Source organism: Lissotriton vulgaris, chromosome 9, assembly GCF_964263255.1.
Source record: "Lissotriton vulgaris chromosome 9, aLisVul1.2, whole genome shotgun sequence".
In the NCBI taxonomy this organism is placed as follows: domain Eukaryota; kingdom Metazoa; phylum Chordata; class Amphibia; order Caudata; family Salamandridae; genus Lissotriton; species Lissotriton vulgaris.
Genome location: NC_141697.1, coordinates 844,779,208 through 845,932,640, shown reverse-complemented (window position 1 = coordinate 845,932,640; position 1,153,433 = coordinate 844,779,208). Strand labels below are relative to the sequence as shown.

The 1,153,433-nt window shown below is 44.4% G+C and overlaps 1 protein-coding gene across 1 annotated transcript; it reads left to right on the top strand.

The window, feature by feature from the left end:
* The first annotated feature begins 281,398 nt into the window (after nt 1-281,398).
* LOC147692351 (solute carrier family 22 member 6-B-like) lies at nt 281,399-820,527 on the top strand. Its single transcript, XM_086939523.1, has 5 exons — nt 281,399-281,845; nt 383,645-383,748; nt 399,044-399,198; nt 505,549-505,717; nt 820,386-820,527. Exons 1-5 carry the CDS (start codon nt 281,447-281,449, stop codon nt 820,525-820,527), a joined length of 969 nt encoding a protein of 322 aa, XP_086795649.1. The 5' UTR covers nt 281,399-281,446.
* The last annotated feature ends 332,906 nt before the right edge of the window (nt 820,528-1,153,433 follow it).

Below are 1,153,433 nucleotides of genomic sequence, written 5' to 3'. Positions count from 1 at the left end.
GAACCAACTGCCCAACGGCAGTATCCCATAAAGCAAGAAGCTAAAAAACAGGTCAGGGAGATCTTAGATCAACTTGAATACCAGGGGGTGATTGAAACATGCACCTCTCAAATGAACAATCCTTTGTTTCCTGTCTCCAAGCCAGACAATTCATATCGTCTAGTTTTGGACTACAGACATCTTAATACATGTTGCAAAACTTTTGCAGTACAAAACTCGCATAGTGCAGCCCTAATGAATAACATAGTTAGGAAAAAATATAAAACGACATTAGACATTTCTAATGGTTTCTTTTGTCAAAACATTGCACCAGAAAGCAGATATTTGACCGCTTTCTCCGCATTTGGATCGCAGAAAAAATTCTGTCGACTCCCACAGGGGTTCAAGAACAGCCCAGGACTATTCTCAGCTAGGGTAACAGAGTTACTACAAATCTATGATGATGAAGCATTGTCTTACGTAGATGATATTTATCTCACAGACGACGACTTGGATACTCACTTGAAAAGAGTGAACACCATTATACTTGGGTTCGCAGCAGAGGGTTACAAATTCAACTTTAAAAAGTCCCGAATTGCCCATCTGACAGTACTGTTTTTAGGGTACGAATTATCAAGTGAAGGGAAAAGCCTAGCGGACAACTTCTTAGAGAAGTGCGCTGTACTCCAAGCTCCAAAAACGCTGAAGAATTTACAATCCATTCTAGGTTTTCTGAATTTCGGAAGAACTTACATACTAAATTACGCAGAGAGGGTTAAACCTCTCTACGAACTAATAAAACCTGATTTTAAACAAATCAATTGGACTCAAAAACACACAGAAATTTTGAGATCACTGCAAACAGACATGTTAGCAAAAACAAAATTAGATACACGTGACAACACACGTGATCTTGTAATCCGAGTCATCCCAGGAAGATGCGGATTCACGTACCTAACCTCTAATGAGGGAGAAAAGGTACCAATAGCTTACAAATCACATTTGTACACAAAGGCTGAAATAAAATTCAGGTCAACGGAGAAAATTCTAACTGCGGTTCAGACTGCTGTAGCGAAAGAAAGGCCCCTAGCACAAGGTAAACGAATAATAATCGTAACTCCTATACCGGCTTTAGAAGCGGTAACTAAAGCAAGCATTCCTAATGCTAAAGCTTTGCATCCGAGATGGATTCAGTGGGTTAATTCTCTTGCTGCAACAGACGTAGTTTACGAATTTGATCCTAACTTAAAAACACAGGAATTTTTACAATATGAATATGAATGTCCTCTGCCAATTGAAATCCTGCCTCTCGAAGAATACGGAAGTATTATATATACTGACGGATCAGCACAACCCGCAGTTGGGGGTAAGCAAGCTTACAGTGCTGCGTGCGCGATTGTTAAAGGTCGCTGGCACAAAGGAAAATTTAGACCATTGGTCACTAAAACACAATCTCTAGGAGATTGCTCGGCTCAACGAGCTGAATTAGTAGCATTTAAGATGGCGCTAGAAAATACCGATCGCGAATTCCCCACACTAATAGTGTGCGATTCTTTTTATTGCGTAAAATCTTATAATGAATACTTGCAGAATTGGGTGGAAAATGGTTTCAAAGATGCAAAAGGTGGCACAATAAAGCATAAAATGCTTTGGGAACAGGTAGTGCTTTTACAGAAAGAACTACAAAAGACTCACGTGATACATACACTGAGTCATCAACGTGATGGCGTTCACGTTGCAGGGAATTCATTGGCTGATGAAGCCGCGAAGGCAGCTGTACAAACGGCTTCCGTAGCTGCGATAACTCGGTCACAAACAAAAATAGACAGCGATATTCTACAAGCTGTCAGTACGTCAGTAAAAAATGATAAGAAAACACTCCCAAAAGGCTTTCCTAAAAAGTACTTATACTTAACGGATACAAATAATGTTCCTTTTGCTCGAATCCCTGGAGTGGGGGATAGAGTAATTCCAAACATGGAACACAGGTTAGGACTAATCAAAGCGGCACACGAAGGGCTTGCTTCTGCACACGCTGGCGTTTCCGCAACAGTATCACTATTAAACAGAGATATTGGTGGCCTCGCTTGAGAATACAAACTAAAAAGTATGTATTAGAATGCGACATATGCCAAAGGATAAAAGTATCAACAGTGAAACGACCAGCGCAGACACCCCTTCTCATCTCGGATAAACCATTTGCATGCGTTTACCTGGACCACTGTGGTCCCCTACAAAGGGACGGTAACTATAGATATATCATGGTAGCAGTGGATTCCTGTACGAGGTTCATATGGATGTGGCCCCAGCGCTCGGCTGACGCTAGAACGGTTATAAAAGATTTGCGAGTCTTTATCGGCACATACGCAATTACCACGTTCCATTCTGACCAGGGTCCTGCTTTCAGCTCTCGAGCCTATAAGGAGGCCATGGCCAGCATGGGAATTGGGTTGCGGTATTCTTGTCCGTCGCACCCCGAAGGGAATAGTGTGGTAGAAAGAAAAAACCGTGACATAAAGCAATCTATAACAGCAAAGGTATTAGGTTCAGGCGCTGGGTGGGTCAAACATTTAATAAGTGTCCAGACTAGTCTTAATAACATGCCAAGAAATTCTCTAAAAGGTTTCAGCCCATACGAACTATTGTTCGGAATTAGAATGCGAGTTCAGGACCTCGATAGTCAGATGTCAGTGGTACAAGAAGAAACAACGCACTTTGATGTAAAAGACCGTTTGGCTGTTTTACAGGAACTGAATGAAACAAGAAAATCCTTAAGCAACATAAAGTTAAAGCCACAGCCAAGTACCACTGACGAGGCACCACCCGCAACAGCTCCAGCAAGGCCTGTCTGGATTCCAAAGATTGGGGATCTAGTCAGAGAAAAGATCGCGGTTAAGAAGGAATTTGGGCCTTCTTACAGAAAAGCAGTACCTGTCTTGGCAGTCACCGGAACAAGATCAGTTGTGCTACCGCCCCTTGCTGGTAAAAAGGAGAACAGAGTCGTGTCTATCGATCTGGTAAAACCACAAGCATGTGGCCTATAATCAACAGTAGGCCCAGTGGACTCCCAAGAAACAACAGAATACCCAAACTTGCAACAATCCAAGAGGTTCAAACTGAAAGACTAATCACATTCGATCAGCCTGCAGTGCACAATGAAGGACTATGCAATAATGCCATGGAACTCGTGCCTCTTGAAACACAGATTGAAACAGTTTGTCAAGAAACAACACCAGTCTACAATGATGTGGCATCAGAAAGTGCTACCGAGAGACAGATTGAAAGAACAATCCCATCAATTGACAGAACTGCCTCTGGTTATTTCATCAACTTCGACAACTTCTCTGAAGACCAAAACGACCACGAAGTGATGCCAGAAACAAAAAAGTATTCTAAAGAAAATACAACAGGACTCTTTCAACAAATCAAAGAACTATATCTGGATTCACCGTTGATTGAGCATTGGATTATCTCAGGGGTTTTCATACTCCTACTATGCCTAATTTTAGTTTTAATTTTAGGGAAGTTCATTACAATTGAATGGACACAGCAAGTCAGAACATCAACTTAGTCCTGAAACCACACAGATCATCCCACGTGATGAAAAGAGAACTGTCAACAGTAAATGTCACAGCAATTCCAATACCTGGTGGGGTAGTATGGGAGAAAACAGACTATGAGATCTATGGTCCGGTCGAAATCCTGAAGTATCCTCATCAACTAAAGGTTTCCTTAAGTGACTTTGTGACACCAAGTACATTCTCTGATGATTGGGACTTTAACAGTATTAATGACATGATGTCTGATTTAGTAATGTCAGCTAGATTCACAGATCATGATTATTTACAAGGTTCATCTAGTTATGAGCAGTTATTCTGTTACACCCACTATGGGGATCATTACTTGCATAAATCTGCACAGCCTAGAAATGTTTTTATGTATAATCAATGGGAACATTGTTCTACACCACCTAAAAGCAGTTCTAAAGCATTTTTTGAGAAATTCAAATAATTCTCAGGGTTTAACACCAGTGATGCAGAAACGTTTTATTATAAACTGTTAGATAAAACAGGCATGAAAACAATGCTGACAAATTCTAAATTGATATATTCAGAAGCATTTTATGACAAAATGATGACATTTGGTTTTGATTATTGGAAGAATAATATTGAAACGAAAACAATTTGGGGTACAAAAGATTGGCAGGTGCAAGGCATTGAAGCACTATTTAGAACCTGCATGATACCTGAACAAATGTTATTTTTAAATGACACAATACACCAAACATCTTGTCTTGGCCTAGCTAAGATCAAAGACCTTAAAACACCGTCTATTCCGAAGCCAATACCTGAGAATACAACCACAGATATTGAGTTAGACGTGTCACACATTTTACATTTCAACAGAACACATCCTGATTGGAAAAAGTGGTTAATCTGGCCTACAGACACAAATAGCTGTCAAGATAGGTTCCTGAACAAAACACAGGGTTTAAAAATGACCAGTTTCGACTCTAGATACTCCCAGAGACAACATCCAGGGATTATAACAACATACAGTGTAGGGAAACTCTGCCTAGAATGGCTAACTTCATCCACACTGGCTGAAATTAAGCAACACTTGTCTTTACTAAAAGAGGGTGCTGATTTGCGCGATTTCATTCTTGGACCACGCAAACAGCGTCAAAAGCGTTTCATAGCGACCAGCATCTATGCCGCATACAACGAGGCTTGGAAAGTAAAGCAAATTGAAACTGCTGAAAAAAATACGAGAAATTGATCGTATTAATTTGGAGAAATCACTTTCTGTGGTAGACAATGGGTTAACGACTCTGTCTTCCAGAATATATTCTTTGGACAATATTGTATCCTCTGCCTTTGATGTGATAGACAGAGATTTGCTAATGTTACAACATGGCCAGTCTCAATTACGTTCTATTATAGAATTAGGCTGGACGCTGCAAAATCTTCGTTCAGGCTATGTGCCTTGGCGTTTAATCAACACAACGTCATTATTTTCCAGTTTTAACCTTACTGATAAACAGATCAGTTTGGCACAGAAAGGAGCAGACTATACAATCCTGAGCATCGAAAAACTCGAGAGATTACCATTGACAATGTCAGAGAGTCCTGTCATTGAATGGATAATACACGGAATTATCACAATTCCGATAACAACTTTCCGATTTAAAAAGTGCCTTGAGTACATACCTGCTGGCCAGTATGAACAATTGGGTAAAGGATATGTAAAATCCGAATGGAAATTACCATACACTCATTCTTGCTATAGTGACAGTGACAAAAATGTATTTCTTAGTGGTGACAACTGTAAACACTCACTAAGCGGTATACTTTTGTGTCAGGGTATTAATTTACACGGAGCATGTGATGGAAATTCAAACAACCTTTCATGCCACCAGCTAGTCACACCTGCAACTCAGATAGAGCCCTTCTTTATGCAACTCGCGAACGGGAGTTACATTCTTAGAACGGATCACAGATGTTGTGGCCTAACGCCAGGGAAAAGTTATCTAGTACAAGTTACGTCCATGGTCAAATGTTGTATGCAAGCATTGTTCCCGAGCGGGCCTCCAGACATAGTGACTCCCCTCTGGCCTCGTCTGAATCTCTATTCTATACGAATTGATACATTAAGAAAAATGAAATCTGTACTTTTACAGACAACAGTGCCTATAACGTCATCTAAAGAGACGTATGATCTTCTAGTCGCAAGGACGGCTACTGAGGTTCATGACCTTTTATCAACAAATTGCCCCGTGCATTTCGTAGAAATGTTCAGCCAACTCCTTAACATGTCTAGTGCTACAAGCATCCCAGGCATATTTAAGACAGTCTTTACGGGACTGCTAACACCCTTCCAGGCAATTTTGGGAATCTTTCCTAATTTTGTGCACTCCATTTTTGGCGGCATACCATTATTTTTGGGACTCGTTGCAGGGATTCTATTTTTGACCCTCCTGCTACGTTATGGCAAGCCTCGGCTCAGACATAGCTCCCATGGGAATGGAAGAGACAATCCTAGCAATGCGCTACCGGGACAGGATAACTAACGTCCTCGGATTGGCCAGGCTGAGAGATCTAAACATGACCTGGTTCCTTTCATTCAGACCGATATGGCAAAATTGCATTTTACCTGTGCTACGGTGTATGCTTTGCGGCGATGAATGCGTGTTGGACATCTGTCTTTCACTTCCATCAGCAGTACCAATGGACGTCGATACTTTGCTCAGTCCAATAACGGCTCACGCATTGTGTTGTCCCCAGCGGCTACCAATCCTGATGACGGCATTCGTGGAGACTCCTGTACTACAGCCAAGTGGTAACAGTGGAGCGAGTGACAAAAGCAACATCATCCAGGTACAACGTTCTGTGAGCATTGCTGGTCCTGCCTTCGATGACAGCAATCATTCTCACACCTGCCAAGTTACAGCGCTATCTAATTTGGTTGAACTATCACCTGAATTTGTAGACCAATTCTTTGAGAGCCTGTCTGATACGATGTTCTCACCCATAGAGAAACAATAACTTTTTGAGAAGCTTTCCGACACACAGCGTTCCCATGAACTCTGAATTCGGCCTTCAGTTTTGATCAACAAAAACTGCCAAGAGCTTTGGAAATCTATTTTTCCCCGTTCAAGCAATAACTTTTTGATTTGGACAATGTTTCTAATATTGACCTTTTTTTGGCACGAACAAATTCTTTGCTTAACGTAAAAACTATTCTTAGAGAACAGAAGCTTCACACTTCTATTTCTAAACACATCTAGAGACATAACAACATAACACCAGCCTCTAGCACACATGTTATTACAATGCATTTTTATGTGATGATTTATCTCGCATTTCTTCTGTCAGAGATACTTCATGTGTAATTCCTTTTGCATAATCGTTCATTGATTTCAAATGCAATAATTTTTGAATGATTACTATGCTTTAAAAAACGTACAGTACCTAAATTCCATGTATTACAAGTACGCCTATTTCGAATGCATTTATGTATTTTGGGGTGGGCAATGTTACACATGCATCTAATTGCTTAGTTTTAGTAATTTTGATGGACATTAACCCGTGGAGTGGGTGTTGCGTGTTTATCTAGGTTCCTGATCGATACTGTGACCTTATGCCCCTATTCGGCTATAAATCCATTTATTCCCTATATTGGCATAACCGTTCAAGTGCGATTTTCTGAAAAGTCATCTCTGGCCTCACACGAACAGAGCCACATTCCAGCATGACTCTCTGCCACTTCCTTTGTGACCAATTAGTGCAATGACAGAGCAGCAGTCACTATCTGATATTCCTAGATAACACTCCGAGTTCTTCAACAAGATAAAAACTCAGCAAACCTGGAAATCCCCGCTTGCTATGTTTTGATTAGTAATAGAACTCTAATGAGCAACTGATAACTATCACTTCCTAGTGACATCTTTAATTGACGTCTTATGTCCAGCAAACTTGCGTCAAACCCGGCACCTGTCAGGTATAAATATTACCAACGTTGCCTTAAGCAATGCGAGCCTGTTGCCCGGTTAGGAGCTGTTGTGAGCTGCGAGCTACTGATGCTGGCTGCCTGCATGACCCTGTGTTGGTAAATCTAGCACTCTGTCGCTGCAGCCTGCTATCCTGTGGTGGTGAAGCTGCTGATTACCATTATCGCCGCTACAGCGCGAACTATGGTGCAGTACGCTTAAGGAGCTGAACAGACGTCCCTCTGCGAAGACATCCAGCAGATTCCAGCTGCCCGCGGACGCTGTCACCCCTCCTTCCTCGACGCGCTGAAGAAAGCCGCTGCCTTTCTCGTGCAGAGAAATCCAGTCCCGGCGCTTCCGGTTTACCCTCGCGGGTGACTGGGATATCGAGAGAGACCCCTGAAGGAGATACCAATCCTCCATCATTCTATTCAGAGGTATGGTGTTGACTAAACCCTTAGACGAGAATTCTTGAAACAAACCTTGGCAAAACCAACTTAACTTAAAGCTACTTACTTGCTCCCCTTCTCACGTGTTAGGCTTAGGTCAGGCACACTGGGGTAGGCTTAGTTAGAAGCACCAGTTGAGTATGTTAGCCTAATGTATATATGACTGTATATATGTTTTATTACTTTTAAACCATTGTATGGCTAAGAAACCATATCAATGCTTTTACAGTTCTATTTCGCAATACTTATCTTACTGTACGTACTTTTTATAATAACAATTATTGCAATTGTGGCAATAAATTTCTCTTGTACGAGAAGAAAGACTGTTCAATAAATGTTAACCTTTTATTGACAAACGCCCGTCTCTCTATTCTCTACATCTCGTGAAAGTAAACTGCACTAGACTGACTGAGTGAAATACATGTCTATTGTTTCACACGACCCTAGAGATTGACTCTTGATCTGAGGAGCAAAGTTGTCATGTTGCACGGTTGTTGGAAAACTGAATCCCTTCTTGTCTGTGCCAAGGAAGCTGATCACTTCCTATGCAGAGAAGAAAGTTTCCAGTGACCTCTGAGCTAGTTGGTAACACAATCCAATTAAGTTTAGCATAGTCAGTGGAGGCCTGGAATATCCGCAGTTCCACATCGATACTACTGTTTATGTTATTCCAATGCGCAGGGCCTAGTGGGAAACTAGGAACTACACTACAACGCCATTCTTCAAACACTGCTTTTATTGCCAATAACTCCTTATCAGCAATCGCATAATTTTGTTCTGCTTCAGACAACTTTCTTGAATAGTAAGCTATAGGATGCATTTGGCCGGTATCAGAATTTCGTTGTGAAAGAATTCCGCCCAAGGCAAATTGAGATGCATCTGCTTCTACAGTAAAGGGTTGACTGGGGTCTGGATGGCATAAAATTGGAGCCATAGTAAACCTCTTCTTTAATTTCTGGAAAGCTTCATCAGCAGCTGGAGACCATAAAAATGTTACTCCTTTTCTCAATAACTTAGTAATGGGTGTTACAATTTGAGAAAAGTCCTGAATAAATCTGCGGTAGAAATTTGCAAATCCAAGGAAACTTTGAATTTGTTTCACAGAAGTGGGGCTTGGCCAAGTTGTTACAGCTTCAACTTTTTTTGGGTCCATTTCTATTCCATCTGGACTGATCATATAGCCCAGAAAGTCCACCTTAGAGACATGAAACAGACTTTTTTCCAATTTCACAAAGAGTGAGTTCGAAAGAAGTTTTTGAAGAATGGCGCGAACCTGTTGCACATGTTCTTCTTCTGAATCTGAATAGATGAGAATATCATCTATGTAGACTACACAACAGATGTCAATGAACTCATGTAAAACCTTATTTATAAAAAACTGGAAGGCGGCAGGAGCGTTACAAAGACCAAATGGCATAACTTGGTATTCGAAGAGACCAAATTTTGTGCGGAATGCTGTCTTCCATTCGTCTCCTTTTCTTACCCTGACTAAATGATAAGCTCCTCGTAAGTCCAGTTTAGTATAAATCTTAGCCTTCTTTATTTGGTCCAAAAGTGTTGGAATCAAAGGTAGGGGGTACCTATTCTTAATGGTAACATTGTTTAAAGCTCTATAATCTATGCACATAGGCAATTCCCCTCCCTTCTTTGGAATAAAAAAAAGAGCTGATGAAACAGGGGATTTAGAGTGTCTAATTAATCCGTTAGCAAGGTACTCATCTAAGTATTCTCTCAGATGGACATTTTCAGTCTCTGTAAGGGCATATATCCTGCTGCAGGGTAAGGTTGCTCCAGGCATGAAATCAATCCTACAGTCAAAATCTCTATGTGGTGGAAGGGTGTTAGCTTTCTTTTTGTCAAATACGTCAGTTAAATCATTGTACACAGATGGAACCCCATCCAAAATCAGAATATTGGGTGATTCTATTCCAAAGTCAAAACCTTGAATCACATCCTTAGATCTTTTAATAAGGAAGCAATGATCTGTACAAGTAGAAGATTTAAAAGTAATTGACTTGGTTACCCAATCTATGAGTGGGTTATGTTTTACCAACCAAGGGATTCCTAGTATCATTTTAAATTGAGGAGCATCTATAATGTCAAATTGTATCTTTTCTCTATGTATAGGAGAACAATCCATCTCCAATAATTCAGTCTGTCTATTTACAAGACCTGAAGTCAATTCCTTGCCATCAACAGCTCTAACGGTTTCTGGGTGGTCCTTAAATAGAGACTTAAAACCTAACTGGAGGAAGAAATGAGAGTCAATAAAATTTCCAGTAGCTCCTGAATCTATAATGGTTTCTACTTTTCTAGTGCGAGATTCAGGAAGCAGACCTCGAAGTTCTACTAGAATGGAAAAGTGTCTACAACCTATGGGAGGAAGAGTTGAGGCCAAACTAGAGAATAAACCCGATAAACTGACCTCTCCCTTTACCGAGTTTTCTAGTTTTCCGAATTTTCATGAGTGATGGCTAAATCAGATGATTTAGTCTTGAATTTATTTGGTCGTGTGGGGCATTCCTTTACAAAGTGTCCTGTCTTTCCACAATAAAGGCACTGATTTAATCGTCGTCTCTTTTCTTTTTCCTCCTTTGATAAAGGACCACAGATAGAACCTATTTGCATAGGTTCTACAGTATCAGATTTAGAGCTCATTTCTCGGTTAGGTACTGATCTTTCTTTGAGGAAAACTAACTTATGCTCAGACTTCCCTTTTTCTCCCTTTCTCTCAGAAATACGATGATTCAACTTAACCACTAAGTCGATGAATTCACTTATGTCTTCAGGAGGCTCTAAAATTTGAGTTATCATATCTTTTAATTCGTCCCTTAATCCTCTGTAGAAGATTGAGACTCTTTTGTCGTAAGGCCATCCAGCTTCTAAAACCAAACGGTTAAAGGTTGAAATATAATGTAATAAATCTGATGATCCTTGCTTTAATCCTAAAAGCTCATTGTCTGCTGACTGAACAAACAGATGTTTTGCAAACATCTTTTTTAAAGCCCTCTTAAAGTTTTTAAAGTTGTACAAAATCTGATCATTGTTTTCCACTAAGGGGACTGACCAAAGAGCTGCGTCTCCACCCATGTAGGATAACATAAACGCTACTCTGGAGGAATCATCAGGAAAGGCTGAAGTTTTAGCTATAAAATGTAAATTACATTGTTGTAGGAATACTGAGAATTTGTTACAATCCCCATAAAATCTCTCAGGTGGGGCTAAAGGGGTTGGAACCGGAGTTACAACTTGGATTTGTGTTTGAGAACCTGAACTGGAGGATGAACCCTGAAAAGTGGCTGGTTTCAAAACTGACTTCTGTTGAACAGAGTCTTGAAGAGAGGACAGGTCTCTGCGTAAAGCAGCATTATCTTGTCTAATTGCATCTAAAACTGTGGCTAACTCCTGTAGGGTGATTTGATCCATTGCGTCTGGGCGAAATTATCAACGTGGGCTTTGCCTTCTGTCAAACCAATCCACGTCGTCCCTTACCTTGTCCTTGGTTGAAGCCCTCTTGGATGACGCAGATGATTTCGCAGAGACGCAAGGGACCAACTTCCCAAATCACTAACTAAAACTTACTGGTCCTAATTGTTAACAGCAAGGTTTGAACTAGGAATTAGGGAGGAGGGCCGGTACTGGACGTTGAAGTGTAGAATTTTGTTCTTGCTGTCGACCTGCAAAGCAACAAGCACAAAAGACTTTAATAATCAAATCAAAGAGGAATTTTCCTAACTATTCTGTGGCCATTTTAGCTATTCTAACTAACTTTATTTGAAACCAAAGTCAGTCTGGGTGTTCAGATATTCCCCTACCTGCGATCAGTGTAGTGTTGGCATTCGTCCAGTATTTCTTTTGGAAGTTGTGATGATGAAGTCGTCAGACGTCCTCTAGGATAGTTGGTCAGCTTGTATAGTCAGGTTGTTGTAAGCTAAAAAATAAAGGAAGGATTACTTTTAAATCTTTTAATGTCTCTTTGCAAACTATCCTAACTAATTCCTATCACTTACTTGAAAATAACTTCTTGCTTCTTTGTCTTGGGGTTCTTGTATTTTCTTATGATCAATAAAAGATAAGCACAGACCAAAAAACACGATATCCTAAATGTCTTTCTTCACATCACCTTTCTTTAGGCTCAAAAACTAAGATTCACTCTTACCCTAGAAATCTAGATTATTTCACAGCATATTACATACCTTTATCTTGTAAACATATGTTCCTCAAATCCGAAATGCAATAACCAACATAAATCAGAAATGTCCAAAGTCTCTTCTTTGCATCTTTTTCTACTAGTTTAGAGTTCCAAAAATTATTGTTGACCTTTCTTGCAAAGGGTGCCTTTAAATATTTAAAGTACTCTTCAGGATTCTTGTTCCCGTGTAAAAGAAGAACCGCCTCGAAGATGAGCAGATTTGGAGTCCAGCCGGAACCGAAATGCCATCAGGTAAGTTCCAAACTGAGCTGCCACAAGACGCGACCTTCACTGGAGGAAATCCGAAGGCAAAGCGCCTTCTAGAAGGCTGGGTGCGGTTTAAATACTGGACCGCACCCAGCCGCTCCCTGCTACGCACAAGAACGTGCGTGAAGACGGAGTCTTCAATCTTCCTTGGATGTGCACCAAAACGTGCGTGCGAGGGATGCAGGGAGAGAATGACAAGACCTTCAAAGCACAAGGTCTCAGATTTAGCTTGCGCAAAGTCCAAACCTCTGAAATATAAGGCACACAATGAGATCAGGCCACGAAACCAGCGTAAGGCTCAAATCTTAAGAAAAGTTAAAGGTATGGTTGATCATAAATACAAATGTTAAACGGCACGAAGCACAAATGTATAAAACACCTAACCACACTGACAATGAAGCGTGCGGGGCGCACGGGACAGGGGCGGGTTTTAATAAGGAGAATACTACATGTGTCTAGAGGGCATGTGTATTACATGTGTCTGAAGGTCATGTGTAGCGTGATTCTCCATGAGGTAGGCAGATTCATGACAGGTAAGCATGGTATCAAACGTAATGCTTGCCTTTGTGCATTTAAGAATGCATTAAATTCTTAAAACAGAGTGTGACGTATTATTTGGAGGAAAACACGTCATTGTTTTTGGAGATCTACTACAACTTACTCCTGTAAAAGGACAACCAGTGTTTAAAACACTGGCGCATGAAGATACCAGAAAGTCTTTGGAGAGCATTGGAAATGTTAACATTTCGTCATATTTTGAGTATAAGGAACTTATTACAAATATGCGACAGGCAAATGATGCTGATTATGGAACTATTCTTCAAGATATAAGAATTGGAAAAGTCACTAAACATGGCAAAGAAGCTTTACAGAGACGATTACTTTCCAATTTGTTTCCAAATGAAAATATTGTTCCTGAGAAAATATATATGAGAATTGCAGAAAACATCTGTAATCTGCTTAATGGCAACACTGCATGAATGTTCTATATTTAATGAAGACATTTTAAAGTTGGAAAATGAGAAAATTATAAAATTGGAAGCTACTGATAAAATAAAACATGAAGGAATCAATATTATTTTGACCAAAAAGTTGAAGAGGAAATTGGATTCTTTAGAGAAATCGATAAGTAAAACTGCTGCTTTTGAAAATAATTTATATGCATGTGTAAACTGTAGGGTAATTTTACGACGTAATTTGAATGTGGAAAAAGGTTTAGTAAATGGAGCAATGGGTAAAATTGTTGATTTCGTTAATTATGTAAATAGAGATGGTATTGAATTTTTTAAAATCAAATTTGATGAAATTGCAGAAGTACAACAATTTAGTCGTTGTTCAGCTCGGTTTTTGCTAGTAAAAGATTTGTATGTACGCAGAAAACAGTTTCCTATTTCTTTGGCGTATGCGGTTACCATTCATAAATCTCAAGGTTTAAGTTTAGATAGTGCTTTAGTGAATATTGGAAGTACCGTGTTTAAAGAGGGTATGGCATATGTTGCTTTGTCTCAAGTGAGAACTTTATCTGGATTGTACTAGATTGATTTTGATGAGACAAAGGTTAGTGCAGATGCAAATTATGTGAAAGAGTATAATAGGTTAAGAAGAGAATATGCACCCAATTTAGGTCACTATCCAGTATTTGAAAAGCGTGTGGTGGTAGAAAAAGAAGATTTGAGAATATCTGTAGTGAAGCTGTAGAGAAAGAAAAAAAACAAGATGAAGTTGTGATTGCAAGCAGAAAGAAAAAGGACAGTGTTGAAGAAAATGTTGGTTATCAGTTTGAAAATAGTTCTGGTGTCAACTGCTATGCTAATGTATTTGTTAATGTTGGTTTTTTTCTTGAAAGTTTGCAACAGCAAATTGTTGAAAATCGGGAAGAAAGATTCTGTTCTTTGTTGTATTCTGTTTATGAGAAATGTAGCAGTGATAAAAGTAAAATACAAAGTGTTTCTGATATTCGAAATATTTTGGACATGTGTTCTGGTTCTACTCAATTTACGCAGAATATTCAGCAAGATTGTCAGGAATTTTTAATGTTTACTCTTGTTGTATTGGAAAATGAAGGTATAGATATTGAAAACCTTTTTGGCCTTTCTTATAAATGGCAACATGACTGTGAAAATTGTTTGTTTACATGTACCACTAACATAGACACTGAAAGATTCATATATTTGACTTTACCTGACTGTGAATCAGTGTCTTTTAACAATCTAGTTAGAGAGCAAGTCAAAACATGAAGTGTAGCCAATGTAAATCAGAAATGTTATCAACATTATTTATACAAAGATATGGACAGTATGTAATTTTAATGCTGCAACGTTGTAGAGCTGATGGAAGAAAATTGAAAGCTTTAAATAAAAATGTTGTAGCTACTCAAGTATCAATATCAGGAAAAACTTTTGTAGCAATTATTTTTCATGATAGACCTTCTACAACATCTGGACATTACACTGTTTATTTTAAATGTCTGAAAGGTTGGATACATTGCAATGATAGTCAATTGGTTTTTAAACTACGTTTGCCTAAAGAGTTACCAAATTCTTACCTAATATTTTTACAGCCAAAATTCTAGGAACAAAATTTGGCCTTTCAGGATTACTGCTGTTAAGGTAGGTTGGTCTGGTGTTGTAGCATATTTTGTAAGTGAGAGTGAGGAGCTTGAAGGTGATTCTCTTGTTGCCGTGAAGCCAGTCTAGATCTCTCAGGTGGTGGGTGATGTGAGTGCGACAGGGGACATTGATGATCAGTCGGGCGGAAGTGTTTTGGACTCGTTGTAGTCGTTGTAGGTGTTGGTCCAAGTTGAGATTCAGAGAGATCATCCTTATGCAGTTGGTTACGTCTTTCAGTGGTGTGTGGCTCCTTGGTGAGGGAGAAGATGAGTTGAGTGTCGTTGCCTTAGCAGATAATGTTGAAGTTGTGATGGTGGGCCACTTGTGTGAGGGTGCCATGTAGATGTTGAATAGCGTCAAGTTGAGGGATGATCCCTGGGGACGTTGCAAATGATGTCGGTGGTTTTGGATCAGAAAGGTGGGAGACCAATGCTGAGGATTACTATTGATGAACTTCTTTACTAAGAATTTGAGATATACTATTTGGCCATGAGGAAAAGTATATAAAACTATTAAGGACTATTTGTTGTATATTTTGTCAGCATATATTTAAAAGTAACTTTGTTTACAGTGTATGAAAATGAATGATAGTGTTTTGGTATTTTAAGATTCTTTGAGATATCTCATAGTTACATAAGAACTTGCTGTTTGCAAAAAAACTTTTTATATATGTTTTATTTATATTTTTTAGATTGTTATTGAAAATGTTGAATGTTTTTCTTTAAGATAATCTTTTTGATTGTCTTTTTTTTGCCCGCTGTTATGTGATGAGTATTATTGAACTCACTGTTTCTAGTGAAATTCAATATATTCTGAGAACAGCAAAAAAGGCAAATGAAATGCTTTACAAATTATTTGGTGTTGTAAAGGGTGTATTGTAACTGGATTTTTTTTGTCTTCCACAGATGCTAATTTTATAATATATCATTTTTTAAATTATTTATTATGTTTAAGATAAGTATAAGTAACTGTTAAAAATGGCCAATGGAGTGTGCTTCTACAGAGCTGAAATGACAAAACATGGATGGAGTACATAAGTGTGCAAAGATGGTTTGTATCTTTTATATACATTTGACAGATTTAAAAATATATTTACTGAGTGTACCCGTTTTCTTTGCCTTTTACTACAACAGATCTACTAGTTTGGAACAGGTAAGGTGAATAGACATATTGTACTTTTTTTAGTACTGCATTTTATTATAACAGCCTGAGTTTTTTCCGATAGTGATAAGGAATGACTGGTTTGATAATTTAAGAAATTTTAAAAACTGAACATTCATATGAATAATTATATTTATATAATGTTATAAAGTAGTTGAGAATGGTATTTGTATAATATTTTTTAAAGGGCAAGTTAGTTGATAAAGCTAGTTTTGTGTTCTGTATTAGGAAAAATGATAAAATGAAGTGTTTATGTTTTTGTACAAGGACCTACCACATAAGAAATTCACTATGGAAAATCAACAAAACAATATGGAAGACGGTTTCGAAATTAGTAACAGTGTCATAGAAGAGCTGAACATACCTTTTAAGAACAGCGAGAATGAAGAGGAAGAAATGAATGCTGCAGGTATCAGCTGTGATTTTCTAGACAAAATCGTGGATGCTGATTTTGTGGAAGCATTAGATGAAATTGAGTTTGATCATATGACTTTTGAAATTGATAACCAGGAAAATGAAATACTTGATGAAATTATTTTAGAAGCTCTATTAAATTATGAGATGTTGCAAGAATAAATGTATTATTATATAATTATAATGGTTTGAGACACTGTCCTTGCAGAATTATAATCATTCAGCTGGTACCCAAGTACTCATGGTGCAAAGTGGGCCTTAGAGCATGGACTGCTTCAAACCCTGATAGACTACGCAGGTATTTTTCTATGCACCGGCAAACTTGTCTTTTACAGCCTCTATTCCCTAGTCTGTATTATTAGACTTTCACCAAACACTCTCACACTACTGTTTCAGTGTTGAAGTGAGCCATTCAGCAGTATGTATTTATCTATACACTGTTATAAAAGTGAAGCTGGTATACATTCAGATAGACACTCTCCTTGCAGAATTGTAATAATTCAGCCAGTACCCAAGTAGTCATTTGAGCAAATCAAATACTCACCCCCAGTCAACTGATTTGGGTTTAATCCATCACCATTCTTTAGCTCACTCAGCCACCCCAGTTCAGACATGGCCCTATGCAAATCAGTCTGACCCTGTGCCTCATGGGAACAGTCCAGCCCGAGCTGCCAAGCCATGTTTTCCCTGGACCGGAAACAAGCATCCTGGGACCGGTTTCGGATTCGTAATCCTCATCAGTCAGGCTATCTTGAATCCAGTGGCCAAGTGATCAAGGGACTCACGTCTGAGCATACCCTGCCAACTTAAGGCGAACAAAGCGATACAAAAGGGGATGATGGACAGAGCGTTTGAGCGAATCCAACACTCACTCCCAGTCAACTGATCTGGGTTTAATCCATCACCATTCTTTAGCTCACTCAGCCACTCCAGTTCAGACATGGCCATATGCAAATCAGTCTGACCCTATGCCTCATGGGAACAGTCCAGCCCGAAATGCCAAGCCATGTCTTCCCTGGACCGGACACAAGCATCCTGGGACCGGTTTCGGATTCATAATCCTCATCAGCCAGGCTATCTTGAATCCAGTGGCCAAGTGAGCAAGGAACTCACGTCTCAGCATACCCTGCCAATTTAAGGCGAGCAAAGCGATACAAAAGGCGATGATGGATGGAGCGTTTGAGCAAATCAAACACTCACCCCCAGTCAACTGATCTGGGTTTAATCCATCACCATTCTTTAGCTCACTCAGCCACCCCAGTTCAGACATGGCCATATGCAAATCAGTCTGACCCTGTAACCCATGGCAAAAGTCCAGCCCAAACTGCCAAGCCATGTCTTCCCTGGACCGGAAACAAGCATCCTGGGACCGGTTTCGGATTCATAATCCTCATCAGCCAGGCTATCTTGAATCCAGTGGCCAAGTGAGCAAGGGACTCACGTCTGAGCATACCCTGCCAATTTAGGGCGAACAAAGCAATACAAAAGGGGATGATGGAAGGAGCGTTTGAGCAAATAAAACACTCATCCCCAGTCAGCTGATCTGGGTTTAATCCATCACCATTCTTTAGCTCACTCAGCCACCCCAGTTCAGACATGGCCATATGCAAATCAGTCTGACCCTGTGCCTCATGGGAACAGTCCAGCCCGAACAGCAAAGCCATGTCTTCCCTGAACCAGAAACAAGCATCCTGGGACCGGTTTCGGATTCATAATCCTCATCAACGAGCCTATCTTCAATCCAGTGGCCAAGTGAGCAAGGGACTCACGTCTGAGTCTGAGCATACCCTGCCAACTTAGGGCGAACAAAGCGATACAAAAGGGGATGATGGACGGAGCGTTTAAGCAAATCAAACACTCACCCCCAGTCAACTGATCTGGTTTTAATCCATCACCATTCTTTAGCTCACTCAGCCACCCCAGTTCAGACATGGCCATATGCAAATCAGTCTCACCCTGTGCCTCATGGGAACAGTCCAGCCCGAACTGCCAAGCCATGCCTTCCCTGGACCAGAAACAAGCTTCCTTTCAGCCGTCTTCAGCCCGGCTGGCTTGAATCCAATGGCAAAGTGAGCAAGAAAACGGCACAGATATGAGATGTATTTGTGCTGTGAAGGTGGTGCATTGCTTGACTTGCATTCCAAGCACAATGCAGTTCCAGCAATGCTCTTGGGGCCCTATGCTTACAATGCTGTGTCAATCCTTACACCTGTTTCAAGCAGATACAGGGTTTTGACGCAGCATAAGCCCAAAAGTGACTGAATGAAATTTTATAGATTTCACTCAGTCACTTTTAGGAGGCGTTCCTGCGCCAGAACACCCCCCCCCCCCGCGCAGGAAAGCCTTCTTCTGGTGCAGGGCTTTACAATGTGATGCACCTTCCATCTGCGTCACATTGTAAATACCACACATCATGGCACATCTTTTGCACCACCGTTGCATCACAAAAGTGATGCAACAGATGTGTAAAAGAGGCACAAGGGGGTTGTAAATCCGCTCCTAACATACAAATTCACCCAGGCATTTTCACCAGCAGTGCAAATGGAAGCATAGACTTGTAACATATTTATATGCATATGTCACATTCAAGTGCTTTGGAGGTTTACAGTATACTATAGGTAAACACCTTATAGGTTTATGCTGTAGCACTTCCTTATAGTTCTGCACTTTCACATTCACCATACACTAGTAATGTATTCATTCATTCACTTATGCACTACACATTCATTAAGACAAAGTTTTACACACTATCATAGAAATATAGCTCTTTCTTTGACCAGTGGAGGTAGTTCTGAGAAGAACTGTTTTTTTGTCTTTGTAGTTTTCTATTTTTTGTGTTTTTTTGTTTTTGCTTTTTTCAATAAAAAAATGAAACTAGAACCAAAAAAAGTGTGGAACATGAACAAAACAGTAAAAAAAAAATTATTGACAAGAACAACGGCGGTCCCGTTTCTTGCGGAGAATGAGTTCAATGGATTGTTCTCCATAGCTCAGTAGTTTGTTGCAAAACTTACAATGAATAATCAGGTCTCCAAATTCAGGTTGTATCTTTGCGACCATACCGCTCGGTGGTGGTGGTGGTGCTGCACTGGATGTACTGGGAAGAGCAGATCCCTGGTCCTCCTGCAACCTTCGAGTTTGAACTCTGGCATAATTGTTTGGATGTAGATTCTTGACATGGCGCACCATGCTCGCAGTGCAGAAAGAGTACTTCTTGGTCGGGTCACCCCTTGAAAGAGTAACCTGACAAATTTTGCAGGTCACCTTGGGAGCATTGACCTTTTTTTGCTCTTGGGGAAATGTAAAACTTTTCTAGATGATTGCTTCCTTGTGCTTTTTTTGAGGCTCCTCAGGTATAAAATGTTCTTCAGAGGAATATTCTGAAGAAGAGTCATCCCGTGCAGTCATGGTGGTCACTTCTTCCAAATGGCTTGAGATCTACAGAAGAGATGCTTCTCCTGTGAAATTCAAAGTAGAATGATTAAAACGGGAGGGGTCTTTCAACAGTAGGAATAGGAAGTGTTATGAAGCAATCAAATCTCTTCTTTTAGAGTTACATGGCTTTGTGTAAGCTTACGGTGCGCTTACGGTGCTCTTACACTGCGAGTACGTACGATGTACCGCCGCGATTTGCGTAATTGCTTTAGAAAGTAATATACGCTTATTAAAAGTTAAAAAAAAATATTTTCATGATTATCCCAGATAATGTCTTCCCTTAGTATGTACATTAAATACATAAATATATGTTTTTAAAAAATTAGAAACTTTCGCGCCGTACACGTACAGAGCGCCGTACATGACGTCACACAGAAGCATTGATGCGATGCGTAACGTCAAAGCGCATTCGTAACGTTTGCGCGGCTACGCGCAGAGTACAATTAGTCATACAAAGTATGGTGCGATCACCGTACGCGTACGGTACGATTACCAAAAAAAAAAAAAACGAAAAAGGAATTATACAGAATTTAATTTTAATATATTGAAAAAAAATTAATTAATAAAAACAAATTTCAATTTACTTTCGTTATTATTTTACATTAAGAATATGAAATATAACTTCAAAAATAAAATAAATATAAATATTTATAATAATAATAAAAATGTAGGAAATTAGTATAAAAATAAAGAAATACAATAATTAATACATTTAAAAATTAACTATCACAAAACCTTTGAAATTCGCTGAAAAAAACATAGATTTTACACATGTTATAGTTAGGAATTAGCATTTAAAAAACCTTGCAAATTCACTGAAAAAACCATAGGTTTTACACACGTTATAGTTAGGAATTAGCATTTAAAAAACTTTAGAAATTCACTGAAAAAAACATAGGTTTCACACATGTTATAGTTAGCTGAACATTTCACTCATACAAAACCATTGAAATTTCCCCATTACAGTTAGTTCAGCTAACTATAACTCGTGCGCCCGCAATGCACTGCTGATGACGTCACATATTACATCACTCATGACATGGTCAGTGACATCACTCATGACATCACTGATGACATCTCAAATGACATCACTGATGACATCACTGATAACATCATCCAGTGAATGTGTGTCTTTCTGAAAAATAAATATTTTTTATATATGTATATTTAAAGGTCGAAGGAAGAATAAATGGGTAAATAAGTGTCTAAATGGATGCTTTTTTTGTAAAATTGATTGTATAACTGACTTATTTATTGTATCTTAGCGAATACATGTATTAGCGAGTAATGTTTAAATATTTAAATATCTCTATCAGTGTCTCACTTTGTGTATAAGTGGCTGCATGGGTTGGTGAGTAGGTACATGAGTGTCAATATGGTTTATTAGTTTTTTTTTGAGTATCAGAATGAGTGTTTTTATGGTTTGGTGAGGGGTATTACTTAGCGCACAGATGCATGAATGAGTGACTCACTGTTTGTATGTGTTTTGAACACAGTATGTGTGCAGGACTGTATGGGTGGATGAGTGTGTGTATGGGTGTGTTAGTGAGTGAATGACTGTCTCAATAGTAACTTTATGAGTAACTGTTAGACCTGGCACCTTGGCGTGAGTCTCCCTTCCAATTTTTGCTGATGTGCCTCCGATGTTTTGCTGGTTTTCCGATACTCAGGGCACTGCGCCACGGCTGATCCGTGCCGCAGTGCAAGTGCTCCCTACTGTAAATTGTACATGCGATTGGTATCCATGATTGGTTCTTTGGATTTACTGTTAGTCCCTAGTAAAGTGCACAAGAGAGTGCCGGGGCTTGTAGATGCCAATACTGCTGGTGGGCCTGCAGCACCGGTTGTGCCACCCACCGAAGCAGCCGTAAAGATGTGCCTGGGAACTGCGACCGCAGAACCCGCGTGCGGTCTCGTACTGTCATGCTAGCTGGGCAAGTGTCCCCACTTGCCAGCACCGACCCTTCCCTTGACTACATGTTAGTCACCCCTATGGTAGGCCTGCGGGCAGGGTGCGTTGTAGGTGTAAGGTAGGACAAGCCCTGATGTGCGTGGCATGTCCTAGTAGTGACTTACAACCAAGACCGTATTTCACTATTGAAGGCTACCTGCTCCATTAGGCCAGACTGAGCTGCGAGGATTATTACACCCTATAATCCCCGCAGGCTCAAGGAGCATGGTAGCGAGTCATGTTTAGTATGCCTGAACTCAGGATGATAAAATATTTCTTGTAGTCAAGTTTATTTTAGTATCCTGGGTTTGCAAATGCTACTTTTAGAAAGTTAGCATTTGCTTGCTTAACCATTTCAGCCCGCCTCTGCTGGTATGTGTATCTGACTGTCTGGGATGTGTGAGTGACAGGGCTGGAGGGATGACAGGTGGTGAATGCGCAGATTACACCTTAGTGGGAGGTAGGAGTGCCTCTTGACTCGAACTGTAGCTGTGCTCGACCACCACAATGCTGGCTCCACCCTCCTGGGGAGCGGCGGATGACTCTGCCGACGCCTGGCCCAGGAAGGGCGAAGCCCCCATCAACAAGGTACTCTGGCCACCCCTGTCCGGACAATGCTGGCTCCACCTCCTGTGGGGCGTCTGATGCGCCTGCCCCTCACACTGAAAGCACAAGCCGGAGTACACCCACCGGGGTACTCAAAGACTGAGAGTGGCTATGCAAAGGCCCCCCTGGCCTGCGAGAACAAAAGAATTGGCCTATAAAAGAAGGAGCCCTGCTCCTTGAAAATTAGATCCTGTTTGGGCCACAGAAGGACTCTGCCCTACGAGAAGGACCGTGAGAGACAAGGAAGGGTGCTGACTCTTGCCTGTGTCTGGTGCCTTGCTGCTGAAGGAGAGGAAGGAGAAAAGACTACGAAAAGACTTTTGCTTCACTTTGTGCCAAACTCTGCTAAAGAGATCTCCAAGGGCTTGCAACTGAACTTGCCCCCTGACCAGCGTCCCAGGACCAGTGGACGCTACCCCCTTGGAAGAAAGCGACTGCGGGTGCTGACCAACGCCGCAGCACCGACGGAGGAGTCTCCTCCAAGGCAACGACATCCACCTGACCACCGTGACCGGGGCCCAAAGCAACAGCGAGAACAAAGTAAGGACCAGCCGCCGCTGGCCCGAACACCGTGACCGCAACTGCACCGGGAGCCCGAGAGCAAAGTGAAGGAGGACCCGTCCGGTCTGAGCTCTCGAGGTGACTGCATAACGAGCAGCCACTCACCTGCAAAGACGGACAGTTGCCCTGTGAGAATCCGCAAGGTCGGTAGCCTGCCCGACAGCCCAGCTGTGAGCCCACAGCTGCACCGGCACTTGGCTGGGTACGTCGGGCACTCGGGGACCGTACTGCCACTTGCCACCGCCGCACAGCCGCCGCCTCCAGGGGCGGAGCGGACGACGAGGAGAGGACCCTGCCGCCACAGAACACCGCTGCCCCGGACGACCAGTGACCTGCTCGGCTGAAGAGCCGCAACGATCAGCGACCCCGGGAAGGCAACGCGACGTGGGACAGATCCCCTGGAAGCCGCCGGCTCCACAAGAACTTTGGTTAACACCGGCCTACGGGCCTCAAGAGAACTGCATAAGAACTGTGGTAACCTGAACTAAGTAAACTTGCGACCGTTATCATAAAGTACGTTGACTGTATTCACAAGCCTGCTTAAAATCTATATAAAGATATATATTTTTACAGAATACAGTCTGGTCTCGTTGTGTGGTGGGTTGGTTGTAAAGGTGTACTATTGCAAGTGTTTAACCCTATGTGCCCCAAAGATTAGCCTACGACTGCTTAAGCCACACTACCTAGAGGGTAAGCAGAGGTTGTCTGGAAGGTAACCCTCAGCCCTGACGAGGAAGAGAGAGTCCCTGCTTGTCGCTAGTGTTGCACTGCGCCGACTAGAGCCTCCCCCTTCCTACAGTAACTACATATGTTTTAATCTAGTATATGTGAGTATTGATGTATCTAAGTGAGTACACTGTAAAATAAGTACTTTGCTGTAAAATAAGTACTTGTAATAATGCAAACCGGAACATTCAAATGCTTGAATTGAAGAGAAGTAAACATATTTTGACTCTGATTAATTTTTATAACGCCATCAATGGCAATGGTGAATGTAACATCTTGACCCTAAACGAGATGATGAGAAAGGGGGCAGGTATACTGCCACAGATGGTGTTGATCGCAGGTGATTTTAATGTACATCCATGTGGTAACCCAGGTGTCACCCCCATGGGATCTCTGGGGTGTCATAGTGTGGAAGGATTCCATTTTGCTCACTCCAGAGGTGGAGTTAATCTAAATGACCTGGTGAATGCTAATAATTTAACTGTAGCCATGTCCATGGTTCCTGAGACCAAGGTCTTTGATATACCAACATTTAAAGGTTCAGGGCAGGGGTCCTTTATAGACCACATATTACTATCCGCAGACCTGGTAAATTGGGTTTCGAGATTTACCATTCTCACGAGTATTTACAGTGATCACAACCCCATAATCATTAGCCTGGGTGGGGTTTTATTCGAGAAACGAGCGACCCGAAAAGATCGGGGCACGCTGAGCTGCATAAATGGCAAACGTCGATTGAAGTGGTCAATGGTAAACCAAGTAAAATTGTACGCTGAAATAAATAAGATATGTGGAGAGGAACTAGCTGCTTGTACGTCACTATATACACCCCCTGAGAAAACCCTGGCCGGCTTTGACGCCTTGGTGTCAATAGTAGGCTCTATGCTAACAGTACTGATGAGGGGCCAAACCAAAAATAACTCTAAATGGTTTGACCATAACTGTTCTAAGGCAAGCAGAGACTTGAAAAAGGCGTCAAAAATTAAACCCAGAGATCATGGTCAAATTAAAAACCTGCGCCTGATCTATAAGAAATCACTAGCTGCTCGGAAAAAAGAAGTCAAGGCTAGCACCATGGAGCCTCTTATTGACCCATTAGTGTTGGGGAACAGTAATAAATGTTGGCAAATTATTAACAAACCTTTGTTTGATAATCCTAGTGACACAGCTCTAGGCACTAACATCTCAGAGGAGGATTGGGTTACCCACTTTAGTGCAATTTTCAAGAGTAACGAGCAACGGACAGAAAATGTCCTTTTAACTCCAACTGAGAATTCCCTGTGCTTTTCAGTTAATGAGGTAGAAAGGGGTATCCAAGGACTAACTAGTAATAAGGCCCCAGGCCCAGATGGCTTGCCACCGGACCTTTTTAAATCCAGTATCTCCTTCTGGGCCCCCGTCCTTACCGCTGTAGTAAATGCAGCAGTGACCACGGGGTGCCCAAGGTCGTGGGGGTTATCGACCATAGTCCCTGTATTTAAAAAGGGCGACCGCAGCAGCCCGTTATGCTACAGGCCAATATCTTTAATTAACTCTGTAGCTAAAGTGGTAGGCGGTATAATCCTGAATAGGTTAAACATATGGGCAACTGAAAACAATATTATATCCCCCATACAATACGGTTTCAGACCTGGTCATTCGACAATTACACAATGTCTGAACCTATATTTGATTTTAAGTAAATATACCCTGGCCAAGCAAGGAACAGTATACATGGCCTTCATGGACTTATCGTCCGCTTTCGATTGCGTGGACAGAGGCAAACTATGGGTTACCCTGTTAAAGATGGGCGTAGAGAAGAATTTAATACATTTTCTGGCTGACCTGCACTCTGACACAAGAGCCAATGTCCGTTACACCCAAGATCTGAAAGTAACGGGGGAATTCAGAATAAACCGGGGAGTCTGACAGGGGTGTATCATGGCTCCTTTCCTCTTCAACTTGTATATTAACGAGTTGGAGGAGTACTTGCTAAAAACAGGAGCTGATTACCCCTTTGTAGGCCGCAAGGGGGTCCCTGTGCTGCTTTACGCAGAGGATGCTGTCCTTATTGCTAGGACAGCAAATGGTCTCCAGAAACCTTTAAATTCTTTCTTTGACTTCATGGAGTCCCGTGGCCTAAGTGTTAATAATTCTAAGTCCTATGTTCTGAAAACAGGCCAGGGTTCTCGAAAACCCAATTTCTTTTGTATAAACGGGGAAAAAATTCCTACCACTAATACTTTTTCATACCTTGGGGTCCTTCTTGATCATAAACTATCCTGGGGCCCCGCCATTTGTAAAAGAAGGGTGAGGTAACACGTGTTAATGCAGCCATACTTGGCTTTGCGAAAAAAATTGGCAATAGCCCGGTGGCCGCTTTACTTAAACTATATCATGCAAAAAGTGTTGCCGTCGCCTGCTATGGAAGCGAGCTATGGGGTTATAGCAAGATGAGGGACCTGGAGGTCACAGAAAATAACTTCTTGAAGAAAATATTGAGGCTGCCAAGGGGAACTGGAAATTTTTCGGTACATGAGGAGTTGGGTGTACCCTACTTAAGTGACAGAATAGCAGTGAACCCCGTATTAAGTTAGCTGAACTGCTGGCTTAACAATGATATACCCCTCACTCATGAAATATTAAAAGAAGCTTTAACATTGGATGGAAGGTTTAAGGTCCCGTGGCTAAAGTATGTTAACGACTGCCTGATTGCAATTGGTCGGCCTGATTTGTTTTTAACCCCAAATCTTATCACCAAAACCGATGTCATTTTTGTAAAAAACGCCATGATGACAACTAGGTACATCGCCAGGGAGGAGGTTGAGTTGCAGAAGGGCAGCATCAGGAAACATGTCCTACTCAAAACCTGTCTACAAATGGAACCATATTTATCATGGCCCATGACGGGCTATGAACGTTATTTGCTAACAAGGTTCCGTTTTGACCTGTTCCATCTCCTCCTGGCGGTACCAAGTGGGGCCCATCGGGGTGAGGTGTTGCCAGCTTGCGGCTGCGACGGGAAGTCTCCGCAAGACTTGGCACACTTTTTATTCATTTGTCCTTATTATCTAATACCTCGGAGGCTATACTTAAAGCCCTGCCTTAAAAAACTGAATTTTGCACAGATAAAACCTGCACTTTATTACCTTCAACTATTGAAAAGCGATTGCACCTTATTTGTTTGTAACTTCCTGAAATTAGCAATTACCTTCAGGAAAAGTATGGAGGGATAACTTTGCTGCTAATGCCTATAGGCATTTTTAATCTTTTATTGCACTGAAATTATTTATATTTTTTATATATATATCTTTTTTTTTTTAAATGTCTATGCTGCCCGTTGCTCCTGTCTTTTATATTGCCTAAAGAAATTTTGTACTAGTGAAATATCCGAACTGTTTTCTATTGTTTGTTGATGAATTGTGCTTTTATGATTGTAATGTTTACAATCGAAAAAAGATATTTGAATTTGAAAGTGAGTATATGTGAGAGTGAGATATTGGAAGAGTTCCTGTATAAATAAGTATGCGTTTCTATGAGTAAGTATGTGTATGTTTCTATAAAAGTAAGTGTAGTGGTGTGTGTATAGCTGTATATGCAAGTAAATGGATGGTTGATAGTTTATTTGCATGTGTGAATATGTTTGTGAGTAACTCTATGGATAAGTATTGTTGTGTAACAGGATGTATAGGTGTATGAATACATATGATGAGTGAGTTCATGTATGAGTGACTATATAGAACTGTTGGTGAATGAGTGGATGTGTATGTAGATGTTGGAATTACCTAATAGGTTGTTGCATTGGTATTGGTATCTCCATTTTTTTGAAAATGTTAGTTTCTATTTTTGAATGTGTGTATCAACGGTTATATTAGGGTGAGAGGAGGTCTGCCACTCTTTCACAGGATGATGTCATCAGTGATGTCATCAGTGGTATCATTTGAGATGTCATCAGTGATGTCATCAGTGATGTCACTGACCATGTCATAAGTGATGTAATATGTGATGTCGTCAGCAGTGCATTGCAGGCGCACAAGTAATAGTTAGCTGAACTAACTATAACGGGGGAATTTCAATGGTTTTGTATGAGTGAAACGTCCAGCTAACTATAATGTGTGAAACCTATGGTTTTTTCAGTGAATTTCTAAGGTTTTTAAAATGCCAATTCCTAACTATAACCTGGTTGAAACCTATAGTTTTTTCAGTGAATTTCAAAGGTTTTGTAAATGATAATTTTTAAATGTATTAATTGTTATTTTTTTATACTAATTTACTACATTGTTTTAAAGTATTTATTTTTAGATATTTTATTTTTTAAATTACATTACATATTTTTAATATAAATTGAAAAAAAGTTTTTACAAATATTGAAATTAAAACATATTTTGTTTATTTATTATTTTTTTAATTTATATATATATTTTATATAGCAAGCAATGATATCCTATGGAGGGGAATTCGAATTACTGGTAAGTACAGTTACATTTACTTTTTAGGAATAGTAGTGAGCTGAAAGATGCAGCACTGGGGTCTCTCCTGATAACAGGTGAGTAAATCGGAATTCGTAGTTCGGCTGATTTTTGAGGATTTTTTTTTAAGTTCCAAAACTTTCCACTTAGAAAAATTTCCAAGTGAAACCAGTCAATGTTAGCCTATGGAAGGAAATTCAAGTTACTGTAAGTATGGTTAGAATTACTTTTCAGGATCAGTAGTGGGCTGAAAGATGCAGCACTGAGATCTCTCCTGATAACAGGTGAGTAAATTGGAATTCGTAGTTTGGCGGATTTTAGGGGAATTTTTTTTAATTCCAAAACTCCACACTTCGAAAAATCTCCAAGTGAAACCAGTCAATGTTAGCCTATCGAAGGAAATTCAAGTTACTGTAATTACAATTAGAATTACCTTTCAGGATCAGTAGTGGGCTGAAAGATGCAGCACTGAGGTCTCTCCTGATAACAGGTGAGTAAATTGGAATTCGTAATTCGGCTGATTTTAGAGGAATTGTTTAAACTTTCAAAACTCCACACTTAAAAAAATTTCCAAGCGAAGCATGTCAATGTTAGCCTATGGAAGGAAATTCAAGTTACTGTAACTACAATTAGAATTACCATTCAGGATCAGTAGTGGGCTGAAAGATGCAGCACTGAGATCGCTCCTGATAACAGGTGAGTACATCGGAATTCGTAGTTCGGCTGATTTTTGAGGAATTTTTTAAAATTCCAAAACTCCACACTTAGAAAAATTTCCAAATGAAACCAGTCAATGTTAGCCTATGGAAGGAAATTCAAATTACTGTAAGTATGGTTAGAATTACCTTTCATGATCAGTAGTGGGCTGAAAGATGCAGCACTGAGGTCTCTCCTGATAACAGGTGAGTAAATCGGAATTCGTAGTTCGGCTGATTTTAGAGGAATTGTTTAAACTTCCAATACTCCACTTCCAAATGAAACCATTCAATGTTAACCTATGGAAGGAAATTCAAGTTACTCTAAGTATGGTTAGAATTACTTTTCAGGATCAGTAGTGGGCTGAAGGATGCAGCACTGAGGTCTCTCCTGATAACAGGTGAGTAAATCGGAATTCGTAGTTCGGCTGATTTTAAAGGAATTTTTCAAAATTCCAAAACTCCCCACTTTGAAAAATTTCCAAGTGAAACCAGTCAATGTTACCCTAATGAAGGAAATTCAAGTTACTGTAAGTATGGTTAAAATTACTTTTCAGGATCAGTAGTGGGCTGAAAGATGCAGCACTGAGGTCTCTCCTGATAACAGGTGAGTAAATTAGAATTCATAGTTCGGCTCATTTTAAAGGAATTTTTAAAATTCCAAAACTCCACACATAGAAAAATTTCCAAGTGAAACCAGTCAATGTTAGCCTATGGAAGGAAATTCAAGTTACTGTAAGTATGGTTACATTTACTTTTTAAGGTCAGCAGTGGGCTGAAAGATGCAGCACTGAGGTCTCTCCTGATACCAGGTGAGTAAATCGAATTCGTAGTTTGGCTGATTTTAGAGCAATTTTTTAAAGTTCCAAAACTCCACATTTAGAAAAACTTCCAAATGACACCAGTCAATGTTAGCCTATGGAAGGAAATTCAAGTTACTGTAAGTATGGTTAGAATTTCTTTTCAGGATCTGTAGTGCGCTCAAAGATGCAGCACTAACGTCTCTTGTGATAACAGGTGAGTAAATCGGAATTCGTAGTTCCGCTGATCTTAGAGGAATATTGTGCTCAATGGTGAAGGAAGGGGGCGGGGCCTGAGGTGGCATGTGTTCAAACACGCCCTGTGGTGCATTTTAGGTTGGGGAATTAATTCCTCTTCAATCCTGAGCCAACTAGCCCACCAGATACCTTCAGTATGCGCCAGGGAGCTGGGTTGCGGAGAGGTGTTCAGAAGGCATGCCCCCTTTTTACAACACTCTGCAACGCAGCTCCGTGGTGCTTAATCGAAGTACCTGTTGGACTAGTTGGCCCCTAGGGGACCTCTGGATTGAAGAGGAATTAGTTCCCCAACTCAAAATGCGCCACAGCGCATGTTTGCACACATATCACCTCAAGCCCTGCCCCCTACCTTCACCACTGTGCAAACGTGCCCAGTAGCGTGTTCTAAGTTGGGGGATTAAGTCCCCTTGCATACTGGGGGTCCCTGGGGGCCAATTAGCCCACCAGGAACCTCAAGTATGCGACAGGGGTCTGTGTTACAGAGAGGTGTAAAAAGGGGCGTGGTTTCATTACACCTCTCTGCAACGCAGCCCCCTGGCGCTTTTGCAGAGGGGGGACTAATTCTCCTTGCATACTAGGGGTCCCTGGGGGGCAACTAGCCCACCAGGAACCTCCAGTATGCACCAGTGTGCTGCGTTGCAGAGTGGTGTAATGAGAACACGCCCCTTTTTACACCTCTCTGCAACGCAGCCCCCTGGCACATATGCAGAGGGGAAACTAATTCCACTTGCATACTGAGGGTCCCTGGGGGCCAACTAACCCACCAGGAACCTCCAGTATGCGCCAGGGCGCTGTGTCGCTTTCTAATCTAGGACCCTGATCGATACTGTGACCTTATGCCCCTATACGGCTATAATCCATTTGTTCCCCTATATTGGCATAACCGATCAAATGCAATATTCAGAAACTCGTCTCTGGCCTCAAACGATCAGAGCCACATTTCAGAATCACTTCCTCTGCAGCTTCCTTTTCAGCTCATTAGTGCCAATGATACAGCAGAAGCCACTATCTAAGATTCCTAGATTACACTCCGAGTTCTTCAACAAGATAAAAACTCAGCAACCTGGGAAATCCCCGCTTGCTATGTTTTGATTAGTAATAGAACTCTAATGAGCACTGAGAGACGATCACTTCCTACTGACATCTTTATTGACGTCTTATGTCCTAAAACCTACGTCAAACCAGGCACCTTTCAGGTATAAATATTACCAACGTTGCCTTAAGCAAACGCTGCCTCGATACTATCTCTGCCTCGCTGATACTGAAGCTATCACTGCCTCAACAGCATCAGCAAACGATGGTGTGGTGAACATAGGAGCAGAACAGCTGTCCCCTTCAGAGCCCAGCAGATGCAAGCTGCTCACGGACGCTGCCCCTCCTCTTCCTCAACGCGCTGAGAGAGACGCTGTCTTTTCTCCTGCCGAGAAATCCAGCTCTGGCGTTTCCAGCCTATTCTTGCGAGTGACTGGGATATCGAGTCCCTGAAAGGAGATACCAGGCCTCCAACATTCTATTTCCGAGATATGGTTTGACTAAACCCTTAGAGAGAATTCTTGAAGCAAACCTTGGCAAAACCAACTTAACTAAAACTGCTACTTACTTACTCCCCTCCCAAGTATTAGGCTTAGGTCAGGTACACTGGGGTAGGCGGAATTAAAAGCACCAGTTGAGTATGTTAGCTAAATGTATATATGAATGTATATATGTTTTATTCATTTTAAACCATTGTATGGCTAAGAAACCATATCAATGCTTTTACAGTATTATTTTGCAATACTCATTTTACTGTAAGCACTTTTTATAATAACTAGTCTTGCAATTGTGGCAATTCATTTCTCTTGTACGAGAAGAAAGACTGTTCAATAAATAATACCTTTTATTGAAAACGCCCGTCTCTCTATTCTCTGCATATTGGTGAAAGTAATCTGCACAAAACTGACTGAGTAAAATAACTGTCTATTGTTTCACACGACTCTAGAGATTGACTCTTATTCTAAGGAGCAAAGTTGTCATGTTTATGCGGTTGTTGGAAAACTGAATCCCTTCTTGTCTGTACCAGGGAAGTTGATCACTTCCTATTCAGTCAAGAAAGTTTCCAGTGACCTCTGAGCTAGTTGGTAACACACCCAATTAAGTCTAGCATAGTCAGTGGAGACCTGGAAGATCCACACTTCTACGTCCATACTACTGTTTATGTTATTCCAATGTGCAGGGCTATTGAGAAAATAGGAACTACACTACATGGCGCCCAACGTTCGGTAAGGCGATAAACTAACGCAAGACGTTAGAGTAACTCAGGTGTGCATTTTTCACACAGACCCCTTTCTCCAGTAAATACTCTAATAGACGTATGGAGTGGGTGAAAGGGTAAAATCAGCCCGACCTTAGTAGGAAGAGATTCCTATGTGAAGCTCTGGTTTATTCAACGTTGAAGGATACAGTGTTCCAAAAAATTGTGCACCTAATCTTTGTCTCCTTGGAGACCTGCTCTGCAAACCTTGCATTTATACAATGCCAGGAGAACAAGGAACAACTGGGGGAGCAGTAGATGCGACTCAGCAGGGTCCCGACGGTACTACTGAACCGGGTGCAATAATCATCCCGGCACATTTAAGAAAATCTATAACGTCAAAACTTATAGAAAATGGACTGACCACACAAGGTGGCACAGTCGTCTTCGTGATAGAGGCACACGAATATCGGCAGACAGAGGTATTCTATTCATGGATAAAATTTCCAGCGGCAAACGCCGCAACACACGAGTTCCACTACTATATAGTAGGGGATCCACCGGAGGAGTACGCTCCTTTCGAGGACACTGAAATCCCATTAAAATTCCAAGAGCATTTGCTCTGGTTTAAAGGTGCCCTAAAACACAATGATCATATTTCCAGGCTCGGTCCACTAGGTAGACCAGGAGCAACATGGCCGGTTCTAGCCAGCTACACACCACATCCGGACATTGATAAAATGTCAAGTGAAGAACTCTTAATTAACATAAGAGAATTAACAAAATCATATAGAGAGTTAGTAAAATTATTTATTAAAATAATTTAAACACTCCTAAAAAGAGCTGGGATGGAAATAAACAATCCACTCCCAAAGAAAAAGTTTTCCAGTCCAGAGGAAGGTCTCCTCGACGGAGGGAAAGAACTCCGACTCGAGAACACCAGTCTCCCCAGAGGGAGCCCTCTAAGAAAAGATATAACCTTAGAAATAGGAATAATTTGAAGAAGCCTGATAGATATCAAAGTATTGATACAAGTCCCTCTCGATCTTTTTCGCAGAAATCGGAAAGAAGAGGACGGTCAGACCCAGGAGAGCACACCAAGTCCAAAGACAAGGGACCTGCTCAGAGTAAAAAATCTCAATTTCCAAAAAAGAAGGTAGCCAGTATTAGAGTAATCGAACATGCCGATAATACTGAGGACACAGTTGAAAAACGGGGAGTGGGCACAGACAATGCTAGACAGTGCAGCAGAAATCAGTATAGCCCGCAAGATCCTGATGAGTCATCTTGAGACAGTGGACACGAATGAATACATTCAGGTTGAAACTGCCGACACCAGAGTTAGCGAGCCCCATAAGATATACGAAATAACATTGCGTATAGAGGGTGATAAGGACTAGGAAAATAAGGGGTCTATTTTTGGATAAACTCTCAAAAGGCTATGATATTCTGTTAGCTGAAAAAGATTGCCCCCCAGAGTTTGTCAGGGAGTGCCCTCGTGTCGAAGAAATGATTATGCCTGCCTTCTCGAATCACATTCCGATTCACAAAAAATATACTTATGCAAGGAAATGGGCAGTGGCCCAGGCACCGGCATTATATAAAAATCATGTAGGATGGGATGAGGACTCCCCTCCTCACAAAATCCAGTTAAAAAGTGAACCAACTGCACAAAGGCAGTATCCTATTAAGCAAGAAGCTAAAAAACAAGTCAGGGACATTTTAGATCAACTTGAATATCAGGGGGTGATTGAAACATGCACCTCTCAAATGAACAATCCTTTGTTTCCTGTCTCCAAACCAGACAATTCATATCGTCTAGTTTTAGACTACAGACACCTTAATGCATGTTGCAAAACATTTGCAGTACAAAATTTGCATAGTGCTGCACTAATGAATAACATAGTTAGGAAAAAATATAAAACGACATTAGACATATCAAATGGTTTCTTTTGTCAAAACATTGCACCAGAAAGCAGATATTTAACCGCTTTCTCAGTAATGGGGTCACAGAAAAATTTCTGTAGGCTCCCACAGGGATTCAAGAACAGCCCAGGACTATTTTCAGCCAGAGTAACAGAGTTACTACAAATATATGATGATGAGGCATTATCTTACGTAGATGATATCTATCTCACAGACGACGACTTGGAGACTCACTTGAAAAGAGTGCACACCATTATACTTGGGTTCGCAGCAGAAGGTTACAAATTCAACTTTAAAAAGTCTCGAATTGCCCATCTGACAGTATTATTTTTAGGATACGAATTATCAAGTGAAGGGAAAATCCTAGCGGACAACTTCTTAGAGAAGTGCGCTGTACTCCAAGCTCCAAAAACGCTGAAGAATTTACAATCGATTCTAGACTTCCTGAATTTCTGAAGAACTTACATTCTAAATTACGCGGAGAGGGTTAAACCTCTCTATGAACTAATTAAACCTGATTTTAAACAAATCAACTGGACTCAAAAACACACAGAAATTTTGAGATCACTGCGAACAGACATGTTAGCAAAAACAAAATTAGATACACGTGACAACAAACGCAATCTTGTAATCCGAGTCATCCCAGGAAGAAGCGGATTCACGTACCTGACCTCTAATGAGGGAGAAAAGGTACCAATTTCAATTAAATCTCATTAAATCACAAGCGGAAAAAACATTCAGTCCCACAGAAAAAACTGTGAAAGCAGTAGAAACTGCATTGGCAAATGAACGAGAACTAGCACATGGTAAAAGGATCAATATCCTCACAGCGGAATCCGCCTTCGAGGCGCTATTCAGCCCAGTAAACCTGCCTACAGTGTCACTGGATCCGAAATGGATACAGTGCGTAGATTCTCTTGGAGCGGAAGATGTGAAATACTATTTCGCCCCGCAATTCAAAAAACTAAATGATTTAGAATATTAAGAAGAATATCCTCTGCCAATCGAACTTCTGCCTCTCCCACAGTACGCCTGTATAATCTATACAGATAGATTTGTACAGCATTTCAACGTAGAGAATAAATCCTACGATGCAGCCTATGCGATTGTTAAAGGTCGCTGGCTGAGCGGTAAATTCAGACCGAAAATAACAAAAACTGAATCAGTGAAGTACTGTTCGGCTCAGAGAGCTGAAATCAGATCTTTAAAGATGGCGCTTGAAAATGCAGAACGTGAATTCCCGACCCTAATCGTGTGCGATTCTCATTTATGCGTCAACTCTTACAATAATAAGTTGCAGAGCTGGATTGAAAATGATTACAACGATGACACAGGTGCCACAATAAAGCATAAATTGCTCTGGAAACAGGCAGCTCTTTTACAGAAAGAACTACAAAACACTCACGTGATACACACTCTGAGTCATCAACGTGATGGCGCTCACGTTGCAGGGAATTCATTGGCTAATACAGCAACAGCGGAAGCAACTAAACCGGCTTCCGTAGCCACAAAAAAGCGTTCAGAAAAATACATAGACGGGGAAACCATGCTGGCAGTCAAAAGGTCCATAAAAGGCGACTGTGCAGCACTACCCGTGAACTATCCACTCAATTATGCATACGTAATTGATGCAAACTCCGTTCCTTTAGCTCGAATCCCTGGAGTGGGGGATAGGGTAATTCCAAACATGAAACGGAGAGGTTTCCTATTACAGGAAGCACATATGGGGTTGGGTCTGAGACACCAAACAATCAGGGACTCTCTGAGAGAATTGGAATCAGAGTACTGGTGGCCGGAAATGAGTGAAGGTATTCATGAATTTGCAAAAAACTGTGAAGACTGCAACAGAGATCGCAGTGGAGAACCGGCCAGTGTAGTGTCAGAAACCCTAATAGAAAGCATAAGGCGATCTATCCGCGCAATCAAACAAGAGAAACGCGTCCCATTGTACATCATTAGGCTAAACCTACTTAAAAAATGTGGCCCCAGCGCTCGGCTGACTCCAGAACGGTTATAAAAGATCTGCGAGTCTTTATCGGCACATACGCAATTTCCATGTTCCATTCTGACCAGGGTCCTGCTTTCAGCTCTCGAGCTTATAAGGAGGCCATGGCCAGCATGGGCGTTGGCTTGCGGTATTCTTGTCCGTAACACCCCGAAGGGAACAGTGTGGTAGAAAGAAAAAACCGGGACATAAAGCAATCTATAACAGCGAAGGTATTAGGTTCAGGTGCTGGGTGGGTCAAACATTTAATAAGTGTCCAGTTAAGCCTAAACAACTTGCCAAGAAATTCTCTAAAAGGTTTCAGCCCATACGAACTATTGTTCGGAACTAGAATGCGAATTCAGGACTTAGATAGTCAGATATCAGTGGTAGAACATAAGAAAACAGACTTTGACATCAAAGATCGTTTGGCTGTTTTACAGGACTTGAACAAAACAAGAAAATCCTTAAGCAACATAAAGTTAAAGCAACAGCCAGCTACCACTGACGAGGCACCACCAGCCCCAGCAAGGCCCGTCTGGATTCCAAAGATTGGGGATCTAGTCAGAGAAAAAATAGTGGTGAAGAAGGAATTTGGGCCTTCTTACAGAAAAGCAGTACCTGTCTTAGCAATCAACGGAACAAGATCAGTAGTACTACCGCCCCTTGCTGGTAAAAAGGAGAAAAGAGTTGTATCAATCAACCTGGTAAAACCACAAGCATGTGGCCTATAATCAACAGTAGGCCCAGTGGACTCCCGAGAACCAACAGAATACCCAAACTTGCAACAATCCAAGAGGTCCAAACTGAAAGACTAACCACATTCGATCAGCCTGCAGTGCACAGAGAGGGACTATGCAATAATGCCATGGAACTCGTGCCTCTTGAGACACCGGTTGAAACAGTTCGTCAAGAAACACCAGTCTACAATGATGTGGCATCAGAATGTGCTACCGAAAGACAAATTGAAAGAACAATTCCAACAATTGACAGAACTGCCTCTGGCTATTTCATCAACTTCGATAACTTTTCTGAGGATCAAAGCAACCCCGAAGTGATGCCAGAAACAAAAAAGACTTTTAAAGAAAAAGCAACAGAACTCTTTCATCAACTCAAGGACATTTACCTTATTTCTCCATGGTTAGAGTTCTGGTTTGGTCTAGGTGTATTTTTCCTCCTGCTTTGGCTCATTATGGTACTTTGGGTAAAATCATTGAGGGAAAATATAGTTCAATGGACACAGCAAGTCAGAACATCAACTTAGTCCCGAAACCACACAGATCATCCCATGTGAAGAAAAGAGAACTGTCAACAGTAAATGTCACAGCCATTCCAATACCCGGCGGGGTAGTATGGGAAAAAACTATGAAATATATGGTCCGGTCGAAATCCTGAAGTATCCTCATCAATTCAAGGTTTACTTAAGGGACTTTGTAAAACCTAGTACATTCTCTGATGATTGGGACTTTGAAAGTATTAATATTTTTGATGTCTGATTTAGTAATGTCAGCTAGAATCACAGATCATGATTATTTACAAGGTTCGTCTAGTTATGAACAGATGTTCTGCTACACACACTATGGTGATCATTACTTGCATAAATCTGCACAGCCTAGAAATGTTTTTAAGTATAACCAATGGGAACATTGTGCTACACCACCTAAAAGCAGTTCTAAAACATTTTATGAGAAATTTCATTACTTCTCAGGGTTTAACACCAGTGATGCAGAAACGTTTTATTATAAACTGTTAGATAAAACAGGATTGAAAACAATGCTGACAAATACTAAATTGATATATTCAGAAGCATTTTATGAAAAAATGATGACATTTGGTTTTGATTATTGGAAAAATAACATTGAAACAAAAACAATCTGGGGTACAAAAGATTGGCAGGTACAAGGCCTAGAAGCACTATTTCGAGCCTGCATGATTCCAGAACAAATAATGTTTTTAAATGAGACAATTCAACAAACAACCTGTCTTGGCATAGCTAAGATCAAAGACCTTAACAAACCGTCTATTCCAAAGCCAATACCTGAAAATGCAACAACAGATATTGAGATAGACGTACCTAAAATTTTACATTTAAACAGAACACATCCTGATTGGAAAAAGTGGTTAATCTGGCCTACTGACACAAACAACTGTCAAGATAGATTCCTGAACAAAACACAGGGGTTAACAATGTCCAGACAAGACCCTAGATACTCCCAGAGACAACATCCAGGGATAGTAACAACATACAGTGTAGGGAAGCTGTGCTTTGAATGGCTAGAATCATCCACACTGGCTGAAATTAAGCAACACTTATCTTTACTAAAAGATGGTGCTGATTTGCGCGATTTTATAATGGGACCACGCAACCAGCGTCAAAAACGCTTCATAGCGGCCAGCTTCTATGCCGCATACAACGAGGCTTGGAAAGTCACGCAAATTGAAACAGCTGAAAAAATACGAGAAATTGATCGTATTCATTTGGAAAAATCACTTTCTGTAGTGGACAATGGGTTAATGAGTCTGTCCTCCAGAATATATTCGTTGGACAATATTGTATCATCTGCCATAGATATAATAGACAAAGACTTGCTAATGTTACAGCATGGCCAGTCACAATTGCGTTCTATTGTACAGTTAGGCTGGACGCTGCAAAATCTTCGTTCAGGCTATGTGCCTTGGCGTTTAATCAACACAACGTCATTATTTTCCATCTTTAACCTTACTGATAAACAAATCAGCTTGGCACAGAAAGGAGCAGACTATACAATCCTGAGCATAGAAAAACTTGAGAGATTACCTTTGACAATGTCAGAAAGTCCTGTCATTGAATGGATAATACACGGGATTATCACAATTCCGATAACAACTTTCCAATTTAAAAAATGCCTTGAATACATACCTACTGGCCAGTATGAACGATTGGGTAAAGGATACATTAAGTCAACATGGAAATTACCATACACACACACGTGCTATAGTGACAGCAACAAAAATGTATTTCTTAGTGGTGAAAACTGTAAACATTCACTAAGCAGTATACTTTTGTGCCAGGGTATTAATTTACACGGAGCCTGTGAAGGTAATTCTAACAACCTTTCATGCCACCAGCATGTCACACCTGCAACGCAGATAGAGCCTTTCTTTATGCAACTCGCAAATGGGAGTTACATTCTAAGAACGGATCACAGATGTTGTGGCCTTTTGCCAGGAAAAGCCTATCTCGTAAGCGTAACATCCATGGTCATATGCTGTATGCAAGCATTGTTTCCAAACGGCCCTGGAGACACCGAGACTCCCATTTGGCCTCGTTTGAATTTCTCTTCTATACGAATTGATACTTTAAGCAGAATGAAGTCTGTGCTTTTGCAGACAACAGTGCCCATCAAGTCATCAAAAGAGACGTATGATCTCCTAGTTGCAAGGACGGCTACAGAGATTCATGACCTTTTATCAACAAATTGCCCCATGCATTTCACAGAAATGCTTAGCCAACTCCTTAACATGTCTAGTGCCACAGGCATCCCAGGCATATTTAAGACGATTGTTTCGTGACTGCTAACACCATTCAAACCAATTCTAGGAATCATTCCTAATTTTGTCCATTCAGTCTTTGGCAGCATACCCCTATTTTTGGGACTTGTAGCAAGCATTTTATTTTTGACCCTCCTGCTCCGATATGGCAAGCCAAAACTCAGACATGACTCCTAAAAGGATGGAAGAAACGATCCTAGCAATCCGCTACCGGGACAGAATAACTAAAGTCCTTGGATTGGCCAGGCTGAGAGATCTAAACATGACCTGGTTTCTTTCATTCAGACCGATATGGCAATCCTGCATCTTACCTGTGCTTCGATGTATGCTATGCGGAGATGAGTGTGTGTTGGACATCTGTCTTGCACTTCCATCAGCAGTACCAATGGATATCGATACTTTGCTAAGTCCGATAACGGCTCACGCATTGTGTTGTCCCCAGCGGCTACCAATCCTGATGACGGCATTCGTTGAGACTCCTGTGCTACGACTAGGTGGTGACAGTGGAGCGAGAAATAAAAGCAACATCACCCAAGTACGACCTTCTGTGAGCATTGCTGATCCAGACTTTGATGACTGCAATCATTCTCACACCTGCCAGGTTACAGCACTATCGAACTTGGTCGAACTGTCACCTGATTTTGTAGACCAATTCTTTGAGAGCCTGTCTGACAAGATGCTCTCACCCGAACAGAAACATTACCTTTAGAAAAGCATTCCGACACACAGCGTTCCCATAAACTCTGAATTCGGCCTTCAGTTTTGAACAACAAAAACTGCTAAAAAGCGTTGGAACTCTATTTCCCCCGTTCAACAAGAATTTTTTTGAATTGAACACTTTTTCATAATTACTTTTTTCTGGCACGAAATTCTTTGCTTAAAGTAGACCTATTCATAAAGAACAGAAGCTTCTACTTCTATTTTTAGGTAATTCTAGAGACATAATAACTTTACACCAGCCTCTAGCACATTTTATAACAAATGCATTTATATGTGATGAAATTATCTCGCCCTTCTTTTCTGTATTAAGAGATATTTCATGTGTAATTTTTTCGCAAAATCGTTCATTGATTACATATGTATAATTTTGAATGATTTCTATGCTTAAAGACGTACAGTACATTCCATGTATTTCAAATACGCCATTTCAAATGCAAAAATGTATTTTGGGGTGGGTAATGTTACACATGCATCTTTTGCTATAGTTTTAGTAAATTGATGGACATAAATTCGTGGAGTGGGTGTCGCATTCTAATCTAGGACCCTGATCGATACTGTGACCTTATGCCCCTATACGGCTATAATCCATTTGTTCCCCTATATTGGCATAACCGATCAAATGCAATATTCAGAAACTCATCTCTGGCCTCACACGATCAGAGCCACATTTCAGAATCACTTCCTCTGCAGCTTCCTTTGCAGCTCATTAGTGCCAATTACACAGCAGAAGCCACAATCTAAGATTCCTAGATTACACTCCGAGTTCCTCAACAAGATAAAAACTCAGCAACCTGGGAAATCCCCGCTTGCTATGTTTTGATTAGTAATAGAACTCTAATGAGCACTGAGAGACGATCACTTCCTAGTGACATCTTTATTGACGTCTTATGTCCAAAAACTTACGTCAAACCAGGCACCTTTCAGGTATAAATATTACCAACGTTGCCTTAAGCAAACGCTGCCTCGATACTATCGCTGCCTCGCTGATACTGAAGCTATCACTGCCTCAACGGCATCAGCGAACGATGGTGTGGTGAACATAGGAGCAGAACAGCTGTCCCCTTCAGAGCCCAGCAGATGCAAGCTGCCCACGGACGCTGCCCCTCCTCTTCCTCGACGCGCTGACAGAGACGCTGTCTTTTCTCCTGCTGAGAAATCCAGCTCCGGCGTTTCCAGCCTACTCTTGCGAGTGACTGGGATATCGAGTCCCTGGAAGGAGATACCAGACCTCCAACATTCTATTTCAGAGGTATGGTGTTGACTAAACCCCCTAGAGAGAATTCTTGAAGCAAACCTTGGCAAAACCAACTTAACTAAAACTGCTACTTACTTACTCCCCTCCCAAGTATTAGGCTTAGGTCAGGTACACTGGGGTAGGCGTAATTAGAAGCACCAGTTGAGTACGTTAGCTAAATGTATATATGAATGTATATATGTTTCATTCATTTTAAACCATTGTATGGCTAAGAAACCATATCAATGCTTTTACAGTATTATTTCGCAATACTCATTTTACTGTACGCACTTTTTATAATAACTAGTCTTGCAATTGTGGCAATTCATTTCTCTTGTACGAGAAGAAAGACTGTTCAATAAATAATACCTTTTATTGAAAACGCCTGTCTCTCTATTCTCTGCATATTGGTGAAAGTAATCTGCACAAAACTGACTGAGTAAAATAACTGTCTATTGTTTCACACGACTCTAGAGATTGACTCTTATTCTAAGGAGCAAAGTTGTCATGTTTATGCGGTTGTTGGAAAACTGAATCCCTTCTTGTCTGTACCAGGGAAGCAGATCACTTCCTATTCAATCAAGAAAGTTTCCAGTGACCTCTGAGCTAGTTGGTAACACACCCAATTAAGTCTAGCATAGTCAGTGGAGACCTGGAAGATCCGCACTTCTACGTCCATACTACTGTTTATGTTATTCCAATGCGCAGGGCCTATTGGGAAAATAGGAACTACACTACAGACGTTGCAGAGAGGTGTAATGAGGCCATGCCCCATTTTACACCTCTCTGCATCGCAGCCCCCTGGCGTGTTTGCAAAGTGGGGACTAATTCCCTTTGCATACTGGGGGTCCCTGGGGGTCAACTAGCCCACCAGGAACCTCCAGTATGTGCCAGGGGGCTGCGTTGCAGAGAGGTGTAAAAAGGGGAGTGTCCTCATTACACCTCTCTGCAAACGCAGCCCCCTCGCGAGTTTGCAGAGGGGGAACTATTTCCCCTTGCATCCTGGGGGTCCCTGGGGGCCAACTAGCCCACCAGGAACCTCCAGTATGCGCCAGGGGGCTGTATTGCAGAGAGGTGTAATGAGGCCTCTCCCCTTTTTACACCTCTCTGCAACGCAGCCCCCTGGCACGTTTACAGAGGGGGAACTAATTCCCCTTGTATACTGGGGTCCCTGTGGGCCAACTAGCCCACCAGGAACCTCCAGTATGCACCGGGCCCTGCGTTTCAGAGAGGTGTAAAAAGGGGCGTGGCCTCTTTACACGTCTCTGCAAGGCATCCCCCTGGCACATACGGGAGGTTCCTGGTGGGCTACTTGGTCTCCAGGGACCCCCAGTATTCAAGGGGATTTATTTCCTCGTCTTCAAATGCGCCAGGGGGTGCGTTTGCAAAGTGGTGCCTTAATTTTTCGGGGGGGGGATTGGCAGGGTGCGCGTACCCTACGCGTATCCCAAGATTCCCCCCCAATTTTTGGGGGGCCATGGGGGTCCTTGTGGGACCCCCTGAGCAGGCCTAGGGGGTCAGGAACCTCCAGTATGCGCTAGGTGGCTGCCTTGCAGAGAGGTGTAAAAAGGAGCGTGGCCTCTTTACACATCTCTGCAAGGCAGCACCCTGGCGCGTGTGCAGCGGGGGAACTAATTACCCTTGAATACAGGGGGTCCCTGGGGGCCAACTAGTCCACCAGGAACCTTCAGTATGCGCCAGGGGTCTGCGTTGCAGAAAGGTGTAAAAAGGGGCGTGGCCTCTTTACACGTCTCTGCAAGGCAGCACTCTGGCACAAACGCACCAGGGGGCGCGTTTGCAGAGTTGTGCCTTATGTTCTTTTAGAGGGGATCGGCGATTTTTTCAACAACAAAAAAATCGGGGGGGGGCCTTGGGGGTACTTGTGGGACCCCCTAAGCAGGCCTAGGGGGTCAGGGTGTTTCTACCCTGCCCCCTTTTTGCGTTTTTCGTGGTTTTTTTTCTGTTTTCTTGTGCCTCGGTTCGACCGAGGCACAAAATGGCTGCCAACACTTCCTGGTTTGGAGTGTTGACAGACAGTTCACAGCCAAGCAACGTGCAGCTCGTGCTCATAACTGTACGGTTTTCGGTACACTTAATGTACGCATACCGTACTTCGTCTCTAGATATCACTATGAATTTACTTTTGATTTTCTCAGGAACTGCTGAACGGATTTTCACCATTTAACAAAAAGCACAATCTGCGAACCGAACTCTACCTTTTTGCCAAATTTTGGTGTGATTCGGTTCAGCCGTTCGGGCTGTAGCCCTGGCTAAAGGTCCTATGGAAAATTGCATGGGGAAAACATGTTTTGGGACACCCCTTTTTCTAAGTCCCCGTTTCACGAATCACCCCCAAACTTTCGGGGAAGGAGCGGAGCAGAGCAGGCCATTTTCTTGGAGAATTTCGCGAAGATTCGTCCACCGACGCCAAAGTTATTCCAAATAGAATGTTGTGGATTTCCTATGGAAACTAGGTCCTAACTATAACTAGGTATATAATAGGTAAAATTATATATATATAAGAAGCCTTAAATAGAGTTAATAACTTAAAACGTGAAGAGCTATTAAAAACTAAACCTAAAATAATTTCAGAGAACAAGAGTTTTAGACTCATAACTACTTTCTCTGATCATGCAGGCGATTTGAAAAGGATCTTGAAAAAACATTGGAGCATCCTATTAACTGACAACAGTATCAAAGAGGATTTGCCAACTAATCCGCAAATCACTTTTCGTAAAGCTAGAGCTTTAAATTGGTACACAGTTACCATGCCACAGAAATTACCAAACCCAAGACATTACAACCATTAAAGGGTTTTTATCCCTGAGGCAGGTGCAAAGCTTGCAAAATGAGCAAACGAACTTTGAGTTGTAAAATTCCAGGCATTCGGAAACCCAGAAAAATTAACAAATTCATAACCTGCTCGACACCATACGTAATCTACTGTTTAATATGCCCTTGTGGGCTGCAATATATTGGCAGTACGATAAATCCAGTTAAACTCTGCATATTGGAACATATGCGTGCGGTCAATAATGTTGATGAAGCGTATCCTGTTGCCAGACATTTTAACAACGTTCATGGGCACAATAGGGACCTATTGGCCTATTGGCCTATTACTGTCTGGACCACATACCCATACATCCCAGGGGGGGAGATCGCTTACAAAAGTTGAGACGTTTAGAATCTCATTACATTATTGATCTTCAAACCAAGAGTCCACTGGTTTTAAATAATCACGAAGAATTAGCTTCACACTTGGGCTAAAGCTATTCGTTCTGTTGTTCTTTTGTCTTCTGAAATTTGTAAAATTAATTTGTAAAATGAAAATGTTGAAATGAAGTGATAGGTTGTTTCTGATTTAATATACTTACAAAATTATTACTTTTTAAAGACCTTACAAGCTGTCATGTACTGTCATTGGATGTGTGACACACAAGCCCATCCATGGGCAAGATTCTGATGCATTTTTTGCGGCTGCAAAATATATTAGCATCGAGCCCATTCAGGGCTACACAATCTAATAATTAATAGGCATTGGTTCCATCGTTAAATATAATGATGTAATGAAATGAATATAATGGTAAACTTCGACTTGATTTTGGTTTGAATGTTTATTGTAAATTGCATGTTCCAAGATGGCGGGACTTTGTTGAACATCAAGTGCATTGTCTATGTCAATGTAACACTGGTGACGCTGTCAGCTTGTATCATATTTAAAAATGGCCGCGATGCGTTATGTGGTGCAATGGAAAAAGGCTAAGTGCCGAAACGCGTCTTGCTGGTGCTTGAAGGTTTCAAATAAAACACTGGAAACCTCCCCCTCGTGAGTGCTTTCTTCTTTTTTGGCGGCTGACTTTACCGCATTTCGGAAAGGACTTTGGGAGCTTATATATATATATGTATATATATATTCAATGAAAAGACCATAGATTTCAGGGATGTTATAGTTGGAAATTAGCCTTTAAAAAATCCTTAGAAATTCACCTCCTGTAAGCCATAGGCAGCCGAATTCTTGAGCGCTAGTCGGAGGCCTAGCATCCTTTCTCTAACACTCTGCAAACTGGACTACAAGTTAAAGTAGCATGTTTCTGCAACTCTGACTTAGAGGTAGTTGTAATCCCCTGTCCTATTATATACTATGGTATGTAGGAACTGGTATTGGTGGGTCTATGGTTTAAAAAATTGTATATTAGGGTGTGAGGAGGTGCATCAGATTATAACGTGGATGATGCCATCAGTGATGTCATTTGAGATGTCATCAGGGATGTTATCAGTGATGTGACCATGTCATGAATGATGTAATATGTGATATCATCAGTAGTGCATTGTGGGGGCACAAGTTATAGTTAGCTCAACTAACTATAACGGCTGAATTTCTCTGGTTTTGTACGACTGAAATGTCCAACTAACTATAAAGTCCCTGAAACCTCTGTTTTTTAAGTGAATTTCAAAGGTTTATTAAATGATAATTTCAAACTATAATGTCCCTGAAACCTATGTTTCTAGTGAATTTCTAAGGTTTTTTAAATGCGTATTTCTAACTGTGCCTATATAGGTAGGCCATATGCAGAAAGAGGAAGAACGGTGCAGAAAGAAGCAAGAGAAATGTAGAAAGAGGCAACAGAAGTCCAGAAATACGAAGAAAGAAGCAAGGGATATGCAGAAAGAACCAACAGAGGTGCAGAAAGAGACCTTGTTGCAAAGTCATCCTGTGCCCCCAACTTTTTGCTGGCTGGTACTGGTGGTAGCTGACTCTGACTAACCAGGCCCAGAGCCAGTGCTATGCTGAAAGACACTTATAATACAGAGAAAACACATACATACACTAGGATAAACTATGGGTTGGGGTACCCCTGTGATTGACATGACTTCCCCTGTAAGGCCCTAGTGTATAATAGGGCAGGGGATTACAATGACTTCTAAGTTAGAGGTGCAGAAACATGCTACTTTAACAAGTAGTTGTGTTTGCAGAGTGGTAGAGAAAGGGTGATGGGCCTCCCACCAGCACTCAAGAATTCCGCTGCGTAGGACTTCACAGGAAGTACAAGGAGGGCTTCTTGGTCCCCAAAGCCCCTCGGGAAAAAGTGGACTTCATCCCCCATCCCGTAGTCTGCCACGAGGCGTGGTTGCAGAGTGGTGGAGAGAGTGGGCATGGCCTTTGAAGACGTCTTAGCAATCCTACTACATGGGACTTACTGGAGGTAACAAGAGGGGTACTTGGCCCCCAAGGATATCCTTGGGGGCCAACTACCCCTCCTATTAGTTCCAGGAAATACCAAACAGCAGGATTGCTAAGTTCTCATAACAGGCAACGCCCCCTTTGCCCACTACTATGCAAATGCACTCCCTGGCACACTCTTTTATGGGGGTGAAGTCCCCTTCACTGCTGGGGGACCTTAGGGGCCAACTAGCCTACCTCTTACCCCAGTAAACCCCACACAGTGGGATGCTGAGAGGTTGACACAGGCCATGCCCCTTTTCTCCACCACTCTGCAAACACGCCTCCTGGTGCACACTTGGTTGGGGGATGAAGTCCCCTTTCCTCATGAGGGTCCCTGAGGGCCAACTGGCCCACCAGGTACCTTTAGTAAGTCCCAAACAGCTGGATTGCTGAGAGTGGCCCGAGGCCACGCCCCCTTTTTTACACCACTCTGCAAACACGGCTCCTGACACATTGCTGCTTGGGGGATGAGGTCCTTTAGTGTCCTGAGGTCCTCAGGACACAAGAGGACCTCATCGTCCTACCAGCAGTGCGCCAAGAGGAGGTTCCTTTGTTGAATGTATTTGGGGATCTAATTCCTGATGAAGAGCAGCACTGTTCTATGTACAGCTTTGTGGGTGAAGTAAAGCAGCTTGAATGTGGATCTTCTGGCAACCGGTAACCAATGTATAGCCTTCACGGAATGGGAAGTTTGGGCTTGTGGCTTTATATGTAAGAGTAGTCTGGCAGCAGAGTTCTGAATCCATTGTAATCGTGTTATAGTTGCTACAGATGATCCATGGTAGAGACTATTGGCATAATCAAAATTTGACATAACAAGAGAGAAGAGAGGCAGTAGCCTGGACCTTGTGTGGAAATCCCAGGTGGGGTAAAATGTGTTGCAGAGTTTTTATACTGATGAATCTGGATCTTGCTAGTTTGACCACTAAGGCATTCATTGATAGCCTGGAGTCCATGGTAAATTTGAGGTTTCTTATTTCCGTAAATACTTTAGATACCAGATCGTCATGTCAGACGGTGAGTGGATCATAATTTTTCCATTTACCACATATGAGTATTTTTGTTTTATAAGCATTCAATTTGAGATGGCTCCATGTAATCGACTGATAAACGGCTCTGAGGCAACTGGACATTTGTGAGTTTTCAATGTGGTTGGCGATTTCCAGTTTAAGAAGTATTTGTGCATCATCTGACTTCCTGTAGATGTTGAAAAGCAAAGATGAGATGATAGAGTCTTAAGAGACCCCTGCTTTTTTGAAGTATGGTTTGGATGAGAAAAGGGGTGTATGGATGGAATTAGTTCAATTTAGTAGGATGTGATCCAGTTGAGAGTATATCCTCTATGCTAGCTTCATAAAGTCTTTGTATTAGAGTGTCATGTTCAACTGTATCAAAGGCAGCTCAGAGGTCCAAGAGAAGTTGTAAGGCAAACCCTGTTCCGGTCAACTGCATTTTTATGGACTACCAAAATGGCAATGAGGGCAGATTTTTTCCCTCTTCCTGGATGGAATCCTGTGTGGCAGTCTGAAAGTTTGGAATAATCTTCAAAGCATTATGACGTTTAGGCGAATGCTGCTCTTTCTATCAGTGTACCTAGGAAAGGTCCATTTGTAATTGGTCTGTTGTTGTCGGTGTTAAGGGGGGTCTAGGTTTGTTTTCGTTAGTAAAGGGCGTATGTATGACATTTTCAGGCCTTCTAGAAATATTCCAGTAGTTAAGGAATTGTTTTCTTGAAGGTTTGTTATGGAAACGAGTCAGAAGGGCTGCCGGCAGGGCTGCTTTTTTTTTTTTATAACATTTTTTATTTTGATTTTGGTTTACAGAGAGAAAACAAACAGGGCGAGGGCCCCCAAGGTGCTATCAGTTCCCCGCCCAAGGGGCGCATTAAGAAGCAACAGGGCATACATTATATACTGACACTCGTATATCAAGTTCAAAGCAATAGTAGCTGAGTCTGTGGGTACGTCTCAAAAGCTGTCAAAGTCCAACATGAGAGCACAGCGTAAAATATCCACAAGGTCAGGTGTCTAATCAGCTAGATGGCTACCGGCCCATCAGCGCTCTCCTCAGGGGCTCCCGTACCCGAAACAGAAGGAACCAAACCCCCCCCCCCCTCCCCACAACCCACTCCCTCCCCCATGGTGGTGATCCCGCAAACACTCCGGCTGGTCCACCATCATTCACACTAGACTTGAAATAGATGAAGTGACCTAATAGAGGCCGGGCAAACTGCCGAAGGCAACCCTTTAGAAAGGAACTCCACTAGAGGACCCCATTGATAACGAAAATTCTTGAAATTGCCCAAATAGATGTCCGCCATTCTCTCCAGACTCAAGTATCTCCACAGTCTAGCGTGCCACAAAGAAATAGCAGGGGCTCCTCTCTGCTTCCAAGCGGCAGCCAGAGTAAGTTTGGCGGCTCCCAAGCATAGCCACAAGATCCTTTTATCCGCCCGTGTCTGGTAGTTCAGGTGGGGATCCCGCAGGCCTAACAAGACCGATGCGATGGAGTCCTCAATGGGATAGCTCAGAATGTCCTTAATATGCGAGAGGATTTCCTCCCAATAGGGCCGAATCACTGGGCAGTCCCACCAGATGTGGCGAAAGTCACCCAGGAGTCCACAACCCCTCCAGCACCTATCAGATGTAGCCGGGTATATGCGATGAAGTCTAGCTGGGCAGAGATACCAGAGTGTAAGGGTCTTAAGGTGTGCCTCCCGTAACTGCAGGGAGTGGTTGAATGCAGTGACATCCCTCCATAATGCCGTCCATTCGGCATCGGAGACTTCTCTCCCCACCATGTCTTCCCACTGAGCCATATACCGCGGCCTTGGGGCCACAGCAGAATGAAGCAGGTGGCGGTATAAAAAGGAGATAGTCCCCTTCATGGTGGACGTCCGAAGTAAAAAGGCCTCAAACGGCGTGGGTGGTCTCGTAGCCGCGTCACGCACCCCAGGCGATGTGGCCCAGTGGAGCATCTGTAGGTGGCGAAATCGCTCAGTCTGGGAAACCCCATAGTTCCTCATGCAGTTGGGAAAGGAGAGGGGATCCAGTCCATGAAACAGATGCGTCAGTGCCCTACAACCCCCCTCCCTCCAGGCGTCAAAGGCTCCATCATGGAGCGCCGGAGCAAAGGCAGGATTAAAATGGATGGGCGTAAAGGGAGAGGGGAAGGTCGTCCAACGCTCATCCGAGGCGAGCGTGTCCCACACCTTCAGCGTTGTACTCGTCGGAGTACTGATATACGCGTTGAGAGGCCTGTCCCTCTTAGGCTTCCACGCGAGGTCCCATATCGACCTGCCAGCCACACTCCGGTCCATATGGAGCCAGTGCTTTTCAGATGTTTGCTGCGACCACTCCACCATCACCCTCAATTGAGCCGCTTTATAATAGAGTTGCAGGTCTGGGAGGCCCACTCCCCCTTCCGTCCTTGGACGACGCAAGACCGCAAAAGAGAGACGAGCCCGTCCCCCTTGCCATATAAATCGCAGTATTTGCGTCTTGAGGCGCCGAAAGAAATCATTGTCCAGCGGTATAGGCAGTGCCTGAAACAAATAAAGAAACTTAGGAAGGAGAACCATCTTCACTGAGTGGATTCTACCTAACCAAGACAGAAATTTAGGTTTCCACCTATCCAGTTCCGACCGTGTCCTGGCCAAGAGAGGGGGGAAGTTGGCTGAAAACAGTTTGCCCACCGTTGGGGTCAGATGGACCCCCAAGTAGACTATCGAGTTGACGGCCCAAGCTAGGGGTGTCAGCGGACGAACCCTGTCCACTTCTGCCTGCGACAGGGTGAGATTCAGAACATAGGACTTACCGTAGTTGACTTTAAAGCCGGCCACAGTCTCAAACTGCAACAATGCTTCCCTGACGCAGGGTAACGACCGTTCCGGGTCTGCCACCGAAAACAGAATGTCATCCGCGAAGAGCGTTATTTTATGCTGCTCTCCTGCGAACAGGATGCCCCGTATCCCCTCACATGTCCGGACCGCCAGCGCCAAAGGTTCGATGCTGAGCGCAAACAGCAAGGGTGAGAGAGGACAACCCTGCCTGGTGCCCCTAGAGTGAGGAAAGTACACCGATTTGTGTCCGTTCACCGTCACTCGCGACCTGGGGTTGCTATAATTGGCCTTCACCATAGTGATAAACCTGTCCGAAAAGCCAAACGTCGACATAGTGGCAAATAGAAAGCCCCAATCCACCCGGTCGAAGGCCTTTTCGGCGTCCAGCCCCACAAGGACCGCTGGGATACGAAACCTGTCGGCCTTTTCAATGAGATGCACCACCCTCCGCGTGTTATCATGGGTTTGGCGCCCCTTAATAAAGCCGGACTGGTCTGGGTGAATAAGCGCAGGCATCAGGTCTTGCAACCTACGGGCCAGGATCGCTGAATACAATTTAGAGTCTAAGTTTAGAAGCGCTATGGGGCGATAGGAAGCACATTGGGCAGGGTCCTTCCCTGGTTTGGGCAGAACCGTGACCACTGCTTCCGCCAGAGTACCAGCTGACGAGCCAGAAGTGGCCATGTCATTAAACAGGGCCACCAGAAAATCGCAGAGGTCGGAAGCATACGACTTGAAGAAGATGGCCGTGTAGCCATCCGGACCGGGCGCCTTGTGCAATTTCAGGTCCTTGATGACTTGAAGGACCTCTTCCCTGGTGATCGGGGCCTCCAGCAGCTCATTCCACTGCTGTGATACCTGAGGAAGTGGCAGCTGCTGCAAGTATTCCCGCTGTGCTTCCGCGTCTAGTCCGTCCCCTGCGTAAAGGTCCGCATAAAAGCGGCCAAAGATATTCGCCTTCTCCTCGTCCCTATGTTGTAGTACGCCTGCTTCGTCCATCACTCCTCCGATGTATTCCCTCTCCCTCTTCTCCCGCAGCTGACGTGCCAGGTGTCTCCCCACTTTATTCCCAGAGGAGTAGGAGTGTCGTCCCAGTCGCAGCATTGTGAGTTCTGCCCTGTTATTATAGTGGGCCCTCAACTTCCCCCGAATCGCCGTCAGCGGACGCAAGGTCGCCCTGGATGGATTAAGCTTGTGCTCCCGCTCCAGCCTAGACAGTTCGGCTTCCAATTCCTCCCGATCTTTCCTCCGCAGCTTATTAAGCTTGGCATTAAGTGCTAGGCAGGTACCCCTGACTGACGCCTTAAGTGCGTCCCAGGTATTGGCTACCGACGTATCCGATATGGGATTGAGGGCAATAAACTCCCGAATGGCCTCCCGGAGTGCCCGGCTGGAAGCTTCATCCCTGACCACGAGGCAGGGAAATACCACTTCCGCAGCCCATCGCCAGATGGCGACCAACGGAGGGTGAGCACTAACAAGCTATGGTCGGAGACCGAGAGTGGGAGAATGGCAGCATCTTGGATATCCCCCTTAAGTGCCTGACTGATGAAAACATAGTCTAGTCTGGAGTAGGACTGATGCACATGTGAAAAGAACGTGTAATCCCGAGAAGTTGGATGAAAGAACCTCCAGCTATCAGCAAGGCCCAGTTCCCCCAGCAGCCCTTGTGTCGCTGCCGAGAACACCCCCGCAGCAGCCCTGTGAGTCCTAGAGCTATCCACAACCTTGTCCCATACCAAATTAAAATCACCCAGAAGAAACAGGCATCCCTCAGCGAATTCCCCCACCCTCTGCAACAGCGCCTGTAGGAACTTATTCTGGCCTGCATTAGGAAGATACAACACAACAAAGGTACACAAGCGACCCTGAACCAACCCCTTCACCATCAACCACCGGCCGTCCCTGTCAGCCCGTACCTCCACTGGCTGGAAGTGTAGCGCCGCACGGAAGAGGAGAGCCACCCCTCGGTGTTTTGTGGATGCAGAGGCCTTGTAAATGATCGGGTAAGCCCTATGCCTAAGGCGCATTTCATCCTTCCGTGCTAGATGGGTCTCCTGGAGGCCCACCACATCCAGCTGATGGTCCACCAGATACTTCCACACTTTTTGACGCTTCTGCGGTGAGTTAAGCCCTTTTACGTTCCATGTCCCTACGCTAACTGGCATCGCAAATCCCCTCCCCCCTCCCCCGCCTTACCAAATCACCCCTTGACCAAGCACCCCACTCAACACTCACATCACCACCACCATGGAACCCCCCCAGCCCCTTCCCCCCCCCGACCAACACCCCTCAATTCCTCCCTTGGCGGAGGCAGCCACATACAACTCCCCACAGCCCCCCACCCAATCCCCAAACCCCATGTCAAACAAAAACAATAATACGTTACAGTCTCAACGAAGACTCCCAGAACAGTGCAGCGCACCAGACAGTCTCTGGGAGGGGGGTGAAAGACCTCGGGTGGGTCCTCCAAGGCCGCGGTCCCGGGGGTCTTCTCTCAAAGTTCCTGCTGCCCCATGGACCGATGAATGAACGTGTGCCCCTCCGGAACCTCCAGGCCCTTATTCGGCCGCTATGCCGCCCCAGAGCTCTGCTGAGAGGATGTCAACGTTGCAGAGGCGACGGAGGCCACTGCGTCTCCCATCGCTTGTAGGCTGGTAGCCCGATCAGGCCGCCCGCGATGCGCCGCCTGCCCCACTCGATGCCAAGAGGAAGATCGATGTCGCCGTCTAAGGGACGGGCTGCCGGCCCTCGATGTTGGTGTCTCTTCCTCAATGCCTAGCAAGTCCTTGGCCACCTGCAGCGAGCGAATTTGTTCAAGCTTATTGTTCAAGCGAAACACTATGCGGAAAGGGTGGCCCCACGAGTAAGGAATGCTACGCTGCTGAAGGAACGCCGTGACAGGCCTGAATTCCCGCCGCTTCTGAAGGGTCGTTGCCGCCAAGTCCTGGAAGAGCTGTGGCCGGTGCCCACGGAACTGGAAGTCAGTGGTGTCCCTCGCCTTCCTGAGGATCCTCTCCTTGAGCTGAAAGTCGTGGACACACACCAGGATGTCTGGGGGTGGTCCACCTCCCCTCCTTGGCAAGCCCACCCGGTGAGCCCGGTCCATTCTAATCTCACGTACATCCTCGTCCCCCAGAAGCTGGATGAAGAGGTCCTGCACGTACTCACGGAGGTCTCCCGCCTCTCCGCCCTGCGGCACCGCCCGAATGCGAATGTTGTTCCTTCGTGAGCGATTCTCTAAATCCTCCGCATGGGATTGCAGGTCTAGGTTCTGTTCGGTGAGCCTCAAAACGTCCTGCTGCAGCTGGTGAACATCATTCGCCATGCTGAGGTCATGGTCCTCCAAAGTGGCCACCCTTTCCCCCACCGCGTCCACATCTCTCCTTACTTCCCGAAGATCAGATGTGAGTTGTGCTCGGAGATCTGAGATATCCTCCTTTATGGACTTAAAAAGGTCCGCCATGAAGGCTTTAGTGGCCGGTGCTTCATCATCTGAGGGCCTAGGAGATGCGCTTGGGCCGGGTGACGCCGGCTGCTGGGTGTTCTTCGGTTGGTCCTTCACTGTCTTTCCCTTGCGTACCACCGTAGCCATCGCGGCCCCACGTGTCTTCCTGGGAGGCACCCTAAAGTCCGCTCTGCTGCCCCCAGACCAGGGCTCCACGAGGGCCCGAGTCGGCGCCTTCGCGCTAGGCCCAAAAGCAATCACCTCCACAGAAGCATTGAGGCCCACAGACACTCCGCGCCAGTCAGAGCGGGGGGCCGCCCCACAGGCACCGAGAGGCTCCCCCTCCGTCCAAGCTCCTCTGCCAGGCTACTAGATCCCCAAGTAGGATGTGCCAGGGGTCAGATCGCTCCGCTCCGAGCAGTGCACCCGCAGTGACTCACCCTCCCAGCTGCCGCCGACCCAGAGTGCTCGTCCGGGGTCGCGCCGTGTGCCTCCTTCTGCACTGCTGATTGTCCGGTGCCCTCTGCTGCCTGCGCCGGTGCAGGGGGCTCGGAGATCCGCTCCGACGGTCTCTCCCCCTTCCTCCAAGCTCCTCCACCTGGCTGCCGAGCCCCCAAGTAGGACGTGCCAGGGTTCGAGTGCTCCGCTCCGAGCAGTGCCCCGGCAACAATGCACCTTCCCAGCTGCCGCCGACCCAAAGACCTCGTCCAGGTCGCGCCGTGTGCCTCCTTCCGCACTACCAACTGTCCGGCGCTCCCCGGTGCCTTGCGCCGCCGCAGGGGGCTCGGAAATCCGCTCCGGCGGTCTTCCCACTAGGCCTCAGACCCCGGCCTAAATTAGTTGGATGGCCGCTCCACTGCTCCAGGCTCTCCGGGCATGAGGCTCTGCCCCCGCCGTGGTCCCGAAGTCCGGCACCGACTGGCTCTCCTTCCTCGCCAGGTACGGTCCGCAGTGCCTCCCCTCAGGGTCCGGCGGGGAGCACTGGTGCTCGCTGCTCCTCTCCCCACGTCTCCGGTGCGCCGCGGCCACTGCCTCACACCACTCTCCTCGGGTCCGGTACAGCCGCCTGATCGGGTGTTCCGCAGGCGGATCTCCTCGATGTCGGGCGATCGGCTCTGCCGGCCACTGCCACGGAGGGTCACTCCGACCACCAAATGCCCCACAAGAGCTCCGGGGGTCTCACCAAACTGCGCTATGTAGGGCCTGGGGCCGGAGGGGACACGAAACACGTCCTACCGCGCCGCCATCCTGGCCACGCCCCCCAGGGCTGCTTTTTTTGACCATGTTCATAAATTTATTGTGTGTTATTTGTTGGAAGGAATTAAGCGGCCGTGTTATCCTACAATTGGAAGGTTGTTTTTGAAAAGGCTCGGTGCTGGTGGTTTTTCGTTGTTTAAAATAAGAGTCCAAGGTATCTGCTCTGCTTGTTTAATGATTTGCCAGTTTGCGAAATATTGAGTATTGGGATGAGCTACTTCTAGGCAATTTGTTTCCAAAATTCTGTAAGAATTTTATTGAATTATTTATTAGCACATTTGCCATTTGGAATTCTGTGTGAATAGTATCTTTTCCTAGCTATTTTGATTGCTGACTTGTATTATCTGTTAAGTTTCTGTAGGTAAAGTTTGTCCTGATGGGTGTTTGTTTTGAGCCAGGCATGTTCCACCTTTCTAACTAGCTGTTTAATCACTTTCAGCTCTGTATTTATCTAGGGCACTTGTTTTTTTTGCGTTGTTCTAAGTGGTATTAGGATATCAAAAGCTTTCTTTAGCCACTCAAATAGTCCTTGAACTGAAGTTATTATGTCTAGATCTGTATTGGATTTTTGTTGTGTTTCAAATTGTTCAAAATTGCGTTTTTGCCACAGTTGATAGGTGGATGCATGTACATGAACATGAACATGAACATGAGCATGTACATGAACTAAGCTCTGTAGAACGGGTGGACGTTCCTTCAAAGTCTTAGGGGCAAGACTTTGGAACTCCCTGCCTCTACACATCCGCACCCAAACCAATCTGACTGCCTTTCGAAAGGAACTCAAAACCCATCTCTTTTCTGTCATCTAGTCTTCTGTTGGCTATCCCACCCACTCCTCAGGTACTGGTTAGGTCAGCGCCGGGACGCTCCGTTGCTGGGGCAGCTGTTTGCGCTTCAACAAAAGGTTAACATAACATAACATAACATAACATTTGTTTTAGATGTTTTGCTTTGCGTTGTTTTATGTTGGAAAGCAAGGAAATGGTGGTCTGACCATGTGACTGGAGTAATTGTTGAAAACATCAAAAATCTGATAAGAGCAGAGAAAAGACTCAGCTGCTTTCCAGTTGGACAGGAGCTAAAGAGAAAATGTATTGTGCGACTGCCAGTTTTGCCTAAGCTGGGTATTAAAATGACCTCAGCATGATTTAGGCTGTGCTAAAGTAATAGGTTCATCTCATTTATAGCACTCTGCAAGGTAAAGGAAGATTCACCTGAGCATTACATTCAATGAAGATAACTAAAATGTACCATAACAAAACAAATCTTATTCTAATACAAAGGGGAATATAGATGTATATGAAGTTGCTGCACTCCAACCTACCCTCTCTTCTTCTCATGCCGCTATTTCCAAGAGGTACAATTGTCCCATGGCCCCAGATATCTCAATTGCATATTTTATAGACAAGCTCACTTCCTCGCAGTAACATTTGCTCCTGTTTTTGCTCCTGGTATAGACCCTGAGCCCTCTCCCTGTATTTCCGAAACTCATCCATCATATTTTTTCCTCTAATAGCGGGTAGGGTTCATTCCACATGCACAAAAGGGTCAGCTGCCAACTTTGATATAACATTTCTGCCCAGTTATTAAGTCCCTTGAAATAAAGGTAAGTCGATGTAAAGGTCTTGCAATAATGCAGATTACGAAACCATCACAGAAATGGCTATGATGATGCGAACTCGAGTAAGTTGATAGAAACAGATAAAAATATGCTACTGAGTAATATGTACGGACTAGGTGGAAACCAGTCCTTTGGTATTACTTTGAATGCAGTTTCTTGAGACCTCTCTGTTGTCGCCTAGCCCTGCCTAGCCTTGCCCTGCCAGACCTAATCAGTTGATCGCGGATCGCGGATCACGGACCACGGACCAAGCGGACTGTAGAGCGCAGGAGGAAAGTGCCGGCTCGCCTGGAAGAGGACGCCAAACAAGGACACTGATAGTGCTAACAAGCCATCACCGGTGAGCTTAGATACTCCTTTCCGCCGCTCCAGCCCCCCTAGCCACGCGGCACGTGTCTAACGCGTAGTACAGGGAGGGGGGCGGAGTAGGACTGCGGACCGACGGTGCGCCGTAGTAAACGACGAGAAGCAAACTGTAAGCAAATTGGAAGCCATTAGCGGGTGTGAAAAACAGTACCCTGCACCCAGGACGAGCAGAGCGGGGTGTGGGGCAGTGCAGGGTGCAGTTTGGGAGAGCACCCCAGGACGCCGTAGTAAGCCGGTAACCGGGTACCAGTTACCCCTGGCTGTGCAGTAAACACAGAACTCAGCACTCGTGTGTGCCGACCGACCGTTTAGCGGCCCCCAACCCCCACGGAAGCACAAGTAGACAGGGTGCCCAGTCTGGAGAATAGGAAGACCTAAGAAATCAACAGAGGCACCGCTGTAAGGGGGGGGGGAGTCCAGTGAAAACTGTTAAACTCTGGAACCAAAACGAGAGAGGAAACAGTACAAGGAGAACAAGGCGAGGAAAAAGCCAGAAGATATCGCAAGAGAGGACAACAGGGGCGGCAGGTAGGCAAGCCGGTGGGTATAAGGCACAACAGAGGTAAGTGTAAAGTTACAGTTATTCCTTTTTAAACTTTTAAAATTAAGAAACGACCACACGAAACTACAAATAGCTGCACTACACATTAGGCAACCAAACCAAGAAATGGGACCGAAAAAAGGGCAAATCCAGCGTAAAGAAGATAGCCCAGAGAAGAGTAAAATATTAGAGGGCTCAATATCATTGGAAGAGAGCCAAGAAAGTCATGCCTCAATTACGGAGAATAATAAAGGGCGACGCAAGAAAAGAAAAGTTAAAAGGGCAATTAAAAATGCCAAACAGGCTAAAAGGGACTGTGTTCAAACAAACCCCAAACAGAAAGACAATACGCTAACTTACAAAGCTATAAAGGATTTTGTAGGGAAACACTACAAATCTATAGAGCCAGTAATAAGTCTGGACCCCGAGGAAGATATGGAAGAACATGGCGCGGAGGGAGAAGGAAAGATAGGAGCAGCAGTGGTGAATCCCGATAAAGAAGCAGGAAAGGAGGATTCTGTATTAATAAACCTGACGCTCCAGAGCCAAAATATCCACATCTCAGCTCCCCGTCTCTCATCATCCCCAAAACTATTCTCATTATAGTCACTGGGAAATGAGGAACCAAGGGGAAATGAAATACAGAGCCAGAGCCTTATTTGGGGCGGTGAGCCAGCCCATTCCTCCCCACAACAACAAGGCACCCAAAATTCTCTTCCACAGCAAGAACCCACAAGAACAGTTCATCATACAAACCCAGAAAGACAACACACACAGGATCCGGAGTGTTCCGTAACACCCACTTCCTCAATGGTGGAACTGATACTGATGTTACAAAAGACACTACAAGGAATCCTTGAAGTAACTCTCTCAAATAATGGAGTGCTGAAAGCTCAGAAATCGTACCTAAAAAAGATCGAAGAGGAACTAGCGGGGATAAAGAACCAAATGCCAAGGATGCTAAGCCCAACAGTCACTGAACAACCGACTGATGAAAGTGTAGAGATTGAACTGGTTGAGGCATCCGCGGGAAGCCCAGCAGGATCCCCACAATCAATAACCCAAAAGCTAACAAAGGACTCTGTGGAAGCATCAGAAAATGTATATATCTCCAGACGCCAAATGCTGATAAAAAGGCGCGGGGTGTATACAGTGGCCCCCCTTAAGAGTAGGGTTAGAAAGAAGCGAGAGCAAACCTCAAAAGTAAAGAGAAAAGCGAGGAAAGCAGGGAGGGAGGCACAGGCAGACCTAAACGCATCAGCCCCGATATACGTACCAAATAGACCAAGGCAAGGGGAGTATAACCTAAGAACGACCCCGATAAACCCAAGAAAAAACTGGAGAACAAAGGTCACAAAAGAGAAACCATTAACACCCTGTATTACGAAACAGAAAGTAAGAATAGCCTCAGGACAACCAAATAGGGGTCATAGAATCGAAAGCCCACAAGACCAGGTAATTCCAAGAACGGGAAACAATGGGCTGCGGACAGAGAGAACAAAGGCTAGACAGCACCAATATGAAACTCCCAAAAAAGCACAAGAGAGAGAGAAAAATATATGGGTGTATTTGGACCACATGCAGTCGGGGAAAAGGGGAAGTACGAATAGGAGTACGAATAGGAAAAGCAATCTCCTGAATAGAGCACAGATTTTGAAAGTCTTCGCAGAATGTAGTAGCCTATGTGGGATCAGTACAAGCGATCTTCTGAAAATTGGTTTCGTTGAGACCAGAAATGGTAAAGAAATAACAAAAGTGTCATTACACTCAGTCATGGTAAAAATGGCAATCCTAAAAGCCACCAGCGAGATAAACCACCTGGGAATAAGGATAATTCCGGAGAGGGAAGTAAAAGCCCCCACTGACAATACCTTCTTAAAGTATCATGCAGGTTTAGGGAGAAGACAGGTGAAATTATATAAAGATGAGGAAGGAAACCAAAGCTGTCTGAACATAGAAATAGACAATACAGGAAATGAAGACCCATGGGGTAATTGGTCACAATGTAGTAGCCCAAGGTTCGATCTAAACGAGATTCATACGGAGGCTGAGGGAGAAGAAGGTGGCATGAGTGAGGTAGAATAGGATGAGGGGGTGTCGCAAAGTCTAGGTCTCCTAACATGGAATGTGAATGGGCTAGGCAATGAGAAAAAGAGAGAAACTATAAAGGACATAGTAAATAAAGTGGACATTGCCTGCCTTCAAGAGACCTGGACATGCGACGAAACCCCGATCAATGAAGGATACCTACAACTAAACCGCCCGGCTAAGAAAAAGAACTTTGGTCGCCCGTCGGGGGGGATTAATGACATTGGTTTCAACAAAAGTGCTCAGAGAAGTAACACCGATAAAAATGAAATGTAAATGGGTTCTGACTAGCAGAATAGAATTATTGACAGTGGAAAAGAAGTATAAAATGTTGACTGTAATGAATGTATACATGCAGTGGGATAATGGTGTAGAGTACGAGAATGAGATGAAGCTGTTTAAAGAAGATGTAGATTTTGTAGTAGAAAAATACGTATTGGATACTGTGATAATATTGGGGGATTTTAATCATAAACTAAACCCAAAAAAGGCAGATACTTGGAACAGAGAAATGTTAGAGGTGTTTGGAATAAACCCAGCAAGCTTCCCAGTAGGGGAGATATCGAAACAGGAATCAGATCTGGTACATTTCCTAGGAGGCAGGGGCTTTCAATGCTTGAATGGAAGAATGAAGTATGACTGCCCAGCAGGGAAAACCTTTAAAATAGGCTCTCAGAACTGCCCAATTGATTACATGTTTTTACAAACTTCCCCCAAGTACGGGAATTTAAGTTGGAACAAAATAGAGATTAGTGACCATAACCTTCTACACCTAACAATACAGGGGGGAAGAAGCTTACCCAGAGATAAAGTGATCCCCCAGGAGGTTGAGTACCCCAGACGTGTGACGACACGACTCACGGAGGAACATCAGGCAAAACTGGCAGCTATGCAAATTAAAATTGAGCCGGAAAATCTAGAGAATAAAACCTTGAACTGGTTCATAGGAAAATTAGAGGAAGTAGTCCGGTGTTTAAGAATAGAACTGAAAAGGGTCAAAAATTTTAGTGGGTAACCACCCAGTAGAGTAAAATGGTTTTCAGCGGAGTGCCAATCCAAAAAACGGGAGATTCGGGCAGCACAAAGAAGACAAAAAAAGAACTTCATCCAGGAGAGACAGGACCACATAATCCGATTAAAAAGAGATTATAAAAAAATGGCAAATGACGCTAAAAGGTCATTTAAAGAGAAATGTTGGTCAAATCTGTTGGAAGCGATTGAGGAAAAAAACCTCAGACAATTTTGGAAATTGGTAAAGGCAGCCTTTAGCCCTTCTGATGGGGAACTAAAATGTGCAGTTAGTGAGGCCGCATGGGAGAAGTATATTAGGGAATTGTATGGGGCAAGAGCCCCTATAACCCAGGTAGCGACACATAAATGGCAGGAAATATCAGCAGACCTTAAAGCTAAATTTAACGTAAAACAAGTTGAAGATACAATAAGAGAGCTGAAACTAACCCGTGCAGCAGGTCCCGACAATATTCCAGCAATAATATTAAAGTTAGACGTAAATTGGTGGGCAAGATTTTTTGCACAGATGTTTAGTATAATATTAACAGAAGGCAAAATGCCACCTAACTGGAAGGGTGCAATAATTAGGCCCATCCATAAGAAAGGAAGCAAGGAGGCACCACAAAACTATCGCCTGATTAACCTCCTAGATATAGGAGAGAAAGTTTTTTCTAAAATTGTACTGAATCAAATTAACAAATGGGTAAAAGAGCTCCAGATCGTCCCTATAGAACAGGGAGGATTCAGGGAAGGACACTCCACAATAGACCATGGTTTTGCACTGTGGGCGATGGCGAAGAAGTCAACGGAACAAAATGGCAAGTTATGCTGTTGTTTCGTTGACTTCCGAGCAGCATTTGAATCAGTTGATCGTGCATGCCTATGGGAAACACTATTGAAAGTAAATATTCCCAGTGACCTTCTGTCAATAATAAAGGAATTACACAATGAGAACTGGGCGCAAGTCATCAAGGATACGGTGGGCTCTTTAACGCAAAAAATACCCATAGACAACGGTTTAAGACAGGGTTGCGTGTTAGCGCCTCAGTTATTTTCTATATTCCTGTCAGACCTCCCGGCCCATCTAGAGGTCGAGGGTAGCGCAAGCCCTAGAGTGGACGGAAACAAGGTGTCCTGCCTATTATATCCTGACGATTTGGTTATAGTAGACCAGACAGAGATAGGCCTCCAAAGAAAGCTTAATGCCTTTAACGCATACTGTGTTAGTAAATCTTTAACTGTCAACCTAGATAAAACTAAAGTCCTTTGCTTTGGGAAAAAAATAAGCAGATTTAACTGGTACCTAGGTGAGCTTAAACTGGAGACGGTTAATGAGTATCGCTACCTAGGTATATGGTTTGACAAGAGACTAAAATGGGATACGCATTTGGATACACAAAAAGCCAAAGCACACACATCGATATGCGGCTTAAAAATGTTTAATAGGGATTATGGAGAGATGTCACACCGACCAATGCTAAGGGCCTTTGAGGCAATGATACCCCCCCAAGTTCTGTACGGGGCAGAAATCCTTTATTGGAGCGGTAAGGGAGCCTGGGACTTGGTGGAGGGGAAATGCCTCAAAGGACTCCTCTCTCTCCCACAATCTGCTATGGTGCAAGCCATAAGAAGGGAAATAGGCACAAAGTCCTGGGAGATACTAACTCAAATGGCAATACTCAGACTTTGGAAAGGACTGGAAGACCCAGAGGGACAAAAAGTAGCACAATGGTGCAAGAAGGAAATCCTATCGAGTAATCTAAAATGGGCAAAAATGTGTAGTGAAAGAGTTACCCAAATCTGTAAAAGATTAAAGGTAGAGGTGAACCAGGAAACACATCAACTCCTCTGTACTAGGAGTGAGTTGGAATTAAAGGGGAAGGAAATATCGAGAAGGACCGATATGGAATATTTAGCGAAAAAGAAATCAATAACACATATGATGGGCGCTTGGATAAATGAAAATTGGTTCCCTTACTTAGACATCCTACCCAACCGCGGCCTCAGGCAGGAGATCCTAAGGCTGCGGGTTTGTATAAACCCATTGTTAACAAATAAAGATCTGAAAATGAAATTGCTAGATCAAAATGGGTGCTGTAAGTGTAATTTGGGGTGCAAAGGAGACCTGGTACACATCCTTCTTGATTGCCTGTCATTACTGGAACAGCGGAAACGGTGGTTACGACCCGTGTTCCTAAAATATGCTACAAGCTCTAGAGCGCAGGCAGCTAACTTATTAACTGAAATCCCCACCATCGATATTGCGATTGCTCTTGGGAAATGCATAAAAGCAGTACTGAGTGATCTAAGAAACCGGGAATAATATGTAGATTCTAAAGTATTTTAATTTAATGAAATTAGTCTTGCAGAAGGGAGTTGAATGGGTTTTATTCATAAATGCAGAATGCTAATTTAAATGCAATTTTATGGTTGTCGGCAAAGGAAAAAGTGCGTGTAAGAGTTTTAACTTATATTGGACTAATTTTAATGTTATAATATTTTAAATGTCTTGATGTGAATATTTTATTTTTTTGTTACTGCCTCTTGCACCTGTTTAAATGACTAAGGTCATAATAAACATACCTCTTGACTTTACTTGACAGTCCTTTGGTATTACTTTGAGCTAGAAACTATTTCTTGTTAAATTCTGCAGATTATGCATCAGATGATGTATTATGTGACAAATTAAGCAAATTCTTACTTATGCGAAAACTGGCGCAGCTGTAAAACACATCATTCCAAGTGACCCCGACTACACTACAGTTAGAAAGTGAAAACCTAGAACAAAGCTGAGACATCGGACAACTTGGTCTCTCTGCTTGGCACTGAGGCACCGAGCAGAAGGTTAACTGAGGACAGAAGCCTAGTCAAAATTCTAAAACTCAGGGTCACACTTCTCTATGTATTGCGCAGCACAGCAATCACCTTGTTGTAATGGGCAACACTGCTCTTTCTGAAACATAAAGGGCAGGCATGTGCCATACTTAACATTTTACGGCACATTCCTGTCTTTTCCCAGCACTGGCGCACAATGTGCTGCCTAGCACCAATACAGGCACCCTTGCACCAGTTATTAATGTATTTTCTAATAATGACATAGGAAATCAAAAAATGAGTTCCACATACAATTATAGAAAGAAAGTATGAAACTCTTTCAGGTTCACTTACAAAAAATGAACATGACAATTAAGAAATACAACTTTTTTTAAACTTAGAAATTGAAAAAAAACAAAGGATACAGGAACGTTATAGTTAACAATTAGCATTCAAAGATCCTTAGAAATTCACTGAAAAATAAAAGGTTACAGGGACATTATAGTTAGGAAATAGAATAAACAAATACCTTAGAAATTCACTGAAAAAACAAAGGTTACAGGGACTTTAGACTTAGGCTGACATTTCACTCCTACAAATCCAGATAAATTCAGCAGCTATAGTTAGCTGAGCTAACTGTAACTCGCGCCCCCACATTGCACTGCTTATGACCTCACATATACATCACTCATGACATGGTCAGTGACATCACTGATGAAATCTCAAATGACACTACTGATTACATCACTCATGACATCATCCACAGAATTTCTGATGCTGCCACTCACACCCCATGTAACCATTTATGCACCCACTCCATTTGTAACACTCATTCTCGAACCCATTGACATACCCATACCAGTACATACATACCCACTCACTGATTCATAGGTCTATACACACATCCACTCATTCACCCATACAGCCACTCATACACCCGCTCACTCACTAATACAGCCGCTAACATATCCACTCATATACCCATACAGCCACTCACACACTGTCAGACACTCACCCACAGAACCAATTACACAGCTACTTACTCACCTATACAGTTATACACACATCAACTAACTTATTCTTACAGATACTAACACAAACGTACTCCCCTATACAGTCACTGACACAAGCACACGCTCACCTATACAGCCACTCTCACAATCACTCACTCACACATAGAGTCACTTATATACTCCAACACTCATGTATACTGCCTTCAACATATTCAGTTACTCACAGTCACCCGATGGTGTCTTCAGTGATGTAATTTGAGATGTAATCAGTGATGTTATCAGTAATGTCATTGACCATGTCCTGAGTGTTGTAATATGTGAGGTCATAAGCAGTGCATTGCAAGGGTGCAAGTTATAGTTAGCTTAGCAAACTATAACTGCTAAATTTCTCTGGTTTTGTATGAGTGAAATGTCAGCCTAACTATAACGTCCCTGTAACCTTTTTTTCAGTGAATATATATATATATATATATGTACATACATATACATGAAGAACTTCACATATACATATCCTCACTAAGAAAAATTGAAGAAACTTTATAGTTAGATATGGTAACATGATCTTCCATTTCATTAAAAGATTAAATTCAACCCAGTAAATCCCTGAAAAAAAACAAAGGTTAAAGTAATGTTATAAGAAGGTGTTGAATTTATAAACCCAAAAAACACTGATATTCATCAGTTATACTTAATTGAACTAACTATAACTTGTGTCTGTGCCATGCACTTTTATGACCTGGTATATTAAATCACTTATACCATGTTAAATGGCATCGCTGATGACAACTCAAATGACATTGATGACATCACTGATGACATCATCCAATGCTTGCTATACGATTCTCATATTGAAAGTTATTCATTGAGGTACACATAGTCCCATTTACCAGAACTTCTGAAGTGCTAAAGTGTCATTTCAAAATTTAAATATAGCTTCACTTTATCCTATTTTTTCTGGTAATTTCTGTTATTTTCCTAATGAAAGGGAAGATCACATTACTATACCTACCTATAAAATATTTTCAACATTTGTTCTTTTTATCATGTTTAGCCAATGCCCCTACTGACCATGGCCTCCAGCAATTCATAGTTGGAGATCGGCCAGGCTCACTCCCTGTGGGTTGCCTACCAACAGCATCCTTCTCTCTGTGGTCAGCTTGCTGTCCATGCCTCTCTCATTTCATCCATCCCTCTGTTCTTCATCTATGTGCCCCTGCCAGCCCCTCTTGCTGCCCCTTGTGGTCTGTTGGCTGCCCCTGCTGGCCTTCCCTGAAAAATCAGCAGGCTGTCCTTCCCTTGGCACCCTTCCTGTCTGCCCTCCATTCTCTGTCTGCATGCCCCTGCCCTCTCTCGCATTCTCTTCATGGTCAGCTTGTTGCCCCTGCCATCTGTGATCAGCTTACTGCCCCTGCCCCACCTCAGCATTCCCTACATTCTGTGTGTGCATCCCCACCACTCCCTCCTGCATCTGTGGTCCATTGTGTGCCCTTGCCAACCTGCCCTCTTTGGTCAGCTTGCTGCCCCTGAGCCCTTATCTCTATGTTCCTTGTGTGTGCAGCTTCCCCCTGCCTCCTGCCCTCTGTGGTCCATTGCTCCTCCCCTGCCTATGCTGGTCTGCCCTACATATTCAGCCTGTTGCTACTGCCTCCCTCCTCACAGCCCACTGGTGTCCAACTATGTGCTCCTTCCCCCTCCCGTCTCCACTCCATATTCAGCTTACTGCAACTACTCCCTCCCCTTCTTCTCCAAGAGAGTGATTCTGCCTCCCTCCCCCTCCATCTGTGAGCCAAGGTGTTGCCAATGCCTGAATGCCGGGAATAGACAGTTTGCAGTCTATGCCCATGCCGCCCTGCTCTTTTCTGTCAGTTAGTAGACCTCCTTCCACCCCTCCCACTAGCCCTCCATTCTCCATCTGCGTAACTTGCCCAATCTCAATTGCCTTTTAGTGGTCTGCTGTGCTGCCACTGCCCATGCCAGCCTGCCCTTTGTGGTTAGCTCACTACACCAGCCCTTCATTCTCCATGTGTATGCCCCTGCAATCACAATCGAGCCCTCTGTGGTCCATTGTGCTGTCACTGCCAATGCAGACCTACCCACCGTGGTGAGCTTACTCACCCTGACCCCTGCCTTTTCCATCTGTTGTCTGTGTGTATGATCCCTGAACTCTTCTTCCTGCCTTCCATGGTAACTTGTGCCTACGCTGCCACCTGACTGTCCTCATTTTAGCTTCCTTTTTTTTCTTTAAGTTTTCCAACAGAGAACAAGGAGCAACAGAATAGGGGACAGAAGTAAAAATTAACATCAGAATTCACAACATTTAATAACCCAAAGGTCCATCCTCCACCCACCCACATCGGATAATAATTAAACTATGTCCAGTAAATTCCATCATTACCCAACAAATAAACCACTAATTCGAAATGCAGGAGAACTCCTAGGGGGGAGGCAAAGTCCAATCGAGACCCCCATTGAGCTTATTGTTCTCGATGAAACTTAGTACAGCCAATAAGAATATTGCTAGACTGTTCCCTTGTCACGAACAAGTCGGAGAGCTGTGTTCCGGGCATAGTAGTTGAGGAGCTTGGTGATTATCATTCGCAGAGGTGTGACAAGTGCCGGTCTGTGCTCAATTGATCTGTGTGCTCACTCCAATGTGAGTGTCAAAGAAAACACCTCCCTACAAATCAGAGCCGCAAGGAGCCGCTTAACATATGTATTCATGGAGCCAGTATTAGTGGATTCTGCCACACGGATCACTGAAATAATATCTACTACCAAAATATCCAGTTCCCATAATATCGATGACAAAATATCGAGGGACATAATATCGACTTTCTATCTTCACTAAGGTAAGTACAAAAATATCGAGTTTAAAATATCGAGTGTTAAAAATATAGACTGTCAAAATATCGATTTTTTTATGTCTTTAAAATAAGTTAAAACTATTAAAATATTACATATATTTAATATAAACATTGTTAAAATTATTAAATAAATGTAACATTATTACATAATTAATGTAACTTTAAAAATTAATAATAATAATACATATATATATATATATACATGTTATTAATAAAACATATAGAATATATTTACCGTAGAATAGCAAAAGGTTTAAATTTAATGTAACCACTCCAGTGGGTGCTACATTAAAGAGATCGTTGGATAGCGTAGGGGTAAAAATTACTATTCCCACTTCAGTGGGTACAAGAGTAGGGAAAGCGTTGGATAGCGTAGGGGTAAAATTTACTATTCCCACTCCAGTGGGTGCAACAGTAGGGAAAGTGTTGGATAGCGTAGGGGTAGGTGTGAGCGGGAAATCCGTTACGCTCGAGGATTTCGCGGATTTTTGGGAAATCCGCAATCTGCGAATTTTGCGGATTTCCCGCAAAATCCGCAAAAAAAAATCCGCGAACGTAACGGGTTCAAAAGTTGAACCCCCACTCATGCAACTATTTTACAATGGCGCCAGCAAGCTGCTAGCGCCGTTGTAAAATAGTTACAAAGTTAGCTTGCACAGGAACCACTTGATAAAACGAAGCAGGTGCTGCTTTATTTTATCTAAGTGCTTCCTGTGCAAGCTAACTTTGTAACTATTTTACAACGGCGCTGGCAGCTTGCTGGCGCCATTGTAAAATAGTTGCATGGCTTTGCACAGGTCTGCAGCTCATTCAAGGGACCCCTGCGCCCTTCGCGGCGATTGCATAGTAACACACACATGGTCGCTCGAACTAGTTGATGCTCGAATTCATTGACTCATTCATTAGCCCAAAAACAATCAGGAGCGTCGACGAGGCTGGACAGGTGTGCCTTCTTCCCAAATCTACCATGGAAAATCAGCTGTGATGCTGGATTCAGTGACTCATTCATTAGCCCAAAAACAATCGTGAGCGTCGTCGAGGCTGGACAGGTGTGCCTTCTTCCCAAATCTACTGTGGAAAATCAGCTGTGATGCTGGATAGAGGCCTTTGCATCCTTGACTTTCACGAGCGCAATACCCGTGCTGTTCCTGTGACCAGGAGCTTCTTTCTCTTCATCTGCTGACCTGATCTTTCTCTGACCTTTTATTCACACAAGGGGCACATTGTGTTCGCACGGGTTTCTGCAAGTTCGCACGCGTTTTGTACAATTTCGCAATTTGCGAAATTGTACAAAACCCTCGCGAACTTGCAGAAACCCGTGCGAACATAAAAAAAAAATCCGCAAATTTGCGGGAATTCGCGGATTTTGCGGATTGCGAGTTCGCAAATCCGCAAAATTCGCGAACGCGAGATTCGCAAAATTCGCCCATACCTACGTAGGGGTAAAAATTTCTATTCCCACTCCAGTGGGTGCAACAGTCGGGAAAGCGTTGGATAGCGTAGGGGTAAAAATTACTATTCCCACTCCAAAGAGTGCAACAGTAGGGAAAGCGCTGGATAGCGTAGGGGTAAAAATTACTATTCCCACTCCAGTGGGTGCTACAATAGGGAAAGAGTTGGATAGCGTAGGGGTAAAAATTACTATTTCCACTCCAGTGGGTGCTACAGTATGGAAAGCATTGGATAGCGTAGGGGTAAAAATTACTATTCCCACTCCAGTGGGTGCTACAGTAGGGAAAGCGTTGGATAGCGTAGGGGTAAAAATTACTATTCCCACTCCAGTGGGTGCTACAGTAGGGAAAGCGTTGGATAGCGTAGGGGTAAAAATTACTATTCCCACTCCAGTGGGTGCAACAGTAGGGAAAGCGTTGGATAGCGTAGGGGTAAAAATTACTATTCCAACTCCAGTGGGTGCAACAGTAGGGAAAGCATTGGATAGCGTAGGGGTGAAAATTACTATTCCCAATTAATTATTTTAAATTAATTACCAATTATATTTTAATTATTTACCAATTAATAATTAATTACAAAATATAATTAATTTGCATAATTATTTAATGAAAATTAAATTACTTCCCACCCTATTCCCCTATAAACACACAACCCGCTACAGAAAATAAATTACTAAAAATTAATTATTCATCAATTATTTATTTTTAATTAATTACCAATTATATTTTAATTAATTACCAATTATTATGTAATTACCAATTATATTTTAATTAATTACCAATTATTATTTAATTAACAATTAGATTAAATTTACATAATTAATTATTTATAATTAAATTACTTCCCACCCTATTCCCCTATAAACCCACAACCGGCTACAGATAATTATTTACTTAAAATTATTTATTTATCAATTAATCTTTTTTAATTAATTACCAATTAATAGTTATTTAACAATTAGAAATAAATTACATGATTAATTATTTATAATTAAATTACTTCCCACCCTATTCCCCTATAAACCCACAACCCGCTACAGATTTATATTACACAAATATTATTAAATATTAATAACTTACCTTATTTTCGATATTTTTGTTGTCTATATTTTATCTAGTCTATATTATGTCTAGTCTATATTTTTGATTCGATATTTTGGCTATTCTAGTCGATAATACTCGATATTTTTGTTGTCTATATTTTGTCTAGTCTATATTTTGTCCAGTCTATATTTTTTACTCGATATTTTGTCCAATCGATATTTTGGAATCGATATTATGTCTGTTTACCTGCCACACTTGCTCTACAAATATTATTCCAGCGCATTGTGCCTCCAAATCCTCCACCGTGGATGCAACCGCATTAAGGAGACGTTCAACTCATTCAAGTCTCTTAATGGTAGCAGGCTGGGTGTCCTCTAGGTCTGACAATCGCTGCTCAGTGGCATCTATGCGGCTTCCATGTTGTTCGATGCAGCGATGCATTTTCCCCAGGCTGGTCATCAATGTTTCGAACCGTGCATCAATTGATTTAAACCCAGCTCAAAATTCCGTCATTATAGCCGCAGCTAAAGCGGTGGGCCTGCTCCAGGCACGTTGTCATTCTCCTCACATCGAGGGGTTTTGGCTGCATCAAAAGAGAGCTGGAGCTGTTTTATATCACTGTGACCCATTGTGTGGTAAAGCAGTGTTGCAATGTAGGAAATGGGGGTAGCACGTGGCAATGCGTCACCACCAACGGCTTCAAGTCCCCAGATCTCAAGCCCTCTGAAAAGAATCTATAGGTCCACCTAGACTCACTGGCAGCGTGGCAACAGGAGTAGCTAAGTAGGAGAGTATGGCAAGACTGTGAAAATGTGTGCTATGCCTCAGAAGCAGCGAACAGCCCAGGTTATCACCAGCATGCAGTCGTCTAATTAGCCCTCATTATGTGAGTTTTCAATAATTCTCGCAGATTACACCAGCAGGAAGTGGGGCTCTCCACAGCAGATGGAGTGAAAGACATTCATTGCCAGTCGTGCAGTGCAATATCCCTCTACAGCGCCCCTCGGCCCAGGCAGAGCACTAGTCCCAGTCCGATCAAAGAGGAGGCTCTGCTACTTCTCATTATGGGCACTCCCCACCATGGCCCATTATCAAGATGTTTAAGAAAGACACAGTGGTCCCATGCACAAGAGAAATAATAGCACAGAATAAATATAGACACAATGGAAGCTATATTGAATAATGACTTGTCCAGCCGGACAGAGGTCCAATTTTTACTTTCAACAACGAATGTTCTGAAGAGATACCTTCAACATTTCCATAGAGGGGGGCACAAGCCTGTACCCAAACATATACAATTTGGCATAGAGAGGAAAGTAGTAAGAGGAGACAACAGCATTTTTAGGCAGAAGCTGTTATTTCCTGTGAATATTACAATAACAGAAATTCCATTTTACACCATTACTCGCCTAACATGGCAATATGTACATTTCGCAGTATATGGTGTTTTAAAAGTCGACGGCTGCTCGGGAGCTTCAAGGTCAAGTGGCTATCTTGGTGCTCGGCCAAGTCACGCCCTTCCTCGTTTTAGCTCTTAGGGAACTAACCATAATGGCAATGACAAAATGGACTCCCTCATTTTGTTAATTTCTAAAGGAAATGCTTTAAGTTCTATAGACTTGAATCCATCAGGATGGCTTCAGGTATGTCACAATGTCAAAAATATATAATATTAGTGTTCTAGTTGTTCATAAGAACCCTGTAGCAGCCTCCAGTAGGACACTGACAGGAATCAACTGACAGGCTTATGCTTGTGTTGGACGTACATTTTACTCAGAATGTCAGACTTTATTCTCACATGGCTGAAGAAGATTGTGTGAATGTATGGCAAATGTTCTCTCCTTTTATCTTATACAGAATCTTCCATAACCTCTATGAGAAATGTTTTCTCTCAAACATGGTTCATCAAATCCCTCATCAAATTTTTCACTACAATGCATTTTCAATGGGTACCATGATCTTGAGTCCTGTAATGTTTGCCACAACATGTTGTTCATGCTGTGGCCAGCCAATCAAAGGGGGATTTTTTTTGGAATACCCACATCACATACCCCACACATTCATATTGAGGTTAGGGTGTACTTATGCTGCCCCTTTATGTATTTTCTTGCTTTATTTTCAGGACACAGGGACAACGCCCCAGAGGTATGTGATGGCTGTCATAACATATTGTTCAGGTTGTGGCAACCAATCAGGACTGACTTGTCCCATTTCGTAATCTTCATCAATAATCTTTATTCAATTATTCCGAATACGATCATGACAGGCATGTAACAAAATACAAAATTTAAAAAAGAAACTATATATATAAACATTTAAACTACATGCCAAGATGTAAAAACCTTGTTTAAAACTTCAAGGAAGAGATACAAAATACAATATTACAACAAATGAGTTACTCAAAGGATTATGAGGGCTGGAACATAAAGTGCAGTTTGGGTTGGGCAGCCATGAATTATAATAACATTGCCTTCCTCAATCACATGATTCTTCTTAAAAAGCAACCAACTGAATAACAAGTATCATAATCATTGAGTTGCTGTAAAAAAAAAGCAGAGCTGCTTTACAAATGTATACCTTCTCAACAAGGGCAATACATATCTCCTAGCATAAGGAAGGTAATAATTACAAATAAAGACAAAGTGCAGTAAGGTCTGAATTGTATTGTTTGTCACACAGGCAACTACAAATATCATCTAAGGAATATTGCCATGGTGGGAAGCATAACAAACAATGTTTCTTCCCTAGTGTGAAAAGAGTTAATAACGTACATTCATACATATTCTGCACACAAAGTGAATATGGGGCAATCCCAGCTGTGTTCTGAGCCAAACAATAATCTCTTACACATGGTTTCACCACTTCTACTGACGCCCTTCTAGCCTGCCTGTGCTTAAAGAAGCAGTCCTGTACCCAGGAGTTATCTTTTTAGGTCAAAGACTGCGATGGCTGCACATGCGCAGCCTCGCTGGCAAGATCTAGTGAGATTGAGTGAGATTTACTAGCAGGCTTTAAACCCCGCCCCTCTTTCCCATTGGCCAGCGTCACCATTTAGGCTAAATGGTGGCCGACCATTGGGAAAGAGGAGTTTGTGATGCTCCAGCGCTGCTCTAAACAAAACCTGCAAATCATCACCACACTTCCTAGGAGCTCTTCACACATTACTCGTCAGTGGGGCCCATAACACCGCAAGTCATTTACACACACACATTTACCCTGCTCCCAGGATAAGTGAAGACTAGAGGAGAGCTGCTGGATTCTAGCGGAGTGTCTTATTTCATACTAAAACTTTTGTACACTATAAACATCTGCAGTTTGTCAAAATTGCCATAGTTTTATTCTTAAGAAACATAAAACACCCCACCATTTGGTCTATGAATGGGGAATCACCACTGACCACGACTGCTACGTGCCTGCTGTATCCAGTATCATTGAGCCTTGTACTCTGTGCTCCCTTCGGAAAAACATCAGCGGACCCGCCCGCCTGTCTCCCGCCGCCCGACTGCTCACCTGTCACCTGGAGCAGGGGCCGCCGAGAGGAGATGGGCGAGGGGGGGACTTCAAGGTCCAGTGGCCCTTGCGGTGTTCCGCCTCACGGAGGAGCGCCAGGCGGCGCTTAAATCTGCCATACGCCCCATCGAGTGGGGGAATCACCACTGACCACGACTGCTACGTGCCTGCTGTATCCAGTATCATTGAGCCTTGTACTCTGTGCTCCCTTCGGAAAAACATCAGCCGACCCGCCCGCCTGTCTCCCGCCGCCCGACTGCTCACCTGTCACCTGGAGCAGGGGCCGCCGAGAGGAGACGGGGGCGAGGAGCGGACTTCATGGTCCAGTGGCCCTTGCGGTGTTCCGCCTCACTGAGAAGCGCCAGGCGGCGCTTAAATCTGCCATCAGCCCCATCGAGTGGGGGAATCACCACTGACCACGACTGCTACGTGCCTGCTGTATCCAGTATCATTGAGCCTTGTACTCTGTGCTCCCTTCGGAAAAACATCAGCGGACCCGCCCGCCTGTCTCCCGCCGCCTGACTGCTCACCTGTCACCTGGAGCAGGGGCCGCCGAGAGGAGACGGGCGAGGGGCGGACTTCAAGGTCCAGTGGCCCTTGCGGTGTTCCGCCTCACGGAGAAGCGCCAGGCGGCGCTTAAATCTGTCATCAGCCCCATCGAGTGGGGGAATCACCACTGACCACGACTGCTACGTGCCTGCTGTATCCAGTATCATTGAGCCTTGTACTCTGTGCTCCCTTCGGAAAAACATCAGCGGACCCGCCCGCCTGTCTCCTGCCGCCCGACTGCTCACCTGTCACCTGGAGCAGGGGCCGCCGAGAGGAGACGGGCAAGGGGCGGACTTCAAGGTCCAGTGGCCCTTGCGGTGTTCCGCCTTACGGAGAAGCGCCAGGCGGCGCTTAAATCTGCCATCAGCCCCATCGAGTGGGGGAATCACAACTGACCACGACTGCTACGTGCCTGCTGTATCCAGTATCATTGAGCCTTGTGCTCTGTGCTCCCTTCAGAAAAACATCAGCGGACCCGCCCGCCTGTCTCCCGCCGCCCGACTGCTCACCTGTCACCTGCAGCAGGGGCCGCCGAGAGGAGACGGGCGAGGGGCGGACTTCAAGGTCCAGTGGCCCTTGCGGTGTTCCGCCTCACGGAGAAGCGCCAGGCGGCGCTTAAATCTGCCATCAGACCCGTCTCGCGGGACGCCGGGCGAAGCCCGGGCCAAGGGCGGGCCCGTTGTTGCCCGTTAGTGACCGGTAGAGACCGGACCGGGCCACCCCCCTTGTTCCTTACTGTTAAACCCGACACGTTTCCATACATAGGATTTCGCACCTATCCATCATGCCTGGAAGAACCAGAAGTAAAACCAAACCCGCACTGGCTGTAGCCCAGATTACTGGACCCATAGATCAATTTATCTCACGGACCAACGAGGCAATCGAACATAGTTTTTCCCTTTTGGAACGCAGAGTTTCTCTGGACCTTATCAAAGCAAAACGCTCTTCTATGGGCCTTTTAGCAACTGCGGCATCTCCTATCCAACAAGCCCCTATTACGTCTATCCTCCCCTCATCTGTGACTGTTGCAGACATCCATACAGTACCATGCTCAGTTGATCTATCAGTAACCCAATCAGAGTCTGACTCTCTTCTATCAGACGATTTAGAGGTCACTCCGGACCTAGAAGCCTGTCAAACACACGACAGATTGGAATCAACTATAGATAAGCAGCTTCGGGGAGCGAGGGAAGGAGCCATCCCCAAACGAGGAAACACCAACCCATGCGATAACGCAGCAATCCCTGTTACCCCCATGGAACTCGGGAGGGAATCTGGGAGGGATCGACCCCTACAGCCCACACAGTCAAGTATAATTATTCCTACTGAAAATAACTCTATACCACCTGCTATTCTCATCGAGGATATAGACAACCCATGCAAAACTTGTAAAACCACATCGCAAATACTAACTACAATCAAAGAGCTTTTTTCCCAGCACCTAAAACCTATACAAATCAGTATAAGGAATCTGGAAGCTCAAATAGCAATTCTATCACAAACTCATCCTAGTGCGAAGAGTTTACACTTAGTTAGTCAAGGGAAGGGAAACTCTACCCACCCCTCAAAAGTTTCCCAACAACCACAACCTGCCGTAGTAACCAAGCAGTCTCTTTCGACTATTCCACCCCCTCTAAAATCAAAGCATACTGTTCCATTACCAAAGCAGCAATATCCAGTGCCAAGTGTACAAAAGGCTAAAACACCTACTGATTTGCCTCAGCTTATACCCGGAACAGGTTCTGTAAAAACAGTAAAACCTGTAAACAGAACAGTGGATACAACCATAAATCAAGCTACAAACAATAAACCGCCTATCACACCTTCTAAACCGATGGTCACACAACCCCTAATGGTACCCAAAAAGGCACCAAGATCTAGGCGCCCAGTGCACCTCCCACCGGAGGCAACCCCATATACGGTTATCCTCACAGGCGTTCCCGAATTAACCGAAGGTATGGTTGAAACCGCTTGGTCACTCAAGAATAAGGTCCTGCAGTGGTTAAGTATAAACAGACCACTAGAAACATACCATTCAGGCGGGATCTCCACAGTCCGCAGAGCAATATGGATAGGCGATGAACACAAGTCGATCCACGGTGACTGCATTATAGTAACTTGCAGGGACCCAAGTACCGTGGACCACATCTGCTCATGGCCATCCCTGGGGAAAAAAGGCGGAATAGACGCCCAACATCTTTCCTTCTTCTATCCGCCACTGAACACACACCAATATATACCTATTTCGAACTGGCAGCACCCCCAGGAAGATCAATGGAACCAGGTGGGATATAGCTATAGCTATGGGAACAGAAACAGAAATAGAGATTGGCATAACCAGCCCTGGCAAGGCAGACCCCACTATCCACTGGAGGGCTGGCAGGGTCTTCCAACTAGAAATCGGTATGACTTCCTAGAGATGGTGGATTGACCGTTAAGGCCCATAAGAACTAAGACCGAGGCCGTACATATTACGGCCGCTCCACTAAACTCAGGATTACAGTCATACCCAGTCAAACCCCAGGGACAAGTAAATCAAATCTCGTCCATTAATATAAATTCCCAGTCTGGGATTACTGTAGAATCCCGCAACGTCACTTTAAATGAAACAATGACCAAAGTTCTGGTAACCCCCATGGATATCATCGACACAAGTTTCCACTAGTCTAACGATTCGAATAATATCATTAAATCTACCACGTTCCTAACAGAGCGTTTTCCACCTAAACCCTCTGTTACCCATCTACCTTCTGACCCTAACAACTTGAATTTCTCTATAATATATTGGAATGTCGCAGGACTGCGTTCCAAGCTGACACTAGAGTCATGGCTTGAAACAGTGAGTGAACACCAGATACTCTGCCTTCAGGAAACATGGTCTATTACTCCAAACCATCTAGCCGGCTATCAAACCTTTCATACCCCAGCAATTCAGGGAGCTTTGGGTAGACCAGAAGGGGGTCTTGTGGTTTATGTTGCCAACACTCTCCCTCCTCTATCCATTAGGATGTTAAAAGAATTCCCGACCTATCAAATCCTGCAAATACATTTTACAAAAGATTGTATCTATATTCTAATTAACTAATATAACAATTCAACTACAATGGATTGTCTGACACCCTTAGCCGAAATTGCCACTTTTTTAGCATCCCTGCAAAACGATTTTAATCCTAACTTAGTATACCTAATTTGGGGCGGCGATTTCAATCTCCCATTATGTTCCAACTACAAAAGCGGAAACTGCGGTTTACAAGACGAACATGGCAGTCCTCTGCCCCATTTTGTCCACTCAACCTGTGGAAATAAATTAAACGAGATCATATTCTCCCTAGATCTGGACTTTGCAAACGATCTAGTGGAGCCACAGAAAGATTTCTCTCCAACTTTCCATGGAAGAGGCTTCCTAACCATTATAGACTTTATTCCGTCCTCCCAAACACTTAATGGACAAGTAACCAATTTCTCTACCGGGACAGATGCTAGTAGTGATCATTTTCCGATCAGTGTAAGAATTAATCCAAAAATGGTTAAGCCACATCCTTTTATTTCGAGCCACTTAAAGCAAAATGCATTAACCATGAACAAACTGAACGGCTATACAGTCAAATGGGCCAAGGTTGACCCGGTGGAAGTAACAGAGAGGGTCCTTGAAAAATCTAAACCTTGGGTACTTGACTGTCCATCTCCAGATACTACTCCTCAGTCAATCGTCAATAGTTTCCAGAATATTCTGAAGATAATTGGTAAAGAACTTTCTGGCAAACCAAGGTTCAATAAGCCCTCCATTATGAGGTGGTTTGACACAGCCTGCCGAAAGGCCCTCTCAAGTTTAAAAGAAGCCCTGCATAGACTCACAAGGAACCCAGAGGAAATCTCCAATCTAAGGAAACTCTATAATTTAGCCAGACGGGACCGTAAAAAAAAAATCAAGAGAGATCTTTGGGCACAACTCCACGACAGCTGCCAAAGTAAGGACAGTGCTCTATTCTGGCAAGTTATCAGGTCCCCCTTTTTGGCCGACAGTGCAAAGGGGCAGCATCTAGATGTCGTAGTTACGGCAGAAGATTGGGTCATGCACTTTTCAAAAATCTTCGGTCACTCTCCACAACCCCCACAGGAACAGACCACCGTGAACCCTATATATCGAAGAATAACATCTATCCGATAAACATCCATTTTCACCATATGGAAGTCACCAAAGCACTTAAGGCGTCGAAACCAGGCAAAGCTCCTGGTCCTGACGGAGTTCCAATGGACATTTTTCTCCACAATACAGAACTATGGTCACCAATAATCACTCAGGTTTTGGCAGCAGTAACGTCTGCTGGGCTACTACAGTCATGGTCAACATCAATCCTGCTCCCTATTTTTAAAAAGGGCGATCGTAACGACCCGGCCTGTTACAGGCCAATTTCCCTTCTGGACTCCATGGGTAAAATTGCAGGTCGAGCGCTCCTGGACCGTTTACAATCTTGGGCCCAGGAAAATAACATCATGACCGACCTGCAATATGGCTTCCACAAGGGTCTTGGGACCATGGAACAGGCCCTGAACCTCGCCCTTCTGACTGGAAAATATGTTGGCGCAAAAGGAGGTAACATCTTCCTCGTATATGTCGACCTTAGTGTGGCATTTGATTGCGTCCAACATGGAAAACTTTGGACAATACTTAGCGACCTCGGTGTGGATCCACCTCTAATAGCCTTCCTCCGGGAACTCTACTCCGATGCCACAGGGTGCGTCAGATTTGGCATCAATGGTGAGCTGTCTCGCTCCTTCTCAATAACAAAAGCAGTAAGACAAGGCTGTGTACTGGCTCCCTTCCTGTTCAACCTTTACACCAATGGACTAGAGCAGGCCATGCTGGAAGGCAGCCAGGATCTACCCCAGATAATCCATTGTCCAATACCGACACTGCTATACGCAGATGATTCAGTCATCCTGGCCCGAACACTAAACCAACTTCAAAAACAAGTCAATAAATACAGTAGCTTTATGGGTTCACTTGGCCTGGAAATTAACATAAAAAAGACTTTTACCATGCATATTGGCCCCAGGGTCAAAAACCCCAAACCAATATTGGTGGACAATACAAGACTGGAAAAAACCTCTGTCTATCCATATTTGGGCATCCTCGTGGATGATTCTTTGAACTGGCGACAAGCTACGGCCAGTAGAAACCTCCTTTTCCAGCGTGCAACATCGGCTCTGGTCTCTTTCTCAAGAAAGTTGGGGAAACCAGCTCCACCCGAACTCCTGAAAATTTACTATGCTAAATGCCATAGTGTGGCTACTTATGGAGCAGGCATGTGGGGGTATGGCCATATAGATCCCTTACAGGTAACAGAGAATGGTTTCATCAAATACCTGCTGGCCCTACCGCAAAGCGCCCCGAACTATGCTTCTCACAACGAGCTTGGCATGGAATACATTATAGACACGATTCGCTCCCAACCAATTTTACTGTGGCAACGTATATGGTCCAAACCTGAGTGCCATCTGACACGATCTTTGATTACGGACTGTATAGCTTTAACTAATTGGCACAAGATCCCTTGGCTGGTCTATATACGGAACTTTTTTAACGACCTTGGCTGTAATTCTTATTTTGACGACCCTCCTAGCATCGAAGACATCTCTAGAAAACAGTTAAAGAAGATGTGCTTGGTCCACTTGAGAGAGTTGCGCAATCAGGCGGAGATCACAAAAACTTCGAATAGTCAAATTTGTGCAACACAAACTGTCAAAGGTATGCAACCTTATCTGACCTACTATCTGTCCAATCACGAGAAATATCTTCTGACAAGATTTCGTTTCAATACCTTTTTCCGTTTAGTTTCCTTTCCCGAAGTTCAAAACTGGTCTCGCACTCTCATGACCTGTCCATGTGATGGATTCTCTTTACAAACAACAATCCATATTATCTTCTTTTGTAAATATTACAAATCACCACGAAAATCCTGGATCCTCCCACTTCTTCAAGCCTCAGGTCACAGACTATGTCACCCTGCATTTCTTTTTTTGCAGTGTTTGGACTCGCCATATGTTGCGAAGTCCATAGTCACCTTTCTAAAAGCTACTATTAAAATACGCCAGAACTTATAACTGGATATGAATCTTTCGCTGTAAATATGACATTCATGTATTTTTTTTTAATTTTTAAATTTATGTTTATTGTTTATTTGTTTGTTTTTAAATTGTGTACTTTTTATGATTATAAACAAGTGGTAATCGAATAAAAGCTTATGAATATGAATATGAATGTGCTAATAAAAGTTAAGACCAGCTTAATTCTCCACTTATTTAATTTTTATTTAGAGATTTAATCTCTTAGCATGACCTTACTTCATTTGCTTTATTTTAATAATCATCTAAACATTCAATAACCTAGAGAGAAAGAGAAATTTAATTCAAACATTTATATTTATTAGCATGACAATTCAGAGAAATAAGTCAAAGTAATATTACCAAGATTTCAGGACACGGACATCAAAGCAAGGACAGCATCATTCCCAAAAAACACCTCTCTATTCTTTCTTGATGTTCACCTCCCATCTAGACTCCGTACTCATCAAAAGTTAAAATCAAGAAAAATTCAAAGTCTTTGCACCATAGGAAAAGTTTGTCAGTCCGACAGCATCTTGTGGTGTGAAAATAAAATCAAAAGCAAGCTTTGTTCTTACTTCCAAACGTCCTCTTTTATACCCTGTCACCCTAACTTATCTATCTAATATTCATAACTTTTAGGGTCCTCGCTTATTCTCATTGGTCGAATTAAGGGGGTGGATGAGCATAACCTCATCTCCTCATTGTCCATATTTCCGCCAAGTCATCGTTTTAATAAAGTCTCAATTGTCCTTAACAGCTTTTTTTAATTTTTGTCCATTAACTTGTTAGTTCAGACTAGTTTCCCATGCTCACGATGCGGACATGCAGGATTGTGGCATCCTACTCAAACTCAGGTCCGTCCACCTTGACTCACGCTGTACAGGCACAAGCTGCTTGCACTTCCCTCGAGCGTAGTCACGCATGCGTAGACCATGTGTGATGTGATGTGATTGGGTTCTTATATAGCGCGCTACCACTCCAAGGAGTATCTTGGCGCTGCGATTCCATGATGGTTGATAGAGATGAGAGGTAATGAAAGTTTAGTGAGCGTGCAGGGAGAGGATCATAGCAATGCTTTAAAGTCTGATTCTGAGAGGGAGTAGATCCAGGTTTTTAGGTTTTTCCTGAAACTAAGTTCTGTTGTGTTACGGCGTAGAGACAAGGGGAGGTTGTTCCAGGCCTTTGCTCCGATGACTGCAAGAGATTTTCCTCCTTTGGTCGTTAACCTGAATCTAGGGACTTGAAGTTGGTTAGTGGTGGATGACCTGAGGGTTCGTTTCGGCTGATATGCTTGAAAGTACTTCCTCAAGTACAGCGGGCCTAAGTTGTGATAGGCTCTGTAGGTGATGGTGAGTACTTTAAAGAGGATGCGTTTATGCACCGGGAGCCAGTGCAGTGCATCTAGTGCTGCCGATGCTGAAGACCTTCTGGGTAGTTTCAGTACAAGCCTGGCTGCTGCATGCTGGACCATTTGCAGTCTGTGCAGGGCCGATTTATTCAGCCCTGCGTACAGACTGTTGCAATAGTCCAGTCTGGACGTTATAAGCGCTACAGCCACTGTCCGCCTGGCACTTAGGGGAAGGAAATCAAAGAATTTCCTAAGGCTTTTGATGGTTCTGAAACAAGTCCCAGCTACTTCTTTGGCTTGTAGACTGAAAGAGAGGGTATTGTCGAACTTAATGCCCAGGTTTCGAACGGAATTAGTTGTCTTGGGGGGGGCTTCCACCATTTCCGGCCACCAGTCCTTTGGGGAGAAACAGTTATTTAGGCCAAAAGGAACAATCTCAGTTTTGGCTGAGTTACATTTTAGATGATTTTGGGTCATCCACTCAAAGGTTGCTGTTAAGCACTCTTTCAGAGTTTGTTCAGTGTCAGTTTGATTTTTGTCAAGGGTCAACACGAGTTGGGTGTCATCAGCGTAGGCAATAGTACTGATGTTAAAGGTGGAGATAAGTTCCAGTAAGGGTACCATATAAAGGTTAAAAAGGGTAGGGCTCAGGCTTGAGCCCTGCGGCACCCCAGATGTCAGGAGCTTCTCCTCAGAAATGAAGTTGCCTAGCATGACAACCTGTCGTCTCTGCTCCAAATAGTTCTTGAGCCATTTGAACACGGTTCCTGCTATGCCAGCTTTGGTCAGGCGGTGTAACAGGATAGCATGTGACACCGTGTCGAAAGCCGCAGAGAGGTCTAATAGGATCAGGACAGCCATTTTTCCCTGATCCAAGGCAGCTCGAATGGTTTCTGCTGATGATAGTAGCGCTGACTCAGTGGAGTGGTGAGCCCTGAAACCGGCTTGGCACGGGTGCAATAAGTTGTTGTTTTCTATATGGGCCATCAGTTGTTTGTTGACAAGGGATTCGGTGATTTTGCATATTGCGGGGAGGAGGGAGATGGGGCGCAGGTTAGACAGTGTCGTGGGGTCAGGTATTACTTTTTTCTGTAGTGGTCTGACTGCGGCCAGTTTCCATTGAGAAGGAATATCCCCTGTTTGCAGGGACGCATTAATAATAGAATTAATGCCAGGGTTGACCTCGTGTATTATCGTTCTCAGAAGTGTTGGAGGACAGGGGTCAAACGGGGAACCCGATTTGGTGGCCAATATCCTTTGGTGGGATTCTTCCAGCGTAATATAGCTGAACTTTGTCCCCCAATGATGAGCTGGATTAGTGCCAGGCTCTGCCTCAAAGTTTTTTAGGACTGGTTGTCCGAAGTCTTTCGTCAGGGTATCGATTTTTTGGGCAAAGTAGTTTGCGATGTCGTTGCACATTGCACAGGGTCTGGGACGGTGGAATTTCTCGTGATAGAGCTTTGGGTTTGTTGAAGCTATTGACTATTTTAAAGATGTCCTTATGTTTGTTTTTGGATGCTTCAATGCAGGAGGTAAAGTAGGTTTTCTTTGCGTTTTTATTCATAGAATGATAGAGTCTCCTGGCATTTTTATAGTCCTCTTTTGCTTCGTTCGCATACGTCCGGCGCCATTTTCGTTCCAGGTGTCTAACTCCGACTAGATGCTCTTTAAGTTTATCGGAAAACCATGGGGCAGACTGTCTTTTTTTGTTCAGGGTGCCTTTAGACCCTGCGTTCCTAATCTTATTGCCAATGTTGGCCATCCATTCCTCAAATTTTTGATTATCTTCAAGCGTATCCCCTGATAAAAAGGGTTTGCTGTCTTTGGTCCATTTGTCAAAGTCAGGGTGTTCCAAAATCTTTCCCCAACAGGGGAGGTTAGCTACTTTTTTTACCGCCACCTTAGTATTTAATTTGGTTCCCTTTAAAGGGATGGAAAAGTCAATGAAGTAGTGATCTGTCCAGATTTGGGGCTTAGGGGGGTTTACCAGTATGTTGGTTAGATTCGAACATATGCAGTCAAGGGTATGCCCTGCGTTGTGTGTGGCCTCAAGCGTTTGGAGTTTAAGTCCTATAACCTGTAAGATTTCTTTAAAGCTTGACGCTTGGCCGTCAGTAGAGTCGTCAAGATGGAGATTGAGATCTCCCAACAGGGTAAAATTAGCGTATCTGAGAGTCAGATCGCCAAGCACTTCCCCCACGTTTTCAAGAAACTGGGAGGGATGTCCAGGAGGGTGATATATCAGTATCCCTGCGAAAGCAAAGTTGTCTAGGACTTGTATGCAGAAGCTTAGGCTCTCAGCACCTCGTATATTTGGTGGTTCTTTCATAGTGCACTTTAGGGTGTCTCTGTGAATGATAGCCAGTCCGCCTCCGCGCTGTTCAATGCGATCTTGTCTGCATATAGAAAAGCCCAAGGGGAGGGTGTGGACTATGTCAGGGTTAGACCATTCACGGAGCCAGGTTTCCGTAATGAAAAGGCAATCCAAATCGTTTTCCGTGATGAGAACAAATAAGTGTGCGGAGTTCTTGACCATTGATCGTGCATTAATTAGACCACATCTAAGGTTATTTGGGCTTACTTCCTTGATGGCAGTGCGATATGGCACTAGTGTCTTTTTACATGTATGGCAACAGATAGGACCCACCCAATTATCTACAGTCAGGGAATGAGTGCATCTATTATATGGGTGATTGTTTAGGGCAACAATGTCCCGTTTGGATAGGTTGGTCACCTGAGTATCCTGTAAGGCCCCTGGACCGTTCTCCAGCCCGTCCTCAGCGCGGACGGGCGCAGACGGGCTGGACTCAGGCGTGACTCCGGCGCTGATCCGCGCGCGTCCGCTGCGCGGAGGCATGCCGTGCTTCCTTATGTAGGGTAGACTGGAGCGCTACCAATTTCAGCCGTCCCCCCACCCAAGATGTCTGCCCTCGACAGTATCCAATCAGGACTCAGCCCTAAGATCGGCTGTGCCCGTCCGAGCTGCCAACGAGGGGAAAGGAGCAGCCAAAAATAATGGTGAGTGCTCAGGGAGGTGTGGGGAGGAGAAGTCAAGTATTTACAAATTTTAAAAAGTTGGCGCAAAATACACGAGTAAAACTCTGCAAACAGCGCTTTTTGTCAGCTAGGTAAAACAGGAGAATTAACAGTCAGCTAGGTACACGCTAACTACCTCCCGGCTTCCGCCTCAGGAGGGGTCCACAATTAACACTCTCTCCGGTGTAGGAATCTTACATGTGCTTTCAATGTGGCTCCTTATGTAGGGTAGACTGGAGCGCTACCAATTTCAGCCGTCCCCCCACCCAAGATCCCCATCACAATCTCGGAGTCTCAAAAACCTCTATTTTTATGTAGGCCTCATGGGCCTTTATGGGAATTATTACAGAAACAAACACAAATAAACATCTGATTTTGAAGTATAGTCCTTCTATTTACCTCTCCCCATTCTAAGGTAACCCTGTTCATTATTACCTAGAATTTTAGCTACAAAGAAGCATGGTTTACTTACCATTCTCCATAATTTCTGCCACAATAAGACATATAAAAGCTTATATGCATGGGTTTTACTTTAGATTATGACATTTTCATACTGCGTAAGTAAAACTAATTCAAATAATTAGTATATTATAATCTGCAACACAAGCAAATTAGTATCCCACGTGTATTCGTGTGTGTGCATTTTATTCTAGGTTGGTTAATTTCAAAACCACACAATTAGTATATATTACTGTTATGGGGAAGAAATGTAATGAGGGGTATACAAAAAGTTTTGTTTTCACTCTCGCTCCATTAACTCCCCCCTTAACACCCAAAATGATGTTAATTTTATCTCAACATGTTTCAAATTCTTTAAATTAGTATGAGTTATACTCTAGTTTCTTCTAGTTTTTTTCTATCTTGATAAAGCTTCTCTTTGAACTCTTCCATTTCAATGTCACCCTTTTCACGTTCTCTTTCTTGTCTTTCTTGAAATGCTTTCTTTATAGGCCTTTTAAGATTTGTCCTTTTTCTAAGTTTACAACCTAATCTTAAAATCAATAATACTACTATTATTAATGTTACAGGAATTAGTACTTTTCCTATTATGGATCTACCTATTTCATAAAACCAATTTCTAACTGCTGAAAAACTTCTACCAAGTTTCTCAAGAACACTGTCAACCTTCAGTGGTTCCATTTCTTTATGCAACTCTGTAAGATTTGTAATATATCTTTTAATGTTTTTACTTTTATCTGGAATGTATGTACAACAATGTTGTACCTTCAAAATTCCACAGACTCCTCCTTCTTTTGCCAAAATTATGTCAAGAGCAAGTCGATGATTTTGCATCACCATAGCTCTCATAGCAACCATTTCTGTATTTACAATTAGAAATCCTCCTGCGGTATCTGTTGACAAACGATCTACTATCGTTGACAATTGTCGAATTCTGTTTTCGTTAAAGGATATACCCACTGCTGGTATCAATGCTCCAAAAACATCACCTATCATTTATATCACACTTTCTCTGCTTCTACGACTTAAAGGTTTACCTATCTCATGAATTCCATTAGTTCTCTATCTACATGGAAAATTTTAGGAAAGACAAGACCTAAATAACAAGATCCATACCAGTGATCAGGCAATCTATAATATGCCTTGTTCCCACACAGAAAATATGTTATGTATTTTATTGTAATTGCATTTATGTAGCACCTACTACCCCTGACGAAGTGCTTTTTTGGTGGGTAGCACGCTACTCCAGGACCCATAAAGTATTAGTGGTGAAATAGTATAATAAAATATGAAAGTAATTTGAGTGATGGCTATGTTAATCAGTTGTTGTGGTCTAGGGACGCGGACAGTTGCTACCGTTTTGTGCTTCGGGCACGGTCTGGATGTGCGATTTCGATCGCCTGCCTGTTTAGGGCGAGGGGGCTGTTTGACGTGTGTGCGCGTGGATGTCTAACTGGGCTTGTGGCTGGGTGGTTTGTGTGCGTACATTTGCTTGGCCGGTGTGGAGTGGGTGCCAGAGGTCTGTAGTGTAGGCGTCTGTCTGTGGAGGTGTGTATTTGTGAGGGGGATCTATACATATAGGCGCATGAAGGTATCGCTGCGCTGGCTGATTGTGTATCTATATTCTCTCTGTGTGCGCCGATGTAATTGGCCGGAGTTAAGAGTGGGTGCGAGAGGTCTGTAAGTGTAGGTGTCTGTGTGTGGAGGTGTATATTGGCTTGGGGATGTATGCATGTAGGCGTGATTGTATGCAGGCTATCTGTGTGTGTGTTGTTGGATTGTGTGGCAGGAGTTGGCAGGGGTCTCCTGTTTTGGTATTTACTTGTTTCTGTGTAACGTGTCCAATTCGTCAGCATCACACTAAAGCACGCCTGATGTGCGTGCCTCTCAGGCTTGTACTTGTTATCTATTTGCCAGGTCTGTGCCCGCACAGCTCAGTTGAACTTATGTGCACTGTAGAGGCTCACATGTATCATGTGACGGTGTGTCTATGAATTGTGTCTTTCCCTTGCGGAGGGCAGTCCAAGTGGTGGGTCTAGGTATGTGTCTCTGTGGCACTATCTGCAGTGACCCCTGCGTGTGAAGGTGCGCTCGATGTGTGTGGAGTGTGTGCTCGAGTGGGATACGGGTTGCTGTTCAGGTCTCCCCATGTGGTTGTCTTAACCCTGCGTGTTTGTGTGTGGTACACGCCTGTACATGTGAGTGCGTACGTGTATCTGGATGTCTGACGTCGGTGGAGTTCAAGTGACAGAGTAAACAGTTAGGAGAAAGGAAATGGAAAGATTATTAGAGAAAGGAAAAGGAAGACCAGAAGGACAACGCATTGAAAATACAGTAGGTCTCGCCTTTTATTAAGTTAAAGTCATTTGCTCTGCAAAGCAAATACCTTTAACTTAACAAAAGGCGAGACCTGTTGCATTTTCAATGCTTGTTTTAGTGATGGTATCTGGTTTCTCAAACAAATACGAACATCCCAAAGCCAAAGTGATATCTCTTATTTATTGTAGCCGTGGGATGTTCAATCCATTATCACATAAAAGGCAATCTCGAACTACAGCCCCATTAAGCTCTGCTTCCTTGTTTGTCCAAATTGAATACCAAAGAGCCAAAGGGGTGGCATGATGAGGTCCTGGACATACTCAAGGGCTAATTCTTGATGCAAGGAAAAAATGAGGAGTCAAGGGGGTGGACCTACAACAAGTGTCTGCAAAATCTATTTTCCTCTACTTTTGCTAAACCCTATATCTCTATTAACCCCAATCCCCCATACCATATGTCACAGTTGGAAGACCCTTCCATTTATACATTTCTAAAACAGGGGCCACTGGTTTTCTTCAAATACAAGCAGCAATATTATTCCCTCTTAAAGTTGCCAATTAGAGCATATCAGAACACCAACACTCCAGATAGACCTATTTTTTAACACCTTCACGACTACCCCATGGTCATCTTTAAATGCAAATTTCTCAAAAACAGCTTAACAGATTGACAGCAAATGACAAAATGCATGTGTCCTGGGTAAACGTCTTTCTGCCAAATTTGGTGTAATTCCATTCAGCCATTTTATTTGCATTGCTTTCCAAAATTTCCTATGGGAATTAACAAGGAAAATCAATGTTTGCCTCATCCCCCTTTACTGAGCCCCAATTGATGGATCACCACAAAGTTTTGAAGGAAGGAACTTTTTTGGAAAGTTTTGGCAAATGACACCAATGTTATTAGTTAAAAAAATGCTCTTCCAATGTAGACTATGACCTAATAATACACAGTGGTGACCGGTGCCTGTGTAATATATATTTTATTGTAATCTATATAAATAAAAATGTCAATGTTCGTTTGTTCAAAATCTCAAATCTCCGAAAATTCTTCACCGATTGCTTTGAAATTTTGACAGAACGTTGCATTTGAATACACGCGTGTTTTTATATTCACAACATTGGATTAGAATACGCGCATGTCGAATACGCGCATGTTTTTAATCAAAAGCCCGAACATACACATAAAAATGTCAATGTTCGTTTGTTCAAAATCTTAAATCTCCGAAAGTTCTTCACTGATTGCTTTGAAATTTTGACAAAACGTTGGATGTGATTGAGCGCAGGTTTATATATTGGATTCGAAGACGCGTGTGTGCAATACGCGTGTGTTTTAAATCAAAAGCCCGAACATACACAAAAAAATGTCAATGTTTGTTCAAAATCTTAAATCTCCGAAAGTTCTTCACTGATTGCTTTGAAATTTTGACACAACGTTGGATTTGAATAAGCGCGGGTTTATATATACACAACGTTGGATTCGAAGACGCGTGTGTGCAATGCGCATGTTTTTAATCGAAAGGGCGAACAGACCCTATTGATTGGGTTGCTGTGCAACAACTACAATGGACACATAGAGACAATAGTTTACATATATTAGGATGAACAGCTGGTGTCAGTATGGCAGACCGGGAAGTGGGTGGAGGGAGGGGGGAGGAGTTGGTTCACTTTGCAACATTAAGAAAGGACGCATAGAGACAATAGTCTACACAGATTAGGATGGACAGTTTGTGTCAGGCTGGCAGACCGGGAAATGGGTGAGGGAGAGGGAGGAGTTAGTTCACTTTGCAACATTAGCGCGTGTTTATATATACACAACATTGGATTCGAATACGCGCGTGTACAGTATGTGCGTGTTTTTCATCGAAAGGCCGAACAGACCCTATCGATTTTCTTGCTGCGCAACAACTACAAGGGACACATACAGACAATAGTCACAAAAACATATTGTGTACCCACAAGCATTGTGAAATCAAACATAATAGAAATGTGCACTTACTCTTTACTTTCTCTTCCATTTAACCAGACTGAGCCACAGCAACGCGTGGCAGGGTACAGCTAGTATATATAAATATATAGATTTTTTGGGGTGGGGGTGGCCCTTCAACCCCATTTTGTGAAAAGCAATTCCCTTTTTCTGGTTTGGAAGGTTATTCACAAAATCCCATAAAGAAAATACCTCCCTTTACCCCTTCTCAGCCCTAAACCCAAAACCTTCCTTTAGCTCAACCACTACCTGAACCCTAAAAACGAATTATCTCTTTTTACCTCTCTCTTCCTGTAAACCTTAACTACCCCTGCCCCTGCAGCCATAAAAAAACCTTATCCCCTTTAACTTTACTCTCCCCTGAACTAGTATTGTCTTAAGTATTTATGGGACTCATTTCAAGACATATTTTGGGGCCCTCTGTTTATGACAACTTTTATCATCCACTGTTGTGGTAATTGAAGCAAATAAACAGTTGAAATATGACTTTTCCAGGACCCTGCAAATCCTTACGGTGACGCTGGGCAAAGAGGGACAGGGTAGAGGTAGTCAGAGAGAAGAAGAGAGGTTCAGCTACAGAATAGACAGAGGTGAGCCAGAGAGAGAAAAGTTCACTTTCCCAGGGGGCCCCTTGGAAGGCGGGGGCCATGGACAATTGCCCACTTTGCCGATGACTTAATTAACCCCTTCGCTGCTGCGGCTATTCCGCCGCAGCGCTAAGGGGGTGGGGCGGCCGCGCGGCGGTTCCGTGCTTGTGAAGGAACCGCTCCGTCACGGCTCGCGGGTGAGCTGTGCTTGTGACGGAACGGTTCCGTCACGGCCCCGCCCGCTCTTCAGAACGCTTAGCGCAGGTGCGGAATTCGCGCCGCGCAGGCGCTGCGAGTGGGCTGTGACGGAACCGTTCCGTCACCAGCACAGCCCACCCGTGGCTCGTGACGGAACGGTTCTGTCACCAGCGTGGAAGAGGTTAATCTCTCCCACGAACCCTAAACACCCCTAGCCTCCCTTTACCTTTATCTGTCCCTGAACCCTAAAACCTAAAACCCCTTACTTCTCTTTACCTCTAGCATTCCATGTACTCTAAAAACCTATTACCTCCTTTCACCTCTACCACCACTAAATCCTAAAAAACTGAAAACCTCTTTCTCCCTTTCCGCCCAAAATAATTTACTTCCCTTTACCAGCGACTGTGAGATAAAGACTACATACCATTACAAGCCTACAGGTGTTTTTTTGTTTGTATATTATCTTGGAATAGAGGTAAGACCTGTTGAGGCTTTAATATTTCATCTCTTCCCCCATTAGTTTAGAAGGACATGTTCCCGGGCATTCGGAAGGAGACACTTGCTAACAAATAACTTCTTGCCTAATGTTGTGTTCCCCAACTGAAGATAGTTAGCAGCACACATTATTATTCACAGAGGGATTCTTTAAAAGATGCACCACGGTTAGCAGCCGGAGGAGATGAACATGGTAATTCATGTGTAGATCTAAAGGTCAAAAAGCAGCAATGAACGGGATTTAATAGTCCCTGACAATGTAGATCATTGATTTAGGGGAGAGATATTTCTGACAGCATAACGGCGACTCTGTTGTTTAAACTGTCACTTATTAAAGGCTGATGATTTTTAAAGAATATTAATATTTAACACAGCAAGGCTTGTTAGATAAAGCGGCAAAATTCTCTGAAGGTTCGTCGTCAGTGACTCTTACCTATGTGGAGTACTCGCCGCATTTTCCTCTTCCCAAATGGGAGTTCTTGATCAACTCGAGGAGGGCAGCATGGGACGCTTCCATATTCTTCACGCCACTTTGTTAACCGTTCCATTCGTACTGATACACTGTCACAACCTCGTGCAGACCTTCTCAGCTGCCATCCCTGAGCACCACTGCCGCCCATCGACCAATAACACTGCGGTCATTAACGGCAGCTCCGCCATTAATCTGACAGGGGAACTGCTCATGGTTTTCATTCCTATGACAAAAACACAGACGTTTGAGCGGTGTCTACAATATACTTCCCCTCAGTGGCAGCTGTTGCGGACTAATGCCACTTGGTCCACGGACGACTTAATGATGGACACGGAAGCTTGCCAGAATGGATGGGAGTATGACGAGAGCACGTTTACCTCCACCATCGTCACGCAGGTAAGAAAGGCACCGCATGAATTACTGAGATCCAAACAAATACTCTTCTTTCATGGCACCTGCGCACAAGAGACCAACAGCTACAGAGCGGCGCTAACTGTGCTTCATGTTCTAGCACTACTATATAATATAACATACTCTTGCCGTGACTAAATATTGCTCCGCAACATGCTCTGTTAAGGTCAGAAGCTGCAACGTTGATCGAGATCTGTCTTTACCTTTTCACCAAACAGAGTTTGCTCCTTAAGAATCTGAGTCTAGTATAAATAACTATAATGACACCTTCGAAGAAAACAACAGGCAAAATCCACATTGCGCGTCCACATCAAACGATTTAATAAAATGAAACTAGAAAAGTCGAATTTGTGATTGTTGAAATGTGTCATAGAAAGAAGTGAAACCTATAATAGAGCATGCAAGTTTCATATAAGGTCCAAGGTCGAGAACTGTCATCAGCTCATCTGGCCTTGTTGTAGGTTAATAACAGTTACCAGTCCGATTGGCAATTATAAGGCCAGTGGACACACCACATAAATGTCAGATTTTTACCCAGATATTTTGGCTGCTGAAAGCATTTGAAATCTCTAAAGAAAACTCATGTGGACAATAAGGAATTGCTGGTGCACCAGAAATTATAATTTCGCAAGGTACAATCTGGAACTCCTTGAAATTCTGCACCTTTAGGGACGATTAAGGGCCCTAATACAAGTCTGTTGGTCTGAGGACCACCAGACTCTGGTAGAAGGCGGTGGCTGATCCAGCCACTGCTGCACCTGCAGGCCGACCACTCCATTAGGAGTTGGGTGGTTGGACCGCACTGGGACCACCAGCTCCGCCAGGGAACCACCGTTCCATGGCATTGGAGCGGCGGTCGGGAAGCCACAATATACCACCACGGTCCCGCCAAGCATATTACGAACTTCCTCTCCTCCAAGGTTTACATGAAAGTTCTTCCTCCAAGTAAACCTTGGAGCAGAAGACAGGGGGACCTACAGGACCCCCCTGTGCCTCACCCAAATGTGGAACCACCAAGAGGGGCATAACATGTGCCCCACTGTGTGCATGCACATAGCTTCCTGCATGGCATGAGTCCATGCCATGCAGGAAACTTGTAGTGTGGTCCCATTGTCGCATTTGAAAGAAGCACCGCCTTGGGACCACCATGCTGCATGCCTGCCAGACTACTGAAAAGTGGAAATTTGGCATGCGGAAACCTACAGTGGGGCGGTGGCGTTTTTCACCAACGTACAAACGCTCCGCCTTACCGCCTAATTACTGCAGCGGTCCTGCTAAGCATATTGCGGCCTCTGACCATCGCACCAACACCAGAGAACAGTGGTTCCCTGGTGAAGTCAGTGGTCCCAGGGTAGTCCGACCGCCCAACTCCTATTGGGATGGTTGGACCACTAGTGCGGCGGTGGTTGGATCTGCCACCCCCGCGCCACCATGAGTCTGGCAGCCCTCAGACCTCCAGACTCGTAAAAGGGCCCTTAGAGTTCATCTGAACCTGGGCATCCTTAACTTCGGATATGCAGAATTAACAGCCTCTACAATAGGGCACTTGTAATGATGCCCTCTGTGTTATTCACCCCAATTCTGTCGGAGAGCAATTTATATTCCTTCACATGTCTATACATTGATACGGTCATTTCAATGAGGCAACTACTAATAATCTCAATCAGTCTCTGTCTGATGGCGACCGGACTAGGAATAGTTACAACAGCATGTTCATACCGGATATTGTAATGTAATTAAGTAAAGAACAACTTACTTACGTAATTTTAAAATAGTGATGATAATAATCTGCATTCTCACTGCTATGTGGTATTAAAAGTGCAGGATCCGCATTCAGGTAGGTCTTAGATACATAGCCTCATCATTAACAACCGACTTCTACTTAACAGAGAAACGTGGTTCAACTTAACCTCAGTCACCTCATCTTAACACATAAATCCCCATGAAAACACACTCTCCTAAGCCGATAGATATTCTTGGTGCTTAGGAGAGGTAGATCCAATATATATAATTTATAAACTATATGCAAAATATATAGAAAGCCCTAACAATCCATCATAGCAATAGTGCAACATCAGGATTACTCATTGACACGCTCCTATATCCGGCCCTGCCAAATCTTTTTTGTGATTTCTTTCAACACTGTTAGGCACGTCTCTTTACTTCCAAGCTTGTTAAAGTTCTCAGAGACTTCAGCTTTTGGCTAGTGGATATATTTTTCCCTGTAGACTGTTGCTGAACATGTGTGAAGGAATCAACACTCGAGTCTTGCCCAAGAGCCCCGTTTCGTTTCAAAATGCTTTATTCGGTTTGTACAAGTACAACCATATAGCAACATACAACAATACTGTATGAAAACATATTTGTGTAGGTTGAAATAATGAAACTTATTTAAAATTGTATCAATAACCATGCCAATCTTGTTAAGCCCATAAGATATATCTCATTGATATACAGAGTTCAATTTGGTCACAGTATATTATTTAGCAGCAGTTAAGGTTTAGTGCGAAACACGCCAGGTATAATAGTGCAAATCAGAAAAGACCTTTGATAGGCATAAAGTGCAGTTGGTATGTGCAAATATGCAAAATTATAAGTAAAGTGCAACATCTGTATGGTCTTATAGATATTAGAAATCATAGGTATTTTAGCAGCGGTTTGTTTTAAAAGAATTTGAAAAAAGACATTAGTGCAAGAAAAAGTGCAAAGCCGGAAGGTAATCATTATCAAGGATACAATCAACAAGTAAAAATACAGAGTGGATAAAATTCATATAAGAGAAATGCAAAAGTTTAACAGTAACTCACAGTTGTTCATTAGATGTGTTTACCAACGGGGGATAAAGGAAAGAAGGGGGCTCATAAAATAATTGATTTCCTGTGCCCAATACATTTAAGAATATAGATGGCTACACGGTAACACACATTCGGGGAGGACAAGTCAAACAACAGTTGCATTGCAGCTCTTATATTGCACGTACTGTATTCCAAAAATAGTTGCTTCAGATAAAACTTTCTAAAACCAGTATAAAAATTACAAAATAGTAAAAAGTGGCAGATACTCTGTTTAGATTTCCCGTCGCATGGGCACGGGCATAACCCAGGTTTTTTTACAATAGGGAAAGCCACCAGATGGTGGACTATACCCAACCTCAGGCGTGCTAAAACAAAGCGGTGGGAGTTAATATTAACAAATGTGAGATAGGATGAAAATCCTATACTTAAATTATACTCCAAATGCAGTTTAAACGTACTTTGCATAGCATACTTCTTCATTCTGGCCCCTTTTGCGTGATCCATAAAGGTGGTTTTAAGGTCACGCTTCGTTAAAACTGATTCTGTTAAAATATCTTTAAAAATGTCCTGATCAAAAAGGATCTTGTACCAAGAGAAAATGTGTTTTAACCAGGGGATTTTCGAATGCTGATCCAGTTTAATACAGTCTACGATTACTTCCTGGGTGAACTTAGTTTCTTCTTTAGCCCATATGGATCGCCAAATGGAAAGAGGACGCAATGCAATCAGATCTGTGGCATGATTTAAACCTAGCTCTCTATGAGTGATCTCATTTGACGCTGAAGCAGGGAGACATAGTAAGCGTTTCAAGTACCTGTTTTCCTCTTGCTGGATGGATTGGGCAATCTGGGGATTATATCCCCATATCCCTGCTCCATATAGGGCAGACGACATGCACCTTGAGTTGTAGATGGAAATCATCTCTCTTATTCTACGGCCCCCCAATTTAGAAGCGAATCTGAAGATACAATTTGTGTTTCTAGTCATCTTCATGCCTACACAGGATTGCTCGTTTACCCATCTCCCATCTCCTGAAAAGGTAATACCTAAATAGCAAAAATGTTGAACAGATTCAAGTTCATCCCCATCTAAAAAGAATGACTTGCTTTTCTTTAGTTTCTTTCCACAGGTCATGGTCATAGTCTTGCCCTTGTTAATTTTAAGCTTTCTGCCCTTAATAAAAATGTGAAATTTATCAATTAGCTTTTGGAGCCCATTCGCGGTCCTGGAAATCAGGACCGCGTCGTCCGCATATAAGAGGACGGGTATTTGTTTACCATTAATAATAGGGGCATCAGCTAAAGATTCTTGTAAGGATTGGTCAACCTGATTTATAAAAAGGGAGAATAACAAGGGGGCTAGCACACACCCTTGTCGGATCCCTCTACCAATTTTAAAAAAGGGGGTGCATTCTCCGTTTGATCCGAATCTGACTTTGCTTGAAAGGCTGCTGTACATTCTGGCCAGTAGGTGAATGATCTCTGGGAGTGCGCCCATAGCGAGTAGTGTTGGCCAGAGCAGTGCGTGTTCCACTAGATCGAATGCAGAACTTAGATCGGCAAAGCACATGAACAAATTCCCCTCCTTGGCTCTTGTGTACTTGCCAATGATAAGTTCAAGGTTCACGCACTGCTCCATGGTTCCTATACCTCTTCGGAACCCATACTGAATAGGTGAAAGGACATTTTTTTCTTCAACCCAGGATTCTAGTCTTACCAGAAGCACGCGACTCAGTATCTTTAGCGACGAGTCTAAGAGAGAAATTGGGCGGTAGTTCCGTGCTTCAGCCCTTGAACCCTTTTTGAAGAGTGGCACCAAGATGGATTGACCCCATGAGGTTGGCAACTCATCCTCAATAGCAGCATTAAAGTAGTGTGTTAGAATAGGGGCCCATAAATCGATCTCGGATTTGAAGAAGTCCACGGGGATCCCGTCTGGGCCCGGGGCTTTCCCCCCCTTACTCTTCTCAATTGCCTCAATCACCTCATTTAAAGACACCGAAAACAATAATTTCTCCCATTTAAAACAGGTTGGCATATCATTTAAGACATTAAGATTTGGAACAGGAATAAAATCATGAGTAAAATCAGAGTTAAAAATCTCAGTAAAGTGTACAATCCAGGCCTGGCAACTAACATGTGAGGTTAGTTCAGGAATATTGTCGTTCTTCAAGAACGGACTATTTACAGTGTCCCAAAATAGTTTATGATCTTTGGTTTCTGCAGCCTGATCTAATTTTGCCCAGGCCTCGTCCTGTAGTTCTTTCTTCCGGGTGGATAGTGCAATTTTATAGTTATGACGCTCTTCCCTAATCTTGCAAGAGTCTCTTGGTGTGGCATCAAGCGAAATTTTTTACCTTTTTAATGACTGAGCACAATTGTCATCAAACCACGCCGTCTTGACTTTTCTTGGTTTCCGGATATTGCGTGTCAGTGATTTCTCAATAGTTTTTGTTATAGTTAAAAATTTGGATAGCAGGGTTTGTGGGCATGGTGTCGGGGATAGGCAGTACTCCACCTCTCCGCAGCAGTTTGTAATTACATTGGGAACAAATTTAGCGGGGTCAACTTTTGTCCACTTCACCCTCGTCCCGTTCGGTCTTCCTACAGCGATGTCCTGGATTGGTCGACCATAGGAATTCTTTTTGGTCCCCCAACCCAGCAATTCGACAGTTACGCTGTTGTGATCACTGACCATTTGTTCAATCACCCAGACATTAATATAGGTTACAGAGCAAGATACCATGATATGATCAATAAAAGATTGGCTGTTCCTTCCATGGAATGTCGGACATCTGGCGTTGTTTGCATTCTTATTGCATTCGAGAAGTTCCAGATCGTATTTAGCCAATAAGTTATTCAGAGCGCTGCCAAGGTTATTATGAGGGAAGTGATTGTGTACACATGTTGTTTCCCTTCCCGAGTACTCCTCCCTATGGCCGCATGCCCCCTTGAGTGCATAAGTACATGATTTGATATTAAAATCTCCTGTCCATAGTATGGCAGCTGGTTTAGGTGTACTAAGTAACATTGCATCAATGGCCTGCTCAATACCAGAAATAAACATTCCCTGTTTGTGCCCTGCAATATTGTTATAAAAATTCACTATTATTAAGTCTCTGTATCCGCTGTGGGCCAAACGCAAAACGAGCCCTTTTGGCAATAAAGGCCATTACACAGTCCTACATCAAGGTCTGCAAGTAAGCAAAATCACCTCCCTTCCAGTCATCTTGTCTGCCCAAAACATACTCCTCTTCTCAATCATGCACCTCGTCAAACACATTTAGGGTCAGGCTTAATGGTAACGTTAAAGATAAGACAGCATTTGGAGTTAAGATAAGTGTGAGAACTAAGATGTTGTGGTGGACTTCAGCACCCATGTTTTTAAAACCTGGATTTAGGTTCATCGTCAGAGTTTGGCGGAAAACAATGGGAAAAGTTTGCATGAAAAACAAACAGCAAGAGTGAGATAAAGGGAAAGAAAGAATAGGGTGATGGAGCATGAGATAGAATCAGCACTCAGCAATCTTCAAATTAGGCAACCTCGGCATTTAGTAGCATTGGCACCAGCTCCCAAGAACAAGCATTTCCAATGCAATAGGTCTCGCAGTTGTGAGAGTTTGAGCTATTGGCATTGTAAATGGCAATGCCTTTTATTTACATGTTGGTTTACAATGCCAATAGCTTAAACTCTCGCAAATGCAAGACCTATTGCATTGCAAATGCTTGTTAAGAATAGGTCACATTTTTACATTGTTGATTTTGACTGGTTTCCCTCAAGTCAGGATCGTCGCTGGTATAAGTGGGGTTTCAACAGCAGAAACTTCTCTCGAAAAATGGGGTCACATTTGAAGACCGGAGTGAGGGCATTTAACACGTTGCATTTTTGCAGAAAATTATTGTTAATATAAGGTGAGGGCTCTGTTTTTCAACTGTCATTTTAGGCCGCTGATGTGAAATTTATAGGAAAGGCAGAAGAGGGGCATGTAGTATGTTGCATTTTTGCAGAAAGCCATTTTTAGGTCTCGCTGAGTCAGCGCATGCGTTGCCCTGCGGGACATTTAGTTAGGGGCATTTCAAAGTGCTTGCACAAGCTTTGCTGGCCACCAGCTTGCGGTCCACGCATTCGTGCACGTGGGCAGCCGCCATATGGCTTTCTGCATTCCACACATGGCTGGATCAAGGCTTTCCTTTTGAATGCTCCTACCCCTCTCCCACCACAGAGCGCACCCAGCTCTTCCCGCTGGCTGCTGCTCCGGGAGCCATCTGGCCACTTTCACTTTAATGGCTGTGGGGCCGTGTCTTAACACTGACTGCCTGCACTGCACTTGTCCTCTCTGTGAGGGAAGCTTCCAGGACCCGCAGCTGGGGAGGCGTGCTGTCAGTTTCCACCCATGCACGAGGTGCCTTCTCACTGCAGCGGCCCGCCAGCTCTGCAGTTTCTAAGAGCCAAGCATTCCGCGCTTTTAGGGTCATTAATGCAGAGTGCAGCAGTACAGCTCATTCACCATTAAGGCGTACCCAGAGCCGCACTTCACACTCACACTATCTCCAGGGCTCACCAGGCGCCATCTGCGCCGAGCTGGAGACTGCAGTGTGCGCTAAGAGTTAGCATCCATCAGCCGCAGCACCAAGGACGCAGCCAGCCCTTCCCTGAGTCAGGCATTAGAGCATCACGAGGGAATCTCTGGGGCGGATTAACAACTGGATGTAAACAAAAAGTATCTCGATTTCAGCAACTGCTCAGGTGCAACAATCGAGTCTCGAGCTCTATTCACGAACTGGTGGGGAAGCAGGGCCTTTTCACCTTCCGGGGTCGATAGCACGATTGTAATTCGGTTAGACTTTTCTGCGTGGAGACCAACATACTTTTACCTCTGGGAGGAGGCCGCCGCACGGTCCACTCACTGCCTGGACAAACTCTACCTTGTACCATGGAATGTGCGAGAGAGATAGCACCTTCACCCCTGCACACATTAGTGAATGCTGTCTGCAGTCTCCAGGGAGTAGCCCTGTACCCTAGCCACACAGTATGTATTTGATATATATGCGCGCGATCTTCCAAAATGCACGAAACATTAGAACTTTCAAAGGGCCTGGTGCTGCTGACTTGTTCATGAGCGAACCCACTCCTTCAGAACAGGAAGTACAAGATCACGTCACCGGAAGTAAGTGGGGTGCACTGGACAGACTAAAGACAATGCAGCCAAAACTGACAGAGTCATCAGATGGGCTCTAACGGGAGACTTATTTCTAAGAAAAGGGAAGTGGGAAGGGACTGATTTGTTTAGGATGAAAAATGGACATTTCACCATGTATTTTTCCAATTTTACTCCCACTCAGCTTGCACTACCCCCTCCCTTTCCCCCCTACTGGTCAGCTTCATTTGTGTCTTCTAGCTGTGAATAATGCTCCTCTGCTCGCACTCCCCCTCCCTTCTCCCCCTCCTCTTCGTCAGTTTCATTTGTGTCTTCTATCGCTGTGAATGCTCCTGCTTCCACTAGGCATACACACCATCAGTCTCCAGTGCACGCTGCCACCAGGCAAACACACCGCCAGCCGTCAGTGCACGCTTCAACCAGGCACACACATCACCTGCCGTCAGTGCACGTTTCCTTCAGGCACACACACCACCAGCCATCAGTGCATGCTTCCACCAGGCACACACACCACCAGCGGTCAGTGCACGCTTCCACTAGGCACACACACCACCAGTTGTCAGTGCACGCTTCCACCAGACACACACACCGCCAGCCGTCAGTGCACGCTTCAACCAGGCACACACACCACCAGCCATCAGTGCATGCTTCCACCAGGCACACACACCACCAGCCATCAGTGCACACTTCCACAAGGCACACACACCACCAGTTGTCAGTGCACATTTTCACCAGGCACACACACCACCAGTTGTCAGTGCACATTTCCACCAGGCACACACACCACCAGTTGTCAGTGCACGCTTCCACCAGGCACACACACGGCCAGCCGTCAGTGCACGCTTCAACCAGGCACACACACCACCAGCCGTCAGTGCATGCTTCCACCAGGCACACACACCACCAGCCATCAGTGCACGCTTCCACCAGGCACACACACCACCAGTTGTCAGTGCACACTTCCACCAGGTACACACACCACCAGTTGTCAGTGCACATTTCCATCAGGCACACACACCACCAGTTGTCAGTGCACATTTCCACCAGGCACACACACCACCAGTTGTCAGTGCACACTTCCACAAGGCACACACACCGCCAGCCATCAGTGCACGCTTCAACCAGGCACACACACCACCAGCCGTCAGTGCATGCTTCCACCAGGCACACACACCACCAGCCATCAGTGCACGCTTCCACCAGGCACACACACCACCAGTTGTCAGTGCACACTTCCACCAGGTACACACACCACCAGCAGTCAGTGCACGCTTCCACCAGGCACACACACCACCAGCCGTTAGTGCACGCTTCCACCAGGCACACGCACCACCAGCCGTCAGTGCACGCTTCCACCAGGCACACACACCACAGCCATCATTGCATGCTTCCACCAGGCACACACACCATCATCCATCAGTGCACGCTTCCACCAGGCATACACACCACCAGCTGTCGGTGCACGCTTCAACCAGGCACACACACCACTAGCCATCAGTGCACGCTTCCACCAAGCACACACACCACCAGTCATCAGTGTACACTTTCACAAGGCACACACACTTCCAACTGTCACACACTACCAGATGTCGGTGCACGCTTCCACCAAGCACACACCACCAGCCGTCAGTACACGCTTCCACCAGGCACACGCACGCCACCAGCCGTTGGTGTGCGCTTTCACTGGGCACATGCACCACCAGCCGTCAGTGCAGGCTTTCACCAGGCACACACACCACCAGCTGTCAGTGCACACTTCCACCAGGCAAACACATCACCAGCCGTCAGTGCACGCTTCCACTAGGCACACACACCACCAGTTGTCAGTGCACGCTTCCACCAGACACACACACCACCAGCCGTCAGTGCATGCTTCAGGCAAACACACCACCAGCCGTCAGTGCATGCTTTCACCAGGCACACACACCACCAGCCGTCTGTGCAGCAGGCAGGCTCTTCTCAGAGTTTCTTGGTAAATATGTGTTCGATGCCTGGGAGGGAGTGGTCGAGTTTCCTTAAACCATGCTGAGTATGCAGGTGCAGTGCATGAACTCCTGTGTGAGTGAGTCATGCTGGCTGGGGCTCATTCACTCCACACTTGTAAATTGCGACTGCACCAGGCTTTTTCTCATTTGCAAACTTTGCCACATGCGCAGAGCTAGGCCGCCCCCACACCCCGGGAATGACTGCTTCCTACAACCAGAATGGAAACAACATTCAGAGCAATGAAAACATGTTCATTTGATGCAAAGAACTGTTAACAAAAACCATGTCCAGCTATTGTAGATCTGGCAATTTAAACAAAACAGCAACAAAAAACAAACAATCACTGGCATAGCTAATAGGTCTCGCTTTTTGGACCCTATAAGTATTTTGTTATGCAGCAGAATATCCTTGGTACAACAACAACAACAACTGTTGCATGGCTAAACACTTATAAGGTCCCAAATGCGAGACCTATTGGCTATGCCAATGCTTGTTTACAAGAGGTGTGAGGTCCGGTTTTTAATTATTGTTCTATATCAGGTTTCATTTATTACACAAAGTCAGTGTTTACGAAAGTGGAGAGGACCTTTTTTAACTGTTATTTTATGTCAATGATGCACAATTTGCAATGATTGTAAGTAATTATACAATAATAAAAATACTTGTTATTCATTTATTCACAGCTGTTCTCTGTTAGTTTCACTTCATGAATCAAAGCCTAGCTCACTTATTTCGAGAGCCACTCAATTACCACACTCTTACTAATTGAATGTAATTGTAACACCGTGGCGAGCAGTCACATATTTGATGTGAACAATGTCACTTATTAGGAGTTTTAAGTCTTGGAGCACAGTCTCACTCAGGCTCATGCCTTAGTCTCTCTCATTTGAGGTAACCCCACATCTTCTTGCAAACTTTCATTCAGTGATATTAATTCTACACCTGGGTGTTCATTCTCACTCACTAGGTTTGGCCAATACTCAATGCCTGCTGGTGGCTTCTGGTGATGGGCATGAACACTCATTTTTGGGATTGGGAATTGCATTTAAGGAATCTCTAATTGAGATTCCTTAAATGCAATTCATGAAACATTTAAAAATTGCAAATTCGCAATTTCGGCCTGCTATTTACCGCAAAGTCAAACCTCATGGTAAATAGTGGAAACTTAGAAAAATGCACTTAAGTGCATTTTTCTAAGTTGTATGTTACACACACACATGTCCTTGGGACATGTGTGTGCGTAACACCAGCGTCTAATATCATTTCAGGGGTGCAACAGGGTGACCTTTGGACACCCCTGCACCCTTGAAATCGCAAACTCAGAATGCGAATCGCTAATAGCGATTCGCACATGGATATGTCTTCCCATTCTTTCCTATGGGCCTTTAGGCCCATAGGAATGAATGGGGAGTTATTCCTTATTTGCGATTAGCAATTAGCTAATCGCAAATAAGGAAGCTGTAGGAATCGCAAACAAAATTGCGATTTGTACATGATTCCTGTTTTGCGAGTCTGTAATAGCGATTCCTTAATAATCGCTATTACAGACTCGCAAAACGGGCCGATGATGAATCTACCTGATAGTCTTGAGAGCCACAGTCATCTGCTTCTCAGATTAACATCCGTTCAGCTGACCTCCACCAGCGACCTTGCACTTGCATTGCCTCACACTGGAACTGGAAATTCGGATACCCGATGAGTAGCCAGCCCCACCATTGAATTAGTGCAATAAAGTACAGGAACATTTATAAAAGTGTATTAAGGTTAAAAGGAATTGTGTACATGTTTATGTTAAAAGTTAATGTAAATTAATTTAAAATGTTTTACTTAAAAGTAGGACAAATTAAACAAAGTACAACACTATTAACTTACTGTGCAGTGCAAGCGGACACCATTTTAGGTATAAAGTAACTGGATGGTGTGGAGATGAGGATGGTAATGAACAATGCATCTCAGGAGGTAGTGTGACCAGCAGAAGTGTGGACAGTGTACCCTGTCATGCTGCGTGAACAGAAGCAGCAGAGAAAAGTTACATCGCGTGGTGAAAAAAGATTTTGATATGCTTGAGCTCTGAAATGTATGTGTCTGCCTTGTGTGAAGTCAGCGCCGCAGTGAAAGTGAAAGCTAAATCAAGCGCATGAAAGTGAGAGCGAGGTGGGAGCGTGTGAAAGCTAACATCGCCATAGAGGAGATGCTGTGCACGTGCACATTGGCTGTCCAGGCAAGTGCACATATCCAGTGCCCCTTCGCCCACCAAACCGACAACAATAGGTCTCTCCAAGGCAAACAGCGCACGCGCTGCGTCGCTAGGCGAAACCTAAGAAGCTGACACTATTGGCAGACATGCCTAGTCCACTTATTGTGTGTTTACTGTGGGTGGGTCACCTGTTGTGAGACTCGAAAGAATGAACAGATATCCTGAGCTAGAAATTCATCAATATCAGAGTCCAAGTATTAAATCCAAAAAGTCAGAGTATCTTCGTTTTATCTTCATTTATTTTCAATTCCTAGGTAAATCCAATCTTCACCAAGAAAGCATACAATAGCCGCTGCCAACACGTGTTTCGTCTTGGTCTGGTGACCAAATGACTTCGTCAGGGCATATGGCTAAAATAGTTCGTAATGAAGTTCTAAGAGGTGTGCCTTAATCCATTCACAGCATCCACTCATATGTTATTTCCAAGATGTTCCACGATATCCAAAGTATTCTCCAAAGGTATCAATAAATAACAAAATCCATAAGTTCAATCCTTTGGGGTTATGAGAAGAGTATAAACCCAACCCGTATCATATAGGTCAGTTCATAGATTGTTGCGTGTTTATCTAGGTTCCTGATCGATACTGTGACCTTATGCCCCTATTCGGCAATAAATCCATTTATTCCCTATATTGGCATAACCGTTCAAGTGCGATATTCAGAAAGTCATCTCTGGCCTCACACGAACAGAGCCACATTCCAGGATAGCTCTCTCTGCCACTTCCTTTGCAACCAATTAGTGCAATGACAGAGCAGAAGTCACTATCTGATATTCCTAGATTAACACTCCGAGTTCTTCAACAAGGTAAAAACTCAGCAAACCTGGAAATCCCCGCTTGCTGTGTTTTGATTAGTAATGGAACTCTAATGAGCAACTGATAGCTATCACTTCCTAGTGACATCTTTAATTGACGTCTTATGTCCAGCAAACTTGCGTCAAACCAGGCACCTTTCAGGTATAAATACTACCAACGTTGCCTTAAGCAATTGCTGGTGTCCCATTGCTGTTGTATGCTGTATGCAGTACGCTGATGCTGCTGCTGTCCCGTTGCTGGTGGTGAAGCTACTGATACCATTATCGCTGCCAAAGCGCGAACGATGGTGTGGTAAGCTTAGGAGCTGAACAGCCGTCCCTCTGCGAAGAGCCCAGCAGATTCCAGCTGCCCGAGGACGCTGTCCCCCCGCCTCCTCCTCGACGCGCTGAAGAGAGACGCTGCCTTTCTCCTGCAGAGAAATCCAGCTCCAGCGTTTCTGGTCTACCCTTGCGGGTGACTGGGATACCGAGTTCCCCCTGAAGGAGATACCAGACCTCCATCATTCTATTCAGAGGTATGGTGTTGACTAAACCCTTAGAAGAGAATTATTGAAGCAAACCTTGGCAAAACCAACTTAACTTAAAGCTACTTACTTACTCCCCTTCCACGTGTTAGGCTTAGGTCAGGCACACTGGGGTAGGCTTAGTTAGAAGCACCAGTTGAGTATTTTAGCCTAATGTATATATGACTGTATATATGTTTTATTCATTTTAAACCATTGTATGGCTAAGAACCCATATCAATGCTTTTACAGTATTATTTCGCAATACTTATCTTACTGTACGTACTTTTTATAATAACAAGTCTTGCAATTGTGGCAATTCATTTCTCTTGTACGAGAAGAAAGACTGTTCAATAAATGTTAACCCTTTATTGACAAACGCCCGTCCCTCTATTCTCTACATATCGTGAAAGTAAACTGCACTAGAACTGACTGAGTGAAATACCTGTCTATTGTTTCACACGACCCTAGAGATCGACTCTTGATCTGAGGAGCAAAGTTGCCATGTTGCACGGTTGTTGGAAAACTGAATCCCTTCTTGTCTGTGCCAGGGAAGCTGATCACTTCCTATACAGAGAAGAAAGTTTCCAGTGACCTCTGAGCTAGTTGGTAACAAACCCAATTAAGTTTATCATAGTCAGTAGAGGCCTGGAAGATCCGCACTTCTACGTCGATACTACTGTTTATGTTATTCCAATGCGCAGGGCCTAGTGGGAAACTAGGAACTACACTACATGGCGCCCAAACGTTTGGTAAGGCGATAAACTAACGCAAGACATTAGAGTAACTCAGTCGTGCATATTTCAAACAGACCCCTTTCTCCCGTAAATACTCCAATAGATGTCTGGAGTGGGTGAAAGGTTAAAATCCGCCCGACCTTAGTAGGAAGAGATTCCTATGTAAAGCTCTGGTTTATTCAACGTTGAAGGATACAGTGTTCCAAAATATTGTGCACCTAATCTTTGTCTCCTTGGAGACCTACTCTGCAAAACCTGCATTTATAGAATGTCAGTAGAAAACAACGGAACGACTGGGGGTGCAGTAAATGCGACTCAGCAGGATTCTGACGATACTGTACCGGGTGCAATAATCATCCCGGCACACTTAAGAAAATCTATAACGTTAAAACTTATAGAAAACGGACTGACACCACAAGGTGGTACAGTAATTTTCGTGATAGAGGCTCACGAATATCGGCAGACAGAGGTATTCTATTCATGGATAAACTTTCCAGCGGCAAACGCTAGAACAAAAGAGTTTCACTATTACAAAATAGAGGAACCTCCGGAAGAGTACGCTCCTTTCGAGGAGATTGAAATTCCACTAAAATTCCAAGAAGCACCTGCTCTGGTTTAATGGCGCCCTAAAACACAATGATCACATAACTAGGCTCGGTCCACTAGGTAGACCAGGAGCAACGTGGCCGGTTCTAGCCGGCTACACACCACATCCGGACATTGTAAAAATGTCTAGAGAAGAGCTGTTAGTACAGCTAAAAACACTAATTAAAATACATAGGCAATTAGTCCAATATGTAATGCGGACTGCAACAGTCCAACCAGCTGTTAATGTACCACAGCTGACCCCTCATCAGGGGAATACAAATAAAATTACACCACAGAACATACAATCATGTCTTGGTAAAACACTCGTAAAACGGGAACAAATTCCTTTCTGGTTAGCGCAGAAAATCACTCAAATAGAGGCAGTATTTCCTAATACTACCCCTATAGAGAAACACAGAATCTTGACCATCTGCCTTCCTATGGGGGTCGCACCGTACGTGGAGGACTGTGACACTTGGGGTACAGTCTTTGCTTCCATTTACACAAAAACACACGGTGTTCCGTCAATGGCGGTAATACCAGAAGTGCTAGAACAGATTCAGAATGAATACGGTCCAGAACCCGCTTTAACTCTTGGTATGAAATTACTGAAAGACTTCAAGCAGGTCTCGGCTATATTATTAGCCAACATAAAAGGAGAAGCAGCATCTGTGGCGATCTGCCAGAAGTTGAGGGAAACAGATATAACAAATCAACCAATAGAGCTTGCCAGAATCATAGAAAAATGCTATGAAGAATTAGGTAGAGACAGCTTGGGTGGAAAACCAGTTAAGCCCCAATTGCTCGAAAATCCTGAAAAATTATTTATTAAAAATAATTCAAACACTCCTAAAAAGAGCTGGGATGGAAATAAACAGTCCAGTCCCAAAGAAAAAGTTTTCCAATCCAGAGGAAGGTCTCCTCGACGGAGGGAAAGAACTCCGACTCGAGAACACCAGTCTCCCCAGCGGGAACCCTCTGAGAAAAGATATAACCTTAGAAATAGGGATCATTTAAAGAAGCCTGATAGATATCAAAGTATTGATACACGTCCCTCTCGATCTTTTTCGCAGAAATCGGAAAGAAGAGGACGGTCAGACCCAGGAGAGCACACCAAGTCCAAAGACAAGGAACCTGCTCAAAATAAGAAATCACAATTTCCAAAAAAGAAGGTAGCTAGTATTAGAGTAATCGAACATGCCGAGAATACTGAGGACACAGTTGAAAAACGGGGAGTGGGCATTGACAATGTTAGACAGTGCAGCAGAAATCAGTATAGCCCGCAAGATCCTGATGAGTCATCTGGAGACAGTGGACACGAATTAATACATTCAGGTTGAAACTGCCGACACCAGACTTAGCGAGCCCCATTAAATATACGAAATAACATTGCGTATAGAGGGTGATAAGACTAGGAAAATTAGGGGTCTATTTTGGGATAAACTCTCAAAAGGCTACGATATTCTGTTAGCTGAAAAAGATTGGCCCCCGGAGTTTGTCAGGGAGTGCCCTCGTGGCGAAGAAATGATTATGCCTGCCTTCTCGAATCACATTCCGATTCACAAAAAATATACTTTTGCAAGGAAATGGGCAGTAGCCCAGGCACCTGCATTATATAAACATCATGTAGGATGGGATGAGGACTCACCTCCTCACAAAATCCAGTTAAAAAGTGAACCAACTGCCCAACTGCAGTATCCCATAAAGCAAGAAGCTAAAAAACAAGTCAGGGAGATCTTAGATCAACTTGAATACCAGGGGGTGATTGAAACATGCACCACTCAAATGAACAATCCTTTGTTTCCTGTCTCCAAGCCAGACAATTCATATCGTCTAGTTTTGGACTACAGACATCTAAACTCATGTTGCAAAACATTTGCAGTACAAAATTCGCATAGTGCAGCCCTAATGAATAATATAGTTAGGAAAAAATATAAAACGACATTAGACATTTCTAATGGTTTCTTTTGTCAAAACATTGCTCCAGAAAGCAGATATTTGACCGCTTTCTCAGCATTTGGGTCACAGAAAAAATTCTGTCGACTCCCACAGGGGTTCAAGAACAGCCCAGGACTATTCTCAGCTAGAGTAACAGAGTTACTACAAATATATGATGATGAGGCATTATCTTACGTAGATGATATCTATCTCACAGATGACGACTTGGATACTCACTTGAAAAGAGTGAACACCATTATACTTGGGTTCGCAGCAGAGGGTTACAAATTCAACTTTAAAAAGTCTCGAATTGCCCATCTGACAGTATTATTTTTAGGATATGAATTATCAAGTGAAGGAAAAAGCCTAGCGGACAACTTCTTAGAGAAGTGCGCTGTACTCCAAGCTCCAAAAACGCTGAAGAATTTACAATCCATACTAGGTTTTCTGAATTTCGGAAGAACTTACATTCTAAATTACGCAGAGAGGGTTAAACCTCTCTACGAACTAATTAAACCTGATTTTAAACAAATCAATTGGACTCAAAAACACACAGAAATTTTGAGATCACTGCAAACAGACATGTTAGCAAAAACAAAATTAGATACACGTGACAACACACGCGATCTTGTAATCCGAGTCATCCCAGGAAGATGCGGATTCTCGTACCTAACCTCTAATGAGGGAGAAAAGGTACCAATTTCAACTAAAACTCACTTGTACACACAAGCGGAGAAAACATTCAGTCCCACAGAAAGAACTGTGAAAGCAGTGCAAATTGCATTAGCAAATGAACGAGAACTAGCACAAGGCAAAAGGATTAATATCCTCACAGCGGAATCCGCCTTCGAGGCGCTATTCAGCCCAGTAAACCTGCCTACAGTGTCACTGGATCCAAAATGGATACAGTGCATAGATTCTCTAGGAGCGGAAGATGTGAAATACTATTTCGCCCGCAATTCGAAGAACTGAATGATTTAGAATATGAAGAAGAATATCCTCTGACAATCGAACTTCTGCCTCTCCCACAGTACGCCTGTATAATCTATACAGATAGTTTTGTACAGCATTTCAATGTAGAGAGCAAATCCTACAATGCAGCATGTGCGATTATTAAAGGTCGTTGGCTGTGCGGTAAATTCAGACCGAAAGTAACAAAAACTGAATCTGTAAGAAACTGTTCGGTTCAGAGAACTGAAATCAGATCCTTAAAGATGGCGCTTGAAAATGCAGAACGTGAATTCCCGACACTTATCGTGTGCGATTCTCATTTTTGCGTCAACTCTTACAATAATAAATTGCAGAGCTGGATTGAAAACGATTACAAAGATGACACAGGTGCCACAATAAAGCATAAATTGCTCTGGAACCAGGTAGCTCTTTTACAGAAAGAACTACAAAAGACTCACGTGGTACACGCATAGGGTCTTCAACGTGATGGCGTTCACGTTGCAGGGAATTCATTGGCTAATACAGCCTCCGCGGAAGCAACTAAACAGGCTTCCGTAGCCACAAAAAAGCGTACAAAAAAATACATTGACGGGGAAACCATGCTGGCAGTAAAAACGTCCTTAAAAGGCGACTGTGCAGCACTACCCGTGAATTATCCACTCAATTATGCATACGTAATCGATGCAAACTCCGTTCCTTTTGCTCGAATCCCTGGAGTGGGGGATAGAGTGATTCCAAACAGGAGCAGGAGGGGCTTCCTCTTACTGGAAGCACACATGGGGTTGGGTCTGAGACACCAAAGAATCAAAGACTCTCTGAAAGAATTACAATCAGAGTACTGGTGGCCAGGAATGAGCATAGATATTCAATGCTTTGCTCAAAATTGTGAAGACTGCAACAGAGATCGCAGTAATGAACCGGCCAGTGTAGTTTCAGGATCCCTGATAGACAGCATAAGGCGGTCTATCTGCGCAATCAAAGAAGAGAAGCGCGTCCCAGTGTACACCATTAAGACAAAAAGCACTTAAAAAATGAGGCCTGCAGCACTCGGCTGACGCTAGAACGGTTATAAAAGATCTGCGAGTCTTTATCGGCACATACACAATTACCACGTTCCATTCTGACCAGGGTCCTGCTTTTAGCTCTCGAGCTTATAAGGAGGCCATGGCCAGCATTGGAATTGGGTTGCGGTATTCTTGTCCGTCGCACCCCGAAGGGAATAGTGTGGTAGAAAGAAAAAACCGGGACATAAAGCGATCTATAACAGCGAAGGTATTAGGTTCAGGCGCTGGGTGGGTCAAACATTTAATAAGTGTCCAGACTAGTCCTAATAACTTGCCAAGAAATTCTCTAAAAGGTTTCAGCCCATACGAACTATTGTTCGGAATTAGAATGCGTATTCAGGACCTCGACAGTCAGATGTCAGTGGTACAAGAAGAAACAACGCACTTTGATGTAAAGGATCGTTTGGCTGTTTTACAGGAACTGAATGAAACAAGAAAATCCTTAAGCTACATAAAGTTAAAGCAACAGCCAGATACCACTGACGAGGCACCACCAGCAACAGCCACAGCAAGGCCTGTCTGGATTCCAAAGATTGGGGATCTAGTCAGAGAGAAGATCGCGGTGAAGAAGGAATTTGGGCCTTCTTACAGAAAAGCAGTACCTGTCTTGGCAGTCACCGGAACAAGTTCAGTAGTACTACCGCCCCTTGCTGGTAAAAAGGAGAACAGAGTCGTGTCTATCGATCTGGTAAAACCACAAGCATGTGGCCTATAATCAACAGTAGGCCCAGTGGACTCCCAAGAAACAACAGAATACCCAAACTTGCAACAATCCAAGAGGTTCAAACTGAAAGACTAATCACATTTGATCAGCCTGCAGTGCACAGAGAAGGACTATGCAATAATGCCATGGATCTCGTGCCTCTTGAAACACAGATTGAAACAGTTCGTCAAGAAACACCAGTCTACATTAATGTAGCATCAGAATCTGCTACCGAAAGTCAAATTGAGAATCCAATTCCAACAATTGACAGAACTGCCTCTGGTTATTTCATCAACTTCGACAACTTCTCTGAAGATCAAAACGACCCCGAAGTGATGCCAGAAACAAAAAAGTATTCTAATGAAACTACAAGGGAACTCTTTCAACAAATCAAAGAATTATATCTGGATTCACTGTTGATTGAGCATTGGATTATTTCAGGGGTATTCATACTCCTACTATGCCTAATTTTAGTTTTAATTTTAGGAAAGTTTATTACAATTGAATGGACACAGCAAGTCAGAACATCAACTTAGTCCTCAAACCACACAGATCATCCCACGTGAAGAAAAGAGAACTGTCAACAGTAAATGTCACAGCAATTCCAATACCTGGTGGGGTAGTATGGGAGAAAACAGACTATGAGATCTATGGTCCGGTCGAAATCCTGAAGTATCCTCATCAACTGAAGGTATCCTTAAGTGACTTTGTAAAACCTAGTACATTCTCTGATGATTGGGACTTTGAAAGTATTAATAATATGATGTCAGATTTAGTAATGTCAGCTAGATTTACAGATCATGATTATTTACAAGGTTCGTCTAGTTATGAACAAATGTTTTGTTTTACCCATTATGGCGACCATTACTTGCATAAATCTGCACAGCCTAGAAATGTTTTTAAGTATAATCAATGGGAACATTGTGCTACACCACCAAAAAGTAGTTCTAAAACATTCTATGAGAAATTCAAGTACTTCTCAGGGTTTAACACCAGTGATGCAGAAACGTTTTATTACAAACTGTTAGATAAAAAAGGAATGAAAACAATGCTGACAAATTCTAAATTGATATATTCTGAGGCATTTTATGAAAAAATTATGACATTTGGTTTTGATTATTGGAAAAATAACATTGAAACAAAAACAATCTGGGTACAAAAGATTGGCAGGTACAAGGCTTAGAAGCACTATTCAGAACCTCCATGATACCAGAACAAATGATGTTTTTAAATGGCACAATTCACCAAACATCCTGTCTTGGCTTAGCTAAGATCAAAGACTTAAACAAACCGTCTATTCCAAAGCCAATACCTGAAAATGCAACTGCAGATATTGAGTAAGACGTATCACAAATTTTACATTTTAACAGAACACATCCTGATTGGAAAAAGTGGTTAATCTGGCCTATTGACACAAACAACTGTCAAGATAGATTCCTGAACAAAACACAGGGGTTAAAATTGACCAGACTAGACCAAAGATACTCCCAGAGACAACATCCAGGGATAGTAACAACATACAGTGTAGGGAAACTCTGCCTTGAATGGCTAACATCATCCACACTGGCTGAAATTAGGCAACACTTGTCTTTACTAAAAGATGGTGCTGATTTGCGCGATTTCATTCTTGGACCACACAAACAGCGTCAAAAGCGTTTCATAGCGACCAGTATCTATGCTGCGTACAACGAGGCTTGGAAAGTCACACAAATTGAAACAGCAGAAAAAATACGAGTAATTGATCGTATTAATTTGGAAAAATCACTTTCTGTAGTGGACAATGGGTTAATGACGATGTCCTCCAGAATATATTCATTGGACAATATTGTATCTTCTGCCTTTGACATAATAGAAAGGGATTTGCTAATGTTACAACATGGCCAATCTCAATTACGTTCTATTGTACAATTAGGCTGGACGCTGCAAAATCTTCGTTCAGGCTATGTGCCTTGGCGTTTAATCAACACAACGTCATTGTTTTCCAGTTTTAACCTTACTGATAAACAGATCAGTTTGGCACAGAAAGGAGCAGACTATACAATCCTGAGCATCGAAAAACTTAAAAGATTACCATTGACAATGTCAGAGAGTCCTGTCATTGAATGGATAATACACGGAATTATCACTATTCCGATAACTACTTTCCAATTTAAAAAATGCCTTGAATATATACCTACTGGCCAGTATGAACGATTGGGTAAAGGTTATGTGAAATCAGAATGGAAATTACCATATACACATTCATGCTACAGTGACAGTGACAAAAATGTATTTCTTAGTGGTGAAAACTGTAAACGTTCACTAAGCGGTATACCTTTGTGCCAGGGTATTAATTTACACGGAGCTTGTGATGGAAATTCTAACAACCTTTCATGCCACCAGCTTGTCACACCTGCAACTCAGATAGAGCCCTTCTTTATGCAACTTGCAAACGGGAGTTACATTCTTAGAACGGATCACAGATGTTGTGGCCTTGTTCCAGGGAAAAGTTATCTAGTAAGCGTAACATCCATGGTCAAATGCTGTATGCAAGCATTGTTTCCGATTGAGCCTTGAGACATGGCGACTCCCATCTGGCCTCGTCTGAATCTCTATTCTATACGAATTTATACTTTAAGCAAAATGAAGTCTGTGCTTTTGCAGACAACAGTGCCCATAACGTCATCAAAAGAGACGTATGATCTTCTAGTTGCAAGGACAGCTACTGAAGTTCATGAACTTTTATCAAAAAATTGCCCTGTGCATTTCGTAGAAATGCTTAGCCAACTCCTTAACATGTCTAGTGCTACAGGCATCCCAGGCATATTTAAGACGATTTTTACGGGACTGCTAACACCTTTTCAAGCAATTCTGGGAATCGTTCCTAATTTTGTCCACTCTGTTTTTGGCAGCATACCACTATTTTTGGGACTCGTTGCAGGGATTTTATTTTTGACCCTCCTGCTTCGTTATGGCAAGCCGAAACTCAGACATAGCTCCCATGGGAATGGAAGAGACAATCCTAGCAATGCGCTACCGGGACAGAATAACTAAAGTCCTTGGATTGGCCAGGCTGAGGGATCTTAACATGACCTGGTTCCTTTCATTCAGACCTATATGGCAACATTGCATCTTACCTGTGCTACGATGTATGCTTTGCGGAGATGAATGCGTGTTGGACATCTGTCTTGCACTTCCTTCAGCAGTACCAATGGACGTCGATATTTTGCTCAGTCCGATAAAGGCTCACGCATTGTGTTGTTCCCAGCGGCTACCAATCCTGATGACGGCATTCGTGGAGACTCCTGTACTACGACCAAGTGGTAACAGTGGAGCGAGTGACAACAGCAACATCATCCAGGTACAACGATCCGTGAGCATTGCTGATCCTGCCCTTGATGACAGCAATCATTCTCACACCTGCAAAGTTACAGCACTGTCAGACTTGGTCGAACTGTCACCTGATTTTGTAGTCCAATTTTTTGAGAGCTTGTCTGATATGATGTTCTCACCCGAACAGAAACAATAACTTTAGAGAAGCATTCCGACACACAGCGTTCCCATGAACTCTGAATTCGGCCTTCAGTTTTTAACAACAAAAACAGCTAAAAGCGTTGGAACTCTAATTCCCCGTTCAAGCAATAATTCTTTTGAATTGAACATTTTTTAATATTGACACCTTTTTTTGGCACGAAAAATTCTTTGCTTAAAGTAAAAACTATTCTTAGAGAACAGAAGTTCAAACTTCTATTCCTACACACATCTAGTGACATAATAACTTACATCAGCCTCTAGCACATGTTATTGCAATGCATTTATATGTGATGATTTATCTCGCCCTTCTTCTGTTTCAGAGATATTTCATGTGTAATTCTTTTTGCATAATCGTTCATTCATTGCATATGCTATAATTTTTGAATGATTTCTATGCTTCAAAAACGTACAGTACCTACAAGTTTCACATATTACAGATACGCCTATTTCAAATGCATATATGTATTTTGGGGTGGGCAATGTTACACATGCATCTTATTGCTCTAGTTTTAGTAATTTGATGGACATGAAGCCGTGGAGTGGGTGTTGCGTGTTTATCTAGGTTCCTGATCGATACTGTGACCTTATGCCCCTATTCGGCAATAAATCCATTTATTCCCTATATTGGCATAACCGTTCAACCGTTCAAGTGCGATATTCAGAAAGTCATCTCTGGCCTCACACGTACAGAGCCACATTCCAGGATAGCTCTCTCTGCCACTTCCTTTGCAACCAATTAGTGCAATGACAGAGCAGAAGTCACTATCTGATATTCCTAGATTAACACTCCGAGTTCTTCAACAAGATAAAAACTCAGCAAACCTGGAAATCCCCGCTTGCTGTGTTTTGATTAGTAATGGAACTCTAATGAGCAACTGACAGCTATCACTTCCTACTGACATCTTTAATTGACGTCTTATGTCCAGCAAACTTGCGTCAAACCAGGCACCTTTCAGGTATAAATACTACCAACGTTGCCTTAAGCAATTGCTGGTGTCCCATTGCTGTTGTATGCTGTATGCAGCTGATGCTGCTGCTGTCCCATTGCTGGTGGTGAAGCTACTGATACCATTATCGCTGCCAAAGCGCGAACGATGGTGTGGTGAGCTTAGGAGCTGAACAGCTGTCCCTCTGCGAAGAGCCCAGCAGATTCCAGCTGCCCGCGGACGCTGTCCCCCCGCCTCCTCCTCGACGCGCTGAAGAGAGACGCTGCCTTTCTCCTGCAGAGAAATCCAGCTCCAGCGTTTATGGTCTACCCTTGCGGGTGACTGGGATACCGAGTTCCCTCTGAAGGAGATACCAGACCTCTATTCAGAGGTATGGTGTTGACTAAACCCTTAGAAGAGAATTCTTGAAGCAAACCTTGGCAAAACCAACTTAACTTAAAGCTACTTACTTACTCCCCTTCCCCGTGTTAGGCTTAGGTCAGGCACACTGGGGTAGGCTTAGTTAGAAGCACCAGTTGAGTATTTTAGCCACTTTAGACTGTATATATGTTTTATTCATTTTAAACCATTGTATGGCTAAGAAACCATATCAATGCTTTTACAGTATTATTTTGCAATACTTATCTTACTGTACGTACTTTTTATAATAACAAGTCTTGCAATTGTGGCAATTCATTTCTCTTGTACGAGAAGAAAGACTGTTCAATAAATGTTAACCCTTTATTGACAAACGCCCGTCTCTATTCTCTACATATCGTGAAAGTAAACTGCACTAGAACTGACTGAGTGAAATACCTGTCTATTGTTTCACACGACCCTAGAGATCGACTCTTGATCTGAGGAGCAAAGTTGTCATGTTGCACGGTTGTTGGAAAACTTAATCCCTTCTTGTCTGTGCCAGGGAAGCTGATCACTTCCTATACAGAGAAGAAAGTTTCCAGTGACCTCTGAGCTAGTTGGTAACAAACACAATTAAGTTTAGCATAGTCAGTAGAGGCCTGGAAGATCCGCACTTCTACGTCGATACTACTGTTTATGTTATTCCAATGCGCAGGGCCTAGTGGGAAACTAGGAACTACACTACAAGATAATCCCGAAGAGTATTTGTGGTTCACTCGTGTCCTCCGAGTACAGAGCAGTGTCCACAAAGTTTCTCGATGCAGGCGGCGTACAACAACGGTTGTTGTACGCTGGATTAAGGCACACCTCTTAGAACTTCATTACGAACTATTCTAGCCATATGCCCTGACGAAGTCATTTGGTCACCACCAGACCAAGACGAAACACGTGTTGGCAGAGGCTATTGTATGCTTCTTGGTGAAGATTGGATTTACCTAGGAATGGAAAATAAATGAAGATAAAACGAAGATACTCTGACTTTTTGGATTTAATACTTGGACTCTGATATTGATTAATTTCTAGCTCAGGATATCTGTTCATTCTTTCAAGTTTACATTTGTGACCTGTCTCTTGGTCACATTGTTTGGTTCTGGGTGGGTGACCAGGACCTTATCCTTAGAGCTAACCAGATTTTGTGTTACATTACTAATATTTCTTCCCAGCACAACTAACTCTCATTCACCTGTTTGTTCTGTTCTACTGTTGTGAGACTCGCCCAGAGTAAAAAGGTCAAAAAAATCAGGTGAACACAAAGCGAAAAATTCAAGTGGATCAGATGGGCAGAACCCATCCCCACACATCCAGCATGCAAGAAAACCGGCATGTCCTGCAGCCACCATGTTCACAATGTCAAACAGGACAGCAACCATCCTTCAGTGTCTCCAGGGTGACGGCACTGAAGCACGTGCACACAGATGTTCCACAGAGGACTAGTTGGACATTTACAGGAGAGGCAGCGAGCAGCATCACCACCAAGGAGTAGAGATACTAAGGCCTGTATAAACACTTATCACTACTTCTCCTCTACTCATGGGTAGCTAGAAGTAGGCACCAGACAATCACAATATGGTTGGGGGAGGCACTGTTGAGCAAAGCCTCTCTCAGCAGCGGAAGACTCTCCATTGCAGTATCTTTTGTTAAATGGTGGATCACCTTCAGTGAATTCACAGATCGTCAAACCCACTTTAGAGTGCACAGCTACACAAAGCCTGCCATGAAATTTCTGCCTCAATATTCAGCATATGCAACTTTTTTGGGACAAAATGAAAATTCCATTAGCTATTTAGACTCCTAAAACAGAGGCAGTTTCTTAGAACGGTGGACTTTCTGCAATCTACATTGATAGAAGACTTTTAAGGTGGAAATATGTTGTTCATATCAGAACCATTTAACAGCACAGGAAACAAGTAAAGTATTTCAACAAAAGGCTTCAAGTCAGGTCAGTGCTGAAGCACTTCCTTTTTGCACAGCTGATAACCCAATACCCTGTTCAGGGACAAAGAGGTCGCAAAGTATATTAGATAAGAGATTGACTGCTCTTCATAGCGACAGCCTCTATTTACCTTTCCTAATAACATGAATTCTGTCTGTGGACTGAGCAAAGAACTAGGACAGGATGGCGCTTGTTGATTTACACTTTCTGATAAATGACAGAGAAGTATAAACTCATTTCTAAACGTTAAAAAAACGGGTTGTTCAACACTTGCAATAGTCCCTGATCCTTGGGAGGGGTTAATTAATGGAGCAAAGTTACCCAGAGAGTGTGTCCTTGGGCCATACAGTCTTGGGCACTTTCGTAAGAAGGCTGAGTCACGCTAATTTAAAGAGTTGTAAAGGAATGTTTGGCAGCTGTTTGAAGAGAGGCATGTTAATTTCCATCTCCCTGAAGAAAGGGCCTGTCGGGGAACTTTTGACGGCACGCCCTGTTTGCAGACAAGGACATTCAGGCAGTGGAAAATTAAGGAAAGGGGTGACGGGTGAGGGCCAGTCCGTCCACTGTGCAAAGGGTAGGGTGCCCTTCAGCTGCCCCTGGTCACTACCAGGCTCTTCTGTAATTACTCAGAGCCCTCAAAAGGGGGCGCTATCCAGGGACGTAGCTTTTGGACTTGTCCTTTATTTTAGGGCCTCGGATCATTTTCGTTCACCAACTAAATCAGTTGATAGTTTCTTAAACAGACGCACCCCTGAACCTGCTTTAACTTTAGCACATCAGAACCTCGGCTTCACTTTTAAAGTTCTGCAAGAAGCTGAAAGCCTGGATCTTAATATAAGCACACACCTTGCTCAAGTGCCTGAATACCCTTTCCGTGATTAGTGGGCTATACAAACCAACATAACTTGCACATCACAACAGCGCTTGGACGCCTCAGGGCAGCTATTCGCGCTTTATAAAATTCATTTTCATTTCATTTCACATGTATATGGCACGATCTTTTCATTTGCATAACAACTTCCATCTACCTCATATTGGTTAGCAGCACAGTGCACTTAAAACTTTTACTGCCACGGAATTAATACATTTCAAGTTAGTGCAGTCACTACATGCAGCTTTTAAGATTTATTTGTATTTTACTGCATACTACATAAAGGCAGGCAAAATAATGCACAATATGTAACACCCGTGATATGCGTATTTACACAGCGTCAAGTAATTACTTGCATTAAGTATTTTATGGGGACTGTGTTTGGTTTTATATGAAATAATCAATAAAGGTGGGTACGTTCTACAGGAAACAACTTAGGGAATCAAGTATATCTTACTCCAGGAAAATTCCTTTTCCCATATAACATTCACTTGTAACCTCTCACCGAGGAAATAAGCATTACGTTGCGCTTCACTTCACTGCAGTTACAGACAGAGCAAACCACTCCCCAACCCGAAGGACGCCCTCCATACTCCGCATGCTGGCAGTGTCCCCGCCCGACCCCGCAGAGCTGGCACTGTGCCCAGGCTCCAGTGTGGAGACGGGCCCGCCTTTCATTCTCATCCGGAAAGCCTCCAGGGCGGCCGCACTGCCTTCACACGTAAACCTGTTCAAATTAACTGAATATCCTTCCATGTGGAAAACTAAGCCTGAGAGGAAGAGTAAACACGAGCTGCCACGTGGTGAGCGGGCAAGGGGTTGTGCAATCTGTTGGGCTGGGCTTTAACTGGGTGGGTACTGAGATCCAGTACTTCTTTCATAGTGAAGTGGGAGTGCAGGTACTGCTTAGCATGTGCCAAATACAATAATAATAAGAGTACATCCCTTCCAGGCCCGCAGTACTCTGTGACACGGAGTACCTACTCTTCTTATATTTACACTTCAAGCACGGCACAAGAGGGATGCTAAACTAATACAAGTACTCTCTTTCCCAAATCTGACCTTTGTTCCTATGCGCCTCTGAAATATTTAAAACTTTGGCTTTAAGATCCGTAGGCGCCCCAGGGATTTTACGTGGGCGCTTCTGGACAGCAATCAGCGTCCATGGATTCTCCAGAACTCGAGAGTAGCCACTTAGAACGCCCTGAAGGTGGAATAAAATTGTCAGTAAATACTCTCGCCATGATATAGTTCACCTTCAATGTCTTGGATATAGAGGGGCCCGGCCCCCTGCAACTCCACAAAAAGAAGACGCCCACGAGTGGTGCGCAAGCGCACGCCACAGCGAGACCTGTGGTTTCAATTATTGCGCCCATGTCTGGGCACGATAATTGAAACCACATGGCGGCTGGTGCGCATAATAGACACCAATAGGCCATGGGCGGAGCTATCAGCCCGCCTTTGGCCTATTGCATGCTCTCTTTGTAAAAAACACGCACGCAAAGCCCAATAGCGTGCCCCAAAAGGAAAAGCATACACTGCTGCGTGTGCGATTCCTAGGTCAGTTTCTGAAACCCCCTACAAAATGTCTTGCGCTGCGCTGCAGTGTTGTACACTGCAACGCTAGCACGAGACCTAAAAAATGGTGGGACCCTGCACGTTTTTCAGTTTTGGAAATGAAGACCCTGATAGCACTATGTTTATGGGTAGAATCAGGGTTAGGGTACAATCCGATAAATAGTCATTATGATAATAAATGAAGAGTTTGTCATTATTATCAACTTCATTTAAATTACGTCATTATCATTTCTTCATATTGTATTTATTATTAGTGTTTTGTTCCAGTTCAACTTTCTTCTTTTTCACTCCTGCCTTGACAACACTAACACCAACCCCTCACCTAGCTTCGAAATCAGAATCCAGCAACCACTTCTTAGCTCAGAACACCCTGTCTCAGCCACCATCAACTCCTCTATTTTAGTACATATTGAATCCTAACAAATCCTATTTGATATTTGATATTTATGGTCATTTGTAAAGCGCAAGCGTTCGCTCCCAAGGGAGCATCATGGCGCTGGGCAAGCTGCAGAGAAATAGCTGGGAAAGTGGAATGAATAGAAGATAGAACTAAATGGCAGCCAGGACAGAGGAGTCTGGTAATTTGTAGACCCATGTCTTGAGGAGTTTTTTGAAATTGTTCTCATTGTCTATGGCTCTAAGGTCGGCGGGTAGAGTGTTCCAGGCTTTAGCTGCCAGAACATTGAAGGATTTTCCTCCTCTGGTCTTATATTTAAATCTGGGAATTTGAACCAGGTTAGTCCCAGAGGATCTCAAGCAACGCGAAGGGTTATAGCGCTTGAAACGGTTTACAAAGTAACGGGGTCCTGTGTTTTGCATGGTTTTATGGACTGTAAGAAGCAGTTTAAAAAAGATTCTTTTGTGCAGTGGCATCCAGTGAAGTGAATTCAGGGCTTCAGACGCAGATGACCTTCTGGGGAGTTGTAGAACCAGTCGAGCTGCAGCATGTTGTAAGCTCTGCAACTTTCTGAGGGTGGATTTTTTCACTCCGGCCATGAGGCCGTTTCAGTAGTCAAGTCGGGAAAGTAAAAGGGCTACCGCGACTGACTTTCTGGCTGCTATTGGGAGGAAGTCAAAAAATTTCCTCAGAGATTTTATTAATCCAAAGCATCGACCGGCAGTGATCTTAACGTGGTCATCAAAAGTGAGGGAAGAATCGAATTGCACGCCCAGGTTTCTAGCTGATGTAACTGCACTAGGAGGGGCCTCGGATCCTGTGGGCCACCAATCTTTCGGGCAAAAAGAAGGATTCTTACCTATTGGAATGATCTCTGTCTTTGCGCTATTGCATCTAAGATGATTAGTATTTAACCACTCAAAGACGTCAAAGAGGCAGTTTTTGAACCGGAGCTCTGCGTCGGTACGCTGTTTGTCAATGGTAACGACCAATTGAGTGTCGTCAGCGTAGGACGTGACCAGGATCCCATGTGATTCTATCACGGCTAAGAGAGGTGCCAATCCTGACATCTGCCAACCCAGCTTTCAACCCTTCATTGGAAGCGAAGGAGCCATAGTCAGTTTTGGACAACCTTCAGGAGAAATAGAGGTAATGGCAGCCAGAGATAGTGTGAATGGTTGCTGGCTGCCCCCTGTGGGAAGGATGGAGTGCTATGGGCGAGGACCTTATAGGGCTCTTTTCTTGCTGTGTTTTCCTGTTTAACTTTTCAGATTTTTGAAAACTTTTATTGATTGATTTACCATACCATACATAGAGCACAAAAAGACTCCCGATTTCCGGGCGGGATAAATGAGCAAACATGAAACAAATATTCCAGTATCGTCAATGAAGACAAACAATATAATAACCACGAGGGATCAGGGAGGAGACGGGTGTCCATGCTGCAAAATCACAGGGTGTATGGGGAGGCGGAAACAGGGGAGGCTTGAATGTACATATACATTGTTTAGAATACCTCTAAGTGCATTTTTCTCTCCCTCTAGTAGTCACTATTCCTCTGCTGAATGATAAATTGTCAGCTGGCAGGTTCTCTGGGGCAGCCGGGTGTCTTTAGTTCTGGACATAGGCGTTTGTAGAGTAGCACACAATCAACTAGGGGTGTCCCAAAATGTAAGGCTCCGGAGCCAAGCCTCCATTGTGAGTGGGGTTCTGCTGCCCCAGTTAATGGCAAGTTCACAATTGGGTAAGATTAGGGCCATGGCGGTGTATCGTCTGACCGATTTGGGAGCATTACCCAAGTATCGTAATAGGGCAAAGAGAGGGCTTGGTTCTAGAGTTACATCTATCATCAAAGCTAGGCGACCAAAGAAGTCCCTCCAAAATTCGACAATGATGGGGCATGTCCACGTCATGTGGGCAAAATTCGCCATAGTCGCATTAAACTAAGGTCAAGTCGGGGATCACTTATGGTCTATTTTAACCAATAATTCCGGGGTAGTGTATGCATGTTGTATGAATTTGAAGTGAAGGAGCTTGTGACTGTTTTACATGGAGACCAATCATGTTTGTCTGCAGCAGGCATTCCAGGTCTCGTCAGGGAGGGGGATATCCAGTTCAGACTCCCATGTAGTTCGCAGGTTGGTGTCATGGGTTGGCTGAAGGTTAAAGCAAGCATGATATAGCTGTGAGATCAGCTTACCACCATGAGTGTCTGAAATAATTTGTGTAAGCGACCTGATTTCCTCAGCTGCTAGAGGGTATGAGGGGAGCAGGGAATGTAAGGTGTTCTGAAGATGACACAGCACGAAATTGTCCATGTATGCAGCAGAGGTCAGTCTGATATCTTGTGTTTGGGATAAATGTGGCCCTCTGGGAACTGGTACTCGACCGTGTGTAGGGACTTGTTGTGGAGGGTGCTTTGGAACAACTTTTCTTTAATAATGGGAACCATGGGTTGTGTGCCCATAGTAGTGCGGGAGAGTAAAGTGTGCCTCAGTTGAAGAGTCGGGAGAGCCTGTGCCAGGTCCAGCTGGTGGTAGAAAGCTGTAGAATATCAGTTGGATCCAATGGGTGTCCCACGGGGAGCAGTGCCCATAATGCAGTGGAAAGGATAAGGTCCTTCTTAGGTATAGTGTATGGCAGCCGTGCATCTGTATGATACCAGTGGTGCGCAAAGTGGCACTGTGCTGTCAATTATTACAGATGAAAAGGGGAACCTCCAAACCCTACTTGCTCATAAGGGAGTACCAGGATATGCCAGCGGATTCAGCATCTTTTATCAGCCCATACAAGTCCTACTAATATGCTCCTGAGAGATGTAAAGAAGGAGTTGGTGAGCGGGATAGGGATATTTACGAATAAATAAAAAAAAACAGGGAAGGACCACCATATTAATAATGGCAAAGCAGCCCGGCATTGGCAGTGTGAGGCTATTCCACAGTTCGACTTGTGTAGCTAGTTTGCAATATCTGCGCCGTAATTTAAACGCATGACCTGTTCCTTGTTCCGGTGTATGAACACACCCTAAATATTTAGAACAGTCAATACACCATTTTAATGGAAACTCAGATCAGAAAGGGGACGTAGAGTCTGTATTTGGAAACAGTTCGGATTAAGTCCAATTTATATGTAGCACTGAAAGATTTCTGAATCAAATTTTGTGTAGAAAGGGATCTAGGTTGTCTACAGGATGGCGTATATATAACAAGATGTCATCCACATATAATGCAATGAGCAGTGGGCCTGGTTTGTACTGCAGTCCCCCATGTTTGTGTTTCTCTTGTAGGTGACACACCAGTGGGTCCATGGCTATAATAAAAAGTAAAGGAGGCAGGGGGCATCCCTGTCACATACCTCTAGTGACTGGGAAGGGAGAGGAAATAATGCCATTAATCCAAACCCAGGCAGTTGGATGTGAGTACAGTAAGGTAATCAATGAATGAATTGAAGCCTCAGGCAATTCCAGTTTTTGAAGGGTAGCCAGAAAGAACGACCATACCTTCAAATCAAACTCCTTTTCAGAGTTGTGTGGGGTCACAGCAGCAGGGGTGGTTGGGAGATCCTATTGAGGACTGCAAAAAATATGTAGAGATTGCTAGTTATGGATCTGTGTGAAACAAAGCCTGATTGAGCTGGAGATATGATCTGGTCCATCATCAGGGAGAGGCAAGAGCCCAGCACTTTAGCCAGAATCTTATTTCCAAAGTTTAACAGTGACAGGGGGCAGTAAAAGGCGCACAATCGATGGTCTTTGTCGGGTTTGGGTAGCAATGTGATCACAGCCTCACGTAGTGTAGGTGGCAGGATGCCAGCTTCAAGGGCCTCAGTTTACACTGCAAAAAGGTGCAGTACCAGAATGTGTTCATAGGTTTTGTAAAATAGTTCAAGTTCAAGTTGCACTACTCACCCAGAGGGTCTCAAGGCGCTTGAGGAAGGGGGGTTCAATTTTTGTCAAATAGCCAGGTTTTAAGTTCTTTTCTGAAGGTGATGTGGTTTTGAGTAAGGCGGAGGTAAGTGGGGAGTGAGTTCCAGGTCTTGGCCGCCAGGAAGGAGAAGGATCTGCCACCCATGGTGGATTTTCGGATGCGCGGGACTGCGGCGAGGGCTTGATTGGCCGATCTAAGTTGGCGGGTGGGTGTGTAGGACAGTCTAGTGTTGAGGCATTCGGGTCCTAGTTTGTAGAGGACCTTGTGTGCGTGGGTGAGAAGACGGAATGTAATTCTCTTGTTGACGGGAAGCCAGTGGAGGTCTTTTAGGTGTCCGGTGATGTGATCTTGGCGAGGGATGTCCAATATGAGTCTCGCTGATGCGTTTTGGATGCGTTGGAGTTTTTTCTGTAATTTTGCTGTGATTCCGGCGTATAGTGTGTTACCATAATCCAGTCGACTCATGACCAATGCGTGGGTGACAGTCTTTCTTGTTTCAAGGGGGATCCAGCGGAAGATCTTTTTGAGAATACGAAGTACGTTGAAGCAGGAGGATGAGACTGCGTTGACTTGTCTGGACATCGAGAGAGAGAGGAGTCTAGGATGAAGCCCAGGTTGCGTGCGTGGTCTGTGGGTGTGGGTGCTGTGCCCAGAGCGGAAGGCCACCAAGAGTCGTCCCAGGCAGAGGGGGAGGATCCTAAGATGAGCACCTCCGTTTTGTCTGAGCTGAGTTTTAGGCGGCTATGTTTCATCCATTCGGCTACTTCTTTCATGCCTTCGTGAAGATTGGTTTTGGCGGTGTTAGGATCTTTGGTGAGGGAAAGGATTAACTGGGTGTCGTCGGCGTAAGAGATGATGTTACGGTTGTGTTGATGCGCGATGGAGGCGAGTGGACTCATGTAAACGTTGAAGAGGGTGGGACTGAGTGATGATCCTTTTGGTACTCCACAGATGACTTCAGTGGCCTCTGAGTTGAATGGGGGAAGTCGGACTCTTTGAGTTCTCCCGGCGAGGAATGAGATGATCCAGTCCAAGGCTTTTCCTTGTATGCCGATGTTGCTGAGGCGTTGTATAAGGGTGCTGTGGCAGACTGTGTCGAAAGCGGCCGAGAGGTCGAGTAGAATGAGGGCCGCTGTTTCTCCGTTATCCAGTAGTGTTCGGATGTCGTCTGTTGCTGCAATGAGGGCGGTTTCGGTGCTGTGTTTGGCTCTAAATCCGGACTGAGAGGGATCGAGGGAGTTGTTGGATTCAAGGAAGGCGGCGAGCTGGCTGTTGACGGCTTTCTCAATGACTTTGGCGGGGAAGGGGAGGAGGGATATGGGTCGGTAGTTTTTAAGTTCGGAGGGGTCTGCCGTGGGTTTCTTCAAGAGGGCGCTGAGTTCGGCGTGTTTCCAGCTTTCTGGGAAGGTGGCAGAGTTGAACGAGCAGTTGATGACATCACGGAGATGAGGTGCGATGATGGAATCAGCTTTGTTGAAGATGTGGTGAGGGCAGGGGTCGGTTGGCGAGCCAGAGTGGATTGAGTTCATTAGGCGGATGGTGTCTTCGGTGGTGATTGGGTTCCAGGCGCTGAGGTTGTTAGTTGGCGGTGTAGGATCTGAGGGGGGTGGGGAGGGTTGTTCGCCGGGAGTGTTCTCAAAGCTGTTGTGAATGTCGGCAATTTTGTTGTAGAAGAAGGAGGATAACGCATCGCAGAGGTCTTGGGAGGGAGTGATGTCGTTAGATGCTGCGGCGGGGTTGGTGAATTCTTTGACGATGTTGAAAAATTCCTTGCTGTTGTGGTTGTTGTTGTCGAGACGATCCTTGAAAGCTGATTTCTTGGTGGATCGAATCAGTTGGTGGTGTTTGCGGGTGGCCGCCTTGAGGGTGGCCATGTTGTCGGTGGTTGGGTTTTTTCTCCATGTTTTCTCTAGGGTGCGGCATAGCTTCTTGGATTTTTTAAGGTCATCATTGAACCAGGGAGCCTTTTTGCTGCCTGAATTGATCTGGTGCTTTTTCAGTGGTGCTAATTCGTCAGCGCTGTGGGTGATCCATTGCTTGAGTTTGGTGGCCGCTTCGTTTGGGTCCAATGAGAGGTTCGGAGGGTTTTGGTTGAGTGATGTGAGGAGTTGGTCGGAGGTGATTTTGTTCCAGTTTCTCCGAGGAATAGGTTGTGGGCGGTTGTGGGTCAAGGTGATTTTGTAGCTGAAGTGAACACAGCTGTGGTCTGTCCAATGGAGAGCTGTGGTGTGGTCGAAGGAAATGTGCTTGCTGGAGGTGAAGATAGGGTCGAGCGTGTGCCCGGCTACATGGGTGGGGGTGTCCACAAGTTGTTTGAGTCCGAGATTGGCCAGGTTGTCCAGAAGGGAGTTGGTGTTGCTGTCGTGTTTGTTTTCAAGGTGGAAGTTGAGGTCTCCTAATAGAATGTAGTTCTCGGAGGCGAGGGCATGTGGGCTGACGAAGTCAGTGATGTCATCGCTGAATTGAGTGCGGCTTCCTGGAGGCCTGTAGATGAGGGTGCCTCTAAGTGTGGTCCTAGGGTCGGTGTGGATCTGGAAGTGGAGATGTTCGGCGGCTGCAAGATTATCGTCGAAGCTGGTCGTGATTTTGATGGTGTTCCTGTGGATGATGGCGATGCCTCCTCCTGTTTGGTTGGTGCGGTCTTTTCGGATGATCTTGTAGGCGTCCGGTATGGCTATAGCGATGTCGGGTGCTGATGATGTGTTCATCCATGCTTCTGTAAGGAAGGCGATGTCCGGTGACGCAGTGTCGAGTAGGTCCCAGAGTTCAGTTGCGTGTCTGTGGACCGAGCGGGTGTTCAGCAGGATGCACTTCAGTTGGTTAGAGTCGGAGCTATGTTTGGAGGAAGTGGATTTGGTGAGGGTCCTGAAGCAGGTGAACTTGCAGGTGTGACAGGCGAATGGGCCGTGGGTACGTCCTGGGGTGGCTTCACAGCATTGTGGTGTGCGTCCGGGGTTGAGGGTGAGGAGAGTTGCGGCATCATATGTGAATCTAGTGGGCTGGGTACGGCGGGGGCCAGGGGGTCTGACGCTGGGCACGGGCCAGGCGCGGACGGGCGTAGACGGGCTTACCTTTGGCACACCTTCGGCGCGCAAGGGGCGCGACCACTGCGCGTGAACGCTGCACGCGGGAGCATCTGTCATAAATGGATGGTGGAGTGGGCGGGGGCGAGGGATGGTCAGCTGGGAGGCGGGGCAGGCTATGGGGGACGGGCTCTGAGGCACCACAACAATCAGTAAGATGGCGGCAGAGAAACAAAAACGAAACCGGAGGCAGGCACAGACAAACAACAATGGCTCTACTCCACTCCAAAGCAGGCAATGCACAGTCAACCCAGCGGCACAGATCGCGCAACAGCTGCGAAAGCGGGACTCAAAGCGCTGTATCAAATCACCCCAAAAACGCTACAAAAATTCTAGATTTTTTGTAAAGGCACTCGCACGACAGCGCTATGCTGTGTACGAGGCGGCAGTGATGCGGATACAAATTGTGCAAGATCGCAGATCGCAGTGTACAATACCAATCAGGAGCTGGGGGCGAAGGGAGCGACCGCCTTCAGCAAGCGTCGGGCCGGTCACAGCGCTTACGGGTGTGGGAGCGGGCTATGCAGTCCGTGGGAGGGAGGGTCAGCTGGGAGGCGGGGCGGGCTGTGGGGGACGGGCTCTGAGGCACCACAACAATCAGTAAGATGGCGGCAGAGAAACAAAAACGAAACCGGAGGCAGGCACAGACAAACAACAATGGCTCTACTCCACTCCAAAGCAGGCAATACACAGTCAACCCAGCGGCACAGATCGTGCAACAGCTGCGAAAGCGCGACTCAAAGCGCCGTATCAAATCACCCCAAAAACGCTACAAAAGTTCTAGATGTTTTGTAAAGGCACTCGCACTACAGCGCTATGCTGTGTACGAGGCGGCAGTGATGCGGATACAAATTGTGCAAGATCGCAGATCGCAAAATGCACCAGTGAATCCATACAGGCCAGGGGCCTTGGACCCATCTATAGCATCTATGGCCAGAACAATCTACTCAGAAGTTAACGGCTCACTGAGGAATTGCTGTTGAGCAGAGTAAGCCAAACCATGGCTACCTCGCCCAGATAGCGCGTTAACGCCAAGGTATCCTCAACTTGCCTAGGTGGTGTACAGTTGTGCGTACTAAGATAGGAATTCGGGCTGAATTCTCTAAGTGTCCGTGAGGAGTTTGCCATTTCCAGCATGTAGCTCTGGTATATATGAGGCTGATCTGGATGGTTGGCGTAGGAGTACCAGAGTGCATCCTGGATGGTCACCCTCTCCACAATGGCAGGCCTTAACTTATTTCCCTAGGTAATGTGTTTTGTGTTCTTGAAATTCCTTCATCTTGTTGTAGCCCGTGCAACATTCTTATTCTTGTTGAAAACAAATCGTAGGGGCTTAGATGACAGCGCTGACATCTAGATAAGCCCTACCTGATTTCAACATGGCGCCCAAGACGAAACATGCTTGACCCAGACTTGGCACCCACAGTACAGTAGATGAGCAACATGCAGGAGTAAAGCTCCTGTAAGATGGCAACCAAGCTACATACCCTTTCGTACCATACCATCCTCATCATCTCCACCCCCTGTTTCTGGACTCAAGACATTTCGGTCACTTCAAGATCTTCAATCTAAATCTGGTGGAAGCCGAACCACATGGCCGATTACCGATGGAGCTGCTGAACACCTGGCTGAACGATGGCAAGAATTTCCTGCTCTGTAAATATGTAATATATAATTCTCTGAGCCTAATCGCTGTTAAATTGTAACCCTGAGTCAATTTGCTATTTGTATACTTATATAACTCTAACCACCAGTATATGTAGTAGACCTTTGTACTTACTACCATTCCTATGTGATCTTAGAGTTTATCTGTCCGTAGCTCTTCCTTGAGTGACTTTACAATTTGTACATTTGCTATTTTTCCCTCCTTTCACTCCACTTGTATATTTACACATTTTTTTCTGTTTGTATCTCTTAAGTAACTCATGTAAACCATCCCTTATGTAGTGCAACTGGTTCTTTTGTAACGCGCTCTGGAACCTTCTGGTAATGTTTGCGCTTTATACAATCACATTAAATAAATAAATAAATCGAAGGGCACACATGTCTCTCAAGACTCCTGCATGTTTTGCTATGCAGATGGCCCTGGCATGTGCCTGGAAAGCCTCCCACAGAGTGGTCTGTGATGTGACAGAGCCCTCATTAAGTTAGAAATATTCTGCCATCACAGGTTGGAGTTCTGTGTGGAAAAGCATATTGTGCTGTGCCATTGTGGGGAAGTGCCTAAGGCGTTCATGCTCGCCCGGGTGAGGGATGGTGCAGGACATTTTGACCATGGAGTGATCTGAGAGGGTATGCAGCAGAGAGGGCCTAACCATGATAAAACTGTGACTGACACCAACTGGTAATCCATGCATGTTCATGTGTTGTGGGGGCTGAGTAGAAGGTTCTCGCTGGGGTAGTCGTGGAGGGCAGGCATCAGGGATAGCGTAATAAGTAAGCATTACATATATTGTGTAAAAAGCATAGGGAATGAGGTTTCCTGGCAGAGTTCATGGCTGTGGTGTCCAGTGAGGAATCTAAAAGCATATTATCGTCGATATGATCAAGTTGGGTAAAAAGTGCCTGGAAGAAATCTGGGTCGTCGGTGTTTGGTTCATACACAGTGGCCAGGAGGACCTTCTGACCTTCCAGTGTTCCATGAACAAGACGGTGATAGGAGAGTCCAAGGGGATATTTACCGACCTGGGACAGCTACATCCCCCAAACAAGACAATTTAGCAAGACACAGAGTAGCTGTGGGTCACGAAGAGACAAACTGTCGATTAACTATGTGCCTGGCATCAAGAGAATGTTGGATATAAACACATATTTAGAAAATATACGTGAAAAAAATTTGACAAAGGTCAAAAGGGAACTTTCTATGTGAAAAAATACCCATCAGTTCTCGACCAGAACCACCCTTGTCATCATCTGGGATCCTTCACACCAAGAAGGGTAGATGTTACAACCATTTCAAAAAAGAATTTTCTTTGATTTGAACAATGTGTGTGTTCCAGTGAATTGGAAAGTATATGGGCGTGTGGTGACAACTGTTAAGCAGTGCGTGAATTTAAGTGAAAAAAATAAGGAATCAAGTGCCAGAAAAGACTAAAATTGGAGAGAAAAGAGGAAAAATAGATCCCAGATAATGACAAGGGTGGTTCCGGTCGAGAACTGATGAGTATTTTTTCACACATAGAAAGTACCCTTTTGACCTTTGTCACATTTTTTTCACGTATATTTTCTAAATATGTGTTTATATCCAACATTCTCTTCATGCCAGGCACATAGTTAATAGACAGTGTGTCTCTTCGTGACCCACAGCTACTCTATGTATTGCTAAATCTTCCAGTGTTCCAGCCACCAGTGCATATCTGCTCTGTTCATCAGCGGAGATGGAGCATGGATATAAAAGAAGGCTTTTATGGATAAGATTGCAGACCCCATTAGAGTAAGAGCTATAACTTGAGAAGCAGCAATGGGGCCCCATGGAGTTGTGAATGTAGACATGGGTTTTGATTGGACATGGGTCTCCTGTAGGAAGGCGATGTGAGCCCCATGTCTTTATCAAAAACTGCAACACCTGCTTGCCTTTACAAGGGTCATTAAGCCTCCTAATATTCCAAGAGATGAAGGTGATATAAAGGATGGACCTTGAAATTGAGTAGTCGAGCTATGACAGGGCACTGCTCCCAGGACTGGTCGTGGGCCCAAAAACCTATCGGTGCACTCCACTACAAATGTAGCTGTGCAGATCTCGCAGCCAAGTAGCTCAGTGTGCAGTTTTTCCATGAAGTGGTCCAGGTGCCCTGTGTCTGTGGAATCTGCGAAGGTTATTGCACTGTACCAGTGCTTCTAAATCTTCGTTCTTGATGGCTACAGTGTGTATTCTAGATTCTAGTTTCTTTGGGCTTTTCTCAGTCTTCTCAGCCACCTCCCCTTGCGTGGATATGAGTAAGCCTGGGCGGAGTTCGCTGAGTTTTACTTTGCGTAACGCTGGTAAGTGCCAGATAAACTCACCACGCTCCACAGACTTCCGTCAGCAGTAAAGTCTGTTAAGTCGCACTGCTCATACTGATTTTTAGTGCCGGGAGTATGTCCTGCGCTTTAAAATCAGTGTGAACAGCACTATGTGTTGGCCAGAGGACGCTGCTGCTTTTTATCACTGGAGAAGACATTCTACTTGTGTGGCACCTTCCTCAAAGCCGAATAGCAGTTTCCTCAACAAAAGCAGTTGCGACATACCATGACCGCCCGTGACAAGAAATCTCACCGGGAGGAGGTCTAGCGCGTGATTCTTTCTTGCGAGTGCTCGGCAACTTACTGAAGGCGAGCTTCTCGAGAGAAAAAACTCTCCTCCGCGTCACTTCTCAGAATTTCTTGGAACTCTGCATTCCACGCGGAACACAAAGTGGGCAAAACTCCTTTAACTCCCTCAGCGGAGTGGAATTCTTCACCCACCCTTGGATATGAGTACCTCAGCCCCCTCTAGCTGTGTGTCCAGTCGGTCCAAGCACTCCCCCATTAGGCCAGTCAGCTGACAATAGTATAAAAGCAGGAGTTGATCACCTTGAACCGAGATATGAGTTTGGCCATGATATCTCTCATACCCATCCATTGTTCCGTTCTTGGCCGCCCTCAGTGCCATTCCCCCATTGCCGTAGTTGTGTCTGTTGGGTTGGGTGGCATAGTTTTCTCGAAGGGGAGCTTCCATTGTTTGGGGTCCCCGGGGATCATCTCGGGTATGAGGAGGGGGCTGATGTCACTATGTTTGGTGGGCTGGGGCAAGGCGGGCCAGAGCGTGGCTCCGTGTGAAGGCCTTGACCTGAGACTGCATCCATAAGCAAGCACCACCTGCTGCTCACACCTAGGATGTATCTGCGCCTCTTCTAACCCACGATAGGCAACAGCGCCAATCCAAAGCCGGGGGATGTAGTGTTCACCTGTTTGCCTGGGGACATAGGTGGCCCACAGATGTTGATATGTGGCAGCACCCTTGGTACAAAAGAGCCGCCATTCTAGGCCAGGCTGTGCAGATGGCGCTATGGGCGGCAGTGGTGTAGGAGAAAGAGTCCCCACAGACAAGGGGGTGCTTCAATGCATGAGACGCAGCCACCGAGGCAATGTAGAGCAGAAGCAGGCAAGAAGGAGCGTTTAGGATGCGAGCAGGAGTCACTCTGCCCTACAAGCCAAGTATTCAAGCAACAGTGGGGGTTCATGATATTGCATTGTAATTGAGGCTGCCATTTCGTGGTCAACAAGCAGAGCCTTTCTGTAACTGCAGGGAGGAGTCTCTCACTCCTTTCTTTGAGATGGTGCTCCACCAGGACCCAAGCTGCTTAAAGGAATCTCCCGGGAGGTGATGGGACTGCATCACGCGGGTCGCTGGCTTGGTGCCCTCAAGCTCTCCTGTGGCTCTTGTCACCATGGGGCCTCTGAGGCGCAGGTCGGTCTTGCCAGCATCTGCAGAATGGGCTACTATTGAGCACTCATGCCCCTTAATTCTCCGATCTGGCAGTCTACATCGACTGGGCAGGCCACAGCATGCACTCAGGATTGGGTTCAAGCATTTCAGGGCTCATCCAGTAATTGTGAAGAACCAGTCTGCCGGGACTTCAGTGCTTTGCAGTCATGTTTGTAGTCGGTGTGGTTCCACTCCCTGTTTACCTGTTCTTAGATGTCTGAGGAGTACAAGATTGATAAAGTTCTACCTTGTTAAAACATACCTCTGCCAGCTCACTTATTTGGTTTAGACTGGAGACAACCCTCCAAAATCACTGTATTTGCCTTACATGTTGCTTATTCTTTTACTCCGTGGTATTTTTCATATGGATTAGTCTCTGGTGTCTAAATAAGCAATCTAAGAAGCCTATGGAGGAGGATAGACTGTCCTGTCTTCATGGCTTTTTGGAATTGAGCAAATGAGAAGTGAGCATTCTTACGTGGGTCATGAGGGAGTTCAGAGATTGGCGGCTTATAATGCAAACATTTTAAAAGTTATAAAACTCTTTTGCTGCCTAGGAATGATAATTGGAGGTGCCAGCTTACGTCCCAGCTCATTCTAAGAAGGCAGGGTTTCCTTCAATGCAATGGTACTCTGTGGTTGGGCATGAAGAGCCAGTGCAAAGTGGTCCGATGGTTGCAGGTGAAGGAGTCTGGAGACAGAGTTTTGGATCCATTTTGGCCCCCCAGATATCAACCAGTAGAATAGCAAAGTCAGTAAGGTGCTAAATATACTTGAGTCTCAGTTAAGCCTTTTGATGGCATCTATATCAAAGGTTTCATTGTACTCCCATTCTCAATATTTTGTGTTCAAATGAGTAAGAGAGATTTTGTATTTTGCTTTTAATGATGGGTTTTACATATGACTTGCTTTCGGATGTCCTATTACTATTAATTCACTTAAATAAAAGAGGGAAAGAGGAGACTTTACTGGGGAGCTTTACAGTCTCCCAATCAAGATTACTCACCCAACAAGGTAAGGTGCCCCTAGGTGGAATGAGTTCAAAGACAATAATTCCAAGACCCTGCACGCATAACAGGTTAAGATTATAAAATGGTCCTCATCCAGGGAAGTTTGTGATATGCTTCATCATTACTGCATCAAGGTGGGCTCAGCCAGAATTCTGAGAGCTCTTTGATTTTAAAGAGATGAAGGAACTAAAATCATCTAGGATGTAACCAAATACATTCTATTTATTACTGCTATTTATTAATGGTTATCCTGATCAAATGAAAACAACTAGTACTGGGATAGTACTGCAAACCACAATAAAGGACATAGAGGCCATTAGTTTCAGACTTCTGTCTGAACCCATCTTGATGCACAATCATTCTAGGTTGAGGGTCAAATGAGGAACCATGGCACATAATTCATTGGGTGCCTCATTCCCCCTCGGAGCACCCTTCCTTGCTTGATTGAGGACTATTATTATTATTTTGGACCAACATTATTATTCAGTTTTTTTAACAAACTATATAATGTTGCTCATTTAAAACAAAAATGTTGGTCTTTCTCAAGCATCCTTTTTAAATTTTTACATTTTTTTATTTTTAATATTTTTGGTGTATTGCTTTAGGGGGCTTTACTCCTTAAATGAACATTATCTATAGGTAGTCTAATAGGTAGGGTAAAAAGACAATTGTAGCCTGGTTCGTTGAGGAAATGCCCGGAAAGGGAGGTTCCGCGTCACAGTTCTGATACTGTGGAAGTATGACTTCATTACCTAGTTCACCTTGGTGGAGTCGTCAGCCAATAATGGCTCAATAGAGGAATCGCGTATCAAGAGAGAGAGAGAGGACCAGAAAGCTAGTCCATATCCCCGGATTTATATAAGGTTAATCAAAAAGAGACCAGCTTACGTGTAGGGGGTTTAACGAAAGTTTAAGGACTCAAGTATGTTTCGTCAGGGGGTAGGAGCACCTGGTGAGTGTGCTCATGAAGCCCTCACCCACCAACCTAGTTGGTGGCATGCTTCATCATCAGGCCCACCCAGTGACACCTAGCGTGTCCCGGGTGTGCTTCGACGCCTGATTACAGCAGAGCAGGTATGTCGCTGAGTGTGCGGTGAAGAGTGTTGTGAAAGTGAATTTAAAACGGCTTGGCGGGGGTCCCAGTACCCGTAGGTGAATTAAACTTTAATACCTGGGCCACCGTCAGCGGTTAAAAATAAGGCTGTTGGATGTTAGAGGCGAGTTACGACCTCCTGCATCCTTTGGTGGGTCAACATGTTTCAGCCAGTGCCTTATGAATATGCTGGCTTTCTTCAGGACGAAATTAAAATAAGTGTGTGTGATTAAACTAGTTGGTGTGTAATGCAGACTATGTGTATACACGCCCTAAAGTGTTTATCTAGGTGTGAGAGGGGGATTCCCTTCTCAAAACACGCTAGTTTAAGCAGTATTCTGCTCCAAGGTTGTGAAGTGGCAAGGGGTTGACCAGCTTTTCTGGGCAGAGCCTGCTCTGGACCTGTAGTGCCTCCTTGAGGTTCCGTGACGATTTGAACCCGTGTTTTCAATATTGTCGGAAATACATAATATTGGTATCAGCGAACCGCAAATGATCCATTTAGCATATCCTGGTGTTACGAGCAAGAGCACTCCTTTTATAAACACATTTCTGATCTACCCACGGCATCCATCTTAGATCATGGCCGCCATTTTGTGTTTCTTGCCCTCACATACGCAATAACCTCTGATCACTTCACTTCGATTAAGGACACGTAGCCTTAGCCGGAGATTCACCTCTTACATGACACGTGCACCTCAAACCAGATCACGCTGTAGCTACATGACTCGACAAAGGCTGCCTCCTCTGCCGGAGGCCAGTCCTGCCACACTGGTCTTCGTGTCCATTGTCCTGATCACGATTAGGCGGCCGAAGCCGGTAGCCTTGCCCATTTACAACCCACAAACATCCCTTATCCCGCTTTTCTATCTTCTGCACCTGGCTCTGCTCCTTTCCTTCTGGGCCTTTATTAGGGGGAGGTAACGAAATTTACGATGAGGCGGTCCGGGTCCTGAATGAAAAGTTGACATGAGATTATGATGGAAAAGTGGGAACCCCTCGTTCGTAATGTTTTGACATCAGATATTGTCGACGATTCCTGTGTACGCCAAATATTTATTGTTTAGGACACAAAGGTTTGGGAATGTACTAACATGTGAAGAATTCGCCTGAAGGCCAAAATTTAGTATATAAGGAGCAACCCTCTTTGTACAATTTGAACAGGCTCCTAGTTACTGCCCATGCGTAGTTTCTGTGACTTCTGTGTCCCTGCAGTAATAAACCTTTGGTCTTTGACGCCACCATCGAGAAGCCCGTGTTTCTGTTCATTTGTGCACCAAGGCAGGTGGAACTCCGGGGTCTTTGGGTGTTGTTCCCTGACAACTCTGGACGGAACCAAAAAGTCCAGAACTCCAATTGGCGCCCAACGTGGGGCGACGTCATTCGGTACCGGTCCAAAAGCCTGAAGAGTTCGAGAAGCTTCGTGTGAAGATTCCTGAGGGAGGCGCCCCACTTCATCGATCCCGGCATATCGCAAAAGTGGCCCGACGTTCTCTTCCACGAGGGTTCCCGTTCAAGACGGCTGCAGTGGGCCGTTGCCTTGACCGTCGCCCTGTCTTGGACCCGAGGTGCAGTCCTTAGTACAGCGAAACGTGACGGGTTTCTCCTTGGTGACGTCTTCAGTGCCTCAGTTAAGTATTTAGTGGTTGCTAGCTAGTTACTTTGTGAGGGTTGTTAAAATCCTTTTTGGTTCTTGGTTTGGTTTGGTCTCGTAAGATTATCACTGGTTGTTCTGGTTACGATAATCTATTTGGTTTAGTTTGGGTATCGATACATCAGTTCGTTTTGGTAGGCCTAAGTTCTTGGTTCGAGTGCACATATCTGTTTCGTGTTTTGTTTGTTTTGTGTTCCGGACTGAAAAATGGTAAGTCGGAGAAACTGTATGTTGTCATGTTTCGGTTGCAACAGTGACTCACGATTGGAGGACTCATGTCTGGTTCCTCCGATTGGGACTCCCCTATATGACTTATATTGTAAACATGGTGTGGGTCCTATATCTTATAATGAGGTGTGGGTCCGATACACTGAGAAAGATGGTGTCCTTAGTTGGCCACTGCATGGTAGTTTTGAACCCGAAATTCTTGACAATTTAGAAGCGAAATTGTTTAGGAAGAAAGCCCGGCCGGCAATGTTTGATTCTTTCCGTTACTGGCGAAAAGAATCCAAACAGAGAGAAATGAAAAGGTTAAAGAAAGAACAAAAAGAGCAAGAAGAGTTGACCCTGGAGCAAGCGGCTAAGCAGCTGCAAGTGAACGAGTGTGAGAAAGCCATAGAGGTGGCCATTAGAGAGCACAATTTAGCAATTGACAAGTGCTATCCTGCCTTGCCATCGAAAACAGCTAAGATACTGGAGGATTCTGAAAACGATCCTCTGCTATCTTATTTGTTACGGTCACCTCCACCGTATGCACAAGGTGCTACGGCCCAATTTGTGCCAAATGTTCAATTGCCGGTTGCTGGACAACCTGGTGTTCCTGCTCCTGTCCCTCAGAATCAGGTTCCCGTACCTCCTGTGGTCAATGTAAATGTCCCTACGGCTCCTCCTTTTCCTGGGTTGCCGACTTCTATACCTGTATCTGTCTCGCTCGCACCTACTGTTCCACAAACTATCTTTCTCGATACTCCTACTGTTCCATTATCTGTTCCTACCTCTACTGTGTTTTCTGCGTCTGCGAGTGTGTTGACTCCACTTTCTGTTCGTCGGAGAATCACTGATTCTGTGTCTAATATGCTGTCTCCTTTCTATAAAACCTTAATCAAGACTCCTACTTCTGACTCTGTTCAGAGACGTAGTCAGCTTCCGAGTATTGAGGAACGGGGAATTTTAGATTCCACGGCTCTCAGATGGATTTCGAAGAGTAGGAGATATAGTACGAGAGATGTGCTAGAAACATTTATGCAGTGGAAAGAACCAACGCAACGGTATGTCTTTGACGAGATGTGCTCGTTGTTACGTGAGGAGATAGAAGAAGACGATGTTGAATCAAATTTAGAAGACTTAATTAAGGTTCAGAAAGAGTTTGCTGCTGGAATGATAGTGGGTGATAATATAGAAGAAGCGATGGAACTGATTTTAAGTTATAGGAGTGATCCATCACTTCGTTCACCAAGAGATTTAGAGAAAAGCAAGACGAAGCTAAGTCGCCAATATCCAATGAGGGAGGTTCCTCCAATTTGGTGCGAAGCTGTGCAAGCTGACGCACCGAATAATATTGCAGCCGCTCCGGCCCAATTCCAAAGAGTGTGGATACACATTCCGTGGAAACGAGCTGAAGTATTAGCAGTGAAGCAGGCCTTACCAGATCCGCGTAAGAATCCTGCTGGATACTATAAGGAATTAACACAGACAGTTGAGGCATGTATAATGAACTTAGCAGACATCGATATGTTATTTGGCAATGTAGTTCCGCAACCAGTGTGGGCTAAAATTCGTAGAGAGGATCATCAAGTTGCCTTAGGTGGTGATTGGGCAGCTATCACTGCAGCGGATGGTCAGCAAGTAGGTGGTGCAAAACCCGAACCCCTAATTGCTAATCTTCCAGGTAGAATAATTGATCTAATGAAGACTCTGATGCCCGCATTGCGTGTTAATTGGGACAAGTTATCAGCATGCAGGCAGAAGAAAGACGAAAGTGTCTCCGACTTCTTCACGAGGTTCGAAGAGACTTTTGTAGATCACAGTGGTCAGGATATGAGCACAGAAGGAGGACAAAGACTGTTTGTCGATAAATTTGTGCATAATTTGTTACCAGAATTATGCAATAAATTAAAGGATTCAGAGAGTGCGTGGGCTGTTTCCACAACCGCGCAAATACTTGCAACTGCACAGTATTACGAAAATAGGGATAAAGAGGAAAAGGAGAAATCAGATAAGAAAACGAAGGATTTAAAGACTAAAGTTCTTTTGCAGCAGGCGTATCCGCCTCGCACGAATCAGACTAATATGCAACAGGGTTCATATCAAAGGACAGATTATAGTACATCGAGGCCTCAATATCAGTGGAACCAATGTGCATACTGTAAGAAAGAGGGTCACTACAAGAATGAATGTCCAATCTTAGCGCAAAATAATGCAGCAGCAGCTCAGAGAGGTCGTGGTGGTTTTGTGCAGAATTCTAGAGGTCGAGGACGAGGTACTATGCCTCCACAAACGAATGATCGTCCTTCCAATCACTTTGATCAACGAAATGGACAGTCTACTCAGCAAAATAGATCTCAACAATATCTTGTTGAAGATTATTGTGAAGTGGACGAGGGATTTCAGCAAAATGGGTACTAGGACAGCCATGGACAGAGAGAGGGAGTAGTATCAGTTCCAGTGGATCAGAGTGGGCCTTATGTCGCAGTAGCAACATCAGGTGTAGTCGAACCGTTTCTGTTGGATACTGGTGCCGCAAAAAGTTCTATCATTCATGCGAAACTCCCTGGCGCACCTTTGTCCGGCTCAACAAATGTTTCTGTAGGTTTTTCAGGCGCCCCTGTTTTCAACCCGATATCTGGTCCTTTGTCTATTTCTGTTGGACCGTGTCACTTGAAAGCACCTCTGATTTTGACGAAGGGTTGTAATGAAAATCTGCTTGGTTTAGACTTGTTAAAACGACTATATGCGACATTGTACTGTTCTCCGGAAGGAGTACAGCTTACATTGGGTAAAAACATCACTTCTCCGATGTACTTGTCAATGGATGCACTCCCGCCAGAGCTGCGTTCACTCCCTGATTCTCTTTGGGCGACTGGTCCTAATGATGTAGGCCTTTTAGAAATACCACCATATGTAGTAACTTTGAAAGCAAATGTAAAATTTCCAAGAATTCCTCAATACAAAATATCTAGTGAAGGTGAGCGTGCACTTTTATTGATTGTGCAAGATTTGATTAAAAAAGGTGTGGTTGAGGAAACGAGAGGAAATGTCTGTAACAGTCCTGTACTACCGATTCTGAAACGAACTGATCCTACAAAGCCTCCAGTTTATAGGTTTGTTATCGACCTTAGAGAAGTTAATAAGATTGTAGTTCCGCAGTTTCCTGTAGTCCCAGACATTACTGCCTTGTTAACACTGATTCCTGCTACAGCCACTTGGTTCTCAGTCATCGACTTGAAAAATGCCTTTTTCAGCATTCCGATAGCCGAGGAAAGCAGAGATATTTTCGGCTTCTGTCTAGGAGGTCGAAGTTTCAGATTTAAACGCGCTCCACAAGGCTATTGTGAGAGCCCATCTATTTACAGTCAAGCATTAAAAAGCCAGTTAGACTCCTTTGTCCTTCCTCCAGGTTCTGCTCTAGTACAGTATGTAGATGATCTTCTAGTGGCTGCCGATGACAAGGAAACTTGCAAAGCAGCTACGATTTCGTTATTGCATCATTTGTCTAATTTGAATCACAAGGTGTCACCTTCGAAAATGCAATACTGCTGCCAAGAAGTGACCTACCTAGGTCATCTCTTGTCAAAGGAGGGAAGGAAGTTGACCCCAGAGAGAATAAAAGCAATTACGCAGATGAGTGTTCCACGCACACAGAGAGAAGTACGTGCTTTCTAGGTATTACCTCTTACTGTAGGCAGTGGATCCCAAATTTTTCTCTTTTAGCAAAGCCTTTGGTAGCATTGACTGGGAAAAATGTTCCGAGTCCGGTGCCATGGTCTGATGAATGTCAAGAAAGTTTTACTGAATTACGAAAAGCATTGTGTTCAGCTCCTGTATTGGGTACACCTGATTACAGTAAGCCATTCACGCTCTATGTTCATGAGAGAGAAGGTTGCGCGTTGAGTGTTCTGACACAGAAGTTTGGTGATAAACAACGCCCTTGTGCGTATTTTTCATCAACATTAGATCCGGTAGCTAGAGCGTTACCGAGTTGTTTGAGAGCTACAGCGGCAGCTGCGGCTTCCATTCGACAATCTGCTGGTTTGGTGATGAACAACATGCTAGTGGTCATGGTTCCTCATGCGGTGGATACACTCATGAATCGAACGAATACACAACACCTTACCAGTGCAAGACTATCTGGTTACGAGCTGACATTACTAGCGAGTCATATTCAGATCAAAAGATGTAATGTATTGAATCCAGCAACGTTGTTGCCGACTGATCAAGAGTCGAGTGATTCCGAGCCACATGATTGTTGTTTTAAAACGGAGGAAGAGACAAAAGGACGCATTGACTTAAAGGATACTCCGTTATCCGATCCAGATGGCACGCTGTATGTGGACGGGTCATGTTTTAAATTGGAGAATGGTGATGTGACTGCTGCTTACGCAGTAACGACTTTGAAGACGATTGTGGAGACTGCAAGAGTGAGTCAGAATTCTGCCCAAGCTGCAGAATTAATAGCTCTAACAAGAGCGTGTGTTCTAGCTAAGGGAAAGAGAGTGAATGTCTTTACAGATAGTCAGTACGCATTTGGCGTGGCCCATAGTTTTGGCCGTTTGTGGAGAGAAAGAGGTTTCATTACGTCCCATGGGACTAAGATCCAACATGGTCAGCTAGTTAACGACTTGTTGGAATCTCTAACCTTGCCGACTGAAGTTGCGATTGTAAAGTGCAGTGCTCATAAAGCAATCACGGATGATGTTGGTCGCGGGAATGCTTTTGCTGATGAAATTGCTAAACAGACAGCTAGAGACACGATGAGCAGAATGTATGTTGCTACGTCTGCAAGATGGATCGCTGAGTCTGGAATGTGTGAGGATACTATGGAAAGTGTGAAAGAGATTCAGAAAGAAGCAACTGAGGAGGAAAAACGTGCATGGAGAGAAAGTATGGGCAAGTTGGATTCGAATGGGTGTTGGATTGATTTGACAGAACAGCAGCGATGGATGTTGCCTGATGCGTATGTGCTTGCAGTGGTGACAATGGCGCATGGAGTAGCGCATATAAGTTCTAAAGGAATCTGTAAGATGTTGGCTCCGGTCTGGAAGAATGATGGGATCAGTAAGTGTGCAGAGAGAGTGGTGAAAAATTGTATGGTATGCCTGATGCATAATCCTGGCAAGGGAACTCCAACTCCAGCTGGTCACTTCGCTCCTCCTTCTTGCCCCTTTGAAGTGATTCAGTTAGACTTCATTCACATGGATCGCTGTAATAATTTGAAATATGTTCTGGTGGTAGTCTGTGCTTTTTCCAGGTGGATTGAAGCATACCCACTAAAGGACAATACTGCCCTATCAACTGCCAAGATTCTTCTCAAAGAATATTTCCCTAGATTCGGAATGCCACGGATTGTATGGTCAGATAACGGAAGTGAGTTTATAGGGAAAGTTATGCAGAGTGTGTGTGCCGGCCTAGGTCTGAAACAAAAGTTCCACAGTGCGAACCATCCCCAGTCTGCTGGTTTAGTGGAGGGTTACAATGGCACCCTTAAGCTGAAACTAGCTAAAATACAAGCATCCACAGGTTTAGCCTGGCCAGACGCACTACCTTTGGCGTTGTTATCAACGAGAGCAACTGTACATTCTAGAGTGGGGCTTAGCCCTTATGAAATAGTTTTTGGCCGTCCGGCAAATATTTGGGGTGTGCCGAGGCCTAAAGAGTTTTGTTCTCTAGAATATCCTATGTTGATAGACTACCTTTACGACTTGACTGCTAAATTGAGTCTTATTCACCAACAGGTTTTCGATGCTTTACCAAAGCCTCCGGAGAGTCCAGGGCATCAGCTGAAACCAGGAGATCTTGTGGTTATCAGGAATTTCGCGAGGACGAAGAACCTTCAGCCGAGATTTGTCGGCCCCTTCCAAGTCCTGCTCGTAACAAGAACAGCAGTTCGTGTGGCTGGCCGCAAGCATTGGGTGCATGCATCCCATGTAAAGCGTGTACCTTTGCCACTTCCTTACGACGACTGGGTGAAGAAGGGAATTGGTTCCTCCGAATTTGAAAGCACGCCAAAATTCATCCCTTTCAGCGATGCCGAATTGATCACTGACACTCCAAGCTCTGACTCTCCTTCAGAAAAGACTCCTTTGAACTCTGAACATTTGTCCCCTGCATCAGAAAGAACTCTGTCATCTGCGAACTTGAACACTGCAACAGCTACCAGTGAAACGCTATTTGCCGATCAGACAGTACCTGCGAAGCAAAGATATAATTTACGAAATCGTAAAATGGACAAATAAAGCAGGCAACTGCCCATTGTGATATTTTGAAATTTTGAACTTTCGCCTTCAGCCAGGAAGTTTGCTATTGTTTTATTGTTTTTAAAATTGCCTTGCCGTCTGGGTAGCCGTAGGGTCGTGGCTGTGTGCCTAGTTGAATTTGCAGGGGTCTGACACAAGGTCGATCTTTCTGTTGGTTCTGGGAACTCCCAGGGCTGATAGAGGCATTTTCATCTACGTACACATCATCAGTGGTCGCGAGCGGATTGTAGAAGATGGAGCTTCCTGCGCTGCAACGAGAAAATGTGATTTATGTTCGCAGAAACAGACTTTACAGAATCCTTCACAGCAAATGCTTTTTGATGCAATGTGCCATTACATTCTTGATTGTTTTGATAACGTTGGTGGGTGGAATCGTTTTCAGTATAAATTTGATTTTTGTGCCAGTTACTACAGTACCTCCCCTTGATCCTACTACTTCTACTGTTTTTTCTATACACTTTTTTCATTCGTTTCCCGAACATGAGCAAGCCCGACGCTCAGAGTTCATTAACAACACTTTTGTACAGCTCTTGCACCAACACCAACTGGTAGTTAACACTACAGACTGCTGGGTGTGTGGCTTGATACCCCACACTATGGATAAAGGTATTCCTTATCTGGTTTTGCCTTTCAGCTACAATGGATCATTTCAGGCCCTTCAAACCATCTTTGCTTATGCCCTTGAGACCTATCCTCCACGTCCACCACGTTCCACTAAATATAACTCTGCCAACAAAGCTTTAGTCCAGGGAATTATTGACATGGTCAAGGACGTCAATAATACTCGATCATACCCTAGAGACGAATTGCGAGTATATTTAAGTTGGAATACTTCAGAGTATCGCCTTAGTTTAAGTGAAAGCAAGCGTAAAAGCTCAACTCCAATCTGGGTCGTACCTCACCGAGGTCAGGTCTGTTTGCAAGGGAATGGGAGAAATCCGAGAGCTCAGCTAGGGAGGAGTGAGTGCGTAGAGACTTATGTGTTTCCGGCTAACTCTTCCCCTGCCTTTCTTACTGCTAGGGGTACCTACTTCATCTGCCGAGATAGAGCTTATACATGGTTGCCTGCCGACCTTTCAGGATCATGCTATATTGCTCGATTGTTGCCTCCGACATACACTGCTTCATCTGATTATCACAGAACCAGAGTAGCAAGAGGTGTCTTCAGCAAGGAAGATACTGCTGGTCAGGAAGCTGGAGACTTCTTCAAAGGCTTCCTTCCGTTCTGGGGGCCTATGGCCAATAGTAGAAACATACGTCAGCTAACACGGGTAGTTGAATCTACTATCACCGAAACTGCTGGTGCCCTTAGCAATTTGACAGCTGAGCTTCAGGCGGATAGACTCATGACGTTGCAGAACCGTATGGTTCTAGACGTTATCCTTGCAGATCGAGGTGGGGTATGCAGAATGATCCAATCGAGCTGCTGTGTCTTTATTCCTAATAATGCTCCAACAGTCTATGAGGCAATCTCTAAGCTACACAAGATTTCCGACTCTATTCACGTAGACAAGGGAAACTGGTCCTTCATGGAGTGGTTTTGGACTCTGATCTCAGCGTGGGGATGGAAGGTTCTAATGGTCATTGGTGTCATCTTAGTATTCCTGTTCTCATGTTGCCTGATTATCCAGTGTGGTCCTGCTCTGTGTAGTCTTTGTGCTGCAACTTGTCTTAGAAAACCACCTGCGTTTGGAGAAAAGGCACGAGAAAGGATGATGATACAACAGCATGTCACTGACCTGATGAGCATAGAATTAGATTCTGACATAGACTGAGTAATTGCCTATGTAAGGGCAAAAGGAGGGTCTGAGGTTCCGTGACGATTTGAACCCGTGTTTTCAATATTGTCGGAAATACATAATATTGGTATCAGCGAACCGCAAATGATCCATTTAGCATATCCTGGTGTTTTCGCTACGCTACGAGCAAGAGCACTCCTTTTATAAACACATTTCTGATCTACCCACGGCATCCATCTTAGATCATGGCCGCCATTTTGTGTTTCTTGCCCTCACATACGCAATAACCTCTGATCACTTCATTTCGATTAAGGACACGTAGCCTTAGCCGGAGATTCACCTCTTACATGACACGTGCACCTCAAACCAGATCACGCTGTAGCTACATGACTCGACAAAGGCTGCCTCCTCTGCCCGAGGCCAGTCCTGCCAAACTGGTCTTCGTGTCCATTGTCCTGATCACGATTAGGCGGCCGAAGCCGGTAGCCTTGCCCATTTACAACCCACAAACATCCCTTATCCCGCTTTTCTGTCTTCTGCACCTGGCTCTGCTCCTTTCCTTCTGGGCCTTTATTAGGGGGAGGTAACGAAATTTACGATGAGGCGGTCCGGGTCCTGAATGAAAAGTTGACATGAGATTATGATGGAAAAGTGGGAACCCCTCGTTCGTAATGTTTTGACATCAGATATTGTCGACGATTCCTGTGTACGCCAAATATTTATTGTTTAGGACACAAAGGTTTGGGAATGTACTAACATGTGAAGAATTCGCCTGAAGGCCAAAATTTAGTATATAAGGAGCAACCCTCTTTGTACAATTTGAACAGGCTCCTAGTTACTGCCCATGCGTAGTTTCTGTGACTTCTGTGTCCCTGCAGTAATAAACCTTTGGTCTTTGACGCCACCATCGAGAAGCCCGTGTTTCTGTTCATTTGTGCACCAAGGCAGGTGGAACTCCGGGGTCTTTGGGTGTTGTTCCCTGACACCTCTGGACGGAACCAAAAAGTCCAGAACTCCATCCTTCGCAGAATCTCTTCAAGACTGATGTTGTATGGAATGAAGGCCCTTTTCTCTTCAAGGTCTGATAGATCTTTTAGAACCAGTTTCTCAAATGTGGGAATCTCAGCTGGGATCATACTTGCTGTAGGTATGGACCATGTTTTTCCTCTGCCCCTGGGTTGGCCCCGGCCTTCCTCTAAAAAATCTCTATTGGAGGGACCTGGGCTTTCACTTTGATCTGAGTTGCCGGAGGAGTCGGCAGAGCTGTCAGTAAAGCCTACGTACTGTTGTCTCCTATTAAACCGACCCCAAGGTCTCTGTTGTTGTGGACCATTGTAAGGGCGATTGGTGTAATAGTCCTTATTAAGGTAGGGGTATGTTCGTTCTTGATTATAATTCTTAATGTCTTTTTTTACCTTAATTTGTTTTTTGTTTAATTCAAACTTACGAAACTCCTCTACTGTTTTGTTTATTTTTTCAACGAGTTTGCTGGTTTCTGTACTGGTATTGTTGTCGGTGATCTGTTTTTCTAGTTCTGTTATTTCAGTACTTAGTTTTTTCAGCTCTTCTGTTGCAATTTCAATCCCGAGCACCATCCAGTGCCGGGAACACGTTGTACTTATGTAGCTCGCTTGACATTTTTTACAATCTAAAAACTATTTTTCGATCTAAAAAATAAATTCCTGTCCGGACGGACAGAAGACATACAACCTAATAAGTGTATGATCATTACTCACAGTATACTCGTTATAGGGACCACTGTTCTGTATAGTATGATTGTTGGGTGGCTTCTGAGCATCCGGATGTACAGATCGGATCTGAAAACGAAGCTCACAATCTATTAGAAAAGTCCGCCGTTGATGATCCCTGATGCAACTCACTTTCTTCACTTGAACTACTCATGCTCTTTCTGGTCTGTATGGCACCAAGAATATGTGCTGGGTGCTGACATTTCAACGTGGAGCTGGGCATGGCAAGGTAGCGAGGGGAGGTGAGGGTCCGCTAACCCAGCTGATTTTCACCTCCAGACTCCGCCTTGTGAGCCCCGCTTGCCCCCTAGCTCTGCTGTCAGCACTTCCTCTCCAGCCATAAGCAGCCCTTAACAAGGGGCTCTTAATTAGGGTGACACACAGTGAGAAACAAGCATTTACAATGCAACGGTTTCGCTTTTGAAAAAGTTAGAGCTATTGGCATTGTAAATGACAACATTTTTATGTATGTGTTGGTTTTGAAAACAGATAAATAAATGGTACTGTCATTTACAATGCCAATAGCTTAATCTCTTAATCTCTCGCAAATGCCACACACAAACACACAGACCCACACACATAGATACCTACAGAGCCACACGCAGAGCCACACATACTGAGCCACACACACACATACACAGAGCCAGATACACAGACACACAAACAGTTACAGACACACACACAGCTACAGACAGACACAAACACACACACACACAGCCACACACACTTCATCCACCCGCATTAATATTATTATTTAACGTGACAGAACTCTGCTGACATTAAACCATATTTATCTGTTGCTGGTAAGTCCATCATTCTTGTGTGTGTGAGTACCTGTGTCATTATATTCAGAGCATTGAATCCACAGAACACACCCTTCACTTTATACTCTGAGTAGATACACTGCATTCAGGTGAATATGTGTATGTGTGTGTGTGTATATATATATATATATATATATATATATATATATATATATATATATATATATATATATATATATTTATTTATTTATTTGAAAGTTTTATATAGCGCGAACAAGATCTTTGCAGATATCAGAGCGCTTTACAGTAATAGCATGTAGCAGTTGAGGTAGTTAGGTACAATATGGATAATTACATAGGTAGGTCAAAGAACAACTGGAGGTAGATCATAGGTGAGGTAGTGTCAGTACACGGTACATAGTCAAACCGTTGCGCCAATAATATAAAAGTACAAAAGTATGCATATACTTATTTAAACGTGCTGCAACTGTTTTTGGAGATAACATAAAGGTGGGCATAGTTGAGGTAGGTGCGTGAAGGATGTACAGTCACACAGGTGCATCAGTAGTACAAAAGTAGGGATGGTTGAGGTGGTGTAGGTACAGTGTGCAAGTCAGACAGGTGCGTCAATAGTACATCAAAATACAAAGAGGGAACAAATACAATCAAATAAGTCATAATACCAGTGGTACAAGTAGTACAGAGAGGGAACATATACACTCAAGTAAGTCATAATACAAATAGTACTAGTAGACCAAGGGGTCAGGCCGGTATTATGGAGCGGATTCATGAGAGATACAGGTTAATAGATCATGTGTATTTAGCCATGAGGATCGCTTTTACTTCTTTCTTAAACAGTTTGTTGGAGGAGATGAGCCTGGTTTCAGGAGGAAGTGAGTTCCAGATCCTGGGCGCCATACCTGAAAAGGAGCGTTTATAGGTTTTTTCCTTTCTGAATCTTCGAGGTTTCAGCAGAAGATTGTTTGTGCTTCTAGTAGTTCTAGAGCCACCCGAGATTGTCAGCTTTTGAGTGAGGTAGCTGGGCGAGTTATGGTGTACAGCCCTGTGAGTCATGCAGGCGATTTTCAGATGTATTCTGGCTTCAAAAGGCAGCCAGTTCAGGGATTTAAAGTCAGGGGAAATATGCGAGTGTTTTTTTGAGCCAGTGATGAGTCTCGCTGCAGCGTTAAGGGACGCTCTTAGGGGTGCCGTAGTTGTTAGTGGGAGCCCGCAGAGGGCGGTGCTTCCGTATTCTATGTGCGGGATGACTATAGATTGTACTGCAGTTTGGAAGTCTTTGGCTGGAAGGAAGGGTTTAAGTTTCCTCAAGGTATTGATTTGGAAGTTCGCTCCTTTGGTTGCATTGCTGATGTGCTGCTGCATGTTGAGATTGGCGTCAAGTGTTATGCCTAAGGATTTTGCTGAGTCTACGACGGTAGGTTGTACATTTAAAGCTGTTAACTGCTTAAGCCATGATTGAGCCGTGGAGATTTTTGCGGGAGGAGAGATCAGGAGGAATTCAGTCTTCAGGGCATTGAGTTTGAGGTGATTCTCTGCAAGCCAGGACTGGGTGTTTCTGATCGTGGTGTTCAGGAGCATGATGTCCTTGGGGGATTGTATTTTGAGATAGAGTTGGGTGTCATCGGCATACATGTGGAAGTGAACATTGGATGTCTGTAGCAAAGTAGTGAGAGGTTCCATAACTAGGTTGAACAGAGTAGGGGAGAGGGAGGATCCTTGTGGGACGCCTAGTGATACAGGTACTGGAGAGGACATCAGGTTGTTGCTTTTGAATCTTTGTGAGCGGTTGTGTAGAAAGGAGGTGAACCACTTGAGAACAGTCCCTGAGATGCCCATTCTTGTGTTTAACAGTTCGAGTAAATTCTCATGTTTAACTGTGTCGAATGCTGAGGAGAGGTCCAGAAGGCTGAGGAGGCAGGTATCGTTTTGGTCTAGGATTTGGAGGGCGTCGTCCACTATGTGCGTCATGGCTGTTTCGGTACTGTGCCCTGCACGGAAGCCTGACTGATGAGCGTTGAGGAGATCAAACTTGTCTATGTGTTTAGTCAGTTGTAGCTGTACGCATTTTTCCAACAGTTTGGCGAGGGTGGGAATATTTGTAATAGGGCGGTAGTTGTTTAGATCAGTGGGGTCTGCTGTTGGTTTTTTTAATAGAGGTGTGACTTGTCCGACTTTAATGGCATCAGGGATGGATCCTTGTTGAAGAGAGCTATTGATGATTTTAGTCCAGAGTGGGAGGAGCAAAGGGGTAAAGTCTTTTACAGCGTTGGCAGGAAGAGGGTCAGTAAGGTGATTGGATGGTTTCAGCGTGCTGAGCAGTCTGCCAATTTCTTCTTCGGAGTAGGTGCTAAAGGATGACCATGTAGCGTTGTTCTTTGGTGCAGGCGCTGCTGTGAGTTGGGGGTTGGAGTAAAGGATTGCGTCATTGAGGAGATCGCTTCTTATGTTGTCGCTTTTTTGGTTAAAGAAAGCAGAGAATTCTTCGCAGGAAGGTGTAATGCCCCTGGTGCTGATTGTCTGGGGTTGTTCTTTGGATTGTGTTCTGATTAACTCAAACAATTTCCTTGGGCGGTTTTTCGCTTGGGCGAGCTGGAGGCTGAAGAAGTCTCTTTTTGAGCGTTTTATTTTCCTGAAGTAGGCATTTCTCTGCTTCTTCAGGCTTTCTAGGTGCAGTGTAGAGGGGTCTGACCTCCAAGTGCGCTCTGCCATTCGCATGGCCCGTCTATCCTCATTGAGGCTCCCGTCATACCAAGGGTTGGAGATCTTGGACGAGACTCTTTTCAGTTGCATGGGTGCAGCATCATTGATTATTGTGGACATAGCATTTAGATAGTGGTCAGTCAGGAGTTGGACGTCCGTAGCGCCGGACGGGGGTAGTAGTAGATTGCAGCTGTTAGGCGGTAATGAGTTTGGGTTGAGTTTTTTCATGTCCCTTTTCCAGACTTTGGGCTTAGAGGGTTGCAGTGGGTTAAATTTAATTTTTTCATTGATAAGGAAGGAGACAATATGATGATCTGACCAGTCACAAGGTTGAATTGACTCCAGTTGAATAGCGTTCTCTTTGGCGATGATAAGGTCGAGGATAGCACCTTTCACATGAGTCGGGCTATTGCAAATTTGGGTGAAATCAAGGGCGTTGAGGAATCTTTTGAGGCTATTAACCACTGTGTCACTGCTGTCGTTCCAATGTAGATTGTAGTCGCCAAGGAAAACTTGGGTATTTTTGTCGTCCTGAATTGGTTGTTATTGTGTCCATGAGTTGTTGGCAGAAGGAGAGCTTGTCTCCAGGTGGGCGGTATATGATGTGAAGTGAGCAGACCGGTTTGCTTTCGCTTATGACATCAAGGCAGAGGTATTCACAGGAAGTAAGAGATGGGGCGGACGCTTTAGTAACAGAGAGATTGCTTCTGTATATACAGGCAATTCCACCGCCTGTCTTTATGGGCCTGTCAAGTCTAATTATACAGTAGTTGGGGGGGACTAGTATATCCAAGATAGGTGTAGAGGTATCTGACAACCATGTTTCAGTCAGAATAGCCAGATCTGGTTCCTGAGACATGATGAGCTCGGCGACCCCCGCTGAGTGTTTTTGGGCCGATCTGCAGTTGAGAAGTATGCATTTGAGGCTAGGGGCGCAGAGGGTGGAGGCAGGTTCTGTAGTGATGGGCACATTAGTGAGGTTGTTAGGGACGGCGCCTCTGTTATCCTTTTGGTGCCTGAGGGGGTTGGAGATGATCGTTGGGATGGGCAGGTGGTTGGTGGCTAAGCGAATTTGGGGAGCCGGGACGTAAGATTGGAGAAGGACGTGTGTCTCATGGTCTGTTAACGTATTGGCAGTGCGTCTAGGGCGGTTGGTGGTATTGCGAGAGGGGATAGAGGTCCAGTGTGGGGGGAGTTGTGTGATAGGGCGAGTAGGCGGTGAGGAGGAAGTGTTGTTAGGTGTAAAGGGAGTATTGCGATTGGTGGTAATGCGATTGTGATTGGTATTGTGATTGTTGGAGTTGCGAGAGGGGATAGAAGTCCGGTGTGGGGCGTGTTGTGTGGTAAGGCGTGTAGGAGGCGCGGGGAGAGTGTTATTAGGTGTAGAGGTGGTGGTGGTAGAAGGGTGTCTGAAGTGTGTGATGAGCAACTCTTTGATGGAGTGTAGTTCTTCTTTCAATTGGAGGAGGGAGGACATGATCATGTCGAGCGTGGTGTTCGGCGCGGAGTCGGGGAAGGGTACAGGCGATGAACCGGCGAATAGGTTGTTGGAGACGGGTGAGGATCGGGATGGGGAAGTGGAGCTGGTGAAGAGGTTGGGAGTGTTAGAGAGAGGATAGATGTTAGGGATGGGGTTGGCGTTGTCGGGAGGGGCAACAGTGCTAGGAGGGGAAGGGTGAATGAGGGCGGTGTGGAGGCTGGAAGTAATGGGGGAGGAGGAGGGATAGTGGGGAGTGAGAGTGGGGGGAGAAAGGTTGAAGGAGGGGTGAAGGCTAGGCGGGACGGGAGTGCTAAGAATATGGGGCGAGATAGCCGGAGAGAGAGCCAAGTTATGTGGGGAACAATTGGGGGAGGAGGGGTGTTCTGAGAAGATTGGTGTGGAGGACGGGACAGGCGTGCAAAGTGTAGGGGGGGTATGGGAGGATGAGCGGAGGGGTGAGGGTAGGCAGGGGGGATGGTGGACCGGGTGGAGTAGGGAGGAGCGAGGTCTCTGTCTGAGATTGAGGGGTGGTGAGGGTTAGCTATATATACACTACTATAATAAAGTAGTAACTTTCAGGCTTTGAGGCGGGTAAACTCGAGAACCAGAGCACCAATCTAAACACCCGATACACCGTTGAAATTGGCAGGGTGTGTAGATGGTTATAGGCTATAAAAATTAACAAAATAAATGTTATTTAAAAAGTTAAATAAAAAATAAGTAGTCCCCCCTAAGTAGCGCCGGCCGCGGCGTGTGTCGTCACGTCAGGAGCAGGGGAAGAGCGGCGTCCCAGGAGCGGCGGACATGGCGCGGGGGAGGAGCAGCGAGGAGTGCAGGAGCGGCGGCAAAGGTAAGGCAGCTGGGGTCGGGGCAGGCGGGGGAATACTGGCCGCTGCGTGAAGGTGACTCGAACTAATTTTTATCATCACTGCCCCCGCCGTGATTCATCGGAGCAGAATGCCTGCCACTGCCAAATTGTGTTTGGGGCATCACTGGATGTTAGAGAACGCAGTTCACTGTAACTGCAGCCTCAGTGGGAGACATCAAAACTCCGTCCTGGATCAGTGTGGGAGAGACGGAGGTGGAAGCCGAGGAGGTTGGGCCAATCAGACAAGTTCTTTTGGACTTTTAAATCCCGAACCCCTACGGCGTCTTGTCATTCATAGTGAAGCGGGCACTGAAGAAAGCCGCAAGGCTGAAACGCGTCTGCCCTAGCGTTTCGCTAATTCAGCAACAGAGCCTCCTTTTATTAAAAATGAACTCAGAATCACCGAGCATGTGTCGGACCTGTTCCTTTTGGGAAGGGTTTGGTGTGGAGATGTAAACGGTCTGCAAGTACTGTGTATCCGGCACGCCTTTCGTTCAGGAGCTCCGCGTCTACTTGCAAAAGAGTGGTGTGGTTTCTCGAAGAGACAAAGCGGCGCCCCCCGGATGGTCAAGGAAAACTCACCTGAGTCTGAGACTGCGTGGGGAGAAAGCATGCGGCGGTCTGTAACGGGCCGCTGCGTGAAGGTGACTCGAACTAATTTTTATCATCACTGCCCCCGCCGTGATTCATCGGAGCAGAATGCCTGCCACTGCCAAATTGTGTTTGGGGCATCACTGGTTGTTAGAGAACGCAGTTCACTGTAACTGTAGCCTCAGTGGGAGACATCAAAACTCTTTCGTTCAGGAGCTCCGCGTCTACTTGCAAAAGAGTGGTGTGGTTTCTCGAAGAGACAACGCGGCGCCCCCCCGGATGGTCAAGGAAAACTCACCTGAGTCTGAGACTGCGTGGGGTGAAAGCATGCGGCGGTCTGTAACGGGCCGCAGCGTGAAGGTGACTCGAACTAATTTTTATCATCACTGCCCCCGCCGGATGTTAGAGAACGCAGTTCACTGTAACTGCAGCCTCAGTGGGAGACATCAAAACTCCGTCCTGGATCAGTGTGGGAGAGACGGAGGTGGAAGCCGAGGAGGTTGGGCCAATCAGACAAGTTCTTTTGGACTTTTAAATCACGAACCCCTACGGCGTCTTGTCATTCATAGTGAAGCGGGCACTGAAGAAAGCCGCAAGGCTGAAACGCGTCTGCCCTAGCGTTTCGCTAATTCAGCAACAGAGCCTCCTTTTAATAAAAATGAACTCAGAATCACCGAGCATGTGTCGGACCTGTTCCTTTTGGGAAGGGTTTGGTGTGGAGATGTAAACGGTCTGCAAGTACCGTGTATCCGGCACGCCTTTCGTTCAGGAGCTCCGCGAGCTCCGCGTCTACTTGCAAAAGAGTGGTGTGGTTTCTCGAAGAGACAACGCGGCGCCCCCCCGGATGGTCAAGGAAAACTCACCTGAGTCTGAGACTGCGTGGGGAGAAAGCATGCGGCGGTCTGTAACGGGCCGCTGCGTGAAGGTGACTCGAACTAATTTTTATCATCACTGCCCCCGCCGTGATTCATCGGAGCAGAATGCCTGCCACTGCCAAATTGTGTTTGGGGCATCACTGGATGTTAGAGAACGCAGTTCACTGTAACTGCAGCCTCAGTGGGAGACATCAAAACTCCGTCCTGGATCAGTGTGGGAGAGACGGAGGTGGAAGCCGAGGAGGTTGGGCCAATCAGACAAGTTCTTTAGGACTTTTAAATCACGAACCCCTACGGCGTCTTGTCATTCATAGTGAAGCGGGCACTGAAGAAAGCCGCAAGGCTGAAACGCGTCTGCCCTAGCGTTTCGCTAATTCAGCAACAGAGCCTCCTTTTAATAAAAATGAACTCAGAATCACCGAGCATGTGTCGGACCTGTTCCTTTTGGGAAGGGTTTGGTGTGGATATATATATTATTATAGTAGTGTATATATATATATATATATATATATATATATATACACTACTATATATATATACACTATATATATATATATATATATATATACACTACTATAATAAAGTAGTAACTTTCAGGCTTTGAGGCGGGTAAACTCGAGAACCAGAGCACCAATCTACACACCCGATACACCGTTGAAATTGGCAGGGTGTGTAGATGGTTATAGGCTATAAAAATTAACAAAATAAATGTTATTTAAAAAGTTAAATAAAAAATAAGTAGTCCCCCCAAAGTAGCGCCGGCCGCGGCGTGTGTCGTCACGTCAGGAGCAGGGGAAGAGCGGCGTCCCAGGAGCGTCGGACATGGCGCGGGGGAGGAGCAGCGAGGAGTGCAGGAGCGGCGGCAAAGGTAAGGCAGCTGGGGTCGGGGCAGGCGGGGGAATACTCCAAGCGGGTAAGCTTCGCACACGATGGGAAGCCGATTCATACAGGCACGAATCATAATAGAAAACATCCTGATATATCCACATAAAGTATCGTGCAACGCACAAAATATACACGTATTCAGTTTATATTATTAAATAGAGGGTGTTTTGTGCCTCAGAAAATAACCGGATGTATCATGGAGCCTCCCCTAACTGCCCTCCATGTAATGCTACGGAGTCTGATACCACTCCCATGATGTGGCCTGTGGTTCGCGTTTGTTTTGGAAATGGAGCACAACTACACTCACTACCATCACTGGTTGCGAAGCTCATAATTCACTGGAGCACTGTGTACTTGGCCTTTCCACACAGCCGAAACAGGGCAAAAAGCCTCTGAGATGCTAATTGCTTTAGCGCTCTTTATTGGCTCACCGAAAGAAACCCATAAATTGTAAAACGCAGCAACCCTCCTTCCACCACAAGATGGCAGTCAATCGCTGTGCAATGTTTGGAAGCCGAAAGGAAGCCCTTACATAGGGAAGAACGTGGAGGATTGAAGCATTTGCATTGCCCTAAGTTGGGAGAGTATGTTGATAGCTTTGAAATTATGTACCAAAAAGCCTTTTTGCTACGTCCATGAACTTCCCTGACTGTAATTTTCCTTCCTTAGGTAAATATGTAAAAACACATATGTTAAAGCAATGACACGTTTCCTGTGTAGATACTTATGCTTTTAGATACAGGGAGCCCCAAAGCTATAACCCCGTGTACGTGGGCGGGGCGGGGGGCCCAGCCTGATGGACAATGTCAGGGCGGGCGGGGGTCAGGGAAGCTGCCTGTTGCTCCCGGACAAGGTCGGGACGGGCTGCTAGTATATATATAAATTTATGAATACAATGCAGCAAAAATGACCTTAGAAAGAGCTGTCTTCTTCACCACAGATTGAATGTTATAATGATTTTGCACATGTGATATCTTCAAATTGATTTTACCACACTGCAAGAATTTAACTCCTTGCATCCTGGTTTTGGTTAAATATATTTTAATAAAACACCAAACATATAAAAAACATATTCCATTAAAGCGTATTTGCAAATTGGCAGATAATAATGTTATGTCATATGCTGTTTTGTAACGCGCACAATTACTACTGGAGTATCCTGGCGCGGTATACTGCTGGGGAACCCGTCCTGGCTTGCCCTGTGGGATGGTCCCTACTGGGAGTCCCCAAGGTGGAGCCAGGCCTCCCTGGCATTGATGGGGCTGTTGTGGAGATTAGGCAAGCTAATGCCCAGAGTTGCCGAGTGGGACACCTGGTTAGAGTCGGCACAGAGGTGAGAATTATCGAGTCCGCTGACTCTGGTCCACGACCCTGCCACATCAGGACTTGAACCCTGGTCCCGGGCCGACTCCTGCTTCCAGGTCTGCCGCCTCTAACCAGTGAGCCACACCACTCCACATAATAATAGGCTATTATCGTTGTATAATATGGGAGTGAGTCTTTTTTACTCACTTGAGCCTTTGCCTCTCTAAGAGGCCTGGTCCCATGCCGCACTCAACAATAGTAATAACAAGTATGTGTATATATATGTATATCCAAAATGTTGCCTCCGTGAAGAAACAACGAGGGACTCCGCGGGCAGTGCTTCAGGTAAGTATGTGGATATATATATATATATATATGTATGTGCCTTGAGCTCTCGAAATGCCTTGACAGTTTTTTACTCCTGTCAATAAGTATTTAAAACTCACTAAGGAGTGCCCTCGTATCTCTGTTATGTGAGGGAATGCATATATATATATATTCAATGAAAAAACCATAGGTTATAGACCATATATAGTTAGGGATTTGCATTTAGAAAACCTTATTTTACTCGCATAAAACCATTGAAATTCCATATATAGTTATAAGCGCTAACTATATATCGCGCACCTGCAATCCACTGCTGATGATGTCACATATTACATCATTCATGACATGGTTAGTGACATCACTGATGACATCACTGATGACATCTCAAATGACATCACTGATGACATCACTGATAACATCTCATTTGACATGACTGATCACATCACTGATGATATCATTCATGTGATAATACCATGAACCTCTTCAGACTCTAATATAACCTTAGATACAATCAGTGTAAACAGACAGTCACTCATCCATGGAGTTACTCACACACCTAGTCAGTTATGCCAAATATCAATCACACCTCCATTTTCTCAACTATACAGTTATACACACCTTACTTATTCAAACCTATACTAACACATATTTACTTTACTCTCTTATACAATCTCTGATACATGTTCACAATGATCCATACAGCCACTCACACATTCACTAGCTCTTATGCACAGTTATTTATAGATGTCAACTCTCACATGTACTGTGTTTTACATATGTACTTAATTTGACATGTAGCACTGAGATATCCATTCACTCACTAATACACTCATGCACAGTCAACCGCCCATACAGCTGTTTCCACATGCAGTTTTGAATCTATACATATAGTGAATCAACTACTCACACATCTATGTACAGAGTCACACACCTTCCAGCCACCCATACACACACACTCAGTTTCCCATACAAATACTTGGACAACCAATCAACCCATACAGTTACTCATATAGCTACTGATCAACATATGCAGCAGTTTGTAGAACAACAGATATAATGATGCACAAATTAAAACAGTTTAGTCACTAACCCATGCACTCAGTGAGACACATTTAATCACTCACTCAATCAGTCAGTCATGCACCTAGTAAATCCTTCATCCAGACACTTATATATCCACACATTCATCAATATGTAAAACATATTTTAACTTTACAGAAACATACAGTCACTGGATGTTGTAATCAGTGATGTCATCAGTGATGTCATTTGAGATGTCATCAGTGATGTCATCAGTGATGTCACTAACCATGTCATGAATGATGTAATATGTGACATCATCAGCAGTGGATTGCGGGTGCGCGATATATAGTTAGCGCTTATAACTATATATGGAATTTCAATGGTTTTATGCGAGTAAAATAAGGTTTTCTAAATGCAAATCCCTAACTATATATGGTCTATAACCTATGGTTTTTTCATTGAATTTCAATGGTTTTTTAAATGCAAATTTCTAACTATATATGGTCTATAACCTATGGTTTTTTCTGTGAATTTCATTGTTTTTTTAAAAGCTAACATCTGTAGCTGTAAAATGTATTCTTCTTTAAATCCCAAAATATATTTAGATGTTTATTGATAATTTTTTTTAAAATATTTTTTTTCTTCGCTTCTAGTTCGCGAACCGGGAAGCTTTCCGTTAGCTCATCTTGATGCCGCGATCTAGTCCGCGAACCGGTCAACGTTACGTTAGCGGAACTGTGACGCGTCGCGGAAGCGCGACGTATCACGTTATCGCGTAATGCGTCTAATGACGCGCCGCGTTAGCGCTCCCGGAAGTGCTCCGGACCGCGAACCGGAAGCGATCTGGGACGCGGCGCGCGCCGCGTAACGTAAGCGGAACAGGTCATGTGACTTGTTTATCAAACTTTTCATTGGTTCATTTCACTTTTGGTTTCCAAATGATGTATGACTAGGTCATGTGACCTAAAAATAACACTTTTCATTGGTTCAGAACTTTTGCTTTCCCCAAATCATGTAAACCCCTCCTTATTTCCTCACTCTGACTTTCATCTTGGTGAGAGAAAGACCATTTAGCTAGAATTGAACAATGGCTTCTGTACTTGCTGCAGCTGGTGGACCCCCACCACCACCTCCACCTCCTCATAAGAAGACAGGACCACCTAGTCAATTTATCACTAACAGAGAGGAGGAAGAGGAGGAAGAAGAAGAAGAGGACAGAGAGGAACCACAATTTGTCCAAGAGTTGCCCCGGGTTTCAAAGCGAAAAACAAGTTTCATCTGGCAGTTTTTCTCCATCCCTCCTGGATCAAAGAAGGTGAATGCTAAATATGCCACCTGCCTCATCTGTGATTACAGATTGTCGAGAGGCACAGAGAAGAAATACAGTATGGGCAACTATACGATGCATCGACACATGAGCAGGTGGCATCCCTTAAACTACAGCCGGGCTGAGTTAAGGGATCTACAAGACAATCCCACGACAACTCCTGTGGCCAGATCTACCTCCACAATGTCTTTGACGGGAAGAGAGACACAAGAAACTGTGCCAAACATTCAACCCAACTTCCAACATATGAAGTTAACTTGTATTTACTGTGGTGCTATGCTGTCGTATGGCAACATGAGCGTCAACCTGATTAACATGGCGTTCGAAAATCATAAATGCCCTAATGCACCCAAGAAGTAATTTTTTTTTTGCTCCAGTTGAGCCGTTTTCAATGCCTGTTTTTTGTTGTCTCCCCTCCATAAAAAACACAAAAAAAACATAAAACAGTTCTAAAAATACAAAAAAATCAAAAAATGTTCAAAAAAAAAAAAAATAAATAAAACAACAAAAACAAAAAAAAACAGTTCTTTTCAGAACTACCTCCCCTTTCAAACAAAATTGCTAGAATGTTTATCACTCTGGCAAGCACTATTTCTTTTGGTTTGCTTCAAGTTCGCTGACCGGTTCGCGAACTGGAAGCGAACCAAAAAAAATATTTTTTAAAAAAAAAGAAGAGTTAGTATAAGGGAAGTAAACAGAGAATAATGTAAAAAGAAAGACAGCTATAGAGAGTAAATGAGAGATACTGTCAGTGACATCATCAGCAGTGCATTGCGGGTAAAAAGAGTAGAAAACATTTACCTTATAATTCTTGTTACCTTTTTTAAATATTTTTTCATACTTTCAATCTGTAAAACAAAGAACAAACATTTCCAAAAATATTAAAACATGTATTTAAAAATTAGAAAAGACAAGGGAAAAGGTTCAAAAACAAACAGTTTTTCAACAACTTTGACATTTACAGAAGTCTCTGCTTCTCTACGTCCCCTACACAATCCTAAAGATATATATTTTAAAGAAACTGTATCTTGATGTTGATGAACTGAGGCCTATTTTGGAACATGATGTTTTTCTTGCACTGCTAATGTCTCACAATAGTGATGCAATAGCAGCGCAAAAAAGATGTAAAGCCATCATAAAATTGTGTCTAACATTTTAAATGCTTGATTTAGGATGCAAATAAGATGTGTGCTTTCAAGAGCTTTCTTTGAGGTGAGGCCTCTTTTCTTTTTTTTAAAAAAACACTACCCAGAAGTACAGCACTGAAAGCATTAAAATTGATATTTACAGAACTCAGCTTACCCATATGTACCTCACATTTCTAAATGTATATCATAAGGACAAAAAGCATAACATTAATTATACATGTTAAATGGTTTCTTTTTGCTGTTCTCAGAATGTATCAAATTTCACTTAAATCAGTGACTTGAAGGTATTCATCATGTAACAGCGGGGAAAAAAAACACAATCAAAATGACTGTGTTTAAAAAACCCATACAACCTAAGAAATCTGATTTCAAAACTCCTTAAAATTAACTTACTTTCAATGACGTCGAACGATCTCCTATAAACAGCATCCACTCTGTTGTGCTACAAATATTTTCAGCCCGCCACTTTCTGAAAGAAAACCTCCATCGATACGTAAAATATGTTACATAGAAAAAAAGACTTCTCTCATTATATCACATGTTTCCACTAGGCCAAATCATGTTGCCGCGATTCGCAAGTCTTGTTATTCTTCCAATCAAATCCCGACATTTTCTATTTTCGCAACTTTCAAAAATAAAATATTTGAGATTATTTTCACAATCCTGGACTACTAATAACTTACTCTTCTTTGTCACTCATGTTCTCCTTTTCCTATGACACTGATACTGCTTACTATGAAGCAGACTTACTTGCATCAGGTTTATATAGTTGGATTTTTAATCTAGACAGCATTGCAGACTTACATTCCCTCTACTTAAAATTTTGGTTTTAAAAACACCAGGTAAGAATTTTTAAGGTCAAACGGCAATTTTTTTTTGAAAGTTACAACGGAATCATTACAGAATGACCAGCCGTTTCCAGACTTTAAGTAAGCTGTATAATGTCCTGATGTTGTTGATGGACCATCGTGATAGATAATTGCTACATTAACAAAAGTCCTCCCTGATATTGACAGCTGAGAAGCCACACATTTTTTTATTAAAGTTGACAATTTTGATCCATCAGGCCTACAACGTTGGATCATTAAAATGACATACTGGCCATATCTACGTATAAATAATGTTGACATCATATCACATTTACATTGGCTACACTCCATGTTGTGATCCGCTGCATTTACTAGCTTATTAAAGGACACTGATTTACTGTCTGGCAAAGTTAAATATATAAATCTTTCTGAGTCTACACTAGTAGTACTTGATACCATACAGTTCTCGCAGTCATGCTGCCATTGATAAGAAAGCCCAAACAGGTGATCTACATCTACACCCTCATCTTGCAATACATCAAGCATATACATTAAAAACTCCTGACAATCTTGCTGATTATTTTCAGAGAAGTCTGTTTGACCTGAACATTCATCTAACAGATAACGAACTTCAGACACACTTTCTACTTTTGTTCGATCAGTGCTACATTTCTCTAACACAGAATTCAACAAGCAGCATAAACTTTGTTCTGAATTGAACACAATCTGTTCTTTTAAACTCTCTAGTGAAAAGAGAACATTAACAACTACATTTGCATAGCAGTTGACACCAGAACTGTTTTCAAATTGAAAACCAACAATATCTTCAACAGAATCCACTTTCTTTCTGCTAACAACTTTCGGTTCATTGACTTTTAGTCTTTTTGCAACAACCTCCCTACTGTTACTGATATTTCTATGTTTCTGGCCTACCACACGTTTCTCAAACAAAGGATATTGAGGCAAATGTGGCGCATACTCTCTTCTTAACCTATTGTATTCCTTAACACAATCTAGATCCGCACAAATGTTTGTGACATCACAGTCAATCAAGTACAATCCCGATAAAGTTCTAACTCGTGACAATGCCACATATGCCATACCCTCCTTGAACACAGAACTGCCAATATTCACCAATGCACAGTCTACACTTAAACCTTGCGATTTATGGATTGTCACCGCATATGCCAAGCAAACAGGAAACTGTTTACGGCGAACATATAAGTCTTTAACAAGCAAAAACCTAGCAGAAAAACGACCAATTTGCTGTACTTCCTCAATGCCATCAAATTTAATTCTTAAAAATTCTATTCCATCTCTATTTTTGTATTTCTCAAAATCAACAACATTACCCATTGATCCATTTACCAGACCTCTTTCTACATGTAAATTCCTTCTCAAAATGATTCGGCAATTTAAACACACATTCAAAGTCTTTTCAAAACCCGCTGTCTTAGATATAGTCTTCTCTAATGAATCCAATTTTGATTTCAAATTGTCTGACAAAATAATTGTTGATCCCATATGCTCTAATTTGTCGATAGCTTCAAGTTTCACAATCTCTTGCTTTTCTAAATTCAACATTTTGTTGTTGAAGATGGCACATTCTGCAAGAGTTGGCATGAGACATATCCCAGATTTCTTCTCAGTAATTTTCTGAAAAATATTCTCAGGCTCAATCTCTTGTTTGGGATATAAATTTGACAGTAATCGTGCATTTAAAGCTTCTTTCCCATACTCGGTCACTTTTCCAATTCTAATATCTTGTAGAATATTCTTGTAATCTTCATCCTTTGCCTGACGCATATTTTGATGCAGTTCAGCATAATTGAAGTTTAACCATATATTGACGTTGCCAATGCTCCCTAGGCACTTCCTGGTATCTTCATGCGTGAGTATTTTGAACACAGGTTGACCTTTTACTGGTGTCAGCTGCAGAAGATCTCCGAAAACAATGATGTGTTTCCCACCAAATAACACATCATATTCAGTTTTAAGTACTTCTTGCATTCTCAAATGCACAAAGGCAAGCATGACATTGGAAACCATGCTTACTTCGTCAATGATAAGTAGTTTCATTTTCCTCAAGACTCTTGAAACTTCACAGCATGCATCTCCAGATAACTTGTTGTATTGTAATTTGTTGTCATGCTCCACCGGCAGCATCAGTAGACGATGCAAAGTAATACCTTTAATGTTATGTGCTGCCAGTCCAGTAGGAGCGGTGACAACACAAGACAGCGATGACTCAGTCCTTTCCTGCAAATAACAAGAGATTGCTTTAATGAGGAAACTTTTTCCAGTTCCCGCTTCTCCACTCACGTACAGTCGGACAGGCTTCAACGATGTACATGAGCACTTGTTCTTCTCATGACTTAATCCGTGCTCAATTTCCTTGGTAACTTCATCATATATTTTCCTCTGCTCAACGTTGAGTTGTTTTTCCAAGTCTTCTAAGTTAACTGAATCCTCCTGAGCATGTGCCATGGCTCTTTCTACTTCATTCATAGCAGTGGCAGCTTCATTTTCGATAATAGGTCCTCCAAGTGGATCTTGACTCAATGAAACAGAACTCTGACTGTCCTGAGAACTGTCTCTGGCAATCTCGGCTGCAATCGTTGCTTCCTGCTCAATTTCCAAAGTTAGCATTTCTTGATATTTAGAAAAAGCAGGACATTCTATGGACTCCTTGGCTGCATTGAAAGAGTCTTCGTAACGGAGGAAATCTCCAAGCAGTTCCTCTTCTGCACGCCAAGGCTTGAAAAGTTGCAAAAGTGCTAAATAGAAAAACTCCTTTTTTTCTGGAGATTCACCACTCAATTTTCGATGGTTTACTAATTAGCATTTTCTTTGCTTGACCAGGCATCCCTCACTTCCAATTACAGCATACACTCCTTTCTCAATATCTTCTTTGATGTTCCTCTTGAATATATAATTTTGGAGAACCTCATATAAACAAACATTCTCAAGGTGACTGCTTCGATTTGGATAATATGTATCCAACATGTTGGTCTTCAAAATGTCGGTACTGTTTGGTTCCTTTTCTGCCAAATACTCAATTTCCCGGACAGGTTTTAGAACTCGATTTCGCGTTGCAGCAAGACCAAGACTCGCCCAAACGAGACTCCTGGATTTGGCAAAGAGACTTGCTGAAGACAATCGATCAGAACATTCGTAAGCTCCGATTTCTCGATGCGACAACATCTTCAGACTGAAACTGTACAACTTCTTGCTGAGGCTCTTTTCATGGGAAATGTCCTCCCACATATCCTTCAGTTCGGTCTTTTCTTTTTTGGTGATGTAAGATGTCACATACCGAGCCACAGCCATACAGTTGTCAGCCACAAACTGTATATCCATGTTGGCATTCCACATGGACAAAATCACTGGGTTGTAGTCATTGATGTACTTGGACTCTTCATTCCTTTTCAAATTGTATGTATTCTTGGGTGATTTCCTCGTCACATTATGTCGCAGCGAAGACATCAAACTGTTCACTCTTCCTTTAGAAATCACCGGTCGTGGAAAGTTGAAACGACATTTGGTGTAGAACTTGTCCTTGTTTCTGAATTTACGACGACAGTACTTTCCACAACGATGGCTTTGGAAACGTAGAACTTGTTCTCTTAGACTTTTCTTCTCCGTTGCGTTTGGAACAGCACACGTAGAATACTGTTCTATGAAATTCATCACTAAGTCATCCGGATCTGTTCCAAATTTAGGTGCATCCTTGATCCACAACAACATATGTATATGAGGGGCACCTCTTGCTTGGTACTCCTTTCTCCAGAAGAAATCCAACACCTCTCCAAGAGGTGGATTCTTTTTATTTGTGATGAAAGACATCATAGCTTCAAATCTATGATTGAAGTACCTGCATACATTCACTGGATCCAAAGAACACAGTTCTCCAGGTGTCTTGAATTCAATGTTTTCAATATTTCCATTTGCCTCTCGTAGAAATTCAAGTAAGTCTTCCCAGCCATACTCGGCACAGCTCAGAGTGAGGAACCATGTTGGAGTTCCTAAGTTCCTCAGCATACATTTTAAATCACCATGACGACGGTACCAGTACTCATTAGTACCACGCTGACACGCCATGAGATTAATTAAGTGAGAATCCAAAATACTGTCTTGGACATTGACTTTATGCATAAAGTCACTTGCCGAGATGTTTCGCATCTGTATACCACTTTTTAAGATGTGGTTCACTGCATATGACAGTCCAGACAGATCGCTTTCAAACAGGAGATGAAACAAATAGGGAATGCATTGCCGAAACCTAGGATCTTCTGCATACAATCGTAAAGTCCGGTATTCAGACGCAGGAATTTGATGAGGTCGCTCATCATATCTTCCTCCTTGACCTGTGGGAAATAGCTGTGGGAAACACCGAGCTTCCAAACTTTCCTCCCAAACACTAATGGGACTCCCTTTGGCTTGTTTCATTTGAAACAACTCAATAGCATTCCCCATGACTTCCTTGGAATGCAAAGGATGAACACTATAATGTTCATATATTTCTTCACTTTTAGAGGCCTCTACTTTCTCAATTTGGCCAGCACACAAATCGCTATCCTCTTCATCACTTACTTCCTCTTCTGCAACATATACATTCTTATAGTACTTATTATTTTTCTTCAAATACACTGTTGCCTTTTTGACTTTCCTAACATCCACTAAATCTTGCCATATTTTCTTATTCTTTGTTGGAACCCCATTAACCAAGATAACCAGAGGTTCCTCTTCCACTTTTTCTATTCCAATTGTGTTAATGTTTTTCTTCAAATCTAGAGGCAAATAAACAACTCTTCCCTTTAATCCTCTCTGTAAATCTGCTGGAGGCAACTTCCCTGTCTTTGGCTCCATTCTTACAATAGCCTGAAAGGGATGGATACTTTGAATCAAAATAGATTCATAAGTATTTAAATCCTTCAATTCAGAAGGAATCTCAACCAATTCCAGATTATTTTGAACTGCCCTAGCAGGCATCTGGTTTTGGTTTAATTTATTACAACAATAAGTACACACACGTTGATCCGATCCCAAATCAAAATAATTTTCTACCATCAAGTATGTGGCAAAATCCTTCCATTCACTATTATTTTCCCTTTCACTTTTTGCATATAAATCCACTACCTTAGTCTGATTCTTATAATAAGTGCGTCGACAACATACACAAGTGAAATTAGGCCTCTCACTTGATTTCATCTGAAACGTGGCAATTTCCTTCTGAAAATTATCTGTACTGGAAACCTGTACATTATCTTCCACATTACCCTCTACTTCAGGGTCAATTTGAACATTCTCATCTTTACTACCAAAGTAACAAAACTCAATTTCTTCACAAATATTTTTCACATCTATTTCAGAACCATGCAAAAGAGCAGCACATAATTGTTTAAGCATAATTGCTGGACTCTTAGCATAATACAACATTCTCACTAATTTTCTCACTTTATTATGATGCACTGCTAGCATCCTGAAATGATGAAAAACACTCTGGCATACTCTCCTGGAAAGACAAGCCAGTGAATGACCACGCAAACCTGTCATTTGTCTCACTCTGCAAGGATCTAAATCTTGCAACAACTTCATTTTCTGCTTCAAACTTTTCTTATTAAATGTCCGTATAAAATCACAAAGCAAATTGATGGAAACCTGTCGCACACTGCAAATAGAATTACACTTCCAAATGTACACAGGACCCTTAGGACGTCTTCCTAAAACCTCATCACTTAGCGCCTCTTCTGTCTCTGTTGTCACAAGTTGTTCTTTTTCAACTGGACAACCATCCTTCACTTCAAAGCTCGACCACTGATGTCAACTGCATGCACCAAATCATTATCCTGAAAATAAGTCTCCTCATTAAAAAATGCCTCAGAACTTGAACTATGCATCCATTCTCCGGAAAAAACTTCACAAAAGTTAGTACGATTTACTACTCTCTTCCATCTACTTTTTGTTTTGAAATCAGAAATTACCTTGCTTAGTTTCCTAATTCTATTGATTACCAAAATAAACAACTTTCGCTTAATTTCAAAAGCATGATCAATAATTTTCTCTACATTTTTCTTCTTCTTATAAAATGCCGCTTTCTGTTGGCCTTTCTTTTTAATACTTTTCAATAAATTAACTAATATCCTATTACGGAACATTCGATTTCGAATGTCCCTAAACTGTTGTTTCCTTCTACTATCATGCACAGAGTTATCTCTTCCTCTACCAGTAACATTTGTGATGGGTCTCTCCTTTCCATTTAAATTACTTTTCTTTTTGTGAACTGAAACATTTTTTTGAGCAAAACTTTTTTTACTACAAATATTTCTTTTTTTTTTTTTTATTTATCTTTATTCAGAATTTCCCCCCCCCCCCCACATTTTTCTTATACATCCAATAAGTTTAAAACAATACACAGTCGTTTACACCAAGTACAGATTTGTATCAATAAGCAAGTAAACAGAATAATAATAACCGAAACATCAATAAGGATGCCCACCGTGTTTCAGGCAACCGTGAACAGTAGCAACAAAAACAAACCACTGGACTACAAAATATTGCATCTAAATTCTTCTACATGACAGCTATTAAAGTTACTGATTTTCTCAGCTGCCATCAAGGACAGCTTTCCTACATTTCCAATTCTCAATAGGTAGCCAAATCTTACTCCCTAGAGCTTTTGCCTTCCTTCCTTTTCTGTCATATATGGCCCTTTCCAGGTTGTAAGTAGATAGTAATCTTGCTACCCACGTCTGGAATGACGGTGCTGTTTTCTCCTTCCATGCTTTAGCTACAATTATCCTAAATACCGCCGTCACCATGAATAGAAATTCTGGATAGATTGTATTTACATCTAGGCTTACGCCCAGGATTATAAGCCCCTCAGTTAGATTCGTTCGTATTCCCAAAGATTTATCCAGAAACTCTTCTATCGCCAATTTTAAAGTATACAATTGTGGGCAATTTGCAAACATATGTGTTATATTAGCCTCTGTGGAATTACATCTTGGGCACGTTATTCCAGAGGAGCCGCCCCAGCTGGCTATTCTGGCTGGTGTGTAATATAGTGAGTATATTGTTTTATAGTGCTGAGTTTGAAGTGTCGCTGAACATAAAATAGTTCGACCATAATCTAAAGAGGTTTGTAAGTCTTCTGGTCTTGCCTTTATCTGTTCTCTCCATTTAATACTGTATTTTTCTCTATCATCTACCTTGTAAACTTGGAGCTCTGCATACAACTGTCTTATTGAACAAGCCAGGCTGCTTCCCAAGTATTCCATTATCCTGCAACACTTCATCCCTCCTGCACCCCCTGTTTTAGTGTGAAAATAGCTCCTCACTTGAAGGTATTTGAAGAAATTATTACCAGTTATGCTATACCTTTGCTGTATATTTTGATATGATAGCATTACCCCCTCTGCGTCCAGTAGGTCCCCCAGTTTCTTAATCCCTTTCACCTCCCATTCACTCATAACTGTGTCATGAAAGATTTCCCTTGGGAGATCATTGTTCATATAAAGCCTTACATACCTGTTGTATCTTCCCAATCCCAGTTTTTTCCTTACTGCTTTCCAGACTTTATAGATCGCACTCAGGGTCTTAAATTTTGTGTGCTTAAAGTATGTAAAGTCCACTGTTGTCACTAAGGCATTTTCTGCCGCTTTACCTAGGAGAGCTTCATATACATTAGCCGGGCCCTTTCTTCCCACCTCCTCCTCCTGAGCACTTCCACCTAATAATCCTTTGGAATATTGTAGAGCCGTTGCCCAATAATAAAATCTAAAATCGGGTGCTCCCCAGCCTCCCCTTTCTCGTGATAGAGTTAAAAAGCGGTATGCCCTACGTGTCTTCCCCTGGGCCCAGATTAATTTATTAATCGCTGATTCTATTTTATTAAACCATATACCTTCAAAAAAGAGTGGGATTGCCCTAAATAAATATAAGAATTTTGGAAAAGTGACCATTTTAACAAAATTGATTCTACCCATGAGAGTCAAGTGTAGATTGTTGACCCTCTCCAAATTGGTTTTAACTTTGTCTAGTATAGGTTCCATATTCAGCTCTACTAGTTTTTCCAGATCTGCCGTCACCTTAACACCCAAGTATTTTGTATCTGCGACAACTCTTGCGTCTGCAAATGCAGTATGTCTATTCAAAACTATTTGTGTTTTCCCCCTATTTATCGAATAGCCTGACACCTCTCCGAATTTTCTTGCCTCCTGTTCTATTTCAGCTAGTGACTCCTCTGGTATAGGTGTTATAACAGCCACGTCGTCCGCGTAAGCAAATATCTTGTATTCTTTTTCAAACAAAGAAACTGGCTTAATCCGCCTATTTTTTGTCAGCTTTCTCAGATAGGGATCTAGATAAATAGCAAATAGTAGAGGTGAGGCTGGACATCCCTGCCTGGTTCCCCGTCTGATCTGTACTGCGTTGGAGTATGACCTATTAATGCGTATCCTAGCGCTGGGATGTTTATATAGTGCCTGGATTGCAGTTATATATCTTCGACCAATACCAGCCCACTCCATAGCCTTCCATAGATAGACCCAGGAGACCCTGTCAAAAGCCTTCTCAGCATCCAAAAATATAGCCGCGACAGGGTCCCCTGAGGCTGCTTCAGCATCCAGAATTGTAATCAGCTGTCTGATATGTTCGGTAGTTCCTTTGCCGGGTATAAACCCATGCTGTGTAGGGGACACCACCTTCTCTATCACCTTACTTAATCTATTCGCCAATGCCTTAGAGAATATTTTTGCATCGGCATTGAGCAGTGTGATAGGTCTGTAAGAGCCCGGCTCAGTGGGTGGTTTATCTTTTTTTAATATGACAATTATATCAGCGCCCGCCCAAGATTTAGGAACTATTCTGCCTCCCTGTGCCAAGCTGCAAATTGACCAAATGTCTTTAGCTAATACCTCCCAAAAAGTTTTATAAAATTCTACCGGGATCTGATCCTGACCAGTTGCTTTACCAGAGGGTAAGCTAAATATTGCATCCCTTATCTCCTGTACCGTTAGCTGCATATCCAATTTTTCCCTTTCTTCTACGCTCAATCCGTCTTGTAAACCTTCCCTTAAATACTCCAGGCTTTTCATCTCTATCTCTCCGTCAATTTTGTCCTGCTCATAAAGCCTCTCGTAAAATCTTCTGAACACCTCCTGTATCTCTTCAACTTTATTAACAATTACTCCATTATCATCCTTAATTTCTTTAATCTCTCCTGCAGCTAACGTTTGCCTAGTTCTTATCGCAAGCAAGTGCCCCACCCTCTCGTTGTATTCATAGCATTTTTCTTTATTCGCTAAGTATTTTCTTGCTGTTTTATGTGCCAAGGTGGCCCCTGTTTCCGCCTTTCGCTCCTCTATAGCCACTAATATCTGGTCAATGGGCTCTTGTCTCTCTATTGTATCTACTAGCATTTTCTCCAGCTCGATCAATGTTCTAATTTCCTCTTCCACCATCTCCTTTTCTTCTTTATTTCTACGTAATGTATAACTCAGCGTCTCCCCCCTTATTCCCGCTTTAAAACTATCCCAGACCATATCTGCCGAAGCGGAGTATCTATTTATATCCCAAAATTGGGTCATCCATACTTTCATCCTTGCAATATAGTCCTCATCTTTCAGCAGACCTCTCTCAAAAGTCCAGGTTGAGTTAGCTTTTCCTACTTGTTTTGACGTTGCTAGGCTCAATACCAGAGGGTTATGATCCGACATTATTCTCGGGAGACATTCTATTTCCGCCCTGCTAACTAGAGAGCTAGAAATAAAGAAGTAGTCTAGTCGAGCTACTGTTTGATGTGGTGCTGAATAAAACGTGCTACCAGCACCTATTGGGTTAAGTTCCAGCCATAAATCCACCATCGCATTGTGCCTGGCGAGGTTCTGTACTGCTTTATACACCTTCTTTTTCCTTCCCTGATATATACCTCCACTTGCTTCCAATATTCCATTCAGCCCATTAATGTTGAAATCCCCGCAACAGATCACTGGCTCTGGCCACAGGGCTAGTTCCCTATCAATAAAATCTAGTAATGTTGGATCATCTTCATTTGGACCATATAGCGAGACCAAAGTGTATCTTACCCTAGCTACTTCTATGTCTAATATCACCCATCTTCCATCAGAATCCTCTTTTTTCTTTCTCACTAGAGCCACCCCTCTTCTGGCCAGAATTGCCACCCCCCTGTTTCTTCCCTCTTGACTTGTACTAGCAAGAATCTCAAATCCCATTTGACCAAGTAAAAACCTTTCTTCAGCTGCTATATGTGTTTCTTGTATACAAGTTATATCTATTTTCCAGTAGCGCAACAATGAAGATAACTTCTGTCTTTTTTCCATATTGTTAAGTCCGCAAATGTTAATCGACATTATCCTAACTGCCATACTACAGCTTTAGGACTTGCCAGCTCCACATCTACTTTTTTTACTTTTTTGTCTTTTTCTGTGCATTCTCTAAGTGCTACACACCAAATTATACAGGCTTTACAAATCTGTATCTTTTTAAACCACCACCTTACACCCATGACTTCTTCACTTCCCTCTCCCCCCCCCCTAAGCGCCCCCCACCCCGAAAGCCCCCCCTTTGTGACAGGCAAATAGGTCATCCCTGACCTATGCGTGTCCGCTTAGCACTGTAGAGTCGCCCCCCCTCCCCTGCCCTCTTATAGCCTACTTCATTTTCTTATCATGTAAACTCAGGAATCCTACATTATTTCCTCCTATCCCCACTCTGTTCTTTTAGTTCTGTCAAAAATTCTCCCGCTTTTATTTCAGAAAAGAACATCCTAGTACGCCCTGCTACTATGACCTTCAGTTTCGCTGGGAACATTAAGTATGCCTCTGCTCCATAGGACTTGAACTCGTTAATCAGTTGCCTTAGCCTCCATCGCCTCTCCACTGTTATGTGACAAAAGTCGGGTCTTGCAAAGAAAGTTACTCCTTCCACTGATTTTTTAGCATCGGGCCTGGCTCTCTCCATAAGCTCTTGTCTTGCCAGGTAGTTACCAAAAAATACTAGCATAGCCCTGGGTAGTACTCCTGAGCCTTCCTTATGGTTTTTCCTTGCGAAGAGTGGGTACCTGTGGGCCCTCTGCACCTCTTGTTCCCAGTTCCATGGTACCTCCGGGAATGCTCCCTTTAACAGCTTGACCACAAAGCCTCTGGGATCTTGGCCTTCAATCCCTTCCTCAATTCCCAGGAGTCTAGCATTATTGCGTCTCTGACGATTTTCCAAATCCTCCACCTTCCACTGTAAATCTTCCATGGCCTTATTCTGACCCTCTTTCCTCGTTTGCCACTCATTTACTTCATCCTCTAGGCGGCCAGTTCTTTCTTCCACCTCGATAACTCTTTCCTCCACCTCTTCAAATTTTTTATTTATTTTCCTGATGGAGGCTTGGATTTTTTTTGTATCATGTCTGGCTCTTCTGCTTTCCGCCCTTGCCTCCATTTGTATTTGTTTCAATGTGGAAAACATCAAGTCCAGCTTCCCCCCATCGTTTTGTAGCTCTTTTTCATCTTCCTTATATAAACTAGAGGTAGCTGAATAGTCCCACACAAGCCTTTTAGTTGTCCCCTTATGCAAGTTCTGTGGGGAGCCTGCTCTTCTTGCTGCAGATTTACGCTTCTTTTGCGTGCCTCTCCCTCTCGAAATGTCGCTATCCTCAGAGCTTGAAAGTGAGCCTGACATGTCATTTTCCTCCTCACTGCTTGCTAATGTTGGCTCTGAATCTGACTCTGTTTCCTCTGGGACAGAAAAGAACCCATCACCATCGGCCCCTTCAGCCCCTATAGTGCAGGCCACCCCTTCCATATTTCCATCAAGTGTCTCCTGTAACATAGCCTCTTTACTTTTGGCTTTCAGCTGCTCTTCCCTCATTTCGTCCTCTACCTCTTTAAGAGCCTCCAGCATTTGTCCTGTATTTGTTATCAAACCCCCACCGCTTGCCTCTCTCACCTCTCTCACCTCTTGGTCCGGCTCATAGTCCTGCAATACCGGCGTCTGCTCTTGCTCCCAAGCGCCGTCTGTCTGTGCCTGTGCCTGTGCTGTCGGCTGGTGCTCCGCTGGAAGCTCCGCGGGAAGCGTGAGCTCCGTAGACCCTGGTTGCTTGGCAACGCTTTGGCTTGCGTCCTCGAGGACGTTCTGGGCTGAGCCTGCGAGTGGTTTGACAGGCACGTCTTGCTGAGAATCTGGAGCTCCAAGGCTTCCCGATGCATCCGTCCTCACCCTGGCACCGAAAGCCTCGGACACCGAAGGTTGCCGATACACGGTATCGCTTCTCTTTCTTTCTGCCGCGTCTCGTATCCCTGGCGCGTTGCTGGCGCTTCTCATGTTTTGGTTTGCCATTTTCTCTTTTTCTCCGACTTTCTCCAATCTCCTTAATTGTGTCTTTGTTAAGGTGGAGACCGTGGGGGTTACCTTTTTGTTATTAGGTGGCGCTTTTATTTTGGGAATAGCGCCTGATCTGCTCGAATCCTTTTGGGGTATTTCTTTGTTTGTAGCACTTATAGCGCTTGTAGCGCTCGAGGTGGTTAGCTGTTGCTGGGCTTTTTCTTTTCCTCGTGTAGCCATCCCTGCAGTCAGTAGATGGAGGATTCTGTAGTACCACGCTTTTGTTTTCTTGACTAGACTTGTAAAGTTGATAGAATCAGTAAATCCTCCGCGATAGATAAAGGCTGTAGGTCGCATCCTACTTGTAGCTCTCCATTAGCGCCTGAGTTTTTTTTTTTACTCGACAGCAGGAGAGGGGCCTGAGTGCGACTTACTCCCACAGCGCCTCGGCGGCCATCTTGCCCCTCCCCTAGGGAGACCCTTTCTAGAGGACGAACTCCCTACTACAAATATTTCTTAAGAATGTTTTCGTGCTCTTACCCGGACCTTTCTTGGTGTTTTGACAAGTATTTGGGGAAGAGGACTGCTGCAATAAAACATCATCCTGCTGTCTTTGACGTTTTCTAGCCTTTCGTATTCGACTTTTGGAAGGCATTTTCCAAACTATGAAAGAATCTGCAGTTGAATCTGTGGAAAAATATAATATAAAATGTTATTAACCACTATTACCAAACAGTAAATAAATAACAGTCATCTAAAACTTAATGCCGTACTAATTATTTAACATAGCAAATGTTTTCCACCAGCACTGCATCACAAAAATGACACTCAATGGTACAAAAAAGGCATACAACACTCATAAATCACTCCCTAATATTTTAAATCATTAATTCAGGATGACGATAAGATGTAGCCTATCTAAAGATTTGTTTAGGCCCAGATCTTTAGACTGGGGTAAATGTGTGTCATTGATCCACATTCAGTCCATCACCTGTTTTGTTTATTTGAGGTGAGGCCAACACATGGTTGCAGATAAGATTTTCACTGAAAAATACCAAAATAAAAAAACATGTGAAGGCCTACCAATGAAGTAAATCATTAAATGAAAACCAATACATTTCTGGAAATATGCACTACTAGTGCTTCATAAGATGTTTTGGGTCATATTTATAAGGCATTTGAGTATCTAGTATGCTATTTTACGTTCTTCCTGGTGCAAATTTATTGTAAATATGCTCCCACCTGCGGTTGGCAAATTTAGATTTTGATTATGGGAGTTAGATAGGCATGTTACTAATTTCCCAAAAATGGTGTATAACCCCAAACAACCTTTGAAGCAAATGCTCTTAGCCATGTTATCCACCTCCCATTGGATAACATGGCTAAGAAGTGCTTGCAAATGTGAAAAAAAACGGCCGCAATGCATGAATATCGCAGAAAAATCAGCGATATTCATACATTTTCCAGCAAATGCTCTTAGCCATGTTATCCACTTCCTATTCAATAACATGGCTAAGAACTGCTCTGGGCCTCATGAGGAACGCTTTCCATTTAAAAAGGGAAAAATAACATCAAAAACACTAAAATGCCTTCTAAATATGACCCCAAACAACCTATGAAGCTCTAACAGTACATATCCTGAAATTTAATTGATTTCAAAATTCGTTTTTAAACACAGCATATAAATCAATTGTATACCTGCATTCATGAAGAAATGACTAAAAATGTCCTTGAGACACATGATTGTGTTTTCTGGAATGCCCTAGCACCATTTTTGAGACACTATTAACATGGCTAGGTAACTCCCATAATCAAAATTTAAATTTGCCAAGCGCAAGTGGGAGCGTATTTACAAGACACTTGCCCCAAGAGGAACGCTTTCCATTTAGAAAGGTAAACATAACATCAAAGACACTAAAATGCCTTCTAAATATAGCCCCAAACAACCTATGAAGCTCTAAAAGTACATATCAAGAAATGTAATTGTTTATCACAAATGCGATTAAAAACAGCCGCAATGCATGAATATCGCTGAAAAGTCAACGATATTCATGCATTATCCAGCAAATGCTCTTAGCCATGTTATCCACCTCCCATTGGATAACATGGCTAAGAACTGCTCGCAAATGTGAAAAAAAACGGCCGCAATGCATGAATATCGCAGAAAAGTCAGCGATATTCATGCATTTTCCAGCACATGCTCTTAGCCATGTTATCCACTTCCTATTAAATAACATGGCTAAGAACTGCTCAGGGCCCCATGAGGAACGCTTTCCATTTAAAAAGGGAAAAATAACATCAAAGACACTAAAATGCCTTCTAAATATGACCCCAAACAACCTATGAAGCTCTAACAGTACATATCCTGAAATGTAATTGATTTCAAAATTCGTTTTTAAACACAGCATATAAATCAATTGTATACCTGCATTCATGAAGAAATGACTAAAAATGTCCTTGAGACACATGAAAGTGTTTTCTGCAATTCCCTAGCACCATTTTTGGGACACTATTAACATGGCTAGGTAACTCCCATAATCAAAATCTAAATTTGCCAAGCACAAGTGGGAGCGTATTTACAAGACACTTGCCCCATGAGGAACACTTTACATTTTAAAAGGAAAACATAACATCTTAGACACTCAAATACCTTATAAATATGGCTCAAAACAATCTATGAAGCTCTAGCAGTACATATCCAGAAATGAAATTGATTTCTTAAATCGTTTTTAAAAGCAACATATCTGTTTCAGCTTACATAACAGACCATAAAATGGGCTCCATGTACCACAATAACTTGTGTTACTGCATGCCAGAATGTTACACCAAATATGCAATTACAATTTCTCTATGAAACTAATTCTATTACTATATCACTAGAGACAAAACCACATTTTAAAAACACAGCTTTCTTCATCATTTTCTCCTTAAATCATACTATTCTCTATCTAAATTAAATAAATCTTTTCTCACCTTAGCAAATATTTTTTGAGTTTTGAAAACAGTCTAAGAAATACACCAAATTGTCTTCAGCAGAAGAAAAAGGATGCACTCCAAAGGCTGCAGCTATTGAAAGCACAGAAATACAGATATTCCCTCACTTTTTTCAAATCAAAACCCTTCCCCCCTCTTCCCTGTCTGCCTTGTTTCCATAGCAACCACCTCCTGGAAGACCTCTCATGTTTGCAAATTCACACAACAATGTTTCAATTGAACTCTGAACTCTCAGTGCACCTGCGTATCCAGTGCAATCTTTCATTAAATGTTTCTTCCTTGACCATTCAAATTAAATCTTTCAAAGAACACATCCATGCACCCTAACTTTCTGTTTTCAGAAATGGAAATGCACCAATCACTGCTAATGAATCATTAGCATTGTAAATCCACAGTTTTTTTTCTTTAGAAACTCCTACTGTTTCAACTGCCCTTTCATTACCACACTTCATCTGACTGCAGAACAACCTTCTCCCACCATGTTTAAGGTCTGGATTGTTGGACATAGTTACATCCACTGGGCTCAAAGGTATGCTGAGAGCAGAAATTTACCTAACCTCAATTTACAAGATGTGGAAATTAAGTGGTTGGGCCAAAGAGGATTAAAATGTCACCAATTGATACCATTGGTGAAAACCTTTATGCATTTGCCAAAACCTGACCTGTTAATAGTGCACTGTGGAGGTAATGATTTGGGCACTTTGACAGGGGTAGGTCTGGAAATGCTTTTAAAGGACACCTTTGAGCAATTAATGGCACTTTTTCCTCAAACTGCCTTGGTATATTCCAATATATGCCAAAGACAGAAATGGAGGTGGTCCAACCAATTTTGTCCACAAATTGAGAAAGCGAGGAAGCATGTAAACAAATCTGTTTCAGCTTACATGAGAGACCATGGAATGGGCTCTCTGTACAACAATAACTTGCGTTACTACATGCAAGATATCTACAGAGGAGATGGAGTTCACTTCTCAGATGAGGGCAACAGAATTTTCATTCTGAATTTAAGACTGTGCATTGGTACCTACTTATAAGTACCTAAATGTACCATAAACCCAAAAGCTCTTCTCAGAGCTACCCTACATCTGATCACTCACAATTATTATTTTTCTCTAACTTTTTTCACTAATTTTCCACAAAATTCGCTCCCCGGAGCGCTACCCGGTTCGCTAACCGAAAGCTAACCTCGCGGAATTTTTTTAAAAAAAGTTTTTTTTTCCGCACATATAAGCCTCCTCAGCCACGCTCAGAAAACCTAGGGGGTCAAGATAAGTCTACCATGACCCCTTCTACCCATTCTAAACATTATTTGCCCTCCATCTTGTATCTTAATGCGACCGAAACACAAAATGGTGGACTCCCGTGACGCTTAAGGTTCGCTAACCGGGCCGCTTCCCGGAAAGCGGTCCTAAAAAAAGGCGGGAAAGTAATTTACAGAAAAACGACTAGAGACACTCTCACCAAATATAGATTAGCTCATACTACATAACAATCCCTTCCATTCTCACAAATTTCATTGAAATTCCATTTACCCATTTAGCCTGTAGACCTCTCCAAATACCGTGAGGTAAATTACTTCACAAAACACATCTGAATTGTTGGAATTGACAACCAATGAAAATGTTACTTTCATTTTCTACTTTTATTACCTGACATTTGATTGGTTATATACCTGTATATATATAAAGGGAGAGAAGGAAACACAGCCATTTTGACTACTACTTGTTGTTGTATATATCATTTAGAATATCACTAATAACATCAACTTGTTTCTAAAGGTAAGTTGTTATTTTTAAAACTGAAGTATATTGTGCACTATAAGTAAATATGGTAAACTTTTTCAGATAGTTATATACGATCCCTCTGTAAGAGTTAGACATTGAGAAAGGCTTCTTTATTATAATTATGGACTGATTTAGGTTTCTGTGGTATAATTATGAATTTACTTAGGCTTCTTCACAGGCACTTTTTAATAGTACTACTTCACGCCTGAAACCATACAGTGCCCATAGATTACTTCTCTGTTATAAACTCACAAGTGCCTGTCTGAACTTAAACCCAACAGTGCCCTATCTCTACTGATATATTTATTTTTTATGCAAATTTCAGCAATAAAATGGAAGGTGAGCAGAATGTTTCCTTCGAAATTGTTCTGGAGACCAACACAGAAAAAGTTATTGAGGACAATGATGACTCAGATTTCATGGATGAATCACGGGACCATGAATTAGTTCAATGTGTAGAATCAGTGGATCATTTACTTCATTATGATGACGGTCAAATGTTTGAACTTATGTTCACTGAACAAGAACACATATCAGACAGTGAAATGCTAGACGTTGTATTAAATTTCGAAAAACAATCCGAAAAATAAAATTGTATGTAATATTAAAAAATTGTTTGAGTCTTTAATCATTTTTATATGTAATTCATAAACTAGTTAAATGTTAGAAATGTTATTAAATTTTGAAACACAATCACAACAATAAAAAATTGCTTAAAAAATAAAAAAATTAAAAAATAATCAACAAAACCAACAAATAATTAACATACAGTATTAGAAAAGTCTTTCATTCTTTTATCCATAAAGTTCGCTGCCCAGAACGCTTTCCGGTTCGCGAACTTGGCGCTTACCACGCAAAAAAAAATTTTTTTCTTTTTTTTTTTTGGACCCTCCTAGGCCCTTTTAAAACCTCCACATAAAACCTAGGGGGTCAACGAGGATCTACTATGCCCCCTTATGGTAATTTCCCCCTTTGTTTTGGCCTCCTCTTGTCTCTCGATCCTACCGAGAGACAAGATGGCGGCCGCTCCGGACTGTTTAGAATGTTGACAGACACCGGAGGGCCAATCAGCTTCGCATCGCAAAGTTCCGATACGCGAAAGGTTCGCTAACCGGATCGCTGCCCGGAGCGCTGTTACAGATATATATCTTGATTTAAACGTTAATTTCTCAAAATCCACTGAAGCACATATATTGAGACCTAGCAAAGGCACATCGGGCTAACAGTCCCTACAATTTTGCCAAGTTTCGTGAAAATCCATTCAGCCGTTCGGGCTAAAAGTGAGTCCAACCGCCCTATGGAAAACTCAATGCAAAAAACGCGTTTTGGGACCCCCCTTTTTTCTCAGCCCCCCCTTGACGAAACCCCACCAAATTTGCAGGGGCTGCTCAGAAACAAAATGTGCAATTTTCCTGAAAATTTCAGCCAATTCCGTCCACAAACGCAAAAGTTATTAGGCATAGAATTTTCAGAAATCCCATAGGGAAAAAATCCTAACTATATATACCTACTGGCGACCGCCAGTAGGTAATATATATATCTATTACCTACTGGCGGTCGCCGGTAGGTATATATAGTTAGGATTTTTTCTCTATGGGACTTTTGAAAATTCTATGTCTAATAACTTTGGCGTTTGTGGACGGAATTGGCTGAAATTTTCAGGAAAATTGCACATTTTGTTTCTGAGCAGCCCCTGAAAATTTTAGCTCGAACGGCTGAATGGATTTGCACGAAACTTGGCAAAATTGTAGGGACTGTTAGCCCGATGTGCATTTGCTGGGTCTCAATATATGTGCTCCAGTGGATTTTGAGAAATTAACGTTTTAAAAAACAGATATATCTGTGACAGCGTCTCGGGTAGCGCTCCGGTTCGCGTACTTTTCGCGTAACGGAACTTTGCGAAGCGAAGCTGATTGGCTCTCCGCTGTCTGTCAACATTCTAAACAGTCCGGAGCGGCCGCCATCTTGTCTCTCGGTAGGATCGAGAGACAAGAGGAGGAGAAAAACGAAGGGGGAATTTAATGAAAGGGGGCAAGGTAGACCCCTCTTAACCCCCTAGGAATGATGTTGGGGTTATTTAAGGGTCCCGTGGGGAAAATAAAAAAAATTTGATTTTTCACTGTCGAAGCGCTTCCCGGTTCGCGAACTGGTAGCGAAACGGGAATTCGCCATTTTGTGTTTCGTTTTAATTAAATTACAAGATGGAGGAAAAACAATGTGTGAAATGGGTATAAGGGGGTACGGGAGATGTATCCTGACCCCCTATGTTTTCTGAGGGTGGCTGAGGAGGCTCATATATGTTGAGACATGTCTTCCAGCGGCTGCGCGTGAGCGGATTTTTTTTTTGTTGCTGCGTGACGTCTGTTAACGTTCGATTCGAAGGAAATCAGGAAGTGTTGATCGCCATTTTGTCACTGCGAGTAAATATATTGTTAAAAATAATTGTTATAAATTAACTCTCAAAATGGCGGCCGGCTCTTTGGATTTGGGCCTGGTTCACTTAAATGGCCCTGGGACACCTTGGAACTCGGACGCTTTCCTGCTAGGGCATGGGCCCCATTCCCGAAAGCGTCCCCTCTTTTGACCGATGGTTCTTGTTGCCTATCTCTTCTGTTGTCATTTAACGGAACCTTTTTTGACTGCAGAAAGGGGTTCTGGTCCGACCGCTGGTTGGTGGAGACATTTTTACTATATCCTGGACCTGCCCGGCCTCGCCCAAAATGGTGCCGGTATAAATGGGACTCGTAACTACTTGTTGTGTACTGGTTGCCCAGCCTTGATATCACGAGATACGTATGCAGTTTTGAAGCACATGGCGGGCGGGGACGAGTACTGATTGAACATTTGGACATTCCTATTGATATTAAGTTCTGATGTGTTATAGATTACTGTACTATTGAAATTTTGAATTAATGTCATCCATGGTACTTGCCCGCAAATGTATATCTAGATAATTTTATTGTTATAAATTAATTCGTATTGATAAACATTGTCTGCGCCATCTTGCCTTTTTTCCAATGCCACAGTTTTGTCGTGCATGGCAGCCATTTTAGATGCCTTGACCAGACCCACTCTCTGCACGCCGCCGATTCTCAGCATGGCTCCCCACCCTCGCAAGCATCTCACCCACGCACTGGTCACCCACGCTCTCTCTCTCATGCATGGGCCATAAACCTCTTCCCTGAGAATCACACCCTGTGCCCGCTCAACACCTCCCTTTCACCCTATTCACTACCGCACCCTCTGACACTCCTCTTCCTCTGTGTCCGATTGTCCAGGCCGGTCCCAGGCTATCACCTAGCCCTGCGGATGTAGTTTATGGCCCCAACTGTAAAGAATCACCCCTCTTCAAAGGAGTTACAGTAGATCAAGGCCCCCACCCCATGAGATCCGTCACACCACACGCGTTCCTACTATCTGATAACGATCCTGTATTGTGATTGGGGAGGGGATTCTCACTGTGAGGGTGTGTGGGACCGAGCCTGAAGCGGAAGATTCCAGGGATGCCTTTTTGTACATCAAAGTCTTCACAATTATGTGTCACATTAAAAATATATAGCACTCCAACAAAGTAGTAGGATTATAACACTTTAATAACTTATAAATATATACAACGCTCCAACAAAGTAAACACGTAAAAAAAAAAAATTAAAACAAAGCAACAATGGTCTGCAGTGAGGTGGCGTCAGTAGCGGTCTGTTGTGCGAATAGTCCGAAGGCAGCACAACGCGCTGAGATCTGGACGGCACCCAGGTGATGTCCTTTACTTGCCGCACTGGTCTTGGCATCCTACAATGCTGCGCCGAAAAACGGTGTGGGGCGCCCGGGGGGGGGGGGGGGGGGGGGGGAGGCGGCGCGAACGGGTCTCCCCCGCCTCCCCAGGTGGAGGCTCCTCATTGGCAGTGGGGCGCCCATCACATATACCTGCGCCAGGAGACGGCGTGGGGTGCAGTAGAAGGGAGAGGCGGCGCAAACGAGCCTCCCCCACCTCCCCAGGTGGAGGTTTCTTAGCTACACCCCACCGCTTCACTCGACCAGCTGACTTGCGCCCACTCTTGCGACACAGTGCTTCGCTCGGCCAGCTGAATTGCGCCTGCTCTTGCTATTACAGCGCCTCACCCGCCATCCAGCTGAGTTGTGCCCACTCTTGCGGTGCAGCGATAGGCGGTTGACACAGGACTCTCAAAATGGCGGCCGGTTCTTCGGATTTGGGCCTGGTCCACTAAAATGGCCCTGGGACACATTTGAACTCGGACGTTTGCCTGCTAGGGCATGGGCCCCATTCTCGAAAGCGTCCCCTCAGCCTTGAAGATTCTATAAAAGTCATCGGGGCCCCCGACTCCCGCAGGCTTCCGGTGGGGAGCGGCTGCCATGATTGCTTGCGGAATGGCCACGACGGAGCCACGAGATGGTAGTGCTCTCATGCTGACGCCAGCTTCAGTCTGAAACATCCAGAAACATTGTAGACTACCAATTCTATGACTTCCGGTGGAGAAGAACTTGCCCTCCCCTCTTTTGACTGATAGTTCTTGTTGCCTGTCCCCTCTGTTGTCATCTAACGGAATCTTTTTGAACTGACAAGTGAGAAAAAAAAAGGTGGGGCTTTCATCGTTTGGGAAAAAAAAGTTCTAAACCAATGAAAAGTTTTATTTTTAGGTCATATGACCAAGCCTTTCATCATTAGGAAACCAAAAGTAAAATGAACCAATGAAAAGTTTTATAAACAAGTCACATGACCTGTTATGCGGCTTTGGGCTATAAGAAGCCTACAAAATCCGTTGGGTGTGAGGTGGCGTCAGTAGCGGACCGATGTGCGAATAGGCAGAAGGCAGCAGAACGCGCCGAGATCCGGATGGCACCGAGGTTGTGTCCAGCAAGTTGCCGCACTGGTGTGGCCATCCTACAATGCTTCGCCGAAAGACGGCGTGGGGTGCCCGGGGGGGGGGAGAGGCGGCGCGAACGGGCCTCTCTCGCCTCCCCAGGTGGAGGCTCCTCAGCTGCAGTGGGGCGCCCCTTGGTGTTTCATTCGCTATCCAGCTGAGTTGCGTCCGCACTTGTGGCTACAGTAGGCCGAAGGCAGCACAACGCGCCGAGATCCGGAATACCGAGGTGGTGTCCAGCAAGTTGCCGCGCTGGTGTGGCCATCCTACAATGCTGCGCCGAAAGACGGCGTGGGGTGCCCCGGGGGGGGGGGGGAGAGGCGACGCAAACGGGCCTCTCCCGCCTCCCCAGGTGAAGGCTCCTCAGGTGCAGTGGGGCGCCCCTTGGTGTTTCACTCGCTATTCAGCTGAATTGCGCCCGCACTTGCGGCACAGTGCCTCACCCGCCATCCAGCTGAGTTCCGCCCGCTCCTGCGGCACAGTGCCTCACCCGCCATCCAGCTGAGTTCCGCCCGCTCTTGCGGCACAGTGCCTCACCCATCATCCAGCTTAATTGCGTCCGCTCTTGCGGCACAATACCTCACCCGCCATCGAGCAGAGTTTTGCCCGCTCTTGCGGCTACAGCGTCTCGCCCACCATCCAGCTAAGTTGCGGCCACTCTTGCGGTGCAGCGGTAGGCGGCTGCAAAAGGACTCTCAAAATGGTGGCCGGCTCTTTGGATTTGGGCCTGGTCCACTAAAATGGCCCTGGGACACCTTGGAACTCGGACGCTTGCCTGCTAGGGCATGGGCCCCATTCCCGAAAGCGCCCCCTCTTTTGACTGATAGTTCTTGTTGCCTATCTCTTCTGTTGTCATTTAACGGAACCTTTTTTGACTGCAGAAAGGGGTTCCGGTCCGACCGCTGGTTGGTGGAGACATTTTGACTATATCCTGGACCTGCCCGGCCTCGCCCAAAATGGCGACGGTATAAATGGGACTCGTAACTCCATGTTGTGTACTGGTTGCCCAGCCTTGATATCACGAGATACGTATGCAGTTTTGAAGCACATGGCGGGCGGGGACGAGTACTGATTGAATATTTGGACATTCCTATTGATATTAAGTTCTGATGTGTTATTGATTACTGTATTATTGAAATTTTGAATTAACGTCATCCATGGTACTTGCCCGCAAATTTATATCTAGATAATTTTATTGTAACTGGCCCTGTCATACTTTAATTATAAAATGTACGTCCACCGATTCCGCAACTGTTAGACACCTTAGTTCTTGCAACCTAATGGCCCGCCCGTTACGTTCTTCTACAGTGTAAATGTCCCCTCATCATATACGATTACAGTTTGCTCCGTGGCCGGCACACGTAGTTATAGGCTCGTATTTGTATACTGACCTTTTCACAATAAAGGTTTTTAAAACAAAACATGGTAGTAGTACCTAGATTTGTATATTTTTGAATAATAGCCACTGTTTTCGAATCAGTAAAAGGCAAGTGAAATAAAGCAGCTCGATTACATGACAGTTAAAAGGTATAATACGCAGGAAAGCAGTAAAGATAAATGGTCAAGGGCTGTTGTGTTTTCCACTCCTGCAACATAAAGTGATCAAAAAGAATCCGAGATTCATGCCTATCAGCGACTAAGACAGCAGGTCGAGCCTCTTTTGTTCAACTGCTCCCTCATGGGACGAAGAAACGCCCTTTTTCTCGAAATAGGAATATTTTACTTGTAGGACAGTTGTAAATTTCCCGGGAAAATACATTAGCCTGGAACATTGTTAGTGATAAACTGTAAATGCATCTGGGTCCTTTGCTTTACAAGTCAGAGTGAGAAAAAAAAGGTGGGGCTTTCATCATTTGGAAAAAAAAAAAGTTCTAAACCAATGAAAAGTGTTATTTTTAGGTCATATGACCAAGTCTTCCATCATTAGAAAAACAAAAGTAAAATGAACCGAAGAAAAGTTTTATTAACAAGTCACATGACCTGTTATTCTTACGTTACGTGCTGCGCGCCGCGCCCCTGATCGCTTCCGGGAAGCTGCGCCTCGCGCACCGGAGCACTTCCGGGTGCGCTAACGCGGTGCGTCATATGACGCATTAGGCGACAACGCAGGTTCTTCTCTACCGGGTCACGTTGGGGCTCCACCGGAACTGATCGAATTGGTAGTCTACAGTGTTTCTGGATGTTTCAGATTGAAGCTGGCGTCAGCATGAGAGTACCCCGTGGCTACGTCGTGGCCATTCCGCAAGCAATCATGGAGGCCGCTCCCCACCGGAAGCTTGCGGGAGTCGGGGGCCCCGGTGACTGTTGTAGAATCTTCAAGGCTGAGGGGACGCTTTCGGGAATGGGGCCCATGCCGTAGCAGTCAAGCGTCCGAGTTCCACGGTTGCCCAGAGCCATACTTGCAGGCCAGGCCCAAGTCTGTGGAGCCGACCGCCATTTTGTGTGTTCCGTGGTAGCCACCTGTCCCTGTACCTCAAGATTGGGTGCAATTCCGTTGGATGGCGGGTGAGACGCTGTAATAGCAAGAGCAGGTGCAATTCAGCTGGCCGAGCGAGGCACTGTGTCGCAAGAGCGGGCGCAAGTCAGCTGGTCGAGTGAAGCGCTGGGGTGTAGCTGAGAAACCTCCACCTGGGGAGGTGGGGGAGGCTCGTTCGCGCCACCTCTCCCTTCTACTGCACCCCACGCCGTCTCCTGGCGCAGGTATATGTGATGGTCGGACCAGGGCACTGCAGGACGTGTCTTCAGGTCAAACGGATTGTTGGACAAGGTGTGGAGCAGGCGCAATTATCTCGGGGGCCTCCGTCAAGCGGTTCAGGGAGGCACCGCATCACATTGTTTTCAAATGCAGTCAGGTCCACAAACAGCCCCCACTTACTTTGAGAATAGTGAAGCTGCAGCAGGTGCAAATAAGCTTCAGACAGTGTTACAAGCGCTGCTCGGAACTCTTAACTATGGCACCCAACATCCAGGACTTATGCCATTTGTGCAAGGCAGTGACATCGAAGCATCTCAGGGTCCAAGTAACATACTATATCCAGAGTCCTTACCACAACCTCTGCCTTCCTTCTTACCTAGTTATTGTTCTTTCACTCCCACTCAAGGCTGTCTGTGGATGGAAAACCATGAACATACACTCACCTATGAAAATCTTACTATTGATGCTTGACTGAGGCCAAGGAGATCAGAGTGCATGAGTCTCATGCTCGATCGATTGAGCTAGCCGGATCAGGCAATAAGAAGGTGGTGGTGGGGGTGGCGGCATCAGCAAGGCATCCGGTTCCCCAGCCGATTGTGCGCCAGCCCGCTGTCTGAAAGTATTCTTCACCCATTGCCCCGACCCTCCTCTCTCTCTTCTTAATTCTTCCATTTCCTCCGGTTCTGTTCCTAAGTATTTCAAATCCGCCATAGTTCGCCCTATTTTAAAAAAACCTGGCCTAGACCCTTCCCTCCCTTCTAACTTTAGGCCTATTTCCCTTCTCCCCTACCTCGGAAAGATCTTGGAGAGCTACATCACTTCTTGTCTCTCTTCCCACATCGAGGACAACCACCTCTTGGCCTCCCACCAAGCAGGTTTCCGACCGGCTCATTCCACAGAGTCTGTTGTCCTGTCCGTCTTGGACGAGCTAAAGAGTAAGGCAGATTCGAACTTGCCCCAAGCCTTGGTGCTTCTCGATCTGTCCGCTGCGTTTGACACGGTCGACCATGCTATCCTTCTCGACCGTGTCAGCGCAGTGGGCGTCCGGGGTACAGCCCTCTCTTGGCTCGCCTCTTTTCTTAAAGATCGAACTCAGGCGGTTCATCTTTCCTGTTACTCCGCCCCTTCCCGCTTGGTCCCCTGTGGTGTTCCCCAAGGCTCCTCTTTGTCCCCTCTTCTTTTTAACCTTTATATCCGTCCTCTTATTCTTTCCCTTCTTGAAATGGGGGTCTCCGTGTATAACTACGCGGATGACCTCCAGCTCGTATTTGATCTTTCTTCTCCCTTGCACTCCCCACCTAAATTTCACTCTACCTTGGCCTTTATTTCAGATTGGATGAATCGGAATCAACTGAAGCTTAATCTGGACAAGACGGAGTTGGTCCTGACTGGCTCCTCCTCTTCCCCTTGGTCGACTGCCTTTTGGCCCTCCATCTCTGGCCCTCCACCTCTACCAGCAGCCTCGGCAAAGACCTTGGGCATTAGAGTCAGTCGGGACCTCTCTATGCATGCCCAGATCAGCTCGGTTGTATCCTCCTGTTTCCTTTCCCTCCGAATCATCCGAAAGGTGTCCCGTTTCTTTTCTTCTGACGCCCTTAAGCTTATTATTTTGGCCATGATTCTTTCCCGTCTCGATTACGGGAACAGCCTGTACGTGGGCATTCCAGCGTACGAACTTCGCCGCCTACAGGCTGTCCAGAATCAGGCCGCCCGCCTTATTTTCCACCTCCCAAAGTCCTCCCACATCACCCCTGTCCTGAAAACACTTCATTGGCTCCCCATCTCCCAGAGATCCCTCTTTAAGATAGGCTGTCTGGTCTTCATGGCTCGAGCCCGCATCGGCCCAGTCTTTATCAACTCTCTCATCACTCCCTATGTCCCCAACCGTTCCCTCCGCTCCTCTAATCAGTTCCTCTCCAATGTACCTCGATTCCGTAAATCCAAAACCGGAGGCACCAGATTCTCTGTTTTGGGTCCCTCCTTCTGGAATAGTCTCCCTCTAACAATCAGATCCATTACCATTTATTCCCAATTCCGTAAGGCCTTAAAAACCCACCTGTTCTCCACTGCTTATCCCTGCTAAACAGTTTTGGCTTCCCCTGTCTCCCTCAGCTCCCCACCTCTAGCGCCAGGAAGCCGCTTGGTCACAGTGCGCTCTATTAAGAACCTTTTTCATTTCATTTTCATTTCATTTCATTTCATTTCATTTCATCCTCCCACACAACTTGTCGGACATCACCTCTGGATGTACTGGGGACGAGCCTAGGCGCATGGTGTCGTCCCCGAGCAATTTGCACAACGGTCCTCCACCCCTTGGCCGCCAGCTATGTTACCTCAACAGGAACAGTGATGGATGTTGCAGCAGGCTGCCATGTAAATAGTTATGTAATAAAACGTTTTACCCTGTTACTTTGCTGGTGTGTTGTATATATTTATAATATTTGCATAGGGTTTGTCGTTGTTTTGGGCGGGGTGGGCGGCGGAGCCGAGCTGTCTTGCAGCCATCATGGCGTCGAGCTCAGTTCCTCTCACTAGTTTCGTATTTCTCATGAGGGGTTGTTCCTAATGTTTCTATTTTAGCGAGGTCAAAAAGAGATCCCATTAGTGGCCTACTGATTTTGCTTGATTCATTTTGTTTTTTAACAATTTTTCACTATCTGCAAAGACTAAACAGAGTATTGCGACTCTGTGCTTGTTTGTAAATAGAGAATGAACCAAAGAGAACAAATTCCAAAACAATAAATGCTAGGATAACAATCAATCAAATGGAGAGGGAAGCAGGCACGACGGATTACAACGGGGGCAAAGGCCTGCGTTACCTACCCTTCACTATCTGCAAAGAGAGAATACTCCTAAAAGAAAAGAGGAGGGGGGGGGGCTGCATTCAAAGCACATCAGCGTGAATAAACACGAAAATGTTTTTACCTACCAAATACTTCCCATTTTACAGCTTTTGATATTTGCTATTAAAAAACCATTGAAATTCACTGAAAAAACCATAGGTTATAGACCATATATAGTTAGGAATTAGCATTTACAAAACCTTGAAAATTCACTGAAAAAAACATGGGTTATAGACCATATATAGTTAGGGATTAGCATTTACAAAACCTTATTTTACTCGCACAAAACCATTGAAATTCGCATATATAGTTAGTTGCACTAACTATATATCGCGCACCCGCAATCCACTGCTGATGATGTCACATATTACATCATTCATGACATGGTCAGTGACATCACTGATGACATCACTGATGACATCTCAAATGACATCATTGATTGTCATCATGACATCTCATTTGACATCACTGATCACATCACTGATGATATCATTCATATAATAATACGATGCTCCTCCTCACACTCTAATATAACCTTTGATACACCCAGTGTTAAATACAGACTACCATTCTTGAAACCATTGACACACCAATACCAGTTACTACATACGCACTCACTGATTCCTAGGTCTACACACACATTCACTCATTCACCCATAGAATCACTCATACATACAGTCACTCATCAATACAACACTATCATATGCACTCAAACACCTATACAGGCACTCACACACTGCCACACATCCATGCAGTTACTCACACACCTAGTCAGTCATGCAAAGAATCAATCACACTTCCATTTCCTCAACTATACAGTTATACACCCAACACATTACTTACTCAAACATATACTAACACATACTTACTCTTATACAATCACTGATACAAGTCCACATTGATCCATACAGCCACTCGCACATTCACTGGCTCTCATGTATAGTCATTTATATATGCCAACTCTCACATGTACTGTGTTTTACATATGTACTTACTTGGACATGTAGCACTGAGATATCCATTCACTCACCAACACACCCTTGCACACAGTCAACCGCCCATATAGCTGTTTACACATGCACTCTTGACCTCATACACCTAGTGAATTAACTGCTCACACATCTATGCACAGAGTCACACACCTCCCAGCCACCCACACACACACTCAGTCTCCCATTCAAATACTTGGGCAACCAATCAAAACCCATATAGCCACTCATATAGCTCCTGATCAACACATGCAGCAGCTTACACAACAACAGACATACTGATGCACACATTCAGACAGTTTAGTCACTAACCCATGCATTTAGTAAGACACATTTAATCACTGATACAGTCAGTCACGCACCAACTAAATCCTTCATCCAGACACTTATACATCCACCCATTCTTCAAAATGTAAAACATATTTAAACTTTACAGAAACACACAGTCACTGGATGATGTCATCAGTGATGTCACTTACCATGTCATGAATAATGTAATATGTGACATCATCAGCAGTGGATTGCGGGTGCGCGATATATAGTTAGTGCAACTAACTATATATGCGAATTTCAATGGTTTTGTGCGAGTAAAATAAGGTTTTGTAAATGCTAATCCCTAACTATATATGGTCTATAAATAGGAACTCATTTGAATATGTATATATATATATTACCTACTGGCGGTCGCCAGTAGGTATATATAGTTAGGATTTTTTCTCTATGTAACTTTTGAAAATTCTATGTCTGATAACTTTGGCGTTTGTGGACGGAATCGGCTGACATTTTCAGGAAAATGGCACATTTTGTTTCTGATCAGCCCCTTAAAATTTGGGGGGGTTTCGTCAAGGGGGGGCCGAGAAAAAAGGGGGTCCCAAAACGCGTTTTTAACATTGAGTTTTCCATAGGGCGTTTGGCCTCACTTTTAGCTCGAACGGCTGAATGGATTTGCACGAAACTTGGCAAAATTGTAGGGACTGTTAGCCCGATGTGCCTTTGCTGGGTCTCAATATATGTGCTCCAGTGGATTTTGAGAAATTAACGTTTTAAAAAACAGATATATCTGTGACAGCGTCCCGGGTAGCGCTCCGGATCGCGTACTTTTCGCGTAACGGAGCTTTGCGAAGCGAAGCTGATTGGCTCTCCGGTGTTTGTCAACATTCTAAACAGTCCGGAGCGGCCGCCATCTTGTCTCTCGGTAGGATCGAGAGACAAGAGGAGGCCAAAGCGAAGGGGCAAATGACCATAAGGGGGCATAGTAGATCCTCCCTGACCCCCTAGGTTTGATGTGGAGGCTTTAAAAGGGCCCCGCGGGGCCAAACAAAAAAAAAAAAATCTTTTTTTTTCGTGGGGTGCATCCGGTACGCGTACCGGATAGCGGTCTGGGGAGCGTACTATAAGGAAACAAGAATGATTGACTTTCAACTTATTGTATGTTTATTGATTGTTCGTTTTGTTGTTTTTTTAGTTTATTTTTATTTACGTAGCAACATGTAGGTACCAATGCAGAGTCTAAAAATCAATAAACGCCGTCTCCTTTGTAGATATCTTGCATGTTGTTACAGAAGTTATTGTGGTATATGGAATTCATACCATAGTCTGTCAGGAAAGCCGAAACAACATGGAGGCAGGAGATGATAAAGAGATGTTAAATACACATTGGAGATTATATAGTGGAAGAAAGGAAGTAACTATGAGCAAACTTAGTATGTAACACAAAAAAGTTGTTCAGTATATTTAAAGTTGGATTTCACGTTATAATCAATTTGCTACTAGTTTACAATATACATATAAAAATGAATAATGTGTCAAAACATTTTGAATTATGAAATAACAATGTATTATTCTGATTCTTTCTCAAAATTTAAAAGAAATTCTGAAAAATCATTATCATTTTTTTTTCATTTTCCAGTTGAAAATCTACTGCTTCCACACATTGCAGAAGTTCATTGTTCAGTGAATCGTTATAGAATTCATGGTCAATTTCCGACTCGTTTTTTCTTCCTGCTTCAATTTTCAAGTTATTTTCCTGTTGTCCTTCCATTTTGTATGCTGAAAAATGAATTTTTTAAAAATATATCAGTACAGATAGGGCACTATTGGGTTTCAGTACAGACAGGCAGGTTGGTTATTTAAACAGTGATTTTTTTTCGTTGGGCAGTGTATGGTATCAAACTGGAAGTAGAAATATGAATAAAAATTATCAAATAAACTCTTAGTCAATTCTGAATTATACAAGACAAGTCTAACTCCATCCATAACTAAAACAGAGAAGTCTATTTTATTCTATAAGTATTACAGAGTGATAGAATATAACTATCTGAAAATGTTTTCCTAATTAGCTTATAGTACAGAACATACTTCAGTTTTTAAAATAATATCTTACCTTTTAAATACAACTTGAAGTTATCAGTTGAAATTTAGTGGATATGCACTTCAAGAAGTAGTAGTCAAAATGGCTGTTTCTCTCTCTTTGTTTATATATATTCAGGTACATAACCAATCAAATGTCATGATATAATAGTGGAAATTGAAAGTAATATTTTAATTGGTGGTCAATTCCAACACTTCCGATATGTTTTGTGAAGTAATTTACCTCAGGGATTTTAGAGAGTTCAACATGCTAAATGGCTAAATGGTATTCCAACAAAATTTGTGAAAATGGTAGGGATTGGTATGTAGTATGAGCTAATGTTTAATTGGTGAAAGTGTCTCCAGTGGGTTTTCTGTAAATTACTTTCCCACCTTTTTTGAGCGAGTGCTCGTCAGTGCGTGTCCCGGTACGCAAACCTGCAGCGTTACGGGAGTCCTCCATTTTGTGTTTCGGTAGAATTGAGATATAAGATGGAGGGTAAATAATATTCAGAATGGGTAGAAGGGGGTACTTTAGACGTATCCTGACCCCCTAAGTTTTCTGAGGGTGGCTGAGGAGGCTCATATATGTCGGAAAAAAAAATTGAATTTTTCGTGTGGTTAGCTGCCGGTACGCGAACTGGGTAGCGAACGGGGAAGCGAACATAAGTGAAAATTAGTGAAAAAAGGTACATTCGAAATTTCAAAAGAGTAAATAAAGTTAAGGTAGCTCTGAAAAGAGCTTTTGGGTTCTGTGTAAGTTCTAGATACTTATAAGTAGGAACCAATACACATTCTCAAATTTAGTATGAAAACTCTGTTCCCCTCATCTGAGAAATGCACGCCATCTCCTCTGTAGATATCTTGCATGTAGTAACGCAAGTTATTGTTGTAGATAGCACCCATTCCATGGTCTCTCATGTAAGCTGAAACAGACTTATTTACATGCTTCCTCGCTTTCTCAATTTGTGGACAAAATTGATTGGACCACCTCCATTTTTGTCTTTGGTATATATTGGAATATACCAAGGCAGTTTGAGGAAAAAGTGTCATCAATTGCTCAAAGGTGTCTTTTAGGAGCATTTCCAGACCTACCCCAGTCAAAGTGCCCAAATCGTTTCCTCCACAGTGCACTATTATGAGGTCAGGGTTTGGCAAATGTAAAAAGGTTTTCACCAATGGTATCAATTGGTGACATTTCAATCCTCTTCGGCCAATCCATTTGATTTCCACATTTTGTAAATTGAGGTTGTGTAAATTTCTGTTATCAGCATACCTGTGAGCCCAGTGGATGTAGCTATGTCCAAGAATCCAGACTGAAAACATGGATAGGGGAGTTTTTGCTGCAGTCAGATGAAGTGTGGGAATGAAATGGCAGTTGAAATAGTGAAGTTTGTAATGAAAAAAAACTGTGGAGTTTAAGTGCAAATGATTCATTAGCAGTGATTGGTGTATTTCCATTGCTGAAAACAGAAAGTTAGGGTGCATGGATGTGTTCTTTGAAAGATGTAATTTGAATGGTTATTTAAAAATGTTGTTATGAAACATTGCAGTGGATTAGCAGGTGTACTGAGAGTTCAGAGTTCATTTGAAACATTGTTGTGCGAACTTGTAAACTTGAGAGGTCTGGCAGGCGGTAGTTGCTATGGAAAAAAAGGTAGAAAGGGCAGAGGGGGGAAGGGTGTTGATTTGAAAATAGTGAGGGAAGAGTTTTGATTGGCTGACATGAGAGATATGTGTGATGAATATCAGCATTTCAGTGCCTTTGTTGGTTGCAGCCTCCGGAGTGCATACCTTTAATACTGCTAAAGAAAAATTGAATTAGAATAAGAATACATTTTAAAGCTTTTGATATTTGCTATTAAAAAACCATTGAAATTCACTGAAAAAAACATAGGTTATAGACCATATATAGTTAGGGATTAGCATTTACAAAACCTTGAAAATTCACTGAAAAAACCATTGGTTATAGACCATATATAGTTAGGGATTAGCATTTACAAAACCTTAATTTACTCGCACAAAACCAAAGAAATTTGCATATATAGTTAGTTGCAATAACTATATATCGCACACCCGCAATCCACTGCTGATGATGTCACATATTACATCATTCATGACATGGTCAGTGACATCACTGATGACATCACTGATGACATCTCAAATGACATCACTGATGACATCACTGTTGACAACTCAAATGACATCACTGATCACATCACTGATGACATCACTCATGTGAAAATACGATGAACCTCTTCAGACTCTAATCTAACCTTAGATACACTCAGTGTTAGCAGACACTCACAGACTGTCACTCATCCATGGAGTTACTCACACACTTAGTCAGTCATGCAAAGAATCAATCACACCTCCATTTCCTCAACTATACAGTTATACACACCTTACTTATTCAAACATATACTAACACATATTTACTCTCTTATACAATCCCTGATACAAGCTCACAATGATCCATAGAGCCACTCACACATTCACTGGCTCTTATGCACAGTTATTTATATATGTCAACTCTCACATGTACTGTGTTTTACATATGTACTTACTTTGACATGTAGCACTGACATATCCATTCACTCACCAATACACTCATGCACAGTCAACTGTCCATACAGCTGTTTCCACCTGCACTTTTGAACTCATACATCTAGTGAATCAACTGTTCACACATCTATGCACAGAGTCATACACCTCCCACCCACCCACACACATACTCAGTCTCCCATACAAATACTTGGGCAACCAATCAATAACCCATATAGTTACTCATATAGCTACTGATTTAAACATGCAGCAGTTTACAGAACAACAGACATAATGATGCACAAATTAAGACAGTTTAGTCACAAACCCATGCACTCAGTGAGACACATTTAATCACTCACTCATACAGTCAGTCATGCACCTACTAAATCCTTCGTCCAGATAATGTTATCAGTGATGTCATTTGAGATCTCATCAGTGATGTCATCAGTGATGTCACTGACCATGTCATGAATGATGTAATATGTGACATCATCAGCAGTGGATTGCGGGTGCGCGATATATAGCTATTGCAACTAACTGTATGCGAATTTCTTTGGTTTTGTGCGAGTAAATTAAGGTTTTGTAAATGCTAATCCCTAACTATATATGGTCTATAACCAATGGTTTTTTCAGTGAATATATATATATTACCTACTGGCGATAGCCAGTAGGTATATATAGTTAGGATTTTTTCTCTATGGGACTTTAGAAAATTCTATGTCTAATACCTTTGGCGTTTGTGGACGGAATCGGCTGAAATTTTCAGGAAAATGGCACATTTTGTTTCTGAGCAGCCCCTGAAAATTGGGGGGGGTTTCGTTAAGGGGGGGCCGAGAAAAAAGGGGGGTCCCAAAACGCGTTTTTCCCATGTTAATTTCCATAGGGCGGTTTGCCTCACTTTTAGCTCGAACGGCTGAATGGATTTACACGAAACTTGGCAAAATTGTAGGGACTGGTAGCCTGATGTGCCTTTGCTGGGTCTCAATATATGTGCTCCAGTGGATTTTGAGAAATTAACGTTTTAAAAAATGTATATATCTGTGACAGCGTCCTGGTTAGCGCTCCAGATCGCGTACTTTTCGCGTAACGGAGCTTTGCGAAGCGAAGCTGATTGGCTCTCCAGTGTCTGTCAACATTCTAAACAGTCCGGTGCGGCCGCCATCTTGTCTCTCGGTAGGATCGAGAGAGAAGAAGAGGTGAAAAACGAAGGGCGAATTTAATGAAAGGGGGCAAGGTAGACCCTTCTTGACCCCTTAGGAATGATGTTGGGGTTATTAAAGGGTCCCGTGGGGCAAATAAAAAAATATTGATTTTTTTGCGGAAGTAGCGCTTTCCGGTTCGCGAACTGGGTAGCGAATCGGGACGCGAAACGGGAATTCGCCATTTTGTGTTTCGTTTTAATTAAATTACAAGATGGAGGAAAAACAATTCGAGAAATGGGTATAAGGGGGTACGGGAGACGTATCCTGACCCCCTATGTTTTCTGAGGGTGGCTGAGGATGCTCATATATGTTGATACTTGTCTTCCAGCGGCTGCGCAGGAGCGGTTTTTTTTTTTTTTTGCTGCGTGACGTCTGTTAACGTTCGATTCGAAGGAAATCAGGAAGTGTATAGGCACCATATTCAAACCTTTTTTCCCATCCCATCGGCCGTTAAGTCACCATTTTTCCGTACTTTAATGGACGTTCCGAAGTGGCCTGCAGAAAAGAGGGAAAAAGAAGGGGCGGGGGCAGCGTTTAAAACACATCAGCGCGCATAAACCCGAAAAGGCTTTTCCTTACTACATACTCGGCCTATCTCCACGGGATGCAGTCCCTACCATCTCGGCGTTTAAGGCCAGGGGGACCGGTAATGTGGGAGAGATAATTATCGGAGGCCTGTGGATAGCATAGGTCGCCCAAGTGTGGCATTACGGATCGTGTGCAGGGGAGGGTCAAAACAAAGGGCAGCCGGTGTAAAGTGGGGGCTAGCTCTTGCTCTCCTTTGAGGAAGAGAGATAATCTACAGTGGTACGGGGTCGTTTTCATTCGTACTAGGGGGGCCAGGTGACATTCCTTCGGGGTGGCTTAGGGGCATTTAAAACAACTTCCCTGATACAGGTAGCATATAAAGTAGAGGCTAAATACCATGATCTTTATCGATTGCTTTATGCTGTACAAAAATGAAAAACACATACAAGAAACATGGACCATTCATATTTGCAATGCTTCTGCGTACTATACTTTTTAACCCTTAACTAATCGAGCTGCTTCATTTCACCTGCTTTTTTTTTTTTTTTATATCGGAAACAGTGGCCATTTATTCGAAACTTACCAATCTACGCGTTACAACTACTTTTGCTTTTTCAAAAACCTTTAATAAAAATGTTGGCGCACAAATACGGGCCTACAACCCCGTGGGCCGGCCACGGAGCATGCTGGAACTGTAAATGGGGGGGGTATTTATTTGTGGAAAACATAACAGAGTCAGTGGTCGTTGATTTCATAGTAAAAAGTGCGAGAAGTGCAACAAAATCATATCGATAATTCATTGTGAGCATGTACCAAAAGTGTCGACATTTCGAACCTTCAATAAATACAGTAATCAATGATGCATTAGAACTTAATATCAATTCATTGTCTGAACGTGTAATCAGTACAAGTCCCATGTCAATTCATTGTTCGAACGTATAATCAATACCCATCCCGGATCAATTCATTGTCCGAACATATAATCAGTCTTATCCAATATCAATTCATGTGCTAAAAACTGCATACATATCTCATGATATCAAGGCTGAGCAATCGGGGCACAACAAGGAGTTGAGAGTTTCATTTGTACCGGCGCCATTTTGGGTGAGGTCAGGAAGGTCCAAGTGTAGTCAAAATGTCTCCACCAACTCGTGGTTGGACCGGGACCTCTTTCGGCAGTCCAAATGTTTTCGTTAAAGGGTAGCAGAGGGGACTGGCGACATGAACCATCAGTCAAAGAGGGGTGGGAGGCAACAATCTCTCCTACCGGGTCATACTGGTGTCCCACCGGAACTGAGCAAGTTGGTAGTCTTGCAGGATTTTGGTCATTTCAAGACTGAGGCCGGCGCCGGCATGAGTGCGCCAACGTCCCGCGGCTACGTCGTGGTCGTTCCGTGGGTGATCATGGCAGTCATTCCCCATCGGGGGTGTCTGCGGGGGTCGGGGGCCCCGTGGCTCTTATAGAATCTTCAAAGTTGAGGAGAACATTTCTGGATGCAGAAGCGTCGTCGCACCGCAACAGTGGACCAGACCCCCGTTGAGTGAGCGGAGCATCATTGCCTCGCAACAGTGGACGAGACCTTTTGTTGGGTGAGTGGAGCGTTGGGGGTGCAGCTGAGGAGCCCCCACCTGGGGGGGTGGGAGAGGCTCGTTCGCGCCGCCTCTCCCTCCCAGCGCACCCCACGCCGACACCTGGCGTTGATATCCGTGATGTCCGGACCAGGCGATAAGAGGGGGGGGTCGGAGGCAGAGGCAAGACATCCCCCCTGTGGCCTGCAGGGCGCCGCTTCAGGACCGAACGGGGAGCTCATACCAAGCCGGGGCCAGACCAGGAGATACGAGGGGAGGGGGGGGTCGGTGGCATGTGCAAGACATCCCCCCCAATGTTGTCGTAGCCATTATTGAAGAATCCTGTCGGCCTCGGCTCCTCTCCTGGTCCACCTTATGTGACGACCTCCCCGGCCGACGGCTGCCAGCAGGACCCGCCCTACACATGCCGAAGGCCTCGTCTTCCGGATGGGCGTAGCCGCGAACCTGTTGCACTTCGGGAGTTTCCGGAATGGGGGTAGGTATCTGCTGATTTGTATCTATTTCATGTTACCGTTATTGGGCGTGGCGGGCGGTGGGACAGACATACTTGGAGCAGTGGGGGGGTGGCGGAGCCTAGCTACCTCGTGGCTGCCGTAACGTCAAGCTTGGCTTCTCTCACCACTTTCATGTTTCTTATTTCTAGCAAAGTCAAAAACTCATCAGTGGCCTACTGATTTTGTTCGATTTCTTTCCCTTCCTTTTCAAGTGTGTTTCATGCTAAAGTTTCTGTTTAACAGGATTCAGTGATTACTTCGTATTTTACATATGTCTTTTTTATTAGGGGTACCCTCCGGTTGAGCCAGATGATGTACCTCTAATAAATGGTCCGGGTGGAACTAGTTTATCAATCAGTGGGGAGTAGATGGGCATGACAGATTACAACGGGGGACAAAGGTCCGCATTACCCACCCGCTCGGTCCACAGACACGCCATTGACCTTTGGAACCTACTAGACACCATCTCTCCTGACGTCGCCTTCCTAACGGAAACATGGATGAACGCCTCCTCCGCCCCAGACATCGCCATCGCTATCCCTGACGACTATAAGATCACACGCAAGGACCGCACGGACCATACAGGAGGCGGAATCGCTATCGTCCATAAGAAAACAATCCGCATCTCAACCAGCTCTGACGCCAACCTCGCTAACTCCGAACACCTTCACTTCCAGATCCACATCGACCCCAAGACCACTCTCAGAGGCACCCTCCTCTACAGACCACCAGGACCCCGCGCAAAATTCAGTGAAGACATCACGGACTTCATCACCCCACACGCGCTCCCCTCTAAAGACTACATCCTTCTGGGAGACCTCAACTTCCACCTTGAAAATAGCAAAGACCGCAACACCACCACCCTCTTGGACAACCTAGCCAACCTCGGACTTAAACAACTGGTCACTTCCCCCACCCACATCGCAGGCCACACACTCGACCCCATCTTCACCTCCAGCAACCATGTCTCCTTCAGCCACACTACGAATCTCCTCTGGACTGACCACACCTGCGTTCACTTCACCTACAACAAACCGAAACCCATCGCCCACCTCCAACCAACTCTACAAAGAAACTGGAACAAAATCACCACGGAGCAGATCTCCACATCGCTCCTTCAAACCTCCCCAGCCCTCTCTTCTAACGCCAACGAAGCCGCATCTAACCTCACCCTCTGGCTTTCCAACACCGCCAACACCCTAGCACCAATGAAAAAACGTCAACACAAACTTGGTATCAAGAAGGCCTCATGGTTCAACGATGACCTCAAGAAGTCCAAGAAACTGTGCCGCTCCCTTGAATAGGCCTGGAAAAAAGACCCATCCACCAGCAACAAGGACGCCTTCAAAAGCGCCATCCGCACTCACCACCAACTGATCCGAAAAGCCAAGAAAACAGCATTCAAAGATCGACTTGACAACAACGCCCACAATAGCAAGGAACTTTTCAACATCGTCAAGGAATTTTCCAACCCCTCGGCCAACTCCAACGACATCTCCCCCTCTCAAACCCTCTGCGATTCCCTAGCCTCTTTCTTCCACAACAAGATTGCTGACATCCACAACAGCTTTGACAACCAACCCGGAAACCAACCCACCCTACCATCAGCCGACCATCTTCCCCCCGTTAACACCCTTAACGCCTGGAACCCCATCTCCACGGAGGACACCATCCGCCTGATGAATTCCATCCACTCTGGATCCCCCACAGACCCATGCCCTCACCACATCTTCAACAAAGCAGACTTCGTCATAGCTCCGCACCTCCGAGACGTCATCAACTGCTCCTTCAATTCCACTACCTTCCCAGAAGATTGGAAACACGCTGAACTCACCGCCCTTCTGAAAAAACCAACAGCAGACCCCACCGAACTCAAAAACTACCGCCCCATCTCGCTTCTTCCATTCCCGGCCAAAGTCATCGAGAAAGCTGTCAACAACCAACTCGCCGCCTTCCTCGAAGCCAACAATTCACTCGACCCCTCACAATCTGGATTCCGAGCCAAACACAGCACTGAGACCGCCCTCATCGCAGCAACAGACGACATCCGTACTCTACTGGACAATGGAGACACAGTCGCCCTCATCCTCCTCGATCTTTCTGCAGCCTTCGACACAGTCTGCCACAGCACCCTTTTACATCGCCTCAGAAACATCGGAATCCAAGGAAAGGCACTGGAATGGATCACCTCGTTCCTCACCGGAAGAACCCAGAGAGTCCGCCTCCCACCATTCAATTCAGAGGCCTCTGAAATCATCTGCGGCGTACCACAAGGATCCTCACTCAGTCCCACCCTCTTCAACGTATACATGAGCCCCCTCGCGGCCATCGCCCGCCAACACAACCTCAACATCATCTCCTACGCGGACGACACTCAACTGATCCTATCTCTCACCAAAGACCCCAGCACCGCCAAAACTAACCTTCACGAAGGAATGAAAGAAGTCGCCGAATGGATGAAACAAAGCCGACTGAAACTGAACTCAGACAAAACAGAAGTCCTCATCTTAGGTAAATCCCCCTCTGCTTGGGACGACTCCTGGTGGCCGGAAGCCCTCGGAAATGCACCCATCCCGACAGACCACGCACGAAACCTTGGCGTCATCCTGGATTCCTCACTATCAATGAACAGACAAGTCAGCGCCGTATCCTCCTCCTGCTTCAACATTCTTCGCATGCTCAGAAAAACATTTCGCTGGATCCCCACTGAAACAAGGAAAACAGTCACCCACGCTCTGGTCACGAGCCGACTGGACTACGGAAACACCCTCTACGCAGGCACCACCGCCAAACTCCAGAAGAAACTACAACGAATCCAAAACGCCTCAGCCAGGCTCATATTAGACATCCCACGCAATGAACACATCTCTGGTCACCTTAAAGATCTCCACTGGCTACCCGTCAATAAGAGGATTACTTTCCGACTGCTCACCCACGCACACAAATCACTCTACGACATCGGACCAGACTGCCTCAACTCCCGACTGTCCTTCTACTCCCCCCCCCGCCTACTTCGCTCCTCCAACCAAGCCTTCGCCACTGTACCCCACATCAACAAGACCACCATGGGAGGCAGATCCTTCTCTTACCTGGCTGCCAAAACATGGAACTCACTCCCCGCTTACCTTCGCCTCACCCAGAATCTCCTAGCGTTCAGAAAGCAGCTTAAAACGTGGATATTTGACATATAATCCTCCTCCCCTTCCTAAGCGCCTTGAAACCCTCTGGGTATGTAGTGCGCTATATAAATTGTATGACTTGACTTGACTTGACCTTCACTACTTGCAAAGACTAGACAGAATATTTCTATTCCACGTTATTCGCAAATAGAGAATACCTCGAAAGAACTATTCCTTGAACAATAAATGTCCAGCCAATCAATCAATCAGTGGGGAGAAAAACAGGCATGACGGATTACAACGGGGGACAAAAGTCCGCATTACCTATCCTTCACTATCTGCAAAGGGAGACAGAATATTCCTATTCTTCTCTGTTTGTAGACAGGGAATATCTCAAAGAGCAATAAACGATAAAAAATTAACAACTTTAAGGTAAATATTCACAATTTGACTACTCAACGAAGTTAAAAAGTAACGGATATAGGTACTAGAATTTGAAAGGAGAAAGTAGGAGATGAATAACAGATGTAGGACGTTATATCTCAAACTGCAAAAATTGATAAAAAGGGTGGACCAAAGTCTGCATGTACAATGCCAGTGGAAGCGTTTCAGGCACACTGCGAAGATTTTTAAAAATATAAATATTGTCAAGTTTTACTTTGACTTGTGATGTTTGATCTCATTTAGTCACTTCAATCTAATTTTAAACACTAATTTTCTTTTTGTTTTGCAGATTAACTACAATACTTATTTTGGACTCCATATTATATGCTGTTTATTATATTGTTTTGTTAGTTATAGTTCTAGTTATTTATTGTAGTGTTATCTTTTAGTTATAGTTCCAGTTATTGTTTTAATAAAAGTTAATTAAAAAAGTACATACGTCTGTTTTTTTATGGGGGTAGCAGTCATCAATAGAAATGATATTTATAATTTGAAGTATAATGCTGAAGCTCACTCATTAGCAACATATTGTGGTGAACTTTTAACCTATGTGTTCACGTAAGTGTTCCATAAACTACTACTATGGTAACAGGCAAAAAACTGTTTGGGGGTAGGGTATAATATGCAGGAATGTTGTAAAAATAAATGGGCAAGGGCTGTTTTGTTTTCCACTCCTGCAACATAAAGTGATCGATAAGAATCCGATAATCAGGCCTATCAGTGACTAAGACAGCAGGCCGAGTCTCTTTTGCTCAACGGCTCCCTCATGGGACGAAGAAACGCCCTTTTTCTCGAAATAGGAATATTTTACTTGCAGGACAGTTGTTAATTTCCCGTGAAAATACATTAGCCTGGAACATTGTTAGTGATAAACTGTAAATGCATCTGGGTCCTTTGCTTAAAAAATAAAATATAAAATATATTTTTGAATTAGAATAGGAATACATTTTACAGCTTTTGATATTAAAAAACCATTGAAATTCACTGAAAAAACCATAGGTTATAGACGATATATAGTTAGGGATTAGCATTTACAAAACCTTAATTTACTCGCACAAAACCATAGAAATTCGCATATATAGTTAGTTGCAATAACTATATATCGCGCACCCGCAATCCACTGCTGATGATGTCACATATTACATCATTCATGACATGGTCAGTGACATCACTGATGACATCACTGATGACATCATCCAGTGACTGTATGTTTCTGTAAAGTTAAAATATGTCTTACATATTGAAGAATGAGTGGATGTATAAGTGTCTGGATGAAGGATTTAGTAGGTGCATGACTGATTGTATGAGAGAGTGATTAAATATGTCTCACTGAGTGCATGGGTTAGTGACTAAACTGTCTTAATTTGTGCATCATTATATCTGTTGTTCTGTAAACTGCTGCATGTGTTGATCAGTAGCTATATGAGTAACTATATGGGTTATTGATTGGTTGCCCAAGTATTTGTATGGGAGAGTGAGTGTGTGTGTGTGGGTGGCTGGGAGGTGTGTGACTCTGTGCATAGATGTGTGAACAGTTGATTCACTAGATGTATTGGTTCAAAACTGTATGTGGAAACAGCTGTATGGGTGGTTGACTGTGTGCATGAGCGTGTTGGTGAGTGAATGGATATGTCAGTGCTACATGTCAAAGTAAGTACATTTGTAAAACACAGTACATGTGAGAGTTGACATATATAAATTACTGTGTATAAGAGCTAGTGAATGTGTGAGTGGTTGCATGGATCATTGAAAACTTGTATCAGTGATTGTATAAGAGAGTAAATATGTGATAGAATTTTTTTGAATAAGTAAGGTGTGTATAACTGTATAGTTGAGGAAATGGAGGTGCGATTGATTCTTTGCGTGACTGACTATGTGAATGAGTAACTCCATGGATGAGTGACAATCTGTGAGTGTCTGTTTACACTGAGTGTATCTAAGGTTATATTAGAGTCTGAAGAGGTTAATCGTATTATCACATGAATGATGTCATCAGTGATGTGATCAGTAATGTCAAATGAGATGTTATCAGTGATGTGATCAGTAATGTCAAATGAGATGTCATCAGTGATGTCACTGACCATGTCATGAATGATGTAATATGTGACATCATCAGCAGTGGATTGCGGGTGCGCGATATATAGTTATTGCAACTAACTATATATGCGAATTTCTATGGTTTTGTGCGAGTAAATTAAGGTTTTGTAAATGCTAATCCCTAACTATATATGGTCTATAACCTATGGTTTTTTCAGTGAATATATATATATATATATATTTCAGTGTATATATATATATATATATATATATTCACAGAAAAAACCATAGGTTATAGACCGTATATAGTTAGGAATTTGCATTTACAAAACCTTGAAAATTCACTGAAAAAACCATAGGTTATAGACCATATATAGTTAGGGATTTGCATTTACAAAACCTTATTTTACTCGCATAAAACCATTGAAATTCCATATATAGTTAGTTGCGCTAACTATATATCGCGCACCCGCAATCCACTGCTGATGATGTCACATATTACATCATTCATGACATGGTCAGTGACATCACTGATGACATCACTGATGACATCTCAAATGACATCACTGATGACATCTCAAATGACATCACAGATGACATCACTGATGACATCTCATTTGACATTACTGATCACATCACTGATGATATCATTCATGTGATAATACGATGAACCTCTTCAGACTCTAATATAACCTTAGATACAATCAGTGTAAACAGACACTCACAGACTGTCACTCATCCATGGAGTTACCCACACACCTAGTCAGTCATGCAAAGAATCAATTGCACCTCCATTTCCTCAACTATACAGTTATACAAACTTTACTTATTCAAACATATACTAACACATATTTACTCTCTTATACAATCCCTGATACAAGTTCACAATGATCCATACAGCCACTCACACATTCACTGGCTCTTATGCACAGTTATTTATATATGTCAACTCTCACTTGTACTGTGTTTTACATATGTACTTACTTTGACATGTAGCACTGAGATATCCATTCACTCACCAATACACTCATGCACACAGTCAACCGCCCATACAGCTGTTTCCACATGCACTTTTGAAACCATACATCTAGTGAATCAACTGCTCACACATCTATGCACAGAGTCATACACCTCCCAGCCACCCACACACACACTCAGTCTCCCATATAAATACCTGGGCTACCAATCAATAACCCATATAGCTACTTATCAACACATGCAGCAGTTTACAGAACAACAGACATAATAATGCACAAATTAAGACAGTTTAGTCACTAACCCATGCACTCAGTGAGACATATTTAATCACTCACTCATACAGTCAGTCATGCACCTACTAAATCCTTCATCCAGACACTTATACATCCACTCATTCTTCAATATGTAAGACATATTTACACTTTACAGAAACATACAGTCACTGGATGTTGTCATCAGTGATGTTATCAGTAATGTCAAATGAGATGTCATCAGGGATGTCATCAGTGATGTCATTTGAGATGTCATCAGTGATGTCATCAGTGATGTCATTTGAGATGTCATCAGTGATGTCATCAGTGATGTCACTGACCATGTCATGAATGATGTAATATGTGACATCATCAGCAGTGGATTGCGGGTGCGCGATATATAGTTAGCGCAACTAACTATATATGGAATTTCAATGGTTTTATGCGAGTAAAATAAGGTTTTGTAAATGCAAATCCCTAACTATATATGGTCTATAACCTATGGTTTTTTCAGTGAATTTTCAAGGTTTTGTAAATGCAAATTCCTAACTATATATGGTCTATAACCTATGGTTTTTTCTGTGAATTTCATTGGTTTTTTAAAAGCTAACATCTGTAACTGTAAAATGTATTCTTCTTTAAATCTTAAAATATATTTTAGATGTTTATTAATAATTTTTTTTTAAATATTTTTTTTCTTCGCTTCCAGTTCGCGAACCGGGAAGCCTTCCGTTAGCTCATCTTGATGCCGCGACCTAGTCCGCGAACCGGTAAACGTTACGTTAGCGGAACTGTGACGCGTCGCGGAAGCGCGACGTATCACGTTGTCGCGTAATGCGTCTAATGACGCGCCGCGTTAGCGCTCCCGGAAGTGCTCCGGACCGCGAACCGGAAGCGATCCGAGACGCGGCGCGCACCGCGTAACGTAAGCGGAACAGGTCATGTGACTTGTTTATCAAAGTTTTCATTGGTTCATTTCACTTTTGGTTTCCAAATGATGTATGACTAGGTCATGTGACCTAAAAATAACACTTTTCATTGGTTCAGAACTTTTGCTTTTCCCAAATCATGTAAACCCCTCCTTCTTTCCTCACTCTGACTTTCATCTTGGTGAGAGAAAGACCATTTTCCTGGAGTTCAGCAATGGCTTCTATACTTGCTGCAGCTGGTGCACCCCCACCACCACCTCCACCTCCTCATAAGAAGAGAGGACCACCAAGTCAATTTATCTCTAACAGAGAGGAGGAAGAGGAGGAAGAAGAAGAAGAGGATAGAGATCAACCAGAATTTATCCCGGAGTTGCCCCGTGTTTCTAAAAGGAAAACAAGTTTCATATGGCAGTTTTTTTCCATCCCTCCAGGGGACAAGAAGGTCAATGCTAAATATGCCACCTGCCTCATCTGTAAATACAGATTGTCTAGAGGCACAGAGAAAAAATATAGTATGGGCAACTATACTATGCATCGGCATATGGCCAGGTGGCATCCCTTAAACTACAGCCGGGCAGAGTTAAGGGACCTACAAGATAATCCCCCGACAACTCCTGTGGCCAGATCTACGTCAACAATATCTTTGACAGGAAGAGAGGCACAGGAAACTGTGCCAAACATTCAGCCAAACTTTAAACATATGAAGTTTACCTGTATATATTGTGGTGCTATGCTCTCGTATGGGAACATGAGCGTGAACTTGATCAATATGGTGTTTTTGCTCCTGTTGAGCCCTTTTCAATGCCTGTTTTTTTGTTGTTTCCCCTCCATAAAAAACACAAAAAAAACATAAAACTGTTCTAAAAATACAAAAAAATCAAAAAATGTTCAAAAAAAAAAAAAAAAAAAACAACAAAAACAAAAAAAAAAGTTCTTTTCAGAACTACCTCCCCTTTCAAATAAAATTGCTAGAATGTTTATCACTCTGGCAAGCTCTATTTCTTTTGGTTCGCTTTCCCGTTCGCTGCCCGGTTCGCGAACTTGAAGCGAACCAAAAAAATATTTTTAAAAAAAAAAGAAGAGTTAGTATAAGGGAAGTAAACAGAGAGTAATGTTAAAAGAAAGACAGCTATAGGGAGTAAACCAGAGATACTGTTTAATAGATCTATTTATTAATTCAGGATGACGATAACATATCTGTTTCAGCTTACATAACAGACCATGGAATGGGCTCCATGTACCACAATAACTTGTGTTACTGCATGCCAGAATGCTACACCGAATATGCAATTACAATTTCTCAAAGAAACTAATTCTATTAGTATATCACTAGAGACAAAACCACATTTTAAAAACACAGCTTTCTTCATCATTTTCTCCTTAAATCATACTATTCTCTATCTAAATTAAATAAATCTTTTCTCACCTTAGCAAATATTTTTTGAGTTTTGAAAACAGTCTCAGAAATACACCAAATTGTCTTCAGCAGAAGAAAAAGGATGCACTCCAAAGGCTGCAGCTATTGAAAGCACAGAAATACAGATATTCATTTCACATATCTCTCATATTAGCCAATCATACCTCTTCCCTCACTTTTTTCAAATCAAAACCCTTCCCCCCTCTGCCCTCTCTGCCTTGTTTCCATAGCAACCACCTCCTGGAAGACCTCTCATGTTTGCAAATTCACACAACAATGTTTCAATTGAACTCTGAACTCTCAGTGCACCTGCGTATCCAATGCAATCTTTCATTAAATGTTTCTTCCTTGACCATTCAAATTACATGTTTCAAAGAACACATCCATGCACCCTAACTTTCTGTTTTCAGAAATGGAAATGCACCAATCACTGCTAATGAATCATTAGCATTGGAAATCCACAGTTTTTTTTCTTTAGAAACTCCTACTGTTTCAACTGCCCTTTCATTACCACACTTCATCTGACTGCAGAACAACCTTCTCCCACCATGTTTAAGGTCTGGATTGTTGGACATAGTTACATCCACTGGGCTCAAAGGTATGCTGAGAACAGAAATTTACCTAACCTCAATTTACAAGATGTGGAAATTAAGTGGTTGGGCCAAAGAGGATTAAAATGTCACCAATTGATACCATTGGTGAAAACCTTTATGCATTTGCCAAAACCTGACCTGTTAATAGTGCACTGTGGAGGTAATGATTTGGGCACTTTGACAGGGGTAGGTCTGGAAATGCTTTTAAAGGACACCTTTGAGAAATTAATGGCACTTTTTCCTCAAACTGCCTTGGTATATTCCAATATATGCCAAAGACAGAAATGGAGGTGGTCCAACCAATTTTGTCCACAAATTGAGAAAGCGAGGAAGCATGTAAACAAATCTGTTTTAGCTTACATGAGAGACCATGGAATGGGCTCTCTGTACAACAATAACTTGCGTTACTACATGCAAGATATCTACAGAGGAGATGGAGTTCACTTCTCAGATGAGGGCAACAGAATTTTCATTCTGAATTTAAGACTGTGCATTGGTACCTACTTATAAGTACCTAAATGTACCATAAACCCAAAAGCTCTTCTCAGAGCTACCCTACATCTGATCACTCACAATTATTATTTTTCTCTAACTTTTTTCACTAATTTTCCACAAAATACGCTCCCCGGAGCGCTACCCGGTTCGCTAACCGAAAGCTAACCTCACGGATTTTTTAAAAAAATGTTTTTTTTCCGCACATATAAGCCTCCTCAGCCACCCTCAGAAAACCTAGGGGGTCAAGATAAGTCTACCATGACCCCTTCTACCCATTCTAAACATTATTTGCCCTCCATCTTGTATCTTAATGCGACCGAAACACAAAATGGTGGACTCCCGTGACGCTTAAGGTTCGCTAACCGGGCCGCTTTCCGGAAAGCGGTCCTAAAAAAAGGTGGGAAAGTAATTTACAGAAAAACGACTAGAGACACTCTCACCAAATATAGATTAGCTCATACTACATAACAATCCCTTTCATTTTCACAAATTTGATTGAAATTCCATTTAGCCATTAAGCCTGTAGACCTCTCTAAGTACCGTGAGGTAAATTACTTCACAAAACACATCTGAAGTGTTGGAATTGACAACCAATGAAAATGTTACTTTCATTTTCAATTTTTTTTTCCTGACATTTGATTGGTTATGTACCTGAATATATATAAAGGAAGAGAAGGAAACACAGCCATTTTGACTACTACTTCCTGAACTACATTTCAAGAGCCTTTTCACCTCCCTGAAAATTAAATTGATAATTTGTAAGTGGCACTTTAAATTAATTTGTAAAAACGTTTTTGATAATTATTTACTGTCCCCCTGCTATAGTTATAGATACAGATAGACTCCTCTGTTATATTTATTGATTGACTTACACTTCTCTGCTATAATTATGAATTTACTTACTTTAAGTTCACTGTTAAAAAAACAGAACTACCTGTCTGAACTTAAACCCAACAGTGCCCTAACTCTTCTAATTTAATTATTTTTTTATGCAATTTACAGCAAAAAAATGGAAGGGGAGCAAGAAAAAACTAATGTTTCCTTCGAGATTACATCCGAAGACATTGTAACTGAAGAAAATGTGGATGAAGATTTTATGGATCAATCTTTTGACGAACAATTTATTCAAACCTTACAAGAGACAGAAACATCCATGTTTGACGAGATACCAGATGATATAATGCTGGAAGTTTTAATGAACTATGAAAATAATAAATAATTTTTTTTAAAATCAAAATAAATAAATAAATAAAAAAACGAACAAAAACAACAAATAATTAACATACAGTATTAGAAAAGTCTATCATTCTTTTATCCTTAAAGTTCGCTGCCCAGAACGCTTTCCGGTTCGCGAACTTGGCGCTTACCACGCAAAAAAAAAATTTTTTTTTTTGGACCCTCCTAGGCCCTTTTAAAACCTCCACATAAAACCTAGGGGGTCAACGAGGATCTACTATGCCCCCTTATGGTAATTTCCCCCTTTGTTTTGGCCTCCTCTTGTCTCTCGATCCTACCGAGAGACAAGATGGCGGCCGCTCCGGACTGTTTAGAATGTTGACAGACACCGGAGGGCCAATCAGCTTCGCATCGCAAAGTTCCGATACGCGAAAGGTTCGCTAACCGGATCGCTGCCCGGAGCGCTGTTACAGATATATATCTTGATTTAAACGTTAATTTCTCAAAATCCACTGAAGCACATATATTGAGACCTAGCAAAGGCACATCGGGCTAACAGTCCCTACAATTTTGCCAAGTTTCGTGCAAATCCATTCAGCCGTTCGGGCTAAAAGTGAGTCCAACCGCCCTATGGAAATTAACATGGAAAAAACGCGTTTTGGGACCCCCCTTTTTTCTCGGCCCCCCCTCCACAAAACCCCCCCAAATTTTCAAGGGCTGCTCAGAAACAAAATGTGCCATTTTCCTGAAAATTTCAGCCAATTCCGTCCACAAACGCCAAAGTTATTAGGCATAGAATTTTCAGAAATCCCATAGGGAAAAAATCCTAACTATATATACCTACTGGCGACCGCCAGTAGGTAATATATATATATATATATATATATATATATATATATATATACACATACATATACATATATATATACATATATATATATATATATATATATATTCACTGAAAAAACCATAGGTTATAGACCATATATAGTTAGGAATTAGCATTTACAAAACCTTGAAAATTCACTGAAAAAACCATAGGTTATAGACCATATATAGTTAGGGATTAGCATTTACAAAACCTTATTTTACTCGCACAAAACCATTGAAATTCGCATATATAGTTAGTTGCAATAACTATATATCGCGCACCCGCAATCCACTGCTGATGATGTCACATATTACATCATTCATGACATGGTCAGTGACATCACTGATGACATCACTGATGACATCTCAAATGACATCACCTTCTGTATATGATTTACCAAAATGCACATAAATGTGATGTATGTAAATATATGTTCTAACTTACAGTCATATGATAGCAACACGTTAATTTTAAATATGTTTTTTATAGGGGTCATCCAAATTGCATTATTCTGTTGTCCTGATGATGGTCTCTGGATTACTCCACTGAGACCGAAACGTCGACTCTTCAATCCAAGTCTTCCTTTATAGTTTAAATCTGGCTCTCTATTTACCATCCTGGAAAGAAGTCAATTTAATTTAATTTATTCCTGACTGGATTGTTTTCTTCTGTATTTATGGATTGTTTTTTTCAGTTCCATTTACTTTAGAAACACATGCAATTGTTTATCACTGTACACCCTTGATTTTCATTGATTTATTCCAATATAAAAATAATAATTTTTTCAAAAAAATAACCTTTTCGTGTTGCTTCCCTTTTTCTTTTATGCTTAATTTTCATTCATTGTCAGAAAGCATAAACTTGTTGTTGAATCAGGATCTGTCCAAACCATTGCATCTCTATGGGGCTAGTGTGGTAGTTACTATAGTTTTGGGTTGACAGATTCATTAGATTATTCACAGTCACTGCTTCACTCAGCTGCCAAGTCTAAGTAATACTGACTGCGCTAGACTGTCTAAACACAGATCCACAAGTAAACCCCTTGCTGGCAACTTTCCTTTAAACAATTTCATTGCCCAAGCCCGCAAGGGTATATTGGGTCACCCACCTCTTCTTCTAACTATTTAGCGCAGACTTGTTCTGCTCTGGGCCACATCCAAGTGGTTAAACAGGTCATTACCTGTACACCTTGTTCTTAATGTCGGAAACAGAAACTCTTTCGTACACGGAGGAGTATGTCCAAAAGATAGCAGCAGGTCCATCTCTGCTAGGCAATAAAAACACAGCTACCCAGCTGCCATACGAAAGTGACCTTGCACAACTTGAAAGATTAAAGAAGAAACTGGTGAGAACAGAGCTACACGCCAAATTTCTCACAGATTGTCTCAATAATAACATCATTCCAACTGGACTACAGATTAGGAATATTCCCATTATCTTTATTGACGATAACGAATTCAAAGTCAATTTCAGTTTTGCTGCTAACAAATGCTCAAGGACCTGGATGGTCTTGAGTATTGAGACCGCGTCCAAACAGATTATTCTCTTATTGAAAAAAATTGAAACTATCGAGAACAAGATCAACTCGGATAGTAATATTCCAAATGCTAAATCACTTTTAGACAAAGTCTCACAAACCATTAAAGAATTTGAAACATTCAACGCACAAAAAAAGACTGACAAACTACAGAAGGACATACGTAGTTACAACAAAGATAAGACTTATCCTTATCTTCAGAAAGATTTCTATGAACCCCAAAACAACCAAAGGGGCTCTCATCATTTTCAACAGAAAAGAGTGACCTTTTCTGACACAGGATCTGAGACAGATTCCGAACAAGGTGGACAATCCAGATCAAACTTTGACCAACAACCCTCTACTTCCCGACAATCTGTTTTTTTAGGACAGGACAGGAGGAGATCAGGACGACCCCGGAGCAACAGGGGCGGGAGGAGGGGATGGTTTCGGAACCAGTACACCCCCGGCCAACGTCGAACTCGGAACCAGTACTACGAATGGTAGAAAATAACAACTCCATTCCCATTTTTAACATCTCGAAACATGTACTGACAGAACCGGAGGTAAAAGTCCTGTCCTCTGGTCTATCTTTCGTCCCCACTAACAGGAATAATCTGTTTCAAACAAAATTAGAGTTATACAGATTCTTTAGAACTGTTAGATTAAAAAAACTTCTTTTTTGACAAAACATCCACAATGGAAAGAAATGTCACTGGTTTACATCCACCCTCAACCTTCTTTCCCCCCAATAACACGGTGGCTAAAGAAATTCTAACTTTCGAACAAGCAGTTCTGATCGAAACTGAGAATCTGTTTAAACAAATGCCCTTCGCTAAAAACAACCTTAGCAAAAATGAACTGACAGCTCTCAGAGCCCTTGAATCGATGCCAAATACTTTGATCAAGCCTGCAGACAAAGGGGGAGGCATTGTCCTCTGGGACAAAGATGCCTATAGAACTGAAGTTCTGAAACAACTCTCTGTCAGTGAAAATTACAAACGACTACCATGTAACCCGACAACCAGACTTCAAAAAGAAATTTCATCTTTAAGCCAGCAAGGCCTAACAGGAGGCTGGCTGTGTGAAAAAGAAGCAAGATACCTGGTAAACAAAGCACCCACCGTACCAGCACTATATATTCTCCCAAAGGTACATAAGAGCACCACTGAACCACCAGGGAGACCCATAGTATCGGGTTGCACTTCGATCTTAAAACCCCTTGCTGAATACTCAGACCATTTTATAAGACCATTTGCCATAGAGTCAGACACATACATCAAGGATACAACATCTGTTATTAACAAACTGGAAAACCATCATTTCAATCCTAATGAAGAACTGTTGGTAACGATGGACATAGAAAGCCTCTACACCAACATCCCCCAACATGAGGTATTGGCTATCCTTAAAGATCTTCTAAATAGCCGTGTTAGTCCCCACGAAGTACCAACGGACTTTATCCTTGATTGCATTAGAATACCCCTATGTGAAAACTTTTTCCTCTTTGAGAAAACCTATTATCAGCAACTCAAGGGGGTGGCGATGGGGGCAATTTTTGCCCCTGATATAGCCAACATCTACGTCGCTCACTTTGAGAAACAATTTATTTACCACTCATTGAACCCTTACCTGGCCAACATTTCCTGCTGGCTCAGGTACATAGACGACGTCTTTTTAATCTGGAAAGGCAGTAAAGACCTTCTATCAAGTTTTCACACTTGGCTCAATGAGAGAAATTCCAACCTCTCATTCACTCTTGAAAGCAACAACTTGCAGATGAACTTCCTGGACATTACTGTCAAAGTAGGTGACAACAACATGCTATATACCACTTTATACACGAAACCCACGTCCAGGAATACCCTGCTTAAATACAACAGTCACCATCCAAAGGCCTTGAGGGATGGCCTCCCATTTGGGCAATTCCTTCGTCTAAGACGAAATTGCACCAAAAAAACAGACTACTTTCAGGAAGCAAAGATTCTGAAAAATAAATTGCTGGCTAGGGGATACCCCAACAAACTTCTCAAGCAATCATTGAAAAGAGCATGGTACAACAATCGCGACATGCTCCTCACCAACCGTACACAAAATGACAATAACCCTTTAGTTTGTGTTACAACTTTCGGCACCCTCAGTAACCAACTGAAAAAGGTTATATTGAAGCACTGGCCATTACTATCTGAGCTACCAGAGCTCACGGACAAACCTTTGTTCTCATTTAAACGTGGTCGCAACCTGCGTGACAGATTAGTACACGCATATGAGAATGATAACCGAGATCTGGTTGACAACATGAGACAACTGTCCCCTTTGATTGGTCACTATAAATGCAATAAGTGCACAGCTTGTGGTACGACCAATAACATCAAAACATTCAATTTGAATGGTAAGACTTTTCAAATAAAAAACTTTTCCAACTGTCGCACAAAGAATGTGGTCTACTGTATAGAGTGCCCTTGTGGCATGACATACATTGGTAAAACCACGCAAATGATCAAACAGAGGATCTCACAACATCAATCAAGAGTCAGGTGCAAAACAGAGAATGCCCCTCTAGTGGAACATTTTGTTCAACTTAAACATAGTGAGAACGACATCAAATGGTGGGTTGTAGAAGTAGTCAAAACTTCCATTAGGCAAACCAATGTCGACAGATTGCTGACTCTTAGAGAAAACCAATGGATAGAGCTTGCAAATAGCGTTAAAAATGGGTTAAATTCATCTACTGAATGGCACACTTTAGCTTGTCTCATCTGATTTATTATCACACTACGAAGACTGTGAGCACTCTATGTGACAGAATGGCCATCCATATACTCCTGTGTATCCTATAGCTCTATGTATTTGTCACTGTGAATCACCATGTGGTATAATTCTATATGTGCTCATAATAAGAATTTTGAAATCTGTTATTCACGTGCTTATAAATGATCATTAAAAGAATGTGCGCGCATATTATGCGACAGGGCTCAATGGACTTCATGTCCAATGTCTAATTGTAAGATCCCCAATCACCCTCTCATTAATAGCCCAGACGATCCCTTTACTTCACCAAACCTCAATGGTGGTATAGATAGAGGCTTTAGCCACTACAAGATGGCGACCATTCTAGACAGTTATTCTAACCTCCCGGCCGTCCGATTTAAAATGCTCCAATCACCCCAACGATAACACAGACGATATTCAAATTGGGTGTTAGATAAACACTTTTCTTTAATTAAACCGAACTACTATGCTAGATTCGTGATACATAACAGTAGGCTCGAACCACTATAATAATGGCGACCATTTTAGTTTACTTTTTCAGACCCTCGGCCGCCCTTCATCACGTGACCGGGTTAGCCAATTAATTCGCGCTATATATTAGCCAGTACTGGCTTCATTTCCTATCTACCTTCTGATTGGATACAGAAGAGACGCCCTACGCGAGTCACTCGTTCGAGAAGTAAGTTCGGAAATGCCGCCTTGTAAAATTTCATGTTTAAACTGCAGAGCATATTACAGCCTTTTTTTAGATGCGAGCACTGTGATTTCCAATCTCCTAATGCCGCCTCTATGTGTACACCCCTTACTGCCACTGCCTTCCAAGCACAGCATTGGGTGTCAGTTTCCTTAGTTTCCATCGCTAGTCTTAAGAACCTGCCTAATAAATATTTAAAGCGCTAGAACCTATGTTATATACTTTGAAAGCTAAATGCTCGAAGGCACCGCGACAATGGCACTATCTTTTGCCATCCGCGGCTTTATCCAACACTTTGAGTGCATTCCTACTCCGTGTGCTGCGTATCCCAGCCACTTCTCATAGAGGCAATATGCAATATATTATTCCTGGTCAGCCATCCTGTCACTTCAACGGGGCAGAGTTAGGTGTAATTCTCAATAGTTACACTACCAACAGCCAGCACCTGAACTATCTTCAGATATTGCGATAACGACGCTCTATCTGATCTTTAGCGCGTCATGCAATCATCGTCTATTTCAGACTTATATATGCCTCGCATACTGCTTCCAACTCAGCGCTCATGCCCAGTCACTGCATATAGGCACGTATGGCAATTCATAATTTCCTTGTAGCCATAGTGTCATACAAGCGTGCTAGATACATGTCTCCGCTTGCAACTTCTCTACGCTATGAAGTTAAGAAGTGCGTAGACACTGTCTAAAACATGAACAGCTCTATGTCCCATGCTCTTTATCTAATTCTCGATATTGCGATAACGACGCCCTATCATCGTCTATTTCAGGCACATATATGCCTCGCATGCTGCTTCCAATTCAGCGCTCATGCCCAGTCACTGCATATAGACACGTATGGCAATTTATAATTTTCTTGTAGCCATAGTGTCATACAAGCGTGCTAGATATATGTCTTCGCTTGCAACTTCTCTATGCTATGAAGTTAAGAAGTGCGTAGACACTGTCTAAAACATGAACAGCTCTATGTCTCATGCTCCTTATCTAATTCTTGATACTATATACCTTTTTGTACAGATATCACGGACCCTGAGATTGAAGCTACAGGTTCCCCAAAGAGTGTAAACGTTTTTTGGCTTTGATCAGTTTGATATCACTACAGGGAAGACTAAAAGCTTCCCCAAGGTAAACAGTGTTCCCACTTTTATTTAAACTCAATGCAATCAATTGGTTAAATGAGAATTGCCTTTGTCAATTCGTGACATTTTTTCCCCACAGGCAATAAATTGTCCACACTAAATATGAGTTTATTCTCAGTCTTCGCTCCAATCAAGAAATAAGTAAGTTTATCCGCCTACTCTTTCTCCAAATAAGAATTACCAGTCACCCTCCTGATTACCACACTGATTTCAGCCTTGTAAATATTTATCTCATTTTTTAAAATGTTTCAATGCAATTATACATACGTGATAGTCATCCCTTTGGTCACCACACTGACCTATCTGCCAGAATGCGCCATCTACCTGACTGCACCTTCTGTATATGATTGACCAAAATGCACATAAATGTGATGTATGTAAATATATGTTCTAACTTACAGTCATATGATAGCAACACGTTAATTTTAAATATGTTTTTTATAGGGGTCATCCAAATTGCATTATTCTGTTGTCCTGATGATGGTCTCTGGATTACTCCACTGAGACCGAAACGTCGACTCTTCAATCCAAGTCTTCCTTTATAGTTTAAATCTGGCTCTCTATTTACCATCCTGGAAAGAAGTCAATTTAATTTAATTTATTCCTGACTGGATTGTTTTCTTCTGTATTTATGGATTGTTTTTTTCAGTTCCATTTACTTTAGAAACACATGCAATTGTTTATCACTGTACACCCTTGATTTTCATTGATTTATTCCAATATAAAAATAATAATTTTTTCAAAAAAATAACCTTTTCGTGTTGCTTCCCTTTTTCTTTTATGCTTAATTTTCATTCATTGTCAGAAAGCATAAACTTGTTGTTGAATCAGGATCTGTCCAAACCATTGCATCTCTATGGGGCTAGTGTGGTAGTTACTATAGTTTTGGGTTGACAGATTCATTAGATTATTCACAGTCACTGCTTCACTCAGCTGCCAAGTCTAAGTAATACTGACTGCGCTAGACTGTCTAAACACAGATCCACAAGTAAACCCCTTGCTGGCAACTTTCCTTTAAACGATTTCATTGCCCAAGCCCGCAAGGGTATATTGGGTCACCCACCTCTTCTTCTAACTGATTTATCTAGAGGCACTAAAAAGAAGTATAGTTATGTGAACTATACTATGCACCGTCATATGCAGAGGTGGCATCCTTTGAATTATAGCCGGGCAGAGATGCGTGACCTGCAAGATAACCCTCCAACTTCTGTGGCCAGGACATCAGGAGAAATATCTCTGTCGGTTGCAGAAGAACGAGATATAGTGCCAAACATCCCAAAATATTTTGTACATATGAAAATTGTTTGCTTATATTGTGGCGCCTTATTTTCATGTGCGAACATGAGTGTTAAATTAGTTAATTTAGCATTTGAAAAACACCAATGCCCTAAACGCCACAAGAAATAATTTTTTTTTTTTGCTCTTCTTGAGACCTTTTCAATACCTATTTTTTGTTCTTTCCGTTTAAAAAAAAACAAAAAAAACAAAATTGTTCAAAAAATACAAAAAAAACAAATAATGTTCAAAAAAGAAAAAAAAATATAAAACAACAAAAACATTAAAAAAAAAGTTCTTTTCAGAACTACCTCCCCTTTATACAAAAATTGCTAGAAAGTGTAACACTCTGGCAAGCTGTTTTTTTTTTAGTTCGCTTTCCGGTTCGCTCGCCGGTACGCGAACCGGGAACTAACCCCAAATTTTTTTTAAAAAAAATAAAAGAGTAAGTACAAGGGAAGTAAACAGAGAGTAATGTTAAAAGAAAGACAACTATAGGGACTAAACCAGAGATGCTGTTTAATAGATTTATTTACCGAAGAAAAGATGGAAGAGGATATAATTGTGAAAAACAAAATAGATAAGGAAGTGAAAGAATCAAGCATTGAAAATGCAATAGGTCAAACAATAGAAGAGTTTTTCCTTTTGGTTTTGCAAATGGATGAGTGGCGTTGCGTGGATGAGTGGCATTGCATGGATGATTGGCATTGCGTGGATGATTGGCGTTGCATGGATGAGTGGCATTGCATAGATTAGTGGCGTTGCGTGGATGAGTTGCCTGTGTGAGTGGCGTTGCGTGTGTGAGTGGCGTTGCGTGTGTGAGTGGCGTTGCGTGTGTGAGTGGCGTTGTGTGTGTGAGTGGCGTTGCGTGTGTGAGTGGCGTTAGTGTGGGGAGGGGGGGACGAGAAATGCACACGGCGGACAGGGGAGGGGACGGAGCGGGGAGAGCAGAAAGAGGGTGTAAAGCAGCTGGGGCCTTTGAAGTGAAGCTAATCTTCACTTCAAAGGTGTGGGAGGAGTGCGGCTGAGGGAGCAGACGGCGATTTGGTAATGTGCACGCGCATTTTAGGTCAATGCACTTGCGCATTGACCTAAAAGCCACGGGCACAGCTCCAAATTTCCACATTTAGTTAAACTTTGTTTAAAGCTCTATAGTCTGAAGCCCTATAGTAGGTGAATGTGATAGAAATGGAATAAAAAGAGTAGAAAACATTTACCTTATAATTGTTGTTAACTTATTCACTTTTTTTCATACTTTCAATCTGTGAAAAAGAGAACAAACATTTGAAAAATATTAAAACATGAATTTAAAAATTAGAAAAGACAAGGGAAAAGGTTGAAGGACAAACAGTTTTTCAACAACTTTGACATTTACAGAAGCCTCTGCTTCTCTAGGCCCCCTACACAGTCCTAAAGATATATATTTTAAACTAACAGTATCTTGATGCTGATGAAGTGAGGCCTATTTTGGAACATGGTGCATCTTTGGCACTGCTGATGTTTTACAACAGTGATGCAATGGCAGCGCAAAAGAGATGTAAAGCCATCATAAAATTGTCCCTAACATTTTAAATGATTGTTTCTGGATGCAAATAAGATGTGTCCTTTCCAGAGGTTTGTTTGAGGTGAGGCCTACTCAGGTTTCAAATAAAACAGTACCCAGAAGTGCAGCACTGTATGCATTAACTTTGACACTTACAGAAGCCTCAGTTTCTCCATGTCTACCTCACATTTCTAAATGTATATCATAAGTACAAAAAGTAGAGAATTTATTATACATGTTAAATGGTTTATTTTTGCTGTTCTCAGAATGTATCAAATTTCACTAAAATCAGTGACTTGAAGGTATTCATCATGTAACAGCGGGAAAAAAAAACACAATCAAAATGATTGTGTTTTAAAAAAACCAAACAACATAAGAAATCAGAATTCAAAACTCCTTAAAATTAACTTACTTTCCATGACGTCGAAGGATGTCCTATGAACAGCTTACACTCTGTTCTGCTGTTAATATTTTCAGCCCGCCACTTTCTGAAAGAAAACCTCCATCGTTTTGAAAAATATGTTACATACGATAAAAGACTTCTCACATTCTACCACATGTTTCCACATGGCCAAATCATGTTAGAGCGATTTACAACTTTTGGAATTCTTGTAAGCAAATCCCGTCATTTTCTATTTTCGCAACTTTCAGAAAGAAAACGTTTAAGATTACTTTCACAATCCTGGACTATTAATATCTTACCCTTGTTGCTCACTCATGTTCAACATTTCCTATGACACTGATACTGCTTACTATGAAGCACAGTTACTTGCATCAGGTTTATATTTTTCAGTTTTTAAAATGACATTATGATCCAAAGTTTGGATAAATAATCTAGACAGCATTGCAGACTTACATTCCCTCTACTCCATTAACCTCTAGAAATTGCTCAGAACAAATCCAGAGATTCTGTCCCTAAAATTTTGGTTTTAAAAACACCAGGTAAGAATTTTTAAGGTCAAAAGGCAATTTCTTTTTGAAAGTTAAAGCAGAATCGTTGCAGAATGACCAGCCATATCTGGACTTTAAATAAGTTGTGTAATGTCCTGATGTTGTTGTAGGACCGTCATGAAATATAATTGCTGCAGTTACAAAAGTCCTTCCTGATATTGACAACTGCGAAGCAACAACATTTTTTATTAAAGTTGTCAATTTTGATCCATCAGTCCTACATCGTTGGAACATTAAAATGACATACAGGCCATATCTTCGTAAAAATAATGTTGACATCATTTCAGATTTACATTGGCTACACTCCATGTTGTGATCAGCTGCTTTTACTAGCTTATGAAAGGACACTGATTTACTGTCTGGCAAAGTTAAATATATAAATCTTTCAGAATCTACACTAGTAGTACTTGATAGCCTACAATTCTCGCAGTCATGCTGCCATTGATAAGAAAGGCCAAATAGATAATCTACATCTACACCCTCATCTTGCAATACATCAAGCATATACATTAAAAACTCCTGACAATCCTGCTGAATATTTTCAGAGAATTCTGTTTGACCTGAACATTCGTCTAACAGAAAACGAATTTCAGACACACTTTCTACTCTCGTTTTATCAGCACTACATTTCTCTAACACAGAATTCAACAAACAGCATAAACTTTGTTCCGAATTGATCACAATCTGTTCTTTGAAAGTCTCTAGTGAAAAGAGAACATTAACCACTACATTAGCATAGCAGTTGACACCAGAACTATTTTCAAATTTAAAACCAACAACATCTTCAACAGAATCCATTTTCTTTCTGCTTATAATTTCAGGTTCATCAACTTTTCGTCTTTTTGCTATAACCTCCCTACTATTAGTCACATTTCTTCGTTTCCGGCCTACCACACGTTTCTCAAACAAAGGATATTGAGGCAAATGTGGCACATACTCTCTTCTTAACCTATTGTATTCCTTAACACAATCTAGATCTGCACAAATGTTTGTGACATCACAGTCAATCAAGTACAATCCCGATAAAGTTCTAACTCGTGACAAAGCCACATAAGCCATACCCTCCTTGAACACAGAACTGCCAATATTCACTAAAGCACTATCTACACTTAAACCTTGCGATTTATGGATTGCCACCGCATATGCCAAGCAAACAGGAAACTGCTTACGGCGCACATATAAGTCTTTTACAAGCAAAAATCTAGCAGAAGAACGACCAATTAGCTGTACTTCCTCAATGCCATCAAATTTAATTTTTAAAAATTCAATACCATCTCTATTTCTGTATTTTTCAAAATCAACAACATTACCCATTGATCCATTTACCAGACCTCTTTCAACATGTAAATTCCTTCTCAAAATGAAAAAGAAAAGACAGAATTGAAGGATATGTGGGAGGATATTTCCCAGGAAAAGAGCCTCAGCAAGAAGTTGTACAGTTTCAGTTTGAAGATGTTGTCGCATCGAGAAATCGGAGCTTACGAATGTTCTGACCGCTTGTCTTCAGCAAGTCTCTATGCCAAATCCAGGAGTATCATTTGGGTGAGTCTTGGTCTTGCTGCAACGCGAAATCGAGTTCTAAAACCTGTCCGGGAAATTGAGTATTTGGCGGAAAAGGAGCCGATACTAAAACATCCTGTAAATGCATTTCTCAAACTTGAAATTGTACATCCTAACATTACGGGCCAACGGCAAGGTCGTAACCGGTGTCAGATCCCTAATACCAGAACTCCCCCCTCACTTGTGAGGGGCGGGCGCACAGAGGACTGTACCTCTGTGCCAACTTCCAATTTCCCTTGTCTTAACGGGGGCCCCTGTTTACTTGACGCCATCTTAGGGTCGTTCGAGGACTCGTGTGAGGTGTCTAGAAGGTAGCGTAGACCCCCCTCCCACCCCACACTGCTTACCACATCTGCCGTCGCAGATGTCCTGGCCCCGGGAAATTCCCAGGAGGGGCCCGTAGCCCCTCCTCCCCAGGGAGGGGCCTATGACCGCCTTCCCTTTCGGCGTCCCCATCCTTAGAGGGGACCGCCTCCCCGTTTGAGGGGCCAATGGCCGCCTCCCCCCGGGCGCTCCCATCCATAATGGGTGACGCCCCACCTCTAGGGATCTTCCAATTACTGCTCACCGATCATGACCTTACCGCCACAGGCCGGATAGTTGACCGGCTATCCGGACCCCCCACAAAAACTCCTACTTAAAGGTCATGGCTGCACAAACTTTTTAACCAAGCTACGAAGTCTCCTATGAGTAAAGCATTCCCCTCCCGGGACAAATGGACCTCATCCTCCAGATACATATGGTCCCCCCTGATACATCCATGAGGAATAGAATGCAATGTACTTGTACGGAACAACCTACCAAGTTTGTTATTCACTTTCTTCACTGACTGATTTAAGGCTGACACAGAAATAGCCCCCCGCCACACCTTACGTGGAATCATGTGGGACCATGCAATCGTGCACCCCGGAACCCTTCTCGCTAACCAACTTACTGTGGATAGAATTAGCTCGAGAAGTACTCGTCGACCAATGGTCACCAAATCATTGCCCCCAAGATGCACTATGATTACAGACGGCGGTGACCTTGTCCGCCCTAACAATCCCTCCATAAAAGTTTGAAACTGGTCAATACAGAGCCCACCCCTTCCGTAGAAGGTCACCCTGTACCCGTATTCCCCAGCCATGTGAATCATGTCACCTGCTTTGAATACGTCTGCGGCGCGCCTCACGTATGAGTGGCCAACGACCCACACCACTCTTGCCTCAGCCGGTGATCTTTGACCGCTGGTCCCCAGGTGTCGGGTCAACTGCACAGTCCGCAAAGCCTGCTCGCAAAACTGAAAACCAAACAGAAAACAAGAAGCGTGAGTTCATGACATTAGCTTCACAACATGTGCAACCGCACATACCTCTTATAACAATTCGAGGACCAACGCCCCAATTCGTTCACTTTTTCCACACTCAAACCCCTGGCTGTAGCCTCCGTAGCAGCACCTATCCGGAATGAGTGGGTCCCAAAATCGCTCGGGTTCAAGCCCGCTGCCGCGATTGCCATTGTTAACACCCGCTGAAACTGAAACCTGGTCAGTGGGGTGGCGTCTGTATGTCTCAGCAAGCTCCCTCCCCATGCTGCCGCCCTTTGCGCCAAGTACTCCTCTACGCATTTCACTGGGCACATGTGGGACTCTAGCATGCGCTGAACAACCACACTGTCTCCGATCGCTCCTTGGTCGGTTTTGGACTTGGCTATCATGACTACCATCGTGTCACCCTTAATCTGGATATGCTCTCGGCACAGCCCTCCCCCGTATCCTGCTTGTTCTTCGCTACCAGTTCGCTTATCCGCATAGCCCCATGGAATGCTAATGTAAAAGCGGCCCGGAACAGCACTGTCTCTGACTGAGATGAACAAGTCGCAGGGAGTACGGACATTAACTGGGACAACCTTGCTAGCCCTATCGGGCGCCTCTCGTCCTCTCTCCGACCCTCAAGGCGTTGTCACCCGCGCAGCGCCTTTTTTACCAGAAAGGACGCTGTGGGATCCTGCATGCCATGAGCCTGTGCCATGAACGCAATGGCGGCTCGATGTCTATTGGCTGTTGCCACTGATCGGCCTGCCTGATGTAATGATACTAGAAACTTCAGGACGTACTCCTCCTGGCCCCACTGTTCCCTCCTAGCTGGACCCAAAAATACCCAATAAGAACGGAACACCCCTTCATAAGCCTTCCTTGTCCTGGGGGCTAAACTCTCTCCCACAAGGTTTTGTAATCCGGGGCACCGAGAGACCAGAGAACTTCGGGAAATGGTGCCGCCACCAAGTCCGCAGAGGGCCGATGGCCCCGGAAGGCCTGCATGTGGGAACGAGAGAGTGCATCAGCCGCCTGGTTCAATACCCCGGGCACATGTTTTGCTCTAAAGTGAACGTTCAATTGCATACATAGCAGGACAATTTCATTAATCTTAAGATCAATTTGCAGCGTGCTGCCTGATTAGTGACACATTCTACCACAGTCATGTTGTCCGACCAGAACACCACAGTGCGATCACGAAACCCCTCTGGCCATGTCTTCAGAGCCACTAGAATAGGGAACAGTTCAAGAAACCCAATGTTACCCGTGAGCCCACTCTTATGCCACCATGCCGGCCATTTTTGTGCTGACCAATGATTACAAAAAATGGCGCCAAAGCCCACACTCCCTGCCGAGTCGGTCCACAATCCCAGCTCCTCAGAGGAAACCGCTGGTTTGTTCCACAGGACGCGACCATTGAAATCCGTCAGGAATGCCAACCATATGCGCATGTCCTGACGAACCTCTGCAGAGAGTCTTGTGTGGTGATGTCCTTCCTTAAGGCCCTCCATGGCTTGAGCAATAGAGCGAGAAAAGGGGCAAGCCATTGGTATCACTCTAAGGGCAAAATTAAGCTGACCCACAGCCTGCTGCAACTGATGCAATGTTACTTTCGTCTCGCTAATGCATGTCTCGAGCGAGGCCTTAAATTTTAACACCTTCTCCTCAGGCAACCGGAAGCATCCTTCTTCAGAATCGAGGTCAATACCCAGAAACTCGAGTGAAGTAGACGGCCCCACTGTCTTGCCTGGTGCCAATGGCACACCAAATCTTCTCATGAGATCACAAAATTTACTCAAAGCCTTCGCACATTCCGTGTCCCCGGCTGCCCCCAGAAACAGAAAATCATCAAGGTAATGCATAACCTGCGTAAAGCCTGTGGCTCTGGTGAACGCCCATTGTAAAAAACTACTGAATTTTTCAAAATACGCACAAGAGATGGAGCAACCCATTGGCATACATTTATCCATAAAATAGCGTCCCTGAAACACAAAACCTAACAGACGCTGATCCTGCGGGTGTACCGGGAGCAACTGGAACGCTGACTCGATATCAGATTTTGCCATCAGCGCTCCGGGCCCCAGGCGATTCAACATGGCGACAGCCTCATCAAAGGAAGCATACCGCACCGAAAAAACTCCCGGATCAATCGCATCATTCACGGAAAGACCCTTGGGAGCGGACAAATTGTGTATTAACCGAAACTCACCTGGGTCCTTCTTGGGGACTACACCCAACGGTGAACAAACAAAATTATGAACAGGCGGGTTCGCATAAGGACCCGCAACCCGACCTCGGGCCACCTCCTTTGCAATCTTTGCCTGCACTACAACCGTATTCTGTTGCACCGACAGTTGGTTTTTACACAGTGCTTCCCCCCGAAAATCCCCCGCCGGGCTGCGGAAACCACATGAGAAACCGTCTCTCAACACCCCAGCGGAGACATGATCAGGATATTCGTTCAGCCAGGGGATCATTGCCATGATGTCGATGGGAGTAGGTAGCAGCGCCCCTCGGCCGTCATTAAACCTGTTTAGCGCCGCCTCTGCCCCCTGTATCGCCATTCTTGGCTCGGCATGAACTCTCAGGGTGTGAAGACTGTCCGCACCCTGCACACTCATGCCTGAACTTGCACATCCCCTGTGGTCTAGTGCACTTCCCCCTGTTGAAGCTCCAACAGACCCCTTTCTTGCCAGAGTTCCCATTACTTTTTGTGTGCTGATCACTACCGGTGCCCGCTCGAAAGGGCGCCGACGGAAAATGGCGGGAAGGCTCTGCCCCATTCCCGCTAAACGAGTTCGGCTTTGCCGGGTTAGACCTAACCTGTTTCTGCCAGGAAATGGAGTCGAAACAATCCCACGTCAGGGATGAGTCGTGCTCTTTGGCCTTACGGAATTTGTTATCATAACCCAACCATTGATCACCATCGTACGGTTCATAAAAATCCATTATTCGTGTCTGGTAACAAGCCAATTCAGCCAACACCTCGGGCCTACGCTCCCCCATGATTGCAGTAAACATCCCAAAAGCCCTGGCCCAATTAGCGATTGTCTCATCAACTCTGAAACCCGCCATCTTTGCTCGCCATACACTTGGATGCAACAATTCCTTCTGATTTTTAACGTGTTCTATTTCGTAATGATCAGTCAATAGCGAAAATATGTTCACATATTTATCCGCCCATATCATTTCCTTTGTGGCCAACCGGATATGTTGCACCACCTTTTCCCTCCTTGAGGGTAACGACCCCTCCCCCGCCATTGGCAACGGCTTCTTACCCGAATCAGCTGAATTCGCTGCAGCCGCTGTTCCAACGCTCGAAGACGGTTGTTCCACGGGAACCTGAGGGGGAACAAAAGGACAAGGTGCCTTCGCAGCATCTCGCGATTGCCGCAACTGCTTCATTATTAGTTTGGCCTCTTCGGCCGTATCCCCTGGAGCTATGGCACCCTCATTATTCTTGCCCAACCATGCCGCCAACTGGGCGGCCAACTCGGGTGGCATATCCCCCTCGTTCACAGGTGTCACTACGACAGGGATCGGCTGTCCTGCGTCCGGAATCGGAACTGGGGCCTCTAATGGCCTGACCGGGCTTGCCGGAGGAGACTCGGGAACCGGTGCCTCATCCCCCGCCGCCCTGTTCCTGGCCCTTTTACCTCTCCCGGCAGGGACTACCCCCGGCAATGCTGGTCTGATGACCTTCTTAGGCCGGCCCGTACCGTTCATGGCCGCCATCTGTTTCTTCATGTTCGCCATGTCCTTTACCAGCATACGTAGCATCTGGTCGGTGCTAACCTTCTTTCCGACCCTTTTGCCCGGCATTTTCTCACGATAGTCGACCGAAAGGTCCTGGAATCAAAGTTCGAAGCGCTAAAAGAGAAAACACAAAATTACTAATTTTCAAAATTGGCTCTTCGTTCCGTCTCAAGCTCACGTGCAATGTGGAGGTGCAGCTTCAGAGCACAGGAACAAGAGGATGCTTCCTTGGCTTGTTGCTCCTTTTATCCTTCTTCGGGCGGGCGTGGACCCTCCCCAATCCGCTTCCGGGGCGTGGCCATCGGCGTCGGTGTCTAGGACAGCCCCTTCTTGGGCGGGAAAAAGGCACGCCCCGGCTACGCCGCTTCGGGCATACCAGCCGAGACTCGCCTCCCGCCCAAAATGGCTTCCCGGGGGGATCGGGGTACTCCACCATACGTTCGGGGGGACCGAGCGGTCGCCCCTTTCCATAAGTTGAAAGTCAATCATTCTTTTTTCCTCATAGTACGCTCCCCGGACCGCTTTCCGGTGCGCGAACCGGGAGCTTCCCACGTAAAAAACATAAAAAAATTAAAAAAAAAATTTTGCCCCGCGGGGCCCTTTTAAAACCTCCTCTTCAAACCTAGGGGGTCAGGGAGGATCTACTATGCCCCCTTATGATCATTTCCCTCTTCGTTTTGGCCTCCTCTTGTCTCTCGATCCTACCGAGAGACAAGATGGCGGCCGCTCCGGACTGTTTAGAATGTTGACAGACACCGGAGAGCCAATCAGCTTCGCTTCGCAAAGTTCCGTTACGCGAAAAGTACGCGAACCGGAGCGCTACCCGGAGCGCTGTCACAGATATATATATTTTTTTGAACGTTAATTTCCCAAAATCCACAGGAGCACATATATTGAGATCCACTACTATATAGTAGGGGATCCACCGGAGGAGTACGCTCCTTTCGAGGACACTGAAATCCCATTAAAATTCCAAGAGCATTTGCTCTGGTTTAAAGGTGCCCTAAAACACAATGATCATATTTCCAGGCTCGGTCCACTAGGTAGACCAGGAGCAACATGGCCGGTTCTAGCCAGCTACACACCACATCCGGACATTGATAAAATGTCAAGTGAAGAACTCTTAATTAACATAGGAGAATTAACAAAATCATATAGAGAGTTAGTAAAATTATTTATTAAAATAATTCAAACACTCCTAAAAAGAGCTGGGATGGAAATAAACAATCCACTCCCAAAGAAAAAGTTTTCCAGTCCAGAGGAAGGTCTCCTCGACGGAGGGAAAGAACTCCGACTCGAGAACACCAGTCTCCCCAGAGGGAGCCCTCTAAGAAAAGATATAACCTTAGAAATAGGAATAATTTGAAGAAGCCTGATAGATATCAAAGTATTGATACAAGTCCCTCTCGATCTTTTTCGCAGAAATCGGAAAGAAGAGGACGGTCAGACCCAGGAGAGCACACCAAGTCAAGACAAGGAACCTGCTCAGAGTAAAAAATCTCAATTTCCAAAAAAGAAGGTAGCCAGTATTAGAGTAATCGAACATGCCGATAATACTGAGGACACCGTTGAAAAACGGGGAGTGGGCACAGACAATGCTAGACAGTGCAGCAGAAATCAGTATAGCCCGCAAGATCCTGATGAGTCATCTTGAGACAGTGGACACGAATGAATACATTCAGGTTGAAACTGCCGACACCAGAGTTAGCGAGCCCCATAAGATATACAAAATAACATTGCGTATAGAGGGTGATAAGACTAGGAAAATAAGGGGTCTATTTTTGGATAAACTCTCAAAAGGCTATGATATTCTGTTAGCTGAAAAAGATTGGCCCCCAGAGTTTGTCAGGGAGTGCCCTCGTGTCGAAGAAATGATTATGCCTGCCTTCTCGAATCACATTCCGATTCACAAAAAATATACTTATGCAAGGAAATGGGCAGTGGCCCAGGCACCGGCATTATATAAAAATCATGTAGGATGGGATGAGGACTTCCCTCCTCACGAAATCCAGTTAAAAAGTGAACCAACTGCACAAAGGCAGTATCCTATTAAGCAAGAAGCTAAAAAACAAGTCAGGGACATTTTAGATCAACTTGAATATCAGGGGGTGATTGAAACATGCACCTCTCAAATGAACAATCCTTTGTTTCCTGTCTCCAAACCAGACAATTCATATCGTCTAGTTTTAGACTACAGACACCTTAATGCATGTTGCAAAACATTTGCAGTACAAAATTTGCATAGTGCTGCACTAATGAATAACATAGTTAGGAAAAAATATAAAACGACATTAGACATATCAAATGGTTTCTTTTGTCAAAACATTGCACCAGAAAGCAGATATTTAACCGCTTTCTCAGTAATGGGGTCACAGAAAAATTTCTGTAGGCTCCCACAGGGATTCAAGAACAGCCCAGGACTATTTTCAGCCAGAGTAACAGAGTTACTACAAATATATGATGATGAGGCATTATCTTACGTAGATGATATCTATCTCACAGACGACGACTTGGAGACTCACTTGAAAAGAGTGCACACCATTATACTTGGGTTCGCAGCAGAGGGTTACAAATTCAACTTTAAAAAGTCTCGAATTGCCCATCTGACAGTATTATTTTTAGGATACGAATTATCAAGTGAAGGGAAAATCCTAGCGGACAACTTCTTAGAGAAGTGCGCTGTACTCCAAGCTCCAAAAACGCTGAAGAATTTACAATCGATTCTAGGCTTCCTGAATTTCTGAAGAACTTACATTCTAAATTACGCGGAGAGGGTTAAACCTCTCTATGAACTAATTAAACCTGATTTTAAACAAATCAACTGGACTCAAAAACACACAGAAATTTTGAGATCACTGCAAACAGACATGTTAGCAAAAACAAAATTAGATACACGTGACAACAAACGCAATCTTGTAATCCGAGTCATCCCAGGAAGAAGCGGATTCACGTACCTGACCTCTAATGAGGGAGAAAAGGTACCAATTTAAATTAAATCTCATTAAATCACAAGCGGAAAAAACATTCAGTCCCACAGAAAAAACTGTGAAAGCAGTAGAAACTGCATTGGCAAATGAACGAGAACTAGCACATGGTAAAAGGATCAATATCCTCACAGCGGAATCCGCCTTCGAGGCGCTATTCAGCCCAGTAAACCTGCCTACAGTGTCACTGGATCCGAAATGGATACAGTGCGTAGATTCTCTTGGAGCGGAAGATGTGAAATACTATTTCGCCCCGCAATTCAAAAAACTAAATGATTTAGAATATTAAGAAGAATATCCTCTGCCAATCGAACTTCTGCCTCTCCCACAGTACGCCTGTATAATCTATACAGATAGATTTGTACAGCATTTCAACGTAGAGAATAAATCCTACGATGCAGCCTATGCGATTGTTAAAGGTCGCTGGCTGAGCGGTAAATTCAGACCGAAAATAACAAAAACTGAATCAGTGAAGTACTGTTCGGCTCAGAGAGCTGAAATCAGATCTTTAAAGATGGCGCTTGAAAATGCAGAACGTGAATTCCCGACCCTAATCGTGTGCGATTCTCATTTATGCGTCAACTCTTACAATAATAAGTTGCAGAGCTGGATTGAAAATGATTACAAAGATGACACAGGTGCCACAATAAAGCATAAATTGCTCTGGAAACAGGCAGCTCTTTTACAGAAAGAACTACAAAACACTCACGTGATACACACTCTGAGTCATCAACGTGATGGCGCTCACGTTGCAGGGAATTCATTGGCTAATACAGCAACAGCGGAAGCAACTAAACCGGCTTCCGTAGCCACTAAAAAGCGTTCAGAAAAATACATAGACGGGGAAACCATGCTGGCAGTCAAAAGGTCCATAAAAGGCGACTGTGCAGCACTACCCGTGAACTATCCACTCAATTATGCATACGTAATTGATGCAAACTCCGTTCCTTTAGCTCGAATCCCTGGAGTGGGGGATAGGGTAATTCCAAACATGAAACGGAGAGGTTTCCTATTACAGGAAGCACATATGGGGTTGGGTCTGAGACACCAAACAATCAGGGACTCTCTGAGAGAATTGGAATCAGAGTACTGGTGGACGGAAATGAGTGAAGGTATTCATGAATTTGCAAAAAACTGTGAAGACTGCAACAGAGATCGCAGTGGAGAACCGGCCAGTGTAGTGTCAGAAACCCTAATAGAAAGCATAAGGCGATCTATCCGCGCAATCAAACAAGAGAAACGCGTCCCATTGTACATCATTAGGCTAAACCTACTTAAAAAATGTGGCCCCAGCGCTCGGCTGACGCCAGAACGGTTATAAAAGATCTGCGAGTCTTTATCGGCACATACGCAATTTCCATGTTCCATTCTGACCAGGGTCCTGCTTTCAGCTCTCGAGCTTATAAGGAGGCCATGGCCAGCATGGGCGTTGGCTTGCGGTATTCTTGTCCGTAACACCCCGAAGGGAACAGTGTGGTAGAAAGAAAAAAACGGCACATAAAGCAATCTATAACAGCGAAGGTATTAGGTTCAGGTGCTGGGTGGGTCAAACATTTAATAAGTGTCCAGTTAAGCCTAAACAACTTGCCAAGAAATTCTCTAAAAGGTTTCAGCCCATACGAACTATTGTTCGGAACTAGAATGCGAATTCAGGACTTAGATAGTCAGATATCAGTGGTAGAACATAAGAAAACAGACTTTGACATCAAAGATCGTTTGGCTGTTTTACAGGACTTGAACGAAACAAGAAAATCCTTAAGCAACATAAAGTTAAAGCAACAGCCAGCTACCACTGACGAGGCACCACCAGCCCCAGCAAGGCCCGTCTGGATTCCAAAGATTGGGGATCTAGTCAGAGAAAAAATAGCGGTGAAGAAGGAATTTGGGCCTTCTTACAGAAAAGCAGTACCTGTCTTAGCAATCAACGGAACAAGATCAGTAGTACTACCGCCCCTTGCTGGTAAAAAGGAGAAAAGAGTTGTATCAATCAACCTGGTAAAACCACAAGCATGTGGCCTATAATCAACAGTAGGCCCAGTGGACTCCCGAGAACCAACAGAATACCCAAACTTGCAACAATCCAAGAGGTCCAAACTGAAAGACTAACCACATTCGATCAGCCTGCAGTGCACAGAGAGGGACTATGCAATAATGCCATGGAACTCGTGCCTCTTGAGACACCGATTGAAACAGTTTGTCAAGAAACACCAGTCTAAAATGATGTGGCATCAGAATGTGCTACCGAAAGACAAATTGAAAGAACAATTCCAACAATTGACAGAACTGCCTCTGGCTATTTCATCAACTTCAATAACTTTTCTGAGGATCAAAGCAACCCTGAAGTGATGCCAGAAACAAAAAAGACTTTTAAAGAAAAAGCAACAGAACTCTTTCATCAACTCAAGGACATTTACCTTATTTCTCCATGGTTAGAGTTCTGGTTTGGTCTAGGTGTATTTTTCCCATACTACAACGGCGGGGTAGTATGGGAAAAAACTATGAAATATATGGTCCGGTCGAAATCCTGAAGTATCCTCATCAATTCAAGGTTTACTTAAGGGACTTTGTAAAACCTAGTACATTCTCTGATGATTGGGACTTTGAAAGTATTAATATTTTTGATGTCTGATTTAGTAATGTCAGCTAGATTCACAGATCATGATTATTTACAAGGTTCGTCTAGTTATGAACAGATGTTCTGCTACACACACTATGGTGATCATTACTTGCATAAATCTGCACAGCCTAGAAATGTTTTTAAGTATAACCAATGGGAACATTGTGCTACACCACCTAAAAGCAGTTCTAAAACATTTTATGAGAAATTTCATTACTTCTCAGGGTTTAACACCAGTGATGCAGAAACGTTTTATTATAAACTGTTAGATAAAACAGGATTGAAAACAATGCTGACAAATACTAAATTGATATATTCAGAAGCATTTTATGAAAAAATGATGACATTTGGTTTTGATTATTGGAAAAATAACATTGAAACAAAAACAATCTGGGGTACAAAAGATTGGCAGGTACAAGGCCTAGAAGCACTATTTCGAGCCTGCATGATTCCAGAACAAATAATGTTTTTAAATGAGACAATTCAACAAACAACCTGTCTTGGCATAGCTAAGATCAAAGACCTTAACAAACCGTCTATTCCAAAGCCAATACCTGAAAATGCAACAACAGATATTGAGATAGACGTATCTAAAATTTTACATTTAAACAGAACACATCCTGATTGGAAAAAGTGGTTAATCTGGCCTACTGACACAAACAACTGTCAAGATAGATTCCTGAACAAAACACAGGGGTTAACAATGTCCAGACAAGACCCTAGATACTCCCAGAGACAACATCCAGGGATAGTAACAACATACAGTGTAGGGAAGCTGTGCTTTGAATGGCTAGAATCATCCACACTGGCTGAAATTAAGCAACACTTATCTTTACTAAAAGATGGTGCTGATTTGCGCGATTTTATAATGGGACCACGCAACCAGCGTCAAAAACGCTTCATAGCGGCCAGCTTCTATGCCGCATACAACGAGGCTTGGAAAGTCACGCAAATTGAAACAGCTGAAAAAATACGAGAAATTGATCGTATTCATTTGGAAAAATCACTTTCTGTAGTGGACAATGGGTTAATGACTCTGTCCTCCAGAATATATTCGTTGGACAATATTGTATCATCTGCCATAGATATAATAGACAAAGACTTGCTAATGTTACAGCATGGCCAGTCACAATTGCGTTCTATTGTACAGTTAGGCTGGACGCTGCAAAATCTTCGTTCAGGCTATGTGCCTTGGCGTTTAATCAACACAACGTCATTATTTTCCATCTTTAACCTTACTGATAAACAAATCAGCTTGGCACAGAAAGGAGCAGACTATACAATCCGGAGCATCGAAAAACTTGAGAGATTACCTTTGACAATGTCAGAAAGTCCTGTCATTGAATGGATAATACACGGGATTATCACAATTCCGATAACAACTTTCCAATTTAAAAAATGCCTTGAATACATACCTACTGGCCAGTATGACGATTGGGTAAAGGATACATTAAGTCAACATGGAAATTACCATACACACACATGTGCTATAGTGACAGCAACAAAAATGTATTTCTTAGTGGTGAAAACTGTAAACATTCACTAAGCAGTATACTTTTGTGCCAGGGTATTAATTTACACGGAGCCTGTGAAGGTAATTCTAACAACCTTTCATGCCACCAGCATGTCACACCTGCAACGCAGATAGAGCCTTTCTTTATGCAACTCGCAAATGGGAGTTACATTCTAAGAACGGATCACAGATGTTGTGGCCTTTTGCCAGGAAAAGCCTATCTCGTAAGCGTAACATCCATGGTCATATGCTGTATGCAAGCATTGTTTCCAAACGGCCCTGGAGACACCGAGACTCCCATTTGGCCTCGTTTGAATTTCTCTTCTATACGAATTGATACTTTAAGCAGAATGAAGTCTGTGCTTTTGCAGACAACAGTGCCCATCAAGTCATCAAAAGAGACGTATGATCTCCTAGTTGCAAGGACGGCTACAGAGATTCATGACCTTTTATCAACAAATTGCCCCATGCATTTCACAGAAATGCTTAGCCAACTCCTTAACATGTCTAGTGCCACAGGCATCCCAGGCATATTTAAGACGATTGTTTCGTGACTGCTAACACCATTCAAACCAATTCTAGGAATCATTCCTAATTTTGTCCATTCAGTCTTTGGCAGCATACCCCTATTTTTGGGACTTGTAGCAGGCATTTTATTTTTGACCCTCCTGCTCCGATATGGCAAGCCAAAACTCAGACATGACTCCTAAAAGGATGGAAGAAACGATCCTAGCAATCCGCTACCGGGACAGAATAACTAGAGTCCTTGGATTGGCCAGGCTGAGAGATCTAAACATGACCTGGTTTCTTTCATTCAGACCGATATGGCAATCCTGCATCTTACCTGTGCTTCGATGTATGCTATGCGGAGATGAGTGTGTGTTGGACATCTGTCTTGCACTTCCATCAGCAGTACCAATGGATATCGATACTTTGCTAAGTCCGATAACGGCTCACGCATTGTGTTGTCCCCAGCGGCTACCAATCCTGATGACGGCATTCGTTGAGACTCCTGTGCTACGACTAGGTGGTGACAGTGGAGCGAGAAATAAAAGCAACATCACCCAAGTACGACCTTCTGTGAGCATTGCTGATCCAGACTTTGATGACAGCAATCATTCTCACACCTGCCAGGTTACAGCACTATCGAACTTGGTCGAACTGTCACCTGATTTTGTAGACCAATTCTTTGAGAGCCTGTCTGACAAGATGCTCTCACCCGAACAGAAACATTACCTTTAGAAAAGCATTCCGACACACAGCGTTCCCATAAACTCTGAATTCGGCCTTCAGTTTTGAACAACAAAAACTGCTAAAAAGCGTTGGAACTCTATTTCCCCCGTTCAACAAGAATTTTTTTGAATTGAACAATTTTTCATAATTACTTTTTTCTGGCACGAAATTCTTTGCTTAAAGTAGACCTATTCATAAAGAACAGAAGCTTCTACTTCTATTTTTAGGTAATTCTAGAGACATAATAACTTTACACCAGCCTCTAGCACATTTTATAACAAATGCATTTATATGTGATGAAATTATCTCGCCCTTCTTTTCTGTATTAAGAGATATTTCATGTGTAATTTTTTTCGCAAAATCGTTCATTGATTACATATGTATAATTTTGAATGATTTCTATGCTTAAAGACGTACAGTACATTCCATGTATTTCAAATACGCCATTTCAAATGCAAATATGTATTTTGGGGTGGGTAATGTTACACATGCATCTTTTGCTATAGTTTTAGTAAATTGATGGACATAAATTCGTGGAGTGGGTGTCGCATTCTAATCTAGGACCCTGATCGATACTGTGACCTTATGCCCCTATACGGCTATAATCCATTTGTTCCCCTATATTGGCATAACCGATCAAATGCAATATTCAGAAACTCATCTCTGGCCTCACACGATCAGAGCCACATTTCAGAATCACTTCCTCTGCAGCTTCCTTTGCAGCTCATTAGTGCGAATTACACAGCAGAAGCCACAATCTAAGATTCCTAGATTACACTCCGAGTTCCTCAACAAGATAAAAACTCAGCAACCTGGGAAATCCCCGCTTGCTATGTTTTGAATAGTAATAGAACTCTAATGAGCACTGAGAGACGATCACTTCCTAGTGACATCTTTATTGACGTCTTATGTCCAAAAACTTACGTCAAACCAGGCACCTTTCAGGTATAAATATTACCAACGTTGCCTTAAGCAAACGCTGCCTCGATACTATCGCTGCCTCGCTGATACTGAAGCTATCACTGCCTCAACGGCATCAGCGAACGATGGTGTGGTGAACATAGGAGCAGAACAGCTGTCCCCTTCAGAGCCCAGCAGATGCAAGCTGCCCACGGACGCTGCCCCTCCTCTTCCTCGACGCGCTGACAGAGACGCTGTCTTTTCTCCTGCTGAGAAATCCAGCTCCGGCGTTTCCAGCCTACTCTTGCGAGTGACTGGGATATCGAGTCCCTGGAAGGAGATACCAGACCTCCAACATTCTATTTCAGAGGTATGGTGTTGACTAAACCCCCTAGAGAGAATTCTTGAAGCAAACCTTGGCAAAACCAACTTAACTAAAACTGCTACTTACTTACTCCCCTCCCAAGTATTAGGCTTAGGTCAGGTACACTGGGGTAGGCGTAATTAGAAGCACCAGTTGAGTACGTTAGCTAAATGTATATATGAATGTATATATGTTTCATTCATTTTAAACCATTGTATGGCTAAGAAACCATATCAATGCTTTTACAGTATTATTTCGCAATACTCATTTTACTGTACGCACTTTTTATAATAACTAGTCTTGCAATTGTGGCAATTCATTTCTCTTGTACGAGAAGAAAGACTGTTCAATAAATAATACCTTTTATTGAAAACGCCCGTCTCTCTATTCTCTGCATATTGGTGAAAGTAATCTGCACAAAACTGACTGAGTAAAATAACTGTCTATTGTTTCACACGACTCTAGAGATTGACTCTTATTCTAAGGAGCAAAGTTGTCATGTTTATGCGGTTGTTGGAAAACTGAATCCCTTCTTGTCTGTACCAGGGAAGCAGATCACTTCCTATTCAATCAAGAAAGTTTACAGTGACCTCTGAGCTAGTTGGTAACACACCCAATTAAGTCTAGCATAGTCAGTGGAGACCTGGAAGATCCACACTTCTACGTCCATACTACTGTTTATGTTATTCCAATGCGCAGGGCCTATTGGGAAAATAGGAACACTATTGGGAAAATAGGAACACTACAGACGTTGCAGAGAGGTGTAATGAGGCCATGCCCCATTTTACACCTCTCTGCATCGCAGCCCCCTGGCGTGTTTGCAAAAGGGGGACTAATTCCCTTTGCATACTGGGGGTCCCTGGGGGTCAACTAGCCCACCAGGAACCTCCAGTATGTGCAAGGGGGCTGCGTTGCAGAGAGGTGTAAAAAGGGGCGTGTCCTCATTACACCTCTCTGCAAACGCAGCCCCCTCGCGAGTTTGCAGAGGGGGAACTATTTCCCCTTGCATCCTGGGGGTCCCTGGGGGCCAACTAGCCCACCAGGAACCTCCAGTATGCGCCAGGGGGCTGTATTGCAGAGAGGTGTAATGAGGCCTCTCCCCTTTTTACACCTCTCTGCAACGCAGCCCCCTGGCACGTTTACAGAGGGGGAACTAATTCCCCTTGTATACTGGGGTCCCTGTGGGCCAACTAGCCCACCAGGAACCTCCAGTATGCACCGGGCCCTGCGTTTCAGAGAGGTGTAAAAAGGGGCGTGGCCTCTTTACACGTCTCTGCAAGGCATCCCCCTGGCACATACGGGAGGTTCCTGGTGGGCTACTTGGTCTCCAGGGACCCCCAGTATTCAAGGGGATTTATTTCCTCGTCTTCAAATGCGCCAGGGGGTGCGTTTGCAAAGTGGTGCCTTAATTTTTCGGGGGGGGGATTGGCAGGGTGCGCGTACCCTACGCGTATCCCAAGATTCCCCCCCAATTTTTGGGGGGCCATGGGGGTCCTTGTGGGACCCCCTGAGCAGGCCTAGGGGGTCAGGAACCTCCAGTATGCGCTAGGTGGCTGCCTTGCAGAGAGGTGTAAAAAGGAGCGTGGCCTCTTTACACATCTCTGCAAGGCAGCACCCTGGCGCGTGTGCAGCGGGGGAACTAATTACCCTTGAATACAGGGGGTCCCTGGGGGCCAACTAGTCCACCAGGAACCTTCAGTATGCGCCAGGGGTCTGCGTTGCAGAAAGGTGTAAAAAGGGGCGTGGCCTCTTTACACGTCTCTGCAAGGCAGCACTCTGGCACAAACGCACCAGGGGGCGCGTTTGCAGAGTTGTGCCTTATGTTCTTTTAGAGGGGATCGGCGATTTTTTCAACAACAAAAAAATCGGGGGGGGGGCCTTGGGGGTACTTGTGGGACCCCCTAAGCAGGCCTAGGGGGTCAGGGTGTTTCTACCCTGCCCCCTTTTTGCGTTTTTCGCGTTTTTTTTTCTGTTTTCTTGTGCCTCGGTTCGACCGAGGCACAAAATGGCTGCCAACACTTCCTGGTTTGGAGTGTTGACAGACAGTTCACAGCCAAGCAACGTGCAGCTCGTGCTCATAACTGTACGGTTTTCGGTACACTTAATGTACGCGTACCGTACTTTGTCTCTAGATATCACTATGAATTTACTTTTGATTTTCTCATGAACTGCTGAACGGATTTTCACCATTTAACAAAAAGCACAATCTGCGAACCGAACTCTACCTTTTTGCCAAATTTTGGTGTGATTCGGTTCAGCCGTTCGGGCTGTAGCCCTGGCTAAAGGTCCTATGGAAAATTGCATGGGGAAAACATGTTTTGGGACACCCCTTTTTCTAAGTCCCCGTTTCACGAATCACCCCCAAACTTTCGGGGAAGGAGCGGAGCGGAGCAGGCCATTTTCTTGGAGAATTTCGCGAAGATTCGTCCACCGACGCCAAAGTTATTCCAAATAGAATGGTGTGGATTTCCTATGGAAACTAGGTCCTAACTAAAACTACCTACTGGCGACCGCCAGTAGGTAAAATTATATATATATAAGAAGCCTTAAATAGAGTTAATAACTTAAAACGTGAAGAGCTATTAAAAACTAAACCTAAAATAATTTCAGAGAACAAGAGTTTTAGACTCATAACTACTTTCTCTGATCATGCAGGCGATTTGAAAAGGATCTTGAAAAAACATTGGAGCATCCTATTAACTGACAACAGTATCAAAGAGGATTTGCCAACTAATCCGCAAATCACTTTTCGTAAAGCTAGAGCTTAAAATTGGTACACAGTTACCATGCCACAGAAATTACCAAACCCAAGACATTACAACCATTAAAGGGTTTTATTCCTGAGGCAGGTGCAAAGCTTGCAAAATGAGCAATCGAACTTTGAGTTGTAAAATTCCAGGCATTCGGAAACCCAGAAAAATTAACAAATTCATAACCTGCTCGACACCATACGTAATCTACTGTTTAATATGCCCTTGTGGGCTGCAATATATTGGCAGTACGATAAATCCAGTTAAACTCTGCATATTGGAACATATGCGTGCGGTCAATAATGTTGATGAAGCGTATCCTGTTGCCAGACATTTTAACAACGTTCATGGGCACAATAGGGACCTATTGGCCTATTGGCCTATTACTGTCTGGACCACATACCCATACATCCCAGGGGGGGAGATCGCTTACAAAAGTTGAGACGTTTAGAATCTCATTACATTATTGATCTTCAAACCAAGAGTCCACTGGTTTTAAATAATCACGAAGAATTAGCTTCACACTTGGGCTAAAGCTATTCGTTCTGTTGTTCTTTTGTCTTCTGAAATTTGTAAAATTAATTTGTAAAATGAAAATGTTGAAATGAAGTGATAGGTTGTTTCTGATTTAATATACTTACAAAATTATTACTTTTTAAAGACCTTAAAAGCTGTCATGTACTGTCATTGGATGTGTGACACACAAGCCCATCCATGGGCAAGATTCTGATGCATTTTTTGCGGCTGCAAAATATATTAGCATCGAGCCCATTCAGGGCTACACAATCTAATAATTAATAGGCATTGGTTCCATCGTTAAATATAATGATGTAATGAAATGAATATAATGGTAAACTTCGACTTGATTTTGGTTTGAATGTTTATTGTAAATTGCATGTTCCAAGATGGCGGGACTTTGTTGAACATCAAGTGCATTGTCTATGTCAATGTAACACTGGTGACGCTGTCAGCTTGTATCATATTTAAAAATGGCCGCGATGCGTTATGTGGTGCAATGGAAAAAGGCTAAGTGCCGAAACGCGTCTTGCTGGTGCTTGAAGGTTTCAAATAAAACACTGGAAACCTCCCCCTCGTGAGTGCTTTCTTCTTTTTTGGCGGCTGACTTTACCGCATTTCGGAAAGGACTTTGGGAGCTTATATATATATGTATATATATATATTCAATGAAAAGACCATAGATTTCAGGGATGTTATAGTTGGAAATTAGCCTTTAAAAAATCCTTAGAAATTCACCTCCTGTAAGCCATAGGCAGCCGAATTCTTGAGCGCTAGTCGGAGGCCTAGCATCCTTTCTCTAACACTCTGCAAACTGGACTACAAGTTAAAGTAGCATGTTTCTGCAACTCTGACTTAAAGGTAGTTGTAATCCCCTGTCCTATTATATACTATGGTATGTAGGAACTGGTATTGGTGGGTCTATGGTTTAAAAAATTGTATATTAGGGTGTGAGGAGGTGCATCAGATTATAACGTGGATGATGCCATCAGTGATGTCATTTGAGATGTCATCAGGGATGTTATCAGTGATGTGACCATGTCATGAATGATGTAATATGTGATATCATCAGTAGTGCATTGTGGGGGCACAAGTTATAGTTAGCTCAACTAACTATAATGGCTGAATTTCTCTGGTTTTGTACGACTGAAATGTCCAACTAACTATAAAGTCCCTGAAACCTCTGTTTTTTAAGTGAATTTCAAAGGTTTATTAAATGATAATTTCAAACTATAATGTCCCTGAAACCTATGTTTCTAGTGAATTTCTAAGGTTTTTTAAATGCGTATTTCTAACTGTGCCTATATAGGTAGGCCATATGCAGAAAGAGGAAGAACGGTGCAGAAAGAAGCAAGAGAAATGTAGAAAGAGGCAACAGAAGTCCAGAAATACGAAGAAAGAAGCAAGGGATATGCAGAAAGAACCAACAGAGGTGCAAAAAAGAGACCTTGTTGCAAAGTCATCCTGTACCCCCAACTTTTTGCTGGCTGGTACTGGTGGTAGCTGACTCTGACTAACCAGGCCCAGAGCCAGTGCTATGCTGAAAGACACTTATAATACAGAGAAAACACATACATACACTAGGATAAACTATGGGTTGGGGTACCCCTGTGATTGACATGACTTCCCCTGTAAGGCCCTAGTGTATAATAGGGCAGGGGATTACAATGACTTCTAAGTTAGAGGTGCAGAAACATGCTACTTTAACAAGTAGTTGTGTTTGCAGAGTGGTAGAGAAAGGGTGATGGGCCTCCCACCAGCACTCAAGAATTCCGCTGCGTAGGACTTCACAGGAAGTACAAGGAGGGCTTCTTGGTCCCCAAAGCCCCTCGGGAAAAAGTGGACTTCATCCCCCATCCCGTAGTCTGCCACGAGGCGTGGTTGCAGAGTGGTGGAGAGAGTGGGCATGGCCTTTGAAGACGTCTTAGCAATCCTACTGCATGGGACTTACTGGAGGTAACAAGAGGGGTACTTGGCCCCCAAGGATATCCTTGGGGGCCAACTACCCCTCCTATTAGTTCCAGGAAATACCAAACAGCAGGATTGCTAAGTTCTCATAACAGGCAACGCCCCCTTTGCCCACTACTATGCAAATGCACTCCCTGGTACACTCTTTTATGGGGGTGAAGTCCCCTTCACTGCTGGGGGACCTTAGGGGCCAACTAGCCTACCTCTTACCCCCAGTAAACCCCACACAGTGGGATGCTGAGAGGTTGACACAGGCCATGCCCCTTTTCTCCACCACTCTGCAAACACGCCTCCTGGTGCACACTTGGTTGGGGGATGAAGTCCCCTTTCCTCATGAGGGTCCCTGAGGGCCAACTGGCCCACCAGGTACCTTTAGTAAGTCCCAAACAGCTGGATTGCTGAGAGTGGCCCGAGGCCACGCCCCCTTTTTTACACCACTCTGCAAACACGGCTCCTGACACATTGCTGCTTGGGGGATGAGGTCCTTTAGTGTCCTGAGGTCCTCAGGACACAAGAGGACCTCATCGTCCTACCAGCAGTGCGCCAAGAGGAGGTTCCTTTGTTGAATGTATTTGGGGATCTAATTCCTGATGAAGAGCAGCACTGTTCTATGTACAGCTTTGTGGGTGAAGTAAAGCAGCTTGAATGTGGATCTTCTGGCAACCGGTAACCAATGTATGGCCTTCACGGAATGGGAAGTTTGGGCTTGTGGCTTTATATGTAAGAGTAGTCTGGCAGCAGGGTTCTGAATCCATTGTAATCGTGTTATAGTTGCTACAGATGATCCATGGTAGAGACTATTGGCATAATCAAAATTTGACATAACAAGAGAGAAGAGAGGCAGTAGCCTGGACCTTGTGTGGAAATCCCAGGTGGGGTAAAATGTGTTGCAGAGTTTTTATACTGATGAATCTGGATCTTGCTAGTTTGACCACTAAGGCATTCATTGATAGCCTGGAGTCCATGGTAAATTTGAGGTTTCTTATTTCCGTAAATACTTTAGATACCAGATCGTCATGTCAGGCGGTGAGTGGATCATCATTTTTCCATTTACCACATATGAGTATTTTTGTTTTATAAGCATTCAATTTGAGATGGCTCCATGTAATCGACTGATAAACGGCTCTGAGGCAACTGGACATTTGTGAGTTTTCAATGTGGTTGGCGATTTCCAGTTTAAGAAGTATTTGTGCATCATCTGACTTCCTGTAGATGTTGAAAAGCAAAGATGAGATGATAGAGTCTTAAGAGACCCTTGCTTTTTTGAAGTATGGTTTGGATGAGAAAAGGGGTGTATGGATGGAATTAGTTCAATTTAGTAGGATGTGATCCAGTTGAGAGTATATCCTCTATGCTAGCTTCATAAAGTCTTTGTATTAGAGTGTCATGTTCAACTGTATCAAAGGCAGCTCAGAGGTCCAAGAGAAGTTGTAAGGCAAACCCTGTTCCGGTCAACTGCATTTTTATGGACTACCAAAATGGCAATGAGGGCAGATTTTTTCCCTCTTCCTGGATGGAATCCTGTGTGGCAGTCTGAAAGTTTGGAATAATCTTCAAAGCATTATGACGTTTAGGCGAATGCTGCTCTTTCTATCAGTGTACCTAGGAAAGGTCCATTTGTAATTGGTCTGTTGTTGTCGGTGTTAAGGGGGGTCTAGGTTTGTTTTCGTTAGTAAAGGGTGTATGTATGACATTTTCAGGCCTTCTAGAAATATTCCAGTAGTTAAGGAATTGTTTTCTTGAAGGTTTGTTATGGAAACGAGTCAGAAGGGCTGCCGGCAGGGCTGCTTTTTTTGACCATGTTCATAAATTTATTGTGTGTTATTTGTTGGAAGGAATTAAGCGGCCGTGTTATCCTACAATTGGAAGGTTGTTTTTGAAAAGGCTCGGTGCTGGTGGTTTTTCGTTGTTTAAAATAAGAGTCCAAGGTATCTGCTCTGCTTGTTTAATGATTTGCCAGTTTGTGAAATATTGAGTATTGGGATGAGCTACTTCTAGGCAATTTGTTTCCAAAATTCTGTAAGAATTTTATTGAATTATTTATTAGCACATTTGCCATTTGGAATTCTGTGTGAATAGTATCTTTTCCTAGCTATTTTGATTGCTGACTTGTATTATCTGTTAAGTTTCTGTAGGTAAAGTTTGTCCTGATCGGTGTTTGTTTTGAGCCAGGCATGTTCCACCTTTCTAACTAGCTGTTTAATCACTTTCAGCTCTGTATTTATCTAGGGCACTTGTTTTTTTTGCGTTGTTCTAAGTGGTATTAGGATATCAAAAGCTTTCTTTAGCCACTCAAATAGTCCTTGAACTGAAGTTATTATGTCTAGATCTGTATTGGATTTTTGTTGTGTTTCAAATTGTTCAAAATTGCGTTTTTGCCACAGTTGATAGATGGATGCATGTACATGAACATGAACATGAACATGAGCATGTACATGAACTAAGCTCTGTAGAACGGGTGGACGTTCCTTCAAAGTCTTAGGGGCAAGACTTTGGAACTCCCTGCCTCTACACATCCGCACCCAAACCAATCTGACTGCCTTTCGAAAGGAACTCAAAACCCATCTCTTTTCTGTCATCTAGTCTTCTGTTGGCTATCCCACCCACTCCTCAGGTACTGGTTAGGTCAGCGCCGGGACGCTCCGTTGCTGGGGCAGCTGTTTGCGCTTCAACAAAAGGTTAACATAACATAACATAACATTTGTTTTAGATGTTTTGCTTTGCGTTGTTTTATGTTGGAAAGCAAGGAAATGGTGGTCTGACCATGTGACTGGAGTAATTGTTGAAAACATCAAAAATCTGATAAGAGCAGAGAAAAGACTCAGCTGCTTTCCAGTTGGACAGGAGCTAAAGAGAAAATGTATTGTGCGACTGCCAGTTTTGCCTAAGCTGGGTATTAAAATGACCTCAGCATGATTTAGGCTGTGCTAAAGTAATAGGTTCAGCTCATTTATAGCACTCTGCAAGGTAAAGGAAGATTCACCTGAGCATTACATTCAATGAAGATAACTAAAATGTACCATAACAAAACAAATCTTATTCTAATACAAAGGGGAATATAGATGTATATGAAGTTGCTGCACTCCAACCTACCCTCCCTTCTTCTCATGCCGCTATTTCCAAGAGGTACAATTGTCCCATGGCCCCAGATATCTCAATTGCATATTTTATAGACAAGCTCACTTCCTCGCAGTAACATTTGCTCCTGTTTTTGCTCCTGGTATAGACCCTGAGCCCTCTCCCTGTATTTCCGAAACTCATCCATCATATTTTTTCCTCTAATAGCGGGTAGGGTTCATTCCACATGCACAAAAGGGTCAGCTGCCAACTTTGATATAACATTTCTGCCCAGTTATTAAGTCCCTTGAAATAAAGGTAAGTCGATGTAAAGGTCTTGCAATAATGCAGATTACGAAACTATCACAGAAATGGCTATGATGATGCGAACTCGAGTAAGTTGATAGAAACAGATAAAAATATGCTACTGAGTAATATGTACGGACTAGGTGGAAACCAGTCCTTTGGTATTACTTTGAATGCAGTTTCTTGAGACCTCTCTGTTGTCGCCTAGCCCTGCCTAGCCTTGCCCTGCCAGACCTAATCAGTTGATCGCGGATTGCGGATCACGGACCACGGACCACGGACCAAGCGGACTGTAGAGCGCAGGAGGAAAGTGCCGGCTCGCCTGGAAGAGGACGCCAAACAAGGACACTGATAGTGCTAACAAGCCATCACCGGTGAGCTTAGATACTCCTTTCCGCCGCTCCAGCCCCCCTAGCCATGCGGCACGTGTCTAACCCGTAGTACAGGGAGGGGGGCGGAGTAGGACTGCGGACCGACGGTGCGCCGTAGTAAACGACGAGAAGCAAACTGTAAGCAAATTGGAAGCCATTAGCGGGTGTGAAAAACAGTACCCTGCACCCAGGACGAGCAGAGCGGGGTGTGGGGCAGTGCAGGGTGCAGTTTGGGAGAGCACCCCAGGACGCCGTAGTAAGCCGGTAACCGGGTACCAGTTACCCCTGGCTGTGCAGTAAACACAGAACTCAGCACTCGTGTGTGCCGACCGACTGTTTAGCGGCCCCCAACCCCCACGGAAGCACAAGTAGACAGGGTGCCCAGTCTGGAGAATAGGAAGACCTAAGAAATCAACAGAGGCGCCGCTGTAAGGGGGGGGGAGTCCAGTGAAAACTGTTAAACTCTGAAACCAAAACGAGAGAGGAAACAGTACAAGGAGAACAAGGCAAAGAAAAAGCCAGAAGATATCGCAAGAGAGGACAACAGGGGCCGCAGGTAGGCAAGCCGGTGGGTATAAGGCACAACAGAGGTAAGTGTAAAGTTACAGTTATTCCTTTTTAAACTTTTAAAATTAAGAAACGACCACACGAAACTACAAATAGCTGCACTACACATTAGGCAACCAAACCAAGAAATGGGACCGAAAAAAGGGCAAATCCAGCGTAAAGAAGATAGCCCAGAGAAGAGTAAAATATCAGAGGGCTCAATATCATTGGAAGAGAGCCAAGAAAGTCATGCCTCAATTACGGAGAATAATAAAGGGCGACGCAAGAAAAGAAAAGTTAAAAGGGCAATTAAAAATGCCAAACAGGCTAAAAGGGACTGTGTTCAAACAAACCCCAAACAGAAAGACAATACGCTAACTTACAAAGCTATAAAGGATTTTGTAGGGAAACACTACAAATCTATCGAGCCAGTAATAAGTCTGGACCCCGAGGAAGATATGGAAGAACATGGCGCGGAGGGAGAAGGAAAGATAGGAGCAGCAGTGGTGAATCCCGATAAAGAAGCAGGAATGGAGGATTCTGTATTAATAAACCTGACGCTCCAGAGCCAAAATATCCACATCTCAGCTCCCCGTCTCTCATCATCCCCAAAACTATTCTCATTATAGTCACTGGGAAATGAGGAACCAAGGGGAAATGAAATACAGAGCCAGAGCCTTATTTGGGGCGGTGAGCCAGCCCATTCCTCCCCACAACAACAAGGCACCCAAAATTCTCTTCCACAGCAAGAACCCACAAGAACAGGTCATCATACAAACCCAGAAAGACAACACACACAGGATCCGGAGTGTTCCGTAACACCCACTTCCTCAATGGTGGAACTGATACTGATGTTACAAAAGACACTACAAGGAATCCTTGAAGTAACTCTCTCAAATAATGGAGTGCTGAAAGCTCAGAAATCGTACCTAAAAAAGATCGAAGAGGAACTAGCGGGGATAAAGAACCAAATGCCAAGGATGCTAAGCCCAACAGTCACTGAACAACCGACTGATGAAAGTGTAGAGATTGAACTGGTTGAGGCATCCGCGGGAAGCCCAGCAGGATCCCCACAATCAATAACCCAAAAGCTAACAAAGGACTCTGTGGAAGCATCAGAAAATGTATATATCTCCAGACGCCAAATGCTGATAAAAAGGCGCGGGGTGTATACAGTGGCCCCCCTTAAGAGTAGGGTTAGAAAGAAGCGAGAGCAAACCTCAAAAGTAAAGAGAAAAGGGAGGAAAGCAGGGAGGGAGGCACAGGCAGACCTAAACGCATCAGCCCCGATATACGTACCAAATAGACCAAGGCAAGGGGAGTATAACCTAAGAACGACCCCGATAAACCCAAGAAAAAACTGGAGAACAAAGGTCACAAAAGAGAAACCATTAACACCCTGTATTACGAAACAGAAAGTAAGAATAGCCTCAGGACAACCAAATAGGGGTCATAGAGTCGAAAGCCCACAAGACCAGGTAATTCCAAGAACGGGAAACAATGGGCTGCGGACAGAGAGAACAAAGGCTAGACAGCACCAATATGAAACTCCCAAAAAAGCACAAGAGAGAGAGAAAAATATATGGGTGTATTTGGACCACATGCAGTCGGGGAAAAGGGGAAGTACGAATAGGAGTACGAATAGGAAAAGCAATCCCCTGAATAGAGCACAGATTTTGAAAGTCTTCGCAGAATGTAGTAGCCTATGTGGGATCAGTACAAGCGATCTTCTGCAAATTGGTTTCGTTGAGACCAGAAATGGTAAAGAAATAACAAAAGTGTCATTACACTCAGTCATGGTAAAAATGGCAATCCTAAAAGCCACCAGCGAGATAAACCACCTGGGAATAAGGATAATTCCGGAGAGGGAAGTAAAAGCCCCCACTGACAATACCTTCTTAAAGTATCATGCAGGTTTAGGGAGAAGACAGGTGAAATTATATAAAGATGAGGAAGGAAACCAAAGCTGTCTGAACATAGAAATAGACAATACAGGAAATGAAGACCCATGGGGTAATTGGTCACAATGTAGTAGCCCAAGGTTCGATCTAAACGAGAGTCATACGGAGGCTGAGGGAGAAGAGGGTGGCATGAGTGAGGTAGAATAGGATGAGGGGGTGTCGCAAAGTCTAGGTCTCCTAACATGGAATGTGAATGGGCTAGGCAATGAGAAAAAGAGAGAAACTATAAAGGACATAGTAAATAAAGTGGACATTGCCTGCCTTCAAGAGACCTGGACATGCGACGAAACCCCGATCAATGAAGGATACCTACAACTAAACCACCCGGCTAAGAAAAAGAACTTTGGTCGCCCGTCGGGGGGGATTAATGACATTGGTTTCAACAAAAGTGCTCAGAGAAGTAACACCGATAAAAATGAAATGTAAATGGGTTCTGACTAGCAGAATAGAATTATTGACAGTGGAAAAGAAGTATAAAATGTTGACTGTAATGAATGTATACATGCAGTGGGATAATGGTGTAGAGTACGAGAATGAGATGAAGCTGTTTAAAGAAGATGTAGATTTTGTAGTAGAAAAATACGTATTGGATACTGTGATAATATTGGGGGATTTTAATCATAAACTAAACCCAAAAAAGGCAGATACTTGGAACAGAGAAATGTTAGAGGTGTTTGGAATAAACCCAGCAAGCTTCCCAGTAGGGGAGATATCGAAACAGGAATCAGATCTGGTACATTTCCTAGGAGGCAGGGGCTTTCAATGCTTGAATGGAAGAATGAAGTATGACTGCCCAGCAGGGAAAACCTTTAAAATAGGCTCTCAGAACTGCCCAATTGATTACATGTTTTTACAAACTTCCCCCAAGTACGGGAATTTAAGTTGGAACAAAATAGAGATTAGTGACCATAACCTTCTACACCTAACAATACAGGGGGGAAGAAGCTTACCCAGAGATAAAGTGATCCCCCAGGAGGTTGAGTACCCCAGACGTGTGACGACACGACTCACGGAGGAACATCAGGCAAAACTGGCAGCTATGCAAATTAAAATTGAGCCGGAAAATCTAGAGAATAAAACCTTGAACTGGTTCATAGGAAAATTAGAGGAAGTAGTCCGGTGTTTAAGAATAGAACTGAAAAGGGTCAAAAATTTTAGTGGGTAGCCACCCAGTAGAGTAAAATGGTTTTCAGCGGAGTGCCAATCCAAAAAACGGGAGATTCGGGCAGCACAAAGAAGACAAAAAAAGAACTTCATCCAGGAGAGACAGGACCACATAATCCGATTAAAAAGAGATTATAAAAAAATGGCAAATGACGCTAAAAGGTCATTTAAAGAGAAATGTTGGTCAAATCTGTTGGAAGCGATTGAGGAAAAAAACCTCAGACAATTTTGGAAATTGGTAAAGGCAGCCTTTAGCCCTTCTGATGGGGAACTAAAATGTGCAGTTAGTGAGGCCGCATGGGAGAAGTATATTAGGGAATTGTATGGGGCAAGAGCCCCTATAACCCAGGTAGCGACACATAAATGGCAGGAAATATCAGCAGACCTTAAAGCTAAATTTAACGTAAAACAAGTTGAAGATACAATAAGAGAGCTGAAACTAACCCGTGCAGCAGGTCCCGACAATATTCCAGCAATAATATTAAAGTTAGACGTAAATTGGTGGGCAAGATTTTTTGCACAGATGTTTAGTATAATATTAACAGAAGGCAAAATGCCACCTAACTGGAAGGGTGCAATAATTAGGCCCATCCATAAGAAAGGAAGCATGGAGGCACCACAAAACTATCGCCTGATTAACCTCCTAGATATAGGAGAGAAAGTTTTTTCTAAAATTGTACTGAATCAAATTAACAAATGGGTAAAAGAGCTCCAGATCGTCCCTATAGAACAGGGAGGATTCAGGGAAGGACACTCCACAATAGACCATGGTTTTGCACTGTGGGCGATGGCGAAGAAGTCAACGGAACAAAATGGCAAGTTATGCTGTTGTTTCGTTGACTTCCGAGCAGCATTTGAATCAGTTGATCGTGCATGCCTATGGGAAACACTATTGAAAGTAAATATTCCCAGTGACCTTCTGTCAATAATAAAGGAATTACACAATGAGAACTGGGCGCAAGTCATCAAGGATACGGTGGGCTCTTTAACGCAAAAAATACCCATAGACAACGGTTTAAGACAGGGTTGCGTGTTAGCGCCTCAGTTATTTTCTATATTCCTGTCAGACCTCCCGGCCCATCTAGAGGTCGAGGGTAGCGCAAGCCCTAGAGTGGACGGAAACAAGGTGTCCTGCCTATTACATCCTGACGATTTGGTTATAGTAGACCAGACAGAGATAGGCCTCCAAAGAAAGCTTAATGCCTTTAACGCATACTGTGTTAGTAAATCTCTAACTGTCAACCTAGATAAAACTAAAGTCCTTTGCTTTGGGAAAAAAATAAGCAGATTTAACTGGTACCTAGGTGAGCTTAAACTGGAGACGGTTAATGAGTATCGCTACCTAGGTATATGGTTTGACAAGAGACTAAAATGGGATACGCGTTTGGATACACAAAAAGCCAAAGCACACACATCGATATGCGGCTTAAAAATGTTTAATAGGGATTATGGAGAGATGTCACACCGACCAATGCTAAGGGCCTTTGAGGCAATGATACCCCCCCCAAGTTCTGTACGGGGCAGAAATCCTTTATTGGAGCGGTAAGGGAGCCTGGGACTTGGTGGAGGGGAAATGCCTCAAAGGACTCCTCTCTCTCCCACAATCTGCTATGGTGCAAGCCATAAGAAGGGAAATAGGCACAAAGTCCTGGGAGATACTAACTCAAATGGCAATACTCAGACTTTGGAAAGGACTGGAAGACCCAGAGGGACAAAAAGTAGCACAATGGTGCAAGAAGGAAATCCTATCGAGTAATCTAAAATGGGCAAAAATGTGTAGTGAAAGAGTTACCCAAATCTGTAAAAGATTAAAGGTAGAGGTGAACCAGGAAACACATCAACTCCTCTGTACTAGGAGTGAGTTGAAATTAAAGGGGAAGGAAATATCGAGAATGACCGATATGGAATATTTAGCGAAAAAGAAATCAATAACACATATGATGGGCGCTTGGATAATTGAAAATTGGTTCCCTTACTTAGACATCCTACCCAACCGCGGCCTCAGGCAGGAGATCCTAAGGCTGCGGGTTTGTATAAACCCATTGTTAACAAATAAAGATCTGAAAATGAAATTGCTAGATCAAAATGGGTGCTGTAAGTGTAATTTGGGGTGCAAAGGAGACCTGGTACACATCCTTCTTGATTGCCTGTCATTACTGGAACAGCGGAAACGGTGGTTACGACCCGTGTTCCTAAAATATGCTACAAGCTCTAGAGCGCAGGCAGCTAACTTATTAACTGAAATCCCCACCATCGATATTGCGATTGCTCTTGGGAAATGCATAAAAGCAGTACTGAGTGATCTAAGAAACCGGGAATAATATGTAGATTCTAAAGTATTTTAATTTAATGAAATTAGTCTTGCAGAAGGGAGTTGAATGGGTTTTATTCATAAATGCAGAATGCTAATTTAAATGCAATTTTATGGTTGTCGGCAAAGGAAGAAGTGCGTGTAAGAGTTTTAACTTATATTGGATTAATTTTAATGTTATAATGTTTTAAATGTCTTGATGTGAATATTTTATTTTTTTGTTACTGCCTCTTGCACCTGTTTAAATGACTAAGGTCATAATAAACATACCTCTTGACTTTACTTGACAGTCCTTTGGTATTACTTTGAGCTAGAAACTATTTTTTGTTAAATTCTGCAGATTATGCATCAGATGATGTATTATGTGACAAATTAAGCAAATTCTTACTTATGCGAAAACTGGCGCAGCTGTAAAACACATCATTCCAAGTGACCCCGACTACACTACAGTTAGAAAGTGAAAACCTAGAACAAAGCTGAGACATCGGACAACTTGGTCTCTCTGCTTGGCACTGAGGCACCGAGCAGAAGGTTAACTGAGGACAGAAGCCTAGTCAAAATTCTAAAACTCAGGGTCACACTTCTCTATGTATTGCGCAGCACAGCAATCACCTTGTTGTAATGGGCAACACTGCTCTTTCTGAAACATAAAGGGCAGGCATGTGCCATACTTAACATTTTACGGCACATTCCTGTCTTTTCCCAGCACTGGCGCACAATGTGCTGCCTAGCACCAATACAGGCACCCTTGCACCAGTTATTAATGTATTTTCTAATAATGACATAGGAAATCAAAAAATGAGTTCCACATACAATTATAGAAAGAAAGTATGAAACTCTTTCAGGTTCACTTACAAAAAATGAACATGACAATTAAGAAATACAACTTTTTTTAAACTTAGAAATTGAAAAAAAACAAAGGATACAGGAACGTTATAGTTAACAATTAGCATTCAAAGATCCTTAGAAATTCACTGAAAAATAAAAGGTTACAGGGACATTATAGTTAGGAAATAGAATAAACAAATACCTTAGAAATTCACTGCAAAAACAAAGGTTACAGGGACTTTAGACTTAGGCTGACATTTCACTCCTACAAATCCATATAAATTCAGCAGCTATAGTTAGCTGAGCTAACTGTAACTCGCGCCCCCACATTGCACTGCTTATGACCTCACATATACATCACTCATGACATGGTCAGTGACATCACTGATGAAATCTCAAATGACACTACTGATTACATCACTCATGACATCATCCACAGAATTTCTGATGCTGCCACTCACACCCCATGTAACCATTTATGCACCCACTCCAATTGTAACACTCATTCTCGAACCCATTGACATACCCATACCAGTACATACATACCCACTCACTGATTCATAGGTCTATACACACATCCACTCATTCACCCATACAGCCACTCATACACCCGCTCACTCACTAATACAGCCGCTAACATATCCACTCATATACCCATACAGCCACTCACACACTGTCAGACACTCACCCACAGAACCAATTACACAGCTACTTACTCACCTATACAGTTATACACACATCAACTAACTTATTCTTACAGATACTAACACAAACGTACTCCCCTATACAGTCACTGGCACAAGCACACGCTCACACATAGAGTCACTTATATACTCCAACACTCATGTATACTGCCTTCAACATATTCAGTTACTCACAGTCACCCGATGGTGTCTTCAGTGATGTAATTTGAGATGTAATCAGTGATGTTATCAGTAATGTCATTGACCATGTCCTGAGTGTTGTAATATGTGAGGTCATAAGCAGTGCATTGCAAGGGTGCAAGTTATAGTTAGCTTAGCAAACTATAACTGCTAAATTTCTCTGGTTTTGTATGAGTGAAATGTCAGCCTAACTATAACGTCCCTGTAACCTTTTTTTTCAGTGAATATATATATATATATATATATATGTACATACATATACATGAAGAACTTCACATATACATATCCTCACTAAGAAAAATTGAAGAAACTTTATAGTTAGATATGGTAACATGATCTTCCATTTCATTAAAAGATTAAATTCAACCCAGTAAATCCCTGAAAAAAAACAAAGGTTAAAGTAATGTTATAAGAAGGTGTTGAATTTATAAACCCAAAAAACACTGATATTCATCAGTTATACTTAATTGAACTAACTATAACTTGTGTCTGTGCCATGCACTTTTATGACCTGGTATATTAAATCACTTATACCATGTTAAATGGCATCGCTGATGACAACTCAAATGACATTGATAACATCACTGATGACATCATCCAATGCTTGCTATACGATTCTCATATTGAAAGTTATTCATTGAGGTACACATAGTCCCATTTACCAGAACTTCTGAAGTGCTAAAGTGTCATTTCAAAATTTAAATATAGCTTCACTTTATCCTATTTTTTCTGGTAATTTCTGTTATTTTCCTAATGAAAGGGAAGATCACATTACTATACCTACCTATAAAATATTTTCAACATTTGTTCTTTTTATCATGTTTAGCCAATGCCCCTACTGACCATGGCCTTCAGCAATTCATAGTTGGAGATCGGCCAGGCTCACTCCCTGTGGGTTGCCTACCAACAGCATCCTTCTCTCTGTGGTCAGCTTGCTGTCCATGCCTCTCTCATTTCATCCATCCCTCTGTTCTTCATCTATGTGCCCCTGCCAGCCCCTCTTGCTGCCCCTTGTGGTCTGTTGGCTGCCCCTGCTGGCCTTCCCTGAATAATCAGCAGGCTGTCCTTCCCTTGGCACCCTTCCTGTCTGCCCTCCATTCTCTGTCTGCATGCCCCTGCCCTCTCTCGCATTCTCTTCATGGTCAGCTTGTTGCCCCTGCCATCTGTGATCAGCTTACAGCCCCTGCCCCACCTCAGCATTCCCTACATTCTGTGTGTGCATCCCCACCACTCCCTCCTGCATTTGTGGTCCATTGTGTGCCCTTGCCAACCTGCCCTCTTTGGTCAGCTTGCTGCCCCTGAGCCCTTCTCTCTATGTTCCTTGTGTGTGCAGCTTCCCCCTGCCTCCTGCCCTCTGTGGTCCATTGCTCCTCCCCTGCCTATGCTGGTCTGCCCTCCATATTCAGCCTGTTGCTACTGCCTCCCTCCTCACAGCCCACTGGTGTCCAACTATGTGCTCCTTCCCCCTCCCGTCTCCACTCCATATTCAGCTTACTGCAACTACTCCCTCCCCTTCTTCTCCAAGAGAGTGATTCTGCCTCCCTCCCCCTCCATCTGTGAGCCAAGGTGTTGCCAATGCCTGAATGCTGGGAATAGACAGTTTGCAGTCTATGCCCATGCCGCCCTGCTCTTTTCTGTCAGTTAGTAGACCTCCTTCCACCCCTCCCACTAGCCCTCCATTCTCCATCTGCGTAACTTGCCCAATCTCAATTGCCTTTTAGTGGTCTGCTGTGCTGCCACTGCCCATGCCAGCCTGCCCTTTGTGGTTAGCTCACTACACCAGCCCTTCATTCTCCATGTGTATGCCCCTGCAATCACAATCGAGCCCTCTGTGGTCCATTGTGCTGTCACTGCCAATGCAGACCTACCCACCGTGGTGAGCTTACTCACCCTGACCCCTGCCTTTTCCATCTGTTGTCTGTGTGTATGATCCCTGAACTCTTCTTCCTGCCTTCCATGGTAACTTGTGCCTACGCTGCCACCTGACTGTCCTCATTTTAGCTTCCTTTTTTTTCTTTAAGTTTTCCAACAGAGAACAAGGAGCAACAGAATAGGGGACAGAAGTAAAAATTAACATCAGAATTCACAACATTTAATAACCCAAAGGTCCATCCTCCACCCACCCACATCGGATAATAATTAAACTATGTCCAGTAAATTCCATCATTACCCAACAAATAAACCACTAATTCGAAATGCAGGAGAACTCCTAGGGGGGAGGCAAAGTCCAATCGAGACCCCCATTGAGCTTATTGTTCTCGATGAAACTTAGTACAGCCAATAAGAATATTGCTAGACTGTTCCCTTGTCACGAACAAGTCGGAGAGCTGTGTTCCGGGCATAGTAGTTGAGGAGCTTGGTGATTATCATTCGCAGAGGTGTGACAAGTGCCGGTCTGTGCTCAATTGATCTGTGTGCTCACTCCAATGTGAGTGTCAAAGAAAACACCTCCCTACAAATCAGAGCCGCAAGGAGCCGCTTAACATATGTATTCATGGAGCCAGTATTAGTGGATTCTGCCACACGGATCACTGAAATAATATCTACTACCAAAATATCCAGTTCCCATAATATCGATGACAAAATATCGAGGGACATAATATCGACTTTCTATCTTCACTAAGGTAAGTACAAAAATATCGAGTTTAAAATATCGAGTGTTAAAAATATAGACTGTCAAAATATCAATTTTTTTATGTCTTTAAAATAAGTTAAAACTATTATAATATTACATATATTTAATATAAACATTGTTAAAATTATTAAATAAATGTAACATTATTACATAATTAATGTAACTTTAAAAATTAATAATAATAATACATATATATATATATATATATACATGTTATTAATAAAACATATAGAATATATTTACCGTAGAATAGCAAAAGGTTTAAATTTAATGTAACCACTCCAGTGGGTGCTACATTAAAGAGATCGTTGGATAGCGTAGGGGTAAAAATTACTATTCCCACTTCAGTGGGTACAAGAGTAGGGAAAGCGTTGGATAGCGTAGGGGTAAAATTTACTATTCCCACTCCAGTGGGTGCAACAGTAGGGAAAGTGTTGGATAGCGTAGGGGTAGGTGTGAGCGGGAAATCTGTTACGCTCGCGGATTTTGCGGATTTTTGGGAAATCCGCAATCTGCGAATTTTGCGGATTTCCCGCAAAATCCGCAAAAAAAAATCCGCGAACGTAACGGGTTCAAAAGTTGAACCCCCACTCATGCAACTATTTTACAATGGCGCCCGCAAGCTGCTAGCGCCGTTGTAAAATAGTTACAAAGTTAGCTTGCACAGGAACCACTTGATAAAACGAAGCAGGTGCTGCTTTATTTTATCTAAGTGCTTCCTGTGCAAGCTAACTTTGTAACTATTTTACAACGGCGCTGGCAGCTTGCTGGCGCCATTGTAAAATAGTTGCATGGCTTTGCACAGGTCTGCAGCTCATTCAAGGGACCCCTGCGCCCTTCGCGGCGATTGCATAGTAACACACACATGGTCGCTCGAACTGTTGATGCTCAAATTCATTGACTCATTCAATAGCCCAAAAACAATCAGGAGCGTCGTCGAGGCTGGACAGGTGTGCCTTCTTCCCAAATCTACCATGGAAAATCAGCTGTGATGCTGGATTCAGTGACTCATTCATTAGCCCAAAAACAATCGTGAGCGTCGTCGAGGCTGGACAGGTGTGCCTTCTTCCCAAATCGACTGTGGAAAATCAGCTGTGATGCTGGATAGAGGCCTTTGCATCCTTGACTTTCACGAGTGCAATACCCATGCTGTTCCTGTGACCAGGAGCTTCTTTCTCTTCATCTGCTGACCTGATCTTTCTCTGACCTTTTATTCACACAAGGGGCACATTGTGTTCGCACGGGTTTCTGCAAGTTCGCACGCGTTTTGTACAATTTCGCAATTTGCGAAATTGTACAAAACCCTCGCGAACTTGCAGAAACCCGTGCGAACATAAAAAAAAAAAATTCGCGGGAATTCGCGGATTTTGCAGGTTGCGAGTTCGCAAAATTCGCGAACGCGAGATTCGCAAAATTCGCCCATACCTACGTAGGGGTAAAAATTACTATTCCCACTCCAGTGGGTGCAACAGTAGGGAAAGCGTTGGATAGCGTAGGGGTAAAAATTACTATTCCCACTCCAAAGAGTGCAACAGTAGGGAAAGCGCTGGATAGCGTAGGGGTAAAAATTACTATTCCCACTCCAGTGGGTGCTACAGTAGGGAAAGAGTTGGATAGCGTAGGGGTAAAAATTACTATTTCCACTCCAGTGGGTGCTACAGTATGGAAAGCATTGGATAGCGTAGGGGTAAAAATTACTATTCCCACTCCAGTGGGTGCTATAGTAGGGAAAGCGTTGGATAGCGTAGGGGTAAAAATTACTATTCCCACTCCAGTGGGTGCTACAGTAGGGAAAGAGTTGGATAGCGTAGGGGTAAAAATTACTATTTCCACTCCAGTGGGTGCTACAGTATGGAAAGCATTGGATAGCGTAGGGGTAAAAATTACTATTCCCACTCCAGTGGGTGCTACAGTAGGGAAAGCGTTGGATAGCGTAGGGGTAAAAATTACTATTCCCACTCCAGTGGGTGCTACAGTAGGGAAAGCGTTGGATAGCGTAGGGGTAAAAATTACTATTCCCACTCCAGTGGGTGCAACAGTAGGGAAAGCGTTGGATAGCGTAGGGGTAAAAATTACTATTCCAACTCCAGTGGGTGCAACAGTAGGGAAAGCATTGGATAGCGTAGGGGTGAAAATTACTATTCCCAATTAATTATTTTAAATTAATTACCAATTATATTTTAATTATTTACCAATTAATAATTAATTAAAAAATATAATTAATTTGCATAATTATTTAATGAAAATTAAATTACTTCCCACCCTATTCCCCTATAAACACACAACCCGCTACAGAAAATAAATTACTAAAAATTAATTATTCATCAATTATTTATTTTTAATTAATTACCAATTATATTTTAATTAATTACCAATTATTATGTAATTACCAATTATATTTTAATTAATTACCAATTATTATTTAATTAACAATTAGATTAAATTTACATAATTAATTATTTATAATTAAATTACTTCCCACCCTATTCCCCAATAAACCCACAACCCGCTACAGATAATTATTTACTTAAAATTATTTATTTATCAATTAATCTTTTTTAATTAATTACCAATTAATAATTATTTAACAATTAGAAATAAATTACATGATTAATTATTTATAATTAAATTACTTCCCACCCTATTCCCCTATAAACCCACAACCCGCTACAGATTTACATTACACAAATATTATTAAATATTAATAACTTACCTTATTGTCGATATTTTTGTTGTCTATATTTTATCTAGTCTATATTATGTCTAGTCTATATTTTTGATTCGATATTTTGGCTATTCTAGTCGATAATACTCGATATTTTTGTTGTCTATATTTTGTCTAGTCTATATTTTGTCCAGTCTATATTTTTTACTCGATATTTTGTCCAATCGATATTTTGGAATCGATATTATGTCTGTTTACCTGCCACACTTGCTCTACAAATATTATTCCAGCGCATTGTGCCTCCAAATCCTCCACCGTGGATGCAACCGCATTAAGGAGACGTTCAACTCATTCAAGTCTCTTAATGGTAGCAGGCTGGGTGTCGTCTAGGTCTGACAATCGCTGCTCAGTGGCATCTATGCGGCTTCCATGTTGTTCGATGCAGCGATGCATTTTCCCCAGGCTGGTCATCAATGTTTCAAACCGTGCATCAATTGATTTAAACCCAGCTCAAAATCCCGTCATTATAGCCGCAGCTAAAGCGGTGGGCCTGCTCCAGGCACGTTGTCATTCTCCTCACATCGAGGGGTTTTGGCTGCATCAAAAGAGAGCTGGAGCTGTTTTATATCACTGTGACCCATTGTTTGGTAAAGCAGTGTTGCAATGTAGGAAATGGGGGTAGCACGTGGCAATGCGTCACCACCAGTGGCTTCAAGTCCCCAGATCTCAAGCCCTCTGAAAAGAATCTATAGGTCCACCTAGACTCACTGGCAGCGTGGCAACAGGAGTAGCTAAGTAGGAGAGTATGGCAAGACTGTGAAAATGTGTGCTATGCCTCAGAAGCAGCGAACAGCCCAGGTTATCACCAGCATGCAGTCGTCTAATTAGCCCTCATTATGTGAGTTTTCAATAATTCTCGCAGATTACACCAGCAGGAAGTGGGGCTCTCCACAGCAGATGGAGTGAAAGACATTCATTGCCAGTCGTGCAGTGCAATATCCCTCTACAGCGCCCCTCGGCCCAGGCAGAGCACTAGTCCCAGTCCGATCAAAGAGGAGGCTCTGCTACTTCTCATTATGGGCACTCCCCACCATGGCCCATTATCAAGATGTTTAAGAAAGACACAGTGGTCCCATGCACAAGAGAAATAATAGCACAGAATAAATATAGACACAATGGAAGCTATATTGAATAATGACTTGTCCAGCCGGACAGAGGTCCAATTTTTACTTTCAACAACGAATGTTCTGAAGAGATACCTTCAACATTTCCATAGAGGGGGGCACAAGCCTGTACCCAAACATATACAATTTGGCATAGAGAGGAAAGTAGTAAGAGGAGACAACAGCATTTTTAGGCAGAAGCTGTTATTTCCTGTGAATATTACAATAACAGAAATTCCATTTTACACCATTACTCGCCTAACATGGCAATATGTACATTTCGCAGTATATGGTGTTTTAAAAGTCGACGGCTGCTCGGGAGCTTCAAGGTCAAGTGGCTATCTTGGTGCTCGGCCAAGTCACGCCCTTCCTCGTTTTAGCTCTTAGGGAACTAACCATAATGGCAATGACAAAATGGACTCCCTCATTTTGTTAATTTCTAAAGGAAATGCTTTAAGTTCTATAGACTTGAATCCATCAGGATGGCTTCAGGTATGTCACAATGTCAAAAATATATAATATTAGTGTTCTAGTTGTTCATAAGAACCCTGTAGTAGCCTCCAGTAGGACACTGACAGGAATCAACTGACAGGCTTATGCTTGTGTTGGACGTACATTTTACTCAGAATGTCAGACTTTATTCTCACATGGCTGAAGAAGATTGTGTGAATGTATGGCAAATGTTCTCTCCTTTTATCTTATACAGAATCTTCCATAACCTCTATGAGAAATGTTTTCTCTCAAACATGGTTCATCAATTCCCTCATCAAATTTGTCACTACAATGCATTTTCAATGGGTACCATGATCTTGAGTCCTGTAATGTTTGCCACAACATGTTGTTCATGCTGTGGCCAGCCAATCAAAGGGGGATTTTTTTTGGAATACCCACATCACATACCCCACACATTCATATTGAGGTTAGGGTGTACTTATGCTGCCCCTTTATGTATTTTCTTGCTTTATTTTCAGGACACAGGGACAACGCCCCAGAGGTATGTGATGGCTGTCATAACATATTGTTCAGGTTGTGGCAACCAATCAGGACTGACTTGTCCCATTTCGTAATCTTCATCAATAATCTTTATTCAATTATTCCGAATACGATCATGACAGGCATGTAACAAAATACAAAATTTAAAAAAGAAACTATATATATAAACATTTAAACTACATGCCAAGATGTAAAAACCTTGTTTAAAACTTCAAGGAAGAGATACAAAATACAATATTACAACAAATGAGTTACTCAAAGGATTATGAGGGCTGGAACATAAAGTGCAGTTTGGGTTGGGCAGCCATGAATTATAATAACATTGCCTTCCTCAATCACATGATTCTTCTTAAAAAGCAACCAACTGAATAACAAGTATCATAATCATTGAGTTGCTGTAAAAAAAAAGCAGAGCTGCTTTACAAATGTATACCTGCTCAACAAGGGCAATACATATCTCCTAGCATAAGGAAGGTAATAATTACAAATAAAGACAAAGTGCAGTAAGGTCTGAATTGTATTGTTTGTCGCACAGGCAACTACAAATATCATCTAAGGAATATTGCCATGGTGGGAAGCATAACAAACAATGTTTCTTCCCTAGTGTGAAAAGAGTTAATAACGTACATTCATACATATTCTGCACACAAAGTGAATATGGGGCAATCCCAGCTGTGTTCTGAGCCAAACAATAATCTCTTACACATGGTTTCACCACTTCTACTGACGCCCTTCTAGCCTGCCTGTGCTTAAAGAAGCAGTCCTGTACCCAGGAGTTATCTTTTTAGGTCAAAGCCTGCGATGGCTGCACATGCGCAGCCTCGCTGGCGAGATCTAGTGAGATTGAGTGAGATTTACTAGCAGGCTTTAAACCCCGCCCCTCTTTCCCATTGGCCAGCGTCACCATTTAGGCTAAATGGTGGCCGACCATTGGGAAAGAGGAGTTTGTGATGCTCCAGCGCTGCTCTAAACAAAACCTGCAAATCATCACCACACTTCCTAGGAGCTCTTCACACATTACTCGTCAGTGGGGCCCATAACACCGCAAGTCATTTACACACACACATTTACCCTGCTCCCAGGATAAGTGAAGACTAGAGGAGAGCTGCTGGATTCTAGCGGAGTGTCTTATTTCATACTAAAACTTTTGTACACTATAAACATCTGCAGTTTGTCAAAATTGCCATAGTTTTATTCTTAAGAAACATAAAACACCCCACCATTTGGTCTATGAATGGGGAATCACCACTGACCACGACTGCTACGTGCCTGCTGTATCCAGTATCATTGAGCCTTGTACTCTGTGCTCCCTTCGGAAAAACATCAGCGGACCCGCCCGCCTGTCTCCCGCCGCCCGACTGCTCACCTGTCACCTGGAGCAGGGGCCGCCGAGAGGAGATGGGCGAGGGGGGGACTTCAAGGTCCAGTGGCCCTTGCGGTGTTCCGCCTCACGGAGGAGCGCCAGGCGGCGCTTAAATCTGCCATACGCCCCATCGAGTGGGGGAATCACCACTGACCACGACTGCTACGTGCCTGCTGTATCCAGTATCATTGAGCCTTGTACTCTGTGCTCCCTTCGGAAAAACATCAGCCGACCCGCCCGCCTGTCTCCCGCCGCCCGACTGCTCACCTGTCACCTGGAGCAGGGGCCGCCGAGAGGAGACGGGGGCGAGGAGCGGACTTCATGGTCCAGTGGCCCTTGCGGTGTTCCGCCTCACGGAGAAGCGCCAGGCGGCGCTTAAATCTGCCATCAGCCCCATCGAGTGGGGGAATCACCACTGACCACGACTGCTACGTGCCTGCTGTATCCAGTATCATTGAGCCTTGTACTCTGTGCTCCCTTCGGAAAAACATCAGCGGACCCGCCCGCCTGTCTCCCGCCGCCTGACTGCTCACCTGTCACCTGGAGCAGGGGCCGCCGAGAGGAGACGGGCGAGGGGCGGACTTCAAGGTCCAGTGGCCCTTGCGGTGTTCCGCCTCACGGAGAAGCGCCAGGCGGCGCTTAAATCTGCCATCAGCCCCATCGAGTGGGGGAATCACCACTGACCACGACTGCTATGTGCCTGCTGTATCCAGTATCATTGAGCCTTGTACTCTGTGCTCCCTTCGGAAAAACATCAGCGGACCCGCCCGCCTGTCTCCTGCCGCCCGACTGCTCACCTGTCACCTGGAGCAGGAGCCGCCGAGAGGAGACGGGCGAGGGGCGGACTTCAAGGTCCAGTGGCCCTTGCGGTGTTCCGCCTCACGGAGAAGCGCCAGGCGGCGCTTAAATCTGCCATCAGCCCCATCGAGTGGGGGAATCACCACTGACCACGACTGCTACGTGCCTGCTGTATCCAGTATCATTGAGCCTTGTGCTCTGTGCTCCCTTCGGAAAAACATCAGCGGACCCGCCCGCCTGTCTCCCGCCGCCCGACTGCTCACCTGTCACCTGCAGCAGGGGCCGCCGAGAGGAGACGGGCGAGGGGCGGACTTCAAGGTCCAGTGGCCCTTGCGGTGTTCCGCCTCACGGAGAAGCGCCAGGCGGCGCTTAAATCTGCCATCAGACCCGTCTCGCGGGACGCCGGGCGAAGCCCGGGCCAAGGGCGGGCCCGTTGTTGCCCGTTCGTGACCGGTAGAGACCGGACCGGGCCACCCCCCTTGTTCCTTACTGTTAAACCCGACACGTTTCCATACATAGGATTTCGCACCTATCCATCATGCCTGGAAGAACCAGAAGTAAAACCAAACCCGCACTGGCTGTAGCCCAGATTACTGGACCCATAGATCAATTTATCTCACGGACCAACGAGGCAATCGAACATAGTTTTTCCCTTTTGGAACGCAGAGTTTCTCTGGACCTTATCAAAGCAAAACGCTCTTCTATGGGCCTTTTAGCAACTGCGGCATCTCCTATCCAACCAGCCCCTATTACGTCTATCCTCCCCTCATCTGTGACTGTTGCAGACATCCATACAGTACCATGCTCAGTTGATCTATCAGTAACCCAATCAGAGTCTGACTCTCTTCTATCAGACGATTTAGAGGTCACTCCGGACCTAGAAGCCTGTCAAACACACGACAGATTGGAATCAACTATAGATAAGCAGCTTCGGGGAGCGAGGGAAGGAGCCATCCCCAAACGAGGAAACACCAACCCATGCGATAACGCAGCAATCCCTGTTACCCCCATGGAACTCGGGAGGGAATCTGGGAGGGATCGACCCCTACAGCCCACACAGTCAAGTATAATTATTCCTACTGAAAATAACTCTATACCACCTGCTATTCTCATCGAGGATATAGACAACCCATGCAAAACTTGTAAAACCACATCGCAAATACTAACTACAATCAAAGAGCTTTTTTCCCAGCACCTAAAACCTATACAAATCAGTATAAGGAATCTGGAAGCTCAAATAGCAATTCTATCACAAACTCATCCTAGTGCGAAGAGTTTACACTTAGTTAGTCAAGGGAAGGGAAACTCTACCCACCCCTCAAAAGTTTCCCAACAACCACAACCTGCCGTAGTAACCAAGCAGTCTCTTTCGACTATTCCACCCCCTCTAAAATCAAAGCATACTGTTCCATTACCAAAGCAGCAATATCCAGTGCCAAGTGTACAAAAGGCTAAAACACCTACTGATTTGCCTCAGCTTATACCCGGAACAGGTTCTGTAAAAACAGTAAAACCTGTAAACAGAACAGTGGATACAACCATAAATCAAGCTACAAACAATAAACCGCCTATCACACCTTCTAAACCGATGGTCACACAACCCCTAATGGTACCCAAAAAGGCACCAAGATCTAGGCGCCCAGTGCACCTCCCACCGGAGGCAACCCCATATACGGTTATCCTCACAGGCGTTCCCGAATTAACCGAAGGTATGGTTGAAACCGCTTGGTCACTCAAGAATAAGGTCCTGCAGTGGTTAAGTATAAACAGACCACTAGAAACATACCATTCAGGCGGGATCTCCACAGTCCGCAGAGCAATATGGATAGGCGATGAACACAAGTCGATCCACGGTGACTGCATTATAGTAACTTGCAGGGACCCAAGTACCGTGGACCACATCTGCTCATGGCCATCCCTGGGGAAAAAAGGCGGAATAGACGCCCAACATCTTTCCTTCTTCTATCCGCCACTGAACACACACCAATATATACCTATTTCGAACTGGCAGCACCCCCAGGAAGATCAATGGAACCAGGTGGGATATAGCTATAGCTATGGGAACAGAAACAGAAATAGAGATTGGCATAACGAGCCCTGGCAAGGCAGACCCCACTATCCACTGGAGGGCTGGCAGGGTCTTCCAACTAGAAATCGGTATGACTGCCTAGAGATGGTGGATTGACCGTTAAGGCCCATAAGAACTAAGACCGAGGCCGTACATATTACGGCCGCTCCACTAAACTCAGGATTACAGTCATACCCAGTCAAACCCCAGGGACAAGTAAATCAAATCTCATCCATTAATATAAATTCCCAGTCTGGGATTACTGTAGAATCCCGCAACGTCACTTTAAATGAAACAATGACCAAAGTTCTGGTAACCCCCATGGATATCATCGACACAAGTTTCCACTAGTCTAACGATTCGAATAATATCATTAAATCTACCACGTTCCTAACAGAGCGTTTTCCACCTAAACCCTCTGTTACCCATCTACCTTCTGACCCTAACAACTTGAATTTCTCTATAATATATTGGAATGTCGCAGGACTGCGTTCCAAGCTGACACTAGAGTCATGGCTTGAAACAGTGAGGGAACACCAGATACTCTGCCTTCAGGAAACATGGTCTATTACTCCAAACCATCTAGCCGGCTATAAAACCTTTCATACCCCAGCAATTCAGGGAGCTTTGGGTAGACCAGAAGGGGGTCTTGTGGTTTATGTTGCCAACACTCTCCCTCCTCTATCCATTAGGATGTTAAAAGAATTCCCGACCTATCAAATCCTGCAAATAAATTTTACAAAAGATTGTATCTATATTCTAATTAACTAATATAACAATTCAACTACAATGGATTGTCTGACAACCTTAGCCGAAATTGCCACATTTTTAGCATCCCTGCAAAACGATTTTAATCCTAACTTAGTACACCTAATTTGGGGCGGCGATTTCAATCTCCCATTATGTTCCAACTACAAAAGCGGAAACTGCGGTTTACAAGACGAACATGGCAGTCCTCTGCCCCATTTTGTCCACTCAACCTGTGGAAATAAATTAAACGAGATCATATTCTCCCTAGATCTGGACTTTGCAAACGATCTAGTGGAGCCACAGAAAGATTTCTCTCCAACTTTCCATGGAAGAGGCTTCCTAACCATTATAGACTTTATTCCGTCCTCCCAAACACTTAATGGACAAGTAACCAATTTCTCTACCGGGACAGATGCTAGTAGTGATCATTTTCCGATCAGTGTAAGAATTAATCCAAAAATGGTTAAGCCACATCCTTTTATTTCGAGCCACTTAAAGCAAAATGCATTAACCATGAACAAACTGAACGGCTATACAGTCAAATGGGCCAAGGTTGACCCGGTGGAAGTAACAGAGAGGGTCCTTGAAAAATCTAAACCTTGGGTACTTGACTGTCCATCTCCAGATACTACTCCTCAGTCAATCGTCGATAGTTTCCAGAATATTCTGAAGATAATTGGTAAAGAACTTTCTGGCAAACCAAGGATCAATAAGCCCTCCATTATGAGGTGGTTTGACACAGCCTGCCGAAAGGCCCTCTCAAGTTTAAAAGAAGCCCTGCATAGACCCACAAGGAACCCAGAGGAAATCTCCAATCTAAGGAAACTCTATAATTTAGCCAGACGGGACCGTAAAAAAAAAATCAAGAGAGATCTTTGGGCACATTTCCACGACAGCTGCCAAAGTAAGGACAGTGCTCTATTCTGGCAAGTTATCAGGTCCCCCTTTTTGGCCGACAGTGCAAAGGGGCAGCATCTAGATGTCGTAGTTACGGCAGAAGATTGGGTCATGCACTTTTCAAAAATCTTCGGTCACTCTCCACAACCCCCACAGGAACAGACCACCGTGAACCCTATATATCGAAGAATAACATCTATCCGATAAACATCCATTTTCACCATATGGAAGTCACCAAAGCACTTAAGGCGTCGAAACCAGGCAAAGCTCCTGGTCCTGACGGAGTTCCAATGGACATTTTTCTCCACAATACAGAACTATGGTCACCAATAATCACTCAGGTTTTGGCAGCAGTAACGTCTGCTGGGCTACTACAGTCATGGTCAACATCAATCCTGCTCCCTATTTTTAAAAAGGGCGATCGTAACGACCCGGCCTGTTACAGGCCAATTTCCCTTCTGGACTCCATGGGTAAAATTGCAGGTCGAGCGCTCCTGGACCGTTTACAATCTTGGGCCCAGGAAAATAACATCATGACCGACCTGCAATATGGCTTCCACAAGGGTCTTGGGACCATGGAACAGGCCCTGAACCTCGCCCTTCTGACTGGAAAATATGTTGGCGCAAAAGGAGGTAACATCTTCCTCGTATATGTCGACCTTAGTGTGGCATTTGATTGCGTCCAACATGGAAAACTTTGGACAATACTTAGCGACCTCGGTGTGGATCCACCTCTAATAGCCTTCCTCCGGGAACTCTACTCCGATGCCACAGGGTGCGTCAGATTTGGCATCAATGGTGAGCTGTCTCGCTCCTTCTCAATAACAAAAGGAGTAAGACAAGGCTGTGTACTGGCTCCCTTCCTGTTCAACCTTTACACCAATGGACTAGAGCAGGCCATGCTGGAAGGCAGCCAGGATCTACCCCAGATAATCCATTGTCCAATACCGACACTGCTATACGCAGATGATTCAGTCATCCTGGCCCGAACACTAAACCAACTTCAAAAACAAGTCAATAAATACAGTATCTTTATGGGTTCACTTGGCCTGGAAATTAACATAAAAAAGACTTTTACCATGCATATTGGCCCCAGGGTCAAAAACCCCAAACCAATATTGGTGGACAATACAAGACTGGAAAAAACCTCTGTCTATCCATATTTGGGCATCCTCGTGGATGATTCTTTGAACTGGCGACAAGCTACGGCCAGTAGAAACCTCCTTTTCCAGCGTGCAACATCGGCTCTGGTCTCTTTCTCAAGAAAGTTGGGGAAACCAGCTCCACCCGAACTCCTGAAAATTTACTATGCTAAATGCCATAGTGTGGCTACTTATGGAGCAGGCGTGTGGGGGTATGGCCATATAGATCCCTTACAGGTAACAGAGAATGGTTTCATCAAATACCTGCTGGCCCTACCGCAAAGCGCCCCGAACAATGCTTCTCACAACGAGCTTGGCATGGAATACATTATAGACACGATTCGCTCCCAACCAATTTTACTGTGGCAACGTATATGGTCCAAACCTGAGTGCCATCTGACACGATCTTTGATTACGGACTGTATAGCTTTAACTAATTGGCACAAGATCCCTTGGCTGGTCTATATACGGAACTTTTTTAACGACCTTGGCTGTAATTCTTATTTTGACGACCCTCCTAGCATCGAAGACATCTCTAGAAAACAGTTAAAGAAGATGTGCTTGGTCCACTTGAGAGAGTTGCGCAATCAGCCGGAGATCACAAAAACTTCGAATAGTCAAATTTGTGCAACACAAACTGTCAAAGGTATGCAACCTTATCTGACCTACTATCTGTCCAATCACGAGAAATATCTTCTGACAAGATTTCGTTTCAATACCTTTTTCCGTTTAGTTTCCTTTCCCGAAGTTCAAAACTGGTCTCGCACTCTCATGACCTGTCCATGTGATGGATTCTCTTTACAAACAACAATCCATATTATCTTCTTTTGTAAATATTACAAATCACCACGAAAATCCTGGATCCTCCCACTTCTTCAAGCCTCAGGTCACAGACTATGTCACCCTGCATTTCTTTTTTTGCAGTGTTTGGACTCGCCATATGTTGCGAAGTCCATAGTCACCTTTCTAAAAGCTACTATTAAAATACGCCAGAACTTATAACTGGATATGAATCTTTCGCTGTAAATATGACATTCATGTATTTCTTTTTAATTTTTAAATTTATGTTTATTGTTTATTTGTTTGTTTTTAAATTGTGTACTTTTTATGATTATAAACAAGTGGTGATCGAATAAAAGCTTATGAATATGAATATGAATGTGCTAATAAAAGTTAAGACCAGCTTAATTCTCCACTTATTTAATTTTTATTTAGAGATTTAATCTCTTAGCATGACCTTACTTTATTTGCTTTATTTTAATAATCATCTAAACATTCAATAACCTAGAGAGAAAGAGAAATTGAATTCAAACATTTATATTTATTAGCATGACAATTCAGAGAAATAAGTCAAAGTAATATTACCAAGATTTCAGGACACGGACATCAAAGCAAGGACAGCATAATTCCCAAAAAACACCTCTCTATTCTTTCTTGATGTTCACCTCCCATCTAGACTCCGTACTCATCAAAAGTTAAAATCAAGAAAAATTCAAAGTCTTTGCACCATAGGAAAAGTTTGTCAGTCCGACAGCATCTTGTGGTGTGAAAATAAAATCAAAAGCAAGCTTTGTTCTTACTTCCAAACGTCCTCTTTTATACCCTGTCACCCTAACTTATCTATCTAATATTCATAACTTTTAGGGTCCTCGCTTATTCTCATTGGTCGAATTAAGGGGGTGGATGAGCATAACCTCATCTCCTCATTGTCCATATTTCCGCCAAGTCATCGTTTTAATAAAGTCTCAATTGTCCTTAACAGCTTTTTTTAATTTTTGTCCATTAACTTGTTAGTTCAGACTAGTTTCCCATGCTCACGATGCGGACATGCAGGATTGTGGCATCCTACTCAAACTCAGGTCCGTCGACCTTGACTCACGCTGTACAGGCACAAGCTGCTTGCACTTCCCTCGAGCGTAGTCACGCATGCGTAGACCATGTGTGATGTGATGTGATTGGGTTCTTATATAGCGCGCTACCACTCCAAGGAGTATCTTGGCGCTGCGATTCCATGATGGTTGATAGAGATGAGAGGTAATGAAAGTTTAGTGAGCGTGCAGGGAGAGGATCATAGCAATGCTTTAAAGTCTGATTCTGAGAGGGAGTAGATCCAGGTTTTTAGGTTTTTCCTGAAACTAAGTTCTGTTGTGTTACGGCGTAGAGACAAGGGGAGGTTGTTCCAGGCCTTTGCTCCGATGACTGCAAGAGATTTTCCTCCTTTGGTCGTTAACCTGAATCTAGGGACTTGAAGTTGGTTAGTGGGGGATGACCTGAGGGTTCGTTTCGGCTGATATGCTTGAAAGTACTTCCTCAAGTACAGCGGGCCTAGGTTGTGATAGGCTCTGTAGATGATGGTGAGTACTTTAAAGAGGATGCGTTTATGCACCGGGAGCCAGTGCAGTGCATCTAGTGCTGCCGATGCTGAAGACCTTCTGGGTAGTTACAGTACAAGCCTGGCTGCTGCGTGCTGGACCATTTGCAGTCTGTGCAGGGCCGATTTATTCAGCCCTGCGTACAGACTGTTGCAATAGTCCAGTCTGGACGTTATAAGCGCTACAGCCACTGTCCGCCTGGCACTTAGGGGAAGGAAATCAAAGAATTTCCTAAGGCTTTTGATGGTTCTGAAACAAGTCCCAGCTACTTCTTTGGCTTGTAGACTGAAAGAGAGGGTATTGTCGAACTTAATGCCCAGGTTTCGAACGGAATTAGTTGTCTTGGGGGGGGCTTCCACCATTTCCGGCCACCAGTCCTTTGGGGAGAAACAGTTATTTAGGCCAAAAGGAACAATCTCAGTTTTGGCTGAGTTACATTTTAGATGATTTTGGGTCATCCACTCAAAGGTTGCTGTTAAGCACTCTTTCAGAGTTTGTTCAGCGTCAGTTTGATTTTTGTCAAGGGTCAACACGAGTTGGGTGTCATCAGCGTAGGCAATAGTACTGATGTTAAAGGTGGAGATAAGTTCCAGTAAGGGTACCATATAAAGGTTAAAAAGGGTAGGGCTCAGGCTTGAGCCCTGCGGCACCCCAGATGTCAGGAGCTTCTCCTCAGAAAGGAAGTTGCCTAGCATGACAACCTGTCGTCTCTGCTCCAAATAGTTCTTGAGCCATTTGAACACGGTTCCTGCTATGCCAGCTTTGGTCAGGCGGTGTAACAGGATAGCATGTGACACCGTGTCGAAAGCCGCAGAGAGGTCTAATAGGATCAGGACAGCCATTTTTCCCTGATCCAAGGCAGCTCGAATGGTTTCTGCTGATGATAGTAGCGCTGACTCAGTGGAGTGGTGAGCCCTGAAACCGGCTTGGCACGGGTGCAATAAGTTGTTGTTTTCTATATGGGCCATCAGTTGTTTGTTGACAAGGGATTCGGTGATTTTGCATATTGCGGGGAGGAGGGAGATGGGGCGCAGGTTAGACAGTGTCGTGGGGTCAGGTATTACTTTTTTCTGTAGTGGTCTGACTGCGGCCAGTTTCCATTGAGAAGGAATATCCCCTGTTTGCAGGGACGCATTAATAATAGAATTAATGCCAGGGTTGACCTCGTGTATTATCGTTCTCAGAAGTGTTGGAGGACAGGGGTCAAACGGGGAACCCGATTTGGTGGCCAATATCCTTTGGTGGGATTCTTCCAGCGTAATATAGCTGAACTTTGTCCCCCAATGATGAGCTGGATTAGTGCCAGGCTCTGCCTCAAAGTTTTTTAGGACTGGTTGTCGGAAGTCTTTCGTCAGGGTATCGATTTTTTGGGCAAAGTAGTTTGCGATGTCGTTGCACAGGGTCTGGGACGGTGGAATTTCTCGTGATAGAGCTTTGGGTTTGTTGAAGCTATTGACTATTTTAAAGATGTCCTTATGTTTGTTTTTGGATGCTTCAATGCAGGAGGTAAAGTAGGTTTTCTTTGCGTTTTTATTCATAGAATGATAGAGTCTCCTGGCATTTTTATAGTCCTCTTTTGCTTCGTTCGCATACGTCCGGCGCCATTTTCGTTCCAGGTGTCTAACTCCGACTAGATGCTCTTTAAGTTTATCGGAAAACCATGGGGCAGACTGTCTTTTTTTGTTCAGGGTGCCATTAGACCCTGCGTTCCTAATCCTATTGCCAATGTTGGCCATCCATTCCTCAAATTTTTGATTATCTTCAAGCGTATCCCCTGATAAAAAGGGTTTGCTGTCTTTGGTCCATTTGTCAAAGTCAGGGTGTTCCAAAATTTTTCCCCAACAGGGGAGGTTAGCTACTTTTTTTACCGCCACCTTAGTATTTAATTTGGTTCCCTTTAAAGGGATGGAAAAGTCAATGAAGTAGTGATCTGTCCAGATTTGGGGCTTAGGGGGGTTTACCAGTATGTTGGTTAGATTCGAACATATGCAGTCAAGGGTATGCCCTGCGTTGTGTGTGGCCTCAAGCGTTTGGAGTTTAAGTCCTATAACCTGTAAGATTTCTTTAAAGCTTGACGCTTGGCCGTCAGTAGAGTCGTCAAGATGGAGATTGAGATCTCCCAACAGGGTAAAATTAGCGTATCTGAGAGTCAGATCGCCAAGCACTTCCCCCACGTTTTCAAGAAACTGGGAGGGATGTCCAGGAGGGCGATATATCAGTATCCCTGCTAAAGCAAAGTTTCTAGGACTTGTATGCAGAAGCTTAGGCTCTCAGCACCTCGTATATTTGGTGGTTCTTTCATAGTGCACTTTAGGGTGTCTCTGTGAATGATAGCCAGTCCGCCTCCGCGCTGTTCAATGCGATCTTGTCTGCATATAGAAAAGCCCAAGGGGAGGGTGTGGACTATGTCAGGGTTAGACCATTCACGGAGCCAGGTTTCCGTAATGAAAAGGCAATCCAAATCGTTTTCCGTGATGAGATCAAATAAGTGTGCGGAGTTCTTGACCATTGATCGTGCATTAATTAGACCACATCTAAGGTTATTTGGGCTTACTTCCTTGATGGCAGTGCGATATGGCACTAGTGTCTTTTTACATGTATGGCAACAGATAGGACCCACCCAATTATCTACAGTCAGGGAATGAGTGCATCTATTATATGGGTGATTGTTTAGGGCAACAATGTCCCGTTTGGATAGGTTGGTCACCTGAGTATCCTGTAAGGCCCCTGGACCGTTCTCCAGCCCGTCCTCAGCGCGGACTGGCGCAGACGGGCTGGACTCAGGCGTGACTCCGGCGCTGATCCGCGCGCGTCCGCTGCGCGGAGGCATGCCGTGCTTCCTTATGTAGGGTAGACTGGAGCGCTACCAATTTCAGCCGTCCCCCCACCCAAGATGTCTGCCCTCGACAGTATCCAATCAGGACTCAGCCCTAAGATCGGCTGTGCCCGTCCGAGCTGCCAACGAGGGGAAAGGAGCAGCCAAAAATAATGGTGAGTGCTCAGGGAGGTGTGGGGAGGAGAAGTCAAGTATTTACAAATTTTAAAAAGTCGGCGCAAAATACACGAGTAAAACTCTGCAAACAGCGCTTTTTGTCAGCTAGGTAAAACAGGAGAATTAACAGTCAGCTAGGTACACGCTAACTACCTCCCGGCTTCCGCCTCAGGAGGAGTCCACAATTAACACTCTCTCCGGTGTAGGAATCTTACATGTGCTTTCAATGTGGCTCCTTATGTAGGGTAGACTGGAGCGCTACCAATTTCAGCCGTCCCCCCACCCAAGATCCCCATCACAATCTCGGAGTCTCAAAAACCTCTATTTTTATGTAGGCCTCATGGGCCTTTATGGGAATTATTACAGAAACAAACACAATTAAACGTCTGATTTTGAAGTATAGTCCTTCTATTTACCTCTCCCCATTCTAAGGTAACCCTGTTCATTATTACCTAGAATTTTAGCTACAAAGAAGCATGGTTTACTTACCATTCTCCATAATTTCTGCCACAATAAGACATATAAAAGCTTATATGCATGGGTTTTACTTTAGATTATGACATTTTCATACTGCGTAAGTAAAACTAATTCAAATAATTAGTATATTATAATCTGCAACACAAGCAAATTAGTATCCCACGTGTATTCGTGTGTGTGCATTTTATTCTAGGTTGGTTAATTTCAAAACCACACAATTAGTACATATTACTGTTATGGGGAAGAAATTTAATGAGGGGTATACAAAAAGTTTTGTTTTCACTCTCGCTCCATTAACTCCCCCCTTAACACCCAAAATGATGTTAATTTTATCTCAACATGTTTCAAATTCTTTAAATTAGTATGAGTTATACTCTAGTTTCTTCTAGTTTTTTTCTATCTTGATAAAGCTTCTCTTTGAACTCTTCCATTTCAATGTCACCCTTTTCACGTTCTCTTTCTTGTCTTTCTTGAAATGCTTTCTTTATAGGCCTTTTAAGATTTTTCCTTTTTCTAAGTTTACAACCTAATCTTAAAATCAATAATACTACTATTATTAATGTTACAGGAATTAGTACTTTTCCTATTATGGATCTACCTATTTCATAAAACCAATTTCTAACTGCTGAAAAACTTCTACCAAGTTTCTCAAGAACACTGTCAACCTTCAGTGGTTCCATTTCTTTATGCAACTCTGTAAGATTTGTAATATATCTTTTAATGTTTTACTTTTATCTGGAATGTATGTACAACAATGTTGTACCTTCAAAATTCCACAGACTCCTCCTTCTTTTGCCAAAATTATGTCAAGAGCAAGTCGATGATTTTGCATCACCATAGCTCTCATAGCAACCATTTCTGTATTTACAATTAGAAATCCTCCTGCGGTATCTGTTGACAAACGATCTACTATCGTTGACAATTGTCGAATTCTGTTTTCGTTAAAGGATATACCCACTGCTGGTATCAATGCTCCAAAAACATCACCTATCATTTATATCACACTTTCTCTGCTTCTACGACTTAAAGGTTTACCTATCTCATGAATTCCATTAGTTCTCTATCTACATGGAAAATTTTAGGAAAGACAAGACCTAAATAACAAGATCCATACCAGTGATCAGGCAATCTATAATATGCCTTGTTCCCACACAGAAAATATGTTATGTATTTTATTGTAATTGCATTTATGTAGCACCTACTACCCCTGACGAAGTGCTTTTTTGGTGGGTAGCACGCTACTCCAGGACCCATAAAGTATTAGTGGTGAAATAGTATAATAAAATATGAAAGTAATTTGAGTGATGGCTATGTTAATCAGTTGTTGTGGTCTAGGGACGCGGACAGTTGCTACCGTTTTGTGCTTCGGGCACGGTCTGGATGTGCGATTTCGATCGCCTGCCTGTTTAGGGCGAGGGGGCTGTTTGACGTGTGTGCGCGTGGATGTCTAACTGGGCTTGTGGCTGGGTGGTTTGTGTGCGTACATTTGCTTGGCCGGTGTGGAGTGGGTGCCAGAGGTCTGTAGTGTAGGCGTCTGTCTGTGGAGGTGTGTATTTGTGAGGGGGATCTATACATATAGGCGCATGAAGGTATCGCTGCGCTGGCTGATTGTGTATCTATATTCTCTCTGTGTGCGCCGATGTAATTGGCCGGAGTTAAGAGTGGGTGCGAGAGGTCTGTAAGTGTAGGTGTCTGTGTGTGGAGGTGTATATTGGCTTGGGGATGTATGCATGTAGGCGTGATTGTATGCAGGCTATCTGTGTGTGTGTTGTTGGATTGTGTGGCAGGAGTTGGCAGGGGTCTCCTGTTTTGGTATTTACTTGTTTCTGTGTAACGTGTCCAATTCGTCAGCATCACATTAAAGCACGCCTGATGTGCGTGCCTCTCAGGCTTGTACTTGTTATCTATTTGCCAGGTCTGTGCCCGCACAGCTCAGTTGAACTTATGTGCACTGTAGAGGCTCACATGTATCATGTGACGGTGTGTCTATGAATTGTGTCTTTCCCTTGCGGAGGGCAGTCCAAGTGGTGGGTCTAGGTATGTGTCTCTGTGGCACTATCTGCAGTGACCCCTGCGTGTGAAGGTGCGCTCGATGTGTGTGGAGTGTGTGCGCGAGTGGGATACGGGTTGCTGTTCAGGTCTCCCCATGTGGTTGTCTTAACCCTGCGTGTTTGTGTGTGGTACACGCCTGTACATGTGAGTGCGTACGTGTATCTGGATGTCTGACGTCGGTGGAGTTCAAGTGACAGAGTAAACAGTTAGGAGAAAGGAAATGGAAAGATTATTAGAGAAAGGAAAAGGAAGACCAGAAGGACAACGCATTGAAAATGCAATAGGTCTCGCCTTTTATTAAGTTAAAGTCATTTGCTCTGCAAAGCAAATACCTTTAACTTAACAAAAGGCGAGACCTGTTGCATTTTCAATGCTTGTTTTAGTGATGGTATCTGGTTTCTCAAACAAATACGAACATCCCAAAGCCAAAGTGATATCTCTTATTTACTGTAGCCGTGGGATGTTCAATCCATTATCACATAAAAGGCAATCTCGAACTACAGCCCCATTAAGCTCTGCTTCCTTGTTTGTCCAAATTGAATACCAAAGAGCCAAAGGGGTGGCATGATGAGGTCCTGGACATACTCAAGGGCTAATTCTTGATGCAAGGAAAAAATGAGGAGTCAAGGGGGTGGACCTACAACAAGTGTCTGCAAAATCTATTTTCCTCTACTTTTGCTAAACCCTATATCTCTATAAACCCCAATCCCCCATACCATATGTCACAGTTGGAAGACCCTTCCATTCATACATTTCTAAAACAGGGGCCACTGGTTTTCTTCAAATACAAGCAGCAATATTATTCCCTCTTAAAGTTGCCAATTAGAGCATATCAGAACACCAACACTCCAGATAGACCTATTTTTTAACACCTTCACGACTACCCCATGGTCATCTTTAAATGCAAATTTCTCAAAAACAGCTTAACAGATTGACACCAAATGACAAAATGCATGTGTCCTGGGTAAACGTCTTTCTGCCAAATTTGGTGTAATTCCATTCAGCCATTTTATTTGCATTGCTTTCCAAAATTTCCTATGGGAATTAACAAGGAAAATCAATGTTTGCCTCATCCCCCTTTACTGAGCCCCAATTGATGGATCACCACAAAGTTTTGAAGGAAGGAACTTTTTTGGAAAGTTTTGGCAAATGACACCAATGTTATTAGTTAAAAAAATGCTCTTCCAATGTAGACTATGACCTAATAATACACAGTGGTGACCGGTGCCTGTGTAATATATATTTTATTGTAATCTATATAAATAAAAATGTCAATGTTCGTTTGTTCAAAATCTCAAATCTCCGAAAATTCTTCACCGATTGCTTTGAAATTTTGACAGAACGTTGCATTTGAATACACGCGTGTTTTTATATTCACAACATTGGATTAGAATACGCGCATGTCGAATACGCGCATGTTTTTAATCAAAAGCCCGAACATACACATAAAAATGTCAATGTTCGTTTGTTCAAAATCTTAAATCTCCGAAAGTTCTTCACTGATTGCTTTGAAATTTTGACAAAACGTTGGATGTGATTGAGCGCAGGTTTATATATTGGATTCGAAGACGCGTGTGTGCAATACGCGTGTGTTTTAAATCAAAAGCCCGAACATACACAAAAAAATGTCAATGTTTGTTTGTTCAAAATCTTAAATCTCCGAAAGTTCTTCACTGATTGCTTTGAAATTTTGACACAACGTTGGATTTGAATAAGCGCGGGTTTATATATACACAACGTTGGATTCGAAGACGCGTGTGTGCAATGCGCATGTTTTTAATCGAAAGGGCGAACAGACCCTATTGATTGGGTTGCTGTGCAACAACTACAATGGACACATAGAGACAATAGTTTACATATATTAGGATGAACAGCTGGTGTCAGTATGGCAGACCGGGAAGTGGGTGGAGGGAGGGGGGAGGAGTTGGTTCACTTTGCAACATTAAGAAAGGACGCATAGAGACAATAGTCTACACAGATTAGGATGGACAGTTTGTGTCAGGCTGGCAGACCGGGAAATGGGTGAGGGAGAGGGAGGAGTTAGTTCACTTTGCAACATTAGCGCATGTTTATATATACACAACATTGGATTCGAATACGCGTGTGTACAGTATGTGCGTGTTTTTCATCGAAAGGCCGAACAGACCCTATCGATTTTCTTGCTGCGCAACAACTACAAGGGACGCATACAGACAATAGTCACAAAAACATATTGTGTACCCACAAGCATTGTGAAATCAAACATAATAGAAATGTGCACTTACTCTTTTCTTTCTCTTCCATTTAACCAGACTGAGCCACAGCAACGCGTGGCAGGGTACAGCTAGTATATATAAATATATAGATTTTTTGGGGTGGGGGTGGCCCTTCAACCCCATTTTGTGAAAAGCAATTCCCTTTTTCTGGTTTGGAAGGTTATTCACAAAATCCCATAAAGAAAATACCTCCCTTTACCCCTTCGCAGCCCTAAACCCAAAACCTTCCTTTAGCTCAACCACTACCTGAACCCTAAAAACGAATTATCTCTTTTTACCTCTCTCTTCCTGTAAACCTTAACTACCCCTGCCCCTGCAGCCATAAAAAAACCTTATCCCCTTTAACTTTACTCTCCCCTGAACTAGTATTGTCTTAAGTATTTATGGGACTCATTTCAAGACATATTTTGGGGCCCTCTGTTTATGACAACTTTTATCATCCACTGTTGTGGTAATTGAAGCAAATAAACAGTTGAAATATGACTTTTCCAGGACCCTGCAAATCCTTACGGTGACGCTGGGCAAAGAGGGACAGGGTAGAGGTAGTCAGAGAGAAGAAGAGAGGTTCAGCTACAGAATAGACAGAGGTGAGCCAGAGAGAGAAAAGTTCACTTTCCCAGGGGGCCCCTTTGGAAGGCGGGGGCCATGGACAATTGCCCACTTTGCCGATGACTTAATTAACCCCTTCGCTGCGGCGGCTATTCCGCCGCAGCGCTAAGGGGGTGGGGCGGCCGCGCGGCGGTTCCGTGCTTGTGAAGGAACCGCTCCGTCACGGCTCGCGGGTGAGCTGTGCTTGTGACGGAACGGTTCCGTCACGGCCCCGCCCGCTCTTCAGAACGCTTAGCGCAGGTGCGGAATTCGCGCCGCGCAGGCGCTGCGAGTGGGCTGTGACGGAACCGTTCCGTCACCAGCACAGCCCACCCGTGGCTCGTGACGGAACGGTTCTGTCACCAGCGTGGAAGAGGTTAATCTCTCCCACGAACCCTAAACACCCCTAGCCTCCCTTTACCTTTATCTGTCCCTGAACCCTAAAACCTAAAACCCCTTACTTCTCTTTACCTCTAGCATTCCATGTACTCTAAAAACCTATTACCTCCTTTCACCTCTACCACCACTAAATCCTAAAAAACTGAAAACCTCTTTCTCCCTTTCCGCCCAAAATAATTTACTTCCCTTTACCAGCGACTGTGAGATAAAGACTACATACCATTACAAGCCTACAGGTGTTTTTTTGTTTGTATATTATCTTGGAATAGAGGTAAGACCTGTTGAGGCTTTAATATTTCATCTCTTCCCCCATTAGTTTAGAAGGACATGTTCCCGGGCATTCGGAAGGAGACACTTGCTAACAAATAACTTCTTGCCTAATGTTGTGTTCCCCAACTGAAGATAGTTAGCAGCACTCATTATTATTCACAGAGGGATTCTTTAAAAGATGCACCACGGTTAGCAGCCGGAGGAGATGAACATGGTAATTCATGTGTAGATCTAAAGGTCAAAAAGCAGCAATGAACGGGATTTAATAGTCCCTGACAATGTAGATCAGTGTTTCCCAAACTGGGGTACGCGGACCCCCAGGGGTCCGTCACACATTCCCTGGGGGTCCGTAGGCAACAGTTTTAAAAGCACAGAAAAGTTTCTTGTATAATTAGCAGCTTTCCAGCAACAATAAAAGTGTCAAGATAATGCCAGTGATTTATGTACCTGCTGGAGAGTGAGGAGAGTTTTGTTTAGTGGCAGCTTTGAGTTAACTAATGTAGCACAGAGGGTTAATGTGCCTACTGCAAAGAACGTGTAACATGCATTTTAAAACGCAGTATTTTATGTGCATAGGTTCATGGTTACTGCTTTTGTCACAGAGATTCTTTCGTTACTGTGCACTTCATAAGTGACCATCGTAATCTAGCAGAGAGACCTATAAACTGTCATCAAAGAGCTGCTAGCAAACTGCATGGTACCAGCTAGTAACATGTTTTTCCCCAGTTATTCATTATCCTGATGCTGCTAAAAAGGTTTATTTGGGTGGAAATACATTTTTAATGTTAAAGTCAGTGCTAGCCACTGTGTTATGTTCTGAATTCTGAGTTTGTGCTTTTCCAGACCAAGCACTTTAAACATTTTATATACACACTAATTTACATGTATGATTCAATGTCTCTATATGTGTGTGATGTAAAGTGCTCTGGCATCCTACAATGGTATGAGAGATGCTATAAAACAAATGAAATGCACGTGACAGAGGAGCTATTACTTCAATATAAAATACTAAGGGCCAGATGTATGATCCGTTTTTATATGTGCGAGCGGGTTCGCAAACCTGTTTGCGCATGCAAAAACCTATTGGGGCATGTACATTGCATATTTCGCGAGTCGCAATTCGTTTGCGACTCGCTAAATACGTTTTGCAACTTGCTATTTGGAATGGGCATTTCCTTCCAAATAGCGAATCTCAAAACCATGTACAAATGTTTTGCGGTCGCAAAACATTCGCAATTACCAACTACTTCAAGTAGATGGTAATGCATTTGCAAATGGGAAGGGGTCCTCAGGGGACCCCTTCCCCTTTGCAAATGCATGCAAAATTATTTTTAAGGGCAGGCAGCGGTCCCAGGGACCTCTGCCTGCCCGTAGAAAATTAAACAAAAATGTTTCATTTCCTTTTTCTTTAAAGGCATGGTAAACAGGCTGTATTTTTTTTTAACTGCTTTATTTAAAAGCAGTCCGAGACATGGTGGCCTGCAGAGCCCAGCAGGCCACCATCGCTGGGAGGGCTGGCATTCCCAATGGGCTCGCAAATTGTGAGAGGCTAATTAATATTAATGAACCTCGCAATTTGCGACCCCATTGGGAATCCCAAACAGTGTTAAACACACTGCTGTACATTTCATTTAGCGATTCGCAATTTGCCACATGCCATGTGTCACCAATTGCGAGGCGCTAAATGAAATGGCCGTACATCTTGCCCCTAAATCCTTAGTACTTTGAGTATTTGTTTTGTACGCACATGTGTGTATTTTTTTTCGAATTACTGTTTTAATATTTGAAATTCAACTCATACAAATTGCTTGGGGGTCCCCGGCTTCCAGTGGTGACTCAATGGGGGTCCTCAGGAGTCAAAAGTTTGGGAACCACTGATGTAGATCATTGATTTAGGGGAGAGATATTTCTGACAGCATAACGGCGACTCTGTTGTTTAAACTGTCACTTATTAAAGGCTGATGATTTTTAAAGAATATTAATATTTAACACAGCAAGGCTTGTTAGATAAAGCGGCAAAATTCTCTGAAGGTTCGTCGTCAGTGACTCTTACCTATGTGGAGTACTCGCCGCATTTTCCTCTTCCCAAATGGGAGTTCTTGATCAACTCGAGGAGGGCAGCATGGGACGCTTCCATATTATTCACGCCACTTTGTTAACCGTTCCATTCGTACTGATACACTGTCACAACCTCGTGCAGACCTTCTCAGCTGCCATCCCTGAGCACCACTGCCGCCCATCGACCAATAACACTGCGGTCATTAACGGCAGCTCCGCCATTAATCTGACAGGGGAACTGCTCATGGTTTTCATTCCTATGACAAAAACACAGACGTTTGAGCGGTGTCTACAATATACTTCCCCTCAGTGGCAGCTGTTGCGGACTAATGCCACTTGGTCCACGGACGACTTAATGATGGACACGGAAGCTTGCCAGAATGGATGGGAGTATGACGAGAGCACGTTTACCTCCACCATCGTCACGCAGGTAAGAAAGGCACCGCATGAATTACTGAGATCCAAACAAATACTCTTCTTTCATGGCACCTGCGCACAAGAGACCAACAGCTACAGAGCGGCGCTAACTGTGCTTCATGTTCTAGCACTACTATATAATATAACATACTCTTGCCGTGACTAAATATTGCTCCGCAACATGCTCTGTTAAGGTCAGAAGCTGCAACGTTGATCGAGATCTGTCTTTACCTTTTCACCAAACAGAGTTTGCTCCTTAAGAATCTGAGTCTAGTATAAATAACTATAATGACACCTTCGAAGAAAACAACAGGCAAAATCCATATTGCGCGTCCACATCAAACGATTTAATAAAATGAAACTAGAAAAGTCGAATTTGTGATTGTTGAAATGTGTCATAGAAAGAAGTGAAACCTATAATAGAGCATGCAAGTTTCATATAAGGTCCAAGGTCGAGAACTGTCATCAGCTCATCTGGCCTTGTTGTAGGTTAATAACAGTTACCAGTCCGATTGGCAATTATAAGGCCAGTGGACACACCACATAAATGTCAGATTTTTTCCCAGATATTTTGGCTGCTGAAAGCATTTGAAATCTCTAAAGAAAACTCATGTGGACAATAAGGAATTGCTGGTGCACCAGAAATTATAATTTCGCAGGGTACAATCTGGAACTCCTTGAAATTCTGCACCTTTAGGGACGAATAAGGGCCCTAATACAAGTCTGATGGTCTGAGGACCACCAGACTCTGGTAGAAGGCGGTGGCTGATCCAGCCACTGCCGCACCTGCAGGCCGACCACTCCATTAGGAGTTGGGTGGTTGGACCGCACTGGGACCACCAGCTCCGCCAGGGAACCACCGTTCCATGGCATTGGAGCGGCGGTCGGGAAGCCACAATATACCACCACGGTCCCGCCAAGCATATTACGAACTTCCTCTCCTCCAAGGTTTACATGAAAGTTCTTCCTCCAAGTAAACCTTGGAGCAGAAGACAGGGGGACCTACAGGACCCCCCTGTGCCTCACCCAAATGTGGAACCACCAAGAGGGGCATAACATGTGCCCCACTGTGTGCATGCACATAGCTTCCTGCATGGCATGAGTCCATGCCATGCAGGAAACTTGTAGTGTGGTCCCATTGTCGCATTTGAAAGAAGCACCGCCTTTGGACCGCCATGCTGCATGCCTGCCAGACTACTGAAAAGTGGAAATTTGGCATGCGGAAACCTACAGTGGGGCGGTGGCGTTTTTCACCACCGTACAAACGCTCCGCCTTACCGCCTAATTACTGCAGCGGTCCTGCTAAGCATATTGCGGCCTCTGACCATCGCACCAACACCAGAGAACAGTGGTTCCCTGGTGGAGTCAGTGGTCCCAGGGTAGTCCGACCGCCCAACTCCTATTGGGATGGTTGGACCACTAGTGCGGCGGTGGTTGGATCTGCCACCCCCGCGCCACCATGAGTCTGGCAGCCCTCGGACCTCCAGACTCGTAAAAGGGCCCTTAGAGTTCATCTGAACCTGGGCATCCTTAACTTCGGATATGCAGAATTAACAGCCTCTACAATAGGGCACTTGTAATGATGCCCTCTGTGTTATTCACCCCAATTCTGTTGGAGAGCAATTTATATTCCTTCACATGTCTATACATTGATACGGTCATTTCAATGAGGCAACTACTAATAATCTCAATCAGTCTCTGTCTGATGGCGACCGGACTAGGAATAGTTACAACAGCATGTTCATACCGGATATTGAAATGTAATTAAGTAAAGAACAACTTACTTACATAATTTTAAAATAGTGATGATAATAATCTGCATTCTCAGTGCTATGTGGTATTAAAAGTGCAGGATCCGCATTCAGGTAGGTCTTAGATACATAGCCTCATCATTAACAACCGACTTCTACTTAACAGAGAAACGTGGTTCAACTTAACCTCAGTCACCTCATCTTAACACATAAATCCCCATGAAAACACACTCTCCTAAGCCGATAGATATTCTTGGTGCTTAGGAGAGGTAGATCCAATATATATAATTTATAAACTATATGCAAAATATATAGAAAGCCCTAACAATCCATCATAGCAATAGTGCAACATCAGGATTACTCATTGACACGCTCCTATATCCGGCCCTGCCAAATCTTTTTTGTGATTTCTTTCAACACTGTTAGGCACGTCTCTTTACTTCCAAGCTTGTTAAAGTTCTCAGAGACTTCAGCTTTTGGCTAGTGGATATATTTTTCCCTGTAGACTGTTGCTGAACATGTGTGAAGGAATCAACACTCGAGTCTTGCCCAAGAGCCCCGTTTCGTTTCAAAATGCTTTATTCGGTTTGTACAAGTACAACCATATAGCAACATACAACAATACTGTATGAAAACATATTTGTGTAGGTTGAACTAATGAAACTTATTTAAAATTGTATCAATAACCATGCCAATCTTGTTAAGCCCATAAGATATATCTCATTGATATACAGAGTTCAATTTGGTCACAGTATATTATTTAGCAGCAGTTAAGGTTTAGTGCGAAACACGCCAGGTATAATAGTGCAAATCAGAAAAGACCTTTGATAGGCATAAAGTGCAGTTGGTATGTGCAAATATGCAAAATTATAAGTAAAGTGCAACATCTGTATGGTCTTATAGATATTAGAAATCATAGGTATTTTAGCAGCGGTTTGTTTTAAAAGAATTTGAAAAAAGACATTAGTGCAAGAAAAAGTGCAAAGCCGGAAGGTAATCATTATCAAGGATACAATCAACAAGTAAAAATACAGAGTGGATAAAATTCATATAAGAGAAATGCAAAAGTTTAACAGTAACTCACAGTTGTTCATTAGATGTGTTTACCAACGGGGGATAAAGGAAAGAAGGGGGCTCATATAATAATTGATTTCCTGTGCCCAATACATTTAAGAATATAGATGGCTACACGGTAACACACATTCGGGGAGGACAAGTCAAACAACAGTTGCATTGCAGCTCTTATATTGCACGTACTGTATTCCAAAAATAGTTGCTTCAGATAAAACTTTCTAAAACCAGTATAAAAATTACAAAATAGTAAAAAGTGGCAGATACTCTGTTTAGATTTCCCGTCGCATGGGCACGGGCATAACCCAGGTTTTTTTACAATAGGGAAAGCCACCAGATGGTGGACTATACCCAACCTCAGGCGTGCTAAAACAAAGCGGTGGGAGTTAATATTAACAAATGTGAGATAGGATGAAAATCCTATACTTAAATTATACTCCAAATGCAGTTTAAACGTACTTTGCATAGCATACTTCTTCATTCTGGCCCCTTTTGCGTGATCTATAAAGGTGGTTTTAAGGTCACACTTCGTTAAAACTGATTCTGTTAAAATATCTTTAAAAATGTCCTGATCAAAAAGGATCTTGTACCAAGAGAAAATGTGTTTTAACCAGGGGATTTTCGAATGCTGATCCAGTATAATACAGTCTACGATTACTTCCTGGGTGAACTTAGTTTCTTCTTTAGCCCATATGGATCGCCAAAGGGAAAGAGGACGCAATGCAATCAGATCTGTGGCATGATTTAAACCTAGCTCTCTATGAGTGATCTCATTTGACGCTGAAGCAGGGAGACATAGTAAGCGTTTCAAGTACCTGTTTTCCTCTTGCTGGATGGATTGGGCAATCTGGGGATTATATCCCCATATCCCTGCTCCATATAGGGCAGACGACATGCACCTTGAGTTGTAGATGGAAATCATCTCTCTTATTCTACGGCCCCCCAATTTAGAAACAAATCTGAAGATACAATTTGTGTTTCTAGTCATCTTCATGCCTACACAGGATTGCTCGTTTACCCATCTCCCATCTCCTGAAAAGGTAATACCTAAATAGCAAAAATGTTGAACAGATTCAAGTTTATCCCCATCTAAAAAGAATGACTTGCTTTTCTTTAGTTTCTTTCCACAGATCATGGCCATAGTCTTGCCCTTGTTAATTTTAAGCTTTCTGCCCTTAATAAAAATGTGAAATTTATCAATTAGCTTTTGGAGCCCATTCGCGGTCCTGGAAATCAGGACCGCGTCGTCCGCATATAAGAGGACGGGTATTTGTTTACCATTAATAATAGGGGCATCAGCTAAAGATTCTTGTAAGGATTGGTCAACCTGATTTATAAAAAGGGAGAATAACAAGGGGGCTAGCACACACCCTTGTCGGATCCCTCTACCAATTTTAAAAAAGGGGGTGCATTCTCCGTTTGATCCGAATCTGACTTTGCTTGAAAGGCTGTTGTACATTCTGGCCAGTAGGTGAATGATCTCTGGGAGTGCGCCCATAGCGAGTAGTGTTGGCCAGAGCAGTGCGTGTTCCACTAGATCGAATGCAGAACTTAGATCGGCAAAGCACATGAACAAATTCCCCTCCTTGGCTCTTGTGTACTTGCCAATGATAAGTTCAAGGTTCACGCACTGCTCCATGGTTCCTATACCTCTTCGGAACCCATACTGAATAGGTGAAAGGACATTTTTATCTTCAACCCAGGATTCTAGTCTTACCAGAAGCACGCGACTCAGTATCTTTAGCGACGAGTCTAAGAGAGAAATTGGGCGGTATTTCCGTGCTTCAGCCCTTGAACCCTTTTTGAAGAGTGGCACCAAGATGGATTGACCCCATGAGGTTGGCAACTCATCCTCAATAGCAGCATTAAAGTAGTGTGTTAGAATAGGGGCCCATAAATCGATCTCGGATTTGAAGAAGTCCACGGGGACCCCGTCTGGGCCCGGGGCTTTCCCCCCCTTACTCTTCTCAATTGCCTCAATCACCTCATTTAAAGACACCGAAAACAATAATTTCTCCCATTTAAAACAGGTTGGCATATCATTTAAGACAGTAAGATTTGGAACAGGAATAAAATCATGAGTAAAATCAGAGTTAAAAATCTCAGTAAAGTGTACAATCCAGGCCTGGCAACTAACATGTGAGGTTAGTTCAGGAATATTGTCGTTCTTCAAGAACGGACTATTTACAGTGTCCCAAAATAGTTTATGATCTTTGGTTTCTGCAGCCTGATCTAATTTTGCCCAGGCCTCGTCCTGTAGTTCTTTCTTCCGGGTGGATAGTGCAATTTTATAGTTATGACGCTCTTCCCTAATCTTGCAAGAGTCTCTTGGTGTGGCATCAAGCGAAATTTTTAACCTTTTTAATGACTGAGCACAATTGTCATCAAACCACGCCGTCTTGACTTTTCTTGGTTTCCGGATATTGCGTGTCAGTGATTTCTCAATAGTTTTTGTTATAGTTAAAAATTTGGATAGCAGGGTTTGTGGGCGTGGTGTCGGGGATAGGCAGTACTCCACCTCTCCGCAGCAGTTTGTAATTACATTGGGAACAAATTTAGCGGGGTCAACTTTTGTCCACTTCACCCTCGTCCCGTTCGGTCTTCCTACAGCGATGTCCTGGATTGGTCGACCATAGGAATTCTTTTTGGTCCCCCAACCCAGCAATTCGACAGTTACGCTGTTGTGATCACTGACCATTTGTTCAATCACCCAGACATTAATATAGGTTACAGAGCAAGATACCATGATATGATCAATAAAAGATTGGCTGTTCCTTCCATGGAATGTCGGACATCTGGCGTTGTTTGCATTGTTATTGCATTCGAGAAGTTCCAGATCGTATTTAGCCAATAAGTTATTCAGAGCGCTGCCAAGGTTATTATGAGGGAAGTGATTGTATACACATGTTGTTTCCCTTCCCGAGTACTCCTCCCTATGGCCGCATGCCCCCTTGAGTGCATAAGTACATGATTTGATATTAAAATCTCCTGTCCATAGTATGGCAGCTGGTTTAGGTGTACTAAGTAACATTGCATCAATGGCCTGCTCAATACCAGAAATAAACATTCCCTGTTTGTGCCCTGCAATATTGTTATAAAAATTCACTATTATTAAGTCTCTATATCCGCTGTGGGCCAAACGCAAAACGAGCCCTTTTGGCAATAAAGGCCATTACACAGTCCTACATCAAGGTCTGCAAGTAAGCAAAATCACCTCCCTTCCAGTCATCTTGTCTGCCCACAACATACTCCTCTTCTCAATCATGCACCTCGTAAAACACATTTAGGGTCAGGCTTAATGGTAACGTTAAAGATAAGACAGCATTTGGAGTTAAGATAAGTGTGAGAACTAAGATGTTGTGGTGGACTTCAGCACCCATGTTTTTAAAACCTGGATTTAGGTTCATCGTCAGAGTTTGGCGGAAAACAATGAGAAAAGTTTGCATGAAAAACAAACAGCAAGAGTGAGATAAAGGGAAAGAAAGAATAGGGTGATGGAGCATGAGATAGAATCAGCACTCAGCAATCTTCAAATTAGGCAACCTCGGCATTTAGTAGCATTGGCACCAGCTCCCAAGAACAAGCATTTCCAATGCAATAGGTCTCGCAGTTGTGAGAGTTTGAGCTATTGGCATTGTAAATGGCAATGCCTTTTATTTACATGTTGGTTTACAATGCCAATAGCTTAAACTCTCGCAAATGCAAGACCTATTGCATTGCAAATGCTTGTTAAGAATAGGTCACATTTTTACATTGTTGATTTTGACTGGTTTCCCTCAAGTCAGGATCGTCGCTGGTATAAGTGGGGTTTCAACAGCAGAAACTTCTCTCGAAAAATGGGGTCACATTTGAAGACCGGAGTGAGGGCATTTAACACGTTGCATTTTTGCAGAAAGTTATTGTTAATATAAGGTGAGGGCTCTGTTTTTCAACTGTCATTTTAGGCCGCTGATGTGAAATTTATAGGAAAGGCAGAAGAGGGGCATGTAGTATGTTGCATTTTTGCAGAAAGCCATTTTTAGGTCTCGCTGAGTCAGCGCATGCGTTGCCCTGCGGGACATTTAGTTAGGGGCATTTCAAAGTGCTTGCACAAGCTTTGCTGGCCACCAGCTTGCGGTCCACGCATTCGTGCACGTGGGCAGCCGCCATATGGCTTTCTGCATTCCACACATGGCTGGATCAAGGCTTTCCTTTTGAATGCTCCTACCCCTCTCCCACCACAGAGCGCACCCAGCTCTTCCCGCTGGCTGCTGCTCCGGGAGCCATCTGGCCACTTTCACTTTAATGGCTGTGGGGCCGTGTCTTAACACTGACTGCCTGCACTGCACTTGTCCTCTCTGTGAGGGAAGCTTCCAGGACCCGCAGCTGGGGAGGCGTGCTGTCAGTTTCCAGCCATGCACGAGGTGCCTTCTCACTGCAGCGGCCGGCCAGCTCTGCAGTTTCTAAGAGCCAAGCATTCCGCGCTTTTAGGGTCATTAATGCAGAGTGCAGCAGTACAGCTCATTCACCATTAAGGCGTACCCAGAGCCGCACTTCACACTCACACTACCTCCAGGGCTCACCAGGCGCCATCTGCGCTGAGCTGGAGACTGCAGTGTGCGCTAAGAGTTAGCATCCATCAGCCGCAGCACCAAGGACGCAGCCAGCCCTTCCCTGAGTCAGGCATTAGAGCATCACGAGGGAATCTCTGGGGCGGATTAACAACTGGATGTAAACAAAAAGTATCTCGATTTCAGCAACTGCTCAGGTGCAACAATCGAGTCTCGAGCTCTATTCACGAACTGGTGGGGAAGCAGGGCCTTTTCACCTTCCGGGGTCGATAGCATGATTGTAATTCGGTTAGACTTTTCTGCGTGGAGACCAACATACTTTTACCTCTGGGAGGAGGCCGCCGCACGGTCCACTCACTGCCTGGACAAACTCTACCTTGTACCATGGAATGTGCGAGAGAGATAGCACCTTCACCCCTGTACACATTAGTGAATGCTGTCTGCAGTCTCCAGGGAGTAGCCCTGTACCCTAGCCACACAGTATGTATTTGATATATATGCGCGCGATCTTCCAAAATGCACGAAACATTAGAACTTTCAAAGGGCCTGGTGCTGCTGACTTGTTCATGAGCGAACCCACTCCTTCAGAACAGGAAGTACAAGATCACGTCACCGGAAGTAAGTGGGGTGCACTGGACAGACTAAAGACAATGCAGCCAAAACTGACAGAGTCATCAGATGGGCTCTAACGGGAGACTTATTTCTAAGAAAAGGGAAGTGGGAAGGGACTTCTGATTTGTTTAGGATGAAAAATGGACATTTCACCATGTATTTTTCCAATTTTACTCCCACTCAGCTTGCACTACCCCCTCCCTTTCCCCCCCTACTGGTCAGCTTCATTTGTGTCTTCTAGCTGTGAATAATGCTCCTCTGCTCGCACTCCCCCTCCCTTCTCCCCCTCCTCTTCGTCAGTTTCATTTGTGTCTTCTATCGCTGTGAATGCTCCTGCTTCCACTAGGCATACACACCATCAGTCTCCAGTGCACGCTGCCACCAGGCAAACACACCGCCAGCCGTCAGTGCACGCTTCAACCAGGCACACACATCACCTGCCGTCAGTGCACGCTTCCTTCAGGCACACACACCAACAGCCATCAGTGCATGCTTCCACCAGGCACACACACCACCAGCGGTCAGTGCACGCTTCCACTAGGCACACACACCACCAGTTGTCAGTGCACGCTTCCACCAGACACACACACCGCCAGCCGTCAGTGCACGCTTCAACCAGGCACACACACCACCAGCCATCAGTGCATGCTTCCACCAGGCACACACACCACCAGCCATCAGTGCACACTTCCACAAGGCACACACACCACCAGTTGTCAGTGCACATTTTCACCAGGCACACACACCACCAGTTGTCAGTGCACATTTCCACCAGGCACACACACCACCAGTTGTCAGTGCACGCTTCCACCAGGCACACACACGGCCAGCCGTCAGTGCACGCTTCAACCAGGCACACACACCACCAGCCGTCAGTGCATGCTTCCACCAGGCACACACGCCACCAGCCATCAGTGCACGCTTCCACCAGGCACACACACCACCAGTTGTCAGTGCACACTTCCACCAGGTACACACACCACCAGTTGTCAGTGCACATTTCCATCAGGCACACACACCACCAGTTGTCAGTGCACATTTCCACCAGGCACACACACCACCAGTTGTCAGTGCACACTTCCACAAGGCACACACACCGCCAGCCATCAGTGCACGCTTCAACCAGGCACACACACCACCAGCCGTCAGTGCATGCTTCCACCAGGCACACACACCACCAGCCATCAGTGCACGCTTCCACCAGGCACACACACCACCAGTTGTCAGTGCACACTTCCACCAGGTACACACACCACCAGCAGTCAGTGCACGCTTCCACCAGGCACACACACCACCAGCCGTTAGTGCACGCTTCCACCAGGCACACGCACCACCAGCCGTCAGTGCACGCTTCCACCAGGCACACACACCACAGCCATCATTGCATGCTTCCACCAGGCACACACACCATCATCCATCAGTGCACGCTTCCACCAGGCATACACACCACCAGCTGTCGGTGCACGCTTCAACCAGGCACACACACCACTAGCCATCAGTGCACGCTTCCACCAAGCACACACACCACCAGTCATCAGTGTACACTTTCACAAGGCACACACACTTCCAACTGTCACACACTACCAGATGTCGGTGCACGCTTCCACCAAGCACACACCACCAGCCGTCAGTACACGCTTCCACCAGGCACACGCACGCCACCAGCCGTTGGTGTGCGCTTTCACTGGGCACATGCACCACCAGCCGTCAGTGCAGGCTTTCACCAGGCACACACACCACCAGCTGTCAGTGCACACTTCCACCAGGCAAACACATCACCAGCCGTCAGTGCACGCTTCCACTAGGCACACACACCACCAGTTGTCAGTGCACGCTTCCACCAGACACACACACCACCAGCCGTCAGTGCATGCTTCAGGCAAACACACCACCAGCCGTCAGTGCATGCTTTCACCAGGCACACACACCACCAGCCGTCTGTGCAGCAGGCAGGCTCTTCTCAGAGTTTCTTGGTAAATATGTGTTCGATGCCTGGGAGGGAGTGGTCGAGTTTCCTTAAACCATGCTGAGTATGCAGGTGCAGTGAATGAACTCCTGTGTGAGTGAGTCATGCTGGCTGGGGCTCATTCACTCCACACTTGTAAATTGCGACTGCACCAGGCTTTTTCTCACTTGCAAACTTTGCCACATGCGCAGAGCTAGGCCACCCCCACACCCCGGGAATGACTGCTTCCTACAACCAGAATGGAAACAACATTCAGAGCAATGAAAACATGTTCATTTGATGCAAAGAACTGTTAACAAAAACCATGTCCAGCTATTGTAGATCTGGCAATTTAAACAAAACAGCAACAAAAAACAAACAATCACTGGCATAGCTAATAGGTCTCGCTTTTTGGACCCTATAAGTATTTTGTTATGCAGCAGAATATCCTTGGTACAACAACAACAACAACTGTTGCATGGCTAAACACTTATAAGGTCCCAAATGCGAGACCTATTGGCTATGCCAATGCTTGTTTACAAGAGGTGTGAGGTCCGGTTTTTAATTATTGTTCTATATCAGGTTTCATTTATTACACAAAGTCAGTATTTACGAAAGTGGAGAGGACCTTTTTTAACTGTTATTTTATGTCAATGATGCACAATTTGCAATGATTGTAAGTAATTATACAATAATAAAAATACTTGTTATTCATTTATTCACTGCTGTTCTCTGTTAGTTTCACTTCATGAATCAAAGCCTAGCTCACTTATTTCGAGAGCCACTCAATTACCACACTCTTACTAATTGAATGTAATTGTAACACCGTGGCGAGCAGTCACATATTTGATGTGAACAATGTCACTTATTATGAGTTTTAAGTCTTGGAGCACAGTCTCACTCAGGCTCATGCCTTAGTCTCACTCATTTGAGGTAACCCCACACCTTCTTGCAAACTTTCATTCAGTGATATTAATTCTACACCTGGGTGTTCATTCTCACTCACTAGGTTTGGCCAATACTCAATGCCTGCTGGTGGCTTCTGGTGATGGGCATGAACACTCATTTTTGGGATTGGGAATTGCATTTAATGAATCTCTAATTGAGATTCCTTAAATGCAATTCATGAAACATTTAAAAATTGCAAATTCGCAATTTCGGCCTGCTATTTACCGCAAAGTCAAACCTCATGGTAAATAGTGGAAACTTAGAAAAATGCACTTAAGTGCATTTTTCTAAGTTGTATGTTACACACACACATGTCCTTGGGACATGTGTGTGCGTAACACCAGCGTCTAATATCATTTCAGGGGTGCAACAGGGTGACCTTTGGACACCCCTGCACCCTTGAAATCGCAAACTCAGAATGCGAATCGCTAATAGCGATTCGCACATGGATATGTCTTCCCATTCTTTCCTATGGGCCTTTAGGCCCATAGGAATGAATGGGGAGTTATTCCTTATTTGCGATTAGCAATTAGCTAATCGCAAATAAGGAAGCTGTAGGAATCGCAAACAAAATTGCGATTTGTACATGATTCCCGTTTTGCGAGTCTGTAATAGCGATTCCTTAATAATCGCTATTACAGACTCGCAAAACGGGCCGATGATGAATCTACCTGATAGTCTTGAGAGCCACGGTCATCTGCTTCTCAGATTAACATCCGTTCAGCTGACCTCCACCAGCGACCTTGCACTTGCATTGCCTCACACTGGAACTGGAAATTCGGATACCCGATGAGTAGCCAGCCCCACCATTGAATTAGTGCAATAAAGTACAGGAACATTTATAAAAGTGTATTAAGGTTAAAAGGAATTGTGTACATTTTTATGTTAAAAGTTAATGTAAATTAATTTAAAATGTTTTACTTAAAAGTAGGACAAATTAAACAAAGTACAACACTATTAACTTACTGTGCAGTGCAAGCGGACACCATTTTAGGTATAAAGTAACTGGATGGTGTGGAGATGAGGATGGTAATGAACAATGCATCTCAGGAGGTAGTGTGACCAGCAGAAGTGTGGACAGTGTACCCTGTCATGCTGCGTGAACAGAAGCAGCAGAGAAAAGTTACATCGCGTGGTGAAAAAAGATTTTGATATGCTTCAGCTCTGAAATGTATGTGTCTGCCTTGTGTGAAGTCAGCGCCGCAGTGAAAGTGAAAGCTAAATCAAGCGCATGAAAGTGAGAGCGAGGTGGGAGCGTGTGAAAGCTAACATCGCCATAGAGGAGATGCTGTGCACGTGCACATTGGCTGTCCAGGCAAGTGCACATATCCAGTGCCCCTTCGCCCACCAAACCGACAACAATAGGTCTCTCCAAGGCAAACAGCGCACGCGCTGCATCGCTAGGCGAAACCTAAAAAGCTGACACTATTGGCAGACATGCCTAGTCCACTTATTGTGTGTTTACTGTGGGTGGGTCACCTGTTGTGAGACTCGAAAGAATGAACAGATATCCTGAGCTAGAAATTCATCAATATCAGAGTCCAAGTATTAAATCCAAAAAGTCAGAGTATCTTCGTTTTATCTTCATTTATTTTCCATTCCTAGGTAAATCCAATCTTCACCAAGAAAGCATACAATAGCCGCTGCCAACACGTGTTTCGTCTTGGTCTGGTGACCAAATGACTTCGTCAGGGCATATGGCTAGAATAGTTCGTAATGAAGTTCTAAGAGGTGTGCCTTAATCCATTCACAGCATCCACTCATATGTTATTTCCAAGATGTTCCACGATATCCAAAGTATTCTCCAAAGGTATCAATAAATAACAAAATCCATAAGTTCAATCCTTTGGGGTTATGAGAAGAGTATAAACCCAACCCGTATCATATAGGTCAGTTCATAGATTGTTGCGTGTTTATCTAGGTTCCTGATCGATACTGTGACCTTATGCCCCTATTCGGCAATAAATCCATTTATTCCCTATATTGGCATTACCGTTCAAGTGCGATATTCAGAAAGTCATCTCTGGCCTCACACGAACAGAGCCACATTCCAGGATAGCTCTCTCTGCCACTTCCTTTGCAACCAATTAGTGCAATGACAGAGCAGAAGTCACTATCTGATATTCCTAGATTAACACTCCGAGTTCTTCAACAAGGTAAAAACTCAGCAAACCTGGAAATCCCCGCTTGCTGTGTTTTGATTAGTAATGGAACTCTAATGAGCAACTGATAGCTATCACTTCCTAGTGACATCTTTAATTGACGTCTTATGTCCAGCAAACTTGCGTCAAACCAGGCACCTTTCAGATATAAATACTACCAACGTTGCCTTAAGCAATTGCTGGTGTCCCATTGCTGTTGTATGCTGTATGCAGTACGCTGATGCTGCTGCTGTCCCGTTGCTGGTGGTGAAGCTACTGATACCATTATCGCTGCCAAAGCGCGAACGATGGTGTGGTGAGCTTAGGAGCTGAACAGCCGTCCCTCTGCGAAGAGCCCAGCAGATTCCAGCTGCCCGCGGACGCTGTCCCCCCGCCTCCTCCTCGACGCGCTGAAGAGAGACGCTGCCTTTCTCCTGCAGAGAAATCCAGCTCCAGCGTTTCTGGTCTACCCTTGCGGGTGACTGGGATACCGAGTTCCCCCTGAAGGAGATACCAGACCTCCATCATTCTATTCAGAGGTATGGTGTTGACTAAACCCTTAGAAGAGAATTATTGAAGCAAACCTTGGCAAAACCAACTTAACTTAAAGCTACTTACTTACTCCCCTTCCACGTGTTAGGCTTAGGTCAGGCACACTGGGGTAGGCTTAGTTAGAAGCACCAGTTGAGTATTTTAGCCTAATGTATATATGACTGTATATATGTTTTATTCATTTTAAACCATTGTATGGCTAAGAACCCATATCAATGCTTTTACAGTATTATTTCGCAATACTTATCTTACTGTACGTACTTTTTATAATAACAAGTCTTGCAATTGTGGCAATTCATTTCTCTTGTACAAGAAGAAAGACTGTTCAATAAATGTTAACCCTTTATTGACAAACGCCCGTCCCTCTATTCTCTACATATCGTGAAAGTAAACTGCACTAGAACTGACTGAGTGAAATACCTGTCTATTGTTTCACACGACCCTAGAGATCGACTCTTGATCTGAGGAGCAAAGTTGCCATGTTGCACGGTTGTTGGAAAACTGAATCCCTTCTTGTCTGTGCCAGGGAAGCTGATCACTTCCTATACAGAGAAGAAAGTTTCCAGTGACCTCTGAGCTAGTTGGTAACAAACCCAATTAAGTTTATCATAGTCAGTAGAGGCCTGGAAGATCCGCACTTCTACGTCGATACTACTGTTTATGTTATTCCAATGCGCAGGGCCTAGTGGGAAACTAGGAACTACACTACATGGCGCCCAAACGTTTGGTAAGGCGATAAACTAACGCAAGACGTTTGAGTAACTCAGTCGTGCATATTTCAAACAGACCCCTTTCTCCCGTAAATACTCCAATAGACGTCTGGAGTGGGTGAAAGGTTAAAATCCGCCCGACCTTAGTAGGAAGAGATTCCTATGTAAAGCTCTGGTTTATTCAACGTTGAAGGATACAGTGTTCCAAAATATTGTGCACCTAATCTTTGTCTCCTTGGAGACCTACTCTGCAAAACCTGCATTTATAGAATGTCAGTAGAAAACAACGGAACGACTGGGGGTGCAGTAAATGCGACTCAGCAGGATTCTGACGATACTGTACCGGGTGCAATAATCATCCCGGCACACTTAAGAAAATCTATAACGTTAAAACTTATAGAAAACGGACTGACACCACAAGGTGGTACAGTAATTTTCGTGATAGAGGCTAGCGAATATCGGCAGACAGAGGTATTCTATTCATGGATAAACTTTCCAGCGGCAAACGCTAGAACAAAAGAGTTTCACTATTACAAAATAGAGGAACCTCCGGAAGAGTACGCTCCTTTCGAGGAGATTGAAATTCCACTAAAATTCCAAGAAGCACCTGCTCTGGTTTCATGGCGCCCTAAAACACAATGATCACATAACTAGGCTCGGTCCACTAGGTAGACCAGGAGCAACGTGGCCGGTTCTAGCCGGCTACACACCACATCCGGACATTGTAAAAATGTCTAGAGAAGAGCTGTTAGTACAGCTAAAAACACTAATTAAAATACATAGGCAATTAGTCCAATATGTAATGCGGACTGCAACAGTCCAACCAGCTGTTAATGTACCACAGCTGACCCCTCATCAGGGGAATACAAATAAAATTACACCACAGAACATACAATCATGTCTTGGTAAAACACTCGTAAAACGGGAACAAATTCCTTTCTGGTTAGCGCAGAAAATCACTCAAATAGAGGCAGTATTTCCTAATACTACCCCTATAGAGAAACACAGAATCTTGACCATCTGCCTTCCTATGGGGGTCGCACCGTACGTGGAGGACTGTGACACTTGGGGTACAGTCTTTGCTTCCATTTACACAAAAACACACGGTGTTCCGTCAATGGCGGTAATACCAGAAGTGCTAGAACAGATTCAGAATGAATACGGTCCAGAACCCGCTTTAACTCTTGGTATGAAATTACTGAAAGACTTCAAGCAGGTCTCGGCTATATTATTAGCCAACATAAAAGGAGAAGCAGCATCTGTGGCGATCCGCCAGAAGTTGAGGGAAACAGATATAACAAATCAACCAATAGAGCTTGCAAAAATCATAGAAAAATGCTATGAAGAATTAGGTAGAGACAGCTTGGGTGGAAAACCAGTTAAGCCCCAACTGCTCGAAAATCCTGAAAAATTATTTATTAAAAATAATTCAAACACTCCTAAAAAGAGCTGGGATGGAAATAAACAGTCCAGTCCCAAAGAAAAAGTTTTCCAATCCAGAGGAAGGTCTCCTCGACAAGGGAAAGAACTCCGACTCGAGAACACCAGTCTCCCCAGCGGGAACCCTCTGAGAAAAGATATAACCTTAGAAATAGGGATAATTTAAAGAAGCCTGATAGATATCAAAGTATTGATACACGTCCCTCTCGATCTTTTTCGCAGAAATCGGAAAGAAGAGGACGGTCAGACCCAGGAGAGCACACCAAGTCCAAAGACAAGGAACCTGCTCAAAATAAGAAATCACAATTTCCAAAAAAGAAGGTAGCTAGTATTAGAGTAATCGAACATGCCGAGAATACTGAGGACACAGTTGAAAAACGGGGAGTGGGCATTGACAATGTTAGACAGTGCAGCAGAAATCAGTATAGCCCGCAAGATCCTGATGAGTCATCTGGAGACAGTGAACACGAATGAATACATTCAGGTTGAAACTGCCGACACCAGACTTAGCGAGCCCCATTAAATATACGAAATAACATTGCGTATAGAGGGTGATAAGACTAGGAAAATTAGGGGTCTATTTTGGGATAAACTCTCAAAAGGCTACGATATTCTGTTAGCTGAAAAAGATTGGCCCCCGGAGTTTGTCAGGGAGTGCCCTCGTGGCGAAGAAATGATTATGCCTGCCTTCTCGAATCACATTCCGATTCACAAAAAATATACTTTTGCAAGGAAATGGGCAGTAGCCCAGGCACCTGCATTATATAAACATCATGTAGGATGGGATGAGGACTCACCTCCTCACAAAATCCAGTTAAAAAGTGAACCAACTGCCCAACGGCAGTATCCCATAAAGCAAGAAGCTAAAAAACAAGTCAGGGAGATCTTAGATCAACTTGAATACCAGGGGGTGATTGAAACATGCACCACTCAAATGAACAATCCTTTGTTTCCTGTCTCCAAGCCAGACAATTCATATCGTCTAGTTTTGGACTACAGACATCTAAACTCATGTTGCAAAACATTTGCAGTACAAAATTCGCATAGTGCAGCCCTAATGAATAATATAGTTAGGAAAAAATATAAAACAACATTAGACATTTCTAATGGTTTCTTTTGTCAAAACATTGCTCCAGAAAGCAGATATTTGACCGCTTTCTCAGCATTTGGGTCACAGAAAAAATTCTGTCGACTCCCACAGGGGTTCAAGAACAGCCCAGGACTATTCTCAGCTAGAGTAACAGAGTTACTACAAATATATGATGATGAGGCATTATCTTACGTAGATGATATCTATCTCACAGATGACGACTTGGATACTCACTTGAAAAGAGTGAACACCATTATACTTGGGTTCGCAGCAGAGGGTTACAAATTCAACTTTAAAAAGTCTCGAATTGCCCATCTGACAGTATTATTTTTAGGATATGAATTATCAAGTGAAGGAAAAAGCCTAGCGGACAACTTCTTAGAGAAGTGCGCTGTACTCCAAGCTCCAAAAACGCTGAAGAATTTACAATCCATACTAGGTTTTCTGAATTTCGGAAGAACTTACATTCTAAATTACGCAGAGAGGGTTAAACCTCTCTACGAACTAATTAAACCTGATTTTAAACAAATCAATTGGACTCAAAAACACACAGAAATTTTGAGATCACTGCAAACAGACATGTTAGCAAAAACAAAATTAGATACACGTGACAACACACGCGATCTTGTAATCCGAGTCATCCCAGGAAGATGCGGATTCTCGTACCTAACCTCTAATGAGGGAGAAAAGGTACCAATTTCAATTAAAACTCACTTGTACACACAAGCGGAGAAAACATTCAGTCCCACAGAAAGAACTGTGAAAGCAGTGCAAATTGCATTAGCAAATGAACGAGAACTAGCACAAGGCAAAAGGATTAATATCCTCACAGCGGAATCCGCCTTCGAGGCGCTATTCAGCCCAGTAAACCTGCCTACAGTGTCACTGGATCCAAAATGGATACAGTGCATAGATTCTCTAGGAGCGGAAGATGGGAAATACTATTTCGCCCGCAATTCGAAGAACTGAATGATTTAGAATATGAAGAAGAATATCCTCTGCCAATCGAACTTCTGCCTCTCCCACAGTACGCCTGTATAATCTATACAGATAGTTTTGTACAGCATTTCAATGTAGAGAGCAAATCCTACAATGCAGCATGTGCGATTATTAAAGGTCGTTGGCTGTGCGGTAAATTCAGACCGAAAGTAACAAAAACTGAATCTGTAAGAAACTGTTCGGTTCAGAGAACTGAAATCAGATCCTTAAAGATGGCGCTTGAAAATGCAGAACGTGAATTCCCGACACTTATCGTGTGCGATTCTCATTTTTGCGTCAACTCTTACAATAATAAATTGCAGAGCTGGATTGAAAACGATTACAAAGATGACACAGGTGCCACAATAAAGCATAAATTGCTCTGGAACCAGGTAGCTCTTTTACAGAAAGAACTACAAAAGACTCACGTGGTACACGCACAGGGTCTTCAACGTGATGGCGTTCACGTTGCAGGGAATTCATTGGCTAATACAGCCTCCGCGGAAGCAACTAAACAGGCTTCCGTAGCCACAAAAAAGCGTACAGAAAAATACATTGACGGGGAAACCATGCTGGCAGTAAAAACGTCCTTAAAAGGCGACTGTGCAGCACTACCCGTGAATTATCCACTCAATTATGCATACGTAATCGATGCAAACTCCGTTCCGTTGCTCGAATCCCTGGAGTGGGGGATAGAGTGATTCCAAACAGGAGCAGGAGGGGCTTCCTCTTACTGGAAGCACACATGGGGTTGGGTCTGAGACACCAAAGAATCAAAGACTCTCTGAAAGAATTACAATCAGAGTACTGGTGGCCAGGAATGAGCATAGATATTCAATGCTTTGCTCAAAATTGTGAAGACTGCAACAGAGATCGCAGTAATGAACCGGCCAGTGTAGTTTCAGGATCCCTGATAGACAGCATAAGGCGGTCTATCTGCGCAATCAAAGAAGAGAAGCGCATCCCAGTGTACACCATTAAGACAAAAAGCACTTAAAAAATGAGGCCCCCAGCACTCGGCTGACGCTAGAACGGTTATAAAAGATCTGCGAGTCTTTATCGGCACATACGCAATTACCACGTTCCATTCTGACCAGGGTCCTGCTTTTAGCTCTCGAGCTTATAAGGAGGCCATGGCCAGCATGGGAATTGGGTTGCGGTATTCTTGTCCGTCGCACCCCGAAGGGAATAGTGTGGTAGAAAGAAAAAACCGGGACATAAAGCGATCTATAACAGCGAAGGTATTAGGTTCAGGCGCTGGGTGGGTCAAACATTTAATAAGTGTCCAGACTAGTCCTAATAACTTGCCAAGAAATTCTCTAAAAGGTTTCAGCCCATACGAACTATTGTTCGGAATTAGAATGCGTATTCAGGACCTCGACAGTCAGATGTCAGTGGTACAAGAAGAAACAACGCACTTTGATGTAAAGGATCGTTTGGCTGTTTTACAGGAACTGAATGAAACAAGAAAATCCTTAAGCTACATAAAGTTAAAGCAACAGCCAGATACCACTGACGAGGCACCACCAGCAACAGCCACAGCAAGGCCTGTCTGGATTCCAAAGATTGGGGATCTAGTCAGAGAGAAGATCGCGGTGAAGAAGGAATTTGGGCCTTCTTACAGAAAAGCAGTACGTGTCTTGGCAGTCACCGGAACAATATCAGTAGTACTACCGCCCCTTGCTGGTAAAAAGGAGAACAGAGTCGTGTCTATCGATCTGGTAAAACCACAAGCATGTGGCCTATAATCAACAGTAGGCCCAGTGGACTCCCAAGAAACAACAGAATACCCAAACTTGCAACAATCCAAGAGGTTCAAACTGAAAGACTAATCACATTCGATCAGCCTGCAGTGCACAGAGAAGGACTATGCAATAATGCCATGGATCTCGTGCCTCTTGAAACACAGATTGAAACAGTTCGTCAAGAAACACCAGTCTACATTAATGTAGCATCAGAATCTGCTACCGAAAGTCAAATTGAGAATCCAATTCCAACAATTGACAGAACTGCCTCTGGTTATTTCATCAACTTCGACAACTTCTCTGAAGATCAAAACGACCCCGAAGTGATGCCAGAAACAAAAAAGTATTCTAATGAAACTACAAGGGAACTCTTTCAACAAATCAAAGAATTATATCTGGATTCACCGTTGATTGAGCATTGGATTATTTCAGGGGTATTCATACTCCTACTATGCCTAATTTTAGTTTTAATTTTAGGAAAGTTTATTACAATTGAATGGACACAGCAAGTCAGAACATCAACTTAGTCCTCAAACCACACAGATCATCGCACGTGAAGAAAAGAGAACTGTCAACAGTAAATGTCACAGCAATTCCAATACCTGGTGGGGTAGTATGGGAGAAAACAGACTATGAGATCTATGGTCCGGTCGAAATCCTGAAGTATCCTCATCAACTGAAGGTATCCTTAAGTGACTTTGTAAAACCTAGTACATTCTCTGATGATTGGGACTTTGAAAGTAATAATAATATGATGTCAGATTTAGTAATGTCAGCTAGATTTACAGATCATGATTATTTACAAGGTTTGTCTAGTTATGAACAAATGTTTTGTTTTACCCATTATGGCGACCATTACTTGCATAAATCTGCACAGCCTAGAAATGTTTTTAAGTATAATCAATGGGAACATTGTGCTACACCACCAAAAAGTAGTTCTAAAACATTCTATGAGAAATTCAAGTACTTCTCAGGGTTTAACACCAGTGATTCTAAATTGATATATTCTGAGGCATTTTATGAAAAAATGATGACATTTGGTTTTGATTATTGGAAAAATAACATTGAAACAAAAACAATCTGGGTACAACAGATTGTCAGGTACAAGGCTTAGAAGCACTATTCAGAACCTGCATGATACCAGAACAAATGATGTTTTTAAATGGCACAATTCACCAAACATCCTGTCTTGGCTTAGCTAAGATCAAAGACTTAAAAAAACCGTCTATTCCAAAGCCAATACCTGAAAATGCAACTGCAGATATTGAGTAAGACGTATCACAAATTTTACATTTTAACAGAACACATCCTGATTGGAAAAAGTGGTTAATCTGGCCTATTGACACAAACAACTGTCAAGATAGATTCCTGAACAAAACACAGGGGTTAAAATTGACCAGACTAGACCAAAGATACTCCCAACATCCAGGGATAGTAACAACATACAGTGTAGGGAAACTCTGCCTTGAATGGCTAACATCATCCACACTGGCTGAAATTAAGCAACACTTGTCTTTACTAAAAGATGGTGCTGATTTGCGCGATTTCATTCTTGGACCACGCAAACAGCGTCAAAAGCGTTTCATAGCGACCAGTATCTATGCTGCTTACAACGAGGCTTGGAAAGTCACACAAATTGAAACAGCAGAAAAAATACGAGTAATTGATCGTATTAATTTGGAAAAATCACTTTCTGTAGTGGACAATGGGTTAATGACGCTGTCCTCCAGAATATATTCATTGGACAATATTGTATCTTCTGCCTTTGACATAATAGAAAGGGATTTGCTAATGTTACAACATGGCCAATCTCAATTACGTTCTATTGTACAATTAGGCTGGACGCTGCAAAATCTTCGTTCAGGCTATGTGCCTTGGCGTTTAATCAACACAACGTCATTGTTTTCCAGTTTTAACCTTACTGATAAACAGATCAGTTTGGCACAGAAAGGAGCAGACTATACAATCCTGAGCATCGAAAAACTTAAAAGATTACCATTGACAATGTCAGAGAGTCCTGTCATTGAATGGATAATACACGGAATTATCACTATTCCGATAACTACTTTCCAATTTAAAAAATGCCTTGAATACATACCTACTGGCCAGTATGAATGATTGGGTAAAGGTTATGTGAAATCAGAATGGAAATTACCATATACACATTCATGCTACAGTGACAGCGACAAAAATGTATTTCTTAGTGGTGAAAACTGTAAATGTTCACTAAGCGGTATACCTTTGTGCCAGGGTATTAATTTACACGGAGCTTGTGATGGAAATTCTAACAACCTTTCATGCCACCAGCTTGCCACACCTGCAACTCAGATAGAGCCCTTCTTTATGCAACTTGCAAACGGGAGTTACATTCTTAGAACGGATCACAGATGTTGTGGCCTTGTTCCAGGGAAAAGTTATCTAGTAAGCGTAACATCCATGGTCAAATGCTGTATGCAAGCATTGTTTCCGATTGAGCCTGGAGACATGGCGACTCCCATCTGGCCTCGTCTGAATCTCTATTCTATACGAATTTATACTTTAAGCAAAATGAAGTCTGTGCTTTTGCAGACAACAGTGCCCATAACGTCATCAAAAGAGACGTATGATCTTCTAGTTGCAAGGACAGCTACTGAAGTTCATGAACTTTTATCAAAAAATTGCCCTGTGCATTTCGTAGAAATGCTTAGCCAACTCCTTAACATGTCTAGTGCTACAGGCATCCCAGGCATATTTAAGACGATTTTTACGGGACTGCTAACACCTTTTCAAGCAATTCTGGGAATCGTTCCTAATTTTGTCCACTCTGTTTTTGGCAGCATACCACTATTTTTGGGACTCGTTGCAGGGATTTTATTTTTGACCCTCCTGCTTCGTTATGGCAAGCCGAAACTCAGACATAGCTCCCATGGGAATGGAAGAGACAATCCTAGCAATGCGCTACCGGGACAGAATAACTAAAGTCCTTGGATTGGCCAGGCTGAGGGATCTTAACATGACCTGGTTCCTTTCATTCAGACCTATATGGCAACATTGCATCTTACCTGTGCTACGATGTATGCTTTGCGGAGATGAATGCGTGTTGGACATCTGTCTTGCACTTCCTTCAGCAGTACCAATGGACGTCGATATTTTGCTCAGTCCGATAAAGGCTCACGCATTGTGTTGTTCCCAGCGGCTACCAATCCTGATGACGGCATTCGTGGAGACTCCTGTACTACGACCAAGTGGTAACAGTGGAGCGAGTGACAACAGCAACATCATCCAGGTACAACGATCCGTGAGCATTGCTGATCCTGCCCTTGATGACAGCAATCATTCTCACACCTGCAAAGTTACAGCACTATCAGACTTGGTCGAACTGTCACCTGATTTTGTAGTCCAATTTTTTGAGAGCTTGTCTGATATGATGTTCTCACCCGAACAGAAACAATAACTTTAGAGAAGCATTCCGACACACTGCGTTCCCATGAACTCTGAATTCGGCCTTCAGTTTTTAACAACAAAAACAGCTAAAAGCGTTGGAACTCTAATTCCCCGTTCAAGCAATAATTCTTTTGAATTGAACATTTTTTAATATTGACACCTTTTTTTGGCACGAAAAATTCTTTGCTTAAAGTAAAAACTATTCTTAGAGAACAGAAGTTCAAACTTCTATTCCTACACACATCTAGTGACATAATAACTTACATCAGCCTCTAGCACATGTTATTGCAATGCATTTATATGTGATGATTTATCTCGCCCTTCTTCTGTTTCAGAGATATTTCATGTGTAATTCTTTTTGCATAATCGTTCATTCATTGCATATGCTATAATTTTTGAATGATTTCTATGCTTCAAAAACATACAGTACCTACAAGTTTCACATATTACAGATACGCCTATTTCAAATGCATATATGTATTTTGGGGTGGGCAATGTTACACATGCATCTTATTGCTCTAGTTTTAGTAATTTGATGGACATGAAGCCGTGGAGTGGGTGTTGCGTGTTTATCTAGGTTCCTGATCGATACTGTGACCTTATGCCCCTATTCGGCAATAAATCCATTTATTCCCTATATTGGCATAACCGTTCAACCGTTCAAGTGCGATATTCAGAAAGTCATCTCTGGCCTCACACGAACAGAGCCACATTCCAGGATAGCTCTCTCTGCCACTTCCTTTGCAACCAATTAGTGCAATGACAGAGCAGAAGTCACTATCTGATATTCCTAGATTAACACTCCGAGTTCTTCAACAAGATAAAAACTCAGCAAACCTGGAAATCCCCGCTTGCTGTGTTTTGATTAGTAATGGAACTCTAATGAGCAACTGACAGCTATCACTTCCTAGTGACATCTTTAATTGACGTCTTATGTCCAGCAAACTTGCGTCAAACCAGGCACCTTTCAGGTATAAATACTACCAACGTTGCCTTAAGCAATTGCTGGTGTCCCATTGCTGTTGTATGCTGTATGCAGCTGATGCTGCTGCTGTCCCATTGCTGGTGGTGAAGCTACTGATACCATTATCGCTGCCAAAGCGCGAACGATGGTGTGGTGAGCTTAGGAGCTGAACAGCTGTCCCTCTGCGAAGAGCCCAGCAGATTCCAGCTGCCCGCGGACGCTGTCCCCCCGCCTCCTCCTCGACGCGCTGAAGAGAGACGCTGCCTTTCTCCTGCAGAGAAATCCAGCTCCAGCGTTTCTGGTCTACCCTTGCGGGTGACTGGGATACCGAGTTCCCCCTGAAGGAGATACCAGACCTCTATTCAGAGGTATGGTGTTGACTAAACCCTTAGAAGAGAATTCTTGAAGCAAACCTTGGCAAAACCAACTTAACTTAAAGCTACTTACTTACTCCCCTTCCACGTGTTAGGCTTAGGTCAGGCACACTGGGGTAGGCTTAGTTAGAAGCACCAGTTGAGTATTTTAGCCACTTTAGACTGTATATATGTTTTATTCATTTTAAACCATTGTATGGCTAAGAAACCATATCAATGCTTTTACAGTATTATTTTGCAATACTTATCTTACTGTACGTACTTTTTATAATAACAAGTCTTGCAATTGTGGCAATTCATTTCTCTTGTACGAGAAGAAAGACTGTTCAATAAATGTTAACCCTTTATTGACAAACGCCCGTCTCTATTCTATACATATCGTGAAAGTAAACTGCACTAGAACTGACTGAGTGAAATACCTGTCTATTGTTTCACACGACCCTAGAGATCGACTCTTGATCTGAGGAGCAAAGTTGTCATGTTGCACGGTTGTTGGAAAACTGAATCCCTTCTTGTCTGTGCCAGGGAAGCTGATCACTTCCTATACAGAGAAGAAAGTTTCCAGTGACCTCTGAGCTAGTTGGTAACAAACACAATTAAGTTTAGCATAGTCAGTAGAGGCCTGGAAGATCCGCACTTCTACGTCGATACTACTGTTTATGTTATTCCAATGCGCAGGGCCTAGTGGGAAACTAGGAACTACACTACAAGATAATCCCGAAGAGTATTTGTGGTTCACTCGTGTCCTCCGAGTACAGAGCAGTGTCCACAAAGTTTCCCGATGCAGGCGGCGTACAACAACGGTTGTTGTACGCCGGATTAAGGCACACCTCTTAGAACTTCATTACGAACTATTCTAGCCATATGCCCTGACGAAGTCATTTGGTCACCACCAGACCAAGACGAAACACGTGTTGGCAGAGGCTATTGTATGCTTCTTGGTGAAGATTGGATTTACCTAGGAATGGAAAATAAATGAAGATAAAACGAAGATACTCTGACTTTTTGGATTTAATACTTGGACTCTGATATTGATTAATTTCTAGCTCAGGATATCTGTTCATTCTTTCAAGTTTACATTTGTGACCTGTCTCTTGGTCACATTTTTTGGTTCTGGGTGGGTGACCAGGACCTTATCCTTAGAGCTAACCAGATTTTGTGTTACATTACTAATATTTCTTCCCAGCACAACTAACTCTCATTCACCTGTTTGTTCTGTTCTACTGTTGTGAGACTCGCCCAGAGTAAAAAGGTCAAAAAAATCAGGTGAACACAAAGCGAAAAATTCAAGTGGATCAGATGGGCAGAACCCATCCCCACACATCCAGCATGCAAGGAAACCGGCATGTCCTGCAGCCACCATGTTCACAATGTCAAACAGGACAGCAACCATCCTTCAGTGTCTCCAGGGTGACGGCACTGAAGCACGTGCACACAGATGTTCCACAGAGGACTAGTTGGACATTTACAGGAGAGGCAGCGAGCAGCATCACCACCAAGGAGTAGAGATACTAAGGCCTGTATAAACACTTATCACTACTTCTCCTCTACTCATGGGTAGCTAGAAGTAGGCACCAGACAATCACAATATGGTTGGGGGAGGCACTGTTGAGCAAAGCCTCTCTCAGCAGCGGAAGACTCTCCATTGCAGTATCTTTTGTTAAATGGTGGATCACCTTCAGTGAATTCACAGATCGTCAAACCCACTTTAGAGTGCACAGCTACACAAAGCCTGCCATGAAATTTCTGCCTCAATATTCAGCATATGCAACTTTTTTGGGACAAAATGAAAATTCCATTAGCTATTTAGACTCCTAAAACAGAGGCAGTTTCTTAGAACGGTGGACTTTCTGCAATCTACATTGATAGAAGACTTTTAAGGTGGAAATATGTTGTTCATATCAGAACCATTTAACAGCACAGGAAACAAGTAAAGTATTTCAACAAAAGGCTTCAAGTCAGGTCAGTGCTGAAGCACTTCCTTTTTGCACAGCTGATAACCCAATACCCTGTTCAGGGACAAAGAGGTCGCAAAGTATATTAGATAAGAGATTGACTGCTCTTCATAGCGACAGCCTCTATTTACCTTTCCTAATAACATGAATTCTGTCTGTGGACTGAGCAAAGAACTAGGACAGGATGGCGCTTGTTGATTTACACTTTCTGATAAATGACAGAGAAGTATAAACTCATTTCTAAACGTTAAAAAAACGGGTTGTTCAACACTTGCAATAGTCCCTGATCCTTGGGAGGGGTTAATTAATGGAGCAAAGTTACCCAGAGAGTGTGTCCTTGGGCCATACAGCCTTGGGCACTTTCGTAAGAAGGCTGAGTCACGCTAATTTAAAGAGTTGTAAAGGAATGTTTGGCAGCTGTTTGAAGAGAGGCATGTTAATTTCCATCTCCCTGAAGAAAGGGCCTGTCGGGGAACTTTGGATGGCACGCCCTGTTTGCAGACAAGGACATTCAGGCAGTGGAAAATTAAGGAAAGGGGTGACGGGTGAGGGCCAGTCCGTCCACTGTGCAAAGGGTAGGGTACCCTTCAGCTGCCCCTGGTCACTACCAGGCTCTTCTGTAATTACTCAGAGCCCTCGAAAGGGGGCGCTATCCAGGGACGTAGCTCTTGGACTTGTCCTTTATTTTAGGGCCTCGGATCATTTTCGTTCACCAACTAAATCAGTTGATAGTTTCTTAAACAGACGCACCCCTGAACCTGCTTTAACTTTAGCACATCAGAACCTCGGCTTCACTTTTAAAGTTCTGCAAGAAGCTGAAAGCCTGGATCTTAATATAAGCACACACCTTGCTCAAGTGCCTGAATACCCTTTCCGTGATTAGTGGGCTATACAAACCAACATAACTTGCACATCACAACAGCGCTTGGACGCCTCAGGGCAGCTATTCGCGCTTTATAAAATTCATTTTCATTTCATTTCACATGTATACGGCACGATCTTTACATTTGCATAACAACTTCCATCTACCTCATATTGGTTAGCAGCACAGTGCACTTAAAACTTTTACTGCCACGGAATTAATACATTTCAAGTTAGTGCAGTCACTACATGCAGCTTTTAAGATTTATTTGTATTTTACTGCATACTACATAAAGGCAGGCAAAATAATGCACAATATGTAACACCCGTGATATGCGTATTTACACAGCGTCAAGTAATTACTTGCATTAAGTATTTTATAGGGACTGTGTTTGGTTTTATATGAAATAATCAATAAAGGTGGGTACGTTCTACAGGAAACAACTTAGGGAATCAAGTATATCTTACTCCAGGAAAATTCCTTTTCCCATATAACGTTCACTTGTAACCTCTCACCGAGGAAATAAGCATTACGTTGCGCTTCACTTCACTGCAGTTACAGACAGAGCAAACCACTCCCCAACCCGAAGGACGCCCTCCATACTCCGCATGCTGGCAGTGTCCCCGCCCGACCCCGCAGAGCTGGCACTGTGCCCAGGCTCCAGTGTGGAGACGGGCCCGCCTTTCATTCTCATCCGGAAAGCCTCCAGGGTGGCCGCACTGCCTTCACACGTAAACCTGTTCAAATTAACTGAATATCAAACTAAGTCTGAGAGGAAGAGTAAACACGAGCTGCCACGTGGTGAGCGGGCAAGGGGTTGTGCAATCTGTTGGGCTGGGCTTTAACTGGGTGGGTACTGAGAGCCAGTACTTCTTTCATAGTGAAGTGGGAGTGCAGGTACTGCTTAGCATGTGCCAAATACAATAATAATAAGAGTACATCCCTTCCAGGCCCGCAGTACTCTGTGACACGGAGTACCTACTCTTCTTATATTTACACTTCAAGCACGGCACAAGAGGGATGCTAAACTAATACAAGTACTCTCTTTCCCAAATCTGACCTTTGTTCCTATGCGCCTCTGAAATATTTAAAACTTTGGCTTTAAGATCCGTAGGCGCCCCAGGGATTTTACGTGGGCGCTTCTGGACAGCAATCAGCGTCCATGGATTCTCCAGAACTCGAGAGTAGCCACTTAGAACGCCCTGAAGGTGGAATAAAATTGTCAGTTAATACTCTCGCCATGATATAGTTCACCTTCAATGTCTTGGATATAGAGGGGCCCGGCCCCCTGCAACTCCACAAAAAGAAGACGCCCACGAGTGGTGCGCAAGCGCACGCCACAGCGAGACCTGTGGTTTCAATTATTGCGCCCATGTCAGGGCACGATAATTGAAACCACATGGCGGCTGGTGCGCATAATAGACACCAATAGGCCATGGGCGGAGCTATCAGCCCGCCTTTGGCCTATTGCATGCTCTCTTTGTAAAAAACACGCACGCAAAGCCCAATAGCGTGCCCCAAAAGGAAAAGCATACACTGCTGCGTGTGCGATTCCTAGGTCAGTTTCTGAAACCCCCTACAAAATGTCTTGCGCTGCGCGGCAGTGTTGTACACTGCAACGCTAGCACGAGACCTAAAAAATGGTGGGACCCTGCACGTTTTTCAGTTTTGGAAATGAAGACCCTGATAGCACTATGTTTATGGGTAGAATCAGGGTTAGGGTACAATCCGATAAATAGTCATTATGATAATAAATGAAGAGTTTGTCATTATTATCAACTTCATTTAAATTACGTCATTATCATTTCTTCATATTGTATTTATTATTAGTGTTTTGTTCCAGTTCAACTTTCTTCTTTTTCACTCCTGCCTTGACAACACTAACACCAACCCCTCACCTAGCTTCGAAATCAGAATCCAGCAACCACTTCTTAGCTCAGAACACCCTGTCTCAGCCACCATCAACTCCTCTATTTTAGTACATATTGAATCCTAACAAATCCTATTTGATATTTGATATTTATGGTCATTTGTAAAGCGCAAGCGTTCGCTCCCAAGGGAGCATCATGGCGCTGGGCAAGCTGCAGAGAAATAGCTGGGAAAGTGGAATGAATGGAAGAGAGAACTAAATGGCAGCCAGGACAGAGGAGTCTGGTAATTTGTAGACCCATGTCTTGAGGAGTTTTCTGAAATTGTTCTCATTGTCTATGGCTCTAAGGTCGGCGGGTAGAGTGTTCCAGGCTTTAGCTGCCAGAACATTGAAGGATTTTCCTCCTCTGGTCTTATATTTAAATCTGGGAATTTGAACCAGGTTAGTCCCAGAGGATCTCAAGCAACGCGAAGGGTTATAGCGCTTGAAACGGTTTACAAAGTAACGGGGTCCTGTGTTTTGCATGGTTTTATGGACTGTAAGAAGCAGTTTAAAAAAGATTCTTTTGTGCAGTGGCATCCAGTGAAGTGAATTCAGGGCTGCAGACGCAGATGACCTTCTGGGGAGTTGTAGAACCAGTCGAGCTGCAGCATGTTGTAAGCTCTGCAACTTTCTGAGGGTGGATTTTTTCACTCCGGCCATGAGGCCGTTGCAGTAGTCAAGTCGGGAAAGTAAAAGGGCTACCGCGACTGACTTTCTGGCTGCTATTGGGAGGAAGTCAAAAAATTTCCTCAGAGATTTTATTAATCCAAAGCATCGACCGGCAGTGATCTTAACGTGGTCATCAAAAGTGAGGGAAGAATCGAATTGCACGCCCAGGTTTCTAGCTGATGTAACTGCACTAGGAGGGGCCTCGGATCCTGTGGGCCACCAATCTTTCGGGCAAAAAGAAGGATTCTTACCTATTGGAATGATCTCTGTCTTTGCGCTATTGCATCTAAGATGATTAGTATTTAACCACTCAAAGACGTCAAAGAGGCAGTTTTTGAACCGGAGCTCTGCGTCGGTACGCTGTTTGTCAATGGTAACGACCAATTGAGTGACGTCAGCATAGGACGTGACCAGGATCCCATGTGATTCTATCACGGCTAAGAGAGGTGCCAATCCTGACATCTGCCAACCCAGCTTTCAACCCTTCATTGGAAGCGAAGGAGCCATAGTCAGTTTTGGACAACCTTCAGGAGAAATAGAGGTAATGGCAGCCAGAGATAGTGTGAATGGTTGCTGGCTGCCCCCTGTGGGAAGGATGGAGTGCTATGGGCGAGGACCTTATAGGGCTCTTTTCTTGCTGTGTTTTCCTGTTTAACTTTTCAGATTTTTGAAAACTTTTATTGATTGATTTACCATACCATACATAGAGCACAAAAAGACTCCCGATTTCCGGGCGGGATAAATGAGCAAACATGAAACAAATATTCCAGTATCGTCAATGAAGACAAACAATATAATAACCACGAGGGATCAGGGAGGAGACGGGCGTCCATGCTGCAAAATCACAGGGTGTATGGGGAGGCGGAAACAGGGGAGGCTTGAATGTACATATACATTGTTTAGAATACCTCTAAGTGCATTTTTCTCTCCCTCTAGTAGTCACTATTCCTCTGCTGAATGATCAATTGTCAGCTGGCAGGTTCTCTGGGGCAGCCGGGTGTCTTTAGTTCTGGACATAGGCGTTTGTAGAGTAGCACACAATCAACTAGGGGTGTCCCAAAATGTAAGGCTCCGGAGCCAAGCCTCCATTGTGAGTGGGGTTCTGCTGCCCCAGTTAATGGCAAGTTCACAATTGGGTAAGATTAGGGCCATGGCGGTGTATCGTCTGACCGATTTGGAAGCATTACCCAAGTATCGTAATAGGGCAAAGAGAGGGCTTGGTTCTAGAGTTACATCTATCATCAAAGCTAGGCGACCAAAGAAGTCCCTCCAAAATTCGACAATGATGGGGCATGTCCACGTCATGTGGGCAAAATTCGCCATAGTCTCATTAAACTAAGGTCAAGTCGGGGATCACTTATGGTCTATTTTAACCAATAATTCCGGGGTAGTGTATGCATGTTGTATGAATTTGAAGTGAAGGAGCTTGTGACTGTTTTACATGAAGACCAATCATGTTTGTCTGCAGCAGGCATTCCAGGTCTCGTCAGGGAGGGGGATATCCAGTTCAGACTCCCATGTAGTTCGCAGGTTGGTGTCATGGGTTGGCTGAAGGTTAAAGCAAGCATGATATAGCTGTGAGATCAGCTTACCACCATGAGTGTCTGAAATAATTTGTGTAAGCGACCTGATTTCCTCAGCTGCTAGAGGGTATGAGGGGAGCAGGGAATGTAAGGTGTTCTGAAGATGACACAGCACGAAATTGTCCATGTATGCAGCAGAGGTCAGTCTGATATCTTGTGTTTGGGATAAATGTGGCCCTCTGGGAACTGGTACTCGACCGTGTGTAGGGACTTGTTGTGGAGGGTGCTTTGGAACAACTTTTCTTTAATAATGGGAACCATGGGTTGTGTGCCCATAGTAGTGCGGGAGAGTAAAGTGTGCCTCAGTTGAAGAGTCGGGAGAGCCTGTGCCAGGTCCAGCTGGTGGTAGAAAGCTGTAGAATATCAGTTGGATCCAATGGGTGTCCCACGGGGAGCAGTGCCCATAATGCAGTGGAAAGGATAAGGTCCTTCTTAGGTATAGTGTATGGCAGCCATGCATCTGTATGATACCAGTGGTGCGCAAAGTGGCACTGTGCTGTCAATTATTACAGATGAAAAGGGGAACCTCCAAACCCTACTTGCTCATAAGGGAGTACCAGGATATGCCAGCGGATTCAGCATCTTTTATCAGCCCATACAAGTCCTACTAATATGCTCCTGAGAGATGTAAAGAAGGAGTTGGTGAGCGGGATAGGGATATTTATGAATAAATAAAAAAAAACAGGGAAGGACCACCATATTAATAATGGCAAAGCAGCCCGGCATTGGCAGTGTGAGGCTATTCCACAGTTCGACTTGTGTAGCTAGTTTGCAATATCTGCGCCGTAATTTAAACGCATGACCTGTTCCTTGTTCCGGTGTATGAACACACCCTAAATATTTAGAACAGTCAATACACCATTTTAATGGAAACTCAGATCAGAAAGGGGACGTAGAGTCTGTATTTGGAAACAGTTCGGATTAAGTCCAATTTATATGTAGCACTGAAAGATTTCTGAATCAAATTTTGTGTAGAAAGGGATCTAGGTTGTCTACAGGATGGCGTATATATAACAAGATGTCATCCACATATAATGCAATGAGCAGTGGGCCTGGTTTGTACTGCAGTCCCCCATGTTTGTGTTTCTCTTGTAGGTGACACACCAGTGGGTCCATGGCTATAATAAAAAGTAAAGGAGGCAGGGGGCATCCCTGTCACATACCTCTAGTGACTGGGAAGGGAGAGGAAATAATGCCATTAATCCAAACCCAGGCAGTTGGATGTGAGTACAGTAAGGTAATCAATGAATGAATTGAAGCCTCAGGCAATTCCAGTTTTTGAAGGGTAGCCAGAAAGAACGGCCATACCTTCAAATCAAACTCCTTTTCAGAGTTGTGTGGGGTCACAGCAGCAGGGGTGGTTGGGAGATCCTATTGAGGACTGCAAAAAATATGTAGAGATTGCTAGTTATGGATCTGTGTGAAACAAAGCCTGATTGAGCTGGAGATATGATCTGGTCCATCATCAGGGAGAGGCAAGAGCCCAGCACTTTAGCCAGAATCTTATTTCCAAAGTTTAACAGTGACAGGGGGCAGTAAAAGGCGCACAATCGATGGTCTTTGTCGGGTTTGGGTAGCAATGTGATCACAGCCTCACGTAGTGTAGGTGGCAGGATGCCAGCTTCAAGGGCCTCAGTTTACACTGCAAAAAGGTGCAGTACCAGAATGTGTTCATAGGTTTTGTAAAATAGTTCAAGTTCAAGTTGCACTACTCACCCAGAGGGTCTCAAGGCGCTTGAGGAAGGGGGGTTCAATTTTTGTCAAATAGCCAGGTTTTAAGTTCTTTTCTGAAGGAGATGTGGTTTTGAGTAAGGCGGAGGTAAGTGGGGAGTGAGTTCCAGGTCTTGGCCGCCAGGAAGGAGAAGGATCTGCCACCCATGGTGGATTTTCGGATGCGCGGGACTGCGGCGAGGGCTTGATTGGCTGATATAAGTTGGCGGGTGGGTGTGTAGGACAGTCTAGTGTTGAGGCATTCGGGTCCTAGTTTGTAGAGGGCCTTGTGTGCGTGGGTGAGAAGACGGAATGTAATTCTCTTGTTGACGGGAAGCCAGTGGAGGTCTTTTAGGTGTCCGGTGATGTGATCTTGGCGAGGGATGTCCAATATGAGTCTCGCTGATGCGTTTTGGATGCGTTGGAGTTTTTTCTGTAATTTTGCTGTGATTCCGGCGTATAGTGTGTTACCATAATCCAGTCGACTCGTGACCAATGCGTGGGTGACAGTCTTTCTTGTTTCGAGGGGGATCCAGCGGAAGATCTTTTTGAGAATACGAAGTACGTTGAAGCAGGAGGATGAGACTGCGTTGACTTGTCTGGACATCGAGAGAGAGAGGAGTCTAGGATGAAGCCCAGGTTGCGTGCGTGGTCTGTGGGTGCTGTGCCCAGAGCGGAAGGCCACCAAGAGTCGTCCCAGGCAGAGGGGGAGGATCCTAAGATGAGCACCTCAGTTTTGTCTGAGCTGAGTTTTAGGCGGCTATGTTTCATCCATTCGGCTACTTCTTTCATGCCTTCGTGAAGATTGGTTTTGGCGGTGTTAGGATCTTTGGTGAGGGAAAGGATTAACTGGGTGTCGTCGGCGTAAGAGATGATGTTAAGGTTGTGTTGATGCGCGATGGAGGCGAGTGGACTCATGTAAACGTTGAAGAGGGTGGGACCGAGTGATGATCCTTGTGGTACTCCACAGATGACTTCAGTGGCCTCTGAGTTGAATGGGGGAAGTCGGACTCTTTGAGTTCTCCCGGCGAGGAATGAGATGATCCAGTCCAAGGCTTTTCCTTGTATGCCGATGTTGCTGAGGCGTTGTATAAGGGTGCTGTGGCAGACTGTGTCGAAAGCGGCCGAGAGGTCGAGTAGAATGAGGGCCGCTGTTTCTCCGTTATCCAGTAGTGTTCGGATGTCGTCTGTTGCTGCAATGAGGGCGGCTTCGGTGCTGTGTTTGGCTCTAAATCCGGACTGAGAGGGATCGAGGGAGTTGTTGGATTCAAGGAAGGCGGCGAGCTGGCTGTTGACGGCTTTCTCAATGACTTTGGCGGGGAAGGGGAGGAGGGATATGGGTCGGTAGTTTTTAAGTTCGGAGGGGTCTGCCGTGGGTTTCTTCAAGAGGGCGCTGAGTTCGGCGTGTTTCCAGCTTTCTGGGAAGGTGGCAGAGTTGAACGAGCAGTTGATGACATCACGGAGATGAGGTGCGATGATGGAGTCAGCTTTGTTGAAGATGTGGTGGGGGCAGGGGTCGGTTGGCGAGCCAGAGTGGATTGAGTTCATTAGGCGGATGGTGTCTTCGGTGGTGATTGGGTTCCAGGTGCTGAGGTTGTTAGTTGGCGGTGTAGGATCTGAGGGGGGTGGGGAGGGTTGTTCGCCGGGAGTGTTCTCAAAGCTGTTGTGAATGTCGGCAATTTTGTTGTAGAAGAAGGAGGATAACGCATCGCAGAGGTCTTGGGAGGGAGTGATGTCGTTAGATGCTGCGGCGGGGTTGGTGAATTCTTTGACGATGTTGAAAAATTCCTTGCTGTTGTGGTCGTTGTTGTCGAGACGATCCTTGAAAGCTGATTTCTTGGTGGATCGAATCAGTTGGTGGTGTTTGCGGGTGGCCGCCTTGAGGGTGGCCATGTTGTCGGTGGTTGGGTTTTTTCTCCATGTTTTCTCTAGGGTGCTTCTTGGATTTTTTAAGGTCATCATTGAACCAGGGAGCCTTTTTGCTGCCTGAATTGATCTGGTGCTTTTTCAGTGGTGCTAATTCGTCAGCGCTGTGGGTGATCCATTGTTTGAGTTTGGTGGCCGCTTCGTTTGGGTCCAATGAGAGGTTCGGAGGGTTTTGGTTGAGTGATGTGAGGAGTTGGTCGGAGGTGATTTTGTTCCAGTTTCTCCGAGGAATAGGTTGTGGGCGGTTGTGGGTCAAGGTGGTTTTGTAGCTGAAGTGAACACAGCTGTGGTCTGTCCAATGGAGAGCTGTGGTGTGGTCGAAGGAAATGTGCTTGCTGGAGGTGAAGATAGGGTCGAGCGTGTGCCCGGCTACATGGGTGGGGGTGTCCACAAGTTGTTTGAGTCCGAGATTGGCCAGGTTGTCCAGAAGGGAGTTGGTGTTGCTGTCGTGTTTGTTTTCAAGGTGGAAGTTGAGGTCTCCTAATAGAATGTAGTTCTCGGAGGCGAGGGCATGTGGGCTGACGAAGTCAGTGATGTCATCGCTGAATTGAGTGCGGCTTCCTGGAGGCCTGTAGATGAGGGTGCCTCTAAGTGTGGTCCTAGGGTCGGTGTGGATCTGGAAGTGGAGATGTTCGGCGGTTGCAAGATTATCGTCGAAGCTGGTCGTGATTTTGATGGTGTTCCTGTGGATGATGGCGATGCCTCCTCCTGTTTGGTTGGTGCGGTCTTTTCGGATGATCTTGTAGGCGTCCCGTATGGCTATAGCGATGTCGGGTGCTGATGATGTGTTCATCCATGTTTCTGTAAGGAAGGCGATGTCCGGTGACACAGTGTCGAGTAGGTCCCAGAGTTCAGTTGCGTGTCTGTGGACCGAGCGGGTGTTCAGCAGGATGCACTTCAGTTGGTTAGAGTCGGAGCTATGTTTGGAGGAAGTGGATTTGGTGAGGGTCCTGAAGCAGGTGAACTTGCAGGTGTGACAGGCGAATGGGCCGTGGGTACGTCCTGGGGTGGCTTCACAGCATTGTGGTGTGCGTCCGGGGTTGAGGGCGAGGAGAGTTGCGGCATCATATGTGAATCTAGTGGGCTGGGTACGGCGGGGGCCAGGGGGTCTGACGCTGGGCACGGGCCAGGCGCGGACGGGCGTAGACGGGCTTACCTTTGGCGCACCTTCGGCGCGCAAGGGGCGCGACCACTGCTCGTGAACGCTGCGCGCGGGAGCATCTGTCATAAATGGATGGTGGAGTGGGCGGGGGCGAGGGAGGGTCAGCTGGGAGGCGGGGCAGGCTATGGGGGATGGGCTCTGAGGCACCACAACAATCAGTAAGATGGCGGCAGAGAAACAAAAACGAAACCGGAGGCAGGCACAGACAAACAACAATGGCTCTACTCCACTCCAAAGCAGGCAATGCACAGTCAACCCAGCGGCACAGATCGCGCAACAGCTGCGAAAGCGGGACTCAAAGCGCCGTATCAAATCACCCCAAAAACGCTACAAAAATTCTAGATTTTTTGTAAAGGCACTCGCACGACAGCGCTATGCTGTGTACGAGGCGGCAGTGATGCGGATACAAATTGTGCAAGATCGCAGATCGCAGTGTACAATACCAATCAGGAGCTGGGGGCGAAGGGAGCGACCGCCTTCAGCAAGCGTCGGGCCGGTCACAGCGCTTACGGGTGTGGGAGCGGGCTATGCAGTCCGTGGGAGGGAGGGTCAGCTGGGAGGCGGGGCGGGCTGTGGGGGACGGGCTCTGAGGCACCACAACAATCAGTAAGATGGCGGCAGAGAAACAAAAACGAAACCGGAGGCAGGCACAGACAAACAACAATGGCTCTACTCCACTCCAAAGCAGGCAATGCACAGTCAACCCAGCGGCACAGATCGTGCAACAGCTGCGAAAGCGCGACTCAAAGCGCCGTATCAAATCACCCCAAAAACGCTACAAAAGTTCTAGATGTTTTGTAAAGGCACTCGCACTACAGCGCTATGCTGTGTACGAGGGGGCAGTGATGCGGATACAAATTGTGCAAGATCGCAGATCGCAAAATGTACCAGTGAATCCATACAGGCCAGGGGCCTTGGACCCATCTATAGCATCTATGGCCAGAACAATCTACTCAGAAGTTAACGGCTCACTGAGGAATTGCTGTTGAGCAGAGTAAGCCAAACCATGGCTACCTCGCCCAGATAGCGCGTTAACGCCAAGGTATCCTCAACTTGCCAGGTGGTGTACAGTTGTGCGTACTAAGATAGGAATTCGGGCTGAATTCTCTAAGTGTCCGTGAGGAGTTTGCCATTTCCAGCATGTAGCTCTGGTATATATGAGGCTGATCTGGATGGTTGGCGTAGGAGTACCAGAGTGCATCCTGGAAGGTCACCCTCTCCACAATGGCAGGCCTTAACTTATTTCCCTAGGTAATGTGTTTTGTGTTCTTGAAATTCCTTCATATTGTTGTAGCCCGTGCAACATTCTTATTCTTGTTGAAAACAAATCGTAGGGGCTTAGATGACAGCGCTGACATCTAGATAAGCCCTACCTGATTTCAACATGGCGCCCAAGACGAAACATGCTTGACCCAGACTTGGCGCCCACAGTACAGTAGATGAGCAACATGCAGGAGTAAAGCTCCTGTAAGATGGCAACCAAGCTACATACCCTTTCGTACCATACCATCCTCATCATCTCCACCCCCTGTTTCTGGACTCAAGACATTTCGGTCACTTCAAGATCTTCAATCTAAATCTGGTGGAAGCCGAACCACATGGCCGATTACCGATGGAGCTGCTGAACACCTGGCTGAACGATGGCAAGAATTTCCTGCTCTGTAAATATGTAATATATAATTCTCTGAGCCTAATCGCTGTTAAATTGTAACCCTGAGTCAATTTGCTATTTGTATACTTATATAACTCTAACCACCAGTATATGTAGTAGACCTTTGTACTTACTACCATTCCTATGTGATCTTAGAGTTTATCTGTCCGTAGCTCTTCCTTGAGTGACTTTACAATTTGTACATTTGCTATTTTTCCCTCCTTTCACTCCACTTGTATATTTACACATTTTTTTCTGTTTGTATCTCTTAAGTAACTCATGTAAACCATCCCTTATGTAGTGCAACTGGTTCTTTTGTAACGCGCTCTGGAACCTTCTGGTAATGTTTGCGCTTTATACAATCACATTAAATAAATAAATAAATCGAAGGGCACACATGTCTCTCAAGACTCCTGCATGTTTTGCTATGCAGATGGCCCTGGCATGTGCCTGGAAAGCCTCCCACAGAGTGGTCTGTGATGTGACAGAGCCCTCATTAAGTTAGAAATATTCTGTCATCACAGGTTGGAGTTCTGTGTGGAAAAGCATATTGTGCTGTGCCATTGTGGGGAAGTGCCTAAGGCGTTCATGCTCGCCCGGGTGAGGGATGGTGCAGGACATTTTGACCATGGAGTGATCTGAGAGGGTATGCAGCAGAGAGGGCCTAACCATGATAAAACTGTGACTGACACCAACTGGTAATCCATGCATGTTCATGTGTTGTGGGGGCTGAGTATAAGGTTCTCGCTGGGGTAGTCGTGGAGGGCAGGCATCAGGGATAGCGTAATAAGTAAGCATTACATATATTGTGTAAAAAGCATAGGGAATGAGGTTTCCTGGCAGAGTTCATGGCTGTGGTGTCCAGTGAGGAATCTAAAAGCATATTATCGTCGATATGATCAAGTTGGGTAAAAAGTGCCTGGAAGAAATCTGGGTCGTCGGTGTTTGGTTCATACACAGTGGCCAGGAGGACCTTCTGACCTTCCAGTGTTCCATGAACAAGACGGTGATAGGAGAGTCCAAGGGGATATTTACCGACCTGGGACAGCTACATCCCCCAAACAAGACAATTTAGCAAGACACAGAGTAGCTGTGGGTCACGAAGAGACAAACTGTCGATTAACTATGTGCCTGGCATCAAGAGAATGTTGGATATAAACACATATTTAGAAAATATACGTGAAAAAAATTTGACAAAGGTCAAAAGGGAACTTTCTATGTGAAAAAATACCCATCAGTTCTCGACCGGAACCGCCCTTGTCATCATCTGGGATCCTTCACACCAAGAAGGGTAGATGTTACAACCATTTCAAAAAAGAATTTTCTTTGATTTGAACAATGTGTGTGTTCCAGTGAATTGGAAAGTATATGGGCGTGTGGTGACAACTGTTAAGCAGTGCGTGAATTTGAGTGAAAAAAATAAGGAATCAAGTGCCAGAAAAGACTAAAATTGGAGAGAAAAGAGGAAAAATAGATCCCAGATAATGACTTGGGTGGTTCCGGTCGAGAACTGATGAGTATTTTTTCACACATAGAAAGTACCCTTTTGACCTTTGTCACATTTTTTTCACGTATATTTTCTAAATATGTGTTTATATCCAACATTCTCTTCATGCCAGGCACATAGTTAATAGACAGTGTGTCTCTTCGTGACCCACAGCTACTCTATGTATTGCTAAATCTTCCAGTGTTCCAGCCACCAGTGCATATCTGCTCTGTTCATCAGCGGAGATGGAGCATGGATATAAAAGAAGGCTTTTATGGATAAGATTGCAGACCCCATTAGAGTAAGAGCTATAACTTGAGAAGCAGCAATGGGGCCCCATGGAGTTGTGAATGTAGACATGGGTTTTGATTGGACATGGGTCTCCTGTAGGAAGGCGATGTGAGCCCCATGTCTTTATCAAAAACTGCAACACCTGCTTGCCTTTACAAGGGTCATTAAGCCTCCTAATATTCCAAGAGATGAAGGTGATATCAAGGATGGACCTTGAAATTGAGTAGTCGAGCTATGACAGGGCACTGCTCCCAGGACTGGTCGTGGGCCCAAAAACCTATCGGTGCACTCCACTACAAATGTAGCTGTGCAGATCTCGCAGCCAAGTAGCTCAGTGTGCAGTTTTTCCATGAAGTGGTCCAGGTGCCCTGTGTCTGTGGAATCTGCGAAGGTTATTGCACTGTACCAGTGCTTCTAAATCTTCGTTCTTGATGGCTACAGTGTGTATTCTAGATTCTAGTTTCTTTGGGCTTTTCTCAGTCTTCTCAGCCACCTCCCCTTGCGTGGATATGAGTAAGCCTGGACGGAGTTCGCTGAGTTTTACTTTGCGTAACGCTGGTAAGTGCCAGATAAACTCACCACGCTCCACAGACTTCCGTCAGCAGTAAAGTCTGTTAAGTCGCACTGCTCATACTGATTTTTAGTGCCGGGAGTATGTCCTGCGCTTTAAAATCAGTGTAAACAGCACTATGTGTTGGCCAGAGGACGCTGCTGCTTTTTATCACTGGAGAAGACATTCTACTTGTGTGGCACCTTCCTCAAAGCCGAATAGCAGTTTCCTCAACAAAAGCAGTTGCGACATACCATGACCGCCCGTGACAAGAAATCTCACCGGGAGGAGGTCTAGCGCGTGATTCTTTCTTGCGAGTGCTCGGCAACTTACTGAAGGCGAGCTTCTCGAGAGAAAAAACTCTCCTCCGCGTCACTTCTCAGAATTTCTTGGAACTCTGCATTCCACGCGGAACACAAAGTGGGCAAAACTCCTTTAACTCCCTCAGCGGAGTGGAATTCTTCACCCACCCTTGGATATGAGTACCTCAGCCCCCTCTAGCTGTGTGTCCAGTCGGTCCAAGCACTCCCCCATTAGGCCAGTCAGCTGACAATAGTATAAAAGCAGGAGTTGATCACCTTGAACCGAGATATGAGTTTGGCCATGATATCTCTCATACCCATCCATTGTTCCGGTTCTTGGCCGCCCTCAGTGCCATTCCCCCATTGCCGTAGTTGTGTCTGTTGGGTTGGGTGGCATAGTTTTCTCGAAGGGGAGCTTCCATTGTTTGGGGTCCCCGGGGATCATCTCGGGTATGAGGAGGGGGCTGATGTCACTATGTTTGGTGGGCTGGGGCAAGGCGGGCCAGAGCGTGGCTCCGTGTGAAGGCCTTGACCTGAGACTGCATCCATAAGCAAGCACCACCTGCTGCTCACACCTAGGATGTATCTGCGCCTCTTCTACCCCACGATAGGCAACAGCGCCAATCCAAAGCCGGGGGATGTAGTGTTCACCTGTTTGCCTGGGGACATAGGTGGCCCACAGATGTTGATATGTGGCAGCACCCTTGGTACAAAAGAGCCGCCATTCTAGGCCAGGCTGTGCAGATGGCGCTATGGGCGGCAGTGGTGTAGGAGAAAGAGTCCCCACAGACAAGGGGGTGCTTCAATGCATGAGACGCAGCCACAGAGGCAATGTAGAGCAGAAGCAGGCAAGAAGGAGCGTTTAGGATGCGAGCAGGAGTCACTCTGCCCTACAAGCCAAGTATTCAAGCAACAGTGGGGGTTCATGATATTGCATTGTAATTGAGGCTGCCATTTCGTGGTCAACAAGCAGAGCCTTTCTGTAACTGCAGGGAGGAGTCTCTCACTCCTTTCTTTGAGATGGTGCTCCACCAGGACCCAAGCTGCTTAAAGGAATCTCCCGGGAGGTGATGGGACTGCATCACGCGGGTCGCTGGCTTGGTGCCCTCAAGCTCTCCTGTGGCTCTTGTCACCATGGGGCCTCTGAGGCGCAGGTCGGTCTTGCCAGCATCTGCAGAATGGGCTACTATTGAGCACTCATGCCCCTTAATTCTCCGATCTGGCAGTCTACATCGACTGGGCAGGCCACAGCATGCACTCAGGATTGGGTTCAAGCATTTCAGGGCTCATCCAGTAATTGTGAAGAACCAGTCTGCCGGGACTTCAGTGCTTTGCAGTCATGTTTGTAGTCGGTGTGGTTCCACTCCCTGTTTACCTGTTCTTAGATGTCTGAGGAGTACAAGATTGATAAAGTTCTACCTTGTTAAAACATACCTCTGCCAGCTCACTTATTTGGTTTAGACTGGAGACAACCCTCCAAAATCACTGTATTTGCCTTACATGTTGCTTATTCTTTTACTCCGTGGTATTTTTCATATGGATTAGTCTCTGGTGTCTAAATAAGCAATCTAAGAAGCCTATGGAGGAGGATAGACTGTCCTGTCTTCATGGCTTTTTGGAATTGAGCAAATGAGAAGTGAGCATTCTTACGTGGGTCATGAGGGAGTTCAGAGATTGGCGGCTTATAATGCAAACATTTTAAAAGTTATAAAACTCTTTTGCTGCCTAGGAATGATAATTGGAGGTGCCAGCTTACGTCCCAGCTCATTCTAAGAAGGCAGGGTTTCCTTCAATGCAATGGTACTCTGTGGTTGGGCATGAAGAGCCAGTGCAAAGTGGTCCGATGGTTGCAGGTGAAGGAGTCTGGAGACAGAGTTTTGGATCCATTTTGGCCCCCCAGATATCAACCAGTAGAATAGCAAAGTCAGTAAGGTGCTAAATATACTTGAGTCTCAGTTAAGCCTTTTGATGGCATCTATATCAAAGGTTTCATTGAACTCCCATTCTCAATATTTTGTTTTCAAATGAGTAAGAGAGATTTTGTATTTTGCTTTTAATGATGGGTTTTACATATGACTTGCTTTCGGATGTCCTATTACTATTAATTCACTTAAATAAAAGAGGGAAAGAGGAGACTTTACTGGGGAGCTTTACAGTCTCCCAATCAAGATTACTCACCCAACAAGGTAAGGTGCCCCTAGGTGGAATGAGTTCAAAGACAATAATTCCAAGACCCTGCACGCATAACAGGTTAAGATTATAAAATGGTCCTCATCCAGGGAAGTTTGTGATATGCTTCATCATTACTGCATCAAGGTGGGCTCAGCCAGAATTCTGAGAGCTCTTTGATTTTAAAGAGATGAAGGAACTAAAATCATCTAGGATGTAACCAAATACATTCTATTTATTACTGCTATTTATTAATGGTTATCCTGATCAAATGAAAACAACTAGTACTGGGATAGTACTGCAAACCACAATAAAGGACATAGAGGCCATTAGTTTCAGACTTCTGTCTGAACCCATCTTGATGCACAATCATTCTAGGTTGAGGGTCAAATGAGGAACCATGGCACATAATTCATTGGGTGCCTCATTCCCCCTCGGAGCACCCTTCCTTGCTTGATTGAGGACTATTATTATTATTTTGGACCAACATTATTATTCAGTTTTTTTAACAAGCTATATAATGTTGCTCATTTAAAACAAAAATGTTGGTCTTTCTCAAGCATCCTTTTTAAATTTTTACATTTTTTTATTTTTAATATTTTTGGTGTATTGCTTTAGGGGGCTTTACTCCTTAAATGAACATTATCTATAGGTAGTCTAATAGGTAGGGTAAAAAGACAATTGTAGCCTGGTTCGTTGAGGAAATGCCCGGAAAGGGAGGTTCCGCGTCACAGTTCTGATACTGTGGAAGTATGACTTCATTACCTAGTTCACCTTGGTGGAGTCGTCAGCCAATAATGGCTCAATAGAGGAATCGCGTATCAAGAGAGAGAGAGAGGACCAGAAAGCTAGTCCATATCCCCGGATTTATATAAGGTTAATCAAAAAGAGACCAGCTTACGTGTAGGGGGTTTAACGAAAGTTTAAGGACTCAAGTATGTTTCGTCAGGGGGTAGGAGCACCTGGTGAGTGTGCTCATGAAGCCCTCACCCACCAACCTAGTTGGTGGCATGCTTCATCATCAGGCCCACCCAGTGACACCTAGCGTGTCCCGGGTGTGCTTCGACGCCTGATTACAGCAGAGCAGGTATGTCGCTGAGTGTGCGGTGAAGAGTGTTGTGAAAGTGAATTTAAAACGGCTTGGCGGGGGTCCCAGTACCCGTAGGTGAATTAAACTTTAATACCTGGGCCACCGTCAGCGGTTAAAAATAAGGCTGTTGGATGTTAGAGGCGAGTTACGACCTCCTGCATCCTTTGGTGGGTCAACATGTTTCAGCCAGTGCCTTATGAATATGCTGGCTTTCTTCAGGACGAAATTAAAATAAGTGTGTGTGATTAAACTAGTAGGTGTGTAATGCAGACTATGTGTATACACGCCCTAAAGTGTTTATCTATGTGTGAGAGGGGGATTCCCTTCTCAAAACACGCTAGTTTAAGCAGTATTCTGCTCCAAGGTTGTGAAGTGGCAAGGGGTTGACCAGCTTTTCTGGGCAGAGCCTGCTCTGGACCTGTAGTGCCTCCTTCGCAGAATCTCTTCAAGACTGATGTTGTATGGAATGAAGGCCCTTTTCTCTTCAAGGTCTGATAGATCTTTTAGAACCAGTTTCTCAAATGTGGGAATCTCAGCTGGGATCATACTTGCTGTAGGTATGGACCATGTTTTTCCTCTGCCCCTGGGTTGGCCCCGGCCTCCCTCTAAAAAATCTCTATTGGAGGGACCTGGGCTTTCACTTTGATCTGAGTTGCCGGAGGAGTCGGCAGAGCTGTCAGTAAAGCCTACGTACTGTTGTCTCCTATTAAACCGACCCCAAGGTCTCTGTTGTTGTGGACCATTGTAAGGGCGATTGGTGTAATAGTCCTTATTAAGGTAGGGGTATGTTCGTTCTTGATTATAATTCTTAATGAACCCGTCCTGGCTTTCCCTGTGGGATGGTCCCTACTGGGAGTCCCCAAGGTGGAGCCAGGCCTCCCTGGCATTGATGGGGCTGTTGTGGAGATTAGGCAAGCTAATGCCCAGAGTTGCCGAGTGGGACACCTGGTTAGAGTCGGCACAGAGGTGAGAATTATCGAGTCCGCTGACTCTGGTCCACGACCCTGCCACATCAGGACTTGAACCCTGGTCCCGGGCCGACTCCTGCTTCCAGGTCTGCCGCCTCTAACCAGTGAGCCACACCACTCCACATAATAATAGGCTATTATCGTTGTATAATATGGGAGTGAGTCTTTTTTACTCACTTGAGCCTTTGCCTCTCTAAGAGGCCTGGTCCCATGCCGCACTCAACAATAGTAATAACAAGTATGTGTATATATATGTATATCCAAAATGTTGCCTCCGTGAAGAAACAACGAGGCACTCCGCGGGCAGTGCTTCAGGTAAGTATGTGGATATATATATATATATATATATATATATGTATGTGCCTTGAGCTCTCGAAATGCCTTGACAGTTTTTTACTCCTGTCAATAAGTATTTAAAACTCACTAAGGAGTGCCCTCGTATCTCTGTTATGTGAGGGAATGCATATATATATATATATATATATATATCTATTACCTACTGGCGGTCGCCAGTAGGTATATATAGTTAGGATTTTTTCTCTATGGGACTTTTGAAAATTCTATGTCTAATAACTTTGGCGTTTGTGGACGGAATTGGCTGAAATTTTCAGGAAAATGGCACATTTTGTTTCTGAGCAGCCCCTGAAAATTTTAGCTCGAACAGCTGAATGGATTTGCACGAAACTTGGCAAAATTGTAGGGACTGTTAGCCCGATGTGCATTTGCTGGGTCTCAATATATGTGCTCCAGTGGATTTTGAGAAATTAACGTTTTAACAAACAGATATATCTGTGACAGCGTCTCGGGTAGCGCTCCGGTTCGCGTACTTTTCGCGTAACGGAACTTTGCGAAGCGAAGCTGATTGGCTCTCCGCTGTCTGTTAACATTCTAAACAGTCCGGAGCGGCCGCCATCTTGTCTCTCGGTAGGATCGAGAGACAAGAGGAGGAGAAAAACGAAGGGGGAATTTAATGAAAGGGGGCAAGGTAGACCTCTCTTAACCCCCTAGGAATGATGTTGGGGTTATTTAAGGGTCCCGTGGGGAAAATAAAAAAAAATTGATTTTTCACGATAGAAGCGCTTCCCGGTTCGCGAACTGGTAGCGAAACGGGAATTCGCCATTTTGTGTTTCGTTTTAATTAAATTACAAGATGGAGGAAAAACAATGTGTGAAATGGGTATAAGGGGGTACGGGAGATGTATCCTGACCCCCTATGTTTTCTGAGGGTGGCTGAGGAGGCTCATATATGTTGAGACATGTCTTCCAGCGGCTGCTCGTGAGCGGATTTTTTTTTTTTTGCTGCGTGACGTCTGTTAACGTTCGATTCGAAGGAAATCAGGAAGTGTTGATCGCCATTTTGTCACTGCGAGTAAATATATTGTTAAAAATAATTGTTATAAATTAACTCTCAAAATGGCGGCCGGCTTTTTGGATTTGGGCCTGGTCCACTAAAATGGCCCTGGGACACCTTGGAACTCGGACGCTTTCCTGCTAGGGCATGGGCCCCATTCCCGAAAGTGTCCCCTCTTTTGACTGATGGTTCTTGTTGCCTATCTCTTCTGTTGTCATTTAACGGAACCTTTTTTGACTGCAGAAAGGGGTTCTGGTCCGACCGCTGGTTGGTGGAGACATTTTTACTATATCCTGGACCTGCCCGGCCTCGCCCAAAATGGTGCCGGTATAAATGGGACTCGTAACTACTTGTTGTGTACTGGTTGACCAGCCTTGATATCACGAGATACGTATGCAGTTTTGAAGCACATGGCGGGCGGGGACGAGTACTGATTGAACATTTGGACATTCCTATTGATATTAAGTTCTGATGTGTTATAGATTACTGTACTATTGAAATTTTGAATTAATGTCATCCATGGTACTTGCCCGCAAATGTATATCTAGATAATTTTATTGTTATAAATTAATTCGTATTGATAAACATTGTCTGCGCCATCTTGCCTTTTTTCCACTGCCACAGTTTTGTCGTGCATGGCAGCCATTTTAGATGCCTTGACCAGACCCACTCTCTGCACGCCGCCGATCTCAGCATGGCTCCCCACCCTCGCAAGCATCTCACCTACGCACTGGTCACCCACGCTCTCTCTCTCATGCATGGGCCATAAACCTCCTCCCATCTGCGCTGCTCTTCCCTGAGAATCACACCCTGTGCCCGCTCAACACCTCCCTTTCACCCTATTCACTACCGCACCCTCTGACACTCCTCTTCCTCTGTGTCCGATTGTCCAGGCCGGTCCCAGGCTATCACCTAGCCCTGCGGATGTAGTTTATGGCCCCAACTGTAAAGAATCACCCCTCTTCAAAGGAGTTACAGTAGATCAAGGCCCCCACCCCATGAGATCCGTCACACCACACGCGTTCCTACTATCTGATAACGATCCTGTATTGTGATTGGGGAGGGGATTCTCACTGTGAGGGTGTGTGGGACCGAGCCTGAAGCGGAAGATTCCAGGGATGCCTTTTTGTACATCAAAGTCTTCACAATTATGTGTCACATTAAAAATATATAGCACTCCAACAAAGTAGTAGGATTATAACACTTTAATAACTTATAAATATATACAACGCTCCAACAAAGTAAACACGTAAAAAAAAAATATTAAAACAAAGCAACAATGGTCTGCAGTGAGGTGGCGTCAGTAGCGGTCTGTTGTGCGAATAGTCCGAAGGCAGCACAACGCGCTGAGATCTGGACGGCACCCAGGTGATGTCCTTTACTTGCCGCACTGGTCTTGGCATCCTACAATGCTGCGCCGAAAAACGGTGTGGGGCGCCCGGGGGGGGGGGGAGGCGGCGCGAACGGGTCTCCCCCGCCTCCCCAGGTGGAGGCTCCTCATCGGCAGTGGGGCGCCCATCACATATACCTGCGCCAGGAGACGGCGTGGGGTGCAGTAGAAGGGAGAGGCGGTGCAAACGAGCCTCCCCCACCTCCCCAGGTGGAGGTTTCTTAGCTACACCCCACCGCTTCACTCGACCAGCTGACTTGCGCCCACTCTTGCGACACAGTGCTTCGCTCGGCCAGCTGAATTGCGCCTGCTCTTGCTATTACAGCGCCTCACCCGCCATCCAGCTGAGTTGTGCCCACTCTTGCGGTGCAGCGATAGGCGGTTGACACAGGACTCTCAAAATGGCGGCCGGTTCTTCGGATTTGGGCCTGGTCCACTAAAATGGCCCTGGGACACATTTGAACTCGGACGTTTGCCTGCTAGGGCATGGGCCCCATTCTCGAAAGCGTCCCCTCAGCCTTGAAGATTCTATAAAAGTCATCGGGGCCCCCGACTCCCGCAGGCTTCCGGTGGGGAGCGGCTGCCATGATTGCTTGCGGAATGGCCACGACGGAGCCACGAGATGGTAGTGCTCTCATGCTGATGCCAGCTTCAGTCTGAAACATCCAGAAACATTGTAGACTACCAATTCTATGACTTCCGGTGGAGAAGAACTTGCCCTCCCCTCTTTTGACTGATAGTTCTTGTTGCCTGTCCCCTCTGTTGTCATCTAACGGAATCTTTTTGAACTGACAAGTGAGAAAAAAAAAGGTGGGACTTTCATCGTTTGGGAAAAAAAATGTTCTAAACCAATGAAAAGTTTTATTTTTAGGTCATATGACCAAGCCTTTCATCATTAGGAAACCAAAAGTAAAATGAACCAATGAAAAGTTTTATAAACAAGTCACATGACCTGTTATGCGGCTTTGGGCTATAAGAAGCCTACAAAATCCGTTGGGTGTGAGGTGGCGTCAGTAGCGGACCGATGTGCGAATAGGCCGAAGGCAGCAGAACGCGCCGAGATCCGGATGGCACCGAGGTTGTGTCCAGCAAGTTGCCGCACTGGTGTGGCCATCCTACAATGCTTCGCCGAAAGATGGCATGGGGTGCCCCGGGGGGGGGAGAGGCGGCGCGAACGGGCCTCTCTCGCCTCCCCAGGTGGAGGCTCCTCAGCTGCAGTGGGGCGCCCCTTGGTGTTTCATTCGCTATCCAGCTGAGTTGCGTCCGCACTTGTGGCTACAGTAGGCCGAAGGCAGCACAACGCGCCGAGATCCGGAATACCGAGGTGGTGTCCAGCAAGTTGCCGCACTGGTGTGGCCATCCTACAATGCTGCGCCGAAAGACGGCGTGGGGTGCCCCGGGGGGGGGGGGGGGGGAGAGGCGACGCAAACGGGCCTCTCCCGCCTCCCCAGGTGAAGGCTCCTCAGGTGCAGTGGGGCGCCCCTTGGTGTTTCACTCGCTATTCAGCTGAATTGCGCCCGCACTTGCGGCACAGTGCCTCACCCGCCATCCAGCTGAGTTCCGCCCGCTCCTGCGGCACAGTGCCTCACCCACCATCCAGCTGAGTTCCGCCCGCTCTTGCGGCACAGTGCCTCACCCATCATCCAGCTTAATTGCGTCCGCTCTTGCGGCACAATGCCTCACCCGCCATCGAGCAGAGTTTTGCCCGCTCTTGCGGCTACAGCGTCTCGCCCACCATCCAGCTGAGTTGCGGCCACTCTTGCGGTGCAGCGGTAGGCGGCTGCAAAAGGACTCTCAAAATGGTGGCCGGCTCTTTGGATTTGGGCCTGGTCCACTAAAATGGCCCTGGGACACCTTGGAACTCGGATGCTTGCCTGCTAGGGCATGGGCCCCATTCCCGAAAGCGCCCCCTCTTTTGACTGATGGTTCTTGTTGCCTATCTCTTCTGTTGTCATTTAACGGAACCTTTTTGACTGCAGAAAGGGGTTCTGGTCCGACCGCTGGTTGGTGGAGACATTTTGACTATATCCTGGACCTGCCCGGCCTCACCCAAAATGGCGACGGTATAAATGGGACTCGTAACTCCATGTTGTGTACTGGTTGCCCAGCCTTGATATCACGAGATACGTATGCAGTTTTGAAGCACATGGCGGGCGGGGACGAGTACTGATTGAATATTTTGACATTCCTATTGATATTAAGTTCTGATGTGTTATTGATTACTGTATTATTGAAATTTTGAATTAACGTCATCCATGGTACTTGCCCGCAAATTTATATCTAGATAATTTTATTGCAACTGGCCCTGTCATACTTTAATTATAAAATGTACGTCCACCGATTCCGCAACTGTTAGACACCTTAGTTCTTGCAACCTAATGGCCCGCCCGTTACGTTCTTCTACAGTGTAAATGTCCCCTCATCATATACGATTACAGTTTGCTCCGTGGCCGGCATACGTAGTTATAGGCTCGTATTTGTATACTGACCTTTTCACAATAAAGGTTTTTAAAACAAAACATGGTAGTAGTACCTAGATTTGTATATTTTTGAATAATAGCCACTGTTTTCGAATCAGTAAAAGGCAAGTGAAATAAAGCAGCTCGATTACATGACAGTTAAAAGGTATAATACGCAGGAAAGCAGTAAAGATAAATGGTCAAGGGCTGTTGTGTTTTCCACTCCTGCAACATAAAGTGATCAAAAAGAATCCGAGATTCATGCCTATCAGCGACTAAGACAGCAGGTCGAGCCTCTTTTGTTCAACTGCTCCCTCATGGGACGAAGAAACGCCCTTTTTCTGGAAATAGGAATATTTTACTTGTAGGACAGTTGTAAATTTCCCGGGAAAATACATTAGCCTGGAACATTGTTAGTGATAAACTGTAAATGCATCTGGGTCCTTTGCTTTACAAGTCAGAGTGAGAAAAAAAAGTGGGGCTTTCATCATTTGGAAAAAAAAAAAGGTTCTAAACCAATGAAAAGTGTTATTTTTAGGTCATATGACCAAGTCTTCCATCATTAGAAAAACAAAAGTAAAATAAACCGAAGAAAAGTTTTATTAACAAGTCACATGACCTGTTATTCTTACGTTATGCGCTGCGCGCCGCGCCCCTGATCGCTTCCGGGAAGCTGCGCCTCGCGCACCGGAGCACTTCCGGGTGCGCTAACGCGGTGCGTCATATGACGCATTAGGCGACAACGCAGGTTCTTCTCTACCGGGTCACGTTGGGGCTCCACCGGAACTGATCGAATTGGTAGTCTACAGTGTTTCTGGATGTTTCAGATTGAAGCTGGCGTCAGCATGAGAGCACCCCGTGGCTACGTCGTGGCCATTCCGCAAGCAATCATGGAGGCCGCTCACCACCGGAAGCTTGAGGGAGTCGGGGGCCCCGGTGACTGTTGTAGAATCTTCAAGGCTGAGGGGACGCTTTCGGGAATGGGGCCCATGCCGTAGCAGTCAAGCGTCCGAGTTCCACGGTTGCCCAGAGCCATACTTGCAGGCCAGGCCAAGTCTGTGGAGACGACCGCCATTTTGTGTGTTCCGTGGTAGCCACCTGTCCCTGTACCTCAAGATTGGGTGCAATTCCGTTGGATGGCGGGTGAGACGCTGTAATAGCAAGAGCAGGTGCAATTCAGCTGGCCGAGCGAGGCACTGTGTCGCAAGAGCGGGCGCAAGTCAGCTGGTCGAGTGAAGCGCTGGGGTGTAGCTGAGAAACCTCCACCTGGGGAGGTGGGGGAGGCTCGTTCGCGCCACCTCTCCCTTCTACTGCACCCCACGCCGTCTCCTGGCGCAGGTATATGTGATGGTCGGACCAGGGCACCGCAGGACGTGTCTTCAGGTCAAACGGATTGTTGGACAAGGTGTGGAGCAGGTGCAATTATCTCGGGGGCCTCCGTCAAGCGGTTCAGGGAGGCACCGCATCACATTGTTTTCAAATGCAGTCAGGTCCACAAACAGCCCCCACTTACTTTGAGAATAGTGAAGCTGCAGCAGGTGCAAATAAGCTTCAGACAGTGTTACAAGCGCTGCTCGGAACTCTTAACTATGGCACCCAACATCCAGGACTTATGCCATTTGTGCAAGGCAGTGACATCGAAGCATCTCAGGGTCCAAGTAACATACTATATCCAGAGTCCTTACCACAACCTCTGCCTTCCTTCTTACCTAGTTATTGTTCTTTCACTCCCACTCAAGGCTGTCTGTGGATGGAAAACCATGAACATACACTCACCTATGAAAATCTTACTATTGATGCTTGACTGAGGCCAAGGAGATCAGAGTGCATGAGTCTCATGCTCGATCGATTGAGCTAGCCGGATCAGGCAATAAGAAGGTGGTGGTGGGGGTGGTGGCATCAGCAAGGCATCCTCCCACACAACTTGTCGGACATCACCTCTGGATGTACTGGGGACGAGCCTAGGCGCATGGTGTCGTCCCCGAGCAATTTGCACAACGGTCCTCCACCCCTTGGCCGCCAGCTATGTTACCTCAACAGGAACAGTGATGGATGTTGCAGCAGGCTGCCATGTAAATAGTTATTTAATAAAACGTTTTACCCTGTTACTTTGCTGGTGTGTTGTATATATTTATAATATTTGCATAGGGTTTGTCGTTGTTTTGGGCGGGGTGGGCGGCGGAGCCGAGCTGTCTTGCAGCCATCATGGCGTCGAGCTCAGTTCCTCTCACTAGTTTCGTATTTCTCATGAGGGGTTGTTCCTAATGTTTCTATTTTAGCGAGGTCAAAAAGAGATCCCATTAGTGGCCTACTGATTTTGCTTGATTCATTTTGTTTTTTTAACGATTTTTCACTATCTGCAAAGACTAAACAGAGTATTGCGACTCTGTGCTTGTTTGTAAATAGAGAATGAACCAAAGAGAACAAATTCCAAAACAATAAATGCTAGGATAACAATCAATCAAATGGAGAGGGAAGCAGGCACGACGGATTACAACGGGGGCAAAGGCCTGCGTTACCTACCCTTCACTATCTGCAAAGAGAGAATACTCCTAAAAGAAAAGAGGAGGGGGGGGCTGCGTTCAAAGCACATCAGCGTGAATAAACACGAAAAGGTTTTTACCTACCAAATACTTCACATTTTACAGCTTTTGATATTTGCTATTAAAAAACCATTGAAATTCACTGAAAAAACCATAGGTTATAGACCATATATAGTTAGGAATTAGCATTTACAAAACCTTGAAAATTCACTGAAAAAAACATGGGTTATAGACCATATATAGTTAGAGATTAGCATTTACAAAACCTTATTTTACTCGCACAAAACCATTGAAATTCGCATATATAGTTAGTTGCACTAACTATATATCGCGCACCCACAATCCACTGCTGATGATGTCACATATTACATCATTCATGACATGGTCAGTGACATCACTGATGACATCACTGATGACATCTCAAATGACATCATTGATTGTCATCATGACATCTCATTTGACATCACTGATCACATCACTGATGATATCATTCATATAATAATACGATGCTCCTCCTCACACTCTAATATAACCTTTGATACACCCAGTGTTAAATACAGACTACCATTCTTGAAACCATTGACACACCAATACCAGTTACTACATACGCACTCACTGATTCCTAGGTCTACACACACATTCACTCATTCACCCATAGAATCACTCATACATACAGTCACTCATCAATACAACACTATCATATGCACTCATACACCTATACAGACACTCACACACTGCCACACATCCATGGAGTTACTCACACACCTAGTCAGTCATGCAAAGAATCAATCACACTTCCATTTCCTCAACTATACAGTTATACACACAACACATTACTTACTCAAACATATACTAACACATACTTACTCTTATACAATCACTGATACAAGTCCACAATGATCCATACAGCCACTCGCACATTCACTGGCTCTCATGTATAGTCATTTATATATGCCAACTCTCACATGCACTGTGTTTTACATATGTACTTACTTGGACTTGTAGCACTGAGATATCCATTCACTCACCAACACACCCTTGCACACAGTCAACCGCCCATATAGCTGTTTACACATGCACTCTTGAACTCATACACCTAGTGAATTAACTGCTCACACATCTATGCACAGAGTCACACACCTCCCAGCCACCCACACACACACTCAGTCTCCCATTCAAATACTTGGGCAACCAATCAAAACCCATATAGCCACTCATATAGCTCCTGATCAACACATGCAGCAGCTTACACAACAACAGACATACTGGTGCACACATTCAGACAGTTTAGTCACTAACCCATGCATTTAGTAAGACACATTTAATCACTGATACAGTCAGTCACGCACCAACTAAATCCTTCATCCAGACACTTATACATCCACCCATTCTTCAAAATGTAAAACATATTTAAACTTTACAGAAACACACAGTCACTGGATGATGTCATCAGTGATGTCACTTACCATGTCATGAATAGTGTAATATGTGACATCATCAGCAGTGGATTGCGGGTGCGCGATATATAGTTAGTGCAACTAACTATATATGCGAATTTCAATGGTTTTGTGCGAGTAAAATAAGGTTTTGTAAATGCTAATCCCTAACTATATATGGTCTATAAATAGGAACTCATTTGAATATGTATATATATATATTACCTACTGGCGGTCGCCAGTAGGTATATATAGTTAGGATTTTTTCTCTATGTAACTTTTGAAAATTCTATGTCTAATAACTTTGGCGTTTGTGGACGGAATCGGCTGAAATTTTCAGGAAAATGGCACATTTTGTTTCTGATCAGCCCCTTAAAATTTGGGGGGGTTTTGTCAAGGGGGGGCCGAGAAAAAAGGGGGTCCCAAAACGCGTTTTTAACATTGAGTTTTCCATAGGGCGTTTGGCCTCACTTTTAGCTCGAACGGCTGAATGGATTTGCACGAAACTTGGCAAAATTGTAGGGACTGTTAGCCCGATGTGCCTTTGCTGGGTCTCAATATATGTGCTCCAGTGGATTTTGAGAAATTAACGTTTTAAAAAACAGATATATCTGTGACAGCGTCCCGGGTAGCGCTCCGGATCGCGTACTTTTCGCGTAACGGAGCTTTGCGAAGCGAAGCTGATTGGCTCTCCGGTGTTTGTCAACATTCTAAACAGTCCGGAGCGGCCGCCATCTTGTCTCTCGGTAGGATCGAGAGACAAGAGGAGGCCAAAGCGAAGGGGCAAATGACCATAAGGGGGCATAGTAGATCCTCCCTGACCCCCTAGGTTTGATGTGGAGGCTTTAAAAGGGCCCCGCGGGGCCAAACAAAAAAAAAAAATCTTTTTTTTTCGTGGGGTGCGTCCGGTACGCGTACCGGATAGCGGTCTGGGGAGCGTACTATAAGGAAACAAGAATGATTGACTTTCAACTTATTGTATGTTTATTGATTGTTCGTTTTGTTGTTTTTTTTGTTTATTTTTATTTACGTAGCAACATGTAGGTACCAATGCAGAGTCTAAAAATCAATAAACGCCGTCTCCTTTGTAGATATCTTGCATGTTGTTACAGAAGTTATTGTGGTATATGGAATTCATACCATAGTCTGTCAGGAAAGCCGAAACAACATGGAGGCAGGAGATGATAAAGAGATGTTAAATACACATTGGAGATTATATAGTGGAAGAAAGGAAGTAACTATGAGCAAACTTAGTATGTAACACAAAAAAGTTGTTCAGTATATTTAAAGTTGGATTTCACGTTATAATCAATTTGCTACTAGTTTACAATATACATATAAAAATGAATAATGTGTCAAAACATTTTGAATTATGAAATAACAATGTATTATTCTGATTCTTTCTCAAAATTTAAAAGAAATTCTGAAAAATCATTATCATTTTTTTTTTCATTTTCCAGTAGAAAATCTACTGCTTCCACACATTGCAGAAGTTCATTGTTCAGTGAATCGTTATGGAATTCATGGTCAATTTCCGACTCGTTTTTTGTTCCTGCTTCAATTTTCAAGTTATTTTCCTGTTGTCCTTCCATTTTGTATGCTGAAAAATGAATTTTTAAAAAATATATCAGTACAGATAGGGCACTGTTGGGTTTCAGTACAGACAGGCTATTATTTAAACATTGATTTTTTTCGTTGGGCAGTGTATGGTATCAAACTGGAAGTAGAAATATGAATAAAAATTATCAAATAAACTCTTAGTCAATTCTGAATTATACAAGACAAGTCTAACTCCATCCATAACTAAAACAGAGAAGTCTATTTTATTCTATAGGTATTACAGAGTGATAGAATATAACTATCTGAAAATGTTTTCCTAATTAGCTTATAGTACAGAACATACTTCAGTTTTTAAAATAATATCTTACCTTTTAAATACAACTTGAAGTTATCAGTTGAAATTTAGTGGATATGCACTTCAAGAAGTAGTAGTCAAAATGGCTGTTTCTCTCTCTTTGTTTATATATATTCAGGTACATAACCAATCAAATGTCATGATATAATAGTAGAAATTGAAAGTAATATTTTAATTGGTGGTCAATTCCAACACTTCCGATATGTTTTGTGAAGTAATTTACCTCAGGGATTTTAGAGAGTTCAACATGCTAAATGGCTAAATGGTATTCCAACGAAATTTGTGAAAATGGTAGGGATTGGTATGTAGTATGAGCTAATGTTTAATTGGTGAAAGTGTCTCCAGTGGGTTTTTTGTAAATTACTTTCCCACCTTTTTTGAGCGAGTGCTTGTCAGTGCGTGTCCCGGTACGCAAACCTGCAGCGTTACGGGAGTCCTCCATTTTGTGTTTCGGTAGAATTGAGATATAAGATGGAGGGTAAATAATGTTCAGAATGGGTAGAAGGGGGTACTTTAGACGTATCCTGACCCCCTAAGTTTTCTGAGGGTGGCTGAGGAGGCTCATATATGTCGAGAAAAAAAAATTGAATTTTTCGTGTGGTTAGCTGCCGGTACGCGAACTGGGTAGCGAACGGGGAAGCGGACATAAGTGAAAATTAGTGAAAAAAGGTACATTCGAAATTTCAAAAGAGTAAATAAAGTTAAGGTAGCTCTGAAAAGAGCTTTTGGGTTCTGTGTAAGTTCTAGATACTTATAAGTAGGAACCAATACACATTCTTAAATTTAGTATGAAAACTCTGTTCCCCTCATCTGAGAAATGCACGCCATCTCCTCTGTAGATATCTTGCATGTAGTAACGCAAGTTATTGTTGTAGATAGCACCCATTCCATGGTCTCTCATGTAAGCTGAAACAGACTTATTTACATGCTTCCTCGCTTTCTCAATTTGTGGACAAAATTGATTGGACCACCTCCATTTTTGTCTTTGGTATATATTGGAATATACCAAGGCAGTTTGAGGAAAAAGTGTCATCAATTGCTCAAAGGTGTCTTTTAGGAGCATTTCCAGACCTACCCCAGTCAAAGTGCCCAAATCGTTTCCTCCACAGTGCACTATTATGAGGTCAGGGTTTGGCAAATGTAAAAAGGTTTTCACCAATGGTATCAATTGGTGACATTTCAATCCTCTTCGGCCAATCCATTTGATTCCACATTTTGTAAATTGAGGTTGTGTAAATTTCTGTTATCAGCATACCTGTGAGCCCAGTGGATGTAGCTATGTCCAAGAATCCAGACTGAAAACATGGCTAGGGGAGTTTTTGCTGCAGTCAGATGAAGTGTGGGAATGAAATGGCAGTTGAAATAGTGAAGTTTGTAATGAAAAAAAACTGTGGAGTTTAAGTGCAAATGATTCATTAGCAGTGATTGGTGTATTTCCATTGCTGAAAACAGAAAGTTAGGGTGCATGGATGTGTTCTTTGAAAGATGTAATTTGAATGGTTATTTAAAAATGTTGTTATGAAACATTGCAGTGGATTAGCAGGTGTACTGAGAGTTCAGAGTTCATTTGAAACATTGTTGTGCGAACTTGTAAACTTGAGAGGTCTGGCAGGCGGTAGTTGCTATGGAAAAAAGGTAGAAAGGGCAGAGGGGGGAAGGGTGTTGATTTGAAAATAGTGAGGGAAGAGTTTTGATTGGCTGACATGAGAGATATGTGTGATGAATATCAGCATTTCAGTGCCTTTGTTGGTTGCAGCCTCCGGAGTGCATACCTTTAATACTGCTAAAGGAAAATTGAATTAGAATAAGAATACATTTTAAAGCTTTTGATATTTGCTATTAAAAAACCATTGAAATTCACTGAAAAAAACATAGGTTATAGACCATATATAGTTAGGGATTAGCATTTACAAAACCTTGAAAATTCACTGAAAAAAACATTGGTTATAGACCATATATAGTTAGGGATTAGCATTTACAAAACCTTAATTTACTCGCACAAAACCAAAGAAATTTGCATATATAGTTAGTTGCAATAACTATATATCGCACACCCGCAATCCACTGCTGATGATGTCACATATTACATCATTCATGACATGGTCAGTGACATCACTGATGACATCACTGATGACATCTCAAATGACATCACTGATGACATCACTGTTGACAACTCAAATGACATCACTGATCACATCACTGATGACATCACTCATGTGAAAATACGATGAACCTCTTCAGACTCTAATCTAACCTTAGATACACTCAGTGTTAGCAGACACTCACAGACTGTCACTCATCCATGGAGTTACTCACACACTTAGTCAGTCATGCAAAGAATCAATCACACCTCCATTTCCTCTACTATACAGTTATACATACCTTACTTATTCAAACATATACTAACACATATTTACTCTCTTATACAATCCCTGATACAAGCTCACAATGATCCATAGAGCCACTCACACATTCACTGGCTCTTATGCACAGGTATTTATATATGTCAACTCTCACATGTACTGTGTTTTACATATGTACTTACTTTGACATGTAGCACTGACATATCCATTCACTCACCAATACACTCATGCACAGTCAACTGTCCATACAGCTGTTTCCACCTGCACTTTTGAACTCATACATCTAGTGAATCAACTGTTCACACATCTATGCACAGAGTCATACACCTCCCACCCACCCACACACATACTCAGTCTCCCATACAAATACTTGGGCAACCAATCAATAACCCATATAGTTACTCATATAGCTACTGATTTAAACATGCAGCAGTTTACAGAACAACAGACATAATGATGCACAAATTAAGACAGTTTAGTCACAAACCCATGCACTCAGTGAGACACATTTAATCACTCACTCATACAGTCAGTCATGCACCTACTAAATCCTTCATCCAGATAATGTTATCAGTGATGTCATTTGAGATCTCATCAGTGATGTCATCAGTGATGTCACTGACCATGTCATGAATGATGTAATATGTGACATCATCAGCAGTGGATTGCGGGTGCGCGATATATAGCTATTGCAACTAACTGTATGCGAATTTCTTTGGTTTTGTGCGAGTAAATTAAGGTTTTGTAAATGCTAATCCCTAACTATATATGGTCTATAACCAATGGTTTTTTCAGTGAATATATATATATTACCTACTGGCGATAGCCAGTAGGTATATATAGTTAGGATTTTTTCTCTATGGGACTTTTGAAAATTCTATGTCTAATACCTTTGGCGTTTGTGGACGGAATCGGCTGAAATTTTCAGGAAAATGGCACATTTTGTTTCTGAGCAGCCCCTGAAAATTGGGGGGGGTTTCGTTAAGGGGGGGCCGAGAAAAAAGGGGGGTCCCAAAACGCGTTTTTCCCATGTTAATTTCCATAGGGCGTTTTGCCTCACTTTTAGCTCGAACGGCTGAATGGATTTACACGAAACTTGGCAAAATTGTAGGGACTGGTAGCCTGATGTGCCTTTGCTGGGTCTCAATATATGTGCTCCAGTGGATTTTGAGAAATTAACGTTTTAAAAAATGTATATATCTGTGACAGCGTCCTGGTTAGCGCTCCAGATCGCGTACTTTTCGCGTAACGGAGCTTTGCGAAGCGAAGCTGATTGGCTCTCCAGTGTCTGTCAACATTCTAAACAGTCCGGTGCGGCCGCCATCTTGTCTCTCGGTAGGATCGAGAGAGAAGAAGAGGTGAAAAACGAAGGGCGAATTTAATGAAAGGGGGTAAGGTAGACCCTTCTTGACCCCTTAGGAATGATGTTGGGGTTATTAAAGGGTCCCGTGGGGCAAATAAAAAAATATTGATTTTTTTGCGGAAGTAGCGCTTTCCGGTTCGCGAACTGGGTAGCGAATCGGGACGCGAAACGGGAATTCGCCATTTTGTGTTTCGTTTTATTTAAATTACAAGATGGAGGAAAAACAATTCGAGAAATGGGTATAAGGGGGTACGGGAGACGTATCCTGACCCCCTATGTTTTCTGAGGGTGGCTGAGGATGCTCATATATGTTGATACTTGTCTTCCAGCGGCTGCGCGGGAGCGTTTTTTTTTTTTTTCTTTGCTGCGTGACGTCTGTTAACGTTCGATTCGAAGGAAATCAGGAAGTGTATAGGCACCATATTCAAACCTTTTTTCCCATCCCATCGGCCGTTAAGTCACCATTTTTCCGTACTTTAATGGACGTTCCGAAGTGGCCTGCAGAAAAGAGGGAAAAAGAAGGGGCGGGGGCAGCGTTTAAAACACATCAGCGCGCATAAACCCGAAAAGGCTTTTCCTTACTACATACTCGGCCTATCTCCACGGGATGCAGTCCCTACCATCTCGGCGTTTAAGGCCAGGGGGACCGGTAATGTGGGAGAGATAATTATCGGAGGCCTGTGGATAGCATAGGTCGCCCAAGTGTGGCATTACGGATCGTGTGCAGGGGAGGGTCAAAACAAAGGGCAGTCGGTGTAAAGTGGGGGCTAGCTCTTGCTCTCCTTTGAGGAAGAGAGATAATCTACAGTGGTACGGGGTCGTTTTCATTCGTACTAGGGGGGCCAGGTGACATTCCTTCGGGGTGGCTTAGGGGCATTTAAATCAACTTCCCTGATACAGGTAGCATATAAAGTAGAGGCTAAATACCAGGACTTTATCGATTGCTTTATGCTGTACAAAAATGAAAAACACATACAAGAAACATGGACCATTCATATTTGCAATGCTTCTGCGTACTATACTTTTTAACCCTTAACTAATCGAGCTGCTTCATTTCACCTGCTTTTTTTTTTTTATTTTTTTATATCGGAAACAGTGGCCATTTATTCGAAACTTACCAATCTACGCGTTACAACTACTTTTGCTTTTTCAAAAACCTTTAATAAAAATGTTGGTGCACAAATACGGGCCTACAACCCCGTGGGCCGGCCACGGAGCATGCTGGAACTGTAAATGGGGGGGGTATTTATTTGTGGAAAGCATAACAGAGTCAGTGGTCGTTGATTTCATAGTAAAAAGTGCGAGAAGTGCAACAAAATCATATCGATAATTCATTGTGAGCAAGTACCAAAAGTGTCGACATTTCGAACCTTCAATAAATACAGTAATCAATGATGCATTAGAACTTAATATCAATTCATTGTCTGAACGTGTAATCAGTACAAGTCCCATGTCAATTCATTGTTCGAACGTATAATCAATACCCATCCCGGATCAATTCATTGTCCGAACATATAATCAGTCTTATCCCATATCAATTCATGTGCTAAAAACTGCATACATATCTCATGATATCAAGGCTGAGCAATCGGGGCACAACAAGGAGTTGAGAGTTTCATTTGTACCGGCGCCATTTTGGGTGAGGTCAGGAAGGTCCAAGTGTAGTCAAAATGTCTCCACCAACTCGTGGTTGGACCGGGACCTCTTTCGGCAGTCCAAATGTTTTCGTTAAAGGGTAGCAGAGGGGACTGGCGACATGAACCATCAGTCAAAGAGGGGTGGGAGGCAACAATCTCTCCTACCGGGTCATACTGGTGTCCCACCGGAACTGAGCAAGTTGGTAGTCTTGCAGGATTTTGGTCATTTCAAGACTGAGGCCGGCACCGGCATGAGTGCGCCAACGTCCCGCGGCTACGTCGTGGTCGTTCCGTGGGTGATCATGGCAGTCATTCCCCATCGGGGGTGTCTGCGGGGGTCGGGGGCCCCGTGGCTCTTATAGAATCTTCAAAGTTGAGGAGAACATTTCTGGACGCAGAAGCGTCGTCGCACCGCAACAGTGGACCAGACCCCCGTTGAGTGAGCGGAGCATCATTGCCTCGCAACAGTGGACGAGACCTTTTGTTGGGTGAGTGGAGCGTTGGGGGTGCAGCTGAGGAGCCCCCACCTGGGGGGGTGGGAGAGGCTCGTTCGCGCCGCCTCTCCCTCCCAGCGCACCCCACGCCGACACCTGGCGTTGATATCCGTGATGTCCGGACCAGGCGATAAGAGGGGGGGGTCGGAGGCAGAGGCAAGACATCCCCCCCCCCGTGGCCTGCAGGGCGCCGCTTCAGGACCGAACGGGGAGCTAATACCAAGCCGGGGCCAGACCAGGAGATACGAGGGGAGGGGGGGGTCGGTGGCACGTGCAAGACATCCCCCCCAATGTTGTCGTAGCCATTATTGAAGAATCCTGTCGGCCTCGGCTCCTCTCCTGGTCCACCTTATGTGACAACCTCCCCGGCCGACGGCTGCCAGCAGGACCCGCCCTACACGTGCCGAAGGCCTCGTCTTCCGGATGGGTGTAGCCGCGAACCTGTTGCACTTCGGGAGTTTCCGGAATGGGGGTAGGTATCTGCTGATTTGTATCTATTTCATGTTACCGTTATTGGGCGTGGCGGGCGGTGGGACAGACATACTTGGAACAGTGGGGGGGTGGCGGAGCCTAGCTACCTCGTGGCTGCCGTAACGTCAAGCTTGGCTTCTCTCACCACTTTCATGTTTCTTATTTCTAGCAAAGTCAAAAACTCATCAGTGGCCTACTGATTTTGTTCGATTTCTTTCCCTTCCTTTTCAAGTGTGTTTCATGCTAAAGTTTCTGTTTAACAGGATTCAGTGATTACTTCGTATTTTACATATGTCTTTTTTATTAGGGGTACCCTCCGGTTGAGCCAGATGATGTACCTCTAATAAATGGTCCGGGTGGAACTAGTTTATCAATCAGTGGGGAGTAGATGGGCATGACAGATTACAACGGGGGACAAAGGTCCGCATTACCCACCCTTCACTACTTGCAAAGACTAGACAGAATATTTCTATTCCACGTTATTCGCAAATAGAGAATACCTCGAAAGAACTATTCCTTGAACAATAAATGTCCAGCCAATCAATCAATCAGTGGGGAGAAAAACAGGCATGACGGATTACAACGGGGGACAAAAGTCCGCATTACCTATCCTTCACTATCTGCAAAGGGAGACAGAATATTCCTATTCTTCTCTGTTTGTAGACAGGGAATATCTCAAAGAGCAATAATCGATAAAAAATTAACAACTTTAAGGTAAATATTCACAATTTGACTACTCAACGAAGTTAAAAAGTAACGGATATAGGTACTAGAATTTGAAAGGAGAAAGTAGGAGATGAATAACAGATGTAGGACGTTATATCTCAAACTGCAAAAATTGATTAAAAGGGTGGACCAAAGTCTGCATGTACAATGCCAGTGGAAGCGTTTCAGGCACACTGCGAAGATTTTTAAAAATATAAATATTGTCAAGTTTTACTTTGACTTGTGATGTTTGATCTCATTTAGTCACTTCAATCTAATTTTAAACATTAATTTTCTTTTTGTTTTGCAGATTAACTACAATACTTATTTTGGACTCCATATTATATGCTGTTTATTATATTGTTTTGTTAGTTATAGTTCTAGTTATTTATTGTAGTGTTATCTTTTAGTTATAGTTCCAGTTATTGTTTTAATAAAAGTTAATTAAAAAAGTACATACGTCTGTTTTTTTGTGGGGGTAGCAGTCATCAATAGAAATGATATTTATAATTTGAAGTATAATGCTGAAGCTCACTCATTAGCAACATATTGTGGTGAACTTTTAACCTATGTGTTCACGTAAGTGTTCCATAAACTACTACTATGGTAACAGGCAAAAAACTGTTTGGGGGTAGGGTATAATATGCAGGAATGTTGTAAAAATAAATGGGCAAGGGCTGTTTTGTTTTCCACTCCTGCAACATAAAGTGATCGATAAGAATCCGATAATCAGGCCTATCAGTGACTAAGACAGCAGGCCGAGTCTCTTTTGCTCAACGGCTCCCTCATGGGACGAAGAAACGCCCTTTTTCTCGAAATAGGAATATTTTACTTGCAGGACAGTTGTTAATTTCCCGTGAAAATACATTAGCCTGGAACATTGTTAGTGATAAACTGTAAATGCATCTGGGTCCTTTGCTTAAAAAATAAAATATAAAATATATTTTTGAATTAGAATAGGAATACATTTTACAGCTTTTGATATTTGCTATTAAAAAACCATTGAAATTCACTGAAAAAACCATAGGTTATAGACGATATATAGTTAGGGATTAGCATTTACAAAACCTTAATTTACTCGCACAAAACCATAGAAATTCGCATATATAGTTAGTTGCAATAACTATATATCGCGCACCCGCAATCCACTGCTGATGATGTCACATATTACATCATTCATGACATGGTCAGTGACATCACTGATGACATCACTGATGACATCATCCAGTGACTGTATGTTTCTGTAAAGTTAAAATATGTCTTACATATTGAAGAATGAGTGGATGTATAAGATTCTGGATGAAGGATTTAGTAGGTGCATGACTGATTGTATGAGAGAGTGATTAAATATGTCTCACTGAGTGCATGGGTTAGTGACTAAACTGTCTTAATTTGTGCATCATTATATCTGTTGTTCTGTAAACTGCTGCATGTGTTGATCAGTAGCTATATGAGTAACTATATGGGTTATTGATTGGTTGCCCAAGTATTTGTATGGGAGAGTGAGTGTGTGTGTGTGTGGGTGGCTGGGAGGTGTGTGACTCTGTGCATAGATGTGTGAACAGTTGATTCACTAGATGTATTGGTTCAAAACTGTATGTGGAAACAGCTGTATGGGTGGTTGACTGTGTGCATGAGCGTATTGGTGAGTGAATGGATATGTCAGTGCTACATGTCAAAGTAAGTACATTTGTAAAACACAGTACATGTGAGAGTTGACATATATAAATTACTGTGTATAAGAGCTAGTGAATGTGTGAGTGGTTGCATGGATCATTGAAAACTTGTATCAGTGATTGTATAAGAGAGTAAATATGTGTTAGAATTTTTTTGAATAAGTAAGGTGTGTATAACTGTATAGTTGAGGAAATGGAGGTGTGATTGATTCTTTGCATGACTGACTATGTGAATGAGTAACTCCATGGATGAGTGACAATCTGTGAGTGTCTGTTTACACTGAGTGTATCTAAGGTTATATTAGAGTCTGAAGAGGTTAATCGTATTATCACATGAATGATGTCATCAGTGATGTGATCAGTAATGTCAAATGAGATGTTATCAGTGATGTGATCAGTAATGTCAAATGAGATGTCATCAGTGATGTCATCAGTGATGTCACTGACCATGTCATGAATGATGTAATATGTGACATCATCAGCAGTGGATTGCGGGTGCGCGATATATAGTTATTGCAACTAACTATATATGCGAATTTCTATGGTTTTGTGCGAGTAAATTAAGGTTTTGTAAATGCTAATCCCTAACTATATATGGTCTATAACCTATGGTTTTTTCAGTGAATATATATATATATATATATGTATTTCAGTGTATATATATATATATATATATATATATATATATATATATATATATACACATACATATACATATATATATACATAAGGAAGAAGGACCCTCTCTACTGTGGGACACTGTTTGCCTGACCTGGACGGCGCTGCTGATTACTGGAGGCTCTCCCGTCCTGCTGATTGCTGGAGGCTTTTCTGTCCTTGACCAACGCCTCGCGGTACCCGCTCCGCGGGTCCCGCTTCGGATTCTCCCGTCTTGTCGACGCTGCTGTGGGGTTGTGAAAAGCGGCAGGGCTGCGAGCGCAAAACCCGGGACTCACACTCCCAGGAGTCCCGGTGTGTGAGAGGCCGAGTCACCTGGCCCCGCTCTCCCTGACCGCCCCGCCCCACCTCGAACAGCTGAAAAGAGGGAAGGACCCTCTCTACTGTGGGACACTGTTTGCCTGACCTGGACGGCGCTGCTGATTACTGGAGGCTCTCCCGTCCTGCTGATTGCTGGAGGCTTTTCTGTCCTTGACCAACGCCTCGCGGTACCCGCTCCGCGGGTCCCGCTTCGGATTCTCCCGTCTTGTGGACGCTGCTGTGGGGTTGTGAAAAGCGGCAGGGCTGCGAGCGCAAAACCCGGGACTCACACTCCCAGGAGTCCCGGTGTGTGAGAGGCCGAGTCACCTGGCCCCGCTCTCCCTGACCGCCCCGCCCCACCTCGAACGTCTCTGCCCATTGGCCCAAGGACCTATAGATACAGCTGTCCCTCGCTGCGCGGGAGCGCGCGCGGGAGCGACCGGGGCGAAGACCGGGCAAAGAGCGGGCCGTTTGAGGCCGTTCGAGGACTGAGCGGACTGGACTGGCCTGCTCTCTTTCGCCCGCTACTTCCTACCACAGAGGTCCGCAAAGTTCGATCCATGCCCTCTTTTTCTTATATATATTTTGTTGTTTGGCCTTGCCCCTTACTTAAGATATGTGCACAAGAATAACCAGGAGTAAGGCCTCCAAAGGTGGTCACCCAATTAGTGGTCCAATGGATGACTTCATTACCCGCACTAACTTCGCCATTGACCGGGAAATATCCAAGCTTCAGACTCGGGTATCTCTCGAGTTGGCAGCGGCCAGAAGACTGTCTGAAGTCATTGCTACTTCCAAAAAATCCTCCTTGGGCTCTATAGCTGTGGCAGTCACTCCAGAGCGTCCTCCCATCCCCCACTGTATAATTTCCCAGGCAGAGGTACACCAGACTCCTCCTCAACTCATCCCTTCCCCACACCACACCTCACAACCCAATTTACTGGAAGTGAGCGCCCCCGTCACCTCTTGCGCCCAGAATGCTGTTCCTACCCTCCCCCCCCCAGTGGTCTTTAATGCCCCTAGTGCCCCTAGTGCCACCAAATTAAACCGGAAGGCTCGCTCTCGTTCCGCCTATTCACGGAAAAAGGCGAAAATCGCGGTGCCACAACACCTGACACCGACGAATGGCCCAACACCTACCATCAAAGTTGCTCGGCCGTTTGGGGAGCAACCACCACTGGAGGGAGTTGGGGTGGGGACAACCACTGAGCAATTACCTGCTTCCACCCCAGTGACTGAAGGTTCACAGATAGATGGTTTGGGTAATAATGACAGGGAATTCATAGATCTGGTATGGGAATCCCTTAAAAAGCTCCTTTCCCCCTTAGATCTCAGACTTTCACGAATCGAAAATAATCTACTTGAGATGGAAAAGAGCATTATTGCTCTGGCCACTCTCGGTTTGAGAAGTCTTGAGAACCAGGGCCTCCCTGTAGCCGATGCCATCTCTCCAGCTCCCATAGTGCAAACACACCAAAATCAGCCCACTATACCCACGATTGCACGACCGGTTCCTAAACCGAGGACTGTGAAGGTGGATCAAATACCTCCTGTTACAATCCCTAAGGTCCCGAAGCGGACCCCAACCCACCTACCTGTCAATTCTAAAGCTGGGCTATCTTCAAAACTCCAGCCTGACAAGGTAGCTATACCACCTACCCGGGACTTCCAGGTTAAGAATAATTTTAGAGGGGGCTATATTGACCTTCCCCCGGAAGCAAATGATTTTGTAGTTGTGTTGATGGGGGTTCCACAGATCAGCAATGGCCAATATGAGGATCATTGGTCCTTGAAAAATAAAATAATGCATTGGCTCAATGTCAATAGACCTATCCCCAATGGCCGTAGAAGTAAAGTGCTGATGGTGCGCAGAACTTCCTGGGTGGGCCCAACTAGGAAAACAAATGCGGGGGATTGCATAGTTGTAACTTTCGATGACCCGCACACAGCACAGCATATATGCTCGTGGCCTTGTAGTGAAGGGTCCTCTGTCATTCCGAAACCCTTGTCCTTCTTCTATCCCCCACGACCGATCCACAATCAGATGGACAATTGGTCACTAGTCCTTCAACAACCAAGGAGAAACCATTTTAACCATCAAGTGGATCCTTTTTCACATTGGAATGGTTTCCCAATCTCAAATAGATTCGGGGGTTTAGAGGAAGTAGATTGACTCCCTAGGCACCCAGGTTCCCACACAGCGGGCAATGTACCATCTTTCCCAGCCCATGGCCGTCCCGGGTCCCATTGTGCAGGCATCGAACCCTCAGCAACTGTACATCCTTTTGGCCTAGTTCAAACACTACACAGCTCTATTTTTGAGGGGGGTTTGATAGCTAAGAGTAGTGCAGATCAAGCCGAGCTGACTGTATTGGGAGCCTCTAGTCCACAAGGTAGGAATGCACAGTCGGAATCCTTGCATATCCTACCAAATGCCCCTGTACAGGCCACACCTTCATTTGTAGGAAGTCAGTCTGAGGGAATTATGGTCCTTACAACCTCCTACAAAATTTCCCAAGATGAGCCCCTCGACAGGTTACCCCCAGCGGCTGTGCCAACTTCTACTGCATTTGCTTACTCCCCCAGTCAACCTATCACAGCTGTACCTCCGTTAAAGATTGTAAGCTGGAATGTGGCAGGGCTAAATCGGAACTTTGACAATCCCGAATGGAATGTGTTCATAGAGCCATTTGACATTTGCATTTTGCAAGAAACCTGGACCTTGGACCCAAAACATAGAGTAGGATTTACCACCTATTTTGTCCCAGCTCTCCAACAAAGGGGTTCAAAGGGTCGTCCATCTGGAGGCCTTTTAATATGGGTTAGAATTGCTTTGGGTTTAAAAGTGAGTGATAGGTCCACTCATTCTCCCGACTTGCAGAGGATCTCAATACATTGCGAGGGGGGCAAGATGTTAGAGGTCTTCAACCTATATCTGAGGGGCGCCAGGAGCGGGACATCAAGCCTACCTCAGACAGGTCTTAGCAACGACCTAGCTGCTTGCAAGATTGACTCTTATATTCTCCTTGCGGGCGACTTCAACTGTTGTTTCGAACCGCTGGCAAAGGAGGATATCTTGAATTCTTTCGAAGAAGATGCAAGAAGGGGTATCCCGACCTTGTCGCTGGATCCGATTCCCAAATGGACACAAAGTGCGTTAGATATCAATGCACTCTGCTTGGAGCATAATTTGAGATCAGCGAATGGCCGCTCAAAATCGGACCTTATGGGAGCTCACACCTACAATAGACCGGGTCACTCCTCCAGAATCGATTTTATTATCCTGAATTATAATCTTTGGCCATTCCACTTGGATATGGAGGTTGTAGCATCTTGCGATAGCGACCACAACCCCCTTTGCTTAACCCTCTCTCCAAATTGGCAAAGCAAGAAGTACAAGCAAGCACCCACTTGGAAGTCATCCCATGAAATTGTTCCGTCCAATTGTGGTAGACGTTTGAAGTGGGCAAAAGTTAAAGCTGATGAGGCAAGGATGGCGCAAGCCGGGTCCATCTTGTCAGTGGTGGAGCCTCGGCTTGACGCCATAAGCCCAGCCAGTACTAAAGTCTTACCACTTTTTATAGAGACTATAGTATCACTGAGTAAATTGTTTACTATTCTATATACTAAACCCAGGGTGGGTTCCAAAAGTGATTCCGATGCTAGAGACAATTGGTACTCTCCTAAATGTCGTATTGCTAAGGGGGAGCTTATTGCTGCAGTAAAGAGTAGGGACAAGGTCGCCATTAGTTCCGCGAGGAAATCTTACAAAAAAATAGTGGTTGAGGCAAAGGAGACTCATGATTACCATTTCTGGTGTGACCTAACTGAAGCTAGTTCCTTGAAGGATTCCAAACGGTTTTGGGATCTCCTAAGAGCAAGGAACAAGCCCATTGACGAACAAATAACCTGCAACATTCCGGGTGATGCTTGGTTTGCCCACTTCTCCAAGCTTTATTCTGTTGCACTGGACTTGTCTCCTCCATGCCCGGGATCTTTGGCCATTACAATAGCTAACTCTCTTCCTATAGACTTCCCTTTTACTAGTCAGGAAGTTGAAGGGGCTATTAGGAGCATTGTCCCCAACAAGGCTCCAGGCCCTGATGGTATCCCAGGGGACTTACTTAAATCCTACCCGGTAGTATGGAGCAGATTAATTGCTTTACTCTTAAATGAGGCTCTGCTAGGGGGATCCTTTCCTGACTCTTGGAGGGGCGCAGAAGTTGTGCCTATTTTTAAGAAAGGCAGCCGGGACGACCCAGCAAACTACCGCCCTATTAGCTTGCTGGACTCAACCCAGAAGGTTGCGGGGAAAGTTGTTCTGGGTAGGATCCTCCAATGGGCCGACGAGGAAAAGATCCTGTCTGATTTTCAGGCAGGTTTTAGAACAGGGACAGGCACCATCGAGCAAACATTCCGCCTTCTGATGATATATTGGAAGGTGGTGGTGCTGGGAGGGGGTACGTTATATCTAGTCTTTATAGACTTGAGAACGGCCTTCGACCTAGTCCCACGGGAACTGCTATGGAATGTCCTCGATGGTCTAGGACTACCTAACTACCTGTTGTTCTTGCTTAAAAAATTTCATGAAGGCAATATCGCCCAGATCAGGTGGGGTGTCCAGGGAGAAAAAACATCTCGCATCCCAGTAGACAGGGGCGTCCGCCAGGGGTGTGTGCTTGCCCCCACTCTGTTTTCTCTATATGTCAACGGAGTGGTGGAGCATCTGCTGCAACACCCTGCGGATGCGCCTACCCTGGCGGGCAGAAAGATCCCAACGCTCCTGTTTGCGGATGACACCCTCCTGATCTCGAAATCTGCAGCTGGCATCCAGAAATTGCTTTCTAGCTTTAAATCCTTCTGTAATAGCAGGGGTTTAGCTATAAATATAAGCAAGACCAAATTCCTTGTCCTTAATCCCCCCAAGAAATCCGTCGCCCCACCTGTTTTAGACTCCACCCCCCTGGAGAGAGTCAAAGAATTTGACTACTTGGGAATTCGCTTGTGTGACTCAATGAGTTGGAAGGCACACCATCAAAAGGTGTTTCTGACGCACAAAAGGGTCACGGGTGTTTTGCTCAAGGAGCAACGAGCCTCCTCATTGAAACCAATCGGGGCAGTGCTAGATATCTACAGAGCAAGGGTCGTAAGCGCAGCTTTATATGGCGCCGAACTGTGGGGTACGCAGAGAGTCGATACATTGGCAAAGATGGAAAACAACTTCCATAAAGATCTGATGAGGCTACCCCACAGCACTCCTACAATCCCCCTCTTGTTGGATGCAGGCACTCGCCCAATTTGTGAGCAAGCAAAACTGCGCCCCCTGCTACTTTGGTCCCGGGTATGGAATGTCCCAGAATTGTGTAGTTACGCTGACGCCCTGAAAGATCTGTTGTCTCTCCCAGGTTGTAATAAGATACCCTGGTTTAGGGAGGTAAAACGATTGCTCTATGAGCTGGGATTGGGAGATGCTTGGGCCAACAAAACAGCACCACCCAAGCTGCTTCTAAAGAATGCCTACTGGCTATGGGTAAAAAATAACAGAATGCGCAACTCCAATCTTTGCAAATCTGTTGCCCAATTTTTACTAGTTAAAGATCTCCCCTTCAGGGAACCCTATTTGGACCTAATTCACAGTTCTGGAGACAGATCACTCTACTTCAAATTTAGGGTGGGTGTTCTCCCCTTAGGATTGTTTACTTCCTCCTGGAATCCTCCCTTTCAAACGGTCCCATTTTGTCCATTTTGCGACTCAAGGGTTGAATCTGACGCCCACCTTCTGTTCGAGTGCAGTGTTTATGCAGCTCCTAGATCGAAATGGTTAAAGCCCTTGTGCAGAAGTCTGGGAACAAGATCACATCTAGAAGCCCTACGTATATTGCGCTCTGATGCCCGCCCATTCTTTGCATGCTGCATGGCAAAATTTCTTGGTTGGGCATGGCGTATAAGATCTGCAAGAAAGCTATTGATTCAATAATGTCCTATTCTCGTTGACCTGTTTTTAGCCACTAGTGCAAATATATGTAAGGATAGCTTAAATGTGTATTTTATGTATTAATGTCTATTATGATTCTCTACGGTATTTTATATTATGCACCTTTGTAATGATTTTACTTTTTGTACTGCTTTTATGATATGTACCGTATCGAAATAAAGCTATACTACTACATATATATATATATTCACTGAAAAAACCATAGGTTATAGACCATATATAGTTAGGAATTAGCATTTACAAAACCTTGAAAATTCACTGAAAAAACCATAGGTTATAGACCATATATAGTTAGGGATTAGCATTTACAAAACCTTATTTTACTCGCACAAAACCATTGAAATTCCCATATATAGTTAGTTGCAATAACTATATATCGCGCACCCGCAATCCACTGCTGATGATGTCACATATTACATCATTCATGACATGGTCAGTGACATCACTGATGACATCACTGATGACATCTCAAATGACATCACCTTCTGTATATGATTTACCAAAATGCACATAAATGTGATGTATGTAAATATATGTTCTAACTTACAGTCATATGATAGCAACACGTTAATTTTAAATATGTTTTTTATAGGGGTCATCCAAATTGCATTATTCTGTTGTCCTGATGATGGTCTCTGGATTACTCCACTGAGACCGAAACGTCGACTCTTCAATCCAAGTCTTCCTTTATAGTTTAAATCTGGCTCTCTATTTACCATCCTGGAAAGAAGTCAATTTAATTTAATTTATTCCTGACTGGATTGTTTTCTTCTGTATTTATGGATTGTTTTTTTCAGTTCCATTTACTTTAGAAACACATGCAATTGTTTATCACTGTACACCCTTGATTTTCATTGATTTATTCCAATATAAAAATAATAATTTTTTCAAAAAAATAACCTTTTCGTGTTGCTTCCCTTTTTCTTTTATGCTTAATTTTCATTCATTGTCAGAAAGCATAAACTTGTTGTTGAATCAGGATCTGTCCAAACCATTGCATCTCTATGGGGCTAGTGTGGTAGTTACTATAGTTTTGGGTTGACAGATTCATTAGATTATTCACAGTCACTGCTTCACTCAGCTGCCAAGTCTAAGTAATACTGACTGCGCTAGACTGTCTAAACACAGATCCACAAGTAAACCCCTTGCTGGCAACTTTCCTTTAAACAATTTCATTGCCCAAGCCCGCAAGGGTATATTGGGTCACCCACCTCTTCTTCTAACTATTTAGCGCAGACTTGTTCTGCTGTGGGCCACATCCAAGTGGTTAAACAGGTCATTACCTGTACACCTTGTTCTTAATGTCGGAAACAGAAACTCTTTCGTACACGGAGGAGTATGTCCAAAAGATAGCAGCAGGTCCATCTCTGCTAGGCAATAAAAACACAGCTACCCAGCTGCCATACGAAAGTGACCTTGCACAACTTGAAAGATTAAAGAAGAAACTGGTGAGAACAGAGCTACACGCCAAATTTCTCACAGATTGTCTCAATAATAACATCATTCCAACTGGACTACAGATTAGGAATATTCCCATTATCTTTATTGACGATAACGAATTCAAAGTCAATTTCAGTTTTGCTGCTAACAAATGCTCAAGGACCTGGATGGTCTTGAGTATTGAGACCGCGTCCAAACAGATTATTCTCTTATTGAAAGAAATTGAAACTATCGAGAACAAGATCAACTCGGATAGTAATATTCCAAATGCTAAATCACTTTTAGACAAAGTCTCACAAACCATTAAAGAATTTGAAACATTCAACGCACAAAAAAAGACTGACAAACTACAGAAGGACATACGTAGTTACAACAAAGATAAGACTTATCCTTATCTTCAGAAAGATTTCTATGAACCCCAAAACAACCAAAGGGGCTCTCATCATTTTCAACAGAAAAGAGTGACCTTTTCTGACACAGGATCTGAGACAGATTCCGAACAAGGTGGACAATCCAGATCAAACTTTGACCAACAACCCTCTACTTCCCGACAATCTGTTTTTTTAGGACAGGACAGGAGGAGATCAGGACGACCCCGGAGCAACAGGGGCGGGAGGAGGGGATGGTTTGGGAACCAGTACACCCCCGGCCAACGTCGAACTCGGAACCAGTACTACGAATGGTAGAAAATAACAACTCCATTCCCATTTTTAACATCTCGAAACATGTACTGACAGAACCGGAGGTAAAAGTCCTGTCCTCTGGTCTATCTTTCGTCCCCACTAACAGGAATAATCTGTTTCAAACAAAATTAGAGTTATACAGATTCTTTAGAACTGTTAGATTGAAAAACTTCTTTTTTGACAAAACATCCACAATGGAAAGAAATGCCACTGGTTTACATCCACCCTCAACCTTCTTTCCCCCCCAATAACACGGTGGCTAAAGAAATTCTAACTTTCGAACAAGCAGTTTTGATCGAAACTGAGAATCTGTTTAAACAAATGCCCTTCGCTAAAAACAACCTTAGCAAAAATGAACTGACAGCTCTCAGAGCCCTTGAATCGATGCCAAATACTTTGATCAAGCCTGCAGACAAAGGGGGAGGCATTGTCCTCTGGGACAAAGATGCCTATAGAACTGAAGTTCTGAAACAACTCTCTGTCAGTGAAAATTACAAACGACTACCATGTAACCCGACAACCAGACTTCAAAAAGAAATGTCATCTTTAAGCCAGCAAGGCCTAACAGGAGGCTGGCTGTGTGAAAAAGAAGCAAGATACCTGGTAAACAAAGCACCCACCGTACCAGCACTATATATTCTCCCAAAGGTACATAAGAGCACCACTGAACCACCAGGGAGACCCATAGTATCGGGTTGCAATTCGATCTTAAAACCCCTTGCTGAATACTCAGACCATTTTATAAGACCATTTACCATAGAGTCAGACACGTACATCAAGGATACAACATCTGTTATTAACAAACTGGAAAACCATGATTTCAATCCTAATGAAGAACTGTTGGTAACGATGGACATAGAAAGCCTCTACACCAACATCCCCCAACATGAGGTATTGGCTATCCTTAAAGATCTTCTAAATAGCCGTGTTAGTCCCCACGAAGTACCAACCGACTTTATCCTTGATTGCATTAGAATACCCCTATGTGAAAACTTTTTCCTCTTTGAGAAAACCTATTATCAGCAACTCAAGGGGGTGGCGATGGGGGCAATTTTTGCCCCTGATATAGCCAACATCTACGTCGCTCACTTTGAGAAAGAATTTATTTACCACTCATTGAACCCTTACCTGGCCAACATTTCCTGCTGGCTCAGGTACATAGACGACGTCTTTTTAATCTGGAAAGGCAGTAAAGACCTTCTATCAAGTTTTCACACTTGGCTCAATGAGAGAAATTCCAACCTCTCATTCACTCTTGAACGCAACAACTTGCAGATGAACTTCCTGGACATTACTGTCAAAGTAGGTGACAACAACATGCTATATACCACTTTATACACGAAACCCACGTCCAGGAATACCCTGCTTAAATACAACAGTCACCATCCAAAGGCCTTGAGGGATGGCCTCCCATTTGGGCAATTCCTTCGTCTAAGACGAAATTGCACCAAAAAAACAGACTACTTTCAGGAAGCAAAGATTCTGAAAAATAAATTGCTGGCTAGGGGATACCCCAACAAACTTCTCAAGCAATCATTGAAAAGAGCATGGTACAACAATCGCGACATGCTCCTCACCAACCGTACACAAAATGACAATAACCCTTTAGTTTGTGTTACAACTTTCGGCACCCTCAGTAACCAACTGAAAAAGGTCATATTGAAGCACTGGCCATTACTATCTGAGCTACCAGAGCTCACGGACAAACCTTTGTTCTCATTTAAACGTGGTCGCAACCTGCGTGACAGATTAGTACACGCATATGAGAATGATAACCGAGATCTGGTTGACAACATGAGACAACTGTCCCCTTTGATTGGTCACTATAAATGCAATAAGTGCACAGCTTGTGGTACGACCAATAACATCAAAACATTCAATTTGAATGGTAAGACTTTTCAAATAAAAAACTTTTCCAACTGTCGCACAAAGAATGTGGTCTACTGTATAGAGTGCCCTTGTGGCATGACATACATTGGTAAAACCACGCAAATGATCAAACAGAGGATCTCACAACATCAATCAAGAGTCAGGTGCAAAACAGAGAATGCCCCTCTAGTGGAACATTTTGTTCAACTTAAACATAGTGAGAACGACATCAAATGGTGGGTTGTAGAAGTAGTCAAAACTTCCATTAGGCAAACCAATGTCGACAGATTGCTGACTCTTAGAGAAAACCAATGGATAGAGCTTGCAAATAGCGTTAAAAATGGGTTAAATTCATCTACTGAATGGCACACTTTAGCTTGTCTCATCTGATTTATTATCACACTACGAAGACTGTGAGCACTCTATGTGACAGAATGGCCATCCATATACTCCTGTGTATCCTATAGCTCTATGTATTTGTCACTGTGAATCACCATGTGGTATAATTCTATATGTGCTCATAATAAGAATTTTGAAATCTGTTATTCACGTGCTTATAAATGATCATTAAAAGAATGTGCGCGCATATTATGCGACAGGGCTCAATGGACTTCATGTCCAATGTCTAATTGTAAGATCCCCAATCACCCTCTCATTAATAGCCCAGACGATCCCTTTACTTCACCAAACCTCAATGGTGGTATAGATAGAGGCTTTAGCCACTACAAGATGGCGACCATTCTAGACAGTTATTCTAACCTCCCGGTCGTCCGATTTAAAATGCTCCAATCACCCCAACGATAACACAGACGATATTCAAATTGGGTGTTAGATAAACACTTTTCTTTAATTAAACCGAACTACTATGCTAGATTCGTGATACATAACAGTAGGCTCGAACCACTATAATAATGGCGACCATTTTAGTTTACTTTTTCAGACCCTCGGCCGCCCTTCATCACGTGACCGGGTTAGCCAATTAATTCGCGCTATATATTAGCCAGTACTGGCTTCATTTCCTATCTCCCTTCTGATTGGATACAGAAGAGACGCCCTACGCGAGTCACTCGCTCGAGAAGTAAGTTCGGAAATGCCGCCTTGTAAAATTTCATGTTTAAACTGCAGAGCATATTACAGCCATTTTTTAGATGCGAGCACTGTGATTTCCAATCTCCTAATGCCGCCTCTATGTGTACACCCCTTACTGCCACTGCCTTCCAAGCACAGCATTGGGTGTCGGTTTCCTTAGTTTCCATCGCTAGTCTTAAGAACCTGCCTAATAAATATTTAAAGCGCTAGAACCTATGTTATATACTTTGAAAGCTAAATGCTCGAAGGCACCGCGACAATGGCACTATCTTTTGCCATCCGCGGCTTTATCCAACACTTTGAGTGCATTCCTACTCCGTGTGCTGCGTATCCCAGCCACTTCTCATAGAGGCAATATGCAATATATTATTCCTGGTCAGCCATCCTGTCACTTCAACGGGGCAGAGTTAGGTGTAATTCTCAATAGTTACACTACCAACAGCCAGCACCTGAACTATCTTCAGATATTGCGATAACGACGCTCTATCTGATCTTTAGCGCGTCATGCAATCATCGTCTATTTCAGGCTTATATATGCCTCGCATACTGCTTCCAACTCAGCGCTCATGCCCAGTCACTGCATATAGGCACGTATGGCAATTCATAATTTCCTTGTAGCCATAGTGTCATACAAGCGTGCTAGATACATGTCTCCGCTTGCAACTTCTCTACGCTATGAAGTTAAGAAGTGCGTAGACACTGTCTAAAACATGAACAGCTCTATGTCCCATGCTCTTTATCTAATTCTCGATATTGCGATAACGACGCCCTATCATCGTCTATTTCAGGCACATATATGCCTCGCATGCTGCTTCCAATTCAGCGCTCATGCCCAGTCACTGCATATAGACACGTATGGCAATTTATAATTTTCTTGTAGCCATACTGTCATACAAGCGTGCTAGATATATGTCTTCGCTTGCAACTTCTCTATGCTATGAAGTTAAGAAGTGCGTAGACACTGTCTAAAACATGAACAGCTCTATGTCTCATGCTCCTTATCTAATTCTTGATACTATATACCTTTTTGTACAGATATCACGGACCCTGAGATTGAAGCTACAGGTTCCCCAAAGAGTGTAAACGTTTTTTGGCTTTGATCAGTTTGATATCACTACAGGGAAGACTAAAAGCTTCCCCAAGGTAAACAGTGTTCCTCACTTTTATTTAAACTCAATGCAATCAATTGGTTAAATGAGAATTGCCTTTGTCAATTCGTGACATTTTTTCCCCACAGGCAATAAATTGTCCACACTAAATATGAGTTTATTCTCAGTCTTCTCTCCAATCAAGAAATAAGTAAGTTTATCCGCCTACTCTTTCTCCAAATAAGAATTACCAGTCACCCTCCTGATTACCACACTGATTTCAGCCTTGTAAATATTTATCTCATTTTTTAAAATGTTTCAATGCAATTATACATACGTGACAGTCATCCCTTTGGTCACCACACTGACCTATCTGCCAGAATGCGCCATCTACCTGACTGCACCTTCTGTATATGATTTACCAAAATGCACATAAATGTGATGTATGTAAATATATGTTCTAACTTACAGTCATATGATAGCAACACGTTAATTTTAAATATGTTTTTTATAGGGGTCATCCAAATTGCATTATTCTGTTGTCCTGATGATGGTCTCTGGATTACTCCACTGAGACCGAAACGTCGACTCTTCAATCCAAGTCTTCCTTTATAGTTTAAATCTGGCTCTCTATTTACCATCCTGGAAAGAAGTCAATTTAATTTAATTTATTCCTGACTGGATTGTTTTCTTCTGTATTTATGGATTGTTTTTTTCAGTTCCATTTACTTTAGAAACACATGCAATTGTTTATCACTGTACACCCTTGATTTTCATTGATTTATTCCAATATAAAAATAATAATTTTTTCAAAAAAATAACCTTTTCGTGTTGCTTACCTTTTTCTTTTATGCTTAATTTTCATTCATTGTCAGAAAGCATAAACTTGTTGTTGAATCAGGATCTGTCCAAACCATTGCATCTCTATGGGGCTAGTGTGGTAGTTACTATAGTTTTGGGTTGACAGATTCATTAGATTATTCACAGTCACTGCTTCACTCAGCTGCCAAGTCTAAGTAATACTGACTGCGCTAGACTGTCTAAACACAGATCCACAAGTAAACCCCTTGCTGGCAACTTTCCTTTAAACGATTTCATTGCCCAAGCCCGCAAGGGTATATTGGGTCACCCACCTCTTCTTCTAACTGATTTATCTAGAGGCACTGAAAAGAAGTATAGTTATGTGAACTATACTATGCACCGTCATATGCAGAGGTGGCATCCTTTGAATTATAGCCGGGCATAGATGCGTGACCTGCAAGATAACCCTCCAACTTCTGTGGCCAGGACATCAGGAGAAATATCTCTGTCGGTTGCAGAAGAACGAGATATCGTGCCAAACATCCCAAAATATTTTGTACATATGAAAATTGTTTGCTTATATTGTGGCGCCTTATTTTCATGTGCGAACATGAGTGTTAAATTAGTTAATTTAGCATTTGAAAAACACCAATGCCCTAAACACCACAAGAAATAATTTTTTTTTTTGCTCTTCTTGAGACCTTTTCAATACCTATTTTTTGTTCTTTCCGTTTAAAAAAAAACAAAATTGTTCAAAAAATACAAAAAAAACAAATAATGTTCAAAAAAGAAAAAAAAAATATAAAACAACAAAAACATTAAAAAAAAGTTCTTTTCAGAACTACCTCCCCTCTATACAAAAATTGCTAGAAAGTGTAACACTCTGGCAAGCTGTTTTTTTTTTAGTTCGGATACCGGTTCGCTCGCCGGTACGCGAACCGGGAACTAACCCCAAATTTTTTTAAAAAAAAATAAAAGAGTAAGTACAAGGGAAGTAAACAGAGAGTAATGTTAAAAGAAAGACAACTATAGGGACTAAACCAGAGATGCTGTTTAATAGATTTATTTACCGAAGAAAAGATGGAAGAGGATATAATTGTGAAAAACAAAATAGATAAGGAAGTGAAAGAATCAAGCATTGAAAATGCAATAGGTCAAACAATAGAAGAGTTTGTCCTTTTGGTTTTGCAAATGGATGAGTGGCGTTGCGTGGATGAGTGGCATTGCATGGATGATTGGCATTGCGTGGATGATTGGCGTTGCATGGATGAGTGGCGTTGCATAGATTAGTGGCGTTGCGTGGATGAGTTGCCTGTGTGAGTGGCGTTGCGTGTGTGAGTGGCGTTGCGTGTGTGAGTGGCGTTGCGTGTGTGAGTGGCGTTGCGTGTGTGAGTGGCGTTGTGTGTGTGAGTGGCGTTGCGTGTGTGAGTGGCGTTAGTGTGGGGAGGGGGGGACGAGAAATGCACACGGCGGACAGGGGAGGGGACGGAGCGGGGAGAGCAGAAAGAGGGTGTAAAGCAGCTGGGGCCTTTGAAGTGAAGCTAATCTTCACTTCAAAGGTGTGGGAGGAGTGCGGCTGAGGGAGCAGACGGCGATTTGGTAATGTGCACACGCATTTTAGGTCAATGCACTTGCGCATTGACCTAAAAGCCACGGGCACAGCTCCAAATTTCCACATTTAGTTAAACTTTGTTTAAAGCTCTATAGTCTGAAGCCCTATAGTAGGTGAATGTGATAGAAATGGAATAAAAAGAGTAGAAAACATTTACCTTATAATTGTTGTTAACTTATTCACTTTTTTTTCATACTTTCAATCTGTGAAAAAGAGAACAAACATTTGAAAAATATTAAAACATGAATTTAAAAATTAGAAAAGACAAGGGAAAAGGTTGAAGGACAAACAGTTTTTCAACAACTTTGACATTTACAGAAGCCTCTGCTTCTCTAGGCCCCCTACACAGTCCTAAAGATATATATTTTAAACTAACAGTATCTTGATGCTGATGAAGTGAGGCCTATTTTGGAACATGGTGCATCTTTGGCACTGCTGATGTTTTACAACAGTGATGCAATGGCAGCGCAAAAGAGATGTAAAGCCATCATAAAATTGTCCCTAACATTTTAAATGATTGTTTCTGGATGCAAATAAGATGTGTCCTTTCCAGAGGTTTGTTTGAGGTGTGAGGTGAGGCCTACTCAGGTTTCAAATAAAACAGTACCCAGAAGTGCAGCACTGTATGCATTAACTTTGACACTTACAGAAGCCTCAGTTTCTCCATGTCTACCTCACATTTCTAAATGTATATCATAAGTACAAAAAGTAGAGAATTTATTATACATGTTAAATGGTTTATTTTTGCTGTTCTCAGAATGTATCAAATTTCACTAAATCAGTGACTTGAAGGTATTCATCATGTAACAGCGGGAAAAAAAAATACAATCAAAATGATTGTGTTTAAAAAAACCCAAACAACATAAGAAATCAGAATTCAAAACTCCTTAAAATTAACTTACTTTCCATGACGTCGAAGGATGTCCTATGAACAGCTTACACTCTGTTCTGCTGTTAATATTTTCAGCCCGCCACTTTCTGAAAGAAAACCTCCATCGTTTTGAAAAATATGTTACATACGATAAAAGACTTCTCACATTCTACCACATGTTTCCACATGGCCAAATCATGTTAGAGCGATTTACAACTTTTGGAATTCTTGTAAGCAAATTCCGTCATTTTCTATTTTCGCAACTTTCAGAAAGAAAACGTTTAAGATTACTTTCACAATCCTGGACTATTAATATCTTACCCTTGTTGCTCACTCATGTTCAACATTTCCTATGACACTGATACTGCTTACTATGAAGCACAGTTACTTGCATCAGGTTTATATTTTTCAGTTTTTAAAATGACATTATGATCCAAAGTTTGGATAAATAATCTAGACAGCATTGCAGACTTACATTCCCTCTACTCCATTAACCTCTAGAAATTGCTCAGAACAAATCCCGAGATTCTGTCCCTAAAATTTTGGTTTTAAAAACACCAGGTAAGAATTTTTAAGGTCAAAAGGCAATTTCTTTTTGAAAGTTAAAGCAGAATCGTTGCAGAATGACCAGCCATATCTGGACTTTAAATAAGTTGTGTAATGTCCTGATGTTGTTGTAGGACCGTCATGAAATATAATTGCTGCAGTTACAAAAGTCCTTCCTGATATTGACAACTGCGAAGCAACAACATTTTTTATTAAAGTTGTCAATTTTGATCCATCAGTCCTACATCGTTGGAACATTAAAATGACATACAGGCCATATCTTCGTAAAAATAATGTTGACATCATTTCAGATTTACATTGGCTACACTCCATGTTGTGATCAGCTGCTTTTACTAGCTTATGAAAGGACACTGATTTACTGTCTGGCAAAGTTAAATATATAAATCTTTCAGAATCTACACTAGTAGTACTTGATAGCCTACAATTCTCGCAGTCATGCTGCCATTGATAAGAAAGGCCAAATAGATAATCTACATCTACACCCTCATCTTGCAATACATCAAGCATATACATTAAAAACTCCTGACAATCCTGCTGAATATTTTCAGAGAATTCTGTTTGACCTGAACATTCGTCTAACAGAAAACGAATTTCAGACACACTTTCTACTCTCGTTTTATCAGCACTACATTTCTCTAACACAGAATTCAACAAACAGCATAAACTTTGTTCCGAATTGATCACAATCTGTTCTTTGAAAGTCTCTAGTGAAAAGAGAACATTAACCACTACATTAGCATAGCAGTTGACACCAGAACTATTTTCAAATTTAAAACCAACAACATCTTCAACAGAATCCATTTTCTTTCTGCTTATAATTTCAGGTTCATCAACTTTTCGTCTTTTTGCTATAACCTCCCTACTATTAGTCACATTTCTTCGTTTCCGGCCTACCACACGTTTCTCAAACAAAGGATATTGAGGCAAATGTGGCACATACTCTCTTCTTAACCTATTGTATTCCTTAACACAATCTAGATCTGCACAAATGTTTGTGACATCACAGTCAATCAAGTACAATCCCGATAAAGTTCTAACTCGTGACAAAGCCACATAAGCCATACCCTCCTTGAACACAGAACTGCCAATATTCACTAAAGCACTATCTACACTTAAACCTTGCGATTTATGGATTGTCACCGCATATGCCAAGCAAACAGGAAACTGCTTACGGCGCATATATAAGTCTTTTACAAGCAAAAATCTAGCAGAAGAACGACCAATTAGCTGTACTTCCTCAATGCCATCAAATTTAATTTTTAAAAATTCAATACCATCTCTATTTCTGTATTCTTCAAAATCAACAACATTACCCATTGATCCATTTACCAGACCTCTTTCAACATGTAAATTCCTTCTCAAAATGAAAAAGAAAAGACAGAATTGAAGGATATGTGGGAGGATATTTCCCAGGAAAAGAGCCTCAGCAAGAAGTTGTACAGTTTCAGTTTGAAGATGTTGTCGCATCGAGAAATCGGAGCTTACGAATGTTCTGACCGCTTGTCTTCAGCAAGTCTCTATGCCAAATCCAGGAGTATCGTTTGGGCGAGTCTTGGTCTTGCTGCAACGCGAAATCGAGTTCTAAAACCTGTCCGGGAAATTGAGTATTTGGCGGAAAAGGAGCCGATACTAAAACATCCTGTAAATGCATTTCTCAAACTTGAAATTGTACATCCTAACATTACGGGCCAACGGCAAGGTCGTAACCGGTGTCAGATCCCTAATAAAAGAACTCCCCCCTCACTTGTGAGGGGCGGGCGCACAGAGGACTGTACCTCTGTGCCAACTTCCAATTTCCCTTGTCTTAACGGGGGCCCCTGTTTACTCGACGCCATCTTAGGGTCGTTCGAGGACTCGTGTGAGGTGTCTAGAAGGTAGCGTAGACCCCCCTCCCACCCCACACTGCTTACCACATCTGCCGTCGCAGATGTCCTGGCCCCGGGAAATTCCCAGGAGGGGCCCGTAGCCCCTCCTCCCCAGGGAGGGGCCTATGACCGCCTTCCCTTTCGGCGTCCCCATCCTTAGAGGGGACCGCCTCCCCGTTTGAGGGGCCAATGGCCGCCTCCCCCCGGGCGCTCCCATCCATAATGGGTGACGCCCCACCTCTAGGGATCTTCCAATTACTGCTCACCGATCATGACCTTACCGCCACAGGCCGGATAGTTGACCGGCTATCCGGACCCCCCACAAAAACTCCTACTTAAAGGTCATGGCTGCACAAACTTTTTAACCAAGCTACGAAGTCTCCTATGAGTAAAGCATTCCCCTCCCGGGACAAATGGACCTCATCCTCCAGATACATATGGTCCCCCCTGATACATCCATGAGGAATAGAATGCAATGTACTTGTACGGAACAACCTACCAAGTTTGTTATTCACTTTCTTCACTGACTGATTTAAGGCTGACACAGAAATAGCCCCCCGCCACACCTTACGTGGAATCATGTGGGACCATGCAATCGTGCACCCCGGAACCCTTCTCGCTAACCAACTTACTGTGGATAGAATTAGCTCGAGAAGTACTCGTCGACCAATGGTCACCAAATCATTGCCCCCAAGATGCACTATGATTACAGACGGCGGTGACCTTGTCCGCCCTAACAATCCCTCCATAAAAGTTTGAAACTGGTCAATACAGAGCCCGCCCCTTCCGTAGAAGGTCACCCTGTACCCGTATTCCCCAGCCATGTGAATCATGTCACCTGCTTTGAATACGTCTGCGGCGCGCCTCACGTATGAGTGGCCAACGACCCACACCACTCTTGCCTCAGCCGGTGATCTTTGACCGCTGGTCCCCAGGTGTCGGGTCAACTGCACAGTCCGCAAAGCCTGCTCGCGAAACTGAAAACCAAACAGAAAACAAGAAGCGTGAGTTCATGACATTAGCTTCACAACATGTGCAACCGCACATACCTCTTATAACAATTCGAGGACCAACGCCCCAATTCGTTCACTTTTTCCACACTCAAACCCCTGGCTGTAGCCTCCGTAGCAGCACCTATCCGGAATGAGTGGGTCCCAAAATTGCTCGGGTTCAAGCCCGCTGCCGCGATTGCCATTGTTAACACCCGCTGAAACTGAAACCTGGTCAGTGGGGTGGCGTCTGTATGTCTCAGCAAGCTCCCTCCCCATGCTGCCGCCCTTTGCGCCAAGTACTCCTCTACGCATTTCACTGGGCACATGTGGGACTCTAGCATGCGCTGAACAACCACACTGTCTCCGATCGCTCCTTGGTCGGTTTTGGACTTGGCTATCATGACTACCATCGTGTCACCCTTAATCTGGATATGCTCTCGGCACAGCCCTCCCCCGTATCCTGCTTGTTCTTCGCTACCAGTTCGCTTATCCGCATAGCCCCATGGAATGCTAATGTAAAAGCGGCCCGGAACAGCACTGTCTCTGACTGAGATGAACAAGTCGCAGGGAGCACGGACATTAACTGGGACAACCTTGCTAGCCCTATCGGGCGCCTCTCGTCCTCTCTCCGACCCTCAAGGCGTTGCCACCCGCGCAGCGCCTTTTTTACCAGAAAGGACGCTGTGGGATCCTGCATGCCATGAGCCTGTGCCATGAACGCAATGGCGGCTCGATGTCTATTGGCTGTTGCCACTGATCGGCCTGCCTGATGTAATGATACTAGAAACTTCAGGACGTACTCCTCCTGGCCCCACTGTTCCCTCCTAGCTGGACCCAAAAATACCCAATAAGAACGGAACACCCCTTCATAAGCCTTCCTTGTCCTGGGGGCTAAACTCTCTCCCACAAGGTTTTGTAATCCGGGGCACCGAGAGACCAGAGAACTTCGGGAAATGGTGCCGCCACCAAGTCCGCAGAGGGCCGATGGCCCCGGAAGGCCTGCATGTGGGAACGAGAGAGTGCATCAGCCGCCTGGTTCAATACCCCGGGCACATGTTTTGCTCTAAAGTGAACGTTCAATTGCATACATAGCAGGACAATTTCATTAATCTTAAGATCAATTTGCAGCGTGCTGCCTGATTAGTGACACATTCTACCACAGTCATGTTGTCCGACCAGAACACCACAGTGCGATCACGAAACCCCTCTGGCCATGTCTTCAGAGCCACTAGAATAGGGAACAGTTCAAGAAACCCAATGTTACCCGTGAGCCCACTCTTATGCCACCATGCCGGCCATTTTTGTGCTGACCAATGATTACAAAAAATGGCGCCAAAGCCCACACTCCCTGCCGAGTCGGTCCACAATCCCAGCTCCTCAGAGGAAACCGCTGGTTTGTTCCACAGGACGCGACCATTGAAATCCGTCAGGAATGCCAACCATATGCGCATGTCCTGACGAACCTCTGCAGAGAGTCTTGTGCGGTGATGTCCTTCCTTAAGGCCCACCATGGCTTGAGCAATAGAGCGAGAAAAGGGGCGAGCCATTGGTATCACTCTAAGGGCAAAATTAAGCTGACCCACAGCCTGCTGCAACTGATGCAATGTTACTTTCGTCTTGCTAATGCATGTCTCGAGCGAGGCCTTAAATTTTAACACCTTCTCCTCAGGCAACCGGAAGCATCCTTCTTCAGAATCGAGCTCAATACCCAGAAACTCGAGTGAAGTAGACGGCCCCACTGTCTTGCCTGGTGCCAATGGCACACCAAATCTTCTCATGAGATCACAAAATTTACTCAAAGCCTGCGCACATTCCGTGTCCCCGGCTGCCCCCAGAAACAGAAAATCATCAAGGTAATGCATAACCTGCGTAAAGCCTGTGGCTCTGGTGAACGCCCATTGTAAAAAACTACAGAATTTTTCAAAATACGCACAAGAGATGGAGCAACCCATTGGCATACATTTATCCATAAAATAGCGTCCCTGAAACACAAAACCTAACAGACGCTGATCCTGCGGGTGTACCAGGAGCAACCGGAACGCTGACTCGATATCAGATTTTGCCATCAGCGCTCCGGGCCCCAGGCGATTCAACATGGCGACAGCCTCATCAAAGGAAGCATACCGCACCGAAAAAACTCCCGGATCAATCGCATCATTCACGGAAAGACCCTTGGGAGCGGACAAATTGTGTATTAACCGAAACTCACCTGGGTCCTTCTTGGAGACTACACCCAACGGTGAACAAACAAAATTATGAACAGGCGGGTTCGCATAAGGACCCGCAACCCGACCTCGGGCCACCTCCTTTGCAATCTTTGCCTGCACTACAACCGTATTCTGTTGCACCGACAGTTGGTTTTTACACAGTGCTTCCCCCCGAAAATCCCCCGCCGGGATGCGGAAACCACATGAGAAACCGTCTCTCAACACCCCAGCGGAGACATGATCAGGATATTCGTTCAGCCAGGGGATCATTGCCATGATGTCGATGGGAGTAGGTAGCAGCGCCCCTCGGCCGTCATTAAACCTGTTTGGCGCCGCCTCTGCCCCCTGTATCGCCATTCTTGGCTCGGCATGAACTCTCGGGTGTGAAGGCTGTCCGCACCCTGCACACTCATGCCTGAACTTGCACATCCCCTGTGGTCTAGTGCACTTCCCCCTGTTGAAGCTCCAACAGACCCCTTTCTTGCCAGAGTTCCCATTAGTTTTTGTGTGCTGATCACTACCGGTGCCCGCTCGAAAGGGCGCCGACGGAAAATGGCGGGAAGGCTCTGCCCCATTCCCGCTAAACGAGGACGGCTTTGCCGGGTTAGACCTAACCTGTTTCTGCCAGGAAATGGAGTCGAAACAATCCCACGTCAGGGATGAGTCGTGCTCTTTGGCCTTACGGAATTTGTTATCATAACCCAACCATTGATCACCATCGTACGATTCATAAAAATCCATTATTCGTGTCTGGTAACAAGCCAATTCAGCCAACACCTCGGGCCTACGCTCCCCCATGATTGCAGTAAACATCCCAAAAGCCCTGGCCCAATTAGCGATTGTCTCATCAACTCTGAAACCCGCCATCTTTGCTCGCCATACACTTGGATGCAACAATTCCTTCTGATTTTTAACGTGTTCTATTTCGTAATGATCAGTCAATAGCGAAAATATTAGTTTGGCCTCTCCGGCCGTATCCCCTGGAGCTATGGCACCCTCATTATTCTTGCCCAACCATGCCGCCAACTGGGCGGCCAACTCGGGTGGCATATCCCCCTCGTTCACAGGTGTCACTACGACAGGGATCGGCTGTCCTGCGTCCGGAATCGGAACTGGGGCCTCTAATGGCCTGACCGGGCTTGCCGGAGGAGACTCGGGAACCGGTGCCTCATCCCCCGCCGCCCTGTTCCTGGCCCTTTTACCTCTCCCGGCAGGGACTACCCCCGGCAATGCTGGTCCGATGACCTTCTTAGGCCGGCCCGTACCGTTCATGGCCGCCATCTGTTTCTTCATGTTCGCCATGTCCTTTACCAGCATACGAAGCATCTGGTCGGTGCTAACCTTCTTTCCGACCCTTTTGCCCGGCATTTTCTCACGATAGTCGACCGAAAGGTCCTGGAATCAAAGTTCGAAGCGCTAAAAGAGAAAACACAAAATTACAAATTTTCAAAATTGGCTCTTCGTTCCGTCTCAAGCTCACGTGCAACGTGGAGGTGCAGCTTCAGAGCACAGGAACAAGAGGATGCTTCCTTGGCTTGTTGCTCCTTTTATCCTTCTTCGGGCGGGCGTGAACCCTCCCCAATCCGCCTCCGGGGCGTGGCCATCGGCGTCGGTGTCTAGGACAGCCCCTTCTTGGGCGGGAAAAAGGCGCGCCCCGGCTATGCCGCTTCGGGCATACCAGCCGAGACTCGCCTCCCGCCCAAAATGGCTTCCCGGGGGGATCGGGGTACTCCACCATACGTTCGGGGGGACCGAGCGGTCGCCCCTTTCCATAAGTTGAAAGTCAATCATTCTTTTTTCCTCATAGTACGCTCCCCGGACCGCTTTCCGGTGCGCGAACCGGGAGCTTCCCACGCAAAAAACATAAAAAAATTTTTAAAAAAAATTTGCCCCGCGGGGCCCTTTTAAAACCTCCTCTTCAAACCTAGGGGGTCAGGGAGGATCTACTATGCCCCCTTATGATCATTTCCCCCTTCGTTTTGGCCTCCTCTTGTCTCTCGATCCTACCGAGAGACAAAATGGCGGCCGCTCCGGACTGTTTAGAATGTTGACAGACACCGGAGAGCCAATCAGCTTCGCTTCGCAAAGTTCCGTTTCGCGAAAAGTACGCGAACCGGAGCGCTACCCGGAGCGCTGTCATAGATATATATATTTTTTTGAACGTTCATTTCCCAAAATCCACAGGAGCACATATATTGAGACCCAGCAAAGGCACATCGGGCTAACAGTCCCTACAATTTTGTCAAGTTTCATGCAAATCCATTCAGCCGTTCGAGCTAAAAGTGAGGCCAACCGCCCTATGGAAAAATGAATGGGAAAAACGCGTTTTGGGACCCCCCTTTTTTCTCGGCCCCCCCTTGACGAACCCCCCCCCCAAATTTTCAGGGGCTGCTCAGAAACAAAATGTGCCATTTTCCTGAATATTTCAGCCAATTCCGTCCACAAACGCCAAAGTTATTAGACATAGAATTTTCAAAAATCCCATAGGGAAAAAATCCTAACTATATATACCTACTGGCGACCGCCAGTAGGTAATATATATATATATATATATATATATATATATATGTATAAATATATATAAACGCTAATAACGTGTCACCAAGAATACCGCACAAAAATAATCTGGGACCTAAAAAACAGATATGTGGCATCTTCTAAGGGAAGTACAGGGGCCCAGCAGCAAATAAGAAAGATCCTCAAATTAAATTTCAACAGTCTGACAGAGGACGCACACATTCCCTCTCTGGCTCATAAGCATAGTGACACCTCGCAACCCCCCCCCCCCCACCCCCCCCACTACGTAGACGGAAACCACACATATGCACAGAGACACACTCAGAAACATACACAAGCACACACAAAATTACATTCACATACACTGACATATACAGCCACGCACGAACACACAGAGACAAAAACGTACACGGAGAGATCCCGACACACACAAACAGAAACAAAACGCATGCGCACAGACCAGACAGAAAAGCAAACAAAGAAAGGGCACAACACACAGACTCACTAGCAGGCAGGCATGGGGCAACATAAAAGTACAGGGAAAGCTACAGACAGATAAACACACAAAAAACAAACAGCTATGCACTCACAATACACAAACACCGAAACACAGAGGCAGGCTCGCAAGAAGTAACAGAAACGTACTAAGAGAGATACAGACAGACAGATATGCACTGACAAAACACAGACACGCACAGGCAGATGGGATAACAGAAACGTACAGAGAGATATACAGACAGATACACGCAAGAAACAAACAGCTATGCAATAAAAACAAACACAGAGGCGGGCAGGCACGGGGTAACAGAAACATACAGAAAAAGATACAGACAGACAGATACACGCACAGAAACAAACAGCTATGCACTCACAAAACACAAACACAGATGCACACAGGCAGGCAGGATAACAGAAACGTACAGAGAACGATACAGACAGATACAAGCAGAGAAACAAACAGCTATGCAATCACAAAACACAAACACAGACACACACAGGCAGGTGGGATAACAGAAACGTACAGTGAGAGATACAGATACACGCAAGAAACAAACAGCCATGCAATAAAAACAAACACAGAGGCGGGCAGGCACGGGGTAACAGAAACGTATAGAAAAAGATACAGACAGATACACATACAGAAACAAACAGCTATGCACTCACAAGACACACTGGCAGGCAGGATAACAGCTATGCACTCCAAAAATACAGACACACACTGGCAGGCGGTGTTACAGAAATGGACAGAGAAAGATACAGACAGATACATGCACAGAAACAAACAGATATGCATTCACAAGACACAAACACGCAGGCAGACACGGGATAACAGAAAAGTACAGAGAAAGATACTGAGAGATACACACAAAGACAACAAGCCGCTCTGACGGACCGAACGCTCTGCAATGTACCAGTAGATGCGAAAAGTCGACGGGCCCCGGCGCCATCACGGGGTAATAGAAAAGTACAGAGAAAGATACAGACAGATACACGCAAAGACAACAAGCCGCTCTGACGGACCGAGCGCTCTGCAACGTACCAGTAGATGCGAGAAGTCGACGGGCCCCGGCGCCATCTTCGGAGGAATGAAACAAAGCAAACCTTGGCAAAAAAAAAAAATACGCTCACCGCCGCAATGACGTTCACAAAGGGGCGGAGAGGGAAAAAATCACCGGAACGGCCATGAATTGCCTCGGATGATGACGGACGCCTCTCTCTTCCAATGGCGAGCCTCCATTTATGGAGCTAGCCAATGGAAAAGAGAGGCGGGACAAAGCCACATACTGTTCTCAAAAGATTTCGCCTGCGCGAACGCTGCTTCGCAGCGGACGCCAGGCGAAACCTAAAAAGGAAAATCAAACGGAGCATTGCCCTTTATAACACCCCGAGCTCCTTTATTAACATTAACATCAGTTGACCATCAGCTCCCAACAGGTGCGCAACACCCATTGGACTCACCAGGCTTCAGCCCCCCCGTCGTGTGTGGCAGCCCGGGATGAGACAGATCCCGGGCACACACAGAGCCGCACCCAAACGTTTCACAGGTCTTTAAAAGACCATTTGAATGTTAATTAGGCCTTGCATTTGCTTCACCCCTTATAAGAGCCCCTGCAGCTCCACTCTGCCTACTGATGAAAGGTTCAGCCTCCCCGAAATTTTTTCTTAGCCCCCCCCCCCCGTCCCCCCCCCGAAATTTGGCTCTAGTTGCGCCTCTGGCTCCCACATACCACTGCCAACAGCACTAGAAGCCCAGGAGTGCGTAGGCAAAGGAAGGGGTGACAGTTGGTCGGCCTTGGGCCCGAGAGGCGCCAGACAAAACAGCAAAAAGCACACACGGAAAATGGAAAAAGAAAAAAGACAAATAGCATAAAGGAGCAAAAGCACAAAAGGTCCAGCCGTGTGCAGGCAAAAGGGACAACTCTCATCAAGAAGCTAGGTCTAGGAAGATCCCAGGAAAGAAAAAACAAAGGAGCAAGGATCAAGCAAAGCTCAAAGAAAGAGCTAAGCGAAGCTAAGACAAAGTATAAATCAAAAAAATCACTGGTATTTCACCCTGGCCCCATGCCCTTCATCTTTCACTCAGGTCCTAACAACAGCTCGGGCTAGCTTTTTCAAAAGGCTCAGCAGCAGGAACAAGCCATTCTCCCAGGCCAGCTCCAGGTAGGCTCTAGGTGGGTCCTAGTAGGGCAGGGCAACAGCCAACACTCACACTTCAGGCAAACACCTGGGTTGGTCTAAATACACCCGGCATGCAGTCAGGGATAGCCAGAGCCCGGGAAAAAAATGCAAGGCATTCCCAAGAAGGAAAAAGGGGAACCACAAGGCATGGACCATACAACTAAATCGCCTGGGATAGAGCCAAGGACCCACCTAGTGATTGATACAACTAAAAATGGAGAGATGCCCAGGCCGACAACCACCATAACTGTTATAGTCGCCAGGAACATCGCAAGTAGACAGGCCCCAGTTACAGAGTAGACATGGACAAAAAAGGAGCCAAAGAAGGAGACAAATAAAGAGCTGTCCACACCTGCCGTGGCACCCGCTGTGTGCTACTCAGGTGCCAAAGCCAGGAGGCGGGCCCTGATTACGGATTTCCTAAAAGTATGCCACAGACATCCGCCCATGAGCCCAAGGACAATACGGATCATATGGACGTCCAGCAAAGAAATAACAACACTGACCCCCAACGCAAAGGCAACAGGGACCTTTTACATATCCCAAACAAAGAAAGTCAGTGCACAGGAACAAAAGATCACCCCCCCCCCCTCAGTGAGGATGCAAACATGCAAATTATTAACCAAGATCCTTCAGCATCTAAGCCCCCAGCTACACCTGCCATTCACCAAAGGCACCACCATCAGCTTGTTGAGTTCTAGTCCACACCCAACTGGACCTGAGCTGGGATCTATTAATCAGTCAAACATCCCCTCTAGACCAACATCACCTGCAAAAGACAACCAAAACCGAGGATGACTCAATGCATCCGTCAAACAACATTTTAAGCCTATTCACATCATCTCACTCCTCCATTTCTTTGGCTGCCCTATTATTACCTGAACAATCGGGGTCAGTCACAGCCCATGCCCAAGACAGCGACACTCTTGCCCTATCACAGGTTCCATATGCAATGACACATAAACAGGACAGGAACCACTCCTAACCAAACAAAGAGGGCGCTCGTCAAATGAATAGAAAGTGCCAACACCAGCCCCAGCAACAGCCCCACAGCTCAACTAAACAATGAACAACTGAGTATGACCAAGAATCCATCAGACCAATCGGACCAACTAGAGCAATTAGACTGTTACCAGGTGAAAATACTGACCTATGGCCCGTATTCTAACTTTTTTTTTTATATATATATTTGCTAGTGATGTGTTACTTTAGCTTACACCCGTCAGAATGTGCGGGGAAAGCACTATGTGTTTTTAAAATACCCCTCAGACACTATGAATCCCATAGTGTTATTCTTCATCATAGGGGTCTTCCCGTCCCTCTACGGGGCAGGGCATGCTTCGACCTACGACTCTGCGGGAGCACTTGATATTGTGTTAATAGACTATAGGTGTAATAAGTGAGAGTGGTTTGAGTGGTAGGGAAAAGTGTAAATGGAAAACTTAAAAATTCCCTGGCTAGTAGAAAAAATACATTTTATTCATATCTCAGGCTGGGAACATTAAAAAGGGGAAGGAGAGAGTAAATGAGAGTAAATGCATCTGTTTGCAAGTAAAATGGTTTGTCAAAGTCTGGGGTCAGCAATACTGGGCCGAGGAGAGGACATCTTTAAGGCGTTGGAAAGCAGCACTGGCCTGAGCTGAAGGGTTTTTAAAGTGTATGGAAGTAGCTGTTTTCTTTAGAAGGTCTGTTAACGGGGCGGAGACTGATGCAAAGTGTGGTAAGAAATGGCGGTAATAGCCGACAAGGCCAAGAAATGCTCGAAGATCCCTTCTATTTGTAGGAAACGTTTGTGACTGAATGGCTCTCACTTCTTCTTGTTGTGGGTATAGCTGACCGCTACCCAGGATGTAGCCTAGGTATTTGACTTGTGTAAATGCTATTCGTGACTTCTTCGAGTTAATGTGTAACCCAGCTTTTTCCAGTGCTGTTAGTATCAGATCTAGATGATGTAAATGGGTCTCCCAGTAAGGACTGTGAACGACGATGTAAGCCGAATGGCAGTACCGTGAAGTGAAACAGTCCTTCAGGTGTTGAGAAGGCTGTCTTTTCTCGGTCTTGGGGAGAAAGTGGCACCTGCCAATAGCCCTTGGTGAGATCAATAGTTGTTATGTATTGAGCTTCACCAAGGCGCTCGATCATCTCATCCACCCTCGGTAATGGGTACCCGCCTTGTTTTGACACCTTGTTGACTGCTCGGAAGTCGATGCAAAACCTCGTACTACCGTCCGGTTTTGGCACCAGGACCACCGGAGACGACCAGTTGCTCTTAGAGGGCACGATAATGCCGGCTTCCAGCATTTTTTTACTTCTGTTTTTAATAACAACCTTCGTGCCTCTGGGACCCGGTAGGGTTTTTGCTTTATGGTGACGCCTTCAGGGGTGGGAATATGGTGCATAGCCAACGTCGTCCTACCTGGTTGATCAGAAAATATACATTGATGTTTAAGAAGTGTGTTCACAATTTCCTTCTTCCTTGTCTCAGAAAGATCAGGATTCAATACTGTTCGATCTATGGTTTGTGGAGTTGTCATGGCTAGGGACACTGACACAGGTGGCTAGGGACACTGACACAGGTGTTCGTGGAGGGGGACCCAGCCACTTCTTCAGTATATTTATGTGATATATTTGGGTTCGGGGAGGTGATATCTTTAAAGCATATGTATTCAGCCTATTTTCCTTACTATTGGGAATGGTCCTTGCCACTCCTTGCGAAGCTTGTGAGTAGAAGTGGGAAGGAGAACAAGTGCCCAATCACCTATGTCTAATGCTCTCCATTTTTTTCCTTTATCATACAAGGTTTTCTGTTTCACCTGGGCTTTCTCTAGGGTTTCATAGGACAGAGTTCTTAGTTTATGCAAACAGGTCTTTAGCTGTTGGGAGTAATCCTTTAGCTCTAGGGCATCCTGTGCCCCTTCCTTTTCCCAACTCTCTCTAGTGCTCTCTAACAGAGTGCGGGGTTTCCTTCCAAAAAGGAGTTCGAAGGGTGAGGCACCTAGGCTGCTCTGGCATTGGCTCCTCAATACATATAGGGCTAATGGAAGCAACTGATCCCACTGTTTTCCGTCTCCTGTCAACAGTTTTTTTAAAGTGGTCTTTATTAGGCCGTTATAGCGTTCGACTAACCCATCGGTTTGCGGGTGGTAAACCGAGGTGCGTTGGTGTTTGACATTTAAGAGGGCACAGACCTGTTTCATGAGACGAGAAACAAATGGGGTTCCCTGGTCAGTTATAAGGTCCTTGGGGAATCCCATTCTAGCAAAAAGCTCTATTAATCTTTGGGAAATGGCGTTGGTTGTGGCTGCCCTTAGGGGAAACGCCTCAGGATACGTGTGGCGTAGTCCACGATAACCATATTGTATTAGTAGCCGCGATGGGACTTGGGCAGGGGTCCCATTATGTCAACGCCAATCCTTTCAAAAGGTTTTCCTATGATGGGAAGGGGAACGAGTGGAACTTTTGGTGGGACTTAAGGATTGCGTTTTTGACAAATTTGGCACTCTTGGCAACATTTCTTTACTTGGGCATACTCTCCAGGCCAAAAGAAATGTTGTATGATGGAATTGGTGTTTTTTTCTGCCCCAGAATGACCTGCCAAAAAATGAGCATGAGCATAAAACATGACTTGATCACGAAATGTTGTCGGTACAATTAACTGGGGAGTTGCCTTATCATGACCTACTCTGTACAGGAGCCCCTTTTTCTCAACAAAACAGGGATATACTAGATGATCCCGACCTTTATTTTCCTGGGCGTTCTGCCAGGCTGGTGGTAAAGAGGCATCATTCAACTGGGCAGCCCAAAAGTTAGAGTCGGTGGCCCATGGTTCTTCGATTAGGAAACCATGGTTACTGGTTTCTAGCAGACTACACTTTTGTAAGGCCTCTGACATAAGAGTGGGGAAATACTTATTATCGGTCCCAATGATAAGGGGTTCAGGTAATTCCGGGAGCACTCCTGCCTCAAATTGTACTTGTGTACCCATTTCGGTTATGATAATGACTCTGGCTAGGGGATATGTACGTATGTCTCCGTGCACACATTTTATCCTAACAGTGCGTTCCAACAAGACAGAAGAGTCAGCCAGGGAACTTTCCCTAACTACAGACTGGCGGCACCCCGAATCTAGTAAAGCTCAGGTTTTCTGATTTTCGAGTAGGACACTTACATAAAAGGCTGGTCCGGTTTCCTGTGCATACAGGATGGCGCGAGGCATATCCCACTTCCATAGGCTCTTCTTCCTTCTCTTTCTTTTTACGGCAGTATCTCGCAATATGTCCCCACTCACCACACTCGTAGCATTGTGGACCAGTCATAACCGGAGGTTCGAGTTTTAGTTGCCTGGGTTGGAAGGGAGGGGGTTTGGCTGGACTTTTGTAAGGTTTCTTGTTCATTTTTCCTGGGGCTTTGCTGGTGTTGGGTTTCTCTGCTTCACGAAAGGTAGGGCGACTTTGAGCTCGGGCATATGAATTGGCCATTTCAATGGCATGGTCTAACGTTAGCCCTGCATGCTGTCTAAGCCACCTTTGAGTCCCGTAAGGTAATGCTTCCAGAAATTGTTCAAGATATATTTTGTTCATCACTTCATCCATATTGCGATATTGTGGCTTCAGCCAACGGTCTGCTGCGTCTTTTAGTTTGTAAAAGAGTGTTTTTGGGGCATCATTTGGTTGTCCTCTTTCTTGTCGAAATCGTATCCTATGACTTTCGTCATGGACCCCCAGTCTGTCTAGGACTATTTGTTTCACGTGCCCATAGGCGGCTGTCCCGTCTTTATTGGCCAGCTGATACGGTGCCTGTGCCTCCCACGTTAGAAGGGGCGCCAAATAGAAAGGCCACCTCTCTCCTGGCCAGGCACTAGCCCTTGCAGCCCTTTCGAAGTTCAAAAAGAAAGAAATAGGGTCATCACCAGCCACGTACTTCTGTAGAGGTACCATGGCTCCGGGAGGCGCTGCAGCCCGATGTTGTCCTAAGGTAGCGAGGAGTTGGGTTTGTCCCTCAGCTACTTTGGTTAGATGGTACGCTTGTTGTTGTATGGCGGCTGTAAACGTGGCCCTGTCGTTACCACCCTTATCAGTTGTCTGTCCAATAGCCCACTCCAGTTTGGACTGGCCTTCACTCATCTGGTTTAATAAGGCCTCCATCTTGTCAGACGGATACTCCTATCTCGCTCGCCACTTGTAACCTTTCAGGTTAACAAGGAGGGAAGGAGCCAACACTGAAGTGCTCAGTAACTGTTTTTATTTAGGCACAGTCTATTTAGATCCAAGACATTTATGAAGTAAACTTAGGAAAGGGGCCAATGTCCGTCTTCGGGTTTTCTATCCCCTGGCTTTTCGGATCACTTTTCTCCATCTCGCCCGCATATAAAGCAAAGGAAAGGAGACGTGGCTGTTAGTTCACAGCTCAATAATTGTTACGGTCATGGGGAAGGGGGTGAGGGTAACATTCGTGAAATAGGCAACAACCACCACCAATTTGATAAGCACCTAGCTACAACCAGAGGGTGGGGTGTTCAGTGCTCAACAGTCAATGGTGCCCCAATATGTCCCTCCCTCCTTTCACAGTCACCCGGTTCCTCCCCGTTAAAACTAAGCAGGTTACGTAAACGTTCCCGTACCTGGATTAGCCACGCGTCTTCCTGCGCGTGGCTGGGCGGTGCGTGGGAACGGTGGCCTCCTGGCTTCTCCTGGGCTGCTACCTCCGGGATGGTCTCTCGCTTCGGGGCTTGGATAACGCTTCTCCCGACTTCTGTTTCTTCTTGGGTCGTGGCTCCATGGTCAGCTCTCTCTCGGATGGGGTCTTCGAGGTCCGTGACTTCACGTTCGTTTTCTCCTCCGGTGTCCTCCAGGTCCGTGGCGTCAGTCAAGGTGGGTTCCCGTCGGCTTCCAGACTTCCACTCCGACTCGATTCGGGACACGCACACCCCGGCGTCTTCCGGGTCTGCCTTTCTTCCCCCTGGGGCGATCCTGATAGGCCCACGAACTTCGGTGTCATAGGGGCGGAGTCAACCTTCGTGAAGTCCAGGTTATCCTTAAAGGGCTCGTACCAGTCCTATTGGTAAGATTGAAAGTCTGTTTAGGGCTTTTTAGAGGGCAGGTCTTGACCCTCTGACACTCACCTTGAGATGACAAGAATCCTACATAAAAACACCCAATTCCATAACCAGATCCACACCTGGAAGAGATACATCAACAACATATTTTTTATCATCTGCTTAGTTTTTAACGGGGAGGAACCGGGTGACCATGCCAGTACTACTGTGTATCACTATTGTCATTTTATAATGTACATTATGTTGTTTCCTGATACAGTTATACTATGTTTATTTAACAGCTACGCTCCCTGAGGAAGGGCTACAGAGAGCCCGAAATGCATTGGAGCCCTCATGGTTATCGAAAGTGTTTTTGGAAGAGAAAAATATATTGAAAGTAATGGAATGATGAATTGAATTTCATTATGAACTGTTGAATGAAAAGAATAAAACAAATTCTAATAAGAACTCTATTTAAATTGTGTGGAGTCCTCAGACTGATTCACGAGGAACCGAACTCCTGAGTGCCCACAGGGGATGCAACTAATGATCCATTAGTAGCACACTTTGTTCATTTTACATGGGGCAAGCCCCATGTGAAATGGCCTCCGTCATCCAGGTGTAAGGATTTGACACATTGAGGCCATAGAAGTGTCACAGAGAAATCTCATAGATTTCACTGCGACACTTCTACGAGCCTTTTCTGCTCTGGGTATAATGTAGCGCAGGGGTTTACAAAGTGATGTGTCTGCTTAGATGCGTCACTTTGTAAATATGACGCAGTGTGGTGCATTTTTTACAAAACCGCAACTTCACAAAAAGTGATGCAATGGCGGCGTAGGGGTCTCATAAATAGGGCCCTATTTTTCAAACCTAGGGGCCTATTAGGATGACGGACGGACTTTGTCCGCCCGTCATCCTAGCGGGGATTGGGACCGCCCGCCATAAGGGCGGGGGTTCCGGGGGTGGTATTAGGATGTGCACCCACAGTGGCGGGCACATCCTGCATGTTAAGCATTGTGGCGGGCGGTGCTCTCAGCACCGCCCGCCACAATGCTTAAAAAACACTTTTACATTTGCATAAGCAAAGCCGCAGGCACCGCGCGGTGCCTGCCGCTTTGATTATGCAAATGCAGGGGGGTACCACAGGTACCCCCCGTGTGCACCCCCCTACTCTCCTTCACTCTGGGGGCCCACAGGGGCCCCCAGAGTGAAGTCCGCATGCCTTTCCGTGGCGGCAGAAAAATGCCCATCATAATATGGCTGGCAGTGTCTGATAGACACCACCACCATATTATTCCTTTTCCGCCCCGGCCGCAAGGCGACCGGGGCGGAAAAGCGGCGGACGGTCTTTCCGTCCGCTGAGGTCCCCCCGCCATACTAATATGGCGGGGGGAAAACGAGAGTGGATGTCGGGCGGATTTCCCCCACCAGGCTGGCGGGGGAAATCCGCCCGACATCATAATGGGCCCCCTAGTGTGGAATCCATTTCTGTCGGGTTTTCACTGTTTTACTGTTGGGAGTGTTGCACAAATACCTTACACATTGCCTCTAAAGTTAAGCCTGACTACTCTGTGTCAAGTTACTAGAGGGTGACCACTGTTTAATTTAGTGTTTGCCTACCTCTTACCCTGATTAGGATTGTTGTTATTGCTTGAACAGGGCTTGACTTCAGTCAACCAGTAACCCAATTTCTTACAATGTATAGTAGCAGATCACATTTGTTGTAAAAGCTACTAAGCTGCTACTAAAGATTCGCAAAGTGGTAGTCCACTTCTTCAAACTATTGCAGCCGCGGCTGGTCCCACAAATCAGTAGTGGGGTGGGGGGGGCGAGGGTTCCGTGATGACGGATAGGGGGAAATTAAAATAAAATCACATACCAATTTAAACCAAAGAAAGAAAAAAAGATGCTCATGATTCAGCTAGGAGCGCTGAATCATGAGCATCTGTACTACAAAATATGATTTATCAAAAGGTCTAATTATCACATATATGTATCTTAGTAAACATGACATGCATAAAAATAAGAATTCTTCAGATGAATCTTGAATTTTAGAAATCCTTTAATTGTATTTTCTTGAGCAATTGATCATGACAGTACCAACAGCCGACGCGTTTCCTCCTGACAATAGGACGTCATCAGGGCTTATAAATTAAGAGAGTGAGTTCCTTATTAAGTCCTCACAAGGAAGTTCATGTTTTAGGGGCCACCGAAGCCAGCGTGTAACGTGGATATCCAATGTTTATAAGTCTGTGCTCCCTCGTCTCACGATTCCTTAGTGCGTGCCGAACCTACGTTCATTCACTTGTTGAAAAATTACGCTCCAACCTTCGGCTTAGAGTAAGGCCCACATTACATGCTCGATCGTCTCATTAATTCGCCATGTAGCGACGTCGTATCCTTCACTTCAATTTCTCCTTGTATGATCATTCCAAAAAATCTTGTTCTTTCCGTAAGTGCGCATCCCCAGGTCTAATAAATCCCGGGATTTATCGGACCTGGGGATGAGCACTTACGGAAAGAACACGATTTTTGGAAATGATCATACAAGGAGAAATTGAAGTGAAGGATGCGACGTCGCTACATGGCGAAGTAATGAGACGATCGAGCATGTAATGTGGACCTTACTCTAAGCCGAAGGTTGGAGAGTATTTTTTTCAACAAGTGAATGAACGTACGTTCAGCACGCACTAAGGAATCGTGAGACGAGGGAGCACAGACTTATAAACATTGGGTATCCACGTTACACGCTGGCTTCGGAGGACCTTAAAACATGAACTTCCTAGTGAGGATTTAATAAGGAACTCACTCTCTTAATTTATAAGCCCTGATGACGTCCTATTGTCAGGACGAAACGCGTCTGCTGTTGGTACTGTCATGATCAATTGCTCAAGAAACTACAATTAAAGGATTTCTACAATTCAAGATTCATCTGAAGAATTCTTATTTTTATGCATGTCATGTATACTAAGATACATATATGTGATAATTAGACCTTTTGATAAATCGTATTTTGTAGTACAGATACTCATGATTCAGTGCTCCTAGCTTTCTTTGGTTTAAATTGTTGTATGCTTAGAGGTAGGACGATGCCTCTTTAGTTGGTAGAGCGCAGGTAGGCTTTCTCACTATTATTATAATTGCTCCTGAAGGTGCACCAATTTGTTTACCCCATCGTCCTACTAGTGTAGTGATTTAAAATCACTTACCAGTCAGCCAGCCGGCAGGCCACCCACCATCTCTCTTCCGTCCTCTTCCTCGCTTCTGCTGGAACAGGAAGTAGGAAGCAGGCTAGGATCCCCTGAGCCAATGCTGCAATGCAGTATTGTGATTGGTAAGCACCCAGGCTGCCCAAAGCCAATCACAACGCTGCAATGCAGCATTGTGATTGGTCTGAGCGCCGTTGTCTGGCACTCAGATGGGGATAGAAAGCCTGGGTATGTTCTCCATCGAGGCTGTAATGCAGCCTGGGTGCAGAAAATGCTTAGTGCACATGAACAGTAGTGGCCTGTGGTGGGAGTGCTGCTAGGCGCTGCATCGATGCCAAATGTGATGCAGCGAGCGCAACGAAAATCGTTTTATTTATTGGTTTGTGTACTTACCTCTGTGTTACCGTATTTTGGAGTTTACTAATCCCCATTTTGCCCCTCCCCCGCCTCACATCAGCGCCCGGCAGCACTCCCACCACGGGCCGCTACTGCACATGAATATTTGGCCACATCCAGAGGGCTGGCCAAATATTCATACACACTTTGGAGGGTGTCGCCACGCCTCCCCCCTGTGAATCCCAGCTTCACCCCATAAAACTGCCCCAGCAGAGAAAAATAAAATGATAATAACATTGCTTTATTCTCATTTTGTTTTTATTTTTTGCTGTGCTGAAAGGCAGTGGGGGATGCTCCTCAGCGTCGGAGCTGCCCTGAATAAATAACCATCTGTCTGTCCTTTACAGAGACTTGTAAGTGGCTTTTGAAAGGCGGGAATTGTACCTTCACGAGAAAATAATTGAAAAAATATTGGCTCCCATTGGTCTCAAGTTATTAATTGTTCACTTCTGACATGATCACAAGTTTGCTCATCTGTTGTTACCTCGTCGTCCGAAGCTCTGTCTGATGCATCCATCTTTGTATCTTTCCTAGTGGGATCTGGTGTGTGATCGGCAATCATGGAAGGAGTTTGCACAGTCCATCTACATGGCAGGAGTGCTGATCGGTGCATTCGTCTTTGGAGGCCTTGCTGACAGGTGCGTGCAGCGGCTTCAACATGAGCCTAATTGGAAAATGCAAGCACAGGTGTATGAAAATATGCACGATTCTAGGCTTTAATATATTTCTTTTTAATGGTCAGTTAAAGCTGCAACGTCTAATAATGATAAATAATACTCAGATAACTCAGTCCTGGCCCATGCCATGCTCTGAAGAATTATAGGGCAATGCTATTAAGGTGGGACTCAGACCGATCAGGGGTAAATTATTCCTTTCAGCATAGCAAGAGGGCCCCAATCACTTCTTTGCCCTGTCCCCCGCCCACTGAGGAAAGATCAAGTGTGCCCACAAAGTCCATTGGTTCATTCCACTGACCTTCTTTGCTGCCTCGTAATTCGTGGTCTTTGCCGAAACGTCTCTTTCTTTCAGGCTAAGGCGCACCGGTAAACTACTGTTTCCTTATGCTTTGTTTCCTCAGCTCTCAGGTTTGAGAATTCTTTTTTAAATTTTTGGGCCTCATGTATGAGAAATGCCGCACCGCTGCGTGAAAGCAGCGATGCTTCACTTCTCAGTGCGCACTCCTTGCGACATTCCTAATGCGTCACATTTAATGTATGACGCATCATGTCGCAAGGAGTTACAGATACGTCTTTTTGTAAATATGGCGCAACAAGGCGCATTTTTTACGCCACTGGTGCGTCACAAAAAGTGACGCACCAGCGGCGTAAAAGTGACGGACAGCCTCATAAATGAGGCCCTTTGACTTTAGGAGTCCCTCGTCAGTGCTCGTCATTTTCAGCACATTGTGAGCAGTTTAAGTTTTATTTTTAATCGTTTACAATGGCGGCAGTGGGCGCCGCACACACCACTCACAGCAATGGCGTGCCCTTCTGGTGTTTATTTTCTGCGCACCATGCGCGCTTTCTCTTTTATTTGTTTGCCAGAGTGGTGGCAATTTGATCTTCGCCATCCCTCGTCAATGCTTGTCATTGGGGTGGTGGGTGCCGCACACACCACTCGCGGCAATGGAGGTCGCTTCTGGTGTTTATTTTCTGCACGCCATGCGTGCTTTCACTGCTATTCATTTGTCACAATGTATGTGTGCCTCAAAGTGTGCATGTGCCTGAATCTCGACAGATGCAGCTATTTTTAGGTTGATCTTGGGCAGTACATGCGCTGCTCCGCTGAGCCATGCCATATTGGAGTTTGTACTTGAAGCCCCGCCCACTCTCTGCCCATATTTTTCATTGGCTTGTGTCATTGCCCTTTGTAAATGCTGGCTTCTGGTTCATAGATAGACTTGTCAGTCCCTTCTCAGTACCACCTTGTCTTCATTTGTAACCTCCCATGAGGACTGGCCCTTTTACTTTGCTTGTTACACTGTATGTGTTATTTATTCTGTAAGCACTATTTTCTTTAATTAGTTTCTCCTACTGCAGGCACGACATGCGTGCCTGCAACATTCAGCGCACCATGTGCACTTTCACAGGGCGCTTTTACAAAAAAAAAGCATTTGCCTGTCAACTTGACAAACAAATGCTTATTGAGGAAAAACGCCCCATACCGGGTTTTCACTTTATTAGCGGCTGTGGACCTTTCTCTACGCACAACTCGTCTAAAGAAAGTGGTGTGGCCTCTATTAACGGAAAAGCACAGCATGGGGTGCTTCACTTGCAAACAATGGGTCTCGCATTTTAAGACTTTGACCTATTGGTATTGTAAATGACAATGCCTTTTATTTTTGCAAGAGTTTCTTAAAAACATAAATACATAGCATTGTCATTTTCAATGCCAAAAGGTCAAAATCTCGCAATTGCGAGACCTATTGCATTGCAAATGCTTGTTTATTATTATTATTGTCAGACTGTTCCAGGTGTATGAGTCGTGAAAGGTGTTCATTCAGATTTGACACTAAGATTGTCTCAAAGATGTTTACACGAGTATTTAATAATAGGTTTGGTCTATGTGAGTCATATTTGTCTATCCTTCCACAGTTTGAATTGCACCTTGATCCTTACCTTCAACATGTGGGGGCAACCCTTGTCATGATAGAGAAGGAGTTTAAAGTCCGGTCAAGTCATCAAACATAGAGGAACAAACCACTTTGGAAAACAAGGTTCTAGCTTAGCCAGTGATATTGGGGAAAAGGGGGGGGGGGGGGTTGGGGTGAGTGAGTCTGAGATTTCCCAACCACCACGCAGTTTACCCTACTGGGAAAGAGCCATCGTTAAGCAGGGGTTGTGTGGTTGAATGACCAACATCGGGAGGGTAGAAATTTTAGTTGTTAAAGGGGATGAAGGAAAGAATTTAGGGGCATATTACCAAGCAATAGCGATAATTATCGCTATTGCTTGGTTAGCATGAAAAATTATCGCAGAGTTGCGGCGATTTTTATCGCAGATAAACCTTGGTATTACCAAGGTTTATCGCAAATGCGATAAAAATCGGCCGCAATGCATGAATATCGCTGAAAAGTCCGCGATATTCATGCATTAGCGAGCTAATGCTCTTAGCCATGTTATCCACCTCCCATTGGATAACATGGCTAAGAACTGCTCAGGGCAGGTGTTAGCTTTTGGAGATATTCACGCTTAGCGCGAATATCTCCAAAAGTTGGTAATAGGAGATAGCGATGTTAGTGACTGTTTCCAGTCGCTAACATCTTGGCGCGCCCACTTTGCATGTCATTAGTGATAAATATCACTGACATGCAAAGTGCGGCCCAAGATGGTCGCTAGCTCCTACTAGCTGTCGCTAACTGGTGTTAGCGGCAGCTAGGTAATAGGGAGAAAATTTTATCTCCGCTTTCTTGGCTTTTAAAGCCAAAAAAGCGGAGATAATCCCCCTTGATAATATGCCACTTAGATTTATTTTTTAATTAATCAACATTCTTGAAGCCCCTCAATTCAATCCGTTCATTTTGTGGTGTACAGGAAGAGCTTGATAACAGCCAGCAGAAGAATTGCAAGCTGGGAATATGATGTTTGAATTTTTTGACTGTAGGAAACTATCACCTGCTCTTTACAGGTTCCAATTAGAAAGCTCACACGTTTGGGTGCCTGCTACAGTGATGTGTACTTAATTTTTTTCAGGTCATAGGTTCCAATGCCAGATAGACACCTTGGTGGTCAAATGCACCAGCTGCACAAAACAAATGTCTGAGATATGTCTTGTTTGTGTCTGTACATGTATGTGTATGTGTACTGTCATGGCTATTTCTTATGCTTTTAGGTATTTGATATATGTAATCTTTCGATCCTTTTCATTAACATTTATAAACTCAACTACAGGAAGGAGAAAACTGACCTCTGTGAAGTGGGCAAGTTACTTGATTTCTTTCATCCAACCCAGCTAGTGGTGCTAATTTTATTGGGGAGTTTAATTTTCACCCCTTTAAGGAGTGTCACTTGTATTACTCAGGCGACCCAGACGGTCCTGTGGATGATCAGGTTCATGTGTAGCACACCACTCTAGGGGATAAGTTGAACGACCTGACTTGCCCACTTTAAATTGGTGAATCTTTTCTCCCAAAACGCTTTGGATCAGTTGTCCGAAAATGTGGTGGCTCTATCATTGATTATATTTTTTACAGGGTTTTTTACCCCTCAATTGTCGAGTTTTGCACTGGTCTGGTACTAATTATAGTGATAATAACCCCGACCGCAATTTTCAACGGAGAAATTAAACTGGAAATCACCGACCTCTACAAAACCTTTACTAAGACTAAGGTTGAAGGGCGTGGGATAAAATTGGGGGAGCGTTATTCCCGAAGAATTTAACACCCTTATGATTCAAACATGCTGGGGCGACTTTAGTACGAACCTTGAGGCTGATGCCTCTGACACCTTTGAGCACATAGGTGAACATATTAATCCGCCCTGACTAAACAAAGTGCAGGGAGGCCCCTCCAAAGCAGGCTGCTTGATTGATAAGCACTGTGTAAGGGCCAAAAGGGCATTAACCCATTCGCTGCTAGGCCTCTCCCCACCCGTTGCTAAGAATTCTTTGGCTATTTGGGGTAGTTTGCGCTTAAGCCCCTGTACCTTTTTGACCACATAAGGTATACGCGCCAAATTTGCGTCCTCCTCTTCCAACATCCAGGGGATTCTAAAGGTACCCAGGGTTTGTGGATCCCCCTGGAGGGGACCCAGAAATTAGTCAAAATATAGCTACATTTAGTTTTTTGGGGGGAAAAATGGGAAAAAAAGTGCTGGGTTTTTCCCTGCAAATGGTTTCTAAAAAGGGTTTTTAGGGCTGAAATCATCATTTATCCAGATTTTAGGGAATGACAGACTTTTGTCAAAAAACCAATATTTTTTACACAGTTTTGGCATTTTTCCAGGACATAGCCTATTTTTGCTATTTTTTGTGCTTTTAACCGCCTTCCAGTTAATGGTAGAAATGGGTATGGAAGCAATAATGGATCCTGGAAAGCTATACATTTTAGAAAAATAGACAACATTCTGAATTCAGCAAGGGGTCATTTGTGTAGATCCTTCAAAGTTTCTTTATAGAAACTAACAGTTAAATATAGGAAAAATTGAACATTTGTTGTATAAAAAACAGCCTTTTTTGTCAACGTTTTCACCTGTAACTTCTTCTTCTAATTATGACAGCTCTTTGAAAGCAATATACCGTTACATCCGCTGGAACTTACTGGTTTGCAATGTATAGATGGAAAAATCGGTATGAAAGACACCTATGTATTTCTGGAATGGGAACAAAATATAGAATTAAGAAACAGTGGATATTTGCACATTTCCGAAATTGGGAATACTCATACTAGCATGAAAATTATCGGGCATTTTTCAAAATAACTTCTTTTAACACATTGTCTTTCATTTGGAAGGCATTAATGCATCGAATTACCCTAAGTCTCCCGATAAAAATGGTACCTCACTTGTATGGGTAGGCATAGTGCCCATAACAAGAAATGGCTCAAAACTCAACGTGAACACACCACATTTTCACAATGAAAAATGACTCGTTTTTTGCTACGTGCCTAGCAGTAGCTTTTGAACCCTAGCTCTGCCGGCACCTAGGGAAACCTAGCAAACCTATACATTTATGAAAACTAGACACCCAGGGGAATCCAGGATGGGGTAACTTGACTGGCTTTCACCAGGTTCTGAACCCAGATTCCCTTGCAAACCTAAAGAATTGTCAAAAAAACTACATTTTCCTCTAATTTCTGTGGAGGAAAGTTCTGCAATCTGCGTGGATCCACAAATTTCCACCCACCCAGCGTTCCCCAAAGTCTTCCGAGAAAAATGGTACCTCACTTGTGTAGGTAGGCCTAGTGCCGCAACAGGAAACGGCACAAAACGCAACGCAGACACACCACAATTTCACATCGAAAAATAAACTTTTTTTGGCAAAGTGCCTAGCTGTAGTTTTTGAACACTAGTTCTGCCAGCACCTAGGAAAACCTAGCAAACCTATAAATGTTTTAAAAGTAGACACCCAGGGGAATCCAGGATGGGGTGACTTGATTGGCTTTCACCAGGTTCTGTTACCCAGAATCCCTTGCAAACCTGAAAAAATGTAAAAAAAAACTACATTTTTCTCACATTTCTGTGGTGGAAAGTTCTGTAATCTACGTGGATCCACAAATTTCTACCCCCCTCGCGTTCCCCAAAGTCCTCCGAGAAAAATGGTACTTCGCTTGTGTGGGTAGGCCAAGTGCCCGTGTCAGGAAACGGCGCAAAACGCAACGTGGATACACCAAAATTTAACAGTGAAAAATGACCCTTTTTTGGCAAAGTGCCTAGCTGTAGTTTTTGAACCCTAGCTCTGCCGGAACCTAGGGAAACCTAGCAAACCTATACATTTATAAAAACTAGACACCCAGGGAAATCCAGGATGGGGTGACTTGACTGGCTCTTACTAGGTTCTGTTACCTAGAATCCCTTGCAACCCTGACAAATTGTCCAAAAACACATTTCCCTCACACTTCTGTGGTGTAAAGTTCTGGAATATGCGTAGATCCGCAAATTTCCACCCACCCTGCGTTCCCCAAAGTCTTCAGAGAAAAATGGTACCTCGCTTGTGTGGGTAGGGCTAGTGCCCGCGACAAGAAATGGCGCAAAACGCAACGTGGACACACCACAATGTGACAGTGAAAAATTACCCTTTTTTGGCAAAGTGCCTAGCTGTAGGTTTTGAACCCTAGCTCTGCCGGCATTTAGGGAAACTAAGCAAACCTATACATTTATGAAAACTAGACATGCAGGGGAATTTAGGATGGCATGACTTGACCAGGTTCTGTTGCCCAGAATCTCTAGCAAACCTAAAAAATTGTCCAAAAAAACACATTTCTGTGGTGGAAAGTTCTGGAATATGTGTGGAGCCACAAATTTCCTCCCGCTCAGCATTTCCCCAGGTCTCCCGTTTAAAATGGTACCTCACTTGTGTAGGTAGGCATAGTGGCTGCGACAGGAAATGGCCCAAATCATACTGTGGAAACTTCAAAATTACCTATAACAAAACTACCTGGTTGTGGGAGGGGGGCACCTGAGATTTTGGCCCTGGGCTCGGCGGCCATCTTGGGAAAGTACCAAACATTTCTGAAAACTAGACAACCTCAAATGTAGATGAAAAAACACATTTTCCACATATTTTTGTGTGGAATCACCGTGCCGGCACAAACGTCCTACCCCACAGCATTTTCCGTAATGTCCAGAGTAAAATTATACCTCACTTGTGTGGCTGTCCAATGCACAATTGGCTAAAAACTTTTTTTTTTAAATTTAGCGTTTAGAATTCTCGGTGCTATAACCTTATTCCCTGTGTTTTGGGCTCTTCTCAGTCACAGTCCTTGCCCCACCCACACAAGTGAGGTATCATTGTACTCGGGAGACTCAGGGGAACGCTGTGGGGTATGACATTTGTGCTGGCACGGTGATTCCATGCAAAAATATGTGAATTTTTTTTATTTTTCAGCTAAATTTGAGGTTTGCATGGCGTTCCGGGTAGGAAAACGTTGGGGGATCCACGCAAGCCATACCTCATTGGACTCCCCTGGGTGTCAAGTTTTCAGAAATGTTTAGGTTTGGTACTTTCCCAAGATGGCAGCCGAGCCCGGCGCCAAAATCTCAGGTCCCCCCTCCCGAAAACAGGTAGTTTTGTTAGAGGTAATTTTGAAGTCTCCACAGAACGATTTGGGCCATTTCCTGTTGCAGCCACTATGCCTACCCACACAAGTGAGGTGCCATTTTTATCAGGAGACCTGGGGGGACCGCTGGGTGGAAGGAAATTTGAAGATCCAAACAGATTCCAGAACACTCCCACACAGACATTTGATAAAAAAAGTGATTTTTTTTCAGCAAAATTTGCAGCTTGTAGGGGATTCAGGGTTTGAGAATGTTGGGGGACCCACGCAAACCATACCTCGCTGGACTCCACAGGTGCCTAATTTCTAGGCCTGGGCGGAAAATTCCATTCCGTTCGTGGAATTTGCGGAATTTGGGTAATTTCGCGTTCCACGGAGAACGCGAAATTGCCCAAAATTCTGCGTTCCGCGTCTTCGCGAAATTTTTTGGTTGTTCGCGTTCTCAAATGCTTGTTCACGAGACAGTTCCCCGCAAGCACGCAAACAGTGATTGCGGACAGTAAAAAAGCATCGCGAAAAAGCAATTCCGCGCGTTCGCGGAATTTCTGCGTGTTCGCAGGGATTTTTTACCGTTTCACGGAGATTTGCGTAACGCGATTAAGCAAATTCCGCCCACCCCTACTCATTTCCAGAAATGTGTTGGTTTGGTAGGTTTCCCTAGATGGCCGCCGAGCCCCAGGTCAAAAAATCATGGGACCCCCCTTGCAAAACCAGGTTGGTTTGTGATAGGTAATTTTGATGTCACCTCAATAGGTTTTGGGCCCTTCCCAGCCGCGAGTACTTGGCCAACCCATACAAGTGAGGTACCATTTCTATTGGGATACTTAGAGAAATGCTGGGGGGTTGGAAATTACTTTCTGCAGCTTGAAAATTCGATCACAGTAATGCAAGGAAAATGTGACAGTCACATTTTGAGGTTTGCAGGACATTGTGGGTAAGATAACTTGTTGGGATCTACAAGAGAGACATCACCATGTACTCCCATGGGAGTTTACTTTAGGACAAAATCTACAGTTGGTAGGTTATTCTTAGATGAAATGTACACCTTGGCAGAGGAACCGGCAGAAATCCTTGCGAACACAAAAAAAAATCCGCAAATTCGCGAGAATTCTCGGATTTTGCGGATTGCGAGTTCGCAAATTCGCAAAATTCGCGAACGCCAGATTCGCAAAATTCGCCCATGCTTAAAGCTTATCCCCTTAAGGACAATACTGCCTTGTCCACAGCGAAAGTTCTGATAATAGAGTTTTTCCCGAGGTTTGGAATGCCGAGAATTATCTGGAGTGAAAATGGGAGTGTATTTGTGGGTCAAGTCATGAAGAGAGTGTGTGCAGGACTAGGTATTCGGCAGAAGTTCCACGCTGCAAATCACCCCCAATCAGCTGGTTTAGTCGAGTGCTATATTGGCACCTTAAAGCTTAAGTAAGCCAAAATCCAAGCGAGCACTGGTCTGCAGTGGCCAGATGCTTTGCCTTTAGCGTTCCTGTCAACAAGAATGACTGTGCATTCGAGAATGGGTCTGAGTCCTTACGAAGTTGTCTTTGGTCGCCCAGCTAATATTTGGGGTGTGCCAAGGCCAACTAGATTTAGTGAGATTCAGTACCCTGTGTTGCTTGACTATTTGCGCGAACTGACGACTAAATTGCGTGTCTTACACCAACAGGTGCATGAGAGCCTACCACAAGCTTCTGAGGATCCAGGCCACGCTATTGTACCTGGTTCGTGGGTCTTCATCAAAAATTTCCAGCGGAACAAGAACGATCAGCCCCGTTGGACAGGCCCCTTTCAAGTGTTACTATCAACACGTTCTGCAGTTCGAGTGCAAGGCAAGAGAAACTGGATCCACTGCGTACACTGTAAGCGAGCACCTTTGCTCTTACCGTACGATCAGTGGGTCCAGGAGGGACTTCCAGACTCTGAATCAGAAACTGTTCCACGATTTTTGCCATTCAGCAATGCTCGTCTGATTGGTACGAACTCTAAGAGACAAAGTGACGATCTTTTACAAGAAGCTGTGCCTCCTTCGAATCGATTGAACACTAATGAGCCTGATTTGTTGTTTAAAGATCAAGAATTGCCTGGAAGAAGCCGCTATAATTTGCGACCGAGAGTCATGGACAAATAAAGCACAAATAACGTTTTTATGATTTTTCTGTTTGCAGGTTAACTCTCCACCGAGGATCTACTCATTTTTGTTTTTCGAACCGCCATCCGGGTTCAGCTGTAGGGTCGCGGTGCCTAAGTCTTTGGAGTGCAAGCCTGAGACACTAGGTCGAGGGTTCTGGTTGGCCTATGGGAGTTGCCCTGGGTTGACAGAGGCATTCCTTAGCATAGAACACCCTACCATCGCGAGCAGCATATTTAGTTTAGGATGGATTTCTTCGAGTTGGAGAGACCTGCACGGACAATGATTTTTAGAAAGAAGATATGTAAATTGATCTCAAAGAAACGTTTTCTAATACCGTGTGTATTTTTGCTATTGAGTTTGATGACATTCATAATCGGTTATGTGACATTATCCTTTAAAGTAACGTTTGTTCCCACTGTGCAACCTACACCTCCACCTACTATTTCTTCTCATTCTTTTCATTCTTTGCCTGAACATGAGGTAGTTAGACGATTGGAATTTGCTAATAATTCCTTTATTCAACTTTTGCACTAACACCAGTTAGTGATGAACACGAAAAACTGTTGGATCTGTGGTCTAATGCCCCATACGACTGATAAGGGTATACCATACTTAGTTTTGCCTTTTAGTTTGAATGGTTCGATTTGCGCTTACAGAACGATGTTTATTTATGCCGATAGTGTCTATCCCCAACGTTCAGCGAAAGACAACCCAAAGAATAGTTCTCTGGTCAAGGGTATAGTCGACATGATTAGAGGGATTCGTTCGTATGAGACTATTCCGAGAGACGAGACTGGATATTCTGAGGGTTAACCAGCGAGTGAAAAGTTCTCCACCGATTTGGATAGTGCCCCATCAGGGTCGCTATTGTCTGCAGGGTAATGGCAAGAATCCGAGAGCTCAGTTAGGGAAGAGCGTTTGTACTGATACCTACGTATTTACGTCCCGGTCTTCCCCAGCATTTTTAGCTGCTAAGGGTACCTACTTTGTATGCTACGACAAAGCATATACATGGTTGCCCCCTGATTTTTCTGGCACATGTTTTGTTTCTTTGCTGTTGCCTCCCACTTTTACAGCTGCGGCAGATTACCATAAGACGAGAGTTGCTAGAGGTGTCTTTAGTCAAGAAGACACTGCAGGGCAAAGTTGGGAGATTTCTTTAAGGGTTTTCTGCCGTTCTGGGGGCCGATGGCTAATAGCAGGAATATTCGTCAGTTGACGAGAGTGGTTGAGTCCACCATAGTCGAAACTGCCGGTGCCCTTAGTAATTTGACAGCTGAGCTCCAGTCGAATAGACTTATGACACTCCAAAATAGAGTTGCCCTTGATGTCTTACTAGCAGATTGGGGTGGAGTTTGTAAACTGATTCAATCGAGCTGCTGCGTTTTCATTCCAGACAACGCTCCGTCAGTCTTCCAGGCCATTTCCAAGCTACATAAGATCTCCGATTCTGTCCATTTGGACAAAGGAGATTTGTCGTTGATGGGATGGTTATGGGGATTGATATCCACTTGGGGTTGGAAGATTTTTATGGTCATTGGGATGGTCTTAGCTATCCTTTTCCTGTTCTGTCTCTGTGTACAGTGTGCTGCTGCTATTTGTGGCCTCTGTGCTACTGCATGTGCAAGGAGACCTGTCCAGAGAGAGGTACTAAGTAATAGGATGATGCTACAGCAACATATCGATGATCTGATGAATATAGATCCAGATTCAGATTGACATGGGTTTGGGTCTGTTGCCTATGTAAGGGCAAAAGGAGGGTCTGTAGTTCCGTGAGTTTGTGGGTCTGGTTCGGTGGTTCCGAACCCGTTCAATAAAGGTCGTCGGAAATAGACAATTTTGGTGTCAGCAGACCGCAAAGGACGAGTTTAGTGTGTACGAGTGTTTTCGCATGAATCGATCTATGAGAGCACTCTGTATTTGGGGATTTCGTTTGAACCTTCAGGTTCCATTTTGTGTACGGCAGCCATTTTGTGTGGTTGCCCTCATATAGGCCGATGACTGCGGCCAAACGAGTCCTTGAGACACGTATACCTTAGCTGACTTCTGAATGACCTGGCCGAACTGACTCCTTGCCCGAGGCTGACCTCGTTGAGCCAGTCCCTTGTTAAGCAGCTGGTCAGATAAAGATCAAAGAGCAGGACCTACCCGAGTTTATAGTACACTGCACCCACCTTTCTATCTTGCTTCTAATCTGTTTCTGTTCCTTCCTTTATGACATAATTACTGATTCGGGTTGAGGGTTTTATGATGGGTTTGTCCGGCCTGAACGAACAAGAAATTGGAATGTGCTTGGTCATTTCTGGTGGGCTGGACAACGGAAAGTGGGATTGTCGTCATACGCTACTTTTGAAATGTCACACTGTCATTGGTCAGTTTGTATGAACCCCATGTTAATTTGGAATGTTGCCTGAGGCTTGATTTTTGGCATAAAAGACCATGCTCCGCTCATTGAATTTGTGCAGTCTCTAGCGAACCACCCCTGTGTGCTTCGTAGATCTCTGTTCCTGGTTGAAGCCAATAAACTTTGGTCTTTGACGTCATCAAGAAGTATCCCGTGTCTCTGTTTGCCAAGGCAGGGGAACTCGAAGGCATTGGGCGTTTTCCCTGACGCCGCTGGGTTCTAAAACCCGGTCCTTCAACTTATGGCGGCCAAAAGCGGTACAAAAGGGGGTGGTGATGGACGGAGCATCTGAATCAATCAAACACACACACCCAGTCAAAATATCTGGGTTTAATCCATCACCGTTCTTTAGACCACTCTGCCACCCCAGTTCAGACATGGCTATATGCAAATCAGTCTGACCCTGTGCCTCATGGGAACAGTCCAGCCCGAACTGCCAAGCCATGTCTTCCCTGGACCGGAAACAAGCTTCCGAGGACCGGTTTCTGGCATTCCAGCCGTCTTCAACCCGGCTTTGTTGCATCCAGTGGCAAAGTGAGCAAGGGACTCACGTCTGAGCATACCCTGCCACACTTATGGTGGCCAAAAGCAGTAAAAAAGGGGGTGGTGATGGACCGAGCATCTGAATCAATCAAACACACACACCCAGTCAAAAGATCTGGGTTTAATCCATCACCGTTCTTTAGCCCACTCTGCCACCCCAGTTCAGACATGGCTATATGCAAATCAGTCTGACCCTGTGCCTCATGGGGACAGTCCAGACGGAACTGCCAAGCCATGTCTTCCCTGGACCGGAAACAAGCTTCCGAGGACCGGTTTCTGGCATTCCAGCCGTCTTCAGCCCGGCTTGCTTGAATCCAGTGGCAAAGTGAGCAAGGGATTCACTTCTGAGCATACCCTGCCACACTTATGGCGGCCAAAAGCGGTACAAAAGGGGGTGGTGATGGACGGAGCATCTGAATCAATGAAACACACACACCCAGCCAAAAGATCTCGGTTTAATCCATCACCGTTCTTTAGCCCACTCTGCCACCCCAGTGCAGACATGGCTATATGCAAATCAGTCTGACCCTGTGCCTCATGGGAACAGTCCAGCCCGAACTGCCAAGCCATGTCTTCCCTGGACCGGAAACAAGCTTCCGAGGACTGGTTTCTGGCATTCCAGCCGTCTTCACCCCGGCTTGCTTGAATCCAGTGGCAAAGTGAGCAAGGGACTCACGTCTTAGCATACCCTGCCACACTTATGGCGGCCAAAAGCGGTTCAAAAGGGGGTGGTGATGGACGGAGCATCTGAATCAATCAAACACACACACCCAGTCAAAAGATCTGGGTTTAATCCATCACCGTTCTTTAGCCCACTCTGCCACCCCAATTCAGACATGGCTATATGCAAATCAATCTGACCCTGTGCCTCATGGGAACAGTTCTGCCCGAACTGCCAAGCCATGTCTTCCCTGGACCGGAAACAAGCTTCCGCAGACCGGTTTCTGGCATTCCAGCCGTCTTCAGCCCGGCTTGCTTGAATCCAGTGGCAAAGTGAGCAAGGAACTCACGTCTGAGCATACCCTGCCACACTTATGGCGGCCAAAAGCGGTACAAAAGGGAGTGGTGATGGACGGAGCATCTGAATCAATCAAACACACACACATCCAGTCAAAAGATCTCGGTTTAATCCATCACCGTTCTTTAGCCCACTCTGCCACCCCAGTGCAGACATGGCTACATGCAAATCAGTCTGACCCTGTGCCTCATGGGAACAGTCCAGCCCGAACTGCCAAGCAATGTCTTCCCTGGACCAGAAACAAGATTCCGAGGACCGGTTTCTGGCATTCCAGCCGTCTTCAGCCCGGCTTTGTTGAATCCAGTGGCAAAGTGAGCAAGGGACTCACGTCTGAGCATACCCTGCCACACTTATGGCGGCCAAAAGCAGTACAACAGGGGGTGGTGATGGACGGAGCATCTGAATCAATCAAACACACACACCCAGTCAAAAGATCTGGGTTTAGTCTATCACCGTTCTTTAGCCCACTCTGCCACCCCAGTTCATACATGGCTATATGCAAATCAGTCTGACCCTGTGCCTCATAGGAACAGTCTAGCCCGAACTGCCAAGCCATGTCTTCCCTGGACCGGAAAAAAGCTTCCGCGGACCGGTTTCTGGCATTCCAGCCGTCTTCAGCCCGGCTTGCTTGAATCCAGTGGCAAAGTGAGCCAGGGACTCACGTCTGAGCATACCCTGCCACACTTATGGCGGCCAAAAGCGGTACAAAAGGGGGTGGTGATGGACGGAGCATCTGAATCAATCAAACACACACACACAGTCAAAAGATCTGGGTGTAATACATCACTGTTCTTTGCATGAGCATAATCCCTGCAACAAACTGAAACTTTACATTTGCAGTCTAGTTTTCTTTTTTGGCTTCTGTGCCCCCTTTAATAGTATTGTGTTATATATGAAACAACGGATATCACTGAGTGTATATGCCGTATAACTTACCAACCACTAAACCAATTTGGTTCCCACATAAAAATGATCATGTGCACACTATATTCTACATTCCTTTCAATTTTTGTGCAAATCCGTATTGCTTGTTTTTTTTTTTTTTGCTGTACAGTGCAAAAGTCTATGTAACATGTATCGGGGTCACAACCTGTTTAGGGACCCCCCTTTTAACTTCGCACCCCCTTGACAAAACTCAATAAAACTTTCTATCATCCGCCAATGTACAATGCTGATTAGTTCCAGAAAGGTTTTTGGAGATTTGTCAAACAGCTGCCAAGTTATTAAGGAACAAAAAACTAAGAAATCCATTTCTCTGCCAACCCTAACTATAATTACAGAGTAGCCATCGCCACGCTGTAATTATTATATATTCACTAGAAAACCCAAAGGTTAAAGTCATAGTTAGGTATGGTAATATAACCAAACTTTGCACTAAAGACAACCTTGGAAAATCACAAAAAAAACAAAGGTTATATTGATGCTATAGTTAGGTGAAAATGTCAGTTAAAAAAAGTATGTTTTAAATTTACAAAATCACCGACATTCACACTTTATAGTTATTTTAAGTATATGTAACTCTTTCCCTAAATAAATTAAAAGACACCCAAGCCATGCACAGAGTTGTCGTCAATAATGTCATTTAAGATGTTGCAGTCATGTTATCATCGATATCATAGAACACTCTTTTTTTACCTGTGGTCCGAGGAACCCTGAGGGTCCGTGTAGGCTACTCAGGGGTATGGGTGTGCGGAGCTCGCGGAGTTCTACTCTGTCGAATTCTGCTGAGTTGGCATTAAAACTCAGTGAAATTCTGCAAAGTTCTGCGTGCTGCGGAATGCCAGTTGCTGACCAGCCCTAATTCTAATAAACTATTGTGTGCTACTAAAATGTCACATACAGCTCTTAGGAGTGGTAGAAAAGCGATGTGAAGCACCATAAAACACATTGCAAATGTTATAATATAGCAGACATGTGATAACAGAAAGAAAGCAGGCTTTGAGATGTCATTTGTTTGCCCAGATTCCCCAAGAATGCATGAGAAATTAATTAAATCATTCCCATTGTCCCATCATCCGAACCAAGTGCAATACCAAAGATATTAACAGTTGATAATTATCTAAACGGGTGCTTTATTTAAAATGTAAAACTTTGTTTGTCATGATCATTCTCTCTTTGTTGTGATTCAGGTGCGGCCGGCAGACAATCTTGCTGTGGTGCTTTATACAGGTTTTTGTCATGGGAGTCGGGGTAGCTTTGTCCCCCAATTTCATCGCATACTGTGTCTTTCGCTTCCTGACTGGCATGGGGCTTACAGGCTTCATCATCAACACCATAAGTCTGGGTGAGTGGCCAAACTCAGGATTTCTCTGGAGAGTACTATGGATGTTTGTTTTCTTGCAGTGAAAAATGTATATTGTTGTTGCAATTTTTTAATATTGTTTTTTTTTTTTCAAAAGCATAGGCATTGTAGTGCTGCAGCTTAGAATCAGCACAACAAATACATTTAGCCAAAAATTTGAAAATGCCTAAACTAATAATGGCTAGTGTCTTAACATAGAAAGTAACAAAATACAGAATAAACATAAAAAGATACAAATGCAGAGAAAGGCCTGTGTAGAGTTATGGAATGTTCCTATGTAATGTGGACGCGGAACTGGGGAGTGGAATGTATGTTATGAAGACCCGGGAGTTAGAGAGCTAAAAGCTGGAGCGTAAAGCTGGAGGTACTTGATGCAGAGTAAATCTACAATTGTATCACGCTTTGGCTTCTTGGATCTTTACATAACTGGTGACGAGCTGAACCCTGACCTTCTATGTGAAGTCTGTATAGGGGACAGTCGTGGGAGTACCTCAACCACTGGACGAGAATAATTTGAAACTATTGTATCTCTACCTTGTGAAAACTGTAAATGTTTGAATTGAACAAGCGTTGGGTGAAGTCTGCCAGATTGTCGCAGATAGAGGAGCACGTACAATTTATTAGTTATATTAATTCTTTGAATTTTGGGCTGATCCGCTGTGTGCTGCATGCTGTTATATGCACTTTCAACCATTGACTATCGAGTGATTAATACGAAGTGTGCTGCATGCTGTGCTCCCAATCATTGAATATCGAGTGATTGGTGCAAAGTGAAAGGTGTGGCAAGGACTTTGCTTTGGCTGTCATTGGTTCAATGATAGTTGAAAGGATTTTATAATGTTGGAAAGTCTGCAGTTTTGATTTTGTGAAACCGGCTTTCTGTACTTTGCTTGCATTGGAACCGGCAGAGCATCTATGGTTGATTACAGTTAGCAGTTCATAAAGAAATACATTGGCCATGCGCGTTGAAAACAAATGTGCTTGCCACATGTCATCTAATCATGTCATGGGAAAACAGATACACTTCATGTGCATTTTAAAAACAAATACCTTGCAGCGTGTACATTTTTAAAGTTAAGTGCGCCGCATGTCTGTAGCCCAACCCACCATTTCGGAGTCTCTGGATCTCATCTCTCATGTCACCAAGAGCTTCGATCACCAGACACATTGTTTTCTGTGTTCTCTGTCATTCAGAGGAAGGCATTTTTCCACCATTGTTCTGCAGCCTATGATCTCTGTGCCTAGGTGCCCCCCTGAACATCCCTGCCCCGTGTGGCAAGCTCCGCAACGTGCCTGCAGAATGTTTATTTACACTAACTCCCATTTCTTAATGGGTTTCGGCCGCCACACAAGCTCCCATTGAGAAATGGGAGTTTCTGACCACACACACTGTGGTTGGATCATAACTCAGTGTGCCGAACCACAAATTATGGTTGGACGGTTTCTCCACCGAAACGGTGTCGGTCAGAGGCAACTTTGACAGATATCTTAATCCGGCCCATAGCGTCTTATGTGGCAGCATTGAGAGGTCTATCCTTGACACACTGATTTGAGAACATAAGTGATTCCTTTATATGGGACTAGATAGTGTGATGCACCAATAACAAAATTGTGAAGGAGAAGTTGTTGATTATGGATTATGGCTTGAGGAGGCCATTCTCATGTTGGTACCCAGAGCATGGGTCTCCACTCATGAAAGCTTTGCACTGGCTTCCTGTTCGGAAGAGAATTTCTTTCAAAGCTTTGGTCCTGGCTTTTAAAGCTCTACATGATACTGGTGCCCTTTATACTAGAAAGAGAGTCTAGCACTATATCCCTGATAAAATATTGAGGTCTTTCTTTCAGCAGCAGGCAATTGCCCCCAAGTTCTCCCGTGCCCGAATGGGCAGCCGTTCCTTCCAAGTTCAGGCTGCCCGTCTGTGGAACTGTTTGCCAACGTCACTCAGACGGGTGCATGATTTACTTACCTTCAGGAAGCAGCTGAAACCTGCCTATTTCAGCAATAGCCAATAGCCCTCTCTCGCCTTTAGTAACAGTGACCGTTGTGCCCTGAGGTCTTTTAGCACTGGGACACTCTGCCTAAGTGTCTGTCCGCTTTATAAGTACCAACTTAACAAAACCTAACATTCAATTGCCAAAGGAGATGGATAAGAGTAGGGGAGTGTGACACTAAAGGAGCGGACGGTCAGAGTAGCGGAGGTATACGTACTAATAGATGAGATGAAAAAAATAAAACAAGGTGAGAAAACCCAATCAGTTGTCAAACCTAATGAGAAATACCAGTCGGCAAACCCAAGAATAAATTCATGGGTAATCAAGTGTTACAGTTTTGGCACTCCAGGTCACATTGCATCTAGTACTAAATGTATGGCTAGGATGCTACATGTCTGAATTTTGGTAGGAAAGGAGACATTGCTCCAGTCTGCAAAATGAAGAACCAGTGAGTGAAAGTTAAGAAGACAGATGACACATGTAAAAGTATACAGGAGCTGGTACTTCTTGTGGACGATATTGGGGGTTGTGAGCAGATGGTTAATATTGTATCCCATGTTAAGAGTAATGGTGAGGAGAGCACGTCATGTTATAAGAACCTCATTGTAATTTGAGTATGGATGACTGCGGTGTGAGAATGTTAGTGGACTCTGGAACCTTATATACTTTGTTGTCTTGGTACACGCATTGTAGAAATTGAGAGAAAGTGAACCCTGTGGAGAATAAATCTGACATCAAGGCTGTAGGGTATGGTGGAAAAACCATAGAGATCATGGGAATGAAGTAGATGGCAATAGGCTTTAAAGGGAAAAGAGTATTAGGATGAGTGCATATAACCAAGCAAGGTTCAGAACTACTGGGATGGCGCCACCAAAGAGATCTTAATATAGTTCTGAATCTTAATGCTGAAAAACCTGTCATGACAGTGGAGGTGTAGAATGTGGATGTGAGTAAAGAGACCTAGGGAGAATATCTCAAAATCATAATGAAGATGTATCCTGAGGAATTCACAGACAATTTGGGCAAACTCCAGGGGGTTTCACATCATATTGTTCTGAAGAAGAATACTACCCCTGTGGTACACAGGGTTAGAAATGTGCCATTTCTAATGAGAGAACCATTGTAGGAAGAGCTAACAAAGTTGCTTGAACAGGGTATTATAGAACCTATTGAATCTTCAGAGTGGTTGGCACCCATAATAGGAGTATCAAAAGAGGGGGGCAAGATTTGTTTGTGTGTGGACTTGCACAACTTTAACCATAACATTTGGGTGGACAGGCAACCCCTGCAAAGATGATAACCGCCATGTGGGGTGGTGCAGTTTTTAGTGCAATCCAAATGTCTGATAAATAACATCTGATCTAATTTGTTAAGCCGCTATGGGCCTTCCGGTATTATCAAATGCCATTTGGGTGAGCCTCAGTCTCTGCAGTGGTCCAAAGATCGATGCAGTGGATATTTGATGCTCTCAAAGAAGTTCTGTGTTTTCAGGGTGATGTTTTGATTGTAGGAAAAGACGGAAAGGAGCATGATGTGTTGATGGACAAGCTGTTGGGGAGATTGAGAGACCACATATTACGAATAAAAAGGAGAAATGGCAATCGAGGAAAGCACATGCCCAAAAAATATTGTTCAAACAGTGGAAAATACACCTAAGCCTGCAAACAAAGATCAATTGAAGTCCATTTTTTAGCTAGCAGATTATTGCTCAAAGTTTGTGGCTAACTTTACCGAAATTGTGGAACCTTTGAGGTTACTGATGAAAAAAGGGGTCATCTTTGAGTGGAGTGAAAGTTGTGATGTGGCCTTCAACAAGGTAAAAGAGTATTTTACGAGGGCCCACATTGGGTTACTTCCATATTATCGACAAAATGAACGTTACTATCAAAGAAAGCAATGTGGGAATAGGGGCAGTGTTAACTCAGGTGAAAGATAGCCATGACAAAATAATTGGATCTGCTAGCATGTTGTTGGAGAATCAAACTCATCCCATATTTTGTGTAGGGATCACCTTTTTAAGGTAAAAACTGACCACAGGCCCCCTATTCAATTGTTTAAGGGGGAAAAGGTCTGGAGTGAAAAGTGATAAGAGGATATCCTGGAGGATGCTGTCCGTGTTGGAATACAATTTTGAGATGGAGTACTTGAAGGGATTAAAAAATGTGCCTGTGGATGAACTAGTTCAGGATGCAGAAATGAGTGTAGATGTTGTAATAGATGGAAGTGAGGAGCAAACTCTTGAGAAGGACGAATGGGACTAATGCAATGGCAGAAGAATCTTTACTACGAGAAGTGAGGGAAAGTGTGTTTGCAGGTTGGAAGGACAGGCACGTTAATAACATGCAGCTCAATGGTTATAATCATGTAGAAGATTAATTAAGCATGAGTGAGGGAAAATATTTAAGAAGGAATCAAATTGTCCCACCAGAGAAACTTAGGAAGAAGATAATAAAATTGGCGTACAAGGGACACCTTGGTCGCAATATGACCAAAAGGCGTGTTCGTCAATACTTTTAAAGGCCTGGTATGGATGGAGAGATGGAGAGTATAGTTAAGGAGTATCATGATGCTTGTTCCAATAGTGACAAGACAAACATTGTGAGACAACCTCCTTTGTGTTATTTGGATTAACCCAAAAACTTTGGGAGAGAGTAGCTATTGTTTTTTAGGCCCTGTAGGTAAGCTGGGATATATTTTTGTGCTTATTGATTACCATTCCGAGTGGTTCATTGTGGAAACTATGAATTTGATTGACAAAGAGAAGGTGATTGGGTTTGTGGAGAGGATGTTAATGAATGAGGGTATCCCTAAGGCTTTGGTGTCTGGTAACAGGGTACAGTTTGTTTCCAGGAGTATAGGAAACATTTTGAATAAAACGGGAGTCAAGCATGAAAGGGTGTCCTTATTCAAGCCTTAAGCCAATGGTTTGGTATAAAGAATTAACTGCCTGAACATGGAAAATGTTCAGCTCTCTTTGGCAACAGTCTGCCATGTAATAATGAATTAAAAGTTAATTTGGGCATATAGGATCACACCCTATTCGGTGATTGGGGCATCATCGTTTATATAGTTATAGGGGAAAAAGCCAGGATTGAAGGAGGTTCTGCATGGTCGATAGACAGGAAATGTGTGTGGGTGGATCGCAAGGTTGTGGAAAGTGGTGTGCTGTGGAAAGTGGTGTGGCACAGAAACAACCGAGACCTAAGTAATATTATGATGCTAGGAAGGGTGCTAAGGTACTGGACATTAGGAAAGGTGATTGATTGGTGGTTAGAAGAGGTGGTATTGTAAAAAAGGGGAGAGCTAGTTCACCAAACCTGTTCAAGTGAAGTAGGTAAAGAAGAGTGTTGTAATTCTGGTGGTGGGATCTGTTTGAAGCATGGGAAAGGTTTACAGATGTCCCCAGAGTGTTCTAGGTAGCATGCAAGAGGATTAGGGTACTCTCACCTGAGGTAACACTGAAATTTTTTTGGGGCAGGAACCTGATTTGTGTTCTAGTTAATGGACAGTTCCTCCATGCATAAAGTTATGATTTAGCAACCTTATTAGGGATATTCATGTTATGGACAATTCCTCCATCTGTAAAGTTATGAGAGTTTGCATATTTTCTTACGTCTAAAGTTATAATTTAGTAACACTTATGAGAGTTTGTCCATTTTATGCGCAAGTTCTCCATGTGTGAAATGATGAGGATTTGCATGTTTTCTTTCCCTGTACTGTTAATGCTTTTTATGTATGTAAAGGGGGGAGATATGTAGAGTTATGAAATGTTCCTATGTAATATAGAACATGGAACTGGGGAGTGGGATGTGTCCTATGAAGACAGTGGAATCTTAAGAGATAAAACTGTAGTGTAAAAATGTACGATTGGGTCACACTTTGGCTTAGTAAATCTTTACACCCAGAGTTTACAAAAATCCTCATATGTAACCCAAGAAAATGTATGTTTTTAGTTTTTTACAGAAAGTTATCAAACAATCCTCCAATCTCAACAATTTTGGCACAAGATTCCACACTATGTGTCTATCCCTGTGAATTACTGTTCTTCATGTCTAGATGATTTAAATGTTTGAATATCCAACCTCAAAGTAACCCACTTCTGATACTCTGAAGTCCTCCTGACATTTTCATGTTTATTACTCGATATTTTTCATTTCTTTAGGGACAGATAGATTATTAAACCTCGGCTTTTGCTCTAATGAGAAAATGACAGTTGTAGCAGAGGAGATGACTGACTCTTTAGAGTGACTTGCTATGCATTTTGTGCTCCTGTACCATCTTCCCTATATGTGATAGGTCTAGAGAGGGTTAGGAACTTTCAACATTAGAAAGCAAAGGTTTGTTATGTCAAGGAACTATCAGGGAACTGTTTGAATGGTGCTCCACCCTGATCTTTAGCAATGTTGGTGCACATGTATTCAGAGACCCTGATGAGAGCCGATAGTGAGCTGGGACTGGAATTGGTTGCTTACCTGGATATCTCAGAGGAATAGAATTGTAGTTGACTTCAACTTTTCAATTGCTAATACTTCAGATATTCTAATAAATTACCTTGAGAAGATTCTTAGTGAAACAGACAATATATACCTGCCATGCAATCCACACATGAGAAAGACCTTAAGCTAAACTGGTTCAACACTTAGTTACCTTGATACTGTGGCCTTTCCTTTGACAGATCATTCTGCTGTTAATTTTCACCTGCTTATCACTAGAACAGTGTGATGTTGAAACTAGTGATGTTCTAGAATGTTACTATGTTGTTAGAAGGGTACAATGTAAATTTGTCATGCACTTTATCAGGTAGTGTGGGTACACCTCTGAGTGGTGCTGCTATAAGAGTATTTCGTGTAGATGAACTAAATCACCCTTTAAATCTTTGAAAAAATGTCCCTTCCTTTTTTCTCTAAGAATATCAATCCTGCAGTAAGTAGCCACATTTTAATTTACTCCTATATCCAAATCTTTTCTTATAACCATGGCTAGAACGACCTGATTCCAAAACCTTTGAAATCATTATTAAGGAGCAGCTTATGGTCCTCATGCACCGCCAGAACGTCACTTTTTGTGACGTTACATGGTTCAGGAGCCTGCTCCATATTATTGAGGCAGCACTAAGCCACAAAAAGTGGTGGCGGCGAAAGGGGCCTCATAAATGAGGCCCTATGCTAATCACCAAATACTCATTTTACTTGAATAAAGTAATATTGACCTCTGTTTTCTCATTGAATCATGGCCTAAAGAAAATAATAACCCTCGCCCAGATTAATTTTTTACTAAACACTTTACGAATTATGGCATCCCATCATATTAAAACGGAGCCATTTGAACTAGTTTTGTGTATTTATTCTGTATTTTAGGCTAATTTACTATCCACCCAATACATCTATGACACTTCTAAATACAGATATTGGACAACGAGTTTTGGGAAAATGTCTTCTTCAAACTTCTCACACATGAATTCAAATCACTACACAAGGGGGACCCGCATACCTCAGTCATCATCTTCAATTCAACCAACCCATTAGACAATTCCACTCAGCATCATTCCCACTCTGATACACACACCCTGCATCCACAGGAGCAGAACAGGAGGCCAATCATTCTCACAAACCGCCATATCCTAGAATGACCTCCCCCAACACTTCAGAACCTCCTCCTCACTTCCTGAATGCTGCAAGAATCCACAAGTCTGCCTGTACTCAGGTACAGGCTCACCACACACCTACACTCCCCTACTCAGTGCCTGGATACCCTCACAGGTGATAAGCAGCGCTATTCAAATCCTTTTTAGATTAAATTACAATTATGGGTACTGCCCTTCTCTGTCCTTGGCAGTCCCTAATCTGGATATCATGACTAATGTCAAATTGTCATAAAAAATACAGGTGAATAATATCTCCAAGAGCTACTTCTGGCAATTCAACATATTCATTGCTCCTGGTCATTGATTATGCTCACCAGGAGACAATAGTAAATGCACTGATTTAATCACGGTTGGACTATGACAACACCATTTGCATTGCTGTCCTGTATTCTCTCTCATACCTCCTTCAACTGGTAAAATATTCTGTGGCATGTCTGGTCATTCGCTCCTCTAAAAGAGCACATATTGCATCTATCATAGGTCATCTTCATTGGTTGCCAGTAAAAAAGTAATATTTTTTTCAAGGCTATGTCATTGTACTTAGAGAAGTGTAACAACACTACCCTCACTTTTCAACCAATAACTTTTCATTTTCTCTCACTAAGAGAGCTTTGTGTTTAGCTCAAGCTTTTTGGCTTATGGTACCAAGATCGGGTTTTTGTAAATAAATGGATAGAGCAGTGCTAAATACTACTGCTAGGTCATGAACGTCTTTTCCTTTATTGCTTTGCACTGAATCAAACCCACATGAGTTTAAACAAGCATATGAATAATTTTTATTCTGAGATACCCTTTGTTCAGGTTGGAAATAGCAGCCAATTGGGAGTTTAAGCTCATCATGATGCCCATGCAAATGTGCACTCTATAAATAGTAGTCCATAGACCATTCAACATGATTATAGTGATCCTTCATGAAGGCAGGAACTTGCTTATGCCCTTTTACTTACTGGCAATCTTCATTACACCTGGTCCTGTTGTTCTCATCACATTAATTACAACTGGAGATAACCATCTCCCAAACAGAAAAAAGGAGCAGGTGAATGCTGGGATCCGTACCCCAACCCCTCCCACTGGTAGTACTTAACCAGTACTTACCCAGCATTTCCCATGAACTACCAAGCCACCAACAGGAATGCCGGCTGGCAGTGACGGTGGGAGGGTATAATGAATGGGACGAGGACAACTGGACCAATAGTAATGAAAATTACCGGTAAGTCATAGGGCAATACCCCCAGGTCCCTCTAGTCCTTGTCCCATTCATTACAAGTGAAGAATATCAAAGCCAGAAAACATGGCCTTCCAAACTCTCGAGAACACTCAGGACACCACGACAAAAGCAGCAGCCCAAGTGATGCAAAAGGGGAGAACCACAGGAAAACACCACCAGGAGCACACAGCCCCAAGCAAACAACAGGGCTGCACCCCACAGAACAATCAAGAGATAACCAAGGCGACCAAAAGAGCCAACCAACAGTGCTGACAACCAGAGGACAGCCAACCACACCCGGAACACCCCAGAACCAACAGAGGAGGAGCTGCGGCCAAGCAGTGCACCCAAGACTGCTCAAAAGAGAAGGACAATAAGGAGGCCCCACAAGAAAGAAGACTCCAGGCAACCAGACATGCCAGGAAGCTAGGGCCACACCAATAGGGACACAACCAAGGACTGCAAAAACCAGAACCCCGGAACCAGGGGGAGGCTACTCCGCCAGTCAATTTCAATATCAATCTGTCAATCCTTTCCTGGACTTAACGGTTACATCCTTGGCACATGGCCACCATGGGGGAGGACTTGACCGTTACATCCTTGGCACAGAAAGGGTGAAGTATAGGAATCATTCTGCATGTATTTGAGTGGTAGAAGTAAATAATCTTCACACTTATGGTCCCATTTGTAACTTAGTACAAATAAGTTAACTGTTTATTCCTTCGCCTTCTAATACTCCAGGCATTACCATTATAAAATTGTGCATCTTGTTGTATGTTGAGAGTAAATGTTACTGATTACCTATATATATATCAAACAGATGTGGAATGCCAGAAACAGTATGTATCTTACTTCTGTCAGTAAACAACTGTTGAACTAAATGATATAGTGTAGAACTGAATTGTTTTTGATGGTTTTACATGATTTGATTAAGAATATGTGGATTACATTCTGAATTACAGTAGCATAACAGTTGATACCTGAACTGTTTCCTAACTGGTATCCTACAATATCACCATTGGTTCCTACTTTTGTTTTCTTTACACCTTCAACTTTCTCTTAAATGCTTTTCTTATCGTGAACTTCAGTTTAATGTTTGATATATTTCCGTTTTGGAGATAAAAAATGTTTGTCATATATTGAGTATTCACCGAAATGAGGAGCATAAAGTCTTCTTAAGCGATTATACTCTCTTAGACAATTTGCATAAGCACTAACCTTTTTCTCATCAAATTCTATCAAATACAAACCGGACAATGTTCTTACTTGAGACAATGCAATGTATGCCATTCCCTCTTTAAATACAGTACTTCCAATATTTACAAGAGCTCTGACTATACTTAAACCTTGAGATTTGTGAATAGTTACTTCATATTCTAGAGACATAGGAAACTGTTTTCTTCACAAATACAAGTCCTCTACAAGCTAAAAATGCACAAAAGCACTCCCGATCTGTTTTACTTCCTAAACCTGGTCAAATTTTACAATAAAAAATTCTATTCCATCTCTATTTTCAAAATCGACAAAATCAACAACTTTTCCTATTGCTCCATTTACTAATCATTCCTCCCCATTCCTTGTCCGAGCACTTTGCCACACAGTGGACCAGAGGATGGAGCCCAGGACAGGGAGGCTCCCACCCCAGGGCCATTGGGCTATGGTCAGGGCTCCTGAACATAGCCAGGCAGGGGAAACCCCCCAGGGACTGATGGTTCTATCTCCCTGGCCCTTGTCATGGCAGCTGGCTAGAGGACAGAGCCCAGGTTTGGGTTTGCCTGCCAAGGCCCAGCAGGGCCACCGGGCCCAGTCAGAGTTCCTGGCCCCTGGGCCGGTCAGAGCTTCCGGGCCTGGAAACAAAGGGAATGCCTCCCCCGGCGTGTAGGACTCTGACCATGGCACTTTGCCATTTGGTGGGCTGGAAGACGGAGCCCAGAAAGGGGGGCCTCACCCGGTCAGAGCTTCTGAAGCACTGGAAGCCTCTCCAGGCATGATAGAACCCCATACTTGGCCCTTGTCAGTGCAGCAGGCAGGGCGATGGAGCTCAGGGGTGGAGGGCCTGCCCCGGGCCCTGGGTGGGCCCCTGGGCCGGTCATTGCTCCTGGGCACTGCCACACAGGTGAAGAGTCCCTCGGCCCAGAAAAATTAGAGTAACACTTGTTCTACCATTTTTGTTCCCATAGATTTTGGGCCCTAGTTCTGCCAGTACCCAGGGGAACCTAGCCAACCGAGGGCTATCCAGGGTGGGCTGACTTGCGTTGCGTGTCTCTTTTCACATTTCATTACTCATAATCCCTTGCAAACGTCAAACATTGACTATAAAAAACTAATTTTCCTCACAATTCTATCATGGAAAGTTGTGGAATCAGCAGGGAGCCACCAACATCTTTGACCTAGCATTCCCCCAGGCTGACCAACACAAATCGCAGGGGAAGCTCTTCCCTTGCTCTCAGTGCTGGGAAGAAAATTTAATCCCACTGCTGTAAACAGCAGAGGGGTTTCCTTGGTTTGTGCGGAGGACATAACGGTTACATCCTTGGCATACAGCCACCGTGGTGGAGGACCTGACCATTATGTCCTTGGCACAGAGAGTGTTAAGTATAGGAATCATTCTGCATGTATTTGAGTGGTAGGAGTAAACAAATAATCTTAACACTTATAATCCCAATTTGTAACTTAGTCTAATTAAGTTATGCATGTTTATTCTTTCTAATACTCCAAGCATTACCATTATAACGTCTTGTGCATCTTGTTTTATGTTGAGAGTAAATGTCAAAGATCCGCTACATATATCCAAAAGATGTAGAATGCCAGAAACAGTATATATCCTACTTCTGTCAAAAAGCAACTGTTGAACTAATGATGTAGCGCAGAACAGAATCTTTTTTGAAGGTTTTCCATGATTTCATCAAGAACACGTGGTAAATGAAGGAATACATTCAGAACTACATTAGCATAACAGTTAATACCTGAACTGCTTTCTAACTGGTGTCCTAGAATATCACTATCAATTTCCACTTTTCTTTCTTTACACCTCAACTTTCTCTTAATGCTTTTCACATCTTGAGCTTCAGTTGAATGTTTGATATATTTCCATTTTGGACATAGTATACATTTCTCATATATTGGGTATTCACCTAAATGAGGAGCATAAAGTCTTCTTAAATGATTGTACTCTCTTACACAATTTGCACCAGCACTAAACTTTTTATCATCATATTCTATCAAATACAAACCGGACAATGTTCTTACCTATTCCCATTCCCTCTTTGAATACAGTACTTTCAATATTTACAAAAGCTCTGTCTATACTTAAACCTTGAGATTTGTGAATAGCTACTGCCTATGCTAGAGACATAGGAAACTGTTGCCTTCGAACATACAAGCCCTGTACAAACAAACAAAAAAAAGACAGAACACCCAATCTGTTTTACTTTATTAATCTAGTCAAATTTTACAATCAACAATGCTGTTCCATCGCTATTTTGAAAATTCACAAAATCAACAACTTTTCCAATCCCTCTATTTTCTAATCCTTCCTCTACATTCAAATTACGATGCAAAATTACTCTACAGATTTTACATACATGTAAACACTATTTTAATCCTGCAGTTTTAGATACAGATTTTTCCAAATAATCCAATTTAGGAAGTAGTTTTTCAGTAAGTAGAAATAATACTCCCTGGTGTACCATTTTGTAGATAGCTTTAATTTAGTAACACTTATGAGAGTTTGTCCATTTTATGCGCAAGTCCTCCATGTGTGAAATGATGAGGATTTGCATGTTTTCTTTCCCTGTACTGTTAATGCTTTTTATATATGTAAAGGGGGGAGATATGTAGAGTTATGAAATGTTCCTATGTAATATAGAACATGGAACTGGGGAGTGGGATGTGTCCTATGAAGACAGTGGAATCTTAAGAGATACAACTGTAGTGTAAAAATGTACGATTGGGTCACACTTTGGCTTAGTAAATCTTTACACCCAGAGTTTACAAAAATCCTCATATGTAACCCAAGAAAATGTATGTTTTTAGTTTTTTACAGAAAGTTATCAAACAATCCTCCAATTTCAACTATTTTGGCACAAGATTCCACACCATGTGTCTATCCCTGTGAATTACTGTTCTTCATTTCTAGATGATTTAAATCTTTAAATATCCAACCTCAAAGTAACCCCATTCTGATGCTCTAAAGTCCCCCTGGCATTTTCATGTTTATTACTCGATATTTTTCATTTCTTTAGCGACAGATAGATTATTAAACCTCAGCTTTTGGTCTAATGAGAAAATGACAGTTGTAGCAGAGGAGATGACTGACTCTTTAGAGTGACTTGCTATGCATTTTGTGCTCCTGTACCATCTTCCCTATATGTGATAGGTCTAGAGAGGGTTAGGAACTTTCAACATTAGAAAGCAAAGGTTTGTTATGTCAAGGAACTATCAGGGAACTGTTTGAATGGTGCTCCACCCTGATCTTTAGAAATGTTGGTGCACATGTATTCAGAGACCCTGATGAGAGCCGATAGTGAGCTGGGACTGGAATTGGTTGCTTACCTGGATATCTCAGAGGAATAGAATTGTAGTTGACTTCAACTTTTCAATTGCTAATACTTCAGATATTCTAATAAATTACCTTGAGAAGATTCTTAGTGAAACAGACATTATATACCTGCCATGCAATCCACACATGAGAAAGCCCTTATGCTAAACTGGTTCAACACTTAGTTACCTTGATACTGTGGCCTTTCCTTTGACAGATCATTCTGCTGTTAATTTTCACCTGTTTATCACTAGAACAGTGTGATGTTGAAACTAGTGATGTTCTAGAATGTTACTATGTTGTTAGAAGGGTACAATGTAAATTTGTCATGCACTTTATCAGGTAATGTGGGTACACCTCTGAGTGGTGCTGCTATAAGAGTATTTCGTGTAGATGAACTAAATCACCCTTTAAATCTTTGAAAGAATGACCCTTCCTTTTTTCTCTAAGAATATCAATCCTGCAGTAAGTAGCCACATTTTAATTTACTCCTGTATCCAAATCTTTTCTTATAACCATGGCTAGAACGACCTTATTCCAAAACCTTTGAAATCATTATTAAGGAGCAGCTTATGGTCCTCATGCACTGCCAGAACGTCACTTTTTGTGACGTTACATGGTTCAGGAGCCTGCTCCATATTATTGAGGCAGCACTAAGCCACAAAAAGTGGCGGCGGCCCCTATGCTAATCACCAAATACTCATTTTACTTGAATAAAGTAATATTGACCTCTGTTTTCTCATTGAATCATGGCCTAAAGAAAATAATAACCCCTGCCCAGATTAATTTGTTACTTAACACTTTACGAATTATGGCATCCCATCATATTAAAAAGGAGCCATTTGAAATAGTTTTGTGTATTTATTCCATATTTTAGGCTAATTTACTATCCACCTAATACATCTATGACACTTCTAAATAAAGATATTGGACAACGAGTTTTGGGAAAATGTCTTCTTCAAACTTCTCACACATGAATTCAAATCACTACACAAGGGGGACCCGCATACCTCAGTCATCATCTTCAATTCAACCAACCCACTAGACAATTCCGCTCAGCATCATTCCCACTCTGATACACACACCCTGCATCCACAGGAGCAGAACAGGAGGCAATCATTCTCACAAACCGCCATATCCTAGAATGACCTCCCCCAACACTTCAGAACCTCCTCCTCACTTCCTGAATGCTGCAAGAATCCACAAGTCTGCCTGTACTCAGGCACAGGCTCACCACACACCTACACTCCCCTACTCAGTGCCTGGATACCCTCACAGGTGATAAGCAGCGCTATTCAAATCCTTTAGTCCAGGACTAACACTGCAACATATATGTAGCAGAAGGGACGTATTACCTCCCGGAAAAGAACACTACGATAAGTTTACTGATATTGAACCAACATCCTGGTCAATACTTGGAAGAAGATTCCGCTATATTTACATCATCCCCACAAGAACCCCTCTGAGGGTTGGAATTATCACCTCAAATTATAACTACAGAAACAGTGGAGAATAGCCTTGAAAAAGTCGGGGGTTACATTCCCCAAAACGACGAAACACGTGTCGGCTGTGATGTCTCCTGAAATAAACAACAACCAACCCTGAATAAAAGGATTGAGAATTTATTTTGAGTGTGAACTGTATGGTGGAAACACATGTATATATCTGTAATATAATATACTAAACGTGTGCTAAGGAGTCTCAAGCACCATTTGCATTGCTGCCCTGTATTCTCTCTCATACCTCCTTCAACTGGTAAAATATTCTGTGGCATGTCTGGTCATTCGCTCCTCTAAAAGAGCACATATTGCATCTATCATAGGTCATCTTCATTGGTTGCCAGTAAAAAAGTAATATTTTTTTCAAGGCTATGTCATTGTACTTAGAGAAGTGTAACAACATTACCCTCACTTTTAAACCAATAACTTTTCATTTTCTCTCACTAAGAGAGCTTTGTGTTTGGCTCAAGCTTTTTGGCTTATGGTACCAAGATCGGGTTTTTGTAAATAAATGGATAGAGCAGTGCTAAATACTGCTGCTAGGTCATGAACTTCTTTTTCTTTATTGCTTTGCACTGAATCAAACCCACATGAGTTTAAACAAGCATATGAAGCATTTTTATTCTGAGATACCCTTTGTTCAGGTTGGAAATAGCAGCCAATTGGGAGTTTTAGCTCATCATGATGCCCATGTAAATGTGCACTCTATAAATAGTAGTCCATAGACCATTCAACATGATTATAGTGATCCTTCATGAAGGCAGTAACTTGCTTATGCCCTTTTACTTACTGGCAATCTTCATTAAACCTGGTCCTGTTGTTCTCATCCCATTCATTACAACTGGAGATAACCATCTCCCAAAAAGAAAAAGGAACAGGTGAATGCTGGGATCTGCACCCCAACCCCTCCCACTGGTAGTACTTAACCAGTACTTACCCAGCATTTCCCATGAACTACCAAGCCACCAACAGGAATGCCGGCTGGCAGGGATGGTGGGAGGGTATAATTAATGGGACGAGGACAACTGGACCAATAGTAATGAAAATTACCGGTAAGTCATAGTGCATTACCCCCAAGTCCCTCTAGTCCTTGTCCCATTCATTACAAGTGAAGAATATCAAAGCCAGAAAACATGGCCTTCCAAACTCTCGAGAACACTCAGGACACCACGAAAAAAGCAGCAGCCCAAGCGATACAAAAGGGGAGAACCACAGGAAAACACCACCAGGAGCACACAGCCCCAAGCAAACAACAGGGCTGCACCCCACAGAACAATCAAGAGATAACCAAGGCGACCAAAAGAGCCAACCAACAGTGCTGACAACCAGAGGACAGCCAACCACACCCGGAACACCCCAGAACCAACAGAGGAGGAGCTGCCGCCAAGCAGTGCACCCAAGACTGCCCAAAAGAGAAGGACAATAAGGAGGCCCCACAAGAAAGAAGACCCCAGGCAACCAGACACGCCAGGAAGCTAGGGCCACACCGATAGGGACACAACCAAGGACTGCAAAAACCAGAACCCCGGAACCAGGGGGAGGCTACTCCGCCAGTCAATTTCAATATCAATCTATCAATCCTTTCCTGGACTTAACGGTTACATCCTTGGCACATGCCCACCATGGGGGAGGACTTGACCGTTACATCCTTGGCACAGAAAGGGTGAAGTATAGGAATCATTCTGCATGTATTTGAGTGGTAGAAGTAAATAATCTTCACACTTATGGTCCCATTTGTAACTTAGTACAAATAAGTTAACTGTTTATTCCTTCGCCTTCTAATACTCCAAGCAATACCATTATAAAATTGTGCATCTTGTTGTATGTTGAGAGTAAATGTTACTGATTCCCTATATATATATATCAAAAAGATGTTGAATGCCAGAAACAGTATGTATCTTACTTCTGTCAGTAAACAACTGTTGAACTAAATGATATAGTGTAGAACTGAATTGTTTTTGATGGTTTTACATGATTTGATTAAGAATATGTGGATTACATTCTGAACTACAGTAGCATAACAGTTGATACCTGAACTAACTGGTATCCTACAATATCACCATTGGTTCCTACTTTTGTTTTCTTTACACCTTCAACTTTCTCTTAAATGCTTTTCTTATCGTGAACTTCAGTTTAATGTTTGATATATTTCCGTTTTGGAGATAGAAAATGTTTGTCATATATGGAGTATTCACCGAAATGAGGAGCATAAAGACTTCTTAAGCGATTATACTCTCTTAGACATTTTGCATAAGCACTAACCTTTTTCTCATCAAATTCTATCAAATACAAACCGGACAATATTCTTACTTGAGACAATGCAATGTATGCCATTCCCTCTTTAAATACAGTACTTCCAATATTTACAAGAGCTCTGACTATACTTAAACCTTGAGATTTGTGAATAGTTACTTCATATTCTAGAGACATAGGAAACTGTTTTCTTCAAAAATACAAGTCCTGTACAAGCAAAAAATGCACAAAAGCACTCCCGATCTGTTTTACTTCCTAAACCTGGTCAAATTTTACAATAAAAAATTCTATTCCATCTCTATTTTGAAAATCGACAAAATCAACAACTTTTCCTATTGCTCCATTTACTAATCATTCCTCCCCATTCCTTGTCCGAGCACTTTGCCACACAGTGGACCAGAGGATGGAGCCCAGGACAGGGAGGCTCCCACCCCAGGGCCATTGGGCTATGGTCAGGGCTCCTGAACCTAGCCAGGCAGGGGAAACCCCCCCAGGGACTGATGGTTCTATCTCTCTGGCCCTTGTCATGGCAGCTGGCTAGAAGACAGAGCCCAGGTTGGGTTTGCCTGCCCAAGGCCCAGCAGGGCCCAGTCGGAGTTCCTCGCCCCTGGGCCGGTCAGAGCCTCCCGGCCTGGACACAAAGGGAAGGCCTCCCCCGGCTTGTAGGACTTTGACCATGGCACTTTGCCATTTGGTGGGCTGGAAGACGGAGCCCAGGAAGGGGGGCCTCACCCGGTCAGAGCTTCTGAAGCACTGGAAGCCTCTCCAGGCATGATGGAACCCCATCCTGGGCCCTTGTCAGTGCAGCAGGCAGGGCGATGGAGCTCAGGGGTGGAGGGCCTGCCCCAGGCCCTGGGTGGGCCCCAGGGACGGTCATTGCTCCTGGGCACTGCCACAAAGGTGAAGAGTCCCTCGGCCCAGAAAAATTAGAGTAACACTTGTTCTACCATTTTTGTTCCCATAGATTTTGGGCCCTAGTTCTGCCAGTACCCAGGGGAACCTAGCCAACCGAGGGCTATCCAGGGTGGGCTGACTTGCGTGTCTCTTTCCACATTTCATTACTCATAATCCCTTGCAAACCTCAAACATTGACTATAAAAACAAATTTTCCTCACAATTCTATCATGGAAAGTTGTGGAATCTGCAGGGAGCCACCAACATCTTTCACCTAGCATTCCCCCAGGCTGACCAACACAAATCGCAGGGGAAGCTCTTCCCTTGCTCTCAATGCTGGGAAGAAAATGTAATCCCACTGCTGTAAACAGCAGAGGGGTTTCCTTGGTTTGTGCGGAGGACATAACGGTTACATCCTTGGCATACAGCCACCGTGGTGGAGGACCTTACCATTATGTCCTTGGCACAGAGAGTGTTAAGTATAGGAATCATTCTGCATGTATTTGAGTGGTAGGAGTAAACAAATAATCTTAACACTTATAATCCCAATTTGTAACTTAGTCTAATTAAGTTATGAATGTTTATTCCTTCTAATACTCCAAGCATTACCATTATAACGTCTTGTGCATCTTGTTTTATGTTGAGAGTAAATGTCAAAGATCCGCTACATATATCCAAAAGATGTAGAATGCCAGAAACAGTATATATCCTACTTCTGTCAAAAAGCAACTGTTGAACTAATGATGTAGCGCAGAACAGAATCTTTTTTGAAGGTTTTCCATGATTTCATCAAGAACACGTGGTAAATGAAGGAATACATTCAGAACTACATTAGCATAACAGTTAATACCTGAACTGCTTTCTAACTGGTGTCCTAGAATATCACTATCAGTTTCCACTTTTCTTTCTTTACACCTCAACTTTCTCTTACTGCTTTTCTTATCTTGAACTTCAGTTGAATGTTTGATATATTTCCATTTTGGACATAGTATACATTTCTCATACATTGGGTATTCACCTAAATGAGGAGCATAAAGTCTTCTTAAATGATTGTACTCTCTTACACAATTTGCATCAGTACTAAACTTTTTCTCATCACATTCTGTCAAATACAAACCGGACAATGTTCTTACCTATTCCCATTACCTCTTTAAATACAGTACTTTCAATATTTACAAAAGCTCTGTCTATACTTAAACCTTGAGATTTGTGAATAGCTACTGCCTATGCTAGAGACATAAGAAACTGTTGCCTTCGAACCTACAAGCCCTGTACAAACAAACAAAAAAAAGACAGAACACCCAATCTGTTTTACTTTATTAATCTAGTCAAATTTTACAATCAACAATGCTGTTCCATCGCTATTTTGAAAATTCACAAAATCAACAACTTTTCCAATCCCTCCATTTTCTAATCCTTCCTCTACATTCAAATTACGATGCAAAATTACTCTACAGATTTTACATACATGTAAACACTATTTTAATCCTGCAGTTTTAGATACAGATATTTCCAAAGAATCCAATTTAGAAAGTAGTTTTTCAGTAAGTAGAAATAATACTCCCTGGTGTACCATTTTGTAGATAGCTTTAATTTCCAGAATGTTTGTTTTTCCAGTTACAGTAGTTGTTCATTAAAGGTAGAGCAGTCTAGCAGTGTAGGCATTAGACAAACTATGGATTTCATTTCTATGAGCATATTGTACATTAGTTCTGCTGATGTTTTTTCAGATGTAAACAAATTCCTTATTAGCCGAATTTCTAAAGCTTGTTTACTATTTTTCGTCAACATGTCAATTCGTATTCCCATAATCTTCATCAGCTGCTTGTCACATATTTGTAACAAGTTCCTTATATTCAAAGTTTAACTAAAAATATTTACATTTCCAATACTTGCCAAATATTTCCTTGTCTCATCATAGAGAAGTGTTTTAAAACCAGGTTTTCCTTTAACAGGAATAAGTTGTAGTAAGTATCCAAATACAGTTACATTCTTTCCTCCAACCAGCACATCATACTCTGTTTTTAAAATCTGTTGCATTCTCAAGTGTGGAAAGTCAAGCATTAAGTTTAACACCATGTTCACCTCATCGATGATTAAAAGTTGCAGTTTCTTCAGTACTCTTGAGTCTTCATAACAAGCCTCTCAATATAGCTTTTGATATTCCAGTTTATTATCATGTTCAACAGGTAGCATAATGATGTAAAGAAATACCTTTAATGTTGTTTGCTGGTAATTCAGTTGGTGCTGTTACAACACAAGATAAATGTTATGTTGTAGTCCTGTGTAGATAACTTGTCAGAACTTTAATCAAGAAATATTTTCCTGTCCCAACTTGACTACTAATAAATAATAGAATAGGTAAAAAGGAAGAACATTGACATTCTTTATTTTCATGGAGGAAGCCATGTTCTACTTGTTGTTTCGCCTGCAGATATATTTCTTTTTGTTCAATATTTAGTTGTTTATCTAACTATTCAAACTCTTTTATTTCCTGTTGTGCTTGCTGCATTGCTGTTTCTACCTCATTCATGGCTATTGCTGCTTCATTTTCAATAATTGGTTGTCCAAGTGGATCTTGAGTCAAATGACCAGAATTTTGACTGCTGTGTGAACTTGCACTAGCTATTTACCCCAACGGGGGTGTCCCGGCACTGCAGACAGCTGCACAGCAAGGAAAACCTAGTGGGCTAGAGGTTGGAGAACAGTCTTCAAGCTGCACCTGAACAAGGATTCAGTTTTAGTAAGTCGGAGACTTAAAGGTGAACTATTCCAGAGCTTAGCCGTAACCACAGCAAATGCTCTACGCCCCATTCTGGAATGTTGGAAACGGGGGGGGGGGAGCAGAAGGCGAAGGTGATTGGAACTAAGAGCTCGGGAAGAGTGCACCAGCTTCAGTCTCCGTCTAAAGTACACCGGTCCCATGCCATTCAGTGCCCTGAAAGTCAGGACCAGGGCCTTGAATTGAATGCAAAAGGGCACCGGCAACCAGTGGAGATTCACCAGATGAGGGGTTATTGAATGGCAATAAGGGATGTTGCATATCAGCCTAGCAGCGGCATTTTGAACAATCTGCAACCGATTGATCAGAAATGCTGTGGCCCCCACAAAAAGGCTGTTTGAATAGTCGAGGTGGGAGGTGATAAGGGCATGGATAACCGTCCTCCTAGAATCCATAGGGAGAAATGGGAAGATTTTGCTAATCATGCGAAGTTTACCAAAGCATGCAGAAGTGACCTTATTGATTTGAGCCTTACAGGACAATTCATTGTCAACTTGGAAGCCCAAATTGCATGCTGATTTAACTGGAGAAGTGGGGGGTTGAGTTCTGGCGGCCACCAGAGAGGAGTCGGAAGTGGTGCCCTTTGATTGAAAAACAGCACCTCGGTTCTGGCAGTATTAATCTTGAGGGTGTTGACGGTCATCCAAGCTACAACGTTGGAGAGGCAGCATTTAAAGTTGGCCAGGCCACTGTCAGAGTGATCCCTAAATAAAAACACAAGCTGAGTGTCATCAGCATATGAGGCCACTCTGACCCCACAGGCTTCAACGACCTCAGCCAGAGGTGCTAAGTAGACGTTGAAAAAGAGGGGGCTCAATGCCGACCCCTGAGGGACTCCACAAGTGAGTCGTTATTTTTCTTTTGAAACAAAGGGCTGACAGCAAACCTGCTGAGTTCTGCCACACAGAAATGATCTTATCCAGGCCAGGGGAGTGTCCCTTATCCCAAGACTGTATAGTCTATTGAGTAGAATGGTATGTGAGATGGTGTTGAATGCCACGGACAGATCGAGGAGCATCAACATGACTACCTCGCCTCTGTCCATGTATTCACGGATGTCGCAGTTACCTCCAACAGCGCGGTCTCCGTACTGTATCCGAATCTAAATCCGGATTGAGAGTCATGAAAGAGTTCTCTAGACTCCAAGTAGTCGGCCAGTTGTTCTTGCATGACTTTTTCCAGTATTTTGGCTGGTTTAGGAAGGAGTGATATGGGCCGATAATTGCTAAAGACAGAGGGGTCAGCCTCGGCTTTTTTCAAAATGGGGATCAGCATGGCCTGTTTCCAGATTGTGGGGAACTGACCTAAAAATAAGAAGGAGTTCCAGATTGAAATTTAAGGGGCCGTGATGACCGGGGCAAGAGTGCTAAGTACCTGGGCAGGAACCGGGTCTAAAGGTGACCCAGATTTGCACAGCCGCATTTTCAACAGGGCAGTTTCCATCAAAATTGCTTTAAAAGTGACAAAGGCCTTCTCTTGGGGGACCTTGATGTCCTGGGCCGGACACACATAAACCTGATTGAAGGAGGAGAAGATATCAGTGATTTTATTGTGGAAGAACTCAAAGAGGCCATCACAAAGATCTTGACTGGGACTGATCGAGCAGAAGAGGGCTGCCGGTTTAGAAAAATCCTTCACAATTTTAAATAAAGTTTTAGGTGAGTTATCAGCTGCATTTATTTTACTAGTAAGTAAGTAAAGGCTTTATTTCGATAAAAACATATCTTAAAAGCACAAACATAAAAACAACAATAAAAACATAGCTTGAGGCCCTTCAGCTCAACAAAATGCCATAAACTATTGCAGTTTCCATTTTAAAACACAAATTTACACATTTGAGCATATTGTAGTTATCGGGAAGTAATAAGCTATTGTTACGCGTTCCCTTAATAAAGAACCCAGATTTACACATTTAGGTATAATGATTGTTAAAAGATTAAAAACTATTATGCAATGAAAAACGTTGAGACTAAAATTAAACATTTTCTTTCAGCCTTTTTACTCTAATCGACCAAGCCCAGCTTAGATATTTGGCCAATCTGCTAACACATAATATACTGGTATTCGATGAGAGAATACGCAATGCTACAACGTAATCTCTAGTGCCCAATGCTTTACACAATGGCTTGAGCAAATAGCCTCTTGGAGCTCTATAAGCGGGGCAGGCGAACAGAAAGTGCGCCATGGACTCTATTCCTAGAGTGCAACAGGGACAGGAAGAGGATGTTTGCAATTGGTTTTTCCAGCGCACAGTAAATTCCCTTATCGGTAGGGTACCGATCCTAAATTTGAAATACAATGCCCTATCCAGGGGTTTATGAATAATATCTAGATAAGGCTCGATAAACATAACATCCTTGATCATTAAGAACACATTTGAAACACTTCCTAGCTTTGGGTCACAATTGCGCATTCTTGTGACCCATTTCCAATAAAGGTTCTTTATTACCGCTTTCGGTGGAGCTGATCTATTCTCCGAAGGCTCACAAAGGCCCAAATCGCACAAAAATGATTTAACATCTTGAAGCCATTTGATTTTCTGCCAGCCCATAATAGACATCACCTCTGCCAGGCCTTCTGCGTACTTAGCCAATTCTGGGACCCGCCATAGCTGAGGCCACAGTAGAAGTAGGCGAAGCTTTGCCTGGTCGCTAATGGCATGGCACCCAAGATCCAACAACAGAGGCACAGGCATACTCTGTGCGAGTGCCATTAATTCTCTTAACCCCTTCGATGCTGATGACGAGCTCAGCTCGTCATCAGCCACGGGGGCGTGTGCGGATGACGAGCTGAGCTCGTCATCTAACGCGGCTTTTAGGAAAAAGCTGCGTAGCGCAAAAATAACCGCCGCGGCGATGCGGTTAAGAATCTATTTTCAGATACGGACGGATGCTCCATATTGCTAAAGCCCCAAAATTCCGCACCATAGAGTGCCGCGCTTACCCCCATAGCCCTATATATATCGATTACTGGACCAATAGGTCTAGTAGAGGCGGAGCGCTGTTCCTTTAGCAAGACCCCCGTGACCCTCTTATGGCCCAATAACATTTTCTGCACATGGGAGTTCCACTTCATGGAATCCGAAAGTTGGATGCCAAGATAGGCAAACTCCATAACCCTCTCCAGGGGCTCAGAATTTAAAAAGGGGGGCCTACCCAGTTTTCTAGGCGGGTTCAATACCAAATATTTGGTCTTTCTGGTGTTTATCACAAGCCCCCTTGATACACAAAAGATCTGGAAGCTCTCAAGGAGGTTCTGGAGTCCAACTGGGGATTTAGAAAGAAGAAGGGTGTCATCGGCGAACAGGAGAGTTGGAATACGCTCGCCCTCCAGGGATTGTGCATCCGACTGGATTTTCATTAGATGCTCCACCACTCCATTCACATACAGTGAAAACAGAGTGGGGGCAAGAACACATCCCTGACAGACGCCCCTGTCCACCGGAATTCTTCTAGTCTTTTGCCCCTGTGTACCCCACCTCACTTGGGCGAAATTACCGCACTAGTAGCGACTAGATGTAACTTGGGACTCTCCAAAGGCAATCGCGGGGCACCAGATCGAAGGCCGTCTTGAGATCTATAAATGCCAAATAAAGGCTGCCCTTCCCCACAAGGACCGTTTTCCAATAAATGAGTAAGAGCCTGAAGGCCTGCTCAATCGTCCCTGTTCCTGATCTGATAGTCCGAGAGAATCTTATTATCATCAGCCCATTGCAAGATTCTCGTAAGAATGACCTTCCCAACCACCTTCTGCGTGGAATCGATAAGGCTGATTGGGCGGTAGTTAGCTGGGTCACCCCTGTCTCCTTTTTTGAAGACCGGGACGACCTCTGCCTCCTTCCAAGACACAGGGATAGGGCCCCCATTGTTAATGGAATTAAGAAGGGTGGAAATAATCTTTGCCCATTTGCGGGGGTCAGAGCGAAGGAGGTCACCAGGGATACCATCGGGCCCGGAAGCTTTCTGCGGCACAATGGCACGAATGGCGCCCTCCACCTCCCTGTCCGAAAAATGGGTACCATCCACATCTCTCGGTGTTAGCAAGCAGATTTGAGGGGTCAGTTCGGGGTGTCCATTCGTCAAGCAAGAGTACAATTTCAGGAAGTGGTCAAACCAGATTTCACCCACTATATTGCAGGTTATGCACTCGCTAGTGGATATATTCTTTGATCTTATAATACTCCAAAAGCGGGATGGATCTCTCCCTAAGCTAGCCTCCTTAAGCGAGCACCAGTACTCGTCCTCCCCGTCTCTTTTAGCCTCAGTGACAACCTGTTTGTACCCCTTTCGCACCAACTGGATGGATCTTTGGGACCTGCTTTTAACAGCTTTTATCAACACAGTTTTTGCGTGCCGACATTTTGATGTATACCACCCCTCCTTGAAGGCGAGCCTGCGGGGCTTTCTCTGAGCGGAACCTCTATTCTGAACTAGGAATATACTTCCTAGTGCTTGGATGGTTTCTTGGAAAATCTCTGCTACCTTATTTTACTAATAAAGTATTCTCTCGTAGCGCGTTTAAGTTTGCAGATTTTTTTAATTGCAGCTCTGTAAGTGGCTTTAGCAAGAGGATCATAGGTAAGTCTCTAGCCGCGCTCGAGCTTTTTGCATGCGCTTCTTTCTTCACGTAGAGCCTGGGAGAACCAGGGAGCTGAGGGTTATGATCTGGCTGAAGAGTGTGGTTGCACTGGGGCAATAACATCAATGGTAGAGGAGCGGTAGATGTTAAAATTAGAGATATTGGCGTTCAGATCGCCAGAGGCCTGCCAGCTCGAGTTAGCCAGTATAGGTTTAAGGGTGTCACAAGTAATTTTATGCCATTTCCTGTTCAAATCCCTAGCTTTCGTAGTAATAGCCGGTGATAGGGAAATTGCTAGGTTAACAGGGATTAGGTAATGGTCAGTCCAAGTGAGGGGTAGTGAGGGCAAGGTGGTCAGGTCAGAGAAATTTGTAAATAGGAGGTCAAGGGTAGGGCCTGCTCGATGAGTGGGACCTTGTACCCGCTGAGAGAGGTTCAGGCCTGCTAGAGTATCCAACAGGGATCTAGCCTTGGGGCATTCGGTATCATCTATGTGCACATTGAAGTCTCCTAGTATAGTGAAATGCGGATGTCTCTCAGAGAGATCCGCAATGGTAGCGAAGAGCTCAGTTAGAAAGGATGGGAAGGCGCCAGGGAGATTATATATCAGAACTCCCGCTAAAATAAGGTGTGTTGCATCCGAGATGCTAAAATACATAGCTTCAATAGAGCCAGTGTTCATCATAGGTAATTTTCCAGTGGGAGCGAAGGATAATAGCGATCCCTCCTCCGATTTTAGTGCCAGGACGATTAATCCTCACAAAGCGATAATCCGGGGGATAGCCAGACTAATATCAGGGTTGGAAGAATCTTTAACCCATGTCTGTGTTAAAAACATGAGGTCCTACGATTGGGAGACCAGGGAGAGCCAGATATCACCCGCGTGCCGATGGAGAGAGCGGCAGTTAAGGAGTCAGGCCTTGACAGCAACCGGAGGGTTGTTAGAAGATACTTCCCTGACCCGTACTGAACGGTGTACCGAAGGTGGGCTAAGGGAAAATGAACAGTCATTGCAGCTGAAATGGTTAGTTAACAGCCAAGAGGGGTTGCAATGAGTGCGGCAGCAGCCTAGCCCTGTTTTTAAAGCCAGTAGTTGGGACCTAGACCAGCAGAGTCTAGAAGATGGAGAGCAACCGGCAGCAAAGCTGGCGCTGGTCGCGGAACAGGCAGTGACGGGCTTGCCTTTGGCACGCCAGCGGCACGCCAGCGGCGTGCGTCCGCTGCGCATAGGAAATGCCATCCCCTTATGTGCCTATAGAGCTGACCCCTGACTCCACCCTCCCAAGCCAGAAGTGGTGATTGGCTGCCTTGACTACCCTCCACATCAATCGGGCAAGCCTGTGGTGGACCCGGGGGGGGGCTAAAGAAATGGAGATTCGGGGTAGCTCCACAAGGTGCAGGTAGGCGCTAGTGCAAGAAATACGATTTAAGTTTTAAAAACTGACAATCAGGGAAAAGTTAAAAAACCTGTCAACAGCTAGCGCAAGAATCAGTGCTGCGCGCATCCACTGCAAGCAGGAAATGCCATCCCCTTATGTGCCTAGAGCACTGACCCCTGGCTCCACCCTCCCAAGCCGGAAGTGTTGATTGGCCGCCCTGACTACCCTCCACATCAATCGGGCAAGCTTGTGGAGGACCGGGGTAGGGGCTGACGTAATGGAGATGCGGGGGAGCTCCACAAGGTGCAGGTAGGCGATAGTGCAAGAAATACGTTTTAAGTTTTAAAAACGGACAATCAGGGCAAAGTTAAATTGTCTGCTTCAATATTTCCTTCTTGTTCAGTCTCATCATTTATCATTTTAAATAAGTAGGAAATACTCTACACCAAATAGTATCTTTTGTTGCTTCAAAAGAATTTTCATAACAGTCAAAATCGCCAAGTAATTCTGTTTCACTATGCCAAGAGTTGCAGAAGTGCTAAATAGAAAAAATCTCTCTTATCCTGAGTTTCCCAGCTGAGTTCTCAGTGGTTACTAAGATTTCCTTTGGCATGTTTCACTAAAGATTCATCATATCCAATCACTGCATATTTTTCTTCTTTTATTTTATCTATAACATTCTTGTTACATCGGTAGTGTTAAAGTATTTGATACAGACATAAGTTTTCAAGATGTGGACTCCTTTTGGGATTGCATGTGTCCAAAATATTAGTTTTGACAATAACCTTGCTTTCTGGATCATACTCTGCTAAGTGTTAGATTTCTGGAAAATATTTCAATGCTTTGTTCCATGTGGAGGCTAGTCCTAAACTTACCCAAATGAGTCCTCTTGACCTTTAATACAAACTGCCTGAGTTTAAGTGATCTGAACATTCATAAGATCCCATCTCTTTATGGGAAAACATCTTCAAGCTAAAGCCGTACAATTTCTTGCTGAGACTCTTTTCTACGAAAATTTCTTTTCATATTTCTTTTATCTCAGACTTCTCAGATTTTGTAATATATAAAGTGACATACGAGGAACAGCAATTGAGTTGTCTACAACAAACTGACTATGTGTGTTTGCATTCCACATTTTCAAAAAGACTGGATTATAGTCATTAATATACTTTGAAGCTTCCATTCTTCTTAAATTGTATATATTCTTGGGAGATATCCGAGTTATTGTTTGTCTTACTGCTGCCAAAAATCCATCTACTCTCCTTTAGAAACCATAGTTCAAGGGAATCCAAAATAACATTTTGTATAACATTTTCCTTTACATTTGTATTTACTACGGCAGTATTTTCTACATCTATGACTTTGAAACTGTAGAACTTGGTGCCTCAAGCTGTTTTTTCCTCCTTCTCTTGGAATGGCACATGTAACATACTGATCGATGAAAGACAAAACAGCCTCATCACTATTGGTTCCAAATGTTGGTGAATCCTTTATCCATAATTACATGTGTATATGAGGAGCACCTCTGACTTGGTACTCTTTTCGCCCTAAAAAATCAGTTACCTCTCCAAGTGGTGGAATGCTTTTATTGCAGATAAATTACATCTTATCTTGAAACCTATGGTTAAAATACCTGCAGATATTTGCTGATCCAAGAAACAAAGATCTCCAGCTGTCTTGAGTTCAATGTTTTTATATTTGAATTAGCTTCTCTCAAGAATTAAAGTAAATAATCCCATGCATATTCAGCACAACTCAGTGTTAGAAACCAAGTAGGTGTACCTAGGTTTCTTAACATGCATTTAAGTTCACCATGACAGTGATACCAATATTCATTGGTGCCACGTTAGCACACCATCAAATTGATTAAGTGAGATCCCAAATTGTCATTCTTTTTTCGACTTTCTTCATAAACTCTTTTGCAGAAATATGTTAAAGATGAAAACCTGTTTTTAATATAGGTTCAATGCATATGAAAGGCCAGACAATTCACTCTCAAACAGAAGATGAAATATATATGGAATGCACTGCCACAATCTTGAATCTTCAGAGTACAATCTTGTTAATTGGTATTCTGATGCAGGAGTTCATACAACTCGGTCATCAAATCGTCCACCTTCTCCAGTGGAGAATAGCTCAGTAAAACAGCGAGCTGCTAAACTTTTTTTTCCCATATACTCATGGAAGCTCCCTTTTCTTCTTACATTTAAAATAATTCATTAGTGTTTTCTATGATTTTTTTTCGATTGGAGATGATGTATGGTATAATTCTCATAAATCTCTTCACTTCTGGATTTGTCCACTTTTTCAATTTGGCCAGTTGACATTACTGTTTCATCTTGTAGGCCATTTACTAGACTAACTACTGCCTCACTTTCCTCTCTGTGTATGCCAACAGTTTTAATATTTTTCTTAAAATCTAAAGGTAAGTTCACAACTCTTCCTTTCAGACCTTTTTGTAAATCTCTTGTGGGCAGCTTACCTGTCTTAGGCTCTATATGAACTATGGCCTGGAATGGGTGTACAGATTAGATACAAATTGACTCATTTACATTTAAATCTGCCATTCCTGAGGAATAGGTACCAATTCTAAGTTGTTATGTACTGCCCTAGCTGGTATTCTTCCTTTCATCTAATTAGGTTGAGCATTCTTGCAAAAAATGTGCATGCACGCACGTCTGCGCATGCACAATTTTTGCAAGAATTAGCTGAAATGGTGACGAAGAGTAGGAGGGCAGCCAGGGGACACCGTAGTACAGGTAAGTGGTTTAAATTTACTTTTAAGTTGTAGAAATAATTGTTAATAACATAGGGGCTGGAGGCGGGTGGCATAGCGGAGCTACGCCGAGGGACACAGAGTTTGTCCATACCTCCTTGGCCCTCCGCGTAGCCCCCTACACCCACTACGCCCAGCCTTAGTAATTTTATTCTACAAAGCCATCAATACTAATCTCTCTGTCCTGTTCTACTACATCTGAAGACATCAAGTCCCAACTTTCTCTACAGTCCTCATTAGAACCAAAAAAAGTAAACTGCACATCATCAAAAACTTTCTGGACATCTGCTACAGAACCATGCAAAAGAGCTGTATTAATTTCACTTAAACATAATGCAGGAGTTTTTACATAGTAAAGTCTCCTTACTAACTTCCGCATTTCAGAGTGGTGGACAGCTAACATTCTTTTTTTAAAAAAAACTTTTTTTATTGATTGCTTTAAAACACATTTAACAAACATGACTGGCATGTCATATATCATCATCACAGCAAGTAGTCCATATTTAACATTATTTTACTATTACATCTTAGTCTTTTATCCATGATTATCCTTTCCTGGAATATTTTATGTTCACGTCTCTTTCACGCTCTCTTAAAATCCGGGTTAGTTCGTAAACAGGTTGTGAGCGGTTCCCAAAAGTCTTTGGGCTTTAAAGCTGTTGGTAATTTCTCTTCATGAGTTTTAAGAGTGTCTCTGCAGTATATCATGTCGGTTATCCAATGTTTGTCTGTAGGACACGTTTTACTGTCCCAGTGCCTTGAAACCCTTCTTTTTGCTAGTAATAGCGCTATTGGGACAAGGGCGCTTACCTCTCTGGCGCTGGCGAGATGCTGACATACAGACCCTGGGAGACCTATACCGTGACGGCACATTTATCCCATATAATTCCCTGGTTGAAGATGAGGGATTGTCACCGGGGCAGTTCCTCACGCACCGCTCACTCATTATGACTTTGACCCCTAAATGGGGAGACATGTCTGCGGAGCCCAGTCAGCACATAACCATACAATACATTCACTTTATGGGGCGAGGTAGACACCTGATCGACTGGTATGCGGCATCATTACATACGCGCACAGCGATTACCCTAGAACCCCTATGACGTAAGTGGGAACTAGACCTGGGGAGACAAGTAGAGGACAAAGAGTGGGAGCGGGTACTGAAGAGTCCAGTGCGCATACCCAGAAATATGCGGTTCAGACAGATACAATTGTTTATTGGGCACAGGGCATATCTCACACCTGAGGCGATCAATAGGTATTTCCACCGCATGGATGCAGCATGCCCCAGATGCGCTGGATTAATCCACATGTTATTGAGTTGCCATTGTTTACACGCATACTGGCGCAAATCAGCGAGTTACTGCACGCAAGCACAGGCCACAACATACCCTTTGACCGGACTGCTCATCTGCTACACCATTTCCGCCGAGCACTGGCCACAAAAGTGACATCCCCGTTCCTCGACCTGGGGCTGCTTGTCACCAAGAGACTTCTCACAAAGAGGTGGTAGGCACGGGAACCACCTCATGTACAAGCATGGAGGCACCCATTCTCCGCATGGGCTAGAGCAGAGGGAACTGCCATCCGACACAAGTAGACGCTAGGATTGAGGAAAGAGCCCATAGCTACTCAGTGTGAGGGACTACTCCAGGCACTTCAGCAAGATGTAGAAATGCACCCAAGGGGACAACTTGAGGTGAGGGAGGCTGTCCCGAAGCTATGTATGTATACGCGGGGTCGCGATGTTCCATGCATATGGAACACTAAAGTTGAAAGTAACTGGCGCCAATGTGGGGGGTAACAGCCAGAATGGCGTGCTGTGATATGCTGTGGGGAGACGGAGAGATGGGGGTTGGCGGGGCACCTGTACTTGCACTAGCACTGGTCAATGTTGTGGTTTTTGGTTTTGTTTGTTTTTCATTATAAGACATCTGTTCAGCAGCCTACATTGATTCATCTGAAGGACTTTATGTGCTGAACTAATGGAAAATGCTGACGCTGAACTGTAAATTTAACATTCATGGAGCGTGCTGAATACTGGACTCACACTCATTCAGGTGCAGCAGGCATCCTATGTACAACTGTCGTGCTCCACCCTCATGTACCATTAGCATGTTTCCACTATTGATAAGTGATCCAATGCATGGATAGACATAAGAGTATGGTGCCTTTCATGTACATGTAACCTAAAACTCAATAAAACAGATTTAAACAAAAAAATGACTGTGAATATAATAATATATAGATATTCACACTATATAATCCCAAGGGGGGAACAGAGTTAGATACCAGAAGGTGCAGACATTACATATAAATCTTTAGTCTTCGTGCTGACGGGTCATGAACTCCTCTGGGATCACCATCACTGTTAATATTATAATATACATATTGACAGTATATGATCCCAAGGGGGAAACACAATATCAATCAGAAGCTGGTGACGTTATGTTTAAATCTTTAAGCTTCACGCCAATGGGTCACCAACACCTCTGAAGTCAAGTACAGTGTCAATATTATAGTATAAAAAGTCACAGTATATGAGCTCAAAGGAGCCCAAAAAGGAGCAATGTTTGCTGTATTCTGTCTGTTTCTGAAAACAAGCTGCTGACGTTACAGAAAAAAAGGCAAAAACAACCAATACCACTTTTTTCTAATTAAAAATGGTTAAATATTCATAAACAGCTACGTATTATAAATATCTACTATGCCAAAAACAACTTACAACTCTGAAATATGTTTTGTTGCCGCAAAACAAGAATCCGACGCTACAAAAGGGAACCTGAATCACAGAATGGACACAGGTAAATAGCTGACAAAAACAAAACTAATTAAACAACAGATTGTTTATTTATATACTGTTTGATTATTTAGTAGTCTATGGAAGGAAGATGTGGCTCCTTCTTTTGAAGAATCACCAGACGATATATTATTAATAAATATAGATTTATTGTAAAGATGCAGGGACCCCTGGGACACAGCTTCTCCTTCCCACACAGGCTTAGAACTGCCCTCACAACCCCTGAGCATCAGATTGCAGAGGTAACATAGCAACCACAGGATTCCATATCTTTTATAATTAAACAAAATACATACAAGATATAACAACTTCCATTTAAATGTCACATTTTACAGTTGACACGTTCTCTCGTTTCCACATGTGCACATATTGGGAACAATTAAAAATTGTGTGTGAATCTTTAAAGGTTTCATTTTCGATCCTCATAAATATGAGTTCCTTAACATGTGCTGTAACGCGGGAACGGAAAATAAGGGCAGAAAGAGACTTGTATAGTGTTCTGGGGAGACTTTATATTATAATACTATTATTGTTTATCCTCTGGTCCACAACAGTAAGATATTATTGAGTCTCTTAGTGTTCCTTCCATCTTCACAGGAGGTGTTTGGGGAGGAGTCTTCGTATTCAGGCTCTCATGTATACAAGGTAAAAAAAAACAAAGAGTAATAGAAAAAATTTCAAGGCCAGAGTCGGCAGTCTTTTTTATTTTGGGGAGGGAGTGAGTGGGTATCACCTTATACCCACAATGAATCCACCACTCGTGAGGGAAGGGGAGTGAAAGTGGAAAGTGAATAGCTCCTATGGTGCATCTGTACCCAACCTACACTTAGTGCCCGTATACGAGCATGCACCTTTCTCAGCCACGCTCCTCCAGGAGCATGGCCCGCTCCTCGAGGAGCGTGGCCTGCTCCTGGGCCGTTTTCTTGGAGACTCTTCCCTCCTCAGACATTTCAGTATCCTCCCGGTTGATTCTGGCTTCAGCGCTGGATCTGTAGCTAGTGGTTTGCAGTCCTCTCTCCCACGCAAGCTGGAAACGGGTCTTCTTCACACAGCACGCCGCATTGGCGTCCTCTTCCGGCTTTTCTCCCTTTGGTCCGCGCTGTGATTGGCTTCTCCGGAACAAGTGGTTTTGGTTGTGTGGTCCTTATTGGTCCCGGCGGTATGCTGTACATGATGCACTCTTTGGGGGCGGGAATTATGCTTTATTTTTGTTGTGACTTAAAGAAACCTACATCTTCTTCGATTGGGAACGGAGGTGATGGAAAGGAATCGCTCTGAAGGAAGAAGAAGGGCATGGTATAATCTGGTAAAGCGGTCTCTGGATCTATCGAGTCCTGGCAAGCTGTTACATTGCCACATGTACAGACGCTGGAGAGCTTAAAAACTGTTACCCGGCAAACCGTGTCATTTCCTCTCTTGTGACTAAAAACATCTATTAATTGCCGTAATACTAAATAGAAGATATAAAAAAAACTATTGTTCAGAATAGAAGAAAAAAAAAGTATGTGCTAATATTTCTCATGACTATAGTTTTAAATTTAAAAAATACCAGCATTTGTTAAGCGTACAGGTACCCTTGGGCGTCGGGAAGATTAAACACAGGTGTTTGCCACAGTGACATAGTGGTGAGCTAACGTACCGCTGGAGCCGGGAATCCAACTGTGAACGCTGTTGTTCAAAGTCACGTATTATCGCTGCTGCCTCACACTTTTTCCACACTTATATGTTAATTACTGATAATTAAGTTTTAAACAATGTTAAATTATAACTTATAACAAACTATTGTTACAGTTAGTTTTTCACTACAAAAGGTATGCATGTCTTTTAAAAATGTGCTTAAAAACAATACAGGTTTAGGGACATTGTCGTTAGAAATTAGTATTTATAAAACCTTTGAAATTCACTGAAAAAACCCAATACAGTTACTACATATGCACTCACTGATTCCTAGGTCTATACACACATCCACTCATTCACCCATACAATCTCTTATACATGCAGTCACTCATCAATACAGCACTATCATATGCACTCATACACCTATTTAGACACTCACACACCACCACTCATCCAAGGAGTTACTCACACACCTAGTCAGTCATGTAAAGAATCAATCACACTCCCATTTACTCACCTATAAAGTTATGTACACACCACCTCACTAATTCACACAGATAGTAACGCATTCTTACTCTCTTATATAATCACTGATACAAGTACACACTCATCCATACAGCCACTCTCACAATCACTCACTCTCACATATAGTTATTTATATACACCATCACTCAAATATACTGCCTTTTACATATATAGTTACTCAAATGTACCACTGAGACATACATTAAGTCACCAACACACCCATACACACACTCACCCACTTATTAAGCTGTTTCCACATGCACTCTTGATCCCATACACCCAGTGAATCAACTACTCACACATCTATGCAGAGTCACACACCTCCAACTCACCCACACACACATTCAGGCACCCACACAAAGACTCAGGCAAACAATCAATAACCCATATAGACACTCATGAAGCTTCTGCCCAACCCATGTACCAGCTTTCACAAATACAGACAGACTGATACAGACATTCACACAGTTTAGTCACTAACCCATGCATTCAGTAACACACGTTTAATCAGTCACTTTTATAATCAGTCACACACCTCCTAAATCCTCCATCCAGACACTTATACACCCACTCATTCTTCAATATATCTAGGCATATATATAAAACATACATAAACTTTACAGAAACACAGAGTCACTGGATGATGTCATCAGTGATGTCATTTGAGGTGTCATCAGTGATGTCACTGACCATGCCATGAATGATGTAATATGTGAGGTCAGAAGCAGTGCATTGCGGGGGCGTACGTCACCAGTAGGTAGTTATAAATAAGACCTATTTTCCATAGGAAATTCGCAACATTCTATTCCCAATAAGTTTTTGCGTGGGTTGATAAATCTTCATGAAATTTTTAAAACTCGTGGCTCGCTCCGGTCCTCTCCTATCTTGAAAGTTTCGGGGTGATTCGGCAAGCGGGGCAGAGAAAAAAGGGGGATCCCAAAACGTGTTTTCCCCATGCAATTTCCCATAGGAAACTTTAGACACGGCTACAGCCTGAACTGCTGAACGGAATTACACCAAATTTGGCAAAAAGGTAGCCCTTGGTTCAGAAAGAACACTGTTTGTTAAATGGTGTAAATCTGTTCAGTTGTTGCTGAGAAAATCAAAATTAAAAACGTTTCGATATCTATGGCCGTGCAGGATCCACGTACCCTCTCGATCACTAGCTTGATTTTAATTGGCTGTCAACTCCAAACCAGGAAGTGTTGGCAGCCATCTTGTGCCTTAGTAGAACCTAGGCATAAGAAATCAGTAAAACAAATGCGCAAAGCACAAAAAGGGGGCAGGGTAGAAACACCCTGACCCCTTAGGCCTGCTTAGGGGTTCCAAAAGGACCCCCAGATCCCCCCTAAAAACCTCCAGGTGGTGCCAGGGATCTGAGTTGCAGAGAGGTGTTCAGAGGTCACGCCCCTTTTTACACTTCTCTGCAATGCAGCTCTGTGGCTCTTACTTGGATGTACCTAGTGCGCTAGTTTGACCCTAGGGACCCTCAGGATTCAAGGGGACTTAATCTCCCAAATTAAAATGGCCACAGGGCGCGTTTAAACAGTGGTGAAGGGAGGGGACGGGGCCTGAGGTGATGTGTGCAGACATGCCCTGTGTCGTGTTTTAAGTTGGGGAAATAATTCCTCTTCAATCAATAGAGCCCATGGGGGTGCAACCTAGCCCACCAGGTGCTTCCAGTAAGTGCCATTGTGCTGCTGCATTGCAGAGAGGTGGTCCAGGGCACGTTCCTTTTTACACCTCTCTTCAATAGCACTTACTGGAGTTATCAAGTGGTCTAGTTTGACCCTAGGGACCCTCAAGATTCAAGGGGACTTAATCTCCCAACTTAAAACGGCCACAGGGCACGTTTACACAGTGGTGAAGGGAGGGGATAGGGCCTGGGGTTACATGTGCAAACATGCCCTGTGGCGTGTTTTAAGTTGGGGCAATAATTCCACTTCAATCCAGAGGGCCCCTGGGGGTCAACTAGCCCATCAGGTGCTTCCAGTAAGCGCCACTGCGCTGCATTGCAGAGAGGTGGTCCAGGCCATGCCCCTTTTTACACCCCTGTGCAACGCAGCTCTGTGGCGCTAACTGGAGATACCTGGTGGACTAGTTGGACCCAAGGGACACTCAGGATTCAAGGGGAAGTTATCCCCTAAATTAAAACGGCCACAGGGCATGTTTGCAGGCGTCAGCTCAGTCCCCCTCCCTTCATCAGTGTGCAAATGTGCCCTGTGGTGCGCTTTAAGAGGTGGTTTTAATCCCCCTGCCCTATTATGCACTAGGGTCTTAAAAAGGAGGCCATGGTAATCACAGGGGTACCCCAATGCATTGTGTCCCCTAGTGTATGTAGGTGTTTTAACTGTATTCTAAGTGTCGTTTAGCATAGCACTGGCTCTAGGTCTGGTTAGTCAGAGTCAGTTACCACCCAGTACCCATCTTATAAAGTTGAGGGTACAGGATGATTTTGAAACAAGGCCTCTTTCTGCTCCTCTTTTTGTTCTTTCTGCACGTCTTCCTTCTTCCTGCACGTTTCTTTGTCTTTGAGGACTTCTGTTGCTTCTTTCTGCATTTCTTTTTCTTCTTTCTGTATGTTTTTTCTTATTTCTTCACATGTCGTACCTCTGTAGGCATAGTTTGAAACTAGCATTTAAAAAACCTTTGAAATTCACTGAAAAAAACATAGGTTTCAGGCATGTTATAGTTAGGAATTAGCATTTAAAAAACCTTAGAAATTCACTGAAAAAAATGTAGGTTTCAGGGGCGTTTTAGTTAGTTGGACATTTCGCTTGTACAAAACTATAGAAATTCCCCCGTTATAGTTAGTTCAGCTAACTATAACTCACGAACGCGCAATGCACTGCAGATGACGTCACATTTACATCACTCATGATATGGCCAGTGACATCACTGATGACATCACTGATGACATCATCCATGTGATAGAGTGGCAGACCTTCTCTCACCCTAATATAACCTTTGACACACACACTCAAAAATAGAAACGACATTTTCAAAACAATGAACATACCAATACCACTTACAGCACACCTATTTATTAATTTCAAGATCTACACACATATGCACTTATTCACAAACAGTCCTATACAGTCACTCATACATGTACACACTTATCATATGTACTCATACACCTATACATCCTGTTACACACTGACACTCATCCATAGAGATACTCACACACATAGTAACACATGCAAACAAAGTATCAAACATCCATTAAATTGCATATACAGTTGTATACACACCACCACACTTACTGCTACAGAATCATACACATACTTACTCTCTTAGGCAATCACTTATTGAAGCACATACTAATTTATACAGGAACTCTTCTAATCTCTCACTCTCACATATACTCCCTTATATACACCAATACTCACATATACCAGTTGAAAACATATGTAGTTACTCATAAAGACACTATTGAGACAGTCACCAACACACCCATACACACAGTCATCCCCCCATACTTTTCAAAGTTCCTTTATTCGGTTTTAAAAGTTTAGAAAAAACATAAAAGTACATTTAAAAATTGCATAAAAATGATAATTAGAAATACATCCTTTCAGAATCACAGAAGTTAAAAAACAATGACAAGCAAAACAGGAAATAAAGTGCTAAAATGCAAACTGATATTAAAAAGCTGACTAAGAACTAATTATAAGTGGGCGAAAGTATCAAGAGTGTTCTTGCAAAATCTATATAAACAGAACTTACTCTTAGTTTGACCTATGTCTAACACAAAACTTCAAAAATCCACCCATACAGTCCTGCACACATGCTGTCTTCAACACATACAAACAGTGAGTCACTCATTCATGCATCTATGCACTACGTAATACCCCCCACCGAACCATACGGAGACTCAGACACTCATACTGATACTCAAAAAACAACTAATTACCTATATAGACACTCATGTAGCTACTCACCAACCCATGCAGCCACTTATACACAAAGTGAGAGACTGATACAGATATTTATATATTTAAACATTACTCACTAACCCATGTATTCACTAGGATACACTTAATCAGTCAGTTATACAATAAAGAAAATCCATTTAGACACTTATATACCCATTTATTCTTCCATCAACCTTCAGATATACATATATAAAACATATTTAATTTTCAGAAAAACACACATTCACTGGATGATGTCACCACTGATGTCATCAGTGATGTCATTTGGGATGTTATCAGTGATGTCACTGACCATTGTCATGAGTGGTGATGTAATATGTGACGTCATCAGCAGTGCATTGCGGGCGCGCGGGTTATAGTTAGCTGAACTAACTATTTTTCAATTTTTTTATTTAGCATTTCATTACTTTATTGATGAGTTTAAAAAAAAAAAAAAAAATCAAATGGCAAAATTCGTGCAGACGAAAATTCATGTCACAAATCCAAAGATGACCCCACCAACCCTCCCCCTCCCACAGCAGAAAAAGATACATTGGGAGATTGGAAAAAAGGGCACTAATGAGCAGTAAGTAAGAGAAGTTTAAAGAAGTGTCAGAAAAATACATGGAATAACAGAGAGTGAATGTACATTATTATATATGGCAATTACAGGTAAGTGGACCCTGCTAAAGTCACAGGCATTTAAGCAAGCTAAAACAACAATACACGTTCTACTCTGACGAAGTAAGCCAATCAGTAAGTTTGCCCCACACCTCTAGGCCCTTCTTCCGGCCCCTGCGTCCCTTTTTAGAGTAAACTGCTTTTCGAGATGATATGTTGCACGTACCTAGCAAGCCATTGAGAATAAGAGGGAGGGTCTGGGTCTAGCCAAGCTGTAACAACACAGATTCTCCAGACGGCCATTGCTACCAAGCATGATAATGGTGGGGTTCAAGGTTATCGGATGAGAAGAAACTTCTCTTAACCCCTTCCACGCTGATGACGAGCTGGGCTCGTCATGGCGTAGCCTCCTCGCACGCTGATGACGAGCCCAGCTCGTCACGTAACATGCGTTTTTAAAAATCTCAGCGCATGAGCGGAATTCCGCTAGCGCGCATGCGGTTAAAAACCCCTGTATTCGGTTCAGAGTGGGTGTGAGCTTTGAGCAAGAGGCAAATATATGCACAGAGTCGGCCCCAAATTCGGCGCATCTAGGACAGAGAGTGCCTTGCCCAGTCCCCCATTTTGCAATTTTGTTGGGACTAATATACAAGAAAAAAAATGTTTTAAAGTGCTGAGCTTGTATTTTTGCTGAGAGTAAAATGTTTTGTGACAGAGCGAGTGATTTAAAGAACACATTTCCAGATGTCTCAAGTTTGCCGTGCCATTTGTCTGCAATAGCTTGTAGATCATCTGGCGTCTGTCTATTTATAATTGTATATAGAAGGCCAATTCGAGGAGTCAGAGGTTTCCGCAAAACATTAAAGAATTCCACCTCTGTGAATCCTGAGGCACCCCGACCTTTCTAGAGAGAAAGTCGTGGATAGACAGATATTTAAAAGCATCCTCTCTCTTAAGGCTGAATTTGGCTGAGAGAGCAGGAAAGGAGATAACTCCTTCGCTGGTGATTAAGTCACCTAACTTTCTAATACCTGCCCTATACCAATCAGAGGCCTGTTATTTAAAATGGGAGAATAGTGATTATACCTGCCTATACCAAAACTTCTGCGGATGCTTCGGAAAACCTTAAATGAGCTAAGCAAAGTATTGAATCTAGCCCGTTTAAAATATCCAAAGGTAGTTTCTCGTAGCAAACATCCCCAGGTGTTCTCACCAACCAGCATTTGAAAGGGAGAGGGCAATACTGTAGGATAGGTATCGGGTATTTCTTTGATTAGCTCAGAGCTACAGTGCATGACAGCGGCCCAGTAATACAGAGTGATGTTGGGGAAGGCCCAACTTCCCCGATCTTTTGGCAGGCATAGTTGTCTGAGTGCCCTCCTGGGTTGTGATTACGCCCAAATAAATTGCGTATATAATTGTTGAAATTTCATAAGGCTGGCTTTGTTAAATGCTAGAGGGATTGTGCGAAAAAGATATAAAAGTTTGGGGAAAAAGGTCATTTTTATGACATTACATCTGCCAACTAACGTGAGGTGCAGGTTGTTTATTTGCTTCAGTGCTTTTCTGGTTTGTGTGGCAAGCGGTAATAGGTTGTTGGCAACAACTTCGTCCAAATTGGAGGATATGTAGACTCCTAGATATTTGGCTTTAGAGGCAGTTCTATGATCGATCCAGATTTGTTTGTTTATTATTATCTGAGTCTTGTTTTTATTGAGAGCATAGCCGGATATTTTTCCGAATTTGCTTGCCTCCCTTTCTAAGCCAGCTATGGCGTTTATGGGATCTGGTGAGGAGATGGCCAGGTCATCCGCATAAGCTAGTATTTTGGTGGTGTAGCCTTGGAAATTAGCTGGTGAGATGTGCTGGTTGTTTTCAATCTGTTTGATAAGAGGGTCCAGATATAGGGCAAATAGTAGAGGGGAGCAGGGACACCCTTGCCTAGTGCCGCGGGAGATCTCGAATTGCCCGGTTAATTGCCCATTTATCGAGACACAAGCGGAGGGTTTTAGATAAAGTGTTTTTACAGCTCGTATTAGTTTTGACCCAAAACCCATCCTCTTCATGACCACCCACAGATATCTCCAGGAAACCCGGTCAAAGGCCTATTAGGCGTCCAGTAATATTAAAGACATGGGATCCCCTGCGACCTGTGCAGCATCAAATAGAGTGATGGCTCTCCTGACGTGCTCTGTTGTGCCCTTTTTCAGGATAAACCCATGCTGCCATTCTGATACAAGGGATTCCACTACTGAAGAAATTCGGTTTGCCAGTATTTTAGAGAAAATCTTCGAGTCGCAATTAATGAGTGTTATTGGCCTGTATGAGCTCATGTCCAGCGGGGATTTATCTTTTTTAGGGAAGATTGCTACCCTGGCGTTCGACCAGGATGATGGAGGTGCGGCCCCGCTGAAGATAGATATCACTAGTTCTGTTAATATATTTTGTAGTTGAGGTGCAAAGGCCTTATAAAATTCTATGGGGATACAATCCACCCCGGCGGCTTTCCCGTCAGGGAGTGAATTAAGGGATTCCTGTATCTCCTCCCAGGTAGGGGTTAGGTCTAAAACCTCACTGAAGTCAGTGGAGAGTGTTTGTAGGTTGATCTCACTGAGATATCTAATGGTGTCATTTTTTAGTGAATCCGCCGGGTCTTTATTCTCCTCAGTATATAGTTTGGCGTAATATTCCTGGAAACCCTTTCTTATTAGATCAAAGTCTTTGGTCTCTTCTCCTGATTATAAATAAAATAAAATAAATGGATTGGAGTTTGATTGTGTGTATTTCATTATAGGAAACCTGCTGTTGTGTCCTGACTGCCAAGTAGTGCCCTATACGGTCACTGCATTCATAGTTTTCTTGCCGTGTGCTTGCCCATTTTGCAGCGGCTTTTTCAGAGAAAATTGCTAATATTCTGGATCTAGCCAGAACAACCTTGTTTTGAATATTCTCACTGTTTAGCCCTGTTTGAATGGCTTGGGTTAGCTTAATTTCAGCCTCCTTAAGCTTCTCCTGAAGATTGTTTATCACGAGTCTCTCCTTCTTGTTTCTACCCGCTGAGAAGCCAAGCGTCTCACCCCGGATGCCTACTTTTAGCGTGTCCCAGACCACTGCGAGAGAGGCGGACCCCAGGTTAATGTCTAGGAAGTCCTGTATCCAGCACCACATGTGTGTTTGATATGCTGGATCCTGGAGTAAAGCTTTCTCAAAGCTCCAGGAGGAAGGCGTTCTCAGGTTTCCCAGCCCCTTGATGTTAAGGATAGCAGGGTTGTGGTCGGACAAAAGGTTCGGGCAGTCTCAATAGTGCTGTTGCTAATGAGAGTGGAGGAGATAAAAAAGTAGTCTAGCCTGACAAGGGTGCGGAAAAAAAGGTGTAACAGGGGAGTGAAGGATTTAAGCAAGCCCACACATCTTTCAAGCCAAGTGTCTCAACTAAATTAATCAAGGCCTGAAAAACCAGTGGCTTTCTGCCAGTATACCTCCAAATAGAGTGGCACCGCAGAAGGACACCACAGAAGGACGACAGGTCCAAGGAGGATCCAGACCGGCAATTAAGGTCTTTTTCTCTGCCAAGTGACCCAAGGAGGCTTTCACAGACCACTAGCCTGTTAAAGCAAGAGGGAATCCCCCTCTAACATATAACGCACCTTAGGGAGTGCGACACATTTAAATCAACACAATCACTATAATTTAGTATTTTATTATTTACTTGCACTTTTTCACATACTCAATGGTCCTGAGGAAAGCCAGTTTCGAAAGGCCTGGCTGGAACATGTAGACCACACAGGACGCAGGAGGTCATAATCCGAACTCCAGCACGTCCGACTGCCTTTTAGTTGCTAACAGGGGTCCAGTGATTAAAGTTTATCTATTTACCCTCGGGTACTGGGACCCACTGTATAGCTTTTAAACTTTCACTTACTCACCCATTACACCGCACACTCAGCAATCATACCAGCTCCGCAGTATTTCTGGTGTTGAAGCACACCTGGGACACATTCGGTCTCACTGTGGTGGGTCCGATGTTGAAGCATGCCACCAACTAGGTTGGTGGGTGAGGGCTTTATGAACAAACCAAATGGTTTACTAGCACACGTACCTAATTGAGTCTTCCTCTCACTACTTAGCTAGTCCTTATTGATATCTACATATAATCCTGGGGATCCGGACTAGCTTATCTAGTCCTCTCTCTCTCCTTTGATTTGGCGGTAAAGATAATCTTAACCATACCCTCACACCAAGCTATCTCCCTCTAAGGGAAAATGTTTAGAACAAAATACCCAATAAAAATCCATCATAGACCTCTTTGCTTTGGAAAGCACGTAACCAAGACACAAATAAAAAGAATACGGACCTTTTAGGCTAGCCAGGCCCCTTTAGCCATTTTGTCCATGTACTTTTTGGCCTTTATTTCAGAGGCAAAACTCTTGTGCTGTTATCAAAGACAAGTTTAAGGACAGCGGGGTTCATTAGATAGGCTTTGGCCCTAAGGGCCAGACATGGCTGAACTGTCTCAGCTTCCAACGCCTCTCAACCGTCACATGATGTGAGTTGGGTCTTGGAAAAAAAATATTGTTCTTCAAAAGTATATTTGGAATCTGGGCGGGCATTTTCAAAAACTGCTTGCTGAAGCAATTAGTTCCCAAAATAGACAATTATGGCTCTTGGTTTATTAACAACTATTGCCTGTGAGGGTCCCGATTTTCTCAACATGAATGGAAACCGATGCACTCTTTGAATTTCCGTTTTCCAATACCAGTTTTGCAACTCAGGAAAATCCCCCTTCATCAGACTAATCATATAAGCCCAAATATCAATTTCTTTGATACCAAGAATTTGCAGAATATTGCTTTGCTGTCTATTTTCATAGTCTTCTAGATTGCATTGGATATTAATAATCTGTAAACCTTGTGTCCCAGTCTGGGTTTGAATCCTGGCAATGTCAGTTTCCAGAGTGGCTGTCTACTCTTCAGCTCCAGTTAGTCTTTCCCCCATTTCAGAGCATGCTTTGGCAATTTTTCTAATTGCGGCAATGCCACTTTTTTGTGGCTAGTCTGTATTTTTTTTCAACATCCACATGTGTCTGATCTAGATGTTGTTTGATAGAGTCATGGATTAATTTCAAAGATGATTCGTCTATATTTTCCACCAGTTTGTGCATACGTCCCTTCTGTATTTAGGTGTCCTTGTCTTGATGACTCCACATAGATCTTCTGTGTAGAAAAGTAATCTCATCTTAAGTTGCACTTGATCCATGTTTTCAAATCAAATAAACCTTATTTGATTTTCAGATTAAAAATCATAAAAGTCACACATTCTAAAATTTACAATCTATTGTTTAAAAAATGCTGATACCTTACATGGTTACATCTTTATATATCACTAAAATCTTAGAATCATATCTGCAGTTAATTATTGTAACAGGTATTCTATACATTAGTCAGCTTCATGATCGCTTTCCCATGTTATGCTTTTCCTTTTTTTCAGTATGGACTTCAAGAGTCCAGTCATAGCTCCCACACTGTAAACATAGTCCAATTTTTGTAGATAAAGGTAGGTAGGGCGGCATTGCCTTCAGCCCCCACCCTTCAGCACTGGCAAAATCCATCTAGATCTTTCTACTCTGTAAAATTTGCAAAATAAAATCACATGTATTGTAATCTGAAGGGACATTTCATCACAGGGACACCACAGAGCTCACTGGTCCAGTCATTTTGTATAGGGAAGCTGACTAATCGATGAAAACAATCAAATCTGAGTCTTGTGAGGACAAACCTATCATAACTTCCTGTAAACCATTCCAAGTAGGGTCGAATAGTGGGGGATGCAAGGGTTAGCTGATGACAGTGCTTTTCTGCATTTCTGAGGCTGCCCTTAGAGACTCTAAATGATCTTGACAAAAAACTCTAAAATCCATCCAAGAAATTGTAGTCAGTGTTCCAGGATTACTATAACAATCTGATTTACCCATGTCTGTTAAAAATCTTCTAATGTACGTTAACCAAGTGATCTTGTTTTCATGGGTTAAGCTCATGGCATCTCTAATGATGTCTTTGTTTAGCTCTGTAATTTTGGACACCCAAACTGTATGCCATAACATCAGGGGCTGCATCTTAATCAAATCGGAGATATACGAAATCCCCAATTCGTGGTGGCAGTTACAAATGGATGTGCTCTGTGGTACTGCTAATATAAACCGTAAGAACTTAGGGGCATATTACCAACAACTAGCGATAATTTTTGTCTCTAACTTGTTTAGAGACAAAAATTATCGCCGCACATCGGCGATTTTTATCGCAGATAAACCTTGCTATTAGCAAGGTTTATCGCAAATACGATAAAAAACGGCCGCAATGCATGAATATCGCTGAAAAGTCAGCGATATTCATGCATTATCGAGCAAATGCTCTTAGCCATGTTATCCACCTCCCATTGGATAACATGGCTAAGAACTGCTCAGGGCAGGTGTTAGCTTTTGGAGATATTCGCGCTTAGCGCGAATATCTCCAAAAGTTGGTAATAGGAGATAGCGATGTTAGGGACTGTTTCCAGTCGCTAACATCTTGGCACGCCCACTTTGCATGTCATTAGTGATAAATATCACTGACATGCAAAGCGGGGCCCAAGATGGTCGCTATCTCCTATTAGCTGTCACTAACTGGTGTTAGCGACAGCTTGGTAATAGGGAGATAATTTTATCTCCGCTTTCTTGGCTTTTAAAGCCAAAAAAGCGGAGATAAACACCCTTGATAATATGCCCCTAATTTTCCTCTTTTTGTAATATGGCCACATCCTGGTATCCCTAGACACCAGCCTCATACATCACCACACTCAAGCATTTTGCTTTACAAATCTTAAGAAGAATCCCGGGGGTCTTTTGCCCAAGTTATTAGAAAAACTCATCAATGCCCTGATTGACCGTTTAAAAACAAGAGTCCTACTTTTAACCGCTGGAATCCATGACCCAGAATGGTCAAGTAAAACACCCAAATAGGAGAATGTATTGGTCGCTTTGATCCTAACCTTCCCCAGCAGCAGGCTTTGCAGCTATTTCTCCCCTTCCCACATGTTATCACGTATGTCTTCTTGACATTGAGTTTTAGGCCTTGACTGTTCATGAAGTCAGTGTATGTTTAAGAGCACTCTGTAGACCCAGCTGAGTTCTGGCCATAAGCACCGCATCGTCTGCGTAGAGAAGTGATACTATGGGCTTGTTGTTTTAGTAACAAGGGTCTTTTGTCCTGGCTGTTAATTCCTCTTCTAAAGCGTTGGTATAAAGGGAGAAGAGAAACGGAGCCAGGACACACCCCTGCCTCACACCCTTCTCCACCGCGAACGGTGCAGTGCATTTGCCCCCTATTCCATGTCTCAATTTTGCTGAGGACCCAGTATACAGTTGCCTCAAAAATTGGACTAAAATTGGGTCTACCTTTAAGTCCCGCAAAATACCCCAAAGTCTATTATGATTAACACAGTCAAACGCGGACGTAAGGTCCGCAAACGCTATGTACATTTTCCCTTCTTTAGCTTGGGTGTATTTCCGTTATCATTATAAAATTCAACACCTGCTCAATAGTCCCTATCCCCTGTCTAAAACCATACTGCACTTTACATAAAGTGTAATTTATCCTTGGCCCAAGATTGTAGTCTGTTCAGGACTATTCTACCTACCACCTTAACCAGGGAGTCCAGGAGAGAGATCGGACTATAACACGCGGAGTTGTCGCGTTCTTTCTTTTTTAAAAGTTGGTATGATCATGGATTCAGACCAAGTCTTGATAAAGCCCTTCTCACAACAGGCCTTCAATACCTGTGTCAGCAGTGGGAACCAAAGTGCAGGAAGGTTCATAAATAGATCCAGGGGCACACAATCTGGCCTGGGCGCTTTACCACCTTTGCTTTCATTAACAGCTACCGAAACTTCGTCTAGTGTGGCGTTTAGCTCTATAGACACAAATCTATCCACCCCTCCTTGTATCTGATGATCCGTTTTAAGTGTGGATTCTTTGGCCCCCCTAACGCTATACAAGCTTGAGAAAAAATGAATCCAAGACTCCTCGTCTATGGCAACTTCAATTCTAGGTCCCTCATTGTTTACAAAGAAAGGGGCATTGACTGCCCGCCAAAATATACTACAATCCCTTATTTGAGAGGCCTAATAGAGTAAATCCTAGGCCTGTTCTTTTAGTTCTTTTTTCCTATTTTTTCGGACCAAATTATAGGGGCATATTACCGAGGTGTGCGTTGTAAAACGCACAACGCACATCTCCGTATCGCCGGCTATCGCCGTATTTCATCACCTAATTAGCGCGCATTTATCAATGCGCATCAGGCAGGCGATTAGAAATCCGGCGATAGTCGGCGATATGGCACATTAGCACATGAAAACAAACGTTGTTTTCATGTTTTAATGTGGGCCTTGATAATATGGGGGGTGGATTCAGCTCTATGATCCACACCCCCATGTTAACAATGCCTAACGCCTGGTCGGAGCAGGCGTTGGAAGACCTGCGATAAATGAGTTTATCGCAGGTTTTTGTCTCCCAACGCCTGCCTTGGTAATAGGGTGTTCCCACCTCCAACCACATTTTACATGTGGTTGGACGTGGGATCGCCCACTTTGCATGTCATTAGCGATGTTTATCGCCGACATGCAAAGTGGGCTCGGCCCAGGCTTTAAAGTGCCCTTGGTAATAGGGCTCTAGCTGTATCGCCGCTTTCTCTGCACAATTCGCCGAGAAAACGGCGATACTAGCCCTTGCTAATATGCCCTATAGTTCTTTCTACATGTACTAATTTCCTCCTGGTTTCTCACGATTTCATGGAGGGCGACCTTCAGCATGTTTTACGCTTCCGTACATTTAGTATCGAACCAACCATTAGTCCTTATTGGGGAAACCTTCTTTTTGGCTCTTAGTGAGTATTGGATCTTAATTGTAATAGATGAATAGGCCCTCAAAATATCGTTATAATCTGCTCTCTCTTGAAGACATACCGCTATGTGATCATTTGCATTAACTATTATTTGTTTCGTCACTTCTTCGGCCTTTATCTTGCCCCAAAGTAAGGAATAGCCATTCTGGCCTGCTAAGGTAATGTTTTGTGACAATGCCAGATAGCTACTGTTTGCTTGTTCAACTATTTTGGGGATAGTTAAGCTAATGCTCAGGGGCAAATGGTCGCTAAGGGTGTTAAGTGAGTTATAAAGTTATCAAACCAAGTTGCGTATCTATTGGGGGTGGTTATAAAATCTCTCAGTGAGGCTAAACCTTAGCCAATAAACGTAGGGGTAAAATCAACACATGGAGTACACAAAAAATTTACAAAACCAGATCATGCCCTGCCTAAAATCATTAAACATTTCTCCCCTTACATTATGTGTAAAATGTGGAGTATATGCATTTACTTCATCATGTACCCCACGCCGCCCATTTTCAATATTAACGCAAATACCAGTATTGAAATCCCCACCCCATAGGAAGATCACATCAATGTCATTTGGTACCCTTATTTAATTCATTTATCACTGAGTGAATTTATGATTTTACCCAGTTCATCCTGTTCGATGTTATTATAAACACTGACTATACATAGTACTATAGGAGAGTTCAAGTGGATGCCCAACATTTGATAATAGCTTGTAGAACTAAGCTTTTCTATTTTTCTAACGTTAATCAAATTCGAAATATATACACCCAAACCTCCTATATGTCTTCCATGCATAGATCTAACAGCAGGTATCTGTAAGGTCTTATAGCCATCTAAACCTGCTTTATACTCTGCCAGGGTCCATGCGGATGAAATTAAATCATCGTATCGCTGGGACAAGCTCAATATAGCCGATTTTAACCTGCGTCTAACTGAGTCTATTCCATCCTCCATCAATACTGACCAGAATCTGAATGTTTCCATCTCTGATTGGCTGACAGATGCAGTATCGACTCTTGTCCCTCAATCCAGGAGCAAACATAGATCCTTGCGCCCACCAGCAGCCTGGTATTCAGAGGAGCTGAAAATCCAACGCTCCAAATGCAAAGCCCTGGAGAGGAAATGGAGGGCGTCCTATTCAGCTTCCTCTAAAGTGATCTACAAAGAAGAATTAAAACTTTATCATGCAAACTGCAAACGTGCTAAGGCCTCCTACACTGTTTCCACAATCACTTCAGTGCAAAACTGTCCCCGAACTCTTTTTGCCACAGTTAAAAAACTCACAGGAGCTGATACTGTCCCCGCACTGCCGGCTCTAGATGCCACACAATGTAATGCCATTGCAGACTTTTTTGTATCTAAGGTTGAGGGCATCCATCAATCTCTTGCTTCCCTTCCCTCTCCAACTGATTCCTCTCTACACGGTCCGTATTGTAATACCTCCACCTCCCCCACTGAGTTTATTTACAACTGGACACCATTTGATGACTCTTCCTTCCTATCCTGCTTAAAAAGCATCAGGTCTGGATCTCCGCGGGACCCAGTCCCCATGAAGATACTCAAACAACTTGACCTTGAACCACGAAGATTCCTAATGAGGCTATTAAACGTCTCGCTCACCGAATCTCGAGTGGAACAGGACTGGAAACATGCCATGGTCGTCCCCCTGCTTAAAAAATCTGGTGCTGACATCACAAATCTTGCCAACTTCAGGCCTATATCCCTGCTGCCAGCCTGTTCTAAAATCCTAGAACGCCATGTTAACACCCAGCTTAATGAGTTTGTTGAAAACATGGGATATCTCCATCCGTCCCAATCAGGCTTTCGCGCTAATTACTCCACCGAATCCGCACTCCTAGGGGTAACTGAGCGACTCCGACACGGTATCGATGGCGGTGAGACCTTTGCGCTGATTCTTCTTGACTTAAGCGCTGCTTTCGATACCGTGTCCCACTCCATCCTATTGGAGTCTCTCGGTTCCCTCGGTGTTGCTGGATCTGCGCTCGCCTGGGTGTCCTCATTTCTTAATGAGCGCACCTTTCAGGTTTTCTCAAACAAAGCTGAATCTGCGATTCATTCCTCTGCCTACGGCGTCCCCCAAGGGTCTATATTGAGCCCTCTGTTGTTCAATATTTACATCAGACCACTTGCTTCCATCGTAGAGGACGCCGGTCTGTCTATATACTCATACGCAGACGACACGCAGATTGTGTTCTCTTTGTCTAGCAGCAGGGCTCAGGACACCTCTGCCCTCAAAATCGGCCTCTCTCGCGTTGCAGCTTGGATGCAAATGCATCTGCTAAAGCTCAACGGAGACAAGACCGAGGTGATCATACTAGGCAAACAAAAAGATCTCTGGGGTCCACGACATTGGCCCAGTGACATGGGTCCTCTGCCTACCCCCGTGCCTGTTGCTCGCAACCTCGGTGTCCTAATCGACGACAAACTCTCGATGAGGCAGCAGGCAACTAAGGTCGCTGCGATCTGCTTTAACACCCTTCGCTGGTTGCAAAAGATCATATGGATGCTGCCTGAGTCCACTCGTAGAACTGTCGTACAGGCCCTTGTGATGTCCCATATCGACTATGGCAATGTGCTTTATCTAGGAGCAGATAAAGCTACAATCAATAAACTCCAGGTTGTACAGAACTCAGCCGCCCGCCTGCTGCGTAATGTCCCAAGGAGAATGTCCGCAATGCAGGCTCTACGTGACCTCCATTGGTTAAAAATCTCGGATCGAGTGGCCTTCAAAACTTTGTGCATCCTCTTCAAAATTCGCCAAGGCTCCGCTCCGGCCTACTTGCACAATCTTGCGCAGCCATATCAGCCTGGCCGCCTTTTGAGGTCATCCAACAGTGGCAATCTTGTGATTCCCAGAATCCGACTGGCAAAAATGGGAGGCCGTTCATTCGCATATCTGGGCCCCAAGATGTGGAATGCTCTCCCATTGGCGCTTAAAACAGAAACCAGTCTTCTGGCTTTCCGCAAAAAACTGAAGACCCTCCTGTTCTAGTTCCAGATTCCTCCGGTCTAGTGTCTCCCTCTTGCAATTACTTGTTTTCTGATTTCTCCTCCAGTCTATCCCTGGCGCCGGGAAACCCACTGCGGGTAGCTGCGCGCAATATAAGTTCAATAAAATAATAAATAAATTAATCTGCTTCAGTGACCAGGTCTCCTGGAAGCATAGAATGTAAAAATGATATATTAAATCTATAAAGATGGGATTATGTACTCTTAAATGTAGACCAGCAACATTCCAAAAAAAGCATGCGTATTCCATCAGTAATATAAACAGTTGGACTATCAGGGGTGATTGTTCCTTTGGTGTGTGCATCTGTCCCGCTACCATCAGTAACATTTGTTGGACATCCAACACTAGTATCATCCTTCGCTATATTATTCGCTTCCTCATTATTATCCTTTATCACGGTGGGCGCAATGTTACACCCCCCAGTATCGTTCTCTAACATAATCACACTCAATTCTGGGGGTGCTTCTTTATCCACACAATTATCTTTATTACCATTAACCAGGAGTCTATTGTTTTCATCCGAGAATTGAAGCGGCATAAAACTATTGGAAACCTCTATACTATATGCCTGCTTGCTTATGGTCTGTGGATGGGAATACCTATCCCTAATCCATTTTACAGGGCCTGGTTGATAGAAGTAACTCAAGGGAAAAACCTTTATGCCTACTTCCAAGTTACATCTGTTATTGCCCGTCCTTCGGAAAATTTCCCAGACCAAAGTTGGAATTCCTAGGAAGAGAACTACACAGTCCCCTTGCGCATATTTTGTGTAAAATGTGGAGTATATGCATTTGCTTCATCATGTACCCCACACCGCCCATTTTCAATATTAACACAAATACCAGTATTGAAATCCCCACCCCATAGGAAGATCACATCAATGTCATTTGGTACCCTTATTTAATTCATTTATCACTGAGTGAATTTATGATTTTACCCAGTTCATCCTGTTCGATGTTATTATAAACATTGACTATACATAGTACTATAGGAGAGTTCAAGTGGATGCCCAACATTTGATAATAGCTTGTAGAACTAAGCTTTTCTATTTTTCTAACGTTAATCAAATTCGAAATATATACACCCAAACCTCCTATATGTCTTCCATGCATAGATCTAACAGCAGGTATATGTAAGGTCGTATAGCCATCTAAATTAATCTGCTTCAGTGACCAGGTCTCCTGGAAGCATAGAATGTAAAAATTATATATAAAATCTATAAAGATGGGATTATGTACTCTTGAATGTAGACCAGCAACATTCCAAAAAAGCATGCGTATTCCATCAGTAATATAAACAGTTGGACTATCAGGGGTGATTGTTCCTTTGGTGTGTGCATCTGTCCCGCTACCATCAGTAACATTTGTTGGACATCCAACACTAGTATCATCCTTCGCTATATTATTCGCTTCCTCATTATTATCCTTTATCACGGTGGGCGCAATGTTACACCCCCCAGTATCGTTCTCTAACATAGTCACACTCAATTCTGGGGGTGCTTCTTTATCCACACAATTATCTTTATTACCATTAACCAGGAGTCTATTGTTTTCATCCGAGAATTGAAGCGGCATAAAACTATTGGAAACCTCTATACTATATGCCTGCTTGCTTATGGTCTGTGGATGGGAATACCTATCCCTAATCCATTTTACAGGGCCTGGTTGATAGAAGTAACTCAAGGGAAAAACCTTTATGCCTACTTCCAAGTTACATCTGTTATTGCCCGTCCTTCGGAAAATTTCCCGGACCAAAGTTGGAATTCCTAGGAAGAGAACTACACAGTCCCCTTGCGCATATTTTCCATTTGGACCAGTCTAACCATTTTGAAGGCTGAAACCATATCCGCGGTTAGGCTTGTTCTAGTTCCCAAGCAATGAATTGTTCTATTCCTCAGTGTTTCCCACGTTTCCTTTTCCCCCCTCAAGTAGTGGGGGAACGTTTGTCAGCACCACCGTATAAGGTTGCGCAGCGGGGGGAGGGGGTACATTTAAAATTTTATGATTCTCTAACTGCTCAGATGTTTTATTCTCATCTTTCCCTACATTAAGGCCCATTTCCCTCTGGTGTCTCTTATCCTGCCGTTTGTTCGTCCTGTCAATGCTCTTTTCTGACAATTCATTGACATTCCCTAAACCTCTAGTATGGTTGTTATTAATTGTTTTTTTGGGGCCTATAGCCATCGTAGTCTGAACTCTTTTTCCTCCAAATTTCTCTGGGGACACAATGTTATCTATTATGTTAAGGCAGCGTGGATTAAGGGTGTTTCCCCTTTTCTCTTCTTTTTTTTGTTACCCATATTATCCACTGTCGAGAGCCTATCTCGATTCTCTGCCAGGGATGCGAAGCCCAGCACTATCTTAACTAATCTTGATTCTATGGCGGCAAGCGATTGTTTATTGTATTTGCTTAAGTCAGCTAGTTCATTCCTTATACTGTTTGTTTCTGCCTCAGGATTCCCTTGCCCCCTTCTTTTAGTTTTCCTGGTCAGACCTTTATTTTTTGATTGTATCAAATTACCATTCCCTTGTTTATTCTTCACTGCAAGTATCTGCGGGGTAGGCTCAGGTGGAGCATTATATATCAGGACCTGTGAGCTTCTAGGCCCTTCTTGTGGTTTCAGCATACAACATCTTTTGGATGGGGGGACGACTCCGCATCCAGGTCGCTGGTGATAATCTCTACACCTGTAACCTGGATGCAACCATTTATGGGGTCCCCATTAGAATTTCCTAAACCCCCCTTCTCCCCAACCTCTTCGATCTCCTTCTGTTGTGTACTAATAGTTTCATTCATAGTAACTATGGCCTGGGGGTTCCCTTTTAGGGACTCCTTGACTGTAAATATTTTCTTATCTAATGCTCCGACCGCCCCTTTAAGTTCAAAGTGGTCTTATTCACATCTGCTGATTTGCCACCAGATTGCCCTAAGCTCGTGTTTTGTAGCTTTCTTGTCCCCATTATACTGCCTCTTATCATTAAAACACAAATATATTCTTTCCGCTACTCTGTACACAATAACTGTCAATTATTAACAGGATTAATCTACTCTGCAGAAGCAAAGATTACACCCCCTTCTGTTTTTGATTCCTTAAAGGGGACAAAGTCATGCAAACTCAGACAATTAAACATTTGTTGTTCTCTCTGGTGCTATCAGAGGCTCGAAAGACATACATACAGTTCAGACCAAGGGACCTGGCCCAGCCCAGCCTCCTCCGGACTTTTATGGGCTAAGACGGGTGCAAAGTAAGTATTTTTGTTTATTTATTTATTTACTCTCAACATTCCCGTTGTATGTCCCACTTCACTACTCCCACACCCAGCCCCATCCCCGCCTCGCCACCCCACAGCATTACCTGTGCGAGCCGCCACTGGTGGGTACCCTGGTCCCACCCAGGACACCCACTCGCATCTGCTGGGGGCTGAGGGGGGAGCCTGAAGGCCCCTGCAGTTCCTGCTGACTCCCAGCCTTCTACAGGGGCAGGCATTGCTTTTAGACATAGGGAGTTGCTAAACATGTAGCTTCTTCTCTCTAAAAGCAATTCTTCTCATCCAGCAAGTGAGAGCATTTTTAATGTTCTTGTTTGCTAGAAGTGGAGCTTTTGCTGTTGCTTGGCATGATCAGTAAAGCTCTGACCAAGCCACATCAAACAGTTATGCCAAAGGAGTGGGCACCCCGGTACATAGCTGGAGCTGACCCTAGGGGGTTGGCGGTCCGAGGGACTTGTATAATTCCTGGAGGGTGGCCACGTGGCCCCTTTATTTTCTTTGATTTTGCCACAGGGAGGTGGCAGTCTCCAGGGCTGCAGCAGGGCCACGTGTCCCCCAACATTCAATGAAAGAAAAGCCCTGGGGAAGGGGGAAGGTACCAGGGCTACAGGGAAGTCGGCATGCCCCCCAGACATTCATTTAAATTAATGCCCCAGGAGGTGGCAGTCCCTAGGGCTGACAGGGGTCCACGTGGCCCCCGCATTGTTTAACGATAAATCCCCAAAGAGGTTGCAGTTACCAAGGCAGAGAGTCTGTGCTGCCCTGCATTCAATAAATTTAAAGCCCTTGGGAGGTGGTGGTCACTGGGGCTGGGCAGATCTGTGCTGCAACCCCATTCAATAATATTAAAGTCCCCAGGAGGTGGTTGTCCCTGCAGCATTATTAAGCCCCAGCAGGGGAGCACTGAACCCCATCTTATTGTTATAAAAATGCCCACCCTGACTGAGCAAACCCAGAGTCTGATTACTAACGAAGTGCGAGAGGCTGTGCTTCATTTTTTAAAGTTTTGGGCAAGATCCACAGACTATGCTGAAAAGCTTTTTTGGTCTCTCTGTGACCCTGTGGGAGCCCCCCCCCCTCCCCTACCCAAGAGGCCTAGGTGTTTCTACCCTGCCCCCTTTTGTTTAAAAAAAATAAAATTCTGGTACTCGACTCAAGCCAATTTCCAAGATGCTTCCAAATGCTTCCTGGTTTTGTTGTGATCATATCTAGGACCCTAATTAAATAATCCTGATTTATACTCTTATCTGGTTATAACAAATCTTACCCTTGTAAAGGCATAAGAATCAAATCCATATTTAGTAATAGCCAATCCAAACCAAATACGGCAAGGCTACTTCCTTAGACTCCTAGAAAGTACAACAAGTTCTTTCAACAAACCAAACCTCCAGCAACCTGGGAATTCCCCATGCTTTTGTTTTGATTTGTCCTAGAACTCCTACGAGCACTGAAAGAATGGCCAGTTCTTAGTGACATCTTTTATTGACGTCTTATGCCCAACCTTACGTCAAACACGGCACCTTCCAGGTATAAATATACCAGCGTTTGCCTTAAGCAACACACAGTGGTGTGGAGCAGAGCGGCTATCTACTTATCCAAAGCCCAGCTGATACGAGTGCCGAAGGAAGCCGTCCCTCCCATTTGACGCACTGAGAAAGACGCTGTCTTTTTCTCCTGCCGAGGAAATCCAGCTCCAGATTTTCCAGTCACCCTTGCGGGTTACTGGGAGATCGAGTCCTGAGAGCGAGATACAAGACCTCCTTCATTCTAAAACCAAGGTACGGAGCTGATTAGATTTCTTGAGTCAGATTCTTGGCAAAACTAACTTAACTTAAAAACTCCTTTACTCCTTCCCACGTACTAGGCTTAGGTTAGGTACATTGGGGTAGGCGTATTTAGAAGCACCAGTTGAGTACGTTTAGTCAAACTTTCATCATTGTATGTAACTGTATATATTTTATACCTTTTAAGTATCATATGGCTTAGAAACCATATCAATGCTTTTACAGTATTATTTCATAATACTCCTTTTACTGTACGCACTTTACTTTATAACAAGTATTGCAATTGTGGCAATTCATTTCTCTTGCATGAGAAAGAAGACTGCTCAATAAATGACACCTTTTATTGAAAACGCCCGTCTCTCTATTTCTCTGCACTCTGGTGAAACTAAGTATGTTAATGTTAATGTTAATGTTAATGGGTGTCTTATATAGCGCACGGATACTCCAAGGAGTGTCCCGGCGCTTTCTGACCCATGGCTGAAAGAAGAAATAAGGAAACAGAAGACATAACAGTTATTGATTGTAGAGCCATGTTTTAAAGGCCTTTCTAAAGGCAAGCAGGTTGGGAATGCGGCGCAGATCAACAGGAAGGGAGTTCCACAGTTTAGGGGCGAGATGTTTAAAAGAACGTCCACCTATCCTGACTTTCCTAATGGGTGGAACCGTTGCCAAGCCAAGACATTCAGATCTGAGAGATCGAGTAGGTTTATAAAGAGAAAGCCGTTTCTGAATGTAAGAGGCACCTACCGAATGGAGTGCCTTATGGGCCAGTGTAAGAGCCTTGAATGTAATCCGCTTCTTGACAGGAAGCCAATGAAGGGAAAGAAGCAACTCCGATGCCCTAGCATGACGAGGCAAGCCAAAAATAGCCCTTGCCGCGGAGTTCTGGACTACCTGAAGTTTGTGCAGGAGGTAGTCTGGCAAACCCAGGTAGAGGACATTGGAATAATCTAGCCTGGAACAAATTAAAGCCTGTACCGTCAACTTCCTATGAACCAAAGGGAGCAATGGAAGGAATTTGCGCAGCATTTTTAACAGACCAAAACAAATGCTGGTGAGACCTGTAATCTGGGATTTCAGTGAAAGGGTATTGTCAATTTTAATCCCAAGGTTTTTAGCAACCATGGAAGAAGAGGAAGGGGGTGACATACTCACCGGCCACCATTCCTGCCAAGGAGGGTCTACCTGACAGCCAAAGAAGAGCACCTCCGATTTATCGGGGTTGCACTTGAGGCTGCTTCGCTGAAACCAGTTGAAGACAGCCCCAAGGCAACCGCGGATACTCTCCCCATCAAACTCCATACCTTTCTTACAGGTGAAGAGAAGCTGGGTGTCGTCAGCATATGATATGATCTGGGCACCCAGGGACTCCGCCAGTACCGCCAGTGGAGTCATGAAGATGTTAAAGAGGGTCGGGCTAAGCACCGACCCTTGTGGGACTCCAACATCCATCGGCGGCACCTCGGCAGAGTACGGGGGGGGGGCCCAGACCACTTGTCGGCGACCCGCTAGGTAAGATCTCAACCAGCTCAACACAGTCCCTCTGAGACCGATCTCATGAAGTCTTCTCAAGAGGGCCTCATGAGGGACGGTGTCGAAGGCCGCCGACAGATCCAGCATCAGCAGCATAGCTCTTCCACCTGAGTCGAGAGCTTCCTTAATGGCTTCATTTACTTCCAATAGAGCGGTCTCAGTGCTCAAATTGGAGCGGAAGCCAGATTGGGTAGGATGGAGTAACCCGTGGTCTTCCAGGAAGGAGGAAAGCACAGAATGGACGTGCTTCTCGACGATCTTAGCTAAACTGGGCAGGAGAGATATGGGTCTGTAGTTAGCATGTTTCTGCGGATCAAGGCCTGGTTTTTTTAAGAGTGGAACAACCATTGCCTTCTTCCAGGCTGGCGGGACAGTGCCGCTAGACAAAGACAGGTTCAGAACAGGATTAATTAACGAGTTCAGAATCTTGGCGTTTCTGGCTAGAAAGATCGCCGGACAGGGGTCTAATGGAGAGCCTGATTTGATCCTAAGTAGTGGATCCAGCGAAATAGATTCCGATAGAGCTGGGAACTCCGATAGAACGGGGCAGGAATCAGATGAAAAGGACGACAGATTGCAATCAATAAGGGATAAGCTGGGGACAGAGGGAGGGAAGGATTCTTGAATCAGTTTAATTTTGGTACTGAAGAAAATAGCCAGCTCCTTTACCCAAGGTTCGGAAAACTTATGCTGAACTGTGCTGGATTTGGGAGAGACAAACTCCTTAACGATGGTAAAGATTTCTTTACAGGAGTTTGATGCTCACTCAATTCTATTTGCAAAATAATTCTTTTTTGCCTCCAGAATGTCTGCGTGATAGGACTTGATGGATAATTTGTAGGCGGACTTGGCTTCCTTGTCATATTGCTTCTGCCAGAGTCTTTCGGCTAACTTGCAGTTACGCCGAACCAGAGCGAGTGACTCTGAGAACCAAGGAGCCGAACTACGCTTGGTAGATGAACGAGGCGTAGAAAGTGGGGCAAGATCATCAAGCCTCTCGGTCAGCCATTTCTGAAACATATCAAGGTCCCTCTCCAGATGGCCGGATAAAGTGCAGGGATGTTCCTGATACGCTTGAGCAAGGCTTTCGGGAGTGATTTTATGATAAGGTCTACTGGGGTGCCTAAGATGGTCCGAGTTTATGCAGGATGTTTTACTTCTGCCCTGAATTAAAAAACTGATCAAAGAGTGGTCAGACCATAGAACAGGGATGGTACAGGTCGTAATAAGGGGAATGGTGGAAAACACTTGGTCCAGAGTGTGACCCTTGTCATGAGTCGCACTCGAGATGTAAGGAGTTAGACCTAGAGGAACGGTGATGTCCTTGATTTTGATAGCTTCACTGTCCAACTCGACATCCATATGGATGTTAAAATCCCCTAACACTATTCAGGCAGAGAGTAGTGATAGCTGATTGAAGCTCATCAAAGAAGGAACCCCGCAGACCAGGAGGTCTATAAATCAGGAGCCCGGAAAACGATTGGTGAGGGGACAGAGTGATGGAAAAGGCTAGGGATTCGTAACCAGAGATAGGCAAGGATGGTATGATCGCACAGGCGAAAGATCTTTGAACTACAAGTGCGACTCCACCACCCTTACCCAGTGCCCTATCCTGTCTGTGAAGTATATAGTCTGAAGGAATGGCTGCCGCGATATCAGGGTTAGAAGACTCATTGAGCCAAGTTTCCGTGAGCATAAGACAAAGTGGTTTTTCTGATGTCAACAACTCAAAAATGTCCAAGGCGTGCCTATGCAGAGAACGGGTGTTTAGTAATAGGCACTTAAAGTTGTTAACAGGGAGTGTATGGGGCCCCTCAGAAGCCCGATATATGTTAGGGAACCACCCACAACCTGGACAGCAGCATTTACCGTTATATCGGCCAGGGAAGACATGCCGACAGATAGCAGTATTAGTCTTAAATGATAGTAGGTCCGCTGCGGTGTAAGTAAGCCTGTGGCCAGAGCCTTCTGCCGCGCCGTCGGCTGCCGTGACGCGGACGGGCGCAGACGGGCAGGACTCTGGCACGACTCCGGCGCAGATCCGGCTCGTCCGCTGTTCGCGTCCGCTGCGCGGAGTCATCCCTGTCCGTTTTTATAACGCTGCCAATCGCGTCACCAGCCCAACCCGACCCAAGATGGCCGCCAAAACCGGAGCCCTGCCCTCGGCGTCAACACTCAGCCGAGAGCAGGTCCGGAGCAAAAGGGAGGGGGTGAGAAGGGGTCTAAGGCGCTACTAAGCGCAGGGGGTCTCAGCACACCTATTTATCTCAGGTGTGCACGAAGTGCAAAATACAAGTTCCAAATTAAAAACAGTTTTAAAAACAAGAGGAAAGGTAGGAGACCTCCCGGCTTCCACCTCAGGAGGGGGAAAGTGAGTGCTAAGTCAGAATTACCTGCACACTAACACACGTCCCTTTTATAACGCTGCCAATCGCGTCCCCAGCCCAACCCGACCCAAGATGCACGATTGACTGAGTGAAATAGCTATCTATTGTTTTCACACGACTCTGGAGATATACTCCTTATTCTGGGGGAGCAAAGTTGTCATGTTTATGCGGTTGTCAAAAGCTGAATCCCTTCTTGTCTAATCAGGGAAGTTCACTCCTCCCTGTTCATTCGAGAAAGTTTCTAGTGACCTCTGAGCTAGCTGGCAAAACCTAAATTAAGTCTAACATATTCAATAGAGACCTAGTCTACCTCAGTCCTACGTCTAAACTATTGTTTATGTTATTCCAATGCGCAGAGCCTATTGGGAAAATAGGAACTACACTACATGGCGCCCAACGTTTGGTAAGGCGATAATCTAACGCAAGATACTAGAGTAACTCAGTCGTGCTTTTTCACACAGACCCCTTTTCTCGTAAAAACTCCAATAGACGTCTGGAGTGGGTGAAAGGTTAATATCCGCCGAAACTTAGTAGGATGAGAATCCTATGTATTAGTTTACGGTATACTCAACGTTGAAGGATACAGTGTTCAAGTATTGTGCACTTAATCTTTGTTTCCTCAAAACTTGCTCTGCAAACTTTCTGTCAGTAAAAATGTCAGACAGTGAGTACGAAAGGGAGAGAGCTAGACTAGCAGCTCAACTCGTAGCGGATGACACACTTGTCTGAGATAACGACCCAGATGCAATACTCATCCCAGTCAATATAAGAAAAACCCTAACTATAAAACTTATAGAAAATGGAGTATCATCAACAGGTGGTACAGTCATATTTGTGGTAGAGGCACATGAATTTCGGCAGACAGAGGTATTCTATTCCTGGATAAATTTTGCAGCAGCAAATGCTATAACACATGAGTTCCACTACTACAAAATCTCCAGAGTAATACTCTCCTTTCGAGGAAGTTTAAATTCCACTAACATACCAAGAGCACCTGGTCTTGTTTAGTGGTGCCCTAAAACATCAAAATCACATTACCAGGCTTGGTCCACTAGGTAGACCAGGAGCCACATGGCCGGTTCTAGCCAGCTACACACCAAATCCCGACATTGATAAAATGTAAAAATGAAGAACTCTTAGTTAAAATAAAAGAATTAACAAGAGCATATAGGGATTTAGTTCAATTGACAATTGACGGTACAACCTACCGACTAAAACCCCAACTAATTGAAAATCCTGAAAAAAACATTTATTAAAAATAATCTCAATTCTCAAAAGAAGAAGTGGGAGGGTAACAAACAAACCACTCCCAGAGAAAAACAGTTTCAGACCAGAGGAAGGTCTCCCCAATGAAGAGATAAATCTCCAGAACGGGGGGCAAGTCTCCCCGAAGGGAGCCCTCTGAAAAAAGATACAACCTTAGAAATAGGGACAATTTGAGAAAACCTGACAGATATCAAGATATTGATACACGTACCTCTCGATTTTTTCAGACTTCCTCAAAGAAAACGGAAAGAAGAGGACGGTCAGAACATAAAGAAGAGCACGTCAAGTCCAAAGACAGAGAACCTGCTCATCAAAGTAAAAAATCACAATTTCCAAAAAAGAAGGTAGCCAGTATTAAAATAAAACATGCCGAGAATCTTGAGGACACAACTGAAAAATGGAGAGTGGGCCCAGACAATGCTAGACAGTGCAGCAGAAGTGAGCATAGCTCGCAAGATCCTGATGAATCTTCTGGAGACACTGGACACTAATGAATACATTCAAGTGGAAACTGCAGACACCCGAGTGAGCGTGCCCCATAAACTATATGAAATAACATTACGTATAGAGGGAAATAAAACTAGGAAAATAAATGGTCTATTTTGGGAGAATCTATCTAAAGGCTATGATATCCTTCTAGCAGAAAAGGACTGGCCACCAGAATTTGTCAGGGAGTGCCCACATGGCGAAGAAATGATTATGCCTGCCTTCTCACATTCCAATTCATAAAAAATACACACTTGCTAGAAAATGGGCAGTGGCCCAAGCCCCTGCATTATATAAAAATCATGTAGGATGGGATGAGGATTCTCCTCACCATGAAATCCAGTTAAAAAATGAACCTACTCCACAGAGGCAGTTAAGCAGAGGCCTGTTAAGCAAGAAGCTAAAAAACAAGTAAAAGAAATTTTATATCAACTTGAATACCAAGGGGTGATTGAAACATGCACCTCACAAATGAACAATCCTTTGTTTCCTGTCTCCAAGCCAGACGATTCATATCGTGTAGTTTTGGACTACAGACATCTAAACTCCTGCTGTAAAACTTTTGCAGTACAAAACTCACACAGTGCAGCACTGATGAATAACATTGTGCGCAAAAAATATAAAACGACATTAGATATTTCAAATGGTTTTTTCTGTCAAAACATAGTACCTGAAAGCAGATATTTAACCGCTTTCTCCAGTATGGGGACCCAAAAACAATTTTGTCGTCTCCCACAGGGATTCAAGAACAGCCCAGGATCATTTTCAGCCAGGGTAACAGAGTTACTACAAATGTATGATGATGAGGCATTATCCTATGTCAATGACATCTATCTCACAGACAATGACGTGGAGACTCACTTGAAAAGAGTGAACACCATAATACTTGGGTTCGCTTCTGAAGGGTACAAATTTAACTTTAAAAAATCAAGAATTGCCCATCTAACTGTCCTATTTTTAGGATATGAATTATCAAGTGAAGGCAAAAGCCTAGCAGACAACTTCTTAGAGAAGTGTGCAGTACTCCAAGCTCCAAAAACGCTGAAACACTTTCAATCAGTACTAGGTTTCCTGAATTTCGGAAGAACATTCATCCTAAATATGCAGAGAGGGTTAAACCTCTCTACGAACTAATAAAACCTGATTTTAAACCAATTAATTGGACTCAAAAACACACAGAAATTTTAAGATCATTACAGACAGATATGTTAACTAAAATAAAACTGCAAACACGCGCAAATGAACCCAACCTTGTAATCCGAGTCATCCCAGGAAGATGCGGATTCACATACCTGACCTCTAATGAGGGAGAAACGGTACCAATAGCTTACAAATCACATTTGTACACACAAGCTGAAATGAAATTCAGTTCAACTGAAAAAATTCTAAATGCGGTTCAAACTTCTGTAGCAAAAGAAAGAGCCCTCGCCCAGGGAAAAAGGATATCTGTTTTAACAGCTGTATCAGCCCTTGAGGCGGTAACAATACCAGGCAATCCTAATGCTAAAACTCTAGATCCTAAATGGATAAAATGGGAAACTTCTATTGCGCATTTGATCCAAAAATGAAAAAACTAGAATATCTGGAATATGAAAATGAATGTCCTCTGCCGATTGAAATTCTGCCCCTCGAACAATACACCTGTGTAATCTACACGTACAGATTTGCACAACACTACGTTGTTGAAAAACAGATTTACAATGCAGCATGCGCGATTGTTAAAAGTCGCTGGCGCTTAGGTAAATTCAGACCGATAGTCACTAAAACTGAATCTCTCAGAAAACGTACAGCTCAGCGAGCTGAAATAAGATCTCTAAAGATGGCGCTAGAAAATGCTGATCGTGAATTCCCGACACTAATAGTGTGTGATTCGCATTACTGCGTACGATCTTACAATAATTCCATACAGACCTGGATAAAAAACGGTTACAAAGATGAGACAGGTGCCACAATAAAGCATAAAAAAAGATGGGAACAAGTAGTTCTTTTGCAGAAAGAACTGCAAAAGACTCACGTGATGCATATGCAGAGTCTTCAACGTGACGGCGTTCACGTTGCAGGGAATTCATTGGCTGACAGAGCCACAGCGGCAGCTGATCACTCGGCTTCGGTAGCTACAAAAAAGCGTACGAAAAAACAAATAGATGGTGAAACGCTGCTTGCAGTAAAAGCCTCAATGGAAGGCAATCATGCGGCGTTACCTCTAAACTATCCACTCGGCAATACATACATAATTGATGCGAACTCTATTCCGTTTGCTCAAATCCCTGGAGTGGGGGATAGAGTAATTCCAAACACGAACCGGAGAGTCTTATTGATACAAGAAGCACACATGGGATTGGGTCTGAGGCACCAAGAGATCCTGAAATCTCTAATAGAATTACAAACCACAATACTGGTGGCCGGGGATAAGCGTAGAAATTTATAACTTTGCAATAAATTGTGAGGACTGCAACAGAGATCGCAGTTGTGAACCGCACCAGACATCAGCCCAGACACCACTATTAGACAGCATCAGGCTATCTATGTGCAGATGTCCGACCGGACAAATGCGGTCCCATAAAAATTAAGACGAGATTCATTTGGATGTGGCCCCAGCCCTCGGCTGACGCCCGAACTGTTATAAAAGATTTGCGAGTCTTTATCAGCACATACGCAATTGGCATGCTACATTCTGTTCAGGGTCCTGCGTTTAGCTCTCAGGCTTACAAGGAGGCCATGGCCAGCATGGGCATTGCGTTGCGGTATTCTAGTCCATTCCACCCCGAGGGAAATGCGGAAGTGGAGAGAAAAAAATGGGACATAAAGCAATCTATAACAGCGAGGGTATGAGGTTCGGGTGATGGGTGGGTCAAACATCTAATAAGTGTCCAACGTAGTCTTAATAATATGCCAAGAAATTCTCTAGGAGGTATCAGTCCGTATGAACTTTTATTTGGTACCAGAATGATCATTCCGGAATTGGATTGTCAGACTTCAGTGGTGCAACAAAAAGCCTTTGATATCAAAGATCGGTTGGCTGTTTTACAGGACTTAAATGAAACAAGAAAATGTCTGAGTAACGAAAAACTAAAGCCAACTACCACTGAAGAAAAATCACCTGTCCCAGCAAGACCTGTCTGGATTCCAAAGATTGGGGATCTGGTCAGAGAAAAGATCGCGGTGAAGAAGGAATTTGGGCATTCTTACAGAAAAGCAGTACCTGTCTTAGCTGTCAGCGGAACAAGATCAGTTGTACTACCGCCCCTTGCTGGAAAAAAGGAGAACCGAGTTGTATCAATCAACCTGGTGAAACCACAACCATGTGGCCAATAATAAGTAGTAGGCCCAGTGGACTCCCAAGAAGTAGCAGAAGACCAAACCTTGCTACAATCCAGGACGTTCAAACTGAGAGACTAATCACATTTGACAAACCTACCTTGATTAAAAAAAGGATGTGCAACAAAGCCATGGAACTTGTGCCTCTTGAAACCCAAATTGCAACAGTTCAACAAGAAACACCAGTCTACAACGATGTAGCCTCGGACTATACAAATGTACCTAAAGAAAATGCAAAGATCAATGGAAATCCGGAGGCAATCCCACCAATTGACAGAACTGCATCTGGCTACTTTATCAACTTTGATGACTTTTCCGATGATCCAAGTGAACATGGAGAAAAGCCAGCAACAAAAACATTCAAAGAAAAACTCACAGAACTCTTTCATCAACTCAGAAAGCGTATCTAAACTCACAATGGATTAAATTATGAATTGTGTTAGGCGTACTTTTCCTCCTTCTATGGCTCATCTTGGTTCTAAGTTTGGGTAGATTTATTGATGGAAAATATAGTACAATGGACACAGCAAGTCAGAACATCAACTTTGTCCTGAAACCACACAGATCATCACACATCAAAAAAAGAGAACTGTCATCAGTGAACATCACAGCCTTCCCTATAGCATGGGACAAAACTGACTATGAAATTTATGGCCCGGTTGAGCTCTTGAAATATCCACAACAATTTAAGATTTCTTTAAGTGACTTTGTATCACCTAGTAGTTTCTCTGATGATTGGGACTTTGAAAATATTAATAATATGATGTCAGATTTAGAAATGTCAGCAAAATTTACAGCACACGATTATTTACAGGGTTCGTCCAATTATGAGGAAATGCACTGTTTCAACCACTTTGGGCATCATTATGTAAAAATAAAATGTAAATTGATACTTGTATAGCACACTACTCACCCGCAAGGGTCTCAAGGCGCTTGTACGAATACCACTGTGGAACCCATCCTGGCTTTCCCTGTGAGGTGTCCACTCCTGGGCACCCCCAAGGTGGAGGCCAGGCATCCTTAGCATTGTGGGGGCCGTTGTGGAGATTAAGCAATCTATTGCTCAGAGTTGCACTCCATGATTGGAATGGGCATCGAGGCGAGGATTATCAGGTCCGTGGAATTTTGAGCCCAAGATCCGCCGAAGCGGGGAATTGAACCCTGGTCCCGGGCTAGACCTCTGCATCAGGGTCTGCCGCTCTAACCATTGAGCCACACTTCTCCAGTTCTCCATTATCTGCATAAATCTGCAAATCCTAGAAATATTTTCAGTTATAATCAATGGGAACATTGTCCAACCCCGCCAAAAGGCAGCTCAAAAACATTTTATGAGACATTCCCATACTTCTCGGGGTTTAATGTCACTGATCCTGAAACATTTAATTTCAAAATGTTAAATAAGACAGAAGTGAAAAACATGTTGACAAACACTAAACTGATTTATTCTGAAAAATGTAATGAAAAAATATCTACATTTGGTTTTGAATTTTGGAAAAACAACATTGAGACAAAAACCATCTGGGGTACAAAAGAATGGCAGGTACAAGGTGTAGAAGCATTGTTCAGAGCCTGCATGATCCCAGAACAAATAATGTTCATGAATGACACAATTCAGCAAACAACCTGTCTTGGTTTTGCTAAGATAAAAGATTTAAACAACCTGTCTATACCAAAGCCAATGCCTGATAGAAAGACCACTACAGATTAGGGGTTAGACGTGGCCTATATTTTAAAACAAAACAGAACACTTCCTGACTGGAAAAAATGGTTGGGCAGGGATCCAGAGCACACTATATGTATCTAAATGATATTCTCATGTTCAAGTATTCATTCTTTCGGGATAGATCAAACCAAACGTAAATTTTCAAAAGTTTTATTCATCAGCAGTGTTCACCTCTTGGGAATCACTGTACCTGTCACTCAAGCCTACACGTGTTTCATCACAGCATGTGGCTGTGACTCTTCAGGGCTAGAAAAAAAATAATAAAATCAAAGCGATATTACAAAATTACGGAATTGCGTGTGAAGAAAGGGCACCAGTGATGTGGAAACCAACACAGACAGGACGGGAGTATACATAAATTGGTGACTTTTTGTACTAGATCTGAATTAATATTTATTCTTAATCATTCATATCCTAATGTGAGATAGAGTAATGTGTCGTGACATGCGGCGCAATTCAGGTCTTTGTAAACTTCCAGTATGTAAGTCATTTGTTATTATCCATAAGTACAGGTGTGCTGTGAGGTGAATAAAAATGTTTAACGGTCTTTCATCAAGTTAATTGGCTAAAAGTACAATTTTCCCTTTAAATGATACTCGATGTAGTAGGCAACTTGGCTAATAAGACATTAACAGTACAAAGTCTGCTCTTATAGAGAGGATTGTTGTTTGCCATATGCCTAACATTTCTTTAGATTATTAATTTACAATTACGCAGAACCACCATATTCTGAGGTTATAACAAATACTTGTTTAAAATTCTTTTTCGACCTTTTTTCAATTACATTGAACCAGCAGACTTTGTACTGTTAATATCTTATTAGCCAAGATGCCTACACTCGAGTATCATTTAAAGGGAAAATTGTACTTTTAGCCAATTAACTTGATGAAAGACCGTTAAACATTTTTATTCACCTCACAGCACACCTGTACTTATGGATAATAACAAATGACTTACATACTGGAAGTTTACAAAGACCTGAATTGCGCCGCATGTCACGACACATTACTCTATCTCACATTAGGATATGAATGATTAAGAATAAATATTAATTCAGATCTAGTACAAAAAGTCACCAATTTATGTATACTCCCGTCCTGTCTGTGTTGGTTTCCACATCACTGGTGCCCTTTCTTCACACACAATTCCGTAATTTTGTAATATCGCTTTGATTTTATTATTTTTTTTCTAGCTCTGAAGAGTCACAGCCACATGCTGTGATGAAACACATGTAGGCTTGAGTGACAGGTACAGTGATTCCCAAGAGGTGAACACTGCTGATGAAAAAAACTTTTGAAAATTTACGTTTGGTTTGATCTATCCCGAAAGAATGAATACTTGAACATGAGAATATCATTTAGATACATATAGTGTGCTCTGGATCCCTGCCCAATCAGAATAAGAGGGAGGTTTTTGCACCTCTTTTCTTTACAGAGGTTAAGGTTTTCCTCTGGCCATGAAGCACCTACCTTGATACCACGACTAACTAATACTTTACCGTGAGAAGTTGAGCGCCAACATTTCTGAACACTTAAAAAACTTACTCATAGACTGTTGGAACAAATGGTTGATCTGGCCCACCGACACTAATAACTGTCATGATAGATTCCTGAACAAAATACAGGGGTTCAAACAGAACAGGCCAGACCCAAGATATTCCCGGAGACAACATCCATGGATAGTTACAACAAACAGTGTAGGAAAACTATGCCTCGACTGGCTACAGAGATCCACACTTCCCGAAATTAAGCAACTGAGGTTCCGTGACAATTTGAACCCGTGTTTTCAACATTGTCGTAAAATCATAATTTTGGTACCGATGAACCGCAAATGATCCATTTAGTATATCCTGGTGTTTTCGCTATGCTACGAGCAAGAGCACTCTTGTTATAAACACATTTCTGATTCACCGATGGCATCCATTTTAGATTATGGCAGCCATCTTGTATTCTTGCCCTCACATAGTCAATGGACACACAGTGACCTCTGATTACTTCATCTCACTTAAGGACATGTAGGCTTTAGCCGACGATTCACCTTGCTAGTGACACGTGCACTTTCGGACAGAAACGCTGTGGCCGCATGACTCGGCAAGAGCTGCCTCCTCTGCCTGAGGCCAGTCCTGCTATACTGGTTCTCGTGTTCGTTGGCCTGATCATGATTAGGCGGCCGAAGCTGGTAGCCTTGCCCATTTACGACCCACAAACATCTCTTATCCTATTTTTCTATCTTCTGCACCTGGCTCTGCTCCTTTCCTTCTGGGCCTTTATTGGGGGGAGGTAACGAAATTTACGATGAGGCGGTCCGGCTCTTGAATGCAAAGATGACATGGGATTATGATGGATCAGTGGGAACCTCTCATTCGTAATGTTTTTGACATCAGATAATGTGGACGATTCCTGTGTAACGCCAAATATTTATTGTTTAGGACATAAAGGTTAAGAAACACTAGTATGTGGAGAATGTTGCCCCCAGCTAAATATTCTGTATTTAAGGAGCAACCCTTTTTGTGCAAATCGAACAGGCTCCTAGAATCTGCCTGTGTGTAGTTTCTGTGACTTCTGTGTCCCTGCAGTAATAAACCTTTGGTCTTTGACGCCACCATCGAGAAGCCCGTGTTTCTGTTTATTTGTGCACCAAGACAGGTAGAACTCAGGGGTCTTCGGGTGTTTCCCTGACACCTCTGGACCAGTACCAAAAAGTCCAGAACTCCAATTGGCGCCCAATGTGGGGCGACGTCATTCGGTACCGGTCCAAAAGCCTGAAGAGTTCGAGAAGCTTTGTGTGAAGATTCTGGAGGGAGGCGCCCCACTTCATCGATCCCGGCATATCGCAAAAGTGGCCTGACGTTCTCTTCCACGAGGGTTCCCGTTCGGACGGCTGCAGTGGTCCGTTGCCTTGACCGTCGCCCTGTCTTGGACCCGAGGTGCAGACCTTAGTACAGTGAGACGTGACGGGTTTCTCCTTGGTGACGTCTACAGTGCCTCAGTTAAGTATTAAGTGGTTGCTAGTGATTGCTAGTTATTTGGTTACTTCGTAAGGGTTTGCTCCTGTTTTGGATAATCCTTTTAGTTCCTTGGTTTGGTTTGGTTTTGTAAGATTATCACTGGTTGTTCTAGTTACGATAATCTTTTGGTTTCGTTTGGGTATCGATACATTTGTTCACTTTGGTAGGCCTAAGTTCTTAGTTCGAGTGCGCACCTTTGTTTGTGTTTGTGTTGTGTTCCGGTTTATAAAATGGTAAGTCGGAAAAGTTGTATGTTTTCATGTTTTGGTTGCAACAGGGATTCCCGGTTGGAGGACTCGTGTCTGGTTCCTCCGATTGGAACTCCTCTTTATGATCTTTATTGCAAGCACGGTGTGGGCCCTATCTCTTATAATGAGGTATGGATCCGCTACACGGAAAAAGATGGTGTCCTTAGTTGGCCACTACATGGTAGTTTTGAACCTGAAATTCTCGATAATTTAGAAATGAAATTGTTTAAGAAGAAAGCCCGGCCGGCAATGTTTGATTCTTTCCGTTATTGGCGAAAAGAATCCAAACAGAGAGAGACTAAAAAGTTGAAGAAAGAACAGAAAGAGCAAGAGTTGACTTTAGAACAGTCTGCCAAGCAGTTGCAACTCAATGAATCTGAAAAAGCGATAGAGATAGCCGAGAGAAAGCGTAATTTAGCGATAGACAAGTGCTACCCTGCTTTGCCATCGAGTACAGCTAAGACAGTGGAGGATTCTGAAAATGATCCCCTGTTGTCTTACTTGTTGAGGTCACCTCCACCGTATGCACAGGGTGCTACGGCTCCACCTTTACCGAATGTTGTGTTACCGGTTGCTGGACAGCCTGGTATACCTGCTCCTGGTCCCCTGAATCAAGTACCTGCACTCCCTGTGGTTATCAATGTTCCTCCGGCACCCCCTCTTCCAGGGTTACCGGCTCCTCTGCCTATGCCTGTACCGCTGATACCTGTTGCTTTGCCAGCTACTCTGCCTGCTACTCCTACTGCTGCTGTTTCTTCTGTTCCGACTACTACTCTACTTCAGACTTCTGCAAGCTATATGACTCCGCTTTCTGTTCGTAGGAGAATAACTGACTCTGTCTCTAATATTCTATCTCCCTTTTACAAAACTTTGACTAGGAGTCCTGCCTCTGAATCTGTTTGGAGACGTAGTCAGCTTCCTAGTAGTGAAGAACAAGGAATATTAGATTCCACTGCTCTTAGGTGGATTTCGAAAGTTGGAAGGTATAATGTACGAGATGTATTAGATACATTTATGCAATGGAATGAACCGACACAGCGCTATGTGTTTGATGTCATGTGTTCTCTTTTGCGTGAAGAGTGGGAAGAGAGCGATTCTGTACCAGTACCGGATGAATTAATTCAGGTTCAGCAAAAATTTGCTGCAGGTATGATAGTTGGTCAGGAGATAAAAGAAGCAATGGAATTAGTTTTAGATTTTAGATTCGATCCTTCCCGGCGTTCACCAAAAGATTCAGAGAAACGTCGCACGAAACAAAGTCGTCAATATCCAATGAGAGAGGTTCCAACAATTTGGCGTGAAGCTGTGCAAGCTAATGCAAACCTTGGTATTGCAGACGCTCCGGCCCAATTCCAGAGAGTGTGGATACACATTCCGTGGAAGCGAGCTGAAGTGTTAGCAGTAAAACAGGCCTTGCCAGATCCGCGTAAAAATCCCGCCGGATATTACAAGGAATTGGCTCAGACGGTTGAAGCTTGCGTAATGAATTTAGCGGACATTGACATGTTATTTGGCAATGTAGTACCGCAACCAATTTGGGCTAAAATTCGTAGAGAAAATCATCCAGTTGCCCTAGGTGGTGATTGGGCAGCTATAATTGCGGCAGATGGTCAACAAATTGGGGGTTCTAAACCCGAACCTTTAATTGCTAATCTGCCCGGTAGAATAATAGATTTAATGAAAACCCTAATGCCAGCATTGCGCGTTAACTGGGACAAATTGTCCGCATGCAGGCAGAAGAAGGATGAAAGCGTCTCTGACTTTTTCACTAGATTTGAAGAAACTTTCGTAGGTCACAGTGGTCAGGATATGAGCACAGAAGGAGGTCAGAGATTATTTGTCGATAAATTTGTGCACAATCTGTTACCAGAGCTCAGTAATAAATTAAAGAATTCTGAAAGTGCGTGGGCTGTCTCTACGACTACACAGATACTTGCAACTGCTCAGTACTATGAAAATAGGGATAAAGAAGAGAAAGAAAAATCAGAAAAGAAAACAAAAGATTTAAAAACTAAAGTTCTTTTGCAGCAAGCATATCCGCCTCGCACGAATCAGACAAATACACAGCAAGGGCCATATCAGAGGACCGACTATGGTTCACAGAGACCACAGTACCAATGGAATCAGTGTGCTTATTGCAAAAAGGAAGGTCATTATAAGAATGAGTGTCCGGTATTGGCACAAAATAATGCTGCTGCAGCTCAGAGAGGTCGTGGTGGTTCTACGCAAAATTCTAGAGTTCGAGGACGAGGTGCTATGCCTCCACAAACGAGTGATCGCCCTTCTAATTATTTTGATCAGCGAAACGGACAATGTACTCAGCCAGCTAGATCCCAACAGTATCATGTTGAAGATTACTGTGAAGTAGGTGAGGAATTCCAGCAAAGTGAGTACTAGGACAGCCATGGACAAAGAGAGGGAGTAGTATCAGTTCCAGTAGATCAGAGTGGGCCTTATGTCGCAGTAGCCACATCGGGTGTAGTCGAACCGTTTCTGTTGGATACTGGTGCAGCAAAAAGTTCTATCATACATGCAAAACTCCCTGGCGCACCTTTGTCCGGCTTAACAAATGTTTCAGTAGGTTTCTCTGGCGCCCCTGTACACAACCCTGTTTCTGGTCCTTTGTCTATTTCTGTTGGACCTCGTCAATTAAAAGCACCCTTAATTTTGATGACTGGTTGTAATGAAAATCTGCTTGGTTTAGACTTGTTAAAACGCCTGTACGCGACATTGTACTGTTCTCCGTCAGGAGTACAGCTTACATTAGGTAAGAGAATCATCTCCCCGATGTACTTGTCAATGGATGCGCTCCCACAGGAGCTGCGTTCTCTCCCTGATACTCTTTGGGCGACTGGTCCTAACGATGTAGGTCTTTTGGAAATTCCACCTTATGTAGTAACTTTGAAAGCAAATGTCAAATTTCCACGAATCCCTCAATACAAAATCTCTAGTGAAGGCGAACGTGCACTTTTATTGATAGTGCAAGATTTGATCAAGAAAGACGTAGTAGAGGAAACTAGAGGAAATGTCTGTAACAGTCCTGTACTGCCAATTTTAAAACACACTGATCCTTCAAAGCCTCCAGTCTATAGATTTGTAATTGACCTTAGAGAGGTCAACAAAATTGTGATTCCACAGTTTCCTGTGGTTCCAGACATTACTGCATTGTTAACGTTGATTCCTGCTACAGCCACATGGTTCTCAGTGATCGACTTGAAGAATGCCTTTTTCAGCATTCCGATAGCCGAAGAAAGTAGAGATATTTTCGGCTTCTCTCTAGGGGGACGAAGCTTCAGGTTTAAACGTGCTCCACAAGGCTATTGTGAAAGCCCATCCATTTACAGCCAGGCATTAAAAAGTCAGTTAGATTCTTTTGTACTTCCTCCTTGTTCTGCCTTGGTACAATATGTCGATGATCTTCTAGTGGCTGCCGATGACAAGGAAACTTGCAAAGCAGCTACAGTTTCTTTATTGCATCATTTGTCTAATTTAAATCACAAAGTGTCACCTTCCAAAATGCAATACTGTTGCCAAGAAGTGACCTACCTAGGTCATCTCTTGTCAAAGGAGGGAAGAAGGTTGACCCCAGAGAGAATAAAAGCAATTGCACAGATGAATGTTCCTAGCACACAGAGAGAGGTGTGTGCATTTCTGGGTATTACCTCATACTGCAGGCAATGGATCCCAAATTTTTCTCTTTTGGCAAAACCGTTGGTGGCTTTGACTGGGAAAGGTGTTCCGAGTCCGGTGCCATGGTCTGACGAATGTCAGCAGAGTTTCTCTGAGTTAAGAAACGCTCTATGTTCAGCTCCTGTGTTGGGTACACCTGACTACAGTAAGCCATTTACACTCTATGTTCACGAGAGAGAAGGTTGCGCGTTGAGTGTTCTGACGCAACAATTTGGTGATAAACAACGCCCTTGTGCGTATTTTTCATCAACATTAGATCTGGTAGCCAGAGCGTTGCCTAGTTGCTTGAGAGCTACAGCGGCAGCTGCAGCGTCTATTCTGCAATCTGCTGGTTTGGTCATGAAGAACACATTAGTGGTTATGGTTCCACACGCCGTGGACACGCTCATGAACCGAACCAAGACGCAGCATCTTACCAGTGCTAGATTATCAGGCTATGAGTTGACACTGTTAGCAAGTCATATTCAGATCAAAAGATGCAATGTATTGAATCCAGCAACATTGTTGCTGACTAGTCAGGAGTCGAGTGATTCTGCACCACATGATTGTTGTTTTAGAACCGAGGAAGAGACAAAAGGACGAATTGATCTTAAAGACACTCCATTACCAGATCCAGATGGCACGTTGTATGTTGACGGGTCTTGTTTTAAATTGGAGAATGGTGATGTGACAGCTGCCTATGCAGTAACGACCTTGAGTACGATTGTGGAGACTGCAAGAGTGAGTCAGAATTCTGCCCAAGCTGCAGAATTAATCGCATTGACTAGAGCGTGTGTTTTAGCTAAGGGAAAGAGAGTGAATGTGTTCACAGATAGTCAGTACGCGTTCGGCGTTGCCCATAGTTTTGGTCGATTGTGGAAGGAAAGAGGTTTTATAACGTCCCATGGGACTAAGATCCAGCATGGTCAGCTAGTCAATGACTTGTTGGAATCTCTAACCTTACCAATGGAAGTTGCGATTGTAAAGTGCAGTGCTCATCGAGCAATCACGGATGATGTTGGGCGAGGAAATGCCTTTGCTGATGAGACAGCTAAACAGACAGCTAGAAATAGGATGAGTGGGATGTATGTTGCAACGTCTGCAAGATGGATTACTGATTCGGGAATGTGTGAGGATACAATGGAAAGTGTGAGAACGATTCAGGAAGAAGCGACTGAAGAGGAAAAGCTTGCATGGAAAGAGAAAACGGGTAAATTGGACTCGAATGGATGTTGGATTGATTTGTCAGAACAACAGCGTTGGATGTTGCCTGATGCGTATGTGCTTGCGGTGGTAACGATGGCGCATGGAGCAGCGCATATCAGTTCTAAAGAGATTTGTAAGATGTTGGCTCCAGTCTGGAAGAATGATGGAATTAGTAAGTGTGCAGAAAGAGTGGTGAGAAACTGCATGATATGCCTGATGCATAATCCTGGCAAGGGAACCCCCACACCCGCTGGTCACTTCGCTCCTCCTTCCTGTCCCTTCGAAGTGATTCAATTAGATTTCATTCACATGGATCGATGTAATAACCTTAAGTACGTCCTAGTGGTAGTCTGTGCTTTTTCAAGGTGGATCGAAGCATATCCACTCAAAGACAATACTGCCTTGTCCACTGCCAAAATTCTTCTAAAGGAATATTTCCCCAGGTATGGCATGCCACGGATTGTATGGTCAGATAATGGAAGTGAATTTGTAGGGAAAGTTATGCAGAGTGTGTGTGCAGGCTTAGGGATAAAGCAAAAGTTCCACAGTGCGAATCACCCCCAGTCAGCTGGATTCGTTGAAGGCTACAATGGAACCCTCAAGCTTAAATTGGCCAAGATACAAGCCTCCACGGGCTTGTCCTGGCCAGACGCCTTACCTTTGGCCTTGCTATCCACAAGAGCGACCGTGCATTCCCGAGTAGGGCTTAGTCCCTATGAGATTGTGTTCGGTCGCCCTGCTAATATTTGGGGGGTACCAAGACCTAGGGAGTTCAAGCAGCTGGAATACCCAATGTTAATCGATTACCTTTTTGACTTGACTGCTAAATTGAGTCTTATTCACCAACAGGTTTTCGATGCATTGCCAAAGCCTCCGGAGAGTCCAGGTCATCAGCTGAAACCCGGGGACTTTATTGTGATTAAGAATTTTGGACGGACCAGGAATCTTGAACCCAAGTTCGTTGGACCATTTCAAGTACTATTGGCAACAAGGACTGCTGTACGTGTGGCTGGAAGAAAAAACTGGGTCCACGCGATGCATACAAAGCGTGTACCCCTTCCACTCCCTTATGATAATTGGGTCAGACAAGGAATTGGTGCCTCTGACACAGAACCGGTTCCTAGATACGTTCCTTTCAGTGATGCAGAATTAATAACTGATCCCCCGAACTCTGACTCTTTTTCTGAAGCTGCTCCTTTGATCACTGACCAGAACATTGCATCAAACGAAGATTTGCCCTCTGCGAACTCGAACATTGCCACTCCTGCTGAAAACAGACTATTTCCGGATCAAACTACTCCAGGTAAACTAAGATACAACTTACGTTCTCACTCAAAAGACTAATAAAGCAGGAAACTGCCTATTTTATGTTTTTCTGATCTGATACATTGCCTCCAGCCAGGAAGTTTGCTGAATATTTTGTATTACCCTGCAAATTTCTATTGTGTTTATAACCTTGCCGTCTGGGTAGCCGTAGGGTCGTGGCTTTGTGCCTAGTTGAATCTGCGGGGGCCAGACACAAGGTCGGTCTTTCTGTCAGTTCTGGGAACTCCCAGGGCTGGTAGAGGCATTTTCAACTACGTACATATCATCAGTGGTCGCGAGCGGTTGTAGAAGATGGAGCTTCCTGGGCTGCACCGAGAGAATGTAATTTATGTTCGCAGAAATAGACTTTACAAGATTCTTCATAACAAATGTTTTTTGACGCAATGTGCCATTACGTTTTTGATTGTTTTAATAACGTTGGTGGGTGGGATCGTCTTTGGTATCCATTTAATTTTTGCACCGATAACAACTACAGTATCTCCCCTTGATCTTGTTTCTTCTACTGTTGCTTCCTATCATTCCTTTCATCCGTTTCCCGAACATGAGCAAGCTCGACGCTCAGAATTCATAAATAACACTTTTGTACAGCTCTTGCACCAACACCAACTGGTAGTTAACACAACAGACTGCTGGGTATGTGGTTTGATACCACACACTATGGATAAAGGCATTCCCTATCTGGTCTTGCCTTTTAGCTATAATGGATCATTTCGGGCCTTTCAGACCATCTTTGTGTATGCCCTCGAAACCTATCCCCCGCGTCCTCCACATTCAACCAAGTGTAACTCCGCTAATAAAGCCTTGATTAAGGGAATCACTGACATGATTAAAGATGTCAATAACACCCCATCTTATCCTAAAGATGAGTTACGAGGTTATCTGAGTTGGAATACTACGGAGTATGGCATTAGTTTGGGCGAAAGCAAGCGTAAGAGCTCCACTCCAGTTTGGGTCGTGCCTCACCGAGGTCAAGTCTGTTTGCAAGGTAATGGGAGAAATCCAAGAGCTCGGCTAGGGAAGAGTGACTGTGTTGAAACTTACATGTATCCGTCTAACTCTTCCCCTGCCTCTTAACTGCTAAGGGTACCTACTTCATCTGTCAGGATAGGGCATATACATGGTTGCCTGCTGACTTTTCAGGTTCATGTTATATTGCTCGACTGTTGCCTCCGACATACACTGCTTCCCCAGATTATCACAAAACCAGAGTAGCAAGAGGTGTTTTCAGCAAAGAAGATACCGCTGGTCAGGAAGCTGGAGACTTTTTCAAAGGTTTCCTTCCGTTCTGGGGGCCTATGGCCAATAGTAGAAATATACGTCAACTAACACGGGTAGTTGAATCTACTATTACAGAAACTGCTGGTGCCCTTAGTAATTTAACAGCTGAGCTCCAGGCGGATCGTCTCATGATGTTACAGAACCGTATGGTTCTAGACGTAATACTTGCAGATCGAGGTGGGGTATGCAGAATGATCCAATCGAGCTGCTGTGTTTTTATCCCCAAAAATGCTCCGACAGTATACGAAGCGATTTCTAAGCTACACAAGATTTCCGACTCTATTCATGTAGACAAGGGAAATTGGCCCTTAATGGAATGGCTTGGGACTCTACTATCAGCGTGGGGATGGAAGGTTCTGATGGTCGTTAGTGTTATCTTAGTATTCCTATTCTCGTGCTGCCTTATTATCCAATGTGGTCCTGCTTTGTGTAGCCTCTGTGCTGCAACCTGTTTCAGAAAACCACCTGCGTTTGGAGACAAGGTACGAGATAGGATGATGCTGCAACAACACATCACTGACCTAATGAACATTGAGATAGACTCTGACATAGACTGAGTAATTGCCTATGTAAGGGCAAAAGGAGGGTCTGAGGTTCCGTGACAATTTGAACCCGTGTTTTCAACATTGTCGTAAAATCATAATTTTGGTACCGATGAACCGCAAATGATCCATTTAGTATATCCTGGTGTTTTCGCTATGCTACGAGCAAGAGCACTCTTGTTATAAACACATTTCTGATTCACCGATGGCATCCATTTTAGATTATGGCAGCCATCTTGTATTCTTGCCCTCACATAGTCAATGGACACACAGTGACCTCTGATTACTTCATCTCACTTAAGGACACGTAGGCTTTAGCCGACGATTCACCTTGCTAGTGACACGTGCACTTTCGGACAGAAACGCTGTGGCCGCATGACTCGGCAAGAGCTGCCTCCTCTGCCTGAGGCCAGTCCTGCTATACTGGTTCTCGTGTTCGTTGGCCTGATCATGATTAGGCGGCCGAAGCTGGTAGCCTTGCCCATTTACGACCCACAAACATCTCTTATCCTATTTTTCTATCTTCTGCACCTGGCTCTGCTCCTTTCCTTCTGGGCCTTTATTGGGGGGAGGTAACGAAATTTATGATGAGGCGGTCCGGCTCTTGAATGCAAAGATGACATGGGATTATGATGGATCAGTGGGAACCTCTCATTCGTAATGTTTTTGACATCAGATAATGTGGACGATTCCTGTGTAACGCCAAATATTTATTGTTTAGGACATAAAGGTTAAGAAACACTAGTATGTGGAGAATGTTGCCCCCAGCTAAATATTCTGTATTTAAGGAGCAACCCTTTTTGTGCAAATCGAACAGGCTCCTAGAATCTGCCTGTGTGTAGTTTCTGTGACTTCTGTGTCCCTGCAGTAATAAACCTTTGGTCTTTGACGCCACCATCGAGAAGCCCGTGTTTCTGTTTATTTGTGCACCAAGACAGGTAGAACTCAGGGGTCTTCGGGTGTTTCCCTGACACCTCTGGACCAGTACCAAAAAGTCCAGAACTCCACAACACTTAACTTTACTTAAAGAAGGTGCTGACTTGCGAGATTTCATACTGAGACCTCGAAAACAGCGTCAAAAACGTCTCATATACGCCGGTATATACGCAGCATACAATGAAGCTTGAAAATTAAATCAAATTGAAACTGCTAAAAAAATACGAGAAATTGATCGTATTAATTTAGAAAAAACACTTTCTGTAATGGACAATGGGTTAACGACTCTGTCCTCCAGAATCTATTCACTGGACAGCATTGTATCATCTGCTATTGATATAATAGAACAGGATATGATAATGTTACAACATGGTCAGTTCCAATTGCGTTCTATTGTACAGCTAGGCTGGGCGTTACAAAACCTCCGTTCAGGTCACGTGCCATGGCGTCTAATCAACATAACATCATTATTTTCTATCTTTAACCTTACTGATAGACAAATCTCGTCGGCACAAAAAGGAGCAGACTATACGGTGCTGAGTATTGAACCGAACCAAGACGCAGCATCTTACCAGTGCTAGATTATCAGGCTATGAGTTGACACTGTTAGCAAGTCATATTCAGATCAAAAGATGCAATGTATTGAATCCAGCAACATTGTTGCTGACTAGTCAGGAGTCGAGTGATTCTGAACCACATGATTGTTGTTTTAGAACCGAGGAAGAGACAAAAGGACGAATTGATCTTAAAGACACTCCATTACCAGATCCAGATGGCACGTTGTATGTTGACGGGTCTTGTTTTAAATTGGAGAATGGTGATGTGACAGCTGCCTATGCAGTAACGACCTTGAGTGCGATTGTGGAGACTGCAAGAGTGAGTCAGAATTCTGCCCAAGCTGCAGAATTAATCGCATTGACTAGAGCGTGTGTTTTAGCTAAGGGAAAGAGAGTGAATGTGTTCACAGATAGTCAGTACGCGTTCGGCGTTGCCCATAGTTTTGGTCGATTGTGGAAGGAAAGAGGTTTTATTACATCCCATGGGACTAAGATCCAGCATGGTCAGCTAGTCAATGACTTGTTGGAATCTCTAACCTTACCAATGGAAGTTGCGATTGTAAAGTGCAGTGCTCATCGAGCAATCACGGATGATGTTGGGCGAGGAAATGCCTTTGCTGATGAGACAGCTAAACAGACAGCTAGAAATATGATGAGTGGGATGTATGTTGCAACGTCTGCAAGATGGATTACTGATTCGGGAATGTGTGAGGATACAATGGAAAGTGTGAGAACGATTCAGGAAGAAGCGACTGAAGAGGAAAAGCTTGCATGGAAAGAGAAAACGGGTAAATTGGACTCGAATGGATGTTGGATTGATTTGTCAGAACAACAGCGTTGGATGTTGCCTGATGCGTATGTGCTTGCGGTGGTAACGATGGCGCATGGAGCAGCGCATATCAGTTCTAAAGAGATTTGTAAGATGTTGGCTCCAGTCTGGAAGAATGATGGAATTAGTAAGTGTGCAGAAAGAGTGGTGAGAAACTGCATGATATGCCTGATGCATAATCCTGGCAAGCGAACCCCCACACCCTCTGGTCACTTCGCTCCTCCTTCCTGTCCCTTCGAAGTGATTCAATTAGATTTCATTCACATGGATCGATGTAATAACCTTAAGTACGTCCTAGTGGTAGTCTGTGCTTTTTCAAGGTGGATCGAAGCATATCCACTCAAAGACAATACTGCCTTGTCCACTGCCAAAATTCTTCTAAAGGAATATTTCCCCAGGTATGGCATGCCACGGATTGTATGGTCAGATAATGGAAGTGAATTTGTAGGGAAAGTTATGCAGAGTGTGTGTGCAGGCTTAGGGATAAAGCAAAAGTTCCACACTGCGAATCACCCCCAGTCAGCTGGATTAGTTGAAGGCTACAATGGAACCCTCAAGCTTAAATTGGCCAAGATACAAGCCTCCACGGGCTTGTCCTGGCCAGACGCCTTACCTTTGGCCTTGCTATCCACAAGAGCGACCGTGCATTCCCGAGTAGGGCTTAGTCCCTATGAGATTGTGTTCGGTCGCCCTGCTAATATTTGGGGGGCACCAAGACCTAGGGAGTTCAAGCAGCTGGAATACCCAATGTTAATCGATTACCTTTTTGACTTGACTGCTAAATTGAGTCTTATTCACCAACAGGTGTTCGATGCATTGCCAAAGCCTCCGGAGAGTCCAGGTCATCATCTGAAACCCGGGGACTTTATTGTGATGAAGAATTTTGGACGGACCAGGAATCTTGAACCCAAGTTCGTTGGACCATTTCAAGTACTATTGGTAACAAGGACTGCTGTACGTGTGGCTGGAAGAAAAAACTGGGTCCACGCGAGGCATACAAAGCGTGTACCCCTTCCACTCCCTTATGATAATTGGGTCAGACAAGGAATTGGTGCCTCTGACACAGAACCGGTTCCTAGATACGTTCCTTTCAATGATGCAGAATTAATAACTGATCCCCCGAACTCTGACTCTTTTTCTGAAGCTGCTCCTTTGATCACTGACCAGAACATTGCATCAAACGAAGATTTGCCCTCTGCGAACTCGAACATTGCCACTCCTGCTGAAAACAGACTATTTCCGGATCAAACTACTCCAGGAAAACTAAGATACAACTTACGTTCTCACTCAAAAGACTAATAAAGCAGGAAACTGCCTATTTTATGTTTTTCTGATCTGATACATTGCCTCCAGCCAGGAAGTTTGCTGAATATTTTGTATTACCCTGCAAATTTCTATTGTGTTTATAACCTTGCCGTCTGGGTAGCCGTAGGGTCGTGGCTTTGTGCCTAGTTGAATCTGCGGGGGCCAGACACAAGGTCGGTCTTTCTGTCAGTTCTGGGAACTCCCAGGGCTGGTAGAGGCATTTTCAACTACGTACATATCATCAGTGGTCGCGAGCGGTTGTAGAAGATGGAGCTTCCTGGGCTGCACCGAGAGAATGTAATTTATGTTCGCAGAAATAGACTTTACAAGATTCTTCATAACAAATGTTTTCTGACGCAATGTGCCATTACGTTTTTGATTGTTTTAATAACGTTGGTGGGTGGGATCGTCTTTGGTATCCATTTAATTTTTGCACCGATAACAACTACAGTATCTCCCCTTGATCGTGTTTCTTCTACTGTTGCTTCCTATCATTCCTTTCATCCGTTTCCCGAACATGAGCAAGCTCGACGCTCAGAATTCATAAATAACACTTTTGTACAGCTCTTGCACCAACACCAACTGGTAGTTAACACAACAGACTGCTGGGTATGTGGTTTGATACCACACACTATGGATAAAGGCATTCCCTATCTGGTCTTGCCTTTTAGCTATAATGGATCATTTCGGGCCTTTCAGACCATCTTTGTGTATGCCCTCGAAACCTATCCCCCGCGTCCTCCACGTTCAACCAAGTATAACTCCGCTAATAAAGCCTTGATTAAGGGAATCACTGACATGATTAAAGATGTCAATAACACCCCATCTTATCCTAAAGATGAGTTACGAGGTTATCTGAGTTGGAATACTACGGAGTATGGCATTAGTTTGGGCGAAAGCAAGCGTAAGAGCTCCACTCCAGTTTGGGTCGTGCCTCACCGAGGTCAAGTCTGTTTGCAAGGTAATGGGAGAAATCCAAGAGCTCGGCTAGGGAAGAGTGACTGTGTTGAAACTTACGTGTATCCGTCTAACTCTTCCCCTGCCTTCTTAACTGCTAAGGGTACCTACTTCATCTGTCAGGATAGGGCATATACATGGTTGCCTGCTGACTTTTCAGGTTCATGTTATATTGCTCAACTGTTGCCTCCGACATACACTGCTTCCCCAGATTATCACAAAACCAGAGTAGCAAGAGGTGTTTTCAGCAAAGAAGATACCGCTGGTCAGGAAGCTGGAGACTTTTTCAAAGGTTTCCTTCCGTTCTGGGGGCCTATGGCCATTAGTAGAAATATACGTCAACTAACACGGGTAGTTGAATCTACTATTACAGAAACTGCTGGTGCCCTTAGTAATTTAACAGCTGAGCTCCAGGCGGATCGTCTCATGATGTTACAGAACCGTATGGTTCTAGACGTAATACTTGCAGATCGAGGTGGGGTATGCAGAATGATCCAATCGAGCTGCTGTGTTTTTATCCCCAATAATGCTCCGACAGTATACGAAGCGATTTCTAAGCTACACAAGATTTCCGACTCTATTCATGTAGACCAGGGAAATTGGTCCTTAATGGAATGGCTTGGGACTCTACTATCAGTGTGGGGATGGAAGGTTCTGATGGTCGTTAGTGTTATCTTAGTATTCCTATTCTCGTGCTGCCTTATTATCCAATGTGGTCCTGCTTTGTGTAGCCTCTGTGCTGCAACCTGTTTCAGAAAACCACCTGCGTTTGGAGACAAGGTACGAGATAGGATGATGCTGCAACAACACATCACTGACCTAATGAACATTGAGATAGACTCTGACATAGACTGAGTAATTGCCTATGTAAGGGCAAAAGGAGGGTCTGAGGTTCCGTGACAATTTGAACCCGTGTTTTCAACATTGTCGTAAAATCATAATTTTGGTACCGATGAACCGCAAATGATCCATTTAGTATATCCTGGTGTTTTCGCTATGCTACGAGCAAGAGCACTCTTGTTATAAACACATTTCTGATTCACCGATGGCATCCATTTTAGATTATGGCAGCCATCTTGTATTCTTGCCCTCACATAGTCAATGGACACACAGTGACCTCTGATTACTTCATCTCACTTAAGGACACGTAGGCTTTAGCCGACGATACACCTTGCTAGTGACACGTGCACTTTCGGACAGAAACGCTGTGGCCGCATAACTCGGCAAGAGCTGCCTCCTCTGCCTGAGGCCAGTCCTGCTATACTGGTTCTCGTGTTCGTTGGCCTGATCATGATTAGGCGGCCGAAGCTGGTAGCCTTGCCCATTTACGACCCACAAACATCTCTTATCCTATTTTTCTATCTTCTGCACCTGGCTCTGCTCCTTTCCTTCAGGGCCTTTATTGGGGGGAGGTAACGAAATTTATGATGAGGCGGTCCGGCTCTTGAATGCAAAGATGACATGGGATTATGATGGATCAGTGGGAACCTCTCATTCGTAATGTTTTTGACATCAGATAATGTGGACGATTCCTGTGTAACGCCAAATATTTATTGTTTAGGACATAAAGGTTAAGAAACACTAGTATGTGGAGAATGTTGCCCCCAGCTAAATATTCTGTATTTAAGGAGCAACCCTTTTTGTGCAAATCGAACAGGCTCCTAGAATCTGCCTGTGTGTAGTTTCTGTGACTTCTGTGTCCCTGCAGTAATAAACCTTTGGTCTTTGACGCCACCATCGAGAAGCCCGTGTTTCTGTTTATTTGTGCACCAAGACAGGTAGAACTCAGGGGTCTTCGGGTGTTTCCCTGACACCTCTGGACCAGTACCAAAAAGTCCAGAACTCCACAACACTTAACTTTACTTAAAGAAGGTGCTGACTTGCGAGATTTCATACTGAGACCTCGCAAACAGCGTCAAAAACGTTTCATATACGCCGGTATATACGCAGCATACAATGAAGCTTGAAAATTAAATCAAATTGAAACTGCTAAAAAAATACGAGAAATTGATCGTATTAATTTAGAAAAAACACTTTCTGTAATGGACAATGGGTTACCGACTCTGTCCTCCAGAATCTATTCACTGGACAGCATTGTATCATCTGCTATTGATATAATAGAACAGGATATGATAATGTTACAACATGGTCAGTTCCAATTGCGTTCTATTGTACAGCTAGGCTGGGCGTTACAAAACCTTCGTTCAGGTCACGTGCCATGGCGTCTAATCAACATAACATCATTATTTTCTATCTTTAACCTTACTGATAGACAAATCTTGTCGGCACAAAAAGGAGCAGACTATACGGTGCTGAGTATTGAACCGAACCAAGACGCAGCATCTTACCAGTGCTAGATTATCAGGCTATGAGTTGACACTGTTAGCAAGTCATATTCAGATCAAAAGATGCAATGTATTGAATCCAGCAACATTGTTGCTGACTAGTCAGGAGTCGAGTGATTCTGAACCACATGATTGTTGTTTTAGAACCGAGGAAGAGACAAAAGGACGAATTGATCTTAAAGACACTCCATCACCAGATCCAGATGGCACGTTGTATGTTGACGGGTCTTGTTTTGCATTGGAGAATGGTGATGTGACAGCTGCCTATGCAGTAACGACCTTGAGTACGATTGTGGAGACTGCAAGAGTGAGTCAGAATTCTGCCCAAGCTGCAGAATTAATCGCATTGACTAGAGCGTGTGTTTTAGCTAAGGGAAAGAGAGTGAATGTGTTCACAGATAGTCAGTACGCGTTCGGCGTTGCCCATAGTTTTGGTCGATTGTGGAAGGAAAGAGGTTTTATTACGTCCCATGGGACTAAGATCCAGCATGGTCAGCTAGTCAATGACTTGTTGGAATCTCTAACCTTACCAATGGAAGTTGCGATTGTAAAGTGCAGTGCTCATCGAGCAATCACGGATGATGTTGGGCGAGGAAATGCCTTTGCTGATGAGACAGCTAAACAGACAGCTAGAAATAGGATGAGTGGGATGTATGTTGCAACGTCTGCAAGATGGATTACTGATTCGGGAATGTGTGAGGATACAATGGAAAGTGTGAGAACGATTCAGGAAGAAGCGACTGAAGAGGAAAAGCTTGCATGGAAAGAGAAAACGGGTAAATTGGACTCGAATGGATGTTGGATTGATTTGTCAGAACAACAGCGTTGGATGTTGCCTGATGCGTATGTGCTTGCGGTGGTAACGATGGCGCATGGAGCAGCGCATATCAGTTCTAAAGAGATTTGTAAGATGTTGGCTCCAGTCTGGAAGAATGATGGAATTAGTAAGTGTGCAGAAAGAGTGGTGAGAAACTGCATGATATGCCTGATGCATAATCCTGGCAAGGGAACCCCCACACCCGCTGGTCACTTCGCTCCTCCTTCCTGTCCCTTCGAAGTGATTCAATTAGATTTCATTCACATGGATCGATGTAATAACCTTAAGTACGTCCTAGTGGTAGTCTGTGCTTTTTCAAGGTGGATCGAAGCATATCCACTCAAAGACAATACTGCCTTGTCCACTGCCAAAATTCTTCTAAAGGAATATTTCCCCAGGTATGGCATGCCACGGATTGTATGGTCAGATAATGGAAGTGAATTTGTAGGGAAAGTTATGCAGAGTGTGTGTGCAGGCTTAGGGATAAAGAAAAAGTTCCACAGTGCGAATCACCCCCAGTCAGCTGGATTAGTTGAAGGCTACAATGGAACCCTCAAGCTTAAATTGGCCAAGATACAAGCCTCCACGGGCTTGTCCTGGCCAGTCGCCTTACCTTTGGCCTTGCTATCCACAAGAGCGACCGTGCATTCCCGAGTAGGGCTTAGTCCCTATGAGATTGTGTTTGGTCGCCCTGCTAATATTTGGGGGGTACCAAGACCTAGGGAGTTCAAGCAGCTGGAATACCCAATGTTAATCGATTACCTTTTTGACTTGACTGCTAAATTGAGTCTTATTCACCAACAGGTTTTCGATGCATTGCCAAAGCCTCCGGAGAGTCCAGGTCATCAGCTGAAACCCGGGGACTTTATTGTGATTAAGAATTTTGGACGGACCAGGAATCTTGAACCTAAGTTCGTTGGACCATTTCAAGTACTATTGGCAACAAGGACTGCTGTACGTGTGGCTGGAAGAAAAAACTGGGTCCACGCGACGCATACAAAGCGTGTACCCCTTCCACTCCCTTATGATAATTGGGTCAGACAAGGAATTGGTGCCTCTGACACAGAACCGGTTCCTAGATACGTTCCTTTCAGTGATGCAGAATTAATAACTGATCCCCCGAACTCTGACTCTTTTTCTGAAGCTGCTCCTTTGATCACTGACCAGAACATTGCATCAAACGAAGATTTGCCCTCTGCGAACTCGAACATTGCCACTCCTGCTGAAAACAGACTATTTCCGGATCAAACTACTCCAGGAAAACTAAGATACAACTTACGTTCTCACTCAAAAGACTAAGAAAGCAGGAAACTGCCTATTTTATGTTTTTCTGATCTGATACATTGCCTCCAGCCAGGAAGTTTGCTGAATATTTTGTATTACCCTGCAAATTTCTATTGTGTTTATAACCTTGCCGTCTGGGTAGCCGTAGGGTCGTGGCTTTGTGCCTAGTTGAATCTGCGGGGGCCAGACACAAGGTCGGTCTTTCTGTCAGTTCTGGGAACTCCCAGGGCTGGTAGAGGCATTTTCAACTACGTACATATCATCAGTGGTCGCGAGCGGTTGTAGAAGATGGAGCTTCCTGGGCTGCACCGAGAGAATGTAATTTATGTTCGCAGAAATAGACTTTACAAGATTCTTCATAACAAATGTTTTCTGACGCAATGTGCCATTACGTTTTTGATTGTTTTAATAACGTTGGTGGGTGGGATCGTCTTTGGTATCCATTTAATTTTTGCACCGATAACAACTACAGTATCTCCCCTTGATCTTGTTTCTTCTACTGTTGCTTCCTATCATTCCTTTCATCCGTTTCCCGAACATGAGCAAGCTCGACGCTCAGAATTCATAAATAACACTTTTGTACAGCTCTTGCACCAACACCAACTGGTAGTTAACACAACAGACTGCTGGGTATGTGGTTTGATACCACACACTATGGATAAAGGCATTCCCTATCTGGTCTTGCCTTTTAGCTATAATGGATCATTTCGGGCCTTTCAGACCATCTTTGTGTATGCCCTCGAAACCTATCCCCCGCGTCCTCCACGTTCAACCAAGTATAACTCCGCTAATAAAGCCTTGATTAAGGGAATCACTGACATGATTAAAGATGTCAATAACACCCCATCTTATCCTAAAGATGAGTTACGAGGTTATCTGAGTTGGAATACTACGGAGTATGGCATTAGTTTGGGCAAAAGCAAGCATAAGAGCTCCACTCCAGTTTGGGTCGTGCCTCACCGAGGTCAAGTCTGTTTGCAAGGTAATGGGAGAAATCCAAGAGCTCGGCTAGGGAAGAGTGACTGTGTTGAAACTTACGTGTATCCGTCTAACTCTTCCCCTGCCTTCTTAACTGCTAAGGGTACCTACTTCATCTGTCAGGATAGGGCATATACATGGTTGCCTGCTGACTTTTCAGGTTCATGTTATATTGCTCGACTGTTGCCTCCGACATACACTGCTTCCCCAGATTATCACAAAACCAGAGTAGCAAGAGGTGTTTTCAGCAAAGAAGATACCGCTGGTCAGGAAGCTGGAGACTTTTTCAAAGGTTTCCTTCCGTTCTGGGGGCCTATGGCCAATAGTAGAAATATACGTCAACTAACACGGGTAGTTGAATCTACTATTACAGAAACTGCTGGTGCCCTTAGTAATTTAACAGCTGAGCTCCAGGCGGATCGTCTCATGACGTTACAGAACCGTATGGTTCTAGACGTAATACTTGCAGATCGAGGTGGGGTATGCAGAATGATCCAATCGAGCTGCTGTATTTTTATCCCCAATAATGCTCCGACAGTATACGAAGCGATTTCTAAGCTACACAAGATTTCCGACTCTATTCATGTAGACAAGGGAAATTGGTCCTTAATGGAATGGCTTGGGACTCTACTATCAGCGTGGGGATGGAAGGTTCTGATGGTCGTTAGTGTTATCTTAGTATTCCTATTCTCGTGCTGCCTTATTATCCAATGTGGTCCTGCTTTGTGTAGCCTCTGTGCTGCAACCTGTTTCAGAAAACCACCTGCGTTTGGAGACAAGGTACGAGATAGGATGATGCTGCAACAACACATCACTGACCTAATGAATATTGAGATAGACTCTGACATAGACTGAGTAATTGCCTATGTAAGGGCAAAAGGAGGGTGTGAGGTTCCGTGACAATTTGAACCCGTGTTTTCAACATTGTCGTAAAATCATAATTTTGGTACCGATGAACCGCAAATGATCCATTTAGTATATCCTGGTGTTTTCGCTATGCTACGAGCAAGAGCACTCTTGTTATAAACACATTTCTGATTCCCCGATGGCATCCATTTTAGATTATGGCAGCCATCTTGTATTCTTGCCCTCACATAGTCAATGGACACACAGTGACCTCTGATTACTTCATCTCACTTAAGGACACGTAGGCTTTAGCCGACGATTCACCTTGCTAGTGACACGTGCACTTTCGGACAGAAACGCTGTGGCCGCATGACTCGGCAAGAGCTGCCTCCTCTGCCTGAGGCCAGTCCTGGTATACTGGTTCTCGTGTTCGTTGGCCTGATCATGATTAGGCGGCCGAAGCTGGTAGCCTTGCCCATTTACGACCCACAAACATCTCTTATCCTATTTTTCTATCTTCTGCACCTGGCTCTGCTCCTTTCCTTCTGGGCCTTTATTGGGGGGAGGTAACGAAATTTATGATGAGGCGGTCCGGCTCTTGAATGCAAAGATGACATGGGATTATGATGGATCAGTGGGAACCTCTCATTCGTAATGTTTTTGACATCAGATAATGTGGACGATTCCTGTGTAACGCCAAATATTTATTGTTTAGGACATAAAGGTTAAGAAACACTAGTATGTGGAGAATGTTGCCCCCAGCTAAATATTCTGTATTTAAGGAGCAACCCTTTTCGTGCAAATCGAACAGGCTCCTAGAATCTGCCTGTGTGTAGTTTCTGTGACTTCTGTGTCCCTGCAGTAATAAACCTTTGGTCTTTGACGCCACCATCGAGAAGCCCGTGTTTCTGTTTATTTGTGCACCAAGACAGGTAGAACTCAGGGGTCTTCGGGTGTTTCCCTGACACCTCTGGACCAGTACCAAAAAGTCCAGAACTCCACAACACTTAACTTTACTTAAAGAAGGTGCTGACTTGCGAGATTTCATACTGAGACCTCGCAAACAGCGTCAAAAACGTTTCATATACGCCGGTATATACGCAGCATACAATGAAGCTTGAAAATTAAATCAAATTGAAACTGCTAAAAAAATACGAGAAATTGATCGTATTAATTTAGAAAAAACACTTTCTGTAATGGACAATGGGTTAACGACTCTGTCCTCCAGAATCTATTCACTGGACAGCATTGTATCATCTGCTATTGATATAATAGAACAGGATATGATAATGTTACAACATGGTCAGTTCCAATTGCGTTCTATTGTACAGCTAGGCTGGGCGTTACAAAACCTCCGTTCAGGTCACGTGCCATGGCGTCTAATCAACATAACATCATTATTTTCTATCTTTAATCTTACTGATAGACAAATCTCGTCGGCACAAAAAGGAGCAGACTATACGGTGCTGAGTATTGAAAAAATTGAGAGATTACCATTGACAATGTCAGAAAGACCTGTCATTGAATGGAGAATTCATGGCACCATTAGAATCCCGATAATGACTTTTCAGTTTCAATACTGCCAAAAGTATATACCAGCAGGCCTGTATGAAAGGTTGGGTAAAGGATACATCAAATCAACCTGGAATTTACCTTTTACACATAGATGTTGGAGTGGGGGCAAGAAAGAGGTATTTCTTAGTGGTACTAATTGTAAAACATTACCGAGTGGTACACTCCTATGCGAAGGTATAAACTTGCATGGATCTTGCAAAGGTTCATCAAACAACCTTTCATGTCATCTGCACGGTACCCCGGCTACACAGATAGGGCCATTTTTCAGACATCTTTTCAACGGTAGCTACGTTATATTAAGTGAGCACAGCTGTTGTGGCATGATGCCAGGAAAACCCTATCTCATGAGCGTTACTTCCAGGGTCATTTTTTGTATGCAAGTATTGTATCCAAACAGAAATCCAGACATGGAGGCGGCATTGTGGCCTTCTGTGAATATCTCTTCTATTCGAATTGATACTTTCAGCAGAATGAAGTCTATTCTTTTACAGACAACTGTGCCTTTAACCTCGTCCAAAGAGACGTATGACCTGCAACCTGCAAGGACAGCGGCAGAGATACATACCCTATTATCAACAAACTGGCCCGTGCATTTCGTAGAAATGTTAAGCCAAATTTTAAACATGTCATATACCAGTTGCATCTCACATGTATTTAAGACAATATTTTCAGGACTGTTAACAACTTTTGAAACAGTTCAGGGCACCTTCCCGAATTTTGTGCACTATCTTTTCGGTGGCCTGCCTCTTTTTTTGGGACTCGTAGCAGGAATTTTATTTTTGTTCCTTCTGCTCCGATAAGCAAGCCAAGTCACAGACAAAACTCAGGCTTCTATGGAAGAAACGATCCTAGCAATACGATACCGAGACCGTATCACTAAGGTCCTCGGATTGGCCCGGCTAAGAGATCTGAATACTACCTGGTTTCTTTCATTCAGACCGATCTGGCAAAATTGCATCTTACCTGTGATTCGATGTCTGCTATGCGGAGAAGAATGCGTGTCGGACGTCTGTCTTACACTACCATCAACAGTACCAATGGATGTCGATGCTTTGTTTTATCCGGTAACGACTCACGCAACCTGTTGCCCCAAGCGGCTACAGATTCTGATGACGGCATTCGTTGAGACTTCACCATTACCATCAGGTGGCGATGAAGTACGAGATGAAAGCGGCAGCACACAGGTACAGCCTTCTGTGAACATTGCTGATCTAGACACCGATGATGGCAATGCATCTCATATATGCACTATTTCAACTTTTTCGGAGTTGGCTCAACTTTCACCTACTGTGGTAGACGCATTTTTTTGCTAGTCTATCTGAGGTAATGTTCTCTCCTAACAACGAGAATAACAATTAAAAAATAGCGAGCACACAGCGTTCCCTGAAATCTGAATTCGGCCTTCAGTTTTTATAAACAACACTGCTGAAAACACTTGGAACTATTTTTTCCCTTGAAAGAAAAATTATTTTTCCCAAATTCCAAAATATTTACCTTTTTTCGGCACAAGGTACTCTGCTTAAAGTAGAACTATTCTTAGAGAACAGAGCTTCTATTCCTAGAGACTCTAGAGACAATATTTTGAATCAGCCTCTAGGACACTTACAATCTTGTAGAAATATGTCATGAAATGGTCTCGACCTTCTCTTCTGTATTAAGAGCCATTTCATAAATGTAATTTTCGCAATTCATTCAGCTGATATTTATATTTGCATTATCTGAATGATACCACTGCTTGAATGCGTACAGTATAATACTAATTTTCGTGTTCTAAACCATTTCAAATGCATTTGATGTATTTTGGGGTGGGCTGGAAAACACATGCATACCTATATGTTTATATATTGCTTAGTATTTAGTAATGATGGACATTATACGTGGAGTGGGTGTTGTGATCATATCTAGGACCCTAATTAAATAATCCTGATTTAAACCCTTATGTGGTTATAACAAATCATACCCTTATAAAGGCATAAGAATCAAATCCATATTTAGTAATAGCCAATGCAAACCAAATATTGCAAGGCTACTTCCTTAGACTCCTAGAAAGTACAACGAGTTCTTTCAACAAACCAAACCTCCAGCAACCTGGGAATTCCCCATGCTTTTATTTTCATTTGTCCTAGAACTCCAGCGGGCACTGAAAGAACGGCCAGTTCTTAGTGACATCTTTTATTGACGTCTTATGTCCAACCTTACGTCAAACACGGCACCTTCCACGTATAAATATACCAGCGTTTGCCTTAAGCAACACACGGTGGTGTGGAGCAGAGCGGCTATCTACTTATCCGAAGCCTAGCTGATGCGAGTGCCGAAGGAAACCGTCCCTCCCATTTGATGCACTGAGAAAGACCCTGTCTTTTTCTCCTGCCGAGGAAATCCAGCTCCAGTGTTTCCAGTCACCCTTGCGGGTTACTGGGAGATCGAGTCCTGAGAGCGAGATACTAGACCTCCTTCATTCTAAAACCAAGGTACGGAGCTGATTAGATCCTTAGAGATTTCTTGAGTCAGATTCTTGGCAAAACTATCTTAACTTAAAAACTCCTTTACTCCTTCCCACGTACTAGGCTTAGGTTAGGTACACTGGGGAAGGCGTATTTAGAAACATCAGTTGAGTACGTTTAGTCAACTTTTAGAATTGTATGTAATGCATATATTTTATACATTTTAAGTATCATATGGCTTAGAAACCATATCAATGCTTTTACAGTATTATTTCATAATACTCCTTTTACTGTACCCACTTTACTTTATAACAAGTATTGCAATTGTGGCAATTCATTTCTCTTGCATGAGAAAGAAGACTGCTTAATAAATAACACCTTTTATTGAAAACGCCCGTCTCTCTATTTCTCTGCACTCTGGTGAAACTAAGTATGCACGATTGACTGAGTGCAATAGCTATCTATTGTTTTCACACGACTCTGGAGATATACTCCTTATTAAGCCTAACATATTCAATAGAGACCTAGTTGACCTCAGTCCTACGTCTAAACTATTGTTTATGTTATTCCAATGCGCAGAGCCTATTGGGGAAATAGGAACTACACTACAGTTTGAAGTGTTGGCATCCAATCAGATCTCAGTAGGAGATCGGGAGGGGTCTTGGATCCTCTGCATCCCTATATATACAATTAGAAGTTTCTTTAAATAATTCCACAACTACTAAACAGATTTACACCAAATCACAAACATGCACTTACATGATTCAACATCTCGTTTTATAATAACTTGTGATACAAATTTATATGACCAATTTTAATACCTCTGAATTTTATGCTTTTTACAGCTGTTAAACTCTCCTTGTATTTGCTTTTTCCTTGAAAAATGTTTGATCTGGGTTTTTAAACATGAATGGTTGTGGCACTAAAATTTTGTATGCTGTTTTTAATGATCTGTCTTATATGATTTTGTCGATAAAATTGAATAATGGTTATGCATATGACTACAAATCAACATCTACCTTTCTGTCCAATTTGGTGTACTTCTGTTCAGCAGTTCAGGCTGTAACCTTGTCTAATGTTCCTAAGGAAATTAGCAAGGGGAAAACATGTTTTGAAACCCTGTCCATTTTTCTCAGATCCCGCTTGATGGATCACCCCGAAACTCTCAAGACAGCAGCTGACGTGAGTGGCTAACTAGTTTTGAAGGTTTCACGAGGATTCCTCAAACTACGCCAAAGTTACTGGCAAATGAAACTGGGGATGGTCAGAAGGATATATATATATACATTCACTGAAAAAACCATAGGTTTCACACCCGTTATAGTTAGGAATTAGCATTTAAAAAACCTATTAAATTCACTGAAAAAACCATAGGTTTCACACCAGTTATGAGTCATGAGTGATGTCACTGACCATGTCATGAGTGATGTAATATGTGACGTTATCAGCAGTGCATTGCAGGCGCGCAAGTTATAGTGAGTCCAGCTAACTATAACGTGGGAATTTCAATGGTTTTATGTCAGTAAAATGTCCAGCTAACTATAACTGGTGTGAAACCTATGTTTTTTTCAGTGAATTTAATAGGTTTTTTAAATGCTAATTCCTAACTATAACGGGTGTGAAACCTATGGTTTTTTCAGTGAATTTATTTGGTTTTTTAAATGCTAATTTCTAACTATAACGGGTGTGAAACCTATGGTTTTTTCAGTGAATTTTATAGGTTTTTTAAATGCTAATTCCTAACTATATATAAGGCACCAAACCTATGTTTTTTTCAGTGAATTTCAAAGTTTTGTTAATAGCAAAAGTCTATAGCTATGAAATGTAATATTTTTGAAAATGAATGAATCCTATATTATATTTATATTTTTAAAAAAAATTTTCATGTATATATATTTTTTTTTGCCCTGGAGCGCTCCCAGGGCGCGGCCCGGTGAGCTCCCCGGAAAGCGTAGTCTTTTGAAGCGCCCCAGGTCGCGCACCGGGGAGCATCCCGTTAGCGCCAATGCCGCGGCCGAAAACATCATTGTTACGTACCGCGTAGCCGCGTCCACGTGATACACACGGCGTAAACGTCCCCGGAAGCACTCGAGCGCATACAATTGCGCAACGTAAGCATCCGATGCGCTTATGCGACGCGCCCGGGGGCGCGTCGCGTAAGCGCGTCGGGTCATGTGACCTGAAAATAACACTTTTAATTGGTGCAGAACAGTTTTGGTTTCACAATGATGAAACCCCTGGTCTTGTGACCTGAAAATAACACTTCTCATTGGTTCAGGACTTTTTTTTTCCAAATGATGAAAGCCCCCACCTTTTTTCCTTATTCTGACTTTGTCCTTTGACTGAGGAAGACCTGTTTTTAAATCTTTGAGGTATATTTTGTACTTTGAAGTGGCTACAGTAGCAGCATCAGCTGGAGCATCTGCACCACCACCACCAAGAGGACCACCACAACATCACATTGGTGGTCAAGAAGAAGAGGAGGAGGAGGAAGAGGAGGAGGGGAGGAGGAGGAGGTGGCTGGAAGAACACAATACCCCATACCAACCCAAGCCACACATTGTATGGGAGTTTTTTTCCATCCCTGAGGGAAAAAAGAAAGTGAATGCGGCAAAGGTGACTTGCCCTATCTGTGACATCGAACTTTCCAGGGGTAACCCAAATAAAAAATATTGATTTGGGAATAATACCATGATTAGGCACATGCAGCGCAAGCATCCGAACAACTATGCTGCCACAGAGATGAAAGAACTGGCCAGCAACCCTCTGCAATCTACACCCAGCACCTCCAAACGAAAAAAACCCACTCCATTGGGACCAGAGACAAGGGAGACAATCCCTTGTATACAACCACGGTTTGGGGAATTTAGGGTCACATTTATTTTTTGTGGTAAGACCATCTCCTATGTGAGCAGAGCCTAAAGCTCATCCTCCTTGCTGGTGACTACCACAATTGCCCCAAAAAACCCAAATTTTTTCCTAATTTTTTTTTACTCCAGTTGAGCCATTTTCAATTCCCTGTTTTTTGTTTCTCCCCATAAAAATAACAAAAAAATACGAAATAGTTCATAAAAGCCAAAAAAAGTACAAAATGTTCCAAAAACATAAACAAAATATAAAACAACAAAAAGAAGAAAAAAACAGTTCTTTTTAGAACTACCTCCAAATTATAAAAAAAGCAAATTTTTTAAAAAACTCTATCATTCTTTTTTCCCCATGGAACGCTCCCCGGTACGCTCCGCGGTGCGCGTACCGGGCGCTCCCCCCGCGCAAGTCAAAAAAGGGGGGTCTACTCTGCCCCCTTATGGTCATTTCCCCCTTTGTTTTTGCCACCTCTTGTGTCTCGATCCTACCGAGAAACAAGATGGCGGCTGCTCCGGACTGTTTCGAATGTTTACAGACACCTGAGAGCCAATCAGCTTTCCGTGCTCACCTCGTGTGGCGCACCCGGAGCGCGCCCCGGTGTGCGTACCGGGGCGCGGCCATAGATATATATATTTTTTTGAACCTAAATTACTCAAAAGCCACTGGAGCACATTTCTTGAGACATAGCAAAGGCACATCGGGCTACCAGTCCCTACAATTTTGTCAAGTTTGGTGGAAATCCATTCAGCCGTTCGGGCTAAAAGTGAGGTCGACCGCCCTATGGAAATTAACATGGGGAAAACACGTTTTGGGACCCCCCTTTTATCTCGGCCCCCGCTTGACGAATCCCCCCCAAACTTTCAACCCCCCTTCCTGGTCTGACAGTGTGTTACCATCTAGTTAGTCTCACTGCCATGCAATATCAGGAGTGTCAACCTTTATCTTCTGTGCATCAGGGCTGTTCCATGTAGAGTAGTCTGTCCATCCCTGTTGGTGAGATGAATGCTGTAACGGATCATGGAAATGATGAATCCAGTAATGGAAGTGGGATATCGAATTGCATGAAGTCTTCCAACATAGCATACCAGTCCATTGAGATAGGACGCTTTCGTAACCCCCTTGTCTCCTCCTGTCTAAGTGCAGCGCTTTCAGCATTACCCGATCTGATTACTTCCTCTCTTCATACATGTAGTGAGGGGCTCCTAGGGGATTTCCATCTCATCGTAATTGCTCCAATCGCTAATATAATTGCTAAATCCAGAAATCGCAGGTGCACCTTCTGGGCTTTTGTGCGCCTGCGTAGGCCTAATATGCTGTCCAATACGTTATCTGTCATTGGAAGGTGTGTACTTTCTCCCAACATATTGCAAATGTGCCCCCAGTAATCTTTGAGATGCGGGCAAGCCCATAACATATGCACAAAACCATACCTCAGAGGAAGTTGTGGGATTTTTACTGGTTTCGTATCTAGCTCGATCAAATCGTGGAGGAGGGAAACAAAAATCTTTCTTCTTTTCACCTTTTCGTTCCGTCCATCTAAAATCGATCTCCAAAATAAAATCCACTAGAGCTGATAATTCAGTGGGTTGGTTAGGAATTTGAGCCAAAGTATCCTTAAGTTCATCACGATAGAAGAGAACATCTCTCTTCTCCTCTGGCCAGATGGTTTCCCCAATTAACTTATTGAATTGAGTCAAAAAAGTCACTAAATCCTTATTACCTTAGCGTAACTCTAAGAGTTCATTATCAGTAGCCTGGGAAATCTTTCTTCTGTCAAAGATTCTTTTAAATAGTCCAAAGTCATATAAAAATGGGTCATCTCTTGTCACCAATGGCATTGCCCAATTTGCCGCATCACCACTCAGATAAGATAAAATATAGGCTACTCTGGATTGAGGGTCAGGGAATTAGGTTGGGCAACAGGTGAAACAAAGAGAACACTGCATCAGGAAAAGTTGGACCTTTTGTGGGGACCCGAAATACCTTTCTGGAGGTGCCAGAGGAATCAATGGAGAAACAGAATGAACCACTTGTGCAACTGTTCTGGGGTTAGACTCAGTAGAGGAACTAGGAGACGATGTTTGTGGAATTGAAGTAGTTGCAGCAATTAACCCATTAACCTTCTGTGTTAATAGTACAGTCTCTTGACGAGAAGCTACTATGTCTTGTTTTAAACTCTTATTTTCCTCTATCACTGCTCCCAATTCCCTCTGAGTACCCTTCAACATCTCTCCATATATTTTAGACTAAACCCCTCCGCCATTCTGTCGAGGTCGAGTAAATTTCGTGGGCACTTCAATCTGTCAGAAGCACCTGAGACTACACAGAAGCAGGATGGACGCTAATTCCCAATGCCCACTCACCGGTACCGTTACTAGGTATAATTAGTAATGCCCACCAGCACGGGGAAAGGGGAGTGGGACAGAGAATAGACCGTTTCAGGCCGATGAATACCTTCTAGTCAATGGACCCCTCCCTGGAGAACTTCTTCTATTGCTGCTACCAGGATAGGACCCAAGAAGAGGTATCACCTAATGCACAGAGGAGATAGAATGCAATAAACAACTTGCTCTAACAACTCTGTTAGCTAATACTATCTTGATGAAAACTAACTCCTACCTACTACTTATGAAGACATTGCCTCTCTTCTGTATTAATCACATTTGAACATATGAACATGAACTGTTTCTCTGATTAAATCAGGAACAAATAGTCTGAATAGTCTTAAGTCCTTTTCACCTTCTTTCTGAAGCGCTGATGTAGCGATACCTTGATTCAGAGTAGCGCTGATGCAGGTAAGAGCAGACGTAGAGCAACGCTGATAGAGAATAGAGCTGAGGCAGAGTAGCGCTGAAACTGCATTTATCAAACTCTGTTCTGTGTGCCTCTTGTCATGGAGCACGGAAAAAGGAAACAGGGGAGGGAAGATTCAGGGAGGAAAAGTTGGGTAAGCTCGCTCAAGGGAGGAAGAAGTAGGACAGTGCAGAACGCAATGTAGGACCGCTCTTACTGACATCTGAAGATTAAGATGCTCCACTTCAGCAACTGCCACTGGTACAATGAAACTCTACTCTCCACAGGAAGAATTAATCAGCCAGAACTTCCCGCTGCAACTTCTTGCAGATTACAGAACAGAGGAGTCAGCAGTTCTGAATGCGGTAATGGAAATTCACCCAAATACCGCTCAAATAACTATGAACTCTAGCGAAGGAAAAACTATTCCTTCAGAACTCTAAAACTTCAACCTAAGTCCGCCTCTCACTCAATGAAGAGGATCTGACAGAAGAAACAAACTTCACCACAGAATATCTAAATTGAAGTGCGCAGTAAAGAGCGCACACTCCTCTTAAACCCCGCCTTTCAAAGCATGCAAAAACTTGGGCAAATACGGCGGCCATCTTGTAATGGCACAAGTTCATGTAAACCTACAGACCCTGCCATAGATTTACCATTTGAGGCATTACTCAGATTCTTCTTCTTTTTCTGATGCGACATTAGCTTGATTCCTGACAAATAGAAATAGAAAATGATTTTACTGCAACTGCTGCTGCTGCTGTGAACCCACTCCCCCGGAAGCTGACTCCACCTCCCATGGAAGCATCCCGGTGATTCTTGGACTGGGTGCGGCTTGCGGGTGAGGCTTGTGGTGGGAGGTACAAGGTGAGCGACATGCGGCAAGCAGGCAGGTTGCATTGGAGCAGCTTCAGAGTGGCGGCACGGCTGAGAGTTTAGGCACAGAAGATGCCACATTTCCATTCCATTTCACTCTCCCGGCAAGCAGCAAGGCAAGCAGTAGAAGTGGCCAGAGGCTAAGAGGGTGCAGCATTGGGGAAACGGAGCAGCATACCAGCGCATGGAAGTTCTGTCTAAATTGCAACATTTTTGCCTACCATTATCAAAACCAACAGAGTCGGTAACTCCCCCACCACAGGAACAAGGAGTGGCCTGCAAGGGGGGCCACAGGCGAGAAGCATAGTAGTATTGTATTGTCCTGTAAGCCCAGAGATTTGTGCCCCAATGTTGACACCGCACCCATGCACTATTGACATGGTCTTTACGTGAAGTGTTGAGTGTGAGCGCAGCAGAGGGTATAGCTGTGGGCGCGACAGCCAGATTTGTATGCGGAAAATATCTGGGACAGTACAGACCCATTGAAGGGTGTGGCAGAAGTCTCTATTAGAGTTTTATTGCCAGAGAGAACTTGTCAGTGCTATTTTTGTGTTTTGTGTCACCCCTGTGCTTTTTACTGGAGTTCGTAGGCCTAGGCTGTGAGGTCAGGATGTTTTAGGGGTCAAGCTCAATTTTCATCTCAAGAACAGCTACAAAAAGGCGCCGTTAGTAGGAAAATGATAACCCACTCCCAAAAGGATACCTCGCAGGCAAATGAGAGAGCCCTATTATTATATATTATTATATATATTATTAGTATTAGGTAAAACTGGGTCAATCTCCGGCCCGGGGGTCGCTTTGAAGGTTGTGGGGCAAACTCGTAACCCATTCTCTGTTGGAGGAGCCAGGGGCCTACTCTTCCCAGTCGAGTATTAAAGATTTCTTTAAACAGAAAGGTGTCACCCAAAGTCGAGGTAACAGTGATGTCAACGTGCCCCCAGCATCGCACATTTTTGAGGACCCTATTTTTCCCAGGGAGGTGTGGAGAGATAGTGGAAAACAATCATCTGGTCCCACGCAATTGAACTTAAATGTACCTGTTGCGGAAAAATCACCGTACTAAATGGTAGTTAATACCCACGTCAATACTGTTTCAACTACTGAGCATGTAATTGTGAAGATTACCCAAATGAAGACGCACCCTGTAACAAATAGTGTACACCTGTCAGAGGACACGTTTTGGGACATATCTATCTATAATAAGCTCCCAAATGACAGTGATGCCTCTGTTATCTTTATGGGGGATATGCAGGTGAACCAAGTGTCTCAAGGTCTTTTGAACCCTTGGTTGCCCGCGTCTGGGGTTGAGAAGAAATGTGAGAGCCAAAGTCTGCCAATTTTCAAGATAAAAAATGACAAGAACATTTTAAGTCTATTTGGTCCAGGGATATGTGGTGACGATCAGATATTTGATGACCATTCAATTTTACTTCCTGTAAAAAATGAAATCACAAAGAGTCAACAGGGTGTACAGATCTTAGGTCAAGTTGATACATCACTGAGCCCTGCTGATCCTACCATAGGTCAGCCTGACAACTAGCTGAACCCTGCTGATCTTTCCTGGACAAATATGACGTTTCACCTATTGTTGATGCATGCCCTACAATACATAAAAGTGCGGTTGATATTGGTGTAGGGAAAAGTTTGTTAAATACAATGAACGTTATAACAAGAACACTTGATTTCCATTCAAATAAACTTGAAATTCAGGTGGATCTTTTAAATACTTTAGCAGTCTATGTGGCTGGTATTGACCCAATATTACAAAACCTGATAGGTTTGGTGGTTAAGGCCCAGACTGAGGTTAATGATCAATTGATAATTTGCCCATGTTCTCACATCTTGGATAAAATGTCTGCTCTCCCAAAAATAGTAGGTTCACTTGTAGATGAAGTTAAAAAAACAGCAGGAATCCAGTCTTGGACAGACCTCTGGTTTGTAATAAGAAAGGGGGAGTTAGTGTAATTTAGTGCAAACATAAAGCAGCAAGAAGTCTAGGTAAAGGTGGGTAGTAATAACTCTAGCTGAGGTCAGTTTGGGTTCAGATGTACATATAGATGATGGTCATGTCTCCCACGGAAAAAAGAAAGGCAAGTCAATAATTATTGCTGAACCCCAATGCTCAAGCTCCGGGGATAGTCTTTATGTTGTACCCCACTATCCAAACGAGCAAGGAAAAAATTGCGGAAAGCTCGGAATAAGGCCAGGAGGTCAGTCGCTTCAGTAGCCACAGCAGCTAAACCCAAGGACTATTATCCAATATTTAAACCAGCTATTAAGAAATGATTAATTCAGGATGGTACTGTAGCAGGTGGGGAATCTTCAATAGTTTTGTTTTCACCATTGAGGTGCAATAATCAGGGATTTGCAAGTGTTAGTAGAAATAATGTCCCCAACACCATTGGCATAATAAAGACAGATGTGGTAGGTATTAGTAAGGAAGGGGAGACTTGGTTGGACAACAAACCCCAGGGGACTAGGTTCTTGTCCAAAGAACAAGTTGTCGATAGCTTGCATGGGTCAAGTGCAGTAGAAATGTTAGGGCCTTCTATTACCCAGAGCTTAACTCCACAAAAATTATCTTCTAATTTCACGTGACCAAAAGATAGTAAATGAGGCCCAATAAGCTCCCTATGTTGAAGACAGGATTATAGTTCTAAAAATAAGGATACTAAACTAGTAATGCATCCCCTGTGTGAATACCAGGGGTCCCATGATAGTTTCAGTCAGAGTCTAATTCTAAAAAATGTATCAACTATTCCTGAACTAGCATTCATTAAATCTACTGATTTGGTGTGAGTACAGATCAAACAGGAACAGCCCAACACTCTTTGAGAGTCTAATAATACAACTTGGTCCTCAAATGATATTGTTACTAAGATCTTAGGATCAAGTTTGTATTTTATGGAATGCAGCATTAATGGTGAGATTTGGACTAGTGTACAATATCCCCGATTCTGAAGGTATTTGCCCTTAAGGCAGATAAGGGAGGCAAAACAGTTGAAAGTAAAAAGCTAAATCCAGTACTTAGAGGAACAGCGGGACTATCGGATAATCAATCTTGTAGTTCTGGTTTGCTGATTACCAATTCCCAAACAGGGGATCGATTCTGTGAGTTTAATAACTAAAAATAATGTGCGAAAGGAAGACTGGTCTTGGCTTCCAGCAAGGAGATAGTATTTGAATGTCAATAGCTACAAATGCTAATGCAAACCAAATAAGTATATGCTCCTGGAATGTTCATAGACTGATCTATCTACTGTCTGACCTAAGGGTAGGCGTAGTTCGCGAAGTGCCGCTACGCGAAGCTACGCGAAGCTACGCGAAGTGCACTTCGCGAACTTCACGTAGCACTACGCCAGCTGCGTAGTAGCATGTTCGCACTGTGCAAGATGTGTTTTCAATGATTGCACAGTGCGGACAAGCATCCGGCACTGTGCAATCATTGAAAACGGCATCTTGCACAGTGCGAGCTGTAGTTTTCTGCTGCTCGAGTAGATTATTACTCGAGCTGCAGTTTTCTCAACGCGAACTGGTAGTTTCTCATTGAGAGCGACCGCGAGCATGCACAACCACTCACAATGAGAAACCTTACCTTCCCGCGTTGAGAATCTCGCCGGGATGTCATTTTGCTTCCTCGCGGTCGCGAACATGACGTTCAGGACTGCGAACAAGCAAAAAATGAGCGCTCCACTACGCTACACTGCACTACGCGTGTTCGCACTGTGCTACGTCCAGCTCTCGTAGTGCAAAGTTGTGTAAACTTTGCAAACTCCGCGAGCATAGCGTAGTGCTTTGCCCAGGGTTAGTCTGACCCCGATACTATATTGTTCTTAAATTTATTTACATTTTTATTTTTCAAGAAACAGGGAGCGAACAAATGACTCCTTCGCTTGGATGTAATGAATATAGTATCCCGGCAGTAAGAATTAATAAATCAGGCCGTGCAAAATGTGGACTGACTTGCTACTTTGCGGTTGACTTAAATATAGTAGTGGGTGTGGTAGACTTTAATCTGGGTTGGCTAAAATATCTTGCGGTAAATAATACTGATTTAAGTTTAATTATTCTCAACGTGTATCTGAGTGCCAGAAAAAATAAGTCCACACAGTTGTATATCCTGCAAGATGTTTGAAGCACATTAATAATCCAGCACCCAGATGCTGGCATAACAGTTTCAGGTGACTTTAATTTGCAACTAAATCGGTTCTCCGTTGAAAACTGTTATACTGATGGACTTGCAAAAGAATGTTGCGACATTATGTCTGAGGCTGGGTTCAGCCAGTTAAAAGAAAAATCTAGGTTCACTCCCACGTTTGAAAATTCTAAACAAGGATCAATTATTGATTATACATTTACATCAGAGAACTTAAGACCAAATATGTCTGATTATATGGTAATTGCTCGTCCTGAAAGTGATCATAACCCCCAGGTTGTAAAATGTAACTTTATTGTGAAGTGTAATTCTAAACCTAATGAACTGCCCAATATGGCACACTCTGCATATAATCTGAAAAGGTTGGTATGGCATTTAACTAAAGAGGAGGAAATTGCACAAGCAGCTAAGGCACTAATCAAGGAATGTGAACAGGAGGTAAAAGAAGATATTATTATGATTGGTAAATTGAACTTTATTACAACATCACTTGTGGGGAACTTTGTAGCTCGCAAGGCTAGAAAAACTAATAACCATTTGAACCCTCAGAAAATATTTTTCTCCCCTAGGCTATTTAAGTTAAAGAAATCTCTTAACAGAGCTGTTCAGGTGACGTATGCTTATAGATTTTATCAGACCTATTCTGTGTGTAAAGAAAACTTGAAGGAACTTAAAAAGATTAATAAACAAGAGGTCTGGAAAGCTAAACTTAAATATCAATCTGGGTTTTGGAATAGTCTATTATCCGCCTCAAAGCAAAATAATGCAAAACAATTTTGGCCCGTTATTAACAAGCTTGAAAGGGAAGGCTGGAGGGCTTTTTGTGTAAATATATCAAAAGCCAGTTGGATAACTTTTATAGGTAATTTGTACGGCTCATCGGACCAGATGGTAAACCAACCAGATATGTGGTTTGGATATGAGGAGAAAAGTATATTAACAATTAATTACAGGAGTGGTGAGTGCCAGGGTTTGACTACCACAGCCCAACTCAATGATTCTAGTCTTGATCCAAACCTAGATTTAGAAGTTTTGAGTTGTAATCAAGTATTGACCCTGTTAACCACATGGGTGCTGCTGACGAACTAAGCTTGTCACGGGCGTTGGAAAGTTCGCACGTGGGGCTACTTTCCCCGCTGTGCTGAACGTTCTAAAAACAGGTGTGGCCGTGACGAGCTGAGCTTGTCATGAGGGCAGCTCCGCTGCGCCTCATGACGGGCTGAGCTCGTCACCAGCTTGTCACCAGCACGGCGGCGCCGCTTGCGGACCCCCTCCCCTCTGCACAACGGGGGGAAAACACCCCGCATCGAAGGGGTTAAGTGGGCTTCGTGTAAATTCTATCCCTGGACCTAATGGGCTGCCTAATGCCGTGTTCCATGCCAATGTCGACATTTGGGCTGGTATTTTGTATAATTTATTCAGGGAAGTGTTGTCACTGGAGATTGTGCCAGAATCATGGCAAGGTGGCATTCCGCAGCCCATTTATAAAAGCGGTCCAGTCACCAATCCCGCCAATTATCTGGTAATTTTGTTGACTGATGTTGATGCAAAGGTGTTTGCTTCCATTCTGTTGATAGAATTGGAAAATTGGGCAACGCATGAAAGCATAATTCCATTTAATCAAACTGTTTTTTGGAAATGCCCAAATCTCTTAGTCTCCGCTTCACCCCAGTAAACCCCAGTCTCTGCTTCTGCACCGAAGGGGTAAAATCAGGGTAAAAGTTGATGGATGCATTCTCGAACTTAGTGGGGCCGCTAGTCCTCGAAGCTTGCAAAATGGCGTCCCTGTCTCTGAAATTAAAGATCAGCGCAATTATGGGTCGCGGGGCCGTCCCCTGCTTGCGTCTGCCGCCCGGAATTCTGTGGGTGCGCTCCACCGCAAAAAGGTTACTCAGGCCCTTAGGGGCGAGGTGGTTGACGATCAGATCTTCAACGAGCAAGTCCGTCGATTGATCGGCTGAGGACTCCGGAACTCCGACTATGCGAACATTATTGCGCCTAGCACGACTTTCAAAATCCTCAAGCCGGCGGGCAAACTGGTCACTCGAGGTCCGAAGAGTTCGGATCTCAGTCTGGAGTTCGGAGACATCCGTGGTAAGACTGGCTGTCTTGACATCCAACGACTTGACTCTCTCGTTGGTTTTAGCCAAGTCCGCCCTGATCAGGCCCACATCCACTGCCACCGTGTCGATCTTGGCTGCCAAGGTCTCGTATTGTTGGCCCATCGACGATTGTATGCTGGCGATGGCGCCCATCGAAAGATGTAAGCTATCTAGTTTTCCAGTTTTTTATTGGCTTCATCTATACCTCCTTTTTGTGTGCGTCGACATGTTTCGGTGCCAGAAGCACCTTCTTCAGGACGGGGTGCACAAATCCCCACCTTACTCACGTTTCTCTAACTAATACCAGAATTTTCTAATAAAAGTGAGGAAAAATTACAGTGCAGGTAAAAGTAATGTACCTAGCAAAAAAAAAAAAAATCGTTTAGTTAGCTGACTAAAACATGTTCCCTCCTTCACACACTGCCTATGACCTCACATATTCTATTATTCTATTAACTACTTTTTCATTTAATATAAAAAACACCATAACATCTTAATTTCAATTGCTGCCCATGGTTATCTATACTGTGAAGTAAACTGTTTTTTTTAAGCTAACTGCCCAAAAATAAACATGTGATATAAAAATATGGAGCTCTCTCTTTCTGGGCTACACTAACTAGTTTGGTCCTTTTTCCTTCACAGTTATTGAATGGACACCTGGTAAATTTCGAGCAACTGTGATGTCAGCCCAGGGCTACTGTGCCACTGTGGGCCAGATATTATTGCCTGGAGTGGCATATGGCATCCGTGAATGGCGCTGGCTCCAACTGGCCATTTCTTTGCCCTTTTTCCTTTTTTTCATCTGGACCTGGTAAGTAATCAACTCTCCTAATAATACTGTCTAGAAGCTACTTACTGAGTGCCAGATCCTATCTAAACAGTCTGATAAAACTAGGGTCCATATGTACGAACACATTTTCCCATAGACACAGAATGGGTAAAACCCTTTGATACATCTGGCCCCTATTTTGTGACATGTAGGCACTTTTTTTAGACTGAAATACCTGACTATTTATCTTCATTACAGAAATGGGTGTTAGTTCCAAGCTGGACCTTCCCAAGTTTGCTTCATTTTGGCAACTGTGGGGTATTAAAGATAGGTTTGACAAATATTTATATTTGATGTGAATACTATGGGCCTGATTCACAAAGATAACCTACACTTTTGAGTGTGTTTACCTTTTGGATTAAGTTTACTCTCAAACCCAAGTAGTAAGGTTACATGTCTTTACCTCCTAAGTACTGCAATTGGCTTACTTTTGTGTGTGGGTGTGACGTCCCTCCTTAAACCCTTCACCGAGCCTCATTAAAACCCCTTTACTCCTCCCTAATCCTATCTCCCTTCGTGGTAACTCTTCCCCTTCTTTAATCCACTCCCTTGTGCAACTCACACATTAACTACTAAAACCTATACTTACGTGCAGTTTTGAATTACAGTTTGTAGAACATTTTGTAATACTATGAAATGTACTGCAAAGTGCAGTTTTCAAATCAGGCCCTAAGATTTTAAGGAGCGATGTCTTCCAGAGGGTCTCTATGTGACTTCTAAGCAAGGAAGGTACCTGATCCTCACTTCAAGGTACATTTTATTGGGTGTGGCACGACGTAGCCGCACTCACAGTAGATGCTGTTACCTGAACTATATGTATGCCACGATAGAGCCGCATGAGCAGAATGTTTTGAGATCTTTCTGTCCCAGAACCTTTAGCTGGTCTGCCAGGCCTACTCGCCACTCTCCAGAAGTACTGTCACAGCTGTCACTGGAATACTGTCTTGTTCCTAAGTGCTCTTGAGGGACTTGAGCAGGAAGGCATGTTATCCTTTCTATCGTCATTTATGCCAAAGCTGACTCCACAGTATTTTGACCCCAAACTGGCATTTCAAAGTGGGCACCGTATTGCATTCAGATGAACTGTGATCCAAATGCTCCGGGATAGTAAATAGGCTTTCACAGGCAACGTCAGGCGAGACAGATAATGGACCCTTTTATGTCCCTGACCAATAAGATCTAGGTCTCAGCAGACTTCTCCGTGGACACAGTTACGAAGTAGAGAGAATATTTGCTCTGAGCCACATTGAATACCTCCTATTGGAACTGGCCATTATGCTGCTTACTAAGGAATGCAGGCAGCAAGAATTCGACGAGCTTGAAGATTTGGAATGGTTCATGGGCTCACTGGAAACCTCTGCCATGGACAATGCAAGCTGCGACAAAGTGACAACAGCAGGAGGAGCTCTGACAATTGCCCACTACCCAGCTGACAATGATCTCAGCCAGTTGCAAACTTAAGGCGAACACAAGCACTAGTCACCAAATGCCAGGAAGGCAGAGACAGGCTTGTAGATGGGTCCCTGGACAAGAGCGGGTGAAAGGAAAAGTACAGATCTCCCCTAAAAACATATTTGTAACAGAAGAGCTACTGGCACTTTGGGGACCTACATGGCTGGCACCGACAGGGAGTGACCCAGGACGAATCTGCAGTGTATACAAGGGGAAGTGATCTCCGCTTTGATGTCGCACACACATAAGCTGCCAATCTCATTTGGGCTTTAAATGTCCGGCCTTTTAACATAGTCTTAAAAACTTATTTTATAAGCAACTCTCACAAGGGGTTTAATTACCTGCTTTTATACTTGACCTTTGTTTTTATGTTGCAATATAGATATTGTTCCTTGTAAATTATTTTAAGTAATCATACAATAAAGACTTACGGAATTACCTATTTGAAGGGGGGGAGTGGCGATCTTTATTCAGAAACACTTCCAGCCCAGATAGTAAAACGTGGTTTGACACATATGGTCGAAATGTCTTTGACAAGATTTAGACACTGGACCTGGCACTGATAGTGGGATCGATATAGGCCGCTAATGGTTCTAATACTGCCTCAGAACTCTTTCTAAGACCCTATTGGAATTTGATTGCACCAGAGTGGCGATTGGTAGTGACAGTAACTTTTTTTGATTTATCAATTATGACAGAATATTGAGCACATTTTTCGGTTGCATTCTCATATTACAATCAATGATAACTTTTCATTCACGTGCATTATGAGGAACATGACATCTGGATAGCTACTCTTTCACATTTTGAGCTTCACTTTACACAACTCTTACATAACAACCCAATGTAACCATTAAACGGTTAGCTCCGGTGGATAGTAGTGTTGTACATACAAACATATTCAAAGTATTACGTATATTCATTTTAGTTTCTATCGGTGTGCGTGACATGGTGTGAACGAATTGAGTAGTCGACGTCGACAAACAAGACAGCACGTGTACTGCCGTCTCTAGGCAGGGAGGGCACTTTATAATAAACTTATAAGGACTTCAGGGCCAATAGGCTTCTTCGAGCTGGGCACCCCTGATGCTGGACCGAAAGCTTAGAGTTGCCCGCTTCTTGAAGGATTGTATTACCTCTTCCCATCATTGGGTGGAATCCTTTCTATCCCTGCCTCTACAGTTTTCCAACAGGTTACCCTTCCCTTCAGATTTGTCACATAGAGTACCATTTCTTTCCATTGACTGTGCTAGGGCCTAGATGCAGTCAATGACAATACAAACTCCCCAAAAAAGTATCCCCACTTTTTTCTTTCAGGTTCTTGGGAATAACCCCAGCGGGCATCTCCAAGAGTTCAGTAATACTTTTCGCCCTGTGACTCATTTGATTATTGCAACCAATCGCTCCAAATAGTTCACCACTACCTGGCAAGGCCAGATCGTGAGAAAGAAACTAACATTCTTAGCATTGCACCTGATGGAGATGGGCCCTACGTTTTGGTATATTTCAGCCTTTTAGGTGTCAATTACCCTATGTGCAGATAGCAGTATTGCTGCAACTTAAACCTTACATTGAAAGACACTCTCAGGGCATATCCCAGCATTGTCCCCATCCCTCATCTGTAAGTACTTTGTCCAAGTCCTGTCCCCTTTTCTCCCTGAATTGTGCCAATTCTTATTGGAAGTCTAACTGCAGTGCTTTATATATTTATGTATATTATTGCTTCTATTGCCCTGTATGTATATGAGTTGTGATGTTCTGCTACTGCTACGCTCTTCCACAAGTACATTCTCCCATCTAGCATTTAATTTCCCACTAGGCAGCTATAATGTAAACAAGCATTGGCAGTGCCAATAGGTTTCGCCATATACTGGAGTTTAGTATATAAAAAGTATTAAAGAGCAGTGAAAGTATTAAAGAGCAGTGGTAGCAAAACGGAAAAGAAACCCTGTCAACAGAAAAGGAAAAAATAAATGATCTACTGTATTCTTTAATAACACGCAAAACTTAATATTAGTAAAATAAAATGCTCTGTGTCTTTTCAATAGTATTTCAGAGTTTAACTGTTTGGTATAATTGTATTTATCACACCAACAGAAACAGAATTAATTGGGCCGGGTCCTGCCAGTGCTCACCATTGTTCGCTCTGAAAAGCTGGTGCCGAAACAACTGCATATGCAGGGCGATTTACTTCCAGCCACACCCCTTACATGACTCCGGCATCTCTGCCGCCCATGTCCGCTGGTAAAATGGAAAACAAACCCCGACAAGGTGAACAGAAAAGGAAAAAAAAAACCACCTACAGTATTTTTTAATAACACGCAATGTTTAATATTACTAAAATAAAATGCTCTGTGGTTTTTTAATATCATTTTTAATTTTGACCATTTGATATAGTTGTATTAATGAGCCCAATAGAACCGGCTTTATTTGGCCCGGGTCCTGCCGGTACTCACCATTGTTAGCTCTAAAAAGCTGATGCCGAAAGAAGTCCATATGCACTGCGATTTACTTCCAGCCATACCTTACATGACTCGAACATCTCTGACCATGTCCGTTGGCAAACGGAAAACAAGCCCCGACAATGTCAACAGAAAATGAAACTAAAAATGCTCCAACTTATTTTTTAATAACACCAGCTTTAATTGGCCCGGGCCCTGCAGGTGCTCACCATCATTAGCTCTAACAAGTGCATATGCACTGCAATTTACTTCCAGCCACATCTTACATGACTCAGCATCTTTGCCCATGTCCGCTGGTAAAACAGAAAACAAACTCCGACAAGGTCAATAGAAAAGGAAACTAAAAATGCTCTAACATATTTTTTAATAACGCCAGCTTTAATTAGCCTAGGTCCTGCCTGTGCGCACCATCGTCAGCTCTAAAAAGCTGGTGCCAAAACAAGTGCATATGCACTGCGATTTACTTCCAGCCACACCTTATATGACTCCAGCATCTCTGCCCATGTCCGCTGTCAAAACTGAAAATAAACCCCAACAACTTCAACAGAAAAGGAAACTAAAAACGCGCTACTGTATTATTTAATTATTAACACACAATGTTTATTATTAGTAAAATAAAATGCTCAGTGGTTTTTTAATATAATGTTTAAGTTTGACTGTTGGAATAAAAGTCATACTGCAGTTACCATCAGGATAGTCCATAACAGATGCACCTTAACACATTAAAAAAGGCACAGGGCTTTTTAGGTTGTAATGGAAGTGAAACTGCAGTTAGGATAAGGATGATTACTAACATATGCACGCTGAAACAGAAAGAAAGCCACAGAACTTCTTTAGGTCAGAATGGAAGTCAGACTCCAGTTACGAGAAGGATAATTGATAACAAATGCAGGGGCCATCACACGCTACACAGTGTGATGGCTAAACTAAATACTCACTAAGTGAAATCGCCAGAAGGAGAGAAGGGAGGGACTTTCATACCCAGCATCAATACAAAGGCTACATTTTTGAATGGCACAGTCAACAGCCAATAGAAAGAGGTACATTTTTTAATACACATAGAATACAATACAACATGTCTTGCAGACAGCGCAAGCACTGTCTAGGCTTGACCTAAACATAAACCGAGTGTATTCAATACAATTCCATCAACACAGCAAAGGGCTGAAGCCTTCCATCGGCATAAAGATCACCCACTGTGCAGACTCCACAACACTCTCTGCCACTCATCCTGTCTCTGTTAACACTTCTTCAAGGGAATGGCCAGCACATATGCTGCTCCAAGTTTGCATGAACGCAGAAACATGGCCCAAACATGTTTAATGATCCAGGTCAACCTTGTGTGTGTGCTTCCTTTAAATATGTTGGGCATAGCACAATTGCCTTAGGCACCTTCATCAGCAGCCAAGCCTACCTTTTTTCAGCAGATGGAGTCTCAGAGAACCGTTCAGCAGCCCACTTCAGCTGAGCTGCTATACAGTAAAGCTTAAAGGTGGGAACCCCAACACCTCTTTTCTGTCTACGGCATTCTCAGGGTCTTCAAAACCACTTCCTGCATATTGTTGTTCCACATCAAAGTGGTGCCATCACCATGGCCTGTTCTCTAAAACTCTTTTTAAGTAGCAGGAAAGGCATAAAGGTGAAATATTTAAGCAACTAGGGAAGCAACAACATCTTTGACAGTTCCACCCTTTCCATCTCGGAAATCAGCAATCCAGCCCAAAAGGCAATGTTATCTATCAAGGATCTATTCGTCCAAATGTTTCCCTCAAAAATGTTTTTCTGCTTGGAATATATTTGTATGCATAGATGCCTAAATGTGTGGAGTATTTTTTGTTCTGCCAATGGGTTGCACGGTCTGGCCTGCTGGGTTAATTTGAAACATACAGCTTACCCCAATTGACAAGACGTCCAGACCACTTACTGCTGTCCCTCAATATATGTCTGGCACTCTCCGTACCACTGTTAACATGATTAAGATAAAATAGGATGCCATTTGCATGCAGGGAGAGGGTTTTCAGCTTTTAAGCAACCTTGATGTAAGAGCTTGGTCTTAATTCCTGAATCTGCAATCAAGTGGCACCATGACTAATGTGTGTATCAAAGAAGAGGGAGGGTACCCCTACAGGGTACCTCTCAGGACAGTGAAGGCCTTAGACATTGTCTTTCCTGCCTTATCCCTAGCTGTTGGATATGAATAAAGCAGTTTTGGTGTGCAACGGTTACCACGCATTTTTTACAACGCGGTACCGTTAGCACGCTACTTTTACCACGCAGGTCATTACAACGAAATGCGCTGGGGGGCGCTCCAGGATAGTAAATACTTTAATTTACTATCCAACTCCTTTCCCTAGAGTCCACGGGGACTGGAGTTGGAATAGTAAATTAAATAATTTACTATCCAGCGCCCCTCCACGCTAATCGTTGTAACGACTTGCGTGGTAAAAGTAGCGTTGTAACGGTACGCGTTGTAAAAGTACGCGTGGTACCGTCATACATCCAGCAGTTTTATCTATTGCCTCATGAAACCCCTTTACCCTTACCATGAATCTCAAGTAACAATTCCCACCTAACTGTGTTGTATGCTTTTTCACAGTCAATCACCAAAACCTCTGAAGACTCAACTTAGGTGGGCTCAATGAAGCACTACAGCCCACACTATTAGTGACTTGAACTTGGAAGATTTGAACATGAGGGATCTGGGAGACCAGACAGAGCCAATGGCTGACCTAGAGAAATCCTGACAGATCTGATGACCAGTCATGAACAATCTATGAAGATGACTTCCTCCTGAGACTGTGACTACTTAGTTTTCCCTAGTGTTCATGTCACGTGCACTAAAATTGACTACTTTCTGAGCACTTGATCAGAGCTGCAGTGTGACACTGGATGTAAGATACTGGAAGGCAGTAAATCAGATAACTCCCCGATACAACCCAGCCTCTCTCTAGGGTTGTTATGCCCAACCCCAATTAGTCATTCTGGCCAATAACAAAAGTATGGTTCAATCAATGCAGCTACTTTAGGCAGCAAGAAAGGTGTGTATCAGGAGGCCAAGAACTGCAGCCCTACGAGGAAACAGAAGGCAGGCGTGAGCCACTGACTGCTACTGGAACAACAGATTAGAACTCTCACAACCGAATAGCACAGACACCTGATACCAAATACGTAAAGAGAACTGATTTCAGTTGAGTCCACTACACATATCAAATTGAAAGCATTATATATATCGAGAGAAGGTAGGGATATCAGTAACTGGACAACCAAGGAAGGTAGTATACTTCTCAATGCACTTGATCTGTTCTGCAGGGATATCATGTGCTGAGATAAAATCTAAGCCTAATGTGGGGCCTGAGCCTAGTAAACAAAATCCAAGGGCGGACACTGAAGGGGCAAGGGGGAGGGATAGAAAAAGCAGTGGGCGGTTCTTGTTAGAGATGGCCCTTCTGGTGATGTACATAATGTGCACCTGACAAAACACATTCTACTTGTAATTCATGGCAGGCCCGTGTTCTTTGTATATGTGACTTGAGATTTCTCGATTGTCAGTGTTCTCAGTAAAATTAATGTGCATGACTAAAAAAATAAACAAAGAACAGATGCATTTGAATACAATTGTTTCCAATATTTCAGTTCTCGTCTTCGTGAATATGAACAGAAAATACGCTAACTACCTCTCGTGAAATAGTCTTTTAAGTTGAATATTCTAAATACTTACACTGTTTGTTCACAATTGAAAAGCAAATTTAAGGAATTGTATTTTCTTTGAAAACACCAGATTCCAAGTCATGAGTCATTCACCAAACTCTTTGAGGTATAATAGCTTTCTCATAGCCAAGTAAACCAAATAAGGCGTGTCTTTTCCTTTAAAGTCGTGAAAAGCTGTGAAAATTGCACTCATCGTAGAAGGATATTTGCAAACCAGTCTTTTTACGTCTGCACTCAGAATGCTGTTGCTTTTGTAAAATATAAATAAACCAGATTGCAATCTCATTTAAGAAATTAGTTGTAACAAAAACCCCCAACACATCTCCAAAACATTACAGTTGAGAAGCATTGCCTCGATTCTTCCGGTTTCTTATATAGATCACTACATGAAGCACTAGAACAGCTCAAGAACAATGTTTGTTATACTTCTAATATGGTGATTACCACACGACGAACATTTGTGTCTAAATTAATTACCTCATATCTAGTTATCACTGAAAACAGCATTCTGTTTTCAGCTCATTACTGCTGCCCCTTGACCTTTAGTGGAATTCGATAAAGACTGTGATGCATTCTCTCTGGATTACACCGAGTAAAAATTCATAAGTGATCAAAATGTGCCAGTGTCAGCTGAAGTTTAAGTTTATAAATAATAGAAATGAGTGGGAACTTCATCCAGAGCCTACACCCTGCTATTCTCTAAAACACAGATATTCCTAATGCTTGTCACTGACAGTACCCACTCCACAAGGCTTCACAATGGGCTGGGTTTTTGCAGAAACCGTCAATGGAATTTTAGCACCCATATCCCTCTTGAAAATTCCTAATCAAGAATGTTCTGAACCTCATATTCAGGTGCTGGTTCAGTGATCAAAAGAGCAAGACTTATCTTAATCTTAGTGCCTGTAACTACTGGTTTTGGTAAGTAAGTAAGCATGGAACGCCAGATGTAAATGCAAAAGTGCTAACTTTACAGCTACTGGGTTCATGTGACTCATGACCCTGTATGGGCTGACAAGAATGATGACAACATATTTAATTTCCCCTGTAAATCTATATATTTAGTTGCGAACCAAACACTTGAACCTGCATATAAGAAAGAGCTCTTTTTCTTCTCTTACCTGTCTCCTTTTTCTAGTATGCTTTAGCATGATCCAAGTGTCTTTGTGTTTCTTTTTGAATCTTTAGGATCTCCCGCACCATTTGTGTAGTATTAGGATTACTGAGTATTGCAGTGATGACGGTTGATGTGCATTTTGAATGACAGCCTTGCATGATGAAGGAAGGGGGATAGCCCGTATAACTATGTTTATCATTATGATAAGTAAATTCTGCTAATCAGAGAGGCTGTTTGCAATCATTTTGATCCTGCCTGTAACACAGATATTTTACAACACGTGATTGACTCTTTCAGTTTGCCCATCTGTCTAGGGATAGTTTGCAGTAGACAGAGCCACATTGATCTGTAGGGATTTGGAAAAGACTGAAAAAAATATAGAAACAATTTTTGCCCTACGGTCACAGATCATTTTACTAGGTATTCCATGTAGTCTAACTATATTTTGCCTATGTAATTGAGAAGTGATGTTGGAAGTAAGATTTACGTAGTGGGTATAAAATAGGTCATCTTGGAAAATGTATCTGCAATTCTCATGACAGCAATGAAATCTTGATCTTAAGGCATATCTGTGATCAAATCCATTGTAATCAATTTCCAGGAAATGAAGGGAATCTAATTAGTTATAGTAACCCCATCGGAGAAGTCCTCTCTTTGTTAGCTCTGTTATACACCTCATATGTCTATATATTTACTTACTGATATCTTTTTCATATTATCCCTCCAACAACTAAGGCTAGGGTTTGTCAATATCACATTGCCTGCTAAACAAGAGCAATGAGTTTCTTGAAGTGTTTCTGTAAGCTTATTAGGATCTGATATGTATAACCTATTCTAATAATCAAAAGGCAGTGCTGTACATACTTTATCTCCCCGAGTAACTGATTCTATTATTGTTATGGTTGGTTTATGATTGTTAATGAGTATGGGAGAAACTGTTGCTTTTAATATCTCCTTATTTGACAGGGGCTACCAGGAAATACTGAAATGTTTAGAATTAGGCATGGAAGAGGCAGAGTTAATAAATGTCTTTAGCAATATTCCAAATCTGGTGGATAGCTTGCTGAAGTCGGCAACAAATGTGCCCAGTGGGGGCGCTCCTAGGTGGTTTGATAGTCAATGCTCGCAGGCTTTGAGAAAGTTAAAAGCAGCACTTAAGCAGACTCCAAGGGACAGGGAGCGGGTGGCATCTTGCCGTTCAAGTTATAAGCACACAGTTAAAGGAGGAATGGGCCAACTCCAGCAAACAGCCTGGGAGGAGATTAATAACCCATGCTTTACAGATTCGGACAAGCCAGGATTAAGCAATAATACTCTTCCAGATCAAAGGCAGCTACAAATCCAGGGATTGTATAGCCACTTGCATAGCAGGGACGAGTCACAGACCCCAATACCAATATCACATACTAATTTTGTGGCCTTCTCCTTGGATGAAGTGAGTCTAGGAATGAGGGCCTGATGAGGAACAAGGCACTGGGACCAGATCCCACCAGACCTCTTTCGTAGTAACACGGAGGTCTGGGCCCCACTCTTAATCAGGGTATTAAATGCTGCAATAACTTCAGCAATGCCAGCGTCTTGGTCCTCTGCCATCATTGTGCCAATCCTTAAGAAAGGCGACAGGGATAGTCCACACTGTTATCGCCCCATATCCTTGATAGATGTCTCAGCGAAGGTCTTGTGGCGGGTGATTTTAAACAGGTTGATGGCATGGGCAGAGGATAAACACATTATTATGGATGCCCAATATGGGTTCCGGCCAGGGAAATCCACCATAGACCAATGCCTTAACTTGTATCTCATTACAGCAAAATACAAAGTAGCCAAGTCAGGGGCGTTTTACCTAGCCTTTATGGACCTCACTGCGGCCTTTGACCGCGTTAACTGTCGCAAACTGTGGGTAATCCTGGGCGAACTTTGGGTGGACCCGGCAACAATAAACATTCTTCAAACACAGCATTCCAATACTACAGCTCCTGTTAGATACACACAGGAAGGGAAGGTAACAGACCTTTTTAAATGCTCAAGTGGTGTCAGACAAGGATGCATACTAACACCGTTTCTGTTTACTCTATACATTAACGGCATAGATTCCACTTTGAGCGTCAATAAAGCAGTCCCTCCGAGAATGTGTGCAAGAGTAGTACAGGTCCTGCTCTATGCAGATGACCGGGTGCTCCTTGCCCGCTCCCCAAATGGCTTGCAGCTTTTAATTTATAGTTTAGTGAAGTTTATGGAAAATCTGGACATGCCCCCCAATCTTTCAAAATCGTATGTTAAGGAAATGGGGATGAAGCCAAGTAAATCCTATAATCCTAGGCAATGTTCCAGCTTTCGAAAATTTGGGAATGTTTTTCGATGGTCATGTGAATTTCTAACATTTACTGGAGGAGAAATGCTTGGCCCTGACTAGATCCACAGGTTCCATTGCGAATCGTGCCTAAAGCTTAGGATGTTGGACTCCAGGCACAATTTAAAAGTTATACAATTCAATCTGTTGCTCAAAGGTTTTATATGGTGTGGGGATTCGCCAAGGTTAATAACTTGCAAAGGGAAGTGTAGGAAGGTGGACTCCTGACTATGGTTACCCTAGATTTTTTAATACGTAGTGTGGAAGGGGAACTCCCTCCTACAAATGAGTGCGCTGTTTTGCAATGAAACTCATAGGTTCCTTCTCCACATTTTTCAAAATTTCATGCGTAAGTTATTCCATATATAAAAGTCAATAATCCATACTAATAATCCATCTGATTGTTGTTTTATTTCACAATTTCTTGCAGGTTAATTTGCCAATGGTCAATACATCTTTAGCACCCAATGCATTTCGGGTCCTTTAGATCAGACCCTTCATCAGGGGACTATGGAATGAAAGGAAACAGGACCAATTAATTCACTGTCCAATGTACATAAAAATCAATACAGTGGTTTCAATACTAAACGTAAAACTACCTGAATTATAACACACCAACGTAGAATCAGTATATATCTCATCAGTTCTAGTATGTAAATGCAATGCAATATCACTTTCCTGATATCGAACATGTCTGCATATATACAAAAATGTATATCGCCACTTCATAAGTACACATGTACAATAATAGTGCAGGATCCCTTAACTATAAAAATACGCTCGCATTTCAATTCTACTTACATTCGACCGTCCGGTCTGTTGCACGGAGTGTATTGGCGTCTTGGCGTTCTCAATGTTACGCGCCAAAAGTTAAGGGTAAACTATTGAGTAAAGTTCCGCTCACGTGATCGGAAAGCCTTCCAATCACGGCAGTGTATTACTCCGGTCATGTGACTAGGTCCATTCTAGCTTCAAGGAAGTAAATAAACGCAACTAAGCGCTACCAATATGTAATGCATTTAAAAACCGAATATATACGTAATATAAACATTGAGTATGTGTAACAACATGATGCTTTACCATGGAAATGAGAATAAATGAAAACGAATAAAAAAGAATAAACAAGAAAAACATGAAATTAACTAGGTCAAGATTTCAAGGAACACTTCAAGGATCACGGATATAGTCCAAGCCTATAGTTGCAACAGTTATAAAAAACACGAATATTCTATTCTGTCATTAAGCCCAATGGGGTGGGCCGAATTAAGTTTTTTGATCCAGTGGTATTCACATCTAAGTCTTTGCTTAGAAGGATCCAGGTCGCTGTGTGGGAAGATTCTCTCCAAGACCGTGTATCTTAACTGAGAAATTTGATGTCGGGCTTCAAGCCAGTGGCATGCAATAGTAGATTTGGAGTTCATAAGTCTAATATTACTCTTATGTTCAGTTATGCGTGTTTTAACTTTTCTTTCAGTCTGACCTACATAAGTTTTGCCACACGGGCATTTGATGGCATACACGCAGTTCATAGTATCACATGTGCTGTTGTGTTTCAATTCAATTTGATGCCCTTTGGTGGGGTGGGTAAATTGATTTCCCATAATCACATTTCCGCAATGGGTACAGTTTTGACATTTTTGCATTCCACGAAAGGTCATAGTGGGTTTCTTAGGAGTATTCAACATTTCCTTTATATTTTTCGATCTTTGAAACGCAAAAGTTATTTTTTCATTGTACAGGTCTTTTAAATCAGGCTCTTGCTGAATGAGTCTCCAATGTTTATTTATGATCTTTTTGATTTTAGGTGCATCTGTAGAGAATTTCAATACACATACAGTTTTAGCTTCTTGAATTTTTGCTGTTTCTTTTAACATACTGGTTCGAGACCGATTTGCCACTTTATTTAATGATGTTTGCAGTACATCATTTGGATATCCTCTTGATTGATACTTCATTACTTGTTCTTGCAAAACCTTAGCCAACTCTTCTTCATTAGAGGTGATTCTTTTCATTCTTATGAATTGTGAAGTAGGTAAGTGTTTTTTCAACGACATGGGATGAAAACTTTGAAACAGTAGTGAAGAGTTTTTGTCTGTTTTCTTGATGTGTACATTGGTGTTGATGATGTTATTTGCAATTGTCACTAACAACCCTTCAGTTACCCTAGATTTTTTGCCTTGTGTTCAGCTGGTTTTCGACTTAGTTGGCCTGGTTCCCTGCTAATCAGGGCCCCAGGCTATCTGCTCTCTTTGTAAAATGGATTCCATGTACACTAGGTGCATAACTAAATTGGCTGGGTCACCTTATCAGACCCTGTACAGAGCACTATAGGTGCCCAGGGCATAGGTGCATCCAAGGCCTACCAGGGGCTGCAGCATATCTTTTGCCACCCCTGGCTGGCTATCCAAAATTGACACAACTGGCTGAACACTCAGCTGGGGCAAGGTGGTGTAATCACCCCTTGCTTAGATATAGTATGCCTATATCTAAACCTATCTGGACACATAAATACCTATACCTATGGCAGGAATTAACAATCCTGGAGGCAGAGTGCTTGGTTTTATGTGAGATGGTGCTCTAGCATGAGATGAGCCTGTCTGCAGCTGTCGGGACCAACTCCCTTAGCTGGTCCGGGATAATACCATACCATATACTATTAAGTGCATTATAATCCATCGCGGTTATATGTTAACTTTGGTTTGGCTTTATCAAAACATGTCGTGTAAGGTGTCATACAATTTGGAATACTATCCACTCAACAGTCCTGTCAACGGGGAAGCATTCCACCCCTCTAGAGGGAGAAGACATGTTACTTTACTGAAACGCGGTTGATTTTAAAAGAGCCTCAGCATCACAAAATGGACGCTTTTGCCACAGACACGAGTCTGACCTCCTGCTACTGACCGAAACTCAGCCGAGGAGGCTTGGATAAAGGCTTTCCTGTCACGGGGAGGTGTCACACCACCCCAGACAGGAGATAGTGGATTGTAGCAGGGAGGTTTGAAAGAAACTAGACAGTGCCTGAGGAGCACAAGGCTTCCCCTTGCATAATCCGGTCAAACCGGTTCTGGGGCACACCAGCCCCAGTCCCAGCGCGACCCTGGACAAAGGGAAAGGGTTGTTACCACCCCCTTCTTGGGATAGGAGGGGACCTAGCAGGTAATCCAGCCCCCTAGATTGGTATAAGAATGGGAGCAGTGCCAACGCACTCAGATTATATTGACTGAAACTTATGAAATGAAACTCTGGACCCTTCGACATCCTACTCGACGTAGAAGACTGAAGAATCTCCCTTGTGGTCAAGGAGTGACCACCCTGTGCAAACAGGCACCATCCAGCACCTCGACGTTTTCTTTATTGCAGTTCCCGCCGGAACTCGAGCGACAGAGTTCAACAAGACCAAGCGTGCCTGCCTTCTAACAGCCCGATCCACAGTCCCTGCAGAGCTGAGACCCGTGGAGGTGACCGGAAGCGTGGGGCCCGCCATCTTGGAAAGACCTCGAGACGCTGACCGTGCAGCCCACGAGTGGCCTTCGAAGCTGTGCATTGGGGTTTGAGAAGCCCCAGCCCCGAGCCTCTTTTGCACCGAAGCTCACCCCTCTACACTCACCGAGTGCTGGGTGGGGCCCTTCTGCATCTTTTGGCTCAACGCGTTGGCCCAGTCACTTGCCCGTTGGCTAGTGGCCCCTGTGCCGACGAACCTTGAAACCTAACTTGTGAATCTGGTTGCTCCAGACTTGCACTCGCTCCTCTGAAAAGGAGCACCGGCTCTTACCCTCCTGTTCCGGTTATTAAGCCATCTTTGAGTCCTGCATGGGTTGCACTTGCCAAGGATTGTTTGCTCCAATCAGGAAGCCGACACCGCCGACAGTGAGAGCCTTTGTGGGACAGCTCGTGATCCACTCCTGGACAACCTCGGTGCTCCAGAGTCTACGTGGCAGTGGAGAGAAGCTTCCCAACAGCGACCTGAAAGCGCCCGACATTGCCTGGTTCCGTCCTGGTTCCACCCTGGTCACTGCTGAGTGACCCAGACTCTGTCCCCTCTGCTTTCAGATCATCTTTAACTTCGATCCACCCTTGGATCACACCGGACACTTCTCGTCTCGACGCCTGCAGCATCTTCAGCTCCAAGCACCATCGACCAGCGTGGCAAAACCCAACACTACTTCGCACATGTGCACCCGCTTCCTGTGGGTGAGGTAACTCAGCAACGCCGGTGTTCCTACACTGGTACACACCTCTAGTGTATGTGTCTAAAGTTTCATCCTGCTAGGTTAAGCAGAAGTCTCCTTTAACTGTAACTTTATATCTTTTACGCACCATTGACATTGCATTAGTGCATGTGTGTGCTTTAAGCGCTGCACCAGAATCCCGCAGGCTTTTCCTGACTTCAGCATTGCTAGTCCCGACTGCTCCCAGCGATTCCCTAGGCCCTAGGCCTAACCACTGTTCGATTGGTATCTCTTATACCACTTTTTTTAATATATGGTTTGCGTCGCCCCTGGGCCTCATCCATAATTGTGCAACTTTCAAATGTTTAACTGTGCTTTTGTTTAAGCGCTTGTGCCTCTGCACTCATAAAGAGTACAGAGGATTATTCTAGTAATAAATACATATATTTTTATAATATATAACTTGTGTGGTGTCCTTTCATTTGATATTACAGGATTGTGATTGGTAAAACAGCTCGCTTAACACAACCTCTTGAGTTAAGCCTTTAAGGCTGCTTAGTCCATGCTACCATTAGGATAGCTTCTCTATAAGGTTGACTTACAACCAGACACCATAAGGGATTGTTTGGATTGATACAAGGTGGTTCCAGAATTGTAAACATCATATATCAGGCCAACTTCTCACAGGAAGAGAATAAATATCTGAGGTGTCTATTGACTGTCCCTCATAGTAACCCGGCATTTAGTGTTCATGAAGAACTGGGGATCAATTATATTTCTGACCTTCTATATTGGCTGAAGGTTTGGACACATGCAGAGGCGGGTCTGACAAGGCTGGTAATCCAGGATTCTCTTTCCCTAGACCATGCGTTGAAAATTCCGTGGATAAAATATATCAGGGATTCTATTTTCAATTTAGGGCGTGCAGACTTATTCACTAAACCGGACAAAATAATAACTCAGGATAAGGCTGTCATCAAAGATTTGTTAATGAAGTTTACCATGGCTCAACTATAAGCCACTGAACTTGCTAAACACACGGTGAGAGACTACATTTTGGTTAAAACAACCCAGGGCTTAGAACCATATTTAAAACTATTGAGTGCACATGATAGATTTTTAATTACTCGTTTTAGATTCAATTTTATTCATCATTTATTGGCGGTACCGGCAGGTTTCATTATGAATCCGGAAGAGAGAGGGCCATGTGGCTGCAACAATAGATTGTCGCGTTCTAATCTAGGACCCCGATCAATACTGTGACCTTATGCCCCTATACGGCTATAATCCATTCATACCCCTATAATGGCATAAACGATCAAGAGCAATATTTCAGAAACTCGTCTCTGGCCTAACACGATCAGAGCCACATTTCAGAATCGCTTCCTCTGCAGCTCATTAGAGCAAATGACACAGCAGAAGCCAGTATCTAAGATTCCTAGATTACACTCCGAGTTCTTCAACAAGATAAAACTCAGCAACCTGGGAAAGCCCCGCTTGCTATGTTTTGATTAGTAATAGAACTCTAATGAGCAGTAATAGACGATCACTTCCTAGTGACATCTTTATTGACGTCTTATGTTCAAAAACTTACGTCAAACCAGGCACCTTTCAGGTATAAATATTACTAACGTTGCCTTAAGCAAACGCTGCCTCAACGACATCGATGATAGCGATGGTGTGGTGAACATAGGAGCAGAACAGCTGTCCCCTGCAGAGCCCAGCAGATGCAAGCTGCCCACGAACGCTGCCCCTCCTCCTCCTAGACACGCTGAGAGAGACGCTGTCTTTTCTCCTGCCGAGAAAATCCAGCTCCGGCGTTTCCAGCCTACTCTTGCGAGTGACTGGGATATCAAGTCCTGGAAGGAGATACAAGACCTCCAACATTCTATTTCAGAGGTATGGTGTTGACTAAACCCTTAGACAAGTAAAGTAAACCTTGGCAAAACCAACTTTACTAAAACTGCTACTTACTTACTCCCTCCCAAGTATTAGGCTTAGGTCAGGTACACTGGGGTAGGCGTAGTTAGAAGCACCAGTTGAGTACGTTAGCTAAATGTATATATGAATGTATATATTTTATTCATTTTAACCATTGTATGGCTAAGAAACCATATCAATGCTTTTACAGTATTATTTCGCAATCCTCATTTTACTGTACGCACTTTTTATAATAACAAGTCTTGCAATTGTGGCAATTCATTTCTCTTGCACGAGAAGAAAGACTGTTCAATAAATAATACCTTTTTATTGAAAACGCCCGTCTCTCTATTCTCTGCATTTTGGTGAAAGTAATCTGCACAACTGACTGAGTAAAATAACTGTCTATTGTTCCACACGACTCTAGAGATTGACTCTTATTCTAAGGAGCAAAGTTGTCATGTTTATGCGGTTGTTGGAAAACTGAATCCCTTCTTATCTGTACCAGGAAAGCTTATCACTTCCTATTCAGTCAAGAAAGTTTCCAGTGACCTCTGAGCTAGTTGGTAACAAACCCAATTAAGTTTAGCATAGTCAGTAGAGACCTGGAAGACCACACTTCTACGTCCATACTATTGTTTATGTTATTCCAATGCGCAGGGCCTATTGGGAAAATAGGAACTACACTACATGGTGCCCAACATTTGGTAAGGCGATAAAACTAACGCAAGACATTAGAGTAACTCAGTCGTGCATTTTTCACACAGACCCCTTTCTCCCGTAAATACTCCAATAGACGTCTGGAGTGTGTGAAAGGTTAAAATCCGCCCGAACTTAGTAGGAAGAGATTCCTATGTAAAGCTCTGGTTTATTCAACGTTGAAGGATTCAGTGTTCCAAAATATTGTGCACCTAATCTTTGTCTCCTTGGAGACCTGCTCTGCAAAAAAGCTGCATTTCATACAATGCCAGGAGAAAACGGAACCACTGGAGGCGCAGTAAATGCGACTCAGCAGGGTCCAGATGAAACTATTGAACCGGGTGCGATAATCATCCCGGTCAACATAAGAAAATCTATAACGTCAAAACTTATAGAAAATGGACTGACCACACAAGGTGGCACAGTCGTCTTCGTGATAGAGGCACACGAATATCGGCAGACAGAGGTATTCTATTCTTGGATAAAATTTCCAGCGGCAAACACCGCAACACACGAGTTCCACTATTACAAAATAGGGGATCCACCGGAAGAGTACGCTCCTTTCGAGGAGATTGAAATCCCATTAAAATTCCAAGAGCACCTGCTCTGGTTTAAAGGTGCCCAAAAACACAACGATCATATTACCAGGCTCAGTCCACTAGGTAGACCAGGAGCAACATGGCCGGTTCTAAACAGCTACACACCACATCCAGACATTAATAAAATGTCAAGTGAAGAACTCTTAGTTAAAATAAGAAAATTAACAAAGGCATATAGAGAGTTAGTTCAAATGACAATGGAGGATAAAACGATCCGCCAGAAGTTGAAGGAAACAGATATAACAGATCAACCAATTGAGCTTGCCAGAATCATAGAAAAATGCTATGAAGAATTAGGTAGAGACAGCTTGGTTGGAAAACAAGTAAAGCCCCAACTGCTCGAAAATCGTGAAAAATGATTTATTAAAAATAATTCAAACACTCCTAAAAAGAGCTGGGATGGAAATAAACAATCCACTCCCAAGAAAAAAGTTTTCCAGTCCAGAGGAAGGTCTCCTCGACGGAGAGAAAGAACTCCGACTCGAGAACACCAGTCTCCCCAGAGGGAGCCCTCTGAGAAAAGATATAACCTTAGAAATAGGGATAATTTGAAGAAGCCTGATAGATATCAAAGTATTGATACACGTCCCTCTTGATCTTTTTCGCAGAAATCGGAAAGAAGAGGACGGTCAGACCCAGGAGAGCACACCAAGTCCAAAGACAAGGAACCTGCTCAAAGTAAAAAATCACAATTTCCAAGAAAGAAGGTAGCCAGTATTAGAGTAATCGAACATGCCGAAAATACTGAGGACACAGTTGAAAAACGGGGAGTGGGCACAGACAATGCTAGACAGTGCAGCAGAAATCACCATAGCTCGCAAGATCCTGATGAGTCATCTGGAGACAGTGGACACGAATGAATACATTCAAGTAGAAACTGCCGACACCAGAGTTAGCGAGCCCCATAAGATATACGAAATAACACTGTGTTTAGAGGGTGATAAGATTAGGAAAATAAAGGGTCTATTTTGGGATAAACTCTCAAAAGGCTATGATATTCTGTTAGCTGAAAAAGATTGGCCCCCGGAGTTTGTCAGGGAGTGCCCTCGTGGCGAAGAAATGATTATGCCTGCCTTCTCGAATCACATTCCGATTCACACTAAATATATGTATGCGAGGAAATGGGCAGTAGCCCAGGCACCAGCATTATATAAAAATCATGTAGGATGGGATGAGGACTCTCCTCCTCACAAAATCCAGTTAAAAAGTCAGCCGACTGCCCAAAGGCAGTATCCCATTAAGCAAGAAGTTAAAAAACAAGTCAGGGAGATTTTAGATCAACTTGAATACCAGGGGGTGATTGAAACGTGCACCTCTCAAATGAACAATCCTTTGTTTCCTGTCTCCAAACCAGACAATTCATATTGTCTAGTTTTGGACTACAGACACCTTAACACATGTTGCAAAACATTTGCAGTACAAAATTTGCATAGTGCTGCACTAATGAATAACATAGTTAGGAAAAAATATAAAACTACATTAGACATATCTAATGGTTTCTTTTGTCAAAACATTGCACCAGAAAGCAGATACTTAACCGCTTTCTCAGTAATGGGGTCACAGAAACATTTCTGTAGGCTCCCCCAGGGATTCAAGAACAGCCCAGGACTATTCTCAGCTAGAGTAACAAAGTTACTACAAATGTATGATGATGAGGCATTATCTTTCGTAGATGATATCTATCTAACAGACGACGACTTGGATACTCACTTGAAAAGAGTGAACACCATTATACTTGGGTTCGCAGCAGAGGGTTACAAATTCAACTTTAAAAAAGTCTTGATTTGCCCATCTGACAGTATTATTTTTAGGGTACGAATTATCAAGTGAAGGCAAGAGCCTAGCGGACAACTTCTTAGAGAAGTGCGCTGTACTCCAAGCACTAAAAACGCTGAAGAACTTACAATCGATTCTAGGTTTCCTGAATTTCGGAAGAACTTACATTCTAAATTATGCGGAGAGGGTTAAACCTCTCTATGAACTAATCAAACCTGATTTTAAACCAATCAACTGGACTCAAAAACACACAGAAATTTTGAGATCACTGCAAACAGACATGTTCGCAAAAACAAAATTAGATACACGTGACAACACACGCAATCTTGTAATCCGAGTCATCCCAGGAAGATGCGGATTCACGTACCTGACCTCTAATGAGGGAGAAAAGGTACCAATAGCTTACAAATCACATTTGTACACAAAGGCTGAATTAAAATTCAGTTCAACTGAGAAAATTCTAACTGCGATTCAGACTGCTGTAGCAAAAGAAAGGGCCCTAGCACAAGGTAAACGCATAATAATCGTTACACCTATACCGGCTTTAGAAGCGGTAACTAAAGCAAGCATTCCTAATGCTAAAGCTTTGCATTTGAGATGGATCCAGTGGGTTAATTCTCTTGCTGCAACAGATGTAGTTTGCAAATTTGATCCTAATTTAAAGACACAGGGATTTTTACAATATGAATATGAATGTCCTCTGCCAATTGAAATCCTGCCTCTACAAGAATACGGAAGTATTATATATACTGACGGATCAGCACAACCCGCAGTTGGGGGCAAACAAGCTTACAGTGCTGCGTGCGCGATTGTTAAAGGTCGTTGGCACAAAGGAAAATTTAAACCAATGGTCACTAAAACACAGTCTCTAGGAGATTGTTCAGCTCAACGAGCTGAATTGGTAGCATTTAAGATGGCGCTAGAAAATACTGATCGCGAATTCCCCACACTAATAGTGTGCAATTCATATTATTGCGTAGAATCTTATAATGAATACTTGCAGAATTGGGTGGAAAATGCTTTCAAAGACGCAAAAGGTGGCACATAAATGCTTTGGGAACAAGTAGTTCTTTTACAAAAAGAACTACAAAAGACTCACGTGATACACACTCTGAGTCATCAACGTGATGGCGTTCACGTTGCAGGGAATTAATTGGCTGATGAAGCCGCGAAGGCAGTCGTGCAAACGGCGTCTGTAGCTGCAATTACTCGGTCACAAACAAAAATAGACAGCGACATTCTACAAGCTGTCAGTGCGTCAGTAAAAGATGATAAGAAAACACTCCCAAAAGGCTTTCCAGAAAAGTACTTATATGTAACAGATACGAATAATGTTCCTTTTGCTCGAATCCCTGGAGTGGGGGATAGAGTAATTCCAAACATGGAACACAGGTTAGGACTAATCAAAGCGGCACACGAAGGGCTTGCTTCTGCACATGCTGGCGTTTCCACAACAACATCACTATTAAAACAGAGATATTGGTGGCCTCGCATGAGAGTACAAACTAAGAAGTATGTACTAGAATGCGAAATATGCCAAAGAATGAAAGTATCAACAGTAAAACGACCAGCGCAGACACCCCTTCTCATCTCAGATAAACCATTTGCGTGTGTTTACCTGGACCACTGTGGTCCCCTACAAAGGGACGGGAACTATAAATATATCATGGTCGCAGTGGATTCCTGTACAAGATTCATATGGATGTGGCCCCAGCGCTCGGCTGACGCCAGAACGGTTATAAAAGATCTGCGAGTCTTTATCGGCACATACGCAATTGCCATGTTCCATTCTGACCAGGGTCCTGCTTTCAGCTCTCGAGCCTATAAGGAGGCCATGGCCAGCATGGGCGTTGGCTTGCGGTATTCTTGTCCATCACACCCCGAAGGGAACAGTGTGGTAGAAAGAAAAAAACGGGACATAAAGCAATCTATAACAGCGAAGGTATTAGGTTCGGGTGAGGGGTGGGTCAAACATTTAATAAGTGTTCAGTTAAGTCTTAACAATTTGCCAAGAAATTCTCTAAAAGGTTTCAGCCCATACGAACTATTGTTCGGAACTAGAATGTACATTCAGGACTTAGATAGTCAGGTATCAGTGGTGAAAGATAAGAATAAAGACTTTGACATCAAAGACCGTTTGGCTGTTTTACAGGACTTAATTGAAACAAGAAAATCCTTAAGCAACATAAAGTTAAAGCAACAGCCAGCTACCACTGACGAGGCACCACCAGCCCCAGCAAGGCCTGTCTGGATTCCAAAGATTGGGGATCTAGTCAGAGAAAAAATAGCGGTGAAGAAGGAATTTGGGCCTTCTTACAGAAAAGCAGTACAGAAAAGCAGTACCTGTCTTAGCAATCAACGGAAGATCAGTAGTACTACCGCCCCTTGCTGGTAAAAAAGAGAACAGAGTTGTATCAATCGACCTGGTAAAACCACAAGCATGTGACCTATAATCAACAGTAGGCCCATTGGACTCCCGAGAAACAACAGAATACAGAAACTTGCAACAATCCAAGAGGTTCAAACTGAAAGACTAATCACATTCGATAAGCCTGCAGTGCACAGAGAGGGACTATGCAATAATGCCATGGAACTCGTGTCTCTCGAAACACAGATTGAAACAGTTGGTCAAGAAACACCAGTCTACAATGATGTGGCATCAGAATGTGCTACCGAAAGACAAATTGAAAGAACAATTCCAACAATTGACAGAACTGCCTCTGGCTACTTCATCAATTTCGACAACTTTTCTGAGGATCAAAGCAACGCCGAAGTAATGCCAGACACAAAGACTTTTAAAGAAAAAGCAACAGAACTATTTCATCAAATCAAAGAAGTATATCTGGATGCACCATTGATTGAGCATTGGATTATTTTAGGGGTATTTATACTCCTACTATGCCTAATTTTAGTTTTAATTTTAGGAAAGTTTATTACAATTCAATGGACACAGCAAGTCAGAACATCAACTTAGTCCTCAAACCACACAGATCATCCCACGTGAAGAAAAGAGAACTGTCAACAGTAAATGTCACAGCCATTCCAATACCCGGGGGGGTAGTATGGGACAAAACTGACTATGAAATATATGGTCCGTTCGAAATCCTGAAATATCGTCATCAGTTCAAGGTTTCCTTAAGTGACTTTGTTAAACCAAGTACATTTTCTGATGATTGGGATTTTGAAAGTATTAATAATATGATGTCTGATTTAGTGTTGTCAGCAAGATTTACAGAACATGATTATTTACAAGGTTCGTCTAGTTATGAACAGATGTATTGTTTCTCGCATTATGGAGATCATTACTTGCATAAATCTGCACAACCTAGAAATGTTTTTAAATATAACCAATGGGAACATTGTGCTACTCCACCTAAAAGCAGTTCTAAAACATTCTATGAGAAATTCCAGTACTTCTCAGGGTTTAACACCAGTGATGCAGAAACGTTTTATTATAAACTGTTGGATAAAACAGGGTTGAAAACTATGCTGACAAATACTAAATTGATATATTCAGAAGCATTTTATGAAAAAAATGATGACATTTGGTTTTGATTTTTGGAAAAATAACATTGAAACAAAAACCATCTGGGGTACAAAAGAGTGGCAGGAACAAGGCCTAGAAGCATTATTTCGAGCCTGCATGATCCCGGAACAAATAATGTTCTTAAATGACACAATTCACCAAACAACCTGTCTTGGCCTAGCTAAGATTAAAGACCTTAACAAACCGTCTATTCCGAAGCCAATACCTGATAATGCAACAACAGATATTGAAATAGACGTATCTAAAATTTTACATCTAAACAGAACACATCCTGATTGGAAAAAGTGGTTAATCTGGCCTACTGACACAAACAACTGTCAAGATAGATTCCTGAATAAAACACAGGGGTTAACAATGACCAGACTAGACCCTAGATACTCCCGGAGACAACATCCAGGGATAGTAACAACATACATTGTAGAGAAGCTGTGCCTTGAATGGCTAGAATCATCCACACTGGCTGAAATTAAGCAACACTTATCTTTACTTAAAGATGGTGCTGATTTGCGCGATTTCATTCTGGGACCTCGCAAACAGCGTCAAAAACGTTTCATAGCGACCAGTATATATGGGGCTTACAACGAGGCTTGGAAAGTCACACAAATTGAAACAGCTGAAAAAATACGAGAAATTGATCGTATTAATTTGGAAAAATCACTTTCTGTAGTGGACAATGGGTTAATGACTCTGTCCTCCAGAATATATTCGTTGGACAATATTGTATCATCTGCCATAGATATAATAGACAAAGACTTGCTAATGTTACAGCATGGCCAGTCACAATTGCGTTCTATTGTACAGTTAGGCTGGGCGCTGCAAAATCTTCGTTCAGGCTATGTGCCTTGGCGTTTAATCAACACAATGTCATTGTTTTCCATCTTTAACCTTACTGATAAACAAATCAGCTTGGCACAGAAAGGAGCAGACTATATAATCCTGAGCATCGAAAAACTTGAGAGATTACCTTTGACAATGTCAGAAAGTCCTGTCATTGAATGGATAATACACGGGATTATCACAATTCCGATAACAACTTTCCAATTTAAAAATTGCTTTGAATACATACCTACTGGCCAGTATGAACGATTGGGTAAAGGATACATTAAGTCAGCATGGAAATTACCATACACACATACATGCTATAGTGACAGCAACAAAAATGTATTTCTTAGTGGTAAAAACTGTAAACATTCACTAAGGGGTATACTTTTGTGCCAAGGTATTAATTTACACGGAGCCTGTGAAGGAAACTCAAACAACCTTTCATGCCACCAATATGTCACACCTGCAACGCAGATAGAGCCTTTCTTTAAGCAGCTCTCGAACGGGAGTTACATTCTAATAACTGATCACAGCTGTTGTGGCATTTTGCCAGGGAAAGCATATCTCGTAAGCGTAACTTCCATGGTCAAATGCTGTATGCAAGCATTGTTTCCAAACGGCCCTGGAGACACTGAGACTCCCGTATGGCCTCGTTTGAATATCTCTTCTATACGAATTGATACTTTAAGCAGAATGAAGTCTGTGCTTTTGCAGACAACAGTGCCCATCACGTCATCAAAAGAGACGTATGATCTCCTCGTTGCAAGGACAACATCAGAGATTCATGACCTTTGATCAACAAATTGCCCCGTGCATTTCAAAGAAATACTTAGCCAAATTCTTAACATTTCTAGTGCCATAGGCATCCCAGGCGTATTTAAGACCATTTTTACGGGACTGTTAACACCATTTAAAGCAATTCTGGGAATCATTCCCAATTTTGTCCATTCAGTCTTTGGCGGCATACCCCTATTTTCGGGACTTGTAGCGGGCATTTTATTTTTGATCCTCCTGCTCCGATATGGCAAGCCAAAACTCAGACATGACTCCAACAGGAATGGAAGAAACGATCCTAGCAATACGCTACCGGGACCAAATAACTAGTGTCCTTGGATTGGCCAGGCTGAGAGATCTGAAGATGACCTGGTTTCTTTCATTCAGACCTATATGGCAGACCTGCATCTTACCTGTGCTTCGATGTATGGTATGCGGAGATGAGTGCGTGTTGGACATCTGTCTTGCACTTCCATCAGCAGTACCAATGGATATCGATACTTTGCTAAGTCCTGTGACGGCTCACGCATTGTGTTGCCCCAGCGGCTACCACTCCTGATGACGGCATTCGTTGAGACTCCTGTGCTACGACTAGGTGGTAACAGTGGAGCAAGAAATAAAAGCAGCATCACCGAGGTACGACCTTCTGTGAGCATTGCTGATCCAGACTTTGATGATAGCAATCATTCTCACACCTGCCAAGTTACAGCACTATCGAACTTGGTCGAACTGTCACCTGATTTTGTAGACCGATTCTTTGAGAGCCTGTCTGATATGATGTTCTCCCCTGAACAGAAAAAATTATTTTGTAAAGCATTCCGACACACAGCGTTCCCATGAACTCTGAATTCGACCTTCAGTTTTGATCAACAAAAACTACTGAAAAGCGTTGGAACTCTATTCCCCCATTCAACAAGATTTTTTTTTTTAATTGAACACTTTTTCAAAATATTTACCTTTTTCTGGCACGAAATTCTTTGCTTAAAGTAGACCTATTCATAAAGAACAGGAACTTCTATTTTTAGGTAAATCTAGAGACATAATAACTCTACATCAGCCTCAAACACATGTTACAGCAATGCATTTATATGTGATGAAATTATCTCGCAAAATTGTTCACTGATTACATATGCTATAATTTTGAATGATTTCAATGCTTAAAGACGTACAGTACTAATATTACCATGTATTTCAAATACGTCATTTCAAATGCAGATATGTATTTTGGGGTGGGTAATGTTACACATGCATCTTATTGCTATAGTTTTTAGTAATTTGATGGACATAAATTCGTGGAGTGGGTGTCGCGTTCTAATCTAGGACCCCGATCAATACTGTGACCTTATGCCCCTATACGGCTATAATCCATTCATACCCCTATAATGGCATAAACTATCAAGAGCAATATTTCAGAAACTCGTCTCTGGCCTAACACGATCAGAGCCACATTTCAGAATCGCTTCCTCTGCAGCTAATTAGAGCAAACGACACAGCAGAAGCCACTATCTAAGATTCCTAGATTACACTCCGAGTTCTTCAACAAGATAAAACTCAGCAACCTGGGAAAGCCCCGCTTGCTATGTTTTGATTAGTAGTAGAACTCTAATGAGCACCAAGAGACGATCACTTCCTAGTGACATCTTTATTGACGTCTTATGTCCAAAAACGTACGTCAAACCAGGCACCTTTCAGGTATAAATATTACCAACGTTGCCTTAAGCAAACGCTGCCTCAACGACATCGATGATAGCGATGGTGCGGTGAACATAGGAGCAGAACAGCTGTCCCCTGCAGATCCCAGCAGATGCAAGCTGCCGATGGACGCTGCCCCTCCTCCTCCTAGATGCGCTGAGAGAGACGCTGTCTTTTCGCCTGCCGAGAAAATACAGCTCCGGCGGTTCCAGCCTACTCTTGCGAGGGACTGGGATATCAAGTCCTGGAAGGAGATACAAGACCTCCAACATTCTATTTCAGAGGTATGGTGTTGACTAAAACCTTAGAGAGAATTCTTGAAGCAAACCTTGGCAAAACCAACTTTACTAAAACTGCTACTTACTCCGTCCCAAGTATTAGGCTTAGGTCAGGTACACTGGTGTAGGCGTAGTTAGAAGCACCAGTTGAGTACGTTAGCTAAATGTATATATGAATGTATATATTTTATTCATTTTAACCATTGTATGGCTAAGAAACCATATCAATGCTTTTACAGTATTATTTCGCAATCCTCATTTTACTGTACGCACTTTTTATAATAACAAGTCTTGCAATTGTGGCAATTCATTTCTCTTGCACGAGAAGAAAGACTGTTCAATAAATAATACCTTTTTATTGAAAACGCGTGTCTCTCTATTCTCTGCATTTTGGTGAAAGTAATCTGCACAACTGACTGAGTAAAATAACTGTCTATTGTTTCACACAACTCTAGAGATTGACTCTTATTCTAAGGAGCAAAGTTGTCATGTTTATGCGGTTGTTGGAAAACTGAATCCCTTCTTGTCTGTACCAGGGAAGCTGATCACTTCCTATTCAGTCAAGAAAGTTTCCAGTGACCTCTGAGCTAGTTGGTAACAAACCCAATTAAGTTTAGCATAGTCAGTAAAGACCTGGAAGACCACACTTCTACGTCCATAATATTGTTTATGTTATTCCAATGCGCAGGGCCTATTGGGAAAATAGGAACTACACTACAAGATCTCCACAGGATACACTGCATCTAGTTCTTCTCTGCCCGTATTACGCCTACCCTAGAAAAATGTTTTTGAAAGGCCTGTAAAGAAAAGCTAGATTTAGGCAGGCATGCATAGCTTCATTGTTTTTAAAATTGTCGTCAGATGTTTTTACACTTTTTTGTGTGTCCAATTTTTTAAGAGCTGCTTTAAAGCTAAGAACCACGAGGGGGGACTGAAGTCAAGAGGCATTTTGGCCATTATCTCGTACAATTTAGGGGTAATGGTTATAGTAGATCATTCACACCTCTAGCATTAACCTTTTCTCCAATGTGCCTATATGGGGAAGGAGTGGTATTTATAAGCAGTGATCCAGGAGGGAGATCGATTGTACATAAAAATAGTTTTAATCATGCATGTGGCAACCCTCTCATAGTTTGTTTTTTGCGGTGTGAGTAACTGTTCTATGTAATGCACCTATTATGGTTATTACTTGTATGCTGAGTAAGAATAATAATCATGTATCCTTGTGATATATTTTATTGAATTCATTGTTATTTACATGATTTCATGATTTGTTTTCAAATCGAATAAAGTTTATGAAATGAAAAATGAATGAGCATGGGAAGCATTGGAGATTCATTAGTCTCATTAGTGTCTTGATGTGTTAATGCATTAGCTTTACTGTTCTTTCTCTCCGTTCAAAAAGTTATAATGAAATCACAGTTGATAACAAAAAGTGGCCAGCGCAGTGTAACTGCCTAGCAGAAACGACCTCTGCAGTTGTAAGTAACATAAAGATTTCAAGATCTGTATAGACAGTTGATGTGTGACCTGCATATAATGTCTTCAATCTTGGAAAGCCATGTTAATGGCTAAAAGTTCTTTCTCCATTATAGTGTATTTTATCTCTGCTAGGAAGAATTTATGTAAATAATAAGCCAATTAATATGATGTGCTTATACCCACATGTCTTTGTGACTGTACTGCCCCCATAGTGTTATCTGATTAATCTGCTTCCACAAAAACATCTTATTAGTATAAGGATTTTGTAAAATAGGGGCTGTTGCGAATAGGATTTTGAGTTGTTGAAAAGGATTTTCTACCTCAGGAGTCCATTTAAATGAACTGCTTTTGTTTAATAAACTAGCAATTGAGGCAACCAGTGAACGTGGAAAGACATTAAATGAAGTGTCTATAAAAATGTGCAAATACTAAAACCCTCTGTACATGTTTGATTTTCTTGGATAAAGACCAGGATAGTATGGCATCTATTTTCATGTAGTCCATTTTCAGTCATTCTAGTGATATGATAAACCATAGAAATTAAATAGGGTCAACATGAAAGGCACACTTCTCAATCTTAGCATACAATTGATTCTCATGCAATCCTCTATAAAACTGTATGCACATATCAGATATGCTCCTCTTCATTATTTTAATAAATATTTTATCAAGGTACACTATTGCAAAGTGTGACGAGAAATCTGCTAGAGCTTCAATAATAAAGAACTCAACGTCTGCGGGGGCATTACAAAGCCCCGAAGGCATCACCAGATGCTCACCTAAACCAAACTTAGTGCAAAATGCTGTCTTTGAGTCATCTGTAATGAAGTCGGTTCCAGAGTCAGGAAAGTTCATTTAAGGTAATTTATTGAAGAGCAAAGAAAATCAGTACATATCAATTAACCTGGGTCGTAACTGTCATCCCATGGAATCCGGAACACAGCAGTGTTCCTGATTCCAGGCATGACACAACAACACCACACATTCCCCTTCGTAAAGGAAAATTACAGAGACTCAAGAAAATGATAAAGAACAAGAACTAGCAAATATTACATAGTGAGGATTGTGGAAAGAAAAGACATAAGTATGAATATCTGGAAAATAAAATTACATAATACACAGATTGAATTATCTATAAAGATGATAGTCCTTAGACCAGACTGGAACATGACATTTCCTCTGTACACGTTGGACAGGCACATTGTTATCAGAAGAACAGGAAGACTTATTTTCAGGAAAACTGTGAAGGGTTGTAGAACCCGACAATTTCCTCCAATTACTTGCTCCATTGGAAGACCTCTAGCCGGATAAAACCTTAGACTCTGGAGACACATCCTTTGGCCACAACCACCTAGGAACCTTAACCACCCTAGACAAGTTCCACACGTTACCGTCTGAAAGTTCAACAACTTGTCTTCCAACACGCGTGACCATCAAAGGACTGGAATATCGTGACTCACCAGACTTGACATTTCTGCACTTCTTGACACGGACCCAATCATTGACGCAAAACTGGGAAGAACCACTACAAAGGGCACGATCAACGTTAACAGCCCTTCTGGAACCAAGCATTCTCACCCAAGGTTGAGACAAGTTGGAACCACACCTCCTCCCTCTCATCTTCTGAAAAGGAGACAGGTCACCCATGCTCCTGGGTGTGTTTCTGTAACACCACAGAACTTCACTAATGGTTTGTTTACAATCTCTTCCATTCTGCAAGGCAAGTTGAAGACCTTCCTTAAATACCCTGATCCATCTCTCAACGATGCCATTACTTTTGGGATAATACACTGACACGCGTCTATGTTTGATACCATGACGCTCCATAAACTCTCTCATCTCCAAGGATACAAATTGCACACCATTGTCGGTTGTAATAGATTCTGGAAAACTCTCCCTTTCAAACACTTCATTCAAGAACTTGATCACTACACTAGATGTTATGCTAGAAACCATCTTTACCTCAGGCCATTGAGACAACTGGTCTATCAAAATTATAGCGTACATCACACTCTTGTTAAATGACAAAGGACCAACAACATCCAATGATACACTTTCCCAAACCCGTGAAGGTCTGGATATGGGAAACCGTTCACACTGAACATGCTTTTGAGACTTATCACTCAAACAGCAATCCAAACAGTCTCTGACATGTCGTTCTATGCACTTATCCATTGCCGGCCACCAGAATTCACTTCTAATCCTTCTTTTCATGGATGTCATTCCAGGATGCCCTTCGTGAGCCATTTCTAAAATCTTAGGTTGTAAGTCACGAGGGACCACTAATTGCAAACCTCTAAACAAAACTCCTTCGACAACCGACAATTCCTGAGCAACATGAAAGAAAGGGAGAAACCCATCAGACAACAACTCTTTACGAGGCCACTGGGTTTTTACAAAATTTCAAATATCACCAAGAACAGAACCATTACCACACCCCAATTTCCATGCATCCTCATCAATACAACCTTTGGAGATTTCACAAATTGACACAACATTATCATCATCCTTATCTTCTTCCGCAACATTGTCATCAGGAATGGGCAATCTAGACAAGCAGGCGCTCTTACCTGACCTGACTGCCACTGCCACTGCCACGCCACCAGCGGAGCCGTGAGGGAAACGGCGGCGGCGCTCACACCGGTAGGCAGACCGGAACGGACCACACTACCCAGCAGGCTCTGGGGCGGCAGCGCGCCCGTGACACGCCAGAAGCGCCCGGAGGCGCGAGTAAAAGGCTGACCCCCGCGAGCATAGTGCGGAACACCAGGCGCTCTTACCTGACCTGACTGCCACTGCCACTGCCACGCCACCAGCGGAGCCGTGAGGGAAACGGCGGCGGCGCTCACACTGGTAGGCAGACCGGAACGGACTACACTACCCAGCAGGCTCTGGGGCGGCAGCGCGCCCGTGGCGCGCCAGAGGCGCCCGGAGGCGCGAGTAAAAGGCTGACACCCCTCTCGCCCCGCGAATCGCGCCCGCGGGAGAGCCCGGGGCTAAGCCCGGGCAAAGGGCGGGCCCTCTGAGGCCCTCAGAGGTCAACAGTGGTCGGGCGGGCCACCCATCTAATTTCCCCCTCAAAAGGTGAGCATTGTATTTGGCTGTTGAAATGGGCAAACGTAACGCTACTAGCAACACTACTGATTTAGTCATCCAGGACGCTGAAACCTCTGCATCTCTCATTACGTCCTTTGAGACATTAATAGACACTGCATTTAATGAGATTGTCGAAACTGAGAGGAGGTTTTCCATGGGTTCACTTACCACTAACCAACCAAGTGCAACAGGTAGTTTAAGTGGAAACATGCATATATTTCCTGAAGTGATCGTGGTAAAACCACAATCTGCTGTCAGTTTGCCCATTGTCCTTGAAGATGAAAACACTACTATGCACATAGTCCCAGCCGCAGCTCCGGACCCTGCCTCATCTTCACCAACCACTGAGGTTACTGAGATCACTGAGAATACAGGAGCTAAGCGAAAAAGGGGTCCAGTAAAATTAACACATAACAAAAGTAAGCAGCCCCCTAGAAGTGCTAATCAACCAACACCACAAAGTATGTGGACCAGGGGAAAGAAACAAAAACAACACATAGTATCCGCCCAGGATCAATCTCATCTGGGTGATGTCGTTGTTATAAATAATGATGGTTTAAATTCAATGACTATTTCAACTCAGACTGAATTCCCCAATGTAAATAGTCCCCATTCTAAATCAAAGGGGAATCTCATTGAGGCCATTGCCGATACAATTTTTAAACAACTCGAAGGTCACATGATTAGACAATTTAATAATATTTTTAAGAGACTTGACAGACTGGAAAATTTAATCAAAAATGATGATGCCAAGAGAAAAGGCACAGTTTGCCTGGATAAATTAAGAGGTGAACGTCTGCTAAAAGACCTGGAATCTACCACCCGTGCACTCACTAGTGGTGATCACACAAAAAACTGCAATCTGCCCACAACAAATGGGGTTAAGGAATCACAGGCTGCTATCAACCCGCCCACAACCATAACATCTGTGGCGGTTGCAAGTACAAGGGAAAGCCATCCCCCTGTTTCCTCAAGTAAATCTTCCCTGCATTCCACTGTTACTAGTGCCCCTAAGAACTATCATAAATGTAATTCCGCTATAGGCACGACAATGCAGAAGGTTTCTTCAAATTCCAGCCAGCACCAGAATAAGACCCTACATGAAGACACCAGGCCCTTCAAACATCAAGGCCCTGCCTTACATCTTCCACCTGAGGCGTGTCCTTACGTCCTGGTTCTGGCTGGCATTCCTCCCCTCAGGGAAGGGCAAGGAGAATCGTGGGTTCAACTGCACAATAAATGTATTGATTGGCTAACCAAGCACAAGGGGGTCGGCTATGACATTTCTAAAGAAATTATATCCACACGCCGAGTAACCTGGGTTGGTCCACTTTTTAAAAACATTAACGGGGACTGCGTTATAGGCAATTTCAGGAACCCTGGCACTGTGAAATTTCTGTTAAACAAAAACTCTGTCCAACATGGCCCATCTACTGTGGTGACCCCCTTACCGCTAAATTATTTTTACCGACCCCCACATAGAATGATGCAGCCACCACCTGTATTCCCACTACATAACAGGTTCTCAATACTTCATGACCTGGGCACTCTGGATTGACTGTCTCCTATTACTGAAGAACCTGTCTCTGTGTGTCCGGCCTTTGATCACACAGCAGAAACATCATCCGAGGTACCCTCGTCATCACCCAAAACTTTTTTGTTTGAAACACCATGCGTACAACAGGTGCATACCACAACAGTACCTTCCTTAGGAACTGACCAGGCCCCTTGTTTGAGGCCCGATAAAAATCTGTTAATCCTTAGCTGGAACATTGCCGGCCTGAAGGCTAAGATGGAAATCACATCTTGGAAAGACTGGGTCAACAATCATGATGTACTAATGTTCCAAGAAACCTGGTGCACTGATGACCTGTTATTTGAGGGGTACAGTTGTCATAACAGGACTGTTTCGGCCCCCCCTTTAGGTCATCCTAGTGGAGGCCTCTCTATTTGGGTCAAAATATCTGCAGAAGCCAAAGTCGATATACTCCAAATTGACTGCCCAAGTTTTATGGCATTGGCATACACTAAAAGGACAAGGCTATGTTTGATTAACTTCTACAATAACGACTTTTTGTCCCAAACTAATTGTAATTTTATCCTTTTGTTTGATTTTATTGATGAAATTATGGATGGTCAAAAATATGGGAAATTTGACGGTATCTGTCTAGGAGGGGATTTCAATGCACACATACACCTTAGAAACCCCCCCTGTAGAAGAGGTATAGAACTGTCGAATCTCCTTGCAACTAGAGAACTTGTAAATTGCATGGAGTATGCTGGCACCGAAATCAGCACTGCCCCGTTTCCCACTTTTATTGGTCATGGGAGCGGTACTACGATTGATTATGTATGTGTTTCACCTTCCATCGCTAATGTTTTAATGAAGGCTGAGGTTGCGTGTAAAGTATATAGCGACCATTACCCTATTGTATTTCACCTACTACTTTCGGGGGGTAAGTGTTCACAAAATGAAATAGGTGCAAGAAACCTGGAAGTTTCAACTGATAAATTGAGGGTAATTTAGAGGGGCGTGGATAACAGGGGAATCCTGGCAAAAGTTATTAAAAAACATCCAGCTTTGATTGACATCTGCCTCACCATTGATGACCACGGGGGTGATATAATGACATCATTTAGTGAACTCTGCTCTGCAATAAAAAGTGAGATTTCCAGACCTGCTTCGAGGAATTCTGAGGAAATGCCTAGATGGTTTGATGCCTCTTGCTCTAAGGCAAATAGGAAGCTAAGGGCTGCTCTAAAGTCTGAACCCAGGGACATCCCTCAAATAAGGATACTCAGAGCAGAGTACAAATCTACCCTACGTATTAGAACTAATGAATTGGTTAAGACCCACTGGGATTCCCTGGCACGCTCGGCCGAATTGAAAGACACTACTGGGTTTTGGAGGGAGGTAAAGAACCTAAGATCCATAGGTTCAAACTTAACGGCAATTAATTGTAACATCACCGGATCTGCGTGGGTTGAACACTTTGCTAAAATGTATGCCACACCGGACAATCCCGCTTTAACCTCCCTCCCCCTAAGCCCCCTTAACATCTCTGTGTCTGAGGTCGAGGATGCTATAGCTGAAAGCGCAGGAAGTAAAGCACCTGGTCCTGATGGGCTCTCAATTGATCAATTAAAGTGTGAAATTAACTTTTGGGCCCCACTGCTATGTAACATTTTTAATAACTTAACGAATGAACAAATCCCAGAAACATGGTCATGTAGTACTATCGTGCCTATTTTTAAAAAAGGCGACAGGCTGGATCCCGGGTGCTACCGCCCTATATCGTTAATCGATAACACCTTGAAAGTCCTGGGGAGGGTTATCTTTAAAAGGATTAGAACCTGGGCGGATGAGAGCAAGATCCTACATCCCAGCCAGCTTGGTTTTCGCAGAAATGTTGGCACGGTGGAACAATGTTTGAACTTGAGTTTGATTATGGCAAAATATAACACCGCTAAAAAATCCCCCCTATATTTTGGTTTCATGGACTTAAGTTCTGCATTTGATTTTGTTAACCGTTCTCGCCTATGGTCCACCCTCCTTAATTATGGTTTGGATGATTACTTGGTCCACTTTTTAGCTTTTTTACATAGTGAACTAAGAGCACGTGTGCGCATTAATCAATCTGGCGAAGTTTCTGACGACATCAGCATCGGTAGGGGGGTCAGACAGGGGTGCGTGCTGGCCCCCCTCCTCTTTATTCTTTATATTAACAATTTGAGCTGCTCGCTGAGTACTTTATCAAAAGATGTACCCCATGTGAACGGAGTCCCCATACCCACCCTCCTTTACGCTGACGATGCGGTCCTAATGGGCCGCACACCAAAGGCACTTCGCACTTTAATCTCAGGCTTTGTCCATTTTATGGCAGACCTAGGCTTGACCACTAATTTCAAAAAATCCCTCATTATGAGCTGTGGCCCCAAAAAATATAAAATTGTTGAGATTAAATCAGGGTCAAATGTTCTGAAAAGCACTTGCACTTTTCCCTATCTGGGGTTGCTATTTTCAAATACTGGTTTGTGGCAACCACACGTCTCTTACGCTAGGAATAAGTTGGGTAAAGCTATAAATTGTGTCATTTCTTTAAGACAACCCAACTACGCTGATGTGATTACACCACTAGTAAAGATTTACCAAACCCAATGCATCCCAACTGGTACTTATGGCGCCGAGGTTTGGGGTTATACAAACTGTATCCATATCCAGACCGAAGAAAATAGGTTCTGTCGGAAGGTGCTGGGTGGGGTCATTTGTTTCCCTCACTATATATGTCATAGTGAATTAAACATCTCATATATAGAAGATTTTGTAAGATCCAGACCAGCACTCTTCTGGCTAAAGATATGGATTAACCCGGCTGCCACTCTGACCCGCGATATAATCTTGGACGGTTTAAAATGTGATAGGGCACACCGTATACCATGGTTAAAAGCTGTAAAAGAATGCCTTGATAACGTAGGGCATGGGTATTTGTTCACTTCACCCAGTCTAATAAATCACTCACATAAGACTATTATTCATAGGGCACTATATCACCTGTATAGAGAAGAGCGGGAAAGGAAGAACCTGTCAAAGTGTACCGTTGTAAAATACATGGGCTATTCTGAACCTCAAATTAAACATCCAGGCCCCCATACAGATATTTACGCTTACACCTTGGCAGATGGAATAGGAGCTTACTGTTTCGCTTTCGAGATGGGAGTATAGTAAACTTACTAAACTTCCCCTTGGGTTACAATAAACATCTAGAAACTCTGTATTGTCCTTGTAACCCTAATATGAAACAGAGCCTTATGCACTTTTTGTTTTTCTGCGATTTTTATAAAATTCTTTCCGTTCATTACTTAATGCCCTATTTTAGAAAACATAAGTTGATTAACTTTAGAAAAGCACTAAGGTCCTTTTTATTACTGGGATCAGATGAAGTAATATTCAGAGTGAGCTGCTTTCTCAAAGCTGCCGTTCGATCACAAGCCACTTTATATATTGATGTATAACATCCGCACATTGTACTTTCTATGCACTTTATAATTCTTTTTAGCACATTTTGCATTTTTGCACATTATTGATGTGGACCCATTAACGCCGCTGCTATTTTTCATCCATTTTCATTCTGTTTGTTAGAACATATTTTTAATATTTTTAATTGTATATAATGCTGTTTTTAGCAAGGAGGGACATTCTGTGTGTTACTGTGAAATTGATTGATTGATTGGTTTATGTCTTTTCGCCAGCTGTCACATTATTGTACTGTATTGTTTTGAAACTGCATGTGCATGTACTTTTATGGATGTTTTTATTCCGAATAAAGATCTTTTGACTTTGACTTGACAAGCAGTCAGCTAATACATTCCTAATACCAGGGATATATTCTACTTTGAAATGAAAGTCCTGAAGTTTGTATTGCCATCTGGCAATTCTTGAAGTCGCTTTTCCACAACCTTTGGTAGTAAATAAATCCACCAAAGGGCGATGGTCAGACCAGAGCTTAAAAACAGTGCCATACACATACTTGCGGAAGTATTCTATGCCCCACCAGCAAGCAAGAGCTTCCTTTTCTAAGGTGGAATATTTGCACTCAGCATCCCTTAAGGGTCTAGATGCAAATCCAATTGTCACCAATTGGCCTTTTTGGCGCTGCATTAAAACTGCACCAACTCCTACATTACTAGCATCAGTGATGATAAACGAACAATGTGCAGTATTAAACGTTGCTAAAGCAGGTGCAGATATGATGTTTTGTTTCTGCAACAAAAACTCTTTTTTGCAATTATCATCCCAAACAAATTGAACATTCTTTTTCATCAAGTTCCTCATGCTCACAGTCTTATCAGAGAACAGGGGAATGAATTTCGAATAATATTCGGCAAGCCCCAAGAAAGATCTGAGCTGATCTTTGTTCACAGGGTCTGGAGCTAACTCTATGGCCTTGACCAAATTCATTTTCGGGGAAATGCCCTCCTGACTTATGGTATGCCCCAAATAGTCAACAGAAGATACACCAAATTTACATTTTTCTTTTGTAAGAGTTAGACCACTATCTTGCAACACACATAATACTTTATACAAAATCTCGGAATGATCAGATGGATTGGATGCAAAAATCAAAATGTCGTCTTGGAAATACAAGACATTGTCAAAATCCTTAAAAAGGTTGTGCATCACCCTTTGAAAGACAGAAGATCCTGATATTAGACCAAAAGGCATCCTTTTGTACCTGAAAGCACCCTCTGAAGTGATGAAAGATGTCAAATGCTTACTATCCTTGTGTAATGCTATCTGGTGATAAGCAGCGCATGCGCACCGGCTCGAGTTGCGAGACTCACCGGGAATCATGAAAGTGCTCAAAATTACTCCATTTCCTCAAATAAAGTCATAAAACAGTGGCGGTTTCACTCTCCTGATGCTGACACGGACCATGACACAGCGCAGACACCGCCGTCAACTCTTCTCGCCAGTTCGTGATCCTCCGCATCTGACGAGGCGTAACGATGCAGGTAGGGACTCCAGGTTGACTTAAGGTTCTTGCCCAAACGTCGCCAGTGTAATGAAGTCGGTTCCAGAGTCAGGAAAGTTGATTTAAGGTAATTTATTGAAGAGCAAAAAAAATCAGTACATATCAATTAACCTGGGTCGTAACTGTCATCCCATGGAATCCGGAACACAGCAGTGTTCCTGATTCCAGGCATGACACAACAACACCACATCATCACCCTCACTTCTTCGTGAAAATCGTTGCCTCCCCTATCAAGTCAAGTAAACCTCGAAAAATCTCGTATTGACTGTAATGTTGTTTAGAGCGTGATGGCCTATAAAAGCTCTTAGTTTTTCACCCTTCTTTGGCATGAAGAAAAGTGAAGAAGTGACCGGAGAGTGAGATGGGTGAATACAACCATTGGCTTAATATTCATTCAAGTATTTTCAGATATAAAGTTTTCTCTCTCTTAAAGTGTATACTCGGATACAAGCAAAAGGAGACAGGGTTAGTAAATCTATCCTTCAATCGTCGGGTCTGTGAGGAGGGAGAACCTCTGCTGCCTCTTTGCTGAATACATCAAAGTAGTCTTTAAAACAGTTTTCAGTAAAATAGTCATGACTGTTCAGGAAAGGAATTTTTACTGGTGAAGAACACAACTACGTTAAAGCAATGTTGTTACACATCGTTCTCAAGCATCTGTCTTTACAAAAGGAGGAATTAAACTTAAGTAGTCTATGTCGGGATGATGAAGTCTATGCCAAGGAAGTCCTAATATCACCTGATTTTGAAGAGCATCTATTAAATCAAAGCATATAATTTCCTCATGACCTTCTGTACTAACCATGAGAGATTATTATGTATAACGAGTGATAGTGCCCAAAGTGAGGAAGGTTCCATCTACTGTCCGTACTTTATAGGACAGTGCTTTCCACTCTATAATTCACCTCAATCTTTCATTCATCACTCAATCAGCAAATATTCTGGTAACAATTGGTCCACTGATGCTTTCAAATGTTAATGTTAATGTTGTTAATGTTAATGCGATTTGTAAGAGCGCACGAATACCCGGAGGTGTCTTGGCGCTGAAGACCACAGTAAGTATGTTTAGCGTCTAGTCCTGAAACCGCCAGGTCTTTACTTTCTCCTAAAAGTCACTAAGGAGCTAGCGTTCCTGAGTTCCATTGGAAGAGAGTTCCAAAGTTTAGAGGTGCAGTAGTGAAAACTGCGGTCACCCCAGTGAGCAGTACGAATTCTGGGGACTGTAAAAAGTCCAGCCCCCGCCGAACATAGATACCTGGTCGGTTGGTACTATACAAAAAGATTTTGGAGAAAAGAAGGGGCTGTGCGATTCAAAGCTTTATAGGCGAGACACAGTGCCTTGAACTTAATATGCTGAGGAACAGAGAGCCAGTGCAGATTGTGGATTTCCTTAGATACCGCTTTGTGCCTGGGGATGTTGAGCAATGGACATGCAGCTGAATTTTGAACCATCTGATGCTTCTTTAAACACTGTTTCTGAACATTCAGATATAGCCCATTACAGTAGTCTAGTTTGGACTGAATGAGAGATGTTACTATCGTTTTTCTGGTATCCGCCGTAATGTACGAGAGTATCTCTCTTATTTTCTTTATAAGAAAATAGGAGGCAGAGACAATGGTATTGGTCTGCTGATAGAGTTAATTTATTATCAATCCAGACACCCAAATTCTTGATTTTGGCTGCTGGTTTGGGAGGTGCACCCATCTCTGCTGGCCACCACAGATTGCCCCAGGTTGGCTGCAAGTTACCAAAGATAAAAACCTCAGTTTTTTCGGAATTAAGTTTGAGGAAGTGTGCATTCATACATCTGTTGATTGTGCCCATACAGGTATGGAACTGCTGGATGGGCGAGGTTTGATGTTTGTATGCAGCTACCACAATCTGGGTGTCATCGGCGTATGATGTCAAACTTAACCCAAATGCCCTGATCAGTGTTGCCAGTTCAGAAACGTAAATGTTGAACAGAGAAGGGCTTAATGAGCTGCCTTGTGGCACTCCACATGGCAGGATATAAGGAGCCGAGTCGAAACCGTCAAATGACACCGTTGATCTCCTGTTCTTCAGGAAGAAGGACAGCAGTGCCAGGGCAGTACCGGCTACTCATTAAAAGAGCGTTATCAACAGTGTCAAAAGCGGCAGATAGATCAAGAAGCAAAAGAGCAGCTGTGCCTCCTTCATCCTTCGCCGCTCTGACCTCCTCGGTAGCCTTAATAATAAGCGCTGTTTCCGTGCTATGTTAGTTCCGAAACCCGAACTGGGAATGATCCAGCAAGTTGTTATCACTAATGAATTGTGATAATTGAATATTCATAATTGTATCCACTATTTTAGCCGGTGTTGGCAGTCTGGCTATAGGTCGATAGTTATTAGGGTTAGATGCATCTAAAGTAGGCTTTTTTTAACAAAGGATGAATGGACGTCTCTTTCCAGCTAATGGGAAAGGTACCAGAGTAAAACATAGAGTTGAAAATGTCAGCAAGCCCGGAACTCATCAGATCTATTTCCTTAAGAAGTACTGGTGGGCATGGGTCCAAAGGAGATCCTGACCTGGCTTTGTTTATGAGCTTGTCTACTGCTTCTGAAGAAACAGGGGAGAAGGTAAGCAGAGTACTTTTTATCAAGGTCGGGGCAGTTCACTGGAGCTAAAAAAACAGGGCCCTGAGCCGTCCTTAAAGACTTTAAAAATGTCCTGAACTTTAGATTTAAATGTAGACCTTCTTTCTTGATTTGTTAGGTACAGTAAGTTTTTTTATTAACGAAAATCCTTCCTTCGGGGAATTATTGGCTATCTCAATCTGGTGAGTGAAATAGTTCCTTTTTTCAGATATAAGTAAGTTTTTATAGTTCACTAAGGTCAACCTATAAGCTTTCTTTTCTGACTCGTGATAATTTGTTCACCAACGATGTTCCATTCTGCGACAGTTTTTTTTTTCTGAAGTTTTTCCAAAAACCAGGGGGCGGAAGGAGTATTTCTATTTCCGAACACTATTTTTGTGGGTACTTAGGCGTTAACTGCATCAATTATTTTATTTATTTATGAAACTTATAAAGCGCACTATCACCTTGCAGGCATCCTGGTGATGGTGGCTACATGAGAGACGAGAGTGTGTGTGTGTCAGGCGAGCACAAGAGACTAGGACTTAGGAAACAACCAGGTTTTCACACATTTTCTAAAAGGGAGAAGTTCCCTAATTTGCCTAATCTCCAAAGGAAGGCTGTTCCACAGTTTAGCAGCTACCACCCCAAAAGATCTTCCCCCTGACCTAGCTTTCCTAAACCTAGGTACTCTCACCAATCTAGCGGATGAAGAACGGAGCAGTCTAGTCGGAGAGTACCAAACAAATTTTGATTGCATTGCTAGGGGTCCTAGCCCATGGAGAGCTTTGAAAACAAGGCAGAGGGACTTGAATTGTACTCTCTGCCTAAGGGGGAGCCAATGGAGTTTAGCCAAAGCTGGTGACGTGGACGATCTTCTAGGCAGCCCTAAAACTAACCTAGCTGCGGCTGATTGAATTCTTTGAAGCCTATCCAACAGGAAGCTGAGGGAATCAAGTAAGAGGGCATTACAGTAATCAACCCAGCTCAGGATTGTGCATCTCGCCACCAGAGCACACACATGAGAAGGTAATAGAGGAAGAATCTTCCGGAGAGACCTAATGATAGCAAAGCAACAAGTTGTAGTTTTTGCAACCTGAGCTTCCATGGTGAGTCTATTATCCAGCATAATGCCCAGGTTACGGACAGTTACAACTGGTCGAACTTTGACCGATGTTTCAGGGGACCAGAAATCACCAGGGAAGTGATGAGGAATCCTACTCCCTGCACAGAAGAGCACCTTGATCTTGGCAGCGTTAAATTGAAGAGAGTTGTTCTGTAGCCATCCGGCCATATCCCATAGACACTCATGAAACACCTCCAACGGTGTTGAATCCTTACCCTCAAAGGAGAGGATCAGCTGAGTATCATCCGCATAGTTTATGGTATTTATCCCATAAGATTTGATGACCGTAATCAAGGGTTTTAAGTAAAGATTAAACAAGATAGGGCTAATTGCCGAACCCTGAGGGCCCCATGCGGCACAGGGGAGAAAGCAGATTGGAAAGGGGGGTGGGACACCGCCTGCTGTCTATCCTGCAAAAAGGATCGAAACCAATGCAGGGTGCAGCCTCTCACCCAGCCTCACTCAATCTTCTCAGTAGGATTTCCTGGTTAACCGTGTCAAAGGCGGCAGACAGGTCAAGCAGGATCAGTGCAACTGCCTGTCCCCTGTCTGCACACCTTAGAAGCTCATCCATAGCGGTCACCAAGGCCGTCTTGGTCCCATGGGCCGGCCGAAATCCAAATTGCACCTCCTCCAGCAGCTGATGCCGCTCCAGATGTTTAGAAAGAGATACGCTAACCATGCGTTCAACAATTTTAGCAGGAAAAGGTAGTAGGGAAATAGGCCTGTAGTTTTTTTAACACTCGGGATCCAGGGATGGTTTTTTCAGCACCAGGGATACCAGGGTCTCCTTCCAGTGAGAGGGGACTATACCACTGGCCAGAGACTGGCTACAGATCAGGCGAAGAGTAGGGAATAGTTCCTCCTCATACTCTTTCCAGATCTTATGTGGGACTGGGTCCATAGGGGAGCCGGAGGAAATACCCCATGCCAGCCTGCTAAAGTCCTCCTCCATTAGAGGCGGAAACTCTAATAGTTGATCCGCAAGCTGTCAGATGGGGCCATTGTCTCCACCCTCTGAGGCCAGATCCTGCAGAACAAGGGAGCTGCTGGACTTAGAGGAACCCTCAAGATCCTTGATGATCAGTTCAATTTTTACTCTGAAGAACTTAGCCAAGTTCTCACAGAGTTTCTGCGAGGGGGGTTTTGAGTTCTTAGAGCAGTCAGGACTAGTAAGACTATTCAGTATGTTGAAGATGCTCCTAGAGCTGTTCGCAGCACTGCAGATCGTGGAACAGAAATAGTCAGCTTTGGATTTCCGCGTCAAGGTCATATATTCCAGGATTTTGAGCTTCCCAAGCATCCTGTCTGTCTCTTTATATCCACGCCTCCATCTTCTCTCTGCCTGTTTGCAGGCTAATTTCAGATTTTTAAGGTGTCATTGAACCAAGGGGCAGAAACTCTACCATTACATCTGTGTTTCTTGAGGGGGGTGTAAGAGTCCACAGCCGAGGTAATCTTAAAACACAGCGAGGCATAGTTCTCATCGACTTGTTTGTCCAAGGAGAAGCAATCTCCAACCTTTAACACCAAGTTAGTGGTCCTCTGGTGTGCAAGAGCCTTCCAATCTCCGCATAAGAATTCCCTAGTAACATGCGGTACCCGGGTCTGGGCAACGTTAGATTTACAATAAAATTTGATTTAAAAATGGTCTGTCCAATCCATGGGCAGAGTTTTGCCCATATGCAGCATATGAGGGACAGAGAAAATTAAATCAAGTTGGTGACCCTCCTTGTGAGTGGCTTCCGCAACTTGCTGAAAAAGGCCAAGGCCTTCACATGAATGAAGTAAGTTAAAAAACCCAGAGTCGAGGGAGCCATTTGGCCACAAATTAAAATCCCCCAGAATTATCAGTTTATCGTGGATAGCTGCCATATTAGTGAGGGTAGATAAAAAGGATTGTTGCTGCTGAGCACTGAAGGCTCCAGGGGGTCTATAGCAGATAACCCCAGTAAAAATAAGTCCAGATTCATTTTTTTTATGGACAGGCCGAGTAGCTCCACTTGATGTTAATGTTAATGTTAATGTTAGGGGTTATTTATTAAGCGCACTTACACCGGGTGGCTTCATGGCGCTGACCAGAAAGCAGAGAATACTGAGGGCAGATTGATCAGACAGCAAGCTGTCTGCTGTACCATGTTATATGCTTGCCGGAACAGCCAGGTCTTAAGGAGCTTCCTAAACTGCATAGTGTCAGTACAAGACCGGATTGCGAAAGGGAACGAGTTCCAGAGTTTTAGCGCCAGGACCGCAAAGCGGCAAAGCGGCGGCCTCCCTGGCGCACACTTTTGAACTTAGGTTCAAGTTCAAGTTCGGGCATTTATAAAGCGCACTACTCACCCAGAGGGTCTCAAGGCGCTTGGGAGGGGGTACATTATTTGTCGAATAGCCAGGTTTTAATTTCTTTTCTGAAGGAGATGTGGTTATGAGTAAGGCGGAGGCGAGAGGGGAGTGTGTTCCAGGTCTTGGCCGTGGATTTTCGGATGCGCGGGACTGCGGTGAGAGCTTGATTGGACGATCTTAGTTGGCGGGTGGGTTTGTAGAAGGATAGTCGAGTGTTGAGGCATTCGGGTCCTAAATTGTAGAGGGCCTTGTGTGCGTGGGTGAGAAGACGGAATGTGATTCTTTTGTTGACGGGAAGCCAGTGGAGGGCTTTTAGGTGTCCGGTGATGTGATCATGGTGAGGGATGTTCAGTATGAGTCTCGCTGATGCGTTTTGGATGCGTTGGAGTTTTTTCTGTAATTTTGCTGTGATTCCGGCGTATAGTGTGTTACCATAATCCAGTCGACTTGTGACCAGTGCGTGGGTGATGGTCTTTCTTGTCTCGAGGGGGATCCAGCGGAAGATCTTTCTGAGAATGCGAAGAAAGCTGAAGCAGGAGGATGAGACTGCGTTGACTTGTCTGTACATCGAAAGAGAGGAGTCTAGGATGAAGCCAAGGTTACGTGTATGGTCTGTGGGTGTGGGGGCAGTGCCCAGAGCGGAAGGCCACCAAGAGTCGTCCCAGGCAGAGGGGGAAGATCCTAGGATGAGCACCTCCGTTTTGTCTGAGTTGAGTTTTAGGCGGCCATGTTTCATCCATTCGGCTACTTCTTTCATGCCTTCGTGCAGATTGGTTTTGGCGGAGTTGGGGTCTTTGGTGAGGGAAAGGATCAGCTGGGTGTCGTCAGCGTAGGAGATGATGTTAAGGTTGTGTTTGCGCGCGATGGATGCGAGTGGGCTAATGTAGACGCTGAAGAGGGTGGGACTGAGTGAGGATCCTTGTGGGACTCCACAGATGACTTCAGTGGCCTCAGAGTTGAATGGGGGAAGTCGGACTCTCTGAGTTCTCCCAGCAAGGAATGAGATGATCCAGTTCAGGGCTTTGCCTTGTATGCCGATGTTGCTGAGGCGTTGTATGAGGGTGCTGTGGCAGACTGTGTCGAAGGCGGCTGAGAGGTCGAGAAGAATGAGGGCTACTGTTTCTCCGTTGTCCAGTAGTGTTCGGATGTCGTCTATTGCTGCAATGAGGGCGGTTTCGGTGCTGTGTTTGGCCCGAAATCCGGACTGAGAGGGGTCGAGGGAGTTGTTGGATTCAAGGAAGGCGGCGAGCTGGCTGTTGACGGCTTTCTCAATGACTTTGGCCGGGAATGGGATGAGGGAAATGGGACAGTAGTTTTTAAGTTCAGAAGGGTCTGCTGTGGGTTTCTTCAAAAGGGCGCTGAGTTCGGCATGTTTCCAGCTTTCTGGGAAGGTGGCAGAGTTGAACGAGCAGTTGATGACATCACGGAGATGGGGTGCGATGATGGAGTCGGCTTTGTTAAAGATGTGGTGGGGGCAGGGGTCGGTTGGTGAGCCAGAGTGGATTGAGTTTATTAGGCGGATGGTGTCTTCAGTGGAGATTGGGTTCCAGGCGCTAAGGATGTTAGTTGGTGGAGTAGGATCTGAGGGGGGTGGGGAGTGTTGGTCGCTGGGAGTATTCTCGAAGCTGTTGTGGATGTCGGCAATTTTGTTGTAGAAGAAGGAGGATAACGCATCGCAGAGGTCTTGGGAGGGAGTGATGTCGTTAGATGCTGCGGTGGGGTTGGTGAATTCTTTGACGATGTTGAAAAGTTCCTTGCTTTTGTGAGTGTTGTTGTCGAGACGATCCTTGAATGCTGATTTCTTGGCGGATCGGATCAGTTGGTGGTGTTTGCGGGTGGCTGCCTTGAGGGAGGCCATGTTGTCGGTGGTTGGGTTTTTTCTCCATGTTTTCTCCAGTGTGCGGCATAGCTTCTTGGATTTTTTTAGTTCATCATTGAACCAGGGAGCCTTTTTGCTGGATGATTTGAACTGGTGCTTTTTCAGGGGTGCTAATTCGTCAGCACTGTGGGTGATCCATTGCTTGAGATTGATGGCCGCTTGGTTAGGGTCCAATGAGAGGGTGGGAGGGTTTAGGTTAAGTGAAGTGAGGAGTTGGTCGGAGGTGATTTTATTCCAGTTTCTTCGAGGAATAGGTTGTGGGCGGATGTGGGTCAGGGTGGTTTTGTAGCTGAAGTGCACACAGCTGTGGTCCGTCCAGTGGAGAGCTGTGGTGCGGTCGAAGGTGATGTGCTTGCTGGAGGTGAAGATAGGGTCGAGCGTGTGTCCGGCTATATGTGTGGGGGTGTCAACCAGTTGTTTGAGTCCGAGGTTGTTCAGGTTGTCCAGAAGGGTGGTGGTGTTGTTGTCGTATTTGTTTTCAAGGTGGTAGTTGAGGTCTCCTAATAGGATGTAGTTCTCGGAGGCGAGGGCATGTGGGCTGATGAATTCTGTGATGTCATCGCTGAATTGAGTGCGGGTACCTGGAGGCCTGTAAATGAGGGTGCCTCTGAGTGTGGTCCTAGGGTCAGTGTGGATCTGAAAGTGGAGATGTTCGGCGGTTGCAAGATTGTCGTTGGAGCTGGTCGTGATTTTGATGGTGTTCCTATGGATGATGGCGATGCCTCCTCCTGTTTGATTGGTGTGGTCTTTTCGGATAATCTTGTAAGCGTCCGGTATGGCTATGGCGATGTCGGGTGCTGATGATGCGCTCATCCAAGTTTCAGTAAGGAAGGCGATGTTCGGTGACGCAGTGTCGAGTAGGTCCCAGAGTTCAGTAGCGTGTCTGTGGACAGATCGGGTGTTAAGCAGGATGCATTTCAGGCGGTCAGAGTCGGTGCTGCGTACGGAGGGAGTGGATTTGGTGAGGGTCCTGAAGCAGTTGAACGTGCAGGAGAGGCAGGCGAAGGGGCCCTGGGTACGTCCAGGGGTGGCAACGCAGCATTGAGATGTGCGTCCAGGGTTGAGGGCGAGGAGAGTTGCGGCATCATACGTGACTCTAGTGGGTTGAGTGTGGCGGGGACCAGGGGGTCTGGCGCTGGGCGCGGTCCAGGCGTGGACAGGCGTAGACGAGCTTACCTTTGGCGCACCTTCGGCGCACATATGGCGCATCCGCTGCGCGTGGACGCTGCGCGTAGGTGCATCTGTCATAAATGGATAGTGGAGGGGGTCGGAGGGAGGGGGGTCGGCTGGGAGGCGGGGTCGGGGTGGAGGGCCGGGTTGCAAACCGACAACAAACAACAAAATGGCAGTAGAGACAAAAGCAAAACAGGCGAGATTGGGGCACAAGTTAAACTGGCACAATTTAAAAGGCAGGCAATGCGCTAAGAAGTCAACAATGGCAACAATAATATGGCGACAATGCTGCGTAGCGCTATGAGTTCATGGAGGCAAGAGTCAGCAGGTCAAATTAAAAGGCAGGCAATGCGATGTGATATAGCGCTAGGAGGTCGATATGGCAAGAGTTAATATAGCGCTATGTGAGCAGTCAAGCGCAACGATACGAGGGAGCGTGGGGAGAGACCACTTCTGCACCAGTCAGGCCAGTCACAGCGTTAGGGCGGGCAGGACGTTCCTATACTCTCTATGGGAGGGGGGTCGGCTGGGAGGCGGGGTCGGGGTGGAGGGCCGGGCTGCAAACCGACAACAAACAACAAAATGGCAGTAGAGACAAAAGCGAAACAGGCGAGAGATGGGCTGAACGAAGGGTCCGAATGGGAACATATCTGGGTAATATATTGTTGATGAATGCAGGACTTTTAGCATGCAGAGCCTTGAACACAAGGCAGCCTGTTTTGAAAGCACATCGCTGAGAGATGGGAAGCCAATGTAGTTTCTCAAGCACAGGACTAATTAGTTGCCATCTAGGTTGTCGCGTGACCAGCCGAGCTGCCTGGTTTTGTATTAACTGCAGACGCTTGAACAAATAGAGTGGCATACCCAGATACACAGAATTTGCATAGTCCAGATGGGATGCAACAGTGGCAGTTATGATCCGGATCAGAGCATCCTGGGTGAAGTTCCGGTGAATTTTTCTGATCTTGCGCATTAACCAAATCCATATCAATGGTCCCTATCTGCCAAGAGGCCTTATAAATGACCCCCAGCTCTTCCATTTGGTCTGGGAAGATGAAGAATTTTTGTAGCCAGGCGGGCAAGCTCAACCAGGATCAACCTGACAATCCGGGCGAGTCCACGTCTCTGTCATGAACAGGACATTAAGCTCGTGTGATTCCACCAGTAGTTGGATTTCTACGCTAATTTTTGGCAGAGACCTTACATTAAGAAGTCCACACGATAAGAGGACCCCGCCAAGGAAGTGGCCCAATGGGTAGGCTGACTCAGCAAACCCAAGAGTCCCTTCGCAGGCGTGGCACTCACCTATGCGAAGCAATGCCTCTCTGGAATAACGTGAGGAACCCGCTATCTGACCTGGGTCCTGAGTTCGGAAAAAACGGGCAGCATAATTGGCGCGGGGCGCTTCCTTGGCGCGGACGGGCGCAGATGGGCTTGCCTTTGCCTAAATTTGAAAGAAGAGATCTTTTAATTCTTCACCCAATCCCCTATATAACAGAATACCCATTGTCTCTGCTGGACATTCTGATTCCAATACCAATTGATTAAAGTGAGACAGATATACTATAATTAGGGCTCCCGGTTTTATGGTATTTATTTTTTGCCATTTCCGTCTGTATTTATCAACATTTATTTTTTGGGCATTTTTTCTGTATTTATCCGCATTTATTTTTGCCACAAGCAAAAGACGCCGCTACAGCTTGTATTTTTCCGCATTTATTTAAATTGACAATGCACACCAGCGCCCGGTTGTTATTGGTCAACACAATACATTCATCTGAAACCTTTGCCATTGTAGTACAAGCACATGTGCATTTCAAGAGACTTTGCAGACATTGAGGCTCTTTCTGGTTTGTTAATGAAATGAAGACCACTGAAAACCCGTTCAATATTTGCTGATGAGACTGGAATTGCCAAGAGATTCAAAGAAAGATTACACAGTGTTGGCCGTTCTTGTTTCTGAGAACGCCAGTATGTCATTGCACTGATGTCTTTTTGTGTGCATTACATATTTCTTGAATTCTTCTTCTACAACATTCATTACATCATCAGAAGCTCTAACCAACATGAATATATTTTTGTAATCATTGAAATCCTGACTACACTGAACTTTCTTGAATGGGCCGTTTCCAAAAAGAGCTGTAACTCATTTGCCCAGTTATGTTACGAGCTAGGACAGCATCCCTCTTGTTTTTCAGTGCATCATTAAAAGTAATCATCTCTTTTATTAGGGCATTTGCTTTTTTTGTGGTAACATTTGCAATAGACTGGCGATCATTGGGTCTTGCGTATAGTCTTGTTACAATGCCACAGCCATGTCAACCTCTATGGCTGAAAATATTTGGTTGGCATGTGTTTCTTCTGACTCGAGCTTCTTCTAAATGTTGATGATACCTGTTAGGGTTTTAACAATGAAATGCAACTTGACATAGAAAGATTGGTGGTTTGCACTGTTGGGGCCGAGGAGTTTCAGTAGGTGATCAATTTTGGATCCAGACGCTTCTTCATTGTTTACAAAAGCAAGGAAGTAGTGCCATATTTCCAAAAGTCTTACTGCTCCTTCATACCAGCTGAACCATCAGATCACAACAACTGCCCTTGGATATCTCATTTTTCTGTCTACATTTCCTTGCGAATAAATACGTTTTAAGTTTTGTGCATACTTAAATACTGCAGAAGCCTTTATAACAAAATCATACATGTCCCGGTTCTCAGCCTGAGACAGAGCTTAGGAAATAGCAGCATGTATAAGATGGCATTGATCTTTTACATGGATGGAATTAATCCTCTGATTAGCGAGCAAATCGGTTACTGCCTTTGTCATATAGGATGCAGAATCAGAACATATTGCAACAAGATCATGCCATGATTTACCCAACTTTTGAAGCACACTGAATACAATTAAGGCAATTTTAGTAGAATTACACTCATCAGATACAGTGATGTCAACTAAGGCTGAGCAGCGACCCTTGTCTTCATCATCACAGTAATATGTGACCAATGTTCCAATGGCTAGGTCACCATGCACCTCTGTGGTTTCGTCAATTATTAAAGAGATAGGGACATTTGCTACAGCTTGACGTATGTTTCCGAGCTGTGCTTCAAACACTTCGGGGAGATATTTTTCATACATTTGACTGGATTTGCACATTGTCCTTGCTGCAGGGCACAGCTGCCTAATCAGGTCTCCAATTGGACCATCAGTCTGGTGAAGTAGAACACCACCTTCACACAGAGCTTTCACAAACTTGTGCGGGATATCCGCAGCCTCTTCAATATTTTGACGTGCACAAGTTGTGCATTGCTCCATGGTCATTTGCTCCATGCAGGCCTTCTTTACAACTGGAGCAGAAAGTCTCTTGTGGGTTTTGCTGCTCAGGTGGGCTTTGATATTATCCCCTGCCCTGTTTTCAATGTCAACAGTTGTTCGACATGACTTGCAGGTGAAGATTTTCATCCCTTTAAGGGATATGGCTTCGAATTCTGCATACTTCTGTACGTAATCGTCAATGTCCTTGCGTTTGCGGCCCATCTCTATAAATGTAAGGATTCAACAATTAAGCAGCCATTGGTTTGATGTTTAAAATACTGTATGTGACCATGACAAAACACTCAGCCATTATCTGCACTGCGGGATTGAGTATGTAAGAATTCAAATCCATCAATGTTTCCAGTTGATCTTAAGTTGTACATTTTTAGTTGCAAATTGTTTCTTATCAATCAAAATATGTTCACATATACCAATTTACTACCATGAACAGAAAGTGTTTTTCTTACTCTTTCAGTTTTTTTCTAGGCAAGTAAAGTTACTTTCTAGCATGTCATGCTTCCCATGATGGAAATGTATTTACAAATGTTTTCTTCTGCTGCAATTTGCAGTACATGATTTTAAGACTAGCGCCAAAAAATAAATTACGTTGTCCTGGCTAAAAAGAATAAAATACTACCTGAAACCAAAATGAAAACACAACTTACTAGTTCCAAGATGTAATTGGCTTCTTATAGAACTTACTCCATAGTAGTTCTTGAGAGGTACACATAATGTAAATAGGTCAGTGGGTTACTGCTTTTGTCAGAGATACCCTATTGTTACTTGCAGTTAATAAGTAAAAATATTAACATATAACAGTGAGCTATTAACTGTCACGTAAGAGCTGTATGCAAATTGCAAGGTATAAGTTAGAGCGTTATGGTTTTTCTTCCAGTCTTTGATTATCCTAATGTGGCAAAATAGGGTTCATTTGGGTAGAAATCAATTCTGATTATTAAAGAGACTCCCCAACCATGGTATTAAGTTTTAAATTCTGAGTTTGTTTCTCCAGACCAATCACTATTAAACTATGCTGCCTACTAGTATGGTTGTCATGTGACTCCTACACCTTGCCTTTCATGTTTGAACTATTCTTGTGGTAAATGTGGAGGAGAATTGCTGATGACAGAAACTCCATGGCTGTGAGACAAATGGCTTGTGTTAGACTTGGCGGTCTCTAGTTGGCAGAGGTATACACTTCTGACAAATAGGGACTCACCTCCTCTAGTCAGGGCAAGGGGATCACACACTTAGATAACCCCTGCTCACCCCCTCGGTAGCTTGGCAAAGCAGACAGGCTTATCTCAGAGGCAGTGCGTTAAGCATTTATGACCACATACAGTAATAAAGTGAATACACTACAAATGGACACGACACTGTAGTATTATAAAAATACGAATGTTTATATAAGGCTTAGCACAAGACTAAATAACGACAAAAATATACCACAATCTTAATAAATACTCTTGGAAGGAAAAATAATAGTTCAAGCGTAGTTTCTTCTTAGCACAAAGTCTTTAGTAACAAAAGGCAAATCTTCTTCTTTAGATCACAGTTCTTGGCAACAATGTAACCCACCAGGGAGTCAAACGACGTCAAGGCAACGTCGCGCTACGTCGAGCCCGGAGTCACACGGACCCCCCACAACACAGTACCTTGGAAAAGCGAAGCACACAATGATCAGCGGCGTCGAGATGTCCGGCGTTGCGTCTTCGGCATCGATCAGGCCTCGGAGTCGGGGCGATCTGCAGCGGCGTCGACAGATGTCAGGCAGGAGCAGCGCTCATGAGGTGAAGCAGGATACGGCGTCGTCGTCGATGTCGATGATGATGTTGCCAAAGTGAGCAGCGCTCACGGCGTCGAGAGGGCTCGGGGTCGAGGCGTCGGCAGCGACTTTGCTACTAGCATCGATCGGGCCCAGCGGCCGGCGTCGAAGATGCGGGACACGGGAGCTGCACTCACGATGTCGAGCTGGATTCGGCGGCGTCCGTCGGAGTCTAGATTGCTGGATTTCTTCAGAGGTGCTGGACTTTCAGGTTCCAGCAACAAGCACTTTCAGCAAATGGTGAAGTCCTTTAGCCCTGTGACTTCAACAGGAGGCTGGCACTCTTCCAGCCCTTGGAGATTTCCTTGGCAAAGTTCGAGAGTACACATTCAGTTCCTCTCTCCTGGTTCCTTGACAAAAATAAAGAAGTGACTGCAGGATTCCCCCCAGCAAACAGCACTCTGGCAGAAGGGGTAGGCAAGTCCTTGGATCAGCAGGCTTCTTGTCCTTGGTTCAGGGTTCCTTGTCAGAATTGATCTAAAGTCTTAGTTCAGGGGTCCTTCTCTTATACCCCTTTTTGGCTTTGATCCCTTTGTCCATGCAGGGGAACTCCCCCTCATCCAGAGTCTTTTGTGGGTGTAGCCAGGCATAGGCACCTGGCCTATTCACGGTGCAGGGCAGGGTCCTCAGACGCCCAGCAGGAGGTGGAGCCAGTATTGTCACTGGCAGGAGCAGAGCTATCCGTTGCTCGGCAGGAGGTGGAGCCAGCATTGTATCGGGCAGGGCCGGGTATCAGGAGCTACTCTTCCCCTACTCTCAATGCAGATGTACCACTCACCCCACACTGACTCATTCAGAACTCTGGAGCCACCCAGCCCCTGTCACACACACACCAAACCAGCAGAAACCAGAAATAGTTAGACAAGAAAATAGCCACTTTCTAAAAGTGCTATTTTCAAACCCAGAGTCCAAAAACCATCCACCCAAACGGATGCGTTATTAAACCCTGAGTTCAGGGATACCAAACTCAACATTGTGCCATGCTCCCCGAGCCTGCTAGGATCATACCATTAATAATCCCGGCAGCCCATTCTAACTTATGGAGAGCAGGCAACCTTACAATAGTGAAGAACGAATATGGCTGTAATTCACTATTAGGACATGCCAACTTCGTCAGGCTTGTCCTACCTTACGCTTATAATGCACCCTGCCCTCGGGCCTACCAAAGGGGTGACTAACATGAAGTTAAGGGAAGGTTTGGGGACTGGCAAGTAGGGGTACTCGCGCAGTCTACGTGACAGTACCAGACTGCACATAGGTCTAGCAATGGCAGACCTTTAGACATACTTTTACTAGGCCGCTCGTGTGGGTGGCACAACACGTGCTGCAAGCCCACTAGCAGCATTTGTATTTACAAGCCCTGGCACTCCTCGTGCACTAGACTAGGGACTGACAGTAAACCAAATAAGCCAAACATGGAATTCCATCAATACAGTAATTTAACATAGGGAGCACTTGCACTGTGGCACTGATCAGCAGTGGCACAGTGCCCAAAGCGATATACCACCAAAACATCTTAAACAGAGGAAGCAAACAGAAAAAATGGAGGAGAGATTCAGGCCAATGATGTCAGGTCTAACAGCTTGCAATTCCACTTTTAAGGATATTTAGGACATTCTATGATTAGAAATGCATCCCACTTTGTGAATGTATTTTCATTTCAATAACTCATATTAACTTACATAAACATGTGTATCCATAGGTTACAGTAAATAACGTAATAAGTTGTAATGGTTTAGTAAAATGGAAAACAAATGCTAAATATTGGGATGTTATGCTCTTTCCGCCAAACTTCTGACTCCGCCCACTGACCCAATCCACCCTCTGATTCTCTGCCCACAGTTCCCCTATTTTTTTCCCCCACTTCAACCACTGGTGTGACGAGAGCATAAAACTGCATCTCGACCTTGGAAGACCAGTGATGTCTACATACTGGTCGCTGCTAGGCTGAATTTCCCTTTAATGAGTTCTCATCATGCATGCAGCACCCAGTGACAAAACCACTTGTGCGTAGTTAAGCCATTTAAACAGCTCCTGCTACAAATCTGCAGGCCAAGACTTTCACAGCAAGATGCTGGTGAGGCTGTGAAGGGCCAGCCTTATGGCAGATAATTAGGGCTACATGTGCCACTGGAAATTAATGAGAACTCGGAAAAAATGTGCCTTTGGTAGCATGATGCAAAGGCATGTCATGGGGAAGCCTGGAAAATACTTCACTCGGTTTTCAAGGGCGAACAGCTGAGGGAGACACACTGCATCCCAGAGGGCAGGGCACAAGTCCTAAAAAAAGAAGTGGGGGACGCTGACATCACAACAGGAAGTGACATCACAAAAGGTTGCACATTCCGCCCCTTGTTATTCCTTGACCCTACTCCCTGCTCTGCAGGAGGGGTGATGCTCCTTAAAGAGGTCCCAGATTGTAAACTCTAGTGCTCACTAGGCACACAAGTCTTCCGGGTGCTATAGTATTGTGGCTTTGTTGCACATTCCGCCCCCTCTGTCATCCCTTGACCCTGACCCCCCCTCCCCACCCTGTTCCGCAGGAGGGGTGATGCACCTTAAGGAGGTCCCAGGTTGTGAACTCTCTACTGCTTACTTGGCACCCGAGTCTTCGGGTGCTATGGTATCAGTAGGACACATTCTTGGGCCTTCAGATCTGTAGAGAATTTGTCAGCATTGGAGAGCTGTTGTGTGTGTGTTGGAGGGGGGGGCATTTGTTCATTTGCGAGTAGAGTGCATTTATGGAAACCGTTTAACCTTCCCATGTTACGTGCTGGTGAGAGCAGTGCAGTGGGACGTCGGATCTTTTATATCTGGCGGTGCAAGAAGGATGCCTAACGCAGGGCCAGGAGAGCCGGTCCCGGGTCAGATGCCCAGGACAGCCGCTGACTACGTAAATGAGTTCCCATTACATTCATTAAATGCAATATCTCAGGATGGCTCAGTGAGTTGAACGCATGCAGTGATCTGCGGGTCACGGCTGCGATTCCGTCAGGCCTGTAAACTGAGTATGTGCGTGCAGATATCAGGGTGAAAATGAGTTGGAGGGAGGGAGGTGCCGGGGCTAAGGGTCTCCCAGGTTTCAAAGACTCACCATGGAGCTTTAGGGCGCTACTTGTAGCTGGGTATTTTTGTCCTCCAATGCTCCCATCTCTCACTAGAGGAACATGTGATGCCCCATAAAATAAAGAGGGTGCAGTGGAGGAGGGGGTCTGAAGGTTTTCAGGCGGAAGTGACAAGCACCGGATTGTAGCAGAATTCATAGCCTTAGCATTCAACCTGGGGGCACTTAAACTTAAACTTAAACCCGCTCAACCCCCCTAGTTGTTAACCTAATGCTAAGTAGGCAATTATGTAATGGCGCGACAGCAGGCCCATTCCCTCCACCCCCGCTATAAACTATGAAACTTTTCTGTTTTCACAGGTACTTCTCTTATGTGGCATCAGAGAGGACACAAGGGGGGCATGGAACAGGGAGCTGTGGCCAAACTGAGTAGGAAAGAGAAGCATTCATGACCAGCTAGTGGAAAAGTAAACCAGTACGACAGCATAGCACAGCTGGATAATGCGCCTGTAGCAGCGATCTGCCTTTGACATTCAGGTCACTGGTTTCAACCTCTGAGATATAGCTCAGTGTGTAAGATACCTGTTCCTGCAAGAGAGATGAGTATGCTCCCTGGGATTGCCTGCTTTAGAGTTTAAGACTGACTTTGACAAGACACCCATGTGAATCTGGGGCATCAGCGTGGTGAGACACTCAGAGCTACTGTCTCAGTGCATGAGGTACACTCTTGGGGCCGTTGTAGGAGAGTAGGGTCTGCAATCCTATGATCACCCCAGATTTTTGCTTTTTGCTTCACTGGTTTACGACTTCCCTGGCTGTGGGCATAGGTGTACCCAGGGCCTACCAGGGGCTGCAGCATGTATTATGCCACCCCTGGCTGGCCATCTAAATCTGACACAACTGGCTGCACGACAGCTGGGGCAAGGTGGTGTAATCACCCTTTGCTTTAGATATAGTATACCTATATCTAACCCTAAAATGGACACATGTATTCCTATCAGTCACTCCTATGGCAGGCCTTATCAATCCTGAAGGCAGAGTGCGTGGAATTATGTGAGATGGTGCTCTGGCATGAGCTGAGCCCGTTTGCAGCTTGCGGAACCAAGTCCTAATAGCTGTTCCATGATAACGCGTACCATATACTCTTAAGTGCATTATAATCCTTGCGGTTATTTGTCAACTTTGGTATCGCTTTATCAAAACATGTCGAGTAAGGTGTCATACGAATTGGAATACTAACCCCTCCCCAATTCTGGCGACGGGGTTAGCATTCCACCCTTCTAGAGGGACACGACATGTATGTAACTGAGAACCCCGGTTAAAGCTAACTCGAGCCTCAGCATCACAAAATGGATGCTGCCACCACAGACACAAGCCTGACCTCCTGCTGCTGGGAGTCCTTCCAGCGAGGAGAGCTTGGACAAAGGGTTTCCTGTCAGGGGCGGTGCTAGCACCATCACAGACAGGGTTTTGTGTATCCCAGGTAGGCAGGGCTGAGAGGAAGGTGACTGCAAGTGGCACCCCGGTGCTCACTGTGCATATTCCGGCTTGAGCCAGTTCCAGGGGCACACCAGCCCCTGAGCTGGGGAAAGTCCAGACAGGGGAGAGGGGTGTAACCACCCCCCTTCCTGGTCCCACCCATGGGCAGGACCTAGTCGCGTGCCAGCCCCTTTCTTTAGTATAAAGGTAGGCGCGGGCCCCCTTCCCAAATTAGATAATTGTGAATCTTGACTACTTTCCACGAAAGAACTCTTGAACATATCTGAAGACTCTCCCTTGTGGCTAAGGAGTAGCCACCCTGCACCAGCGGGCACCAGCAGGCACCATCTAAGCGCATGCGGTTTGCTGCAAGTCCATCCTCCGGATCAAGACTGCCCAGCTCCACGAGACCCGGATTCCCTGGCACCTCTGACCTCTACCTACATCATCAGCCCAGCTGAGATTCGTGGGTGTGACGAGACCTGAAGGGACCGGCCATCTTCAAAACTGCACAACGCTTATCCAGCACGACCGCCGAGGGATCCTCGAGTGAGTGCTTTGGTGTTTGAGAAGCCCTAACCCTGAGCAGCTCCAGCACCGAAGTCCAGCCCCCCAGCATCCACGAGATATGCGTGGGGCCCTTCTGCTCTTTGCTGCTCACCGCGTTGTCCGGCCATTTGCCTGCTGGCTTGTAGCCCTCCTGACGACGAACCACGACACTTCCATTGCTGGTCTGGTTGCTCCAGACTGGCCCTTGCTCCCCTCCAAAAGAGGAGCACCCCGGACCCTCCTGGTCCACTCCAGACGCCATCTTGTCTGCACCGCGTGGGCTTGCCTTTGCCAAGGCTTGTTGCTCCAATCCTGGTTTCAGCAGCGCCGACAGCAGACACCTTCGTGGGACAGCTCGCACCTCCATCCTGGTCACCGATAACGCCTCCTGGTCCGAGAGACTGCAGAGCTCAGCGTCGCCCACTCACCTGGTCGAGGTGACTTCATCCGGTGCCATCCTGGTGCCCATCTGATCACTGGCTAGTGATTAAGAACTGAGTCCCCTCTGCTTTCAGGTCGTCTCCATCATCGATCCAGGCTTGGATCACATCGAACTTCATCACTGGTCGCCTGCCAGCAACTTCTTCTTTCAGGCTCCATAGACTGTAACGAGGATTTCCGACGTCTTTTGAACCCTATGCAGCCGCAGCCCCTGGGCTAGGTAACCTGAGCATTTCGGTGCTCCAACGTAGGTTCACTATCTAAGTGTCTAGATCCATTTTTCGTTTTCAGCCTATCTAGTCGGATTCGTCCGATAACTGTAACTTTACGAGAAACTAGTATCCATAGACTTTGTCCCGCATCCCGCGTGAGAGTGCACACTCCCTAGGCCTCCTGCTCCTAACCTGAAGGTTCAGTAGTGTAGTCCTAGCGATCCTAAAGCCTCTGGATCTAGTTACTTACCTGCTAGTATTTCGCATTCCACTTTTGTAGTATATGGTTTTTCGTGCCCCTCGGGCATTTGTGTAAATTGTGCAACTTAAAGTATTTTCTTAAGAGTTTTGTTATGTGCTTAGCTCCCTGACTCATAAAGAATACAGGGTAGACTTGTTATAAATAAATATCCTTTTATTTTCATAACAACTTGTGTGGTGTCCTTTCACTTGGTGTTCAAGGGGTATATGTGATGGTATAACAGCTGGCTTAACCCGCCCTCTAGAGTTTAGCCTAAAGACTGCTCTTGTCCATGCTACTAGGATAGCTGGTCTATAAGATTTACTTACAACCAATCATCAATAAGGGTCGTTTGAAATGATACATAGTGATCACTAGAATAGTGAGCACTGCATATCAGGCCAACTTCTCACATTGGTGGCAGCGGTGGGATTTGAGCTTGCTGTTGTTTTACCACACGTATCCTAAGAATATCATTTGAAAGATCACATAAGTACCAAGGTACATATAACTTAGCTTAGAATACTCTGAGTTCTACTGAACCAGCTGTTGTAGTTTAACAGGGCTTAGCACACCCTGACTACAACTCTTAGCAAGGGATCAGTAGGCAAACAAATAGTGTAGGCAAGTGCACCACTTACACCTCACTAGAAAAGCATGTCAGACAAAGGAGGGAACTCAGAGGCCCCCCTTATGTCAGTTGACCCTCCACAGGTCATATCAAGATATGCATCTCTGAGCTTCCAGGAGATGAGACAAATCTGTACATCCAGGAAGCTAAAACAGGGGTCTAACCCTACAATCCCATTTCTGATAGGTCTCTTAGAGACTTATGACGCAAGGAGGGCTTCTAACACAGGCCCTTCTAATCCAGATGGGAACATGCCCCCCTTAGAGGGAACCCTTGGGGACCCTGACCTCAACCTCAATGGAACAGTTAATGAAGGAGAGGAAGAAGATCAGGAGTTGTCAGGGGATGAGGCAGACAAAGGTCAGGTAGAAGTCAGTAGACTCACCAGGTCCAACTTAAGCAGGCATGAAAATGGACTTGGGGGACCCCCAGGCCCACTCTAAGGCAGGCTTAACATTGGGAGTGGACAAGTTAGGTCTCTATCCAGAGGCTCTAACAGATCCATTCGAACCAATGGCTCTCAGACCTCTTCTCACAGAGGGATGACATCCCCTCAGAGGAGAGAGCATGAAGCCAAGATGAGGGAAGTCAATCTGAGGATTGAAAGGGAAGAACTTACCCTGGCCAAAGAGAGACTTGCCTTTGCTAGAGAGCAGAAATTGAGTGGGGCAGACCCCACTGGTGGCAGCATTCTCCCAAGAGAAAAAGACAGGAGCTTAGACACTAGACACCTGAGTAAGATAGTGCCCCCCTTTAAACAAGGGGATGCCATCCACAAATGGATGACTGCTTTGGAGAGGCCCTGCACTGTCCAGTGCGTCCCCCAGAGTCAGTGGGCAGCTATCTTGTGGCTCTCCTTTGAAGGCAAAGGTAGAGATAAGCTCCTCACTACTAGAGCTGAGGATGCTAACAATTACCAAGTCCTGAAGAATACACTGATTGATGGGTTTGGCTTAACAACTGAGCAGTACAGGTTGCTGTTCAGAGACACCCAGAAAATTCAGTCTCAGGATTGGTCTGACTTTGTGGATTGTGCCACTAAGGCTTTGGAAGGCTGGTTGCTGGGTAGTAAGGTTACTGATTACACAGGGTTGTACAATTTGATCATGAGAGAACAGATTTTAAATAACTGTCAGAACCAGTTGTTGCATCAGCACCTTGTTGACTCGGATCTGACCTCTCCCCAAGAATTAGGAAAGAAGGCAGACAGATGGGTCAGAACAAGGGTCAAGCAGAACCAGGCTCAGAACCAGGGTGGTCAGAAGAAAGCAGACCAAAAGGGTAGTAACAAGAGTGAACAAAATGACCAGAAGTCTTCGACAGGTCCCCAACAAACCAAAGAGTGTGGGGGTCAGGCTTCACAGCAGAAAAAGAAGACTCAAGAAGGTCAGTCAAAAAGGTGGTGCCAATACTGTAAAAGTAAGACTCACTGGTTTAGTGAGTGCACCAAGAAAGGAGGGCAAACTCCTACCACTACAGCCCCTAAGGGAACTGCACCCCCTAGTACAGTCAGTAGTGGTAGTGCACCTCCCAAGGGATTAGTTGGGTTAACCTTGGGGTATGACAACCTAGTTGGCACACTCACTCAGGCTGTCCTTGTCTGTACAGGGGATGTGGATATATCCCCTGATGCAAGTCCCAATACTTTGGAAAAATACAGGCAGACACCTTTTATTAATGGAAAAATGGCTCAGGTCTACAGGGACACTTGTGCCAGTGTCACAATGGTAACACCTAACTTTGTGGACCCTGGACAGATCATACTAGGTACAGACTACCTAGTGACCAATGCCAGCAATGTCTCTACCCACCATAGTATGGCAATTGTTGATTTCTCCTGGGGAGGGGTAAGTGGCTAAAAGAAAGTTGTGGTTAGTTCAGACCTCCCTGCTTGTATTGGTATCGTTGTGCTGCGCTTGGGGTTTGCATTTTAACCTGAAACGTGATATTTGCACTGTGACTCTGTCGGTGGGCTGCGCTTGGGATCTGGCATTTTGACCTGTTGCGCGATAATTGCTCTGTGACTGCTGAGACGTTAAGTATAGAAGTCTGCCTCATTCCTTCAGCTTACAAACAACTGCTGCGCATTCACTTTCATTGTGCCTTCGCTCACTCATCTCTGGCGCTTTGCTGATAGTGCTTGACCATCCCCAGCCATTTCCTTGTTGTTGTTTTCTCAGCAAGCCCGTCCTTTAGAGCACGCCCCGCCTTCCAGCTGAGCCTCCCTCGCCCCTCCCCCTCCACCATCCATATATGACAGATGCATGCTCGCGCAGCGTTCACGCGCAGCGGTCGCGCCGAAGGTGCGCCAAAGGTAAGCCCGTCTACGCCCGTCCGCGCCTGGACCGCGCCCAGCGCCAGACCCCCTGGTCCCCGTCCCACTCACCCCATCCGCATCACATACGCCGCCTCCACCCTCCTAGCCCTTAACCCCGGCCGACTCTCCGACTGTGTTCAAGCCGCCCCCGGACACACCCATGGCCCCTTCACGTGCAACTCCTGCAAGTTTGACGGCAAGAAGACCTACTCCACAGCTACTAACACCAAACAGAGACCTGACACCAACCACCTAAAATTTATCCTGCTCAACACCCGCTCCGTCCACAAACACGCCATCGACCTCTGGAATCTACTAGACACCATCTCTCCGGACGTCGCCTTCCTAACTGAAACATGGATGAACGCCTCCTCAGCCCCAGACATAACCATTGCCATCCCGGAAGGCTACAAGATCATCCGAAAAGACCGCAACAAGCAAACAGGAGGAGGCATTGCTATTGTCCACAAGAATTCCATCCGCATCTCAACCAGCTCAGACGTCAACATCGCTAGCACCGAGCATCTTCATTTCCAGATCCACACCGACCCCAAGACCACACTCAGAGGCACCCTCCTCTACAGGCCACCAGGACCCCGAGCACAATTCTGTGAAGACATCACGGACTTCATCACCCCACACGCCCTCCCCTCCGAGGACTATATCCTACTGGGAGACCTCAATTTTCATCTGGAAAAAAGTAACGACAGCAACACCACCGCCCTTCTGGACAATCTCGCCAACCTCGGACTCAAACAACTTGTTAATACCCCCACTCACCTCGCAGGTCACACACTCGACCCTATCTTCACCTCCAGCAAGCATATCTCCTTCAGTCACACCACAGCTCTCCATTGGACGGACCACAGCTGCGTTCACTTTACCTACAAAAAGACCACAACCCACAACCATCCTCAACCTACTCTGCGGAGAAATTGGAACAAAATCACCATCGACCAGATCTCCTCATCGCTTCTTCAAAACCCCCCTGCCCACTCATCGAACGCCAACCAAGCAGCCTTTAACCTCACTCAATGGCTAACCAACAGCGCCGACAACCTAGCACCCCTGAAAAAACATCAAATCAAACAAGGCAACAAAAACGCCCCATGGTTCAACGATGATCTTAAGAAATCCAAGAAACTCTGTCACTCCCTCGAGAAGGCCTGGAAAAAAGACCCAAACACCAGCACCAGAGACGCCTTCAAAAACGCCACCCGCATACACCACCAACTGATCCGAACTGCCAAGAAAGCTGCTTTCAAAGACCGACTTGACAACAACGCCCACAACAGCAAGGAATTATTCAACATCATCAAACAATTCACCAACCCCACCGCCAACACCAACGACATCACTCCCTCTCAAGACCTCTGCGACTCCCTAGCTTCATTCTTCCACAACAAAATCGCAGACATCCACAACAGCTTCGACAACCAACCCGGAAACCAACCCACCCAACCTTCTGTCACTCCTTCACCCCCCTTAAACATCCTTAATGACTGGAACCCAATTTCCACGGATGATACCATCCGCCTGATGAACTCCATTCACTCAGGATCCCCCACAGACCCATGCCCTCACCACATCTTCAACAAAGCAGATTCCATCATCTCACCCCACCTCCGAGATGTCATCAACTGCTCCCTCACCTCCGCCACCTTCCCTGATAGCTGGAAACACGCCGAACTCAGCGCCCTTCTGAAAAAACCCACAGCGGACCCCACCGAACTCAAAAACTACCGCCCCATATCACTTCTTCCATTCCCGGCCAAAGTCATCAAGAAAGCCGTCAACAACCAGCTCGCCACCTTCCTCGAAACCAACAAATCCCTCGACTCCTCACAGTCCGGCTTCCGAGCCAAACACAGCACTGAGACCGCACTCATCGCAGCAACAGATGACATTCGAACTCTACTGGACAATGGTGACACCGTCGCCCTCATCCTCCTCGACCTCTCCGCAGCCTTCGACACAGTCTGTCATAGCACCCTGTTACAACGCCTCAGAAACATCGGAATTCAAGGAAAAGCACTGGAATGGATCACCTCGTTCCTTGCCGGAAGAACTCAGAGAGTCCGCCTCCCGCCATTCAAATCAGATGCCACTAAAGTCATTTGCGGCGTGCCACAAGGATCTTCACTCAGCCCCACCCTCTTCAACGTATACATGAGCCCCCTCGCGACCATCGCACGTCAACACAACCTTAACATCATCTCCTACGCTGATGACACTCAACTGATTTTCTCACTCACCAAAGACCCAAACACCGCCAAAACCAACCTGCACGAAGGAATGAGAGAAGTAGCCGAGTGGATGAAGCTCAGCCGCCTGAAACTGAATTCCGACAAAACAGAAGTCCTTATCTTAGGTACCTCCCCCTCTGCCTGGGACGACTCATGGTGGCCAGAATCCCTTGGAAAAGCACCCATCCCAACAGACCACGCACGTAACCTGGGCGTCATTCTGGACTCCTCACTCTCGATGACTAGACAAGTCAACGCAGTTTCATCATCTTGCTTCAACATTCTTCGCATGCTTAAAAAAACATTTCGCTGGATCCCCCACTGAAACTAGAAAGACGGTCACCCACGCACTGGTTACAAGCCGCCTGGATTACGGAAACACCCTATACGCCGGTACCACCGCAAAACTTCAGAAAAAACTCCAACGCATCCAGAACGCATCAGCCAGACTCATTCTAGACATTCCGCGTAAAGATCACATTTCTGGTCACCTAAAAAACCTCCACTGGCTCCCCATAAATAAGAGAATAACATTCCGTCTTCTAACCCACGCACACAAAGCACTTTACAAACTTGGACCCGAATGCCTCAACTCACGACTTTCCTTCTACACCCCCTCCCGCCAGCTACGCTCCTCCCACCAAGCCCTTGCTGCTGTACCTCGCATCAACAAATCCACCATGGGAGGAAGATCCTTCTCCTACCTAGCTGCTAAATCCTGGAACTCACTTCCCACTCACCTTCGCCTCACTCAGAACCACCTAGCATTCAGAAAGCAACTTAAAACCTGGTTATTCGACAAGTAACTCCCCACCCCTCTCCAAGCGCCTTGAGACCCTCTGGGTATGTAGCACGCTATATAAATCACTGAATTGAATTGAATTGAATTATGGTCAGAAGTGGAGCAGAGGACTCACATGGAAATGTTAGGCTTGCCAGCACATGTCCTTGCTGTGACTAGGTCACAGGCCAAAAGATGCCCCACTGAACAGGTGCTGGATCCTGGAACAATGGACCAGACACCTTCCAAGAGAAGGAGCAGTAGGGTTAAGGCATTGCCTTCCCCCTTGCCCCAGGTTGTGGATCAAGTCTCAGAGGAGGCTGACCTCAAAGAACTGAGGGAAACTGAGCCTAAAGAACTTGAACTGATCAGGTTGAGTTTCTGGGTTCAGGGAGACCCTCCAGGGAAGACCTGGAGAAGGCACAGTTAGACTGCCCTTCACTTGAACCCCTCAGACAGCAGGCTGCTGCTGAGGCTGCAGGGAAGGCCACAGGTGCCCACAGGGTATACTGGGATGATGGACTCCTATACTCTGAGTCAAGAGACCCCAAGCCTGGTGCAACCAGGAGGCTGGTCATCCCCTTGTCTCAGAGAGGTTTCCTTCTTACCTTGGCCCATGAGATTCCCCTTGCAGGACACTTAGGCCAGAATAAGACTTGGGACAGACTTGTCTCACACTTTCACTGGCCTCACATGAATGAAGATACCAAGGAGTTTTGCCGCTCCTGTGTCACTTGCCAAGCCAGTGGTAAGTCAGGTGGCACAACAAAGGCCCCCCTTATACCACTACCTGTGGTGGGGGTACCCTTTGAAAGAGTGGGGATTGACATTGTTGGTCCAATGGAACCCCAGACAGCATCAGGGCACAAGTTTATACTGGTGGTGGTGGACCATGCCACCAGGTATCCTGAATCTATTCCCCTTAGGACCACTACAGCACCTGTTGTGGCAAGAGCCCTAGTTGGAGTGTTCTCCAGAGTGGGCTTCCCTAAGGAGGTTGTCTCTGACAGAGGTGCAAACTTCATGTCAGGATATCTGACTGCAATGTGGAAGGAATGTGGTGTCAACTACAAGTTCACCACACCCTATCATCCACAGTGCAATGGGCTTGTTGAAAGGTTCAACAGGACCCTCAAAGGGATGATTCATGGACTACCTGAAAAGCTCAGGCGAAGATGGGATGTCCTGATACCCTGCCTCTTGTTTGCTTACAGAGAGGTCCCACAGAAGGGGATTGGCTACAGCCCTTTTGAACTTCTGTATGGGCATCCTGTAAGAGGACCCCTTTGTTTGGTGAAGGAAGGATGGGAGAGACCTCTCAAAAAGCCTGCAACTAACATTGTGGACGATGTACTTGGTCTCCGCTCCAGGATGGCTGAGTACATGGAAAAGGCATCTAAAAACCTTGAGGCAAGCCAAGAACTCCAAAAAGCTTGGCATGACCAAAAGGCTGTCCTGACTGTGTACAAGCCTGGACAGAAGGTGTGGGTGCTGGAGCCAGTGGCCCCAGCAGCACTCAAAGACAAATGGTCTGGGCCCCACACAATCATTGAGCAAAAGGGAGAGGTCACCTACCTGGTGGACCTTGGAACTCCCAGGAGCCCCCTCAGGGTGCTCCATGTGAATAGGCTCAAGGCATATGTCGACAGGAAGGACATGAGCTTGCTCATGGCCACAGATGAGGGACAGGAGGAGGAGAGTGACCCTCTCCCAGACCTGCTCACTCAGAACCCTGATGATGGGTCAGTAGATGGTGTTGTCTTTTGTGGCAGCCTCTCTGAGCATCAGCAAAAGGATTGCAAACAAGTTCTTCAATCCTTTAGACATATGTTGTCTCTGACACCCAGTCAAACCAATTGGTGTACCCATGAGGTTGACACTGGGGACAGTCTGCCAGTTAAGAGTAAAATCTACAGACAGCCTGATCATGTCAGAGACTGCATCAAGACAGAGGTGCAGAAAATGTTGGAGCTGGGAGTCATTGAGCCCTCGGATAGCCCTTGGGCTAGTCCAGTAGTTCTAGTGCCAAAGCCTCACACCCAGGGTGGTAAGAAAGAGATGAGGTTTTGCGTAGACTACAGAGGCCTCAATGCAGTCACTAAGACTGATGCCCACCCAATACCAAGGGCAGATGATCTTATAGATAGATTGGCTTCTGCCAACTACTTAAGCACATTTGACCTGACAGCTGGGTATTGGCAAATCAGGTTAGCTGAGGAGGCCAAGCCCAAGACAGCATTTTCTACCCCTGGTGGGCATTATCAGTTTGTGGTGATGCCCTTTGGTTTGGAAAATGCACCTGCCACCTTCCAAAGGCTGGTGAATCAAGTTCTCACTGGGCTGGATGACTTCTGTGCAGCATACCTTGATGATATAGCTGTCTTTAGCTCCACCTGGAAGGATCACCTGGTCCACCTGAGGAAAGTGTTAGAGGCACTGCAGAAGGCAGGTCTCACTATCAAGGCCACTAAGTGCCAGATAGGGCAGACACAGGTTGTATACCTGGGCCACCTTGTAGGTGGAGGCCAGGTTCAGCCATTGGAGAGCAAGATACAGTCCATCAAGGACTGGGCTCCTCCAACCACCCAGACTCAGGTTCGAGCTTTCTTGGGCCTGACTGGAATTACAGGAAATTTGTCAGAAATTATCGATCTATTAAGACTCCACTTAATGACCTGACAAGTAAAAAGATGCCAAAGAAAGTTCAGTGGACAGCAAGCTGTCAAAAAGCATTCGATGACCTAAAGCAGGCCATGTGCACAGCACCTATCCTAAAGAGTCCAGACTACTCCAAAACATTAATTGTCCAAACAGATGCTTCTGAGTTGGGTGTGGGAGCTGTTCTATCTCAGCTGAATTTTGATGGTCATAACCAGCCCATTGCTTTTATTAGCAGAAGGCTGACCCCCAGAGAAAAAAATTGGTCAGCAATTGAGAGGGAGGCCTTTGCTGTGGTTTGGGCCCTGAAGAAATTGAGGCCATACTTGTTTGGCGCTCATTTCAAGATTCAGACCGACCATAAGCCCCTCTTATGGTTAAATCAGATGAAGGGTGAAAACCCCAAACTACTTAGGTGGTCCATTTCCCTACAGGGGATGGATTTTACAGTGGAGCATAGACCTGGCACTGATCATGGCAATGCAGATGGGCTCTCCAGGTATTTCCACTTAGAGCAAGAAGATTCACCTGGTCAAGGTTAGTTTATTGTCCCAAAGTTTGGGGGGGGGGGTCATGTAGGAGAGTAGGGTCTGCAATCCTATGATCACCCCAGAGTTTTGCTTTTTGCTTCACTGGTTTACGACTTCCCTGGCTGTGGGCCTGCTAATCAGACCCACAGTCTAGCTGTTCTCTCTCTAAATTGACATGTGTACCTTAGGTGCATCTACCAATTGGTACTGGGCCACCTTATCAGTCCCTGTACCCAGGGCATAGGTGTACCCAGGGCCTACCAGGGGTTGCAGCATGTATTATGCCACCCCTGGCTGGCCATCTAAATCTGACACAACTGGCTGCATGACAGCTGGGGCAGGTGGTGTAATCGCCCTTTGCTTTAGATATAGTATACCTATATCTAACCCTAAAATGGACACATGTATTCCTATCAGTCACTCCTATGGCAGGCCCTATCAATCCTGAAGGCAGAGTGCGTGGAATTATGTGAGATGGTGCTCTGGCATGAGCTGAGCCCGTTTGCAGCTTGCGGAACCAAGTCCTAATAGCTGTTCCATGATAACGCGTACCATATACTCTTAAGTGCATTATAATCCTCGCGGTTATTGCCAACTTTGGTATCGCTTTATCAAAACATGTCGAGTAAGGTGTCATACGAATTGGAATACTAACCCCTCGCCAATTCTGGCGATGGGGTTAGCATTCCACCCTTCTAGAGGGACACGACATGTATGTAACTGAGAACCCCGGTTAAAGCTAACTCGAGCCTCAGCATCACAAAATGGATGCTGCCACCACAGACACAGGTCCGACCTCCTGCTGCTGGGAGTCCTTCCAGTGGGCAGAGCTTGGACAAAGGGTTTCCTGTCAGGGGCGGTGCTAGCACCATCCCAGACAGGGTTTTGTGTATCCCAGGTAGGCAGAGCTGAGAGGAAGGTGACTGCAAGTGGCACCCCGGTGCTCACTGTGCATATGCCGGCTTGAACCAGTTCCAGGGGCACACCAGCCCCTGAGCTGGGGAAAGTCCAGACAGGGGAGAGGGGTGTAACCACCCCCCTTCCTGGTCCCACCCATGGGCAGGACCTAGTCGTGTGCCAGCCCATTTCTTTAGTATAAAGGTAGGAGCGGGCCCCCTTCCCAAATTAGATAATTCTGAATCTTGACTACTTTCCACGAAAGAGCTCTTGAACATTTCTGAAGACTCTCCCTTGTGGCTAAGGAGTAGCCACCCTGTACAAGCGGGCACCATCTAAGCGCATGCGGTTTGCTGCAAGTCCATCCTCCGGATCAAGACTGCCCAGCTCGACGAGACCCTGATTCCCTGGCACCTCTGACCTCTACCTACATCATCAGCCCATCTGAGATTCGTGGGTGTGACGAGACCTGAAGGGACCGGCCATCTTCAAAACTGCACAACGCTTATCCAGCACGACCGCCGAGGGATCCTCGAGTGAGTGCTTTGGGGTTTGAGAAGCCCTAACCCTGAGCAGCTCCAGCACCGAAGTCCAGCCCCCCAGCATCCACGAGATCTGTGTGGGGTCCTTCTGCTCTTTGCTGCTCACCGCGTTGTCCGGCCACTTGCCTGCTGGCTTGTAGCCCTCCTGACGACTAACCACGACACTTCCATCGCTGGTCTTGTTGCTCCAGACTGGCCCTTGCTCCCCTCCAAAAGAGGAGCACCCCGGACCCTCCTGGTCCACTGTAGACGCCATCTTGTCTCCACTGCGTGGGCTTGCCTTTGCCAAGGCTTGTTGCTCCAATCCTGGTTTCAGCAGCGCCGACAGCAGACACCTTCGTGGCACAGCTCGCACCTCCATCCTGGTCGCCGACAATGCCTCCTGGTCCGAGAGACTGCAGAGCCCAGCGTCGCCCACTCACCTGGTCGAGGTGACTTCATCCGGTGCCATCCTGGTGCCCATCTGATCACTGGCTAGTGATTAAGAACTGAGTCCCCTCTGCTTTCAGGTCGTCTCCATCATCGATCCAGGCTTGGATCACATAGAACTTCATCACTGGTCGCCTGCCAGCAACTTCTTCTTTCAGGCTCCATAGACTGTAACGAGGATTCCCGACGTCTTTTGAACCCTATGCAGCCGCAGCCCCTGAGCTAGGTAACCTGAGCATTTTGGTGCTCCAACGTAGGTTCACTATCTAAGTGTCCAGATCCTTTTTCGTTTTCAACCTATCTAGTCGGATTCGTCCGATAACTGTAACTTTACGAGATACTAGTATCCATAGACTTTGTCCCGCATCCCGCGTGAGAGTGCACACTCTGCACCCGATCTCCCTAGGCCTCCTGCTCCTAACCTGAAGGTTCAGTAGTGTAGTCATAGCGATCCTAAAGCCTCTGGATCTAGTTACTTACCTGCTAGTATTTCGGATTCCACTTTTGTAGTATATGGTTTTTCGTGCCCCTCGGGCATTTGTGTAAATTGTGCAACTTAAAGTATTTTCTTAAGAGTTTTGTTATGTGCTTAGCTCTCTGACTCATAAAGAGTTCAGGGTAGACTTGTTATAAATAAATATCCTTTTATTTTCATAACAACTTGTGTGGTGTCCTTTCACTTGGTGTTCAAGGGGTATATGTGATGGTATAACAGCTGGCTTAACCCGCCTTCTAGAGTTTAGCCTAAAGACTGCTCTTGTCCATGCTACTAGGATAGCTGGTCTATAAGGTTGACTTACAACCAATCATCAATAAGGGTCGTTTGGAATGATACATAGTGATCACTAGAATAGTGAGCACTGCATATCAGGCCAACTTCTCACAGCCGTGATCGGGCATGTCTATATTGATCTCCTCCAGACAAGAGTTTAGAGCCTGCCGCGAACTGTTCAGTGTAATTTGTAGGTCGCGGGTTCAAATTTCAGGGTGATATGGCAGGGTTAATAAAATAGGTCTGATTTCCTTTCAAATATATTTTGCCCCTTACAGTTCAGATGAACACGTGTCCTAAGAATGGCGGTGAGTTCTGCAGAACTTTTCAACTAAAGAAATACGATGATTAATTTAGAGGCAAAATCAAGGTGTTCCAGCGTTTAGCTCTCAGCGGCCAGAGAGAAAGCACACAGCTCATTGTACTATGCTGATTTGCACTGGAGATAAATATACTATGTAACATGGCCTCAGCAAAACTGCTGCTGCAGGTTTTCAATCGTCTGAGATGGCTTAGTGGGACCTGTGGCATTCAACACACACAGCAATTGAGAAAATCAAGAACAACCCCCACCTCCCCCTCACCTACATGACGACGCAGAATACGATCCTCTGCTGCTGCCGGGGCATGGAAGGGCAGGGGAAATCCTCTTACATTGCCAGGAGAAATCCTCTTACCTTGCCAGGAGAAACGACGGCGGGATGGTGCAGAGCTTGAGTGGCGGAGCCCCTGAGATGCTGAAGGTCAAGAGAAGGCCCGTGCAGATACACAAGCTGATGGTGGCAGGAAGGCGTCTTCAAACCGGGCAGGGAAAGAAGAAATTCAGCCAGGTGAGCCCCCAAATAAAGGGAAAAAGTTATGAGGGCGAGGCTGGATGTGTTGGCACGCCCGCACACACAGCTTGATTCCGACGAGGATTGGCTCAGGGGAACGGCTGTCCCTGAAAGACCCTGTGCCAACAGGTCCACATGAGGGCGCTAATATACCGTGATTGGAAGGGATTAAAATGAATTCCCAGGGGCGTGCAAAGGAAACAGCATGCAGCGGCAGCGGGCAACATTTGCCAGTGTTTTTCCGTTTCTAAATATAAATACAGACAAAGGAAATATAGATTTCCGTCTGTATTTATACGTAAATATCAGTAAAAATTGAAAACCAGGAGCCCTAACTATAATATTGTTTTTGCCACGGCACAGGTTAAACAACTCAGTATCAAGAGCCTCAGTTAGAGTCCTATGATGTAAAATTCTACATGTTTCTTATTTGAATGACTCAAAGTCATACATTAAAGGACTGTTCTGAACTACTAGAGGCATGGTCTATGCAGTGGCATCGCTAATTAAATAGACTAGGACAATAGGCACCCTGGACTCAGGAGTCAGAAATTCTGTTGGATTACATAAAAAATGAAGACTATATTGAGTCAAAAATATCTTAACTTCTTGGGTGGTGATGGGGTCTTCTCCACTGCCATGCGTGACGCCTGGGGTGGTTGGGCTCCTCCTATGGCTGCAGGGGTGGCCCTCTGCATTTGGGGAGGTGCTTGTACAGGTGCTGGTGCAGGTGCAGGTGCATGTGATGCTCCAGGTGCTGGCACAGGTGCAGGTGCATGTGATGCTCAGGTGCTGGAGCAGGTGCAGGTGCATGTGATGCTCCAGGTGCTGGCGCAGGTGCAGCTGCATGTGATGGTCCAGGTGCTGGTGCTGTTTGGCCCTCTCCCTCCGTCTCATCTGGAGTCTCCACAATGTGGAGTGTATCGCTGTCAGAGGTCTCAGCATCTGCAGCACCTGTGATATGAATGAGTGCATGATTAATTATATGATTCTGTCACCTGGGATGTAGCAACATGCATGCAGGCTTGCATTCCCTGACTTGCTTTAGGGGTATGTTTCACTTGACTATCAGGGCACATTGTCACACTACAGGCCCCACAATTCAATTGGGCATTTGGGATGGGCAGGGACTGCATTACTGGGGTTCCCAATATGTCTTGCTCTGGGGGCATGGGCATTATTACGGGACAGGGTCGCAGTTGCATGGCTCTTACCTTGTGATTGGTGTGCGGCACGGGAGCTATCCAGCTGAGTGACCCTCACGCAGGCTGCAGAGTTGATGGTGTCCTCCACCAAGTCCTCCAGTGGTGTGTTGGCAGGAACTGTGGAGTCTCCTCCGCCCGTGGCCAGTCTCTCCGTAATGTGCTCCTTGGCACGGCCTCTGAGGTCGTACCACCTCTTCTTTAGGTCATCGATTAACCGCTGTGTCACTCCTAGGGTGTTGACCTTTGACCTGATGCGTAGCCAGATGCACCATTTGGTAGCCTCGGGCACCTTCCGGGAAAGCTTACCAAACAGCTGGTCATGGTCCCTGCTGACTCCCTCTATCCAGCTCTTGTTCAGAGGCCTTGATTTTTCGCTTCCTGCCTGTGTCACTGGATCCTGCTGCATCCTGGGGCATTGTGGTATCAATGTGTGTTCTGTCTTGGGACTGCAGGGTGTGTCTCCTGGAGCTCAGTGCTGTACCTCCTCCTCTATCAAGCTCTGTGTTCCAAATGAGGCATGGAGCTGCCTACTTCCTGTTTGTGATGTCATCATTGGGCTCAAAATGCGACTTCACGTTTTTGCGATCTCGCAATCTGCGAGATCGCTATTTGCAATTTCGGTATTTGCGAAATCTCAATTTGGGGTTGGGAAACAGCCGATTCTACGATTTATTCACGATTTTGGGTAATTCGCATACGGCGATTGCGGCCAATTACGAATCGCAGTTGATTAGCAATTTTTATGATGCATCCCATTCTGCGAATTCTAGATAGCGATTCGGTATTTTTTGCTATTTAGAATTCGCAGAATGGGTGCTTGATGCATCTGGGGGTAAGACAGGAATCCTACACGAACCCAGTGTGCAGCTGTGACCTCAAAACTACAACTAAAAGGAAATATACAAACAATTGTTTAGTACAGGGGATACTGAATAAGAATGTGATAATTAAACCACCCAAAGCCATCTAACACTATTTAGTGCAAGCGAGGACACCTTGTATCCATGTACTGACTAATGAACATATATATGATTAAATGTGCATATAAAATACCAACAATTGGGGTGGGGGTTCAAAGCAGGAGAGAAATATCCTTTTCCGTGAAACATCCATTTGTCTTTCTCAAAAACAATAGCTAGAATAGTGAAATTCATATATACATCATATATCACAGCCTATTTGATCCATCATATGCATTATATTCTGTAATACACTCTACTGGAAGTTATACATATCTACACAATGATGTAGCGAACTTGTAACGTCAGTGGAGGGAATTGTTTACAACCAATTCTCATCGGTAAGGACGTATATTTGGTGGATTAGATGAGTATATTTGAACATGTGAATCCCATATAAGGAAACATATAAAAACATCTTAATCAATGTTAACTGATGTATCAATATATTGTCACTGTAGTGGCATGTATTAGAACTGCATCAATTGATGTTTCTGGCGATGCAATGGATTCTTACAGAGAGGCTAGTATAGAATGTTCCAAAACTAGGAACAATAAATAACTGTTTAAATTCTGGAACAACGCCCATAATTCATTGTGATCATTTAAGCCACTGACTGTAGTGTGATATTTTTCAATCATTCTGGCCTTTAACCTGTTAAGAAGAGTCTGCATGCTGTTTTTATTGTTGGTATTCTGAACCACTAGCAATACAGACCACTGTAGGGCCGTCTCTTTATGCTGCATATTTTGATAGTGTTGTACTAGCGGAGCTCCTCGTGTTCGCACTTTAATCTAGATCTATGTTGTAAAATGAGGGACTTAACTGGCTGTTTAGTTTGACCTATATAAAAATGGTCACAAGGGCACTTTACACAATAAATCACGTTTTTCGTGTTGAAGTTCGAGAAGTTATTTTGAAAATGTTTCTGACCATTCATCATGATGTGTTAAGAATGATTGGTCATATGACACTCTACACATTTGTTACACTTATAATGCACAACCAGTGGAGGGAGACCCAACATCCCTCTTAGATCTGTGTTTTTAGGTTGTGTGGGTCGTGTCGCCTTCACCAGTTGTTGTCGCAGATTTCGTCCTTTCCGGAAGGAAAATAATGGTCTGGGTATTCCTAGATGACTGATCAACCTCCAATTTTTAAATATGATTCTTTTGATTTTGTTAGCATTCGGGTTGTAAGTCAGGACACATGTTAAAGGATTAGATTGTTGTCGTTCCTTAGGTATTAATATCTCCTCCCTTGGGGTATATCACGCTCTTTTAAGTGTATTTTTACCAGTTTATGTAGGTATCCACAGTCATTCAATTTGTTTTTAAGAAATTCTGCATTTCTAAAGTAATCCTCTTTGTTTATGCAGTTTATTTTTATCCTAAGGAATTGCCCATAGGTCAAATTCTCTTTCAAACTTCTTGGATAAATCATATATTATTGATCCTAAAATTATTTTCTAATGTAGTCCTCTCAAGCGCAAAATTACAATATTGATACACACTATACTAACCCACATCACTACCTTGTCAGTGAACTGCTTTCCTTCTCACACAGCTCTGCCTGTTAGCTGCTGCCCCTGACCCTTGCAGGTCTGTGAGCTTAAGGCCTAGTGGGGAGCCTCGCTGCTCTTACCTCTGTTTCTCTGCTTTATAATCTCTTTTTCCTCCTCCGCGACCTCAACTTTCACCTGAACAACCCCAATGACAGTGACACCTTGTCTCTGCTGGAGAACCTCACCACTGTTGGACTCAAACAACTGGTCACCTCCCCAAACCACTCAGCAAGACACACCCTCGGCCCCATCTTCTCCGCTAGCGACAAAATCACCTTCAGCCACACCTTCCAGCTCCGTTGGACTGACCACTACTACATCCACTCCTCATTCACCAAACCCACCATATACCACTACACCCACCGCTACCCTCACAGAAGTTGGAACAAGGTCACCGAAGAGCAACTCACGGCCTGCCTCAGCAAAACCTCACCACCAACATCCTTGGACACTAATACCTCAGCACACAACTTCCATCTGCGCTGACACACTGGCTCCCCTAAACAAAGCCCCAGGCATGCAGCACTCCAAGAAAGCCAACTAGTTCTCTTCTGCCCTTCATGAGTCCAGATGCATCTGTAGACGGCTTGAGAAGAGATGGAGGAGCAGCTAGACTCTGAAAGACCACTCAGCATTCAAAACCACTGTCACAGCACACCACCACCTCATTAGAACAACAAAGTTAGCAGCCCTTCAAGAAAGGATCAATGCCAACATACTCAATAGCACAGAACTTTCCGCTATGGTCAAGAATACCACACATACCATTCTCCCAAGACCTCTGCAACAACCTTGGCACCTTTTTCCACCGCAAGATTAAGGAGATATACGACAGCTTCAATAGTCTCGATACCCAAAAACTTCTCACCCCACGCACAACTACTGCACCCATCAACAATGGACCCCAGCAGACCCTGCCCAGCTGGATACCCCCTCACTACTGACAACACCCTCCAGATCAGGAAAGGCATTCACTCTGGAGCATCCTCAGACCCCGCCCGCACCACATCTTCAACAGAACCGGCACCTCCATTGCCCCTAAACCCTGCCACAACATTAACAGCTCCATCAACTCTGTCACCTTCCCGGAAGACTGGAAACACGCAGCGATCAATCCCTTGCTGAAGAAACCCTTTGATGGCACGACAGATCACAAGTACTTCTGATTCATCTCTCTGCTCCCCTTCCCAGCCAAGGTCATTGAAAAGGCCATTAACGCCCAACTTTTCGAGTTCATAGAAGTGAACCACACCCTGGACCTCTTGCAATCTGGCTTCTGCAGCAGCAACAGCACAGAGACCACCCTCCTCGCCACCACAGATGAAGTCTGCACCTTCCTAGACTGAGGCAAAATTGTAGCCCTCATCCTCCTCAACTTCTCAGACACCTTTGATACCATCTCCCACCACACCCTATGCAAAAGACTCCACAACGCCGGCTTCTGTGACAAAGTCCTGGAATGGATACACTCCTTCCTCACCAGCCAAACAGAGAGAGTCAGACTATCACCATTCCACTCTGAACCCACAGAGATCATCTGCAGAGTGCCTCAGGGCTCATCCCTGAGCCCCTCTCTCTTCTACATCTACATGCCCCAATTGCAGCCATTGTCAGGAACCATGGACTTAACATCATCTCCTAAGCAGATGACACCCAGCTTATTCGCTACTTCACCAATGAACCCACAATCGGCAAGAACAACTTCCACAACGGGATAAAGGGTGTCGCCACCTGGATGAAGAACAGCTGCCTCCAGCTCAACTCAGGGGAGACCAAAGTCCTCATCCTGGGCTCCACCCCCTCTGCCAGGGATGCCTATTGGTGGCCCACAGCACTTGGACATCACACACCCACAGACCGTGCACGAACCCTCAGCCTCATCCTTGACTCCTCACTTTTCATGAACCTCCAGGCCAATGCCATCTCATCAACCTTCTTCCACATATTGTGCCTGTTCACAGAAATATCCTCAAGTGGATCCCCATTGAGTCCATAAAGTTGGTCACGTATGTGCTCGTCAACAGCAGACTCAACATTGGCAATGCACTCTACGCTGGCATCACCTAGAAACTCCTCAAGAAACTGCAGAGTATTCAGAACGCCTCCACCAAACTCATCCCCAGTATCCCCCACTGCAGCCACATAACCGGCCACCTGGGAGACCTCCACTGGCTCCCAGTCAACAAAAGAATAACCTAAAATCTCCTCACACATACCTACAAAGGCCTCCAAGACAAGGAACCTGCATACCTTAACCACCGCCTCGCATTCCAAGCACCCACCAGAGACCTCCGCTTCTTCTGAACTGGCCCTGGTCACTGTCCCACATATCAGCCAGACTCCATCCAGAGAGAGATGCTTCTCCTACCTCACAGCAAAGACCTGGAACACCATGATAGTAGGAGCTGAAGCGCCCGATACGTTAAGACTCATGACCTGGAATGTGCGAGGACTAAATGACCATCGTAAAGTGCGCAAAGTCCTTCAATATCTAGTCAGACACAGAGTAGACATTGCTGTCTTGAAGGAAACGCATCTCCCATTAAATAGTCCCATCCTTAGATACAGAGGGCTCAAGGGCAATATACATGCAGCAGGTTTCACCACTCACGCCAGAGGTGTCCTTACCTGGTTCAATCCAAAGTCTTCCTTAACATAGTCGCCACTAGTGACAGACAAAGATGGCCGCTTTGCAATCACAAGCTGCTATGGCAAAGGCGCAGACTTGTGCATTGTAGGTGGGCCAAACCACCCTGAGAACCACTCGGCATACTGTGCACTCCCCCCTCACTAAATCGACACTTTTACCTGGGTCGAGTAACTGCACGCGTGTATCCTCACTCCCTTCCCCTTACGCCTGCAAAAGTACCAGACTAATACTGGTTTCTTTCTTTCCTGGTGCTGTGGACCAGACAACGTGTCGAAATGGCGGAGGAGCGGCCTACAAATCCCGGAAGTCATCTGGACTCCCGGCGGCTAGGAGTTGCAAAGCACCAGACTGAGGACACAGAAAACCCCCTCCCATACTACCGAGCGCCTGTCCAGAAGAAGAGGTTATATAAAACAATAAAGCCATTTTTACCCAAAACACCATTGTCCGTGAGTCTGTTTGATTCCCCACTCGAAGGCTCACAAGTGGTGTAGAATGCGGGCAGTGAACTAGCCATCTGGGAAACGAAGATGAAAGAAATGCTACAGGCTTTGATTAAAGGCCAGGAACAAATGGGATGGGCTGTGGAGCAGCAGCTCGCGTCTGCGCAACAAGACAGAGAAACCTTCAGGAATACAGTGGTGGCACAACTCGAGGGGTAACAACAGACAGTCGACCCTGCCGGTAACCCTGTCAGAGACACACGACCACATCCCACACCTTCAGGTATATCCCTGCAAAAGCATATTGCCGGCGAAGATCCCGACGCGTTCCTGGTAAATTTTGAGAGGGTGGCATTGGCATGTGGGTGGCCATTGGAGAAATGGCCATTTTTCCTCGCCCCCCCCTGTTGACCGGGGAAACACAGGCGGCCTACCAGGTGGCCAACAGCAACAGGCAGACCCCATACGGACAGATTAAGGGGATCATCCTAGACCAACTCGGATTGGATGCGGAGCCCTACCAGGTACGCTTTCGCAAAGAAAGAGGGCTTACAGGGGACAATCCGAAAACCTTGTTTTTTCGACTGAAGTCTGCTGCCGATAAATGGCTCAACCCCAACACCAGCACAAAAGAGGAAATCATGGACAAGATTTACCTTGAGCAGTTTCTCGAGGCGCTGCCCTACGGGACTCAGCGGTGGCTGAGGCAGCACTCCAACCTTTCGACAAAACAAGCCATGGAGATGGCTGCCACGTTTGTTCGGGCCCAGCCTCGGTTGCATACAAGTGAGACAGAGAAACCGAACAGACCACCTCTCAGGCCGGACCGCCGGCCACGAGCCCCCCCCAGGGCTCCCGGTTGCCCGTCTTGCGACCCCGGAGTTCCCCCTGTTCCAGGGTCCACAGTGCTTCGACTGTGGGGCCTGGGGACACATTGCTTGCCTGTGCCCACAAAAACGAAACCAAGAGGAACCCATGGAGGTCGGGTATTTACCGAAAGCTGTTATGTATACCGCAGAACTTGGAGGTGCATATCACATGAGTGTCAGAGTCAATGGAACAGTGGTCAGGGCCCTGTTGGATTTGAGATATAAACAGTCTGTGATACAGGGATGTTTTGTGAGACCCCCCCAGGTAATGCCAGATGCCCTAGTTTATATAAAATGTGTGCACAGTGATGTTAAGGGCTACCCAGTGGCATTTATTTCCATATACCTGGAGGGTAGGAGGACACTGGTAGTTAAGGTAGGTGTGCTGGACGCCCTTCCCGAGAAGCTCATATTAGGGACCGACAACCCCCACTTCTTGGACTTGTTTGAGGGAAAGGTACTAAAGGATAAATCTCCCAATGCCCCTTCTCTTCCTGCCCTGACATCCCCTGACCCCTGGGAGGGAGACAGGAGCTTTCGTTTCGCCCAGGCCAACGACTCTAACCTATTCAACGCCTGGGAACAGGCCCATGCTGACCAGAACAATCCCCAGCCTTGATATACCCGGTTTCTGATAAAGGATGACCTTCTCTATCGACAGGCGAAACAGGAAGACCCGTTGCAACTATTGGTCCTGACCTGTTTCAGGGAACAGATCATGTTTTATGCCCACACACACTTGTTGGCGGGCCACACAGGGAGCGAGAAGACCACCCAGAATGTGCTGAGAAGTTTCTATTGGCCCGGAGTATACCAAGACATCAAGACCCATTGCCAGATGTGCGATGTTTGTCAATGCAAAAACACTCACAGACCGCCTGCTGTACCCCTACAACCACTCCCTATAATCGGAACACCCTTCGAGAGAGTCGGCATGGATCTCATAGGCCCCCTGCCAAAAACGCAGAGGGGGCCTCAATATGCCCTGGTGATCGTAGAGTATGCCACTTGCTTCCCGGAAGCATTCCCTCTGAAAGCCCCCACCTCGAGGAACATTGCTGAGAAGTTCCTGGAGTTTTTCTTGAGGGTGGGATTTCCCAAAGAAGTCCTTACGGATCAGGGTACTCTGTTTATGTCAAGAGTCATGAAGGAGGTATGTCAGCAAAAGGCTACTGGCAAGTCCCATTGAGGGAGGAAGATCAAAAGAAAACAGCCTTCGCCACTCCAGATGGACTCTACGAGTTCAACGTACTCCCCTTCGGCTTACACTGTGCCCCCGCCACGTCCTAAGAGAACACCAAGGGTATAGCTCGGCGTACCTGGACGATATCATCATATTTAGCCCATCGTGGGACGAACACCTAAAACACCTGCGGAATATCCTACAACAACTCCACACAGCCGGACTACACATCAACTCCAAAAAGTCACGGATCGGGTTCCAGAAAGTCAAGTACTTAGGATATGTCCTAGGACACGGAGTCATAGAACCCCAACTCGAAAAGGTTAGAGCTATAGCCGACACCCCTTTCCCCAAAAATCCTAAGGAAATGAGGGTCTTCTTGGGGCTAGTAGGCTACTACCGGAGATTCATCCCCTCTTTTTCAGACGTAGCAGCCCCGTTGACTGACACCTTAAAAAAACGGCCCAAGAATCCTGACTTCCAGAGACCGACCCCTGCAATGTGGAACGCCTTCCAGATTCTAAAGAGAGCTATCACGACCAGCCCAGTCCTCTCCTCACCTGACTTCTCCAAACCCTTTATCCTGCACACAGACGCCTCCGACTTCGGCATAGGAGCCGTGCTGTCCCAAGAAACAGGGGCCGGTAGAGAACAACCCATTCTCTACATCAGTCGCAAGTTGTTCCCTAGAGAGGTGAGATACCCAACAATCGAAAAGGAATGTCTCGCCATAAGATGGGCTATAGATAAGCTGCGCTATTACCTGGAGGGGCATTTCTTTATCCTGTATACAGACCACGCCCCGCTCTTATGGATGAGCCGCAACATCTCGAACAACCCAAGGGTTATGAGATGGTTCCTGGTCCTACAGCCGTTCAGGTTTCAAGTCCGACACAGAAAGGGGAAGGACAATGCTAGAGCTGACTATCTATCCCGTTATCCTCTCCCCGATCGGGAGAATCATAGGGGGGAGGGGTGTAACGAGGGGGTCACGGACTTGGGTCCTCCAGACTTACCTGTTCCTATGTCCCCTCTTTCTGAACATCACACCAACTCCTGGAAGACGATGGACATGGTATACAACCCCGCGCGGGATACCAGGGACCAGTGTTTCTTTAACTGGGCGGGGGAGAACTCCTTTACTCTGCTGGATTCCTGGTCGCTGGAGCGAAGCCTGCATCTCCTAATCTTGGAGCAACGTGCCTACATTGATTTCCTGCAAAGCGCTAGCTGACAGCGCTGGTGAAAAACTGCTCGCGTTTCCCGCTGCGCGGGAAACACTCGTGTGAGGAGTGAAGGCGGCGGGCGGTGGCTGGTCAGTGTGAAACTACAAAGCCCACAAACCCATCGGGGCCAAGAACAACTCCCCGCCACGCCCCCCTCACCTGGCTACAATTGTGCAGAGGGTCCGCTGTGGAGCGGAGAACTCCTTTACTCTGCTGGATTCCTGGTCGCTGGAGCGAAGCCTGCATCTCCTAATCTTGGAGCAACGTGCCTACATTTATTTCCTGCAAAGCGCTAGCTGACAGCGCTGGTGAAAAACTGCTCGCGTTTCCCGCTGCGCGGGAAACACTCGTGTGAGGAGTGAAGGCGGCGGGCGGTGGCTGGTCAGTGTGAAACTACAAAGCCCACAAACCCATCGGGGCCAAGAACAACTCCCCGCCACGCCCCCCTCACCTGGCTACAATTGTGCAGAGGGTCCGCTGTGGAGCGGAGAACTCCTTTACTCTGCTGGATTCCTGGTCGCTGGAGCGAAGCCTGCATCTCCTAATCTTGGAGCAACGTGCCTACATTGATTTCCTGCAAAGCGCTAGCTGACAGCGCTGGTGAAAAACTGCTCGCGTTTCCCGCTGCGCGGGAAACACTCGTGTGAGGAGTGAAGGCGGCGGGCGGTGGCTGGTCAGTGTGAAACTACAAAGCCCACAAACCCATCGGGGCCAAGAACAACTCCCCGCCACGCCCCCCTCACCTGGCTACAATTGTGCAGAGGGTCCGCTGTGGAGCGGAGAACTCCTTTACTCTGCTGGATTCCTGGTCGCTGGAGCGAAGCCTGCATCTCCTAATCTTGGAGCAACGTGCCTACATTGATTTCCTGCAAAGCGCTAGCTGACAGCGCTGGTGAAAAACTGCTCGCGTTTCCCGCTGCGCGGGAAACACTCGTGTGAGGAGTGAAGGCGGCGGGCGGTGGCTGGTCAGTGTGAAACTACAAAGCCCACAAACCCATCGGGGCCAAGAACAACTCCCCGCCACGCCCCCCTCACCTGGCTACAATTGTGCAGAGGGTCCGCTGTGGAGCGGAGAACTCCTTTACTCTGCTGGATTCCTGGTCGCTGGAGCGAAGCCTGCATCTCCTAATCTTGGAGCAACGTGCCTACATTGATTTCCTGCAAAGCGCTAGCTGACAGCGCTGGTGAAAAACTGCTCGCGTTTCCCGCTGCGCGGGAAACACTCGTGTGAGGAGTGAAGGCGGCGGGCGGTGGCTGGTCAGTGTGAAACTACAAAGCCCACAAACCCATCGGGGCCAAGAACAACTCCCCGCCACGCCCCCCTCACCTGGCTACAATTGTGCAGAGGGTCCGCGCATCGCGGGACGCGCGCGGGCGACGCCGGGCTAAGCCCGGGCAAAGGGCGGGCCCTCTGTGGCCCTCAGTGACCGAGGTAGGCCGGGCCGGGCCCGCTCTCTTATATTTTATATTTTACATTGCTATCATCTATCCGCTTCTGTGTCCATCTGAGTGGGAGGATATTCCGATGCGAGAACTGTGATAGCTACACTGCACCCTGGTCTTACCTGCTTTGCCTGGGTCGGTCCTAATTCCAGACTTTTATACGTTTAATATTGTTATTTATCTATTTTTATATTATTGTGGAAAAATGTCTAAAACTTTACGATCAGGAAAGGTAGTGGGAGAAAAACCTGCCCGGAAAGTAACTACCATTCGGACAAGAAACAAGTCAGTAAACAACCCACCTTTGAAAGGTCAATGTCAGTTATCTGAACTCTGGGATTTGTCTGGTGTAAAAAAACCTCAAGGTACAACTTTACATAATCCAGATATTAAAGCTCCGGAAGTACGCTTACCAGCTACCCCTGAGGTTCGATCTCCCCTGGTTCAGCAGGGGGCTCCCCAAACAATGGTAGGAGGGTCTCCCACCCGGGATCCTACAGATGGGAAGCCGAGGATTATAAGTGAGCCAGTGCACATACCATCGATCCATGAGGTATTCCTGAATGACAGGCCGGAGGATGACTTGTCTGCATCATCCACTGATTTGGAATTATGGGGTCGCTACGTAAGCCCTGCAAAAATGGAATCCCTGGAGAAATGTAAAGCTCAGGGGGGCGCCACCCCATCAGGGTTAATGCTGTACAGTAGCACCCCGTCGCTAAACAGACATGATTTATCTGACCTACTAAACTCCTCCAAGAGCCCTGACCTCAATCTCCTAGATAATATCTGCACTGCGGAAGCACGAGAAAAGCCGATCTCTGAGTCCATGATCGCGCTGGAACAACTTCTTGCTTCTATCTTGCAGCTTTTGGGGAAATTTGTTGGCAGCTCTGACTGTATCCTTGAATCAGTTACTCAAATCCTAAAGTTACTGCTGCAGAAAATGCCGGATTTGAGTATGCGCTCCCCCCGCGAGCCTGGACTATCTGTACCCGAGGGGAACGGTATTGCTATTAGAAGCGAACTAGTCAAGAAAAATGAAGAGCCTGATATGGTGCCTCTTAAGGAGAAGCCTCATACCGCAGCATCAAACTGCATCAAGAATATAGTCTTGGAGATAGAGGAGGAGGATAAGGTTCTGCCTGGCCTCAAAACGGCTCAGGAGTTATTTTCTATCTTTGTCCCGGACGGCGAAAAAGATCTCCCGGCCAATAAACTTGAGGTCAATGAAGAAAAAAGAAAACATGGTAAACAAAAAAGTACCAAAGCCACTAAGAGGAAGCCAATTCGAAAATATAGAAAAAAGAAGCAACGGAGGATCATCTTCCAAAAATGCACAGAGGCAAGGGAGAATGAAACAAGGAATGGGGAATCCTTATCTACTTCCTTAAAAGTGGACATGGATGTGAACTTAACCACTTCAACCTCAGTGGAGGAGGAAAATGAACAAGACAGCCTGTCCCCTCAGGAAGATTTTCCACAAATTGGGGGCTCTCTCCCAGGCTCACCTTTTCGGAGTGCACTGGGAGGCTCAATTCCCCATCCATCCGGGAATTTAAACCCTTTTGCCCCCCCCCCCTTTGTGGTAACAATTGACTCTGAAAATTCTTGCCCTCTGGCTCTTCCCGTAAGTAGGCCAAAGGCCCCCGTGGATGTGCGTGTACTAGATTTTGTTCCATTATTTGATACTGACCTCTTGTTAAATAGAGCCTGGCTTCTTAAGCGTTTCAGTGAAGTCGAATGTCTCTATCACATTCAGTCTAGAGACATAGACCTGGTGACTCTGCTGGGTGGAAGTCGGGTTTTGAGTATTCGGGTGAAATTTTATTCCCCCATTATATCAAATCTGATATTAGAGCAGGCTGAAAATTTTCAACGCTTGGGTATTGATATTCTCCCTATTTCTACCCTTGGCAAGCCAAACGCTTCTGATAAACAGGGGTTGAGGGGCGGTGAGCAAAATGGGGTTTCCTCTCCTCTGAGAGACCTGAAAATTTGGGTATCCAGAGGAAAACGTTCTGTATCGCACGTGAAGCCTCTTCCACTAGTTGAGAATTCCACACTCAATGATGACAATAACCGGTGGAATTGGCTTCATAGTGCATTATCAACAAAAAATAAGGATAACCCCAAATTGTTCCAACATCTTTAACCCAGCCTTAAACATAATTTCCTGGAACGCGGCCGGTTTCCATAGCAGCCCGGAGAAAATGACCCTATTATCCACTCTGGAGGCTGATATATTGTGTATCCAGGAAACATGGTGCATAGACAGGTTAATGCCATTAAAAGATTATTATGTTTTGGAAATACCGGCTGCGCCCTCTAAGAAAGGGCATGCTAGGGGGGGCCTCGCCTGTTTACTGTCAAATAAGTTTCAATGGAGATTTTCCCATTACATTGATTCCAGTAGACTTTTCCACACAATAACTTTAGAAAATATATTTTTTGATAATGCAAAATACCCTATGGTAATTTTTAATGTGTATATTCCACCTGAGGAATGCTTTAATGACAACTTGCAGCGGGTTCTCCAGTATATGGATAAGATAAAAAATTCACCTCCTTTTCCCACAATTTTACTTATTGGTGATTTGAATTGTAAAGTATCAAATGCTAGTCTAAAACTCTTCAGGGATAAAGCGAAGGAGGAAGCATACTGCATCCCCCAGACACTTTTCCCGGAAGATTTAAAGACAAATAAAAGGGGGAAGATCCTGTTAAAAGAACTAGCGATCGGGGATGGTATCATCTTAAACGGAAGATTCCCATCTGACGTCCCCGCAAATTATACCCATAAATCCCCCTTTGGGTCCTCAATTTTGGACTATGCCATCGCCAGTTATGGTCTGTTTCCCCAGATTCTTGACTTACAGATCATCCCCACGACTCTGAGCGACCATAGTATATTATTAATATCAATCTCGCTAAACTTTTTGAATACGGCACCCTGGTCGCTAAATGGCAAGGAGGTCACCTTCCACTCAACAACCGGAAGATGCTTCTGGAATTATGCTGCCATTAATGGAGTACAGGAGCTACTGACCTATACCCTTAAGGAAATAGAAGAGTGGAACGGAAATGAAATAGTTTGTTTTGAGGAATTCATGTTAAAGATTCTTTTGAATGCTAAAAAAATTGTCCCCCCTAGGAAAAAAGGAGAGGTAGTCCCTCTGACTCTCCGTAATTTAAATAGGGATTTAAACAAACTGATCCGTGCACAGTATGTTGAAAGGGTACCAGAACGAGGGAAAAATATTGCTAGGTTAAGAAGAAAGAGAAGCAGACTCAAGCTAAAAATCAAACGGGACAGGGAGGATGAAGTATGGATCAAACTAAGGGAATCTGCTGCATATGGCAACATTAAAGACTTTTGGGCAATAATCGGGAAAGGATGTGGTACACGCCACGCCCCTATTCCCATAGCTATACCTGAGGATATATGGTCCTCTCATATCCGGGAATTATATGCAGGGAATGGGACCACAAGTACGGATAACATCATGTATGCCACCCCTGATGACTCGGTCTTCTTTCCCTCTGAGAAGGAAATCGAGTTGGCTATAAAAAATATGCGTTCCTCTGGGGCCATGGGTCCGGATGAGCTTCCGATGACGGTCCTAAAAAAGGATCCATTAACCTGGAGCAAAATCTTATATCCCCTGTTTAGGGCATGCCATCTCTCCAAACGTGTTCCTGCATCGTGGAGAGGAAGCATTCTGGTCCCTATCTTTAAGAAAGGGGCACGGGACAGCCCCAGCAACTATCGCATGATTGCGCTCCTCGACTCCATCGGAAAGGTCTTTGCGAAATGCCTCCTGAGTTCCCTTTCTGATTGGGTCGAGGAGCGTAACATCTTGCCGTTGGAACAGACTGGCTTCCGAAGGGAACATGGCACTCTGGACAACCTGACTGCCCTTCAGGTTATTACTGACAAATATGTCCAGGTGAGAGGGGGTGTCGTATACGCCGCCTTCATTGATTTCTCCACAGCGTTCGATAAAGTAGATCGGGGAACGCTGTGGAGAAAATTGGCGTTACTGGGTGTCCCTACTCCCCTGTTGGAATTGGTGCGGGCTCTGCACACTGAGACCTGGTGCAGGGTCTTAATGGGGGGTGAGAGGGGACTTTCGGCCAAAATACCATCCCAGAATGGCCTTAAACAGGGCTGCTTATTGGCGCCCCTGTTGTTCTCCCTATATACTACTGACCTCCCTGCTGTTGTGTCCCACAGTGAGGGGATCGCACCGTTGATAGGAGGGGTGCCAATCGCCTGCCTGATGTATGCCGACGATGTGTTATTGCTTGACTTAACTCCCGTAGGTCTGGCAAATCGGCTTCTGGCTCTTCAGGACTTTGCTGGGGAGCATCATATGAAGATTAATATCAATAAAAGTAAGGTGATGTGTATAGCTGGCAGGAAGAAATGCCGCTCGACAAATTTTGGTTGGGCTATTGGAGATCATAGACTGGAGGTCGTAACTTGTTACACATTTTTAGGGAAAATAGTCTCGGCCAACATGAGCGAGAATCCCCATATAGAGCATTGCTCTCGCAAAGCTCTTGCCCATGGCAATGGATTAAAGTCCCTATACCTGGCAACGGGGAAAAGACATTTCTCTAGCCTTCTTGAAGTATTTAGAGCTAAAATCCCCGCAACCATCTTGTACGGTATAGAAATAATAGAGATAAAACTTTGGGACTTTTGCCACAAGATCGAGGGAAAACTCCTAAGATCCCTCTCGACTTTAAACAATGCCTGTCCTCTGGCCGCCTGCAGGTTGGATTTTGGACTCAGGAGTGCCTGGGTTCAGGGGCTGTGTGCCTTAATAAGGTGGGTAGCCAGTTTGGCCAGAGCAAGAGAGGGATCCCTGCGAGTTTTACTCAAAAATGAACTTTTGGGCAATTTTAAGGAATTCTCCAAACTTGTTAGTAATTTTAGAAGGGCTGTCAAAATCCTTAGACTGGATGAAAGTGCGCTCTTCTCCTACTCTCCCATGCTGTTAAAGCAGGTCCTTAAGGAGGCTTCGTGGGAGTATTGTTTTTTATCTGATAAAAAAACAATCGGAGATAAAAGGAATGTGGAGCCACTCATCTCTTCCTATAGATTGAAACAGCCTCAACCGTATGCCCTGTGGAATTTACCACACGGGATTCGTAGGTTTTGGTTTTTGTTACGGTACGACTTAATCCCCCTTAATGTGCTGCTATCCAAATGGCATGGTACTTCACCGTTGTGCAATTTATGTAAATTGAATAACCAGGACTGTATGCATGTACTACTGATTTGTCCTATGTTACGTAGCTTGCGCAATCGATGGCTTAAAGTAATTTGTCTACGCCTCAGCATTGTCACTTTACAAGATTTCCTGAATGCACTTTATTGCCCACCGAATGAAATGTTTTGTGATCATGTTTTTAACTTTTTTAAAGGATTTTTAGCTATTTATTAATGTTTCTGGAAGATTGTGCCGACCCAGCCTCGTGGGACTGAGGGTCTGTAGTGTTGATGTTACGGTTCGAATATCATGTTTTTATTACTCTTGCACTTGTGATGATTTCTGTTGCTTTGTTTGTACATGTTTATGTGGCCCTCTTTGAGAGCCAAAACATAATAAATAACATTTGAATTTGAATTTAACTGGGCGGAGCTGGACCCTGAACCCGCCCACCTACCACTGGTAAAACCCAGCCCGGAAATCACACAGGTGTGTTTTTCACCCGGAGGTAGAGAAGGAGAGTGGCGGCAGGAAGGAGAGTGGCGAGAGGACGGAGCAGAGTGGAGGTCGGAGGAGGTGAGAGAGGAACAGCGGAGGACGGAGGAGGCGAGAGAGGAACAGCGGAGGTCGGAGGAGGCGAGAGAGGAACAGCGGAGGTTGGAGGGGGCGAGAGAGGAACAGCAGAGGTCGGAGGAGGCTGAAGGAGCAGACAGAGAAGCCCATACCATCGGAGGAGAACGGAGAAGGAGCCGAGACTTCAGCGACAAGCCAGGAGGCCAACGGGAAGGAGCATCGCCCAGCCACACTTCCCGGGAAGTGTGGCTAGAGCAGGTACGGTCACGCTTTACGGGTTGGGCGGGGCGTAGGTGGGCCAAACCACCCTGAGAACCACTCGGCATACCATGCACTCCCCCTTCACTAAATCGAAACTTGTCCCTGGGTCGAGTAACTGCACACATGTATCCTCACTCCCTTCCCCTTATGCCTGCAAAAGTACCAGACTAATACTGGTTTCTTTCTTTCCTGGTGCTGTGGACCGGACAACGTGTCGAAACGGCAGAGGAGCAGCCTACAAATCCCAGAAGGCATCGGGACTCCGGGCGGCTAGGAGTTGCAAAGCACCAGACTGAGGACACAGAAAACCCCCTCCCATACTACCGAGCGCCTGTCCAGAAGAAGAGGTTTTATAAAACAATAAAGCCATCTTTACCCAAAACACCGTTGTCCCTGAGTCTGTTCGATTCCCCCCTCGAAGGCTCACAGGTCACCATCTCCAAGCACTCAGGGGTACTGAAGTCGATCAGGGTCCGACTAGAGTTGTTGGAAAGCAAACTTAAGGAGCTGGAGGCTTTGAGGGCACAGTTCGGGGACGATTCAATTGATCAAGAAATAGCGAGGGTCCTACGAGACTATAATGACGAGGTGCACTCGGAAATCAAGCACCTAGGAAAGTATGCCACAGCCCGGCACTACTGTGAAGGTGAGCGCCCGGGTTCTGTGCTGGACCGCCTGGCTAAACGCGGTAGAGATGGCACCTCGATACCGTTGCTGCGTTCAGAGGACTCAGATGTTCCGCTCCCTAATGAATCTATTGCAGTACGGTTTCGTGAGTATTACGCGAAGCTATACACGTTGAGAGGCCCTGCTCATGAAGAGCGTATAGTGGACTACCTGGCACATATTAAGCTCCCGTATCTCTCACACCTACATCGGGAATTCCTAGATCGTCCATTTGAGAGAGACAAAGTGGTTCTAGCTTTGTCGTCCATGAAGAGTGGGAGCGCGCTGGGCAGCGATGGTCTTACAGTTGCCTTCTATAAGGCTTTCTCTGAATTTTTGATACCACACTTACTTACACTGTTTGATGATATGGCCAATTCGGGTACCATGCCACCTTCCATGAGAGAGGCAATCATCGTAGCGATTCTCAAACCGGGCAAGGACCCGAGTGACTGTGCCTCGTACCGTCCACTTTCTCTCATGAATGTCAACACAACAATTTTCGCCAAGCTCCTTTCTAACCGCCTCCAACCCTTGGTCACAACTCCGGTGGCCCCGGAGCAATCTGGATTGGTCCCTACGCGCAACCTCACATACAACATTAGAACTGTCTTTGCTGCGTTCCAGCATACGCTTCCGGAGGTGTTGGCTGTCGCAGTCTTTCTGGGCATAGAGAAGGCATTCGATTCAGTGGAATGGGTGTTCCACCATCAGGGCCCTTATTTATGAGCTCTTGCGTCAGTTTTGCGCCGTCGGTGCGTCACTTTTTGTGACGCACCAGCGGCGTACAAAATGCGCCTTGTTGCGCCATATTTAAAAAGTGACGCATCTGGGTAGATGCGTCACTTTTTAAACCCCTGCGTCACATAATACCTGCGTAAGGTATAATGTATGCAAAGGGGGCGTTCCCCCGCAAAAAGCCTCGTAATAGTGACGCAGTGAAATCTATGAGATTTCACTGCGTCACTTTTAGGATGCTGTTGCGTCAAAATCTTGCGCTGCCTCACAGCAGGCGTAAGACTGACGCAAGCCCTTTTACATGGGGCTTGCCCCATGTGAAAGGACGCATTGCTGGAGTTGCGTCACTTTTGTGACACACTCCAGCAATGCGTCACATTTGCGCTTACAGATGCGTCAGAACTACTGACGTATCTGTAAGTCCTTGCGACATGATGCGTCATACATTAAATATGACGCATCATTGGTGTCGCAGGGAGTGCGCAGTGAAAAGTGACGCATCGCTGTTTTCACGCAGCGATGCGTCACTTTTCATAAATGAGGCCCCAGGTGCTTAGTAGGATGGGGGTGGGGCAGCTATTCTTACAACTTCTGACGGTATTGTACTCTTTACCGACGGCACGCATCCGCATTGGCCCACTGGTCTCGGAACCCATTGTTATCGGCAGAGGCACGAGGCAGGGATGCCCCCTCTCCCCAATACTTTATGCATTGGCTGCTGAACCACTGGTGTGTGCTCTTCGGGAGTATCATAGTCATCGAGGCATCCGCTTCCCGTCATATAACCTTATTGTTTCCACTTACGCGGACGACACTCTCCTCTACGTTAGGGACCCCTCTACGCATCTCTCTACGGTTCTGCGAGAGGTGGTTTTATTTGGATCACTCTCAGGCATTCAGGTTAACTGGACTAAGTCCATTATGTTCCCTTTGACACCCTCCACAGTACAGTTTGAACCGGAGTATCCACTACAGTGGACTACTGAGGCGGTCCGATATCTTGGAATACGCCTCATACGGATTCCGAGATCGTTCTTAGCGAATAATCTACAGGTGTGCCATATCTAAACTGGAGGACGACATAGAGAAATGGATTTACCGCCCACTATCACTTTTGGGACGCATTTCCCTGATGAAAATGGTGATTCTCCCGTGATTTCTCTTCTTATTTTGTAATATCCTGATGATCCTATCTTCCCACTTTTTTCGTAGGCTTCAGTCCCTATTAATACACCTTTCCTGGGCGGTTAAGCAACCTAGGGTGGCCTGGAGCGTGTTAGTACAACCATATGTTGCGGGAGGCCTGAACGCTCCAGACTTGGAGCTCTACTATTGCGCTGCACAGAGTGCTCATGCTTTCTCCTGGATACACGGCCCGTGTGACGTTACCTACGTCCGTATTGAAAGGATTGTCGCGACCTGACTCCTTTGCCGGCACTGCTGACGCTATTTCGAGATCGCCGCACGGGCATATTAGATTCCCTAAACTCTGTGGTCCATGCTTGGCATCGCATGATGGAGCTTCAGGCGTGCACTTTATTGTACTCCCCAAGGGCGGAGATTGAATGGTGCCATTGGCTGGCGCCATTCCGGGAGAGAGGGGTAATTCTGGCCCTTCATCAACTCGGACTGCCACTATGGGCGATTTATTTGTGGGTGGCACGGCGCGAACCTGGGATGATGTTTGCACTGCTGAGATGAACCCCACACGGATATCCCATTTTCAGTTCCACAGGGTGCGACATGCTATGCGAGTGCTCCTAGGTGATGACATGGAGGAGCCGGTGACGGTCACTGCATTTGTCCAAGTCCCCTACGAAACTCACGACTAACCTTTATAGGATAGCACAAACCGAGAAATACACTGAATACACTAAGCCGAGATTAGCCTGGCAGCGTGATTTAGGCGCCGAACTGAATGAGGAACTATGGCAGTACTGCTGCGCCAGCACTAGAAAGATCTCTCTAAATGGGCACCACAGACTCGTACACTTTAAATTCCTGAACAGGACCTATTACACCCCAGAGAGACTTCACAGGTACGGTCTGCGTGACTCATCGGAATGCGAACGATGTAGAGCCCCAATGGCGGATTTTATGCACGTAGCCTGGTCTTGCCCTGTTGTCTCCCCTTTCTGGCAGGCGATATATGGTGAAATTAACAGAGTAATGTCTTTAACCCTGGCCCCGGAACCTCTGCTAAACCTACTGGGATATTCAAAACCCTTACGCCCTGCCCTGAGGAGATTAGTTGACATGGCGTTTCCTATAGCTAAATGGTGCATTGCTAGAACCTGGATGAGAGCCCCCCCCCCTTCTCCTATTTTATGGAAGAGGGAATTAATATGTTGCTGTACACAAACTGAATTATACAGTGATCTGATGCCCCCTAAGAATAGACCTAAGAACTTCTGGTCTCTAATATGGGATGGTACATTAATGTCAACTGCTCAGGACAGAAATAGTGCAGATGATGGTGACACTCAACATAGTAAGGAAGCGATGAATGGGGACGCCTGTTTCGACAGTCCTGACATGTCTACTATGATGGATGTGGCGCACAGGGTGACACCTCCTTAGTCAGGGCAGCTCGCTCTTTGTGGCTGAAACATTGGGAAATAGTCATGAGGGGCGGCTTGTTGTCTCTAGCTGATCAGTCTACACTTCATGGATTTCTTCCCTTTTTCTTTACAAGATTTCATTATGTTATTGCTCTCTTGATAATCTGAAAGGTGTATTCATTCTTATGAAACTGCTGATTTTGACAGATGTAATCACCCTCATGATTGTGCTGTCTGATGCTTGTGAATTGCCAATGTTTTTGGTTTTGCTGTACCTTGTTTCTTTTATCTTTGAAACTGCAATAAACAGATTCATTAAAAAAAATGTATCACATTAATGAGCAAGAAAGTTTTCTTTGCAATCATGTAAAAAAAAATAAACAATATTATTCTTTCAATGTAGACTCCACTCAGATATGTGTCACATCGATCAGTTGGTATTCACAGTGAGGTATGTAAAGGATCACGTACCAAAGGAGCGGTTTTCCAGGGTTTTTATATCCATTTATGATCATAGAGCAGAGCATCTTGCCGGTGTAGTAGTGAAATTCCTAGACAGAGACGGTATTCCATTCTTAGATTTCTGTTGTCAGTCATATGATAATACATCAAATATGTCTGGTCTGGTTGGGCTTACAGGCAAGACTGACAGAGATCAATGAATTGGCTGTTTATGTACCAAGTGCTAGGCATTCCTTGAACCTGATGGATGTAAAAGCTGATGAGTCAAGCATGCATGTTGTGTCTTTTTTTACTTTTCTCAAAATGTATACACATGTTTTGCTTTTTCTACTCTTCATTAGGATGTGCTGCTTAATCCTGTATGCCCAGATTACAAGGTTTGAAAAAGCTTGTCTGATACTCAATGGTCAGCTCATGCAGATGCCAACAATGCAGCGTGTGGTGGCTATGAAAGAGTTAAAGCTGCTCATGATTCACTAACAAATGATCACTCTCAGTTAAAAGATCCAATACACGATGCACTTAGTCTCCTTAACCCTTTCACTGCTAGGCCTTTTTCCCCCTTGTTGCATCATCTTTCGATCTTCTGCTATCTTCGCTGTCTTCACCATCCCTGGACACGTGTTTTGGGGTTTCACCCCTTGTCAGCAGGGATAGGCAGTGTTCCGGGGTTGCCGATGGCTGCCAATATCTGCCAGGTATAGTACCACTCGGGCGCGTAGGTGCGGGATCCCAGGCTCGTCAGCCCACTGCTCAAGGGAGCTTTAAAATTACAAATGAGGTGGGGTCGCACACTACACACACACCGGCGGTGTCGCCCCTAAGGACTCTGGTCAATGTAGTATAGTGTTTGCGATGCATCATCTTTCGATCTTCTGCTATCTTCGCTGTCTTCGCCATCCCTGGACAAGTTTTTCACGTTTTCCTCGTCAGCAGGGATAGACTTAAAATGGTGGCATATAACTGTCACATATTTTTACCTCAGGGACTGGCGCCATAGGAGAGTATGGGAAAAGCTCTAGAACCTTCCAGCTGGTTCTGGTAGCCAAGGGCCAGTCTATAAAAGGCCAGTGTCAGGGCGGCCATTTTGAAGAGTGACCAGAGAGAACCTAGATGAAGTTATTGAGGAGTGAAGCAGTGGAGTGGCGAGGCAGGCGCACAGATAGGAGTTAGACTGTCTCTTGGGCCGACTGCTCTGCTTTGCTGACGTGGTCCCCTATCTATTGACTGAGCCCTGACATCCCTTAGCTATTTATCGCCCTCTGGTCCTGGGAGGTATCCTGTGAGGTGACGTAAAATAACTGGCTTGGGGAATCACTTGAGAACGGGCTGGACTGGAAAGGAGATGGTTCAGCTGTCGACTTCCCCTTTTAAGCAATCCAGTCTGAATTGTCCCTTCTCAGAAAGTGTAGGAATAAATATATTTGCGCCACATCCCAAAAGAGACCTTGGGCCATATAAAAGTGTAGAGAGAAACAATCCTACCTAGAAGCGGCCGGTGAGTGACGACCCTGTCACCGGACTTCTGTTGCTGATTCTTAGGCCTCTGTGGTAGAGATCCCACGGGGAAGGCCTGTTAGTGTCAGCCGGACGGTGAACTGGGGAAGCCAGCCGTGTGGAGGACCGAGCGGTGGGCGAGTGAGATTCCGGAAGAAAGGAGGCTGGCCTGCGTAGTTCCCGCCCCTCTGACGAGCGAGGCGTGGGCGGGACGCGGAACTGTGAGGAGAGCCGAAGAAGCCTCAGCGGAGCTCTGGCCCCGACAGCTGCTGGAATCCTGCAGCGCGGGGGCCGGAATCACCACCCAGTCGTGGTGTTTGTGGACAGGAGTGGTAGCGTGGGCGAGTGTGAGGCCGAGACGCCCCCCCTCACAACGCGGTAAGGCCAAAAGAGTGAGTGCAGGGCCCTAGGTTTAAAAAGGGCCTTGCAGCGAACGGCAGAGTTGAGGTGGGAGGGGAGAGTCTGCAGAACCCGGGCTAACAGGCCTCAATTACTTTCTGTCAGTCATTGGAGGGGGCCGAAAACCAACCACCAGGTTTGGGGATATCCTCGCAGCTGTTCCAGCCCTTGCTTCCATTTCCTAAAAGTGCGTGACTCTCTCTGACCGGATTCCTGCACCTGCTTAATAAAATCCTGCAGGGAGCAGTCTACGGATTGAGGGGTAAATTACTGCTCACGGAGATCAGGGTATCAGAACTGCCCCGGGAGTAATAAGAAAGAAGGTACTGATTGGGGAAGGGGGAAAATTTCCTCTGCAACGCCCCACAGATTGTGCCAAAGAACAGAACTGAAATCTCCTGTCAAACACTGTGGTCAGAGTGAATTATAGGGTGGTATGTCAACATTAAAGTATCCTACTTTTTTTCTTTCACTGCTCCAGCCACCTAAGCCTTGGTACTAATGTGCTGTTAATGAACCCGTATTGTATACCTGAATCTTCCAGCTTAAAATGTATTAGAACCCCAAGGCTAAGGAACGACTTAGTGTAATTGACGGAAGTTCTACCTTTGCTGAATATCTTCACTGAGACTGTAGAGAGTTTACTGATCGCAAGAAGCTCAAGGGTGATAATGGAGCTCCTTTAAGAAGGAGGAGAGAAGTGTAATCGATGCTATGTGCTAATGTGTTGTTGCTGATAACTAAATGTGGATTTATTTAATGTACTGAACCTAAATTCTGCTAAATGACAATGAAATACTGAAAAGAGTTTTTATAAAGCAGACCGTACGTTTCTAATCTGGTGTAGTGTCATCTTTTTGTGGATGGGCGCTGAGTTAGTATGCGAAGTATGATGCAAACACAGCACAATTGCTTTGGAGTTTAGTCTTACCCATTCTGTGCCAGGCTACCTGTTGTAATCTCACTTGGTTTCTTCCGTCCCCCCCTCTTCCCTAGCCTCCTATTGGTACTGCCCACGCAAGAATGCATGAACATTCCACAGCTGCCTTCAGCTGACTGGAACTCGTGACGGTGTTAAGATGCAATAAAGAAGACTCCTATCACATCTACAGTGTACTTCGTTATTTTATTACACTGGCGACGGAAGACTGCGTGGGGGCAATTCACCATCACCCCCAAGTGATACTCCAGCACAGCAAGTGATTTACAGGAATTTAACGGTACCTTGTGAAGACAGGTGACGGGTACTGGTGGCCTTTTTCACCTAGTGAGGAGAAGGTGAATATTCACCCATATTCACGCTGCGTTGCTGTTGGACATTTTCCTGAGGGAGGAGAGAGGGGTCGTCGGCGGTAGTGCCAGCTGTTTTCCGCCTACAAGTGGTCTCGAGGGTTCATGGTTCAGCTATCAGCTGGTGCCTCTACCAGCGTCAGCAAATGTAGTGCAGCCCGTGGGTCACCTAGAAATGCCTAGATGCTTCACCCGCCTCAACCCTACTATGTGCAGCGTATGTTGAAGTGATCCCTGTGGGGAAGACCCTTCGGGCGGCTGTATCTGTCAGAGCGTTACTTGACGTGCAGCTGTGGTGTGGCACAGCGATCGTTCTCTGTTTTAGCGGTTGCTGCAGGGGGTAATCTCCTCAAGGAACACTGCCCCTTTCACAATCCTAACGTCGGAGTTGTGGAGCTGTGGAGAGCGCGCGGCACCTGCGCAGTCAGTTTTCCTCACGGAGGCGTCACCATTGTAGACGGCAAACCGAAGCGGTGCCTCCCCCTGAGCATTGCGGGTGTGTTAACCCCATAGATGCCACGTTGCCGCTGCCTGCATTCTTCGCTGACAGGCACAGCTTATTTTTCTCCAGGGAAAGGAAATTTAACATTTGGTGACTTTCCTCAGGCTAGTTGTTTCCGTTTTACCTTCAGCTGAGCTGGGGGAGGAAGTCAAAGATTGTGCTGTCTGTTCTCACAAGAGGTGCGTAAGACCAGCAGACGACAGCGGTAGCCGTGTTCTCTAAAAAGAGTAGTTTTGAGTTACTCAATACGCTCTGCTTCCCTCTACTTTCATCTTCGCTGACAGGCACAGCTGGACTGTTCTCACTTCTCTGCATGTTTAAAGAGTTGCCTGTCTACCTTTCGCTGATGGGCACAGCTGTGTAGAGGTGGTGGAACGTTTCCGGGTTCTTGACCAGAAACCCTCCATTCAAGTGTACCGTCATTTTCTATCTTTGTTTACTCCTTTTGTACCTTAGGAATGTGTAGAGAAGTGTGGCTCAGTGGTTAGAGCAGCAGACCCTGATGTAGTAGTCTGGCTGGGACCAGGGTTCAATTCCCGCCTCGGCGGGTCTCGGGCTCACTTTCCTTGGACCCGATAATTCTCGCCTCGGTGCCTTATCTAATCATGACTCCAACTCTGCACCTCTGGGCAATAGCTTGCTTAATCTCTACAACGGCCCCAACAACGCTGAGGATGCCTGACTTCACCTTGGGGGTGCCCAGGAGTGGGCTCCTCACAGGGAAAGGCCAGGAAGGGTTCCTCAGCGGTATTTGTACATGCGCCGAGATGCCTACAGGTAGTTGTGCGCTATACAATCATTTCATTTCATTATAGGTTCGAGAATTGAGTGTTCCTGACAAGGTTTAGGGGCAAGGGAGTGACAATTTCTTGCGAGGTACATCATTTATTATAATATTGAAGTATAGCCATTGTATTGTTCCTACAGCATGGCGAGCACGAGTATGTCACAGCCACCACCATTTTTGAACGAGGTGGGGGAGCCACAGTTACCCTGGAAACAATGGTTTGGACTCCTAGAGTCTTATCTGATTGCCATTGGGGGCGAGAAAGTTTCTGCTTTAAGAAAACTGCATACCTTACTTCATAATTTAGGTGTGGAAGGGCGTAAAACTTATGACAATATATCTGAGGAGGCAGAGGAGGACAGTAATGACGATGAAAATGTTTATTTAGCAGCAGTAAACAGGCTGGAAAAACATTTTGGGAAGACCATTAATGTAGTTTTGGAGAGGCATAAATTCTTCTCTAGGGTGCAAGGTAAAGGGGAAAAGGTGAAAACGTATATTGCAGCACTCAAAGGGTTAGCAAACACTTGTGAGTTTGATAATTTACAAGATTCCCTTATTAGAGATCAACTAGTTAGGTGCACCAATAACAACAAAATACAAGAGAGGCTATTGGTCGCAAATCCAGATCTCAAGCAGGCTGTGGATATTGCTGTAGGGATCGAGCACACGGCAGATTGCATGGCAGCCATGAAGGGAGAAAAGCAGAAGAACACTGAGGTATGCCATAAGCAAACAGGAAACAAACAGGGAAACTAAAGGGAAAAGTCAAGGGCTGGTTCCTCCAGGGACAAAGCTTAAGTGTTTCAGATGTGGGAGCCCTAATCACCTGGCCAATCATGCAAGTTGCCCGGTAAGATCAGTCATGTGTCACAAGTGTGGGAAAAGGGGACATCTAGCTAGACTGTGCAAAGAGTTTCAACCTAAATCAGTCCACTCTATTGAACAGGAGACTGACCAAGAGGTCAAAATGGTGTTCAAGGTTGATGATGAAGACAAGGCGGAGAAGTTTCCGTCTTGCACTATTACTTTAGACCAGAGAGAGATTACCATTTTCGCTGATTCCTGTTCACCATATACATTAGTTGAGGAGGAGACATTTTCTAAAATGTTTCCCACAGACCAACATGACATACAACCTGCAGACATACACCCAGGGGGTACAATAAGGACCCTATACCTTTGGTGGGAATGACAACGATGAGGATTGGGTTCAAAGGAAGGTGCACTGTGGGTAGAATTTATATCACAAAGAGAGGCTCTTGTCTGTTGGGGTGGAGACACCAACGGAAGTTAGGCATCAATCTAGACCCCAACAGTCCTGATCAAGTACTCCTGGTGGATCAGTCTGTAGGGGGCGAGAATGTGTGTGAGGAGTTTCCCCAGGTGTTTACAGATAAATTGGGATTACTCAAGGGCTACCAGCATTCTATAAAACTTAAAGGGAAGGCTAAGCCTGTGGCTCATAGGCCTACATGTTTCGAAGATAACCCACTTACATTGAAAGAACTGTTGGCACGGAAACTGAAAAATTCAAAGAACAAGTTTATTAAGACCCCATGGGGTGGTGGTACATTCCTACAGCACCCTACGGTAATGCAAGAAGTATCACACCGAACATCGGTGTGACCCGTTCTTTTATACAATTTGCAGGTAATAAAAAGATAGGCGGCACAAAGTTACAGAACGTTATGTACATATATGGTCATGTTTTGGAACACAGCCAGCTTATTGGAGGGGATTCACCCCGCTGGTCAGTTTGGCGGCACATTCCTGAGGGGTGACTGGTCAGTGGGGACTGCGCATGTACAGGCTTGACCAGTACTAAAAATAGCCTGTTGCTGTGAGGTAATATGAATTTTATGGTCAATTGTGTCCCCTATCGTAGACCCCAACGGCTCCATCTACGTGCTTCAAGTACATGTATGTTCCCTCCACTTCCAGCTATGAAGACGCCAATACATTTGCGTCCAACGTTAACATGTCCTCTTTCAGATCCACCATGAATGGGTCGGATATTCGGTTCCTAAGTGTGCCTTGCCAACGTCTTTACATGGTGCACTTTTCATGTTTTACTAGCTCTGGTGAGTTAGGCCCTGATTCCTGCCATCGAGCCCTTTCTGCCTTCTGTATCTGAAAACTACAGTCAGCTGCTTCCTGACCTCTGCCTTACTCCCTGTGCGGCGAGCGGTGCCTGGCTCGGCCTGCCTTCCTGCCAAGACTGTATTCAGCCTTCAAGTTATCTGCTCCGCTCCTCGAAAATACATTCCTGTCTAGTAGTTTAGGAAAACATCTTCCCAGCTGCAGAGCAAAGGGCCCGGCTTTTCTGTCTCCATGCAAGTAATTCATAGCTCCTGTTACCATGGTAGGCCCATGGCCCCCTTGCTTTACACGTAGACACGTAGTCGCATATGCACGCACTAGCAGTCAGTATAGAATAGCCTCTGCCCGAGAGACCTTTCCTTCTAGATAATACAGTTCCTTAAACACAAGATATAGATATGATTTGGGTTTAGGTTGTTCTGACACCCCAGACTTCTGTCTCCTCATGTAGGGCTAAATATCAAGTCCCCTTCACCCTCCAGTTCCACGTCAATTACACGTCAATTACACGTCATGCTGCTGCGCGCGCATCTCTGCCATGTATTTCTGCTGACACTGCAGGATTCTTCTATGGATCCACCCACCTGTGATACGTTTCAAGTGACGTTGTCTAGCACACACCTCCGTGTACGCCCTCATGCACGCCTTCTGTTACGTATATGTGTCCTTATCTCGTTTCTCTCAGCCGTTACGCCTTCTGCATCAATCTCTAATGTAAATGCATTGACTATATATATGATGTTCCGTTAATAAATCATTGTACATGTTCATGTCCATATCCATTCTCTTCCTGAACCCTTGTGGTGATGGAACATGATACATGGTTCGAACCAATTCCTTTTTAAGGAATAAAACCCCTTTTAAAACCTCAAATACCACGGATTCTGCCTCTTATTTTTGACTGAGTTATTCTTATTGAACTTTACCGCATAAAATTCCGCATAGGTAATTAAAATTTACCACATATTGGCGCCCGAATAGGAACCCCTCCCCCACCTTACGCGCCGGCGGTGCGTTGCAGGCCCGGTCCCCTGCCACAGCCGTGAAGGACAACTACGCGTACCCGCAGGATTTCCTGTATCTCCCTCAGGCCAACGGAGGTGACTGAGGCTGCGATCGACACCCAGACGAGGCGGTGAGGAGTGCGGAGGATCCCGACCAGAGCCTAGCTGAGAGAGCAAAGTCCGAGGTATTCAGAGGCCCACCAGTTCCGAAGTTCCGAAGTACCTACGTCACGAATCGAGTCCAGTCCAGTCCAAGTCGAGTCCAGGGTCCAGTCCGGTGTCGAGTTTCCGAGGCCTTCCGTTCCGTGCTTCCCGGTGAGTACCGTTGCTGGGGACGCATCTAGACGAGTGCATTCATTTGTGCCCGGTCAAGACGGGTTGGGTACACAGCCACGGTCTGCACTGTTTAGCAGTGTATCTGTACTGTTTAGCAGTATATCGAGTATGGAGGTAGCTAGTTTTATTCTAGTTATTGTTGTTCGTTTTCATAATGTTTAAATGTGTTTTAATGTCGTGGTATGAGTGATTGTTCGATCTACATTATTGTGTTTATTGTATTAATCGTGTCCAAATCCAAGTAAGTATCAAGTACCAAGTAGGACGGCTGAAACATGCCGCTGTTCTCTAAACTAAGACAGATAGGAACTAGAAAAGGGATACTAGAGGAAGCTATTCCCATTCCACCCAGGGACACTCCAGGGTATTTTATGTACCACAAACACGGCTTAGATGCTGTATTATATCTCGATTTGTGGGTGGATTACACCAAAGATCTAGCAGAGAATCAGAGATGGCCCGCTACCGGGACATGGGATGCCGATTGCATCATGAGAGTAGAAGAAGCATTATGGAAAAAGAAAGCCAGACAGTCACAGAAAGATGCCATTGAATTATGGCGTAAAGAATCACACAGACGGACAGAAAAAGCACTCAGAAAAGCAGAGAAAAGTAGAGAGGATTCAGACAAAGCCCGAGAAAATGTATTAGTTGAAGAGGGGTTACGAATAAAAACAGAACAAGTAGACCGACAACGAAACACTCTTATGAATGGTATGTATCCTCTCCTGGCCGAGGGTTTACCTAAGGCCACTCCGGAAATACCGAAGGATCTGCCCCCTCCATTGCTCCCGACTAAAGTATGTCACAAGACCACAAAAGACATATTCCTTTCTTCCTATTTAGACGATGTAGCTCCCGCATATACAAATCCACGTGTCCCTGCGCCACCTGGTGATGGCACCCCGCCCCGAGATAGTCTTCACCCACTTCCGCAACAACAAACTCCTCCTCCCGTTCCACATCCTGCGCCTATTTTTCCAGCCCTTCCGGCACCTATGCTCCCTACCATTAACCCACTAAATCCTTTTGGACCTGGCACTTCGGGAGGTGCAGCAGGAGGTTTTCAAACACCGCCACAAACACACCGATTGACTTATAGGGATTTAGCACAACAACGTACACCTCAAACAGCGAGTTACGACATACTTAAAGAGCCTCTTACAGATTGTAGATATGATCCCGTACCCGGTAAAGACGACAGAATGATGCTATCATCAGTACGTCTACGACGAGTTGCAAACTATTTAATGTTACTACCTGGAATGATTGATCATCTAGACAGAATATATCATTTTGTCCAAACGGGGGAAGGTCCTGAAAGTATTGACAAGGCCATGGCATACCAGAAAGTTGACACTCAAGGCATGATATTACGTTTCTTCATAAACTGCTTGATAAGAGACCAAGATAGGCCTGGTGTAGACAAGGAAGAAATGAAAGCACTTAACAAATGGGGTCAGAATATAGCAGACGGAAAACATGATAAACAGAGTTGTATAGAAAATATGTACCGAAGGATCCGAAAAGCAGTAGAACGAATACATGAAAGAAGACAGCCTGAAAGAGAAATAGATACAGACAAGAATGAATCCTCAGAGGAGGAGGAACAACCAGAAACGACAACAGGAACATTGCAATTACCAACTAGAGAAACAATAGCATATGTAGGTAAGGGAAGACCTTTTAATAATTCAATACGTCCGGTACGTCCAGAAAGTAAGAGACTCTTTCAAGCTGCCATGTCAAATTTGTTTCAGGCTACCAATAAAGTACTTCAAGAACTAATGGGGTACCATGTACTCGATTCCATGGATGAACAAGAATTAGCCAGATCAGCAGTACAATGGGCTGACAATTCTGACAAATATAGTGATGACGCCTTAGCGCAGACCTTTTTAAATCTTTCCCCCGACGAACAGCGACTAGCTAGTATGTATATGATACAACATCTCCTTATATTGTATAAAAGCCAACATTCTGATCCAGGTCCCCTACCTGATATATTAATAGAGCTACTCTCGAATAGATGGAGAGGTCTAGGTACAGACCTAATAAAGGTAATTCTAGAGCATCGGCACAGATACAGTACTTTCCTGAATACACAGTTTGTTCCAGCTCCACCAGTAGACAGAAAAATGTATTACATAGACAGACAGAATCCCTTGCGAGAAGTACATCCAGTCAGGAATGATGATAATTAACCCTGGGCGAAGAACTACGCTCCGTTTGCGGAGTTTGCGGAGTTTCGGCAACTCCGCGCTCCGCAGAGAACGCAAAGTTGTCGAATACTCCGCAAACTGCTGCGTAGCGTAGTTCTCGCGCGCTCAATAGCATTTTCGCGTGCGCGAGGATGCTTGTCGGAAAGATCGAGTTGCCGAACATGCAGAAACTGCAATCTGGCACAGAATAACTCGCGAACACGTTAGTAGTGACCGGAAATAAGGGGACGCAAGCGGGCGGGACAAACCTCATGGGTAACTTCGCGCACTACACATCCCGAGCATGCAGGCAATCAATCAATCAATCAATCAGGATATTTGTATAGCGCGCTACTCACCCAGAGGGTCTCAAGGCACTTGGGGGAGGGGGGGTCCGCTACTGCTCGAACAGCCATGTCTTGAGTTGCTTCCTGAAGCAGAGGTGGTCTTGCGTCAGACGGAGGTGGATGGGGAGGGAGTTCCAAGTCTTGGCTGCCAGGTAGGAGAAGGATCTTCCTCCCATGGTGGATCTTCGGATGCGTGGCACGGCGGCGAGGGCGTGGCCGGTCGATCGTAGCTGGCGGGTGGGAGTGTAGAAGGTCAGGCGGTTGTTGAGGTACCTGGGGCCCAGGTCGTGGAGGGCCTTGTGTGTGTGGGTGAGGAGTTGGAACGTGATTTTCTTGCTGACGGGGAGCCAGTGAAGGTCTCTCTGGTGTCCGGAGATGTGGCTGTGTCGGGGGATGTCCAAGATGAGTCGTGCGGAGGCGTTCTGGATGTGTTAGAGTCTTTTCTGGAGTTTGGCTGTGGTTCCGGTATAGAGGGTGTTTCCGTAGTCCAGTCGGCTGGTGACGAGTGCCTGTGTGACCGTCTTCCTGGTTTCGGTGGCGAGCCATGGGAAGATCTTTCGGAGCATGCGTAGGATGTTGAAGCATGATGATGAGACGGCGTTGACTTGTCTGGTCATCGAGAGGGAGGAGTCCAGGATGAAGCCCAGGTTGCGTGCGTGGTCCGTTGGTTTGGGTGCGCTGCCCAGGGCAGGGGGCCACCAGGAGTCGTCCCAGGTGGAGGGTGATGATCCAAGGATGAGGACTTCCGTCTTGTCTGAGTTCAGTTTCAGGCGGCTGTTCCTCATCCACTCGACTACGTCTTTCATCCCTTCGTGTAGGTTGGTTCTGGCGGTTCCTGGGTCGTTGGTGAGGGAGAGGATCAGCTGGGTGTCGTCGGCGTAGGAGATGATGTTGAGGTTGTGTTGGCGTACGATGGCTGCGAGGGGGCTCATGTAGACGTTGAAGAGGGTGGGGCTGAGTGATGATCCTTGTGGTACGCCGCATATGACTTCGGTGGCCTTGGATCTGTACGGGGGGAGGCGGACTCTCTGGGTTCTTCCGGTGAGGAACGAGATGATCCACTCCAGTGCCTTCTCTTGGATTCCGATGTTGCTGAGGCGCTGCACTAGGGAGCGGTGGCAGACCGTATCGAATGCTGCGGAGAGGTCCAGGAGGATGAGGGCCGCTGTTTCCCAGTTGTCGAGCAGGGCTCGGATGTCGTCAGTGGCTGTGATGAGGGCGGTCTCGGTGCTGTGGTTGGCGCGGAAGCCGGACTGCGAGTGGTCGAGGCTGGTTGGGCGAGCGCAATTGGTGATCCACTGTGTGAGGTTGTTGGCTGCTTGGTTGGGGTCCGTTGAGCTGGCGGGCGGGTTCTGGCTCAGTGAAGTGGTGAGCTGGTCGGTGGTGATCTTGTTCCAGTTCCTGCAGGAAACCTGTTGCGGGTGGTGGTGAGTCGTGGTCTTTCTGAAGCTGAAGTGGACGCAGCTGTGGTCTGTCCAGTGGAGTGGCTGAAGGAGATGTACTTGCTGGAGGAGAAGACTGGGTCAAGCGTGTGTCCGGCGTAGTGGGTGGGGGTGTTCACCAGTTGCATGAGTCCGAGGTTGGCGAGGTTGTCCAGCAGGGTGGTGGTGGTGTTGTCGTTGTTGTTCTCTAGGTGGAAGTTGAGGTCCCCTAGGAGGATGTAGTCAGCGGAGGCGAGGGTGTGCGGGCTGATGAAGTCTGCGATGTCTTTGCTGAAGTGTGTGCGAGGTCCTGGGGGTCTGTAGATGAGGGTGCCTCTGAGTGTGGTCTTGGGGTCGGTGTGTATCTGGAAGTGAAGATGTTAAGCGGCTGTGAGGGTGTCGTCTGAGTTGGTCGTGATGCGGATGGTGTTCTTGTGGACGATGGCGATGCCTCCTCCTGTCTCGTTGACGCGGTCTCTCCGGGTGATCTTGTATCCATCCGGGATGGCGACGGCGATGTCGGGCGCTGAGGAGGCATTCATCCATGTTTCCGTGAGGAAGGCGACGTCTGGAGATGTGGTGTCGAGCAGGTTCCAGAGTTCCACGGCGCTCCCGAAGATGAAAAATGGCTTGCAAACAGGTCAAGCAAGCTACTACGCATGCTCGCGGAGCTATGCGTAGTTCGCGGAGTGCAAGTACATCTTCGCGTAGCTCGCGGAGTGCGGCTACGCGAACTACGCCCAGGCTTAATGATAATACCTTTAGACGTATGTTTGTGTACACACCCATAACTAAAATGGAATTATTAGAAATGAAGAAATTGGTGCCTAGTCATGACAAAGACCCAGCAGGTTTCCACCGTGAAATAAAAGACATGTTACTCATGGGTGATTATACCTATCCTGACATCATGAAAATATTGAAAGTATTATTGCCTGCCGGTATTTACGAGAAACTAAAAGAAAAAGAATGGGAGGTGGGAGACGCAAAGATTGATTGGGCTGCATTAGAGAACGAAGAAAATACTAGAACCCCAGGTTTAGGGCTTGGGGACAAAACTAAAGCATTACCAGGATTGTTAGTACAAGTATTGCCACGTTTGTTAGCAACGAAAAAGGAGGACTGGGATGCCATCTCAGCCTGCAAACAGAAACCCGATGAAGACACTAGTGATTTTTATTCCCGATTTGAGAAATGTTTTGTTATTAATAGTGGCCTGAAACCAAGTAGTGAGTCATATCCACATCTTTTTGTATCCAAATTGGTCGAGAATTCTCTGCCCCAAGTTAAGAATCGTGTTCTGAAGGTCGAGAGCACATGGCAAGCAAACACGCCTTCACAAATGTTACAAATGTTACAGTACCACCAGAATAGAATAAGGGAAGAACATGATCACGAACAAAGACGTATGAAAGACACGAAAATGAAAATGTTAGTTGCTCAGTCAGTTCCAGCTGACGGCCAGAAAAAGGGTATGACACAGTCCAATAATTCAGCAGCTCCTGTTAAAGGGACATGCAACTATTGTAAACAGCCAGGTCACTATATAAACGAGTGTGCAGTTTTGAAACACAATATAGCTACAGGTAAAACTAAAGAAAGACCGCGTCCTCCTAGACAGGACCAGGTCCAACAACAAGTACCACAGAATATCCAGCCTATGCAAGCTTCACAACAGACAGTACAGACCGTAGCAGTTCCACAGCCCATTGCCGCAACACAACATGCAACGCAACAGATGTACCAGCATGCGCAAACAGATTACCCCGATTATCAGCGATACACATGAAACAGCCTAGAGAGGGAATTTGGCTTCCCTCTTATTGAGGTTCCTGTAGATCAAGAGGGTCCTTATGTACATAGCCAGGTATTAGGGAAAGATAGGAAGTTTTTGATTGATACAGGGGCAAGCCGAACAACGATAAGTCATGACGAGGTTCCAGGGGCACCCCTCTCAGGCTCACAGAATGTTTCCCTTGGATTTTCAGGCAAACCTATTGTAAATGAAGTATCGAAACCAGTACCTCTTTTAGTTGGTCCATTGTCTCGCACTACAGATTTATTGTTAACGAAATCATGTCCAGAAAACTTGTTAGGTATCAAGACACTGAAAGCTCTAGGAGCTGTTATTTGTTGCTCTCCGGAAGGAGTAAGATTGTTCTTACGTGACTTTAAGGGTCACTATGTGTTGAGAGATATTGATCCCAGATTACAGAATGTTCCTGCACATTTATGGGCACAAAGCCCCACTGATGTAGGTTGTATGCACATTACACCATACCGAGTCACACTCAGACCAGGAGTAGTCTTACCACGAATCCGACAATATAAGTTACCTCCAGATGCTGTAGTGGCTTTACTGAAAATCATTGACAAGCTCATTGCACAAGGAGTGGTTGTAGAAACTGACTCGAATCTATGTAACTCCCCCATCATTCCAATTCTTAAACGTACTGATCCAAATGCACCCCCAGTTTATCGATTAGTTATCGATCTGCGCGAATTGAATAAATGCATCGTACCACAGTACCCTGTGGTCCCAGATATCTCGTCTTTGTTGACTGCCATTGATTCCGAAGCCACGTTCTTCACTGTAATTGATCTGAAGAACGCCTTCTTTAGTGTACCGATTGATCCGGAAAGCCAATACCTTTTCGGATTCTGTTTAAATGGTCGAAGCTTCAAATTTGCACGCGCACCTCAAGGATTCACAGAAAGCCCCAGCATCTATAGCCAAGCACTGAAAAGACAACTAGACAGTATACACATGCCTGACAACACTGCCCTGTTACAGTATGTCGATGATCTGCTGATCACCGCCCGCAGCGAACCTGAATGTGAGCAAGCATCATTGACGGTTTTGCATTTCCTGGCTGACAAGGGACACAAGGTGTCCCCTTCGAAGCTGCAATTCTGTGTTCAGCAAGTGGTTTACCTTGGGCACTTGCTGACCAAAGGGGGGAGACAGCTAACACCTGACCGTATCCAGTTAATTGTAAACATGTCACAACCCAAGACACAAAAGGAGGTACGAGCCTTTATAGGCCTCACTTCTTACTGTAGACAATGGATCCCTCAGTATGCATTTCTAGCGAAACCACTCATACAGTTGACAACCCAGGAGGCAGCGACATCGACTGTCCTCCCTTGGACTCAGGAACACACACAAGCTTTTGAGGACTTAAAGAAAGCCTTATGTCAAGCACCAGTTTTAGCAACACCATGTTACAGTAAGCCTTTTACACTTTTTGTCACAGAACGTGAAGGTACTGCATTGTCAGTACTCACTCAGGATCAAGCAGGTTCATACAAACCGTGTGCTTATTTTTCTAGTACATTGGATCCAGTAGCCCAGGCTCTGCCTGCGTGCTTGAAATCAGTAGCAGCAACAGCTCTAGCAATCAGACAAAGTGATTCCATAGTGTTAGGACATCAATTGACAGTACAAGTTCCACACTCTGTGGAAGTTCTTTTAAACCGAACACAGACTCAGCACTTGACTATAGCAAGACTGACAGGTTATGAATTGACATTGTTTCAGCCACACATAGAAATCAGACGTTGCAATACATTGAACCCTGCTACACTTCTGCCATTAAGTGAGACAGACCCATTGGTACATGATTGTATTGAAGTCATTACCATTACGACGAAACCCAGACAAGACTTGACAGACACCGCATTACCAGATCCAGACCTGACACTTTATGTGGATGGTTCATGCATGAGAACAAGCACAGGAGACTTAGTGGCAGCCTACGCAGTCACGACAGAAACTGAAGTCATAGAAACGGATTGTATAGACACCCTGTCAGCTCAAGCAGCAGAGCTCATTGCTCTGACCCAAGCCTGTATTCAAGCCAAGAACAAGAGAGTTAACATATACACAGATTCACGTTATGCATTCGGAGTCGTACACGACTTCGGTGTACTCTGGCGAGAGAGAGGTTTTTTGACCTCTCACGGAGCCAAAATTCAGCACGGTCCCCTCATTCAAACTCTGTTAGATGCAATACATCTGCCTACAGCGATATCCATCAAGAAGTGCAAGGCACATACGAAAGTCACAGATTCAATTTCCCAGGGTAACGACCTGGCAGACCGAACAGCAAAGCATACAGCTCAGACTCAGACTCACGCAACTGACCTGACAAAGACAATAATCCAGACACCGACACATTGCATGACAGTTAAGGATCCCGCCCTAGACGTAATTGATATACAGACACATGCTACACCAGACGAAATCAAGAAATGGACTGAACTAGGAGGGGTCCAGACAGATCAGGGATGGATGACGAAGGGAAAATCTATATGGTTTCTCCCCGACTCTATGGTCCAAGTAATCATTAACACCGTACACAGTCCTGCTCATTTAGGAGAAAAAGCCATGTTAGACAGTATTCAAAACATCTGGTTCAATAAACATTTACGAGCAGCAGCCAAACAGAAAGTGCATACTTGCATGATCTGCTGTCAGTTCAACCCAGGTAAAAGCATTCCTGTAGAGCAAGGTGGATTTCATCCTCCCGATCACCCTTTTGAAGTCCTCCAGATGGATTATATCCAGATGGAACGTTGTCGAGGATTCAAATATGTCCTCGTAGTTGTATGTGCTCTTTCCCGTTGGACAGAAGCATATCCAGTCCCAGATTACACTGCTCCGACCACTGCTAAGCAGCTGGTTCGTGAATTCTTCCCCAGATATGGTTTGCCCCGCATCGTATACTCCGATAACGGTCAGCCATTCTCGTCTGAGCTTATGAAGCAGGTATCTCTCCTGCTCGGCTTTCAATGGAAGTTCCACTGTGTCCGACATCCCGAAGCAGCAGGTCTCGTAGAGAGACATAATCAGACTCTGAAAATACGTCTTGCCTAAATCTGTAGAGAGAAGGGTGTCGACTGGATAGTAGCTTTACCAGTTGCACTCTTTTATATGAGAATGGTCGCACACTCCAGAACAGGGCTATCCCCGTACGAGGTGGTCTTTGGTAGGCCACCGAATATGTGGGGGACGCCTCTGCCTCGCAAAATAACTGATGTTGACTGTAATATGCTGACAGATTACCTTGCCTCCTTGGTGTCTGCACTACAATCATGTCGTTCACAGGTTGCTGCAGCCTTTCCCGACAACACCGAGGTGAAGCCGCATGAAGTGGTTCCGGGAGACCTCGTTTTCGTAAGGAACTTCGACAGGAGGAGTCCGCTGGAGCCCCGCTGGCAAGCACCGAAACTCGTACTTCTAACTACAAGGACAGCAATCAAAGTCGAGGGCCGCAAGGGTTGGCTTCATTCGAGTCATATAAAGAAATTCCATGGACTAACGCCAGATCTAAACTCCCAGCCCTGCCCTCCTCCACAGACTGACTCAAAACTCCCTTTGGCCGAGAAAAATTCTTCCCAAGAATATAAATTGAAATTGAGGTCTAGCAAGTCAGACAGTTTAATTGTTTAAGTCCTCCCCTAGGTGAATCGGTTAGACGAGTTTATGACATGTATCCCCTAGATCCCAACAGAGAGAGAGATAGACAGAGACAGCTCAAGAAACGTGAATATTGTAAATCACTGCGCAGTCACTGTATTGTGACATTATTGATTATGTTTTTTCTGAGTCTTATGATTATTGCTGCAAGTGTATTGTTGCATATATATCACCCTATTTTCAAACGTGCACATTCTTCTTCAAATGTCAGTGTTGAGCACTCTTTCAGTGAACTGCACCCGCATGAATTATCTTATCGACTTGCGCTGCGCAACAACACATTCATTAGTATGTTACATCATTCCCATCAGACCAGCAATGCTACCAATTGTTGGATATGTGGCCGACTCCCTCCCTATCAGAAATACAAGGGAGTTCTGCCCCTCTTCCCGTACCCGTTCACACATAATGGTTCCTGTGGTGCATGGTTTAGTTTAATTAATTCCTTAGATTCTGATTCCGTAGTTTACCAGGGCAACTGGGTATGGGGAAATCTGAACACAGTTCTGCATAAAGTATGTTTCCCTGACAAGGAGGGTCTTCCCAAAAGAACAGGAACTGATCTAGAAAACGAAGTATATGGATTAGGTAATTTTACACTTAACCTCATGATTCTGAATGTTGAATCCGAAACCGAACCAGTCTTGCCCGCTATGTCCGTGCTACCAGTCAAAGGTGAATTATGTGTCAGAAAGAATGGTTCAGTACACCTGGGTCATAGTAAATGTACTACTGTGATCGAATTCAGTGATAAGGGCAAGTCTACATTTAAAGCCTCCCGTCATTCCTACTTCGTTTGTGGTCATACCGCATATATACGTTTACCTCTAGATTGGGATGGCACCTGTTACATTGCATTCCTTCTGCCACCCGTTTTCCTAGCCCCTCCTGATTATCATAGGGACATCCATCTAGTACACAATAGGCCACAGAGAGATCTCCCGATTGTCGATTATACTGAAACGGCATGGGAGCAGTATACAGATTTCAATAAAGGTTTCTTTCCCTACTTAGGTGCTGTCTTTAATAGTAAACTCATACGAAAATTAACTAGAACCCTTGAAGCAGTAGTGAATGAAACTACTTCCCCCCTAGGTAACTTAACAGAGGAGCAGTCTGCTATGCGGATTGTTGTTCTTCAAAATCGTCTCGTCCTTGACGTCATCCTGGCCGATAGGGGCGGAGCCTGTAGAGTCATCGGATCGAGCTGCTGTGTTTTCATTCCAGAAAACGCGCCATCAGTATATAGAGCCATAACTCGTCTTCACAAGATTGCAAGTCAGATACACCAGGATCCAGGCACCTGGACTTGGTCCGGTTGGTTCTGGAGCGTGTTATCAGCCTGGGGATGGAAGATCCTATCCTTCCTAGGTATTGCCCTTCTCATAGTATTCAGTTGTTGCCTGTGTTTGCAATGTGGGCCAGCGATTTGCGGCTTGTGCGCGACATCATGTATTCCTCATTCAAGTCCCCATTCGAAACATCGTAAGAAGAAAGAAGAGCAAATGATGTTAAATGAACAGATTGATAGATTAATGAGGATTGATATATCATGAAGGGTCCGTAGGGGACAAGGAGGGAATGAGGTAATATGAATTTTATGGTCAATTGTGTCCCCTATCGTAGACCCCAACGGCTCCATGTACGTGCTTCAAGTACAAGTATGTTCCCTCCACTTCCAGCTATGAAGACGCCAATACATTTGCGTCTAACGTTAACATGTCCTCTTTCAGATCCACCATGAATGGGTCGGATATTCGGTTCCTAAGTGTGCCTTGCCAACGTCTTTACATGGTGCACTTTTCATGTTTTACTAGCTCTGGTGAGTTAGGCCCTGATTCCTGCCATCGAGCCCTTTCTGCCTTCTGTATCTGAAAACTACAGTCAGCTGCTTCCTGACCTCTGCCTTACTCCCTGTGCGGCGAGCGGTGCCTGGCTCGGCCTGCCTTCCTGCCAAGACTGTATTCAGCCTTCAAGTTATCTGCTCCGCTCCTCGAAAATACATTCCTGTCTAGTAGTTTAGGAAAACATCTTCCCAGCTGCAGAGCAAAGGGCCCGGCTTTTCTGTCTCCATGCAAGTAATTCATAGCTCCTGTTACCATGGTAGGCCCATGGCCCCCTTGCTTTACACGTAGACACGTAGTCGCATATGCACGCACTAGCAGTCAGTATAGAATAGCCTCTGCCCGAGAGACCTTTCCTTCTAGATAATACAGTTCCTTAAACACAAGATATAGATATGATTTGGGTTTAGGTTGTTCTGACACCCCAGACTTCTGTCTCCTCATGTAGGGCTAAATATCAAGTCCCCTTCACCCTCCAGTTCCACGTCAATTACACATCAATTACACGTCATGCTGCTGCGCACGCATCTCTGCCATGTATTTCTGCTGACACTGCAGGATTCTTCTATGGATCCACCCACCTGTGATACGTTTCAAGTGACGTTGTCTAGCACACACCTCCGTGTACGCCCTCATGCACGCCTTCTGTTACGTATATGTGTCCTTATCGCGTTTCTCTCAGCCGTTACGCCTTCTGCATCAATCTCTACTGTAAATGCATTGACTATATATATGATGTTCCGTTAATAAATCATTGTACTTGTTCATGTCCATATCCATTCCCTTCCTGAACCCTTGTGGTGATGGAACATGATACCTGGTTCGAACCAATTCCTTTTTAAGGAATAAAACCCCTTTTAAAACCTCAAATACCACGGATTCTGTCTCTTATTTTTGACTGAGTTATTCTTATTGAACTTTACCGCATAAAATTCCGCATAGGTAATTAAAATTTACCACAGCTGGGCAAACTCTAGTGGTCAGTGGCACGGACAACGGACTAAAGGGCACGCCGACCACGAGGCGGCTCATGATCTAAGATGACCGCCGTGACATGCAAAATGGCGTTTCCATGAATAGTCAATTTAAGCGGGAAAACGTGTAGCAACAGCTAAGCGCTAACTCGGCCATTGTCAAATTACGACACTGTGGAGTCTGTAATGACAAACTCCCAGCACCATATACTCTTAATGGCAGCACTGCACTTGCAATGTCTAAGAATTGATGTAGACACTGTAGGGGCATAGGGCTCATGCACCTGTACCCTCATCACAGGTATAGTGTAGTTGGAACCTCTGTCTTAAACCACCTGCTTAGGAAACCCTACCTTGGTGAAGGCACCAATGAGGGCCTTAGCTACTGCAGGAGCTGTAGTAGTCCTAAGGGGAATTGCCCTAGGGTACCAAGTGGCATGGTCCACTACCACTAGAAAGAATTTGTTCCCTGATGCTGTGGGAGGTTCAAGTGGACCCACTATGTCCATATTTACCCTTTCAAAAGCAACCACTACCACAGGAAGGGGTATCAGTGGGGCCTTTGATGGGCCACCTGTCTTGCAACTGGCCTGACAGTTGACACAGGAGCTGACAAATTCCTTTACTTTCTGGTGCATCTAGGCCAGTAAAATTGGCTAACTAGCCTTTCCCATGTCTTGGTTTAGCCCTGATGTCCAGCCAGGGGGATGGCATGAGCTAAAGTTAGGAGAAACTCCCTGTACTTCTGAGGCACTACCACTTTCCTAGTCGCTCCAGGGTTGGGGACTCTGGCCTCAGTGTACAGTAGTCTCTCTTCCCAATAAACTCTGTAGGTACCACAGATATCTCCCTTTTCCTGTGCAGCATCTTGCTGCCTCAGGCCATTAGGAGTTGGACAGACCTGCTGTCCAAGACACAGGTCTTCCCGAGAGGGTCCCCCTGGGCCTAAGAGTTAAGAGTCAAGCTCAATGGCCTCAGTTCCCTCTGGGGTGTCCAAGTCCTCTGCCCTGAGGAGAGGGGTCCTGATCCTTTTGCTGTACTGAGATTGGTTCCTCAGTCTTCTTAGCTTTTCTTTTGGAAGGTTGAGCCATACTTTCATGCTCCAACACTTCCTTTTTACCCTGTCTCTTGCTTCGTGCTCTTGTTTTTACACACACCAGTTCAGGGATATCCAACATTGCTGCATGGGATTTCAGTTCAACCTCAGCCCATGCTGAGGTTTCCAGGTCATTGCCAAGCACACATGCAGCTGATAGCTTTGGAGAGACCACTGCCTGTTTCAGGCCAGTAACCACCCCGCAGTCTAAAGTCACCATAGTCAGCGCATGGTTAGTGGTAACACTGTCAGCATTGGTGACTGGGTAAGTTCTCCCAAGCAGGTATTGCTCAGGGGAAACCAGTATGTTTCTCACCATAGTAACACTGGCACATGTATCCGTCAGATCTTATATCCTAGTTCCATTAATCCAAAGGTATTGTAAGGTCCTTTTTTAAGTTGGGTGGCCACACAGCTACTGTCAGGCTCCTCCGCACAAATCCTCAGGGCTGTGTTGATGCTCTAAAGGGGCCCACCTCTAGACAACCCCAAGTCTGGCATTTAGGAAAAAACACAGACTTATGGGGTAATCGGGCGGGGGAAGGAAAAGGTAGGGACTGCTGGGAGGGAGATCTGAGGAGGATAGAAGAACACAGTTTAAGCACAGGTTCTACAGAATAAAGTCTATAAAAACACAAAGCGATAAGTAATGCAGCTTTAAATGTCTCCCACCCCTCACCTGAAAAGCAAAATAAGTTGAGTCTAGGACATAGAAGAGAGCAGAGGGCAGCAGCAAGTTCACCTCAATACACTATGGTTGCAAGACAAAAGAACAAGAAAATCATGTAAATGAAATATGACTGTATTACCACATACTAGAATTATGCTTCCTATATTCCCTATTGCACCTACCAGTGTGTTTGAAGTGAGGTCAGGTACCTAGCCAAAGTGGCAACACACCCTCTCCAAACCTCTCTCCTATAACAGAAATAAAACAACAAAAGGCAAAAGCTAATGGGGCTTAGTTTCCTGAGCTAAGAACAATAACCTCTTGTCCTTAGTCAATATTCATCGGTTTGAACAACGAAAGAAATCATAATGTCACCATTTCCATATACCAAATAACATTTAATAAATAGTTTCTTTAACGGACCCTTTGGTGTATGTATGAAATGGTTTGCCAGCAATATCTTTATCAGTATGTTAATCAAAAGGGCTCCTCTGCATGAGACCTTGCGCAACAGTTCTCCTCCCACAGAGGAGTACGTGGGCAAATGGAGAAAACAAACACAAGGGCTCCTCTGCACGTGACCTTAAGCCACAGGTCTCCTCCAACAGAGGAGTGCGGGACTTAGGAAACACAGAATGTATATCGTTACCTCCGTGAAGACTGGAGAAAAACGGGTCTCGTAACACCACTGGAACGTAGCGAGGGACAACCTCGAGGTCGCTCGCACAGATTTAGGCGATCACAAGGAACAGTGCCTGTGCACTCTTACCACCTCAATAAAACGTGGTATTATTAGAAGAAGTCTGCAAGGGGCACAAAGTCAGGAATTATCGGCACCACGGCATTCCAGCATTTGCCTCTTAATCCTGTTTCCGGCCTTGGGTGAGTGCCACGTGACACTTGACTCACAAGTCCTGCTGGGGATTAAAGTATTTTGGTACTGGATCGTCCCGAACACCGCCAAGCCAGCAACAAAGGCAGGCAGTGACTTACCGGCAGGGATATCGTGACAGGACATTACTCTCCCAAGGTTCACTTACTGCCAGACGGCTTGTCTGGATGCAGACTGGAATTTGGCAACCAGTTTGGGGGCGTGCACAACAGCGACAGGTTCCCAGAAATCCTCTTGCCGACCGTATCCCTTCCAGGAGACCAAGTATCACAACCTACCCCGCACCACCTTCGCGCCCAGAATTCCCTTAACCTCATACTCTTGGTCCTGTTGGACCCATATGGGTTTGGGTGATCTCCTCACAGGCCGGATAGAGGGTTTGAGGAGGGAAACAATGAAAAAAGGATGTATTCAGAAGTGGCAGGTAGCCTCAGTTTATGTGTTTAACCACCCGATAGGGGCCTATGTACTTGGGATTAAACACGCTGTGCAGGCGGAACTTGATATGCTTGGTGGACAGCCACACCCAGTTCCCCTGCTTGAATATTTGTCCTGGCCTGCGGTGTTTGTATGTTTGTGCTCTGTACCTGTCTTTGGCTTTCATCAGGTTATTCTGAGCCTCTAACAGAGTTCTACGCATAAACACTAATCTTGCACGTAAATCAGGTAGCTTTGTGTTAGTGTCAGGCAAGATCAAAGGAGTAAACTGTGGATAGAACCCATAGGTACAGAAAAAGGGGGGTGTTTAGTTGATGAGTATATGGCATTGCTGTAGGCTATCTCAGCTGCCCATAACCAATCAACCCAAGCATCAGTAGTGGTATTGACATAGCACCTCGGGTATTGCTTAAGAGTTTGGTTCAACCTCTCTGTCTGGCCATCTGTTTGAGGATGGAAACTCGTGGAGAGGGGGGAGGTGATTTGTAACATGGAACACCAAGTCTTCCAGAACCTTTCTGTAAACTGGGGCTCCCTATCATACACTATGACTTGGGGAAGATCATGGAAATGGACAATGTGAGTGAGCAGCAGTTGAGCCAGTTGGCTTTCTGTGGGGGCTTGCTACATGCAATAAAATGGCCCATTTTGGACAGGTAGTCAATCACCACTATGATAGTGGTCTTTCCCTGGTCTTTAGGCAGCCCTACCACGAAGTCCACTGAGAATCTTTCCCATGGCATTTCGGGTGTGGGCATGATCCGAGGTAAACCCTGAGCTTGGCGGTGATCCGTTATCATCGGTGCACAGATAGTACAGTCTCGTACACATGAAAGGACATTCAGGCAAATAGTAGGCCACCTGAAATGTTGCAGCATCTTTTCCAGAGTTTTTGCTCCTCACATATGACCTGCACATGGAAGGTCATAACACCAAGTAAACGCCAGTTTTCGCAGGCTTGCATTCGGAATGAGCACTTGTTGACTTTTCATGGGGAGACCTTGACGCATTTGCCACTCGGGATGACATTTGAGCCATTTCCTCCACTCAAAGGTCTGCATTCCTCAGACCCTACAGGATTTCGCGATTTGCAAAAAAATTGCGAAATCGGCAGTATTGTAAAAATGCAGCGATTTTTACGAAACTGCCCGCAAAATTCCTCCCAATTCCCAACTTTTGGGAAACGAGGACCTCTTTTGGCCATCTTGTTGACGCGCTGATGCGCAAATGCGGGCGCAATTTCCGTCATCGGCATTCAACAACAAAATAGCGAAATCGCTAACGCATATTTGCGAAATCGCTAATATATTCGCAGAATCCCAGCCGCTGAGCATTAGCGATTCCGAAATAGCGACACACCACGGATTCTGCGATAATAATAGCGAAATCGCAAAACAATCGCAATCAGTTTTCAAGAAAAATCGCAATTAGCGAAAAACCCAAAATTCGCATTTTGCACCGCGCAAAATAAGGACAACTCAAAGCAGGTGGTAACCATGAAAGCCATGGAAAAAAAACTTTCAAAAAACCGTTGTCCTATCACCAACAGGTACTGGCCTGACCAATCACACATAAGGACCATCAGCAGCAGCAGCATTAGGAGTCCCACAATGCCAGGAATGTACATGGTGGTGAGGCGTCGCAGGCTACAGCGATTAGCACGGAGGAGACGCAGGATCCAGGACAGGATATTCCGCCAGCGGGTCACCTTGCTGGGCCAAACCAGGGAGCAGATATATGCTAAATACAGGCTGAATGGGGAAATGATAATGCAGCTAATACAGGACCTTGACCCCCTGATGCAGCACCCAACAAGCCGTACCAATGCTGTGCCTACACATGTGCAGGTATTGTGTAGCCTGCACCTCCTGGCCTCCGGAAGTTTCCAGGGGGTAGTAGCGGCTGCTGGGGGAATATCCCAGCCCACCATGTCACGCTGCCTCCACACTTTTGTTGACGCCATGCTCACCCAGCTACACCGTCACATCAAATTCCCCGCCAGCCAACAGGAATTGGACATGACAAAGCTACAATTTTACAATGTAGCCCATTTTCCACATGTGCTCGGATGTATAGACTGTACCCACGTCGCCATCTGCCCACCAGCTGGCATTGAGTATATGTTCCGCAATAGAAAGTGCTACCACTCCCTCAACATCCAGATGGTCTGCAATGCCAAGACATACATCACTGACATCGTCGCACGGTACCCAGGGAGTACCCATGACTCCTTCATTTTCCGGCACAGCGGACTGCACAGACGACTGGTCAGGGGAGAGTTTGGGGAAGGACACCTACTTGGTAAGTACACTTCGATTGAAATGCCACATTGCAAAGATGTAACAGCGCAGCACAGGCAATCACCATCTGCTCCTCTCATTCAGGTGACAGTGGCTACGCCCTCCGTGAATACCTCCTGACCCCATACCTCAATCCTGCTACACCCCAGCAACGGCGCTACAATATTGCACACATACGGACAAGGAATTGCATAGAAAGGACATTTGGCCTGCTCAAGAGCAGGTTCCGCATACTGCACAAGACAGGTGGGGCCATGTATTACAGTCCTGAAAAGTGCTGCCGCATAGTGGCTGTCTGCGCAATACTACATAACATTGCAACCAAGCGCCGGATACCTGTTGACATCTCTGGCAGTGAATCTGAGGGGGACAACCGGCCACCTGCACATGCGCGCCATGCACAAGGGGAGAACCCAGTAGAAGGGCACAGACGTCGCAACCACATCACAGTGAACAGTTTCTAGTACAACCACTTCCATCACCCCACAAATCAACAATGCATGCAAAATGTAATGATGACACAACGCTAATGTGTGTAGGAAAATAAATGTATTTGTTAAATTCACAAACTTAAACATGAGGTTCTGTCCAAATGGCAAAATAAAAGTACTTGTTGAATTCACAAAATGAAATATAAGGTTCTGTCCTAATGGCAAAATAAAAGTACTTGTTGAATTCACAAAATTAAATATAAGGTACTGTCCAAATTAGTCCAACAAACAGTATTACCCCATACTGCAGTGCATGAGTGCATGGCAGGCTTGACCTCAGCCTGTGCCATTGTTGAGGTACAGTTCTCTAGGTGTGCCTAGTGCGTGTTCCTCCTAAACGCCTCTGAGGGGCTTCCTCCTCCGGGGCTTCAGGCAATGGGGGGATCCTGGTGCTGCGGGTGGGTAGTGGGGCCTGTGAGGCAGATTGTGAGCTCAGGCTGGACGCCCCCTCACTCGCATCATCACCCCCCACAACAGATGGAATAGGTGGAGGGTGAAGAGCCACGACGGCCGTGGTGAGGGTCTCCAGCACCCTCGTCATGTCCTCACTGCACTGGATGATAGCGTGCTGCTGGGTCAGACTGCACCGCCCCAAAAGAGATGTGGCATTTGCAGACACATAGCTTGCCCTGCTGTTAGTGCCAAGCTGGGTCAATAGTTGGCGGTGGTGCCGGCGTTGCCCACTGCGCACTCTTAACATGGCACGGGTGTTGGCCTCCACGGCTGCAGCAATGCGGGCCATTCCAGCTCCCACACCGGCCAGGTCGGCCCTCATGCCTTCAATGTGCCCAGCAACAGATGCCACGTTGCGGCCAATATTGTGTAGTTGGAGCTGAATAGCTCCCTGCTGCTGAGCCTGGCGCTGGTGGATGCGCAGCATCCGTCTCTCGATGCTGAGCCGCGCCAGTCCATCAGCATTGGCCTGCCTGGTAGCTGCTGCGCAGCGCTGGCGTGACCTGCCACGCCTGCCCTGCTGGCCTGATTGTGAGGCTGGCCGCTGAGTGGACAGTGGCGCAGCCCCGGATGTTGAGGCGACAGCTGCTGGGGGTAAGGCCGCCGGTGTTGCAGGTGAGCTAGTCGCAGGGGGTGTGCTGCTGGTGTGGCAATACCAGTTGATGCAGGGGGCACAGGAGTGACTGCCCTGGCTGCGGCTCTGGGAGGAGCAGCGGTGGCAGGAGGCACAATGGGGGCTGCCATGCCAGCGGATGTGGGCGCTGCACCAGTTGCAGGGGGGACGCTGCTGGTGGTAGTTGCTGCTCGTGCAGATGCAGCGGCAGGGGCTGGTGCCTGGGTAGGTGTTGGCGCCTCCACCTCCGGGACGCCCTCGTCGATCTCCAGCCTGTCACTGTCACTGGTATCGCCACCTGTGGGGGTAAGTGGTGGACCATTAGTTGCATGCATCTGGCTGACGTGCAGTTGCTACTTGCATGCTGGGTGACATTCCCTGAATGGCAGTGGCTTTGTGTGCATTGGGACCTGACTGGCTGCATTGTGGTACTACAACATTGTGGCCAGACTACATCTCCCACAATGCTTCAGGACATTCCTTGATGTGCAACTATGGCATGCCTATGGGACATTGGGGGAGCCTATTTGGTCATGGCCATCCATAGGGGGCAGGGTCGCAGTCGCATGCCACTTACCTTGGGTGTCTTGTGTGGGGCAGGATGAGTCCAGTGTAGTGAAACCCACACAGGCCTCCCTCTCCAGGGTGTTCTCAACCTGGTCCTCCATGGCGGTGTTTGGTGGTACCGTTGGTCCTCCTCCTCCTGTTCCCGAGGACTCCCCAAGGCGCGCCACTACCTTCTCCTTGGCACAGCCTCGGAGGTCGTACCACCGCTTTTTGAGTTCTTCCAGGGACCTGGCCGCCACTCCCACCGAGTTCACTGCTGAGGCTATCCCCTGCCATATGCGCCGCTTCTCCATTTCTGGGACCCTGCGTGAATTTGCGCCAAACAGTTGGTCGTGGTTGGCCACAACCCCCTCGATTAGGTGTTCCCGCTCTTGCTCAGAGAATTTGAGTTTTCTCTTTCTCCCAGACGAGCTGCTGGTCCCAGGTGCAGCTTCCTCAGCCATGGTATGGGTTGTGGATCTGTGGATCTGTTTACTTGCCAAGATGTGCTGCAGCTCTACAATGTGCTCCCTCTCTCTGTGCCTCAATGTGCAAAATGGTGGTGGGAACCGGCAGCTTCCTGGTTGTGATGTCATCACTGGGCTCGAAATGCGACTTCCCGTTTTCCCGATCTCGCGAGTTTGCGATCTCGCAAATAGCGATAATGCTATTTGCGAGATCGCAGTCCAGGCGCGGGTAGGCGGAAATAGCGATTAATCTGCGTAATCGCAATTTCAATCGGATCGCTATCGGATTTTGCGATCGCGTGCGAATCGCTTTTTTTAATCGCAATTATTCATGAATTCGGATTTGCGATTTCTGAATAGCGATTCGCTATTTTTCGCTATTTCAGAATCGCAAATGCCGATTTTCATGAATATGGCGGCTAGTGCCAAACTATGACGGGATGATAGGAAGATACAGCCTGATTCATGAAGTGAAATTGCGCCCGCAATCGCTGCGAATTCGCAAATGCGGGCGCAATTTCCGTCATCGGCATTCAACAACAAAATAGCAAAATCGCTAACGCATATTTGCGAAATCGCTAATATATTAGCAGAATCCCAGCCGCTGAGCATTAGCGATTCCGAAATAGAGACACACCACGGATTCTGCGATAATAATAGCGAAATCGCAAAACAATCGCAATCGGTATTCAAGAAAAATCGCAATTAGCGAAAAACCCAAAATTCGCATTTTGCACCGCGCAAAATAAGGACAACTCAAAGCAGGTGGTAACCATGAAAGCCATGGAAAAAAAACTTTCAAAAAACCGTTGTCCTATCACCAACAGGTACTGGCCTGACCAATCACACATAAGGACCATCAGCAGCAGCAGCATTAGGAGTCCCACAATGCCAGGAATGTACATGGTGGTGAGGCGTCGCAGGCTACAGCGATTAGCACGGAGGAGACGCAGGATCCAGGACAGGATATTCCGCCAGCGGGTCACCTTGCTGGGCCAAACCAGGGAGCAGATATATGCTAAATACAGGCTGAATGGGGAAATGATAATGCAGCTAATACAGGACCTTGACCCCCTGATGCAGCACCCAACAAGCCGTACCAATGCTGTGCCTACACATGTGCAGGTATTGTGTAGCCTGCACCTCCTGGCCCCCGGAAGTTTCCAGGGGGTAGTAGCGGCTGCTGGGGGAATATCCCAGCCCACCATGTCACGCTGCCTCCACACTTTTGTTGACGCCATGCTCACCCAGCTACACCGTCACATCAAATTCCCCGCCAGCCAACAGGAATTGGACATGACAAAGCTACAATTTTACAATGTAGCCCATTTTCCACATGTGCTCGGATGTATAGACTGTACCCACGTCGCCATCTGCCCACCAGCTGGCACTGAGTATATGTTCCGCAATAGAAAGTGCTACCACTCCCTCAACATCCAGATGGTCTGCAATGCCAAGACATACATCACTGACATCGTCGCACGGTACCCAGGGAGTACCCATGACTCCTTCATTTTCCGGCACAGCGCACTCCACAGACGACTGGTCAGGGGAGAGTTTGAGGAAGGACACCTACTTGGTAAGTGCACTTCGATTGAAATGTCACATTGCAAAGATGTAACAGCGCAGCACAGGCAATCACCATCTGCTCCTCTCATTCAGGTGACAGTGGCTACGCCCTCTGTGAATACCTCCTGACCCCATACCTCAACCCTGCTACACCCCAGCAACGGCGCTACAATATTGCACACATACGGACAAGGAATTGCATAGAAAGGACATTTGGCCTGCTCAAGAGCAGGTTCTGCATACTGCACAAGACAGGTGGGGCCATGTATTACAGTCCTGAAAAGTGCTGCCGCATAGTGGCTGTCTGCGCAATACTACATAACATTGCAACCAAGCGCCGGATACCTGTTGACATCTCTGGCAGTGAATCTGAGGGGGACAACCGGCCACCTGCACATGCGCGCCATGCACAAGGGGAGAACCGAGCAGAAGGGCACAGACGTCGCAACCACATCACAGTGAACAGTTTCTAGTACAACCACTTCCATCACCCCACAAATCAACAATGCATGCAAAATGTAATGATGACACAACGCTAATGTGTGTAGGAAAATAAATGTATTTGTTAAATTCACAAACTTAAACATGAGGTTCTGTCCAAATGGCAAAATAAAAGTACTTGTTGAATTCACAAGATGAAATATAAGGTTCTGTCCAAATGGCAAAATAAAAGTACTTGTTGAATTCACAAAATTAAATATAAGGTACTGTCCAAATTAGTCCAACAAACAGTATTACCCCATACTGCAGTGCATGAGTGCATGGCAGGCTTGACCTCAGCCTGTGCCATTGTTGAGGTACAGTTCTCTAGGTGTGCCTAGTGCGTGTTCCTCCTAAACGCCTCTGAGGGGCTTCCTCCTCCGGGGCTTCAGGCAATGGGGGGGTCCTGGTGCTGCGGGTGGGTAGTGGGGCCTGTGAGGCAGATTGTGAGCTCAGGCTGGACGCCCCCTCACTCGCATCATCACCCCCCACAACAGATGGAATAGGTGGAGGGTGAAGAGCCACGACGGCCGTGGTGAGGGTCTCCAGCACCCTCGTCATGTCCTCACTGCACTGGATGATAGCGTGCTGCTGGGTCAGACTGCGCCGCCCCAAAAGAGATGTGGCATTTGCAGACACATAGCTTGCCCTGCTGTTAGTGCCAAGCTGGGTCAATAGTTGGCGGTGGTGCCGGCGTTGCCCACTGCGCACTCTTAACATGGCACGGGTGTTGGCCTCCACGGCTGCAGCAATGCGGGCCATTCCAGCTCCCACACCGGCCAGGTCGGCCCTCATGCCTTCAATGTGCCCAGCAACAGATGCCACGTTGCGGCCAATATTGTGTAGTTGGAGCTGAATAGCTCCCTGCTGCTGAGCCTGGCGCTGGTGGATGCGCAGCATCCGTCTCTCGGTGCTGAGCCGCGCCAGTCCATCAGCATTGGCCTGCCTGGTAGCTGCTGCGCAGCGCTGGCGTGACCTGCCACGCCTGCCCTGCTGGCCTGATTGTGAGGCTGGCCGCTGAGTGGACAGTGGCGCAGCCCCGGATGTTGAGGCGACAGCTGCTGGGGGTAAGGCCGCCGGTGTTGCAGGTGAGCTAGTCGCAGGGGGTGTGCCTGCTGGTGTGGCAGTACCAGTTGATGCAGGGGGCACAGGAGTGACTGCCCTGGCTGCGGCTCTGGGAGGAGCAGCGGTGGCAGGAGTCACAATGGGGGCTGCCATGCCAGCGGATGTGGGCGCTGCACCAGTTGCAGGGGGGACGCTGCTGGTGGTAGTTGCTGCTCGTGCAGATGCAGCGGCAGGGGCTGGTGCCTGGGTAGGTGTTGGCGCCTCCACCTCCGGGACGCCCTAGTCGATCTCCAGCCTGTCACTGTCACTGGTATCGCCACCTGTGGGGGTAAGTGGTGGACCATTAGTTGCATGCATCTGGCTGACGTGCAGTTGCTACATGCATGCTGGGTGACATTCCCTGAATGGCAGTGACTTTGTGTGCATTGGGACCTGACTGGCTGCATTGTGGTACTACAACATTGTGGCCAGACTACATCTCCCACAATGCTTCAGGACATTCCTTGATGTGCAACTATGGCATGCCTATGGGACATTGGGGGAGCCTATTTGGTCATGGCCATCCATAGGGGGCAGGGTCGCAGTCGCATGCCACTTACCTTGGGTGTCTTGTGTGGGGCAGGATGAGTCCAGTGTAGTGAAACCCACACAGGCCTCCCTCTCCAGGGTGTTCTCAACCTGGTCCTCCATGGCGGTGTTTGGTGGTACCGTTGGTCCTCCTCCTCCTGTTCCCAAGGACTCCCCAAGGCGCGCCGCCACCTTCTCCTTGGCACGGCCTCGGAGGTCGTACCACCGCTTTTTGAGTTCTTCCAGGGACCTGGCTGCCACTCCCACCGAGTTCACTGCTGAGGCTATCCCCTGCCACATGCGCCGCTTCTCCATTTCTGGGACCCTGCGTGAATTTGCGCCAAACAGTTGGTCGTGGTTGGCCACAACCCCCTCGATTAGGTGTTCCAGCTCTTGCTCAGAGAATTTGAGTTTTCTCTTTCTCCCAGACGAGCTGCTGGTCCCAGGTGCAGCTTCCTCAGCCATGGTATGGGTTGTGGATCTGTGGATCTGTTTACTTGCCAAGATGTGCTGCAGCTCTACAATGTGCTCCCTCTCTCTGTGCCTCAATGTGCAAAATGGTGGTGGGAACCGGCAGCTTCCTGGTTGTGATGTCATCACTGGGCTCGAAATGCGACTTCCCGTTTTCCCGATCTCGCGAGTTTGCGATCTCGCAAATAGCGATATCGCAAATAGCGATATCGCTATTTGCGAGATCGCAGTCCAGGCGCGGGTAGGCGGAAATAGCGATTAATCTGCGATTAATCGCAATTTCAATCGGATCGCTATCGGATTTTGCGATCGCGTGCGAATCGCTTTTATTAATCGCAATTATTCATGAATTCGGATTTGCGATTTCTGAATAGCGATTCGCTATTTTTCGCTATTTCAGAATCGCAAATGCCGATTTTCATGAATATGGCTGATAATCTCCAGACCTGACATCCACTCGTGGAGCATTTGTCTCTGAAGATTAAAAGGCATAACGCTGCCCGGAAGTTCATTTATAATGACGCTCACTTTGCAAAACACAGCTGCTGAATACGGAAATGAATTCCCCATGGCAATGAATTTTGGTTTGGCTGACAAAAAGAAAGTTAGGTTTAACAACAGTGGCAACGAAAATCAACTCTTAAAGGTATTCAAAATAATCACCGTTAATTATATTTGCCTCAAAGAAAGAACCCACACCATCCTAACAGTTTAGCCGGTGTTTGGTTGTGGTTCCACCGTCTTGACAGCAATTTCTTTAAAAGCCACAGTACCGGCATAACGTATAAGTGCAAATATTCCAATGTCATTTAGCATGTGAGATGGTCCGATGATGTATGCCTGTGTATACATTGTCATGCTGCCTTTTTGCTGATGCAGTTTAGTGTCAACAATAACCATTTTATTTTTTATTCCATGATGACGTGTTTGCTTCCGTACAATACAATGTGAAAACAGTACATGGGTAACAAAAGAGACAGGAGAGATGTTACCAGTGAACCTGAGAGGACTAAACTCATGGTGAAGCACAAAAAAACTGGATATCTGTGCAGCTGTTTGAAACTCAGCCCTTGCCCTGTTAAAGCGTGGATCAGATGAATGTTAGCTTAATCACCAGATCGTAAAGATGTATGGGCCTGCAGGTGAAATTCCATATTGCAATAGTGAAAAGTGCAAGGGCTACAGTGAGAGGAGCATGTTCTTAGAGTGTCCTTTGCATGCAGCGATGGTAGTGGCTGCACTTTCCTAAACTGTTCCTAGCTCATATTGTGATATTGCTGTTGAATAGCTTTCAGCCCACAGCGTGTAGAAATCATACATCAAATGTATTGCGGCCAGCGTGATTGTGCTTTAACTTCCTGTGTGTAATACGATTGGTGAACTGCGTGCGAAGTGAGCACGCAACAGATGTTTTGCAACAGTTGTGTGCGCAGTGTATGCATTTTGGATGCAATTAAACAAATATACCAGCTTTGCAATGTTATGGCCATTTACAGTGTCTTGCAACTCTAGAATGAATTTCGTGTGCCTTGTAGAATGAATAGTGATTGCATAGTGGGTATTGTGAGTAGGCTATGGCTGCTGTGGGTGCTATGGCAGGAATGATTGTAGCTATTCAACCCTAAGTTAAGTGTGCAGTGTGAACATTGCGGGGCATTCAGCTGAAATGCTACTACACGTTGTGCAATGGGTGAAGTAAATTTGCCTGCAAGAACTGTGGATGTGCATATAGCTTGTTCCGATATTAAATACCAATCTGTGCCAGCACATAGATTGCTTAACTACTTCCTCAGTTAAGTGGAAAATCTCTGTGCGTCCAAAGCACACAGAACCCTACAGGGAGAGAGCTTTACTGCGCATAAGGGATTGGCTGGCCTGAGACAGCTGGCCAAACCCTTATGCTCAATAGTGGGAGTGTCAACCTCTCCGCCGCCAGCAGTGTCATCCCCTGGGACCGCCCCAAGAATCGTCAGTGTGGGCCACTGCTGCAATGGTCGGTTGGGGCTTCAATAACTGGCCCTAGACTGCTTCGGATGAAGCCATAGAAACTAGACTACGCTCAGAGAGGTCTACTTAAAAAATTACATTTTAGAGGATCAAAGCTATTTGGCAATGTACTTGATGACATTGTGAAAAAAGGAGCGGAAGAGTAAACAATTCTCAAACCCTTTAAGCTGGGGTCTATAAAGTAATCCTTTATGTTCAAGCGTCCTCTCCAAAATCTTCAGGACAAGAGTCTCCTTTGAGGCCAGGCTATGTTTGCTCAAGTTGACCTACGAGGACTGGACCAGGTAAGCGGGAGGTGACCTCCCTATGCAGTCTGTCTCACTTATTTGGAACAGTCACTACGATCCTGCGCCCTTGGAAGCCTGAGGAAGAGGTGTCCAGCCTCACGGATCTAGGAACAGCGGTGCCCGAGCAGGGGTGCATACATTGTCGTTAGAATATCCCAGGGAGCTCTCTCCTATGAGGTCAGGACTGGAGCTGCGCTTCTATAGAGATACAGACACTTTAAACATGCCTTATTCAAAGAAGAATACTCTGCTAAAACAGTTTCCATTGATTTCAGGGTGAAAATTAATGATTAAGAGTAACATAAAGTGCCGCTAAATTGCCGCTAAATTTCCATATTTGTGCCGCTAAATTTCCATATTCCTGTCGCTAAATTTGCTAATCCATGCCGCTATATCCTGGGGGGTCTGATTCTTCTTCTGGTTCTTTGCAGGAAACCGTTGGTCTGTACTACACATAGTACTCTACTAGGCTCTATGATGGCTCTTTCAGCGGACCCTTCCGGTTGTAGAGCGTGTTTTGTCTCGTGAGAGCGTCAGTTTTCTTGTTATTGATGCGTGGGCGGAAGGTAACAATGAACTGGAACTCAGCAAAAAACAACATCCACCGTAGTTGTCGTGGAGTGAGGTGTCGATCCGCTCGCATGAATTGGAGGTTACGGTGGTCGGTATATACCGTCACTTGATGAGATGCCCCCATAAGCCAATGTTTCCATTCCAGGAAGGCATCCCTGATAGCCAAAAGCTCTGCTTCGGCTATCATATAGTTCTGCTCAGCGGAGTTCAACTTCCGGGACATGAATGCGATGGGATGGAGGTATCCTGTTGTCTCATGTCTTTGGGACAGTACTGCTCCTATTGCGACTTTGGAAGTGCCTGCCTCTACGATACATGGCAACCCAGGGTTTGCATGAGTAAGTACGGGAGACGTGGTGAAGGCCTCTTTCAGGAGATCAAATGCCCGTTGCACTTCCGTCGTCCATACAAAGGGTGTTTTCTTCCTAGTCAATCTGGTCAGAGGTGCTACCATGCTTGAGAAATGTCAGAAGAACCTCCTATAAGAGTTCGCAAATCCCAAAAGGCTTTGGATGTTTTTGACGCTCTATGGATGTGGGTAATCCACTATAGCCTTGACCTTCCTTTCCGCCATGACCTGACCTGAGGGGGTGAGCATCACTCCTAAGAACTTCACTGTGGTCACATGGAACTCACATTTTGTGAGTTTATAAAACAATCGATTTGTCTGTAACGCCTGCAGGACTTGGCACACATGTAAGTTGTGCTCTTCTTCTGTTGCTGAGTATATGAGGATGTTGTCGATGTAAACAACTATGAAGATATCCAGATATTCCCTCAGAACCTCGTTGAGGAAAAATTGAAATGCCGCCGGGGCGTTATATAGCCCAAAGGGCATCACAAGATATTGGAACAGCCCATACCGCGTCTTAAAGGTGGTCTTCCATTCATCACCTTTGCTCACCCGCACAAGGTGGTATGCCCCTCTTAAGTCCAGTTTCGTATAGATGCCTGCCGCTCTTACTTGCTCCAACAACACGGGGATCACTGGAAGCAAGTATTGTTTTTTTACCGTAATGGCATTTAATGCCCTGAAGTCGATGCAGCACCTCAATTCCCCATTGGCTTTTGGAATAAAGACGAGGGGAGTGGCTGCCGGAGACCCCGAAGGACGAATGAATCCAAGTTCCAGGAGTTTGCCCAAATAACTCCTTAGATGTTGGTTCTCGGGTTGGGTAAGAGCGTAAATTCAACCGCAAGGTACCACCGCCCCTGGGACCAAGTGGATGCGACAATCATAATCCCGATGTGGGGGGAGTTCTTCCGCCTTGATGTCACTGAATACTTTGATGTAGGCTCGATAGCAGTCCGGAAAAACTACCTCCTTTTCTGCCGCCGTTGCAATATGATGCAATGTGGCTAAAACCGTCGAAGGTCGAGGTGACAACTGGTTACAATGCTCCTGGCAATAGCTTGCCTGTAATTGTACGGTCTTGTTGGCCCAGTTGATTATAGGCTCATGTTTCCCCAGCCACGAAAGTCCTAGAATCACCCCGTATTGGGGGGCTTGAATGATATTGAAGGGGATTTGTTCCCGATGATACCCCTCATAAGTGAGTTCATATTCAGGGGTGTTATGGCGAATTGGTCTGGATTCCAGTTCCTGGACATCAACCGCATATACCAGTTCTGGTGTGTTCTTGTGGATGAACAACACCCCTAGTCGGATGGCTTCTTCTCTGTCCATAAAAGAGCAGGTAGCCCCCGAATCCACCATAGCTCTGATGGGTTTCGTCTCCTGGTTTATTCCTATATCCATAGAAAAAAAAAGTTCTGAGTCACAAAAAACATCAAGGTTAACTGAAGGATGGTACTTTCACTTGAGAGGTTCCCTTCTGATGGTCTCAAGTGCTGCAGTTTTCCATCCATTTTTCCGCTGTTACTGTAGCCAGTTGACCAGAGCGAAACCAGCCAGATTTGGGCTTAACAGGACATTCCCTAAGGAAATGACCCTTCTTACCACAATATAAACATAAGATCTGCTTGCATTGATGGTCCCTCTCGCTAAGCGTTAGAGATGCTCTCACTGTTCCAATTTCCATTTGTTCGGGTCTTGGTTCTGTCTTCCTTATGGGAAACCCTTGGTCACTTATGGGGGGCGTGCCTCTCCTTCCTTTTGTGATCCCCTTTCCGCTGTCTTAGTCTGTGGTCCAAACGGAGTGTCAGTTTGATGAGGGCTGCACAAGTACTACGTTGAGGTTCGATTTGAGCGAGGACCTCCTTCAACTTGTCTGTGAGGCCTTGATAAAAGATGACTGATTGTTTGGCTTCGGGCCAGTTTGTTTCTGCTATCAGCCTTTGGAAATGGTTTAAGTAGCTGACCAAATCCAAGGAACCCTGTCTGAGCTCAAGCAAATCCTTGTCAGCTGAAAAAGTCTCTGCCCTACGATCAAACGTTTTCTCAAACTCGTTTCAAAAGTTATCCCATTCACAGAGCAGTGGATAGACTCCCCTGACAATGTGGACCGCCCACTGTGCTGCCTCACCACCCAAATAGAAGATTAGGAAGGCCACCCTAGCCTGGTTAGTTAGAAACATCTTCGGTTTACACGTAAAGTGTAGCAATTCCTGGGTCATAAACACCTGAACCTTTTTTCTATCCTCGTGAAACCTCTCTGGTGGTACTTGAGACGGCATCTCCACCACCACTGATGTTTGGAGTGGGGTACCGCATTGAACGGGTTTCTCTGTAGCAAGTCAACCCTAGTTTGTAAGACTGCTGTTTCTTGGCGTGAGGCAGCCAGCTCTGTCTGCACTAATACTAAAGCTGGCATCACATCATCCAAGGAGGCCATCCTTGACTTCAACACAACCGGGAGGAAATAGAATTTGTAGGCCGATAATGCTGTCAGGCTCCTCCGCACAAATCCACAGGGTTCTGTTGATGCTCTTAATGGGCCCACCTCTAGATAACCCCAAGTCTGGCATTGAGGAAAAACACAGACTTTTGGGGTAATTGAGTGGGGGAAGGAAAGGGTAGGGACTGCTGGGAGGGAGATCTGAGGAGGATAGAAGAACACAGTTTAAGCACAGATTCTAAAGAATAAAGTCTATAGAAACACAAAGCAATAAGTAATGCAGCGTTAAATGTCTCCCACCACTCACCTGAAAAGCAAAATAAGTTGAGCCTAGGACATAAAAGAGAGCAGAGGGCAGCGGCAAGTTCACCTCAATACACTATGGTTGCAAGACAAAAGAACAAGAAAATTATGTAAATGAAATATGACTGTATTACCACATACTAGAATTATGCTTCCTATATTCCCTATTGCACCTACCAGTGTGTTTGAAGGTAGGTCAGGCGCCTAGCCAAAGTGGCAACACACCCTCTCCGAACCTCTCTCCTATAACAGAAATAAAACAACAAAAGGCAAAAGCTAATGAGGCTTAGTTTTCTGAGCTGAGAACAATAACTGTATATAACAATGGAGAGAGTAAGGGAATTACACAGGCTATGTGTGGTGGGAACTCCTGGTCCCCAAAGGAAATTGTAACAACAATAGGGGAGTACCCCCTGAAGAAGGTAATACAGAGAAGAATTACTTCTGTATCAGGAGCTTAAGGCTCAAGTAAGCATTAAGTGCCCTAGCCCTATACCGGACAGTAAGTGTCCTTTAGGAAGACCCCTCACTCACCAACCTGGTTGGTGACATGCTTCATCATTGGGGTCCCACCCCATAGGCCGAGTGCCCATAGGGTGTGCTGCGACACCTGGTTACAGTGGAGCGGGTTTCTTGTTTTTTTATATGTGCAGAGAAAATTATTGTGATAAATGTATTAAAAAGGGTCAAAACTGCTCACTCCAAGATTTTATTCTTGAGTGCTTCGACCCTCTTAAAAACAGTGTGGCACCTGTGCCTATTTAGGAAGGCTTTGGTGTCTCAAGAAGTGTGATGAATAAAAATAGCGTAGTGTGCTATGTGATTTAATAAAAGATAGGTCTACATGTTTCAACCTTTCAGAAAATGTTTAAGGTTTTCGTCAGGACCGTGAGTTATGAACGGGGTGGTCCACACACGCTAAGGTGCGTCCAGCCCTCGTCCAAATAGAGACCACAAATAATGGTCTAGTGAAAAAAGTGTAATCTCCTGGTTCAGGAAAAAACCTGTGAAAGAAAAACATGTATAGGGTTGGGGTTACATACTAGGGAAGACAAAACAAGGGTACATAATTAACAGATAAAGTGCTTTATAAGTTCACCAGTAGTAGGGTGACATTTGAACACCTTATGTATCAGGTCGTACCCGTGGTCTATCGCTTTTGATAGACAATGGTGCTCAGACGGTAATTATTGGAGCATAACTGTGCTAGAAATGAGGCAACATCAGCGCTGGTGTTGCCTCATTTCTAGCACAGTTATGCTCCAATAATTACCGTCTGAGCACCATTGTCTATCAAAAGCGATAGACCACGGGTTCGACCTGATACATAAGGTGTTCATATGTCACCCTCACAAAGGCTCCTCTGCACAAGAACAAGGATTAGGTCTCCGCCAACAGAGGAGTGCGGGACTTAGGAAACACAGAATATACAGCATTACCCCTGTGAAGACCGGAGAAAAACGGGTCTCGTAACACCACTAGAACGTAGCGAGGGACAACCTCGAGGTCGCTCGCACAGATTTAGGCGATCACAAGGAACAGTTCCTGCCCACTCTTACAGCCTCAATAGAATGTGGTATTATCCGAAGAAGTCTGCAATGGGCACAAAATCAGGAATTATCGGTGCCGCGGTATCCCAGCATTCGTCTCTTAATCCTGTTTCCGGCCTTGCGTGAGCATCACGTGATACATGACTCGCAAGTCCTGCGGGGAATTGAAGTATTTTGGTACTGAATCGTTGTGAACACTGCCACACCAGCAACAAAGGCAGGCAGTGAATTACTGGCAGGGAGATTGTGACAGCTACAGTGGCAAAGTCAACCTCCCCTTCTGAAACCAGAACTGCTTCAGTGCAGCCTGATTTGCTCTTGGCATACTTTTGATCCCATCTGGAGACCTGCTACTCCAGGAGTAGCCATAGGAGGAATAGGGGCCTTCTTGTTTGGGCAAGCAGCATCCCCAGTTAAGTGTCCCAACTTCTTACAGTTGTTACACCAGGCCTTTAAAGGATCAAAGTTATTTCCTCTGTACCTATTAATGGACGGGGAAGAGTTTTGAAACCCACCCCCCTCTGTAGGTTTTTTGATCTCTTTAAAAGACTCAGGCTTTTTGTTTTGAGGATTTTCACCACCTTTCCCCTGGGAAGGTATGTAACCCCTTTCTTTTTGTCTCCCCCAGTGGTTGTTTCTGTCACTCTTGTCTTGACCCAGTGGTCTGCCTTCTTTCCCAATTCTTGGGGAGAATTTAGACCTAGGTCTACCAAATGCTGATGTAACTTTTCATTAGTGCAATTCTTAAAATATGTTTGTTCATAAACAGATTGTAAAGTCCACTGAAATCATGCACATTGTGTCAAGTTAACCAACAATCTAGTGTTTTAACTGAGTGGTCTACAAAGTCAATCCATCATTGCTTTTGGGTTTGAAAGCCCCCCTGAGTCTAATTCTGTATTAATCAGTTGTGAGTCCAAATCCCTCAATCATAGTTTTCTTCAGGAGGTCATAAGACCCAACATCTGCCCCTGTAAGTGTCAGGAGTCTGTCTCTGCAGTTAATAGAGAATAGTTTCCAAAGGAGTGTGACTTCTTCACTTTTCTCATTTCACAAGCCATCTCAAAGGCTGTGAACCATTTTGTGATATCATCACTTCATATTTAGGGACAACCCATTTGAGCATTTTTAAATCATAAAATTGCTCTTTATCCTTATTAACTAAATTGCTGCCACCATAGATGAGTGCTAGGTTCAGCTCTGCTCTCTCTCGCACTAGAGCCAGCAACCTGGTCTCAAGATCCAGTATTTTGGTCAGCCTAACTAAATGGCTGTCCTCCTCATTGAGGCAGTCCTCGATGTCCTCAGTGGTACCTGATCCACCTGTATGGGCTATAGGTACTGAGAGGTTGATTCTTGGAGTCAAGGGTACTTGGACCTCTTCAACTCCTTCCTCATCTGACTGATCTTCACAATTTTCAGATGGGTGGTGCTTACCATACCCAGCCAACAGCTCCTGGACCTTTTGTTTGGTGCAATGGGGACCCATGGCTATGTTTTTAAGTTTACATAGGGACCTTACCTCCTTGAAAGACAAGTGAAGGTAAGGGGTGAGGTCGAGCTCCACAACCGAGTCCTATATGTCATTGTGGTTATTTTCACTAACAGCTAGGTTCTTATTTTGAGACATAGTTAAAAAAAAGTCCAATCCCTCTAACCCAAGCTGCAGTTTCCTTTTATTTTTCTGAAATTCTACAGGGACTTAACAGAGACCCTAGCAAGTCTTTTAGTAACTTTACAAAAATGCCAATTTGAAAAAATCAGAATTCGAAAGACAATTTAAGAGTTCTGTTTTGTGATTAGGTGGTAACCAAGTAGTCCAACATATGCAAAGTTGTATACCTCACCCTTGATCCACCAATGTAGGGAGCTGGCTCTTTATATATCCTACCAAAAACCAATTGTTTTTGTATTAAAATATTCTTTACATTATTTCATTTTCCTAGAACTAGGCAAGCCTGGTACAGGTAAGTTGATAAATACTTTGCAGTAAATATACAGTTTGAAATGCAATTGTAAATGTACTTTGGGATTGTTACAGTTTAGTTACTGGTAATGCAATACTGTGAAATGCTGTACATATACTTTATATCGATTTTGCAATAGGAATTACAGGTAATTCACTTTTACGCTACTTTTGAGATTACTTTTTCTACTCAGTGTGATATGCCTAGATATCACACTGGGACATTTCCTAGAGAAAAGGTAAGTAAAGTCAGTTTTGCACAATTGTTATTGTTTAGGATTCCATACAAATCAACTCCACACTCAACATTTTTACAGTGAAAAACAGTCAACAGGTTCCTATAGAGAGAAATTAAGTTAACGTTTACCAGGTAAGTAATCGGTCTATGGAGTTGATCTTCTGGGGGTTAGAACCAGGGTTCCCCTAGGGTCAAGGATGCACTAGCTCTACACCCTCAGTGGCACTAGGGTGCTAGGTACAGAGTGCTAAGGCCCATTGTTATCCAAAGGGGGATTGGGGGACTCCGGTTGGTGGTTGCTGGAAAGCAGGCCACTGGGTTGTAGGAGCAATGCTCCAGACTTTAGCTCAGGGCAAATGGGGAAACAAAGTAGGACTAAAGATGCACCCTCCGCAGCACTAGGGCAGCTGAATGCAGGGTGCTGTTTCGATGTTGGGCGCCCTGTTAATTTTAATGGGGATCCTCCAGTATGGAAAAGCACTGCAGGCTCGGGACAAAGGACTTCTGAGTGCGACCATCACTTTGAGAGGAAAGTTGGGAAGTTGGGGATTGGTTAGGCACCATCAGTTTGAGCAACAAGGCCATGGGGCATCAGGTGCAGGGGTGCCTTTTGGGGTCGGATCTTCAGACCAGCTCCGGGTCACGGTCAGGTGGGGCCTTCTGAATTTAGGATGCAGGTGTCAGCTGGAGGTTTAAGACAGGTCAGGTGTCTCCGGATCTTGGGTAAGGATCTCCGGGGGTTACCCACTTGTGGTGTTTGCCCACTTGTGCTCAGGCCATGGACAGCAGGTGCAGAGTGGGGCAGTTCCGTGATGTCCAGCCAGAGGTTGCAGATGAACAAATTCAGTGTTCACAGGAGACAGAGTCTTTGTAGTTGAAGGCAGGAAGGTCCTTTGGGGTTTTCAAGGTTGCTGGCTTCAGGACACACCGGGATGTCACAATTCTAACGTTAGGACTCCTGAATACCGAAAGTCTTAAAGTTAGGATTTTTCTCAGTTTAGGAGTAGTAAAGTTAGGACTCCTAACTTTAGGACTCCTAAATGCCTTCTGTGAATACCGAAAGTCTTAAAATTAGGATTTTTCTCAGTTTAGGAGTCCTAAAGTTAGGAGTCCTAACTTTACTACTACTAAATTGAGAAAAATCCTACTTTTAAGACTTTCGCTATTCACAGAAGGCATTTAGGAGTCCTAAAGTTAGGAGTCCTAACTTTACTACTACTAAATTGAGAAAAATCCTAATTTTAAGACTTTCAGTATTCATAGAAGGCATTTAGGAGTCCTAAAGTTAGGACTACTAACTTCTGTGAATACCGAAATGAGTAAGTGCCTTCTGTGAATACCGAAATGAGTAAGTGCATTCTGTGAATACCAAAATAGTAGTAAGTTTAGGATTGAGTCTTAAGTTCATTCTGTGAATCGGGCCCAAGATCAAGGGGCGTTACACGTAGATAAAAGGCAGGGACCAATGGTTCCCTTCCCTGGGGTGGGTATATCCCCTATTATGCCTCCCACCAGTGGCAGGGGGGCATGGGCCTGTCTCTAGTTGGCTGAGTTCCTCCATCTTCAAGATGGCATGGACTGAGATTTGTGCTTCACCTCCCATCCCCCATCTGAGAGGTAGAGTTGGCAGAGGTGGGCACACCTCTCTTCCTCACTTGTTTTTCCCCCCGATTCTCCCACCCAAAGTGAGGGTCAGAACCAGTGGAGACCAGTTGCTGAGAGCAACAAGTGGCCTAAGGAAGCTCACAAAGGCGACCCAGGGGGTACAGAAACATTTCTGGTGGTGGCAGCTGAAAACATTAACTACAACAAAGGTACCAGAGGGTCAAGAATTATACAAAGGAATGTTTGGATAACGGTCGAGAGTTATTACCACTAGCCATACAACAAATCTTCTTTGTGAAATAGACAAGAGCCAGATCAGTGTCTAGTCTCTAACACCCATCAGTCACCACTCGGAACCGCCCTTCATCATTTGGGGTTCTGAGGACCAACACATCACCTGGTCTGATCTCTATCAGGAAGTAGATAGTACACGGTCCTTCCTGTAGGCAGGGCGGGGTCACTTTCTGTTGAAAGAATCTAATTGTATCTGAGTGATGTAACTGAGGGGGTAAATTGAAAAAGTGCAGTGCAAAGAACAATGTGATACCAAGGGGTAAGAAAAAGGTGAGTAAAATTGGTTTAGGAAGCAAAAAATTAAATTTAATTGGATACAGCTTCCAATGGCAATATTAAAAATAGCCAAAACAGGGAAAATTTATAAACTGTCTAGCAGTGGAACGTGGTCAACATGTTTCAGCAAATAGTGGCCAAGTAGCCTTGCTTTCTTCAGGACCTTATCATAACGACTAATGCTACTTGCAAACAAAACCAAAGTGTAAAGGAATTGTGTTTTAAAAGTGAAACAACGTGGATACTGGTATGTAAGTCACTTGGACCTCCTAGGTGTACTGTTCCGTATCTTCTCACAAATTCAGTCGTTCACTGAAAAAAGTTAAAAGAATAGCATGAGTACATCACGCACAACTTATCTCCAAACAACCTTGTTCATATCACCATGGGTGAATCCCATCATTGATGAAGCCTATAAAAACAACTGAGGCCAAATGCACTGTATATACCTTCCAGTATTCTTAGAACTTGAAAATTTTCAAATTTCACGTGTTACATCTTACCTGATTTGTAAGATGTAGAGACCTCACCCCACCTGGCTGCGGCTCAGGACATAGGTGAAGCACCGCTCTGTTGAGGTGAATAAATTAAAAACATGAGTCATCCACCGTAGGCGTGTTCACACACAGCATGGGTATTACTATTGCTAAGGATCTCCGTTAGAGATGTTGGAGATTACTCCCTTGCATTTAGTGTAGTGGTATAATGATAGTAAGCGTAAGTCTCATCGTGAAGACCTCATGATCTTCCTTGCTCTAATGGGCTAGCATGGTAAGAAGAGCGATATTGGTGTGACTATATCAGCTCTCCGAAGTATACTGCCTTAGCCCGTCAAACTGATGTGCCCAAAGGTACCTATAGTAATGTAGCGTAACAGGGACAAGAGGAGTAAAGTGATCAGAATTCTGCATCCCCATCTTTGCAATGAAAAATGTGTGCCCAAGATAGCTACGCGCTAACTGCTAAATAGATTGAATGTCACCAGGAACCCTACCTTTCCGTCGGTACTCCAACGCGGCATCTGTGCCGTCTGGGGAGGTACTGCCGGTCTGTCAGGTATGGGTGTAAGTTACATTGCCCAGGATGGGCTGAAACCGTCACATAGTGCGCGGGCAAGCCTCGCCATAGGTTGTTTACAAGCCGGTAGTGCAACGAGTGCTCCGATTGGTTGAGCCCACGGTGAATTTGACCTATTGCGTTCAAGCCGCTCATAGCCATAGTAACATTAGTAAACACGCACAGGCGTGATACTGGGACGAACCCTGGTTGGAGTTATATTACCCTGGATAGAAGAATATATATCCCAAGGTACGTGGCAAAAAACACCGCTACAGACCATAAAAAACCGACAAAGCGTAGAGCGCTATGTTTAAATAGACAAACGATGGGTTGTCTAATAGAGCCCCGGTCACTCGTTACCATAATCATGTATGATGCTAAAAAGGGGTCCGACTCGGTCACAGGGCGATGGGGGGCTCTTAATTGATGTAAAGGATGGCGGTAAACCAGCCCTAGTTTATCAGATCATAAACGATCATAGCCTCCTCGTGGGTGGCACTGCCTATTAAGTGACACTGTATTAAGGGTGCAGAATGTGTTATCCCTGCAAGGTGACACTGTCTTGAGGGTGCAAAGTGTAATGTCCCTCCAATAGGGTTGTAGTTAACTGGAATAGTCCCATTGATCAACAGTATCTTGCTGATCATCATGATAAGCCATTGGTCAAGTTCAAACTTTAAAGCGAGGACCAGGGTATGTCATCATTGAGCCCTCTCTGGTCAGTGCCAAGTTTCAGAACCCATTTCTGTTCCTTCACTGATAAAAAATTACCCACATTCGTAACGTGTGATGGAATGAACGGTTTCTCTAGAACCGTCCATTGAAATGAAGTGGGTGAGTGATTCAAGGTAATGAAGTGGGTGGTGAGTCTAGTAGCCTGCCGTTTGCAGTTGATGGAACTTCTGTGTTCAGACAGCCTCACCTTGATCTTACGAGTGGTCATCCCCACGTATCTGAGTCCGCAGGGGCAGGTGATCAAATAAATCAATTTGTCGCTGTTGCAGTTAGTGAATTTAGTTTGTCTCCAGGGCCTGGAAGTACCGATATCTATTTCAGTAGTTTTAGATGTCTGTGCACATGATTGATACGTTCCACATGGATGGTGGCCAGATACTGGAGGCAAGTCCCACAGGGTGCCCACTGCTCTGGGTGTTTCCTCTTGTGGTCTGGTATGGACCATTCTATCCCTCAGGTTGGGTCCTCTCTTAAAAGCAAACAGCGGCTGTTGGATAGAGTGGGGTCCTGAGTTTAAAATAGACCAACGTCTCTTCACAGCTTTCTTGATGTTGTTGGATAATGTACCAAAAGTATGTACAAAATTGAGCCTTTCCAGAGGTTCCTTTGGAGTTGAAGGTTCCAATAATGCTGCTCGATTGTTGTTACTCGCCCGTTTCATAGCACGGCGTACCAGACGGGGGGGGGATATTTCCTTTCCACAAGCTGAGTCTTGAGAGCGGCTGAGTGTGTTTCAAAAGCTGGGCCAGTAGAGCAGTTTCTTTGTACCCGTAAAAATTGCCCGAAGGGCAGGTTATCCCGTAACGACTTGGGATGATGGCTGTCGTACATCAGGAGGGAATTTCCAGACATAGGCTTCCTATACAGTTCTGACTGCAATCCATCAGTAGTAGCCTTGATCAAAAGGTCGAGGAAAGCCAAACTGTCTCCGCCAATCTCTATGGTGAAACGCAAAAAAGCATTTCTGCTGTTCCACCATCCAAGAAAATCCCGGCAACTAGATCTGGAACCTCGCCACACTACCAATATATCGTCGATATATCGCTTCCAGATTTTTATCTGGTCGAAGTATGGGTTGGACTCAGTCAGGATGTGTCGTTGCTCGAAGGAATGTACATAAAGGTTTGCCAGGCTGGGAGCATACACGATCCCCATGCTAGTGCCTGACACCTGTAAATATGTGTTTTCCTCGAACTTGAAGAAATGTTTCTTCATAGCCAAAGTGGCACAGGCCATAATAAAATGAACCGGAGTGATGGTGTCCATCTCGTTGGTATCAAGCAAAGAATGGATGACTTCAAGGGTTTCATCCTGAGGTATGGAGGTGTATAAGGCCTCCACATCAAATGAGACAAAAAGGTCGGTTGTAGCATCAAAGTCCAGGTCAGGCAATAGACGTAGGACGTCGGTGGTGTCTTTCAAGTAAGTAGGCATCATTTGAACCATTGGGCGTAAGAAGTGATCTACAAATGTCGACAATGGTTCTAAAATCGAACCGATGCCCGAGATGATCGGTCTACCAGGTGGCGGGCGTTGTTCTTTGTGCACCTTCGGTAAAATATAGAAATAGGGTGTCACTGGATGTTCTGTATTTAAGAAGATTGCCTCAGATTCAGTTACCCATCCTTCGGCTAGAGCCTCTTCCGTCATATTTCGAATTGTTCTTTGTAACTCCATTGTTGGATCATGATCCAGAAGGCGGTATGACTTGACATCGCTCAATTGTTGAAGACATTCGGCTCGATAAGTCTCTATGTCAAGGATGACAATGGCCCGCCCTTATCAGCTGGTTTAATGATTATGGACTTTCTGTAGACAATGATTTAAGGGCCTGATGTTCAGCTTTAGGAAGGTTGCAGAATGTTCTATTGTCTTGTCTGTACAACTCCTCAACATCACGTTAAATGGCCTGTTCAAAGGCTGATACATGAGCCGGCATAAGATGGGTAGGTGGATTGAACTTGGACTTTAATTTGAGCCCTGTATTGGTCACCTTATCATCTTGTTCTGATCTATGTTTATCAGTGAAAAAGAAATGTAGTCTTACTTTCCTGATAAATCTAGCCAGTTCTAGTCGAGTCTCAAAATGTCCGTTCCGGTGTGTGGGAACAAAACCCAGGCCTCTATTGAGGGCCGCCTGTTCAGTCAGAGTCAAGATGTGTTTACTCAGATTAATTACGATGCTACCTCCATGTGGCTCTGTTCCTTGTTCTTGGCCGCCGTGCTCCGTAAGTTCCTGGTCAAGCTCGATGTTGTTGGGGAGCTGAATTGTACTTGGGGTTGTGCTTGGGGTTGTGCTTGAGACTGACCTCTCCTTCTGCCCCGTGATCTGCCGTGGCCATGCCCTAAAAAAGGCTGTCCATTAAAATTGGTTGGAAAATTGGGTGGGTAGTTTGGTGGAAAAGGGCCCATCGAAGGATGGAAAGGACCTTGTTGGTTAGGAAAAAATCCGGGACCTCCATATTGCCAAGGATTGGGTGGCCACCATTGTTGTGGTCCTTAGTTGTGTTGGTTCCCCCTCCAAGATTGATTAAAGTTCTTCTTTCCACGGCCTCTGCCCCGCCTAGTTTGGTTGTCGCTGCCAGAGTCACTTCCAGAGGTGTTTCCGTCTGAATCAGAAGTACCATAGTTTGAACTAGTTTTACGATTGTTTGGATTAAAAATGGGCGGAGTATATGACTCGCTGGTATATGGGTAGACTCGGTCAAATTTAAATTTGTCCAGGTCTTTCCTAAACTTCTCCATCTTAGTGAATAAAGTATGTTCTTTATAGTCGCTGTTGTTTTTATCAGACTCATCTTTATTCTTTTGGAAGACCTTATTAGAGAGAGTGGCTTTGATGAAAACAGCCACACAGCCTGGACACTACTGGTATGTTCGTTTTCAGGGGGCATCTCTAAGATGCCCTCTGTGTGCATTTTTCATGAAATCCCACACTGGCATCAGTGTGGGTTTAATGTGCTGAGAATTTTGTTAACAACTTTATCAGTTTTCAGTGGAACCATTATGGTGCTGTGGAGTTCATAATGACAAACTCCCAGTACCATATACTCTTAAGGCAGCACTGCACTTACAATGTCTAAGAATGGACTTAGATACTGTAGGGGGGCAAGGCTCATGCATCTGTACCATCACCACTGGTATAGTGCACCCTGATAGAGGGGTGACTTATCTATACCAGGGCAGTGGGTTGTAGGCAAGGCACACAGGGATGTGTGCCATGTCGACTCTTCACTTTGTTCTGCACCAAAACACGCAGCCTACAAAGGCATTGTGTGTGTGTAAGGGTACAGGACCTCCAAGGGTGGTACTATAAGTGCTGCAGCCCTTGGAGGCCTTCTCTGTTCACAGTGCCCTGGGTACCTGTGGTGCCATTTACCAGGGACTGACCTGTGGCCAGGGATGCCAATTGGGTTTAGGCTTCAATGCAGTTTTAGGGAAAGAACATAGGAGCTAGGTACCTGATTAGCAGGAGTCCAGGGCACACTCAGTCAAAGTACATCAGCGATTCATCAAAAAGTGGGGGCAACCATACAGAAAGAGGGCATTTTCTTATAGCAAGCATGTCCAAGACTGGGTGGACCAGAAAATTTTTAAATTATTAACAGGGTCTACTTTAGCTTCATAAAATTATTGTCAGCAATTTACGAAGACCTATACCTTTCTATGGCTCATAACAAGTCTTTGATACAGTCAGCAAACACTGCCTTCAACTAAACTTCCAAACCAGCAGCATTATTGTTCACTCCCTCAAAATAAAAATAGAACTCAGCAACACAATTACAGCACAATTCCGGTATGGAAAACAAGATTTGAGGAGCTACAGATGAGGACAAATTACTGTCCAAGATGCATAACTGCTCAATTATGTGCTGTTTAATCTATGCACCATGACATCTATGATATCATCCAAACAGCCACCTATTGCACAGACCACATTGAAGAAGTTAGAACACCAATGATTTTCTGTACTTATTGCTGTATTCTGTTGGCCCATGCCCTGCTGCTCTGAAAATTTACCTCAGAATCAACATTGTTAATAATTTGAAAACAAACTGAAACTCAACAGTAAAATGTTAAAGATGATGTTCTAAGCATCGCAGAGGAAAGAAAGAACCAATGTAAATAATAGAAAGAAGGCAGGAAGAACAATACTGGAAATAGTAAATGCATAGAAAGTTCTATACCCCAGGCTGAAATTAGGGGAAAAAAATCTTGAAACTAGACCTTGATTGAAATCTATACAAATGGATGCAGAATTTTGCAAGAAAATTGGACATCACTCTGCCTCCTTCAATTTTGTCATATGCAATACTTGGATTGACTGAGATACCCAAGAGGTTAAAGTGGCCTAGCACAACCAGGTGACCCCACTAATATTAATTTGCCTTAACGTGTGGATTCAAATAACAAAATCACTATACAATTTCATGTAAGCAATTACGCCTCATTTGTCATCTTTCTTTTACTATTTCTGGCATTTTAAATGTATAATTCAATATTGCTCGGCATAAGGGTATGAATGGGCAGGAAATGGACAGTGAATTCAAAGTTATAGCAAACAGGGGGCCCAAAAATATATTTGGCCCAGAGCCCCTAAAATCCTTAGGATGTCCCTGTTCCTGTGCCCAACATTTTGTTTCTAAATGCCATTGTGTCCACAGGGCTCACAGGAATTTGCTGATAACGCATAAGAGGAGTGCAGGTGCCCTGCACCCTATGTTCATATGGGGATAGCTTGTGACTTATGTACTTGTAAAATGTATACAGTGCACTCATACCCATAGGTGTCAAGATGCTAAGCCAATAGGGGGGGAGGAGAAAGTGCCAACATCCAGCTAATAAGCAAATTACCGGGTTTTCAAAAGTTTCCTGAAGACTGGAAGAGAATCCTTCTTGGAAATGAAGGGGGCAAGGAGTCACAGAGTTTGGTGGCTGCCACAGAAATGGAGCAACCTCCCCATCTGGGCCTGTGAAATCTGGGGGAAACCAAGGGGGGTATTCACAACATTCAGCGAAAACTAACACTAACCTCAGTTAGCGTTCATTTTTTTATCGCGTGTATCGTGGGAAATTATCGCTGTGTTAGTGGCGTATTCACAACCCGCCACTAGCAGGCGATATTTTCCCTTACCGGGTCAAATGTTCGGCGATAAGGTTAGCGTCACAGCGATAAAATTTGACACTCTAACATGAAAAAAGTGGCGACAGGCCATTTAGCGACCTGGAACAGCACGCTAATCAGCATCAGCGCACCTTTTTCACGTTCAGCGTGAAAAACCACTCTAAAACGCCCGCTATGCTGCCCAAACACACACAAAAATAAATAAATAAAGGAAACATATGAGAAGAACCATGGAGGAGCCTGGACCCAGCACAGAGGCCAACAGATACCCCCCGAACACCCAGGAGGACCAGCCAGAGACCCAGGGGAAGGCCAAGGAGAAGAGGAAGAGGTAGACGTGGTTCAGTCAGCAGGAAAACCAGGTCCTGATTACAGACGTGACTAAACACCAACATCAACTTTTTGTCAGCTGCACTGTAACATTGGTAATCAAAAGCGTAATATGGCAGTCCATCGTGACCAAGGTGAATGCTGTTGGAGAGGTGAGGAGGACAGTGGATGACTACAAGAAGCACTGGCATGATCGCAAGACCAAGCAGTAACTTGCAGCCAACCTGAAAGCAGCAATGCAGACTGGAGGTGGCAGTGCAGCACCACAGGAGGAGCTGGATCCTTTGGAGGAACAGGTGTCCCAAGTCATCAGTGAGGAGCCTGTGGTCAGAGTTCATGGACAGGATACTGCTCAACACGACCAGACACAACAGCAACAGGGTGAGTACCAACCAGGGACTGGGGGGAAGGGGGAGATGGGCCAAATGACGCTGGTGGCATAGACACATATTGGTGGGCACACAGACATGGAAATGTGCACAGAAAAGTCAAACAAATATAGACCAAGTTTCATATCAGACCACAAGATAAGGGCTACATGAAAGAGCAAAGGCCCACATTGATTATAGATGTTGCAGGCTGTCAAAATGCCCCCCTTGCCTCAACACCACGCACATGCATGTGGCCGTATGTTGGAGTTGCTTGCAAGAATGTGCATGTGCCTCAAGGGTGACACAACTGCACATACACAATCTTGCACACAACGCAGACACATGGGCCCAATGCAGCATGCCTGATGACATTGGTGGTGGGGGCATGCCCACTCGGGCACATGATCAGTCACACACACAGTGCATCCACATATCAAGTATCAGAGAGATGAGGCTCTTTGCAGACAATTTGAAAATGTGTGATGTTGAGGCAAGGGAGCCATGTAGACATCCTGCCTGTTAGACCTGTCTGCATATGGGGATACTCTAACCAACATTATTTATTTTTGTCCCCCTTAGCCTCCCAGAGTTTCTATTTTTATTTTTATATAACCACCAGGATTTTTCAGTGCTGTCAGGGGGCTAGGTATTCCTTGATTATGACGCCATTTTCCCCTCATATTCTGTGAGGCCTAGTTATGCTCCTTGAAAATCTAAGGACACTCAGGAACCTAAAATGGTGTCCACCAACTGCCATAACGGACATTCCAGGGGAACAGGCCCATAGGCTAATATGAGGAAGGTTCCAGAAACATCTAGTGGCTTCCAGAGGGCTCAGGCCACTCTATAAAAGGCCAGTGACCAGCAGCCATTTTGTGCAGTCTCAGGAGTGACCAGTGAGGAGAGAGGCGACTTGTGGAGGAGGATTGCGCACCAGTGGTGACCAGATCGACCTGTAGGCCGGCTGTCGCGTTATTGGGAAGTGCCCCCTTTCAGGCTGACCAAACCCCACCGTCACACCATCCATAAAGTGTGACCAGAGACTTTGTGACTAGTTGAAGAGCCCGGGTCGTGTTGTGAGAAGACCCTCGTAAATTGCGACAAAGCTATCCCTTTTGTGTGTCTTGTACACCTGCCCTGAAGGCTGTGGGCAGATCTGGAGGACATTGAAGCAGCGCTGTGCCACCCGGCTGAGGAACGTCAGACACATCCCATTACCCTCGTGACTGATCCTCACCCCGTGAAGTAAGGCAGTGACGCCGGCGGAGTCTCCTACCTGTAGGGAGCGCCGACAGCACGTCTGTTCCACACGCGAGCGGAGTGTCCAGCTGACCGCCTGTGAAGCGTGTGCGGAGAGCCCAGCTGACCCGCCGGTGAAGGGGAGGAAGCATCCGTCGCGTCAGAGGAGGTGCGCCAAGGCGGAGTCCGGAACCAGGAAGAAAGGCCCAGCGCGACTGAGGAGGCGTGGCGAGGCGGAGCTTCACCCCGTGGTGAACCGAGAGGAGGCAGAAGCGCCGCCACGATCCCGCCCGAGGAGCGTCCCGACAGGCAGTAAGCTGCCTCGTTTCCCCTCCCTGAAGCCGACACCACTGAGGTCCCGTCATCTGCGCTGAGGAAAGACAACGGCGCGCGGGGGTGTCCGGACGGATCGCTGCACAGAGCAAGTAAGCAGGGATCAAGGGGAGAGCGGGAGGCGGCAGTGCCGGCTGGCCAGGAGCACGGAGGCGGCCACAGTAAAAGAACGATCCGAGTATCTGAGAACTGCCGGGGGTCAGGAAACGAGACTTTGGCCTCAGACTCGCTTTAATATTGGCATTGATTATACCCAGTTCAGACACGGAAGGGGGGAAGTAGCGAGCAGGGGAGACAGAGTGATAAGCTCCGGTGCCTGACATAATAGAATTGCAAGTTGGGCAAAAGGGTGCCAGTAACCACAAGGGCCCAGTCGCAGCCACTCGCCCAGTTAGTCCTTTGCCTAGCGACAGTTCCCATTAGGAAGGTGTAGCCATAGATTAGATATAGGGCAGCGCCATTAACTTGCCTTATCTCTTCTAGCCATCTAGCTGGCTGACTGAACTGTGAGGAGCGCGGCTGGGGGTAGAAACCTATTGAGCTGCTCTGGAACCTGAGAGGAGAGGGGTAATGTACATGCCAAGATTATAAGAAATTGCGCAGTGAACCTGTAATGTGAATTTTCTCTTCTGTAAGCACTTAACCAACGCCTAGAGTGTAGCTGTTTCCTCTACTGCGCCAGGCTACCCTATGTAGTCTAGGATACCCTAGGTCTAACAAAATTGGTGGCAGCGGTGGGATCACGGATTTGTGCTTACACTCACTTAGTAGTAACGCAGTGCCTACCACGGGACCACACCTGGAGTTTTCTCCCTGCGGCCCTCCTAATCTGAATTTTGCTTTTTCTAAATTGACTTCTGGTGGTGGGTGGAGGTTGACCCCAGGTCAGTTTTGGATTTCTCCTGTGTAAAAGTTTATTCTCTAAGTGGAAATGGAGGTAAATGTGGAAGAGCTGGAAAACTATACCGTGACCCAACTAAAGGACTGGTGTCAGCAGCAAGGGGTGTTTTTTAAGAAAGGCGCCAGGAAAGGTGAGCTGCTGACCAGTATCCGGGCATGGGTGGAGGCTCATTCCGGGGAGGAAATAGATCCAGAGGGGAGTGACAGGGACACTGTCCTTGAGACCGCAACACTGTACCAGGCGGGAGGGGGGAACCTTTTAACAGGTCCTAGGACACCTTCCAGAGTGGGCAGCAGCGTCTCGGAGAGGGGTTTGACCGACGCTGAGCTAGAAGATAGGAGGGAGGAGAGGAGGATGAAGTTAGAACTAGCCAGGATGGATATGGAGAGGGAGGACAAGAGGTTGGCACATGAACGAACCATCAAAGAGATGGACCTCCAAGCCCTAAACCTAAGGTCCCCCAAATCTGAGAATGGTGGCAGCGAAACCAAATTAAACATCAGAGAACCCAGACCCTACTTACCTAAAGATGTTATGGCTAGCTATGTACCCAGTGATGATATTGCAAAATGGCTAGCCGCCTATGAGGTCTCACTGAGGGCCCATGGGATCTTGGAAGCCCACTAGGGGGGTGGGTTATATAAATACATGCCACCTGCTGGCAGGGATACCTTGTTGGCCCTGGAGCAAAGTGAGCAGACCTACTACCCTGCTATGAAGGTGGCGCTAATAAGGAAGTTTGGGTTGACCCCTGAGAAGTATAGGCAAAAGTTCCGGGGTAGCCACAAGCTAGGCACGCAGAACTGGGTGGACTTTTTGGATTACGCCAGGAAGGCCCTGGAGAGTTGGGTGAAAGGCAGCGAGGTAGGGGACTATGAAGGTTTATATGACCTCATACTCAAGGAACACCTACTCGAGAAATGTCTTCCCGAGCTACGACAGCATCTGGTGGACAGCAAGCTGACCAGCCCCAGGAAGCTTGCTGAGGAGGCGGACATCTGGGTTAGTACCCGGGTGTCATCTAAGGGGACTGGAGGGGATTCTCAGAAGTCTGGACAGGGCGCCCCCCAGAAGAAAGAGGGAGGGGATAATAAGAGGGAGTTCTCAAAAGGTCCACAAAACACTTTGCAAGGAAGGGGCAGAGGATTCATCCCTAAGAGTAACCCCCCTCGCAACCCTAATCCTGGCCCAAGCCAGCAGCCCAGGGTTGTTCATTGTTTTGAGTGTGGTGGTGTGGGACACTATAAAGGAGATGTGAGATGCCCAAAAAGACCACCCCCTCCCACTGGAGGAAAAGCCCCGGGAATAACTAGTGTAGTGCTCGGGGAGGAGATGCCTTTGGGTAACGGAGGGGAGCGGGCGGGTGTCACTTTAGTGTCCCTGGGAGATAAGGAGATGGTTCCAAAGACCCAACTGCCCTCTAATACTACTAAGTATGAGCATTGGGTCACCATCAACGGCCGTAGAGGGGAGGCTCTGAGAGACACAGGAGCCAGTATGACTATGGTAAGGAGTCAACTGGTGTCACCGGAGCAGGTCATCCCAGATGTACTCCATCCCGCCCTGATGGCTGACGGCAGATTGGGCCACTATCCTGTGGCCGAGGTTCCCTTTGAGTGGGGAGGGGTTGCAGGTCCACTTCGAGTTGCCATAAGCCCTGCCGTGCCTGTTGACTGCCTGTTAGGAAATTATATGGAGCACAATGCTTGGAGGAGGGTGGAGTACCAGACTCACTCTGAGATGCTGGGACCCCCAGACTGGGCCTGTGTCAGCACAAGGTCCACGACTGCCCGAAGGGGGAGTTCACTTACGCTGGAGCCTGGAACAATGGCCCAGCCGGCTGCCAGAGAGGAGAAGGACAGGAGGCCGGAGGACCCTGCCTCGGCATCTCCACCTCGTGAGACAGACGGGCCACCTGCAGAGGTGGATCTGGAGTCCACAGGGGAGAATGTTGCTTCCCTGGAGAACCTACCCATCCCTACTGAATGGCATGTGGAGGGAGGTCCTTCCCGGGAAGAGTTCTGCAAAGCTCAGAAGGAGTGTCCTACTCTTGAGGGGCTGCGGCAACAGGCCAAAGCCCAGGCAGCAGGAAACATTGTAGGGAGCTACCAGATTTACTGGGAGGATGGACTCCTCTACAGTGAGCCCAAGGCACCTGGACATGGTTCATCCAGGGCCTTGGTGGTCCCTCAATGCTTTAGAGCCTTTCTTTTGGAACTGGCTCATGAGATACCATTGGCAGGACACCTAGGACAGGACAAGACCTTTGCCCGGCTTGTCCCCCACTTCTACTGGCCTCGAATGAAAGTGGCGTCTGATACATATTGTCGGACGTGTGTGTCTTGCCAAGCCAGTGGGAAAACAGGGGTGAAGCTAAAAGCTCCCCTGGAACCACTACCTGTCGTTAGCACCCCCTTTGAGAGGGTGGGCATCAACATTGTAGGGCCATTGGATCCACCAACTTCAGCTGGTCACCGGTTCATCCTGGTCTTAGTGGATCATGCCACACGGTACCCAGAGGCAATTCCTCTGAGGACCATCACTGCACCCGCAGTGGCAAGGGCCCTGATGGGGATCTTCACCGAGTGGGTTTCCCCAAGGAGGTTGTGTCCGACAGGGGGACTAACTTCCTTTCAGCATACATGCGGGCTATGTGGAAGGAGTGCGGTGTTACCTATCGGTTTACCACCCCTTACCACCCACAAACCAATGGTCTTGTGGAAAGGTTCAATAAAACCTTGAAAGGTATGATAAGGAGTCTACCTGAGAGCCTGCGGAGGAAATGGGACGTCCTCCTACCCTGTCTCTTGTTTTCCTACAGGGAAGTGCCACAGAAGGGAGGGGGCTTCAGCCCCTTCGAACTTTTGTACGGGCACCCTGTAAAGGGTCCTCTCAGCCTGGTGAAAGACGGATGGGAAAAGACTCCCAGGAAGCTTCCCCAGGACGTGGTGAGCTACATGCTGGCCTTCCGGAGCCAAATGGCTAAGTTGTGGAAGCAAGCTTCTGACAACTTGGAGGCCAGCCAAGCAGTTATGAAGGAGTGGTATGACCACAACGCTCACCCAGTGGAACTGGAGCCTGGACAAAAAGTGTGGGTAATGGAACCTGGAGAGCTAAATGCCCTCCAGGACCGTTGGACAGGCCCCTTTGAGGTTTTGGAGAAAAAGGGTAAATCCACCTACTTGGTGGATCTTAAGACCCCGAGGCAGCCACACAGGGTGCTGCATGCCAATCGCCTCAAGCCACATCATGAGAGGCCCGAGGTTGTCTTAATGATGGTGACCGATGGAGCAGAGGAAGAGGAAAGCGAACCTCTCCCTGATCTTCTCTCGTCCCAAGAAAAGGATGGGTCGGTGGAGGGAGTGATTCTCTCACCATCCCTGATTCCTGAACAGCAGAGAGATTGCCGCCAGATCCTGGAGCAATTTTCTTCTCTGTTCTCCCTTGTCCCGGGTAGGACCCACCTGTGTACCCATGACGTGGACACAGGAGACAGCCCACCTGTGAAGTCTAAGATCTACCGGCTGTCGGACAAGGTGAAGGCCAGCATCAAAAGTGAAGTCGCCAAGATGCTGGAGCTAGGAGTGATTGAACCTTCTAGTAGCCCTTGGTCCAGCCCGGTGGTTTTGGTACCAAAAGCTGCCCCACCAGGCACCACACCTGAATTGAGATTCTGTGTGGACTACCGAGGCTTAAATTCAGTAACCAAGACTGATGCACATCCCATCCCACGGGCGGATGAACTTATCGACCGGCTGGGAGCTGCCCAATACTTAAGTACCTTTGACCTAACTTCAGGGTACTGGCAGATTTCCCTTACTGAGGGGGCGAAGGAAAGGTCAGCCTTCTCTACACCTCAGGGACACTACCAGTTCCGTGTGATGCCCTTTGGGCTCAAGAACGCCCCTGCCACTTTTCAGCGGCTGGTGAACAAGGTCCTTTCTGGTATGGAAGCTTTTTCCGCTGCTTACCTGGACAACATTGCTGCCTTCAGTAGCAGCTGGGAGGATCATTTGCAGCACTTGCAAGCTGTTCTTCATGCCCTGCAACAGGCTGGCTTGACAATCAAGGCCAGCAAGTGTCAGATCGGACAGGGGTCGGTGGTGTACCTAGGCCACTTGGTGGGCAGAGGGACGGTGCAGCCCCTCCAGGCAAAGATTGAGGCTATCATAGCCTGGGAGCCCCCCAAGACTCAAACTGAGGTCCGAGCCTTCCTGGGCCTCACTGGATACTACCGTCGCTTCGTGAAGGGGTATGGCACCATCGTGGCACCCCTCACTGAACTTACTTCCAAGAAACAACCCTGACGGGTAGTCTGGACGGAGGCTTGCCAGCGAGCCTTCATGACCTTGAAGCAAGCATTGTGTTCCGCTCCGATACTCAAGGCCCCTGATTTTGCTAGAGAATTCATTGTCCAAACAGATGCGTCAGAACATGGCATTGGGGCAGTGTTATCGGAGCTAAATGATGAGGGCTTGGATCAACCCGTGGTCTTCCTGTCTAGGAGACTACTCCCCAGGGAACGGAGGTGGAGTACCATTGAGCGAGAAGCCTTTGCGGTGGTTTGGGCTCTGAAGAAGCTGCGGCCATACTTGTTTGGCTCGCACTTCCTGGTTCAGACTGACCACCGCCCCCTTCGTTGGCTAATGCAAATGAAGGGGGAAAATCCCAAGTTGTTAAGGTGGTCCATCTCCCTACAGGGAATGGACTTTAGGGTGGAACATCGGCCTGGATCGGACCACGCCAATGCAGACGGTCTATCCAGGTATTTCCGCCTTAGTGATGAGAACTCCCAAGGGATTGGGTAGCTCTCCCCACTTTCAGTAAATGTGTCCCTGTGCATGTCCATGAGATGCAGTCTTGTGTACACATTGACAGCTTGCAGCGCAAGCCCTGTGGGGCGATGGTGCATGGCGGTTGTGCTGGATGGGGGAGGGGCAGGATGGGGATAGTGGAGTTGGAGATACTACGTGCTGAAGTTAGGTAAGTAAATAAATACATCCAACCAATTACCTTGCGCTTACAGCATAGCTAACTCAGTGTTGCAGCAAGTGCAAGTTAAATAGTAGTATGGATTAATTACCTAACTCAAGCATGTCATGTCTCCAACTCCACTACCCCCCATCCTGCCCCTCACCTGACCTGAACCAGCCCCCCGCACCATCACCCTGCAGAACTCCCACTGCCAGCCATCACTGTGTGCACACCAAGTGAGAAACCCTCTAGTGAGTCTGCATACCAGAAACACATGCAGAGTGATATTCACAAGGAAATGTAGCAGAGAGGTATTAGCCTTCTTGTCTTAACCCCTCTCTCCACCACCTTGGAAAAGCAAGGCTGCACCATATCCACAAGGACACTGTGCAGCCTTGCTTTCCCCCCTGCGATGGCGCTGTCTCACAATTAGCACCAACGCAGGCCCCCTTGCACTATAGTGCGAGGGTGTCTGAAAGCAGGGAGGTTTCCTTTATGTACAGAAAGGTGTCTCTTCCTGCATATAAATAAACCTACAATGCCATTTACTAACTTACATTTGTGCTGCTTCATGCAGCACACATGTAAATTACAAACATGCATGAAAAAATGGTTTGTTTATGTACAGGAAGCTGTCCCATCCTGTACATAAACAAACCATAGCATTTTGCTTTTCCCATGTGTGCTGCACAAGGCAGCACACATGGACAATGCAAAAACGAGGAGAAATAAAGCAGTTCTCCTCATATTGCCAACTTGAGACAAGGGTTTTCCTCGTCTCAAGTTTTGCGTTAGCTCCTATTTATGCTGCCCTTGTGAATAGGGGGCAGCGTAAATATCAATGTGTGTTGCAGGGTAACGCCTACCACAACACCCACTGCACGACTCTTTCACGCTAAACACAGCGTGGAAGTGGGTCTAATTACAAGCCGCGTTAAGTGACTTAACGCTGCCTTGTGAATTAGGCGAGGCCCCTATCAACGCCACAACGTCACAGAAAATGATGTTGTGGTTGCGATAGGGGCCTGTGAATATACCCCGCAATGTCACAACAAACTGATCATGCAGCCAAATGTCTAAAACGTGCGTATCCCAAAATTCACCCAAACAGCAGACTTCACTCAAAAGGTTATGTAATACAATGAGCAGGGGAGCTATGCCTACACCGCAGGGCAGGGACAATGCATATCAGGAAAGTGGTAACCAAATCTGTACTGCATGACTTGTCTGTGTGCCAGACTCACAGAACTACAATGTACCTGTAGGGAAGTAAGACAACCAAAGCATGACAACAAGCAAGGATAGCAAAGTAGCATCAAATAACGATAAGTAGCAAACTTATCATACTCTTAGGTCGAATTGCACACCACCACCCCCAAGTGTACAAATCTACCATAAAGAAAACAACTTTCCACATCAGTCCTGGTGTCATTTGCCCATGACACTATTATGTGCATGTAAACCTAGCTGTTTGTTAAGTCAACAGTGTCAGTTACCAAATATGCAGTCATGGTTGTTATCACCCACAAGCAAATCCATTGAATATCCGTAACCAGGAAAGCATGTATCATCGATGTGACCTGCTGTGTGTCACATACACAAACACACATCACCCTGCCATTTGCTTCTGTTAGCAGGGTGGTGGTGACAAGGCCTGAGCACCACAAATATGCATTGGAATTCCACATCCATCTAACCCTGGACCACTTACACATCACACGTTGGGTCAACGTAGAGGGCCATTATTGCTGACACCGTCTGTCCCGCCAGCAACAACAATAGAAACTCTTGCAACCCCATACTCAAAATGGGTAATCCAACAGGAGGGCAGTAAGCAATACACACAAGACAAATCACGATAGAAAAAGCTACCTGGATGCACATGTATACTGCATAGTGCAGCACACATTGAAACAGCAGGTAGGCCTTAGTAGCGAATGCGCCTAAAGGGGGTCCTCCTCACATAACTAATCTTGCAATCAACTGATGCTTCTGTACAGTACACAGAAAAGGTACGGGTCTGTGAGCCACACTGACAATGCAAGTGACAGTGCATGATGAATACCATGCATGTACCCCAAACATCTCCACATGGTGCAGGCCACGTCACAGAGGTGGCTGAGTGTGGCCCACATCCTTAAAGGAGCAAGTCACATTTTGACACACCCACGTGTACACACAACCCCTGACATAACCAAGACATCTACCTGAAAACAATGCACAAGTGTCCCAACTCTGACCATGACACATATTTAGCCCAGCTTGCAACATCTCAGCATTGGAAATGCACAGAAGGGGAGGCCCACTGCCTGAAAGAAATAAGGGGCAGAAAAACAAAGCTGCATGGGTGAGTATCCCCCAATGCAGCACACACATGTAAACATTGAAGTTCAACCACATTGACTACAATGTGGGATAAACTGCATCTCCTTCACAACTGAACAGAGGACACACCTGGTCCCGCCTGTGTGTATTAACTGTCCAATTACATTAGTCATAGTCTGCAAATTGTGAGATGACATTGTACAAGTACAACCACACACCTGTGATGTAGTTGAAAAAGGCAAGATCCAGCAAGAAATAGGCAGCCCCTCCCAAATAGTCACAATGGTCATTGTCATGCAATCTGCTTGTAAACTCATCCCATGCATGATCACTCATGAAACATACAGTTTAAATGCTTCTCCCCTTTACATTGCAGAGGGACAAACATCACCTCCTGAACATCAGCCTGTCCCACTCTTCACTGATGAAGAGGAGGAATTCTCCACCATCAACATGGACACCCTCCAACAACTGCTAAACTCCATCAGCACCCCACCTCCAGGAGCGGGGCAACCCTGCTGCATCGTGCCAGCCCCACCCCTGTACAAACCACACAGCAAGCACCTACCACCACAGCTGTCTCCCAGGACCTCCCAGATCCAAATCTTGAATTCTAATGCTGTTTAGGCCCAGATCTCTGTACTGGGGTGAATGTATGACATTGTCCTGCATTCTGTCCATCAACTGTTGTTTTGCATTTGTCACCCTGAGTGGGATGGGCATGCTCAGACATGAGTCCCATGCTCTCCACACCACTGGAGTCAAGCTATCCTGGCTGAAGACGGCTGATAGCCAGAAACCGGTCCTAGGATGCTTGATTCCGGTCCAGGAAAGACATGGCTTGGCAGTTCAGGCTGGACTGTTCCTGTGAGGCACATGGTCAATGCTGATTTGTATATGGCCATGTCTGAACTGGGGTGGTGTGGAGTGCAAAAAAACGATGGATTTAGGCCCAGATCTCTTTACTGGGGTGAATGTATGACATTGTTCTGTAGGTTTGCAGCCATTATCCCGCATTTTTTTTCGAGCGGACTTTCAGGCCGCATACCATTTACCCGCAAGGACGTTGACCTCGCATACCATCATGCCGCATTTTTTCAAAACGCATGTGCATTTATCACGCATGCCTTTACAATGAAATACGTTGTAAAGGCATGTATGTTAAATGCATTTGCGTTTTGAAAACCACGATGACGAGAGAGGTAAGGCGGTTTGGGTTAATTTTTTAGGGGTGGGGGTCGTGCTGGGCTAGTTATTGTGTAGTGTAGTGTTGTGTTAGTGTAGTGTAGAGTTGTGGTGGTTGTTTAGTGTAGGGTCGTGCTGGGGGAAGTGTTATAGGGGTTAGGGTAGTGTTGTAGTGTTTGTACAGTGTAGGGTCGTGCTGGGGTAGTGTTTTAGGGTAGTGTTGTAGTGTTGTGTAGTGTAGGGTCGTGCTGGGGGTAGTGTTTTAGGGTAGTGTTGTAGTGTTTGTGTAGTGTAGGGCCATGCTGGGGGTAGTGTTTTAGGGTTTAGGGTAGTGTTGTAGTGTTTGTGCAGTGTAGGGCCATGCTGGGGGTAGTGTTTTAGGGTTTAGGGTAGTGTTGTAGTGTTTGTGTTGTGTATTGTAGGGTCATGCAGGGGTAGTGTTTTAGGGTTTAGGGTAGTGTTGTAGTGTTTGTGTAGTGTAGGGTCATGCTGGGGGTAGTGTTTTAGGGTTTAGGGAAGTGTTGTAGTGTTTGTGTACTGTAGGGTCATGTTGGGTTAGTGTTTTAGGGTGTAGGGTAGTGTTGTAGTGTTTGTGTAGTGTAGGGTCATGTTGGGATTAGTGTATTAGGGTTTAGGGTAGTGTTGTAGTGTTTGTGTAGTGTAGGGTTATGCTGGGGTAGTGTCTTAGGGTTTAGGGTAGTGTTGTAGTGTTTGTGCAGTGTAGGGTCATGCTGGAGGTAGTGTTTTAGGGTTTTGGGTAGTGTTGTACTGTAAGGTCATGCTGGGGGAAGTGTTATAGGATTTAGGGTAGTGTTGTAGTGTAGGGTCATGCAGGGGTAGTGTTTTAGGGTTTAGGGTAGTGTTGTAGTGTTGTAGTGTTTGTGTAGTGTAGGGCCATGCTGGGGTGTAGTGTTTTAGGGTTTATGGTAGTGTTGTAGTGTTTGTGTAGTGTAGGGTCATGCTGGGGGTAGTGCTTTAGGGTTTAGGGTAGTGTTGTAGTTTTTGTGTAGTGTAGAGTCATGTAGGGGTAGTGTTTTCGAGTTTAGGGTAGTGTTGTAGTGTTTGTGTAGTGTAGGGTCATGCTGGGTGTAGTGTTTTAGGGTTTAGGGTAGTGTTGTAGTGTTTGTGTAGTGTAGGGTCATGCTGGGGTGTAGTGGTTTAGGGTAGTATTGTAGTGTTTGTGTAGGGTCATGCTGGGGGTAGTGTATTAAGGTAGTGTTGTAGTGTATGTGTAGGGAAGTGAAGTGCTTTATGGTAGTGTTGGGGGGTTGTACTGGGTAGTGTAAATGTAGGAAAAGGACTGTTTATCAAGGGTGGGTGGTGCAGGGGTACTACATTACAGTGTAGTGTAGGGTTGGGTAGGGTACTCTTACCTTAACTACTTTAACAACGAGTATACCTTTAATATGCATGCCTTTTTGTTCTAAAGGCATGTGTGTTAAAGGCATATTCGTTTAAAAAGTATTCGTTCTCTTTATTTGCGGCCTAATAGAACTTGTGGGATCATATTTGCGGTATGATGGTATACGGGATGTTTTTCTACGGTCTGACATCATATATTCTGTTCGGCATTCAGTCCATCAACTGTTGTTTTGCATTTGTCACCCCAAGTGGGATGGGCATGCTCAGACGTGAGTCCCATGCTCTCCACACCACTAGAGTCAAGCTATCCTGGCTGAAGACGGCTGATAGCCAGAAACCGGTCCTAGGATGCTTGTTTCCGGTCCAGGAAAGACATGGCTTTGCAGTTCGGGCTGGACTGTTCCCATGAGGCACAGGGTCAAGGGTGATTTGCTTATTTCCATGTCTGAACTGGGGTGGTGTGGAGTGCAAAAAAAGATGGATTTAGGCCCAGATCTTTGTACTGGGGTAGATGTATGACATTGTTCTGCATCCTGTCCATCAACTGTTGTTTTGCATTTGTCACCCCGAGTGGGATGGGTATGCTCAGATGTGAGTCCCATGCTCTCCACACCACTGGAGTCAAGCTATCCTGGCTGAAGACGGCTGATAGCCAGAAACTGGTCCTAGGATGCTTGATTCCGGTCCAGGAAAGACATGGCTTGGCAGTTCGGGCTAGACTGTTCCCATGAGGCACAGGGTCAAGGCTGATTTGCATATGGCCATGTCTGAACTGGGGTTGTGTGGAGTGCAAATAAACGATGGATTTGAGCCCAGATCTCTGTACTGGGGTGAATGTATGACATTGTTCTGCATTCTGTCCATCAACTGTTGGTTTGCATTTGTCACCCCGAGTGGGATGGGTATGCTCAGACGTAAGTCCCATGCTCTCCACACCACTGGAGTCAAGCTATCCTGGCTGAAGACGGCTGATAGCCAGAAACCGGTCCTAGGATGCTTGATTCCGGTCCAGGAAAGACATGGCTTTGCAGTTCAGGCTGGACTGTTCCCATGAGGCACAGGGTCAAGGCTGATTTGCATATGGCCATGTCTGAACTGGGGTGGTGTGGAGGGCAAACAAACGATGGATTTAGGCCCAGATCTCTGTACTGGGGTGAATGTATGATATTGTTCTGCATTCTGACCATCAACTGTTGTTTTGCATGTATCTTAGAGGTCTAGCAGGAGATGGCTCATCAGGTGCGGGTGGGGTTTGACAGCCTGGTGGCCAAACTTGATTCCATTTGTGGGTGTCTACGTTCCATCAGAGACCACGTACAACATCACAGACTCCCACAATCCGCTCAATGCTCTCCAACACTCCTTGGCTGACATCGCTGGAGTCATGACTCAGAGACAGGAACAACTGTCCAGTCAGAGTGGCTCCAGCGATGACAGCTAGGAGTTGGGCTGCATGCAGAGGATAATGGAGGACATAGAGCGGATGCAGGTCGAACAAATGGCTGCCATGGCTGCACACCAGCAAGATGTAGCTGGAATCTTCCATGCACTGCAGATCATCATCACTGCATTGCTGCAGCAAGGTCTGGTGCAGATGAATGCTGCTGCTGCTTCTACATCCACATCTCCGCCCCTGATGTGTCAGTGCCTCACAGTGCTGCAGCCAATCTACCACCACCCACATGTGAAGCACATGACACATCAGAGGACAAAGATGAGGTTGAATCTGCCTTGTTGTAAAGAAGGAAGCTGTAGCATTCCTCTAGGCCAAATGGCCAGTTTCTACTTGGTTCTGGGCTGAGAATCATGCCACGGCATATCACCTTCCACTGTCCCCCAATACACTCTGTGACACTCACCTTAGACCTCGACATGGACTGCCATATTTCATTTGGTTACCAATGACACAGCAATCAGACTGCTGACTGAACTCTTCCTCATCCTTTTGACTTGTCAACCCTAAAGGACTCTGTCTGGCCCTCCACTGGGCATCAATGTGATGTGGGGATTGCATGGCCAAGTACTGGTCCAGTCTGAGAATCATGCCACGGCATATCACCTTCCACTGTCCCCCAATACACTCTGTGACACTCACCTTAGACCTCGACATGGACTGCCATATTTCATTTGGTTACCAATGACACAGCAATCAGACTGCTGACTGAACTCTTCCTCATCCTTTTGACTTGTCAACCCTAAAGGACTCTGTCTGGCCCTCCACTGGGCATCAATGTGATGTGGGGATTGCATGGCCAAGTACTGGTCCAGTTTCCAACTATGTCAACAGACATGTGAATAAATATCTTTCAATCACACAGATGTCTGTTGTCCTTGAACAATCCAGTATAGCAGTCTCGCAAAATGTAGGAGCAGTGATCCACCAGAAGGTAAACCCAGGGAAATAATACAAATGTAAATGTTTTACTGTGATCCTGATAGGCAGGGAGAAGAATGGGTTTGTGGCAATATCCCAACTTAGCCCACACCCATGGAGGAAATAGGAATGTCTGAAAAAAGGCAAAGTCTGTTGCAGGCCACAAGTAGTGTCACCCTTTACAATTGCAGAAGGAATATCTCCTGGCATATCTACTCACACCCTACAGGCTGGACGGAGCCTTTTGTGAGGGTGCACTTTGCATTTCACATCCCAAGATCGTGAACACCATATACACATTGATGAAGATACGTAAGAGTACATGTCTACCAGCCACTAATTGAACCACAATGTCTGCCTCAGTGAAGTAGAGGTGGCAATAGGGACTCACCCCAAAGTGTAAGGTGTCAGTCAGCCCCTTCCTGTGGACAAACAATTCTTACTGACTTTGGGATCATCACATGGTGTGACCATTGTGAGCAGGTAGGGCAATGTGCAAAGGGATGTGTGGTGCACTGCACTGGCCATATAGTCAGAAGCAGTGCCACCATTCCAAGGGTAAAAACCACAGTTGATGGACAGAATGCAGAACAATGTCATACATTCACCCGTACAGAGATCTGGGCCTAAATCCATCGTTTTTTGCACTCCACACCACCCCAGTTCAGACATGGCCATATGCAAATCAGTCTGACCCTGTGCCTCATGGGAACAGTCCAGCCTGAACTGCCAAGCCATGCCTTCCCTGGACCGGAAACAAGCTTCCGAGGACCGGTTTCTGGCATTCCAGCCGTCTTCAGCCCGGCTTGCTTGAATCCAGTGGTGTGGAGAGCATGAGCATGGGACTCACGTCTGAGCAACTGTTATTTTGCATTTGTCACCCTGAGTGGGATGGGCATGCTCAGACATGAGTCCCATGCTCTCCACACCACTGGAGTCAAAGTATCCTGGCTGAAGACGGCTGATAGCCAGAAACCGGTCCTTGGATGCTTGATTCCGGTCTAGGAAAGACATGGCTTGGTAGTTCGGGCTGGACTGTTCCCATGAGGCACAGGGTCAAGGCTGATTTGCATATAGCCATTGTCTGACCTAGGGTGGTGTGGAGTGCAAAAAAACGATGGATTTAGGCCCAGATCTTTGTACTGGGGTGAATGTAAGACATTGTTCTGCATTCTGTCCATCAAGTGTGTTTTTTGCAATTTTCACCCCGAGTGGGCTGGGTATGCTCAGACGTGAGTCCCAGGCTCTCCACATCACTGGAGTCAAGCTATCCAGGCTGAAGAAGGCTGATAGCCAGAAACCGGTCCTTGGATGCTTGATTCCGGTCTAGGAAAGACATGGCTTGGTAGTTCGGGCTGGACTGTTCCCATGAGGCACAGGGTCAAGGCTGATTTGCATATAGCCCAGATCTTTGTACTGGGGTGAATGTAAGACATTGTTCTGCATTCTGTCCATCAACTGTGTTTTTTGCAATTTGCACCATTCCAAAGGTGGCATCACCATGAGCCAAAAGGTAACAGATGTGAGAATATGCCATGAGACTGGCGCAAGAAGAATCAATGCAACATTTCACCTTTTGTGAGCAGCAGCAGAACTGTGTGCATGGCCAAAAACATTAAAGGTGACAACATCATGACTTCCCAACTTCATTTATTCACAAAATACATATAGGAGAAGTGAAGTCAGTACATCTAACTGTACTACTCAGTCAGTCAGTAATAACTTTATTCGATTAAAAAAAAAGAATCATAAAAGTATACAATTGTAACGTACAAATTCACAAATGGTATTTCATATCCAAAGATTAAAACACAAAACACTGGGACAGTATATCAAAACGCACAATACATATAGACATTATATTCAGTATACTTAAGCATAAAAATTTGTACCCGTGATATTATGATAGGGTCCCAATTCAAGGTTTTGTGAAAGACATTTCCCAAGTAATTAAAATTTGGAACTTTTTCGATAACCAAGTTATCCACAACAATTTTACGGGTTTTGGTCTTATTTTGGCCACAGACCATTGTGAGTGATTTTGTGAAGTTTACCTTTAGGTCTAAACCCAGCATAAATTCATTTAAAGCATTTAAGCATATTTGCATACTATATGCAGTCAAAGTCATTAACACATTATCATCTGCGTAAGACAATAAAGGTATGCATTTGCCATTAATTTTAGGAAAGTCCAAACCTTTTTCCATCAAGAATGTTTCTAAACCATTTGTATAAACTAAAAACAAAAATGGGCCAAAATACAGCCCTGGCTGACACCTTCCGTTGATGGAATGGGCCCTGTCTTTTTGGCCCCAGGCCCATATCGAATGGCCACAGAGGTAGCAGCATGTAATCTACGTAGCAAAGTGACCAACGGTTCCTCAAAGCCCATAGACTCCATTATTAGCCACAATTTCTTCCTGCACACAGTATCAAAGGCACTTGATAGGTCCATAAAGGCCAGGTGCATAGAGATACCCCTGGCCTTTATGTACTTACCCATAATCAGGGCCAGATTGAGACACTGCTCCGTTGTCCCTCTACCATTTCTGAAACCATATTGTGAATCCACAATGAGACCAGAGGAGGTTGCCCATGTCTCTAGGGGAGCCAATATTACTCTCCCCAATAGCTTGCAAGATGCGTCTATTAGGGAGATTGCCCTGTAACAACAGGGGTCGCTTTTATTACCTTTTTTTAAAATTGGCCCTACTACTGCCTCTTTCCATGATGATGGAATGCCCCCCACAATAATCGCCTTAAAAACATTAAGCAACAGAGGTACCCAAACTACAGGATTATTTTTAAACAAAATCAAGGGTACAGCATCAGGGCCTGGTGCCTTAAGTGACATACCTCTTCTCAAGGCCTCCTCCACTTCACCGAAAGTGAGCGAGAGGCTAAGCTGTTGTGCAGTCTCAATATTAAGATGGATTTTGTCCTCACTTTCGTTTATCAGACTAATACCCTTTGGATTAAAAATCCTGGAGTAATGAGACTCCCAATCCTCCCAGGTTATCTGCATAATCATAGTCCTATTTTCACTGCTAAGGAAGGGTCAATTTATCACCTCCCAGAACAACCTACTATCCCTGAGGTCAGAGGCTTTCTCAAGGTCATCCCAGGCTAATTTTTTCAATTCCAGTTTCCTTTTTTCAATGGTCTCTTTATAGTTTATTCTTGCTCTCTTGACCATCTCCTTATCCCGCGGGGCTCTATGTAAGGCCTTCTTCAATAGTGTTTGTGCTGCAGAACATTCAGCATCAAACCATTTGTTGTCTTGGGTACCACCCTTCCCTGCAGGTTTAAGTAAAAACGTGGCCACGCTCTCACAGAGAGCTTCAAAGTTCTGAACTATTGATTCCGGCTCACAAGTATTCGTTAAACAGGTGGCTACTTGTAAACGGTTGGCCTTAAAAATAGTTTCCTCCAATTTTTTAGTATGAACCTTATCCCATTTTAGCCTAAAACCACGAATCTGACTATATTTCATAGGTTGTTCAGAAGACTGTTCCCTGCCAGCCACAGTGCTCAACAGTAGGACAAGTGGATTATAAGCACTAGCAGGATTTTCTTCTACTCTAAAATTATCAATAAGATGAACATCCCTACAAGAAACCAGTACAAAATCGATTACACTCATTTGTCCCCCATTCCCTTGAAATGTTGGTATTGGCACTGATAAAGTACTGGTCAACATATCTAGCATGTAAAGATCATTTATCACAATAATGTTATTCAATGCGTCACCCTGTATAGTGTGCTTAAAGTGTGCAAGTGGTTGTTCATTAATATCAAGTAGACCACAGGCCTTGGTCCCACATTGATAGCATGTAGTACAATTAAAATCCCCCAGCCACATATTACACAGGGGGGAGGAATTTTTGGTCACTTTAGCTATTTCAGCCTGTAAGCCATCCATAATGAGTGCAGTCTGCGTATCAAAAATGTTATAGTACCAATTAATTAAAAGGAGAGGGACGGGAAGTTAATTAGTAATCCAAATCAATTGGTACCATGAAGAGACCATTATTTTATCTATTTTTAATGACTTATATTTAACCGAAATTGAAGTCATTAAGCCACCTTTTGCCCTTCCAGCCAATGAAGGTTCAGCATGAACAATAGATGAGAAATATCCATCCAGACATGGATCAGTTCTACTCCAAGTCTCTTGAAGACAAATAATGTCAAAGGAATTAATATATCTCATCCATACCTCATCCCGTAATCTTCGTGCGATGCCTACCACATTCCACGAGATTAAGCGAAGGGTACATCTATCCAATTGATTTTTTACTATATCTAGATGTTTACTTAGATTTAAACCGTTGACCATTTGGTCAACTTGTATGAATTCCTGATTGTCTTCACAATCTGTAACCAGAGCCTGCGTTTTGTCTTTATTACAAGACTGCTGAGGATCACCACGTTCTCCCAAAGGATCGACAAATATGATATGCTCGCTAATATTCCCATTACCTGATGGAAATGCGGTTTTATCTTTGGCGTCATTTTCCATGAGGGTCCCTGTATGTAGTCAATCGACCTCTGCTAGGGTACTCAAAGGGTCAAAACGATTTACATGAGACCAGGGTGGACATTGTGATTGCTGGTTTGTTTTATTATAACACCCTATTCCTGTTAGGTTTGGTTGCCATATGGGAGGGCGGTAAAAGAACCCCAAAGGTAGGATCATGACTTTTAATTTGTCTATGATTTGGTCCAACAACCTATCATTTATAGCTCTCACCAGCCCTGGGTACCTGAACGCTAAGACTATACAGTCCCCCTCAAGAGTTTTCTCACTTGGTCCAACCCATCTGACCCTTCGTGTCATCCTCAGTTCAGAACACAGGATACTACTTTTAATTCCTGTCTTAGCATTTACGAGGTACAGTGATTTGTTCCTCAAAGATGGACAGTCTTCCCCTTCCCCTGGGGTCAATGGGCGAACATTTACTAAAACAACAATGTAAGGTGTAGTTTGGGGTGGAAAATTTAGGTAAGTCTGGACTACTAACAGGTAAATGTCGTGGTGGACATTCCACAGCAGTGGTCTTATGTGGGCTACCTTCATTTTGAGGGATTCCTACCCCTGCCGGTTTGTTCTTGGTCGTCAGATTTATTACCTGATTACCAACCTGGGTCAAGGTATCTACATCCAGAGGGGAACTTGTGAGGCCCTTAGGGGTCCCAAGCTGTGTCTTTTTTTGCCCTGGGCGGTCAGATGTAGCTACTTCCCCACTTCTATTTTTACCCGTTTGGGTGGTTTAGCCAGATCTAGATTCAGCTTGTGGTACACAGATGTTTAAATGTTGGGTCTCAATACTTGATAACCGTTTTTCAATATCAGACAGGTTATCTGTGCCTTTCGTTTTTTACCCGTTGGGGCAGGACTATGTTGTATTCTCTGCACTTATGTTTCTCTGTACCTCTTTAAGTCCTACATTCCGTTTTCCCTGATGTCATCTTCTCCTGTGTTCTGCCCTGTCAGTTAGCTCCCTGCTTTCTGATGGGAACACCAGTTGTTCTCTGTGGTGCTTAATAAATACCCTTTAAGCCTTTTATATGCCTCTTAACTTCATTTACTACACATGGCGACGATGAGCAAGGAGAGCTAAACAACCACAGAGGGAGGAGAACTCCACTGGTGAAAAGAACCACGCAAGTTTGCTGGAAAAGAAGAACCAAGCATTTCAAGACAAGTAAGCACCTTTTAAGCTTTGAGGAACTGAGAACAAGCAAAAGAAAAGTCCCTACAACTTTAAAAAAAAACGGGAAGAAACTTTAAAAAGAAATCTGCTTATCTCTCAAACAACTGAAAGAATTTGAAAGAATATTCGCCCGTTTATACCTTAAACTAGAATCGAACTGTGATCTGGTGTGTTTTGGGACTGTGCAAAGTGTAGTTCCTGTAGAAGAAACCAAGTTGATTGCCAAATGGAGTAAACCGTTTCAGAGATGGTGCGCATCTTTCACAATTCTTGGATGTGAAAGGAATTTAAACGTGTCGTTTTGGAAATTGAGGTGAGCGCAAGGAGTAGCGGTGTGAATTTGTGCGCTTTAATCATATTGACTGTTTGTATCTTTTAAAGTTGACCGGCATCTCCGGTACAAACGGAAACATTTTCAACATCGCGCAGCATTTTCAACATCGCGCATTTTTTAAATCTCCCTCGAGCAGAAAAACACGAGCTCACTCACCGTGGAATCCGAACGGAGTCATTATGCTTATAATGGCCAGCGTCTAGAAGGAAGCATTAAGCACAGGAAAGGAACAAGCGTCACAAGCAGTAGTGACGTAGCGGCAGTGACGCACTGACGCAACGTAACGTACGTAGCGGCCATTTTAAGAGTTTACATGGTAACTAGGCAACCGGTACTGATCAACGCGGAGAACAAACTTCGTAACAGCTAAGAAAGGACGCTTTCTGTAGCGGATTTCTTCAAAAACGAGTGACTGAGAATATCAAAGAAGGCGATTCAAACGGTGAGGAAATAGTTTGGAAGTCGAGTTAGAAAAAAGCTTAACCCTAACCAAAACGATGAGTTTCCTCTGACACAAGCAATATTACAGTAAGATTGAGGGAATAATATGGTGATATATTGATATATTGAACAGTGAGATTGAAGGAAATATTCATTTCTTTTTAGTAGTTGCACGTGTGGATGAGTGAATACATCAATAAAAAACTGACCACCTCTGTGTTTGGGAAAATAGTACCCTTACTATTTTCATTTGGAAAATAAGCAATTAATTGAAAGACTGCAATTTTTTTTAAAGGAATTTTTAAATGGAGAATCTTAATGTCATAGTACCTCCTATGTTTCTACAAACTACTGGAGATCCCCCCATCGAGTGGGATGAATGGATAGACATTTTCGAGAATTACATTGAAGCACTTGATGGGAAGGATTTCAGTGCAACTAGAAAAAAAGCCCTCTTGCTAAGCGCATTAGGCAAAGAAGGTCAACGTTCTTTCAAATACCTTCCGGTAGGAGTGAATCAAGATGGTAGGGCAATAACCAATGTGTACACTGAGGCTAAAGCTCGCATGAAAAAACAATACGCAAAGGAAGTAAACATCGTCATGGCGAGGCACAAATTTTACACTCAACCCCAAAGGAATGAAGAATCAGTAGACCAATTTGTGGCTAGGTTACGCGAGCTGTCAATTAAATGTAATTTTGGAGAGATAAGGGACGAAATGATACGAGACCAGCTGATAGTACAATGCCGGAATAAAAAGATGCAGGAAAAACTGTGGGCCGCAAAAAATCCTACCCTGCAAATGGCCATTGACATTGCAAAAGTTGTTGAGGAATCGAATGCATGCATGAGAGAGATGGAAAAAAAAGATAACACAAAGGAAAATGTTCAAGGCAATGGAGTTTCTTGTGTTGATCATGACGAAGTTGCTGCTGTGAACAGGAAAAGTGTAGATATGGGAGGAAGTAGTCAGAGGAGATTTAACAATGGGTTCTCAGGCAATGACAAGAATAGATTTCAAGGAAGAATGTGCAGTAGGTGTGGGAGTACTTTTCATAGTTCGGACTTCAGGAGATGCTTTGCAATTGATAAGATGTGTAGGAAGTGTGGGAGGAAAGGACATTTTGCAAAGATGTGTAGAGGTGCAAACGCTGATAAAGTAGCTGTTGTAGAAACCAGGGAAGTAGTAAGTGACATTGTCAGTGTTGAGGGTGCCAACAAAATATTGTGTTTAGGTGGGGATGGTGTGAATGAAGGTGTACCTGGTAGAAGATTTAGACCAAAAGCTCTTTTTCTAATTGATAAAATTGAGGTCCAGTTGATGGTTGATCCTGGATCTTTGTGGACCATTATCCCCAAGGATATGTATTTAGCAAATTGGAAGGATGTGCAATTGTTTACTAGTGATATTAATGCCTGTGGTTTTCAGGGTGAAAGCATAGATGTGATTGGGTTTATGGTATGTGTAATATCATTCAAGGATCGCTCTGCTGAAGGAAAGGTGTATGTAGCCAGATCTGGTCCTGCAATTTTAGGATGGGGGCAACAGTATGACCTCGGAATAATAATAAATCCAAGGGCAGCACAACAAGTGATGGTGGTAGATAGTATAACCACGGATTCAATTGTGGAAGGGATGAATGGTTTGTTTGATGAGCATATTGGAGAGTTGAGAGGTTATGTTCATAAAATTGTCCTGCGGGATGATGCCATACCCATGCAACACAGGGTGAGGAAGGTTCCATTCATTGCACGGGATGAAGTGAAGAAGATGCTGAAGGAGATGCTAGATCAGGGGGTGATAGAGCAGATCGAAACGTCACCCTGGATTTCCCCCGTAGTTATTACGACCAAATCTGATGGTAAATTTCGTTTTTGTGTGGACCTTCGCACCCTGAACCAGAACATTGTGGTAGACAACTTCCCCTTACCAAACATCAACGAGTTAGTCCTATCACTAAAAGGGGGAAAGTATTTTTCTAAGTTAGACCTTCGCAGCGCCTATCATCAAATAAAACTACACCAAGACTCAAAGGCATTGACCGCGTTCATAACAACTGAGGGAATATACCAATTTACACTAATGCCTTTCGGACTTGCCTCTGCAGCAGGGGTGTTTCAAAGAATGATGGGGGCTGTACTGAAGGGTGTGAACAATGTTGTGTATTTTCAGGATGACGTTCTGATATTTGGAGCGACTGTTGAAGAACACAATGTTATTCTGAAGACTGTTTTGGAGAGGATGGAACAAGCAGGATCGACTCTTAAGAAAGAGAAATGTAAATTTGCGGTGGAGGAGGTTGAATATCTTGGGTATACTTTGTCTGTTGACGGGGTGAAACCCAAGAGAGACTTATTGGACTCCATTAGGAATGCACCAGCTCCGTGTGACAAAGATCAGTTGAGGTCTTTCCTCGGCCTCATCGAGTACTACGCTAAGTTTGTCAGAGATTTTGCAGAGAAAACCGAAAAGATCAAGGTGTTGTTGAGGAATGGATGCAAGTTTGTGTGGGGTGTGGAACAAGACGAGTGTTTTAAAAAAATCAAGGTTGAAATTTGTGAGGCAGGCATCTTGACACCGTTCGACACCAACCGCAAGTCAGTCTTGACAGTGGACGCGAGTGCTGTAGGTGTTGGTGCGGTTTTGGCTCAGGTACACGAATCTGGTCTTAAGACTGTGGCGTTTGCTTCAAGGACACTCACTACGGCCGAGAGGAATTACTCTATAATCGAGCGTGAAGCCCTAGCTGCAGCATGGGGTTGCGAGTATTATAGGATGTACCTGTGGGGGTTCAAATTCATGTTATTGACGGATCACAAACCCTTAGTTAAGATTCTTTCACCTGGTGGTGCTGGCAAGGGTTCTGCCAGGTTAGCTAGACTCGCTGCTAGGATCCAAGAGTATTTGTACACTGTTGAGTATATTCCTGGTTGGAGGAATTGCCAAGCGGATGGACTCTCTAGACTTCCACTACCTTGGGAGATGGTGGACAAGCTAGGAGTGGAATCTCTCAACTCAGAGGGCTCTGTGGCCGCTGTGGATGAAGTTGTAGATATGTGTGCTGGGGCAATTAGTAGGAGTTTATGGAATACCTCCATGGCTAAAGATGTGGTGTTGGGTGAGGTCAAAGACCTGATTGCGAAGGGTCCAAGGAGAGAGAGTTGCTTATCCCCCGCACTTCGTCCTTATTTGAAGGTCCTGGAACAATTGTCTGTCTTGGACAAAGATGGGTTCATGATTTTAATGGATGACAAATTCATTCCTCCACAAGAAGTGAGATTTACTTTATTTAAGTTAGCCCATGAGGGTCACCTAGGGCAGTCCCTCACCAAGAGGAGAGTCAGAGAGAATTTTTGGTGGCCCGGAATGGACTCCGAAATCTCTCAGTGGGTGGAAAGATGTACAGATTGCTTGGAAAGCGAGAAGAGACTTAAAGTGGGTAGCCATACTGGTTGTGGCTCAATAGTAGATCCAGGGTGTCCATGGCACACCATATGTCTCGATTTTATTGGCCCGTTCTACCAGTTAGGTCAAGATATGAGGTTTGGATTAGTAGTAGTTGATGTCTCTTCCAAGTGGTTAGTAGTCAAATTCATGAAGGAGATCACTACTAACAGCACTATTGCTGTGCTGAGTGAGATCTTTAGAGAGGAAGGCTTTCCCACAAGGATCATTACCGATAATGGAACGCAACTCACCTCCCTGGAGATGGCCAATTTCTTGGGAAGGTGCGGTATTGCACACTCAAGGACCTCACTTTACAACCCCCAGGGGAATGGCATAGTTGAGAGGGCAAACCGGATGGTTAAAGGTGCCATTCAAATGGCGATTTCTTCTAGGACGGATGTGAGGTGTCTGGTTAATGACCTGGTTTGGGCCTACAGAACTACTGAAAATAGTGTGACCGGTATGATTCCATTTTCTGTCATGAGGGGACGTTCAGCGGGCACTAAGCTTGTTGCGGCATGGATGAAAGAGTATCTGAACGCTGACGTTCCTGTTGGTCCTGGTAAGCCTGACACAGAGTGTGATCCAGATGGAGCGTGTAAATTTGCAGTGAATGATTGGGTGAAAGTCAAACCTGGTCGAGTCGGTGTTGGTTTGACGAAATTCAGGGGACCATTTAAGGTCAAGTCTGTCCATAAAAGATTCGTGACTCTATTTAACGGCGAGAGTTGGAATTTGAGGCGCGTAGCACTGTATAAAAAAGCTGAGCGTGAAGGTGATGTGTCCTCCAGTGAGACTAGTGCCAGTGGAACTAACCAAACTTGTGCCAGTAGAACCCTGAGAGTGAGAAAACCTCCGGGTCACTTACGTGACTTTGTTTGTAAGTGAGGTCTCTTTTCCTGTAACGAAGAGCATGTGCTTAGCATTTTTTTTTGTTTTATTTAGCTTTTTCTTTGTTTTTCTATATGAAGGGAAGAGGATATGTTGTATTCTCTGCACTTATGTTTCTCTGTACCTCTTTGAGTCCTACATTCCATTTTCCCTGATGTCATCTTCTCCTGTGTTCTGCCCTGTCAGTTAGCTCCCTGCTTTCTGATGGGAACACCAGTTGTTCTCTGTGGTGCTTAATAAATACCCTTTAAGCCTTTTATATGCCTCTTAAATTCATTTACTACAGACTACCTCCACCTATCTGTTTGGATCTCTGTGCCCTTGTTACTACAGTTGGTTTTTCTCCTACAATGGGTGAATCCAGAATCTGTTTGATACTGGGAGAGTCTTGCGGGAACAAAGAGCACCCATTAAGTTGTGATCCTCCTTCCCCCTGGCCCTCATCTAGATTTGTACTAATAGTATCATAGCGGCTCTGAAGCAATTGTGAATCAAGAGACAGCCTGCGTTCAGTTAGCTTAATTTCATTAATAATTGCAGATTCGGCTCTTACTAGGAACGCATCCAGAGTGCCCACCACACCTTTCCCTTTACCTTCCTTTGGCTTTGTCATGGTTAACATTACTTCATAAAACACAAAACACTGTCAGGAAGCAATGCTAGGCTAAAGAAGCTCCAACGATTGAGGCAAAATACACAAAAGTCACTTCAACAGAAATTGGCCAACACGTTATGCTGTTTAATACCAGAGTCTTACTTCATCCAGTCAGTCAGGTGCTAGAGCCGTGGTCCGGCCCGGCCTCTTTTGGCCCCTGGCGGACACAGACGGCCCACCCTTTGCCCGGGCTTAGCCCGAGGCCCGCCGGCGTGCATCCCGCAATGCGTAAATCCGCTGGTTCCTGTGCCTTAGAGTCCTTGTGGTTCCTGGGCCTTAGAGTCCTTGTGGTTGCCCCCAAAGCTGCGCCTGGTCACAAACAGGATGCGTCCCCCACAGAGCGAGAGGAGCGAGAAGCAAATGTAGCCCCCGGTGATGAGGGGGGAGGGGCTTCCGGTCCGCTGGTTCCTGGGCCTTAGAGTCCTTTGGTTGCCCCCAAAGCTGTGCCTGGTCACAAACACGATATGTGGCCCGCGGAGCGGGAGGCGCGAGAAGCAAATTTAGCCTGGTGATGAGGGGGGAGGGGCTTCCGGTCCGCTGGCGGCCCCGCTGGTTCCTGGGCCTTAGAGTACTTGTGGTTGCCCCCAAAGCTGCGCCTGGTCACAAACATGATGCGTCACCACTCAATAATTGAGTTCTGGTTTTGTATTCCCTCTGAGGCATAAACACCGTTGGGCACAAGGAAGAAGAGGAACTGACCGCAACTCTTCCCTGCTTCTGATCTTGACCGTGACCCTCCACTGACTATAGAAACAGACACAAAACTGTGTACGTTAAGCCTGATGCCAGCTCTCCGTTGTATCCGATTTTGACTGTGACGTTCCACTGACTGTAGAAACAGATGCTGATCCATGCACGTCATAGGCTTTTGACGCTTGACAGGATGATCTAGACCACTTACATTCCAGGAGACGACATTAACCATGGAGTAGGATGAGGGAGCATGGAAGGGGACAGGAACATGAAACTGCAAATCCAACAAATAGAAGACTTGCTGGCCCAGTGCTCCCCTGCTTCTCTTCATGGAGGCAGTTCAGGCCACCAATTGCACCATCTGATAAATTACTTGGATAGAGTTAAACGCCAGCAGTGACTTCTCTCGTTTTTGTAATTTTGTTTCCTTTTATGTGGGCGACCATGATATGACGCCTCCTAGTCCTGGCAATCACAATAATGCGTCTTCTTCTGTTTTGTGTTTTCATCCATGTAATGTGTTCTGATGGATTTTTTTCAGCAGGACACAATCACGTGCCTTCAGTATCCTGACACATGTTTTTCTGTCTTTTATGTCATACCTTTTGTGGTCCCCGCGGTTCCAGAGTCTCAGGAAAGCCCGCGTGACACCAGCAGCTGCAGGCTGAGCTTTCCGCTATACCAGGGCAGCCTTCCCTCGCGCTCCTGTGCTCCAAGCTGCTGCTTCTTGGTTCTCCAGCTCCAAAATGGTAATTACTACTCCTAAATGCCTGTTATGAATACCAGAAAACGTAAACTCATGACCTACTCTCAGATGACTTATTTGTGAATCAAGCCCACTGTTCTGCCATATGCATTTCCCAATGGACCCACAGAAAAACTACTACTTGCATGGCCTGGAGGTTTGGCCTCCAAGCACAAGAACACATAATTCAAAAGAATCTGATACACTTGCACAACACAGCAAGTGTGCCATGGTCTGTGCTATGTAGATTGACTCTGCACAAAGAGCATGTGAGATGCAGGGCTATGACGCAAACTGCGGTACCCGTTGCATACATCCATCTCCATGATGGATAACAGTAGCTACTACAATATCCTCTCAATGCCATGCCCCTAACTTGTTTTTCAAATGTGCCACAATGTGCTGGCCAGCTCAGTGAGACACACTTAAGATGTATAAGTTACCAAACGACTGCCCCTAGACTAGGCCGTAAATCCTACTTGCTACTCTGTTATTAATGCATGTTTATTGTGCCCCCATATAAGGTATCCTGACACAATCCATCCTGCTTAGTAACATGTCATGACCACACTTACACAATCAAAGATAGTCCATTGATGATATGAGATGCATACAAGGTAAAAAGACACACTCCACCACATCACCCCTGACATAAGTGCAAGCAGAAATCCAAATTAGTAACCATTTATTATAAAATTGAAAAAAATTAGCTCTCCTGCACTAACTATGATCATAACTAGTACTAATCTGAAATAAGCCAACTAGACTAAAGAGAATAAGTACCTACACTATCTACCCTAACTAATCCTAAACACCCAAAACATATCTAAGACATCAACCCCCCCCACCCTTAAGACACATCATGAGACAGGACAAAGACATCTAAACTATACATGAACTGTCTACATATTTAACATACGGGAGCAACAATGAAACACAGCATCAGCATGCAACATAACCCACTAGAGGGATACAATCTGACCAATTACGAACCACGAGTCCCAGCATGCAACAACATCATACCCATCCGGGTGACCAACAGGGGGCCAGAAACTTTATAAAAAGCAATTGTTTCATCGTGGTCAGTGCTTGATGTACGATGTCACGGCTTACCTTTGATTAAAGTTCATAGTTGAACGAAACGCATCAGGACTGCCTTGTTTGCTGCTGTGGGTTATTAAAACATCAAAACAACAGTGCTGCGTGTGCGACTTTGTCTGCCTGTGAGGGGAGAAGTGTGAAGATATATATATATATATATATATATATATATATATATATATATATATATATATATATATATATATATATATACATGTATATATATATATTCACTGAAAAAAACCATAGGTTATAGACCATATATAGTTAGGGATTAGCATTTAAAAAACCTTATTTTATTTGCACAAAACCATTGAAATTCCATATATAGTTAGTTGCACTAACTATATATCGCGGACCCGCAATCCACTGCTAATGATGTCACATATTACATCATTCATGACATGGTCAGTGACATCACTGATGACATCACTGATGACATCTCAAATGACATCACTGATGACATCACTGATGACAACACCCAGTGACTGTATGTTTCTGTAAAGTTAAAATATGTCTTACATATTGAAGAATGAGTGGATGTATAAGTGTCTGGATGAAGGATTTAGTAGGTGCATGACTGACTGTATGAGAGAATGATTAAATGTGTCTCACTGAGTGCATGGGTTAGTGATTAAAGTGTCTTAATTTGGCAATCATTATTTATGTTCTTCTGTAAACTGCTGCATGTTTAAATCAGTAGCTATATCAGTAACTATATGGGTTATTGAATGGTTGCCCAAGTATTTGTATGGGAGACTGAGTATGTGTGTGGGTGGCTGGGAGGTGTATAACTCTGTGCATAGATGTGTGAGCAGTTGATTCCCTAGGTGTATGGCTTCAAAAGTGCATGTAGAAACAGCTGTATGGACAGTTGACTGTGTGCATGAGTATATTGGTTAGTGAATGGATATCTCAGTTCTACATGTCAAAGTAAGTACATATGTAAAACACACTCCATGTGAGAGTTGACATATATAAATAACTGAACATAAGACCCAGTGAATGTGAGAGTGGCTGTATGAATCATTGTGAACTTGTATCAAGGATTGTATAAGAGAGTAAATATGTGTTAGTATATGTTTGAATAAGTAAGGTGTGTATAACTGTATAGTTGAGGAAATGGAGGTGTGATTGATTCTTTGCATGACTGACTAGGTGTGTGAGTAACTCCATGGATGTGTGACAGTCTGTGAGTGCCTGTTTACACTGAGTGTATCTAAGGTTATATTAGAGTCTGAAGATGTATTATCACATAAATGATATCATCAGTGATGTAATCAGTAATATCAAATGAGATGTCAGTGATGTCATCAGTGATGTCATTTGAGATGTCATCAGTGATGTCATCAGTGATGTCATTTGAGATGTCATCCGTGATGTCATCAGTGATGTCACTGACCATGTCATGAATGATGTAATATGTGACATCATTAGCAGTGGATTGCGGGTCCGCGATATATAGTTAGTGCAACTAACTATATATGGAATTTTAATGGTTTTGTGCAAATAAAATAAGGTTTTTTAAATGCTAATCCCTAACTATATATGGTCTATAACCTATGGTTTTTTCAGTGAATTTTCAAGGTTTTGTAAATGCAAATTCCTAACTATATATGGTCTATAACCTATGGTTTTTTCTGTGAATTTCATTGGTTTTTTAAAAGCTAATATCTATAGCTGTAAAATATATTCTTTATTAAGTGACGTATCACGTAGCCCGTGAGACGCCTCATGATGCATCGCATAACCGTGACGTATCGTCTCTGCAGCGCAAACCAAACCCAAAACGTAAGCGCGCCAAAACACTCTTAAAGTTATATATATATTTTTTTAACCTTAATTAGACAAAATCCACACGTGCACATATCACAAACGTTCAAAAAACACAATATGTCGGACTCCCGTTACGCTGCCGGTTAGCTGCCCGGTTAACGTACCAGGAAGCACCTTTACCGCGAAAAATCACATTTTTTTTTTCACCCCCCAGGGAACTTTAATAGCCCCCTCATCAATCCTAGGGGTTCAGGAGGGGTCTGCCTTACCCCTTTCATTCATTTACACCTTTTTTCCACCTCTTGTCTCTCGATCCCACAGAGAGACAAGATGGCGGCCGCTCCAGACTGTTTACAATGATAACAGCCAATCAGCTTCTCCTCAGACTCCCGTTACACTGCCGGTTAGCTGCCCGGTTCGCGTACCAAGACGCGTCTCTACGGCGAAAAAATCGGATTTTTTTTTTTGGGCCCAGCGTGGCTTTATAATATCCCCTTATCAATCGTAGGGGGTCAGAAGGGGTCTACCTTGCCCCTTTCCTTCATTTCCCCCTTTGTTTTGGCCTCCTCTTGTCTCTCGATCCTACCAAGAGACAAGATGGCGGCCGCTCCGAACTGTTTACAATGTTGACAGCCAATCAGCTACTCGTCAGACTCCCGTTACACTGCCGGTTAGCTTCCCGGTTAGCTGCCCGGTTCGCGTACCAAGACGCGTCTCTACGGCGAAAAAAACAGATTTTTTTTTTTTTTGGGCCCAGCGTGGCTCTATAATATCCCCTCATCAATCCTAGGGGGTCAGAAGGGGTCTACCTTGCCCCCTTTCCTTCATTTCCTCCTTTGTTTTGGCCTCCTCTTGTCTCTCGATCCTACCGAGAGACAAGATGGCGGCCGCACCGGACTGTTTAGAATGTTGACAGACACCGGAGAGCCAATCAGCTTCGCTTCGCAAAGTTCCGATAAGCGAAAAGTACGCGAACCGGATCGCTGCCCGGAGCGCTGTTACAGATATATATCTTGATTTAAACGTTAATTTCTCAAAATCCACTGAAGCACATATATTGAGACCTAGCAAAGGCACATCGGGCTAACAGTCCCTACAATTTTGCCAAGTTTCGTGCAAATCCATTCAGCCGTTCGAGCTAAAAGTGAGTCCAACCGCCCTATGGAAAACTCAATGTTAAAAACGCGTTTTGGGACCCCCCTTTTTTCTCAGCCCCCCCTTGACGAGGAGCTGCTCAGAAACAAAATGTGCCATTTTCCTGAAAATTTCAGCCGATTCCGTCCACAAACGCCAAAGTTATTAGACATAGAATTTTCAGAAATCCCATAGGGAAAAAATCCTAACTATATATACCTACTGGCGACCGCCAGTAGGTAATATATATATATATATATATATATATATATATATATATATATATATATATATATATATATATATATATATATATATATATATGCGCAAGTGCAGCTCTCTCCCCCAGACAGCGCAGCAGCCGCCACAGCAGTGAAAGGAAAGAACCACGCCACTCCAACGTCCGTTGTGGGTTAAAACGATTTATTTCGCGTATTAGGCCACCAGATCTTACGCGTTTCGGGCGTCCGCCCTTGTATATATATATATATATATATATATATATATATATATATATATATATATATTACCTACTGGCAGTCTCCAGTAGGTAGTTATAGTTAGGATTGTTTTCCATAGGAAATCCGCAACATTCTATTGGGAATAACTTTGGCACCGGTTGAGGAATCTGCCTGTAATTGTCCTTAAATTTGCCTCGCTGCACTCCGCTCCTTCCCTGAAAGTTTGGGGGGGATTCGTCAAGCGGGGGCCGAGATAAAAGGGGGGTCCCAAAACGTGTTTTCCCCATGTTACTTTCCATAGGGCGGTTGGACTCACTTTTAGCCCGAACGGCTGAATGGATTTCCACCAAACTTGGCAAAATTGTAGGGACTGGTAGCCCGATGTGCCTTTGCTATGTCTCAAGATATGTGCTCCAGTGGATTTTGAGTAATTTAGGTTAAAAAAAAATATATATATCTATAAGCACGCCCCGGTATGCGCACTGGGGCGCGCTGCAGCGCGCTACGCGAGTTCGCGAGCAGAAAGCTGATTGGCTCTCTGATGTCTGTCAACATTCCAAACAGTCCGGAGCGGCCACCATCTTGTGTCTCGGTAGGATCGAGACACAAGAGGGGCCAAAAACAAAGGGGGAAATGACCAAAAGGGGGCAGGGTAGACCCCCCTGACTCCCTAGAATTGATGTGAGGGCCATAAAAGAGCCCCGTGGGGCAAAACATTTTTTTTTTTCGATTTGGGCGGGGGGAGCGGCAGGTACACACACCGGCGAGCGTACCATGGGGAAAAAAGAATGACAATGTTTTTAAAAATGTAGCATTTTTTATAAATTGGAGGTAGTTCTAAAAAGAACTGTTTTTTTAATTCTTTTAGTTGTTTTATATTTTTTTTATTGTTTTTTGGAATATTTTTTACTTTTTTTGACTTTTATGAACAATTTTATATTTTTTTTGTAATTTTTATGGGGACAAACAAAAAACAGGGAATTGTAAACGGCTCAACTGGAGCACAAAAAAACCAGGAAAAAATTAAGGTTTGTTTTTGCACTTGTGGTTGTCTTGAGGTTCCGTGACGATTTGAACCCGTGTTTTCAATATTGTCGAAAATACATAATATTGGTATCAGCGAACCGCAAATGATCCATTTAGCATATCCTGGTGTTTTCGCTATGCTACGAGCAAGAGTACTACTGTTACGAACATTTTTCTGATCTACCCATGGCATCCATCTTAGATCATGGCAGCCATTTTGTGTTTCTTGCCCTCACATACGCAATAACCTCTGATCACTTCATTTCGATTAAGGACACGTAGCCTTAGCCGGCGATTCACCTCTTTTGTGACACGTGCACCTTGGAACAGAACACGCTGTAGCTGCATGACTCGACAAAAGCTGCCTCCTCTGCCCGAGGCCAGTCCTGCTATACTGGTTCTTGTGGTCATTGGCCTGATCATGATTAGGCGGCCGAAGCCGGTAGCCTTGCCCATTTACAACCCACAAACATCCCTTATCCTGCTTTTCTATCTTCTGCACCTGGCTCTGCTCCTTTCCTTCTGGGCCTTTATTAGGGGGAGGTAACGAAATTTACGATGAGGCGGTCCGGGTCTTGAATGAAAAGTTGACATAAGATTATGATGGAAAAGTGGGAACCCCTCGTTCGTAATGTTTTGACATCAGATATTGTCGACGATTCCTGTGCAACGCCAAATATTTATTGTTTAGGACACAAAGGTTTGGGAATGTACTAACATGTGAAGAATTTGCCTGAAGCCCAATTTTTAGTATATAAGGAGCAACCCTCTTTGTACAAATCGAACAGGCTCCTAGAATCTGCCCGTGTGTAGTTTCTGTGACTTCTGTGTCCCTGCAGTAATAAACCTTTGGTCTTTGACGCCACCATCGAGAAGCCCGTGTTTCTGTTTATTTGTGCACCAAGACAGGTGGAACTCCGGGGTCTTCGGGTGTTGTTCCCTGACACCTCTGGACGGAACCAAAAAGTCCAGAACTCCAATTGGCGCCCAACATGGGGCGACGTCATTCGGTACCGGTCCAAAAGCCTGAAGAGTTCGAGAAGCTTCGTGTGAAGATTCCTGAGGGAGGCGCCCCACTTCATCGATCCCGGCATATCGCAAAAGTGGCCCGACGTTCTCTTCCACGAGGGTTCCCGTTCAGGACGGCTGCAGTGGGCCGTTGCCTTGACCGTCGCCCTGTCTTGGACCCGAGGTGCAGTCCTTAGTACGGCGAAACGTGACAGGTTTCTCCTTGGTGACGTCTTCAGTGCCTCAGTTAAGTATTTAGTGGTTGCTAGCTGGTTATTTCGTGAGGGTTGTTAAAATCCTTTTTTGGTTCTTAGTTTGGTTTGGTTTCGTAAGATTATCACTGGTTGTTCTGGTTACGATAATCTATTTGGTTTAGTTTGGGTATCGATACATTTGTTCGCTTTTGGTAGGCCTAAGTTCTTGGTTCGAGTGCACATTCTTGTTTGTGTTGTTTGTTCTGTGTTCCGGATTACAAAATGGTAAGTCGGAGAAATTGTATGTTGTCGTGTTTTGGTTGCAACAGTGATTCACGATTGGAGGACTCATGTCTGGTTCCTCCGATTGGGACTCCTCTATATGATCTTTACTGTAAGCATGGTGTGGGTCCTATATCGTATAATGAGGTATGGATCCGATACACTGAAAAGGACGGTGTCCTTAGTTGGCCACTGCATGGTAGTTTTGAACCCGAAATCCTTGACAATTTAGAAGTGAAATTGTTTAAGAAGAAAGCCCGGCCGGCAATGTTTGGTTCTTTCCGTTACTGGCGAAAAGAATCTAAACAGAGAGAGATTAAAAGGTTGAGAAAAGAACAGAAAGAGCAAGAGTTAACTTTAGAACAAGCGGCTAAGCAGCTGCAAGATAACGAGTCTGAGAAGGCAATGGAGATGGCCACTAGAGAGCGTAACTTAGCGATAGATAAGTGCTATCCTGCCTTGCCATCAAGTACGAGTAAGATAGTAGAGGATCCTGAAAACGATCCTCTGTTGTCTTACTTGTTACGGTCACCACCACCGTATGCACAGGGTACTACGGCTCCACCTGTACCAAATGTTCAATTGCCGGTTGCAGGACAACCTGGTATTCCTGCTCCTGCCCCTCAGAATCAAGTTCCTGTACCTCCTATGGTTAATGTAAATGTTCCTACGGCACCTCCTCTTCCTGGGTTGCCGACTTCTCTACCTATACCTGTATCGCTTACACCTACTGTTTCACAAGCTATCTTCCTCGATACTCCTACTGTCCCGCTATCTGTTCCAACTGCTACTGTGTTCTCTGCATCTGCCAGTATGTTGACTCCGCTTTCTGTTCGTCGAAGAATCACTGATTCTGTCTCTAACATTCTGTCTCCTTTCTATAAATCTTTAATTAAGACTCCTACTTCTGATTCTGTACAAAGACGTAGTCAGCTCCCAAGTACTGAGGAACGGGGAATATTAGATTCCACGGCTCTCAGATGGATTTCGAAAAGTAGGAGATATAGCACGAGAGATGTACTAGATACATTTATGCAGTGGAATGAACCAACGCAACGATTTGTCTTTGACGAGATGTGCTCTCTTTTACGTGAGGAACTAGAAGAAGATGACTCTGAATTGAATTTAGAAGACTTAATTAAGGTTCAGAAAGAGTTTGCTACAGGAATGATAGTAGGTCAAAATATAAAAGAAGCGATGGAACTGATTTTAAGTTATAGGAATGATCCATCACTTCGTTCACCGAGAGACTTAGAGAAAAGTAGTACAAAGCTGAATCGCCAATATCCAATGAGGGAGGTTCCTCCAATTTGGCGTGAAGCTGTGCAAGCTAATGCGGCCCATGGTATTGCAGCCGCTCCGGCCCAATTCCAAAGAGTGTGGATACACATTCCGTGGAAGCGAGCCGAAGTGTTAGCAGTGAAGCAGGCCTTGCCAGACCCGCGTAAGAATCCTGCTGGATACTATAAGGAATTAGCGCAAACAGTTGAGGCCTGTGTAATGAATCTGGCGGACATTGACATGTTATTTGGCAATGTAGTACCGCAACCAATTTGGGCTAAAATCCGTAAAGAGAATCATCCAGTTGCCCTAGGCGGTGATTGGGCAGCTATCATTGCAGCGGATGGTCAGCAAATAGGTGGTTCCAAGCCCGAACCTCTAATTGCTAATCTTCCAGGTAGAATAATCGACTTAATGAAGACTCTGATGCCAGCATTGCGTGTTTATTGGGACAAGTTGTCCGCATGCAGGCAAAAGAAAGACGAAAGTGTCTCCGACTTTTTCACGAGATTCGAAGAGACTTTTGTAGATCACAGTGGTCAGGATATGAGCACAGAAGGAGGACAGAGACTGTTTGTCGATAAATTTGTGCACAATTTGTTACCTGAGCTATGCAATAAATTAAAAGATTCCGAGAGTGCGTGGGCTGTCTCTACAACTGCGCAAATACTTGCAACTGCACAGTATTATGAAAACAGGGATAAAGAGGAGAAAGAGAAATCAGATAAGAAAACGAAAGACTTAAAGACTAAAGTTCTTTTGCAACAGGCATATCCACCTCGCATGAATCAGACTAATACGCAACAAGGATCGTATCAAAGAACAGATTATGGTTCTTAGAGACCACAATATCAGTGGAATCAGTGTGCGTATTGTAAGAAAGAGGGTCATTATAAAAATGAGTGTCCAGTCTTAGCGCAAAATAACGCAGCCGCAGCTCAGAGAGGTCGTGGTGGTTTTGTGCAGAATTCTAGAGGTCGAGGAGGAGGTGCTATGCCTCCACAGACAAATGATCGCCCTTCCAATCACTTTGATCAACGAAATGGACAGTCTGCTCAACAAAATAGATCTCAACAGTATCATGTTGAGGATTATTGTGAAAATGATGAGGGATTTCAACAAAGTGAGTACTAGGACAGCCATGGACAGAGAGAGGGAGTAGTATCAGTTCCAGTGGATCAGAGTGGGCCTTATGTCGCAGTAGCAACATCAGGTGTAGTCGAACCGTTTCTGTTGGATACTGGTGCCGCAAAAAGTTCGATCATTCATGCGAAACTCCCTGGCGCACCTTTGTCCGGCTCAACAAATGTTTCTGTAGGTTTTTCAGGCGCCCCTGTTTACAACACCGTATCTGGTCCTTTGTCTATTTCTGTTGGACCGTGTCAATTGAAAGCACCCCTGATTTTGACGACAGGTTGAAATGAAAATCTGCTTGGTTTAGACTTGTTAAAACGCCTATATGCGACATTGTACTGTTCTCCGGAAGGAGTACAGCTTACGTTGGGTAAAAGAATCACCTCTCCGATGTACTTGTCAATGGATGCACTCCCGCCAGAGCTGCGTTCACTCCCTGATACTCTTTGGGCGACTGGTCCTAATGATGTAGGCCTTTTAGAAATACCACCATATGTAGTCACTTTGAAAGCAAATGTAAAATTTCCACGAATTCCTCAATACAAGATCTCTACTGAAGGTGAACGTGCACTTTTACTGATTGTGCAAGATTTGATTAAGAAAGGTGTGGTTGAAGAAACTAGAGGAAATGTCTGTAATAGTCCTGTATTACCGATTTTGAAACGAACTGATCCTTCAAATCCTCCAGTATATAGGTTTGTTATTGATCTCAGAGAAGTTAATAAGATTGTGGTTCCGCAGTTTCCTGTGGTTCCAGACATTACTGCCTTGTTAACGTTGATTCCTGCAACAGCTACATGGTTTTCAGTCATCGACTTGAAAAACGCCTTTTTCAGCATTCCAATAGCCGAGGAAAGCAGAGATATTTTCGGCTTCTGTCTAGGAGGTCGAAGCTTCAGATTTAAACGCGCTCCACAAGGCTATTGTGAGAGCCCATCCATTTACAGTCAGGCATTAAAAAGTCAGTTAGATTCCTTTGTACTTCCTCCAGGTTCTGCTCTAGTACAGTATGTAGATGACCTTCTAGTGGCTGCCGATGACAAGGAAACTTGCAAAGCAGCTACAATTTTGTTATTGCATCATTTGTCTAAATTGAATCACAAGGTGTCACCTTCGAAAATGCAATATTGCTGCCAAGAAGTGACCTACCTAGGTCATCTCTTGTCAAAGGAGGGAAGGAAGTTGACCCCAGAAAGAATAAAAGCAATTACGCAGATGAGTGTTCCTCGCACACAGAGAGAAGTGCGTGCCTTTTTAGGTATTACCTCTTACTGTAGGCAGTGGATCCCACATTTTTCTCTTTTAGCAAAACCGTTGGTAGCTTTGACTGGGAAAAATGTTCCGAGTCCGGTGCCATGGTCTGCTGAATGTCAGGAGAGTTTTTCTGAGTTACGAAATGCACTTTGTTCAGCTCCTGTGTTGGGCACGCCCGATTACAGCAAGCCATTCACGCTCCATGTTCACGAGAGAGAAGGTTGCGCGTTGAGTGTTCTGACACAGAAATTTGGTGATAAACAACGCCCTTGTGCGTATTTTTCATCAACATTAGATCCGGTAGCTAGAGCGTTACCTAGTTGTTTGAGAGCTACAGCGGCAGCTGCGGCTTCCATTCGACAATCTGCTGGTTTGGTGATGAATAACATGCTAGTGGTCATGGTTCCTCATGCTGTGGATACACTCATGAACAGAACTAAGACACAACACCTTACCAGTGCGAGATTATCTGGCTACGAGCTGACATTGCTAGCGAGTCATATTCAGATCAAAAGATGCAATGTATTGAATCCAGCAACACTGTTGCCGGCTAATCAAGAGTCGAGTGATTCCGAACCTCATGATTGTTGTTTCAGAACCGAGGAAGAGACAAAAGGACGAATTGATTTAAAAGACACCCCATTGTTAGATCCGGATGGCACGTTGTATGTTGATGGGTCATGTTTTAAATTGGAGAATGGTGATGTGACTGCTGCCTATGCAGTAACAACTTTGAGGACGATTGTGGAGACTGCAAGAGTGAGTCAGAATTCTGCCCAAGCTGCAGAATTAATCGCCCTAACAAGAGCGTGTGTTTTAGCTAAGGGAAAGAGAGTGAATGTGTTCACAGATAGTCAGTACGCGTTTGGCGTGGCCCATAGTTTTGGCCGTTTGTGGAAAGAAAGAGGTTTCATTACGTCCCATGGGACTAAGATTCAACATGGTCAGTTAGTTAACGACTTGTTGGAATCTCTAACCTTGCCGACTGAAGTTGCGATTGTGAAATGCAGTGCGCATAAAGCAATCACGGATGATGTTGGTCGTGGGAATGCTTTTGCTGATGAGACTGCTAAACAGACAGCTAGAAATATGATGAGTAGAATGTATGGCAACTGAGGAGGAAAAACGTGCATGGAAAGAAAGTACGGGCAAGTTGGATTCGAATGGGTGTTGGATTGACTTGTCGGAACAACAGCGTTGGATGTTGCCTGATGCGTATGTGCTTGCAGTGGTGACAATGGCACATGGAGTAGCGCACATAAGTTCTAAAGGAATCTGTAAAATGTTGGCCCCAGTTTGGAAGAATGATGGGATTAGTAAATGTGCAGAGAGAGTGGTGAAAAATTGTATGGTATGCCTGATGCATAATCCTGGCAAGGGAACTCCTACTCCTGCTGGTCACTTCGCTCCACCTTCTTGCCCCTTTGAAGTGATTCAGTTAGACTTCATTCACATGGATCGGTGCAATAACTTAAAATACGTCCTGGTGGTAGTTTGTGCTTTCTCCAGATGGATCGAAGCATATCCACTAAAGGACAATACTGCCCTATCAACTGCCAAAATTCTTCTCAAAGAATATTTCCCTAGGTTTGGAATGCCACGGATTGTATGGTCAGATAACGGAAGTGAGTTTATAGGGAAAGTTATGCAGAGTGTGTGTGCCGGTTTAGGTATTAAGCAAAAATTTCACAGTGCAAACCATCCCCAGTCTGCTGGTTTAGTTGAGGGTTACAATGGCACCCTCAAACTAAAACTTGCTAAAATACAGGCATCCACGGGTTTATCATGGCCAGACGCACTACCCTTGGCTTTGTTATCGACGAGAGCGACTGTGCATTCTAGAGTAGGGCTTAGTCCATACGAAATTGTCTTTGGCCGTCCTGCTAATGTTTGGGGAGTGCCAAGGCCAAAGGAATTTTGTTCTCTAGAATATCCAAAGTTGATTGATTACCTTTACGACTTGACTGCTAAATTGAGTCTTATTCACCAACAGGTTTTCAATGCATTGCCAAAGCCTCCGGAGAGTCCAGGTCATCAGCTGAAACCAGGTGACCACGTTGTGGTACGAAATTTTACGAGGACAAAGAACCTTCAGCCCAGATTTGTTGGCCCCTTCCAGGTGTTGTTAGCAACGAGAACTGCTGTTCGTGTGGCTGGTCGCAAGCACTGGATACATGCAACACATGTCAAACGTGTGCCCCTACCACTCCCTTACGACAACTGGGTGAAGAAGGGAATTGGTGCCTCTGAATTCGAGCAAACACCCAAGTTTATCCCTTTCAGTGATGCCGAATTGATAACTGACACTCCGAACCCTGACTCTCCTCCTGAAACTACTTCTTTGACTCCTGAACACTTGCCCTCTGCATCAGAAGAAACTTTGCCATCTGCGAACTTGAACATTGCAAACTCTATTGACAACACACTGTTTCCTGACCAAACGATTCCTGCAAAACTAAGATACAACTTACGATCTCGTAATAAGGACAAATAAAGCAGGAAACTGCCTATTGTGATATTTGAAATTTTGATCTTTTGCCTTCAGCCAGGAAGTTTGCTATTGTTTTATTGTTTTTAAAATTGCCTTGCCGTCTGGGTAGCCGTAGGGTCGTGGCTGTGTGCCTAGTTGAATCTGCGGGGGTCAGACACAAGGTCGATCTTTCTGTTGGTTCTGGGAACTCCCAGGGCTGATAGAGGCATTTTCATCTACGTACACATCATCAGTGGTCACGAGCGGATTGTAGAAGATGGAGCTTCCTGCGCTGCAACGAGAAAATGTGATTTATGTTCACAGAAACAGACTTTACAGAATCCTTCATAGTAAATGTTTTCTGATGCAATGTGCTATTACATTTTTAATTGTTTTAATAACGTTGGTGGGTGGAATCGTTTTTGGTATAAATTTAATCTTTGTGCCAGTAACTACAGAACCTCCCCTTGATCCTGCTACTTCTACTGTTTCTTCCATACACTCTTTTCACTCGTTTCCTGAACATGAGCAAGCTCGACGCTCAGAATTCATCAATAACACTTTCGTACAACTCTTGCACCAACACCAACTGGTAGTTAACACTACAGACTGCTGGGTGTGTGGCTTGATACCCCACACTATGGATAAAGGCATTCCCTATCTGGTCTTGCCTTTTAGCTATAATGGATCATTTCAGGCCTTTCAAACCATCTTTGCTTATGCCCTTGAAACCTATCCTCCGCGTCCACCACGTTCCACTAAATATAACTCTGCCAACAAAGCCTTAGTTCAGGGAATTATTGACATGATCAAGGACGTCAATAATACTCCATCTTACCCTAGAGACGAATTGCGAGTATATTTGAGTTGGAATTCTTCAGAGTATCGCCTTAGTTTGGGAGAAAGCAAGCGTAAAAGCTCAACTCCAATCTGGGCCGTACCTCACCGAGGTCAGGTCTGTTTGCAAGGAAATGGGAGAAATCCGAGAGCTCAGCTAGGGAGGAGTGAGTGCGTAGAGACTTACGTGTTTCCGTCTAACTCTTCCCCTGCTTTTCTTACTGCTAGGGGTACCTACTTCATCTGTCAAAACAGAGCGTATACATGGTTGCCTGCTGACTTTTCAGGTTCATGTTATATTGCTCGACTGTTGCCTCCAACATACACTGCTTCTTCAGACTATCACAAGACCAGAGTAGCAAGAGGTGTTTTCAGCAAGGAAGACACCGCTGGTCAGGAAGCTGGAGACTTCTTCAAAGGCTTCCTTCCGTTCTGGGGGCCCATGGCCAATAGTAGAAACATACGTCAGCTAACACGGGTAGTTGAATCTACTATTACCGAAACTGCTGGTGCCCTTAGCAATTTGACAGCAGAGCTTCAGGCGGATAGACTCATGACGTTGAAGAACCGTATGGTTCTAGATGTAATACTTGCAGATCGAGGTGGGGTATGCAGAATGATCCAATCGAGCTGCTGTGTCTTTATTCCCAATAATGCTCCAACAGTCTATGAGGCGATCTCTAAACTACACAAGATTTCCGACTCTATACACGTAGACAAGGGAAACTGGTCCTTCATGGAGTGGTTTTGGACTCTGATATCAGCGTGGGGATGGAAGGTTCTGATGGTCATTGGTGTCATCTTAGTATTCCTATTCTCATGCTGCCTGATTATCCAGTGTGGTCCTGCTCTGTGTAGTCTTTGTGCTGCAACTTGTTTCAGAAAACCACCTGCGTTTGGAGAAAAGGCGCGAGAAAGGATGATGATACAACAACATGTCATTGACCTGATGAGCATAGAATTAGACTCTGACATAGACTGAGTAATTGCCTATGTAAGGGCAAAAGGAGGGTCTGAGGTTCCGTGACGATTTGAACCCGTGTTTTCAATATTGTCGGAAATACATAATATTGGTATCAGCGAACCGCAAATGATCCATTTAGCATATCCTGGTGTTTTCGCTACGCTACGAGCAAGAGTACTACTGTTACGAACATTTTTCTGATCTACCCATGGCATCCATCTTAGATCATGGCAGCCATTTTGTGTTTCTTGCCCTCACATACGCAATAACCTCTGATCACTTCATTTCGATTAAGGACACGTAGCCTTAGCCGGCGATTCACCTCTTTTGTGACACGTGCACCTTGGAACAGAACACGCTGTAGCTGCATGACTCGACAAAAGCTGCCTCCTCTGCCCGAGGCCAGTCCTGCTATACTGGTTCTTGTGGTCGTTGGCCTGATCACGATTAGGCGGCCGAAGCCGGTAGCCTTGCCCATTTACAACCCACAAACATCCCTTATCCTGCTTTTCTATCTTCTGCACCTGGCTCTGCTCCTTTCCTTCTGGGCCTTTATTAGGGGGAGGTAACGAAATTTACGATGAGGCGGTCCGGGTCTTGAATGAAAAGTTGACATGAGATTATGATGGAAAAGTGGGAACCCCTCGTTCGTAATGTTTTGACATCAGATATTGTCGACGATTCCTGTGCAACGCCAAATATTTATTGTTTAGGACACAAAGGTTTGGGAATGTACTAACATGTGAAGAATTTGCCTGAAGACCAATTTTTAGTATATAAGGAGCAACCCTCTTTGTACAAATCGAACAGGCTCCTAGAATCTGCCCGTGTGTAGTTTCTGTGACTTCTGTGTCCCTGCAGTAATAAACCTTTGGTCTTTGACGCCACCATCGAGAAGCCCGTGTTTCTGTTTATTTGTGCACCAAGACAGGTGGAACTCCGGGGTCTTCGGGTGTTGTTCCCTGACACCTCTGGACGGAACCAAAAAGTCCAGAACTCCAGTCTCCAGCACGGTTAATTAGTTTAATAGTTTGCTCTCCATAGCAAATTGTCCTTCCACAAAATTTGCAAACTATTTTGAAATCTCCAAACTGGGTTTGGATGTTTGGGACCATCTCACTTGTCTCTGGACCCGATGGAGTGGGTTGCTTACTTTGGGAGGTGCTTTGGGAAGATTGAGTAGGGTTTCTGGTCAGTTCTCTGACCTCTGCCGCAGCATAGTTGTTTGGGTGCCGGCGTTGCATGTGGCGAATCATGGTGTTGTTGCCAAAAGAATACTTTTTGGCAGGGTTCCCCCTGGAAAGTACAGTGCCACAGATCAAACAAGTAACCTTTGGCGCATTAACTTTATTGAAGCCCCTTGGGATTTTAAGAAACTGTGCTCCTTTGGCTTATAGGTGGTAGTATCTTCTGGCAGGTACCGCCTCTCCTCCTCCTCCTCCTCCTCCTCCTCCTCCTCCTCCTCTTCTTCTTCTCCACCACTGTGGTGTTGTGGTGGTCCTTGTGGTGGTGGTGGTGGTTGAGATGCTCCTGCTGCTGCTGCTACTGTAGCCATTTCTCAATACAAATAGGTACAAATAGGTCTGCAAACAGGTCTTCCTCAGTCAAAGTAAAAAGTGAGAATGAGGAAAAAAGGTGAGGTCTTTCATCATTTGGAAAACAAAACTGTCCTGAACCAATGAAAAGTGTTATTTTCAGGTCACATGACCCGGGCTTTCATCATTTGGAAACCAAAACTGTCCTGAACCAATGAAAAGTGTTATTTTCAGGTTACATGACCCGACGCGCTTACGCTACGCGCCCTGGGGTGCTTACGTAGCACGATCGTATGTGCTTGAGTGCTTCCGGGTGTGCTTACACCGTGCGTATCACGCGGACGCGGCTACGCGAAACATCACGATGATGTTTTCGTTCGCGGCAATAGCGCTAACGGGACGCTCACCAGTACGCGCACCAGGGCACGCCGGAAGACTGCGCATTCCGGTGCGCTCACCAGTACGCGCACAGGGAGCGCTCCAGGGCAAAAAAAAAAGCATGAACAATATACATTACAAAAATATTATTGCATAAATATGCAATATAGGATTAATTATAAAAAATATTATATTTGATAGCTATAGAAATTTGATATTAAAAAACCTTTGAAATTCACTGAAAAAAACAAAGGTTTGAGGCCCTATATATAGTTAGGAATTAGCATTTAAAAAACCTATGAAATTCCCTGAAAAAACCATAGGTTTCACACCAGTTATAGTTAGGAATTAGCATTTAAAAAAACCTATTAAATTCACTGAAAAAACCATAGGTTTCACACCAGTTATCGTTAGCTGGAAATTTTACTGACATATAAAACCATTGAAATTCCCACGTTATAGTTAGTTGGACTCACTATAACTTGCGCGCCTGCAATGCACTGCTGATGACGTCACATATTACATCACTCATGACATGGTCAGTGACATCACTCATGACATCACTGATGACACCATCCTTGTGCAGAGTGACAGACCTCCTTTCAGTGTAATGTAACCCTTGAAACACATATTCAAAAATAGAAACTAACATTTTCAAAAAAATGGAGATACCCATACCAGTTACAACAACCAATTCAGTAATTCCACCATCTATATACACATCCACTCATTCAGCAACAGTTCTATATAGTCACTCATACATATACTCACTCATCATATGTAGTGATACACCTATACATCCTATTACACACCGACAGTCATCCAAAAGTTACTCACACACATACTCACACATGCAAATAAACTATTGAACATCCATTTATTTGCATATATAGCTATACACACACTACCACCTTACTTCTAAGGAAACTTACACATACTTACTCTCTTGAACAATCACTTATAGAAACACATACTTATTTAAACAGGAACTCTTACAATCTCTCACTCTCACATATACTCACTTATATACATCAATACTCACATATACTAGATTAAAACATATGTTGTTACTGATAAAGACACTAGTGAGACAGTCATTCACTTACTAACACACATATACACAGTCATCCACCCATACAGTTCTGCACATATGCTGTCTTCAAAACACATAGAGTGAGTCAGTCATTGATGCATCTATGTGCTAAGTAATATCCCCACCAAACCATACAGACACTCATACTGATACTAAAAAAACCATCTAATAACCCATATACACACACATGTAGCTACTCACCAACCCATGCAGCCACTTATACACAAAGTGAAACACTGATACATATATTTAAATATTTAAACATTACTCGCTAATATATGTATTCACTAAGATACACTTAATAAGCCAGTTAACCAATCAATTTTTTTTTTTAAAAACATCCATTTAGACACTTATTTAAACATTTATTCTTCCATCGACCTTTATAAATACATATATAAAACATATTCATTTTTCAGAAAGACACACATTCACTGGATGGTGTCATGTTCAATAGTTTAATTGCATGTGTGAGTATGTGTGTGAGTAACTTTTGGATGACTGTTGGTGTGTAATAGGATGTATAGGTGTATCACTACATATGATGAGTGAGTATATGTATGAGTAGACTATATAGAACTGTTGCTGAATGAGTGGATGTGTATATAGATGGTGGAATTACTGAATTGGTTGTTGCAACTGGTATGGGTATCTCCATTTTTTTGAAAATGTTAGTTTCTATTTTTGAATATATGTTTCAAGGGTTACATTACACTGAAAGGAGGTCTGTCACTCTGTCACAAGGATGGTGTCATCAGTGATGTCATGAGTGATGTCACTGACCATGTCATGAGTGATGTAATATGTGACGTCATCAGCAGTGCATTGCAGGCGCGCAAGTTATAGTGACTCCAACTAACTATAACGTGGGAATTTCAATGGTTTTATGTCAGTAAAATTTCCAGCCAACTATAACTGGTGTGAAACCTATGGTTTTTTCAGTGAATATATATATATATATATATATATATATATATATATATATATATATATATATATATATATATATATATATATATATATATATATTCATAGAAAAAACCATAGGTTATAGTGGATATATAGTTAGGAATTTGCATTTACAAAACCTTGAAAATTCAATGAAAAAACCATTGGTTTTAGGCCATATATAGTTAGGAATTAGCATTTACAAAACCTTATTTTACTCGCATAAAACCATTGAAATTCCATATATAGTTAGATGCGCTAACTATATATCGCGCACCCGCAATCCACTGCTGATGATGTCACATATTACATCATTCATGACATGGTCAGTGACATCACTGATGACATCACTGATGACATCTCAAATGACATCTCAAATGACATCACTGATGACTTCTCAAATGACATCACTGATGACATCACTGATGACATCTCATTTGACATGACTGATGACATCACTGATGATATCATTCATGTGATAATACGATGAACCTCTTCAGACTCTAATATAACCTTAGATACAATCAGTGTAAACAGACACTCACAGACTGTCACTCATCCATGGAGTTACTCACACACCTAGTCAGTTATGCAAAGAATCAATCACACCTCCATTTCCTCAACTATACAGTTATACAAACTTTACTTATTCAAACATATACTAACACATATTTACTCTCTTATACAATCCCTGATACAAGTTCACAATGATCCATACAGCCACTCACACATTCACTGGCTCTTATGCACAGTTATTTATATATGTCAACTCTCACATGTACTGTGTTTTACATATGTACTTACTTTGACATGTAGCACTGAGATATCCATTCACTCACCAATACACTCATGCACACAGTCAACCGCCCATACAGCTTTTTCCACATGCACTTTTGAAACCATACATCTAGTGAATCAACTGCTCACACATCTATGCACAGAGTCATACACCTCCCAGCCACCCACACACACACTCAGTCTCCCATACAAATACTTGGGCAACCAATCAATAACCCATATAGTTACTCATATAGCTACTTATCAACACATGCAACAGTTTACAGAACAACAGACATAATGATGCGCAAATTAAGACAGTTTAGTCACTAACCCATGCACTCAGTGAGACACATTTAATCACTCACTCATACAGTCAGTCATGCACCTACTAAATCCTTCATCCAGACACTTATACATCCACTCATTCTTCAATATGTAAGACATATTTTAACTTTACAGAAACATACAGTCACTGGATGTTGTCATCAGTGATGTCATCAGTGATGTCACTGACCATGTCATGAATGATGTAATATGTGACATCATCAGCAGTGGATTGCGGGTGCGCGATATATAGTTAGCGCATCAAACTATATATGGAATTTCAATGGTTTTATGCGAGTAAAATAAGGTTTTGTAAATGCTAATTCCTAACTATATATGGCCTAAAACCAATGGTTTTTTCATTGAATTTTCAAGGTTTTGTAAATGCAAATTCCTAACTATATATCCACTATAACCTATGGTTTTTTCTATGAATTTCATTGGTTTTTTAATAGCAAATATGAAAAGCTTTAAAATGTCAAGTACGTGATAGATAAAAACATTTTCGTATTTATGCACGCTGATGTGCTTTGAACGCTGCACCCCCCCCCCTCCCCTCTTTTGTCTTAGTAGTACTCTCTCTTTGCAGATACTGAAGGGTAGTTAACGCAGGCCTTTACCCCCGTTGTAATCCGTCGTGCCTCCTTGTCTCTCCATTTGATTGATTGTTGTCCAAGCATTTACTGTTTCAGAATTGGTTCTCTTTGAATCATTCTCTATTTACAAACAAGCACAAAGTCGCAATACTCTGTTTAGTCTTTGCAGATAGTGAAAAATCGTGTAAAAAAATAAAAGTAATCGAGCAAAATCAGTAGGCCACTAATTGGATCTCTTTTTGACCTCGCTAAAATAGAAATATTAGGAACAACCCTTCATGAGAAATACGAAAATAGTGAGATGAACTGAGCTCCACACCATGAGGGCTGCAAGACAGCTCGGCTCCATCACCCATCCCGCACAAAATAACGACAAACCCTATGCAAATATTAAAAATATAGACAACACACCAGCAAAGAAACAGGGTAAAACATTTTATTAAAAAACTATTTACATAACGTTGGTTTATAAGATGATGTCAGTAGTGGACCGATGTGTGAATAGATCGAAAGCAGCACAAGGCTCCAAGATCCGGATGGCAAGCTCCTGGATGTTGGGTGCCATAGTTTAGAGTTCTGAATTTCAGCCTTTTTCAATGCCTGTGCTTTGTTGAATCAAAATGGCGGCTTGACACAAAGCTGACTCAAGCGTTGCTACTGATGCTATGCAGACCAAAACTGGTTTTCAGTTTGTACATTTTTCTAGATTTTTCAATCCAAGTTTGTTTGACTTTGTAGAACGATGGCTTCAGATTTTCAACATACGGTGTGGTGGCGCTGACTGGGAGGGGGCGCTTCGCTCCTGCCCCCTCCCCAAGTAAGATTTTCATACGTGAAAGTACGTTAATGGTTTTGGTCCCTGAGATGCTTCGATGTCACTGCCATTCTCAAATAGCATAAGTTCTGGATGTTGGGTGCCATAGTTAAGAGTTCTGAGCAGTGCTTGTAACACTGTCTAAAGCTTATTTCCACCTACTGCAGCTTCACTATTCTCAAAGTAAGTGAGTGTCGTTTGTAGACCTGACTGCATTAGAAAACAATGTGATATGTTACCTTCCTAAACAGCTTGACGGAGGCCCCTGAGGGGCGGTGTGATGGCCATGGACTCGGAGAAGACGCATGGCTCCGACACCCTCCCCAAGTCTTATAGCACTGGTGTAGCCTGAGATCGCCCCCGACATAGGCGGCCGGCTCCCGGGGTCCGGCGGAACTTTTTGCCTTTTGATGACTCTTCAATTCTGGACCTTGTCCCACAATCCGTTTGACCTGAAGACAAGCTGTAGTGGGGCGCCCCTTTATCGTTTTAGTTGCCATTCCGCCCGCTTTTGCTACACTGTGCCTCTTCCGCCATTCAGCTGTTTACCGCCCGCTCTTGCGACTACAGCGTCTCGCTCACCATGTAGTTGAGTTGCGCCCGCTCTTGCGGTGCAGCGATAGGCGGCTGCCACAGGACTCTCAAAATGGCGGCCGGCTCTTCGGTTTTGGGCCTGGTCCACTAAAATGGCCCTGGGACACCTTGGAACTCGGACGCTTCCCTGATAGGGCTTGGGTCCCATTCTCGAAAAGCGTCCCCTCAGCCGTGAAGATTCTACAAAAGTCTTGGGGGCCTCCGACTCCCGCAGGCTTCTGGTGGGGAGCGGCTGCCATGATTGCTCGTGGAATGGCCACGACGGAGCTACGAGATGGTAGTGGTCTCATGCTGACGCCTGCTTAAGTCTGAAACATCCAGAAACACTATAGACTACCAATTCGATCAGTTCCGGTAGCGCCCCAACATGACCCGGAAGAGAAGAACTTGCCCTCCCCTCTTTGACTGATGGTTCTTGTTGCCTGTCCCCTCTGTTCTCATTTAACAGAACTTTTTGGACTGCTGAAAGGGGTTGTGTTTTGAACGCTGGTTGGTGGAGACATTTAGACTATATTCTTGACCTACGTTGTCGCGTAATGCGTTTTATGACACGCCGTGTTAGCGCACCCGGAAGTGATCCGAGGCGCGGCGCGCAGCGCGTAACGTAAGCATAACAGGTCATGTGACTTGTTAATAAAACTTTTCATTGGTTCATTTTACTTTTGTTAATTTAATGATGAAAAGCTTGGTCATATGACCTAAAAATTACGCTTTTAATTATTTTCGAACAATATTTTTTTTTCAAACATATGTTATAATATTCCAGGCTAATGTACTTTCCCGGAAAATTTACAACTGTCTTGCAAGTAAAATATATTCCTTTTTCGAGAAAAAGGGCGTTTCTTCCTTCCATGACGGAGCCGTTGAGTAAAAGAGATTCGGCCTGCTGTCTTAGTCGCCGATACGCCTGATTATCAGATTCTTATCGATCACTTTATGTTGCAGACATGAAAAACACAACTGCCCTTGACCATTTATCTTTACTGCGTTCCTACATATAAAACCTTTTATCCGTCATGTAATTGGACTGCTTTATTTCACTTGCCTTTTACTGATTCGAAAACAGTGACTAAAAGTAAAAACTTTACCAATGTAAATACTACTACCGTGTTTTGTTTTAAAAACCGTTATTGTGAAAATGTCAGTATACAAATACGGGCCTATAACCACGTGGGCCGGCCACGGAGCAAACTGAAATCGTATATGATGAGGAGACATTTACACTGTAGAGGAACGTAACGAGCGGGCCATTAGGTTGCAAGAACTAAGGTGTCTAACAGTTGCGGAATCGGTGGACATACATTTTGTAATTAAAATAGAACAGGGCCACTTACAATAACATTTTCTAGATATACATTTGCGGGCAAGGAGTTACGAGTCCCATTTATACCGGCGCCATTTTGGGCGAGGCCGGGCAGGTCCAAGATATAGTCAAAATGTCTCCACCAACCATCGGCCAGACCAGAACCCCTTTCGGCCCTTTATGCTACAAGATGGTGTCTTCCATTCAGAAAATATTGTTGGCAGCATTTTGAAAGGAAACAGAAACAGCCGTTCTCCTAGTGAGTTTCACATTGTTACATTTAGGAAGAATGTTGAAGAGTAGTATGTGGAAAATCTGAAGCCATTTTTCTACAAACTCTCAATCAGACTTGGATGGAAAAAAAAAACCTGAAGAATGTACAAACTGAAAACCAATTTTTGTCTGTATAGCACCAACAGTAACGCTTGAGTCAGCTTTGTGTCAAGCCGCCATTTTCATTCAATCAATAGCGTCCCCCTGCACACATTCAGGGACCTGATCGTGTCTTCAGATGAAACGGATTGTAAGAAAAGAAGCAGAAAGGAAAAGGCAAAAAGTTCCGCCGGACCTAGTGAAGCTGCAGCAGGTGCAAATAAGCTTCAGACAGTCTTACAAGCACTGCTCAGAACTCTCAACTGAGGCACTCAACATCCAGGACTTGCCATTCGGATCTTGGCGCCTTGTGCTGGTTCCGACCTATTCACACATCGGTCCACTACTGACATCACCTCATAAGCCAACGGGGCACCCCACGCCGACTTTCGGCGCAGCATTGTAGGATGGCCACACCAGTGCGGCAACTTGCTGGACACAACATCGGGCCATCCAGATCTCGGCGCGTTCGACTAACTGTACCGCAACAGTGACCGCAACTCAGCTGGACACGCCGTCTTTCGGCGCAGCATTGTAGGATGGCCACACCAGTGCGGCAATTTGCTGGACACCACCTCGGTGCCATCCGGATCTCGGCGCGTTCGAGTCACTGTACCGCAACAGTGACCGCAATTCAGCTGGACACGCCGTCTTTCGGCGCAGCATTGTAGGATGGCCACACCAGTGCGGCAATTTGCTGGACACCACCTCGGTGCCATCCGGATCTCGGCGCGTTCGAGTCACTGTACCGCAACAGTGACCGCAACTCAGCTGGACACGCCGTCTTTCGGCGCAGCATTGTAGGATGGCCACACCAGTGCGGCAATTTGCTGGACACCACCTCGGTGCCATCCGGATCTCGGCGCGTTCGAGTCACTGTACCGCAACAGTGACCGCAAATCAGCTGGACACGCCGTCTTTCGGAGCAGCATTGTAGGATGGCCACACCAGTGCGGCAATTTGCTGGACACCACCTCGGTACCATCCGGATCTCGGCCCGTTGTGCTGCCTTCGGCCTATTCGCACATCGGTCCGCTACTGACGCCGCCTCACGTGCCAACGGATTTTCTACGCTTTTTGTAGCCCTATGCCGCATAACAGGTCATGTGACTTGTTTATAAAACTTTTCATTGGTTCATTTTACTTTTGGTTCCTAAAGATGGAAGGCTTGGTCATATGACCTAAAAATAACACTTTTCATTGGTTTAGAACATTTTTTTTTCCCAAACGATGAAAGCCCCACCTTGTTTCTGGATCATTCAGACTGAAGCTGGCGTCAGCATGAGAGCACCACCATCTCGTGGCTCCGTCGTGGTCATTCCGCGAGCAATCATGGCAGCCGCTCCCCACCGGAATCCTGCGGGAGTCGGGGGCCCCCAAGACTTTTGTACAATCTTCACGGCTGAGGGGACGCTTTTCGAGAATGGAGCCCAAGCCCTAGCAGGCAAGCGTCCGAGTTCCAAAGTGTCCCAGGGCCATTTCAGTGGACCAGGCCCAAAACCGAGGAGCCGTCCGCCATTTTAAGAGCCATGTGGCAGCCGCCTATCGCTGCACTGCAAGAGTGGGAGCAACTCAACAACATGGTGAGCGAGACGCTGTAACCGCAAGAGCGGGCGCAACTCAGCTAGATGGCCGCCACCTGGGGAGGTCCGTTCACGCCGCCTCCCCCACGCCCCCCCCCCCGGGCCGCCGCACGCCAATTTTCGGAGCAGCATTGTAGGATACCAAAACCAGTGCGGCAGTTTACTGGACATCACCTGGGTGCCTGTCGTACATGTTGTGTCAGCCATGTGACACTGGACACAGACCGCTACTGACGAGGCCTCCCCCCGCACCACCCGGGACGCCCCACGCTGTTTTTCTGTGCTGCATTGTAGGATCCCTAAACCAGTGCGGCACCCAGGCGACATCACCTGGGTGCCGTCCAGAACTCTGCACGTTGTGCTGCCTTGGGACTATTCGCACAACAGACCGCTACTGACGAGGCCTCCCCCCGCCCCACCCGGGACGCCCCACGCCAATTTTCGGAGCAGCATTGTAGGATCCCTAAACCAGTGCGGCACCCAGGCGACATCACCTGGGTGCCGTCCAGAACTCTGCACGTTGTGCTGCCTTGGGACTATTCGCACAAAAGACAGCTTCTAACCATTGTTGCTTTTTGTGTTGAGAAATGTTTAAATGTTTTTAGTTTTTGTTCCGTTCGTTAAAGTTAATAGTTAATAAAGTTTTATAACCTTACTTTGTTGGAGTGTTATCTATTTTTTTAAAAACGGGTGAATGGGGCCTTGAATCGGGTTATTGTCATGTGTGGGCTTTGGAAGTGTGCTGCTGCAGGATCGGACATTTCAAACTCAAATGCACGTTCTTTTTCTTACCTTTCCGAAGCATGGAGCGCAATAGCAAGCAGAGAAAGGGTGATGCACGTGTTGAACACTACCTGACCTGGCAAGTTGCTGGCAGTGCCCCCCCGCCCGCTCCTGAAAGAGGAAACACACACACCGCCGCTCCGAGTACTTCACAAATCTTTAAAAGACCATGCGCTTGTTCATGAGGCTTAAATGGTTTATCACCTCTTCTAGAACCCCTGCATCGACCCTCTGACGTTACCTGGAAAAATTACCATGTAACACAATACCAAGCCCTGTCAGCTGAAACCCCCAAGGAATCGTGGGGCATATTATCAAGGGGGTTTATCTCCGCTTTTTTGGCTTTAAAAGCCTTGAAAGCGGAGATAAAATTATCTCCCTATTACCAAGCTGTCGCTAACACCAGTTAGTGACAGCTAAAAGGAGATAGCGACCATCTTGGGCCCCGCTTTGCATGTCAGTGATACTTATCACTAATGACATGCAAAGTGGCGTGCCAAGATGTTAGCGACTGGAAACAGTCCCTAACATCGCTACCTTCTATTACCAACTTTTGGAGATATCTCCAAAATCTAACACCTGCCCTGAGCAGTTCTTAGCCATGTTATCCAATGGGAGGTGGATAACATGGCTAAGAGCATTTGCTCGATAATACATGAATATCGCTGACTTTTCTGCGATAATAGCAAGGTTTATCTGCGATAAAAATGGCCGATGTACGGCGATAATTTTTGTCTCTAAACAAGTTAGAGACAAAAATTATCGCTAGTTGTTCGTAATATGCCCCCGGGTTTTTGCTTGCAGAAATCGGGAGGCGGGAGACTAGCACTGAAATCAGTAGTCACACGCCTGAATCGGGAGGGTTGGCATGTCTGAATTCTCTACAGCTGGGGCCATAAACTACATCCGCAGGGTTAGGTGATAGCATGGGACCAGCCTGGCATCTAAAATGGCTGCCGTGCACGACAAAATTGTGGCATTGGAAAAAAGGCAAGATGGCGCAGCCGCTGGAAGAGATGTATCAACATATATCAGCCTCCTCAGCCACCCTCAGGAAACATAGGGGATTAGGATACGTCTCCCGCACCCCCTTATACCTAGTAATTTAATTAACGAAGCACAAAATGGCGAATTCCCGTTTCGCTACCAGTTTGCGGCCCAGTTCGCGGCCCGTGAAGCGCTTCTACCGTGAAAAATCATTTTTTTTTTATTTTCCCCACGGGACCCTTTAATAACCCCAACAACATTCCTAGGGGGTCAAGAGGGGGATACCTTGCCCCCTTTCATTAAATTCCCCTTTCGTTTTTCACCTCTTCTTCTCTCTCGATCCTACCGAGAGACAAGATGGCGGCCGCTCCGGACTGTTTAGAATGTTGACAGACACCGGAGAGCCAATCAGCTTTCTGCGCGCAAAGTTCCGATAAGCGAAAAGTAAGCGGACCGGATCTCTGCCCGGAGCGCTGTTACAGATATATATCTTGATTTAAACGTTAATTTCTCAAAATCCACTGAAGCACATATATTGAGACCTAGCAAAGGCACATCGGGCTAACAGTCCCTACAATTTTGCCAAGTTTCGTGCAAATCCATTCAGCCGTTCGAGCTAAAAGTGAGTCCAACCGCCCTATGGAAAAATGAATGGGAAAAACGCGTTTTGGGACCCCCCTTTTTTCTCGGCCCCCCCTTGACGAAACCCCACCAAACTTTCAGGGGCTGCTCAGAAACAAAATGTGCCATTTTCCCGAAAATTTCAGCCGATTCCGTCCACAAACGCCAAAGTTATTAGACATAGAATTTTCAAAAGTTCCATAGACAAATAATCCTAACTATATATACCTACTGGCTATCGCCAGTAGGTAATATATATATATATATATATATATATATATATATATATATATATATATATATATATATATATATATATATATATATATATATATATTCACTGAAAAAACCATAGGTTATAGACCATATATAGTTAGGAATTCGCATTTACAAAACCTTATTTTACTCACACAAAACCATTGAAATTCCATATATAGTTAGTTGCACTAACTATATATCGCGCACCCGCAATCCACTGCTGATGATGTCACATATTACATCATTCATGACATGGTCAGTGACATCACTGATGACATCACTGATGACATCTCAAATGACATCACTGATGACATCTCAAATGACATCACTGATGACATCACTGATGACATCTCATTTGACATTACTGATCACATCACTGATGATATCATTCATGTGATAATACGATGAACCTCTTCAGACTCTAATATAACCTTAGATACAATCAGTGTAAACAGACACACACAGACTGTCACTCATCCATGGAGTTACTCACACACCTAGTCAGTCAATCAAAGAATCAATCACACCTCCATTTCCTCAACTATACAGTTATACAAACTTTACTTATTCAAACATATACTAACACATATTAACTCTCTTATACAATCCCTGATACAAGTTCACAATGATCCATACAGCCACTCACACATTCACTGGCTCTTATGCACAGTTATTTATATATGTCAACTCTCACATGTACTGTGTTTTACATATGTACTTACTTTGACATGTAGCACTGAGATATCCATTCACTCACCAATACACTCATGCACACAGTCAACCGCCCATACAGCTGTTTCCACATGCACTTTTGAAACCATACATCTAGTGAATCAACTGCTCACACATCTATGCACAGAGTCATACACCTCCCAGCCACCCACACACACACTCAGTCTCCCATACAAATACTTGGGCAACCAATCAATAACCCATATAGTTACTCATATAGCTACTTATCAACACATGCAACAGTTTACAGAACAACAGACATAATGATGCACAAATTAAGACAGTTTAGTCACTAACCCATGCACTCAGTGAGACACATTTAATCACTCACTCATACAGTCAGTCATGCACCTACTAAATCCTTCATCCAGACACTTATACATCCACTCATTCTTCAATATGTAAGACATATTTTAACTTTACAGAAACATACAGTCACTGGATGTTGTCATCAGTGATGTCATCAGTGATGTCATTTGAGATGTCATCAGTGATGTCATCAGTGATGTCACTGACCATGTCATGAATGATGTAATATGTGACATCATCAGCAGTGGATTGCGGGTGCGCGATATATAGTTAGTGCAACTAACTATATATGGAATTTCAATGGTTTTGTGTGAGTAAAATAAGGTTTTGTAAATGCGAATTCCTAACTATATATGGTCTATAACCTATGGTTTTTTCAGTGAATTTTCAAGGTTTTGTAAATGCTAATTCCTAACTATATATGGTCTATAACCTATGGTTTTTTCAGTGAATTTTCAAGGTTTTGTAAATGCTAATTCCTAACTATATATGGTCTATAGCCTATGGTTTTTTCAGTGAATATATATATATACATACATATATAAACATATATCATCTGTATATCTATATAAATACAAACATAAATGCATGCATACATATACTTATATGCATTTTAGGGTTGTTAGGGCGTTTTCGTGTGTATTATGTTGCTTTTTTAGGGCTTTTGGGTCAATTAAGTAGGGTTCCCGGAGCCTAGGGCTGAGGGGCCGGTTCAGTTTCGTGCGTATTGGTGTTGGCAAGGTTTTGAGGGATTTTGGCGTTTTTTGGTCGAGATTTGGCCGTTTTATGGCTTTTTTTGTGTTTGCGGGGGGCGCGTATTCGGGTTGAAATTCGTCCCTGTTCCAGTGGATGGATTGGGCTGATTTTTGGTGATATGTTAGGGAATCGCTGGAACTAGTGTCCAGCCAAGTTTGAAGCGGATCGGAGCAGTGGAAGTGCTTTAAAGAGCAATTTTAGTGCGGAGTAGCGAATTGTCATGTTATTCAATGGGAGTTTTTGGTGCGCATGGAGAAGGTGAATTTGGGGTGTTCCAGTTGCGCTAGAGGGACGGGGCTTGGGTGAGCTGTAGGGAGAGTGGATCAGCAGGTGTGCCGAATTTTTGGGATTTGTTGGCCGAAGGGAAGGGTGTGCTTGGGCAAAGTCGATTTGGTGAAAACGGTGCGTTATTTACATGAAAGTTGAAAAAACACTAATAAAAGCAAAGCTAAAAAGCCACCTCATTACAAACAGAATGGCTTTAACTTAAACGAGGGCGAGATCTATTGCATTTTCAGTGCTTGTTTACTTTGGTTCCATCAAGAAGGCATTCATATGTGTCACACATTTGCCATAAATTCTGAATGTTAGCACTCTAGTTGCACATTAGATCACTGTAGTAAAGCTACTGCTCACCAGGGACGTCTGCTGCTGGTATTCAAAGTGCATGTTTCAGTCTGCATGTCAGAATTTTTTTAATGAAATAGAAGAGGATTTGAGAAGTCACTCAAAATGATCCCTAATTTTTCTTTCTGAAGCACTAATCATACTTTCTATGGCAAAATTAACCCCCTCATGTTGTTCCTTTTTAAATTGAGTGTTTTCAGACTTACCACTTCATTCCAATCAAGATGGCTTCTGGTGTGCCATACTTTTGTCATAAGTAAGACTGTTAGCGCTCTAGTTGTTCTTTAGAACACTCTGGGACATTCTGTCATTGGGCTATACTTGGGGTACATCTGGGTGATATTTGGGCTACATTTAGGCTCTTTTGTCTCTGGTGGCCATCTTGCGAGACTATGTCAGAATTTTTTAATGAAATTGAAGAGGGTTTGAGAAGTCACTCAAAATGTGCCCTAATTTTTCTTTCTGCAGCACTAATCATAATTCATATGGCAAAATATACCCCCTCATTTTGTTCCTTTTTAAATTAAATGTTTTAAGAGTTACCACTTTATTCCAATCAAGATGGCTTCAGGTGTGCCATACCTTTGTAATAAGTAGGACTGTTAGCGCTCTAGTTGTTCTTTAGAACACTCTGGGACATTCTGTCATTGGGCTATACTTGGGCTACATCTGGGTGATATTTGGGCTACATTTGGGCTCTTTTGTCTCTGGTGGCCATTTTGGGAGACTGCATGTCAGAATTTTTTAATGAAATAGAAGAGGATTTGAAAAGTCACTCAAAATGTGCCCTAATTTCTCTTTCTGCAGCACTAATAATACCTTCTATTGCATAATATACCCCCTCATTTTGTTCCTTTTTAAATTAAATGTCTTAAGAGTTACCACTTTATTCCCATCACGATGGCTCCAGGTGTGCTATACCTTTGTAATAAGTAGGACTGTTAGCGCTCTAGTTGTTCTTTAGAACACTCTGGGACATTCTGTCATTGGGCTATACTTGGGCTACATCTGGGTGATATTTGGGCTACATTTGGGCTCTTTTGTCTCTGGTGGCCATTTTGGGAGACTGCATGTCAGAATGTTTTAATGAAATAGAAAAGGATTTGAGAAGTCACTCAAAATGTGCCCTCATTTTTCATTCTGCAGCACTAATCATACTTTCTATGGCAAAATATACCCCCTCATGTTGTTTCTTTTTAAATTAAATGTTTTAAGAGTTACCACTTTATTCCAATCAAGATGGCTTCAGGTGTGCCATACCTTTGTAATAAGTAGGACTGTTAGCGCTCTAGTTGTTCTTTAGAACACTCTGGGACATTCTGTCATTGGGCTATACTTGGGCTACATCTGGGTGATATTTGGGCTACATTTGGGCTCTTTTGTCTCTGGTGGCCATTTTGGGAGACTGCATGTCAGAATGTTTTAATGAAATAGAAAAGGATTTGAGAAGTCACTCAAAATGTGCCCTAATTTTTCATTCTGCAGCACTAATCATACTTTCTATGGCAAAATATACCCCCTCATGTTGTTTCTTTTTAAATTAAATGTTTTAAGAGTTACCACTTTATTCCAATCAAGATGGCTTCAGGTGTGCCATACCTTTGTAATAAGTAGGACTGTTAGCGCTCTAGTTGTTCTTTAGAACACTCTAGGAGGCTGCAGTAGAACACAAAGGAATCAACTGACAGTCTCTGTCCTTGTTGGATGTACACGTTTTACTGAGAATGTCAGACTTCATTTTCACATGACTGAGAAAGATAATGTGAATTTACAGAAAATATGCTTTCAGTTTAGCTTATAGATCCCCTTCCAAACCACTGTGGGAAAATCATGAGATATTAGTTTTCTTTCAAACAATATTCATGATATCACAGCAGAAGGTTTTTTCACATGGTAAAATCACCTTAGAACCCACCACAATTCCTAAAACGAGTATGGTACCATCAACAAATGATTTATAATGTAACTAAAGTCCTAAAACCCTCTATTAACTACAATGCTTTTTAATGAGGTGCTATCATGTATATTGGTCCCAAGATGGCTGCCAACACTTCTTGGATGAAGTGCTGACAGCCAATCAGATCAGATGTGTGGTTAGGCTCCGCCCAGATATATATATTTTTTTGAACCTAAATTACTCAAAATCCACTGGAGCACATATATTGAGACCTAGCAAAGGCACATCAGGCTAACAGTCCCTACAATTTTGCCAAGTTTCGTGCAAATCCATTCAGCCGTTTGAGCTAAAAGTGAGGCCAACCGCCCTATGGAAATTAACATGGGAAAAATGCATTTTGGGACCCCCCTTTTTTCTCGGCCCCCCCTTAATGAAACCCCCCCAAATTGTCAGGGGCTGCTCAGAAACAAAATGTTCCATTTTCCTGAAAATTTCAGCCAATTCCGTCCACAAACGCCAAAGTTATTAGACATAGAATTTTCAAAAATCCCATAGAGAAAAAATCCTAACTATATATACCTACTGGCGACCGCCAGTAGGTAATATATATATATATATATATATATATATATATATATATATATATATATATATATATATATATATTTATATATATATATATATATATTCACTGAAAAAACCATAGATTTGACACATGTTATAGTTAGCTGGAAATTTTACTGACATAAAACCAATGAAATTCCACGTTATAGTTAGTTGGACTCACTATAACTTGCGCGTGCAATGCACTGCTGATGACGTCACATATTACATCACTCATGACATGGTCAGTGACATCACTGATGACACCATCCTTGTGACATGGTGACAGACCTCCTTTCACTGTAATGTAATCCTTGAAACACATATTCAAAAATAGAAACTGAAATTTAAAAAAAAATGCAGATACCCATATCAGTTACAACAAGTAATTCAGTAATTCCACCATCTATATACACATCCACTCCTACATATACTCACTCATCATATGAAATGATACACCTATACATCCTGTTACACACCGACAATCATTGAAAAGTTACTCACAGACATACTCACACGTGCAAATAAACTATTGAACATCCATTTATTTGAATATAGAGTTATACACACACTTCCACCTTACTTCTATTGAAAATTACACATATTTATTCTCCTAAACAATCACTTATAGAAACACATACTTATTTAAACAGGAACTCTTTCAATCTCTTACTCTCACATATACTCACTTATATACATCAATATTCACATATACTAGATTAAAACATATGTCGTTACTGATAAAGACACTAGTGAGACAGTCATTCACTCACTAACAAACACATATACACACTCATCCACCCATACAGTCCTGCACATATGCTGTCTTCAAAACACATACAAACAGAGAGTCAGTCACTCATGCATCTATGTGCTAAGTAATACCCCCACCAAACCATATAGACACTCATACTGATACTAAGAGAAACATCTAATAACCCATATACATACGCATGTAGCTACTTACCAACACATGTAGCCACTTATACACAAAGTGAAACACTAATATATATATTTAAATATTTAAACATTACTCACTAATATTTATTTTTCAGAAAGACACATATTCACTGGATGGTGTCATCAGTGATGTCATGAGTGATGTCACTGACCATGTCATGAGTGATGTAATATGTGACGTCATCAGCAGTGCATTGCACGCGCAAGTTATAGTGAGTCCAACTAACTATAACGTGGAATTTCATTGGTTTTATGTCAGTAAAATTTCCAGCTAACTATAACATGTGTCAAACCTATGGTTTTTTCAGTGAATTTCATAGGTTTTTTAAATGCTACTTCCTAACTATAACGTGTGTAAAACCTATGGTTTTTTCTGTGAATTTCATTGGTTTTTAAAATGCTAATTCAGAAAAATGTCGTGTATGCAACCTATACTTTTGGCAATAAAGTTCTGGCAATATTTTTTTCGAAAACAAGCCGTTTTCTTCACTGTTCAAGTTCCATAGAGACTCCTTGTAAAGCAATACAGAATTCGAAAGTCTGTACCTTGCCTTTTTTTAAACACATTAAAATTTGTCTGTAAATAAAAATAGCCTTACTAAACTTTCAGGCGCGACCCGGTGTGCGCACTCTCGGCAACAGTTGTCAATAAAATGGATATCGCATTTCCAGGCTTCCGTGCGCGACCGAGTGCGCGCACAGGCCTATATATTTCGTAAAAACGTTGCGATTTGAACTTATTGAAATTCTTCATACACCCCTCAAAGAACTTATAGTACGTCAAAGAGACTGTACCTAGACTTCTTTTTTATTCTTATGAAACTTTTCAGTAAATGGAGCCGAATGTCTTTTTAAACTTTCGTGCGTTACCGGATGTACACACCTTGGTATTTTTTTTAGAAATATAAAACGTTTCATACTTTAACAATTGTGCGCTTAAATCCAGCTCAGAAGATATACAAAATCATGATGGTAGTTGGTTCAACCCGGACCGTTTATTAGAGGTAGATCGTCCGACTCCACCGGAAGACACCCCTAATAAAAAGGACATATATATAAAATGCGGACTAGCCGCTGTATCGTGCTAGCAAACTATAACATATAAATCGTTAGAAAAAACAAAAGGAATCGAGCAAAATCAGTAGGCCACTGATGAGATCTTTTTTTTACCTCGCTAAAATAGAAAAATTAGGAACAACCCCTCATGAGAAATATGAAACTAGTGAGAGAAACCGAGCTCGACGCCATGATGGCTGCAAGACAGCTCGGCTCCGCCGTCCACCCCACCCAAAATAACGACAAATATTATAAAGATACACAACACACCAGCAAAGTAACAGGGTAAAACGTTTTATTAAATAACTATTTACATGGCAGCCTACTGCAACATGAAAACAACACTTTCAATTGGTTCTTAATAGTTTCAATTCTGGAATTTACACGCAGCACTCCACCGACTTCCCTCACTATCTTTTCTACTCTCAAGAGACAACAACGTCCTACATCTTTTGGAAGACTTTGGTGAAATGGCTACCGTATCTCATTCATCTTCCGAATCTGACCAAAATGATCGACTACCTATAATAAGAAAAAATAAATCTTTCATCTGGCAATTTTTCACTTATCCTGAAGATCAAAAGAAAGTGAATGCACCAAAAGTAACCTGCACGATATGTGACTTGGTTCTCTTAAGAAGAAATCCAGCAAAAAAATATTTCTTTTCCATACATACCATGGTGCTGCATGTCAAACAAGTGCACCCTCTGCAATTTGCAGAGGCAACGACAAGAGCCCTGGCCACGCTATTACCATTAGAGGTGGCCAGCACATCTTCTGATCGACGACCTGTATCTCCATGCAGTGCAGAGATGGACTTCAGATATTTAACTATATATGGTCTATAACCTATGGTTTTTTCAGTGTTTTTCTTTGTTTTTTAATAGCAAATATCAAAAGCTTTTTTGTGGAAAATGACTACAATTAGGTATACATAAGCGGCGTTCATTTATGTTAACCACAGCCATTGTTAAAAGTAAAGTGAAAGTCGCGAAACAGTGGCCACGCCATCTAATCCCTTTTAGGCCCCATCATGCACGCAAGTAACAGCCATTTTCTGTGTCATGGCCTCTCTGCCCACTGCCAATAGCCTATGATTGTTCAAAATTGGTTCTCTTTGGGTCATTCTCTGTTCACAAATAAGCATAAAGTCGCAATACTCCATTTAGTTTTTGCAGATAGTGAAGGATAGGTAGTGCACACTTTTGTCCCCTTTGTAACCCGTCATGCCTATCTCTGCCCCGTTTGTTGCTAGTTGGTTCAACCCGGACCGTTTATTAGAGGTAGATCGTCCGACTCCACCGGAGGACCCCCCTAATAAAAAGGACATATATATAAAATGCGGACTATCCGCTGTATCGTGCTAGCAAACCATAACATATAAATCGTTAGAAAAAACATGAATCTAGAGAGAGGAACCGAGCTCGACGCCATGATGGCTGCAAGACAGCTTGGCTCCGCCACCCACCCCGCCCAAAATAACGACAAACACTATGCAAATATTATAAATATATACAACACACCAGCAAAGTACCAGGATAAAACGTTGTATTAAATAACTATTTACATGGAACCTACTGCAACATGAAAACAACACTTCTAATTGCTTCTTAGTAGTTTCAATTCTGAAATTGAACACCCAGTACATCCAGAGGTCATGTCCGACAAGTTGTGTGGGGGGATACCTTGCTAATGCCGCCACCCCCACCACCTTCTGTAGGAAGGACTCTGGATATCCCTGCCTTGCACAAATGTCATAAGTTCTGGATGTTGAGAGCCATACTTCAGGGACCGACAAGTTGTGTGGGGGGATGCCTTGCTAATGCCGCCACCCCCACCACCTTCTGTAGGAAGGACTCTGGATATACTTGGTCCCTGAGAGGCTTCAATGTCCCTGCCTTGCACAAATGTCATAAGTTCTGAATGTTGAGTGCCATACTTCAGGGTCCAAGAAACGCGGACTCGGAAGGGGCGCTTGGCTCCTGCCCCCTCCCCAAGTCTTGTTCCCCTGGTATGGCCTGAGATCGCCCACGACATAGGCGGCCGGCTCCCGGGGTCAGGCGGAACTTCTTGCCTTTTGATGCCTCTTCCATTCTGGACCTTGTCCCACAATCCGTTTGACCTGAAGACACGTCCTGCGGTGCCCTGGTCCAACAATCACATTTACACCGTCTCACCCGCCATCCGTCTGAATTGCACCCACTCTTCCGATACAGCGACAGGCGGCTGCCACGGAGCTCAGGAAATGGCGGTCGGCTCCACAGACTTGGGCCTGGCCTGCAAGGATGGCTCTGGGCAACCCTGGAACTCGGACGCTTGACTGCTAGGGCATGAGCCCCATTCCCAAAAGCGTCCCGTCAGCCTTGAAGATTCTACAAGAGTCACCGAGGCCCCCGACTCCTGCAGACTTCCGGTGGGGAGCGACTGCCATGATTGCTCGCGGAATGGCCACGACGTAGCCACGAGGTGCTCTCATGCTGACGCCAGCTTCAGTCTGAAACATCCAGAAACACTGTAGACTACCAATTCGATCAGTTCCGGTGGAGCCCCAACAACGTATCGCGTTCTTGCGTAATCCGTCATATGACGCGACGCGTTAGCGCACCCGGAAGTGCTCCGGTGCGCGAGGCGCGAAGCGCAGCTTCCCGGAAGCAATGCGGAGCGCGTAACGTAAGCAATTACATTTCAGTTGGTTCTCCCTCACAATATTTTCAATGTCACATAAAACTCACCCATCACCCACTGCCATCTCTGGCTGTTTCCATGGTAACACCTCATTCTGCACCTGGCTGAAGGCACAGGTCAAAAGTTCATATCTCAACGTTCTACAGCAAAGTAACAACACTGTTTTCCCTCCAGAAACACCTGCCAATCCACAGCTCTGTTACATGTCTTTTTTTTTCACACCCAATAGTACTTTTCGTTTAACATAAACATTAACATGCAACGTACGGTTCAATCTCCACTTCTTACAATCAACCAATCATTTTTATTTTTTAAACCACACCCAGCCTCTTCCTTTTTCTTTATTTAGAATTTCAACTTCTAACTACCATTCCACTTCCAGAACCGATCGGAGGACGACTACAAATCCCTTGAAAATGAAGGTCTGGCTAATAGGACACAGTTATATTCACTGGAGTGAAAAATATGCAGTAAGCAGACGAATTTGCAACCTCAGCTTACCAAATGTACACATAACATGGATTTCCAAAAGAGGATTGAAATGTCACCAATTGATTCCATTGGTGAAAACTTTTATGCATCTCCCAGAACCAGACCTTATAATTGTGCACTGTGGTGGAAACGATCTAGGCACAATCACTGGGGTAGGTCTGGAAATGCTTCTAAAAGACACCTTTCGACAATTGATGACACTTTTTCCTCGATCTGCCTTGGTATATTCCAATATATGCCAAAGACAGAAATGGAATTGGTCCAATCACCATTGTGCACAATTTGAGAAAGCAAGGAGACATGTAAATAAATCTGTTTCTGCGTTCCTCAGAGATTATAGCATGGGTTCTATTTACCACAACAACTTGCGATATCACATGCAAGACGTCTATAGGAGAGACGGTGTTCATTTCACGAATGAGGGAAACAGAATCTTCCTCTGCAACATCAGGCTCTGCATCGGTACTTACTTATAAATGCAGAAAACACTCAATTAACACAATGGCTCTTTTCAGAGCCACCTTATATCTAAGCACTCAAACTTCTGATTTATCTCCATTTTCACACTCTTGTAAAAAGGTGTGCGCGACCGAGTGCGCGCACCACGCAACTTAAAAAAATATATATATATATATATTTTCGCCTTTAAGGGCCTTACTGCACACCCTGAGAAAACCTACGCAGCAAAACAATCTCTACCTTCTCCCCTTTCCATATTCCAACGCTTTGAAATCAACAATATATTTACTCGCAATGACAAAATGGCGGTCAACACTTCCTGATTTCCTTCGAATCGAACGTTAACAGACGTCACGCAACAAAATTCCGCTCGCGCGCGCAGCCGTTTGGGTGCGCGCACGTGTGCGCGCGTATAGATATATAATGGAAAGGGGCGACCACTCGGTCCCCCCGAACGTATGGCGGAGTACCACGATCCCCCCGGGAAGCCATCTTGGGCGGGAGGCGAGTCTCGGCTGGTATGCCCGAAGCGGCGTAGCCGGGGCGCGCCTTTTCCCGCCCTGGAGTGGGTTGGCCTAGACACTGACGCGGCTGGCCACGCCCTTGGGGCAGGCAGGGGCGGGTTTACGCCCGCCCTGAAGACGGATAAAAGGAGAAGCAAGATCAGAAGGCATCCTCTTGTTCCTGTGCTCTGAAGCTGCACCTCCTCGCTGCACGTGAGCTCGAGACGGAACGAAGAGCCAATTTTGAGCGTTGTAATCGTTCTTGTTTGTTTTTCAGATACTCTGTTGGAGAATGCCGAAGAAGGCGGGAAAGCGCATGACTACTGACCAGATGCTGCGCGTTCTCATGAAAGAGGTGACCGAACTAAAGAGGCGAATGGATAAAGACGAGGAAGGGGGACCGAAACGTCCTTTGGCGGGAGCAGCCCCGGGAGGGAAAAACAAGAGGCCCAGGAGGGGAGCAGCTGGGGGAGACAACCCGGGTCCCAGTACCCCGCTCGAGGCACCCACTCCCGTGCCGGAGGAAGGGAATCCGATTCCCGTTGTGGTCACCCCCGTGTCCGGGGAAGATATGCCGCCCGAGCTGGCAGCACAATTAGCAGCGTGGTTGGGAAAAGGTAGCGAGGGCGCCACGGCTGTCGACGCACAGGTGCTGATGAAGCAACTGCGCGAGTCACGGGAAGCAGCGAAGGTGTCCACGCCGGCTGCCGCAGTAGAGAAGCCACAGGGGACGGGTTCAGTAGCAGAGGCAGCGTCCGGTTCAGGTAAGCGGCCATTGCCGATTGCGAGGGATGAGTCAGCACCCTCTTGTAGGGAAAAGTTGGGTCAGCATGTTCCTTTGGCTATTAAAGAGAAGATATGGGCAGGGGAGTACGTAAACATCTTCTCGTTGCTTACTGATCACTATGAGATGGAGCATGTTAAGGGCCAGAAGGATCTCATGCATCCGAGTGTTTGGCGCGCAAAAATGGCCGCCTTTAAGGTTAATGAAAACATTGGCAATTGGGGCAAAGCGTGGGGGGTTTTTACATCGATCTTGGGGGAACGAAGGCCCGATCTGTTACCCGAATTGCCGATTTATCAGTCACGAATCATGGGGTACTCGGTATTACACGAGGGTAATCATTGGTTCTGCTATGATAACCTGTTTAGAAAGGCTAAAGAACATGATAAACATTACGTGGGATTGTTATGATTCTGTGTCATGGTCCAAAATGGAGGATACTGGTATGTTAAAATTGCCATTAGTAGGGAGTAACGTTGGCGAATCCTCCCGCCAGTATGCGGGGACGCCCTTTCGATCAGGTGCGGGTACCGACAATTACTCGAGGCCTGCCGGCAATGCAGGAAAAAGGGGGGTTTGTTGGAACTTCAACAGGGGTAAATGTACTAGGCCCCAGGGATCGTGCAAATTTAGACACGAATGTAGTGGGTGTGGGCAATCATCCCATCCTGAGTCCACGTGCAGAGCCAAAACGGGTGATAACGGGGGTAGAGGAGGCGCCAAACAGGTCTAACATAGTCCGAGGGGCGCCTTTACCTACCCCGATTGATACCTTGGCAATGATTCCTTGGCTCAGTGAATACCCGTATCGTACTTCTGCTGGGGTGTTGCGGAACGGGTTTTCTTATGGTTTCCGCATCCCAGTGGGGGACTTTCGAGGTGTAGAGAAATGTAAAAATCAGCTATCGGTCTTCCAGCATACGACCGTGGTACAGGATAAGATCAGGAAGGAGGTTACTCGAGGTCGAGTCGCCGGTCCGTTTAGTGTACCACCGGTTCTTAACTTTGTTTGTTCCCCTTTAGGTGTGGTCCCAAAGAAGGACCCGGGTGAGTTTCGGCTGATACATAATTTATCAGCCCCACGTGGTCTTTCCGTAAACGAAGCGATAGACCCGGAAGTGTGTTCGGTGCGGTACGCATCCTTCGATGAGGCCGTAGCCATTTTGAATCGCCTGGGGCCCGGGGCGCTGATGGCAAAATCTGATATCGAGTCAGCGTTCCGGTTGCTCCCGGTACATCCAGACGATCAGCGTCTCCTAGGTTTCATGTTTCAGGGTCATTATTACATGGATAGGTGTATGCCGATGGGGTGCTCTATATCTTGTGCCTATTTCGAAAAATTCAGTAGTTTTCTACAATGGGTCTTCACAAGGAAGACGGGTTTCCAACGTGTGATGCATTACCTTGATGATTTTTTGTTCCTGGGGGCAGCCGGGGATCCGGAATGTGGGCAGGCTTTGGCGCAATTTTGTGTCTTGATGAATCACTTTGGCGTGCCATTGGCACCAGGTAAGACTGTGGGGCCTTCCACTTGCCTCGAGTTTCTGGGGATCGAGTTAGACTCCGGAGAAGGTTGTTTTCGTTTACCAGCTGACAAAGTGTCAAAGTTCAGGACATCCCTGCAAATGTGTATAAGTGGACCTAAGGTTAAGCTGCATCAATTACAGCAGTTAGTTGGCCAGTTGAATTTTGCCCTGAGGGTTATACCAATGGCCCGCCCCTTTTCCCGTTCGATTGCTCAAGCCATGGTCGGCCTGAAGGAGGGCCATCATCGCACAAGGCTCTCGGCAGAGGTCCGCCAGGACATGCGCATTTGGTTGGCATTTCTGGCGGATTTCAATGGTCGAGCCGTCTGGAACAAACCGGCCGTGTCCTCTGAGGAGCTGGGGCTGTGGACAGATTCGGCAGGGAGCATAGGTTTTGGTGCCATCTTCGGCACAAGATGGTCTGCACAAAAGTGGCCGACATGGTGGCATGACAGTGGACTGACAAGTAACATTGCTTTCCTGGAACTTTTCCCCATTTTAGTGGCCCTGAGAACTTGGCCCGAAGGGTTCAAAGATCACTCTGTGGTATTTTGGTCTGACAATATGACCGTGGTCGAGTGTATCAATAGCCAGGCAGCACGATGCAAATGGATTTTGAGACTGCTCAAGGAAATTGTTTTACTGTGTATGCAATTGAATGTGCTATTCAGAGCAAGACATGTCCCAGGGGTAATGAACCAGGCGGCTGATGCACTGTCTCGTTTTCGTATGCAGGCTTTCTGGGGTTTTCTTCCCACAGCGGACCCGGAGCCGGCACCCTTTCCCGAAGCTCTCTGGTCTCTCGGTGCCCCGAACTTCGTAACCTCGTGGGAGAGAGTTTAGCACCCAGGACGAGGAAGGCATATGAAGGGGCGTTCCGGTCCTATTTAGCCTTTTTGGGGACTGATAGAGAGGAGCTTTGGGGCCAGAAGGAGTGGGTGGTAAATTTTCTGATGTCCTTACATCTGGTCGGGAAATCGGTGGCCACGGCTCAGAGGCATCGGGCTGCCATTTCCTTTGTTGCTAGGGCTCATGGGATCCATGACCCGACAGCGTCTTTCGTTGTACAGAAAGCGCTACGGGGGTGGCAACGCCTTGAGGGTCGCAGAGTAGACGAGAGGCGCCCGATAGGTTTGGATAGGCTGGCCCAGTTATTATCCAGACTCCCTGCTACGTGTTCATCTCAGTTTGAGACGGTGTTATTCCGAGCCGCTTTTACGCTGGCATTCCATGGGGCTATGCGGGTAAGCGAACTAGTGGCGAGGAACAAGCAGGATGTGACAGGAGGATTGTGCCAGGAGCACGTCCAGATCAGAGGGGAGACAATGACGGTCTCATTTGTCAGGTCCAAGACCGATCAAAGTGGGATGGGTGACTGCGTAATCATACGCAGGATTCCCGGGTCCTCCATGTGCCCGGTAAAGTGTTTAGAAGATTATTTAGCACGAAGGGTGGCATCATGGGGGGGGACCTTGTTGAGACACGCTGACGCCACCCCACTGACAAAGTTTCAGTTTCAGCGGGTGCTTGCGATGTCGATTGCCGCTGCGGGCTTGAACCCGGGCGAGTTTGGGACCCATTCCTTTCGGATAGGGGCTGCTACAGAAGCTACAGCCAGGGGTCTGAATGTGGAACAAGTTAAACGGGTGGGGCGTTGGTCCTCCAATTGTTATAAAAGGTATGTGCGGTTGCACATGTTGTGAAGCTGTAACGATGTACTCACGCTTCTTGTTTTTGTTTGGTTTTCAGTTGGTTTTCAGTTGCGCAAGCCTACGAGGCGGGGCGGACAACACCGGGCCAGCGGTCAGACATCACCGGCTGTGAAAAAGGAGGTGTGGGTCGTGGGCCACTCATACGTGAGACGTGCCACAGACGTATTCAAGGCAGGTGACATGATTCACGTAGCTGGGGAATACGGGTACAGTGTGTCCTTCTACGGAAGAGGCGGTCTCTGTATTGACCAGTTTCAATCATTTTTTGAGGGTTTGCTAGGGCGGTCGAGGTCACCGCCGTCTGTAGTCATAGTACATCTGGGGGGTAATGATTTGGTCACCACTGGTAGACGACTTCTTCTTGAGGCGATGCTTTCCACTATAAGTTGGTTAGCGAGGAGAGTTCCAGGGTGCACAATTGCGTGGTCCCATATGATCCCACGAAAAGTGTGGCGGGGGGCTATTTCGGTTCCTGCTTTAAATCATTCTGTTAGAAAGCTTAATAACAAAGTGAGTAGGTTGTTCCGTTCCAAGACACTGCATTCTATTTCGCATGGGTGTATTAATGATGACAGTATGTATTTGGGGGATGGAGTGCATTTGTCTCGGGTGGGGAATGAGTTACTCATAGGAGACTTCTTAGCATGGCTAAAAACGTTATACCATGACCTTTAGGTAGGAGTGTTGTGGGGGGTCCGGATAGCCGGTCAACTATCCGGCCTGTGGCGGTAAGGTCATGATCGGTGAGCACTAATTGGAAGATCCCTATGAGTGGGCGTCACCCAGCACGGATGGGAGCGCTCGGGGGAGGTGGCCATTGGCCCCTCAACGGGGAGGCGGTCCCTTCTAAGGATGGGTCGCCGAAAGAAAAGGAAAGGCGGTCAAGGCCCCTTCCTGGGTAGGAGGGGTTACAGCCCCCTCCTGGGGAATTTCCCGGGGCCAGGACGTCTGCGACGGCAGATGTGGTAAGTTGTGTGGGGTTTGGGGGGGGGTCTACGCTACCTTCTAGATACCTCACACGAGTCCTCGTACGACCTCTAAGTGGCGTCGAGTTTTATTGGGGCCCCCGTCAAGTCAAGGGAAATTGGTAATTGCACTTGAGGTACGCCTCTGGGCCGCCCCTCACAAGTGAGGGCGATATTTCTGGGTTAGGGATCTTGACACCGGTTACGACCTTGCCGTTGGCCCTTAAACGTTAGGATGTACAATTTCAAAATTTCAAGTAAATGTTTTGTAGGATGTTAGTTCGGCTAGGAGAACCTTTGTATTAGAGAATCTGTTAAGGTTAGCCAAACATCGCAATGTGGTAATGAAATTGTACATAATATGAAACTGTTTATTTAATGTTTTAATTTTGTTTCATATTTTAATAAATACGGCCGGGAGGGTTACTCCCTCCCGTCTTCCAAAAACTTCAGAACTGTTTCCGGTTTCCCACCCTTGGGGATTGTGTTGAGAGGGGGTGGCGGGTATCTCAGCCATATGGAAAGGGGCGACCACTCGGTCCCCCCGAACGTATGGCGGAGTACCACGATCCCCCCGGGAAGCCATCTTGGGCGGGAGGCGAGTCTCGGCTGGTATGCCCGAAGCGGCGTAGCCGGGGCGCGCCTTTTCCCGCCCTGGAGTGGGTTGGCCTAGACACTGACGCGGCTGGCCACGCCCTTGGGGCAGGCAGGGGCGGGTTTACGCCCGCCCTGAAGACGGATAAAAGGAGAAGCAAGATCAGAAGGCATCCTCTTGTTCCTGTGCTCTGAAGCTGCACCTCCTCGCTGCACGTGAGCTCGAGACGGAACGAAGAGCCAATTTTGACCCACCCACCAGCCCCTGAGGACAGCAAGTGGTTTTTTGAATAAAGTTGATGGATAACTCTGATTTTCGTTTACAGGTTGTGGTATTATCGTGATGATTTTGAGTATGTAATAAAGAATGGTCGATTTGTGTTACGTTTCGCAAATAAAGAAATTCTGCTTTAGTGTTCATGGTAAGCATGCTTTTAATAAAAGTGTAGTTGCTACTGTCTTTTTTAGTTTAGTCATTTAGTTAGCATTGTCGTATTTATTTTGGTCGGGCGGTAAGGTCATGATCGGTGAGCACTAATTGGAAGATCCCTATGAGTGGGCGTCACCCAGCACGGATGGGAGCGCTCGGGGGAGGTGGCCATTGGCCCCTCAACGGGGAGGCGGTCCCTTCTAAGGATGGGTCGCCGAAAGAAAAGGAAAGGCGGTCAAGGCCCCTTCCTGGGTAGGAGGGGTTACAGCCCCCTCCTGGGGAATTTCCCGGGGCCAGGACGTCTGCGACGGCAGATGTGGTAAGTTGTGTGGGGTTTGGGGGGGGGTCTACGCTACCTTCTAGATACCTCACACGAGTCCTCGTACGACCTCTAAGTGGCGTCGAGTTTTATTGGGGCCCCCGTCAAGTCAAGGGAAATTGGTAATTGCACTTGAGGTACGCCTCTGGGCCGCCCCTCACAAGTGAGGGCGATATTTCTGGGTTAGGGATCTTGACACCGGTTACGACCTTGCCGTTGGCCCTTAAACGTTAGGATGTACAATTTCAAAATTTCAAGTAAATGTTTTGTAGGATGTTAGTTCGGCTAGGAGAACCTTTGTATTAGAGAATCTGTTAAGGTTAGCCAAACATCGCAATGTGGTAATGAAATTGTACATAATATGAAACTGTTTATTTAATGTTTTAATTTTGTTTCATATTTTAATAAATACGTCCGGGAGGGTTACTCCCTCCCGTCTTCCAAAAACTTCAGAACTGTTTCCGGTTTCCCATCCTTGGGGATTGTGTTGAGAGGGGGTGGCGGGTATCTCAGCCATATTGACTTTAACTTTAATTTCCTCAGCAACTACTGAACGGATTTACACCATTCCAAAAAAAGCGTAATCTGCGAGCCGGACTGTACAGTTTTGCCAAATTTCTTATAAATCCATTCACCCGTTCGACCTGTAGCCGAGTCTAAAGGTCCTATGGAAAATAACATGGAGAAAACACGTTTTGGGACCCCCCTTTTATCTCAGCCCCCACTTGACCAATCCCCCCAAACTTTTAGGGAAGGAGCGCAGCGGACCGAGCCATCTTCTTTGAGAAATTCGCTAAGATTCTTCAACCAGGGCCAAAGTTATTCCAAATAGAATGTTGAGGATTTCCTATGGAAACTAGGTCCTAACTATAACTACCTACTGGCGACCGCCAGTAGGTAATATATATATATATATATATATATATATATATATATATATATATATATATATATATATATATATATATATATATATATATATATATATATATATATATATATATATATATATATATATATATATATATATATATATATATGTATATATATAACCATGATTACTTCATGTTTAAATCTGTAAAGACCCTTGGAGAGAACACCATTCCAAGATGGTGCCCACAGTGGCGCAAGGGGTGTAGTCCTATGTCCATGACAATGCTTATGGTTTGTTTGTTTATAACATGGATTGTTAGATGTGGACGAATGACACACTGACGAAGGCTCACGCCGAAACGCGTCTGTGCTTTTCTTTTCCCCTCTAATTAAACCCTGGTTTGACCTTGGTCCGCGAGTGCTGCCTCTTTCTTTTGGATTTTGGGAGAGTCGAGCGTAATGTGAAGCTGTTTCCCCACGAGCCGCTAGCAGCACCCGTTCCCGAGTGCACAGCTTTCCGTGGGAAGTGAGCGTGTTCCGAGGAGGAGTAACGCTGTGCACCACTGCAGCTGCTGGACAACAACGTAAAGAGAACGTTAGAACCGGCGAGGACGCCGTGGCGGGGTAGCGCTGGATTGCTCCGGGGCTCCTGAGATCGACGAACCTGCCGGTGAGCTATCTGCTTTCTTTCCATTTATCACGCATGATGCCTAGCGTGTAGCAGCATTGAGCAGTAGAACGTCAGCGGTATTAAGGTCAGCCAGGCGCGAGGGAAACAAGTACCGGGGTCGCTTAGCAACAGTCTGAGCAATACCCTTTGTTATCAGACCCGTCTACAGTCGAAAAACACGGAAGAATGTTTTCCGATTCAGAGCGCATGAACGCAGCGAATGACATGTTTAAACGCAAGGGGGCTCCAGTACAGGCGGTGGATAAAACAACAGTCCCCGTCGAATCCACACAGGAGCGAAAATTAAAGGACATTTTCACCAAGTTGGAGAAATTACATGAGCGCGAAGTGCGCAAGTGGTGGGAGGCGACGAGCCTCACAAATTACATTGAGGAGAAAAGAGTACCAAGGGGGCTGAGAGTGCACACAGTACCCTCATATGAACATCCTGACCCCCAACTCCTAACCGACTGGTTCGACCATACAGCTTCCTATTGCGAAGGCACATTGAAAATTCTAGTTAAATATGCCTGGAGCGATAGGGGGAAAGTATTGGAGGAAATTGATGCTATCAATGAAGAGCTTGATGCAGAAACGGATACGGGGGTCAAAGCAATAATATCCCAGAACAGAGACCAGATGTCAGGCGACGTCTTCCTCAGGGTCTGTCGTGAAGTAATAAGGACCCACCTCTCGATACCTCCAATTCCGAATGTAATTATTACACAGAATCTTGGAGTGATCAAGCGGGGGGAAAAGGGAATTGGGAAGGGGACAGCAGGGAAGGAGATCTGAAAAGGAAAAGTTAGTAACCAAATATTCCGTGATCCAAAGTTGGCTAAAGACCTTTGAACCAAGACTGAGAATTTTCTAGAACTCAAGCCCTTAATCAAACTCTCTAAGAATTCAATCAACTTCTTGTAATTATATATATAGTCATTAATCACATTCTTATTCACAATGTTGTTAATTCTCTTTTCTCTTGTGAATTGCGACAGATTCTCCTTTTTAAGAAAAACACCACACTTTAGTAAATAGACTCCTTTACCAAAGTTTGAAGAGCAACCCAATAAAATATCACACTGTTGTCTTTCACATAAGCTCCAGCTAAAAACACCTTTTGGCCTTTTCACCAAAACAATCACAAGAAAGAATTGCGCCTAGATAATCTGTGATAGAAATGAATTCACGCGCCTTCAGTTAGCTTTGCGCTCCTCAGAAAACATTAAACATCCCTTGCCAGCAATGAGATGCTTTTCACAGTTTTAAAAGAAAAAAAAAACGTAAAAGATTCAGACTTTCTGTGCTTTTAAATATTCTTTTGTAAATTAGCAGCCTTATTTGTCACCTTTAAATCAAGAAAGTAAACTTTCGACATTTTGCGCCATGAACTCTGATTTCTTATTCCCTACCTGTAGAGTACGACCTACTCTACTTCTCTGAAGGACAAGACGTCCCCTCTGGATCCTCAAAACGACTCTTCTACTCAGGAATCTTGAAAACGGAGCAAGCTGGAAACTGCCACGCCCCCTGAGAACGATCTCCGAAAGCCTCCGGTGAACTCCCTCTCCAAAACAGCTGGATCTGCAGAAAACAAGAAGGGGAGCAAGAAGAGCCCACAGCCACTCCCTAGAAACGACCAGAATAGTGAGCACAGGAGACAGGGCGCGGTCACGTAGGTTAACGTGCCTACGGCGCTTACGCATGCGACCAGGCTACCAAAGCTCACGCATTAGGCGGACGCTTTCCACATGCCAAACCTCACGCATTAGGTGGAACAGCATTAGACAGCAGTTAAAGGACAGGCAGCCTGCACAGCTATTCTAACAAGGATGCAAGACAGATGGACAAGCAGGTCTAGAACACATCAACCACCAACGCCCTCCCAAAGATGACTGATGCATTTTGCCACACGGGTACCCCCGAATGCTGAGTGGGGCGGGCCCTAGACCACAGGCCACCCTAGCCCTGACACCAGATGAGAGGCAGGCTGGCAAAGTACGAGCAAAAAATCAGAATGCGAAAACAAGAAAAATACGAGCGCGATGCAAACGACTACGCAACTGGGCGCGTTCTAACGTACGCAAAAAAGTTTGATGCCCCCCAAAAAGCCCTCCAGAAGAGAACGTTGACAGCGTCGGCAGGTAGCAGGCCGGAAACCGAACCCGCCACATCAGAATCGGACCTGACGGAGAATGAGTCAGGAGACGAACAACGGAGGCAGAATGACCAGGATTCAGAAGGCGTGCGGCAAAGTGCACAATATGCCCTACCTGAGATGACTCCTTTTCAGGAGGAATACGAGGTCATCAAGAGCACATGGCTAAGGGGCGGAAAAAACAAACCGCCCGACGTGAACGCAAATGCGGATGCAGGTGCCAGTGCGACAGTAACATCAGCCAGAGGAGGAGGACGAGGAGGGCAGGCGGCGGGAAAAACAGGCAGAGGAAGCGCAAGAGCATCTCGTTGGACGAGCCGCCAAACAGCCAAAAAATAAGAACTATGAATCCACAAACTGATACCGACCAAACCAACCTAACTGTAGTGAATCTGACCAACAAACGATTGACGGAAGCTGAATTGGAAGTCTTGAGTCTGGGTCTCACGTTCTGTCCCTCAAATGAACTCGAGTATACACAAACCAGGATCGATTTATTTCGATTCACAAGAAAGCTGAAGCTACATAAACATTTCAAAATGCGCCAATACTTGAGAAGCACCAAGAGGGGCCCCAAAACTAATGAAATGGACATACTTAGCGCTAGAGATCTACCAGCTATCGAGGTACTAGAGGACTTACGATTGGAGCAGGATTTGCAACAAGAACAGACAAACCTGTCCACTGCCCAACGGGCAGTTCTCCAAGGGGTCGAACAAGAAAGAGAGGAGAGCACTTTCAAGCCTGCTTCGACCTTTGTGCCTCAAACACCTTGGGACGCAATAAACGTCTTCACTGAGGCAATGAAAAGAGACCTGACCGCCTACAGAAAATCTAAACCGTCAATCTTAACCAACAATATCACCGAGGATCAACGCTAAGCCTTGAAGGGGCTGATGAATGAGGAATCTATAGTCATCAAGCCCTCTGACAATGGGGGTAACGTGGTTCTTATGAGTCGAGAACTATACCGAGCTGAAGCTTTGAGGCAACTTGCAGACAACTATTACAGGGAATGCACGAATGCAGTATATCAAACAAGCATAATGAGATATGATGCCTTAGTACAGAAATGGTACAACCAGAATATGCTCGGGAAGGATGAAAACCTCTTTCTCAGGAACCACACCCCCATGTTACCAACTTTTTATAATCTCCCGAAACTTCACAAAGACATGGAAAATCCTCCGGGACGACCGATAATATCATCAATTGGGAGTTTGACCGAGAACATGTCATGCTTCGTGGACAACATCTTGTTTCCCTTAGTAACAAAACTTGAATCCTACATAAGGGACACGAAAGACTTCCTGACTAAGATCCAGGAACTGACATGGAACTCTGGATACCTGCTCATGGTGCTGGATATAACCAGCCTCTATACTTGTATAGATCACAGGCAGGGTCTGGAAGCCATAAAGCATGCTCTAGGCCAACGTCCAATGAAATATGCATGCCACAACTAAATGATCTTGGAATTCACTGAGTTCTGCCTTACCAATAACATTTTCCTCTTTGAGGATCAGATGTATATCCAAACATCTGGGACGGCGATGGGTACCTGCTTTGCTCCCAGCTACGCAAACCTTTTCGTTGGCTGGTGGGAGGAGCAGGTACCCAGGAGCTGCACGGCAGGGACCAAGAGAGGGCAGGTAAAAAGCTGGTATCGTCATATCGACGATCTGTTCATTGTTTGGGATGGAGGGATGGACTCGGCAGAGGAATTTATCAGGATCCTCAATAACAACGATCTCAATCTGCACTTCTCGGGCTCGGTCAGTCCGGTGAGAGCGGAGTACCTATACCTGAGAGTGTACATTGAAGACAATCAGATGCATACCACCCTGCATAGAAAGGACACTGCTGGCAATTCTACACTCTTTGCCAGCAGTAGTCATCCCACCCCACTCAAGAACAGCATTCCCTACGGAGAGCTATTGAGGATCCGTAGGAACTGCTCCAAGGATTCCGATTTTGAGGCGGCTGCCTCGGAATGCATAGAGAGATTTTCCATGAGGGGTTACGGCACCACCTTACTTACCAAGACCCTAAAAAAAGTAAGGAAGATGCAGAGATCGCAACTCTTGGCCATTGAGACTCCTATAGTTGGAAGGAACAGAAACTCTAACAAAAGTGAAGGTAAATTCAGACTCATCACTCCTTATTCAAAAGGAGCTGGGGAATCTGAAAGCAATGTTAACCAAGAATTGGAACATTTTAAAAACCGACAGTGTTCTTGCAGATGACCTACCCGCCTACCCTTTAATCACATTTAGCAGAGCTAGGTCACTCAGTGATATGCTTGTCTCTAGCCACTTTAAGAAACCAACACCAAAAGCTAACTCCCTGAAGCGGATGGCAGGCTTCTTTCCTTGCGGCCATTGCAAGGCTTGCAGTGGCAGCAAACGGGTGCTATCATTTGACATACCTGATACCGGGAAGAAAGTGCCTATCAAGCACTTCATTACATGCAGCTCCCAGTTTGTGGTTTATTGTTTGGTCTGCCTGTGTGGCTTACGCTACATAGGCAGCACGATCAAGGAGCTCAAGCTGAGGATCCTGGAGCACCAACGGGCGATTGAGAAAGTTGACATCTCATATCCGGTCGCCCGGCACTTCTCAGAGGAGCATAGCAAAGATCGTAAGCAACTCCGATTCTTCGGATTGGACATGGTCCCACCGAATGTAAGAGGAGGCGATAGGCTGAGGCGACTCCGCAGATTAGAGTCCAGATATATTGTAGATTTATCTACGAAACAACCCGGTGGGCTCAATAGCGGGGAGGAATTAGCATATCACCTGGGCAAGTAACAGCATAGGAGAAGCCAAGTGTCCATTCCCATAGGAAGCTACATATACTGTAATGAAAATCCAACTAGAACAGGTATGCTCCATGGGACAATGTAAATGTGAACTCTGTAAGATCAGCAGTACTTCTCCTAATTTGTTCTGTCGGTAGTTTTCCAATTATGAGATCTATGAACCTGACCATTGAATTTCTGTATACCTTGTTAATTTGATTTTTGAACTAGTATGTGAATAATGATACATATGTACTTTTTGCCCCCTGACGGAAATGAGTATGGACTACCATGGATGTGTTAATATACCCATAGACATTCAATCTCAACTGACATATACATACACTATACATGAAAAGTATGGGATTCAATCTGTATATGTACATGTGAATAACTGGATGGAGGGTATAATTTTGAACCATAGGTTTGTCTCCCTTGCTATGATTGATACTGCAGCATTAGGACAATCACACAAAATTGTGACCTGAAAGTATCCATCCTGACAACCTACTATATTTTTCAATTTTTACACACACTTAGATATGGTTTAGTCCAACTTTACTTCTGTAAATAGTGTAAATACACCTTTCCTTTGCGAGTTCCTTGAATCTAAAAGAGTACTTTCCTGTTATATATCCTGTAAACAGCATTACCTAGGGATCATGACAAATTATGACAGAATAATTGGTTCATTGGCTGTTATAGGACAGGTACTAATTCTTTTCGTTTCTTGCTTTCATGTGCTTGAGGATGTGTGCGACTTCTTATGTTTTTTGCGCACTGATGTGACTATGTTAGCATTGTACATATATGTCATAGGACACAAGCCGATCCACGGCTTTATTTTAACCATGATTACTTCATGTTTAAATCTGTAAAGACCCTTGGAGAGAACACCATTCCAAGATGGCGCCCACAGTGGCGCAAGGGGTGTAGTCCTATGTCCATGACAATGCTTATGGTTTGTTTGTTTATAACATGGATTGTTAGATGTGGACGAATGACACACTGACGAATGCTCACGCCGAAACGCGTCTGTGCTTTTCTTTTTCCCTCTAATTAAACCCTGGTTTGACCTTGGTCCGCGAGTGCTGCCTCTTTCTTTTGGATTTTGGGAGAGTCGAGCGTAATGTATATATATATATATATATATATATATATATATATATATATATATATATATATTCTCGCTCCAAGGTTGTCCACCATTGAGTAGCACGCGAGCAGCAGCTTTATTTATGTGTAGGTGAGGACGGGGATCCGCTTGTAGACGCCGCTCCGTAATGGATCTGCCCGACGCGTTTCGAAGCTCCATCTGCTTCTCTTCAGGGGCTTTAACGGAAGCGGTGTGCGCACCCGCTACACTTCTCCAAATACGTAATAACTCACCCGCCGATGGGAGGCTCCAATGAGACTTCTGGGAAGTGTAGTGCGGAAAGCACACAATCAAGTCCTGGATGGACTCCACAAGTGGGCCCGTCCTCGATCCCATGTACGGCTGCTACTTCACTGCCGTGACCCCCATGTTATTGGGGTGGTGCATACTCTGCGGCTGGACTGCCGCATATAGATTCTCGCTCCAAGGTTGTCCACCATTGAGTAGCACGCGAGCAGCAGCTTTATTTATGTGTAGGTGAGGACGGGGATCCGCTTGTAGACGCCGCTCCGTAATGGATCTGCCCGACGCGTTTCGAAGCTCCATCTGCTTCTCTTCAGGGGCTTTAACGGAAGCGGTGTGCGCACCCGCTACACTTCTCCAAATACGTAATAACTCACCCGCCGATGGGAGGCTCCAATGAGACTTCTGGGAAGTGTAGTGCGGAAAGCACACAATCAAGTCCTGGATGGACTCCACAAGTGGGCCCGTCCTCGATCCCATGTACGGCTGCTACTTCACTGCCGTGACCCCCACGTTATTGGGGTGGTGCATACTCTGCGGCTGGACTGCCGCATATAGATTCTCGCTCCAAGGTTGTCCACCATTGAGTAGCACGCGAGCAGCAGCTTTATTTATGTGTAGGTGAGGACGGGGATCCGCTTGTAGACGCCGCTCCGTAATGGATCTGCCCGACGCCCGAATTTGCATTTACAAAACCTTGAAAATTCAATGAAAAAACCATTGGTTATAGAACATATATAGTTAGGAATTTGCATTTACAAAACCTTATTTTACTCGCATAAAACCATTGAAATTCCATATATAGTTAGATGCGCTAACTATATATCGCGCACCCGCAATCCACTGCTGATGATGGCACATATTACATCATTCATGACATGGTCAGTGACATCACTGATGACATCACTGATAACAACTCAAATGACATCACTGATGACATCTCAAATGACATCACTGATGACATCACTGATGACAACTCAAATGACATCACTGACAACATCACAGATGACATCATTCATGTGTTAATACGATGAACCTCTACAGACTCTGATATATCCTTAGATACACTCAGTGAAAACAGACACTCACAGATTGTCACTCATCCATGGAGTTACTCATACACCTAGACAGTCATGCAAAGAATCAATCACACCTCCAATTCCTCAACTATACAGTTATACACACCTTACTTATTGAAACATATTCTAACACATATTTACTCTCTTATATAATCCCTAATAAAAGTTCACAATGATCCATACAGCCACTCACACATTCACTGGCTCTAATGCACAGTTATTTATATATGTTAACTCTCACATGTACTGTGTTTTACATATGTACTTACTTTGACATGTAGCACTGAGATATCCATTCACTCACCAATACACTCATGCACACAGTCAACCGCCCATAAAGCTGTTTCCACATGCACTTTTGAAACCATACATCTAGTGACACCTCCCAGCCACTCACACATATACTCAGTCTCCCATACAAATACTTGAGCAACCAATCAATAACCCATATAGTTATTCATATAGCTACTGATCAACACATGCAGCAGTTTACAGAACAACAGATATAATGATGCACAAATTAATACAGTTTAATCACTAACCCATGCACTCAGTGAGACACATTTAATCACTCCCTCATACAATCAGTCATGCACCTACTAAATCCTTCATCCAGACATTTATACATCCACTCATTCTTCAATATGTAAGACATATTTTAACTTTACAGAAACATACAGTCACTGGATGTTGTGATCAGTGATGTCATCAGCGATGTCACTGACCATGTCATGAATGATGTAATATGTGACATCATCAGCAGTGGATTGCGGGTGCGCGATATATAGTTAGCGCATCTAACTATATATGGAATTTCAATGGTTTTATGCGAGTAAAATAAAGTTTTGTAAATGCAAATTCCTAACTATATATGTTCTATAACAAATGGTTTTTTCATTGAATTTTCAAGGTTTTGTAAATGCAAATTCCTAACTATATATGGACTATAACCTATGTTTTTTTCTGTGAATTTCAATGGTTTTTTAATAGCAAATATCAAAAGCTGTCAAATGTCAAGTACGTGATAGGTAAAAACGTTTTCGTGTTTATGCACGCTGATGTGCTTTGAACGCTGCCCCCCCTCCCCTCTTTTCTCTTAGTAGTACTCTCTCTTTGCAGATAGTGAACGGTAGTTAACGCAGGCCTTTGCCCCCGTTGTAATCCGTCGTGCCTGCTTGTCTCTCCATTTGATTAATTGTTATCCAAGCATTTACTGTTTTAGAATTGATTCTCTTTGGATCATTCTCTATTTACAAACAAGCACAAAGTCGCAATACTCTGTTTAGTCTTTGCAGATAGTGAAAAATCGTGTAAAAAAATAAAAGTAATCGAGCAAAATCAGTAGACCACTAATTCGATCTCTTTTTGACCTCGCTAAAATAGAAACATTAGGAACAACCCTTCATGAGAAATAAGAAACTAGTGAGATGAACTGAACTCCACACCATGATGGCTGCAAGACAGCTCGACTCCGCCACCCACCCCGCCCAAAATAACGACAAACCCTATGCAAATATTATAAATATATACAACACACCAGCAAAGAAACAGGGTAAAACATTTTATTAAATAACTATTTACATAACTATTTTATACTTTTTATTGCCCGATCCGGCTAGCTCAATCGATCGAGCATGAAACTCATGCACTGATAGCAAGCGTTGAGAGTTTGTAGAACGATGGCTTCAGATTTTCCACATACGGTGTAGTGGCGCGAACTGGGAGGGGGCGTTTGGATCCTGCCCCTTCCCCAAATAAGATTTTCATACGTGAATGTTCGTTCATGCTTTTTGTCCCTGAGTTGCTTCGATGTCACTGCCTTACACAAATGGCATAAGTCCTGGATGTTGAGTGTCATACTTCAGAGTTCTAAGCAGCGCTTGTAACACTGTTTAAACCTTATTTGCACCTGCTGCAGCTTCACTATTCAAAGTAAGTAGGGTCCGTTTGTGGACCTGACTGCATTGGAAAACAATGTGATACGGTGCCTCCCTAAACCGCTTGACGGAGGCCCCCGAGGGGCGGTGAGATGGCGCGGACTGGAGGGGGCGCTTGGCTCCTGCCCCCCCCCAAGTCGTGTTGCCCTGGTGTGGCCTAAGATCGCCCCCGACATAGGCGGCCGGCTCCCGGGGACCGGCTGAACTTTTTGCCTTTTGATGACTCTTCCATTCTGGACCTTGTCCCACAATCCGTTTGACCTGAAGACACGCTGTAGTGGGGCGCCCCTTTACCGTTTCAGTTGCCATTCCGCCCGCTTTTGCTACACTGTGCCTCTTCCGCCATTCAGCTGTTTACCGCCCGCTCTTGCGACTACAGCGTCTTGCTCACCATGTAGTTGAGTTGCTCCCGCTCTTGCGATGCAGCGATAGGCGGCTGCCACATGACTCTCAAAATGGCGGCCGGCTCTTCAGATTTGGGCGTGGTCCACTAAAATGGCCCTGGGACACCTTGGAACTCGGACGCTTGTCTGCTAGGGCTTGGGCCCCATTCTCGAAAGCGTCCCCTCAGCCTTGAAGATTCTACAAAAGTCTTGGGGGCCCCTGACTCCCGCAGGCTTCTGGTGGGGAGCGGCTGCCATGATTGCTCGTGGAATGGCCATGACTGAGCTACGAGATGGTGGTGCTCTCATGCTGACGCCAGCTTCAGTCTGAAACATCCAGAAACACTGTAGACTACCAATTTGATCAGTTCCGGTAGCGCCCCAACGTGACCCGGTAGAGAAGAACTTGCCCTCCCCTCTTTGACTGATGGTTCTTGTTGCCTGTCCCTTCAGTTGTCATTTAACAGAACTTTTTAGACTGCTGAAAGGGGTTGTGTTCCGACCGCTGGTTGGTGGAGACATTTTGACTATATTCTGGACCTACGTTGTCGCATAATGCGTTATATGACACGCCGCGTTAGCGCACCCGGGAATGCTCCGGTGCGCGAAGCGCAGCTTCCCGGAAGCGATCCGGGGCGCGGCGCGCAGCGCGTAACGTAAGCATAAAAGGTCATGTGACTTGTTAATAAAACTTTTCATTGGTTCATTTTACTTTTGTTATTCTAACGATGAAAGGCTTGGTCATATGACCTAAAAATTACGCTTTTTATTGCTTTCGAACATTATTTTTTCTTAAACATATATGTTATAATGTTCCAGGCTAATGTACTTTCCCGGAAAATTTACAACTGTCCTGCAAGTAAAATATATTCCTTTTTCGAGAAAAAGGGCGTTTCTTCGTCCCATGACGGAGCCGTTGAGCAAAAGAGGCTCGGCCTGCTGTCTTAGTCGCCGATACGCCTGAATATCAGATTCTTATTGATCACTTTATGTTGCAGGAGTAGAAAACACAACAGCCCTTGACCATTTATCTTTACTGCGTTCCTGCGTATTATACCTTTTATCCGTCATGTAATTGGACTGCTTTATTTCACTTGCCTTTTACTGATTCGAAAACAGTGAATAAAATTAAAAACTTTACCAATGTAAATACTACTACCATGTTTTGTTTTAAAAACCTTTATTGTGAAAATGTCAGTATACAAATACGGGCCTATAACCACGTGGGCCGGCCACGGAGCAAACTGGAATCGTATATGATGAGGAGACATTTACACTGTAGAGGAACGTAACGAGCGGGCCATTAGGTTGCAAGAACTAAGGTGTCTAACAGTTGCGGAATTGGTGGACGTACATTTTGTAATTAAAATACGACAGGGCCACTTACAATAAAATTATCTAGATATACATTTGCGGGCAAGTACCATGGGTGACGTTAATTCGAACTTTCAAAAGTACAGTAATCAATAACACATTAGAACTTAATATCAATAGGGATGTCGAAATATTCAATCAATTCTCGTCCCCGCCGGCCATGTGCTTCAAAACTGCATACGTATCTCGTGATATCAAGGTTGTGCAAACAGTACACAACAAGGAGTTATGATTCCCATTTATACCGGCGTCATTTTGGGCGAGGCCGGGCAGGTCCAGGATATAGTCAAAATGTCTCCACCAACCATCGACTATGATGATGTTCATAAGCTCTATTTATTAGAGTAACACTCATCTGTCCACATGAAATTAATTTGCCACAATCTAAACATGTCATTTTAATCTTTCCAAAGTTCTTCTGAATATTTGGGACCGTTTCCCTTGCCTCTGATGCTGTCAGTGCCACTTCATTGGTGGATGTACTGGGAGGTCGGGGGTTGTCCACCAAATCTCTCATTTGTGCAGCACTATAATTAATCGGTGCCACCTCTCCATATGACAATGCATGGTATAATTACCATAACTATATTTCGGCTCATTTGCGCCGCCTCCCCCCCCCTTCGGGCACCCCACGCCGACTTTCAGCGCAGCATTGTAGGATGGCCACACCATTGCGGCAACTTGCTGGACACCACCTCGGTGCCAACCGGATCTCAGCACCTTGTGGTGTCTTCCATTCAGAAAATATTGTTGGCAGCATTTTGAAAGGAAAGATAAATAGCCGTTCTCCTAGTGAGTCTCACATTGTTACATTTAGGAAGAATGTTGAAGAGTAGTATGTTGAAAATCTGAAGCCATTGTTCTACAAACTCTCAACCAGCCTTGGATGGAAAAATCCTGAAGAATGTACAAACTGAAAACCAGTTGTTGTCTGTATGGCATCAGCAGCAACGCTTGAGTCAGCTTTGTGTGAAGCCGCCATTTTGATTCAATCAATAGCGTCCCCCTGCACACATTCAGGGACCTGGTCGTGTCTTCAGGTCAAACGGATTATGGGACAAGATGCAGAAAGGAAAAGGAAAAAAGTTCCGCCAGACCCCGGGAGCCGGCCGCCTATGTCATGGGCGATCTTTGGCCACACCAGGGCAATAGTGAAGCTGCAGCAGGTGCAAATAAGCTTCAGACAGTGATACAAGCGCTGCTCAGAACTCTCAACTATGACACCACCTCGGTGCCATCCGGATCTTGGCGCCTTGTGCTGGTTCCGGCCTATTCACACATCGGTCCGCTACTGACACCACCTCACAGGCCAACGGGGCACCCCACGCCGACTTTCGGCGCAGCATTGTAGGATGGCCACACCAGTGCGGCAACTTGCTGGACACCACCTCAACACCACCTCGATGCCATCCAGATCTCGGCGCGTTGTGCTGCCTTTGGCCTACTGTAGCCGCAAGTGCGGACGCAACTCAGCTGGATATCGAGTGAAACACCAAGGGGCGCCCCACTGCAGCCGAGGAGCCTCCATCTTGGGGGCGACGCACAGCATCACATTGCTTTCCAATGCAGTCAGATCCTCAAACAGCCCCCACTGACTGACGCGACCTCACAGGCCAACGGGGCGCCCCACGCCGACTTTCGGCGCAGCATTGTAGGATGGCCACACCAGTGCGGCAACTTGCTGGACACCACCTCGGTGCCATCCGGATCTTGGCGCGTTGTGCTGCCTTCGGCCTATTCGCACATCAAGAGTGGGCGCAACTCAGCTGAAGGGCGGATTTTGGCACAGTGTACCAAAAGCGGGCGGAATGGCAACTGAAACGGTAAAGGGGCGCCCCACTACAGCAGACGAGGCCCGTTTACGCCGCCTCCCCCCCCCCCCCGGGGCGCCCCACGCCGTTTTTCGGAGCAGCATTGTAGGATACCAAAACCAGTGCGGCAACTTACTGGACATCACCTTGGTGCCATCCACATCTCAGCGCGTTCTGCTGCCTAGGGACTATTCACACAACAGACCGCTACTGACGAGGCCTCCCCCCGCACCCCCCGGGACGCCCCACGCCGTTTTTCGGAGCTGCATTGTAGGATACCAAAAACCAGTGCGGCCGTCCAGAACTCAGCACGTTGTGCTGCCTTGGGTCTATTCGCACAAAACACAGCTACTGACCATTGTTGCTTCTTTTTTCAAAAAAATGTTTAAATGTATTTACTGTTTTTGTTGCGTTGTATATATTTATAAGTTATTAAAGTTTTATAATCCTACTACTTTGTTGGAGTGCTATATATTTTTAATGTGACACATAATTGTAAAAACTTTGATGTACAAAGAGGCATCCCTGGAATCTTCCGCTTCAGGCTCGGACCCACACACCCTCACAGTGAGAATCCCCTCCCCAAGCACAATACAGGATGGTTATCAGATAGTAGGAACGCGTGTGGTGTGACGGATCTCATTGGGTGGGGGCCTTGATCTACTGTAACTCCTTTGAAGAGGGGTGATTCTTTACAGCTGGGGCCATAAACTAGATCTGCAGGGCTAGGTGATAGCCTGGGACTGGCCTGGACAATCGGACACAGAGGAAGAGGAGTGTCAGAGGGTGCGGTAGTGAATAGGGTGAAAGGGAGGTGTCGGGCGGGCACAGGGTATGATTCTCAGAGAAAAACAGCGCAGATGGGAGGAGGTTTCTGGCCCATGCATGAGAGAGAGAGCGGGGCTGACCAGTGCGTGGGGGAGATGCTTGCGAGGGTGGGGAGCCATGCTGAGGATCGGCGGCGTGCAGAGAGTGGGTCTGGTCAAGGCATCTAAAATGGCTGCCGTGCTCAACAAAAGTGTGGCATTGCAAAAAAGGCAAGATGGCGCAGACAATGTTTATCAATGAGGATTAATTTATAACAATTATTTTTAACAAAATATTTACTCGCAGTGACAAAATGGCGGTCAACAGTTCCTGATTTCCATCGAATCGAACGTTAACAGACGTCACGCAGCAAAAAAAAAAAACGCTCACGCACAGCCGCTGGAAGACATGTATCAACATATATGAGCCTCCTCAGCCACCCTCAGAAAACATAAGGGGTCAGGATACGTCTCCCATACCCCCTTATACCCTGTAATTTAATTAAACCGAAACACAAAATGGCGAATTCCCGTTTCGCTACCAGTTTGCGGCCCGGTTCGCGAACTGGGAAGCGCTTCTACCGTGAAAAATCTAATTTTTTTTATTTTCCCCACTGGACCCTTTAATAACCCCAACATCATTCCTAGGGGGTCAAGAGGGGTCTACCTTGCCCCCTTTCATTAAATTCCCCCTTCGTTTTTCTCCTCCTCTTGTCTCTCGATCCTACCGAGAGACAAGATGGCGGCCGCTCCGGACTGTTTAGAATGTTGACAGACACCGGAGAGCCAATCAGCTTCGCTTCGCAAAGCTCCGTTACGCGAAAAGTACGCGATCTGGAGCGCTATCCAGGACGCTGTCACAGATATATCTGTTTTTTAAAACGTTAATTTCTCAAAATCCACTGGAGCACATATATTGAGACCCAGCAAAGGCACATCGGGCTACCAGTCCCTACGATTCGCTACCCAGTTCACGAACCGGAAAGCGCTTCTTCCGCAAAAAAATCAATATTTTTTTATTTGCCCCACAGGACCCTTTAATAACCCCAACATCATTCCTAAGGGGTCAAGAAGGGTCTACCTTGCCCCCTTTCATTAAATTCGCCCTTCGTTTTTCACCTCTTCTTCTCTCTCGATCCTACCGAGAGACAAGATGGCGGCCGCACCGGACTGTTTAGAATGTTGACAGACACTGGAGAGCCAATCAGCATCGCTTCGCAAAGCTCCGTTACGGGAAAAGTACGCGATCTGGAGCGCTATCCAGGATGCTGTCACAGATATATAAATTTTTAAAAACGTTAATTTCTCAAAATCCACTGGAGCACATATATTGAGACCCAGCAAAGGCACATCGGGCTACCAGTCCCTACAATTTTGCCAAGTTTGATGTAAATCCATTCAGCCGTTCGAGCTAAAAGTGAGGACAAACGCCCTATGGAAATTAACATGGGAAAAATGCGTTCTGGGACCCCCCTTTTTTCTCGGCCCCCCCTTAACAAAACCCCCCAAATTTTCAGGGGCTGCTCAGAAACAAAATGTGCCACTTTCCTGAAAATTTCAGCCGATTCCGTCCACAAACACCAAAGTTATTAGACATAGAATTTTCAAAAGTCCCATAGAGAAAAAATTCTAACTGTGTATACCTACTGGCTATCGCTAGTAGGTAATATATATATATATATATATATATATATATATATATATATATATATATATATATATATATATATATATATATATATATATTACCTACTGGCGATAGCCAGTAGGTATATATAGTTAGGATTATTTGTCTATGGAACTTTTGAAAATTCTATGTCTAATAACTTTGGCGTTTGTGGACGGAATCGGCTGAAATTTTCAGGAAAATGGCACATTTTGTTTCTGAGCAGCCCCTGAAAATTTGGTGGGGTTTCGTCAAGGGGGGGCCGAGAAAAAAGGGGGGTCCCAAAACGCGTTTTTCCCATTCATTTTTCCATAGGGCGTTTGGACTCACTTTTAGCTCGAACGGCTGAATGGATTTGCACGAAACTTGGCAAAATTGTAGGGACTGTTAGCCCGATGTGCCTTTGCTAGGTCTCAATATATGTGCTTCAGTGGATTTTGAGAAATTAACGTTTAAATCAAGATATATATCTGTAACAGCGCTCCGGGCAGCGATCCGGTCCGCTTACTTTTCGCTTATCGGAACTTTGCACGCAGAAAGCTGATTGGCTCTCCGGTGTCTGTCAACATTCTAAACAGTCCGGAGCGGCCGCCATCTTGTCTCTCGGTAGGATCGAGAGAGAAGAAGAGGTGAAAAACGAAAGGGGAATTTAATGAAAGGGGGCAAGGTATCCCCCTCTTGACCCCCTAGGAATGTTGTTGGGGTTATTAAAGGGTCCCGTGGGGAAAATAAAAAAAATGATTTTTCACGGTAGAAGCGCTTAACGGGCCGCGAACTGGGCCGCAAACTGGTAGCGAAACGGGAATTCGCCATTTTGTGCTTCGTTAATTAAATTACTAGGTATAAGGGGGTGCGGGAGACGTATCCTAATCCCCTATGTTTCCTGAGGGTGGCTGAGGAGGCTGATATATGTTGATACATCTCTTCCAGCGGCTGCGCCATCTTGCCTTTTTTCCAATGCCACAATTTTGTCGTGCACGGCAGCCATTTTAGATGCCAGGCTGGTCCCATGCTATCACCTAACCCTGCGGATGTAGTTTATGGCCCCAGCTGTAGAGAATTCAGACATGCCAACCCTCCCGATTCAGGCGTGTGACTACTGATTTCAGTGCTAGTCTCCCGCCTCCCGATTTCTGCAAGCAAAAACCCGGGGGCATATTACGAACAACTAGCGATAATTTTTGTCTCTAACTTGTTTAGAGACAAAAATTATCGCCGTACATCGGCGATTTTTATCGCAGATAAACCTTGCTATTATCGCAGAAAAGTCAGCGATATTCATGTATTATCGAGCAAATGCTCTTAGCCATGTTATCCACCTCCCATTGGATAACATGGCTAAGAACTGCTCAGGGCAGGTGTTAGATTTTGGAGATATCTCCAAAAGTTGGTAATAGAAGGTAGCGATGTTAGGGACTGTTTCCAGTCGCTAACATCTTGGCACGCCACTTTGCATGTCATTAGTGATAAGTATCACTGACATGCAAAGCGGGGCCCAAGATGGTCGCTATCTCCTTTTAGCTGTCACTAACTGGTGTTAGCGACAGCTTGGTAATAGGGAGATAATTTTATCTCCGCTTTCAAGGCTTTTAAAGCCAAAAAAGCGGAGATAAACCCCCTTGATAATATGCCCCACGATTCCTTGGGGGTTTCAGCTGACAGGGCTTGGTATTGTGTTACATGGTAATTTTTCCAGGAAACGTCAGAGGGTCGATGCAGGGGTTCTAGAAGAGGTGATAAACCATTTAAGCCTCATGAACAAGCGCATGGTCTTTTAAAGATTTGTGAAGTACTCGGAGCGGCGGTGTGTGTGTTTCCTCTTTCAGGAGCGGGCGGGGGGGCACTGCCAGCAACTTGCCAGGTCAGGTAGTGTTCAACACGTGCATCACCCTTTCTCTGCTTGCTATTGCGCTCCATGCTTCGGAAAGGTAAGAAAAAGAACGTGCATTTGAGTTTGAAATGTCCGATCCTGCAGCAGCACACTTCCAAAGCCCACACATGACAATAACCCGATTCAAGGCCCCATTCACCCGTTTTAAAAAAAATAGATAACACTCCAACAAAGTAAGGTTATAAAACTTTATTAACTATTAACTTTAACGAACGGAACAAAAACTAAAAACATTTAAACATTTCTCAACACAAAAAGCAACAATGGTTAGAAGCTGTCTTTTGTGCGAATAGTCCCAAGGCAGCACAACGTGCAGAGTTCTGGACGGCACCCAGGTGATGTCGCCTGGGTGCCGCACTGGTTTAGGGATCCTACAATGCTGCTCCGAAAATTGGCGTGGGGCGTCCCGGGTGGGGCGGGGGGAGGCCTCGTCAGTAGCGGTCTGTTGTGCGAATAGTCACGAGCCAGCACAACGTGCAGAGTTCTGGACGGCACCCAGGTGATGTCGCCTGGGTGCCGCACTGGTTTAGGGATCCTACAATGCAGCACAGAAAAACAGCGTGGGGCGTCCCGGGTGGTGCGGGGGGAGGCCTCGTCAGTAGCGGTCTGTGTCCAGTGTCACATGGCTGACACAACATGTACGACAGGCACCCAGATGATGTCCAGTAAACTGCCGCACTGGTTTTGGTATCCTACAATGCTGCTCCGAAAATTGGCGTGCGGCGGCCCGGGGGGGGGGGCGTGGGGGAGGCGGCGTGAACGGACCTCCCCAGGTGGCGGCCATCTAGCTGAGTTGCGCCCGCTCTTGCGGTTACAGCGTCTCGCTCACCATGTTGTTGAGTTGCTCCCACTCTTGCAGTGCAGCGATAGGCGGCTGCCACATGGCTCTTAAAATGGCGGACGGCTCCTCGGTTTTGGGCCTGGTCCACTGAAATGGCCCTGGGACACTTTGGAACTCGGACGCTTGCCTGCTAGGGCTTGGGCTCCATTCTCGAAAAGCGTCCCCTCAGCCGTGAAGATTGTACAAAAGTCTTGGGGGCCCCCGACTCCCGCAGGCTTCCGGTGGGGAGCGGCTGCCATGATTGCTCGCGGAATGACCACGACGGAGCCACGAGATGGTGGTGCTCTCATGCTGACGCCAGCTTCAGTCTGAATGATCCAGAAACAAGGTGGGGCTTTCATCGTTTGGGAAAAAAAAATGTTCTAAACCAATGAAAAGTGTTATTTTTAGGTCATATGACCAAGCCTTCCATCTTTAGGAAACCAAAAGTAAAATGAACCAATGAAAAGTTTTATAAACAAGTCACATGACCTGTTATGCGGCATAGGGCTACAAAAAGCGTAGAAAATCCGTTGGCACGTGAGGCGGCGTCAGTAGCGGACCGATGTGCGAATAGGCCGAAGGCAGCACAACGGGCCGAGATCCGGATGGTACCGAGGTGGTGTCCAGCAAATTGCCGCACTGGTGTGGCCATCCTACAATGCTGCGCCGAAAGACGGCGTGTCCAGCTGAGTTGCGGTCACTGTTGCGGTACAGTGACTCGAACGCGCCGAGATCCGGATGGCACCGAGGTGGTGTCCAGCAAATTGCCGCACTGGTGTGGCCATCCTACAATGCTGCGCCGAAAGACGGCGTGTCCAGCTGAATTGCGGTCACTGTTGCGGTACAGTGACTCGAACGCGCCGAGATCCGGATGGCACCGAGGTGGTGTCCAGCAAATTGCCGCACTGGTGTGGCCATCCTACAATGCTGCGCCGAAAGACGGCGTGTCCAGCTGAGTTGCGGTCACTGTTGCGGTACAGTGAGTCGAACGCGCCGAGATCTGGATGGCCCCGATGTTGTGTCCAGCAAGTTGCCGCACTGGTGTGGCCATCCTACAATGCTGCGCCGAAAGTCGGCGTGGGGTGCCCCGTTGGCTTATGAGGTGATGTCAGTAGTGGACCGATGTGTGAATAGGTCGGAACCAGCACAAGGCGCCAAGATCCGAATGGCAAGTCCTGGATGTTGAGTGCCTCAGTTGAGAGTTCTGAGCAGTGCTTGTAAGACTGTCTGAAGCTTATTTGCACCTGCTGCAGCTTCACTAGGTCCGGCGGAACTTTTTGCCTTTTCCTTTCTGCTTCTTTTCCTACAATCCGTTTCATCTGAAGACACGATCAGGTCCCTGAATGTGTGCAGGGGGACGCTATTGATTGAATGAAAATGGCGGCTTGACACAAAGCTGACTCAAGCGTTACTGTTGGTGCTATACAGACAAAAATTGGTTTTCAGTTTGTACATTCTTCAGGTTTTTTTTTTCCATCCAAGTCTGATTGAGAGTTTGTAGAAAAATGGCTTCAGATTTTCCACATACTACTCTTCAACATTCTTCCTAAATGTAACAATGTGAAACTCACTAGGAGAACGGCTGTTTCTGTTTCCTTTCAAAATGCTGCCAACAATATTTTCTGAATGGAAGACACCATCTTGTAGCATAAAGGGCCGAAAGGGGTTCTGGTCTGGCCGATGGTTGGTGGAGACATTTTGACTATATCTTGGACCTGCCCGGCCTCGCCCAAAATGGCGCCGGTATAAATGGGACTCGTAACTCCTTGCCCGCAAATGTATATCTAGAAAATGTTATTGTAAGTGGCCCTGTTCTATTTTAATTACAAAATGTATGTCCACCGATTCCGCAACTGTTAGACACCTTAGTTCTTGCAACCTAATGGCCCGCTCGTTACCTTCCTCTACAGTGTAAATGTCTCCTCATCATATACGATTTCAGTTTGCTCCGTGGCCGGCCCACGTGGTTATAGGCCCGTATTTGTATACTGACATTTTCACAATAAAGGTTTTTAAAACAAAACACGGTAGTAGTATTTACATTGGTAAAGTTTTTACTTTTAGTCACTGTTTTCGAATCAGTAAAAGGCAAGTGAAATAAAGCAGTCCAATTACATGACGGATAAAAGGTTTTATATGTAGGAACGCAGTAAAGATAAATGGTCAAGGGCAGTTGTGTTTTTCATGTCTGCAACATAAAGTGATCGATAAGAATCTGATAATCAGGCGTATCGGCGACTAAGACAGCAGGCCGAATCTCTTTTACTCAACGGCTCCGTCATGGAAGGAAGAAACGCCCTTTTTCTCGAAAAAGGAATATATTTTACTTGCAAGACAGTTGTAAATTTTCCGGGAAAGTACATTAGCCTGGAATATTATAACATATGTTTGAAAAAAAAATATTGTTCGAAAATAATAAAAAGCGTAATTTTTAGGTCATATGACCAAGCTTTTCATCATTAAATTAACAAAAGTAAAATGAACCAATGAAAAGTTTTATTAACAAGTCACATGACCTGTTATGCTTACGTTACGCGCTGCGCGCCGCGCCTCGGATCACTTCCGGGTGCGCTAACGCGGCGTGTCATAAAACGCATTACGCGACAACGTAGGTCAAGAATATAGTCTAAATGTCTCCACCAACCAGCGTTCAGAACACAACCCCTTTCAGCAGTCCAAAAAGTTCTGTTAAATGAGAACAGAGGGGACAGGCAACAAGAACCATCAGTCAAAGAGGGGAGGGCAAGTTCTTCTCTTCCGGGTCATGTTGGGGCGCTACCGGAACTGATCGAATTGGTAGTCTATAGTGTTTCTGGATGTTTCAGACTTAAGCAGGCGTCAGCATGAGACCACTACCATCTCGTAGCTCCGTCGTGGCAATTCCACGAGCAATCATGGCAGCCGCTCCCCACCAGAAGCCTGCGGGAGTCGGAGGCCCCCAAGACTTTTGTAGAATCTTCACAGCTGAGGGGACGCTTTTCGAGAATGGGACCCAAGCCCTATCAGGGAAGCGTCCGAGTTCCAAGGTGTCCCAGGGCCATTTTAGTGGACCAGGCCCAAAACCGAAGAGCCGGCCGCCATTTTGAGAGTCCTGTGGCAGCCGCCTATCGCTGCACCGCAAGAGCGGGCGCAACTCAACTACATGGTGAGCGAGACGCTGTAGTCGCAAGAGCGGGCGGTAAACAGCTGAATGGCGGAAGAGGCACAGTGTAGCAAAAGCGGGCGGAATGGCAACTAAAACGATAAAGGGGCGCCCCACTACAGCTTGTCTTCAGGTCAAACGGATTGTGGGACAAGGTCCAGAATTGAAGAGTCATCAAAAGGCAAAAAGTTCCGCCGGACCCCGGGAGCCGGCCGCCTATGTCGGGGGCGATCTCAGGCTACACCAGTGCTATAAGACTTGGGGAGGGTGTCGGAGCCATGCGTCTTCTCCGAGTCCATGGCCATCACACCGCCCCTCAGGGGCCTCCGTCAAGCTGTTTAGGAAGGTAACATATCACATTGTTTTCTAATGCAGTCAGGTCTACAAACGACACTCACTTACTTTGAGAATAGTGAAGCTGCAGTAGGTGGAAATAAGCTTTAGACAGTGTTACAAGCACTGCTCAGAACTCTTAACTATGGCACCCAACATCCAGAACTTATGCTATTTGAGAATGGCAGTGACATCGAAGCATCTCAGGGACCAAAACCATTAACGTACTTTCACGTATGAAAATCTTACTTGGGGAGGGGGCAGGAGCGAAGCGCCCCCTCCCAGTCAGCGCCACCACACATGTTGAAAATCTGAAGCCATCGTTCTACAAAGTCAAACAAACTTGGATTGAAAAATCTAGAAAAATGTACAAACTGAAAAACAGTTTTGGTCTGCATAGCATCAGTAGCAACGCTTGAGTCAGCTTTGTGTCAAGCCGCCATTTTGATTCAACAAAGCACAGGCATTGAAAAAGGCTGAAATTCAGAACTCTAAACTATGGCACCCAACATCCAGGAGCTTGCCATCCGGATCTTGGAGCCTTGTGCTGCTTTCGATCTATTCACACATCGGTCCACTACTGACATCATCTTATAAACCAACGTTATGTAAATAGTTTTTTAATAAAATGTTTTACCCTGTTTCTTTGCTGGTGTGTTGTCTATATTTTTAATATTTGCATAGGGTTTGTCGTTATTTTGTGCGGGATGGGTGATGGAGCCGAGCTGTCTTGCAGCCCTCATGGTGTGGAGCTCAGTTCATCTCACTATTTTCGTATTTCTCATGAAGGGTTGTTCCTAATATTTCTATTTTAGCGAGGTCAAAAAGAGATCCAATTAGTGGCCTACTGATTTTGCTCGATTACTTTTATTTTTTTACACGATTTTTCACTATCTGCAAAGACTAAACAGAGTATTGCGACTTTGTGCTTGTTTGTAAATAGAGAATGATTCAAAGAGAACCAATTCTAAAACAGTAAATGCTTGGACAACAATCAATCAAATGGAGAGACAAGGAGGCACGACGGATTACAACGGGGGTAAAGGCCTGCGTTAACTACCCTTCAGTATCTGCAAAGAGAGAGTACTACTAAGACAAAAGAGGGGAGGGGGGGGGGGGGGGTGCAGCGTTCAAAGCACATCAGCGTGCATAAATACGAAAATGTTTTTATCTATCACCTACTTGACATTTTAAAGCTTTTCATATTTGCTATTAAAAAACCAATGAAATTCATAGAAAAAACCATAGGTTATAGTGGATATATAGTTAGGAATTTGCATTTACAAAACCTTGAAAATTCAATGAAAAAACCATTGGTTTTAGGCCATATATAGTTAGGAATTAGCATTTACAAAACCTTATTTTACTCGCATAAAACCATTGAAATTCCGTATATAGTTAGATGCGCTAACTATATATCGCGCACCCGCAATCCACTGCTGATGATGTCACATATTACATCATTCATGACATGGTCAGTGACATCACTGATGACATCACTGATGACAACATCCAGTGACTGTATGTTTCTGTAAAGTTAAAATATGTCTTACATATTGAAGAATGAGTGGATGTATAAGTGTCTGGATGAAGGATTTAGTAGGTGCATGACTGACTGTATGAGTGAGTGATTAAATGTGTCTCACTGAGTGCATGGGTTAGTGACTAAACTGTCTTAATTTGCGCATCATTATGTCTGTTGTTCTGTAAACTGTTGCATGTGTTGATAAGTAGCTATATGAGTAACTATATGGGTTATTGATTGGTTGCCCAAGTATTTGTATGGGAGACTGAGTGTGTGTGTGGGTGGCTGGGAGGTGTATGACTCTGTGCATAGATGTGTGAGCAGTTGATTCACTAGATGTATGGTTTCAAAAGTGCATGTGGAAAAAGCTGTATGGGCGGTTGACTGTGTGCATGAGTGTATTGGTGAGTGAATGGATATCTCAGTGCTACATGTCAAAGTAAGTACATATGTAAAACACAGTACATGTGAGAGTTGACATATATAAATAACTGTGCATAAGAGCCAGTGAATGTGTGAGTGGCTGTATGGATCATTGTGAACTTGTATCAGGGATTGTATAAGAGAGTAAATATGTGTTAGTATATGTTTGAATAAGTAAAGTTTGTATAACTGTATAGTTGAGGAAATGGAGGTGTGATTGATTCTTTGCATAACTGACTAGGTGTGTGAGTAACTCCATGGATGAGTGACAGTCTGTGAGTGTCTGTTTACACTGATTGTATCTAAGGTTATATTAGAGTCTGAAGAGGTTCATCGTATTATCACATGAATGATATCATCAGTGATGTCATCAGTCATGTCAAATGAGATGTCATCAGTGATGTCATCAGTGATGTCATTTGAGATGTCATCAGTGATGTCATTTGAGATGTCATTTGAGATGTCATCAGTGATGTCATCAGTGATGTCACTGACCATGTCATGAATGATGTAATATGTGACATCATCAGCAGTGGATTGCGGGTGCGCGATATATAGTTAGCGCATCTAACTATATATGGAATTTCAATGGTTTTATGCGAGTAAAATAAGGTTTTGTAAATGCTAATTCCTAACTATATATGGCCTAAAACCAATGTTTTTTTCATTGAATATATATATATATATATAATGACACAAAATGACATCAACCCCCCCACCTAAAGGAACAGGAAACTTATCCCCAAATATTCTACAATTATAAAATACTAAAACGACCTTAAAATCTAACACTAACTATACCTACACTAAAACGTCACTACCTAACACTTAAAATACTTACCTAACACTACCTACAAAACAAGTTACAACATTGGTGGAAGGGAGAAGAGGGGGATGGGGCACAACATGTCCAGACATTATAGTAGTCCAAGGTGTTTTTTAATGTCCTCAAGGTACCTTATCTGCTCTGCCATTTACCGCCTCATCTAGGCCAGTAGACGTAATTGTCCATGATGAGCCTGCTGTGCTGGACAGTGAATGGAATCACCTGATCCGCAGGGGCAGGTGAGATGGTCCCTTGGGTGGGGTTGTTGTAGGGGGATGGGACACTGACTGTCCACACTGAGACCCACCATTGATGCTAGAGGGGCCTTGGAGTGCCTGTGTGCCACTGCCACCTCGGTCACAGATTTCCAGGTACCAGACGCCCGGTCCTCTTAGTACCTCCATGCCATATTGCGGTACCCTTTTGCCAACTTCTTTATATATTGGTACAACTCCTTCCTCACCTGGAAGGCGTGTGACTCCTCTGGCATCATGTTGTCTGTAAAATGAGAACACTGAGAAATTGTGAGTCCTTTAGATTGTGTCAATGTTTTCCATTCAAATCTATGGTACAAGATCACTTCAATATGGGAGCCTACACTCTAACTGTGTGAAGTCAAAGAGTGACCTGGACAACTAAATGTTGAATCCTGGATCACTGATCACATGCTGGGAAGAATGACATGACAGTGCATGGCATGGGACATGTACTGTCACAACAAAATTAGACTGACAGTGTCAACATTTGTTGACATTACATTCCCTGACTGAGGGTGACATGTATAAGGAATCGGAGGAGGAAGGCATTAGCCCTCGGTGTGTAGTACCACCCTCATCCTCTCCTGTGACACAGTGCTTCATTATATGTACAATGCTCATGTGCGGCCCTGTGTGTCCCACACCAAATGGGTGCAGTTTATCAAGTCAGCGCTAACACAGACACTCTTGCACAAGGGTGCAAGGGAGTTTGTGTTTAGGGGTGCTTGTTAATGTGTAGGAAGGTTACCCTACCTGCACACTAGCAATCCAGGGTCAGCCCTACTCACACTTTCATCTGTGCTGCATCATGCAGCACACATTGAAACATGTTGGCTGGCTGAACACTGACTTGTACATGAGGTGCAGTCCCTCTCTCCACCACCACTTCACAATGGGTGACACTTTGCTGCTAGATAGGAGGGAACTTCCTTTCCTCTAAATTGTCACTCATGCATGTCTTGGATCCACTAATGTCACTAATGTTACTAAAACCAAATACGCAGACCTTTACAATGCAAACTGTGACAATTAATTCACCATTGTAACAGCAGCCTGGAGTAAGAATGGTTATAGTGTTGTTATGGGTAATGCTTTCTCACAGATAACGTTCTAGAGGCCTTCATTGTAAAAAAAATATGGCACTGCAATAAATGCAGAGCTAAAGCATGCAGGGTAAATGCATGCGGAGTAATGTCAAAAAGTGGTACAGATGAGCTTGTAAACCTGATCTAGAGTCAGTCACGGACTGACCCCAAGGAGCTAGCTTGATAACACCATTGCAGTGGGCAAACATGCCAATGAGATTTATAGGGCCAATCTTTGCTAAGTGTTTGGGGAACATGCCATTGATATGCTTGACTCAAAGCTATGCACTGCCACTTCTGTGAAGCTGGTATTCAGCATACCTACGAAACCACAGTGCAGACCTGTGTCTGAGCGCACACAGCCAGGAAACCACTGCCTCTTTGTGCATGATCGGGCACACTTGCACAGTTATCTCAATCAAGGATGCACATGAATTCCATGTCTGCAGGTACTCATTGACAACACCACTTTCATTTATTCTTTATTTCGGTTAAGATAACCATAAAAGATTGCATAAAGTAATACAATTAATCCCCAGTACATCCATAAAAAATTAAAACACAGTGCTACAGTCATCATTTTAAAGCTAACCTAGATCAGACCCGGTCAAACTGACAATGTTCTTGTGGTATTACAGGTTACATAAATATTAAGTAATTAAAAATGTTAATAAAAACAGATTTGAGGAACAGCTCTTTCAAACCATTCTAAAAAAAAGGGGGAGTACCTATACAAGAAAATGATACCAATTATAATACATTTTTAAAACAGGGATTCTCATGAACAGATTTTTTACAAAATATATAAATAAATATATATTTCATATTATTCCAGTAAACTGCACGTGCCAGATTCAAATATCTCCCCATTCATTTTCTTAACCTAGAGTTTCAGACCTACCCTTTTTCTTATCAAGCTCACCCCAAACAAATATCGACTGACACTAAAAACAACAGTCTGCCTGGTATCGAAGCATAATAGTCTCCATGCTTCAAGGCAGGATCTAGTACCAAGCAGACGGCAAAGACGTTTTATCCATTTCTTCCTACAATGCGCATGGGCCGGACAAAAGAACATCAAATGTGCCTCGCTCTCCATTACACCTTGATCACACGAAACACATCCATCCTCCTTGTCCTTGCCCAACGCCCATTTCACTGTATTTGACTTTATTTGTAGGATACCATAAGGATATTTGAGATACAGAGACTGTGAGAAGTTGGCCTGATGTATGATGTCCACAGTTCTGTGGGCACCCTGTATCAGTCCAAACAATCCCTTATGGTGGTGGTTGTAAAGTCAACCTTATAGACAAGCTATCCTAGGGGTAGCATGGACTAAGCAGTCTTAGGCTAAACTCAACAGGGCATGTGAAGCCAGCTGTTTTACCATATGCAATCTTGTAATATCAAATAAAAGGACACCACACAAGTTATATATCATAAAATATATATGTATTTATTACTAGAATAATCCTCTGTACTCTTTATGAGTGCAGAGGCACAAGCGTTTAAACAAAAGCACAGTTAAACATTCAAAAGTTGCACAATTTTGGATAGGCCCGGTGGCCACTCAAACCATATACTAAAATAGTGGTATAAGTACCACCTCTCGAACAATGGTAATGCCTAGGGCGTTGTGAATCTCTGGGACTACTTGGGACTAGCAGTGAATACCCAATATCCAATTGGAGATGTACCTAAGGTACATGGAGTCCATTTTACAGGGAGAGCAGATAGCCTGGGACCCTGATTAGCAGGATCCCAGGCCAACTAAGTCGAAAACCAGCTAAACACTAGGCAAAAAAGTCAGGGGTAACCATAGTCATATATCCACCTTCCTACACAACCCCCACCCCCAAACGAAAGGAGATAAGGCTATCTTTGACCAGGTAAGCCTATATTGCCTAAGTGGCCATATACCCCCTGTCTCATGGTCCACTAAGCAATCCCTCACCCTAGAGGTATCAGAGGGAACCACCACCCGTGGAGTGTTTTGGCAAAGTAAAAGGCTGGTGTGGGAATGGAGTATTGAAGTGAGGCTCCACTAATGTAGGGCTCAGCTTCCTCCAATCACTAACCATCATGGATGCCTTTCTTTCCATGGCTGAGTTGCACTGTGCTCTCAGGGTCAACCTCTGGCTACCTAAAGCTGGAGGCTGGGTCCCTTTTGTTGGCTTACTGGAGGGACAGGTCAGGTTTGGGGCCTTTGGGTCCCAGGTTTGGCTGTGCCCAACAGAATCCATCTGGGGGAGGCTCCTAACTAAGTTTAAGGGAGTTCCCTCAGGAGTTTTTAACTGTTTCACCTTGCTAGGAGTGCTAGATTTGGTGCCCTTAATCTGCTGATGGGGTGGTTCCTTTGGACAGGGGTCCCTTTGGGGTCCACCACTGGCCTCCCTGACCTCTGCAGCCCTGGGCTGGCTGAGGCAGGGTAGAGAGGGGCAGGTTACCTGCTCCAGACTGGGTCCCACCTTGGAAGGGTCCACTGACATCAGGGGCTCTGCCAGGCTAGGCCTGACTACCTCTGGGGCAGTTTCTTCACAAGGGGTAAGATCAGTTCCCTGAGGAGGCTGATCCTTTCCTAAAGTCTGGTGGGAGGGAGATTTCTCTTCCTCCTCAATGCTCTCTGTTTGTGTGGAGTGATCCATAGTTTCAGGCTTCACAACACATGAATCTGTTTGAGTTTGGGCTGTGGCCATCACAGCCCCACCAACCTTTTCATGAAAGGGACTCAGTTTGGGTATGGGCTGTTACCATCACAGCCCTGCCAACCTGTTCAGGGAAGGAAAATGTTTGAGATTGGGCTGAGACTGGAACAGCCCTCCTGACCTGTTCAGGGAGGAATTTTGGATTGGGGCTGTGGCCATCACAGCCCCACTTACTGTAGTATCGGGTTCCCAAGGCCTACATGTTCCGTAGATAACCCACTTACTCTGAAAGAACTGTTGGCACGGAAACTGAAAAGTACAAAGAACAAGTTTATTAAGACCCCATGGGGTGGTGGTACATTCCTACAGCACCCTTCGGTAATGCAAGAAGTATCACACCGAACATCGGTGTGACCCGTTCTTTTCTACAATTTGCAGGTAATAAAAAGATAGGCGGTACAGAGTTACAGAGCGTTATGTACATATATGGTCATTTTTGGAACATAGCCAGCTCATTGGAGGGGTTACAACCCCGCTGGTCAGTTTGGCGGCACATTCCTGAGGGGTGACTGGTCAGTTGGGACTGCGCATGTACAGGCTTGACCGTTACTAAAAATAGCCTGTTGCTGGGCAAACTCGAGTGGTCAGTGGTGCGGACAACGGACTAAAGGGCACGCTGGCCACGAGGCCGCTCATGATCTAAGATGGCCGCCGTAACATACAAGATGGCGTTTCCAAGTATAGCCAAGTTAGAGAGGGAAAACGTGTAGCACAGCTAAGCGCTAACTCGGCCATTGTCAAATTACGACAGACGACCCTTTTAGCGTTTAGCTGAAGCTACCTCATAGTGAACATAATCAGGGTGTTCATCTTCAATATCAATTAGCATTATTTGGGCCACTTCTTTATGAAGCATCATTTTGTTGTGAGCAAGAGCTCGTCTTGATGGAATGCAAGCCGATAAGCACATGGAACATAAAGCTGGGCCACATTGTATACATAAACATACAAAAAACAATACCCCAACAATGATACATAAAATCGTTAGCAGTTTCCAACCCCATGTGGTAAGCATTGACCAGAACCATCCTGAAAGAGTCCAAGTTCCATTATCCGGGTGTATTTCAGCTGCTATTTTGTACAATTTAGAAATGGCATCATAAACGGATGGCGAATTATCAAGTATGTATACACAGCAGCTACTTCCGATGATTCTACATGGCCCCCCACGGTCAGCTAGAACCACATCTAGAACCATTCTGTTCTGGAGCGTAACAATCCTAGAAATCTGAAGTTCTTCAGTAATATTCCCCAACGCAATAGCAGTATCATTGGCTACAGCCTCAACAACGCGGGTCAATCGTCGTATTTTCCGACTATTCAAAGCAGCCCCCACAAAGGAAAACAGTCCCATTTTAAAGTCCACATATTGTTGTAATATTTTTACAAACAAGGGGGACCCAAATAAGTACCTAAGGACCTTGGGCAATCATTTATTTAAGACAACAGAGGTACGTAGGGTTAAGTTATCAATAGAACAAATAAAAATATATAGACTCCAATCAGTACTATATTTTGTTGTCAGTACCCAGCCGGGCCTGAGAATTTATTTCAAGATATCAACAAGTTTGAAAGACCCTCAGAGAGGTCTGGTGCAAGCACTGATAGGGTACAGGCCTGTACCTATCCAAAAGTACATTAAGAAAGGAATAAAAAATAGGCAAGAAAGCAAGAGAAAGAGGGTAAAGAATATCAGGCAAAGAGAACATGGGAGCCAATTGTCCCTTGCATCAATGGCATATTTGCATGGCAAGTTAAGACAACAAATTCATGTAACAGTTTCAACACTGTTCTAAGGTTACAGAATTTGGCAAAGTGTCGACCACGTTTCGATCCCCGGCTCCTAATGAACTGGGATCATCATCAGGACATAAACAATGTTTTGCCTGTATGTGCTTTTTCTGATATTTGTGACATAGTACAAAAATTGGGAAAAAGAAGAAAAAAGAAAATTATGTTTAAATATGGCACTAAATAACATTGTTTTTTAACAGGGAACACACAAAATATACATCAATCTCATACTATTGTGACCATCTTATCTTCTAATGTGCCAATTTCATGCTGCGCCGGCTGGTTGGAGCTGATTCGGTACGTCTTAACGTTAGAGTTTGGCGCTAATGAGGTTGTGACTATCATTTGGCTAGTGAACAGTTGTGACATGGCGTGGGCCCATGTGAATTTATAGCTAATCAGAGCATGCCGATAGAGGTGCCTAATCGACCAAGAAGTGAAGAAACTAACACAGTGAGTGTCAGACTCATGCAATATAAGGACGGCTGTGACGTGGGTCTCTTTATGCCGCAATTTAGGTGAAATGAAAATTGCACACCTTATGATAATGATCCTTACGAGTCTCCTGTGGGCAGGGAGACACTGTAGGGTGGAGGCTGATGCCTAAAAATTCAAAAAGTAAAATAAGTCCTGGGCTTTGGTGAATGTGCCCGTGAAGTTGTGGCGAGTGGGGATTATTACCTCGGTTTTCCGTTATACTAAGGATAGTATGTTGGCCATCGGTTCCTTAACCGTCTATGGCTTCCCGCTGTGGTGGGTCAGTGTAATGAGTGACCCGTTCAGATGCAGCGCTGGATTTGGTTTCTGAAATTAGACAGTAGTATAGTAAATGGAAACGGAACCAAGGGTCCTTGGCCGGAGGAGCGACCGCGAGGTCCGGATTCCTTACCTAATGGTTGAGACAATGCTTCTTCATTCCCGAATTCGGCAGAAGAGCGGGCGGTGTGCGCGATGGCCATCCGCCGGCTTCCCAAGATTGTGGAAGTGAACGTGGGGGTGGAGACGCGGATAATAACAGTCGCCGGAACCTAGAGTGACGCGAGGATCATGGTGGGAGTGGCGAGGGGGTGGTTTCCCGGTGGCGGCCATCTTAGAGTGGTGTTATTTTGCGACTGTTATTATCCGCGTCTCCACCCCCACGTTCACTTCCACAATCTTGGGAAGCCAGCGGATGGCCATCGCGCACACCGCCCGCTCTTCTGCCGAATTCGGGAATGAAGAAGCATTGTCTCAACCATTAGGTAAGGAATCCGGACCTCGCGGTCGCTCCTCCGGCCACGGACCCTTGGTTCCGTTTCCATTTACTATACTACTGTCTAATTTCAGAAACCAAATCCAGCGCTGCATCTGAACGGGTCACTCATTACACTGACCCACCACAGCGGGAAGCCATAGACGGTTAAGGAACCGATGGCCAACATACTATCCTTAGTATAACGGAAAACCGAGGTAATAATCCCCACTCGCCACAACTTCACGGGCACATTCACCAAAGCCCAGGACTTATTTTACTTTTTGAATTTTTAGGCATCAGCCTCCACCCTACAGTGTCTCCCTGCCCACAGGAGACTCGTAAGGATCATTATCATAAGGTGTGCAATTTTCATTTTACCTAAATTGCGGCATAAAGAGACCCACGTCACAGCCGTCCTTATATTGCATGAGTCTGACACTCACTGTGTTAGTTTCTTCACTTCTTGGTCGATTAGGCACCTCTATCGGCATGCTCTGATTAGCTATAAATTCACATGGGCCCACGCCATGTCACAACTGTTCACTAGCCAAATGATAGTCACAACCTCATTAGCGCCAAACTCTAACGTTAAGACGTACCGAATCAGCTCCAACCAGCCGGTGCAGCATGAAATTGGCACATTAGAAGATAAGATGGTCACAATAGTATGAGATTGATGTATATTTTGTGTGTTCCCTGTTAAAAAACAATGTTATTTAGTGCCATATTTAAACATAATTTTCTTTTTTCTTGTTTTTCCCAATTTTTGTACTATGTCACAAATATCAGAAAAAGCACATACAGGCAAAACATTGTTTATGTCCTGATGATGATCCCAGTTCATTAGGAGCCGGGGATCGAAACGTCGTCGACACTTTGCCAAATTCTGTAACCTTACCACAGTGTTGAAACTGTTACATGAATTTGTTGTCTTAACTTGCCATGCAAATATGCCATTGATGCAAGGGACAATTGGCTCCCATGTTCTCTTTGCCTGATATTCTTTACCCTCTTTCTCCTGCTTTCTTGCCTATTTTTTATTCCTTTCTTAATGTACTTTTGGATAGGTACAGGCCTGTACCCTATCAGTGCTTGCACCAGACCTCTCTGAGGGTCTTTCAAACTTGTTGATATCTTGAAATAAATTCTCAGGCCCGGCTGGGTACTGAAAACAAAATATAGTACTGATTGGAGTCTATATATTTTTATTTGTTCTATTGATAACTTAACCCTACGGACCTCTGTTGTCTTAAATACATATTGTTGTAAAGCAGTATCAGTCTGATCGATTTCATCCAAAACGACAGTACGTTTAACACGATTCAACACGAAATCATGGTAAAGGACATAATCATTATGATACATTGGTGGGGCAATGAATACAGGGGGCAATACAAAGGATACATAACAAGTGCCTAACCATCCCAAAGGGAGCTGATGATAACCCTTCGTTCCACAGATAAAGCAAGTATTGCGAGATGCTACAAACGATATGCCATTCGGGCTGTCAAATGTAAGTGTAGTGTTACATTCACTTTTCCCAACCGGGATTGTACCTTTATTGCGTATGCACAAATCAGCTTTAGTGGCAATAACATTAATAACATGTGAACTGGATACATTGATGTTCCTTTGGTTGCTGTAAACACGAGGGGCAGATGCATTATCGGGGCGGTATTCCTCCCATTCAAATCGAGTACCCTCAGCTCGTGGATACCCATCCCGGTCATTATAGCAAATTTTATTCAAACGGAAAAGCACCCCCCCTTTCGTTGGCCATCGCAAAGTGAATAAAAGAGTGTACCATGCATTGCAAGATCCATTATGTGAGAACGGGAGTGGAATGAGTGGAGTGCCCCCTTTCTTCTGATGACCAGGCAACATCCCACACACCCAACAATTGGACGTATTTGTCATGTTATGCGTATGATGCAGGATCTGAATAAAGCTATTGTTCAAATAAGTCTGTCGGTGCCGTTCTTCATGGTAAGGCAAGGTGAAGTGAAAATGTTCAGATGGAGCCGGGGTAGTCGGCAGCAAATGTTCACGTGCAGGCACCACAAGTTCAACTACCCAAGCTATCACTGCTATTACCACAATCGTCAAAACGAAAAGGATGGCACCAAGTATTCTTTTGTCTCGTGATGCAGAAGACGCCATGGTTCAAAAAGTTCTTAATGTCTCAAATAGTTCAAAAAGTTCACAAAGTCTCAAATGTACATATGTATATACCTAAAAAAGAAAAATACGGTGCTGAGCTCCGAGGTAGCCGTTGTTTTCTTCTCCGGGGTCAAGACGGGTGTCGCTACTCTTGGCAGAACTGATCCCCCCCCCTTGAGATTCCCGGCTTCCGTTTCACAAACCCCAGAGCGGTAACCAACCAGTCTCGAAAACCAAAAAAAAAAAATCTTCTTATCGTGGCCGCAGATTATAACGCTCTCGTCCAGAAACAGTGTGGTCCGGGAAGGCTCCCTCAACTTCTGCCGATGTCACAGCTGGGCTCTTTTCTTTCTCCAGAATCTCCTTGTAGTCAGTCAACACAGCAGGATTCACCAGATCAGGAGAAACACGACGGCAGTGGGTTGAGTGCACCCACCGCTTTCTGTTGGTCACTCGCACAGCTGTTCGAGTGGCCAGGAGGACTTTCTCGGGGCCACGCCACCTCGGTTCCAAGCTGTTCGCCCTCTCAAACGACTTTATCATGACAAAGTCATCAGGGTGAAGATTATGGGCCTCTCCAGTAGAATTGTCAGGGAGCGCTTCTCGAACCTGTTGATGAATAGAAAGCAAATCATTTGTTAATCGTGCCAAATAATCGTTCATCATTATACAAGGCACATCATGTATCAATCGCGGCTTAGGCACTCCCCAAATATTCATAGGCCTTCCAAACACCACCTCATATGGTGTAAGGCCAGTTCGCGAGTGGGGCACTGATCTGAGAGAGAGCAATGCTAGCGGTAAGGCATCCGGCCACTTCAATGTCGTAGGCGCCAAAATCTTTGCCAGTTTTAATTTCAACGTGGCATTATACCGCTCAACAAGACCTGCCGACTGAGGGTGGAACACAGCATGAAACTTCTGCTGAATCCCCAACCCCTTCAGCACATACTCCACAATTTTCCCGAAAAAATGAGGCCCATTATCGCTCCATAAAAATTTGCAAACTCCAAATCGAGGGAAGTACTCCTTGAGCAACACCTTAGCTGTTGTCAGAGCTGTATTGTCTTTCGTGGGGAAGTATGCGCATGGCCTCTGCTTATCCCTGTGTGCTTGCACTAACACTGATAATGCGCACCCATTTGCTAAAGGCACATACCACCACTAAGACATACTTCAGGTTGTTGCAACGCTCAAGCTGGATATAATCCATTTGGAGTACCTCGAATGGTGCAGAGGGTGGAACGAACCCTCCTTTCGGAGTATGGGTCCCCTTAGCAGGATTGTGCTGCAAACATATCAGGCAGGTCTGCACTCCTCTCTTAGCAGTATTGGCAATCTCGGGATGCTCCCAAACTCGTGTTAACAGTCGAGTGATTGCAAGAGCCCCCACGTGCGCCAACCCATGTGTCATCTGGACCATCGCTTGCAAGTAAGCTGCAGGCAATTTCCATCGCTCCATGTCCTTGCTTCTCCAACAACCTTCATCATCTAGCACCCCATCTGCTGCCCATGCCGCAAGTTCTGATTCAGTAGCTGATTTCTGAATATCTAGTATCTCTGCTCTAGCATCATACCATCGCTCAGTCTGTAATTGTGTCACGTACATGGGGGAGTCAGTTCGAGACATAGCCGTTTGTCTCGCTATGCTGTCCGCAAAGGCATTTCCCTGACCCACTTTATCGATGATCTTTTTATGGGCACTACATTTGATTATCGCTACTTTCTTTGGGCAAAGCAACACATTTAGGAGATCACGCACTAGTTCTCCGTGCATAATGTGTACTCCATGGGAAGTCAAAAACCCACGTTCTCTCCAGAGTAGTCCGAAGTCATGGGCTACTCCGAAGGCGTACCGGCTGTCTGTGTATATGTTCACACATAGGCCAGCACTCAATTCGCAGGCTCTTGTCAAGGCTATCAGCTCTGCTGCTTGAGCCGATTTCTGTGGTATTCTAGCTGTTTCTACCACTGTCTTAAGTGTCGTGCTCGCGTATGCTGCGGAAGTCGTACCATCTGGCAGCCTCAAACACGATCCATCAACCCACAGTTCCCCATCCACATCTGGAAGTGGCATATCCTGTAAGTCGACACGACCCTTTGTCTGTTCCTCGGTCAGGAAAACACAGTCATGATGTTTTTCTTCCTGACCCTCCTCGACCGGATAGGGCAATAAAGTGGCAGGGTTCAGGGTAGCGCATCTTTTCAGTGTGATATGTGGCGCCAAAAGTGTGAGCTCATATCCTGTCAAACGTGCACTAGTGAGATACTGGGTCTTTGTTTGATTTAACAGGGCATCTACTGCATGGGGAACTAACACCAACAGTTTGTGCGATAACACTATTCCCTCACTCTGTCGTATAGCTACCGCTGTTGCTGCAACTGCTCGAAAAAACACCCAGGTAACCCTCGTGCTACAGGATCAAGAACCGCCGAGAAGTATGCGCATGGCCTCTGCTTATCCCTGTGTGCTTGCACTAACACTGATAATGCGCACCCATCTTTCTCGTGCACGTACAACGTGAAAATCTTTGTATAATCTGGTGTACCTAACACGGGTGCAGAACAAAGGGCCTGCCTCAGTTGTTCGAAGGCATTTTGACATTCATCTGTCCATTCAAGGGGCATTGGTGTAGTTTTGGACAGTAACGCTAACAAAGGTTTTATAATGTGCGAAAACCCCATAATCCACTGTCTACAAAAGGACGTTAAACCTATGAAGGCACGTACATCTCTCTGTGTGCGGGGGACTGGTGTATCTAAAATCGCCTGAATTCGATCTGATGTTAATGCACGCCCCTCCTTAGACAAAAGATGACCAAGGTAGGTCACCTTGGGTCTACAGTATTGAAGCTTTTTCTTAGAAACCTTGTGATTGTTCTGTGCCAGAAAAGAAAGCAAAGCAATCGTACTCTCCTCACATTGTGCATAAGAGTCTGCAGCAAGCAAAAGGTCATCTACGTACTGGATAAGGACAACCCCAGACTGTAACTCAAAAGAATCAAGCTGTCTTTTCAAAGCTTGGCTGTAGATACAAGGGCTCTCAGTGTAACCTTGAGGAACACCACAAAATCTATACGATTTATTATTTAACGTGAAGCCAAACAAATATCTGCTATCAGGGTGGACAGGGATGGAAAAGAACACATTTTTCAAGTCTATAACACTAAATGTTGTTGCCGTTGGTGGCACCAGTGTAAGCAAAGTCGTGATATCAGACACCGCCGGGTATTGGGGAATGACAATTTTGTTAATTTCTCTCAAATCAATAATAAAACGATAGACTTTGTCGTTAGTATCTTTCTCAAGGATCGGGAGAATAGGGCTGTTGCAAACATTGTAAGGAACCTCCTCCACCACTCCTGCAGTAATCAAATCTTGGACAATCTGTGTCAGGGCAATTTCACCTTCCCTGGAAATCTTATACTGTGGCACACGTGGCAGAGAGACTCCCTCCTTTACAGTAATTCGAATAGGTGGAATACGCATCTCTCCCACATCCGTATCTGAGATCGTCCATAACGTGTGCGGGAGAGAGGCCAAAGCTGCGGTGTCTAGTATAGTGCAAAACCTGTCCGATTCAGGGTAATTGTCATTCAGGATAACCCGCACTCCCTCGGGAGCGCACCGTATCGTTGCTCGAAAATATTTAAGCAAGTCAATGCCCAGGATATTATCTGGTGTATGGGGAGATAGCAAAAATTGACCAAAACTAAGAAATTTGTCAAGACAAAGTGCAAGGGGTTTTGACAATGGGCTAGGGGAGGGTGTGCCATCAAACCCTACACATGTTATCATTTCGCCAGACAGGGGAGCCCTCGGAACCAAGTTTTTTTGACAAAGCGCTACGAGTAGCTCCTGTATCGACTAAAAATTGATCAGTAGAACCCAAAATGCCCGCTGATACATATGGACCTTTCTGATCTACCGGCACTTCAACTGATTCCGAACCCCATCCTACGCAGTCCTATGCATGCACATAATCCTGATGCTCCACATTCTCACCCTCCGATATCTGATATTGATTTCGTCTATCAAAAGCATTTCGTTCATCCTGGCCACGGCCCCTCTCTTCAACCCTTCCACGATCACCTCCGCCACCTCTCGCCCCCGTATAACTGCCCCTCGACCTTCCACCTCCTCGACCACGCTGGCTACGTTGTTCACGAAGTACCGGACAATCTTCAGCCCAATGCCCAAACTCTTTACAATAAGCACATTGATCCTCCGCTATATCCGTACGACCATACGACGTATTTCCTCCACCTCGTCTACCTCTGTCATTCCCTCTATTCTGTGTTCCACGAACCTGTGCCAACATCACCTTCGTTTTCAATTCTTTCGCTTTCTTATCAACACTTTCTTTAGCCTCCAACTCCTGCCGCTCATAATACTGAGCCATAGTTAACAAAGACGCAGGGGTCGCCGTGGCCCAGGAACTTTCACTCGATTTTAATCGTTTTGCAATCTCCGGTAGGAGATTAGCCACATACTTATCTACAAACAAATGCCGACCCGTATCGTCTGTTAACGATTGACCACTGTAATCATGAAACGCCTCTTCGAAGCGTGTAAAGAAATCTGAAACCGTTTCATCTGACTTTTGTTTGCACGAAGCTAACATGGTCCAATCGATCTTTTTAGATGGGACGAGCGTTTTTAATTTAATTAAAATAGCCGCCGGAAGGTCTAAAATCATCTGACATGGCTTACATGCCGGTTCCCTCTCTAAATCCGCTTCGTTTATTTCTTTCCACGTTCCCCCAAGTATTGTCTCATCATTAGTTTTACGAATTAATCTCCACATATCAGGCGGAAGAATTAACCCAAAAAACAAATCTATATCGACAAGGGTCATCACACAGGACGAAATAGCCCCTTCCACCCCTTCATAGAATGCTGCCGGATTTTTACGAAGGTCAGGCAAAGAATTTTTCAACGCCATAACATCTGCCCTATTCCAGGGCGTATACACCCAATTATATATAAAATACCCCTTCGCATCCTTCGATGTTTTATCATCGTCTGTACCATCCCCCTTCGGTAGAACATACAAAGGTGCAGCTTCACGCATAGGCATGACATGCATTTTAGAATTCTTATCTGAACCCCGGAGAGAACACTCTTTAGACTGCCCAGAAGTCTCCGGCCCGGACTCCTTGTTCTTTTTCCGCTCGCCCCGCAATCCGGAAGTCTCATCCCGCAGCTGGATCAGTTGCTTGTAAAAGACATCGACATCTGAAAGATCAAATACACCTTTATCTAAATTCTCACGGTGAACTGACACAGCCTTAGATTCTAACGTATCCGAAAATTGACGGTACGCAGTAACAACTTCATCTGCCAAAGTAGCCAAAAATTACAGTAATTCTTGTTCTGTCCATTTACCCCTTTCAGTAACAACTTCGTATTGACTTTACGGGCCCAACTACGCAAGTTCGTGGATTTCTCCGCAGAAAACCTGACACTGGACGTATCCCCTTTTCCTGGCTTATCCTGTCCTTCGTCATCAGATTCTGCAGTTGGAGCCGTAGGCGAGACGTACGGAGGCGGCGATCGATCTAGTAACGAAAAATCATCAATTTCATTATTAAGGACAGGATAAAGCGGTCGACGAATAGGGAATTGCCCAGTCATTTGCAATTTACGTTCCCGTTCCTCCCTCTCTCTCTTTTCTTGGGCCTCCTTTTCCTCAAGCTGTAAAGCCTTATCACGAGCAGCCTTGCGCTGCTCTTTGTCCGCCAAGGCAACCTCACGTTTCATCCGCTCACGTACCGCTTTCCCCCACATTCGCACACAATCAAACATATTTTGTCTAGACCTTCGTTGAAACAAACACTGCTCCACAAACTGAACCTTACGCAAATCGAACGACCCATGTAGTGGCCATTGCAATTCAGGATCTGTTTTAGTATATTTATGCCATAATTTGCTGTACATTATAGGGGGAAGGCCGAATTTAATGTACATTTCACGGTTGGGTGTTCCTTCTGGGGGAGCCGGCTGTGATTCCGCTAACCTAATTGTGGTACCATTCCCAAGACAGCACATCCCTCGGAGTGTGCTTAAAACAGGCATGTTCAAAAAGTATCACGAAAGCGTGATACCGTATAAAATGGCACTTACAGTACTTCACACAAATGTGCCGCTCAAAGTAGAAAACAAGATTAGAGAAACATCTCTACATGCCTGCCTATGTGAAGTGCACTACACATATAGATTCAAAGTTCACAATTTCACAAATGTTAGCTAACTCAAATCAAAGTCATAGGTCATAGAACTTCGGCAAGCGTCCGAGGACTACCTTACCGATCACAAATCATAGAACTTCAGTAAGCGTCCGCAGACTACCTTACCGATCACAAATCTTACCCAAATCTCAAGGGTCCAGATTCCAACTGCCAAGGTCTTTAAATCGAATCAGCCAAACGGCACTTATCCAGCAGCGCAGACGATCAAGAACTCAGTCGGAGACCGGCGCCACCTGGAAGGTCAGATCAGAAGGAAAGGAAGAAACACGTGGGTGCCAAGACTCGGGTCACTCGGTGGCAGCGTACGCGTCCATGCCGAGTTTCCAAACCTTCGTCACGACCTCTCCTTCGGGCATCCGAGTCGCCGATGAGTCCCTTCGTGGTCGCCAATTTGTAGTATTGGGTTCCCAAGGCCTACATGTTCCGTAGATAACCCACTTACTCTGAAAGAACTGTTGGCACGGAAACTGAAAAGTACAAAGAACAAGTTTATTAAGACCCCATGGGGTGGTGGTACATTCCTACAGCACCCTTCGGTAATGCAAGAAGTATCACACCGAACATCGGTGTGACCCGTTCTTTTATACAATTTGCAGGTAATAAAAAGATAGGCGGTACAGAGTTACAGAGCGTTATGTACATATATGGTCATTTTTGGAACACAGCCAGCTCATTGGAGGGGTTACAACCCCGCTGGTCAGTTTGGCGGCACATTCCTGAGGGGTGACTGGTCAGTTGGGACTGCGCATGTACAGGCTTGACCGTTACTAAAAATAGCCTGTTGCTGGGCAAACTCGAGTGGTCAGTGGTGCGGACAACGGACTAAAGGGCACGCTGGCCACGAGGCCGCTCATGATCTAAGATGGCCGCCGTAACATACAAGATGGCGTTTCCAAGTATAGCCAAGTTAGAGAGGGAAAACGTGTAGCACTGCTAAGCGCTAACTCGGCCATTGTCAAATTACGACATTACCTTTCCATGGAGATTTACCATTTTAGAATGGGTTTCTTGCTCTACCTCAGCCCAGGCTGAGATCTCTAAATCATTCCCCAGTAGACAATCTACAGGCAAGTTTGATGACACTGCCACTCTCTTGGGGCCAGTGACACCTCGCCAGCTGAGATTTACCACTGCCATGGGATGATCTTTCTGCACTCTATCAATGTTGATCACCTGGTATGTGGCTCCAGGTAAAAGTTGCCTTGAGGGGACTAGACTCAAGACGCCCACGGGCGCCCACTAGTGCTGAGACACCCACAGGCATTTGTTCGCGCTTTATAAATTTCAATAATAAATAAATAAATAAATAGACGCTCAGTCACCATGGTGATGCTAGCTCCTGTGTCTCTGAAGGCCTCAACTTTCAGACCATTGATGAGGGGCTCCTGTCTGTACTTGTCCAAAGTGTTTGGACAAGCAGTGAAGTTGGCAAACCCCATGCCATTTTCACAGACAAGAGTAGCGGTGGTAGGGGACACGGTTAGGCCAGAGTCCACCTGTGTTCCCCAAGTAAACCCAGCCAAATTCTTGGGGGCACTCCCACCACCTGGGGGATTACTACTAGTAGTGACAGGAGGTGTTGGAGTATTACCTGGAGGAATATTCTCCTTATTGCTGGCCTTAGGGCAACTGCTGTCAGCCTTCCAATGGCCAGGCTTTTTACAAGTATGGCAATAAGGCTTTTTCACTGTAGAGGAAGTGTCTTTGGACCCACCCCCATCCTTGGAGTTTTGGGGCCCTGGGGAAGTCTTGTCTTTAGATTTATCCCCACCCTTTTCTTGAGGTTTGGTAGACTCCTTCTCATGGTCATTACCCTGATTTCTAGGCCTAATCCTGGTTCTGACCCTTTTTTCTGCCCTCTTACCCAATTCTTGTGGAGAGGTCAGATCTGAGTCCACCAGGTGCTGGTGTAAAAGCTGATTTTGACAATTACTAAGGATCTGCTCCCTCATAATCAAATTATACAATCCTGTATAGTCATGTACTTTGCTGCCATGCAACCAGCCTTCCAGGGCCTTAGTAGCACAATCTACTAAATCCGTCCAGTCCTGTGCCTGTGTCTTCTGGGTGTCTCTGAACATCAACCTGCACTGTTCAGTGGTTAAGCCAAACCCATCAATTAGAGCACTCTTCAGGACGGTGTAGTTCTTTGCATCCTCCTGTCTAACAGTGAGGAGCTTATCTCTCCCTTTCTCAGAAAAGAAGTACCATAAGATTGCTGCCCACTGGTCTTGAGGAACCTGCTGCACCATGCAAGCTCTCTCCAGAGCAGTCATCCATTTGTGGATGTCATCCTTTTCTTTGTAGGGGGGCACAATCTTTGTCACGTTTCTATTATCATAGGACCTGTCTTTCTCTTTAGGAATTATGCTGCCAGCAGTGGAATCTAATCCACACAATTTTTGCTCCCTTGCTAAAGCAAGTTTAGCTTGGGCCAGGGCTATCTCTTCCCTCTCTATCTGGAGTTGGACAGCCTTCATTCTAGCCCTATGCTCTTTTCTCTGAGGGGAAGTCATTCCCCTTTCAGAGGCCCTTGAGACACTAGAAGTGTCAGATTCCCTGGAAGGGGACCTCACTCTTCTATTGCCAGGAAAGAGTCTGCTATTGGGTCTGGAGAGGTGGTTCACCCCTCCATCCCCATGTAGGCTCAAGTTAGCTTAGCTAAGCCTTCCAACTTGGACCTGGATATCCCCCTGATCATTATCTGAATCCTCACCCTCCCCCACCTCGTCATCTAGCACTATGGGAGTGATGGGTTCAGTTTCTGGGGGGTTTACCTCATCTCCTGCATTCTCTGAGGGACCTGTACTAGGCTTCTCAAGATCAACCTTTTCTAGGATTCCTATCAGGATTGAGATAGTAGGGTTGTGACCCTTTTTCAGCCCCTCGAAGTGCATAAGCCACTCAAGTCCTTGAAGCTGAGATCTCCATAGCTGGAAGGTGCCTTGGTCAGGTCACCTGTCACAGGTAGAGACCTGGAAGCTTCACCTGTGCCAGACATAGTGAGGTGTAAGTGGTGCACTTACATATACTAAGTGTTTTCCTACTAGAACCTTGCTAGTTAGTTGTAGTCAGGGTGTGCTACTCCCCTTTGTCTACAACTACTAAGTTCAGTAGAACTTAAGTAAGTTAAGCTTTTGTTTTATATGTACCTATAGTACTTAATGTGATCTTTCAAATGATATAAAGATTGCAACGGTAGAACAACAGCAAGCTCAAATCCCAACCGCTGCACACCAATGTGAGAAGTTGGCCTGATGTATGATGTCCACAGTTCTGTGGGCACCCTGTATCAGTCCAAACAATCCCTTATGGTGGTGGTTGTAAAGTCAACCTTATAGACAAGCTATCCTAGGGGTAGCATGGACTAAGCAGTCCTAGGCTAAACTCAAGAGGGCATGTGAAGCCAGCTGTTTTACCAAATGCAATCTTGTAATATCAAATGAAAGGACACCACAAGAGTTATATATTATAAACATATATGTATTTATTACTAGAATAATCCTCTGTACTCTTTATGAGTGGAGAGGCACAAGTGTTTAAACAAAAGCACAGTTAAACATTCAAAAGTTGCACAATTTTGGATAGGCCCGGTGACCACCCAAACCATATACTAAAATAGTGGTATAAGTACCACCTCTCGAACAATGGTAAGGCCTAGGGCATTGTGAATCGCTGGGACTACTTGGGACTAGCAGTGATGAAGTCGGGAGAGGCCTGCGGGACACGGGTGCAGTGCCTAAAGCACAAGCATATGCCAATGCAAAGTTAATGGCGCGTAAAAGTTATTGAGTTACTGTTTTGGAAGTCTTGCGACTGGAATAGAATTACCACACTTTAAACTAGGACACTAGAGGCATAAACCCCTGCAGGAGCACTGGTGTTAGATCGTTACCTCACCCACAGGAAGCGGGTGCATAGGTGCCAAAGTGTGTCGGGTTTCGTCGTGGAGATCTATGGAGCCTGGAGATGAAGATGCTGCAGGCGGCCAGGAGAGAAGAGTCCGGTTGTATCCAATGGTGGATCGAAGATGTAGAGTACCTGAAAGCAGAGGGGACAGAGTCTGGGTCACTAGCCAGTGACCAGGATGGAACCAGGAAGGAACCAGGCGATGTCGGGCGCAATCAGGTGGTTGCCGTGAAGCTTGACTCTGCTGCCACGTAGACTCTGGGGTATCGACGATGACCAGGAGTGGAGCACGAGCTGTCCCACAAAGGCTCTCCATGTCGGCGGTGTCAGCTTCCAGATCGGAGGTAACAGGCCTTGGCAAATGCAACCCACGCAGGATTCAAAGATCGCTTCTTACTCGGACCAGCAAGGTCAGAGCGGGGGCTCCTTTTCAGGGGAGCGAGGGCCAGTCTGAAGCAACCAGACTAGCAGTGTAAATTTCAAGGTTCGTCGGTTCTGGGGCCACTAGCCAACGGGCAAGCAACTGGACTAAAGCATAGAGCAGGAAAATGCAAATGGGCCCCACGCAGCACTCGATGAGTGTGGAGGGGAGATCGTCGGTGCACAAGCTGCTCGGGGCTGGGGCTTCTAAAAACCCCAATGCACAGCTTCGAGGGTTCCTCGGGAGCTGCACGGTCAGCACTTTGCAGTCTTTTCAAGATGGCCAGCTCCACGCTTCATGTCGCCTTCACGGGTCTCAGATTGGCTGGGACTGTGGATCGGGCTGTTATAAGTCAGGGAAGCTGGGTCTTGTTGCTCTATGTCACTCGAGTTCCGGCAGGAACTGCAACAAAGCAAACCGTTGGGCGCTGGATGGTGCCTGTTTTCACAGGGTGGTCACTCCTTGACCACAAGGGAGATTCTTCAGTCTTCCACATTGAGTGGGATGTCGAAGGGTCCAGAGTTCTGTATCAAAGTTTCATTCAGGATAATCTAATGCTCCTGGGCACAGCTCCTACCTTTATTCCAAATCAAGGGGCTGGATTACCTGCTAGGTCCCTCCTATGGGTGAGACCCAGGAAGGGGGTGGTTAAACCCCTTTCCTTTTGTCCAGTTTCGTGCCAGAGCTGGGACTGGAGGGTCTCAGCACCGGTTTGAACTGGACTATGCATGGGAAGCGTTGTGCTCCCCAGGCAGTGTCTAGTTTCATTCAACCCTCCCTGCTACAATCCACTATCTCCAGTCTGGGGAGTTGTAACACCTCCCTGTGACAGGATACCATTTGTCCCGGCCTCCCCTGCTGGAGTTTCGGTCAGCAGCAGGAGGTCAGACTCGTGTCTGTGGCAGCAGCATCCATTTTGTGATGCTGGGACTTTGGTTAGATGTAACCGCGTTTAAGCAAAGTAACATGTCTTCTCCCTCTAGAAGGGTGGAATGCTACCCCCGTCACCAGGACTGGCGAGGGGGTAGTATTTCAAAGCGTATGACACCTTACACAACATGTTTTGATAAAGCCAAACCAAAGTTAGCAAGTAACCGCAAGGATTATAATGCACTTAAGAGTATATGGTATGGCAATATCCCAGAACAGCTAAGGGAGTTGGTCCCGACAGCTGCAGATAGGCTCAGCTCATGCTGGAGAACCATCTCACATAAAACTAAGCACTCTGCCTCCAGGATTGATAAGGCCTGCCATAGGAGTGACTTATAGGTGTATATGTGTCCAGATATAGGTCTAGATATAGATATACTATATCTAAGCAAGGGGTGATTACACCACCTTGCCCCAGCTGAGTGATCAGCCAGTTGTGTCATTTTGGATGGCAAGCCAGGGGTGGCAAAAGATATGCTGCAGCCCCTGGTAGGCCTTGGGTGCACCTATGCCCTGGGTACATATAGTACACTGTAAAGGGGCTGATAAGGTGACCCAATATCCAATTGGAGATTTACCTAAGGTACATGGAGTTCATTTGACAGAGAGAGCAGATAGCCTGGGACCCTGATTAGCAGGATCCCAGGCCAACTAAGTCGAAAACCAGCTAAACACTAGGCAAACAATCTGGGTTAACCATAGTCAGGTATCCACCTTCCTACAGAGACTTAGCCAATTGTGGCTGTATTTCATCTATTAAGGGTTCAAATTTCCAATCTATTTTCATTTGAAGGAATTGTGTGGTCAAAGACCCAACCCTTGAAGAATGGGACATGGAATCATGTATAAATGACCAGTAATTTTCCTTTAAAAGCTTGTTTGAGGGCAATGTCAGATTCGACGGCTCATCCCAGTGATGTCTTAATCCCAATTAAAAAAACCAATCATGAATATGTTTTAACCAGGGCAACCCCACACCTTCATTCAATCCCAAAATTTCTTCTAGACCTTTCCTATAGCGGATAAGCTCTTCTGTGCTCCATAAGCGAACCCAAAACAACAACGGTCTAAGGTTAGCCTGGTTGTCCACCCTTTTAAAATTGAAGTCCATCAGAACAGGAATCAGTGGTGTCCGGGTGGGCAAACATAATATTTTCCTACAAAACTTATTTTCACCGACCTTGAAAGTTTCATTTACAACGGGGCCCCACAGCTCTGCCCCATACAATGAAGCTGACTGTGCTTTATATTTATACACTTCAAGAGTGGATGAAATTGCTTTGGAAGTACTACGTTCGATTTTCCTTATTAATGGAAATGTATTCCGGAGGAGTGTAGTTCTATTTTTCTCTAGCTGGGGCCTCCAGGTCAGTTTTGAATCCAAGGTAATACCCAAATAATTAAAATCATGCACCAGCTCAATTGTCTGGTTATCCACAGTAACATTTTTCCTGAAGGTTTTATGTGGGTTATTTGACATATATTTTGGTTTACTGGGGTATAATTCTAACCCCTTGGCTTTACAATATTCTCCGAAGGAATTTATTAGATTTTGTAACCCTTTTGGTGTTTGGGAGATTGAAATAGTATCATCAGCGAAGAGGAGTGCCGGCACAGACAGCCCCCCTAACCTAGGAGAGTCATGAACGCATCCCAACAAATGACCAGGGATGACATTAACATAGAAGGAAAATAAAGTTGGTGCTAAAACGCACCCATGCCTTACGCCTCTCCTGAGCTCAATTGGTTGAGTTAATTCACCTTGTGGACCCCATCTGACCTTTGCCCAATTGTCTTCATGTAATCTTATAATCTGTAGAAGAATTTCTCCCGGGACCCGTTGGCCCTTTAAGGACTTTCACAGGAGATTTCTAAGGACAAGGTTGAATGCTGCTTTTAGATCCACAAAGGCTACATACAAATGCCCCTTCCTGAATGTTATATATTTTCAAGCTATACAAAGGAATCTAAAAACCTGGTCAACCGTGCCAATCTTCACTCTAAAACTTGCCTGTTACTGTGAAAAAATGTTATGTTCCTCAATCCATTCAGTCAATCTATTTAAAATTTGCCTAGCATATATCTTCTGCAGAACATTGATGAGACTAATTGGTCGATAATTTGATGAGTTATGTCGATCGCCCTTCTTAAAAATAGTCGTGATCTCTGCCCCTTTCCAAATTTCGGATAAAGGTGCACCTGATGCAAGAGAGTTACACAACAAGTTAATATAGGCGCCCCACACACCTTTGTCGTGCTTCCACAGATCACCCGGTATTTTATCAGGGCCAGGCGCCTTTCCTGGCTTAACTGCATCTATGGCCGTGAGGGTTTCCTGCAAGCTAAAAATGAGATGTTCGGCATTTGTAGTGCTTTCGTAACTCATCGGGCAGTAATCAATATCATTAAGAGAAGAAAAGTAGAGATTAGAAAAATGTGCTACCCAAGTTTCGGGATCTAGAAAAAGGTCCTTACTACATCGGCCTTTTTTATTGCCCTTTGAGATTAATCGCCAAAAGCTGGCTCGATCCTTTCGCTGCTACTAAAAATTCATCCCAAATGTTCGCCTCCCACTCTTTCTTTGCTGAGGTTAACATTTGTTTATACTCTAACCTTTTTTCCCTTAGGGCCACTATATTTTTGGTTGTAGAAGCCATTATAAGCTTATTTTTTGCAGAACGACATGCTTTGTTACACCAAGGGTTTTTTAACTCAGCCGCCGCCCTAATTGCATTATTAGCTCCCTTCGGGATTTTACTTAGTATAGGTCCCAATTCTTAACTAGATTGTGGTGAATATCCATAATAGGAATTTCTAGTACAGGACAGTCTACGTACAGGTGGCCCTGTCTACCAAAGATTCATAAATCTAATAGCCGCTGGATTATTCTCTATCGAAGGCCATTTTAAAGCTCTCCTGTTGTTGCTTACAATTGGATTTATGTTTCACTGCCATTTTCCCCTCTTATTAGGGGAGGCAGGGTTAAAAAGGTGGACTGACAGTGACAAGCATAGTGGGTAAGAGTCACTTTCTACTCTAGCTTCAACTTTAAAGTCATGGGCCATTGACCAAAGCTCGATGGAGATCATTATATAATTTAAATGGCTTATTGTATTCTTCCTAGTAAATGTATGAGCTGGTGGGTTATTGGATGGTAACTGGCCATTGCAAGCCCTTAAACAGTATCCCGAAACAAGTCTTAATAGCTGAGCAACCACTACTGTACACAGCACTACTAGGTGGCTATCCAGATGCAGGATATTGTTGGCCAAATCTTCTTCCTGAAAAACATTTTCTAGCCCCACCACTTGTTCATATTTGAGCTTAAAATCGCCTCCCACTATTTTTAATGCCCTTGCCTCAATCATGCTTAAAAATGTATCTAGGTACTCGATTGCCTTTGAATGTTTACTTGTTTGGTTCGGTCTAGAATATATATTTATTATATAGACTTCCTTTTTATCGGTGTTTGGAATTTTACTTTCAGGATGTCCTCAGAGCATATATCAACTTGCTTAACTTCTAGACCAAGAGTGACTCTTACCCAGATACAAAGGCCTCCCGAAGACCTCCCTTTACCAGATGCGATAGCGCTTTTGATAAAGGTTTTATAGCCTACTTTGTGTAGAGGATCTACAGACCAAGTTTCCTGCAGCATAATTATGTCTTTTTGATCAATGTACTCATGCCACACCACGTCCTCTAAATTCCTTCTGAGGCCTGCAATGTTCCGGGAGATCAGTACTATCTCATTTAATTTTCCTGCCTCACTTTCTTTCATACACCCTGTTGCTGTGCTTAAAACACTATCTGATCTAATATGATTTTTATAGCAGTTAACATTGTTAACAGGAGCCATATTTAAAGCAAAGGTAAAAACCGTTGTGGGCCCTTCCTCCCGAGGTAGCGGATGGACTAGAGGGAGTTTCACACATGGCACTGTGTCAGAAAAGGATACTTTGAAGCGGCCCCCTCAGGAACAGATGCTCTTGCCCCAGAACCCCCACCGACCAAAGTCCAGAGACTGCCTTTTATAACTTGCAGTCCATAGAATTAACCCGGGGGGGGAGGGGAAGTGGAAGACAAAACAAGAGGGACTGCTTCTCTTCTGGCACTGAGCCTGCCTCTGGACGAACCTGGCAACTCTCGCTCTGGAAAGGAATAGACAGTGGTTAATTTCCCTATTTAACAGCCTACTCTCTCTTATTATGAATATTCTTGGGGTTTTTATATCTTACCAGTGCGTACAAAGGAAGCTAGCTACTCTCCAATATGTTTTGTCTGTTGTGTATTGACAATCTGATTAACTGGAAGAAACCCTGTTGCTTCATGCGTAATTCTGCTTAATATAACACTTTAGTTCAAGTTCCTCTCTCAAAAGTCTTTTCCTCAAGGTTAAAAGATTGTCTTAGCTCGAGCCAAAATAGTTCTCTCCGTTTTTCTGAAAATAGCGAACTCTCAAAACATCTCCTGGAATTTCTTGACAAGAAACTAACTCTGACACAAGTCTTTAGAAATCTTGAAATTCTCTGAATAGATTACAGTCTTTTTCTCCGGTATGACTGGCAGTTCAAGAATAGTCTCAATTGGCTCGAGGCGTTAGATACTCTCAACTGTTCCTTATGAGAGCAAAGACACCTCTGGGTCATAGCCTGAGACTTAACAAAAAATTCTAAACACGCTTACTTGAGAATGTGGGGTCTTCTCTTGACCGAAGACGCCCCAGGAAAGTCTGCTCCCCCTCACCAGACTCTAGGAAGTGAAAACACCACAAGTACTTTTCTTCGACGATGAGTTCTGAGAGAAAAAAGGTCTAATTAAGAAGCGCTTTTAACATATTACTAAAGCGCACAATTCTTACTTCCCTCTTAGTAGAAATTCTGTAGCCATAAACAAATATTCTGCATTTTATCGAATTCTTTGACAGAGAGCGTGAGTTAAGCGCTCACTCAGGGGAAAACGCCAGTTGAAGGAAATCAGCTAGACTGCTGACTTCCACCGAGGACGGAACCACCTGAGCCTTCGTAAGATGGCGGAACGCTGCAATTCTGCCAACAGCTGCCGCAAGGAGGTCTTTCAACACGGGTACCTGCGCTTGCAAGGTCCTTTTAGGTAGTGACTTCCTTGAGAAGAAGGATGGATCCTGACACACTGATAAATGTCAATCTTGGGCATCCAAGTCTGACAATGCATGGTATCTATTCATCTGTAGGGCTGTACACTGTCTAGGTATTAAGTTCCATAGCGGTGGTCTATAAAAAAAAACAGTGGGAGTGCACAGATGCAAGTATTCGTCAAGCTTGTCTCCTCATTCCTGATCAGAATACGGCATACCAACTATGGTCTACGGAAATTTACCACTACACAGTCCCCTTCTATACTTTTATATGAATAGCCAAGCCAGCCTACCCTGCGAACCATTAATATTTCCTTTGTGTCCCTTAAATGAAAGTTCTTGTTTTTGGCTAACCAATCTATAGTTTTATTCCGAAGGTCTTCCCAACTTTCTTTCTCCCTTGATCTAAGGGCAGGGACACCAGCTTGTATTATCGTATATGGGCTTGAGGCAGGCGGCAGATTTAAAATGTCCATGTTAGCACTTCTACTCAAATTCTGTGCATCAAGTACCCTATCTACTTTAAGGACTTCTGTGCAATTGCGTAATGCCAATGGTGAATCTGGGCAAGTTAGTAATGCCAGAGCTCTATCAACTATAACAATCTGCATAATCTGAGTAATGCTACCTTCATTTCCTTCAGTATATTGCTGGGCATTTCTTTGTGTAATTATATCCACCCCTTCTACCCTTTCGATATTTCTCCCAGTATGATCTTCGACTAGTCTAGTTTCCCTATTGCTCCCCAAATCTTTTACTTTCACTTCTAGGCTGTTTAGTTTGTCCCATAACTGTATAAAGCCCTTGTTAAGCAAGCCCTGCATCTCATTGACCATTGTTTCTATATTACTAGTGGTATTTGTCGCAGCTTCTTTAACATTAGTTATGGCTGCATCAAGGATCACAGGGTCTGTCTGTGTGCCAACAGAAGTAATAAGAATTTGACCTCTATTAGGCACATATTCCTTGCCAGTGTTATCTATTACCTCTACAGCCCCCCCCCCACATTTGTGTTTCCTTGCAGGACCCACCCGCTTCCCTTTTGCGTGGATTATAGGTTATCCCTTAGTGGCCACATTTTTTTGCACCTTATGCCTAGTAACTCAACACTCTACCATTTCCTGTGTCAGTTCCTGGACGCTAACGATAGAAGGCGAACTTAACGAGGACGAAGGAATGGCAGGAAAGTTAGTGAGTAACCCATCATTCACACTCAACCCTGTACCTGCCAGTTGGGTTTCTCTTAGTGTTAAGGGGTCCATAGATAATCGACGTTCTGTTTGTTCAATTTCATGTATCAGGAGTGATTCTTCCCTGACCAGAAAAGAGTCCAGTGTCCCTGCTGCACTCTTGCGTTTCTCCATCGCCTTAAAATGCTCAGTTAATTTATTAACTATGCAGCTTGATCTTAGCCAGAAAGCTGGACCACAATATTGAAAGAACTTCACAGAGCACAGTACCTTCCTGCCGCAGCGTACATCTTGTTTACTTCCTTGGGGCAAATGTTAATGAGGTGGCCCCGCCCAGCCTCTTCCGGGCTGTGACGGGTGCGGACGGGTCCGCCCTTGGCCCCGGCTTTGCCCAGGCGGGGCCCGGGCACACCCGCGCATGCCCGCGCATGCCCAGCGCGTGTCCCACGCTGCGGAAGCCCTGGCCCCTCTTTAGCGCCTCCTGGCACAGTGACAGCAATGCGGTACTGCGTGGGATGCTACAAGGGACGATGGGAGCGGTAGTTCTCCTACCCCTGGCTTTCCTCCGTGGCCTCTGACCTCCGGTCCAGCTGAGTTAGCAGTGATATTGCAGCAAAGTTCTTTCACTTTGGCTCCTTCTTGTAGAGTTTTGTGCAAATCATTCAATACATACACACCAAGCTTCTGCAGCCCCCACTCAACGCTTGCTGGTCTGTGAAAATTGAATTTCTCTCTCACCCAAACCTGAAGATTTGTACTGCATGCCGGACCATCCTGGCCACCCAGGAGTCCAGGGCATTCCTTTGTTTTGAGGGTTGTCGGTGAAACCACCCTACATAACCAGGTTAAAAATGTTGGCAAGCATGCATATGTTCTATTTTTTCCTGATGAGCAAATAACCATCTTCATTGGAAAAGTATGGCTCCCTTTCCAAAATGGTCGCCGAAGGTAATAAAAGTGCCTATACAACAAAAAGGAGCGTTTTAAAACAAAGGCAAGTTAGATCATTTTCAGAATTAAATCACGGACTAGGTGGGAGATCGAAACATGCCCCCATGTTGTACGCTTACATGTCTCCTCTCCTATCAGTGTGCTCTGTAATCCACATGCATGTGCTGCAGTGACATAACCCGGAGCCCTAATTTACATGTCTATCACTGACTGGGGATGTGCAAAGTCACAACTGAGAGACAAATGAATTGCTCCACCTTCACTTACAGAATTGTACACACTTCTAACTTCCACAATACATAATCAAACTGCAGTCCTAGTACATGTGATACACACCCACACTGCACACTACAATGTTGATCATTAGACTCAGACATCTATCACACCGCACCGCGCTGTGGCAATATATGATGTCCAAACTCACCAGTGGCGTGTGGGTACTTTAATCTGTCAATTTCCCCCGTGTGATGGTAGGTCGACCAGCTGTGAGACAACAAAGGGAATTTGTGTTGGTATCAAACGGTGAATCACACGTGTCATATTCACCATACAAATCATCACCATTACTGTAAATGCTGCGTAACTGTATGTTTGTATTACATGTGGGCTACATGAATGGGTCTACTTTGCCTGCCGTTCACACAAGACCTGTGAATGCTGAGTCTGGCAAAACAAGACAATGATGCTAGCAATCCTGCACATGCTAATTGTGTGACACATTCACAAGGCCCCATTTCTACACGCAACATGATGTAATACATGCTCTGTGTACAAATGCATCACTGCAGATTGCACACAGCAGTCTCACAGCGGTTAGTGGTGTATGATACTCCACAGATGTCTTATTCCTTTCAACATTTGTTCCTATCCCATACATTGTCACACAGATGCTATGTACAAGGGCAGCGTAGTTAACGTACCACAATCTGTAAGGACAGCATTTTTACACTTCCTTTTGGCCAGCACACAGGTCACAGAAAAATTGCCTTTCATGTACAGTCTCCCTTCCTGTACAACCAAACAACAAAAATCTTTATCCTGCACGTATTTTTGCACAGATGTGCCAGCTTTGGCACCACAATGCTAAGTGTTGCTTTAGCGCAGTGGGTAACACAAACTTGCACCCTTTGATTCCCATTATGATGCAGACTTGTGTCTCTGAAGTGCAACATTGTGCGCAGAGGCATTACGTCTCCCGAATCACTCTGCAATTTTATTTTCCTTGGACACCAGTGTGTCCCACACTGCATATTTTGGTATTTGTTACTGCATTCATAAATAATTATCAGAGTTTGTACTTACCACACTCTAGGCCACCGATAAGTCCCACATACTCCAAGAAGTCTCTTCTGGGCCAGGGTATCCTACCAGCTGTGCTTCTACTGGCACACTGTGCGGTCAACTCTAAATACGCGCAGCATCTCTGCTTCCGCACATTAACTGAGTATCCAGCAAGGATACGGCCACCCCTCTCCACCATCAAGTGCAGGTTTAACATAATGAGCCATAGGAAGCCCCCCAATGCCCCCCTTGGACATCCTGCCCTCCCTGCCCACACCCATCATCTCCCTGCGCACACCTATCCCCACTGCCAAGAAAGAAGAAACCCTAGATAATATCTCCAACAACTACAAATTAAGTTAACTACCCCAAGAAAAACACCCGACAAGATTGAGCACAGGAGACAATGAAACATGTAAAAACAAGAACACAACACCTCACAGAGACACTCTCAACAGGACTCACCAATGCTCTCAAACTCTCAAATCTGCAGTACACACCACCAATCACCTCCAGCACTCGGCACAATCACCAGCAATGTGCTCAAAAGAGAAAGTGAAAGTGCACAGCACTCCTCCAGTAAACAGGAAGCATGCAGACACCACTTCCTGTGTGTAGGCAGCCTGTTTTCTGACTTAGCAATGAAAATCTGCATACAAAGGGGCTTTGGGGTAATATTTCGTATTGGTCAATGTGTCCAGCGATTTATTTTCCATCTCTGATATGAAAAATACATTGCAAACTCGAAAATGCAGTCAATTTTCCTTTCTAAATGCAACTTATTACACGGATTGACAGTCTTACTTGACATTGTATTGTATTTTCATTGCATTTATATAGCGCTTACTACCCCTGACGAGGCGTCGAAGCGCTTTTACGGCGAGTAGCACGCTACTCCGGGACCCATTGAGGATTAGTGTTGAATTAGTATAGTGAAACATGCAAGTACATTTTAAGTGATGGATAGGTTAGTCAGTTATTTGGATTTGGAATGATAGCAGAAGGATAGAGGAGGACAAAGGTTTGTATTTATATAGCACTTGTTGATGCACGCTATTCAGGAAGCCTATAAGTTTAGTGGTGAATTAATATGGTGAAATATGAAGTAATTTCAGTGGTGGATATTAGTCAGTTCCTGGGAGTGAGAAAGATAGCAGAGGGATAAAAGGGGAAGAAAGATTTGCATTCATATAGCACTTGTTACCCCTGATGGGTGTTGAAGTGCTTTTTTGGCGAGTAGTATGCCACTCCGGAACCCATAAAGGATTAGTGTTGAAAATTAGCATAGTATAAATATGAAGTAATTTGAGTAGTGGATATGGTATTCAGTTATTTTGGTAGTATATTAGTATAGTTGAATATGGAATTTAAGAAGTGAACATGTTAGTCTGTTAATTTTGATTGAAAAGGATAGTGGAGGGATAAAAGAGTGAAGGATTTTTTTTTAGGTCTTAGCAGTAGGAGGAGGCTTTTGGATGAGTAGAAATGAGTTTTGGAGGGGAGGACTCAGAGGGAAGAGTTTAGAAAGATTTTTTAGGGGATCTGTATAGTAAAAAGAGGTGTCAGATGATGCAAGGAGGGGTAGAGTAGGAGAGAGTCTAGCAAGGGTTATTTTGGCGATCATAGTAGTGGTATGGGGTTTGGGATAAATGAGAGAGTGGATGTGGAGGATGTATTGATAGATGTATAGGATGAGAGATAGGGTAGTGCATTGGAAGGAGTAGTAGAAAGAAGTTTGAGATGAGTCAGAAGGTTGGGCTACAAGATATATTGAGCGAAGTATAGGCTGAGAAATAGGGTAGTGCATTGGAAATGCTAAATTAGAAGAAAGTGATAAATATATAGATCCATAAGTACATTGAAAGTGTATAGATACATAAAGGAGGTAAGTATATGTAGATTAAAGATATTGATAGAGGCACAGGATGAGAACTAGGGGTAGTGCATTGAATATGCTTTCTCAGGAGAAAAGTAACAGAAACACAGATCCAAGTACATGGAAGGTACATAGATGCACAATGGAATTATGTACATGTAGACCAAAGATGATTTTTATTTATTTATTATTATTATTATTTTTTCTCTTAACAACATAATTATTTTACATATTTATACAAAGTAATACACAAAGATAGGAACATATCTATAGTGAAAATAAATGCTTATTTATAGAGGCATGTGCTGCGTATGGTGCTTATGTGGGGAAGAGCCAAATCTTGAGTAGTTTTCTGAAGATAAGGTGGTTGTTGGTGGACCTTATGTTGGGGGGTAAAGAGTTCCATAGTTTGGCTGCTTGAACAGAGAAGGATGTGCTCCCATGGTTTTTTTCTTCTATGGTGGGATTTTGAGGCGAGATGCTCCATTAGAGCGGAGGGTCCTTTGTTGAATGTGTTTGGTGATTTTATTCCTGATGAAGAGTGGTCCTATTCCATGTATTGCTTTGTGGGTGATACAAAGCAGCTTGAATCTTCTGGCAACCAGTCAATCAATCAATCAATCAATCAATCAATCAATCATAGCACTTGTATAGCGCGTTACTCACCCGGAAGGGTCTCAAGGTGCTTGGGGGAGGGGGGCCGCTACTGCTCAAACAGCCAGGTCTTGAGTTGTCTCCTGTAGGCGAGGTGGTCCTGGGTCTGCCGAAGGTGGATGGGGAGGGAGTTCCATGTCTTGGCCGCCAGGTAGGAGAAGGATCTGCCTCCGGTGGTGGCTCTTCGGATTCGTGGTACGGTGGCGAGGGCGAGGCTAGCGGAACGTAGCTGACAGGTGGGCGTGTGGAAGGTCAGGCGGTCGTTGAGGTACTTGGGGCCCAGGTTGTGGAGGGACTTGTGTGCGTGGGTGAGGAGCCTGAACGTGATCCTCTTGTTGACGGGAAGCCAGTGCAGGTTTCTCAGGTGGCCGGAGATGTGGCTGCATCGAGGGATGTCTAGGATGAGACGGGCGGAGGCGTTCTGGATGCGTTGTAGTCTTTTCTGCAGCTTGGCTGTGGTTCCGGCGTAGAGGGTGTTTCCGTAGTCCAGCCGTCTGGTTACGAGGGCCTGGGTGACCGTCTTCCTGGTTTCGATCGGGATCCATCGGAAGATCTTGCGGAGCATGCGGAGGGTGTGAAAGCATGAGGAGGAGACGGCGTTGACTTGTCTGGTCATTGAGAGGGAGGAGTCCAGGATGAAGCCCAGGTTGCGTGCGTGGTCTGTCGGCTTGGGGGCGGTGCCCAGGGCTGGGGGACACCAGGAGTCATCCCAGGCAGTGGGTGATGGCCCAAGGATGAGGACTTCTGTCTTGTCTGAGTTCAGTTTCAGGCGGATGTCCTTCATCCACTCTGCGACGTATTTCATCTCTTTGTGGAGGCTGGTTCTGGCAGTGTCGGGGTGTCTCGGGAGAGGGAGAGGATCAGCTGGGTGTCGTCGGCATAGGAGATGATGTTGAGGTTGTGCTGGCGTGCGATGGCTGCAAGAGGTCTCATGTAGACATTGAAGAGGGTGGGGCTGAGTGATGATCCTTGCGGCACGTCGCAGATGACTTCGGTGGCCTTGGAACGAAACGGGGTGAGGCGGACCCTCTGTGTTCTTCCAGCGAGGAACGAGATGATCCACTTCAATGCCTTCTCTTGGATGCCGGTGTTGCTGAGGCGTTGGACTAGGGTGCGGTGGCAGACAGTGTCAAACGCGGCGGAAAGGTCCAGGAGGATGAGTGCCGCTGTTTCCCCGCTGTCGAGAAGGGCTCGGATGTCATTGGTGGCTGTGATGAGGGCGGTCTCGGTGCTGTGGTTGGCTCTGAAACTGGATTGCGAGGAGTCGAGGGATCCGTTCGTCTCGAGGAAGGCAAGCTGTCCGTTGACGATCTTCTCGATGACTTTGGCAGGAAAAGGGAGGAGCGAGATAGGGCGGAAGTTCTTGAGGTCGGTGAGGTCAGCTGTTGGTTTCTTCAGTAGGGCGCTGAGCTCGGCCAGTACCCAATGCAGTGCTTTCAAGGCAGGGGAGATGTGGTCTAGCGGTTTGATATGCAAGAGTACTCTGGCAGCCGAGTTCTGAATCCGTTGTAGTCTTTTCATGGTCGTTAAAGGTGATTTGTGGTAGAGGCTATTGGCGTAATCGAGTTTGGACAAAACAAGGGAGATGGTAGCTTGGACCTTGTGTGGAAATCCCAAATGAGGGAAAATTCGTTGCAGCGTTTTTGTAGTAGCAAAGCTTGATCTTGGTAGTTTATCCACTTGGGCATTCATCGACAGCTTGGAGTCCATGGTCATTCTGATGTTTCTTACTTCTTTCAATACTTTAGGCAGTGATCCCAGTTCATCAGGCCATGTGGCAAGCGGGTTGTAATGTTTCCTATCGCCAGACGTGAGTATTTCAGTTTTTGAAGCATTCAATTTGAGATGGCTCAAAGTCATCCACTGATGCACGGCTCTGAGACAGGTGAAAATTGGCGATTTTCCAATGCCTTTGGAGCATTCCAGTTGAAGGAGTATTTGCCTGTCATCTGCATAGTTATAGTACGTGAGGTGAAATTTATTGATCAGTACTGGTAATGACTTCATGTAGATGTTGAACTGCATGGGTAAGATGATAGAACCTTGAGGAACCCCTGCTTTTACGGAGTATGGTTTGGACTTGAAAGATGGGGTATGGATGCATTCGTTCTGTTTCGAAGGTAGGACGCGATCCAGTCTAGAGCAGTTCCCTCTATGCCGACTTCATAAAGTCTTTGTTTCAGAATGTCATGGTCAACCTTGTCAAAGGCAGCTGAGAGGTCGAAGAGAAGTAGTGCAGCAACCCCATTGCGTTCAACTGTATTCTTTAGGTCATCCCCGATGGCAAGGAGGGCAGTTTCCGTGCCTCTTCCTGAACAGAATCTTGTTTGGATGTCTGAAAGTATGTCATTCTCTTCAATGAATTTGACATCTGGGGGAACGCTGCTCTTTCTATCAGTTTGCCCAGGAAAGGTCCATTTGTAATGGGTCTGTAGTTGTCAGGGTTCAGCGGGTCGAAGTTTGTTTTCTTCAGTAAAGGGCGTATGTATGACTTTTTGAGTTCTTCTGGAAATATTCCAGTAGTTAAGGAATCGTTGATGATTCTTCTTACTGGAGTGGCAGTAGAGGTTGTGAAAAGAATTGTCTTGAAAGTTTGTGGCGGACAGGGGTCAGAAGGGCTGCCGGCAGGCCTGCTTGCTTTGATCAGGTCCATAAATTCATCATGTGAGGTGTGTTGGAAGGAACGGAGAGGCTTGAGTAGAGCATTCTTGGATTGTTGTTTTGTACAAGGGTTAGTGCTGGTGCTTTGTTTCTGTTTTAAGTATGAGTCCAATGTCTCTGCTTTGTCCGTGTAATGATTTGCCAGTTTGTCTGTGAAATCTTGAGTAACAGGATGAGTTCCTTCTAGACAATTTGGTTTGTGAAATTAATTGAGCATTTTATAGAATTCTTTATTTGCACATTTAGCATTTTGAATTCTGTCTGAATAGTACCTTTTCTTAGCTTTTTTGATAGCCGACTTGTATAATCTGTTAATTTTCTGTAGGTGAAGTTTTTCTTGTTTGGCATTTGTTTTGAGCCAGGTACGTTGCAGCTTTCTAATTTGTAGTTAGTCTAGAAGTGGTTCTGGGAATGTTGCCTTGCTAGATAGAGGTCTGTAAAGGAGCAGGAAGTTACAGGAGGAAGACGGCGTAGGATTGCATCTTGTTAGAAGAGCCTCGCAATTATTTATGGAGATGTTGTCAATTTTAGTGATATGTATGGTTTGCCTGAATGCAACAGCAAGACCACCTTCTTTTTTGGCTATATGATTTTGGGTGATTATTTGATAACCTAGAGGAATGGCTTCATGTAGGACTGGAGCCATATCCTCTCCCAACCATGATTCAGTTATGAAAAGTATGATTAAACCACCCTTTACTAATTGGGTTTGCGGTCCTTGGTTTCGCGGTGAGAAGTCCCTTGATTTTCTCTAATATTTGAGTGAAATTGTTTAGGACTTCTTCATCAGTTTCTGATAGATCCAGACATTTATTATATTTGGATATGCCGCATTTACCAGTTTTTTTGTAATTTCATTTGGATTTATTTTTCCCCAATTTAATGTATATCCATTTTGTTTGCCTAACTCTAATTTATTCTGGGCAAGAGTTTTCACTATAGCTGTATTTCGGGGCTTGAAATCAGTCAAGGGAAGATCCATCTTCAAAGCGGAATGATCACTGTGTTAGCCATAACCTGAAAGGATCTAGCTGTATGTAGCAGTCCAGAAGACAGGAGGATGTAATCAACTGTAGTTTGGTGTCCCCTACCCACATAAGTCGGTTGGAGGGAGTTTAGGCCTGAGCTTGGGCTATTGGCTATTACAAGATCCTAGTCAGATAGCAGATTGTTCATAGCAATCCCCACCTTGGAATGGGCAAAATGCACTAATGGAGCGTCGTGTTCATCCGCTATCCCGCAGCAATTTGTTTTAGCCTGTGGGCATGGGTGGAGATTAAAGTCCCCTCCCCATAAAAGATGAATTGCCCCTTGTCCTGCCTTCAGCTGGTAAAGCTGAGTTAATCTCTCTTGAATGTTACACAGAAGAACCAGGAATTGATCATCCTCTAAGTTGTTATAGACATTAATCAAGAGGATGGACTCCTTGTTCGTAAAGGAAAGAGAGAGTAATTGGAAATTTGGGTCGGAGTCGACTATGGACACTTTTAGGTGGTTCACAGTGTTTGCAATGTACGTGGTTAGCCCTCCCTTAGGTCTACTTACAATACTGTACAGGGCTGAGGTAAAGTATGTTTTATAGCCCAAGAGGTGAAGCTCTGTCATAGACCATGTCTCTTGGAGGCAGATTATTTTACATGGCTCCAGGAAATACATGGCGGTCCCATCCTCGATCTTAGGGCGTAGACCTATAGATTGGTAGCATTTCCTGAGAGTAACAGATGGGACCTAATCCCCCCTCCCTGTCCCTGTGATGAGGAATCTAAACAGTCCAACATACACACATTACTGTTCTGTAAATTCCATCATCCACACAGGAAAATCTGGCTATTAACACTACTAAGACGTTGGGGATTTAGACAGTGTCGTCCTGCAATGCTACGTCTCAAAATGCTAGAATCTGAATTTGTTTGTTATCTTGTCCTTAACTTCCTAAAATGTGTCATGAAGCACAGGAAAAATCTGTAAAATGTATCCCGGACCTAGCCCCAGTTGATGAAATGAAATAATTTGACACTCTGTTTTAAAATATATTAATTTGTCTTTGTATGAATTTTACTACATTTTATAACATGTTCATTTGTTTAAATACCTAATTGTATTTTCAAATGTTGCTTTTATGGTTTTCCTTTGTGCAAAGCCGAATAAATAAATTTATATTATGAAAAGTATGTCTGGTTTCGCATCAGTGAGAAGGTCGTCGATGTGATGCTTGTTTTTAGAGAGGGATCAAGCATTTATTAGTAGACAGTTTAGTGAGTGGCCTTTGGTGATAGTGGGACTTTGTTTTGTAGAAGAGTGATCAGTATTGTGTGGGTTTGTAGCAGGTGTGTGTTTTAGTGCTGGTATTAGCTGTATTAGGATAGCAATTGTGTAGCTGTTCTGTATTTTGTTTCTCATCCAGCATTCTAAGAAGGCATTTTGATGGGTTTGCGTGTGTATGAGTTGGAGATGGTGTTTGAGAGTGAGTTGGAGTGCTGTGTTGCTTGTGTTGTAACATTGTTATTTTCACATTTGACCCCAAATGACACCCTTAATTTCATATTTGACCCAAATGACACCCTTAATTTCGTATTTGACCCCATATTAAACCCTAAGGTCATATTTGTTCCCAAATGACACCCTTAATTTCATATTTGACACCATATGACACTATTAATTTCATATTTGACCCCATATAACACTCTAAGTTCATATTTGACCCATGTGACACCCTCATTTCATATTTGATCCCAAATGACACCCAGGCAAGTCTGAGCCCTCCTCTCAAACCTGCCCAGGCCCCTTAAGTTCTTGCTGGGTGCACCCCAAATCATTCTCCTCGATCTTGTGAGTTGCAGCCTACCTTTGCCCCAGATTGCTGTGAACAGAGTCCAGGAGAGACAGACTAGTGCTGTCTCTTCCCAAGACAAAAAGTTGTTTAAAAAACGATTTTCACTTTCTGTGTTTACTGTCTATGCCTGTGTTTGTTACAGTTAAAAATTGTAATTTTAGCCTGCCTATAATTGCATATTTTATAACCTGTGTTGTGTTTTAAATTTGTGGTTTTCCCTGCCCATGATTGCCTCCATTTAGTGTGTTGAATTGTGGGATTTGCAGTCCAACCTCTGCACTTTGTCCCTCTTATTCCTTGGTGACAATTCTGTTTTCCCTCCAAATTGCTCCTTTGCTCTGTGCTAAGACCTGTATGTTAAAACAGTGCACTCCCAGCCACCATTTTGTGTTTACAAGCCAGTGAAACCAGCCCTACATCAGAGGGTGCTTCTGTGAGCTATTTAAATAGTGTTTTACTAGGGTCTGTGCACTTCGTTTTTTGGCCAGCAGGGGAGTAAGGTTTTATTCAAAGAGTATTGTTAGATTTCAAGTTAGTGAGGCCCTTAACTGCTGAAGTCCAAAGTGTGGATTGAGCCTGTCTGTCTCCTAGGAGATTCTGAACAGGAGAAGCAGCTTTCAACTCCCTGGCCAGCAAACCTCGTCTGAGGTCTCTGGGGCCTTATATGGTCTGCTAGTGGTTGGTACATGTCTACACTGATTGGTGATTTTATCTGGTGTTTCTATTGGATTAGGGTTAATGTCCTCATTGGTTGGGTATTTGAGGTTTCTGATTGGTTTCTGGGTCTGTGATTCAATCATTGTAGGGTTGGGACTAGAACTAGGGTTAGGATTTCTATTGGAAGTAGGGACTAGGGCTTCCTGTGTTATTGGTTGTTGGGAGTAGGGTGGGACTAGGGCTAGGGTTAGACCTTTAATTGGAAGTAGCGATTAGGGCTTTTGGTGTGATTGGTTGCTGCACTAGGTGTGGGGTTAGGATTTTTATTGGAAGTAGGGACCAGGGCTACATGTGCCATTGGTTGCATGGACTTGTTTTGGGACTACTGGTAGGGCTAGGGCCTCTATTGGACGTAGAGATCAGTTTTTTTTTAACTGATTGGGTTCTTGGACTAGAGTTAAGATTGGCCCTGGTCTCCTATTGGTTACAGATTTTAGGGCTAGTGTTGTGATTGGATAGTGTTAGGGCTAGGGTTCCCATTGGCTGAAGGTGTCGCCTGATTAATAGGGCTATAAAAAAGGCCAGGCTTAGGGCGCCTCAGCCCGGGCAGAGAGGCGAAGGGCAAAGAGGACAAGGGCAGTTTCCTGTTTGAGTCTGTTCGAGACTGGTCGAGACTAGGGCCAGAAATGCTGCCCTTTTTCTCATTTAGCAATACCCAGCCCACACCATCCACATCCACAAACAGAGCAACACACTCACACCAAATGTACACCATGCACAACACTATGCACAGATTAATGCACCAGCCTGCACTACAAACCAAACCAAACCACATCTACACACCCTACTATCCCAACTACCACACATTTCCACCATCCTTACTGCCCCAGCTAAGGTTCTTGAAAAGCTACTGCACCAGCAACTAGTGGGTTTCTTTGAAACCCTTGGTTTATTCCATGATTCACAACACAGGTTTAGACCAGGTCATAGCACTGAGTCAGCCTTGATAAAGATGGCTGAATCCGTGCAATGGAAACTGGACGGGGGCTCGAGAGCGGTGTTGGTGCTGCTTGATTTGTCGGCAGCTTTCGACACTGTCTCTCACCCCGTCCTACTTAATCGCCTCCGAGCTAAAGGCATTAAAGGCAAGGCCTTGGACTGGCTGTCCTCGTTCTTATCTAATCGGACACAGGCGGTGTTCCCCCCTACATCTCTGATAGCCATCTGTTAAAATGGGGAGTCCCTCAGGGCTCCTCATTCAGCCCCCTTTTGTTTAATGTTTATTTTCCCTCCTGGCTGAGCTCATTGCTCAATTAGAAATTAAGGCAACCTCGTATGCTGATGATATTCAGCTCTTATTCTCTTATGACACTCCTACTCAGACCACTTTTGATCCATTAAAAGACTGTCTCCGCAACATCGCCCGCTGGGTGGACAAAAACTTCCTTCGGCTAAACGCTGGGAAAACCGAGGTCCTCTTTTTTCATCAATCCTCTCCGGTGGACTCAAACCTTTGGTGGCCACTCGACCTGAGCATGCCCCCTTCCCCCAAGAAATCAGTAAAAAACCTGGGGGTTAGATGGGACTCTAGCCTCTCCTTTCATAATCAAGTCCAGACGGTGTCTGCTGCATGCTTCTCAAAATTAAGGATGATCAAAAAATGTATCAATTTCCTTCCCAGTAACACGAGGAAAACCATTGTGCAGGCATTAATAACATCCCATCTAGATTATGCCAATGGTCTGTATATTGGACTTGCTTCTGGCCTTTACCACCGGTTACAGACAGTCCAGAATGCAGCAGTCCGGTTAGTCTGTCGCATCTCTCTTCGAGAGCACATCTCGCCACATCGGCGAAGGCTTTACTGGCTGCCAGTTAAAAAAAGGGCAGAATTCAAAGCCCTCACCTTGGCACATCGTGCAATCAAGGGAAAGGGTTCCGCATATCTCGCTTCCTGTCTTCGCCCTTACAGTAATGCTAGACACCTCCGATCCAGCTCAAAAAAATTGCTGTTTACCCCCAGATTCAAAAAAGTACGTTCTGGGGGAAAAACCTTCCAGGTATGTACCTCCTCTCAATGGAATAAACTCCCCAACACCATTCCGATGATTCAGGAGGAGCTGCCCTTTCGCAAGGCACTGAAAACATTTCTCTTCTGATAAAGCCCCCTGATTGAGACCCAGTATACATACAGAAGCGCCGGGACACCCCGTTGGGGTAGCTGCACGCTATACAAAACACACTAAATAAATAAATAAATCACCTACAAACAGTACACAACTCTATCCTATACCACTAACCAATACACTCATCACTAACACAACGCCAATCAACACCATACATAACTACATCCCATTCAGACACACTCTCCCTACTGTAATTACACCTAACAGACCACCTTTTATCACTAACAAACGTATAATCATCCTTCCATCAGTTGTCCAACAAACACCCTCCTCTCCCTTCTACCATAATAACACTAACACAAAACCCACACACTGCACACCACCACACTTTGTAACTATTGCAACAAACCAGTCTAAGATAAACACTTTCACCTCCACTTCATTCCCTCCTACACACAACATACACTCTACTCATAAACACATCACCACCCCCTCTTTGTCACATCCTCCTCTCACAAACAATACTACACAACCAAATTCATTGCATGAAACATATACATCAGCACCCTTTTTCACTACTCCTCAAAAGCAAAACATATCACACACACCAGCACAACAAGCTCTTTAAAGCGCAACACCTCATAATACTTACCATCACAAAATACAAACAAATAACCACCTCTCAAATCACACAAAGGAACAAACTCCAATGCCAAGCTTTCACTCTTCCACCACACCTAACACAAATACAGCAATACAACACCTCTTTTTTAACTGCCTCTCATCCATTGGACAATTTAGAACATTACTACATGACCCACATGCTGCACCACCTTCCGCCTTAAACACACACATAAAATATAAGCAATATGCCACGTGTCCCAAATTTGCTTCCCCATGTATACTTCACAACAATGTTACTCCACAAAAGCAACACAGCACTCCAACTCATTCTCAAACACCATCTCCAACACCTACACATGCAGACCCATCAAAATGACTTCTTAGCATGCTGGATGAGGAACACGATATAGAACAGCTACACGATTGCTATCCTAATACAGCTAATACCAGCACTAAAAACACACCTGCTACAAACCCACACAATACTGATTTGTTTTCTACCTCACAAAGTCTCACTATCACCAAAGGCCACTCACTAAACTGCCTACTAATAAATGCTCGATCCCTCTCTAAAAACAAGCATTATGAATGAATGAATGAATGAATAACTTTTATTGTGTGGTTAGTTAAAACCATTACATTAAGATCAAGTATAAAATTACAAAAGTAAAAAAAAACACAAAATTCCAGTAGTCAAGCATATGTTAAAAAGTTCCCAAAGTTCGTGAGGGGAAAAAACCACAGAGATTCTGTTGACAAGCATTTATAAGAAGTTCCCAAGGTTCATACGGGCACACGCAGTCGGGGGCCTGTGAGGTCCACCGGGGGTTCATGCGGCAAGGTCTCTATTCCTGCGTGGCCCTTACTGCTGTCAACTCGAGCCGAGTCTTTTGAATAAATTTTCCGAATGAGGCCATCTGTTTTACTACACTCAAGGTATATAGATGATGAATTGCTTCCTTGACTGTGCGTGTCCCAGCATCCCTCAGAATGGGCCTAAGGTAGAGTGTGCGGGGTGCACGTAGGGCGGGGCAGCAAAACAGTAAGTGGGCCAGTGATTCTCGTTTATAGTTGCAGAGTCTGCAATCCCGGACTCCTGTGCCTGCTTTTTCCGGGTGATATAGTTCATTGAGCGGCAGGGGGTGCAGTCTGTAGGCGAGGATCTTGTGGAGTGCTGGGAGGCCCACGGCCTGCGTAAGATGATTTCGAGGGTTTTGCGTGATGTGTGGCAAGCATAAGGACTCATGGAAGGCTCTTTTCCTGAGGGACTCCAGGTCCAGCTCCCGGGAGCGTGCGCGCACTTGTCTCTTTATCACTTGTTTGATGGTAGTGTAGTTGACAAGGTCTGGGTTCCACGACTCGATCGCCAGGTTCAATTGCGTCATGGCGGCTTCGATGGTAACTGACCAGGGGTTCCCTGGTTCAGTAAAGATGTGTTTCAGGGCAGCCTTTAGTGTGTTATCGCGTGCCGCTATTGCGAGGTAATAATATTTACTTAGGGCTGCCATTTCTTCCAAGGTTTGTTGGTTAAGGGCGAATTCCAGGCGGATTAGAGTGTTTCTTATACATTTCGGCAGATGATACAGTCTCTTGTATGCCCCGCAATGGATTTCTTCCAGCTCCTTATTTAATTTGCCTGGGTACGCCTGTTGTGCGTAGTTAAGGGCCGGCATTAACTTGGCCTTGAGGACTCTTTGAATGGCCATTGCTGATGGACTATGTATAAGAGCTTGTAGTTTGCATAGGGCAAAGGGGATGGACTTGCCTTTACCCTGAATTTTCTTTAAGTGGGTACTGCACGACCCTGATTCGTGAAAGGAGGCCCCTAAGTACAAGTATTTCTGGGTACTGTCCAAGGTTAAATGGCAAAAGGCTCTATTTTGCTCTTTTTTTTTGGGGGTAGTGCCCAAAAATGACTATTTTTGATTTAGTCGGGTTTGTCACCAGCCTGTTTTTGTTGTTATATATTGCCAGGGCGGTGAGTGCCTTTTGGAATCCTGTTTTTGTGTGATCCAGAATTACGAGATCGTCCGCATACTGCATGAAGTGTATTTTGGTTGCCCCGATCTTTGGTGTTACTAAGGTGGCCCCCTGCAAGGCTGTCTCCATGTCTGCTGTGTATAAGTTGAACAATAGGGGCGCCAACACGCACCCTTGTTTTAGACCGCGATTCGTGTCTATCTTATCAGTTGCGGAGTCGTTTGAAAGTTTGATTCTTGCCCAGGTGTTTTGGTACAGGGATTGTATCGCTCTTAACAGGGAAGGATCGATGTTCCAGTGGACCAACTTTCTCCAAAGGATGGTACGGTCTACCCCATCGAACGCAGCAGAATAGTCGATGAAGCAGGCAAATAAGGGGAGGCTTTTACGCAGCCGTGCTCGATTGATTAGATAAGAGAGTGCTGTGATGTTGTCCGCGGTCGAGGACCCTGGTCTGAAACCGGTTTGGCAGAATGGCAGGAGATTTTCTTCACTTGCCCAGTCTGTGAGGTCTTTCAGAATTGCACTTGCATAAGCTTTGCCCTCAATGTCCAGCAGGGCGATCATACGGTAATTTGTTGGGTCTGATTTGGTCCCTTTTTTATAAATTGGGTGCAGGAGCGAGCCTCGCCATGAGTCAGGCACAGCCCCCGACAGCCAACAGTCAGAAAATAGGTGGGTCAGGTTTTCAGACCAGAATTCGATGTTTGATTTGAATAGTTGGCCTGGTAGACCGTTAGGACCCGGTGCGCCGTTTGCTCAAATTTTTTTAAATATTTTGGACACTAGAGTTTTTCCAGGAGGGGATGTTATGTTAGTAGTTGGAGCCGGGTCCAATTTTTGTGGGGTCGTGTTGTGAGGCTTGTTGGTAAGTCCTTCTTCCTGGTAAAGTGCTTTTACGTGGCGAACCCAGACAGATGCCTCGAGGGCGTTTTCTCTATGATTTGTGCCTCGACCAAGGTGACTGATGTAACTCCAAAACTCTTGTGATTTTCCGAGGCTCAGAAGATCGAAAATTTTCAGCCACTGGGCCTCGCAATGATTACGCTTTGCGGCCCACACTTTTATGGAGTGGCTCTTTGCAACCTCTTGCAGTTGGATTTTGTTTTTAGTTGTGCGGTTTTTGCTGTAGGCTTTACGTTTTTTGTTTAAGTCCTTTGCACTGGTTTTAATTTCTGCGTTGAATCCAAGTGTGGTCGGAGGATGCCAGCGGATTGCCCTGGGTTTGTCTCCACCTCCCCTAAGTTCTGCCGCCAGGGTCAAGGTGATTCCTTCCCATGTGGCTATCATCTCCTGATTGTGTTTACGCGGGGGCCAGCCTGCCCACGTGTTTACCCAGTTGTTAAAGGTTGCTGTGGCTACCTGCCCCCATTTTATTCTTCTGGGCAGTTTTGTTAATTCTTGGCCGTCCGATGCTCCCACACATATCGGCTGATATCTTGATTGCACCGATAAGTTCATGGTTATTGTTAAGGCTGCGTGATCGCTGTCATTACGTTGGTGAACCATGAAATTTATCATTTTGTCTTGCAGGTTATCGCTTAAGATGATGTAATCGATCGTCGTTTGGTTGTTATACGTGTGACCGATCAAGGCTCCCGGGGTGTTATTTAAGAGCAATGTGTGGGCTGTCTAAAAACAAGCATTACATCTACGACCTTCTCACTGATGCAAAACCAGACATACTACTCATAACCGAATCATGGTTGGGAGAAGATATGGCTCCAGTCCTGCATGAAGCCATTCCTTTGGCTATCAAATAATCACCCAAAATCGTATAGCCGAAAAAGAAGGTGGTCTAGCTGTTGTATTCAGGCAAACAATACATATCACTAAAATTGACAACATCTCCATAAAGAATTATGAGGCTCTTCTAACAAGATGCAATTCTACACCGTCTTCCTCCTGTAACTTCCTGCTCCTTTACAGACCTCCACATTCCCAGAAGTACTTCTAGACACAGTGTCAAACCTGATAACTATACACTCCAACCTATGTGTTCTGGGTGACCGTAACATTTGGCTTCATAAACCCAATATGACCCATTCAAAAACTATAATCACTGCCCTAGACGCATTAAACCTGCATCAGATTGTCCACAATCTGACACACACCGCTGGACGTATCCTAGATGTCATTTTTGCTAATACTGAACTAGTTACCTCTCAAACTATAACTCCAGTCATATGGTCAGAACACCACTTGCCTACCTTCCAACATAAAACAACGCTAGGCGACTCTCCTAAAACTACCTTACATCCATCCACCTATCGGCCGTGGAACAAACTCAATTTGGAACACTTGGAAACACAACTAACATCCAGTAAAAATCTGGAAAGCATAAATTAATAATAATAATAATCCACATTTGTAAAGCGCACAATCACCCGTAAGGGTCTCTAGGAGCTGGGGGCCGTTGGGAAGATTAAGCAAGCTATTGCCCAGAGTCACATGGTGCTGGGCTAATCTGCCGCCGGCCCTGGGGATCGAACCGTGATCCCCAGATTCCGGAGTCAGTCGCCCTAGCCGGTGGTTACAGGAAGCTTTTGACATCCTGATACGACTCAAAACCACACAACAGAACAAAAGAAAAAAACGCCTTGGAGACACATAGAAATAAAAGACAAAAAATAACAAATTAGAAAGCTACAAACAAGACAAACTTCACCTACAGAAAATTAACAGATTATACAAGTCTGCTATCAAAAAAGCTAAGAAAAGGTACTATTCAGACCGAATTCAAAACGCTGAATGTGCAAATAAAGAATTATATAAAATACTCAATTATTTTTGCAAACCAAATAGCCTAGAAGAAACTCATCCTGTTACTCAAGATTTCACAGACAAACTGGCAAATCATTACACGGACAAAGCAGACACATTGGAATCGTACTTAAAACAGAAACAAAGCACTAGCACTAACCCTTGTACAAAACAACAATCCAGGAATGCTCTAATCAAGCCTCTACAATCCTTCCAACACATCTCACACAATGAATTTAAGGACCTGGTAAAAGCAAGCAGGCCTGTTGGCAGCCCTTCTGACCCCTGTCCGCCACAAACTTTCAAGACAATTCTTTTAACAACCTCTGCTGCCACTCCAGTAAGAAGAATCATCAACGATTCCTTAACTACTGGAATATTTCCAGAAGAACTCAAAAAGTCATACATACTCCCTTTACTGAAGAAAACAAACTTGGACTGCTAAACCCTGACAACTACAGACTCATTACAAATGGACTGTTCGGCAAACTGATAGAAAGAGCAGCGTTCACCCAGATGTCACAATTCATTGAAGAGAATGACATACGTTCAGACTTCCAAACAGGATTCCGTCCGTGAAGAGGCACTGAATCTGCCCTCCTTGCCATCTGGGATGACCTAAATAATACAGTTGACCGCAACCGGGTTGCTGCGCTAGTCCTCTTGGACCTCTCAGCTGCCTTTTACACAGTTGGGCCTGACACTCTGAAACAAAGACTCTATGAAGCCGGCATTGAGGGAACTGCTTTAGACTGGATAGCGTCCTACCTTTGAAACAGAACTAATGTCATCCATACCCCACCTTTCTCGTCCAAACCATACTGCACAAAAGCAGGGGTCCCTCAAGGTTCTATCATCTCGCCCATGCTTTTCAACATCTACATGAAGTCATTACCAGTACTGATCAATAAATTTCACCTCACGTGCTATAACTATGCAGATGACACACAAATACTCCTTCAACTTGAATGCCCCAAAGATATTGGAAAATCACCATTTTACAGCTGTTTCAGAGCCGTGGATCAGCATATCCCTCTGTAAACAAGCATTCTTTTTCACTATAGATATCTACCGATCTTTGTGTATTACTTTGTATAAACATGTAAAATAATTATGTTGTTGAGAGAAAAAATAATATTTAAAAAAAGCATATTTGGTCTACATGTACATACTTCCATTGTGCATCTATGTACCTTCCATGTACTTGGATCTGTGTGACTGTTATTTTTCTCCTGAAATAGCATGTCCAATGCACAACCCTGTTTCTCATTCTGTGCCTCTATCTATATCTTTAATCTACATAAACTTACCTCCTTTATGTATCTATATACTTTCAATATAATTATGGATCTATATATTTATCACTTTCTTCTAATTTAGCATTTCCAATGCACTACCCTATTTCTCAGCCTATACTTTGCTCAATATATCTTCTAGCCCAACCTTCTGACTCATCTCAAACTTATTTTACTACTCCTTCCAATGCACTACCCTATCTCTCATCCTATACATCTATCAATATATCCTCTACATCCACTCTCTCATTTATCACAAACCCCATACACTACTATGATTGCCAAAATAACCCTTTCTTGAATCTCTCCTACTCTACCCCTCCTTGCATCATCTGACACCTCTTTTACTATACCGATCCCCTAAAACAACCTTTCTAAACTCTTTCCTCTGAGTCCTCCCCTCCAAAACTCCGTTTTACTCATCCAAAAGCCTCCTCCTATTGCTAAGACCTAAACAAAATGTTTAAAAAATCTTTCACTCTTTTATCCCTCCACTATACTTTTCAATCTAAATTAACAGACTAACACGTTCACTTCTCAAATTCCATATTAAACTATACAAATATACTACCCAAATAACTGAATAACATATCCACTACTCAAATTACTTCATACTTTTTTTTACTATACTCATTTTCAACAGTAATCCTTTATGGGTTCCAGAGTGGCGTGCTACTTGTCAGAAAAGCGATTCAACACCCATCAGGGGTAACAAGTGCTATGAATGCAAATCTTTCTTCCCCTTTTATCCCTCCGCTATCCTTCTCACTCCAAGTAACTAACTAATATCCACCACTGAAATTACTTCATATTTCACCATATTAATTCACCACTAATCCTTTGTAGGCTTCCTGAATAGCGTGCATCAACAAGCACTATATAAATACAAACCTTTGTCCTCCTCTATCCTTCTGCTATCATTCCAAATCCAGATAAATGACTAACCTATCCACCACTTAAAATGTACTTGCATGTTTCACTATACTAATTCAACACTAATCCTCTATGGGTCTCGGAGTAGCGTGCTACTCGCCGTAAAAGCGCTTTGACGTATCGTCAGGGGTAGTAAGGGCTATATAAATGCAATTACAATACAACTTTAGCCACATGTGACAGAGTGAACATCAGAATTTTGTAACACTTTTGACACACTAACATGTCTGGTTTGAACATATCTCACTCTAAACAGCTTCTCTGTTCAGAGGTGGCAAATCCCCCCTAATTTTGAACTTGGAATTTTTACCACTTAATGTTACACTTACACTTGTCAGAGTGATGTAATAATGCGGATGAGAAACATGCACACAGGGTAAATGTGTTGTATTTTTTATTTGCATATACTGTGCTAGTGGTCAATTTAAATGTATATATGATTGCTGAGGACACCATGATGTGACGTGCTCAGGTGATGAAATTGGTGATGATTCTGTTGCTTCAGGCTGATCCTGCTACAGAAGCCATGGGGTGTGATCCACCTGCCTAATCTTCCTCATTATCATGATCATCGTCCGGTGCATCTGGCACTTGAATCCATGGTGCGTACACATATATTGTGCAATACACAATATGCTATGGTCATCTTATACACAATTTCTGGACTGTACAAAAGTCTTTCACCTGTTATGTCAAGGCACCAGAAATGTGACTTTAGCAAATGTGCACTCCACTATGCCCCTGGAACATCCATGAGCCAAATTATACTGCCTCTGGGCCTGGGTGTTGGTGGCTTGGAGGGGTGTCATCATCCATGGTGTGAGTGCATATCCTTGATCACACGTAACATGTAATGGAGAGATGTGTCCATTAGTAGTTAAGCATGTTGTATGGGCAGGGTTAATAGTTATGTCGTCTGTGATTGGTGCTACTTTGGAATTGATGGTAGCCATGTGTAGCTTCTGACAAAATTACCAGCATCAATGCAAATTACATTGCCTCAAAGCTGCTCCTCCGTTCCCCCAGGCCTATTTGCTTGTGTGCCCTGCGCGGTTGCATCACTAGCACTCCAACAGCGTACCAATGTCAGACCTGTCCGCACATGTTTGTCGGCCTGACACCTACACCAGCAGGGTCCCTGGCTCTCCTCATGGCTAGCACTACCACTCAGCTACAGTCCTCGCAGTCCATGCCAGGTGAACGTTTAGATGCCAATGGCCCACACAAGGCATGTCTCACATTCTGTTCAGCTGCTGATGCTGACGCAAGACTTTCCCAACCGCACAATACCTGTCATTTCCTATCCAGACCTGCCACAAAGCAACAGTTTGCAGCACCCTCACCTGCAGGGCCCACAGAGGGTGGGGTCGCTTCGCAATGGACATCAACTTCATCTCATGACATGTCTTCTACTCCATGGACTACATACTCATCCATGAGCTGAGCCTCCACCTCCCATACAACAAGAACTCAGATTCCATTACCCTCTGGCAGATGTTTGCCAACATTGAACTGAGCCAACGCTTCACAACACTGCTCCACAGGGCCGGGCACACCTTTGACCCAATCATCACATGTGAAAACTGCGTCCACTCAACACCCATGGTGTGACCAGCACAGCATACACTTCCTCATCGGGAAACCCCATAACATGCAAACCCACAGCCGGAGCCACACAGAGTTACTGGAGCAGAGTCACCAAGGATCTGGCACACTCCACTATTAACAGCAACAACCACACCACTGCAGGAAGCGCCTACAGCACTGTATGAAAACTCAAAACATGTATCTCCAACTGCCCATACACACTTGCACCAATATGCAACTCCAACATACATGGTGCTATGCATGCCACATCGGTCACCGACAACATCAAAGATGACAGGTGCATCTGCAGGCACCTTGGGCCCGATTCACAGAATGAACTTAAGACTCAATCCTAAACTTACTACTATTTTGGTATTCACAGAATGCACTTACTCATTTCGGTATTCACAGACGGCACTTACTCATTTCGGTATTCACAGAAGTTAGTAGTCCTAACTTTAGGACTCCTAAATGCCTTCTGTGAATACCGAAAGTCTTAAAATTAGGATTTTTCTCAATTTAGTAGTAGTAAAGTTAGGACTCCTAACTTAAGGACTCCTAAACTGAGAAAAATCCTAATGTGCCTGGGATGTTGTTGCTGTGCGCGTGCGCAAATGCTTTACCCATGGCCTCCGGGATAAGCCTGACTGCTCGTGCCAAGCTACCAAAGGGGTGAGCAGGGGTTATCTTTGGTGTGTAACTCCCTTGCCCTGATTAGAGTGGTGGTCCCTGCCTGGCTTTGGCGCACGCCTTAGCCAACCAGAGATCCCATTTCTAACAAAGGTGCACACACACACACACCAGACTGGTGTTCCAGGGAGGATAGCATCAATTTGCAACATTGATGTTCAACAGCTGGGGTGTGGTCTACGTAGTGAAGACATTAGTCCTCATCCTCATGACCACACCATTAGCATGTGGGTGGGCCAGCAGCTTCGGAAGCCCTCCCCACCACAACTCTAGGTATCTAGGTATTGTACTCGAGTCCTCCCTCTCCATGTACAAACAGGTATACGCAGTGGCCTGCAGCTGCTTCGACCGCCTCTGCATCCTCCATGCTACCTTCACATGGTTCCCACCCCATCAGGTGGGTCAGTCACCATCCCAGTCATTGACATCAGCTGGATCCCGGAAACGCACTATATGACCACATGGACATGTCCGTGCTCGGCCCACTCAAGACTGTCCGGCACACCACCGCAACACACAGCCTTGTGTACAGTTTTTCTTCGTTGGTCGAGTACCTCCATCACACATACTTGGTTCCCACCTCTCATCACATCTACAATTGTGTGTCAGAGGGGCTATGGCTTTGGGGATGGTTTGTCTACATGGCTGGCCCCAGTTACCACAGTAACTTGTGTTGTTATGTCTGTAGGTGGGCATGTTGTCATATTGCATGTGAGTTTGGAACGTGTGCATTCTCACAGGCGTGTGTTCTCAGATTGTGGTGTTGAGATGTGGGGTGTGTTCAGTTAGTACTTACCAATGAGCAATGAGTTTCCAAATGTGCCATCCTGAAAGCGCTGGTTGATGATGGACTGGCAGAAGATGTAGGAATGATACATGCTTCCTGGGAACTTGGCTACGACATTGGTGACAGGCCCCAGTGGTCCACTATTGACTGCACTTTGATGGAATGTGTGTGCTTTCTGTTGCAGTATATGTGGGCAGTGTCTGCAGGGGGCAAAAGTAGAACATATGTGCAGTAAATTGGTCCCAACACATACGGGAAGCCAGCTGTGGCATAGAACCCTTGCTTGGTCCTCCAGCTGTTCCTGCACAGGGTTGGGGAAGTGAAGGCGCTGGGGTATCAGGCTGATTATGCCATCCAAAACAGGTGTGAGGCACTTTGATAGGGCTGATTGTTAGACTCCTCCACCTCTGGCAGTTGTTGGTTGGAATGTACCTGAGGCCAACATGTGCAGCATAGCCAGCAGCTTTGTTTGCCAAGGGATGTTGCTTATCCGCTGTGTTGGTGCTGTCAGCCTATGGGCTATCTCTGTCAGGATGGGAAGGATGGATGTCATGGAGCCTGTAGTGGGCAATGACATCCTCTGGCGTTGGGTCTGTGAGGATGGTGTGTCGGCGATAGACCCGCTGTCTTTTTCGGCGCAGCCTCGGTGGTGGTCCTGGGGGAGGTGGCATTGGTGGGGGTTGTTGTGACCTTCTTGGTGCTCCAAGCTGCACGATTAGTACCTTTATGGCATCACTGGATCATCAGATGGGGCTCTGGGGTAGTCTCCCTCATATATTGCCACTTTTCACAATTTTTAGGCCCTCCTTTTGTCTGGTCTTAAGTTTCGGTAGCTAAAGGGCCTTAGCGTGTGTTTTTTTATCACATCGCCGTTCCAGGCGATCGCTGAGAATATCGCGTAGTGGGGTTAGCGTGCGTTTTAGAAAGGGAACGCCTACATTAAATACAATTGGCGGTATTTGTAGCTGACATCGTTGGTGATGTTGTAAGTGCCTGCTATCACCAGAAATGTGTTGCTAACGGTTGTTAGCGACAGCTTAAGAATAAGGCAATAATAATATTGCTGCTTTAGCAGCAGAAAAGTGCCGCTAACGCGGCTATATCGCTGTGTGAATATGCCCCCAGGTTTTTTTTAGAGGAGGATATCAAGGTCCTCCCTGGAGTATACCACTGAAACATGGATTTTACATGTGATGCACCTTTGCTGTACAAAGCCTTGTATACCATACTCAAGACATAGAGGGAAATACACTTCCTGATGGGGATCCAATGCAAGGCTCGAATTTCTTCCCTGGCTGACTGATACTTTGGATGTTAAGAATCATCCTTGCTGCTGAGTTCTGTACCACCTGAAGCTTGTTCAGGGATACTGTGTTGATGTAAAGGTACAGAGGGTTGCAGTAGCAGTAGCCGGAATGTAACCAGTGCGATGATAGTGGACAGATGCAGTTCAGATGGAATATGCAGCAGTACTTTCCTCAGGGTTTTTATGATGTAGAAACAGGTGCTGACTGCTCGGCTGACCTGAGCACCGAAGATCAGACCCTCGTCAAAACTGACCCCCAGATATTTTGCTGTTTTGACCGGTACAAGAAGGGGACCGCAGTCTGTGGGCCACCAGGCATGTGACCAGATAGAATTCTGTGGTCCAAAAACTAGCACCTCGGTTTTGTCCGCATTGATCTTTAATGAATTGTCCTTCTTCCAGCATAAAATGCTGGACATGCAGTGATGAAACTTTTGGGCAACCGATTGCAAATCTTTTGTTCTGGAAACAATGATTTATGTGTCATCTGTGTAGAAAAGCACCTGGAAACTGAAAGATCTCAGGCTCAAGAATCGACAGGATGAGAGGGACCTGAGGTTGCAGCTGGCACTACTGGATGATAAGGCGAGGATGGCCAAGGCAGAAAGAGCCTTCGCCAGGGAAATACTTGCTCTTGAGGAAAAGATATTGGCCTATGAGCATAGTCTGAGAGTTCTGGATTTACTAGCACTGCAAGTAAAATCCAGTGGGGGCTGAAATATTTAGTCCAGTGTTAAAAGTTCCACTCACATACCCACAGACTTGGTGCCTAGCTTCAAGGAGGGGATGACATATATTATTGGTTGTAGGAGTATGAGAGATCTGTGGTAGTGCGCAGGAGGACTGGGAAACTGGCCTGGGAGTTATATTCCCGACAATGGGCGGGATGCCCTACTGGCCCTCGAAGGGAGTGACAGGCAGTGGTACACCCCCATGAAGGAGACCCTGATAAAAAAAGTATGGATTGACCCCTGAAGGGTATAGATTTATGTTTAGGGGAATTGGATGAATGGATCACTGCAACGGTAGTACCTGAGTAAACGAATCAGTGGAAGGATAACGCCTGACTGATTGGATGAGTGCAAGGTTGTGCCTCAGTAATTGCACTAGTGCAAGGGTAGTCCCCAAGTGATTCAGTGAGGGCCTAGATAGTGCCTGGTTCATTGGGTGAATCAATGCATAGTTCCTGCATGATTGGGTGAGTACATGGATAGTGCTTGAGTCATTGGATGAGTGCATGGATATTCCCTCAGTGCATGTGTGGTGCCTGAGTGAACGGATGAGTGCATGGATAATGGTTTGGTGAATGAATCAGTGCATGGGTTGTTCCAGAGTGAATGAATGAGCACATGCATAGTACCTGAGTGAACGGATGAGTGCAAGGGTAGTTCTTGAGTGATTGAATATGTCCATGGGTAGTGCCTGGGTGAATGGATGAGTGTGTGGGTAGTACGAGTGAATAGATGAGTGCATGAGTACGGGCTGAGTGATTTGATATGTGCATGTTTAGTGCCTGGGTGTATGCATGAGTGCATGGATAATGCCAGAGTGAATGCATGAGTGCATGAGTATTGCCCTGATCATTTGATGAGTGTATGGGTAGTGCCTGAGTAAATGGATGACCACATGCATGCTGCCTGAGTGAATGGATGAGTACAAGGGTAGTGTGCTGGGTGAATGAATTAGTGTATGGATGGGCCTGGGTGATTGAATGAGTGCATGGATAGCAGTGGGTAAACAGATTAGTGCACAGGTTGTGCCTGGGTGAATGGATGAGTAGAAGGGCAGTGCCTGGTTGATTTGATATGTGCATGGTTATTACCTAGGTGAATAGATGAGTTCATGGGTAGTGCGCAAGTGAATGGATCACTGCAACGGTAGTACCTGAGTAAATGAATGAGTAGAAGGATAACGCCTGGGTGATTGGATGAATGCAAGGTTGTGTCTCGGTAACCATATTAGTGCAAGCGTAGTGGCTGCATGATTAGGTGAGTGCCTAGATAGTGCCGCGATGATTGGGTGAATTAATGCATAGTGCCTGCACGATTGGGTGAGTACATGGATAGTGCCTAGGTGATTGGATGAGTGCATGGGTAGGACCTCAGTGAATGGATAAGTGATGGTTAGTGCCTGAGTGAATGAATGAGCTCATGCATAGTGCCTAAGTGAGTGCATTAGTGCAAGGGTATGGCCTGGTTGAATGGATGAGTAGAAAGGTAGTGCCTAGGTGAAGGGATAAGTGCATGGATAATGGTGGGTGAATGAATTAGTGCATGGGTAGGGCCTGGGTGAATGGATTAGTGCATAGGTAGTGCCTCAGTGAATGGATGAGTGCAAGGGTAGGGTCTGGACGATTAGATGAGTGTATGGATAGTGCTTTGGGAATTCTGTGAGTGCATAGATAGTATCTGAGTGAACAGATGAGTGCATGGGTACTGCTTGGGAAATTGGATAAGTGCATGGGTAATGCCTGGATGACTGTGTGAGTGCGTTAGTAGCACACAGGTGACTAGATGACTGCAAGAGTAGCGCCTGGGCGATTGGATGAGTACAAGAGTAGACCCTGGGTCATTGGACGAGTGCAAGGGTAGTGGCTTGGTGATAGGGTCTAGGTGATTGGGTGGATGCATAGATACTGTCTGCATGATTGGGGGAGTGCATGGATAGTACCTGGGTGATTGCATAAGTGCATGGGTACTGCCTGGGAGATTGGATGAATCTATGAGTAGTGCCTGGGTGAGTGGATGAGTGTATGAGCAGTACCTCAGTGAATGGATTGTATACTTAGTATATTTGTGTTTGCATAGTGCATGGATAGTGCCTGGGTGATTGGATGAGTGCCTGAGTAGTGGCTGGGAGATTAGATGAATCCAAGTGTAGTACCTGAGTGATTGGATGATTGCTTACATAGTGGCTGGATGATTGGACTAGTGAAAGTGTTGTGCATGGGAGAGGTAGGATAAGTACATATGTAGTAACTCAATAAATCCATTACTAGATTAGTGATTTGACACAAGTAATATACCTTGACCTCCATCCACTGTGGAGAAATAAAAAAAGACAAAAATATATTTGAATTTTATTTCGAACAATAGGCAACCAAACAATATACAATATTCTTTTTTTTTAAGTTCAAGAAAATTTTATTTGATATTGATAAGAGGGAAAACCAGGTGTCAAAAGAAAGTACAATGTGATATCAAGGTAAAGACTCTGAGCAGAATAATACAATCATACAAATGCAAGCATTATAATAAAAGAAAAATCTGGGTACAAGACGAGAGAGAGGGAGAAGGCAATGAGAAAGCATGGTAAGCATAAAATATGAAAAGCATGAGAACATTGGAAAGCATTAAAACAAAATGGTACAGTGGAGGATAAGTGGAATGTATCGAGCGATTAAGGAGGTTTAGGAACTTCCTGTTGTGGAGGTGGGGGGTGAAACAAGCGTTTACTACATGAGTCCAGATAGAGTGTGAACGGAGTACATAAGTCCATGCGTTTAGTAGCCATACATGCCGGGAAAACATGAGCAGTATCGAGTCTATGGTTATGGCACACATTAAACCACCACGCCTTGAAGGAAATTTTGGAGAAGTCTTTCCAGTTGGCCGTTATTTGTTGGAAGGCAGCGGCAAGTAATAGGTCAACAATCTGAGGTTTTAGATCAACGTCATCCCAGCAAGGGGAGAGGCTACCCATAAAAACATGTGTGCGGGAAAAAGGGATAGAAGTGTGGAAAATTTAATTAATTTGAGCCCAGACCTGTAGCCAAAAATTACAAACATGAGTGCATAAAAATAACATATGAAATAAATTAGCTTGTGGTGACAAACAAGACCAGCATGTGTGGGGAGTATTAGGAAAGCGTTTGTGAAGGTCAGAGGGTGTAAAGAGGAGTCTATTGTAAATAAAAAAAAAAGTCTGAGTGAGGGTTGCTGCTCTGGAAGATTTGCGGAGTTTGATCCAGATTTTGTCCCAGAAGGAAACCGACCAAGAGATAGACAAATCATGCTCCCAGGACTCTTCCACTTTAGATTTAGGTCTAGGAGTCTCACCAGCGTGAAGGTATTTGTAAATAGCAGCAGCTTTTGGTGTAGTGCGTAAGAAGGAATGAAGTGTGGAAGTGGGAGTGGATGAAGCAGGAGGAGGACCAGGCTGGGAGAGGTCATTGTATTTCGCTAGGACTGTGTCTTTAAGTAATTGGTATTTGCGTGCAAAGGAAGTGGGTAGGTCATAGAGGGAGCGAAGGGTGTCAAAAGATAAGAAAGAGGATTGAGAAAAAAGTTGGGAGATCCACTGAAGACCTCGGGTATGCCAAAAAGGGTCTATCACGTATAAGTAAGGACCTGTTATGCCATATGGGGGAAGAGAGGAAATCAGCAATGGTGGTAGGAGGTGAGTGAGTGAAGGAGAGGAGTAATTTAGTGGTGAGCTTATGAATCGGGGTAGAGATAGAAGTGGGTTTGCGAGAGAAGGAGAGGTATTCAGCGAAGGAGAAAGGAGAAAGAAGGAGGCGTTCAAATTTGGCCCATAGAGGACATGGGGTGTCAGGGTCTTGTAGCCAAAAAGAGGCTTGGCTCAATTGGAACGCCTTGTGGTAGGCTGGGAAGTCAGGAAAGTTAACCCCACCTTCTGACTTAGGACGAATCAGACGTTGTAGAGACATTCGTGGCTTCTTTTTATTCCAAAGAAAGGACACCAGAATAGAGTTGATCTTTTTGAAAAATTTGGAAGGGACAGGGACCGGAATATTGGAGAGGGTATAGAGAACAATGGGAGACAACATCATTTTAATAGTATCAAGGCGACCCCACCAGGATAGGTAAAGGGGGTGCCACTTGGATGTGAGATCCGTTAATTTTTTAATGCATTTGGACATGCACAGGGAAACAGTGTCTGGGATGGTAGGGGTAATATGCATTCCAAGGTACTTGATATTGGAAGGTTTCCATGCGAAATTAGAGGCGGCAAAATCAGGTTTGAATGTGAATTTAGTCAAGGGGAGGATCTCACATTTGTCGTTATTGAGTTTATAGCCAGATATTTGGGAATAAGCATGGACTTCACTGAGAAAGGCAGGAATGGAAACGGAGGGGTTGGAGACAAATAGCAAAATGTCATCTGCATAGGCAGCTAGTTTGATGTGGGAATCTGACAATTGGAAACCATGGATGGAGGGATTTTGACGGAGTTTGGAGAGGAAGGGTTCTAAGGCCAGATTAAAGAGAAAGGGAGATAAGGGACATCCTTGGCGAACACCTCTTTTTAAATCAAAAAAGGAAGATATTTGGCCGTTGGCACAAACCGCTGCACGTGGGTTAGAATAAAGTAGTGAAATTAATGATATAAAAACAGGACCAAAACCAAACCAACGGAGGGTGTGAAAAAGATACGTCCATTCGACCCTATCAAAAGCCTTTTCGGCATCCAGGGCAATGGCCGCAAGGGGATGGGGTAAGAGGCGAGATTTAGAAAGAATATTGAAGAGGAGTCTGGTGTTATCAGTAATAAAACGACCTTTGACAAAGCCCGACTGTTCCTCACCCAAGAGGTCTGGAAGAAGAAGGTTGAGACGTGCCGCAAGGGACTTTGCAAAAATTTTATAGTCAATATTGACCAAGGAGATTGGCCTGTAGTTTTTGCAGTGTTGAGGATCCTTCCCCTCCTTGGGTATGAGGCAGATATGGGCGTCTGAAAAAGAGCCTGAGGAGGAGCCCAGGGAAAGGAAGGTGTCAATAAGGGAATGGAGTCTAGGGATGAGGAGTTTTGAAAAGTGGAGAAAAAATTCTACTGTGAAGCCGTCTGGCCCAGGGGCCTTGTCTTTCTGGAGGGTGTGAAGCGCTTTGAGTAGCTCTTGTTGAGATATATCAAGTTCTAAGTGAGAAAGGTCAAGTGGAAAGTGAGATAGCTTTTGAATGGAGGAGAAAAATGTGTCTAGAGAGTGAGAAGAAGGCTGAGTTTCAGAAGAGTACAAGGTCTTGTAGAAGGTAGAGAATTCAGTGAGGATGTCTGCGTCTGTGTGTTTGAGATTTGAGTTGGCGTCGTAGATTGATTCAATATTTAATTTATTGTGTTTCACCTTGAGATAATTGGCTAAGATCTTGCCTGCCTTATTTTTGCCTCCATAGAACTTGGCACTAGATTTTAATAAGTACAGAGATGCGTCGTCCGTAGATTTTTTGTTAAATTTCATCTTAGCGTTGACCAGGGCGGTTAGAGTTTGCTGTGAGCGGGAGGTAAAATAAGAATGCTCCAATTTCTTAATATCCAAAAGAATAGCTTTGGCAAAATCGCGGGCAGCTTTACGTTTTTTAGCAACAAAGCCAATGATGAAATCTCTTGCCGCCGCTTTAAAGGCATCCCAAATGGTGTGTTTAGGGACAGAGGAGTTATCGTTTAGGGAGAAAAATTCATTGGAGAAGGAAGTGAAGGAGGTGGTGAATTTAGGGTCCAGCAGGAGAGAATTGTTGAAACGCCATCGTTTAGGGCCTATTGATTTGGGTAAGATGTCCAATTGAACTAATGTGGGGGCATGGTCAGAAAGTAAAATTGGACCAATTTCCGCATGAGTGAGAGTTTGGGCGATGTTGTGGGTAACAAAAACGTAATCAATTCGGGATTGGGAATGGTGGCATGGAGAGTAAAAAGTAAATTCCTGAAGTTCTGGATTACAAAGGCGCCAAGCGTCTGTGAGTTTATGTTGGGAAATAGCTTGGGAGAAGGATTTATGAGATTTGTTAGGGATGAAGTGTGCTCTGGAGTTCCTATCTAGGAAGGGGTCTAGGGGCTGATTGCAATCTCCTGCCAGTATAAAATTATCATCAATGAATCTGGTGATGTGCTGGGAAAATGAGTGCCAAAAAGTGGGATCACCAGTGGTAGGGGCATAAACATTTAGGAGAGAAATTGGAACATTCTTGATAGAGAGTTTGGCATATATCCATCGGCCTTCAGCATCTGATTCTTGAACAAGCAGGGAATGAGAAAGAGCTTTGTGACATAAAATAGCAACACCATTGCGTTTACCATCCCCAGGAGAGTAGTAAACATCGCCCACCCAACTTCTTTTCAATTTAACAGATTCCTCAGCAGATAAATGAGTTTCTTGTAAAAAAGCAATATTCACATTCAAACGTGCAAGGTGAGATAGGATTCTCTGTCGTTTGATGGGGGAATTAACGCCCTTAACATTCCATGTAATTACTTTCAGAGACATATCAAATAAGAAAGGAGGAAAATGTCATGAGATAGAAAAAAGATGCAAGAGGAACCCAGAGGAAGAAGAAAGTCAAAGAAAGTAGGAAAGTCAGTAAAAGGCAATGCATTAAAATGAGAAAAAGAAGGGTGATGAAATAGAAAATAGAGCGGAGGAGAGAGAGATAGAATCAATTGATATAAGAAATATGAGAAGGTAGACCGTGAAGTAGCAAGAATGATAGGAAGGAATTGATAGTAGAAGAGTTGTCGAGAAATAAGAAAGGAAGACACCTGTGGAATAAAGGAAACTAGTGAACTTGAAAGGGAGAAAATCGCAATGAGGAAAGTGAACATTCGGGAGGAAAGGGAAAACATACTTACGGAGGGTAGAGGCGGGGAGGAATGATCACCAGGGAGAGGAGACGAGGAAAAATGAGTGGGGGTGGAGCGCCAGGCAGAGGAAGGAAGCATCCAATGCAAGCGAACCGACAGGTCGAGGGGAAAACGCCATACATATTATAAACCTGCAAGAAAAAGGGAGGGAAAACATAAATGAGTAAGACGAATGAAGGAAGAAGAAAACAGAACAACGTTAAAAGAGAATACTTGTCCATCCGACGAGGATGGAAGAGAGATAGGGAGGGGTCAAAAAGGAACATAGAAACTGAGGATGCTGGGAAACCCATGAAAGGCAAACAACAAAACAGCGAACATCAAACATGAAACATATAATTTGGTTAGGCCAATGAAGTCACGGAAAACAAGATTCATGTAGGGAAAGCTGATGAGGAGCCAGAGAAGTCCATGTCAGATGACTGTGCAGCGTTCAAGAAACTTCGGAGACGAACAGGATCCTCGTAGGTCGTGGTCTTGTTGTTGTGTGTGACTCTGAACAGGCAAGGATGAAAAAGGCCGTATCTGGCTCCAAGAGCACGAAGCTCTGGTCTCATGTCTAAAAAGGCTTTACGACGGCTTGCTGTAGTTTTGGCATAATCCTGCGCAAAGAAGAGATTGGATCCTGACCATTGGAGATGAGGTGATGCACGTGCTGCTGAGATGACTTTGAGAAGGTCAGTGTACTCTAAGAAGTACATGATGACACCTCTCGGCCGTGAAGAGGGAGAAGGAGTAGAAGGGAGGCGGCCCAGCCTATGTGCACGCTGGATATTAAGCGTAGTACCCTCAGGCAAATGAAGAAGTTTGGGTAAAAAAGACTTGAAGAAGGCGATGGGGTCAGTCCCTTCACAATTCTCTGCCAGGCCGTAGAGACGAAGGTTGTTGCGTCTGTTTCGGTTCTCCAACTCTTCAACCTGCTTTTGAAGAGAGGAAATCTGGGACTGCATGTATGAGACCTTGGAGGATGACTCTTGGAGAGAAGTCAGAGACTTTTCTACTGTTGTCACCCTGGCATCCATCTGAGACCAATAATCAGTGAGAACCTGCAACTTAGAATTAGTTTCCTCCATGAAAGGTCTGAGGGCACGGATTTCCTCCAGCAGAAGCTCCATGGAGACAGTCGAAGTGGACCCTGTTGGTGATGGAGGATCTTTTTTAAGGCGTTTCGTCGTGACTTTCCCTGGTGGCTGGGCAGGCCGCTCCGTGCTAGACTGCGACATCTGAGTGACGAGCACTTGAGAGGCCTCGAGGTACGCCAATGCAGAGAAGACTTTTGAGTTCTTAATGAATACACGACGTGGAGTCTTGGGAGTGCGAGAAATTGAGTCAACAGCTGTCTATGTTTCAGTTATGAGTAGCCTGTCTAGCTGCATGGCTCCTAATAATGTTATCTTTGTGACATTTATACTGTGTTATAGTGTGTGCACAAATAGGTAGGGACTCACATAACTTTCTCTGCTATCCCGTAGCTTCTTTGCTTACAACTGGGGTGGAACTTGGTCCCCCAGCTTACAACTCGCCTGCACCTGAGAGAGGGAGGGGCCTCCTTGCAGCTAAAAGGCGTGTCAGTTTCCTGCAGCTGAGCTAATGATCCTGGGCAGCAGCTTTAGCCCCTACACAGAGATCACCTGCCCAACAAATTGGGGTCGCCCCCAACCGTAAACCTCCATGAAAAATCTGGGTATGTGGCTAGACCAGAATTTAACCATGGAAACGGAAGCCAAAAAACTGGCGAGCACCTGTTTTGGAATACTCCGGGAGGTTCGGAAAATCCTGAGTCTACTTTCAGAGAAATCAAGAAGGACTGTAGTACAAGCGTTGGTAGTCTCAAGACTTGACTATGGCAACTCATTATACCTCAGCTCCCCTAAATATGTCACCGATAGATTGGAGGTGGTGCAGAATGAGGCAGCAAGACTGCGTCTCAGGATACCCGGGTACCAGTCTGTAAGAGCGTCTTTGAGGGAGCTACATTGGCTCCCAGTTCAGGCCAGGGTTACATTCAAGTACCTCTGCCTGGCTCACAGAGCCATGCATGGGAGAGGTCCCATAATGCTGCGAACCTTGATCTCCCACTATACACCTCGCCGCTGTCTCAGGTCAGGTGCACGTTTTTTATGAATACCACTAGCGTCAAGAGATCAAGGTGGGGTGGAAGATCGTTCGAATGTATCCAAATATTCTCGGAGATGTTGGTTTTCCTGGTCAGTTAGAGCGTAAACCCTGCTGCAAGGAATTGTAGCCCCAGGCACTAGATCAATAGCACAATCATAATCCCTATGAGGAGGTAAACTTTCTGCTTTCTGCTCACTAAAGACATCAGCAAAAGATTCATAAACAGGTGGTAACTCGATATCTTTTTCAGCAGCAGTGGATACAAAAAGAGCTGAAGCACTACGCAACAAGGCACTTGGAGTATCTCTAGATTGTTTGTTTGAACAAAAACACTCCTGTTGGAACCACTGAGAAGAGAAATCAACAGCACAGTTTACCCAGTCTATTGCCGGGTTGTGTAAGGTTAACCAAGGTATCCCCAAAATTATTCCAAACTGAGGTGCGTCAATCACTTTGAAAGAAATACTTTCTTGATGCTTTTTACCATTCGTGTCACAAGTCATAAGAAGAGCACTAGTACAATGAGTTATCATTCCTGATGTTAATTGTGTCCCATCTACAGCGTACACCAGTTCTGGTTTAGATTTTTCTAAAATTGGTATGTCTCTTTCTTTAGCAAACTGGGTATCAATAAAGTTCCCGGTCGCCCCTGAGTCTATCATGGCCGCTACCAGCAGGCTTTTCTGCTCAGTAATCTTGATTTGGACATTAAGAATTAAGTGTAAAGTATTAGCAATCGACTGTGCAGGAGAGGGTAATTAACTCGAAAAAGCCTCCTGATCCAATTTCGAGTTTCCTAGTTTTCCGATTTATTCAAAGCTTTATCACGGGGCCAGGAACCTTTTGGCTTAAGAAGACAGTCTCTGACAAAATGACCTTTTTTCCCACAATAGAGGCAGAGACCGCTTTTTCTCCTATTGTCTTTTTCCTCTGTGGTTAATGGTTTTCTTAAACTACCAACTTCCATGGGTTCTCCACCGCCTTGGTGTGATTTTTCCTTTGCTCTAGTAAAAATCCTAACATCAGTTTTTCTTTTATCACCTTTGCGATCCGCAACCCGATGATCCAATCGTAAACTAAGGGCTATTAAATCGGCGCAAGACCTTGGTTGAGGATCTATAGGGGCAATGAGATCTTTAAGTTTATCCCTAAGACCTTGATAGTATAGGGCTGCCCTTTTTTCCTCGGGCCACTCTGTTTCTGCTACCAGGCGGTTAAACTGTGTAAGGTAATGAACGAGATCCTTATTTCCCTGCTTTAGTTCAAGTAACTCTCTATCAGAAGATCCTGTAATAGTCCTTCTGTCAAAAATCTCCTCAAATTCACGTTTAAAATTGGTCCAATTATAAAGCAAAGGATCGTCAGTTTGAACCAAAGGAACTACCCACATTGCTGCATCCCCACTAAGATAGGAAATTAGGAAAGCTATACGGGATTGAGCATCAGGAAAAGAAGCTGGTTTAACCATAAAATGCAATGGCACTTGAGTCAAAAAGGTCTGAAATTTATTTGGTTCCCCAGCAAATCTCTCAGGTGGCGCAAGAGGAACAGGTGTAGGTACTCACACAGAAATAGACGAAGAGGAACCTGTAACATTTGTTTGGGAAGGGCTTGCGGTATGACCAGAATCCAATCGAGTTTGTAATTGGATTACTTTACCAGCTAAGGCTGCAGTTTCTTGATGGCTAGCCGTAAGCTCCTTCTGGAGATTATTCATCAAGGCACAGAGATCATTCATGGTGGCCATCTTTTGTGTACTGCTCGGGAGGAACTGAATTCTTGGGCGGATTATTCTGTCAGGAACCTAATATAAGGTTCGCAGTTTTTTTTGTTTTGTTCCTCAGGAGCAGTACCCAAAAGCCCACCTTCCAGCACCTCCGACTCTGCACTATGAGTTCCGCAGAGGATCGAAGTGGCTAGACGATGGGAGGTAAGGGAGGGTACTGCGGGGAGGGGGATCTGGAACAAGATAAACACAAAAAACTGGAACACAGGAGCGTAGGTCCACTGTAGTGTCTAAGTTGGAATTCTTGACGCTAAATCCCTGAATTCCTGAAATAAAAGCTAATGGTTACACTTTAAATAATATGTTCTACCCCTAATGATATTCTTCTATTCAGAATAATGAGGAAAAGTATTTAAATAGACTCTTGCAGTTCAGATCTACTACATAGGTTTATGCAATTAAATGACATCAAATAATCACATTCGTTTATATTTCTAATGAAACTGAATGCTAAAAGAACCCAAAGATTACTTGTTCTTTGTTTGAATAGTTTGTTCAAAAAGATACTTCTTGAGTAATTAACCTCTGCCAAAACACTGCCTGCAAAGATTATGTCAAGAGAAATGTAAACAAACCAAAAACTTGCTTGTGGCAAAAGAAATCTCGATGTAAAAGAGTTTCACAATTGTATTGCATCAATTATTTCTTATTAACAAGTAAATTCTAATGTTTAGTCTGCTAGTAATACTTTGACTGCCAAAACATGAAATATATCTAAACTCGGACCGAAAGACATCCAAAATGTAAACTCAGAGCTTTCAGCCACGTTCTGAAATAAACTCTTGCAAAGGAGTGATTTATTGCACCAAAACACGCAAAATGAAGGTCTGGATCGGAATTGCACCAAGACACGCAGGTCAGAAGGTTTCTTCACGATGGGGGCAAAAGAAAATAGGATGGATCCTACCTGCGTTGTCTTCTAACTAATCTCTGTGGTAGGAAACCACCAAATTGCAGGAAACTGGAAACAAAGTTCTCGGAAGATGACCGGAGCCTCAGGAAGCAGTGCAGGGAGAAGTCACCTCTGCAGAACACTCCAGAATAATCCGCACGGATCCAAGGGCGTGGTCCCTTTTTATAGACCCAAGAGCAACTATGGTGGCTGCGCAGGAACAAAAGGTCCTTAGCAGCAACTAACTACAAAACAAGCATTGGCCCAAGTAAATTAACGAGTAAGCAATGATTCAGTGAAACAAGCATTGGCCTAAAGAATAAACTAACAGTATTAGTGGGATAATGTGGCATACATTGTTATCAGCGAACAAAAGGTGCATACATAAGGCAAAATGTCATAGGCAAACAATAGTAAGGCCCAATAAGATATAGATCAAATCAGCAAGGTACAACAAGGCCAAGGAAGGTACTGAGAAAAGGTCATGGAGCTTGACAGATCCTGACACTCCGGATCTCCAACCGACCCCTGCCCCCACCACGTCTTCAACAAGGCAGACTCCGTCATCGCTCCCCAAATACGAGACATCATCAACACCTCCTTCGACACCGCAACCTTCCCGGAGAGCTGGAAGCACGCCGAACTCAGCGCCCTCCTGAAGAAACCTTCAGCCGACCCCACCGACCTCAAAAACTACCGCCCCATCTCGCTCCTCCCATTTCCTGCTAAAGTCATCGAGAAGACCGTCAACAGACAGCTGGCCGCCTTCCTCGAGACGAATGGCTCCCTCGACCTCTCGCAGTCCGGTTTCCGAGCCAACCACAGCACCGAGACCGCCCTCATCGCAGCCACCGACGACATCAGATCCCTGCTCGACAACGGGGAAACAGCGGTCCTCATCCTCCTAGACCTCTCCGCGGCGTTCAACACTGTCTGCCACTGCACCCTAGTGCAGCGCCTCAGCAACGTCGGAATCCAAGAGAAGGCACTGGAGTGGATCATCTCCTTCCTTGCCGGAAGGACACAGAGAGTCCGCCTCCCCCCGTTCAGATCCGAGGCCACCGAAGTCATCTGCGGCATACCACAGGGATCATCGCTCAGCCCCACCCTCTTCAACGTCTACATGAGCCCCCTTGCAGCCATTGCACGCCAACACAACCTCAACATCATCTCCTACGCCGACGACACCCAGCTGATCCTCTCCCTCACCAACGACCCCGCCACCGCCAAGGCCAACCTACACGAAGGGATGAAAGACGTAGCCGAGTGGATGATGAACAGCCGTCTGAAACTGAACTCAGATAAGACGGAAGTCCTCATCCTGGGATCGTCGCCCTCCGCCTGGGACGACTCCTGGTGGCCCCCTGCCCTGGGCAACGCACCCAAACCGACGGACCACGCACGCAACCTGGGCTTCATCCTGGACTCCTCCCTCTCCATGACCAGACAAGTCAACGCCGTCTCCTCGTCATGCTTCAACATCCTACGCATGCTACGGAAGATCTTCCGGTGGATCCCCACCGAAACCAGGAAGACGGTCACCCAGGCCCTCGTCACCAGCCGATTGGACTACGGCAACTCCCTCTACGCCAGAACCACTGCAAAACTCCAGAAAAGACTCCAGCGGATTCAGAACACCTCAGCTCGACTCATCCTGGACATCCCCCGACACAGCCACATCTCCGCACACCTAAGAAACTTGCACTGGCTCCCCGTCAACAAGAGGATCACGTTCCGACTCCTTACCCACGCACACAAAGCCCTCCACAACCAAGGCCCAAGATACCTCAACGACCGCCTCAACTTCTACACTCCCACACGCCAGCTCCGATCGACCAGTCACGCCGTCCCCCGCATCCGAAGAGCCACAACGGGAGGAAGATCCTTCTCCTACCTGGCCGCCAAGAAGTGGAACTCCCTCCCCACCCACCTCCGCCTGACCCAAGACCACCTCGCCTTCAGGAAGCAACTCAAGACTTGGCTGTTCGAGCAGTAGCAGACCCCCCATCCCCAAGCGCCTTGAGACCCTCCGGGTGAGTAGCGCTCTATACAAATGCCTTGATTGATTGATTGAATGTCCTCCAAAAGAAACCAGTAGATCCCTGTTGGTTTAACACTGAATGCTCCAGGGCCCATAAGGAATTAAAAAGGGCCCTTGGCACCACTCCTTGTGATAGAGATCTAATTAAATCTACAAGGTATAGTTATAAAAATGTGATCAAAAATAGAAAGGCAGAATTTAGGTGGATAGCATGGGAAGATCAAAAAATAGCGGGATCCCTAAAAGACTCTAAAAAATGTTGGGCAATGATCAACCATCCTCATGTCACTGAAGAAGTGAGACAGATGGCCTTGCTGAAACTGGGGGAAGCCTGGGAAGCTTCCTTCACATGTGTTTTTAACCCGCAGCACAAGATAATGGAGGAGAATCCAAGGGATATGCCCATTGATTAAACTACAGCCACCCACTCAGCCTGCCAATCACAGTTGCTTAGGTGGAGGAGGCTTTAGTACAGGAGATTTGCCTGAAAACTCCACCCCCAGATGGGGTTCCCCTTGATTGATTTGTATAAACCTTTACCTATGGGCACAACTGTTGATGAATATTTTTAAAGCACCTATTATCAACCCTTTGCCTACGACCTGGAAGGGGGCAATTGTCGTCCCAGTTTTCAAAAAGGCCAGTAGGAGTGACCTGAATGTCATAGGCCAATCTCAATGATTGATACCACAGCCAAGGTACTGGGAAGGGTTCTCCTTGCACATCTAGAAGACTGGGCATCCACCACAGGGGCTATATCCAACCCACATTACGACTTGAGGAGGGGTGTGGGCATGACTGAGCAATGTCTCAATTTGTTCCTAATAGTTAATAAGTATGTGAGGGCCAGGAAGGGTTCCATCCACCTGGCCTTCATGGACTTATCTAGTGCCTTATACGCTGTTAACTGAGATAAATTGTGGGCGATGATGGGAAGTATGGGTGTTGAAGAAGCATTATTAACCCTCCTCCCTAGGCTACACTTCAATATCACAGTCGCTGTAAGATATGGTACTCAAGGGGGGGGGGGGGGGGGGGGAGACCAATCATCTCAACAGAGGGAGTCGAGCAAGGGTGTATGCTAGTCCCACTCCTGTTTTTAATTCACACAAACTGACTGGTGGGGGTTTTATTACGAAGGGATCTCGATTTTCCCAAAATTGGCAATACATTTGTCCATTTACTATCATATGGAGATGACACAGTCTTAATGGCAAGGACAGCTAAAAGTCTGCAGAAATCTCACAATGCTATTACCGTTTTTAAGTCTTCCCTCGATTTCAAAGTGAATTTTATGGAATCTTATATAATGGTATGTGGCCCGAAGACCACAAAAACGAAAACCTTTGTTGTACAGGACAATAGAATTGAAAATGTAGTTAACTTTTCATATTTGGGCAACGTATTTAGTAACCAGTTGAAATGGGAACCACTTTTAACTGCAAGAGCCCAACAGCTGGTAGGACGGTGGACGCGCTATTTTGTTTTGCTTCCAAATTAGGGCACAAGTCCGTGAGGGAATTAATTACTCTCTATAGAGCCAAATGTCTCCCCATTGCAACCTATGGGGCAGCCGTTTGGGGACATCACAAAAGCTGACAGATTCAAGTATTTGAAAACAAATCCACCAAAAGATTTTTGATGACCTCAAACAGTGCCCCTACCCTTATCTGTCACAAGGAACTGGGATTAGATTTTATAGAGGACCGTATAGGCAGTGCCCCCCCTGCTTTTATGGGGAAAGATCTGGCTATAAGAAGCCCTAGCATTTTCAAGAGAAGTAAACAAAGACGGTCAAAATTCGGACAATGGTTTAACCCTTTGGAGGCGTCGACCGACGCTACGGGTGACATGTACGTCGGACGGCCGAGAGCAGTCCGAATTACTCATGTGCGAAATTTTCACTCACTGCGTGCATCCAAAGGGTTGATGATACCTTGCCTTCCCTATTTGAGGGGAAAAAACCACGAGATAGGATTGGGGAATTTTTATAAAAATCCTGAAAGTATCCAACCAAAGGCCAAGGACATTATTAAAGAGGCGTACTATACTAGGGGTAATACGTGCGATCCACAGCATGGGGAGATGGGTTTATTACAGAGTTTCCCTGTCCCACTGCAATACTATTTAACTTTCTCTACTAACCTGCAGATTAGATTTTAACTAACTATGGGGCATATTACCAACAACTAGCGATAATTATCGCTATGTTGGTTTAGCGGGGATATTTTTATCGCCGAGCTGCGGCGATTTTTATCGCTTAGGAACCTTGCTATTATCAAGGTTTATCTCTTAAGCGATAAAAATTGGCCGAAATGCATGAATATCGCAGAAAAGTCAGCGATATTCATGCATTACCGAGCTAATGATCTTAGCCATGTTATCCACCTACCGTTGGATAACATCGCTAAGAACTGCTCAGGGGCAGGTGTTAGCTTTTGGAGATATTCGCGCTTAGCGCGAATGTCTCCAAAAGTTGGTAATAGGAGATAGCGATGTTACGACTGTTTCCAGTCGCTAACATCTTGGCACGCCCACTTTGCATGTCATTAGTGATAAATATCACTGACATGCTAAGCGGGGCCCAAGATGGTCGCTATCTCCTACTAGCTGTCGCTAACTGGTGTTAGCGACAGCTAGGTAATAGGGAGATAATTTTATCTCCGCTTTCTTGGCTTTTAAAGCCAAAAAAGCGGAGATAAACCCCCTTGATAATATGTCCCTTGATTATGTTTATGCACTGTGCACTTTTTGTTGCCATTCCCATGCCAAAGTGGGTGTGCCGATATTCTGATGCCTTGTCCGTGTGATAACTTCTTGAGTCAAAGCACTGTTTACTTTGTTCTATTCTGCACTTTATATAAAACAGTGAGAAACAGATTTTTATGTCCATTAATAAGGAAGATTCGCCCCTGTACATATATTAATAGTTTTAATTTTCTTAACACATTGGCTACTGTGGATATATGTACCACGGTGACCAATTTTATAAAAGTCTCTATGGCTATTAGGAAGCTTTACGAGTAAAAGATGCTTATAATGTCTGGTGTAATATTATGTTTTTCAAGTTGATTAATGTATGCAACAAACTCTATATTGCTGGAATTGTATGATTTGTTCGTTTTCTAAATATTTTATTGTGATTGTTTCATAAACTGTAAAAACTATTATTGCTAAACTTTTATGGTTCTTTTGAACCGAGATGAAGTTACTCTTGATTTTTTTTAGTGCACAAATAAGCAGTCATTGGTGGCCTTACGTTCTTCACGACAGACCAAATGTGCTTATTCATGTGGTGTTTGTTTGCGTTCAGTAAGGGCCGGATTTCGTAGCTTGCGCATTAGCGTGCGCGAGTCTGTTGCCTATCTTAGTATACTTATGTATATCTTGATCATGTACTGCTGTCCTTTCAGGACTGGGTGTCAGCTGGCTTGCTGTATATAGAGAGGGCGGGTGGGTTTCAGATTTGATCCTCACGATTGCATTCCCAGATGCTTACTAGGAACAAATGCAAACTGTAGTATCTCGGCTATTTTTATGTTGGGACGTAATGCCTCTGAGCCGTGACACAAAGTCACGTGGAATGTGTTGTTGGTTGTCCAAGTAGGTTTTCACCCAGCCACTCCTTTCGGCTGGAGGGACTGCTGAAGGAGTGGAATGGGTTGGTGGATGGCTAGAGTAAACTTCAGGCCAGCTGGGATGGGTTGTTGACAGGCTTACATCTGCTGCTTTTTTGTGACTGGGGTGCATTACTTTAAAATGTCAATTAAACTAGTGGCCCGAAAAAGAAAAGCCAGCCAAAAAGACGTCTGGGAGGCGCTACGACAGAGGCAGATGGCCTACAATAATCATGTGAGCCTATATCGGAAATGACCTCTCTGTAGCACCTTTGAATAGCAAAATAACGTTACTTGCTTACAGGACTGACAATATCTGCCTTTGGGATCGGCTAAGCTCCAACTAATAAAGCCGTGGCTAATTCTTCACGCAGCCGAGCGCTGGCCTGGGGTGCTAGTAGCCTCCTATTATAACAACTGTTTCATCTGTAATTCAATGTTGGTCATTAACTCATTGTGAAAGAAACAACAAAAAACAAAAATCTCCTCTCTCTCTTTGACGCAGGTGGTTGCCCGAATCGGAACGTTGGCTGCTCATGAACAATAAGCCAGAGGTTGCCTTGCGGAATCTAAAACGAGTGGCCCTGATCAACGGGAAGCTACTAGAGGATCATATAAACTTGGAAGTGAGTTTGTTTTTAGTGTAACAGATAGAGAGAAATTGCAATTTATGATTATGGATGATGAAAGATACGTATGATCAACGTGAAATAGGGCTGGCAGCGTGGGCTAATATACCAAGGCCCTGCATTTTACAGGGCCTCGCATTTCACCTGAGGATAGCTGACAAGAAGATGGCTGAATCTATAAATGAGCAATGTCAAAATCCATTGGTTAGGCATATAAGGGAAAGTTTTTCTCTATTGATTGCGTGTGTGAGTAAATGAATGCGAGTATGATTCCATCATGGGATGAACAGAAAGATGCAAATAGTACACTGATGAATGGATGGATGAATGGAAATTATTTGATGCACAGATGGAAGAGAAAGCACATGAATGGATAACGCAACGAATACATGAGTATGTGGCTTGATAAATGAGCAAGGGCAGTGTATGAAAGTAAGGGGAATGTGCTGTTTCTGAACCAGGATATAGAGAAGTACTCTAGAAGGGCCATGTATAGGGCAGCAGTAGTGAATGTGCAAGTGATTACATGCACAGATGCATGGATAGGCGTTTGGATGGATGAGAGAGTTTATAAATATATTGTAGGATTAATAGATGAGTGCATGAATGGATGGAGGACAAATGGGCAGTGAGTGTGGAAGTAGTGTGAAATAAATGTGAGTGAATTGATAGAGTGAGTGATTGGGTGAATGGTTGGAGTGAGTGTGTGCATAGATAAATGGCTATACGAAAGGCTAGTGCAAAATGGATGGCTGGGCAGTGAGAGTGTGGATAGAGACATTGCAATGCCGGTGCCTATCTCCTGGACTATCCTTACTGTAAGAACTTCGAAGGGGGTTAGTCCCAGCCCAGCCTAGCCTCACTCGGCCTCTGAGGGCCTAAGAGGGCCTGCCCTTTGCCCGGTCTTCAGTCCGCGCGCGTCCCGCGTACGCGCAGGGCGGCTAGGCTAAATAGGAGGAGGAGGGGGGCGGGAAGAGGCACCAGGTGCGCGCGATGTCCTGGCGCAAGCACCTCTGGGCCTCGCAATCCCGCTCCCGGTGGTGGATTCAGCGTCTCTCCCCTCAGCAGCACAGCAAACCCTGGGATGGAGCACACAGGCTCACAGGCTCCACGAGAGTTCATCCGAACAGGGCAATGGCAAGATGAGCAGGGATTCCACAAAGCACGCCCAGTGAAAACGACTACGAGCGGCTCCCGCGGAGTGGGGGCCGCGAGTTGTTAAAAGTCCTTCAGGGAGGAGGGGGCAGGAAGAGGCACCAGGTGCGCGCGATGTCCTGGCGCAAGCACCTCTGGGCCTCGCAGTCCCGCTCCCGGTGGTCGATTCAGCGTCCCTCCCCTCAGCAGCACAGCAAACCCTGGGATGGAGCACACAGGCTCCACGAGAGTTCCTCCGAACAGGGCAATGGCAAGATGATCAGGGATTCCACAAAGCACGCCCAGTGAAAACGACTACGAGCGGCTACCGCGGAGCGGGGGCTGCGAGTCGTTAAAAGTCCTTCAGGGAGGAGGGGGCGGAAAGAGTGGCTCAATGGTTAGAGCGGCAGACCTTGATGCAGAACGCTGGCCAGGGACCAGGGTTCGATTCCCGCCTCGGCGGGATCGGGCTTAAATTCCTCTGACCGGATATTCTGGCCTCAGTGCCGAATCTAAGCATGGGCCCCACGCTGCAACTCTGGGCAATAGCTTGCTTAGTCTCCACAATGGCCCCTGATGCACAAGGGATGCCTGGTTTCACCATGGGATGCCCAGGAGTGGACACCTCACAAGGAAAAGCCAGGAGGGGTTCCCTTGTGGTAGGAGTACAAGCGCCGGGATGCTTACGGGTTACTGTTCGCGCTATACAAATACAACACATTTACACATTTACAAGAGGCACCAGGTCCGCGCGATGTCCTGGCGCAAGCACCTCTGGGCCTCGCAGTCCCGCTCCCGGTGGTCGATTCAGCGTCTCTCCCCTCAGCAGCACAGCAAACCCAGGGATGGAGCACACAGGCTCACAGGCTCCACGAGAGTTCCTCCGAACAGGGCAATGGCAAGATGAGCAGGGATTCCACAAAGCACGCCCAGTGAAAACGACTACGAGCGGCACCCCTAATCAAACTAAATCAAAATAATTCGAAAATATTCCAGTCACGCGAGAAAACTCATTGGTTCATGTGAAAGGCTTAGAAGTAATCAAATCCAACAGAAGATTAAAGACGCATGCTGAATGGCAACACACTATCCCCAACGCCAACAGAGGTTACTGGATAAGGAGAAGACCCAACTAAAAGGAAAACCCTATTATGTACTTGAGTGGCACTGGAGACTCCAGAAGCACAATCGCTCTTGTTCAAAATAAGACAAGCAGAGAACAAATTGTCTTTGGAGCGGCATCAAGCTTGTGGAACTCACTAGTAACCCACTTGAGACATCAACTGGTTTTACCATCCTTCAGAGGGGGCTTAACATGTTCCTCATCACAAAACACTTTTAAGTATTATCTAACAGCCACTGAACCTGATCTTCTCCTACCCCTTAGTTCTCACATTCTGTGCTAACCCGATCCATTTTACTAATCCCCTTTCCCCTTTGCCATTCATTTTCCACAGTTCCCTCCATACCTTAGCCAAACTTACGATATTGTTATGGTTTACTCTATGACACAGTACTCGACTCTACTCCACTGTACTCCACTTCACTCTATGCTACTTTATACCATTGTACTCCATAGCACTGTATGCCGTTCAACTTTTCCACACTCTACAACACTGTACTGTCCTGTACATCACTACAGTCTACAAAACTCACCTAGACTGAATGCCACTCTATTCTACTATAGTCTACAAAACTATCCAATACTGTACATTAGCCACTACACTCTTCTGTACAACAGAGTACTCCAATTGATGACACTTTACTTGACAGTATGCTACACCTCTCCAGTGTACTCCACTGTGCTATATTTCACTCTCCCACAGCTTATCCCACTCTGTGCCACTGCACTGTTCAACGCTCTGCACCACTGTATTCAACTCTACAACACTGTAGTACAGTCAAAACCATTTCATGACACTCATCTCCATTCTATGCCCATCCACTATATGCCACTGTACTACACAGTGTGAAACTCAATGACATGCCACTCCACTGTTCTCTATGACACAGCACTCCACTACATGGCACAGCACTCCACTCTATGACACTCCCCTTCACTGTATGCTATGACATTCCACTCAATGATACTCCACTCTAGGACACTCTTTTTTACACTACTCCACTCTAAAATGCTCAGCTCCACTCTATTACAGCCTACGCCGCCCTGCTCCTCTGTATGACATGCCAGTCTACTGTACAACTCTCCTCTCTGCTCTATGATACTTGACTCCACTATATGAGACACCATGCCACAACACCAGATAGAACTTTACTGCACTGTACCATATGCCACTACACTCTACTCCAGTCTAGTCCACGTACAATGCTCCACTCTACAACAGACTTTACAGCACTCTCCTTCACTATACTGTATACACTCCACATAACACTGTACTTGAAGACACTTGACTCTATGATTTCAATTTCACATTTCTATTAACATGTCAAATAAACATTGAAATTTACTGAATAAAAAAACTATATTTAAGGCTTAGCTTACAAACCAAACTTAAACTACAAAAACTTAAAAATTCTAAGGTTATAGTTATAGCTTCCATTTACAATTCATCCACCACCTTCAAATATTATAAGTAGCGCACCTGGTAAAACACACTTTTCAATTCACTAACCAGAAAACACTGACTATAACTCGCCACTCTAACCCTCGTAGGCAGTCAACCCCCGGCCGTGCACAGCCTTTGAATGTGTGGACCATGAGGTTGGCAACAGGGTCTGGCAGCACTAAGATAGACCCCATCCTGGAGACAGATTTGTCTAAAACGGGGAGGGGTGCACAGCCCACTCCCCAAGCCTTTGCAGACCATACTCTGGGGTAGTATTTTTCATTGGGGGAAGGGGCATTCATCCCTTTCCCCGAGCCTTTGCAGGCCCCCATCTCATGGGGTATTTTATTTTGTTAGCAGGAGGGGGGTGCACAGTTTACCTCCTGGAGGGACTACAGGCCCCAGGGACCTTACCTTCTGGGGCCATATTATTTTGTAAGGGGAAGAGGTGCACAGCCACTATCCCCAACCCTTTACGTCCTCGGATACCCCTTCCTCTGGGCCCTTCTTGTTTTTCAAGGGGGTAGGTATGCGCCCCCCTCCCTGACCCTCTTGGGACCCCATCCCCAGGCCTTTTTTATAAGGGGAGGGGAGCACGCAGTCCCCCTCTCTATGCATTTACAGCCCCCGGGATTCCATCTCCCTTGGCCAAAAATACATTTTGAAGGGTGGGTGTGAGAAGTTGGCCTGATATATGATGTCTCCAATTCTGGGGGCACCTTGTATCAGTCCAAACAATCCCTTATGGTGATGGTTGTAAGTCAACCTTATAGACAAGCTATCCTAAGGGTAGCATGGACTAAGCAGCCTTAAATGCTTAACTCAAGAGGGCATGTGAAGCCAGCTGTTTTACCAATCACAATCCTGTAATATCAAATGAAAGGACACCACACAAGTTATATATTATAAAAATATATGTATTTATTCTCAGAATAATCCTCGATACTCTTTATGAGTCTAGAAGCACAAGCGTTTAAACAAAAGCACAGTAAAACATATGAAAGTTGCACAATTATGGATGAGGCCCAGGGGCCACTCGAACCATATACTAAAATAGTGGTATAAGTATCACTACTTGAACAGTGGTAAGGCCTGAGGCCTTGGAAATCGCTGGGGCTATTTGTGACTAGCAGTGGTGAAGTCGGGAAAAGCCAGCGGGACTCAGGTGCAGCGCTTAAAGCACACGCATGCACCAATGCAAAATCAATGGTGCGTAAAAGTTACAAAGTTACTGTTAAAGGAGTCTTCCGGCCCCTGGGGGTCCGCGGACCACAGTTTGGGAAACACTGTACTAATCCATTCACTGCGCCAAAACCCAACACTTATAAATTCACCCAAGCACTCTCCTTGCTGTACTCTAATCATTCAGTCAGTACCCAAGTACTCCTACTGCGAGCCAGGCCTTAGCACATGGACTGATTTAAATGCCTATAGACTATGGATGCAGTACTCTGCCCACCTACAAACTTGTCTTTCACACCGTCAGTTCCCTTGTCAGTATACATACAATCCAGCAAAGACCCTGTCACTCCCCTTGCACTCCTCTTGTGACTCATTCAGTACCATGTACTAATCCAATCACTGCGCCAAAACTCAAAAACGTATAAATTCACACAGACACTCTCCTTTCAGTACTCTAATCATTCAGTCAGTACCCAAGTACTCATGCACTGAGCCAGGCCTTAGCACATGGACTGTTCAAAAGCCTATCCACTATGCATGCAGTCCTCTAACCACCTACATACTTGTCTTTCACACCTTCAATTCCCCAGCCAGTATCCATACACTCCAGCAAACACCCTGTCACTCTCCTTGCACTCCACCCGTGACCCATTCAGCACCATTTACTAATCTATTCACTGCACCAAAACCCAACCACGTATACATTCACCCAGACACTCCCCTTGCAGTACTCTAATAATTCAGTCAGTACCCAAGTACTCATGAAGCGAGCCAGGCCCTAGGACACGGACTGCTTCAAATGCCTATCCAGTATGCATGCAGTCCTCTAACCACCTGCACACTTGTCTTTCACACCTTCAATTCCCAGGTCAGTATACATACATTCCCGCAAACACCCTGTCACTCCCCTTGCACTCCTCTAATGACCCTTTCCGTACCATGTTCTAATCCATTCACTGCGCTGAAACCCAAACACTTATAAATTCACCCAGGCACTCTCCTTGCAGTACTCTAATCATTCAGTCAGTATCCAAGTACTCATCCAGTGACACAGACCTTAGCACATGGACTGCTTCAAACCACTATCCACTTTGCATGCAGTCCTCTAACAACCTACACACTTGTCTTTCACACCTTCAGTTCCCCATTCAGTATAATACACTTCCAGCAAACACCCTGTCACTCCATTTGAACTCCTCTAGTGACCAATTCAGCACCATGTACTAATCTATTCACTGAGCCAAAACCCAACCACTTAAAATTTGACCCAGGCATTCTCCTTACAGTACTATAATTATTCAGTCAGTACCCAAGTACTCATGCACTGAGCCAGGCCTTAGCACATGGATTGCCTCATATGCCTATCCACTATGCATGCAGTTCTCTAACCACCTGCACACTTGTCTTTCACATCTTCAATTCCCCAGTCAGTATCCATACACTTCCAGCAAACACCCTGTCACTCCCCTTGCACTCCTCTAGTGACCCATTCAGCACCATGTACTAATCCATTCACTGCGTCAAAACACAACCACTTATACATTCACGCAGGCACTCTCCTTGCAGAACTCTCATCATCCAGTCAGTATCCAAGTACTTATGCAGCGAGACAGGCCTTAGCACATGGACTGCTTCAAACTCCTGTCCACTATGCATGCTGTCCTCTAACCACCTACACACTTGTCTTTCACACCTTCAATTCTTCAGTCAGTATCCGTACACTCCAGCAAACACCCTGTCACTCCTTTTTCACTCCTCCAGTGACCCATTCAGCACCAGGTACTAATCCATTCACTTCGCCAAAACCCAATCACTTATACATTCACCCAGGCACTCTCCTTGCAGTACTCTAATCATTCAGTCAGTATCCAAGTACTCATGCAGCGACCCACGCCTTAGCATATGGACTGCTTCAAACTCCTATCCACTATGCATGCAGTCCTCTAACCACCTACACACTTGTCTTCCACACCTTCAATTCCCCAGTCAGTATCCGTACACTCCAGCAAACATCCTGTCACTCCCTTTGCACTCCTCCAGTGACCCATTCAGCACCATGTACTAATCCATTCACTGCGCCAAAACACAACCACTTATACATTCACCCAGGCACTCTCCTTGCAGTACTCTGATCATTCACTCAGTATCCAAGTACTTCTGCAGCAAGCCAGGCCTTAGCACATGGACTACTTCAAACTACTGTCCACTATGCATGCTGTTCTCTAACCACCTACACACTTGTCTTTCACACCTTCAATTCCCCAGTCAGTATCCATACACTCCAGCAAACATCCTGTCATTCCCATTCCACTCCTCTAGTGACCCATTCAGTGCCATGTACTAATCAATTCACTGCGCAAATACCTAACCACTTATAAATTCACCCAGGCACTCTCCTTGCAGTACTCTAATCATTCAGTCAGTACCCAAGTACTCCTGCAGCGAGCCAGCCTTTAGCACAGGGACTGCTTCAAACGCCTATCGACTATGCATGCAGTCCTCTAACCACCTACACACTTGTCTTTCACATCTTAAATTCCCTTGTCAGTATACATACAATCCAGCAAAGACCCTGTAACCCTCTTGTACTCCTCTTGTGACTCATTCAGTACCATCTACCAATCCATTCACTGCGCCAAAACCCAAATACCTATATATACACCCAGACACTCTCCTTGCAGTACTCTAAACATTCCGTCAGTATCCAAGTACTTATGCAGCGAGCCTTGCCTTAGCTCATGTGTTACTTCAAACCTGTATCCACTCTGCATGCAGTCCTCTGACCACCTACACACTTGTCTTTCACACCTTCAAATCCTTAGTCAGTATCCATACACTCCAGCAAACACCCTGTCACTCCCTTTGCACTCCTCCAGTGACCCATTCAGCACCATGTACTAATCCATTCACTGCGCCAAAACACAACCACTTATACATTCACCCAGGCACTCTCCTTGCAGTACTCTGATCATTCAGTCAGTATCCAAGTACTTCTGCAGCAAGCCAGGCCTTAGCACATGGACTACTTCAAACTACTGTCCACTATGCATGCTGTTCTCTAACCATCTACACACTTGTCTTTCACACCTTCAATTCCCCAGTCAGTATCCATACACTTCCAGCAAACACCCTGTCATTCCCCTTGCACTCCTCTAGTGACCCATTAAGCACCATATACTAATCCATTCACTGCGCTAAAACCCAACCGCTTATAAATTCACCCTAGCACTCTCCTTGCAGTACTCTAATCATTCAGTCAGTACCCAAGTACTCCTGCAGCGAGCCAGGCCTTAGCACATGGACTGCTCCAAACGCCTATCGACTATGCATGCAGTCCTCTAACCACCTACACACTTGTCTTTCACACCGTCAATTCCCTTGTCAGTATACATACAATCCAGCAAGGACCCTGTCACTCCCCTTGCACTCCTCTTGTGACTCATTCAGTACCATGTACTAATCCATTCACTGTGCCAAAACCCCAAAACGTATAAATTCACCCAGACACTCTCCTTGCAGTACTCTATTCATTCAGTCAGTACCCAAGTACTCATGCACTGAGCCAGGCCTTAGCACATGGACTGTTCAAAAGCCTATCCACTATGCATGCAGTCCTATAACCACCTACACACTTGTCTTTCACACCTTCAATTCCCCAGCAGTATCCATACACTCCAGCAAACACCCTGTCACTCCCCTTGCACTCCACCAGTGACCCATTCAGCACCATGTACTAATCCATTCACTGTACCAAACCCCAACCACTTATACATACACCAGGGCACTCTCCTTGCAGTACTCTGATAATTCAGTCAGTACCCAAGTGCTCATGTAGCGAGAACGGCCTTAGGATATGGACTGCTTTAAAACCCTATCCACTATGCATGCAGTCCTCTAACCACCTACACACTTGTCTTTCATACCTTAAATTCCCCAGGCAGTATCCATACACTCGAGCAAACACCAAGTCACTCCCCTTGCACTCCTCTAGTGACCCACTCAGTACCATGTACTAATCCATTCACTGTGCCGAAATCCAACCACTTATATACTCACCCAGGCATTCACCTTGCAGTACTCTAATCATTCAGTCAGTACCCAAGTACTCATGCAGCGAACCAGGCCTTAGCACTCGGACTGCTTCAAATGCCTATCCAGTATGCATGCAGTCCTCTAACCACCTGCACACTTGTCTTTCGCACCTTCAATTCCCAAGTCAGTATACATACACTCCAGCAAACATCCTGTCACTCCCCTTGCACTCCTCTAATGACCCATTCAGTACCATGTTCTAATCCATTCCCTGCGCCAAAACCCAAACACTTATAAATTCACCCAGGCACTCTCCTTGCAGTACTCTAATCAATCAGTCAGTATCCAAGTACTCGTCCTGTGACCCAGACCTGAGCACATGGACTGCTTCAAACCCCTATCCACTATGCATGCAGTCCTCTAACAACCTTCACACTTGTCTTTCACACCTTCAATTCCCCAGTCAGTATAATACACTTCCAGCAAACACCCTGTCACTCCCCTTGCACTCCTCTAGTGACCAATTCAGCACCATGTACTAATCCATTCACTGCGCCAAAACCCAACCACTTAAAAATGGACCCCGGCATTCTCCTTGCAATACTCTAATTATTCAGTCAGTACCCAAGTACTCATGCACTGAGCCCGGCCTTAGCACATGGATTGCCTCATATGCCGATCCACTATGCATGCAGTTCTCTAACCACCCACACACTTGTCTTTCACACCTTCAATTCCCCAGTCAGTATCCATACACTTCCAGCAAACACCCTGTCACTCCCCTTGCACTCCTCTAGTGACCCATTCAGCACCATGTACTAATCCATTTACTGCGCCAAAACACAACCACTTATACATTCACCCAGGCACTCTCCTTGCAGTACTCTCATCATTCAGTCGGTATCCAAGTACTTATGCAGCGAGACAGGTCTTAGCACATGGACTGATTCAAACTCCTGTCCACTATGCATGCTGTCCTCTAACCACCTACACACTTGTCTTTCACACCTGCAGTTCTTCAGTCAGTATCCGTACACTCCAGCAAACACCCTGTAACTCCTTTTGCACTCCTCCAGTGACCCATTCAGCACCATGTACTAATCCATTCACTTCGCCAAAACCCAACCACTTATACATTCACCCAGGCACTCTCCTTGCAGTACTCTAATCATTCAGTCAGTATCCAAGTACTCATGCAGCGAGCTTCACCTTAGCACACGGACTGCTTCAAACTCCTATCCACTATGCATGCAGTCCTCTAACCACCTACACGCTTGTCTTTCACACCTTTAATTCCCCAGTCAGTATCCATACACTCCAGCAAACATCCTGTCATTCCCCTTGTACTCCTCTAGCGACCCATTCTGTACCATATACTAATCAATTCACTGCGCAAAAACCAAACCACTTATAAATTCACACAGGCACTCTCCTTGCAGTACTCTAATCATTCAGTCAGTACCCAAGTACTCCTGCAGAGAGCCAGGCCTTAGCACATGGACTGCTTCAAACGCCTATCGACTATGCATGCAGTCCTCTAACCACCTACACACTTGTCTTTCACACCTTCAATTCCCTTGTCAGTATACATACAATCCAGTAAAGACCCTGTCACTCCTCTTGCACTCCTCTAGTGACTCATTCAGTACCATGTACCAATCCATTCACTGCGCCAAAACCCAAAAACCTATATATACACCCAGACACTCTCCTTGCAGTACTCTAAACATTCCGCCAGTATTCAAGTACTTATGCAGTGAGCCTTGCCTTAGCTCATGTGTTACTTCAAACCTCTATCCAATCTGCATGCAGTCCTTTAACCACCTACACACTTATCTTTCACACCTTCTTCAGTCAGTATCCACACACTCCAGCAAACACCCGGTCACTCCTTTTGCACTCCTACAGTGACCCATTCAGCACCATGTACTAATCCATTCACTACGCCAAAACCCCACCACTTATACATTCATCCAGGCGCTCTCCTTGCAGTACTCTAATCATTCAGTCAGTATCTAAGTACTCATGCAGCGAGCCACGCCTTAGCACATGGACTGCTTCAAACCCCTATTGTTAGACCTGACATCATTGGCCTGAGTCTCTAACCAAATTTTTTCTGTTTGCCTGCACTGTTTACGATGTTTTTGCTGGTATATCGCTTTGGGCACTGTGCCACTGCTGATCAGTGCCGCAGTGCAAGTGCTCCCTATGTTAAATTACTGTATTGATTGAATTCCATGTTTGGCTTATTTAGTTTACTGTCAGTCCCTAGTCTAGTGCACTAGGAGTGCCATGGCTTGTAAATACAAATGCTGCTAGTGGGCTTGCAGCACATGTTGTGCCACCCACACGAGCGGCGTAGTAAAAGTATGTCTAAAGGTCTGCCATTGCTAGACCTACGTGCAGTCTGGTACTGTCACGCGGATTGCGCGAGTACACCTACTTGCTTGTCCCCAAACCTTCCCTTAACTTCATATTAGTCACGCGGACCTGGCAGCCTTGCAGAGAGGACGTTCGTGTACGCAGCTTATCAGAGCCCACTACTCATGCCTTACGATCGAGAGTATTTCAAATATTTAAGGAATATACAAGCTCACAACTGGAAAAGGAGTTCAAGGTCGTCATCCTATGCACCAAGGAAAAGAGAAATTAAGTATTAAATTAAACTAAAACTAGAGTTGTTCATGGGATAACGAACCCAGAGGGATACATGTAATCTGCACTGAATTTGTCTATATAGTACAGTGGTCTTTTCTACGCACTCTGAAAAGTAGTAACATAACGTTGTGCATCTTTTTGGATTGGTGTCATTGAGAGTAACAATACGTAGAGCTTGGGCCGGGACCACGCACCTTAATAAATGGGATTTAGAAAAGGGGGTGGTGATGAACAGAGTGTCTGAGTTAAACAGACCACTCTTACCCAGTCCAAAGATCAGGGCTTGATCCATCACCGTTATTTATCTCACTGCCCCATCCCAGCTCAGAACCTGGCTATATGCAAATCAGTCTGTCCCTGGCCCAGTGCATCATGGGAACAGGGCAGACTAAACTACCAAGCCAATTCTTCACCAGAAAGGAGACAAGCTACCGGGGACCTCACCACCCCTTGTTGTAAATATTTTTGTCCACCCTAAGCGTGGAAGGGTATACTCAGATGTGAGTCGCTTGCTCATTGCACCATCAGGATTCAAGCAAGCCGGGCCGAAGACGGCTGAAATGCCAGAAACCGGTCCCCGGTAGCTTGTTTCCTTCCCAGTGTAAGAATTGGCTTTTGTAGTTTGGTTTGCCCTGTTCCCATCATGCACTGGGACAGGAACAGACTAATTTGCATACAGCCAGGTTCTGAAACTGGGATGGTGCAGTGAGCTAAAAAACGGTGTTGGATCTAGCCCTGATCTCTTGACTGGGTGAGAGTATTCTGTTTAATTCAGAGACTCTGTCCCTCACCACCCCTTGTTGTAAATATTTTTGTCCACCCTAAGCGTGGAAGGGTATACTCAGATGTGAGTCCCTTGCTCATTGCACCATCAGGATTCAAGCAAGCCGGGCCGAAGACGGCTGAAATGCCAGAAACCGGTCCCCGGTAGCTCGTTTCCTTCCCAGTGTAAGAATTGGCTTTTGTAGTTTGGTTTGCCCTGTTCCCATCATGCACTGGGACAGGAACAGACTAATTTGCATACAGCCAGGTTCTGAAACTGGGATGGTGCAGTGAGCTAAAAAACGGTGTTGGATCTAGCCCTGATCTCTTGACTGGGTGAGAGTATTCTGTTTAATTCAGAGACTCTGTCCCTCACCACCCCTTGTTGTAAATATTTTTGTCCACCCTAAGCGTGGAAGGGTATACTCAGATGTGAGTCCCTTGCTCATTGCACCATCAGGATTCAAGCAAGCCGGGCCGAAGACGGCTGAAATGCCAGAAACCGGTCCCCGGTAGCTTGTTTCCTTCCCAGTGTAAGAATTGGCTTTTGTAGTTTGGTTTGCCCTGTTCCCATCATGCACTGGGACAGGAACAGACTAATTTGCATACAGCCAGGTTCTGAAACTGGGATGGTGCAGTGAGCTAAAAAACGGTGTTGGATCTAGCCCTGATCTCTTGACTGGGTGAGAGTATTCTGTTTAATTCAGAGACTCTGTCCCTCACCACCCCTTGTTGTAAATATTTTTGTCCACCCTAAGCGTGGAAGGGTATACTCAGATGTGAGTCCCTTGCTCATTGCACCATCAGGATTCAAGCAAGCCGGGCCGAAGACGGCTGAAATGCCAGAAACCGGTCCCCAGTAGCTTGTTTCCTTCCCAGTGTAAGAATTGGCTTTTGTAGTTTGGTTTGCCCTGTTCCCATCATGCACTGGGACAGGAACAGACTAATTTGCATACAGCCAGGTTCTGAAACTGGGATGGTGCAGTGAGCTAAAAAACGGTGTTGGATCTAGCCCTGATCTCTTGACTGGGTGAGAGTATTCTGTTTAATTCAGAGACTCTGTCCCTCACCACCCCTTGTTGTAAATATTTTTGTCCACCCTAAGCGTGGAAGGGTATACTCAGATGTGAGTCCCTTGCTCATTGCACCATCAGGATTCAAGCAAGCCGGGCCGAAGACGGCTGAAATGCCAGAAACCGGTCCCCGGTAGCTTGTTTCCTTCCCAGTGTAAGAATTGGCTTTTGTAGTTTGGTTTGCCCTGTTCCCATCATGCACTGGGACAGGAACAGACTAATTTGCATACAGCCAGGTTCTGAAACTGGGATGGTGCAGTGAGCTAAAAAACGGTGTTGGATCTAGCCCTGATCTCTTGACTGGGTGAGAGTATTCTGTTTAATTCAGAGACTCTGTCCCTCACCACCCCTTGTTGTAAATACCTTAATAAATGGGAGCACTACAAACGTTTGGACATAGTTATTCATTATAAGAATATTGTCATCTTGGAACTCATCGGGAAGAACAAAGACACATTCATCTAATTTCGCCTTAGAAATATTCAGAAGCCTTGAGGAAGTCACATGACGTGACGAAACACGTGTCGGCTGTTGTCTTTTGTGGATCAGGAAAAGGAGGACATACAAAATACCAACTGTCCTGTATACTTTGTTTACCATCTTTTCCTGACCAGCTTTTGTATTATCCTTTGTTTGATGTACATATATTCTTTTTACTATGCTCACCAATGTGTGTTAATACATTTTGATTACTAATAAGAACCAAAATTGTCACTTGTGGATGAAATATTTAAGATTTATGCATAGAACAAGTCTTAATTCTTAATATATAAGGGACTAAAATTGTTACAACTGAGTGCCGGGATATTGGATCATACAGTTAGTCACCCCTATGGTAGGCCCGAGGGCAGGGTGCATTGTAAGCGTAAGGTAGGACAAGCCTGACGAAGTTGGCATGTCCTAATAGTGAATTACAGCCATATTCGTTCTTCACTATTGTAAGGTTGCCTGCTCTCCATTACTTAGAATGGGCTGCCGGGATTATTAATGGTATAATCCTAGCGGGCTCGGGGAGCATGGCACAATGTCGAGTTTGGTATTCCTGAACTCAGGGTTTAATAACGCATCCGTTTGGGTGGATGGTTTTTGGACTCTGGGTTTGAAAATAGCACTTTTAGAAAGTGGCTATTTTCTTGTCTAACTATTTCTGGTTTCTGCTGGTTTGGTGTGTGCGTGACAGGGGCTGGGTGGCTCCAGAGTTCTGAATGAGTCAGTGTAGGGTGAGTGGTACATCTGCATTGAGAGTAGGGGAAGAGTAGCTCCTGATAGCCGGCCCTGCCCGATACAATGCTGGCTCCACCTCCTGCTGAGCGACGGATAGCTCTGCTCCTGCCAGTGACAATACTGGTTCCACATCCTGCTGGGCGTCTGAGGACCCACCCCTGCACCGTGAACTGGCTAGGTGCCTCTGCCTGGCTACACCCACAACAGACCCAGGATGAGCGGGAGTTCCCTTGCATGGACAAAGGGATCAAAGCCAAAAAGGGGTATAAGAGAAGGACCCCTGAACCAAGACTTTAGATCAATTCTGACAAGGAACCCTGAACCAAGGACAAGAAGCCTGCTGATCCAAGGACTTGCCTACCCCTTCTGCCAGAGTGCTGTTTGCTGGGGGGAATCCGGCAGTCACTTCTTTATTTTTGCCAAGGAACCAGGAGAGAGGAACTGAGTGTGTACTCTCGAACTTTGCCAAGGAAATCTCCAAGGGCTGGAAGAGTGCCACCCTCCTGTTGAAGTCACAGGGCTAAAGGACATCACCATTTGCTAAAAGTGCTTGTTGCTGGAAACTGAAAGTCCAGTATCTCTGAAGAAATCTAGCAATCCCGATGCCGACGGACGCCGCCGAATCCAGCCCGACATCGTAAGTGCAGCTCCCGAGTCCCGCATCTTCGACGCCGGCCGCTGGGCCCGATCACCGCTAGTAGCAAAGCCGCTGCCGACTCCTCGACCCCGAGCCCTCTCGACGCCGTGAGCGCTGCTCACTCTTGCAACATCATCATCGACATCGACGACGACGCCGTATCCTGCTTCACCTCGTGAGCGCTGCTCCTGCCTGACATCTGTCGACACCGCTGCAGATGGCCCCGACTCCGAGGCCTGATCGATGCCGAAGAGGTGACGCCAGACATCTCGACGCCGCTGATGATCGTGTGCTTCGCTTTTCCAAGGTACTGTGTTGTGGGGGGTCCGTGTGACTCCGGGCTCAACGTAGCTCTCCTCGCGGTCGACGCCGAACCTTTGGATTACCTTTGCCTCGATGTCGTGTGACTCCCGTGTGGGTTACATTGTTGCCAAGAACTGTGATCTAAAGAAGAAGAGTTGCTTTTGTTACTAAAGACTTTGTGCTAAGAAGAGACTACGCTTGAACTATTATTTTTCCTTCCAAGAGTATTTATTAAGGTTGTGGTATACTTTTGTTGTTATTTGGTCTTGTGCTAAGCCTTATATAAACATTCATATTTTTATACTACTACTGTGTCGTGTCCATTTGTAGTGTCTTCACTTTATTACTGTATGTGGTCATAAATGCTTAACGCACTGCCTCTGAGATAAGCCTATCTGCTTTGCCAAGCTACCGAGGGGGTGAGCAGGGGTTATCTAAGTGTGTGATCCCCTTGCCCTGACTAGAGGAGGTGAGTCCCTATTTGTCAGAAGTGTATACCTCTGCCAACTAGAGACCGCCAAGTCTAACATTGGTGGGTGAGCGGTGGGATTTGAACTTTGCGTTTATGACCCATGTGAAGTGATTAGTGTACGATACATAGTGAAAGCAGACCATAGCGCAGCCACAATCTATTTTTTGGATAGGATATTCTATTTTTGTTCTCCGCTTTTCTGAAGCTTGTTTCGAACACTGCCAGTTTTGACCATGAGTGCTGCCGGAACCACTACCCCTGTTGTTGTGGAGGAATTTGATAGAGGTAAGATCAAAGATTACAGCAGAAAGCAATTGGACCATTTTTGCAAGCAGTTGAAAGTTCCTACCAAAGGCTGCAAAAACAAAGAGGAAGTTCGCAAATCTTTGGAAGCCTGGTTAGAGGCCAGAAATCCCTCTGATGCGGTGGTGGTACCGCCAATGGAAGGGAATGAGGAGGTGCCAGTGAATGGGCCCGTGTCCTCTCCCGGTAGCAGGGTTTCCTCCAAAGGTCTTTCTCCTGAAGAAAGAGAAGAAAGGGAGAAGGAGCGAGCATACAACATGGAAATGGCAAAACTTAAGATAGAAGGGCAGTTGGAGTTAGAAAATGCAAGAGGAAGGAGAGAAGCTGATATGGAGATCAAAAGATTGGAGTTCGAAAGAGAAAAGTTAGCTTTCGAACGTGAGAAAATGGCAAAGGAGATGGAGCTTGAAGCGAAGAGCTTAGAATTGAATCCCTCTGGTGGCAGCATCCCATCTGTGCCTGGAGAAAGTAGGTTTTATTTTCCCAAAGATGTGATCAAAGATTATCATAAGAATGAAGATATTGGCCATTGGTTTAAAGCGTATGAGTTAGCATTGTTGGCCCACCGGGTCCCTGAGAAGGATTGGGGAGCGGGGTTGTGGGGTCACTTTGTGAATGAGGGGAGAGATACCCTGTTAGATATTCCTGTGGAGGATAGGATGTCGTATGCTCATATGAAAGATGCTTTAATGTTGAGGTATGGCCTAACCCCAGAAAAGTACAGACAAGCATTTAGAGAATGTAAGAAATTGCCTGGTACGACGTGGGTTGCATATGTGTCATTTTTTTGCAGAGCCATGGATGGTTGGGTAAAGGGCTGCAAAGTGGAAAGTTATGAAGCTCTTTATGATTTGTTTGCTTGGGAGCAATTGTCGAATAACTGTTTTCCAGAGCTGCGCCAGCACCTTATTGATAGCAAGATATCTAACCCGAGAAAACTTGCTGAGGAGGCGGACCGCTGGGTCAGTACCAGGGTCAACAAGGGTCCAGTGGGAGACTCAGCGAAAGGTGGGCAGGGTCCCCAGCAGAAGAGTGGGGGGGACAAGGGTAAACAGAAGGAGTCCCAGAAAGGGCCCCAAAATAATCCCCAAGGGAACGAAGGGAACCAAGGGAACCAAGGGAAAGGTTCCCAGCCTCCCCCTGTGAAGAAGTCAGGGGCTTCGACAGGTAAACCTGTTCATAGGGGCCCAATGACCTGCTACGTCTGTAAGCAGGTGGGACATCGTTTTTAACATACCCAGTGTCCCATGAGGGACTCGAATGCACCACCACGTGCACCCCTCGTCAGTTGGCGAGTGTAGCCCTGGGAGGGGAGGAGATGGTTACCCCTGGTGGGAGGGGTCCCGCAGAGATGTCCCTGGTCTCGCTAGGAGACATGGAAATGGTCCCTCAACCCCCCCTGCCTAGTAACACTAATAAATATAGGCAGTGGGTGAACATTAATGGCCATAGAGTGGAAGCTCTCCGAGACACCGGAGCGAGTGTGACAGCTGTCAAGTGTCACTTGGTGTCCAGAGAGCAGGTGGTTCCCCACGCATTCTCCCCTGTGATAGCTGCCGACAACTCCCAGAAAGAGTGTGAGGTAGCTCAGGTCCCCTTTGAGTTTCAGGTACTCTTCAAGTTGCGGTGAGGCCTGCCATGCCTGTTGATTGTCCCCTTGGGCTAAGGTGGAGCGAGCAACACATTTGAAAATGTTGGGTGTGCCAGAGTGGGTGTGTGCGACCACTCGATCGATGACAGCGAGTAAGGGTGTTGATGGGGTCTGGGAGCCTGAAAGTATGGCCCAGGACCCAGCTGTGAAGAGAAGAGGCAGGGAGCGCAGGAAACCAGGCCCCACCGTTCCCGTGGTCCAGGAGGAGGTAGTCCCTGAGGGGGATGCCCTGGAGCGCACAGGGGAACAAGTTGCTGAACTAGGAGACCTGCCCGAGCTGACCCACTGGCAGCAGGATGGTGGTCCCTCCAAGGAAGAATTTTGTGCAGAACAGAAAGTGTGCCCTTCTCTTGTGGGTATGAGGCAGCAGGCCTCAGCCCAAACCGCAGGTGATCAGTCAGGATCGCATTTTGTATACTGGGAGGAAGACCTCCAATATAGCGAGCCTAAGGCTGCTGAGCCTGGGTCAGCCCGTGTGCTGGTGGTACCCCAGCGCTTCAGAGCCTTCCTACTGGGTTTGGCTCATGACGTTCCGTTAGCTGGACATCTGGTGCAGGACAAGACCTATGGCAGGCTTGTCACCCATTTTTATTGGCCTCAAATGAGAAGGGATACAGATATCCATTGTAAAACCTGTCACACTTGCCAGGCAAGTGGGAAAAGCGGAAGGAAGCAGAAGGCTCCCCTCCAACCTTTTCCAGTCGTCAGTACCCCCTTTGACCGGGTGGGGATTGACGTTGTTGGGCCACTGGACCCCAAGACAGCCCTGGGCAACAGGTTCATCCTGGTCTTGGTGGACCATGCCACACGGTACCCGGAAGCCATCCCTCTCCGAACAGTGACGGCCCCCGTGGTGGGACGGGCACTGATGGGTGTTTTCTCCTGCATGGGGTTCCCCAGAGAGGTGGTGTCAGACCGGGGCACCAACTTCATTTCCAATTATATGAAGTCTCTGTGGAATGAGTGTGGGGTGACCTACAAGTTAACCACTCCTTACCACCCTCAAGGTTATGGGCTGGTTGAGAGATTCAAACGGACCCTTAAAGGCATGATCATGGGTCTTGAAGAACCAATGAGGCGTAAATGGGACGTCCTCTTGTCATGCCTGCTCTTTGCTTACCATGAGATGCCGCAGAAGTCTCTAGGGTTCAGCCCCTATGAGCTTTTCTATGGTAACCCGGTAAGAGGACCTTTGAGTCTGGTCAAAGAAGGCTGGGAGCAATCTCCCAGGAAACCTCCTAAGGATTTATACAGTTACATGCTGGCCTTTAGGAACCAGACTCGGCGCTTCAGAGATCTTGCTCAGGCAAATCTGGAAGCCAGCCAGGAAGAGATGAAGCGGTGGTACGACAGGAATTCCACTCTGGTCGAACTTCAGCCTGGTCAGAAGGTTTGGGTCATGTCCCCTGTGGAACCTTGTGCGCTCAAGGACAGGTGGACTGGACCATTTGAGGTTGTGGAGAAGAAGAGCGGTGTCACCTACTTGGTGGACTTGAAATCTCCCAGGAACCCCCTGAGAGTTCTGCACGTCAACCGGTTGAAGCCCCACTTAGAAAGGTCCGAAGTGGGAATGCTCCTGGCTACAGATGCTGGACTGGAGGAGGAAAGCGAGCCCACCAAGACTGACGCGCACCCCATCCCCAGAGCTGATGAGCACATAGATCGGTTAGGGGCTGCCCAGTACCTTAGTACGTTTGATCTAACGTCTGGGTACTGGCAGATCGCCTTAACTGATGGGGCAAAGGAGTGGTCAGCATTCTCCACACCAGATGGGCTCTACCAGTTCCGGGTTATGCCCTTTGGGATGAAGAATGCCCCTGCCACCTTCCAGAGGTTGGTCAACCAGGTCTTGGCTGGACTGGAGGATTTCAGCGCCGCCTACCTGGACGACATCGCAGTGTTCAGCGCCAGCTGGGAGGAACACTTGCGCCACCTCCAGGAAGTGTTGTTGGCCCTGCGCAGAGCAGGCCTCACAATCAAAGCCAGTAAGTGCCAGATTAGGCAGGGTTCAGTGGTGTACTTGGTGCACCAAGTAGGGAGCGGCAAGGTGGCCCCCATGCAACCCAAGATAGAGACCATCCTGGCTTGGGCACTGCCCAAAAACTCAAACTCAGGTGAGAGCCTTCTTAGGACTCACGGGTTACTACAGGAGGTTCGTCAAGGATGATGGTAACATTGTGCACCCCTTGACTTCGCTGACGTCCAGGAAGCAGCCGCAAAATTTGATTTGGACTGACGCCTGTCAGACGGCCTTTGACACCCTGAAAACTGCAATGTGTACAGCACCCATACTCCAGGCACCCGACTTTTCTAAAGAATTTATTGTCAGAGCATGGCGTGGGAGCTGTTCTATCTCAGGTGAATGAAGAGGGCCGAGACTTACCCGTAGCCTTCATCAGTAGGAGTTTACTTCCCAGGGAACAGAGGTGGAGTGCGATAGAGCGAGAAGCATTTGCTGTGGTCTGGGCGCTGAAGAAGCTAAGACCCTACCTGTTTGGGACTCCCTTCCGGGTTCAGACAGACCACAGGCCCCTTAGATGGTTGATGCAGATGAGGGGTGAGAATCCGAAACTGTTGAGGTGGTCCATTTCCCTACAGGGGATGGACTTCACGGTGGAACACCGCCCGGGTACAGATCACGCCAATGCTGATGGTCTGTCCCGATTTTTCCGCCTTAGTGATGAGGACTCCCTAGGTCAAGGGTAGTTCTCCCCACATTTAAGCTGGAGGGGACACGTGTTATTTCTGTGAAGGCCTCTAAGCGCTTTTGACAGACTACAGAACTCCGATTGCCGAGTTCCGATTGCCGATTGCCAATTGCTGCTAGCATCGGACACCAAGCGGGAAGGAAGATGAAGACCCGAGGGGGCCGCTGACAGCAGCTGACAGCATTTGCCGCTTGCCGCAGCTTGCCGAAAACCGCTGACGACTCCTGCCCTCTGCAACTACAGAGACCCCCCCACCCCCGCCACAGACTTTGGCAGGACAGGGCTGGGCGGGGCACAGTAACTGCAGGGGACAGCCGCGAGGATAGCCACCACGGTGGTGTGTGGTGGTGCGCAGCCAAGTTGGGTGGCCAGCTCGGGCAGGGTGCGGACCCTTAAAGTGCTTTGCACCTGGCTCATTGAACGCACCGCGAATCACCGCGAATGTGCCGCAATTGCAGAGCGACAGGAGCTACGGGCCCCAACCTACAAGCTGCCTCCAGGGAGCCATAAACTTGCGCGCACCGCTTGCTTGCCCCTCCCTCCCCCCCTCCTTGCCCTCAAAACAAACAACAAAACAAATTAACACAGCTCATTACAGGGCTTACATTAGAACTAGTACCCCTCCCCCCGCACGAACAGCACGAACAGCCACAAACAAGCACAGCCCCAGCAAAACGGCGCAAAAAGAGATGACACTGAGGAAGATTAAATACTGCACGGAGGATGAGGTGGAAGTGAACCCTGAGAGCTTAGCACAAAGAAGGGTAACCAGAAGTATAAGTACTCAAAAATCCCAGGACCTGGTCACTGGTACTGGCAATTCCCTCCCTCAAGGCCTCATCACTCAATTCTTTCAGGCCTCAAACTGCCCCTCACCTTTGGAAGAAACATCACAAGATCCTGTGAACAGTGCCATACCGGGGATCCCAAAGATTCACCTGGCCCTAAGGGACTCTCACTCCTGCGAGTCTGCTAACTTCGAGCTACCTGGGAGCCTTGAAGCTTGCTTTCAGCCTGATGCCAGGACAAAGAGCCCGATTAGGATCACTGCCGTCATTCATGACATTCATGACAGGCCAACTCAGGGGGTGAACGCGGATTTAGATACTGGGAGGCCAAGCGACGCTGTCGCATCCCCCTCCCCAAAGAGCACAGGCAAGGGTCTGAATGCAACTGTGACATCTAGGGAAACACAGAGGCCACTCCCACCGGGTACGGAGGTCCCAACAACTTCGTTCTTATTGAAATTGGAACAGACTATTGAACGTACACTTGAAACCACACCTATTAACTTAGGAAGAGCTAATGTCCCGAGAACTGTACAAACGGAGGGATGGAGTCCGCTGAGCTTAACTCATTACCAAGATCTAACCGACCCAATTGAAGAACCCACTTCTAAAGACCTTAACTTGTCAGCAATAAGAGAAGTCCAGGACACAATGGCTAGGGCACTGCTATGGCAGTCCGCAAAGATGGAACTCCAAATCGATCTTTTGCAGTCAATAGCCCAGCATTTGGCGTGCCACGATGACAAGCTGGCAAAGCTGGAAGCCCAACTTAACGCACAACAAGCTCATGCCGCCAGCACCAATTCCGGGCAAGTCTACCTGAATTCTTCAAAGAGATGCTTGCATTAGCCAAGGGTCAGGGCATGACAAACACGCAAGAACAAGTCGCACAAAAGCTACCAGTACTGAGGACAGAGTATGCCGAAACAGCATCCCCAAGCACAGCGGGCAACAGTGCCACAAAGGAACCTTAGTAGGGCCCCGCATTAACTTTACTCTGGCTGATAAAGGGAATTGTGACCCCGAGGTCTCGGATCTAGAGACCGTAAGTGACGACCTGACGAATATTACCTCTCAGGTGGAGAGGGTCGAAGGAGCATTAGCAAGCGCCAAAGCTCCGTTATCAAGGAGAGCCAAAAAAGACTTAAAAAACAACTTAAGAAGTCTAAAGCTAGAAGTACAAGCATATCATCGGTGGTATCAATCCTGGGTGTCACTGAAACTAAATGTATCCCCAAACCACTCTTTCCCATCTTCATACCCAAGCAGGTATCTAAAATTGGCAAGTCATGTGACGCACCCCTTGTTTGTGGTGAGGCCCAAAGTCAACAAATCCCTGTCAGGGAGGGTCAAATCAATGAGGATCTTCCACAAAGGCCTTCACAGGTGGCTGTCGCCGCACCATTAAGTGCCCCCAGCCCTTCCGGTTGGGTTCTTCAACAGGAGACTGTAACAAATCCTAAATTACAACAGGGCGTACAGCCAGAACGGCCAAGAGCGGTAGGCCTACCAACTGAGGGGCAACGGAATCAGCAACTAGGAGGAGTCTCAATCAAAAATTACCTAAACTTGACACCAGACCAGGGGGAGTGGCAAGGATTTGCGCGTGTTGAAGGCCAATCAAGCATGGGGCCTAATGGGCAGCAGCCAGAATCCACTCATAAAAACCCTTCAAATTTGAGTAACCAGAGGCCAAAGCTTCCGGGAGAAGGGGTGAAATGGTGCTCCATTGCACAAAAAAATAAACAATCTACCTATGAGCTGCAGCTGACCCCTAGGTACACAGCTAAAGGCTCATTTGACATCTTGAACAGGTCTAATATTGTCCGCCTCTTTGGCCACATTGCCTCGCTGGCACAATTCACCTCAGAAAATATTGAGTGGGTGATATTCAAGAGACTGGAGACAGACACCCACGACGACTCCACCATAATCGGACTTGTGAGCCAGCAAGCCCAACAGGCCGTCCTTAAGGAAGCAACACTGTTCGCTGAATGGGGCATTGAAATAGTTGCGCCAAGGATACAGAAATATCCACACGTCCTGTTGCCGCAACAGGAAACACACGAACCGACATCCGTCCTCAAAGGCATAAGGCACACCCGCCCAGATATAGGGGCGAATTCAAGGAGGGCAAAAACCCTGCTAAAAATCAAAATTCAGCAAAACGACGGGCAACGGAGTGTGCAGCGGCCTCACCAGACATTAGATCACCCGGAGGCCACATGGAGACAGAGTCCCTAACCTAATAAACAGCCATGTAAAGAACGCCCGTTCAATTCCACTCAGGGGTTTAGTTCGTGAGTTAACCATTATCTCATGGAACATTGCTGGGTTGAGCAACATCTTTAGGGACACAACTACACCTGAATACCTCGCACAGGGGGACATATTACGTATTCAGGAAACCTGGGCAAGAGCAACGACCGCCATTGGTGGCTTTTACGAACATTTTAAACCAGCGACGAAAAGGACAATCTTTGGTCGCCCGTCTGGGGGCCTCTCCATCTATGTAAGTCATGCGTGCAAAATTAACACAACTGAATTAAGTTTGGGGTCCCCTGACCTTCAGGCCATCCTAATCAATGGGTTGCTATCGGGTCAAAACTCCCGCCCCCTCCTACTAATTAATTGTTATTTCAACCCAATTAAGTATCAGTCGCCCCAGGTTATGGACTCACTTATTTCGATATTGGAAGATCTTTTAATAAATTGGGAGGACCAAGATGTAATAATAGCGCGCGAGTTCAATCACAGAGGCCTGGGTCTAATCTTGGAGGCACCATCAAGCAAGAAGTCAGCCCTACTGACTGAATTTCTCGCTAATTTTAAGCTGCACTCCACCCACAGTATACAAAAAAAGACCCTACCTGAATGGATCACCAACCCGACCTTTAGAAAAGTCTCTACTATAGATTATGGGCCTCATTTATGAAAAGTGACGCATCGCTGCGTGAAAACAGCGATGCGTCACTTCTCAGTGCGCACTCCTTGCGACATTCCTGATGCGTCATATTTAATGTATGACGCATCATGTCGCAAGGAGTTACAGATACGTCAGTATTTCTGACGTATCTGTAAGCGCAAAAGTGACGCATTGCTGGAGTGTGTCACAAAAGTGACGCAACTCCAGCAATACGTCCTTTCACATGGGGAAAGCCCCATGTGAAAGGGCTTGCGTCAGTCTTACGCCTGCTGTGAGGCAGGCGCAAGATTTTGACGCAACAGCGTCCTAAAAGTGACGCAGTGAAATCTCATAGATTTCACTGCGTCACTATTACGAGGCTTTTTGCGGGGGAACGCCTCCTCTGCATACATTATACCTGACGCAGGTATAATGTGGCGCAGGGGTTTAAAAAGTGACGCATCTACCTAGATGCGTCACTTTTTAAATATGGCGCAACGAGGCGCATTTCTTACACCGCTGGTGCGTCACAAAAAGTGACGCACCGGCGGCACAAAACTGACGCAAGGCCTTCATAAATAAGGCCCTATATCTTTATCAACGAAGGGCTAGCCCACAATCTTTGCAAGTTTACAGTGGACGACAGAGAGGAAAGCGATCATAGGCCCCTCCGCGCCACATTCAATCTGGCACGGGCACAAGCAGAATTACAAGTAGTTATTGGAACCACCACGGGGGAAGAACATCATAAAGTGCTTAAAAGAATAAAATGGTCAACCAATCTCAGTCATACCCTGCTAGCTTATGTAGCCAGAAGGGAGGAAGAACCTAACCCAGTCCATACTAAGAACATCATCTACCTCTGGGAAACTCTGACCTCTGACTTATTGGAATGTCTGGGCAATAACCACCATTTAAGAAGTTGGCAATTCCATTCTGGGCCTCGTCGCGCAAAATCGTGGTGCCTTTCTCAGAGCAAGCGTGCACTTAATAAGGCAATCAGGGCACAAAAGAAAGGCACTCATTTGTCAGGGAGACCCTCCATTGCTGCTTTGTGAACTGACTATAAAAAGAAAGTCTGGGCCCACAAAAAACTGCAGACCGAACAGAGTTGGTTGACCGTGTTCTCCTTAATTAAAGGAAATGACAACAGCAAGCTTTGGCGCTTTATTAACAGTCTGACCCCCAGAGGAGCGCAAAAGGAAAACTGTGTCACAGGGAAAGTGTGGGAACAGTATGCCAAGAGGCTGTACACCTGTGAGTCAAATCAGCCCACTGCAGGAAGCCTTGCGTGGTCCAAGGTGGCGGCGGAAATTATCGAACCCGAAAGTTTCACGACAGAAGGCCTAAATTCGACCTGCCCCGGAACGTTCACAGAGGTGGAGGTACTAAAGTGCACCAAGGCCATTAGAACTTATGGCGCTCCAGGCCCAAATGGGATTCCGGCCCAGGTTCTGAAAACTGCCTCAGCCTTTTTTGCATCTAGACTTACCCCTTTATTCAACCATTCTTTTGCCACTGCAATTTTGCCATCCTCTTGGAAAGGTTCTATTTTATTCCCCATCCATTAAAAGGGGGACCGCACGAACCCGGCCAATTACAGGCTTATAGCTCTCCTCGATGTAGAAGCAAAGATATATGCCCGCCTTCTTCTCAGGGATCTGGAGGACTGGGTGGACAAGAACGACATTCTTCCGCCCACACAGACCGGCTTTAGGGCTCATAGCTCCACCCTGGACAACATCTTAGCGCTTTCCTGCCTTGCGAAGAAGGCCAATACAAGGAACAAGCCGCCCATGTTCTGCTGTTTCATAGACTACTCCACAGCTTTTGACCGAGTGAACAGAGGCCGGCTCTGGGCAAAACTTGATTCCTGGGGGCTACCACAGGCTCTGCTAAAAGCCATAAAAGCGCTCTATGAGGGTACCTGGGTCAAGGTGAAGCTAAGTCCTACAATAACAACTGCTAGAATTGACACCAATTCTGGCCTTAAGCAGGGGTGCGTCTTGGCCCCCATGCTTTTTAACTTGTATACAGCGGACATGGGGACAGCTCTGAAAGATGCCAACTTAGCACCCCCAAAATTGGGGAAGCTCGTCTTGGGAACGCTCCAGTATGCGGATGATACAGTGATCATGGACCATACTAGGGTGGGGCTCCAAAGAGCCTTAAGTAGCTTGGCCTCATATAATAAGGCAAATGACTTACGGATCAACGTGTGCAAGACTAAAATCGTCATTTTTGGCAAATACCCCCACAAAAAAGAAGCTTCATGGACTCTGGGGGAGCACCGTATTCTCACTTCCCCATCCTACAACTATCTGGGCACCTGGGTCTCTGAGAGTGCCACTGCAGTTAAACACCTGAAGGAGCTTAAACCTTAAACTGACAAAACCATTCTGTCATTAAGAAGCCTAAGTCATCGCTTGGACAGTCCCTCAGCAGAACCAATGTTGACAGTGCTCAGGGCAAAACTGATCCCTGCCATCTCGTATGGGCATATAGCCCACCCGGGTGCATTTGACAAAGTGGTTAACGCGGCCCAGGCGAAAGCCTATGAGATGGTGTTACAGGCCCCCAGATATGCAAGGAACAACAGATTAAGGCTAGAAATAGGCCTTAAGTGACCAGAGCTGGCATTACTGGGGGACCTGTTAACATTCTATATTAAAGCATTGAAAGTGCCAGAACATATTCTAAAGCACTCCCTAAAATCAATCTTTGATGAGGTGGGCTCTCCCTGGCACTCAAAGCTAGAACAAGCTATTGAAGCATTGAAAATCGAGAGAAGGAGTTTGCCCCTGCACGAAATTCCATTTTCAGCCTGGGCTCAAGCTGTTAAGCGCCAAGTCAAGATCATTTCCTTTGGGCTTGACCTTGCAACTCTGCGGCAAAATCCACTAACTCAGGCCCTGGACAAATCATATATTCAAGGTAAACCCCAACCTTACCTGCAAGACCCAGTATCCACTTATGCAAGAAAGAAAATTCTGTACTTTCGCCTTTTGGCCCTCAGGATCGTGGACGTCAACCACAAATGGGCCCGTACGGATGGCACCATAGCCTGCGTCTATGCAACTACCGCAGAGAATCCTAGCTACACTTGTTGTGTTGTTGCACAAAGTTGGCCAATGACCGCCATCGTTTGTTGCTTCTGATTTTACGGAACACGGACTATAGAACTTGTAGAGAGGCTTCGGACTGGTGCCTCTCAGTCTCCACGACCTGCTTGATAGCCAGAGTTGGGAAATTCATATACCAGGTAAAAATGGCACTCGACTCCCAATTAACGGTAGTGTCTGCAAAGTAACTGGAATCCTTCGGCCCCAGTCATTTAACCTGGGCTGGTTTTAAGCTCCACGAGGAATTCTTCTATCGTCAACCGCCCTTGGTGCACGAATTGATTTTACCGAACTTTCATGTCCCTCCGCCAATCAGTTGGGAAACATTGGTGCAACCTACACTCTACTCCTTTTAAAAGAACTCTGTTTTGGTCAACTAAACAGTACTAATATGTTAGTATTTTAACTTAAAGTGATATTTACTTTTATGAGTGGATGGGACACGTGGGGGGGGGACGGGACGCTCATCAAGTTGTTTTTTTTACCTTATACTGTAAAGATTTTAAGTAATCATGCAGTTTAATAATAAATTGACAAAAATTGTTAGACCTGACATCATTGGCCTGAGTCTCTCCTCCATTTTTTCTGTTTGCCTCCTCTGTTTTTTATGTTTGGCTTATTTGGTTTACTGTCAGTCCCTAGTCTAGTGCACGAGGAGTGCCAGGGCTTGTAAATACAAATGCTGCTAGTGGGCTTGCAGCACGTGTTGTGCCACCCACACGAGCGGCCTAGTAAAAGTATGTCTAAAGGTCTGCCATTGCTAGACCTACTTGCAGTCTGGTACTGTCATGCGGACTGCGCGAGTACACCTACTTGCCAGTCCCCAAACCTTCCCTTAACTTCATGTTAGTCACCTCTATGGTAGGCCCGAGGGCAGGGTGCATTGTAAGCGTAAGGTAGTACTAGCCTGACGAAGTTGGCATGTCCTAATAGTGAATTACAGCCAGATTAGTTCTTCACTATTGTAAGGTTGCCTGCTCTCCATTAGTTAGAATGGGCTGCCGTGATTATTAATGGTATAATCCTAGCGGGCTCGTGGAGCATTGCACAATGTCGAGTTTGGTATCCCTGAACTCAGGGTTTAATAACGCATCTGTTTGGGTGGATGGTTTTTGGACTCTGGGTTTAAAAATAGCACTTTTAGAAAGTGGCTATTTTCTTGTCTAACTATTTCTGGTTTCTGCTGGTTTGGTGTGTGCGTGACAGGGGCTGGGTGGCTCCAGAGTTCTGAATGAGTCAGTGTGGGGTGAGTGGTACATCTGCATTGAGAGTAGGGGAAGAGTAGCTCCTGATAGCCGGCCCTACCCGATACAATGCTGGCTCCACCTCCTGCCGAGCGACGGATAGCTCTGCTCCTGCCAGTGACAATACTGGCTCCACCTCCTGCTGGGCGTCTGAGGACCCAGCCCTGCACCGTGAATAGGCCAGGTGCCTCTGCCTGGCTACACCCTCAACAGACCCGGGATGAGGGGGAGTTCCCCTGCATGGACAAAGGGATCAAAGCCAAAAAGGGGTATAGGAGAAGGGCCCCTGAACCTAGACTTTAGATCAATTCTGACAAGGAACCCTGAACCAAGGACAAGAAGCCTGCTGATCCAAGGACTTGCCTACCCCTTCTGCCAGAGTGCTGTTTGCTGGGGGGAATCCTGCAGTCACTTCTTTATTTTTGCCAAGGAACCAGGAGAGAGGAACTGAGTGTGTACTCTCGAACTTTGCCAAGGAAATCTCCAAGGGCTGGAAGAGTGCCAGCCTCCTGTTAAAGTCACAGGGCTAAAGGACTTCACCATTTGCTAAAAGTGCTTGTTGCTGGAAACTGAAAGTCCAGCACCTCTGAAGAAATCCAGCAATCCCGACGCCGACGGACGCCGCTGAATCCAGCCCGACATCGTGAGTGCAGCTCCCGTGTCCCGCATCCTCGACGCCGGCCGCTGGGCCCGATCGACGCTAGTAGCGAAGCTGCTGCCGACGCCTAGACCCCGAGCCCTCTCGACGCGGTGAGCGCTGCTCACTCTTGCAACATCATCATCGACGATGACGCCGTATCCTGCTTCACCTCGTGAGCGCTGCTCCTGCCTGACATCTGTCGACGTCGCTGCAGATCGCCCCGACTCCGAGGCCTGATCGACACCGAAGACGCGACGCCGGACATCTCGACGCTGCTGATCATCGTGTGCTTTGCTTTTCCAAGGTACTGTGTTGTGGGGGTCCGTGTGACTCCGGGCTTGACGTAGCGCTCCTCGCGGTCGACGCCGAACCTTTGCATTAACTTTGCCTCAACGTCGTGTGACTCCCGTGTGGGTTACATTGTTGCCAAGAACTGTGATCTAAAGAAGAAGAGTTGCTTTTGTTACTAAAGACGTTGTGCTAAGAAGAGACTACGCATGAACTATTATTTTTCCTTCCAACAGTATTTATTAAGATTGTGGTATATTTTTGTCGTTATTTGGTCTTGTGCTAAGCCTTATATAAACATTCGTATTTTTAGAAATACTACTGTGTCGTGTCCATTTGTAGTGTCTTCACTTTAGTACTGTATGTGGTCATAAATGCTTAACGCACTGCCTCTGAGATAAGCCTATTTGCTTTGCCAAGCTACCGATGGAGTGAGCAGGGGTTATCTAAAGTGTGTGATCCCCTTGCCCTGACTAGAGGAGGTGAGTCCCTATTTGTCAGAAGTGTATACCTCTGCCAACTAGAGACCGCCAAGTCTAACACCTATCCACTCTGCATGCAGTTCTCTAACCACCTACACACTTGTCTTTGACATCTTCAATTCTTCAGTCAGTATCCGTACACTCCAGCAAACACCCGGTCACTCCTTTTGCACTCCTCCAGTGACCCATTCAGCACCATGTACTAATCCATTCACTACGCCAAAACCCAACCACTTATACATTCACCCAGGAACTCTCCTTGCAGTACTCTAATCATTCAGTCAGTATCCAAGTACTTATGCAGCGAGCCACGCCTCAGGACATGGACTGCTTCAAACCCCTATCCACTATGCATGCAGTTCTCTAACCACCTACACGCTTGTCTTTCACACCTTCAATTCCCTAGTCAGTATCCGTATACTCCAGCAAACACCCAGCCATTCCCCTTGCACTCCTCTAGTGACCCATTCAGTACCATGTACTAATCCATTCACTGCGCCAAAAGCTAACCACTTATAAATTCACCCAGGCACTCTCCTTGCAGTACTCTAATCATTCAGTCAGTACCCAACTACTCCTGCAGCGAGCCAGGCCTTAGCACATGGACTGCTTCAAATGCCTATCGACTATGCATGCAGTCCTCTAACCACTTACACACTTGTCTTTCACACCGGCAATTCCCTTGTCAGTATCCCTACACTTCCAGCAAACACCCTGTCACTCCCCTTGCTCTCCTCTAGTGACCCATTCAGCACCATGTGCTAATCCATTCACTGCGTCAAAACACAACCACTTATACATTCACCCAGGCACTCTCCTTGCAGTACTCTCATAATTCAGTCAGTATCCAAGTACTTATGCATTGAGACAGGCCTTAGCATATGGATTGTTTCAAACTCCTGTCCACTATGCATGCTGTTCTCAAACCATCTACACACTTGTCTTTCACACCTTCAATTCTTTAGTCAGTATCCGTATACTCCAGCAAAGACCCTGTCACTCCTTTTGCAATCCTCCAGTGACCCATTAGGCACCATGTACTCATCCATTCACTGCGCCAAAACCCAACCACGTATACATTCACCCAGGCACTCTCCTTGCAGTACTCTAACCATTCAGTCAGTATCCAAGTACTCATGCAGCGAGCCACGTCTTAGCACATGGACTGCTTCAAACCCCTATCCACTATGCATGCAGTCCTCTAACCACCTACACGCTTGTCTTTCACACCTTCAATTCCCCAGTCTGTATCCATACACTTCAGCAATCACACTGTCATTCCCCTTGCACTCCTCTAGTGACCCATTCAGCACCATATACTAATCCATTCACTGCGCAAAAACCCAACCACTTATAAATTCACCCAAGCACTCTCCTTGCAGTACTCTAATCATTCAGTCAGTACCCAAGTACTCCTGCAGCGAGCCAGGCCTTAGCACATGGACTGCTCCAAACGCCTATCGACTATGCATGCAGTCCTCTAACCACCTACACACTTGTCTTTCACACCGTCAATTCCCTTGTCAGTATACATGTAATCCAGCAAGGACCCTGTCACTCCCCTTGCACTCCTCTTGTGACTCATTCAGTACCATGTACTAATCCATTCACTGCGCCAAAACCCAAAAACGTATACATTCACCCAGACACTCTCCTTGCAGTACTCTAATCATTCAGTCAGTACCCAAGTACTCATGCACTGAGCCAGGCCTTAGCACACGGACTGTTCAAAAGCCTATCCACTATGCATGCAGTCCTATAACCACCTACACACTTGTCTTTCACACCTTCAATTCCCTAGTCAGTATCCATACACTCCAGCAAACACCCTGTCACTCCCCTTGCACTCCTCCAGTGACCCATTCAGCACCATGTACTAATCCATTCACTGCACCAAAACCCAACCACTTATACATTCACACAGGCACTCTCCTTGCAGTACTCTAATAATTCAGTCAGTACACAAGTGCTCATGCAGCGAGACCGGCCTTAGCACACGGACTGCTTTAAACCCCTATCCACTATGCATGCAGTCCTCTAACCACCTACACACTTGTCTTTCATACCTTAAATTCCCCAGTCAGTTTCCATACGCTCGAGAAAACACCCTGTCACTCCCCTTGCACTCCTCTAGTGACCCATTCAGTACCATGTACTAATCCATTCACTGTGTCGAAATCCAACCACTTATATACTCACCCAGGCATTCGCCTTGCAGTACTCTAATCATTCAGTCAGTACCCAAGTACTCATGCAGCGAGCCAGGCCTTAGCACTCGGACTGCTTCAAATGCCTATCCAGTATGCTTGTAGTCCTCTAACCACCTGCACACTTGTCTTTCGCACCTTCAATTCCCAAGTCAGTATACATACACTCCAGCAAACACCCTGTCACTCCCCTTGCACTCCTCTAATGACCCATTCAGTACCATGTTCTAATCCATTCCCTGCGCCAAAACCCAAACACTTATAAATTCACCAAAGAACTCTCCTTGCAGTACTCTAATCAATCAGTCAGTATCCAAGTACTCATCCAGTGACCCAGACCTTAGCACATGGACTGCTTCAAACCCCTATCCACTATGCATGCAGTCCTCTAACCACCTACACACTTGTCTTTCACATCTTCAATTCCCCAGTCAGTATCCATACACTTCCAGCAAACACCCTGTCACTCCCTTGGCACTCCTCTAGTAACCCATTCGGCACCATCTACTAATCCATTCACTGCGCCAAACCAAAACCACTTATACATTCACACAGGCACTCTCCTTGCAGTACTCTAATAATTCAGTCAGTACACAAGTGCTCATGCAGCGAGACCGGCCTTAGCACACGGACTGCTTTAAACCCCTATCCACTATGCATGCAGTCCTCTAACCACCTGCACACTTGTCTTTCACACCTTCAATTCCCTTGTCAGTATACATACAATCCAGCAAAGACCCTGTCACTCCTCTTGGACTCCTCTAGTGATTCATTCAGTACCATGTACTAATCCATTCACTGCGCCAAAACCCAAAAACCTATATATACACCCAGACTAAGCATGGGCGAATTTTGCGAATCTCGCGTTCGCGAATTTTGCGGATTTGCGAACTCGCAATCCGCAAAATCCGCGAATTCCCGCGAATTTGCGGATTTTTTTTTGTGTCCGCCCGTGTTTCTGCCAGTTCGCGAGGGTTTTTACAATTTCGCAATTTGCGAACTTACCTGTCGGGTCGCAAGTTTTGCGAACTTGTTGTTTCTACGTGTCCAGCCTGTTTGGGACACTCTTCTTCATCACTGCCACTCTCTGTCACCACTGCCACTCTCTGACTACTCATGCCACCCTCTGGCCCACCCATGCCACCCTCTGTTTCATCACCACACCCTCTGGTTGTCCAGTGTACATTATTTTCAGCAAAGCAAAGCACACCTTCCCTGCCTCAAGTGACCTGAATTAATTTGGGGCTGATTAATGTGTCACAGAATATTTTTTTAGCTGGCACCTGCTTCCTTAGTGCACCCTGATTAGTGATCTTTTGCACTTGCTAAGTGCTTTCATTGTTGCAAAATTAGTTACAACACCTGCCCTGCCCCAACTGACAATAATGAATTAGGGGCTGATTAATGGATTTTAACTTCCAGCCTGGCTCCTGCTTGTCTCCCTTAGCTGTAATTCAGGACCTTTGTGGCATATGTGTAACTATTCTGAGGTTCAGAGCAGGGTCACATAATAGTTGCAACTGGCAACTGAACTCTGGAGGGGCCCCTCAGGAAGCACTACAGGAAATGGCTACTAATGATGAGCCTGAACTTTTGAACCTGGTAAGTAGTTTCAGTTTTGCTAAGATCGTATTTCTGCAATTTAGCACTTATTCACGGGGCGCGAAGTTGTACTGGGAAGCCGCGAACTCACGCGAACAGTGCGAGCAGTGCGAGCAAAATCCGCTGCTCGCGGATTTGCGGATTTTGCGGGAGATTCGCGAATCTCGCGGATTGCGAATTTCCTGAAAATCCGCAAAATCCGCGAGCGAAACGGATTTTCCGCCCATGCTTAACCCAGACACTCTCCTTGAAGTACTCTAAACATTCCGTCAGTATCCAAATACTTATGCAGCGAGCCTTGCCTTAGCTCATGTGTTACTTCAAACCAGTATCCACTCTGCATGCAGTCCTCTAACCACCTACACACTTGTATTTCACACCTTCAAATCCTTAGTCAGTATCCATACACTCCAGCAAACACCCTGTCACTCCCTTTGCACTCCTCCAGTGACCCATTCAGCACCATATACTAATCCATTCACTGTGCCAAAGCACAACCACGTATACATTCACCCAGGCACTCTCCTTGCAGTACTCTGATCATTCAGTCAGTATCCAAGTACTTCTGCAACAAACCAGGCCTTAGCACATGGACTGCTTCAAACTCCTGTCCACTATGTATGCTGTTCTCTAACCATCTACAAACTTGTCTTTCACACCTTCAATTCTTCAGTCAGTATCCGTACACTCCAGCAAACACCCTGTCACTCCTTTTGCAATCCTCCTGTGACCCATTAAGCACCATGTACTAATCCATTCACTGCGCCAAAACCCAACCACGTGTACATTCACCCAAGCACTCTCCTTGCAGTACTCTAATCATTCAGTCAGTACCCAAGTACTCCTGCAGCGAGCCAGGCCTTAGCACATGGACTGCTTCAAACACCTATCGACTATGCATGCATTCCTCTAACCACCTACACACTTGCCTTTCACACAGTCAATTCCCTTGTCAGTATACATACAATCCAGCAAGGACCCTGTCACTTCCCTTACACTTCTCTAGTTACCCATTCAGCACCATATACTAATCCATTCACTGCGCAAAAACCCAACCACTTATACATTCACCCAAGCACTCTCCTTGCAGTACTCTAATCAATCAGTCAGTACCCAAGTACTCCTGCAGCGAGCCAGGCCTTAGCACATGAACTGCTCCAACACCTATCGACTATGCATGCAGTTCTCTAACAACCTACACACTTGTCTTTCACACCGTCAATTCCCTTGTCAATATACATACAATCCAGCAAGGACCTTGTCACTCACCTTGCACTCCTCTTGTGACTCATTCAGTACCATGTACTAATCCATTCACTGTGTCGAAATCCAACCACTTATATACTCACCCAGGCATTCGCCTTGCAGTACTCTAATCATTCAGTCAGTACCCAAGTACTCATGCAGCGAGCCAGGCCTTAGCACTCGGACTGCTTCAAATGCCTATCCAGTATGCTTGTAGTCCTCTAACCACCTGCACACTTGTCTTTCGCACCTTCAATTCCCAAGTCAGTATACATACACTCCAGCAAACACCCTGTCACTCCCCTTGCACTCCTCTAATGACCCATTCAGTACCATGTTCTAATCCATTCCCTGCGCCAAAACCCAAACACTTATAAATTCACCCAGGCACTCTCCTAGCAGTACTCTAAACATTCCGTCAGTATCCAAATACTTATGCAGCGAGCCTTGCCTTAGCTCATGTGTTACTTCAAACCAGTATCCACTCTGCATGCAGTCCTCTAACCACCTACTAAGCATGAGCGGATTTTGCGGATTGGCAATCCGCGAATTTGCGGATTTGCGAACTCGCAATCCGCAAAATCCGCGAATTCCCGCGAATTTGCGGATTTTTTTTTTTTTTGTGTTCGCCCGTGTTTCTGCCAGTTCGCGAGGGTTTTTACAATTTCGCAATTTGCGAACTTACCTGTCGGGTCGCAAGTTTTGCGAACTTGTTGTTTCTACGTGTCCAACCTGTTTGGGACACTCTTCTTCATCACTGCCACTCTCTGTCACCACTGCCACTCTCTGACTACTCATGCCACCCTCTGGCCCACCCATGCCACCCTCTGTTTCATCACCACACCCTCTGGTTGTCCAGTGTACATTATTTTCGGCAAAGCAAAGCACACCTTCCCTGCCTCAAGTGACCTGAATTAATTTGGGGCTGATTAATGTGTCACAGAATATTTTTTTAGCTGGCACCTGCTTCCTTAGTGCGCCCTGATTAGTGATCTTTTGCACTTGCTAAGTGCTTTCATTGTTGCAAAATTAGTTACAACACCTGCCCTGCCCCAACTGACAATAATGAATTAGGGGCTGATTAATGGATTTTAACTTCCAGCCTGGCTCCTGCTTGTCTCCCTTAGCTGTAATTCATGACCTTTGTGGCATATGTGTAACTATTCTGAGGTTCAGAGCAGGGTCACATAATAGTTTCAACTGGCAACTGAACTCTGGAGGGGCCCCTCAGGAAGCACTACAGGAAATGGCTACTAATGATGTGCCTGAACTTTTGAACCTGGTAAGTAGTTACTTTCAGTTTTGCTTAAATCGTATTTCTGCAATTTCGCACTTATTCGCGGGGCGCGAACTCACGCGAACAGTGCGAGCAGTGCGAGCAAAATCCGCTGCTCGCGGATTTGCGGATTTTGCAGGAAATTCGCAAATCTCGCGGATTGCGGATTTCCCGAAAATCCGCAAAATCCGCGAGCGGAACGGATTTTCCGCCCATGCCTACCACCTACACACTTGTCTTTCACACCTTCAAATCCTTAGTCAGTATCCATACACTCCAGCAAACACCCTGTCACTCCCTTTGCACTCCTCCAGTGACTCATTCAGCACCATGTACTAATCCATTCACTGCGCCAAAGCACAACCACGTATACATTCACCCAGGCACTCTCCTTGCAGTACTCTGATCATTCAGTCAGTATCCAAGTACTTCTGCAACAAACCAGGCCTTAGCACATGGACTGCTTCAAACTCCTGTCCACTATGTATGCTGTTCTCTAACCATCTACACACTTGTCTTTCACACCTTCAATTCTTCAGTCAGTATCCGTACACTCCAGCAAACAGCCTGTCACTCCTTTTGCAATCCTCCTGTGACCCATTAAGCACCATGTACTAATCCATTCACTGCGCCAAAACCCAACCATGTGTACATTCACCCAAGCATTCTCCTTGCAGTACTGTAATCATTCGGTCAGTACCCAAGTACTCCTGCAGCGAGCCAGGCCTTAACACATGGACTGCTTCAAACACCTATCGACTATGCATGCAGTCCTCTAACCACCTACACACTTGCCTTTCACACCGTCAATTCCCTTGTCAGTATACATACAATCCAGCAAGGACCCTGTCACTCCCCTTACACTTCTCTAGTTACCCATTCAGCACCATATACTAATCCATTCACTGCGCAAAAACCCAACCACTTATAAATTCACCCAAGGACTCTCCTTGCAGTACTCTAATCAATCAGTCAGTACCCAAGTACTCCTGCAGCGAGCCAGGCCTTAGCACATGAACTGCTCCAAACACCTATTGACTATGCATGCAGTCCTCTAACAACCTACACACTTGTCTTTCACACCGTCAATTCCCTTGTCAATATACATACAATCCAGCAAGGACCCTGTCACTCACCTTGCACTCCTCTTGTGACTCATTCAGTACCATGTACTAATCCATTCACTGGGCCAAAACACAACCACGTATACATTGACCCAGGCACTCTCCTTGCACTACTCTGATCATTCAGTCAGTATCCAAGTACTTCTGCAACAAGCCAGGCCTTAGCACATGGACGCTTCAAACTCCTGTCCACTATGTATGCTGTTCTCTAACCACCTACATGCTTGTCTTCCACACCTTCAATTCCCCAGTCAGTATCCATACACTTCAGCAAGCACCCTGTCATTCCCCTTGCACTCCTCTAGGGACCCATTCAGCACCATGTACTAATCCATTCATTGCACCAAAACCCAATCACTTATACATTCACCCAGGCACTATCCTTGCAGTACTCTAATCATTCAGTCAGTACCCAAGTACTCATGCATCGAGCGAGGCCTTAGCAGTCGGACTGCTTCAAATGCCTATCCAGTATGCATGCAGTCCTCTAACCACCTGCACACTTGTCTTTTGCACCTTCAATTCCCAAGTCAGTATACATACACTGCAGCAAACACCCTGTCACTCCCCTTGCACTCCTCTAATGACCCATTCAGTACCATATTCTAATCCATTCACTGCGCCCAAACCCAAACACTTATAAATTCACCCAGGCACTCTCCTTGCAGTACTCTAATCAATCAGTCAGTATCCAAGTACTCATCCAGTGACCCAGACCTTAGCACATGGACTGCTTCAAACCCCTATCCACTATACATGCAGTCCTCTAACAACCTTCACACTTGTTTTTCACTCCTTCAATTCCCCAGTCAGTATAATACACTTCCAGCAAACACCCTGTCACTCCCCTTGCACTCCTCTAGTGACCAATACAGCACCATGTACTAATCCATTCACTGCGACAAAACCCAACCACATAAAAATTGACCCAGGCATTCTCCTTGCAGTACTATAATTATTCAGTCAGTACCCAAGTACTCAGCACTGAGCCAGGCCTTAGCACATGGATTGCCTCATATGCCTATCCACTATGCATGCAGTTCTCTAACCACCAACACACTTGTCTTTCACACCTTCCATTCCCCAGTCAGTATTCATACACTTCCAGCAAACACCCTGTCACTCCCCTTGCACTCCTCTAGTGACCCATTCTGCACCATGTACTAATCCATTCACTGCGCCACAACACAACCACTTATACATTCACCCAGGCACTCTCCTTGCAGTACTCTCATCATTCAGTCAGTATCCAAGTACTCATGCAGCGAGACAGGCCTTAGCACATGGACTGCTTCAAACTCCTTTCCACTAAGCATGCTGTCCTCTAACCACCTGCACACTTGTCTTTCACACCTTCAAATCTTCAGTCAGTATCCGTACACTCCAGCAAACACCTTGTCACTCCTTTTGCACTCTTCCAGTGACCCATTCAGCACCATGTACTAATCCATTCACATTGCCAAAACCCAACCACTTATACATTCACCCAGGCACTCTGTAGGAGAGTAGGGTCTGCTATCCTATGGTCACCCCAAATTTTTGCTTTTTGCTTCACTGGTTTATGACTTAATGTGGCTGTGGGCCTGCTAATCAGACCCACAGCCTGCTGTTCACTCTCTAAATTAATGCCAATGCACTCTAGGTGCATTAAAAATTGGATACTGGTTCACCTAATAGGCCCCTGTAACAGCTTACCCTAGGTACCCAGGGCATAGGTGCATCCAAGGCCTACCAGGGGCTGCAGCATGTATTGTGCCACCCCTGGCCTGGCCTCCATATTTGACACAACTGGCTGATCACTCAGCTGGGGTAAGTTGGTGTAATCACCTCTTGCTTAGATATAGTATCCCTATATCTAACCTTAACTGGACACATGTTAACCTATAAGCCATTCCTATGGAAGGCCCCTGCAATCCTGGGGGCAGAGTGCGTGGTTTCATGTGAGATGGAGCTCTAGCATGAGCTGAGCCTGTCTGCAGCTGTCGGGAACAACTCCCTTAGCTGTTCCGGGATATTGCCATACCATAGACTCTTAAGTGCATTATAATCCTCGCGGTTATATGCTAACTTTGGTTTGGCTTTATCAAAACATGTTGAGTAAGGTGTCATACGATTTGGAATACTATCCCCTCGACAGTTCTGTGGACGGGGATAGTATTCCACCCTTCCAGAAGGACACAACATGTACATAGCCTTAACCCCGGTTAAAGTTAACCAGAGCCTCAGCATTACAAAATGGATGCTGCCACCACAGACACAAGTCTGACCTCCTGCTGCTGGGAATCCTTCCAGCGAGGGAGGCTTGGACAAAGTGTTTCCTGCCTTGGGAGGTGCGAGCACCCCCCCAGACAGGATTTTGTGTATTGGGTAGGACAGGGCTGAATAGAATCAGACATGCCCGGGGCACACAAGGTGTCCCCGTGCATAAGCCAGTCCAAACCAATCCTGGGACTTTCCAGACCCAGACCTGGCGAGGAGCTGGACAAAGGAAAGGGGGTGTAACCGCCCCCCTTCCTGGTCCCACCCAGAGGAGGGACCTAGCAGGTGATCCACCCTTCAGATTGGGAATAAGAGTGGGAGCAGTGCCATAGCACCTCAGATCATCCTGAATCAATTTGAAACTAAGAAGACGACTGGACTTCGACATTCTGCTGCACAGAAGACTGAAGAGCATCTCCCTTGTGGCCTAGGAGTGGCCACCCTGTGAACACAGGCACCATCCAGCAACTCGACATCTGCTTTGCTGCCGCCTCCCGCCGGAGCCCGAGCCCAGAGCCTGATAAGATCCAGACTCCCAGACTTTTCACAGCCCGATCCACAGTCCCTGCAAAGAAGGGACCCGTGGAGGCACCGAGAGACGTGGGACCAGACCTCTTGAAAGACCCCCGAGACGCTGACTATGCAGCACCCGAGGCACCCTCGATGCTGTGCTTTGGGGTTTGAGAAGCCCCACAACCGAGCAGCCATTGCACCGAAGATCAGCCCCAAGCATCTCCACGATCTGTGTGGGGCCCTTTTGCATTGTGCCACTCGACACGCCATCCCGGCCACTTGCCACGTGGTCAGCGGCCATCTTGGCAAAGAAACCTTCAATCTACACTGCGGGTCTGGTTGCTCCAGACTTGCCCTCGCTCCCGTAAAAAGGAGCACCCGCTCTGACCTTGCTGGTCCGAGTAGTGAGCCTTTTTTGATTCCTGCATGGCTTGCATTAGCTAAGGCCTGTTTGCTCCGATCAAGTTGCTGACACCGCCATCAGCTAGAGCCTTTGTGGGACAGCTCGTGACCGACGCCTGGACGTCCTCGACCTCTTCGTGTCCACGTGGCTGCTGAGAGAAGCTACACCTCATCGCCTGTTTGCACCCGACATCGCCTGGTTCCAATCTGGTGCCACGGTAGTCACTGGCTAGTGACTTTGAACATTGTCCCCTCTGCTTTCAGGTCTTCACCACTTCAGATCCACCCTTGGATCCACCGGAACTCTTCACATCGAGCCGCCGGCAGCATGTTCAGCTCCTAGCACCATCGTCCTGCGTGAGGAAACCCGACACTACTTCGCACCTGTGCACCCGCTTCCTGTGGGTGAGGTAACTCAACAACGCCGATGTTCCTACACTGATACACACCTTTAGTGTCTGTGTCTAAGGTTTCACTCCTCTAGGTCACTCGGAAGGTTCCTAAAACACTAACTTTGTAACTTTTCACACCATAGACAATGCATTGGTGAATGCGTGCACTTTAAACACTGCACCCGAGTCCCGCGGGCCTTTCCCGACTTAGTCACTGCTAGTCCCAATCAGCTCCAGCTATCTCAAGGCCCTAGGCCTGTTTCCTTTTCGATTGGTATCTCTTATACCACTTTCTTAATATATGGTTTGAGTGGCCACCCGCCCTCATCCATACTGTGCAACTTTTGTGTATTTTAACTGTGTTTTGTTTTAACGCTTGTGCTTTTGTGCTCATAAAGAGTATAGGGGATATTTGTAGTTAATAAATATATATATATTTTCAATATATATCTGTGTGGTGTACTTTCATTTGGTATTCAAGGGGGTTGTATATGGTAAAACAGCTTGCTTCACATGCCTTTCAGAGTTTAGCCTAAGACTGCTTTGTCCACGCTACCACTAGGATAGCTGGTCTATAAGGTTGACTTACAACCAATCATCATAAGGGTTGCTTGGCATGGTACAAGGTGATCACTAGAATTAGTGAGCATCACATACCAGGCCAACTTCTCACATTGGTGAGCAGCGGATTGGGATCTGAGCTTGCTGTTTGTTTTACCATTACAATCTTTGAGAGTATCATTTGAAAGATCATACAGGTACCTGTTAGGTACATATAAAACAAGACTAGTATACTTAAGTTCTACTGAACTTAGTTGTTGTAGAGGGTAGGGAGTTGCACACCCTGACTACAACTACTAGATAGGTTTAGTAGGTAAACACCAGTGTAGGTAGATTGCAACATATCCACCCACACTAGAGCAATGTCTGGAGCAGAGGGTTCCACTGGGAAGGTCTCTGTTGAGAGTGACCCTCCAAGGGCACCATCCAAATTTGCTATATTCTCCTTTAAGGAACTAAGGCAGCTTTGTGCCTTAAGAGGTCTTAGGACAGGGCCTACCCCTACTACAGACCACCTTAGGGAGCTCTTAGACCAGTCTGAGGCTCTAAAGACCTCTAAAGCAACCCCCACAGGGAATGCTGATGGAGGCTCTCCCACTGAAGATGACAATACTGACACCCCTGTCCCTGTAGTCCAGATAGATGAGGATGACCAAGTCACTGGAGATACTCAGCCTGAGGAGGAGGAGGAAGAAGAGGAGACAGAAGGGGGGAACGGTGATTCTGATGATGGCAGAAATAGGCAGGTGCTAGTCAGCAGGCTTAACCAGGCTAACTTAAATATTTGGGACTGACAGTGGGTCCAACCCATTCAGACCCCCAAATGGACTTAACCAGGAGCAAAGGAGGAGAAGGAATCAGTCAGGTGAATCCAATACCTCCCAATCTTCTAGAGGCTCTCATGGTCGCTCTAGAAGGGGGATGACTAGCCCTCAGAGAAGGGAACATGAAGCCAAAATGAGAGAGGCTGAGCTTAGGATCCAGAAGCAAGAATTAAAAGTTGCCCTGGCCCAAGAGAAGCTTGCTAGAGCAAGACAGCCTAGAGAGAGTGGGTTAGTACCCACTGGTGGCAGCACTATCCCTAAGGATAAAACCAGGTCTTTTGATAACAGAAACCTGAGTAAGATTGTGCCCCCCTACAAAGCTGGGGATGATATCCACAAATGGACGACTGCACTTGAGAGAGCCTGCAAAGTACAGCAGATCCCTCAGGAGCAGTGGGCAGCAATCTTGTGGCTCTCCTTTGAAGGTAGAGGCAGAGACAGACTCCTCACAGTAAGTGATGGGGATTCTAGAAACTACCTGGTCCTGAAGAGTGCTCTAATTGATGGGTTAGGCTTAACCACTGAACAGTACAGGTTAATGTTCAGAGATACCCAGAAGACACAGACTCAGGACTGGTCTGAATTTGTTGAATGTGCCACTAAGGCTCTGGAGGGATGGTTGCTGGGAAGCAAGGTTACAGACTATGAAGGATTGTACAATTTGCTTTTGAGAGAACACATTTTAAATAATTGTCAGAACCAGCAGTTGCATCAACATTTGGTTGACTCAGATTTCACCTCTCCCCAAGAATTGGGAAAGAGGGCAGATAAATGGGTTAGAACCAGAGTTAAGCAAAAGAACCAGATTCAGAACCAGGGTGGTGACCAGAAGAAAACAGACCAGAAGAGTGGGGAGCAGAAAGCTAAAGACCAGAAGTCTTCAACAGGGCCCCAAACTAATACAGAGGGTGGGTCTCAAACTTCCAAGAAGAAGAAGAAAGAAGGTCAAAGAAAACCCTGGTGTAGTACATGTAAAAACACCTCTCACTGGACAAGTGAGTGTAAAAAGGGTGGAGCCCCAACACTGCAGCCCCTAAGGCACCTGCACCCACTAGTACAGTTGGCAGTGTTGGTCCACAAACTAAGGGGGTAGTGGGTATCACCTTGGGAACAGAGGGAGATTCTGACCTAGTCAGAACTCTTACACAGGCTGTTCTGATTTGTGAGGGGGACATAGATTTGGCCCCTGCCATAAGCCCCAGTAATCTGGGCAAATACAGACAGACAAGTTTGATTAATGACAAAGTGGCTCAAGCATACAGGGACACATGTGCCAGTGTCACTATGGTGACACCTAGCTTTGTGGACCCTGGACAATACATGCCAGGTGATAATTACCTGGTGACCAATGCCAGCAATGTCACCACTACACATAGTGTGGCAATTGTTAACTTTTCCTGGGGAGGGGTAACTGGCCTAAAAAGAGTTGTGGTTAGTGCTGATCTCCCAGTTGAATGTTTGTTTGGCAATGACCTGGAGAGCTCTCTATGGTCAGAAGTTGAGTACAGGACTCATGCAGAGATGTTAGGGATATCATCACATGTCCTTGCTGTGACCAGGTCACAGGCCAAAAAGTGCCTCTCTGAAACTCAGGTCTTGGATCCTGGAACAATGGACCACGCACCTTCCAAGAAGAAGAACAGGAGGGTCAAGGCTGTGCCTTCCCAACTGCCTACAAGTGAGGGGCAGCCTTCTCAGGAAGCTGATCCTGAGACCCCTGAAGGAACTGTCTCTGAAGAACTTGAACCTGATCAGGTTGAGTTTCTGGGGACAGGGGGACCTTCTAGGGCAGACTTGGGGCAGGCTCAGTTAACCTGTCCTTCTCTTGAACCCCTCAGACAGCAGGCTGCTGCTGAGGCTGCTGGGAATGCTCAAGGTGCCCATAACGTATATTGGGATGATGTACTCCTTTATTCAGAGGGTAGAGACCCCAAGCCTGGTGCAACCAGGAGGTTGGTTATACCTCTGAAATTTAGTGGCTTCCTTCTTACCTTGGCCCATGATATTCCTTTAGCAGGACACCTAGGCCAGAATAAGACTTGGGACAGGCTTGTCACTCACTTTCACTGGCCTCACATGTCTGAAGACACCAAGGAGTTTTGTCGCTCCTGTGTAACCTGCCAAGCCAGTGGTAAAGCAGGTGGCACCACAAAGGAGCCCCCTGATACCACTACCTTTGGTGGGGGTTCCCTTTGAAAGAGTGGGGATTGATATTGTAGGTCCAATGGATCCCCCCACAGCATCTGGGCACAGATTCATACTGGTGGTGGTGGACCATGCCACCAGGTACCCAGAGGCAATTCCACTTAGGACCACAACAGCTCCTGTTGTGGCCAGGGCCTTACTTGGAGTTTTCTCCAGAGTGGGGTTTCCTAAGGAGGTAGTATCTGACAGAGGTGCCAACTTCATGTTAGGATACTTGACAGCTATGTGGAAGGAATGTGGTGTCAACTACAAGTTCACCACTCCTTATCATCCACAGTGTAATGGGCTTGTTGAAAGGTGTAACAAGACCCTAAAGGGTATGATCAAAGGATTACCAGAAAAGCTCAGGTGGAGATGGGACATCCTTCTACCTTGCCTTTTGTTTGCTTACAGAGAGGTCCCTCAAAATGGGGTTGGCTTCAGCCCCTTTGAACTGTTGTTTGGGCACCCTGTAAGAGAACCCCTATGTCTGGTGAAGGAAGGATGGGAGTTACCTCTCAAAAAGCCTAAACAGGACATAGTGGACTATGTACTTGGTCTCTGCTCCAGGATGGCTGAGTATATGGAAAAGGCATCCAAAAACCTTGAGGCTAGCCAAGAATTGCAGAAAGCTTGGCATGACCAAAAGGCTGTCTTGATTGAGTATCAGCCAGGACAGAAGGTATGGGTGTTGGAGCCAGTGGCCCCAGCAGCACTCCAAGAAATATGGTCTGGACCCCATACAATTGTTGAGAAGAAGGAAGAGGTTACCTACTTTGTGGACCTAGGAACTCCCAGGAGCCCCCACAGGGTGCTCCATGTCAACAGACTGAAGGCATATGTCAACAGGGAAGGCATGGGCTTGCTCATGGCTACAGATGAGGGACAGGAGGAAGAGAGTGACCCTCTCCCAGACCTGCTTACTCAGAACCCTGAGGATGGCTCAGTTGATGGTGTGGCCTTAGATGGCAGCCTCACTGAACATAAGCAACATGACTGTAGACAAGTTTTGCAGTCATACAGACATATGTTCTCATTGACACCCAGTCAGACTAACTGGTGTACCCATGTGGTGGACACTGGTGACAGTCTTCCTGTAAAGAGCAAGATTTACAGGCAACCTGACCACGTCAGGGACTGTATAAAGACTGAGGTGCAAAAGATGCTGGAATTAGGTGTTATTGAACCTTCAGAGAGCCCCTGGGCTAGCCCAGTGGTTCTGGTCCCCAAACCTCACACCAAAGATGGCAAGAGAGAGATGAGGTTCTGTGTGGATTACAAAGGACTCAATGCTGTCACCAGGACAGATGCACACCCTATTCCAAGGGCAGATGAGCTCATTGACAAGTTGGCTTCTGCCAAATATTTGAGCACATTTGACTTGACAGCTGGCTACTGAGGAGTCTAAAGCCAAAACTGCATTTTCTACCCCAGGTGGGCATTATCAATTGTTGTTGATGCCCTTTGTTTTGAAAAATGCACCTGCCACCTTCCAAAGGTTGGTGAATCAAGTCCTTACTGGGTTGGATGACTTTTGCGCAGCATATCTGGATGATATTGATGTCTTCAGCTCCACCTGGGAGGATCACCTGGTCCACCTGAAGGAAGTGCTTGAGGCTCTGCAAAAGGCAGGCCTCACTATCAAAGCAACAAAGTGCCAGATAGGGCAGAGTAAGGTTGTATACCTGGCCACCTTGTAGGTGGAGGCCAAGTTCAACCACTAGAGAGTAAGATCCAGACCATCAAAGACTGGTCCCTTCCAACTACCCAGACTCAGGTCAGAGCTTTCTTGGGCCTGACTCGGTACTACAGGAAGTTTGTTAAGAACTATGGGTCCTCTTAATGATCTGACATCCAAGAGGATGCCCAAAAAGGTTCAGTGGAAAGTAAACTGTCAAAAGGCATTTGATGACCTGAAGAAGGCCATATGCTCTGCACCTATCCTGAAGAGTCCTGACTACTCGAGAGAGTTCATTGTCCAAACAGATGCTTCTGAGTTGGGAGTGGGAGCAGTGCTTTCACAGCTTAATGTAGATAGTCAAGACCAGACATTGCTTTTATTAGCAGAAGGCTGACCCCCAGAGAGAAACGTTGGTCAGCTATTGAGAGGGAGGCTTTTGCTGTGGTGTGGGCCCTGAAGAAGTTGAGTCCATACTTGTTTGGCACTCACTTCAAGATTCAGACCGACCATAAGCCCCTCTTATGGCTTAATCAGATGAAGGGTGAAAACCCCAAACTACTTAGGTGGTCCATTTCCCTACAGGGGATGGACTTTACAGTGCAGCACCGCCCAGGTACTGACCATGGCAACGCAGATGGGCTCTCCAGGTACTTCCACTTAGAACATGAAGACACAACTGGTCAAGGTTAGTCTAATGTCCTTGCGTTTGGGGGGGTTGTGTAGGAGAGTAGGGTCAGCTATCCTATGGTCACCCCAAATTTTTGCTTTTTGCTTCACTGGTTTATGACTTAATGTGGCTGTGGGCCTGCTAATCAGACCCACAGCCTGCTGTTCTCTCTCTAAATTAATGCCAATGCACTCTAGGTGCATTACGAATTGGATACTGGTTCACCTTATAGGCCCCTGTAACAGTGTACCATAGGTACCCAGGGCATAGGTGCATCCAAGGCCTACCAGGGGCTGCAGCATGTATTGTGCCACCCCTGGCCTGGCCTCCATATTTGACACAACTGGCTGATCACTCAGCTGGGGTAAGTTGGTGTAATCACCTCTTGCTTAGATATAGTATCCGTATATCTAACCTTAACTGGACACATGTTAACCTATAAGCCATTCCTATGGAAGGCCCCTGCAATCCTGGGGGCAGAGTGCGTGGTTTCATGTGAGATGGAGCTCTAGCATGAGCTGAGCCTGTCTGCAGCTGTCGGGAACAACTCCCTTAGCTGTTCCGGGATATTACCATACCATATACTCTTAAGTGCATTATAATCCTCGCCGTTATATGCTAACTTTGCTTTGGCTTTATCAAACCATGTTGAGTAAGGTGTCATAAGATTTGGAATACTATCCCCTCGACAGTTCTGTCGACAGGGATAGCATTCCACCCTTCTAGAGGGACACGACATGTACATAGCCTTAACCCCGGTTAAAGTTAACCAGAGCCTCAGCATCACAAAATGGATGCTGCCACCACAAACACAAGTCTGACCTCCTGCTGCTGGGAGTCCTTCCAGCGAGGGAGGCTTGGACAAAGGGTTTCCTGCCTTGGGAGGTGCGAGCACCACCCCAGACAGGATTTTGTGTATTGGGTAGGACAGGGCTGAATAGAATCAGACATGCCCGGGGCACACAAGGTGTCCCCGTGCATAAGCCAGTCCAAACCGGTCCTGGGACTTTCCAGACCCAGGCCTGGCGAGGAGCTGGACAAAGGAAAGGGTGTGTAACCGCCCCCCTTCCTGGTCCCACCCAGAGGAGGGACCTAGCAGGTGATCCACCCCTCAGATTGGGAATAAGAGTGGGAGCAGTGCCATAGCACCTCAGATCATCCTGAATCAACTTGAAACTAAGAAGACGACTGGACTTCGACATTGTGCTGCACAGAAGGCTGAAGAGCATCTCCCTTGTGGCCTAGGAGTGGCCACACTGTGAACACAGGCACCATCCAGCAACTCGACGTCTGCTTTGCCGCCGCCTCCCGCCGGAGCCCGAGCCCAGAGCCTGACAAGACCTAGAATCCCAGACTTGGCAAAGCCCGATCCACAGTCCCTGCAAAGAAGGGACCCGTGGAGGTACCGAGAGATGTGGGACCAGACCTCTTGAAAGACCCCCGAGACGCTGACTGCACTGCACCCGAGGCACCCTCGATGCTGTGCTTTAGGGTTTGAGAAGCCCCATAACCGAGCAGTCCTTGCACCGAAGATCAGCCCCCCAGCATTTCCACGACCTGCGTGGGGCCCTTTTGCATTGTGCCACTTGACGCACCATCCCGGCCACTTGCCACGTGGTCAGCGGCCATCTTGGCAACAAAACCTTGAATCTACACTGTGGGTCTGGTTGCTCAAGACTTGCCCTCGCTCCTGTAAAAAGGAGCACCCGCTCTGACTTTGCTGGTCAGAGTAGTAAGCCTTTTGTGATTCCTGCATGGCTTGCATTAGCCAAGGCCTGTTTGCTCCGATCAAGTTGCCAATACTGCCATCAGCTAGAACCTTTGTGGGACAGCTCGTGACCGACGCCTGGACATCCTCGACCTCTTCTTGTCCACGTGGCTGCTGAGAGAAGCTACACCTCATCGCCTGTTTGCACCCGACATCGCCTGGTTCCAATCTGGTGCCACGGTAGTCACTGGCTAGTGACTTTGAACATTGTCCCCTCTGCTTTCAGGTCTTCACCACTTCAGATCCACCCTTGGATCCACCGGAACTCTTCACATCGAGCCGCCTGCAGCATAATCAGCTCCAAGCACCATCGACCTGCGTGACAAAACCCGACACTACTTCGTACCTGTGCACCCGCTTCCTGTGGGTGAGGTAACTCAACAACGCTGGTGTTCCTACACTGGTACACATCTCTAGTGTCTGTGTCTAACGTTTCACTCCTCTAGGTCACTCGGAAGGTTCCTAAAACACTAACTTTGTAACTTTTCACACCATAGACAATGCATCGGGGAATGCGTGAAGTTTAAACACTGCACCCTAGTCCCGCGGGCCTTTAACGACTTAGTCACTGCTAGTCCCGATCAGCTCCAGCAATTCCCAAGGCCCTAGGCCTGTTTCCTTTTCGATTGGTATCTCTTATACCACTTTCTTAATATATGGTTTGAGTGGCCACCCCCCCTCTTCTATACTGAGAAACTTTTGTGTATTTTAACTGTGTTTTGTTTTAACGCTTGTGCTTCTGCGCTTATAAATAGTATAGGGGATATTTGTAGTTAATAAATATATATATATTTTGGGAAACGGCCTTTACAACGAAGCCGTTTCCCCGAAATCTTTAACCACGCATGCAGTACAACGCATGCGTGGTTACCACTAATGCCTTTACCACGCATACCTTTACTACGATGTTTGTAGTAAAGGCATATGTGGTAAAGGTAAAAAGAAAAAAAGGGGGGCTTGGGGGGGTCTCCCCCCCAAATAAAACAACTCACCATAAGTCACGTAGGCGTCAGCGTCGTTAAAGAGAAATCGGAAAAAAATGCCGTTTTCTCTTAACGACGTATGACGTCACCACGCAATTATTCGAGGAAAAGTTTATCCGTGGTAAACGAATTCCGTTGTAACGCATGCGTGGTAAAGGCATGCGTTGCAACGGAATTCGTTGTATCATCATATATTCATATATTTTCAATTTATATCTGTGTGGTGTCCTTTCATTTGGTATTCAAGGGGGTTGTATATGGTAAAACAGCTTGCTTCACATGCCTTTCAGAGTTTAGCCTAAGACTGCCTTGTCCATGCTACCACTAGGATAGCTGGTCTATAAGGTTAACTTACAACCAATCATCATAAGGGTTGCTTGGCATGGTACAAGGTGATCACTATAATTAGTGAGCATCACATACCAGGCCAACTTCTCAAACACTCTCCTTGCTGTACTCTAATCATTCAGTCAGTATCCAAGTACTCATGCAGCGAGCCACACCTTAGCACATGGACTGCTTCAAACTCCTGTCTACTATGCATGCTGTCCTCTAACCACCAACACACTTGTCTTTCACACCTTCAGTTCTTCAGTCAGTATCCGTACACTCCATCAAACACCCTGTCACTCCACTTGCACCCCTCTTGCGACCCATTCAGTACCATGTACTAATCCATTCACTGCGCCAACACCCAATCACTTATACATTCACCCAGGCACTCTCCTTGCAGTACTCTAATAATTCAGTCAGTACCCAAGTACTCATGCACTGAGCCAGGCATTAACCCATGGACTGCTTCAAACTGCTGTCCACTATGCATGCTGTCCTCTAACCACCTACACACTTTTCTTTCACACCTTCAATTCTTCAGTCAGTATCTGTACACTCCAGCAAACACCCTGTCACTCCTTTTGCACTCCTCCAGTGACCCATTCAGCACCATGTACGAATCCATTCACTGTGCCAAAACCCAACCACTAATACATTCACCCAGGCACTCTCATTGCAGTACTCTAACAATTCAGTCAGTATCCAAGTACTCATGCAGCGAGCCAGGTCTTAGCACATGGACTGCTTCAAACTCCTGTCCACTATGCATGCTGTCCTCTAACCACCTACACACTTGTCTTTCACATCTTCAATTCTTCATTCAGTATACGTACACTCCAGCAAACATCCGGTCACTCTTTTTGCATTCCTACAGTGACCCATTCAGCACCATGTACTAATCCATTCACTACGACAAAACCCAACCACTTATACATTCACCCAGGAACTCTCCTTGCAGTACTCTAATCATTCAGTCAGTATCCAAGTACTTCTGCAGCAAGCCAGGCCTTAGCACATGGACTGCTTAAAACTCCTGTTCACTATGCAAGCTGTTCTCTAACCATCTACACACTTGTCTTTCACACCTTCAATTCCTCAGTCAGTATCCGTACACTCCAGCAAACACCCTGTCACTCCTTTTGCAATCCTCCAGTGAGCCATTAAGCACCATGTACTAATCCATTCACTGCACCAAAACCCAACCATGTATACATTCACCCAGGCACTCTCCTTGCAGTACTCTAATCATTCAGTCAGTATCCAAGTACTCATGAAGTGAGCCAAGCCTTAGCACATGAACTGCTTCAAACCCCTATCCACTATGCATGCAGTCCTCTAACCGCCTACACACTTGTCTTTCACACCGTCAATTCCCTTGTCAGTATACATACAATCCAGCAAAGACCCTGTCACTCCCCTTGCACTCCTCTTGTGACTCATTCGGTGCCATGTACTAATCCATTCACTGCGCCAAACCCCAAAAACGTATAAATCCACCCAGACACTCTCCTTGCAGTACTCTAATCATTTACTCAGTACCCAAGTACTCCTGGAGGGAGCCAGGCCTTAGCACATGGACTGCTTCAAACGCCTATAGACTATGCATGCAATCCTCTAACCACCTAAACACTTGTCTTTCACACCATCAATTCCCTTGTCAGTATACATGCAATCCAGCAAAGACCCTGTCACTCCCCTTGCACTCCTCTTGTGACTCATTCAGTTCCATGTACTAATCCATTCATTGCGCCAAACCCCAAAAACCTATAAATTCACCCAGGCACTCTCCTTGCAGTACTCTAATCATTCAGTCAGTACCCAAGTACTCATGCACTGAGCCAGGCCTTAGCACATGGACTGTTCAAAAGCCTATCCACTATGCATGCAGTACTCTAACCACCTACACACTTGTCTTTCACTCCTTCAATTCTCCAGTCAGTATCCATACACTTCCAGCAAACACCCTGTTACTCCCATTGCACTCCTCTAGTGACCCATTCAGCACCATCTACTAATCCATTCACTGTTCCAAAACAAAACCACTTACACATTCACACAGGCACTCTCCTTGCAGTACTCTCATCATTCAGTCAGTATCCAAGTACGCGAGACAGGCCTTAGCACATGGACTGCTTCAAACTCCTGTCCACTATGCATGCTGTCCTCTAACCACCTACACACTTGTCTTTCACACCTTCAATTCTTCAGTCAGTATCAGTACACTCCAGCAAACACTCTGTCACTCCCCTTGCACTCCTCCAGTGACCCATTCAGTACCATGTTCTAATCCTTTCACTGCGCCAAAACCCAAATACTTATAAATTCACCCAGGCACTCTCCTTGCAGTACTCTAGTCATTCAGTCAGTATCCAAGTACTCATCCAGTGACCCAGACCTTAGCACATGGACTGCTTCAAACCCCTATCCACTATGCATGCAGTCATCTAACAACCTACACACTTGTCTTTCACACCTTCAATTCCCCAGTCAGTATAATACACTTCCAGCAAACACCCTGTCACTCCTTTTGCAATCCTCCAGTGACCCATTCAGCACCATGTACTAATCCATTCACTGCGCCTAAACCCAACCACTTATACATTCACCCAGGCACTCTCCTTGCAGTACTCTAATCATTCAGTCAGTATCCAAGTACTCATGCAGCGAGCCATGCCTTAGCACATGGACTGCTTCAAACCCCTATCCACTATGCATGCAGTCCTCTAACCACCTACACGCTTGTCTTTCACACCTTCAATTCTTCAGTCAGTATCCATACACTTCAGCAAACACCCTGTCACTCCCTTTGCACTCCTCCACTGACCCATTCAGAACCATGTACTAATCCATTCACTTCGCCAAAACCCAACCACTTATACATTCACCCAGGCACTCTCCTTGCAGTACTCTAAGCATTCAGTCAGTATCCAAGTACTCATGCAGTGAGCCACGAATTAGCACATGGACTGCTTCAAACTGCTATCCACTATGCATGCAGTTCTCTAACCACCTACACACTTGTCTTTCACATCTTCAATTCTATAGTCAGTATCCGTTCACTCCAGCAAACACCCGGTCACTCCTTTTGCACTCCTCCAGTGACCCATTCAGCACCATGTACTAATCCATTCACTACGCCAAAACCCAACCACTTATACATTCACCCAGGCACTCTCCTTGCAGTACTCTAATCATTCAGTCAGTACCCAAGTACTCATGCACTGAGCCAGGCCTTAGCACATGGACTGTTCAAAAGCATATCCACTATGCATGCAGTCCTCTAACCACCTACACGCTTGTCTTTCACACCTTCAATTCTTCAGTCAGTATCCATACACTTCAGCAAACACCCTGTCACTCCCTTTGCACTCCTCCACTGACCCATTCAGCACCATGTACTAATCCATTCACTGCGCCAACACCCAATCACTCATAAATTCAACCAGGCACTCTCCTTGCAGTACTCTGATCATTCAGTCAGTATCCAAGTACTCATGAAGCGAGCCACGCCTTAGCACAAGAACTGCTTCAAACCCCTATCCACTATGCATACAGTCCTCTAACCACCTACACACTTGTCTTTCACACCTTCAATTCCACAGTCAGTATCCATACACTCCAGCAAACACCCTGTCACTCCCCTTGCACTCCTCCAGTGACCCATTCAGTACCATGTTCTAATCCTTTCACTGCGCCAAAACCCAAATACTTATAAATTCACCCAGGCACTCTCCTTGCAGTACTCTAGTCATTCAGTCAGTATCCAAGTACTCATCCAGTGACCCAGACCTTAGCACATGGACTGCTTCAAACCCCTATCCACTATGCATGCAGTCATCTAACAACCTACACACTTGTCTTTCACACCTTCAATTCCCCAGTCAGTATAATGCACTTCCAGCAAACACCCTGTCACTCCTTTTGCAATCCTCCAGTGACCCATTCAGCACCATGTACTAATCCATTCACTGCGCCTAAACCCAACCACTTATACATTCACCCAGGCACTCTCCTTGCAGTACCCTAATCATTCAGTCAGTATCCAAGTACTCATGCAGCGAGCCATGCCTTAGCACATGGACTGCTTCAAACCCCTATCCACTATGCATGCAGTCATCTAACCACCTACACGCTTGTCTTTCACACCTTCAATTCTTCAGTCAGTATCCATACACTTCAGCAAACACCCTGTCACTCCCTTTGCACTCCTCCACTGACCCATTCAGCACCATGTACTAATCCATTCACTGCGCCAACACCCAATCACTTATAAATTCATCCAGGCATTCTCCTTGCAGTACTCTAATCATTCAGTCAGTACCCAAGTACTCATGCACTGAGCCAGGCATTAACACATGGACTGCTTCAAACCCCTGTCCATTATGCATGCAGTCCTCTAACCACCTACACACTTGTCTTTCACACATTCAATTCTTCAGTCAGTATCCATACACTTCAGCAAACACCCTGTCACTCCCTTTGCACTCCTCCACTGACCCATTCAGAACCATGTACTAATCCATTCACTGCGCCAAAACACAATCACTTATACATTCACCCAGGCACTCTCCTTGCAGTACTCTAATCATTCAGTCAGTATCCAAGTACACATGGAGCGAGCCAGGCCTTAGCACATGGACTGCTTCAAACTCATGTCCACTATGCATGCTGTCCTCTAACCACCTACACACTTGTCTTTCACAGCTTCAATTCTTCATTCAGTATCCGTACACTCCATCAAACATCCGGTCACTCCTTTTGCACTCCTACTGTGACCCATTCAGCACCATGTACTAATCCATTCACTACGCCAAAACCCAACCACTTATACATTCACCCAGGCACTCTCCTTGCAGTACTCTAATCATTCAGTCAGTATCCAAGTACTCATGCAGCGAGCCATGCCTTAGCACATGGACTGCTTCAAACCCCTATCCACTATGCATGCAGTCCTCTAACCACCTACACGCTTGTCTTTCACACCTTCAATTCCCCAGTCAGTATAATACACTTCCAGCAAACACCCTGTCACTCCTTTTGCAATCCTCCAGTGACCCATTCAGCACCATGTACTAATCCATTCACTGCGCCTAAACCCAACCACTTATACATTCACCCAGGCACTCTCCTTGCAGTACTCTAATCATTCAGTCAGTATCCAAGTACTCATGCAGCGAGCCATGCCTTAGCACATGGACTGCTTCAAACCCCTATCCACTATGCATGCAGTCCTCTAACCACCTACACGCTTGTCTTTCACACCTTCAATTCTTCAGTCAGTATCCATACACTTCAGCAAACACCCTGTCACTCCCTTTGCACTCCTCCACTGACCCATTCAGCACCATGTACTAATCCATTCACTGCGCCAACACCCAATCACTTATAAATTCATCCAGGCATTCTCCTTGCAGTACTCTAATCATTCAGTCAGTACCCAAGTACTCATGCACTGAGCCAGGCATTAACACATGGACTGCTTCAAACCCCTGTCCATTATGCATGCAGTCCTCTAACCACCTACACACTTGTCTTTCACACATTCAATTCTTCAGTCAGTATCCATACACTTCAGCAAACACCCTGTCACTCCCTTTGCACTCCTCCACTGACCCATTCAGAACCATGTACTAATCCATTCACTGCGCCAAAACACAATCACTTATACATTCACCCAGGCACTCTCCTTGCAGTACTCTAATCATTCAGTCAGTATCCAAGTACACATGGAGCGAGCCAGGCCTTAGCACATGGACTGCTTCAAACTCATGTCCACTATGCATGCTGTCCTCTAACCACCTACACACTTGTCTTTCACATCTTCAATTCTTCATTCAGTATCCGTACACTCCAGCAAACATCCGGTCACTCCTTTTGCACTCCTACTGTGACCCATTCAGCACCATGTATTAATCCATTCACTACGCCAAAACCCAACCACTTATACATTCACCCAGGCACTCTCCTTGCAGTACTCTAATCATTCAGTCAGTATCCAAGTACACATGGAGCGAGCCAGGCCTTAGCACATGGACTGCTTCAAACTCCTGTCCACTATGCAAGCTGTTCTCTAACCATTTACACACTTGTCTTTCACACCTTCAATTCTTCAGTCAGTATCCGTACACTCCAGCAAACACCCTGTCACTCCTTTTTCACTCCTCCAGTGACCCATTCAGCACCATGTACTAATCCATTCACTGTGCCAAAACCCAACCACTTATACATTCACCCCGGCACTCTCCTTGCAGTACTCTAATCATTCAGTCAGTATCCAAGTACTCATACAACGAGCCACGCCTTAGCACATGGACTGCTTCAAACCCCTATCCACTATGCATGCAGTCCTCTAACCACGTACACGCTTGTCTTTCACACCTTCAATTCCCCAGTCAGTATCCATACACTCCAGAAAACACCCTGTCACTCCACTTGCACTCCTCTTGTGACCCATTCAGTACCATGTACTAATCCATTCACTGCGCCAACACCCAATCACTTATCAATCCAACCAGGTACTCTCCTTGCAGTACTCTAATCATTCAGTCAGTACCCAAGTACTCATGCACTGAGCCAGGCATTAACACATGGACTGCTTCAAACTCCTGTCCACTATGCATGCTGTCCTCTAACCACCTACACACTTGTCTTTCACATCTTCAATTCTTCAGTCAGTATCCGTACACTCCAGCAAACACCCGCTCACTCCTTTTGCACTCCTCCAGTGACCCATTCAGCACCATGTACTAATCCATTCACTACACCAAAACCTAACCACTTATACATTCACCCAGGCACTCTCCTTGCAGTACTCTAATCATTCAGTCAGTATCCAAGTATTTCTGCAGCAAGCCAGGCCTTAGCACTTGGACTGCTTCATACTCCTGTCCACTATGCAAGCTGTTCTCTAACCATCTACACACTTGTCTTTCACACCTTCAATTCTTCAGTCAGTATCCGTACACTCCAGCAAACACCCTGTCACTCCTTTTGCAATCCTCCAGTGACCCATTAAGGACCATGTACTAATCCATTCACTGCGCCAAAACCCAAATACTTATAAATTCACCCAGGCACTCTCCTTGCCGTACTCTAGTCATTCAGTCAGTATCCAAGTATTCATCCAGTGACCCAGACCTTAGCACATGGACTGCTTAAAACCCATCTCCACTATGCATGCAGTCATCTAACAACCTACACACTTGTCTTTCACACCTTCAATTCCCCAGTCAGTATAATACACTTCCAGCAAACACCCTGTCACTCCTTTTGCAATCCTCCAGTGACCCATTCAGCACCATGTACTAATCCAATCACTGCGCCTAAACCCAACCACTTATACATTCACCCAGGCACTCTCCTTGCAGTACTCTAATCATTCAGTCAGTATCCAAGTACTCATGCAGCGAGCCATGCCTTAGCACATGGACTACTTCAAACCCCTATCCACTATGCATGCAGTCCTCTAACCACCTACACGCTTGTCTTTCACACCTTCAATTCTTCAGTCAGTATCCATACACTTCAGCAAACACCCTGTCACTCCCTTTGCACTCCTCCACTGACCCATTCAGCACCATGTACTAATCCATTCACTGCGCCAACACCCAATCACTTATAAATTCATCCAGGCATTCTCCTTGCAGTACTCTAATCATTCAGTCAGTACCCAAGTACTCATGCACTGAGCCAGGCATTCACACATGGACTGCTTCAAACCCCTGTCCATTATGCATGCAGTCCTCTAACCACCTACACACTTGTCTTTCACACCTTCAATTCTTCACTCAGTATCCATACACTTCAGCAAACACCCTGTCACTCCCTTTGCACTCCTCCACTGACCCATTCAGAACCATGTACTAATCCATTCACTGCGCCAAAACACAATCACTTATACATTCACCCAGGCACTCTCCTTGCAGTACTCTAATCATTCAGTCAGTATCCAAGTACACATGGAGCGAGCCAGGCCTTAGCACATGGACTGCTTCAAACTCATGTCCACTATGCATGCTGTCCTCTAACCACCTACACACTTGTCTTTCACATCTTCAATTCTTCATTCAGTATCCGTGCACTCCAGCAAACATCCGGTCACTCCTTTTGCACTCCTACAGTGACCCATTCAGCACCATGTACTAATCCATTCACTACGCCAAAACCCAACCACTTATACATTCACCCAGGCACTCTCCTTGCAGTACTCTAAGCATTCAGTCAGTATCCAAGTACTCATGCAGCGAGCCACGAATTAGCACATGGACTGCTTCAAACTGCTATCCACTATGCATGCAGTTCTCTAACCACCTACACACTTGTCTTTCACATCTTCAATTCTTCAGTCAGTATCCGTACAGTCCAGCAAACACCCGGTCACTCCTTTTGCACTCCTCCAGTGACCCATTCAGCACCATGTCCCAAATCATTCACTACGCCAAAACCCAACCTCTTATACATTCACCCAGGCACTCTCCTTGCAGTACTCTAATCATTCAGTCAGTATCCAAGTATTTCTGCAGCAAGCCAGGCCTTAGCACATGGACTGCTTCAAACTCCTGTCCACTATGCAAGCTGTTCTCTAACCATCTACACACTTGTCTTTCACACCTTCAATTCTTCAGTCAGTATCCGTACACTCCAGCAAACACCCTGTCACTCCTTTTTCACTCCTCCAGTGACCCATTCAGCACCATGTACTAATCCATTCACTGTGCCAAAACCCAACCACTTATACATTCACCCCGGCACTCTCCTTGCAGTACTCTAATCATTCAGTCAGTATCCAAGTACTCATACAACGAGCCACGCCTTAGCACATGGACTGCTTCAAACCCCTATCCACTATGCATACAGTCCTCTAACCACGTACACGCTTGTCTTTCACACCTTCAATTCCCCAGTCAGTATCCATACACTCCAGAAAACACCCTGTCACTCCACTTGCACTCCTCTTGTGACCCATTCAGTACCATGTACTAATCCATTCACTGCGCCAACACCCAATCACTTATAAATTCAACCAGGTACTCTCCTTGCAGTACTCTAATCATTCAGTCAGTACCCAAGTACTCATGCACTGAGCCAGGCATTAACACATGGACTGCTTCAAACTCCTGTCCACTATGCATGCTGTCCTCTAACCACCTACACACTTGTCTTTCACATCTTCAATTCTTCAGTCAGTATCCGTACACTCCAGCAAACACCTGGTCACTCCTTTTGCACTCCTCCAGTGACCCATTCAGCACCATGTACTAATCCATTCACTACGCCAAAACCCAACCACTTATACATTCACCCAGGCACTCTCCTTGCAGTACTCTAATCATTCAGTCAGTATCCAAGTATTTCTGCAGCAAGCCAGGCCTTAGCACATGGACTGCTTCAAACTCCTGTCCTCTATGCAAGCTGTTCTCTAACCATCTACACACTTGTCTTTCACACCTTCAATTCTTCAGTCAGTATCCGTACACTCCAGCAAACACCCTGTCACTCCTTTTTCACTCCTCCAGTGACCCATTCAGCACCATGTACTAATCCATTCACTGTGCCAAAACCCAACCACTTATACATTCACCCCGGCACTCTCCTTGCAGTACTCTAATCATTCAGTCAGTATCCAAGTACTCATGCAACGAGCCACGCCTTAGCACATGTACTGCTTCAAACCCCTATCCACTATGCATGCAGTCCTCTAACCACGTACACGCTTGTCTTTCACACCTTCAATTCCCCAGTCAGTATCCATACACTCCAGAAAACACCCTGTCACTCCACTTGCACTCCTCTTGTGACACATTCAGTACCATGTACTAATCCATTCACTGCGCCAACACCCAATCACTTATAAATTCAACCAGGTACTCTCCTTGCAGTACTCTAATCATTCAGTCAGTACCCAAGTACTCATGCACTGAGCCAGGCATTAACACATGGACTGCTTCAAACTCCTGTCCACTATGCATGCTGTCCTCTAACCACCTACACACTTGTCTTTCACATCTTCAATTCTTCATTCAGTATCTGTACACTCCAGCAAACATCCGGTCACTCCTTTTGCACTCCTACAGTGACCAATTCAGCACCATGTACTAATCCATTCACTACACCAAAACCCAACCACTTATACATTCACCCAGGCACTCTCCTTGCAGTACTCTAATCATTCAGTCAGTATCCAAGAACTTCTGTAGCAAGCCAGGCCTTAGCACATGGACTGCTTCATACTCCTGTCCACTATGCAAGCTGTTCTCTAACCATCTACACACTTGTCTTTCACACCTTCAATTCTTCAGTCAGTATCCGTACACTCCAGCAAACACCCTGTCACTCCTTTTGCAATCCTCCAGTGACCCATTAAGGACCATGTACTAATCCATTCACTGCGCCAAAACCCAAATACTTATAAATTCACCCAGGCACTCTCCTTGCAGTACTCTAGTCATTCAGTCAGTATCCAAGTATTCATCCAGTGACCCAGACCTTAGCACATGGACTGCTTCAAACCCATCTCCACTATGCATGCAGTCATCTAACAACCTACACACTTGTCTTTCACACCTTCAATTCCCAAGTCAGTATAATACACTTCCAGCAAACACCCTGTCACTCCTTTTGCAATCCTCCAGTGACCCATTCAGCACCATGTACTAATCCATTCACTGCGCCAACACCCAATCACTTATAAATTCATCCAGGCATTCTCCTTGCAGTACTCTAATCATTCAGTCAGTACCCAAGTATTCATGCACTGGGCCAGGCATTCACACATGGACTGCTTCAAACCCCTGTCCATTATGCATGCAGTCCTCTAACCACGTACACGCTTGTCTTTCACACCTTCAATTCCCCAGTCAGTATCCATACACTCCGGAAAACACCCTGTCACTCCACTTGCACTCCTCTTGTGACCCATTCAGTACCATGTACTAATCCATTCACTGCGCCAACACCCAATCACTTATAAATTCAACCAGGTACTCTCCTTGCAGTACTCTAATCATTCAGTCAGTACCCAAGTACTCATGCACTGAGCCAGGCATTAACACATGGACTGCTTCAAACTCCTGTCCACTATGCATGCTGTCCTCTAACCACCTACACACTTGTCTTTCACATCTTCAATTCTTCAGTCAGTATCCGTACACTCCAGCAAACACCCGGTCACTCCTTTTGCACTCCTCCGGTGACCCATTCAGCACCATGTACTAATCCATTCACTACGCCAAAACCCAACCACTTATACATTCACTCAGGCACTCTCCTTGCAGTACTCTAATCATTCAGTCAGTATCCAAGTATTTCTACAGCAAGCCAGGCCTTAGCACATGGACTGCTTCAAACTCCTGTCCTCTATGCAAGCTGTTCTCTAACCATCTACACACTTGTCTTTCACACCTTCAATTCTTCAGTCAGTATCCGTACACTCCAGCAAACACCCTGTCACTCCTTTTTCACTCCTCCAGTGACCCATTCAGCACCATGTACTAATCCATTCACTGCGCCAACACCCAATCACTTATAAATTCAACCAAGCACTCTCCTTGCAGTACTCTGATCATTCAGTCAGTATCCAAGTACTCATGAAGCGAGCCACGCCTTAGCACAAGAACTGCTTCAAACCCCTATCCACTATGCATACAGTCCTCTAACCACCTACACACTTGTCTTTCACACCTTCAATTCCACAGTCAGTATCCATTCAATCCAGCAAAGACCCTGTCACTCCCCTTGCACTCCTCTTGTGACTCATTCAGTACCATGTACTAATCCATTCACTGTGCCAAACCCCAAAAACGTATAAATTCACCCAGACACTCTCCTTGCAGTACTCTAATCATTCAGTCAGTACTCAAGTACTCATGCACTGAGCAAGGCGTTAACACATGGACGGCTTCAAACCCCTGTCCATTATGCATGCAGTCCTCTAACCACCTACACACTTGTCTTTCACACCTTCAATTCTTCATTCAGTATCCATACACTTCAGCAAACACCCTGTCACTCCCTTTGCATTCCTCCAGTGACCCATTCAGCACCATGTACTAATCCATTCACTGCGCCAAAACACAATCACTTATACATTCACAAAGGCACTCTCCTTGCAGTACTCTAATCATTCAGTCAGTATCCAAGTACTCATGCAGCGAGCCAGGCCTTAGCACATGGACTGCTTCAAACTCCTGTCCACTATGCATGCTGTCCTCTAACCACCTACACACTTGTCTTTCACATCTTCAATTCTTCATTCAGTATCCGTACACTCCAGCAAACATCCGGTCACTCCTTTTGCACTCCTACAGTGAGCCATTCAGCACCATGTACTAATCCATTCACTACGCCAATACCCAACCACTTATACATTCACCCAGGCACACTCCTTGCAGTACTCTAATCATTCAGTCAGTTTCCAAGTACTCATGCAGCGAACCACGAATTAGGACATGGACTGCTTCAAACCCCTATCCACTATGCATGCAGTTCTCTAACCACCTACACACTTGTCTTTCACATCTTCAATGCTTCCGTCAGTATACGTACACTCCAGCAAACACCCGGTCACTCCTTTTGCACTCCTCCAGTGACCCATTTAGCACCATGTACTAATCCATTCACTACGCCAAACATTCACCAAGGCACTCTCCTTGCAGTACTCTAATCAAACAGTCAGCATCCAAGTACTTCTGCAGCAAGCCAGGCCTTAGCACATGGACTGCTTTAAACTCCTGTCCACTATGCAAGCTGTTCACTAACCATCTACACACTTGTCTTTCACACCTTCAATTCTTCATTCAGTATCCCTACACTCCAGCAAACACCCTGTCACTCTTTTGCAATCCTCCAGTGACCCATTAAGCACCATGTACTAATCCATTCACTGCGCCAAAACCCAACCACGTATACATTCACCCAGGCACTCTCCTTGCAGTACTCTAATCATACAGTCAGTATCCAAGTACTCATGAAGCGAGCCACGCTTTGGCACAAGAACTGCTTCAAACCCCTATCCACTATGCATGCAGTCCTCTAACCACCTACACACTTGTCTTTCACACCGTCAATTCCCTTGTCAGTATACATACAATCCAGCAAAGAACCTGTCACTCCCCTTGCACTCCTCTTGTGACTCATTCAGTACCATGTACTAATCCATTCACTGCGCCAAACCCCCAAAACTTATAAATTCACCCAGACACTTCCCTTGCAGTACTCTAATCATTCAGTCAGTACAGAAGTACTCATGCACTGAGCCAGGCCTTAGCACATGGACTGTTCAAAAGCCTATCCACTATGCATGCTGTCCTCTAACCACCTACACACTTGTCTTTCACGCCTTCAATTCCCCAGTCAGTATCCATACACTTCCAGCAAACACCCTGTCACCCCCCTTGCACTCCTCTAGTGACCCATTCAGCACCATCTACTAATCCATTCACTGCGCCAAAACAAAACCACCTATATATTCACACAGGCACTCTCTTTGCAGTACTCTCATCATTCAGTCAGTATCCAAGTACTCATGCAGCGAGACAGGCCTTAGCACATGGACTGCTTCAAACTCCTGTCCACTATGCATGCTGTCCTCTAACCACCTACACACTTGTCTTTCACACCTTCAATTCTTCAGTCAGTATCTGTACACTCCAGCAAACACCCTGTCACTCCTTTTTCACTCCTCCAGTGACCCATTCAGCACCATGTACGAATCATTCACTGCGCCAAAACCCAACCACTTATACATTCACCCAGGCATTCTCCTTGCAGTACTCTAATCATTCAGTCAGTATCCAAGTACTCATGCAGCGAGCCAAGCCTTAGCACATGGACTGCTTCAAACCCCTATCCTCTATGCATGCAGTCCTCTAACCACCTACACGCTTGTCTTTCACACATTCAATTCCCCAGTCAGTATCCATACACTCCAGAAAACACCCTGTCACTCCACTTGCACCACTCTTGTGACCCATTCAGTACCATGTACCAATCCATTCACTGCGCCAACACCCAATCACTTATAAATTCAACCAGGCACTCTCCTTGCAGTACTCTAATCATTCAGTCAGTATCCAAGTACTTCTGCAGCAAGGCAGGCCTTAGCACATGGACTGCTTCAAACTCCTGTTCACTATGCAAGCTGTTCTCTAACCATCTACACACTTGTCTTTCACACCTTCAATTCTTCAGTCAGTATCCGTACACTCCAGCAAACACCCTGTCACTCCTTTTGCAAGACTCCAGTGACCCATTAAGGACCATGTACTAATCCATTCACTGCGCCAAAACCCAACCACGTATACATTCACCCAGGCACTCTCCTTGCAGTACTCTAATCATTCAGTCAGTATCCAAGTACTCATACAACGAGCCACGCCTTAGCACATGGACTGCTTCAAACCCCTATCCACTATGCATGCAGTCCTCTAACCACCTACACACTTGTCTTTCACACCGTCAATTCCCTTGTCAGTATACATACAATCCAACAAAGACCCTGTCACTCCCCTTGCACTCCTCTTGTGACTCATTCAGTACCATGTACTAATCCATTCACTGCGCCAAACCCAAAAAACTTATAAATTCACCCAGACACTCTCCTTGCAGTACTCTAATCATTCAGTCAGTACCCAAGTACTCATGCACGGAGCCAGGCCTTAGCACATGGACTGTTCAAATGCCTATCCACTATGCATGCAGTCCGCTAACCACCTACACACTTGTCTTTCACACCTTCAATTACCCAGTCAGTATCCATACACTCCAGCAAACACCCTGACACTCCCCTTGTACTCCACCAGAGACCAATTCAGCACCATCTACTAATCCATTCACTGCACCAAAACCCAACCACTTATACATTCACCCAGGCAGTCTCCTTGCAGTACTTTAATAATTCAGTCAGATCCCGAATACTCATGCAGCGAGCCAGGCCTTAGCACACGGACTGCTTCAAATGCCTATCCAGTATGCATGCAGTCCTCTAACCACCTGCACATTTGTCCTTCACACCTTCAATTCCCAAGTCAGTATACATACACTCCAGCAAACACCCTGTCACTCCCCTTGCACTCCTCTAATGACCCATTCAGTACCATGTTCTAATCCATTCACTGCGCCAAAACCCAAACACTTATAAATTCACCCAGGCACTCTCCTTGCAGTACTCTAATCATTCAGTCAGTACTCAAGTACTCATGCACTGAGCCAGGCCTTAGCAAATGGATTGCCTCATATGCCTATCCACTATGCATGCAGTTCTCTACCCACCTACACACTTGTCTTTCACACCTTCAATTCCCCAGTCAGTATCCATACACTTCCAGCAAACACCCTGTCACTCCCCTCGCACTCCTCTAGTGACCCATTCAGCACCATGTACTAATCCATTTACTGCGCCAAAACAAATCCACTTATACATTCACACAGGCACTCTCCTTGCAGTACTCTCATCATTCAGTCAGTATCCAAGTACTCATGCAGCACGACAGGCCTTAGCACAGGGACTGCTTCAAACTCCTGTCCACTATGCATGCTATCCTCTAACCACCTACACACTTGTCTTTCACACCTTCAATTCTTCAGTCAGTATCAGTACACTCCAGCAAACACCCTGTCACTCCTTTTGCACTTCCAGTGACCCATTCAGCACCATGTACTAATCCATTCACTTCGCCAAAACCCAACCACTTATACATTCACCCAGGCACTCTCCTTGCAGTACTCTAATCATTTAGTCAGTCCCCAAGTACACATGCAGAGAGCCAGGTTTAGGCACATGGACTGCTTCAAACCCCTATCCACTATGCATGCAGTCCTCTAACCATCTACACGCTTGTCTTTCACACCTACAATTCCCCAGTCAGTATCCATACACTCCAGAAAACACCCTGTCACTCCACTTGCACTCCTCTTGTGACCCATTCAGTACCATGTACTAATCCATTCACTGCGCAAACACCCAATCACTTATAAATTCAACCAGGCACTCTCCTTGCAGTACTCTAATCATTCAGTCAGTACCCAAGTACTCATGCACTGAGCCAGGCATTAACACATGGACTGCTTCAAACCCCTGTCCATTATGCATGCAGTCCTCTAACCACCTACACACTTGTCTTTCACACCTTCAATTCTTCAGTCAGTATCCATACACTCCAGCAAACACACTGTCACTCCCTTTGCACTCCTCCAGTGACCCATTCAGCACCATGTACTAATCCATTCACTGCGCAAACACCCAATCACTTATAAATTCAACCAGGCACTCTCCTTGCAGTACTCTAATCATTCAGTCAGTACCCAAGTACTCTTGCATTGAGCCCGGCCTTAGCACATGGACTGCTTCAAACGCCTATAGACTATGCATGCAGTCCTCTAACCACCTACACACTTGTCTTTCACACCGTCAATTCCCTTTCAGTATACATACAATCTAGCAAAGAACCTGTCACTCGCCTCGCACTCCTCTTGTGACTCATTCAGTACCATGTACTAATCCATTCACTGCACAAACCCCAAAAACTTATAAATTCACCCAGACACTTCCCTTGCAGTACTCTAATCATTCAGTCAGTACCCAAGTACTCATGCACTGAGCCAGGCCTTAGCACATGGACTGTTCAAAAGCCTATCCACTATGCATGCTGTCCTCTAACCATCTACACACTTGTCTTTCACGCCTTCAATTCCCCAGTCAGTATCCATACACTTCCAGCAAACACCCTGTCACTCCCCTTGCACTCCTCCAGTGACCCATTCAGTACCATGTTCTAATCCTTTCACTGCGCCAAAACCCAAATACTTACAAATTCCCCCAGGCACTCTCCTTGCAGTACTCTAGTCATTCAGTCAGTATCCAAGTACTCATCCAGTGACCCAGACCTTAGCACATGGACTGCTTCAAACCCCTATCCACTATGCATGCAGTCATCTAACAACCTACACACTTGTCTTTCACACCTTCAATTCCCCAGTTAGTATAATACACTTCCAGCAAACACCCTGTCACTCCTTTTGCGATCCTCCAGTGACCCATTCAGCACCATGTACTACTCCATTCACTGCGCCTAAACCCAACCACTTATACATTCACCCAGGCACTCTCCTTGCAGTACTCTAATCATTCAGTCAGTATCCAAGTACTCATGCAGCGAGCCACGCCTTAGTACATGGACTGCGTCAAACCACTATCCGCTATGCATGCAGTCCTCTAACCACCTACACGGTTGTCTTTCACACCTTCAATTCCCCAGTAAGTATCCATACACTCCAGAAAACACCCTGTCACTCCACTTGCACTCCTCTTGTGACCCATTCAGCACCATGTACTAATCCATTCACTACGCCAAAACCCAACCACTTATACATTCACCCAGGCACTCTCCTTGCAGTACTCTAATCATTCAGTCAGTATCCAAGTATTTCTGCAGCAAGCCAGGCCTTAGCACATGGACTGCTTCAAACTCCTGTCCTCTATGCAAGCTGTTCTCTAACCATCTACACACTTGTCTTTCACACCTTCAATTCTTCAGTCAGTATCCGTACACTCCAGCAAACACCCTGTCACTCCTTTTTCACTCCTCCAGTGACCCATTCAGCACCATGTACTAATCCATTCACTGCGCCAACACCCAGTCACTTATAAATTCAACCAGGCACTCTCCTTGCAGTACTCTGATCATTCAGTCAGTATCCAAGTACTCATGAAGCGAGCCACGCCTTAGCACAAGAACTGCTTCAAACCCCTATTCACTATGCATACAGTCCTCTAACCACCTACACACTTGTCTTTCACACCTTCAATTCCACAGTCAGTATCCATACAATCCAGCAAAGACCCTGTCACTCCCCTTGCACTCTCTTGTGACTCATTCAGTACCATGTACTAATCCATTCACTGAGCCAAACCCCAAAAACGTATAAATTCACCCAGACACTCTCCTTGCAGTACTCTAATCATTCAGTCAGTACCCAAGTACTCATGCACTGAGCAAGGCGTTAACACATGGACGGCTTCAAACCCCTGTCCATTATGCATGCAGTCCTCGTAACCACCTACACACTTGTCTTTCACGAATCACTGACAGAATTTCGACTTCAAAAATATCGACCTACAAGAATATCGAGTCAACAATATCGAGGGCAAAAATATCGACATCCTATCTACAACATGGTAAGTACAAAAATATCGAAAAAAAAATATCAATGTTAAAAATATCGATGTTAAATATATCGTTTTTTTTTAAAATATATAAATGTAAAATTAAATCTATAAGACTAATAAATAATAGAAACATATTTAAAAGTATCTAATAATATTTAAAAGTAATAAATAAAACATATATTAAGAATACATTAATTAAATATATACAGTAAATATGTAATATATAAACATTGAACAATAAGTATTAATAATTATTTTACGAATTTATAAATTAATGAAATATATTGTAATTTACTAACACATTTACAAACATAAAAAAGTAACATAAATAAAATGTAAGTAATATAAAAAATAAAATAAATATTTGATATATTAACAATTAATTAAATAAAACGTTGCATAGCGTAAGGGTAAAAATTTCTATTCCTACTCCAGAGAGTACAACAGTAGGGAAAACTGACCCTGAACTCAAAAAACACCCCTTTACCCAAGAACTGAAACTGACCCTGAACCCTAAAAATACCCCTTTACCCAAAAACTGAAAACTGACCCTGAACTCAAAAAATACCCCTTTACCCAAGAACTGAAAACTGACCCTGAACCCAAAAAATACCCCCTTACCCAAAAACTGAAAACTGACCCTGAACCCTAAAAATACCCATTTACCCACGAACTGAAAACTGACACTGAACCAAAAAATACCCCCATACCCAAAAACTGAAAACTGACCCTGAACCCTAAAAATACCCCTTTACCCAAGAACTGAAAACTGACCCTGAACCCAAAAAATACCCCTTTACCCACGAACTGAAAACTGACACTGAACCCAAAAATACCCCCTTACCCATGAACTGAAAACTGACCCTGAACCCTAAAAATACCCCTTTACCCATAAACTGAAAACTGACCCTGAACCCTAAAAATACCCCTTTACCCAAGAACTGAAAACTGACCCTGAACCCAAAAAATACCCCTTTACCCACGAACTGAAAACTGACACTGAACCAAAAAATACCCCCTTACCCATAAACAGAAAACTGACCCTGAACACTAAAAATACCCCTTTACCCATAAACAGAAAACTGACCCTGAAACCAAAAAATACCCCTTTACCCAAGAACTGAAAACTGACCCTGAACCAAAAAATACCCCCTTACCCAAAAACTGAAACCTGACCCTAAACACTAAAAATACTCCTTTACCCAAAATTAATGATTATTATTTAATTAGCAATTAATTAATAATGAACAATAACATAGAAAGTAAATATATTATCACATTAGCTGTAATTATTATAATTTAATAATTAATATTTTTTCCCAATTAATTAATTAACAGTAATTAAAAATTATATATCAATAAATAACTCTAATTAATGTAACTTATTAATATTATTTAATTACCAATTAATTAATAATGTTAAATATGTACAAAATAATAATAATTAATTAACTAATTAATAATAATTATTTTCCAATAAATTAAATATAAATTTATAAAAACATATATTAATTAATTAATTATTATTAATATACTCCCCACCCCATTCCCCTATAAACCCACATCCCGCTACAGAAAATATATATCAATTAATCAATTAATTTTTTTCCCAATTAATCAATATTAATTAGCAATTAATTATAATGATTAATTAATCCTACTAATTATTAATCAACTTACCATAATTAAATTACTTCCCACCCTATTCCCCTATAAACCCACAACCCGCTACAGAACATATATATCAATTAATAAATTAATTAAAATTATTTTCCTATTATTTTCACATAATTACCAATTAATTATAATTTATTAATAAATCCTACTAATTACTAAACAATTTACCATAATTAAATTACTTCCCACCCTATTCCCCTATAAACCCACAACCCGCTCCGGTACAAAAACATAAAAGTTACTTATAAAATTATTTATTATTAAATAAAATGTATACACATATAATAGTAATTATTTTAAATAGTTAAATTAAACATATAACACATACATAATAAAAAACTATACAATAATACAAATATCGATATTAGTGTCATCGAAATTAGTAACATCGATATATATGCTATTGATATTACTTACTTCGATATTACTTACATCGATATTAAGTATTTCGATATTACTTACCTTGGGTCGATATTCTGTCCTACGATATTCTTGCCTTCGATATTATGCACCTTCGATATTTCAGACTCGATATTATGGTAGGTCGATATTTACAACTCGATATTTTGACTGTGTACCGTCTTTCACACCTTCAATTCTTCATTCAGTATCCATACACTTCAGCAAACACCCTGTCACTCCCTTTGCACTCCTCCAGTGACCCATTCAGCACCATGTACTAATCCATTCACTGCGCCAAAACACAATCACTTATACATTCACAAAGGCACTCTCCTTGCAGTACTCTAATCATTCAGTCAGTATCCAAGTACTCATGGAGCGAGCCAGGCCTTGGCACATGGACTGCTTCAAACTCCTGTCCACTATGCATGCTGTCCTCTAACCACCTACACACTTGTCTTTCACATCTTCAATTCTTCATTCAGTATCCGTACACTCCAGCAAACATCCGGTCACTCCTTTTGCACTCCTACAGTGAGCCATTCAGCAACATGTACTAATCCATTCACTACGCCAATACCCAACCACTTATACATTCACCCAGGCACACTCCTTGCAGTACTCTAATCATTCAGTCAGTTTCCAAGTACTCATGCAGCGAACCACGAATTAGGACATGGACTGCTTCAAACCCCTATCCACTATGCATGCAGTTCTCTAACCACCTACACACTTGTCTTTCACATCTTCAATGCTTCCGTCAGTATACGTACACTCCAGCAAACACCCGGTCACTCCTTTTGCACTCCTCCAGTGACCCATTTAGCACCATGTACTAATCCATTCACTACGCCCAACATTCACCAAGGCACTCTCCTTGCAGTACTCTAATCAAGCAGTCAGCATCCAAGTACTTCTGCAGCAAGCCAGACCTTAGCACATGGACTGCTTTAAACTCCTGTCCACTATGCAAGCTGTTCACTAACCATCTACACACTTGTCTTTCACACCTTCAATTCTTCATTCAGTATCCCTACACTCCAGCAAACACCCTGTCACTCCTTTTGCAATCCTCCAGTGACCCATTAAGCACCATGTACTAATCCATTCACTGCGCCAAAACCCAACCACGTATACATTCACCCAGGCACTCTCCTTGCAGTACTCTAATCATACAGTCAGTATCCAAGTACTCATGCACTGAGCCAGGCCTTAGCACATGGACTGTCCAAAAGCCTATCCACTATGCATGCTGTCCTCTAACCACCTACACACTTGTCTTTCACGCCTTCAATTCCCCAGTCAGTATCCATACACTTCCAGCAAACACCCTGTCACCCCCCTTGCACTCCTCTAGTGACCCATTCAGCACCATCTACTAATCCATTCACTGCGCCAAAACAAAACCACGTATATATTCACACAGGCACTCTCTTTGCAGTACTCTCATCATTCAGTCAGTATCCAAGTTCTCATGCAGCGAGACAGGCCTTAGCACATGGACTGCTTCAAACTCCTATCCACTATGCATGCAGTCCTCTAACCACCTACACGCTTGTCTTTCACACCTTCAATTCCCCAGTCAGTATCCATACACTCCAGAAAACACCCTGTCACTCCACTTGCACCACTCTTGTGACCCATTCAGTACCATGTACTAATCCATTCACTGCGCCAACACCCAATCACTTATAAATTCAACCAGGCACTCTCCTTGCAGTACTCTAATCATTCAGTCAGTATCCAAGTACTTCTGCAGCAAGGCAGGCCTTAGCACATGGACTGCTTCAAACTCCTGTTCACTATGCAAGCTGTTCTCTAACCATCTACACACTTGTCTTTCACACCTTCAATTCTTCAGTCAGTATCCGTACACTCCAGCAAACACCCTGTCACTCCTTTTGCAATACTACAGTGACCCATTAAGGACCATGTACTAATCCATTCACTGCGCCAAAACCCAACCACGTATACATTCACCCAGGCACTCTTCTTGCAGTACTCTAATCATTCAGTCAGTATCCAAGTACTCATACAACGAGCCACGCCTTAGCACATGGACTGCTTCAAACCCCTATCCACTATGCATGCAGTCCTCTAACCACCTACACACTTGTCTTTCGCACCGTCAATTCCCTTGTCAGTATACATACAATCCAACAAAGACCCTGTCACTCCCCTTGCACTCCTCTTGTGACTCATTCAGTACCATGTACTAATCCATTCACTGCGCCAAACCCAAAAAACTTATAAATTCGCCCAGACACTCTCCTTGCAGTACTCTAATCATTCAGTCAGTACCCAAGTACTCATGCACGGAGCCAGGCCTTAGCACATGGACTGTTCAAATGCCTATCCACTATGCATGCAGTCCGCTAACCACCTACACACTTGTCTTTCACACCTTCAATTCCACAGTCAGTATCCATACACTCCAGCAAACACCCTGACACTCCCCTTGTACTCCACCAGAGACCCATTCAGCACCATCTACTAATCCATTCACTGCACCAAAACCCAACCACTTATACATTCACCCAGGCAGTCTCCTTGCAGTACTTTAATAATTCAGTCAGATCCCGAATACTCATGCAGCGAGCCAGGCCTTAGCACACGGACTGCTTCAAATGCCTATCCAGTATGCATGCAGTCCTCTAACCACCTGCACATTTGTCCTTCACACCTTCAATTCCCAAGTCAGTATACATACACTCCAGCAAACACCCTGTCACTCCCCTTGCACTCCTCTAATGACCCATTCAGTACCATGTTCTAATCCATTCACTGCGCCAAAACCCAAACACTTATAAATTCACCCAGGCACTCTCCTTGCAGTACTCTAATTATTCAGCCAGTATCCAAGTACTCATCCAGTGACCCAGACCTTAGCACATGGACTGCTTCAAACCCCTATCCACTATGCATGCAGTCCTCTAACAACCTACACACTTGTCTTTCACACCTTCAATTCCCAGTCAGTATAATACACTTTCAGCAAAAACCCTGTCACTCCCCTTGCACTCCTCTAGTGACCAATTCAGCACCATGTACTAATCCATTCACTGCGCCAAAACCCAACCACTTAAAAATTGACCCAGGCATTCTCCTCGCAGTACTCTAATTATTCAGTCAGTACTCAAGTACTCATGCACTGAGCCAGGCCTTAGCACATGGATTGCCTCATATGCCTATCCACTATGCATGCAGTTCTCTAACCACCTACACACTTGTCTTTCACACCTTCAATTCCCCAGTCAGTATCCATACACTTCCAGCAAACACCCTGTCACTCCCCTCGCACTCCTCTAGTGACCCATTCAGCACCATGTACTAATCCATTTACTGCGCCAAAACAAATCCACTCATACATTCACACAGGCACTCTCCTTGCAGTACTCTCATCATTCAGTCAGTATCCAAGTACTCATGCAGCGAGACAGGCCTTAGCACAGGGACTGCTTCAAACTCCTGTCCACTATGCATGCTATCCTCTAACCACCTACACACTTGTCTTTCACACCTTCAATTCTTCAGTCAGTATCAGTACACTCCAGCAAACACCCTGTCACTCCTTTTGCACTCCTCCAGTGACCCATTCAACACCATGTACTAATCCATTCACTTCGCCAAAACCCAACCACTTATACATTCACCCAGGCACTCTCCTTGCAGTACTCTAATCATTTAGTCAGTCCCCAAGTACACATGCAGAGAGCCAGGTTTAGGCACATGGACTGCTTCAAACCCCTATCCACTATGCATGCAGTCCTCTAACCATCTACACGCTTGTCTTTCACACCTTCAATTCCTCAGTCAGTATCCGTACACTCCAGAAAACACCCTGTCACTCCACTTGCACTCCTCTTGTGACCCATTCAGTACCATGTACTAATCCATTCACTGCGCAAACACCCAATCACTTATAAATTCAACCAGGCACTCTCCTTGCAGTACTCTAATCATTCAGTCAGTACCAAAGTACTCATGCACTGAGCCAGGCATTAACACATGGACTGCTTCAAACCCCTGTCCATTATGCATGCAGTCCTCTAACCACCTACACACTTGTCTTTCACACCTTCAATTCTTCAGTCAGTATCCATACACTCCAGCAAATACACTGTCACTCCCTTTGCACTCCTCCAGTGACCCATTCAGCACCATGTACTAATCCATTCACTGCGCAAACACCCAATCACTTATAAATTCAAACAGGCACTCTCCTTGCAGTACTTTAATCATTCAGTCAGTACCCAAGTACTCTTGCATTGAGCCCGGCCTTAGCACATGGACTGCTTCAAACGCCTATAGACTATGCATGCAGTCCTCTAACCACCTACACACTTGTCTTTCACACCGTCAATTCCCTTGTCAGTATACATACAATCTAGCAAAGAACCGGTCACTCACCTCGCACTCCTCTTGTGACTCATTCAGTACCATGTACTAATCCATTCACTGCGCCAAACCCCAAAAACTTATAAATTCACCCAGACACTTCCCTTGCAGTACTCTAATCATTCAGTCAGTACCCAAGTACTCATGCACTGAGCCAGGCCTTAGCACATGGACTGTTCAAAAGCCTATCCACTATGCATGCTGTCCTCTAACCACCTACACACTTGTCTTTCACGCCTTCAATTCCCCAGTCAGTATCCATACACTTCCAGCAAACACCCTGTCACTCCCCTTGCACTCCTCCAGTGACCCATTCAGTACCATGTTCTAATCCTTTCACTGCGCCAAAACCCAAATACTTACAAATTCCCCCAGGCACTCTTATTGCAGTACTCTAGTCATTCAGTCAGTATCCAAGTACTCATCCAGTGACCCAGACTTTAGCACATGGACTGCTTCAAACCCCTATCCACTATGCATGCAGTCATCTAACAACCTACACACTTGTCTTTCACACCTTCAATTTCCCAGTTAGTATAATACACTTCCAGCAAACACCCTGTCACTCCTTTTGCGATCCTCCAGTGACCCATTCAGCACCATGTACTAATCCATTCACTGCGCCTAAACCCAACCACTTATACATTCACCCAGGCACTCTCCTTGCAGTACTCTAAACATTCAGTCAGTATCCAAGTACTCATGCAGCGAGCCACGCCTTAGCACATGGACTGAGTCAAACCCCTATCCGCTATGCATGCAGTCCTCTAACCACCTACACGGTTGTCTTTCACACCATCAATTCCCCAGTAAGTATCCATACACTCCAGAAAACACCCTGTCACTCCACTTGCACTCCTCTTGTGACCCATTCAGTACCATTTACTAATCCATTCACTGCGCCAAACCCCAAAAACTTATAAATTCACCCAGACACTCTCCTTGCAGTACTCTAATCATTCAGTCAGTACGCAAGTACTCATGCACTGAGCCAGGCATTAACACATGGACTGTTCAAACCCCTGTCCATTATGCATGCAGTCCTCTAACCACCTACACACTAGTCTTTCACACCTTCAATTCCCCAGTCAGTATCCATTAACTCCAGCAAGCACCCTGACACTCCCCTTGTACTCCACCAGAGACCCATTCAGCACCATGTACTAATCCATTCACTATGCCAAACATTCACCAAGGCACTCTCCTTGCAGTACTCTAATCATACAGTCAGCATCCAAGTACTTCTGCAGTAAGCCAGGCCTTAGCACATGGACTGCTTCAAACTCCTGTCCGCTATGCAAGCTGTTCACTAACCATCTACACACTTGTCTTTCACACCTTCAATTCTTCATTCAGTATCCGTACACTCCAGCAAACACCCTGTCATTCCCCTTGTACTCCTCTAGTGACCCATTCAGTACCATATACTAATCCATTCACTGCGCAAAAACCCAACCACTTATAAATTCACCCAAGCACTCTCCTTGCAGAACTCTAATCATTCCGTCAGTACCCAAGTACTCTTGCATTGAGCCCGGCCTTAGCACATGGACTGCTTCAAACGCCTATAGACTATGCATGCAGTCCTCTAACCACCTACACACTTGTCTTTCACACCGTCAATTCCTTTGTCAGTATACATACAATCTAGCAAAGAACCTGTCACTCGCCTCGCACTCCTCTTGTGACTCATTCCGGACCATGTACTAATCCATTCACTGCGCCAAACCCCAAAAACTTATAAATTCACCCAGACACTTCCCTTGCAGTACTCTAATCATTCAGTCAGTACCCAAGTACTCATGCAATGAGCCAGGCCTTAGCACATGGACTGTTCAAAAGCCTATCCACTATGCATGCTGTCCTCTAACCACCTACACACTTGTCTTTCACGCCTTCAATTCCCCAGTCAGTATCCATACACTTCCAGCAAACACCCTGTCACTCCCCTTGCACTCCTCTAGTGACCCATTCAGCACCATCTACTAATTCATTCACTGTGCCAAAACAAAACCACTTATACATTCACACAGGCACTCTCTTTGCAGTACTCTCATCATTCAGTCAGTATTCAAGTACTCATGCAGCGAGACAGGCCTTAGCACATGGACTGCTTCAAACTCCTGTCCACTATGCATGCTGTCCTCTAACCACCTACACACTTGTCTTTCACACCTTCAATTCTTCAGTCAGTATCAGTACACTCCAGCAAACACCCTGTCACTCCTTTTGCACTCCGCCAGTGACCCATTCAGCACAATGTACTAATCCATTCACTTCGCCAAAACCCAACCACTTATACATTCACCCAGGCACTCTCCTTACAGTACTCTAATCATTCAGTCAGTATCCAAGTACTCATGCAGAGAGCCAGGTTTAAGCACATGGACTGCTTCAAACTGCTGTCCACTATGCATGCTGTCCTCTAACCACCTACACACTTTTCTTTCACACCTTCAATTCTTCAGTCAGTATCTGTACACTCCAGCAAACACCCTGTCACTCCTTTTGCACTCCTCCAGTGACCCATTCAGCACCATGTACGAATCCATTCACTGTGCCAAAACCCAACCACTAATACGTTCACCCAGGCACTCTAATTGCAGTACTCTAATAATTCAGTCAGTATCCAAGTACTCATGCAGCGAGCCAGGTCTTAGCACATGGACTGCTTCAAACTCCTGTCCACTATGCATGCTGTCCTCTAACCACCTACACACTTGTCTTTCACATCTTCAATTCTTCATTCAGTATACGTACACTCCAGCAAACATCCGGTCACTCCTTTTGCACTCCTACATTGACCCATTCAGAACCATGTACTAATCCATTCACTACGCCAAAACCCAACCACTTATACATTCACCCAGGCACTCTCCTTGCAGTACTCTAATCATTCAGTCAGTATCCAAGTACTCATGCAACGAGCCACGCCTTAGCACATGGACTGCTTCAAAATCCTATCCACTATGCATGCAGTCCTCTAACCACCTACACGCTTGTCTTTCACACCTTCAGTTCCCCAGTCAGTATCCATACACTCCAGAAAACCCCCTGTCAATCCACTTGCACTCCTCTTGTGACCCATTCAGTACCATGTACTAATCCATTCACTGCGCCAACACCCAATCACTTATAAATTCAACCAGGCACTCTCCTTGCAGTACTCTAATCATTCAGTCAGTACCCAAGTACTCATGCAGTGAGCCAGGCATTAACACATGGACTGCTTCAAACTCCTGTCCACTATGCATGCTGTCCTCTAACCACCTACACACTTGTCTTTCACATCTTCAATTCTTCATTCAGTATCTGTACACTCCAGCAAACATCCGGTCACTCCTACAGTGACCCATTCAGCACCATGTACTAATCCATTCACTACGCCAAAACCCAACCACTTATACATTCACCCAGGCACTCTCCTTGCAGTACTCAAATCATTCAGTCAGTATCCAAGTACTCATGCAGCGAGCCACGAATTAGCACATGGACTGCTTCAAATCACTATCCACTATAGATGCAGTTCTCTAACCACCTACACACTTGTCTTTTACATCTTCAATTCTTCAGTCAGTATCCGTACACTCCAGTAAACACCCGGTCCCTCCTTTTGCACTCCTCCAGTGACCCATTCAGCACCATGTACTAATCCATTCACTACGCCAAAACACAACCATTTATACATTCACCCAGGCACTCTCCTTGCAGTACTCTAATTATTCAGTCAGCATCCAAGTACTTCTGCAGCAAGGCAGGCCTTAGCACATGGACTGCTTCAAACTCCTGTTCACTATGCAAGCTGTTCTCTAACCATCTACACACCTGTCTTTCACACCTTCAATTCTTCAGTCAGTATACGTACACTCCAGCAAACACCATGTCACTCCTTTTGCAATCCTCCAGTGACCCATTAAGGACCATGTACTAATCCATTCACTGCGCCAAAACCCAACCACGTATACATTCACCCAGGCACTCTCCTTGCAGTACTCTAATCATTCAGTCAGTATCCAAGTACCCATGAAGCGAGCCACACCTTAGCAGATGAACTGCTTCAAACCCCTATCCACTATGCATGCAGTCCTCTAACCACCTACACACTTGTCTTTCACACCGTCAATTCCCTTGTCAGTATACATACAATCCAGCAAAGACCCTGTCACTCCCCTTGCACTCCTCTTGTGACTCATTCAGTACTATGTACTAATCCATTCACTGCGCCAAACCCCAAAAACGAATAAATTCACCCAGACACTCTCCTTGCAGTACTCTAATCATTCAGTCAGTACCCAAGTACTCATGCACTGAGCCAGGCCTTAGCACATGGACTATTCAAACGACTATCCACTATGCATGCAGTCCTCTAACCACCTACACACTTGTCTTTCACACCTTCAATTCCCCAGTCAGTATCCATACAGTCCAGCAAAAACCCTGACACTCCCCTTGTACTCCACCAGAGACCCATTCAGCACCATGTACTAATCCATTCACTGCGCCAAAACCCAACCATGTATACATTCACCCAGGCACTCTCCTTGCAGTACTCTAATCATTCAGTCAGTATCCAAGTACTCATGAAGTGAGCCACGCCTTAGCACATGAACTGCTTCAAAACCCTATCCACTATGCATGCAGTCCTCCAACCACCTACACGCGTGTCTTTCACACCTTCAATTCTTCATTCAGTATCTGTACACTCCAGCAAACATCCGGTCACTCCTTTTGCATTCCTACAGTGACCCATTCAGCACCATGTACTAATCCATTCACTACGACAAAACCCAACCACTTATACATTCACCCAGGCACTCTCCTTGCAGTACTCTAATCATTCAGTCAGTATCCAAGTACTTCTGCAGCAAGCCAGGCCTTAGCACATGGACTGCTTAAAACTCCTGTCCACTATGCAAGCTGTTCTCTAACCATCTACACACTTGTCTTTCACACCTTCAATTCCTCAGTCAGTATCCGTACACTCCAGCAAACACCCTGTCACTCCTTTTGCAATCCTCCAGTAACCCATTAAGCACCATGTACTAATCCATTCACTGCACCAAAACCCAACCACGTATACATTCACCCAGGCACTCTCCTTGCAGTACTCTAATCATTCAGTCAGTATCCAAGTACTCATGAAGTGAGCCACGCCTTAGCACATGAACAGCTTCAAACCCCTATCCACTATGCATGCAGTCCTCTAACCACCTACACGCGTGTCTTTCACACCTTCAATTCCCCAGTCGGTATCCATACACTCCAGCAAACACCCTGTCATTCCCCTTGCACTCCTCTAGTGACCCATTCAGTACCATATACTAATCCATTCACTGCGCAAAAACCCAACCACTTATAAATTCATCCAAGCACTCTCCTTGCAGTGCTCTAATCATTCAGTCAGTATCCAAGTACTCCTGCAGGGAGCCAGGCCTTAGCACATGGACTGCTTCAAACGCCTATAGACTATGCATGCAATCCTCTAACCACCTAAACACTTGTCTTTCACACCATCAATTCCCTTGTCAGCATACATGCAATCCAGCAAAGACCCTGTCACTCCCCTTGCACTCCTCTTGTGACTCATTCAGTTCCATGTACTAATCCATTCACTGCGCCAAACCCCAAAAACCTATAAATTCACCCAGGCACTCTCCTTGCAGTACTCTAATCATTCAGTCAGTACCCAAGTACTCATGCACTGAGCCAGGCCTTAGCACATGGACTGTTCAAAAGCCTATCCACTATGCATGCAGTACTCTAACCACCTACACACTTGTCTTTCACTCCTTCAATTCTCCAGTCAGTATCCATACACTTCCAGCAAACACCCTGTTACTCCCATTGCACTCCTCTAGTGACCCATTCAGCACCATCTACTAATCCATTCACTGTGCCAAAACAAAACCACTTATACATTCACACAGGCACTCTCCTTGCAGTACTCTCATCATTCAGTCAGTATCCAAGTACGCGAGACAGGCCTTAGCACATGGACTGCTTCAAACTCCTGTCCACTATGCATGCTGTCCTCTAACCACCTACACACTTGTCTTTCACACCTTCAATTCTTCAGTCAGTATCAGTACACTCCAGCAAACACCCTGTCACTCCCTTTGCACTCCTCTAGTGACCCATTCAGAACCATGTACTAATCCATTCACTTTGCCAAAACCCAACCACTTATACATTCACCCAGGCACTCTCCTTGCAGTACTCTAATCATTCAGTCAGTATCCAAGTACTCATGCAGCGAGCCATGCCTTAGCACATGGACTGCTTCAAACTGCTATCCACTATGCATGCAGTTCTCTAACCACCTACACACTTGTCTTTCACATCTTCAATTCTATAGTCAGTATCCGTACACTCCAGCAAACACCCGGTCACTCCTTTTGCACTCCTCCGGTGACCATTTCAGCACCATGTACTAATCCATTCACTACGCCAAAACCCAACCACTTATACATTCACCCAGGCACTCTCCTTGCAGTACTTCAATCATTCAGTCAGTACCCAAGTACTCATGCACTGAGGCAGGCCTTAGCACATGGACTGTTCAAAAGCATATCCACTATGCTTGCAGTCCTCTAATCACCTACACACTTGTATTTCACACTTTCAATTCCCCAGTCAGTATCCATACACTCCAGCAAACACCCTGTCACTCCCCTTGCACTCCTCCAGTGACCCATTCAGTACCATGTTCTAATCCTTTCACTGCGCCAAAACCCAAATACTTATAAATTCACCCAGGCACTCTCCTTGCAGTACTCTAATCATTCAGTCAGTATCCAAGTACTCATGCAGCGAGCCATGCCTTAGCACATGGACTGCTTCAAACCCCTATCCACTATGCATGCAGTCCTCTAACCACCTACACGCTTGTCTTTCACACCTTCAATTCTTCAGTCAGTATCCATAGACTTCAGCAAACACCCTGTCACTCCCTTTGCACTCCTCCACTGACCCATTCAGCACCATGTACTAATCCATTCACTGCGCCAACACCCAATCACTTATAAAATCATCCAGGCATTCTCCTTGCAGTACTCTAATCATTCAGTCAGTACCCAAGTACTCATGCACTGAGCCAGGCATTAACACATGGACTGCTTCAAACCCCTGTCCATTATGCATGCAGTCCTCTAACCACCTACACACTTGTCTTTCACACCTTCAATTCTTCAGTCAGTATCCATACACTTCAGCAAACACCCTGTCACTCCCTTTGCACTCCTCCACTGACCCATTCAGAACCATGTACTAATCCATTCACTGCGCCAAAACGCAATCACTTATACATTCACCCAGGCACTCTCCTTGCAGTACTCTAATCATTCAGTCAGTATCCAAGTACACATGGAGCGAGCCAGGCCTTAGCACATGGACTGCTTCAAACTCATGTCCACTATGCATGCTGTCCTCTAACCACCTACACACTTGTCTTTCACATCTTCAATTCTTCATTCAGTATCAGTACACTCCAGCAAACATCCGGTCACTCCTTTTGCACTCCTACAGTGACCCATTCAGCACCATGTACTAATCCATTCACTACGCCAAAACCCAACCACTTATACATTCACCCAGGCACTCTCCTTGCAGTACTCTAAGCATTCAGTCAGTATCCAAGTACTCATGCAGCGAGCCACGAATTAGCACATGGACTGCTTCAAACTGCTATCCACTATGCATGCAGTTCTCTAACCACCTACACACTTGTCTTTCACATCTTCAATTCTTCAGTCAGTATCCTTACACTCCAGCAAACACCCGGTCACTCCTTTTGAACTCCTCCAGTGACCCATTCAGCACCATGTACTAATCCATTCACTACGCCAAAACCCAACTACTTATACATTCACCCAGGCACTCTCCTTGCAGTACTATAATCATTCAGTCAGTATCCAAGTTTTTCTGCAGCAAGCCAGGCCTTAGCACATGGACTGCTTCAAACTCCTGTCCACTATGCAAGCTGTTCTCTAACCATCTACACACTTGTCTTTCACACCTTCAATTCTTCAGTCAGTATCCGTACACTCCAGCAAACACCCTGTCACTCCTTTTTCACTCCTCCAGTGACCCATTCAGCACCATGTACTAATCCATTCACTGTGCCAAAACCCAACCACTTATACATTCACCCCGGCACTCTCCTTGCAGTACTCTAATCATTCAGTCAGTATCCAAGTACTCATACAACAAGCCACGCCTTAGCACATGGACTGCTTCAAACCCCTATCCACTATGCATGCAGTCCTCTAACCACGTACACGCTTGTCTTTCACACCTTCAATTCCCCAGTCAGTATCCATACACTCCAGAAAACACCCTGTCACTCCACTTGCACTCCTCTTGTGACCCATTCAGTACCATGTACTAATCCATTCACTGCCCCAACACCCAATCACTTATAAATTCAACCAGGTACTCTCCTTGCAGTACTCTAATCATTCAGTCAGTACCCAAGTACTCATGCACTGAGCCAGGCATTAACACATGGACTGCTTCAAACTCCTGTCCACTATGCATGCTGTCCTCTAACCACCTCCACACTTGTCTTTCACATCTTCAATTCTTCAGTCAGTATCCGTACACTCCAGCAAACACCCGGTCACTCCTTTTGCACTCCTCCAGTGACCCATTCAGCACCATGTACTAATCCATTCACTACGCCAAAACCCAACCACTTATACATTCACCCAGGCACTCTCCTTGCAGTACTCTAATCATTCAGTCAGTATCCAAGTATTTCTGCAGCAAGCCAGGCCTTAGCACATGGACTGCTTCAAACTCCTGTCCACTATGCAAGCTGTTCTCTAACCATCTACACACTTGTCTTTCACACCTTCAATTCTTCAGTCAGTATCCGTACACTCCAGCAAACACCCTGTCACTCCTTTTTCACTCCTCCAGTGACCCATTCAGTACCATGTACTAATCCATTCACTACGCCAAACATTCACCAAGGCACTCTCCTTGCAGTACTCTAATCAAACAGTCAGCATCCAAGTACTTCTGCAGCAAGCCAGGCCTTAGCACATGGACTGCTTCAAACTCCTGTCCACTATGCAAGCTGTTCACTAACCATCTACACACTTGTCTTTCACACCTTCAATTCTTCAGTCAGTATCCGTACACTCCAGCAAACACCCGGTCACTCCTTTTGCACTCCTCCAGTGACCCATTCAGCACCATGTACTAATCCATTCACTACGCCAAAACCCAACCACTTATACATTCACCCAGGCACTCTCCTTGCAGTACTCTAATCATTCAGTCAGTATCCAAGAACTTCTGTAGCAAGCCAGGCCTTAGCACATGGACTGCTTCATACTCCTGTCCACTATGCAAGCTGTTCTCTAACCATCTACACACTTGTCTTTCACATCTTCAATTCTTCAGTCAGTATCCGTACACTCCAGCAAACACCCTGTCACTCCTTTTGCAATCCTCCAGTGACCCATTAAGGACCATGTACTAATCCATTCACTGCGCCAAAACCAAACCACGTATACATTCACCCAGGCACTCTACTTGCAGTACTCTGATCATTCAGTCAGTATCCAAGTACTCATGAAGCGAGCCACGCCTTAGCACAAGAACTGCTTCAAACCCCTATCCACTATGCATACAGTCCTCTAACCACCTACACAGTTGTCTTTCACACCTTCAATTCCACAGTCAGTATCCATACAATCCAGCAAAGACCCTGTCACTCCCCTTGCACTCCTCTTGTGACTCATTCAGTACCATGTACTAATCCATTCACTGCGCCAAACCCCAAAAACGTATAAATTCACCCAGACACTCTCCTTGCAGTACTCTAATCATTCAGTCAGTACCCAAGTACTCATGCAGGGAGCCCGGCCTTAGCACATGGACTGCTTCAAACCCCTATCCACTATGCAAGCAGTCCTCTAACCACCTACACACTTCTCTTTCACACCTTCAATTCTTCAGTCAGTATCCATACACTTCAGCAAACACCCTGTCACTCCCTTTGCACTCCTCCAGTGACCCATTCAGCACCATGTACTAATCCATTCACTGCGCCAAAACACAATCACTTATACATTCACAAAGGCACTCTCCTTGCAGTACTCTAATCATTCAGTCAGTATCCAAGTACTCATGCAGCAAGCCATGCCTTAGCACATGGACTGCTTCAAACCCCTATCCACTATGCATGCAGTCCTCTAACCACCTACACGCTTGTCTTTCACACCTTCAATTCTTCATTCAGTATCCGTACACTCCAGCAAACATCCGGTCACTCCTTTTGCACTCCTACAGTGAGCCATTCAGCACCATGTACTAATCCATTCACTACGCCAATACCCAACCACTTATACATTCACCCAGGCACACTCCTTGCAGTACTCTAATCATTCAGTCAGTTTCCAAGTACTCATGCAGCGAACCACAAATTAGGACATGGACTGCTTCAAACCCCTATCCACTATGCATGCAGTTCTCTAACCACCTACACACTTGTCTTTCACATCTTCAATGCTTCCGTCAGTATACGTACACTCCAGCAAACACCCGGTCACTCCTTTTGCACTCCTCCAGTGACCCATTTAGCACCATGTACTAATCCATTCACTACGCCAAACATTCACCAAGGCACTCTCCTTGCAGTACTCTAATCAAACAGTCAGCATCCAAGTACTTCTGCAGCAAGCCAGGCCTTAGCACATGGACTGCTTCAAACTCCTGTCCACTATGCAAGCTGTTCACTAACCATCTACACACTTGTCTTTCACACCTTCAATTCTTCAGTCAGTATCCGTACACTCCTGCAAATACCCGGTCACTCCTTTTGCACTCCTCCAGTGACCCATTCAGCACCATGTACTAATCCATTCACTACGCCAAAACCCAACCACTTATACATTCACCCAGGCACTCTCCTTGCAGTACTCTAATCATTCAGTCAGTATCCAAGTATTTCTGCAGCAAGCCAGGCCTTAGCACATGGACTGCTTCAAACTCCTGTCTACTATGCAAGCTGTTCTGTAACCATCTACACACTTGCCTTTCACACCTTCAATTCTTCAGTCAGTATCCGTAAACTCCAGCAAACACCCTGTCACTCCTTTTTCACTCCTCCAGTGTCCCATTCAGCACCATGTACTAATCCATTCACTGTACCAAAACCCAACCACTTACAAATTCACCCCGGCACTCTCCTTGCAGTACTCTAATCATTCAGTCAGTATCCAAGTACTCATGCAACGAGCTACGCCTTAGCACATGGACTGCTCCAAACCCCTATCCACTATGCATGCAGTCCTCTAACCACGTACACGCTTGTCTTTCACACCTTCAATTCCCCAGTCAGTATCCATACACTCCAGAAAACACCCTATCACTCCACTTGCACTCCTATTGTGACCCATTCAGTACCATGTACCAATCTATTCACTGCGCCAACACCCAATCACTTATAAATTCAACCAGGTACTCTCCTTGCAGTACTCTAATCATTCAGTCAGTACCCAAGTACTCATGCACTGAGCCAGGCATTAACACATGGACTGCTTCAAACTCCTGTCCACTATGCATGCTGTCCTCTAACCACCTACACACTTGCCTTTCACACCTTCAATTCTTCAGTCAGTATCCGTAAACTCCAGCAAACACCCTGTCACTCCTTTTGCACTCCTATTGTGACCCATTCAGCACCATGTACTAATCCATTCACTACACCAAAACCCAACCACTTATACATTCACGCAGGCACTCTCCTTGCAGTACTCTAATCATTCAGTCAGTATCCAAGAACTTCTGCAGCAAGCCAGGCCTTAGCACATGGACTGCTTCATACTCCTGTCCACTATGCAAGCTGTTCTCTAACCATCTACACACTTGTCTTTCACACCTTCAATTCTTCAGTCAGTATCCGTACACTCCAGCAAACACCCTGTCACTCCTTTTGCAATCCTCCAGTGACCCATTAGGGACCATGTACTAATCCATTCACTGCGCCAAAACCCAACCACGTATACATTCACACAGGCATTCTCCTTGCAGTACTCTAATCATTCAGTCAGTATCCAAGTACTCATGCAGCGAGCCAGGCCTTAGCACATGGACTGCTTCAAACTACTGTCCACTATGCATGTTGTCCTTTAACCACCTACACACTTGTCTTACACATCTTCAATTCTTCAGTCAGTATCCGTACACTCCAGCAAACACCCGGTCACTCCTTTTGCACTCCTCTTGTGACTCATTCAGTACCATGTACTAATCCATTCACTGCGCCAAACCCCAAAAACTTATAAATTCACCCAGACACTCTCCTTGCAGTACTCTAATCATTCAGTCAGTACCCAAGTACACATGCACTGAGCAAGGCATTAACACATGGACTGCTTCAAACCCCTGTCCATTATGCATGCAGTCCTCTAACCACCTACACACTTGTCTTTCACACCTTCAATTCTTCAGTCAGTATCCATACACTTCAGCAAACACCCTGTCACTCCCTTTGCACTCCTCCAGTGACCCATTCAGCACCATGTACTAATCCATTCACTGTGCCAACACCCAATTAATTATAAATTCAACCAGGCTCTCTCCTTGTAGTACTCTAATCATTCAGTCAGTACCCAAGTACTCATGCACTGAGCAAGGCATTAACACATGGACTGCTTCAAACTCCTGTCCACTATGCATGCTGTGCTCTAACCACCTACACACTTGTCTTTCACATCTTCAATTCTCCATTCAGTATCCATACACTTCAGCAAACACCCTGTCACTCCCTTTGCACTCCTCCAGTGACCCATTCAGCACCATGTACTAATTCATTCACTACGCCAAAACCCAACCACTTAGACATTCACCCAGGCACTCTCCTTGCAGTACTCTAATCATTCAGTCAGTATCCAAGTACTCATGCAGCAAGCCACGAATTAGCACATGGACTGCTTCAAACCCCTATCCACTATAGATGCAGTTCTCTAACCACCTACACACTTGTCTTTCACATCTTCAATTCTTCCGTCAGTATACGTACACTCCAGCAAACACCCGGTCACTCCTTTTGCACTCCTCCAGTGACCCATTCAGCACCATGTACTAATCCATTCACTACGCCAAACATTCAACAAGGCACTCTCCTTGCAGTACTCTAATCATACAGTCAGCATCCAAGTACTTCTGCAGCAAGCCAGGCCTTAGCACATGGACTGCTTGAAACTCCTGTCCACTATGCAAGCTGTTCACTAACCATCTACACACTTGTCTTTCACACCTTCAATTCTTCATTCAGTATCCGTAAACTCCAGCAAACACCCTGTCACTCCTTTTGCAATCCTCCAGTGACCCATTAAGCACCATGTACTAATCCATTCACTGCGCCAAAACCCAACCACGTATACATTCACCCAGGCACTCTCCTTGCAGTACTCTAATCATACAGTCAGTATCCAAGTACTCATGAAGCGAGCCATGCCTTGGCACATGAACTGCTTCAAACCCCTATCCACTATGTATGCAGTCCTCTAACCACCTACACGATTGTCTTTCACACCTTCAATTCCCCAGTCAGTATCCATACACTCCAGCAAACACCCTGTCATTCCCCTTGCACTCCTCTAGTGACCCATTCAGTACCATATACTAATCCATTCACTGCGCAAAAACCCAACCACTTATAAATTCACCCAAGCACTCTCCTTCCAGTACTCTAATCATTCAGTCAGTACCCAAGTACTCTTGCAGCGAGCCAGGCCTTAGCACAAGGACTGCTTCAAACGCCTATAGACTATGCATGCAGTCCTCTAACCACCTACACACTTGTCTTTCACACCATCAATTCCCTTGTCAGTATACATACAATCCAGCAAAGAACCTGTCACTCCCCTTGCACTTCTCTTGTGACTCATTCAGTACCATGTACTAATCCATTCACTGCGCCAAACCCCAAAAACGTATAAATTCACCCAGACACTTCCCCTGCAGTACTCTAATCATTCAGTCAGTACCCAAGTACTCATGCACTGAGCCAGGCATTAACACATGGACTGCTTCAAACTCCTGTCCACTATGCATGCTGTGCTCTAACCACCTACACACTTGTCTTTCACATCTTCAATTCTTCATTCAGTATCCGTACACTCCAGCAAACATCCGGTCACTCCTTTTGCACTCCTAGAGTGACCCATTCAGCACCATGTACTAATCCATTCACTACGCCAAAACCCAACCACTTAGACATTCACCAAGGCACTCTCCTTGCAGTACTCTAATCATTCAGTCAGTATCCAAGTACTCATGCAGCAAGCCACGAATTAGCACATGGACTGCTTCAAACCCCTATCCACTATAGATGCAGTTCTCTAACCACCTACACACTTGTCTTTCACATCTTCAATTCTTCCGTCAGTATACGTACACTCCAGCAAACACCCGGTCACTCCTTTTGCACTCCTCCAGTGACCCATTCAGCACCATGTACTAATCCATTCACTACGCCAAACATTCACAAAGGCACTCTCCTTGCAGTACTCTAATCATACAGTCAGCATCCAATACTTCTGCAGCAAGCCAGGCCTTAGCACATGGACTGCTTCAAACTCCTGTCCACTATGCAAGCTGTTCACTAACCATCTACACACTTGTCTTTCACACCTTCAATTCTTCATTCAGTATCCGTACACTCCAGCAAACACCCCGTCACTCCTTTTGCAATCCTCCAGTGACCCATTAAGCACCATGTACTAATCCATTCACTGCGCCAAAACCCAACCACGTATACATTCACCCAGGCACTCTCCTTGCAGTACTCTAATCATACAGTCAGTATCCAAGTACTCATGAAGCGAGCCACGCCTTGGCACATGAACTGCTTCAAACCCCTATCCACTATGCATGCAGTCCTCTAACCACCTACACGCGTGTCTTTCAAACCTTCAATTCCCCAGTCAGTATCCATACACTCCAGCAAACACCCTGTCATTCCCCTTGCACTCCTCTAGTGACCCATTCAGTACCATATACTAATCCATTCACTGCGCAAAAACCCAACCACTTATAAATTCACCCATGCACTCTCCTTGCAGTACTCTAATCATTCAGTCAGTACCCAAGTACTCTTGCAGCGAGCCAGGCCTTAGCACAAGGACTGCTTCAAACGCCTATAGACTATGCATGCAGTCCTCTAACCACCTACACACTTGTCTTTCACACCGTCAATTCCCTTGTCAGTATACATACAATCCAGCAAAGAACCTGTCACTCCACTTGCACTCCTCTTGTGACTCATTCAGTACCATGTACTAATCCATTCACTGCGCCAAACCCCAAAAACGTATAAATTCACCCAGACACTTCCCTTGCAGTACTCTAATCATTCAGTAAGTACCCAAGTACTCATGCACTGAGCCAGGCCCTAGCACATGGACTGTTCAAAAGCCTATCCACTATGCATGCTGTCCTCTAACCACCTACACACTTGTCTTTCACACCTTCAATTCCCCAGTCAGTATCCATACACTTCCAGCAAACACCCTGTCACTCTCCTTGCACTCCTCTAGTGACCCATTCAGCACCATCTACTAATCCATTCGCTGCGCCAAAACAAAACCACTTATACATTCACACAGGCACTCTCTTTGCAGTACTCTCATCATTCAGTCAGTATCCAAGTACTCATGCAGCAAGTCAGGCCTTAGCACATGGACTGCTTCAAACTCCTTTCCACTAAGCATGCTGTCCTCTAACCACCTACACACTTGTCTTTCACACCTTCAATTCTTCAGTCAGTATCCATACACTACAGCAAACACCCTGTCACTCCTTTTGCACTTCTCCAGTGACCCATTCAGCACCATGTACCAATCCATTCACTTAGCCAAAACCCAACCACTTATACATTCACCCAGGCACTCTCCTTGCAGTACTCTAATCATTCAGTCTGTACCCAAGTACTCATGCAGAGAGCCAGGTTTTAGCACATGGACTGCTTCAATCCCCTATCCACCATGTATGCAGCCCTATAACTAACTACACACTTGTCTTTCACACCTGCCATTCCCCAGTCAGTATACATGCACTCCAGCAAACACTGTGTCACTACACTTGCACTCCTTTAATGACCCATTCAGCACCATCTACTAATCCATTCGCTGCGCCAAAACAAAACCACTTATACATTCACACAGGCACTCTCTTTGCAGTACTCTCATCATTCAGTCAGTATCCAAGTACTCTTGCAGCGAGCCAGGGCTTAGCACATGGACTGTTTCAAACGCCTATCGACTATGCATGCAGTCCTCTAACCACCTACACACTTGTCTTTCACACCGTCAATTCCCTTGTCAGTATCCATACACTCCAGCAAACACCCTGTCACTCCCCTTGCACTCCACCAGTGACCCATTCAGCACCATGTACTAATCCATTCACTGCACCAAAACCCAACCACTTATACATTCACCCAGGCACTCTCCTTGCAGTACTCTAATAATTCACTCAGTACCCAAGTACTCATGCAGCGAGACCGGCCTTAGCACAGGGACTGCTTTAAAACCCTTTCCACTATGCACACCGTCCTCTAACCACCTACACTCTTGTCTTTCATACCTTAAATTCCCCAGTCAGTATCCATACACTCGAGCAAACACCCTGTCACTCCCCTTGCACTCCTCTAGTGACCCATTCAGTACCATGTACTAATCCCTTCACTGTGCCGAAATCCAACCACTTATATACTCACCCAGGCATTCACATTGCAGTACTCTAATTATTCAGTCAGTACCCAAGTACTCATGCAGCGAGCCAGGCCTTAGCACTCGGACTGCTTCAAATGCCTATCCAGTATGTATGCAGTCCTCTAACCACCTGCACACTTGTCTTTCACACCTTCAATTCCCAAGTCAGTATACATATACTCCAGCAAAGACCCTGTCACTCCCCTTGCACTCCTCTAATGACCCTTTCAGTACCATGTTCTAATCCATTCACTGCGCCAAAACCCAAACACTTATACATTCACCAAGGCACTCTCCTTGCAGTACTCTAATCATTCAGCCAGTATCCAAGTACTCATCCAGTGACCCACACCTTAGCACATGGACTGCTTCAAACCCCTATCCACTATGCATGCAGTCCTCTAACAACCTACACACTTGTCTTTCACACCTTCAATTCCCAGTCAGTATAATACACTTCCAGCAAAAACCCTGTCACTCCCCTTGCACTCCTCTAGTGACCAATTCAGCACCATGTACTAATCCATTCACTGCGCCAAACCCCAACCACTTAAAAATTGACCCAGGCATTCTCCTCACAGTACTCTAATTATTCTGTCAGTATTCAAGTATTCATGCACTGAGCCAGGCCTTATCACATGGATTGCCTCATATGCCTATCCACTATGCATGCAGTTCTCTAACCACCTACACACTTGTCTTTCACACCTTCAATTCCCCAGTCAGTATCCATAAATTTCCAGCAAACACCCTGTCACTCCCCTTGCACTCCTCTAGTGACCCATTCAGCACCATGTACTAATCCATTCACTGCGCCAAAACACAACCACTTATACATTCACCAAGACACTCTCCTTGCAGAACTCTAATCATTCAGTCAGTATCCAAGTACTTCTGCAGCAAGCAAGGCCTTAGCACATGGGCTGCTTCAAACTCCTGTCCACAATGCAAGCTGTTCTCTAACCATGCACACACTTGTCTTTCACACCTTCAATTCTTCAGTCAGTATCCGTACACTCCAGCAAACACCCTGTCACTTCTTTTGCAATCCTCCAGTGACCCATTAGGCACCATGTACTAATCCATTCACTGCGCCAAAACCCAACAATGTATACATTCACCCAGGCACTCTCCTTGCATTACTCATGCAGTGAGCCACGCCTTAGCACATGGACTGCTTCAAACCCCTATCCACTATGCATGCAGTCCTCTAACCACCTACACGCTTGTCTTTCACACCTTCAATTCCCCAGTCAGTATCCATACACTCAAGCAAACACCCTTTCACTCCCTTTGCACTCCTCCAGTGACCCATTCAGCACCATGTACTAATCCATTCACTGCGCCAAAACACAACCACGTATACATTCACAAAGGCACTCTCCTTGCAGTACTCTAATCATTCAAACATTATCCAAGTACTTCTGCAGCAAGCAAGGCCTTAGCACATGGGCTGCTTCAAACTCCTGTCCACTCTGCAAGCTGTTCTCTAACCATCTACACACTTGTCTTTCACACCTTCAATTCTTCAGTCAGTATCCGTACACTCCAGCAAACACCCTCTCACTTCTTTTGCAATCCTCCAGTGACCCATTAAGCACCATGTACTAATCCATTCACTGCGCCAAAACCCAACAATGTATACATTCACCCAGGCACTCTCCTTGCAGTACTCTAATCATTCAGTCAGTATCCAAACTCATGCAGTGAGCCACGCCTTAGCACATGGACTGCTTCAAACCCCTATCCACTATGCATGCAGTCCTCTAACCACCTACACGCTTGTCTTTCACACCTTCAATTCCCCAGTCAGTATCCATACACTCCAGCAAACACCCTGTCATTCCCCTTGCACTCCTCTAGTGACCCATTTAGTACCATATACGAATCCATTCACTGCGCAAAAACCCAACCACTTATAAATTCACCCAAGCACACATCACTTCACTAAAACCCTCCTGCCAAATCATCGGACCCAAACCAAGCAGCCACCAACCTCACACAATGGATCACCCACAGCACCGACAAACTAGCACCCTTGAAAAACCATCAAATCAAGCAAGGTAGCAAAAAAGCCCCCTGGTTTAATGATGACCTTAAGAAATCCAAGAAGTTCTGTCGCACCCTCGAGAAAGCCTGGAGAAAAAACCCAACCACTGACAACCTGGCCACTTTCAAGAACGCCATCCGCAAACACCACCAACTGATTCGATCCACCAAGAAATCAGCATTCAAGGATCGACTTGACAACAACGCCCAAAACAGCAAGGAACTATTCAACATCGTCAAAGAATTTACCAACCCCACCACCGGCACCAACGACATCACTCCCTCCCAAGACCTCTGCGACTCTCTATCCTCATTCTTCCACAATAAAATCGCCGACATACATAACAGCTTTGAAAACCAGTCCGAAGACCAGTCCACCCCACCCACCTCCGAACCAAAACCGTACTCTAACAACCTTTGCACCTGGAACCCAATCACCACTGAAGACACCATCCACCTGATGAACTCCATCCACTCAGGATCGCCAACTGACCCATGTTCCCACCACATTTTCAACAAAGCAGACTCCGTCATAGCACCGCACCTCCGAGACGTCATCAACTGCTCCTTCAACTCCGCTACCTTCCCGGAAAGCTGGAAACATGCCGAACTCAGCGCCCTTCTGAAGAAACCCACAGCAGACCCCACTGAACGTAAGAACTACCACCCCATCTCGCTCCTCCCATTCCCTGCCAAAGTCATTGAGAAAGCGGTCAACAGTCAGCTTGCCGCCTTCCTTGAATCCAACAAATCCCTCGACCCCTCTCAGTCCGGCTTCCGAGCCAAACACAGCACCGAAACCGCCCTCATCGCAGCAACAGACGACATTCCAACTCTATTAGACAACGGAGAAACAGCCGCCCTCATCCTACTTGACCTCTCCGCAGCCTTCAACACAGTCTGTCATAGCACCCTCATACAACGCCTCAGCAACGTCGGAATACAAGAAAAAGCATTGGACTGGATCATCTCGTTCCTCGCCGGAAAAACCCAGAGAGTCCGCCTCCCCCCTTTTAGGTCAGAGGCCACCGAAGTCATTTGCGGCGTACCACAAGGATCATCACTCAGTACCACCCTCTTCAACGTATACATGAGTCCCCTCGCATCCATCGCGCGCCAACACAACCTCAACATCATCTCCTACGCAGAAGACACCCAGCTGATCCTCTCCCTCACCAAAGACCCAAACACCGCCAAAACCAACTTACACGAAGGAATGAAAGAAGTAGCCGAGTGGATGAAGAACAGCCGTTTAAAACTAAACTCGGACAAAACGGAAGTCCTCATCTTAGGTTCATCCCCCTCTGCCTGGAACGACTCATGGTGGCCTCCGGCCCTGGGAACCGCACCCATACCTACGGATCACGCACGTAACCTGGGCTTCATCCTGGACTCCTCCCTCTCGTTGACCAGACAAGTCAACGCCATCTCATCATCATGCTTCAACATCCTACGCATGCTCAAAAAAATCTTCAGTTGGATCCCCACCGAAACAAGAAAGACGGTCACCCATGCACTGGTCACAAGCCGATTGGATTACAGAAACACCCTTTACGCCGGAACCACACCCAAACTACAGATAAAACTCCAAAGCATCCAAAATGCCTCAGCCAGACTCATACTGGACATCCCCTGTCAAGCTCACATTTCCGGTCACCTGAAAGACCTCACCGAATGCCTCAACACGCAACTGTCCTTCTACAGCCCCACCCGCCAATTACGATCGTCCAATCAAGCCCTCGCCGCAATTCCGCGCATCCATAGATCCACCATGGGGGGAAGATCCTTCTCCTACTTAGCGGCCAAAACCTGGAATTCTCTCCCCACCCACATCCGCCTTACACAGAACCATCTCTCCTTCAGAAAGCAACTAAAAACTTGGATTTTCGATAAGTAAAGCACCCCCCCCCCCTCCCTCAAGCACCTTGAGACCCTCTGGGTGAGTAGTGCACTATACAAATTTCTGAACTTGAACTTGAACTTGAACTGCAGCGAGCCAGGCTTAGCACATGGACTGCTTCAAACGCCTATAGACTATGCATGCAGTCCTCTAACCACCTACACACTAGTCTTTCACACCGTCAATTCCCTTGTCAGTATACATACAATCCAGCAAAGACCCTGTCACTCCCCTTGCACTCCTCTTGTGACTCATTCAGTACTATGTACTAATCCATTCACTGCGCCAAAACCCAAAAACGTATAAATTCACCCAGACACTCTCCTTGCAGTACTCTAATCATTCAGTCAGTATCCAAGTACTCATCCAGTGACCCAGACCTTAGCACATGGACTGCTTCAAACCCCTATCCACTATGCATGCAGTCCTCCAACAACCTACACACTTGTCTTTCACACCTTCAATTCCCCAGTCAGTATAATACACTTCCAGCAAACACCCTGTCACTCCCCTTGCACTCCTCTAGTGACCAATTCCGCACCATGTACTAATGTATGTATGTATGTATGTGTGTTCTTATATAGCGCTCGACTTACCCTAGGGCATCTCGGCGCTTGCCTTGGGAACCCATCCTGGCTTTTCCCTGTGAGATAACCCGTACTGGGCATCCCCAAGGTGAAAGCCAGGCATCCCGCCGCGGGGAGGCCGTAGTGGAGATTAAGCAAGCTTAATGCCCAGAGTTGCAGAGTGTGAACCCGTGATTAGAGTGGGCACCGAAGCGAGAATTATCGAGTCCGTGGACAATTGGGCTCAGGACCCTGCCGCATCGGGAATTGAACCCTGGTCCCGGGTCTGACCTCTGCTTCAGGGTATGCCTCCTCTAACCAGTGAGCCACACTTCTCCACTGCGCCAAAACCCAACTACTTAAAAATTGACCCAGGCATTCTCCTTGCAGTACTCTAATTATTCAGTCAGTACCCAAGTACTGAAGCACTGAGCCAGGCCTTAGCACATGGATTGCCTCAAATGCCTATCCACTATGCATGCAGTTCTCTAACAACCTACACACTTGACTTTCACACCTTCAATTCCCCAGTAAGTGTCCAAACATTTCCAGCAAACACCCTGTCACTCCCCTTGCACTCCTCTAGTGACCCATTCAACACCATGTACTAATCCATTTGCTGCGCCAAAACAAAACCACTTATACATTCACCCAGGCACTCTCCTTGCAGTACTCTCATCATTCAGTCAGTATCCAAGTACTCATGCAGCGAGACAGGCCTTAGCACATGGACTGCTTCAAACTCCTGTCCACTATGCATGCTGTCCTCTAACCACCTACACACTTGTCTTTCACACCTTCAATTCTTCAGTCAGTATCAGTACACTCCAGCAAACACTCTGTCACTGCTTTTGCACTCCTCTAGTGACCCATTCAGCACCATGTACTAATCCATTCACTTTGCCAAAACCCAACCACTTTTACATTCCCAGGCACTCTCCTTGCAGTACTCTAATCATTCAGTCAGTACCCAAGTACTCATGCACTGAGCCAGGCCTAAGTACATGGGCTGTTCAAAAGCATATCTACTATGCTTGCCGTCCTCTAATAACTTACACACTTGTATTTCACACCTTCAATTCCCCAGTCAGTATCCATACACTCCAGCAAACACCCTGTCACTCCCCTTGCACTCCTCCAGTGACCCATTCAGTACCATGTTCTAATCATTTCATTGCGCCAAAACCCAAACACTTATAAATTCACACAGGCACTCTCCTTGCAGTACTCTAATCATTCAGTCAGTATCCAAGTACTCATCCAGTGACCCAGACCTTAGCACATGGACTGCTTCAAACCCCTATCCACTATGCATGCAGTCCTCTAACAACCTACACCCTTGTCTTTCACACCTTCAATTCCCCAGTCAGTATGCATACAATCCAGCAAGGACCCTGTCACTCCCCTTGCACTCCTCTTGTGACTCATTCAATACCATGTGCAAATCCATTCACTGCGCCAAAACCCAAAAGCTTATAAATTGACCCAGACACTCTCCTTGCAGTACTCTAATCATTCAGTCAGTACCCAAGTATTCATGCACTGAGCCAGGCCTTAGCACATGGACTGTTCAAAAGCCTATCCACTATGCATGCAGTCCTCTAACTACCTACACACTTGTCTTTCACACCTTCAATTCCCCAGTCAGTATCCATACACCCCAGCAAACACCCTGTCACTCCCCTTACACTCCACCAGTGACCCATTCAGCACCATGTACTAATCCATTCACTGCACCAAAACCCAACCACTTATACATTCACCCAGGCACTCTCCCTGCAGTACTCTAATAATTCAGTCAGTACCCAAGTACTCATGCAGCGAGACCGGCCTTAGCACATGGACTGCTTTAAACCCCTATCCACTATGCACGCAGTCCTCTAACCACCTACACTCTTGTCTTTCATACCTTAAATTCCCCAGTCAGTATGCATACACTCGAGCAAACACCCTGTCACTCCCCTTGCACTCCTCTAGTGACCCATTCAGTACCATGTACTAATCCATTCACTGTGCCGAAATCCAACCACTTATATACTTACCCAGGCATTCGCCTTGCAGTACTCTAATTATTCAGTCAGTACCCAAGTACTCATGCAGCGAGCCAGGCCTTAGCACTCGGACTGCTTCGAACCCCTATCCACTATGCATGCAGTCTTCTAACCACCTACACACTTGTCTTTCACACCTTCAATTCCCTTGTCAGTATACATACAATCCAGAAAAGACCCTGTCACTCCTGTTGCACTCCTCTAGTGACTAATTCAGTACCATGTACCAATCCATTCACTGCGCTAAAACCCAAAAACATATACATTCACCCAGACACTCTCCTTGCAGTACTCTAATCATTCCGTCAGTATCCAAGTATTAATTCAGCGAGCCTTGCCTTAGCTCATGTTACTTCAAACCCCTATCCACTCTGCATGCAGTCCTCTAACCACCTACACACTTGTCTTTCACACCTTTAATTCCCCAGTCAGTATCCATACACTTCCAGCAAACACCCTGTCACTCCTCTTGCACTACTCTAGTGACCCATTCAGCACCATGTAATAATCTATTCACTGCTCCAAAACCCAAACACTTAGAAATTCACCCAGGCACTTTCCTTGCAGTACTCTAATCATTCAGTCAGTACCCAAGTACTCATGCAGAGAGCTATGTTTTAGCACATGGACTGCTTCAACCCCCTATCCACTATGTATGCAGTCCTCTAACAAACTACACACTTGTATTTCACACCTGCAATTCCCCAGTCAGTATACATGCACTCCAGCAAACACTGTGTCACTCCCTTTGCACTCCTCCAGTGACCCATTCAGCACCATGTACTAATCCATTCACTGCCCCAAAAGCTAACCACTTATAAATTCACCCAGGCACTCTCCTTGAGTACTCTAATTAATCAGTCAGTACCCAAGTTCTCATGCACTGAGCAAGGCTTTAGCACATGGACTGCTTCAAACGTCTATCCACTATGCATGCAGTCCTCTAACCACCTACACACTTGTCTTTCAGACCTTCAATTCCCTAGTCAGTATACATACACTCCAGCAAACACACTGTCACTCCCCTTGCACTCCTCCAGTGACCCATTCAGCACCATGTACTAATCCATTCACTGCACCAATACCCAAACACTTTTAAATTCACCCAGGCACTGTCTTTGCAGTACTCTAATCATTCAGTCAGTACCCAAGTACTCATGCAGCGAGCCAGGCCTTAGCACATGGACTGCTTCAAACCACTAGCCACTATGCATGCAGGCCTCTAACCACCTACACACTTGTCTTTCACACCTACAATTCCCCAGTCAGTATAATACACTTCCAGCAAATACCCTGTCACAACCCTTGCACTCCTCTAGTGACCGATTCAGCACCATGTACTAATCCATTCACTGCGCCAAAACCCAACCACTTAAAAATTGACCCAGGCATTCTCCTTGCAGTACTCTAATCATTCAGTCAGTACCCAAGTACTCATCGAGTGACACTGAAAAAAAAAACTAAATTTCAGTTTCCATATTTTAAAACCATTTTTATTTCCATTTATATTGAAAATATATAATATAATTTAAAAATAAAATATGTAAAAATAAACAATTAAAAAACTGTAGAAAATCAGTATAAAAATACATATAACTATTATTACGTTTAAAAATTATCATTTAAAAAACCTTTGAAATTCACTGAAAAAACCATAGATTTCAGACATGTTATAGATAGGAATTAGCATTCAAAAAAACCTTTGAAATGCACTGAAAAAACCATAGGTTTCAGACATGTTATAGTTAGGATTTAGCATTTAAAAAACCTTAGAAATTTACTGAAAAAACCATAGGTTTCAGGGCTGTTATCGCTAGCTGGACATTTCACTCATACAAAACCATTGAAATTCCTCCTTTATCGTTAGTTCTACTAACTATAACTCGTGCACCCGCCATCCACTGCTGATGATGTCATATATTACATCATTCATGACATGGTCAGTGACATCACTGATGACATTTCAATTGACATCACTGATGATATCACTGATGACATCATCCATGTGACAATCAGATACACCTCATCATACACTTGTATAACCTTTCATCACTCACAGTAAAATACAGAGTACCTTATTCGAATCCATTGACACACAAATACAAGTTTCTAAAAACCCACTCAGTGATTCCTAGATCTACACACAAACATACTCACTTACCTATAGATTCACTCATACATGCTGTCAATGATCAATAGAACACTTGAAAATATACTTATACACCTATATCGACATTACACACCAGCACACATCCTATGCACTTATGAAGTCATCCTACTCACTTATGCAAACAATGGATCATACTTACATTTAGTCAGCTACACACTTATACAAACACCACTTCATTTATTCATATAGATAGGAGATCATACTTAGCGTGTTATAAAATCACTATTACAAGTATACAGTTATCTATACAGTCACACATACAATCACTGAGTCTTATGTATACTTATTTATATACAACTGTCACATACTGCCTTTTATTTTTCTAGTTTATTGGACATGTACCATTGAGAGATATATTTGCTCACCACCACACCTATAAAGATATTCATTCACCCAAACAACTGTTATAACATGCAGTCTTAACCTCATATACCTACTGAATCAACTATTCACACATCTTTGGGCAGACAACCCCCCCCCCGAACAACACACACATTTACTCTCCCATACAAATACTCAGTTAACAAATCAATAACTAATATAGACTTTCACATAGCTAGTAACGAACTGATGCAGCAGTTTACACAACAACTGACAAAGTGATACAGATATTCACACAGTTTAGTCACTATCCAATACATTTAGTGAGACACAATAAATTAGTCAAGTAGACAGTCAATCACACTGCTACTAAATCCTCCATCCAGATAGTTATATATCCACTCATTCTTCAATGCAGATTGCTAAATATATAATACATATTTAAATAACGAATCAAACCACATTCACTGGATGATGTCATCAGTGATGTCACTGACCATGTCATGAATGATGTAATATGTTACATCATCAGCAGTGGATTGCGGTCACGGGAGTTAGAGTTAATACAACTAACTATTACAGGGGAATTTCAATAGTTTTGTACGAGTGAAAAGTCTAGCTAACTATAACACCCCTAAAACCTATGTTTTTTTCAGTGAATTTCTAAGGTTTTCAAAATGCTAATTCCTAACTATAATATGTCTGAAACCTATGTTTGTTTTAGTGAATTTCAAAGATTTTTTAATGCTAATTCCTAACTATAATATATCTAAAACCTATGTTTTTTTTGTGAATTTCAAAGGTTTTTTAAATCATAATTTTAAAATATATTTATTGTTGTTTTTAAAAATATTTTTAACTACATTTTTAAAATATTTTTATTTTTAGATATGTTATGTTATGTTAAAGTGATTTATAGAGCGCATGGCTACCCCAGCAACGGGGCGTCGCAGCGCTAGAGGAACGGGCAACAGAGGTGAAGGAGAAAGCTACGGTAAGGACATCCCAGAAAGGACTGGTGCAGGTGCCACGGGCAAAAGTGTCCCGGCTAGATAGAAGAGAATAGCCAGGTTTTAATCTGTTTTCAGAAAGCCAAGTGATCCTGGGTGCAGCGGGCCAAGATTGGAATGGAATTCCAAAGGGCAGGAGCTACAGACCTGAAAGAGTGTCCGCCCACTCTGCTCCTGCGCACCCTGGAAGTGCAGGTCAGTGCAAATCAGCAGAGTGCAGAGCTCGGGTTGGTACATATAAAGAGCATAGACCCTGCAGATCTTGTGAAGGATACAAAGGATTTTAAAATGAATTCTCCGTTCAACCGGGAGCCAATGTAAACTATGCAAGAGGTGGGAGGTGTGACAATGTTTAGGGCGGGCAAACAGAGTGCAGGCGGCAGCATTCTGGGCCCGTTGCAGTCTTTTCATGACCCTTTTATTTGTGCCCAGTAGGAGTCTGTTACAGTACTCCAGACGAGACAGGACTACTGATTGAATGATCACCTGACGAATGGGTGCAGCAAAAAATCCTAAAATGGGTTTCAGCCCACGTAAGTGGCCAACGCAAGTGCTTGCCACTTTTTTTGCATGCAAATCAAAGGAGAGGGAGTTATCCATCAGGAACCCTACGTTTATTAGCTGGGGGGGGGACCCAGCGCAACGGGCCACCATTGGTCATCCTATTTATGCGAGTCTCTATTGAACAGAAGCACCTCAGTTTTAGAGGAGTTAAGTTAGAGCTAGTTTGCTGCCAGCCATTCTGAGATTACCACAATATCCTCCTGAAACCTCAGTTTTTCTTGACTGGGGTTTTTGGAAAAGGTGAATATCAACTGCGTGCCGTCCGCGTAGGAAAGTATATTCATCTCCCGAGCCTTGGCCAGGCGGGCCAAAGGGCGGACGTACACGTTAAAAAGTCTAGGGCTCAGCGCAGAGCCTTGAGGGACACCGCAGTTAATGAGATGGATATTGGACTGGTAAGGGGGGCATGGATCTGGAAAGAACGCTCTGACAGAATGATGCAAACCAGTCCCAAGCCGTTTCACTGACCCCGATCTCCCTCAGTCAATGGAGCAAGATCTCATGGGAGACCGTGTCGAAGGCTGCACTCAGGTCAAGCAGCACCAACACTGTGGTGCTGCCCTCATCCAGTGCCACCCTCAGCTGCTCTGTGACTGCCAACAAAGCGGATTCTGTGCTATGCTTAGGCCGGAACCCATTTTGCGACTTGTCCAAGATCTCATTATCCTCCAAGTACTTGGTAAGGATGGTGTTAACATGGGATTTCATGACTTCGCCAGGTAAGAGAGCAATGAGATGGGTTGAAAATTCTCAGGGACTGATGCATCCAGTGTGGGCTTTTTTATAATCGTAACAACCTTAGCTTGTGTCCAGGATTTAGGAAGCATCGCTGACTGGAGTGATCTATTAATCAAAACCCTCCCCTCTTTCAGGAGGCAGTCTTGTAACTTCATAAAAATGTCAGGTTTGACAGGGTCGGCAGGAGAGCCAGATTTCACCTTGTTGGAGATAGTTACCATGTTATTACAGGAGAGGGCGGGTAGAGCTTGTAGTAGAGGGGAGGAATCCGAGATAATGATAGAAGGCCACCGTTCAGGTACCACCCTGTGCACATCAAGGGTAGTGTAAATACAGTCAATTTGATTGATAAAGTATGTTATTTTTTAAATTTTATTACACATTTTTTAAATTATTTTATATTGTTTGTAATACACTTAAATTATATAAAAAAAATCTTTTTAGCGCACCCTGCACGTTCCCTGCGCGAAACGTGTCCACCATTTTAGGATTGCTGTATAGGATCCGCGTAGGGTGTGCGACGAGAATGACTTTTCCAACGCGGTCGTTATGCGACTCCTGGCGCATACACGAGATGTACGTATTACGCGACGTGACGGACGCACTGTAGCGTGTGACGTCATATGCATACCGGACGTCGTGGGTGCGCGACTCCTGCGTTTTTTTTATGTTCAAAAATATATATATATATTTAATATAAATATTAAGACAAGACATTATCTGAGGTAATTATAAAAATAATATTCTTTAACTTTCTAAAAAAGTACATCACTTTTAAATGCAATTTCGCGAAGTCGCGCTGAATGCGAGCTGGGTGCGTGCTGAGTGCGCGCATCCTACGCGTACCCCATGTGTCCTCAAAAAAAGAGATTTGATTGGTTCATTAGACTTCCTATTGAAACTATTGAAGGACCCCACCCATTTCAATCACTCTTCTTAGACCTTTTCTTAGGGAAAGACCTGCTAAGGAGAACTGCTCTTTCTTCCTGATTGGAGACCAGATTTCACAATGACTACAAACCAACCATCTTCCTCGGAATCAGAGCATTCTACAACAGAGGAATTTGTTCCAGAACCTTCCCCTTGAGAGAGATGCTCATCTATTGTGTTGAAATTTTTCACATTTCCTCCAGGGCAGAAGAAAGGTAATGCCTCAAAAGTTGTAAAATTTGTAAGACGGTGCTGTCTAGGGGAGACCCTGTGAAGAAATACTCGTGTGGAACAGCGAGTAAGCGCAAACATCTTGAAACTCAACACCCAGTGAACTTTGCAAGGGAGGAAATGAGAAGATTGAAAGAAAATCCTGCTCAACCACCGGCTGTTCGAAGTACATCTGGAGAAACCCCATCAACATCGCCATCTCCTCCGGATATCCGTCCCCAATTTGGGAAACTCCGGATGACTGGTACTAAATGCAATCGTCTCATTGCGTATGGAGAGCAGTGTGTGTCGAACCGTTAACAACCACCATTGTTAGTTTCCTTTTTAGGTCTCATTTAGAGCAGCGCATGCGCTGCCTCTGTGAGGCATTAAGTAATTTGTTTTAATAGTAAAACTCCACCCACTGCGTTTCTCTTTGCTTTGTTGCTTGCCATTGGTGAAATCTTCCATTACTGTTGTTATCTTGCTTGTTGTTGGCTGGTGGTCTGAAATGTCTCTTCCGTTTTAGGAGGAAGCAACATGGACCAACTTCAGTTAACATACACTGCAGGGCGGTATCTTTTACTGTAGGGACTACTTTATTGTTTTTCTGATATGGCGCCTGGTTCGCGCATACATTTAATATGCACGTGCCACTTTTCACGGTGTTGCACCTCCCCCCCACCATCCTTCCCTCGCTCCTTCTTTGACTTGTTTGATAAGCCAGGCAATACCCAGCAACCAGGATTCCTTCCAGCCACTTCACCGCTGGAGAGAGGGGCCGCCCAGTAGGACGTCAGCGTTGAGCCGAGAGGTGCGCTTGAAACTGAAAGGGCTGCCCCGCTCCTTCTCCGTGCAGCTTCACAGAAGCCTAGTGACCCGAAGACTGGAGGAGTCCCCGGACCCTGCCAGCCTCGCCTCTTTAACCTAACACTCTCGGCTGTGTACGCCTCCCGTGTGTATTGTTGTCAGCTGAATGCAAGAGCGTGACACAGGCTTTGCTAACATTGACTAATGATGCTGGGTTAAAATGGTGACTGGTCCACTACACATAAGGAGCCTTGCAGCTCGCTCCGCAAATTTTTTGTTTCATTTTCTTTTTTGAATTTTTTAAATACCGCAGAATCCACCCGAAAATATTTCAGCGCTTTGGCTAAACAAACACCGTCAAACCGGAGGCTGCCGACCTACTTATGCTTTCATTATGGTGTCTCTTTCCCTGCTCCTCTACCCACTCTCTCTGCTCTCGCTCCCCCCTCCCTTCTACCCCTCCCACATAGTCACCGGCTCCAGCTTCCACATCGTGTGCTAACCTGCACGTATTTCTATTGAGGTTACCAATGCTATTGTGTGACAGCCTACCGTACTGAAACTCGTTTGTGCAGAGGCGTAGTCTATTCAGACCCACAGGATGGAGTTTCAAGTTGTCAGGAAATTGTAATGTCTATGGTCTTACGAGCGGCCCGTGTTTCCAAATTAAGCAAGGTGCATGAATACAGATAATGCTCAAAACTCCAGAATACAAACACAGGCAGTTAAAAGTTTAACTACGTTTAGCTTTAAAATGTGACGCGCTGTTTTTAGTCTCTGTTTTCGGTCTCTGTTTTTGCTTTGATTAAAATTGCTGGGACAAAAGCATCGATACCCCATTGAGTTGGAAGATTAGAGATGATTTTATGTTCAGGGACAGGAGTTACTCTTTCATGCTTGAAAGTTAAATAATTCAGTGGGCATCATTAAAACCTAGACTGTAGACTGGTGATAAAGAATTATCCCCCAAATGCATCAAGCATTTTTTGAGTCGCAAACGGTGCGATTCCTTAAAATCGGCCGTTTGCGATTCCAAAAATGCTTTTTGGAATGCATCAAGCATTTTTAGAAATCGCAACATTTTTGCGATTTAAAAAATGCGATTGCTTTTAAGAAATCGCAAATTTGCGATTACTTAAAAGCAATGCATGATTTCTTTTAAAATTGCGAAATCGCAATTAGGGGGTCAAATTTACCGAGTGGTTGAACCACTCGGTAAATTTGCAAAAAGTGTTTAAAATGCTGAAAATGCATTTTTTTCAACATTCATGTTACGGACACACATGTCCTTAGGACATGTGTGTGTGAAACATGATGCGAAAAATACATTTCAGGGGTGCATGGGGGGGTCCTTTGGACCCCCCCTGCACCCATGAAATGCATTAACAAATTGCGATTTTCAAAGTGAAAATCGCAATTTACTAATGCCTTCCCATTGCTTCCTATGGGCCTTTTGGCCCATAGGAACCAATGGGAATAGCGAATTCGCAAATTGTTTTTCGGTAATTTATGCGAATCGGTAAAAATTGCGATTTTTACCGAATCGCATAAATTTACCGAAAATATTCATGCATCCCGTTTTGCGAATTCTAAATTGCGAATCGCTATTTTTCGCAATTTAGAATTCGCAAACACCCGGGATGATTCATGTGGGGGTATGAATGCCCCCTTTTTTTGGGAAGTGAAGGCAGGCTAAACTAATTGCCTAGCGTCTACTACACATTACGAGGCACTGAAGTGCATGTCCTGTAGGTTATACACTACTTCTTGGAAGCCTTCTATTAATGACTGCACACGTGTTAAGTTTGTTGGTGGTCATTTCGTTTACATTCTGAGCCATCCTGTTTGAAATATTCCTATGTAATTTAGCAAAAGACCTCATATTTTTATATATTATTCCCAATTGAACGACAATGCAAAGTGTCTGCGTGCACGTTGTATGGACTCAGGTAGAAAACACTCGTGGTATAGTGTACATGGGCTCAGCGCTTCAGGCTGTTTAATAGTTGTTCCTTGTGCCTTTATGAATTTATAACAAATGGCACGCCATGTACTAACTTCGTAAATATATCAGGGTGATTTGATGTATGAATTAAGTCCTGTGAAAATAAGATCACACTTGATATCAGCAGAGAGCGTGAAACGTGTTGATGTGTAAAATGCCAATGCATTTGCACAAAACAAAACTTTCTTTTTTTAAACTATGCTCGTGTTATAGAGAACATAAGTGCTGCCTTTGATGCTGTTTTATAGTTGTAACCACATGGGCTCAGTGTTTTATACTTGCAACCTCTAGGTTTATCAATCCCTCTTGAATCTCATGCGATGTTCTAAGTATGTAAGGATGGCAGGATGAGTTGATGTTACAATTACGTGCTGTAACTATACTATCACAGCAGCGAGCGTGAAACATGCTGATTTTTTTTAAACTTGCATGTCCACGTGCATAAAACAAAACATTTGATTTGAAAGTATGCTTGTGTTTTAGTGTATATGGGCTTAGTGCTTCAGTCTGTTTTTTAGTTGTAACCTCTGGCCTTATTAATTCCCAATCAATGGCATGTTATATTCTAAGGGGCAGATTTACAACCCCCTTGCGCCACTTTTGCGTTACTTTTAACATTGGAAAAGTGACGCAAAAGTGGCGCAAGAGGCTTGTAAATCTGCCCCTAAGTGTGTAAGGATAGCAGTATGAGTTAAGCTTACAATTGTGTGCTGAAATTATACTATGGCACCTAATGTAATCTGCGAGTGTGAAACTTGCTGCTTTTTTACAATTGCACGTCATCCTGTAAAAAAACATTTTTTAATTTGAAATAATGTTCGTGTTATAGTGTACATGGGATCAGCGCTGCAGGCTGTTTTATAGTTGTATTCTCTGTCTTTATGAATTCCCAACAAATGCCACACCATGTACCGACTGCTTAAGGATATTAGGGTGATTTGATGTCTGGTTTAAGTGTAGTAAATATATGATCACACTTGATGTCAGCAGCGAGCGTGAAACTTGGTGATGTTTAAATGTTTACTTGCATGTTACAAAACAAAACATTCTCTTCTTAAGCTATGCTCGTGTTATGGTTGACTTAGACTCAGCCCTTTAGGCTGTTTTATAGTTGTAACCTTTGTCCTTACGAATTCCCAACAACTAACATTACATTTGATGTCAGCAACAAGCCTAAAACGAATTGATCTTTTACAATTGCACGCCCATCTGTTTATTTTTGTTGCTTGCTTTTTTTGTGTTTGCAGTGTTTGATGGGTCCGTACTTTTAGTGTTTGATGCATTACTTCTACTACCATCTAGCGCTACAGAGTGTCTTGGGTCTGTATTTATAACTGCTGCACTAACTGGGTGCACTTTGTATGGACATGGGTAGATTAGTACATTGCTGATTCTTTGTTGTTGTGAACATATGAGCAGCTTCTTAAAGTCGACTTAAGTTATATTTGTGTTATAGTGTCTTATTGTCCAGCGCTTCAGGCTGTTTTATAGTAGTACTCTCTGCCTTTTTGAATTCCTAACCAATGGCACGCTATGCCTGATAGTGTAAGGATTGCAGGGTGATTTGATGTCAGAAATAAGTGCTGTAAGTATAGCATCACATATGATGATAGCAGGGAGCGTGAAACTCTCTTTTTTTTTTTACTTGTTTTTTTTGTGCTCACAACATGCAAATCGCTGATCTTCACTCAAACAAAACCGCCCCATCTCTGAGACTAGTGTAGTTATTTAATTACACAAAATCCTTCAAAGGATGAAATGGTAGACGTCGGACATGATAAATCAAGACAAGCATTTGCAATGCAAAAGGTCTCTCATTATTAAAGTTTGAGCTATTGGTGTTGCATTATTTAGCAATGCCAATAGCTCAAACTTTAATAATGCGAGACCTATTGCATTACAAATGCTTGTTTTCTCTCCTCCTAGTTTTTAGGTCTCGGACCAGAAATGCTGGCTTGCCAGCTTCCGAGAGGAGCTCTTATGTTTCTTAGTAGGGTCGTTTAACCCTCCTCTCTCCTCCATTGGCTGGCTTCCTGAACGGAGGCCAGCCATTGGAGGAGAGGGCCATCACTTAAATTTAGCCCCGTCTCTTTCGGATTCGGGGGTGTAAGTTTTGCTGTTCTTTAGCTCATGACGTCGTCCGTCACTCAGGACAGCAAAACACACCCCCAAATCCGAAAATGGCCGTGTGTTTCTCCGAGGCATTTTCTCCTTGCCTCGGAGAAACGTGGTGGTGTTTTCGGAGCTGCTCGCCTCCCTTCCCTTCTGCTATCAGGAGCTGCTTGACTCCGCTCGCCTCCCCCTTCCCTCTGCCCTCCTCCATCGTGCTCTGCCTTCCCTGCTCCCACCCCTCCCTCCCGCCTCCTTAAAATTATGTTGTGACCTTCCTATTCACCCTGTGTCTAGGCGCGCGCAGAGGCGATGGGTGCACACGTTTCTCTGGAGTGAGCAGCCCGGGGCAGAGCATGGCTGAAAGTACCTTTTCCTGCCAGAATAACCCAATCTCAAAGATGTTGAACAATCACACGCCAGTTCTGCCTTGTATGTGACTAGTCCTTCATATGCATGTCCCTACATTTCAGTACTAGGACACACGAGGGCACACTTTGAACTATGTGACTAATATAAAGTGGGGAAGGACCACCCCCTGCAGCATCAGGGGCGGGGTGAGGGGAGAGGAGCAGAACCTGTCCTCACTCGGAAAGCCCCCAGTAATAGCCTGGGTGTTTATCTCCCTGCCTGCCCTGGATAACCGCCTCTGGGACTTCAAAGCACTGCTTCAAGGGACCCTCCATTCAGTTAATCACACTCTGCCAGTGTCTGGGCTCCTGGGGTCTGCTGCAGACCCCATTTTAATGAGACCGAGTAGCTTCTAAATGATGTGTGTGTGTGTGGGGGGGGGGCTACCTGGGGATTATATATGTAGTTCTTAAAGCAGCGTTTTCAGGACAGGAGCGCTATGTTCGGATAATCACAAGTTGACTATCTGTAGGTCTGGGGTCTGCTGCAGAGGCAGAGCCCTCTAACAAGAGACTGCAGCCAGCTAGTGACATGTAGTCTTGGCCTGCGGTCTCCTATGTCCGGACTGAACATGATGAGGTGGTTGTAGTGTTCAACCCCCCCTCTTTTAATTACGTGCTGCATGTGTCTGAGGTTCCGGTACTTGCTGAAGCGTTTAGCGTCTGGAGCTGGGGTACTGGGCTCCATGGCCTCTTGGGGTCTCAGGCCATCAGCTGAGCTAAGAATAAAGAACACGAGGGCATCCAATGATCTTCCACCCCATCTCTGCAGTTTTCAGAGTCCCCGTTTCCCTGGCTCGTTCCACACACTGTAATAGCGGGTCTGGTAATAGAGGCGCATTACCATAATGGCGATATTAGTGACCACCTTTAACTGGACCCATGGCCACTTTCAAGATGATGCTTAGACTTCCGTCTGCAGAGACAGCTGCACCTTGGTGTTTGGTCGGGAGACGGGGCCTTATGGTGCGCCTCCCTTCCCTTCTGCTTTCAGGAGCTGCTTGGCTCCGCTCGCCTCCCCCCTTCCCTCTGCCCTCCTCCGTCGTGCTCTGCCGCTCCCCGGCCCCCACCCCTCCCTCCCGCCTCCTTAAAATTATGTTGTGACCTCTCTATTCACCCTGTGTCTAGGCGCACGCAGAGGCGATGGGTGCACACGTTCCTCTGGAGTGAGCAGCCCGGGGCAGAGCATGGCTGAAGGCACCTTTTCCTGCCACAATAACCCAATCTCAAAGATGTTGAACAATCACACGCCAGTTCTGCCTTGTATGTGACTAGTCCTTCATATGCATGTCCCTCCATTTCAGTACTAGGACACACGAGGGCACACTTTGAACTATGTGACTAATATAAAGTGGGGAAGGACCACCCCCTGCAGCATACAGGGGCAGGGTGAGGGGAGAGGAGCAGAACCTGTCCTCACTCGGAAAGCCCCCAGCAATGGCCTGAGTGTTTATCTCCCTGCCTGCCCTGGATAACCGCCTCTGGGACTTCAAAGCGCTGCTTCAAGGGACCCTCCCTTCAGTTAATCACACTCTGCCAGTGTCTGGGCTCCTGGGGTCTGCTGCAGACAATTATGATTCAATAAGAAAGTCATGACAGAGTGCACAGCAATTTGTATTTCTTTTGCTAGTAATTCCGTTGTAAGTCTGTACGCGTGCGAGCCCAGAATCGTGGTCTGCCCAAAAGCCACGTGTTGGAAGGTATACTTCAGGAAGATGGGGCGACCTCTCACCCCAATACCGGACACACTGCGTGAATGAATGCATAACACTGATGCGAACATTAATCCAATTTCATCAATTTTTATTCCAATTTGATCCAAGGCTTTACGTTTTCCATAATTTGTCCATTCATCACATGGGAGCGATCTTACATTTTACACTGTTTCCTGAAGGCGGCAGACATGCCAAAGCCTTAATCTGTAGCCTGGAGTGTAAGTAAGTAATCCTCAATAATTCATCCCGATAACCCAATGCATTTCGGGCCCTTCTCCGGCCCTTCGTCAGGGGTATTCTACAATTAAAAAGACATTATCTTAAGACCATGTGTTTAAACCCATCGAAAACTCTATTACAAAAACTCACGATTCACTGCTCAGTGACTAGTGTTATAATTAACATCTTCCCGCTAACTATAGCAAACAACACTATTCCCAAAGCTGATGTCCAGAGTCCCCATATTCTACCTCCCTCCACTAACTCAAGTTCAATATAACCATTAAGAACCACTTATATCAATAAAGTAAAACCTGCGGAAAAGAGCTAATGTGAACTGATTGTAATCCTGCTGCACTATCTTATGTGGAACCATTACCTTCAAAATATGTAGCCACTCGACTGTTCCACGCTCGTCTAATCCTTATGTTCTCCACCTGACTCCGTGTTATAAGCCCCTGTGTTGTTTGCTCCACCCTCTACTCTCTCCCCTCGCTAGCTAACTCTCTTGAATCTATTAACCCTGTGAGTTCCTTTGCGCGCTGATACACTCATTTTCTTGTGCTTTTGCCGAATCTAATAATAAACTTCGTCCGTTGACAGTGTACTGTAATAGACTCATGTGTTAACCCGATATGTTTCTAAAGTTGTACTTCACCGTTAACTATCCAATTTACCAAAAAAAATTCTTATGAATGTTGGTGAACTACCTGTCCCATAATGCTTCACCATGGTCATGATAAAGAACACCGATGTTCCATATATCGAACCACTTTGTTACACTACCTCATACTAAGTTTATCTGACATCAAACTATAGTTCCCCGCCCACCCTTTAGATGACATACACGACATTAATTATGTGATAATCACTGTTACATGTAGTAAATATTCTGCAGATATTGACAGTTATGTCCAACAAGTTACAATCACAATCCAAAAACATGCTTTTCAAAGAAATGTATAATTCGGAGGTTTTTGCATATGAGAACATGTTCTTTCAAAGTCTCTCATGTGATTCAATCGTAGTTGTTCATATTTTGCTGTCGTCAGTGGGTGCTGCTCGTCTAAGGGGCAGACAATTATAATTCAATAAGATAGTCATGACAGAGTGCACACCAATTTGTATTTCTTTTGCTAGTAATTCCGTTGTAAGTCTGTACGCGTGCGAGCCCAGAATCGTGGTCTGCCCAAAAGCCACGTGTTGGAAGGTATACTTCAGGAAGATGGGGCGCCCTCTCACCCCAATACCGGATGCACTGCGTGAATGAATGCATAACACTGATGCGAACATTAATCCAATTTCATCAATTTTTATTTCAATTTGATCCAAGGCTTTACGTTTTCCATAATTTGTCCATTCATCACATGGGAGCGATCTTACATTTTACACTGTTTCCTGAAGGCGGCAGACATGCCGAAGCCTCAATCTGTAGCCTGGAGTGTAAGTAAGTAATCCTCAATAATTCATCCCGATAACCCAATGCATTTCGGGCCCTTCTCCGGCCCTTCGTCAGGGGTATTCTACAATTAAAAAGACATTATCTTAAGACCATGTGTTTAAACCCATCGAACATGTTCAACTCTATTACAAAAACTCACGATTCACTGCTCAGTGACTAGTGTTATAATTAACATCTTCCCGCTAACTATAGCAAACAACGCTATTCCCAAAGCTGATGTCCAGATCCCCCATATTCTACCTCCGTCCACTAGCTCAAGTTCAATATAACCATTAAGAACCACTTATATCAATAAAGTAAAACCTGCGGAAAAGAGCTAATGTGAACTGATTGTAATCCTGCTGCACTATCTTATGTGGAACCATTACCTTCAAAATATGTAGCCACTCGACTGTTCCACCCTCGTCTAATCCTTATGTTCTCCACCTTACTCCGTGTTATAAGCCCCTGTGTTGTTTGCTCCACCCTCTACTCTCTCCCCTCGCTAGCTAACTCTCTTGAATCTATTAACCCTGTGAGTCCCTTCGCGCGCTGATACACTCATTTTCTTGTGCTTTTGCCGAATCTAATAATAAACTTTGTCCGTTGACAGTGTATGAGGTAGTGTAACAAAGTGGTTCGATATATGGAACATCGGTGTTCTTTATCATGACCGTGGTGAAGCATTATGGGACAGGTAGTTCACCAACATTCATAAGAATTTTTTTCGGTAAATTGGGTAGTTAACGGGTGAAGTACAACTTTAGTAACATATCGGGTTAACACATGAGTCTATTACAGTACACTGTCAACGGACGAAGTTTATTAGATTCGGCAAAAGCACAAGAAAATGAGTGTATCAGCGCGCAAAGAAACTCACAGGGTTAATAGATTCAATAGAGTTAGCTAGAGAGGGGAGAGAGTAGAGGGTGGAGCAAACACAGGGGCTTATAACACGGAGTAAGGTGGATAACATAATGATTAGACGAGCGTGGAACAGTCGAGTGGCTACATATTTTGAAGGTAATGGTTCCACATAAGATAGTGCAGCAGGATTACAATCAGTTCCCATTAGCTCTTTTCCGCAGGTTTTACTTTATTGATATAAGTGGTTCTTAATGGTTATATTGAACTTGAGCTAATGGAGGGAGGTAGAATATGGGGGATCTGGACATCAGCTTTGGGAATAGCGTTGTTTGCTATAGTTAGCGGGAAGATGTTAATTATAACACTAGTCACTGACCAGTGAATCGTGAGTTTTTGTGATAGAGTTGAACATGTTCGATTGGTTTAAACACATGCTCTTAAGATAATGTCTTTTTAAGAGAAGGGCCCGAAATGCATTGGGTTATCGGGATGAATTATTGAGGATTACTTACTTACACTCCAGGCTACAGATTAAGGCTTCGGCATGTCTGCCGCCTTCAGGAAACAGTGTAAAATGTAAGATCGCTCCCATGTGATGAATGGACAAATTATGGAAAACGTAAAGCCTTGGATCAAATTGAAATAAAAATTGATGAAATTGGATTAATGTTCGCATCAGTGTTATGCATTCATTCACGCAGTGCGTCCGGTATTGGGGTGAGAGGTCGCCCCATCTTCCTGAAGTCTGCTGCAGACCCCACTTTAATAAGACCGAGTAGCTTCTAAATGATGGGTGTGTGGGGGGGGGGGGTTACCTGGGGATTATATATGTAGTTCTTAAAGCAGCGTTTTCAGGACAGGAGTGCTATGTTCGGATAATCACAAGTTGTTGACTATCTGTAGGTCTGGGGTCTGCTGCAGAGGCAGAGCCGTCTAACAAGAGACTGCAGCCAGCTAGTGACATGTAGTCTTGGCCTGCGGTCTCCTATGTGCGGACTGAACATGATGAGGTGGTTGTAGTGTTCAACCCCCCTCTTTTAATTATGTGCTGCATGTGTCTGAGGTTCCGGTACTTGCTGAAGCGTTTAGCGTCTGGAGCTGGGGTACTGGGCTCCGTGGCCTCTTGGGGTCTGAGGCTATCAGCTGAGCTAAGCATAAAGAACACAAAGGCATCCAATGATCTTCCACCCCATCTCTGCAGTTTTCAGAGTCCCCGTTTCCCTGGCTCGTTCCACACACTTTAATAGCGGGTCTGGTAATAGAGGCGCATTACCGTAATGGCGATATTAGCAGCCACCTTTAACTGTACCCATGGCCACTTTCAAGATGACGCCTAGAATCCGTCTGCAGAGACAGCTGCACCTTGGTGTTTGGTCGGGAGACGGGGACTTACGGTGCTCGGACACTGGCTTCGCTATCTGCAGCCCCTATGCATTGCCATGGGGTGGGCGCCTCCTTGCATGGGGTTTTTTTACGTCCCTTGTGTATTGCCATGGGGTGGGCACCTCCTTGCATAGGTGTTTTCCACGTCGGTTTTGAGACCCAGCACGGTCTCGGGCGGAGATCGCGACCGCGCCACGTTTTCACAGCTCTCAGCCCATGCGAGGAGCACTCACGCAAAATATGTTTTCCAAAGACATGGGCGGTAGTTTGAGGCAGGCTGAACGAGAACATGCCGCCTCGTCGCTTTCTCGAATTTTATTACATTGCTCAATGGATCTTTCTACGAAACGCATTCTTTCAGCCAAATCTGAGATGAAACAAGCACTGGCAAGGCCAATAGATCTGGTTGTAAGCCTCAGGTGCCCATGCATGCAAGCAGATGCATTCACAAGTGCTTTTTACATGCTTTGCATGCACAAATGCAATGAATGGCATTACAAGTAGTCTCACTGGCTTTGCCAGATTTATTGCAAAACTATTATATATAAAGCATATGGATGATGAATAATTGGATATTACTAACCGTGGTTGATTGACTAACGCTTTTCGGTGCTAAAATGGAACCAACAGGAGGGGACAGAGAGAGCTAAAGTAGTTCCTCATGTAGTTCACTGCAAACGCTTCAGTAGGCTGCAGGACACGCCCACTGAGCATTCATTGAGTACTCCACTTGGCTGAGGAAGGATGTGATTGGGCTGTACCTGCTGTCACAACTCAGATGGGAGACGCACTGCTTTTGAAGCACCGCTTTTGAAGCATGTACTTGGACATGTACCATGTGGTGTGAATTGGTACGACCCTATTGTGCTCGTGCCTGGGTGGATGGCTCTGCCCACCCTGCGAAGGTCAGTAGGCGTTGGCGTGAAAGAACTCCTCAATGCATTATTCGTTTCTATGTTATTGGGACAGCGGCAAGAAATTCCTAAGGCCCTCTCACAATAGCTTTCTTTTCCCTGTGAGACCTAAACGGTATTTCCGGTTTTCCGTTGAGCATTGGAATCAGTGTGTGAGTCACTACGATTCCGTTAGGACGATTACCTTTGTTCGATTCTGTTTGGCTGACCACTGTATTCTAGCTCAGCGGAAGCTGGACCCCCAGCGCCATTAGCACGTGCAAAGGAGAAGACGTCAATCAACCCCAGAAGCCACGCCTACCTGTCAAGCTAGCCTGCCACCCATGGAGAGAAGTGACCCCACATCCGGTTCAGAGGAAAACAATACTAACGTGATTAAAATCATTCTGAAGCACCAGTAGACAACTTCCCGAAAGGTGTTGTATTTACCTTCAAATGCATTGAACCATATCAATGAATTCGATCATACGGTCTCACAGGGTGATATCTTTTAAACTTTCATTTTGCTTCTTATTAACTAGCCTTCCGTCTAGCTTTCCTATTGACGCCTTTTACTGACAAAATCCTGCAATTTAAATACTATGAACATGTTAAACTCAGCAGGTACACTATTAAATCAAGGATAACAAGCCTGCAATGAAAGAGAACTCCTCTTGTGGTAGTTAGATATTTATTCAATAGGATTTCTAATGTGTTTTCCTCCACTTTCTGCAAAATGCTACCCGGGACGGTGGTACTTACATTGATAGCCCTCGGAATGGTGAAAGTCTGATTCGCTCCTTTAACGATCTAAACACGTGTCTGGCCAGCGTTTCATATAAAAAGGTAACACTATGTTACCAATGTATGTGCAGGTGTATGACACTGCATCGACACCCAATTAACACTATGAATTATTACATCGTTTTGCACTGCATAAAGTGGGTTACCACAAGATTAATTTTGTCACTAGCAGGTGGGTATGATTGGCTCCTAGACACTTCCTGACCAACAGGCAAACTGTCCCAAAGGCAACCCTTCCCACTTTTGCAGCACGATTCAGAAAAGGGGGTGGTGATGAACAGAGTGTCTGAATTAAGCAGACCACTCTTACCCAGTCAAAAGATCAGGGCTTGATCCATCACCGTTATTTATCTCACTGCACCATCCCAGCTCAGAACCTGGCTATATGCAAATCAGTCTGTCCCTGGCCCAGTGCATCATGGGAACAGGGCAGACTAAACTACCAAGCCAATTCTTCACCAGAGAGGAGACAAGCTACCGGGGACCCGTTTCTGGCATTTCAGCCTTCTTCGGCCCGGCTTGCTTGAATCCTGATGGTGCAGTGAGAAAGGGACTCATGTCTGAGTATACCCTGCCACACCTATAGTGGCCAAAAACAATTCAGAAAAGGGGGTGGTGATGAACAGAGTGTCTGAATTAAGCAGACCACTCTTACCCAGTCCAAAGATCAGGGCTTGATCCATCACTGTTATTTATCTCACTGCACCATCCCAGCTCAGAACCTGGCTATATGCAAATCAGTCTGTCCCTGGCCCAGTGCATCATGGGAACAGGTGAGGTAATATGAATTTTATGGTCAATTGTGTCCCCTAACGTAGACCCCAACGGCTCCATGTACGTGCTTCAAGTACATGTATGTTCCCTCCACTTCCAGCTATGAAGACGCAAATACATTTGCGTCCAACGTTAACATGTCCTCTTTCAGATCCACCATGAATGGGTCGGATATTCGGTTCCTAAGTGTGCCTTGCCAACGTCTTTACATGGTGCACTTTTCATGTTTTACTAGCTCTGGTGAGTTAGGCCCTGATTCCTGCCATCAAGCCCTTTCTGCCTTCTGTTTCTGAAAACTACAGTCTGCTGCTTCCTGACCTCTGCCTTACTCCCTGTGCGGCGAGCGGTGCCTGGCTCGGCCTGCCTGCCTGCCAAGACTGTATTCAGCCTTCAAGTTATCTGCTCCGCTCCTCAAAAATACATTCCTGTCTAGTAGTTTAGGAAAACATCCTTCCCAGCTGCAGAGCAAAGGGCCCGGCTTTTCTGTCTCCATGCAAGTAATTCATAGCTCCTGTTACCATGGTAGGCCCATGGCCCCCTTGCTTTACACGTAGACATGTAGTCGCATATGCACGCACTAGCAGTCAGTATAGAATAGCCTCTGCCCGAGAGACCTTTCCTTCTAGATAATACAGTTCCTCAAACACAAGATATAGATATGATTTGGGTTTAGGTTGTTCTGACACCCCAGACTTCTGTCTCCTCATGTAGGGCTAAATGTCAAGTCCCCTTCACCCTCCAGTTCCACGTCAATTACACGTCATGCTGCTGCGCGCGCATCTCTGCCATGTATTTCTGCTGACACTGCAGGATTCTTCTATGGATCCACCCACCTGTGATACGTTTCAAGTGACGTTGTCTAGCACACACCTCCGTGTACGCCCTCATGCACGCCTTCTGTTACGTACATGTGTTCTTATCTCGTTTCTCTCAGCTGTTACGCCTTCTGCATCTATCTCTACTGTAATGCATTGACTATATATATGATGTTCTGTTAATAAAAACATTGTACATGTCCGTGTCCATTCCCTTCCTGAACCCTTGTGGTGATGGAACATGATACCTGGTTCGAACCAATTCCTTTTTAAGGAATCAAACCCTTACAAAACTCAGATGCCACGGACTCTGCCTCTTATTTTTGACTGAGTTATTCTTATTGAACTTTACCGCATAAAATTCCGCATAGGTAATTAAAATTTACCACATAATTGGCGCCCGAATAGGAACCCCTCCCCCACCTTACGCGCCGGTGGTGCGTTGCAGGCCCGGTCCCCTGCCACAGCCGTGAAGGACAACTACGCGTACCCGCAGGATTTCCTGTATCTCCCTCAGGCCAACGGAGGTGACTGAGGCTGCGATCGACACCCAGACGAGGCGGTGAGGAGTGCGGAGGATCCCGACCAGAGCCTAGCTGAGAGAGCAAAGTCCGAGGTATTCAGAGGCCCATCAGTTCCGAAGTTCCGAAGTACCTACGTCACGAATCGAGTCGAGTCCAGTCCAGTCGAGTCCAGGGTCCAGTCCAGTGTCGAGTTTCCGAGGCCTTCTGTTCCGTGCTTCCCAGTGAGTACCATTGCTGGGGACGCATCTAGACGGGTGCATTAATTTGTGTCCGGTCAAGACGGGTTTGGGTACACAGGCCCGGTCTGCACTGTTTAGCGGTGTATCTGTACTGTTTAGCAGTATATCGAGTATGCAGGTAGCTAGTTTTATTCTAGTTATTGTTGTTCGTTCTCAAAATGTTTAAATGTGTTTTAATGTCGTGGTATGAGTGATTGTTCGATCTACATTATCGTGTTTATTGTATTAGTTGTGTCCAAATCCGAGTAAGTATCAAGTACCAAGTAGCATGGCTGAAACATGCCGCTGTTCTCTAAATTAAGACAGATAGGAACTAGAAAAGGGATACTCGAGGAAGCTGTTCCATTCCACCCAGGGACACTCCAGGGTATTTTATGTACCACAAACACGGCTTAGATGCTGTATTATATCTCGATTTGTGGGTGGACTACACCAAAGATTTAGCAGAAAATCAGAGATGGCCCGCTACTTTGACATGGGATGCCGATTGCATCATGAGAGTAGAAGAAGCATTATGGAAAAAGAAAGCCATACAGTCACAGAAAGATGCCATTGAACTATGGCGTAAAGAATCACACAGACGTACAGAGAAAGCACTCAGAAAAGCAGAAAAACATAGAGAGGATTCAGACAAATCCCGAGAAAACGTATTAGTTGAAGAGGGGATACGAGTAAAAGCAGAACCAGTAGACCGACAACGAAACACTCTTATGAATGGTATGTACCCTCTTCTGGCCGAGGGTTTACCTAAGGCCACTCCGGAAATACCGAAGGATCTGCCCCCTCCATTAGTTCCGACTAAAGTACGTCACAAGACCACAAAATACCTTTTTCTTTCTTCCTATCTAGACGATGTAGCGCCCTCATATACTTCTGCACCTGCTCATGTACCCGTACCACCTGCTCCTGCTGATATCTCCCTACCCCTACAGCTTCAGCTCCCAGGTCCGCAACTGCAGATCCCTCCAGGTCCGTTGCCCGCACCTGCTCCCGTTGTTCCCCCCGGTATTCAACAACTGCATCCATCAAATCCTTTTGGGACTGGCGCGGCCCAGGACCCAACCCAGCTACAGCAAGTACAGTCAGGTTATGCTCAAGCCTCCGGTTCAGGAGGTGCTACGGGAGGTTATCAAACACCCCCACAGATACACCGAATTACGATGAGAGATTTAGCAAAGGCACGGACACCGAAAGGCGTTCCGGCCGAACTACTTAGAAGAGAGCTTACAGACTGCAGATATGACCCAGTGCCTGGTACATCAGGCCCCATGTTATTAGCGTCCCTACGTTTGAGACGCGTTACAGACTATTTAATGTTACTACCAGGAATGCCAGAACATCTAGACAAATTGTACGATTTTATTAGAACAGGAGAAGGGCCGGATTCTGTTGCTGAAGCCATGTCACGTCAGAAAGTTGAGACTAAAGGTTTGTTAATGCGATTTTTGGTTAATTGCTTAATAAGAGAACACGATCAGGCAGGTTTTCCGCAAAGTGAAATGGATAGACTGATTAGATGCAGCCAGAACATGTCGGAGGGTAAACATGATAAGGAAAACCAAGTACATCATATGGTTAGGAAAGTCCGTAAAGAAATAATAGAAATACATGCCCAGCGAGCACCTGACGAAGATCTTGAATTAGACGATCCAACTTCCTCGCAAGAGGAGGAGGAAACAGAGGATCTAGCAGAACTTTCGCAACAGTCAGACAAAGGGACAATAGCATATGTAGGTAAGGGAAAATACTTTAAGAAAAGAATACGTCCAGAAAGCAAAAGACTTTTTCTCTCTGCTATATCAAATCCGAAATCTCCTGAACATATGTTTCAGGCTACCGATAAAATACTTCAAGAACGAATGGGGTACCATGTACTCAATTCCATGGATGAACAAGAATTGGCCAGGTCAGCAGTACAATGGGCTGACAATTCTGATAAATATAGTGATGACGCCTTAGCGCAGACCTTTTTGAACCTTTCCCCTGATGAACAGAAATTAGCTGGAATATACATGATTCAGCATCTCCTTACGTTGTTCAAAGGCCAACATTCTGATCCAGGTCCCCTACCTGATATCTTAATAGAGCTACTCTCGAATAGATGGAGAGGTCTAGGTACTGACTTAATAAAGGTAATTCTAGAACATCGGCACAGATATAGTGCTTTCCTGAATCCACAGTTTGTTTCAGCTCCACCCGTAGAAAGAAAAATGTATTACATAGACAGACAGAATCCCTTGCGAGAAGTGCATCCAGTCAGGAATGATGATAATACCTTTAGACGTGTGTTTGTGTACACGCCCATAACAAAAATGGAACTATTAGAAATGAAGAAACTAGTGCCTAGTCACGATAAAGACCCTGCAGGTTTTCACCATGAAATAAAAGACATGTTACTCATGGGTGATTATACCTATCCCGACATCATGAAAATATTGAAAGTATTATTGCCTGCCGGTATTTACGAAAAACTCAAAGAAAAAGAATGGGAGGTGGGAGAGCAAAAGATTGATTGGGCTGCATTAGAGAACGAAGAAAATACTAGAACCCCAGGCCTAGGGCTTGGGGACAAAACTAAAGCATTACCAGGATTGTTAGTACAGGTTTTGCCACGGTTGTTAGCAACGAAAAAGGAGGACTGGGATGCAATCTCAGCCTGCAAACAGAAACCCGATGAAGACACTAGTGATTTTTATTCCCGATTTGAGAAATGTTTTGTTATTAATAGTGGCCTGAAACCAAGTAGTGAGTCATATCCACATCTTTTTGTATCCAAATTGGTCGAAAATTCTCTGCCCCAAGTTAAGAATCGTGTTCTGAAGGTCGAGAGCACATGGCAAGCAAACACGCCTTCACAAATGTTACAAATGTTACAATACTACCAGAATAGAATTAGAGAAGAACATGATCACGAACAAAGACGTATGAAAGAAACGAAAATGAAAATGTTAGTTGCTCAGTCAGTTCCAGCTGACGGCCAGAAAAAGGGTATGACACAGTCCAATAATTCAGCAGCTCCTGTTAAAGGGACATGCAACTATTGTAAACAGCCAGGTCACTATATAAACGATTGTGCAGTTTTGAAACACAATATAGCTACAGGTAAAACTAAGGAAAGACTGCGTCCTCCTAGACAGGACCAGGTCCAACAACAAGTACCACAGAATGCACAGCCTATGCAGGCTTCGCAGCAGGCAGTACAGACCATAGCGGTACCACAGCCACAACCGATAGCCGCAACACAACATGCAACACAGCAGATGTACCAGTATGCACAAACAGATTACCCCGATTATCAGCGATACACATGAAACAGCCTAGAGAGGGAAGTTGGCTTGCCTCTTATTGAGGTTCCTGTAGATCAAGAGGATCCTTACGTACATAGCCAAGTGTTAGAAAAAGATAGAAAGTTTTTGATTGATACAGGGGCAAGCAGAACAACGATAAGTCATGACGAGGTTCCAGGGGCACCCCTCTCAGGCTCCCAGAATGTTTCCCTTGGATTTTCAGGCAAACCTATTGTTAATGAAGTATCGAAACCAGTACCTCTTTTAGTTGGTCCATTGTCTCGCACTACAGATTTGTTATTAACGAAATCATGTCCAGAAAACTTGTTAGGTATCAAGACACTGAAAGCTCTAGGAGCTGTTATTTGCTGCTCTCCGGAAGGAGTAAGATTGTTCTTACGTGACTTTAAGGGTCACTATGTGTTGAGAGATATTGATCACAGATTACAGAATGTTCCTGCACATTTATGGGCACAAGGCCCCACTGATGTAGGTTGTATGCACATTACACCATATCGAGTCACACTCAGGCCAGGAGTAGTCTTACCACGAATCCGACAATATAAGTTACCTCCAGATGCTGTAGCGGCTTTGCTGAAAATCATTGACAAGCTCATTGCACAAGGAGTGGTTGTAGAAACCGACTCGAATTTATGTAACTCCCCCATCATTCCAATTCTTAAACGTACTGACCCAAATGCACCCCCAGTTTATCGATTAGTTATCGATCTGCGCGAATTGATTAAAATGTATCGTACCACAGTACCCTGTGGTCCCAGATATCTCATCTTTATTGACTGCCATTGATTCCGAAGCAACGTTCTTTACTGTAATTGATCTGAAGAACGCCTTCTTTAGTGTCCCGATTGATCCGGAAAGCCAATATCTCTTCGGATTCTGTTTAAATGGCCGAAGCTTCAAATTTGCACGCGCACCTCAAGTATTCACAGAAAGCCCCAGCATCTATAGCCAAGCACTGAAAAGACAACTAGACAGTATACACATGCCTGACAATACTGCCCTGTTACAGGATGTCGATGATCTACTGATCACCGCCCGCAGCGAACCTGAATGTGAGCAAGCGTCACTGACGGTTTTGCATTTCCTGGCTGACAAGGGACACAAGGTGTCCCCTTCGAAGCTGCAATTCTGTGTTCAGCAAGTGGTTTACCTTGGGCACTTGCTGTCCAAAGGAGGGAGACAGCTAACACCTGACCGTATTCAGTTAATTATAAACATGTCACAACCCAAGACACAAAAGGAGGTACGAGCCTTTATAGGCCTCACTTCTTACTGTAGACAATGGATCCCTCAGTATGCATTTCTAGCGAAACCACTCATACAGTTGACAACCCAGGAGGCAGCGACATCGACTGTCCTCCCTTGGACTCAGGAACATACACATGCTTTTGACGACTTAAAGAAAGCCTTATGTCAAGCACCAGTTTTAGCAACACCATGTTACAGCAAGCCTTTTACACTTTTTGTCACAGAACGTGAAGGTACCGCATTGTCAGTACTCACTCAGGATCAAGCAGGTTCATACAAACCGTGTGCTTATTTTTCTAGTACATTGGATCCAGTAGCCCAGGCTCTGCCTGCATGCTTGAAATCAGTAGCAGCAACAGCTCTAGCAATCAGACAAAGTGATTCCATAGTGTTAGGACATCAATTGACAGTACAAGTTCCACACTCCGTGGAAGTTCTTTTAAACCGAACACAGACTCAGCACTTGACTATAGCACGACTGACAGGTTATGAATTGACATTGTTTCAGCCACACATAGAAATCAGACGTTGCAACACATTGAACCCTGCTACACTTCTGCCATTAAGTGAGACAGACCCATTGGCACATGATTGCATTGAAGTCATTACCATTACGACGAAACCCAGACAAGACTTGACAGACACCGCATTACCAGATCCAGACCTGACACTTTATGTGGATGGTTCATGCATGAGAACAAGCACAGGAGACTTAGTGGCCGCCTACGCAGTCACGACAGAAGCTGAAGTCATAGAAACGGATTGTATTGACACCCTGTCAGCTCAAGCAGCAGAGCTCATTGCTCTGACCCAAGCCTGTATTCAAGCAAAGAACCAGAGAGTTAACATATACACAGATTCACGTTATGCATTCGGAGTCGTACACGATTTCGGTGTCCTGTGGTGAGAGAGAGGCTTTTTGACCTCTCACGGAGCCAAAATTCAGCACGGTCCCCTCATTTAAGCTCTGGTAGACGCAATACATCTGCCTACAGCGATATCCATCATGAAGTGCAAGGCACATACGAAGGTCACAGATACCATTTCCCAGGGTAACGACCTGGCAGACCGAACAACCAAGCATACAGCTCAGACTCAGACTCACGCAACTGACCTGACAAAGACAATAGTCCAGACACCGACACATTGTATGACAGTTAAGGATCCCGCCCTAGATGTAATTGATATACAGACACATGCTACACCAGACGAAATCAAGAAATGGACTGAACTAGGAGGGATCCAGACAGAACAGGGATGGATGACGAAGGGAAAATCTACATGGTTCCTCCCTGACTCTATGGTCCAAGTAATCATTAACACAGTACATAGTTCTGCTCATTTAGGAGAAAAAGCCACGTTAGACAGTATTCAAAACCTCTGGTTCAATAAACATTTACGAGCAGCAGCCAAACAGAAAGTGCGTACTTGCATGATCTGTTGTCAGTTCAACCCAGGTAAAAGTATTCCCGTAGAGCAAGGTGGATTTCATCCTCCCGATCACCCTTTTGAAGTCCTCCAGATGGATTATATCCAGATGGAACGTTGCCGAGGATTCAAGTATGTCCTCGTAGTTGTATGTGCACTTTCCCGTTGGACAATCAATCAATCAATCAATCAGTGACACTTATAGAGCGCGCTACATACCCGTAGGGTCTCAAGGCGCTGGGGGGGGGGTGTCGCTACTGCTCGAACAGCCAGGTCTTCAGCTTCTTCCTGAAGGAGAGGTGGTCTTGGGTCAGGCGCAGGACAGAAGCATATCCAGTCCCAGATTACACTGCTCCGACCACTGCCAAGCAGCTGGTTCGTGAATTCTTCCCCAGATATGGTTTGCCCCGCATCGTATACTCCGATAACGGTCAGCCATTCTCGTCCGAGCTTATGAGGCAGGTATCTCTCCTGCTCGGCTATCAATGGAAGTTCCACTGTGTCCGACATCCCGAGGCAGCAGGTCTCGTAGAGAGACATAATCAGACTCTGAAAATTTGTCTTGCCAAGATCTGTAGAGACAAAGGTGTCGACTGGATAGTAGCTTTGCCAGTTGCACTCTTTTACATGAGAATGGTCGCACACTCTAGAACAGGGCTATCCCCGTACGAGGTGGTCTTTGGTAGGCCACCGAATATGTGGGGGACGCCTCTGCCTCGCAAAATCACTGATGTTGATTGTAACATGCTGACAGATTACCTTGCTTCCTTGATGTCCGCACTACAATCATGTCATTCACAGGTTGCTGCAGCCTTTCCCGACAACACCGAGGTGAAACCGCATGAAGTTGTTCCGGGGGACCTCGTCTTCATAAGGAATTTCGACAGGAGAAGTCCGCTGGAGCCCCGTTGGCAAGCACCGAAGCTAGTACTTTTAACCACAAGGACAGCGATTTAAAGTCGAGGGCCGCAAGGGCTGGCTTCACTCGAGTCATATCAAGGAATACCATGGACTGCCGCCAGATCTAAACTCCCAGCCCTGCCCTCCTCCACAGACTGACTCAAAACTCCCCTTGGTCGAGAAAACTTCTTCTCAAGAATATAAATTAAAATTGAGGTCTAGCCAGTCAGACAGTTTAATTGTTTAAGTCCTCCCCTAGGTGAATCGGTTAGATGAGTTTCTGACATGTATCCCCTAGACCCCAACAGAGAGAGAGATAGACAGAAACAGCTCAAGAAACGTGAATATTGTAAATCACTGCGCAGTCACTGTATTGTGACACTATTGATTATGTTTTTTCTGAGTCTTATGATTATTGCTGCAAGTGTACTGTTACACTTATATTACCCTATTTTCAAACGTGCACATTCTTCTTCAAATGACAGTGTCGAGCACTCTTTCAGTGAACTGCCCCCGCATGAGTTATCTTATCGACTTGCGCTGCGCAACAACACATTCATTAGTATGTTACATCATTCCCATCAGACCAGCAATGCTACCAATTGTTGGATATGTGGCCGACTCCCTCCCTATCAGAAATACAAGGGAGTTCTGCCCCTCTTCCCGTACCCGTTCACACATAATGGTTCCTGTGGTGCATGGTTTAGTTTAATTAATTCCTTAGATTCTGATTCCGTAGTTTACCAGGGCAACTGGGTATGGGGAAATCTGAACACAGTTCTGCATAAAGTATGTTTCCCTGACAAGGAGGGTCTTCCCAAGAGAACAGGGACTGATCTAGAAAATGAAGTATATGGATTAGGTAATTTTACACTTAACCTCATGATTCTGAATGTTGAATCCGAAATCGAACCAGTCTTGCCCGCTATGTCCGTACTACCAGTCAAAGGTGAATTATGTGTCAGAAAGAATGGTTCAGTACACCTGGGTCATAGTAAATGTACTACTGTGATCGAATTCAGTGATAAGGGCAAGTCTACTTTTAAAGCTTCCCGTCATTCCTATTTCGTTTGTGGTCATACCGCATATATACGTTTACCTCTAGATTGGGATGGCACCTGTTACATTGCATTCCTTCTGCCACCCGTTTTCCTAGCCCCTCCTGATTATCATAGGGACACCCATCTAGTACACAATAGACCACAGAGAGATCTCCCGATTGTCGACTATACTGAAACGGCATGGGAGCAGTATACAGATTTCAATAAAGGTTTCTTTCCCTACTTAGGTGCTGTCTTTAATAGTAAACTGATACGTAAATTAACCAGAACCCTCAAAGCAGTAGTGAATGAAACTACTTCCGCCCTAGGTAACTTAACAGAGGAGCAGTCTGCTATGCGGATTGTTGTTCTTCAAAATCGTCTCGTCCTTGACGTCATCCTGGCCGATAGGGGCGGAGCTTGTAGAGTCATCGGATCGAGCTGCTGTGTTTTCATTCCAGAAAATGCGCCATCAGTATATAGAGCCATAACTCGTCTTCACAAGATTGCAAGTCAGATACACCAGAATCCAGGCACCTGGACTTGGTCCGGTTGGTTCCGGAGCGTGTTATCAGCCTGGGGATGGAAGGTCCTATCCTTCCTAGGTATTGCCCTTCTCATAGTATTCAGTTGTTGCCTATGTTTACAATGTGGGCCAGCGATTTGCGGCTTGTGCGCCACATCATGTATTCCTCATTCAAGTCCACGTTCAAAACATCGTAAGAAGAAAGAAGAGCAAATGATGTTACATGAACAGATTGATAGATTAATGAGGATTGATATATCATGAAGGGTCCGTGGGGGACAAGGAGGGAATGAGGTAATATGAATTTTATGGTCAATTGTGTCCCCTAACGTAGACCCCAACGGCTCCATGTACGTGCTTCAAGTACATGTATGTTCCCTCCACTTCCAGCTATGAAGACGCAAATACATTTGCGTCCAACGTTAACATGTCCTCTTTCAGATCCACCATGAATGGGTCGGATATTCGGTTCTTAAGTGTGCCTTGCCAACGTCTTTACATGGTGCACTTTTCATGTTTTACTAGCTCTGGTGAGTTAGGCCCTGATTCCTGCCATCAAGCCCTTTCTGCCTTCTGTTTCTGAAAACTACAGTCTGCTGCTTCCTGACCTCTGCCTTACTCCCTGTGCGGCGAGCGGTGCCTGGCTCGGCCTGCCTGCCTGCCAAGACTGTATTCAGCCTTCAAGTTATCTGCTCCGCTCCTCGAAAATACATTCCTGTCTAGTAGTTTAGGAAAACATCCTTCCCAGCTGCAGAGCAAAGGGCCCGGCTATTCTGTCTCTATGCAAGTAATTCATAGCTCCTGTTACCATGGTAGGCCTATGGCCCCCTTGCTTTACACGTACACACGTAGTCGCATATGCACGCACTAGCAGTCAGTATAGAATAGCCTCTGCCAGAGAGACCTTTCCTTCTAGATAATACAGTTCCTCAAACACAAGATATAGATATGATTTGGGTTTAGGTTGTTCTGACACCCCAGACTTCTGTCTCCTCATGTAGGGCTAAATGTCAAGTCCCCTTCACCCTCCAGTTCCACGTCAATTACACGTCATGCTGCTGCACGCGCATCTCTGCCATGTATTTCTGCTGACACTGCAGGATTCTTCTATGGATCCACCCACCTGTGATACGTTTCAAGTGACGTTGTCTAGCACACACCTCCGTGTACGCCCTCATGCACGCCTTCTGTTACGTACATGTGTTCTTATCTCGTTTCTCTCAGCTGTTACGCCTTCTGCATCTATCTCTACTGTAATGCATTGACTATATATATGATGTTCTGTTAATAAAACATTGTACATGTCCATGTCCATTCCCTTCCTGAACCCTTGTGGTGATGGAACATGATACCTGGTTCGAACCAATTCCTTTTTAAGGAATAAAACCCTTACAAAACTCAGATGCCACGGACTCTGCCTCTTATTTTTGACTGAGTTATTCTTATTAAACTTTACCGCATAAAATTCCGCATAGGTAATTAAAATTTACCACACAGGGCAGACTAAACTACCAAGCCAATTCTTCACCAGAGAGGAGACAAGCTACCGGGGACCAGTTTCTGGCATTTCAGCCTTCTTCGGCCCGGCTTGCTTGAATCCTGATGGTGCAGTGAGAAAGGGACTCATGTCTGAGTATACCCTGCCACACCTAAAGGGGCCAAAAACGATTCAGAAAAGGGGGTGGTGATGAACAGAGTGTCTGAATTAAGCAGACCACTCTTACCCAGTCCAAAGATCAGGGCTTGATCCATCACCGTTATTTATCTCACTGCACCATCCCAGCTCAGAACCTGGCTATATGCAAATCAGTCTGTCCCTGGCCCAGTGCATCATGGGAACAGGGCAGACTAAACTACCAAGCCAATTCTTCACCAGAGAGGAGACAAGCTACCGGGGACCGGTTTCTATTATTTCAGCCTTCTTCGGCCCGGCTTGCTTGAATCCTGATGGTGCAGTGAGAAAGGGACTCATGTCTGAGTATACCCAGCCACACCTATAGTGGCCAAAAGCGATTCAGAAAAGGGGGTGGTGATGAACAGAGTGTCTGAATTAAGCAGACCACTCTTACCCAGTCCAAAGATCAGGGCTTGATCCATCACCGTTATTTATCTCACTGCACCATCCCAGCTCAGAACCTGGCTATATGCAAATCAGTCTTTCCCTGGCCCAGTGCATCATGGGAACAGGGCAGACTAAACTACCAAGCCAAATCTTCACCAGAGAGGAGACAAGCTACCGGGGACCGGTTTCTGGCATTTCAGCCTTCTTCGGCCCGGCTTGCTTGAATCCTGATGGTGCAGTGAGAAAGGGACTCATGTCTGAGTATACCCTGCCACACCTATAGTGGCCAAAAACGATTCAGAAAAGGGGGTGGTGATGAACAGAGTGTCTGAATTAAGCAGACCACTCTTACCCAGTCCAAAGATCAGGGCTTGATCCATCACCGTTATTTATCTCACTGCACCATCCCAGCTCAGAACCTGGCTATATGCAAATCAGTCTGTCCCTGGCCTAGTGCATCATGGGAACAGGGCAGACTAAACTACCAAGCCAATTCTTCACCAGAGAGGAGACAAGCTACCGGGGACCGGTTACTGGCATTTCAGCCTTCTTCGGCCCGGCTTGCTTGAATCCTGATGGTGCAGTGAGAAAGGGACTCATGTCTGAGTATACCCTGCCACACCTATAGTGGCCAAAAACGATTCAGAAAAGGGGGTGGTGATGAACAGAGTGTCTGAATTAAGCAGACCACTCTTACCCAGTCCAAAGATCAGGGCTTGATCCATCACCGTTATTTATCTCACTGCACCATCCCAGCTCAGAACCTGGCTATATGCAAATCAGTCTGTCCCTGGCCCAGTGCATCATGGGAACAGGGCAGACTAAACTACCAAGCCAATTCTTCACCAGAGAGGAGACAAGCTACCGGGGACCGGTTTCTGGCATTTCAGCCTTCTTCGGCCCGGCTTGCTTGAATCCTGATGGTGCAGTGAGAAAGGAACTCATGTCAGAGTATACCCTGCCACACCTATAGTGGCAAAAAAAGATTCAGAAAAGGGGGTGGTGATGAACAGAGTGTCTGAATTAGGCAGACCACTCTTACCCAGTCCAAAGATCAGGGCTTGATCCATCACCGTTATTTATCTCACTGCACCATCCCAGCTCAGAACCTGGCTATATGCAAATCAGTCTCTCCCTGGCCCAGTGCACCATGGGAACACGGCAGACTAAACTACCAAGCCAATTCTTCACCAGAGAGGAGACAAGCTACCGGGGACCGGTTGCTGGCATTTCAGCCTTTTTCGGCCCGGCTTGCTTGAATCCTGATGGTGCAGTGAGAAAGGGACTCATGTCTGAGTATACCCTGCCACACCTATAGTGGCCAAAAACGATTCAGAAAAGGGGGTGGTGATGAACAGAGTGTCTGAATTAAGCAGACCACTCTTACCCAGTCCAAAGATCAGGGCTTGATCCATCACCGTTATTTATCTCACTGCACCATCCGAGCTCAGAACCTGGCTATATGCAAATCAGTCTGTCCCTGGCCCAGTGCATCATGGGAACAGGGCAGACTAAACTACCAAGCCAATTCTTCACCAGAGAGGAGACAAGCTACCGGGGACCGGTTTCTGGCATTTCAGCCTTCTTCGGCCCGGCTTGCTTGAATCCTGATGGTGCAGTGAGAAAGGGACTCATGTCTGAGTATACCCTGCCACACCTATAGTGGCCAAAAACGGTTCAGAAAAGGGGGTGGTGATGAACAGAGTGTCTGAATTAAGCAGACCACTCTTACCCAGTCCAAAGATCAGGGCTTGATCCATCACCGTTATTTATCTCACTGCACCATCCCAGCTCAGAACCTGACTATATGCAAATCAGTCTGTCCCTGGCCCAGTGCATCATGGGAACAGGGCAGACTAAACTACCAAGCCAATTCTTCACCAGAGAGGAGACAAGCTACCGGGGACCGGTTTCTGGCATTTCAGCCTTCTTCGGCCCGGCTTGCTTGAATCCTGATGGTGCAGTGAGAAAGGGACTCATGTCTGAGTATACCCTGCCACACCTATAGTGGCCAAAAACGATTCAGAAAAGGGGGTGGTGATGAACAGAGTGTCTGAATTAAGCAGACCACTCTTACCCAGTCCAAAGATCAGGGCTTGATCCATCACCGTTATTTATCTCACTGCACCATCCCAGCTCAGAACTTGGCTATATGCAAATCAGTCTGTCCCTGGCCCAGTGCATCATGGGAACAGGGCAGACTAAACTACCAAGCCAATTCTTCACCAGAGAGGTGACAAGCTACCGGGGACCGGTTACTGGCATTTCAGCCTTCTTCGGCCCGGCTTGCTTGAATCCTGATGGTGCAGTGAGAAAGGGACTCATGTCTGAGTATACCCTGCCACACCTATAGTGGCCAAAAACGATTCAGAAAAGGGGGTGGTGATGAACAGAGTGTCTGAATTAAGCAGACCACTCTTACCCAGTCCAAAGATCAGGGCTTGATCCATCACCGTTATTTATCTCACTGCACCATCCCAGCTCAGAACCTGGCTACATGCAAATCAGTCTGTCCCTGGCCCAGTGCATCATGGGAACAGGGCAGACTAAACTACCAAGCCAATTCTTCACCAGAGAGGAGACAAGCTACCGGGGACCGGTTTCTGGCATTTCAGCCTTCTTCGGCCCGGCTTGCTTGAATCCTGATGGTGCAGTGAGAAAGGGACTCATGTCTGAGTATACCCTGCCACACCTATAGTGGCCAAAAACGATTCAGAAAAGGGGGTGGTGATGAACAGAGTGTCTGAATTAAGTAGACCACTCTTACCCAGTCCAAAGATCAGGGCTTGATCCATCACCGTTATTTATCTCACTGCACCATCCCAGCTCAGAACCTGGCTATATGCAAATCAGTCTGTCCCTGGCCCAGTGCATCATGGGAACAGGGCAGACTAAACTACCAAGCCAATTCTTCACCAGAGAGGAGACAAGCTACCGGGGACCGGTTTCTGGCATTTCAGCCTTCTTCGGCCCGGCTTGCTTGAATCCTGATGGTGCAGTGAGAAAGGGACTCATGTCTGAGTATACCCTGCCACACCTATAGTGGCCAAAAACGATTCAGAAAACGGGGTGGTGATGAACAAAGTGTCTGAATTAAGCAGACCACTCTTACCCAGTCCAAAGATCAGGGCTTGATCCATCACCGTTATTTATCTCACTGCACCATCCCAGCTCAGAACCTGGCTATATGCAAATCAGTCTGTCCCTGGCCCAGTGCATCATGGGAACAGGGCAGACTAAACTACCAAGCCAATTCTTCACCAGAGAGGAGACAAGCTACCGTGGACCGGTTTCTGGCATTTCAGCCTTCTTCGGCCCGGCTTGCTTGAATCCTGATGGTGCAGTGAGAAAGGGACTCACGTCTCAGTATACCCTGCCACACCTATAGTGGGCAAAAACGATACAGAAAAGGGGGTGGTGATGAACAGAGTGTCTGAATTAAGCAGACCACTCTTACCCAGTCCAAAGATCAGGGCTTGATCCATCACCGTTATTTATCTCACTGCACCATCCCAGCTCAGAACCTGGCTATATGCAAATCAGTCTGTCCCTGGCCCAGTGCATCATGGGAACAGGGCAGACTAAACTACCAAGCCAATTCTTCACCAGAGAGGAGACAAGCTACCGGGGACCGGTTTCTGGCATTTCAGCCTTCTTCGGCCCGGCTTGCTTGAATCCTGATGGTGCAGTGAGAAAGGGACTCATGTCTGAGTATACCCTGCCACACCTATAGTGGCCAAAAACGATTCAGAAAAGGGGGTGGTGATGAACAGAGTGTGTGAATTAAGCAGACCACTCTTACCCAGTCCAAAGATCAGGGCTTGATCCATCACCGTTATTTATCTCACTGCACCATCCCAGCTCAGAACCTGGCTATATGCAAATCAGTCTGTCCCTAGCCCAGTGCATCATGGGAACAGGGCAGACTAACCTACCAAGCCAATTCTTCACCAGAGAGGAGACAAGCTACCGGGGACCGGTTTCTGGCATTTCAGCCTTCTTCGGCCCGGCTTGCTTGAATCCTGATGGTGCAGTGAGAAAGGGACTCATGTCTGAGTATACCCTGCCACACCTATAGTGGCCAAAAACGATTCAGAAAAGGGGGTGGTGATGAACAGAGTGTCTGAATTAAGCAGACCACTCTTACCCAGTCCAAAGATCAGGGCTTGATCCATCACCGTTATTTATCTCACTGCACCATCCCAGCTCAGAACCTGGCTACATGCAAATCAGTCTGTCCCTGGCCCAGTGCATCATGGGAACAGGGCAGACTAAACTACCAAGCCAATTCTTCACCAGAGAGGAGACAAGCTACCGGGGACCGGTTTCTGGCATTTCAGCCTTCTTCAGCCCGGCTTGCTTGAATCCTGATGGTGCAGTGAGAAAGGGACTCATGTCTGAGTATACCCTGCCACACCTATAGTGGCCAAAAACGATTCAGAAAAGGGGGTGGTGATGAACAGAGTGTCTGAATTAAGTAGACCACTCTTACCCAGTCCAAAGATCAGGGCTTGATCCATCACCGTTATTTATCTCACTGCACCATCCCAGCTCAGAACCTGGCTATATGCAAATCAGTCTGTCCCTGGCCCAGTGCATCATGGGAACAGGGCAGACTAAACTACCAAGCCAATTCTTCACCAGAGAGGAGACAAGCTACCGGGGACCGGTTTCTGGCATTTCAGCCTTCTTCGGCCCGGCTTGCTTGAATCCTGATGGTGCAGTGAGAAAGGGACTCATGTCTGAGTATACCCTGCCACACCTATAGTGGCCAAAAACGATTCAGAAAACGGGGTGGTGATGAACAGAGTGTCTGAATTAAGCAGACCACTCTTACCCAGTCCAAAGATCAGGGCTTGATCCATCACCATTATTTATCTCACTGCACCATCCCAGCTCAGAACCTGGCTATATGCAAATCAGTCTGTCCCTGGCCCAGTGCATCATGGGAACAGGGCAGACTAAACTACCAAGCCAATTCTTCACCAGAGAGGAGACAAGCTACCGTGGACCGGTTTCTGGCATTTCAGCCTTCTTCGGCCCGGCTTGCTTGAATCCTGATGGTGCAGTGAGAAAGGGACTCATGTCTCAGTATACCCTGCCACACCTATAGTGGGCAAAAACGATTCAGAAAAGGGGGTGGTGATGAACAGAGTGTCTGAATTAAGCAGACCACTCTTACCCAGTCCAAAGATCAGGGCTTGATCCATCACCGTTATTTATCTCACTGCACCATCCCAGCTCAGAACCTGGCTATATGCAAATCAGTCTGTCCCTGGCCCAGTGCATCATGGGAACAGGGCAGACTAAACTACCAAGCCAATTCTTCACCAGAGAGGAGACAAGCTACCGGGGACCGGTTTCTGGCATTTCAGCCTTCTTCGGCCCGGCTTGCTTGAATCCTGATGGTGCAGTGAGAAAGGGACTCATGTCTGAGTATACCCTGCCACACCTATAGTGGCCAAAAACGATTCAGAAAAGGGGGTGGTGATGAACAGAGTGTCTGAATTAAGCAGACCACTCTTACCCAGTCCAAAGATCAGGGCTTGATCCATCACCGTTATTTATCTCACTGCACCATCCCAGCTCAGAACCTGGCTATATGCAAATCAGTCTGTCCCTAGCCCAGTGCATCATGGGAACAGGGCAGACTAACCTACCAAGCCAATTCTTCACCAGAGAGGAGACAAGCTACCGGGGACCGGTTTCTGGCATTTCAGCCTTCTTCGGCCCGGCTTGCTTGAATCCTGATGGTGCAGTGAGAAAGGGACTCATGTCTGAGTATACCCTGCCACACCTATAGTGGCCAAAAACGATTCAGAAAAGGGGGTGTTGATGAACAGAGTGTCTGAATTAAGCAGACCACTCTTACCCAGTCCAAAGATCAGGGCTTGATCCATCACCGTTATTTATCTCACTGCACCATCCCAGCTCAGAACCTGGCTATATGCAAATCAGTCTGTCCCTGGCCCAGTGCATCATGGGAACAGGGCAGACTAAACTACCAAGCCAATTCTTCACCAGAGAGGTGACAAGCTACCGGGGACCGGTTACTGGCATTTCAGCCTTCTTCGGCCCGGCTTGCTTGAATCCTGATGGTGCAGTGAGAAAGGGACTCATGTCTGAGTATACCCTGCCACACCTATAGTGGCCAAAAACGATTCAGAAAAGGGGGTGGTGATGAACAGAGTGTCTGAATTAAGCAGACCACTCTTACCCAGTCCAAAGATCAGGGCTTGATCCATCACCGTTATTTATCTCACTGCACCATCCCAGCTCAGAACCTGGCTATATGCAAATCAGTCTGTCCCTGGCCCAGTGCATCATGGGAACAGGGCAGACTAAACTACCAAGCCAATTCTTCACCAGAGAGGAGACAAGCTACCGGGGACCGGTTTCTATTATTTCAGCCTTCTTCGGCCCGGCTTGCTTGAATCCTGATGGTGCAGTGAGAAAGGGACTCATGTCTGAGTATACCCTGCCACACCTATAGTGGCCAAAAACGATTCAGAAAAGGGGGTGGTGATGAACAGAGTGTCTGAATTAAGCAGACCACTCTTACCCAGTCCAAAGATCAGGGCTTGATCCATCACCGTTATTTATCTCACTGCACCATCCCAGCTCAGATCCTGGCTATATGCAAATCAGTCTGTCCCTGGCCCAGTGCATCATGGGAACAGGGCAGACTAAACTACCAAGCCAATTCTTCACCAGAGAGGAGACAAGATACCGGGGACCGGTTTCTGGCATTTCAGCCTTCTTCGGCCCGGCTTGCTTGAATCCTGATGGTGCAGTGAGAAAGGGACTCATGTCTGAGTATACCCTGCCACACCTATAGTGGCCAAAAACGATTCAGAAAAGGGGTGGTGATGAACAGAGTGTCTGAATTAAGCAGACCACTCTTACCCAGTCCAAAGATCAGGGCTTGATCCATCACAGTTATTTATCTCACTGCACCATCCCAGCTCAGAACCTGGCTATATGCAAATCAGTCTGTCCCTGGCCCAGTGCATCATGGGAACAGGGCAGACTATACTACCAAGCCAATTCTTCACCAGAGAGGTGACAAGCTACCGGGGCCCGGTTACTGGCATTTCAGCCTTCTTCGGCCCGGCTTGCTTGAATCCTGATGGTGCAGTGAGAAAGGGACTCATGTCTGAGTATACCCTGCCACACCTATAGTGGCCAAAAACGATTCAGAAAAGGGGGTGGTGATGAACAGAGTGTCTGAATTAAGCAGACCACTCTTACCCAGTCCAAAGATCAGGGGTTGATCCATCACCGTTATTTATCTCACTGCACCATCCCAGCTCAGAACCTGGCTACATGCAAATCAGTCTGTCCCTGGCCCAGTGCATCATGGGAACAGGGCAGACTAAACTACCAAGCCAATTCTTCACCAGAGAGGAGACAAGATACCGGGGACCGGTTTCTGGCATTTCAGCCTTCTTCGGCCCGGCTTGCTTGAATCCTGATGGTGCAGTGAGAAAGGGACTCATGTCTGAGTATACCCTGCCACACCTATAGTGGCCAAAAACGATTCAGAAAAGGGGGTGGTGATGAACAGAGTGTCTGAATTAAGCAGACCACTCTTACCCAGTCCAAAGATCAGGGCTTGATCCATCCCCGTTATTTATCTCACTGCACCATCCCAGCTCAGAACCTGGCTATATGCAAATCAGTCTGTCCCTGGCCCAGTGCATCATGGGAACAGGGCAGACTAAACTACCAAGCCAATTCTTCACCAGAGAGGAGACAAGCTACCGGGGACCGGTTTCTGGCATTTCAGCCTTCTTCAGCCCGGCTTGCTTGAATCCTGATGGTGCAGTGAGAAAGGGACTCATGTCTGAGTATACCCTGCCACACCTATAGTGGCCAAAAACGATTCAGAAAACGGGGTGGTGATGAACAGAGTGTCTGAATTAAGCAGACCACTCTTACCCAGTCCAAAGATCAGGGCTTGATCCTTCACCGTTATTTATCTCACTGCACCATCCCAGCTCAGAACCTGGCTATATGCAAATCAGTCTGTCCCTGGCCCAGTGCATCATGGGAACAGGGCAGACTAAACTACCAAGCCAATTCTTCACCAGAGAGGAGACAAGCTACCGTGGACCGGTTTCTGGCATTTCAGCCTTCTTCGGCCCGGCTTGCTTGAATCCTGATGGTGCAGTGAGAAAGGGACTCATGTCTCAGTATACCCTGCCACACCTATAGTGGGCAAAAACGATTCAGAAAAGGGGGTGGTGATGAACAGAGTGTCTGAATTAAGCAGACCACTCTTACCCAGTCCAAAGATCAGGGCTTGATCCATCACCGTTATTTATCTCACTGCACATCCCAGCTCAGAACCTGGCTATATGCAAATCAGTCTGTCCCTGGCCCAGTGCATCATGGGAACAGGGCAGACTAAACTACCAAGCCAATTCTTCACCAGAGAGGAGACAAGCTACCGGGGACCGGTTTCTGGCATTTCAGCCTTCTTCGGCCCGGCTTGCTTGAATCCTGATGGTGCAGTGAGAAAGGGACTCATGTCTGAGTATACCCTGCCACACCTATAGTGGCCAAAAACGATTCACAAAAGGGGGTGGTGATGAACAGAGTGTCTGAATTAAGCAGACCACTCTTACCCAGTCCAAAGATCAGGGCTTGATCCATCACCATTTTTTATCTCACTGCACCATCCCAGCTCAGAACCTGGCTATATGCAAATCAGTCTGTCCCTGGCCCAGTGCATCATGGGAACAGGGCAGACTAAACTACCAAGCCAATTCTTCACCAGAGAGGAGACAAGCTACCGGGGACCGGTTTCTGGCATTTCAGCCTTCTTCGGCCCGGCTTGCTTGAATCCTGATGGTGCAGTGAGAAAGGGACTCATGTCTGAGTATACCCTGCCACACCTATAGTGGCCAAAAACGATTCAGAAAAGGGGGTGTTGATGAACAGAGTGTCTGAATTAGGCAGACCACTCTTACCCAGTCCAAAGATCAGGGCTTGATCCATCACCGTTATTTATCTCACTGCACCATCCCAGCTCAGAACCTGGCTATATGCAAATCAGTCTGTCCCTGGCCCAGTGCATCATGGGAACAGGGCAGACTAAACTACCAAGCCAATTCTTCACCAGAGAGGTGACAAGCTACCGGGGACCGGTTACTGGCATTTCAGACTTCTTCGGCCCGGCTTGCTTGAATCCTGATGGTGCAGTGAGAAAGGGACTCATGTCTGAGTATACCCTGCCACACCTATAGTGGCCAAAAACGATTCAGAAAAGAGGGTGGTGATGAACAGAGTGTCTGAATTAGGCAGACCACTCTTACCCAGTCCAAAGATCAGGGCTTGATCCATCACCGTTATTTATCTCACTGCACCATCCCAGCTCAGAACCTGGCTATATGCAAATCAGTCTGTCCCTGGCCCAGTGCATCATGGGAACAGGGCAGACTAAACTACCAAGCCAATTCTTCACCAGAGAGGAGACAAGCTACCGGGGACCAGTTTCTGGCATTTCAGCCTTCTTCGGCCCGGCTTGCTTGAATCCTGATGGTGCAGTGAGAAAGGGACTCATGTCTGAGTATACCCTGCCACACCTAAAGGGGCCAAAAACGATTCAGAAAAGGGGGTGGTGATGAACAGAGTGTCTGAATTAAGCAGACCACTCTTACCCAGTCCAAAGATCAGGGCTTGATCCATCACCGTTATTTATCTCACTGCACCATCCCAGCTCAGAACCTGGCTATATGCAAATCAGTCTGTCCCTGGCCCAGTGCATCATGGGAACAGGGCAGACTAAACTACCAAGCCAATTCTTCACCAGAGAGGAGACAAGCTACCGGGGACCGGTTTCTATTATTTCAGCCTTCTTCGGCCCGGCTTGCTTGAATCCTGATGGTGCAGTGAGAAAGGGACTCATGTCTGAGTATACCCAGCCACACCTATAGTGGCCAAAAGCGATTCAGAAAAGGGGGTGGTGATGAACAGAGTGTCTGAATTAAGCAGACCACTCTTACCCAGTCCAAAGATCAGGGCTTGATCCATCACCGTTATTTATCTCACTGCACCATCCCAGCTCAGAACCTGGCTATATGCAAATCAGTCTTTCCCTGGCCCAGTGCATCATGGGAACAGGGCAGACTAAACTACCAAGCCAAATCTTCACCAGAGAGGAGACAAGCTACCGGGGACCGGTTTCTGGCATTTCAGCCTTCTTCGGCCCGGCTTGCTTGAATCCTGATGGTGCAGTGAGAAAGGGACTCATGTCTGAGTATACCCTGCCACACCTATAGTGGCCAAAAACGATTCAGAAAAGGGGGTGGTGATGAACAGAGTGTCTGAATTAAGCAGACCACTCTTACCCAGTCCAAAGATCAGGGCTTGATCCATCACCGTTATTTATCTCACTGCACCATCCCAGCTCAGAACCTGGCTATATGCAAATCAGTCTGTCCCTGGCCTAGTGCATCATGGGAACAGGGCAGACTAAACTACCAAGCCAATTCTTCACCAGAGAGGAGACAAGCTACCGGGGACCGGTTACTGGCATTTCAGCCTTCTTCGGCCCGGCTTGCTTGAATCCTGATGGTGCAGTGAGAAAGGGACTCATGTCTGAGTATACCCTGCCACACCTATAGTGGCCAAAAACGATTCAGAAAAGGGGGTGGTGATGAACAGAGTGTCTGAATTAAGCAGACCACTCTTACCCAGTCCAAAGATCAGGGCTTGATCCATCACCGTTATTTATCTCACTGCACCATCCCAGCTCAGAACCTGGCTATATGCAAATCAGTCTGTCCCTGGCCCAGTGCATCATGGGAACAGGGCAGACTAAACTACCAAGCCAATTCTTCACCAGAGAGGAGACAAGCTACCGGGGACCGGTTTCTGGCATTTCAGCCTTCTTCGGCCCGGCTTGCTTGAATCCTGATGGTGCAGTGAGAAAGGAACTCATGTCAGAGTATACCCTGCCACACCTATAGTGGCAAAAAAAGATTCAGAAAAGGGGGTGGTGATGAACAGAGTGTCTGAATTAGGCAGACCACTCTTACCCAGTCCAAAGATCAGGGCTTGATCCATCACCGTTATTTATCTCACTGCACCATCCCAGCTCAGAACCTGGCTATATGCAAATCAGTCTCTCCCTGGCCCAGTGCACCATGGGAACACGGCAGACTAAACTACCAAGCCAATTCTTCACCAGAGAGGAGACAAGCTACCGGGGACCGGTTGCTGGCATTTCAGCCTTTTTCGGCCCGGCTTGCTTGAATCCTGATGGTGCAGTGAGAAAGGGACTCATGTCTGAGTATACCCTGCAACACCTATAGTGGCCAAAAACGATTCAGAAAAGGGGGTGGTGATGAACAGAGTGTCTGAATTAAGCAGACCACTCTTACCCAGTCCAAAGATCAGGGCTTGATCCATCACCGTTATTTATCTCACTGCACCATCCGAGCTCAGAACCTGGCTATATGCAAATCAGTCTGTCCCTGGCCCAGTGCATCATGGGAACAGGGCAGACTAAACTACCAAGCCAATTCTTCACCAGAGAGGAGACAAGCTACCGGGGACCGGTTTCTGGCATTTCAGCCTTCTTCGGCCCGGCTTGCTTGAATCCTGATGGTGCAGTGAGAAAGGGACTCATGTCTGAGTATACCCTGCCACACCTATAGTGGCCAAAAACGGTTCAGAAAAGGGGGTGGTGATGAACAGAGTGTCTGAATTAAGCAGACCACTCTTACCCAGTCCAAAGATCAGGGCTTGATCCATCACCGTTATTTATCTCACTGCACCATCCCAGCTCAGAACCTGACTATATGCAAATCAGTCTGTCCCTGGCCCAGTGCATCATGGGAACAGGGCAGACTAAACTACCAAGCCAATTCTTCACCAGAGAGGAGACAAGCTACCGGGGACCGGTTTCTGGCATTTCAGCCTTCTTCGGCCCGGCTTGCTTGAATCCTGATGGTGCAGTGAGAAAGGGACTCATGTCTGAGTATACCCTGCCACACCTATAGTGGCCAAAAACGATTCAGAAAAGGGGGTGGTGATGAACAGAGTGTCTGAATTAAGCAGACCACTCTTACCCAGTCCAAAGATCAGGGCTTGATCCATCACCGTTATTTATCTCACTGCACCATCCCAGCTCAGAACTTGGCTATATGCAAATCAGTCTGTCCCTGGCCCAGTGCATCATGGGAACAGGGCAGACTAAACTACCAAGCCAATTCTTCACCAGAGAGGTGACAAGCTACCGGGGACCGGTTACTGGCATTTCAGCCTTCTTCGGCCCGGCTTGCTTGAATCCTGATGGTGCAGTGAGAAAGGGACTCATGTCTGAGTATACCCTGCCACACCTATAGTGGCCAAAAACGATTCAGAAAAGGGGGTGGTGATGAACAGAGTGTCTGAATTAAGCAGACCACTCTTACCCAGTCCAAAGATCAGGGCTTGATCCATCACCGTTATTTATCTCACTGCACCATCCCAGCTCAGAACCTGGCTACATGCAAATCAGTCTGTCCCTGGCCCAGTGCATCATGGGAACAGGGCAGACTAAACTACCAAGCCAATTCTTCACCAGAGAGGAGACAAGCTACCGGGGACCGGTTTCTGGCATTTCAGCCTTCTTCGGCCCGGCTTGCTTGAATCCTGATGGTGCAGTGAGAAAGGGACTCATGTCTGAGTATACCCTGCCACACCTATAGTGGCCAAAAACGATTCAGAAAAGGGGGTGGTGATGAACAGAGTGTCTGAATTAAGTAGACCACTCTTACCCAGTCCAAAGATCAGGGCTTGATCCATCACCGTTATTTATCTCACTGCACCATCCCAGCTCAGAACCTGGCTATATGCAAATCAGTCTGTCCCTGGCCCAGTGCATCATGGGAACAGGGCAGACTAAACTACCAAGCCAATTCTTCACCAGAGAGGAGACAAGCTACCGGGGACCGGTTTCTGGCATTTCAGCCTTCTTCGGCCCGGCTTGCTTGAATCCTGATGGTGCAGTGAGAAAGGGACTCATGTCTGAGTATACCCTGCCACACCTATAGTGGCCAAAAACGATTCAGAAAACGGGGTGGTGATGAACAAAGTGTCTGAATTAAGCAGACCACTCTTACCCAGTCCAAAGATCAGGGCTTGATCCATCACCGTTATTTATCTCACTGCACCATCCCAGCTCAGAACCTGGCTATATGCAAATCAGTCTGTCCCTGGCCCAGTGCATCATGGGAACAGGGCAGACTAAACTACCAAGCCAATTCTTCACCAGAGAGGAGACAAGCTACCGTGGACCGGTTTCTGGCATTTCAGCCTTCTTCGGCCCGGCTTGCTTGAATCCTGATGGTGCAGTGAGAAAGGGACTCACGTCTCAGTATACCCTGCCACACCTATAGTGGGCAAAAACGATACAGAAAAGGGGGTGGTGATGAACAGAGTGTCTGAATTAAGCAGACCACTCTTACCCAGTCCAAAGATCAGGGCTTGATCCATCACCGTTATTTATCTCACTGCACCATCCCAGCTCAGAACCTGGCTATATGCAAATCAGTCTGTCCCTGGCCCAGTGCATCATGGGAACAGGGCAGACTAAACTACCAAGCCAATTCTTCACCAGAGAGGAGACAAGCTACCGGGGACCGGTTTCTGGCATTTCAGCCTTCTTCGGCCCGGCTTGCTTGAATCCTGATGGTGCAGTGAGAAAGGGACTCATGTCTGAGTATACCCTGCCACACCTATAGTGGCCAAAAACGATTCAGAAAAGGGGGTGGTGATGAACAGAGTGTGTGAATTAAGCAGACCACTCTTACCCAGTCCAAAGATCAGGGCTTGATCCATCACCGTTATTTATCTCACTGCACCATCCCAGCTCAGAACCTGGCTATATGCAAATCAGTCTGTCCCTAGCCCAGTGCATCATGGGAACAGGGCAGACTAACCTACCAAGCCAATTCTTCACCAGAGAGGAGACAAGCTACCGGGGACCGGTTTCTGGCATTTCAGCCTTCTTCGGCCCGGCTTGCTTGAATCCTGATGGTGCAGTGAGAAAGGGACTCATGTCTGAGTATACCCTGCCACACCTATAGTGGCCAAAAACGATTCAGAAAAGGGGGTGGTGATGAACAGAGTGTCTGAATTAAGCAGACCACTCTTACCCAGTCCAAAGATCAGGGCTTGATCCATCACCGTTATTTATCTCACTGCACCATCCCAGCTCAGAACCTGGCTACATGCAAATCAGTCTGTCCCTGGCCCAGTGCATCATGGGAACAGGGCAGACTAAACTACCAAGCCAATTCTTCACCAGAGAGGAGACAAGCTACCGGGGACCGGTTTCTGGCATTTCAGCCTTCTTCGGCCCGGCTTGCTTGAATCCTGATGGTGCAGTGAGAAAGGGACTCATGTCTGAGTATACCCTGCCACACCTATAGTGGCCAAAAACGATTCAGAAAAGGGGGTGGTGATGAACAGAGTGTCTGAATTAAGTAGACCACTCTTACCCAGTCCAAAGATCAGGGCTTGATCCATCACCGTTATTTATCTCACTGCACCATCCCAGCTCAGAACCTGGCTATATGCAAATCAGTCTGTCCCTGGCCCAGTGCATCATGGGAACAGGGCAGACTAAACTACCAAGCCAATTCTTCACCAGAGAGGAGACAAGCTACCGGGGACCGGTTTCTGGCATTTCAGCCTTCTTCGGCCCGGCTTGCTTGAATCCTGATGGTGCAGTGAGAAAGGGACTCATGTCTGAGTATACCCTGCCACACCTATAGTGGCCAAAAACGATTCAGAAAACGGGGTGGTGATGAACAGAGTGTCTGAATTAAGCAGACCACTCTTACCCAGTCCAAAGATCAGGGCTTGATCCATCACCGTTATTTATCTCACTGCACCATCCCAGCTCAGAACCTGGCTATATGCAAATCAGTCTGTCCCTGGCCCAGTGCATCATGGGAACAGGGCAGACTAAACTACCAAGCCAATTCTTCACCAGAGAGGAGACAAGCTACCGTGGACCGGTTTCTGGCATTTCAGCCTTCTTCGGCCCGGCTTGCTTGAATCCTGATGGTGCAGTGAGAAAGGGACTCATGTCTCAGTATACCCTGCCACACCTATAGTGGGCAAAAACGATTCAGAAAAGGGGGTGGTGATGAACAGAGTGTCTGAATTAAGCAGACCACTCTTACCCAGTCCAAAGATCAGGGCTTGATCCATCACCGTTATTTATCTCACTGCACCATCCCAGCTCAGAACCTGGCTATATGCAAATCAGTCTGTCCCTGGCCCAGTGCATCATGGGAACAGGGCAGACTAAACTACCAAGCCAATTCTTCACCAGAGAGGAGACAAGCTACCGGGGACCGGTTTCTGGCATTTCAGCCTTCTTCGGCCCGGCTTGCTTGAATCCTGATGGTGCAGTGAGAAAGGGACTCATGTCTGAGTATACCCTGCCACACCTATAGTGGCCAAAAACGATTCAGAAAAGGGGGTGGTGATGAACAGAGTGTCTGAATTAAGCAGACCACTCTTACCCAGTCCAAAGATCAGGGCTTGATCCATCACCGTTATTTATCTCACTGCACCATCCCAGCTCAGAACCTGGCTATATGCAAATCAGTCTGTCCCTAGCCCAGTGCATCATGGGAACAGGGCAGACTAACCTACCAAGCCAATTCTTCACCAGAGAGGAGACAAGCTACCGGGGACCGGTTTCTGGCATTTCAGCCTTCTTCGGCCCGGCTTGCTTGAATCCTGATGGTGCAGTGAGAAAGAGACTCATGTCTGAGTATACCCTGCCACACCTATAGTGGCCAAAAACGATTCAGAAAAGGGGGTGTTGATGAACAGAGTGTCTGAATTAAGCAGACCACTCTTACCCAGTCCAAAGATCAGGGCTTGATCCATCACCGTTATTTATCTCACTGCACCATCCCAGCTCAGAACCTGGCTATATGCAAATCAGTCTGTCCCTGGCCCAGTGCATCATGGGAACAGGGCAGACTAAACTACCAAGCCAATTCTTCACCAGAGAGGTGACAAGCTACCGGGGACCGGTTACTGGCATTTCAGCCTTCTTCGGCCCGGCTTGCTTGAATCCTGATGGTGCAGTGAGAAAGGGACTCATGTCTGAGTATACCCTGCCACACCTATAGTGGCCAAAAACGATTCAGAAAAGGGGGTGGTGATGAACAGAGTGTCTGAATTAAGCAGACCACTCTTACCCAGTCCAAAGATCAGGGCTTGATCCATCACCGTTATTTATCTCACTGCACCATCCCAGCTCAGAACCTGGCTATATGCAAATCAGTCTGTCCCTGGCCCAGTGCATCATGGGAACAGGGCAGACTAAACTACCAAGCCAATTCTTCACCAGAGAGGAGACAAGCTACCGGGGACCGGTTTCTATTATTTCAGCCTTCTTCGGCCCGGCTTGCTTGAATCCTGATGGTGCAGTGAGAAAGGGACTCATGTCTGAGTATACCCTGCCACACCTATAGTGGCCAAAAACGATTCAGAAAAGGGGGTGGTGATGAACAGAGTGTCTGAATTAAGCAGACCACTCTTACCCAGTCCAAAGATCAGGGCTTGATCCATCACCGTTATTTATCTCACTGCACCATCCCAGCTCAGATCCTGGCTATATGCAAATCAGTCTGTCCCTGGCCCAGTGCATCATGGGAACAGGGCAGACTAAACTACCAAGCCAATTCTTCACCAGAGAGGAGACAAGATACCGGGGACCGGTTTCTGGCATTTCAGCCTTCTTCGGCCCGGCTTGCTTGAATCCTGATGGTGCAGTGAGAAAGGGACTCATGTCTGAGTATACCCTGCCACACCTATAGTGGCCAAAAACGATTCAGAAAAGGGGTGGTGATGAACAGAGTGTCTGAATTAAGCAGACCACTCTTACCCAGTCCAAAGATCAGGGCTTGATCCATCACAGTTATTTATCTCACTGCACCATCCCAGCTCAGAACCTGGCTATATGCAAATCAGTCTGTCCCTGGCCCAGTGCATCATGGGAACAGGGCAGACTATACTACCAAGCCAATTCTTCACCAGAGAGGTGACAAGCTACCGGGGCCCGGTTACTGGCATTTCAGCCTTCTTCGGCCCGGCTTGCTTGAATCCTGATGGTGCAGTGAGAAAGGGACTCATGTCTGAGTATACCCTGCCACACCTATAGTGGCCAAAAACGATTCAGAAAAGGGGGTGGTGATGAACAGAGTGTCTGAATTAAGCAGACCACTCTTACCCAGTCCAAAGATCAGGGGTTGATCCATCACCGTTATTTATCTCACTGCACCATCCCAGCTCAGAACCTGGCTACATGCAAATCAGTCTGTCCCTGGCCCAGTGCATCATGGGAACAGGGCAGACTAAACTACCAAGCCAATTCTTCACCAGAGAGGAGACAAGATACCGGGGACCGGTTTCTGGCATTTCAGCCTTCTTCGGCCCGGCTTGCTTGAATCCTGATGGTGCAGTGAGAAAGGGACTCATGTCTGAGTATACCCTGCCACACCTATAGTGGCCAAAAACGATTCAGAAAAGGGGGTGGTGATGAACAGAGTGTCTGAATTAAGCAGACCACTCTTACCCAGTCCAAAGATCAGGGCTTGATCCATCCCCGTTATTTATCTCACTGCACCATCCCAGCTCAGAACCTGGCTATATGCAAATCAGTCTGTCCCTGGCCCAGTGCATCATGGGAACAGGGCAGACTAAACTACCAAGCCAATTCTTCACCAGAGAGGAGACAAGCTACCGGGGACCGGTTTCTGGCATTTCAGCCTTCTTCAGCCCGGCTTGCTTGAATCCTGATGGTGCAGTGAGAAAGGGACTCATGTCTGAGTATACCCTGCCACACCTATAGTGGCCAAAAACGATTCAGAAAACGGGGTGGTGATGAACAGAGTGTCTGAATTAAGCAGACCACTCTTACCCAGTCCAAAGATCAGGGCTTGATCCTTCACCGTTATTTATCTCACTGCACCATCCCAGCTCAGAACCTGGCTATATGCAAATCAGTCTGTTCCTGGCCCAGTGCATCATGGGAACAGGGCAGACTAAACTACCAAGCCAATTCTTCACCAGAGAGGAGACAAGCTACCGTGGACCGGTTTCTGGCATTTCAGCCTTCTTCGGCCCGGCTTGCTTGAATCCTGATGGTGCAGTGAGAAAGGGACTCATGTCTCAGTATACCCTGCCACACCTATAGTGGGCAAAAACGATTCAGAAAAGGGGGTGGTGATGAACAGAGTGTCTGAATTAAGCAGACCACTCTTACCCAGTCCAAAGATCAGGGCTTGATCCATCACCGTTATTTATCTCACTGCACATCCCAGCTCAGAACCTGGCTATATGCAAATCAGTCTGTCCCTGGCCCAGTGCATCATGGGAACAGGGCAGACTAAACTACCAAGCCAATTCTTCACCAGAGAGGAGACAAGCTACCGGGGACCGGTTTCTGGCATTTCAGCCTTCTTCGGCCCGGCTTGCTTGAATCCTGATGGTGCAGTGAGAAAGGGACTCATGTCTGAGTATACCCTGCCACACCTATAGTGGCCAAAAACGATTCACAAAAGGGGGTGGTGATGAACAGAGTGTCTGAATTAAGCAGACCACTCTTACCCAGTCCAAAGATCAGGGCTTGATCCATCACCATTTTTTATCTCACTGCACCATCCCAGCTCAGAACCTGGCTATATGCAAATCAGTCTGTCCCTGGCCCAGTGCATCATGGGAACAGGGCAGACTAAACTACCAAGCCAATTCTTCACCAGAGAGGAGACAAGCTACCGGGGACCGGTTTCTGGCATTTCAGCCTTCTTCGGCCCGGCTTGCTTGAATCCTGATGGTGCAGTGAGAAAGGGACTCATGTCTGAGTATACCCTGCCACACCTATAGTGGCCAAAAACGATTCAGAAAAGGGGGTGTTGATGAACAGAGTGTCTGAATTAGGCAGACCACTCTTACCCAGTCCAAAGATCAGGGCTTGATCCATCACCGTTATTTATCTCACTGCACCATCCCAGCTCAGAACCTGGCTATATGCAAATCAGTCTGTCCCTGGCCCAGTGCATCATGGGAACAGGGCAGACTAAACTACCAAGCCAATTCTTCACCAGAGAGGTGACAAGCTACTGGGGACCGGTTACTGGCATTTCAGACTTCTTCGGCCCGGCTTGCTTGAATCCTGATGGTGCAGTGAGAAAGGGACTCATGTCTGAGTATACCCTGCCACACCTATAGTGGCCAAAAACGATTCAGAAAAGAGGGTGGTGATGAACAGAGTGTCTGAATTAAGCAGACCACTCTTACCCAGTCCAAAGATCAGGGCTTGATCCATCACCGTTATTTATCTCACTGCACCATCCCAGCTCAGAACCTGGCTATATGCAAATCAGTCTGTCCCTGGCCCAGTGCATCATGGGAACAGGGCAGACTAAACTACCAAGCCAATTCTTCACCAGAGAGGAGACAAGCTACCGGGGACCGGTTTCTGGCATTTCAGCCTTCTTCGGCCCGGCTTGCTTGAATCCTGATGGTGCAGTGAGAAAGGGACTCATGTCTGAGTATACCCTGCCACACCTATAGTGGCCAAAAACGATTCAGAAAAGGGGGTGTTGATGAACAGAGTGTCTGAATTAAGCAGACCACTCTTACCCAGTCCAAAGATCAGGGCTTGATCCATCACCGTTATTTATCTCACTGCACCATCCCAGCTCAGAACCTGGCTATATGCAAATCAGTCTGTCCCTGGCCCAGTGCATCATGGGAACAGGGCAGACTAAACTACCAAGCCAATTCTTCACCAGAGAGGTGACAAGCTACCGGGGACCGGTTACTGGCATTTCAGACTTCTTCGGCCCGGCTTGCTTGAATCCTGATGGTGCAGTGAGAAAGGGACTCATGTCTGAGTATACCATGCCACACCTATAGTGGCCAAAAACGATTCAGAAAAGAGGGTGGTGATGAACAGAGTGTCTGAATTAAGCAGACCACTCTTACCCAGTCCAAAGATCAGGGCTTGATCCATCACCGTTATTTATCTCACTGCACCATCCCAGCTCAGAACCTGGCTATATGCAAATCAGTCTGCCCCTGGCCCAGTGCATCATGGGAACAGGGCAGATTAAACTACCAAGCCAATTCTTCACCAGAGAGGAGACAAGCTACCGGGGACCGGTTTCTGGCATTTCAGCCTTCTTCGGCCCGGCTTGCTTGAATCCTGATGGTGCAGTGAGAACGGGACTCATGTCTGAGTATACCCTTCCACACCTATAGTGGCCAAAAACGATTCAGAAAAGGGGGTGGTGATGAACAGAGTGTCTGAATTAATCAGACCACTCTTACCCAGTCCAAAGATCAGGGCTTGATCCATCACCGTTATTTATCTCACTGCACCATCCCAGCTCAGAACCTGGCTATATGCAAATCAGTCTGTCCCTGGCCCAGTGCATCATGGGAACAGGGCAGACTAAACTACCAAGCCAATTCTTCACCAGAGAGGAGACAAGCTACCGGGGACCGGTTTCTGGCATTTCAGCCTTCTTCGGCCCGGCTTGCTTGAATCCTGATGGTGCAGTGAGAAAGGGACTCATGTCTGAGTATACCCTGCCACACCTATAGTGGACAAAAACGATTCAGAAAAGGGGGTGGTGATGAACAGAGTGTCTGAATTAAGCAGACCACTCTTACCCAGTCCAAAGATCAGGGCTTGATCCATCACCGTTATTTATCTCACTGCACCATCCCAGCTCAGAACCTGGCTATATGCAAATCAGTCTGTCCCTGGCCCAGTGCATCATGGGAACAGGGCAGACTAAACTACCAAGCCAATTCTTCACCAGAGAGGTGACAAGCTACCGGGGCCCGGTTACTGGCATTTCAGCCTTCTTCGGCCCGGCTTGCTTGAATCCTGATGGTGCAGTGAGAAAGGGACTCATGTCTGAGTATACCCTGCCACACCTATAGTGGCCAAAAACGATTCAGAAAAGGGGGTGGTGATGAACAGAGTGTCTGAATTAAGCAGACCACTCTTACCCAGTCCAAAGATCAGGGGTTGATCCATCACCGTTATTTATCTCACTGCACCAGCCCAGCTCAGAACCTGGCTACATGCAAATCAGTCTGTCCCTGGCCCAGTGCATCATGGGAACAGGGCAGACTAAACTACCAAGCCAATTCTTCACCAGAGAGGAGACAAGCTACCGGGGACCGGTTTCTGGCATTTCAGCCTTCTTCGGCCCGGCTTGCTTGAATCCTGATGGTGCAGTGAGAAAGGGACTCATGTCTGAGTATACCCTGCCACACCTATAGTGGCCAAAAACGATTCAGAAAAGGGGGTGGTGATGAACAGAGTGTGTGAATTAAGCAGACCACTCTTACCCAGTCCAAAGATCAGGGCTTGATCCATCCCCGTTATTTATCTCACTGCACCATCCCAGCTCAGAACCTGGCTATATGCAAATCAGTCTGTCCCTGGCCCAGTGCATCATGGGAACAGGGCAGACTAAACTACCAAGCCAATTCTTCACCAGAGAGGAGACAAGCTACCGGGGACCGGTTTCTGGCATTTCAGCCTTCTTCGGCCCGGCTTGCTTGAATCCTGATGGTGCAGTGAGAAAGGGACTCATGTCTGAGTATACCCTGCCACACCTATAGTGGCCAAAAACGATTCAGAAAACGGGGTGGTGATGAACAGAGTGTCTAAATTAAGCAGACCACTCTTACCCAGTCCAAAGATCAGGGCTTGATCCTTCACCGTTATTTATCTCACTGCACCATCCCAGCTCAGAACCTGGCTATATGCAAATCAGTCTGTCCCTGGCCCAGTGCATCATGGGAACAGGGCAGACTAAACTACCAAGCCAATTCTTCACCAGAGAGGAGACAAGCTACCGTGGACCGGTTTCTGGCATTTCAGCCTTCTTCGGCCCGGCTTGCTTGAATCCTGATGGTGCAGTGAGAAAGGGACTCATGTCTCAGTATACCCTGCCACACCTATAGTGGGCAAAAACGATTCAGAAAAGGGGGTGGTGATGAACAGAGTGTCTGAATTAAGCAGACCACTCTTACCCAGTCCAAAGATCAGGGCTTGATCCATCACCGTTATTTATCTCACTGCACATCCCAGCTCAGAACCTGGCTATATGCAAATCAGTCTGTCCCTGGCCCAGTGCATCATGGGAACAGGGCAGACTAAACTACCAAGCCAATTCTTCACCAGAGAGGAGACAAGCTACCGGGGACCGGTTTCTGGCATTTCAGCCTTCTTCGGCCCGGCTTGCTTGAATCCTGATGGTGCAGTGAGAAAGGGACTCATGTCTGAGTATACCCTGCCACACCTATAGTGGCCAAAAACGATTCAGAAAAGGGGGTGGTGATGAACAGAGTGTCTGAATTAAGCAGACCACTCTTACCCAGTCCAAAGATCAGGGCTTGATCCATCACCGTTATTTATCTCACTGCACCATCCCAGCTCAGAACCTGGCTATATGCAAATCAGTCTGTCCCTGGCCCAGTGCATCATGGGAACAGGGCAGACTAAACTACCAAGCCAATTCTTCACCAGAGAGGAGACAAGCTACCGGGGACCGGTTTCTGGCATTTCAGCCTTCTTCGGCCCGGCTTGCTTGAATCCTGATGGTGCAGTGAGAAAGGGACTCATGTCTGAGTATACCCTGCCACACCTATAGTGGCCAAAAACGATTCAGAAAAGGGGGTGTTGATGAACAGAGTGTCTGAATTAGGCAGACCACTCTTACCCAGTCCAAAGATCAGGGCTTGATCCATCACCGTTATTTATCTCACTGCACCATCCCAGCTCAGAACCTGGCTATATGCAAATCAGTCTGTCCCTGGCCCAGTGCATCATGGGAACAGGGCAGACTAAACTACCAAGCCAATTCTTCACCAGAGAGGTGACAAGCTACCGGGGACCGGTTACTGGCACTTCAGACTTCTTCGGCCCGGCTTGCTTGAATCCTGATGGTGCAGTGAGAAAGGGACTCATGTCTGAGTATACCCTGCCACACCTATAGTGGCCAAAAACGATTCAGAAAAGAGGGTGGTGATGAACAGAGTGTCTGAATTAAGCAGACCACTCTTACCCAGTCCAAAGATCAGGGCTTGATCCATCACCGTTATTTATCTCACTGCACCATCCCAGCTCAGAACCTGGCTATATGCAAATCAGTCTGTCCCTGGCCCAGTGCATCATGGGAACAGGGCAGACTAAACTACCAAGCCAATTCTTCACCAGAGAGGAGACAAGCTACCGGGGACCGGTTTCTGGCATTTCAGCCTTCTTCGGCCCGGCTTGCTTGAATCCTGATGGTGCAGTGAGAAAGGGACTCATGTCTGAGTATACCCTGCCACACCTATAGTGGCCAAAAACGATTCAGAAAAGGGGGTGTTGATGAACAGAGTGTCTGAATTAAGCAGACCACTCTTACCCAGTCCAAAGATCAGGGCTTGATCCATCACCGTTATTTATCTCACTGCACCATCCCAGCTCAGAACCTGGCTATATGCAAATCAGTCTGTCCCTGGCCCAGTGCATCATGGGAACAGGGCAGACTAAACTACCAAGCCAATTCTTCACCAGAGAGGTGACAAGCTACCGGGGACCGGTTACTGGCATTTCAGACTTCTTCGGCCCGGCTTGCTTGAATCCTGATGGTGCAGTGAGAAAGGGACTCATGTCTGAGTATACCCTGCCACACCTATAGTGGCCAAAAACGATTCAGAAAAGAGGGTGGTGATGAACAGAGTGTCTGAATTAAGCAGACCACTCTTACCCAGTCCAAAGATCAGGGCTTGATCCATCACCGTTATTTATCTCACTGCACCATCCCAGCTCAGAACCTGGCTATATGCAAATCAGTCTGCCCCTGGCCCAGTGCATCATGGGAACAGGGCAGACTAAACTACCAAGCCAATTTTTCACCAGAGAGGAGACAAGCTACCGGGGACCGGTTTCTGGCATTTCAGCCTTCTTCGGCCCGGCTTGCTTGAATCCTGATGGTGCAGTGAGAAAGGGACTCATGTCTGAGTATACCCTGCCACACCTATAGTGGCCAAAAACGATTCAGAAAAGGGGGTGGTGATGAACAGAGTGTCTGAATTAATCAGACCACTCTTACCCAGTCCAAAGATCAGGGCTTGATCCATCACCGTTATTTATCTCACTGCACCATCCCAGCTCAGAACCTGGCTATATGCAAATCAGTCTGTCCCTGGCCCAGTGCATCATGGGAACAGGGCAGACTAAACTACCAAGCCAATTCTTCACCAGAGAGGAGACAAGCTACCGGGGACCGGTTTCTGGCATTTCAGCCTTCTTCGGCCTGGCTTGCTTGAATCCTGATGGTGCAGTGAGAAAGGGACTCATGTCTGAGTATACCCTGCCACACCTATAGTGGACAAAAACGATTCAGAAAAGGGGGTGGTGATGAACAGAGTGTCTGAATTAAGCAGACCACTCTTACCCAGTCCAAAGATCAGGGCTTGATCCATCACCGTTATTTATCTCACTGCACCATCCCAGCTCAGAACCTGGCTATATGCAAATCAGTCTGTCCCTGGCCCAGTGCATCATGGGAACAGGGCAGACTAAACTACCAAGCCAATTCTTCACCAGAGAGGAGACAAGCTACCGGGGACCGGTTTCTGGCATTTCAGCCTTCTTCGGCCCGGCTTGCTTGAATCCTGATGGTGCAGTGAGAAAGGGACTCATGTCTGAGTATACCCTGCCACACCTATAGTGGACAAAAACGATTCAGAAAAGGGGGTGGTGATGAACAGAGTGTCTGAATTAAGCAGACCACTCTTACCCAGTCCAAAGATCAGGGCTTGATCCTTCACCGTTATTTATCTCACTGCACCATCCCAGCTCAGAACCTGGCTATATGCAAATCAGTCTGTCCCTGGCCCAGTGCATCATGGGAACAGGGCAGACTAAACTACCAAGCCAATTCTTCACCAGAGAGGAGACAAGCTACCGTGGACCGGTTTCTGGCATTTCAGCCTTCTTCGGCCCGGCTTGCTTGAATCCTGATGGTGCAGTGAGAAAGGGACTCATGTCTCAGTATACCCTGCCACACCTATAGTGGGCAAAAACGATTCAGAAAAGGGGGTGGTGATGAACAGAGTGTCTGAATTAAGCAGACCACTCTTACCCAGTCCAAAGATCAGGGCTTGATCCATCACCGTTATTTATCTCACTGCACATCCCAGCTCAGAACCTGGCTATATGCAAATCAGTCTGTCCCTGGCCCAGTGCATCATGGGAACAGGGCAGACTAAACTACCAAGCCAATTCTTCACCAGAGAGGAGACAAGCTACCGGGGACCGGTTTCTGGCATTTCAGCCTTCTTCGGCCCGGCTTGCTTGAATCCTGATGGTGCAGTGAGAAAGGGACTCATGTCTGAGTATACCCTGCCACACCTATAGTGGCCAAAAACGATTCAGAAAAGGGGGTGGTGATGAACAGAGTGTCTGAATTAAGCAGACCACTCTTACCCAGTCCAAAGATCAGGGCTTGATCCATCACCGTTATTTATCTCACTGCACCATCCCAGCTCAGAACCTGGCTATATGCAAATCAGTCTGTCCCTGGCCCAGTGCATCATGGGAACAGGGCAGACTAAACTACCAAGCCAATTCTTCACCAGAGAGGAGACAAGCTACCGGGGACCGGTTTCTGGCATTTCAGCCTTCTTCGGCCCGGCTTGCTTGAATCCTGATGGTGCAGTGAGAAAGGGACTCATGTCTGAGTATACCCTGCCACACCTATAGTGGCCAAAAACGATTCAGAAAAGGGGGTGTTGATGAACAGAGTGTCTGAATTAGGCAGACCACTCTTACCCAGTCCAAAGATCAGGGCTTGATCCATCACCGTTATTTATCTCACTGCACCATCCCAGCTCAGAACCTGGCTATATGCAAATCAGTCTGTCCCTGGCCCAGTGCATCATGGGAACAGGGCAGACTAAACTACCAAGCCAATTCTTCACCAGAGAGGTGACAAGCTACCGGGGACCGGTTACTGGCACTTCAGACTTCTTCGGCCCGGCTTGCTTGAATCCTGATGGTGCAGTGAGAAAGGGACTCATGTCTGAGTATACCCTGCCACACTTATAGTGGCCAAAAACGATTCAGAAAAGAGGGTGGTGATGAACAGAGTGTCTGAATTAAGCAGACCACTCTTACCCAGTCCAAAGATCAGGGCTTGATCCATCACCGTTATTTATCTCACTGCACCATCCCAGCTCAGAACCTGGCTATATGCAAATCAGTCTGTCCCTGGCCCAGTGCACCATGGGAACACGGCAGACTAAACTACCAAGCCAATTCTTCACCAGAGAGGAGACAAGCTACCGGGGACCGGTTGCTGGCATTTCAGCCTTTTTCGGCCCGGCTTGCTTGAATCCTGATGGTGCAGTGAGAAAGGGACTCATGTCTGAGTATACCCTGCCACACCTATAGTGGCCAAAAACGATTCAGAAAAGGGGGTGTTGATGAACAGAGTGTCTGAATTAAGCAGACCACTCTTACCCAGTCCAAAGATCAGGGCTTGATCCATCACCGTTATTTATCTCACTGCACCATCCCAGCTCAGAACCTGGCTATATGCAAATCAGTCTGTCCCTGGCCCAGTGCATCATGGGAACAGGGCAGACTAAACTACCAAGCCAATTCTTCACCAGAGAGGTGACAAGCTACCGGGGACCGGTTACTGGCATTTCAGACTTCTTCGGCCCGGCTTGCTTGAATCCTGATGGTGCAGTGAGAAAGGGACTCATGTCTGAGTATACCCTGCCACACCTATAGTGGCCAAAAACGATTCAGAAAAGAGGGTGGTGATGAACAGAGTGTCTGAATTAAGCAGACCACTCTTACCCAGTCCAAAGATCAGGGCTTGATCCATCACCGTTATTTATCTCACTGCACCATCCCAGCTCAGAACCTGGCTATATGCAAATCAGTCTGCCCCTGACCCAGTGCATCATGGGAACAGGGCAGACTAAACTACCAAGCCAATTCTTCACCAGAGAGGAGACAAGCTACCGGGGACCGGTTTCTGGCATTTCAGCCTTCTTCGGCCCGGCTTGCTTGAATCCTGATGGTGCAGTGAGAAAGGGACTCATGTCTGAGTATACCCTGCCACACCTATAGTGGCCAAAAACGATTCAGAAAAGGGGGTGGTGATGAACAGAGTGTCTGAATTAATCAGACCACTCTTACCCAGTCCAAAGATCAGGGCTTGATCCATCACCGTTATTTATCTCACTGCACCATCCCAGCTCAGAACCTGGCTATATGCAAATCAGTCTGTCCCTGGCCCAGTGCATCATGGGAACAGGGCAGACTAAACTACCAAGCCAATTCTTCACCAGAGAGGAGACAAGCTACCGGGGACCGGTTTCTGGCATTTCAGCCTTCTTCGGCCCGGCTTGCTTGAATCCTGATGGTGCAGTGAGAAAGGGACTCATGTCTGAGTATACCCTGCCACACCTATAGTGGACAAAAACGATTCAGAAAAGGGGGTGGTGATGAACAGAGTGTCTGAATTAAGCAGACCACTCTTACCCAGTCCAAAGATCAGGGCTTGATCCATCACCGTTATTTATCTCACTGCACCATCCCAGCTCAGAACCTGGCTATATGCAAATCAGTCTGTCCCTGGCCCAGTGCATCATGGGAACAGGGCAGACTAAACTACCAAGCCAAGGCTGAAATGCCAGAAACCGGTCCCCAGTAGCTTGTTTCCTTCCCAGTATAGGAATTGGTTGGTAGTTTGGTCTGCCCTGTTCCCATGATGCACCGGGCCAGGGACAGACTAATTTGCATATAGCCAGGTTCTGAGCTGGGATGGTGCAGTGAGCTAAAAAACAGTGATGGATCAAGCCCTGATCTTTGGACTTGGTAAGAGTGGTCTGCTTAATTCAGACACTCTGTTCATCACCACCCCCTTTTCTGAATCGTTTTTGTCCACCATAAGCGTGGAAGGGTATACTCAGATGTGAGTCCCTTGCTCATTGCACCATCAGGATTTAAGCAAGCCGGGCCGAAGACGGCTGAAATGCCAGAAACCGGTCCCCGGTAGCTTGTTTCCTTCCCAGTTAGGAATTAGCTTGGTAGTTTGGTCTGCCCTGTTCCCATGATGCACCGGGCCAGGGACAGACTAATTTGCATATAGCCAAATTCTGAGATGGGATGGTGCAGTGAGCTAAAAAACGGTGATGGATCAAGCCCTGATCTTTGGACTGGGTAAGAGTGGTCTGCTTAATTCAGACACTCTGTTCATCACCACCCCCTTTTCTGAATCGTTTTTGTCCACCATAAGCGTGGAAGGGTATACTCAGATGTGAGTCCCTTGCTCATTGCACCATCAGGATTCAAGCAAGCCGGGCCGAAGACGGCTGAAATGCCAGAAACCGGTCCCCGGTAGCTTGTTTTCTTCCCAGTATAGGAATTGGCTTGGTAGTTTGGTCTGCCCTGTTCCCATGATGCACCGGGCCAGGGACAGACTCATTTGCATATAGCCAGGTTCTGAGCTGGGATGGTGCAGTGAGCTAAAAAACGGTGATGGATCAAGCCCTGATCTTTGGACTGGGTAAGAGTGGTCTGCTTAGTTCAGACACTCTGTTCATCACCACCCCCTTTTCTGAATCGTTTCTGTCCACCATAAGCGTGGAAGGGTATAATCAGATGTGAGTCCCTTGCTCATTGCACCATCAGGATTCAAGCAAGCCGGGCCGAAGATGGCAGAAATGCCAGAAACCGGTCCCCGGTAGCTTGTTTCCTTCCCAGTATAGGAATTGGCTTGGTAGTTTGGTCTGCCCTGTTCCCATGATGCACCGGGCCAGGGACAGACTAATTTGCATATAGCCAGGTTCTGAGCTGGGATGGTGCAGTGAGTTAAAAAACGGTGATGGATCAAGCCCTGATCTTTGGACTGGGTAAGAGTGGGCTGCTTAATTCAGACACTCTGTTCATCACCACCCCCTTTTCTGAATCGTTTTTGTCCACCATAAGCGTGGAAGGGTATACTCAGATGTGAGTCCCTTGCTCATTTCACCATCAGGATTCAAGCAAGCCGGGCCGAAGACGGCTGAAATGCCAGAAACCGGTCCCCGGTAGCATGTTTCCTTCCCAGTATAGGAATTGGCTTGGTAGTTTGGTCTGCCCTGTTCCCATGATGCACCGGGCCAGGGACAGACTTATTTGCATATAGCCAGGTTCTGAGCTGGGATGGTGCAGTGAGCTAAAAACCGGTGATGGATCAAGCCCTGATCTTTGGACTGGGTAAGAGTGGTCTGCTTAATTCAGACACTCTGTTCATCGCCACCCCCTTTTCTGAATCGTTTTTGTCCACCATAAGCGTGGAAGGGTATACTCAGATGTGAGTCCCTTGCTCATTGCACCATCAGGATTCAAGCAAGCCGGGCCGAAGACGGCTGAAATGCCAGAAACCGGTCCCCGGTAGCTTGTTTCCTTCCCAGTATAGGAATTGGCTTGGTACTTTGGTCTGCCCTGTTCCCATGATGCACCGGGCCAGGGACAGACTAATTTGCATATAGCCAGGTTCTGAGCTGGGATGGTGCAGTGAGCTAAAAAACGGTGATGGATCAAGCCCTGATCTTTGGACTGGGTAAGAGTGGTCTGCTTAATTCAGACACTCTGTTCATCACCACCCCCTTTTCTGAATCGTTTTTATCCACTATAAGCGTGGAAGGGTATACTCAGATGTGAGTCCCTTGCTCATTGCACCATCAGGATTCAAGCAAGCCGGGCCGAAGACGGCTGAAATGCCAGAAACCGGTCCCCAGTAGCTTGTTTCCTTCCCAGTATAGGAATTGGCTTGGTAGTTTGGTCTGCCCTGTTCCCATGATGCACCGGGCCAGGGACAGACTAATTTGCATATAGCCAGGTTCTGAGCTGGGATGGTGCAGTGAGCTAAAAAACGGTGATGGATCAAGCCCTGATCTTTGGACTGGGTAAGAGTGGTCTGCTTAATTCAGACACTCTGTTCATCACCACCCCCTTTTCTGAATCGTTTTTGTCCACCATAAGCGTGGAAGGGAATACTCAGATGTGAGTCCCTTGCTCATTGCACCATCAGGATTCAAGCAAGCCGGGCCAAAGACGGCTGAAATGCCAGAAACCGGTCCCCGGTAGCTGGTTTCCTTCCCAGTATAGGAATTGGCTTGGTAGTTTGGTCTGCCCTGTTCCCATGATGCACCGGGCCAGGGACAGACTAATTTGCATATAGCCAGGTTCTGAGCTGGGATGGTGCAGTGAGCTAAAAAACGGTGATGGATCAAGCCCTGATCTTTGGACTGGGTAAGAGTGGTCTGCTTAATTCAGACACTCTGTTCATCACCACCCCCTTTTCTGAATCACTTTTGCAGCACATCAGGTTTTCCTTACTGCAAACGATCCCACTGTGCATCATTCTCAGTAACATCCAACATGGTTAAAAACTTTCTGCACCTGTGGGTTGCACACCTAGTGTGTGGTTAAGGTAAAGAGCAACCCCCTACTCTTTCACTCCACACTGGTTTTGTGGCCAAATACCTCCTCCACTGATACTAAAGCCATGAGGCAATATTTTGTTTTGGGATCAAAAGACGACTCTTCTTCAACTTCCCTTTATACTAAACTATAAAAGAACAAGTCTCAACCCGGTCTCTTTTAAGGTATTAACGTTACTGGATTCTCAAACTGCCCAGCTTGGGTGAAGCTGGGTCCCATTCCTCCCCCAAGCCACCCTGCCAGTCCCAAGCCATTGTCTGTGCTCTGAGTGCAGTATTTAACACCTCCTCAACGAGACAGAGAGAGGCTAGCTGCAGGCAGGCTAATGTGAAGTAGTCTTACTGGGACTTCAGGCAGGAAAAGAATAACTTTTTAACAGTTACCATTCCTGTATATTTTATCGAAAATCCACCTTCACCATTGTACTGGATTTTTAGTAATTATAAGGACAGTGATTGGGCTATCTCTGTAGCTTATTCCTAACCAAAGATACAGAATTAGCACATCACTGTACTTAAGCTTTTTTTCATAGAACCTGACGTAGCCCTAACAGTGAAAATGCAAAATGAAATTGTTGCATGTTCCACGGCTCTATCTGTGTGTGTGTGTGTGTGTGTGTGCGTGTGTGTGTGTGGCTCTGTGTCCGCGAATACTCTCTACTACTCTAATGCTCACCTATTGCCATTGTAAATAACAATACCATTTATTTATGTTTAAAAAAAAATAACAAATAAAAAAAATGTCATGAGCAATGCCAATAGCTCTACCTTTAATAATGCTGAGACCATTGCATGGTAAATGCTTGTTAGTTCTGTTTCTCCGGCTCACATTTTTTTCCCTCTTTAAAAAAAAAAAAAAACACATTAAAAAAAAATACAAAACAATAAAAATAAAAAAACTAACTACTCTGGTTAAAGAAAGAGCTAAACTAGTATGCTGTGGTCTGAGAGTTTAGATGAATGTATGTGTAGTGTATAATTGACTGAAAAAATACATTTGTGATGTGTGGTGAATGCATAAGTGCAGAATTATAAGGAAGTGCTGCAGTATGACAATGTAAACTGTTTAATTACAGCATGTTGTGGTACTTCCAAAGCACAGGGATGCAACATATGTATATAAATATGTTACAGGTCTGTGCTTCCCTCTGCACAGCTGCTTAAACTGCAACCATGTGGTGACACAGGTACCCTTGCACCATGGTGCAAGGATGTCCGTGTCATGTGGAGATTGTTTTTGTGCAGGAAGGGACACCTTCCTGCACAAAAACAATCAGTAAAGGCATTTTTCTCCTTCAATATATGCTGTGCATTGTAGCATATATTGAAAGTGAAAAAATGAGAAGTGAAAACAATTCTCCTTGTTGTGCTTTACTGCACCATTGGAGGATGGTGCAGCATTCACAAAAATGTCCAGATTTATGATTTCTGATAAATCTTGAAATGTGTCTTGTTCTATGAGTGTTCTGTGCAAACACGCTCAGCTAAACCTATAGAACACCTTTTCAACTAAAAGTGGTGTGTATGATGAAATTATATTTACATGGAAAACAAAAGGTATACATAATGCCTTTCCCTCACCTTGTAAATAAGAAAGAGAGTTAATGGCTGGGCCAATTCTTATAATAGGAGTAAATTCCTGTACTGCTAACAGAAAACAAGATAAACGTATAAGTACTTATGTTTTAGGAAACGTATAGCACATATTTATATATGACTTAAAAGAAGGGATGGGGCCTACTTTCACATGTGGAAAAACAGTTAGTGATGTGCTTTAAGTGAAATAGTTTTAATTGTATTGTCACTGTGGAGATATCAGGTCTTATGCCCTCGGTTGGTTTAGAAACAGAGGCTATCCCCCCCCCTTTCCCCTTGCCAAATTCAGCATGACTAGTTTTACCTTTTTGGATGGGGCCCCCCTTCCTCATTCTCTTTTTGGGCGGAGGACCATGAATTATCTGGGCCTCAACCTTCCTCTGCTGATTTTTGACGATCATTTTTCCATTTGGGATATGAGCTGGCATGGGTTTCAGGGCTACATCAGAGTTACAGGGTGGTGGGGGGGCAAGAGGAGGTAGACTAAAGGGATCCACAGGAGAAAGTGGCGCGGGAGAGATATCTCTTAAGAGTTCTGGGGCACCCTGGGATGTAAAGGGGTCCTCAGTAATCAGCTCTGTACTAGGTAATCGAATGAGCAGGGATGTACCCAAGGTGGGTCTAGCCTTATAACCCTCGATGGAGCGACAACGCTCCATCCTTTTCTCCTCTAGAGCTTCTTCTCTTTCAATCTCTGAAATGGATTTCTTAAAGTAATTGTCCAGTGTGCCCTTGTTAGAATTTACCCCCACTTTCCCAGGTGAGGCCATGTCCATAATGACAAAAGAATAAACAACTATAGGAAGTAACCAAAAACAACCGTCCTAATAATTACCCAGCCAGCAATGTTAGAGGGACTTAACTGGCACGAGACAATCACATCAAGTGCGCGATGCAACACATTGGGAAAATATACGTTGAGAACTCAAGTCCGGGGTACACGCCACAGAGTGTAAGGGACAAGACCCAGCCCAGCCTCACCAGCCACCTAACGGCCACACAACGGCCCGCTCTTTGCCCGGTCTTCGCCCCGGCCTTTGCCCCGCGCGCGTCCCGCGTGCGCGTGGCTGTCACAGAATATCAAGGGGAGGGACAGGTGGAGGGGGCGGGAAGAGGACCAGCTGCGGCCGATCAGCGCCGCTCAGCAGGCTGGTCCTCGCAGTCCCGCCTCTGGCCTTGGTGTGTGGAGAGTTAATTGCAGTAGGCGCGTTGGTGCTCCAATGCACAACAGGGGACCAAGAGACCAAATCCCTGACAAAGTCTTGAGCCTGCGAGCGGCTCCCGCGGAGCGGGGGCCGCGAGGCGTGGTATAACGGCCAGAAAAGAACAGGCAACCGGGACAGCACTCCCAACAGGGCCAAAGGAGAAACCCAAGCAGCACACTCTCCGCGATGTTTTAAACAGGTGGAGGGGGCGGGAAGAGGACCAGCTGCGGCCGATCAGCGCCGCTCAGCAGGCTGGTCCTCGCAGTCCCGCCTCTGGCCTTGGTGTGTGGAGAGTTAATTGCAGTAGGCGCGTTGGTGCTCCAATGCACAACAGGGGACCAAGAGACCAAATCCCTGACAAAGTCTTGAGCCTGCGAGCGGCTCCCGCGGAGCGGGGGCCGCGAGGCGTGGTATAACGGCCAGAAGAGAACAGGCAACCGGGACAGCACTCCCAACAGGGCCAAAGGAATTTATAATCCTAAAATTACCAAGACCTACAAGACTACTCGATGTGTTTATTGTGTTCTATACCATATATATATTTGCAGACAGGTGTTCTGCAGCTGTCCCCTATTTCATACCTGCTTGCAGTGGAATTCTCTAGCACAGATCTAGTCCATCCATCTTCCTTTTTTTCTACTGTGTGGAAACACAGTCCATTGTGCATTTTAAGACTTACTTAAACTTACCTCAACAGTAATAGACCTAAAAACGCTACACATTCTATTCAGTTGTTTTTTATAATCTAAATTGTGGTAAATTCCATATTTTAAAATTAGGATCTGTAAAAGAAAATAAAAAATTGTTATAACATATAATAATATATTTTTAACAGCACAGCATAATTTTAATATTTTCCATAGTAATTTCTTTGCCTTTTTTACTGTTCACAGAATATATTGAATTTCACTAGAAAAAGTGATTTTAATCGTACTCATCACATAACAGTGGGCACAAAAACCCACCAATCAATTAGATTGTTTAAAAAAAAACCTACCTATAGGATAATACCGGATAATACAAATCACACATATATAAAATGATTACTGCTAAGAAAATGTTATAACTTAAATTTATAAACACTGTAAATGATGTCAGTTAAAATTATACACTGAGACAATGTGCAACAAAAAGTCCATAATTCAAAGAAATACCTTTCCTTGAGGCCAAATTGTATTTTTGCAGTCATTTTTATGTAAATTGTCCAATGGAAATCCTATTAAATCATAATAATAAATTCCTCAGAGGCTGAATTATCTTCCTAAAACTTTGGCTTTAAAATTATTAGATAGGAATTTGGTAATTCGAAAGGCAAACGTTGTTTGAAACCCAACTCAGAATCATTACAAAGAGTCAAGCCTTTCTTACTTTTTAGATAGGCAGTGTAATGTCCAGATGTTGTTGAAGGACCTTCATGGCAAATTATTGCTACCGCTCCAGAAGTCCTTCCTGATATTGATAGTTGTGTAGCTACAAAATGTTTTATTAAAGTGTCCAATTTTCTTCCGTCAGCTGTACAACGTTGCATCGTTAAAATTATATATTGTCCATATCTTTGTATAAATAAAGTTGATAACATTTCTGATTTACATTGGCTACACTCCATGTTTTGATTTACATCTTTAACTCATTTATTGAAAGACACTGATTTACAGTCAGGTAATGTCAAATATAGAAATCGTTCAGTGTCTACATTAGTGCTACATGTATACATACAATTTTCACAATAATGATTCCATTTATAAAAAAAGGCCAAAAATATTCTCTATGTCTACACCTTCATTTTCCAATACAGTAAGCATATACATTAGAAATTCCTGAGCATCTTGTTGGATATTTTGTGTAAATTGTGAAGAACCATAACATACATCCAAAAGATTATGAACATCAGAAACGGTTTGTATTTTACTTGTATCAGTTCTTAATTTTTCATAAACAGAATGCAACAAACAACACCATTTTTTCCTGATTCTCCATAATTTGCTGTTGCAAACCTTCAAGAAAAAAAAACAACAATGACCACTACATTAGCATAGCAGTTGACACCAGAACTATTTTCAAACTCACTCTTCAACAGTGTCCTTTTTCTTTTTGCTTGCAATCACATTATCTTGTTTTTTTCCCTTCTCTACACCTTCAGTACAGATATTCTCATACCTTCTTTTTTGACCAACCACACGCTTTTCAAATACAGGATATTGACCTAAATTAGGAGCATATGTTCTTCTTAACCTATTGTACTCTTTGACACAGTTGGCATCTGCAGTAACCTTTGTATCATCAAAATCAATCAAAAACAAAGCAGATATTGTTCTGACTCACGACAAAGCAACACATATGCCATATGTGAGAAGTTGGCCTGATATATGATGTTTCCAATTCTGGAACCACCTTGTATCAGTCCAATCAATTCCTTATGGTGTCTGGTTGTAAGTCAACCTTATAGACAAGCTATCTTAATGGTAGCATAGACTAAGCAGCCTTAAAGGCTAAACTCAAGAGGTCGTGTTAAGCGAGCTGTTTTATCAATCACAATCCTTTAATATCAAATGAAAGGACACCGCACAAGTATATATTATAAAAATATATGTGTTTATTACTAAAAATAATCCCCAGTACTCTTTATGAGCAAAGGGGCACAAGCGTTAAATCAAAAGCACAGTATAACATACAAAGTTGCACAATTATGCATGAGGGCGGGTGGCCACTCAAACCATATATTAAGAAAGTGGTGCACCAATGTTAAGTCAATGGTGCGTAAAAGTTACACAAATAGAGTTTAAGGACACTTCCGCTGAACCTAGAAGGACAAAACTTTAGACACAGGCCCTAGAGGTGTGTACCAGTGTGGGAACAGTGGCGTTGCAATGTTACCTCACCCACAGGAAGCGGGTGCATAGGGTCGAAGTGGCGTCGGGTTTCGTCACGCAGGTTCTTGGTGCTTGGAGCTGAAGATGCTGCAGGCGATGTAAAGGAGAAGTGTCTGGTGTGTTCCAAGGGTGGATCAGAGTAGAAAGCAGAGGGGACAGAGTCTGGGTCACTCAGCAGTGACCAGGGTGGAACCAGGACGGAACCAGGCAATGTCGGGCGCAATCAGGTGGTTGTTGAGGAGCTTCTCTCTGCTGCCACGTGGGCTCTGGGGCATCTGCGATGTCCAGGAGCGGGTCACAGGCTGTCCCACGCAGGCTCTCACCGTCGGCGCTGTCGGCTTCAAAATCGGAGTCAACAACACTTGGCAAGAGCAATCCACGCAGGACTGGAAGATTGCTTCTCACTCGGACCAGGAGGGTCAGAGCGGGGGCTCCTTTTCAGAGGAGCTGGTGCAAGTCTGGAGCAACCAGAATCGCAAGTCCGTTTTAGGTTTTCGCCGGCACAGGGGCCACAAGCCAGCTGGCAAGTGACTGGGCCAACGCGTTGAGCCAAAGAAAGCAGAAGGGCCCCACGCAGCACTCGTCGAGTGTGGAGAGGTCAGCTTCGTGCAAAAGTGGCTCAGGGCTGGGGCTTCTTAAACCCCGGTGTACAGCTTCGAGGGTCACTCGTGGGCTGCACGGTCAGCGTCTCGTGGTCTTTTCAAGATGGCGCGCCCCACGCTTCCAGTCGCCTCCACAGGTCTCAGCTCTGCAGGGACTGTGGATCGGGCTGTAATAAGGCAGGAAAGCTTTATCTCGTCGATCTCTGTTGCTCGAGTTCCGGCGGGAACTGCAACAAAGCAGACATCGAGGTGCTGGATGGTGCCTGTTTGCACAGGGTGGTCACTCCTTGACCACAAGGGAGATTCTTCAGTCTTCTACGTCGAGTAGGATGTCGAAGGGTCCAGAGTTTCGTTTCTTATGTTTCATCAGGATAATCTGAGTGCGTTGGCACTGCTCCCATTCTTATACCAATCTAGGGGGCTGGATTACCTGTTAGGTATCCTCCTATGGGTGGGACCCAGGAAGGGGGTGGATACACCCCTTCCCGTTGATCCAGGCCGCGCTGGGACTGGGGCTGGTGTGCCCCAGAACCGGTTTGGCCGGATTATGCAAGGGGCAGCCTTGTGCGCCCCAGGCAGTGTCTGGTTTCTTTCAAACCTCCCTGCTACAATCCACTATCTCCTGTCTGGGGTGGTGTGACACCTCCCTGCGACAGGAAAGCCTTTGTCCAGGCCTCCTCTGCTGAGCTTCGGTCAGCAGCAGGAGGTCAGACTCGTGTCTGTGGCAGAAGCATCCATTTTGTGGATCTGAGGCTCTTTTAAAAATCAACCGCGTTTCAGTAAAGTAACATGTCTTCCCCCTCTAGAGGGGTGGAGTGCTATCCCCGTCGACAGAACGGTCGAGGGGATAGTATTCCAAATTGTATGACACCTTACACAACATTTTTTGATAAAGCCAAACCAAAGTTGCTATATAACCGTGAGGATTATAAGGCACTTAATAGTATATGGTACGGTATTATCCCGGATCAGCTTAGGGAGTTGTTCCCGACAGCTGCAAACAGGCTCAGCTCATGCAAGAGCACCATCTCACATTAAACCACGCACTCTGCCTCCAGGATTGATAAGGCCTTTCATAGGAGTGGCTCACAGGTTTATATGTGTCCAGATATAGGTTTAGATATAGGGATACTATATCTAAGCAAGGGGTGATTACACCCACTTGCCCCAGCTGAGTGATCAGCCAGCTGTGTCAATTTAAGAACCAGCCAGGGCTGGCAAAAGCTATGCTTCAGCCCCTGGTAGGCCTTGGTGGCACCTATGCCATGAGCACCTATAGTGCATGGTACAGGGGCTGACAAGGAGTCCATTTCCAATTGGGTTATGTACCTATAGTACATGTCTGTGAATTTAGAGAGAGAGCAGCAGGCTGGGGGTTTGATTAGTAGGCCCACAACCTCAGTAAGTCGAAAACCAGTGAAGCAAAAAGCAAAAATCTGGGGTGACCATAGGATAGCAGACCCTACTCTCCTACACCATACCTTCTTTAAACACAGTATTTCCAATGTTCACCAAAGCACTGTCAACACTTAAACCTTGAGGTTTATGAATAGTCACTGCACATGCCAGAGAAACTTGAAACTGTTTTCTACGGACATATAAATCTTTAACAAGCAATAAATAAACTGAACAACGACCAATTTGTTTAACTTCTTCAATCTGATCAAATTTAATTTTTAAGAATTCAATACCATCTTTATTCTGATAATTAACAAAATCCACAACTTTGCCCATTGCTCCATTAACTAAACCTTTTTCTATGTCCAAATTACGCCTTAAAATGACTCAACAGTTTATTATTATTATTATTAGTATTATTGCATTTATTGAGCGCACAGGTACCCGGAGGTTTCCCCGCGCTTGCCTTGGGAACCCGTCCTGGCTTTTTTCCCTGTGAGATAGCCCCTACAGGGCATCCCCAAGGTGAAAGCCAGGCATCCCGCCACAGGGGGGCCGTTGTGGAGATTAAGCAAGCTTAATGCCCAGAGTTGCAGAGTGAGAACCCATGATTAGAGCAGGCACCGAAGCGAGAATTATCGAGTCCGTGGACATTTGAGCTCAAGACCCTGCCGCGTCGGGAATTGAACCCTCGTCCCGGGTCTGACCTCAGCTTCCGGGTCTGCCTCCTCTACACCGTGAGCCACACTTCTCCATCCGTTTCTACATGTATTAAGATTCTTTTCTAAACCAGCAGTTTTAGATATTGATTTTTCTAAAGAATCCAATTTTGTCTTAAATTTTTCTGTCAAAATAATAGTGATTCCTTTATGCTCTATTTTATCTGGCTTCCATTGCTATTATTTCTTCATTTTCCAGATTCAAAAGTTCTTTGTTGAATGTAGATCACTCACGCAGTGTTGGCATTAAGCAGATTACAGATTTGTTTTCTGAAATTTTCATGTATATTTTCTCAGGAACTACATTTTCATTTGGAAACAATTTGGAAAGTAATCGAGTCTGCAAAGCTTGTTTGCCATGTTCAATCAGTAGTCCAAATCTAATATCTTGGAGAATAGTTCCGTAATCAACATCATTTGCTCGTCACATATTTGTAATGAGTTCTTTGTATTCAAAATATGACCAAATGTTCACGTTTCCAACACTACCCAGAGACTTTCTTGTATCTTCATGCACAAGTGTTTTAAGTACTGGTTGTCCTGTTACAGGAGTCAGTTGCAGTAGATCTCCAAAAACTATGACATGTTTTCCTCAAAATAACACGTCGTACTCTGTTTTAAGAATTTGCTGCAATCTTAAATGCACAAAAGCAAGCAGTACATTTGATACCATGCTTACCTCATCAATAATAAGAAGTTTAATTTTCTTCAAGACTCTTGAAATTTCACAACAAGCTTCTCCAGATAGCTTGTGGTATTCCAATTTGTTTTCATGTTCTACTGGTAGCATTAGTAAACAATGTAAAGTAATTCCTTTAATATTGTGTGCTGCCAACCCATTTGGAGCAGTGACAACACAAGACAAATGCGACTCAGTTGTTTTCTGTAGATAAATTGTAATTACTTTAATTAAAAAACGTTTTCCTGTTCCATCTTCTCCATTCACGTACATTCGGATAGGTTGAAATGACGTGCATGAGCACTCTTTCTTTTCATGAAGTAATCTGTGGTCAATCTGTAGTCTCACTTGCTCATATATTTGTTTTTGCTCAACATTTATTTGTTCTTCTAAGTTTGCTAAGTCCCTTACATCTTCTTGAACTTGATGCATTGCTGTTTCCACCTCATTCATGGCGATTGCTGCTTCATTTTCAACAATTGGTTTTCCAAGTGGATCTTGACTGAGCGCAGCAGAACTTTGACTGTCTTGAGAACTATCTCTAGCAATCTCAGCTGCAATTGTAGCTTCTTGATCAATGCCATAATTCACCATTTTCACATAATTTGAAAAAGCACTGCATTGTATGCTATCTTTACAAGCATGAAAGGAATCTTCATAGCTTTGGAAATCTCCAAGTAATTCCAGTTCTGAACGCCATGGTTTGAATAGTTGTAAAAGGGCTAAATAGTAAACTTCCATTTTATCAGCAGTGTCGCAACTCAGCTTTCTGTGATTAATCAAATTTCCTTTCATTTGTTTCACCAAACATCCTTCAGAACCAATGACTCCATATTTTCCATCATTGATGGTCTCTGTAGTCTTCCGTTTAAATAGTAGTTTTGCAGCACTTCATAGAGACACATGTTCTCAAGATGATGACTTCTGTTTGGGTAATATGTGTTCAACATATTCGTTTTAAAAATATCTGTACTTTCTGGATCTTTTTCTGCTAAATATTCAATTTCTTGTACTGATTTCAGTACTCGATTTAGCATTGTTGCCAGACCTAGACTCACATAAATGATTCTTCTAGATTTGGAGTATAGACTTGCAGATGATAACCGATCTGAGCATTCATATGCTCCAATTTCTCGATGAGAAAACATCTTCAAACTGAAACTGTATAATTTCTTACTTGGAGTCTTCTCATTAGAAATCTCTAACCACATTTCTTTCAATTCCGTCTTTTCTGATTTTGTAATATAGGATGTTATATATCGAGCAACAGCAATGGAATTGTCCGCAACATATTGAATATCCATGTTAGCATTCCACATGGACAAAATAACTGGGTTGTAGTCATTTATGTATTTTGACTCTTCATTTCTTCTTAAGTTGGAGGTATTTTTTGGAGACATTCTTGTAATAGTATGTGGCAAAGATGACATAAAACTGTTCACTCTTCCTTTGGATTTTACAGGACGTGGAAATGCAAAACGACATTTGGTGTAGAACTTGTCCTTAGATTTGTACTTTCGTCGACAGTATTTTCCACATAGGTGGCTTTAGAATTGTAACACCTGTGCTCTTAATTTGTTTTTTTCTGTGCTTTTGGGTACTCAAAACAGTATCATCCGCATCTGTTCCACATTTGGGAGCGTCCTTAATCCAGAACAGCATATTAATTAATTAATTAATTAATTGCAGGTTTATATAGCGCTAGGATCGACTCCCGGAGGAGTATCTCCGCGCTTCGACCGCTGCGAAACCCTTCCTGGCTTCCCTGAGAGATGGTCCCTTAATGGGTATCTCCAGGGTGAGACCAGGCATCCCCGGCGGTCTGGTGGGGCCATTAGTGAAGATGAGGCAAGCTTATGCCCAGAGTTGCCGAGTGTGATCGCTGATCAGAGTGGGCACCGAGGCGAGAGAATTATCGAGTCCGCTGACCCTGGTCCAGAAACCTGCCGCGTCGGGAATCGAACCCTGGTCCCGGGCCGTCCTCTGCTCTCGGGTCTGCCGCCTCTAACCAGTGAGCCACACTACTCATATGTATATGAGGAGCACCTCTTGCTTGATACTCCTTTCTCCAAAAGAAATCCACAACTTCTCCAAGAGGAGGATTTTTTTTATTGCAGATAAAAGACATCATAGCCTCAAATCTATGATTTAAATACCTGCATACATTAACAGGATCCAAAGAGCACAATTCTCCAGGTGTCTTGTATTCAATATTTGTTATATTGGAATTTGCCTCTCAAAGAAATTCTAGTAAATCATCCAAAGCATACTCAGCACAGCTTAGGGTAAGGAACCATGTTGGAGTTCCTAAGTTCCGTAGCATACATTTCAGTTCTCCATGACGACGGTACCAATATTCATTATTCCCACGCTGACATGCCATCAAATTAATGAGCTGAGATTTTAGAAGATCATCTCTCTGGTGCACTTTATCCATAAAATCTTTTGCAGATACATTTTGCAGATGTATTCCAGTTTTTAAAATGTGATTGACTGCATATGAAAGTCCTGATAAGTCACTTTCAAACAAAAGATCAAATATATAAGGGATACATTGTCGAAATCTTGGATCTTCTGCATATAATCTTGTTGTCCGATATTCAGATGCAGGAATCTTCACAGGACATTCATCATATCGTCCTCCTTTTCCAGTTGGGAACAACTGTGGAAAACAACGAACTTCCAAGCTCTCTTCCCATACACTCATGGGAGTTCCTTTTGCTTTTTTCATTTGGAACAAATCAATAGTTTTCCCCATCACTTCTTTTGAATGAAGTGGATGCAAACTATTATGTGCATAGATTTCTTCACATCTTAACAAATCCACTTTTCCAATTTTTCCACTTGACGTTTCAGTATCTTCTGTTAAAACTATTTCTTCTTCTCCCATATAAACATTCTTATAGTATGTATTGTTTTTTATCAAACACAATGATGCCTTTTGCACTTTCCTAACATCCACTAACTCCTGCCAGATTTTCTTATTCTTAGTCGGCTTACCATTAACAAGAATAACTAGTGGTTCACCTTCTACACTCTCTACACCAATAGTTTCAATATTTTTCTTTAGATCTAATGGTAAATACACAACTCTTCCTTTTAATCCTCTTTGTAAATCTGAAGGGGGCAATTTACCTGTTTTAGGCTCCATACGAACAATAGCCTGAAACGGGTGCACACATTGAATGAGAATAGACTGATAGGTGTTTAAATCTATCAGTTCTGGAGGAATAGCAACCAACTCTAGATTATTATGAACAGCTCTAGCAGCCATTTTATTCTCATATAATTTGTTATAACAATATTTACAAATACGCTGATCAGAACCCAAATCAAAACAATTTTCTACCAACAAATAAGTTGCAAATTCTTTCCACCTATCATTATTTTCTTTTTCACTTTTGAAATACAGATCAACACTCCTAGTCTGATTTTTGTAGTGAGTTTGGCGACAACAAATACAAGAAAAATTTGGCCTTTCACCTGAAATCACCTTAAACTTTATAATTTCATTTAAAAAATTCTTTGTACAACTATGTTCAACATTCTCTACAACATTTCCTTCTATTAATGTCTGAGTTTCTTCATTCTCTTCTTCAGGACCAAAGTAACAAAACTCAATATCATCACAAACCTTTTTCACATCTGGTACTGACCCACGCAAAAGAGCACTGTTTAACTCATTTAGTGCCAGACTTTTTGCATAATACAATCTTCTCACTAACTTCCGCATTTGAGTATGATGTACTGCCAACATTCTGAAATGGTGAAAAACACTTTGACATACTTTCCTAGAAAGACAAGCCAGAGAATGACCATGCAAACCAGTATGTTTTCTCACTCTGCAAGGGTCTAGTCCTTGCAACACCTTAATCTTTTGTTTAAGACTATTTTTTACAATATGCTTGAAAGAACTTGCCTAATTTATCAATAGATTCTTCTTGTACACTACAAATACTACTACAATCCCAAGTGTACACTGGGGCTTTAGGACGTCTGCCTAGAACTTTATCAGCAATCACTTTTTCTGCATTTATAGGAACCATATTCTTTTTCTCAATTGGACAATCATTTCTAACCTCATAAGCTCGACCACTGGTGTCAACTGCATGCAACAAATCATTGCTCTGTAAATAACTCTCTTCATTAAAAAAGGCTCAGAACTTGAACTGTGTTTCCATTGCCATAAGAAAATATCACAAAAATTACTTTTGCTAATTACTCTTTTCCTCTTACTTTTGGCCTTCATTAAATGGATTGGTTTATCTAGTGATCGAATTCTCTTTAATACTAAAATAAATAGTTTCCTCTTTATTTCAAAAGCCTTTTCAACAATGGATTCGATATGCTTCTTCTTTTTGTAAAATCATTCTCTTTCTATATTTCTTTGTATGTTTCAGTAAATTATGGACCTCTCTGTTGTAAAATATTTTTTTGCGGATTTCTTTATATTGATTTTCTCTTCTTTTACTATAAGTTGTATCCTTTGTATGTACATTGCCTTTTTTTCCTTTCCTATTGTTTACACTTTTTTTTGTGCTTGGAACATTTTCAGGGCTTTCTACATTTCCCGTTTTTTCTTCAATATAGTAATAATTGTAATAAAGCCCTTTGTGGTCTTACCAGAAATGTTTCTCTTTTAAGCCACATTATGTTGATCTTCCAAGACTTGTGGTTTAGTTATTTTCAAGTAAGTATCTTTCTCCCGCATGATTACTTAATTTTAATGAGGATAAACAGTATCTGTAAAAAAGAATCATAAATAAATATTTATTAATAACTTTATAAATTATACTTTTTTATTACTATACAAACACATTTCATATAAATTCTGACTAAAAAATTGTAGGCCTGAACCACAACTGTGAAGGTTGTAAGAGCACTACATTCATAGTGCATAGCAGTTTGAAGCACTCCATAACACTAAAACCTGAAGCACTGTATGAGTACATGCATATTTACTAAATGATCACAATACTATAAGGAAAGACACTGAGTGAATTCATAATTGGTTCACTTTTACTTTAGTAAATAGATTACTACATGATACATAAACAGTCAGTATGGTTTTGCAACAGTACAGATTTTGAATTTAGAGTAGTGCAGTGTTGTTTGTCTAGTGTAGGGAATCGTGCTGGGGTAGTGTTTTAGGGTATTGCAGTGGTGTTTGGGTAGTGTAGGAGGTCATGCCGGGTAGGTTTAGGGTAGTGTAATGGTGCTTTAGTAGTTCGGGGGGTGGTGCTGGGGTAGTGTTTTAGAGTTTAGGGTACTGCACTGGTGAATGGGTAGTGTAGATGGTCGTACTAGGGTATATTTAGGGTTTAGGGTAATGCAGTGGTCTTTGTGTAGTGTTGGGGGTCCTGCTGGGGTAGTGTTCTAGGATAGTGCAGTGATGTTTGGGTATTGTACGAGGTCATGCTGGGGTAGATTTAAAGTTTAGGGTAGTGCAGTGGTGTTTGTGTAGTGTAGAAGGTCGTGCTTGAGTAGATGTAAGGTTTAGAGTACTGCAATGGTGTTTGGGTAGTGTAGGGCATTGTGCTGGGGTAGTGTGTTAGCGTTTTGGTTAGTGCAGTAGTGATTGGGTAGTGTAGGGGGTCATGCTGGGGGTAGATTTAGGGTTTAGGGATGTGCACTGGTGTCTATGTAGTATAGGGGATTGGGCTGAATTACTCGTTTAGGATAGTACAGTCGTGTTTGGGCAGTGCAAGGAGTCGTGCTGGGGTAGGTTTAAGGTTTAGGGAAGTGCAATGGTATTTGGGTAGTGTAGGAGGTCGTGCTGTGGTAGTGTTTTAGGGTTTACGTTAGTTCGGTGGTGTTTGTGTAGTGTAGGGAGTCATGCAGTCTTAGTGTTTTATGGTAGTGCAGTAGTATTTGAGTAGTGTAGGGTGTCATGCTGGGTAGATTTAAGGTTTAGCGTAGTGCAATGGTGTTTGGGTAGTGTAGGGGTCGTGCTGGGGTAGTGTTTTAGGTTTTAGGGTAGTACAGTGGTGAATGGGTAGTGTAGGGGGTCGTGCTGTAAGTAGATTTAAAGTTTAGAGTACTGCAATGGTGTTTAGGTAGTGTAGTGGGTCGTGCTGCTATAGTGTTTAAGAGTTTAGGGTACTGTAGTGGTGAATGGGTACTGTAGGGGGTCGTGCTGGGGTAGATTGAGAGTTTAGGGTAGTGCAGTGGTGTTCGTGTAGTGTAGGAGGTCGTGCTAGAATAAATTTAAGGTTTAGAGTACTGTAATGGTGTTTGGGTAGTGTAGGGGGTTATGCTGGGGTAGTGATTTAGGATTTAGGTGAGTGCAGTGCTAAATGGGTAGCGTAGGAGATTGTGCTGGGGATAGATGTAGGGTTTAGGGTTGTGCAGTGGTGTTTATGTAGTGTAGGGGATCATGCTGAATTACTCTTTTAGGATAGTACAGTGCTGTTTAGGTAGTGTAAGGGGTCGTGCTGGGGTAAGTTTAAACTTTAGGGTAGTGCAATGGTATTTGGGTAGTGTAGGGGGTTGTGCTAGGGTAGTGTTTTAAATTTTAGGGTAGTGCAGTGGTGTTTGTGTAGTGTAGGGGGTTGTGCTGTGATAATGTTTTAGGGTAGTGCAGTAGTGTTTGAGTGGTGTAAGGTGTCTTGCTGGGGTAGATTTAAACTTTAGGGTAGTGCAATGGTGTTTGAGTAGCGTAGGGGGTCGTTGCTGGGGTAGTGTTGTAGTGTTTAGGGTAGTGCAGAGGTTTTTATGTAGTGTAGAGGGTCATACTGGGGGTAGATTCAGAGTTTAGCGTAGTCCACTGGTGTGTGTAGTGTAGGGGGTCATACTGAGGTACTCTTTTGGGGTATTACAGTGGTGTTTGGGTAGTATAAGGGGTCGTGCTAGGGTAGGTTTAAAGTTTAGGGTAGCACAATAGTATTTAGGTAGTGTAGGGGGTTGTGCTGGGGTAATGTTTTAGGGTTTAGGGTAGTGCAGTGGTATTTGTGTAGTATGGGTATTATGCTGGGGTAGTGTTTTAGAGTTTGGTGTAGTGCAGTGGTATTTGGGTAGTGTAAAGGGTCATGCTGAAGGTAGACTCACTGCAGAAGTACATGTACTTATATGCCTGCAAACACATCAACCAACCAAATCATTCTCTCTCAATTTTCACAAATGGACACTGACTCACAGTGTAATTCTAGACAAAAAACAATATTTCTTCTAAATGGAGTAGTAGGGTAGTACAGTGGTGTTTGGGTAGTGTAAGGGGTCGTGCTGGGGTAGATTTAGGGGTTAGGGTAGTAGTGCAATGGTGTTTGAGTAGTGTAGGGGATCGTGCTGGGGTAGTGTTTTAGGGTTTAGGGTAGTGCAGTGGTGAAAGGGTGGTGTAGGTGGTCATGCTGGAGGTAGATTAAGGGTTTAGGATAATGCAATGGTGGTTGTGTAGTGTAGGGGGTCATGCTGGAAGTAGTATCACTGCAAGAGTTCATGTACATATATGTCTGCAAACACATCAACCAACCAAAACATTCTCTATCTATTTTCCCAAATGGACACTGACTCACAGTGTGATTCTAGACAATTAACAATATTTCTTATAAATGGAGTGGTAGGATAGTACAGTGGTGTTTGGGTAGTGTAAGGGGTCGTGCTGGGGATAGGTTTAAGGTTTAGGGTAGTGCAATGGTATTTGGGTAGTGTAGGAGGTCGTGCTGGGGTAGTGTTCTAGCATAGTGCAGTGGTGTTTTTGTAGTGTACAGGGACATGCTAGGGAAAGTGTTTTAGGGTTTAAGGTAGTGCAGTGGTGTTTGTGTAGTGCAGGGGGGCGTGCTGGGGTAGTGTTCTAGGAAAGTACAGTGGTGTTTGGGTACTGTAGGAGGTTGTGCTGGGGTAGATTTAAAGTTTAGGGTAGTGCAATGGTGTTTGAATAGTGTAGAGGGTCGTGCTGGGGTAGTGTTTTAGGATTTAGAGTAGTGCAGTGTTGAATGGGTGGTGTAGGTGGTCGTGCTGGAGGTAGATTATTGGTTTAGGGTAGTGCAGTGGTGTTTGTGTAGTGTAGGGAATCGTGCTGGTGGTAGTGTCACTGCAACAGTACATGTACTTATTTGTCTTCAAACACATCAAGCATCCATTCCATATATTTCATAACTTCATTTTACCATTAAAGCTAAACTTATTTTGGAAACACATAGCCAATGACTATATTCTACTAAAATGTGAGAACATAATACGTTTGCAATCAATTACATGTCAGGAAACACATGAAGTGATTCCTAAATGCACACAGACTCACTGTGTGATTCTACACAAGCAACTCTATCCCTTGCATTTTACCGAAACACATTTACTAGTCTACAAGATTTTAGGTGACTCTACACATTGCACAACATTTTCTACTACACATTAGTATAGAGGGCTTCTATCAGAATGATTCCTAAATGCACAAACGACTCACTGTGTGATTCTAGACAAACAACACTATCCCTTGCATTTTACCAAAACACATTTCATAGTCTAGAAGGAGTACTGCATTTTAATGTAGAAACTTGAGTCATTTTGCAAATACATACAAAATGTATGGTTTCGAATTCTAAGAAAACATGAGAACAGCATAGTTATCTGTCTGCAAACACATAAAATACACAAATGCTTATCTCAGAATCGTTTCTAAATGCACACACACACTCACAATACAATCCTAGAGAAAAAAAAGGATTCCCTGCACTTTAGCAGGAGAAACACATTAGTCTGATTAAAATCAAAATGCACCACATACATCCCCTCATAAATTAATAACTCACCTTTCAATTTGTTTTGTAGAATAAGAAGTATGTCAGTCACACACCAGATTTTCTTATACAGAATCTCTGTTTTGTTCACCTCTCACCAGAACCAAAGAATGGCAGTTTCCCTGTCATTTTGAACACATATACACCTAAACATCAAATCACATTGCTTCCCACATTAATTCAAAAGCAAACACACATTTCAACCCTTTCCAAATGACATAAATTGGGGAGATTTGATGGATGATTATGACATATGCCTATTCCAGGAAACCTGGCTCCTGTCTCCCCCTTTAAGGGTAGGATTTGCGTCCTATCATATAGCGGCAGTTCAGGGTCTCAGGGGAAGACCATCAGGAGGATTGTGTATCTGGGTGGCTTTGCACCTGGGGTGCTCAGCCAAGGTAGTTGTTACATATAGCCCAGACATCCTTTGTATTCTACTCACCTTTAAGGACGCCTCGGTTTTGGCAGTGATCAATATTTATCTACGCCCAAATCCTCTTCAGCTAGGATTATCTAGAGGCTCTGGAGGCACTCCTCTCTTCTTTCCCTTCGTCTTATAACACAATAATAGGGGCAGATCTTAACTGCCACTTTGAACCATTTTCAGGGATCCCCTCGGTAACCGTAGAAGAGGATGAGACCTGGTTAATCCCTGAATGTTTCATGTATCCAGAAATGCGCCTATCGCCTCTGGCTCTTGCGATGAATAATTTGGTTGTATCTAATTCTCTCAGGGCATGTAACGGTAGACTTCTACCAGATATGCCGGGTGCCCGCACCTTTAACAGACCAGATAGAAGCACTACAATTGATTATATCTTGGTCAATGTGGAATTTTGGGCAAAAGCAAAAACGTTTACGGTAATCCCCAGGGTCGACAGTGACCACAATTTGCTAACACTGGAATTGGTCACTTACCTAGGGGACCAAAAAACTCAGAGCGTAGTGAAAACCCCACGTAACGAGAATTTGCTTAAAATGGCGGGAGGTAGACGAATTAGATGGGCAAAGGTGGCACTATCCCTGGACACGTTAGCGGCGATTTACAACCATGTACTTGGTGCCTTACTAGTGGCCAGTGACTTGTCATGCTGCAACCCAGAACCCTCCAACTTTCTGGCCCTACAGCATACTCATAATGAGCTCCTCAGCGTATTAGCTGATTACTTTTATTCCACCAAGACTGTCAGGTCTGGGGCCCGGAAGAATGACCATCACTGGTTTAATAAAAATTGCAGGGCGGCCAAAATTGTCTTGGTAAAGGAGGTAAAATTGGGGTCACCCTTACGGATTAGGAATGCGAGATAAACCTATAAAAAACTAATCACAGAGGCCAGGTCTGAGTGGGAGGCTGACAGATGGGAAAAGGTAAGCAAGGCGCTTGCTGCCCGTGACTATAGGTCCTTCTGGAACTTGGTCCGGGGGGTGATCAGTGGCAGGGACGACCGCCATATTACCCAACCTTAGTGAAGATGTGTGGCTTGCCCATTTTAAGCCATTATACTCACACAGCCCCCTAGATTCCACCGCTGACACGCCAGAATTAACAAAACTATTGGCAACAGTACCTCTGAAGGGTATGGCACAAGTCAAACACCCTTGCACGCTGTCAGAAGTCAATGCAGCACTTAAAAGCTTGGCAGCAGGGAAAGCGCCAAGACTGGACAGAATATCCGGCGACCTCTACCGGACTGAGCAAAGGGTGTGTCCTTTTTAATGCCATTATGCAGGGTTTGGACATTCCCGCGACATGGTTGGGAGCTGAAATCATCCCCATCTATAAGAAGGCCTCTCCCCTCGACCCGGCTAACTACCGCCCCATCAGTTTGATCGACGTACTCCAGAAGCTCTTTGCACGTGTCCTCCTAACTAGGTTGCAGAACTGGATGGATGACAACCTCATCCTAACCTCCCTGCAAGCAGGATTTTGTGCTGGGGTATCCACGATCGATCAACTGTTTAGGCTCCAGCTTATTTATTGGAGGACCATCACTCTAGGGGCGGGTATTTGTACTTGATCTTTGTGGACCTTAGATCCGCATTTGATCTGGTCCAGAGGGACAAGCTTTCAGCTTTACTCCTAGAGTTGGGTGCCCCGCCTTATCTGTGTGACCTCTTTAGGCATATGCACCAGGGTAACTATGCTAGGGTAAGGTTTGGGAGGGGTGGGGAGCTGTCGGCCCCGTTCCCTGTGGACAAGGGCATGAGGCAGGGGTGCGTTTTAGCCCCCACGCTTTTTTCACTTTATCTTAATGGGCTGATTGCACACTTACTTGGCGCTAGGGACTTGGACTCCCCTAGCTTAGCTGGGTGGAAAATACCTGCCCTAATGTTCTCAGACGATACCCTCCTATTGTCTAAATCATTTGGGGGTACCCAGCATACACTGGAAGCTTTCTGTGGCTTCTGCAGAATGAGGGACTTGGAGATTAATGTCTCTAAAACCAAGTATATGGTTTATAACCCCAAAAAATCAAATTGTCCCCACCCGCACCTGGACGGACTGCCCTTGGACCGAGTCTCTACATTCGACTATTTGGGGATCACCCTTAATGATAGAATGGACTGGACCTCCCACATGGCCAGGGCCAATCTGAAATTGTCTCAATCTTCAGGCAGCATTTTAAAAGTTTTTAACGAAACCTTCCAGAAATTGGTGGGTCCGCCTGTTGAAATTTACAAAGTGCAGACGCGAGGGGGTGCGATCTACGGAGCAGATCTGCGGGGGCACGTCAGTGCTCTTTCGCTATCTCTCACTGAGAACTGCTTCATTAGTCGCATTTTGAGACTCCTTCAGAGCACCCCATTAACCCCCCTAAGGTTTGATCTAGGTTTAGTGCCCATACAGGAAATCGTCTCGAATCGTCCGCTATTATATTGGAGACGACTCTGGTCCACTCCGGAATTAGAGAGCTACAGAGTGGACCTGGGCGATCTTTTGTCCAGAGGTAGTGTGGGGAAGATCCTGTGGTTGAGCTATATCAAGCACCTCACCTTAGCACTTGGGATGGGGCAATTGTGGTCGTCCCCTGAGGTGGCCTGCCCCCAGATATCTAATAAATCCTTGAGTTTGGCTCTAAACCAATATCACCTTGCTAGTGTTTTAACAAACTCGAGAAATTTGAGAAATTCCTGGATGATATCCAGCCTCCCCTGGCAAAGAAACTGTACATCCAGTTTAGGCATGGCTTACTGCCCCTCAGGGGCCTCACGCACAATTGGTCCAAGGCCACACAGCTAGCGAGCACTTGCCCCGGGTGCGGGGGTGCAAAGTAGACAGATCAGCACGTTCTGCTCTTTTGCCCCTCGTACCATAGGGTGAGGGCTAAGTGGATAATCCAATACTGCAAGTCCAGGGGTCTTAGGGATTTCAGGGAGGTGTACAGAATTTTAAAAGTTGATACCACGGCCCTGGCAGTGTTTGTAACATCAAGATTTCTTTTGTCCATGTGGTATTCTAGGTGCGCAATTTTAAAAGGAAATACTAAATCACTGCCCACTACCTACGGGTCTTCTTGCTGATTGTGGTGGGGACATCTCTTTTCTTAAAAATTGTGTAGGGCTAACGATTCTATTTTATTGTGTAGTGTACTTCCTATATTCCCAATAGGCTCTGCGCATTGGAATAACATAAACGGCAGTTTAGATGTAGGTCTGAGGTCGACTAGGTCTCTACTGAATATGTGAGATTTAATTAGGTATGCCAGCTAGCTCAGAGGTCACTAGACACTTTCTTGAATGAACCGGGAAGAGTTAACTTCCCTAATTTGACAAGAAGGGATTAGCTTCTGACAACCGCATAAACATGGCAACTTTTCTCCCTCCAGAATAAGGAATATATCTCCAGAGTTGTGTGAAAACAATGGATAGTTTTTTCACTCAGTCAATCGTGCATGCTTAGTTTCACCAGAGTGTAGAGAAATAGAGAGACGGGCGTTTTCAATAAAAGGTGTTATTTATTGAGCAGTCTTTTTTCTCATGCAAGAAAAGTGAATTGCCACAATTGCAATACTTGTCATAAAGTAAAGTGCGTACAGTAAAAGGAGTATTATGAAATAATACTGTAAAAGCATTAATATGGTTTCTGAGCCATATGGTACCTAAAACGGATAAAATATATACAGTTATATAGAATGATAAAAGTTGACTAAACGTACTCAACTGGTGCTTCTAAAATACGCCTACCCCAGTGTACCTAACCTAAGCCTAGTACGTGGGAAGGAGTAAGGGAGTTGCAGTTTAAGTTAAGTTAGTTTTGCCAAGAATCTGATTCAAGAATTCTCAAAGGGTCTAATCAGCTCTGTACCTTGGTTTTAGAATGAAGGAGGTCTTGTATCTCGTTCTCAGGACTCGATCTCCCAGTAACCCGCAAGGGTGACTGGAAACACTGGAGCTGGATTTTCTCGGCAGGAGAAAAGACAGAGTCTTTCTCAGTGCGTCAAATGGGAGGGACGGCTTCCTTCGGCACTCGCATCAGCTGGGCTTCGGGTAAGTAGATAGACGCTCTGCTCCAAACCACCGCGTGTTGCTTAAGACAAATGCTGATATATTTATACCTGGAAGGTGCTGTGTTTGACATAAGGTTGGACATAAGACGTAATAAGAACTGTCACTAAGAACTGGCAGTTTTTTCAGGACTCGCAGGAGTTCTAGGACAAATCAATACAAAAGCAGGGGGAATTCCCGGGTTGCTGGAGGTTTGGTTTGTTTAAAGAACGCGTTGTACTTTCTAGGAGTTTAAGGAAGTAGCCTTGCCGTATTTGGACTTCATTGGCCATGACTAAATATGGATATGATTCTTATGCCTTTATAAGGATATGATTTGTTATAACCACATAAGGGCATCAATCGGGAATATTTAATTAGGGTCCTAGATACGTTCACAACAATTGTATACTACGAAATGGATGTTTGTCCCCCTTGTGCTTTTTTCTTGCTTCTTTTTCTTGCCTTTCGAATATTTTATGACCTAGTACTCATTGTGGAGTTTTTTAACATTTCAACATTTTTAACTTGTCTGTGAATTTGTAGCACGTCTTTTTATGGTTTTTAATCGATAATAAAAGCTTTTGACTGACTGACTGACATAAATTTCAACTCCACCCCCAATCTTCCTTCTGCCTGTTACCATAGAAACAGTTCATGGAACACTTAACTGAGCACACAGGTCAAAAGTTCATCACACAAGATTGCTAATCAAAACAGTAAGTGTGCTTGACTTTTTAACATATCAGCTATTGATTAGTTAACTGAGTATTTGTATGGGAGAGTGAAATTGCGTGTGGTTCGGTTGGGGGTGTGTGACTGTCCAAAGATGTGTGAATAGTTGATTCAGTAGACATATGAAGTTAAAAGTACATGTTCTAACAGTTGTTTGGGTGAGTGAATCTCTTTATGAGTGTGGTGATGAGCAAATATATTTCTCAATGGTACATGTCCAACAAACTAGAAAAATAAAAGGCAGTGTATGTGTCAATTGTTGTATATAAGTAAGTATACATACGACTCAATTATTGTGTGAGTGACTGTATGTATAACTGTATACTTGAAATAATGATTTTATAATTCACTAAGTATGACTTAATATCTAAATGAATAGATGAAGTGGTGTTTGTATAAGTGTGTAGCTAAGTAAATATGTAAGTATGATCCACTGTTTGCATAAGTGAGTAGGATGACTTCATATGTTAATAGGATGTGTGCTGGTGTGTAATGTCGATATAGGTGTATAAGTATTTTTGATAGTGTTCTATTGTTCATTGACAGCATGTATGAGTGAATCTACAGGTAAGGGATTAGATGTGTGTATACATCTACGAATCACTGAGTGGGTTTTTAGATACTTGTATTGCTGTGACAATGGATTCAAATATGATACTCTGTATTTTACAAAGAGTGATAAAAGATTTTACTAGTGTATGAAAAGGTGTATGTGATTGTCATATGGATGATGTCATCAGTGATGTCATCAGTGATGTCATTTGAGATGTCATCAGTGATGTCACTGACCATGTCATGAATGATCTAATATGTGACATCATCAGCAGTGGATTGTGGGTGCGCAAAATATAGTTAGTACAACTAACTATATAGGGACAATTTCAATGTTTTTTTAAATGTTAATTCCTACCTATATAAGGCCTGAAACCTATGGTTTTTTCAGTGAATTTTAAAGGTTTTTTATATGCTAACTCCTAACTATATAAGGCCTGAAACCTATGGTTTTTTGAGTGAATTTTCAATTTTTTTTAATGCTAATTCCTAACTATATAAGGCCTGAAACCTATGGCACAAGCTACAACTCACCTGGCAAATCCCTGTGTCCGCTGGCCGTGAGGGGAACGGCACTTGCACCCTACTGCCAGAAATCTTCAAGGCAGCAACACCGGCAACCGGAGCGCCGCGAGGGCGGGAACTTCAATTCCCAGGTGCCCCGGCGTATTCGGAGCGACCCTGACATCACCACCGCGCCCGGAGGCGCTAGAAAAGCGAGGAGGGCCAAGCACTCTGTGGGGGCACAAGCTACAACTCACCTGGCAAATCACTGTGTCCGCTGGCCGTGAGGGGAACGGCACTTGCACCCTACTGCCAGAAATCTTCAAGGCAGCAACACCGGCAACCGGAGCGCCGCGAGGGCGGGAACTTCAATTCCCAGGTGCCCCGGCGTATTCGGAGCGACCCTGACATCACCACCGCGCCCGGAGGCGCTAGAAAAGCGAGGAGGGCCAAGCACTCTTTTGGGGCACAAGCTACAACTCACCTGGCAAATCCCTGTGTCCGCTGGCCGTGAGGGGAACGGCACTTGCACCCTACTGCCAGAAATCTTCAAGGCAGCAACACCGGCAACCGGAGCGCCGCGAGGGTGGGAACTTCAATTCCCAGGTGCCCCGGCGTATTCGGTGCGACCCTGACATCACCACCACGCCCGGAGGCGCTAGAAAAGCGAGGAGGGCCAAGCACTGTGTGGGGGCACAAGCTACAACTCACCTGGCAAATCCCTGTGTCCGCTGGCCGTGAGGGGAACGGCACTTGCACCCTACTGCCAGAAATCTTCAAGGCAGCAACACCGGCAACCGGAGCGCCGCGAGGGCGGGAACTTCAATTCCCAGGTGCCCCGGCGTATTCGGAGCGACCCTGACATCACCACCGCGCCCGGAGGCGCTAGAAAAGCGAGGAGGGCCAAGAACTCTGTGGGGGCACAAGCTACAACTCACCTGGCAAATCCCTGTGTCCGCTGGCCGTGAGGGGAACGGCACTTGCACCCTACTGCCAGAAATCTTCAAGGCAGCAACACCGGCAACCGGAGCGCCGCGAGGGCGGGAACTTCAATTCCCAAGTGCCCCGGCGTATTCGGAGTGACCCTGACATCACCACCGCGCCCGGAGGCGCTAGAAAAGCGAGGAGGGCCAAGCACTCTGTGGGGGCACAAGCTACAACTCACCTGGCAAATCACTGTGTCCGCTGGCCGTGAGGGGAACGGCACTTGCACCCTACTGCCAGAAATCTTCAAGGCAGCAACACCGGCAACCGGAGCGCCGCGAGGGCGGGAACTTCAATTCCCAGGTGCCCCGGCGTATTCGGAGCGACCCTGACATCACCACCGCGCCCGGAGGCGCTAGAAAAGCGAGGAGGGCCAAGCACTCTTTTGGGGCACAAGCTACAACTCACCTGGCAAATCCCTGTGTCCGCTGGCCGTGAGGGGAACGGCACTTGCACCCTACTGCCAGAAATCTTCAAGGCAGCAACACCGGCAACCGGAGCGCCGCGAGGGTGGGAACTTCAATTCCCAGGTGCCCCGGCGTATTCGGTGCGACCCTGACATCACCACCACGCCCGGAGGCGCTAGAAAAGCGAGGAGGGCCAAGCACTGTGTGGGGGCACAAGCTACAACTCACCTGGCAAATCCCTGTGTCCGCTGGCCGTGAGGGGAACGGCACTTGCACCCTACTGCCAGAAATCTTCAAGGCAGCAACACCGGCAACCGGAGCGCCGCGAGGGCGGGAACTTCAATTCCCAGGTGCCCCGGCGTATTCGGAGCGACCCTGACATCACCACCGCGCCCGGAGGCGCTAGAAAAGCGAGGAGGGCCAAGAACTCTGTGGGGGCACAAGCTACAACTCACCTGGCAAATCCCTGTGTCCGCTGGCCGTGAGGGGAACGGCACTTGCACCCTACTGCCAGAAATCTTCAAGGCAGCAACACCGGCAACCGGAGCGCCGCGAGGGCGGGAACTTCAATTCCCAAGTGCCCCGGCGTATTCGGAGTGACCCTGACATCACCACCGCGCCCGGAGGCGCTAGAAAAGCGAGGAGGGCCAAGCACTCTGTGGGGGCACAAGCTACAACTCACCTGGCAAATCCCTGTTTCCGCTGGCCGTGAGGGGAACGGCACTTGCACCCTACTGCCAGAAATCTTCAAGGCAGCAACACCGGCAACCGGAGCGCCGCGAGGGCGGGAACTTCAATTCCCAGGTGCCCCGGCGTATTCGGAGCGACCCTGACATCACCACCGCGCCCGGAGGTGCTAGAAAAGCGAGGAGGGCCAAGCACTCTGTGGGGGCACAAGCTAAAACTCACCTGGCAAATCCCTGTGTCCGCTGGCCGTGAGGGGAACGGCACTTGCACCCTACTGCCAGAAATCTTCAAGGCAGCAACACCGGCAACCGGAGCGCCGCGAGGGCGGGAACTTCAATTCCCAGGTGCCCCGGCGTATTCGGAGTGACCCTGACATCACCACCGCGCCCGGAGGCGCTAGAAAAGCGAGGAGGGCCAAGCACTCTGTGGGGGCACAAGCTACAACTCACCTGGCAAATCCCTGTTTCCGCTGGCCGTGAGGGGAACGGCACTTGCACCCTACTGCCAGAAATCTTCAAGGCAGCAACACCGGCAACCGGAGCGCCGCGAGGGCGGGAACTTCAATTCCCAGGTGCCCCGGCATATTCGGAGCGACCCTGACATCACCACCGTGCCCGGAGGTGCTAGAAAAGCGAGGAGGGCCAAGCACTCTGTTGGGGCACAAGCTAAAACTCACCTGGCAAATCCCTGTGTCCGCTGGCCGTGAGGGGAACGGCACTTGCACCCTACTGCCAGAAATCTTCAAGGCAGCAACACCGGCAACCGGAGCGTCGCGAGGGCGGGAACTTCAATTCCCAGGTGCCCCGGCGTATTCGGAGCAACCCTGACATCACCACCGCGCCCGGAGGCGCTAGAAAAGCGAGAAGGGCCTCCCGCCCCCGCGGGACGCGCGCGGGACGTGCCGGGCGGAGACCGGGCAGAGGGCGGGCCGTCTGTGGTCGTCCGGGGACGACGAGGGACGGGACGGGCCACCCCCCTTGGCCCCATTGGACTTCCAACTATTGACTCAGGTATTATATATCGAGGTTCTGGACTGAGTAACTGTCGTCTAAGCCCTTTATTAAAATCATTAGATTAATTTTACGGTAGTAGGAATAGGGGGGTTAGAGAACTAAGTCGGTTTTGTCACCTGTTAATTGTGGGATTACCAAGTAACGCAGTATCCCCAACCTTGATTCTGTGGGTATAAGACTGACTAAGTTGTAGACCCAAAAGAAAGAAAAAATGTCTAATCATCCCAACACACGTTCTGTTGTGAGTAAAACCCACACTAGAGAGACTCCCAAGCAAACGCGAGCGGAAATTAAGGAGTCTGCCCTAACCAAAGGAAATAAACCTACTGCAATTGATTTAATGCTAAAGAAGGTCTCGGGGGAAATAGAACGTATGGAACGGAGTTTATCCTCCTCACCTAATCTTAATGCAATTATTCTAACACCCTCTAGAGATCCATCAATTGCAGATAGCCCAAATATGATAGGAAATGTGACCCAATCAAACAATGACACTGAGGATGTCCCTTGTGCACAATCCCCGGGGTTAGAAATCTCTGGGCGTAGCGAAATGATCCATCAGAGAAAAACGAAGCGCCAGGGGAGGACCAAGGGGCCACAGAGGCAAAGGAAAGTACCCATAGGAGGCAGTCGCTCAACGAGCAGGCAAGAGGTTATACTAGTAGAAAATAATACCCAAACAGAAACAATTCCACCAGGATGGGTTGAGGTAGTCCTAGGAGACCTCAAAAAACATCTAGAATCCTTTATAACTGCACAGCTAAAACCAATCATAAGCAAGGTGGACAAAATTGTGTGTGAGCACATTTACGAAACCCTCTATTGGTTCTAATCAACCAAACGAGGTGGTCACCAAAGACAATGCTGACAAAAACAGATTGCCGAATAACAACTGTGTTAGTCATACTCAACACACAATTGCCCAGATCCACGAGGTACCAAAAATTTCCCAAAATCAAAGAGGGGGTCCCAATGACAAACCAAGAGGGGGACACACACAAAATACGAATTCCAAAAATATGGATAAACCCCCTTTACAACCACTAATGCAATGGAGACAGGAAGACCGTTACCAGAGACATGGGAATCACGACCCATGTTATACGGATTCTGACCCTTTCTACACTACAAACAGCCCCGCCCCACATATAGATCTCCCTCCAGAGGCCAGCCCATTTGTATTAGTTTTTGCAGGGGTGCCAGAAATTAGGCCTACCGAGAGAGAATCACACTATCAATTACACGCTACAATCTCCAAGTGGCTGAATATACACAGACCCTTAAATAATGGGGACAGAGGAGAGATAGTGCATGTAAGACGAGTGAACTGGCTTGGTGGGAGGAAAAAAGACATAAGAGGGGACTGTATAGTTGCAAATTTTAGAGATATTAGATTGGTTGATTATATCCTGAAGAATCCCAATAGGAATCAAACCAGCACAATTTGTGCACTCCCACTCGGGTATTTTTACCGAAGGAGTTGGAACACCAATCGTGCTGATGATGATGGTGGGTGGAACCCTGGAAGACCACAACGCACACAAAGATCAAGACCCGTAGGCCACCCCGACCAGTTCTTACCCCCATGAGATTACTCACAGTGGAGAAACAGATTTGCCCCTTTGCAGTCACTTGAGGATAATGATTGACTCACCCCGATAGAAAATAATTCTGTAACACCCTTAGCTACCAGTGAATGCCCACGCCCGGAAATAGAGGGTAGTTGCGGGAGTGCCGGGAATGTACAAATCTTGAGATCACAAGAACTCCCGAAACAGGGGGAGAAAAGTGAAAATACTATAGAGCCATTAGTAGCGGATGAGGTTAGAATAAATGAATCTATCATAGTGAGTAGGAAAGAGAATAGGGCGGGATTGACCGTGTTATCCTGGAATATAGCAGGCCTGGAAGCTAAACTTAAAAACAAGGAGTGGAAAGAATTCATAAGGCGCTTTCATGTTATAGCTCTCCAAGAAACATGGGCGCGTGATTTTGACCTCTGTCAATTGGAGGGCTATAAGTGTTTTTTCACACCTGCCCAAGAGACGAATTCTGGGAGAGCAAAAGGAGGCTTAGCAATATATGTAGATTTAGATCTAAAGGGTACCTGGTCACAGTCAGACTGGGTGTCAGACACACTACAAGCAGTTTCACTACAGAACCAGGGGCAGAGACTACTATTCAAAATTTCTATAATTCTGGGCCGGTTGATGGGAATCTTCCTATATTATTAGAGCTGGAGAGTAGGGTAAACGAGGAACTGGATTTAAGGATGAAGGGGCCTGAACCAACTGTCCTGCTGATGGGAGATTTTAATTGTCATCTATGCCCTAAGTTATTTCCTATTTCTGTTGACTGGTCTACCTGCCCTCTAGAAAAGGGTCCCCATTTTGAACACAACAAAGAGGGCACAGTGCTGATGAAGCTCCTAGATAACTTTGCGCTCACCCATGTTATGGATTTAGTTGCACTGAAAGCAGGGGAGACCCCTATACCCACATTCAAAGGGAGAGCTGGTGGATCTATAATAGATTTTATAATGATCTCTGTTTGCACTAAAGAGCAGATTATAAGATCAAGAACGGAGTGGAGTCCCTTCAGCGATCACAATCCCCTTTCCCTAGAAATTAATTATAAAGACTTACCTGGGAAAAACCCAGGGGATGTCACAGAAACTCAAATTCAAGCAACAGACCAAGGGAGACGCATAAGGTGGACAATGATCAACCCGCAAGATTTTTACTCCAAGCTAGTGGGTGAAGGGAAAGAGCACATAGAGACCTGCTTAGACCCCACAATAGAGGGCAGAGGAGTGGTTGTGGCTTTCGAATCTTTAACCAAAATAGTAGAAGGGTTACTGAAAACCAAGAGGCCTGTTAAGCAATTACCTTCCCCAAGATGGTTTGATACCAACTGCTCAAGGGCATTAAGAGAACTAAAGCAGAGTTTAAAAAAGGCCCAGAGGGACAAGATTGAAATTGCCCGATGCAGACAGAACTATAAAACCCAGGTAAAGAGAAGAAAGAGTGCTCTCCAAAAAGAAGTTTGGGCAGACCTTAGAGAGGCAGGAGAAAATAGGGATTATGCCCAGTTTTGGAGAATCATAAACAGACCCTTGCTTCCATGACTCAAGCTCCCCAGTTATTAGTTCCAACATACTACCAGAACAATGGATTGACCATTTTAAATCTTTGTATAACCAGCAGGAGGTAGACATTGGAGATGGAATCAGGAAGGGTCCCAGGGCAGAACAACTAGAATTATCCCTGGAGGAAGTTCTAAAAGCAATTCTAGGGTTGACGCGAAACAAAGCCCCCGGCCCGGATGGCACCCCACCAGACCTATTTTTAAGCAATACTGATTTATGGGCACCAATAGTAATGAGAGTACTTAATGCAGCAATTAAATCGGGCCTTCCGCGATCTTGGTCCACTGCAGTGATTGTCCCTATATATAAGAAAGGCTGTAGGGACAGTCCGCAGTGTTATAGACCAATCTCGCTGATTGATGTCTCTGCTAAAGTACTCGGGAGGGCACTTCTTAACCGCTTAATAAAGTGGACTGATACTCATAATATCTTGGTGGATACCCAGTACGGGTTTCGAACAGGCAGGTCAACTAGTGGCCAATGCCTCAATCTATACCTCCTTGCGGCTAAATATACCAAGACGAGTGATGGGACCATGTACATGGGATTCATGGACCTAGCAGCGGCTTTTGATAACGTTAATAGAGCTAAACTCTGGACCCTTATGTATAGACTGGGAATTGACCCAGATCTTATTAACGTACTTAGGGAACTGCACTGGAACACCACTGCCAAGGTCCGCTATAGCGCGGGGGGGTGAGCACCGATCCCTTCCCGTGCTCCGGCGGGGTGAGGCAGGGGTGTATCTTGGCGCCTTTTTTGTTTTCCCTCTACATAAACGGTCTGGAGAGTGCCCTGCTAGCACTGGGGACTGACTGCCCAAAGGTAGGTCCGCGTCATATACCGGTACTTTTGTACGCAGATGACGTGGTCCTCCTCGCGCGAACAGCAGTCAGTCTCCAGCTCCTAATTAGAGGTTTTGCTGATTTCATGAAGAATCTGGACCTCTCTGTCAATTTGACAAAATCTTTCATTATGGTAGCAGGGAAGAAACCACACAAGAGATTCGTGTTCAAACTAGGGGAACATGTCCTGGACACTGTGACCACTTTCCCGTACTTGGGTCTCCTATTCGACGAAAAGATTAAGTTTGCCCCATTGATTGAGGAGAGGTCTAGGAAACTAGTCTCAGCAAATGGGGCCATATTAAATTTTGCCCGACGACTGGGACGTTGGTCCCCTGAGCAGGTGATGACACTGTATAGGTCGGTCAGTACTTCGAAGGCTATCTATGGAGCAGAGGTGTGGGGTTTCAGGGATGCACAACAGATACAAGGAGAGGAAGACACATTTTTTAAAAAACTGTTAAAGCTTCCCCTGAGCATCCCAGCAGCAATAACACACAAAGAGCTTGGTACCCCATACATATCTGACTTGATTAGATTGAGACTAATACTGACCTGGTTTAAAATTTGGTTAAACCCCAACGCGGAATTAACCAGACAGATCATCCAGGATTGCTTACGGAAAGATAGATGGCTCCAAATCCCCTGGTTGAAATATATCAAAGAAACATTAGGAGCTATTGACCAGCAAAGGTTATTTTCTGACCCCTCAAATGTGGACATCTATTGCAGACACTATGTACAAAAGCAACTACTGGAAAAATATGATTGCAGGAGGATGGAACTTGATTCTACTAAATCCTCGGTAGCTGCTCACTCGCTTGTTTGTAATGAAATGGGCATGGAACCGTATCTCTTTTTAATGTATAGTCAACATGAGAGGTTTTTAATGACTCGTTTTAGGCTCAATTTGTTGCATAATATTTTAGCCTATCCGCCTGGTTTTATGCAAACAATTGAGCAGAAGGGTGCCTGCGGCTGCGACAATAGGTCTCCGCAGGACACCCTTCATTTTGTATTACTTTGTCCTTTTTATAAAATCCCGCGTCGGAGATTTCTGGTGGACATTTTAAAGGACTCAAAAATTATCCATGCCAAATCTGCTTTATTATTTCTGCAAAGAGCAACTGAAATGCGTACCTTGTGTGCTATTATGAGTTTTCTAAAAATTGTGATTAAATTTAGAAATACAAGGGGTTGATGGTGGATGAAAGGGGATGAAACGAAATGAAATTTGCTGCTCCCTTTTATGCTTACAGTCTGTATATATTAACTACAAAAATTCTTTTTTTACTCGTCTTTTTAAAATTGTGATGTTCAGTATGTTTTTATGTGGTTATGTATTAATATGCATTTTTATGATGGTTTTCAACCATCGAAACAAATAAAGAACTGAACTGAACTATGTTTTTTTCAGTGAATTCGCAAGGTTTTTTAAATGCTAATTCTATTAGCGGATAATGTTAAAATATGTTAATATCCTTGTGGGACCTTTTTGCATTCCACACATTTGTTTTTCTGCTTCTTTTGTGCCTCGGTCTACCTAGCACAAGATTCATGCCAACACTTCCTGGTTAGAAGTATTGACAGCCAATGAGCATGCTGCTTTCCTGTGAAAGGCAAGCTGATTGGCTGCCACTGTCTGTCAACACTCCAAACCAGGAAGTGTTGGCAGCCATCTTGGGCCTCGGTAGAACCAAGGCACAAGAAAGCAGTGAAACAAAGGTGCACAACACGCAAAGGGGGCAGGGTAGAAGCCCCCGGACCCCCTAGGCCTGCTCAGGGGGTCCCACAAGGACCCCCCAGGCCCAAAAATAATTTTTTTTCTGGTTTTCCTTGTGGCACGCTCAGGGTACGCGTACCTGTAAGCGTATATGGGAACGCACCCAGCGCTTAACCTGCGAAAACTGAAAAAAAAATATATATATCGTTTTTCGCACCACAGGGTCCTTCTAGGCCCCCCTCAGAAAACCTAGTGGGTCAGGGAGTGTCTACCCTGCCCCCTTAAAATCATTTCCCCCTTTTTATTTTCACCTCTTGTGTCTCGATTCTACCGAGACACAAGATGGCGGACTCTCCGGACTGTTTAGAAAGTTGACAGACACCCGAGAGCCAATCAGGTTTCCGCTCGCGCACTTCCATGGTGCGCCGGGTGCGCTCCCCCGGTACGCGTACCCGTAAGCGCTGGAATCGCGCATATAGATATATATGTGTTTTTGAACCTTATTTTTGTAAAAGCCACTCGAGAAATTCACCAAATATAGAAAAGGCACTTCTGCGTACCTTTCCCTACAATTTTGCAAAGTTTGGTGTAATTCCGTTCAGCGGTTCGGGCTGTAGCCTTGTCTATTCGTCCTATGGAAATTAACATAGGGAAAACATGTTTTGGGACCCCCCTTTTTTCTCGGCCCCCGCATGACGAATCCCCCCGAAACTTCCAGGAAAGGAGCGGAGCAGAGCTGGCCTAAATTCTGAAAAATTACACCCAAATTCCTCAACCGGCGCCAAAGTTATTCCCAATAGAATGTTGCGGATTTTCTATGATAGCTAGGTCCTAACTATATATACCTACTTGCTATCGCCAGTAGGTAATATATATATATATATATATATATATATATATTCAATGAAAAAACCATAGGTTATAGACTATATATAGTTAGGGATTAGCATTTAAAAAACCTTATTTTATTTGCACAAAACCATTGAAATTCCATATATAGTTAGTTGCACTAACTATATATCGCGCACCCGCAATCCACTGCTGATGATGTCACATATTACATCATTCATGACATGGTCAGTGACATCACTGATGACATCACTGATGACATCTCAAATGACATCACTGATGACATCTCATTTGACATTACTGATTACATCACTGATGATATCATTCATGTGATAATATGTTGAACCTCTTCAGACTCTAATATAACCTTAGATACATTCAGAGTAAACAGACACTCACAGACTATCACTCATCCATGGAGTTACTCACACACCTAGTCAGTCATGCAAAGAATCAATCACACCTCCATTTCCTCAACTATACAGTTATACACACCTTACTTATTCAAACATATACTAACACATATTTACTCTCTTATACAATCCCTGATACAAGTTCACAATGATCCATACAGCCACTTACACATTCACTGGCTCTTATGCACAGTTATTTATATATGTCAACTCTTACATGTAAAGTGTTTTACATATGTACTTACTTTAACATGTAGCACTGAGATATCCATTCACTCACCAATACAGTCATGCACACAGTCAACCGCTCATACAGCTGTTTCCACATGCACTTTTGAAACCATACATCTAGTGAATCAACTGCTCACACATCTATGCACAGAGTCACACACCTCCCAGCTACCCACACACGCACTCAGTCTCCCATACAAATACTTGGGCAACCAATCAATAACCCATATAGTTACTCATATAGCTACTGATCAACACATGCAACAGTTTACAGAACAACAGACATAATGATGCACAAATTAAGACAGTTTAGTCACTAACCCATGCACTCAGTGAGACACATTTAATCACTCACTCATACAGTCAGTCATGCACCTACTAAATCCTTCATCCAGACACTTATACATCCACTCATTCTTCAATATGTAAGACATATTTTAACTATACAGAAACATACAGTCACTGGATGTTGTCATCAGTGATGTCATCAGTGATGTCATTTGAGATGTCATCAGTGATGTCATCAGTGATGTCACTGACCATGTCATGAATGATGTAATATGTGACATCATCAGCAGTGGATTGCGGGTGCGCGATATATAGTTAGTGCAACTAACTATATATGGAATTTCAATGGTTTTGTGCAAATAAAATAAGGTTTTTTAAATGCTAATCCCTAACTATATATAGTCTATAACCTATGGTTTTTTCATTGAATTTCAATGGTTTTTTAAAAGCTAATATCTGTAGCTGTACAATGTATTGTTCTTTAAATTTTGAAATATATTTTTCATGTTCTTTAGACAATTTTTTTAAAACATTTTTTTTTGTTCCGCTCCCAGTCCGCGAACCGGTCTGCTTCCCGTTAGCTCAATTTAAAGCCGCGGCTTAGTACGCGAACCGGTCTACGTTCCTTTAGCGTAACTGTTACGTTTGCATGACGTTTTGCGTTATCGCGTAATACGTCGTTGGACGCGCCAAATTAGCGGACCCGGAAGTGGACCGGAAAGCGGAGCAAAGCGCGAAACGTAAACACAGCAGGTCATGTGACTCGAAAATAACACTTTTCATTGGTTCATTTCACTTTTGGTTTCCTAATGATGTAATACTTGGTCATGTCATATAAAATTAACACTTTTCATTGGTTTAGAATTTTTCCTTCTCCCAAATGATGAAAACCCCTCCTTCTTTCCTCACTCTGACTTTCATCTTGGTGAGAGAAAGAACTTTTTTGATTCATCAGCAATGGCTTCAATGGTTGCTTCTGCCAGTGTGCCCCCTCCACCTCCTCCACCTCCTCATGGGAAGAAAAGACTACCTGCTTCACTAATTATAGAAGAGGAGGAAAATCAAGAAGAGGAAGAACAGCAAGAAAATGACGAGTTTTTGCCAGAGGAGCCCAGAAGATATAATAGGAAAGAAAATTATATCTGGCAATTTTTTAAATTTCCTGCTGACCAAAAGAAAGTAAATGCCAGATACGTCTTTTGTCGCATTTGCGACGAACGACTTTCAAGGGGCACAGACAAAAAGTACAGTTTTGGCAATCATACAATGCACAGGCACATGAGTCGATGGCACCCTAACAATTACAGCAATGCACAACTTCGCGACCAACAACAAAATCCGCCAGAAATGGCAAGAAGATCTGTTGTTCAGGAGGTATCGGGACCGGAGGCGAGGGAGCTGATCCCGAACATCCAAATCAACATGGGAGAAGTGAAGCAAGTCTGTGTGCGGTGCAACCAGACACTTTGCTACCGCGAAAGTAGCATTACCCTGATAATGAGAGCCATCACCAATCATGTGTGCCCAAAACGCCCCAAAAAGTAAATTCTTTTTTTTTTTGTTGCTCCTGTTGAGCCGTCTTCGATGAATCATTTTTGTTTCCCCCCTCCCCCCCAAAAATAAAAAAAAATACAAAATGTTCAGAAAAAAACAAAAAAATATAAAAAATGTTCAGAAAACTAATAAAAAAAATTTAAAACAACAAAAACAAAAAAAAACAGTTCTTTTCAGAACTACCTCCCCATTATTAAAAAAATTGGTAGAATTCTTTGAACTCTGCCAAGCTCTATTTCTATTAGTTCGCTACTAGTTCGCACTCCGGTACGCGTACTTTGAGCGTACCAAAAATTTTTTTTTAAAAAAAGGAACAGTAAGTATAAGGAAAGGAAACAGACAGTTATGTTACAAAAAAAGACAGATATAGGGAGTAAAGAAAAGATACTGTTACCCGCAATTCACTTCTGATCATGTCATATATTACATAATTTTTTACATGGTCAGTGAGATCATCAGCAGTGGATTGCGAGTAACAGTTTTTTCTGTTTACTTCCTATAGTTGTCTTTCTTGTAACATAAATGTCTTTTCCTATCCTTATACTTACTGTTCTTGTTTTTAAAATTTTTGGAGATCATTCATAAACAGTAACATTAATAGAGACAGAATTAGTGAATAATAATGAAGAAGTATGAGAAGACAGGGACTGAGAAAAATACTGGAAGGAATAGAAAAATTAAGTAATAGAGAAAGGAAGGAGAGAAGTAGCAAACACAGGAAAGTAAAGATTAAAGAAATGAAGCAGTAGAACTAATAGATGTTAAATGTGATAGATTAAATGATTGAGTGAGGGTGACGATAAGGTGTGTCCTCTCTAAAAGTTTGTTTAAGGTGAACCGTACTCTGGGTTGCATATCAAATTTATGCTTGTTGAAGAATACAGACGAGATAATAGATGTGAAGACCTACCATTGCAGTAAAACATGCCCATTTATTACATCAATCATAACATAGTCAGTGACATCATCAGCAGTGGAATGTAGGTTAAAAAAGTAGAAAACATTTACCTTATAATTCATGTTAACTTTTCAAGCAAATTTTTCATACATTCAATCTGTAAAAGAGAGAACAAACATTTCCAAAAATATTAAAACATGTATTTAAAAATTAGAAAAAAGAAGGGAAAAGGTTCAAGAAGAAACAGTTTTTAAACAACTTTGACATTTACAGAAACCTCTACTTCCCTACGACCCCTACACAATCCTAAAGATATTTATTTTAAAAAAACAGTATCTTCATGCTGATGAAATGAGGCCTATTTTGAAACATGATGCTTCTTTTGCATTGCTTATGTCTCACAATAGTGATGCAATAACAGCGCAAAAAAGATGTAAAGCCATCATAAAATTGTGTCAAACATTTTAAATGATTGTTTTAGGATGCAAATAAGATGTGTGCTTTCAAGAGCTTTCTTTGAGGTGAGGCCTATTTCTTTTTTTAAAAAAAAAACAATACCTAGAAGTACAGCACTGTAAGCATTAAAATTGACACTTACAGAAGACTCTGCTTCTCCATATCTACCTCACATTTCTAAATATATATCATAATTTCAAAAAGCATAACATTAATTATACATGTTAAATGGTTTATTTTTGCTGTTCTCAGAATGTATCAAATTTCACTTAAATCAGTGACTTGAAGGTATTCATCATGTAACAGCGGGAAAAAAAAAACACAATCAAAATGACTGTGGTTAAAAAACCCATACAACCTTCGAAATCTGATTTCAAAACTCCTTAAAATTAACTTACTTTCAATGACGTCGAACGATCTCCTATGAACAGCATCCACTCTGTTGTGCTACAAATATTTTCAGCCCGCCACTTTCTGAAAGAAAACCTCCATCGATACGTAAAATATACTACATAGAAAAAAAGACTTCTCTCATTATATCACATGTTTCCACTAGGCCAAATCATGTTGCCGCGATTCGCAAGTCTTGTTATTCTTCCAATCAAATCCCGACATTTTCTATTTTCGCAACTTTCAAAAATAAAATATTTGAGATTATTTTCACAATCCTGGACTACTAATAACTTACTCTTCTTTGTCACTCATGTTATCCTTTTCCTATGACACTGATACTGCTTACTATGAAGCAGACTTACTTGCATTAGGTTTATATAGTTGGATTTTTAATCTAGACAGCATTGCAGACTTACATTCCCTCTACTTAAAATTTTGGTTTTAAAAACACCAGGTAAGAATTTTTAAGGTCAAACGGCAATTTTTTTTTGAACGTTACAACGGAATCATTACAGAATGACCAGCCGTTTCCAGACTTTAAGTAAGCTGTATAATGTCCTGATGTTGTTGATGGACCATCGTGATAGATAATTGCTACAGTAACAAAAGTCCTCCCTGATATTGACAGCTGAGAAGCCACAAAATTTTTTATTAAAGTTGACAATTTTGATCCATCAGGCCTACAACGTTGGATCATTAAAATGACATACTGGCCATATCTACGTATAAATAATGTTGACATCATATCACATTTACATTGGCTACACTCCATGTTGTGATCCGCTGCATTTACTAGCTTATTAAAGGAGACTGATTTACTGTCTGGCAAAGTTAAATATATAAATCTTTCTGAGTCTACACTAGTAGTACTTGATACCATACAGTTCTCGCAGTCATGCTGCCATTGATAAGAAAGCCCAAACAGGTGATCTACATCTACACCCTCAACTTGCAATATATCAAGCATATACATTAAAAACTCCTGACAATCTTGCTGATTATTTTCAGAGAAGTCTGTTTGACCTGAACATTCATCTAACAGATAACGAAGTTCAGACACACTTTCTACTTTTGTTCGATCAGTGCTACATTTCCCGAAAACAGAATTCAACAAACAGCATAAAATTTGTTCAGAATTCAACAGAATCTGTTCTTTTAAACTCTCTAGTGAAAAGAGAACATTAACCACTACATTTGCATAGCAGTTGACACCAGAACTGTTTTCAAATTGAAAACCGACAACATCTACAACAGAATCCACTTTCTTTCTGCTAACAATTTTCGGTTCATTGACTTTTAGTCTTTTTGCAACAACCTCCCTACTATTACTGCTATTTCTACGTTTGCGGCCTACCACACGTTTCTCAAACAAAGGATATTGAGGCAAATGTGGCGCATACTCTCTTCTTAACCTATTGTATTCCTTAACACAATCTAGATCTGCACAAATGTTTGTGACATCACAGTCAATCAAGTACAATCCCGATAAAGTTCTAACTCGTGACAATGCCACATATGCCATACCCTCCTTGAACACAGAACTGCCAATATTCACCAATGCACAGTCTACACTTAAACCTTGCGATTTATGGATTGTCACCGCATATGCCAAGCAAACAGGAAACTGTTTACGGCGAACATATAAATCTTTAACAAGCAAAAACCTAGCAGAACAACGACCAATTTGCTGTACTTCCTCAATGCCATCAAATTTAATTTTTAAAAATTCTATTCCATCTCTATTTCTGTATTTCTCAAAATCAACAACATTACCCATTGATCCATTTACCAGACCTCTTTCTACATGTAAATTCCTTCTCAAAATGATTCGGCAATTTAAACACACATTCAAAGTCTTTTCAAAACCCGCTGTTTTAGATATAGTCTTCTCTAATGAATCCAATTTTGATTTCAAATTGTCTGACAAAATAATTGTTGATCCCATATGCTCTAATTTGTCGATAGCTTCAAGTTTCACAATCTCTTGCTTTTCTAAATTCAACATTTTGTTGTTGAAGATGGCACATTCTGCAAGAGTTGGCATGAGACATATCCCGGATTTCTTCTCAGTAATTTTCTGAAAAATATTCTCAGGCACAATCTCTTGTTTGGGATATAAATTTGACAGTAATCGTGCATTTAAAGCTTCTTTCCCATGCTCGGTCACTTTTCCAATTCTAATATCTTGTAGAATATTCTTGTAATCTTCATCCTTTGCCTGACGCATATTTTGATGCAGTTCTGCATAATTGAAGTTTAACCATATATTGACGTTGCCAATGCTCCCTAGGCACTTCCTGGTATCTTCATGCGTGAGTATTTTGAACACAGGTTGACCTTTTACTGGTGTCAGCTGTAGAAGATCTCCGAAAACAATGATGTGTTTCCCACCAAATAACACATCATATTCAGTTTTAAGTACTTCTTGCATTCTCAAATGCACAAAGGCAAGCATGACATTGGAAACCATGCTTACTTCGTCAATGATAAGTAGTTTCATTTTCCTCAAGACTCTTGAAACTTCACAGCAAGCATCTCCAGATAACTTGTTGTATTGTAATTTGTTGTCATGCTCCACCGGCAGCATCAGTAGACGATGCAAAGTAATACCTTTAATGTTATGTGCTGCCAGTCCAGTAGGAGCGGTGACAACACAAGACAGCGATGACTCAGTCCTTTCCTGCAAATAACAAGAGATTGCTTTAATGAGGAAACTTTTTCCAGTTCCCGCTTCTCCACTCACGTACAGTCGGACAGGCTTCAACGATGTACATGAGCACTTGTTCTTCTCATGACTTAATCCGTGCTCAATTTCCGTGGTAACTTTATCATATATTTTCCTCTGCTCAACGTTGAGTTGTTTTTCCAAGTCTTCTAAGTTAACTGAATCCTCCTGAGCATGTGCCATGGCTCTTTCCACTTCATTCATAGCAGTGGCAGCTTCATTTTCGATAATAGGTCCTCCAAGTGGATCTTGACTCAATGAAACAGAACTCTGACTGTCCTGAGAACTGTCTCTGGCAATCTCGGCTGCAATCGTTGCTTCCTGCTCAATTTCCAAAGTTAGCATTTCTTGATATTTAGAAAAAGCAGGACATTCTATGGACTCCTTGGCTGCATTGAAAGAGTCTTCGTAACAGAGGAAATCTCCAAGCAGTTCCTCTTCTGCACGCCAAGGCTTGAAAAGTTGCAAAAGTGCTAAATAAAAAAACTCCTTTTTTTCTGGAGATTCACCACTCAATTTTCGATGGTTTACTAATTGGCATTTTCTTTGCTTGACCAGGCATCCCTCACTTCCAATTACAGCATACACTCCTTTCTCAATATCTTCTTTGATGTTCCTCTTGAATATATAATTTTGGAGAACCTCATATAGACAAACATTCTCAAGGTGACTGCTTCGATTTGGATAATATGTATCCAACATGTTGGTCTTCAAAATGTCGGTACTGTTTGGTTCCTTTTCTGCCAAATACTCAATTTCCCGGACAGGTTTTAGAACTCGATTTCGCGTTGCAGCAAGACCAAGACTCGCCCAAACGAGACTCCTGGATTTGGCATAGAGACTTGCTGAAGACAACCGGTCAGAACATTCGTAAGCTCCGATTTCTCGATGCGACAACATCTTCAGACTGAAACTGTACAACTTCTTGCTGAGGCTCTTTTCATGAGAAATGTCCTCCCACATATCCTTCAGTTCGGTCTTTTCTTTTTTGGTGATGTAAGATGTCACATACCGAGCCACAGCCATACAGTTGTCAGCCACAAACTGTATATCCATGTTAGCATTCCACATGGACAAAATCACTGGGTTGTAGTCATTGATGTACTTGGACTCTTCGTTCCTTTTCAAATTGTATGTATTCTTGGGTGACTTCCTCGTCACATTATGTCGCAGCGAAGACATCAAACTGTTCACTCTTCCTTTAGAAATCACCGGTCGTGGAAAGTTGAAACGACATTTGGTGTAGAACTTGTCCTTGTTTCTGAATTTACGACGACAGTACTTTCCACAACGATGGCTTTGGAAACGTAGAACTTGTTCTCTTAGACTTTTCTTCTCCGTTGCGTTTGGAACAGCACACGTAGAATACTGTTCGATGAAATTCATCACTAAGTCATCCGGATCTGTTCCAAATTTAGGTGCATCCTTGATCCACAACAACATATGTATATGAGGGGCACCTCTTGCTTGGTACTCCTTTCTCCAAAAGAAATCCAACACCTGTCCAAGAGGTGGATTCTTTTTATTTGTGATGAAAGACATCATAGCTTCAAATCTATGATTGAAGTACCTGCATACATTGACTGGATCCAAAGAGCACAGTTCTCCGGGTGTCTTGAATTCGATGTTTTCAATGTTACCATTTGCCTCTCGTAAAAATTCAAGTAAGTCTTCCCAGCCATACTCGGCACAGCTCAGAGTGAGGAACCATGTTGGAGTTCCTAAGTTCCTCAGCATACATTTTAAATCACCATGACGACGGTACCAGTACTCATTAGTACCACGCTGACACGCCATGAGATTAATTAAGTGAGAATCCAAAATACTGTCTTGGACATTGACTTTATGCATAAAGTCACTTGCCGAGATGTTTCGCATCTGTATACCACTTTTTAAGATGTGGTTCACTGCATATGACAGTCCAGACAGATCGCTTTCAAACAGGAGATGAAACAAATAGGGAATGCATTGCCGAAACCTAGGATCTGCTGCATACAATCGTAAAGTCCGGTATTCAGACGCAGGAATTTGATGAGGTCGCTCATCATATCTTCCTCCTTGACCTGTGGGAAATAGCTGTGGGAAACACCGAGCTTCCAAACTTTCCTCCCAAACACTAATGGGACTCCCTTTGGCTTGTTTCATTTGAAACAACTCAATAGCATTCCCCATGACTTCCTTGGAATGCAAAGGATGAACACTATAATGTTCATATATTTCTTCACTTTTAGAGGCCTCTACTTTCTCAATTTGGCCAGCACACAAATCGCTATCCTCTTCATCACTTACTTCCTCTTCTGCAACATATACATTCTTATAGTACTTATTATTTTTCTTCAAATACACTGTTGCCTTTTTGACTTTCCTAACATCCACTAAATCTTGCCATATTTTCTTATTCTTTGTCGGAACCCCATTAACCAAGATAACCAGAGGTTCCTCTTCCACTTTTTCTATTCCAATTGTGTTAATGTTTTTCTTCAAATCTAGAGGCAAATAAACAACTCTTCCCTTTAATCCTCTCTGTAAATCTGCTGGAGGCAACTTCCCTGTCTTTGGCTCCATTCTTACAATAGCCTGAAAGGGATGGATACTTTGAATCAAAATAGATTCATAAGTATTTAAATCCTTCAATTCAGAAGGAATCTCAACCAATTCCAGATTATTATGAACTGCCCTAGCAGGCATCTGGTTTTGGTTTAATTTATTACAACAATAAGTACACACACGTTGATCCGATCCCAAATCAAAATAATTTTCTACCATCAAGTATGTGGCAAAATCCTTCCATTCACTATTATTTACCCTTTCACTTTTTGCATATAAATCCACTACCTTAGTCTGATTCTTATAATAAGTGCGTCGACAACATACACAAGTGAAATTAGGCCTCTCACTTGATTTCATCTGAAACGTGGCAATTTCCTTCTGAAAATTATCTGTACTGGAAACCTGTACATTATCTTCCACATTACCCTCTACTTCAGGGTCAATTTGAACATTCTCATCTTTACTACCAAAGTAACAAAACTCAATTTCTTCACAAATATTCTTCACATCTATTTCAGAACCATGCAAAAGAGCAGCACATAATTGTTTAAGCATAATTGCTGGACTCTTAGCATAATACAACATTCTCACTAATTTTCTCACTTTATTATGATGCACTGCTAGCATCCTGAAATGATGAAAAACACTCTGGCATACTCTCCTGGAAAGACAAGCCAGTGAATGACCACGCAAACCTGTTATTTGTCTCACTCTGCAAGGATCTAAATCTTGCAACAACTTCATTTTCTGCTTCAAACTTTTCTTATTAAATGTCCGTATAAAATCACAAAGCAAATTGATGGAAACCTGTCGCACACTGCAAATAGAACTACACTTCCAAATGTACACAGGACCCTTAGGACGTCTTCCTAAAACCTCATCACTTAGCGCCTCTTCTGTCTCTGTTGTCACAAGTTGTTCTTTTTCAACTGGACAACCATCCTTCACTTCATAAGCTCGACCACTGGTGTCAACTGCAAACACCAAATCATTATCCTGAAAATAACTCTCCTCATTAAAAAATGCCTCACAACTAGAACTATGCATCCATTCTCCGGAAAAAACTTCACAAAAGTTAGTACGATTTACTACTCTCTTCCATCTACTTTTAGTTTTGAAATCAGAAATTACCTTGCTTAGTTTCCTAATTCTATTGATTACCAAAATAAACAACTTTCGCTTAATTTCAAAAGCATGATCAATAATTTTCTCTACATTTTTCTTCTTCTTATAAAATGCCGCTTTCTGTTGGCCTTTTTTTTTAATATTTTTCAATAAATTAACTATTATCCTATTACGGAACATTCGATGTCGAATGTCCCTAAACTGTTGTTTCCTTCTACTATCATGCACAGAGTTATCTCTTCCTCTACCAGTAACATTTTTGATGGGTCTCTCCTTTCCATTTAAATTGCTTTTCTTTTTGAGGACTGAAACATTTTTTGGAGAAATTCTTTTTCTATGACAAATATTTCTTAAGAATGATTTCGTGCTCTTACCCGGACCTTTCTTGGTGTTTTGACAAGTATTTGGGGAAGAGGACTGCTGCAATAAAACATCATCCTGCTGTCTTTGACGTTTTCTAGCCTTTCGTATTCGACTTTTGGAAGGCATTTTCCAAACTATGAAAGAATCTGCAGTTGAATCTGTGGAAAAATATAATATAAAATGTTATTAACCACTATTACCAAACAGTAAATAAATAACAGTCATCTAAAACTTAATGCCCTACTAATTATTTAACATAGCAAATGTTTCCCACCAGCACTGCATCACAAAAATGACACTCAATGATGCAAAAAAGGCATACAACACTCATAAATCACTCCCTAATATTTTAAATCATTAATTCAGGATGACGATAAGATGTAGCCTATCTAAAGATTTGTTTAGGCCCTGATCTTTAGACTGGGGTAAATGTGTGTCATTGATCCACATTCAGTCCATCACCTGTTTTGTTTATTTGAGGTGAGGCCAACACATGGTTGCAGATAAGATTTTCACTGAAAAATATCAAAATAAAAAAACATGTGAAGGCCTACCAATGAAGTAAATCATTAAATGAAAACCAATACATTTCTGGAAATATGCACTACTAGTGCTTCATAAGATGTTTTGGGTCATATTTATAAGGCATTTGAGTATCTAGTATGCTATTTTTCGTTCTTCCTGGTGCAAATTTATTGTAAATATGCTCCCACCTGCGGTTGGCAAATTTAGATTTTGATTATGGGAGTTAGATAGGCATGTTAATAATTTCCCAAAAATGGTGTATAACCCCAAACAACCTTTGAAGCAAATGCTCTTAGCCATGTTATCCACCTCCCATTGGATAACATGGCTAAGAAGTGCTCAGGGCCCCATGAGGAACGCTTTCCATTTAAAAAGGGAAAAATAACATCAAACACACTAAAATGCCTTCTAAATATGACCCCAAACAACCTATGAAGCTCTAACAGAACATATCCTGAAATGTAATTGATTTCAAAATTCGTTTTTAAACACAGCATATAAATCAATTGTATACCTGCATTCATGGAGAAATGACTAAAAATGTCCTTGAGACACATGAAAGTGTTTTCTGGAATGCCCTAGCACCATTTTTGGGACACTATTAACATGGCTACGTAACTCCCATAATCAAAATCTAAATTTGCCAAGCGCAAGTGGGAGCGTATTTACAAGACACTTGCCCCAAGAGGAACACTTTCCATTTAAAAAGGGAAAAATAACATCGCAGAAAAGTCAGCAATATTCATGCACTTTCCAGCAAATGCTCTTAGCCATGTTATCCACTTCCTATTAAATAACATGGCTAAGAACTGCTCAGGGCCCCATGAGGAACGCTTTCCATTTTAAAAGGGAAAAATAACATCAAAGACACTAAAATGCCTTCTAAATATGACCCCAAACAACCTATGAAGCTCTAACAGTACATATCCTGAAATGTAATTGATTTCAAAATTCGTTTTTAAACACAGCAAATAAATCAATTGTATACCTGCATTCATGGAGAAATGACTAAAAATGTCCTTGAGACACATGAAAGTGTTTTCTGGAATGCCCTAGCACCATTTTTGGGACACTATTAACATGGCTACGTAACTCCCATAATCAAAATCTAAATTTGCCAAGCGCAAGTAGGAGCGTATTTACAAGACACTTGCCCCAAGAGGAATACTTTCCATTTAAAAAGGGAAAAATAACATCGCAGAAAAGTAAGCAATATTCATGCACTTTCCAGCAAATGCTCTTAGCCATGTTATCCACTTCCTATTAAATAACATGGCTAAGAACTGCTCAGGGCCCCATGAGGAACGCTTTCCATTTTAAAAGGGAAAAATAACATCAAAGACACTAAAATGCCTTCTAAATATGACCCCAAACAACCTATGAAGCTCTAACAGTACATATCCTGAAATGTAATTGATTTCAAAATTCGTTTTTAAACACAGCAAATAAATCAATTGTATACCTGCATTCATGGAGAAATGACTAAAAATGTTCTTGAGACACATGAAAGTGTTTCCTGCAATTCACTAGCACCATTTTTGGGACACTATTAACATGGCTAGGTAACTCCCATAATCAAAATCCAAATTTGCCAAGCACAAGTGGGAGCGTATTTACAAGACACTTGCCCCAAGAGGAACGCTTTACATTTTAAAAGGAAAACATAACATCTTAGACACTCAAATACGTTATAAATATGGCTCAAAACAACCTATGAAGCTCTAGCAGTACATATCCAGAAATGAAATTGATTTCTGAAATCGTTTTTAAAATATGCAATTACAATTTCTCAAAGAAACAAATTCTATTTGTATATCACTAGAGACAAAACCACATTTTAAAAACACAGCTTTCTTCATCATTTTCTCCTTAAATCATACTATTCTCTATCTAAATTAAATAAATCTTTTCTCACCTTAGCAAATATTTTTTGAGTTTTGAAAACAGTCTGAGAAATACACCAAATTGTCTTCAGCAGAAGAAAAAGGATGCACTCCAAAGGCTGCAGCTATTGAAAGCACAGAAATACAGATATTCTTTTCACATATCTCTCATATCAGCCAATCATACCTCTTCCCTCACTTTTTTCAAATCAAAACCCTTCCCCCCTCTGCCCTGTCTGCCTTGTATCCATAGCAACCACCTCCTGGAAGACCTCTCATGTTTGCAAATTCACACAACAATGTTTCAATTGAACTCTGAACTCTCAGTGCACCTGCGTATCCAGTGCAATCTTTCATTAAATGTTTCTTCCTTGACCATTCAAATTACATCTTTCAAAGAACACATCCATGCACCCTAACTTTCTGTTTTCAGAAATGGAAATGCACCAATCACTGCTAATGAATCATTAGCATTGTAAATCCACAGTTTTTTTTCTTTAGAAACTCCTACTGTTTCAACTGCCCTTTCATTACCACACTTCATCTGACTACAGAACAACCTTCAGCCACCATGTTTAACGTCTGGATTGTTGGACATAGTTACATCCACTGGGCTCAAAGGTATGCTGAGAACAGAAATTTACCTAACCTCAATTTACAAGATGTGGAAATTAAGTGGTTGGGCCAAAGAGGATTAAAATGTCACCAATTGATACCATTGGTGAAAACCTTTATGCATTTGCCAAAACCTGACCTGTTAATAGTGCACTGTGGAGGTAATGATTTGGGCACTTTGACAGGGGTAGGTCTGGAAATGCTTTTAAAGGACACCTTTGAGCAATTAATGGCACTTTTTCCTCAAACTGCCTTGGTATATTCCAATATATGCCAAAGACAGAAATGGAGGTGGTCCAACCAATTTTGTCCACAAATTGAGAAAGCGAGGAAGCATGTAAACAAATCTGTTTCAGCTTTCATGAGAGACCATGGAATGGGCTCTCTGTACAACAATAACTTGCGTTACTACATGCAAGATATCTACAGAGGAGATGGAGTTCACTTCTCAGATGAGGGCAACAGAATTTTCATTCTGAATTTAAGACTGTGCATTGGTACCTACTTATAAGTACCTAAATGTACCATAAACCCAAAAGCTCTTCTCAGAGCTACCCTTCATCTGATCACACACTTTTATTATTTTTTTTCTAGCTTTTTTTCTGTAATTTTCAACAAACTACGCTTAAAGAGCGCTATCCGGTACGCGAACTGGAAGCTAACCGCGCAAAATTTCAAAAAAAAGTTTTTTCTTCGCAAATATAGTCCTCCTCAGCCACCCTCAGAAAACGTAGGGGGGCAAAATACTTGTACGATGCCCCCTTCTACCCATTCAGAACATTATTTACCCTCCATTTTATACCTTGATTCGACCGAAACACAAAATGGTGGACTCCCGTTACGCTCCAAGTACGCGGACCGGACCGCTATCCGGAAAGCGGTCCAAAAAAAGGCGGGAAAGTAATTTACAGAAAAATGACTAGAGACACTCTCACCAAATATAAATTACCTCATACTACATAACAATCCCTTTCATTCTCACAAATTTGATTGAAATTTCATTTAGCCATTTAGCCTTTAGACCTCTCCAAATACCGTGAGGTAAATTACTTCACAAAACACATCTGAACTGTTCGAATTGACAACCAATGAAAATGTTACTTTCATTTTCTACTTTTATTACCTGACATTTGATTGGTTATATACTTGAATATATATAACCGAAGAGAAGAAAACACAGCCATTTTGACTACTACTTCTTGTTGTACAACACCTTTTAATAGCTTCCAAAAACTTCAACTTCTTTGTGAAGGTAAGATATAATTTTTAAAAACGAAATATATTGTGCACTATAACTTAATATAATAGAATTTTTCTGCTACATATACACTATCCCTCTGTAGTACTAATGTATTTAGATAGACTTCTCTGTTATAGTTATGAATGGAGTTAGGCTTGTCTTGGTTAAATCACATACACTTTTTTATAGTCCTATTTCCACTCTGATACTATACACTGCCAAAAGATAAATTCACTGATAAAAAATGACTATCTAAAATTAATCCCAACAGTGCCCTATCTCTACTAATATATATTTTCTTATTCAAAATTTCAGGCAAAATGGAAGGCGAACAACAAATTTCATTTTCGATTCAACTGAAGGAGAGCAGCCAAGACAAACTTGATGACTTTATGGATGACAGTAGAGACCACGAACTTCTACAATGTGTTGAAGCAGTAGACAACTTGCTTGAAAATGAAAAACAATTACACCCTATAATAAATTATGACATTTCTGACAATGAAATGTTAGAAAATTTAATAAAGTATGAAAAACAATGAAAATAACAAAAATAACTTTAAAAATAAAGACAACAAAAAAAACGAAAAAAAAACAAACAATTAACATACAGTCTTTGAAAAGTGTATCATTCTATTATCCTTATAGTACGCTGCCCAGAACGCTTTCCGGTTCGCGTACTAGACGCTCATCGCGAAAAAAAAAATATATATTTTTTTTTGGACCCTGCTGGGCCCTTTTAAAAACACCACATAAAACCTAGGGGGTCAGGGAGGATCTACTATGCCCCCTTATGGAAATTTCCCTCTTTGTTTTGGCCTCCTCTTGTCTCTCGATCCTACCGAGAGAGAAGATGGCGGCTGCACCGGACTGTTTAGAATGTTGACAGACACCGAAGAGCCAATCAGCTTTCCGTGCGCAAAGTTCCGATAAGCGAAAAGTACGCGAACCGGAGCGCTGTTACAGATATATATCTTGATTTAAACGTTAATTTCTCAAAATCCACTGAAGCACATATATTGAGACCTAGCAAAGGCACATCGGGCTAACAGTCCCTACAATTTTGCCAAGTTTCGTGAAAATCCATTCAGCCGTTCGGGCTAAAAGTGAGTCCAACCGCCCTATGGAAATTAACATGGGGAAAACGCGTTTTGGGACCCCCCTTTTTTCTCGGCCCCCCCCTCCACAAAACCCCCCCAAATTTTCAAGGGCTGCTCAGAAACAAAATGTGCCATTTTCCTGAAAATTTCAGCCAATTCCGTCCACAAACGCAAAAGTTATTAGGCATAGAATTTTCAGAAATCCCATAGGGAAAAAATCCTAACTATATATACCTACTGGCGACCGCCAGTAGGTATATATATATATATATATATATATATATATATATATATATATATATATATATATACATATATATGAATAATCATAGGTTTTAGGGGTGTTATGGTTGGCTGGACATTTCACTCGTACAAAACCATAGAAATTCCTCCGTTTTACTTAGTTCTGCTAATTATCACTTGTGCACCCGCAATGCACTGCTGATGATGTCGCATATTACATCATTCATGACATTAATATGAACCCTCTCGCGAACAAATGTTGTTGTATCTCATATAGCCAAGGAGGCATGTGCAGTTTCAACTATGTTTTTATAATTGTTAAACGCCAGTCTGTTTTTTCAAACTTGACCCTGGGTTAAAGTCGTTCATCTATAGGCACTAGAGGTCACATGACAATCTGTTAATCTTTTTAATGTTTGTTAGTAATTTAAAATGTGTTTGGCTCTAATCACTTTTATCTGGCGAGCAAGGCGACTGAGTTCGCCAAAACGCGTCGGATCGTGGCACTCTTGATTCACTTGAAAATGGAATAAAAACGTTTAAACGTTTCTGCAACACGCATACCGGAGTGAAGTGTCCGTTTCTCCTGGAAGGTGCTGTGCTAAGCGGCATGCTTTTGGAGCATTGATTGAGATATATATATATATATTACCTACTGGCGGTCACCAGTAGGTATATATAGTTAGGATTTTTTCCCTATGGGATTTTTGAAAATTCTATGTCTAATAACTTTGGCGTTTGTGGACGGAATTGGCTGAAAGTTTCAGGTAAATTGAACATTTTGTTTCTGAGCAGCCCCTGAAAATTTGGGGGGGGTTCGTCAAGGGGGGGCCGAGAAAAAAGGGGGGTCCCAAAACGCGTTTTTCCAATGTTAATTTCCATAGGGCGGTTGGCCTCACTTTTAGCCCGAACGGCTATATGGATTTGCACAAAACTTGGCAAAATTGTAGGGACTGTTAGCCCGATGTGCCTTTGCTGGGTCTCAATATATGTGCTCCAGTGGTTTTTGAGAAATTAACGTTCAAAAAAAGATATATATCTGTAAGCGCGCTCCGGGCAGCGCTCCGGTTCGCGTACTTGACGCGTAACGGAATTTCGCGAAGCGGATTGGCTCTTCGGTGTCTGTCAACATTCTAAACAGTCCGGAGCGGCCGCCATCTTGTCTCTCGGTAGGATCGAGAGACAAAAGGAGGCCAAAACAAAGGGGGAAATGAACATAAGGGGGCATAGTAGATCCTCCCTGACCCCCTAGGTTTTATGTGGAGGTTTTAAAAGGGCCCCGCAGGGCAAAAAAAAAAAAATGTTTTTCTTTTTGCGTGGGGAGCGCCCGGTTCGCGAATTGGGAAGCGGCCCGGGGAGCGTACTATGAGGAAAAAAGAATGATAGAGTTTCCAAATACTGTATGTTAATTGATTGTTGGTTTTTTTTGATTATTTTTTAATTTCTTTTTTTTTTAAGCAATTTTTTATTATTGTGATTGTGTTTCAAAATTTAATAAACTTTCTAACATTTCACTGTCTGAAATGTCATTATTTTCATTGAACATAGTTTGTAATCTGTGAGGGTGTAAAATGTCCTCATTTTGAAGGAGGTCATCTACTGCTTGCACACATTGCAGTAGTTCTTGGTCCCAAGTTTCATCCATAAATTCTATATCTGGATCAATTATTTCTTGGCTGCTCTCTTGCAGGTCAATATGAAATGAAACTTTGTGTTCGCCTTCCATTTTGCCTGAAATTTGGATAAAAAAATATACATTAGTAGAGATAGGGCACTGATGGGATTAATTTTAGATAGGCAGTTTTTATCAGTGAATTTATCTTTGGGCAGTGTATAGTATCAGAGAGGAAGTAGGAATATAAAAAAGTGTATGTGATTTAACGTAAGTAAATTCATAATTATACAAGAGAAGCCTAACTCCATCCATAACTATAACAGAGAAGTCTATCTAAATCTATAACTACTACAGAGGGATAGTATATAACTATCAGAAAAAGTTTACCATATTTACTTATAGTGCACAATATACTTCAGTTTTAAAAATAACAACTTACCTTTACAAAGAAGTTGAAGTGATTAGTGAAAATCCAATTGAAATATACAACAAGAAGTAGTAGTCAAAATGGCTGTGTTTCCTTCTCTTCCTTTATATATATTCAGGTATATAACCAATCAAATGTCAGGTAATAAAAGTAGAAAATGAAAGTAACATTTTCATTGGTTGTCAATTCCAACACTTCAGATGTGTTTTGTGAAGTAATTTACCTCACGGTATTTAGAGAGGTCTACAGGCTAAATGGTTAAATGGAATTTCAATCAAATTTGTGAAAATGAAAGGGATTGGTATGTAGTATGAGCTAATCTATATTTGGTGAGAGTGTCTCCAGTCTTTTTTTCTGTAAATTACTTTCCCACCTTTTTTGATGGTGCGCTTCCCGGGGAGCGACCCGGTACGCGAACCTTAAGCGTTACGGGAGTCCACCATTTTGTGTTTCGGTCGCATTAAGATACAAGATGGAGGGAAAATAATGTTCAGAATGGGTAGAAGGGGGCACGGTAGACTTATCTTGACCCCCTAGGTTTTCTGAGGGTGGCTGAGGAGGCTTATATGTGCGAGGTTAGCTTCCAGTTCGCGTACCGGGTAGCGCCCCGGGAGCGTACTTTGTTGAAAATTAGTGAAAAAAGTTAGAAAAAAATAATAATTGTGAGTGATCAGATGTAGGGTAGCTCTGAGAAGAGCTTTTGGGATTATGGTACATTTAGGTACTTATAAGTAGGTACCAATGCACAGTCTTAAATTCAGAATGAAAATTCTGTTGCCCTCATCTGAGAAGTGAACTCCATCTCCTCTGTAGATATCTTGCATGTAGTAACGCAAGTTATTGTTGTACATGGAGCCCATTCCATGGTCTCTCATGTAAGCTGAAACAGATTTGTTTACATGCTTCCTCGACTTCTCAATTTGTGGACAAAATTGGTTGGACCACCTCCATTTCTGTCTTTGGCATATATTTGAATATACCAAGGCAGTTTGAGGAAAAAGTGCCATTAATTGCTCAAAGGTGTCCTTTAAAAGCATTTCCAGACCTACTCCAGTCAAAGTGCCCAAATCGTTACCTCCACAGTGCACAATTAACAGGTCAGGTTTTGGCAAATGCTTAAAGGTTTTCACCAATGGTATCAATTGGTGACATTTTAATCCTCTGTGGCCAAACCACTTAATTTCCACATCTTGTAAATTGAGGTTAGGTACATTTCTGTTCTCAGCATACCTTTGAGCCCAGTAGATGTAACTATGTCCAACAATCCAGACAGTGAACATGGTGAGAGAAGTTTCTGGTGCAGTCAGATGAAGTGTGGTAATGAAATGGCAGATGAAACAGTAGGAGTTTGTAAAGAAAAAAAAAACTGTGGAGTTTCAGTGCTAATGATTCATTAGCAGTGATTGGTGGATTTCCATTTCTGAAAACAGAAAGTTAGGGTGCATGGATGTGTTCTTTGAAAGATGTTATTTGAATGGTCAAGGAAAAAACATTTAATGAAAGATTGCACTGGATACGCAGGTGCACTGAGAGTTCAGAGTTCAGTTGAAACATTGTTGTGTGAACTTGCAAACATCAGAGGTCTTTCAGGAGGTGGTTGCTATGCAAAAAAAGGCAGAGAGGGCAGAGGGGGGAAGAGTTTTGATTTGAAAACAGTGAGGGAAGAGTTTTGATTGGCTAACATGAGAGATATGTGTGATGAATATCAGCATTTCTGTGCTTTCTATAGCTGCAGCCTCTTGAGTGCATACTCTTTGTTCTGCTGAAGACAATTTGGTGTATTTCTGAGACTGTTTTGAAACTCAAAAAGTATTTGCTAAGGTGAGAAAAGATGTATTTAATTTAGATAGAGAATAGTATGATTTAAGTAGAAAATTATGAAGAAAGCTGTGTTTTTAAAATGTTGCTTTGTCTCAAGTGATATAAAAATAGATTTTGTTTCTTTGAGAAATTGTAATTGCACATTCTGTGTAGATATCTTGCATGCAGTAACGCAAGTTATTGTTGTACATGGAGCCCATTCCATGGTCTCTCATGTAAGCTGAAACAGATATGTTGTGTTTAAAAACATTTTTTGAAATCAATTACATTTCTGGATATGTACTGCTAGAGCTTCATAGGTTGTTTGGGGCATATTTATAAGGCATTTGAGTGTCTATGATGTTATTTTTTCCGATTTAAATTGAAGAGCTTTCTCCGTGGGGTAAGTTTCTTGTAAATATGCTCCCACCTGTGCTTGGCAAATTTAGATTTCGATTCTTGGAGTTACATAGCCATGTTAATAGTGACCCAAAAATGGTGCAAGGGCAATCAAAAAACGCAATCATGTGTCTTAAGGACATTTTAAGTCATTTCCTCTTGAATGTAGGTATACAATTAATTTATATGTTGTGTTTAAAAACGTTTTTTGAAATCAATTACATTTCTGGATATGTACTGCTAGAGCTTCATAGGTTGTTTTGGGCATATTTATAAGGCATTTGAGTGTCTATGATGTTATTTTTTCCCATTTAAATTGAAGAGCTTTCTCCGTGGGGCAAGTTTCTTGTAAATATGCTCCCACCTGTGCTTGGCAAATTTAGATTTTGATTCTTGGAGTTACATAGCCATGTTAAAAATGACCCAAAAATGGTGCAAGGGCAATCAAAAAACGCTTTCATGTGTCTTAAGGACAATTTAAGTCACTGAGGAAACACAGGTGATGTAATTGTGAATTGAGGAAAAGAAACTCCACATTTTTCAATTACATCACCTGTGTTTCCTAAGTTTATGAATAACATTGTGCAGTTTAGGTCTGTCCACGGACACAAAAGAGATCTGGCCTTTGTTCAAGAGTGAAGTGGACATGACTTACTTCATTGGTAGGCCTTCACATGTATTATCTCCTCTGTATTCTTCAACAAGCGTAAATCTCATCTGCAACCGTGAGTAGGCCTCACCTCAAACAAACCTCTGGATAGGCCACACCTTATCGTCATCTTGAATCAATCATTTAAAATGTTAGGGACAGATTTATGATAGGTGTATGCCTCTTTTGTACCACTGTGCGTCACTTTTGTGACGCAGTGGTGGTGCAAAAGATTTGCTATGTGGCGACATATTTACAACTTGATGCATCTAGGCAGATGTGTCATGCTGTAAAATAACAAGCAGGGTGTTACGTTTTTGATGACTGTTATTGATTTACTGTTTGGTAATAGTGGTTAATAACATTTTTTATTATATTTTACCACAGATTCAACTGCAGATCATTTCAAAATTTGAAAATGCCAACTAAGAATCGAATTAGAAAGGCTACAAAACGTCAAAGACAGCAGGTTCATCTATTACCGCAGCAGTCCTCTACAAAAAAAACTTGTCAAGTCACCAAGAAAGCTCCGGGTAAGACCACGAAATCATTCATAAGAAATATTTGTAGTAAAAAAAGTATTTCTACTGAAAATGTTTCAGTCCAGAAAAAGAGAAGCAATTTAAACGGAAAGGAAAGATCAATCAAAAATGTTACTGCTAGAATAAGAGATAACTCTGTGCATGATAGTAGAAGGAAACAACAGTTTAGGGACATTCGAAAACGAATGATCCGCAACAGGATAATAGTTAATTTGTTAAAAAATATTAAAAAAGGCCAACAGAAAGTGGCATTTTATAAGAAAAAAAAAATGTAGAGAAAATTATTGATCAGGCTTTTGAAATTAAGCGAAAGGTATTTATTTTGGTAATCAATAGAATTAGGAAACTAAACAAGGTAATTTCTGATTTCAAATCAAATAGTAGATGGAAGAGAGTAGTTAATCGAAGTAATTTTTGTGAAGTTTTTTCCGGAGAATGGATGCATAGTTCAAGTTGTGAGGCATTTTTTAATGAGGAGAGTTATTTCCAGGATAATGATTTGGTGCTTGCAGTTGACACCAGTGGTCGAGCTTATGAAGTGAAAGATGGTTGTCCAGTTGAAAAAGAAAAACTTGTGACAACAGAGACAGAAGAGGTGTTAGGTAATCAGGTTTTAGGAAGACGTCCTAAGGGTCCTGTGTACACCTGGAAGTGTAGTTCTATTTGCAGTGTGCAACAGGATTCCATCAATTTGCTTTGTGATTTTGTACGGACATTTAATAAGAAAAGTTTGAAGCAGAAAATGAAGTTGTTGCAAGAATTAGATCCTTGCAGAGTGAGAGAAGCGACAGGTTTGCATGGTCATTCACTGGCTTGTCTTTCCAGGAGTGTATGCCAGAGTGTTTTTCATCATTTCAGGATGCTAGCAGTGCATCATAATAAAGTGAGGAAATTAGTGAGAATGTTGTATTATGCTAAGAGTCCAGCAATTATGCTTAAACAATTATGTGCTGCTCTTTTGCATGGTTCTGAAATAGATGTGAAGAATATTTGTGAAGAAATTGAGTTTTGTTACTTTGGAAGTAAAGATGAGAATGTTCAAATTGACCCAGAAGTAGAGGGTAATGTTGAAGATAATGTACAGGTTTCCAGTACAGAAAATTTTCAGAAGGAAATTGCCACGTTTCAGGTGAAATCAAGTGAGAGGCCTAATTTCACTTGTGTGTGTTGTCGACGCACTTATTATAAGAATCAGATTAAGTTAGTGGATTTATATGCAAAAAGTGAAAGGGAAAATAATAGTGAATGGAAGGATTTTGCAACATACTTGATGGTAGAAAATTGTTTTGATTTGGGATCGGATCAACGTGTGTGTACTTATTGTTGTAACAAATTAAACAAAACCAGATGCCTGCTAGGGCGGTTCATAATAATCTGGAATTGGTTGAGATTCCTTTTGAATTGAAGGATTTAAATACTTATGAATCTATTTTGATTCAAAGTATCCATCCCTTTCAGGCTATTGTAAGAATGGAGCCAAAGACAGGGAAGTTGCCTCCATCAGATTTACAGAGAGGATTAAAGGGAAGAGTTGTTTATTTGCCTCTAGATTTGAACAAAAACATTAACACAATTGGAGTAGAAAAAGTGGAAGAGGAACCTCTGGTTATCTTAGTTAATGGGGTTCCGACAAAGAATAAGAAAATATGGCAAGATTTAGTGGATGTTAGGAAAGTCAAAAAGGCAACATTGTATTTGAAAAAAAATAATAAGTACTATAAGAATGTATATGTTGCAGAAGAGGAAGTAAGTGATGAAGAGGATAGCGATTTGTGTACTGGCCAAATTGAGAAAGTAGAAGCCTCTAAAAGTGAAGAAATATATGAACATTATAGTGTTCATCCTTTGCATTCCAAGGAAGTCATGGGGAATGCTATTGAGTTGTTTCAAATGAAACAAGCCAAAGAGAGTCCCATTAGTGTTTGGGAGGAAAGTTTGGAAGCTCGGTGTTTCCCACAGCTATTTCCAACAGGTCAAGGAGGAAGATATGATGAGCGACCTCATCAAATTCCTGCTTCTGAATACCGGACTTTACGATTGTATGCAGAAGATGCTAGGTTTCGTCAATGCATTCCCTATTTGTTTCATCTCCTGTTTGAAAGCGATCTGTCTGGACTGTCATATGCAGTGAACCACATCTTGAAAAGTGGTATACAGATGCGAAACATCTCGGCAAGTGACTTTATGCATAAAGTCAATGTCCAAGACAGTATTTTGCATTCTCACCTAATTAATCTCATGGCGTGTCAGCGTGATACTAATGAGTACTGGTACCGTCGTCATGGTGATTTAAAATGTATGCTGAGGAACTTAGGAACTCCGACATGGTTCCTCACTCTGAGCTGTGCTGAGTATGGCTGGGAAGACTTACTTGAATTTCTACGAGAGGCAAATGGAAACATTGAAAACATCGAATTCAAGACACCCGGAGAACTGTGCTCTTTGGATCCAGTGAATGTATGCAGGTACTTCAATCATAGATTTGAAGCTATGATGTCTTTCATCATGAATAAGAAGAATCCACCTCTTGGAGAGGTGTTGGATTTCTTCTGGAGAAAGGAGTACCAAGCAAGAGGTGCTCCTTATATACATATGCTGCTGTGGATCAAGGATGCACCTAAATTTGGAACAGATTCGGATGACTTAGTGATGAGTTTCATAGAACAGTATTCTACGTGTGCTGTTCCAAACGCAACGGAGAAGAAAAGCCTAAGAGAACAAGTTCTACGTTTCCAAAGCCATCGTTGTGGAAAGTACTGCCGTCGTAAATTTAGAAACAAGGATAAGTTCTACACCAAATGTCGTTTCAACTTTCCACGACCGGTGATTTCTAAAGGAAGAGTGAACAGTTTGATGTCTTCTCTGCGACATAATGTGACGAGGAAATCACCCAAAAATACATACAGTTTGAAAAGGAACGAAGAGTCCAAGTACATCAACGACTACAACCCAGTGATTTTGTCCATGTGGAATGCTAACATGGATATACAGTTTGTGGCTGACAACTGTATGGCTGTGGCTCGGTATGTGACATCTTACATCACCAAAAAAAAAAAGACAGAATTGAAGGATATGTGGGAGAACATTTCCCATGAAAAGAGCCTCAGCAAGAAGTTGTACAGTTTCAGTCTGAAGATGTTGTCGCATCGAGAAATCGGAGCTTACGAATGTTCTGACCGGTTATCTTCAGCAAGTCTTTATGCCAAATCCAGGAGTATCGTTTGGGCGAGTCTTGGTCTTGCTGCAACGCGTAATCGAGTTCTGAAACCTGTGCGGGAAATTGAGTATTTGGCGGAAAAGGAGCCAAACAGTACCGACATTTTGAAGACCAACATGTTGGATACATATTATCCAAATAGAAGCAGTCACCTGGAGAATGTTTGTTTGTATGAGGTTCTACAAAATTACATATTCAAGAGGAACATCAAAGAAGATATTGAGAAAGGAGTGTATGCTGTAATTGGAAGTGAGGGATGTCTGGTCAAGCAAAGAAAATGCCACTTGGTAAACCATCGAAAATTGAGTGGCGAATCTCCAGAAAAAAAGGAGTTTTTCTATTTAGCCCTTTTGCAACTTTTCAAGCCTTGGCGTGCAGAAGAGGAACTGCTTGGAGATTTCCTCTGTTATGAAGACTCTTTCACTGCCGCCAAGGAGACCATAGAATGTCCTGCTTTTCCCAAATATCAAGAAATGTTGACTTTGGAAATCGAGCAGGAAGCAACGATTGCAGCCGAGATTGCCAGAGACAGTTCTCAGGACAGTCAGAGTTCTGTTTCATTGAGTCAGGATCCACTAGGAGGACCTGTTATCGAAAATGAAGCTGCCACTGATATGAATGAAGTGGAAAGAGCCATGGCACATGCTGAGGAGGATGCGGTTAACTTAGAAGTCTTGGAAAAACAACTCAACGTTGAGCAGAGGAAAATATATGATGAAGTTACCAAGCAAATTGATCATGGATTAAGTCATGAGAAGAAAGAGTGCTCATGTACGTCGTTGAAGCCTGTCCGACTGTACGTGAGTGGAGAAGCGGGAACTGGAAAAAGTTTCCTCATTAAAGCAATTTCATGTTATCTGCAGGAAAGGACTGAGTCATCGCTGTCTTGTGTTGTCACCGCTCCAACTGGACTGGCAGCACATAACATTAAAGGTATTACTTTGCATCGTCTACTGATGCTGCCAGTGGAGCATGACAACAAATTACAATACCACAAGTTATCTGGAGATGCTTGTTGTGAAGTTTCAAGAGTCTTGAGGAAAATGAAACTTCTTATCATTGACGAAGTAAGCATGGTTTCCAATGTCATGCTTGCCTTTGTGCATTTGAGAATGCAAGAAGTTCTTAAAACTGAGTATGATGTGTTATTTGGTGGCCAACACATCATTGTTTTCGGAGATCTTCTGCAGCTTACACCAGTGAAAGGACAACCTGTGTTCAAAATGCTCACGCATGAAGATACCAGGAAGTGCCTAGGGAGCATTGGCAACGTCAATATATGGTTAAACTTAAATTATGCTGAACTGCATGAAAATATGCGTCAGGCGAAGGATGAAGATTACAAGAATATTCTACAAGATGTTAGAATTGGAAAAGTGACTGAGCGTGGGAAAGAAGCTTTACATTCACGATTACTGTCAAATTTATATCCAGAACAAGACGTTGTGCCTGAGAATATTTTTCAGAAAATTACTGAGGAGAAATCCAGAATATGTTTGATGCCAACTCTTGCAGAATGTGCCATCTTCAACAACAAAATGTTGCATTTAGAAAAGCAAGAGATTGTGAAACTGGAAGCTATTGACAGAATAGAGCATATGGGAGCAACAATTGTTTTGTCTGAGAATTTGAAATCCAAATTGGATTCATTAGAGAAGTCTATATCTAAAACTGCGGGTTTTGAAAAGACTTTGAATGTGTGTTTAAATTGCCGAATCATTTTGAGAAGGAATTTACATGTTGAAAGAGGTCTGGTAAATGGATCAATGGGTAATGTTGTTGATTTTGAGAAATACAGAAGTAGAGATGGAATTGAATTTTTAAAAATTAAATTTGATGGCATTGAGGAAGTACAGCTAATTGGTCGTTGCTCTGCTAGGTTTTTGCTTGTTAAAGACTTATATGTTCGCCGTAAGCAATTTCCTGTTTGCTTGGCATATGCGGTGACAATCCATAAATCGCAAGGTTTAAGTGTAGACAGTGCATTGGTGAATATTGGCAGTTCTGTGTTCAAGGAGGGTATGGCATATGTGGCATTGTCACGAGTTAGAACTTTATCGGGATTGTACTTGATTGACTGTGATGTCACAAACATTTGTGCGGATCTAGATTGTGTTAAGGAATACAATAGGTTAAGAAGAGAGTATGCGCCACATTTGCCTCAATATCCTTTGTTTGAGAAACGTGTGGTAGGCCGGAAACGAAGAAATATCAGTAATAGTAGGGAGGTTGTAGGAAAAAGACCAAAAGTCGATGAACCGAAAATTGTAAGCAGAAAGAAAACGGATTCTGTTGAAGATGTTGTTGGTTTTCAATTTGAAAACAGTTCTGGTGTCAACTGCTATGCTAATGTAGTTGTTAATGTTGTTTTTTCACTAGAGACTTTTAAAGAACAGATTGTGATCAATTCGGAACAAAGTTTATGCTGTTTGTTGAATTCTGTGTTAGAAAAATGTAGCACTGATAGAACAAAAGTAGAAAGTGTGTCTGAAGTTCGTTATCTGTTAGACGAATGTTCAGGTCAAACAGACTTCTCTGAAAATATTCAGCAGGATTGTCAGGAGTTTTTAATGTATATGCTTGATGTATTGCAAGATGAGGGTGTAGATGTAGATTACCTGTTTGAGCTTTCTTATCAATGGCAGCATGACTTGGAGAACTGTAGGGTATCAAGTACTACTAGTGTAGACTCAGAAAGATTTATATATTTAACTTTGCCAGACAGTAAATCAGTGTCCTTTAATAAGCTAGTAAAAGCAGCTGATCACAACATGGAGTGTAGCCAATGTAAATCTGAAATGATGTCTACATTGTTTATACGAAGATATGGCCAGTATGTCATTTTAATGTTCCAACGATGTAGGCCTGATGAAACAAAATTGACAACTTTAATAAAAAAAATTGTTGCTTCGCAGTTGTCAATATCAGGAAGGACTTTTGTAACTGCAGCAATTATCTATCATGATGGTCCTTCAACAACATCAGGACATTACACAGCTTATTTAAAGTCTAGAAATGGCTGGTCATTCTGCAACGATTCTGTTATAACTTTCAAAAAAAAAGTTGCAGTATGACCTTAAAAATTCTTACCTGGTGTTTTTAAAACCGAAATTTTAAGGAAAGAATCTCGGGATGTGCTCTGAGGAATTTCAAGAGGTTCATGGAGTAGAGGGAATGTAAGTCTGCAATGCTGTCTAGATTATTGGTCAAAACATTTGATTATAATGTCATTTTAAAAATCCAACTATATAAACCTGATGCAAGTAAGTCTGCTTCATAATAAGCAGTATCAGTGTCATAGGAAAAGTAGAACATGAGTGAGCAAGAAGAGTAAGATATTAGTAGTCCAGGATTGTGAAAGTAATCTTAAATGCTTTCTTTCTGAAAGTTGCGAAAATAGAAAATGACGGGATTTGCTTTCAAGAATTCCAAGAGTTGTAAATCGCTCTAACATGATTTGGCCATGTGGAAACATGTGGTAGGATGTGAGAAGTCTTTTATCGTATGTAACATATTTTTCAAAATGATGAAGGTTTTCTTTCAGAAAGTGGCGGGCTAAAAATATTAATAGCACAACAGAGTGTAAGCTGTTCATAGGACATCCTTCGACGTCATGGAAAGTAAGTTAATTTTAAGGAGTTTTGAATTCTGATTTCTTATGTTGTATGGGTTTTTTAAACACAATCATTTTGATTGTGTTTTTTTTCCCCGCTGTTACATGATGAATACCTTCAAGTCACTGATTTTAGTGAATTTTGATACATTCTGAGAACAGCAAAAATAAACCATTTAACATGTATAATTAATTCTCTACTTTTTGTACTTATGATATACATTTTGAAATGTGAGGTAGACATGGAGAAACTGAGACTTCTGTAAGTGTCAAAGTTAATGCATACACTGCTGCACTTCTGGGTACTGTTTCATATGCTGGACTACATCTGCACTATGAGATACCTAAGCAAAGGCAACACAGGTGATGTGATTGTGAAATGAGCAAAAGAAACTCCACGTTTTTCAATTACATCACCTGTGTTTCCTAAGTTTATGAATGACATTGTGCAGATGAAGTTTAAGTCTGTCCACGGACACAGAAGAGGTCTGCCCTTTGTTCAAGAGTGAAGTGGACATGTTTTACTTCATTGGTAGGCCTTCACATGTATTATCTCCTCTGTATTCTTCAACAAGCATAAATTTGATATGCAACCCTGAGTAGGCCTCACCTTAAACAAACCTTTGGAGAGGCCACACCTTATCGTCACCCTGAATCAATCATTTAATCTATCACATTTAACTTCTATTAGTTCTACTGCTTCATTTCTTTAACCCTTACTTTCCTGCCTTTGCTACTTCCCTCATTCCTTTCTCTATTACTTAATTACTCTACTCCTTCCACTATTTTTCTCAGTCCCTCTCTTCTCATACTTCTTCACTCTTGTTCACTCACTCTGTCTCTATTAATGTCACTGTTTCTGACTGATCAAAACATTTTTTTTAAAAAAAGAACAGTAAGTATAAGGGAAGGAAACAGACAGTTATGTTAAAAGAAAGACAGCTATAGGGAGTAAACTAGGGATACTGTTACCCGCAATCCACTGCTGATGATGTCACTGACCATGTCATGAATGATGTAATATGTGTAATACTCCCTTTAGCTGTCTTTCTTTTAACAGAACTGTCTGTTTCCTTCCCTTATACTTACTGTTCTTTTTTTAAAAAAAAAATTTTGGTTCGCTCCCGGTTCACGTACCGGAGAGCGAACCGGGAAGCGAACTAAGAGAAATAGAGGTTGGCAGAGTTCCAAATATTCTACCAATTTTTTTATAACGGGGAGGTAGTTCTGAAAAGAACTTTTTTGTTGTTTTTTTTGTTTTATATTTTTTTTATTATATTTCTGAACATTTTTTTTGTTTTTTTGTATTTTCTGAACGTTTTTATATTTTTTTTGGTTTTTTTTGGGGGGGGGGGAAATGAAAATGATTCATTGTAAAGGGCTCAACAGGAGCAACAACAAAAAAAGAATTTATTCTCTGGGGCGTTTCGGGCAAACATGATTGTCAATAGCTCTGTTAATTAGAGTGATGCTACTTTCTCTGTAGCAAATGAACTGATTGCAACGCACGCACACTTGCTTGACTTCCCCGAACCTCATTTGTATATTTGGGACCATCTCCCTCGCCTCTGGTCCCGTCACTTCCTGTACTACAGATCTTCTGGCCATCAAAGGGGGATTATCTTGCTCGTCACGTAACTGCGCAGCACTGTAGTTGATAGGATGCCACCTACTCATGTGCCGATGCATTGTGTAGTTGCCGTAACTGTACTTCTTCTCGGTCCCTCTGGACAGTCTATCATTACATATAAGGCAAAATACATAGCGTGCATTCACTTTCTTTTGGCCCTGGGGAAATTAAAAAAATTGCCAAATATAATTTTCCTTCCGATGATACCTCCAGGGCTCCTCTGGCAAAAACCGCGTCTGTTCCTGCTCTTCCTCCTCTTCCTGTTCTTCCTCTTCTTGCTGAATTATAACTTCAGCAGCTGGTCCTCTCTTCCTTGGATGTGGTGGAGGTGGTGGGGAAGAACCAGCTGAAGCTACTAATGAAGCCATTGCTCACTGTTAACAAAGGGTCTTTCTCTCACAAAGATGAAAGTCAGAGTGAGGAAAGAAGGAGGGGTTTTCATCATTTGGGAAAAGCAATAGTTCTAAACCAATGAAAAGTGTTAATTTTAGATCACATGACCTAGTCTTACATCATTAGGAAACCAAAAGTGAAATGAACCAATGAAAAGTGTTATTACCAAGTCACATGACCTGATGTGTTTACGTTACGCGCTTTGAGCCGCGTCCCGGTTCGCTTCCGGGTACGTGAACTTGGCGCGTCATATGACGTATTACGCGACAACGCGAAACGTCATGCTGATGCGACGCGTCACGATGTTGTTTTCTAACGCAACAGTTAAGCAAACGGTACGTTTACCGGTTCGCGGACCGGGTCGCGGCTTCAAATTGAGCTAACGGGAAGCTAACCGGTTCGCGGACCGGGAGCGAAACAATAAAAATAATTTAAAAAAAATTGTATTAAAAACATGTAAAATAAATTTTAAGATTTAAAGAAGAATACTTTTTAAAGGTTTTGATATTAGCTTTTAAAAAACCAATGAAATTCACAGAAAAAAACATAGGTTATAGACCATATATAGTTAGGAATTAGCATTTACAAAACCTTGAAAATTCACAGAAAAAACCATAGGTTATAGACCATATATAGTTAGGAATTAGCATTTACAAAACCTTATTTTACTCACACAAAACCATTGAAATTTCATATATAGTTAGTTGCACTAACTATATATCGCGCACCCGCAATCCACTGCTGATCATGTCACATATTACATCATTCATGACATGGTCAGTGACATCACTGATGACATCACTGATGACATCACTGATGACATCTCAAATGACATCACTGATGACAACATCCAGTGACTGTATGTTTCTGAAAAGTCAAAATATGTCTTACATATTGAAGAATGAGTGGATGTATAAGTGTCTGGATGAAGGATTTAGTAGGTGCATGACTGACTGTATGAGTGAGTGATTAAATGTGTCTCACTGAGTGCATGGGTTAGTGACTAAACTGTCTTAATTTGTGCATCATTATGTCTGTTGTTCTATAAACTGCTGCATGTGTTGATCAGTAGCTTTATGATTAAGTATATGGGTTATTGATTGGTTGCCCAAGTATTTGTATGGGAGACTGAGTGTGTGTGTGGGTGGCTGGGAGGTGTATGACTCTGTGCATAGATGTGTGAGCAGTTGATTCACTAGATGTATGGGTTCAAAAGTGCATGTGGAAACAGCTGTATGGGCGGTTGACTGTGTGCATGAGTGTATTGGTGAGTGAATGGATATCTCAGTGCTACATGTCAAAGTAAGTACATATGTAAAACACAGTACATGTGAGAGTTGACATATATAAATAACTGTGCATAAGAGCCAGTGAATTTGTGAGTGGCTGTATGGATCATTGTGAACTTGTATCAGGGATTGTATAAAAGAGTAAATATGTGTTAGTATATGTTTGAATAAGTAAGGTGTGTATAACTGTATAGTTGAGGAAATGGAAGTGTGATTGATTCTTTGCATGACTGACTAGGTGTGTGAGTAACTCCATGGATGAGTGACAGTCTGTGAGTGTCTATTTACTCTGAGTGTATCTAAGATTATATTAGAGTCTGAAGAGGTTCACCGTATTATCACATGAATGATGTCATCAGTGATGTGATCAGTAATGTCAAATGAGATGTCATCAGTGATGTCATCAGTGATGTGATCAGTAATGTCAAATGAGATGTCATCAGTGATGTCATCAGTGATGTCACCGACCATGTCATGAATTGATGTAATATGTGACATGATCAGCAGCGGATTGCGGGTGTGCGATATATAGTTAGTGCAACTAACTATATATGAAATTTCAATGGTTTTGTGTGAGTAAAATAAGGTTTTGTAAATGCTAATTCCTAACTATATATGGTCTATAACCTATGGTTTTTTCTGTGAATTTTCAAGGTTTTGTAAATGCTAATTCCTAACTATATATGGTCTATAACCTATGGTTTTTTTCTGTGAATATATATATAACTAAGAGACCAAGCTGTTTAGGAAGCCCACTGCGGGCAATACTATATTGCATGCAGAAAGCCACCATCCCCCGCATTTAATTTGTAGTATCCCCTATGGGGAGATGCTTAGAATTAGGCGGGTCTGCAGCACAGAAGTTCACTGCAGGGAGGCACAAGCAGCAAGCAAGCAAAGGTTTCTAGCAAGGGGCTATAAGGAACATCTCATCGATTCAGCGATCAGTAAAGCTAATGCCCTATCCCGCACTGAAGCACTGACCCATAGGAAACATCAGAAACCCAGTGCAACGAGCAGTGAGCAGCCAGTCAGACTCATTTGGGCCTATAATAGTCAGCATGGGGCACTCAGGAAAATCGTCAATCAGAACTGGAATCTGATCAAACTGGATCCTGTTATAGGAGATCATATGTCTAACAAGCCAGCAATCACTTACAGGAAAGCATTTGCAATGCAAAATGCTTTGGTTAAATCCAGCCCTGAAGTGATTCCTCCTAAAAACTGGTTAGCAGCAAGCCGCGGATTCAGAAAATGTTCTAGCTGCAAGGCCTGCTCGCAGGGACTCAATAAGACCGAGTTTCTAACAGCTTTTTCAACAGTGCCACGCAAAATCACCAAGCAACTGACTTGTAAATCAGAATATGTGGTGTATGTGCTGGAGTGCCCGTGTGGCCTGCAATACATTGGTAGCACCAAATTGCAGGTGCACAAGAGGGTGCTCCAGCACATCCGGGCAATTAACACGAGCGACGCCACATATCCTGTGGCTAGGCACTTTAAGGAGTTCCATAATAACAACAGTGGGCTCCTGAGATACTATGCCATTGACGCCATAGGCCCACTCAGGAGGGGTGGGAATAGAGAAGGGATCTTGAGGGCTCTTGAGACCAGGTACATCCTGGAGATGGACAGTAAAAGCCCTAACGGGCTTAACTCCACGGAGGACTTTTACACATGTCTATAGCTCCATATATTCCCACTACCCTTACCAATACCTTTATGTTCTGTGCTGCTTTCTGCTTATAGCATGTCTGTGTTCCATATCTTATACCTTGAAATTGCAATTCACTGTATTAGCTCTTCCGTAGCTAAGTCAACTGTATCATAGATTATTGTATTCAGCAATACATGAACAGCATTCCTTTTTAACCTTCACTTGTTTATTAAGGTGCCAGTAATCAACGTCATTGGCAAAGATTGGTTTGACATCTTTAGCAGGGTATGAATAATTGTTGAAAGGGAATGCTCAACTCTAGACCTGCATGTCTATCCGGCACTACATTACCAGTTTAAACCCAAATGGTAATCATTGATAAATGTATGTAAAATATTCTTTGTATATAGATGTATATATATGAATTAATGTATATATTTTAATTAGAAGTTTTGCGGACTCTCATACTGGACATAAATTGGCTGTTGCATTTACGCAGTGACTACTGGGGAGCCAAGTAGCATCAATCAGTGACACTTATAAAGCGCGCTACATACCCGTAGGGTCTCAAGGCGCTGGGGGGGGGGGGGGGGGGGGGGGGAGCCGCTACTGCTCGAACAGCCAGGTCTTCAGCTTCTTCCTGAAGGAGAGGTGGTCTTGGGTCAGGCGGAGGTCGGTCGGGAGGGAGTTCCAGGTCTTGGCGGCAAGGTAGGAGAAGGACCTTCCTCCTGTAGTCGCTCTTCGGATGCGGGGGACGGCGGCAAGGGCGTGGTTGGCTGATCGGAGGTGGCGTTTGGGAGCGTAGAAGGTGAGTGTGACCCACTTGTGGGACACCCCCGCGCCGCACGGCCACCAGCTGCTGCGTGTGCCCCTTGCCTGCCCTCTGCCTCGCTGCTGCCTCGTTTGCCGGCTGCCGCCGCTGCGGTTGTTTTTGCCCTTGTTTGGTCGAGAATTTGTGCCTGTTTTGTATAACTTTCATTTTTTCCTTGTTTTGTCGAGAATTTGTGCCTGTTCTGTTTAATTTTTATTTTCCCCGTGTTGTGGTTTTCCTTCCTTGTTGTCCACCTACCTCGCCGCCCTCCGCCCTCCCTTCCCCCACCGCCGCTTTTCCCCGCCCCTTTTTCTATTCTGTACCCTCCCCGCTCCCGCCTCCCAGCTGCTCCGCCCACCCGGGTACTTGGCCTTAAATGGCGACCGTGCGACGCAGGTGAGTGTGACCCACTTGTGGGACACCCCCGCGCGGCACGGCCACCAGCTGCTGCGTGTGCCCCTTGCCTGCCCTCTGCCTCGCTGCTGCCTCGTTTGCCGGTTGCCGGCTGCCGCCGCTGCGGTTGTTTTTGCCCTTGTTTTGTCGAGAATTTGTGCCTGTTTTGTATAACTTTCATTTTTTCCTTGTTTTGTCGAGAATTTGTGCCTGTTCTGTTTAATTTTTATTTTCCCCGTGTTGTGGTTTTCCTTCCTTGTTGTCCGCCTACCTCGCCGCCCTCCGCCCTCCCTTCCCGCCACCGCCGCTTTTCCCCGCCCCTTTTTCTATTCTGTACCCCCCAGATTCCCAGCTGCCGCAAAACCCCAAACGCAAAGCGGCGGGAGCGCAGGAAAAGCAGCGCCAAACGAAAAGCCAAAGAAAAGAAACTACAGACGTTGGAATGCCAACAAAAAGCAGTGAATAACACAGCATACGCAAGGAATCAGACACAGGCAACTGACAAGTGTTCTTCTGTCATCAACCTGACTGATACAGCCTTTTCGGACCTGGAAATTAATATTCTATCTAAAGGATTGTCGTACAGCCCCCCCAGCAACTTCAATTACGTGGATACAAGACTGGATCTTTTTAAATTCACGCGCAAATTAAAGCTTAAAAAACATTTTGCCAACAATAAAACGCGCAATGCTGGTAAAAAAGTGGTGGCAGCTGACACATCGAGTGGACTAGTGGTTAATGATGTCCCGCTTATGCAGGATTTGGCAGCTCTCCGGGTAGAAACATCAAACTCTCAGAGCACTCAGGGACAAGATAAGGCATACACTGGCGGCTTAAGCAACCTTAAACCACGTTCAACATTCACTCCGGTCACTCCGTATGACAATATAGATATTTTCCAGGATGCAGTGGTGAAACAGGTCAAAGCACTACATGTGAAAACTTTGAAATCCAACAAGGGCAAATGTTACAGAAATAACAATTATCAGAAACTGGTTACAAAAATCAAAGCGGATGGAAACATGATAGTCAGGCAATCTGACAAGGGAGGCAACGTCGTGCTATGGCCGAGAACATTATATCTGGAGGAGGCCTACCTACAACTTAATGATCCAGATTGCTACAAACATTGTGATGCAAATGCCCTTAAAAAAGCACAAACAGACTTCCACTCTCTTCTCATGGGATGGCGTTCCAGTGGTCTTATCAGCATGGACAAACTGAAGTGTCTCAAAAATGACCATCCCGTAACCCCCGTGTTGTACCTTATTCCAAAAGTACACAAGAACCCAGTTAAGCCGCCAGGCAGACCCATCATTTCGGCGTGCGGGGGGTTACTAGAGAAAGCTACTTCCTACATCGACTTGTTCCTCCAGGAGCATGTACTGGCATTACCATCATATATCCAGGACTCCAGCGATCTAATGAGGAAGTTGATGGACTTTGAGTGGCAGGACGACTATTGGCTGGTTACCCTAGACGTGGCTTCTTTATATACCAGCATAGTGCATAAAGATGGGCTTAGGGCCACGGAATTTTTTCTTGGCAAGCGACCAATAGAGCTGTTAGAACATAACAAAATGTCGCTTGCTATGATGAACTTTTGTTTGCATCACAACCACTTTATGTTCCTTAACCGCTATTACCAACAAACAAGAGGGGTCGCCATGGGGGCCTGTTTCTCTCCCAGTTACGCCTGTCTCCACATGGGGTACTGGGAGAGACAGGTCCTCAATGGCATTCATCAAGACACCTGTACTCGCCATATCATCCGATGGTATAGATACATCGATGATATTCTCATGATATGGCGAGGTACATTGGAGCAAGTCACCAGTTTCATTGATGCTTTGAATCAAAACTCGTATAACCTGTCATTCACATCACATGTCAGTCAGGATGTAGCACATTTCCTAGATGTGACGCTGGAGGTCAGCCAGGGCAAACTAGAGACCAAGCTATTTAGGAAGCCCACTGCGGGCAATACTATATTGCATGCAGAAAGCCACCATCCCCCGCATTTAATTCGTAGCATCCCCTATGGGGAGATGCTTAGAATTAGGCGGGTCTGCAGCACAGAAGTTCACTGCAGGGAGGCACAAGCAGCAAGCAAGCAAAGGTTTCTAGCAAGGGGCTATAAGGAACATCTCATCGATTCAGCGATCAGTAAAGCTAATGCCCTATCCCGCACTGAAGCACTGACCCATAGGAAACATCAGAAACCCAGTGCAACGAACAGTGAGCAGCCAGTCAGACTCATTTGGGCCTATAATAGTCAGCATGGGGCACTCAGGAAAATCGTCAATCAGAACTGGAATCTGATCAAACTGGATCCTGTTATAGGAGATCATATGTCTAACAAGCCAGCAATCACTTACAGGAAAGCATTTGCAATGCAAAATGCTTTGGTTAAATCCAGCCCTGAAGTGATTCCTCCTAAAAACTGGTTAGCAGCAAGCCGCGGATTCAGAAAATGTTCTAGCTGCAAGGCCTGCTCGCAGGGACTCAATAAGACCGAGTTTCTAACAGCTTTTTCAACAGTGCCACGCAAAATCACCAAGCAACTGACTTGTAAATCAGAATATGTGGTGTATGTGCTGGAGTGCCCGTGTGGCCTGCAATACATTGGTAGCACCAAATTGCAGGTGCACAAGAGGGTGCTCCAGCACATCCGGGCAATTAACACGAGCGACGCCACATATCCTGTGGCTAGGCACTTTAAGGAGTTCCATAATAACAACAGTGGGCTCCTGAGATACTATGCCATTGACGCCATAGGCCCACTCAGGAGGGGTGGGAATAGAGAAGGGATCTTGAGGGCTCTTGAGACCAGGTACATCCTGGAGATGGACAGTAAAAGCCCTAACGGGCTTAACTCCACGGAGGACTTTTACACATGTCTATAGCTCCATATATTCCCACTACCCTTACCAATACCTTTATGTTCTGTGCTGCTTTCTGCTTATAGCATGTCTGTGTTCCATATCTTATACCTTGAAATTGCAATTCACTGTATTAGCTCTTCCGTAGCTAAGTCAACTGTATCATAGATTATTGTATTCAGCAATACATGAACAGCATTGCTTTTTAACCTTCACTTGTTTATTAAGGTGCCAGTAATCAACGTCATTGGCAAAGATTGGTTTGACATCTTTAGCAGGGTATGAATAATTGTTGAAAGGGAATGCTCAACTCTAGACCTGCATGTCTATCCAGCAGTACATTACCAGTTTAAACCCAAATGGTAATCATTGATAAATGTATGTAAAATATTCTTTGTATATAGATGTATATATATGAATTAATGTATATATTTTAATTAGAAGTTTTGCGGACTCTCATACTGGACATAAATTGGCTGTTGCATTTACGCAGTGACTACTGGGGAGCCAAGTAGCATATATTGGGGTCAATGCCCTTTTGCTCAAGTTGTAAATATATGAAATATTTTGGATAAGCATACTTTTGTCAATCACTATGTGCATAGAAAATGCAATGCAGCTGTCCGCTTTATGTTAAGCTTCTGTTATAAATGTGCCGGATATCGAATGTGTATTTATACAAGAATATTTAAGCACTTGCACTTTATTGCCATACCTTGCCCCGCTATTTGCACATGTAATGAAACGGTGTTTACAATTGTGTTATCAATTTGTCTAATTAAGTAATAAGCAATCAGGGAGGACGTTGACGCTGCACCGGCACTTTAAATTCACGCAACTTTTTTCGTTGCGCCATGTGACCAAGCCCTCTGTGTAGGGCGAAACGTTATCCTGGCGTGGTGTGCGATAAAATAAAAAAACTCACCTGCACTCTGGGTCTTCCGTGTCCTTGTTGAAGTTGGCTGATTATTGATAGCTGGCGCAGCGGCAGGAGCACAAGTGACGATATATATATATATATATATATATATATATATATATATATATATATATATATATATAATTTTGCCATAGAAAGTATGATTAGTGCTTCAGAAAGAAAAATTAGGGATCATTTTGAGTGACTTCTCAAATCCTCTTCTATTTCATTAAAAAAATTCTGACATGCAGACTGAAACATGCACTTTGAATACCAGCAGCAGACGTCCCTGGTGAGCAGTAGCTTTACTACAGTGATCTAATGTGCAACTAGAGTGCTAACATTCAGAATTTATGGCAAATGTGTGACACATCTGAATGCCTTCTTGATGGAACCAAAGTAAACAAGCATTGAAAATGCAATAGATCTCGCCCTCGTTTAAGTTAAAGCCATTCTGTTTGTAATGAGGTGGCTTTTTAGCTTTGCTTTTATTAGTGTTTTTTCAACTTTCATGTACATAACATGCATCTGTATGCATATAAGTATATGTATGCATGCATTTATGTTTGTATTTATATAGATATACAGATGACATATGTTTATATATGTATGTATATATATATATTCACTGAAAAAACCATAGGCTGTAGACCATATATAGTTAGGAATTAACATTTACAAAACCTTGAAAATTCACTGAAAAAACCATAGGTTATAGACCATATATAGTTAGGAATTAGCATTTACAAAACCTTGAAAATTCACTGAAAAAACCATAGGTTATAGACCATATATAGTTAGGAATTCGCATTTACAAAACCTTATTTTACTCACACAAAACCATTGAAATTCCATATATAGTTAGTTGCACTAACTATATATCGCGCACCCGCAATCCACTGCTGATGATGTCACATATTACATCATTCATGACATGGTCAGTGACATCACTGATGACATCACTGATGACATCTCAAATGACATCACTGATGACATCTCAAATGACATCATTGATGACATCTCATTTGACATTACTGATCACATCACTGATGATATCATTCATGTGATAATACGATGAACCTCTTCAGACTCTAATATAACCTTAGATACAATCAGTGTAAACAGACACTCACAGACTGTCACTCATCCATGGAGTTACTCACACACCTAGTCAGTCATGCAAAGAATCAATCACACCTCCATTTCCTCAACTATACAGTTATACAAACTTTACTTATTCAAACATATACTAACACATATTTACTCTCTTATACAATCCCTGATACAAGTTCACAATGATCCATACAGCCACTCACACATTCACTGGCTCTTATGCACAGTTATTTATATATGTCAACTCTCACATGTACTGTGTTTTACATATGTACTTACTTTGACATGTAGCACTGAGATATCCATTCACTCACCAATACACTCATGCACACAGTCAACCGCCCATACAGCTGTTTCCACATGCACTTTTGAAACCATACATCTAGTGAATCAACTGCTCACACATCTATGCACAGAGTCATACACCTCCCAGCCACCCACACACACACTCAGTCTCCCATACAAATACTTGGGCAACCAATCAATAACCCATATAGTTACTCATATAGCTACTTATCAACACATGCAACAGTTTACAGAACAACAGACATAATGATGCACAAATTAAGACAGTTTAGTCACTAACCCATGCACTCAGTGAGACACATTTAATCACTCACTCATACAGTCAGTCATGCACCTACTAAATCCTTCATCCAGACACTTATACATCCACTCATTCTTCAATATGTAAGACATATTTTAACTTTACAGAAACATACAGTCACTGGATGTTGTCATCAGTGATGTCATCAGTGATGTCATTTGAGATGTCATCAGTGATGTCATCAGTGATGTCACTGACCGTGTCATGAATGATGTAATATGTGACATCATCAGCAGTGGATTGCGGGTGCGCGATATATAGTTAGTGCAACTAACTATATATGGAATTTCAATGGTTTTGTGTGAGTAAAATAAGGTTTTGTAAATGCGAATTCCTAACTATATATGGTCTGTAACCTATGGTTTTTTCAGTGAATTTTCAAGGTTTTGTAAATGCTAATTCCTAACTATATATGGTCTATAACCTATGGTTTTTTCAGTGAATTTTCAAGGTTTTGTAAATGTTAATTCCTAACTATATATGGTCTATAGCCCATGGTTTTTTCAGTGAATATATATATATACATACATATATAAACATATGTCATCTGTATATCTATATAAATACAAACATAAATGCATGCATACATATACTTATATGCATACAGATGCATGTTATGTACATGAAAGTTGAAAAAACACTAATAAAAGCAAAGCTAAAAAGCCACCTCATTACAAACAGAATGGCTTTAACTTAAACGAGGGCGAGATCTATTGCATTTTCAATGCTTGTTTACTTTGGTTCCATCAAGAAGGCATTCAGATGTGTCACACATTTGCCATAAATTCTGAATGTTAGCACTCTAGTTGCACATTAGATCACTGTAGTAAAGCTACTGCTCACCAGGGACGTCTGCTGCTGGTATTCAAAGTGCAAGTTTCAGTCTGCATGTCAGAATTTTTTTAATGAAATAGAAGAGGATTTGAGAAGTCACTCAAAATGATCCCTAATTTTTCTTTCTGAAGCACTAATCATACTTTCTATGGCAAAATTAACCCCCTCATGTTGTTCCTTTTTAAATTGAGTGTTTTCAGACTTACCACTTCATTCCAATCAAGATGGCTTCTGGTGTGCCATACTTTTGTCATAAGTAAGACTGTTAGCGCTCTAGTTGTTCTTTAGAACACTCTGGGACATTCTGTCATTGGGCTATACTTGGGGTACATCTGGGTGATATTTGGGCTACATTTAGGCTCTTTTGTCTCTGGTGGCCATCTTGGGAGACTGTATGTCAGAATTTTTTAATGAAATTGAAGAGGGTTTGAGAAGTCACTCAAAATGTGCCCTAATTTTTCTTTCTGCAGCACTAATCATAATTCATATGGCAAAATATACCCCCTCATTGTGTTCCTTTTTAAATTAAATGTTTTAAGAGTTACCACTTTATTCCAATCAAGATGGGTTCAGGTGTGCCATACCTTTGTAATAAGTAGGACTGTTAGCGCTCTAGTTGTTCTTTAGAACACTCTGGGACATTCTGTCATTGGGCTATACTTGGGCTACATCTGGGTGATATTTGGGCTACATTTGGGCTCTTTTGTCTCTGGTGGCCATTTTGGGAGACTGCATGTCAGAATTTTTTAATGAAATAGAAGAGGATTTGAAAAGTCACTCAAAATGTGCCCTAATTTTTCTTTCTGCAGCACTAATAATACCTTCTATTGCATAATATACCCCCTCATTTTGTTCCTTTTTAAATTAAATGTTTTAAGAGTTACCACTTTATTCCCATCACGATGGCTCCAGGTGTGCTATACCTTTGTAATAAGTAGGACTGTTAGCGCTCTAGTTGTTCTTTAGAACACTCTGGGACATTCTGTCATTGGGCTATACTTGGGCTACATCTGGGTGATATTTGGGCTACATTTGGGCTCTTTTGTCTCTGGTGGCCATTTTGGGAGACTGCATGTCAGAATGTTTTAATGAAATAGAAAAGGATTTGAGAAGTCACTCAAAATGTGCCCTAATTTTTCATTCTGCAGCACTAATCATACTTTCTATGGCAAAATATACCCCCTCATGTTGTTTCTTTTTAAATTAAATGTTTTAAGAGTTACCACTTTATTCCAATCAAGATGGCCTCAGGTGTGCCATACCTTTGTAATAAGTAGGACTGTTAGCGCTCTAGTTGTTCTTTAGAACACTCTGGGACATTCTGTCATTGGGCTATACTTGGGCTACATCTGGGTGATATTTGGGCTACATTTGGGCTCTTTTGTCTCTGGTGGCCATTTTGGGAGACTGCATGTCAGAATGTTTTAATGAAATAGAAAAGGATTTGAGAAGTCACTCAAAATGTGCCCTAATTTTTCATTCTGCAGCATTAATCATACTTTCTATGGCAAAATATACCCCCTCATGTTGTTTCTTTTTAAATTAAATGTTTTAAGAGTTACCACTTAATTCCAATCAAGATGGCTTCAGGTGTGCCTAATAAGTAGGACTGTTAGCGCTCTAGTTGTTCTTTAGAACACTCTAGGAGGCTGCAGTAGAACACAAAGGAATCAACTGACAGTCTCTGTCCTTGTTGGATGTACATGTTTTACTGAGAATGTCAGACTTCATTTTCACATGACTGAGAAAGATAATGTGAATTTACAGAAAATATGCTTTCAGTTTAGCTTATAGATTCCCTTCCAAACCACTGTGGGAAAATCATGAGATATTAGTTTTCTTTCAAACAATATTCATGATATCACAGCAGAAGGTTTTTTCACATGGTAAAATCACCTTAGAACCCACCACAATTCCTAAAACGAGTATGGTACCATCAACAAATGATTTATAATGTAACTAAAGTCCTAAAACCCTCTATTAACTACAATGCTTTTTAATGAGGTGCTATCATGTATATTGGTCCCAAGATGGCTGCCAACACTTCTTGGATGAAGTGCTGACAGCCAATCAGATCAGATGTGTGGTTAGGCTCCGCCCAGATATATATCTTTTTTTGAACCTAAATTACTCAAAATCCACTGGAGCACATATATTGAGACGTAGCAAAGGCACATCGGGCTAACAGTCCCTACAATTTTGCCAAGTCTCGTGCAAATCCATTCAGCCGTTCGAGCTAAAAGTGAGACCAACCGCCCTATGGAAATTAGCATGGGAAAAACGCGTTTTGGGACCCCCCTTTTTTCTCAGCCCCCCCTTGGTGAAACCCCCCCAAATTGTCAGGGGCTGCTCAGAAACAGAATGTTCCATTTTCCTGAAAATTTCAACCAATTCCGTCCACAAACGCCAAAGTTATTAGACATAGAATTTTCAAAAATCCCATAGAGAAAAAATCCTAACTATATATACCTACTGGCGACCGCCAGTAGGTAATATATATATATATATATATATATATGGAAGAAAAGGTTGCCACCTAGGTGGGAATGCACTTACAGGTAGGAATTAATGCCAGCGCAAAGGCGCGAGCTGCGAACAGAGTCCCTTTCCTGCCAGACGCGTTTCGGGCCAACGCCTTCTTCAGTGGCAGCACATGTGACATGACGGCAGCTGCAGGCACCAGTAAATACCCTCAGTGATTATGCACAGGTGTGAAACCTGAAGCAATGCTTTCTGGGACTGGTGGTTCGATCAAACCCAAGTGGGTCGCCGCCGCCATTGGCATGCAAAAAAAGTTTTAAAGGGATTGCCAATGTCCCCGCAAGCACCCCGCAAGTAAAGGCACCTCCTGTACCACAAAAAGCTGCCCAAATGAGGCAGCCGTGGACCCGCAGTTTGTCCGCGGATGTGCAAACCCGCGACCGTGGCCGGCCGCTAACAAATGGAAGAAAAGGTTGCCACCTAGGTGGGAATGCACTTACAGGTAGGAATTAATGCCAGCGCAAGGGCGCGAGCTGCGAACAGAGTCCCTTTCCTGCCAGACGCGTTTCTGGCCAACGCCCTCTTCAGTGGCAGCACATGTGACATGTCGGCAGCTGCAGGCACCAGTAAATACCCTCAGTGATTATGCACAGGTGTGAAACCTGAAGCAATGCTTTCTGGGACTGGTGGTTCGATAAAACCCAAGTGGGTCGCCGCCGCCATTGGCATGCAAAAAAAGTTTTAAAGGGATTGCCAATGTCCCCGCAAGCACCCCGCAAGTAAAGGCACCTCCTGTACCACAAAAAGCTGCCCAAATGAGGCAGCCGTGGACCCGCAGTTTGTCCGCGGATGTGCAAACCCGCGACCGTGGCCGGCCGCTAACAAATGGAAGAAAAGGTTGCCACCTAGGTGGGAATGCACTTACAGGTAGGAATTAATGCCAGCGCAAGGGCGCGAGCTGCGAACAGAGTCCCTTTCCTGCCAGACGCGTTTCGGGCCAACGCCCTCTTCAGTGGCAGCACATGTGACATGACGGCAGCTGCAGGCACCAGTAAATACCCTCAGTGATTATGCACAGGTGTGAAACCTGAAGCAATGCTTTCTGGGACTGGTGGTTCGATAAAACCCAAGTGGGTCGCCGCCGCCATTGGCATGCAAAAAAAGTTTTAAAGGGATTGCCAATGTCCCCGCAAGCACCCCGCAAGTAAAGGCACCTCCTGTACCACAAAAAGCTGCCCAAATGAGGCAGCCGTGGACCCGCAGTTTGTCCGCGGATGTGCAAACCCGCGACCGTGGCCGGCCGCTAACAAATGGAAGAAAAGGTTGCCACCTAGGTGGGAATGCACTTACAGGTAGGAATTAATGCCAGCGCAAGGGCGCGAGCTGCGAACAGAGTCCCTTTTCTGCCAGACGCGTTTCGGGCCAACGCCCTCTTCAGTGGCAGCACATGTGACATGACGGCAGCTGCAGCACCTAGGTGGCAACCTTTTCTTCCATTTGTTAGCGGCCGGCCATATATATATATATTACCTACTGGCGGTCGCCAGTAGGTATATATAGTTAGGACGGGTTCCCATAGGAAATCCCCAACATTCTATTGGGAATAACTTTGGCCCTGGTTGATGAATCTTCGCAAATTTCTCAAAGAAGATGGCTCGCTCCGCTCCGCTCCTTCCCTGAAAATTTGGGGGGGATTCGTCAAGTGGGGGCTGAGAAAAAGGGGGGTCCCAAAACGTGTTTTCCCCATGTTAATTTCCATAGGACCTTTAGACTCAGCTACAGCTTGAACCGCTAAAGGGAATTACACCAAACGTGTCAAAATGGTAGTGTCTGGTATGCAGATCACACTTTTGGTAAAATAGTGTAAATCCCTCCAGTGGTTCCTGAGAAAATTAAAAGAGAAATCAGGTATATATCTATAAGCGCGCACGCGTGCGCGCACCCCCGCGAATTTTTGGAATTTTTTTTTGGGGGGGGGGGGGGGCTTGGGGGGCTTCTGCCTTATATTTTCTTGTGTTTTATTTAAATTTCGAGGGTGCTCACCCCTCGTTTTACTGCCGAGATCACTGCCGCGGCCCGAGCCGCCTTAAAATGGCCGCCGCCTGGTTGTAGGCGGGGCCGGGAGGACGTGGTTTCCGCTTCCCCCTGCCTGGGGGAAGCCTTTGATGTCCGGACCGGTCTCCCGTGCCAAGGGGGAGACCGGCTAATGATGCGGGCTGGTGCAGTACTTGTGCGGGGCTCCCGTGTGCTGAGGAGCCCCCGCCTGCACCATTACTGATTACTGCTAGAAGAGCAGAGCGGAGCAGAGATACGGAGCTGCGGCAATCCGCAAGCTGCAAACCGTGAGTCACGCTGCTCCATTTATCACTTATCACTCACTTATATGGTGACAGGCCATACCGTACAATAACATTCCATAACGACTATACCATACCATATGGTAAAATTTCATGTCCTACCATAAAACATAACTAAAACAAACATTGACAAATCCAATAGATCTCTTACCGGGGAGATATGTTGGCTTTGCCATTGCTTGTTTCATAACTGTATAGTATGCACGTTTTGATAGTAGAGGAAGTGAGCTAATGCTGCCTGCACCTCCCAGGCCCGCCAGAAGATTGCGCAAAGTGTCATTATTGCGGGGTAGCAACATATTTATTTATACATTTTAAAAACAAAGCTGCCATCTTCAGATAGCCACATCCTGATGCGTGATTTCTCTCACTTCACGTGCAGCAGCCATGTTTAAACTGTGTGACAGGCTCTCGTCTTATGCTAAAGGCCCCTGTTTCAATGTGATGCCCCTGGCCCTGATAGAACTTCTGACATGCTTGGCCCCTCTTCTCTCCCTCCGGGAGCTGGACCTACGCCCCCCCCCTAGAAACAGGAAGCACTGAACACACCCGCTAAGGCAACACACAGACAAGCTTGGGTAACCGAAGTAGGCTGATTAAAACCTGACCCCTATTTTTGCAAGAGACAACTTAAATATGGCAGGCGCAACCCTGGCTATTGGATAGCGAAGAAAAGAAAAGAAAAGAAAAGAAAAAAATGGTAATTTCTATCGCTTAAAACGTGATTAGTTTGAATTTATTTTCATTGGAAGGCATATCTATTTTACTAGGCTAATCCTGAACACTTTTCTATTTAAATTGAAGTTGCCAGGCAACTAGGCATACATGCATTCTGTTTAACAGTGGTTTTCCCTGGAGTCATGTAAATAAGAATCAAACGTAACCACCTGACATATGAAAACTGAGTAAACATTCCATAGTTTCAATCACATACAAAATTAAAACCCAGTGTTGGTTTTTTAGCCTTCACAAATGGCAGCAGCGTTTACATTGTTATGTCTACAGCCGCTCATCACGGAAGTTTAGTTCTGGGAAAGTTTAGTGAATTCATCTTAAAAGGCGCCATGCAGTTAGCATGCTCGAATTCCCCCTTGAGGCATGTGCATTGCAAATGCGAGCAAAAGGCAAACTTGTAATCGTAATTACTAAATTATGTCTCGACGAGAAAGAAAAGAATTATAATGCCATTCATTTGCATAAATTATTCCAGACGCATATACTGCATGCTTTTCAAAGGGAACTGTATGAGCTCTATGCCGTGTATATGAGTGTATATGAGTAGTTTAACTCGTAGGCACTGTTATTGTTCGAGGGTAGGCTGCCCGACCGACAGTGGAGACAGGGCAAACCCGCCACCCACACACTCCTCAAAAGTGATGTGACGAGAATTGGGAGCACCGCACCCTACCATCCATCCACACAACCGTTCACCTATCGATCCACCTATTTTTATTCAATGTATTCTGCTACAAATTACTTGCATACCTTTCACCTATCCTCAAACACTGCTCACCCTGCACACTCACCCACCATTTACTACGCACAGTCACCCTGACATTGTGCAGGCAGTCTGATACTGCTCACCCACCACTCACACAGTCCACCATCCAGCCACCCATCCAGCCATCATACATTCATCCATTATTCATTCATTCATGCATGCATGCATCTACCCATCCATCCAGCTATCCACTCAACATGCATCAACCCATGCATCCATCCATCCACCCTGCATCCACCCTGCATCCAACCATCATGCATCCACCCAGCATTCATTCATACACCCACCCATCATGCATTCACCCATCATGCATCCACCCAACAATCATTCATCCATCATGCATCCACCAGCCATCCATCCATCTTCCAGCCAACAATCATGCATCCATCCAATACCCAGCCACCCTCCCACCCACCATTCATGCACCCCATCCATCCACCCACCCATCCATCCATCCTGCATCCATCCATCATTCATGCATCCATTCACCCATCTATCATGCATGCATCCATCCATGCATCCACCCAACAATCATTCATCCATCATGCATCCAACCATCGTTCATGCATCAAAAATCGGATCCCTAGGGCTGCTCAGGTGGTCCCACAAGGATATTAACATATTTAAACGTTATCCGCTAATAGAATTAGCATTTTCAAAACCTTGTAAATTCACTGAAAAAACCATAGGTTTCTGGCCTTATATATATATATATATTAGCTTTTAAAAAACCAATGAAATTCACTGAAAAAACCATAGGTTATACACTATATATAGTTAGGAATTAGCCTTTAAAAAAACCAATGAAATTCACTAAAAAAAACATAGGTTTTAGGCCTTATATAGTTAGGAATTAACATATAAAAAACCATTGAAATTCCTCCTATATAGTTAGCTGGACATTTTATTGATATAAAACCAATGAAATTTGACATATAGTTAGGTGCACTAACTATATATTTCGCGCATCCGCAATCCAATGCTGATGATGTCACATATTACATCATTCATGACATGGTCAGTGACATCACTGATGACATCACTGATGACAGCTCATTTAACATCAATAATTACACCACTGATTTTTTTTTTTGTAAATATCTTTTTATTGCAGCAAAATCAGAGAGGCATACAGTATATTCAATCCATTCCCCTTGGCACTCAATTGAAGCGTCGCTCCCTCATCCCTGTATCACTCAGCCATTCAGCTCACACCCCGGAGGTTGAGCGGCAATATCACAGGGGAAAAAGAAACTGTGATGGAGCATTCTGTACAGGTCTATAGCCACCAGGTGGGTGGGGAATGGCAGAGCTGCTTTTTGGTCCTAGCGCTCCGTCTTCCATGCCCCAAGTCCAGTTGAACCAAGAGTCACTTTTCACCCTCCTTAAACAAACCCCCCCTCCCCTGCAACACCCTCATCCCCACCTACCCCTCCACCCTCGTCCAGAACCACCCCTAACCGCCCTCCCGCCCCCGCCCAGTCCCCCCTCCCCCCCAGGCATGCCAGAGTATCACCTAACCGAGTTCTCAACCCTTCCAACAAGACCAGATCCGAAGCATAGCACCAATAATTACACCACTGATGACAGCGTTAAGCGACCAGAACCCTTGAAATCTCCTGAGGCGGAAGCCGGGAGACCGCCGATCATTTTAAAAACTGTCACTTTTCTTACTTGTTAGTGTCACAACGTAAAATTGTATTTTAAAAGCGCACTCACCCGGCAAGCACCCCAGCAGCGGGCTAGAGTCACGCTCAAACAGCGACCCCTTCGCTGCAACGAAGATAGCCAGGAAATCACTTTTCGCCGCCATTCACGGCGAGGAAGCGAGGCCACGCCCACCTGAGGCCACGCCCACCCCCACAGTATAAATACGCTGCTGACAGCGTTAAGCGACCAGAACCCTTGAAATCTCCTAAGGCGGAAGCCGGGAGACCGCCGATAATTTTAAAAACTGTCACTTTTCTTACTTGTTTGTGTCACAACGTAAAATTGTATTTTAAAAGCGCACTCACCCGGCAAGCACCCCAGCAGCAGGCTAGAGTCACGCTCAAACAGCGAACCCTTCGCTGCAACGAAGATAGCCAGGAAATCACTTTTCGCCGCCATTCACGGCGAGGAAGCGAGGCCACGCCCACCTGAGGCCACGCCCACCCCCACAGTATAAATACGCTGCTGACAGCGTTAAGCGACCAGAACCCTTGAAATCTCCTGAGGCGGAAGCCGGGAGACCGCCGATCATTTTAAAAACTGTCACTTTTCTTACTTGTTTGTGTCACAACGTAAAATTGTATTTTAAAAGCGCACTCACCCGGCAAGCACCCCAGCAGCGGGCTAGAGTCACGCTCAAACAGCGACCCCTTCGCTGCAACGAAGATAGCCAGGAAATCACTTTTCGCCGCCATTCACGGCGAGGAAGCGAGGCCACGCCCACCTGAGGCCACGCCCACCCCCACAGTATAAATACGCTGCTGACAGCGTTAAGCGACCAGAACCCTTGAAATCTCCTGAGGCGGAAGCCGGGAGACCGCCGATCATTTTAAAAACTGTCACTTTTCTTACTTGTTTGTGTCACAACGTAAAATTGTATTTTAAAAGCGCACTCACCCGGCAAGCACCCCAGCAGCGGGCTAGAGTCACGCTCAAACAGCGACCCCTTCGCTGCAACGAAGATAGCCAGGATATCACTTTTCGCCGCCATTCACCGCGAGGAAGCGAGGCCACGCCCACCTGAGGCCACGCTCACCCGCCCCCTTTTCTACCTATAAGGATGTGTAATTACCGGACGCGCAGCGGGCGCGCCGTCAGCGCGCCGAAGGCGCGCCAAAGGCAAGCCCGTCTGGGCCCGTCCGGACCGAGACGGCCCCAGGCCCCGTTACTCTGCTGGGTGGCCCTCAGGATCGAGTGATGTATACAGCAGATACATTACGCGCCCTACGACCTAAGAACATCCTTGCCTGCCACCACACGCTTACCGCAGGTAATGCATTTTCGATCTGTCCACGATGCAATCCGACTCTGCCCCTGAAATCTACTACACTCGCTTTGAAGCTGGGACTTCTTAACTGCCGCTCCCTCCCCAAACATGCTACCGAAGTAAATTTTTTGATCCAGAATCAGGAGCTTGACCTACTGTTCATAACGGAAACATGGCTATCAGACAACACCGACCCGGACGTCGTCGCGGCCCTCCCCACTGGGTATGTCTGTCAAGCTTTAAATAGACCTAGAGGGAGAGGAGGCGGGGTAGCTATAATTCACAGGGAACAATTTACCTGTCGGATGGCCAACGCTGGTATCGAGGATTGCGAGAGCGGCCAATTCTCCATCCAAATCTCCCCAGCTCTTACCCTGGCAGGGCTTTTGATCTACCGCCCCCCAGGGGCCCCAGGTAATTTTATCAACGCCGTATTTGAATCTGTATCACAACTAGCTTCCTCCACCTCCAACTTCCTTATACTAGGTGACTTGAACTTCCACTTCCTGGACCCCACGGATCGAGCAGCCTCGGACATTAGACACGATTTAACATCTTTAAAGATTCATCTAGTGAACAACGAGCCTACCCATGAGAAGGGCCACCTATTGGACCCTATCCTTACCAATATAGCAACGGTGACCACCAACTTACCTGTGACCCTACCATGGACGGACCACTTTCTGGTCCCTTTTTCCTGGGAAATCCCCACACCTACTCACTCAACCCCTAAAACCCAGGTTACCCACCGACAATGGCGCAAACTGTCACCTGAGAAATGGGCTGCCTCCCTTGCAGAATCCATCCCCGAGCTCTCCTCTGACTCCAACACGGCTGACAAACAATTTAGTGATTGGATCACTTCGTCCCTTGATACGTTGCTCCCGAAAACTACCACCTTTAAACAACCTAAAAGAATATCCCCCGCTTCATGGTACACTCCAGAGCTTAAAGCTCTGCGTCAAGAGTGCAAAAAAACCGAACGCTCTTGGAGACGCGACAAATCAGGAACCAATAAGAACATCTACTCTATTTCTCTTCTGACCTAAAAAACCGCTATTCGCAAAACCAAAAGCGTGTTCTTTCAGGAGAGAATAGAGAAAGCGGGATGCTCCAGTAAGGAAGCATACGCCATCCTTAAAGAGCTCTCAAAGCCCCCAGAACAAGGACTAGGACCTCCCTCCGATCCTAAAGCCGACCAGGAGAAATGCCAACAATTGGCTAATTTCTTCCATGATAAAATCCGACTAATTCTGGACTCAATTCCCCCCTCTAGCCCGGAGGAAGAAATCGCTTTCCCACACACTTCCACCTGTCTGTCCACGTGGGGCCAGGTCACGATAGACGAGGTGAGAAATACGCTCAACTCCATGAAGAGCGGCTCCCCTAGGGACCCTGCTCCTCTTCGGATCCTTAAGGAGGTAGCCCCCACTATCATCCCCTCCCTTACCCATCTGATTAATACTTCACTCCAACAAGGAGTTGTACCCTCGAGCTGGAAGAAGGCTGTGGTAAAAGCCCTACTGAAGAAACCTGCTCTCGATCCCGAGAACCTGGCGACCTACAGGCCCATTTCCCTACTCCCAGGAGTTAGCAAGATCGCGGAAAAATTAATCAACAGGAAACTCTCGCAGTTTCTAGAGGCCAATAACAAATTAAAAAGTTCCCAGACGGGTTTCCGACCAGGACAGGGCACGGACATCGCCCTCCTGGCAGCGGTAGAGGAGGCCAGAGCGCTATTGGATGGGGGAGGATCAGTGGCAGTGATCCTCCTCGACCTTAGCGCGGCGTTCGATACCGTTGACCACCAACTCCTCATCGAAAGATTGGCAAGAGTTGGAGTGGAAGGTACAGCCTTATCTTGGCTTTCATCTTTCCTGGCCCAACGGTCCTATCAGATTTGGGAGAAGAACGCCCGCTCCTCCGAAATGCCCCTCCAATGTGGTGTGCCTCAGGGCTCTTCCCTGAGCCCTACATTATTTAATATCTATATGTCCACATTGGAGGAGGTTATCACCCCATTCGGAGTGAGCGTCGTCAGCTACGCTGACGACACACAATTAGTGGTGTCTCTGTCCCATCCCAAACAACAGAAAGCTGATCTCTTCAACTGCCTTACGCAGGTCCATCGTTGGATGAATAGATCAGCCCTAAAGCTAAATGGAACAAAAACTGAGGTCCTTTTACTTGGCCCGAAAGGAACCTCACTCCCCCTGGACAGTTGGCCAGCCTGTCTTGGTCCTCCCCCTGACCCAAAAACAGAGGTGAAAAGTCTGGGTGTATGGATCGATTCCGATCTCTCATTCACTTCGCAAGCAAAGAAGGTGGCAGGGACCTGCTTTGGTCTCTTAAAATCTTTGAGGAAAGTCCTGCCCCTTTTCCCCCCTAAATCCCAAAAATTACTAATCCAAGGTCTCATAATATTGAGACTAGATTACAGTAACGTGATTTATCTGGGCGCTCCCGAAGCGACCCTTAATAAACTGCAGAGAATTCAGAACACTGCCGCCCGGATTATCACAAACACCCCGGCCAGATCATCTGCTAAACCCGCTCTCAAACTCCTCCATTGGCTCCCCATAAGGGAGAGAGTCAAATTCAAGGCCTTGTGTCTTGTCCACAAAACTCTGCATAACCAAGGCCCCCCAGTCCTCAGCAATTTTGTCACCCCTTACATAACTACTAGATCTCTCCGTTCCAATGCAGAAAACCTTATCAATACCCCAAGATTCAGGAAAACCCGATCAGGAGGAAGACGCTTCTCGGTACAAGCCGCCCGTCTTTGGAATTCACTCCCTCATGACTTAAGGCTTGAACCACAATATCTGCGCTTCAGGAAGCTGCTAAAAACACATCTTTTTCCCTAGCCTCCGCGCCCCCCCCTGTTTTGATTTCTCACCCTTCCTCTCTTTTGCTCTCAGCTCCCGCTCCTCAGATCTGTTGAATTAGGGTTCTTTCAGCGCTGGGATACCTCCGGGTGACTATTGCGCTTTATAAAAATAAATAATAATAATAATAATAATAATAATAATAATGATATACTTCATGTGATAATACAATGCACCTCCTTACCCTAATACACCTAGTGTAAAATACAGAGTATCATTTTTGAAACTATTGACACACCAATACCATTTACTACATACCCACTAACTGATTCCTACGTCTACATGCACATTCATTCATTCACCCATAAGGTCATTCGTACATACTGTCACTCATCATTGCAACACTATCATATGCACTCATACACCTATGCAGACACTCACACACTGCCACTCATCCATGGAGTTACTCACACACCTACTCAGTCCTGTAAAGAATCAATCACACTTTGATTTCTTCATCTATACAGTTAAACACAGAACAGCTTACATTTTCACAGATATACAAACACATACTTACTCACTTATACAATCAAATCCTTCATCCATACTCCTAAACATCTTCTCATTCTTCAATATGTAAAACATATTTAAACTTTACAAAAACACACAGACACTGGATGATGTCATCAGTGATGTCACTGACCATGTCATGAATGATGTAATATGTGACATCATCAGCATTGGATTGCGGATGCGCGAAATATATAGTTAGTGCACCTAACTATATGTCGAATTTCATTGGTTTTATATCAATAAAATGTCCAGCTAACTATATAGGAGGAATTTCAATGGTTTTTTATATGTTAATTCCTAACTATATAAGGCCTAAAACCTATGGTTTTTTTAGTGAATATATATATATATATATATATATATATATATATATATATATATATATTCACTGAAAAAACCATAGGTTATAGACCATATATAGTTAGGGATTAGCATTTAAAAAACCTTATTTTATTTGCACAAAACCATTGAAATTCCATATATAGTTAGTTGCACTAACTATATATCGCGGACCCGCAATCCACTGCTAATGATGTCACATATTACATCATTCATGACATGGTCAGTGACATCACTGATGACATCACTGATGACATCTCAAATGACATCACTGATGACATCACTGATGACATCTCAAATGACATCACTGATGACATCACTGACATCTCATTTGACATTACTGATTACATCACTGATGATATCATTTATGTGATAATACATCTTCAGACTCTAATATAACCTTTGATACACTCAGTGTAAACAGGCACTCACAGACTGTCACACATCCATGGAGTTACTCACACACCTATTCAGTCATGCAAAGAGTCAATCACATCTCCATTTCCTTAACTATACAGTTATACACACCTTACTTATTCAAACATATACTAACACATATTTACTCTCTTATACAATCCTTGATACAACTTCACAATGATTCATACAGCCACTCTCACATTCACTGACTCTTATGTTCAGTTATTTATATATGTCAACTCTCACATGGAGTGTGTTTTACATATGTACTTACTTTGACATGTAGAACTGAGATATCCATTCACTCACCAATATACTCATGCACACAGTCAACTGTCCATACAGCTGTTTCTACATGCACTTTGAACCCATACACCTAGGGAATCAACCGCTCACACATCTATGCACAGAGTTATACACCTCCCAGCCACCCACACACACACTCAGTCTCCCATACAAATACTTGGGCAACCATTCAATAACCCATATAGTTACTGATATAGCTACTGATTTAAACATGCAGCAGTTTACAGAAGAACATAAATATTGATTGCCAAATTAAGACACTTTAATCACTAACCCATGCACTCAGTGAGACACATTTAATCATTCTCTCATACAGTCATTCATGCACCTACTAAATCCTTCATCCAGACACTTATACATCCACTCATTCTTCAATATGTAAGACATATTTTAACTTTACAGAAACATACAGTCACTGGGTGTTGTCATCAGTGATGTCATCAGTGATGTCATTTGAGATGTCATCAGTGATGTCATCAGTGATGTCACTGACCATGTCATGAATGATGTAATATGTGACATCATTAGCAGTGGATTGCGGGTCCGCGATATATAGTTAGTGCAACTAACTATATATGGAATTTCAATGGTTTTGTGCAAATAAAATAAGGTTTTTTAAATGCTAATCCCTAACTATATATGGTCTATAACCTATGGTTTTTTCAGTGAATTTTCAAGGTTTTGTAAATGCAAATTCCTAACTATATATGGTCTATAACCTATGGTTTTTTCTGTGAATTTCATTGGTTTTTTAAAAGCTAATATCTATAGCTGTAAAATATATTCTTTATTAAGTGACGTATCACGTAGCCCGTGAGACGCCTCATGATGCATCGCATAACCGTGACGTATCGTCTCTGCAGCGCAAACCAAACCCAAAACGTAAGCGCGCCAGAACACGCTTAAAGATATATATATATTTTTTTAACCTTAATTAGACAAAATCCACACGTGCACATATCACAAACGTTCAAAAAACACAATATGTCGCACTACCGTTACGCTGCCGGTTAGCTGCCCGGTTAACGTACCAGGAAGCACCTTTACCGCGAAAATCGCAATTTTTTTTTTTTCACCCCCCAGGGAACTTTAATAGCCCCCTCATCAATCCTAGGGGTTCAGGAGGGGTCTGCCTTACCCCTTTCATTCATTTACACCTTTTTTTTTTCCACCTCTTGTCTCTCGATCCCACAGAGAGACAAGATGGCGGCCGCTCCAGACTGTTTACAATGATAACAGCCAATCAGCTTCTCCTCAGACTCCCGTTACACTGCCGATTAGCTTCCCGGTAGCTGCCCGGTTAGCTGCCCAGTTCGCGTACCAAGACGCGTCTCTACGGCGTTTGTTTTTTTTTGGCCCCACGTGGCTTTATAATATCCCCCTCATAAATCCTAGGGGGTCAGAAGGGGTCTACCTTGCCCTGTTTCCTTCATTTCCCCCTTTGTTTTGGCCTCCTCTTGTCTCTCGATCCTACCGAGAGACAAGATGGCGGCCGCTCCGGACTGTTTACAATATTGACAGCCAATCAGCTACTCCTCAGACTCCCGTTACACTGCCGGTTAGCTTCCCGGTTAGCTGCCCGGTTAGCTGCCCGGTTCGCGTACCAAGACGCGTCTCTACGGCGAAAAAATCTGATTTTTTTTTTTTTTTTTGGTTACACTGCCGGTTAGCTTCCCGGTTAGCTGCCCGGTTAGCTGCCCGGTTCGCGAACCAAGACGCGTCTCTACGGCGAAAAAATCGGATTTTTTTTTTTTTTTTTTTGGGCCCGGCGTGGCTCTATAATATCCCCCTCATCAATCCTAGGGGGTCAGGAGGGGTCTACCTTGCCCCCTTTCCTTCATTTCCCCCTTTGTTTTGGCCTCCTCTTGTCTCTCGATCCTACCGAGAGACAAGATGGCGGCCGCACCGGACTGTTTAGAATGTTGACAGACACCGGAGAGCCAATCAGCTTCGCTTTGCAAAGTTCCGATACGCGAAAAGTTCGCGAACCGGTTAGCTGCCCGGAGCGCTGTTACAGATATATATCTTGATTTAAACGTTAATTTCTCAAAATCCACTGAAGCACATATATTGAGACCTAGCAAAGGCACATCGGGGTACCAGTCCCTACAATTTTGCCAAGTTTCGTGGAAATCCATTCAGCCGTTCGGGCTAAAAGTGAGTCCAACCGCCCTATGGAAATTAACATGGGAAAAACGCGTTTTGGGACCCCCCTTTTTTCTCGGCCCCCCCTTGACGAACCCCCCCCAAATTTTCAGGAGCTGCTCAGAAACAAAATGTGCCATTTTCCTGAAAATTTCAGCCGATTCCGTCCACAAACGCCAAAGTTATTAGACATAGAATTTTCAAAAGTCCCATAGGAAAAAAATCCTAACTATATATACCTACTGGCTATCGCCAGTAGGTAATATATATATATATATATATTACCTACTGGCGATAGCCAGTAGGTATATATAGTTAGGATTTTTTCTCTATGGAACTTTTGAAAATTCTATGCCTAATAACTTTGGCGTTTGTGGACGGAATTGGTTGAAATTTTCAGGAAAATGGCACATTTTGTTTCTGAGCAGCTCCTGGAAATTTGGGGGGGGGTTCGTCAAGGGGGGGCCGAGAAAAAAGGGGGGTCCCAAAACGCGTTTTTCCCATGTTAATTTCCATAGGGCGGTTGGACTCACTTTTAGCCCGAACGGCTGAATGGATTTCCACGAAACTTGGCAAAATTGTAGGGACTGTTAGCCCGATGTGCCTTTGCTAGGTCTCAATATATGTGCTTCAGTGGATTTTGAGAAATTAACGTTTAAAACAAGATATATATCTGTAACAGCGCTCCGGGCAGCGATCCGGTTCGCGTACTTTTCGCGTATCGGAACTTTGCAAAGCGAAGCTGATTGGCTCTCCGGTGTCTGTCAACATTCTAAACAGTCCGGAGCGGCCGCCATCTTGTCTCTCGGTAGGATCGAGAGACAAGAGGAGGCCAAAACAAAGGGGGAAATGAAGGAAAGAGGGCAAGGTAGACCCCTTCTGACCCCCTAGGATTGATGAGGGGGATATTATAGAGCCACGCCGGGCCCAAAAAAAAAAAAAAAAATTCCGATTTTTTTCGCCGTAGGGACGCGTCTTGGTACGCGAACCGGGCAGCTAACCGGGAAGCTAACCGGCAGTGTAACGGGAGTCTGAGGAGTAGCTGATTGGCTGTCAACATTGTAAACAGTCCGGAGCGGCCGCCATTTGTCTCTCGGTAGGATCGAGAGACAAGAGGAGGCCAAAACAAAGGGGGAAATGAAGGAAAGAGGGCAAGGTAGACCCCTTCTGACCCCCTAGGATTGATGAGGGGGATATTATAAAGCCACGCGGGGCCAAAAAAAAAAAAAAAATCCGATTTTTTCGCCGTAGAGACGCGTCTTGGTACGCGAACCGGGCAGCTAACCGGGCAGCTAACCGGGAAGCTAACCGGCAGTGTAACGGGAGTCTGAGGAGAAGCTGATTGGCTGTCATCATTGTAAACAGTCTGGAGCGGCCGCCATCTTGTCTCTCTGTGGGATCGAGAGACAAGAGGTGGAAAAAAAAAAGGTGTAAATGAATGAAAGGGGTAAGGCAGACCCCTCCTGAACCCCTAGGATTGATGAGGGGGCTATTAAAGTTCCCTGGGGGGGGAAAAAAAAATTGCGATTTTTCGCGGTAAAGGTGCTTCCTGGTACGTTAACCGGGCAGCTAACCGGCAGCGTAACGGGAGTCCGACATATTGTGTTTTTTGAACGTTTGTGATATGTGCACGTGTGGATTTTGTCTAATTAAGGTTAAAAAAATATATATATATCTTTAAGCGTGTTCTGGCGCGCTTACGTTTTGGGTTTGGTTTGCGCTGCAGAGACGATACGTCACGGTTATGCGATGCATCATGAGGCGTCTCACGGGCTACGTGATACGTCACTTAATAAAGAATATATTTTACAGCTATAGATATTAGCTTTTAAAAAACCAATGAAATTCACAGAAAAAACCATAGGTTATAGACCATATATAGTTAGGAATTTGCATTTACAAAACCTTGAAAATTCACTGAAAAAACCATAGGTTATAGACCATATATAGTTAGGGATTAGCATTTAAAAAACCTTATTTTACTCGCATAAAACCATTGAAATTCCATATATAGTTAGTTGCACTAACTATATATCGCGCACCCGCAATCCACTGCTGATGATGTCACATATTACATCATTCATGACATGGTCAGTGACATCACTGATGACATCACTGATGACATCTCAAATGACATCACTGATGACATCTCAAATGACATCACTGATGACATCACTGATGACATCTCATTTGACTTTACTGATCACATCACTGATGATATCATTCATGTGATAATACGATGAACCTCTTCAGACTCTAATATAACCTTAGATACAATCAGTGTAAACAGACACTCACAGACTGTCACTCATCCATGGAGTTACTCACACACCTAGTCCGTCCCGCAAAGAATCAATCACACCTCCATTTCCTCAACTATACAGTTATACAAACTTTACTTATTCAAACATATACTAACACATATTTACTCTCTTATACAATCCCTGATACAAGTTCACAATGATCCATACAGCCACTCACACATTCACTGGCTCTTATGCACAGTTATTTATATATGTCAACTCTCACATGTACTGTGTTTTACATATGTACTTACTTTGACATGTAGCACTGAGATATCCATTCACTCACCAATACACTCATGCACACAGTCAACCGCCCATACAGCTGTTTCCACATGCACTTTTGAAACCATACATCTAGTGAATCAACTGCTCACACATCTATGCACAGAGTCATACACCTCCCAGCCACCCACACACACACTTAGTCTCCCATACAAATACTTGGGCAACCAATCAATAACCCATATAGTTACTCATATAGCTACTTATCAACACATGCAACAGTTTACAGAAAAACAGACATAATGATGCACAAATTAAGACAGTTTAGTCACTAACCCATGCACTCAGTGAGACACATTTAATCACTCACTCATACAGTCAGTCATGCACCTACTAAATCCTTCATCCAGACACTTATACATCCACTCATTCTTCAATATGTAAGACATATTTTAACTTTACAGAAACATACAGTCACTGGATGTTGTCATCAGTGATGTCATCAGTGATGTCATTTGAGATGTCATCAGTGATGTCATCAGTGATGTCACTGACCATGTCATGAATGATGTAATATGTGACATCATCAGCAGTGGATTGCGGGTGCGCGATATATAGTTAGTGCAACTAACTATATATGGAATTTCAATGGTTTTATGCGAGTAAAATAAGGTTTTTTAAATGCTAATCCCTAACTTTATATGGTCTATAACCTATGGTTTTTTCAGTGAATTTATATATATATATATATATATATATATATATATATATATATATATATATATATATATATATATATATATATATATATATATATATATATATATATATATATATATATATATATATATATATATATATATATATATATATATATATATATATGTATATATATATATTCACTGAAAACCCATAGGTTTCAGAAACGTTATAGTTAGGAATTAGCTTTTAAAAAACCTTTGATATTCACTAAAAAAAACCATAGGTTTCACACTCGTTATAGTTAGGAATTAGCTTTTAAAAAACCTTTCAGATTCACTGAAAAATTCAATCTTTTTTGAGCTTTTTTCAGTAGACAAACTGTAAGAATTGTTCTATGAACTTTAAATACTAGTTCATGGTAAGCACGATAGATATATTTATTTATTTATTGTAAATATGTAAATATGTATATATGTGGTATTTTGCTAAATGTATTTTAGTTTTGTAAATGTATATACTCACTATGAGTTCGATTGGTTCTTAAATGTACATACTTTGGGCTTTTAATTTATAGTCCCTTGTTTGTTTTCTTGTAAAAAGCTCATTGAACTTGAAAAGGAGGCGTGATAATTTTAGTCCGCCCTTTGTGTTGATTATATAAATCCAATGCTAGGTAATGTGACCTTACCATGTGACCAAGACTGTAGGAACAGTCGAAACGCGTAATGGCGGACAGGCTCAGCAACATATTTCAATAAACACCCTGTTGCACTGAAGTTGGGTTCAGCTCTTCGTTCTTTCTTTTGCCCATTGATTGGAATAATTGGTGGCACAGGCTTGTACCAGAACGAGTTTTGTTTCATATATATATATATATATATATATTCACTGAAAAAACCATAGGTTATAGACCATATATAGTTAGGAATTAGCATTTACAAAACCTTGAAAATTCACTGAAAAAACCATAGGTTATAGACCATATATAGTTAGGAATTCGCATTTAAAAAAACCTTATTTTACTCACACAAAACCATTGAAATTCCATATATAGTTAGTTGCACTAACTATATATCGCGCACCTGCAATCCACTGCTGATGATGTCACATATTACATCATTCATGACATGGTCAGTGACATCACTGATGACATCACTGATGACATCTCAAATGACATCACTGATGACATCTCAAATGGCATCACTGATGACATCTCATTTGACATTACTGATCACATCACTGATGATATCATTCATGTGATAATACGATGAACCTCTTCAGACTCTAATATAACCTTAGATACAATCAGTGTAAACAGACACTCACAGTCTGTCACTCATCCATGGAGTTACTCACACACCTAGTCAGTCATGCAAAGAATCATTCACACCTCCATTTCCTCAACTATACAGCTATACAAACTTTACTTATTCAAACATATACTAACACATATTTACTCTCTTATACAATCCCTGATACAAGTTCACAATGATCCATACAGCCACTCACACATTCACTGGCTCTTATGCACAGTTATTTATATATGCCAACTCTCACATGTACTGTGTTTTACATATGTACTTACTTTGACATGTAGCACTGAGATATCCATTCACTCACCAATACACTCATGCACACAGTCAACCGCCCATACAGCTGTTTCCACATGCACTTTTGAAACCATACATCTAGTGAATCAACTGCTCACACATCTATGCACAGAGTCATACACCTCCCAGCCACCCACACACACACTCAGTCTCCCATACAAATACTTGGGCAACCAATCAATAACCCATATAGTTACTCATATAGCTACTTATCAACACATGCAACAGTTTACAGAACAACAGACATAATGATGCACAAATTAAGACAGTTTAGTCACTAACCCATGCACTCAGTGAGACACATTTAATCACTCACTCATACAGTCAGTCATGCACCTACTAAATCCTTCATCCAGACACTTATACATCCACTCATTCTTCAATATGTAAGACATATTTTAACTTTACAGAAACATACAGTCACTGGATGTTGTCATCAGTGATGTCATCAGTGATGTCATTTGAGATGTCATCAGTGATGTCATAAGTGATGTCACTGACCATGTCATGAATGATGTAATATGTGGCATCATCAGCAGTGGATTGCGGGTGCGCGATATATAGTTAGTGCAACTAACTATATATGGAATTTCAATGGTTTTGTGTGAGTAAAATAAGGTTTTGTAAATGCGAATTCCTAACTATATATGGTCTATAACCTATGGTTTTTTCAGTGAATTTTCAAGGTTTTGTAAATGCTAATTCCTAACTATATATGGTCTATAACCTATGGTTTTTTCAGTGAATTTTCAAGGTTTTGTAAATGCTAATTCCTAACTATATATGGTCTATAACCTATGGTTTTTTCAGTGAATATATATATATATACATACATATATAAACATATATCATCTGTATATCTATATAAATACAAACATAAATGCATGCATACATATACTTATATGCATACAGATGCATGTTATTTACATGAAAGTTGAAAAAACACTAATAAAAGCAAAGCTAAAAAGCCACCTCATTACAAACAGAATGGCTTTAACTTAAAAAAGGGCAAGATCTATTGCATTTTCAATGCTTGTTTACTTTGGTTCCATCAAGAAGGCATTCAGATGTGTCACACATTTGCCATAAATTCTGAATGTTAGCACTCTAGTTGCACATTAGATCACTGTAGTAAAGCTACTGCTCACCAGGGACGTCTGCTGCTGGTATTCAAAGTGCATGTTTCAGTCTGCATGTCAGAATTTATTTTAATGAAATAGAAGAGGATTTGAGAAGTCACTCAAAATGATCCCTAATTTTTCTTTCTGAAGCACTAATCATACTTTCTATGGCAAAATTAACCCCCTCATGTTGTTCCTTTTTAAATTGAGTGTTTTCAGACTTACCACTTCATTCCAATCAAGATGGCTTCTGGTGTGCCATACTTTTGTCATAAGTAAGACTGTTAGCGCTCTAGTTGTTCTTTAGAACACTCTGGGACATTCTGTCATTGGGCTATACTTGGGGTACATCTGGGTGATATTTGGGCTACATTTAGGCTCTTTTGTCTCTGGTGGCCATCTTGGGAGACTGTATGTCAGAATTTTTTTATGAAATTGAAGAGGGTTTGAGAAGTCACTCAAAATGTGCCCTAATTTTTCTTTCTGCAGCACTAATCATAATTCATATGGCAAAATATACCCCCTCATTTTGTTCCTTTTTAAATTAAATGTTTTAAGAGTTACCACTTTATTCCAATCAAGATGGCTTCAGGTGTGCCATACCTTTGTAATAAGTAGGACTGTTAGCGCTCTAGTTGTTCTTTAGAACACTCTGGGACATTCTGTCATTGGACTATACTTGGGCTACATCTGGGTGATATTTGGGCTACATTTGGGCTCTTTTGTCTCTGGTGGCCATTTTGGGAGACTGCATGTCAGAATTTTTTAATGAAATAGAAGAGGATTTGAAAAGTCACTCAAAATGTGCCCTAATTTTTCTTTCTGCAGCACTAATAATACCTTCTATTGCATAATATACCCCCTCATTTTGTTCCTTTTTAAATAAATGTTTTAAGAGTTACCACTTTATTCCCATCACGATGGCTCCAGGTGTGCTATACCTTTGTAATACGTAGGACTGTTAGCGCTCTAGTTGTTCTTTAGAACACTTTAGGAGGCTGCAGTAGAGCACAAAGGAATCAACTGACAGTCTCTGTCCTTGTTGGATGTACATGTTTTACTGAGAATGTCAGACTTCATTTTCACATGACTGAGAAAGATAATGTGAATTTACAGAAAATATGCTTTCAGTTTAGCTTATAGATCCCCTTCCAAACCACTGTGGGAAAATCATGAGATATTATTTTTCTTTCAAACAATATTCATGATATCACAGCAGAAGGCTTTTTCACATGGTAAAATCACCTTAGAACCCACCACAATTCCTAAAACGAGTATGGTACCATCAACAAATGATTTATAATGTAACTAAAGTCCTAAAACCCTCTATTAACTACAATGCTTTTTAATGAGGTGCTATCATGTATATTGGTCCCAAGATGGCTGCCAACACTTCTTGGATGAAGTGCTGACAGCCAATCAGATCATATGGCTGAGATACCCGCCACCCCCTCTCAACACAATCCCCAAAAGGAAGGGAAACCGGAAACTGTTCTTAAAGTTTTTGGATGTGGGATGGAGTGACCATCCCGGCCGTATTTATTAAAACAAAAGATTAAAACATTAAACGTTTTCATGTTATGTACAATTTCATTATCACATTACGATGTTTGGCTAACCTTAACATAATCTCTAATACAGAGGTTCTCCTAGCCGAACTAGCATCCTACAAAACATTCTCTAAGAATACTGAAATTGTACATCCTAACGTTTAAGGGCCAACGGCAAGGTCATAACCGGTGTCAAGATCCCTAACCAGACTTACCCCTCCCACTTAGGAGGGGCGATGGCACAGGGGCTTACCACAAGTGCAACTACTAACAATTTCCCTTGACTTGACGGGGGCACTTAAGACTCGACGCCATTTAAAGGTCGTTCGAACACTTGTGTGTGGTATCTAGAATGGAGCACATATATTGAGACCTAGCAAAGGCACATCGGGCTAACAGTCCCTACAATTTTGCCAAGTTTCGTGTAAATCCATTCAGCCGTTCGAGCTAAAAGTGAGGCCAACCGCCCTATGGAAATTAACATGGGAAAAACGCGTTTTGGGAACCCCCTTTTTTCTCGGCCCCCCCTTGATGAAACCCCCCCAAATTGTCAGGGGCTGCTCAGAATTAAAATGTTCCATTTTCCTGATAATTTCAGCCAATTCCGTCCACAAACGCCAAAGTTATTAGACATAGAATTTTCAAAAATCCCATAGAGAAAAAATCCTAACTATATATACCTACTGGCGACCGCCAGTAGGTAATATATATATATATATATATATATATATATATATATATATATATATATATATATATATATATATACATATGTATATATTACCTACTGGCGGTCGCCAGTAGGTATATATAGTTAGGATTTTTTCCCTATGGGATTTCTGAAAATTCTATGTCCAATAACTTTGGCGTTTGTGGACGGAATCGGCTGAAATTTTCAGGAAAATGGCACATTTCGTTTCTGAGCAGCCCCCGAAAATTTGGGGGGGTTTCGTGAAGGGGGGGCCGAGAAAAAAGGGGGGTCCCAAAACGCCTTTTTCCCATATTAATTTCCATAGGGCCTTTGGCCTCACTTTTAGCTCGAACGGCTGAATGGATTTGCACGAAACTTGGCAAAATTGTAGGGACTGTTAGCCCGATGTGCCTTTGCTAGGTCTCAATATATGTGCTCCAGTGGATTTTGAGAAATTAACGTTCAAAACAAGATATATATCTGTAACAGCGCTCCGGGCTGCGCTCCGGTCCGCTTACTTTTCGCGAAACGGAACTTTGCGATGCGAAGCTGATTGGCTCCCCGGTGTCTGTCAACATTCTAAACAGTCCGGAGGGGCCGCCATCTTATCTCTCGGTAGGATCGAGAGAGAAGAAGAGGTGAAAAACGAAGGGGGAATTTAATGAAAGGGGGCAAGGTATACCTCTCTTGACCCCCTAGGAATGTTGTTGGGGTTTTTAAAGGGTCCCGTGGGGAAAATAAAAAAAATATATTTTTCACGGTAGAAGCGCATCCCAGGCCGCGAACTGGGCCGCAAACTGGTAGCGAAACGGGAATTCGCCATTTTGTGCTTCGTTTTAATTAAATTACTAGGTATAAGGGGGTGCGGGAGACCATTTTGTGCTTCGTTTTAATTAAATTACTAGGTATAAGGGGGTGCGGGAGACGTATCCTAATCCCTTATGTTTTCTGAGGGTGGCTGAGGAGGCTCATATATGTTGATACATGTCTTCCAGCGGCTGTGCGTGAGCTTTTTTTTTTTTTGCTGCGTGAAGTCTGTTAACGTTCGATTCGAAGGAAATCAGGAAGTGTTGACCACCAATTTGTCAGTGCGATAAAATATTTTGTTATAAATGAATCCTTATTGATAAACATTGTCTGCGCCATCTTGCCTTTTTTCCAATGCCACAATTTTGTCGTGCACGGCAGCCATTTTAGATGCCAGGCCGGTCCCAGGCTATCACCTAGCCCTGCGAATGTAGTTTATGGCCCTAGCTGTAGAGAATCCAGACATGCCAACCCTCCCGATTCAGGCGTGAGACTACTGATTTCAGTGCTAGTCTCCCGCCTCCCGATTCCTGCAAGCAAAAACCCGGGGGCATATTACCAACAACTAGCGATAATTTTTGTCTCTAACTTGTTTAGAGACAAACATTATCGCCGCACATCGGCGATTTTTATCGCAGATAAACCTTGCTATTAGCAAGGTTTATCGCAAATACGATAAAAAACGGCCGCAATGCATGAATATCTCTGAAAAGTCAGCGATATTCATGCATTATCCAGCAAATGCTCTTAGCCATGTTATCCACCTCCCATTGGATAACATGGCCAAGAACTGCTCGCAAATGCGATAAAAAACGGCCGCAATGCATGAATATCGCTGAAAAGTCAGCGATATTCATGCATTATCCAGCAAATGCTCTTAGCCATGTTATCTACCTCCCATTGGATAACATGGCTAAGAACTGCTCGCAAATGCGATAAAAAACGGCCGCAATGCATGAATATCGCTGTAAAGTCAGCGATATTTATGCATTATCCAGCAAATGCTCTTAGCCATGTTATCCACCTCCCATTGGATAACATGGCTAAGAACTGCTCAGGGCAGGTGTTAGCTTGTGGAGATATTCGCGCTTAGCGCGAATATCTCCAAAATTTGGTAATAAGAGATAGCGATGTAAGGGACTGTTTCCAGTCGCTAACATCTTGGCACGCCCACTTTGCATGTCATTAGTCATAGATATCACTGACATGCAAAGCGGGGCCCAAGATGGTCGCTATCTCCTTTTAGCTGTCACTAACTGGTGTTAGCGACAGCTTGGTAAAAGGGAGATAATTTTATCTCCGCTTTCTTGGCTTTTAAAGCCAAAAAAGCGGAATTAAACCCCCTTGATAATATGCCCCACGATTCCTCGGGGGTTTCAGCTGACAAGGCTTGGTATTGTGTTACGTGGTAATTCTTCCAGGAAACGTCAGAGGGTCGATGCAGGGGTTCTAGAAGGGGTGATAAACCATTTAAGCCTCATGAACAAGCGCATGGTCTTTTAAAGATCTGTGAAGTACTCGGGTCGGCGGTGTTTGTGTGTCCTCTTTCAGGAGCGGGCGGGGGGGGGGGCACTGCCAGCAACTTGCCAGGCCAGGCAGTGTTCAACACTTGCATCACCCTTTCTCTGCCTGCTATTGCGCTCCATGCTTCGGAAAGGTAAGAAAAAGAACGTGCATTTGAGTTTGAAATGTCCGATCCTGTAGCAGTACACTTGCAAAGCACACACATGACAATAACCCGATTCAAGGCCTCATTCACCCGATTTTTTAATAATATATAGTACTCCAAAAAAGTAGGATTATAAAACTTTATTAACTTTTAAATATAACAAACGTAACACAAAATGTAAATATATTGAAACATTTTTTGACAAAAAAAACAACAATGGTCCGAAGCTGTCTTTTGTGCGAATAGTCCCAAGGCAGCACAACGTGCTGAGTTGTGGACGGCACCCAGTTGAAGAACCATCCCTTCTTTAAACCCCATGGTGACCAACTAAGTGCAGGTTTTACATAAAATAGTGTTTACCTAGAGTGGTGCTGTGTAGGACACTCTGAATGGAAATTAACCAGAACTATAACGATAACAACAACAACAACAATAATATAACTTTTATGCCCAAATTACGCAAACATTTAGCTAATATGCTAAAGGGGGGAGTCGCCATTTCTTTTGATAATTTATTCACCCATCCGTAGCCTCTCTATTCTCCATTACAATGTGTTTCTTGCTGAAATTAACCAGAACTATAACCATAACAACAACAAAAACAATAATATAACTTTAATGTCCAAATTACGCAAAGATTTAGCTAATGTGCTAAAGGGGGGAGTAGCCATTTCTTTTGATAATTTATTTATCCATCCGTAGCCTCTCTAATCTCCATTACAATGTGTTTTTTGCTGTCGCTAGCTGATGAAAAAATAAAGTGATAACTTCCTCATCCTTATTTTGTCTTTCTTTGTTCCTTAAGATGTTATCTGTGTCAACCTTTTCCGAGAATGCTGATGCGTTAGGGATTTCCATGTGTTTCTTAATAGCATTGGTGTCTGCACACTTCTTTGTCAATTCTGTGAACATGAAAACTGCTTCATAAACAGACGATATCTTTGTTTAGTCATTAGTGTTAAGTGTGTCTGAAACTACAGTGCCCTTCTGTTTTTCTTTCTTCAGGCTCTACAGAGTTTTGTGTGTTGTTCTTTTGAGCGACAATTATTCCAGAGGTTTCAGGTTCACTTGTTTTGTCCTGCAGTGAGTTAACAGCTTTAGAGACTTCATGTTTATTTGCTATGTCCTGCTGTGCGTCAACTGCTTCAGAGACGTCAGCCTCATTTGTTATGTTTCAGTAGATCTTGGACCTGCCCGGCCGCGCCCAAAATGGCTCCGGTGTAAATGGGACTCGTAACTGCTTGTTGTGTACTGGTTGCCCAACCTTGATATCACGAGATACGTATGCAGTTTTGAAGCACATGGCGGAGGCTCGTCTGCTGTAGTGGGGCACCCCTTTATCGTTTCAGTTGCCATTCCGCCCGCTTTTGCTACACTGTGCCTTTTCCGCCATTCAGCTGTTTACCGCCCGCTCTTACGGCTACAGCGTCTCGCTCACCATGTAGTTGAGTTGCTCCTACTCTTGCGGTGCAGCAATAGGCGGCTGCCACAGGACTCTTAAAATGGCAGCCGGCTCTTCGGATTTGGGCCTGGTCCAGTAAAATGGCCCTGGGACACCTTGGAACTCGGACGCTTGTCTGCCAGGGCTTGGGTCCTATTCTCGAAAGCGTCCCCTCAGCCTTGAAGATTCTACAAAAGTCTTGGGGATCTCGACTCCCGCAGGCTTCCGGTGGGGAGCGGCTGCCATGATTGCTTGCGGAATGGCCACGACGGAGCTACGAGATGGTGGTGCTCTCATGGTGACGCCAGCTTCAGTATGAAACATCCAGAAACAAGGTGGGGCTTTCATCGTTTGGGAAAAAAAATGTTTTAATCCAATGAAAAGTGTTATTTTTAGGTCACATGACCTAGTCTTACATCATTAGGAAAACAAAAGTAAAATGAACCAATGAAAAGTTTTATTAACAAGTCACATGACCTGTTATGCTTACGTTACGCGCTGCGCGGCGCGCTCTGGATCGTTTCCGGGAAGCTGCGCCTTGCGCACCGGAGCACTTCCGGGTGAGCTAACGCGGCGCGTCATATGACGCATTACGCGACAACGCAGGTCCAGAATATAGTCAAAATATCTCCACCAACCAGCGGTCGGAGTACAACCGTTTTCAGCAGTCCAAAAAGTTCTGTTAAATCGCAAGAGCGGGAGCAACTCAACTACATGGTGAGCGAGACGCTGTAGTCGCAAGAGCGGGCGGTAAACAGCTGAATGGCGGAAGAGGCACAGAGTAGCAAAAGCGGGAGAAATGGCAACTAAAACGGTAAAGGGGCGCCCCACTACAGCGTGTCTTCAGGTTAAACGGATTGTGGGACAAGGTCCAGAATGGAAGAGTCATCAAAAGGCAAAAAAATCCGCCGGACCCCGGGAGCCGGCCGCCTATGTCGGGTGCGATCTCAGGCCACACCAGGGCAACACGACTTGGGGAGGGGGCAGGAGCCAAGCGCCCCCTCCCAGTCCGCGCCATTTCACCGCCCCTCGGGGGCCTCCGTGAAGCGGTTTAGGGAGGCACCGTATCACATTGTTTTCTAATGCAGTCAGGTCCACAAACGGACCCCACTTACTTTGAATAGTGAAGCTGCAGCAGGTGCAAATAAGGTTTAGACAGTGTTACAAGCGCTGCTTAGAACTCTGAAGTATGGCACTCAACATCCAGGACTTATGCCATTTATATAAGGCAGTGACATCGAAGCAACTCAGGGACCAAAAGCATGAACGAACACTCACGCATGAAAATCTTACTTGGGGAGGGGGCAGGAGCGAAGCGCCCCCTCCCAGTCCGCGCCACCACACCGTATGTAGAAAATCTGAAGCCATCGTTCTACAAACTCTCAACCAGCCTTGGATGGAAAAATCTTAAAGAATGTACAAACTGAAAACCAGTTTTTGTCTGCATAGCATCAGCAGCAACGCTTGCTATCAGTGCATGAGTTTCATGCTCGATCGATTGAGCTAGCCGGATCGGGCAACAAAAAGTATAAAATAGTTATGTAAATAGTTATTTATTAAATTGTTTTACCCTTTTACTTTGCTGGTGTGTTGTATCTATTTATAATATTTGCATAGGGTTTGTTGTTATTTTGGGCGGGGTGGGTGGCGGAGTCGATCTGTCTTGCAGCCATCATGGTGTGGAGCTTAGTTCATCTCACTATTTTCGTATTTCTCATGAAGGGTTGTTCCTAATGTTTGTATTTTAGCGAGGTCAAAAAGAGATCCAATTAGTGGTCTACTGATTTTGCTCGATTACTTTTATTTTTTTACACGATTTTTCACTATCTGCAAAGACTAAACAGAGTATTGCGACTTTGTGCTTGTTTGTAAATAGAGAATGATCCAAAGAGAACCAATTCTAAAACAGTAAATGCTTGGATAACAATCAATGAAATGGAGAGACAAGCAGGTACGACGGATTACAACGGGGGTAAAGGTCTGCGTTAACTACCCTTCACTATCTGCAAAGAGAGAGTATTACTAAGAGAAAAGAGGGGAGAGGGGGGGGGCAGCGTTCAAAGCACATCAGCGTGCATAAACATGAAAACGTTTTTACCTATCACGTACTTGACATTTGACAGCTTTTGATATTTGCTATTAAAAAACCATTGAAATTCACAGAAAAAACCATAGGTTATAGTCCATATATAGTTAGGAATTTGCATTTACAAAACCTTGAAAATTCACTGAAAAAACCATAGGTTATAGACCATATATAGTTAGGAATTTGCATTTACAAAACCTTATTTTACTCGCATAAAACCATTGAAATTCCATATATAGTTAGATGCGCTAACTATATATCGCGCACCCGCAATCCACCGCTGATGATGTCACATATTACATCATTCATGACATGGTTAGTGACATCACTGATGACATCACTGATGACATCTCAAATGACATCACTGATGACATCACAGATAACATCTCATTTGACATTACTGATCACATCACTGATGATATCATTCATGTGATAATACCATGAACCTCTTCAGACTCTAATATAACCTTAGATACAATCAGTGTAAACAGACACTCACAGACTGTCACTCATCCATGGAGTTACTCACACACCTAGTCAGTCATGCAAAGAATCAATCACACCTCCATTTCCTCAACTATACAGTTATACAAACTTTACTTATTCAAACATATACTAACACATATTTACTCTGTTATACAATCCCTGATACAAGTTCACAATGATCCATACAGCCACTCACACATTCACTGGCTCTTATGCACAGTTATTTATATATGTCAACTCTCACATGTACTGTGTTTTACATATGTACTTACTTTGACATGTAGCACTGAGATATCCATTCACTCACCAATACACTCATGCACACAGTCAACCGCCCATACAGCTGTTTCCACATGCACTTTTGAAACCATACATCTAGTGAATCAACTGCTCACACATCTATGCACAGAGTCATACACCTCCCAGCCACCCACACACACACTCAGTCTCCCATACAAATACTTGGGCAACCAATCAATAACCCATATAGTTACTCATATAGCTACTTATCAACACATGCAACAGTTTACAGAACAACAGACATAATGATGCACAAATTAAGACAGTTTAGTCACTAACCCATGCACTCAGTGAGACACATTTAATCACTCACTCATACAGTCAGTCATGCACCTACTAAATCCTTCATCCAGACACTTATACATCCACTCATTCTTCAATATGTAAGACATATTTTAACTTTACAGAAACATACAGTCACTGGATGTTGTCATCAGTGATGTCATCAGTGATGTCATTTGAGATGTCATCAGTGATGTCATCAGTGATGTCACTGACCATGTCATGAATGATGTAATATGTGACATCATCAGCAGTGGATTGCGGGTGCGCGATATATAGTTAGTGCAACTAACTATATTTGGAATTTCAATGGTTTTGTGTGAGTAAAATAAGGTTTTGTAAATGCTAATCCCTAACTATATATGGTCTATAACCTATGGTTTTTTCAGTGAATTTTCAAGGTTTTGTAAATGCTAATTCCTAACTATATATGGTCTATAACCTATGGTTTTTTCAGTGAATATATATATATACATACATATATAAACATATATCATCTGTATATCTATATAAATACAAACATAAATGCATGCATACATATACTTATATGCATACAGATGCATGTTATTTACATGAAAGTTGAAAAAACACTAATAAAAGCAAAGCTAAAAAGCCACCTCATTACAAACAGAATGGCTTTAACTTAAACGAGGGCGAGATCTATTGCATTTTCAATGCTTGTTTACTTTGGTTCCATCAAGAAGGCATTCAGATGTGTCACACATTTGCCATGAATTCTGAATGTTAGCACTCTAGTTGCACATTAGATCACTGTAGTAAAGCTACTGCTCACCAGGGACGTCTGCTGCTGGTATTCAAAGTGCATGTTTCAGTCTGCATGTCAGAATTTTTTTAATGAAATAGAAGAGGATTTGAGAAGTCACTCAAAATGATCCCTAATTTTTCTTTCTGAAGCACTAATCATACTTTCTATGGCAAAATTAACCCCCTCATGTTGTTCCTTTTTAAATTGAGTGTTTTCAGACTTACCACTTCATTCCAATCAAGATGGCTTCTGGTGTGCCATACTTTTGTCATAAGTAAGACTGTTAGCGCTCTAGTTGTTCTTTAGAACACTCTGGGACATTCTGTCATTGGGCTATACTTGGGGTACATCTGGGTGATATTTGGGCTACATTTAGGCCCTTTTGTCTCTGGTGGCCATCTTGGGAGACTGTATGTCAGAATTTTTTAATGAAATTGAAGAGGGTTTGAGAAGTCACTCAAAATGTGCCCTAATTTTTCTTTCTGCAGCACTAATCATAATTCATATGGCAAAATATACCCCCTCATTTTGTTCCTTTTTAAATTAAATGTTTCAAGAGTTACCACTTTATTCCAATCAAGATGGCTTCAGGTGTGCCATACCTTTGTAATAAGTAGGACTGTTAGCGCTCTAGTTGTTCTTTAGAACACTCTGGGACATTCTGTCATTGGGCTATACTTGGGGTACATCTGGGTGATATTTGGGCTACATTTGGGCTCTTTTGTCTCTGGTGGCCATTTTGGGAGACTGCATGTCAGAATGTTTTAATGAAATAGAAAAGGATTTGAGAAGTTACTCAAAATGTGCCCTAATTTTTCATTCTGCAGCACTAATCATACTTTCTATGGCAAAATATACCCCCTCATGTTGTTTCTTTTTAAATTAAATGTTTTAAGAGTTACCTCTTTATTCCAATCAAGATGGCTTCAGGTGTGCCATACCTTTGTAATAAGTAGGACTGTTAGCGCTCTAGTTGTTCTTTAGAACACTCTGGGACATTCTGTCATTGGGCTATACTTGGGCTACATCTGGGTGATATTTGGGCTACATTTGGGCTCTTTTGTCTCTGGTGGCCATTTTGGGAGACTGCATGTCAGAATGTTTTTATGAAATAGAAAAGGATTTGAGAAGTCACTCAAAATGTGCCCTAATTTTTCATTCTGCAGCACTAATCATACTTTCTATGGCAAAATATACCCCCTCATGTTGTTTCTTTTTAAATTAAATGTTTTAAGAGTTACCACTTTATTCCAATCAAGATGGCTTCAGGTGTGCCATACCTTTGTAATAAGTAGGACTGTTAGCGCTCTAGTTGTTCTTTAGAACACTCTAGGAGGCTGCAGTAGAACACAAAGGAATCAACTGACAGTCTCTGTCCTTGTTGGATGTACATGTTTTACTGAGAATGTCAGACTTCATTTTCACATGACTGAGAAAGATAATGTGAATTTACAGAAAATATGCTTTCAGTTTAGCTTATAGATCCCCTTCCAAACCACTGTGGGAAAATCATGAGATATTAGTTTTCTTTCAAACAATATTCATGATATCACAGCAGAAGGTTTTTTCACATGGTAAAATCACCTTAGAACCCACCACAATTCCTAAAACGAGTATGGTACTATCAACAAATGATTTATAATGTAACTAATGTCCTAAAACCCTCTATTAACTACAATGCTTTTTAATGAGGTGCTATCATGTATATTGGTCCCAAGATGGCTGCCAACACTTCTTGGATGAAGTGCTGACAGCCAATCAGATCAGATGTGTGGTTAGGCTCCGCCCAGATATATATCTTTTTTTGAACCTAAATTACTCAAAATCCACTGGAGCACATATATTGAGACCTAGCAAAGGCACATCGGGCTAACAGTCCCTACAATTTTGCCAAGTTTCGTGCAAATCCATTCAGCCGTTCGAGCTAAAAGTGAGGCCAACCGCCCTATGGAAATTAACATGGGAAAAACGCGTTTTGGGACCCCCCTTTTTTCTCGGCCCCCCCTTGATGAAACCCCCCCAAATTGTCAGGGGCTGCTCAGAAACAAAATGTTCCATTTTCCTGAAAATTTCAGCCAATTCCGTCCACAAACGCCAAAGTTATTAGACATAGAATTTTCAAAAATCCCATAGAGAAAAAATCCTAACTATATATACCTACTGGCGACCGCCAGTAGGTAATATATATATATATATATATATATATATATATATATATATATATATATATATATATATATATATATATATATATATATATATATATATATATATATATATATATATATATATATATATATTCACTGAAAAAAACATAGGTTATAGACCATATATAGTTAGGAATTAGCATTTTCAAAACCTTAAAAATTCACTGAAAAAAACATAGGTTATAGACCATATATAGTTAGGGATTAGCATTTACAAAACCTTATTTTACTCGCACAAAACCATTGAAATTCGCATATATAGTTAGTTGCACTAACTATATATCGCGCACCCGCAATCCACTGCTGATGATGTCACATATTACATCATTCATGACATGGTCAGTGACATCACTGATGACATCACTGATGACATCTCAAATGACATCACTGATGACATCTCAAATGACATCACTGATGACATCTCATTTGACATTACTCATCACATCACTGATGATATAATGTATGTGATAATACAATGAACCTCTTCAGATTCTAATATAACCTTAGATACAATCAGTGTAAACAGACACTCACAGACTGTCTCTCATCCATGGAGTTACTCACACACCTAGTCAGTCATGCAAAAACACAATCACACCTCCATTTCATCAACTATACAGTTATACACACCTTACTTATTCAAACATATACTAACACATATTTACTCTCTTATACAATTCCTGATACAAGTTTACAATGAACCTTACAGCCACTCACACATTCACTGGCTCTTATGCACAGTTATTTATATATGTCAACTCTCACATGTACTGTGTTTTACATATGTACTTACTTTGACATGAAGCACTGAGATATCCATTCACTCACCAATGCATTCATGCACACAGTCAACCGCCCATACAGCTGATTCCACATGCACTTTTGAACCCATACATCTAGTGAATCAACTGCTCACACATCTATGCACAGAGTTACACACCTCCCAGCCATCCACACACACACACTCACTCTCCCATACAAATACTTGGCCAACCAATCAATAACCTATATAGTTACTCATATAACTACTGATCAACACATGCAGCAGTTTACAGAACAACAGATATAATGATGCACAAATTAAGACAGTTTAGTCACTAACCCATGCTCTCAGTGAGACACATTTAATCACTCCCTCATACAGTCAGTCATGCACCTACTAATTCCTTCATCCAGACACATATACACTCATTCTTCAATATGTAAGGCATATTTTAACTTACAGACACATTCAGTCACTGGATGATGTCATCAGTGATGTCACTGACCATGTCATGAATGATGTAATATGTGACATCATCAGCAGTGGATTGCGGGTGCGCGATATATAGTTAGTGCAGCTAACTATATATGCGAATTTCAATGGTTTTGTGCGAGTAAAATAAGGTTTTGTAAATGCTAATCCCTAACTATATATGGTCTATAACCTATGGTTTTTTCAGTGAATTTTTAAGGTTTTGTAAATGCTAATTCCTAACTATATATGGTCTATAACCTATGGTTTTTTCAGTGAATTTCAATGGTTTTTTAATAGCAAATATCAAAAGCTTTAAAATGTCAAGTACGTGGTAGGTAAAAACATTTTCGTGTTTTAAAGATGGCTCCGGGCAACCGTGGAACTCGGACGCTTGACTGCTAGGGCATGGGCCCCATTCCCAAAAGAGTCCCCTCAGCCTTGAAGATTCTACAACAGTCACCGGGACCCCCGACTCCCGTAAACTTCCGGTGGGGAGCGACTGCCATGATTGCTCGCGGAATGGCCACAACATAGCCACGAGATGATGGTGCTCTCATGCTGACGCCAGCGTCAGTCTGAAACATCCATCCAGAAACACTGTAGACTACCAATTCGATCACTTCCGGTGGAGCCCCAACGTGACCCGGTAGAGAAGAACTTGCCCTCCCCTCTTTGACTGATGATTCTTGTTGCCTGTCCCTTCTGTTGTCATTTAACAGAACTTTTTGGACTACTAAAAGGGGTTGTGTTCCGACCGCTGGTTGGTGGAGACATTTTGACTATATTCTGGACCTGCGTTGTCGCGTAATGCGTCATATGACGCGCCGCGTTAGCGCACCCGGAAGTGCTCCGGTGCGCGAGGCGCAGCTTCCCAGAAGCGATCCAGAGCGCGGCGCGCAGCGCGTAACATAAGCATAACAGGTCATGTGACTTGTTAATAAAACTTTTCATTGGTTCATTTTACTTTTGTTTTTCTAATGATGGAAGGCTTGGTCATATGACCTAAAAATAACACTTTTCATTGCTTTCGAACATTTTTTTTTCTTAAATGATGAAAGCCCCACCTTTTTTTTTCTCACTCTGACTTATAAAGCAAATGACCCAGATGCATTTACAGTTTATCATGAACAATGTTCCAGGCTAATGTATTTTCCCGGGAAATTTACAACTGTCCTGCAAGTAAAATATTCCTATTTCGAGAAAAAGGGCGTTTCTTCGTCCCATCAGGGAGCCATTGAAGAAAAGAGGCTCGGCCTGCTGTCTTAGCCGCTGATAGGCATGAATATCGGATTCTTATCGATCACTTTATGTTGCAGGAGTGGAAAACACAACAGCCCTTGACCATTTATCTTTACTGCGTTCCTGCGTATTATACCTTTTAACCTTCATGTAATCGGGCTGCTTTATTTCACTTGCCTTTTACTGATTCGAAAACAGTGGCTATTATTCAAAACTTTACCAATCTAGGTACTACTACCATGTTTTGTTTTAAAAAACTTTATTGTAAAAATGTCAGTATACAAATACGGGCCTATAACCACGTGGGCCGGCCACGGAGCAAACTGGAATCGTATATGATGCGGGGACATTTACACTGTAAAAGAACGTAATGGGCGGGCCATTAGGTTGCAAGAACTAAGGTGTCTAACAGTTGCGGAATCGGTGGACGTACATTTTATAATTAAAGTACGACAGGGCCAGTTACCATAAAATTATCTAGATATACATTTGCGGGCAAGTACCATGGGTGACGTTAATTCGAACTTTCAATAGTACAGTAATCAATAACACATCAGAACTTAATATCAATAGGAATGTCCAAATGTTCAATCAGTACTCGTCCCCGCCCGCCATGTGCTTCAAAACTGCATACGTATCTCCTGATATCAAGGTTGGGCAACCAGTACACAACAAGGAGTTACGAGTCCCATTTATATCGGCGCCATTATGGGCGAGGCCCGGCAGGTCCAGGATATAGTCAAAATGTCTCCACCAACCAGCGGTCGGACCAGAACCCCTTTCGGCAGTCCAAAAAGGTTCCGTTAAATGACAACAGAAGAGATAGGCACCAAGAACAATCAGTCAAAAGAGGGGACGCTTTCGGGAATGGGGCCCATGCCCTAGCAGGCAAGCGTTCGAATTCCAAGGTGTCCCAGGGCCATTTTAGTGGACCAGGCCCAAATCCAAAGAACCAGCCGCCATTTTGAGAGTCCTGTTGCAGCCGCCTATCGCTGTAGCCGCAAGAGCGGGCGAAACTCAGCTGGATGGCGAGTGAAACGCTAAGAGGCGCCCCACTGCAGATGAGGTGCCTCCACCTGGGGAGGCGGGAGAGGCCCGTTTGCACCGCCTCCCCCTCCCCCCGGGCACCCCACACCGACTTTCGGCGCAGCATTGTAGGATGTCCACACCAGTACAACAACTTGCTGGACACCACCTCGGTGCCATTCGGATCTCAGCGCGTTGTGCTGCCTTCGGCCTACTGTAGCAGCAAGTGCGGGCGCAACTCAGCTGGTCGGCGAGTGAAACGCTAAGGGGCGCCCCACTGCAGATGAGGTGCCTCCACCTGGGGTAGCGGGAGAGGCCCGTTTGCGCCGCCTCGCCCCCACCCCCCCTCCCCCGGGCACCCCACGCCGACTTTCGGCGCAGCATTGTAGGATGGCCACACCAGTACAACAACTTGCTGGACACCACCTCGGTGCCATCCGGATCTCGGCGCGTTGTGCTGCCTTCGGCCTACTGTAGCAGCAAGTGCGGGCGCAACCCAACTGGACGGCGAGTGAAACGATAAGGGGCGCCGCACTGCAGATGAGGTGCCTCAACCTGGGGAGGTGGGAGAGGCCCGTTCGCGCCGCCTCCCCCCGGGCACCCCACGCCGTCTTTCGGCGCAGCATTGTAGGATGGCCACACCAGTGCAACTTGCTGGACACCACCTCGGTGCCATCCGGATCTCGGCGCGTTGTGCTGCCTTCGGCCTATTCGCACATCGGTCCGCTACTGACGCCGCCTCACAGGCCAACGGATTTTGTAGGCTTTTTATAGCCCAAAGCCGCATAACAGGTCATGTGACTTGTTTATAAAACTTTTCATTGGTTCATTTTACTTTTGGTTTCCTAATGATGTAAAGCTTGATCATATGACCTAAAAATAACACTTTTGATTGGATTGAAACATTTTTTTTTCCCAAATGATGAAAGCCCCACCTTTTTTTTTCTCACTCGGCAATCCAAAAAGGTTCCGTTAGATACCAACAGAGGGGACAGGCAACAAGAACCATCAGTCAAAAGAGGGGAGGGCAAGTTCTTCCCTACCGGGTCACGTTGGGGCTCCACCGGAAGTCATCGAATTGGTAGTCTACAGTGTTTCTGGATGTTTCAGACTGAAGCTAGTGTCAGCATGAGAGCACCACCATCTCGTGGCTCCGTCGTGGCCATTCCGCAAGCAATCATGGCAGCCGCTCCCCACCGGAAGCCTGCGGGAGTCAGGGGCCCGATGACTTTTGTAGAATCTTCAAGTCTGAGGGGACGCTTTCGAGAATGGGGCCCAAGCCGTAGCAGGCAAATGTCCGAGTTCAAATGTGTCCCAGGGCCATTTTAGTGGACCAGGCCCAAATCCGAAGAGCCGGCCGCCATTTTAAGAGTCCTGTGGCAGCCGCCTATCGCTGCACCGCAAGAGTGGGCGCAACTCAGCTGAATGGCGGATGAGGCACAGTGCCGCAAAAGCGGGCGCTAAACAACTGGATGGCGACTGAAATGCTAAAGGGCGCCCCACTCCAGCAGAGGAGCCTCCACCTGGGGAGGCGGGGGAGGCCCTTTCGTTCCGCCTCCCCCCCCCCCGGGGCGCCCCACGCCGTTTTTCAGCGCAGCATTGTAGGATGGCCAGACCTGTGCGACAACTTACTGGACACCACCTGGGTGCCGTCCAACTGGATGGCGACTGAAACGCTAAAGGGCGCCCCACTGCAGCAGAGGAGCCTCCACCTGGGGAGGCGGGGGAGGCCCGTTCGTTCCGCCTCCCCCCCCCCCCCCCGGGGCGCCCCACGCCGTTTTTCGGCGCAGCATTGTAGGATGGCCAGACCAGTGCGACAACTTACTGGACACCACCTGGGTGCCGTCCGGATCTCGGCGCGTTGTGCTGCCTTCGGCCTATTCGCACAACGGACCGCTACTGACTAAAAGACAAACCAAAGCAGCCCATTGTTGCTTTGTGATGGATGTTGCAGCAGGCTGCCATGTAAATAGTTGTTTAAAATGTTTTTTTTTAACATGTTTACTTTGTTGGAGCGTTCTATATATTTATAAGTTATTAAAGTGTTATAATCCTACCACTTTGTTGGAGTGCTATATATTTTTAATGTGACACATAATTGTGAAGACTTTGATGTACAAAAAGGCATCCCTGGAATCTTCCGCTTCAGGCTCAGTCCCACACACCCTTACATTGAGAATCCCCTCCCCAATCACAATACAGGATCGTTATCAGATAGTAGGAACGCGTGTGGTGTGACAGATATCATGGGGTGGGGGCCTTGATCTACTGTAACTTTTTTGAAAAGGGGTAATTCTTTACAGTTGGGGCCATAAACTACATCCGCAGGGCTAGGTGATAGCCTGGGACCGGCCTGGACAATCGGACACAAAGGAAGAGGAGTGTCAGATGGTGGGGTAGTGAATAGGGTGAAAGGGAGGTGTCGGGCGGGCACAGGATGTGATTCTCAGGGAAGAGCAGCGCAGATGGGGGGAGGTTTATGGCCCATGCATGACAAAGAGAGCCGGGGTGACCAGTGCGTGGGGGAGATGCTTGCGAGGGTGGGGAGCCATGCTGAGGATCGGCGGCGTGCAGAGAGTGGGTCTGGTCAAGGCATCTAAAATGGCTGCCGTGCACGACAAAAGTGTGGCATTGGAAAAAAAGCAAGATGGCGCAGACAATGTTTATCAATACGGATTAATTTATAACAATTATTTTTAACAATATATTTACTCGCAGTGACAAAATGGCGGTCAACACTTCCTGATTTCCTTCGAATCGAACGTTAACAGACGTCACGCAGCAAAAAAAAAAAATCCGCTTACGCGCAGCCGCTGGAAGACATTTATCAACATATATGAGCATCCTCAGCCACCCTCAGAAAACATAGGGGGTCAGGATACGTCTCCCGTACCCCCTTATACCCATGTCTCACATTATTTTTCCTCCATCTTGTAATTTAATTAAAACGAAACACAAAATGGCGAATTCCCGTTTCGCTACCGGTTCGCGAACCGGGAAGCGCTTCTACCGCGAAAAATCAAATTTTTTTTATTTGCCCCACGGGACCCTTTAATAACCCCAACATCATTCCTAGGGGATCAAGAGGGGTCTACCTTGCCCCCTTTCATTAAATTCCCCCTTCGTTTTTCTCCTCCTCTTGTCTCTCGATCCTACCGAGAGACAAGATGGCGGCCGTTCCGGACTGTTTAGAATGTTGACAGACACCGGAGAGCCAATCAGCTTCGCTTCGCAAAGTTCCGTAACGCGAAAAGTACGCGAACCGGAGCGCTACCCGGGACGCTGTCACAGATATATCTGTTTTTTAAAACGTTAATTTCTCAAAATCCACTGGAGCACATATATTGAGACCCAGCAAAGGCACATCGGGCTAACAGTCCCTACAATTTTACCAAGTTTCGTACAAATCCATTCAGCCGTTTGAGCTAAAAGTGAGGCCAAACGCCCTATGGAAAAATGAATGGGAAAAACGCGTTTTGGGACCCCCCTTTTTTCTCGGCCCCCCTTGACGAAACCCCCGAAATTTTCAGGGGCTGCTCAGAAACAAAATGTGCCATTTTCCTGAAAATTTCAGCCGATTCCGTCCACAAACACCAAAGTTATTAGACATAGAATTTTCAAAAGTCCGATAGAGAAAAAATCCTAACTATATATACCTACTGGCGACCGCCAGTAGGTAATATATATATATATATTACCTACTGGCTATCGCCAGTAGGTATATATAGTTAGGATTAATTCCCTATGGGATTTCTGAAAATTCTATGTCTAATAACTTTGGCGTTTGTGGACGGAATCGGCTGAAATTTTCAGGAAAATGGCACATTTTGTTTCTGAGCAGCCCCTGAAAATTTGGTGGGGTTTCGTCAAGGGGGGGCCGAGAAAAAAGGGGGGTCCCAAAACGCGTTTTTCCCATTCATTTTTCCATAGGGCCTTTGGCCTCACTTTTAGCTCGAACGGCTGAATGGATTTGCACGAAACTTAGCAAAATTGTAGGGACTGGTAGCCCGATGTGCCTTTGCTAGGTCTCAATATATGTGCTTCAGTGGATTTTGAGAAATTAACGTTTAAATCAAGATATATATCTGTAACAGCGCTCCGGGCAGCGATCCGGTCCGCTTACTTTTCGCTTATCGGAACTTTGCGCGCAGAAAGCTGATTGGCTCTCCGGTGTCTGTCAACATTCTAAACAGTCCGGAGCGGCCGCCATCTTGTCTCTCGGTAGGATCGAGAGAGAAGAAGAGGTGAAAAACGAAGGGGGAATTTAATGAAAGGGGGCAAGGTATCCCCCTCTTGACCCCCTAGGAATGTTGTTGGGGTTATTAAAGGGTCCCATGGGGAAAAGGAAAAAAAAATGATTTTTCACGGTAGAAGCGCTTCACGGGCCGCGAACTGGGCCGCAAACTGGTAGCGAAACGGGAATTCGCCATTTTGTGCTTCGTTAATTAAATTACTAGGTATAAGGGGGTGCGGGAGACGTATCCTAATCCCCTATGTTTCCTGAGGGTGGCTGAGGAGGCTGATATATGTTGATACATCTCTTCCAGCGGCTGTGCGTGAGCTTTTTTTTATTTTGCTGCGTGACAGTCCGGAGCGGCCGCCATCTTGTCTCTCGGTAGGATCGAGAGAGAAGAAGAGGTGAAAAACGAAAGGGGAATTTAATGAAAGGGGGCAAGGTATCCCCCTTTTGACCCCCTAGGAATGTTGTTGGGGTTATTAAAGGGTCCCGTGGGGAAAAGGAAAAAAAAATGATTTTTCACGGTAGAAGCGCTTCACGGGCCGCGAACTGGGCCGCAAACTGGTAGCGAAACGGGAATTCGCCATTTTGTGCTTCTTTAATTAAATTACTAGGTATAAGGGGGTGCGGGAGACGTATCCTAATCCCCTATGTTTCCTGAGGGTGGCTGAGGAGGCTGATATATGTTGATACATCTCTTCCAGCGGCTGTGCGTGAGCTTTTTTTTATTTTGCTGCGTGACAGTCCGGAGCGGCCGCCATCTTGTCTCTCGGTAGGATCGAGAGAGAAGAAGAGGTGAAAAACTAAGGGGGAATTTAATGAAAGGGGGCAAGGTATCCCCCTCTTGACCCCCTAGGAATGTTGTTGGGGTTATTAAAGGGTCCCGTGGGGAAAAGGAAAAAAAAATGATTTTTCACGGTAGAAGCGCTTCACGGGCCGCGAACTGGGCCGCAAACTGGTAGCGAAACGGGAATTCGCCATTTTGTGCTTCGTTAATTAAATTACTAGGTATAAGGGGGTGCGGGAGACGTATCCTAATCCCCTATGTTTCCTGAGGGTGGCTGAGGAGGCTGATATATGTTGATACATCTCTTCCAGCGGCTGTGCGTGAGCTTTTTTTTTTTTTGCTGCGTGACAGTCCGGAGCGGCCGCCATCTTGTCTCTCGGTAGGATCGAGAGAGAAGAAGAGGTGAAAAACGAAAGGGGAATTTAATGAAAGGGGGCAAGGTATCCCCCTTTTGACCCCCTAGGAATGTTGTTGGGGTTATTAAAGGGTCCCGTGGGGAAAAGGAAAAAAAAATGATTTTTCACGGTAGAAGCGCTTCACGGGCCGCGAACTGGGCCGCAAACTGGTAGCGAAACGGGAATTCGCCATTTTGTGCTTCGTTAATTAAATTACTAGGTATAAGGGGGTGCGGGAGACGTATCCTAATCCCCTATGTTTCCTGAGGGTGGCTGAGGAGGCTGATATATGTTGATACATCTCTTCCAGCGGCTGTGCGTGAGCTTTTTTTTATTTTGCTGCGTGACAGTCCAGGGCGGCCGCCATCTTGTCTCTCGGTAGGATCGAGAGAGAAGAAGAGGTGAAAAACTAAGGGGGAATTTAATGAAAGGGGGCAAGGTATCCCCCTCTTGACCCCCTAGGAATGTTGTTGGGGTTATTAAAGGGTCCAGTGGGGAAAAGAAAAAAAAATGATTTTTCACGGTAGAAGCGCTTCACGGGCCGCAAACTGGTAGCGAAACGGGAATTCGCCATTTTGTGCTTCGTTAATTAAATTACTAGGTATAAGGGGGTGCGGGAGACGTATCCTAATCCCCTATGTTTCCTGAGGGTGGCTGAGGAGGCTCATATATGTTGATACATCTCTTCCAGCGGCTGCGCCATCTTGCCTTTTTTCCAATGCCACAATTTTGTCGTGCACGGCATCCATTTTAGATGCCAGGCTGGTCCCAGGCTATCACCTACCCCTGCGGATGTAGTTTATGGCCCCAGCTGTAGAGAATTCAGACATGCCAACCCTCCCGATTCAGGCGTGTGACTACTGATTTCAGTGCTAGTCTCCCGCCTCCCGATTTCTGCAAGCAAAAACCCGGGGGCATATTACGAACAACTAGCGATAATTTTTGTCTCTAACTTGTTTAGAGACAAAAATTATCGCCGCACATCGGCGATTTTTATCGCAGATAAACCTTGCTATTATCGCAGAAAAGTCAGCGATATTCATGTATTATCGAGCGAATGCTCTTAGCCATGTTATCCACCTCCCATTGGATAACATGGCTAAGAACTGCTCAGGGCAGGTGTTAGATTTTGGAGATATTCGCGCTTAGCGCGAATATCTCCAAAAGTTGGTAATAGAAGATAGCGATGTTAGGGACTGTTTCCAGTCGCTAACATCTTGGTACGCCACTTTGCATGTCATTAGTGATAAGTATCACTGACATGCAAAGTGGGGCCCAAGATGGTCGCTATCTCCTTTTAGCTGTTACTAACTGGTGTTAGCGACAGCTTGGTAATAGGGAGATAATTTTATCTCCGCTTTCATGGCTTTTAAAGCCAAAAAAGCGGAGATAAACCCCTTTGATAATATGCCCCACGATTCCTTGGGGGTTTCAGCTGACAGGGCTTGGTATTGTGTTACATGGTAATTTTTCCAGGAAACGTCAGAGGGTCGATGCAGGGGTTCTAGAAGAGGTGATAAACCATTTAAGCCTCATGAACAAGCGCATGGTCTTTTAAAGATTTGTGAAGTACTCGGGGCGGCGGTGTGTGTGTGCCCTCTTTTAGGAGCGGGCGGGGAGGCACTGCCAGCAACTTGCCAGGTCAGGTAGTGTTCAACACGTGCATCACCCTTTCTCTGCCTGCTATTGCGCTCCATGCTTCGGAAAGGTAAGAAAAAGAACGTGCATTTGAGTTTGAAATGTCCGATCCTGCAGCAGCACACTTCCAAAGCCCACACATGACAATACCCGATTCAAGGCCCCATTCACCCGTTTTTAAAAAAATAGATAACACTCCAACAAAGTAAGATTATAAAACTTTATTAACTATTAACTATAACGAACGGAACAAAAACTAAAAACATTTAAACATTTTTCAACACAAAAAGCAACAATGGTTAGAAGCTGTCTTTTGTGCGAATAGTCCCAAGGCAGCACAACGTGCAGAGTTCTGGACGGCACCCAGGTGATGTCGCCTGGGTGCCGCACTGGTTTTGGGATCCTACAATGCAGCACAGAAAAACAGCGTGGGGCGTCCCGGGTGGTGCGGGGGGAGGCCTTGTCAGTAGCGGTCTGTTGTGCGAATAGTCCCAAGGCAGCAGAACGCGTTGAGAGATTGATGGGACTGTGTCCAGTGTCACATGGCTGACACAACATGTACGACAGGCACCCAGGTGATGTCCAGTAAACTGCCGCACTGGTTTTGGTATCCTACAATGCTGCTCCGAAAATTGGCGTGCGGCGGCCCGGGGGTGGGGGAGGCGGCGTGAACGGGCCTCCCCAGGTGGCGGCCATCTAGCTGAGTTGCGCCCGCTCTTGCGGCTACAGCGTCTCGCTCACCATGTTGTTGAGTTGCTCCCACTCTTGCAGTGCAGCGATAGGCGGCTGCCACATTGTTCTTAAAATGGCGGACGGCTCCTCGGTTTTGGGCCTGGTCCACTGAAATGGCCCTGGGACACCTTGGAACTCGGACGCTTGCCTGCGAGGGCTTGGGCTCCATTCTCGAAAAGCGTCCCCTCAGCCGTGAAGATTCTACAAAAGTCTTGGGGGCCCCCAACTCTCGCAGGCTTCCGGTGGGGAGCGGCTGCCATGATTGCTCGCGGAATGACCATGACGGAGCCACGAGATGGTGGTGCTCTCATGGTGACGCCAGCTTCAGTCTGAAACATCCAAAAACAAGGTGGGGCTTTCATCGTTTGGGAAAAAAAAATGTTCTAAACCAATGAAAAGTGTTATTTTTAGGTCATATGACCAAGCCTTCCATCTTCAGGAAACCAAAAGTAAAATGAACCAATGAAAAGTTTTATAAACAAGTCACATGACCTGTTATGCGGCATAGGGCTACAAAAAGCGTAGAAAATCCGTTGGCACGTGAGGCGGCGTCAGTAGCGGACCGATGTGCGAATAGGCCGAAGGCAGCACAACGCGCTGAGATCCGGATGGCACCGAGGTGGTGTTCAGCAAATTGCCGCACTGGTGTGGCCATCCTACAATGCTGCGCCGAAAGACAGCGTGTCCAGCTGAGTTGCGGTCACTGTTGCGGTACAGTGACTCGAACGCGCCGAGATTCGGATGGCACCGAGGTGGTGTCCAGCAAATTGCCGCACTGGTGTGGCCATCCTACAATGCTGCGCCGAAAGACGGCGTGTCCAGCTGAGTTGCGGTCACTGTTGCGGTACAGTGACTCGAGCGCGCCGAGATCCGGATGGCACCGAGGTGGTGTCCAGCAAATTGCCGCACTGGTGTGGCCATCCTACAATGCTGCGCCAAAAGATGGCGTGTCCAGCTGAGTTGCGGTCACTCTTGCGGTACAGTGACTCGAACGCGCCGAGATCCGGATGGCACCGAGGTGGTGTCCAGCAAATTGCCGTACTGGTGTGGCCATCCTACAATGCTGCGCCGAAAGACGGCGTGTTCAGCTGAGTTCCGGTCACTCTTCCGGCACAGTGACTCGAACGCGCCGAGATCCGGATGGCACCGAGGTGGTGTCCAGCAAGTGGCCGCACTGGTGTGGCCATCCTACAATGCTGCGCCGAAAGTCGGCGTGGGGTGCCCCGTTGGCTTATGAGGTGATGTCAGTAGTGGACTGATGTGTGAATAGGTCGGAACCAGCACAAGGCGCCAAGATCCGAATGGCAAGTCCTGGATGTTGAGTGCCTCAGTTGAGAGTTCTGAGCAGTGCTTGTAAGACTGTCTGAAGCTTATTTGCACCTGCTGCAGCTTCACTATTGCCCTGGTGTGGCCAAAGGTGGCACATGACATAGGCGGCCGGCTCCCGAGGTGCGGCGGAACTTTTTTCCTTTTCCTTTCTGCTTCTTTTCCTACAATCCGTTTCATCTGAAGACACGACCAGTGTGGTATCTATGGTTCTGCCTCTCTATATTCTCTCCTGTCTCTATTGCCTAGAACACTCTCTCTAGGTTCTTTACTGAGTATTCTACCTTTGTCAGTTATTGCCTGGTTCCTGTTCAGAGCTGACGTTGCTTCGTGCTTGCTGTGAAGGTTGCTAATTAAAGAACCTTTTCTACACCAACTTCATCTCTGCCTTTCATTGGAGTTTGGATTTAACATTTGGCGACGAGGATGGGATTTTTTCTGGATTCCTTCACATTCCCAGCATCCACTGAAGCACTGGGAGGCCTCCTCGACCATCTGAATGCGCAAGAACGACCTGTTTCCTCTTCAAAAGGCCGTATGTAACTTCTTATGTTTGACTGCTTTTAGCGGCCTTACGCTACCTTTTGGCTTCATTGCGCACCTTCCTACCCTCGAGCGAATCTCCCTCGAGCGCCACAGTCTCTACGTTCCCCTCCTCGAGCGTGCTCCTGCTCGAAAATTCCACCCGAACGTACCTGACTGTGTCTTCCATTCTGGCCATCTTCGTCCTTCCTCCTCCCAGTCAGCCTCCGCGCACGTCACAGTTCCCCGCCTGGTCCGTGACGGAGTGACGCGCATCACGTTGTCTCAACTTACGTGACCTCTACGTGACTCCATCTTGGTAAAGTTCACGTAGCCTTCTTCATTTGCATGCGCAGTCAGTTTCATGCGCTCGTTTCTCTAAGTTCATCGCTTTTCTTCGTCACGTTGAACAACGCTTCCTTCATCATATCTACAGCGTTCCTTCATTTTTATCCTATTTTGTTCACTACGCTGCCCTGGACTTCAAGCAGCTTATTCGTTTTCAGGTTTGGCTTTGACATTCAAATTGTTTTTGATTCTGCTTCTCCCAAGGCACATCTTCTGGTTGGCTACTCGATGATGTGCACATCTTACCAAGTACTTTAACCCTTATTGGACTGACATTTTTCTTTATTATTCCTTTTGTTCGTGTTTCTTTACCTGTTCTGTTTGTTTTACTGTTTTCTCTGCGCACACTGTTGCTTTGACATGTCTCAAAATATTGTCACTCCTCCTTATTTTCTCCCTGACCCTGGTGTACCTAAAACTAAATGGAAACAATGGTTCAAGGGTTTTGGCAGTTATATTATTGCTTTAGATGGTCAAAAATATGAACCAGACAGAAAATTAGCTTTACTCTATAACAGTCTTGGAGCAGAAGGCCAACGTATTTTTGACCATTTACCTGTTTCACCTCAACCTCATGAAACTGAGTGGGATTGTTTTCAAGAAGCTGTTTCTAGATTAGCCAAATATTTCATTGATGAAACTAGTGTTGTGGTAGAGCGTCACAAATTCTATACCAGACATCAATTTGAGTATGAGTCAATTGAAACCTTTTTGACAGAACTTAGAGTTTTGATAGCAACTTGTGAATTTGATGGTAATATCGATTCTTACCTCAGAGATCAGATAGTAGTTAACTGTTATAACAAAAAGGTCCAAGAGAGATTACTTTGTTGTAGGGATCCATCTCTCAACGAAACTCTTGAACTTGCGAGAGGAATCGAGAGATCTGTCTCTTCTCAAAGGGTTTTGAACAAAAGTAAAGGTGATACCATAACTGAAGCTGTCAATGCTCTAAACATCAAACCTAAACCTTCCCAGTTTAAAAACAAAGATTCTAGAGAACCTAAAAAAAGCTTTACATGTTTCTGATGTGGTTCCTCTTCACATCTTGCCAATTTCAAAGGTTGTCCAGCTCTGAGTAAAACTTGTCTCAATTGTAAACGTACTGGTCACTTTACCAGAGTATGTAACAGAAATCCTGTGAAAATTAATGCGATTGAAAATGTTGAGTTTTCTGAACCTGAGAATGTATGTACCGTTGTTTCTTCTAAAAAGATTGTGTTGTACATTGATGCTGAGTTGGATGATGGTGGTCCCATCTGCGATATCACCATTGGTAGCACAGTAATCCAAGTGACGGTGGATTCTGGTTCTCCGATCACCTTTGTCACTGACATTTTGTATAATTTACACTGGAATTCTTCCCAATTATTCCCTCCTGATATTCACACCATTTCCTTTGGTGGGCATTCCATTGACATGCTGGGATTCTTCAATGATACCATAAAGTTTGAGGACAGGTCCATTGCTACTAAAATATATGTTGCTAAAAATGGGTACAACATTTTAGGTTGGAAAGATCAGGGCAAATTTGGCATGGTTTTAAGACCAGGCACTTCTTGTCCTATTTCCTTAGTTGATGTCTGCTCTTCCTCCAATCTTGACCTACAACAACTTTTAGCCAAACACAGTGCTCTTTTCATGGACAAGCTGGGTCTTGTTCATGACTTTGAGCACCGCATTGTTCTCAAAAAGGATGCTATTCCTGTGGTCCATAAAGTCAGGAATGTTCCCCTATCTGTTAGGTCCCAACTAAAGTTACACTTAGAGCAGCTATGCCTTGACAAAGTCATTGAGCCTATAAATTCTTCAGAATGGGTCGCCCCCATCGTTATTGCGAAGAAAAAGGGTAGCAAAGACATAAGACTATGCATCGACCTGAGGTCCTTAAACAAAAACATTTTAATAGATTGCTTTCCTCTGCCCAAAATCCAAGACATGTTGGCTCAACTTGGTGATTCTAAAGTTTTTTCGTGCTTGGACTTAAGGTCCGCCTATCACCAGGTTGAACTCAGTGAAGATTCCCGTGATTTGACTTCCTTTAATACACCTTTTGGTCCCTACAGGTTCTTACGCATGCCTTTTGGGCTTGCGTCTGCTGCCTCTGTCTTCCAGAAGCTCATGTTTAAAATGTTTGGCAATTGCAGCAATGTGTTGGCTTATCAAGATGACATCCTTATTTATTCTAAGTGTGATGATGACCATTTAAAGAAACTGTCTGAGGTGTTGAACATTTTGGAAACCAATGGTTTTACTGTAAAGAAAGAAAAGTGCAAGTTCATGGTTGATAGTATTGATTACCTTGGCCATCACATATCTAGCAGTGGCATTTCTCCCAAACAAGACCTTATCAAGGCCATTGTTGACAGTCCCAGTCCGGAAAACAAAGATCAACTTAGATCTTTCCTCGGTGTTTGCGAGTACTATTCAAGATTTGTGGATTGTTTTGCCCTGCAAACTGAACCTTTAAGAAAATTACTCAGAAAAGGTGAAAAGTTTGTTTGGGATGATTCTCTTAATAAGACTTTTGTGCACTTAAAGAACCTCATTGTTCAAGCCCCCTCTCTTCATTCTTTCAGAGATGATATTCAATCTATTGTCACGGTCGATGCAAGTGGCATTGGGTTAGGGGCTGTTTTGTCTCAATTGGTTGACGGTGTGGAACAGACAGTTGGTTTTTCCTCCAGATCCCTTTCCCCTGCAGAGCACAGATACAGCACCATTGAGAGGGAGGCTCTGGCCTGTCTTTGGGCAACCAAGCATTTTGAGACTTACCTCTGGGGTAGAAGATTTATTTTGGTGACCGACCACAAACCCTTGGTGTTCCTTTTGTCTAATAAAGACCACAGTAATCTCAGTCCTCGTTTAGTCAGGTTGCTATCAAGGATGTACGATTTTAATTTCTCCATCTCTCATATCCCTGGGGGTAAAAATACCCGTGCTGACTTCCTCTCTAGGTGTCCCCTCAAGGATTCTGTAAACTCTTCTTCCCTTTGTGAGGACTCTGAGTGTGTTGTAGGCATGGTTGATGGTTTGTTGTTCTCTGAGAATATCATCAGCAAGGATGAGTGGTTGGATTGTGTTAAATTGGACAAGGTCCAAAATTTGGTCAAGGATCATGTTATCAAGGGCTGGCCCGATGACAGAAATCTTGATTCTGGGTTACGTTCATTTGCCAAAGTTAAAGATGAACTCACTGTTGAGGATGACTTTTTGATGAGGGGCTCTTTGTTGATTCCTCCTAATAAACTCAAACTGAAATTGTTGAATTTGGCTCATCTTGGTCATTTAGGAATCACTGGTACCAAGAAAAGGTTACGACTTTACTACTGGTGGCCCAATCTCGATGCTGATGTCGAAAATTTTGTTGGTAGGTGTTCCTGTTGTTTTGAAGCTGACAAGTCTCTCAAGCTTCGGAATACCCCCCTTATTCCTGTTCCTTACCCTCAGGGCCCTTGGGAGAAATTAGGCATTGATTTTATTGGTCCCATGTACAACTTGAAGCCTCATTTAAGATTTGCCATAGTCCTGGTGGATTATTTTTCCAAGTGGGTTGAGTGCAGGTTTATGTCTGATCCTTCCACGGTTGGTGTCATTGATTTTTTGGATGACCTTTTTCACAGAGAAGGTATCCCCAAATTTCTAGTCTCTGACAATGGTGTCCAGTTTAAGTCCCTTGTCACTCAAAAGTTCTTATCCAATCTTGACATCAAACACTTGACTGTTGCCCTTTACAGTCCACAAGGAAATGGAATGGTCGAAAGGGTTAACAAAATGCTAAAAGACACCATCCAATTAGCCTGCATGCAAAATTTAGATGTTTCCAAAGCTGTTAAAGAAAGGTTGTGGAGTTATCACAATACTCCCCATTCCACAACTGGCATTACCCCTTTTGTCTTGTTAAAGAAACGTTTTGGCTCCTCCAAGCTTAGCCCTTCCTGGGTCCTTGACAAGACAAAAGTGGATGAGAAATTACCCAATATTGATCAGGTTCGCAACAGGGTTGTTTCCATGCAAAACAAGATGAAAATTGCTTATGATGACAAATTCAAAACTAAAGTGGTTCCTTTCAATGTAGGTGACTCCGTCAAAGTCAAAAGACCCCTGAAAAACAGTAGTCATACTTCAAAATTCTACCCTACTGCTAAAGTTATCAGAGTTTCCAAGAATGCTGTGTTACTTTCTAATGGGAAGTGGTGGAGCAAGAGAAATGTCGTTATTGTTAATCCTTTTGTTCCCAAGGACTTAAAAGACCAAGAGAACAGCTACTTTTCTACTTCCTCGTCTTTGGATTTTCAGCCCTCCACCTCTTCTCCTCAAAGAGACTCTGGTGTCGATGATTTGGAACGTCCAGGTCCTTCTTCCCTGCTGTTGGATCAATGTTCTCCTTCTGTTCTCATCAATGATGGTTGTACTTCTAATGTTCTTCCTGTTGGTTCTGATGATCTCATCAATGATGGTTGTACCTCTAATGTTCTTCCTGTTGGTTCTGATTCTTCCTCCAATGTCATCTCTGCTCAATTTGGGCTTCCTCCTGCCCTCAGGCAGGGTTCTCGCAACACTCGTGCTCCTGCTTATCTAAAGGACTTTTATCTCTAATCTGTTTCTTTTTCTCTCTTCCTTTCTTTTCTCTTTTCTTTCTTCCTTTTCTTTTTTTTGTGGGAAAGGGAGATGTGTGGTATCTATGGTTCTGCCTCTCTATATTCTCTCCTGTCTCTATTGCCTAGAACACTCTCTCTAGGTTCTTTACTGAGTATTCTACCTTTGTCAGTTATTGCCTGGTTCCTGTTCAGAGCTGACGTTGCTTCGTGCTTGCTGTGAAGGTTGCTAATTAAAGAACCTTTTCTACACCAACTTCATCTCTGCCTTTCATTGGAGTTTGGATTTAACAACCAGGTCCCTGAATGTGTGCAGCGGGACGCTATTGATTGAATGAAAATGGCGGCTTGACACAAAGCTGACTCAAGCGTTACTGTTGATGCTATACAGACAAAAATTGGTTTTCAGTTTGTACATTCTTCAGGTTTTTTTTTTCCATCCAAGTCTGATTGAGAGTTTGTAGAAAAATGGCTTCAGATTTTCCACATACTACTCTTCAACATTCTTCCTAAATGTAACAATGTGAAACTCACTAGGAGAACGGCTGTTTCTGTTTCCTTTCAAAATGCTGCCAACAATATTTTCTGAATGGAAGACACCATCTTGTAGCATAAAGGGCCGAAAGGGGTTCTGGTCTGGCCGATGGTTGGTGGAGACATTTTGACTATATCTTGGACCTGCCCGGCCTCGCCCAAAATGGCGCCGGTATAAATGGGACTCGTAACTCCTTGCCTGCAAATGTATATCTAGAAAATGTTATTGTAAGTGGCTGTGTCGTATTTTAATTACAAAATGTACGTCCACCGATTCCGCAACTGTTAGACACCTTTGTTCTTGCAACCTAATGGCCCGCTCGTTACGTTCTTCTACAGTGTAAATGTCTCCTCATCATATACGATTTCAGTTTGCTCTGTGGCCGGCCCACGTGGTTATAGGCCCGTATTTGTATACTGACATTTTCACAATAAAGGTTTTTAAAACAAAACACGGTAGTAGTATTTACATTGGTAAAGTTTTTACTTTTAGTCACTGTTTTCGAATCAGTAAAGGCAAGTGAAATAAAGCAATCCAATTACATGACGGATAAAAGGTATGATATGTAGGAACGCAGTAAAGATAAATGCTTAATAGCAGTTGTGTTTTTCATGCCTGCAATATAAAGTGATCGATAAGAATCTGATAATCAGGCGTATCGGCGACTAAGATAGCAGGCCGAATCTCTTTTACTCAACGGCTCCGTTATGGAAGGAAGAAACGCCCTTTTTCTCGAAAAAGGAATATATTTTACTTACAAGACAGTTGTAAATTTTCCGGGAAAGTACATTAGCCTGGAATATTATAACATATGTTTGAAAAAAAAATATTGTTCGAAAACAATAAAAAGCGTAATTTTTAGGTCATATGACCAAGCTTTTCATCATTAAATTAACAAAAGTAAAATGAACCAATGAAAAGTTTTATTAACAAGTCACATGTCCTGTTATGCTTACGTTGCGCGCTGCGCGCCGCGCCGCGGATCACTTCCGGGTGCGGTAACGCGGCGTGTCATATAACGCATTACGCGACAACGTAGGTCAAGAATATAGTCAAAATGTCTCCACCAACCAGCGTTCGGAACACAACTCCTTTCAGCAGTCCAAAAAGTTCTGTTAAATGACAACAGAGGGGACAGGCAACAAGAACCATCAGTCAAAGAGGGGAGGGCAAGTTCTTCTCTTCCGGGTCATGTTGGGGCGCTACCGGAACTGATCGAATTGGTAGTCTACAGTGTTTCTGGATGTTTCAGACTAAAGCTGGCGTCAGCATGAGACCACTACCATCTCGTAGCTCCGTCGTGGCCATTCCACGAGCAATCATGGCAGCCGCTCCCCACCAGAAGCCTGCGGGAGTCGGAGGCCCCCAAGACTTTTGTAGAATCTTCACGGCTGAGGAGAGGCTTTTCGAGAATGGGACCCAAGCCCTATCAGGGAAGCGTCCGAGTTCAAAGGTGTCCCAGGGCCATTTTAGTGGACCAGGCCCAAAACCGAAGAGCCGGCCGCCATTTTGAGAGTCCTGTGGCAGTCGCCTATCGCTGCACCGCAAGAGTGGGCGCAATTCAGCTGGATGGTGGGCAAGACGCTGTAGCCGCAAGAGTGGGCTCAACTCAGCTGGATGGGACAAGGTTCAGAATTGAAGAGTCATCAAAAGGCAAAAAGTTCCGCCGGATCCCGGGAGCCGGCCGCCTATGTCGGGGGCGATCTCAGGCTACACCAGTGCTATAAGACTTGGGGAGGGTGTCGGAGCCAAGCGTCTTCTCCGAGTCCATGGCCATCACACCGCCCCTCAGGGGCCTTCGTCAAGCTGTTTAGGAAGGTAACATATCACATTGTTTTCTAATGCAGTCAGGTCCACAAACGACACTCACTTACTTTGAGAATAGTGAAGCTGCAGTAGGTGGAAATAAGCTTTAGACAGTGTTACAAGCACTGCTCAGAACTCTTAACTATGGCACCCAACATCCAGAACTTATGCTATTTGAGAATGGCAGTGACATCGAAGCATCTCAGGGACCAAAACCATTAACGTACTTTCACGTATGAAAATCTTACTTGGGGAGGGGGCAGGAGCGAAGCGCCCTCTCCCAGTCAGCGCCACTACACCGTATGTTGAAAATCTGAAGCCATCGTTCTACAAAGTCAACCAAACTTGGATTGAAAAATCTAGAAAAATGTACAAACTGAAAACCAGTTTTGGTCTGCATAGCATCAGTAGCAACGCTTGAGTTAGCTTTGTGTCAAGCCGCAAATTTGATTCAACAAAGCACAGACATTGAAAAAGGCTGAAATTCAGAACTCTAAACTATGGCACCCAACATCCAGGAGCTTGCCATCCAGATCTTGGAGCCTTGTGCTGCTTTCGATCTATTCACACATCGGTCCACTACTGACATCATCTTATAAACCAACGTTATGTAAATAGTTTTTTAATAAAATGTTTTACCCTGTTTCTTTGCTGGTGTGTTGTCTATATTTTTAATATTTGCATAGGGTTTGTCGTTATTTTGTGCGGGGTGGGTGATGGAGCCGAGCGGTCTTGCAGCCCTCATGGTGTGGAGCTCAGTTCATCTCACTATTTTCGTATTTCTCATGAAGGGTTGTTCCTAATATTTCTATTTTAGCGAGGTCAAAAAGAGATCCAATTAGTGGCCTACTGATTTTGCTCGATTACTTTTATTTTTTTACACGATTTTTCACTATCTGCAAAGACTAAACAGAGTATTGCGATTTTGTGCTTGTTTGTAAATAGAGAATGATTCAAAGAGAACCAATTCTAAAACAGTAAATGCTTGGACAACAATCAATCAAATGGAGAGACAAGGAGGCACGACGGATTACAACGGGGGTAAAGGCCTGCGTTAACTACCCTTCAGTATCTGCAAAGAGAGAGTACTACTAAGACAAAAGAGGGGAGGGGGGGGGGTGCAGCGTTCAAAGCACATCAGCGTGCATAAATACGAAAATGTTTTTATCTATCACGTACTTGACATTTTAAAGCTTTTCATATTTGCTATTAAAAAACCAATGAAATTCATAGAAAAAACCATAGGTTATAGTGGATATATAGTTAGGAATTTGCATTTACAAAACCTTGAAAATTCAATGAAAAAACCATTGGTTTTAGGCCATACATAGTTAGGAATTAGCATTTACAAAACCTTATTTTACTCGCATAAAACCATTGAAATTCCATATATAGTTAGAAGCGCTAACTATATATCGCGCACCCGCAATCCACTGCTGATGATGTCACATATTACATCATTCATGACATGGTCAGTGACATCACTGATGACATCACTGATGACATCTCAAATGACATCACTGATGACATCACTGATGACAACTCAAATGACATCACTGATGACATCTCAAATGACATCACTGATGACATCACTGATGACAACTCAAATGACATCACTGATGACATCTCATTTGTCATCACTGATCACATCACTCATGTGATAATACAATGAACCTCTTCAGACTCTAATATAACCTTACATACACTCAGTATAAACAGACACTCACAGACTGTCACTCATCCATGGAGTTACTCACACACCTAGTCAGTCATGCAAAGAATCAATCACACCTCCATTTCCTCAACTATACAGTTATACACATCTTACTTATTCAAACATATAATAACACATATTTACTCTCTTATATAATCCCTGATACAAGCTCACAGTGATCGATACAGCCACTCACACATTCACTGGCTCTTATGTTCAGTTATTTATATATCTCAACTCTCACATGTATTGTGTTTTACATACGTACTTACTTGCACATGTAGCAATGAGAAATCCATTCACTCACCAACAGACCCATGCACAGTCAACCGCCCATATAGCTGTTTCCACATGCACTCTTGAACTCATACTCCTAGTGAATCAACTGCTTACACATCTATGCACAGAGTCACGCACCTCCCAGCCACCCACACACACACACTCAGCCTCCCATTCAAATACTTGGGCAACCAATCAATAACCCATATGGCCACTCTTATAGCTACTGATCAACACATGCAGCAGCTTACACAACAACAAACATAATGATGCACAAATTAAGACAGTTTAGTCACTAACCCATGCACTCAGTGAGACACATTTAATCACTCACTCATATAGTCAGTCATGCACCTACTAAATTCTTCATCCAGACACTTATACATCCACTCATTCTTCAATATGTAAAACATATTTAAACTTTACAGACACATACAATCACTGGATGATGTCATCAGTGATGTCATCAGTGATGTCATTTGAGATGTCATCAGTGATGTCATCAGTGATGTCACTGACCATGTCATGAATGATGTAATATGTGACATCATCAGCAGTGGATTGCGGGTGCGCGATATATAGTTAGCGCTTCTAACTATATATGGAATTTCAATGGTTTTATGCGAGTAAAATAAGGTTTTGTAAATGCTAATTCCTAACTATATATGGCCTAAAACCAATGGTTTTTTCATTGAATATATATATATATATATATATATATATATATATATATATATATATATATATATATATATATATATATATATATATATATATTACCTACTGGCGTCTCTATGGAATTTCAATGGTTTTATGCGAGTAAAATAAGGTTTTGTAAATGCAAATCCCTAACTATATATGGCCTAAAACCAATGGTTTTTTCATTGAATTTTCAAGGTTTTGTAAATGCAAATTCCTAACTATATATCCACTATAACCTATGGTTTTTTCTGTGAATTTCATTGGTTTTTTAATAGCAAATATGAAAAGCTTTAAAATGTCAAGTACGTGATAGATAAAAACATTTTCGTATTTATGCACGCTGATGTGCTTTGAACGCTGCCCCCCTCCCCTCTTTTCTCTTAGTAGTACTCTCTCTTTGCAGATAGTGAAGAGTAGTTAACGCAGGCCTTTACCCCCGTTGTAATCCGTCCTGCCTGCTTGTCTCTCCATTTGATTGATTATTATCCAAGCATTTACTGTTTTACAATTGATTCTCTTTGGTTCATTCTCTATTTACAAACAAGCACAAAGTCGCAATACTCTGTTTAGTCTTTGCAGATCGTGAAAAATCGTGTAAAAAAATAAAAGTAATCGAGCAAAATCAGTAGGCCACTAATTGGATCTCTTTTTGACCTCGCTAAAATAGAAATATTATAAACAACCCTTCATGAGAAATACGAAAATAGTGAGATGAACTGAGCTCCACACCATGAGGGCTGCAAGACAGCTCGGCTCCGTCACCCACCCCGCCCAAAATAACGACAAACCCTATGCAAATATTAAAAATATAGACAACACACCAGCAAAGAAACAGGGTAAAACATTTTATTAAATAACTATTTACATAACATTGGTTTATAAGATGATGTCAGTAGTGGACCGATGTGTGAATAGGTCGGAAGCAGCACAAGGCGCCAAGCTCCGGATGGAAAGTCCTGGATGTTGGGTGCCATAGTTCAGAGTTCTGAGTTTGAGCCTTTTTCAATGCCTGTGCTTTGTTGTTTCCCCTCCATCAAAAACAAAAAAAAAATATAAAACTATGCAAAAATACAAAAAAATCAAAAAATGTTTACAAAAGCAGTGCTTGTAAGACTGTCTGAAGCTTATTTCCACCTACTGCAGCTTCACTATTCTCAAAGTAAGTGAGGGTCGTTTGTGGACCTGACTGCATTTGAAAACAATGTTATATGGTACCTCCCTAAACCGCTTGACGGAGGCCCCCGAGGGGCGGTGTGATGGCACGGACTCGGAGAAGACGCTTGGCTCCGACCCCCTCCCCAAGTCTTATAGCACTGGTGTAGCCTGAGATCGCCCCCGACATAGGCGGCCGGCTCCCGGGGTCCGGCGGAACTTTTTGCCTTTTGATGACTCTTCTATTCTGGACTTTGTCCCACAATCCGTTTGACCTGAAGACACGCTGTAGTGGGGGGCCCCTTTACCGTTTTAGTTGCCATTCCGCCCGCTTTTGCTACACTGTGCCTCTTCCGCCATTCAGCTGTTTACCGCCCGCTCTTGCGACTACAGCGTCTCGCTCACCATGTAGTTAAGTTGCTCCCGCTCTTGCGGTGCAGCGATAGGCGGCTGCCACAGGACTCTCAAAATGGCGGCCGGCTCTTCGGTTTTGAGCCTGGTCCACTAAAATGGCCCTGGGACACCTTAGAACTCGGACGCTTCCCTGATAGGGCTTGGGTCCCATTCTCGAAAGCGTCCTCTCAGCCGTGAAGATTCTACAAAAGTATTGGGGGCCCCCGACTCCCGCAGGCTTCTGGTGGGGAGCGGCTGCCATGTCTGCTCGTGGAATGGCCACGACGGAGCTACGAGATGGTAGTGCTCTCATGCTGACGCCAGCTTTAGTCTGAAACATCCAGAAACACTGTAGACTACCAATTCGATCAGTTCCGGTAGCGCCCCAACATGACCCGGAAGAGAAGAACTTGCCCTCCCCTCTTTGACTGATGGTTCTTGTTGCCTGTCCCCTCTGTTGTCATTTAACAGAACTTTTTGGACTGCTGAAAGGGGTTGTGTTCCGAACGCTGGTTGGTGGAGACATTTTGACTATATCCTTGACCTACGTTGTCGCGTAATTCGTTATATGACACGCCGCGTTAGCGCACCCGGAAGTGATCCGGGGCGCGGCGCGCAGCGCGTAACGTAAGCATAACAGGTCATGTGACTTGTTAATAAAACTTTTCATTGGTTCATTTTACTTTTGTTATTTTAATGATGAAAAGCTTGGTCATATGACCTAAAAATTACGCTTTTTATTGTTTTCGAACATTATTTTTTTTAAAACATATATGTTATAATATTCCAGGCTAATGTACTTTCCCGGAAAATTTACAACTGTCCTGCAAGTAAAATATATTCCTTTTTCGAGAAAAAGAGCGTTTCTTCGTTCCATGACGGAGCCGTTGAGTAAAAGAGACTCGGCCTGCTGTCTTAGTCGCCGATACGCCTGATTATCAGATTCTTATCGATCACTTTATGTTGCAGGAGTGGAAAACACAACTGCCCTTGACCATTTATCTTTACTACGTTCCTACATATTATACCTTTTATCCGTCATGTAATTGGACTGCTTTATTTCACTTGCCTTTTACTGATTCGAAAACAGTGACTAAAAGTAAAAACTTTACCAATGTAAATACTACTACCGTGTTTTGTTTTAAAAACCTTTATTGTGAAAATGTCAGTATACAAATACGGGCCTATAACCACCTGGGCCGGCCACGGAGCAAACTGAAATCGTATATGATGAGGAGACATTTACACTGTAGAGGAACGTAACGAGCGAGCCATTAGGTTGCAAGAACTAAGGTGTCTAACAGTTGCGGAATCGGTGGACGTACATTTTGTAATTAAAATAAGACAGGGCCACTTACAATAAAATTTTCTAGATATACATTTGCGGGCAAGGAGTTACGAGTCCCATTTATACCGGCGCCATTTTGGGCGAGGCCGGGCAGGTCCAAGATATAGTCAAAATGTCTCCACCAACAATCGGCCAGACCAGAACCCCTTTCGGCCCTTTATGCTACAAGATGGTGTCTTCCATTCAGAAAATATTGTTGGCAGCATTTTGAAAGGAAAGATAAACAGCCGTTCTCCTAGTGAGTCTCACATTGTTACATTTAGGAAGAATGTTGAAGAGTAATATGTGGAAAATCTGAAGCCATTTTTCTACAAACTCTCAATCAGCCTAAGTCATGGGCGATCTTTGTCCACACCAGGGCAATAGTGAAGCTGCAGCAGGTGCAAAAGAGCTTCAGACAGTCTTACAAGCACTGCTTTTCTAAACATTTTTTTGTATTTTTGCACAGTTTTATATTTTTTTTTGTTTTTGATGGAGGGGAAACAACAAAAAACAGGCATTGAAAAAAGCTCAACAGTGCAGGGCGCCTTGTGCTGGTTCCGACCTATTCACACATCGGTCCACTACTGACATCACCTCATAAGCCAACGGGGCACCCCACACTGACTTTCGGCGCAGCATTGTAGGATGGTCACACCAGTGCGGCAACTTGCTGGACACCACCTCGGTGCCATCCGGATCTCGGAGTGTTCGAGTCACTGTACCGCAAGAGTGACCGGAACTCAGCTGGTCACGCCGTCTTTCGGCGCAGCATTGTAGGATGGCCATACCAGTGCGCCAACTTGCTGGACACCACCTCGGTGCCATCCAGATCTCGGCGCGTTCGAGTCACTGTACCGCAAGAGTGACCGGAACTCAGCTGAACACGCCGTCTTTCGGCGCAGCATTGTAGGATGGCCACACCAGTGCAGCAATTTGCTGGACACCACCTTGGGCAACAGTGAAGCTGCAGCAGGTGCAAATAAGCTTCAGATAGTCTTACAAGCACTGCTCAGAACTCTCAACTATGGCACTCAACATCCAGGACTTGCCAATCGGATCTTGGCGCCTTGTGCTGGTTCCGACCTATTCACACATCGGTCCACTACTGACATCACCTCATAAGCCAACGGGGCACCCCACGCCGACTTTCGGCACAGCATTGTAGGATGGCCACACCAGTGCGGCAACTTGCTGGACACAACCTCGGTGCCATCCGGATCTCGGTGCGTTCGACTCACTGTACCGCAAGAGTGACCGGAACTCAGCTGGACACGCCGTCTTTCGGCGCAGCATTGTAGGATGGCCACACCAGTGCGGCAATTTGCTGGACACCAAATCGGTGCCATCCGGATCTCGGCGCGTTCGAGTCACTGTACCGCAACAGTGACCGCAACTCAGCTGGACACGCCGTCTTTCGGCGCAGCATTGTAGGATGGCCACACCAGTGCGGCAATTTGCTGGACACCACCTCGGTGCCATCCGGATCTCGACGCGTTGTGCTGCCTTCGGCCTATTCGCACATCGGTCCGCTACTGACGCCGCCTCACGTGCCAACGGATTTTCTACGCTTTTTGTAGCCCTATGCCGCATAACAGGTCATGTGACTTGTTTATAAAACTTTTCATTGGATTATTTTACTTTTGGTTTCCTAAAGATGGAAGGCTTGGTCATATGACCTAAAAATAACACTTTTCATTGGTTTAGAAGTTTTTTTTTTTCCCAAACGATGAAAGGCCCACCTTGTTTCTGGATCATTCAGACTGAAGCTGGCGCCAGCATGAGAGCACCACCATCTCGTGGCTCCGTCGTGGTCATTCCGCGAGCAATCATGGCAGCCGCTCCCCACCGGAAGCCTGCGGGAGTCGGGGGCCCCCAAGACTTTTGTAGAATCTTCACGGCTGAGGGGACGCTTTTCGAGAATGGAGCCCAAGCCCTAGCAGGCAAGCGTCCGAGTTCCAAGGTGTCCCAGGGCCATTTCCGTGGACCAGGCCCAAAACCGAAGAGCCGTCTGCCATTTTAAGAGTCATGTGGCAGGCGCCTATCGCTGCACTGCAAGAGTGGGAGCAACTCAACAACATGGTGAGCGAGACGCTGTAGCCGCAAGAGCGGGCGCAACTCAGCTGGATGGCCGCCACATGGGGAGGCCCGTTCACGCCGCCTCCCCCACGTCCCCCCCCCCCCCCCCCGGGCCGCCGCACGCAAATTTTCGGAGCAGCATTGTAGGATACCAAAACCAGTGCGGCAGTTTACTGGACATCACCTGGGTGCCATCAACATCTCAGCGCGTTCTGCTGCCTTGGGACTATTCGCACAACAGACCGCTACTGACGAGGCCTCCCCCCGCCCCACCCGGGACGCCCCACGCCAATTTTCGGAGCAGCATTGTAGGATCCCAAAACCAGTGCGGCACCCAGGCGACATCACCTGGGTGCCGTCCAGAACTCTGCACGTTGTGCTGCCTTGGGACTATTCGCACAAAAAACAGCTTCTGACCATTGTTGCTTTTTTGGGTGAAAAATGTTTAAATGTTTTTACAGTTTTTGTTCCGTTCATTATAGTTAAAAGTTAATAAAGTTTTAAAATCTAACTTTGTTGGAGTGCTATATATGTTTAAAAAATCGGGTAAATGGGGCCTTGAATCGGGTTATTGTCATGTGTGGGCTTTGCAAGTGTACTGCTACAAGATCGGACATTTCAAACTCAAATGCACGTTCTTTTTCTTACCTTTCCGAAGCATGGAGCGCAATAGCAGGCAGAGAAAGGGTGATGCACGTGTTGAACACTGCCTGGCCTGGCAAGTTGCTGGCAGTGCCCCCCCCGCCCGCTCCTGAAAGAGGGCACACACACACCGCCGCCCCGAGTACTTCACAAATCTTTAAAAGACCATGCGCTTGTTCATGAGGCTTAAATGGTTTATCACCCCTTCTAGAACCCCTGCATCGACCCTCTGACGTTTCCTGGAAGAATTAGCACGTAACACAATACCAAGCCCTGTCAGCTGAAACCCCCGAGAAATCATGGGGCATATTATCAAGGGGGTTTATTTCCGCTTTTTTGGCTTTAAAAGCCAAAAAAAAAAGAGATAAAATTATCTCTCTATTACCAAGCTGTCGCTAACACCAGTTAGTGACAGCTAAAAGGAGATAGCGACCATCTTGGGCCCCGCTTTGCATATCAGTGATATTTATCACTAATGACATGCAAAGTGGGCGTGCCAAGATTTTAGCGACTGGAAACAGTCCCTAACCATCGCTATCTCCTATTACCAACTTTTGGAGATATTCGCGCTAAGCGCGAATATCTCCTAAACCTAACACCTGCCCTGAGCAGTTTTAGCCATGTTATCCAATGGGAAGTGGATAACATGGCTAAGAGCATTTGCTGGATAATGCATGAATATCGCTGACTTTTCAACGATATTCATGCATTGCGGCCGTTTTTTTATCGCATTTGCGATAAACCTTGCTAATAGCAAGGTTTATGTGCGATAAAATTCGCCAATGTGCGGCGATAATTTTTGTCTCTAAACAAGTTAGAGACAAAAATTATCGCTAGTTGTTGGTAATATGCCCCCGGGTTTTTGCTTGCAGGAATCGGGAGGCGGGAGACTAGCACTGAAATCAGTAGTCTCACGCCTGAATCGGGAGGGTTGGCATGTCTGGATACTCTACAGCTGGGGCCATAAACTACATCCGCAGGGCTAGGTGATAGCCTAGGTCCGGCCTGGACAATCGCACACAGAGGAAGAGGAGTGTCAGAGGGTGCGGTAGTGAATAGGGTGAAAGGGAGGTGTCGGGCGGGCACAGGGTGTGATTCTCAGAGAAGAGCAGCGCAGATGGGGGGAAGTATATGGCCCATGCATGAGAGAAAGAGCGGGGGTGACCAGTGCGTGGGGGAGATGCTTGCGAGGGTGGGGAGCCATGCTGAGGATCGGCGGCGTGCAGAGAGTGGCCCTGGTCAAGGCATCTAAAATGGCTGCCGTGCACGACAAAATTGTGGCATTGGACAAAAACGCAAGATGGCGCAGACAATGTTTATCAATAAGGATTCATTTATAACAAAATATTTACTCGCAGTGACAAAATGGTGGTCAACACTTCCTGATTTCCATCGAATCGAACGTTAACAAACGTCACGCAGCAAAAAAAAAAAAAAAAGCTCACGCACAGAACAGTTTTTAGCCATGTTATCCAATGGAAGGTGGATAACATGGCTAAGAGCATTTGCTGGATAATGCATGAATATCGCTGACTTTTCAGCGATATTCATGCATTGTGGCCGATGTGCGGCGATAATTTTTGTCTCTAAACAATTAAAACGAAGCACAAAATGGCGAATTCCCGTTTCGCTACCAGTTTGCGGCCCAGTTCGCGGCCCGTGAAGCGCTTCTACCGTGAAAAATCATTTTTTTTTTATTTTCCCCACGGGACCCTTTAATAACCCCAACAACGTTCCTAGGGGGTCAAGAGGGGTATACCTTGCCCCCTTTCATTAAATTCCCCCTTCGTTTTTCACCTCTTCTTCTCTCTCGATCCTAGCGAGAGATAAGATGGCGGCCGCTCCGGACTGTTTAGAATGTTGACAGACACCGGAGAGCCAATCAGCTTTCTGCGCGCAAAGTTCCGTTTCGCGAAAAGTAAGCGGACCGGATCGCTGCCCGGAGCGCTGTTACAGATATATATCTTGTTTTGAACGTTAATTTCTCAAAAACTACTGGAGCACATATATTGAGACCTAGCAAAGGCACATCGGGCTAACAGTCCCTACAATTTTGCCAAGTTTCGTGCAAATCCATTCAGCCGTTCGAGCTAAAAGTGAGTCCAACCGCCCTATGGAAATTAACATGGGAAAAACGCGTTTTGGGACCCCCCTTTTTTCTCGGCCCCCCCTCGACAAAACCCCCCCAAATTTTCAAGGGCTGCTCAGAAACATAATGTGCCATTTTCCTGAAAATTTCAGCCGATTCCGTCCACAAACGCCAAAGTTATTAGACATAGAATTTTCAAAAATCCCATAGGGAAAAAATCCTAACTATATATACCTACTGACAATCTGTGAGTGTCTGTTTACACTGAGTGTATTAAGGTTATATTAGAGTCTGAAGAGGTTCATCGTATTATCACATGAATGATGTCATCAGTGATGTTGTAAGTGATGTCCTTTGAGTTGTCAACAGTGATGTCATCAGTGATGTCACTGACCATGTCATGAATGATGTGATATGTGACATCATCAGCAGTGGATTGCAGGTGCGCGATATATAGTTAGTGCAACTAACTATATATGCGAATTTCAATGGTATATATATATGCTGGCGTGGTGTGCTGAGGAATAAAGAAACTCACCTGCACTCTGGGTCTTCCGTGTTTTTCCTGTCAGACATCACTGTTGACAACTCAAATGACATCACTGACAACATCACTGATGACATCATTCATGTGATAATACGATGAACTTCTTCAGACTCTAATATAACCTTAGATACACTCAGTGTAAACAGACACTCACAGATTGTCACTCATCCATGGAGTTACTCATACACCTAGTCAGACATGCAAAGAATCAATCACACCTCCATTTCCTTAACTATACAGTTATACACACCTTACTAATTCAAACATATTGTAACGTATATTTACTATATTATACAATCACTGATACAAGTTTTCAATGCTCCATGCACCCACTCACACATTCACTGGCTCTTATGCACAGTAATTTATATATGTTCACTCTCACATGTACTGTATTTACAAATGTACTTACTTTGACATGTAGCACTGAGATATCCATTCACTCACCAATACACTCATGCACACAGTCAACCACCCAAACAGCTGTTTCCACATGCAGTTTTGAACCCATACATCTAGTGAATCAACTGTTCACACATCTATGCACAGAGTCACACACCTCCCAGCCACCCACACACACATTCACTCTCCCATACAAATACTTAGGCAACCAATCAAAACCCATATAGTTACTCATATAGCTACTGATCAACACATGCAGCAGTTTACAGAACAACAGAAATAATGATGCACAAATTAAGACAGTTTAGTCACTAACCCATGCTCTCAGTGAGACACATGTAATCACTCTCTCATACAGTCAGTCAGGCACCTACTAAATCCTTCATCCAGACACTTATACATCCACTCATTCTTCAATATGTAAGACATATTTTAACTTTACAGAAATATACAGTCACTGGATGATGTCATCAGTGATGTCATCAGTGATGTCACTGACCATGTCATGAATGATGTAATATGTGACATCATCAGCAGTGGATTGCGGGTGCGCGATATATAGTTAGTGCAACTAACTATATATGCGAATTTCAATGGTTTTGTGTGAGTAAAATAAGGTTTTGAAAATGCTAATCCCTAACTATATATGGTCTATAGCCTATGGTTTTTTCAGTGAATTTTCAAGGTTTTGTAAATGCTAATTCCTAACTATACATGGTCTATAACCTATGTTTTTTTCATTGAATTTCAATGGTTTTTTAATAGCAAATATCAAAAGCTGTAAAATGTATTCTTCTTTTAAATGACACTTTTTCCCCAAACTACCTTGGTATATTCCAATATATATCAAAGACAAAATTGTAAATGGTCAAAATAATTTTTTTCCACAATTTGAGAAAGCACAGAAACATGTGAATAAATCTGTTTCTGCTTACATGAGAGACTATGGAATGGGTTTAATATGCAACAATAACTTGCGTTCAAACATTCAACACATCTACAGAAGAGATGGTGTACACTTCTCCGATGAAGGGAATAGACTATTCATCCTTTATTTAAAAGTGTGCATTCAAACCTACTTGTAAGTAGCTAAATTAGCCACAGAACACAATAGCTCTTTCAAAGCTACTTTACCTCTGATCATTCTAAACGTTTATCTTTTTTTTTTTTTTTCTTCTTCACCAAAGTACGCTCCCCGATTAGCTTACCGGTGCGCGTACCGGGCGCTCCCCCGCGAAATTTTCCAAAATTTTAATTTTTTTATTTTTGCATATATCAGCGTCCTAATCCCCCCTCAGAAAACATAGAGGGTCACAAAGTGTCTACCGTGCCCCCTTCTACCCATTAACATTGTTTGTCCTCCATTTTATTTCTCAATTCTACCGATACACAAAATGGAGGACTCCCGTTACGCTGCCGGTTCGCGTACCGGGGCGCGCACCGGTAAGCGCTCAATAAAAAAAAGGTGGGAAAGTAATTTACAGAAAAACCACTAGAGACACTTTCATCAAATATAGAATAGGCCCTACTACATAGCAGTCCCTACCATTTACCCAAATTTGATGGAATTTCATTGAGAAAATTATGCTGTAAGCCTGACTAAATATCCTGAGGTAAATTACCTTACAAAAATACTTATGAAGTGTTAGAATTGACAACCAATCAAAATGCTACTTTCAATATCTTCTTTTATTTTATGACATTTGATTGGTTATGTACCTGAATATATATAAAGAAAGAGAGAGAAACACAGCCATTTTGACTACTATTTCCTGAAGTACATATCAAGTGCATTTCAACTCAGTACTTCATCTTCTTTTTGATTGGTAAGATGTTACTTTAAAAAATGAAGTATGTTCTGCACTTTAAGTTAATTAGGAAAACATTTTCTGATAGTTATATACTATCCCTCAGTAATACTTATAGAATAAGATAGACATCTCTATTTTAGTTATGGATGGAGTTAGGCTTGTCTTGTATAATTAAGAATTAACTTAGGCTTTATCACATACATTTTTTTATTTTTCTACTTCCAGTCTGATACCATACACTGCCCAAAGATGAAATCACTGTTTAAAAAAACAAACTACCTGTCTAATACTTAAACCCACCAGTGCCCTATCTGTACTGATATATTTTTTTAAATTCGTTTTACAGCACACAAATGGAAGGAGAGAACAAAACTAACTTGGAAATTGTTGCAAGAAACAACACAGATACAGAAATCGACTCAGAATTCTATGATGAATCAAGAGACTTGGAACTTCTGCAATGTGTGGAATCAGTTGATTTCCTAATAGAAAATGAAAAAAATCTGACAATGAATTTTTAGAAGTTCTTTTTAATTTTAATAATTCAAAAATTGTTTGAGATATTATTCATTTTTATATTTATTTTGTAAACTAGTAGCAAATTTATTATAATGTAAAATCAGACTTTAAATATACTGTGCAACTTTCTCCCACTATATTATCTCCAATGTGTATTTAACATCTCTTTATCATCTCCTGCCTCCATGGTTTTTCTGCTTTCCTGACAGACTATGCTATGAATTCCATGTACCACAATAACTTCTGAAATAACATGCAAGATATCTACAAAGAAAACGGTGTATTTTTATTTTTAGACTCGGCATTGGTACCTACATCTTGGTACTTAAATAAAAAAATAAAAAATAAAAATAAAAAAGAACAATCAATAAACATACAATATTTGAACATTCTTTCCTCCCATTTTCCCAATTTTACGCTTCCCGGACCGCTTCCCGGTGCGCGTACCGAGCGCTCCCCCCGCAAAAAAAAAACGATAATATTTTTTTTCTTTTTTGACCCGCGGGGCTCTTTTAAAGCCCCATCATCAAACCTAGGGGGTCAGGGAGGATGTACTCTGCCCCTTATGCTCATTTCCCACTTTGTTTTTCACCACCTCTTGTCTCTCGATCCTACCGAGAGACAAGATGGCGGCCACTCCGGACTGTTTAGAATGTTGACAGACACCGGACAGCCAATCAGCTTCGCTTCGCGAAGTTCCGTTACGCTTCGGGTACGCGAACCGGAGCGCTACCCGGAGCACTGTCACAGATATATCTGTTTTTTTGAACGTTAATTTATCAAAATCCACTGGAGCACATATATTGAGACCTAGCAAAGGCACATCGGGCTAACAGTCCCTACAATTTTGCCAAGTTTCGTGCAAATCCATTCAGCTGTTCGAGCTAAAAGTGAGGCCAACCGCCCTATGGAAATTAACATGGGAAAAATGCGTTTTGGGACCCCCCTTTTTTCTCAGCCCCCCCTTGACAAAACCCCCCCAAATTTTCAGGGGCTGCTCAGAAACAAAATGTGCCATTTTCCTGTAAATTTCAGCCAATTCCGTCCACAAACGCCAAAGTTATTAGACATAGAATTTTCAAAAGTCCCATAGAGAAAAAATCCTAACTATATATACCTACTGGCGACCGCCAGTAGGTAATATATATGAATATATATATATATATATATTCACTGAAAAACCATAGGTTTCAGAAACGTTATAGTTAGGAATTAGCTTTTAAAAAACCTTTGATATTCACTAAAAAAACCATAGGTTTCACACTCGTTATAGTTAGGAATTAGCTTTTAAAAAACCTTTCAAATTCACTGAAAAAAACATAGGTTTCACACCAGTTAGAGTTAGCTGAACATTTTACTCATACAAAACCATTGAAATTCACACGTTATAGTTAGTTGGACTCACTATAACTCGCGCGCCCGCAATCCACTGCTGATGATGTCACATATTACATCATTCATGACATGGTCAGTGACATCACTGATGACATCACTGATGACATCTCAAATGACATCACTGATGACACAACTGATGACATCACTGATGACATCATCCAGTGTCTGTGTGCTTCTGAAAAGTTAAAATACAATTAAGTTAAAGTTAATAATTTACATATTGAAGAATGAGTGGATGTATGAGTGTCTGGATGAAGGATTTAGTAGGTGCCTGACTGACTGTATAACTGAGTGATTGTGTCTTACTGAATGCATTGGTTAGTGACTAAACTATCTGAATATGTGCATCAGTATGTCTTGTTGTGTAAGCTGCTGCATGTATTGATCAGTAGCTATATGAGTGGCTATATGGGTTATTGATTGGTTTTTCAAGTATTTGTATGTGAGGGTGAATGTGTGTGTGGGTGGCTGGGAGGTGTGTGGCTCTGTGCATATATATGTGAGCAGTTGATTCACTTGGTATATGGGTTCCGCTATCTCAGTGCTCCATGTCCAAGTAGGTACATATGTAAGACACAGTGCATGTGAGAGTTGCCATATATAAATGACTATACATGAGAGCCTGTGATTGGGTAAGTGACTGTATGGATCAATGTGTACTTGTATCAGTGATTGTAAAAGAGAGTAAGTATGTGTTACTATATATTTGAATAAGTAATGTTTAGTGTGTATAACTGTGTAGTCGAGGAAATGGGAGTGTGATTGATTCTCTGCATAACTGACTAGGTGTTTGAGTAACCCTGTGGATGAGTGTCAGTGTGTAAGTGTCTGTATAGGTGTATGACTGGATATGATAGTGTTCTATTGATGAGTGACCGTATGTATGAGTGATTGTATGGGTGAATGAGTGGATGTGTGTGTAGACCTAGAAATCAGTGAGTGTGTATTTAGATACCGGTATTGGTGTGTCAATAATTTCAGGAATGGTAGTTGGTATTTAACACTGGGTGTATCAAAGGTTAGATTAGAGTGTGAGGAGGTGCATCGTTTTTATCACATGGATGATGTCATCAGTGATGTCATCAGTGATGTCATTTTAGATGTCATCAGTGATGTCACTGACCATGTCATGAATGATGTAATATGTGACATCATCAGCAGTGGATTGCGGGCGCGCGAGTTATAGTGAGTCCAACTAACTATAACTTGGGAATTTCAATGGTTTTGTATGAGTAAAATGTTCAGCTAACTATAACTGGTGTGAAACCTATGGTTTTTTCAGTTAATTTGAAAGGTTTTTTAAAAGCTAATTCCTAACTATAACGAGTGTGAAACCTATGGTTTTTTCAGTGAATATCAAAGGTTTTTTAGAAGCTAATTCCTAACTTTAAAGTTTCTGAAACCTATGGTTTTTTCAGTGAATTTCAAAGGTTTTTTAAAAGCTAATTCCTAACTATAACGTTCCTGAAACCTATGTTTTTTTCAGTGAATTGCAAAGGTTTTTTAAAAGCTAATTCCTTTGTATATCGACTTTGTAACCTACGATGTTTTTTTTTAATTATTTTTTTTCTCCGTGGTGCGCTCAGGGTGCGCGTACCGGAGTGCACACCTGGGAGCACACCCAGCGCTTACCCCGCAAATTTAGGGTCCTTCTAGGCCCCCCTCAGAAACCCTAGGGGGTCAGGGGGTGCCTACTCTGCCCCCTTTTAATTAGTTCCCCCTTTATTTTTCACCTCTTGTGTCTCTGTTCTTCAGAGTCACAAGATGGCGGACTATGCAGACCATTTAGAATGTTTACAAACACCCAATAGCCAATAAGGTTTTGAAATTTAGAACCAATTAAAATGTTTATTTGCATTTGAATTTGTGTGTGATGAAGTTTCATTGGTTTTCTGCATGAATATACATGAGAAATGAGAGGGAAACACAGCCATTTTGTGATAGTACTCTTTGAGGTACATTTGTGAGGAATTTTTGGTGTTCTATTTCGGGAGTGAAATTTACACAGTACTAACTCTTCTACTGCTTCTAAAAGGTGAATTGTTAATTTGTAAGGGGAATTTAATACTTGATATCTATTACTAAAAACGAAAAATTAAAGTGATTTTTTTCCTGCAATTTACAGCAAGAAATTTGAATAGAATATGGATCTGAATGAGGATACCGTTGATATTAATTTTGAAATTTCTGAGACTTTTGTTGAGGCGAGTTTTATTGAGGTCTTGAAAGATCCTGTTGATAACACTATCCATGATGAAGACCTTATTTTGACAGGAGATGGAATGGAGGATTTTAATGATGAGACTTTGTTGCTGAATTAATCCAATGTTTAGACTATATTGAGTTTCAGGACTCATGTATGGAGACTTCTGATGAGGAGATTCCTGATCAGTTAATGTTAGAAGTTCTTCTAAATTTTGAAAATTATGAAGAATAAATTTATATTAAGAAATTATAAATTGTTTGAGACATTTTTTATTATTCTATTTGTAATTTATGAGATAGTAGCAAAATGATTGTGGTATAAAGTGAGACTTATAGTATAGAGTGCAACATTTCTGTGTTACATAGTAAGTTTACTCACAGTTACTTCCCTTCTCTCACTATATTTTCTCCAATGTGCATTTCACATCTCTTCTTCATCTCATTTCTTCTTTCTCTCACTGTCTCTCTCTAGTGTACACTATTGCCGCCATTTTGTGTACTTTCAGAAGACAGTGAAATGTAATGCTCCAAAGGTGGACTGCAAGATCTGCCATGCTGTACTTTCCAGAGGAGACCCCACAAAGGGAATGAGGATAAGTGAAGAAAATGTAGTAAAGGAATGTGGGTGTGGAAGGGTAAGAAAAGAGCAGTGATGTTTAGGATGCAGAATATTAAAATTGGCACCCAGACAAGAATATAAAATGCTGTGAGAGATGTTTAAAGCTTTTTTTAAATGGCATAAATTGAGATAGAATACACAAAAAAGAGAGGCATATTTACAAGCCGCGTGCACAATCTTTGACATAGCTGTGTGTTTATAAGGTAGACTCTCACAATGTTAACATCTCTCACATTACATAAGGTAAGGTCATGGGCTTGCCCCATGTGAAAGGATGCATTGCTGGCAATTATTTTTTTACTACAATTTTTTACACTGTTTTGCCCTGTGGTGCGTTTGAGGTCCTCATGTATGAGGCCATGCGTCACTTTTACGCCGCTGGTGGGTCACTTGTTGCACCAGTGGTGTAAAAATTCCACCTTGTTGAGTCATATTTACAAAGTGACGCATGTAGGTAGATGCGTCACTTTGTAAACCCCTGTGTCACATTATACCTGCACCAAGAGGACAGAGGGAGTAAGAGAAGGAGTTAATGAAGTGGAGTAAGGAGAGTAAAGGAAGGGAAAAAAATAAAACAAAGAAGTACGAGAAGAGAGAGGAAAGAAAGTAAAAGACAAGGCCTGAAAGAAGGTGAGTGTAAGAGAAGAGTGTGAAAAAAGAGAGCAAATGTGGGGTTTCAGAATAAGTGAGGCAAGCGCAAGAAGGAAACAGAGGTGTGGGAGTATCAAAGAAGAGTAGTGAGGTTATGGAAAACAGTATAGAGAAAATTAATATTGTACATCAAACTTACTTATAAGTAATGTAAATGTAATATTATATTTCCATTAAATTGTATATCTGTGAAAGACAATTTTTTTTTGAATATTTAGAATATATATTTTACAATACAAGCAAATGAGCTTGAGACAAAGGAAGTGAAAGAGTGAGAACATAGAGGTAGTGAAGAAAACACTGGCAGAAAGAAAATGAGTAAGAGATTAAAGAAAGATAAGTAAGGGAGTGTGGGTGAGTTTTAGGGAGTAAGGATGACGAAAGAGGAGTGAGAGAATAAAAGGATCGAAAGACTGAAACTAAGAGACAGGAAGTGAGAGAAAGGGAGTGAGGGAAGTGTAATAAGGTGCGTCAGAGAAAGGGAATTATTGAGGAAACAAAGAAAGAAAACAAGGAGAAGGGGAGTGAAGTAGACTGACTGACAGCTCGAAAGTAGTGAATGGGAGAGAGGGAAAAGGCAGTGAAGGAGTGGTTAATGAGAATAAGTGAAGAAAGTGGAATATGGGAAGAGAGGTGAGGGAGAGTGAAAAAAGGCCAGTGAGGGTGAGTTAAGAGGAGTGCTAGAGGGTGGAAATAGGTGAGTGAGCATAAGAGAATGGGAAAATAATATATATTTAATAATAATTGATATTTCAAAATTATTTCAACATCATGTTAAATGGTTTATTTTTGCTGTTCTTAGAATATATTGAATTTCACTTAAAACAGTGACTTCAATAGTACTCATCCTATAACAGCAGGCAAAAAAACCACAATCAAAATGATTGTGTTTAAAAAACCCATTGAATAATTTCTAAAATAATGTAAAATTTTAAAAACCATATCTAAACTCACTTTTGATCCATCCACTTTTCCACGAGGCCAAATAGTATATGGAAAGTCCTTTTCTTTGTAAATTAGTCCACTGTTTACTTAATGTCTCATTTACCCGACTTTCTGAAAGAAAAGCTCCAACACCTTTAACATTATGAAACAAGAAGTTTACTTCCACCTCTACCTTACTTTTTATAAATAATTTGTATAATACTCACAGCACACACTATATGATAAAAATATACTATCTCTATGAAAACTACATGTTTTTTTTATCTTCATCACTCTCATTCAGAAAGTAATTTTGAAGAGCAAATTAAGTTATATTAACTGCTGCAATCTTCATAGGCCAATTACCTTTCCTAAAAACTTCAGTTGTAAGAACACTAGGTAAGAATTTAGTAAGTCAGAAGGCAAACGTTGTTTGAAACTCAATTGAGTATCATTACAGAGCTTCCACCCTTTTTGACATTTTAAGTAGCATGTGTAATGTCCTGATGTTGTTGAAGGACCATCATGGTAAATAATTGCTGCAGTTGTTAAGGTTCTTCCTGAAATTGATAATTGAGAAGCCACAACATTTTTAATTAATGTTGTCAATTTAGTACCATCAGGTCTACATCGTTGGAACATTAAAATAACATACTGTCCATATCTTCTTTAAATAAAGTTGATAGCATTGCAGATTTACATTGACTACAGACCATGTTTTGATTTGCTGCTCTAACTACATTATTAAAAGACACTGATTTGAAGTCTGGTAAAGATAAATATATAAATCTTTCAGTGTCTACTGTAGTACTACTTGAAAAGGAGCAATTGTCACAGCCATGTTGCCATTTATAAGAAAGGCCAAAAAGATTTTCTACATCTACACCTTCACCTTGCAAAACAACAAGCATATACATTAGAAATTCCTGACAATCTTGCTGAATATTCTGTGAAAATTGTGTTTGACCAGAACATATGTCTAAAACATTTCGAATTTCAGAAACACTTTGTATTTTTGTTCTATCACTGCTACATTTCTCTAATACAGAATTTAATAAACAACAAAGTGTTTGATCACGATTTTAATAAGCATGGGCGAATTTTGCGAATCTGGCGTTCGTGAATTTTGCGAATTTGCGAACTCTCAATCCGCAAAATCCGCGAATTCTCGCGAATTTGCGGATTTTTTGTGTGTGTTCGCAAGGATTTCTGCCAGTTCGCGAGGGTTTTGTACCAGTTCGCAATTGCGAACTTACATGTCGGCTCGCAGGTCGCGATTATGTTGTTTCTACGTCTGGTTCATCATCACAGGTTCCCAGCACCCTCTGTTTCACCCCTGCCACCCTCTGTTTCACCCATGCCACCCTCTGGTACATCAATGCCACCCTCTGGTTCATCATCACTGCAGATTATGGGGGGAAAAAGCAAGCACACCTGCCCTGCTTCAACTGACATGAATTAATTTGGGGTTGATTTATTAATGTGTCACTGTTTTAAAATTCCAGTCTAGCACCTGCTTCCTTATCTGTAATTTGCTTTCTGTTGCAGTGCAATTTTTTTTTCCAGGACCTTTGTGGCCTACTTGTAGCGATTCTATGATCCGGCTGTGAGGGTCAGAGCAGGGTCATACAATTGTTGCAACTAGCAACTGAACTCTGGAGGGGCCCCAGTCAGGAAGCACTACAGGGAATGGTTTACTAATGATGAATTTGAACTGTTGCACCTGCTGCTGAGTGCTTTCAGTTTAGCAAAACTCGTTTTTCTGCAGAACAGCATTACAGCAACTGTAATGCCCCAAACAAGCTTACTTGTGAAAGTTGATTTCTAATCCAAAAGTGATTCAAAGTAAGTCAAAAGGCCTCAAATCCAAAATAGTGCAGGCAAATGTCAACCTGAGGAGTTATTCTCATAAAAATCATCATTTTCAGAAGGTCTATGCTGCTTGCTCGTGGATTTCTTGTGCAGAATTGCAATTTTTGTAATTTCGCGAGTGTGAGATTGTTGCTGCCCACCGCACCTACATGTTCGCAATTGCGAACTTACACTGCACGCCGCAAAATTGTATCACCAAGAAAAAAAAATCCGCTGCGTGCGAATTTGCGGATTTTCGGTAAATTCGCGAGAGTTCGCGGATTGCGAATTTACCGAAAATCCGCAAAATCCGCGAGCGGAACGGATTTTCCGCCCATGCTTAGATTTTAAGCAATCTGTTCTTTTACAGATTGGAGAAAAAAAACAACATTAACCACTACATTAGCATAGCAGTTGACACCAGAACTATTTTCAAACTGAAATCCAACAACATCTTTAACTGAATCCATTTAGTTTCTGCTTACAACTACTGTTTCATCTACTTTTTTTCTTTTTGCTACAACTTCACTACAATTTTTCTCATTTCTTCTTTTTCGGCCTACCACATGCTTTTCAAACAGAGGATATTGAGGTAAATTTGGAGCATACTCTCTTCTTAACCTATTATATTCTTTTACACAATTTAGATCTGCATTAATCTTTGTCTCATCAAATCAATCAAGAACAATCCAGATAAAGTTCTGACTCGAGATAAAGCAACATATGCCATGCCCTCTTTGAACACAGAATTTCCAATATTCACCAAAGCACTATCAACACTTAAACCTTGAGATTTATGAATAGTTACTGCATATGCCAAACAAACAGGAAACTGTTTTCTGCATACATATAAATCTTTCACTAGCAAAAAACGAGCAGAACAACGACAGATTTGTTGTACTTCTTCAATATCATAAAATTTAATTTTTATAATTTCAATTCCATCTCTATTTCGGTAATTCACAAAATCCACAACATGACCCATTGCTACATTTACTAAACCTCTTTCCACATCTAAATTACGTCGTAAAATTATACTACAATTTAAAGATGCATACAGAGTCTTTTCCATACCAGCAGTTTTAGATATTGCCTTCTCTAAAGAATCTAATTTTGATTTCAACTTCTCTGACAAAATAATAGTTGCTCCTTCATGTTCTTTTTTATCAATAGCTTCCAGTTTCACAATTTCTTGATTTTCCAACTTTAACATTTTGGTGTTGAAGATTGAACATTCTTGCAGAGTTGGCATCAAGCATATGACAGATTTGTTTTCAGGAATTTTCTGAAAAATATTCTCTGGGAGAATGTTTTCTTTTGGAAACAAATTTTAAATTAATCGTGAATGTAAAGCTGCTTTCCCATGCTCACTTACTTTTCCAATTCTTACATCTTGTAGAATATTTTTATAATCTTCATCCTTTGCCTATCGCATATTTTGAAGTAGTTCTGCATATTTAAAATGTAGCCATATGTTAACATTTCCAATGCTTCCTAAGCACTTCCTGGTATCTTCATGCGTAAGCATTTTAAACACTGGCTGTCCTTTCACTGGAGTTAGCTGCAGTAGATCTCCAAAAACAATGATGTGTTTGCCTCCAAATAACACATCATAGTCTGTTTTAAGAGTTTCTTGCATTCTTAAATGCACAAAAGCAAGCATTACATTTGACACCCTTACTTCATCAATGATAAGAAGTTTCATTTTCTTTAAGACTCTTGAAACTTCACAACAAGCTTCTCCAGATAGCTTGTGGTATTGTAATTTGTTATCATGCTCCACTGGCAGCATCAATAAGCGATGTAAAGTAATCCCTTTAATGTTGTGTGCTGCCAACTCAGTTGGAGCAGTAACAACACAAGAGAGCGATGATTCCGTTGTTTTCTTCAAATATGTTGCAATCACTTTAATCAGGAAACTTTTCCCAGTTCCTGCTTCTCCACTCACATACAGTCGGATAGGTACAAATGATGTACATGAACACTCTTTTTTCTCATGAGATAAACCATGCTCAATTTGTTGTGTGACTTGATCATATATTTGTCTCTGCTCAACGTTTAGTTCTTTTTCCAAATCTTCTAAGTCAACTCCATCCTCCTGAGCTTGTTCCATGGCTCTTTCAACTTCTTCCATGGCAGTGGCAGCTTCATTTTGTATAATTGGTCCTCTAGTGGATCCTGACTCAATGAAGCAGAACTTTGACTGTCTTGAGAACTGTCTCTAGCAATCTCTGCTGCAATTGTAGCTTCTTGCTGTATTTCCTCATTCAACATTTCCAGATAATTTGAAAAAACAGGACATTCTATGGTATCCTTGGTTGCATTGAACGAATCTTCATAAGTAAGAAAATCTCCAAGTAGTTCCTCTTCTCTACGCCAAGGTTTAAAGAGTTGTAAAAGAGCTAAGTAATAAAATTCCCTTTTGTCTGGAGAATCACAACTCAATTTTCGATGATTAATCAAATGACCTTTTCTTTGTTTTACTAGACAGCCTTCACATCCAATTACAGCATATACACCTTTATTGATGTCTTCTGTGACATTCTTTTTAAAAATGTAGGTTTGCCGAACTTCATAGAGACAAGCGTTCTCAAGGTGAGTACTTCTATTTGGATAGTATGTATCCAACATGTTTGTCTTCAAAATATCTGTACTGTCTGGTTCTTTCTCCGCCAAATACTCAATTTCTTGTACAGATTTCAAAACTCGGTTTTGTGTTGCAGCAAGACCTAGACTCACCCAAATGATGGTTCTAGATTTGGCATATAGACTTGCTAATGACAACCGATCAGAACATTCATATGCTCCAATTTCTCGATGCGACAACATCTTCAGACTATAACTGTATAATTTCTTGCTTGGACTCTTTTCATGTGAAATTTCCTCCCACATTTCCTTCAGTTCCGTCTTTTCTGATTTTGTGATGTAAGACGTCACATATCGAGCCACAGCAATAGAGTTGTCAACCACATATTGAATATCCATGTTAGCATTCCACATGGACAAAATGACTGGGTTGTAGTCATTTATGTATTTGGATTCCTCATTTCTTCTTAGGTTGTATGTATTTTTGGGTGATTTCCTTGTCACAGTATGTCAGAGAGAAGACATAAAATTGTTGACTCTTCCTTTCTATGTTACTGGACGTGGAAATGCAAAACGACATTTCGTGTAGAACTTGTCCTTGGATTTGTATTTTCGACGACAGTATTTCCCACAACGATGGCTTTGAAAGCATGAAACCTGATGTCTTAAATTGTTTTCTTCTGTACATTTTGGAACAGCACATGTAGAATACTGCTCAATGAAACTCATCACTTTCTCATTTGAATCTGTTCCAAATTTTGGTGCATCTTTAATCCATAGCAGCAAATGTATATGAGGAGCACCTCTTGCTTGATACTCCTTTCTCCAAAAGAAATCCAACACCTCTCCAAGCGGAGGATTTTTTTTGTTTGTAATAAAAGACATCATAGCTTCAAACCTATGATTGAAATACCTGCATACATTAACTGGATTCAAAGAGCACAGTTCTCCAGGTGTCTTGTATTCAATATTTTCAATGTTTTTATTTGCCTCTCGTAGAAATTCAAGTAAGTCTTCCCAAGCATACTCAGCACAGCTAAGAGTGAGGAACCATGTAGGAGTTCCTAAGTTTCTTAGCATACATTTCAATTCCCCATGATGATTGTACCAATACTCATTAGTACCACGCTGACGTGCCATGAGATTAATTAGGTGAGATTCCCAAAAACTGTCTTGCAGTTTCACTTTATCCATAAAATCCCTTGCTGAAAAATTTTGTAGATGTGTTCCACTTTTCAGTATATGATTTACTGCATAGGAAAGTCCAGACAAGTCACTCTCAAACAGTAGATGGAACAAATATGGAATGCATTGACGAAACCTTGGATCTTCTGCATATAATCTTGAAGTCCGGTATTCAGATGCAGGAATTTGAACAGGTCGTCGTCATATCGTCCACCTTCACCTGTTGGAAATAACTGTGGAAAACAACGAGCTTCTAAACTTTCTTCCCATACACTAATGGGACTTCCTTCAGCTTTTTTCATCTGAAACAAGTCAATAGCATTTCCCATTACTCCTTTGGAATGTAATGGATGAACACTATAATGTTCGTAAATTTCTTCACTTCTAGAGACATCAACTTTTTCTATTTGTCCAAGAGAGATATCAGTGTCGTCTTGTACAGTTGTTTCCTCAACTCCCACATACACATTTTTATAGTACTGTTTATTTTTTTACCAGATACATCGTTGCATTTTTGACTTTTCTAACATGCACTAATTCTTGCCAGATTTTCTTACTTTTTGTCGGAACACCATTAACTAGAATAACCAGAGGTTCCCCTTCTACTTTTTCCAATACCAATTGTATCAATATTTTTCTTAAAATCTAGAGGCAAATAAACAACTCTTCCCTTTAATCCTCTCTGTAAATCGAAAGGAGCGAATTTCCCTGTCTTAGGCTCCATGCGAACAATAGCCTGAAAAGGATGCACACATAGAATCAGAATAGATCATAGGCATTTAAATCCATCAATTCAGAGGGGATGTCTACCAACTCCAGATTATTATGAACAGCTCTAGCAGGCATTTTGTTTTCATTTAATTTACTATAGCAATATGTACAAATACGTTGATCAGAGCCCAAATCAAAACAATTTTCAACAAACAAATAAGTTGCAAAATCCTTCCACTCATTATTATTTATCTTTTCGCTTTTTACATATAACTCAACTAATCAAGTCGGATGCTTATAATGAGTCCGTCGACAACAAACACAAGGAAAATTAGGCCTTTCACTTGAATTGACTTTAACTTTATAATTTCATTTTCAAATTTTTCTGTACTTAAAATCTCTACATTCTCTTCTATAATTACCTTCCATTACTGGATCAATTTCTGCACTAACCTCTTTTTCACCAAGGTAACAAAATTCAATTTCATCACAAATGTTTTTGACATCTAATTCAGTTCCATGCAAAAGACCACTGTTTAACTGTTTTAGTTTAAGTGCTGGACTTTTTGCATAGTACAACCTTCTCACTTATTTCCTCACTTTATTATGATGCACTGCTAACATCCTAAAATGGTGAAAAACACTCTGACATACTTTTCTAGAAAGACAAGCCAGTGAATGACCATGCAAACCTGTTTTTTCCCTCACTCTACAAGGATCTAACTCTTGTAAAATTTTCATTTTTTGTTTCACACTTTTGTAAGCATATGTCTGTTAGAAAGTGCGAAACAAATCAATTGATTCCTGTCAGACACTACAAATACTACTACAATTCCATGTATATACTGGAGCCTTAGGACATCTCCGTAAAACTTCATCAGCTAACACCTCTTCTGTATTTCTAGGCACAATCTCGTCTTTTTCAACCGGAAAACTGTCCTTCACCTCATATTCTCGACCACTGGTGTCAACTGCATGTACCACATCATTATCCTGAAAGTAACTTTCTTCATTAAAAAATGGCTCAGAACTTCAACTATGCTTCCATTGTCCAGTAAAAACATCACAGAAATGAGTTTGATTAATTACTCTCCTCCACTTACATTTTGATTTAAACACAATGATTATCTTATCAAGTGCAAGAATTCTATTCATTACTAAACAAAACAATTTATTTTTCACTTTAAATGCTTCATCCACGATCTTAACTATGGTTTTTTTTCTTGTAAAAAGCTGTCTTTTTTTATACCTTTTTACATTTTTTAATAAATTTAATACAATTCTGTTGTAAAACATTCGTCTACGAATGTCAGAAAATTGTTTGCTTCTTCTATTGCTTTGCAAGATATCGTCTCCTTCCACATGTCTAACATTTTTAGAAGGACATCCTGTCTTTTTTGAAATTACAGGTGTTTCATTCTTCTTAGTTAAAAAACTTGTTTTTGCTTGACATTTCAATAACTTCCTGAGAAAACTTTTACTTTCCTTACCAGGAGCATTTTCTTTTTCTCTGAAGATTTTATTTTGGTCGGTTCTTGATTTTCTTTTTCCTTAGACCTTAATTTTCTCTTATAATTTGTGTCTCTTCTTGTTTTAGAAGGCATCTTTTTGTTTGTTTGTATAGATGATTATAATCTGTGGAAAACAAAAAATAACGAAATCTATTGCATTTTCAATGCTTGTTTACTTTGGTTCCATCAAGAAGGCATTCAGATGTGTCACACATTTGCCATAAATTCTGATTGTTTGACATTAATGCAAGTCCAGAGATGGTGTAAAGGTTTCATTGGCATACTTACAAGCCGCTTGCGCAATGTTAGATATAATTTACAAATGAATGTTATATCTTGTTTATATATAGGTGGCCTGTTTTTAGACTGTAGGTACAGAGAAATAATTTGTTTAGAGACACACATACTGCTTGCAGAGACAGAGATGGTAGATTACATGTAATATCGTGGACATGTGCCTAAGATCACACCAAATCTATTGCATTTTCGATGCTTGTTTACTTTGGTTCCATCAAGAAGGCATTCAGATGTGTCACACATTTCCCATAAATTCTGATTGTTTGACATTAATGCTGGTCCAGAGATAGTGTAAAGGTTTCATTGGCATATTTACAAGCCGCTTGCACAATGTTAGATATAATTTACAAATGAATGTTATATCTTGTTTATATATAGGTGGCCTGTATTTAGACTGTAGGAACAGAGAAATAATTTGAACAGAGACACATATACTGCTTGCACAGACAGAAATGCTAGATTACATGTAATATCGTGGACATGTGCCTAAGATCACACCAAATATATTGCATTTTCAATGCTTGTTTACTTTGGTTCCATCAAGAAGGCATTCAGATGTGTCACACATTTCCCATAAATTCTGATTGTTTGACATTAACGCTGGTCCAGAGATAGTGTAAAGGTTTCATTGGCATACTTACAAGCCGCTTCCGCAATGTTAGATATAATTTACTAATTAATTTTTTTTATATATAAGAGCTTTATTGCGTGATTAAAAGAAAAATCATTGCAAATACAGAATCTTTAAAATATGTAAAAGATACATTTAAAATACATATAAAAAAGTGGCGACTGATTGGGATCCAAGGTGGATAGGGACAGCCGATGGAGCCTGCCAGGAACTTTAAGCCATCGATGAATCACTGGCATTTGGCCCCTCGCAGAGTTTTTTTCCTGCGAGGTCCATGAACCTTACCAAGGCACAGTTTAATTTGATGTTCCTGGGGTCAAAGCAGGCCAGAACTGCTGCTCTGCATGATCTAATCTTGTTTATGTTCCAAAGGTGCTTCAAAAGGAACCGTCTTTCATTCAGCAGTTTTGGACAGAGACATAAAATGTGCGTGATGTCTTCTTTGTGATTCCCACAAAGTCGACAAAGTTCTCGTTCATGATCTCTTTTCCATTTTGGGAAATGGGCCAACAGGTTGATAACTCCCAGTCTCAATTTTAGGAATTTTGATTTAGTTCGTGCAGTAAAAGATACGGTTAGATACTGTTGTGGAATCAACAGGGCGTAGGAATGCAGAGTCAACCACCCATGACTTCTTTTTGCCAGCCGTGCCTTATCTTCCACAGTTGACAACTTTTTTGTGCTTAGTTTCGCTAGCCGTTTAAATTCCATTTGGCTTACATGCATGCTCCAAAGTTCATTTAAGCATAGGGTTGTTAGGCCTTTTTTCCAATAGTCGTTCCCTGCGCGCCATGAGTTCGTATCGAGACTAACCCAGAGATGGTGTGCTAGACTGCCTTCCTTAGATGATCTCAGTTTGTGACAGCACACAAGAAAGGTCATGGCTCTGGCGTATGGTTGATGGCAGATTCCCAGTTCCAACCTGATTTGTGCCGGAGATCTTTGAATCGGTAGTTTGAACACTGTTCTATAAATCTTTGTGATTATTTTGTCCAATTGGCCACTGTCCAGTCCTTTTAGGACTTCGCTGCCGTAGGTTAGTGTGGGAATGATTTTTGCCTGAGCGGCCTGTAAAGTAGGTGCAAAAGTTGGGCCTTGTAGTTTCTTGTGAACGGATCCAATGGCGAAGGCAAGTGCTGCACCCTTCCTTTTTTGTTCTTCCAACTGAGATTTATATCTGTTGTTGTTGTTAAAGATGACTCCAAGGTACTTATGGCATTTAGATTCGACAATGCTTTCCTTATTAAGGGTCCAAGACAGATTCTTAGCTTTACCTGAACGGACCGCCAATATTTTTGTCTTCTTATTATTGATCTGTAGGTTATTCTTATTAGAATAGTCGGAGGTGGCGTCCAGAAGCCTTTGCATGCCAATCTTAGTTTTACTAAGAAGAACAACATCGTCTGCGTATAGTATGTTTGACAGCAAGAGACCAGTTACCTTGGGAGCATGTGAATTGACCTTGTTAAGAGCGCCAGGAAGGTCGGATAGAAATAAGTTAAAAAGTGTCGGGGCCAGTACGCAGCCCTGTTTTAGGCCTTTTGTTGTTGGAATTGGGCGTGACAAACGTGAGCCGTCCCCGATCTTGATCCTGACCCATGTGTCCTGATGTAGAAGTTGTATGGCTCTTAGGAGGTCACTTGGAATGTTGAAACTAGACAGCTTCTGCCAGAGCTTGGCTCTATTCACGTTGTCGAAGGCCGCTTGAAAGTCAATGAATCCCATGTAGAGTGGACAGGAGCTGAATTCAGCCTGATCGATCAGGCAGGAGAGGGTCATGAGGTTGACCGAGGTTCCGGTGTTGCTTGTAAAGCCAGTTTGATTTGGAGGGATGATAGCGTTGTCCTCCGCCCATGCCCTAAGTGAGTTCAGCAAAACTCCTGCAAAGTACTTTGCTTCATTGTCGATTAGGGCAATGAGACGGTAGTTCCCAGGGGATTTTTTGTCCCCACCTTTAAAGATTGGTGCGAGGACTGATCCACGCCAGGAGGGCGGTATGATGTTTTTCTGCAGAATGGAATTGAATAAAGTGCAAAGTTTCCCAGCCCAGAAGGGTACATCCTCCTTAAACAAAGCTTGAGGGACTCCACCTGGACCTGGAGCCCCGTCCGTCCGACCCTTTTTAATCAATTTTCCAATATCTTGCTCCTGCACTTTTATCGGATCTTTGCTACTCCCAATCGAAGAGCACTCATTTGGTGATACTATTTTTTGACCGTCGTTGAGGGATATCTTCATAGAGGGATTGATAATGTTCCGGTCTTCATAGTCTTCAAGGGTGAAATTCTGATGAAAATTTTTTGTTTTATAATCATTAAAGTGAAGATTGAGGAAGTCGACCCACTCCGACTCCAATATGCAAGAAGAAGCTACTTTTGGTACTTGCCCTGATATGCTGTTGATTGTTCGCCAAAACCTGGCAGAATTATTTGATTTAATATCGTGCTGAAGTCTAGCCCAGAATGAATTCCATTGTGTTCTACGTTGCTCTCTTTTAGCTTTTCTAAGGTAGCTGCGGGCCTCTCTCAATTTTGTTATTTTTGTAGAGTCCATTGGATCTATTTTTAATGCCCGCCATGCACGATTCATAGATCTTGTTGCAGATTGTATCGCTAGATTTGAGTGGGGCTTCGGCTTTTGCCCAGTCAGGATTGCATACTTTACCGGTTTTGCATATCTGTCGATGAGTTCGATTGCGAATGATGCCCAGTTGACTATTTTATCGTCCGCGCACTTACTGTAACGCTCGATGATTTGTTTGGCCTCTATTGCTACTTGGTGAAAATTGCTCAGAGAGTATTTGATTCGTTTGAGGCTGATTGTATAGCTCTCAGATGGCAAACCCCTTTCTTCTTCATGTTGAATTAGACTGGTCCTCAGTGTTATTTCTTGGGGGCAATGGTCGCTTTCTGTTCTGCTCCCAAGATGATAGCCTGTTATTAGGTGAAAGAGTGGAAGGCTAGCAAAGGTGTAGTCAATTAGTGAAGCACCATTTTTCGATAAGTAAGAGAAGCAGGGAGGTTTGTCTAAGGAATAGCGCCCATTGAGGGCTCTTAGTCCCAGATTTTCTAGGTTGCCTTGCAAGGAGCGACCCTTCGAGTCGTCCTTATGCCATCCTGGCCGTACCTGCGGTGGTATCTCCCAGATACTGTCATGTGATTCAGTGACCTCGTTTTTTTGTAGGTCTGACATTAGCCACATATTGAAATCGCCAGATAAGAGTATTTCTTGGTTTAGCGGACATGTTTTCACTCTTAGTACTGTCGCAGTCACTTCTTCTGCAAATGATTGTCTTGATACTGAGTTTGGGCGAACGTAGGCATTCATTAGAATCAGAGACCAATGCTAATTAATGTTATATCTTGTTTATATATAGGTGGCCTGTAGATACAGAGAAATAATTTGTGCTGAGACAAATATACTGCTTGCACAGACAGAAATGCTAGATTACATGTAATATCGTGGACATGTGCCTAAGATCACACCAAATCTATTCCATTTTCAATGCTTGTTTACCTTGCTACCATCAAGAAAGTAGTCAGATGTGTCACACATTTGCCATAAATTTAGAATGTTAGCACTCTAGTTGCTCATTATTTCAAGCTTCACTCACAGTGTAATCTTAGGCAGATTAATTGGATTTTAGATATAATGTACCATGTCTGTTACTGCCAACAGTATGTCTGACACCAAGGGCGAGATCTATTGCATTTTCAATGCTTGTTTACTTTGGTTCCATCAAGAAGGCATTCAGATGTGTCACACATTTCCCATAAATTCTGAATGATTGACATTAATGCTGGTCCAGAGATAGTGTAAAGGTTTCATTGGCATACTTACAAGCCGCTTCCGCAATGTTAGATATAATTTACTAATTAATGTTATATCTTGTTTATATATAGGTGGCCTGTTTTTGGCCTGTAGATACAGAGAAATAATTTGTGCAGAGACACACATACAGCTTGCAGAGGCAGAGATGGTAGATCACATGTAATATCGTGGACATGTGTCTAAGATCACACTGTGAGTGAAGCTTGATTTTAAATGGATGTGGATGTATCAGCTTTAATGTCAAACATTGCGCACGCAGCTTGTAAATATGCCAATGAAACCAATACACAATCTCTGTATCAGCTTTAATGTCAAACATTGCACACGCGGCTTGAAAATATGCCAATGAAACCAATGCACTATCTCTGTATCAGCTTTAATGTCAAACATTGCCCACAAGTCTTGTAAATATGTCCCTCTTTATCTTATATTCCATCTCAATTGATACCATTACTGAAATACTTTATGCATCTCCCACACCATTTCATATGGTTTTCTATATGCTATTCCTATCCCTCTCCATACATTCACTACTTCTACCCATGCTAAAGCTTGCACAAGGCGCTTCAAAAAAAGGAGCTATTTACAAGTCCAATGAAACCATTACACGATTTCAAAACCAGCATTGAATCCAAGCATAAAAAACAATTGATAAAGAAGTCTACCTTATAAACACACAGCTAACATTTTGGAAAAAGGTAAAAATATAATTCCTTAATTCACACAGACACTCACTATGATACTAGTCAAATATCTTTAAGCTCTCTATCTTTTTTAAAAGAATCATTACTCACCTTTAAAAATGCTTTGGAAAAAGTCAAACAGTGTCAGTCACAGTCGACAGATATTCTTAACCAGGTTCACTGAACAATGCTTCCTTCTCTGGAGCCTTTCAATAATGGCACAGATTCTTTCTCATTTCAGAGCCATATTCTTGTACATAGCCAATAAAAATTGTTCCCACACAAATTCAAAACCAAAATGCACATTTTAATTGGTTGTACATTTCAAGACTTTGAAACTCACATAACTTTCACCCATCCCCCCAGTACTCATTCACCAAGTAACCATGGTAACTCCCTCTTAAACCAGCACACAGTTCACAAGTTCAGCATACTAAGTTGCAAAACAATCCTTCAAGGCTGTTTGACCTCTCAATCTACTAGCTAATGAAATGCAATGTTTCTTTAAATGGATTTTTCTCAACCATTGAAATGACTTCTTACAACAAAAAAGCATGCACCCTAATTTTAAGTGGAGATTTTTAACAAAGCACCAATCATTTCTGAATATTCAACTGCACTGATTCCCCAGCACTTTTTTTCATAATTAAACTGCCATTTCATTTCCACAACTCATCTGACTAGAAGCACATCCACCTTCAAAATGACAAAAGTCTGGTTTGTGGGTCATAGCTATGTCCACTGGAGTCACAATTATGCAGCTAACAGAGGTATTTACAATCTTGATTTACCAAATGTGGACATTGTATTGATTGGACAGAGAGGATTGAGGAGTCACCAATTGATCCCATTGGTAAAATCCTTTATGCATTTACCACACCCTGACCTTATAATTGTGCCCTGTGGTGGAAATGACTTGGGCACTTTGACTGGGGTAGGTCTGGAAATGCTTTTAAAGGACATATTTGGGCAATTGATGTAACTTTTTCCAAAAACTGCCTTGGTATTTTCTAACATATGCCAAAGGCAAAAATGGAACTGGTCCAACCAATTTTGTCCATGGATTGAGAAAGCAAGGAAACATGTAGATAAATCTGTTTCTGCTTACCTCAGAGACTATAGTATGGGTTCCATTTTCCACAACAACTTGCGTTATAACATGCAAGACATCTTTAGGACAGATGGTGTGCATTTTACAGATGAGGGGAATAAAGTTTTCCTCTTGAATATAAGACTTTGCATTGGTACCCACTTAACACAACAGCTCTTTTCAGAGCTAACTTACCTCTAAACACTCTACATTATTTTTTTACACTATTTTTTTACACTGTTTTTCCCCATGGTGCGATCAGGGTGCGCGTACCGGAGAGCGTACCGGGGAGCACAGCCAGCGCTTACCCCTCGATTTTTTTTTTTCAAAAGAAACGTTTTTTTGCCCTTCAAGGTCCTTCTAGGCCCCCCTCAGAAAACCTATGGGGTCAGGGGGTGTCTACTCTGCCCCCTTTTAATCATTTCCCCCTTTCTTTTTCACCTCTTGTGTCTCGATTCTACTGAGACACAAGATGGTGGAATCTCCGGACTGTTTAGAATGTTGACAGACACCCGACAGCCAATCAGCTTTCCGCTCGCGCACTCCCGTAGCGCGCCGGGTGCGCTCCCCGGTACGCGCACCTGTGAGCGCTCGGAGCGCGCCTATAGATATATATGTGTTTTTTAAGTTAATTTACATAAAAACCTATGAAGCAATTTTCACCAAATATAGCAAAGGCACATCTGCGTACCAGTCCCTACAATTTTGCCAAGTTTGGCGTAATTCCGTTCGGCGGTTCGGGCTGTAGACTTGTCAGACCGTCCTATGGAAATTAACATGGGGAAAACACGTTTTGGGACCCCCCTTTTTTCTCAGCCCCCACTTCACGAATCCCCCGGAAACTTTCAGGGAAGGAGCGCAGCGGAGCTGGCCAAAGTTTTGGAAAATTACATGCAAATTCCTCAACCAGCGCCAGAGTTATTCCCAATAGAATGTTGCGGATTTCCTATGGTAGCCAATCCTAACTATAACTACCTACTGGTGACCGCCAGTAGGTAATATATATATATATATAAAAAAAAAAAATATATATATATATATATATATATATTTTTTTTTTAACCATATTTTATAGTATATGTGGGTATTTAATTGATTATGGTATTTATTGTGTATTATGTTTACAGTATTACAGCTGAAGGGACCATCAGATTGTAAAGTCTCCCTTCTGTTGGCAGCAGTAATTTTTGCACTATTTTGCGGTATTTTGCACATATGGTATATAAATTATCGTACCTTGCTAATTTTGCACTTTTGCGAGTAGTTGCACATTTAAATTTGCACTATTGTAGTTTTTGCACATAAAAAACAACATGCACTTGCACTTTATTGAACAACAGCTTGCTGTGAATACTGTGATATAACTTTGGTATTTTACCGATATTAGACAATATAAGTCTTATTATATAAATTAATCTGATGATTTATGTGTATTTCTTGATAACCTCTGTTCCATTTATACTCGGTTGGGTTTTGGGCAATATTTTGGTATTTTACCGAGATTTCATAAATACATGTTTGTATTTAACTAACATGCATTACAATGACCTACCAATATGTCTTCTATGTCTATTATGACTTAAAACAACCCTCTCAAGTGACGATCGTCATCCAATCACTGGCAGTATATAATGGTGTATCTTTCATTTAAACATTGTCATGTGAACAAGGCTATTGCGAGCTGAAACGTCATGAGACTTAACCTGCACCTTAAATAAAAACTTGGAGCACTATATTTGGTCCGTGTCCGTTGGCTTCCTTCCTGGCTGGAGCAGATCCAGAGCGCGAGAGGAGTGACAGTGTGTTTGATATATATATATGTATATATATATTCAATGAAAAAACCATAGGTTATAGGCCATATATAGTTAGGAATTAGCATTTACAAAACCTTATTTTACTCGCATAAAACCATTGAAATTCCATATATAGTGAGCTAACTATAAGCGCTAACTATATATCGCGCACCCGCAATCCACTGCTGATGATGTCACATATTACATCATTCATGACATGGTCAGTGACATCACTGATGACATCACTGATCAAAACAACCAGTGATTGTATGTGTCTGTAAAGTTTAAATATGTTTCACATATTGAAGAATGAGTGGATGTATAAGTGTCTGGATGAAGAATTTAGTAGGTGCATGACTGACTGTATGAGTGAGTGATTAAATGTGTCTCACTGAGTACATGGGTTAGTGACTAAACTGTCTTAATTCGTGCATCAGTATGTTTGTTGTTGTGTAAGCTGCTGCATGTGTTGATCAGTAGCTATAAGAGTGGCCATATGGGTTATTGATTGGTTGCCCAAATATTTGAATGGGAGGCTGAGTGTGTGTGTGAGTGGCTGGGAGGTGCATGACTCTGTGCATAGATGTGTAAGCAGTTGATTCACTAGGAGTATGAGTTCAAGAGTGCATGTGGAAACAGCTATATGGGCGGTTCACTGTGCATGGGTGTGTTGGTGAGTGAATGGATTTCTCATTGCTACATGTGCAAGTAAGTACGTATGTAAAACACAATACATGTGAGAGTTGAGATATATAAATAACTGAACATAAGACCCAGTGAATGTGTGAGTGGCTGTATCGATCACTGTGAGCTTGTATCAGGGATTATATAAGAGAGTAAATATGTGTTATTATATGTTTGAATAAGTAAGATGTGTATAACTGTATAGTTGAGGAAATGGAGGTGTGATTGATTCTTTGCATGACTGACTAGGTGTGTGAGTAACTCCATGGATGAGTGACAGTCTGTGAGTGTCTGTTTATACTGAGTGTATGTAAGGTTATATTAGAGTCTGAAGAGGTTCATTGTATTATCACATGAGTGATGTGATCAGTGATGACAAATGAGATGTCATCAGTGATGTCATTTGAGTTGTCATCAGTGATGTCATCAGTGATGTCATTTGAGATGTCATCATTGATATCATTTGAGTTGTCATCAGTGATGTCATTTGAGATGTCATCAGTGATGTCATCAGTGATGTCACTGACCATGTCATGAATGATGTAATATGTGACATCATCAGCAGTGGATTGCGGGTGCGCGATATATAGTTAGCGCTTATAGTTAGCTAACTATATATGGAATTTCAATGGTTTTATGCGAGTAAAATAAGGTTTTGTAAATGCTAATTCCTAACTATATATGGCCTATAACCTATGGTTTTTTCATTGAATTTTCAAGGTTTTGTAAATGCAAATTCCTAACTATATATCCACTATAACCTATGGTTTTTTCTGTGAATTTCATTGGTTTTTTAATAGCAAATATGAAAAGCTTTAAAATGTCAAGTACGTGATAGATAAAAACATTTTCGTATTTATGCACGCTGATGTGCTTTGAACGCTGCCCCCCCCCTCCCCTCTTTTGCCTTAGTAGTACTCTCTCTTTGCAGATACAGAAGGGTAGTTAACGCAGGCCTTTACCCCCGTTGTAATCCGTCGTACCTCCTTGTCTCTCCATTTGATTGATTGTTGTCCAAGCATTTACTGTTTTAGAATTGGTTCTCTTTGGATCATTCTCTATTTACAAACAAGCACAAAGTCGCAATACTCTGTTTAGTCTTTGCAGATAGTGAAAAATCGTGTAAAAAAATAAAAGTAATCGAGCAAAATCAGTAGGCCACTAATTGGATCTCTTTTTGACCTCGCTAAAATAGAAATATTAGGAACAACCCTTCTTGAGAAATACGAAAATAGTGAGATGAACTGAGCTCCACACCATGAGGGCTGCAAGACAGCTCGGCTCCATCACCCATCCCGCACAAAATAATGACAAACCCTATGCAAATATTAAAAATATAGACAACACACCAGCAAAGAAACAGGGTAAAACATTTTATTAAAAAACTATTTACATAACGTTGGTTTATAAGATGATGTCAGTAGTGGACCGATGTGTGAATAGATCGAAAACAGCACAAGGCTCCAAGATCCGGATAGCAAGCTCCTGGATGTTGGGTGCCATAGTTTAGAGTTCTGAATTTCAGCCTTTTTCAATGCCTGTGCTTTGTTGAATCAAAATGGCGGCTTGACACAAAGCTGACTCAAGCGTTGTTACTGATGCTATGCAGACCAAAACTGGTTTTCAGTTTGTACATTTTTCTAGATTTTTCAATCCAAGTTTGGTTGACTTTGTAGAACGATGGCTTCAGATTTTCAACATACGGTGTGGTGGCGCTGACTGGGAGGGGGCGCTTCGCTCCTGCCCCCTCCCCAAGTAAGATTTTCATACGTGAAAGTACGTTAATGGTTTTGGTCCCTGAGATGCTTCGATGTCACTACCATTCTCAAATAGCATAAGTTCTAGATGTTGGGTGCCATAGTTAAGAGTTCTGAGCAGCGCTTGTAACACTGTCTGAAGCTTATTTCCACCTACTGCAGCTTCACTATTCTCAAAGTAAGTGAGTGTCGTTTGTGGACCTGACTGCATTAGAAAACAATGTGATATGTTACCTTCCTAAACAGCTTGACGGAGGCCCCTGAGGGGCGCTGTGATGGCCATGGACTCGGAGAAGACGCTTGGCTCCGACACCCTCCCCAAGTCTTATAGCACTGGTGTAGCCTGAGATCGCCCCCGACATAGGCGGCCGGCTCCCGGGGTCCGGCGGTACTTTTTGCCTTTTGATGACTCTTCAATTCTGGACCTTGTCCCACAATCCGTTTGACCTGAAGACAAGCTGTAGTGAGGCGCCCCTTTATCGTTTTAGTTGCCATTCCGCCCGCTTTTGCTACACTGTGCCTCTTCCGCCATTCAGCTGTTTTCCGCCCGCTCTTGCGACTACAGCGTCTCGCTCACCATGTAGTTGAGATGCGCCCGCTCTTGCGGTGCAGCGATAGGCGGCTGCCACAGGACTCTCAAAATGGCGGCCGGCTCTTCGGTTTTGGGCCTGGTCCACTAAAATGGCCCTGGGACACCTTGGAACTCGGACGCTTGTCTGCTAGGGCTTGGGTCCCATTCTCGAAAAGCGTCCCCTCAGCCGTGAAGATTCTACAAAAGTCTTGGGGGCCTCCGACTCCCGCAGGCTTCTGGTGGGGAGCGGCTGCCATGATTGCTCGTGGAATGGCCACGACGGAGCTACGAGATGGTAGTGGTCTCATGCTGACGCCAGCTTTAGTCTGAAACATCCAGAAACACTGTAGACTACCAATTCGATCAGTTCCGGTAGCGCCCCAACATGACCCGGAAGAGAAGAACTTGCCCTCCCCTCTTTGACTGATGGTTCTTGTTGCCTGTCCCCTCTGTTGTCATTTAACAGAACTTTTTGGACTGCTGAAAGGGGTTGTGTTCTGAACGCTGGTTGGTGGAGACATTTAGACTATATTCTTGACCTACGTTGTCGCGTAATGCGTTTTATGACACGCCGCGTTAGCGCACCCGGAAGTGATCCGAGGCGCGGCGCGCAGCGCGTAACGTAAGCATAACAGGTCATGTGACTTGTTAATAAAACTTTTCATTGGTTCATTTTACTTTTGTTAATTTAATGATGAAAAGCTTGGTCATATGACCTAAAAATTACGCTTTTTATTATTTTCGAACAATATTTTTTTTTCAAACATATGTTATAATATTCCAGGCTAATGTACTTTCCCGGAAAATTTACAACTGTCTTGCAAGTAAAATATATTCCTTTTTCGAGAAAAAGGGCGTTTCTTCCTTCCATGACAGAGCCGTTGAGTAAAAGAGATTCGGCCTGCTGTCTTAGTCGCCGATACGCCTGATTATCAGATTCTTATCGATCACTTTATGTTGCAGACATGAAAAACACAACTGCCCTTGACCATTTATCTTTACTGCGTTCCTACATATTATACCTTTTATCCGTCATGTAATTGGACTGCTTTATTTCACTTGCCTTTTACTGATTCGAAAACAGTCACTAAAAGTAAAAACTTTACAAATGAAAATACTACTACCGTGTTTTGTTTTAAAAACCTTTATTGTGAAAATGTCAGTATACAAATACGGGCCTATAACCACGTGGGCCGGCCACGGAGCAAACTCAAATCGTATATGATGAGGAGACATTTACACTGTAGAAGAACGTAACGAGCGGGCCATTAGGTGACAAGAACAAAGGTGTCTAACAGTTGCGGAATCGGTGGACGTACATTTTGTAATTAAAATACGACAGGGCCACTTACAATAACATTTTCTAGATATACATTTGCGGGCAAAGAGTTACGAGTCCCATTTATACCGGCGCCATTTTGGGCGAGGCCGGGCAGGTCCAAGATATAGTCAAAATGTCTCCACCAACCATCGGCCAGACCAGAACCCCTTTCGGCCCTTTATGTTACAAGATGGTGTCTTCCATTCAGAAAATATTAATGGCAGCATTTTGAAAGGAAACAGAAACAGCCGTTCTCCTAGTGAGTTTCACATTGTTACATTTAGGAAGAATGTTGAAGAGTAGTATGTGGAAAATCTGAAGCCATTTTTCTACAAACTCTCAATCAGACTTGGATGGAAAAAAAAAACCTGAAGAATGTACAAACTGAAAACCAATTTTTGTCTGTATAGCACCAACAGTAACGCTTGAGTCAGCTTTGTGTCAAGCCGCCATTTTCATTCAATCAATAGCGTCCCCCTGCACACATTCAGGGACCTGGTCGTGTCTTCAGATGAAACGCATTGTAGGAAAAGAAGCAGAAAGGAAAAGGAAAAAAGTTCCGCCGGACCTAGTGAAGCTGCAGCAGGTGCAAATAAGCTTCAGACAGTCTTACAAGCACTGCTCAGAACTCTCAACTGAGGCACTCAACATCCAGGACTTGCCATTCGGATCTTGGCGCCTTGTATTTCTGTTTTGTTTTTGATGGAGGGGAAAGAACAAAAAACAGACATTGAAAAAGGCTCAACAGTGCAGGGCGCCTTGTGCTGGTTCCGACCTATTCACACATCGGTCCGCTACTGACATCACCTCATAAACCAACGGGGCACCCCACGCCGACTTTCGGCGCAGCATTGTAGGATGGCCACACCAGTGCGGCAATTTGCTGGACACCACCTCGGTGCCATCCAGATCTCGGCGCGTTCATTCATTCAATAGCGTCCCCCTGCACACATTCAGGGACCTGGTCGTGTCTTCAGAAGAAACGCATTGTAGGAAAAGAAGCAGAAAGGAAAAGGCAACAAGTTCCGCCGGACCTAGTGAAGCTGCAGCAGGTGCAAATAAGCTTCAGACAGTTCTACAAGCACTGCTCAGAAATCTCAACTGAGGCACTCAACATCCAGGACTTGCCATTCGGATCTTGGCGCCTTGTGCTGGTTCCGACCTATTCACACATCAGTCCACTACTGACATCACCTCATAAGCCAACGGGGCACCCCACGCCGACTTCCGGCGCAGCATTGTAGGATGGCCACACCAGTGCAGCCACTTGCTGGACACCACCTCGGTGCCATCCGGATCTCAGCGCGTTCGAGTCACTGTGCCGGAAGAGTGACCGGAACTCAGCTGAACACGCCGTCTTTCGGCGCAGCATTGTAGGATGGCCACACCAGTACGGCAATTTGCTGGACACCACCTCGGCGCCATCCGGATCTCGGCGCGTTCGAGTCACTGTACCGCAACAGTGACCGCAATTCAGCTGGACACGCCGTCTTTCGGCGCAGCATTGTAGGATGGCCACACCAGTGCGGCAATTTGCTGGACACCACCTCGGTGCCATCCGGATCTCGGCGCGTTGTGCTGCCTTCGGCCTATTCGCACATCGGTCCGCTACTGACACCGCCTCACGTGCCAACGGATTTTCTACGCTTTTTGTAGCCCTATGTCGCATAACAGGTCATGTGACTTGTTTATAAAACTTTTCATTGGTTCATTTTACTTTTGGTTTCCTAAAGATGGAAGGCTTGGTCATATGACCTAAAAATAACACTTTTCATTGGTTTAGAACATTTTTTTTTCCCAAACGATGAAAGCCCCACCTTGTTTCTGGATCATTCAGACTGAAGCTGGCGTCAGCATGAGAGCACCACCATCTCTTGGCTCCGTCGTGGTCATTCCGCGAGCAATCATGTCAGCCGCTCCCCACCGGAAGCCTGCGGGAGTCGGGGGCCCCCAAGACTTTTATACAATCTTCACGGCTGAGGGGACGCTTTTCGAGAATGGAGCCCAAGCCCTAGCAGGCAAGCGTCCGACTTCCAAGGTGTCCCAGGGCCATTTCAGTGGACCAGGCCCAAAACCGAAGAGCCGTCCGCCATTTTGACAGCCATGTGGCAGCCGCCTATCGCTGCACTGCAAGAGTGGGAGCAACTCCACAACATGGTGAGCGAGACGCTGTGGCCGCAAGAGCGAGCGCAACTCAGCTAGATGGCCCCCACCTGGGGAGGCCCGTTCACGCCGCCTCCCCCCCCCCCCCCCGGGCCGCCGCACGCCAATTTTCGGAGCAGCATTGTAGGATACCAAAACCAGTGCGGCAGTTTACTGGACATCACCTGGGTGCCTGTCGTACATGTTGTGTCAGCCATGTGACACTGGACACAGACCGCTACTGACGAGGCCTCCCCCCGCACCACCCGGGACGCCCCACGCTGTTTTTCTGTGCTGCATTGTAGGATCCCTAAACCAGTGCGGCACCCAGGCGACATCACCTGGGTGCCGTCCAGAACTCTGCACGTTGTGCTGCCTTGGGACTATTCGCACAACAGACCGCTACTGACGAGGCCTCCCCCCGCCCCACCCGGGACGCCCCACGCCAATTTTCGGAGCAGCATTGTAGGATCCCTAAACCAGTGCGGCACCCAGGCGACATCACCTGGGTGCCGTCCAGAACTCTGCACGTTGTGCTGCCTTGGGACTATTCGCACAAAAGACAGCTTCTAACCATTGTTGCTTTTTGTGTTAATAAATGTTTAAATGTTTTTAGTTTTTGTTCTGTTCATTATCGTTAAAAGTTAATAAAGTTTTATAACCTTAATTTGTTGGAGTGTTATCTATTTTTTGAAAAACGGGTGAATGGGGCCTTGAGTCGGGTTATTGTCATGTGTGGGCTTTGGAAGTGTGCTGCTGCAGGATCGGACATTTCAAACTCAAATGCACGTTCTTTTTCTTACCTTTCCGAAGCATGGAGCGCAATAGCAGGCAGAGAAAGGGTGATGCACGTGTTGAACACTACCTGACCTGGCAAGTTGCTGGCAGTGCCCCCCCGCCCGCTCCTGAAAGAGGGCACACACACACCGCCGCCCCGAGTACTTCACAAATCTTTA

What these genes read in the sequence shown, in the direction of transcription:
- LOC147692351 (XM_086939523.1), top strand. Translation starts at nt 281,447, where the DNA reads ATGGGAGTTCTTGATCAACTCGAGGAGGGCAGCATGGGACGCTTCCAT. An exon ending in CCTCCACCATCGTCACGCAG is followed by an intron (nt 281,846 to 383,644) that starts GTAAGAAAGGCA and finishes TATCTTTCCTAG; the next exon opens with TGGGATCTGGTGTGTGATCG. An exon ending in CATCAACACCATAAGTCTGG is followed by an intron (nt 399,199 to 505,548) that starts GTGAGTGGCCAA and finishes TTTCCTTCACAG; the next exon opens with TTATTGAATGGACACCTGGT.